The following is an 838,899-nucleotide window of genomic DNA, read 5'->3' on the forward strand; positions in this document are numbered from 1 at the left end:
TTATTATGTTTTAATTTATATTACTATTATACAATACACTGATTTGACATCGCAGGCAAGAGTTGTCTGCCTATACCACTGTAGGCTACACGTTGCTCTCGTGACGTTCGTATGTGCTACAGCCAATCCTCGTTCTCTTATCAACACCTTCTTGGCTATCAGTCCCTTTACCATCTTCTCGTTTACGTTTCTCGCGTCTTTCTTCACTGACCCCATCTCGCTTTGGCCAAAAGCGATGTTGCAGGACATGTTTGTCCGCTATCTCAGCCTCAGTTATCTCCCTTTCCTCCCTCTGCTTTTCAGTCAATCCCAGAGGCAAACACTCAATGTCCAAGGGTTCAGTGTCGAGCCTGAAGAATACCCGTTGGACGAACTTGGTGCGTGTGCGTCGACGAGACAGGTTCTGACGTAGGACTGACGACGAACTGCTACTAACGAATGGGAAGTAGCCTCCTAGAAGATTGTGGTCCTGTTTATCCTCGACTTCGAGCATTTGCCATCGTTCGTTATCCAAAAGATTGGTCAGTTCGCTTCTGCCCCAGTCTTCGTAGATGTCATTGGGGACATTTGCTGTCAACTTCTTGAGGTTCTTGAACTGGGAAGCATAGCGGGCCCAGAAGCGTCTCCAGCCAATCATTTCGCGTTGCATGAGAGCCACCTCGGCAGGGGTAGGGCGTTTCGCTGCGCGAAGCCAGCCGGAGACGCCAGGCACGTCGGCAGGGTACTGTATAGTGAGTTCGTCAACCATGGAGGCAATGGGCGTAAGACTGAAGACGGCTTGGGTCGGGAGCAACACTTCGCGCTTGTTCTCATTGTCACCAACGAAGGTCTTGTAGTCACCAAAGTATAGGCTACCATCGAGGCCAGACGAAGGACACATGTTTGTGCGGTCGCCAATGGAAACACGGATAGGGATGTTGAGGCTTCGCAAGGTTGATACCATGGTCTTTATGCGTGAAAGCACATCTTGTTTGGGTAGAAATGTTCGGTTGGGCTCTAGATTTGCAGGGAAGACGTCGCACATCATGCTTTCCCAAGCCAATATCGGCTTCCAGGCGCACTTCTCGGCTAGCCATCGCAGCGCTTCCTGCACCTCAGGCTTAGAACTAGGGTCACTAAGTGCCTGGTCATTGTTTTGCTGTGTGGTCTGTCCAAAGTGATGTCGCCGTTGCATGACATTGACAAGGTGGAACGGGTGGAGTATGATGTTCTGAAGGTTCCGAATGGGTTTTATGTTGATGTTTGGATACTTCTTGGAAATGGTCTGGAGGCTTTGGAGCAAGTCCTCGAACGATGCTCCAACACCCTGGACGACATGGTTTCCGAGCATCATATGGTCGCGCCCGCATGCATCGAACGTCTTGTCGTCAAAAGCCTCCTCTTCATCGCGATGATGATGTCCTTGGGTTATCCTGTAGGGAATTGGGCCGATCACGTCACGGTCACGACGGTCTTCCATCCAAGAGTATAGACCTATTTCAACATCTTTGATACGCGACCAAGCTGTTGCATCGGTGGAGAAGAGTGAGCGGTAAGGGGCGTAGTCATGTACCCTCAGCTTCGTCATGGTGTCCGGGCAGTACTTTTGCACGCCATCGACAAGACAGCAGACGCGCTGATGAACCTCCCACTCGTTCCAGGTGCTGGACTTGAGTTAGTACTTAGTTCGGCGATATGACCACCAGATTTATCTTACTGGAACCCCGAGTACCGCTCTCGTATTGCCAACGTCTTCAGTTTTTTACATATTGGGAAAATGGCGTTTGCAACAGAGCCTCCATCGCGTCGTCTTGATATCCTAAAGCTCTGCTTGAAGCGATAGTCCTGATATGAATAGCTGTACTCGATTCGAGAGTGCGCAGTATAGTCAGCCCAGTTAGCCACCTCGAGCTCTTCCAGACGTCCAAATAGTTCATGGCAAGCATCGGCCATCATTTTCCAAGTCCAAGTCTCCTCCGGTGTCCATACAAAGTCCTTGATGGCGGAGATGTCCAAGCTAGTCAAGCAAGGTAGATTCTCTTCTATCCACTTGAAGTCCTCTATGCTCGCCCAGTGAGACATGGCTAGCTTGTGCACGTGTCGGCGGTTCCCATCATTGATGCTCTCCTTGAAGCTTGTCCACCGTATGCTGCCCAAGCTCCGGTATTTCCAGTCGCCCAGCCTGATGTCGCGCACATCGTTGAGTTGTATGGGGTACTTGTACAGCAGCTGGTTCACCGTCACGCTGCTTGCCATGCCTTTACAAAGCCGCTTCAGACTCCACGCAGCATCGCGGTCGAGATAGTCCATGACACACTTGAAGATGTCGTCGGGCAGTTTAAGAAGCATGCTGTTCTGGGCCACGGCGACTGTGGGCTTGGGGGGGATGGGAGCGTCGAAAGCGATGGGGCTGCATTCGCGACTGGAGGCAAAGTCGGGCATGTCGGGCGAGAGGTAGTCCAAGTCGTGCAGGCTGAATAGATTCATCAAGTAGCGATCGTAGCTCATGGGGGACGACAAGGCGGAGGTGTTGGACGAGTGGGCGGCGGAGCGGCAGGCTGGAGCGCAGCAAGTATACCAGGACGGGCGCCTAGGCAACTGTGGGCGAGGATGGAAGTAGCGATGGGGCGCATGTATCTGGAGAGGAAGCGTGCACAGTAGTGATCGGAGCACTAGAGGATAATCGCGGAGAAGGTGCGACCGCGTGGCTGGACTCCTAGCGGCGATGCGATGCGATGCGGAGCGGGCCCGGAGGTAACGATGCCGCCAAGACAGGCCCGCGCGCGCTCTGACCGTTTCTGGCTGCAGGCTTTCTTTCGTGCTCTGTCGCAACACCTTTCGCCCGCCCCAAACCTCTCCGCAAAAGCCTCTTGCTCGGTCCGCAGCCGTGTGCGCCCTCTCACCATGGCCGACGCTCAGGTCTTCGAAGAGACCTTCACCATCACTTCGGTCAACAACGAGAAATACGATCGCGTGTCCCGTCTCCATGGCACTTCGACCGACAGCCAGATCACCATGTCACTCGACATCAACCACGAGCTATTCCCCGTCGAGGTCGGCCAGACAATAAGCCTCGTCCTGGCAACGACCTTGGCCCTCGACGGCAGCGCAAAGGGCGACAACGATTCCATGTGGAGGAGTGTTGGCAAGCAGGGTGTGACAACCCTCGCTGACATGTACGACTACGTCTGCTACGGCAAGAACTACCGCATGGAGGGTGGTGACGGTGATGTCATGTGAGTGTCCTTCGCACTGGGCGAGTCGGCCGAGTCGGGGCTAATAGTCTACACAGCAAGTACTTTGCCAGTTTCGGCGGCCTGCTGCTATACATGGAGGGCCCGCACAGGAAGCTCAGCGGCCTTAAGATCGACGACATCTACATGCTCATCAAGCACTCGTAATGCATAGCACCTTCGTCCTCTCCAGAGCATAACAAAAGTAAGCATACAACAGGCGTCATGGCAGCATGTGTAGTGGTTTTGGTATCATCTGGCTTAAAATTTCGGTATGGCGTCTGGATACCCCCAATCGACTCGTTGGCCCCACTCGCACCCCTTGCGAGACAATACCACCTTGTCTACGTCCTTACAGCGTAGGAAACTCGAGCTTTCTGTGCAGCCGACTCACAATTTCAATGTAGTCTCTTTCGTTCTCCGTAGTGAGAATGCCGTGGCGAACTAGGAAGTCTAGCACGACCAGCGCGCAGTTGGGCTTGAACTCGCCCCTCCTCATAGCTTCTTGCACTTCCTCCACACCCCACAGGTAGAACTCCTCAACTTCGTCGTCGCCAGGCTTTGGTATCGTGTCTTCGGGAAGTTCGAGATCATAAACGTATTGAACCTCTGGCTGCATCAAGTTCGTCTCCCCTCCTGCTCTCTCGTCTCGAATGTACCAGTATGTGACTGTGCCACTCGCTTTTGCCTTTGACCGAACCAACTCTTCCCCAAGCGAGGCTTCTTCTCCACACTCCCTCACAAGACTTTCAAATGGCGACTCACCCGATGCAATGCCGCCCGCTACCGCATTGTCTAGCATACCACCGTATGTCTGCTTGGTACGCGCCCGTCTCGGTGTCCAAATTTTCAATTCCCCCTCCTTTCTTGTGAACGCTGTGAGATGCACCCCATACGTGACTACGCCAAATAGGCAACTGGCGCTCCTCTCCACGTTGAATAGTAGTTCTTTGCCAATACCATACACGGCGTACAGTTCTCCTCGCCACTTGTCCAGTACCTTGAAGTGACCCGTCTGTCGCATAGCCAGCAGCGTCGTTTCTACCGCTTGCGATCGCTCATCCGCAGTAGAACCGCCGACGAGGTAGAGGATGCGAGCGTCATCGTCAATTTCCCAGCTGGGTACCCCACGGAACACCTCGACAACAGACGGGAGCATGTAACCCAATGCATAATTGTAGCCTGAGACGCGCAGCTGGTAGTAAGTGTTTATCGATGCCAGATATGTCTCCGAGTTCACATCGGGATACGGGAAACCATCGCATTGGTTTACGAGGTCGAGGTTTGTGAGAGACATCGTGGGTGGAGTATGTGATGTATGTTGGGTTCTCGTGTGACGGAGGGTGGGTGTTCCGCGAGCTGCGTCATCTGCTTACTTGCCTCCGAACAGGTGGGGGCGGCGTGCTGAATCGGCAACGACTATCTCGAGGCTCCTTCCTTATTCCTGGCAACGTCCCTCGCTATTCATAAACTGTATATTGAGTAAGATGATCGGACGGATTCAATAGTCCCATTCTTAGAACTCCATCTGAGCTATCGAGATGCGTGCCACCCTTGTGTGCGGTTGCCTGAAGCTAGCAATGTTCCAATAAATTTTGTACAATGCTCCGTTTACACTTTACCACCCTCCAGCTGCTTGTGTTAATCTTTGCCAGTTCACGTTAAAGTAGCAAACAACATGGAACAGTTGTCAAGCTCGAAAATTACTCTTATTGTACCAAAACAACATGTCAAGACTGTGAAACAGGCGCTCGAACGGGCTGGTCAGCTTGACCGGAGTAGCAAAATCACTCCCGAGTCACCGAACAAGAAAGAACACACATCCCCCAGGAATGTTGTTGTATCTAGAAACGGTGATGATCGCGCTGAGCCTGACCGGTCCTTAGCAGCCACTCCTGCAGATACACCCGTAGCCATACAGGGACCATCAAGCTCCTCACAGCAGACACAATTCCCAGAGCTATGTTCCGATGCGATCGGTGGCCGTTACATCTACCCGGAATCTTTCCAAGACGATTTTCAACTCGAAGACCAGATAAGAACCTATCAGAGTTCGAGCCACACGACCACAACCCTTTGTGATTCGAGTGACCGAGTATCTGGAAGCAAGGAACAGCAACGCATGTGTATTCCTACATCCATCCTTTATCCCCAACACTCGGATGGATTAGAAAGAATCTTGAATGCGCAAGAGACCAGCGACCTGAAGCTCAGAGTGTTGCAAGATCTTGGCCTCAGCGCATTATCTCAGGACGTTTCAATCTCACACGATGCCCCTGTCACGACCTTGGCCCCAAGACGAACAAATCGGAATCCAGTTCACAAAGCTCTGGAGGAGTCTCTTACTTCCTTCCTTGGATTGTTGCCTTCATCGCAAGCACTTACCGTTGAAGCGCTCGTCTCCAATTTTCCAGAAGGATATTCTGTCTACAGTCCAATGCTTCTCCTTCCACACAATGCCTTTTCCTCCGCCCCGTGGAAAAGCCTCATTGCCACGCATTCAGTGAACTCAGACGCGATGATATCATTATGGCAGAGTATGGCAAAAGCAGTAGGCGCAACACATGTCGCCATAAACTCTCCCATACCACTTTCAACCAGGACCACGGTAGCATCGTCAGCCGAAATGACCAATTCAGAAAACATACTTCGTAGCCCAGTCAATTTAACACCCCTATACGGAGACTTTGGAAGTACGCCAACGCCACAAACAATATCTAACCCCACCGCAACCGACTTTGCCAACGCTTTATGGGTGACTGCACGCCAGAACGGGATTTGGCAAACCTGGGCTCCGCTCTATACAATGTTCAGCCGTGGCAACGTTCGTGAGAAGGCGCGAATCTTGAATCTGCCTACTCTCACTACTGGTCTTGACACTGCATCCGCGGCTGTCGACCTCTATGCTGGAATCGGCTACTTTGCTTTCTCATACAGGAAGAGTAGTCAAGCATTGGAGAAAGGCATCAAGCAAGTCTTGTGCTGGGAGATCAATCCCTGGAGCGTAGAAGGGCTACGAAGAGGTGCAGAGATGAATAAATGGACATGTCGAGTGCTTAAACAAGAAGACATTCTGCGGCTACGACAAAGGGGCCAACCTGACCACTCTGATCTCGACGATGCAGACTTTGTGGTCCTCGAGACAAGCAACGAGGCCGCTGACCTGGACTACCCGTCACTTCGGTCGCCAAGATTACCGGTTCGGCATGTCAATCTCGGCTTGCTGCCTTCTTCCAAGCTCTCGTGGCGTGTTGCGGTCGCTATGCTCGATACAAAACGACAAGGATGGATTCATGTGCACGAAAACGTTAATGTCAAAGACGTTGAAAGCATGAAAAATGAAGTAGAAAAGACATTCCAGGATTTACTATACACCATCGACGGCGGACTTGAGAGACGGGTCTGTGTGGTTCATGTGGAGAGGGTGAAAATGTACGCCCCGGGTGTTGTGCATTGTGTGTTTGACGTATGCGTGGGGTGACATGCAAGGTTAAGACAATCATTTGCATTGCTGTTCCAATAGAACAACATACTTGTCCACCACATTTCGTCTTGTGTGAAGCTTTGTCCTGTTCATGTTTGTAGCCATGCTACTACAAAAGGATCATATGTCAAGCAATTCAATATACCAACTGTTATCGACACTACCTTCTTTTTTCCTGAGGAAGTCATCACACCAAAAAGCTGGAGGAATTCCAAGATTCAAGATCGTTCTATTATTGGTATCATCCTTTCCAGATATTCCTAACCCTCGCTCCAACTTGTTACTACTGTTCCGATAATGCTGTCTCGCTAGCTTATACCACAGCCAAAGGCCACCAAGATCGTCGACACGAAGGTCGTACTTCGCTTTAAAAATGCTTCAACGCCCGCTCAAACGCAGCAAAGCCCACATAATACACCCTTGGAACATATAATACATAGATAATGAAAGTTCAAGTCATGAAGAAAAGAACAGTGTGAAACGTCCCCTACTGAGTTCACTCGACCTCTGTTAGCCATCTACGAATACCCTCTTTCAAAGAAGAATCATTCTCAGTCTTCGGGTGTGCATCCCTCGTCGTCTTCCTCAAATCACCTTCTTTAGAGGATTGTCTACCCCCTCGCTCAGCGGCCACTTCTTTCACAACGATCTCTAGTGCTTCGAAAAGCACACTCTTACAATCCACGTGCGGCACTTCGACATGTGGTATTGTATCCGATTCCGTCCTAGTATCGCGACGGCCCCTTCGGCTGCTTGATCGAGAGGACTGGGCAGAATTTACACGGGTCACCTCACCAGACTGCGCGAGTACGCGATCCACGCCGTCGATGAGCGTGGAGTCAAAATCCATGATGGTTTCGGTGACGAACTTTTCAGCAAGATGTACTTCAGTCATCATTGGAGCAGCGGCACCGGAGGTGTACGGATTACCATATCGCGAGTGGGCAGGAGCCATTCCAGTGACACCCGGTGTCATAGCCGAAGATTGGTACGTAGGCGTGGGAATGAGCTTCACGAGACGCCGCAAGCTGATGCGTTTGATCGAGAAATTGCTTGTGTCGGCAATAAGAGCAGAACAGATATCCATCCAACGCTCAAGCGGGCCCGACTCTAGGCTCGGTGTAGTCACGGTATTTAGAGGTGTGGGCTCAGCGCTCATCGCTCGCTTGATGTCGCGTTCAAGCTCGCGATAAGGCTTTATAGCTTGGACGGCGAAATCAGGGTGGAACTGGCTCAGCCAACCCGCCACGTTGACGGGCTGTTCTGGCTCACAGTGAGGCGTCGATAAGACTGAGGACTCGCCAAAGCTGGAGCCTGGCTGGCTTGAAGCTGACCCAAACCCCCCTAGCAGTGGAGACTGAAGAGGAGAGTCAAAGTCAGGCAGTGGAAGGTCAACGTCGATAACGCCATCCTTTTCGTTGACAGACAGTTTTAAGTGACTCTCGTAAGTCTTCTGACGCTCTGGGATTGGCCTTGCAGCAGACGCAGGAACGCCAGGACAGCCAGCATTGGAGTATATGTCCGGAGAGGTTTTTTCGCCTGAATCTTGTGGAAGCGGAGAATCGGCAGCATCGCCCTCGAAGACGCGGTCCATGGAGAGCTCTTGAACCATGTGCTCCAGCTGCGACCGAGGGCGCTCTTGCCCACGGTATCCCACACCGTCATCTGTGGTCTGAAAGTATTCACTTTGGTCGGTTGAAGACGAACGACGTCCGCTCCAAAAGTTCATAAAGCCACTCCAGCGACTTGTATTGCTGGAATCATTACTAGCAAGACTGGTTTGACCGGTACCGCTCCTCTGCAGGGTGCTGATCAGGTTCGTTGAGGCCAGGCTATCACTACTTTCAGGTCTCATATCGGGCATGGTACCAGATGACTTTGTCCTGGGAAATGTGAAGTGAGCGACAGGCATCGCATCTTGTGGGTTGGCTGTTGAGGTAGTAGCAGTGCTACCCGGCGCGACCGGGCCTTCTGACATTGATGGAACCACTAGAGTGGTGCGAACTGAATGTGCAGAAGAACGCCGAGAGTGTCCAAGCGGACGCATAGGCTCTTGAGTCTCGATCAAGACCGATTCAGACCGCTCATCTGAAATCTGCGCAGGTGGCTGATGAACGCTCTGGAGCTTGGGTGGCTGCAAAAGGATATTGGACATACTTTGCTTGGCCCGCGGTCCTCGTTTGATCTGTCGCCGTAGGGAGGGCTGCCTTGAAGGCGGCATATTGGTCGGAGGTGACTGCGAATAGGCACGGAGGGATGCTGAAGTGCCGGGACGCGGGTAGGTACTTTCACCCATGGCAGATGCGTTGGGTGGTAAGAAGGCGGCGAGTAGAAAGATGAGTCTCCGTGCAGCCATCTTGTCTGGAGAGACGATGACGGTGCGGTTAGGGATTGTTAGAATCTCACCGGCAGTTGCCTTTTGCTGCTCGCGATGACGCTTACGGTACCACTTGGGTCCCAAAACGTTGAGCCACTCGGTGTGATTTCCGAGGAAAGCAGTAAGGAGGTTGAAGAAGAAAAAGTTCTGTTCACGTCGACCTGCCCAGCGACCAAGCCATCTGGCCTCTTCGCGCCAGACACCCCACTTGCCCTGACCTGTCATGACACGAGGGATCCTCATGCCGCTCACCACGCGATTGCCAGTAAGCTCTGCTGCGGTTTGAATTTCTTTGTCCATCATGAGGGCATTGGGCTGCAATCGCAGGGCCCGCCGGCTGGCGTGGAGAGAAGTGTCGCGGAGACTAGCCCGCGAAGGCTGATTTCGCTGATGGTGAGCTGTAGGCGTAGGCATGCCTTCTGGCGACCGAGGCGCTTTGAACTGGGCCAATATCCTCTCCTGTACCACGTGTTGCAGGCTACTGAGAGCACGCATAATGACGTCCCAGTGTTGCCCTACGACATCGACACGGTCATCGACATCACTACATAGCGACGAGGATAGAAGTGAATCAACGCCGAGATTGGAGTCGATGAAGGCCCATCCTGTGCGTCGTTCTGAGTCCAAAGAAGAACCAAGCGAGTCCTGCCCAGGAGCAGAGGTAGACAGGTGCACCGGCGTTCTGGCATTGGCGCTCCGAGAAGAGGGTCTCACGCTGGGAGATGTGTTTGATATGGGAAGGTGGAGGATGATAGTGATAGCATACATGGGGCTCTTTCGCACGTGCGAGGGGTACGGTACCTTGGGGGCACCTGGTTTCGTGCTTGTCGCGGGGAAGGGGAAGCCATTGCCTTTTGGCAGTGAGCTCTGCGGGGTGGGGGTGCGATCATCGTGCTCCTCTTCCGGCACAGTGACTGAGAACATGCGCGTGATAAAGATGGTACGCCGCCTGGGCTCCTTCGGTACGCCCTCACTGGAGTCGGCGCGGGGTAGGTCGGTTGGAAGGTTGGCGGGTGTGAAGGATTTGGCGAGATGGCTCCTTCTGCGAAGGCCCTCGGCGCGACCAAGAGAGTTGGTAGCGTCCTGAACGCTGGTGCTCAGCAACGACGAGTCGGCCGGCTTTGTGTCGAGCGGCACAATGTGTATCTTGTTGGAGTTGCCGCGGTAGTTCATGGCCAGGTTGCCGAACATGCAGTCGAGGCAGATGTTGGCCAGGTCGGTTGACTCCTTGGCCCTTGCCTGGGCTTTGGCCTGGACCTGGGCGTGCTCGTCGATGTTGGGCATGGAGGATATGGAGCTGCCGCGGGTGCGTATGCGCGTGAAGCCTCCGACCGTGGGCGAGCGCGGTGGCGCGGCGGGCTCTGTGACGAGCGACGATGTGCGGGCGTGCAGTCCCCCAAACGTCGGCGCTGGCGTACTGGCATTGCTGGCATTGGCGGCGCCAAATGCGCGGGTGCGGAGGTTGGGCGATGTGGGAGCGTCGACGCGTGGTGGGGCAGGCTTGGAGTCGAATAGGATGGTCTTGGGCATGGCGGGCGTCTCGTCCTGGGCGATGATGATGCGGCAGTCGCGCGGGTAGTCGAGGTCTATCTCCGGCAGGGGCCCATCATGGCCGCTCCCCGGGGTCAAGGGCGCGGCGTGCAAGGGATACGGCTGGCCCTCGGGGTGGTAGAGCGTGTTGTACTCGGGATACAGCAGATGGCGCGTGTGGCTCTCTTCTGTCGCCGAGTCGAGCACCGTCGGCGGCGGCGCGTGAGACGCGCTGCTGCCCTTGCGGCTGCTAAACAGGTGTCCGATCATGTCTGGCAGTGGGCGCATGCCTCCATGGAAGCGCGCCCGTCGTCTTAGCAGTGGGCGAGAGAGGCGTCGTGGGTTGGGCGGGCTCGAGCAGTGCGAGGTGCTGGTTGACCCATGGCAGTCGGAGGGCGCCTGTTGTTTTTGTTGTTGTTGCTGTTGCTGCTGCGGCTGGCGGGCTTTGCGTGGGGCAGCAGAGGGACCGTCTCTTTCTTGCGGGCGGGTGAGGGCGGGCGACGTGGACGGATGGGGGTGAAGGTGATGGCGTCACAAGGTGCCTTTGTGCACGGTACAGGAGGCAGCAGTCGCCAGACAGGCCTCAGCAGCGGGGTGCTTGGACAGCAGAGAGAGGAAGCGTGTCGCGTGGGTTAGTGAGGGGAGCGCGCTGTAACGTAGTGGATTCGCTGCTAGTGTTTGGGTTTAGTCGACGCCGGTTGCTGCTTAGTTATAGAAGGGCGGTGAGACGACTCCCGACTATCGTGAACAAGATCGACCCACGGCGCACATCACCCCTCCACCACGTCTCCACCCAAGAATTCTCATCGTCACACGTCCGACAAGTGGGACCAAGATTCGCTTTCACGACATGGCCATAGGCTTTCGCGTCGACAGCGCGCCATTGTCCTTTGTCCATCGTCGTGCCATACGTCCCGCCGTCAGTCATCAACGACTACGGCTGCACATCTCCCGGGGTACCCCAGACCATGATATGCATGTCGTTCCAAACCGTCCTGGTGCAATCCTCCGCCTCTCGTTGACAGGCTGACGCGCGCCAACCCGCACTTTCGATATCAACAACTTGCTCTGCGTCGGACCACTTCCGCGGGTGCCTATCAGCCCAGACGGAAGCCACTTGCCTCGCTCTTCCATTGGAACAAGCACACTGCCCAGCAAACAATAAATCACTATCGGTACTGCCATGGGCTGCATCAGTCAACGGATACTTATCGACATCGTGTAACCATGTCAGTTCATGTCCTAGTGAGTCGAGAAAGGCTCAGCCAGTAAACCGCATCTTGATTGTACTTTCTATAGCCTGTCTATACAACTTATGATAATACCAACTCAGCACAATAAGCGGTGTGGTGGCATCCAAGACTCACTCGACACTCCGCTGGGCGCCTCTGTTTGCGCGTTAAACGCTCGGTATGACTTCGTTGGAACAAGATGCATCTGTCTATCCTAGATCGCCTCACTATGCATCACCCCGTACCAAAGGCGGACTGCACGATCGTCACCCGATACCGGCGACGAGTTCCAGCAATACAAGGACACTCGGAGTCTCGCCTCAGCTTTACCCCATAAACACCAGTACGTGTCGATCTCTTCCTCTCTGGACACATGGCGCATGGTGCAGTATATATCATTACATGGCCGTTCTACCCCGATTGTTTCGTAATCTTCAGACGCAACTTGCATCCGTCAAGATCCACCTGAGCATATTCAATTCGTGGCACTCAGCTGCATGGCTCGTAACCTAGGGATATGTGGCAGGTAGAGATTTTTCGACGATAGGAAGTGTCAGCATCACCGAAACAAGATTTCCTTCTTTTGCATGCCTAGTCCATTATTTTTTGGATCCTACGTTAACCCACAAGCATGACCGAGATTGAGCGATGTATTCTAGGTCGTAGACAGGTTCTGCCTAAAGTCTTTGACATTTCTTCTGCGGATGAATGGCCGTCTCGAAACCAAACTCATAGCGTTCTTCAAACATCCATCACGATATTCACTTTACCTCGGCCAAAAACACCAGGTAAGATTGAACCATCATGAGATCGACATCGGTCACATTACTGCGTATTAAGTCATGGCTATGTTTACTACCATCTTCGCCATGTTCGCCTCTATTCAACACTGCTGCTATATCCAGTTTGTGTACTGTCAAACCAGCACCAGGTAACTATCTCGAAACACAGGTAAAATAAACGAGAACACTCAAGAGGGAGTTATCCACATCAGATGTAACCCTCGTTCTAGTCATAGCATCATAAGTCCGCAGTCTGATCTGCGGAAATTAAACCCAGTCCGTCAACACGACCCGGTATACATTCGTGCTCTCTCAATGATAACTCTGTTGTGTGTGCCTGCCCAACACATGTCTCTCGACGTAGCGATGCCTCCAGTTGCCCACTGTCCTATAATCACTCTCACATCCTCTCACGAAACACCTCTCATGTTTGACGTCCGTTGCATGGTATGCTATATTATCGTACCTCAGACATATGTTGCACTGCTCGCATTCGATTGGGAACTCTTGTTGATGGTACTGTAGCTTGAGACCATCTGGGAACCATTCACGACAGTTGGTGCATTGTTCGCGATCGAGATTTGCCTGGGCTGAGATGGAGTAACTTCCAGAGGATGGGTTCGCTGAGTATTGCACGGATGCGACGGCATGCGTGTTGCTGAATCTATCGAAAACATGGACAAGAGGTTTTGCTAGCTCATTGGGATGAGAGCTGGACCGGTGTGCATTGCTGTGTATTCTGTGACGTACGAGAGCATTGCTGGTATCGTATTGTCCATATATGTCCTGGTTGTTTGAGAAACGATGTGGACGAGTGCCTGTGCCCGTACTGTGACGGGCGCTGCGAGCATTCGTCGAGTCACTACTGTAGTTATAGTCATCGTATCTATTTCTGACGTAGCGGTGTTGCGTGCATCGATTTCCGGGACCTCTGATCCAAGTGCTGCATATCGTGCAGGCTGCCATGTTAAGTCGATTCAAGATGTGATGAGGCTAGGATGAATCGAAAAGTAGTTTGGGAGCGCCGAACTATCATGTTATACATCATGTCGAGCCGCAACGAAACGTGTCAGGCTGCACAGTTGCTGGTCCTGATGGCTTGCATTGTTCACCGGATGGCAGCGATCCAATCGTGGACTACACGAGTTTGAAGAGCCAATGGAAGAAATAACAAGATAAAACTACTATGAGAGAGTCGAGACGAGGCTCTAACGGTGCATTCACCGGTCTGCCGGGCAGTGGAAATCAGACAGTGTGGCTGCTGATTCTTTGAGTCCAGCCTTGTGGGAAACGGCCATGTGTGACTGGCATATATATACTCAGAGGAGCGTGTCCAATCAGGGAGTTGCAATATGATCCGAGCCATGCTAGGAAGATTGTTTATCGATTATGAAGAAGGTTAGTATGTACAAGAAACGATGCGTTGCCTGGGTACACTTGTGCTGACAGCGGCAGACGTGTTCTGAAGATATGGGTTTCAATTTGCAAAACGCTACTCGTCAGCGCATGTCCCGAGTCGGTCTACAGTCTCTTGGTCTGCTATGATAAAATCAGCGCGTATGTAACAAGGATAATTGCTCGCATGGCGGAGCGGGGTCGAAGGACGATGTCTAGAAGTGACCAGGAGCTGGAAGTCGCGCTAGTGGGAACTTCCTTGGCGCTCTACGAATTTCAGTACAAGCTCCAACTTCGCGACCAACTTTCGAAACCCGCGCAAAAGGACAGACGATACCGAAGCACGTTGAAACCTCTAATATTGTCCGCTTGACCAGAAACCAATCAATCATCGCCAATCGCCAAAATGAGGTTAACGACAGACCTGATCAACAACTCCCTCTCTTTCATCAACTGTCTCACGGAGCGTGAACTCGATCTGCGAGGTGCGTTGGAAAGAACAGATACTACACTTGAGAGCTGAGTTGATATCAATATCGTATAATATAGGTCACAAGATTTCGGCTATCGAGAACATGGGAGCAGCCAGAGTTAGTCGACCAAGCCACCCAACCTGCATCAGTATGTTAACAGGGTCGCAGGACAACGACGCCATAGATCTCACAGACAACGACATCGCACAGCTCGGCAACTTCCCCCTCCAGCCTCGTCTCCGAACCCTCTTCCTCGCGCAGAACCGCATCTCCAACATCCAACCGAACCTCTCCTCGAGCATACCCAATCTGCGAACACTAGTTCTCACCAAGAACAAGATCGCAGAGCTGGCGGACTTGGATCCGCTGGCGGGATTCAAGCATTTGGTCTATCTTTCATTGATGGGGAATCCCGTCACACGCAAAGAGGTACGTACCAAATCCCTTGAACCATGATACTTCGAGCCTAATTGTGCAAGCACACTTGAGCCCGAGGAGCGGAGATGATGCAGGGTGAGCCCCTTGGTGCGATTTGGCCGGCTCAAAATCGCATGACAGTAGACTATAATGTGCAGGATGCTAACGTGGCGTAGAACTACCGGTATTGGGTCATCTGGCGCTGCCCTACTGTGCGATTCCTAGATTTTGTCAAAGTACGCGATGCTGAACGAAAGACGGCCAAGGAGCTATTTGGAACTGCAGAGGAGCCCACCGAGCTTGCAAACCAGGTATGTCATGTACACTGCTTCTGCCTCTGATCAGATACTGATTCCGCCAGATCTCCAGCAACAAGTCGAAAGGTTTTGTTGTCCCCACATTCACAAACGGTGCCGACTCGGGTAAAGAGCGTATCTACACCGACGAAGAGAAGAAGCGCATGCGCGCTGCCATCCTCAACGCGAGCAGTCTGGCGGAAATGGCACGGCTGGAGAAGGATTTCGCTGAAGGGCGGATACCAGCACATATCCTCCAAGGCGGAGAACCCATGGAGACATAGCGACTATACCGCTGAGAGTCTGGATAGTGACATAAACATGTAAAGCAGGTAGACAGTACAGCTCGCGACTGCGCGAAACCCCACGCCTACAGGGGAACAAGGAGGCGCACGACCATTGTGAGGCGCATAAAGGTTTGGTTTGCACCGCGTGTGGCTCTCAAGGAGCGAATGCGCAGTGGAATATCCACGGGAAGACCTGGTGACTCTACCACAGACATGGAGGCGTATGTAGTGAAGCGCTCGAGCTGGAAGTAGATTGATCTGTATAAATTAAAACAGACTGCTTTGCGCTATGAGGCTGTCCCCACCCGTGGTATCGTAGTAATACACTCAGAACGCCGTGATGCCATGTACCATCATAAATCGATCCTTTCCCACGCTGTTATCCGGATCAGATATGGAGTCGTTTTCACCGTGCTACCATCCCCTTCCTCTACCTCCGCGTCCACCTCTTCCGCCGCCTTGATGACCTTGTTGGAAGCCTCCGCCTTGCTGGCCGCCAGGTCCACCACCGAAGCCACCCATGCCCTGGCCAGCCATCTGCATGAAGGATGCAAAGTCCATCTGGCTGGGGTCCATTCCCTGCGCCATCATATCCTGCATCATCATCTGCATCTGCTGTTCATTCATACCTCCAGGTCCCATAGCATTACCGCCACCTCCAGGCCCTGTTGGCGGCGCACCGCCTGGTCCACCGTTACCCTGTGGGCCAGCGCCCATACCAGGCATACCCGGCATCGGTCCACCGCCCATCATAGCCTGCATCTGTGCCATGTCGTTTTTCTGACCTTGCAGCGTGTTGGCCATGCTGACTTGTCTCTGCCGGTACAATTCCCAAGTAAACTCATCAAAACCGTAGTTGAAGTAATCTGACTGGTCTTCACCTGGTCGGCGCCAGATCTTTTGCTCTTCAGCTAGATCTGCATCAATGTCCACACTGAGGATCTCTTTGCCTTGAGGAGGGTAGACAGGATTTCCGTTCACATCGATAGTAGAGGTGCGTTGTGCGGGGAAGGCGGCGCCTGAAAGGGATGCGGCGGACAGTTGGGGCACAGTGCCGCCGGTGGTGGGAACAGTTTTGGGGGCTCCCTGTTGCGAGGGAGTAGTGGATGAGGCGGGTGGTGCTTCGATCTTTATGGCTTTGCTTTCTGGGGGTGCCTGCGTGCTGGACGGGCTTGTCAGTGCATGAACTGCTGTTTGAAGCTTGTTTGAAGCTTACCCTGCGGGTTTGGGAGGTGCTGGCGCTTTCTCGATAATGATATCAATATCCTACAGCTTCGTTAGAATGACAGCTAGCTTTTGGCAGGCTTCCGGTGCAGCGTACCGAGTCGCTTTCTTCCTCGTCGCCCGACTCTTCATCCATGGGCTCGTCACCACTAGAGTCGTCCTCCTCTTTCTTCGCATGCTTTTGCTGTTGCGTGGTAGTCTCATCTCCGTAGAGATCGTCGTCAGATTCGTCTGCCATTTTGTCGTTCTCTTCGGTCCACAAGTCGCAGAGCGCGTCCCCAGCAGTTGAGATCCTCCAGGGAATTACTATGTATCCAGCACTCTGGAGTGCTCTTTTGAGAGAAGGAGCTTGGTCAGCGCTCAGTCTTTTGCTTTGCTTGTTCTTGTTGTCGAGAGTGAAACAAGATTAGAAGTCGTGTCTTGAACGACTCTCGTAGTAATGCCTCTGCTAACGAACTTGAGCTTCCTTTGAGTTGCTGGATGAGGGAATGATTAGCCGAGTAGAATGGACGCGTTCGGGCCTGTGCTTGTTGCTGGCGCGCAGCCAAACAGACGCAGACGTTCCTTGTCACCTCCGGGCGCAACCTTTGCACGTCTAACCACGCGCATTCTCCCAGGCCTTCTTTCCTCGTCTTGTGATAATCTCTACGGGCTTCTCAACGGGTAGACTTCGTTCGCGGCTGCAACCTTGTCCTTGTGAACCTTTCGCAAGCGACTGTATTTACACAACGAAGCTACCAAACATAGCTAGGGACACTCGCACGAGATGGCAGGATTTGGGCGCTCAAACTCGTTGAGTATCAATACTGGTGGGGGTGGATTGTTGTAAGTGCTTCTCCATCCTCCGTCAAACGCTCCTACTCGAGCGATACGAGTGCTACTGCCGTGCTTCATGCGCGCGTCGCAGTTTTGCTGGCAATGGCACCATATCAATGCATTAGACTGACTCTCGCAGCGGAAACAATGCGAACCAAGGGCAGCAGGCAAGCCAGCCTCAGAGCAGCGGAGGGCTCTTTGGGTCTACCCAGCAACCACAACAAGCACAGTCAGGATCGCTCTTCGGCGGCCAAACCCAGACTTCCCAGCCCTCAAGCGGCAGCCTCTTTGGCAATTTGAACAAGCCTGCGACGACAGCGCCGGCGAGCGGAGGACTCTTTGGCTCATCTACAGCGCAACCAACACAGCCCCAGAGCGGAGGCTTGTTCGGCGGCGCGTTGGGCGGAAACACTCAAAATCAGACGCAGAACGCGCCCCAATCCGGTGGGCTATTCGGAGGCGCCCAGTCGAAGCCGTCACTATTGTAAGTGACGAGGACTATGCGTTGTGACACAAGGGCTAACTGCATCTTCTAGCGCCTCTTCAACACAACAGACAACAACACCCTCTTTATTCGGAAACAACACATCCACTCAGCAAAACCAAACATCGACCCCGTCGCTTTTCGGTTCGACCCAACAGCAGGCTCAGCCACAGCAGCAAAACAGTCTTTTTGGTGGCACCAACACACAAAACAGGTCGAATACACTTGGTGGCTCTACGCTTGGAGGAACCCAGATGAGCTCAAGCGCACAGCCGGTGCAGATGACCCTGGACTCGATACGAGGAACTACGCGGTTCAACGACCTGCACCCCGAAATACAAAACCTCATTCAGCAATTCGACGACGGCATTCAGCGCAAGGTCAACTACTGCAACCAGATCCGCGAGGCTCTTCCCGGCAGTGAGGGCGACATTTCCACTATTGCGCCTGACGTAGCATACATTGAGACCATCCTCTCCACCGTCGAAGTCGGCCTGGACAACGATTCTGCCAACATTGCACACCTTAAAAATCTTGTCAAGAAAGACGCCGACGACGCGACTCTCAGCTTCCGTGCCATCGAAAATCAACGCCTGCCAGCACAATTTCATTACCGCAATAATGCGAACCTTACAGCTTCAAGCACAAAGGCCCCCGCAACAAGCGCTCTGGATGATGACGATCCGACAAAGCCTGTTGACCTGATGGGCTACTTCAACCGCCGTACCGATGAGCTCGGCAGTACTCTGGATGTGTACCAGCGCCAGATCCGTGAGATTGAAGCACACTTACGAACGATGGAGGCTGGCACGATGGAGAAGGCTCAGCAACTGACGGGCAGCCGAAGCGCGCCACGTGATCAGCGCCGTGAGCTCGTCGAAGCTCTCAAGGCCATTGAGGGGGCTATCCTCGACTCAGCCAAGAAAGTGGGCAAGGTACGGGACGATGTGACGAAACAGACGTTAGGAAACGTAGGCGCCGCCCTGCTCTGAGGCATACAGACACAGCGATGATTTACTTGTGTCAGATAGAATGAAGTTTGTGGGCAGGCTACTGTGTATAATATGGTTAAGGCGTAACAAGTTTTTGCACAAGGTCTTATGCACATGAACGTTGGACGAACAGGCAAAAGCAATAGATACCCATCAAATTCAGAGCGTCCTTCCACCTTTGTGATAGTAATTCTCTATTCCAATGGCCTTTCTAGACCGCTCGATACGCGCTGACTTGATGCCTAGCGTTTACAGTCAAAGCGGAATATCATCACGAAATGCTTTGTCACGGCGGACGTTAGTCAAGCTTTCCAAATGCTGAGTAAACTCCACCCTCGGAACGCGCGCCCCACCAAATCGGAACCAAGAGAAGCTATGACGTCTCCGTCTCAGTATAGCTGCGAGCTTTCAATGACAGCTATATAGCCACAACGTTTGCTCATATAGTTTCAAGCTGCCGTTCCATGTTCTCTCGTACACTGCGGCTCAGGGCAATCTCGAAACGTTCTTCCTTTGCGATACGACATACACGACCTTTTATCGTAACATCAAGCCGCGCAGCCATGGACAAAGCGCCTCAGCAAGATAGCAAGGATGGGAAGGGGTCGATCCTTGATTGGGTGAGTGCTCATGAAGAGAGGAGTGTCACAAGCACGGAATCTAGTCTCTGTTCCTTAGGTATCGAACGGGCGGCAGACCCAGCATCAGCATACTGATTGCGACAACAGGTCAAACCTGGTGACAAGAGTGGCGAGTTTAAACGCCAAACGTCCGTCTTCAGGAACTGGATTCAGAACAAACCCGGTGCTGAGTTTCCGCCCGAGAAAGGTCGATACCATCTCTACGTTTCTTACGCTTGTCCATGGGCCCACCGCACACTCATCGTCCGTCATCTAAAGGGCCTCGAGGATATCATCTCCTATAACAGTGTACACTGGCACATGGCGGAGAAAGGCTGGCGATTCGCAACCCCCGATGAGCAGGTTTCCGGTAACACAACACCAGACCCACTCCACAATGAATACACGCATCTACGTGACATCTACTTTGAGCAGAACCCAGACTATGAGGGTCGGTTCACTGTACCAACGCTCTACGATAAGAAAGCCAAGAAGATTGTCAGCAACGAGAGCGCCGAGATTATCAGGATGCTTTACACCGAGTTTGACGACATCATCGAGGAGAAGCACAGGAAGGTGGATTTGTTTCCCAAAGATCTCCAGAAGGATATCGAGGCTATGAACGACTGGGTATACAACGATGTAAACAATGGTGTTTACAAGTCAGGGTTCGCTACGTATGCTACCCTATACCGTCCCTTCAACATTGACTGCAACGTATTAATAATGGTACAGCACAGAAGAGGCCTACACAAAAGCTGTGACACAGCTTTTCAAGTCTCTCGATCGCCTGGAAGAGTCATTGTCCAAGTCTTCAACACCATACCTTCTTTCAAGCCCACATGTGACTGAGGCTGATATCCGTCTCTTCACGACTATCATTCGCTTCGATCCCGTCTATGTCCAGCACTTTAAGTGCAACATTCGCGATATTAGATCAGGATACCCTCTTCTACATCAGTGGATGCGTCATTTGTACTGGGTATGTTCCCGTCTTTTGCATCTCCTGCTCCAAATACATCTGCATGTTGTGGATCATAACTGTTGTACTAACATGACTGAAATAGGACTACCCCGCTTTCAAAGAGACCACAGACTTTGAACACATCAAGAAGCACTATACCAAGAGTCATGGTCAGATCAACAAATTCCAGATTACGCCCATTGGCCCTGTGCCAGATATTCTGGAGAAAGAGGATGAAGTGCCTAGCGTGAAGGCCGTAATGAACAAATAGTTAACGATAGAAATTCAACGCACGTAATTTGACGTCTCCTACCGCATTCGCAGTTTTTTGAATTGTCTACCCAACGAGGCCAAGTTCGAGAGTATTTCTGCTTCACTGTGCCAATGGAAGGATGAATTAGAGTCATAGGAGCCATTGTCAAGGAAACAAGGAAACATATTCGACAAGTGATAATAGTTCGTGACTACTCGAGAACACAGGCCTATTGTTTCAAAGCTAGTACCATGCTCACTGCAGCCAGGGCGCCCATCAAGCCTACAGCTAGAATGACTGCGGCAAATGGTATCAGTGGCGGGCGAACACTCTTCTGCATCATGCCACTGATCTCCGTCTCCAGCCTCTCAGCCAACTTCTCTTTGGAGAATTCGGCCACAACTCTATCCCTGCCCCACTTGCCCATCTCTTTCAGCCGTTCCTCACCTTCGCCATCTTCGAGCGCAATGCGCATGACCTCGGTCCAGTCCTGTACCTTGGCGACGTCTCGCAGCCAACCTGTCTGGCCGCTTATGACTGTTTCAGTGGGTCCACCTTCATTAGCGGCTAAGACCGGTGTGCCTACCAACATGGCTTCTAGCGGTACGATGCCAAAGTGCTCATGCAAAGGAGTGTACACAAGGAGGCGCGAGGTATGTAGTAGCGCGGCTTTGAAAGCATTCGGAACAGAGTGGAGGAAAAGAATCGGAATGTCGTCAGGAATGGCTTGGGCAGTGATGACGGTCTTAGCAGTCGCGTGCTTCAGCTTGAGTGAATCTGCCAGGTGGCACAACTCGGTATATGTAGAAACATTTTCGGGCACTCTGGGATCATAGCCACCTGCGATTACCAGCCGTGCATCCTCGCGCTCTCTAGGCGACAAGCCCGCAAATGCCCTGATTGCAAGTGCTACGTCCTTTTTCTTCTCGAAGCGATTGATGCTGAGGAGCACCTTTTTGTTCTTCCACAACGGCGTGACCTCGTCGACCGACTCGGCTGCGGTGATGTCTACGCAGGGATATACAACGCCAGGCTCGCGGTGCTTCAGGGCAGGAAAGGCCTCGCCGAAAATGCTCTTGGTGAAGTTGCTGTTGACGACAATGGTGTCGCTGCATCCCGTGCTCCAGCTCTCGAGCCAGTCAAAAGGCCCACGGTATAGTGTCTTCAGCAGTCCGCCCTTCTTGGCTAGTAGTTTGTCGGGAAAGTGGCAGTAAAAGATGACACGTGGGCGGGGCTGTAGCAGGCGCAAGAGCGGAATGCCAGCGCTGAGCTGGTCGACAAAGAACGAGGAAGGCGCGAGTTTTGGGAGTTCTTCGGTGAACAGGGCAATCTGGAGTATCAAATGCACCTGGCGCAGGATGGCACAGAGTATAGCGAAGCGGCCGAAGATGGTTGAAGGGACGATGGTGTTTCCGCGCACTCGTACGTCGAGGGTTCCTTTGTGTGCGCGTCAGGTCTCAGCTGCGTGGCCAGGCATAGGCGGCGGGTGGTCCGAGGTGTTGTAGTAGAGGCTTACCATCGCGCGCCTCATCGAAGCAGTGTTGCGGGTCGCAGTGCGATGTGAAGATGGTGACCTTGTGCCCGCGATTCTGAAGGCCGACTGCGGCATCGATGACCAGGCGCTCCGCCCCGCCAATGCCCAGGTCGGGGTGGAAGAAGACGACGTGCTCCTTCTTTTCCGCCATCGTGTGTTCAAAGAGAGAGAGGGAGAGGGAGACGGTCATTACGTGTTGCGATGCACGAGATCAAGTGGGCTGCGGGTGACCTTTCCGCTTTGGGGTTGGTGTCAAGGCGGGCGCGACGGATGAACGATGACCTGGAAGGCTGCACCTGACGCGTGCGAACGTACAATTAGACACTACGCGTGCGATCCCGTCTGATAAGACTCCATCCAACGAGGATTTGCGTCGAGTATACACAGTGAAAGATCCGCATCACACCCTTCAACATGTTCGTCGTGGCGCATCAACACTGCCCAACATCCTAACACGACTACCACCACGACTAGACTCGCGCATCAACCGCTGCCATGGGTCAAGGCTTCTCCCTCACTACCCTTTCTGCTGGCTCAGCCAACATTGACGTGCCTGAGCTAGCGGATCTCCAGTATGAGAAGTCGCTGGGGGCTGCGCGTTTTATGAAAGCCGTACGGGCGCGCCACAAGGACGGTCTTGTCGTAGCCCGAGTGGTAATGAAACCATATGCTCAATTTGATTTCCAGGAACATGTCAAACGGCTACTCCGTGAGTTTCGTACAAGCTCCGTCATCTTGCAGCTGATTGATTAACATTTACAAGATGAACGCAAAGTGCTGGCAGATGTGCCCAATGCCATCCCATATCACCGCGTTATTGAGACAGCTGCTTGCGGTTATCTTGTACGCCAATACATCCACAGCTCTCTATACGATCGGTTGAGGTACGTCCTTGTTCCTTTACCAGCCATGTCTCTTATTCAACATCATATAGTACACGTCCATTCCTGGAAGAGATAGAGAAGAAATGGCTCTCGTTCCAGCTCCTTTGCGCTGTACGAGACTGCCACGCCAGGAATATCTATCATGGCGACATCAAGACCGAGAATGTCCTTGTCACATCCTGGAATTGGCTGTATCTCGCCGACTTTTCGTCCTCGTATAAGCCAGCACATCTACCGGAAGATAACCCTGCCGACTTCTCCTTCTACTTCGACCTCTCCGGTCGCCGCACTTGTTACCTTGCACCAGAGAGGTTCCTGGCTGCTGGACAGCAACCTGAAGGCGAGGGCGATGTAAATTGGGCCATGGACATCTTCAGCGTCGGCTGCGTTATTGCCGAACTATTCTTGGAAGCACCCATCTTCTCCCTCAGTCAGCTCTTCAAGTATCGACAAGGCGAATACAACCCCGAACATTCCCATCTCAACAAAATCCAGGATGCTAGCGTACGGGAACTGATCTTGCACATGATACAAGTAGACCCTAATTCACGCATGACTGCTGAAGACTATTTGACGCACTGGAAAGGCAAGGTATTCCCAACATACTTCTATGGCTTTTTGCAACAGTACATGTACTCAATCACCGATCCATCCTCGGGGCGCAAGCCTGTAACCACCGGAACAGAACATCTTGGTGAACCTGATGAGCGTATAGAGCAGATATATAGCGACTACGACAAGATCTCCCACCTGCTTTCCAACGAGGAAGGAAAGGAGCTCACTAGACCAGAATTTTCTCCTCCAAAGCCAAACGCCAAGCTCTTCCCGCTATTCGTCAACATACCAAACTATCAGCACCAAGCTTCTCCTGCCCGGAGTCTAGCCATCGACGACGGCAACTTGGTCTTCTTGACTATTGTCGTGTCTTGTCTACGTGGAACAGCGAGAGCTTCTGCCCGTGTTCGCGGCCTCGAGTTACTCCTGGCATTCTCAGAGCGCTTGACAGACGAAGCAAAGCTGGACCGAGTGATCCCTTACGTGGCCCAATTGCTAGTCGACAAGTCCGACCAAGTCAAGATTGCTGCACTACGCACGCTGACGCAAATCCTTGCTATGGTGCAGGTCGTCTCTCCCATAAACGCCTACATCTTTCCGGAGTATGTTTTGCCACGACTAGAGACATATCTACCTGATTATCCTACCAACGTTGGCTCCCTTGTTCGTATGCAGTATGCCTTTTGTATTGGCACATTGGCAACTACTGCGGCTAGGTATCTGGATATGATCCAAGCTCTGCGTGCAGAGGGATCATTACCCACTGCAGATCCCGAAACGGAAGATGACATGTCTTCGTCTGCTCACCGGAACCAGTTTGACTCGGACCGTCGCATTCTCGTAGAAGCCTTCGAGAAGCATACTAAAGCTCTTCTTACTGACAGCGACGCTGCGGTTCGTCGAGCCATGCTCAAGTCCGTCTCTGACCTCTGCGTTTTCTTCGGCAGTCCTAGGGCCAATGATGTCGTCCTCAGTCATCTCAACACCTATTTGAATGATCCAGATTGGATGCTCAAGTGTGCATTCTTTGAGGGCATTGTGGGCGTGGCCGTATTCGTTGGCGGTGCTAGTCTGGAAGGTTACATTCTACCGCTTATGGTTCAGGCATTGACAGATCCAGAAGAGTTTGTGGTTGAAAAGGTTATTCGAGCACTTTCGTCCATGGCAGAGCTTGGCCTATTCCAGCGCTCCAAGACTTGGGAGCTGGTGGACATCCTTGCCCGGCTTACCATGCACCCCAATCTGTGGATACGAGAGGCAGCTGCACAATTCATCTCGGCCGCCTCTAGGTACCTGTCGGTAGCCGACACGCACAGCATTCTGGTCAACCTCATTCGACCGTATCTAAAAGTCATACCCTCAGAATTCTCTGAGCTACGAATTCTGGAGTCTTTGAAGCTACCTATGTCACGTTTACTCCTAGAGATGGCTTCAAACTGGGCACTTCAATCTCAAAAAGGACAGTTCTGGGTCGCAGCTAGGCATCAGCAGACGTTTACCTTTGGTTCATCAGACGATAGCCTTCCAACGATTTCTGGGCGTGAACTAGACCAGAAGGTACTGCAACGGTTACCAAAAAACGAGGAAGACGAGCTATGGCTACGAAAGCTTCGTAATGCAGGCATGACGATAGAGGATGATTTCAAACTTGTTGCTCTGCGAGAGTTCATCTGGAGGGTAAGCCATCGCCGGCGCTCTGACAGTCTTTCCACCCCAACTACGAAATTCAATAGCGTTGTCTTGTTGCACGACCTTGGTATCAAAGCCCAGACTGTGCTTTTCGATGAAGACGTCCGTCAAGTCATGGAACAAACCAGGAAGCCAAACGCTCCCGAGGAACATATGCAGCCTCGAACGATCAAGGATGCTCTGTTGGATGCATCAACTACGGAGGCTAATGGGCTGGCTGATCGTATGCCGCATTTTGAGAGTCAAGCGGGACGCCTCATACGCGAAGAGACGGGCATAACCATTCCCGTACGATCGAAGATGTCTTCTTCCAACGATGCACACTCTAGTCTGGGCTCGCCACCTTCAGAGACCGATGCGCGACGGAGGTCATTACAAACCGCGAAGCCGTCCCTGTCGCCATCAAACTCTATTGGCTCGAGTGACTACCCTGGTAGCCTTCGACATCGCAGCAGTGCGCTGGGACTGCTCGGTAAAGGAGAGAACAAAGCATTGGCAGAGATTGGTACTACTTCTGCAAACGCTTTCGGAAAAGTGGATGGAACCCACGTCCGAGATTCTTCACGGTCCCGACCTCCGAACTCCCCACTCGCTTTCGATCGGCATGAGCGAAGTCCTATGCGGATCCGATTTAGGAACGCACATAACTATACGGGCAACGATCCGGCAATCCTCAAGCTTCTAGATTCCATGCTGCTAGAGCGCTTCCCTACAGATGAGATCGAGTTCGGTCCTCGCATACAGCCACCGGTTCGGCGACAGCCAATTAGATATAAGGATGCTCACCAATCGGCACCCGGTATACCGTGGAGACCGGAAGGCACCTTAGTGGCTAGTTTCGGGGAGCACACTGCTGCTGTCACGCGAATTCTAGTATCCCCGGACCAAGGCTTCTTCATCAGCGGATCAGATGACGGTACTGTAAAGATTTGGGACACGTCGCGCCTGGAGCGTAATATCACCCGAAGATCGCGACAGACTTACAGATTGGGTGAGGATGTCAAGGTCACAAGTCTGGTGTTTGTAGAACAGACTTATTCGTTTGTTGCAACGGGGAGTGATGGAAGTGTACATGTGGTACGTGTAGACTACCTCCAGAGTCAGGACGGCAATGCCAAATTCGGAAGACCTCGACTTCTTCGCGAATATCAGCTTCCCAAGGGCGATTGTGCTGTATGGTCGGAACACTACAATGGAGACAGCAGGTCAGTGCTTTTGTTAGCCACCAATACCTCCAAGGTCATCGCACTAGACTTGAGAACCATGGAACTGCTATACACCCTCGACAACCCTTTGGATCATGGAACACCTACCTGCTTCTGTGTGGATAAGAGAGCACATTGGCTGCTACTAGGGACTTCGCATGGCGTACTTGATCTCTGGGATCTCCGCTTCAAGCTTCGTCTCAAAGCCTGGGTATGTCACGGAGCATCGCCTATACATCGTCTTTGCCAAGTTTTCTTCCCAAAGTTGAAAAAGACTCGATTGTATATTGCCGGTGGTAGCGATCAGGGAGAGGTCACAGTATGGGATTTTGAAAAGCACATTTGTAAGGAGGTATACCGTACGGGAACGTGCAAAGACATCGGTAACAAGAGCACCACACTCATCGATCTTGATGAGGAGAAACCTGGCGGTATGCTTGGCCGCTTTGCAACCAGCGTCGAACCAACAGCCAGCTCAACAGCCGACCGCGGTATTCGCGGACTAGCAATACACACACAGGCTACAGATGAGAAAGGCGAGCCAAAGCACACATTCCTCCTTACTGCAGGTCCGGACTGGAAAGTCCGGTATTGGGATACCAGTCGAGCAGAATCATCGATGGTTGTGAGTGGCCTAGAGCTTGATGAAAGCAAGCCAACTTACACCGCTTCGCAACCGAGCCCAGATACTGTCGTCATTACTGAGAGGTTACAGCAGCCTGCCAACCAAGTGAGTAGTGCAAGGGACAGCAGGCCGAACACTTCAGTCAAGAAGGTACCCGGCAAATCGTCAAGATCAGGTGCTATCGCGTTGCAGCAGCAGTACCTGCTTAAGAGTCATGTGGACCGTATACTAGATGTGGCGTTGATTGAGCAGCCATACGGCATGGTCATCTCAGCCGATCGGTCTGGAGTCATCAACCTTTTCATGTAGAGATTTGCTTCAATAGAACACATCAAACTATCGCCATTACAATCACTCGTGACCGGATTGCACATTGTGAAAGTGTTTTGACCGAACACGTTCTCGGTCGTGCTATCGCACCAAGGTATACTCCGAGTAAGATGGTAGTCTCCAGACGAAACAGGACGCTAGCAAAGCAGCCCCGACTCATTCAATGGGTAAGGGACCTTGCGGCTCCTTCTCTATCAGCACGAACAACATACTGATGAAGTTATCATGCCGGAAATAGTGATGCTTGGTGTATCTTTCCCAAAACCATGCTCAGAAAACCTCACGGTCGCCGGACTCCGATGCATTTCGCGTCTTATCCGGACGCGCGTGATCTCCTTCCCAATTCGTCTTAGCCAACCACGAGGCGTTCCGCATATCTTTATCGACATCGAATCAGCACACGACTTAAGCACAGGTGAGAGCTCGACGCGATATCGGGGATTCCAAGTTCTTGGTACCCGTTCCTGTTCCTGCAGCGATTATCTTCCAAGTTGCTCAGCTATATGCCTAATTCAGTACAGTCGCCATGCATGTGGCGCAACCAAAAGCTGGCACCGGTTCGACCGGAATAGGTCGCTGGGTTCCTATATAAAGTGTGGCTTCTCGGGTGTTTATGGTACGCCAGGAAGGTTGCACGCCGCTTCTGCAAATCTCAAAGCTTAGACGCCCACGTCCTTGTCAATCGGTCAGCATGCGCCTCTCTCTCAATGCTGCGCTCGCAGTAGCGCTGGGTCTTGCCTCGTCTTCAGATGCACTCAAGATCCTCATGGGTAACGATGATGGATTCGGAAGCGGAAATCTGAGAGAGCTGTACAAGTTGTTGGTCGATGCAGGCCACGAAGGTAATGCCTTTCATCAATTCTAGCCCTGTGATGCCCGATGCTAACTCCGCGCCAGTTCTTGTCGTCGCCCCGGCGCAACAGCAGTCCGGTAAAGGCAGCACCGTCATCTGGGCCGAGTCAGCAAACCTCACTACCCCATCCCAATACGACATCATTCCTGCAGGTGCACCAGCAGTCGGCCGTGATCCAAACGATGACAACATCTGGTACTACGATGGTACACCTGCTGCGTGCACCTTCGTGGCGCTCGACTACGTGCTTCCACGTTACTACCCCGACTGGCATCAGACAGCTGATCTCTTCATTGCCGGGCCAAACTACGGCACGAACCTCGGTCCCTTTGTGATGGGCCTGAGTGGAACTGTAGGCGCAACGTTTGCCGCTGTATCGCGCTCAATCCCTGGAATTGCCACGAGCGCGAGCAACAAAGCGGTGCCCTATTTCAACGTGACAAGTGCCTCAGATCCCGCTGCTTTGGCAGCCAAAGTCTCCTTCGAAGTCGTCAACGAGTTCATCAAGAACACACCAGAGGGGCAAAAGGTTCTTCCTTTGGGCTATGGCGTAAATGTCAATATACCCGAGCTTGTCAATAGCACCATGCCCCCGGTGATCAAGACCAGGCTCACAGGTGAGGCCAACACAGATGTGGCAGTTTTCAACGAGACGAGTGGCCTGTTCACGTGGGACAACCTCGACCCTCTAGCTGCTGGCATCAACGCCGCGTACAACGGAGACACAAGTCTGCCTGGCGAGACGTTCGTAGTCGCTGGAGGCGGCATTAGTGTTAGTGTCTTCACCATGGACTTCTCTGCGCCGAGCATTGAGTACACCGAAGCAGTGTATGGCAAGGCTGAGAGCTTGTTTAGCGCTAGTTCTGATGTGAACGCTACTAGTTACAGTAAGAGGATGGTGCAAGAGCGTATGCGCAAGAGGGGCGCCATGCTGAGCGGACGCGACGGCGGAGCGTAGAAATTTCGCGTTGTTCTAGCCATAGTTATGTCATCAATAAATCATGCTACTGTAATAGCGGGAGCCATCTGTCAGTGCCCCACACCAGCCGTTCCTATCAACATCACGAACCACACTCAAACGCGAACATAAGTAATCATCTCTTCTCTGAACACCAAGAATCGCTGGCGCATCGCGAGCGCCATACTGTATTTGGCAACGCGACAGGCACCTAACAGGCCAAGCTTTCGCCAAGCTCATGCATACCGGTGCCACAGTAGCAGCTTCTGACATCCGGAGGGTTTCACAGCCTTGTCGTTCAGGAACAACATCCAGCTCAGGCCATGCAGGATTGCGCGATCCATTCTCTGGCGACGCATAACGTTTGCAACTCCAGGCAGAATTTTCCTACTCGTGGGAACTCTTTCAACAGCCGCCGAATTGAAGTGCTCGTGCGCTTTGCGCATAGAGCCTGATACTCCAGGTCGTGTATGAGACGGCGCCTTGGGAGACGCTCTGGCGGGATAGCTCGGCAAGAACGAAACCTCAGGATCGGAGCTCTTGCTTCGGGTGTGTCTAGCCTACAACAGCGCTGTGCAGAAGATATGTATAAGAACGCATTGCAAACCTCCCTCTTAAGTTTCTTATTATCATCAAGCGTTTTCAATCATCTCCTTTTAACTACTAAACATATCCAGCTTGACGCTGTGACTTCAATTCTTACCTTCTTTACCTCTATCATCAGCTGTGCTGTTCCTACGAATTACTTTTTGTTATCTTGAATATCCACTCCCCACATCTTCACCATGTACTTCCAATCTTTCGCCGTTCTCTCGCTCGCCGCCCTCTCTGTCGCTGCACCCACATCTAGCAAGCGCGCAGTGTTGGCCCGTCAAAGTGGACCAGTTCTCGCCGACACAACCTACAACGACATCTCCATCTCAGGTGGACAGGCTGGAAATGCCCAAGCCGAGGCCATGGCGGTCTTCTCGGCGCTGGACCTACAGAACCCTGGAAACATCGATCCCGCAGATCTTACCTTTTTGAATGAAGTCAACCAAGTCGCCAATGATGCAGAAAAGGAGGCTTTTAACCCCGCAGTGGAAGCTGCTACCGGTGATGAGGCCGACCAGATCCAGGTATGTGACTTTTCATGACCGCGACGTAGCAAAAGCTGACAAGTCGGCAGAACGGAAAGATCAAGAACAAGGTCCTGAAGCTCATGGCCACTGTCATCAAGCTTCAGGCTCAGCAAGCCCAGGGTGACGATTCCGTTGCCGACAAGCTTGCGGAGGAGATGACGAAGCTCAACAACAACATCAAGCAAGACACGGCGGCTGCCGGCCAATTGTCCATTGCTGAGCCTTTTGACGCCACCATCTCTGGCGGAGGCAACTAAGAAGCGGGGGTGAAGACGAGGATAATCCAATAGTCGTACCATCAAGGTTGGGAGCACCATAGTACGAAACGAGATCCTTCTGCGCTTCGCAAGCGTAACTAACTGTCTAAATTACCATTGCAACCTGTGACACCTGTCACCAGTTATAAATATATCTATGTCATGTCCAAATTCTCACTCTTGCGCTGACAATGTCAAGACAACGTTGAATCTCAATTGTCGTGAACTATGCAAGACTCGAGGTCTCGATAACGCTGTCATCAGAGCCACGAGGCTGATCCGGCGATGTTGACGTTGAGTACTGTTAGCCGTTCCATAGTGTCTGGCAGCTTGCACTTTCCCCACTTATAGCGTGGCCTGATGGCCGGAACTTGAAGAACTGCCGAACATGGAGCCTCGGAACGGCGTCGGCCTCGCGTCATCGTACGTTGGTCGACTTTAAATACTCCCGCCTCGATAACAGCACTAAGCAGCTCTATACCAATTAACATTGACGTTGACATTGTTGTTGCATTTGTTGCTTCTGTAGTAGTTGTCATCAGTTGATTTTTGTTATCGTGGTCCTCGCGCTCGCATTGGCGTCACCATGTCGAAGCTATCACCAACACTCAAGTCGCTCATCAACGCCGCGCATTCGCGCCCAGGCCCCGTACCAGCGCCACCAAGGATACAGGCTGTATACAAGCGGATAGAGCAAGAGGCCACAGATCGCAAGCTTGGGCGACCATCATGGCTCGGCATCTCTACAGCCGCGACCATGACGATGAACTCGCCCGAGTCGATGATGGCCCTATACAACAGCTCAGCTACCGCCAGACCAGAGAGTGAAGGTGTCGCGATAGCAGAATTCATGCGCGAGATCGGTCTGAAGTGCATCGGCTTCAATGGCGTAAGCATTTGACCTGACGCGTGAGATAAGGCCGTGTACTCATACTCGTTGCAGATACCGCGCACCATCAACATGTTAAACGCCTTCCGCGCCGAACTCCCCTCGTCAATCGCGTCCTCCCTAAACACCAAACCTACGCGCTTCCCAGACCCTTCTAACATCGAACACATAAACAAACGCGGACGCGCTCTCTGGGATGCCATCTACCGCCCCCTAGAAACAAAACTCGAACACAAGCTCGGCGACGCGCATCCCGATCTGCCCGTCTTCATCATCAACAACGAATACGGTGGCCTCTTCACCGACCCTCCCCGCAGAGAAGGAGCCACCGTGGGCCGCATAACAACCAGCTTAATCGCCATCACATGCTTGAGGGCGCAACAAGGAGTCGGACCCCAAGTGCTCAGCCACGTCTTTGGCCTAAGGAAGGCTTGGGAAGATGGCACCTGGAAGCAAGAGCCTGAAGCTGGCGAAGAGGAGGGCATCAAATGGTTGGTTAGCGATGAAGGGTGTACATGGATCCTGGAGAAGGTCGATGAGCTTGTTGAAGCTCTTGGGGGAGGACAGGGAAGCACCTTTGCGCCCATCAAGTCTAAGCTTTAAGAGCAATATCTCGATGCCATCATGAGATGATAAAGAGAACAAGTCAGCCATGGTGATACCTTAGTCTTTTTTACCATTCGAGCCATAGGTTTCTTCGCAAGCGCCATCTTGCAAATTATCAGAAAATGCTGAGGCAGGTAAGAATGACTAAGGAATAACGAATCATGATGAACTACTCAACAATGGCGAGGAGCTATGTAACTTGAGAAAGCGGTCTCTATCAGCTGTATCCTGAGCGGCTGTCTAAATTAGTGGCGCCATCTCGACGCAAGTACATGATGCAAAAATAGATGTGAAAGGAGTTTGTATCCAGTGGGCTGGAAGCCCAACACTAGCTATGGTATCTCATGAGCCTGCAAAAGCCTCCATGTCGGTTAATTCCAAGTACGTAATCCTAGTCGTGTACCTTCCAGATGGCCCATGCTCGACCGCGCATCCCAATTGTTTCGATCATACCAACCGCCTGGTAGCAATCCACCGGTTAATATCTCCATGTTTCCTGGTAGTTCAGCCGGGCAACGCTTATCTCCAGGCCTTACCCCGCTAAACATCCCGTAAAGCTTGATTTGAGCCCCACTTCTCCGACATTGTGGACTAGCGCATAGCGCTACTTGAGGACTGACATCCAAAGATCCGATGGGTACTCACGTCACTCCGTGAAAGCGATACGCTAGAGGTTGTGATATCGGTAGCGAGTTTATCCTAGATCCGTACGTGCTGGATAATTGAGGTGTGCCGCAAATCATCGTGTCGTCATCCATGAGAACGCGATTCAAAATGTCTCTTTCCGTATTAGGGGTTTCTGGTTGGCAAGACGTGAAAAAGTCATAAGAGGGGTCACCAGACAGGACTTCTTCCAAGCAAGATAAGTATATTGATGCAAAGATGGCAAAGATGACTGCGACATCACTTCTTCCACTGCTTTATGCAAGTGGGATCTGCGCCCAATATGTTCCTGTGCCATGGGCATACACACAAGACGAGCCTCCTGTGAAGGTTACCGTTGATGCTACGGTACGACATCAAACCATGATTGGGGGTGGCTGTTCGGGAGCTTTCGGCGTCGCCTGTGATCAGACCGGATCCCAAGGGCTTTCGCCCTCGAACCAACAACTCGTCAGCGATTACCTTTTTAGCGAAAACCTTGGAGGCCTTTCCGTTCTACGCAACCGAGTCGGTTCGAGTCCTACCGATGGTATTCTTGGTAGCTGTCCATCGACGCCTTCAGCACCGGCCAACTATTCAGGCCTAGGAATGAACGATTCCACAGCCGACAGTTGTCAACTCAAACTCACACAGCAAGCTATGAACGCCAATCCGGACCTTTTTATCTACGCCGACGCTTGGTCTGCTCCGGGTTGCTTCAAAACCGATTCCACTGACATCAATGGCGGGCTGATCTGCGGTGTACGCGGAACCAATTGTACGCATGACTGGCGACAGGCATATGCTGACTACCTCGTGGAATACGTCAGGCTGTATGAAGAGAAGGGTATCAATGTTAGCTTGATAGGCGCTTACAACGAGTAAGTATCCCTCCACGAACCGCTCGCAGGACATACATTGACTTCGTACACCTGCATCTAGACCGGATTTTAATCCCGTCACTTACGCTAGCATGGACTCCGACGGATATCAGGCTGCAGACTTCCTGGAGGTACTCTATCCTACCGTCAAGAAGTATCGCAAGGACTTGCAGGTATCTTGCTGCGATGCTACTGGTGCTCGTCAAGAACGGAATCTCCTCTACGAGTTGGACCAAGCTGGTGGCGGTAAGAACTACGATATAGCGACATGGCACAACTACCAAAGCATGCCAGAGCGGCCCTTCAATACGCAAGGTCAGCCCAATATGGAGACGGAGTGGTCAGACGGCAGCGGCTCCTTCAATACGACTTGGGATACGACAGGTCAGCTTGCAGAGGGTTTACAATGGGCCATCTATATGTAAGCAATATATATGAGCCAACGCTAAGGTCAAGTCGATGCTAATCTTGTGAACAGGCACCAAGCCTTTGTCTTTAGTGACACGTCCGGATACCTCCACTGGTGGTGTGCGCAAGACAACCCGGGAAATACCACCGGTAGCGATGCCATTCTCGTTCGCCTGGATGGCGATACTTTTGAGGTCTCTCGCCGTCTCTGGGCTTTCGCCGGCTACTTCCGTTTCGCACGCCCAGGATCGGTTCGCATCGATGCTATCAGTCCCGCAGAGAACCTCAAGGTCACGGCCTTCGAGAACACGAATGGTACGCTGGCTATCCCTGTTATCAACGAGGCGCACTTTGAGAGGCAGGTAGAGGTAAGTATCGGGGGCTGTCAATTAGCTCTGGGTGTTGCGACTGCATATCTAGCAGACAATGAACACAACAATACGCTGGTTGGGACTTATGGAGTCAATGGGTCAACGTTCCTGGCTAGTATTCCGCCGAGGAGTATGACCACTTTTTTCCTGGAGTGAATGTTGTTAGTGGAAGTTTCAACACCTACTCCTTGACTACAGAACATTTCGATTCCATTTGGTGGAACGTATTTTATAGAAATAATCATCCAACGAAGTGTTCAAGTGTATTTCCGGAAGATGGCAATAAGCCTTTTGCTCACGCTCTTATTTACTGTGCTTCGGGAGCTAATCGTACACCAGGATTCACGAGTTATTGTCCCCAGCACAGCCACTCTCAATCACGGCCAGATTGGTCTTCAGATTCTTTCTTTTTGCTTCGAAGTGATTCTAGAGATGTATTCACCGCTGTCAAAGCCCTTCTAGTGACATGCGCGTAATTACAGGCAAAGGACGTGAAACGAGTATCGTATTTGTAGACGTTCAGACCTCTTTGCAAACTGGTAAACTAGATATGCTGTGAACTCTACGCACGCGTGAAAGTAGCTGGAGAAAATGGTTCGTATACCTAGGGTGAATAGAGAGTAGCTATTACGTGGTTGTAGGACTGAACGCGTAACTGACGCGATACAATACCCTGTCTCCCGTGCTCCAAAATCACCATCCATCTCCACCAGTGCGCCTTTCATCGCTCACTGAGGCACTTTACCACCATTCGGCTCTCTCGCTACTGTCTAACCGTTTGCGGGAATTTGTTCGCTTGCGGCATCAGCAACCATACCCCCAACCAACCCTGCCTGCCGCCCGCTCATCAACCTTGACTCTCCGTGCAGTAACCTCAGGACCACACGCCACATAGATGCAGTCAGATACGGCAGAAGCCGCTCATTCAGCGATGACAAGCCTGAATCTTCCTCTGCAACTTCATCCGGAACCTGCACAGATCCCGAATCCAGGACACAGTCAGATGATGGTGCCTATGGGTTTCGCAGCGCAGCTGCGAGCACTACAAGAAATACAGCAAGAGCAGGCAGAGCGTATTTCCAGATTGGAGCAAGAGAACGCGGATCTCAGGAATTTTGAACGAAGCGTTATCGACGTCGCTGATCGCGTCCGAGCACTTGAGCAGCACAAAGCCTATATTGCCGCGAGACGTAGGGAGGCAGTCGGCCAACTTCTCAATATGCGAACCCTACACCAAGAAGCCGACAACGCGTTTCAGCTTCGTACATCAGACATGCAACCAGATGATCTCGAAGGCATATTGGGGGTGTACGGCACCATGTTGACCACCACAATGAACCACCATCAGCGTGTGCTTGCCCAAACGCGTGCAAACGGCCACTTCCCCACGTATGCAACACCGATTCCACAGACTCAGCAGGTGACTGCACCAATGCACTATCGCCACGCGTATGCAGCTGCGTACTCCGAACATGGGTACTGCTATGCCCATAACATGCCTTATCACTGTCGTGTTTGCAGTAAGTGACCGCCGCCCCGTCTCGATCACCAGCTATTGACGACATCTTGTGAATATATCAGGCAACTGGCATACTGACGTTGATGCTCTACGCATCCATCATGGCCCTGAATCGAGGAGCCACTCCTCTTGAGTAATGTATAGCAAAGTGTTGAGTTGGAATGGAAGTCGGCAGGGTTGGCGTACGCGTGGTATGGTTCAGACGTTTCTGCGCGATATTGATTGAACCACTGGTACAGGAGGCTTCGGCTAGTTGATTGTTTCAGCTTCCTATCATGCGTCATTCATTTGGACGCTGGATCACACAGCACGGACAAAAACGAGAAGATAACTGGCCTCTGGAACAGCATTACCAATCTTGTGCACTTGTCTGGCTGTACTTTTTTACCTTCTCAGGTCTGATGGAGTAATGACATAGTCGGTCGATGAAGACACTCGATATCAGCGACAGACTTTTCATGCGTCCAAGATCGAGACTCTTTGCAGGACACGCGCGCAAGAAGGTGGCTGTACACAGGTGTCTAGATATGGTTACCATCAAAACAGATGAGCATAGCAGAATGACGACACGACGCTATCATGTCGCGACGCGCTACGACACGCTCCTGAGGTTCGCTAACACGAATGAGGCTAAGCCTTGCCGGACTTGATTCTGCATGTGCCAGCCTTCCTCGCGTTCTATCCATCGCGACTCCGGAGCCTTCCCATCAGCGGTACTCCGCCGTGATGATCTCCGCTGCCCGCTCTGCGATGCCATAGATGGCTGTCTGGATGTGTGCAGAGATGATCATCGGAATTACGCTCGCGTCCACAACCCGGAGATTCCCCACGCCATAAACTCTCAGTTTTGGGTCAACCACGCCACCGTCTTTCTTCGGCAACATCGCACAAGTACCTAGTGGATGGTAGAATGTAAATACGTTATCCCTGATGTACATCTCCCACTCTGCGTTCGTTTCGGTGTCCATACCAGGGTCGAATTCGGAAACCCAGACGTTCTTGAAAGGAGCAGTCTTAGCCATTCTTCGCGCATACTTTGCTGCTGATATCAAAGCCTCCAGATCATAGGATGTACTTAGATATCTCGGGTTCACTAGGGGCTTGTTCAGAGGGTCAGATCCATTGATGTGTACCGATCCTCTGGCGAATGGGTGCTGGACTCCAGCAAGAAGTGTCACATACTGCTTACCGTAGCCAGTTGTACCGTTCTTTGGATATCCAGTCGTTCCAATATAACCATCGCTGAATACGACCTCGATATCTGGCGCTCCAGATCCATGGCCAGTGAGCAGCTCAAGCTTCTTTCGGTCCACAGGGTTTGACATGTTCGCTGATTGCATCGCCAGTTGGACGAGCTTGCTGTCGTCGCCAAGAGCCTGTTTCCACTTCAGAAAGCCATAACAACTACCAGCGTATTGGTACAAAGATGGCTGGCCACGTTTCCAACGTTCCAACTCAATAGCTGCCAATGTCGTGTTGTATTTCAGAACATCTACCCCAAGTACATCGGGTTTGAGTTCGTATGTTGTTTGGATTCGAAGATGATCCTGTAAGTTTTCGCCAACCCCAGGGAGTTCGATAACTTGCTTGATACCAGCGTCGTTCAACACGGTTCTCTGACCTATTCCGGAAAGTTCCAGTATCTTTGGCGAAAGTAAACTCCCGGCTGCGACAATTACTTCCCTCCTGGCTTTCACTAATGTGCCGTTCATGAGCACGACACCAGTCGCCTTCGACCCTTTCGTGTTGAGCTGCACTCTGTGAACGGTAGTGTTAAACATGAAAGCCAGGTTATCGCCAGCTTCTGGAATATAATCAACTGAGTAGGACCGTGTGTGATTGGACGCGCGATACGTGGCCGGCTGGTACATGACACCAAGGTTGTTGCCATTCAACGATTCAAGGTTCTCTTGCAGTCCAAGACTGGTCAGAGTTGGGATACAAGCTTGGAGTTGGGGCGGTGGATTTTCGGTCAGAGCGACTTGGATTGGGCCGCCATATCCAACACCGTCGACGCCGTACTGTGCGGTGCCATTTTGGCGTTGAAAGTACTGCAGATGCGAAAGTGCGAACTTAGTGAATGTTTCACACACGTTTTGTACGACTACGACTTACCTCGGTTTTCAGCATACTTGGATACATATTCTGCCACCCCCACCCCGGGTTCCCAAGCTCTTCCCACGCATCGTATTCCTTGACAGTGGCACGGTTCCAGACAAGCAGATTCAGGGCCGAGGTGCCTCCTAGGACCTTACCACGGTTGTGACCTATAGTCCGATTGTTTGCTGCAGCCTGTGGCACAGTTGGGAGACTCCAATCATAAGAGGAGCCAAAGGTCGAACCTCTTAACCCGGGTATATAAATTCGTTGCTCGTGGCGTCCATCCGGGCCAGCTTCGATTACCAAAACACAATGACTTGGCAGGGCCTTGCTGAGTCGGGAGGCCAGTGCAAGGCCAGCTGTTCCACCTCCGATGATTATCTTGACAAAGCCTCAGCTTAGTCTTGGGTATGCAATCATGTTTGGGAAAAGACATACGAAGTCGAAGCTGACATCAGGCACCTGACATGGTGTCGCACTGGCCGCAGGTACAAGACCCAGCACAGCTGTGAGAAAAAGATTCAAGATGAGCCGCATGGACGATTTAATTTCAGGATACGAGGAGCGTAGTTGCAATGAGCCTCCTGTGTGGTGGTTGTGTTGAGATAGAAGACCTTAACAACGGAATATGAATGGCTGCTGGGGCATTATTTAGGGCCAAAGATCTGGGGAATACTATGCAGTGCAAACAACTATAGCAGGGCCCACATTACCCACGATTCAAAGGGTCCACCTCTCATACCCATCGAGCCAATGCGGGTCGCCGTGTAGAGGATTCAGCATCGACCGAACACGATAGCCGAGCGAAGCAACGGGAAGTTCTTTGTCGTGCTAAGGTTATCTCTAGAAGGTGCTCGACGTCGGCGTTTTAGATTGCAGGGCATCTTGTACAGCGAGTAATAATGATCTAAGAGGATGATCCTAGTCCTTTTATTGGCCAGCATCACGCATCAGTATAGCCGACGGCACGTATCTGCATATCGCTCATGCAGGTAGGGGTTCTTACCAGCGGAACCAAGGCGCTGACCGGAAAAACTGCCAAAGTACATCCATATTTCATCCTCGCCCCGACAGATTCCCTTGAGTTTCGTGGGTCAACTACGTTGACTATACTCCTCTTGATAGCTTATTCATTGTGCTCATGACACTTCTAGTACAAGCTTCTTTCTTTTGACAATTTTATCTACCAGATGACACCAAATCGCGAACCTATTGTCCTCATGAACACCTGGCAAGCACGGTGAGATCGCGGGTTGGCTAATTTGTGCAGTTCAGTGGGATCCGCAAGCGGGCCAAGCGTGAGTGCTGTGGAGTCGCAGCTGCAAGCGGCACGTAGCGGATTAGCAAGGACAAGCCCTCCGGTTCGACCCAATGCGGCAGAACAAATACTCACCCCGGTCATGGAATGCAGACAAGTATACGCCCGACGAGTTTCTTTACGCGAATGGGCTCATGTTTGTGATACAATGATGTTTCAAAACGGCGTACAAGTCCACGGAGGTCCATCTTCACCACAGTGCCATGGTTCTGTGACATTGAAACACTCAGTCGATGCTTCTAACGTGGCCAATGTACTATTGTGAATTGGACAAACACTCTTATACCATCCTTTCAATTATTACGCAAAAAGTCACCTATCACCAGCCCTACTCGCTGGAGTACCACTACCATCTCACTAACAGGCGTACCCACAACATTCTCAATATCAACAGCCTGTGTATCGATGTCAGACTTGACCCTTCCTCACTCTTCCTCATGTCAATGCTTCTCCATCTCTGGACCCATCGAGCCGAACGAAATTTGCACAGCTTCACCAATCCTAGCATCCTTGTGAGCTTGAACTTATGAGCGGTGATGCTACGTCGCGACAGCTTTGGACGTCCACCATTGGTGGCGGCGCTGTTTTATTGGTTCCGTTCAACAAGGGCGACCTTGGACTTTCGAAGAGCGACGGTGTCGCGCTGCCACTGTCGTAGCCTGCGCAATCCATTTCAGCGCCTAGATTATGTGGAATGCTGGGTGAGGATTGTGGTGGCGTGATGATAGAAGCTGGTGATGGTGCCTGAGATGGCTCGCTGTGACGGCTTTGAACGGTGTCAGACACTGTATCTTGACTGTCAACACTGTTGCGCTCAATGTTATCACCGCGCAGGATATACAGCCACTCTTTCGCGTCGAAGATCTTTCGAACTTCTCGTTTGCCGTCATTCAGTTTCAGTCTCTTCTTGATAGCAATGATCTCTTCTTCAGTGAGAACGACTTCTTCGTCGAGGATGGGCGCAGATTTGCCCAAGAGAAGTTGATCGAGCGTTGACTGCTTCCCGGTTGTCGACTTCTCCCTTGAGCGATGAACCATGTTTTCATAATACGGCATCCAAGATGATTCCGTAGGCGCTCCAACGCCAGACTCTCCGATGTGGCCGGAGTCCTCTTCCCGCGTATGAGCAGTCTTACACGCATCTTTCCTTTTCTGGGTACATAAGTCATAGTGGCGTATTACACTTCGCAAAAGGAACTTAGCATCATGCTTCTTGAATCTCAGCGCACTTCTCTGCCGACGCATACGGTTACGTGGTTTGCTGTTCGGTACATGCAGCTTCAGAGCAGCTGCGAAATGGCTTATAGCGGACTCCCAATCGCCTAAACCAGCACATCCTCGTCCATACCAGTATTTGGAGCGTGCTTGTAAGTCGTAGTTGGATATTGCTTCAGCCAGACGTTGCGCGTACCTGGCACACTTCAGAATATCGCGATAGTGGTTGGGTGTGGATAAATTTGGACAATGAGTCCACGGTTTTGGTTCGACAGCATTAGCTCTAGACTGTAAGACCTCGCAACGCAACAGGTATAGTTGACATTGAACCATTCGCATGCGATTCCTATATCCATCATGCTCTGTCAATTCGGTAGGAATACCGTCAAGGGTGGACTTTTCCGTTGTGCCATCGATGCCAATAACGTCTTCATCTTCTTGAAAAGACAAAATCGATGGTGACGCGCGATCCCAAGGTCGACTTTGCACTTCTGGGAAAGGCAAATCGCTGATGAATGCGCGAACATCCTCAATGAGAGATTCGTTGTGCTGGGGAAGCTCACCAGGAGAGGGACACACGCCCGGCGATAGTATAGCATGTATAGACATTTCGAACTCATCAGTCGGGAGACGAAATTGCAAGACTTCCTGATAATTTGGTGTTGTGACACATTACTGGCGAAGCAGTTTAGATAAGATAAATACGTTATTTGAGTGCGCAGTCACCTGGTCCAACACATGCTAAGACGTCTTTGTTCGTGGTATGCAGCCTTGCGCGACAGAGGGCAATTGCGACAAAGACTGCCGGGATACCCAACGCAATGGTTGAAAACATTCAATGTACGAACAATGAGATGCACCTCACCAAGGGAGCCCTGGTGGTGAAGCTCACCACACGCCTAGCTATTCGTGGCGTCTACCTTGCCTTCTCGTCATGATAGACTAGTACGATTACAGGACGTTACTCTCGGTGAGGTCCGTCGCTCGTTGACTTAACCCAGCGGTAGGGTAAAGACACTCGTCTCGCTTTTGCGGCGGCGCGCTGCCTAAGTTGCGCACTCGTACGTCTGCGTTTATTCTAGGGAAGATCAGCGTGCCGAAAGTCATTTAATCCTAGGGCCCTAAAACCTCTGCATTCTTATCTTCCAGTTGAGCGAGCAAGCCTTCCATAGTGCGACTCTCATCAAAGCCCGACCGACGCTTGGTACAGCGCAGCAGATGCTGGTCATCATCGTAAGACTTTGAAAGCTCGCCGGCTTTAGCAGGAAGTAGTTCGTTGTCACTGATGGTACTGAAGGCTTCTCGGGCTTGGTGCAGTAGACGTAGCTCGTAACATAATAGGCTGCGCTGAAATCGTATCCTAGGTAAGAAGTCCTGGAGTTCGGAGAGACGATCGCATAGATCTACGGCTTCGCTACACGTAGCTAGCGCATCGAGGAGCGCATCGGGTCCTGAAGCGCGTAGGATGTTGCTCTTTAGGAGCAAGCCTTCGGCGCGGGCTTTGCAGCTAAGCGGGCCGCGTAAAAGACGCTCGACCTCGACCAAAGCAGTGCCGTAGTTCCGCTGGGTAATGCACTCCTGCACGCGTTCGAACAAAGGGTTGGTGCAGTCCTCTGAAGACAAACGTAGTTGAAGATGCTCAGTCCTGATTGGTGCATACACTGCAGCTGTACCAAAAGTGAAATTAACTTCAAGATCTTCAACACCATCGAGGGATGTAGGGCGGTGGTTGTCGCGCCCATCAGAAACTACCCGAAGTCGTTGACGTTGAGCGCGCTCGTTCTCTAGTTCAGCTTGCGCGGCAAAACATACGTCCTGTAATTGTTGCAGGCGGTTTGATTGCGTCTCGAAAGCCTCTTTGTATTGGAGCGCCACGGCCTGCCAAGTGTCTCGGTCAACCTTGAGGTCATGGACGATTCGTTCCATGTCGGCAATGCTGTCCATGATGTCGGAGGGTCTCATAGTAATGCACAAATCAATATGCTGTTCTGTGTTTGCAGTGTTGTGTGAGGTGATGGAGTTCTCGATCGATTCTAGGCGATAACATACTTGAGTTGTGTTTGAAGCAAGCGCGACCTGCGAACGGCAGCTGTGGGTGAGAATCCTCGACTCGTGCCTTCCTCATGGTGCAGCTCGCAGCCTATGTGAGCAACAGCATGCAGTGACAGAAGAAAGACTTGCCAATGACATCTGCCAAGAGAAGCAGGTTGTGCATCAAAGGCCACCTCAGATGTTGAAGCCGCCATGCCTCGATGCTTCGACAAACCTCCAAAGGCCAGCTTCTTCAGCGGCTTTCTTGACTGAAGCTACCTCATTCAAGTCTACAGGACGATTGATGTCCGAATACCTTATGTCTTTTTTGGTCGAAGCCGATGCTTCAGCACCGCCTGGCTCAACGACATCTTGACCTGCACGGCCACGCCGCTCCTTACCCACATGGGCTCTCGGGAAATACTGTTCCATAATGTGAACCATGATGTCTTTGCTCACATTGTCCGCAAGCCATCTCATGATCTCCCTACCCTCGTCCTCTTTCCCCGGCATGACCAGGTGGCGCACAAGTACTCCCTTTTTGGCAATACCGTCTGCGGTGAAGCAGAGGTCGCCGACCTGGTCGTGCATAGCCTTGATGCTTTGCATAGCCACCTTTGTGTAGCCGTCGGCCTTGAGCAACTGCCGGCTTGTCTTGTCACTCCAGACCTTAAAGTCGGGAAGGTAAATGTCAACCAGGCCATTCATTAACTGGATGCTCTCCAGCGAATCAAACGATGACGTGTTGTAAATGATGGGTATGTGCAGACCGAGCTCACGCGCGTGCAGGATGGCCAAGCAAACCTGGGGTGCGACATGCTCGGGTGTAACGAGGTTGATGTTGTGTACCCGGCCCACGTCCTGCAGCTTCATGAACCACTCGGCAAGCTCCTCGGGCGTAAGATCGAAACCATTGCGCTGGTGTGCTATGTCGTGGTTCTAGATATAGATTTAGCGCACATATGACCATGGAATAAGAGGCGTTTACCTGGCAGAAGACGCATCTCAGGTTGCACCCAGAGAAAAAAACTGATCCAGAGCCGTTGTGTCCCTGGAAACAGGGCTCCTCTGGTCCACGTTAGCGCGCGCAATCCCGGGCTTCGACAGCTTCGACCTACCGCCAAAATGAGGAGCGATGGTATTCACCTTCACAGTCTCGGCTCCTATCAGGCATACACCCGTCGTCTCATAGCGGTTGACACCGCAAAGCCGAGGACACAGGTTACATTCGCGCAAATGCGCGTACGCCAGGGATCGTTTCTTCGCGGCGTCTACCGAGGACAAAAGTTGGTAACGCGGTATGTAGTCGTCGAGCAGGTATGGCGGCGCGAGGTAGAGGCTTCGTCGGAAAGAGACGTGTTGGACATGAGGGGCGGCGAGTCTGGCCGCACCGCGCTTCAAGGCGGGTCGCAATCTTGAGAAGGATGCCATGCTGGCAAGCTCAAAGCCGTCATCGAGTTGGTGAGATTACAACGCGTACAGTTGGCTGTTGAGTGCGATGCTCAGGCTACATGTGCGATGCCATAACGCTGAGGAATGACGACGGCGTCATTGGCCGAGACCCCAAAGCCGCTGCATCGCTGGACCGCTACGTCACCCCCAACCTCTCCACTTCCCAATGCTTTCACCTTTCCTCTTGAACGTGGTCGGATCCAAACACAAATTCAATGTGTAACACGTAGCCTTATACACGAGCAGCTACTTGCTTCTGGCTTTCTCCTCTTCGTATCACGTTAACATCTTACCAATATCTCACGTATCCAAGGCACTCTATGTAATAGCTCCACAACGAGCCGCTGGTTATCAGAGGCTGGCTACTACTGTGACGATCACACTAGGTCATAATCTTCTTCAGCTGTATATCTTCCGAAGATAGTGGGGCTGGCCCCAGACAAGCTGGTCGGTCCCGAATACTCTGATCCTTTGTCGATAGCACTTTTCAGATCCGATGCTTGTGGGCGCAGGCAATACTCACTTATCATCTTGTGTAGGCATAACACGTGTTTGTACGCGTCGACACAGTTCTTCTTCAGTTTTACAACTTGTGGCATGCTCGGTGGAGCATTGGCTATACATCCTCATCCAAGGATAGCGCCAAAAAAGGGTTATGCTAGTACACAAGCTACACGCATCTTGTTGCGATCGAGAACATGACTTCAAACATATCATTCCAAAGTCACAACTCGACTACAGTCTCAACGCCGCCAAACTTTGAGACACAGCGGTGTGATGAAAGTTCAGGAGTTGTGTCATGAGCACTGACATCCACATCACGCGCTTTTACGTCATCGCATTCCGTTGTTGTTCCTGACATTTGGCTTCAGGTAGCACGGCTTATTTGATACTTCGAGAAGACTGGACGTATCGTGATACCAAACTTCACAGTTGTTCACAACAAGGCAGAGTGTATGCCTAGCCGCTGATGCTCCGCAACATAGTACATGACTTGTTTTATCACAAAACCTGAGTTTACTTGTTGAAATTATGAGCAGAAGCTAATTAATTCGACAAATTATCAAATGAGTCATGCGATTCCTGCAACTACCCGTTTGGTACCTTAGAACTACCTGTACTTTGGCTCTCAATCCTAGCGCACTGTACCGATACGCGAATGACAGCTGCATCACACCTTGTTTTTTTTTTTTGGAAAAAGTTGATTCATCGCTGCATTGTTGAGCACATTGAGCATGTATTTGTGTTACCGGGACTTGTATTGACCCTTGTATCATTGATCATTCGCCGCATCAAAGTTGGTCGTTGTGACGCTGTTCGCTGCTTCCTTGGCTGCAGCGAGTGCAAGTTCCGTTCTGTTTGTAGACATTTGCTTACGTCTTACAAGAACCTAGTCAAGGGCGTCACGACCTTGATGTTGACTTCTGGATCGCCAGGCAAGTGTTACAACGCGAGCCTTGTTGTGCTTCACTGTCAGATATAAGAACACCAACAGTGAAGCATCCATATCTCAGTATCAGCAGCTCCAACTCCAACAAACCAACAGCCTTCATCACTTCTCATATATCCAACATGCGTGTCTCCGCTCTCCTTCTCGTCGTGTTTGGCCTACCAGCTTTTGCGACCCTGCTTGACACGCAATTCCCGCACATGCTTCTGCCTCTCAAGAAGTCTCAGCCAGATACCGCTTTTCCGACCCAGAACAACGCGACCGTCAGCTACGACGTACGTGTTAACAAAAATACACACACACGCAATCGTCTGGATCATACTTACCTCTACCAGGACAGATCCCTTGATGAGCAATGGACAGCCGTCAACTACGATGTCCCCGACAACGCCGCAGATATCTGTCGCCTCCGATTCCTCATCAACACTGACACCTTTAAGAATGCTCCGCTCAGCCTCAAAGGTGAAGCACCTTTCGCCATCAACATCTCACGCATCGAACCCAAGCTTGTCAACGGCGGCACTACCTGGAACAACAAGCCAGCCATAACCGAGCACTACGATACATACGTGCTGTCTATGAACGGCGCAACGGAGGTTGTCAGCAAGTGGTTCTCGTGCCCCAAAGGAAATGTAGCGCAATTCGTAATTCATCCTGCTAGCAAGAGATATTTGGACGTCTACTGGTTCGAGCTAAACTACGGTGCTGAGGATGGAGGCCCACACGGCGTCGTGCTGGAAATGCACATCTGAGCTGCAAGAAACCATATGGCGAATGATTTGATAATTGGTACCAAATTGTAGTTGGAGGAAGGCGAAGGGCGTGTGAATGGAGTTGTCAGTGATGTTTTGGGCTATCCTCAACATAAAAGAACCAACGCGTTCCATAAGCTGCGCTCCTTTTCATACCAATATTTCGTCCCGACCACGATCAAAGGTCACCGCGAGAACGTTCCACCAATATGAAACTTACGTCTATCCATCCTTAGTAGGCTGGCAGTTTGATGTATGCATCTCTTGATAGCCCCGTCCTCAACGTTAACCAGCTCACAGCGAGAGTCCTTAAGCAATCAACCATATCTCAGCTTCCAGTTTTGGATTATTTCTCGTCGCCTGTTTAATGACCGCGGATACAGTCAACTAGCCGAGCGTGTCTGTTTCTGTTGAGTTGGTCATGAGTGTTGAGTAACCGAAGGTGACTGCTGAATAGTATTGCAGCGGCAACGTTGACGCAACGTAACGATGCGTCGTGCATGTGGCTCTAACGCCACTATCAGGCCATAGGTCTTGGGTGCTCTGTTTCTTCCTCAAGTCATCTGTCATCTTCATCTCTTGCCAGTGCGTCAACAATCCTCCCTAAAGCTCTCTCCATCAACCCAGCTCTCCCTGTTCTTTGCACAACACCAGTAAGCTCAACCTTTGTGGCTACAGTGGGCTTGAGGTCTATGAAGAGAGCATTTCGATGCGTGAGATCTGTTTCTTCGAAAACTTCGATGCCTTGTTCGTCGAGCGTCTTGATGACAACGATGCCAGGCGGGTAACGATGAGGGTAGGCGGGTGTGAGAGTGTGGAGTTCGATAGCGCTGTCCGTCATGGGGCATGCTTCGGAGGGTTTGGACGGTCTGGAATCTGTTGGGCGGATTCCATGACAGGTGCTAGGCTCAGTATGGATGGTATCTAAGGAGGTTTGCATGGTAGAGGTTGAGTAGGTTGATGACGCGTATGCTGAGGTAGTGTATGGCGATTTTTGTTGCAAATTTGGTGTTGTTTGTGTCTCTTTATCAGCATATACGTGTCTTCGAGGCGCTCCTCTGACCCTTTGTAATGGTTTGGGTGCTGTGCGATTCTCGCTGGGTATCCCCGTGCGGCTGAAGGTTTGATCGTCATCAGATGTGACGAAAGCATAGTCGCTTCTGGAATCTTCTTCTTCGCTTATCTGATGGTAAACGTATTCATGATTGCCGTATAGATGTCGAAGTGATAGGTCCATACCCGCGCAGTGCGAAGAAGAAATGCGAAAGACCGACACCAGTACATGAGCGTACAAGGGGTCGCTATTCCTGAACTCATATATCCCTCAAACGCGGCATTGAGGAATCCTTCGACAATACCCAGGTAGTGTTGTGTTGTAGAGAAATACCGCACGCTAATCCCAAATAGTTGCTACCTCCAAGATACCATATGAGGAGTAGCAGTATGTGGCGTTCGGCAACAAATAATCTTTGAGCCAATAAGGACATTGACCTTCTTATTTACCAGAAAACATATGGCTGTGAGTACTGGCCATATGCATTGGCTTTATGTCCCGGGTTTGTAGCTTGGATGGTGTTCTTTGGCTTTTTGCAAAAAGCTTGGAATGTCTTTTTTGCCAATCCCTTCAATTTCTTGGAGATCGCTCGTTCGAAATCGCCGCGCTTGGGGTCTGATTTATCTACTGTATTGGCGTGTTTCTCTTCAATACGCTGGATGTACGTATCGTCACTCTCTTTGGTGGGTGGTTGGCGAGATGTGCGGCTAGAGATCCTTTCGGAGCTTTGAAGCCCAATCGTGATGTCGTTACGGCGGCTTTCGGTTATGCGAGAATATGCGTTTCCTTGAACAGGGAAGGGATATGCGAAGTATCTCATAGCTGTTGTTGTTGCTGTCGTCGTCGTCGTCGTCGTCGTCGTCGTCGTTGTGGGTACGGTGTCTTGTGAGAAAATGTGTCTTTGGCAAGATACCTATATAGTCTGACTTTGTTCTCGTTGAACGCTCATGTTAGATGTGAATAGAGAGAGACAGTGCGCGATGACAACGTTCCCGATTTTTGTACTCAGAACCTTTGGATGCTGTATAGGCCTTTGATGGTCAATTCGCGTAAGCGAACCGGCTGTACCATGTTTTATCGACCACTTCATCACTGGTGTTGAAATGGTACTGAGCAGACGAGCCACTCATAATTCCGATAGAGCATACTATATCTAAGACAGAAACTGTCCACGAACCAGAAGTACTGTAAACATAGCGGGTTCGCTGTACCATGGTAGCTGGACGGCGCCAATCTCGCAGGATACAATACACTAGGTTGTAATGGGGAACAAAGCAATGCGGTAGCATTACATGCGCTAAAGCCTTCTTCACTCTGAAAACGACGGTTGAATTACAGAACCATAATTATAGCTATGTTTATGCATTTTTTTCTTGGTCTGTCATGATTCATGTGATCAAAGACTGGCCAGGTGAGGATCTAACCCGAATGTGGAAATATTTGCTAGCGCGTTCATCTACCACGAGCATTTGTAATGTTGGACGCACATATGAACACCGCAAACGGGTATAAATTGCAGCACGAGGGAGCTGAGATACATGAGAACATATCCACTCGGTCCTACCTCCTTGATCATCACTTGTTGCTCTTTGTGCTTCGCGCAGCGTCAACTCTTAATATTATCTTACGATGTCTACACACTCTGCAGTTGCGACAGTAGCCAAGAAAGCACGTCTTGGCATAATCCAAGTTCCTACTGCTACTCCAGTAGAGCAGCAAGTCCGTGTCCGTGTCGAGTGGACAGCTTCTACGCCCTTGGACCTTCATCAGAACGATGGCGCTTTGCTCGTGAAGCATCCCCAAGTTCTTGGTGACAGTGTAGCTGGTACAGTAGTCGAATTGGGGCCAGATGCTAAGAGACTACAAGTTGGGGATAAGGTCTTCGGCTTCACCTGGAGGACTCAAGTAGAAAAGGCTCATCAAGAATTCTGCACAACAGACGAATGGCTCTTGGCGAAGGTAGATAGTGTTGAGTCTCCCGGTTGATTAGGCTGATGCTGACATATTGTAGTTACCAGACGGTTTCACTCTGGCCGAAGCTGTAACGTTACCCAACAACTTCGTGACAGTATTCCATTCCTTCACAGCCGATCTGGCTCTCGAAATGCCCTGGCCAAAGAACGAGTCTTATGTGCCAGGTAATGTTGATGTACCGATATTAATCTGGGGTGGCTCCTCGTCCGTCGGCCAGTTCGCCATCCAGATTTTGCACTACTACGGCTATAGGAACATCCTGACAACGGCGTCTCGAAAGCACCACGAGAAACTACGCAACCTTGGTGCAACCCAAGTATTCGATTACAATAGTGCAGATGTTGTTGCATGCATTTCAAACGCTGGTGGTGACGAGGGCATTCCTTTGATTTATGACTGCATCGGCAGCCAGAGCGGTAGCATCGCACCAATCGCCAAGATCGCGAAACCTAGATCGAAGGTTGCAATACTGCTACCGGTGATATTGCGCGATTCAACCGAGACGCAGGATCCAGAATATGAGATGGATGTGGGCAAAGTGGCAGAGTGGAGCGATGGTGTCGACGTCAGGGGCGTGCGAACGCACTTCTACCTAAACGTGAGTATAGTTGGTCCGTTGCTCAGGAGCGCACTGCTAACAGCACACAGAATGAGTACTTCAAGCACCATCTTCAGCCCGACATCATGCCCGCTATGTTGAAGGCCGGTGTCGTGACACCACAGAAGCAAAGGATGATAGATGGTGCGACACTGCTGGAGAGAGCACAAAATGCGATGGACATGCTGAGACGTAAAGACGTGAGTATGGAACGCCTTGTGTGGCGCGTCAGTGAGACGTAATCACAGGCGTGATATCGACACTGGCCGCATATGTCGTGATCCTGCAGGTCAAAATTAGAGGTGTAGAAGTGGAGAAGGTAAAAAAGACTCGGGACGCTGAGCACTTGCGCGTGCCCCACCGAAGCGATGCGCTGAGGCGCTTAGCACACTGCAGGCATGAACACCAGCCATGACCGTCCGTAACTGTAGCGAACCAATCCTCTGTTCATTGAACATCATGACATTTGAAACTATAACACGACGAGCCGCCTACCGGCTATAGTACCTTGAACAGTAGCAGGCCGCATTGTCACGAGCTTTTTGACTGCATCTATCCCACACCCATCACTCTTCCTTGATCACACCTCTTGGCCTCGCCTTGATCACCATACTCAGGTCGCATACAGGCAGGTCCGGCACCGGCAACTCCATGATCGCAATAATCAGAGCCAGCAAGAAGTAGAAGCCTAGTACGCTAGCCGCAAAGAAGCAAGCACCTGTACCCGTAGCCAACCTCGTTCCAACCACAGCATTTCCATTGGAAAGGTTGAAGAAGGCCCCAGCGCCGAGACCAAACCCGATTGTCGCAAACATAAAAATTAGGACAAACACGACGTTGACGCGTAACGAGCCGAGGAGGAATATGAAGGATAGAATGCACATGACGATGAGGTAGAACGCTGTTGGGTGCCAGATCAGTTTCACACACCGCCTTGGAAACCTGCGCTCACTTACCATAACTTGCTAGAAATACTGATGTCTGGTTCGACGTGCCAGGACTGCCAGTGCCGCTTCCATCCGGGTTGAAGTATCCAATCGAGTTGAAAGCGGGAACGAATGTTGTTGCGTAAGCAAAGAAATGCGCACCATATCCGAGGAATACCATCATTGGGAATGTGTTCCCAAGTAGGAACTCTCCAATACCTGCGAGGATAAGGAGCATACCGCCGAAAAATATGTTCACTGTCCCAGTCGCGACGCTGAGACCGCCCGAGCCCTGCCAGCCCACTACGGTTGTTGTCAGACACATGGAAGCAAGACGCGAGGGTGTTGAGATGATAGTAGACGTACTGAAGGCACACGCAAGTGGCATAACGGCAATCGAGAAGCCCAACACACCCACTGGCGTTGGGTTTCCAAACCGTGAACGAAGGTCCCCCGATACTCGCGTCTTCGGGTTTAGAAACAAGCGCTCATAGAGTTCTGGAGTGAGCGTAACCGTCTTGGCAAGCTCATAACGCAGCTTCTCTTCGGAATCATAATGCGCATCTTGATGTCGGTTCACGGTAGTTGAAGAGTAGTCGTGACTGGTCATCGTAAAGAGCACTGTGGATGTTTGTAGCGATGAGGAATGAGATTGCGCACATCGTATAGCGACAGCTCTTGCTCAGTATTTAATCAACCCAACAAGTTGGAGTTGCATATGGTATAGCCGCGGCTAACGTGTCTCGTGAGTTGAATGCCGGGTTGATTCCGTCTTCGATACATGTCTCTGTCGACTCCGCATTCAATCGAGACCACGGTATCGCGACATTCCCGTTCTCCGGCCACTAGCGTGATGCTATCAATGAACGTTTGATAGTAGAACTAAGAGGTTTGACAGAGTCTATGTGCTGGTCATGAGTAGCAACATACATGTGTTTTTCATGTGTACATAGGCATGACCACTTCCTTGGTCACCACTGTGTTCCCAAAAGGATCCTCCAAACAATACCCCATGAAGAGCTTATGTCCCTGTGACTGGAAATCTAGATCTCTCGTGATAGACTAGTACTAAAGACGGAAGCGACTTCAGCTGCATGGTTGATCGCTAGGCGGCTTACATTCCGATGGGACTTGATGGTGTAAACATGGGCTTGAGGCTATTATAGGGTACAGTTAAGCTTCCTTAGCATCGTTTTTCCCCGCATCTCTCAAGAAACTACCCGTAGACAAGCGCTTGCACATCTTCAACAAGTACTGTAGTTGGCAAACAGAGCCGTCGGCCGGATGCAGAGGGGCAGCATCCGGTTGGATGGTACAGAAGCGGCAGCCTAGTAGATGTCATGGCAGCCATCGAGCCTTCCCTTGAACAAAGCTGCGCGTTCTTTAACCACTCTCCACATTTGTCGCATCGGCTGAAGATGAGTTCAGCGTTCTTGTTCAACTGTGTGGCGAAGCAACCTCGGAGATGAACGCGTTGTGTTGACGAAGGATGGCGTTGACTCAGCATCGTCACATGCGAGATTGAGCGACCCCACCAATCTCCGATGGGCTAGAGCTGGTTGGTGACCCCTTCCGATCCAGCTCACTGCAACTTCTGCAGCCCTCATCAACCGCAAAGAGGATATCTTCAACGCCTCATATGGCGCTTGATGCATCGCCAAAAAGGTAGCGCGCGGTACTGCTGTGTATGACGCAGTTGAAGCTCCTGCAATACGGCCAACCAGGTTGGTGGGGACACGCCACAATCTCGTTTCCGTTCCTTGCATTAAGCCTCGGGACACCTGAAACCCACCGCACGTTCGCGACCGTTTCAACCCGGGATCATGGGCGCTTCAACCAGGTAAGCCGGCTCGTCTATACTGCTGTCTCGAGCTAGACAACTACGAGAACCGGATGGTGTCCTGTCAACAGGCATGGTGGCCGCTGTCGCGGGAACATGTTTGCTTGGCCCGCAGTATCGAACAGCACCCTGCCATCTTAGCTGCGCTCAGGCTTCTTATGACTGGTGGAGTAACGATTCAAGCATGACAAGAAGACCCACGCCACGTCTGGCATCTCAGGAACAGGCAGGGCATCGGAGTCGTTTTGAATCGGGGGCACAGTCAAGCGTTGTTCGAGGCTGCAATCCATCGGGGACTTGTTTCGCATGTTTAATGACACGGCCCACAGATTGAGTTGTGAAGAGGAATAGTGCCATGTTGTCGTATTGTATATAGCTCTCTTGGTACTCTCGGTTTCCTTCCCATCAAACAACAGTTTCTTCACTTCCAACTACAGCTTCTTTGTGCATCTTAGGTCTGAGACCTCACATTCGTTCTTTCAACACACACTCATTCATTACACTCGTTCACAGAAGCCAGGCTTCAGTCAATCTTTACAGCAACTCTCACTCTTCTCAACCAACCCATCAACCATCACAATGAAGTCCTACACCGTCGCCGCCGCCATTGCCGGCTTTGCCTCTTCCGTCGCAGCCCACGGCTTCATCAGCGAGCCTGCTCCCCGTATGCCCGGCGATGGCCTCAAGGCTGCCTGTGGTGACCAGGTCTACAACACCCAGTCCTCGGACCACTACGGAAACGTTCAGGGTGCTCTCCAGAACCTCCAGGGTGACCACCCTGACTGCCGCATGTGGCAGTGCAAGGGTGTTCCCTTCTCTGACGCTGGTGAGATCTTCGAGTACACCGCTGGTCAGGTCATCCCCATGAAGGTCGAAATCCGCGCGCCCCACGACGGTGTTGCCAACGTTTCCATCGTCAACATCGCCACCGACAAAGTCATCGGCAAGCCCCTCATCAGCTGGGACGAGTATGCCCTTACCTCCTCTCCCATGTCTCAGCACCCTGACTGGACCTCTTTCGACATCACCATGCCCGATGTCAGCACCGAGTGCGCCAACAAGGGTGACTGTGTCATTCAGTGGTTCTGGGACGCTCCCTCAATCGACCAGACCTACGAGTCCTGCATCGACTTCACCATGGGCGGTGGCTCCGGTTCTGGCAGCGGATCGTCTCCCGCTCCCTCAGCTTCTGCTAAGCCCAGCGCTTCTGCTTCCCCCGTCGCTTCTTCCGCTCCTGCTGCCAGTTCTGCTGCCCCCTCCAGCACGGTTCCTGAGGCTACCCCTACCCCTACTGCCGCTGAGGAGGCCGCCACCCCTGTGGCCACTGGTGGTTCCGACTCTGGCTCCGACTCCAGCCTCCCTGAGTCTTTCACCATCGACACCTTCATCACCTGGCTCCGCGCCAACGCCGGCACTGGTGTCGCTGACAAGGTCCGCCGCATGGTAGCCGCTCAGCGCGCCCACCCCCGTGCTTTCCGCGTCTAGATGATCTTGACATATGATCTGTAAGACAAGTACGATAGACAAAATTCCTGTATTGGGCGAGAAGATGGTTAGAGTTACTGTTCGATTCTGTTGTAAATATACAATTCAATGATGCACATTATTTGCTCGCTTGAGCGAGGCTGTAAAATCTTCAATTGCGCCTTGCCTGTAATGTCCTCGGGTAATACATAGCCACTAACTTCGTGATTTTATTCAATGTGATTGAATTGATGTCTTCTGCTTCCACAATGTGGGTTATTACCGGTTGTCGTCCACGATATGTATTCGGACGATCTCATCGACCAAATATGGTTGGGAAGCTGCTTGAGACCGGAATAGTTGCATAGGACAAGAAATAATTCTCGCGTGTGCAAGCTTGTCTGGCTTTTCGATGTGTTTTGGTCGCTAAATTTGCTGAGTCCATTCCGGGTGTGGTATTGGAACCATATTGACGTGCTTGTTCTGTCAGTCACGATGATGAAAGACCGAGAGATATGGAAGCTGTAAAGCGGGCGGCTTTGCGCTCATATTAATGACGTCATCGACGCCGAACGACGCGTCCCGTTCGAATTTACTTAGAGACCAGCGAAACCATGGGTACCATATATGGGGTCCATTACAATACATGCTAACAATAAGTTACAACATAAGAATAGAGCTTCCACGCCCCCACGGATGATGTCCGCTCCATCATCATCCACACGACTATTCAACGCCGCTGAAGCGCCGCTGACTCCATCATCAGATGAACATCGACTGAGAATCGCATTCATACAGAAAAACAACCACTATTATATACCACATCAACGTATACCTAACAACAAACGATCGATACAAGTGACCACACTATCCAGGTGGTCAACGTACTGTGGTACAAGAAAAACAGGGAAGCACGTTAGAAATTCAGATGCACTTTCTAGCGTTTGCGAATACTGGGATGTATGGCTGCTAGGTCCAATGGCAGTACTTGCTCCTAAGCCTTAAGACTGATTCTGGCGGTGGCTTGGAGCATTCGTCATTTTTTGCACATCGTCTTGGTGCTGCCAGAAACTAAAGACGTCCTCCCCCGCAGCATCGCCCACGGCGTATGTCGGTGAAAGCTCCATGTCGGCGAGACATACGCCCATCTCAGGATGTTGTGCGAAAAGATTTGCATTGCTGAGTGCGTCTTCTGTGGAAAATGGTTGCACATTATGCTGCCAGTGCTCGATCCCCGGAAACTCTGAAATACCGGTTTGGTCGGCGTATGCGAAATTGCTGGGCGGAGCTAAACCTGGGGATATACCATGATTCCAAGGACGGAGGCATGAGGTCATGTTCATGTTTGTTGGCTTCGTATCGTCAGGGCTGACCGACACTATGGAGCGATTCAGTGGCTGCGATGGGGGCAGGACGGGCGATTGCTGTCCTGGCGAGACAGAAAGTCTTCGCGAGATGTGCTGGGAGTGATAGTTATATGGCTGCACCCGCAGTGGTGGTGTGGACGGCAACGCCGCAGATGTGTTGTGGGCATGGAGGGATCGAGGTGAGGGATGCATCGACGGTGCCTGAGGTGCCAGAAAAGTAGGTGGGGGGCTCAATGCAACGCGATGCATCGTCTGCGAGGTCAAGTACGGAAGTCCTGATGATTCGAAAGCCTGTTGTGGCGTGGTATCACGAGACAATTGCGTCTCAGAGGCTGCTGACGAGTGATTTCGCGTATGTCTCCTCCGTGAAGCAGCGACGGTCCGGGACCTCTTCGATGCCCGGAGGTGATCTCCCACTACACAGCTACCCTTGGCGTTCGGCCTCTTGCTGTTGCCCACCCGGTTCTGGTCCTTGCGCTTAGAGTATGCCTTGGGCGCGTTGACAAACATGCGGATTTGCCAAGCTGAGCACATGACGTTCTCGCAAATCGTCTTCTCTAGCCGGAGAGCTTCGACGATATTATCCAAACGGCCGGCGCAGTTGGTGTCCTTGTCTTCGTCCTCACCCTTGCGTTCGTCGTTAACGTAGTCATTCTGCTGCCACCCGCGGAAGCCCATCTTCACCTGCTCGATTAAACAATCGAACACCTTGTGGGCGTAAGCTTCTACTAAATCCGACTGGTAGTGTGGTTCTTCAACCCATCTCTTGAGTGCGGTGGATCCAGCATTATCTCTGGCGTAATCTCCGCAGATCATGGCGTTGTAGATGCGCTCTACGTTAATGTTACGATTGCGCTCGACATGCTCGATGGTTGGATCGTTAGCAGGTTCTCTCCACGGTTCACGGTTGAACCGCATTTTCTTACGACGGTATTCCTTCGCTTCCTCGGAATTTTGGAAGTAACCACGGAATGGCCCATAATGCTGACCTGCCGCCTGCGGTGGTGCGCTGCTGTTCCTGGACAATGGCATAGGTACGAGCGAGGGAACTTCTGCGGAACTAGACCGGTGGTGCATTGAATATGCAGAAGGGGAATCTTTTGTTCTGACTTCGCCTTTTCGATAGTTTGGGCTCGTCATTTCAACATAGTTCTCGACGCCACGTTGAAGCCGGAGGTTATTATCGCTGTAAATGTTGCCCGTTGTCTGCATCGAAGCACATGGATCATACGACTTAAAATCTTCCGCACCGAATCCGATGTTCGGCGTGTGAGATTGGCTGAGGTCGTTTGCAGTCCCGTAATGCTGGCCGCAAGACTCACGGTAGCCATGCGAGGATTCCAGGTTTCTGGGACTGTCCTCGAAGTAGCTGCGATTGTTGTCTGTATTTGATGGGATATAGGAGTGTCGCTCGGCAAACATATCACCAGGATCGTGCTCGATTTGACGAAGTGATGGCTTCGCCTGTCGCGGAGGTTCCTTCATGTGATCGCTGATGCTTCGTGTAGGGCTGATATGGTACTTGTCTTATAAGATTTGAAGATTGGGGGAAGAGAGGGAGTATTGGTGCTAATATGTAGAGGAGTTTGATTTGAGAATGTGAAGAAGGGCTGAAGATATAGAGTAATCGTATCAAGTGCCTACACCTATCGTGAAGAGCGATGTCTCATATGTTCGACGAACGCCCATGACAACCGTTGCGTCGGCCCGTCGCTCAAGATACTCATTGATTATAATGGCACTCACAGTGTCTTGTGATCAGTCTGCGTTGGGAGCTCGTGGGGTCACTGAGGCTATGGAATGCGTTCGCGACTGCAGCCTGCAAACCCCCACAACGTTTGTTGCATGTACCATGTGCGGCTCAACTACGTGTTTGAACATCAGCTCCTCCTGGCAGCGCATTACACACGTGTTGCGGGCCGCGATTTGCGACAGCGATGTCGCTTTCCAGACTTGGTAACAGGACACTCATGATTCGCTGCCATCTACCCATCATGTGTTTATCCTGTACTTCTCAGTATCTGCGAGGTGAGTGGGATTATGCAGCTGCAATTTTCACTTTTCCATAGCTTCTAGACGTCATGGAATTATTTCCAGGCTTCTACAGGCTTGGAGGTGGCTTGGGATGGCTGTACATTCGTAACCAACATGTTGCCTTACATGCTACGCTGGCAATCATCTGTTACAAGTTCACGGGAACATGTCGCAAGAGCTCACTAGCAATTCAAAGGCATAGGAGAAGCTTGGAGATCGCATGCAAGAGAAAAGCATTTGGTTTGGGGAAATTGATGATTGGACTTGAAATGCGCCGTGCTTCAAAAGGTCTCATTGATATGGCCAAGTTATCCCGTCGTCACTCGTGTGATTCGGCCTTAGCTTCGAAACACATCGAGACACCTTCAAGTCATGCGTGTATCGTCAACGGTATGTGCATGTTCTTACATCATACCTGGGTAGTGAAGGTCATCTGTATCTCTCCTAGTCTCTCAGTGCAAATTCAACAGGCATTACACACCTCTATGAATGTGTATCAAGAGCGAAAGCCATATGTCTAAAATGAATCCTGGTTTCAAGATGGGTCTGCTCCTCGTTATCATCTAGCGTTCCAAACCGACCGAACTTATTCGGCGCACTGGGCTTACTCATGTTCCTGTGAATCTCTGCCATCTTTGCCTCCCAACTTGGTGGCGTCAGGCCTCATTATGTAAGAAAATCAGTATTAAACACAGATGCTCATACATCAAAGTATATCACCATCGGGTTGTTCTGTCTCATTAATATCACTAACATTCAGGTTCTTTCGGATAGGTCCTCGTTCATTCATCAAGTCCAGAAGTTGTACAATAATCAGTTTTTCAAACCGACGCAGTTCAATCCGGCCTACCCCTAGAAGCCAAGGATCTTGAACCACCAAACCGATATTCCATTGACGTTATCGCATCATGACTTCATTTCTGAGAAGACTGTGCTTCTTGTTGACTGTGACAGACGCCGAGTTGGACGTGAATTTCGTTTGGGTACCCGCGCTGATGTTGCTACGACGCTTCCAGTATGGTTATATCTCGAAGTTGATAACCCAGAAATCGTTCTTGCCATCTATTCCATCAGAGTCTCTCATTGTTAGGACGGCCTCGTCGCTCTGAGGGCCGAGACTGCGTTCTGGCCGAAGCATTTTCTCTTTCGCTGTATTGAAGTAAGGAAAAGGTTAGCCTTATTCGCGAATTGTCGGTAAGTTAATACTTAGGTATTCGTTGAGCAATTCAACGGTGTTACTATGTAAGTAGAACACCCCATAATAGCAGCGTATTCTACGAGATTTATCCCTTGAGGATGACTATCAGCCAGGAGCGGTAGTGATAGAACAGAGGGCTAGAAGGCGATGCGGGGCCGACGGATTGAAGAAAAGTGGCAAGCGGTGATGACATTGCACAACATTCGCACATCAGTGGCCCGGAGACTTGTTTCTGTATCGAATTGTGTATGTGGCAGGTTCAGCAAGCCGCTGAAGGCGTTAGCAGCACCAGAGAATGGCACAACAATGGTTCCGCGCTCTTGTTCCGCACTTTTAGTGGCCTAATTCCGCTGTCCCCAACGAACGGTGCGACTTCCCCGCATGAGCCGGCCACGCTTCACGTAAAGTCTGGGGAGCCCGCCATGGCTGAGGAATGGTAGACAAATAAAATGACCGGCCTTCCGCTAACTAAAGCGTAATTCCAACTTGTGGCTCGCAACAACCTTTCGAACATCTTGTTGTTTTCGGCAAGCGTCGCAAGGAGCCACTAGCGAGCGCCATGATTTCCATCATCCTACCACTGCTCTCGTCCCAGTTTCTGGAACACCCAGCTCGCTCGTTGTTCTTGTTGATAATATGCATTCCCATATTGTATGTTATTGGGAACGAATACGTGCGATACTCCCGACGAATCAAGGGTTTTCCCGGACCGACCAACTGGCCCTTGGTGGGCAACATTCCAGACATCAAGGTTAATGCGGCCGAGAAGTATCGTGAATGGAGCAAGACTTTTGGCGCTGTGTACCAGATACAGCTTGGAAATGAGCCAGTAATTGTGGTCAACAGCGCGGAAGCCGCGAAGAAAATCTTTGGTGGGAACAGCCAGGCGCTGAGTTCCAGACCCGTATTTTGGACTTTCCACAAGGTGAGCTGAACAGTAAGGGCGCCCCATTGCTTCGCTAACTAACAGCAGGTGCTCTCAAACACAGCCGGTACGACAATCGGGACGTCGCCATTCAATGATTCGCTCAAGCGCAGGAGGAAGGGTGCTGCCTCGGCACTCAACAAACCTTCGATTGCGACATACATCGACCACCTCGACCTTGAAACGAAGGAATTTGTAAAAGACGGGTTTGAGTCAGGCCATGCTGGTACCGTTGGTGTAAACCCCATGCCCATGATTGAGCGCCTTTCACTTTCGCTCGCTCTGACCCTCAACTGGGGTACAAGGATGAGTAGTCGACATGATCCAATGTTTCACGAGATCTGCGAGGTCGAAGCCGCTATCTCGAAATTTCGTAGTACGACTGGAAACTTGCAGGACTACATTCCCATCTTGAGACTCAATCCCTTCAGCTTCGGCACCAAGTCTGCGAAAGAGCACCGAAACAGACGAGATGTCTACCTAACGAAGCTGAATCGCGATTTGGACGAACGAATGGAGAAGGGTACTCACAAAACGTGTATCCAGGCAAACATTATCCAAGACAAGGAAGCCGCGTTGAACAAGGAGGAGTTGACGTCGATCAGCCTGACGATGTTGTCTGGCGGTCTAGACACCATCACTACCCTCGTTCAGTGGAGTGTGGCGCTGCTGGCTCAAAGGCCGGATATCCAAGAAAAGGCTATCAAGGAGATCCGGAAGTACTACTCGGAAGACGAGCCGCTAGCGGATGCGTACGATGACCAAAAGTGTGAGTATGTTGTCGCACTGGTTAGAGAGTGCTTACGGTACTACACTGTACTACGCCTAGCGCTTCCGCGAGCGACAGTCAAGGATATCATGTATGAGGGCAAGCTCATCCCCGCAGGCAGTACAGTATATCTGAATGCATGGGCATGTAATATGGGTGCGTCGTCCTCCCTGGTTCCCCTACACTAGAGACAGCGATGCTGACTGCAGAGTAGATGCCGAAGTTTGGAGAGATCCGGACGAGTTCCGTCCTGAGCGTTGGCTAGAGCAACCCGACGCCCCGCTGCATACATATGGCCTAGGTTACAGAATGTGTGCAGGCTCATTGTTAGCCAATCGCGAGTTGTACCTTGTCTTCCTGCGGACGCTGAACAGCTTTGAGCTAGTACAGAAATCGGAGGTGGACGTGCATCCTGTCAGGGGCAGCTCAGACCCTACCAGTTTGGTGACGATGTGCCGACCTTACGAGATTCTCTTCAAACCTCGAAACGAGCAGATTCTGCGGGAGGCTCTTAGGGCAGCAGATGAGCGATTGGCCGAGTTTGAGAAGGCGTAAGCGGCTGTGTTCGTAGATTAATGCAGTGTGGGCGTATTGATTAATCTAAATGGCATTTGGCGTGCGCAAAGCTCGGCAATGGTGTTAAGGTTTTTGATGTGATAGCGCTGTGACGAGCTCCGACTCAAAGGTCTAGGGCCAGGCCGGAAAAGCTGTCTTGAAATATAGTCGAGATGAGGTGGTTGTTGTGAGCAATGACGAAGGCGTCGGCAGTCAGTCATAGGCGAGCGGGATGATGCGTTGCAGGGATGTGGTTCCCGGAAGGACAATCGAGGTTATCGCATCTCCAATATGGCCTCTTGCACTGCCCTTGACACGCGCTTGGCCTTTCGTCGAAGCTCTTGTCATGCTGCTTCTCTCCCCCATTTAATCGAATTGAACCTTTGCGCCGCATTTTTTGGCTTCGACAGCGTGAGACGCAGAATCTCGCAAAGCTCCCGCACCGGCCGCACGTAGAACCGCACGCGACACTTGTCCCTACATCGCCATGACCGAGCACGCTGAATGGTAGCGACGAGACGCGCCACAGACAAGGAGTGGTTGCCAGATAGCTTCGTCCGGGGCAGCATGTATCGGAAGGCGATACTTCCGGGCGATGAAGAGCTGGGCAAGAAAGACGATGACCATAGATACAAACCCGCGCGGCATTCCAGCTGGTCAGGCTGGAGCCACACGTTTCGCTGGCGGCGGCGGAGGATACTGCTTGCAGTAGTGGGCTTGTTCCTGCTGTACTACTGCTTCCTCAGCGGCTCTGACGACTACGAAGAGCCGGACGAGCCACGATATCGAGGACGGCCAATCACATCCACATATCAGAAGCCGAGCGCGGACGGCGACGACGAACCCACGGGAGCGCCACCGGGCGTACAGAAACCAAGGCATGGAGAGGCGGTCCCTCGTACATACGATGGACAGATACGCTTCTTCCGCCTCGCCAGCTCACTGCGCTCATCCGCCTCGGCAACGGGTGGCTATGAGAAGAAGAACAGAAACATACTATTCGCAATGTCGAGCTTGAAGAGTGCATCGACGCTTTTGCCCATGGTATGCGAGATGTCGCAATGGAACAGGAACCATGTACATGCGGCTTTCATGGGCAGGGAAGATATACCAGTAGACGATCTGCTAGAGATAAACGGGATAGACAAGGTCAAGTGTCCTGCTGTATGGCACGATGCGCGACCGGATTACATGGAGTATGTACCTCAAATTGTTCTCAAGTACTTCAGGGTTATGTTGCAGTCGCATGAGCAGCTCCAAGCTTCAAAACTCGTGCATAAACGGCCATGGCTAACTAGAATGTTGCCTGCAGGTATAGTACCGATGTACGCGCTGAGACGGCCGTGATGGGTGCTATGCAGCACATCAGCAGCTTTCTCCATCCTCAAGCAGCCATCATCGACGATTCCGTCTCAGAAGACCAGTTCTTTGTCCGAGGCATGCGAACCAAAACGGGAGTGCTTAAGATGCCTCTCATTGAAGTACCAAAAGACAGATTGGAGGACTTTGCTTGGGTCTCACGGCTCGATGCTGGCTCACTCAGGCACTGGCACGATCCTACCGTAGACATTCTCATCCAAGTACCACCAGACTCTTCCAGCGTTCTGCGATTACTGAAATCAATCAAAGACGCCGATTACAGTGGTCTGAGACCGCCTCGTATCACCGTCGAGCTGCCAGCCGAGCTCGACATCTCAGTAAAAGAGCACATTGAAAGCTTCAAATGGCCCCCACATAATGATAATCCCATGGCAGGGAGCGGACTCAGTATCAGACGCCGCATCTCAAACCATCGCCATAACCAGGAGGACTCTGCAATTCGCTTCTTGGAGTTATTTTACCCCACCAACACGATCAACTCACACGTATTATTACTCTCTTCGCAAGCGCAGCTGTCGCCACAGTACTTCCACTTTGTCAAATACGCCTTGTTGGAGTACAAGTACTCGACCTACGGCGCAGAGGACAATGACAATCTCATGGGTATTAGTCTAGAGTTGCCAGCGGTGCTCCTCGATGGCAAGACGAAGTTGGAACCCCCGTCGACAGGCGACATGCACACTGACCGATACAAGAAGCTGCATCAAGGTGCCAAGAGCGTGCCTTTCATGTGGCAGGCTCCAAACAGCCACGCGGCATTGTTGTTAGGAGACAAGTGGGCAGAGCTGCATTCGTTCCTCGGCAATCGTGTGGTCAAGCATCAGCAATCAGCCAAAACGACATCTCGGGGAAAGTTGGTATCCGAGACACTGCCCGCATGGACCGAGTACATGCTTGAGTTCATGCGCGCGCGCGGCTATTCGCTGCTTTATCCTGCGACGACGTCCAATGCGTTGGTCACGATTCATAACGAGTTGTACCACGTCCCCGAGGAGTTCTCTGCTGTATTGCCCAGAGACGGTCAAGAAACACCTGCCATGCCGTTGGAGACAGATGCACCATTTCTGCGCGCCGATACACCACCTCAGTCTCCTCAAACTTCCGAAACACCCGTCATTCCAGACACAATGCCGCTGCATCAGGCGCTACCTTTCAACGGCGATCTTCCCGAGATCCCTCACCTGTAAGTACTCCTGTGCGACCTGTAGGTAAGACACAGACTGACTTGGTACACCCACATTTAGACCCCAGCTTCTCTATGACGGACAACAAATTGCTCCGGCAAACATATCCACTGTGGCAAGAGAGTACGCAGACATATTCCTCAAGGAGGTTGGTGGCTGCAAGATACCCAAAGGTAAGCACAAGAAGGTTGTCGGGGGTGAAGCAAGCGACTTGTTCTGTTTTGGAGAGGACGATGATGGCGACTGGGTCGAAGATGAAAGCAGAGAGGTGGAGATGTTTGATGCGCCGATTGATGATCAATTGGAGAAGTTGATCGAGGATGCACTATCTGCTGTGGCGACGTCGACGAGGGAGCGGACCATCACCAAGCCCACCATTGTCGCGGATGAGGCATAGCGCGAAGACTAGTATTGCGAAGTTTGTAGCTGTAAAAACAAAAAAGTACTATGCTGTAGTGTTATGTAATCAGGCGAAAACGCTGCCAAGGCTAGCGATGCCTCTTCGGTGATGACGCTGGCATGGATTTGGTCGGCCAAAATTTCCATGGAGGATCTTCAACCACGAGGCAACTACACGCCCGCCCCAAGTTCTCGCTGCAACTGCACGATTTCCTCTAGTTGTCTTCTGGCGTTTACAAGTCTTGCTTTTGTTTCTCTTTGTTTGTTCGTTTGATACCCCCCATAGACTTTGCACTGGTCCGGACGCTCTTAGGAAAATGCTCTCGCGAGCCGCAGGGCGGAAACTCCGCAGAAATGCCTTCAGGACGCCCACGACCCTTTCAGACCAATTAACGCTGCCATGGCTCTGCCCAGCGTTGTCACGGAGGACCTCGTACGCACCTTCCGCATCCTCGACAAACACACACGACTCGAGTCGACGGCAGCGGCAACGGCCCTCTTCACTGTCCATACGGCACGAGACACGCTCCCTCGCCACATCCGCCGAACTGCATCCCCCACCTTCCTCGCCGCTTTCCTTCGATCCCTTTGCGCAATCCTTCGGGCGCCAAGTCCAGTCTCCCGACCTCTCTCGCATGCCGCGATGGGACCCTCAGAATCCCCTCGTCGTCCGAGACTCGCTGACTGCGTTGCCTGCGTTGCGTCCCCGCGACGGCCTCGTCGGTGACCTCGTCGAGCTGCACCAGAACCTATACGCATGTCTGCGCGTCGGGCGTCTGGACCGGGCCGCCATCATTATCGACCGCCTTGCCACCGTCTACAACAAGGATGCGCCAGAACTCATCGACGCACACAACGCCTACTTGCAGACGCTGCTCGACCTCGGCCAGCTCGATCCTGGTGTGGAGAGCATGAAGAAGATTGAGACCTGGTGCAATGACCACATGCTAGCCAAAGATGTCCCACCAAACGCGCAGACATTTGTTACCCTGATCCGATCGGCCATGAACTTTCTGGAAGAGGGTGACGACGAGACCGCAGTACGAGAATACATCGCCACGGCACGGGAATACGGCGAAGACATCCTCGACCAAATCAACGCCTCGCCCGAGTTCTCCGATGAGGAGTGGGATCTGTTGATCCGCCTACAACCAGAATCCTTCCAAGAACCTCCGCCCGTCGACCAAGTTCAGCATCTCCATGTCAGCACGCCCTTGGGTCGCAAGAACCTTATCGAACACGGCCTGGTATCCCACCCATCACAGCCGATCAAACCAGTCAAGCAGAAGGGCATGGGTCTGGATTCGCTGAAACAAGCTCTTACCATTTTCGACGATGAGGCCCGCGTTCCGTACCCGCACGATATGCCAGGAACCCAGGAAGAGAAGGACCAGGCCTACGCATACGCACGCCAACTACAGATGGAACAGGATGGCATCGAGGCCGCAGTCAGGAGATGGAAAGCCGAGGACGAGAAACTACAAGAAGTGGGCGTCTATGGCGTCATGAACAGCAAGCCTATCCAGGCCATCATGTACGGCTGGTACTCCGCCCTCGTGCCGCTGTTCAAAAAGCGTATCGAACAGGCCAAGGAGGTTCTGTCCGATTCCACCAAGTCCACGGCGCGTGACGAGGTTGCCGCCTACGGTGTCTGGCTGGAAAGGTGCAAGCCTGAGAAGCTTGCGGCAATCACCGTTGCTCGGGCTACCCAGGCCGCAGTGAAGGGCAAGGATGAAGACAATTCTGCCTACAAGATATCGGCCCTGTCTATTGCCGTTGGTAACGATATCGAGGAATACCTCGACGCTGATTCGCGGGCTCGGCGAGACGCTTTCCTGAGAAAGCAGCGCAAGCAGACTCGTACGAACTTGATCAATCAACTTTCCAAGGAGACCCGGGAGGCGCCTTCCAGCCTACCACCTTTGAAGACATCGTATCCACTCGAGAAGGCCGACATACCACTAGGGGTACGAACAAAGCTTGGAGCCTTCTGCTTGGAGCTCTTGCTTCAATCTGCAACCCTCACCGTCACCGCAAAGGATCCACGGACAGGGAAGCAGATATCCCGCAGTATGGCCGCCTTCCACCACGCAGTCGGTTATCGTAACGGCAAGAAGGTTGGCTACCTTGTGCCGCACCATGAGCTCGCTACCAAACTGCGAACCGACTCTGTTCATAGCATCCAGACTGTCAGGCTGCCAATGGTAGTCGAACCGAAACCATGGTCTAGTTACGAAGATGGCGGATACTACACTATCCCGCAAAAAGTCATTCGTCAAAAAGTCGGTGACAGTGCGCAGAAAGCCTATGCCCGGTCAGCCATAGAAAATGGTGACATGTCCAAGGTGATGGCTGGCCTCGACGTGCTTGGCAGAGTACCTTGGCAGATCAATGCCCCCGTTTTTGAAGTCATGGCTCGTGCCTGGAACTCGGGAGAGACTATTGGGGCTCTCGTTGGAGAAGATTCCATTACCAACTACACGCGTCCCCAAGAACCTCCAGCCAACGCGTCAGTCCAGGAACGAGCGAAATGGAGCAAAGCTCTGAAGGAATACGAGAATCACATCGGCGGTCTTCACTCACAGCGATGTTTCCAGAATTTTCAATTGGAGACAGCGCGAGCATACCTGAACGAAAAGAAAATGTTCTTCCCTCATAGCGTCGACTTCCGAGGCCGCGCATATCCGATCCCACCCATCCTTAATCATATCGGGTCTGATCTCTCAAGGGGACTTCTCAAGTTTGCGCACGGCAAAGAGCTTGGTACTGTGGGTTTACAATGGCTGAAGATTCATCTAGCCAATCTTTACGGTTACGACAAGGCTAGCCTACGCGAACGCGAACAATTCACAATGGACAACCTGGACGAAATTCGCGATTCCGCGACGAATCCACTGGATGGTAGACGGTGGTGGGTAAAGGCGGAAGATCCTTGGCAATGTCTGGCCTGTTGCATGGAGCTGAAAAGAGCTTTCGACTTACCCGATCCGACTCGGTTTGTATCTCAGTTTCCAGTTCACCAGGATGGAACGTGTAATGGACTTCAGCATTACGCAGCCTTGGGTGGTGACTATGCTGGTGCTCGCCAGGTCAACCTTGAACCCTCCGACAGGCCGCAGGATATTTATACTGGTGTTGCTGAACTCGTAAAAGAGATGGTCGCAAAAGACGCCGCCGAAGGTCTTCCAACAGCGTCCTTTGTTGACGGCCACATTACGCGAAAAGTTGTCAAGCGAACAGTCATGACTAACGTCTACGGAGTCACCTTCATGGGAGCGAAAGAACAGGTACACGACGAGCTACGTAACTTGTTCCCTCATTTCGAGCCTACAAGCAAGGTCCGGGGACTTGGTGCCGTCGCTTTGTATGTTGCGCATAAGATCTTTGACGCGCTGGGCAAAATTTTCAATGGTGCTCAGGAGATTCAGTACTGGCTTGGGGAATGTGGCGAACGCATAACGACATCGATTACTGCCGAGCAAGTCAAAAGGATCAAAGACCGCTTCGAAGGATTGGATCCTTCGAATGCGTTGTATGACCCGAAGTTTGTGGCACCAAAGAAGGTTACCGCAGCCCAGCTCAACAAGTTCAACAAAGGCATGGAGAACTTTCAGACTAGCATCATTTGGACAACGCCACTCAAGATGCCAATTGTCCAGCCATACAGGAAGGAAAGTAACCAGACGATCAAGACTAAGATTCAGAACATTACGGTGTCAAAGAGGTCTCAGCATAATGAGGTCGATAAACGCAAGCAGCTTCAAGCATTTCCACCCAACTTTATCCACTCTCTCGACGCGAGCCATATGCTGCTTTCGGCGTTGAAGGCCAGCGAGATGGGGCTCGACTTCGCCGCTGTCCACGACAGCTTTTGGACACACGCTTCTGATATCCCCAATTTAAACGTCATTCTTCGTGACGCATTCGTACGCATGCATAGCGAGGATATTGTCGACCGTCTTGCTGCCGAGTTCTCTGCGCGTTATGCAGGTGCTATGTACCGAGCGACTCTTTACAACGGAGCAGAGGTCAGCCGGAGGATCACAGAATGGAGACTAAAGCGTCGCCAGAAGAAGGGTACTACCACAAAATCAAGTGGCAAGCGATACGGAGACACCTCCTTTGAGGAAGTTGCACTGGAGGCTAAGCGACAGGAATTGCTGAAGAGTGAAGATGCCGAGGAGAGGAAACAGGGCGAGGCGATGGTCACGCCGACCAGCATCTGGCTTGCGGACCAGGACCCCAAGGCATTCCGCTCGGCCAGACTCGCTCTGCTCGGTGAGTCTAAAGACAAACAGTCTGCCGATAGGGAAACAAAGACTATGGATGAGGCATTGGGTGATGAAGTTGATGCTATCACCACCACTGAGTCAACGATCGATGTTGTGGAAGACGAGGCCCAAGATCTCGCAAAGGACCCACAAAGCGGCGGTGTAGCCAAGAAGAAGGCGCCGTCTCGCCTCGGCCACGAGAAGAGCACAATTCAAGTATGGATCCCGCTCAGCTTTCCACCTGTTCCACAGAAAGGTGGGTGGGACGTATCCCGTCTCCGGGAATCCAAGTACTTCTTCTCTTGACTTAGCCCAGCGCTTCGGGGCGACGCTGAGCGCGAATTCTTCGCGCCAGACGAACGCACCCCAGTAGGTATTGCAGCAACACAGAAGATTCGCCAAATTGCCCTGCAAGGAGGCCTGGGAGAATGCGGTTGGGATGTCAAAATTCGTCCAGAGGCGTGGTGGAGGGAAGATCACCCCGGCAGTTCGAAGAGAGAGGGGCGGAGGAGACAGATTGGAGAGAAGAGAGGAAGGAGGAAGAAGGGTTTTTGATTGATTGATTTACCATACCTCTGCGATCGGCGTCATGGCGGGTTTACTGTGGACTTTTGCATTGCTTGGTGTTTTGGTAGGATCGGATACTGGAAACCCCCCTTATGGTAAAGCTTTGTAAGAAGGGGAATGATACCCCATATATGTTCATGAGCTAGAGTACTTCGCCTATCAGGCTTGTTGTACTGAATGTTGACGATTACCATCCCAAGACTTTGTTGTGCTCCTATAGCGACATGTTAGGTCTATCGGGTTTGCTAAGTAGAAAAACCTCGACAATAAACCGAGGTTGACCCTAGCGTTGGGAACGCACGTGGGCAGGCAAGGGGACTTTGCGGGACGCGGTTGCCGCCGCGAGATAGCGCAACTCGTTGTTGCGACCATAAACCGCCCCCACCTAACGACTCCGGCATGTCTCCACGTCAGCCTTATCTCTTGCCTGCTTGCCTTCTTCGCCCTATCGGCAATATACTGGCGATACACGATACCAGGATTGTCTGCAGTCAGGCGAGAGCCGCAAGTCCTTTTGCCAGAAGCGGCTACCACGAAGACGTACTTCATGGGCTCAAGCCCAGCAGCCACCAATATTCTGGAGCGGCTCGTCTCGTGCAATCAAAACATGGCAGACATAGGGTAAGGCTAGACAGAGGACCTGATAGCAGAAAGGTGAGATCGTGCAAGAGCTGACGCTGGTACTCAAAAGTTCACCGGTGAACAATGAGGCTCGGGATCCGCATTAGACCGCCTCCCATGAGGCCCTACACAACCACATTCCTATTGGATATGCCACCGGAAGGCAGCCACTGCGAGATATACGAGGTGGCGCTGCAACCTAGTGACTGTTTGTTAAAGCCGAGGCGCACCCAACCTGCCAGTTGCACGGCGAGTTCTGCCTCGCGCACCTTGCGGTCGACATGGCTACCAACTTCAGAGAGTGCGCCAAGCGATTCGCAGAAAACTCAACACTCCGCGAAACATGGGGTTGGCATGGTAAGATCATCGGCATCGATTATAACTCTACGACCCAGATATCCCGTGAAGGGTGCATATACCTTTGTGGTAACGGCGCGCATTACTACCCGTGGAAAGACGTTTCAGGTGTAATCACCACCTGGATACTCCCAATCATCGGTGTTCTTTTGCAGGCACCTTTTGAGAGCAACGCAACTCAACGAACATTGTTGGCCATCACGCGATGGGTTGGCTCGCCCATCGCATCGATATCCTACGTCCTATGGAATATCAAAGTGTCTGCCAAGGCTGCCATGATGGTTGACATGGCTGTCAAGTATGACGAGACCCCCCATCGCAAGACCGACTTCGGTAGCATGCGAGACTCTATGTATCTCTTGCTGGTTATGAATCAGTACACGCTAAAGCCTACGGTCATGTCGAAAGACCTTCAGAAAGAAGCCGAGGGCCTATTGCGCATCACGCTCTTTAGCAAAGACCTTGTGTTAACAGATACCGACAAGACGCTCCGTCAAATGAGACGCATACTGGCCCGTGAGGTGCGTGAGATGAGAAGAAGGGGGACCGTTCCGGGTATATACTCTTTCTCCAACGTTACCACAGCCGCTAATTGATGCTCAGTCTTTATATCCATCATGTGGTTCTTATTCGCATTTGCGCTTTCCATTCAAGATGCTTTCGGTGACCTGGGAAACAACTCAACCGCTCACGATTTGGCATTGGGCTGTTTGCTGGCCTGGTTCCCAGTTCTAATTATGGGCTCTATTGTTGACCGCAATCCCATAGCAGCAGAAGCGATCCGCAAAAAGCTCAGCACCTTGGTCGATCACGTCCGTCACGCACTACGCGACAAGCAACATCGCGACGAATTCATCAAGACTTTTAGAGATCAACCAGACTACCATGAGCTGAAGTGCCGTATCGAGAGTGTGGCGGACAAGGGCGAGTACATGGAAGAATTCTTCGTGGATTTCGCTGGCCAGGCGAGAATTCGATGGCATTATGGTGCCGCACATGCAATTCTCTCTGATATAGAAGACTGCTATATTGAGAGGAAAGGCCGTAATTGGCTGGCTAATGAGCGCGAAGCACGAGCAAGTCTTGTGTTGGGGCCTGTCAATGAGGAAGGGTTGGTTTGGTTCGATGTACGAGAGTTCTGGCAAGTGCTAAGTGCCATCATCATCGTTGCTGGAAGTTGCGGAGGTGCATTCATCTTAAGTTACTTCACACCCACCGTTGGCCTCGGTTGCCGCAGTGGAGGATACACCATCTTCTTCGCTGTTGCATTGGGCCTGCTTATCGTCGAAATGACCGTCTGGATGTTCCTTTCGCCGTACGAGTTCGATGCGCTATGTTCGCCGTGGCTGGGTAGAGTTGGAAGTCGTCTACATAGCCATGTCACCTTTAATCATTGGGAGGACGATGCACAGGCGAGCTGGGGAAGACTCAAGCGAAGAGCTTCGCGAATGGTTGACGTTATGAGCAGCCTTTTGATCCGTTGTATAGTCTCCATGGTTCTTGTAGCGCCTTGGGTGAACAGAGGAGCCACCAGGGAAAAGTTTCAGATAGCATTGGAGAGGAAGAGAGCTAGTCTCCGTGAAATGCCTCTCAAAAGGAGGTGGGAGCTCTTCTTTTTCCGGCCAGTAGAGACATTCAACACCATATGGTTAGTAAGTCATATCCCTGTCGACATCGCAGCAATAAGACCACTGACTGATCGCCTGTAGATATACATCGTCATGGCGCAGGTCTTTGGTTGGTACAAAACTTGCGATTGCATGACCAGTAATTGGGCTTGGGGAGGTGGATACCTGGATTTCAGTCAGCAAGGGTAAAGTAGCCGTCACACGTAGAAAATATGGTTGATAATAGCTAACGACTAAATAGTACGTTCTCACTTTACTACTCACCCCCTGCAGAGATAAGAGAAAAGGGAGACACGGTTGCTTTTTTTCCTTCAATCTACCTAAGCAGGACAGGTTTAATACGATACGCTTCATAGTCTACGATACGTTATTGCCTGTGTTAACCGCTTAGTAGATCAGTCGAATAGCCTGTGGGTCGCCTGGTGCTGGATCTCCGGGACTGTCTTGACAGCAACAGTGATGGGCTTATCCATGTTCTACATCACTGTCGAGGTAAGTTGTGCCTGTACGAGCTGCATGTGAGATATTCACTAACTTTATGTCTTCACCTCTGCAGTGGTGTCAACAGTCCTTCCTATCGACCGAAGATTACGAAGACGCTATGAAAGGACTGAGAATGACACGAGCCTACCGGTCATTGACGCTCTTCGCTCGCCGTACCTCTCGTGTTACAATGAACCAGTTAGAAAAGCTTGCTCTTGCCATTGGTTTGATCAAGAAGCGTAAAAAGACGCTCATGTGGACAAGGCATCACACATGGAATCCGCTTGTTCCTCGCCGGACTTCCTCATCAGGAAGAGACCATCTCCGCGGAGCGCCGTCGATTGAACTGACACCTTACGACAACGATAGAGTGCCTGATGTTGTCTTCGAAACCCCAGCAATGGCTCACTCGTTGTTTCCACCAGCTATTACACCACGTCGGACACGCAACGAGAGCGACGCCTCCCTCGATCCACTTGACCTACCCGGTCGGCCCCGCACAAGCGGCGACTCTTCGACACCCCTTATACAAAGGCCGTCGCAAGTATATCAGCAGAATGAAGCAGACGGCCATGTGATCGGCGAAGAGCGCAGAAGCTCAGAGACTCCTCTCTTAGAAACAGGTCTGGTGCGTAGTAACGCACAGACAGGGCCACATATACAGGATGCAGTGCAGAACCGGCAGGGCTATCATCGTGCACACTCGGATCAGGGATCTGCACTTCAGTCGAGAGATACTGAACACGCTGGTTTGGGGATATCGTCTTCCTCGCAAGACCATAACTACAGGTAGACTTAGACAGTCTTATTGTAAGAAGAAGTTCGCTTTGATACAAAGGACATTTACATGAGCAGTTGAACTATTACTCCCCTGCCTCCTCTTCCCTTCCGTCGGGAACAGTGCATATATTCCAATCAATACCTGAGATTTCCATAGTATCTGTCACTGTCAAATTAGCTTCTATTCTTCGAATGTCTTCATTCTTGATGTGAACTTACTGGTCCCTGAGACTACCCTCATCACGACAAGTACTTCCCTGTAACGTCAGATACACACTTTAAGGCGCTCCTCTGTCCTATAGTCCCTCCGGTGACTTCTGTTCGTTATCTGCAAGCGTGGTTTCCACCTTTGCAGTGACTGTTCACTTTGATGAGCCATATCGGCTACAGGTATGAACTTATGCATTGACTCTTGCCTCTGCTGCATAGACTGTACTATACACGACATCTGTGTCTATCCACCAAGCTCGCAGACTTAACATAGTCGAGCAACGACTTGGGTATCGCCCATATGAATAGAATAACAAAAGAACAAATACACCATATCCCACAAATGCTTTTGAATAGATGGATGTCCCAGGATGCTCTCCGAATTACGCCGTGCCATGCGCCATCAGTGCCATGTCCGGCTATGCTAAAATGTAAAATTATTGCTGTTACCGTACTCCATACCGGCATCGTCGCCCAGATGATCCACATTCATGAATTCATCGATGGAAAATGGATCCGCCATGCTACCAGCACCCATATTCATGTCCATTCCGTCGTGGGACTGCTGCTGTTGACCGATTGGTTGACTCGGAGGTTCCAGGCCCTCGACGATGCGTGTTCCCTTGGGCACGGAAGCCCCAAAGGCACCAATGCGGTCGGACTGCGCCACGCTTGCTCCCTTGCCCTTGCCCGTTGCATCGCCGCGCGAGTTCATCCAGATGCCATTACCGCCCTCGCCGTTCTTTACAGCTTTAGCAAAAGGATCCTGGAATATAAGACTCGTCTCATACCATCGACCTTTGATGTCGTCGATGTCGATCTTGTATGATGGTTGGATGAGCTTCCACCACGCCGCCGTGCGGGTTATAGGCACGAGCATTCGGTTTCGCCATACCATGTCGTGCACCATGCGCGAAGGAATGTTGGCGTTCTGCTGAGGCGGTTTTGGAGGAAGGTTGGCGTCTGGCGCATCCAAAGTGGCGTAGCTATATATGTCACCGACTGCGATGACTTTGCTCTTGGGCTGGTTGGGCGGTGGGTTGGCATAGATTTGCTCGATGATGTCAGTGACGACCATGAGGTCAGTTCCAGTAGCGCCTATGCGCAGGCGGACGGCCTCGCCTTTCCAGATCTTCTCAGCGCCAAGGTACATGCCGTTGTATTGGCGAAGTTCGTTTCCCTTGTCGTCCTTTGACGTTTTGAGGGGCTCGAAGAGCGTATATGTTGTGTCAATGGCTTTTGCAGCTAGAATTGATGCATCCACGGACGCGATGCCCTCGCCTCCCTGTCCACTTATGAGGGCCCTCCAGTCAGTGTTGCCATATTCGAATTGCGGATTCTGTTGTAGAAAGGGGAAGGTGCAGCTGGGTGCAGACCATGCGAGCCAGGGCTTGACGTGCTCATCCGTGTGAACGATTTCTTGTGGAGGCGTCTCAAAGGGGTGCGACAGTGGTTGGATCAAATATGACCTGCTCATGGGTTGTTCTTTGACAGCCCATCTTCTTACCACGAGTCCGAGACCCCAGGCTGACGTCTTGGGCCTGAAAAACCACACCACCTCTCCAGTTCGGCAGAGAAATTTGTTGTATGACAAGTCGACTTGCTGTTCAAAGGACCGCGGTTGAGGGAGAGGGGTCGATTGCAGGGTTGGAGGGGCTCTGATTTGCGGAGCACTGGGTGCAGGTGCAGGCTTAGGGGCAGAAACGGGCGTAGAGGGCTTGATGATAGGACTGGGGATAGGCGCACTGGTTGAAGGCCTTCGGGGAGGGATTTGTACTACGGGATTGCGCCCGACGACGGTGCTGTTTGGTGTAGCGCCGCCGGAGCTGTTCTCTCGCTTGATGGCCATGGGCTGCTCTTGCTTGGCTTCAACCTTGACTTGGGGCTTCTCGACGTCTCCGGCAGGCGAGCACATCTTGCACGTGCAATTGGCCATGTCGCTGTTCTCGTCGGTGCACAGCCACAGGAGATGGGGAAAAAATTCGACGGGACTCCTGAAGCGTTTCTTGGGGCCCTTTGGGTATCCGTAGAGGTATGCATCCTGTCTATCGTGGCCGCCGCCCGAGTGGTTCTTGACCGTCTTCAGCTGTCCGTCTGCCTTGGTCTTGATGTGCTCGTAGAGGACGTAGTTTTCCGGCAGCTCCCACAGGATGCATTGCTGCCACTTGTCTGTCACATGTTAGTCTGCAGTCGGCCATGCGCCTCGCACCTTGCCTACCCTCTTGCTGCTTGCCGCCCACCTCGCGCAGAAGCATGCCACCCAGCTTCTTGCGCCAGTCTTGGTGCTTCGGGTCGTCCTTGTCTATGAGGCGGTAGAAGTCGCGCTGGCCCTGGTCGTTGGGCGTCGTGTTGAGCTGTTCCTCGGTTGGGCCGTTTCGCAGAGGACGGCCTTTGAGGTTGACAATGTGCTGCCCATCTGACTTGGACGCGAAGATGGGGAAGAAGGGCGTCATGGGCTGTTGAGCCATGGTGTGCGACGAGTGTGCGCCGGCTGCGCGAGTTCGGCGAGTGGCTTCGACAAATGTCACGTCTGAGGGTCGACGGCGTTTGACGAGCTGGTGGTAGCTCGGAATGGTTCCGGAAGGGCCCATCGCAAGTCGCGCTAGGACGCGTCTGCTAAGATTGACGTATCACCTCCGCGTACCTGAAGGCGCCGCGAGGTCTCACTTCACCGTGAAGACGCCCAGTCGTCTCAATGCCCTCGTTTGGATGCGCTGAATCGCTTGCTCTCCTCTTCACCGTCACTTGCCTCGAATAAAGTTATTTTTCTCCCTGTCTTCGTCTCTTTCCAACAACTTTCTAACAACGCGTTTCTAATTGCCATTCACCTGTACTTTCCCCTGCATTTCCAGGCTTACAACTCTGCTTCACCGCGGAACCCACTCGCCTGCACAGTAACGCATACCTGTCACAATGGCCCGGCAGCCGGTCATAACTCTGGGCTCTCCTCAGCCCATCACCCCCAAGAGACGAGGCGGCCAGCTGCAGGACCTCCTCGCGCAGTTTGGATCTCAGAGTTCAGCCCAGTCGGCAACCAAGAGAAGACGTATATCCTCGCAGCAGGAGACCAAGCAGGACGAGACAAGCGACAGCAAACGGAGTCTGCGACCGCAGCCAACACCAAACTACATCGCTTCCGATTCATCCGCAAACGAAGCCTCCCCGTCTACTCCCGACCACAAACAGCCCGCTGTCAAAGCCACCAGGAGCACTCGTGCCTCGACCTCAAGAGAAGCAGACGCCGACGCGGGAACCAGCGAAGACGAACTCGCACCATCCGCCCGCCCAAACCGCAAGACTAGCGCCAGGATCTCTGCATACACTGAAGAGCTGAAGATGGAGAAGCACAGAAAGGATCGCCAGCGGACAGAGGGTCTGCGGCGAAGTGGGCGTGACAGGAAGACCACTATCTTGGAGTCGGACACAATATCCACCCCCTCGCCACCTCGCCGAAAGGCTGCGCGACCGCCTCCTAACCTCGACACCGCTCGTGCTCGTCTGCGCGACGAGATTACTAAGAAGACCAAGGCGAAGGCGAACAGCTTTCTTGTCGCCAACAAGCATCTCTTCCTCCCGCTGCTGCCTAAGAACAACCAGGTAGCGAGGTTGGTCGCCGAGGGCAATACGCAGCCTATCGTCGAATACGAGGAGCTCTCGGAGCAGCCCAAGGGTGTCACTGCTGTCATGAAGCCATACCAACTATCAGGTCTGTCATACTTGGTTCATCTTTACAACAACGGTTTCTCTGGCATACTCGGCGACGAGATGGGTCTTGGAAAGACGCTGCAGACCTTGTCGCTCTTCCAGTATCTCGAAGAGCTGGATGAGAAGAACGGCGTGACGTCAGAAGAACTTCGCCCATACCTCGTCATCTGCCCTCTTAGTGTTCTCAACTCGTGGGTCACCGAGGCCCAGAAGTGGGTACCACAGCTAAAAGTCATGCGCTTTCATGGCGCTGTCACTGAGCGGACCCGTTTGAAGCGCGTTGCAGCTGGCATGGAGGATATGAAGGGAAATGAGACTTCACACGCCAAAAACAAGAAGGCGTCGCGCAAGGCTGGCCGAAAGGCATCCAAGCTCTCCTCGAGCAATGGAGGATCCGATGCCTACAAGATTGTCGTCACCACCTACGAGACCTTCCAGGCCGAGCAATCATGGTTCAAACACTCTTTTGCTTGGCGCTACGTCGTTCTGGATGAGGGACATAAGATCAAGAGCAGCGTCACCCAGATCTCTACTGCACTCAAGAGCATCAGCGCCGAATATCGTCTCATCCTAACTGGAACACCACTCCAGAATAACCTGGTCGAGATGTGGTCGCTTTTGACATGGCTGTACCCCAACGTCTTCGATGACAAGACTGAGACGCTATTCAAGGAATCCTTTGACCTAAGCAAGGGCAAAGCGAACAAGCAGACCATGACAGACGCCCGTCGCTTGCTTGAACTCATCATGCTACGTCGCATGAAAGATTCTCCTTCTGTCAATCTTGGACTTCCCCCCAAGGAAGAGGTGCTGCTCTACGTACCCTTGACTCCCATGCAGAAAATTTGGTACACTCGTCTGTTGACACGCATTGACGATGGCATGCTCGACGAGCTTTTTGCGGATGGCAAGCAGAAGGAGAAAGCGGCTATTGAACAGGACATTGAAGAAAACAAACTTCTTCAGAAGATGGAAAAGGTAGAGAAGGTGGTGCGCTCTGGCGATGCCGGAAGTGATTGGGACGAAACTACCAAAATCTTACAAGAAGCCGTGGCGAAGGAGCAGACTGACACAGACGCCAACAAGGGCGCTTGGAAAAAGCTCATGAACCTCGTCATGCAATTGCGCAAGTGTTGTTCACACCCATATCTGCTCCCAGGTGTCGCGCCTGATCCGTACTACCTCAGCGACCACATCATTCGCGCATCCGGCAAGTTCATTCTTCTCGAGAAGCTCCTCAAGCACACGGTCTTTAACGAGGGCAAGAAAGTCCTCGTTTTCTCTGGCTTTACTCGCACACTTGACTACTGCGAAGATCTCTTATCCCTCATCAGCAACCATGGAGAGCATTTCAAGGCCCTTCGCCTGGATGGTAGCACAGCTCGAGCTCGCCGCAACCTTGATATTCGCCTCTTCAACCAAAAGGACTCAGACTACAAGGTCATGCTTCTGTCTACACGGGCAGGTGGCTTGGGTATCAATCTCACGAGCGCCCAGGACGTCATTTTCCTTGACGAAGATTGGAATCCGCAGATTACACTTCAAGCTGAAGCTCGAGCTCATCGCATTGGACAGACAAAGAAGGTGACCATATATAAGCTCTGTACCCAGGGTACCGTCGAAGAGCAGATGATGGGTCGTATTCGCAAGAAGCTTTATTTGTCGGCAAAAATCACAGAGTCGATGCAGAGCGTGCATGGCAAGCAGTCGACTATCAGCAAGAAAGCCGGACGCGTATCTGCTACCGAAGACTTACCCCAGATGGACACTACACAACTGAAGACACTTGTACGACGAGGCGCCCAGACACTGTCACATCCGGAGATTGACGTCAAAGAGATGGTGTCTTGGGATTTAGAGACAATGATGGCCAAGTGTCGCGATAATCCTGCCGACTTGACCGAAACAGCGACACACTCTGAGGCTGACGAGGATAAATGGCTTTCTACCATGGAGCGTGTCGAATGCGCTGTGTTTGAGGGCAAGCACCACCAACGCCAGCTTGACACAACCTGGAAGGCTAATACCTCAGCTGCAAATATTCTTCCAGACACCATCACGCGCGAAGATCGTCGCAAGGGAAAGAACACTACAGTCATGGTGGACGGCTTTGCTATCAACAAAGAGTCCATGGACTGTGCCGACTGGGAGGCTGTGCCGACGTATGCTGGCAAAGATCCTCGTCTTGCTGAGCCGGTACGTGAAAAGCGGCGCCAATTTGGCCATGAGGACCATTGTCTAAGCTGTTTCGACGATGCGGATGCTGGACACATGGTCGAGTGTAAGGGTTGCCCTCGTGCTTACCATATCGACTGTCTTGATCCCGAGTACAAGGCAAAGGTAAAGGGCTTCAGTGGCTTTCAGTGCCCACAGCACAACTGTGCAGAGTGTGGGAAATCGACCTCGGATGCTGGAGGCCTCATGTTCCGCTGCCGTTGGTGTCCACAAGGCTTCTGTGAGGATTGTCTCGACTGGGACAAGACTGAGCTTATTGGCGAAAACCTTCCCGAGTTTGAGTTCATGGGCGAGGATTCCACAACTGGCGGTTTCTACATCAAGTGTCCCACTTGTGTCGATGAGAGTGAGGAACAGAAAGCGTGGGTGGAGAACAAGGAGAAGGAGTACAAGAATCAACATGATAGCTGGCTACAGGAGCATGAGGAGATGCAGCGTCAGCTGAACGAGTACGATGCGAACCGCAAACAGGAGAGCGAACATTACAAGGCGAACATGATCAATGCGAAGACCAACAGCCGCCTCCCGCAGCTTATCGAACCTCAGATCAAGCACGAGAACGACATGCTTATCGACGACGATGATGTCACCTCTCCACCTGCTCTTACTGACACTTCGCTGCCTACTCCCGCGCTCGGCGGCTCTCGCGTCGGCACACCCATGTACACAGAGCCTGCGCAGAATAGCAAGAAGGCCAACAAGAGAGGCGAAGCATTCGGTGAGACGCGCGCGGAGAAGCGGGCTCGACTGGATGCCCAGTCTTAGACTATTCATGAGGATCCACTCATGAAGAGTGTAAAGATATCAAAGGGTTGAACGCACAAGACAACGCAATCTCGGCTTGTTGAGAAACACCAGTCTTGGCAAGGAAGGAGTTGTAACAGTCGTATCTTGAGCATTCCGAGGGCGTTTGGGAGTTTTATCTGGTAGCTTTGATGGATATACCCCCTTTGGCATTCAAAGCTCTAGTACTGTTGAGACCAGTCGATACATTAGTGTTAAGAGCGATGGTAGCAACGATTGTGCGACTGGCGCTTGACATGAGTGTTGCGCAATACCGTAGCATAGAGCGATAATAATGAAGCCTCTTATTGAATTCACCATCAATGTCGTGATTAGTTTCTTACTATTGGTATTGAACATACTTGTCAAGCTGTCAGCAACGGCTCTTTGAGCCTCCAATTGATGGACGTACCTATGCATCCCGCCCTCTCATGTCCCGCGCTTTCGCTTCATTTTTCTTCACCCTCTTTGCCTTCGTTTCCGTCCTCCTTCGTACCTGAGCACCGTCAGGCCCAACTTTTCATCCGAGAGTCCTCACAGAACACGTATGACTAACCAAACATGCTCCCCCCACCTCCACCCATCCTGCCTCCCCTCTGTGCCTCCCTGACCAGCCACTCCCTCAAAAAGTCCTTATTACGCATCTCCTCAGGCCGCGTCAACCTGGTATCAAACTGCGCCTCTTGTCGCGAAAACGCCAACAATATCGGCATACTGCTGATGCGGTATTTGATAGGTAGATCTTCAATCAAAGTACTATCCATCATCACTTCCACGAAGCCTAGCCCGCCTTCGCGCTCCCCAATCTTCTCTTCTTCGACAAGCTGTTTTATAAGCGGCTTGATTGCTTGACACGTCTGACACCAGGATGCGGTCCATAAGGTTATAAGCGAGCGGTTGTCAGCAGCGTTGAGGAGAGTGAGTGTGTGGAGATCGTTTGGTTGGCGGACAGGGTCAAAGACGCGGTTTGTGTGAGAGCGCGATTTGGGGTTCAGGAGGGAGAAGGCGCGTTTGTTTGTGGTTGTGATGGCATTGAGACGGAGAGTGGAGACAAGGGTTGGTCGTAACATTTTTGCGGGTTGTTGCGTGGGATCGTGTGTTCAGAGATTGGAAATGGAAGCTGGGGTTTCGCGGGTAGACTTGACGCGTGCAGGTTTTGGGACGACGTCATCGGCTGCCAAGACCGGGGTTGCACCTAATCGTGTCTGCGCACCACAAACGACAACATCCTACCATGCTTGTAAGAATCAACTTCTTCTATATTCAATTTAACACAGTGCGCTACAGATACATCATCATTCCATTCGCGGTACAAATACAACGGCCGGGCACATTTCAGTACGTGTCAAAGAAAGACAAGACATCGCCTAATCGCTGTCTCTTCCTCAAAGGCGTTGGAGGAGCTGAATCTACTACCTCCATGTCACAATCAAGCTGTGTATCGCGTGTGAATTCTCCACAGTAACCAGCTTTTTCTCCTGGCTTGCGCTTCTTACTGTTGATCGTAGCAGCTTGTCCCCTTCCACCATATCCATGTCGAATCTGAGATTCCCCACCAAGCTTCTGGGTCGTATATTTAGGGTGACCAAGGAAATCTGGATCTGGATCATCGTAGCTTCTCCACAAACCGTGCTTCTTATCTTTCTTTTTGTTGTTTACCTCTGTCTTCGCCTTTCTTTTCTTCAACACAGCATTCGTCCAATGTACAGGGTTGTTACCTCTATCGTAAGGTAGGTCCGCCTCAGACATCGCTGCGACAGTGATTTCATTTTGTTCATTCTCCCGAATCTTATCGGACAAGGAATTCTCGTTTCTCCAGAAGTCTGTCATCCGAAACTGACGATCAGGTGTTATATCGGATACCCTCTTCTCGAAAGCAAGCTGGCGACAAAATATCCATGCAGCTAACGTTCGCCAGTCCAGTAGACCGACTACGGCGGCACGCGCGAGAGTATGGAACTCTTCGTATATGATGTCGTCGTATGCTTTACTAGGGTCCGGATGCAAGCCAAGAGCTAGAATCCATGCATTGATCACAACATGAGACCCGCACTGCCATCCGCCGCTCTGCTGGCTTGAAGCAGGTATCGTCTGTATAAAGTACTCCGCTTCGTCATTCAAACGCTGTTGAGGCCATTTGAGCTCACCAGCAATGTTCTTGATGATCCTGGACAGTGGGCCGTCTGCGCGCTTGGTCGCGTCGGCCAGTATGCTCGGTGCGCTGTCGTAGATGCTTATCTCAAATCTCTTCCTATTTGAATTCTCATCTTGCTCTAGTTCTTGTAGAATCACCAGTATATGATGTCCTTGTCCGTTCACGGTCGTGTCTGAAGCTGGCCTCTTATTTTTCTTACGCCATTTATCAACCATATCCAGATAGCCTCCTCTAAAGACGCCTAGAGGCATGAACCAACATCTTCGTGGGCGCGAAACTGGCATACCCACCTGATCGCCTGCAAGGGCGATGCTGTAGCTCGTGGAAAGGCAGAAACCACCCGCGAACGCTGCGAGCGGGTTAGTGTCCTTGTGCCTCTGCAGTTGCAAGTCATCAATCGCTGCAATAACTGAGGCGATCGCCAAACTGACATCTGAGTCATTCCTTGGCTGGTTCCAATGTCCTGTTCCAGATTCCTCGCCTTTGAGTATATTCCCAAGAAAGTCCTCCCGGAATATATACCGATAGAGATGTAGAGTGTCATGGAGGATCGAACATGGTCGAAGCTGTAAAAGCAAATTCTTGCTCGTGTGCCATTGATTCAAATAATCTTGGCATACTTTGCGTAACTGCTGAGGGTTTTGTTTCTTGTAGTCTGCGTCGTCTTTCTCGAGTTGCTTTCTAAATGCTAATCCTCGAACATCGCACAAATTGGCATGGGCCTCCTCAAGCTGAGTTTTGTTGAAGTCCAGATTCAACCTTCCATTCCGAGCCAAGTCGTTGGCATAGTCCATACAAGCGTCCGGGCTCCAGTCATCGGACGGAAAGGCTCCGACACTGTCATGTTGTCTTCCTGGAGATAGCCGAATCCTGTTGGCATGCCTCAGTTTATTTATATCCATCATTCCAGTGTCCATGCCCGCAAAGTGAATGTCCTCCAAATGAATGATATACTCCCGTGCTTCTTCGACACTTCCTTCATCCAAAAGTGCCGTGGTATGAGTGAAACGCCGGTCGGCCGATACTTCTCCAGAGAGAACAAAGCCGTAGCATACGAGAAATCTGTAGATCAAGCTCCAGTCTGCTCGACCGATACGAGCTAGGTGTATGACATCTTGTAGGTCACCGTAAAATCTATCCGTCCACTCAATGTTTGCATTGGGATTTGGAGTCAGACCAAGTGCGAGAGTCCAACCATTCATGATAGTATAATAACCACATTCACAGTCGCTAGGCTGTTGGGACACAGGAACCCAAGTTGTGTGCGCAGGCTTATGGTTTTGCCACTGAGATGATGGAAAAACCTTTTCCAGCCACATTGACTCGAGCACAAATTTCCAGGCCCATTCGTGTATTTCTGTACGACCATCGGGCGTTATATGGTACGCTTTCGAGTCCAACACTGAAAATTCTGGCTCATTTTTGTCATCGAGCTGAATGACGAGCAACACAAAATGTTCTTCGACATGAACTGGTACAAGTAACGGCCTTCCTGGGCGCGGCGTCCGCATAGCACCTGGAACATTGTTTTTTATGAGTTCAACATGGGTTTGCGCGATAAAACCAAACCCACGTAGATAGTCTTGTTGAGCATTGGTGATCGCAATGGTGACGGAAGCAATAGCGAGTGATAATTCCTCGTCTTCCAGCCATTGTCCGAAGACAGTAGTGAGATTCTTATAATCTCGGAAAGCTTTAAGTTGAGTCTTGATCTCTTCGTTCTCCAGGATTTCGTTAAGCCTACCATGAAACTGAGCACAAGGCGATTCCTTGTCTTTGTGAGGTAATTTCTGTACTGCACGTTCTATCTGTGGTGAGAGAAATTTGGTAAACTTTCCTGCCTTGATCATCTCAGATATCCGTGTACTTCTGTCAGCCTCGCCGAAATCATCCCATGGGAAGGTTTCGGTATGCGCTAAACCTGTATCCACTGGGAATTGGTCGTAGTTAATGTTGTGACGGGCGCCAGTAGCCCGGAGTGTTCTTTCTTCGTCTATTTTCCTACGCTCATAGGAAGTCGATTTTCTGGTAGTCCTGAAACGGCGCTCCAGTGGAGGTAATTGGGTAGAGTGGATATAGCCCGCACAGAGTAGGAACGCCCAGATCAGTTTCCAGTCCGCATTTCCATTCTTCACTGCTTGAATGAGAGAGAATGTTTCCTGAAAGAAGCCTTCTCTTGGGCAGAAGTCATTGTTGATAGGCAGGCCAAGCAGTACGGCCCACGAATTCATAATGGCAAAGTATCCAGATTCCTCCGCCCGAGATTGCTGGGGTCCGTGCATCCATGTCAGAACTGATCCTACAATAGTCCTGGTTTGAGTTGTACCACGATGAGTACCAACTTCCAATCGACCAGAATCTTGCAGTAGCTCATGCAACTGGATGCGCTCTTTCGACGTGAAAGTCCACGGTGCAGAGTCCAAAACACGCGCTACAGCACTCGGGTAGTCTGCTTTGTTCTCGTGTTGTAAAACCACTAGTGTAAAATGCTCTTCTTCTCCCTCCTTCTGGTGAAGCATCAAGACTACATCGTCCAAGCATCCAGAACTCTTTCCGTCTGAATGCCTGATTACACCATTAACTTCTCCCATGGTGAAACCATGACCGGGTGGAAGTATATCGTTGATAGCTCGTCCAACAGCCTCGATACTGTCGTAGACTTCACTGGGCATTAAAGTAGGTATTGTCGCTTCCTCGAGCCCAGTCTCGACACCCTTCATGATCTTCTCTTCCTCAACAAGCTTTTGTAACTCCGTACGAAGATGGAGACAACAATCAAACTCATCAGCAACTGGTTCAGTGTCTACATACGGATTTTGTGGTAGTGGGAGTGGCGCAGCTGGCGGCGCGCGTTCTATCAAAAGTGTTCTCAGCTCTTCTACTGTATTTGTGAATGTCCATTTGCCCTCCCGAACAATGGAATCGAGATCACACCTCTCGCGCTCGCTCAGAGAGTCGGAAGCAAACTTTTGACGGTGTCGCTTACCGTGTTCGAAGCCAAAAGTGGTCGATTCCATGTCGATCTTGCCTTCAGATTTGGTATCTGAGACTGTTTGGCGAGTGATAAGATCCTGAAAGGAGCACTTGCGCAGGTCAAATTGGCGCAACCTTTCCGGAAATTTGACCTCTCCGTCTGCTCCGTTGACATCGACCGACTTAACAAATTTGGCGCACCGGCAGAAAGCGAGCAAGACCTTCCATGTCAATTCACCTTGGAGGGCTAGATCAAAAATCTGCTGGGCCTGGATGAAGAAAGACTCGTAACCGTAGAGGCTGGGGGTAAACGAAGGGTTAAGTTCGAGACCCATAGCCAGTGCCCACGCGTTCAGTACGGTATATATGAAGCTTCCATCGCTGGTGGTGATTTGCGCAGTCGGGATCCATTCAGCATCACCGGGAAGGTTGTCGATCATGTGGTTTGATGGGTCAAACATATCTTGGCACCACTTGCTGTTGAGCAGTAATTCCTTTGCACGCTGGAAAATGGAGGTTCGAATACTCAGTTTTGTTCGCCATGTCATAGGATCGAGGACTGTGAGATTGATCTGCCTGTCAGGCTGATATTGAGCAGCTAGCAGAATGTAGTTTCCGTCTATGTCGAGTGGCACCAGCAGTGTTCTTCCCGGCCCGAAATCTCGCCCCTGAAGCTGGTAACTGAACCCAGTACCATCTGATTGTCGTTGGTTCACAGCAGCAAGCACCCTAGGGATAAGTTCAGCATATCGAACAGATCGATGAGAAGACAATCGAGCTCGCACATAGAAACAATCTCCCATATCTTCTAGATTTCCTTCACCCTCTTGATCTTCAGTGCTTGCTATACTTTCTGCGGCTTCCGTACCTTCCGTGTCCCCTGCATTCCCTTCGCTTCCGGATCCTTTCCCTGATGAAAGAGCTGCGACTGGTCTCCATCGCACCGCAATATTCTCCATAGCAACATTGCCATTTCGATCTCGACGATTAAGCTCTTTTCTAGCGACCACTCTACTTGACGCTAGTTGTCTTAAACTGTCCCTAGTCCTGAAGAAGAAGACAGGCTGCGATAGTAGCTCGATTATCGCGTACCCTTCGAGTGGCCCAATGTAGAAAGGCGTGGACGGTAAGTCGTCGCTGTTAGTGTATGTAGTGCCGTTGACTGTTACTGTGATCTCGCGAGGCAGTTTAATGAAATAACCCATCAGCCCCTTAGTCTTCGAAGACGACCGTCGAACAAGATTAATATGGGCGTGCGTGTTATTAACTGTTCTACATATGGTCAGCTTGAAACGGACTAGCGGAACTTCATTATCTTACACTTCTAGTCGTTCATCTTCATTGAGGACAAAATCTCATCGTTCTCCGACCGTGAAAGCACTACGGCAATGTTCTGGTCCTCTTCGTTGAAATTTTGCTCGAGATGAGCGAGGGTGTAACGGACGTCCTGCACCGTCGTACTCTTTCTCTTGATTTCATTGAAAAGGCTGCGCAATGACGCACTGGGACGGTTTTGGTCTGCGGCTAGCAAGTCTTTGAACTTCTTGATTTGGTAGATTGGTGTTCGGTGTTGTGGGTCTGGTAGAGGTGTCTGCTGCGGATTTGTATCTTCTCGAGCTCTTTGGTACAGTGCTTGAGAATATTCGATGGCATGTACGTCTTTGTAAATAGATTTAGCCTTCTCTTTTGGTATAGCCCAGTTAACTTCAATCGCAGGCCGTTTATGATAGTGGTCATCCTCTGACTTCGTCCTTTTACTGTGTTGTCTGTGCCCCTGATCATCCTTTCCACGTTTTGGAGGCATTCTGGTGGTGTATTACTTAGTATTCGATACAATCTGTTTAGTGAACATAACAACTGTAACTTGAAACCCAAAATTCAGACGCACGATAATGTCCCACTGGATATATGCTAAAAGTGTGTTCTTTCAGGGAAGGGTCTTTGTCCGTGGAAAACAAGAAACAGATGCCGGATCTGCTGACATATTGCGTGCTATCTTGGCCAGAAGCACAAAGGAAGTCGCGCAGATCCCTTGAACCTAGTGATGTGGCAATCGGAACAAAATCATGACAACATCAGACGATCATGAGCAGCAGCAAGGTCGCTAGGGATATATGTCAGGCTACGAACCAGAAGAAGCTAGTGGAGATTTTGATCAATTTGAGCAATTTCGTCAGCATGATGCTCGTCATCAACAGAGGTCGTTATGAAAGATCCTCGCGCATGGCGTAACTACTCTGATCGGTCGTTTCGATATGCTCGTGAGTTTCGTAATTGCAGACTGTAGTTTGGTGAATGGTTCGATGAACATAGATTTACCGGCGTGAAAGGTCATACGAACGGCTATGCACAAAGAAAGGAGTTGATAGATGGACTGCCTTTTCTATTGAATGCATACATGAATGAAAAGACTTTCTTTCATGAATTTCATGACTCTGGGCGAGAAATTCGCAAGGACTAATACATGTCGAGAGTGGGATCTGACGATGAATCTGCTGTATAACTATTCCGCACGATGCAGTGATGCGGTGTGTACCTCCTCCGGGTGATTGACTCGCCACAGGACTCTTCCAAAAGCATACGCACTTCGAGATTGAAGACGCATGTCGAGCTGATGATGCATAATGATGCATAATGATGCCTTGCTTGTGTCGTCGGTAACAAGCTCCGCGACTCGGCTCTCACAGTTCAGCCTACTTTTGGTACGGCTGCTGTGGTCCAGCAGACAGATTTCCGATGAGCTTCACGCTTATGTCCAAGAGCTGTCTTCTCTTCTCTTCTCTTCATATTGTCGCGTTGTGTTGGGAATATCGATCCATGGCGCTGAAAACCGTTGCGTCGTTGACAAAGCAACGACGATCAGATGCGTGACACCCTAGATCGGCCTCCAACCCAGGGCCGACGCCAACCCGCATCGTGCGGATGATATTCGCAGCGTCAACGCATGACGAGCTGTTATAGTAAGACACCGGCTCTGCAGTGTAGTTGCCATCGCTCGAGTAAGCCCACGCATTGCCGTATGGCTGGTCATAAGGGTAGTCGTACTGAACATGCTCTGACTTGATTTGGGCAGCTGATGGAGTCATGGGCGTAGTGTAGAGCGTTGCTGGATACGATGCCGGTGGTGGTGTACTCATGGTTGATACCATGGATCCGGGGCTAGGTGAGTCGTTGTAGCTGAGTGCTGTTGGCCGCGTTTGTGGGATTGTAACGGGTGGCACTGGTGGTTTTTGCCGAGGTATCGAGGCAGCCCTTGTATATGAGGGTATAGGCGAGCTTGTAGAAGATACTACGTTGGTGTTGACCCTTCGTTCAAGCATCGCATGCAATCTGGAAGCCGCAGTATCATGCTCGTATCGTCGATCAGACATGTCCTCTAATGCTGCCAAAATCTCGGACTCTGATACTCCTCTTCCATGGAGCAGCGAGCGGAGTTTCTGATTCTCATGCAACACTCTCCTGGCAGCAGTCTGGATTTCTGAAGAGGCCTCGATGCCTATCTGCTCATAGCTGCGCAACTTTGCCTCCAGCTCGTGCATGTACTCTTTGCGTCGAGCGCGTGATCGGCCTAAAAGATCATGATTAGCGAAAACTGTCAGTGATCGAACGTTCAAGCAACATCTGGCTGGGTGTATTATACAAAGTACCACCACTCTTCGTGCTTGAAAAGGAAGATGGTGGGAACAGTGGCTGCTATTGGCCGGAGGTACTCACGCTGGTTATCTCTAATCCGAGCAAGATTCTGTGCTTTCTGTTGACAGTCGTTAGTTGGGCCTCCATGGGGTGACAGATATCTACGTACGGATACTCTGCTGTCACTCATGGTGATGTTTGTTACGAAGCAGATCGGTAGAGAAGAGCTTGGTATTGGATGGGTTGGAAAGATGGGTGTTCAGTTGCGTGATCATCCTGGGTAGTATAACTTCAAACAGATGGCATCCCGTAGTCTTAAAGAAGAAGGCAGAGCCATAGGGTCGAGCAAGCCACTTGTACCCAAGCGCGCTGCAGGCCTCATCCTGGATAGCCCGCGTCTGCACGGTAAGGATGTAAGTGTGAGTATGCTTCGCCTCTGCGACCAGGGCTACAAGCGTGGGTGTCAAGCGGACGGGCCCAGAGGCGCGATGGTAGACCGGGATAGCGCGTAATGTTACGAAAACGCGGGTGATCCTGTCTGTCCTTTCGGTGACCGAGACTAAATTTAATGCGGCCTAGCGCAGCACACTAGTCAAATCCTCTGAGCTCGGTGTCTCTGCCCTTTTCAGCTTCAGCCTCGGAAATTGGGGGCTGGAGGAGTTTTGCAGCTGTCTCGCAACACCACGTCGCATCATCGCCATCGCAGAATACTACGCGTCGTCTTTCGCGCATTACCCACGAACCAGTTTCTACGACGTCGGAACGTGCCGAGAGCCTGGCAACCCGATCTGGTGGCACTCGACAAGGATCCTATCTAACAGCCTCGACATGGCGATTGGCCGACGAATAACGGCACCTTACGCCGGCCTTTTCGATCCCACGCGGTTTGTAACGTCGTGGATTCTCCCACCAGGCTCCCTCTTCGCAATACGCGCGCTATTGGCCCTATACGCCTTCACCACCCTCTTTTTCATCTTCGGCTGGAACGGTACCCATGGCAGGTCCGAGGCGTCGCAGCAATCTTTCTCCTTCTTTACGGTGCTGACGTATTGGGGCCTCGCCTTCTATTATGCCTTTGCTGCTGTGCATACTGGCAGTTACTGGTTTACTGGGACTCCATTCTTAGCCCGGTGGCCCAAAGCGCTACAGGTGGCGCACAGCATGTTTTATTCTACCATTGTTGTGTACCCGTGGATAGTAACCAGTAAGTCAACTTAGCTAATCGGCTTTGCTATCAATGTGCAGAGGAACTCGGCGATACCACGTTCGGTGTCTTTTCATGTCTTTCTATCGCGGTCTTCGCCATAGACCCTTTGGGCACATGAATGCTAACTCATGATAGTCGTTTACTGGACGCTTCTTGCGGGGCAATTCCCTACAACCTTCGCCCTTTGGTCAAACACTTCACAGCATGCCCTCAATTCAGCGTATGCGCTTTTTGAGATAGTGTTTCCCCGGACGGAGCGACTTCCATGGCTGGATCTAATCCCAATCATCATCCTGCTGGCCCTATATCTTGCCTTGGCCTACGTCACACATGCCACTCAAGGTTTTTACGTGTATCCTTTCCTTGATCTTCAAAAGAACTCTTCTGGTATAGTTGGAGCTTACATAGTGGGTATCCTAGTCGCCGCGATTATCATATTCCTCATAGTGAGGTATATTATCGCACTGCGAGTTTGGGTAACGGAGAAGAAGCTTAGGATGACCGGGAAGACCTCAACACTTCACAAAGGGGCTGTCGCTGACGAGTATCCTTTACACAGTGCCATTCCAAAATAGTGGAGAGGTTTCCGATGTTTTGCGTTTTGGTCCCTTGACCTTTATATCCCTGTATGCCTATCCACGTTTAATAAGTTTTAAAATAAGTTTCGAAGATTTCTTCACGTCGTCCACTCGGCTGCCCTCAATTTCCACCGACTGTGCTGTTCCCTAACATTTCAAGCTACTAGTTAAGCATGACATGGTCACCATGTTGGCGTGAGTTTGTGTGGCTCATCAGTCGTATCCCTATCTTCACACATATAACTCATACACTTACTGGTATTTGCTTCTTTCTCGTTCTGCACACACATCACCCAGCAACTACCGTCATTCTGGTGTCATGCCGTTCACTATCATCAGGCACAGGTAGGCTCCGATCATGGGCTAGGACTGAATCACCAGGTTTAATAACATAGGATTTACTAGGGTTATCGGCGAACACTGTAGGGTGTGGCTTAGATTGCCTGCATCACCCCACGCTCAGCTCTTTGGAATCGGTGCGGGCAAATTGCTTTTGCGAGGCTTCGAAGCAACCACCTCGCCTTGGTTCTGGATTTGAATCTGCTACATCCTCGTGTCTATCGAATGTTGGACAATTGGTCGCAGCGGTTCCACGGAGCCGTAAAACTGAGAGATACCCCCACCTCCATGCGTCGCGTCGATCATATGGCTGAAGGTCAGTCGCCCATGCGACTTAGTTGCGCATTGTCCTGCGTCCACAACCAATAGGACGTCCACGCAAGCAAGTGGTAACCAATCAACCTCACACGTGAGCATTCGTCACCCAATTAGCAGCGACACGTGAGAGTGAAGATCAAAGACTGGTAGACAATGCATCGGCATCGAACATCAGTCACCTCTATAGCTACAGAACGTCAGCACGAGCTTCTAGAAGTACCCTACTTCCGTCTACATGCAGTATTTAGCGCCCAGACTTTCCATATATCTCGCGTCAGATTGATACTGATTGGCCGCGCAGAATTTTTTTGGCTCTAATAAAGTCGCATTTGCTAGCACTTCATCCTTCGGGGCCGCCCGGTCAGGGGAGATGTGCTGCGTTACATCAGCCCCCGGCACTTTTCGACCCTTTCCAAGAGGCTACATGCAGGATCCTTCCCACTTCTGCATGCCAAAGAGAGGTAAGAGCATGTGCTATGTGCTAACTGAAAACGCAATTGTAAATCTCTGGAAGGTGTCTGGTCTAGTTTTACTTGACAGGGTCTGATCTGCCGCTACCACCCAGTGTTCCTCGCACCATCAGTGCCGTGTCATCTGAACGCTAGGGCTCATGGCTATAGGGCTCTTGGGCAGCATCAACATGATTGCTTTTTCACGTTTGTCCCAAGCTACCGGAAGACATTTCGAACCTCAGCTGCACCAGCGGTCGACGTCAACTCCGGTGCTGCAACGCCCATTGGCTGCAGATGGCATACTACGACAAACCCACATGTGCGTCGCACTACCTAGGTACTTAATTGCCGGAGACCTACCTAGGCAATCACATGCGTGCTCATTGAAGTGCGCGTGAACATTCAATACACGTAAATTTCAATTCTCCCGCTCCGGACCCGGAAAGCGGTGTCTCTGCGGTATGTCGGGACTGCCCGGAGTTCTATCCTTCTGGTAGAAGGGCAACAGTTGGTTGCACGGACCCGTTCTCACCAAACGAACCCTGGAATCCAACCTGATGGAGACGGGATAACCCCTAGCTTCCTCCAGTAGTCGAACTTGACGCTGATCATCCCCAGTCCACGAACGTATTTGTTCCGAGAGTTATACCCGTTACACTGTGACCGCGATGGAGGCGGACCTCGGATGGCACTGCGGTAATAACGTCGTCGTAACCATGCGGTGATCATCGATGGCTTGCAGCTCATCACTAGGATTAGGACTCCCATGTTTCGAATGCGATTCAAGTTGGCAGGTGCTTTATTGTTCAGGCAAGCGCGGGTCGTGTGCCTTCGTTTCCAGTCCTTGATGGCCGTCAAGGCTAACGGCACCTTCTTAGTCAGGGCTGTGCGATGGGCATGCCCTAGAAACACACGTGTAAAGATCTTTCAGGCTTCATTTGCTGATGGCTCTGTAAGGTCTCATGTCCCACCACAGTCCACACATGTTCACCCGTCAGGCCTACCTGTTATCTCTGACCCCGCGTCCAGCTAATATAGTCCCCTGGAAAGGATTTTAGCCCGTGTCTCATCCATCGCTTTCTATGCCGCTGTCATCAAACCTCCCGCTCCCAGGCAAGATGCCGTTAGTTTCCGGCTACAGACAGCATGTGAAGCTTGGAGTCTCGCAGATTGTGGAGAGACTCGGAAGCACCGATGATGAGAAGCAAGGGTAAGGGCCAAACCGTCAATTACGTCGTTCATTCCAATATCGTCCCGTCCTCCAGATACTTCATACTTCCCGAAGGACCCATGTGTCAAAACACCCCTGCAAAAGTACGTTGCAACAGTTGCATTGACGTGGCTTGCGCAATAGCATACTAACCAACAAACAGCGCATCAGTGCAAAACGTCCCTGCGCTGCGCTTGCGCATACTGTAAGTGACAGTATGACGCTGCGCATTGTTTGAAGGATGGCTCGTTCCTGGGCTACGACCGCAAGAGTATGAAGTCCTGCATGTGTGTGCATGTAAAGTTCGCGTTAGCGCCTGTCAATGCTAGAGGCTGCACAGGGACGGCCTGCGCGTGGGGGCCCACCGATGATGGAGGTATCATATGGTGAGTGGCTCACAGTCGGACGCGGTAAACGACGATGATGGCCATTGCTGGATTTGTGCGAAGGCGGTGCACGTGCTAGGAGGTGACTGTCCAGATATCTACGAACGAGCAGCTGAGCTTTGTTGCATGGAAGCTGCAATGCTACAAAAGCCTCTGTTGCGGCGATAATGATACCTAGGAACCACAACAACAGTAACAAAGCCTCGAGTGTCTAACTGGGAAAGCAACCTCGTACCGAGTTCTCTGCAACCGGAGTTGAAGCCTCGAACGGCCACTCGAAAAGGTAAAGTTGCCGAGGTAACTTGTGAACACCTACACCCTCCATCTCAGGAACACCTCGTACTCTCAACAGCAACCACTGCACACAGAATAAGCTTTGCCCTCCCAGAAACTCTCTCGGGGTAGCAAGGCGACGGAACCATGATCGAAGTCATCTACATCGTGCGGCACGCGGTACGTACAAAGCTCGACCTCCGTCGCCGCGCTTCATGCCCTCCGATGCTTCCACACGATAGTCGAGGAAAGCCTTCCGTATCGGGAAGCTACCCTGACAGCCATCTCCGTCCTCGCATTACCTCCATACACATCTCGCTTGTGTACACCTCCGCGTGTATCACATGAAACGCCATCCTTTACACTCTCCACATGCAGATCCCTTGTTCCCCAAAATGGCATCCGTTCTAACGTATCCCCCGTAATATCTAGTTCCGCGCCAACTGGTCCGTTGACCCCCAAACGGGTATCTACACCGCCTCTATGGCAAGGACTCCGACCGGGATACCCACTGATCCGCCTCTGACGTCCAAAGGTGTGGACCAGAGCAAGGAGTTGGCCGAGTTTCTGAGTAAGATCGAACCCCCGGTTGAGAGAATCTACTCAAGCCCTTTCTATCGCTGTTTGCAGACTCTTAAGCCATTCAGCGATAAGCTGTTTGAGGAGGGAAAGGCAAAGGGGAGGATCAGGATTGATCGTGGCATTGGGTACGTTGAGGCTGAGTAATGCTCATGTATGCGATATGCTGATGCGTGGATAACAGAGAGTTTTTTGGGCGCGCACACTTTGAACACCCTAATCCACCGCATCTCGAGCTTCTGACTCCTCATTTCCGGAACTTAGACGACCAATATGCGTCTGTACACATGCCGGGATCCAACGGCGAGTTGATCGTGGAGCTACACGAACGTGTTAGGAACGCACTAGATCACATCGTCACCACACTGGATAACGACCCCGAGCAGCCGAAGACCGTCTTGTTATGCACCCACGCTGCGACTATGATAGCAGCCGGCCGGGTGCTCACGGGAAAAATGCCGGAGAACCCCGACGAAGATGACTTCCAGTGCTTCACGGCCGGGCTGTCCAAGTATGTGAGGAGATCAGCGGACCCCATGAAAGGCGTTGCTGGAAACTGGGAATGCGAAATGAACTCCGAGACGTCTTACCTCTCGGGCGGAGCAGAGAGAGGCTGGTAAGTGTAGTTTCCATTCTTTGTGTCCATGTCGTGCTGCGTCCTTATAGCTTCCAGGTTCTTCCCGTACCATAGGAAAGACTGGCCAAAATCAGAGCCTACAGCTTATGGCTGGGGCGTCGCATCGGCTCATCTTAAGATTTCTTTACCTCCTTCTCGCACAGACAAGCATCTCCTAGCAACCCCATAACCTTTCGTCACGGCAAGTGGCTAATGAACGATGATGACAGGCACTTCAGTGGCGAAGAGAGTTTTGTAGACTTCTCGGATAGCGGTACAAAAGGTGAGGAAAGCTCGAAGTTGTGAAAAGTAGAGGCAGTCTCACTTGCAAGAGATGGGATATGATGTTTGTCTGTTCGCTTGCCAAATGATGAAACTACGGCAGCTGTTCTTGCATTCACGGAGGTTTTGGTTTCCGCATCAGGCTACGAAGATACCCAGAAATACCCTCTCTTTCTCGAAATCAATTCTATTTCAGTGATCGTCGTTTGCCTTGCCCGAGTGACTGACGTCTGATGATGAGCACTACATGCGGCTCTGCTCCACTTGCCCTGTCCCCATCCCCAGTTCTCGGAATCACCCGTTCCCGTCCACCGGGTACCGATGGTGATTTACCGGCCTGTGCCTGGTCCACTATTCCTACTGTGCGTTTTCCAGACCCATTGTTGAGTTTGCGCAACGGCGTGGCGAGCACGTGGGATGTTTTGGACCCAGATGTGAGTTCGCCGCGCGGTAAAAAGCTGTGGGAGCGGGGTGCATTACACCGAACCGAGAGCAACCCTGAACAAACAGAAACGGTAAGAGCAAGTTACGCACTGATCTGGGGTGCAGATCAATGGGGACTGATAGATTGGTAGTTTTTTTACTTTAGAGAGAGACTTGAGATGATGTGAAGGCGTCGAGGTAACAGTGTGTCAAAAGCCAGAAGCTGCAAGCGAGATTTAGGGACAAGAAATATGCGACAGCACTACTTTTACTGCGATGCTACCAATCAACAGGACAAAACAGCTCCGGCCTGTGGACGAGGGTAAACTTGGTCGCACCAAAACTCCATTGCCTTCACACGGGGCATCAAACTTCTTCTTTCGAATTCTCAGCCTCGCTATCGTCCTGCAAGTATCGATATCTTGTCACCTAATTGGCGCATTGTCCTATTTTCTAGTATCTTTACCTTCCTAAGACAACAGCTGCGTGCTGTCATCTGACCCGTCTCTTACGACCTACGCGACCGTTACCTTTGGGTATCAGCAAAACTATTACTAAATGTCGCACTACAAAATTCATAACATCGTCCTCCTCAACAGACATCAATCTTTATAAACCCCTGGAGCTCTCACAGCCCTCTACTCACGCCTCTTCAACATATCTCCCTCACTCGTCCTAGGAACGTTTTACCTCGCATCGAAACTCATCGGAGGCGGCCACACGAACTCGGATACATAGTACATGGCTCTTGAATACCAAGATGTTTGGGCCAACTGCATCAACGTACACTTGTAACCCAACCTCAAAAGTAACCCGAATGAAGAGAAGCTAGAGCTGACACTACTGGCCGGGGAAGTCAACAAGATATGGAACAAGTACGGAAGGCAGAAGATGGGCGGATTTCGTTTCTGACGACGGTTCGACAGCAGGTGATATGAGGAGATCGCGAACTGAGCCAATGTAAATGCACCAGGTACGATGCAGAATGCGAGGTCGCTATATAATGATTTTGTCACCTGGGGTGTGGCTGCATATGTGGCTGTTGACAACGTACGAGAGCAATCCGGTAGCGGTTCACACATGGGCTGGAACGGGGCTGGAGGCAATGCAGGGTGCCGTTGGGGAAATCGAGAATCGCAGAGATGTGTGGACGGTTGGAGGCCGCTTGGGATAGAACATTGATCTGCGGCTAAAAGCTGAGCACAATCAATCCGGACCGTAACACCTCAGGTATCTTTGACCAGAGCTGTCCTCTATTCTGCCTCCCCTGGTCGAGATCAAGCGAATCTTCGATATTGTTTCTCAAACGGTATTGCCCCCCGGCTTTGTGCCTTTATCCTTTTCCTCTTCATCAATGTGCATGCTCTCTGCAAACCCAACCCACTCACTCATCCCCCTAATGAATGCATCCCCACTTCCATCGACCTCACCTCCATGTCCCCATACAATGACTTGGTCAAACTCTCCTACTTGCTCCGCAATGTTGACTTCGACAGGTATGCTCTCTTCCGTCTCGGCGTCTTCATCGTCCTCGTCTGCAGGCGGTTGTTGTGGCTGTGTTTGACTTTGAGGTAATTGCTGGTCGGTAACGCGTAGAATGGCGCCGGTGTAGTTGTTGGGAAGTGGAAGCGCAGTGCCATGGAGGTGTCGACCACGGAAATATGAGTGTCGCTTTCCTGGAAATATGTCAGAATCAATGTCCATGTTGTTGTACGACGATGATCAATAACCTTTGTCATCTGTCTCAGGCTTCCAGTATCGTTCTGCATCGTTTATAGGTCCGTTGTGGTTTATCCGCGCAGGGAGCAGGTTTGGTATGCATCTTTGAGGGTTGGAGGGCCGAATTGACAGCATGTTTGTCAGATATTAAAATCGAAAGTAAGTGATGTATCGACTGAAACACAGATTACAAAAATGAACCTTGGGCTGATGCGTAGTTGAAAATGTTTGGGTTGATGTATAGGTACAAGCATATGGACGTGATTTACGGAATACGCGTCGACGCGCCGTAGCGTGTCTCCGCGGACGCACGGGCGTTTTCCTGATAGGGTGTTCACGAGCTCAAGATGACGACGAAAGTACGAGCAAGTACATGGTCTTGGCTTGGCTATAACCAACTTCATATCCGTCTCTCCTCTTTTGCTCATTTTCATTCATTACCATAGTACACCTGTCGCAAAGTCCACGCCATCCATTCCGTTCTTTCTGGCACAGTCCGGAGGCCGCGGCCGCCGCTACAGCATCGCCGATCGGAGAGATGCTGCATGCCATGCTTACACCCGCAGTACCTCTTCATGCCACATGGAAAGCTCAAGGATATATACGAACTGCTGTCACCGACCTTCTGGACTCAACATAGACACGGGACTGCAAGGCTGAGACGCACAGTGAGTTGTGCCCCTGCATAACTTGCCCCTCCCAAACATGCCGCCAAATGATTTTGTGGACCCTGGAATGCGGCTCATCGTCACTTCCAAACTTCCTGTCCAAACATCGCATGGGAACAGACACTAGAAGCTACAGGAGGAGAAAAATACGCATATCCGAACTTCTTACATGCCTTTGCACGGCCTCAACCTCCGCCGACGTGTAAGAGTTACACTGATTTTGCGACATTCGCGATGTTTAGGCGGATCGACGGCGTCATAGATCACTCGAATTGGCAAGGCTTCCTCGCCCGATACTGCACCTCAGACAGAATGCAACACGCATGGCTTTGAAACGGCGCAACCAGATGCACCGTGTCGGCTTTCGGCCGTTCCGGCGATAGGACGGCGAGCTACCTGGACTTCTGAAATAGACTCTGGTGCCATGTGTTAGCCGACTAGCTACCGTCGTTCGACTTCTTTCTCAGCTCTTCTTCCGACGCGTTCACGATACCATTGTCGCATTACTTTTGGGCGATTGACGCGCTAATTCCCCTCCACGACCGCCCGCACACCGTACAGCCACCTATCTTACAAAGAAGCTCGGGCAGATCGAGACGTACTAGCAGATTTGTCTCGCTACTCGCACTGAAGCCGCGCGCCTTTTGCTTTGAAATTGGACAGCTTCGTAGCCTAAACGTCTTTCAATTGATCATTTGGGTTTGCGCCAGCCGGAAAACCTCGATTTCAAAAGGCATACATCGGGATTATGGCGATTTATAGTTCTGTGACAGGAGCGGTGTCTTCATTGCTCAGTCCAGTTACATCACAAGCTTGGGGGCCACTGGTGACTCTATGCAAAAATGGCACACTTTCCCAATTCCAGAATCTAAAGCATGGCAAGCTGGTACTATTTGAAGGTGGTTCGAGCAAGGCGACCGCTGCGTTTGGTTCTGACAAAGAGGGCCTTCCAATTGCATTCCTAAACGTGCTCGACGAGAAGTTCTGGGTGCGATTGGCGCTTTTTGCAGACATGGTACGCTCCGGCATACTCGTGCGATCGGAAAGAACAAGAGCTGATTGATTTTAGGGCTTTGCAGAGAGTTACATGTTGGGAGAGTTCACAACACCGGACTTGACCAAGTTCTTCGAGGTGAGTTGCCACATTTGGTAACCGTTAAGATGCGCTTTTCAGCTTACATTCGCAGCTCTTCATCCTGAACCGCAACTATCTTTCCAATGGTTCAACTTTCACCTCTGCCATCTCTTCTGGTCTCGCTGGCCTGGTAAGAGGCAGCAACAATCTCAAGAACGCGCGCCTCAATATTTCCGCACATTACGACATCTCCAACGAAATGTTCGCTGCCTTCCTCTCCCAAGACATGACGTACTCGTGCCCGATATGGCTACCGAAATCGGACCCGAAATGTGCGAGCGAAAGCCTCTACGATGCGCAAATGCGAAAACTCGATCGCTTCATCGACAACACACACATCAAGGGCACAGATCACGTTCTGGAGATTGGTACTGGCTGGGGAAGCTTCGCCATGCGCGCCGTACAACGGACAGGTTGCAGAGTCACATCATTGACCCTCTCGATTGAGCAAAAAGAGCTGGCAGAAGAGCGAATACGAGAAGCGGGCATGTCAGACAAGATACAAGTCCTCCTATGCGATTACCGAAGTTTGGAAGTACCAGAGACAGGGCCTTTTGACAAGGCCGTCTCAATTGAGATGTTGGAGGCTGTGGGCAAAGAATATTTGGTGACATACTTCAAGTGCATCGACAAGCTGCTCAAGAAGGAGGGTGGCGTAGCATGCTTCCAATGCATAACCATGCCCGATGCTCGCTACGAAGCCTATGCCAAATCTGACGACTTTATCCGCCGATACATTTTCCCTGGAGGTCATCTTCCCGCCGTCTCCGAACTCGTTGCTAGCATACAAACCGCATCAGGTGGATCGCTTGTCGTCGACAGCATAGAGAACATCGGGCCCCACTACGCGAAAGCGCTGCGATTATGGCGTGAAGAGTTTTTGGATAACTGGGAAGGCAAGATCAAACCACAACTTATTAAAGAGAAGAGCCAGGAGGGTATGGACGATGAGGGTGCGGAGGTTTTCAAGAGGAAGTGGGATTACTACTTCAGGTACTCAGAAGCAGGATTTTCGACAAAGACGCTGGGAGATGTTATCATCACGGTCGGAAGGGAAGGCGCCATACAGATGATGGAAGATGTACCGCTGTAAATATTGTGCTTGTTAATCTTGTTGGATATGGTTTATACCCCTCTCCATCCTTCGACTGAGCGTTACCGCTTTTCAATATTGAATATTTGTCCTTACAACGTGCATGAGTAGCTCTTTACATGTATACGCGCACGAAGGAATTCCATGTTCATCTTCTTCCATAGCCTTCGTCAAACTGTGGTAATGCTGCTTGATACTCCATCGCTAGCATGCTCGAATCCAGGCTCTGAATCACTTCTTGGACATGGTGCGAAGCTTGCCGGTTATGCGTAGCAAAATAGTGTCCCATACCATCGATATCTCTCACTTGCATGAAGCTTGTCGGCCGGATACGGTGTTCGGTGCCAGCGCTATCAGGTGGTGAAACTGGATATACCTGCCCTGAATTGGGTATGGTCGTAGGCTGATACGCCTTGTATACCGACAATGGTGCTGGTGTAAGAGGTGGTGATGCAGGCAGACTGTTCGGTGCCTGTGCGAAGGAAGGAGGCGGGTATTGTCTTGAATATCTCGATGCGTTCGTTTGTGTCGTTGGGTAGGTAGAAGGCGTGTTATGTGGTGGTGTAGATGGCAGTTGGGGAGACGCATTGCCAACCATCAAGCTTGCTGGAAGTGTGCTTAATGAAGCGGACTGTGTACGAGGAACGGGCGGCCTATACGAGTCGTGTGACTGTGGTAGCGCGGGTTGTGGAGACGTGCGAGGATGGTGGCTGACTTGCAGCGCAGCATCGATGTCTGCGGAGAGCTCTGCAAGGATATCATGTGGCGGTGGTGTCGCGTCGAGTTCGAAGATTGGAGGAGAATTTTGAGATAATGTGGTAGCTTCACTGGCGGTTGGTGGTGGGCTTGGGTGATTCTGCGGTGCTTGGTAGACTCCTTGGGGTCCTACAACATGTAGGTTATACGCCTCCTCTTTTGCCTCTGCATCATACCGTGTGCGTGATATAGTCTCGCCAGCAGAGTTGACTACTTGAAGTCTGCTCAGTCGCTGCTCTGGTACAGATGTTCCAAAGCCCTCTGGAGAGCTTTTTTCAGGGATCCGATGCGTAGTCCTAATATCAAGGAGCGGTGAACGAGCGCTGGACGTGTTCTTTGCTGGCACTTGCGCTACACATGGTCCTGGGACGCCAGGGTGGGCGTTTGGTGTTGAATAAGAAGCTGCACGCTCGTGGAGGGAAAGTGACGGAGCCGGCTCGGATGAAGGCTTCAAGTTCGAGAACTGCATTTGTGGATTGGATCCAGATTGAGGATCTGTGGGACTAGTACGTCTGCTGCTTGGGGCACTGGACATACGGTATCTGGAACGTGAATCCCTTGTATAAGCCGCTGCATTTGAGGAAGGTCCTGTGTGTTCCATGAGCGTCGAGGTCGCATGTTCCGCACGCGGGTGAGATGTTTTGATCTTCTGAGACTCTGGTGGACATAAGAAATCTGGTAACGATGCGCGGGAAATCCCTTGAACTCTTGGTAGCTCAGATGCGGACCGCGACCGGATGTGATTTCCTTCCGCTGTCGGTGGGGCCAGCGTGGTGGCTGAAGGAGGTTCCCGACCTGTCAACGTACGATAGCATCTTCGCTGTTCTTCGAAAGGAAGCCGGCTGACGAAAGCCGTTCGTAGAAACTTCCGTTCTATGAAATCTGGGTTCAAAAGACTGCGAATCGACTGTAGTTGATCTCCGTAGTGCTGGCACAAGAAGTGAATATCCTTCCGTGGTTCCCAAGCTAAGCCGCGAATCTGGCAAAAGTGAAGTAGGGTCCTGACGAGGTATAGCATGTTCAATCCGTAGAATGTCCTCAACACCCCATCGGTCCTAAGGCTCAGCAAGACGACGTTTTTGGCAAGGGTTCCGTTCGATGGAGTCTCGTATGAGCCTATGCACCGTTAGCCGGAGGTCAAAACAGGTTCGTGTACAACTGACCAGAGGGCACTAGGGTTACTTCTATTGTCGCTGGACCTTTACATCCTGCATCTAAAAAGCTAGGCCCAGTTTGTACCACCATCTTGGAAGGGAACAAAGGGTTCATGCCCTCAGGCAGTCGTATCCTGACGCTGTTAGCCAGTCGCCATTTGGAGAAAGTAGGCTCCTCTGTTATACCGTCGGTCGGACTCAAGCTTCTTCTTGATCCGGTTGTAGTCTTTATCGTCGTATGCAATGAATACATCCCGCATCTCGCATCCGTGTCCTAGACAAAGCATCGCAAGCTCGCCCATGATGGCATAAGTGAACTTCTTGTTCTCAAACACTCGACGGACATAGCTGGCTGCCGCTAGTACATTTGCTTGGGGCGGTATCTGCATCTCGTTCCCTTGCCTGGTTTGTTGTTTTTCATGCCCAGCGACATCGTTGTGACCCATGTTGGTAATCGTGTTTTGCGATCCGATCCGATCAAAAGTGGCAATCGTCAGTACAGAACATAGGCAAGTTTCCAGATGAAGATGTGAAGGAATGAATAAAATCCGACAGGTGTATGCAGTCACACAAACAAGACTAAAGAATGATCGCGTAAGTTTCTAGCAAAGTGATGGGCCTAGGGCATCCTTTTGCAGCTCCGCCATCCTGGTGCACGAGTGGAGGATCGTACTGTAAGTGATTATGGCATCGTAAGGCTGGACGGCTCTCCTGATCCCGTATTCGAGATAATCTATATTCATGCTGATGGACTGTGAGCTCATTGGCTAAGATCCTGGTGAGAGCTGACAAGGACGCCCGCAAAGGCTGAGCCAAAAAGCTGAGAAGTGGACCCTCAACAAGGAAGTCGTAATCACTGAACAAAGTGGAGGTGAAATTCGTAACGGCGGGTCTTGGGCATTCCGACGATTCGTATGGTTGTCATACTATTTTCATCTCTGTTGTCGCTTTTCGGGCATTCTTGATTGAGGCTGAGTGAGTTAAATTTAGCATCGGATGGGTCGGCCAATCGTAACTAACAACGGATGCGGGTCGCCCGCGTACGAGCGAGTTCGAAACAAATGCTCGGCGCATGCGAACTTGTTTCGGGGAGGTACAGGCACATTCTTCGTATGAAATACTGTTGTTGGTGTTGTTGCGCGCTGGATAAAAGTACATCGGGTACGGAGATCATCCTGCAGGTACCATGCGCTTGGTATGCATCACTTGAGACAGGATACGCTGTAGATCTATTAATGCCCTCTTTTTGGCAGTAGCATACAAGTGTACGAACGAGTGTCGCTTCGGTGCGGATTGGGAACCGCTGATGGTGTTTGGTGTGGTAAAGAAAGGCGCTAAGCTTGGAACGCTGCAAACATGATGAAGGCCATTGCATTGTGAAAGAAAAGGCTGCACACCGCTGGTCATATGCTGGAGCTGCCACATGGCAGTCGACGCTAGATTGTCGACGTGCTCAGACACCGCCTCCTATATTCTGTAGTCAGCGCGATGTACGTATCGCAATGGTGGACCCTTCTCAGGTGGAATGGGATCTCGTACCTGACCTATCGACTGTGACAGTATAGTCGCCTGCAGCACGGTCTCTCTGCTTGTCGGCGAGCGCCTTTGACTTGAGAATGAAGTAGCCACTGCCGAGTGAAGCCAAAGAGACCAAAGTCATGTTGCGGGGACTGCAGGCGGTCAGTATCAGCTACATGTTCCAATGCTATGCATAAGCTCAAGCTAGACTTGTGCATAGCTCCCGACTTACGTGAGGAGTCTGGAGTAAGCCATGGTGTTTTGTCTGGGATGTTTTCAGCTGAGACGGGTATTGTGGAAGTAGGAAGCAGACTGGCAAGTTGACCAAGACGTGAAGAAGTTGTTGGGACAGCCGGAGCCCTTCCGGGACCGTCGTGTGATGTATTTCCCCTCTTGAGAGTGACGCAGCTAAAGCTTCCCCAGATCGGCTGTCGAATCCCTAGCCGTCGATTACCTCCGAGGCGGTATCCAATCAAACGTCGTCGCCGCCGATCTGCCACCGCCCCAGAAAAAGTTCAGCTTCCCAATCTAGCGCTGCGCGACAGCCCTCCGCCTCCACGGACAAGCAAACTTCACAATGCCTCTTCCAAAACGACAGACGATACCTGTAAAGGGCGCGAAATCTAGCGCGCCTACCACAGACGACTCGCGATTCGCAAACTTCGAAACCGACCCCAAGTTCAGACTCCCCTCGAAGAAGCACACCAAGACCAAGCTCGATCCCCGGTTCTCGCGACTACGGAGCGATCCAGACTTCTACAACAAGGCCACAGTCGACAAATATGGCAGAAAGGTATCCAAGGAAGCTGGCAAAAAGGCCATCGACAGGCTATATGACGCCGACAGCGATGACAAGGACGACGAAGATGAAGACGACGAAGACGACGGAGACGAGCTGGAGCTAGAGCGACCGGCTAACAAGAAACGGGACAAAGCGGTCAAGAAGGAAATGCAGAGGGTACAGCAAGAAGGCTTTGACCCCATCAGAGACGGTGGACTTGAGTCTTCATCGGACGAGAGCTCCAGCGAAGAAGAGGACGAGGTCGAACTGGAGGAGCAAACAGAGCTTGCCGGCGACGACAATGAAGTTCCGACAGGCGACATCTCTGCACGCTTGGCTGCTGTGAACATGGACTGGGACAACATACGGGCCACCGACATCATGGCTGTAGCAAACTCGTTCGTTCCGGCTGATGGGCGAATCCTCAACGTTGTCATATACCCTAGCGAGTTTGGTATGGAGCGCCTGCAGCGTGAGGAGATTGAGGGACCGCCCCGCGAGATCTTCGCATCCACGTCCAATAGAGACAAGAACAACATCGGCGTGCTTGACGACGACTCGGACATCTCGGACGCAGACGATGAGGAACAAAACAGGGCAGACTTGCAAGGAGACGAAACAGGCGAAGAATTCGACTCCACCAAACTGCGAGCCTACCAACTTGACAGGCTGCGATACTACTACGCCGTCATCACATGTTCCTCTGCCAATGTCGCAAAGTCCATCTACGACAATCTCGATGGCCGAGAATACCTGACGAGCGCCAACTTCTTCGACCTACGATTCGTTCCCGACGGCACAACCTTCGACCAAGATCCCCACGACGAATGCGCGAAGCTGCCGGACGGCTATAAACCCAACGAGTTCTCAACGGATGCACTTACACACTCAAAGGTCAAGTTGACCTGGGACGCTGACGACGCGACACGGAAGGAAGTGCAAAAGCGAGCTTTCTCCCGTAAGGAGATTGATGAGAACGAGCTGCAAGCATACCTGGGCACAGACGAGTCATCTTCCGAAGACGAGGAAGCAGCAGCAAAGGCAGACAAGGCCGCAAGTCTCAGGGCTGCTTTGGGACTGGAGGCTCCTGGCAAGTCTTCAAAAACGAAGAAAAAGACGTCTGCAAAGCGCGATCGCGACTTTCCAAAGCCAGATAGCGAGATGCAGATTACCTTCACAGGAGGACTATCCAATGGCGCTAGCAACGGCGACGTATTCGAGAACGAAATCCCACTGCAAGAGACTACAATGGAGAAGTACATTCGCAAAGAGAAGGAAAGGAAGGCGAAGCGTAAGGAGAGGTGGGAAGCCAAGAAGGCCGGCAGGGACCCTGATGCCCCAGTTGAGCAGGAGGCGGATGCGCCAGCGGATGCGAACGAAGACGATCCATTCAACGACCCGTTCTTTGCCTCTGATCCCGAAGAAGCTGCAAAGGCCGCCAAGCCCAAGTCGAAGAAGTCTGAGAAAGCAAAGAAGAAGGCAGAGCAAGAGCAGCAGGATCAGGCGGCCGCAGCTGAGCGCGCGAACCTGGAGCTGCTTATGGCAGACGAAGACGACTCCAAGCTGCGCCATTTCGACATGAATGAAATCGTCAAGTCGGAGAAGGCCAAGAAGAAGGGCAAGAAAGCCAAGAAGAACGCTCCCATCATAGAGGACAACTTCAAGATCGACACGACCGATCCTCGTTTTGCGAAGTTGTACGAAAGCCATGAGTTTGCTATCGATCCTACAAACCCTAGGTTCAAGGAGACGTCAGGTATGAAGGCGCTGCTAGAGGAGGGTCGCAAGAAGCGCAAACAAGGCAAGGATGGTGATGAGCCAGAACTTCAACGAGAGTCGAAGAAGTCCAAACAGGATGCTGCAGAGGGCGAGGATGATATCAAAAAGCTGGCTGCTCGCGTCAAGGCGAAGAGTAAGCAGAAATGAAGTAGGCTGTCTAAATAGTACTTGATACCCAGCGAACCAGCTTGCACTACACACAATGTATAAGATTCGTACACGAGACTTCGTGATTTGTTGTTCCAAGGTTTCCACATGAGTGACTCGCGAGCTTCGATGGCAGCACTTTCCTCAATTACTCTTGCCACGTGCGATAACATGTATGAGGCTTGACAAAATCGTCACTCAAGGTCATTCCAAACACATCGACCGCCTTTCCCTTTTACTCTTCTTGTCTCCACACCTACGTTTCATCCTACTATCTACGCACACATAGTCCACCCAAACCTCCCTCGAAAGCCTCTCACAATGCCCTGTTTGGGCAACTCAGACATCCTCATCCTATTGACTTAACGGTTTCAAAACGTCCAATTCCACACGCAACCCAGCTTTCGATTCGTTGCTCATGCATGGCACCACCATGGGTCACATTTGACAGCATAGCGGCCTGGAATGGGGATTGCGCCAATGGAGCAGAGCCAGACATCGCTGGTGTAGGAGTTAGAACCCCAGATTACTTCGTGTGGTATCAGTTTAACAATGTCGCAGGTCGTCCTGTCATTTGTCATCGCAAGCTTCATGACTACATTTGCCTCTATCCTCGTTATGCTTCTCGACCAAGCATTCGATACGAAGGGTCACTTCACGCCTCGAGCGCCGCTCACATACATCCGGGAGCGCTTCTTGGAGAATGAGTGGAAGAAGCATTACGCGTGGCGTCCTTTCCTAGACCCACTCATAATTGGTTTCGGCGATCAGCAACTCATTACGGGCTACGCTGTACTTCTGAGTGGATGGATCAAAGTACGGTCGACGTCTCTTGATGTTATTACCTACTGACAGTATACCTTCAGGTGGCGCAACGCTCATTTCGTGTCCAAGGTGCTCACTTCGTCCTTATCCTCTACATATGCGCTCTATCGTCGTCATCGCATCTCGCTGCTTTGATCACGCTCCGAAAGTACTTCCGTAAGTACAAGCTCATTGCAAAGATCCGCCTCGCACTTGTCGTATGCTTCGCTCTATTTCTGCTTACGTCCATGATCACCGCCATTGCGATGCCGCCCAGTCTTATCGAAGACGAAGACGGTACATCTATACTGCGCAGTCGTGTACAAAGACTGTCGTTCCTCGTACCACTATTTCTCATCCTAATCGGCTTCTCGACGGCTTTGGTTTGCATCCTATACGACCCGGAAGGCAGAGGTCTGGACACACCATCGTCTTGTTCAGAGTCTTCAATACAAGCCCTCGTACGCCGCTTGACCGACTCCACACAAAAGGAGAGAGGGTTTTCACCACGGTTCATATGTCCAGCGCGTCTTGGTCTGCGTCTCATTTACTTTCTCTTCCTCAATCCAGCCATTGCATTCGTGGTGCAAATATTGCTCGCAATCTTGTCCGCTATCTTAGTCCTGACGCAGAAGTTCGCGGCACCTGAGGACCCGGCAAACTTCTGTGGTTTGCAGGATAACGAGGAGAACGTTTGGGGATTCGGACAGACGTTGAGTGTGGTCATGCTTCTGCTACCAGCTATCACAGCATTGCAAACATACCTTGAAGCGCGACAGGATATCAAACATGGATTCAGTAGAACGCACGACTGATAATCTGCATGTTACTGGCGAACAGGAGACTCCATAGACATCGGTACCAAAATCAAAGCATCATTTGCCGCCACAAATCTAGCTATACATGACGCTCTACAAATTCGCCTTCTTCTCGTCCTTTTCCTTAAGATACCTCACCGCAAACTCGATAGCTGCCTCATATCCATATACTCCCAAACCACAAATTACTGCTTCGGCCTTATCGCTCAGATAACTGTGATGTCTGAACGCCTCCCTCTTATGTATGTTACTGATGTGCACTTCAACAAAGGGTATCTCCACGCCGGCCAACGCGTCCCTCAGTGCGACGCTGGTATGTGTGAGCGCGCCGGGGTTGATCACAACGAAGTCGACTTTGCCGCGTGCCTCGTGTATGCGATCAACGAGTACGCCTTCGTGGTTCGATTGAATGTGCGAAAAGTTCACGGATCGTTCGGTACATTGGGTATGCGCGGAGGTAATTACGTCTGAGAGAGATGTAGAGCCGTAGATTGTAGGTTCGCGCGTGCCGAGGAGGTTCAGGTTTGGACCGTTTATTAGGAGAATGGATTTGGGCATGTTGGGCTGTAAGTATGGAGGAGACGTCCTGAAACGGTAGCTTTTGATACGACCTGAGCTAATAAGCCAATATCGGTGCTTTTAAAACTGTGCTGATGTTGGGAGAGATTGCGATAACACGACTGATCTGTCTTTCGTGTCGCGTATCCTCTCAGTGTACGCTCGTTCCGAGATTCCGGTGGCTTTCGGAAAGGGAAAAGTCCTTACCCCCACCCTTACGATCGGCCGTCTTGCTTCCAATCTCAAAGAATGACGTCCCACTTCCCTACATGTAGCTATCAGGACCCTTTCCGTTCCTAGCCGATACGGCTTTAGACGGATGATGTGCGACGCGATCGCTTCTGGCGCGTGTTGGTTCGCCATGGCGTTTCTGCCATGCCAATCTAGTATTCTTTGTATACACGACAACAGGCAATCAACATGACGGACATTTCAAGAGAAGAACTCGATGAGATCTACGCGTTTGCTGTCCAGTTGGGGCGGAAGGCGGGTAAGATGCTCATGGATGCCGCGCAATTGAGAATCGATGGTGGGAATGCGTCAGGCGAAGAGAAGGAACATGTTCAGAAAGAGAATGCTGTCGATTTGGTTACGGAGACGGACGAGGATGTTGAGGCATTTATCAAGAAGGCAATAGCTGAGAAGTACCCCAAGCACACGTATGTCTTTAATCTTCGATAACAGAAGTATATATTGACTGTCTACAGGTTTGTCGGCGAAGAATCGTATAGCAAAGGCTCCTCCCGCGACTACGTAATCGACGCCTCACCTACGTGGTGTGTCGACCCTCTCGACGGAACAGTAAACTATATCCACCTGTTCCCCATGTTCTGCGTGAGCATCGCCTTCATACACAAATCCAAACCGCTCATTGGCGTCATATACGCGCCCTTCACGAACCAATTCTTCTCGTCCTGCGCTGGTCGCGGCGCCTTCTACAACGAAACTCAACGTCTCCCGCTGGTGCGCAACCCCATACCACCCATGCCGGCAAAGGCGCCTAGTGGTTGTATCTTCTCATGTGAATGGGGCAAGGATAGAAGAGATACGCCAGACGGCAATATGCATCGCAAGATTGAGAGTTTTGTCAATATGGCGGCTGAGATTGGAGGAAGACAGGGGAGAGGAGGCATGGTTCATGGAGTTAGAAGTCTAGGAAGTGCAACACTAGATCTGGCATATGTTGCTATGGGAGCGTTTGATATCTGGTGGGAAGGAGGGTGTTGGGAATGGGATGTTGCGGCTGGCATTGCTATCTTACACGAAGCCGGAGGACTGGTCACAACGGCGAACCCCCCGGAGGATGAGGCCAATGCGCCTATTGAAGAAGTGAAGCTAGGGAGTCGGTTGTATTTGGCTATCAGACCCGCTGGACCATCGCCGACGGAAACAGGGCGACAGAGTCAAGAAAGGACAGTACGTGAGGTATGGCGGCGGGTCCGTAATCTCGACTATTCGCGACCTGGAGCGTAAATAGTTTTCGCATCACACCTCGAGCTCATGGCCTGTGACAAGTATACGTAGATATGTTCAGTTCGATTAACGACTACAATCTTGCCTCGCTCAGCTTCCTGGCGATAGCTTCTTGCACCTTCTCAACTGGCAACTCAGCTACTGCCTTTCCGGTCCAATAGCGATCTTGTTCCAGTCCCTGGTATATTAATGCCTCCGTTCCCAGCACAATCTGCCAGTCATTCTGCTTTCCTACTTCCGCGATCTCCGTCCAAGTGGTCGGATGGTAACACATCTCTAGTAGCGCTCCCTTGTGTGGTTTCGCCAAAAAGCATTCAAGAACTTGCCGCGCCTCAATCTCAGCTGGTGTGACGGGTGTGAAGTTTGGTACGCAGGCTACGATTGCACCAACACCCTCTATACTCTGTGCTTGTGCGACGGTGGAAACGTGGACGAGAGAGTCGCCGTAACCGCGGGATTTACATTCGCTTATTACAGCTTCGACTTCTGATGGGTCCCGGTTGACCTGAGAGTTCATTATCAGCATCATCTTCAAACCTTGAATCTTTTATAGTATAAAACTTACGAGATATATCGCGCTGGCCTTCATCCATTTTCTCAACGCGTAGACTGCGCTTCTTGCTGCACCGCCTCCGCCGATCACCAACGCTGGCCTGTTCTCAAACTTGGTTGGTTCTACGTTGTATGCGAACGCATCCCTTATGCCTATCACGTCGGTATTGGTACCCATGTATAACCGATTTCCAGAAGCGTCTTCTTGGATGAAGAGGGTATTTACTGCGCCTACATCCTGTCCCTCTTCTGTAAGACCGTCAAGGTGTTTGAGTATCGCGACTTTGTGAGGCATTGTCACCGAAGCTCCGTAGAAATGAGGATGTTTGATCAGTTGTAGGAACAAGCTCATGTCTCTCGACTCCAAAGGATATTGTGCCCAATTTAACCCTAGGTTGTCGTATACAGTCTTGTGTAATAAAGGCGACATCGAGTGTGCGATTGGGTGGCCGAAGAGGTAGCCATGGCGCTCGGTTTGCGATACCTCCGGTATGCTGGGTTCAGTGGACATGATGGTATGTAGGTGTCGTGTGTTGCGTGTCGGATATTCAGGGAATGGAATTGATGGTTGGTGAGGTTTGCCGAGTAATTGATAACTGATGCTGTTACAGATGATGAGATATTGGAAGAATGGTGCTGGTGGTAAAGCTCAAGGCGTGTTCTATCATGCCGTCTAACGCATGCGCCAATACCCCAGATTCAACGCGTTGGGAACCGGAAAAAGTCATGTCGCACGTGGAGAAGACGCGAGTCAAGCGTGTTGACGTTGATGCTACTGACCGGTGTTCTTCTGACTGCTACGCGATTCATCCAATCAGCGAGAAAGCTCCGGCCACTAAACCTCGCGTGTAAATGCGCTTCCGGACCCTGCGACATCACCAACCCTCTGGGTAATTCCATCACTTCCCGACTAGGAATGACTGGCGTGAAAATTCAGGTTCCCGGGACCAGTCCGGGGTCGGCGAGAGCATGGCTTCTCCATGCGATCGCACAGTGTCCGATTCTTCCTGGGGTGCTTAGCGATTCTTCCGGGCCAAGGTCAGCATCAACCTCTCTACGAACCAGACGGCCAATGAGTGTGTGCGCGATTGTTTGACTCCTTCGTAGCTCATCTCCATGGGGTTTGTGGCGTTTTCTCCACATTCTCCGCAAAACAGCACGTTATCGGACTCATCTCGGCTAGGATATATAGGTGCAGACTGATCTTCATCTGTTGGGTTGCTCTTTCATCTCGCCCAAGCCAAGCCTACTTGCCTGGCTGACGACCTCAATCTCTACTTCGGCACCAACAGAGACCAGCAACCTTGAAGTCTACAAGCACACCGATTCTTCGACTTCAACATGGGTCTCCTTACCCTCGTCGAGGACCGACCGACGCCCAAGGCTGTCTACAACTGGAGAGTCTACACAGCAGCATGTGTCGCATCATGGGCAGCGTGCATGATTGGTTACGACAGTGCCTTCATTGGCACGACACTGGCTCTACCATCTTTCGTTGAAGAATTTGGCTTCGCGGAGATGGATCCCGCAGACCTAAACCTCACCAAGGCCAACATCGTCTCGGTATACCAAGCTGGTGCTTTCTTCGGTGCTTTTGGAGCATATGCATCCAGTCACTACATCGGCAGGAGGAAGTCTCTTATTCTCTGGGTCCTCATAGTGAGTCACTCAATGCTTTCCTGATAGTAAGAGCGGACACTGATACATTCAGTTCATCGTGGGCGCTGGTATGATGCTGGGTGCCAATGGCGACCGAGGTCTCGGTTTGATCATTGGTGGCCGTGTTCTAGCAGGCTTGGGGGTAGGTGGATGCAGTAACATGGTCCCAATCTATATCTCCGAACTGTCACCGCCAGCTGTTCGTGGACGACTTGTTGGTATCTACGAGCTCGGATGGCAGATGGGAGGTCTCGTTGGATTGTAAGTCAAGCACGATCATCATTCGCGAACAGCACATGCTAACTCGTAGATAGCTGGATCAACTATGGTCTCCAAGAGACCATGGCGCCTTCTCACAAGCAATGGATCATTCCTTTTGCCGTGCAACTCATTCCCGCTGGCTGCTTGTTGCTCGGTGCTTTCTGGATGAGAGAATCACCCCGATGGTGTTTGAGCAAGGGGAAGCGCGAGCAAGCGCTGAAGGATCTCTGCTGGATCCGCAACCTCCCCGAAGACCACCCATACATCATGGAAGAGCTTGAGGCTATAGATGCTCAAGTCGAACACGACAGACTTACCGTTGGACCCGGTTTCTGGAAGCCATTCCTTGCGCTTAAGCATCGCAAGGTACAATACCGCCTCTTCCTCGGCGGCATGCTGTTCCTTTGGCAGAACGGATCTGGTAAGCAATTGTCTCTTTACAAACTGCATCTGAAACGTTTGCTGACTTTGTGTACCTTAATCAGGAATTAACGCGATCAACTACTACTCTCCAACCGTCTTCAAGAGTCTTGGCGTTACTGAAGGGTTCCTTACCACTGGTATCTTCGGTGTCGTCAAATGCGTTTTGACTTTTGTCTGGCTCATCTGGTTGATCGATCGTCTCGGTCGCACCAAGCTCCTTATGTACGGTGCTCTAGGTGGCTCTCTCTGCATGTGGTACATTGCTGCCTACATCAAGATCGCGGACCCCGCGAACAACCCTAACCCCTCAGGCAACCTCTCCTCCGGCGGTATCAGCGCAGTCTTCTTCTTCTACCTCTGGACCGCCTTTTACACCCCCTCATGGAACGGTACCCCATGGGTCATCAACTCCGAGATGTACAGCCAGCAGACCCGTTCTCTGGGTCAAGCTTTTGCTGCTGCTAACAACTGGTAAGTTTTCACTGTACGAAATGCCTGTAAGACATTTACTGATACCTTTGCAGGTTCTGGAACTTCATCATCTCAAGATTCACTCCTCAAATGTTTAGTGCCATGGGCTACGGAGTATACATGTTCTTCGCATCCCTTATGTTGCTCAGCATACCTTTCGTATTCTTCTTGATTCCTGAAACCAAGGGTATCCCACTCGAGCGCATGGACGAGCTCTTCACCATCAAGCCTGCATTCAAAGCACACGGCGTCCTGGTTGACAGGATGAAGGAGAACGAGGAAGTGAACCTCGTAATCAGGGATGAAAAGGCAAGGGCGGATGAACACAAAGAGATGGCTTAAGCGCTCGATTGTCTTGCACACGTACAATATCATACATAGCAATGGAACAATCAATTTCACCAAAGCCACTCTCTAACCAAACAAATCTGAGCCGCGAAGATCATTCGTCGTGATGTATCGCTTACGGATGTTTCAGCAGCCCAACAATAATGATAGAAAAAGCCTTCACAGTAGCTTGTGTACCGACGCTATGCTCAAAGACAGTCCATTCTACACGTTCGCGACAAAACCCCCCACCAAAATCATTGCCTAGGAAATCTCGGAGTATTTCGAGACGATAATTTGATCGCAACATACAAGTCGAATGAGTGACCACAGTGACATCATAGACCCTGCAGCATACAAAGTATTGTCACCTTTCACGAGATGACCCTTGACACCTTCAGGATCAACGGCTATGTCGGCTACGAACCGCTCATCGTTACCAGCAGGAATAACGCCTTCGTCGCCATCTCCACATTCCTTCTGTGCCGAGCTCGCAGTGGTACCGCGGAAACAACAATCGGTGACCGAAGTGGCGCCGTGCTCGGGGTGTAAGTTCTTTTCCGCTCGGCTAGCGCCAAACCTCCATCTGCACCGACACCAGGGCGTGCTTTCCCACTGCTTGCGCCGGAACAGCACGGTTGCGAAAGGCACCGTCTCACATTTTCCAGCATTATTCCGGGGTATTCAGCATCCAGTATTCGCCGAGCTTGTCTGAATTAGTAGTATTTACCGCGTATTTACACGGTAGGAAGCGGTGGTGGAGGGTGTGTAGATCAAGATCTCGGACGGTTGTGAACGGTCTTAGATATACGTCAGTCACCTCATAGACGTCTTATCAGTCGAGTCACTGCAATTGCTAGCTTTGCAATCCTCAACTCTATAGTTTCGTCCTTACAATATCATACTATAAACTACACAAAATTCCGCATCCTTCTTCCATCAGCATCACATCATGGCGTGCCGTCCGGGTATCTCGTCTATGTCTCTAGGCCGGTGTTACGCTGGCCACAGCCTCGAATACAAGCTCTCTATGGCTGCGAAACATGGATTAGAGGGCATCGAACTCTTCTACGAAGACTTGGTTGATCACTCCGGGTCTGACTCTCCGTCCGATCTCCTGGCAGGCGCTGCCTCGGTCCGTGACCTATGCTCTTCATTGGATCTTGAGATCATTTGTCTGCAGCCATTTATGCACTACGAGGGTCTCTTGGACAGGAAGCGACATGCTGAGCGGATCGAAGAGATGAAGCTTTGGATGCAATTGGCACATGTCCTCCAGACCGATATCGTGCAAGTGCCCTCAACCTTCCTTTCCCAGGACGAGTGTTCTCCCGATATCAACCTCATCGTAGGCGACCTTCAAGAGATCGCAGATCTAGGGTTGCAGCAGACACCAATCATCCGATTCGCATACGAAAGTCTAAGCTGGGGAACACACGTTGACAAATGGGAGATGTGTTGGGACATCGTACAAAGGGTTGGCCGACCGAATTTTGGCATCTGCTTGGACAGCTTCAACATCTTGGGCAGGATATATGCAGACCCCACCTCGGAAACTGGAAAGGTCGCAGGTGCCGATCAGGAAGTTCGCGAGTCAATACAGCGGCTGGTCACGCAGATCAAGCCTCATAAAGAGAAGATCTTCTTCATCCAGATTGTCGATGCTGAGCGTCTCGAACAACCTCTGCGACCTGGTCACCCTTTCTATAATGCTGAACAACCGGCACGCATGTCTTGGAGCAGAAATTGCAGGCTGTTTTATGGCGAGAGTAGCCGTGGAGCGTACTTGCCTGTCAAAGATGTCGCACATGCTATCATTAAGGACATCGGCTTTGACGGCTGGGTCAGCATGGAATTGTTCAATCGAGTCATGAACAGTGAGGATCATGGAGTTGTCGAAGAGCTCGCGGAGCGTGCTGCGAGTGCGTGGTTATCCATGTGCTATGATTTGCAACTTGATCCAGGAGTGAGATGTGATGGGTCGAAATCAGTGGGTAAAACGCGTAACGAAGTCAATAGGACTGAACAAGCCGAGTATGCGCGGTTGTAAGGTCGGAGCTGATATTTTGTTTGATTTGACAACCTATATTGTTTTGGCGTTTTGGTGGTTTGAACGTAGAAGATACCCAACAATCAAGCATCGTTCTTAAGCGTCTCGAGCATGATATGAAGCACGCACATCTCGGCTGTATGCTCGGATCAAATCTCATATAGGGGCTACTTTTGGTCTCATCCAGCATCATAAAATGTGTTCAACGGAAATTGGGGAGACTCCTCGTTGTTGTCTGCGCCCATGTTCGACGCGGTAGGCATGAACCGCCCAGGGTCCGCTGCTAAAAGGTCGGCCATGCTGACTTCTGACGAGAAACCTAGGTTCTCCATGAACTGTGGCTGGTTCTGCAGTTTTTTGGCACCGTGTTTCGAAGCGAAGTCATCGAGAAAGCTTCCCAGGTCACCAGACACCAAAGCATTATAGGGATCATGGGAATCGAAGATTGGTCCGGCCATCCCGAAGTCGAATAAGTTTGGTTCAAATGGCGGTACACTATGTCCTTGGTGATTGCTATCCATGTCTGGTAGTGTGCCATGAACCATACTAGAAGGGTCAGGTGGTTGCTGGTATCGTTCAACGAACGGGCCACGAAGTTGTGGTACAAGAGGTTGGGGAGAGGTCTGTAAAGTCCCAGGATTTTCTGAAGATGTATCTCTTCGGCTAATAGATACCGATCTTAAACCTGTTGATGCTCCTTCTGAAGGCTCATAGGATGATTGGCCGAGCGCGGCAAACAATTCTCGAATCCGGATGTGAGTCGGTTGATCTAAATTTAAACTAGCGGTACTTCTCCTGATACTTTGTAATAGGCAAGCAATGATCGCTGGCATTCTCGTGGCTCCAAGTTGCCGTTGCAGTACGCTCAACATGTCCAAGATCTGCTGAAGCCATGCCTGTGAGGGGACAAGCGTGAACGCAGTAACAAGATATGTGAATCGCAAGAGTAACGCGGGCGGCGTTGCTGGAGTAAAGGCAGAGTCTTTCCGAATGTATTCAAGTTTCTGTGGTAGTGCCGATTTCCACATCTCAAGCCGACCGATCATCTCATGTAGGAAATTTGGTGCTGTCTGCTCCCTAGAGGTACACCCAAGAATATCAACCAACTCCAGGAGAGCGTTGAAGGTACTCAAGGCAAGTGTTGGAGAATTCGATCGACGCGTTGGATCAAGATTAAGATGCCCACTCCACGGCTGCCATTCTTCCATTCCATCCTCTTCTATCTTGCCCATCCACGACAGTTCAGCCCTGTCGAGATAAGGACGTCGTTTCAAATGTAGAGAAAGGAGACTGTCAAGTACGAAACAACCAGACATGACATGCTTTCGTCGAGACGCAGCTACATCCGATGTTTCAGCAAGCATGAGTGATATTCGCAAAGCAGCTCCAACTAGATGCCAAGAAGCATCAAAAAGTCTTCTGTTAATGTTGAATAAGGCCAGATTAAGAAGAGCCTTCACGTGATCCAACTCGAAGTTGCCTAACTCGTCAGGGATGAGCTGTCTAGCAATATTGTAAAGCTTGATTGGCGACCATGCACGGTAGCTTTCTCCAGTGACATTGTTGTCGTCCTGCGAGGAACCCACTGCGAACATGCTCCACATCTCGGCATGACTTCCCGAGCTCGACATATCGCAGGAAAGGGCCAGTCCTCGTTCCGGGTAAGAATACGATAGCTTCAGGATCTCAAGCTTGTCTGCGATAGGAAGCCAGCATTGCGTATAAGTACAGTATATCTCGATCAGCCGCCAGCAGTCGCCAGGTAACGGTGTAAGAGACGAAGAGCCCGTAGATTGTTGCAGACTAGGGGAATGGAGATCCGGTATCGAAGGTGGACCCATCTCTTGGGACATGTAACTTGCACCGCTTTGCCACGAAGCCTGCTAATGTCAGCGTTTATCATTATTCCAATCTGGAACTAATACCGAATGCTGAGACTGAGGTTTTGGTGTCATCTGAAGAAGTGTTGCATCCTCGGTATCGACCTCACTGTCATCGTCGGAGCTTGGCAGTCTGTCTTCGCTTGCCCCTATCTGCTCTCCAGATAATGCTTTGGTGACGTCCCGACAAAATCTGCTCTTGGTCCAGCTCTTGTGTAAACGGTTTGATTCTTTAGTGCCCCTTGCTAGCAAGACTGTATTCCTTTGGGCTAACTGGTCGTGTACCAAAGACTCGATTTCAGTGTTTTGTTGGAAGATGAAGGCCAATGTCATTTCAAGGGTGCGTATGTACCCAGGTTGTAGTCCTCGTTTCTTAGGATTTGATGTATAGGTACAAATGCGCCTAGCCTCCAAACAGGGAGAGCAGTTGGGCTGGTTTGCATCACACTTCTCGCGAGCGTTGCGGCATTGATCGCACGCTCTTGATACTCGAAATCGTTTTACCGGTACATCTTGTGTGGCCTGGCGGCGTTTTTCCTGGGGTTGCAAAGACATAGGTCGGACAGCTCTTCTTTCGCGTCGCAAAAAGAGCAAAGCAGCACCTCATGGAGCCTTGCCAAAGGAATGGATTGGAGATCGTGCGGGCACTGGGTATCCAGACATCTTTCGTCCAAGTAGCTTACGAAAGAAGCCATCGAGCTTACCGAGTGAGGCAGTGGAGAAGCTGGGGAAGCGTCTGTGCAGGAGGATAAAGTTTTACCCCCGAGGAAAAGCGGGGCGGACCGACATCACGTGCTTCGCTAAGACACTTGTCGCTGCCAATTGCAACGCCATGCTGTGCTTCATGCTGTTGACACCTCGAGACAATTTCGGATCGCAAATTCTGTAAGCGATGGCTTCCGTGACGGTTGGTACCAAGCGTTCATTTGCCGCAATGAACACTGAAACCGGAGCGAAGGATGGACGCTCTTCTCTGCCAACACCATCTCCGCCTGCCTCCAAACAGCGAAGTTTACCAAATTCGGCAAGGTCAACACCGGCACCCTCACAGTATGAATGCCGGAGGGTATTTGACTCCAGAGCGTCTATCGTGCTCATTGGGATGCATGGAACAGGCAAAGCAACGTTGGCTATGATGGCTTCGGTAGCCTGTCAGCGAAGGGTCATCGACATGGAGAGTGTCTTCCACTCTGCAACAGGCTTCTCGACCACTGCGTATCGCAAACAATTTGGATCTTCAAACCGTAGTCTCAGGCAAGAAGAGATCTTACGCGACACACTGAAAACTTATAGCAGAGGCGCCATCATCGTCTGCAACGGAGGTTTTCCGTTGGATAGCAGCAGCCAAGCCCTGCTGCACGAATTTTCGGCATCTCACCCAGTCATTCACATTACACGCGACGTGCGTAGTGTACGAGAGTATCTTGACACGGACGAATCGAAAGTTCGAGAGCTGCTTGCTCTTAGCACTCCGGTTTTCCGACGGTGCTCGAACTATGAGTTCTACAACATCTCCGAAACGAATGCAGCCCATCTCTCAGTTGCACCTGCACATCAGCCCTCTGTTCCTGCTTTCTTGACTCTGAAACGAGCCGAGAGAACGTTTTTCAAATTTCTGGCTTTGATACTATCTCCCCAAAACACACACCGGAAGATCAAAAGCGATGCGCCCACGCTAGACCCTGGCCACTTTCCACTGTCCTACGTCGATTTGGAGCTGAGAAATTATACTTGTGCTGTCCAAGTACAACTATCCGATCTTACGCCGGAGGAAGTCGATATTGAAGAGCTGGAGTTTGGCTGCGATGCATTTGAGATTGTCACCGAACCAACACAGCTTACGGCGGATCACGCTGAAAACATCAGCAAGAGCATATTTAGAGTCCGGAGGAGTACCGTGACTCCGATTATCTTCCACGTCATGCCGTCTTCAACACGCGCCAGCCATTCCACATCTTCTTATTTGGCGAACTTATGGTATGGCCTACGGATGGCGCCTGAGTTCGCCACTGTTGATCTGACAATGGACGAGGAACTCATTCGAGCGATTGTTGCGTCGAGAGGATCAACAAAGATAATTGGCCATCTGCACGCAGCTATGGATTGGTACGATGTTTTCTGGCTCGAGAAGTACGACACTGCAATGCGCTTAGGTTGTAGCCTTGTACGCTTTACCAGGCCGGCAAACTTCATGGACGACAATGCCGCGATTCAGTCATTCCGCAATACCATATACGCCAAGTCACAGAGGATACCCATGATATGCTACAACACCGGACGCGCAGGTCGTCGTTCCGCTTGCTTCAACCAGGTTCTTACTCCTGTAATACCAGAAAAGCTTCGAAAAAGTGCAAACTTTGAGACCAGAGCGCAAGAGAACCCAGAGACTTCGTGGCTTACTGTAACAGAGGCGACGCATATTCTCTACGCGTCTTTCACGTACGACCCTATGGAGTTTTACATCATCGGCGCGGCAGCAGGATATAGCTTGAGCCCAGCTATGCACAATGCGGCATACCGAGCCTGCGGCATGCCCCATCATTTCGATCGCCTTCAAACTGCGACACTGGACGAGAACATAAGGGAGTTGTTGCGGAAACCGAACTTTGGTGGTACTGCCGTCAGCCAGCCTTTCAAAGTGGATGCTATTGCACTTACTCACTCTCTGAGTCGGCATGCCCGAGCGATTGGAGCCATCAATACGCTCCTTCCAATCCGTCATCTTAACAGCGATGGAAGCATACCCGATGCGGATGGTGTTGAGCTCTACCAAGAGCGAAACCAATCTGGGCCTGTCAAAGCACTATTCGGCGATAATACCGACTGGATAGGCATAAGATCCTGTATACGAAGGGGGCTCTCTCCAGCTAACGCTGTTCGGCCCATTACCACCTCTAGCCTCGTTATTGGGTCAGGAGGAATGGCCAGGGCAGCAATCTATGCCATGCTACAGCTTGGAATCAAGAATATTGTCATCTTCAACCGAACAGTCCCGAATGCACGGAAACTAGTCAACTACTTCTCTCAGCTAGCTGCGAGCCCTTCGGCAGCCAAGCTCTTCCCATCATTCGTCCAAGGATCACAACCCACATTCCGCATACTCGAATCTAGGACTGAAGCCTGGCCAAGCGATCTCCGCGCACCCACTGTCATTGTTTCCTGCATACCCACGCACGCCGTTGGCGAAGAGCCATCACCCGATTTCACGCTTCCCCTTCACTGGATGCAGTCACCATCAGGTGGTGTAGTCATTGAGCTCGCTTATCGTACCCTCAACACGCCTTTGACAAAACAAGTTCGTGAAGAAGCATCGGCTTCTTGGATCTGCTTGGACGGCCTTGACCTATTACCTGAACAAGGATTCGCGCAATTCGAACTTTTCACAGGGAAGAGAGCTCCGCGCAGAATCATGCGGGAAGAGGTATTGAAGTGCTGGACCGACGAGCAAGGACGATCAAATCCTAATATGGTCCGAACACGACTCGAAGCCATGGCAGATGAACAAGAGCCATGAGAGAATTGCTTTAGATGTTTTTGAGGTCTTGAGCTTCATACGAACACAAAATATCATGGAGGTACACCTCAGCGTAGGTCAGCCTTTAGTAGTGCTGCACAAGCTGGCTTCATCTCAACGCAAGAACGATGGGCATATATCGAACATGGTTGCAAGGGCACAAGTCAGCGGAAACGATCTGCGGTCCCAATTGCACACTCTGCTTCATTCTGTTCTCTTCCTCGGTTTATGTTGCTGCTCCACGGAAGATGGCTGTCGATGCTTTTCTCCAAGAGTTTCCTAGCTCAGTCGTGGAATACCTTGATGGTGTTGAACGAGGAATATTCACCTAGTTTCCCCCAAACCGAAGATCAGCTTTTTGCTGCCATTGCAGTTCCCAGATATATAGACGAAATCTATATTGCAGAAAGTATAAGGAGTCAGCCTCCATCGTCTCCAACCCCTTCTTTTTGCACCAAGAGGACATCCGCATACCTACTTCGGTACAAATCAGCCACAGAACAGACGTTCATGGATGAGGAAAGCAGGATGCGACAGTCGTCCTCGGGCTTCTTGTATCTGTTGCCGTCATGGTTCGCCCAGCATTCGACGGTGATAGTGAATACTATGAAAACAACGGTGGCTTTTTCAGTAGCCGGATCAGCAGTCACTGTGGCTGCTTCCGCCTCGAGACACTTCAGTTGGTTATGGCGTTAGAACAAGGTAGAAGGAATCAAAGTGAAGCACAGATCACCAAGGCTTTGCATTTGTCATCTGAAAGTATAGAATAGAATTAAGAGCAGCATCACGCCGCCCTCTTGAACAGAAAGAATAATAATAGTCTACACAAGAGAAGACAAAGAGGTGCCGAAAAAGGATGTCGGTCTATACACTCTAAACTTCGCTACAATAAGCCATGCATCGATTAGAAGTTCATCAAGTCTGTTTTGACGTTAGCTTAGTCACATTCAAGGAAAGTGAGCAACGAAATAACATACCTCGTCCAAAAAGTGCTCTCTTAGTCCAGTCCATAGCAAGCAAACACCTCGTCCTGAAGCTCACACTCTGTGCAAAGTACACACCTCTCCACAGGTAGACGGCCAACAGACCACCGCTCAGGCCATAGCCGTTGTAGTCGAAGATAGCTGCATTGCCAATGTAGGCCAAGCTACCAAGATGCTTGTACTCGAACGCCTTGTATACTGCATCGTCTAGGTCGCCGTAGTCAACGTTGTTGAGTGCCATGCCAGGGGCTGCCTGAGCGATCTTGTTGAACTTGCGGCCGAGGTATTCACCCTGCTGGTTGGCACGTTGAGCGGTGGCGGGTAGGGATGTGAGCTTCGAGTCAATCTGGAAGAGAAGCTCTCTAAGCTCGCCAAAGTCTAGAGTACCAGACTTGTCCTTGTCATACTGTTCGAATAGCTTGTCCAGGCGGCGAAGGTGATTTGCTGCCTGTGGGAAGCGCTGCTTGACGCGCTTGGCAATGCCGCGCCAGTCTGAGTACGAAATCTGCAGCTTCTCGGGGTCCTTACCCTTCTCCCAGGCGGTGGTGCGGAGGAAGTTTACGATGTGGTCAGAGACGTTGTTTTGGACAGTCGCGCAGTCACCAATAGCGTATACATCGCCGAGGGGTGAACCGTTTAGACGAAGGTGTGTATCGGTTTCGAGGGCATGCTTGTTGTTCTGGCCGTCAAGTTTAGCAGCGAGACGCTTGCAAAGGTCTGTCTGTGCAACACCGGTTGACCAAAGACAGAAGCCCATTGGAATCTCCTTAACTACCACCTTGCCATTTTCATCCTTTTGTGAGAAGAGGATCTTGTCTGACTGGACCTCCTTCACGCGCGAATTTGTGAGAATATCAACAGAGTCGTGTGCGAATCGTTGCTCAGCGTACTGGGACAGCGCCTCTTCGTAGGTGTTCAGGATATGACTGCGGGATTGGATGACGTGGACGGAGATTTCGTTGCGAAGAAGTCTTGGGTAGAGCTTGCAGAGGTCCTCGTTGAGCATGTCGAAGAGCTCAGCTGCGAATTCTACTCCAGTGGGTCCACCACCACAAACCACAAACGACAGGAGCCTTCGCCTCTCCTCGTCAGATGTTGTAGGTAAGCATGCGTGTTCAAGATTCTTTACGACCTGGTTGCGAATGAGTCTAGCATCGCTGATATCCTTGAGGAAGTGGCAGTGCTCAAGACCCTTGACGCCGTGGGAGTTTGAGACAGATCCGACGCCAACAACCAGCTTATCGTAAGGGACGTAGAATCTTTGCTCCTGACCATGGGCATCGACAGCTGAGCATTCGATGAGCTTCTCGGAGAACTCGACGTCTTCGGCCTTGGCCTTGAGGAAATGCCCGCGCACCCTTCGCACAATTTTTCGGACTGGTTCGACAAGGGATCGCAGCTCCAGTGTTCCTACGGTGGCAGACGGCAGCATAGGTGTGAAGAGGAAGGTGTTGGACGGTGATATAACAACAACGTGGTAGTCATCCTGGTTCAATTGCTTCAGGAGGGCCACGCTGCCCCAGCCCGTACCCAATATGACCAACTTTGGCTTGTGCTTGAGCTTCTTATTCTCAGGACATTCATCGTCGTCTACGAAGTGGTCGGCGATTGGCAGGTTCTTTGGTCCTCCTCTCCTCGGGCTGAGTGCGAGTTCTGAGACGGGAATGTCGGTCGCGATGGGGTCTTCGTTGTATGTGTAGGCGTCGTAGACGAAGAAGGCGATGACCAGAACACCGCTAACGGCGACGAAAGAGCCAAGCATTGCTGCTGTTCTGTAGGCATAGCGAGCAAAACGCGATCGCGGAACATCTAGAGGTTTTGTGGAGGCGGTTCTTATCGCCGTGGTGGTGGGGGTTTGCTTGCTCAATTGTGAGGTTTGTAGGGCAGCGCGTCTCGAAGCAGAGGCTGGACTGCCATTGCTAAAGGAAGCGCGGAATTGTGCGGGCGTCGCTCGGGGCAATCTTCTGCAGAGAAGTGAGGCTCTAGAAGATGCATTGTATCCGCGTGATAGCGACGCGGCTTGTCGTGGTAGCATTGCGGGAACTCAGAGCTCTCGCGGAGCAGCTGGAAGCGGGAGAGGAAGCTGGGGCGGACAGGAATGGCGGGCAGGATGCGCCTGCGTGAGGTATGCGAGCAATTGACTCAACAATCGCAAAATTAGAGTTGAAATATCATAGGTAGATAGGACAAGCGAATGTACTATACAAGTGTGACGGGTGCATTGGAACAGGGTAGGCGTCTAGGGAAGCGCGGAAATGTTAGTCGGCATGCTCAGCGTTACGTCACCATGGCAGATCGGAGCGTCGCGGGCCATCCCTGCATCGTACAACCAAGCTTCCATCGGCCCCAGTAAACGCGTGCTTGTAACGTGCCGCGTCAGAACTGTATTATTTTGTTGTCTTCACGACGCTAGTATAGGTTGAAAGGTTGACTGTAATCAAACAACATGTATCCCACAAACTGCGATCTGAACCGTGTCAATCATAAATGCCCATCTCCTCCTCCACTAAGCATGCATCCCGCCCGGGCAGATTTCATATCTCGTTGAGCTTAGTACGCGAATTGTGGATAAAGTCTGCTACATCAAGACATTGGCTTGAGCGGCCCACATGCGTCACAACTGACGCATGGTAAAAAACATGTCGGCCATTGTGGTATCGGCAGATTGGTCGAATAGTCATGTTCCAACAAGCATTCTGCAATAGTACAACACTGCCATTTCCATGACTGGCATGTATGCGCACCAGTCATGTTCTTATATACAATTCTCTCCGCTCAGTAGCTCTACTAGCACGACCACACACCAACTGTACCATCTCTGCGTCCTTCAACGAGATAGCCATCCTTTATCCTAACATGCTCAATGGTGGGATACTTGGTCTCGTCGCTTTCGTCAGCGCCGGGTCCACAGCTCCAGTGTCTTCCATCCGTCTTATCGTAAACCTTGACTACGTCCTCACCCGCTGCAGACACAATGCGGCGTGAGTCGAACATCATGCTGGTGATGGGGTGGTCGTAAGCATAGGCATCAGCAATGGCGCCGGTTCGGAGATCCCAGATCTGTTCATATCAGTAAACAAGCCTGGATGAAGACGGAAACGATGAACTTACACGTATACTCCTATCGGCACTACCGGTTACGAGGTGGACGTCGTCGAATTGCAGAGCTGTGACAGGGCCTGTGTGGCCGACGAGACTTCGGTGTACTTGTCCGCTACGCAGATCCCATAAGCGTACCATACCGTCTGCGGTACCACACGCCAGTGCGGCATCGAAGACTTGGATAGCGCCGACGAAGTCGGCAGAGGAATCAGCGGAGCGTCCAGTCTGTCGCCATGTGCTCTGAGAGGTGTTTGTCGCGGTTGCTTGAGCAGCGGCCCAAAGGACATCAAGCGTCTGTACGCATCGTCCCTTGACCAGATCCCACTGTCGTAGTGTCTTATCAGCTGAGCCAGAAACCAGAGTGTCGCCGCGGAAATGGAGTGCAGTGACTTCATCGACGTGCGATTCGAGGGAGAACAGAGGGCAATCCTGCATGCTGGTCGATGGCGGTGCAGGAGGTGCGTCTTCGGAGTTCTCAAAGGCCAGACCATCATCACTTTCTTCATCGTGCTTGTTTATCCGGTTGTCCATGGGCGCATATTCAGCCTTGCTCAAGTCCCAAAGCTTGATAGAAGCGTCCATTGAGCCAGTTGCAACGATATTTTCTTCGACCTGGAGGCAGCGCACGGAAGACAAATGACCCTCAAGCATTCCGATGCACCGGCCGGCGCTCAGATCCCATACTCGTACGGTGTCATCCAGAGATGCCGTGACCATCATACCCCATGGCGCGTCAAAGTCCATGGCGGTGATGGAGTCCATGTGCGCGGGCAGTTCCTTGATCTTGGATCCTGATTGCAGATGTTCGTGTAGTACGGGCATGGACATTCTCTTGGAAAGCCTCTTCGCCTTGTTCTTCGTCTTTGGTGATTGCGGTATCTTCTGGTATATTGACTCGGACATGAATTCGCCCTTGCCTTCTGACTGTTCTTCGCTTGTTTGCGACTCTGCCGTCTTGGGCGCCAATGCGGCTTCGTCGTCCAGCTCTTCTTGGAGGTCCTCGATGCGGTTGTCCACGGTGAGGAGATCCTGCTCAAGCTCGCCCTCTTCGAGCTCAAGGCCGGCCAGGCGGTCGAGCACCATCTTGCGCATTGTGTTGAGGTTCGCGATCTTGTTGTCGATTTCGTGTATTTCGGCGACACACATGTGTTTCCGCACGCCCATCATCTCTAACCGGTGGCCCATGGCGTTTCTCTGCTTCCTCAGCTTCTGCATGGACGGCGGGACGTTGGGGTCGTCTTCGTCCTGGCCGGCGCCGATGAGCCTCTGGCCGCGCGCGTTGTGGCGGCCATGTTTGTTCGCATGGCTGTCGGGCTTGTCGGGCAGCGAGGCTTCGAAGCCCTGGAAGAGGGAGAACTCGCTGTTGTCCTCGGGGATGTTGGACAGCAGGTCGTTGGGGATGTAGGCCAGTGCTCGCTGCTGGATCTCGGGGACGGAGATTCGCGAGCGCACGATCTCGCGGGGGGTGGTCTGGGCGAAGGAAAAGACGGATCGCTGCATCAGAGGGCGCTTCAGCTCGCGGTGGAGCTCCCCAATCGCGTTCTGGTAGTGCTGGGTGACTCCTTCGGCGCCTATCAAGCTGCCAGCGGTGGCAGTCACTTTTTTGCCAAAAGCTTGCAGATGGCGGGTCTAGCGAGCATTAGCATCACCGTCTGCGAGTTGGAAATTGCGGTGGGGCTACATCTGGGAGGGCGTCTAGATAGCTGCCCTCGTCATTGCTGTCGTCGAAGGCCTGCGAGTACCGGGGCGAGCGCGGGCTGGTGGACCTCCCGCGACCTGGTGATCCATTGCGGGCGGTTGACGAGGCCATGCGAGCAGGCGTGGCGGGTGGGACTCAACGGGCGGCGCAGTGCAAGAAACCGTCTTTATGTCATCATTTGTCTTCGCATTCCAGTCTCAGTGCTGCTCGCGTGCTCAATGGGAGGGGCCAGGAGGCGGTGAGGCGCGTGGTGGTGCTGAGAGAAGGATAGATATGTACAAGACGCTCTGGTGGTGGTGGGCGGTCTTGTTCTCGCTGCATGTGGGTGGAGCTCAGCCATCGGCAATGCGCCTGCGTCATGGGCCGAAGAGCAGCGCCGATGGTCGGGTACATGCTCGTTGTACCACCAGCGCCGACTATCATGGCTGCCAACACCATTCACGCACACGCACACGCTCCCTCTTTCTGCATCTTGTCGACGAGGAACCATGGACGCGGCCATTGACCTCTCGGATGCCTCCAAGGCCCTGGACCTGGCCAACATCCGCTTCCAGCTCATGTGCGCTCTCCCCACCATGCGCGCGTCTGAGTCAAACTGACAGCCAACAACAGTCGTCTCGAGGACACAATCACCTTCCACCTGATTGAGCGCGTCCAGTTCCCGCTGAACAAGACCATCTACCTGCCCGGCGGCGTCGACATTGGCGAGCCCGACACCAGCCTGTTCGACTGGATGCTGCGCGAGCAGGAGCGCCTACAGTCCCTCGTCCGCCGCTACCAGTCGCCCGACGAGTACCCCTTCTTCCCCGAAGTCCTCCAGGAGCCCATCCTCAAGCCCCTCAACTACCCCCAGATCCTTCACCCCAACAATGTCAACGTCAACGCCCAACTGAAAGACTGCTACATCAAGCACATCTTACCCGCAGCATGCGCCCCGACCGACCGCGAGGACAGGGGCGAGTCGCAAGAAAACTACGGATCCTCGGCCACATGCGATGTCATGACCATCCAGTCCTTGTCGCGGAGGATACACTTTGGCAAGTTCGTTGCAGAGGCCAAGTTCCAGCAGGAGACTGAGCGCTTCGTCAAGTTGATCAAGGACGAAGACAGGAAGGGCATTGATGAGGCCATCACAAATGCCGCCGTGGAGAAGAAGGTCCTGGAGAGGTTGAGACTAAAGGCGAAGACGTACGGCACAGACCCAGACCTGGGCGCTAATGGTTCGTCCAAGGTAAACGCAGACGCAGTAGTCGGAATGTACAAGGTAAGTTATTCTACTGCATTCTCACCAGGGCATTCTAACAACCTCGCAGGATTGGGTCATTCCTCTGACCAAGGAAGTTGAAGTCGAGTACCTTATGCAACGACTAAAGGGCACGCAATGGGAGTAGATCTTTAATCCAATCAAGACGACCTAACTACTACATGACGCTCTGAGAATTCAATCCTTGCAGCGTGGACGAACATGTATCGAAAACCGAAGCGTTCGTTCCTCTAGATGATAGAACACTGACACCATACTCCAGTATATTTACCATTGACTATCACAATCAATATTGCAGCTGGTCAAGGCAGCTCGCAAAATCTTATGACATGCCCATTCATGTCCATGTCCTGCGCATCATCTCCCCACTCTGCGAGTATCTTCTCCAGCCTGATCTCTCGCGTGCTGAAGAACGTCCGCCATGTCCAATGTCCATAAGCACTACATGCCATGGCCACGCTGGTTGTAGCTGCAAGGGTGTGTATCGATACCGACGATTCTGCTACGGCGAACGGAATCGACGAACTGAGTAAAAGGCCTGCTGCAAGTCCAATGATCAAACAAAGTTGCTGGAAGTAGTCCGCCCGATTGATGTGGTATTGTAGCATCGCGAATACACCGTATAGCAGTGCACATATAACGAAGACGCCTGTTGGTTTAACTCCTGGTACTCCAGTGTATGTGAAAGGATTCCTGTCGCCGTGGGGAATGCGGTCTTGGGAGATTTCGTGGTTTCGAATCAGCCAGTATCCACCCACTTGAGCGACAGTGAGTATACAACTGTGGAGGAACGTCCGGTGATGGTTCTGCAATCTAACCACACCATATGTAGACTGGAGAACCAATCTGTGTGCATCGTTCCGTCCGTCCAACTCTTGATCAACCCAGTGTAATGTCTGGACAGCTAGCCTGGCTGCAGGGCCTTCGACGAGCCATACAAGCGGCCTTCCTGATCGACCTTGGCATTCTTGCTGCACTGCCACATCATCCAGCAAATTTCGGGCGTGGTCCAAGGAGATATGGTGTTCTGTCTTTCCAGGCGCAACTGGGCCATCTTTGTCGCTCGTCATATGGCGATTAGTCTCGGATCGGTGCCAGTTCACAGTTCTGGGGTTCGACGTACAGTCTGTGAGCGGTATCACTCGATCAAAGACTTGATTATGATGTTGGAATTGGAGGATTGCGTACTTGCAGCCAGCATCTGGAGTACTGGGTCTCCCAGACATGTCGTTGACAGAGAAACAGCGCAAATGATCCGTGCAAGATAGAAGGTATCGTACCTATGTGTATGGCCGGTGAGGTGAATTCGCATATACAGTATTTTCTTTGTGCGGCTTGTGGGGGGGGTCGAGTGAAATGAGGCAAACAACTGTTGCGGTCTTTCGAATGAGGCACAGGACTTGTCTGAACCTCAACACAGTACTATCCGGTGACATACTCTACATATGCAGTGGAGGCTTACAGCCTCACACGCGATCTCATATTGCTTGCCCGGCCTTCAGCTGCAATTTGGCATTCTTCCGTGGCATACTCTGTATGGCCAGCGGCGACCCATAGCCTCGCTTGGGGCTGCCTGGCGCTCGCTCAGCCTTCAGCCGTATCTCAGCCATAGCGCGTGGCACATCTTGTATGGTCGGTGGCAGCTGATAATCACAATTGGGGCTGTCTTTAATTTGCTAGCCTTTTGTTACATGTCAGTACCGTTCGTGGCATACTGTATGTGGTCGGCGGATCCAGGCTACACTGAATGTGGGATCCTCGAAGCTATCGCAACATGTGCACATCCTTCTTCTTCCCTTTTCTTCTTGTCCCATTCTTTTGAAGGAAGATTTGCTGTATATCCTCCTATACCCCTTCGAAATCTGCAAACCCGCCTTGTCGTAATCATCGATCAAGTCTCTCGTTACTTGGAGCAACATCCCAGTAAGCTCACTACCAGACCCCTCATATTCAGGAAGTACACGTTCTTAGGTAGATTTATCGGACCAGCTTCACTCAACATGAGTGCGAGTGGGCTCCGTAATCGGTATGTGCTGCTAGCTTTATGGCATGCAAGAAGAACGTTGCTGACTTTCGATAAAAGAGATACGTCACCAGTACATACGCATGGCATCGATCAACCATCTATGAAACGAAACAATTCTGCTTTGCTAAGCGTTCCATACGCAAGTGACTCGATGGGTTCAGATTCGAGATTGGGCGCGGGACCGATTATGACCGCGACTAAGTCTCTAACGATGAGGATTCTGCACGAAAAGGATATACCTAAATCCGGCACCGGCACAGAAGCGAACTCTAAGGGAGAAAACGAGAACATCGCCTCTTCCCTTGGTCAACTAGGCAAATCATACGGATCAAAGAGTCTCAGTGTTCTTGATGCGCTCAGCGGTTTTGAGGCCACCAAGGAAGGGCTACGAGCAGACAGGCAACCTAACCCAAGTACCGAAAAGGCCCAGCTCGATGACACAGTGAGCATTGAGGAGGCCATCGAAATCCCACAGCCTTTTGATAAATATGGCGAGCAAGACCTCAAAGAATCTGCACATAGCCATACAGAGACATCTCTGACGCTCTCGAATCCATCGAATGCTGTGGCTGACCACAAAAGCAGAGTATCTTGTGATACACAGCTGGAGCACATGCAAAGCGAAGTTCTCAAGATAGGGTGGATCGCATACAACGATCAAGTACTCATGCTCTTCGTTACTGCAGCACTCTTCAGTCTCGAGTTCAGTCTGTATGGGGTTCAAGGATATTCCTGGGGAAGGGTTGTTGTCGCTTTGCCATCCACTGTGATTATGGTTGCCGTGGGACTAGCGACCCTGAGAAGATACAGAACGCAACAACTATTCGCGGATAGAAAAGAAGCGGAAGAAAGCTTTCTTGCTAGTGCTCTGCGGTCAGGCAAGAGACACCCAATGTCCACCAAAGGTTCACTTGTGGGCAACGTTATCCACTTGGAGCTGGGGGATATAATTTGTGCAGGCGCGACACGCGTCCAGGGCCACGAAATCCTACACAAGGAATCCGAGGCCACTGACAAGCTTGGTCTACCTCACAGGCAATACGATTTCAGCTCTCCACAACGATACGGCATGCGCACTCTGAAATGCTTTATTGCAATCATCATATCCAGTCTGCGATGGGTCTGTAGTTGCCCTTGGCTACATCACGCTCTACAAGATTCGCTTAGGTCTTCGTCCGCGTCTGGAGGGTTCAGGTCTTTCAGGTTCGTCTTGATCGCTGCAACCCTCAGTCCCATTGTTGCCGCGCAGAGTCCAAATGCCGACCTTCACCCAACATGGAAGCAGCGAAGCCTAAGTATTCTCGAAGAGATTTTAGTGTTGTGTACCACTCTTGTCGCTCCTGTTATCATACTCGCAATATGTTTCCTCATCGCTAAATGGTTTCGACACTCCAAGAAGGAGAAATCGGCCTCCCTTGGCATGCTATGCATAGCAGCAGTACTCCAATCAATCCGCACGCGATCAGACGGTGATGGCACGAACAGCGCAGCATTTGTACATATGGCGACTGGCTTCGGATACATCATGTTTATGGTCGCTTACTGCGAGCTCGTGATGCTTCGAAACGGTGGAGGGAAGCTGTTCTGCTTCGTTGCATCAGCTATCAGCGTGCTTGCTACGCTTGTTCTTATGGCCTTCGCACCAACGCGAACTTATTGGCTGGACCGCACCAAGACGGACCCATTCTTCGCACTTTCTATAGCCATTCCAATCAGCTTCTATTTGTGTGACCTGACGATCCATATAACGAAACGACTGGACGAGTACGAGAGGCGTGGCAACGATTCAGTCGCCAATATACCACCTGGAAACAACATGCCTCAGGGATGGCGGACGGGCGGTTTGCCGTATTTCGATATGGCTGGGCTTAGATCTCGGAGTATCTTCAATGGGTCTTATGACAGCGATCCCTGCGAAGTCGAGCTCGGATATCTGGAATCGGGTCAGCCTCCACCAGCATCTATCGAACCAGCCATTATTGGCAACCTACTTGCATCAGCAAAACGTCTCTTCCGTAAGGTTGATTAGTCTCGCCGTAAGACGCCTAGGCTGAACACATGGAATGGTGGATTCGTATCGTAGGAATTTTGGCAAAGTCATACTAGCATCTGAAGGATGAGTCTCCTATGTTGGAACGGCTTGTATTTTGTTTTGAAGTAGAATGAGATGGAGAGATTTGAACATCTCTTCATCTCCTGCTTTCGGAGTTTGATGCCTGAGACCACCAGTCGGCTTCTTATGAAGCGGCTGTGGTAGGTCCGCATCTTGGCGTTTGGGTATCTTTTTCCTTACGCTCGCGTTGTATATGATTGTTTGTAGCGTTGCTTCACTTAGCTATTAGAGAAAGAGGTGGGCACTCGGTGAAGCCGTGCTGCTAGGGAGGTACACATTCGCATCATGCATCGATATCGTTATCATACCATTAATGCCTGTGCGTGGCTTCTACTGCTGGGCTTTAAAGAAAGTAAGATATAGAATAACTCAAATGTACACGCATGATTGACTGTGCTGTTCAACAGGACGGCTGTAGTTCTTCTTGCTGATGCACTCTTAAGAAATAAACAATTGCACAATGCATCGGTATCGTAGCCACGATTTCACCAGAGTCGCTTTCTGAATTACTAATTGAAGTATTATCGGGGTTCTCGTCACTTCGTTCGTCTTTGAAGATTGCGTCTTCATATCGATATCGTTCTCGCTATAGCTGTAGTCAATGTCACTCTCATCGCTGCAGGGTAGACATGTTGCCATTGGGATGCTTGAATGAGCGTTTGAGCGTTTTGGTCCGACCGGTAAGGCATCGTACCAGGATGGGTACCGGTTGTTGTACGTTTCCTGTCTTCGTAACGTTTTCCGCATCCACTACACTGCGATCTCGTTGGTGGCTCTATTCTTGCTGTAGACGTAGGTAACTCTGCAAACCCACTTGCACCTGGCTGTAGCTTGCATGCTGGCAACTAGATCTCATGTCTCAGATTGTGATTAGTGCACATCCTTTTCACACGAACAGCGCATGAAAGTTTCTCGTCTGTCACAGAAAATCCAATCCTCTGACCCTTTCCTGTTAGCTCCTGCTCTTGCCTCTCGCTATGACCAATATGTGGACTGCCGTTATCTCATCAACACCTCCGTATGCGTCTAGCAACTTTTGCACTCCCAGCCGTCTTGGGGTAGTTCAAGTTAGGCAGAGCCGAGATATCCTACGACGAATCCCCACATCTTGTCACCCCATACTTCCGGCTGTTCCTGAAGATTCGAAGACCAATCCGCAGTGTCGAAGTCGAGACCCCCACCGCTGATAGGTCATGGACGACCATTCCGATGGCTCCACTCAAATGTTGCCAGCGTCGACAATACGATGTCACGTCCAATGTCATTGCTAATTAGATACCAGTGCAGAGACATCGATCCGTCAGGCTCCGATTAAATTAGCAAACCATTCAGTCAGGTTCCGAGGAAATGGCGGGTGCCGTCAATCCGCAAATACAATAACAAGATCTTCGTGAATGACCGAAAGTGACCGTACAATGTTTGTGCTCGGCCTCAGATCACCACTGCGTGTATCTGGAACTTCTTCGTGCACGGTAGGCACAACCATGGAGCGTCTGTTGCCACTCATGTATTTCCCCAGGCTAGATGGGCCTCTTCGTAGCGTAGGACGCATGGTATTCGTTCTCGTTCAAGGCTAAGCCTTCGATCGCGGGTCCAGAAATAGCAAAAATAGCGTACCGCCGGAACAACTCCGATCGGGCATTAGTGGTGATGGTGTCGATGGCAGTCTCCGCTCTCTGAGCGTGGACCCTTGAACACGAGCCTTCAGGTGATCGGCAGCCACACCCGTCACAACCGTCTATGATGCAATGCACTCACGGCTCAAAGTTCCATCATCTCGGTTCATTTCCAAGCGAAGTCGTATTTTGATCCTTCGTCCAAGAAAGATCTTCATGCTAATTATTCAGGCTCCATGAAAAGAACCAGATTACTGATCGCACTCGGGCCACCCAGACGGCGGGCGATGAGGCCGCTCGAAGTTCATGAACGGACCGACAGGAACTCTAGGAAATTGAAGTCATGATTGACATTGCCATATTTCCTAGAATCCACAGCACTCAGACTCTACATCTCAGCACGGATAACCTCTTTGCCGCGTTCCGAGTGTGCCGATAAGCTACAGTTGTTCTTATCCCAGCATCGGAGTCTGTACCGCAACAATACGAATCTAAAAAATGCAGTCGCCTCTCACCATCGTATCCATCGTAACAGCAACTAGGATACCTGTAGCCCAGGACATCATGTCGCTAGCGTCCTGAAGCGAGTTCTTGTGCGGCCGATCGGCCAGCGCACGATGCTACTGCGCAGACCCTATTCATCCTACTAAACGTCACATCTCGTATATTTGGCACTGTTCTAGCGCCGTTAGGTTTACCAGCTGTCTGGATAGGACGTGTTATCGCCTCATCCGGTCACCCCGGATGCCGCTAATGGCTCATGACACCGTTAACAAGGGTTCTGAGGCTCCAAAAATGGGGCAGTAGTGTCTTTCCGGCGCTGTCGGCATGGGCCGATGCTCGTGTTTCCAGAAAGGTTTTCATGGTGTACCCCTCTGGTGTGTTCTTGTGGGCATGGCCAAGGGGGACGCTTGATGTCAATCGCCTCGTATTGAACCTTGGAAGAGGACGGGCATGATGATCGTGGTAGCAGTAGCATACCCCAGATACGAGATGCGATGATATATAATGCCAGGCAAGTGTCCTGTCTTAAACTCATCATCCAACAACAGCTTTCACATCCAACAACAACTACTCAACTACCAAAACTCTATTCTTCAACCTCAAACCTCAAATCAACTTCATCAAAATGCAGTTCACCACCATCGCCTCTCTCTTCGCCGCCGCTGGCCTTGCCGCTGCTGCTCCTCTCGAGTCTCGCCAGGACACCGCATCCTGCCCTGTCACCACTGAGGGTGACTACGTCTGGAAGATCTCCGAATTCTACGGACGCAAGCCGGAAGGAACCTACTACAACAGCCTCGGCTTCAACATCAAGGCCACCAACGGAGGAACCCTCGACTTCACCTGCTCTGCTCAGGCCGATAAGCTTGAGGACCACAAGTGGTACTCCTGTGGCGAGAACAGCTTCATGGACTTCTCTTTCGACAGCGACCGCAGCGGTCTGCTCCTGAAGCAGAAGGTTAGCGACGAGTAAGTTACCCTTGTACCTTCGATTACTTCGCAGATTCAGATATACTAACATATTCCCAGCATCACCTATGTCGCTACCGCCACTCTTCCCAACTACTGCCGCGCTGGCGGTAACGGCCCTAAGGACTTTGTCTGCCAGGGTGTTGCCGACGCCTACATCACCCTCGTCACTCTCCCCAAGAGCTCTTAAGCGATAGTTGGTCGAGCATATAAGAAGCATCAACTTCTCTTACTGTAAATTTTTTATTAGCGCATTGAAGATAGACATTCCTTATTCTAGACTTAATTTAACCATTTATCTGATCATTCAAAGTGTTCGGTCAGTGTTGAAGGTACTAAAGCGGTGATGTGCGGCTTATCGACCACGAGTAGAATGAATGAACCACACACAACAATCACATCATTACATGCTAAAGTAAGCAAACAGATTTTGAGTTGGACTTTAAACATAAAAAGATCATCGTAACAAGAACGGAGAAATCCTTGACAGCCAAAATCTCGCGCTTACCCTTATAAGCATAAAACAGATGCATGCGCATCGCCGTCTGACCCCAAAATAACACATCCACCTCATATCAAACCACTATTTACATACGCCTCGCAAGAGGAAATCGATGCCTGAAACACACGTCGCGCGAAACCATCATCCTTGAAACTTCAAACCTCCTTCCCACGTGACACGCGACGCGAACTATAACACCATCGTCAACCCGCGAACTTGCCATCCTCAAAACCGCGTACAACAACAGCCCGCCATGTCACTACTCGCCCGCGCGAAAGACCTAACCTACAATCCGGATCACACAAGATGGATGACACCTCTCTTGCTCATTGCAGACGCGGCGCTTTCAGGCGTGATAATCGAGAAGATACCATGTTCGTGCTCTCCTGTCTTACTTATAAACCACCACGTGTCCTAACGAGGATATTTTTCCAGATACAGAGATAGACTGGACGACGTATATGCAGCAGATATCTATCTATTTGAAAGGCGAGCGCGATTACAAGAACATTTCGGGCTCAACAGGTCCGCTTGTGTACCCTGGTGCGCACGTATGGATCTACAAGCATCTGTACAAGTGGACGGATGAAGGGCGGGATATAGGCCTTGCGCAGTACATTTTCGCAGGAGTGTATCTGCTTACGCTTGGTGTGGTTTTCCAATGTTACAGGAAGGCTAGGGTGAGTACTTTTCTGTTCTAACTATTGCTTGCCAAGGCTGGGTGGGAGCTGTAGGTGTTGTGGTTGATGCTAATGTCTTGATAGGTCCCACCTTACGTCTTCCCGCTGCTGATTCTATCAAAGCGTATGCATAGCATTTTCATGCTGCGATGCTTCAACGATTGTTTCGCTGTACTATTCTTTTGGTTGGCTGTCTACTGTTACCAACGCAACCAATGGCATCTGGGAAGCGCGCTGTATAGCACGGGCCTGAATGTCAAGATGAGCTTGTTGTTGCCATTGCCGGCGATGGGCATCTTGATGGTGATGAAATTGGGCGGAAGAGAAGCATTAACGCAGGCTATGATCATTGGGCAAATTTCGGTACGTATATCTTCACATTTCCATATCTATCACTTCTCAATTGGTATTGATCAGTTTGTAGGTCCTGTTTGGGTATCCCTTCAGAAAGCGCGCACCCAGTTACTTTGCTCGCGCTTTCGAACTCAGCCGTGCCTTCCTCTACAAGTGGACCGTGAACTGGCGCTTCGTCCCAGAATCAACGTTCCTCTCCCGGCCTTTCGCCATCGGCCTACTCGCTCTCCATGTTGGCCTCCTTGTCTGGTATGCGCGAACCCGCTGGATCAAGCCTTCGAAGCGCAATGTCCGCGAGTTCCTCAAACTTTGTATTCCAGCCATTGAGCCACGCGACCAAGATACCATGTCTAGCAAGATTACGCCCGACTTCATCATGACGACAATGCTGACCGCGATGACGATTGGATTGCTCTGCGCGAGGAGTCTGCACTACCAGTTCTACTCTTACATTGCATGGAGCACGCCCTTCCTGCTGTGGAAAGCAGGTTTCAATCCGGCCGTGGTATATGCATTATGGGGCGCGCAAGAGTGGGCGTGGAATGTGTACCCAAGTACACCGGCTAGTTCGGCGACGGTTGTGGGCGTTCTGGCGATTACGGTCGCAGGCGTATGGTGGGGAACGAGGAAAGAGTACGAAGGCGTGACGAAGGGTATAATCGAGGAGGATCATGAGCACGCTGAGTGAGTGCAATCGCAGGCTCAGTCTTCGTCTGAGTCGGTGGGCGGCATCTTTCCGACGGTTGATTCTTCTTCATCGCTATCCTCGACATAGGTGGACTTCTTTACGAACTCCTTGGGCCTGTATATTATGTTATTAGCGCTCTGTACACATATCACATGATACCCGGTTGCAACATACCAGTACGCCATCTTCCTCCAGGCCTTCTCGTCGCGAACCACATTGACAATTTCTCCATCCAGTTTGTTCTCCCGATCTGCCAGCGCAGAAGTGTCTACAACCACATAGCTACCCCTCTTGATCCATACTGTCGATCTGAACCTCGCTTCCAGCTCTGCAAGTACGGGCTTGCCATCTGGTAGCTCGGCGGCATAAATGTTCTTCCCCTCAGCTTTGGTAATGCGCGCGATGACGTGGTTTGGCGACAGCGCGTCAGGCGGTGTGATGGTGCTGTCTATGGTGGCGAGCACATTGCGCTTTGGACGGGCCATGTTGGAGTAGAGCTTGGATAAGCAGGGTGAGGGGTGGTTGCTGATTGCGATGGTGGTGGTGCAGCAGTGGAGGGGTGCTTGGGAAATTTCCAAGTAGGAAAGGTTCGCCGCGCTCGCGGGGAAGTTTTCACCGCTCCGACCTCCAAAAGTTCGCACTTTGGCGACCGACTAGGCAAAGCGGCTTTCCATCCTCAATTCTAGACTCAGTCCTTCTCCAACTGTCGGATCCGTTACCATCTTGGAACAGCTGGTTGCAGTCGTAGACGCGTCTGTTTCGCTGCACAACGTTTCACGAGCTTCGTGATCGACTCGGTGACCGTTCACGATCTCCACACTGCTGCAGCGCGACCACACGATAAGTACTCCGTCGCCTGTGATAGGCTCCAAGTCGGAGCCGGTGGTTCTTTATCAGGTGTGATATGGTAATTATGCGCTTTACAATTTATCAGCGATTGCGCCCTCAGCCCTTTGATTTGGCTAGTCGCTTTCGTTGAGCACTTCGTGGACTACCGCTTAAGGGCACAAAGTTTTCATACAATCAGTGCTCGGTAGACCTTCTCATTTATGACTCTACCTTTTTGAAAATCTTCAACACTCTTTACAGCCTGAACTCTACAATTGAAAAGCAATTGTTTTCAAGTCGCACAGCCCGATATCCTCTCCCCGCAGATTGAGGGTATCGACAACATGTCTGCATTCCATAAGTTCTTCGATATACAACCCGTGTCGAACATTACCAACCCGGAACCAACATATCAAAAGAGCAAAAGCAAAGCACCTCAAACACTTGGTGATGTAGGTGTATTGCCGGAAGTTGAACTCACGGACTTTGCTTCTCGCAATACAGACAATGGTCGCCAGGCTTCAGTCTCGGAATTTGATATGCCAAAGGGTGCGCAAACCCCCAAGACTCCCAATGAGCTTGAGATGAGTCGCCCGGCTACACCGACTCGAGAAGATGCGGTTGGCAGGGAGAGGATGTGGAACGCTGAGCCCATGACCAAATGGAGGATCTTGTGCTGCTGCATGATCTATTTCTCAAACGGAATAAACGATTCAGGTATGGAGGATTGCGAATCTGAACTTACACACCATTTTCATGGTACCAAATGCGGACAAACACTGACTGTTGACCAGTTGTTGGCGCTTTGATCCCATACATGGAGTCGTACTACCACATCTCATACTCGATCATGTCTCTGGTCTTTGTCGGCAATGCCATCGGTTTTATCTCTGCTGCCTTTTTCACCAATTCAATTTTGGGAAAGTTCGGAAGAGCAAAGACGTTGATATTCGCAGAGTTGATACAACTATCTGCATATATTATCCTTGTGTGCACGCCTCCTTATCCTCTCGTCATCGTATCGTAAGTCTGCGGTCCAAGATGTCAACAACGCACTGCTAACATCACTAGCTTTTTCTTATTAGGATTTGGTGCCGCTATCAACCTAGCACTCAACAACGTGTACTGCGCGAATACGCATCCACCCAGTGTCATTCTTGGCCTGGCGCATGGTAGTTATGGCGTCGGAGGAATAATAGCACCTATCATCGGGACAGCGATTGTTTCGCAAGGAATCCTGTGGTCACGCTTCTACTTCATATGCGTCGGGCTGCGACTTTGCTGCATCGCCTTCGCCGCATGGTCCTTCTGGTCATACAGGGAAGACTCTGAGGAGACCCTCTTGGAAGCCACGACCAGCAGGCAAACTTCCGCAGAGAATGCCGCGTCAAAGCTGAAGAACTTAAAGCTCGCCTTGAAGAACAAGGTGACCATATTCGGGGCACTGTTCATTTTCGCATACCAAGGAGCCGAAGTGAGCATCTCAGGCTGGTTCATCTCGTACCTCATCAACTACCGTAATGGGGACCCTGCGAAGGTTGGATACGTCACAGCAGGCTTCTGGGTATGTAGAACGTCTTTATGCTGCAATAGACATGCTAATTCTTCAATAGGCTGGAATCACTCTTGGCCGTTTTGTACTCACTCATGCTGCACCCAAAATAGGAGAGAAGAAATTCGTCGTCATTCTCACAATTGGAACAGTAGGCCTTCAGCTTCTGGCATGGTTGACGCCGAACTTGATTGGAAATGCGGTCGCTGTATGCTTGCTGGGTTTGTTGTTGGGCCCTGTCTACCCTTGTGCGCAGACCATCTTTTCTCGTCTCATGCCTCGTCATGTTCAAACAACTGCAATCGGCTTCATAGGCGGTGCAGGAAGTTCAGGCGGTGCAGTCGCTCCATTCACAACTGGTGTCCTCGCACAAGCCTCTGGTAAGTTGCCACTATCCGAGACGCAAATATCGACTAACTAATCCCGTAGGTACTTGGGTGCTTCACCCTGTTGCAATTGGTATGTATGCCGTCATGATGGTTTGCTGGTTCGCATTGCCCAAGGTGCGCAAGCGAACTGAGTAGAGTTACCGATCTTGCGACAATGTCGGGGTCAGTGGACGCCGCAACCGAAATGTTCGTCTGATACGAGAAACGCCATGACATCATCTCGATAACCGCGTTCCTTACGGGGTCCACGGAACGCGTTGCTTGTGCACCAACAAAACGACCACATCAGCGCTTCTAGTATATATGAAGACAGTTTTACTTTTCTTGAATTCTTCTTATCTCTTTTGGTGTTTGTTGCCATATCCCCAAAACAATTTCCCAATTTCACACTAGCCCAACAACATGTCAGCAACACAAACCGTACAAATCATAAGCATATCCACAGCGCTGCTGGCGTCGGGTGGCATCGCAGCATTGTCCCTTTTCGACATACCCATGATACAATCACAACCGGCATCTCGCTCTCTTCCCATGGTACGCTGGCTTTTCTCACGGGGCTCTCACACCTTCCCAACCGCGGCAATTACTTCAGCCTCCGGCTTCGTCTATCTCGCTTACAGCGCCCTCCCCACCTCATCCCTCAACTCCACATCGTCATTGCTCCAGCATGCTGTGAAGGGAAAGACAGGACTCTACCTTGTAGCCGCAGTACTTTCCTTCAGCATCGCACCAATCACCAGTTTTATGATACCAACCAACTTTGCCCTTATCAGGAAGAATGAGGAACTGGGCGGGAGCCGAAGTGCAGCATCTGCTGAGTATCGAGAGAAAGCTGGATTGAAGGGGCGAAGCGCTGATGAATCTGTCGATAGCAAGGATGACGTGAGTCAATGGAAAGACTTGAGCGTACCACAAGAGAAGACCGAGAAGAACAGTAGCGAAGCGGAAGATAAAGAAGTGAGCGAGCTGTTGGACAAGTTTGGTAAGCTAAACATGCTCCGGGCGCTGGCTATTGGGTTGGGTGGTATTGCGGGGTTGATGGCTGCGTTGGCGTAGGACTACTACAAAAGCTTGGTCGTCTGTTCTTAAATTGGGAGTAATCAGTAATCACGCCAAGCACTTCGACATGCCGAAAGTGTCCGCCCTGCGCCTTATCCCACGAATCACGTTACATGTCTCTTCTAATCACGACATCAATTGTACAGCTGACGTGAGATAGCCTACTGCCACTTCTGTAGGGAAGTCGAAGCAGCCAGGGTGATTGTGTAGCGGAGTAGGAGTTTCAGCTTGCTTCCGGCCCATCTTCTAATCCAGTAGTCATATATAACCTCACTCCGTGCCCAAGTCATACCCTGATCAAGTCCATTGATACCACTGGTACCACAATATGCATCGCATCTTTCTACTCCCAGAATTGCTCATGGAAATCATCTCCTTCCTGCCACCCACAGACCTTCGTACCTGCGCCTCAGTCTCGAGACACTGGAAAGAAACACTCCGGCTCAACCTCCATCCTCGCAACTTTCCTCTACCAGACACTGTGTGTAATGATCCCAGTACTCCAAGACCACACATACTCAAGAAGTTACCTCAATCCATCTCATCTCTCGCCCAAGATATCGTCCATCGAACAACGCTGTGGCAGAATGCAGGGGTCGTTTTAGATATCTCAGACGACTACTACTTCTGGCACGAAGGTGCTTACAGTAACCTTCTCTCTGCACTGAGCCAATACTTGCATCCTTGGCTGGGAAAGCATGTGTGCGAGTTTGTTGGTGGTTTGGAAGAGATAGCGAGGGGAGACATGGGAATTTGTGTCAGGACGAAGTTAGGTGCGGAAGAGTTGGATGAGTGGTTTAGGGAGGGTGAAAGGGAAGTGAGCAGGGAGAGAAGTGTGATAGATGCGTACCTGTCAAAGCCTGTAACGCGGAGTGTAGAGGTTTATTGTGTGGAAGGGGCGGCGTGGGATCAAGAGTACGTCAATGTACTACAAAGAGGAGCAAGGAGAGAATGGCAGCAGCGCTGTGTAAAGATCGAACGAAGAAACGGGATTCGATTAGGAGATGTGGTCGATGAGTTGAGGGGCATGTTGAAACCTAATGAGGCGGTGACGGAGTTTGGGGGGGATGTGCAAAAAGAGGTGCTGCTGGAATGGAGATTCGATGATGCAGCAATAAGAATGATGTGTTTTGAGTGGTTGGACAGCACGGGATAAGGGCCGTACTACTAGGGGAGAACGAAATGCCGTGAGAAAGCGCTGGACGCTCTAAGGTAATGTCAATAGGAGTCTGGGTATACTATGAAGCAGTAAACTATCAACGCCACGCGCCAAACCAATGATTACGAGATCAAAAGAAGTGAAAGGATCAAAAGTTTTACCAATTCCATGTCCGACTCGCTGCAGAGAACACGGGTGGCTTCCAGATCAGGCGATCAGGATCGATGCTCCTCTTGCCTTTCAGCTTTTCCTTTGCCTTTTGTCTCTCCCGCTGCGCAATAACTGCATCTGTAAGGACGACGACATGCTGATTCTTGCTATATCGCAGCATGTTCAGATTCTGCAGGGTGTGTAGAACATCATTCGTGGTCATTGCGGTCGCAGCACCCAGATCTTCGATATTTGCTTCTGTACGGCCAGGCTCCATGAGTATGTCGACAAGAATCTCCTGCCAGTAGGCACGATATCCCAAAAGACCCAAATCAGACAAAGGCTTTTCTGGAGACCCGAGCTTGTTTTCACGCTTGGAAAGGAGGTAAGAAAAGTCGATGAGCAGTTTACCGAAACCTTTCCGTTGGTATTGAGGGAGCGTAAGGATACAGGCTACGTTGTAGCCCTCTGCGGATTCCTTTTCTTTGGAGAAGTAGCCTACGAAATGGCAGCCGTGTTCGTCGCGGGTGCACATGCAGTAGAACAAGAAAGGGTCAACATCGTAATAGAGCGTCTTGTGATCTAAGAAGAGTTTTGAAAGCAGACAAAGATTGCGACACCATGTTCGCTGCCGCCTCCCGTCGATCTCGAAGAAGGATACGTAGTCATCTCGGTATATTTCGTTGCCAGGGGGGTGAAGGAGGTGGCACTTTGAGCGGTGGCGCTCGAACTGCGTAACTTCGCCGTAGTAAGAGAGACAGAACTCGCAGATGTAGACTACATCTGAATCCACAAAGTCAACTGGGTAGGGTGAGAAGTACCAAGGCTCGACCTCGAACTTGCCCATCTGAATCTTCTCCAAGTTACGCACTCGTGAGATTTCGGTCTGGTTCTGCGTCATGGATCCTGATGTACGAAGCTTTTCGATTTCGTCTTCTCTCGAGTAGTCCTGGGGTGGCATAGCCTTTGCTGCTGCAGCGGCATCCTGCACGTCGACGAGGTCCATCTCCTCGTCCTCGGGTTTTGGCGTGCCATCGGTAACTTCGCTTGTCACTATCAACTCTTGATTTTCTTTTCCACTTGCTTTAGATGGTCTTGATGCTTTGCCTGGCAAGTTGCTAGACGTCGACTCTGGGGTGCCAGAGATCTCGCGGTCAAGTTTGCTGCGTGATCGCTTGAGATTCTTCTGATCAGACTTTGAAGGTGCTTTGTCAGTCTTGACGGTAGTGCCCTTCTTCTTGTCGGCTTTTTCAGGCGCAGGCCACTCCACTTCTCTCGAAAGATCTATCCTTTCGGCTTCGATCCATTCATCCAAACGTTTGTTGAATTCCTCATAATGAACATAAAACTTGGGCCTGCCCTGCCGTGTTTGGATGGACAGTATTTCAGCTTTGCGCTTCTCGCCGTCCTGTGGGGTGTTAGTTGGAGTTTTAGAAGACTTGGTGTTTCCATCCCGATGATGGATGCTGCTGGGGCTCGCGTCGCGCATCACGCCATTCACGTACCTTCTCAACCCATGCCTTCACACCGGTTCTGCACGCAATACATCAGCATACGTGTTCAGATTTTGCGCATAGTGTCGCACTCACCTCAGCTGTGCAAGAGTGGCAAAGCCAGTTTCTACCGGCGCCGGCGTGCCGGAGGGCTCATGCGAGTTCTCTCGAGGCGCCATGGTGATGCGCTGCGTGTTCCTCGACTACTGCAGTTTTTGGGTCACGTTGTGAAGTTTGATGTCGCGATGATGTTGGGGGTGCTGTCCTGTGTCGCGACGTTGCCGCCTGCCGATCGGGCCTTTGCGTCGCGTCGAGCCGACATCTGGAATGTGCTAGCGCGCGTTTGAACTTTTGCTCGCGGGGACTGAGCGGAGAAAGTCAAACGGCCAACATTCTCGACAACCACTGACAGGACGACCCTCACACCGCTATGCCGCGCAGGTAACGACAAAATGGCTCCAATCGATCTCGGCACTCTGTCCAGCAACTGGAAGATACTGCAGCAGCGCCTGAAGCCCTCAACGCCGGCAACACCTCTGAAGAACAAGAAGTTGGAAGAAGAGAAGCCGTCTTCACTCAAGCGCAAGCGACCACAGCACGCCAATGGGAAGCACGGAGATGAACCAGCAAAGTCTGTAAACGGCTCACAGAAGAACACACCGCGCAAACCCCTGCCCTCGAGAAAGCGACAGAAGATGGAAGAGCCTACGTCTGTGGGCGCTTCAGTCAAGCAGCATGATACCAAATCCCTCTCTAAGAGCGTCTCGATGCCCTCTCTCAAGAAGACGCCTCTTCTGAGCGACCCGCGAGACGCTGCAGCTGCAGTGTCAATCCTCGAACCACATCCCGACTTCCCCGATGTAGAGAATGAGGGCGTGTCAGAAGTAGCGCTACCCGGCAAATACGTCGCATTGGATTGCGAGATGGTGGGAGTAGGACCAGAGCCCAACCGCGACTCTGCGCTAGCGAGAGTGTCTCTGGTCAACTTTCACGGTCACCAGGTCTACGATTCCTACGTCCAGGTACCACGACAGATCGAAATCACCGACTATCGAACACATGTCTCTGGTATCGAGCCCAGGCATCTTCGCAAGGACGTCGCGCGACCCTTCGACGAAGTACGAAACGACCTTAAGATCCTTCTCACCGGGCGCATACTCGTTGGTCACGCGGTGAAGAATGACCTCGACGTGCTCATCTTGAAGCATGACAAGCGCTTCATTCGCGATACATCCAAGTTCTCAAAGTTCAGAGAATTGGCCACCATACCAGGGCGCACACCAGGTTTGAAGCTATTGGCAGAGAAGCTGTTGGGCGTGGAGATTCAAGTCGGCGCGCATAGCTCAGTCGAAGACGCCCGCGCTACTATGGCGCTCTTCAGGTTGGAGAAGGACAGCTTCGAGCTTGAGGTACGGCAGAAGTATGGCAATATCCGCCTCGACGCAATTGGACCAGAAGTCGACGTCGGTGGTAGTGAAGATACCAAAAAGAAGAGCCGGAACAGGAAGAAGAAAAAGAAGAGGAACTAAAGGGCAGGGAGATGTAGTCTCGCCATTGTTGTTGTTGTTTCTGATTTTGCTGCATTTGCATGGAGTCTTGCATGGTACGGATACCCTGAAAAGTCCACGTGTACATCATTACTGTTGGATTCTGTATTGTTGGTAGCAGTAGCTTCTACAAGCTCTGGCCAAGGTTGTCTTTAGCCGGGAATGGATCAGATATTTCCACCACCTGTATTGAACAGAGGCCTTTTTCTGACGTGGAGTCTTCCGTCCATTTCTGAAGTAATGACCACCCAAGCCATAGATTAGTACGAAGCTAAATGTGATTCTGACGATACAGCATCAACTTGAGGTATCGCAAGGTGGGGCGTCATGCACATGGCTGACCTGCCAACACCACCTAGGTATCAACTCCCCAGATATTTGTCCGCTACCAATCATCGTCACGTCCAGCCGAAGCTCACTCCACCTATCGGGTGCTTTCCGGAACTTCTAGACATGACCAAAATTGCACAATTTGCACTCGTCCGACACAGCAAGTTCGACGACACATACTCGGAGCTTAGCGGAGATAACATCTACCATGATCAAAGCTCTCCACATCAAACGTGCAAGATGTTACCCCTCCGCTTAACGCCATCCGACAGCGATCGGCCCCGAAAACCTTCGGAAGTTTCCAACCTGGACGTAATAGAGGTAGGAAGCGACCAGCGACCATGGACCCTGAGGTACTCTAGCCTAATACGTCATGCCCATGTAGAGCTCCATTGATATAAGAAGAGGTTCCGTCCTACACTAATCGCCTCACAAAGAGCACTTTAACATCTAGCCTCTCAATTTTACATCTTCTTCCAGAATTCTACAGAACCCAGATTCAATATGCCTTCTCCATTCGGTGATGCGCCCAAGGCGGCGTCCCTCCTGGACTTCCACCGCGTCATGTCGCCTACTGCCGGAGTTCGCGTTTCTCCTCTTTGCTTGGGAGCCATGAACTTTGGTGATGCGTGGGAAGAGATGATGGGCAAGTGTGACAAGAAGACCGTGTTCGAGATCCTAGATTTCTTCCACCAACAAGGTGGTAACTTCATCGACACGTAAGTCCTTGTACTTTCCCCGCGCCAATGCTACTGCAGTGTTTCACATGAAAACAACAACGCTCCACTACTGAAGCTGACACTAAAACAGCGCAAACAACTACCAGAACGAGGAGTCCGAGACGTGGATCGGTGAGTGGATGAAGGAGCGAGGCGTACGACACGAGATGGTCGTAGCCACCAAGTTCACCACTTGCTTCCCCGATCCAAACAACTCTCCTCGCCAACGTATCAACTATGCTGGTAACAGCACAAAGTCCCTCCGCGTTTCGCTCGAGGCATCCCTCAAGAAGCTTCAGACTGATTACATCGACCTGCTGTACGTGCACTGGTGGGACTTTACAACGTCTATCCCAGAATTGATGCAATCCCTCAACGCCGTCGTCAACTCCGGAAAGGTTCTATACCTTGGAATCAGTGACACACCTGCTTGGGTCGTCAGCAAGGCGAACGAATGTAAGTGCCACCTCGTGAAAGTATACAGGGTCTGAACTGACGGTACTAGACGCCCGTAACCACGGCCTGCGCGGCTTCAGCGTCTACCAAGGACGTTGGTCCGCAGCTGAACGTGATTTCGAACGCGAGATCATTCCAATGGCACGCGAAGAAGGCATGGCGCTCTGCCCATGGGGTGCTCTTGGTGGTGGTAACTTTACATCCGAAGAGAAGCGCAAGAACAACGAGCAAGGCCGCAACTTTGGTCCCCCATCTGAGAAGCATGTCGCAATCTCTAAGAAGCTAGAGGGTGTTGCCAACCAGAAGAAGACCCAGATCACTAGCATTGCGCTGGCATACGTACGACACAAGTACCCCTTCGTGTACCCGATTGTTGGCGGCCGCAAGATCGATCATCTCAAGGGCAATATCGAGGCGCTTGAAATCGAGCTAAGTGAGGAGGAGATTGATGATATCGACTCTGCTGTTCCCTTCGATGTTGGCTTCCCCATGAGCTTCTTGTTCGAGTTTGGCGGCGGCCAGAAGTACAAGAACACCATGACTAGCTCAGACGTTGGCCTCCTGAGGTATGCTGGACCCATGGACAGCGTACCAGTACAGCAAGGGCCTAAGCCGCATTCGCTACAAGGACATGGAGGCAACTAAGAGCATGGAATGTTCAAATCAAACATGTATAGCCGAGTGCAAAGCTACATGAACGAATAAAAGTAAAATCTCAAAACTCATATCAATAGAATATCAAAATTTTATCTTCACCCCGTTTCTCTATACTGTGTCTTTCTGACACAACTTATATTTGACCGAAGCCTGCTCTTGATATGCTAGTCCGACCAATGAGAATCTAAGCAGTAGCCCCACTTACATACCCTTTGCACTTTCCAATTCGCTCGCTCGGTGCAGCACATCACACATCCCAAACCATGGATTCTCAAATCACTTCGCTATCCGATTTCAGGCTACCCGACTACCCCGATGCCGCACTACGCCTCAATGGGTCCCTTCTCAGTGTTATCGACCCTTCCCCTCTCACACCAGAAGCTTCCGAAATCATAACTCCAGCAATCGGTCTAGCGACAGTTCTCTACAGATGGCACCCAAACGCTTTGGCAGCTTTCTTAGATCTGGATGCCTGGTTTTCCCTAACATGGACGCTGAGCATTGCAGAAGGTACGCCAGACGGCTCAAAAATTGAAATTGGTCGCATAGGCAACCAAATCACTTTCGGCAGTCTGGATAGCAGCGGCGATAACTGGACATTAATGCTTACCTACAACATTGTTTTAGAGGGCGAAAACAGAGGGAAGTGGATACCAAATCCCAAAGAGAGCATGCTAGGTGAAAAAGACGTTACGGATCCTGACGAGATTGAGAAGCTAGGCTGTGAGTTCGCGGAAAAGATAATAAGGGAAAAGAGATGGGAGACGGGGAAGAAGATGAAACATAGGTTCTTTGTCGAGTATGCGCCCATGGATGTTTGGGGTGACGGAATACCGATGAGCCCGCATTGGCTTTATTCGTCTCTTGACCTCTCGAGCTGTACGGCTTGCAAGAAGACAGGTGTTTCGCTACAGAGATGTGGAAGGTGCGGTACGTCGACTTATTGCTCGGATGTCTGCCAGAAAGGGGACTGGGCTGTGCATAAAGATGTCTGCACGATGAGTATGGAAGACAGGGGACAGGCGATCAAGTTGTCCGAGAAGGGCGGACTGATCAAGTGGGACGTGGAGAAGACTTACGCGAAAGAGGAGGGAGAGATGAGCGCGAATCCGAACTTTGAAATCCCACAGGTGAAACGTAGGAAAGCCGACTGAGGAAAGAGCGCAAGGAAGAGCGAACAAAGACGATGAAGCGATTTGCCTCCCAGCAGACCGGCAGCTACATTGCTATCCCTGTTGATGTTATAGAAAAAGTACTCCTCAACATGCAGGTATGTAGTCATATGACGTCTCTTGATGATTTCATTCTCGTCTTAGAGCTACTACGATCTACCATGCATAAAGTTACCCGCATTGTATCCTGTCGATCTCGTCATCGTCTCTTTCTTTTGTGGATATCGAGCATTGTCTAGTTTGACCAGTATCGAGCTTTTTGTAACATCGCTTACATGGTCTTTTGTTCTCTCTTTCATCTGTATTCGGATGCTTGTTGCTCCATCCAACAGGATACTGGAGAGCGTTTGGTCCAGTGATACGACGCTTGTGCTTCATCCTTAGATCGTGTTGGGAGCAAGCGCTCAACCGTGCGTTAAACGCGACACAGCTTCGTACCAGCCCTCTCTATTCACAATTGGTGCAAGCCTGCAGCAGATGTGGAAAGAGGCGAGGGACCCAAGTCCGAAGCTTAAAATGTTCGAACTCCCTTTCCCTCCCTCGGCGGGTCAGATGCGTAGAAGACTTTATAGGTCTCAACTGTCCTAGTAAGTCTCACTCCTCCTCGGCCTCCTCCTTGACCTCTGTCTTGATCTCCACCTTGGCTTCCGTCTTCGCTTCCTTCTTTTTCTCCTTGTCCCACTCTTTCTGCTCCTTCATGAACCTCTCCTTCTTCTCCACATACCCATTATGCAGCTTAGCCTTCTCCCAAACCTCTCTGAAGATACCACTGGCCTCCAATTTCTCCTCCTGCCCCTCATGACCCTTGCTCTTCTCCAATAGCTCCCCAGTCTTTTTATCATACTTTCTTCCCCCGGCATGGTTTGCATATCTCTTTGCCCTAGTCATGCCCATCTGCAAGAATTTGCGAGACATGTCCATGCCAATGAAGTCGTCGTTCTTGTCATATTCTAGAAATTTGCTGTAGATGTCGGAAGAAGACTTGCGAGCGATAGCAGGTGTTTTGAAACGCCATAAAGGAAGGATCTCGGACTTGTAGGGCTCGAATGTCAGGACACCGGTTTCGCCGCGTCCGATGCGGTAGGCCATCCGCTGAGATTTTGTGAGGGGCTCAGAGGGCATTTTGATCACGCACTTAATCATGGAATGACATCTACTAAGCGGGTGTCGAGTTCAGAGTCCGGAAGTGTTGACGACAAAACGCGGTGGCTGGTGAGGTTCATGACGTAGTGCGTTCACGCTACGCGACACGCGGTCACGTTCTTTTGTTACGTACTAGGCAAATCTCCGAACAGTGCTGGGCTTCAGGGTCGAGGCGCGTAGTATAGCGCCATACCCTCCAGAAGAATTGGCGTAAACTAGTGTATGTTCTCATGGGGTCTGAAAAGTCGCTGCGACTGATCTGTACACGGATAGAAGCGGTGTTGAGATGTTCGATCAGGACTTGGTCCTTTCTTATATACAGTCTATCGCGGTTCTCTTTCTAGTGCCACTATATATGTGCAGATCCTTAGATGCAGTGGTCGCACTGGCGTGAGTTTTGTACCCCATGTCTGTGAATATGTCCAGCAGCGGCATGTCTATTTCGTTGAATTGTTCCGCACGTCTCCTGTTATTGATTGTCGTTCTTTCCCCACGGTCTGCAGACGACCCTCTCGACCCTTTGTACGATCGACAATTGTTGCTCCTCCTTGCTCTCCTCGTCTTGCACACCCAGTACCTGCCCGATCAGACCACCAGGCTTCGGCACTGGGCACTCCCTCTTGGCAGCCAACTTCTCTTCCAATAGGCGCTGCCTCCTCCGCTCCAAACTCATGCCTTCATTACAGCTCTCGTCTTCTGATATTCTCCGTCTCCTTCTCCGCCTGTTCTCTCCTGTGGGGTCTGGGGAATCGGCGAGCGTTCGAGGGTCGACTGGGCAGGGTATCAGATGTGGAGCGGCGACGACGAGGAATGAAACCATGAGGGTCGTTCCAAAGAGCGAAGTCGTCATGCGCGACCGCGGGTGGAGGTGCGGAGGCATTTTATGTGTGTGAGTGTAAAAATTAGAGAGCGGATTGCGGAGGCATCACTGGACCTGAGGAGTCGTCAATAGCTGGTAGATGTAATTCCAATGATCGCCAAGAGCATACTGTGCCAATTGAGATGCCTCAAGCAGGTGTGGATGGTGGGGAAGCGGGGTTGTCGGCGGTGATGGTGTTCTGGTGGAGTGAACATAGAGGGTCGAGCTAGCTGAACGGCTTAACGAAGATCCCTGCGCGTTCGGCATGCCCGCTGTGGATCTCTCTCGTCCTCGACTTCACCAGCCCACCACTTTGACTTGATAACCCACCAAACGGCTACCGTCATATTACAATCGCTATCTTCACTTGACAGTCATACACAACCATCACGTAATCGTACGATTCGCGCCGTCATTGCATCCATAACGCGCCATACGCGTACCGCCACCGTCTATACTATTCGCGCCCACCAGAATCTTCAATTACGAACAGCTTCTGCTACTGCGAAACTGTTGCGCACGTGATAGAAAAACAAACCTTTATCCATCCCGAAAAGCCCCGCGCGGGCGTGTAGCGCATAGCCATCGCCATGAGTGCCGGTGGTAGCGACCTTGACAAGTACGGCTACCCACTCAGCCTACTATTATACATGCGATACACAGGGCTGACAATGATCGCAGGGCGATCCAGCAGCTCCGCGCATGTCGTCCGATTCCCGAGAATCAAGTCCGAGAGCTATGTTACAAGGCACGCGAGCTGTTGATCGAGGAGGGCAACGTGGTTGGAGTGGATGCGCCAGTGACGGTAGGCACGGTATTGTTATATTCGTGAACATAGCTGATTATACGTCCTTTCTTAGATCTGCGGTGATATCCATGGTCAATTCCACGACCTCATGGAGCTCTTCCGAGTTGGTGGAGATGTACCAGATACAAATTACCTTTTCATGGGTAAGCCGACAGGATCCCGCCACATTATTTTGTGCTGACTCTGTGTAGGCGACTTCGTTGACCGTGGTTTCTACTCGCTCGAATCTTTCCTCCTACTTCTATGCCTCAAAGTCCGATACCCAGACCGGATAACGCTCATCAGAGGCAACCACGAGTCTCGGCAGATTACAACTGTATACGGGTTCTACGATGAGTGTTTGAGGAAGTACGGCAGCGCGAACGTATGGAGGTAATGACCATTACCCAGCTGGTTTAGTAGAGCGCAACACTAACAAGAACAGGTATTGCTGCGAAGTCTTCGATTACCTAGCCCTCGGCGCTCTCGTCCAAGGCGCTGCGACTTCTCTCCAAGCCACCGATGGTCCCATAGCCGAGTCTAGCAACGCTGAAAACATGCCAGACATCGATCAAGACATTGAGATCGAAACGCTCAACGCTAACGGCGAGGTTATGTACCGCTACGCACGCAACTCAGACTCCCAATCAAGCGCCGCATCACAAGTAAGCGCAAACATGGGCTCTTCATCCCCTGTCGCTCCAACACCTGGACGTGTTGGCCCTGCAGGAACTGGCGCAACTTCCTCCGCCAACGGCTCGGCTCGGAACGATACAGGAGCCATTCTATGCGTACACGGAGGTCTATCACCTCTCGTTGACTCAGTGGACAAGATCCGTCTGTTGGACAGGAAGCAGGAGGTGCCCCACGAAGGAGCTATGTGCGACCTCCTATGGTCTGATCCCGACGAGATTGACGGATGGGGCTTGTCGCCGCGTGGTGCAGGATTTCTATTCGGGGCCGACATCGTCAAGACTTTCAACCACAAAAACGACCTCAGTCTCATTGCTAGAGCTCATCAATTGGTTATGGAAGGATTTAAGGAGATGTTCGACTCAACAATTGTTACTGTGTGGTCAGCGCCAAACTACTGTTACCGTTGCGGTAACGTAGCTGCCATTTTGGAGCTCGGCGAAGACGGATCAAACGCCGGTTTCCAACGGAGGTCGAACGGAGATAGAGCGGGTGGTGGTGGAGGCTGGGTGTTAGGCTCGAATGCTGGACCCAACGGCGAGAGGAGATTGAGTTCTGTACTCAACGACAATTTTCAGAAGAATAGAGACGGGCCGGGACGGCGATACCGGGTATTCGAAGCCGCTCCACAGGACTCACGAGGCATGCCAGCAAAGAAGCCAGTGGCGGACTATTTCCTTTAAAGAACAGAAGGCGCATGAGAACGCTTTGAAGTTAATTCTGTCAACAAGCTTGGGCGTCTGGAGTTTGTAACAAGGATTGGAGGAAATCGAATGACATGCCTGACTATATTGCGAGGCTAGCACACTGCCACTCGACGCGACGAAACATTTGGATGCTATCACTCTACCGAACACCCTAGCACCAAGGATTCCTTTCCCTCGTACATTGGCCGCATTCATGACCGTCATACAGTCCACGCACCGCTTTACTTTACAGCAACTAATGAATGCTCGACAGCTCTAATGACATATTTAATCAAAGAGTCTTTGAACTAACCCAAACGCTCGTCAGACATCAAAACCGAGATAGTACGGTATCATCCCAACACCTACCGTGGGCGATTTTTGCTTATCCCAAACTTGACCGGGGCGGCGATGTGGCCATGAACATTTCCCTTGTTACCAAGTTCGACATCTGGCGTTTGTCAGTGGCCTGAATCTGAGAGGACTGAAGGACATACCGGCTTCAGACTGGACAACTCGACGGTGCGGAATGAAGTTGCGCAACAACAATACCAAGATGGGAATACAGGTGGCTAGGAGGGTCACAAAAGCTATAATTGCTTCTATCGACCAGGAAGACATAGCGAGGTTGGTATGATCAGTGCGTAGTGTACAAGAGGGCTTCTGGCTGTGACATTGAACTAGGAGCGCGACCTCTGCTAGGATTTTATCACATTTTCAAAAGCAGAATCTGCCTTGGGAGCCTCTGTAGGACCTGCGACAATCAGTTTGACAGGTTTTGCATGATTGGGGCATGTTGACTCCGCCCTCTTCCAGTCTGGTATGAGAACGGGGTCACTTTTGCAAAATCTTGCGCTAACCAATTCGAACCGCACCCGTCACGTCAGAGACTACAAGATTTTGTTGCGCAATGTATTCCGTACTCTAAGGCTACCACAGGTTTTGCATGATTGGTCAATCTACCAATGGCTTGTTGCGCCATTTACAAAATCTCGCTGCAGTCAGATTTTGCATGATTGGCCGGCTATCCAACGGCTGGCAAATGCAAGAAGACCAAAGCCGTGTCATTGGTGCACACGAGGAACGCTGCTTGCATGTGCAGTACGCGTCAGGCGGCGTTTCAGACCCAAGACTGATCGTTAAAATACCTGGGTATGCTCCAAAATGCTCAGCCTAATCCTCCGCGTACTTCTCACTTCCCACTCTTTTTACTTTGATTTTATGCCTCGTCGTACAGAATGAGTAACACTGCCAAGACCGACAACATCGATGAGAAAACATGGGAACACCATCGTGCAAGGATCGAGAGCTTGTATTGGGGGAAATCGCTCAGTGCGATTGACGCGCATATGAGAGAGCATTACGCTTTTGTTGCAAGGTATTTGCGCCGTCTCGATATAGACCCATGAACACTAATACTGAACGAAGCAAATCACAATATGAGAGGCAGTTCAGGAAGTGGCAACTACGAAAGAACCTTACTGGGCCTGAGTGGACAGTCATCATAAGGTACATGAAGAGAAACTCGATTCGCCTTGAACAAGTGGAAGTGCTGTTCAAGGGACACGAAATCCCCCACAAGAGGATTCTACAAGAGATAGCGCGACGCAGCTCGCTAAACACCACATGGCAAAGCGGTTTGTGCATACTTTGATCTTTTTGTATATCGCTTATGATGTCTAGGCTCCTACAAACTTCCAAAAGAGATCACCGTACGACCACGATCACGCCCTCCGGATATTGACGCCGCGAACGGTCTTCAGACCACAATAGTTCCTGCTATAATCCCGTCACTCTCTTCCATTCAGACCGAAGCTAGCCTTGAACTGGTTACCATACCCTCAATCTCGATTAATCGCTACAGTTCGAACGCGTCCACCCTTGCTGCTTCGTGGAGCGCCCCGTTTTCTTGGATGCGGAGTGTCGACCTGGATTCGTTCTCGCAGAACCTCTCTGCTGCCGAGCAGTTAACGAAATGGAGGAAGCCTCCAAAGGCCCAGCTCGATGCACTATTTTACTCGAAGGATCGGTCGTTTCTAGATACGCGGCACGAAAGCCACGAGACATCAGTTCCGTTGTGCGCAATCGCGTCACTAGCCAACAACCTATCCTCGGTGGACCATAATGTTTCCAATGACGCATATTCATTGTTGAAGGCGCTTCCACTGAACGTCGTATTACAAAGCCTGAAGGTCCTCCCGGTTCCGGTCTTGGATGCTCTCAAAGAACAGGTGTTTGCTACTGCTGTCAAGGTTGGGGACGTGAATCTTGTTTCGGCTATGCTGAAGTTGAATGCTGATCCTCGCGAACGAATCATGATAGATCGGTCAACCGGGTCAAAACCAACCTACCCACTTGATTATGCACGGGATGCAGATCACTTCGCCGTTGCAAAAACACTTATCTCACACATGTGTCAAGGCGCAACTCAATCGCAGCTTGACGGACTAATTGATTACATCTTGTATGGGATGGAATCTACAATGCCTGAATCGAGAATGTATTTCACAAGATGGCCCATCGGACGTTTTGGCGAGTCAAAACCGATCGAGCTCATGTGTATCGCCCTCGCTGCAGGAGCCAGGCCCAAGTGGGATTGTCTCAGAGCTGTATATGACGTTATCTTGGTAGCTTCTCTCAAGAAGCTGGTAGAGAATACGACCGGAGGTATCATGGCTTGGCTAGAGATAGGCCTGCTGAAGTTTTATCTTGGTTCCAGTTATGATTGGACGAAGACATCCCCGATCGAAAATGTCCTACAATACGTCTTTTCAGACTGCCAGCGCCAACTACCTCGAGGAGATCCAAAATTTAGGACAGTAGTTCTCGAAGGATTGAAGACTGCTATTGTCAACAAAAAAGAAGAAGCTGCCAAAATGATCTTGAGAGCGTTCAGTCTACTAGGTTACCGCCTCAATAGCGAAGAGACTTGCATGGGCAACACAGCCACGAACGATTTGATCATACAGGCATTTGATAACGCAGACTGGGATCTGGCAACATCCTTAATGTTGGCGCAGTACTCGACAGCAGTAGGAGGAAACTTGGAACAAGGCTTGAAGGCAACGGCCTCAACGGCATATCGTTCGGGAGCACAACAGCCTGTTGCAAGAAGTTTCGAGAAGCCTCCCCATGTCCCTACATATCATGAACAGTTCGCTGGCGCTGTCAAGGAGAAGAACCTAGTGCTCGCATACCAGCTACTACAAGACCACAAGCTTTCATCGGTATATATGAAGAACTTCGTTAAACTCGCGATCAGCCTCGGCGAATTTGATATGATTGTCAGTATCATCAGGTCTATGAAAGATGTTTGTTCATGGAGCTCTGGTGAGCTTTATGTCCTATTGGACCATGGTCAAATTACAGCAGTCAGTGCGCTTCTTATAGGAAATCCTGTATGGAAATCTGCTCTAGATGCTGCATGCTACAACGGGGGTTTTGGTACATTAGAAGCCATGTTATTCCAAGGGTCAGAGCTACCGTTCTTCGATCATTTTGGAGATAATAACGATTTTTTGATACAAGAGCAACAAGTATACTTCCGGGTTATCGCTTTTCACGCCATTGCAACAGGCAATTTCAAGCTTTGCGAATGGTTGTTGCAGATTGGTATGGATGCTGACGAGCTCCATTTATGCGAAATGCAGAACAATGACATGGCGGTTGTGAAAGCTCCGGTCACGTATTGCAGCTTGGCTGGTGGGGGTGGTGACCTGGTACGCTACAGCTGGTGCACAATTCCATCGCTTCTAGCTGTCGCAGCCCAACACAACCATGAGGATTGGATGAGACATCTTTTGGCTCAGGGTATCCGATCTGCCGATTCCGGAGCGTTAGTATGGGCAGTGAAGACGAAGGCAAGTAATTTTCCTGCACAAACTACAGGTGCGACATATACTGACTTCCTACACAAATCGTCAGGCAACTGTTGCCACAATTCGCTTTCTCTTGAGAGAAGCAGAGCCTGGAAGATATTCAGGCCAACGAAACTATGGCATTGCTGCACTCCGGCAAGCCATCCGGTCCCGAGACTTCACCATCATCGATGTTTTGTGTGAAGCAGTGAACATCGATGCAATCGAGCCGTCAACCAAGGAATTCTCTGAGCACGAAGCTCCTCTCAGCCCATTAGGTGAAGCAATTATACTGGACGACGTCGAGATAGTGCAGTTTTTATTGAAGCGAGGTGCCAATCCAAACGCATACGTATCTTTCGATGGTCAGAAGATGCTAAAACGAATTGAGAGTCACATACAAAGAGTGACACCCTTACTAGCTGCTATCGACATGCAGAGTCTTCCATTAGTGAAGCTTTTGTTAGAACATGGAGCGGAGGTGGATTACAAACGCAATATGGGAGTCTTTCGTACGCCATTGCAAAGAGCCGCCGAAATGGGTTGCTTCGATATTGTTCAATGCCTCATCGAGCAGAGTGCAATTATCGATACAATTCCTATCCACTCTGGTGGTACTGCTTTGCAATTAGCTGCGCTGAAAGGATTCTGCGGTATTGCTGCATTTCTGCTTGAGCGTGGAGCCGACCCAAATCACCCACCTGCCAAGGGGGATGGACGAACTGCCTTTGAAGCAGCAGCGGAGTGGGGTCATGTTGATACGATGTCGCTTTTGATGCAGTACAATGCCAACCTCGATCTGGAAGTTGGAGAGCCTCCTGAAAGTCAGCATGAACGGGCTAAACGGTTTGCGGAGAAGAATGGCTTCATGGCGTCGAAACGATTCGTGGAACACCTCTACAGGCAGGCATTGGGACAAGAAAATTGGGATATTGGGATGGCTTTAGATTGGATGTGACTGATATGCAGAGAGAGTGGGAACCACGGATGCTTTCAGGGTATATTTAGATGTCAATGTGACGGTCCTTGTCGTCTCTATTCTATCTCTGATTTACATGACCTTTTCGTTCGTCGAAGAAAACGACCTTGTGGGACACTTTCATTAGCTATCAATCGTTATGCGTTGGATGTCAATAAATGATAGTGAGATAGCATGAAAACAGGCAGGTCGATCGTAGAGTTAAAGATATACATCGAAACCGAACTGCTGAGTCTATCTATTGCATTACTACAAGCTCAACTCACTAGTGTAGCTGTCCTCTCGCGCTCTTATTGTCTTTTCACTGAACTCCTCCATATGTACAAGTTCAGCTTCGTCGTCGTTCTCATGCCGCACCGCAAATGTCCTAGTGTACGTAATCGTGCTTCGGTCAACGATCATGCTCTCTTTTCCACTTTTGGCACTCCCTATCGTGTCGACATTTCCTTTTGTGCCACAACTTCCACTTCCGTGATGGTTCTTGCTGCTTCGCTGGGTGCTCGCTTGTATCGTACTGATGGCTGTGGGAAACGCGCGGATGAGGATTAAGCGTAGAGCCGGCATGCATGCGCATATAATTCCGACATTAATCTCGTAGACCGACCATAAGACCACGTTCGTCTGCTCCCATGTAACATTGCTCGTGCCGCCGAAAGCAATGAGCGATCTGAGGCGGAGGATGGATACAATCGTAACACTGTGGACATGTTAGCTGAAAGCCGGGTTGTGTAGGTTGCAAGAGTACTGACAAGGTGCCAACGAAGAACATCAGAGCTACGCTGAACTTCTTTGTCAATGTCATCTGGAGGTGAAAGACCTCGTATAGAGGGATGGAAAGCATCCAGATGTCGACCACGATACATATGATAGCGTGTACCCAGATCACCGCGTATATGTTGAGACACTTAGCCGGCTTGGCCTTATCCCAAGCTGTCCAGTAATCGGCAAGCTATATTTTGAAGCACTGAGTTAGCGTGCGCCTGACGCACTACTTGAATGAGGTTTACTTACAGGCAGACATGGGAAGGAGCCAGGAATGAAGAAAGATATGGTCCATATTACGATAAAGGCGATAGTCCCCCACAAGAGCTGCACTGTCCGCCTTCTTGGAAATATCCGCAAGAAAAATAGAATCAGCGAGATCTTGACCATGGCACACTGGATAAAATATAGTAGGGTAATGGTATACAGCCATCGAACGAAGTTCTCGAGGTGGTCGAAAGGAACAGTCCAGAGATCGACACCGATCCCGTTCGTAAGCATGCCCCTGTCGATTATTATTACGGAGGGTATAGATATGAGTACTGTAGCGGCCACGGTAAAGTCATCCCAGCCAAGCCCGGCAACCGTGAAGTATCTTTGGTAGACGAGACGTAAGATGGCGCAGGAAACTGTTACCACGCACATGAGTATATTCGCGACTCGCAGATGGATAGTTTCCGACCGGACCGGCGCGTGGCAGAAGGTTGAAGTAACGTTTTTGGTCGCTAACAAATGTTGTGAGCTGTAGATCAGTAGATGATAATAGTTCCTGACTTACTCAAGCTCTCCTTCACGGTGCACGAAGAGACGACGCATTTCTCAACGGCAGCCTGAAGTTTAACGTTGGTACATATACATGTTGAGTTCGTAAGTTGGCAAGGTGAGTCGACAACAGCAGTCACCAAACATAGTTGCTATGAGCGTCAGCCATATACCATCTTCTCGAGACCGGATCCAATATACCGCGCAGTTGGGAAGCTTGGCAATCACCGTGAGCGAGTCGGCATCTTGTGCCTGTCCAGTAGAGGTCCAAGTGGCAAGAAGGAGTAGTAGATACAGCGGTCCCCTCATGTCTCGTCACGTCTGAAGACACGCTTTATCCTAGTTAGAGTCGTGCAGCGAGATGTGTGGGCGAGGACGAGGGGCCAGTAGTACTACTACTTTTCAGGCTTGGGTATACGTGCCTGTCTTATACTCTCGGAAGTCCTAGTAGAGTTGGCCGGACCCGCATCGTGGCTTGCTGCAAGGATGCGTATTAGAATGGGGCAGAACTTAATCTGCACGTTATCCTTAGATCTCCCGACCAGAATAGCTGCACCCCTAAGCACTGTTGAAGATCCCCTAGTTATGTTAAGCTTTCACTTCAACATCTCCTTCTTGTGGCGTATCGACAGCAGTGGCTCATCTAGATCGACCTTGGACCTCATTCACATTTACGAGTACTCGCATAACATACTGGGTATGCCAAAAAGATTGCTGTGCTGAAAGGGCTGACATCCGTGCCTGAGGAGGATATGTCTACATTCTTGGGAACGCCCACGCTAGCCTTTGCTCTAGAGGTAGCTTGATGAGCTTCAACAATCCAGTTCACTGATCGCGGATCATCGGAGGAACACTAACGACGAGTCTAGAAGGATTAATAAACAGCCTATGGTGAGGTGGAGGTGGTACCCGACGCATTTGGAAACGTTCACAGAGACCGTCTCGCTCTCTCTGGTCGTTCATAGTTCCCGCCCTTATCCTTGCATACAAGTCTCCTGTACATGCGGTGTAGATCAGGGTGTTACCTTGCCATGCCATGTGGCGCGTCCCTTTGGTGGCCGGCGGTTCGAGCTCCCCACGGTACCTAGGTAGTTCCTGCTACTAGCCTAGCGTGACCGAGAACCAATTAGCTGCGATACCAACGCATTATATTTCCACCACGACTCTACAGCAGAGGACGTCTATGATGATTATGCTCTCGTTGGCTCCGTGTACTCCGTATGCTCCGAAGCTCTAAGTTCAGGGTCAAGGTGAGAGCTCTGGACTGGGTCTTTGTCTGCTTGGGGATTTCCTGCTCTCTTCCTCCCACCCGGCCGTAAGTTCACTGTATTTGGGTTGAGCAGTGCTGTTGTCTCTGGCAGCCATCAAGTAGCTACGATTGGTTTCTTGCAGATACCCGCTCATAGCCCACTATGGGTTCCTTGTTGCTCCAGCAGAAACATGTATACCACAAGCATTCCAATAATCCACCAGGTACAGTGTCAAACTGTATCTTGCGATCGACCGAGCTAGTGTCATGACGCACTGTAGCAATCGAATGTCTAACAGATCTGGAGCTGGAAACGACGGCTCGTCATTGGTCGGCTCGTGTCTAGCTTCCTTTCGACAACGGTAGGGCACTGTCAGCTAGGGCCCGATTACTATTCATCAACCTGATGGTATTGCGACGGGGACTAAGCCTGGCTACCGTCATCATAATTGTTAACTGACATGTGGATGCAAGAGACATGGGCGACAGGAACCTGATGATCGCCATACCACTAGATACGCCAGGTTCGGGGCACTCATGCGTCCTGGTTGTTGGGAATGTCTTAGCTTGTAAGGCACGTTCTCACGGTTCTCGCTCTCGTTCTTCCCTAACAAAACACGTTGGACGAACAAGCCCTAGTGATGTCAACACGATGAGAACAAAGCATCGCACACGATAACCATCGTGACGAAGCTCATACGGTACATACGACAAAAAAGAGCACATGGTACGAAGGACTGCAAAAAGGTAAGGAGGGTGGAGCAGATGAACAAAAACAAAAACATACAACAGCGGGGATTCGCTAGTGGTCACCCACCTAACTACTAATCCGCCGGTACACTGCTTGTATATGGCTGAGCGGACGGGAAGCCTAATTTTCAGTGTCCTATGGTCGTATGTGAAAGGATAAGCCGTTGGTAGTGTATATATCATGGAAGCATAGCGATGTGGTAGAAGTACAGCAGCAAACTGCTCGGCTTATCAGTATGGATACGGTGGTCCCCTCGGTTTCTGCTGGCATAGTGGTAGCCAATGACCTAAAGTATACGAAAAGGCTGCGTCGGTTCAGGCAACCGTCAATCTCTTCTGTTGTGGTGCTGGTGCTGCTTCGTGTAGAAACGCATCTGTGCTTCGGCTAGTCCGCATCGCAACAACTGAGCGAGGGTCAAGAGCGATACAGGTCTGAGAAGAGCGGCGCTGCTCCAGGTGACGAAAGTCAAGCCGGTGTTGAAGATGGAGATGAAGATGAGCATGGGATGAGGAAACCCCTTTGATGGCGCAGCAACCAATGAAACCAGGTATGACGTTTAGCGCGGGAGCTTGGCCGTTGTTACCTTGCAACGTCTCGTCGCAGGCCCGACGTTGCGCAACCCCAACCATACTCCCGAGCCCTGTCCTAACAAGCTCCATTTTCCATCTCATCCCATCCGTCCCCTCCCCAGCCCGTTGCGCGAAGTCGTCAAAGTGCGGTTCCCACACCTCGCCGGTCAATCGTCCGCCATGGATTTCTCAGACATCTTGTGAGTACAGCTGGAGCTGTGGGGAGCTGTCTGCAATTAGGCAGCGGCTTCCGACAGAGGCATTGAGCACTCGGAGGTGTTGAGAGTAGGAGCTAATTTACGATTGTGTAGTCGCATGGTGAATTTCGCCGTTGCGGTATTCGTGGTCCTTGGTGGTATCGCGAAGTTGTTCCCGTTCAACGACTTGTGAGTCTACCTGGCGCATCCAGCGTCACCCCGATCCCGTCGCGTCGGCGTTCGAGTTCGTAAAACAATTAGACGGCACTCCATGCCTTGACAGGCGAGCGGTAATGAGCGCGTGTGGGCTTTGAGGACATAGGCGGGTTGCATAATCCTGAGGACTGTCGCGAGCTTAGTCCACACACGTCTCGGCACGCGCTCGCATCTTATGAGGGCGCACAAACAGTACGCGAGCTTGGAGCGTTGCATAACAGCGGTTGTGCAAGCTCGAGCTGGCAGCGCTATACAAAACATCAGACTACGTTGCATAGGCAAGCGCTGACAGTGCCTAGCTCTCACATCATTCTCGGTGTATACCTGATAATATTCGGTCTTGGTGCGTTCAGCGGTCTTGTATTACCACATGTTGCTGACAAACAACAGGAACCGCTCTACTCGAGTTCCAGATTCCCCAGCAAGTGGCACGCTATGCCTCTTTCATGTTCTCTTTCCTCGGCCGCGGCATCTTCTACATCTTCATCGGTTCGGTCATCGTGGGTGAGCGCTGGTTCCGCATTGTGCCAGGCACCATTGTCGGCATAATTGGTGTGGGCTACGCTGCTCTGGAGTTCATTCCTTCTATTGAGCCCCCAGCGAACATGCGGTAAGTTCTCCATACTTCTTGAAAACATTCTGCGTGTGGTACTAACGACGTTGCAGCGACGCCGACGCTGGCTGGGGTGCCGAACAAGTCTAAGTTCGCAATCTGTAGACAAGAGGATGGCGGTAGAGGATTCCTCATACAAGAACGCTTGCCTGGTTTTTGGACCTCGGCATAAGACCGTCGTGCGCTTTCTATGTACTCAACCAAGTATCGCATGTTACGGATTGGAGTTGCCCACAGTTACGTCTACGGATTTTAACAAGGTGGTTTGAGTATGTCTTTTTGGATTTCGTTGGTTGGTCCGGTGATCACATCGAGGTTCTGGTTACACGGGTGGAGAACGTCTTGGAAAGAATCGATGTATGATAGGTTATCTGATTCAAACCAGGCTGTAGTCGTCACACGTGTTCGCTTGTCTGTCTAGTGTCCGCAGTGCATGAAGCGAGGACAGACTACCGGTACTTGCATTGCTGCTAGTGTATCGTTTCGGAAAGGACTGCGTTGAGCAATTGTCCAGATCTAGTCTGATGCTGCTGTTGCTGCGATAGTAACGTTGACGCAATGTTGGTTGTATCATCTCAACCCCTTGTGATTGGTGCCAGCTATGCATCAGTGGCGTGCGGAGCAGCAACCATTACAAATCGCTAGTCGTAGGCGAGCCGGATCTTGATCCGCTGACAGCTGGTCTATTGCAAGGCTCAAGTGGAGTCCAAAAGTGATAGAGCCGAGTTTTCCTTTTTCTTGCCGCCGAGCATATGTATCGGAGATAAGGGCGCCCGGCCTGCATCTTAGAATGCATGTACCTGACTGATGGTTGGCTCCGCATGCAAGCACGCGCATGTGTAAAGCCAAAGTCGAATCGTCTTCACTGCTTCTGAACCCGTCTGTTGCCTATAGTCGCCGTGGACGTGCTTTCAGGGTTGGTGCGCTAAATCTCGGCTTAGAATAGCAAAGCCTTGATTGGCCACCGCCTCCCATTCACCGCCTAAGAATTCCAGCTTGTACCGCACCAGCATCGCCAGACCCAGTAGGCACCTTGCGCAGAATTATGACGACGGAGATCCCGAACCCACCTGATATCCTCCCTTGCTAGACCCGTCCTTCTTAAAGTTGTTTGCCAGCCATCCGTGTGCCACACCTCCCAAACATTGTGTACAAAGGCCCGAAGACCCGCATATCACACCAAGTCACGTTAGCGCCTGCTCCAGATTGACCTACACTTTCATCGGGTATCAGATCAAGCCGATAGCCAAGTCCGGACATCTATTTGGATCGAGAATTTGCAAATCCCCGGATTGGAGGATTCTATCTGCGAAATTTAGGCAACAGTGTATCACTACAACCTTGAACCCACCTTCTTGAGACACGCATCTTGGATCAATCAAGCGCTGCCCTATGGCACACCCTCCTGGAAGCGGAGGCACGTCTTTGGCTCCGACTCCGACACATCCACATCAGTTATCACGGGAAACAAGCAGAGACGAGCTAGAGATGGCTGAGAGCCTGCGACTACTCAATCAGGCCCATGAACACCACAGGCCGAGGACAGAAACTCCATCTCAGGAACAGCACCAGATTCAGGGCCAGGGAGACGAAAGATCCGAGATATACCACTCACTCGAGGATGCGGTGCCCATCTCAGAGCAACCAACGACACCGGCAACTTCAACATCTCTACAGCTGCCGAGTATGAACTATGATGCATCCAACGCGCCTGTCACCGGACAAGTCTGTAGGTACGTTGTCTGAAATTTCACTGTGTGCTTGCCACCAGTCACTTGATTACAGTTGGAACCAGATCTGCAGGGAAGACGCTAACGGACCGAAGCAACTGCAAGACGACACAAACGCCGCTTTGGCGCCGATCTCCAGCTGGAGAAACTGTGTGCAACGCGTGTGGTCTGTACATGAAGGCGCGGAATCAATCACGTCCAGTGAACCTGAAACGGAACACTCAGACTCAGCCGATTATGCCCGTGCAGCAAAGTCCAACGTCGGGCCCAGGTGACGGCAACGGAACGTCACCCGGAAACCTCGCGGCTTCGCCCCGAGTAGCAACTTATGTTGCTGCAGACCAGATGACCGCAGGTACATGTCCTGGTGGGGGGCGATGTAATGGTACTGGTGGTCAGCAAGGCTGCAGTGGCTGTCCAGCATTCAACAACCGCGTGTCGAAGACTGCGAAGTTTGCGTTGGCTCAGGCAAATGCAACATCGAGTGACGGTACGAACGGCGCAGACGCTGCGTCCAGTTCGGCGGCAGCAGGTTCTACTAGTGCCATCCCCGCGTGCCAAAATTGTGCGACTACAATCACACCACTGTGGAGACGGGATGATGCTGGTCACATAATATGTAACGCTTGTGGTGAGTTTACATCCACAGGACTGCTTTGCAACTGAGCCACGATAGCTAACTCCAATCTAAAGGACTTTACTACAAGCTCCATGGAACACATCGTCCTGTCGCAATGAAGAAGCAAGAGATCAAACGTCGGAAACGAGTCGTGCCAGCTGGTGACACTAGCTCTCAAGCCACACCGTCGGTTGCCGATTACTCTCCACCACAGCGTCCGTCCCAAACCCCCGCATTCGAGCATTCCGTTTCCCCAGATCCGTCAACGGCAATTGAGTCTAGGGAAGACTATACGCCCGAGCCACCTAGAGGACCTATCGCCGTCGACTTCACTCATTACTACGGCAAGGCATCAGTCACCTCTAATCCCGCAGCCCTTATACCCAACATGCAATCCAATGCACCATCGCCCCGGAAACGCAGCCGCAGTGCTACCATGGACCCAGAGGAAACCGCAAACCCGATGCCCCACCGCCCAAACGCGATTTCTTCGATATTGAACCCATCTCAAGCTGACGCTGACGCAAACATCGATCCTTCACTTTCAGTGCCGCTACGCCCGAGTGCTGGCACATCGCCTAATCCAGGAATGTCACAAGAAGAGAAGGCAGCTAGGAGGGAGAGACTGAGGAAGGAGGCAGAAGCTATGAGGCAAGAATTAGCGAGGAGGCAGAAAGAACTAGATGAATTGGAAAATGATTGAGGCGTTACTTCAAATCCAAAGAATATACAACGAAGTACCCATATTTGGAGAAAAGCAACGGCGTTAAAAGTGGTACTGCTAAGATGGCGAGAGACGAACTATCATCATATGTATAAGCTTTGGGGTCTTCAATGACGACCGCCGGCGTTCGATATAATATGTTTCATCCTCATCCCACACTCAGGGATACAAGGCGTTGTTCTGGGGGGCCAGGGATTACGGATTATGTTTTACGACACACTCTAGCGGATACCAGAATACCAGAATCGCTAAGACAGTGGGCTCGGCATCACAGCCTAACCACAACATTACTCTCGCAATATCCTGGTCTTTGATATCATCTATTGGTTGAATCAGCTAACCTTTCTAGTCTGTGTTGTAGTAGGATTCCCAAGCTCAGAAGGTGCGACTGGGGCTTCAAGTGTGGCAGACGATGAACAGACACAACACCCTTTGACCACAGAGGAGATACCATCGCACTCGTTGCATTAACATGACTACTATCTATTCGCCTGTACATATCTAGACACCTGTTCATGTTGGTCTCCACCTGCCATATCCAAGAGTTCTGGACAACAATCAAACGCCGAGTCATACGGTGGTGCGGATCGGGTGCAGAACATCTCTGCATCCTTACCGCAGCACTTGGCAAATCACGCAACTATGGTTGTTGGTATCTTCCCTATGTAGCCAAGTGGAACGACAAGGTGTGCATATAGCATACACATCTTGATCTGGAGCCGAAGATTCTGAGAAGAACATATGACTAACAATGTCATGTCTCATTAGAGTATTCTTACACGCCACTGTTAAATCTGAAATTCCAAAGAAGAGATGAGTGTCAAGATCACAGCTAGACTAGCAGTATTTCCTTGTTTCGGAAGTCTCTCACTTGAGTGAACGTCTGCATTAAATTGGTAGAGACAGTAACCTTTTCCTATGTTATCGAGTTGTTGAAGCTTTTTTGCAGTCTAGATGATCAACTGTAGGGGTGATGAACGCGATGCGGACAATAATATCCTACACTTGCTCTAGTAGCATAACTTACAGCTTATGGTGAGACAGTGCGAGTACTTGCCTCTCGTTTTGTCTCTATTTGTTATTTTGCGAACAGTCATGGACGTCAAACGTAGCCTCCCGTGAAGAAGAAACCACACCTAAAACTAATCTATAAACTTCATCTATCATATATCGGACGAAACTCCTTCCCAACCAACCAGTTGTTAAGCAAATGTAGATCACCGTTTCACTCCTACCTCTCTGCTACCGTCCGATACTGCTGTTATAGAAATGAATAGTTTCTACTGGTTTCATCTACAGATAGCGTATGTGTAGATACATCCTGACAAGCGGGACAGTAAGTGTAAACTTGGAATCAATCGCGCTGAAGTGCTTATGTGGCTACCCGGATAATGTAACAGCCATTGCCAAGGCGCTTATACTGCTCAGTATCGTCGTCTTCGCAGCTGACTCCATTGTGGAAATCTTTTCACTATAACTCCACCCCGTGATTCGACTACGATATGTTTCGAGTGACGTTATCTGCCGCTACGCAGCTGCAGTTGCATCGGTTGATCGTCCGTCCAGCCTTACGTTTCTAGTACCATCACCCTATGCCTTTGTCTTGGTTGTTCCGGACCAATTCATCCCATAGAGCAGATGAAACAACCGTCCATGAACAAGGAACCTCGACATCGCGACAACAGGTTGCGAAATTGAGGATGTAGTTACTTCTCTATTTGTCCGATTCACTCACGCACGGCCACTTACCCGGATATGCACCTTTCGGTCCTTCTCCAATTTGGGCTTACCAGAACTCGTATACATCTCGATTCCTCATTTAGCTCTGTCGCATGCGGCTGCGATCTTCAGGTTCGCAAGGGAAACGACTGGAGATGCTATATAATCTTCCCCTTGAAGTATGCTCGGGCCGTGCCGCAAAATGACGTTCAACGTGCGTGTAGATCTTTTTTGAATCGAATGAAATACTGAAAGGCAACGAACCTTGGGTCGGCAGAAGTCTGACTTGAGGAATTCAAAGTAAACACTGTACATGTAAACACTATGGTTGCTAAGGTGGATAACGCACATTCGATGGCTTTTCTGGGTATGCAAGATGGGGGTCAGTGTGGAGCAAGGACGGCATGCTCGTGTGTTGTTAGTGGAGTAGTGCGTCCACTCCAAGGGCAGCGTAGTCAAGTAGGAGTCTCAAGACATCTTGAGAGACTCACCCGTAGGCGATGAAAGATGGTTAGCATGGAGCAAACCTGAGCGGTCCGACTGCGACAGAAAAGGAGTGCCCTCGAAGCCTTCACGAGACCATGACCACAATCCAACCCACCAACGCAAGCAGCAAAGCTAACGGCCGACGTACTTCCACCACCATCTACCAGCATCGTAAATTCAGGTCTTCATCTCACGACCGCTTCACGCCTCCCATCCTATTGGCTGGCGCCAAACACCGCGATTTTACCTGCAATCCACACTCTCCTACCACAATTACCTGAAGCAGCAATAGATCAAGGCATCTTGATCTCGATACATGATTTCGGATCGAAAGATCGTGAGAGAACGGCTTTGTAGGCCGTTCTCCCAATCGGGTCGGCCAACTGGGGTGGTCGACCGATTTGGAATCGCCGATGAGTACAAGTGCTTGTAGTAGTAGCGTTGAAAGTCGAGTCACGCAACACTGAAGAGAGCTGTTGACGTCGTTTGTTTTGTAGACGCATCGCAGACAATTGCAAGTGCTTGCTGAACAGACTGAATCAATTCACCTGTCCAGTAATTTTCGCTCGGTTGTCGCGGTAGAAAGTCAATGTAACACGAGTTCAATGTCGTTACTGCACTACCCCTGTCACACAGCTAACGCCAGGGTCCAGATCCCTCCGCGGAGTGCCGATCTGTGTGATGAATGTAAACGTGCTCCCACCTGTTTACAACTGCCCACCATGCCGTTGTATTGTTAGTGAAACCCGAGGCATATTCATGAAACGCAACTGTAGCTCTGCAAAGAGCTAGTAGAAGAAGGTTGGATTGAGTCCACGTTATGAGGCCTGGTGGAGGGCGTATAACGTCAGACTTACGAAACTGTGCCTGAACGTGGCCCGCGGGATGTGCCTTCGGCTACGTCTGTACAGGCACGGGCCGAGAATGATAGTCTTGCGTGAACCGAGAGGTTCAGTCTAGAACCTAGCTGCAGTGAGGCCAGGTAAAAATCGAGGAGTTCGTGTCTTGGGCTATGGAACAGGCGTACTGAAGGCACACTTGAAGAAGAGCATACTTTGTATTCTCGGCGACCCAAGAGACAAGAACATGACTAAGCCGAGTTCTAAGATTAGAAGAGACTGCTGTCCTCTCACCCATGTTCGTAGGAAGCGGTTGCATGCGCTCTCTCGCCACCAATTCTTACTTATCGACTTCACTGTTGTACTCACCAAGGATGGTGAATGACGTGTAAAAGGGCTCGTAACCGCCCCAATACGAAGAAGCCCAGTATTAGATCTGCACGCTTGGCCCAGCTCCATGCGAATTGAGAGTATTGATGCCCGTGAAAGGAGGTAGTCACTGAGAACCTATGCATAGGTGAGCGTTTGTAGGGATTTTGATGGTGATCCGCTATGTCCGCGCACGGATGGGGAACGAGGCGTACGGGTCCAGAAAACCATCTCCGTAGCCTGGTGTAGTGGCCATCTATCGCTTACGGTCAGCGAACGATTTGCTCAAAACTAGAGTGGCAGCCGTGGACTGCATGTTTGTTGCAGAGATTAGCAATACTGCAGGGATGATGAAGCGACCGCATAAGTGGCTTTCCACCCGCAACAACGCGCATGCAAAGGCGTCGGATGCTTGGTAGCGTAGAGCAGCGAGTGAAGGTGCAGGCGAACTGATGTACGGTGAACTGGTCAAACGAGGCTGCCATCCGAACCGACGCGGGCAGGGCGTACTGCCCGTTCGGGGTCGCACTGAATAGGCTAAACGGCAGGGGGTGTGAGTAATTCGTGAATATCCAAACTGTCGGGCCGCCACTTGATTGCAGTTGGACGGGACGGTGAGTATTTCGTAAAATGGCCGCGAAGAGGTGAAATGAGGCGAACGGATCGTCAGGCCGAAGAGGTGAGAATTGGCGAGATGTTGATGTGCGCCGTTTGACGCATTGCGCACGTGTTGCGGATACGGCAGGAACGGCGCATCGGATTCTGGCAAGCTGCCCCAACCCAGCGTTTCACACAAGGGATCCCGATCGACGGCACCTGTGGTGTTCGTCCGGAGAATAGCTCGCTGGAAGTCGGGCCTAATAGAGTCGATGTCACGTCGCTGTGAGACGCCCGCGTGCATGTGCCGATGTCCACTTACCTTTCTCCTGATCGACTTCCCCTCTTTCTGTCGGGATGTGCTCCCTGAAACGGCCGTGCAGAGGTAGCGCCCTATCTGTGATAATCTACATCCAATGACGGCGCCCGGGCAAGGTTCGCGAGTCGAAACACCACGCGATTATGGCTCCAAGTGGGCGATCACTGCCATTGCGACGCCGCTGGTCGCCGGTGGTTGTGGGTGCAACGCGAAGTGAAGTTGGCATGCATTGTGAGCTGGCAATCTAAAGTGCAGCTGCCAGCTGGACTTTTGCCGTAGTGCTGTAGCGAAGGAGAGACGGTTGTGATGGAAGATGAAGGTGCGCTGCGAGTAGAGATGAATTATGTTCATAGAAGGTAGGTAAAGTTAAACGACCCTAAAAGCTGTCAAAAATAAAGAAATCTTTTGACTCCCAGAAGCGTGCTGCATGGTGCCTCTTTGGCGTGCCGACAGGAGGAAATACAGAGTACCGATCAAAATGCCATAAAGAAATCGGTCTAGATAGATGATGAAGGCGAATACGAAGAGCGCCACCAGATAGGAAAGATGGAGTCGATACCAGTAGTAGAAGTAGGGTGTTCGGAGGCGCATCCAGCAGACGTGAATCCGTTACCCCGTAATGCGAACCCAAAGTGACAGTATCGAAGAGAAGGTGTACTGGCAGTACGCAACAGCAGCATCGCGTGTTTTCTTCTGCTGGACCAAGCAGCACCGCCAATGGCCAGGGCGGGTAACCGAACCCAGCGGTGTAGGTATCTCTCTGACAGCGTGCGCGACAACAACGACAACAACGACAGTGGCTTCCATATCCTTACATTACCACGCATCCACAGCATCCCTTCTTCTCCGCCTGGTCGTCCGTGTCGAATGTCGTCTTCTGGGGCCCGTTGCCGTTTGAGCCAGGGGCGCCTGTGTACGAGGACATTTCCTTGTTGTATCTGCGGATTTCTCGGACGATGTCGTAGAAGGCGTTGTCAACGTTGATGCGGGATTTCGCCGAAGTCTCGATGAATTTGCAGCCAAAGTTCCGCGCCAGAGTCTGGCCCTCTGTGCAAGGGTTAGCATAGGGAAAGGGCAAGGGATGGAAGCAGCAGGCAAACGCACCTTGTGTCGACACTTGCCTCTCGCCGTCGAGATCGCACTTGTTGCCGACGACGATCATGGGGAAGTAGTCCTTGTCCTTTACTCTCAGGATTTGTTGCTGGAACGTCATAATCTCCTCGAAGCTCTGCCTGTCGGTTATCGAGTAGACGAGCAGGAAGCCCTCTCCTGTGCGCATGTACTGCTCGCGCATGGCCGAGTACTCCTCCTGTCCCGCTGTATCGAGCACATCGAGCAGGGCGACCTCATCGTCAATGACACACTGCTTGCGGTACGAATCTGGAGGCGTGGGTTAGCTTGCTGGCGCGCGAAACACGACAGGTCGGAAGTGCTTACCCTCGATGGTCGGGTCGTACTCGTCTACGAAGTGGCTCTGGATCAGCTGGATAGTCAAACACGACTTTCCGACTCCACCGCCGCCGACTACCACCAACTTGTATTCTCGGAGAAACTGGCGCGGGTTAGCAGGGGCGCAGGCGGCGCGGGCGATGGACGGGCGCCTACCTTTGATGCCATTGTGAATGTGAGGAAGAGATGCCGGACGAAGCTGCAGGTCGCGGGCGATGGGCGTGGTGTATTAGGGTATAGGGTATAGGTAGGCAGGTAGATAGGTAGACACGCAAGTAGGCAGGGAGGGAGCGAGGGAGGCGATCAAGGGAGCGAGGCCGTCGTGTTGTGGCGATGCGACGCGCGCTGTCAGGGCGTTTGATGCAAAGGCCGGCGGTGACGGTCAGGTCGGGATTAGCAGCAGCAGCGAGGGAAATGGGCCAGGAGAGCTCGTCGCGATAGTAGAAGAGGACGGGAGAGCACTGAGCAGAGCAGGATGATCTCGGTAGCAAAAACGACCTTCTAGCTTCGTCTGGGGCCTTGAAGGAGGAAGGGCTAGGACATGGGCTTGGGCGCGGCTTTAGCGCTAATGTAGCCGTGCATAGGCCTGCCTTCCAACCAAAAGAGGAGCAGAGCGAGCCACCCGTCTCCACCACTATGGCGTCGTCTGCAAGGTGAATAGGCTTGGGCGTTTGCCTGCGTCGTGCGCGTCTCCCTATTTGTTGCCCGTCCAAGTGCATGCATTCCATCTGACGCCTTCCGCATCTCTTCACCCCCGGGCCAAAAACAAAGCCCCCTCCCCTCCCCCCAGCAGAGAGAGAGAGTCCACTCCTAAAAGCGGCGGCACTCGACATACAACACCGCATGGGCGGCCTGCCTCCGACGCTTCCATGCGATCCCAGCGCCCGACGCCATGAGGCACGGAGTACCTGATGCCCTCCCACGAACCACTACGGCGCACGAGGCATGCGACGACTGATACCAAGCTTGAGGCGGGCGTAGAAAAACATTGTTCCTCGACCGACCGACTCGCAGAGCCTGTCGCGTCCGCGCTTGCGCTCTTGTAGTCACTCCAATTGAATCCTCTCCTGTGCATGTGACTATCCGACCATGCGGGTGCTTCATCTCTCGCACACACAGAGCATGCTGCTGCTTGCTTGGGGAGCGTCACACGGGCGGGGTCGGCGGCTTATCCATCGTCATGCACGCGAGCCTTGCCCCGAGAACGACGTTGTCAAGGTAATCATGACACCTAATTCCATTGACAGCTTGAAAAGCAAATCTCCTGTACCGCACAAAATCTGCCCTCGATCTATCCGTCGTATCAGGGTCCAGCGTGAGCGCCCAGCCCTGGTGGCACGCGCTTAGGCTGCTTCTCGAACATTTGTAGAAGCTTGCCGCATGGTTCGCTGACACCCGTCTGTCCCAACATCATCTTCACAGGCATTCCATTCTGACACACGGTCCCTGCATCTCGACACTCGATATATGTATATATGTATATTTACATTGACCGACTGCGGCACGTCTGCAATGTCAGTCTACCCTCTACCACCCCCTATGAGTCCTTGTCAGACGTCTCTCCGTCGTCCTCGCCTTCTACAGCTACGCGCCTCCCCTGAACAGCCTTCTCTACTTCAGGAACTAAGCTCTCCATGAAGTCGCGATCGCGTCCAACTAGCGTCACAGTGTTGTGGTCCTTTCCCCATCGTGGGTAGCTTCCCACCTTGACCCCTTTTGGCTCCGCCTTGGCAGCGAGCTCGGTCAGATATCCAGCAACGGCGCTCTCGGCCATCGGAGTCGAGATGAGGATCCGCAACACGCCTTTACCCTCTGGATCCGTCAATCTAGGTAGGATGCGGGGCTTTAGTCCGTCTAGCATCGCTTCAAAGAGGCGAGGCACTCCGGGCAGAATGTGCACGTTACCGTTCACGACGCTAACGGGAACCCAAAGCGACTCGCTGACGAAAATAACCTGATCTTCATCTGGCTTGGATTCATCAATAGGCAGTTCAACCATGCGCTTCTTTGCTGTAAGCGCTGCAGACTCGACGTTCCAGTCAAAGTTTGGCTGAGACTTGTGCGGCTTCGAGAGGCGCTTCATACGTTCAAACGCCGCATCGTGTAACTTCAACGGGAGGCCAAAGGCCTTGGCTATTGACTGGTAAGTGATGTCGTCGTGACTAGACATCCGTTAGCTCAGCGGCTGGGTGGTGTAGCGAGTATGCTGCACGCACGTAGGACCAATTCCGCCACTCGTCACCACCATGTCGTAGTTCTTGGACATGCGTTGCACGGCTTCTACAATCTCGCCTTCATCATCTGCAATGACTTCGATGCGGCGCAAGTTGATGCCCAATGAGAAGCAGAATTTGGCAAAGTACGCCTGTGAAACATTAGTCCATGTACCACAACTTTAAAGTGGTATAGTCTACCGAGTTCGTATCGACTGTCTATGGTTCACGTCAGCTGTCAGACTAAGAATTGATCTACATGGACACTGAATACCTTGCCTCCAAGGACTTCGTCACCGATAACCAAACAACCTGCCGTGTGGATCAGGCTCTTTTGCTGTGTCGAAGCCATGACTGATGACGTTATCGATGGGCGGAACGAAACGGCGGAACGATGCGCAAAGTTGGGTATTGGACGAGACAAGTGTCTGGCAACCTGATTCAGTCGTCCGAACATGGATCAGGAGAAGTAACTCAGGGGAAAGAGGGTATGAGTAGCTAGGTGCATGAGAAGGAAAGGCTTCTGCAAAGCTGAGGGTGTATGGACATGACGGTAGTGCATTAGCTAGCGCCATCCGTCCAGCTCAGGAACCCCCGCCAACAGACCCCACTAACGCGTGCCGTCCGTCAGACTTCCTCAGCCCTACACCACCTCCCCGAGCTTCGTCAAACACCCGTTGCGAACCCAAGTCTTCCCATCATTGTTCGCCATCATGGCAAGTGCCGCCTTCGTCTTACGCGCGTCATATCCACCGGTTCGCTAATACCTCGGCCCAGAGTTCGGAGGCACGACTGTACACCTTCTCCGATGAGACCAAAACCAAGCTACGCAAGTTCCGTCTAGGCACCTCGCGCGCCAAAGATCCCCAGGCCGTCATCTGTTCGTATACCTGCTGCCTTTGCCGCAGTCGTTCCTGCCACTGCCCGCCATAGGCCCACACTATGCAATGGCGCTGACGCCCATGCGCGCCAGACGAGATCGATAAGAAGACGCTCGAAGTACGCCAGGCAGACGACGATGTCTACTCCGACGTCCAGAGCCTCGCCGACGAGCTGCCCGACCATGCCCCGCGATTTGTGCTCTTGAGCTACCCGTTGACCCTCGTACGCTATGCCGACCATACACCGTGAGAGAGAGAGAGAGAGAGAGAGAGAGGCTGAGACTTGACAGGACTCGGGACGATTATCGGTGCCATACGTCATGCTATACTACCTGCCCATAACATGCAACAGCGAGGTGAAGATGCTGTACGCTGGTGCAAAGGAGCTGATGCGCAATACCAGCGAGGTCAACAGGATCATCGAGATCGACAGTGCTGAGGACCTGGAAGAGATCGAGAAACTGCTCAAGGATGTCTAGAGTGGGAGCAGATAACGACACGATGAGCAACGGCCGACTATGATGCATTATGCGCCCACTACAATGACAATATCAACACATGGCACATCTATACAAAATTCCACACAGGGTCGATTCTACCAGCAACCTACTGTCATCCCATCACACATGCGTCATTCCTTCTCAACGGCCCCTGCCGTTGCTGCGTGCCGCCTAACCCTCTTATAGCCGAAGTTTCCGCAAGGCTGGTCCCCACGCAACTGCGACGTTCACGTAAAGCAGCATCGAAAACGTGTGGATCATGGGCCCAATCCTACGCGCGCAGTGACCATGCAAAGCATCCGTTATCGAATTCCTAACCATTAGCAACGGCACTCCCTATAGCTGCTATCCTCCCTCACGCCACACGTGCACGCTCCTACCCTTACCTCATTGGCCGGCACCCCCATTTTCCTACAAATTACATGTGGACCCCCACGATACCCAACCATGGCAAAAGAAAATCTCCGAGGCGCACACCACGCTGCAATGTCTGTATACGGCAGGTACGCTGACCCTTTTGACAAACCTTCAACATGTATGATTGCGGCACGTTTTCGCAAGTAGGGATAATGACTTGTGTACCCCTGTCCCCGCGGGTTTTTGGAGGGTCTCTCGCTTGCACCGGAGTTGGGAGATGGGAACACGGAAATGCTACTGCTTTCTGCAGTGATCGGCGGAGGGGAGTTGACTCGGTAAATTGTTAAGAGGACGTGAGTTGAAGAAAACGTTATTTGAAATGAACTTTGCACGGATATTGCGATACAAGACGCGCGTTGGGCTCCGAGCATCATGAGAATCGGGTCCGGGAAGCGATAATCTCTCTAAAGGGACCGATTTCTTTCACATGTTGAGTGGTGAGTCACATGGTACGGGTTTTCGACCATGAGGTTTGTGCTTGTATGCGTTTGACTTGTTTCATGCGACGGTAGAAGCGCACCCTCCCCTTTACCAACATCATATGGGGGATCGTGATTCCAACTCAAGTAGGTTGGATCCCTTCACGAGCAACTTCCAACGCTAGCTTTCTTTCCATCACCAGCAATATTTTCTTCCAAACCTGAATATCCAGTAGTGCCTTTCTCCTTGTCTTCGACGCCAACAACCTCAATTACATCGTAAGGCCACGACGCGTCTCTCCCAAACTTGGAGACAACATCGCGTCTGAAGAGTCGTTCCAGTGCTGTTTGCGGTTAGGGTAGTCGCGTAGAGTAGTCGTAAAGACTAATGTATAAGAATCTGGAGGCACGTTCAGGAGCGGTTGAGTTGACAACTCTCGCCGAAACACCAGCAGCAGGATTAACAAGCACCCCTTATAGTGGTAGTGGGTCGCCGGAAGCAGTACAGCTGGACGATGAACCAAAGGCGTTCTATTCTTCCATTGTTTCTGCTCACCAGTATCGAATTGAAAAAACATTGCTTCTATACAGTCTGATAGGGCGCAACAACAATGCTATCGTCCCTCCTCAATCTACTTATACTGCCCACTTGCTGCGCTTCCGGAGACTCGGTCCGAAGCGGTATAGTACATACGGAATGGGCAGCGCGAGAACGCTAATGATACCAAGCAAAGTCAAGGTCCAGTGAGTCCCCAGGTTTCTGTACATGGGAATGCCGACAACTGTCATGCCACCAGCTGCAACATATCTGACCAAGGCGACAAATGTCAAGGCTGATGCTGCATATGCTTCGTAACTGTCAATGATGTACATGTATGCGGACATGAAGATGCAAATATTGCTAAAGCCGACAAGCAATGATGCTGCCAAGGGTGACCATATTGAAATAGAAGCCTATTATTTGTTAGACTTGTATACAGAACATGACTGGGGGGCGTGTATGGTATACTTACATAGTCAGTCCAACCCATCCAGAAGAGTCCGATAGGTAGTGTAGGCGCTCCAATCATGGCAAAGAACAATCTCGATTCGCGATGTATGGTCTTGCCAGATCCATCGTCTCCATCTTCCTTAAGTTGTCGCACAGTCTTGTGGTAGGCTATTGGAACAAGGAGCGCCGAAAGGGCGATTCCGATGAACAATCCAACGAAGCAAATATTGGATAGTCCCTCATTTATACCAAAGGTTTCCGCAAAGATGTAAGGGTAACTGCAAGAAAGTCAGCGATTCACGCCCTACGCTGCAACCTGAAACATTCAAGAGGCACATACCCGTCTAGAAACGTAAACAAAATGATGTAAACAATCATCAAATAAAGTGTAAAAGCCACTACAATCGGCTGTGTGCAGAGAAGAAAAGGCCGAGTGAAAGACCTAGACAAGAGCTCACCGATGGAGCCATGCGATGCTTCAGTCGCGGTCTTGAACTGTTGATTGCCTGTAAGTTTCCGGAAGTGCTGTGCTTTGTAGTGCAGTAGGCGAGGTGCGAATGACTCTCTTTTGCAGAGCAAGATAAGTGTAAAAGTAACTCCAATCAGAATAAGCGTTATCCATTCCGTCCATCTCCAGTTGATGTCTTGCTCGTAGCCAATGTATGCACCTATCACAGGACCTGTTTTGCTTTTGGTTAGTAAAACCAACAAGGAGCGGATCGTCTTGATAGGAATAACACGAGTATAACAAACTTACCAAGAACTGGTCCACCAAATGCGGGTATCGCAAACAGTGGGAAGGCGAATGTCTTCTCCACTGGACTCCACAGATCACCCACGGAGCCACCTGCAACCGTCAAGGGAGTGCTCGCTGAGAACCCAGCTAGGAACCGAAAGACAATCTGAGCGCCAAAGTTCGGTGCTAGCGCAGACCCAAGCGTCCAGCAGGCAAAAACGAAAAGGGAGCCAAGATAGACAGGATATCTTCCGAGAAGCTCAGAGAGGGGAGATAGGAGCAAGGCACCAAAGCCAAACCCTACCAAGAAAAGCGCAGTGGCCAATGATTCCGCTACTTCTGACACTCCAAAGTCGGCAGTCGCTCTAGTGAGCACAGCAGAGTCGATAGAAGATGCAAGGGTTGCAACGAAAGCGACGAGACATACGAGTAGTGTCGCAAAGATACGGTGTAGGGTCGAGAAGTGCTTGGGGTTGAATGGGTCATCGGGTCCGCTCCAGTCAACCTGGTAATAGAGCTGGCTGTTACCATCTTCCCTCAACGTGATACCTGGGATCCGTGTGTACGGTTCACCTTTGTTCAGCTTACCAGGTGACTCCAAATCTCCCAATTCGTGTGCTCCGTCGGAAAAGCGTGCTGACAATGGATCTGGAACTTCAGTTACACGTTGTAGCTCTTCCTTCACATGTCGCTGTATAGCTCTGTACTGTAAAAAGAATGCCATCGAGGAAAGGGAAATGGCAAGCAATGGAGAGATGAGGTCAGGAGATGATGTCGCAGACTTTCAGAAATGTAAGAAATTGTGATGAGCTTCTTCTCCGTGACGTCCCCGAGCCATCATCGGATATTAAGAGTCTCCGATATATAACCGAACGCTATGCTTCGAAAACTGGAACTTTTTGAATGCTTGTGACGGGAGATGTGATGGTGGGTCAAAGCTAGAGAGTTTTCGATCTACCGATGGCTGGCGCCTTTGCTCCCCGAGACCGCGCTTTCCCCAAGAGAGCGCCGCAATTGACGTATATGTTCGGAAATAAATCTTGACGTAGCGATCTGGAAAGATAGGCGGCAAATACCTTATCATGTAGTTAACTCAAGGAAGGTAAAACTATGCATATCAAGAATCGTATCTCTGTGCACATGCTGCTTTCTAAGCTCTGGCGCTCTAGAAAGAACACTACAAGGAAGGCGGCTCCCGCTCCACACTCTAATCTGCGTGTGAGAAAGAGGAACGTAACGTTCCAAGAGACTCTTCAAACTCATGGCCCATTTTAATTTCGCCTTCGTTGTTTTCGACTCATCGGACAACGAAGTCTCGTCCGTGGTGGCGGACATGAAGTGCGAAAACCCCGAGTGCGGCTGCGACCGTGAGGGTATCGGTGGCCGCGGAGCGGGTGGGTAAGGCAGCGTGATTTTATCGGCGACTTCCTTTTTGTCAGCTCTGACCATCGCCTTTACATCCTCAGAATCGAGTTCATCGTCATCATTCAGAGCCCTTGCTGTGATATATACACTATGCTCCTTGCGTATGGTTACGTCATCGTCTTTCGACACATCTCTTTCGGCCTTTGCAAGGCCTACAATATCTTCTATTCTATGCTTTCCCGGCTCATCAAGCTAAACACGTATATGCTTGAGTGCCGCTAAACTGTTTGTATTTTTCTCCCGGGTCGCATCGCATGCCTGTTCAGCCTTGGACCTCTGATGGTCTGCTTTATCCCTATCGTCAAGGGCGCAAGCCATGAGCGCGCAATGTCCGATGACGTAGTAAGGGAGTTTAGGGAGCATATCAGTAAAGATGCGACGCACAGCCGCAGTAGATACGATGTGCAACTCATATTAGAAGACTTTCACCATCGAGATGTACTTTCCAAACTCTTCATTGAACATGAACTTTACGGCTAGATGACATGTGTCATATCTCGTTGCTTGGAAGAGAGTTCGTTATGATAGTTGCGAAGAGATGAATAAGCGCGAGAGCGTGCAGATTTTGGTATGGTGCGAACAAAAGGGGCTGGTTCGAGAACATATCGTGCAACGGGCAGCTATCTGCGTGTTCGTATAACACGACCTAGCGGGATTATCTAACCAACACATTACGTATCGTTGTTAAGTTTGATGCCCTACTCAGGCTACGTGGCGCTATACACAGCTCGTGGAGCTCATCTTCACTAGTCTCAGGCTCGTATAGATCCGACAACGAAATCCAATTCGAAGTCCAGATCGCAAGATCAGGCTCTTTCGGCATTCTCAGTCTTCGCCGCGGCGTACTCAGCGTTAGACTGGAAGCCACCTTCAGGAAGCTTGTCAAGCATATCGTTCTCCTTGTCCAATGTTCTGAAGGTCCAGGCGAAACCCACCCAACCGAGGAATGTCAAGATGGCAATACTCATGTACAGCCATACAAGGAGTGGGTCACCAGCCAATGGTACGAAGGCTTGGGCAATGGCAGAAGAGAAGGCATGGGTAAACCAAAACATGCCTGTAACCAACGAGCGCATATTCTTCGGTGCTTTTGTGTACGCGTACTGCAAGGTTGAAGATCCGAAGTCAGCACATGCCTCGAATGCACATCATACACTCTAGGTCTTACCTCTAATCCAGTGATCGATGCGAAGATCTCCGAGAATGCAATGAGGATATAGGCTGGAACCTGAGTCCACACCGAAAGGTCAGGTGGCTGGTCGCAATCTGTTGGAAATTCTCCACATGGCGACTTTTGGTAGATAAAGTGTTGAATGACTGCCGCAACAACCATGGAGAGCATGGCACAGGCGAAACCGGCTTGGATCTTCTTCAAGGGAGTGAAATTGATACCCCAGTGGGCAAGTCTTGGATAAATAATTTTGTCGAAGATTGGGATGGAAATGAGCAGCGTGAACGGATTCTTTAGTATACGGAGTCAGTATGTGTCTGCTGATACGAAGTTCATACGTCGGAGTTCTTACCAGATTGTGCACTACATCGTTTGGTACACCGTTAAGTTTCATAGTAGACGCCTGTGAAACTAGGTTGCTGGTCCTTGAAGAGAGTCAGCGCTGGTTTGGCTCATATCTCAGACAGTATCGAGACTCACATCTGGCCATAAGGCAGCCAGAAGATCGGCAACCAGAAGAATACTTGACAGGCTTTGATGCCACGTCGGACTTCCTCCACCCACGCATCATCGAAGGTCATCCATGCCGGTTTGTTTGCGATCTTGCTTGGCTTCGCAGCATCCCAGATGTTTGGATCAGAAAGGTTCTTCCACGTTCGCACAGGATTGAGCGAAAAGCGCCCTTTCAGAACTAACCCATACGTTCTCATCGACTTGACAAGCACGTCACCCTGCGGAGGCTTCTTGACGTAATGCTTGCTGAAAGCAAGCATCAGAAGTGGGCAGAGGGCGAAGAGAATGGTTGGCAATGTGAAAGAAAGCCAAAACCCGACGTATTTCTCCGCGTACACTGCATTGGAGGTGAGCTTCTAGACAACGTACAATTCATTGACAAACAGCTTACCCATGGAAACTTGACCGACAAGTGCTCCAACGTTGATCAGAAGGTAGTAGCGCATGTAGACTCGGGAGTAGGTGATCCCTGGATCGACGATGACTCGTTCTCCGTTTGGTTCGGTGCGAATGAAAGCTCGCGGGTGGCTGGCCTCATACTGCTCCGCAATCAATGGAGATATGCAGCACTTGAAGAAACCCCTATATTTGACGAAGTCAGTATGTGTCTCATAAGTGCTCGTTCTAGCGAGACTTACACGCCGGTTCCAAACAAGATCAATCCTAGGATGAATGAGGCAAGAGCTCCTTCGGGGTTTGGCCCCATAACCTGAGGGATCGCGGCGATGATGATCAAGACATGTCCGAGGGTTGCGACTCCAATCGCAAAATATATCGTTTTGAATTTTCCCCAGTATTCATCTGCAACCCATCCGCCTAGAGAAAGGATTTAGTACGATGATCGCTCTTGAACAAAGAGCATACTAACCGACTAGGGGCATGATGTAGGAGAAGAAGGAGTTGAATTGGACGAGGCCAGTACTAGCGCGCTGGCCCATTCCAAGTGCACCAGGCTGCCCATCACCTGCAGCGCCTGCTTCCGGGAAAGGTCCTGAAGTAGGCAGGTCTCTCTGAATGAAGTTGACAAATACCGCGGTGGTTCCGTAGTAAGCAAAACGCTCACACATCTCCACAATACCAATAACGTAGACTAATAGTAGTTTCGGACGTTAGCACATGCTACACAAAGCCTCGTGAAGAAAATGCACGTACTCATCCAGTTGACTTTGCCATATACGCGGCGGAGCTGTTGCCAGTCTTCATCGGTAGGGTATTGCTCCCCATTAGGGCCAAGAAGGCTCTCAGAAGTCGACACAAACTTATCTTGCTTTTCCAGACTCACACTGCCCCTTGTGTTGTTGTGAGGGGCGTGCACATTTGCCAGAGCGGCATCAACTATCTCCAGGTTGGCGCCTGTAGACATGGCGACGAGTGAGAATGCGATAGAACTGTCCGGATCACTGTTACATACTCATTATATAAGGCTCTACGCCTTGTTCCTTTCGTTTTCGAGCTGCCTCATTCAGCAAAGTCGTGGAACTGTATTCCCATTCACGACGTTCTCGGCACCAAACAACCCTTCCACTACCCTGATCGCCCAGAGATAATCTTCTCTGGACGGCGTTCGGTACTCGCTCGAATTTCATCCTGCTTTCTTGGATTTCTTGGGTATCCGGATATGCGGTTGGCGCCGAGCGATACTAAGCCTGCGCCATTCTTGAACGTTTGCGACCTGACCTTGGCAAGCACCACTTCGCCAGGCCAAGCACGTAATATCCAATGAAACGCGTCAAAGAGATGTAGAGGGGCTGTTGGCCACCTGATAGCAATCCAAGGCTGTAAAAGATCCAAGATCTGACAATATCTTGACATCCCTACTCTATACCGCGACCTTCCTCATCAAGCAATGTGGCAACCCTTACGCAGAAGATATAAGTCGCGTGCGCATTGCCCAAGAAAACGCGAAAGAGTATCTTTACCCTGGCTCCACCCCTGAATGTGTAAGAGATCATCGGGTATCGTCGCAGTAGACTCTCAGTGAACACTCGATGCTGGTGAAGTAGACAAGATTGTCATACTCATATATCTGGCATGAACAAACGCTATGGGATGGATAGGTATGAAGCCAGACGCAGAAGGGAAAGAAGGTTCCATAGCAGCTTTGAGGGTCGAGAATGAAGGACGAAGCAAGCTGCACCCTCAGCCTGTGAGCGCCAAGCACACCCCGCTCAGCTAAGCAGCTTTTGACTGGTGTAAACTCCTCTCACCCGCCCACCTGTACAGCGACCCAAAAGCATTTGCAACTACATCTACACGGTACTCGCGCAGATTGCCCAGTATGAAATGGCCATCAAGACTGCTCTCGAGGTGTTGCAACCACCTTCGCCTTCCACCTCACAGACACAGTGCAGACACAGTGAAGACCTAGGCCCACGTTGCTAACGGTTGGCAAACCTACGAAACATGGTGTACGCCTAGAAATGCTGTTTCGATAGATAACAATTGCTTCGGATGTTGACTACATCAAGCTGTTTGCGTCGTTACTGATGACCGTAGTCCAGACATACCGAGATACCCGGGCGTCCTACCGCACCTGCATCCGCCCCTCCACCCCTCTGCTGTCGCCACTACGACCCTTTCAAATCCGAGCGATAAGCGAGCAGCTCCTCTTCGGTTCTCCGCAGCTTCTCTCTTTCGGATTCTAGTCGTCTTCTTCGCTGATCGTTCGAGCCCTTCTGCGAATCCTTCTCTCTATCATAAGCCAAAGGATGGTTCACAAGTAATCGGATCTTCCAGTCTTCGAATAACACGTCTTTCGCGACTCTTTTATTCAATAGCAGTGCGTTCACTACATTCTGCAAACGTTGTGCGCATGTCGCATCAGCATCAGCTTCGAGGCCTCGGTGAGGTTTTAGCGCTTTGTTGAATTGCGCTGGTCCTCGGAAGCCATTCTTGCACCGGTCGATCAATGCTAGGAAGATCTCACGACATGTTGCTTCGAGGAGTAGGGAGTCGTACGCTTCCGGACGAAATAACTTGGCTGCGCTCGAGTCTGTGGGATCTTTGATGTCCTCGAGATTGACCATGGCCAGGACAAGCTTCCGCACCCAAAACTCAGCATGTTGCTCTGCGTCTATGATAGAACTATCAAAGTGAGGATCGACTTGAGGCGCTCGCTGTACTCTCCGCCCGTACTCTCGAGCGTTGTTCCATCGGCTGCTGGTGGCAGGTGCCGGTATCGTATAACGGACATTTTCAGTATTTTGAATGAGTGGTGAGTACATGGCGGCTAGGTGTTGACTTGGGTAGGATGGTGGAAGACGGAGTTGACGACATCCCCTTTTCGTAGGTTCAAAAGACATGCATCAGGGTACAAGCAACTTGTGAATACTAAAATGGAACATTCAGCGTCTGCCGGTCTCTGGAAGCTCAGCCGCTGGCGCTTAGACTCGGATCAAGCGCATAATGTCAGGATGTGACAGACTCTCCATATTGATGGTCTTACCTAGCGAACCGTTGTTCAAGTATTGACAGCATTGCAGTACAGTGAATCTGCTAGATCGGGCGCCTGCAGGTCGCATTACTTTATTCACAGTAATGGCTTGCTTTGTCTACACCATGAGCATGTCAGGCTTTCACGACGCCTTTACTGTGCTACGTTACCTTACGATACATCTAGTCTCCACTAGCAAGTTGTTATTCCACCAGACAAGCAATCGTCCAGCCTTAACTCAGCAGATTCGTGGGTCGAATCTGTAGCTTTCATCACGGCAAAATAGTGACAGGTTATTTGAGTAAGACACACAGGTCATGGATTCAATCCACACGACATCAGCAGCGAGAGCTTTATCTCCTTTGTCACGTCCTAGTACGACCTCGCGCATGAGGTGCTCAAATAATTCTTCGTCTGTATATACAACACCAAGGCCGCTACCATCGCCACCCTTCTCTGCTATCACAAGGCCGACTGTGCGCACAAACCGATATCCATGGGATGATAATTCTGAAGATGAAACTGGCCCACAAAGTCAGTCTGGAACTGCTGTGGAGAACATCATCAGCCAGCCACAACCATTGTCATACACATACGATACTTTCATGTGCGACATGAGGTCTACGGAACAACAGCATCCCATCGACATGCCCGACCACAACAAGTATGTTAAACCAATACTCGCTGGGAGCAGAAGAGATCAGGATGTCCTTCAATCACCGCCATATCCGATACACGGTCAATACATTGAAGGACGGTTAGCAGGTGCTATGCATAATAATGAACGCAGCATCATACGTCGGCCGACAACAGAAGACTATCTCCGGTTAGACCACCCACTACCCGCGCCACCACCCGAGTATGATTCTGATCAAGACCTTCCTGTCATCGAGCCGGATTCCTATCTCCCTGAAAACTTTCACAACGAACACGAACCGCAGCAAGTCGATACCCAGTTTCAAAAATCATGTCTGACCGTTCCGGAACGACACTCCGCAGCTGCCAATGCTCTGACCCACCCTAAATCCGCAATTAAGCCAAATTACAAACATTCACAACCCGACATCATCTCCAATTCGCACGTGCCTGTTCTTGCATACGAGCCAACTATGCCTGAACACTACGGCACACCTGAACGTGTGCCAACCATCAGTGTTGACATGTACCAGCCAGCTCTCGGCGGCTTGCAGATGGTCTCAGGTATGCAACGCAGTGATTCGAAGCGAGATCGCGTCAGGCACTGGATGAAAGTTCACAACCCCTTTCGTCGGGGCCGAGAGTTTGGGCGCCAGCAGAAAGACCAATGAAGAACGCTGGCTAACAGGGAAACTGCGTTCGAATAACTGATATGGTTTGGCAATTATTGAGACTGCGGAGAATTAAAAGTTGAATAGCAGCGCGAGATGCGTCGAAGAAGATGCTAGTGCAAAAGCGCCATACCATGTACATACGACCAGTGTCTTCGCACACCACAACCCCTTCTGTATTTCGAGTCGAACCAGGCTGGAAACAACAGAAAGATCAAGAAGACCGAACGATAATGTATTTACATGACTACAAGTTGCAAAGATGATGAAGTATCCAGTGGTGTTCCCACGACCTGGTACGACCCCACCAGCTTCATGAATTCGCCTTCTTCTTTGACCCAAACTTTGAAACCTCACCTTTCAGTTCCATATGCACAAATACAAGCATGCATCATGCGATCATACCCGATCCTGAAAGTAGCGATATATTCCCCACTAGAATCCCCGAAACCAGTTCAGCGTCACATCTTACAATGTCACCGTTCACTTCGCCTAGGCTACAGTGTGTGCGGCTGAACAGCCGTTACGCACATACATGACATTCACATAAGCATGACTAACACTAGTGCTGTCACTGCATGCAAGAAACTCAAACACTATTCACTCGCTGTACCTCGTGAATATAAGCATCGTTCATTGAAACATCCGACACATTGTTCTTGCTTGTAGAAAGATCAAGATGCCGTTCGGACCCTTCGCCTTGCAATGGCGCGCGCCAAATCCCAACCCACCGCCTCCCACACGAGTGCCAGATGGCATAAGAAGAACCTACATCTCAACCCCGTCCGGTTCCCTCGAGCTCCTTTCAGCCCTCCCTCGATCCCCGTCCACCAAACCACCCCTTTTCTTCGCCCATGGCGGCTTCGGCTGCGCCGCTATCTGGATTTCATATATGCTCTTCTTCTCATCTCGTGGATATCCTTGCTATGCTGTGAGCTATCGTGGACATGGCGGCAGCTGGTATCCTGGCTTCTGGAAGATGTATTTCACAAGTCGAGGTTGCATTGCAGAAGACCTTGTAGCAGGCATTAAGGAAGTCGAGAGACTCGAGGGTGAGCGGAGAAAAGTTGCAGAGAAGATTAGTGTCGTGTTGATCGCACATTCGGCGGGTGGAGCGCTGAGCCAGTGGGTGCTAAGCAGAGGGTTGTTGAGGGTCCAGGGCTTCTGTATGTTTGCTGCGGTACCAGGATTCGGATCGTAAGTCCATCTCTGCGCTGATGTAACTTGTGGATACTGACTAGAAAACAGGTGGACATGCTATAAATTCTGGGCTCTTTCTGCGCCGCTGAACTTCCTCTACCGTTTCATGCACCCAAGATACATTTTAGCGACAACCAAGCAGGTTCATGACGCCTTCTTCTCACCCTCAACACCGACTTCTGTCGTCAAAGATCTGGAACGCCTTCTCAGCCCCTACGAATCCATGGGCTGGCCGATGCAAGCACTCTTTCCTTTCGTGACTGGACCAGACGTACTCAAGTCTATTACCGGATGGAAGTTGGAACATTCGACTAACGAAGATGGAAGCGAAACTACTGTTATGCCACGATTTTTGGTTCTAGCGGCAGAGTTAGACGTCCTCTGCACACCATCAGTATTACTTGATGCAGCGAAACGTTACCGTGCTGCGTTGTGCGATTGCGTCAGATCTGGAAAATTGGATGGTATCAGCAAGTATGATGTGCGTGTCATGGAAAACGGTGATGGAGAATGGGGCGGTGTTGTATTCAAAGTTGTGAAAGGAGTAGCGCATCATTTGCAGAATCATATTGAGTGGGAAAGAGGTGCGGAAGAGGTTTGGACATGGATTGAGAGCTTGTGAATCTTCAGTTTTCTTTTCCGAATGCATGCGGATCGCATACTGCTCAGAATGCTGTCGAATTCACTCTCTCTTCAAACAGACTGCAAACGAGGTTTCCAGTGCGCTATTGCCGATGCCACCACGCCAGTGTCAGAATGGTTAACAATGTATCGACTTTTGGTTCTCTTGAGCAGGCGCGTGAGTTAATCATTGAGCAAGTCCAAGTTGGGTTTGTGACATGTGAGAATGTAGCGGTTGGTATTTGAAAAACGTTATCATAATTCCATTCGGCCACCTGCTGCCCATGATTTGACCCTCAACAAAACAGTATCCCTCTACTCAATGTCCAAGCCTAGTCTGGTGCTGGATGCGATCGTCTGTATTTGCGGGGCGGCTTCGATTGTGCGCTCTATGCATCGATGTTGTTCTGGATAGCGGTCTCGAGAGCCTTGGGGTTGGCGCCAACGACCTCGGCGACCTTGGTTCCGTTCTTGAAAAGGATGAAGGTAGGCATGGCGCGGATACCGAGGTCACCTGCAACGTCGGAGGCTTCGTCGACATCGAGCTTGTAGAAGCGCGCGTTGGGGTACTTCTCAGAGAACCTAGCGAACGGTTAGCGGCGGGTGGTTTTCACGGCAGGGCAGAACTTACTTGACGACCTGGGGAGCGATCACTTTACAAGGGCCGCACCATGTCGCGAAGCAGTCGACGACCATGAGGCTGTCCTTGACTGCCATGACCTCCTCGAACTGCTCCTTGCTACAATGCCGTCACGTCAGTACATGTTCAGCGGATATGACGTCGTGCATCGCATGTGAGATGCGACAGCAAGTCAACTTACTTCTTGAGGTTGTGTACGCCCTTGTGGTCTTCGCTCATTTTGGCGGTGTTGTGAAAGAACTTCTGGGTGAAGAGTGGTCGGTAGAGGTTTGCGGTGGATGTGGGGTTGATAGCTGTTTGCAGGCGCGCAGATGTGAGCAGTGTTCTGGTAGCTCTGAAAGACGACGGCGCGAACATAGTATATGTAGAAGCGTGGTTAGACAGCAGGGGAAGGGCGATTTCAAAGAACTCGGCTGATGGACTGAACTGGCCGCCGTTGCCGATAACAATTCTGATGCGCTTATTTTTCGGCAAAGCCGTTCGAGTCCCTGCGCAAATCGAAGACTCGTAGAGATGCCGGGAAATGTGAGCGGAGATAGGGAAGGCGTTACTTACAATATCAAGGATTTGTGTGTATTTGGGATGGTCGACGGAGTAGGGTTTCTAAAGGGTTCTTAGGTCTGGCGTTATGATGATAAAGCGCGGATTACTGTACACTTGCGCCGCAGAGGGGCTGCCATGATAGATGACGTGCTTGCCCGACCGCCCGATTTGCCCCACCAGGGTCTGCCTTCTTCGTTAGGCAAGGCGACGGCAACATGCCTCCTGTGTACAGCCTCCAATACCGGATACGGCCAACGAAGACAACAACGGGGCAAACTTGGCTGTCATGTACACTATAGCCATGTAGCAGTCTGCTCTGTGTTGTGCGACGCATTCTAGAGTTACTGCGACCCCTTGCATGCACCCTAGCAGCACCACGTGGAATCGCTCAAACACGTGCGCACTACGTCACAGAACGCTGAAAGGCTTATTCGAGATCCAATGTGAGAATATACAAAGCTGATACAGCTGATTTAAACTAAGCTCTCTTCATAAAGAGTGGTGAACGCAGCATCTTCTCGACGCCATGCTCGTGGTATCTGCCCTAACTAAACCTTATACAATGTGGCAGTCCATATGACCCAAATCCAGGCTTCAAGCCCGTCTATATACTACAGATATTTCCTTACACGCCCAAAAGAACACAACCCGAAAAGAGGGTATCACAGAAGCAGCCCCAGGCAGCTTGTGGTATCACGCAGAAAAAAAAAACTTTGAAACAAATGCCAACGCCACGCTATGTATGCAGTCTGGAAGATGATCCAAATCCAGTGGAGTAATCCGAGGGAGCACGTCCGTCCGAACGGTCGATTGGTCCAGGAACGCATGCAGCCAAGCCAGAAAAAAGCAACAAACAGGTAAGGAAATTCGAATGAGTGGCTGTAGTTAGGGGAGAGACGTGTAAGGAAATGTAAAGGAGTGACAAGATACAAAGGAAAGCAAAATGAATGGCGTGGCTGGCATGCATGCATGTTCCTGGAAGAAATCAATCGTTAGGAACGGGTGTTTTACTCCTGCTCAGACATCCTGGGCGACCGGCCGTGTACTGGTGTACCCGATCGCTTCTGGATATCTAGAAGTCTTGCGGAACCAGCGCTGAGGTGACGAACGTGACCATGGCCTTTACCGAGATCGACGCTCTTAGCGCGCTGTACCAGCACTGGTTCCTCCGACGTTGGCGAAGTTGGTGAACCCGAGTCTGGTGACTCTTGCCCAACATCGGCAACTTTGGATGATGTATCCTCCGTGTCGTCTAGAAACATGCTGAGGAGACCTTCAGTAGACTTGACGCGGGGCCGGCGGTGGATAATGGTAGGCTGACGACCGACACTGTTCTGGACGAATTCTCCTTCTTGAGCAGGTGGCAGGTCTTCGGATGGAGGCGCAACCTCCTCGTCGGACTCAGCCGCAGCATCTAGCGTCATAAGCGTGCTGCTAGCCTTGCGTCCCCGATCGTCGCTTGCATAAGGGGATCGGCCTCTGTGGTCTGGCAGCGGGGTCAATCTCTTGAAGTATTCATCATCGGCCATGCCCAACTCCTCGTAGGACGCATTGAAATCGTCGTTCCGTAGCGGGGCAGAAGACGTCAGACTGGAGCGCATCTGCGATCTGTTTGACGATCGCTTTGGTGGTCGGCCAGAGAGCCAAGATCCCTCGGAGTCGACTGAGGCGAGCGATTGTGACATGACGTTGATGGGTGCACCCGGACTGACAGGAGAATCAGATCGATCTCCGGGAAGCGACCCAACCTGAAGGTCTGAAAGATGTTGGCTTCTTCGGCGGGCAGCAATGATGCTCGTCGAGGGGACTTCTGGTGACTGCACGCGTGAATCTGGGGGTGATAGAGGAAATTCTGGGAGATCCTCTCTGAATTTGGACATTGTCCGTCGGGGTACGCTGGAAGGTCTCCGAATTTGAATAGGTTGAGTAGGAGGTGCAGTTCCAACCAAATGAGCTGGGAGAGGTTGGCGAGACATGGACTCGCGCGAAGTGTTGGAAAAGGAGATCTCGGATGGCGTGGGTCGTGCTTGTTCTTGCGAGTTGCGCTTCCCTCGTCGGAATAGTGATGCAAATACACCCATGCGTCTGCCCTCTGAGCTACGCCGGCGTGTAGAAGAGCCCGGCTTTGAAGTGGCAAAGGTATCGGTGGTGTCAATGGGATGCAGCGAGCCGCTTCGAGTGGGATCGGGTCCATGCTCAATAGAGTCTACAGGCATATCGTTCGCGAGCTTCTCCGAGATGAGCTCGGGTAGAATCGAGGCGTTGGATGGGCCGCGGGTGTGTACGTGTGCGGAAGCACTGCCTTTTGAGTAACGAATTTCCCGAGCATTAGATACTACAGGCTCTTCAGTAGGGCTTTCCAGCGGTGTCGGCAGCTGGGTGTTGTCATTAGTACGAGGCGTGACAGGCATGTTCAGCCGCTGCGGCTGAGGTGGTGTAGATGGGCGGACGTCTTCCATGGGAGCAGGCGCCTCTCGCTCAATACCAAGACCAACCATGCCTGTACCCTCCTTGCGGGGAGTGGCAGGCGTTCCTCTTGCTTCAATGGCATTCTGTTTCTCTGCACGACGTTCTAATCTTCTCCGTAACCGCTCCTGGTCAGCCTTGGCCTTCTTTTCTCTCCGTCTCTTGTCTCGTTCTAGAATATCGCGTAGGGCACCGGCATCGAGTTCGTCGGCGAGGTCATCGATGCGGCTCGTCCTCCTGCTCGCCTTCTCGTCTGCACTGCTGCTGATGGGTCGACGTGTGGACTTTTCGCTGTAGGTGTTTGGTGACATGCGGTCACTGCCGTAGTGGTTGGAGCCGACGGAGACGCGGATGGTTGGCCGTGGTGAGAACATGTCGAGTGCACTCACGCGGAAGGCACGGTTCTCTGAATTGCCCGACATGGATGAATGGATGGAGTTTTCGAGGGGAAGCGATACGTTGGACGTGGGACGCTCGAAGCGGTGGTTCAGGGCGCCCTTGACCTTCTTGCTGTCGCGGCGGAGCATGCCTCCAGAGTTGGCAGCGGGACGTTTCTGAGGCATGGGGAATGACATGGCGCGGATCTCCTCCTCGCGGACGTGATCATGTTCTTTTCGCCTCTTGCTCGACTTGCGGCGGACCAGGGAAGAGTCAGTAGGCGGATCCCTGCGCATGGACTGGGGTCGCTGGAGCTTGCCACGGTCCTTTGCAGAGGGCGGCAGGCTTTGGTGGGAGTGCGAGGAGTGGAAGTTGTAGGGGATGCCGGCGTGTTCCTGCGTTATTGGGCGCAGGTGCGGGCTGTGAGCAAGGCGGTGCTGGTTGGGCAGGGCGGTGATGTCTTCGGCGCTCGACGGGGGCCACTCTTTCGCAAAGGCGGGCTCGGGAAGCGACTTTTCAACGTCGCGCATCGAGGCGGTAGTGGAGCGTGAACTACCCCTTCTGCGGCGCTGGCGCTGGCTGGGCCCTCGTCGCGGTCCATTGCTGGTCTGAATCGTGTTGGTTTGCTCTGCGACAGGCCGCTTCCTGTCTGTAACCTCAGTGGGTCCGTCTTTGAACTTAGCGGCCTTTCTGCGTCTTCGCCCAAACAGCCACATGGAGCTGCGAGAGAGCGGGCGCCAGGGCAGCGGCGACTGTCGAAAAGAAATGCAGTTGAGCGTTGAGTCGCGGCCGTCGCGTTGGGCGGCGCGGGCGTGACGTGTGCGTGTGTGTGCGTGATAGCGATAATGCGTGCTATCTGAATACGGGAGTCTGGCTGCACGGTCGGTTGGGCTGCATATTGATGGGCGGGCTGGATGGGGCGACGGGTAGCTCTTGGCGCGAACGTTGGAGCGGGTGGGTGTGAATGCGATGTCAGGTCTGGTCAGGGACGGCGAAGGGGAGGAATGTGAATGTGAAGGCAGGTGGGAACGAGCGAGGACGCCGGTTGTGAATGCCCTGCCACAGCCTGTGTGTGATGTAAGGGACGATCCGCTCGTACTCCTAACAGGCTTGCACAGTGCAGGCGTGCCTTCAGGGCTTGGTTTGGTGGGCTCGACCCTCGCTGATGTCGATCCCCACCACCAGGCACACCAAAATAACTTTCTTTTGTTTCGGGCATTTGCCAGCCCTGTCCGTCGCGCGACTGTAACTGCTTTTACGATAGCACATTCACCTTGCTTCTGCCCCGGTGCACCATGCCGTACCACGGCATCGTCGCTGTCTGTGACCTGCGCCGCCCAACACTGAACCACGACAAGTCTGCCACAACCAAACTCTGCCACGCCGTCCGGTCGATCTCGACATGGCGGCGCCGATGAACTCGGCTCAAAGGCCCTGTCGTTAAAAGCTGCCTAGTGCCTCTTCGACACGAACGCCGAACGCCACCCACACCCAGGAGCTGGGCTTCGCTCATCAAGCCAGCTGCCAATCACGCGCCCCAGCCTGGCCAGGACATGGACAGCTCAATCTCTCGACCAACATTCTCAGCTGGTCGCATGGCTACGAGCCACTTCAATGACGATGGCCTGGAAAAAACATATCTCGTCAGGCCCAGGGCCTCTGCAGCGACAACACACCTCGCGACGGTACCGTGCGTGCATGCCACCGTGCTGCGGGAAGTATCGAATATCCAAAATTCAGCGGGACATGGACAGCCACGTCGGTCTTGCAGGCCAACGGCGCAATTGTCTAGCCAGGGATTTCGAATCCTCCTGCAGCTGTCCCGGCCAGAAGAGCGTCGACAACAATGTCGTGCGCTCCTCCACTCAGGTACCCGTGTCTCCAACATGCACCTGTCCTATTCGTTCCGCGGGGATTCCTTATCGTTGCGGACTGCACCGTTGTCGGGCGGGAAAAACGGCTAGTCACATGCTTTGAGTTCTCGTCTGAAAACTAACGGTCCTTCCAAGACTCACAGGCCGTGAAACCACCTAGGCGTGGCAAGCTCGTGTTTCAAGTGCACGATGCTGTGTTTTATCCTGTCTTACCTCGTTTGTATCTTCGTACAGCCTGTTGCAATACCTGCACTTGGTTCCGCTTCTTGTGTCGTTGGTATTTCGCACCACCCGTGGACGTCTGGAACATATTTGCAGGGACCGAAAAACGTCACAACTACGTCTAGCATGCAGGTTTCCCTTGTCTGGGGAAACGCATAGCGTGCCGTAGCCTAAAACCATACGCTTGCACGTGTCCAGATCCAACACTATCGAGAGATCGGCGCCTAACAATGAGGCTAAACTTACCTACTTGACGTTCTTACAAGTCAACCGAGCGGTTCGAGCACGAAACGCACTACCAGACTTCAAAAGTAGGGTGGGTGTCATCAATTTTTGGTCCATCGCATCCATCGTCCACGATGGGAAGGTTTGGATGATATCTCTGATTTTAGATCTTAGTAGATGCAGGAAACGCATTAGCTACGTCTCCGGTACCGAGATCTGACTCCGCCCCACCTGTGGAGTTGACCCTGATGGAACATGGCCAATCGAGTTGGACCTTCTGCGATCCTGAGCCGTGTAGACATATTCACCACAGTCGGAACCTTGCACGTAACATAGCAGCTACGACAGTCAGGCAATACTCGTTTGCATGGACGCTGTGGAAGCTCCGTAGCTCGCGAGAGGTTGGCTCCACGCACAAATAACAATGGGCATTTAGCTACCCCGCCAACCATGCGAAACAAAACATGCCAGGACGGTAGTAGTAAGCTCGAAACCGTACGAGTGCATCGCCTGAAGAAAGCTCATATGGTGGTTGGTGTGCGCGCACCATGGACTGAGGAGGCAACCTTCATCTCGCCAGACTTGCGTCCTGGAGGCCTCATTTCCTGGTTGTTTCGATACAAATTCTGATACTTGCTTGCCCTTTGCTTACCTGGAGAAAGTTTCCTCTATCTTGTATCCAGCATCAGTGCAGTCTTCAACCCGGCTTTGAATCCAGTATCCCCGAGTATGGTTATCTGGTTCTGGTTTTGACATCTGCGCTCATGCTCTACGTGGAGATATATCGATACACAAAACATTGCAAATGTGTGTGTCCATCACTCCGACATGCGCGAGTCTATATACATTGGAAGGTCTTGTGTATGATTTTGAATCTCCAATGAGACTACGAGCTCATAGCCTAAATCTGACCTGGGCAACCTTATATTGTGTACTCGTCAATCCAAACTTCACAAGATATTTGCTATGTAGCATGGTTGACCATCGCCCATTACATCTCGAATATTGCAGTTACCTCGTACATTGACTCGAGTAATGAGAGTGATGTAGAGAATCTCAGCTCTGTTTCAAACACGGATAGGTGTTGCGCTTGTCCATGGAGAGTCGGGTTGCCCGCAAAAACTTTGATATTCGTCCTAAATCAGTTCTTTCGCACTCGCTCAGTTTGCATGAGAACGAACGAGTACTTGGTGAATATTGAAGAAGACTAGAGAGCCATGATGTGCTCACTTGCGGTCCTATCTGCTGTGTGGGCATCGTTCCCATCAGACCAATCAGGCTTGATAATCAGCGTTTTCTATTGGCTAGATCTCCAAAAGCAGGGAAGGCGGATGTTTTGCATCGTACGGCCATAGGAGTGAAGACGCGTATAGCGGCTACGGGCATTGCTTATCTTGTACAAACTGATGGAGAATGTGTGAGCTGTCGGTGGAGTTATGGATCGATGCGCTGTTACGCGATACTGTATCCGGAAGGGCGGCACCCGAGGTCGCTCCTTCCGTGCCAACAAACTGTTGGACCCTGTAAACAAACACCGCCCACCGCCTGAACATTACCACCCCACGATAGCGAACAGCCCTACACTACACGACTAAGACACTCACATCCGATTGAGATCGCGCAATAACCCAATATGTCTTACAACGGGCGCATGAGTATGGCGCGAACGACTCAGCACAACCAACGTGCGCCGCCCGTCAACGAACACGACGCATTTATGACTCTGGTATGGGCGTAGATTTCGTCCAACTTTGCGCATTACTGACGGATATAGCCCGACCATGAAATTGCAGGCTGCATCTCGGACATCGGAATTCAGTTTTCCGTCTCAGATCTACAGAAGCCGAATCCCCAAATCATCCAGAAGGTCTTCGAATGGCTCGCCGAGCTACTCATGAACACAACACGCGAAGTTGTTGCGCCGGCCATGCGCGCTGCCGCCGAAGACATGTGTGGTGGCGACGCGGAGAGGCTCTATACAAGCGACACAAGGGACCTGATGGCCTTTTTTGTCATCCTGAGGAAACTTCTTCGCGAAGTGAGTGCCTCTGAATTCGGGCCTTCCTGCCAGTACTAACGAGCTCAGTGCGGTATTCACGACTTCACTTTCAACGACCTTTACAAGCCTACCCACGGTCGCCTAGTCAAGATCTTCTCTTACATGATTAATTTCATCCGCTTCCGAGAGTCACAAACTGAGATCATAGATGAGCACTTCAACAAGGCGGAGCGCACGAAACTACGAATCGAACAACTATACGATGACAAGCAGGCAAAGGAAATGCAATTGGCCGAGCTTGAGCGCAACCGTGCGGCGACACAAAGGCTCATGCAAGAGAAGGAAAAGCGCAACAACGAGCTCAAGAGCAGGCTGCTGGAGTTGAAGAGGGGTCAAGAGGCGGTTGCAGAGAAACTCGAGCGTGCTAAAGCCGAGCAAGATAGGCTGAAGAAGCTCTTGCAGCAGAGGGTCGAGAACAAGGAGAATGTGCAGCGCGAGGTTGTAAAACTGAAGCCTTACACACAACAGAGCCCGACAGCGCTGGAAGAATCACTGCGAGACCTAAGCGACCGCCTCACTGGAGACAAGACCCAGATCGACATGCTGGACCGTCGTGCTCGAGCCCTTCAAACGTCTACCGACTCCTTCGCTGTAGTTGCGACTGACGTTACTTCGTGCACACGACTACTCACAGATGTACAAGCCGATCTATCACGCGAGGAGGAGGAGTTGGCAAAGGCATCAAGACACCGAGACGCATTGGCAGATCGAAGCAACAACGTTCGGGATGTGGAACGACAAGAGCGCCTCCTACAGAAGCAGCTAGGCAACATCAACGCACGAACCAGCAAACTCAAGACCAAGGGCGACGAGGAAGCGGAACGTGCGCGTAAGCGGATGGAGGAGCTACGAGAGACGCACGCGAAGCTGACCGAGGAGCGAGGGGAGAAAGGGCGTGAAATGGAGAGGAGGCGAGTACGCATTGAGCAGACGGAGAAGAAGATGGCTGAACTCAAGGACAACATTGAGAACGAGGTGCACGCTGCCCATGATGAGTACCTCAAGATGGAGAGTCACATCAAGCTTTATATTACGGAGATGGAGCAGAGCATCTAGGGTCGTTGTTGTCACGTACAATCAGCTTACGTTGGCGTTTGGAATCTTTTTGATGATACCAGGTTGCAGGGCTTGTGATACCATGTAGTTCTGATTTAATTACTGTTCTGTCTTGCCGTTTTACGGTGCATTTGATATTCAGACCTCCCTTGTAACTTGCAGTCTTCCAAAACCATCATCATGAAAGCTACCAAGGTGCATGACCTAAATACAACGCAGGTCATGGGTCCATCACAGGTCGCTAGGGTTAGCACGCGTGATGTAGGCGGAGAATAAGTATAGATCAGGGTCTTTGCTATGTCCGATGCACCACGTCGAACGGAAGTACCTGCATATGACCCTGAGAACAACCAGCTTATCTCAAAGCTACGCGGGATGGAAGCAATAGAGTAGCACATTAGGCTTTGAGCTTGTGCTAGGGCTCAGAAAGGTACTTGAACGTCTGATCTTACAGCTTAAGACATAAGGCTCTTGATCTCGCACGGCTATTGAAGTGTTTCTACCTGATAGGTATGTACGTACCCTGAGGTCGTACCACGGGACTGGAAACCAGGGACGACCCGTACCGTGCTACATAGACCATGCATAGAGTTCCGCTCATGACTACCACTCTGGTGCAGGCCTCTTGGTACATACGACTTGTTTGACTCAAAGCGGGGTTGTGTGACACCTACTGGCGGAAAGCTGTGTATGCTTATCGTAAGGGATGAAAATATTTTCTAGACAGACTCATGTGTAGCGACCCACCGCTGTATTTTGTTTTTTGTATTTGTGACTGCACATGTTGGAAGATGCCAAATGTTGAGTGTGTCTTGGTATCGCGTGCAGCAAGTCCGCGGCCAATATCACCACCGAGCCTGGGTAACGAGGCGGTGAGGTGGATCGCCAATGGCATGGTCTGCGTGCAGATGTTCGTTGCTTGACCCAGGATAGGCATCCAGTCTGGAGCCTCGGCCGCACTTTCTCCAGGTTTGTGGAGAGAAAACAGATTGAGAGCGGAAAAACGAAGTCTACTCCGCCTTGTGTGCCTCAAAGCAGAGTCATCTCGTTGGCCGCCGCCAAACGGCAACCCCACATGCGAACGAAGGCGGCTAGCGCAGAGCTACAGACCCGATCCCGGCCCTGCGCTTTCATCATCGCTCTTCGCAGCAGATTTTTGTCCTTCTTGACTCACCTTGGAATTGATTGCCCAGCATTCAAATACCGCCCTTCATCCACCATCCCTCCTACCTCCTCATTCCCATCCACATCAATTGCCCAACATGTGTCCTCAACCCGAAGAAACACCTGCTACCAACGGCCATAGCAATGGCACCAACGGCGCCAACGGCAACAAGGAAGGCTTCACAGGCGTTCAGACCAGACAGAACCCTCACCCTTCGCACAAGAGCCCATACGCGCCCGTTGGCGACTTCTTGTCAAATGTTGGCCGATTCAAGATTATCGGTACGTCATAACGCCTATCTCGAGCGTTATCGGATGCGCACTCGCGCCGACTGAAGTTTTACTATTGGCAGTTGAAAATAATGCTAACTTGCCTGTGCAGAGAGCACACTGAGAGAGGGCGAGCAATTCGCCAACGCCTACTTCGATCTCGAGGCCAAGATCAAGATTGCCAAAGCTCTTGACAACTTTGGTGTTGACTGTACGGCTACCCTCCGCGGCACTTGGCGCGAAGCTTTCAGAAGCTGACCACAAATCTAGACATTGAAGTTACCAGCCCTGCTGCCTCTGAGCAGTCAAGAAGGGACTGTGAAGCTCTTTGCAAGCTCGGAGTACGTAATTTTTTCTCGCCCTGTTTTGGCGGTGAGGACGCAATCTGACAACGTGCCAGTTGAAAGCCAAGATCCTTACTCACGTACGATGCCACATGGACGATGCCCGAATCGCTGTCGAGACTGGTGTCGATGGTCTCGATGTCGTCATCGGAACCTCGGCGTACCTCCGCGAGCACAGCCACGGCAAGGACATGACATACATCAAGAACACAGCGCTCGAGGTCATCGAGTTCGTCAAGAGCAAGGGCAAGGAGATCCGATTCAGCTCTGAGGACTCGTTCCGTTCAGACCTCGTCGACCTTCTGTCCATCTACAGCGCTGTCGACAAGGTTGGCGTCGACCGTGTTGGTATCGCTGATACCGTTGGTTGCGCATCTCCTCGTCAGGTATACGACCTCGTACGAACTCTTCGTGGTGTCGTTTCTTGCGACATTGAGACACATTTCCACAACGACTCTGGTTGCGCCATTGCGAACGCTTTCTGCGCGCTAGAGGCTGGTGCCACTCACATCGATACCTCCGTACTTGGTATTGGTGAGCGTAATGGAATCACCCCTCTTGGAGGTCTCATGGCCCGCATGATCGTTGCGGACCGCGAATATGTCACCAGCAAGTACAACATCAAGGCTCTCAAGGAGGTTGAGGACCTGGTTGCCGATCTTGTTGAGGTCAACATTCCCTTCAACGTAAGTGCGAGTTCTACTACTGTGCAGCAGTCAAGACTTGGCAGATCATGTACTAACTTGAGCAGAACTACATCACCGGATTCTGTGCTTTCACCCACAAGGCTGGTATCCACGCTAAGGCCATTCTCAACAACCCTTCGACATACGAGATTATCAACCCTCAAGATTTCGGCATGTCCCGATACGTACACTTTGCCAGCAGGCTTACTGGATGGAACGCGATCAAGAGCCGTGCTGAGCAGCTTGGCTTGAAGATGACCGACGCGCAGTACAAGGAGTGCACTTCCAAGATCAAGGCTATTGCGGACATCCGCAAGATTGCTCTTGACGACACCGACTCGATCATCCGTACCTACCACAACAACCTTCACGCTAAGGAGGAGGTACCCCTTCTTCCTGGTATGACCGAGGAAGAGAAGAAGAAGTTCGCTCAGGCTGAGGCCGAGCTGAACGGCGTCTCAGAGAAGCGGGAGCTTGATGCTACCGCCGATGCACAGGCCGAGGTGCCTGTTGCCAAGAAGAACAAGACTGCCACTGTGGCTTAAGCGCAAGACGCTTTGTATATACTGGACTTTTGGAGTTGGTTGATTTCTTTACTGTTATCAGGGGTTTGTCTTTTCGAGCATATTCGCATGTCTTCCGGTTACGGAAAAGTTTCTGAGTTATTGATACCTGGATCGAAAAGCCCAATGGCTTCGGCAAAGTGTATAGCATGATGAGCAACGGTCAAAACTAGACAATAAGACAAAAGCGCTTGCAAACAAAAACTTTTCCTATGGTGATCTGGTGCGTTGCTCATTGCCACATGCATACTGGCGAACTGCCAGTTGACCCAGACCGCCGCGGAGGCGGAACCCTGCATGGGGGACAGGGGCGCGTGCTCGCTTTGTTCAATACCCCCCGACCGCCCCTCCTAATCCTCGGGACATATTTTCTACGCCTCAATTCCCCTCGCCTGCACGCGTGTCGGTTCGCAATCATGAGCACCATCGAGACTGTCACTCAGCACCCTGAGATCACGGCGGAGAACGTCCTGCGCCTCTTCCCCGAAGTAAACACCACCCTCATCGGAGGATCGCACAACTCGGCCACGAGCGACAATGCGCTCCAGGGCTACGACGAGGAGCAGATACGGCTGATGGACGAGGTGTGCATCGTGCTGGACAACAACGATATCCCAATCGGCAGTGCGACCAAGAAGCTCTGTAAGTGGCTACAGCGCGATTCGTCAATTGGCCGGTACTGACATGTTGCAGGTCATTTGATGGAGAACATCGATCGAGGCCTCCTTCACCGTGCATTCTCCGTCTTCCTCTTCGACTCCCAGAACCGTCTCCTTCTTCAGCAGCGCGCGACCGAGAAGATTACATTCCCGGATATGTGGACAAACACATGCTGTTCGCACCCGCTAGGCATACCGGGAGAGACTGGCGTTGGTCTGCAAGAATCGATCCAGGGCGTGCGTCGCGCAGCAGTGCGCAAGCTGGACCATGAACTGGGCATCAAGGCCGAACAAGTGCCCATAGACGACTTCAAATTCCTCACCCGGATACACTACAAGTCGCCTAGTGACGGCAAGTGGGGCGAGCATGAGAGTAAGTTGTGCTACTGACTCTTGGATACGTGGACGGGTACTTACGAATCATTAGTTGACTACATCCTATTCATGAAGGCCGATGTGGACCTGAATGTCAACCCCAACGAGGCCCGCGATTCAAGATGGGTGTCCCAGGAGGACCTCAAGACCATGTTCCAGGACAAGTCGCTCAAGTTCACGCCGTGGTTCAAGCTCATCTGCGAAAGCATGCTTTTCGAATGGTGGGACCACCTCGATTCTGGTTTGGAGAAGTACATGGGAGAGACAGAGATTCGTCGCATGTAAAAAGCATGGACAAGCTTTCCCAACGACATGAAGAGCACCGTAATATGTGCATCGATCCCTTGGATGCTATTCGAGCGTACCGGCTTCCAGATCCTTGGCCTAGATTACCCCATTCCCGAAAGTGAGGCGGTACGTGCATGCAGGCTCGGCCTCCTTAGATACCACAACTGCCATTTAATCCAGTCATTGACCATTGAATCATTCCCCACGCACACTAGTCGTCGTGGCTTTATCGTGCGCGCATCAAGGTCCGCTCCTCTCCTATCATTGTGTTCTAATAACATTGCGTGACAGTTGATCCAGCCTAGCCCCGCCTACCGCATATCTCCAGCTGATAGATTAGTAGCATCCGAGCCAGACGCAGACAATCATGTAGCGGAAGTATTCCGGGTGTTTGCTTTATCATTAGCTACCAGAGAGCGTAGGCCTAATGCTGGTGTTACTTTTGCGCTTACCTGTTCTGAGGAGGTACAACCGAGGTGTGCAACGCAACCCTTCCTCTCCACCCCACAGTTTCCCGCCAGGCGTCCGATGTCAGCCCGGTACTCTCTGCCTTGACTCTCTATCGCCAAGTGTAGTTCGCAAGCAAGCTGCGAGTTATAACGCCAAACGATTAGCAAGCAAGCCACAGGGCAACGTCTACGTTGAGCCGCTTCGGCCCGACACCAAGTCGAAGGTCACAGGACGAATGAGAAGGACACTCGCATGTGTAACAGCCTAAGTGGTTGGTCCGAAGATAGCTCCCGTGTTGAGCTACATCCGTGAAGCATGACCTTTACCTCCACCTGGCGGCGCTTGGTGCGCCGATCGTACAGGGTGGATGGAGGTATATCAAACTCCCGACTTCCCATCTCTGACTCCACCACAAAGACACACAAGCCTTACATCTGGCGCAGGGTGCCGACCGTCAGCTTACACTCACCTCACGTCACTAGCCACTGCACCCCCACGCCATACGCAACCCGCTGCAGCCGACCTCCGTTCGCGATCCTTCATAAGACGCCCGCTGCTGCTCGACATCAGCCAAGCATCGTACTGCAGTGCTGCCACTGGTCTTGTGACAAAGCTGCCAGCGAGTCAAAAAGCAAAGTCCAAACTCTAAGCAGCCATACATCAACTGGCACCGTCCACACACACATAAAGGTTGGCACATCGTTCACCCAAGGCGCATATTATCGACGCAAAACTACCTCATCGGACTGACACACTACGTCTGTCGAGCCTGAAATCAAGAGGGAGCTCATCTAGCCTCTTACATTGATGTCGGTAGATCTACGTCAAGCCTTCACTTCATTACGCTACCCATCTCGAGTCGATACCGTCTCGAGATCGCAGCTCTCCAGAGTTCACACGGGAGATCTTAATCGTCCGGCTAAAACGTAAACACCAAGCGAAGTCAGAAAAGGTATACTACATGGCAGGCAATCGACGGTCACGGCTCCTGCTCAGCCCACGACGACCCATTGCCACAACCAGACTAATCACAATCTAGTCGTGTTGTTTGAACTCCAGGTGCTCATCTAGATATACCGCGGTTCAAGTGACTAACCTCTCACCCCTTCGCCGAATCCTGTTCAAAGCCCTGCGGGGAACACCTCACGCTGGCGAATTCCACGACTGTCCCTATAACCAAACGAAGCGGCAGATCCCACTTAAATACTAGTAGAAGCTTGCGGTCAAAACTGCAATCATGGCGAAAACATTCTCTCCCGTTACGCCAGTCAGCTGTAATTACACAGTGGACACCAAGTCATCAACCTTGAAGTCTGCTAACATTAGGGTCAATGAGGTACCTGCTAGCTTCAGAATCCTGAAGCAAAAGACAAATGGTGCTGGCGCTACTGTTCTGCCTCCGCTCACCGACGGCGTCCGCGTCGTTACGGCTGCGGAGTACAAGCAGGCGGCTGAGTGTCTGGCGCAAGCCTTTGGCCAGGACGATGTTGCCAGGTACTTCATTGACGTGCCTGATCGTGAGCACTGGACCGAAGAGCAGAAATGGGCATTGCATGTCGAAATACTTGAGTACATAACGTATGCTCACATTCTCAAGGGACTAGTGACTACGGTAGGCGACTTCGAAGCAGTCGCACTGTGGTAAGTTATCGATGCTGTGAAGCTGGTATGGTTTGGAGCTCACGCACGTAGGATGCCGCCCGGCCAGAACATGGACGACTACCTGACGATTTTCCGCTCTGGCATGTGGCGTCTCAACTACCGCCTTTCCTCTGAAGGCAAACGCCGTTTCTTCGACGAATTCCTGCCCCTCCTCCACGACACTATGCATAGCGCGCTTGGTGAGCGAGAGCATGACGCCTGGTACCTTGTTTACCTAGGTACCAAGCCCAGTGGCCGTGGTAAAGGTCATGCTCGCAAGCTTATTGAACATGTAACGAAGCTTGCAGACCGCGAGGGAAGACCGTGCTACCTGGAGTCGAGCAATGAGACGAACCCTCCGATCTACAGAAAGTTTGGCTTCGAGGAGACGAGAAGGATCAATCTGCAGAGGGGTGGTAGGAACATCCCGTTGGACATTATGGTTCGAGAGCCTGTTGGAATGGAGAAGAAGGGTGGTGCGTAGAAGGATGATAGAATGCTGATAGGAAGAGCACCATTTCAACATGCGTGTGTCTCCGAAGAACACGAGCTTCGTGTGATGGGCGATTGCAATATCCTTCAACAGGATCGTTAGAGACAGGCGCGAGTCTATGTTTGTTAGCTACATTCGTTCAACTTCACCTAGATAGATTATCGCATAACGCCGAAGTCAGCGGCGGTGATTGTTGCAACTTGATGTCCTTGGCTATCGCGTGAACAGGTCGTGACGAATTGCTGATGAAGATTTGGACGACTGTTGAGCTCCCAACCCTCGTGGACCCGACTTTGTAGTTGGGATCAGGTCCTAACAGATGACCGAGCACACGATAAGCAAAACACGTTTCACCTGCCATACGAGAGGCTCCCCAAAAAGGCCGTCAAGAGACGAAGTGCTGACGTTACGTTATGCGCCGCGGATCGCAATACATCGATAAGCCAAGCATGCATCCATGGGTTCGAGAGGCATGCCGATTATGGAAGATTGAAGATGCGAAGATTGGTTACACGAGAAATTGGCGGTGGAGCATGATAATCGCTGGGTGGGCAGTGCAACATTGACGACAAATTGCGGTGTCATGAAACGCGGCATTGTTGCCCAGTTGCCAAACATGCTACGCCCTTCATCTCCCTCCTGATCCGTTTGTGCCGAGTGTATACCTCTACCCCTTCGCCCACACCGTCGAGGCTGCGTGACTGTCTGCGCGAGTGTTTTCAGTGATCGTTCTCTAGCTTCATCTTTCCCGGCGGCGTAATCGATAAAAAAGTGGTGTCTCCCCACTCGCGAATCCGCTTCTCAGTCCACTCGGCCGCATCCGCAGCGCTACCTAACGCACCCCGCAAGCCTCACCCATTGCGCGCGTCGAGGGCCTGCAAAAGGTCATCGTGCAGCCTGCCAGCACATCTGCGCAGAAGAAAGGTTTTTTGCTGGAGCCTGCCACTCGACCGACTCCACGTAACACCACACCACGCGCCCTCTCCCTCTCGCTCTCCCAGTCTTGACTCCGCACCCTCGCTGCCTCACCTCAACCCTACTCACAATGGTCACCCAGCGCAGATACTCGGTCACGGGCCAGACGCCCCCGGACGATGCTGAAGCCATGAAAGCGCGCTCTCCAAAACTCCAACCTCTTGATACTAGTGTGCAAACAACGCCGTGCGGCTACTGTGACGGCGCGCCCGAGCTGAGTACGAGCAGCGAGGATAGCGCCGCCAGCCAGCGGAGAGGACGGAACATGTCCCAAAAGGGTACCATTGTACGCACTTCGAGCAAACGATCTGCCACCCAGCTACCTTCGCCCAGCTCGCCCACGCACCAGCTGCCGCCCAAGATCCCGAGATACAGACTCAACGTGGATATAGACATAGGCTCCGATACAGACACGGACTCGGACGACGCCGACTTGCTGGGAGATGGGAGCGAGCACAGCGACTGCCACGGCTTCGAGAGCCAGGCCACTTCGTTTCCGTCAACTCCCGAGCACTCGCAACAGTACGGCGTATCGACTCTGCCCGATGCCACGCGTTTGGAAGGTCTGCAGCTGTATGCAGAGGAAAGACCCGACGACGATGAGCACATGGACGACTACGCGCTTTCCCCGTCCCATTCTAGAAACCACAGCCTCGACCGCATCCAGCTCGATGGGTCCAACGACGTGCAGAAGGATTGGGCCGCACACATTGCCCTGCACCAAGAAAAGGCAGAGATTATTCATATGGAAGATATCCAGGCCACATCAGTCCATGATATCGATACACTCCCTACCAATGACATGACCATGACGTCCGCCCCACCCACCTTCGTTACACTGCCACCAGAGATCCGCCATCAGATCTACCGCAATTGTGAGAACCTCGTCATTGATAAACCCCTCGTATACTGCATCTCTACCTTTGACGGCCAGATGCAGCACGCACTCGCTTCAGTATCCCGCCTCGTCCGCTCCGAAGCTCTCGCCATCTTCTACAGCTATAACCTGTGGGTCATCAAAGTCGAGTTCAAGATGATGTACGAGGCCTTTCAAGACTGGATCATCCGCCTGGGGGACGGCGCAGGACTGCTAAGACTGGTCAGCTTCTCGGTACGCGGCTCGCTGTTCAAGCCCAGGAGGAATCATACACAGAGTGTGTTGATCCATGGACACCTTGTGCAGCTTGCTCCGGGCGTTATTGGGCCAGCGACGACACGAGAGGAACTGTACTGCCCACCGGACGGTGACGCCAGTTTCAAGATCGATCTTAGTGAAAAGTTCGCTGGTGGCAGGGTGCAGCTGGTGCGGAATGACGGCACGAGAGAGGCAGGTGAGCAAGCAAGAGCTCACCTGGGCAAGATGGTGGAGGTGCTCTGGGCGAAGAGAAAAGCGGGAACACTGAACGGCCAGGATTGGATTAACATGGTGGATGGCTTCATTACCTTCATCGGAGGCTGGTGATATCTACAGGGACAACATTTTTTAATGTGCATATGGTGTTTGGACATATTGTTCGTGTGTAATCGCGTCTAGCATGATTTTTACGACGTTCTGCATGGTTTATGGCGTTGTCAGGGACGGGAAAAGATTCTGACTCGGGGATAACATATATCGCATTTTTCAAATATTCACCCAAGAGTAATGGTGGAGATGGAAGAGGAGGTAATACTCTCAATGTTGTAGGCAGCTTTGATTTGTAAAATCTATACCCATTTATCTTCACTTTTTTCTTCCTGTCTGCAAAGGAGATGACTAACATACGCAACTGACTGCACAGTATAACCACCGTTTGTTAGATGGGCCAAGATCGCTCCTTTCCACCCGGAACACGGGTATCCTCATAGCAGACAACAGGCCATCTTCCACATGAGCTGACGATCCGGGGTCCCGGACTTCTCCTATTCCGGCTGGCACGTGCGTTCTGATAATGAAGAAAATCCTCACGATCCTCATAAAGTGCAGCGCAACGGAAACAAAAAACAAACATTACACTCCTTCGCAAAGAGTTTATAGTCGAATCCGGTCGGCTTCTTTCTCACCTTATACATTCCTTACCGGAGGCAGCACCAAGCCAAGATGCGTATTCTCCTCGCGCTCGGCGCCATCCTCGGCGTCCTAACAACACTCATGTACAGCCTGGACTCGCACCTTGAGAAGTTCTACATCTTCACTCCTTCTGAACTTCACAGTCTCAGTCAGGAAGCCATTTCCCTCCACGGAAACGACACGGCTTCTGTCGTGTCCCACATTGTATCTACCCTCTCTGCAACCCACGGTCCCCACATCAACCTGGACGAAGAATGGATCTTCAACAATGCGGGTGGTGCCATGGGCGCCATGTACATTATCCACGCGTCTATTACTGAGTATCTGATTGTCTTTGGAACGGCGATTGGAACCGAGGGTCATACGGGTCGGCATACGGCGGATGACTACTTTCACATCTTGAAGGGCGAGCAGCTGGCTTACCGACCTGGAAAGGGCATTTACGAGGCCGAGGTGTACCCTCAAGGAAGTGTGCATCATCTTACTAGGGGCGACGTTAAGCAGTATAAGATGGACAGCGGGTGCTTTGCGTTGGAGTATGCGAGGGGATGGATTCCGCCTATGCTTGGGTTTGGGTACGCCGACAGTAAGTTTGATGACTCTTTTACCGTCTTTCTATCCTGTTATGTTCTGGAGATGAAGACAGTACTTGGATAGTACATGGCTAACAGAATCGTAGCGTTCTCAAGTACATTGGACTTCCCGACACTCTGGAGGACCACTGTGGTCACTGGACGGGAGATGATTGGAAACTTGATGATGGGCAAGTTGTAAGAAGTAGAAGCTGTGAGTGGGGTGAGAAGGTGTGCGTCCAGAGCTGAACACTGCCGCGCTGTAAGATCGAATTCGGGAAAAGTGTCGCTCGTAATGATACTACCCTCATTAGAGAATTACGGGCTGGTTCTACAGCAGATCACAATAAGCAAAAACGTATACCCATCCGCGGACAAGGAGCAATACGACATCTGTATAGCATGCTTTTCCTGCATTGGATTGGCCCACGATATACTTTCCTCTGTCGGTGCTCTCCACCAAGCTATACGTCATACAATCAATGCCATGTCGGAACTACGGCATTGACATGTTCGACAAAATTCTCTACAAGCAAGTTTCTTTATCAGATGGACGTAGCTCGATTTTGCTGCATCAGATGCGCATCATAGTCATGCGGTAGTAAGAGCTGTATTTTAGTAGTAGGCAAATGGCGGATCAGATAGTGCCCAACACGGGGAGTTTTGGCCGTGTCTTTGCAAGCGACGCCTCTCTGAGCATCATGTGTTGTACATGTACCGTAATGGTGTAAGCTTACCTTTACAAAGGCCGCGACATCCGTTTTGCCTCCTGCAAGATGTACACCGAGTATGCACTCGGGTTCTTCAGCTCTTGTTTGAAGTCAGGGTTTCGGCATCAGACGGCAGCCAAGGCATCGTGGACAAGGGCGGACGAGAATGCCCGGTGGTCGTGTTCGAGACCTGGTGCTATTATAGGTGCAGAAAGCTAGATGATGGCAGGCGCTGCTAGTCACGTCAAACTTTGAGGCTAGCAAACGTGCTGTCAAGAAAGTTTTCCCCTTTGCATCATCAAAAGGTAGGCGGGAGTGAAAGCAGCTACGGCTGTTACGAAGGGGCTGGGGTGGAGAGCTGGAAGAGGCTGGGCAATAAATCAAGCTCCCAGTAGCCTGCATGCGGTCTTGTCAACGGGCCAATGTGGACGCAGCGAACGGGAGCAGGGGTTGGGTAGTGTAGGCAGGACGGGCGCGCGGGAGAGAATATTGAATTGCGATTATCCAGACGCTGTGCGTCAGGGCCCTCAGTGCGTAGGAGGCGTACCGCGCGCTCCACGGTGGTCAGGGAGCCGCGAAGATCCACGGCGCTCAAGGGCCCATGACGAGGCCTGGTGCGAGGGTAAGACGGCACAGGATCGAGGAACGGACGATGATGCGGATTCGGGGCCATGGCGAAACAAGGCTTATTGAGCCTCCTGCCGCGGATCATTGTGGCTAAGGGTTCGGTAGCCGCTCAGATTGGCGTGGGTGCAGATCTGAGGCAGCCACCATAATTGGAACACGGAGTGTTGTCGGCAGTAGCTGACGCGTTTATCCTCTTTTTTCCAGTGCAACGCGCAACGCTGCTGGATGGGTGAGGGCAGCAGTGTGGGATGTGATATTCAGCGGCCCACCTGCTGTCAGAGGTCGCGCGTCTCAGACCGGTTTGCTTGGTGTCGCAGCGTCCGGAAGCATGGCGGCTCGTGATGTCATGTGCTGTTGAGTCTGGCGCGTCGTCTCTGGCATCGCCCGGACCGGCGCCACTTTTGGCCCATTTAGTGACGCATGTCTGAAAGTGTTGACACTTCCTTTAACCCCGGTCGTCCTGCAAGCGTCCATTCATCATCGACCCTGGCTGCATGTTCCTCGCTCTCCGTTTCCTGTGATAACCTCCCCTGCGCTCGCTTTTACTGATTGCTAGTCTTGACTTTACTTTCCGCTGTTCTTGTTTTCTTCTTCGACTGTCTGCACTCGCTTGCATCCGGACGGCTCCTATCAGCAGCCATGTTCCCCTCGTTGTCCGCCAGCAGTCTAGCCATACTGTCGTTACCCGCCGTGCGCCTTGCCCTCGCCCAGTCCATCTCCATATCGCTAGGGAACAGCCCGCCCGATGGCGCCTCCGACTACCTCGACCCCTCGTATGCTGGCTTCGGCATTGAGCCCTCGAACCTCTTTTCCTTTACTGGCAAGGAGGAAACGAACCAATTCTCCGTCAAGCTGCTACAGAATCTCGCAGATTACTCGGGCGCGCCGCCGCATATCCGGTTAGGAGGAAACACGCAGGACTACATGGTGTTTGAGTCGAGCAACGAAAAATATGCCTGGATTTCAAACGAAGACTCGACGGCACAGGGCGCCATTGCCGCTGATTCTATGATCATTGGACCCAACTACTTCAAAGCGCTCGACCGCTTCCCCAAGGACACTCCCGTGACTTTCGGACTGAACATGGCATACATGGACGACGACTACCAAGACAAGATTGCTGCATTGGCCCAGGCCGCCGTCGATGGCATGAACAACGTCAAACTATACTCGTTTGAGGTTGGCAACGAGCCCGATTTGTGGCTACAGAACTCTTTCCGCTCTGCGCCTTGGGATGGACAGACATACACAAGCCAATGGTTAGACCGCTGCGAGGTCGTCTACGAGCGCGTGCTCAAGGCTGCTGGCCTACCGTCTTCCTTCTTCGAGTCTCCTGCGACCGCCTCCACCATCGGAACCACGTTTGAGATTGCGCAGCTCGTGGACGATGGCATTATGGAGGGCAGGAACGGTGATAACTTCCTGGCCACCTGGAACCAGCACGACTACTTCTACTGTATGCTATATCTCGACGAGTCCGCTCTCTGTGCTGTACTAACATCAAGTAGTCATCGGAGTTACCCCAACACCCCTCACCCTCGACGATCTCATGGATCTCGATGCTACTAACACACAATTCAAATACTGGGAGAAGCAGGTCGGAATTGCCCTCAACACAAAGCACCCCTACGTCTTGCGTGAGATGAGCTCCGTTGGTCCCATAGGCATGCCCGGTGTGAGTGACGCTTTTGGTGCTTCTCTCTGGACCCTCAACTTCTTCCTCTATGCAGCATCCATCGGCATCTCCTCGGTCCAGATGCACATGACCGATAACTCCAATGCCAGTGCCTGGGCACCTATCCCTATCTATGGCCGTCAGAACACATTCGTACGACCACAGTACTATGCCCATGCTGCCGTCGCGCAGATTGTTGGCAACGGCAACGGAACCACACAGATTGCTGCTCTTTCTACAAGCAACGTAGGTGCCGCGTACGACGGCCGCATCCGTGCATACGCAGCGTACGCAAACGACAAGCTTCAAGCTGTCACCATGATCAACGCAAAGCAAGTGAATGCCTCTTCATCGGACAAGGGCAGCTTCACCTTCAACCTCAACCTCGGCTCTGCAAACGCCAATAAAGAAGTATACGTCTCTTACCTTACAGCTCCCGGCGCAGACTCACAGACAGGCGTCACATGGAACGGCATGAGCTACGACGACACCACTGGCGCGTCATCCGTTGCTGAGAACACAGTCACAACTACAACAGCCGATGGCAACGGTAGAATCTCTGTCCCTGTCCGGGACAGCCAAGCTGTGGTAGCCAACATTGGCTTCCAACTAGGCACTACCGCCGTCCTCAAGCCAGACGGCACACAGTCGAAGAAGAGTAATGCCGCTTCGACCCCGATCGGTGGTGCCAACTATGCCATCTTGAGTGGTGTGTTGGCTATGATGGCGGCGTTTATCACCGCGTAATGGCAGGTGTAGCGAAACACATTTTCCTTTGTCAAACAACACAAGCATCATGGAATTGCATATGCATTATGACGGCGTTCTTTCTGCGATAGAAGGCTTTTCATCCGCATCACTCATGGTCAGGATTTTTCCGCCTCATTGCTTCATTCGGAATTGGATTTGTAGGTCAGGATTGGGAACCATTAATGACATGCGACACAGGAGAATTTCTCACTTACGTCTTCTTTTTTGTTTGGAACAGGATAGGACAGGCGCGATGACGGCGCCTAGGAGTGTATATACACGGTTTTACATTGCGTCAAAGAAGTACATATTGTACCCGGTATCTAGATTTCAAATCTCTAGGAAGCAAATATATGCTTGAAACTTTTCAGTCACTACAGTTGTTGCATATGTGAGAATTGCTTAGCATTGCAGGTTAGAATGAGGGGCTATGCCGCAAGTTCGCATATAGAATCATCAAAAGAATAGGATGCTAAGCTTTTCAGGCTTCCGGTTCTACCATGGCTTCGGAATCGAGAGTCTAGTAGGAACCGTTGCCCGTCCCGCTTTGCCGAGCGCGAGTCGGTGGCGAGCATCGTGGGTGGCCCTGCGTTTTGATTTTTTCCTCGGTAAGCTTGGGGCAAGGGATCGTTGCCATGCAGGGAAAGAGAGACCTTGCTTCATGCAAGCTGAGGCAGGGAAAGTCGCCAGACAGATGTGATTAATGCAACCATAGTTCCAATACAGGTTGTTGTTCATATGTCTGATTTAGACGATGCGAAATACCTGTTTTGATTGAAAGCGGATGTCGTATTGGCGAGCAGTGGTCTTGTTTGTGTCGAAAAAGATGCTTCCACAACGTCGATATGAACCTGTGGAACCATCCGCAACCAAGCAAAGGCCGTTCAGAATGACTCTGTCACTATTTGGCTGAGAATGTTCTCGAAGGTATGCCCACGTCAAAGGCACGCCGAAGGGACGGCCGGCGAGATTTGTATCAGTGGTATCCCATTCAATGCTGCTCAGACCTTTCTTCCTTTTCCGCGTGTCTGCCTCCAATGAATTGTAGGTCTGTGGGTCGAGCTCTGATATTTCGAATGGAACACCATGGAGGATGACAGCGGAGTCATCAAGTTCATCAAAACGGGCTTCGGCAAGGAAGCCCTCGAATCTACCACCTAGTGATACCTGGCTTTGTATGCTAATCCACGACCAGGTCGGCCATGCTGTATTGCGATGTGGACCACGCGTGTTGGAGAAGACTTTCCACAGTAACTCGATAGTCAAATGGTCTTTCCACAGTCCCCAGTTATTCGTCCAATTCATAAGTTGTGAATAGTGAGCGATAAGGCCTGCTATTGCTGGGAGCCTGTCGCTGGGGTAGGTAAGATTCCGAAGTGTGTAATCGATGAGTATCTTGTCCCATTTTTTCAGAGCCGGCCAAGCTTGAAGTGTCTTTGATGCTGTCGTGTCAAGCGTATCGTCTTGATGAGGTTGTTGCAACACTGGGCTCCCCTTTACCACCGGGAATACAAGGGCCTTGAAGTGAGCTTCTAAGCCTCCGTAGTTCAATTTACCTTCTGTCTCAAATTTGGAATTACACTCCCAAAATATACTGGATCCAAAATACAAGGTACGTCGTGACAGAGCCCGCTCTTGGAAGGTCCAACCGCGCGAATTCAAGGTGCTGCTGCTGAAACAAGCATACTGATTTACGACACTTGGGGAATGGTGACTACGGTCGGGACTCTGATTCCATGTTCGGTAAAACTGACATCCTTGGAAGATCAACGGATCACGCCGCGCAAACAATCCGTCTGTAGCGCGTGCTGCCCCCAGTGCTGCAATGGTCAGTGTGGCGTTGCGATAGACGTCGCACATGCCTTTCGCTTCTCGTTGCCAATCTTGAGCATCGTCTTGTAATATGCAGAGGCTATCCACCCACAGGAAACGGGATCCAAGCCTATAGGCTACTCCGATAGCATCTTGGATTGTGAGTGCTAATTGATCGAATGGTATCGAGGATTTGAATGCCGCAAGAGATTCGGTTGTGGACTTTAAGACGTCTGAACCACCCCAGCAATAGCTCAATACAAAATAATGCACCTTATTCGTCGGTTCTACGAGTCTGATCTCGCGAGGGTTCATGATCTCAATCAGACGCGTCGGGACTTTAGACGGTAAGCTATGATGGCATTCTGAATGAGATTCCAAACAGTCTTGTAGCCATACTCTGCAGCGTTCCAGACATTCATCCGAACCCGTATAGATGCTTCGACAAAAGGCAGATGGAGGCTCAGAAGTGCGCGGGTGTTGTATCAAGAACGTGGAGTAAAAGTTCCCACCCTCATGACGAGTGGCCAATGTGACCCCATGAGTTGAACCATAGGTGTAATCGTCTTCAAACCCCTCGTCCATGTCCCCAGCAATACCTTGATCCACTGGGGCTACTAACCTTGACCACACAACATATGGAGCGACGCTCCGAAAAGGAGGTGTTTTCTCTGTCGCTCCATAAGAGCGCTGTGTTTCTCTCAAGACCAGAGTACATAGATAACAACCACCCAAAGCGGAGTCGCGCAGAAGACTCTCGTCGATCTCGATCTGTCCTTCAATAGGGATAGTGGAACTGTCCTCTGTGAAGAGCGGAATCTCTGGTAGCTTAGGACTTTTGCGAAGTAAGTTCTCACACCACTGGCACAGAACATTGAATGTGGTCTCGGCAGTCAAATCGAAGGACTCTCGCTCTCTGGCGCTGACTGGTACGAAGGTGGGATCATAGGTCCATGGAACAGGCCTGGCAAGCGGTGGCAGTTTTGGAGGTTCCATGGTAACACGAGCAACCACCTGCAATTTTCATGACAGGAACTGGTCATGGAGATATGTGCACAGAGTGGTTGAGATTGAGACAAACTGGCAACTGTGCCGCGCCGCTCCAGGTGCGTTTCGTGTCACGCTGCATCTGCAGCATGGGTGACATCTACGTCTCGCCAATAAGATATTTGGTTCTCCACTTCAACAGGGTATAGCGATAGCACATCTGCCATCATGCTAAATTTTCCCACAATACAGGGAGATAGGATGAAGAATGGAGAGATTAAAGGAAGCACTGAGAATAGAGAAAACGTATCCTGGTATACGGTGAACCTAAATACATGGCGCTGTTGTAATGCTGTGAGTCGAAAGACAGAGGTCGCTAAGAGTGTAAAGTCTTCCCTTGCATGGGGCGGGGGTGCCTACCTGTGCTTACTTGTATTCTCAGTGAAGCGGGTAACAGCTGGCCTACACACACCCACTAACAGCGAAGAATCAGATGGTTACACATCAACCACCATCCAAGATTGTTGAATTCTTCCCCTTCTGAGGTGCATGTGTTCAGCTCGATGCCTTACGGTCGGTCATACGGCCTCTGACGTCACAGCTGTCAGTGCGCCAAGCCTTAATCCTCACATTTTTTGCTAGACGCTTGCGTGCCGATTTCCGAGACTCAACTACGGGGCTGCCCGTCGTTCCTCTCATTTGGCGCGTAGACACCAAGATCGCCACTAACTCTAGAACAAGCACGCTATGGGCCCGTATGACGAAACGCGTCCGGCACTCTTTCCGGGATGCTTGAGAAGAAGGTGTCATGGCTGGGAACCTGTAAATACTACCTAAGCATGGCTCAGGGCTGCTCAACACCTGGTCGCGTGCTTCATACTTATCACCAAAATGCGATTCCGCGACAGAACTAATACCACGTACGAGAAAGATGAGGAGAAGCCACCGCAAGAAGTTGGGTTGCGCGATCGCATCGTGCATTTCACATGGTACGTACACGCGCCGAGGACATTCGAATAACGAGCTCACGATACCACAGGCCATGGTTCGCATGTACGATGTCAACAGGATCATTGGCTGTAGTCCTTGGGAACACCCCAAACAGGTTTACCGGCCTGGAAACCATCGGCAAGGTGGTCTTCATCTTCGACCTCGTACTCTTCATCATATTCAACATCTGCATGTTCGCGCGGTTCCTCCTTGTCCCTCGCAAGCTACTCGGATCGTTACACCACCCAGTTGAGGGTCTGTTCTTCGGCACGTACTGGGTGTCAGTCGCCCTCATACTCAACTGCATTTACATTTATGGCAACACGTCGACTGGGGCATGGCTCACGAAAACTCTCGAAATTTTGTACTGGATGTACTGCGCCGCTGCTTTCCTCGTCGGTGTCATCCAGTATTCGCTCTTCTTCCGTCTCGAACGCCTCAACGTTGGCGACGCTGTGCCTGCTTGGATTTTCCCAATATACCCTTTGCTTGTCGTGGGCACCCTGGCTGGTACTATACTTCCATCCCAACCTGAGACGCCCAGTTGGAAGATATTCGTCGGAGCTATACATTTTCAAGGACTCGCATGGGTTGTTTCTTTCCTGCTGTATGCGCTATACATGCAGCGCCTGATGACCAGTTCTTTGCCGTCTCCCACTACCCGACCTGGGATGTACGTATCTGTTGGTCCAGCTGGTAAGTCCATACTCTGCATCTTTTCTTATCACAGAGGTATTGACAACGATAGGTTACACCGCCGCTGGTCTCATCTCCCTCGCGAACCAAGCACCGTCGCTTATCGCCGCAAACTACTTTACGAACACTGTAGTCCCAGACGGCGAGATTGTACGCATCATAGGCATTATGGCAGGCCTTTTCATCATATTGTTCGCATACTGGTTCTTCATCATAACAACCATCGCTGTCATAGTGGGAATGCGTAGAATGTCCTTCTCGCTGAACTGGTGGGCGTTCATCTTTCCCAACGCAGGACTTACGCTTGCAACGATACAAGTAGGGAAAGTACTACACAGTGAAGCTATTAACGGTGTTGCGAGCGCTTTGACCGTTCTACTGGTCATCATGTGGTTCGTCACGGCAGTCTTTTGCATTCGTGCCGTATACCTCGGACAGGTCTTGTGGCCTGGAAAGGACGAAGACAAGACCATGTCCAGATTAGCCTGGGGTTGGCAGGGCAACAGGGACAACCCTGAAGCTGGCAAGATCAGGCCATAGTGTCCCGCGTTGAAGGGATTGTTGTTTATCGAGCGAGGCGTAAGGTTACGAAAGCGTTGTAATACTAGCATGATACCCTGTTCAATTTCGAGCAATTCTATAGGAATAGTGACCCGACTGTCATTGGTATTGGTTCGTGTAAGCTTGACTATTTAAAGGTTCGCTTTATGATGGCGTATAGGCTACGGTCTGTACGAGGCTGACCATGTGGACCGTCGACATTGGGTTTCCGAGGCCATTCGTGATCTGGGGTGCGTTGGCGCGCCCTGGCGTTGTTGATTAGGCTTGGTGCACCTGCCACATGACCTCGTATCGAACAGTTGGCGTCGAGCGGAATTGCTTGGATCCAAGAGTTCCCGCCCTTGTTCTGCCTGCGACAGCATGTAATCCTTCTCCACTGAAGAAATGTCTGAACAGTAGATTACCAAGCAATCGTACTGTCACGCGGATGTTGCGGAGTCGCGACGCGTACAGCTAGGTATGGTGCAATCCTATTCTACTTGATCGTCACACACGTTCGTTGGTGCACGCTGGTCACCATGAGCTATTCTGTCTAACGATGGTAGTTTCAGCCCAGGGGCAAACCGTATAGCTGCTCGTTTACTAGCCGAGTGCCACGGTTCAACAGAACGATACAGAACCGTACAGAAGCTCTCGGCAGCATTCTCGGAAGCTAGGCGCCCAGCATTGCCCAGCCGAGCCGTGACAAAGAGTTTTCTAACCGTCATCGTGAACTGCAAGGAGGACGAAAATGCTCGTCCGCAGTTGCACAGTGTCTGTAGAGTGCAGCAGGTGACTGTCGAAGAAGCACTCGGCCAATATTCGCGGTCGGCACAATGCATGGCCCCGAACGTGATCTTAGGCAACGGCCGGACATAAAGTCAAAACTCTAAAAAGTGAATAATCGCGATTCTGTAAACGCCGATCTTCCGAAACCCAGTCTCCCTCGCAATAATTCCTTATCACCCTCCAACTCAACACCTTGCATCATCCCTCGCCTAGAATTACACCACGATAACAAACATATGGTCTAGACCCTGCGGACAGGGCGACTTGGCCGGGCTAACGTGTAAATCGCACCGTTTAAGCGCTGCTTGGCCGGCTGGCGGAGAGGAAATTGGTGCGGGGCTGCCTTGTCTACGCACGCATGAACCACTTATCGCCGCTCGTCGGACACAACCAAGCGGCACAGTAAGCTGTTCGGGGAGACTTGCCACGCGTTGTGCAGGTCCTGGGCCGAATCAGCGCGTTGGGCTGACACGGCGGAGCTGGCGTTAAGGCACCCTTGTTTGGTAGCGTGCTATAATTGGCTGCGGGAGTGACGGGTGGAGCATGCGATGCTTGGATTGTCGGGGATAGGGTTTTGGGTTGGTAGTCTGGTGGATGCATGCGTGGAGCTGGGGTTTGGGATGCCGCATGAGCAATGGCATTCTCAGGTGAGCCGTGGGATTCTGGCACAGTATATAGCTGAGCCGTATCCCCACATGAAGGTGAAGACCCAACATCGCAGATTTCCTGTATCAGACTTTAACTACCTCATCATCAGTCTACACTACTACTACCACTATCATACCAATCTCAAACACAACCTATCCTATCAACAAAAATGTCTTCACCCGCTACTCAATTCGTCTACGTCCCCAACCTGGTTGGCGGCCAAATGCTCAGGATCCCCATCGAGGACATCGAAGCCGAGGGCCAGATCTCCATCTCACAACAGCCCATTGCCAGCCCAACGCTCTCGTCAAGATACGTTCGTGAATCATCCCCTTCACCGAGCGTCGAGAGCGTCGACGACACCGACGAGTGATAAGCTCATACCAAGACGACGCACGGAGACGATACAATGACGGCAAGCCTTGCTCTGGTCTGCAGGCAAGCAAGGCGGAACCAGCAGCGGACATTGCCAAGCAGCCTAGTCGCAGCCTCGATCAATACCCACGAGTCAAAAACACGGAGGACTGACATCATCGTCCCCATACCCTCACTGCAATCACAACATTTTCTTCCGAAATGACGACAGTCGATCCGTTGGACCCCATAATGCCACCGGAGAAAACTTTCATATTGCGTGGAGTTGGCGTGTGGGGAATACTTGCAAACAAGGAGAGGATCTTTGGCTTGGTTGGAGTCAAAGGAAGCTTGGGGGAGTGCCGATCGGAGATGGATTGGGCAGGGAAGCACGCGTTGGCTTGGCGGGGTGTGGGGTTTGCGATTCAGTACTTGAGATGGGACGAATCAATCGGTTATCATCGGTAGTTTTGGTTACTTAATGTCTACTATCTAATTATTTGTGGTACTTTTGATCACTTGACCATGTCCATGCTGCGTGAGAATGTGAGTTGTGATTGCGATATGCGGTGTGATTGCATGCTGCATGCACTGACTATGCATTGACTACGTCGTGACAAAAGCAACAAGAGGGTGATGTTTCGTATCTTGCACAATGGTTATTCTTTTTATGCATGCAACCTGTCTCATGATCGCTATGTACCATGATGACCAAAACAGAGCAGTAGGTGTTGTAGCCTACGATGACTCTCCAGAGGTACCTAGCCAAGCTCCGCTACAGACCGACAACACTTTCCTGTACGTCCAGCTGAAGGGATTACTATTCCAGTCATCTTTCCAATAGACGGTGTTCTCCACGAGTGGCATCTTCTCCAGCCGTAAGCTCGATCTCATACCCCAACTCATACGTTGTTGCGGACCTTGCTGGCATGATCACTATGCCAGTCCATGTACCTTCTTTCCTTTTCTACAGACTCCTCATCTTCTGTTACACACCAGACACCTCACCCTGCATTGCCTGTTGTATCTTTCTCGTATCTGCAGGTGTAATAGCGGCATAATCGGAAGGAGGGCTGGTGAGTGTACTAATGCAAGTCCAAGCTTATAGGGTTTGGGCCCTTCCAGCAACCCTTCTCCGTATCCGGGACAGCCACGTCACGAATCGATATTTTGGAGTATATGGTGAGTTGAGTAAGACATCGATGACACCGCGGCCGTCGTGACGATGATCCCCTGTAGTCTTGGTGTGAGCAGCGGTGCATCTTCTTGCCGATCTGTCCGGTCAATGGCATCGGTATGGATTGTATGACTGTGGGGGTACCGTATGCGGAAGAAGCTTGTTTTCCCATAGCTGCTATAGGTATAAACCGAAGCTAGGCCAGGTACTGATGAGCGGTTTGTGGTAGATCATGTCAGGTCCACGAGCCTAAGAAGGTTGTGTAGGCATGGTAGCTCGGTAATAAATACCATCGAGAGTCGCGAAAAGAGTATCCTGTTGCACGGGTTGATTTCAGCATGCAACTACTTAAGGATCTGCGCAACCATGGTGGTGTTTGAACTCGCTGTGCGAATTGATACGGCCGGGTTTGGCAAGGAAGGCGGCGGCGGCTTTAGGCTGTGCATACAATTACAGAGATCAGTGTAGATACATCCAGTATCTTCAAGGCAGATTGACGATGGAGACAACACTGGATCGTGTTAATGAAGCGGATCGGGTTGTGAAGGTTGGTTGAGAAACTCCGGTAACGCACGGACGGCCCGCAAGCATACATTCGTCATCATGAACAAACTTTCACCCATCATCTTGCTCACTTCTTGATAATGTAGAGCTGACGGCGAGAATAATACGACACTGTCTTCAATCATAGCCATGGAGTTGTTTCGTTGCTTTTCTTGCGCATAGTGGCGTTCCCGACAGCATCTGAGATTCTTCCGGGTACCAGACTCCCTAAGTCGATTTCTGACCGTATCTTCGAGTGTTAATTAAGCAAGAAACGATTGGAGAGGTTGTGGTTAGTCGAACGGCACAACACTCATATCGGGATGTGGGCCACTTAGCGTCCATGCTACCCGATGTGGAGTACCAGGTAGTTCGGGGTAATATGAACCCTATATGGACAACGGTAGGTTCAAAATCTTGATTCGGGGTAACTTTCCAGGATGCCGAAGCCACTATGATGTACCTACTATATTGCGCCAAGTCTGGGGTCAAGTCTGGGGTCGAATCTGGGGTAGAAGTACTATTAGCTGTGCAGCCGTTCACTGGACCATGTCTTGAAGGGGTCCTGAACATTTGCAAACCTACTCATATCATCAGCTTGGCCTTTAGATCTAGCTAGGTTGACCGGCTCCACATGTTGCCCTTCATGCTCCTCATTGCGATCTTGTGGCTTCAAGCTGGATGCTATCCCGACCAGAGAAGATGACAAGAGGCCCGTCTGTAAGCTATAAAGACCAGCGATCCAATGTCTAGGAGATTCCGTACACTCCACCAAAACTCAAGCATCGCCTCATTAAATATGGTTGCCTTCAGCATCATTGCCACTTCTCTTGTCTCCTTCATCCCCTTCGCTACTGCCAGTCCGACAGCGCGTCAGCAACCTGCCTACCTTGACTGGAAAACGTTCAAAGCCAATGGTGTCAATCTTGGAGGATGGCTCGCCCAAGAAGCTGTCATTGACCCAAATTGGTGGTCTCAAAACTGTGGCACCACAACTGATGAGTGGACTTGCTGTGCCCAACTAGGATCAAAATGCGGTCCTATTCTCGAGCGACGCTATGCTACGTTCATCACGCCCACCGATATCGACAAGCTAGCTACTGCTGGCGTGAACATCTTGAGAATTCCAACAACGTATGCCGCTTGGGTCAAAGTCCCCGGGAGTAACTTTTACAGTGGCAACCAAGCTCAGTTCTTCAAGAACATTGCCTCCTATGCGATCGCAAAGCACGGTATGCATATTATCCTTGACATTCACTCCCTTCCCGGAGGCGTAAACGGCATGGGCTTCGGCGAAGGCGAAGGCCGCTTTGGATGGTTCAACAATGTAACGAACTTCGACTACTCTCTACGCGCTGTCGATGCTGCATTGGCTTTCATCCAATCCTCCGGTACTCCACAGTCGTACACTCTTGAGCCAATCAATGAACCAGTGGACAACCGCGACTTCACAACATTTGGAACACCAGCCGCTTTGACGGATAACGGCGTTGCGTGGACACAGAAGTATTTTGACGCGGTTGTCGCGAAAGTAACGGCCGTAAACAAGAATATACCCGTTATGTTGCAGGGTAGCTTCAAAGGTGAAGCATTCTGGTCTCCCAGGTTCTCAGCTTCGGCCAATCTGGTCTTTGACGTGCACAACTACTATTTCGCTGGGCGTCCCACAGACTCTGATACTGTGAGCGCAGATATCTGCTCAGACGCCAAGGCATCGGCAGGAGATGGCAAGTTTCCTGTATTTGTCGGGGAATGGTCCATCGAGACTGTGGCAGATAACAAGTTTGCCAACCGCAGGAAGAACCTGAACACAGGGCTGTAAGAAACATCCCTGTACGAACTGCGTTTGAGATATACACTGACTTGCTACGCGTAACATTAGGTATGCTTTTGCAAAGTACACAAGAGGAAGTGCTTATTGGACTGCAAAGTTTTTTGGTAACGTGCCTGTAGTGGGAGAGGGTGTCCAAGGCGATTACTGGAACTACTCAGCTTTCATTGACATGGGTATTGTCAAGCCAAGTGAAGGAGCACAGTACTGCAACTGAGGGCTTGTTCAGTGGAGAAGCTCGATCTTGGTGTTGTCTGGCGTATAGGCGAGGAACGATCTTCCAAGTAGCATAACAAGCATCAGGGTCACCACAACCGGTAGCGTCCAATACTTCCTCTTCCGTACCCGTCCCCTGTATCCATGCATTAGCGTATAGTATAAAATATAGGACACGATCTACTTACAGGTTACTCCTTCAACCTTTGAGTCAATACGCAGAATATCTCCCCCAGCCAATGTTTCCCACAGCTCTGCTATACTACCCGTAGTCGTCATGAACCAGCCAAGAAAAGGCAGACGATCATGTCTTGATCGTTGCTCGTACTCTGCGTACACATAATCAACCTTTACGCATTTCAGCCATTGCTTCTTGGTTTCCGACCATTCCTTATATGTGTTGCCGAAGTACCTTAATCTTTGTTGCTCGGTGTCGGGAAATCTCTGGAAACCATGATGTCGATAACACCATCTTTGCGCAGTTTCCGGAGCCTCAGCATCGCTTGTAGCGAGGTCTGGAGCACCTTCCAACGCTACATTCTTCTGTGGCAAGAAGTAAGGATCCAGCAAGACCTCTGCATCGGCGACGAGAAAGACACGATCCGGTCGACCGAAGTTTGGCGACGGTATACAATTTGTGGGGGGATTACAATAGACCTTTCGGAGATCATCTATAGTAAGACCATCATACAAGGAGGCGTCGGAGCGAAGATCTAGGCGAAAGAGAGAGTAACAGTTGAGATCTAGGCGGTGTTTCATCCTTGCGCAATCCCGGGATGGTTCCTTCGACTCCAAGTAGGATCGCTTCGATTAAAGATTCCCATCGCGACTGCGACTCAGGCGTGTAGCATGTACGGTAGATTGTATAGCCCCAAGGGTGATAGGAATCTCTGGGCTGATCTTCTTCCTTCTCGCTGTCCTCCTCCTCTTCCTCTTCCTCTTCTTCTTCCTCTGCCGACCAGTCCTTTGTCTTGATCAGGTCCCGTAGCATGTGTTTGGGAGATTCAATCATGGTATTTCGAACCAGCTATTTATTAACGAGAGTTCGATGTGTCAGTAAATGATCGGTAGAATAACCATATCTTTAGATGTCAGGTTCATATACCTGCCTGACACGTAATTGTGGCACGGTAACCTCCAGGCGATAACCGCACTTACTCTATCAGGCTTAGTGAGTGTTCTCTGCACTGCCTTCAGACTTGCGGTAGCGTTGGTGGTAGAGCTCGTATAGATGTTTAACAGAAAAAAACAGTCTCTCTGAGTTAAAACTAAGGCCTACTAAGATACGTGGATACAACGCGTCCTGGGTATCCAGAATTCCCGACTCATACCAAAACAACAGCGGCGTATTCATGTATACCTAGGTAAATACCCCACAGAAAACATACCTTGTTTCTTCAGCATCTCCCTCGCCTCCGCCTCCCTGTTTATCCTCTCCTGCTTCTCCAACTTCTCCAACTCTTTCTTCTTCTTTTTGTTGGCTTCCTTCCGCTCCTTTTGCGTTTGCACCTGCTCCTCCTTCATCTTCTTCCAAAATTCATCATACCAGTTATTCTTAGTCCTTCCCTTACTAGCGTCCCCAGCACTTGATCTACGCAAGTTACGTCGTCCAAGCATACGGTCAGTTTTACTTTCTTGACAAGCGCGCCCAAGATTCCACGCTTGCCACTCGTAGGGGTCGTTTTCTTCTTCTAGTCCTGGTGGCGGCGTTAGTTGACGAGGCTGTAAATTATCTTGCGGTCGATTCGTGCGCCGAAAGTATTCTTCTTGTGTTATTTCACGACCGGGGAAGATGAGGCTCGAGGCAGTAGAAGGTACTGGTGAGGCACTGCGGGGTTCCGGTTGGTAGAGAGTTACTGCGTTTGGTTGTGAATCAGGACTTGGGTTGCTGCCAGTCGAAGTGGTTGGTTGCAGAGTACTGGGAGAACTATCAGACGAAGCGGTGGAACGTGACAGCCGAAAGGATTGAAGCGTACTATGTAATGAAATAGTACCCGAAGGCTTCTTGGCATCGCCCGAACCCTCAGTCTGTTGCTGCTGCGGTGTAATCAAATTTGCATTCCCTCCTGCTTTCTCATTTCGCTCTCTTTTCACCCAGGAGAAAGGCCTGGCAAATCTGAAGGATATCCAGTAGTTTAAGCTAGGTTCTGAGTAACGGCGAGCAATCTTCTTCATGAGTTTCTGAGGTTTTTTGGGGTATCTTGATGAAAGTTCGGCGTGTGGTACAGCAGATTTGGTTTGAGGATTTTGACGCGACCAGGTCTGAAGGAACGCAGGCGGACACCAGTGTCCACATGTAGCCATGGCAAGCATATAGGGATCTAAGAGGAGGTCTGACTCTTCTGAAGAGGCTTTTAACGTGGAATATGGAGAGGATTGTAGGGTCTCCCGACCTGTAAGTTGAGATTCAGCGCTTTGAGAAGAGTACAGCGACGTAATAATGTGCCAATTAGCCTCATTTTCCTCAACGGAATGGGATGCGCTGTTGGTTTGCCTTCTTGTGACGGGATTGGAAGCAGACCTTTGGTACAAGTACTTGTTCATTTCTTCATTGTCTTCTAATCTGGAGTGAGTTGGCAGCAAGCAATGCTCACTGACGACTTGAATGTCCTGTCTGGGCCTATCAGTCGTATATCTATGCCACTCTCTCAAAAGCTCTCTTCTTGGGGTTTTCTTACGTTGAATTTCTCTGCTTCCCACTCAGCTTCTTCATCAGCCCAATGCAACCAAACTTTCTGTCGTGTCATGTGAGACATTATGCTCGCTTGATCACTAATATCCATCTCATTTGCCTCCGTCTCATATAGTCCCCGCGTTGACCTTTTAATCGATTCCTGCTCCCAAACTTCCTCAAAAGTCGGCCTTGGCCCATCGCCCATCATATCGCCGTATACCATCTGGGTCCTGCGCCGTCTCTTCTTTATCGCTTTCTCCATTCTCTCTGTAGCGGCAAGATACTTTTCATCATCTCGAGAGTGCAAAGAGACTTGCCAGCCCCAGTTCTGAAGGTCCTTGATTTTAGAGAGCTCGGAAGGGGTGGGATCAGCAAGCGTATAGGTAAGGGGCTGATTGCACGTGTCGATGGAGTGCGCTGGTGGCTGGATCAGGTATGGCATCTTTTGTGCGAGTTGTATACTGTGGATGATAGACAAGGAGTCAGGAGGCTTTGTAGGCGGGGGAATATATTCATTGTCGAAAAGTTTGCTCTCGCTGTCAATGGAATCGTATACTTCACGTTGATCATTCTCACACAAAAGACGCGTCGTTACAATAAGGCCAGCTCCTTGAAGAGGTAGGAGGGCCAAGAAATGTTGCCATTGCATAAATCTATTGGGTATCATATGCCGGCATCGCCAGCGCGATACCACGTCATAACTGGTCGTTGTCTTTCATCGTACTCGCTTATTCCAGTCTTCTTTGGCAAAATAGCCAATTTTCGAGCGTTTTCAGGTGAGCTTTTCATGCGCATGATACCTTGCGACATGAATGTCCCAATCTCGAGACGTGCTGCGCCGGTTGCGGCGTACGCGTGAAGGTTGCGGAGTCACAGATTCGCCTTCTACGAAGTTCCTATGATTGATGTGAGTACCTTCCACAAGACTATATGCCCATTGTGCGCTTGCAGTAGAATAGTTGCTCTGGTGTGGGATGTAGGCTATGCTCAGGGAGGGCTCAAAACCATATCTTGATCAACTCCTCTGAAACGGCAGACGGGGTGAGGACGCCAGACTCAGTAATGATACCAGATATCAGATCAGGTGGCTAGTTTATGTTAGCAAAACGTACTTCAGGCAGAGTGGACAGAACAAACCGTGAAGTCGACAGCGTCATGAGCGTCGAGTGGAGCGGCTGTTGACCCCTTGGCAGCCATGTCTGCGATGGCTTCGTCGAAGACGTTCCGTTGCTCTTCGTCACTCTTCGCCTTTTGTTCGTCCTTGGGTTCCTCTGCGACCTTGAAGTCTAGCACCTTCTGCTCGATGGGCAAATCAAACTGGCTGAGGGGATATAGCCTGACAAACTTGTGGCTCTCGGCAACCACGTAGAAAGGCTTTCCTTTGCTCTTGGCTAGTACGCCCAACTGATACGTGCCCATGCGCGAAATGATACCGCCGTTCTCTACGACACCTTCGGCTCCCACAATAACCATATCGACTTTGCCGAGGGAGTAGGCGACGGCTGAGTCTGGGATCGTGGCTACTGGAACGTTGTGGTCTCGGAGGTCGGCGACGGTCTGAAGGCCCTCTTTCGCGTCCGACGAGCTTGATGAAGGGAGGACGTATATGACCTTGAAGCGGAGAGTGCTTGACTCGGCTGCCCTTCTCAGTAGCGCGCCCACTACTCGCGAACCACCATTTGTGAGCACTGTGCCGCCGTCGCGGATAAAGTGCTTGCCGAAGCTCGCTATCTTCTCCCTGCTCTGTTTTGCACGGTCTACGAAGAGCTTGCCGTTGGAGAGTAGGTGGTTCCGTATCGCGCGGAAGTCGTCGTCTGGGCCCAGGTTCAGGCTTGCGGGGCGGTTAAGCGTTGTGATCAGATAGCGCTGGAAGAGATCTGTGCCGGCGGAAAGGGAGATGGGGTTCGCGATTGAAGCCTTCAGGGCAGCTGTGTGCCGTTCGAGTAGGTCGAGTGTCTCGGCGACGGTCGAGACGGAGCTCTGTGCAATGGCTTCTACGAGCGCCTCGATGGCCGCCACGGGCATAGTAAGCTCGGGGTCATCTTTGAGGATGCGGCGATATGTCGCGACTATGTCAAAGGTCGGCTGTGTCTTGACTCCCGATTCGGTGCTCATCTTGACGGTTGATTGCGACGTGTTAGTGCTCCGTCAACTTTTGGATATTTTGGAGGGGTGGTTCGCGATTGAGTCATTCGCCAAGACCATGATCGGACGGCTAGCCTCGTCATTGTCCTCCCAGTCCTACACTCTCCAGTGCGCCAAACTATTTGCGGCAGTGACCATGGAGCTCAATAGTCGCCAAACCTCCACTTAGACCTGGCACGACTATCATCTTCCACAATCTACTTCACTCAATTGTTTTGAAGATTGTCGTCGTTGGACCGCACCCACTCCTTTATCATGGTCACAGTCTGCCATGCGCGATAGGCTGACCAGACACACTTACTGTCCGTTGTGATTGCACAGAATTACTTGAAACTCATACTCACTGAAAGCTAACACGTAAATTGCAACCTTCTTACCAATCCTGATCACTACCTAGGTGCTCGTACCCTTTCACTATAGAAAGCCCATCACCGCTAGTCTGCAATCACTCACTAGCAGGCAAAAGAGTGCAAATTTCCTACTTACATACCTACCGAAACCTAGTAGGAAAACTACCACTGCAACCAAAGAACACGATGCCGTACATCATCTACGTGCCTGGCGTTCCCCAACCATACATCACCAACGATCCGAGAATCTACATCGACTGTCTAAAACTACTCAAGTGGGAGTGCGAACCACGGCCATTCCACGATGCATTCTGCAAGGAGCTCCGGGCAGATGAGGATGAGCAATCCTTGGCTGACAGGCGTCGTGATCAACTTGAGGCCTTCTGGGTTGAGGCACTTCAGCGGCAAACAAACCTGAGGGACGGATCTGACCGCCCGGATGAAAACACAGGCACATTGATTGAGAATACAGTCGAAAGTTTGGCAGCGCATGACTTGACCAAAACGTATTGTCTGATATCAAGAAGCGTGGGGAAGGTGAGTTCTAGCAGATACTAGTACCACCCCATGAGCACTTCCTTCATCATCGAGTCTTTTGTATACGCAGCTACGAAGCCATAGATGGTCGGATGTGATTGCTATGGTACAACCATTGGATACCACCCATGGTAAGCTCTTACCTTCTCTTTCTCTGGGCTTGCTAAGTTAAACAATAGATGAAATCTATCATTCTTATTTCTGTACACCAACAACACAGTTCACAAGTAATTCGCTATATCATTCATAAATGTTTTAGCCTGAACACACTTGTATCAATATTCACCCCTCTCTTTACCACGAAGCTACTACAGCTAGCCATCACACTACTCCGAAAATGCCTGGCCTCTCGAACACAGTCGACGAGCCGAGGCCAGGAATATACTGTAACAACTGTAATGCTATCATTCGAAAACCAGATGCTCCTGCGGTGCCATCCAGTGAGAGGGTCGTTGTAGTTGAGGAAGGCCCGTATACAGTAACGGCAACTGACGATGCAACACCACCGCCTCTGATATCCCTCGATGCAAACGACCCATCTTCTGCCCCCGATACTACTGCAATCCCTTCTATCACGCCATCGCATCCGACTGCGCAAGCATGGAAGTCACCCAAGAACTTTACAGTTACAGTACCCATTGTCGTTCATTTGCCTGTCGAGGCATTCTACCGCAACTTCCCGACAGATGCATCAGGAAGACGAAGAAGAATAATTACGACGAACTTGACCTACGATGTGACAGTCGAGCTGCCAGAGACCCGAATACCTTCAGAAGACAATCCATTACCAACGTCATATGCGCGACCCGTCAATCCGTGGTCTTCCACTACCGGACAGTGTCGATCGACGGTCATTGATGAACCCGAGTCTCTCCCACGCTCCAAAGCAGGCCATTATGAACACGCTCCGGATGCTCCCCAGTCTTCCGAGCAGCCTGACATGAACTTTCCTGGCACAGGCATCGATGAGATGACGCCTTTGTCTGACAAACAGCTCGGCATGAACGCTTCTGACAGAGCTGGAGACGGACGAGTTCTTCGCTCTGATTCTGCGCAAAACACGCCGCAGCTGATAAAGCGCCCTTCAGAGGAAGAAGTCATTGGACACAACTGGATCAAGTTTCATGATGAAGGACAGTCGCATGTATCGCTCAGTGACAACCCGCCCCAGATGACGACAATGCAGGAACGCCATGCGCCGCGAGACTCGAGATGGGTCGCTTTGCGAAACAAATTGCGTGATACTGGAGAACACATTGGAGAGAAGCTTAAGGGATCTGGGGATTACGAAGGCAACAAGTTGAAAAAGGAAAACGACCCCAGGAAACAGGGAGAAGGCCGAGCGAGAAGGGCGTTTAATTTCTAAAATTGTCATCAAGGTCCATAATGTATCGTACGAATAGAGCCAAACGTCCGCTTACGACATGTTCACTCATGAAAGGCCCGCGCGTTTCCGCGTTCTGCCGCATACGAAAGAGCTCGTTTTTTCTCTGTTGTATCTGATCACACAATGTGCCCAAAAGGTATGCGCTGTCTTTTACGTGCACATTATATACAAGATGACGGAGTATAGGCCATTAAAGTATACTCCAGGCCTTGGGTACAACTCAATATAACCGAGCTCCTTCATTTCATCAGGAACGACAATCTGCTTCTTTGTTTGCAGGCTAACTTGTTGAATCGGAGTAACCGGAAATTATTTCGGCATGCTTTCATATGAGGTACTACCTAAACAAAGCTGATACAGTGGCACTGAATTATCTATCGCGACACCTGCTGCAGTCGCAATCAGCGATGACGCACCTTGCATGGTACCAGCGGATGCGCCCGTGGATCCACAGCGCCTAACGTCATCTTCATGCGCCGAAGTTTTCAGAGACCCTGAAGCAATCTGCAGCGGGCACGCGACCTCTTACCCGAATGAGCGTCATGAAAATAAGAAAGAAGGTCCGAACCATCACGTTTTCAGACATACAGTTATCCACTGGCTCAAATGCCCTATATGAAAGCCAACTTTAAACAACTCTCTCCAACATAGCTAAGCGCATATTGAGTCCTACTGCAATTCACGGCTCGGCTATCATCAGGAAAATGACCATACTGTCGGACATCGCCTCAACCGTCAAAAACACACAACTCGTTCCACCAACCGAAGATGAAATTGCATCAGCAAAGAAGGCAAATCAAAACTCGGAAACTTCTCAAAGTCGACCAATCCTCGAAATCACATCCTACGACCGCTTCACACCACCATCTCCTAAACCAGATCTAGAATATGATTGCCGTATGACCCAGAACCCGTCCCCTCAAATGCGGAAAACATGCACCGGACTCGACTCCACGCTCCAAGACGAGCTCATGAGCCGCGAATCATTCAGCGACATTGTGACCCGCGCTGAGGACGATATTCGGCGGCTCATGGAGATTAAGGATGTACGAGCTAGTAGGGAGGGTGAGAAAGCGGTAGTACGAGTAGGATGTTTGTGTGGGAGTGGGCATCACAGGAGTGTGGCATTTGCAGAGCAGTTGGGTAAGATACGGTGGAGTGAGGATGACGGGTGGGAGGTTAGAGTTGTGCATAGGGATTTGACAGAAGGAGTGGAGGAGATGAAGAAAGCCAGGAGTAAGGAGATCGGAAAGAAAAAGATGGAGAAGGATGGAGAGGAAGATGAAAAGTGAGAGCTGTAAGAACTTAATGCTGGTTTGAGGATGAAGAAAATGGAATGACACTCAACCTAATAGCAACCACGGGTGTCTAGTCAAAGGCGCTACATCATATACTGCAGTCTTCTCAGGCGAACTCTTCTTCGCATCCATACCACCGCCACCTCTCAGGTTGCCCGACTTGAAATCTCCCTCCTCTTCTGTCCCACCCATCTCTGTGGGAGGATCCGCAAAAGGATCGTCAGGCAGATCCTCAGACATCCCCACAATCTGATCGTCCGCCAACCTCCATCTCCTCTCTTCTTCCTTGCCCGACTCCTCCTTTCTCAATCGCTGCTCATCAGAACAGACCGTTACGCCATATTTTCCAAGATATGTTCCCGCCTTCTTTACCCCATGCACGAATCTTCCTTTCTTACCCTTCTCGCTCGCCTCCTTCTCCTTACGTTCCATATCCGCCCACCCAATCTTCAGTCCGTGTTCCCGCTGCCAGATTCTCCAGATGTCTTTATCCCAGGTATTCTTCTTCGCTGCTTTGTCATACTTCTTGAACCACTTTTTCATGTTGGGAGCAGAGGGATCGGTATTAAATACGCGCCAACCCCAGTCTGTGACGTCTTTGGCGATGGCTGCGTTACGGGTTGTGAGGGTTTCTGTCGAGGCGGGAGTGAGGACTATGTAGCGTGCTGTCGTGGTGGGGCGCTCATCCCGGGACTTTGGGTAAATGAAGACATAGGACTCGGTTTGGTAGTAGGTTGGGATGGCGACTATAGTCACCGTTGTTGTTGTTTGTGGAGGCATGGTTGTTGAGGTCGCTGAACAAGACTGTGGAGTCCTGGTTTGATAGTGCTGTGATATAGTTCCTTGAGAGGAAGCAGTGAATGATGCTTATTGCTGATTGAGACCTTACGCTGTGAGGTAGCTCTTCTCATAATTCAGAGCATTCACATCAGCCACCCAAGCGGGTGAGTGTAACTTTAACACTGGATGAATTTTCCATTGATGTACAATTCGAAGATTTGTTGCACGAATGTGAATTCACAAGGTTTTCACAGGATTGCCAACATTCATTTGCAACTATCCCACGACTTGCCCTATTCAAACCACTTACGGACCTTCACAAATACAAGTTCAGATCTCACCATTACCACTCATGCAATACATTCTGCACGCACCCCGAAGCAGCATCGTCTTCTCCACCATCGACAGTTCAATATCGCGCTTTCTGCGGCGCCAACACAAGTGGGCCGGCTTCAAAACCGAGCGCGACACGCTGCCGGAGTACATCAGCGAATCGTGTATACGAGAGCTTGATGACGGAGAAGTTGAGATTGACGATGAAGCCCTGAATGGCAATCGCCTGTCCGAAGAGATAAGGTCTTTGCTTATACGAGATGGTTTCCTAGAGCCAGATTTCCGCTTTGTTGGGCGCTTGGTACACCCTAGAATTATGGATACCGCGCGCAGTAATCGAGAATCTACTAAAGCGAGAGTTGAAAGTTGGGATGAAGATGGCTTGGATAGACGTAAAAACTTACTCTAAAAGTATACACCGTGACTTATCCATTGGCATGGCAACGTAAACCACCGTGTATACCCTTAGGGCAGATTTTTAGCAATGAGCACAACTCAGAAAAAAAGTTTCATGTGCCATAGAAATGTGATCGTGATTCATATGCCTCCATTGGACGCGAGTCATACAAATATAAATTCTATCAACTTTTGTTCTTTCATGAAAAGGTGGCCTGAAGGTAGTCATAGAGTCTGGGTATCGCAGGAATGGGAAGGAAACGAGATGTAGTTGACAGGTCTAGATGGCCCACCCGGCTTTCTTCTTGGCAGCCTTCGTGGTCATGGTGGGCTCGGATGGTGGAGGCGGCTTAATGTCCTTGAGGTCTGGTAGTGGGTCGTTGTCTCGAATCTCGAGTATGGTCATCTGTGAGGCAAGAGTAGGTTGTTCGTCGCCTACAGGGCCACCTTGGAGGGAGACGCCGCCGTCTTCCTCTTGACTAAATTCGTCCTCCTCGCCGCCTTCATCGTCATCGTCGCCGTCAACCTCTTCTCCCTCTACTCCTGTGGCAATGTCTCCAGCATCACCATCGATGCCATGCTCCTTCATGTAAAGTTCCAGCTCTTTCGCCATCTTCTTGCTGAAGCCAGACGCTTGTACTTCGACGTCCAACCTCTTGACAAGCTTCTTGGTGGCATCCTTGAAGAACGGACCTGGCTCGTCGCTTTTGAAGCCGAATCGGCGATCGAAAAAGCGCTTTACGCAAGCGACATCGCGGTCAAAGTAGTATTCGGCATTGGCATGATCGATTGAGACCATTTGCGGGAAGTCAATAAGCGTGGGCACCAGTGACACGGTGTCGTCCTTTTCGGGTTTCTCTTCAATCATGATGTTGAACTCGTTGAAGTCACCGTGGATCAGACCATACTGCGCCAGACGAACGATGAGGGCGAGCAGTTCGGCGTAGAGTTCCTGCGGATCGCCAACTTTTGAGATTTGACGCAGAGGGAAACCGTCGATGAGGCTCATGATGACTGTATGTCTGTTCTGACCGACCGGCTCGGGCACTGGGAATCCTTCTGCTCGTAGAGCCTTCATGAACTCGAATTCCTTCAGGGCAGCGAGGCGCGACATGTACATCCACGACCCACCCTGGCGGTTGCGCAGATAGTCACGGTTCGCTTTGACGGTGCGGAAAGATATGCGGCCCAGACGGTGGATCTTGAGAACCAGCTGCTTGCCCGTCTCGTCGGCGCAGACAATGATATCCGACTCTTTTCCTATGCCGATCTGGTTGCCGACCGAGTAGACCGTCGACGCCTTCTGGTGGGTGTGCAGGGCAAGGTAGTCGAGCCCGCCGTATGTGAGCCGGTAGCCGTCATATTTGGCGTTTCGGACTTTGGCAATGAGGCCAATCTTTGCGAGGTTGGAAATGCACCTGTGGACGCCGGTGCCTGAGCGAAGGGCAGCGATCTGGGCAATCAAGGGGGTTGGTACGACTTCATGGTTGCGGCTGCCCATCTCTGTCTGTCATGGTCTTCATCAGCGTTAGTCCCCCACTACGTACGGAAAGACAGTGCGGGCGCATACCGCAGTGAGGACGCGCCAGTCGTCTGCGGCCAGATAGCGGATGTTCTTGACATTCAGCTTCATGGTGAGAGATTGTGCGACTCGGAAAGCCTTGCGGGTGCGGGTTGGGGAATACGCCGGGGTTTGGGTGCGACGACAATAATTTTTGGAGGTTTCTCGAAGGCCTGAGCGGCGGCGGCGGCGGCGCTCATCATCGGTGGACGGTGCTTGGCCCTAGCGCGGCGGAAGTGGTGTACGCGAAGCAAGAGCTGCCTCATCGACATCAATCCGCCATTATCACTCTCCCCACTTGACTTGCCTCTCGCTCTCCCGACCCATTTGAGCGGCCATCTACATCTCATAGCCCCCCCGGATTCCCCTTCACAGTCGCTATCCACGCCGCTCCGTCCCGACACACACTTCGCCGCTTGTCCTAGCTACATATCAACATGGCGAAGGAAGACGAGAAGAAGCCCACGGCCGCCGACAAGGGCAAGGGCAAGGCGCCGGCAAACAACGACGCGGACAAGAGCAAGGATGCAAAGCCAGATCTTGACGACAAGAAGGGCGGTGTTGCGACAACTGGCGGTATGTTTTGTCTTGGGCACAGCTGTAGTGGCTATCGTCATGGACATGCACTGACTGCGAACCACAGAGGAGCTTAGCGAGGAAGATCAACAGCTCAAGAGCGACCTGGACATGCTGGCAGAGCGGATACTGGTGAGCTGCTACCATGGAAGCTGCCCCTCGCAGCATGCGCTGACCTCATGTGTTTACTAGGGATCCGACACCAGCCTCTACAAGCCCGCGCTCGAACAGATCAAGGAATTCATCAAGACATCGACGAGTTCCATGACGGCCGTGCCCAAGCCGCTCAAGTTCCTCCGACCACACTACGAGGCCCTAGAGAAGGCCTACGCATCATGGCCCGCAGGCGAGAACAAGCGCTCGCTCGCCGACATGATGTCTGTTCTGGGAATGACGTATTCTGACGAGGACCGCCTGGACTGCCTCAAGTACCGTCTTGAGGCGCCCTCAACAGATCTCGGCTCCTGGGGCCACGAGTACATGCGCCACCTTGCGCTGGAAATTGGCACAGAGTACCAGAACCGCCTGAACGACGACAAGTCCACCGACGATGTCACCGACCTTGCCTCGAACCTCGTCCCCTTCTTCCTCAAGCACAACGCAGAGGCGGATGCCGTTGACATCCTGTCTGAGCTGGAGATGATTGATCAGATTGAGCAATACATTGACGAGAACACATACTCGAGAGTCGCTCTATACATGGTCAGGTAGGACATTGTCGCATTCGCCTACACGAGTGACACTGACATCAGCAGCAACGTACCCCTACTCACTTACCCGGACAACGACAAGTTCCTCCGCACTACCTACCGAATCTACGCCAAATACAAGCAGTACACACAGGCAATCGTCATCGCGATACGATTACACGAGACCGATCTCATCCACGAAGCCTTCAACGCTACCAAAGACAAGTCAATTCGAAGACAGATGGCCTACCTTTGCGGCCGACAGCGGATATGGCTCGACGTCTCCGAAGACGAAGACCCCGAGCTCCAGGAGTGCATCAACAACACGCGCCTGCCTGATCACTTCAAGGCGCTGGGCAAGGAGCTTAATATTCTCGACCCCAAGACCCCTGACGACATCTACAAGACACATCTTGAGAGCAGCAGGACTGCCGGACTCACCAACACCGACTCTGCCAGACACAACCTCGCCTCCGCCTTCGTCAACGCCTTTGTCAACACCGGTTATGCAAATGATAAGCTCATGCTTAACGAGAACACAAAGAGCAGCTGGGTCTGGAAGACCAAGGAAGAAGGCATGCTTTCAACAACCGCATCTTTGGGTATGCTCATGCTCTGGGACGTAGAAGAGGGTCTCGATAAGGTCGATCCCTACACACACGTTGAGGACGACATGGTCAAGGCCGGTGCCATGCTTGCTACCGGAATCTTCAACTCTGGTGTGCGCATGGACTCAGATCCCGCCATGGCCCTGCTTGGCGACGAGGACAATATCAACTCTAAGAACAAGAATATCCGCCTCGCTTCCATCATGGGTCTTGGTCTCGCCTATGCAGGGTCAAATAAGGAAGACCTTTTGGACATCCTATTGCCAATCGTCAGCGATACCAGCCTTGATATGCAGCTCTCTGCCATGGCAGCGCTGTCTCTCGGTATGATCTTTGTTGGTTCAGCCAACGGAGACGTCACAGATGCCTTGATGAACACACTCTTGGACGAGGACCGAACGAAGCAGCTCAAGGACAAGTGGACCCGATTCATGGCTCTTGGTCTTGCGCTACTTTTCTTCGGCCAGCAAGAAGAGGTTGACGTCATCTTGGAGACACTGAAGGCGCTCGACCATCCCATGGCCAAGTCAGCCTCTGTACTCACCGAAGTATGCGCGTGGGCAGGTACGGGTGCTGTGCTGAAGATTCAGCAACTGCTCCATATTTGCAATGAGCACATCGAGGACGAGAACGAGGAGAAGAAGGGTGACGAGCTACTACAGTCTTACGCTGTCATTGGTCTCTCACTAGTCGCCATGGGCGAGGATGTTGGCCAAGAAATGATCCTCCGCACACTCGGCCATCTGATGCACTATGGCGAGGCTAACATCCGCAAGGCTGTGCCTCTCGCTTTGGGTCTCATCAGCCCTAGCAACCCGCAGATGAAGGTTTACGACACTCTTTCGCGTTACTCTCACGACAACGACAATGATGTCGCCATCAACGCCATCTTCGCCATGGGTCTCTGCGGTGCTGGTACCAACAACGCCCGTCTCGCACAACTGCTCCGCCAATTGGCCAGCTACTACCACCGTGACCCCAACGCTCTCTTCATGGTACGCATAGCACAAGGTCTGCTACACGCAGGAAAGGGCACACTATCCCTCAACCCATTCCATACCGACCGTCAGGTATTGTCTCGCGTAGCGGCTTCGGGTCTTCTCACTGTTCTTGTTTCCCTGATCGATGCAAAGTCATTCGTTGCTGGTGACTCACATTACCTTCTCTACTACCTCGCTACCGCCATGTCACCGCGCTTCCTCATCACGCTTGACGAGGACCTCAAGCCATTGACGGTCAACGTCCGCGTTGGTCAGGCTGTCGATATTGTTGGCCAGGCTGGTAGGCCAAAGACCATCACCGGATGGCAAACACAGAGCACGCCGGTACTGCTGGCGCACGGCGAGCGAGCCGAATTGGAAGACGAGAAGTACCTTAGCCTCACCAACGTACTGGAGGGCGTGGTCATTCTGCGAAAGGTATGATATTCCAACTCATTGTGATCTTACTAGCCAGACTAACATGATTTGTAGAACCCAGAGTGGGAGGACTGAAGGACTCCGGTGAGAGGCGGAAAGAAGGAAGAGATGTCTAGGACATCGCGCAGGGCATATAGAGGGTCTGCACCAAGCATTTTGGCATTCTAATAGCATTACGGTCCCTGCCTCAACCCTCGCACTGACACAACGACAAGTCCGAGGGGCACACCGTTGTATATATAGATGTGCAAGAGCAATGAACTGAAATGAAAGTATTGACACAAATGCTCCTTTCAGCGAAGTCTAGCGTGAATATAAATGCGACAGTGACCAAGGTCAAGCTACAATTACCACAGAAGCACGCGATGCCCTTTCACTACACCCAGATTGGGTGCCAAGATATTACAAGGTTCTTTCGTCGTCTCATGTTGACACGGTGAAGACTCAATGCGAATCTGATGTGGAGTTGAACGGAACGAGTCGTTGGCACCTGGGCGGGAAGAGGCTTTGGAGATGTCAGAGGGAACAACTATTGAAGAGCAAACACCAGCACAAATCTGAGCTGGAAGAAGATCTATTATACGACGAACTATCGAGACTACGACAAATCCGACCATAGCCCTAGCCACCGCTGATGAAACCTGCCCTTGCCATCGATGAGAAAGAGATACATTGAATGACCCACTAAGATCCTTTTGGTTTGCTGGCTTGCCCAGATGCTAACAAATACTTCTAAAATGTGAAAGAAGCAACTGAAATATATTAGTTGAAAGGAAAACGCGAGACTGGACTGCCGATGAGAAGGATACGTTCGAGGTGCTGGCGCCAAGAGCAAAGTATTAGGGGCCCAACGATGTGGGCATGGAAGTCAGAACAAGCGACAGAAAGGAACGACGAAAGCGTCGTGTCGTGGCATGTTGATATAGCGTGGCCTTCGTAGAGTATACTTGTGGTATAGGATCGATGCCAAAAGGAGTCTCCAAGGAAATGTGACTGGAGGATGGTGAAGAAGCGATCATGAAGAATAGTGCGTACACGAAAGGTATATCGATGGTCGACCCGGAAGAGGCGGTGCATGCTTAGTTGGTGGGGCTCGGTGAAGCAGACGTATCGGCCTTCACAGGAGTGGCAGGGTTGGTCTTGACATCAACACCGTTGTCAGAAACACCATCATCGCTCTTGATGGGTCCGCCCTGAGGCATATAGTAAGATCGGGCTGGGCCAAGGGTCGATGGCACTGGTGGTGACCATGGCTGGCGCTGGCCACGCATGAACATCTCGAACTCGTTGGCATGACCTGCAGGTATCGGAGAGACGGAGAGGTAGCGTTCGGGCGTGCCCAGTGCCCTAGCCTGGGCAACACCGACCTCGTACTCCGCAGCACGGAAGACACGGCCAGCTGCGGTCTGCTGCTTCAACATCTTCTGCTCGTGTGTATCGGAAAAGCGGATCTGAATGAGGTGCTCTTCGCCGCCGGGCTTAGACACAGGAGTGTTGTTGAACTCTTTGATGACCTCGTCGCAGATATCGCGAGATTCAAAGCTATAGACCGTTAACGACGTTCAGATTGGTAGCACACGGGTGAACTACCGAGCAAAACCGACACCACGGCCGGTACCGGAAGAGTCACGAAGTATCCTGCTCGAGCAGACCTTGTGAGGTGCGAAGATGGAGGCGAGCTCATGTTCGTTCATGTTTTTGGGGATGTTGGATACGTAAAGATTGGTGTTACACTCGTCGGCGAACTTCTTGAGTTTGGAGTAGAATGATTCCTAGAGAGCGTCAGTGAAGTTCATTGCATATGAGCGTAAGGAAACATACCCGAGCAAAGCTGACTTCGTATCCGAGGTAGTGGAAGCCGCGGATACAGTCCTCAGCGTCTTCGAAGTTATGGTACTTGATGAATCCGAAGCTGCGAAGGATAGTCAGTCATTGGGGCGATGGGATGCTTGGGGAACTGCTTACCCCTTGCAAAGGTTGGTCTTCAGGTCGATGATGGACTTGGAGCTCTGGATGTCTCCGAAACGCTTGCCCCATAAGTGAAGCATCTCGTCAGTGGTCTCGGGCAACAGGCCTCGGATGTAAACGTTGGTCTCACCAGTCTTGTTCTCCAGGCTACGGTCGAGTGGCTTGTGCGGGGAGCTAGGAGCGGGAATGGCCCGAGGAATGGGGGGCTCCTGGTGCACTAATGCCAGTAGATTGGGAGGCAATGTGGGCATGGTCTGCTGCTTCGGGGTGGGCGCCATGACCTGGTAGGGGTGGACCAGCTGTGATGGCGAAGGAGTGGCACTGCTGGAGTAGAGGGCATTCGGCGAGCGATCCATAATAGCCGTGTTGTTGCCAAAGCGGTGATACATACCACCACTGCCGTAAGGTGTGCCTGGGTTGTCATTCTCGTTGGAGGAGATAGAGTCACGACGCGGTGTCATAAGCGACGGCATCTCGGCGGAGGACATTCGAGCAGCCCATGCCGGTGGTATAGCGCTGTTATCGATGACAGCTTGGCCATATTGGTAAGCTGCCTGCGGAACGTACGCACCGGTGTGGTTGTACATGCTAGGAGAAGCCGCCATGGCAGTCTGCTGCTGAGCACCAGGCATCATCTGATACATGGATCCGAGAACCTGCTGGTTGGGAACCCAGAGTCCTTGACCATTAGAAAGAGGAATGTTGCCATAGTCGGATGAACCCCCTGAAAGTGCAGAGCTAGCAGACTTGGAGGTAGCGGACGAACCGTAGGATGCGTGCATGTTGAGAGCTGCCAAGTTGCTCGTCAGACCTTGCATACCATTATCACCGTGGGGGGACATAGGCAGACCTCGAGGGAGGTATTGAGCGCTCCCGTGACCTTGTCCGTGCTGGTTGTAGTTGTTGAGAATGTGTTGTCCCTTGTATCCCGCGTTGGGAGGCGCGTAGCTCTGCTGGCGACCGTTGGTAGACATTGTAGCGAGCTCTGAAGTGACGCTGACCGAAGGAAGAGTGAAAGACCGATGAGGTCTCCGGGGCTGGAATCTGAGGCTACGAGCAGGGGCAGGTAGACTGAAGGATGCAAGCCTGAGGACGACTGCGACGAAGGATCTCAACAACGAGCTTGGCAGACAGACTGAGATGCAGAGAAGAACGTTGCTCTGCTCGAAAGATTAGCTTTTATCCATTATGGGGAGGCTGGGGTTCGGCCTAGCAAGTTTGCTCGGTGATCGATGAGGACGAGCAAAGCAGGCCTCGCCAGCCAATGTGGGGGAGGAGCTCACTAGGTCTGGCGGTGGCAGAGCGGGGCATGAGGCAGAAAAATGGGATGGTGAAAGTGAAAGGGACTTACTGGGCCGTAAATGTCAAACTTGTGCAATGTGCGGGACTGGTAGTGACTCCAAAGCTGCCGAGACGTCAGTATCGGAATGCTGCATGACAGTGAGAGATAGGTTGAGACGGAGACTGACTGACCTGGGAAAAGCTACAAAGAATGTGGCCACTGATGCGTATTGGTGAGAAAGAAGTGAAGAAGAGTGAAGAAGAGACGAGGGACGATAGGATGAGGCGAGCTGTTGTACTCGATGATGGCGTCTAGGCGTAGCAGATGGGGAAAGAGCAGTCGCGATGTCTCGGTGGAAGACCACCGGCGGACTGTAACCGGCAGCCTCAATCTCGACAAAGGGAAGTTGCGAAGAGGAAATGTGACAACACAGGAAACACTCACATTCTTAGTGAATTCACTCCGAGCAAGAATGGACGGATGAGAACATGCAACACTCGCACCCTGCGTATCGTGGCTTCTCTGTCTGGCTGTCGCGCCGCGGCAGTCTCTGAGTAATATTGTTGAAAGAGCTGTTAGATAGTGATGTCAAACCTGGCTTTCGAGCGAAGCTGTGGTGCTGTCCTACTCACCGTGGTGCAAAACGTGTTGCTCTTATATATCCGCTACAATCAAGCACGCACAGTGTTGAATGCGCGTACCAGGAACACGGTATCGCGAGCGCTGCAAGCATAACGAGTCGCATCAGTGGTGCACTCCTCGCACATGCATCTTTGCAGCCATGCCTTTCTTGGACCGGTGTGCGTAGCATACAAATGACAAGGCGTCAACTGGTACGTGTCGAGTCTAACTTCCACTTAAGTAGCCAGCTTCTCACTGTGGCAATGGCTGATGCAGCCATGTCGCCCTTGCAGCAGGGCTGAACAGTCTCGTAACATGACGTCGAAAAGAAGGTATGTCATCGTTTGTTGAGTTGCGGACAGTATCCACGCACGTCGAATTGAACAGACGCGATGACTTTGGCGCGCAGGCTCTCGTTATGAAAAATAGACCTGTCGTTTCCTCACCTCCACGCATTGATCAGCATGCGGGTACACGCAACAGCCCTTCCCAGACCTCGAGACATGCCCAGGTTCTGTTTGAAGACCATCCAGTCTATTTGGCGCTTAGTGTGGCTACACAAACAGGGTGACTCTCTTACAATGCTTTACAGCAAAACTGCCGCCATCCCATCACAGACCTGTAATAGCTTGACGGGGCGGCGCACCTGTTGCACGCCCGTAACCTGCGCGACGAGCCGGCGCAGTGCAGCCGTTGCCGATTGTAAAGCTTCGAGTCGCGGTCTCGAGACGGATATGGAAAAGTCCAGCTGATGTCATTGGAGATGCGCCGTCGTCCGAGAATTTCTTGATATGCAAGGCGATAAAATCTGCATTCTCGAGGCTATTGATAGGGCACATGAATATCTGCACCAAGACGCAGATGCAAGGAGTATATCCGACGCCTGTGGCCCGACCAACCTCGCCGCTCATACAAGACAAGCGCAACGAAGATAGCCATGTGCGATGAACCTTTCCGAGTATACTTAAAGATAGTATGAGTTATGGATAGGTGTCGAACAAGCTGGCAGCCCTGTACCTAGTGAGAGACAAGGTACTAACCTGCATCGTGTACGAGATCCTCAGGTGCTCCACCAAAGACCTGATGGCGCTGGAGTGATACAGACTCACGAATGGAACATGTCCCGCTTCCTCGCGTGTTGCGTGGGCGCAAGCGCACTGATTACCGTGTCGCATATGTTGCAAAACAACTATCCGGCCGGTTGTCCGGCTCTTGATGCGGCTGTTGTAGGTCTCGTGGCAGTGTAGCGACAGAGGAGAGTTAGAGAACATCTACTCGTGCCTAGACTCAGCAAGTGAAGGACACCTCCAAGGGTCCATGTCGGGTGGCGTTCTGGTACACAATTATTCGTCGATTGCTCCATAAATGCCTGCCTGTAAGGTCCTTTTAGGATCTGTGCATGCTGTGCGCGCGGAGAAGCATGCAGTTTGTCTACATGCATGTCTCTCCAAATTCTGCGTTTTGTACTGAGCTGCTTGACAAATGTTTCGTTGCGAATGTTCCAACGTGACCCGGCTTGACCTCAAACCTGGAATTCATATCTTCCTGCTACCATGATCGCAGAAAGAGACATACTACGCAGATCGGCTCTTTCTAGTCGCATCCGCGAGGTGACACAGAAAGCAGATGAGGGACAGCCCGGCCTCATATAAGCCTCGCTAAAGTTCATGGCGTTTCGAAGCACTGCGTTCTTCCGGGTTTCGAGCCAATGCCCCGCATGCTCAGGTTGCGGCGGTGAGTGACTGGTGTGGTCATCCTACCGTAAAGCTTTTCAGCATGCGATGCGCAACCAGGTCAATACAGAAGACGACACTTAGCCGGAACTGCTGTACAAACCATTACCGTACGCATGATGTCAGTGCCCTGTACAAAGAGATGTGCCTGCACCTCTGAGCAATGAAGTTTTGCCACGCAGCGGTCCAGACAGGCAACCTAGACATTGGGGGCTGTAACCTGAGCTTGTGATCGTAAAGACTCTTCATCAGTTATCGCGGCGCAGTCATGAGCCAGGAACGGCAGATGTCGATATTAGTCCGAAGCTGTCGATATGCACGCAAGGCTGATGTTCATCGAAGAGACGAGGTTTATGGGACGCGATCGACGCGGCAGGCACCGCGTGCGCTTGCGCCAATCATGGCATGGACCCTGGACTAGCGCACGTTTTACCTACCACAACAGGGCCTCACAGCATTAGGTCGCGCATCGCTCAACATCTTTCTGATACCCATCAGAGTCACCTGAGTAAGAAGCAAATCTTGAGGTATTAATGTTTTTGTTATTCATCAAATCAACTTGTCTACGTCGCAGGCTATACAGAGTAGTGAGCGGTTAGATATCCGCACATGGTCATCCAGGCCTCAGATACAGAGCCAGTATATTCCAACACGAAATGCGGTCGTCAGATCGAACGCCGTCGCTCACACCATTCTACCCATGAAAATGCATGCTCAAAAATCTCGTTCCGAACTCCTCTCAGTGGTTCCTAGCTCATGACCAGACGTCCTCTTGATATTGATTTGACGCCCTCATGGCTTTTACAATCTCCTCGCCCTTTGTCTCCGAAACGTTCCTGTACTTGGAGATGATCTTTCCAAGAAGAGTGTTGACCTCGCGGGCCATGTGTGCGGCGTCACCGCAAACGTAGAAGTAGGCCTTTTGCTCGAGCAGCTTGTTCACTTCCTCGCCAGCTTCCTCGAGCTTGTTCTGTACGTAAACCTTCTTGGGACCATCTCGCGAAAAGGCGGTGTACATCTCGAACTTATCACCCAAGTCTGCTTGGTATTGCTGCGTATCTTGTTAGTCTCAACTTGGTGGTGGTTGTGGCACTTGACAACTTACCTTCCATTCATCCGCGTACATGAAGTCCTCTGATTGCTTTCTGCACCCGAAAAAGAGGATAGTCTTTCCAACATTCTGGCCAGCCTTCGCTTGTGCAGCTCGTTCTTGAATGAATCCACGGAATGGTGCGACACCAGTACCGGGTCCGACCATGATAATGGGCTTGGAGGGGTCCGAAGGCAACTTGAAGTTGGAGTGGCGGACATGGACTGGAACGTGAATACCATCGTATTTGTTACGAGGACCGGTGATAGAGTAATTCAGGCCATGAGGATCGGGGTTGGGGTCTCCGTGTTGCTTCTGCTTCAAGGCCAAGAGGTAGTTGGTAGTGACACCCTTCAGAGCGTATGGCGCACCGGGCTTTTCGATGGACTCGACAATAGCAGTGATGGAGATCTTGTCCTTCTGTACCAGAGACGACGAGGAGATGGAGTAGTAACGAGGCTGGATCTTGACCATGGTTTCGAAGAGGAAAGAAAAGGGAATCTTGTCCCATGTCACACCCTTGCCAGTGATTTCGAGAAGCTGTGCCAGGTTGAGGTTACGGTCGGTAACGTGTTCCTTGAAGTAGTCCTTGTCGCTACCTAGTTTCACGATTTCAGCCTTGATATCGTCGTTTGGCGCAAACTGGGCAATGACGGAGACGAGTTGACGGGACACAGCAGCATTGATCTCGATGTGGAAGCGAACAGCAGCATCGTATGTGGTCGGTGACGGGAAGGGAACCTTGGCGGTGGGGTCGAGGCCTCTGACTGCAATGACGGTGTGTCGCTGGTCTTCCTTGCCAAGAACCTTGAATAGCCTATCGACTTCCTTGCCAGCGTTGTTGGGCCAGATGGCAATGTGGTCACCGGTAGTGTATGACAGGTTGGATCCAGCAATGCTGATTTCCATGTGTAGGCAGTTTCGGTTGGCAGAGTTGAACAGTTCGGCGGACTCGACGATGGGCGCAATGAAGGGATTGTTAGCGTTGAATGGGCCCTTTTGGTTGCCCTCAAGATGGTTTTTGTTGGGCTCACCAAGGTAAACAGTGTCGTCTTCGGGAGTAAGATCTGGCCTTTCGGTGACCTCGAAGACGGGCTCGTACATAGCCTCACGCTCCTCCAGACCCATCTTTTCGGCAACAGCAGCCCACATGGGCTCCTTCCAGGCGAGGAAGTCCTCTTCCATGGTACCAGCACCGTCGTCACCCTCACCGGCAGCACCCAATCTGGTGGCACCGAGGTTTGTCAGGTACTTGTCGACGTTGCGGACCATGGAGTTGTAGTGTTCGTAGGTGTTGTTTCCGAGACCAAATGCGACGTAGTTGAGTTTGCTGAGGGGCTTGTCGTCGGCGCTGCCACCCTCAGAGAAGCTGACATCTTCGGAGCCAATAAATTCGTAGAACTCGACAGCGTTATCTGTGGGTTCGCCCTCGCCATAGGTGGCCAAGACGAAGACGGCGAGCTTGTCTTCGGGAAAGGTGTCCAGGTTGTCGAAATCGTACTCCTCCAGGTCTGCCACCATAGTCTTGAGGCCGAAGCGTGAGTGACCCTCCTTGGATATACGCGAAGCATAGTCCTCAGCCGTACCCGTCTGGCTACCGTAGAAGACGACGCAGTTCTTGTCCGTCTCGTCCATCTTCTCTATTATGTTGCGCGACTTGCCAGCCTTTGCAGCGCCATTGGCCGTGGCCAGCGAGTTGCCGTAGGGGTCCCCATAGACGCCCCAGTAGGTGCCTTTGGTGAAGTAGGCTACCGTGCCGACCAGGAGGGCGGCCAGCACGATAATGTCCAAAGTATCGAGTTGTGCCATGGTGCTGTTCGGTGGTTAGCAGAGAGTCAGAGGCAGGTGGAGGGGCAGCGCTGACATGGACACAGTAGTTAGTTGCCGTCCGGAAAGGGATTGGAAACGACACGGTAATATTTGTATTCGGCTTCGCAACGGAGCGTCGGAATGGCAAGTGGGCCGTGCGTCTCAACTCAATCTTATCGAGACCTGGGGCCGGTGAGCCGCAAGCACGTTGTTGAGCCAGTACATAAACAAAGGCCTTTGTTTAGACTTCACAGATCCCTGACCGCTACACGGGCATGGCAAAAGTGGCCAAAAGTGGTGCCGTCACAGACTGTCAGATGCCCATCGGGTGCCGATGTGTTCCGCATTCATTCCGCTGGAGGCTACTTATGAGAGCCGGTGGAGGGTGCGAGACCCTGACTTTCCCGAGCGTCGCTGCCTTTCCGCTACGTCTACCAAGAACCCCGCCAGCACTTCGGGACCTTTGTGGGGCACATCGTTAGAGCCTAACACAATGGCTTCGTGCGAGGGCGGCAGATGCAGCTGCGGAGCCTCGAGAGGAGCAAAGTCAGGCCGGTGTTGAGGCAGATGCAGCAGCCATGCACAGTTGTCTCGGAAAGCTGGGCGGCATGTGATTGTCAGAACAAGATAGACCAGGTCGCAACAGAACATGACCAGGCCTCGGGATGGCGCAGGGCTGACGACGCATCCTGCTTGTAGCTGCGTATCTAGCAAGTTCTATATGGTCGTTCGTTGCTATCTATATTCGGGACGACTAGGACGGAACGATAAGCGAAATGTCTATATCGTTGATGCGTAGACAGAGCAACTGCAGGCGGGCTTGGAAGCAAAGAGAGGACTATGCCTGATGCGGGTATAATCTTATAGTTATATGGCTTGCCCACACCTGCGCCGCGTCGATGATATACCGCATTCCATATTTCTCAACAATCGGTGGAACCCAGCTCATGGAGAACGTGCAAGGCAGTCAGCCAGATCCAATGCGCATCAAATCCGCATGGAGATCTATGTGCACCGCGTTGTTGATGTCTCCGCGCCCGAGCGCTGGTGAATGTTATCTGCAAGCGCCATCATCCTTGCCCTTTGGATCCATGAGCATGCTAACATGGCAGAAGCAAGCTCACATCAAAACGAAGTCGGGTGTATCGATAACCTCGCATGCCCAGTCCCAGATTAGCACCACGTGGGACTGAATAATCTCCAGGCTCGGATCGATCTCCAGAGCCGTGTTGATGCCGGGCGCCATGGATGATCGTTGCCACCAATGAGGCTAGACACCGGCTAGTCAGGCACAGGGCATCTCTACTTACCCATTTCATCCACCTCCAGACATCCATGACAGCCGTCGCGACCCTCTCAACGGCGACATCTACGTCTTGAGCTTTGTTTGACGGGCTGCAGCTTTCTCCGCCCGCCACGGAAGATGCTGCACGGGAAGCCTGCGGCATGTGTGAGTAGCTTTTTCTTTGTGTATCGCATGGTCGTCCCCAAGCCGTGCGAGGTACCGTGAAACGCACTCCCCACGCGGCTTGGAGTTTGACAGTGCCGGCTTTTGCTGTGCCATAAGGACCCTTATCTCGACGTCGACGCTTCTCCGCGCTGCATCAGAACTGTGCTGACCCCTGTGCCTTGCCCGATGCAGCTGCTTTCCCTCTCCTGCAAGCTCGACCAGCTGCTGGGAATGTGTCGCACCATATAGACAGCCCCTCGTCGGCCTCGCGTGAGCCCAGCCAGACCCGCGGGCGTGCGCTGACTGCCTCGTCCCGAACTGTTGCCTCGCGCTCGCAAACACCGGCCGTCAAAGCTACCAGCAGTAATTCGAGCCCCGACCGCACCCTCCAGGCGCTCGAACGCAAACCGTCGGGCTCCTATGCCCACAATCGCAACACTTCCATCGTACACGGCATCCAGCACTCGCGGAACACCAGCTTCGTCAACTCTCCCGCCACAAGCCCGCTGAGCCCCCAGATCATCGCCGCCGCCGCCGGCGCAACCATCGATGGAGCCGTCATGTCGCAGGAGTCGATAGCCGAGGCCTTTGCCGCCAACGGCATGCAGCCTGGCGCGAGTACAGGGCATGTCTATGCCGGTGTGGGAGCCCAGGCAGCATCCAGCGATGGAAGCATACCTCAGCGCAAGCCTGAGCGGGCGCCGAGTGCCAGATCCTCGCGGAAAGGTCACAATCACCACCGCTCCCAGTCGCGCCACCCGCCGCCGCACCCCCACGAACTCAAGACGGTTGGCGAATATGCGCTGCACCACCTCTTCAACTCGTTCATCAGCCAGGCCGAGCAGAAGATCAACCAATGTATGACGGAGAGAGGCCAGCCCGAGGCCAGGGTAGAGGGTGTTTGTGGGCCTGGCGTAGACCCCACCTTCGATCAACTCATAGCAGCCCTGGGGCACATTGCGCGCCACAAGCCGAAGCCTCTCATTGATACCATTATGCTATGGCGCAAGGCAAAGAGTGAGGAAGCGTCCAAACAGCGCACTCAGCTGCTCAATGCCCGACAAGCCACTCCGGGACTGCAGCTCCATCCCGCCCTGTCTCGACGGAACACCGAACCGGTTCAACACTTGGAAAACGGATCCACAGCCTCTGTAGCATCTGGCCCCGAGCACATTGTCGCTCTACAACAGACTGTGACCCAAGCGGAGCAGCGCTCGACCGTCTCAACCTACATCCTCTGCCGAGTATTGATCGAAATCATGACGCAAACCGACCTCCACAATCTAACTTTCGAGATGGCCGATCGTCTTCTTGGTCTTTTCTATGGCCAACTTAGCACCGTTGACCCTGATATGGTGGACATATCTCCGCTCAATCTCGCCAACTGGATCATCTACAGCCAGCTTCTCGGCGTGCTAAGTGGACTCATATTCGAACAGGTGCAAGAAAAGTTCGTCACCGACCTGAAGATCGTAGATGGTCACTTGGCTCAGAAGAACCAGTACAACAGGGATCACGAAGCTAAAGGCGCTCTGCTCATCCGCGCTCTGAGGCACCTGCAAGTCAAGTCATATCCAGAAGAGACATGGGACCGGACGTGCGACTTCATGCTCTCCATGGCCAAGCTCTTCACTAGTGCCCACGGCCAGCCAGTCAAGTATGCTTACTGCCAAGTCTTGCGGGAACTACTGCTCCGTATCACCTCAAAGGCTACCATCGAGCTCAATGCACCCAAGTGGAAGGCTGTGATTGATATGATGAAGCAGCGCGCTGCTATATTGTTAGGCAAGCCAAAACACTGGCACGAAGCATTCCCACTCATGGCCGCCGTCCTATGTGCTTCTCCAACCGAAACATTTCTCTCCCAGTGGCTCGCGCTTGCCTTGTCTACTCAACCAAGACTGAAGGAGCGCGCAACGAGAGCCATCGCCCTTCGAGGTATATGCCGGCTGGTGTGGACTTACATCTACAGACGGGGAACCGAGGCACCAAATGTCGCCGTGCGTCGATTAGAGGAGATCATACGGATGGTGTTCCAACCGGGAAGGCGGTCATACCTCTCGACCGAACCAGCCATTGCTGAACCCTTGATACAACTTACGCGCATCATTGGCTACAAGTACCAAGACCTCTGCTTCAAGACCATCATCTTTCCTCTACTCAATTCGGAAATGTTCATGTCAGGGCGGGAGTTGCGCGTTGAAAATCTTGAGCCTGATCGTATGGTCATTGGTATCCGCTCGTTCCTCGCAATCATGGCTGATCTCGAGAACACCGAGCAGCCACCTTTCCCACTGACATTCGATTACGATCCAAACGCAGTTTCGAACGAGCTTCCTGCTCTTCCTTCCAGTCCACGGCCTCTGCAACCTTTGCCTATCAAGTCCAGTCTCCTCAAGGAGGAGCGTCTTTCGCGTCCTGTGAATTTCACTGGATTCGCCGAAGTGGCAAAAGAGTACTACATCCGTTTCTGCAAAATCCTGGGAGAAATTACTATCATATGCGACAATGCATTTGGAGGGCAGGCCGTATTGGATGAGAAGTTCTCTTCGCAAACACCAAAGACGCCCATGGCAGCGGCTTTCAGCTTCGCCCCTCGCGAAGATTATATGACTACTACAGACCTGCGGCAAGGATTCTATGATCTTCTACATGTCGCTGTTCAGGCTTTACCGCGCTGTCTGTCTCCACACATCCCTTTCAACTCACTTGTAAATCTCTTGTGTACCGGAACTGCCCATGTTCAAAGCAACATCGCTGTATCGTCCGCTCAGTCACTCAAGTCCATAGCCCGACAGTCGCATGCACAACAAGTCACAATTGGCTTTGCACGCTTCATCTTCAACTTCGACGATCGTTACGCTACCATGTCTGATGGCGGCATGCTGGGAGCTGGGCACATTGAGAATACCCTAAAGCTCTACGTGGAGCTGTTAGAGATATGGATTGAAGAGATTAAGCGGAAGACACGCAAGGCCGCCCTGGATACACCGGACGACGGTTCTGGGAATCGAGCTGCTCAGCTTGATCTTTCTTCTGTGTGGGCGCACGTTGACGAAGTTGAGTCACATGGCCTCTTCTTCTTATGTTCACCTTCGCATCGCGTCCGCTCCTACGCCGTTACCGTGCTACGTCTCATCACTGAGTTTGATACGGCGCTGGGCGGCTCCAACACCCGTGTCATCCGTGTAATGGAAGGAAGCCCCCAGAGGGTCTTGGACATTAGCGATGAGAAGCTGTCGCTAGCTGAGCGCAGTCGTTTACAACGCGGCATGCGCAAGAGCAATGTGCAGAGCACACTCGTGGAACTTTGCGGCAGCGATGTGCCGTATGACGCTACTTTATGGTTCAAGATTTTCCCAAATCTGGTGCGAATCAGTTTTGAGGTCTGCCCTTTTGCTGTGACTCTTACTCGAGACATAGTATGTGCCAGACTTGCTCAGATGTATCGCACTCTATCGTCCCTGGCTGAGGGCCAGCGTACAACGCCTTATTCACCGTACGAGCCTGGTGCTAGCAAGTTCAGTGGGCGCCTTGCCTCGACCTCACCAGAAGTCGTCATCGAACAATGGAAACTGTATCTCATATTTGCCTTCACAACCTTAACGAGCCTGGGTCCGACCGCTATGTCGGCTACGCAAGGTCAGCACTCGCGGAAGAGCTCAAAGTCTTCACAAACGAGCACAAACAAGCAACATACCGCCACGGAGTTGTTTTCTAAAGTCCTCCCCTTCCTGTCAGTAGACAATGCCGCCATACGAGACGCTGCGGTTATTGGTCTTGGCTCCGTTAACCTGAATCTTTATCGCACATTACTTGAGTCGCTTCAGGGGATTGTGGCTGCTTGTGCAGAAGAAGCCAAGATGCGTCTGGGCAATCACAACAGAACCATTAGCAGTCCCCGTCCCATCAACTACCGGACCGACCATCTCCGAACAGAGATTACACACGTATACAAGCTAACATCGCAACAATTCCTCAAACTTCCGGAAGCCCACAATGACGAGTGGATCATCAACAACTTAATGAACTACACCAAGGATCTCAGAATTTTCCTGAGTGATACAGAAGTCCAACTTGAGGCGCGCTACCAGAAGTTACGCACGCACTACTGTGGCCTTGTGGAAGTTTTGTTTGAGGGCATCAACAAGACCAGCGATCCTTTGCACTGGATGCCGTTTCAAGCTCGTAAAGCGGCATTTACTCTAATGGAAGAATGGTGCGGATACGCAGCAAATCAATCTCAGATTCGTCAGCGTGAAGAGCAGATGCGTCGTTCCATGCTCGACCGAGAGGTGGATAAGAGCAGCAAAGGTAACGCAACTGCAGCCCTTGAAATTGAAAAACGTGATCTTCGAACCGCGGCTTTGAGCGCTATGGCTGCACTCTGTGGCGGGCCTGTTAGTATCACAACTGATAGCAAAGTCTTGCTTCAGTTCGATGTCATTCGTATGCTCTCATGGATACAGAGCATCTTCGAAACTCCGAGCGATCGAACACACGCCATTGGTCGCCGAGCACTTACGAATCTCATATTGCACAATCGCGAGCATCCATATCTGCTAGACAAGGCAATTGAAATGTGCTATCTCGCGGTCTCTAGTAAAGCTCTCGAGAGCTACTTCGAAGTTGTTACTCAGGTCCTCACCCAACACGAGGACTACACTTTGCCATTCTGGAAAGTACTAAGCGCCGGTCTCTACACACTCGGACATGAGAACAGCGAGATACGCACAAAGTCCACGCGATTACTCCGAACGCTTGAGGCTCGTGAAGGAAAGAATTCGAAATTACAGGACCTGGACATCAGCATCTCTGACAAGACGGTCGCGGTATACAAGCTCGCACAGTTTGAAACATCACGAAGGCTTGCCAAGCAGCATGCCGAGCTTGCTTTCTTGGTCTTCTCGCAATTTTCGTACTACTTCAAAGATCTCAAGCCTGACCATAAGCGCAACATGGTCGCCGCTATGCTTCCTTGGGTGCAGTCTGTCGAACTGCAAGTCAACCCCGACGGAGGACCGACTGCTAATTCTTACATGTTACTCGTCAACTTGTTCGAGATCACCTACAGATCAGGCAACGTGCTACATAATGAGATCCAAGCACTCTGGCAAGCACTAGCAACTGGACCATACGGTGGTAATGTTCAACTTATCTTGAACTTCATCATCAATCTTTGTCTAGACAAGCGAGAACAGAACTACGTCGACTACTCCAAACAGATCGTAGTCCATCTTTCCAGCACTCCTGCGGGACTAAAGGTCGTTGAGTTCCTGCTATTACAGATCAACCCACGGTCTATGGTAAGCGAGAAGCGCGAGCCTATGCCACCGCCGCCAGACGCTGTCAATCTTCCATACTTGGCCGATCTCACCCAGGTTCTGCCAAGTAGCAATAAACAGGTAAGCATAACATGAAATTCATACTGATTTACGCTGACCTGCGTAGTCTGGCTTTGCTTTGGGACAGGTTTGCCTCATTTTGCTGGTTGACCTTATGGTGTCCCCAGTAGAGGTAGCCAAAGAGCACATTCCGTTGCTTCTACAAGTGGTCCTGGTGCTCTGGGATCATTACACCTCTGTGGTGCAGGACCAGTCTCGTGAGATGCTTGTGCATTTGATTCACGAGCTAGTCATCTCCAAGATCGAAGACGACACACCAGGCATCGACAAAAGGTCTATCGAAGATTTCGTTGAGAGCATTCGACAACATGACACCAAGGTGGTATGGAGCTATGCTGACAAGAACGGCAAGGACGTGGCAGACTCAACCTTCAAGGTTCCTGAGCCAATGGGCTACGTTGCTGGCGAGGTGATGAAGTTCTTATCATTTGCATACCCTGGACTGAGAGAAGCCTGGGGTCGAGTAGCACTGAACTGGGCCACATCTTGCCCGGTCAGACATATCGCTTGTCGGTCATTCCAGTTGTTCCGCTGCATTCTCAGTTCGCTCGATCAGCAAATGCTTTCCGACATGCTCGCCAGACTTTCTAACACCATCTCGGATGAGGAGAGTGACATACAGACCTTCTCTATGGAGATATTGACAACGCTACGGACCATCATTGAGGCATTAGCGCCTAAAGATCTCATACAGTACCCTCAGCTGTTCTGGACGACTTGCGCGTGTTTGGATACTATACACGAAGGCGAATTCATGGAGAGCCTCTTAATGCTAGACAAGTTTCTCGACAAGCTTGATCTAGGTGACGAGGAGGTGTTGAGCATCCTAGAAGAAAGCTGCCCGGATAAGTGGGAAGGCAAGTTCGAAGGCCTTGCCCAACTGACGTACAAGGGCATCAGATCAAGTACATGCCTGGACCGGTCTTTACGAATCCTGGAAAGACTGGTGGTACTACCTTCTAGCCGTATCGTGGGTGACGATAGCCGACTGACGTACACCGTTCTTGCGAATCTGCCAAGATTTCTGCGTTCATTTGACTCTACAGCACAAGATTCAAGTATCCGCGCCACTGCAGAAGTGCTTGCACAAGTCGCAGACCAGCACTACCAGTGCACATCGCTTTCCGAGGCGTTGACTGCCTTTGCAATGAAGAGGTACCGCCATGAAAAAGACTTCCTTGCGCAGACAATGTCTGCTATACGTTCTACGTTCAATTCGGAACATGAGTTCGGTAGCCTGGTATTCCTTCTCGGTCTACTCATGAATAAGATCGATTGGATGAAGATCAACACGATGGAAGTACTCTGCATCCTGCTACCTGAAATCGACATGCGCAAGCCGGAAATGGCATCCAAAGGATCTGATCTTTTCTCGCCTCTCCTACGACTACTACAAAGCGCATATTGCCCACAAGCTTTAAGGGTTCTTGACTTCGTCATCAATCTCAACATGACTAGTACCCTCACACCGTTCGACAAGCAGCACATTCGCATGAGCATGGCAGGCTCCCACTCTACCAGAGGATACAAGAAGCAGTTCGAGAAGACGCAATCATTGTACGGTATCCCTGAAGAAAGCGGCTGGTCTATTCCAATGCCTGCTTTGCATTCGCAGTTGACAAGAGCGAACGTTCATGCTGTTTTCTACACGTGCGGAAACTTTGACGAAATGAACGTACCGGACACTGAGACACCCAAGGTAGAATTCCGCCAAGAGGAGTTCCCGTTCAGCCCACTATCCGACTACCACCGAACTGCGACCATGACTTCCGAGGACACCCGTGGCGACAGTCACATTGGCGAACTAGTCATGAAACTAGACAGCTTGGATGACTTCTTTGAGGACGATGATGATGCGGAAACCTTGACGGATCTACCAAACTTTTCGTCCTCGGGACGGTACGGTAACGGACCATATGCTCACGACATGCGCGAGAACCTTTACGATCAGCAGACGGCGCCAATCTTACACAAATCACTCACAAGGAACGCATCTGTGACTTCTTTTCAATCGGGATTCATCTCGGATGTCAAACTCTCCCCAGCTAGGGATCCAGGTGTCATGACACCAGGCGCTTTCAGCTCTTTCGCCAACTCCTCTACTGGCGCCTTGCCTCCAACAAGTCATCCCCGCCCGGGTCTCCATTCCCGCTCCGTAACGTCACCCTCGGCGCCAAACCAACCCCAACGTATTTCTCCTTCCCTCTCATCAACCACGCTCGACGAACAAAATGAGCCCTTCTCCGATGACGAGTACTCTGCTGGTCGGTCGAGCAGCACAGACAAAGGCGGCACCTTCAGTCTAGAGAACATTATCAAGCCTGTTGCTCACGACACAAGGAGTCGCTTTAGGAGTGGTATGAGACGGCTGACGGGGGGTGGCGGAGAGAAGGAAGGTGCAAAGACGCGGGATGCAATCAAGCTAGCGCTACAGAAGAGTCCGCAAGTACCAAAAGTGCCCGACATCTATCTGGTGAACCCTAAAAGCGCAGATCTGTAGGAGAGTTATCATAAGTGAACTGACAGCATGCGTTTGATGGTAAATGAAGTATGGCGCTCATTGGAGTGGGCGTCTGATATATATGGGATAATGTATGGGTGTGTATAGAAAGAATCAGCGAAACGACCACAAGATACCACGGCGCAATATTCGGATGGTGTTTTTCAATATGAGGAAAGGATCGGGTTATCGCATGCGCATGTACGGGTTACATCAAAAAGTTACCAACCGCTCCTTCTTTCTTAGCTGCATTTTGCTTGCGAGATACCACAGTTTTCATTAATACGATTAGAATGTTTATTGTCCTATACATGTTCGCCATCTTTCTCTCGCCATATGTACAATTGAGCGGTTGGCGTCTGCCTCCATCGTCTACATCTACTCGTGCGCATCGTACCCTGGTGGTGCCTCGAAATCCAACTCCCCACCAACAAGTCTATACTCAAATGTTTCTTCGCCTTCATCGCACTTGAGCCACCCTATGATCGGAACAGGCAACGCACGATCCCGGTACCAGGATCGTTCTACCGCTGTCATCCAATGTATTGGCGCAAAATTACCAACTGACTCTTGTTGCTCTTTCCGCTCTACTTCTCCTCTACCATAGTTACCGACTATTATAGGCGCCAAACTTCCCACGCCAGTCGGTGCATGGCTGGGGATTGTTGCCATCGTAGTACTGAGGAAGGGTAATATTACGGAACCTATGCGGGTCGCGATGCTCCCTCCAGAAATGTGTGTAGGTTTTGGAGTGGGAGGAGCTGGCGTAGACCGCCATTCTGGGTGGTCACGAAGGACGTCGGAAAAGGATTGTGTGATTAGCCAGCCGCGGTCGCGATAGATGAGCGAAATGGCGGCGCTAGTTGTGCGAATGACGACGGGGCCTGCTGGGTGGTAGATGTAGCTGAGCATTGTTACTGGGTATGGGTGTTGTGCTAGACTGGGTTGCATGAGGGCTTTTGTAAGTGCTGTTCAATCAGATGTCGTGCGTGGATTCCTTCAAGAGACAGTGGCGACATTTTGGTACATTAAAATGATGAGGTGCGTGTGATAGATGGTCTTCACAAGCTATGAATAGTCTTGATGTACTCACACTCGCTTGCTATAAGGAATTGCAGTAGACGTGATGTGTTTCAACCGTGGCCTTCATCCATGGATGCACATGCGAGCAAACCTCTGCACACGTGACATGAATGTCGTGGCACCAGGTGAAGATTCCTGAAGACCGCATCAGTTATGGGGCATAAGACGTCCTCGTTTCGATAGACTTTCCTTGAAGATAGTAAGACAATATCGGAACAAGCCTAGAAGATCTCAAAGACTAAATGCAAGTTGGTTTGATGCTAATAAGTCTAGTCCATATAGTCGCATTCCATTTCACCATTGTAGGGCGCGGATGTTTCACAGCCACCAGGAAGATCGTGGCGCTGCATGCACGTTACAAAGTAGCCGTTAGTTGCGCAGTGGTGTTGATGATGGCTAGCTGACTGATGCAGTCCATTTTAGTAAATGCGGTGAGGAAGAGTAAGGAGTTGGCTCCGGATTCGTCGGCGGAAGGAGACGTGGATACCCTGCAGGGTAGCTGAAGGTTTAGCGCGTGCGGTAACTCCAAACAGATGACAACTTAATCTCCTATTCGCCTTCTGACAATGCACCATCTCAGCACACTTGCTATGTCAGACCGATCTTGGGTTACTATGCCATCGCGCCCTCAATAGTCCTCAGCCCTATGGCATTTTGGACCTCTAATGTTGCGCTCACTCCAAGAATGGCCTCTGCAACGCAGCTGAAGATGCAGTGACCGCTTTTGGTATTCTGAACTTCGCTGGAACCGGAAGTGAATTCAGCACTGTTCTGGAGCGCCTCACTTCAACTGCGCTCTGACCACGACGCCTGGGTATGCTGGCGCACTGCTGCGATGGCGTCGCATACACGTCAAACGCGCTGTCTATATGACAGCCTGAAACAAGATAAATCTGCGTCTTCTCTAAAGTCCCAGTTTTCTGCCTCGATTCCTCATCAAGTTCTTATTTCGAAAAAGACACAATCACCAGCTATCCAATATGTCGGGCACATTCTACGGTGCTAAGGTTTACCTCATCCACACTACGCAGCACACTCGACCTTTCCTGACGACTGTACCCTTTATAGCCCGCGATTTCGCCTCTTGGGGATACCGAGTCGATCACCATGCTGCAGATTCGCCATATATTATCGAAGTTCGATCCCGTGAGGATGTGGAGCATATGAAACGTACAGATCGTGGTGGCAGTCGAAGGACGAAGTTGATGGGAATATGGGCAAATGAATTAGTTCGCAGAAAACGACAGCAGCGAGGAGATGCAAGGGGCGGTGAAATTCAGATGCCCGTGGCTAATGGCGGGTTTGGGTCGTTAGAAGCTAGGGTAAAGAAAGCCGGCGACCTAGTCCAAGATGTCATCGATGGGTTGGTTGCGTCTGGTGAGTACAAGTCCAGCACACGGTGTTCCTTGTTTGATATTGAAGTGAAGGCTAACAGAGTAAAAGAAACTCAACGCATGCCGCAGTCGACTCGGAGGAGTAAATCAACAGAGTCGTCGCCCACCATTCTGACCACATATACTCGTCACTTATACGCCATTCGTTATACGCCTAACGCACCTTTACCATCATGGTCGAACCCTGACATCTTCTACGCAGATCATATTGTTCTAGAATTTCATCATCACGAAAACATCAGAAAAGAATGTCTAGTTGATGCAGTACGTAGCGCGATTGGTAAAGATGAAGGAAGAATGGGAAGAGTGGAGAAATGCACAACTACAGGACTGAAGAGAGTATATCTATGGATTGATGTTGCAGACACGTTCTTCGGCGATGTAGTGCGAGAAGAGGGCGATTTGGAAGACAGAGATCCTGTCCCAAAGTATGAGAGGGGTGAAAGTCCGCCGATATATGACGAGAGATAAGGCGGATGACATTTTGAATAAAAGTACTGTACGCTCCCATGGGAGTCACTTGAAGATCCATAAAACATGGTCGTATACACTGTAACCTTGCGACACCAGCTTCATGCGCCTGGATTGATGATTACACATTTCCATCCAACTGAATACAGTAACATACAGGAGATGTTCAAAGAATGAAGGGGTTTATCCATCATTCGCTTTGATGTGTCGGCCCCAATGCACTTCTGTATGCCATCTTCCTCGAATATACCCTTTACTTGCAGTAGATGTCCTAAATCTCCAAATTCCTGTCTCCTCCTTTCCTCTAATCATACACCACTTCCCCTCTCCTCAGTCCACCCCGATGGCTTCTCGCACCCTCCGCCATCAATCCATTCATGTTCGTAACCCGAACCTGAGCCATGTATTCCTGTTGTTCTGGCGTCATCGGCTTCATGCCGTTGCCGTCCTCCCTGAAACCAAAGGTCGCGTTTATGGCATAGCCGACGCAAACACATATACCGGCGCCTAGCATGATGAGGAGGATGATGACGGTCTCTGGGATTGCGTATTCGTCGCGCTTAATGAGAGGATGGGCGGTTGCGTTGTTAAGAAGCGCGAGAAGGAGGATTGCTGTTTGAATCATGCTTGCGTATCGCTCTTAATGCAAGTGATGTTATGATGTGAAGGCTTGACAACGGTGCTACCGTTCTCGTGTCAGGTAGGAGATGGACCTTGTTTATCGATGAATGTAGCAGGTTACGGGGCTGATAGATACTCTCGAGTAATTTGACGTGTATCTCTATGGCTGCTGAAGAAGAAAACGAAGGAAGGGTAGTATAGCGTGATGCTCGAAAGTAAAGACTGAACGAAAGTGAACGAACAGGAAAAAGCAGCCGGCAGTGCCCTTCAAATGATGAACGCCATGCACCATTCCAAAACAACAAACTCCACCTGTATATTGACTTGCCAGCATCCCCTAATCCTCCATTGCCGTTATCTTACATGTGCACAGGCCACATCTTCGTACATTGCCTGTTCTGACATAGCGTCTCGCTGAGTGGGCGCTGCGGTTGGCCAACGGTTCCCTGAGTGACCCACCTCACCTTGTCGCTTCGCGAGAGGTATCCACCAGGCACGTGATATTGCGAGCAGACCAATGAGAATTCGAGATGCTATTTTTGTGCTTCCTGATGTGGCATTGAGGAGTGTCTTGTGGCGTTGCGGGACCTGAGTACCACTTGTGACCAGCATGTCAGACGCAGGGGTGCTGTTCCAGTCAAGACAGCCGAAAGTCGACTTCCTGGTAGTAGTAAGCTTGACTGCCGTCCATACGAAGGTAGGTGCATTACCTGACGTTACCTGCTCTCCAAATCCGTTACCGTGAGCACTAGAAAGCATACATTTTCATGCTGAACCGCACTCAGAACCAGTCGCCCGAACCCGCTATTGCACCCGACACGACTGTCCTCACGCAACACTACAATGGAGCGTCCTGACGACCCAGGTACCTTGGAGTTGAACAATACAATGGAAACAGCTAAGCATCCATCCGCTCGACTGCACAGAAGCGAAGAAGCCCGCAGATAAGCAAGTTCGTAGTGGTTAGAGGTGGTCGAGTCTCTACCATGGTTCTACGTCTCGCTTGAGCAGGCTTAACATTCGAAAACGTCGTCTTGGGTCCAGTCGACATTCACACCAACATCTTCGAACGCGTTTTTCTCGATGCGAAACAATACAAAAGCCATACATGCACTAAATCAGAAAAACGTAATCCCGCCATGGACCACGTTCAACAGCTGATCACACGAGGCGATAATCCAAGAGAAGAAAGAGCTTACCGTGATCCTGCTAGCATCGAAAGTGTCGAATATCGCATCCGTAGCGAGCCAAACCACCTCTACGAAGACCCAGACATTGACGAAGACATAGTATATCGCATCATCCCTGGGGGCGTGGTGACGAAGAGACATTTGGAGATTTGCGCTGAGCACTTCTCGACTAATTATGGTGTGTGGAGTCAGAGAGCACGTCTCGTTATGGGCCCCTGGGCTGAGTATGGTTAGTAGAGCGACAAAAACGAAGCCATTTCTAACTCCCATGTGTAGGCAAGCACGTACGGCTTAGTCGCGATAGGCTAAGAGCTCAGTGCCTACCGGATGGAGTCAATAACATCCTAGTGATAGCCATTACTAAGAATGGTCTACAGGTCGGACACTGCTTCATGAGCCAGTGGATGCACGGTGACGATCGGGTGTGGTGGATAACGCAACTACTGGTGTTGAAAGGCTATCGCAACCAGAGACGAGCTACCAAGGTAAGCAGATGTCATACATGAGAACAAGTGACTGACTTGCAATAGATGCTACAAGCCTTGGCCATGCATTACGATGTCGGCAGATCCACCCGGAGAGATCTCGTCGGAGTAGCGTCCTCAAATCCTTACACCATTTGCACTCTCCTCCGCGTTTTCGGTCGAGGCATTGAGGTACTGCCTTCGAAGCCCGATTGGGAAGAAAATCCTGTTCGTCATACACCGCTGCCCATTTCAGCATGTGAGCCGATAGTCAAAGCCGCACCAGTCAACTATATCCGCGATGCCAAATTGTTACCTGGGACACTGACTGTCAACACAAGATTTTTCATAGATCACGCCGCGCCTGATGAAGCTTTGACAAGAATCGTATACAGTATAAACAAGCAGATGATCGAGCCGTGGGAATGGTTGTTTGGGCACTTGGAACCCGGATGTGAGTATTTGTGTATTTTGGACTATTCCTTCGACTCGGAGTATAGGCTGGACTCGGTGCTTCATGACGAGTTAACAATCTCGAACGCGGATCAACCAAAAGAAGGGAGTTCAAACCGTACGAAGGAGTCGTTTGAAATCGGCAGTTCCAAACGCCTTAAACGATCGTCAAGTTCAATCCAATATGGTGAGATTGATCGTTATCTGCTCGAAGTTCCCAGCAGCTGCCGGCTTGATCCAAAATGCAATCGAGCTTGTGCATCCTTATATGGCAGTGTGCGCAAGCTCGTCTTTGAAGCAAAAGGGCTGATTGCAACAACACCTATGCTGTCCATCATTATGAGTGCGAAGCAAATACCGGATGACCTTCGCAGAGTCTATCAGTCGGTGGACTTTTGCTTCCCACTACCAGAGCAAGTACGGACCTGGGCGGACTTCACTGAGTACGCATATGGTGTTTTCGAGGAAGACACTAATGTCGCTGCTAGGATGTTGATTCTTCAGGCCATCCACTTTCAGGAGCTCAGAGATAATCACGAAAGCTCGCAAAGAGCAAGAGTGACGGAGAGCCTGGAGCTGGCGAAGCTCAAGAGAATGAGGGAGAAAGGTCAGTCAGCCAAACGAGTCAGACAAAAGCCTACAATTCAGCGACAGAGGTTCACAGCAAATACTTCTCGAGATAAGGATAATGCTTTGTCTGCAAAGCCTCGGGAGAAACCTGGACTCACCCCGATGGTACCTCCTCGGAAGCCTCTCGCCCCAAAGCCTCAGGGACCGTCCAAAATTGCCGAAATGCCAGCAAAGACAGATGCATATACCACCAAACCTCGTACAACGTCTATGCTCTCATCCATCGGGAATTCTTTTCGAAAGTTGAGAGTTTCTAACCCTCGGCGATCACTGTCAGAGTCTAAGCCTCGAGGTTCTATACCAACGACAAACGCATCCAACGATACGCCAGCACCGACGGAGCAGACACCGCCGCAGACCCCCCTTAGCCGTAGCTTTGGACCAATCCCTCGGACTGCACCAATTCGGATTTCTGCGGTTCCTAAGGATCCTTTCTCTGCAAAAGTCATTCGTCGATACGAACACGAGGCGCATGCTGCTATCACACCACCCGCAACTCCGCTATCTTCTCAGCCGCAAGCGGACCTGCCACGTTACATGGCCCCAACTATGAGCTCAATGCAACGGTATAAGACCCACAGTCCTGAACTTTTCTATTCCGATGAGTCTGATGACGGAAGTAGGTCGAGTGTGTCCGGTCGGCCGTGTTTGAAAAACAGCGGGAAGGTCTTAGATCGGACGTGGGCGAAGAGAGGATGAGCCCCTGGTCAGGTCGTTGGCAGACCAGACAGAAATAATAGAATGCCGCCCATTGGTGGTTTTTTGTGTGGTCGGGAGATGTTGTGTCTTCTTGACGTTAAGGAGATGAGAAGCAGGTGGAGAACGAGAGAATGCTGGTGTCGATTGAGTGTGGGGTCATGACGCGTCTCGACTGGCTAGTGCATGGACCATGACTTCTTCTGTTCTATCGTCAACTTGAATCAAATCAAACTTCACCTCAAGATTCTTCAAGGTGGCACCCAAAGTAATATCTGCACAAAGCCATCTCATTCTCTTAGTATATTATGAAACCATAGTGTTGCGAACCAGTCGCTCAAACTAGGTGCGAGTGTCATCCATTCGCGACCCTATATGAACGCATTCATCTATCTTACATTGACACAAGGAAATGCCGCAAAAGAGCTAGTCTCGAAAGTTACATCCACGCCTACAGAGCCCAGGCAGCAGCAGCAAAGACGACAGACAAAGCCATGGCCATTGAGTTCATGACCGACACCGAGGTAGCAGCTCCCGCACCGGTTCCGCTGGGAGCGGCAGCGCCAGATTGCTGAGCATTGCCGTTTCCGCCATCGCTTCCGCCGTTGGTGTTGTTGCTGCTGCTGCTGTCGTTGTTACCGCTATCTGTAGTCGAGTTGCTGCTCGACGAGCCACCGGTCGAAGTACCGTTGTTTGTGGCGGGCTCTGCCGAGGGGAGCTCCTTCTGCTCTGGGCAGCTGATGTCGAAGCGCGGGGTGGTGGACAGCTTGTCCGAAATGGCGAACTTGACCTTGTTTGCAGGGTTGGCATCGCGGAGTGTGTACCAGAAGACGTTCCTCTTGCCGAAGAGCGCGCAACCGACATCTTTCCAGTATGTCTCTGCGTTATCTACAGTCGATGTGGCAGCACCAAAGTCAGGACCACTGTACGCCCAGCCAGTCTCGGTAATCCAGACATCTTTGTCTCCAGCGACGCCCTCAGTTGCGCTGATAGCACTGCTTAGGAGCTTGCCTGCGTTATCGATCTTGTTATCAAGCTCGGATTCGTAGAAGGGGAATGCGTTAACAGCCAAAAAGTCAATCTCGTCGATGACAGCCTTGTTCGACTCGTTGACCCAAGCAGTCCAGGTGTCGACGTGGGTGATCTTCACACCCTTGAGTGGGGTATCGGCAAGACGCTCGCGCGCAGTCTTGATGAATTCAACAATCTTCTCCGCGCTGTTACCGACACCAGCCTCGTTCCGGATACCAGGTTCCGACACACGGTAAAGATCTTCGGAACCGACAGACAGTCCGATAACAAGATCCGTCAGCTTTGTTCCGTATTCCTCGACTGCGGAGTTCAATGCCTTCAATTCGTTGTCAATGTTGTCCGTGCCTGATGCCCAAATACCGAGAAGGAGCTTGGAGTTCGTTGCGATAGCGGCAGGGAAGGCGGCGATGGGTGTGTCGGTCGTCTCCCACTGAATGTTGGAGTAAAGACGGATAGCGCTGAAGTTGCCTGGTGCGCCCTCCAGGCTCTGCGCGGTGGTGAACTCCTTCTCGAAGTCCTCCTGGGTCTTTGCCTTGCCGGTATCATCAGATGCACCGGAGTTGAAGCCCAAAACAAAGTCCTGCGCAAGGGCACTGCTGACGGTGGCCGCCGCGACGGCAAGCGCTGATACAAAACGCATGTTGGTTGAAGTTCTAAGGGAGTGACTGTAGTTGAAGAGTTGAAATTGGAAGAAAGGATTGTGTTGAAAGGAAAAGAGGAAGTCAGCAGTGGAGGCCCTACGAAGGAGTGAGATGGCTCAAAAGCAGGGTAAGCTCCGTGTATTTTTATGCAAACGCGAGCTGATGATCATTCACGAACGGCGTACCCCGTAATTGCGGCAGCTGGGGTCCGGGGCAGATTGATTGGCCACCCCTTCGCACCGCAGCTGAGCTGAGCCTTGGCGCCGAGGAGAGCCAGTCAGTTTTTGCCTTTGTGTTTGGCGCACAGCCACGCGCCTGAAACGGCGCGTATAAAGACAGTTTCGAAAGCTTTCAGGCATCACGTCAGAACCGGCTATTCTCGATAGCATCACCTTAACTCCTGGCGAGTGCATTCTGGCTCTTCCATGATAATCGCTGGTGTATGCACCTACGATATAGACGTTGTGATACTGGTGTGAATCTTTGTACGTGCCTGCTTGCGGCTGTAACGCGTGAGAGGAATTACAATCATCCTATTGATCGAAGCACGTTAAAAACGTTCTACAAAACGTATGTCTGGGATAACACAACGGGTGCCTACTCATCAAGATTGCATCAAGCTTTCACGACAGCACCGGAGCGGCCCCTAATGCAACCCTTCGTAGTGCGCTAGAATTAGTCAAGAGCAACGATCACAATCAAAGTAAAAGCAATACTTTTAAGCTTATCAAGAATGAATTAATGTTATGGTAATTCTGCCACAATGACAAAACATATTCTTGCGAATGTATGTATATAAATCCCCGTTCCGTTCCTTATTCCTCTTAACCCAGATTAACCTGAAATGTGCAAATACAAAACCAGGTATCGTCCCTCGTATTTACAACCCCAAGGACAACCTTTTACGCCAAACCTGACCACTCCCTGGATCCTTACCGTCTTGGTGCGGGACCAGAGCTCAGTGCTGACAAAGGTCCACCGCCGGTCACAGGTGTCTGAGCTCCTGTAACTGGTGTTGCAGGCGCGGGTGTAGGGGCGCGAGATGGGACATTACTCCTGTTGTGTGCCATATGCGCCTTGACAAGATGACCCGCACACAGTGCGCTGTTGAGCGACAATTCACCAGCCAATACACCAGCAGCGATGACACGAGCCAGTTGCCTAGCGTTGTCACCAGGTGATGTTGGGTGGGCACCTCGTACGCCGAGGAGGTCCAACATGGCGGATTGAGGTTCGAGAATGGTACCGCCACCGATTGTGCCGACTTCAATTGAAGGCATAGAGACGGAGATTTGAAGGTTGCCGTTGACGCTGTTCTTCGTTAGGTTGTGGCCTTGTCGTATCTGATGAAAGGAGCGACTTACTTATGCATAATGGTGATACAGTTGGCACTCTCAACGACCTGTGCTGGATCCTGTCCGGTGGCCAAGAAGATAGCAGCAACGATGTTCGCCGCGTGGGCGTTGAATCCACCCATAGCACCAGCCATTGCAGATCCGATAAAGTTCTTGGAAATGTTCATCTGTACCAAATCTTCGACCTCGCACTTGAGGACTGACTTGACGACAGAGCCGGGAATCATAGCTTCGGCAACAACACCCTTGCCACGACCGTCGATCCAGTTGATAGCGGCGGACTTCTTGTCAGTGCAATAGTTACCCGATACGGTCACTACACGCATGTCCTCGAAGCCGCAGTCGGTTGCCATGACGGTGAGAGCATGCTCGACACCCTTGGAAATCATGTTCATACCCATGGCATCACCAGTGGTGGCCCTGAAACGAACGTAGATGTTGGTACCAGCGATGGCAGATTTCATAGATTGGAGCCTGGCGAAGCGAGAAGTGGAGTTGAATGCGTCTTTCATCGTCCTCTGGCCTTCCTCCGAGTCAAGCCAGTTCTTCGCAGCACCAGCACGTACAAGGCTATCGAACCCAATGCAGGGTCCGCGGGTCATACCATCACCAGTCACAACAGTAACAGCACCGCCACCTGCGTTGATAGCCTTAGCACCTCGAGAAGTTGAAGCGACAAGTACACCCTCGGTGGTTGCCATGGGAAGGAAGTAGTTTTGGCCGTCGACGAGGATAGGTCCAGCGACACCGAGGGGGAGAGGGAGGTAGCCGACGACGTTTTCACAGCATGCGCCATGAACAAGATCGTAGTTGTAGTCCTTGTAAGGTAGCAGCGAACGTTCCAGTAGTGTTGAGGTTTCCCGTGTAGCGTGGGTACGTGAGACTAGACCACGACGAATCTTGACGGCACGAGTCTTGTCACCAAGCGTCTTTTCTAGAGCATAACCAGGAATCTTTCCCTTGAGTGACATCTCGATAAGCTCCTCGTCAGTCATCTTGGGTGCTTGCTTTTCCTTGATCATCAGGTCGAGAACCTCAAAGGGACGGTTTGGCTGTCTTTGCTGTTCTTCAGAGGGTCCGACCGGTATCTCCGGTGTTCGTGTTGCGATCTGCGTAAGGGGCTGAAGGCGACCATTCTGATCCTCAGGGCCGGGGGTGCGAGGTGGCGTAGGCATGTGCATCGAAGGTACGCGAGGAGTGCCTGGCACAGTAGGAGCCCCATCCTGGACTTCGGAGGGAGAGGGTGGCGCGAGTGGCTGGTGCGGTTCTTTGATGGTCCAGCGAGCGGCATTAAAGAGATAGCCGTTCAAGACCACGCTCATTACAAGGGCAAGGACGATCCATTTGCTAAGGAAAGGGTCCTCCAGACTCTTCAGTACACCGTCAACTATGTGAGTGCTGATGTTGCTTCCGAAAGCAAACTCGTTGTCTGTAATCGAAGGCTCGGCGTAGTGAATAGAAGGGAACTCAAGCTCATACTTGATCGGCATAAGAATGGTGACAATAGTTGACGTAGCGGTGCTCTTGGCATGCTCGTAGATGTGGTCCAATCCATTTCCAGCGACCTTGAAGGGGTCCAGCGGAGGGGTGGCACCTACGCCCGAAACGTGAGAGACCTTGCTAGGAGAGAGGCCAAATCGGAGAGTAACTACGTTGAGGACATTGACGAGGATGAATCCAGCAACCATGAGAATCTTGAACTTTGGCACCGTGATCTTCTTTCCGAAAACAGTTGTTGTGTGGTTGACAACTTGCACATCACGAGCGTTGGGCCAGTCGTTGTTGCGAGCGACGTTCTCAGCAACCTTGCCATCGACACCGTCATCCTCAAGAGCCCTGCGGAGAGCCACATGGCGCTTAATCCGGTTGATCTCAAGCTTGATGGTAAGGATAGCAGTATAGAAAGTGAGCAGCATAATGGCGTCAAAGAAAAGGATCCAGGCACCAAGGAAGCAAAACTGTCGCAGACCACCCTGGATGCCAGACATGGCGCCAGCGACAAGGATCAAGATCTCGAAAAAGTAGTCGCGGACAATCTCGAAACCAGTCCGCTTAATGGCTGTCTGTACAGATGACTGGATGGTCAAAGGCTCACCCCGCTTCTCCTCAGCTGCTCGTCGGCCATCCAGAGAGGCAGACAGGACAGCCTTGGTTAGAACGATGGGCTTCTCAAACCCAATGATGACCACCAAGAAAGGAAGACCCTCTGAGAGCAGAATCAAGTTGATAGGAACACCGAGGTAGGTTGTCACGGCGAGACCAAAGAGGAAAGCAAAGGCCGACTGCAGGAGGACTGCAGTAGCCAGCCAGAAGTTGGATCCAAGCCGCCTCATGGCGAGGAAGAGAGAGACGAAAGTCAGGTGCATGGCGAGGTAACCCAGGGCCATGATGACGATGTCGCCAGTGTCAGCGTTCTGTGCTGGTCTTAGCCAAGTTCACGTTTGTATCCACAGACAAAATACCTTGAGGAGATCGACGAAAGACGTCCACGACTCAATGATCCAGTTGCGCACGCCGCCTGGCGCACTGCCGTTCTTGGAGGCCTTCATCATCCACTTCTTCTCTTCGCGCGTGCCCTCTTTCTCAGAGCCCTGCGACTGAGCAGCGTCCTCTGGCGCAGAAATCTCCTGCATAGCCTGGAGGAAATCGGCAGCTTCGGTGTACGGGATAGAGAATGCGAGCGAAGTGTCGTGCGAGAAAGTGGAGAAGGAGCTGGAGGAGCTTGGGAGGAGCTTGGCAGAGACATTGCTGGGGACAGATTGTTGCGAGGGAGCAGAGTTGATGGTGCTCGATTCGGGGAAGACGAGAGTGACGAGAGCGAGTTCCTGGGCAGTCTGTTTTGTTAGCCAGATGTCTTAGAGTTGGCGGAGCTGCCTACCTTGTCCTTGTAAACGGTAGTCTTGGGCTCTTCAGCCTCCCACTGCCATGATGTCTCCTCTCCTACTCTGAGCGTCTTGCTGCCGGCCAAAAGGGAGTGGAAGTCGACGCGGCTAGAGACTTCTTCAATGCCACTTTCCAGTAGGCCCCTGTCGAGAACGCCCAAATATGAGTAGCTAGCCAGGAAGGCAATGGTGACGATGGTGTGGATTGGGTGGGTGCATGCCTTCTTCGCGACGGAGAGAAGGATGGGCGAGAAGTGGCGGTCGAACCAGGTGGGACTGGTCTTCTTCTGCTCGCCCGTCGACTGCCAGCGGCTGGTGAGGTAGCCGAGCATGGTGGATAGGTCACCACTGAAGTTGATTCAGTGGGAAGTGTTGCAGGCCCGTCTAGAGAGCCGCTCGCATGGGATGACGCGGAGGCGTGGCTGTGCGCAGCGGGTAGTGGGATGGGGTGCGAATGGCGAGGGCGAGTGACTACAAGAAAAGACCTTTCACCATGTCAGTACTGTCGCTGCCGGATATTCCTTCTAGCGCCGCCATACCTCGCTGACCCTCCGTGGTCGGTTGTGGTACCAAGACACGGTCAAGTCTCCAACTATGGGGCCTGAGCGATACCGGAATCCCGCAATTGGCGTCGCAGCACACGTAAACGCGCCGCTCTCGAAGAAAAATAAGGAGGGGGAGTAGAGGCTGGTGCACAAGACACACTCGGTGCCGACTCAAATGTGGAGGAAGGCCCCTTGCCGTCCCGCGACTTTTTTGTCAACGCTAGGCCAGACAGCACCCTCACCGCTTTGTATCCCGGCCCAGGCAAGACGTCTCTATTCGACGATAGACGATGAGATAACAGAAGGGTCCTGCAGAGCGTATGCGCCTAGTCGTCTTTGACAGCTAGTCTGCGTGACCAGCTCAGCGTACTTGGTTCAAAATATCCTAGGCTTGTTGTTCTGGCGATGCATTAGTTATGCACTTCAAGTTTGCGCCACACGCCACGCGCCACGTACGCCACAGGAAATGACGCGCCTGTCAAAATTGCAGAGGGCTGGCCTTCAACCCGGTTTGCGCGCCGCTCCAATCAATCCCAACAACAACCGGATGATCTTCAGGGGAACTGGATCAGCATCGGTGTCGCCTTGCGCCCAGGTGCAGAACAAGGCTGAGAAAATTGATTAATCCCAAAGCCTGGATGATATCGATAGCAGATAATGCACCTCTATGAATGTTCGGCGGCTGTTACTCTAACAAATACCCCATGTCTATAACACATCTAAGCAATACGATCGCAGACTTGCATCTAGAATATCCCGTCATCCATGCATAATATCCCGTCGGCAGGCCAAAATGCCCCGTTGCCTTCTCGAATCTCTCGTACAGTCAAGAGCGTGGGAAACACGATCGAGAGCACTCGGCATGTTTTTATCCCCCTTCTCGACTGTACTAGAGCCAAAATGCCCCGTCAGCCTTCCTTGCTAGGCGAACTTCTCAGTCATCGGGACATCGCCGTTCGTAATCTCCCTTAGGAACACAGCGTCCGGCCTGTACAACATGACGTGGAAGTGCTCCACTGCATGCACGCTCTTCAGACTCTTCCAATTCTTGAACCAGACCAACTCTTTTACCTTTGGAGCGAACGTCTTTTGTACGTAATCACCGATTTGTTTCTGGGATTCTGCGGTAGAGAGCCCAGTGTCGGGGTCGTCGTCCAGTTCAAACTTGGTCCACACGACGAGGTGCACAACGTCTGCATCGATGCCATATGGCCAGTCGTTATATAGTATCTTGATGTCTTCTATAGGTCGGTAAACATGGATGCAAGTCAACGTAACACAGGTGCACATACCATCAAATTCGAACGGCTTGCCCTTCGGCTCCATACTTCCCCACTTCAACCGCTCATTAACAATGAAGTTCATGATGCTGCCGTAATCCCTCTCCAGCCGATGGGTGAACTGCCGATACCGCCTCAACTCACTTGGCATGCGATGAAACTTGTCGACCCGGTTGCTCTCTGACCACGACCATCAGCGTTTCGCTTATCGCGCGTCGCGCCTCTATCTCACCTACAATGTCCCGCACTTGGTCCCATGTCAACACCTTGTAGTGTTCGTCAGGCGTCCCGATGATCCCTTTATCCTTCTCACTAATATCTCTCAAGAAGTCCGGGCACTCGCTCGGCCATTGATCTCTAGGAACATTGACTAGCCAGAAAGGCAACTCCTCGTGTGGCATCCTTGCTGCTGCTAATTCCGGAAAATAGTGAGCAGTCGAAAGTAAACAACTGCGTAGTGGTACAAGATTGTGTTGGCAGGGTTTGGGATTGCACTGCAAGGATGCCGGTGCAGCAGTCTAGGGGAACCCTAGCGGTGAGCCCTAGGGAATGTTGAACGACAGAAACGGCGGGTGGGACCGCGCTGAAGCTTGCGCAAGGCCGTTGTCAAGCCATGTTTTGCGTATAGCGCCTTGTTTCAACGTGGCATCCCGCCTCGATGAGGAAGAGCACCCGCATGCTGATGATGAGAATCGGTAGCAGCTCTGTGCGTCTTCAAGTGTCTTGCGAAGGGTGCGATGCAGAAAACCCAAGATGCAGGATGCTGCAGCCAACACAACTGCCGTATACTTGTTCAACACCAGAGCCGCACTGCACGGCAATCAAACAGCCGCATGGCCTTACCAATCGCACATGGGTCCCTCGTCTCAGCTACCTTCTCTCCAATTTCCCGCGCCTTACCGCCATCGGCGCCATGTGTCCAGCGTGATGGCCGGCAGGGATCCAAACAGCCTCGAAGCTGCCCATTGGCCAGCTTTGACCAGCTTGTGAGGCCCACCCCGAACCTCGAAACCAACGAGAACCATCACTGTGGTTGCCCCCCTTCTCACGATAATACCAACATCCTGCTTTGACACCTGGACGTCGAGTCTAGGCAAATAGTGTTACATCGCATGGGTTCGAGGCCCATCGCCTGTTGTTTTAGGGGCCTGTATAGGCGTGCAGTGTTAAGTATGGTAGTTTCCTCTTTTCATTCATGACTACTTCCATTCACGACTGTGCCTTGAAGCGCTACACCTGTGCAAACGATCGCTTCATCCTACTATCGTCGCTCCTTTCTCTACTACGTCATTTCAGCTTCACTCGGATCGCAAACCATCGTCGATCACTATTCCGACTTAAGGTTTACGTCGTGTCAGTCGTGTCATTCCTTACACGCGGCGGTTTCCTGGCTCACTGGACCCTTTCCAATCTACATACCCACACCAAATCTCGCCTGTTGCTGTGCGACACACCTATATCCGTCGTCATACCCTCGTGTTACTAGACGATTCTGTATATGATAATACAGACGATCACGTCTACTACCTTGCTCGCCTACACCACTCTCGCTCAATAATTCTCGTCACCACAGCCTTTTACAACCCAAATCCATCGCTCCACGACTACAATCCACCACTGTCTCCACCTACGTACACGCTCAACGCAGAACAACGTTAGCAGCTTGCCATCGCCTACATACCGTCGCTACCTCAATACGCTCTCTCTCCAACACCATTCATAACATCAACCAACATGGTGCGCGATCCTCAATTCTGGAAACGCTTCAGCGTGGCGGTACACCAAGACGACCTTGAAAAGACAATTCAGGACCCCAAGCAACCGTACGTCCAAAGTTCCCTGTCTTCCCCTTCGCACTCGCCCCTCGGATCCCCCACTTCCCAATCACACCTAAGCCCTGCTTTCCCGCCCATGGTCCAACTCTCGTCCGTACGGTCGTCCTTTGTTTCATCGCCTCTATCCCCGTCTTCGGGAGAAGCATCTGCGAGCCAGATACCGCGGGATAAAAAACAACGCTCCCGGACCAAACTCCAAAAGACGAATTCGACCAAACCACTATTGCGACCGACCGTCTCTGTCCAAGAGAATCCCTCGGACAGAGATGGGGATGACCTTGCCCCACCACAAAGATCACTGTCCCCCCTTCCTGCATCACCATCACGCTCCTTCTTCCGCACCCCCAACCTCTCTACACTTTCCCTCAGCCTATCCGGCCGTCCGCAATCACGCTTCAACTTCGTGACGACCATCACGGCTGACGCGTCACATAGAGATTCATGGCTCGCTAAGCAGCAACGCAAAGCCAAGCAACGAACATGGATCTGCTGGTGTTTCTGGATGATCTTTCTGCTGCTGGTTGCAGGCGTTGTAGTCACTGTGCTGGTCTTGAAAGCGCACAATATCATCTGAGCAAATCACATGAGGAAGATCAGGACGTATGAGATGGATGTATATATGGTTATTTGGGCATGTTGTGTATAGGCGGCGTTTGATGTCTTTTCTACAGGACGCGGGCTGGTGTTTGGGTACCGACCTGCATCAGCGATGCATGGATTTCTCCTTTTCTTCTGTTTATATTCTAGATGATACCAGGTCTTACATGACCACAATGCAATGTCTGCTTCTTTCCTTGACAAAATCACATCATTGTTGCGCAACTCACGGGATAGTCTGAGCACACGAATAAACTAGAATGAACTGACATGATCGCTTTTGCGTAGCCTAGTCTAGCCTATTATCCACACTTCACTATTTTACCAAAGCTAATTTACAAATGCCAATTTGCAACGCCATGCCCGCTACGGATATCGAGGTATCAACCAACATGTCCCAAACTGTGCGAGCATGTATAACACCAAAACGCCCTTCGTATTCAGCCCGTGTCTCACGCTTCCCACTCTATATCTACCCTAGAACCTGTTCTTCGTCGCAGGCGGTGTAGGACTCCTTGACATACTCCTCGCGTCCCTGCCACGCTCCTTCAACCACTTGCGCGTGCACATGTCCAGCTCTCTGTCCAGCTCGGCCGTTGGTTCCTTGCGATGAATAAAGTTGCAGAAGCCGCCGCGGACGCAGCCTTCGCCACTGTTCAGACGACAACAGGCTTCGCGGAAATCGGTCACGGGCGAGAGTTCGCAGTAGATGGGACGACCAGCATACCAGCGCGAGTTGAGGGCGTCGCAGGCTTTTTGCGCGTCTTCTTCGTACTTGAATCGGACGTAGACATTGCCGATGAGATCTGCCAGAAAGGTTACGTTAGCAAACTGTTCAACTCTGAAGCAGCGAAACAAGAGAAGGGGGGTTCGTACGGTCATTGTTGTTGTCGCAAACAACCAACTCTTCAACAAGTCCATACTGGCACAGCTCGCACCAGATGTCCTCGTAAAATGCATCAAAGTGCATCTGCATCTGCTGCGGGTTCATCTTGTTCTTGGGGTCGTACGCCGGGTTCTGGTAGAGGTTGGGCAGCAGGATAGTCTGCGAGTACGACGGCTTGACGTGTTTTCTGGAGCAGCGGTCGCCGTGACGGCAGGCGCCAATCTTGTAGTAGAAGGAGCAATTGACCTTGTCCTGCTCGGTACCGAAGATGGAGGCGAGGTAGTTGGCCATGATTGCGGTTGTTCAAGAGAGTGTTGGAGGTGTTGGAGGTGTCGATGGAAGAGCGCTTCGGTTGTGTCGAGGGAAAACGGCGATGGCGTGGTGAGGTTGTCGCGCGCGGGCTGGAAAAGTCGCGATGCGCGAAGCTCTCTGCTAGGCAGATTGTCGCGGAGGCTAGTGCACGTGGTTAGCTGACAAAGCTAGGCGAATGCCAAGGAATCCTCGAGAAGCGCCACCTTCACTCACTTTCTTGATCATCGTCTCTTTCCAACCCAGAATGATGTTGCATTCGCTGTGGCAACGCCTGCAGCGTTTAAATTACTCAGCTACTCGCGATGGCGTTATAGATCATGGTCACTCATCAGTCTACTAGCTGCTTACAATTTGTTTCCTAACCCGTCTACTGTCGCTGGCATTCGAAGTCATGGTGCAATTCAAGATCATACTCCTGTCACCTTCAGGCCCCTTTAACGCACCTCACGAATGATCAGAACATTATCCCGTTGAACAATGGCACTGAGTGCCGGAACAGGAAGTCGGTCAGTAGTTTGAAGAAGGAATATCTTGCCCAGGTGGTACAACAATATCACCAAGAGTTGATTGCTGGGTCGAAGATGTCGTCATCCCGCTGAGTTCTACGAAGCGCTTTACCAGTGAAGTGAGGTAGACCATACCCGTGCGATTAAAGAGTACCATGGAGTTTGTATCAAGCCTGCATCTTTGGAAAGGCTTCCCTCGGTGACTAAGTGTCTCGTGGCACGAATTTGTATGAAAGACGCACTTGGTAATTGGCGCGATGCCCCTGGCTGTGGTTGTAACAACACCAAGATATGTTGGGATTTAAATAGTGATCTGACCAAGGAGAACGATAGCCATTGAAAAAGGTACAATGTATGACCAAGGCGTGCTAGTCTCCACACGTGCTGGGCAGCACTTGTCGCAATCAACAACAAAACGAATATCGGTTTGGGGCCTACAAGTGACGTCCGCATACCAAGTCGGTATGACCCAAGGTTCTCAAAAATCTTCTCCTACACTTACGTAAAATTCAATAATGCCTCTCTAGATCATAACTTCTCATCCTCTGGCACGTGGTAAGGACATACACCTCGCCTCTGACACCACGCACTCTCCGCGACACTCGACCTTTCCAAGCACTCCCCACATATTTCCTTCCAATGGAGTTTTGCTCCAACAATGACTGGTGGATGATGGTAGATCGGTCCTAAACAAGTAGCTTTATAAGTCAAGCTGTGGAAGCCGCAAGCCCAAGAGTTGGTGATTGCAGCGCATGTACAGTTTGCTGGTTTGGGGCTGGGCAGTGGCATTTCAGGAAGGAGGCAATATTCGCTTGCCTGGAGACTGCTCTGTAGATGAGTAATGGGAGCGAGTCAACAGAGAAGATAAGCGCATTGCTATGCTGTAAATGAGCCTTCAAAAGCAAGGAGAAAATTCAAAGGCTGCATTCAGTGCTTGAATGTGTGATAGTCCGTAATGGTAGTGTAGTAACATGCTTGATGCTATTACCGCTGACTTCGCGGTCTTCTTGATCTTTCACGTCAACAATGTTGTTGATCACACGCACTGTACATGTCGTTCTTCTGTTCACATCTTCACCAACACGTGTCTTGATCTCCAAGCATCTCAAAGAAGCGTATACCAACCTCCAATGCTTCCATAAGGTTGTCACTTTATTGTTTACCCTTCGACGGTGATTGAGTGCATATCAACGCAGAGACAGAAGCTGTTCGATGGTTGTGTCAATCTTGCTGGAAACCAAAAGAAATTCCTTGTGAAAAGTGTGAGCACAGATGCAGAGGACGAGGGCAAATCGGCACATGTCGACAATGTGGCCTACTATGTCAGGCGACGGAAGTTGTGCTCGTAATTTAGCGCCTAGTAAGAAATCACTTTCGTCGGCTGGACTGAAGGATTGACCCATCAAGTGCCGTCGGAGTTTGATAACTGTGTATCTGCAGTGTGGGTAGTAAATTGTCAATGTTGAAGCGCAACTTCTTGTAGTGCCTCGGGAAAATATACTAAACACTCGCGTCCTTGACATCTCTCAATGATCCAGCCATGGGTGTGTCAATATGGTAAACGTATCAGCAGAGTGTCCAGAGCGAGCGTTCCTTGTCAAGGCGTGTTTGACTAAGGGCCTTCAAGGTGCAAGGACTTTGGGAAAATGGTTTCCGGGAAGGTGCCTGACTGTCTCCTACATAGCCAAGCGCTTTGGGTTTGAGCAGTCACAACAGGAGATGTACCGCTATGGTCGTCCGACGTGGTTAGCCTCGGGTTTGGTTCCTGTAATCTGCGAGCCGTTTTGACAGGTGGGGATGCTGGCCAGGCTCCCGTTTGTGCCATTTGCTGTGCCTCAGGGCTGTTCCGCGCCCCGCAGTTTTCCCTTGTGGATGAAACATGAATAACCGATAGGAAACGTGTTCGTGTGGGTGAGAACGAGCCTCAGGAAAATAACTCATCTTGTTGTCGTCCATGTTCCCACACGCCGAGAGAGCCATGAAAAAAAAAGTGCATGATGTCGGCCAGGTGTCTGGAATCTCGCTTATCAAATATAGAGACTGGATGGGCGTCAATCTGGTCGTACGAAGAGACTAGCTGGGAGGCATCGTGAGATAGAACAATGCGCTCCAATCAGATGATATCTCCAATCCTTAGTATGAAGCCTAGCGTAGCGGGCAACAACCAATCGACGCTCGGTTGTGCTCTGACCTGAAACGAAGCGGAGCCTCCTACCAAACTTCTTTCACCCCACCCCGTCGCTTGCAGGTTCACCTTCCTTCTCGAAGCGCTGCAACAGCGCACATTCACCTGTCGTCGGGTGGCTCAGGCATCACTCTCTGGCACACTTGCGATGCTTTTCTCGTTGTTTTCGCTCGCTCCACGTGGGTCGTCGCGCATCACGCGTCTTCGGTGGGTGCATGATGCGAAAGCGCCTCTAAACATCACAGTGGCAGGCTGTTGTTGTTTCCCAGCATGTCTCCACAACCCTACAGCGAGATCGCATAATGATCTAGATGATGCCTAGCTTCCGTCGTTGTGTTGTAGATCAACGGCACACGGTCCTCTGACACTCAACGGCCCCTCTGCATGTCTGAGAACAGCCTAGCGCAGCCTTGCAATGCAACTTAAACTACCAACTACCGAGTACCAGAGGCCGATCTTCGCGCCGGAGAGTACGGGAGGCTGCAGCATGTGCGCGCTACGCCGCGGCCATGCTGCCGGACGGGAAAGCCATGGCTGGCGGCTACAGTGTCGGCCAGCGTTGAAACACACATCCTACACCCATAGAACTCAGGCTCACAAGCTTGACTGCAGCGCCGCGTGGAGTGGCGCTGTGTTTCGATACCTCGTGTGCCTCCTTCTCTATTGGCTCCTGTCACTTCTTCTCTTCTAGGCCGGAGATTTTACAACGTTTAACAGCGTCTGTCTCACTACCATCACCTGCCTCAATAAAGGACCATGGCCGCGTGAGCTTTGCATTTTGTCATCACACCTGGCTTGTGTGCGTCTTGACTTCTTCTCTTCCGTTCTCATTCCTTTATTTTCTTCTGGGTGTACGTTGTGTTGGGTACTATTACCAAAACGTTCATACACTTTTGCTGAACAATAGCTTTGTTGCTATTCTTCCGGTGAACACGAATCGATCGCGTGTCGCTCCACACTGTACTCTCATTCACAGCGTGTTAGCTGAGCCAGCCATTCCACAATTATATGGGTCAATAGTGTTCTTCACCTTGACAATACTTCATCCACGAGCCACGACATCTTCAACTACACTACCACGCCACAGGATTCCCGACCTTACGACTATCTCCCAACTCTACTTGACGGACAACCTCGTTTTGCAGGTCAAAACTACAACACCTCTCGATCCCGCATTTGCGAACGAATATCTACACCCAACATGCCGAGCATACTCACATTAATAATCGCGGCGATGGCCGCAGCCCCGGTCGCCATGGGCCACAGCTGGATTGAGCAGCTGCGCAACGTCAACGACAAAGGCGAATACGTTGGGGAATATGGCTACCCGCGAGGCATGGTCGCGAAAACCGATCCAGGCTATAGCGGCACCTCGATGAACTATGAGATTCCCGGCGACAAAACACCAGGCAACGTCTTCATTACAAACAGTACGCTACTATGTCACGAAAAGCAACGTAAACAAGAGCAGTCTCAGGACAAATATCCTCGTCTTCAAGCCACACCTGGTGGTTTCGTAGCCATGCGGTATACGGAGAATGGACATGTTTCTCTACCCAACAACCAGTTAGGAAAACCCAAGAAGGGCGGTACCATTTTTGTGTACGGCACCACTTCACCAAAGGAGGACGAGCATTTAGTGACGGTTTTGAGCTGGACTCAAGATGGCCAGGGCGGGGACAAGCGCGGCAAGCTACTCACCATGAACAATTTCGACGACGGCCGTTGCTACGAGCAGAATGATTCACCTATCGCCACCGAGCGCAAGAAATCCGATCCAAATTTCGCAATGGGACAAGCTGTCGAAGGGGCACCAGGCAACTATCCTCTCTCCTGCGAAACGAACGTTCAGATTCCTGATAGCGCCGAGATGGGCAAGCCATACACTATCTACTGGGTCTGGCAATGGAACACAGCTTCTGGCAAGATCGATCCAAGCTATCCGAACGGAAAGGATGAATACTACAGCACATGTATCGATGTCGATGTCGCATCCAAAGATGTCGCGATGGCTGAGGCTGCAGAGACAAAATTCGATCTTGGTCCTCAGCAAGATGCCATGACCGTTGCTGTAGCGGACTTCGCGTCTCGCACGGCTCTCATGACAAATGTCGTGCAAGGCGAAGTCGGACCCATCTTTTCCGGAGGATTACCCGCTGTTACGCCCTCTGCTACAGACGCGGCGCCCTCGCCAACCGGTGGCGCTCCAGCTGTCAGCAGTATTGTTCCTTCTATCAGCAGCGGAGCTCCATTCCTCAACTACACTTTGCCAGTTCCTACTGATATCCCGACTCTCAGTGGGCGTCCTGGAGCAGCTTCTACATCATCGACGAACCCCGATTCTGTCGTCACTGTTACCAACACCGTCATGGTAACTGTTACACAGTCAGCTCCAACTCAACCTGCTGCTTCTGCAATTACTCCTCGTGCAATGCACAGCATCTATCACAAAAACGGTGCCAAGTTCAGGGGACTGTGAAGGGTGCAATCATAGGCATGATATTTGTTTCCTTTCTGTATTCAGCGCTTTCTTTCTATTGCATGCGTACTGCGCTTTCTGGTGGCAGGCCACTTGCGCAAACGAACAGACAAACATGATGATGATGACGATTGCATGGTCATGAAGGCTGGGAAGTTAGTTGATGATCTGCATTTGAGCGTTTCGGGATTGGAATTTGGCGATACCCCTTGCATGCATATATTAGGCGTCCTGGTTTGTTAGCATTTGGAAAAACTTATACCCGGGTGTGTGGATTAGTAGGCGTTCATCAATCAAAACATTCATCGCAGAATTCTGGCTCGTTCTTACTTTAATCTTAGTTATGGCTGCTTTGATCGAAAGGTCTTTTACCAGTCGAGGTAACGAAGCTAAGCCGGACTTGCTCAATGTGTACCTCTTGCCATTTTGACTTCTGCACAATTGGAACAGAACATCTACCACTTTAGTTCAGGTAATGGCGAACTTACATGGTCTTCAGCTTCATCCTATGGGATTCTATTCCTTTACCCGGCGGAGGGCCTCTCAATCCACCTCCAGGATTGATCTTCGCGTAATCGGGGAGGTACCCGTATCGACTCTTGTGGGCAGCTGCAAGTGTGGATGACGCATACAGCGTTCATTGTGACAGGCGAATCGGCCGACTTTTCTTTTTGGGTTACGGTCCGGATGTTACTGTCGCTCTTTTTTTTGGACATTCGTTGGTCACAGCACAGCAAACATGACGGTCGTTTGTACTACACCCAAAGCTCTAGACAAGCGAGAGCGCTGCACGACAGCCTTGTGGCGATTTTACGTGTCACCAGACGTTCGCATACTTAAACTCCAGGAGCTGGGTATGCTACCTAAGGCTGAGCAAAGTGTCATATGTTGCTTCATCCCCGTGGCGTGCTACGGCTTGCATCCGATTTGCTCCCAACACTCTCTCACTTCATCTTTGCTTAGCGAGTTGTCCGAATTCCCCGCCATGTGTTCTTACGTTGCGCGGCCCGTTTGAGCTACTGCTCGCATCCTCACGAAAAGGATCTTTGTATACCGCGAACAGTATCTCGCATGCGCTGAAACCACACATCACTCGGTACGTATACTAACCACTCACCGGTGGATGTAAGAAGATCTCATACCACAGCTACATGCTGTATATACAGTACAAGGCTCACTTTCAAACCCACTCCCCACCTACCCCGTGCACAACGGTTGGATGATCTCAACATGTGTTCGACAATCACAACACTGAGGGACATGTATAAGAGCAGTGACAATGTGAGACTGTCAAGATTCTCTGGCACCATATAGAATTGTTTCATATGTATCTAAACGACTCACCCATAACGAATCGAGCTGAGCTCATAGCAACTTCTTTTGCCTCACAGCCTGGGGTCCCTCACCAAAGCTATGTGTCGAGACATTCATCGTCACTGGGAACGCTGTAACCACCAAGAGTACATACAGGCCCCACCGTGTCATCATTTCCGCATGAGTCTGAACCAAATCAACGACCCACGATACTTCAATCAGCCCGGCATCCCTTACCGTCAATCCCGAAGATGCCTAGAGCAGAATTACTACGACTTTCGCAGGAACGCCTATTGCACGCCGTGCATCATGACTCAGCAGGGCTGGAACTTCCGCGGATACCCATTGGGATTTGGCGGGTTTCCCAGGTACACATGACGGATAGTGAGGCGGAAGATTAGGATATGGCACATGACCCTGGGACATTCTTTGGAAACACCGGGTTAACTTCACAACGGTCAAGTGGCAGCTGATGCGAACGAATGAATGGTCAACCAATTCTTTTCCTCGTTTGGTTCATGTATTGTCACCCAATAACTCCTCATACGTTGGATGTCATAGCATTTCTAGCGCACGCTGCGTAGACTCCAGTCCTCTGTCCTTCCCTGGCAGATACTCATCATTACACTCTGACGGCAGGCTTTCGATTGCCGCGATCAGAACTTTCTTGAAGAATCCAAACAAGTAGCCGCTAACTACGCAGCTATTTAGCCTTCTTAGCGACCTCCTCGACCGGTGTATTTCCTGCATTCGACTGCAGCATTGCCAAGGTAAAGAGTCCCGTCAGCGTCAGCCACACATTACCCCACACGCCAATGCTCATACTGGTGTTGTAGTGACTGGGCAGTTTGTAGTGTTGGTACGCGCCGATGCCAGTTGTGATGTGATGGAAGACTGTCGCAGCCACCACCGCCTTCGCATACGGAATTGACGTGAGCTTCGTTGCAGGTGCTGAGCTGAAAGGCACAGCGTTGGTAAAGGACACTAGGATCAACGCAAGGGTGACGAGACACCACCCATCGTTGCGCACGTTGTATGCTTCGAGATCGTTCGGCGCAAGGTTCAGCTGCGAGGGAGGTCGGAACCCTAGATCATATTAGTTTCAAAACTCTGATCTAAATGGTACGAAGACAAGTGAAGAGCATCTGGGCAACGTACAGCCGATGACCATAATAGGGTCGTACACACGGCACATGCCACGCAGACCGTACCAGAATGCGGTACCGTATGCGTACGCATGGAATACCTGCCAGAAGCCAGTCAATTGCATACCTTGTACAATCGCGAAAGCGACACTTACAGCTGAGTTTACTGAAGGCATGATGTTTCGCAACGTAACTAGTGATCAATTGAGAACAGCAAAGCAACAATGGTACGGTGAGATGAGATATTAGTGAACATTGGTCCGCACACGAGCTTATCTTAAATGATGTTTGTTGACGTTCCTGGCAGGCTTCCGCACCCGCGACGTCATTATGAGAGCTTTAACAGCTCTATTGGTGTTGAGGGGCTGCAGCCACCCGTAGCCCCTCAGGGTAACCGGAACATCGATCCGCGTAGCGGACCGCGCATCGAGATGAGATCGCCCACGATCCGGCTGCAGACGATGACGCTAGATGGCAGGGATCCATTCCTACAAGTGTAAGGGGGATTTCTGGGATAGCGACGATGTACGAGACTCAGCACGATCGTGGAGAGCAGCCTCTTGAGGTCACGTCGAAAAAGTAAGCAAACGGCTGGGATACCACTGACCAACTTCGACTGACATTTATCGACGTATCTGATCACCATGATATCCTGCCAGCAACGCTCCTCGTTGTTCTTCTTGCCTTTCCTAACCCTATGACGCCCTCCACACCACCTAATCCCTGCATTCTCAGACTCGCGTCAACTACCTCTAAAGCATTGAAGCTTTCGATAGGCCCCAAATCTGTCTTCTCTCCATCCTGAACCGCAGTTGCAGCCGCATTGATGATCTTCTCAACATCTTCCTTGACCTCTGGTAAGATTTCTGCCGCAGCACCTAACCAGCGTGCCAACAAACCCTTGAAAGAGACCTGATCCGTGTCGCAACCTCCATCATCTATATCCTTGCCTTCGCATTTTGATTCAAACAAAGCGCCAGTATCTGGTGAAGTAAAAGTCCGCTTCGCAGAAGCAATAAAACCGCGGGTTCGGTTGACCCATTTGTCGTCTTTGGTATGGACTGCCATAACAGCAGAGCCATAGAGGTAAACTCCAACATTATAACTCCACTGGTTGTGGTTCAGATCCGAACATCCATTCTCTTCGTCTGTCCCATCGTAGACATTGAAGTCTTTGTCCACGAGTCCGACTTTCGTGCTCCAAGCATACGTCTTCTCAGCCCAGGCCAAACTCTCTGTGTCATTTGTGAGATGGGCGAGACGGGCGGCGAGTTGAAAGAATAATCCGTTTGTAATGGCGTTCTTGTAGTGCCATCCGTTGTTTCCGTCTTCGTAGTCAATCTTCCAGCGTAGTCCGCCCCCGCACGTGTTTGCACCGTCTTCATAGCGCTGTCTTTGCTCGTTGAAGACGTTTCTTGCTAGGTCGACCCAAGCTATGCCTCCTAGTTGCGGTACTTTGTTCTCGGCGGCTGTCAGGGCAGCGAGCGCCCACCATGCCTGATCATCGTTGCCGGTGGCATCGATGGTCATGAAGTCGTTTGTTGCTGTCGCTTGAGTCACGATCGTGTTCTTTAGCATCTCCTCATACTGCCAATCTCCTGTTGTTGGACCATAGTTGAGAAGCGCTTCAACCGCAGTTCCGGACTGCCACCACCAGTACGGTTGAGGTAGTAATGCTAGATTTTGATCCGGGAAAGAAGACTTGAGCGAAGCAGCGAGGCTGCTTGAGGTGGTCAGGAGGGCGGCTGGTGGTGGAGGAGATGGAGGTGGGGCCTGTTTCGCAGCAGTTTGAACGATGAGGGATATCGCGTTGGCGAAGTAGGTCGGTATCATGTTTAACGATTACGGTAGGCACGAAGATTTTGGATTTACGTTGTCGTTGATTTGAATGTAGGCTAATCAAAGCAAAAAGAATGTAATGAACTTGTAATGAACGTGTATGGTTCGCTGAACCAAGAAAAATAGTAATGAACGAGAGACTGCGCAAAATGCGACGGTAGAGAACGACGAAAAAATGGAAGAGAGGACGAAAGATGAAGCTTACGCGTAAAAGACGAAAGCTGTAGACAGCTATCGTACATAACTTACACAGCCTACAACGCATAACGCTGTTTCAACCCAGCATACTCTGCACCGACGCCGTGCACATTCCAAGATTAAACAGGTGTCAAATTACCTTGGCCTCCCCACCATAAATATAGATGTCCCATGTCATCGCCTTGTGTGCGTTGTCGATAAGAAAACTTCGTTGGGTGAACCTGCCAACGGCTGCAAAACTCTCCTGATCGGCGGCTAGGGGGCCCGGTCTAGAATCAATTTGCCTGAATATCTGAAACACAATGCCATGACGCTGCAGTATGTGATTCGTCGGATGTTGAGAACACTGGAGAAGCCGAGAAGTCGCGGTACGTGTGCTGGCAGGGGTCGGCAAGAACGGTTCATGCTGCGATAGCGGTCGTTGGGACCGTCGATGGGTATATGCATTGAGAGCGATAGCGATGGTACTGATCTGGGTGAGGGTGTGATGCACATCGCGTTCGCCATCTAGACTATGGTAAGGTCAACGCATGAGTCGCGCGCGGGGTGGTTGGCGGCCGAGAGACTGAAAATGTATATGCTAGGACCGTGAGATCTTCGCGATACGACTCGCGCTGCCTATGACTGGAAGCGGGCGATGGCTGGAGGCTTTCCCATTACATGCTTCCTTGTCCTTTTGTCTCTACATTGCCATTTATCAGTACGCCTACATCTTCGCCGATGGTTCAAGCTTGGCCAACACAAAACTACCCCAGCCTTCAGCATACACGGTACCTTCTCCATCTTCGACCCATCCTGCTGTTTCTATCCACCTTCCCACCTCTCTGCTTATCCTCGCCCTGACCTTCAGTATGCAAGGCGTTTCGACAGCCTTCAAGTACTTGACTCTCAACTCCGTAGTCGCATTGCTACTTTCGTAGTAGTGCATCAACAGCGCGCCCATAGCCTGATCTAGCAAAGATGCAGTGACGCCGCCGTGAAGACGCCCAATACCACCATCAAGCTCACCACCCATAGAAACTAACACGGTATTCTCAGGCGCTTCTGGGTCTGTAAGGTCGTGTTGTACATCCTCCTTTGCCGTTCGTCTGCGTAACTCCTTGTCGTAGTCGCTCGGCGCAACGTTCCTGAATTTCGGTGGCTCGCCTGTGACTATGCTGTTCCGGTCTACTGCTCTTCTCTGCCCTTTGCCAGGTTTGTACAAGTTGAGGAAGGCACGAATGGCATCGTTGGTGAAGAGACTGCGGGTGAAGAGAGAGTTCCATTCGTCTCCCTTGCCGAAGACGTGACGTTTGTGGACGCGCGTTATCGAGGGATCGAAGATCAGAGCATTGCACCATTCGTGTGCGGTAAAGTCTTCTAGGTGCTCAATTCTTGGGTCGGGCATCGTAGGCAGTAGAGGGTGTGGACAGACGACTGTCATGCGACGGACGACGTGCGATAATAACTCAAGTCCGATCTAGAAGACGGCAGAGGACGATGCGACATGATTACTGACATGTTAGAGGCCATGTTGGAAGCCGTGTTAGTGCTGATATTCACTGGCTCAACTCCTCAGTTGCGAAACGGAGATGCGCAAGTTCCGAGGTTACAAGCTGGCGGATCGATCAAGCTTAGTGCGGCACTTACCCACAACCGAACTAACGTAGAGACACGATAAGGTCACCAAGCATTGCGCCATCTCAGCGGCATAGACGCACTTTCTTGCATAGGCTCCTACACCGGCCATCATCTGCCCGTAGACACTAATCAGCTCACGCAATGTCGCATGTCAAGGCAGTGTTCAGTCATCTTCCTGTTCAGTCGCGGTTTCGTAAACTAATCAAATATTACAGTCATTACGTCGTGAGTTCCTATGGTATCTCAACCCATGAAATGTAGCCTGTTATATCCAATACCGACTCTTATACCGCAGGAGGGTAGAGCAAGATTACTCTACACAGTGCGGGGTAGGTGTGGAGCTATCAGTCGTTAAGGCTGACAACCTAGCACGATGCTCAACGGCTGGCGCTCAGAGAGACTAACATATGCGCGCCGTCTAAATGAGCAGCGTCGTCCATCCGAGGCTCTAGAGTCGAAGAATCTACTCTGGGGTCATCCGTCTTCTTGTTGATAGGAGAAGCGTACAGGGCGTCAGGGAGCAGACCATCGGGGGGCTCAGAGAGCTCCGACTCGTTGTCCGACTCAGACCTGCCTTTGATGTTCGTGTCAGGATAATAGTTGACGCAAGCGTCTTGTCTGGGGTCAACAGCAAAAGACTTCGTGGGCGAATCTCCATCCGAGGAGTCAACCATGGAGTTGATGATGGACTCATTTGACATGTGACTCTTTTCAGGTTTCTCAACAGATTGAACACCAGCGTCAGATTCCGCAGTCATTGCATCATCTGTGTCGAAATCCTTGCTTTCGAATGCAATATGCTCAATCTTTTGACGCTTGCGGATAAGCTCTTGGTTCTGTGCTCCTGTCTCTTCACTTCCAGCAACAGTGCCAGAGTCCACATTGTTGGGCAAGTCCATGCCAACAACTTCACCTTCGGAAAAGGTCACTTGGTCTTTAGTGCGCTTGCCCTTGAATGGACGATCTTGATGATTTCTGTCTGCTCCACGACCATCCTTGATCCACTTGCCACGGTGAGCGTTCGAGATAGTGTTGACAAGGGTGCTACTATAGAGCTTGTGAGGTGCGCCAATCGTGATCCAGTTCTTCTCATGCTTCTGTCGTTGAGTCAGCTACAAGTATCAACAATCGTGTTAGTCTTGAATAATCACCATCAGAGTAACAGCGACGTGCTTCGAACTCTGAGCACCAAGTCAGTATGAGTTCAGTCATCGCCAGAAGGGACAAACATACCTTCAGCACCTGGCATATCCAGTCAATACGCTCTCCGAATAGCCACTTCTGGGTCTGGCCGATATAGTCAACGATGGACTTGTCGTAGATCGGAACTTTGAAGCCTTCCGTGTGAATATACTTGGCCTTGTCCTAAATCACTTGTCAGCAATTTAATCGTCGTCATTCTGGCATACGCTTCTTACTCACAATTATATCCCAGGCACAGGCTTCGATAGCCCAGTCCTGGTAGTAGGAAGTATCACCCGGAGTGAAGCGCTTGCGGTAGGCGTTGGTTGCGGTATCCTTGGCGATGCTCATGTCCTTGAAAGCGTCCACCAACATCACAACAATCCTGCGGTGTTCTTCTTCGGTCTTTGGGATGGTTTCATCCTCCTGAGGTGCGTACCACTGAGCAACAGCCATCGATTTCTGAGCCTCACTCATGTTGTTGAAGCACAGGCCTTCGATCACTGGAAACTCCTTGTTCAGGCATATCGAAGTATTAGGCTTGGGGCGATACGCAGCCTTCAAAAATTTGGGTACCTTTTCCAGCTTCTGGTCAGATAGTCGAGGGAGATTAGGTGCGGGGGAAGGCAGGGCTATGATAGAAGTCATCGTGGTGGCTTTGTCAGGTGCACCCTGAGTGGTACCCATGTCGAGATCGCGATCTGTCATGTTGTTGGACTTGGGCGTAGGCAGGGAGTGGATTGACTTGGGAATATAGCTGCCTGCAAGTAACGTAGAGGTTAGTTTCGTTTTGGTGCTCAAATTCCAAGTTCGGTAGACTTACTCTCGAAGATGTGTTGATGCATTGATATGTACGGTGTGAAAAGTGAAACGCCGTAGGACACGTATTTATGTACCACAAGGGCAGCAGTCGAAAGGCGATCAGGAAAAGTTTGAGTGAAGCGGCGCACGACCTAAGGCGCTATTCCAGGCAGCCTGTAAAGTGAAGTGAAGTCGTGCTGTCACAAAACTGGGGTCGATAAGTGATCACTGGATGATGCCAAGCCTGTCAAATGTCGCAAAATCGAATTCTTGCTCAGTGAAATCGCAAAGCTTACTGTTGTGGCCCGTTGCTTGGGTAAGCAATGTATGTCGCGCTGCGTGTATTGACCACCGCAGGTGGATGGCTAAAGAACCGTCCAAGCGTCGTCTGATCATCTCGCATTCACCTTGGATTTGAGAAGCGTTTGCTTCAGCCAACATCAGTCCTGTTCCTTAAACTCTTGCAGCACTTGCGGCATGCCGAAACTGTGCTTTGTTGTAAAGCAAAGCAATGTAGGCTTCGGAAGACATGATACCAAATGCTCTAGATGTTGTCCGTAGCTCAAAATAACACACTCTGAACCTCATATTGACTGGCTAATCCTATCGTAGAGAGTGACACAAACTGACACGATCACTACAGACATCTTGCTGAGTCGGCTCACACTATCCGCAAGCGCCTGTCGTTTCCTCGTTGGTGTAGTCGATTGCTGTTGACAGTGGCAACGTGCGCACCTAACAGGACAGTGTTCGGCTTCCCATCGAGTCACATCTTACCAGAATAAGTTTTTCTGGGTTTTTCCAGGGCTCGTGGTGTCGTGCTGCAGGTGCATGTTGCGAAAGATATGAACGAATCCTTCGTCGACAGGAATGGCAAAGCGATAGGTGCGCCTTGTGCTATGCAACAACTCGGAGACGTTGCCTGTTCTTCTCTATCAGATACCACTCTTCTAGTAGGGAGTTTAGAGCATATGGCCTCTTCACGTTGCCGAGGGAATACGCATCTGATAGAGGGCAGGGAGAAGAGAATGATTCTGGCAGAATGAGCCCGTGGCGCACATACTATGCAGCCATCCCTGCCTTCATGACCTGTCTCACTTGAGGGGTCTCGTATCGACGGGGTATTGGATAGGTTGCGCGTGTCGTGAGTGGCTTGTTGATTATGCGTCGTCGCAGAACCATGCTATGGCATCGCGCGTAACTAGGAAGTTTCGGTTCGCATCGCTATCAACGTGATCGCGGTAGGTCACAAAGTGTTTTCTTTCGCTGTTGTTCTTGGGAGGCGCAGCATAAAGAGGATGTTTCCTGGGTGTCTTTAGGTTGGAGATAGCGACATCATCTCTAACGCGTCTGAAGCACAGTCGTTGGGGTAAGTTTTCTGTGGATCGCGATAACTGTGGATGATATGGCTTGCTAGCTATTGGGTCTTCGTACGCCCAAAGCACCCAGCGTTCGGCGCTGGTATGACTGTTGGTTACATCCGGAGGCCATTTGCGACTCGATCTAGAACGATGACCAGCACGACATATGAAGCCGGCCAGTGGTGGGTTGGTATAGGGACGGATGCCGTCATGCTTGTAGCGGGAAAGGACAGCCGGTGCTGAGGGGCAGAATCGTTGTCGCTAGCGTGCATTGATGTACCTCAAATCCAACGACAAACCTACATGGACTTATCTACATCCCTGAACGTCTCCTTCTTTCTTCGGTCACTGCCACTTCACGTTCCAATCAGGTCTTCTGAGCATGAGAATACGTAGGATGATGTTCGCTGCACTGCCCAGAGGCTCCGCTCCCAGTCTTTCTCAATGAGGCTGCCGAAGGCGCAAAGTCTGTCTAAATCGCGCAATGGATCAAAAATATGACCGATCTAGAGTGTTTTCTGCCTCTCTTTTCTCATAACCTTAGTGACATCTTTCAGATGCGTTCTGATTTAACTCTTTGCTTTGAGCTATCCCGACGAAAGAAGCAACAAGCAGTAAGAACCTCTCCCAGTACTCCAAATAGCCATCGTTACCGTCACCCGCTTACTAGGCGAGAATCAGTTGATCCAAATTCCAGAGCCACGTGTCTGTCATGGCAACCGTTTTAGAGAGTCTACGTGATTGCCCGACCAGTTTGTCCGCGGCAACATTGGAAGTCTTTGTCATTCTTATCAAGCACTTCAGCATAAGAGTCGAGCAACACTCCCGGACACACAGAAATTACAGAAAGACAGTCATGTTTTGAGCCCAATCGCGGGTCGGCTTGTCCTCCCCTTCGATGATTTGCCTTTTCCCTTGATTTGCCCTTCTGCCCTCACTTCTCGTCCACTGGACCGGACCGACGCGATTTTCGAATTGCACGGCTGACCATACAATGGCGCGAGCCGAGTTTCGAAATCTACAGTCTGGTCAACAGTATCCTCCGCACGCGTCACCCACAGCGTCCGTCCGTGTCGATTGATCTTCACTCAGTTACTCTTGAACGGTCATATATAATGACAACAACTCCATCAACAAAGCACTTTATCGTTAGCTAAGGTAGGCCAATTCACTGGTCAATTATCGGAAATCCAGTGCCGGGGGCTCTTCTATGTCGATTCCTCCTCGACATTCTGCTTCTGCCGCCTAGGAAACGCTCTCTGTAAACACACGATTCACTTTGCGCCCTACCTTGTTCTGGTCAAGAACCTTTCATTGCAGTATTTCATGCGAAATAGGCAACTCCAGAACGCTTTCCTTTCCCCATGACCGCACAACTGTATTTCATTCCACCACCGCAAGAAAAAATTCTTCTCCACATCACTTCTTCACGCAACTTTGACTTTCATTCTGTGTACAGCAACCGCCTTCGCACATGATGAGCAACAACAGTTCTTTCCCTGATCGCCAGCGCGCAGCGCCCTATCTCCCTTCGGCTTCTTCTATCGCGCCAAATGCTCAGGTGTTCACTGAGTCTGCTGGCTTCGATCCCTTCGATCTGGATCAGAATGGCGAATTCTTCCCGAACCAAGAGCCTTACATGTACGAGGACGAAAACAGAAAATGGCGCTATGACCTACCAGATTCTCATCAGTCTCGTAACAGTTCTTATCCCCAGGAACTGGCACCCAGATGGCCATTGTCTGGAGAGCCCCAGCACTTCGGGGATCTTCTTCCACCACGTTTTGACACTAATGTCGCCCCCGGTAAGTTATGGTAGTATCTGTCTTACGTATGGCGCACATACTGACCTCTCCCAGAAACTCCAAACAGCTTTGAGGACGACTATATGTACTCTTCGGTCGAGCCCGATCTGCCTTATGACAATGGGTATCTTATACCGCCGCCAAACCAGTCAGAAAACGGTCAAGTTTTCGACGGCAGAGAAGACGCGGAAGCATCAAGAGTTGTGGACGCTGCCAGCGATTCGCTCTTTAACAAAGAAAAGCAAGCCAAGGCTGCGCTAAAAGAGCAGCGAAACCAAACCAGCGCGGCCAAGCAGATGGGCAAATCGGTCACCATTTCGCAGACGGATACCGGACTCCATATTGGCGGCGTGTACTGGACTGCGCCCGCTGATGACAACACTATCCCTTCATCTCCAGCCGAGATTAATACGTGTATCGATACACTCACAAAGGCGATACAAAATAGGGAAAATTGTAGAGAAAAGACTACAACAGGCCAGCATCGGAACCGTTGGCTAGCGGGATCCACCTATTACACTGAGGACCAGTTCAAGGCAGCGGCTCGCGATCTCGTAGTAAGTCATCTTTCTATTATGGTCATTGTTTCGCTAACATAGTGTAGCTTGCCATGGTCGAAATCCACACGAACGGGTGGACCAAGACCATTTACGACAAGGGTGAGCGTGAGAACTGTCAAGTAACGATGTTTTACACTTTCGAAGATCGTTTCGAAGCTCTTCGGGAGCTTCTTCACGTGCGTATTACCCATTTCCCCTTTCCTGTTGACTACGCTGGCTGTTGCTAACTGCCTACAGTGCTCAAAGACGACGTGTCAGGACATTCTGAAGGGTACCCGATTTTATACTATCATCGGAAACCCCCGTACCCTTACCTCCCGCACGGCGACCAACAAAACTGCCAACGCGCACAAGGCCGGCCTGATCGCAAAAGGCAAAGTGACTACCGATAGCGAGGAGCACCAGGCCAAATCGTCGTACTCCAGCCTTGAAGAACGTTCTGACAAGGAACATCTTCCAGAGCCCACGAAGTCTCTTCAACCGCGAAAACCCTCCAACGGCAAGAAACAGACTCATGAAGATATCCTCCAGCCAGAGGGTGAAGCGAGTGTTGATGTTTCCCGCCCAAAGGTGGCTGCCAAGAAGCGGCGCAAGGCGTGACATCATCATTTGCTGTTTTGTCATGTAAATCTCTCGCGCTATACCCATTTTCTTCGATCGTCTTTCTCCTCTCACTCAGCAAGATATTCAGAACGACATTTTAGCTCTGTTTGCTTGTATTGCCGATATCGCTACTCAACTCTAGAACGCCCTTCACCTCGCTGCTATCATACAATGTTGTAGATATCAGCTCCGATCTTTGTAATCTTTTCATGATACCTGCGTTCTGTTCTTTACTGCGCGAAGTTCAAGAGTCTTACGTAGTCCATGATACCTTGTATAATGTTACAGATGTTCACCAAATTTTGCTTCAGCTGTCTCGTAGATCTTGACAATAACACACAGTCCTCCAGAGGTGATGTCTTCGTATTCTTCACACTGTGAGGATGTCCAGCAGTGACAAGACTTGAACGCATTATCCCCTTCTCGCTTCGAGTTCAATAGCTCATCCGGTCAGTTTTTATGATCAGATATACGAGACCGAACGTAGTGTAGATCACGATGGAAACAGAGAAAACAAACTTGTGCTTGAAGATCAAGTGTATTACATGCACCGCATGTGCGCAAAGTTATATGTACAAAGAATCCACCTCTAAAATTCCAAAGTGTTCAACGACCCACTCATTCATCTCCACCCGCAACCGCCATTTTCTCGTTCGTCTAAGAAGATATCGAGCGAGTCAAAAGTATGCGTCTAGCAAGACTTGATAGCGGAAGCAGTGTACTTGCAGTAGCTGGAGGGGCCCTTGGAGACGGACTTGGGCTCAGAGCCGGGCTTGGTGCCCTTGAACTCCTCGCAGATGGTCTTGACGGAAGAAGCGCAGGTGCCGGAGATGGTAGCGGTACCACCGAAGTTGGGGTTGATACCGGCAAGGACCTTACCGTTGTAGGCCTTGACGTTCTTGATGACAACGGAGCGGGAGACAGAGTTCTTGCAGTTACCGCAGGCACGGTAAAGCTTTCCGAAGTTCATGACGGCTATAGAGTTGTTAGCGGTTGTCAGAGTGTAGTGTCGAAAGAGCTGCTTACTGAAGCCGTCAATGGTGACCGTTCCCTTTCCGTTGTGCTGGATGACCTTGTCATCAGCAGACTGGGCACCTCCGCCCTTGATCATGGCGTTACCGTCACCCTTGAGGGAAAGAGCATCCTCACAAACGTCGACCCACCAGACGTTCTCGATGGTGCAGGATCCTGTGTATGGTTAGTACGTTTGCTATATGTAGTGCATACAGGAGTAATGCTTACCCTCGCAGTGGACACCCTCGATCTGGTCCTTGCCGATGATGGCGTTCTTGAGGGTACCTCCGTTCTTGATGAGGAAGACAGCGTCCTTGTCACCACCCTCAACCTGACCTGTGCAAGAAGCACCACGGCCGTAGGTCTTCATGCCACCATCGAAAGTTCCGGAAATCTCCTGGGGCTTCTTGTAGGTAACAGAGCCCTTGGAGGCGGGGATCGGGAGGGAGGCACGCTTGGCGAGAGAGAAGAACTCGCTAGGGGCGGAGGCAGCAGGGCCGGCAGCGGCGAAGCCAGTGATGGCAGCAATGATGGCAATGGAGAACTTCATTTTGATGGTTGAGTTGGTTGATCGAAACTGTAGAAAGTCGAAAGAGGATACTTGGCAAAGTATGTATAAAGAATGTAAGTCTCTAAAAGAGGTAGCGAAAGTGGGATGCTTCAAGCAAACGAAAGACTGAATGAATGTGATGGTGGATGATTCCTTTTTGCCGGTGGCCTATGTGATACTTATACTCTTCTCAACTCAGCTTCTGCGCGCCACACTGGTGACTTCACACATTACTCCGAAGATGTGCCATGTGGAAGACAGGGTAGTCTTCCTCCCCGGTGGTACTCAGGAGGCTAGGCCCAGCGCACCATGCGTTTGTAAGTGGGATTCAGGTCCAGAAGGATACGCTCGCAGGGTTTCATGGGCGCTAGAGCCCGTGCTTTGGTGGGGCATGGAAGTCGTAAACAGACTCATGATGGAATGTTTCGACATTGCCCATGTCAAGGTTCTCTCGTACTGTGTATTCTTCCAAGTAATCGTGGTGAAGTGAACACCATCCAGCATATTGGAATCACTGTCCATAGTGTTAGGGTGAGCAAAAACTTGCTCTGCAACCCAGGGAGGCAAATTGAGTGATGCGATAGACTCCTTGCTTCCGAAATCCACGCGAAAGCCCGTTATCATGGGTATCTCGCGAATATGCCAGTAACACGTTCCATGTCCGATCGACTAGGGCTAGATACAGGCTGTCATGCCGGCGCCAATGCTCGGAAAGATGCCAAGCTTTGAGCTGAAACCGCACAAATATCCACATCGATACCACATATCTGGAACGCCAAGGAGAACTGAAATTTCCGCTGGTCGTATGGAACGTCTGGCCAGTCAAGCAATTCTCCGGGAACAGTGTTGGTGTCACGCCAAGAGATGTTTGCGACTCATTCTCCGGGGCGAGCCTTGCGCTAGAATCTTGCTAGATTGTCAGGTTGTTTCAATGTTGCCCTTTCGCGCGTAGCAGCCAATGGCAGCTCTACTCAGATAAGCTTAAAACAAGCTCGTCGTGTCTTGGCATGTCATGTTGCGCCAAACAGGCGTGTCGCGCATGACGCCCAGCTGTCGTTTCTAGCTCTTGCACACCGACCGCGATGGAACGGATGGCGCATGTCAACGAAGCCCGCTAACAAGACTCGCTCATCGGGCTGATAGATCCGACCGACTCTAACAATACGGCATTGTTCAAATCTCAGAGAATCTGGTTGTCTGGCATCCGAACAGATGCAAAATGCATTCATCGTGTATGTTGTGGTCTGCTAGCAATCCGTGGTGGAATGTATTACTGATCGACGTCGCGAATCATGGGTACAGCGCGATTCCGCGGCGTGTCGTGCCGTGTTTCGCTGGCCGGGTTGTTGTCTTCCGATGGCATGACTCTCATTTTACGTGAATTCGATCCTTGTTGAATCCTGCGGGATGTGTGCAGCAGCCACAATCATGTTTGGAACATTTCAATAGATGAGTTTGTGTTGTATAAGACCGAGAATCAGTCAGATGAAGATAGCTTGTGGCGCTTGGTCAATGCACTCATTGGAGAAGGACCGCATTGGCGGACCGCAGGCGATAGTGTGGCGCGGGGATGTGGCGCGGGGATGTGGCAGGAGGTGGCGCTTGTGCACTCCACTTCGTTCCTGCTTCCGATGCCGAAAGTCTCCGACACTGCACAGACTACTGCGTGCAACAACGATGGCCTAGAATAGGCACCAATTTCAGACTCTTCACCGCATCGCGAATGAGGTGAATAGACACATGGATATGTTGCTGAGGTTGTCCACGTCACTTGTCAGTGAAGAAAAATTACAAACACGAATCGCTGCCTTATTGCCTAAGCGCCTTATCGACCAGAAAATTTTACAAAAATGAAACGCTGCGATCCGAAAAGAAGCCAGCGTCAATCTGCACTACTCGCACATGGATACCACAAGCTAAAATAGGCCAATAACAACCTGGGATTCACTTTTGAACGAATCATGTATGTCGTGTTATTGACATTAAGCCACACAGCGGCACAGTTGGCTGATCAGGAGACATGTGCATGCTCTCCTGAATTAGTGCGGGAACAGCGTTGAACCCACCAACCTTAGCCCATGCCCCCTCCTTCGATCCCATCGACGAGTCTAGGGCTCAGGTGCATGACCGGAATGAAGGGTCGAGGTGCACAACAAACGAGAACTTCATCTCACCGCTATGCGTGGTCTTTGCGAGCTGGACTGTCTATTCTCATAGCAACTAATCTGACGTCAATCTATATAGAAGCATGATATGCTCCAGGAATGCCGTTATGTGAAGTCGTGCGCATTGGGAAGTAGAACATCATAAAAGAGTGGTGATCAAGAACTCATTAGAGCAGTGTACCATGCTCATGGCCGAATCATCAGTCAGCTTTTATATGAAATCTTCCAAACCCAATGCACCTGGTCTGCTTTATCTTCCATCCTGTCCCATTGCATCCGTGCATAAATGACCACTGCCTTGCCTCTAATACCGACAAATTATCTCGCGAAAGCTGCGTTCTACTCACCTTCACTAGCTGGATCTTCATGCCTTGACTATTTGCATCCCTCAGCTTCTCGATCCGCTTTGTGTGTCACTTTCTCTCCAACAGAGTCTGGCTCATACCGACCTGGAAATACGAGCTTGACTATACTAACATTCACGCATCTGCCAAGCGCTCTACAGACGTCTACCACACTACCTGTGTATGTCCAATCTTTAGGCACGGCGAAAGGGATACAATTAGCAAGTCTGACGGCGGCGTGGCCACTCGTCGCTGGGTTAACTTTGCCCCTACCATGGTTTAGATGACTATGAGGCGTAAACTGGAAAGGCAGTTGTAGTGTGATAGAGCGGATGTGTTGCAACCAAACACCCCGGTGGTGGACAAGAAAGCGTGAGCGGCCTTCCACCCATCCACACCACTGAACCGCGACTCCTTTCTCTGATCGAATCATCTTGTTGCTTCGTGTCTGATCTGTTTACAAACCCCAGCAGGCTCAGACTTACGCCTCGTCGCTGGATTCTCATTTTCGGATACCGCATATTACGCTTCATGGTTGTGAACTGGTGTGGGGCGATTCTGTTGTCGGTTTCCGGCCAGATCCCGATGGAGAAGGGGAGTGTCAATGCAGCGGTGTATATTAGAACACGCAATTCCTGTGCTAGACCGAGAATATGGGACGGCCGAGAAACGTAATTATAATGTGGAGCATCTGGGTATTCGCGCTCGGCGTAAAGGGTGGCATAGTAGCGGTAACGACTTAGCTGGCGAGTCGTGTAAAGGGGCGGTGTAACATCTTTCATGGCATTCAAAGTCATGCATGGAGTCTCGTTCAGAAGGTAAGCTTTGGATTCAGATTGGTGGAATTGAACGCAACCGCTTTGTTCTTTGGTAACAATATGAAGCAGAGTTTGTTACTTTCCACATGGTGTGAAACGTTCAAACAATGGGCCAACGTTTGCTCAAACCTCACGTTAATCTCAAGAGATACCCATCATGAACTAACATCCTCATCTCTTTTACCAGTGGCCAACTGTACCAGCTTCCTACAAGCAGCAAGCCAGCCACACAGCCACCCCTAGCAACGAGTGATCATGCGGCGAGTCCAAGATGTACGTAGTATGATTTCCATCATCGTTGACTTCGCGATGGGGGAGGTATGCGGCCGTAACGGGATCATCTCTTTCCAGCAGTTTGTTCATGCACAAATCAATTTCCTCTTCCATCTCGTCAGAGTCAAGAGCGGTACTCTTATTCTTGACAAGAAAATCGCTTCCGTCCTCTCGCTCACACTCTGCTTCCTTGATTGCAAAGTTACCATCCATTGTGACGCGTGGACAGACTTGAGTACTCTGGTCTGGGTAGAAGTCCAAGATATCAGTAAGAAAGACAAGGAACTGTTGTTGAAGCCTGTGAAGGGTTACTGTTTTGGCCGCAACTTTAACGCTAACGGGCAAGTCGATATGAAATAACTCGACCCGTATCTCTGTGTTGAATGGAAGCTTGGTCGTTGCCATGACGATGTTTGTTATCGGAATCCGAAGGTTCGAAAGATTGTCTCGCTCCGATAGCTCAAAACGCATCAGGATAGTTGGAGGGTACTTCTCATGTCGAGCTGCGCGTTCGCTACGGATGAACAGTCGACTAGCCATGCACCCATACATCAGCCTTAGGTCATCGAAGGTAGCCTGCGCATTGTACGATACGATTCTTCCAACAGCATGGACCCTTGAGAACTTTCGGAGCGCCAGTTCTCGAAAACGGCGATTTATCGAGAAGGGTTCGGGTAAACGAGGTGACATTGTTTGGTTCTCAATGTTATATATGAACCGAGCAACGTTTGAACCCATGAGCAAAGAAAGAAGCTTTTCGCGGATCGATGCCACAAAAAGGAGGCGGGCGATACCAGACCCTTTGTTAACACAGTAATGCTTCCGTTCAAGTTGACCGTTGACATTCAACTCGTAACTAACAGCTGGCATTTCAGTGCTATCACAATGACTAGGTGTACCCAAGATGAACAGAGCTTGCGGGCTCTTGACGTCGGTCCGGACCCCTCGAAGCACATGTGGTGATTGGAGGTAAGCACTCATCTCTGGGATCCGCTGGGGAGTCAGCAGCGTGATCATCGCGTTCAGATTAGAGTCACTAATCGTATTTTGTGGTGGATGATGTAGGTGTCCACGAAGCGGCCGTCCTGAGAACGCAAAGGATATATCAATGTTTGCGCGCTGTCGGCTGCCGTTGGCTGTAAGTATGCCTTGGTACCGCCAAATCTCCATAATGATTGGTTTCAAGTCGATCCATTGCCTGAAAAGATGACACGGTCCAGGACAAAGTGGGCTCAGATCGATGATCACTTTGCGTATGTAATCGCGATACGGACCGAGATCAAACATCCATCGGCTTAAAAGCCCCATGATTGAAGCGTCCCTGAAAGTGTTGGGCTGCGTAGAGAGTAAAAATGCGTTGTTCGTGAGAAAGATACTCTTGCATTCGCCATGGAGCTGGCGGCAGGTAGTAAATACCTGGATGTCCTGCGTCGCACAAACCATCGCTGGCGACGACAGGTACATTATTGAACCGATATGAGGCACTAGTAGAACTGGATCCTCATAGTTGAAAGCATTTCGAATAATCTTGTTCCGAATCTCTCCTGGAAGGCTGAGCAGAGGCGAGCCTGTCTGTGGAATGAATACAGTCGTCATTATGGAAGAGGGTTATCGCGTTCGAAGTTATTCTCGATGCGGGGTGTCTCGGGCGGCGGTCGTACGGTCGACCTGTTCGAGGTGTGGTGCATAGAGATTCGAGGAGGGGTTTATGACAATGTGCGACGGCGGAAGCGATCCTCTAATGGGTGGATATAGGCGCATAAGCGGTGTTGAGTGGACATTCACTCCGTCGGAGAGCAAAAAAAGTCCGCTTGACTCGATTGGTAGAAGCGAGTGCCCTCTTTGAGGCACTATGAGTCCACCCTTCTGACCTTTGCATTTCTTGTTACCCAATCCAGGAAAAACATCGCCACAAGACTAGTCCCAATACTAGCAACATAAGTCTGATTTACAAAACTCATGTGTGATAATACGATGATCGGCGGTTCTAGAGCTGGTGTAGTGGCGGTTTTCAAGGGTAATGTAAGCCTGGGGCCACTCGAATCGGTCGTCCTTTCGTTTAGCAGAATGCGAATGAGGATGATGAGGATCAACGCTTCGTTACCTTGTTCGAAGCGACCGTGGTATTTCTCAGATATCTTGTTGAGATATCACCCTAATGAAGATCTCGTAACGTTGACTGTGTCTCAGTATACTGAATCCAGATCATCGAACAACAGCGCCTCAGGCGTTTCGTCGGTCATCTCGACAACCTGCACGAGTCAGGTTTGATTCTAGTATTTAGGCCCTGAAAGAATCTCTGCCACAGTTGGAAAAGTAGCCTGGAAGGATGCCTCCATCAGGACCTCAGGAATCTTTTGACCCACCTTATTGTATAGATCCTGTTGCGGAACATAAACTCCGTCGTCCGGTGGTAAGTATTGCGGGCATATACCGAAAGCAAGGGCGCCTCTGCTAGCGAGGTGACGTTTGAGTTTCAGAGCGTTTGATAGCACTCGAGCCTGGTTGATGCCAAATTCGTGCTCGATTCGTGTCATGCAATTGTCTACGAAGTCTTGGCTTCTTGGCGAGGCTAACGGCATGGCGGCAGCCTACATAGAATCATTAGTAGTAAGAACATGATGCTAGTTACGATTAAAAACCATACCACATAGAGTGCCCATACAGTGCTGTAGCCTCCTGCAACCCGCACGATGGGAAGTCGATCTTTTACTGATCCGTTTCCGATCAGCGCTTTGACGAGATTGTGCGTGTTGCCTCGAAAGTTCCCATCAAGGGATTTGAGTGCTATACGATAAGGAGATTTTGAGGTTGTACTAGCGGCCGTAGGCCATGGTTTGCCTCGCCCCGACGCACCTGGCGGGGTCGGCTCACTATTTGTCGGGCTAGCTACTCTGTTCGGCGCTTCATCAGGGACGTCGTGCAAGAATTGAGGCATGCTTGCTATGATGTCAGATTGTAGCTGGTATAGAGTGCGAGCGCTTGTTTCTAGTTGCTGATGATACTTGGTGCCGACAAGCGTGGGTGGAGTCGAAGTGAAGTCTGCTAATATGCAATTTCGGATGATGTCGTGGAAATAGATCCTATTGTAACGCACCCAGTTCCAAGTTTGAGCTGCTGTTGCAGTTGGGTAAATATGGTAGAAGTTCTCATAGCAGCACTCTTGTTCCTCGCAAGGCACTACATCATAGTCCCAGTCTGGACCTTGATCTTTGAAAATGTTGACAGCAACCTCGTCAAGCTCTAGTGCCGAATCTATGATGTCCATCAATGAGAACGCTTCTTGGTTCAGAATCCGCGCTCTCAGGTCAATGGTCTTGATGTGAAGAAAGAAGAACCGGTTCCTAGGATCCTCGGTATCTAGGTGCTTTATAACTTCGGTGTTCAGATCGTGAACATACTGAGGAAGTGGAACACCTTTTCCCATGCAGTTCATCGTTAGCAAACCAATGGTATGGAGATACATTCTCTGTCCCGCTGGAGTCGAAAATTGGCCCATGCCCCGCATTTTGATTAGGGAGGCAGCGCCATCCACATGATTACTCCATCCAGCTAGGGAGTTGTCATTGAACGTTGCTTCGAACATGCTCAGGAGATTGACTGAGGTGAGGGTACTATCGGCCGTTACGTCTTCAGGCGAGGAAATTGCCGCATTGGCCATTTTGATAGCTTCGAGGTACCAACGTGTCGCTTCGCTTTTGAGACGAGAGTCCATGTAAAGGTTGGCTACGCCAGCGATACCCAAGGCTGTCATTGATGTTGCGACGAGCGGATGGAAGCCATGTGTGGATAGGTGTTGCTGGTACTCCATTGACTGTATCGATGGCTGATCCACACCCGTGCAGTAGTAGGACATGAAGAAGGATATACCCTGGTCAATGAGTGGCGCTGTGATGGCCGTTCCTGGACATTGTTTGGCCATAATCTGTAGATATGCCTCTCGGAGATCTCTGGTATCTCGTGCATCACGCGCCGCAATGGCCTTTGCCTTTGACTTTTTCGCCTTCGCCTGAGTTTGCGCGGTTTCATCGTGGAAGAAAGCGTCGACAGTTCGATCGTATCCAGGGCATTCGAATTTCCGTTCAAAGCATTTTACGCAACCACCTGGACGCTCGTCGCACTGTAGACGTCTAGTCAGCAACCTGCATCACCGAGGCTAGATCGGACTCGTAGCACAAATCGGAACTGAGATCTGAAGCTACCATCTCGCACTGGATTCCCAGTTAGGAAGAAGCTAGTTGCGACAAGCGGCAGGCGACCGCAACCTCGCGCGGCATACCCTGGAGGGGTTCACAACGCAAGTTTGGACGTATAAATGGAGGCAGCCCGTTACTCACTTTGATTTTTCTTTCGCGGCACTTCTTGCAGCCTGTTGATGGCCGCCCACGGTACACCATTTTGAACACAAGTGGTTTTGCATCAAGGGTACGGAAGACGACAGTATCGAGGCTTAAGAGGCACGGCCTACGGCAGAAGGCTGGTAGAAGTCTGCAGAGTATCTGTCCCTGCGACGTGCAGGCTTACCCAAAGGACTGACGGCGACGATGCTTAGGTGAAGACTGCTTAGCTTGGACACAATAGACGTTGATGGTTGTTTCTGATGCAAGCCACGACAAATATTCCGACGGTACTGATGCATGTCGTTTCGTGGAAGCCGGAGCTTGCGGCGGAACGTTGGTGATCCGACAGACTGGGCGGCCAAGACGACGATTTTCTCGATGTGCAGAAGGGCGGTGATAAGATAGGACGCCTGACGTTAGCGTCGACATTGCGCTTTACTTTGAAGAGAATGTGTGCGATTGGCCAGGTTACTGTCAAGCTTGAACAACTCAATTGAGTTCCCAGCGAACACCTAGAAGCTGTCGGCTGGAACATGAATTCCTACTGCGATGCGTGCTGCGGGTGTCCTGCGCTGGGGCCGAGACAGGGGTCGCTTTTGGATGCCGTTTGACCCTAGGCTCCACCAACTGAACAGCGAACCTCAGTACAAGCCAGATTTCTGTGATCATGATATGGCTTTTGGTTCATATCATGGCAGATTATAGATTATGTCATCAAGCAGCAAAGCAAGAAAAAGATTCGAGGCGTTGTGGCGGAGTGGTTATCGCGCAAGACTAGAAATCTTGTTCCTTCGGGAGCGTCAGTTCGAATCTGGCCAACGTCGTCTTTTTTGCTAAAGGCTGGTCTCAGCCAGGACGGGCACAGTAACTTTTTGTTTGTTCCTATGGTTGTCTCTTTTGTGATGATCGTTGAGAGGAGAGGGCAATTCGGAATGCTCGGAGAACAACCGTTTAGCATCCGTTTGGGCCAAGGCACGAGCAAGTGCAGTTTGCTAGTTTCCCCTTATCATCAAATGATGATACACATTCGGGATCAGTGAGTGTTTCCCAACACAACAGATGGAAACCAACAAAAGGAACTCATTATTTCCACATTCATTTCCTGGAACATCCTAATCACCATTTTCAAACACAGTCGTGTGTCGCATCTCAACAACGCCTGCCGCTCAGTTCTGCATTTGCTCCGACTCCATCAATCCTGTCCATCACATACCCCAGCGTGACAGTATTTCTTGCATCCCGATTCCCACTCCCACGAGCTGCTCTCGTTTCCATATCTCCAAATGTCGTGGTTACTCTCGTCAAGAGACCTCCAAACACCGTTTCCACACTCATAGATACAAGTGCAGTATTCCGAGCCGTCATCCTGAAGCACGCATAAAGAGCGATCACCGGTTTGCTCTGCGTACCAGTCACCGAGTTTGGGAATAGGAATTTCTATAGTAATATCAGATTGGTCCAGGAGGGGACGGAAAGACGATCGATGAACATACGGAGATTTTGCATAAGTTCCCATCCACAGCGTCTACTACCAGCTCCACCTCTTGATTCAAATGTTGCGATGACGCCCGCAATAAGGACAAAGAGTAGCACTACGTTCATAGTGTTGGTGAGTAGCTAGGTAGGGTAGAGGTGTCTTGAATATGGCCCTCGCCACATAGAAGATGTTGATCGAAATGTTAGAAGAGATTAGAGTGTTGTTTGCTGCTAGGATACTTCAAAAGCACATTGACTTTCGCGATGAGCTCGTGGTACACACACGTGGCTAGCTGCAGACCGTGCCTCGAGGCTACAGCCGGTGGACGCTTGTGCGCGTACGCTACGTTTGTGATACGACGTCATGTCGGATGTCACATGGTGATTCATATCAGTGCACGAATCAAAGGACCAAAGATGAGCTTTATGGAATCGTGTATTCGTAAGAGCTCGTCATATAGATGTCATGTCCAGAACGCCTCGCTATGCAATATGGGTATCTAGGGCAATCATGCCAGGATGTGGAAAACAGTAACGCCGTCATGTAGGAACTAGAACCAAGCCAAACTCCAGAGCGCAGGCATGTTGGGCCATCGCTCCTGCCAGGCTGCAAGTATATCGGGAACGCGCTCGTCGAAGCCAGAACGAGCAGCTCCGCCACCTGATTGCCATCCACTGTCGCCATGCTGCTCCCTCTCTTTTGCCGCAGCTTCATTCAAGCTGAGCGCGAGGTCGAGAATAGCTTTACCACCAACGAGGGCTTCCTCGTGATTATCCCTAATATCAACGTTGAAGACATGAACAGGTCGGTTGAGCTTTCCGCCCTTGTTGTGGAGATCTTCTAGCACAGCATCGAAGCAACGCTCCTCGCACGTTACAACGACATCAACGACACCCGATTCCGTCCCCTGCGAACCTTTGTCTTCAGCATGATCCAGACGTGGTTTACCGGGCACCCAGTCTTGGAAGCGCTCAGGATAGCCCTTGATGTTCAAGTTGCGACCAAGCATGTTGAGCAGGCCGTTGTGAGTGTAGAGGGCAGTATTCTGCTGAGCGAGCTCATCATGAATAGCACGGTAGGTGGTGCTGTTGAAGTGATAGACGTTAGGCTGCGTGATGGTTGGACCGGGGAGTCGGACAAGAGAGCCAGTGCCAAAGCTGATTGTGGGGAGGTGCGCTGAAGCAAGCTGCAGATGAGCTTCCATGGAACTAAGCAAGTTAGCAAGAAGTTGGGTTCGCAGATCAGCGCTGGACATACCGGTTCTGGTTACTCGCACACACAGTGCAGAACTTGAGCTTGAAGCTATCATCAGGCACCATGTTCTGCTCTGCGTGCGCGTCATTGGCGCCGTCCATACCCGTGGGGCTAGGTTCGGTCGGCGGCGGCGGCGGAGGTGGAGGGGCAGCAGTAGCAGCAGCAGTAGTAGTAGCAGCAGCAGTGGGTGTAGGCTGCTGCTCCTGCCTCGCGCGCAGTCGTGGGTCGGCAGACATGGTCGAAATGAAGCGTGGGCGGGCGGGTTGCTGCTCGACGCGTCGGTAGGCAGTTCTGCAAATTCTTCACAACAGTTAGCTACGGCTCCACACATTCGAAGGTAACAATCATTGCAACATTCACGCGAGATCAGAATTTTCAGTGTATATTATTATTAGAGTCCTCAAAGGCTATTGCCTAGGACAGCTCCAATATGTGTTCATCATCGCATAGGTGGGCACGCATCGGGGGTGGGAAGAAACTTACAGTGAACAGAGTAGGAACCCAAGCTCATAGTCCCATACATGAAGGGGATGAGCAAGAGTTGGAGAAAGTGGCGGTGGTGGTGTGGTGGTTATGCAAGGCACGAGGCCTGTGGAGGTTGCAGTCTTTGTCGAGCTCAGAGCTCAGGTCAATGTCTTGTTAGCGGCTGACTAAGCATTCGGGTGAAAGATTACGCGGGGCGCCGAACACCAGACGAAATGGAGGGGCTGGTCGACTTGATACTTTGCCGTGTTGACATCAGGCGTTTTCCTGTTCCTGAAGCGCTTGGACAGTATAGCATTGCCTCGTATAGATCGTATGCTGTTAGATGAGATCGTGGGTGACGCTATGCAATTGCGCAAGCAGCCTCTGTGCCCATACAGGCATGTCTAGGCAACCCAGCTCAAACGCACCTGTCACACGGCATTCTGGCCTGGGTACGGTGGTCGGAAAACAATCATGACATGGCCAAAGGAATGATATCCGAGCCAGCTATGATGTGTCTGCCCTCGTGACAGCACGCGGTGAAGACCGCGTCAAGGAAGTTCCTCGTCGGACTCGAAGCGCATTCGACAAGCGGTCCCTATGCAGCTAGTCGGTGACCTGAAACGCCTACTAGGGTGAAAGTAGCCTAAGCATGCATTGATGGGGTTTGCAATCATGGAAAGGAAGAGCCGTCAGAACACACACCCCTCGTTGATGCCAGCAAGGCTCCGTGTTGAGGCCCGTTGACCTGTTCCTGTACTTGAGAAGTGTTGCCCATTGCGGACCTCTTCTTATGCCTTTTCACTCTGGCGACGCTGTCAAACTTGTCCTGAAACACAGCATTGGCATCTAGCACCTCCCCCGCTGCCTGGTGCCAAAAATAGAGTTGGCCTTCACCACCACGCGCGCGCTGGTCCACGACAACATCCAGAACCCGCCGAGTCTTTCGCCATAGTCGCGTCGCCCCTTAGCCGCACTGTTGCCGTTCCCCTCCTGCACGGTGCCCATTCAAAGCCACAGACTTGTCCCTCGGGTGCGCAGCTCATCACCCGTTCACTGGGCGAGTGTTAGCGCCAGGCCTGAACCCCCAGCGAGCGCTTCTCCAGCCGCTCTACAGTGGAAATATCTTCACGCCCGCCGCTCCCCCTCCCAATCGCCAGGCGCATCTGCACAGCCGACGCCGTCCTTCCAGAAGGCCTCAAGCGCGCCCGCCGGCCCATTGGTCATCGTCGACTGTGAAACATCCGATACAAACATCGAGTCACTGCGCCATCTGCCGTTGCCATTCCAGAGCCGCTCCAGACGTACCGGCTCGCTCTGATTCGAAAGCTGCTTGTGCGCCTTGTGCGCTGGCCACTTGGAGCCCGTTTTGCTGCTGCTGCTGCGGACTCTTGCCTGACTACTGAAAGCTGACTTCTGTCGCGAACCGGCTCTGCCACCCACACTGCCCTCCACCACGCTGGAAATCCCCATATAGCTTACCACCGAAGACCCAGACAACCTGCACAAAGTCCCTCTACCGCGCATGACAGACACCAATTCAGCATCAGAGACGGCCGCCGACCCGCACCGGCTGAAGGACATAACAGAAGGAGTGGCTGTCCAAGAAAAACACAGCGAGCGAGACATGGCTGCCGACGTGTTATCCCCAAGGAGCGATCCTGGTGCATCCGCACAAGTGGGCGTGAATCGCACATCTCTGCCCCCACTCGTTACTTCCCCGCCTTCCAAAGCGAAGCTGGAGCGCGCAAGTTCCTACATGAACAAGCGCCTATCCACCTTCTCCAACGCATCCAACACACACCAATCAGCACGGTCAAGGCCGCAATCGACCGCCTTCCCCATCTTCCACTCGAGTCTGCCTTACTCGCTCGTGCGCGATTTCGCATATGACCCGCTACACCCTCTTTTCTACGGCCCGCTTCCGGAGCAGCCTTCCGACATCTCAACTCCAGCGAGTGAACACAGCCGTAGACTATCAGATCCGCCACCCGTGGCATGGCGCAGCGACCGAGGTGGCTGGTCCGCGGGGCCTTGGGATGAAAAAGACGGCGAACAACTCCCACAGACAGCATACGACGGAGGTCCGCCTTATAGCGAAGATGACGACATCTCAAGCCCGGTGGTCACCAGCCACCACGGCGCACGACACAAGAAGCACAAATCTAACATAGTCAACTTCGATCATACTCGCGGGCGAAGAGGATATCCGGAGGAGCAACGGCGCGGCTCGATAGTGACGATGAACGGCGAGAGCAGCCAATTTGTCAGCGATGAGGCTGCAAACGGACCTGGCGGCGAGTACATCACATACCCGCCCGAGTCGTCGCGGCTCGGTGTGCCAGAAGGAGCATCACGGCGAGACTCACATTTCGCAACCACCCTCCCTCAACGCGCCTACGCGGATGCCGACGGAGACGTCGAAGGCCCGCCTTACGACTCCGACGATGAAATGTCAGAACCCGAGGACTACATACACGATGATAATCGCTTCTCGCGCGACTACCAATTCACAATCGCGTCGCCCGATGAGGAGATGCACGGCAAGGCCGTTGCCCTGTTCGACTTCGCACGCGAAAACGATAACGAGCTACCGCTGGTAGAAGGGCAAGTGATACTGGTATCATACAGACACGGCCAGGGCTGGCTGGTAGCTCAAGATCCGAAGACCGGCGAAAGCGGACTTGTGCCCGAAGAATATGTCCGCCTCCTGCGCGATATTGAAGGAGGTTGGAATGGTCTCGTTGGTGCCATACAGTCACAGCCTGAACTGCTGCCTCCTGAGGCAAACAACGGACCCGAGAGCCTACTCAGCCCGATTTCGGCCGGGCCTGAAGCGAAGACGCCTACTCAGGCCGATCATCCGCAGAACTACACGCCTGTCATATCGACGTTTTCGACAAGCCACAAAGACCTGGAGAAGTATCCAACAGATAAGCTTGGGACGCCCACGACTACTGAAGGCGGCCCATTCTCGAGAAGCAAGGATACGGGGGGCATGGAAGGCGTCGAATCAACACCGGAGCCTGAGTCTCAAGAGCAGAAGCCATGAACATAATCAGGTCGCTTGCCTCACCATCATGTAGCGCAAGTTTGGAGAACGAAACTCACGGCAGTGCGGCAAGCATCTGAGTAGCTTGGGAGCTATGCAACGCCAGGTCAATGCCCCGACCGCCGGGGTCAAGCGTCCGGACTTCTATCATAGCTGGTCGCACAGAAACGAAATGCTCAACGCGTTCACGACATTCGCTTCAACCCATGTCTTACCCCGTTACTTTTACGAACGCATCCCTCGGCATGTAGCGGTTCTTTGTGTTTTTGTCCTCTATATGCAGAGCGCCAAAAAGGATACTGTTGTTGCCGCAGTAAAGACTGACAGGTACATCAGCCTGACGGAGACGATGTGGAAGGATCTCATATCGGCCGAAATAGGCATCATTGTAGTTGTACCTTCTTGACGAACGACACTTGGCTTGGATAGAATAGCGAGCCGAGTAATGACGAGCTGGGAGGCAGTTACCTCTTAAGCTGAGCAATAGTGATGATGCGGTGTATGAACCGCCGTCCTTTGTAATAAATGATTTATTTTCCAGAGATTCACTCTTGTGTCTCGGCAAATCATGGCTGAGGTGAAACCGTCTCTCTATCCCTTTTACGTACACACAACACTTCACAGAGATGGTTTGACTTGGTATCGTAAACATATATTGCACACGCTACTTATTGCTCCCTCAAAACTTGCATTGTTAGAAGGTTGTACGATTACTCTACATGAGAGCCAACATGAGACGACGAAACAGTATCTTGAACAAATGGTAGCGTTCGACTGTTATTTTATTGATCAGAAAATATACTAGTGCTAGTCCAAGGATGCGACCCTGATACCACAAGTTCCTATATCCCTCATAATGTGCCCATGTCCGACAGTGATTGTACGCCTTAACGCGAGCGCTTGCCAGACCGAGTGGACACGAAACAACCAATAAAAGCATACTATACAAAAAGGCCGCCCAAAACAGTAAGAATGAACAAGAAAAATGTTGTAATTGTGCTAGTCACAATGTCGGAGCGCGCCTAAGACCCTGACAGTACCGAACGTAAAGTGCATCTATGAAATGCGAGTGTCGGATGCCTGGTGGGCGAGCCTGCTGGAAGGTGTCGATCGCATCTTCTACCCGGTATCCTAGTCGCTCGATCATGTACGACACAAGAAAGAAGCCGGTACGGTTAAAGCCATAGTGACAGTGTACCCCAATCAGACCCGGTCTGCCTTCAGCTCGGATCTTGTCAACGAGGTCGAAAAACTCTTTGACCTCAGCTGACTGTGGAGGTTGTTTTGACACTGTCGGAAATTTATGATATAGGATGCCGCCTTCTTCCAGACCTTTTGGATCGTATACAGGGTTGTCGTGCGAGATGTCGATGATTGCGCAGAGCTTGCCTGCCCAGTTCTTGGTGAGCACCTTTGGTGTGTGCTCTTCGTCGACCTCACGAAGTGTCTTCATTGCGCGAAAGACACCAGCAATAGGCTCCGATACTGGGCGCACGGCCTTCCATTTTTCCAGATTCTTGACGTCCCATTTCCCCTCAGTTGACAGATAGTTGAGTTGCCAAGCAAGCGATAGACGAGGATCGATATAGTCGGCAAAGAAGGTGCCAATCAGCCCAGCTATTATGCGGGATGTAGACGGCGCAAACAGTAAGGAATGAGCGGCCGGCTTGGGCATAATAGCAGTCTTGACAACTAGCCGACGCGGATGAGGCGACGGAGTGTGTGATGATGGGCTTGTGGTATCGGAGAGCATTGGCCCGTCAGCCGTAGTTATGCTCCCTTCTGTTGTATTCTCCTCTGTAGACGTGAGACTTCCATTATTGGTGGACACGGAAGTTGATTCGATGGTCCTGGTATCATCTTCGAGTTTGGGTAGGTCTGTTGCATCAATACCAGAGTCCTGGTGCTCTGTACGCTTCGGCTCGTTCGGGAGGACTGCGGAAGGTACGAACGGAGCTGCTGCAATGGGCAAGCTCGCCTTTTCGCTCGGCGGCTGGATTGCGCTGACATCCCTTCCCAGAAATTCGACAATCTGCTTGACATTTGACGCAGGAGTGACCGTATCTGTCTCACCAGCGGCAAGGAACAACGGAATGTCAAGTCCCTTCCATACTGCCTTACCAGGAAGGCCTCCTTTCGGTGAGCCGCTTGAGTAATCGGGGCACATGCCTCGCGCCATCCTCAACCACACGGAACTTCGACTCTGCTTGTTGAAGCGCAGCTGCAGTTTCTTAGTCTCATCGTCAGCGTCCACTCCTGCCATGCGTAGAACACTCTTGCTATTGACACCGCCTCTCCTATCCCAGCGTCTGATCAGGTCGAAGAGGACAACGGGTGTCAACGTGACTGAACGCAGCTTTTTGGCCTCTTTCTCGGTAGGGGGCTCAGCCTTGGGACATATAGCAATCAGTCCGCTGACATTTTGCGAAAGGAGATGTGCATGCGGCGAAGACGAAGAAGCTAGGAGTGCGGCTAGTGAGCATCCCATACTGTGGCCGACGAGAACGACAGGTTGTCTGCTATCGACTGCACGGTGAGTCTCTATAACGACGGCAAGAAGCTGCACCAGAGCTTCCGTGGTGTAGGCGTCCCATGCTTTTGGCTCGAAGCTCGACACGCCGCACCCAGGGAGGTCTACGGCCAAGCATGGAGCGAGATTGGAAAGGCTGATTAGAATAGGACTGAATTGAGCGATAGAACCCCCAAGACCATGGACGAAAACCAACAGTGGAACTGGACACGGATACTTGGGGAGTTTGTCCTCCTGATGATGTGGACGGTAAAAGGTCCGGAGTCTGGGATATGTGAAGCCGGTAGAGGAGACGGTATACGAGCGAATAGTGGAATATTTCTTCAGCAGGCCCGAGTCCGTTGTAGCAGCCTCATCTGCGGAGGATTAGCAAGACAAGGCTAGATGATTGCTAGCTCAGCCACGTGATTGGATGTGTGTCCACGGGTATCACTAAGGCCTCAAACAACTCACCAGCCGCGGTATCAGGTGCATCTTGCGTAGTGAGGGTGTTCCCCTTCCCCTTCCCTTTGCTCCGATACCAAAGCACAGATCCAAATCCACACAGTGCTGTCAATTGGAGCATGCCCACAAAAGTCAGAGTCAACCGCCCTCCGCTAACTACGAATGGATTGAAAAGTTGGAGAAGACGGTAAGCAGATTGCTTTATACTCTGACCGTACCAGAGATTAAGGTCTGAAGCGGTCTGTGTCACTGGGTTGCCGGGTGAGACAGCGAGGGGAGCCTGTGGAAGACGCAACGTGCCATTGCGGAACAAGCCAGGACGCGAATGAGGCTCCATGGCCCTTTGCGTGCTGGAATGCTGAAAGTATATGCGACGGGGCGTCGAGGTGCTGGCGTGCGGGACGGTGACGCGCGATGAGCGGCAGCCAATAGAATGAGATGCTGCCTCTCGTGCCCGGATCGCTGGAGAGAAAGAGCCGGTGCGCGAGAGCGTCTCTCACTGGAAACCTTGCGCACGTTGGGGGAACGACGAATGCGCAGCTATGATGGACAGTCTCTAATCTGGAAGCTGGAGACGCGTTCGATATCTGAGAATATCATCCTGGCCAGCGATACGGAGAGATAGCGAGCGGTGTTTGCTTTGTCCGATAGTGTTTTCTCCAACCCAACTGGACAAGGAATCGCGTGGGAGTGTTTGCGATATGAAAACTGCCTAGCTAAAGAGGTTTGTGATGGGTGCATGGGCGGGATGACGTTGGGTTGGGCTGCTGCCAGGCTTCGGAAGCGGCGTTTTCTCCCATTCATCGTGGGAACTTGGCAGGGATCGTGCTGGAGCCTTCGTTTGCAACGACCTCCCCTGAACATCTTTCGTCCATTGCGAAACTTTATGAGGAACTGTACTTTGTCTTCCCATTTCCCCATCTTATGGAAAAGTATCTCCCGTCATCCGCGTGGCTGTGCATGTCATCCTCAGACCTGTCGGTGCGACACTATAAGCCCGACATTCTAACAACACATGCTTTCTTCATGCTTGGTCGTTAATTCCTCCACTCTTCCAAAGGTAAAATATACCTGTGTTGACCGGGTACTCGGGCTTAGGCCGACTAGTCCAGAAGTTGTCGGTATGGATATGTTACAAAGGTGTACATAACCGAGCCATGCAGCCTTATGAGCTCCGACGACCTCGCAAGCATACCAGATCCAAGGCATGCATGCGAGTCACTCCCCGCCATACCCATCGCGAGATGGCGTCTTTCCAGAACACCCCGCGAGCGACTTCGCCGTTGCAGACACCGCATCTGGTCAAGCCGAAGCCGCGCCGGTAGTTACGCCGACACACACCGGATTTGGCCGCAACCAAAGTAAATCCCCCAGACCAAAAGACACGGCGCTAGATGGCTTCCAATCGTCATAATTCGGCTTTCAATCAGCTTTGTCGCATTGGTCAACCTTTGTGTCTGACAGAACTAACGCGCGCAGTACCAGTGTGCCCTCATCCGAGGAACCCCTCCCTCCTTCCGAGCTTTAGCTACAGCACGATGTGACAAAGAACTGTCAATGCCCCACACAGACACCTGTTGGAGCATTCGGATTGCTCGATTATCACTAGGGCAGTCGGCGATTGCCCACATCCCTGCTGCGGGAGTACCTGGGTACACACGGTAACTGCTAGCTATCAACCGTATCTCGTTCCCGGGTGACCACTTCGCCCATTGAGTTGACTTTATCATTGCTCATTCTTCGAATCTCTTCGAGGCAATCTGTGTATCCTCACTTCTACGCCGTTGGCCACACCAATCTGTTCTAACCTAACATATCAGCTCGCCTGCCATGGACCCGCGCAATCTTCAGAAGCAGCGTGAACCGGAAGAGCCACGCTTTCTCAGCTTCCCACACCTTCCCGATGACGCCAAACTTGAAGATGGAAAGCCTGCGTTGAACAAGTACTCGTCTACACTCACCACTGGTCACAATTTCCCGGGGGCCCAGGTTCGCTATTCCCGGTGTCACGATGATTGAAGCATTTCAGTCACTAATGACTCCTACCACTTAGGCAATGCTGTACGCAGCTGGCGTGCCATCACGAGAAGCCATGAAGACGCAGCCCCACGTGGGAATCGCAAGCGTTTGGTGGGAGGGCAACCCATGCAAGTGAGTTCACCCACGGATTTGTTGTCATAATACTGATGATATCGCAGCATGCACTGTGAGTAGACGCATGCCTTCGGCATAAGATAGGGCAAAGGCTGCTGTACCTTGATATGTGTACTAACGACGCAATAGTATTGGATCTTGGGAAGGAAATTAAGAAGCACGTCCAGAACGACAACATGCTAGCATGGCAGTACAACACAATTGGTGTGTCCGATGGAATCACCATGGGTGGAGAAGGTATGCTGGTCAACGTTGGCGAACTTCTACGCATTCTGACAGCCTTCTAGGCATGCGCTTCTCCCTCCAGACTCGCGAAGTCATCGCCGACAGTATCGAGACTGTAACATGTGCTCAGCACCATGACGCCTGCATAGCCATTCCCGGATGCGACAAGAACATGCCCGGAGTCATCATGGCTTTCGCGCGACACAACCGGCCGTCACTCATGGTCTACGGCGGTTCGATAATGCCAGGTTATTCGGAGACGCTGAAGAAACCCATCAACATATCGACCTGCTACGAAAGCCATGGCGCATACATATACAAGAATTTGAAGAGTGCGACGGAGGGTAAGTTTTCGCCGGACGAGATAATGGAGGATATCGAGAGAAATGCTTGCCCAGGAGCTGGTGCTTGTGGAGGAATGTATACGGCAAACACCATGTCAGTCTGATCTCCTTGTACTAATTATATGTGAGACACATGTTGACTTTGAGTATCATAGGTCAACCTCGATTGAAGCAATGGGGCTAACCCTTCCAAACTCCTCCACTACACCTGCCACTTCTCCTGCGAAGATGCGCGAATGCGCCAAAGCCGCCGCCGCGATAAGAGTCTGCATGGAAAAGAACATCACACCTCGAAAGCTTCTCACAAAAGCTTCTTTCGAGAATGCTCTTGTCATGATGATGGTACTAGGTGGATCTACAAACGCTGTCTTGCACCTCCTCGCCATGGCAGGCACAGCAGGGGTCCCCTTGACACTCGATGACTTCCAACGTGTGTCCAACAAGATCCCCTTCCTCGCCGACCTCGCACCATCAGGAAGGTACATGGCAGCCGACCTCTTCGATATCGGTGGCATGCCATCTGTCATGAAACTTCTTGTTGCAGCCAACTTGCTTGATGGTAGCATCCCGACCGTCACCGGCAAGACTTTGGCAGAGAACATTGAATCGTATCCGTCGCTGCCACAAGATCAGGTACTCATCCGCCCACTAAACAACCCGATCAAGCCCACCGGTCACATCGAGATCTTGCGCGGCAACCTCGCTCCCTCTGGTGCGGTAGCAAAGATCACGGGCAAAGAAGGCTTGAAGTTCACAGGCAAAGCGATCGTTTTCAACAAGGAACACGAGCTTGACCGTGCTTTGAACCTCGGACAAATACCGCATGGCGAAAATGTCGTGGTGGTAGTGCGCTACGAGGGCCCCAAGGGAGGACCAGGAATGCCAGAGCAACTCAAAGCTTCAGCAGCCATTATGGGCGCCAAGTTGACGAACGTAGCTCTCATCACTGACGGTCGATACTCTGGAGCTTCTCACGGTTTTATCGTTGGACACATATGTCCTGAGGCTGCTGTCGGTGGTCCTATCGCCGTCGTGAAGAATGGTGATATGATCACCATTGATGCAGAGAAGAACCGGATTGATATGGATGTGCCGCAGGAGGAGATTGATAAGAGGTTGGAGGAGTGGGTAGCACCTAGTATGCCGGTTACTAGAGGTGTACTGGCCAAGTATGCTAGACTGGTTGGTGATGCAAGCCATGGTGCTATGACGGATTTGTTTTAAAACTAGAGTACATAACATGTGAATTGACATGAAATACAAATTTTCACCAAGATTCGAGAGCCATGCATCTGAGAAGACGATATACGCTGCATACAGTGGCGTTACTCTCCCTCGAAAGGGCATAGTCTTGTACTAAAAAGCTCGATTTCCACAAGCCATACCCCAACCATACTGCAATATGAACGTATGCGCTATGGGCTGCTAGTGTGTGGGAGGCAACATATTACATACCCGCAAAGCGGAATCTTGAGCTTGGGTAAAGCTTGAAAGAACTTGGTTCATGTGTACGAATGTCAATTAGCTAACATCGTCAATAGAGCAAAGTCACGATAGTAAAAATATTGCACACAGTCGTCGAGGTAGAGGGGTATCATCTTGCTTTTAAGGCCCAAGCCCAGTGTCATTGGATATCCTAGGCTAAATGCAGGCCCAGCGAAGTCATGTCTTCAACGCCATAAGCCGTAAACCGTGTAGATCCGTAACCGTCCCGCAATCAAATGCTAGACAGTGCTTTTGTCGCATCCCTGCCACATGCATTATGGAAACATTTACTCTTCATCCTCCTCCTCAGCCTCGAGGGTGGTCTGGGCGATACGGTCCAAATCACGCTGGCCGGATTGTGTGATGCGGCGGCCACCCTTGTCCTCGTCCTGCTCAAGGACACCAATCTTCTCAAGAGCCTGCATGACCTTGCGGTCGACGGAGCCGGAGGCGTCAACGTGGTGGGAGGGGCGCGAGCCGCGGTTCTTGGTGGATCCGTGGACCTTGCGGAGACGGCCTACACCGACAGTCTTGCGCTGTTCCATTCATCAGTACCGTACGACACATATATCCATTGTCTCGAAATCTTCGCGTACCATGTAGACGTGGCGGGCGACGGCAGCGGCGCGGACGTAGAACCAGTCGATGTCCTGGGGAGGGAGCTCATTGGAGTCTGTGGGTCGTTAGTAGGCATTCCAGAGTGGGCATCACAAGAACGGAGATGTCAACTTACGGCTTGTCTTGACAGTGTCAACCCAGCCTGTAGATAAGGGTCAGCAAGCTGAGGTTATCCCCCATTTACGGGATTCAGGCTTCATCCTTCACCCGCTGGATAGAGACGAACCTGGACTAGGAACTGTCAGCTTTTGCTCTCGGCTTCTGTTTGGCGCAAACGGTACAACTTACATGGGAAGCTTTCCCTGGCGCTTCAAGAAAGCCGCGTAGGCTTGGACGAACTTGTGGGACTCGATGTCCTTGACTCCTACACCGGGCATTTTGGCGGTATTTGATCGGGTTGTCGGGTTGGGGTAGGGAGAGGCGGTCGGTGGGCTTGTCGTTGAAATGCTGCGATTTTCGAAGATATCGCAAGACCCGAATTTGGTGACCTACGGTGGCTCGCTTGCTTAGGATAAATAGTCGGGCCGGCGCTAGTGGGGCGCTAGATCCAGGCGCGAACCATCATCATTCCTGAAACCGTGCGGTGCAACACCAACTGTTGAACATCTTCATGACTCGGATGCGCCATCGAACATGATTCCGCTGTTGAATCTCCCGCTGCTAGATATACTGCGCGGTACTCTATTCTATAGATATTGCTTCTCTAGATCGGTATTTCAACGCACCTTTGCATTCTTCATCAACTGCCAAACAACATGCAACGTTAACACGATACACATGACATATTTGCAACGACCAGACTTTCCTTCATGTCTTCTGCAAGAAAGCTCTATACATGCAATTTCTCAATCATCTGCTTGCTGCGCAGACCTTCCTTTCTAGTTTTTCGAGACATTGAGGGAGACGTCTGGGCTATCTGCATATCATGTATGGTGATCTTGATGACGCTCGCACAGTATAACAAATCATGTTTTTGTTTAAGTACCCTATAGTAAATGATGCATGGACTCCTGCCGCATCGGAGTAGCGGCGTTAGTCTGCATGTCACTGCATGCCAAAGAGGGCGAATTATACATTTAGAGACAAATTAAATTTCAATTCGTATGCTATTGATATTGGGTTTATTTAAGCATTGTGATCACTCCATAGATCTCATCTACCATTTGCTGATGTCAACAACGGTAACGGTGACCGAGTTAGTGTTGCTAGGTGGCAGTTGTCCACCGCCCATAATCAAGAGCTTTGACTGGTCTTTCAGGACGCGAAGGTGCCTGGTGTACGAGCTTCCCTCAGGAGTGTTGACCTTGATCCAAGGTCCCTGCCCAAGACCCTTGTTGATGTAGACCTCGGAGCCAGAAGCGTTGGTGCCGCTGTGAGCGCTGGCAATGATGGTTCCATTCTTGCCACCGACAGGGCTCCAGACGACGTATGGAGAACCAGTAGGGATAGTGCCATCAGTAGACTTCAGGCTGATTCCAGTAGCCTCGCCGAACTTCTCGGGGTCGGAGACGATCTTGTAGTAGACAGGGAACTGGTAGGAGTCTGTGATGACTGGTCCACCACCGTATTCGTATGTCATGATGTACTTGCCATTGGGCAGCTTGGCAACAGTAGGCATTCCTGGGCGGTCGGTGTAGGTAGGGTAGGTGACGTCGTCGACGACTGGTCCCCACTTCTTGAGGTCGGTGGTAGTCTGGTGAACCATCTTCTGACCGTAGGTGGCGTTGTCTCGCTGGTCGGAGTAGTAGCAGATGAGGGTCTTCTTGTTCATCATCAGGAAAGGCTCCCAAACAGGAGTCAGACCATTGTTGGGGCGAGCTTCACCACCAGCTGCGATGGAAGAAACAAACTCCCAAGTCTTGCCGCCATCCTTGGATGCGTAGAGGACGATTTCCGTGGTGGAAAGGTCGGTGGGGATGGAGGATCCAGATATCAGGACGGTGCCGGCCTTGTAGCCACCAATCTTCTCGGGCAGCACGTAGAGGAATGGCTGGTAGCGCAGACCAAAGCCATTCTGAGTATCTTGAACGCGCGAAAACTCCTTCCAAGACTTTCCTCCGTCGGACGACTTGAAGATAGGGAAGTAAACTTTTGGTGGCTCAGGCGAGTAGTTCTCCCATGTTGCAAGAAGCGAACCGTCGGGGAGCTGCGCACTGCGGGCGTAAAGCACACCAGGGTCGGTCCAGTTGGCGTTTCTGGGTGGCGAGAAGATCACGTTGCGAGAGAAGGTAGGTTGTTCAGCCTTCTGCGGGAGCGCAGAAACAACTGTAGACGCCACGCTAACGAGCGAGAGGAAGAGGGTGGAGAGACGCATCTTGAAGGCTTGAGAAATGTGCAAGATGATGGAGCAAGAAATGCGGACGGTGTAGACGTGGTATATAAACAAACGCCAATACAAGTCTTCCGCTCATTCTACCAGGATCCCTACCATCATGCCATGCGATCTGTAGTTTGCTCCCGGTATTTGGTGCGAGATAGTTCTCGGAGTCTGTCCGTTAACGTCATGTTGCCCTGCCACATCTGGTAAGCATCCCAGCTCTCCACAAGAACTACGTCTTCTAATGGCGGGGAATCTTGAGACCGCTGTCCGGAGAAATTGTGGAGAGCAGGGATCTCCGTGTCTTGCGGGGAAGGCGGTAGTTTATACACCGAGGCATCGGTGCTTCTACCAGCAACTTGGCTAGCTTAGCTAATAGCTAGTGATCAAGCGTGCCGAGGCGCGGAGGAACAGCTCTGAACAGATTGGTCCGGAAGAATACTGAGAGCATGTGACGAGGGTATGTCCGGACTTTAAAAGCCAAGTTCTTGGGTGTCGGAGAGATGCCGAAGTTGTGCTGTTGTGATGGTAGGTGTCGGCGTTGGGGGCTGGAAGTAAAAGGCGGCGTACGGACATGACGCACGGCATTGGCAGGCGGGAAGGAGCGTGCTATGGAACGCGACACGCGAAACCTCGCTACCTCGACAGCCACGAAGCCTATCCTGACATCACCTCCATTGCTATCGCGTCGTTACACATCCCTCAGTCAGGTTATGCGATGCGTCTTTCACCTCATACAAGGTAAGATGAACTTGGATGCAATTGTCAAATCGACGTGCGGAAAGTGTACACGGAAAGAGAACGGACGGCCTCTGGGGTTGAAAAGCAAGTAATACATGCATTAAGGCTACGAAACTGTCGGCTTGCACTCCCAAGGGGTAAGGCGAGTTAAAGAGTGTAGGCAGAGATGAGGCAACCCGCGCTTGTGGTGATGACTGCGCCCCGCTGATGGAGTTCGCCAATCAGCAGGGCGACACAACAGCCTCGTTGATCACCTTGCAGGAGTGGTGGCAGTGCAAGAACGACCGCAGCAGACGTCTCTGGTTCGTTTATCCAAGAAACAGCTGACTGCAGTCTTGACCGGTCAAAAGTATCATCATGCCGCCCTCCCTTACGTCCTTCAAGCGACTGTTCCTGCGTCCCGCCGTGAACACTACGCGAACATGGTAAGTCTCTATGCGGCTCTCAGGCATCAAGCGGGGCAACTCGTTGCTATCGCAAGGCTGGAGACGATGATAGGATCAGTGGCTGATTTGCGCTTTGCAACAGGCTTCCTCAATAGCTTCTCCAGTTCCGTTGCGTTTCAGCCAACCTCAAGCGATGGTCAATGATCCAAAAGCCTCTGATGCTGGTCGCGAAACACCTCTTCCACAATACGAGAAGACCCAATCGGTGCCATTTACCCTAAATCTCCAGGAAGATGCAAGGAATCCAGGCCAATTTCAACTTGTGTTCAACCTTGGCTCCAAACAACAGCTGACGAACGGCGTACCTCTGAACTGTACACCTCACATCACGTCTCCTATGATACCGCGAAGCGGCTTGAAATCAGACGCAGAACATTCGGTAGTAATTTCACCTCAGAAGACAAGCCCACCAACTACTCCCCTGCATGACAAGCAAGGCTGGGCCGATCTGGAAAATGTACCTCCTGACTTCCTCAGAAAGGTTGTGCCGGATTGGAACGTATCATTTTCTCGAAGCGACTCGACAGCTTCTGTCCAATCAAAAAGGCTTACCGACATCAAGGCCAGGATCAAGAAGAAAGGAAAGGGCTATGTGGTGCGCTTATTGAAAGGTTCCACGGATTCAAATGAGATTGCAGAAGTGGAACTAGGTCAACGAGCCAACGCAGAACAAACATCAGAAACCCAAGAGCTTGATTCCGCGACTTTACCGGCAGAGTTGTATTGCCCCCCTTCCGCTGTTATATCGACTACCGACATGCTTCATGCACGCAACGATGTTTTCGAGATCGGTACTTCAAATTCGCCAGGCATACAACGACCACTGCCATCCACCGTGACTGAATCTGTTGAGCCTGCCGCATCATCGATGGAATACCCGCCGCGCCATAGCCTGGCTCGGAGCTCGATCGCAGAAGATGGTATGAGTGACGCTGAAACTCTCTTACCAGATGTTCGCTCGATATACGGCCGTATGGATGAAGACCAGACTGACGTGGAGCCATTCTCTCAGACCACCACGACTCTTCCCACACGGTCAACTTCGGTTTCCAGCATTGTGAAGACGCCGACTCGCGGTCTATCGCTTGTTGGGCCTGTACGAAAACGGATAGAGAAGAAGACCCGTCCCCGAATCAAAAGTCGTACAATGGCCTTGGACCTTAAACGGTCTGATGCTCACAAATCGGTCAAGCATCGAGCGGGGCCGGTACTCAATGCATCACCCAGCTTGACTATTGAGACTGAAGTAGAGTCGGCAACTTTGCGCCAACGCTTACGTCCAATGTCTCGCAAGTCTGGTGACTTTATTCCAGCGACCGATGAGTATGGTACTTGGTCGCAACAGACACGAAGCCCCAAGGCAATGAAGCCGCAACATCTACGTCATTTGTCGGCAGACGATCTACAGGTTCCCTCTAGGCCTGGGCTGGGATTGCGACTTGTGACTGACGTGCCTCAAACAAGGTCCGCACGCGTGTCGCCAGCGACGCGGCGAAAGAGGTCACCCAGGATTCGCAAACCCGCATCATTCTCGTCGTCGCCAATGGAGGTAGATCACGCCAATGTGTCATGTTCTCCTGATTGGGAGGAAGTCGATCACTCAGAAGAGCTTCGTCAAGCCCTGGGAAGGGCGCTGGGTAAAGTCATTCCCGACGATGAAAATGTCGAAGATGACACCACAGAATTATCGGTACCCAGGATAATTGAGCCACTGGATAGCGAACACGTTGGTGAGATACCACTGCCTTCGGAAGTAGAGATTCGATCGGCGCCATTTGGGAAGCGTAGTCCAACGTTGATGTACTGGGGTCTTGCGCTGAGTGCCTTATCAGATAAAGCTTATGAAGGATTCCGATTGCTTCGTGATACCTTCGGGACTGAACCAGCTGTGCCACAGGGACATGTTCGTGTTCGGTGGACTTGTGTAAGTATCATGACATGCCCTCCAGCTAGACCATGCTAATGGACTGTAGTCATGTGGTGAGCCGCTGTATGATGATTTTATCGAACAGCGACCAAACGCTGCTCGTCTTCTTGAAGCCTTTCTCAATCGCCCAAGAGCTCACACACCACGAAGTTCTACCAGCCAAAGTAGTACGGCATCATCAATGGCCTCCATCTTTGATTCTTCCAGTAGAGCTTCCACACTAACTACACCATCTTCGACTTACGGAGGACCCAATTCTTGGATAAGAGGCAGTGATACTTCCAAGTACAGCCCTACTCGTACGCGTACCACCAACTCCTTCAGTGTTCGAATGCCATCTTTCGCCGAGGAGTCCTGGCTCTTGACCTGTGCAAATGAGGGCCGCCTCACGCCCAAGATTGTCCATCTTGATGTTAACGAAGGACGCATAAGAAGCGATAAAGATCTAGCTCTCGCGCTGCGCGACCACTATGACCAGCTCAATCGACGATGGTTCAACTGGGCTCGTCTTCGCGGACTTACGACCATCGAGTTCGTTCAATTTGAAATCCATCGTAATCGTTTCGCTGATATCCGTGCTGCGCCATCCATGCCGCCCAGATCTGCTACCTCTTCATCGTCGACTAGCGACCCTGAGAAGTCTCAGGCGCCATCTCAACATCCGTATTCATTCGAGCCCAACGACCTTCTGCCTCCTGTTGGAAGCACCTACCTTCTCCATTTGTTCAAACACCCTCAAGACTATGAAGGTGAGTTGATTACATATCTTCGCAGCCCAAAACGGCGCCAGCGTCTGGAGTTTGGCATGGGCTGGGGTGTACATCTTGTAGAAGGGTTTCTCGCGCAGCGGGTGTGGGCGGTAACGATGGGTATCTGTGGCTTGGGTAGCCTTGCGTTTGCGATTCTATGGACTATCAAGAAGGGTGACGTGCAGGGTGCGTTCGGGGTTGCGCAGTGGGTTTTGGGCTTAGCGGTCTTGTTGGTCGGTGGTATGCAAGCGTGGCTGGAGTGACTAGATGCGTAGAAGTGTGTGAGCTGCTACACGTTGATTATGTTGAGGGGTTTGATCTGCAAGTGAAGTAAGCACGTTGCATGCGGCTGTTTGCGCATGTTTTGAGATAGTTTATCCATATGCGACTACGAAACTGCGAAGTCGAAGCTTTGCATATATAGCCACCCGAAGGCCATTTTTACTTACAAGAATGAGTAAAATACACTTTCTTTGTCCCAAAATCGACTTCTGAAGTACTTAAGGCTACTCGTTGCCAGCACGTATTCCTATGATATTCGTTTTTCCGTTGCCACCAAGCTAGCAAATAGGGTTGTCGTTCTCTCAAAAAGCCGAGTTTCGATTCGTCACATGTGTACGGCGCAAGGACAGAAGATGACCCTTATATCGGCATTCGTGGTAGGCTATGGATCAACACTGCTGTTCATCTTCGCCAGTGGACTTAGGTGCTGTATGATTGCTGGCATATTCTGTTCAAGGGGTGGAGAGCCTCCCAACATACTAGCTGATAGGCACTCGAAAAATGCTGCATCGGCAGAGGAGGCGTGGTCTGGAGGCGTATGCGGAGCGGATTCGCTCGCGGTCAGTGGAGGTCCTAGAGGGCCGCCAGAAGACACATGTGGCATCGTCACCTAGGAAGCAGAAAAATGACGACAGAACTTGAAAGTACTCCAATTACTACTAGGTGACAGAAAATAGGGGAACATACCAGCCTGACAGCACGCAAGGGGACTCGAGAGCAATATTGGCAGTAATCATGACAATGCCAGAGGATTTACGTTATGTCTTGGCCTGAAAAAGGGAAGCTGATGAAGGAGCCCGTAGGTTTACAGATAAGTTTTATGTGGAGATCGCAATCGAAATGCCAGAGACTGGAGGTTTACGTGATGGTAGGCAAAGGGTGGCAGCTTCCTATTGTGCTAAGCTGTGACAGGAACCTTCTACTGAGCTACGTTCGAGACATAGTGAAAATCTATCATCAGGCCCACAGGCATCAGACAAATGCAGCCTAAAAGGAAGAAGACGGATAAAGAGGAAAAGTAGAAAGACGTTAAAGTCAACGGCGTCGCTCCTGCGATGTTGGCTCTCCCGCGCCCGTTGTCCAAGAACGCCCCCCTCCGAACACCCGACTTGTCTAATCTCGACGACGTTGCCGTCAAACACGCCTGCCTCGATCTAGATGCAACGCCGCACACTACTATTGGGGGAATATTGGCCGTTTCACGTTTGAAACGAGGCTGTACACGCGAAGGTCGGTGGAGTGGGTCCGATGGATCATGTACGCTGTCAGGGGTGCGTGACAGTTGCGCGCGCGAAGTAGGCGAGCCGGCAAGAGCTGTGGATCATGAGATAGGATCGGTTGATGGCTTCGCATGTAGTGCGATGAGATGGGTATGAACAATACTGAGGAAGGGAGGATGGGAGAACATGGTTCGGTGGATTCTAGGACCCGTGGTTCGCCGGTACCGATCTTGCTGACGTTTGTTTCGAGCTCGCCATCGACTGCATGAACGCCGACCGTCCAGTTCATCAACACCACATCGTTCAACCCCGTTGCAGTCGGATCTAGACGTTTGACAGGCGCCACACAATTGCGGCGTTCTCGGCACCTCGTCTGACAGAAACAGCTAAGGTCTTGGCGGCGCAAGTATGCAAAGGCGAAAACCAGGAACAGGCGGGATGCACGTTTCATCGGGCCCGCTCCACGCTGTCGCTAGAACCCGAAACCACTACATCACCGACGAGAACGATTCATTCAGAAGACAGCCAGGCGTACGATGCATACCGTAGCCCGGAGACGGAATCATGGCAGGGCGTAGTGCTCCTGCCACTGCTCCAGAGCCGCAGTTTAACGCTGGGCTGCAGGCACGGGACGTCCTGCGCATCCTGACAATATCGCTTGTCTCTCCACATGAGGAAACATGGCGATTCAAACAAAACAGAAGACGTGCATAGTTTTGCGCGCGGCATGAACCCGCCATTCTGGGCACTCATTTTGCGAGTCGCCCAGGATGTGGGTCAATGTAGGCCGAGCATTCGAGCAGAGACTGAACTGAATAAATAGAGCACGTCGGTACCTCTCCAGAAGTATCATCGCTACAGCTTCATTCTTCGGTTCTATACCAGTCCCTTCTTTTCAATCCACATTCGTTCTTCAAGTCCCTTCACTGTGTGAAGCCGGCAGACACTCTTTCAACAACTACCAATCGAACTTTCGTTTCCATCGAACAACTTCATTCTTTCGAAGAACCTTTCCATCCACATCAGTCAACATGTACAAGACCATCACCTCCCTCAGCGCCATCGCGGCTCTTGCTGCCACGGCCACCGCCCACGGTACTGTCACCGGTGTCACCATCGACGGTGTCTACTCCCAGGGCTTCAAGCTCGACTACTACTACGCCAAGCAGAACGGCGGTGAGATCCCCGAGCACATTGGCTGGTATGCCGAGAACCTCGACAATGGCTTTGTAGAGCCCAACTCCTTCTCCACTGCCGACATCATCTGCCACAAGGCTGCCAGCCCTGAGGGTAGCTCTGACGCCATGGCCAAGGTTACGGCTGGTGGTGTTGTAGAGTTCCACTGGTCCGTCTGGCCCGACAGCCATATGGGTCCCGTCATCACCTACGTTGCTCCTTACACTGGCGACATTGCCTCAGTCAAGAAGGAGGAGCTCAAGTGGACCAAGATCGACGGCGCTGGTTACGAGGACGGCGAGTGGGCTGCCGTCAAGATGATCGGCCAGAACAACACTTGGCCCGTCACCGTCCCAGAGAGCCTTGCCGCCGGCAAGTACGTCTTCCGCCACGAAATCATTGCTCTCCACGGCGCTGGTTCCGAGAACGGTGCCCAAAACTACCCTCAATGTAAGTCTAACCTTTGAGTTCTATATTCGAAACCGATCACCAATCTGACCCCTACAGGCCTCAACATTGAGGTAACTGGTTCCGGAACCGAGACCCCAGAGGGTGTTGTCGGAACTGAGCTCTACACCCCCACAGACCCCGGCATCCTTTTCAACCCCTACGCCGCCACCATCGACTACACCGTCCCCGGCCCTGCTCTCTTCGGCTCCGGTGGTTCTTCTACCCCTACAAAGCCCAGCACTCCTTCCGCTGCTCCTGTCCCCAGCGGTAACTCCACTACCCCCATCTCCAGCCCTGCCGCCAGCGCCAGCCCTGTTGCTACTCCCGTTGCCACCCCCATCGCTGAGGAGGAGCCTGCTGCCTCTTCTGCTGCTCCTTCCACCGGTGGTGACGAGCTCCCCGAGACCTTCACCATTGACACTTTCATCACTTGGCTCGAGGGTAAGGCCAGCGGCTCTGCTTCCAAGGCTCGCCGCCACGCCCGCTCTTTCTTCTAAGCGTTTTGCAAGAGTGACTTCTCTCGCATATGAACAGATTTGGGGGATGATATGATTGATGGATATTCTTCTGAGAGATACTTTGGTTCGTTCGTTGGACACGACGACTGGTTCGCTTCTTTGTGTATAGTACACCTTCTTTGTAGCATAGCGCTTTGGTTATCAAACCCTTTTCTCCAACTTACCACGCAAGATTGAGTGAACTTATTGATATGAACTATGCCTGGTGCTGACTTTGTCATTTCTCAGACTGTCTCAACATGGTCTGAAACTCTGCAGTGTCCTAGATATAATTGGAAATCAAGTTGAGCGGTAGAGGATAAGATGTCGAAGGCATTCTGTTGGTCTGAAAGAGGCGATAGAGTTGAGTTGCATATTGTAGGCGTTCGCCTTCACAGCAAAACCATGTAAGATCCGCCGTGATATCTACGTAACTACCAAGCCATGTTACGAAGACATCAATCTATCCGTATCTTAGAAGTCATCCTCAAGACAGTGCGTATAGCTCTGCGCTCAATGAGAGTCCACACTCTGCCCTTTCGGGATTCTGACCTAGTTCGTACGAACTAGGGTGGGTGCCGGAATTATTTGTCGGTGCCGAGGATGCGAGGAAGAGGAAGAGAGAAGTGACCAGGGGAGAAGAAGGGCAGGGCAGCCGCATTGCGAAGGAGTTTTCACCTCAAGTCGTCAAGCCGTTTCAAATCGCGTTTCTTGCCGCTCTGCACTCGCATTAGCAGGTGATCACGCTTCAAGCAACAAGAACAATGACCTACTCGATCAGTGATCGATGCTTGTGGTTGAGCCGGGTCTCTTCTGCCACAGCCGCGTTCATCCTCTGTTCGTACCTCACCATGCGACGCTGGAGACGGACGACCCTCAAGGCGCACTCGTGAAGCTCGCTGCCCAGCAAGACACCAAGGAAGGCCTCGTTCATGGCCAGGTCATGGGTCACAAAGAACGCGGTGCGTTCACACAGATTCAGAAGGAGAAGCTGACGGTGGCAGGCACCCCAAGCTCGAACGAGACGGGCGAAATTGCGGCGTTGAATACCGCACATGCGCTCAATCTCCCAGGCTTGGAAGACACTGGTGTCATCGAGGAAGGCAGACATAATAGTGGTTGGGGTGGAAACGTTGGTGATGTTGATGGTGGGGATTCGTGTAGTGAGAGAAGTTGGTCTTCAGTCGAGACAAGACGGTCAGAGTGAAGAGTAAATAGACTGACGAGATTAGTGCGCACGAAATCGTTTGCAGTCACCGCTTGTCGAAAGGATGGTGACGAAGACTTATTCAGATAACAAAGACCAACGTAATTGCAAATTTCTATAACATTGATAGAGGAAGTGCAGAGGAATGAACATATAGAGTTACCAATACCGTTGCATGCAGGCTTGACGCGTAATCGATATGTAGCAAGCCATATATCAGTCTTTCGATAACAAGATCTGGAAAAGCAGTACGTTGCATTGTGTCAAAATCGCAAAGTGGCCTAGACCTACTCTTTCATGCACTTGGCATGCATGTTTTGACGGTCCGCAGCACCGCCCTCAGGTGACGCCAGACGTTCCAAATGCCTCCATGCCAGCAGCTCCACCCACTTCTTGATGATCAATTCCCAGTTGTCCTTAAGCTCATTGATGGGCTTGTAATTCTCCAAGGCTACTTCTAGCACAGCTTCTTCGTTGTTCAAATCGACACCGTAACGAGAAAGTTCGTTGCCATAGCTCCACTGTGCGTATTGGAAGAGTGACCTGGAGAGGAGAGCGTTAAGGTCTTCTTCAAGCTCGTAAGGTGTAGTCATCAATTTCGAACCAGTTTTCATCTCTGCGAGAAAGCCACACACAAAAGGATTGCAGTCAAAGCTAGCTTGGAGCGATTGCACAGAGCCTGCAGTGATGTGACCGGGGACGCCGCCGAGCGCAACAGGATCCATGAGCTGGTCCTCGAACATACTATAGACATGGTGTAAGATAACCTCAGCCTCCTCGCCCGTGAAGGCGACCAAGTTGTTCATGACCTCCGATCGCTGACGGATGTCATCGATGCATTCGCGATCGTAAAAGTCATTGTTCAGATGAAGATGTTGCCCGAGAGGAGTTAGCGACTTGAAGCCAATCGAGCGACGGCAGGTCGGGTGAGGGCATCGTATTGTCTGATCGTTTGGACCAGCAGAATAGAATTCTTTAGTAAGGCAGTCACGGCAGTAGAAGTCGCCGCTTTCATGACAGTGGAGGGCGTACAGGGGAATGGTGGTCGACCTGCAAGACGCGCAGCAGTCGCCCGTAACTCCCATCAGCTGCGGAGCTTCGACTCGAGAAGCGTCCATTGTGATGTGATTTGAGAATAATTTGCAGTTTTTGGGAGGAGCACAAGGGATTTGCATGGATATAAAAGCTCACTTACACGCTATCACCCAGTGTATCTGCCATTGTCACCACGACGCTGTCACACTTGTCCAACAGATTGGCTTCACGATGTTCTTGTTGGTCGACGGAAGAGCCAGGCTACGGATAAAGAGAAAATTGGCGAACATTGTGAGGTGAGTCGTGATGAAGGTGTTTTGCATAATGTGTGATACTCTGCACGAGTGACAAGACGGGGTCGTGGTTAGCGACCCGTTCGGCGGTTCCCTGGACCCCCTGACATGACATGCGCGCTAAGATAGGATCAGATAAGTATGTGACGCCATCGAAGCCGAGCTGTCACTGGTGCCACGGCATAGCTCTGCGCAGCTGTCTCTTATCTCAACTACCGTCCGAAAAGCCTCGGGTTAGGCGTACGAAAGTCATCTTGTTTGTACATGCAGCTCCCGGCGAGCAATGAGAAGCCAGTCACCATGGCCGACGAAAGCACGCCGCTGATTCAACGCGTCGACGTCAGACCCCATCGCGACCGCTACCCACACCATCGCCTACGCTTCATATGCACTACTTTGCTCAGCGCAACCATAGTCGTAGGAGGACTCGCTGCAATCTTCATCTTCAGCTTTGCGCCGCCCAGCCAAGACGAATTAGCCCCTGCATCGCGACTTTCGACATCTTCGCTATCAACCTCACAGATACCCGCAGGATGGGCACGAAAATCGGCCCTGGACTTCCAAGACCTGCAGAAGTCGCTGCTGGAAACACCCAATGCCGAAAAAGCAGAGGAGTGGAGCAGATACTACACGAGCGGGCCGCACCTTGCAGGCAAGAACCTCAGCCAGGCGCTGTGGACCAGGGAAAGATGGCAGGAATGGGGAGTCGAAAGCACCATCGTTGACTACGATGTCTACATCAATTACCCCAAGGGCCACCGATTAGCCCTTATGGAGAGCACCGGGCACACAGACGACATGGCAGACAGCGCCACAGTTACTGGCCAAGAGTGGAAGGTCAAATACGAAGCACGACTGGAGGAAGACGTCTTAGATGGAGATGAATCAAGTCAACTCGCTGATCGTGTGCCCACCTTCCACGGATACAGCGCCTCGGGCAATGTGACGGCGCCATACGTCTTCGTCAACTACGGAACATACAAAGACTTTGAGCAGCTGCAGGCGGCAAACATTAGTCTAGAAGGCAAGATCGCCCTGGCCAAGTACGGTGGCGTCTTCCGCGGTCTAAAGGTCAAGCGCGCGCAAGAACTGGGCATGGTCGGCGTCGCCATGTACACCGATCCTGGTGATGATGGAGAGGTGACCAAGAAGAACGGCTTTGCGACATACCCCAACGGGCCGGCCAGAGAACCCAGCAGTGTCCAGCGAGGAAGCGTCCAGTTTCTGAGTGAGTTGCTACCTGACCTTCTCTTATACCATGCTGACAATGCCTAGGCTTCGCACCAGGTGATCCTACCACTCCAGGCTATCCATCAAAGCCCGGCTGCCCCCGCCAGCCCGTTGACCACGCCATGCCGCACATCCCCTCACTTCCCATCTCCTACCTCGACGCGTTTCCCCTTCTCAAAGCGCTCAACGGCCACGGCCCGAAAGCCTCGACCTTCGACGAGCATTGGCACGGTGGCGGGCTGGACTACATGGGCGTGGAATACAATGTTGGACCTTCGCCCGACCATTTAGTCCTGAACTTGGTCAACGAGCAGGAGTACGTCACGACGCCCCTGTGGAACGTTATCGGAATCATCAATGGCACCATTCCCGACGAAGTAATTGTTCTTGGCAACCACCGCGACGCTTGGATTGCTGGCGGTGCTGGGGATCCTAACAGCGGCAGCGCAGCACTCAATGAGGTCATTAGAAGCTTCGGTGCTGCTATGCAGGCTGGCTGGAAGCCTATGAGGACAATTGTCTTTGCGAGCTGGGACGGCGAGGAGTACGGCTTGGTTGGAAGCACTGAGTGGGTAGAGGAGTACCTGCCCTGGCTCTCTGGTTCGACAGTCGCATATTTGAATGTCGATGTTGGATCAGTCGGTCCGGATTTCAAGCTGTCAGCGGCGCCCTTGCTGAGTAGGGTGGTTGAGGAGGCTGGTAAGTTTGCTTTTATACCCTGTTAATCCGACTCAGCTAACATATGCCAGCGCACGTGGTCAAATCCCCGAACCAGACAATCGCCGGTCAATCTGTGTACGATGTATGGGACAAGCGCATCGAAACCATGGGTTCCGGCAGTGACTTCACCGCCTTCCAAGATTTCGCTGGCATTCCAAGTATCGACATGGGCTTTGGTGGCGATCCCAAATCTGCTGTCTACCACTACCACAGCAACTACGATTCGTTCGACTGGATGAAAAAGTTTGGAGATCCGACCTTTGAGTACCACGCTACGATAGCAAAGGTTTGGGCACTTGTAGCAGCAAAGCTCATCGAGACACCTGTTCTCCAACTCAACGCCACAGACTACGCCATCGGTTTGCAGAAGTACGTTGACGCTGTCAAACAGAAGGCACATGATGCCGCACCTAGTAAAGACCTTGGCGAATTCTGGCAAACTCTCGATGAAGCCGTGTCCCACTTCCAGTTCACGTCTACCCTCCATGATGCTACCGCCTCTGACCTCACAATCCAATACTCTAACATTGGCGATATACCCTGGTGGCAGCCCTGGAAGAAGGTGCAGCTGTACCTTGCCATCCGTGCGATCAACACCAAGTACAAATACCTGGAGAGGAAGTTCTTGTTCCCTGATGGCCTGGATGGACGAAGCTGGTTCAAGCACGTCGTCTTTGCTCCTGGGAAATGGACCGGCTATTCAGGTGCCACGTTCCCTGGTATCGTTGAAGCCATAGAAGAGGGCAACGAGGAAAGTGTCAGAAGATGGGTTGGTATTGTGAGCAAAGCTATTAGTAGCGCTGCAGACTGGTTGGAGAAGTAAGCGAGGAGTCATATAAACAGTTTGGACTATGTGTAGATCAGCCAATTCTTAGTCCCGGAACTGACATATCCTTCTTTCAATCGTAGCCTGAAGACTTCCATGTTGTGTGAGGCATGCAACTATACTGGGAGAGGACGGCTGGTAGCTAAGCCTGCTTTCTCTCGCAGAATTCCTCTTTCGTCCGTTCGTCACGACCTCCTTCTCCTGGACGCATTCCGCCGTGTCAAGCTCGACAGTCACTGTTGACTTGGTATATGAACGGCGAGAATCCTGGATCTCAGAAATGTGGCGGCGATGAGAGGATGGTGTGGATACACCACAATAAGACAGGTTCGGATAGCTTTTGTCTCACTCTTGTTCTGCGCCTGTGTGGTATGCGCCAATGGCTTTGAAGTTACCATGGAGCACCGAACGAGGAAGATCGGTTGCTGGCTCGGCTAAAACAAAAGGTTAAATCTCGACCAAAAAGCCGCGCTTCGTGTCGTTTGCTATCGACAAAGTACCTAGAGAGCCCCGAGCCATGGGACATGATGTAGAGTAACATTGCAGCCCCTTTCGATCTTCCTCAAGCAACTGACAAGCCAGAAAACACGATGAAAAGAAGTGACATGGAGCACAGAAACTGAGTCTTAAATCTAGGGCTGAGCCCAAAGGTAGTCCCAGACCGAACCACAAATCGTCGTAAGCTTCGGCAAAGTCCTCATTAGCCAGTCACCGCGCAACGCCAAAACAGCGTCTTATGTGTTCTCAAAGACAGGTGCTCTTCGGAGCGAGAGATTAAGTAAAAGGACGTAGCGGTCTTGCAATGGAGGGCAAGAAGAGTGTGACTCTACACAGCCAACAAGGCACGGACGTTGATCTGAGTGCGGCCATAAGCCACAACACCCTCTCACCACCGGTGCCTCCAGCAACTGCCGAAGATTAACCATACCCAACAATGCTCAGCCCGGAAAATATAATCTCCAGGTCATGTACACGTTAGCGTGCCCAGCAGACGAGGAGCATATGAACCCCCTCTCACCCATCCCTTCTCCTCTCGTTATCCAGGTCTTGAGGGAGTGCCGACGTGTGCGGCCTGCCTCGACCTTCCCCAACAATTTTTTGAATCAGCCGACGAGTCACTGAACTTGTTTATACTCGTTGGCACAGTGTTGCCAGTATTACACTGCCTCTGGCTGACGCGACCTTTTTCATTAAGTCTTCTCGCTTGCGAGTTACTTGAGGAAGAAGAGATCTTTTCTTCATTATCTAGACTTTGTTTATGTGTTCTTGACTGTCTTTGGTTGATACTTTGTGCTAGCCATAGTTGCTTCATGATAGGTAGCATTTGCGGATCGCATGAGCTACGTTTCTCATGTCTAATGGACGGACTTGGTTTTATACTAGTCTGATGAAAATTTTGCAGCGTTGTTGTAGATGTACTGGGATGTATTGGCCGTCATCGGACATTGAGGTGTTGATAGCTAGCAGTGACGCGTCCTACCTATGTACATTTTGCAATAACAACATCAGATGTTGTTGTCAGCACGTACATGTTCGCTATGGCGTGCGGCCTTTCTTGAAACTCCTTGAACGTGTGCTCCATCAATGCCAACAGTATTCATGAGCGCATTCATACACCTTTCCCGCTCGCCTACCCAGGTACACTGATCTCGCCACTGTCACGGCCAAAATCCAAGCTGCTGTTCCACCGGCCAGCACCCTATGACAACAACAAGTCACAGTAAATCAGAAGAATCTATCATATGGAGTGCCAACTACTAGAAAGCCGTATGCGTACGCGCAAATGTCACGTCTACTGATGTCTCTGCAGACAGCCGCATCGCCCACCAAAGCTTCAACCGCCCAGCACGCCGACTTTTCCCTTCAATCATACAAGACCAAACAACAATACAAAAGCGACTAGGGATGTTTGCTTAGTCTCACAATGGATGTGGGCGTGGCAGGGAGAGAACGTTCACTCAAACTAGCTAGGACTGAGCGCTGTAAAATCCACGTAGTCACCTGCAGGTAACAACTCTGTGCATTGCATTACATGATGACATCTTGAAGGGGATAGGCATTATGGTTAAGTAGTCTGATAATCAAGTCGGTTGCTCTTCGTCATCGTCCCCTTCCTCATTCTTTCTACGGTATACGAGCCTTCCGGGACAAGACCGCTCGCCAGGCAAGCTGCAGGCGAGTGCGCAATTCCTCCTTCAAATGAGTCAATTGATGTGTTGGGAAATCGACAGGCATTCGAGAGCTTACTTGGCTTAGTGACATGAGCCACTCCATGTTGGCCACCTCTCGCATCAAGGCAATGTCGATTTCGATGGTGGGTAGAATGACCTCGCGTTCGAGGCGTCGCCCCAGAATTCGCGCCGCTCGAAGCTCCTGCCAGTTCCACCTTGGCAAGACGGCCCATTGTTCGATTGCTGCATTTTTGTTTCGGATGTCTTGCTCAAGGCCGTCGCGCTCAGCGACGAGCGTGCTGGCGATGCGGGGGCGGGGAAGAGGAGCTGACATTGTGTATTTGTATCTGTGTGTGATTACTAGAGGGTTAGATCATCTAGTCTCTATGATAGCATTTGAATCGAAAGGTTTCTTACTGTTGTGATGAGATGTGTTGCACAGCAATTTGTCCTCGCGGCCGCACTGTTATGAGCGACAAACACCGCGACCTGACGCCGTGACCCACGATTCGGTTAGCTTCCAATATTGTTCCCTCCCCTCTTGTTTTGTCCTCAGTCACTTGTAAGCTCTTCACCGTTCTCTATCTCCTTGAACTTCAGCAACACTCGCCACGATCCGCTACCTAGGTACTCCATTAAGCTGAGTCTCCCTCTTCCCTTCCTCTACTTCCCATATTGCGTGGCTTACAGTCCACTGGTCCTCTCCCCAAGATGACTGTCGTATCGGCAGTTGTAGTTATTGATCTCATGATAAAAAGCACTTTCTAAGGGCATCTTAAGCCAATCTCTCGAACATCTCTCTATGCACACAGTTAACGCAGTACAGTTCTTTCGCCGACTACTCCACTGCCGCCCCTTCACCGTCAGCGCTACCGCCTGGACAGATCACGTACCCAATTGCCAAAACAAGCTAAGTCTTCCCCAGGTCCCTTCAAACACTTGCACGTTGGGGCGGCCTATCTACCAACACTCAATGATGAGCCCATGTTAGTTTTCAACACTTAGGCCCGAAAGCTTTTTGGGTTTATGACGAATGTTTTAGCAAAGCCCTTGGAAAGTCTGAGAATGTTAAGGGCGTTGATTTCCCTCCCTTACAATTCTGCTTTTTTCTTACTTGCAAACACTATGATCAATAATAACGTATCCTAGATTATTTCCGACCACGTCGCACTACCACGCCACAGGCTATGCCATCACGGCCTTAGCGACAAGAGACAAAGTCCAGGATCCAAAAAATGGTTGCAAGTCAATTTGGTGAAGCAAGGAGAGAATCTATGCGGATTGCGAGAACCAGCGCTTGCGCTTGCATGGCCATCAAGACTTCATAGAGCTCTGGGGTCTCAATGTCCAAAGCTCCCACGTCTATGAGCTAGATCAATTAGACAGCAGGTAGGTCCTGGCTCGGTACTCTATCTACCTGCCTTCTCCGCCTGCTGTGTACATTATATCACTGGTAAATCACCGTCCGGCAAGAAGTGAGCGAATGCCTTTTCCACAACAACGTGCCCTGACTTCATTTTCTGCACTGAAACATGCGAGGCCTTCAGAAATTGTTGAATTCATTTGATTCCATGATTCGCGTCGTAATAATACCTCGAAGTACAGTCTGAGGAACCGGTACCGTTCAGTGTTGCCGTGTTGACATTTGCCTACTGACTCATTGGTAAAAGCGTAGAACAAATTGATATCTTGTTTTCCACGCTAACGAGCCAACACCACTTATCCATACAACCTGCATATTACTTCAACTCACGCAAGTAGTAGTGTTTCAAACCAGTATCCAATATCATGTAAGTCTTCCAGTGACTATCAAGCCCTGCTGCTGACGGCCTATCGGTGTCGTCGCTCAGCGCCCGGGCTCTACACAGAACGACACGCTCAACGGTCCGGTCCAACTCATTCCTTTTTCTTTAGCACGACGACAATCAAGGGAAGGTTCAAAGAGTCCCCAACTCTAGATACGACCCTCGCCTCGACAGTACTGTCGCTTCGGCTTCTCGTGGTGCGCCTTTCCCACCGACAGATAGCCGACAAAACGTTTGACTTCCGTCTTGGCCCGCTATACCCTTTCTCTGCCTCTGCGTAGATCAGATCTAACTATAGAGACATGACGATTCATGGGCTCCGGTGCAATAACACCAAAATCCGAAGCGCGGCGAAGAGATACTCGTAGTGCAAGCTGCCTTGGAAAGGGCAGAAGGCAGCACCCGACGCAACTCTACAAAACGACAAAACGACAGAACACGATACCTTGGCGTACCTTCTTAATAGGCGTTCGTTTGTGCGCCCTATCACCGAGGCCAGAGCAGGTGGGATGAAGATATGCATCGTTGCGCAAATTGAGTTGGGGAGGACGGGATGATACGCCTACTCAATCGCAACCAGTCGGCCAGACGAACTTCAACTTTGCTGTTGAGACTACCAAATTTATGTGTGCGATAACATGGTGGCTCGGTAGCGCAGTGTCAAGCGCTAGGCTGGCTCGCCTTGATGGCCGAAAGCCACTCGGCACAAGTTAGTATGTCAATAGAACGAGATGATCTCATACCATACTCTCAATAACAGGGAACAGCAGAGCAGCTGACCACTTTGACGCATCACTAGAGAAAATCATCATAGCGGCAGCTGTCCCCCTGCTTGAAAGCCTGCGACCGACGTTTCGCGCTGGCCGGACATGCGAACCGTACAACAAGGCGCGGCTCCGAGTCGAACTATCGAAACAGATACTATGAGCGATTAAACCCGCACGAAACAGCCAAGAGTAAATCACATATGAACATGTCACATGGGTAGCTGCGAAAAAGTAACACTGGCGTGGCCTGGAATCCAAAGACAGCATCAGCTAACGCCGAATAGCAGCCATTTCGTCGCTCTCTGCACGTATTCACCACGATCGTCGCGCGCATTTCGCCTTCCAACGTCCTACACCATCCAATCTGCACACCGTCGCCTCTCGACCCGCCACCTCATCTTCGCAGAGCCAAAACCTACACGGCGCGGACACAACAATTCCGAACAACCCCGCCTGATAGCACACGAGCAATCCCAGGGCCATAAGTGGAGTAGGAAGGTGTGGCAATGAGGCAACAAAGACTTCTGATACTGAAGCTTGTGAAGGGAGGTAGGGCGTGTGCCTGAACACTTTTCGGGATGGACAGGGAAAGAAGAGACCAGGACATGACTATGAGGGGCAGCAGCGTGCAGAATGAAGGACAACAGATGAGGGAAAGCTACTACCTTGCGTTCAGAATGTTTGGAGAGGGGGGAGGCATATGGAAGACTTTATTCAGAAGGGTAGGAATGGGTATAGGGTGTGACGATGTGCTGCGAGAAGAAAGCAGGCGTAGGATACACGGCGCCATTGGCGACCGGTCTGGCTAATAGGAAAATAAAGGGAAGGTCGAGTGCTTGGCAGAAAAGGGCGAAGATGGGGAACACAGCGGCACAAGGGAATAAGTTTGATGAAAGGAATAAGAGCAAGGCACTACGAAGACAGGAAGCGTGGAAGGCATAGCTGTATGCGGAGGAGTTGAGGGAAGTGGAAACGAGGGGATGAGATGCAGCATGTATTGGAAATGCCATAGACAGCAGGACGGGATGATGGGCTGGTACGGGGCTGAAGCATGACATATGTAGGTGAGCCAATCGTAGAGTCTCACCTTGTCGGACGGCATTACAGCTAGCGATATGCCGTATCGCGAGCTTTGAAATGCGTGCGAACCGTAGCATCAGAATGATGCCGGACACACTTCAGTTTTAGCTACTCGTGCATATTCCAAAGTCATGTCACATGGAGCTGTGTGGCACTCCTAAAGCATGGTAAGATAACCACTCGTGCAGACAACTCGATCTAGCGAGATACGACAGATACCAAGAATCATGTGCCGTAGGTCATACCAAGACATCCAGTATGCTTCGCCCGTGATATTCCGCTGTCGGTGTTCTGCTAAGTCGTCTGTATCCACGATGCGGGATTGTCGAGGAAGCAGCATCAAGACGAATCCGTCGGGAGATAGCGGTGGCGGAACCTCTCTTTGGACATGCATTCTTTTCGTGGCGTAGAGATTCACTAAGAGAGCTCCCGTGCCCTTTTCTAACGAGTACGAAAGTTGACTCTCTTTCGCCCATCATTCAAGACAAGTTTGTCTTGGGGGTCAGGGTGCACTGGAGTGCTTTGGGTTCACCCGGTCTTAGACAACCAAAGCGCGCATGCAGCTGCTACCTAGGTAGCCTGCTGTCATGTCACTTCCGTCGTGCTCGTGAAGTTAAACCAGATTGCAGCAGTCATCTCTTCGAGCTAGACCGTCGTTTCTGCATGTGCTTGAGAGGCACTCAGAGTTCGGGCTCTGAGAGGCCCTGCTATTGCCATCTAGGAAGCGTTCACGATGTTTGCTGCTGCAAACTCAACGCTGGATAGCGTACTGCGTCCGTCTGAGCCCGTCTTGTCATCTCGCAGCGACAGCATGCCCTATTGACAGCTGCCATTGACTGTGCTTTCTTCATTTCTTCGTTGAGCTCCTTCTGCAAGACACATTCTCAGTTGTGGTGGCCCGTGCGTCATAAAGCTGGTGAGTTCCATGAAGGTGAGACTTATTGACTGTCTTCCACCTCCCCCCACCAACTCCACAACACTCTCAGCCTCTGCAATCTTCGCTGTGTAACATACTTCTCATGTCCTTGGGCCTGTCACATTACTACGCAACTCCTGATTGTATGGTGGTGATGGTTTCGAGCTTGCCGCGGAGCAGACTGATAGCTTCAAGGAGAATTGAACTTTATCCTTTCTCCAGCGATGAGGACGTGACTTTCGAAGGGCTCGAGACATAACACTAATGACCACAACGCACAAGGTATATAATGGCTCCGCCCCTGGTTGATCTTTGGCTATTTCGCCGCCTTCGTAAGGCTCGGGTTGGAGGTAGCTGCTCAACTCAAAGCGCTCGCTCGTCGCCACTGTCCTGTACAATAAAGCCAGTGGTGTCTGACCATTGCTGACGACATTACTTGTACAGGCCATCGTGGCGCCGAAGTTGCTTGCCTAAGTCTAGCACCAACACACTTGACACCATGAGTCTGCAATAGTCGTGGCGACAATTCTGGCCATGACAACAAGTCTTGTCCTCCCCCACTTATCGGGAAGACCAATAGCTGATATACCAGTACAGGCAATCATTCCCTGCCCTGCCATGTTGACTGCACTTTCGAGCGGACACAGTCGATGTCGGTAAGACCCCGCTTTACGTACCCATCAAACGACACATTCGACTTCGACGAATATCTTCTCAATTCCGGATTGCACAATCCAGTTGTTCAGCTTGGGGTGCTTCGAAGTTGTTCTACGATCAGTCGCCAAGCTCTACGAGGCCCGATCCTTCGGTACGGTATAAGAGTTTCGACGCACTCTGCTCTTTTCCACGAGTCTTTCCGGAGCCATCAGAAGATAAATACAGCTCTCCTGATGAGTCTGACAACCCTCAGTCAGCAGCCACGTACAACGGCTGAGGCGGTAGAGGCTTCAGCTAGTCGCGTAGCTAGATACTCTAGAGACAGGCTGCCTCATCGATCGAGAGCACATTATGGTGTTCCATCGGGCTCGGTATTTCCAACGCTCAATAGCATCTCTCTTCCATCGTACAGGCCAGGCGTTCAGTCGGCGTCTTACATGCCGAAGACTCATTCGGTGAGTCCTGCATGCAGCGCCGCCTGCATCTTACTCTCTTTTGCAGCATCGTGCTGACGGATGAAGTGGACCACGCATGAATCAACAACATAATCGTCGAGGTGTGGACAGCCTGACCGTGGCATGACCCAAACACAGCTTGATAAAGACGTTTTGAGAGTCTAAAAGCTGATTGCAAATCGGTAAAACAAAATCCCTGGCCACTTTTTTGTGGGTGTATATACTTCAAGAGTCGCTTGACGTAGTCCAGGTCACCCATTCAGCATGCCTGCATCGCCAGGCCCTTTGTTTGTTCGGTACTGCCTAGCAACGGCGACTATTGTGTTTGTATTTGGTGAGATGATGTGCGTGCGAAGGTTGATTACGGCTGACGTCCCGCGATACAGCCCAAGATGGTACCGCTGTGGTTCGGCTCTGCTACCACCGATTATTGGTTCCCACCATGTCGCCAGCATGTTGATAGAGAGACGCAAGAAAACTACCATGACTGTCGACTTGAGGAAACCGGTCCTGTGTTCTTCTCCCTGCGAGATGATACAGTAATGTCTCCGTCGTTCACTCTTTTCGACGAGGGTTAGGGCAAAGGACCAGCGGCAGCCCCAAAAGTCAGGTAGCAGAAATACGTCGCTGCTGCTGGAGATGCTCAATAAGAGCCTAGAATCTGTCAGCTTGGTGTGCACCGGAGAGATGGTACATCGTCTCTGGTTGGGTCATAGACCCATGAGTAGAGTAGGGCAGCGGCAGAGGCAAGCCGAGGGAGCGGCGGCGATGCTCAACAACCTCGTCAATTGCCATGGGAAGTACTTACTGAAGTCGGTGGGAATCTTCTCGCACATGTCCAAGCCTCGCGAGAAGATGCAAAAGCACACGGCTTGGTGGCTGGGGTCTTGCAGAGATAGGTCCGCATGTCCAAGACCTCAATCACCCCACCAGGAGCGGCGAAAGGTGCAGGAGTTGGCTGAGCAGGGTCTGGAAGCCATTTCGAAGCCCAGCAGTCGCTCTCTACAGCTTCGGGTGATGAGGGGGTGAGGGTGGCTGGCTACCATGAGTCGGGGAAGACGTCCGCTGAGGCAAGGTTGAAGCTGTATGCGCCTGGAAAGCAGCTGATTGAATCGATAGCGAAGATCAGAGAGCTTGTATGAACCTCCAACAAGTATTACAGCTCGATTGCAGGACGTTGGTGTTGGTGCTTCATTAGTGGAGGGGCAATAGGTCAGGACTTGGTGATGGAGACTTTGGTGTTGCAGCAGTGAACTTCATTTGGTCGTACGACCGTGCATTGTTCAGATCACCGCCTCGCGCCACTCGGTACTACACCTTCCCAAGCTACAACTACTCGAGCTGAGTCTATGGATTGCCCCTCTGCAATTGCCCACATTGGCTGCCTGGAGGCTCTTTCCTCGCCTCACTATGGCAGGCAATACCTACGATGTGGTGATATTGAGCTCCAGTCCGCCGGCCGCTTCCCCGCAATATGAAGCCCCCTCTCGTCGCGTTGCCATGCTTGCATCCTCGCCTCTATCATTCTCTCCTCCGGAAAGCCCGCTGAGACCAACAATCGACGCGTCGAGGAATAGCGCAAGGGCAGCTCCCATCCCCGAGGGTGCTGTTAGAGGATTTGCCACCGTTGGCAGTCTCGTACGCTCTGAGCACTTCACAAGCCGTCTTGACGACGACTTCGATGCGATACAAGGAGCACAGTCACGACGGACGCCGCAGGCTGCCATAGAGTCTCAATCGGTTGTGGAAAAGCCCACGAGGCGGTCTACAAAGAAGACTGCTACTACCACTGCTACGGAAGGGTCCGAGAAGCCCAAACCGAAGCCTCGAGCGCGCAAACCAAAACCCAAGTCAGACAAAGAAATCCTCGACTCGGACGATGAGCTCCGACGCCCGCCGGAACGACCTACCAAATCCCCTTTCTTCGACGAGAATACGTTGGAACCTCCGGTCGAGGCTGCGGTTGAAGCCGCGAATGCGCCTAAGCTGACCAAGTCGGGTAAGCCTCGGAAGCCGCGTGCAAAGAAGCAGAAGCCTGGAGAAGAGGGAGCAGAGTCCGTGCCAAAGCCTAAGAAACCGAGAGTCACAAAAGCGAAAGCTGGGACAGGCAAAGATGCGTCGCTCGTGTCTGCACATTTCCCCGAGGAAGCAGACAAATGCGAAACCTCGGGAACACGACCCTCGATACAGGTTCAAGACACACACACAGAGTATCCATCCATCTGGGAGGTGCATGAAAGCCCACGGCTGAAGAAGAAGGCTGCGCCGAGGCAGCGTCAGCCAGATCCCATTGCAGAAGGGCTGGACTTGGAGGAGGCTGTCGTCAGGAGACGAGATTGGACGCCGCCACCTGACACGACAGTTCCATCGCCGTTCACAGACTCAGCCGGAAAGGAGAACAGGACACTGGCGCAGAACGCTGATGGTACCTTCACAAACCTACTCTCCAACTTTGCTTATGCACAGTCACCATCTGCTCAAGTCACCGCAAAGTCGACCAACGCAGATACGGAGGTAGTAGCGGCGACTAAGCGCCGGAGAATTGAGGTAAGTCTGCTTGCATGGACACGTAGCATGGAACACTCCTTCTGACCATTATCGGCAGCTCGTTGAAATACCTAGCAACCAAGCCAACCCTAGAGACTCATCGCCTGAGAAGGGCAAAGCCCCCAAGAAGAAACCACGCACTATCACAGATCTTGTCACGGAACAGTATGCATCGAAGGATGCAGAGCCGAATCCGAACGATTCAAGCAGTAACTTCTTTGATTCTCGGGCTTCAACAACTACAACAAAAGTGCCGTTGAATGATACATCTACAGCCGATGGCAAAGCGGTACCAAAGAAGCCAGCAAGGAGGCGCAATAGCTCCAAATCAGGTACAGAGAAAGAAAAGGCCGACCCTAAGCCAAGATCAAGGAAAGCATCTGCGAGAGCTGCCGCTAAGCCAAAGCCTGTTGCAGAAAAGTTACTCAGCCCTTCTTCTGCAATGTCGCGTCTACAGCAGCAAGATGTCCTGTTCGGAACATCAAGTCAGCTTGCGCTCGAAGAGTCGCCCACCACGGTACGACAGATCCAGTTCGCAATGAAGGAGTCGGAGCGAGATGCCGATAATCTTGATCTTGTCGCATGTGGTGCGCCGTCGCGCTGGCCACGGCTCGGCAGGGCTGAAGGCAAACGGGGGCTCTGGGCTGCGAGTGCACGAGACGGCGAAGGCGGCATGCTTGAACACCTGAAAGACATTTATATACCAGAGCCAGATAGGACGCAAGATATTCCCTTGCTTATGGACAGCACTAACGACATGCCTGGTGGACAGTTTGATGATCAATCTACGTTCATAGACATCGACGACATACTGTCAGACCCTCCTCTGACAATCTCTGTATCTTCTAACTCGCCAACGCCACTTGACGCCGCTTTCCATGCCTTGCCATCTCAGGGACATCGTCAAAATAATGCCCAGAGGGAAGATACAGGCTTCGAAGACATCGACAATTTCACGCAAGAGCCGCCACCTTCGAACCAAAACGCTGCGTCACCGAACAGCTTTGTCGATATCGATGACTTCGATTTTCCACCCTCTGCGCAGATGCGGAAATCACCCGTCCTGAAGTTTAGACCTCCGGCTTCAGCACCACCAACCATGGACGGCTCGCCGAAGAAGCGGGGTAGGCTACTGAAGTCACACCCTGCGATATCTAAGTCAATCTCTACATCCTCTTCACCAGTGTTGAAGTCCTTACCTCCAAAGATCAAGGCAAAGGCAAAAACTGGTCACAAGGTACCTACAACTCCACCAAGGGGGTCAGGCCGCTTTGTCGATATTGAAGAAATTCTTGATTCTGAAGATGAAGCTCTTCAAGTACTATCACCCACACCACCTCGAATACGGAAACATGTTGATTCTGAACCTCTACCTTTGATTACCCTTTCACCCACCACATCGCCTAACAAGGCCCAAAAAGGCACCAATGTCAGGGCTAAATTGTTAGCTGCTGACCCAGCCTTGACGCCTATACGTCGCATATCAAACAACCTACTAGAATGGGTCCACATTAAGCCCAGCGTTTTCTCCCAGATATCAGCGCATATCCGCTCGCTGCCTCCGACCATAGATCCCAAACATCCTAGCTGGCACGAGAAGATCCTCATGTATGATCCTATTGTTCTTGAAGAGTTTACCGCGTATTTGAACGCCAACACATCGATACGCGTGTTCAAGAGAGCGACACAAAAACAGATCAAAACCTGGAACTCGGACTTGAAGCGTAGGGGCGAAGCGGCGGTGAGTGTGGAGAAAGACGCCGAGGACGTGCTTGCAGTAGAGAAAGAGCTAGAAGGGTATATGGCGCAAGGGTGGTGCGAGAGTCTGAGTATCTGCTGTATCTGGGGAGAAGGGCGGGGCAAGGGTGGAGCGCGGAAGGGTTTCTACTGATCTTGCTGTATGACTGAGAGTGGATGAAGCGCTGACGCTGTTAGAAATAGTTCGATACTGCGCGCATACCAGATAAGCCTTTGCATATCCTGGGAGCCGTTCCCTCGGATCAAAGAGTGAGGCCTTCACTCTCCTGATTCTTGTATCTCGAGTGCAGTATGCCAGTCGACTAGATGCGAGAGTACGAAGTTAGTTTATGTCTCATGTGCAGTTCGTACAGGGCCGCTTACGATGTTCAAGCACTTGGGTAGCTTGTATGCTCTGACTGCACTTTGGACAGTCGTACGAAAAGACGTTCTCGGCTTGTAAGTCATGTAGATTGGTATGCAGCGATCTCACCCCATCTTTTTTAGAAGATGCAGAGGCTGACTTCGTTCCTTCCAATGACGTTTCGTGGCCGCCTTCCGTACGAATCTTTTTTGGCTCTTGCCGTTCGTTCTCATCGTCCTCATAAGCATCGCTCAAGCGCTTCGTATTGGTGGAGTCTGTAGTGAAGAACGAAGTGATGCGATGATTCCGTGTGACAAGTGGCTGGAATCCGGATATGCTTACAGACAGACACGCGCAAGGCCACGCTACACCTTCGTCGCAAATCTGACGAAGTAAAGATTTCGACCAGGCAAAAATGGCCATCTCATCAACCTTACTACCCGACGGTATTGTGGCTCGTTTCGATCGCGTAGGGCCAAAGCGGCCATTAATGTGATGGTGCACGGTAACGACAGTTGGTTGACGAGGGTACTCGCTCTGAAGCTCATTCAAGCGGCCCATCAGGTCCGCAGCGAATATGCGAAGCCACTTCATAGCTTGCTCGAAGCTTCCCACGCTTGGAACGAAGGTTTTTGCTGACAGCATTGACTGGATTACAAGTCGTGACGTAACAACACTGGTTTCTCTGCCGCGAACAACGTTGTACACCCAGTAGCCGGACTCCTTGCCTAATTTTGCTTCCAAGTTTTTGATTGGTATGCGAAGAATATCATCCACGCGGTCAGAGCCAAACGCATCTATGACTTGTTGGCCGAGCTTTCCTCCCAGTCCACGTATCTTGGTGAGGTTGACGATTTGATTTGCTAGAAAATTGCATGTAGCTTGCGTCGGGATCACAGTTTGCCGATTAGGTTTCTTGAAACCAGCACCAAGTTTAGCCACAACCTTGTTGTGTGCAATGCCTGCGGAGCATGTATACCCTGAATGGGTCAAGACTTCAGCTCGAATACGACGGATGATGCCGGCTCCGATATTGAGGGCAATGTCGTCCCAATCAGGCCTCGGATCAGCCTTTTCAATATCCACAACGTGATCGTCCTCCCAATCCAAAAGCGAAGAGAAACTGGGCAAGGGGAGATATTGCTCCAAGTCGTCAGGTTGCTCTGCAAGCTCCGGAAACTGCCGAAGCATAATCTGATGAACCTGAGCCGACAAATCCAGGAACACCTCATCTATACTAGCTTTCTCGACTTTCTGAATAGGCTCCTCTGGCAACAGGCTGCGAATGAATTCGAAACACTTGCGCGATCGAAGGCGATATGGATCCAGGGCTGACTTGTCAGTCGCCATATGTTTTGTAACATCTGGTCGGTATGCCCATGTTGTCTCGCCTTCTCTCCACGTTGCGACGTGTTGTAAGACAATGTCCGGACAGAGTCTCCGGGCTTCGTCTACCGATGCACCTCTTTTGAGTCCAGACTCACGTGCAGGATAGTTGAGCGCGATTATAGCATTCCACTGTTGTACGGCCAACGGTGTTGAGGACGGTAGACCTAATCTAACAATCTCGCATTGCGCGTAGAAAGCGTCAAAGTCGATCAAGGCGATAACGCGAAGCGGCGATGTGGGAGAGAACTTCTTTAGTTCGTCAAGGTCACGATGGGTGTATTGTGAAGTATCCATCGTTCATCTGCAACTGGACGTCAGCGATAAATGCCATACGACACGCTCCTTTCCGCAGAATCTCCCAACATGTACTCACTAACAAGCGTCTTTATTAGGAATGGCGCGACGCGAAGACCCAAAAGGTATGGAAATCATCTCGCCTATCAAATCACAACTTTGTTGGCCAGCGCGAAATAAAGCTCAGACAGAAATCTGAGCTGAAGACGCTTACGCTGCTTCGGCATGACGCGACGCTGCTCAAGGCCTTGCATTTGAATTTAGATAGCTTTCTAAGGCCAGCAATGAACCCACTTGCCGACTCAAGTTCGCTACATACAGCGTAGGCGTGGAAGAAATAGTACCTCTGCCCAGGAAGTAGCGATTGCTGCCTATGCGCTTCGTGTAAGACTTCATCTTCCCGTGGTTCGTTCGGAAGCCGTGAAAGCCGGCGAGGCTTTGATGATTCATCTTTCTTGTCGCACCTGCAGGGTACCGGGCATTCGGAGATGCAACCTATCGGCCCGCACACGATCGATCGGCAGCTAATAAATTCACTTGCGATCGCTGCAGCGGAATAAAACCCACACTGTGAACCCAAGGCGAGAGCGGACACGCAGCACATGCCGTCCCCACGCACATCGACCGTTTCCGGCAAGCACCGCTGCACCATATGCAACAAGACGTACTCGACCAATAGCCATCTGCGTCGCCATGAGGCCACACGTGAGCATTTCCCACACAAGCAATCCTTCGCGGCTCACACGCGTCAGATTATGGCAGACAGGACTTGACATGTCCCTCGTGCCAGGCGCAATTTTCAAGGAGGTGTGTTCGTCTTGCTTTGATTTCACTATCGATACGAGCTGACGCATGTACAGAGACCTCGCTCGGCGTCACATGCAGAACTGTTCTGCCCGGGACCATGAAATCATCCTGCCTACCCTAAAGCGTGGTAGAAAGCGCCACTCCTGCGACAGGTGTTCAAAGCGGAAGTTGTCATGCGATACCAAGATGCCGTGTGCACGCTGCCGCTCTAGTGGCGCGGTATGTACCTATGAACGAGTAGACCATGCCTCTTCACCTGCCACCCCACGCTCCGACGTCGATGCGCGCTCTAGCCACAGCCAGGCCGCTGATGCAGGGCCTATTTCCAACGGGCAGCGTGGAGGCATCTCTATTGAATTTCTTCTCAACTTCACGAACCCATCAGGCTACCGTCCATCCGCAGTAATCGCCGCTGAAGCTGCCGAGCTCGATGATGTAGACGGTGAAGCGCGCGCTCAACTAGATCCGACAGACCAGCAAATGGCCAATGACCAAATGTTCTTCGATTTCGCCGATGTTCCTTCGGTCTTCTTCGGCTTTCCGTTCCTCATGGAAAGGGATGCTGAGTACCCATCTCCAATGATAAGCGATAGTCTAACGCCTGAGCTCGAGGATGCCTACGCGCTGGAAGTTCGTATCAGAGAACTGATACACGAACTCTCCGCTCAATATAGCTCCATGCTGGAACGCAATGATGCCATCCAAATGGCTTTTGACCTCCAGTTCGCAGAGTCAGTCTTCACGGTAGGAAACGTAAGACACTTTGTTTGGGCTTTCTTTCGCTATTTTCACTTCTCATTTCCCATCTTGCACAAGCCAACGTTCGACTTGCAGACGGCATCACTTCCTCTCTTGCTCACACTTATTCTGTTCGGCTCCATGTCTTCCAACGACTCGGATTCTTCCATCGCAGTACGACGGTTCTCATATATTGCGGAGGCTTACATTTTTGACAAGCTGATTTCGCAGCAAAAATTGCAGACGCCTCAATCAGCATTCGTTAATAACGAGGAGCTTGAACTAATACAGGCGAGCCTTTTGTTCCTGGTCTTTTTGAACAACGTCAACGACCTCGCTACACGACGGCGAATTCGACTCCAGAGGATGCCGTCAGTAAATGCCGCTGTGCGAGCATCAGGCTTGTTCGCACATCGACGAAGACCCTTTATCACAGCCCAAGGTACATATGATTGGCGGGGTTTCATTGCCGATGAGATGCGATTAAGGTACTAGAAGCTGACACATCTTCCGTGTTCGTGACCGCTAACAATAGCTGCAGAGTGGGGATGTGGACTTGCATATTCGAGACCACTATATCAATCTTCTTCAACACCCCACCACAGATTGCTACAGCTGAGATGACTGGTAGTATGCCATGTGATGAGGATCTATTCAGAGCCGAATCAGCCGCGGACTTTGAGCGGGTTGCCTCACTTGGACGGCCAAACCAACAGGCTTATACATTACCCGAACTCATGTCACGCCTTCTCCTCGCACCTCCTGAGGAGAACGAAAACAAGGAGAACCATGTCTCAGCAACAGTAATGTTAATACTCATTTGCGGTTTGTCATTGCTTTACCTCGACTATGAAGTTAAGACTGACCATCCATAGCGTTAATGTCTGCCATCATGTCTGCCAGAATGAATCTTCTAGCTTCTATGACTACAGAGCCTATGCTTCGCGCGACCGATCGATGGAAGCGTCTGTGGGACTCTATGAGCCACGACAGCGAAGGTAGATTGTTGCCACACATCGGGTTTGAGAAGCACGCTGCAGAATACTGGTGGCTCACAAGGACGATGTTGAGGGTCATACAATCAGGAGACCAGAGCTGTCGGTATCTACAGCTTGTCCCTTGTGACTCGGGGCAAATCTTGCATGATTTTATTCGCAAATACAAAGACTTTGCAGGATAGATACCACATTTTATAATTCACTTCAGGCTATAACATGCCTAGCGCAAGAACATTGAGCTGCCTCGTGATAATGTAGGCAAGAATATTTCTTCATTACACCCACGGTTCTTGATCACATCCACCCCCAGGAAGTCGGTAATGACGTGGCGACATAGTCTCATCTATGCGGCGGCGATTACATCCTTATGCAGCAGGCACAACATCAACAAGCGCAAACCCGTTCTTCTGTCCAAAGAACCGTCCTTTCACAGAAGCGAAGGCCGAGGCCGCGAACAGCCCCTCCGCTGGAATTTCCTGGTCTTTCCTCACACTAGTGACTTCCAGGAAATCTCCGTTGTCAAAGTCAAGAAACCACTTGGTTTGGTATGTAGTGTTGGTTGTTGGCGATGTCCATACCTCGTTCGGGTCGGCAGTCGCATTGAATCGTACGATTGATAAGCCGTAGTTGGTACGAACAGTCGCAAAGCGGAGAGGCTGCTCGGGATCCTCGTTGTCGGTGTGCCAGATGCTAGCTTTGACATTCGAGCCAGGAAACTGGACCCCAAACCAGGTGAATCCGCTGTCGGGGCCACTACCACCATATTGTCGATCATACCACGTCAATGAGCGTTCCCCGTTAACCTGATACAGCGAGTCGCCGATAGATAACGTGCCCGAGGTTTGGCCACTTGGGAGTGACCATTGCGTGGTGTTACTTTTCCCCCAGTTGAAGAGTCCTGTTCCGGCGTTCAAAATCACCCTTGAGCTCGCTTTGACTGTCAAGTTGTACTTGTAGTGGTCGGTTGAACCACCTGAAACCATGCTTGCAAGATTATCGTCTGAATTGCTCGACAGCTCAAATCCTTTTCCCTTGATGCTCAGTCGGCCATTCATTGATGTGGTGTTCCCTTGAAGAGGAACTGTGCTTGAACTCTGCCAGTAAATCTCCGGGTTCCCAACGTCGAGCAAAGAGGTTCTGATGGTGATCTCGTTGGTAGGAAGTACGACGGCCTGAGCTAGAAGTACATATTCGGTATCGTTGCCCGTGGTAAGAAAGTGAGAAAACCAGTAGGAGTTGAAGCCTTCGGCAGCAAGCTGGGTGTCAGGTAATGAGAGTTGCGTTGGCAGATTATTCTGGCAGGTGATGTAAGTATTCATGTTCATGGTACTTCTGGAGGATAGGAGGAACATTACATCGTATATTGTTGGTGAATTCTCTGGAGAAAAATCATAGAGAGCACAGCTCGTTGCTGTGAGTATAGACAGGAGTAGAGGAGCTCGAGTCATGGTTATCGAGGTGCACCCAACTGGATATCAAATGAGTGGTATACCTCTTATAGTAGTGATAGCATCCCATGCCGCCAGCGCTTTTGAAGTGTTTATATAAGAGTAATCTCTTTTATTACTAAAGGGGGTATCCGGTATGTCCGTAGACCGGATGCTGATTATTCCTCGTACTATTTCTTTTGAAGGATACAGTGGCCGAGCTGCGGGTCCGGCCGGTGCATCTTGTCTCTGCCTCGACACAATGATTAGAAAACCAGAATCATTCTTGTAGCCTCATATAGCACACGGACCATCGAGCAATGGGATCGACGTTTTGGAACGACGGCATTAGGGTTAATGGGATCGACCTGTGGGGCATAGGCTAAATGTTGGGTTCTTTGCCGAAATGTGGTTGGGTTCATTACCGAAACGTCGCTGCGGCGCGTCCGCAGCTCGCGGATCTAGATGCCAGTGCCCGCGGAATCCGACTCTTACATGAGCTCCGTTAGTGAGTCCCTCTACCAAAGGCATATGGCCCAGACTTTGCTATGGGTGACGACATCAGCGTGTTGATTAGTGTTTACATATAATGATGTGTCTGCCGCAGTCCTTCTCATGTGGGCCCATCCACGCCGTGACCTGAAAGATTCGCGACTGTCTTCAGCCCTTACTCTATAAAATGGTGTTGCGACGATCGGCGCGGGCGGCTACACGTACGGCTCAGCAGGCAGCAAACAGTGCAGCAAAAAGGAGGTACTCCGATTCCTCGACCAGTGAGGAGACCCTTAGCAAGCGCGTCAAAAGTCAAGCTGCAAGTCGTTCTGCAAAAAGAGTCGGTACAGCGCAGGATTGGGGGCAGAAGAGGAATCAAGACGAACAGACCAGAACTAGCAAGAGTGACAGTACCAAGGCAGACGATGAAGCCGTGGCGGAGAAGAAGTGGAAGTCATGGTCAGCCCACGCAACGACGACGCCGTACCCTGATTTCGGCCATCCTACACACCGCGAATGCCAGGTAGCATACGATGTGCTGCACAAACTGCATAACGACGCTGTGGAGGCTGAGATAGACGAGCACACACCTGAAACAATACCGTTCGTTCTAGATGCCATGATTGTCGCAGTCCTCAGCCAAGCGACGAGTTGGAACAACGCAAAACGCGCCATGCATAGCATGAAGGAAACGTACGGCTCGGTATTCGCATACGACAAGATACATGCTGGTGGACCAGACAAATTACAAGAGATTATTCGCTGCGGCGGACTCCACATCAGGAAGACCAAGATCATCATGTCCATCTTGGATGAAGTCAAGCGACGATACGGGCGCTGGAATTTAGACCATCTCCTGGAAGCAAGTGACGAAGATGCCATGAAAGAGCTGATGAGCTACAAGTACATTGGCTCAAAGTCTGCTTTTGTCGTCATGGGCTGGTGTTTGAAGAGAAAACGGTTCACCGTGGATACGCATGTCTATCGCATAGCTGGCTTGTGGGGCTGGAGACCGAAGGACGCCACTCGTGAGAACACACAACTACACTTGGATGCGGTAATCCCAGCCGACCTTAAGATTAAACTCCACTTCTTCCTTATACAGCACGGACGGACCTGTCCTGCCTGCCGCGGTGGAAGCAAAGATACCACGGGCTGCGAGGCGCACAAGGAAATAAAAAAGCAGCTCAAGCAAAAATCGTAGAATTGCAGTATCCTGTGCTTATATAGTGATACACCTTGTACTGTATGCCCTTTTGTAATGATGTACAAGTGTTTATGAACCAACCTAAAGCAAAGCGACGTAGTCAAGACTTTATGTTGCTGTTGCGAACACGAATAACCGAGCGCGTCAACCCAAGAAGTTAAGACGCCGGTGAGCAGATACGAGAGAATGGGAGTGGGCGACACGATTGTGATGAGCAAATGGTAGCCGAAGGTACAGAGAATTATATTCTATAGAGGAAAAGTGACGTAGCAGTCACGAAGTTATGATATGAACGATCGAATCAAATGATTCGCACCTCAACACCTCCTAGCTATTGTATGACTGATTGGGAGTCTGCGGCCACCAACTTGAAGCCAAGCAAGGATGACCGTCTATCTCTCTGGATGTACTCTCGACATCCACATGTGGTTGGCGTGGCATGCGCGAAAAAGCTGAGGCTTTGTGCGTGCTGTCCAGCAACACTGTCGAGGTTTTCGGTGTCTCAGGCCACCACCCAGAAGTCGAGCATAAGTTCCTTCCAGTGCTGTGAATGAAGTCCACAGGTCTAGGATTCCAGCTCGGAGCTAAGCACGCATTTCTATGCTTGTTGTCAAAGGTTACGTTATGTCTCGTGCCTTCATTCTCACTGACCCTAAGCGGCAACTCTTGTACGCCTAGATATTTTCTTTGCCATTCTTGACCTGTAGCTCCCGGATGAGGCATTCGCGTTTTAGGCGGAGGCTCGGTGTTGACATCGATCTTCTCTGTGTAGCTTCCTGTTTTGTTTTCGTAATCCAACTTCATGACCATTTCACCGTCTTCGGCTTCGAAACGCACGCGTACAGGAAGCCAATCCGGGATCTTCTCTCCAGCCATAGTATCGAGGGCTTCCAGAAGGGGTTGTTCATCGACGACAGAGACGTCCCACTGGATGTGTATCAAGTTACATTGACTTATGACCCAGGCCTTCATACGTTCTGCACGTGATAACTCCTTCGCAATCTCGGGGTGGATGTCTGGCGAGCTGGATCGTGATCGCTGAGTAGAAATTCCTCGTATTGTACGGTGCCATGGACCAATCGTCATCTGAAGCGGCGTGTGCAAGCGTAATGTCACAAGCGGTAAATCTTGAGAAACAGAAGCGGCCCATCTCAAGGACTTTGCAATATGTATTGCGCTGTCGACATCAATGATTCGTAGTTGCTGAGGTGATGGAAGCAGCGATAACCCTGCCTCGATGGGGAAGTGTCGATACAGCGTGTCCGCAAGACCGCAAAGCACTGTCTGCAACATCCAGTATCTTGTGCAGAGGATCATACTTCGCACGGAACTGAACTCTAGCGTATCCGGCATTAGGTCAGCGACATCTGGTGATGGCGGTATGGGTACCGCAGAGACTGATGTTTGCATCAGTTCAGATACGTGTTGCGAGAGATCGATTTGTATCAGACGCTCCATGTGCGACATGGCGGTCGCAAGGGCATTGGCGTCTTCAGGGTTCGAGATAGCGTGCCGAACTAAGGATACTGCGTAGGGGCACTGAATGAAGACGTGCATGATGGCCATCGATGCTCTTTGCGATGGTGACAGTATTATCACGTCTGAATCGATTGGTGGAGGGTATGTCGCTGATAGATAGAATTCGTTATGGTATACTGACGTTCGGCCTGCTAATATCGCCTCGTTTACCTGCTAACATTAGCACCGAATGTCAAAGATCAGAGCGACACTCACGTCATCAATATAAGTGTTATCGATCAGATCCCAGAAATGCTCGTCATCAACATCCGACACAGATCCTGACCTCAGCAGTTCAGCGAGGCCAAACGCATGTATGGCGTGGTACATAGTATCCAGCCCCAAAAGAGCCTAGGGGGTTGTCAGTAAAATCCTAAAGCTCTCAATATGCAAGCTTACTTCCGCAGCGTAGTGCAGTTTTGTTGCTAACAAGACATCGTACGTTGTATTAGTGTTAGTGTTCATCACAACCAGCTGCAGTTCCTTCAGTGCTTTGGCTTTCGACGCTTTAGCGACCTTGCGCCTCGAGTGTGTATCATCTCGAAACGTCCCATAGCTGTCGACTAGAAACTCAACAGCAAGGTCTAGCATCTTGTTCGAGCCGATGCGCGAAGGTATCGACTGTATCCAGGTTCCCAGTATCTCAAAAGGTTGCCTTCCTATAGGGTCCGGTCCTAACATGCCAACATATCGGGCGATCAACGTGGTCTCAGGAGAGGATGGCTGGTGAGCTACGAGTGTGTTCTCTTCGCTTAGTTTCCAGAGGTAAGCCTCAAGCGCACGTTGCTGTTTGTTTATTTTCTTTTTTGACAGATGGCTTCTATACTTCGAGCGTGGCGCCAGGGTCTGGAAGTAACCTTGTCCATCCTCGGCGCGCCTTTCTGTTGTAACACACAGATTTGGAGGCGTTGTTGAAGGCGAGGTGAACTCTTCATCAGAAGGAGCCAGCGAATATGTGATGGGTGTGGTTCTTGATTTTCCATGTTTGGTCAGCTGGTTTGGGTCCTGCACCACAAACGCCAAAGCTTTTCCGTAGGAATAGGTGCATGGTCGGTCTTTCTTCTTACATGAGCTACATTTGGGTCGCTCCTCATCACACTACGCGATTATTAGCACAATCTTCATTCCATTCCAGATGGTTTGCTATGCTTCGCGGCGCTTTATGTTGCTCTCTGTCAATGGCGGGTGCTTTACCTTGACTTTCCGCTGACGACACGTGTCGCATTTTCCAGTTTGTGTCATAAGAAATGTGTTCAGTCTATTAGCGTTATCAGAGCCTCCAGAGATCCTAGATGCGCTAGACTTTTGTGCTGGATGTACGACAAAAAGGTGCCTGCAGAACGTGGCTGCCTGGTTGACGATCGAGTCAGATGCGGATACACCTCCACAGTAGGCAATACAGTCGATCAAAGTTCATGAACCGGGAGTTTACATAATCCGAAAATATACATAACTATTCGGGCAGTTCTCTGAAATGGAATCGGGAATGTTGATGGTATGGAGGGCGCCATCTGTACACCGCGAGTGGCGAAGATCCTGGCTGAATCAGCGTAGCCAGATGTAGTTAGCCTCTCATAGTCCACCGAAGATACCCTCCCACCAGACCGTCTTCCACAGCTCTTTCTTTCAGGATATAGCCCCCAGAATGCCTGCATCGGTATGCGAGACTGGGATATTTGATTGCATTGTTTCTACCGACTTTTACTCGACACTCCACCATTTTGAGCTTTGTCAAAAAACATAATGAAATTGTGCCTGCGTGGGAGGCATATCTCGTTTATACTGTCTTTACCTTCTCAGCTCAGGAAGTGTGCTTGTATTATAAAAGACCTGATAATACCTCAGGTTTGATAACACAAGATAATAGTACAGGCAGAGAGAATTCATGAGCTATGGTTAATCAAAGCGCTGCCAACGCTTTAAGCGTCTGAGCCACGCGATCACGTTTACGCTATGATAGGGATCAGTTCCAACTACCAGATGGAGCTCTCGAATCAGAGTACGGCGAGCCACTGCTAGACGTATAAATCGGGACATCCGTGTCGTGGTTGGGTTGCAGCTGTGAAGAATTGCAAAGAGGTTTGACGTTCTACCTTTAGACCCTTCACGCAGTCTCCCTTCCGATGCCTGCCTTGTACCGTGCCAGACACCTCTCTCTAGCAAATTTATGCTCAACTACTGGCTCAGGGTAGCCTTTCGACTTTGCGGCTTGTGCCGCCTTCCCACCCGCACCATAAGGGTTATGTATGGCCGGCCCCTCTATCTCTTCAAGTTCTGGAACCCACAATTTGATGAACTCTCCCTCCTCGTCAAACCTCTCGGACTGCGTCCATGGGTTGAAGATTCGAAAGTATGGTTGGGGATCTACGCCAGTTGATGCACTGAAGCCCCAGCCGCCGTTATTCGACGAGAAGTCGCCATCAACGAGATGTGTGAGAAAGTATTGTTCACCAAGACGCCAGTCCAGCAGGAGGTGCTTTGCAAGGAAGGAAGCTGCGATCATGCGAAGGCGGTTGTGCATGTAGCCGGTGTGATTCATGCAACGCATTGCTGCGTCAACGATTGGGTAGCCTGTGCGGCCTTGAGTCCAAGCCTGGAAGTGGGCGTCATTGTATTCCCATTCAATGTTCGTGTATTCGAACTTGAAGGGCTTGTTCATGCTGAGGAAACTGTTAGTTTCGTTGTAATACCAAGACTAAGATGCAAACTATACCAGACGTATGGCCAGTGTACAAGCACATGTCGATAAAAATCACGCCATGCAACTTCTCCAATCCAACCTTTGACACCATCCTTCCCACCATCGAGCTTTTTCGCGCTATTGACATCTCTTGCCATACGTACACTGGTTCGGGCTGCTAGCGTGCCAGCGGCGTGATGTACGCTCACGCGTCCCGTGCTGTTCTTCGCGGGGAAGTTACGAGTATCCTTGTATTTGCCGATCTTTTCGATTAAAAAGCGTTCGAGGCGGTCAATGGCGGCGGCCTCGCCTGCGGGCCACAGGCGGTGGAAGCGTTCTTTTTCTTCTTGTGTCAACGACTTGCAATCGGGGAGGTCGGGGACTTTCGAGTCAAAGAGCTGGGTGAACTTTTGGCGGAAATTTGGAGAATTACGTTCAGGTATCGGTCGCTCATTCAAGAGATGCGGGTGCGCGTGTAGATACGCAACCCATGCCCGATACCAGGGGCTGTACACGGCGTATTGTTTCCCACCTCCTGTCTTGAGACTTCCGGGCGGCACAACACAATCATCGTGTTGTGGGTCGAAGTTGATACCTTTCTCCAGCATCTTACGTACTAAACGCTCTTCTCGCCGCAGCTCGTCGGGTTCATATTCCAGGTTGCAAAATACGTTCTTTGCATTCCAGCTCTCAGCCAGCTCCACCAGTCGCTTTGTCACGTTCTTCCTCTCCGCAATTGTCTCAACATATAGCGGAATGTCGAATTCTTCGAGCTCCTGTTTCAGTGACTCGACCGAACGCAGTTCGAAATCACACTTGGGTGGGCTGACCAGATGAGCTTCCCAGTCTTGTGGGCTCATGAACCAGACACCTATTACACCCACACCCTTCGCTTTGGCCAACTGGGCAGCCTGCGATAAGCCTGTATTATCCCGTATCCGCAAATCCCTCTTGAACCAGTGAACCACGGCATCGCCAAATTGCGCCTTGTTTGCTTCCCGGATAGCCATGCGCCTATCTTTTGTGCTCTCTAGCGTCTTTGCCAGTATTTCGATGGGCCGCGGTATCTCGTTTGCATTGTACAGGGCGCATCGCTCATTGCTCATCTCAGCAGGGTAGTATCGTCTGTCAACTATCCCTGCTCGCTCTTCTGGCCGCGAATGATCAAATTCGCCTTCACCTTCTTCACCTTCTTCACCTTCTTCTTCTTCTTCTTCTTCTTCTTCTTCTTCTTCTTCTTCTTCTTCTTCTTCTTCTTCTTCTTCTTCTTTCTTTACTGCCTCCCCAGGCGCTCCATTCTCAGTATTTCTCGCTATCGAATCTATCGGTGGCGCGCTGTCTGCGAAGGCTTTCGAAAGGGGTTTAGCAATGCGCGAGCGCTTGTTGGGTGCATCGCCGGATACATCGGTGTAGTTTCTTGCAGATGCTGCATTGGGTGGGATACTGGCTTTACGTTTTGGTGGCATCGTGGCTACCTAGGTAGGCTCTTCGCTGAGATGGCTGGGCAGGATGTAATGCGCGTGGAGGGGCTGACGCGTGGGATACTGTGGATCGGATGTCGCGAACGTGCGAATACCATGCGCATTCGAATAAAGAGGAATTGAGGCCATGGCTGCTCTGCTGCCCTCGACGCGTTCAGCTTTCGCGTGTGTTTAGTACCGATCGATGACGCAGATAGTCCCTGAAACATGGAGGGTCCAGATCGATGTCAGATTAGCGAGCCAAGCCCTGCATGCAGCCTGCCACGCGACTTATGCATCACATATACTTCGTTCTTCTATCCTCAAGAACAATGAGCGTATATACCCTAGGTGGGCAGCCAATACTTATCAAAGCATATCACCATCACCACTGAATGGCGCATAATCTTCTCAGGAGTACTGACAACTTCTAGTGCAATCTCAGGGGACATTATCGCGTACTCAAGACCAACTTCGCGCCCTATATCTACCTTGACGGGCAGTCGGTCGTAGCTATGAGTGTTATGCATTGCACGAGATTTCAGTTTCTCGTCTCCTGTTGTCACGACGGTTACCAAGACTCGTGTCCACGTCGCCCTTTTCTCCTCACCGACTCAGTTCAAGGTTGCTCAATCTTGGCTTCCCCGCAGTTATACAGCCCCTTCAGAAGCCACATAGAGACTGTCCCGACATGCCCGACTATGCACAATTGTTCCGGTGCCAATCCCACATTTCAAGCTGGATATGTTCTTTCCGCCCGCATATCGGACCGACTTCGTGCAATCTACTAATCCATCTTACAAACGAGCTCTTTGCATGCCGTCAAGTTCCGCTAGATGAATCTGAAGATGCCGTCGGCTTCTACAACAATGGTAGAGATGCCGTCGGCATACACGGGGTGAATATACGTTCTATTCTGTCTCGATTCCTCTCTTGGCCCATATCAATCACTTTCTCTACCAGTCGAAGATGGCCAAGACCAACGCCCGATTATTGTTGCTACATCTTTTGGCGTGTCTGACAACTGCTTCCGCTCTTCAACCAACTGTCAAAACAACAAATGGCACGCTGGTTGGAGTTAGAAATGCACAATACAGCCAGGACTTCTTCTTAGGCATTCCGTATGCCCAACCGCCCATTGAGAATCTCAGATATAAGCGTCCTGAGCCCCTTCATCAGCCTTGGAAGCAGCTGAATGCTACCGAAACTGGCCCATGGTGCCATTCTTCGCCTCTTACGTTGCCCGTGTTCTCGCAGACCAGAAACTCGCACGAAGAAAGCGAAGACTGCTTAACGCTCAACATTGTACGGCCAGCCACTGCTCATAGCATCTCCAAGTTTCCTGTCCTTGTCTACATCCATGGTGGAGGTTTTCAGGAGGGCAGCGGCGCGGATCAGAGATACAACATGTCTTTTCTGGTACAAGAATCAGTTGGCGTTGGAGCGCCGATCATTGGCATCACCATCAACTACCGACTTTCTGGCTTTGGCTTCCTATCTGGTAGCGCGCTACAAAAGTCCGGCGTTATGAACCTAGGACTGCATGATCAACGAGCAGCACTCGGTTGGATACAGGATAATGTCGCCGCTTTTGGCGGTGATCCGTCTCGAGTCACAATACAAGGCGAATCTGCGGGTGCACTATCTGTCGGATATCACTTTCTCGCGTATGGGGGTCGTGACGACGGCCTTTTCCGCGCAGGCATAGCCCAAAGCGGTGGGCCGGCATCGATTGGTCAAGTTATAACTTTGCAACAACAAGATAGCCTCTACAATGACGTACTCCACCAGACAGGCTGTATCAGCTCAACTGATACGCTTGACTGCTTGAGAGGTGCTCCTGTTGAAACGCTAAAGGCCGCCTTCCAGGGCGTGTCATACTTTCCTGTTCAGGACGGAGACATGATCTCAGAAAATCCGTTTGTGGCTTTGGAAGAGGGGAGATTCATACAGCGGCCTATACTTTCTGGTACAAACACCAACGAGGGAACTTCGTTCGCTATTAGCGAAGGCTTCAGAGTAAACAGCACCACCGAGTTCCGAACGGCAATCGCAAGATACTTTAATCAAGGCGTAGCTAACACATCTGTTGACGCTATAGCCACTGAGTACCTCGAGGGACTATCGCCAGAAGAGGTTCAGTCTTCGCTCGGTAGTGTACTGCCATTCCCGCGATCGGATTATGGAACTTCCTACGGAAGAGCCGCCTTGTTCAGAGGAGATCAACTATTTATCGCCCCAAGGCGCTTTAGTACCAAGATGTGGGCTAAATTCGGCATCCCCGCTTTCAGCTACGGTTTCGATACGGTGCCAAGTGGTGTTTCGCCAGAGACTTTAGGTGCTGCTCATTTCGCGGATATTCCTTTTGTATTTCTCAACGTTGATGGCGTTGGACATGAATTCAACTTTCTTGCATCCAACGTCACAACGTCACGCGACGAGTACCTGGAACTAAGTAAGCGTATGAGCCTAATGTGGTTGAGCTTCGTCAACGAGCTCTCGCCAAATGCTCGTTTTGGTATGTGTACTAACGCTCGTAATTCTACAAACTGGTATTAACGAGGAACAGCACTGGATTCCGGTCTGATCTGGCCAGCATACACAAACAGAAGCGCTACAAACATGGTGTTCAGAAAACATGGTCTAAGTTTGGAAGATGATACTTGGAGGGCTAGTGCGATCAGTCGCCTGAACAGCGCTTCTGCAGGCTTTGAAGCTTAGCAGATGGTGATTGTCAGGTTAATAGACTTGGTCTCATCTTCGGTGGAGAGTTGATGTGGACCACCGATCTTATGAGGCGGGTTCATGTTCACCTACTTGTATCCACAATGCCTGCAACGTATCCTACTATATGCGCTTGTCCGGAGTCTTTGTCACTCCGCTACATGAAAACCCCACGTCGACTTCGTCATACCCTGGAAGTAAGCGCATGTAGCGTGATATCCTCGTGACAGAACGCGCACGTGTAGTAGTGACGGTGTGAGCTCAGTAAGACGGAGATTTCACCGGTCGGAGAGAGGATTGGAGCTTGGCTGAACATTATGTTGGTAATCTGAAATCCTCAGAGGTTGCTTGCTTGCTGGGTTTGGAACCAGTTATCTAGTTCCAGTCATTTAGCTAGGTGTTATATAAGCAGTAGCACAGACGAAGCCTTTAAATTCTTGGTGGCGCTCCTGAAATTCGGCTCTGCTGCACTGCCATTGGCCCCCAAAGGCCTTCCACCTTAGCCGTTAGGGCGAGGCAGACATGATTGGGATACGAGTATGATGCCAGGACCAATGCCAGAGCTTCGCGAAGGCTCTCTATTTATGGCTGAGATAAGCCGCCGATCTCTGAGCGACCTGGGCTTTGGTGCTCCCAGCAGATGGCCATAGGAGCCGGCCGCGGTGGAGGAGCGTGGGCGATGGGAACGATGCGTCATCGCGTGCCGCGACGAAAAGCGCAACTATCTAAGAAGGAAGACTAGAAGAGCGATGGTTACGAGCAGTAACGGTGTTGGCGCAAGGCAGCGGTAAGGACAGGTCGGCAGGTACAAGCCGCGTGTAGCGAATCTCAAGCGGGGGTCATCCATGCGCCATGCTGCAGTCGCGAACAGCCAAACGTCTCCCTTCCTAATTTCATCGCTACTGTCGCAATTTCCTCTTTCTCTCAAGTTTCGTCGCAGATGATCGAGGGCCTTATTATGGCCAACACCGCCATGGTGGCAACCTATAGTAAGCCTCCTTCTCGGCCCTACGAGGCGTCCCACGAACGGAAGTTCTAACCGTGCAAGCCAAACTACACCATGCCAGTTCCCCACGCACAGCCACTTACCTACGGCATTGCTCACGATGCGATCCGCTTGGTTGAAGCTAAGGAGCAAGATCGAAGCCGACAGTAGGAAATGGCTCGCCTAATACACCCAGTTCAATTTCCCGTGTTGCCTGCGATGCTGCCTCGCACCTAGATACCGAAATGGGTCACTACTCAGAGACATGCGAGAAAGCTTAATTGAGCCTCATCAGGCTTCCCTCTGACTAAAAGAACGCGTTGCTCCAATGAATATTCTTGTACACTACGTCGAGCGGGTCACGGCCACCAAACATAGCCCTTCATCCGAACTACACGTTCTGGCCGAACTTACAGCGTGGCTCTAGCGCGTCTTCAACTTGCAAACGACAAATCCTACTCGCTGCTGAAGAACTGGAAAGGATCATGGGGCCAAATCGAAAGAGTACAGTGCTGCTGGGAAGGCAGTGACTTCGGTCGTGAGTCGGTGGTCGATAGCTGGGAAAGCACAAAGCTCGTGCTGAGATGGAAGGCCTCATATCATATATAAGAGTCAGAATGGGAGACCCTTTGGGTCATATACATTATCGAAGCCATGGAGACCCCCGTTTCACCAGCTCTGACCATGACCTCTATCCGACCCCATTCTAGCGCTATAAACAACATCGAGCATTCTTCTCTAGCCGATTTACATTCTTCTTTAACTCTTCATGTTGTGTCTGTCCTCAACACTCATGCTCTTCTTTGCGAAGTCTACAGTCTACTCTGGCAGTCCGTCCGGTCCGTCCAGTGCTCAAGTCAAATGTCTCATCGAAGAGAGATACGCACAAACTCCACAAGATCAGGCTCCAGAAACGACGCTCGTCAATATGGTCCTCCAGACCCAGAACCGCCGGCAGCACCACCGTACGTATTGTATCCTTCCGTATCAGCGCTCATTCACCATCGAACGAGTCATACCAACGTTTTGGCCGTTTCATTAACCAATTCCACCCAGAATCATCATCCTTTCCCAATCTGGCAAAGCACAAGCGCCCCACTTCCAGGTACCAGACCCTGCCGATCAGCAAGTCCAGCCGCAACCACCTACGTCATCCCTGTCGTACGTATGCATCCTTGCTAGAAACATCTATTATTGGTTCTCTTCTGTCTTTCAACTTCTGACTCTCTACTCTATAGACCAGAAGCCTCACCAGACGAGCTTGAAGCTACCGAAACTTCGTGCCCACCCGACAAACCCGAGCCCGAACCGCATCCAGCACCGCCGTAAGTATCCAACCCATCCTAAAGCATGCATGCGACATGTCGCGAACGTCCAGGCACGATCGTCACGCAGCATAAACATTAACCCAAATCCAGTGTAATCATCCTACGCGACGAAACATTCAGTTCGTCCCCACCAGCCTCCGCGCCACCCACTTATCCTGCTACAACACACACACCCCCTACGATGGGCTCCAAAGTCAGCAAAGTCAAAGAGCAAGCCTCGAACGGGAAGCTTCAGCCAAGCCAAGAGCGTCTAGATAAGGAAGAGATGAAGGAGCCAGACAATTATTACACACATCGCAGCAAGAGCATGCGTCGGAAAGCTGGCAAGACTGGAGCTAGCAGTGGCGCCGGAGGTGCGCAGGGCGGAACGGCTGGAGGTGCAGGTGGTGCTGGTATTGCATAAATGTTCAGACAACAATTTTTTTTTGGATCACAGAATAAGAAGTTGCATGCAAGATGGAGGCAGATTGACAACACCCGGTAGACAAGGGCATGGCTTGGGGGCGTTCAGGGTTGCTTTTTTCCGGGAATGTAGCATAGCGACGCATTTACATCGGAATTTCACCTCTTAATCATCGCATGATGGGTGGATCTCTTTGAGCAGTAACCTTGGTTACTTTTTCACAGCGCGAAGACTACTTTTGCGAATGAATACATTACATTACTCAAATCTTCTATCATAGGTCAGCCCCTACCATCTTCAATACCTAATGCATGGTTGCGTTACCACTACCAACACGATAGCTCTCAGGTGGACCGTTGTGGCTGTATACAACTCCACCCAGATCTAACACGACCTTCTGCAGGATAACGTTGGCCTCGACTAACCAAAGCTTCAAAGTGTGTTTCCCTGGAGCAAGCTCGCCATGGTTGGTAGTGTTATACCACGCACTGTCCGCAACAGCCTTGCCCCAGCCAACAGGGAAGTTGGGCTGAGGCTGGTCAATGACGAATTCGCGACGCGCCTCCGTCTTGTTGTCGACTTGTGCGATGTAGGCAAGGGGTACCTTAGGGTTGATGTTGTGGGTAGGTGTAAGAATAAGAGTGACATTGAGTCCCTTGGCGGATGTTGTAGGAGTGAAGGTGACGAAGTCATACTCTAGACTAGGAGCACTGGAGGAGTCTAGGCCTTCGGCGAGGTTGTCTGTGAGCTTCACACCAGAAAGGGTGCGTCCGTACTTGGGCAGAACCTGGTAAGAATGGTCGGATGAACCAGGGGTAGTGCGCGTGTAGTGTTCTGCTTCGAAGGCGAGCTGGCCAGCTGACTCGACGAAGCCAGCGTTGAAGTCTTCTGGAATGGAGGTCTTGTTGACCATGACCATGACTTGTGGGTTGCCACCCTGAGTACCGTAGTCGGTCGAGCTGGAGAAGTTCAGCTTGCTTTGAGCACCGAAGCCGTCTTCAACCTTGCTCCAATCAACGTCAACGTAAATGCGGATGTCCTCGTCGTTGGGCTGCATGATTCCTTTGACTTGAGAGAGCGTGACGAAAGGATCGGCGCTGATGTTCCACGAGAATGGTCCAGTACCACGGTGAGAGATCTCAACCCATCGCTTCGGGGTGAAGGGAGTCATAGCTGGAAGAGTCAAAGAGGATGCACCATTGCCGTGCCACATGTCATCACCAGGAATGGTAGCGTTGGAACCTTCGACCGAGACACCCATATCGCCTGCTAGCGAACGCTCCTGAGTTTGTACCCAACGAAGGTCAGGAGTAGATTGGCGCATAGGTTGTTGCCTGTTATGATATCAGTATAAGAACAACTGACAGAAAATGTACCGAAACTTACCAGTATCCTTGGTAGCCCAAATGAGTTTGGTCCATCATGTGGTCCCACTTGCCATTGAGCTGAGTGTGGTAGAGCCTCGTAAGGTTGTGGTCCTTGTTCATGCCATCAATCACACGCTGCATCCATCTGTTCGCGCTATTGCGACCCATTTGCGCGTAAATGATATTCCTGGCGCCGGAAACCTGTACATCGACATGATTGCCACCAGCAAGCACGCGATGGAGGATGATCTCGTAGAAAGCGGGTTGTTGCTCGGGAGAAAGTGCAGCGTTAACTTCGTTGGCTCGGTCTGCGAGAGCCTCCCACCGCGCAAGAATGTGATCAGCTTCCTCGTAGTTGAGTACACTAAAGGAAGAGGGCTCGACCCATTCAAACTTGCGCATGTTGGCGAGGAAACCATACTCATCCATGATTTCTGCGATGGTCTCAGCATGTTCTTCGCCGAAGTTGCGGGCAGCGAATCCAGCAAGCCACTCAGGCACAGACGACTCGTCGTAAGAGTCCATGTCGTAAGCGATATCGAACCAATGGCTGATGGCGATCTCAGCAGGCTTGATGTCACCAACATTGACGATCCAGATACGGTCAGCCTCGCGGTCCTTGGCCAACTTCATCTGCTCATATGTTTTCTGAAGTTGGATGGTATCCTGCCACTTGAAGTTACGAGAGTCACCGACGTAATCAAAGTGATAGTAGACACCAGCACCACCAGATCGCTTCTTCTCGTCGCCGACTGGGAGACGGCGAATGTTTTGCCAGTTGTCTTCGGTCCAGAGGAGGGTGACCCAGTCGGGAACCTGCATTCCAGCTTCAAAGTAATCCTGAACTTCCTTGTACAAGCACCACATCTGGGGTACTTCAGACGCATTTCCATGGATTTTGTTGAGAATGTCTTGCTGAGCATCAACAACAGCCTCAAGGACCGAGGTTTGAACATCGGCGGACATTGCTGTGTCGTGATATCCGCGCATGCCTACTGTGACGACATTCTCATATGGCGCAGCGCGCTCGGCACCCTCGTAGAAGTAGTCGTAAAGAGTGGCGTTGTTGGTAGCCCAAGACCAGCCAGATTCAGCACCCTTGGCGACTTTGCTCCATTCCTGAGTGGCGCGGACCATGGGCTCGGTATGCGACGTTCCCATCACGATACCATACTCATCAGCCAGCGGCTGGTTGCGTGCATCGTCCACGTTGAACATGCCGTTCCACATAGCCGGCCAGAGGTAGTTGGCCTTGGATCTGAGCAGCAGTTCGAAAACCTTGGAGTAGAATTGTGCTCCAAAAGGTGCGCCATATGGAGACAAAGGATACCGGTCATTTGCCCAACCGGTCAGGGCTGGTGCTTCGTCGTTGATGAAGAATCCTCGGTACTTCACGGATGGTGTCTTCTGGACTTTTGTCGTTTGAAGCAGGTAGATAGAATCGTGTTTCTTCGCGGGTACATCAGCGAACCAATGCCATGGAGAGACACCGATCTGCTCGGATACATCGTAGATACCATAGATGGCACCACGGCGATCGCTGCCTACGAAGAGTTAGCATTCGGCAACTATGATGGCCATGTTATACACACCAGCAATGACGAGCGCGTCACCAGTCATATTTCCAACACCATGTACCACAGTGCTAACATAGGATTCCCATTGACCTTCAACCCCGCTAACATCAAGCTGTCCGCTTGATATCAAGTCATCGATCAGACTTGAGTTACCAATGGTACCCACAATGATAGTTCCTCCGGTAGCACTAGAAGCAGTACTACCGCTAACGCTCCAATCATCGCTGATGCCAGTGACATTGAAGATCATCGAAGCATTGGCTGTTGCCGTTCCAGAAGCTGTGAGTGTTCCATTGGTACCGGTAACACGTCCGAAGTCGATAGCAAGGTCGTGAGCGGCGCGTAAAACACCAGGCCAATCCGCAGCATCAGCATGGATACTGACTGGTGAGCCACGAGAGGCAAGAAGAGTTCCATTGCCGGTTGAGGTTGTAACAGTGGGCTTGCGGAAGGCTTCAACAGCGGAAGCAGATCCAGCAAAGGCGACCGAGAGCGAAAGAGCGCCGACCACGGTGCGAGAGAGGAGCTCCATGATGCTTGGTCAGTAGTTGAGCAACGTCCTGAACAATGCCAGAAGGCTCGCGGAGATACCCTGCTTTTGAATGCTTCCCCAGACCATCGCCTCGTGGTAGAGGCCCTTGCCCCCATAACCAAGATTCTCCACCAACCTATTCCTTTAATCAACTAGTAATCGTGCATATCGTATATCACCTACCCGTCAAGTACCTAGCAACTGCAAATCCAGGTACGCATGCAGTGCTGGCCAACGACGGCCCGATATGACAAACCCTAGTCGTTTACCCCAGCCGGGACCGGTTGTTCTGCATGGCTAAATTGAGGTGACGTACAGCAGCCAGTCGCGTTCTAGCTGCAAGACTTCTAGAAGGGCATTTAATGTGTCTTGGCGGCAAGTCTGGGTACACGTGCAGCATGCAAATATCCGCATCCTTGCAGAACACATGGAAATTCAGTATAGGTGGAGATGCGTGATTGAGCGATGGTCGACGGGAATCCAGACATGCGGATGTCATGTCTATGATGCTGAGACCACGGCGAAATTGTTCCGTGTAGCCTCGTCGTCGCCCGACGCCGTCACCAGCATGTCAAGGCCTGAAGCTCTTCCAGGAGCGGAGATTTGCACCAAGGGCGAAGGCGGAGGCTTGGAAAACGGGTCCTCGGCCTCAAGGAGAGTCTCCCCACGTTGGGTGAAAAGGCTAAATGCACTCCCCCGCAAAGGACCATGCCCATGTTAGCTAGCGCAGCGGCAACGCCAAGGATCGCGAAAAATGTTGGAAAGCGCGACTTTCAATTATCCAAAGCAGCCGTCTTCGCCCTACACTGCAACCAAGTCCTAGTGGAGATCTCGCGGCTCGTACTATCGCTGTGATTAGTCTTCGGATTTCAATCACCCGAACAAGCTCTGTTCCGATCCGATTCGACAAGAATAGACTTTGCGCAAGCCTCCGCCCGCCTCTCTGCCCCACGCCTCACAACCTGACCTCCGCAATGGCTCAAGGTGCCGTCAAGAAATCCAAGGCCGCTGCTCCGAAGAAGTAAGTCTAGCTCCGCGCTCGACCTCCCACGCGCTCCTGCTGACAACATGCTTCCAGACCAACCCAGCGAGTCCAACGCGGCGCCCGTGTCATCAAGCCCAAAAATGCCGCGATAATAAAGCAAAACAAGATTGTGCACAAGAGCAGCTCTGGGCTGATAGGACAGACCGAGAAGCTCCTCGCGCAAAAGGCCGGACATCTGGAAATGCTCAAGGGGGGAAAGAAGGACAAGAAGGAAGGCGGTGACAAGAAGAAGTCTGGTTGAAAAGTCGCCATGGCACCACCAAGTATTTGGCGAGGCGCAGAGACTTGTCGCCGTGCAGATCCAAAAGCTCAGCATAAACAGCAGGACTCGGACGTATAAGGGACTTTGCATGCGATAAGCGTGGTCAGCAGTATAGAACCACGAGCCTGGTGTGATGCTATCGTGTAACCCAAGACAGGCCCCAAGTGGCTACCTGCGAAAACCGACGGCACAAGGTACACTTGGACATAATGTGGGAGTTGGAGCAAGCATATGGCGAACAAAGTCGTCTATTCGTAGGGCAAATGCTGAGCTCAATCCTGTGAGTCTCCAAGTAGCATACCTAGCGCCTTGCCGTCACCAGAGAAATGAAAGGAACCGTAATCTCGTCGTCGTGTTCTCAAATGATACCCGCTCGTGCAGCTTCGCCGCCTCCAGCATCGACGACTGCTTCCCTAGCCTTTCCTCTGCCTAGTCCTCCCTCTCCAACTCCCATCCGCCTTGCAACATAGCGCTGTGCGACGATGCCTACACTCAAGTTGATTGTCTCTTCCATCCACTCACTAACCCATTCTCTTGGATCCACACCGCCGCTTTCGATAATCTCGTAGATCTCTTGTGGTAGTTGCTGTTCCTCGCCTGCCGCCTCGGTGTTGGCAGGCGCATCTAGCCAGTCCACCCATTTTGACGGGAAAGACTGGCTGACAGACTTGAATGAGATACCATGAATTGGATCATGGAGATAAACTGCAAACGCTACCTCTTCCTCGTCATCCTTTGGCTCTTGAACTTCCGACTTCTCTTCCGACGACGATGTGGCGAAGAGGTCGTCTTGTGCGGGATAGCTGACGGCTTGAATTGCGATGAAAATGTCGCTACTCCGTACTGGGTTTGTCTCACTTAGGACTTCTGTAGCTTGTTTGGCAGCTTCTTCTACACCTCCCCTTGCACCGAAGAATTCATTCGCGTATGACTCGGCGCTGACTCTTGCGAGCTTGGTGCCCTCTACAAGCCCTTTGACTACTGAAAGATCGCGTTTGTCTGTGTGTCGCCACCATGGTCCGTCGTTCCAGCCTCCACCACCGCCTCGGTAGCCTTCCAACGATCCACGCTGTGTTGACTCTGAGCCTCGCTGAATGACCATGAGGTCGCCGCCTTCTACTTGTGCCATAACTTGGGCAAAGGTCTGGTAGATGAGGGGGTCGAGCGAGGGATATCCGATAAGATCGTGTGTAATATGGATCTGGAGGCGTTCATGTTGTGAGATGGGCGGCGCGAGGGTATTCAACAGGTTGGTGAAAGTAGGTACGGCACGCTTGCCAAGTTCGCCGCCTACGTGTTGTTAGATTGATACGTCACACAGGATGAAATGGAGTTGTACCAATGCCACGGAGGGCCCCTACGTTCCCTCGTACTTGCTCTGCCCATCGTTGAGCCTCTTGGTTCTTCTGGATTTCCTGGTAAGCGGCTTCTGCTTGCTTCCTTGCAGTTTCAGCAGCTGCAGTGGCTGTGGATACGAGTCCTCCCCATCCGCCTCCCCACCATGAACCCCCTGACTGCTTCTCCTCACGAGGCTCGGGTGCACGAGGTTTGGCAGGCTCCTCTTCGGTTGGCGCAAAGCTCTGGTGGAAGGAACGAGTACTCTCGCCTGACTTCCTCGGCGGCGCAGGCTTGTTATCCTCGCTCGTGCGTGCTGAGCCAGCAGAAGAGGGAGTGGCCACGCCTGGGGCGCGGCGGGTGCTAGATGTAGTCGACGACGATGACACTTTGGGTGTGTTTGGTCGACTGACTTGGCGTGGGGCTGCTGGTTGAGACTTTCCAAGCTGCTCCAACTCCTCGAGGTCCTTTAGTGCGTCATCATCTTCCTGCTTCTGGATCTTCTGTCGTGGCGCGCGAGACCCTTTAGTATGCTTCGGCGGGGGTACGGGAGCCTCAGCCAACATCTCCAGCTCGGCGAGCTCCTCGTCGGCGGTTTTTGGTGGCATGATGGCTGAGAACTGGGGAGATGCGTCCTGAATAATAGTCGCCCCAATGGCAAGTTACCCAGAAGGTGGAGATGCGTCTATTGAGCGGATATCACTACAATATCCAAGTCATGGCCGCATTGTTTGGACCATCTCACAGCTAGATGCCAGTCAATTTAGCGTCTCGCGGTCATTGGCCGCCCGAGCATGCGCCAAGCGTATCATGGTTCGGCTCGCTTTTGCTGAAGCAGCCACGCCCCGAGACAAAGATCATCACACGCCGATTCACTGACTATTCCATTTGACATTTCCTTTTCTTGATACTCTCTATCAACTGCTTGCCCGTGTTTGCGCACATTCATTGCTGGGGCGCAACGTTTCGTTCATCTTCTTTGCCTGCAGCTTTTGTCACCCTGAAGGCTTGCGATTCGCGCTACGCCTCCCTGGGCCCCTACATGGAGACATTGCCTCGCCAGGTACACACCAAAACTCAACACAACATTCATTACTCGCATTGGTCCACACTATCATCCTGATGCCACGTCCAAGGGGTGCGGCTACGCGCGCAGCTCCACGTCGCAATTCCTACCAAGATGACACGCCTTCCCGGACTCGTGGGCGAGGAGCAAAACAAGCCCCATCAGAATCAGATGCGCCAGACACGGTTGCACCAAGGTTCAGTCCTACCAAGCTGAGTCCAACCATTACCAGAAAAACCACTCGTTCTGCCTCCAACATTTCTGGCAACTCCTTCGAAGCTGCACCTGAAATTTATGCCTCGTACGAGCATCCATTATTTATGGTCTTCGGCCTCTCTCCCGAGTTCTTCGATGGTCTCAAGAAGCATCACGGAAAACTTCCCAAAGAGCGCAAATCGCTCGTGGGATCTCTGATGGAGCGATCGCTTAGCCCAGAAGACGAATCTGACTCTGAAGAAGAGAGTGCGGAAGAAAGTGAAGTTGAAGTGCCTGTTGCACCTCAGCCAGCGCCAAGAGGCGGCCGTGGACGCGGTGGTCGAGGCTCACGTGGTGGACGCGGCCGAGGCAGTCGCGGCGGCAGAGGTAGCCGGGGTGGAAGGGGTGGAAGAGGAGGAATCACGAAAGCGACCGCATCCGCCTCAAAAGCTGCTCGTAATGCTGCTGCCATTTTTCCATTTACAGAAGATGATGATGATCAACCGTCCAATCAGAGCACACCCAACGGCAATGCCAAGCCAACCATGCGACTACACAACCTTCACTCTGCGCAAAGTTCCGAGGATGAAAACGAAGAAGCAATTGAAGATGACGATAGCGAGGCTGAGTTTGATCGCATAGACGTCATACATAAACCATCAAGGACGCCACAAGGTTCTGCGCCACCTGGCCAGGACTCTTTCGACGACGATGCCCACACATCTGCCCCAGCGCCTGAGTCCAGATCCGAGCCTACGTCCAAGAGATCGGGCAAACTTGCGGTTCCCAAGATTGCTCTGCCGGACTCGGCTTCGCAGACGCCACGGGAATCCGCTTCAACACCTGCAGAGTCTGCGGTTCCAAAACTGCTGGATCCTGAAGAGGACGTCCTCTCTGAGTCGGATCTGCCCGATCCTTTTGTTGAAGATGCACCTTCTCCAATCGAGGCTGAGTGCGAAGATAGAGCAGACTACCTCTTGCAGAAGCGCTTCAAGCCGATGGCTGATGTACAAGCTGCTATTGCAGCTCTGACGAAGTTTCCGGCGGCGCAACGAAGTACTGAGAATCTCTATGCACTGACGCAAAATGCGCAACAGATTCTCAAAGCGTGGCAAGATGAATACCTCATGTTAGATGCAAGAGTAAGTCACTGCCATTCCTCTACTCTCACCCACTAATAGTTCCAGACCGCACCTCACATGCACCCAGCCAAGAAAGCCTGTAATGGTGGGCGTATTCCTCTGGCCCCGGAGATCTTCGAAGATATGAAGGAGGCTGATCTATATGGCTATGTCTACGACCCGAAGAAGCCTCCAGGCTGCCAGGATCCTTGGGCACAGCGACCAGGTGCAGAGAAGGGTGGCCGGAGAGAGCTACGTACACGTCGCACACGTGACATGCTAGAATCAGCAGCTCCTAGCGAAGACGAAGGCGAAGAAGACGAAGAAGGTCGGCCATCAAAGCGGCAACGAAGGGCCACCCGCAAGTTCGATGGCACTGATACCGGGACTGGAGCCAATACCCCCAAGAAACACAACGGATGGGGCGGTGCACGCAAGAAGGGGGTTAGCCGATTTGCAAAACCGACCTCAGAGACACCGGAACCAGAAGGAAGAGGCACGAAGCGAGCACGAACAACGGCTAGTAATTTACTCCATCAACGCATCCAAGAGATGCGGGAAGAGTCGGTTATTGGCAGTTCCGGAGATGAGGAGTCCTCAGCAATGGATGTCGACGAATACTCCGACGCAAACCCCAAGCGCGGACGTCCAGCTGGTAGTAAGAATGTAGCTCGGCGTAGCGACTATGGGGTGAAAAAGGGTCCACGAAAGAAGACGAGCGAATCCGGAACCCCGGTTCCTTCAGCACATGGTCCGAACGCTCCGCCACCCGCACTGAACTCAATGAGTGAAGGTCAAGGTCAGTTTACCATTGATGCCCAGCCTTTCCCGGATGGCATACCCTTGATGGCACCGAACTCTGCTGAGACGGTTTTCCAAGGCACATCACAGCACACCGCGCCACCTCAAGAAGTGCCGCTTGTGCATCCAAGTGAGTCTAGTACGCCTGACGCATATATGCTCACTGCACCGCTGAGCCAATACACGAATAACTATGTCGACGAGTCATCCCCGACTTCAGGCTCGAGACGAAAACCGCGTGTGAAGAGTGAGAAGCGAAGCCAGTCTATGACGATGTGGTGGGCTGAACGCAAGGCGAAGAAGCGTGAGCAAGACGAAAAAGATGGAAAGCCTGCAAAGCCCACTCCCTCGCGCTCGAATTCATCAAACCGGAGGGGTGCGCGGCAGTCTGGAGGCTCGGCAACTGGCGCGACGCCCCAACCACAGGCTTCAGAGTCGCAACAAGCATCTCCAATCCACCATCCTCAACATGCTCCTCCACAACACAGCCCTCATCACGCCCCTCCAGAAGCATACCTTCAGTACACTCAAGGTCCTCCTGGCCCACCGGGTCATTACATGTATGTCAGCGGGCCACCCCCACCACCACCGCACCACATGATGATGCAATACTCGCCACTTGCGGCGTTACCAACCGGCTCTTTCCCGAGTCCATATGCCCACCATCCGCCCCATCCTCATTCAGGTATTCCCCTTACTCAGCCTCCGAGCTCCGCGGGTGGACCATTTGGAGCTGGCCCCCGTCAGCTTGCTCCCGCACCCATGGGCATGCCCACATACCCTAGCCCGTACGGACCTCAAAGTCCAGCAGGTGGAAGGCCAAAGAGCAGTGGTCAGTCCTTACCGAGAAGTACTGCTACAGTGCAGAATGGACAGCAGGTGCTGGCACCTGCTCCATCTCAGCAACAACCTCAACAGCCACAAGGGCAGCACTTCAGTCCGTATGCGCCGGTGAGCGCGGGAGGTGCTGCGGGTCGGGAGATGCCTTTCAAAGTCATGGTACCTGGGCCTACGCCAGAAAGGAGAGGAAGTCGTTAGAAACGGCTGTCTCCTCGTAATAAACAGGCTGTTGGAGCAGGCGATGAGAGTGATGATAGTATATACGTGCTTGATTGATTGATTGATTGTTTGTTTGTTTGTTTATTTTGCTTTGCGGTGAGCAGAGCTGGGAATTGTCGTGCGTGGTAATGAAAACAGGCTGTCAACGAGCCTTTGTATTATAGTAATCATACTGAAACTTTCACCTACACATCTTCTGCGCCCAGTTCCTGCATGCATACAACAAGCTGATGCAAAATCTATTGATCTTTACGACCCATTCCCTACCTCTTCTATTTATAGTATAGCCTTGGGTTTCATCTCTATTCCGACCGTGTGGTCTATCGTTGCAATGTTTCATTCGACCAGAGCTTATCTCAATGACCATGTAGCTGGAGAAGCCTATACCACTAAGGCCTGAGATTACTAGCCCCAACGATTGTTCGTTCAACGCACGCACATTCGTACCGTCTTAGACAATATGCTTACCAACATGCCCTACGGCTCACTGACGAATCTCTAAACCATCAGCAGGCATATATCAGCATACTTACGACCATTCACTAGTAGAAACCCCACTAATCTCAGCGCAATCTGCACGAGTACTCAGTCTGACTGGCCACGCTTCCATCTGGACGATAAGGGTCAGCAGCCTTCAGATGGACTATAATTCCCTTCTCAACACGAAACTAGTGATCACCATTTCGGTGGTAGGGAAATGAATCTAAGACACCCATACAACTAGTCTGGGAGTACGGAAGCGACTGTCGGGACAGGCTGGATCAAGTTTGAGGTGAACGCCCTAGATGAAGTAAAGAGAAAAGAGGGATACTTCACGTCACAAGAGGAACAGGTGTAGCAAGTCAGATGAAAGTACATGCTGTAACTGAGACGATGAACAGCACGCTCGTATCATGAGATACGCATGATTAAATGGCAAGAACGCCAATCATGATATTGTGAGTATATTATCTCACTTTATGTGAAACCCAAGAGTTCGTAAACTTGGTCCTATCCTACGGTCTCATATGGATGAACTACTTTCACATGTTATTTAACCTGATCACTGCCAGCACTCAGTTGCTCATGACCATGAAACTCCTGACTCATATTTACCTAGAAACCCAGCCCTAGCGCCAGAAGAATATTTATGAGTGGCCTCGACGATACTTCGTCCAATTAGTTCGCCAGCAGCTCAAGCCCCTTACCACTCGGGACGCTCTGTTCGCAGGACGAGCCAGCCTTGGGAATCGTGTGAAAGAGGGCAGGGTGTGAGAGGGCATTCGCCGTACTTGTGCTTCAGAGAGCACCTCCAGCGTGCGCACTGAGTGTTGTTCTCGACGCAGTTGCGGCACCTGGCACCGTTGTCGCACGGCAGATTCTTGTTGTAACACTCAACGCACGAGATCACTAACTTGGGAAGTTTGCTGGTCCCAGAAGGTTTGACTACGTGTGCAGCGCCACAGAGAGACTCGCCATGGTTAGTGATTTTCATCAAACGGCTCTGGCTCTGGCTGAGTTGCGCCTCAATCATTTTGAGCTGGTTGCGCTGGCGATCGCAAGTACTGGTCTTCTCCATAAGCTTGCTCTTGACATCATCGATATCAGCTTGATTGCTCTTCTCCTGGGCGGCCTCAAGATCATCTTCTAACCCAGCGACCTTGAGCTGTTCAGCCACGATCTGGTGGCGTAGATCGGTTATGAGCTTCTCTCGCTGAGCCAGGGTGTCGGCTAGGTTGCGGGCTCGGTTGAGGTGATCAACGGAGTTCGTCCAAGCGCGGGATGCCTCGTCCCGTTCGCGAGTCACCCGGTCGATGGTACGTTCACTCTCTTTCATCTTCTGCCTGAGGTTTTCCAGCTCGTGGTCTTTTGCGGAAAGAGCGTTCTCTGTCGTCTTAATATGTCCTTTTAACTCGTCAATCTCAAGCTGTTGTGTCTTGATCTTGATCTCTTTCTCAGACAAAGATCGACCCATTGCTGCCTTCTGAGCTTTGTTAGCTTCGTTCTGGTATTTGAGTTTGCCGAGCCGCACGCTGATGTCGTGATCAACGTCTCGAAGGACTGCGTTGTTTGTTTCGAGGGTCGAAAGTTGACTCTCTAGCTCCAGCTTCTGCTTCTTGATCGTGTTGAGCTCTTTGCCCAAGGACTCCCAGTTCTGCTTGGTCACCCGTACAACGGCTTCTTGATCGAATCGGAAGCCTGATGGTGAGTACTGGAGCGATTCAGTGGGGGTGGGTGGATGGGTGGGTCCTACACCTGCCGGTAGCTCAAGGCCTGAGATGAGGAGCGGCTGCTTGCACAGTGGTGATGGTGAACGCCTACGACGATGATGATCGCATTCGCTATCGTCGTCGCTTTTGTAGCTGATGATTGCCTCGGCCATAGTTTCGAAGAGTCTCATGTTCTCTGGACGGTACTCCAAGATCGGCTCGGAGGCGACAAGTGGTGGTGCCGCGAGCTCTTGTTCCTGGAGGAATGCAGCGACGGATTCGGTAGGCTGAAACGACCTTGCCAGCGGAGAAAAAATGCTGGAGCCAGACTGGACACGACTGGCGAAACGAGGGCCTGTATGGCTTTAGCTAAAGGTCAGAACGATACGCCGTTGAAGCACCTACCATTGGGCGCGACAGTGAGCGGCTGCGGAGGTGGCGCAGGCGTCGAAATCGGTGTATACACCTTCTTAGCCCTCATCATGCTTGCAAGGTCGGAGAAGCTGTCACGGTGAGTTGGCTCTACGCCCTTGTTTGCGAGCGTCATCTTGCCGACGAGACCGTTAGTAGTGCTCTTTAGAGAGGCACTGTCACCGTCAAGGTCGATGAGATCGTGAATCATGGTCGTGTCACGAAGGAGGAAAAGAGACGACCTTGTGAGTGGACAGCTTTTATGATTGTGCCCGGTTGAGGTGAGAGAAATCGCAGTCACCGTAGCGCCAAACGTGGGATCAACTCTTGGGGGCAGGAGCGGTGGACGCGCGGCAACAACATACCGTTGAGCGAACCTAGATACTGGAAGGTGAAGTCCATGCAGGAGCATACAACAGATGATGGGTGAAATAATGAGATTCAGAATGGTAGATGGTAGATGGAGATGTAGGTAGCTCGGGAAGTCGTTCGCATGGGCAGAGCATGCCCTAGAGTATACGAGCTGTTTTGTCTTGTTAGCGCGTTGGCTCGAACTACCTCGCATACCTCCAGGCTACATGAAAGTCAAGTACGACTTACAAAGGACACGCATGGTATACTCCAAGTTGAGGTTTCTCCATAAAGATCCGACCGCATGCTTGGTAAACTTGTTCTTCGTGCTGATGGCTTCCTGGGGTCATGCCTGGGTATCAGTCTTCCTTTGGTTCATCACTCCGAGTTTAGTTTGATCCTCCAATAGGCTCCCTCTTCTTCATATTCTTCTCAAGCGCGGTTCACTGTACAACCGTGTCCTTCAAACGAACGTATCGTGACTGCATAATCTCTAATTCCGTCAACGCTACTTCCCAGCACCTTCATTAGCTCTTTCCGGTGTTGTCAATAAGGTATACTGGACGGCAGCTATAGATGGAATGAAGGCGGCTTCGACGACGACATCATGTAAGTCCAGTGAGAAGCCAACGGTAGCATCGTCGTTAGTAGCAGATTATCCTACGCATCCTTGTATAGACCATGCACCAAGCGGAAACTCAGACTGAAAAGCATCACATATGGCTGTTTTGACCACGACAAGACGAGAGCATGATTAATCTATGAACATGACTTGATAGTATGAGAAGTGAAAGATTGTGGACGTGAGAACTGAAATGAATCACTGCGATAGCTCGATGATTTGAACGGTTGTATTTCAGACACAACCTCAGAGCCAAACTTACGATCTGCACATGCTTGAACCCTGAACTTGTGGCCAGTATTTGAGATCTACTCTGACCATCAATCGCATCACAGATCGGAAATGGTACGAACGAATGACGAGAGATTGACATATTTGACTTGCGCAGCAACGATTCCGGAGGGCCATCAGGTGCGTATGAGGTTCAAGCATGTTGTCCTGATGGCAGTGATGTTCATAGGGTGTTCAGGAATCTTCTTGATCACCGGCCAAATCGCTTCAATTCCCATGCTCTCAAAGGAGGATAGACAATTGCAGCCCACGCGAAACCGACAAAGTTGCCCATCTGATCACGTTAGTTACAAATAGCTCAAGGTTTCAGCTTTTACTTACATCGGCTCCGTAAGTTCCAACCTGTTTAGCGATTGGTCCAATGTACCAAACCTGAGCCATACACATGATTGCGCCGATCCAACCAATAACGAACGCTGTAAAAGCGGCGATACCGAGTGGTAGCTTTTTCTTCTGATTCCAGACTTGCCAGTTGAAGCCGGTCTTGCGACAGAAGACCAAGTGCTCTTCCAGGATAACCGCGATCCAGACAGAGACCCAATAGCCCATGAGAGCTAGAAAGTTGGTGAAAATCTCAGCAAGATGTGCGCGTCCGGCTAATGCGCAGACTGTATAGATGACTACACCAACGGTATTCCAGATCACTCTTGGTACAGCACCCGCATAACGTCCCAGTATCTGCGCATCAATCCCGGAAGAGTATGTAGGGACAATGAGGTTGGCGACAAGACCCAAGGCAACCACCACGCCGCAGAAGGAACCGAACGCGCCTAGCGGTTTGTACGCTTCGACTATGAGAGCGCCTTGCGATATTCCGTACGCTGCTTCCCAGTCCGTGTTGGTCAGCATACCGCATGCGAGGCCGATACCCAAGATGAAGGCGAAGGTGAAACTGCACATTAGACCTAGCATGGTCATGCCAAATATTTTGAATGACGATGCGTGTTCCGGGTAGTAGACGAAGTAGTCGGCTGCTCCGCCACCGTATGTGATAGCTGCGGCGAGCGTCAAGCCGAAGAAGCTGATGCGATTGCCAATGATAGTGTCTGGGTTTTCATCTCCGTGAGACTCAGAGGAAATATTAAACTGCGGACCAGCAAGGCCAGCTAGGATGCAGAGCACAATCAGCTGCGGTAGCCAAGCCCAGCGCTCATAATAGTGAAAGATCTGGTAGCCAAAGGTAGTGATAGCCCACGCGATGATGGCTACAATAATGATGCCGACTACGACGGACATGGAGTTGTCCGAGACAGCGGAAAGAATCTGTCCGGCGACTACACAGTCGATCATGCCTAAAAGGTGCGTGTACCAAGTCAATACATGTCTCACATGCAGCTGGTACAGGGACATGTCTTACCGTAGCCGAGCAGGACGATGATGTTGAGCAAGACAACGACCTTGGATGGCCACCAGCCCGTGACGTATCGTGAGAAGATCATAGTCCGATTCCCACCCTTTGGGCCAAACGTCGCGATGTAAGCCACCACTAGACAGCCAACGAATGCGCCGAAAACGCCGAGCAAACAAGCATCGAGGAAACCAAGGGCAAAGACAGCAGGACCGAGCATGCCCAGCGTGATGTTGTTCGCCGCAAGATTGACGCTGAACCACATTATGGCCACTTGGGAGTAGCCAAGCAGACGCAAGTCCTGTCGCTCCTCTGGCTCGACGCGTTCTATGCCGCGCGCCTCAAGGTTGTACGCGACAAGCTGTCTCTCAAAGGACTTCCACATGTCCTGCCACTTGCTCTTTTGTGCCAGGTCTTCATTCTCAGTATCGCGTGCGCTGACAGGCGGTCGGAGCTCGTTGCTCGCATGCGGCGCAAATACAGATTTCTTGTCATTAGGCGGGTTCGTGTTGGGTTCCATGACGTCGGCGACCTACAGCCATTAGTAGCAGCCTCGGAGCGAGGGAAGCAAAGCATGAGTCCTTTCGCAGGCTTTAACCTGATCAAGTTCAGACCGTATATCTCAGATCGCCGCCAACAAAGACGTTGACGAGCGAACACCGGTCTCATGCGCTGTGCTATCTGACGTTACCTTGATCGGGCTTTCTGCTACTCGGATGCATCCTGGCTATATTACCGTACTTGTAAGGAGACAACGACGCGTTCTAGGAAATGAGAATTGGGTATGAAGAGGTGAATTGAGTGTCAATGGGAGCGAAGAGCGAAGGGGGACATGATCAAGAACCCCGCTATCGTGCCGTCCCGAAAAAAACTTGCGCCTTTCCCGTGTCTTGGAGCCCTCACGTAATTAGACCAGCTCAACTTGCTCACCATCTTTGAGTTATAACCGAGGGTTCGCGCATGCGCAACAGACACGCGTAGTGATGGTGGTGGTACCATCGCAACCCTCCGAAGCCATAGCTTCCTCCAGTTCACGCGGTGCAACTTCGGGTCCAGCCTTGCCGAGCTAACATCAGCGCGTCAATGCTGCAACGACGCGTTATCTCTGACGGAGCTACAACTTCATCTTGCACCACGGCAAAAGCACTGCGGTGTCGCCGACGAGCACAGACGACCCATGGCGACGTCACCTTACGCATCCAGCAAGTACACGCGGCGCTCTTATCATCTTCGGCGTTTACCAATCATCTGGCTTGCTTCGGCGCTTGCCCGACCTTGCACACCATGCTCTTTCCATCCAGCTGCAGATTGGTCCTCTCCGTTCCTGCGTTTAGCATTTGGTATACCACTGCCCTACTGTGTTTTCCCTCAGGCTATGACTCTATTAGGCAGGTCCGTATCTGCTTAGTGACGCATCAACATCGAATCATCGACATCCGCAAGATGCAACTCGCCGGTACTACTGTACCTCGAGTACAATTACCATCCCCGGTTCTTCCTGTGGAACTAATGCGGGGGAAGGTAACGGAGGCTAAACCAGACAGGACTACACTTGAAATATGTACCCTAGCAAGCACTATCGGATGAAGCAATAAGTACCTGCCGGGGTGCGTCAGTCTTGAACAAGCTTTACATTCATCCGAACCATTCTTCGGAGTTTATCCACCATGAAGCTGGCAAGAGCGTTACTCATGACCGCTGGTCTTGCGCCAAGACTAACTTTTGCTACGTCTGCGACTCTTGGGCGAGACAACAACAGCACGTGCAGGAAGACCACTGTCGCCATCATGTATGTTCTATTTAGACAGTAGAGTCCAATTGGCTGACCGTGTGTAGAGGTGGCGGGGTTGCTGGTATCACAGCCGCAGTAAGTCTACATGAACATTTGTTCTACAGAGGGAGACGCCGGCAAGACTGAACAGCGGCCGGATGGATCGGCCCGTCCCACAATTACTTTAGACATGCTTCTTTATCCATATACTAACGATTTTTAGCAAGCACTTGCCAACCAGTCCGTCACTGACTTCCTGATTCTGGAGTATCAAGATCACATTGGTGGCCGCATGCGAAACACCAAATTTGGCTCTGATCCCAGCGGCAACCCTTACACCGTCGAGCTAGGCGCGAATTGGATTTCCGGATTAGGTGAAGATACCGTCGACGGCCCAGAAAACCCTGTCTGGACTTTCTCGAAACAAGTCAATCTTTCTAGTCCCAATTCTGACGCCTTCTCCATCGCGACCTATAATGAGACGGGTGCTGTAGATTACACGGATATACTAGATGAGTTTGAGGAGTACTGGAGTATCTTCGAACAAAGCGCTGGTACTATACTATCAGAAAACTTGCAAGACAGAAGTTTTCGCGCCGGCCTGTGGCAAAGCGGATGGAGACCGAAGGGCGACCCTGCACGCAAGGCTGTCGAGTACTATCTCTGGGACTGGGAGACTGCCCAAGTAAGAATTATCCGAGAGCAAACATCCCTTATACATGCTGATAGGTCCGCTCATAGACACCAGAGGAGTCGAGCTTCGTTTATGGTATCACAGGATACAACCTGACTTACTACGCTTTCTCAGAGATTAGTAACTGTATGAAATTGAATTGTGGAAAACGATCTAGACTAACTCAAACTTTCGACAGTCTGTACCGACCAACGCGGTTTCAATACGTGGCTCAAGCATCAAGCGTCCAAATTCCTAAAGCCCAACGATCCACGCCTCCTTCTCAACACTGTCGTCTCAAATATCACCTACTCAGATACTGGAGTACACATCACCACCTCGGACGGCTCATGCGTAGAGGCTGACTACGCCATCTCTACCGTCTCACTTGGTGTGCTACAAAACGACGCCATCACATTCGAGCCTAAACTCCCCGAGTGGAAGCAATCCGCCATCGCCACGTTTTCATTCGGCACATATACCAAACTCTTCTTCCAATTCAACGAAACCTTCTGGCCAGATGACAAGCAGTTTTTCCTGTACGCCGATCCAACGACACGCGGATACTACACTGTTTGGCAGAGCTTATCAACAGAAGGCTTCTTACCAGACTCCAACATCATCTTTGCCACACTTGTCGACGAACAGTCTTATCGCATCGAGGCACAAGACGACGAGACCACAAAGGCCGAAGGCATGGCCGTTCTCCGTAAGATGTTTCCCAATACCACTATCCCAGAACCGATTGCCTTCACCTACCCGCGTTGGTCGCAAACGCCATGGTCTTACGGATCCTACTCCAACTGGCCTGCCGGCACCACGCTCGAGATGCATCAAAATCTTCGCGCAAATCTAGGCAGACTATACTTTGCTGGCGAAGCAATGAGTGCGGAATACTTTGGCTTTCTTCACGGCGCGTGGTTTGAGGGCCAAGAGGTGGGAGAACGTATTGCGGGGCAGATTACTACAGAGTGTGTCAATCGTGGGAGTGGATGTGGATCGTACAACCGCTACGAGGTCTTGCATGGAACCACTGAGTTGTGGGAGGTCAATGCATTTAACGGAATGGGGACGAGTCCGTTCTTTGTTGCCGATACTGGGGAGGCAGAGTAGATGGGTGGCTGGAAGCAAACGCGGCCGCGTGAGACATGGCGCTTTTGGAATCGTTTTGCTACACGTCAGGCGTATATTGACTTTTGGAGTCATCAATCAAGAATCCGAGACGCTAGCAGCTTCGTACTTCTTTCTTATCGCTTTTCTTCCTTCTCGTCTTCCGTTTTCAGTTCAAAGTCCGCCCAAATTGGCACATGATCACTTGGCCCCATCTCTTTTTCGCTGTCCATTACTCCACAAGCCTTGACACATCCCTTCTCCCACGCCTTTCTCCCAGCGATAAAGTAGTCCACTCTATCACAACTACTTCCCCATTTCCGGCCTCGCGAAAAATACGTATACCGTCGCTCTTCTTCGTGCATCTTTCTCCAAACATCAACACCACCAAAGCCATCATTCTTGTCCTTCCCATTACCATTCAGCAGCTTAGCATGAAAGTCCGCTCGATTGATAACGTGTGCCTGTGCGAAGATACGTAAATTGGGATGTCCATCTCGCTCATCAAGGGCAACATTCATATCGCCTGCCAACAACACATCCCATCCTTGTGCCTCCAGCTCCTTGCATTCTCGCATTAGCAGAATATGAAATTTGCGTTTCCTGTCATGCCGCGTGCCTATTCTGGCGCCTGTTGAGGGATCAAAATAGGCGTTATCAGTTCCGTTTACTGCGTAGATGTTGAAAATTGCTAGTTTCGCTTCACTGGTCCTCGAGCTGACTTCTACAATGTGGATGCGTCCTTCTTTATCCCAATCTACTGTTCGCATGGCGATATGATAAGTACCCATGAGATCGTGACGGACGATACTGCATACACCGTATATCTTGCCATTACCTTTGGGTCCGCGCGCGTTAAATCTGTCGCTTGGGAGCGTGAAGTATGCATCATACAACGGGCCACGTTCATCGGCATATGCTAATTCTGTTGGCAGATAAGATTTCAGGGCTGCCCTGACAAAATTCTGGGTCCGCTCGTCCGCAGATGCGATTTTTACTTCTTGCAGGAAGAGTATTGATGGCCATTGGTGTCGTTGTAGAAACGCCCTCAAGGACGCTGGTAATAATGCGTGTTTTGGGGACCCATCCGTGGTGCCTATAGCTTTGGTGGGTTCGAAAAAGGATGTTATGGGCTTTTGTAAGAACGGAAGGATACCATTAATGTTCCAGGAAAAGATACGTAGGGAGTTTGCGTTGTGTGGTGGAAGAGGTGCAGGGGTGTTTGCAGGCACTGTTTGCTGGGAAGCCGTCGCCGTATCTGAGCCGGTTTTGCGTCGTTTCGCAGGCGGTGGACTGATATTGCGGTTCATAGTGGAGTAGTAGCGGCGCGCGGTATATACCACAGCTATCGACGTTCGAGAACACAGTATAGAATAGTCCTCGTGCTGGTGAGTGACGTCATATTCTCTGGCCTGTCCGCACCGGGCTAAAGACGCACAAATGCAAGCCCAAAGCCTTCAGACTTAAGCAAAATGCAGGCATGTTCCATTGTACGCGATTGTACCCGACAATCGCGCATGCACGTGGGCGGAGCGACGCGTCGGCCTGCTAGGATTGATTGGACAGTGATCAGCCACATCATTCACTACCCCTCCAACTTGACAGCACGCTACAAACCTCCGCCACTTTTCAGCCACTCCTATCGTCAATCTTACCCTCGATCCTTCAATTCAACTCTTACCTTCAACTATCATATCTCAGCCCAACATGTCCTACAGACGCAAGAAGAGTCTCCTCATCGGCATCAACTATGTTGGCAGTAGCCACGAACTGAAGGGCTGCCATTCCGATGTAGACAACATGGCTGAATTCCTTTCCTACCGCGGCTACACTAACTCACACAAAGACCGTGTCATCTTGACTGATCGTCCTGAAGTGCCATACGACTCACCCTACTTCCCTACAGGCCACAACCTTCTCGCAGCCATGGATTGGCTCGTCTCTGAACCTGGTTGCACGCTATTTCTGCATTATTCAGGCCACGGCGGACAAATTGCAGATGTAGATGGCAATAGGACCACGGGTATGGATGCTTCGATCGTTCCTGTGGATTTCGAACAGCGGGGTCAGATCTCCAGTACCATTCTCCATGAGCATCTTGTTACCTATATGGCCCGTGACTGCACTCTCTTCGTCGTCATGGACTGTTGTCACTCTGGTAGCGCACTCGAACTACCTTATGTCTATCGCTCCGATAGCGACGGCCAGATTAATCTGATGGACAACCTGAAAGCTGGGCTTAGGCTCGCCGACGAAGCTCGCGATATCATCTCCGGTGGCTTCTCCTATAGTAAAGTCGGCGAGGCGAAGGAGTTGCTTGCAGGTGCTAGCACCTTCTTTAAGGGCCTGAAACATTTCGGGGAAGAAGAGGAGGAAGGCCTGGAAAGCGGAGAATTTGCGGGACAGTATGGGAGCGAACGGAAGATGGTGACAATGTTCTCTGGCTGTAGAGACGATCAAACGAGTGCGGATGCGCGCATCGAAGGAGAGCCGACAGGTGCAATGACATGGGCATTCTTGGAAATGATGAAGAGCGATCAAAGCCCAAGTTATGCTGAGGTGAGTATTAAACACAATGTTTTTGACCGATCATGGTTTGACTGACTGGCACACAGACACTCAAGTTCATAAGGAGGACGTTGGATGAAAGTGACTACAAACAGATTCCGCAGTTGAGTTCGGGATTGGATATTGATCTGGATGAGATGGCTTTGGTGCTTTGATCTCAGAATACAATCATCAGACAATGATTCTGCGCACGTAGACAATCAACTATAGAGGAAACTCCAGGGCTCGAACAAGCAGTTTTCCAATTGAGTGTCTTGAACATAGATCGAGGCCTTCTTGTAGCAAACTTGGCAATTGACGTAGCTTGTATCACGCATGCATCGGTCAGTTCTTTCAAAACAACGACACAGTTTGCCAGTCTCTACAGCATGGCAATAACATAGGGCTGAAAAGGAACACGCAACCTTCCAATAAAGCCTCCCCGTTGTCTATAACGTCACTTTAGTCACCCTCCCATCTGATCGTCCTAAAACAATACCAAATTTCAAAGATGGTTCAACCCATCGACCCGGTCCGTATGCGCATCTTCTCAGAGCTCAATCTCCAATTGGCCCAGCACGACATCTCTAAAGATATCATGAACGAGACAGCCAAGCACCTTGCCTTCCTCTCACGCTACTACCTCAACAATCCCCACATCAATCCCCTCATCGTCAACGTACCCATCGTCGACGTACCGGTTGTCAGCCCTGGAGGAGGAGTAGCTATGGCACACAAGATTGCTTTAGTCGTCCACGAGACCGCCTCGTCGTCTGCACCTGCATCTGCATCTGCATCAACATCGTCCAGGCCGCGCATCCGTGTGCTGATTCGAACAATCGGTACCTTGGGTCATCGGAAATGCCTAGTCACTAACTTATGTGCTATTGCTGAGCGTATTATCGGAGGTTTGTTAGATGGCGACGAGGATATGGTGGGTGCATGTGAAGTGAGCAGGAAAGGCAAAGAAAGGGAGAAGAAAGTGGGAAACAAGCCTGTGTGGGATGTCGTGGCTTGGGAAGATTATTGTTGAGATGCTAAGAAGCAAGGCAGAGGGCAGAAAGGAATGGAGAGGACTTTGGGATGTAAAGTTGATTGTTGCTTAGTTGTCCATAATCTTTCTAGCCAGTGGAGCTTGAAATGGTAGACGGATGACGAGAACTTTGCATCAAAATAACAGAAAAGAAAATCCAAAAGGTATCCTTAGCTAGAGCGACTCAAGCCATTTCCCATCACACCAAAACACCTGCCCGCTACCCGTCAGAAAGAGTTTACCCAAGAACAGTGCGACTGAAGAACAAACGCCTCCCAAATGCACTAAAACACCGCGATGAAGTGGCTAATCTTTTGCAACCTCGGTCCGGACTTCGCCCTTGACGTTCTCAGAATCGCGTTCTGTTTCACCCTCTTCCTTAGCTGCAGCAATTTCTTCCTTGTCTGCATTGTCTTCCATCTCGACATCTGCCGTCGGGGCAGATGTGGGTGCCATCGCTGTCGGTGCGGTGGGTGGGGATTCAGGTGGGGTCACGACACCTCCTGTGGGCGACTGAGACTGGTTCGGGTTATCAGCAGGAGCAGGTACAGCGGGCGGTGCATCCATGTCAATGTCACCGTCATCGTCTGCTTCTTGCTCGCCAGTAGCGGGAGTTTGCGTGCGCGACTTGGCGGCTGCGGATGCTTGGCGTGTTGATACGGCGCTTTCACCATTGATCTCTTCCATGCCGTCCAGATCGTCCGCCGGAGCAGCGTTGGGATTAGGGAAGTCGGTGATGTTCCGCTTCTTCTTGGTACCAGGTTGAGCACGCACTCCAAGACTGTTTTTGTAATCCTCGTCATCGCTTGCGTCGTATAGCTCGCCATCGTGCTCTACCTGCTTGTCGCGCTGTCGCTGTGTCATTCGTACGTCCTTGTTTTCATCGGCATCAATGTCATCGTCTTCATCTTCAGCGTCTGAGTCAGCCGCGCGTAGCAGCGACGTGGGTACATCGGGTATAGTGGTAAAAGCTTCAACTGACGGCCTTCCGGTTCTTCGGATGTTCTCGATGACGGCTGATTTAATCTTATGCAGGTAGTCGTGAGAGTTTGCGTTTTCCATGTTTGACGGTCGGACGTCCAGTTCGTAGTCGGGAGCGAAATATTCGTAATAGTCGTTGAAAGGCAGCTGCTTGGACATTTTGGTCGAGACGAGCTCTCCTGTTTCGTAGGCCCAGGTTCGCGCTACGTTTCTCATGGTGTAGCCACCACCTCCAAGTACGATAACTGGGACACCAAAGCTCTTGACGTACTTGACACAGTTGGCGTGGCCGTCCATGCTCAAGTTGAAGCAGCCAAGTCTGTCACCCGAAAGACTGTCACCACCGCACTGCAAGACGATAGCCTCTGGCCCATAGTATGTCATAACAGCCTCGATGACGGGCTCGAAGATGTTGCGGTATGTGTCGTCGGTGATGCCGTCGCGAAGAGGGAAGTTGACCGAGTAGTTTTTGCCGCTGCCGACACCAATGTCGCGTAGTTCGCCGGTACCTGGGAAGTACTCGCCGTACTTGTGGAAAGAGACTGTCATGACGCGATCGGTCGTGTAAAAAGCTTCCTCGACACCGTCACCGTGGTGAACGTCAATATCAATGTACAGCACGCGCTGCTTGTATCTGAGTAGCTCGATGATGCCCAAGACGATGTCGTTGACATAGCAGAAACCACTAGCCTCGCTCTTCTTTGCGTGATGCAGTCCTCCGGCCCAGTTGACAGCGACATCGCACTTTCCTCGGTTCAAGCGTGCAGCACCCTCCATAGTTCCACCGGCACTGATGCCGCAGAACTCAAAAAGACCATCAAAGACTGGGCAGTCGTCACCAACATTGTACTTGCTCTGTTCGCGCGTGAAGCTTTCCATGTTGTCGGGTGTGACTTTGTGCAAAAACTCTATGTATTCATCTGTATGGAATTGCGTCATTTCGTATTTGGAGGCTGGTTTTGCGCGCTGCTGTGTGTTAGCAGAGATGCACGCGGGCCTCAATCAGGGTTCTGCCTACGTAAATCTCCATCTTGGTGTACAGGCCATAGTTCATGATCAAGCTATGCGCCATGCGTATGCGGTGGGGCTTCATGGGATGTCCTGCTACATAGGCATAGTTGCCGACGTCGGAGTCGTAGAAGTAGGCGACCTTTTTTGGTTGCGACGCGACGCCGTTGTTCAAAGAAGCGGAGCCCGTCGTGGGCGCCATGTCGGTGGTAGCCATATCTTTGTCGGCTGCGCACAGCTATGCGACTGTGGGGGATTGTGGTGATGATGCTTTGAGAGGTGAAGATGATTTTGGACGGGAGGTAGCAGAGAAGGGTGAGTTCAGATATACGCAGTGCTCGAGTGTCAGCGATCAAGGAAAGGTGGAGGGGTCTGTAGGAGAGATGGCGGGAGCTCTAACAAAGACCCTCGCGCGCCATTGAGCATCCATGGATCGAGCTGCGACAGGGCACCCCTGCTTAGCCCCGGTTCCGGAATAACCGAATCGCCGCATCTGGCAGTCGCGCAGTTACGTGAGAGAGCTCGAGCATCAACAGCTTCATCATCGCCGCCGCCTACCCAAACACTTGCTCCGCCCAACCCACCAACACCCTCGACTACTCTCCAAACACCGCACTCGCAAAACCTACAGCGCCATCGCCAATACATCACCATGGATCGGTTAACCAGAATGCTTGCCGCCGCCCAAGGTGGCATGGGCGGTATGGGAGGACCCCAAGGCGACACCAACCTGATCGACAACTCGGAAACTGTCTACATCTCATCGCTGGCACTGCTCAAGATGCTGCGACACGGTCGGGCCGGTGTGCCCATGGAAGTCATGGGTCTGATGCTGGGCGAGTTTGTGGATGATTACACAGTACGGGTGGTGGATGTCTTCGCTATGCCGCAGTCAGGAACCGGTGTCTCTGTCGAGGCTGTAGACCCCGTCTTCCAAACCAAAATGATGGACATGTTGAGACAAACAGGAAGGTGTGTCTCTACCGGTTGGACTCTTGAAGCCGCCACCGCTCCCATTACAGACATCCAGTGCTGACAAACACAGGCAAGAGACCGTCGTCGGCTGGTACCACTCACATCCTGGTTTCGGCTGCTGGCTGTCATCGGTCGATATCAACACACAGCAGTCATTCGAGCAGCTCACACCTCGCGCCGTCGCCGTCGTCGTTGACCCCATCCAGTCGGTCAAGGGCAAAGTCGTCATCGATGCTTTCCGCCTCATCAACCCCCAGGCTCTCATGATGGGCCACGAGCCCCGCCAGACCACCTCCAACGTTGGCCACCTCAACAAGCCATCGATCCAGGCGCTTATCCATGGCCTGAACCGCCACTACTACTCTATCGGCATCAACTACAGAAAGACTGCGTTGGAGGAGAACATGCTGATGAACCTTCACAAGCATGTATGGACAGAGGCCTTGCTCATGGACGACTTCAAGGGTGAGGGCGAGCGGAATACCGACAAGCTGCAGAAGCTCGTCACTCTGGCAGACGGTTACGAGAAGCGTGTCAAGGAGGAAACCGAGTTGACCAAGGATCAATTGAAGACACGATACGTCGGAAAGGTCGATCCAAAGAAGCGTATGTTCAGATATACAGATTACGCCAAGACAATGCTAACAACCCATCACAGACATCTCGGACGTCGGCCAGCAGCTGATCGAAGACAACATCGTCTCCGTCTCACGGCAGATGATCGACAAGGAAGCCTCAGTACCCAAGTCCAACTCACGGCAAAACGGCAACGCGTCTAGTGGTGACGACGTGGAGATGGAGGAGTAGCATCACATACCACAGCTCGGACGAGCCCTCTAGACTGGCATGAGCAGCTAACTAAATTTGCGCTCAAAGCAGACATACGATACAGTAATGCATAGAGTATGAGACAACGATATTACACAAACAGCCCCTATCCGTGGTGAAGCCTATCTTTGAGTGATCCAGAATTGAATGCTCACGAGGCAGGTACCAACACAAAGATCTCGTGTTGGATGGTCAATCATGTCAGAGCCATGATGTAGCACCAGGGACAAGTCGAGGTCAGCAATCTTGATTCAAACATGTACATTTTCGATACCTCTATGTCACGTATAATATTTTTTAGGTGCATGATAAAAAAAATGGACAAAAACGCAACATCAGCCCACGCTATCCGTAAAATCATTTCTCATACGCCACCGCGACACGACAATGCGCCCTGTCGTCGCGAAAACCCTTGAGGGTTGCTTTGTTTGTGTAATCCGTCCATGACCCACGTCCTTTCTTTGGTATAAAACAACAAATCACCGCCCCATCCTTACCCAACTAACACTTCATTCCCATCATCCATGCGTATATTGTGACAATACAGAAACAGCCAATTATTACGATCTCTTTCTCAGTCAACTCCGGTACGAAAAGTGGAAAGGTGGTTCCAGGGAAATACAAAAGCGATTTTTGGATTGGACGGAGGTTTAGGGCTTCGGTTTTAGAAGGAGTGTGGTAGGTAGGTGACTAGTCCGGGTCCGAAGGTAGTTGCAACAGCGCAACTCATAAAAGAGTGCTCTAGTGACCGAAAACTGGCCATCTTTACGTCCGGATAGTTCCTGCAAAATTGCTATGGTGAATGAGGGTTGCTTTCAAGCAGCAACTAAACTCAGAAAAACAACGGCCTGCCAGACTAAGGATGGCCATGCGGTTTACCTGACGTTTCCTCTTGATTCGACGCGTTCTGACTTATAGAGCGAATCTTCTTCGCATTCTCGTCATCAGAACTTGAGTGGCTGCTGCTTCCGTCTTCGAAGCCAATGGTTCCATCCTTGGACTCCCGGCGCAGTCTATCAGCCTTGTCTTTAAGGTACTGAGCTTGCTCAGCGGCTCTCTGAGCGCGGATTTGCTTCTTCCACATGGCGGCGTAGTGGCCGTTGCGATCAAGCAGCTCTTCATGCGTTCCCCGCTCCTGAACCTTGCCCTTATGCAAGACGAGAATCTGGTCAGCATGGGTGATGGTACTAAGACGATGAGCGATGATGAGCATAGTGCGGCCCTTGGCCAGTGTCGTGAATGCTTCCTGGATGTGTTGCTCCGTCTCGGTGTCGAGAGCGGCAGTAGCTTCGTCAAGCATGATGATACGAGGGTTCTTCAGAATCGTGCGGGCAATAGCGACACGCTGCTTCTCACCTCCGGAAAGTCGCAGGCCGCGATCACCAACCTTGGTCTCATACTTGTCCGGGAACGTCATAATCTTGTCGTGGATGCTGGCAGCTCTACACGCCTCGTGCACCTGTTCGTCGGTTGCCTCTGGGTTTGCATACTTGAGATTATACATGAGTGTCTCATTGAAGAGCACAGTGTCTTGAGGCACAACGCCAATGTGGCTGCGCACCGAGTCGATGGTAAGATCTTCAACATCATGTCCATCAACCTGGATGCTACCAGACATGGTGTTGTAGAATCGGTAGAGTAGACGGAAGACGGTCGATTTACCTCCACCGGATTCACCAACAAAAGCAGTAGTCGTGCCTGGCTCGCAGTAAAAGTCGAGGCCTGTCAGCGCTGGCTTGCGCTGATCGTAGGCAAAGTGTACATCCTGGAAGCGAAGATTACCCTCACACGAGGCCAAAGGTTGGGCATCCTCCTTGTCGACCACGGTGGGCTGCTCTTTGAACAGCTCAAGCATGCGCTCAGAGTTGATCATGGCAGACTGGATCATCCGGTAAAAGGTACCAAAGAAGTTGAGAGGGCTTTGCAGTTGGCTCATATACGTGAGAAGCGACACAAATCTGCCGACCTCGAGAATTCCGGCCGCAACTTGGTATGCTGCAATGAAGCATGTGACGAGTAGTCCGATCATGAAAACCATGTTCTGTGTGATGTTCATGATGTTCAGCGATAACATGACCTTGTACTCAGCGTTCTGATACTTCCTAACAGCTTCACGGTAGCGGTTGAATTCGTACGCTTCGGCGTTGAAATACTTGACCGTCTCATATGAAACCATGGAGTCGTTCCTGCAAAGGTTAGCTAGATGGTGAAACCTACAGATGATCACTTACTTGACTGCATCTTCTTCTCTATCGGCATTGACCATTTCTCGACGGATCTCAGCGCGCCACTGCGCCATGCGAATGGTCAGATAGATGTACCAGAAGGTGATGATGGCAATAACCAGGGCGTAGTAAGCATCGAATCTGACGAGGAAATAGGCAATGGCAACGGCCAAATCAATGAGCATGGGCACCACTGAAAAGGTCACCTGCTCGAGGAACGTGTTGATGGAACTGCCCTTTCCTAGGGCGGATAGGACCTCGCCAGTCTTTTTGCCGAGGTGGAAGTCAAGACTAAGACTATGCACGTGCTCAAATGCCGCAACTGACAGTTCGCGATACGAATACTGCGAAACAGGAATCCACAATGCAGATCGCGCCGCACCGAGTAGACCATTGCTACCCTGCAGAAAGCGAAAGCCAATGTAGAGCATAATGGCAGTCCATGGATTTCCTCTCGAAGGGTCCTTGAGGCGGTCCACAATCTCACCTGTGAGATCTGGCACGACAACGTTGACGGCGCGCTGCGCTAGGACGAGCAAGAAACACGCGATGACTACGAGCTGCAGCTTGCGATCCTTGGAAGGCCAGAGGTAAGGGAAGAAGACGTGATAGCCTTTGATATATTCCCACCAACTGCGCGCAGGTGCGCCAGTAGGCCTGCTCCAGGCGGGCGGTGCACCCTCGGTGTGCTGATGTTTGCCACCGACGGGGTGGACTGAGCCATATGAGCCGTTCGCGTGACCGTTCTCCGCATGACCGTTTTGATCGGCGCTACCTAGCAGGGAAGTGTTTTCAGATGGACTTCCGGACTCTCGCTGGGATTTGCGCTGTGGCACTACGACGAACAGTACGTAGAAGGTGATGAGTGCGAGGAGCAGTAGGATGCGAAGTAGGTCCATGGCGACCTCGGCGGACTCCCACTGGGTCATTCCAAATCGTAGTCGCTTGGCCGGTGGGCCTGCGGTGGGCTCCTTGTGAGGGTGCGTATAAACGGCAAACGAGAGGGCGACGAGGACTATTTCTAGGACTGTTGCCAGACTCCATGTTGCCAGATGCGCCTCGGTCGGAGATGGCTTGGAATCGAGGAGGGAGATGAGGAAGAGACAGTAGACGAAGAAGGCGCCGACGAGGTAAATCTGAACAAGTTAGCACATGGTGGAACGCGGGTGTGCTTGTTGTTGCTTGCTACCTACCACGACGGACTTGCCAGCCCACCAGTGCTCCTGCGTCTCGGCCAGAGCGTGGGCAATGACTACGACCGAGTTGCCGACAAAGGTGAAGGCCGTGGCCAGCGAGACCCATTCAAAGACGCGCTTCTGGGTGTGCGTGACATCATCGTGGACCAGCTTCTTGACGAAGTTGCGGGTAGGATCGGTGGCAGGAAGCGGCTTTCCCCCAGGGCCGGTTGTGGTAGGTTTGGCGATATTAGAATTAGATTTAGAAGCGGCAATGCTGCGAACGGTGAAGGCAGCCAGAAAGAAGACGAGCATAACGATGGGATAGGCATATTGCAGGACGGCGATGGCTTTGCGCACAGGGCCGGCATAGGTCCATCTCTCGTGGTCGTGGTCGCTGTGGGCGGCGGAGAGGTCGCCCTGGAGCAGCGGACCGGCCATGATGGAGCTTCTCTCCACGGGAATGTGAGGCCCTGATGCGAGGACTCACGGGTGGCAGAGACGGGTGGGGGACGAGGATAGGAAGGAGGAGATGGAGGTTATGGAAGAGAAACGCGGTGACATGTTGCTCGCTGAGACGGTGCCATGGGCGAGAGAGAGCTAGCACGAGTAGACTTGTGGCGCACATGCAGCAGGCATTAGGCCTGTCCGTGCGCGCCGATGATGGATTTCATCCAGACCTCGCGATAACCCCGGCCTGCATGCTCCCAGGGACGCCGGGCGAGTCGTGCACCATCAGCGTCGGTCCTGCAGCAGCCTGCAGCTCGTCACACTACCACTGCTGCTACACTTACACGCTTCCTGAGCTCTTGACCGTCTGCACCGCACCGAGGCGTGTCGCTACCAAGTCACGTCTTTCAGCAGCAGCAGCGACAGCTCCATGCTGCCACGCCCCGGCCTAGCGAGCTGCTCAGATGACTGAAAACCGTCGCACGTCAGCCGTCTCGTCGCCCAAGATACCACCGGCGCCGCCATTGCCACTGCCCAAGCAAAAGTCGCGCTCGTACTTTGAACGCTTCGTTGCGCAGCCCTTGACCACTGCCTATGGATCCCGCCCACCCAGTGTGCATGCCCATGGCCCAGATGGCGGCCCTCCGAACCCTCTAGTGCCGAAGCTTGCCGGGTACGTCTTCACTCTCACTTACCTCGAGTACGCGCATGCCCTGTACAGTAGTAGCTCCGATTGCCGCCCCTCTGATTGGTTGCCCCTCTCACCATGATGCTTTGTCTCTGCACTCTGTTGTTGATGTTTGCCCCGTCGCTCTTACCCATTGATGCCCACCTCCTCCTGCTAAACTCTGGCTCTGCAGCATCCGCACAGGCTATTCCCAAGATGCAAGCCACAAGACAGGCCTCGACATCTCTGCCCTCGACATCAACCGTGAACGTACCCATGCCGTTCTCGCCGGCAAGGAAATTCTAAAAACTGTTCGCGTGCAAGATGCCAAGATCGTCGACGAGACCAACCTGCGTGCTGCTGTCCTCCACTATGCCGACTCGCATGCCCGCCAGCGCGAGGGCTTGGGCATACACGACGTAAAATGGTCCCACGGCCAGTTCAGCTCGCATATCGCAACTGCCGCTGCCAATGGCAAAGTCATACTGTACGACCTGAACCGCGCAAGCGTCGAGCTCACCAGACTGCACGAGCATACGCGTCAGGTACACAAGCTGGCTTTCAACCCTCATCAGGGCCATCTGCTGCTGTCTGCGAGCCACGACAACACCGTTCGCCTGTGGGACCTACGCGACATGCGCAGAGACGTCACCGTCTGTCGCAGTCGAGACCACTATGCTGGCATGAACGGTGGCATTCGTGATGTTCAGTGGTCACCTACTGACGCTGTAGAATTCGCTTTCGGTACTGATAACGGAACCATCCAGCGATGGGATTTCCGCCATAACAAGGGTCCTAAGCAGAAAATTACGGCTCACGACCAGCGCATCTGCACTTCCATCGACTGGCATCCAGACGGCAAGCATCTAATCAGTGCTGGCGTCGATCGAACGGTCAAGGTCTGGGACTTCTCCATCACTGGCCGCCGCCAGAAAGCTGCTTACGTCCTGCACACACCGTTCCCAGTCTACCAAGCGCGCTGGAGACCACCGTACTGGTCCGATGAGTACCACGAAAAGGGCGTTTACCAGTGCACACAGCTCGCCACGTCTTATGATCGCGAACACTCCGTCATCCATGTGTGGGACTTCCGTCGACCGTTCCTGCCATTTCGGGAGATTAATAAGTTTCCTAGTGCTCCCTCCGATATGCTTTGGCACTCGCGTGACACCCTGTGGACTGTGGGGAAGGAGGGCATTTTCCAGCAAAACGACGTCCATCACGCCCCAAAGACCGTAGATCGGCGCAACCTGCAGGCTCTTGCAGTATCGCCAAGTGGAGAAGTCGCCGCTGTTGCCCAGAAGAGGTCTCGGCAGCCGTCTTCTACAGGCTTGGCATATCCCGACGATACGTACCTTGGTGATCCACGTGCAAGACGCCGCCATAGCCCTGAGAAAGGGAGTCTTAGAAGCTCAGCGGACGATAGCCTAGATGACAGCTTCCTGATGTCGTCAATGAAGCGGCATCATGGTCGCACCGCCAGTAACAGGTCAACCAAATCGTTTAGCAGTACCCCGCCCTCTGACATTGCACCCAAAGTCATGTTTCTCAGTGATTCTATGGTCGCCTATAGCGAGTCATTCAGACCGAATCAGGTCGCAATACGAGGCATATTGCCAGGCGTGGCCAACCCTCAGATCTTCGAGTATCTCGCACAGAAGTATAAGACCATACCTCTTTCCGATCCACCTGACTTGGATTCCTTCCTCCGGCTGGAGAGGATCTTTGAGCAGAACGCCGAGTACGCACAGCGGGCAGCCTTCTATAGGCTCGCGCAGGCATGGCGACTCGTTGGTACGTCCATTGCTGTGGCGACACGACGACGTGCCGAGTCACACAGACAGCGAAGAAGGCTACAATCGCAGAACACAGCGCTCCGACCGTCTGAGAAGATGCACCAAATCTCCTCTGAGCACATGGAGCCACACGAAAAGCGCTTGACGATCCCCCCAAATCCTGCAGTGCGAGCTATCTTGGGTACGCTAGAGAAGCCGGCATCACCGTCCCGATCGCCATCGATGCGAGAGAGCACGTCCAATCTCGCAACCCCTCTTGCTCGTCCAGTTATGAACCAAGCTGTCAACAACACTCATAGACCAGACTTGCTCGATATTGATCAGGAGGACATTGATCAGCTTCCGCCCGCTGTTACTGGACCACCTGTCGACGCGAACAAAACACTCGCACCGTCGCAAAGAACGTTCAGTGGACCACAATGGTACCACTCGGGAGACGACATTGACGAACGCCGTGCTTTGGTCGGCAGCTACCGCGCATCGCCCCGAATCCCATTGAGTCTCGCGCCGAACAGCGCACATGGCGCTAACATGAACGTGCCTCCCCCACTAGAGCGACATGATTCTGGTGAAAGCTTTACCATGTTCTCTGCGTCCTCGGATTCTCAGAGGGGCAATTCCATGCCAAGCTCCTTCGCTAGTACCAATTCACAAGTAGGCCAAGAGCAGTCCTTGTCAGATGACTGGCAAGCTGTGCAGGAACACTCCAGCTTTGGAAAGCCAAGGAACACTGGAGATCGAGAGTTAGGCAAGAGTATCTCGATTTCTCCAACAACAGTGCCTATTGGCAAAAGTATCGCTCATGCAAACCAGACATATCCACCAAGTTCGGCGGATGGGTTTGACAGTGGAGAAAGAGCTGTTCGCGATATGGAACATCTGCGACGAAATAACCAACTGCTCCGTCACGACAGTTCTGATTCCGAAGCGCTCACGAGTATCTCCTCGTCATCGTTCGAATTCAACGCTGAAATGGAGGCAAGCGGAACCATTGTGCCTGATGTATTCGAGGACTTGAGATCGCCGTATGTCCCTAAGCCACCCGCTCCATTACCACATGTGTCTGGGGGTGCGCCTCCGATTCTCGACCCAGCAGCCGAGGAAGGATTACTGGTGTCTGACTTTCAGGCTGTGCACGTTGATGCCGAAGTCGGTTTCCCCTATTCCGTCATTGGACTGCTGAATCATCTTCTCGATTACCATACGGATGCTTCGGATGCACAGTTCAGTTCGATTCTCCTTTTGCTTCTAGCCCCATTGTTACCACAAACTCACGGCCCCACTGATACTCCAGATGTTCATGTGGGAGACGTCTTGAACGCCTTCAGTGATACCTTTGTCTCCTTAGGTCTAACTCAAGCACAAGCAAAAGCCATACTCTCGACGCAATTGAGCCAACTGATAGCTACTGGTATCAATCCCTACCAAGCAGAGTCCATCCTCCACACCTACCATGCGCAGCTACAATCCTTGTCGCTATTCAATTCCGCCGCTACCCTCCGTCGATTAGCGTATCCGACATATCCTGCCGTCTACGAGCAAGCGCTGAAAGAAACACAAGTTGGCCTACTGTGCCTAAGCTGCAAGTCACCGATCAACAACCCTAGAGACAAGATGCGATGCGAATCATGCAAGCGAATGCAGGCACCCTGCCCGGTTTGCTGGGCCAAATACCCGGCTTTCGAATCGATCACTGCAAAGAAGAAATCGAAGGCGAAGTCGCGCTCGGCCTTCAAGGATAAAGGACATAAAAGACAACGATCGTCCCTCATGTCGCATCCAGACCATGATGACGATCAGGTCGCGGATGGTCCCTCGCCGACCACTACCGCCAATTGGTCGCCGCCTGCAGCTACACTCTGGACGTGGTGCCCACTTTGTGGACATGGAGGGCATTCAAATTGTCTATCAACATGGTTTGCTGACCCGGTACTATCAGACGGTGCCTGTCCGACCGAGGGCTGTCTTTGCGACTGTGTCCAAGGCAAACGCCGCGACACAAAGATTCAGGAAATGCTACTCAAGAAAGCAGAGAAGGACCGATCGAAGATCGTGCGCAAAGGTGACGATTGGAAGGTGGGGGAGAGTAAAGCCGTGTCCGCGGTTCGGAATGCTGCTCTTGATACTATTCCAGATCAACAGCAGCCGAATTCTGGGACCACAACACCGACTCGTCGATGAATGAGGAACGTCGCAGTCGTCCCTATACAGTGCGACATCCGCAGTGCGACACTTTCCGGCCCGCGACAATTCTCGACCACTGTGAATCGGCCCGACGACTACCATCCACTGTGCACACTCATCCACTTACTATCTACGTCCGACCCGCAGAGTCCGGTCTGACATCACCACACATCAAATTCTGCATCCTTTGTGTCGAAGAATAAGTCGGATCCGCACATTTCAATACGTCGGTGTACATTGATGGACCTGCCCGCATACTGCATAATCACACCGCTTGTATGCGCGCCAAGACATGTAAGACTGTCCCCCTTTGAAGCGACAGCCCGCTTCCCCGGGATGCGGGAAGCTGACTTGAAAGTACGTGGGTCTGCCACGTGTATTCTGGTAGCGAGCGGGAATTAATGTGTATACTACGTACTTGTTCGGTAGTTCGGTGACGATGCTTGGGTTTGGAGAGGCGGTGGGTATTTGGACAGCGGCAATCTCTGAGCGGACCTGAACCGCTATGGGATTTATCAATAGCCGCACTTACAGCTATGGATTTTCCTCAACATTATGTCATCATATCGCGTTCGACTGCGGCAAAATCGAACTTGCCTTACTTCGCATGGATGGTACCTTCCGCGTGTACTGTATCCACTCGGAAACAAAACGTAGCCTAGCGCCCTGCAGCCTTACCGTTGTCATGCGACTTGCATCCATTCAATCATATTACAAGGTGTGTATAGCCGCATATACTTCTAGACGGGAAAAGCAAAATACTTGAGCCTAGAGCCTCGATCTCTTGAAGGTCACCAGCTCATGTTTAGTAATTCACGCTGGCATCGAGTTTGATGATAGGTCCGTCTTGGAATGCGCGCTTTTTGTGTGGAAAAGGTGTATAGTATCACTTGGTCAAAGAGATACTATATTAGCTTCTCACTTGTATATCTCCACACAATCTAAGAACATGAAGAGAGTCAACGCACCGACGTTACCGAGGCTCGGTTGATCCTCCTTCATACCCGGCCGTCCAGTTCAAGTGATCTACATGAGGCAGACGAAGACTGTACTACATGACCAGCCCTCAGTACCACACACATGTACCTTTCGCCTCATGCCACACCCTATGCACGCAAATGCAATGCACTCATCTGATCGGTCGCTAAGCCTCGTCATCGGTGAACATTCTGTGCATTCCCAGCGGACCGCTGCCAAGCATCGTTGCTGCATCCCCGCAATCCCAGTGATACAATATACGACTCTGTTGAGGATCAGTACTGCGCGTAAGATCCACGCTGCAAGGATTGTATGGAGAGAACTCTTCAGCGACAGTATATTGGTGGCTACCAATATCCCCTGGAACTAACAGCATGGAGCATCTTCGGCACCATCGGTAACTGACGTTTAGTTGCTGCAAACCGATAGGCGCTGGATACTTGTCTTCCGGTACTGATAAGTATCGTCACATGTAACCTCAGTACCACGAGTGGGTGTCCAGACTTCTGCTCTTTTACGTCTAATGTTACACAGCAATCGCACCACCCGCATTGTCGGGTCCACGCTTAGCAGGTCATTGGCAGACGTTGTCCGTGGGGCTTTTGGTTTTAGCGAGGTGTGGTGGGCTGGCTCGGTACATTGGGCCAGAACACAGTGATAGTGCCCGCCTTACATGTCATGCTGCTCGATATAGAGGGTCAGGTATACTCGCGTCAGTTCGCACGCTGTACCATACTGTAGTGTAGGCTTCAGGGACATCCACGTTGGGGCTTGTATGTTGTTAACAAAACAATTTCCTCGCATGCAGCAGAGACACAGTGCGTATGACCACGCGGCCGTGTATTACAGGCTCTTGCTCTGTGTTGCGTCGGTACGCTATCCATGTACATGTCGCACACAATGCCTGTTATGAGTTTTGACGGTTCTCCCATGCGGATGTGGTGCGATGGGTAGCAACTTGGGCAGCAACGGAGAATCGGGGCAGGGAGTAAGTGCTTTTCTGCAGGCGTTGATCCATGTACCTAGAAACGACGCGTAATCAGTTTGCAAAGTAAGCATATGTACCAATGTATTGCCAGTATAGCGAACATGAAGGCAGCACTCCTAGCCGTCGTCATGACTTCACAAATTCGACAGTACACATCACAGCCGAGTCTTGGCGGAGGCTGCGGAGGCGCATGAGACGTGACAGGGTTTGTGAATTTGATGGTATTCATGTCTCAACCGGTTCCCATTCCTCGTGATATCGTTGATCCGCAGGAGAAAGGAAATGAAGGCCTAAGTCGCCGTGAAATGCATGCCTGCGCCCTCGGAGGGCAGTTCAGATTCCGAATTCCTGCTTCCGGTCAGCCGCAGCCCAGACACCTCGCCCGAGTCGCAATGTGCATACCTCAACTCCATATCCCCAACCATTTACCGGCTAGCGCTCCAGACGGACTTGAGGAAGCCGTCCTTCTGTGCGAGCCTGTTGAAGCTGTCGTCGGCCTCACCCATGGCGCGAACGAAACCGCAGATGGCGTAGGCCTGGTTGTCGCCGGTGTAGCGGCCGTTCTCGTCAACCTTGCCAACGCTGAGCTGGACAGAGGCGTGGTCCTTGGCCCTGATGATGCGTCCGGTGGCCGACTTGGAGGATATTAGTATCGCGTTTCGGGGTCAGGTAGCTAGTCGTGGGATACTCACGCACTGTATCATGTTAGCAGACATTCATTGCGATTGCAGGCATTTGGCTTACTTTGCGGGGGACGTAAAGGTCGACGAGCTCTCCGCGTTCGTTCTCCATTTTGATCGATTTGTGTGTTGACGGCGGGTGGTCTTGGTTGAGGCTTCGTTGGTGGTCGATGTCGTCGGTTTGCGACACTGGGGAATTTCGAGTGTCGCTTAGCACTGGTGGTTGGCGCTAGCTCTGAATGCGGCTTAGTCTACCACTCCCTTCCATAGCTCTCGTCGCGTTCACTGTCATGCCAACTATGAACAGCTGGTGCATTGGTACGATAATGTGGAAGCTTCTTGCAACAAGCTTTGGGGTCGTAGTGGACTCGTCAACTGGGAATCGCCCAGTAAGGGAATGTATATCGAGCCGTCTGCGTGCACCCCGATAGTATGAGACGGAGTACCATACCTATTTCTCTCAGTGCACAAACAAAGGTTGGAAACACATATAGAGTGGTAGGCTCCTTCTCAACATCACACCTCAGATCTGGTAGGCGGTTGTTGTGCCAATTGCGGATTTCGGCCACTAGAAAGGCAGGATATTCACAACAAGCATCCATATCGAGGGACGTTTGTTCCGGCGACGATGCGACGCTGTACTCCTATATCAGTAGCTATATGAATGCATCTCTGCTTTCCTGTGGTATAAGCCCGATGGTGTGTATAGAGGTCCGCCACTTGCCATCTAATCATAATCTGTAGTTGCAAGCCACCCTAACAACTTTAAGATCATGCGCCCATCGTAATGCTCGCAATGCTGCCGTGGTATCGGCAGACAATGTTTGTAGGATGGGCAAAAACATTGGGCGTCTACGGTTATCGAGTCTCATGTATCCAAATTCACTCGACCATTTCCGCTACTCCTAAACTACCCCTAAACTACCCCGACCTCTAGGTGTAGATGCAAAAAAGGATACAAAAAGCAAAATGCATCGGCCGGGAATCGAACCCGGGGCTAGCCGAAACTGTCCTGTGATGGATGGCAACGGCTAATTTTACCACTAAACCACCGATGCTGGTGATTGAACTGATGTGCAATTGATGGAGAGAAGAAAGATTGGTGCATTTATATACCCTAAACAATTTCACAAATCCGACCACGGGAATACATCCAGCACTCTCAAGTCGATGGATGTGGATGTGGGTGGAGTCAGACAGCGGTAACCCGAGTGGGGCTCGCAACTCTAGACTATGAACTCTGTTGCTCTCCGCCTTCACGGCAGTAGCTGGCTATTTTGCTCCGTGGTGCAATTGTTCTTGGTCTGCCGCAATACGACGAACGTGACACTTGGAGTACAACGGCATTTTAAGCTTGCGACGTTGCGCAAATCCGCTTAGGATACTTGCCACTCCTCATTTATCTAACATCAATAACATTATCAGGCTGCGCATGTGAAATGTGCGCACTAGAATCGTCAATCTCTCCTACTTATCCTTGCTGTGTTCTTAAGTGGCTCAGGCTACGATATCTCGATTCATACTGCACTATTGGACTGACTCAAAGGACAAGCTTAGCACGTTCAAATCTTGTCAAGAATATCGGAAAGGTGAAGGGGTTCTAAAGTTTGAAAATACACTAAAAATACAAGCGATTGCCATCGAATGTTACATGAATGCACATAAACTTATCTTACAACCGACAAAGACTACTCTGCAGCTCAATTTACCAACACGACTATCCTCTCGATATGTTGTATACAAACATAATATGCAACGACCCAGATCGATCCTCGTACACGATAATATTGGTCTTCTGATCCAGGGACAATGTTTGTACTTCAGAGTTCGAGCCTTCACAGGCCCTCGGTGTCGTCATGGAGATAGTGGTTTACGCAATAAAGTCCCCTCGTCGCTCAGATAATCGGTTTCGTGTTACATGAGCCAATGTTCGTTGTTTGTTCCGAGGATTGAGAGGACGACGGAGGTGTGCCATAAGTCCGCACTTGAGCGCTCAAGATTTGACGGTCGACTCCTCGTTCTACAGCCCGTGTAAGCTTTTCCAGGCCTGTCTTGAGATTTCCGCCGATAATTGGTTGTTTAGCGGTTGCTGCATTTGGTGTATTTTGGTCGCGTTTCGACGTGGAGAGAGTAAGTGCGCGACACATAGTACTGTGGAGATACGGGGTTACTGCTGTGGAGACAGTAGATCTTATACTGTAAAGTGTGGATTGTCGAATCTTGCTGGATCTAATAATCTCCTGTATGTGTGGAATGGACACGGCATCGAGTCCATGGGTGGCACTTATATAGATTAGGCTCTGTCTGATCCAGTTGTACGCGTATTCGTAGACTGCATTGCCCGACTCTTCCAGCACTGCTTGCGATACGTCGCTGCGGCTTCGCAATGTTGGCGCTGAAGGTGGCTGAATGGATTCGTAACCTCGTATAGACAACCAATCGGATTTTAGCGCTCGGATCCGGCGATCTTCCTCCCATGAAGCCGATGGCGATCTTTGAGGCACTGCAGCTCGGACGTCGTTTGAGCTTACTCTCAGGACCGAGTCTTGTGGCACAGTTTCGACATTGTTTATCAATCCACCTAGACAGTAGTCAGAGGCCCCGCTGCTCGCCAGCCCTGTCGACAGTACAGCCACAGAGATCCGAGCTTGCATGTAAACCAGCATCGGTATGCAAGATATTGTTGGTGATAGTCGCGGATGTGGTGAAGAAATCACAGCTAGGAGCGACGGATGATTGTTTGATCATAGGATGGATCCCGAGGATCTCGAGCATGGTCATACTCGGGCCAAGCTCTGGAGACATCATGGCTGACGTGGTCCCGCTCAGGCCTAATCACTCGTCAGCGATCGCAGCTGCAGCAGCTCTACACATAACTTTACATGAACATTAATTCCAACTGCACTTTAGCTTTCCGGGCTTGAATCTTTACAACCCTGGAAGCAACCTCTTCAAAAAATGGAGGTAGGGATATTGCTAGTGTGAGTTTCTGCAGATTAGGAAAACGCGATCTTCGCGACGCAAGATTCACTAGCTGTGACAAACACTGAGCTTCGTCTGAGTGCATGAGATTCCTTTCCTCGGGATTTAGGTTTCCCGTGGCAACGATATGACGCACGTACAGTGTACGTAAGGACGTAGGTAGACACGAAGGTTCAAGTAACAGACTCCTTAGCTTGTTTGTTTGGTTAGCCTTTTGCAAACAGATTGTGTCTATCTTGAGATTCTCTAGCCGCGACGCTTTCAGTATTTCCCTTGCACCGAGACTGTGGCCTAAGACCTCAAACTCTTCCGAATGGCCATAATCATCGTTGTACCCAAAGCTAAATTCGCGAAGAGTTGTCTCGAAGGCGTGCTTGAATGAGTAAACGAGGCAGCGGAACGTAAAGCCAGTCAAAATAGGAATGTGAGTATTCCACTGGTAGTTGGCGTGCAACTTCAAAGATCTTAAGTTGCGGAAAACCGCCGCGAAGATCCGGATTTTTTCACTGAGTTCCTCCCCATCCTGAGGCTCGAAGAAAGAGAGGTCCAGGCTAGTGACCGTATTGTTCTCGAACTTCCAGTCGTCTAAAGACATCGCCACGGTTTCTCTCGCTGCAACACCGGAGAGGCGCAGAGTGGTCACGGTCCGTAACTTCAATACTGGTACGATATCTGATAGCCCACATTCTTTGAAGGAACCCATGGTGTCCAAGTCCAGCTCTTGCAGATTGGGTAGGTGCATGATGAAGTCTCGAATCTCATCAGCAACATGACAATATTGCTCCACGAAAACGGCCCGAACGTGTCGTAGCAGCTCAGAACGGGTGTTCGTTGTTCGTAACATTTTTTCTCCATTATTCGCGGTCATGATCAGAGAGCGGTAGATATACGGCTCTACGATGCGACAAAATTTACGGGATACCAGCGATAAGCTGAGAAGGTCGTTGTAGAGTGGTTTATGTCTACTCGGCAAAGGGTTGGTGACTTCAGACACTATGTGGTCTAGCAATTCTTCTGATAGGCGCTCCATGGCGAAGAAAGCGAACTAGATGAAACGGGTGGCGCAGCTTCGAGTGATGAAATGATACCTTCGATCCCGAGGTTTTCGTTGTAGAGCGGTCACTTCGGACGTGTCCAATGCGCTCTTGCGACGCGTAGAGAGATTCCAGGTAGCGAAAGGTAAGGACGCGAGGTATTGGTTGCACGGCTGTAAAACCTGGAGGGCGTTAGGTGTTGCCGTCAACCACGAGGCGAAGGGCAGGGTAGGGCGTCGATTGATTAGGCCCACTTAGCGCAAAACCCGTGTTGACACGCCCAACACCTGCTTTCCACTGACTTCAGCCACCCTTCAACCTTTTCGCAATCGCCAATTCAGTTGGCATACTCCTTTTAAAATCACAAAAGGCCCGAGATCCATATTGCTCGTCATTATACGATTTGCGCCTGTCGCCAGTCCCAATGAAACTGCGTCGCCACATACAATGCCGATCATCAATGAGCGCGACTTCCCGCTACTTCCGTCACAAGATGCAAAGCGTCGACGCGCTACCAAGCGTAAACTCAAGAACAATGGCTTGAGATCTCGTACAGCTAAGTCGCTTGCGACGTTGACTGATCTTCCTGATGAGTTGATTCTTGAAATACTGGGCTACCTACCAGGTATAGACCTCAACCAATTCCAACTTCCTACACTGGTCAATTTGGCATTGACCAGTCGGCGCTTTTACCGGATTGTCGTTGATATGCTCTATACTAAGTACAATAGCCATTTCTGCGAGCCTTACACTTTTCTTCGTACTATGATTCTTAATCCGCAGCTTGCGGAATTTGTTCACGATGTGGACATCACATTCGGCCTGTGGACATGTCGCAAGGGTCGGCGTTATGCTCCAACTGCGAAGGACAAGAAAACTATTAAAGAAGGACTGCGCGCGCTTGGTACGTCGGACTGGAAAGAATGGGCGACTCAATGCAACGAAGACCGTAGTAACGACGAAGCATTGCAAAACGCGATGTTATTGCATATCCCGAATATCACACATCTCAGCATCTTAGACATCGCAAGAGATCGATCGCGACGCCGCGCCTGGTTCGATCTCATAAGCAAGGCGGCAGCGGGTACTCTATCCAGACAGACTCATCGGTTCGAACATCTACGATCAATCAAACTTGAAGCAAGAACGATATCCTTGAGTGACATCGCACCTTTGTTCCGACTTCAATCATTACGAAAGCTGCAATTGCGCGAGGTTCACGGATATGGTATGGCGGATTGCAACATATGCGCAAGTCATCGCGAACACGGCGAAAGAACGGCACTCAAACTGCAGCGTCTTATTCCCCAAGCCTGTAACGATCTGGACGAGCTTGAACTGGAATGTACCTACTACACTAAGTTTCTTCTGGAAGTGTTGATCTCATCAGCACGGTGCCTAAAGACATTCAGATACGATGTATGTCTAGATCACCTGTCAGACTCGCCGATACCAAACGGAGACCGACTGAAGACGTTGTGTGAAGCCTTGGATAGTCAAAAGGCCTCCTTAGAGACCCTTTACATCTTCTGCGACTCGATCGCAGAAGAAAGGACACATAGCGGAATTCATCTTCGTGACAGCCTCGAAGGCTTTGTGTCGCTAAAGGAGCTTAGCTGCCCATTAGGAATGATGATGAGTAGAGTCTCCGACACAATCACGGAAAGATTGCCTGTGTCGCTGCTGACGTTTCGAACGCCTGTTCGACCTTCTACGGACGACCAACACTACCTTCAAGCTCTGGACAATGTGGCCTCTTCCTATCTTGCGCATGTTCCTCGATTGAAGGAGGTTCGAGTTGTAGTCTCATCGTTCGCGATGTATGATTGGCAACGCCTTGTTGAACTCTTTTCGGTTGAAAAAGGCATAAATTTTGTAGTGGAACGAGACGACGAGGACGCGGACTTTTCTGATTGGAAAGATGACTCAACAGATTCATCACGTTCGTCACATGAAATCGATCTGTATAGCGATCATGATTAATGTAAGAGCAATACCCACGATGATGGCTACCTTTGCTGAGCATCATTTCGGCATAGCGATCTTGAAATGAGCAGTAACTCAATATGATTAGGTTCTGTTTGCTGATCCTTATTGCCACCCAAAATGTGATAATTAGGAGTTTCTCCTGGATAAGCGGAAAAGTACTGCAATGCCAAAAAATTTGGAGCTTCTACATCGAAATGAACCACACTTGTTCGGGACAAAGTGTGCCCTGGTTCGTTTCCTTCGTTAGGCTTGTGTATCACCACTACAAGTGAACACCAACATTCTAAACAACCTACACACTCACATTATAGCTTCTTGGGACTATTGAAGTCCTCAGGAGCCTACTACACGACATCCCAGCAATCTCGTTTTGGGGGATACCTCTCAGCTCCGAACGTTACCTGGCCCAATGTGCCTTCTCAGCAGTTGATGCAGCCTCCTTATAAAGCAAAACAGTTTTGCACTTAGATGTCTTTTGAAACTCTACCCCCCCTTTTTTTTTTAATGGAAGGAAATACCAAATATCTGTTGTCGACTTGCGAAGCTACACATAGTACTGCACATTTACCAAACGGACGCGGCATAATGTGCGTACAGCTTCTCTATATACTTGAGGAGCATATTGAGCGTGTGTTGGTTTTTCAAGAGACTCGAGCTATCTAGTTCTGAGACCATGTCTCTGAGCTGGAACAAAAATCGGTGAGAGACATATACCTAGGTAGTGTGTGCGTAGAAGGCCTGTAGTCCTGATGGTATTGAGTAATTTCGATCGGTTTGAAAGGATAAACCTTCGACCTCATACCTACACTTGTCTTCCCTTATTGAGCGCTAGTTCAAACAAATTGCGATCGAATTGGTTTGAATGAAGTAATTACCTGCGATCACACCTCGGGAGGTTCATCAATACCTAGGTAACACCCCGCTGATCTAGAGAGTTGACGTCATTACAGCTTTGTCTGAAGAGTGCAACAACGGCAACTGTAATACATTTGCATAAGCCGTCGCTAACGAACACTTACACTATACAAATTACAGACAACCTCCAGGCGTTCCTTGAACACGCGCACCTTGCAAGCAACGTCCAGATTTTGCACCTGGAGCCCCGCCTTGGCGGCTGTGACGATGACATGAAATTATTCCGCAATATTTTCGCCCACTGAGCAAGCTGTTACGTGAGGCAATATATGAGATGGTTTATGTCTATCTTGTCCACCTCCCGAGGTTTTCATGTGTCGGTTTCTTCCGTCTACTCGTCTCTGAGCCGTGCCGTCTCCACATGCCGGTCCACTCGCCCCCTGAACCGCGTTCCTCAATTGCCGATTTCGCCATGCGCGCGCCCTCAGGGTCTGAGATCGGAAGCAGGTGCGCACGTAATGTGGATACTATGGAGATAGCTTCTTCCATCCAACCCGGTACTTCTACCGCTCGTCGCGTTATTCTTTACATTGTTTCTATTGTGAAGAAGCAACGCCAACCTCACCAACAGCAACAAAGAGTGTGAGATACGAAAGAAAAAATGTCCAACCCCTCAGTTGTTAAGCCCGATCCGTCCTATGTTGTACCCCTCTTCATCAACGGCAAGGAGGTCACAACCAAAACCACTTTTCCTGTAACATCACCTTCATCCCACAAGCAAGTATGGACCTCTTCGGCCGCCTCTCTGGAAGATGTCAAGAGTGCCGTGTCAGCGGCAAAAGCTGCTTTCCCCGCTTGGTCCAAGATGAAGCATTCCGCCAAACGCAATATCTTCTTGAAAGCCGCCGACGTGATCGATGCGCGCGCGGAAGAATTCGCAGACTACATGAAGATTGAAACTGGAGCTGCGGACATGTTCAGCAACGGGTTCAATGTGCCTAAGATGGCGGATATGCTGAGAGATGTGGCGGGAAGGTTGAGCGCCGTGATGGGACATATTCCTAGCTGTGAAGAGGAGGGTACTAGTGCGTTGATCGTCAAAGAGCCGTATGGGGTCGTGTTGGGCATTGCACCTTGGTATGTATCTTCCCATCCATGATCGTACATGGGAAACTTATGTGAGTACCAGGAATGCCCCATATGTGCTTGGTATGCGATCAATTCTGTACCCTCTCGCTGCGGGTAACACTTGCATCCTGAAGGGTAGCGAGTTCTGCCCTCGCACATGGTGGGCTATCGGCAGCGCCTTGAGCGAGGCCGGCCTTCCCGCGGGCGCGCTCAATGTCCTCTTCCATCGTCCCGAGGATGCAGCGCAGGTGACAACTGCCCTAATTGAGGAGCCCGCTATCAAGAAGATTAACTTCACTGGCTCTACCGCCGTTGGTCGCATAATCGCATCGACAGCTGGCAAGAACCTCAAACCTGTTCTGCTCGAACTAGGTGGCAAAGCGAGCGCCATTGTCCTCGACGATGCCAACTTGCAGACAGCAGCGACACAATGTGCACTAGGTGCCTTCCTGCATTCAGGCCAGATTTGCATGAGCTCAGAACGCATTCTGGTACACAAGAACATCAAGCCACAGTTCATCGAAGCTTTCAAGGGCGCCGTGGAGGGTATCTTCGGCGGCGACAAGCCCGCGCCGGTTCTCGTAGCTGCGCCGGGTGTAGAAAAGAACAAACGCCTTGTCGCAGATGCAGTCAAGAATGGCGCCAAAGTCGTACATGGTGACCACGAAAGCGATGAAAAACACCCAGAGACGAACGAAACCTCCGGAACACGCATGCGTCCCATCATCGTTGATGGCGTGAACAAGAACATGGAGCTTTTCCACACCGAATCTTTTGGACCATCCGTCTCTGTCATAGAGATCTCTAGCGATGAGGAAGCTATCGAGATCGCTAATGACACCGACTACGGTCTTTCTGGTGCTGTATTCACAGAGAACCTTGGCCGCGGTCTGCGCATTGCCAAGCAGATTGAAAGCGGGTAAGTTTTGCAAATAACGCATGATGTGGATCATACGTTACTACTTCTGAAACCTGATCGCTAATAAAGAGACACAGAGCTATTCATATCAACTCCATGACAGTGCATGACGAGTGGACTTTACCGCATGGTGGTGCGAAGGCAAGTGGATTTGGGCGATTCAACGGGCACTGGGGTATTGAAGAGTTCTTGAGGATGAAAACTATCACCTACAAGGAGTAGGATGAGTTGAACTTTTAGCATGTGTAATGCTCGACCATCCGGTAGCTTACCAAGTGAGGATACCGTAGGTAACTTACGGGACACGGTATGTTTGACTTCGAAGCTGGAACCTGGGCTTGCTTTTCCATAACACGACCGAATTGACTCTGTTCGTACATCAGATTTGCGCAAAATTACTACGTTGCCTTGATTTCCAGCATTTTCTATCGCCAAAGATTCTAATTGTAGGTACTCCAATGCTTCTCTGTCTATGGTACCAATTGTATATAGCAGGCTTTCCCAAAGGTAACACATGTGACAGGTATGTCTATCCAAATCAGCAAAAACGTACGGCCAAGCGATTCCTCAACTAGAGGACACGACCGCCGTCTTGCAACTGGTGGCTTTTCGTAGCAAAGTACTCCTTCTCGGCGTGTCACCTTGCCAACTATGCTTGGCGGATTACTTATCACTATCGACTTAAAGTAGGCTACGCAATCACATTACTTATAGCCTTGGGCAGTCACCTCTTGTATTCAGCCTCCACCAACATTGCCATCCAGTTTCACGCAATCAGGGTAAATCTACGAAGCCTACAGCGATCATGTTTCACTCATCCATTGTGCTCGCTATCCTTCCTCCTCTCTCCCTCTTTACGGCAGCTGGAGCTGATTCCCCTTCTCTCTCCATCGAAAACATAAAGTTCTCCTCGTACTACCTGATGGTATCTCCCTCCGCCCAAGGTCCAAGACAAGGCCTTCTCGACTTCACCTTGATTAACAGCGCAGTTGGAGTTGCTATTGCGTGCAGTGCTAAGAACTCGAATTCTTTCGCCATTTTCAGCCCCTCTATCAGCTATGAATGCGACTTCGCGCCTGCTGGAGGAGAAGTGAGGGACGACGACTGGTGCTGGACAAATAGCGCGACTTTCAATTTTGATACGACAGAGCCGAAGGTCTACAACTTGACTGTGCAAATGAGTTGGTCGTGTGAGAAGTAAGTCTTTCTTGTTACCTTCTGATGTAGTCTGGACTTCCTTTTTCAAATCATGGTTCCAGTGTACAAGCCACAATCACTAATAATGACCTTAGCGAAGGCGTCTACGCTCTATCCGCCTGGAGTCTCCTTGATCTCGACTGTGGGAGCTGGTCATGCGAGAACAAAATGTGGCCCAAATATAATGTGTATTCCAACTCTAGTACGCTATGTATGCCGGGTAGCGTGAATTTTTCCAAGCGCCGATGTGAACGTGCTGAAGTTGGAGTGAATCTGGGCTACCAAATAAGCCATGGTCAACAGATCAGAAAGAGACGATTGTTTGATTGGACAATGGAATACTGTTGCTTGTTCTAGACCAAATGTCATGCTTGCAAACGCGAATATTTCTGACTTGAGCTTGTAGCCGGTCTGGACAACTTTGTCTGTGATGTACTACGCTGATCCCTTGCGGCTGAATTTTCGTAGCCGCTCAATAGATGGACTACATGATGTTCTAGATGGCCTGTAGTTGAACAGCGAACAATGCGGACTACGGCAAATTGTCAGTAGCTCCGGCTAGTATCAGGTGTGGCTGGCTGTCGTACCCGTCTCGTTTATACCATGGGCACACAACTGCATTCACACTAAGCTGTCACCCCGCATCACTCTGATCCTAGAGTTTCTTGTACATGGACATGCTGGATATGGCCACTGGAGGATATCGCCACTCTAGAGAGTGTTGTTCGCAACTGTGTGACCAGACCTTATTGTAGAGATGATAGTAGAGTTTGCTCACCAGCAAGCTGATGGGCTCTGATGATCATGACGAGCTCAACTCATGAATCAATGATCATTCCGCCCAGCATACCCAGGAGAGCGTTATGGTAACTGGCCGACTAGGCGGGTGTAAACGCCGACCCAGAGACTGCGCCATCAATTCTCCGGCGGCATGCTGTTGGCCTTCAATAGGATGCGAACACCCTGTGCCACGTTTGTGCTCTTGATTTTGTCGTGGGAATCCAGCTAATCTCGTACAGGTCACGATCGCCCCACCCGTCACATCGATCATGTCGTAGAGCTACGTTGGCGTTCCAACCACCCATTGTTAGCTTTGCTTAGCACAGATCGTGAGATGTGATAAAGGAACTGTGATTGGGCCTACCAGACCTTGTTAGTAGCTAAAACCCAAGACTGCGGCACCAAAGGCAATTAACTGGGCTATCTGCGGCACACACTAGTCATCTGTACTGGCTTGATTGTGCAATCGCGATATGTATGAAACCTATGTTCGTGGGCACGCTCGGCTTTGAGGAGCCGATGTGATCGCCGTGCTTGCAGGCTGGCGAAGCGACCCTGGTGGGGAGGTACACGTATGCGAAGGATCCTAGGGAACACAGCCATCACGCTCACGACCCAGGGTACGAGAAGGTTCGTAATGGAGGAAAACGCCTAGGAGATGTTTCACCCGAGAACCAAACGAATCGATGATAAAGTTCCATGGGCGCTTCGACCAAGAGAAGGATGATGCGCTATATCGGGCACTTCTCAGCAAAGGCCGTGCGCTTCCCGCGTCAAAGTTTGGGTCATGACGCTTGCCATTGCCGGCCCACCACCAGAACTTCTTTCCAGCCATCCTCAGGCCGATCACGCGCCATAATCTTTACTCAGGCTTGCCAGCCCACCCCATGCAGGAGTTCTCATGTTCCGTGCCTGTGGAGTGGATCTAGGTGCGCTGCTGCGTGTTCGCTTGTCCGCATGCAGTTTGGAATGTGCATGCTAAATAAAGCCAGACTCAGCCCTCGCGAGGGGAGCGGCTGAGTACTACCATCGTATTTGTCTTGCACGGTGCACCTCCTCTTCCCCACTTGTCGTTGTGAGACGGACAAGCCTATTACTTTGATTCATACTCTCGTTTCGCCATTGAAATCATATTGGAGGATTGCCATTTACAGCCAGGACATAATAAGAAGAATCGCAGGTGGGGTAATACTGAAGACAATGGCTCTCGAATCACCACAGCCGCTTTCTAGAAAGAAGTCACTATTCCGGCGCTTCTCAAGACGAGATCGAGGCGACGCTCCTCCGTCGCCTTTTCTAATGAACGAAGGCCTTCGTTCATATTCGCCCAGTTTACAGTCACCCAATCCACAATCGCCGAGAAGGTTACAGCGCCGTCCTTCACATGCACCGTCCTACCTCCTTACACCACCGCCGTCGCCCGCAAACAAGAGCACTGTCATAGCCATCGATGCGTCGAAACCGCAACAACCCAAGATGGTTGCACATATCCAACGCATCGAGCTACCATCAAATCGACACGTCCGCAGCGAATTCACACCCCCACCATCTCCAGAACCGCGGCGACGCGTACTTCCAAGTGCTTTACCAACCATGCCGTTTCCTGGCAAGCCCCTCATAACCTCATGGAATATCTTCCTCCCACCCTCGCAAATATACTCATTATATCTTGGGTATGCACCAAAGGACATGGATGATAAGTGGTATATATACAGCGAGGGTCCTGATCAGACAGGAAAACTGAAAGTCCATTTCCACCGAAGTTGGACTGGACTGAAGGTGGCAGAACTGTTCGTGGTCATGGATACAAAGGGCGAGGGCGCTGGAAAGATTGTAGGAATCAAGTGGAACGGGGATGAAGAAATGAACTGGATGAGCGAAGAGGAGGCGAAATACATGATACGGACGGCCTGTAGGTGGCAATTAGCCGTGGATTTGGAGAAGTGAGCCCTTACGATACGTGACGAGGCCGAGGTCGCGTTCGCGTTCACCGGCAATTCGTCTCTCTCTTTTCTTTTTCTATTCTTGACACGCATTAGCCCACGGGTTCCTTTCGATCCGTACCGTGTGGCGTCCTATGAATCGATGTCCCAGCCGCGTCTAATCTGATTTCTATACCCATTGCTGGTATAGAAGCTTCTAATATCAAACTTTTCTTTTCTTTCCCCCCACTGGCGCGCGCTTTGTATACGTCGGTAGTTCTAGCGTAAAACATCACTGCTACAACTATGTCCATGATGATTACCAACGCTCATGTAAAAGAAAAAACCTACGGATTTGGCACTCCGCTCGTATCCTCCGTGTAGGCATGCATTGTGGTGCTGGGTGGTATGATCTCTGCAGCAGAGTCCCACAGGCTAGTCCGCCAACCCTGCCATTCCCCCGGCCGTTCGCCATGGAAGCACACCCACATCCTATGATTGGATCGTGATTCTGAATGAACATGTGGCAAAGGTTTCTTTTATCGCATTCGCGATTCTTACCTCTTCGCCTTCATGAAAGCGACAGTTGTAAACTTGTCTCTAGACATCTCAACATAACGATGGCGGTGACGTGCCGTTTAACTAGGCTTGTGGGGTCCGAGAGGCGCTGCACGCTTTCGGCACCTCTCGCGTCTTCCCTTCTTCGGTGCTACCGTCCCTCACCCACATCTCTCTCCACACAACCCATGGCAGTACCAGGTATACTGCGACAAACTTGAACCGTTCGGCCCGAGATGCAGTCCACCTTGACACCATCCTCCCAAAGTTCCTCTCCCCAGCCACAGCGACTACCCGTTAATCCAAGAAGACACAAGGTCGATCCGTCATTACGAAAGCGCGTCGTAAGAGCGTGAGTATAGTCCCAGCCTCCGTGTTTCGCTTTGGTATTGGTCGCGGTTTCTTGGTGCCATGGTACCAAGATGTCGATAGATGGCGCCCAAGCATTTGTTGTCTGCATACGTCAGCATGGCTCGTTTGCAGCACTGAGAACGCGCGCATTGCTCAAATTCTGGGCAGTCTAAGCTTAAGCCTTCTGGGACTCATCGCTAACCTGCAGAGGGTAGATGCAACGCGTGCAACGTTCGTCGGGTTCGGTGTTCTGGAGAACAGCCGTGCCAGCGATGCACCAAATCCTCACGACAATGTGAGTATCCAGCACCCGAATCGGATAAGCACTCTTTGAGAGACGAGCTCGAACGTTTGCGAAAGCGATGTGCAGCACTCGAGACGGGGTTCAAGATTGCCGCACCTGAAGAAGCCGCTGAACTCATTGGCCAGCTCGACCATGGCGTGCCAGGGCGTTCAACCGCACCGACTTTCCTATCTGTGTCAATGGAACTGGATCAAGCCGATGCGAACGACGGCCGCCTGCTTGTTGATCCTTGTGGGACCCCGAGATTTTTTGGCGAAACATCTGGAGCGACATTTTTGGATTACTTGAAACAATTCATGCTTACCTTAGTTCCTTTAACCTTCCAGCCTGAGTCTGCGGATGGGTCTTCATTCGTTGCTTCAATCGGAACATATCAGACCTACGACTCGAGACCAATTCCCAATCCAAGTGTGGATCCTCTATGGCTACCCGATCAGGAAGATATGGCATTGATGTTGGCCCAATTACGAGCATATATTCAAGATGGCAACGGCGAATTTCTCTCCGGCGGGATATACTGTAAGCTATGCGCCGGTCATCGCTGGTACTTTCACTGATACCGTACAGGGTGGGGCGATCTCAGCAAGCTTCCCACATCTGCAGCCCCTTCGATGAGTGCAGTGACGACTGAAGACACTCACCGACGCTTGGCATTTTATCATGTCTGCTTCGCCCTGGCTACGTCTGTTGATCATGCGGCTTTCCATCGATCAGACCAGCATGCAGGAGGGGCTTTCTTCAAGCGCGCGCGAAAGCTTCTTGGAAACCCTTTGGATACTGTACGATTCACTCTGGATGATGTGCCGGTCTTGACCCTTATGGGATTCTATTTAATCGAACTCAACCGCAGAGATTCAGCTTACGTATATGTAAGTAAAATCCATGTACGCGCTGCACTCAAGGCACATGCTGACTTTGTTTCCAAACGTCAAGGTCAGCCTAGCAATTCATATCGCCATAATACATGGGGCATTCAGGTCATGTAATGACGAAGCGAGTAAACGCACTTTCTGGACCCTATATATATTGGATAGATGGCTTTCCGTACTGATGGGACGCCCACCGACTCTACTTGATGAAGCGATCAGGCTACCTTTACCAAGCGATGTGCCGTAAGTATTTGCATATAGGTGAAGCGGAAAGCATTACTAACCTCCTCAGCTCAATGCCACCGTGTGCAGGCCTCCGAGCACACGTCGAGCTATCCCGCATCTCTGGCTACATTGTTTGTGAAACATTCAAAATCGCCCCGAGACACTACCAACGTGGATATTCGACCCTACACGTGGATAAGGCTCTGGAATTGCTCGAAGACTGGAAGCTGCAATTGCCACCGGTACTAGCTGTCCACATAGACGCTGATCCTGCGGTTCTCTCTCTGCATCTAGCTTCGAACCAGCTCATTGTCCTCGCAACTCGACCGATCCTACTTGCCGCTGTCAAGCAAGCTGTTGCTGAACGCTACATGAACGGCCAATGGTCTGTGCAGCAACACGCGCATAGCAAATATATTCAAGCTTGCTCAGAGGCTGCCCAGCGTAATTTGTCGTCAGCTCAACGATTGCGGTCAACGAGGAAGCTACTGCAGGCCGGTTTGCACTTCGTCTTCAACGCAGCTGTTATCCTGATACTAGATCGGATTCTTCACTCTTCTAGCACCGAAGCCTCACCGGCTCTGCTCAACACCGCAGTGTATGCCTCCGAGATAGACTTTGCCATGCGCACCTTTGAGGAGGAGTCAAGAACGGGTACCAACTACCCCAGAGACTGCTACAAAGTTTTACAAGATCTCAAAGCTCTAGTTGATCGCTACCTGTCTCATGGCCATGGACACTTCGAGCAAGGAAATGACCCTGGTCTAGTCATTAGTACTCCTGGACCGCAGTACAGTGCCCAGCGAGGCCCAGAAATCCAAGGAAGTACATCGAACATGACAGCAGGTACTGTCTACCAGGAGCTGCGAACCTGGATGCAAAGTGACGGGCTAAAGCTACATAACAGCTTACTCATTTGATTGGTTCACCGGGATTGTCCTCCGGGCGAATGGCATCGAAGAGGCTTGTTTTCCCCGCGGCGCTCCCACGCCCGCGGAACCGTCAACCAATCACGGCAATGCAGTGACCCTCGATTACGAACGGTCTAAGGGAGTCGCTTTTACCACCTCGTCGGGCTATCAGGGGTTTGCTGACGCCATGATCGATACACGGAACAATAACTTGGAACCGGCTCGTAGTGCATAAAGTTTTGCGACTCGAGATGCCGAAGGTGCATAGAAGATGTTTCTAGAGCTTTCCATGTTGGCTGATCTCGCCGCGGAGGATGAGGCAACGATGTCATGTCCACCTTCCTCCAAGCTGCCCTTTTACCATTCTCGTCAAGATAAGCAACCATTGCAGAACCGCGTTTGGCTCACCTTCGAGGTGTCGATGTCGAAACCCACATTCGGACAGGGATGGCTCCCTGTGCGGAGACCTCCGATTGGCCAAGCTTAGCCTGGCACGCTCCGATCCATGGACTGCTGCAAGCCAAGCTGTATACAACTTTGATCGGGCAAATTCAATGGGGTGAGAGGCGGTAACATATCGACATCGGTCATTGTAGGCGAGCTAAGGATCCGTTTTTGAGCCTCACCAAAGCAATTACGTACATGTGAAAGCGGAAAATGGTGAAGGTGACTAGGCTTGGCCATCTTTACTTTACGGAACTTGCCTTTACTATGGATTTTATTCAAGAAGATGATCCTCTGCTCCCTTGTTCCCGCAGTAGCAACTCTACAGTGATGAGTTCAACCACCAATATGGGTGGAGCGATTGCAATGTCGACAGAAGGGGAAGCCCCCAGTCCTGAGGAGCGCTCCATGTCAAAACGCGTAAACAGGAAGATGGACATTGCGCTGCTACCATTTCTTTCCCTGCTGTATCTGTTTAACGGTTTAGATCGATCGAATGTTGGAAATGCGGAGACGCAAGGTATGTGAGATCTTCGGAATGCTGATCGTAAAGGATCTGTCCTAACGTATGCAGGGTTCACTAAAGACATTGGCGCAACCCCGGATGATCTTAACCTAGCAGTGTCGCTTTTCTTCATCACGTTCGTGTTGCTTCAGCCTCCTTCGGCCGCTGTAGGAAGATGGATGGGCGCAAAGCACTGGATTACCATTATAATGGTAAGTTTACCGTAAACACATGTGGCATGTAATTTTAAATCCAAGACAGATCGGCTGGGGTGTTTCTACATTGGCGCACGCCTTTGTCCGGGGTAAGGGAAGTCTCATTGCTGTCAGACTTATGATTGGCGCTTTCGAGGCGGGTTTCTATCCTACAGCCGTCACATATCTCTCCACCTTCTACGGCCGATATGACATGGCTGTGCGAATCGGACTCTTCTACGGACAATACGCTGTTGCCGGTGCCTTCTCGGGCTCTATTGGTATGCCCTGCAATCTTCTGTACGCTCTAATGCTTTTCTAACATCGAGACCAGCATTCGGCATTTTCCATCTCAACGGCACCAGCCTGCATAATTGGCAGTACCTGTTCATCATCGAAGGGGCCTTGACGGTATTTGTTGCAATGATTGCTTGGTTCTGGCTACCGCAAGGACCAGGATCAGCCTGGTTCCTTGATGCAGAAGAACAGGTGTTCGCTGTGCAGCGTATCATTAAAGACAACTTCAAATGGGTTGCACACAGTTACGGAGGTGATGGCGTAGAACAGGATCGACTTACGAAGAGGGATGCTATTGAAACGGTCAAAGACTGGAAACTTTGGTTTCTACTTTTCTTCAATATCTGTGCTAGTGTACCCAGCCAGGCGTTCTCCGTCTTTATGCCTATGGTTGTGCAGGGCTTGGGATACTCATCAGTTGACGCAAATTTGGTACGTTCTTTTGCTCATATAGTCCATTCTGTGATTTAGGCTGATGTGACTATATATAGATGTCCGTACCGCCATTCGTATGCGGTGCCGTAGGTCTATACCTCTTTGCCCTTAGTTCAGATCACCGGAAAGAACGCGGCTATCACATCATCATTGGCACTTTCTTTGCTCTCGTCGGCCTGATCATCACCGTTACCGCGCCGTCCCACCACGCACAGTACGCAGGTCTTTGCATCCTTCTTTTCGGAAGCTACATCTCAGCCCCCCTGACTGTAGCCTGGCTCAGTGGCAACAATCCCGAGCCTGGAAAACGGTCCCTCGTTCTCGGTGTGAACGGATTCGGCAACCTCGCAGGCGTGATCGGCTCACAACTCTACAAGAAGCGATATGCGCCTAGATATCTGACACCTTTTTACGCCACATTAGGCTTCGTGGCCGCGGCGCTTATAGGGTACACGGCGTATAGGTTTATCTTAAAAGCTGTTAATAGAAGAAAGATGATTTGGGCAGAGGGAAGGAGTGCAGAGCAGATTGAGGCCGAGAGGTTGGATTCAACCAGATATGCGGACGCGAAGATGTCGTTTTTGTACGGTCTGTGAGAAGCCTCGATGATCTCGACGGCTACATGCGCTTCGTAGTAGAATAAGCCTGCATTCTTAACCGCAAGTACCGTTACTCCTCGCTGGTACTACTTCCATCATCAGCTACGGTACTCTCAACAGCTTCTTCCCTAGTCGCTACATCACTAAACAGGTTGATCATCGTTTGTGGTACACCATGATCCTGCAACTCTTTCCTTACATCTGCCCTCGCAGCAGGCTTAACAAATCTCCGGGCCGCCGCCCAGAGCCGACCACTCTCAGCCACAGGCTCATCAGCATAACTAATCAGCTCTCCCAACCAAGCCTCTTTGTCCTTCTCCATATGCCAGAATGCAATTCCAGCCCGTACATAAACCAAACCAGAATCAGAGCCCTCGATGAAGTCGGTTAAGAAATGTTCGAAATCAGTGTTGAACGATTCTTGCAGGATCTGTACCGTGCGAAAGCCCCAGAAGGCAGCCTCACCCCATTGACCGAGTTTGTTGTATGCTGCAACGGTTCGTGAGACGAGTTTGAGGCGTAGCACGACGCGTATGGTTATCCCGGTTTGACCGGCGTAACGACCGGATGTTATGCTATCGTGGAAGAAGTCGTCTGCGAGGACGCGGCGTGTGCGTCCATGGATCAGAATATGGATTGCATGGAATGCTTTTCTGTAGAGCTCGAGAGCTTGTAGGGCGGCTTCTCGGTTGGCAGCTTCGGCGTCAGGATCGTCTTTACTATTGGTATCGGCATTTGACGAGGATGCGAGCGCGGCGTCTCCAGCTAGCATGAAGTCTGTAGCGCTTTCAACGGATTCGCGCAACGTGGGTACAGGTTTGGCTTGGAGGCGAGCAAGTTCTTCGCGTACCGTGGGGGAGTAGCCGTGTATGCTTGTACCATGGAGACCTTTGACGTGTTCAAAAGGTAACAAGAGTTTCCGCTGCAGAGAGATTGGGATCCCTAGACCTTCTTGCTCCTCCTGCGCTTCTGCTGTGCCTTCCTTTTCATCGTTGTACTCTGCATACGGATTCCTTAGGACGAAGGTAGTCGACAGCCGCTCATTGAGCATAGGATACGACAGTGCACTATAGTACCACGTTTTGGTAAACAGGTGCAAATCATCCACGAGCATAACGACCATATGTTCAGGCACAACTCCATGGAACGGTGCGGTTATCTGTACAACGGCATGATACGACGTAAACGCGTCGGCACGGGCGTCGGTGCACACGATGGGTACGAGACCCTCGGATGAGATGTGGTTCACTAAGACTCCAAGTTGAATATCAGCGTTGCATCCTGAAGAGAAAGGAGGAGCTCACGGCGTCCGCGAATTCCACTGAGTGTCGTCGCGGTGTGTTCGAGTAACTCTGGAACCCCTTCTGTCGCCATCAAGTAAACCCTATACATACCCGCAGAAGGCCAGGGTGTAGCAACCTTGACAAATACATTTTCTCTCCTCCACACTTTCTTTGCTTCCTCGTACACCTGCTTGTTTACCCTGAGGACATCAAAGTCCCATTGGTATACGCCCCCAAAGAAACCCTTGGCTTCTAGTTCGGTACTCTTGACGAGATGATCGGCAGGGCTAAAATATATAGAGTAGATTTGTTCACGGAGCTCCAAAGGCAGGCGAAGGAAAGGGAACGGGTCCGGTGCGGTCGCGGCTTCTTCGGACACGATGGGCGGCTCTGGGGGTGATTCTGGCGGTGTAGACCGTAATGCAAACGGATTGGATACGAGAGATGTGAATTGAAACATGGTGATGTTGATTTACAGTTACAGAGCTGGGGTTGGATTGGAAGAAGTGTACAGGCGGCTGGGACATGCATGACGGAGGACGAATGCGCGCCGCCCCACCATTACGTCCGGTGTTAACGCCGTGAGCCGAGGCATGTACGAAAGAAAGTGTTGTTCAAGTCATTGCAATCGCAACATATTGCTATGCATTCGTGATACTGTATTTCAACATATATAGTACATATCGTGAGTACCCAAGACACCCATATCCAGATGAAGTACTCCAGTGCTGCCTGCATAAGAGTGGAACGGTATCTTTTCGTGGTATCTTTCAAATCCTTAGACGTACATTCCGGAAACTCTCTACCGTGTCTGCGTCGGCTGAACACCCTCCTGATGACTTGCCGCCGCCTCCGGGGCGCTCGCCGCTGAGGGTACAGTGGCTGTTTGAGGCGCTGAACCACCCAACCAGCTGAACGCGCCTGCCTTCATGTCGTTGAGTTGAGCTTCCTGCATCTTCTTTTCCTCCTCAGCCATCTCCTTGAGCCATTGCTCTCCGTTCTCGCGAATTTGCTTGTCTAGGTGCATGTAGTTTTGCTTGTTAAAATCGCGGTACATGTCGATCATCATCTTGCCCTCTGACATTCCCTGGCTGATGTTTTGGTCACCGAGAACCATGCCCTGCTTCGGCCCGTCAAGACCCAAACTCTTCATGAACATGCCGCCTGCGCTTCCCTTGGTCTTCTTCTTCTGTTCTTGGAGATCGCGCTGGAACTGTTCGCGGAGTTTGGCTTCACGACGAGCGTACTCGACGGGAATGTCCTTGCCTTCCATGGACTTGAGAACGGTGCGTACGTCGATTGGGGTGCCGGTTTGAGACATCATGGCGAGGTACTCAAGGAAAGGAATCATGGCTACGAGGCCCTTGTCTCCGGGTTCTCCCTTCCACTTGGGCAGGATTATGGCATTTTCGGGCTGGAGTTTGACGTGCGAGGGGTCGGTGTCGATCATGATGACTTTGGAAAGATCACGGTTGAGGTAGGAAAGGTCCTGAGAGTATTAGCAAGAGTGACTCTAGAAGCAAGACGATGGGAGCATACCTTGATGTACTCGCCCTTTTCGAAGCGAGTAGCTTCACGGAAGAGTGGCCACATGACGAGACGGAATGGATCAAGCTTGCGAATGATGGGGTCGGCATCCATGGACTTGACGGAGGTAAAGATGACGAGCTCGTATTGTGAGCTGAGGTATCGTAGGAAGTAGTCGAGACCGGGTCGCTTGGCTAGTCGGTAGCCATGCTTGGTGGTCCATTCTGAGTGTAGCAGGAGGTCCTCCAGACTCAGCACCAGAGTAAGTTCGGGCGCGCCTCCAGGAATCTTTTCCTTGTCTGGTAGCAACTTCTGGAAGGTGGGCTCTGTGTAGTATGCCTTTTGTCCGTTGATGCGGGCGGCTGCACGAGCGTACATGCCTCCCAATGTCCAACCGTTTGGAGCATCAATGTGAGCTGCTTCCTCTTCTTCATTCTCCCAGTTCCTGCCCATGAAGACTGCACCCGTTGTACCGAAGAGTAGCATGGCGAGATAGGACCAGTTGGCAACGCGATTCCGCCGCCTGTCGGTACTGGTCTCGTATGCGGATTTGGGGAGTTCGCCGCCACCACCGCCCTCTCGACCGCCCGCAGCGCCTGGTGTGGGGTCCTCGTAGAATTCATTTGGGTCGTTCGGGTCTCTCTTGGCCTTGCCTTCGGCTTCGGCATGCTCCTCAGCGAAGGTCGAGGGGATTCCGTATCGCAGATCTGGCAGCGGCTTCTGTGGTTGTTGCGACTCTGGGCTTTCGGTGGTGGGGTCTGTGTTCTCGCTGGGCGACTTGGGTCCCGACATCTCTTCCTGCTCGCCCAGTTTGAAGTCACTGCCCGCATCTTTCGAGGCCTGGGTTGCACTCTCCACTGGTCTTGAGGGCCGTGTCGGTGTTGTGTTTTTCTCGGGTGCCGCCGCAGTGTCGAACTCGGGCTGCTCTGAAGGGTTTACTGGGTTGGGCCGCGCTTTGTTGCTCTCGTCGAACTTGATGGGGTCTGAGGGTTTCCATGTGTTGTCTTTTGGCTTGCCGACTTTGGCGTAGGTGCGCGTCCATTGCGAGATGGAAGCTATAGGTGCGATGCGCGGAGCTGCCAGTGCGGGCCGGGTGCGCAGTGCGCGGAAGGCGGCTCGAGGCAGCATTGTGATGGAAGAGGGGGAGATAAACTACAAATTAAGAAGAAAAAGCGCCCCTACAAGACATGGGCCGGGAACATGGAGGATGGCGTGTCCGTCGAGTGTTGCGATGAAATAATTGATGGAGCAGGGCTTGGCGCAATGACGCTCCTCCCTCGCCAGAAATTCGCCGATGTCATATGGCAATCGTGGCTTCACCAGTCCAGCACCAGCACCGGACATGCCGCCCCGCTTATACACCAACTGCACCCACGCCTTCCACAGCTGATAGACCTCAGTTCCATGTCGCCTCCCAGGGACTCTTTTGCCCATGCGACAGACTGGAAGGCCTCTGCGGCGACATGCGCCCATGCCCGGAGGAGCACCCTTTCAGCTACTATGCGTATTCCTGCTGTGGATAGCTTGCTGGACGGCTCCCGGTCATGGCATGACCGATGAAGCCATATCTGAACTGAGGTACCGCTCTGCACGAGCCACCGCCACATGTGCATGCTAACTGTGGCAGACAAGAGACACGCGACATCTTCTACCATGGTTACGACAACTACATGGAGCATGCCTTCCCCGAGGACGAACTGCGACCGCTTACGTGCGCACCCCTCACTCGCGATCGCCAGAACCCCACCCATATAGAAGTCAACGACGTTCTCGGAAACTACTCGTTGACGCTGATAGACAGCCTGTCGACGCTCGCTATACTTGCTTCTACACCTCCACTCGATGCGCCTGCATCCAACAACGCCTTGGACGACTTCCAAGCCGGTGTCAAACTATTGGTAGAAAACTATGGCGACGGCACTCCGGGACCCCGTGGCCGAGGAGCCAGGGCGAGAGGCTTTGATTTGGACAGCAAAGTGCAGGTCTTTGAGACGGTCATCCGCGGAGTCGGTGGACTGCTCAGCTCACATCAGTTTGCTGTCGGAGACTTGCCTATCAGAGGTTACAATGCAACAACAGAGAAGAGACAAGGACGCCAAGGCATATTCTGGCCCAATGGCTTTGTCTATGACGGACAACTACTGCGGCTCGCGACAGACCTCACCGATCGATTGCTACCAGCCTTCAACACACCGACTGGTCTGCCTTACCCCCGAGTCAATCTGCGATACGGAGTACCCTTTTACGCCAAGTCACCAAACAACATGGATGCCGAGCATGGCCAGTGCGGTAGGGATCCAAACGACAAAGGGACCGAAGTCACTGAGACATGCAGCGCTGGTGCCGGAAGTCTGGTCCTTGAGTTTTCCGTTCTGAGCCGACTGACTGGGGACCCCAAGTACGAGAGATTAGCCAAAGACGCTTTCTGGGCTGTGTGGCACCGCAGAAGTAGCATCGGGCTCATCGGTGCTGGTATCGATGCCGAGACGGGGCAGTGGGTGAATGCCTATACGGGCATTGGAGCGGGCATCGACAGTTTCTTTGAATATGCCCTCAAATCGCACATTCTTCTTTCCGGGTTACCCTTTGATCAAGAAAATGCGGCTACTGATTCACCGGACGCGTTCCTAGCTACTTGGCTCGACGCTCACGATGGAATCAAACGACAAATCTATCGTGGTGCCCAACACCAGCATCCACACTATGCTCAAGTTGACTTGTATACAGGCGCCATCAGGGCCTGGTGGATAGATAGCCTGAGCGCATTCTACCAAGGACTCCTGACTATGGCTGGCAAGCTCGACGAAGCCATCGAGACGCACCTGCTCTACACTGCTCTTTGGACCCGTTACTCCGCCATGCCCGAAAGATGGTCGACCGCAACTGGCAACATCGAGCATGGCCTTCGCTGGTGGGGCGGACGACCAGAGTGGATCGAATCGACCTGGTACCTTTACCAAGCCACGAAAGACCCCTGGTACCTCCATGTAGGGGAAATGGCGCTGCGCGATATCAAAAGACGTTGTTGGACCAAGTGTGGGTGGGCCGGCCTGCAGGATGTGCGTACTGGGGAGCTGAATGATCGCATGGAGAGTTTCTTCCTTGGCGAGACTGCCAAATACCTCTTTCTACTCTTCGATCCGTCGCATCCGCTTAACACCTGGGACGCGCCATTTGTCTTCACTACCGAAGGCCACCCGTTGATCGTGCCAAAGCGGTTACGTTCTGTCCATAAAACGCGGCCAGGGTCTTCTCCCGTCTTCGAAGCGCCCGAGATATGCCCTCTCCCGCCAGCCCATCTGCCATTCAGTATCTCTGCAACAGCGGCTCGTACTGATGTTTACCATGCTGCGAGCCTTGCCAAACTACATCTCATGCCAACTATTGAGACACTTGACTCACCGCTTGTCGAATTCAGTGCCGATCATCCCAGCGTTTCTCTATCAGATATACGTTCGCCTTCCAACTACACTTATTATCCGTGGACTTTGCCCCCAGCACTCATTCCGTATAACGCAACGAGCTCACCATTGGCTGTTAGAACCACCTTCGATCTCTCCTTTCCCAATATGCCCAGTACGTCGCTGGTCGGTGCGCTCCAAAGGGTAGACGAAGGTATCTTAGTCAATTCAATGAGTGGACTCAGACTTGGCATGGTTCGCGAGCAAGACAAGTCGCGCGCGATAGAACAGAAACTGGACCTTGATGAGCAGTTCCGGATCTACGCCATCTCTAACATAGCTCTGGGCCGAGACGAGAAAGTGTTCATGTCTCGTTCAACTATCGACAACTTCAATCCACTTGATCCATATTTTACGAGAACGCGAGACTCGCATACACTAGACTTGGTCATCGACGTACCGCCTCAGCCAGCGACCGCATCTTCCAACACGTTGTCAGACATCCTTAGCGATGCGCTAGGTGATATGAGTAACCTATCCGACCTGGACATTGCGGATGTAATTGATTTGGAGGTCGACCCCGAGGCACTTGAGAACGAACCTTCTTATCTCTCCAATTTTCTCTCATCACTACAAGCTCTGCTCTCTGTCCCATCGCCCACTTCTACGTCGTCGGCCCCCAAATCACAAAATAATAATCAGCAAAACGCAAAACGCCACTTCTTTCCTGCTGCCCTCCCCACTGGGCCTGGTGCAGCGCCAATGCCAGATACCAAGGATCCGGACATGTCATACAGCTCCAATAATCCCCTCATCTGGTCAAATGTCTACGTACACGCTACCACACTATGCACCGAGCGCCTACCCCTTGAAGTAGCAAAACAGTACCAGATTATAGCAATCCCTAGGGGGGACTGCTCATTCTCGACCAAGTTGCACAACATCCCCGCTTACCCACCTAGCCCCGCCTCTCTCCAACTAGTCGTCATCGTCAGCTTCCCAGAACACGAGGAGAATAGACATGCTGATCCAGCGCAACCTCCTGTGCAGCCGCTGCTTGATGATGTGCAGCATACGCCAACGGGCATATTGAGACCAAATCCTATCCCAATGATTATGGTAGGTGGAGGGGAGGACACAATCAGGCTACTGAGAAGGGCGAACGGGGTGGGAATAAGGAGGAGGTATTACTTCCGTAGTCAAGGCGTGAAGATTGGCAATCTGATTGTACTCTGATTTCATAGCACAAATATCCTGCGCTCAGAGTCTGAAATGCTTAGGTTCATCTCTGTATTCCCCATAAAGGATGCTATCAATAGGCGCATGTTACACAAGCCTAAGTCTTGAAGTATGTACAATTCAAATGAAGATGCGGGTAGAGACGTGCAGTTCTCCAGTAATCGCTCAAGTCTTGAAGCACGACCGGTACGGGATGCCCCATTGATTTTATGACGTCGACTGGTAGCGCTTAGCCTTTCGTACATATTGCTTGGACGCACTTGTTATGCATGTAATCCTGCATGGCTTAGTGCTTACGGAGCCTCGAAACAGTCTCACCGGAGCAGAAGCACAACTGAGAAGTGGGAAACCCGAATTCTGGGTCATTGTTAGTTAAGTTCAGACTTCGTGTGGTCTTTTATCACGGGATCGTCACTGCTACAGCTTCTTATTGGGTGCAACGCGGCAGGTTTACAATCGAACTGCGCCTACATCTACATCAATGCTTCAGCCTTTCTCTCTCTACTTCTTCCCATGATTATCACCACATTGTCATAGTCATGAAGTCAATTAGAACTCGGTACACGAATACGATCAGCCTTTACCATCGCGTCGGCACGTTCCACCAACCCTGTTATCATGTTATCCATCTTTCACAGACCTCCCGTTGTTATCATGCAGCACCACTGGATATTTATCAAAAGCTGAATTATACGAAGAACGAGATCCGTGTACTTCAAATCGAGCCCGGGCGATGGGATGACGCTATATCGTGCAGACTGAAGGTGGTTTCCCTTGACAGACTACCAAAGCCTCGATACGACACTCTGTCTTATACATGGGGCAGCTCAGGGAGCACGAAAGTGATAAGCGTCGATCGACACACTATAGATGTCTCAACAAACTTATTCACAGCTCTGCGCGCACTTCGCCGTAGATTCGTGACAGTTACCATCTGGGCTGATGCGCTGTGCATAAACCAGAAGAGTAACAGAGAAAAGAGCAAACAAGTGGCACTAATGGGCAGGATATATCAACAGGGCTGTCAGACATGGATCTCACTTGGTTGCCCAGACGAAAATTGGGCTGATGGTAGCTGGTCGCCACCTTTCTGTCTTCCAGAGAGCGCACCGCTGTTAAAAAGACTCATTCGAGGTGTTTGGAGGATCTTTTGGCATTATCTCATACTCCGACGGTCACGCCGATCCAAGCTTGGTGTAGAACATGTCGCCGACGCACTTCGACTGATGAAGCTCACACGATCGGACCACGATATGGATGATCTGGATCGACAGCATGAACGAACGGCTACCTCTATGCTCACTTGGATAGCCAATCACGAATACTGGTCGAGAGTTTGGGTTGTGCAAGAGATCGCGTTGTCACGATATGATCCGATCTGTCTCTTCGGTAGACACCAAATTCCTCTACTTTCCCTCGATACCGTCTTTTCCGACTGGATGTCGCCAGAACCAGAAGGCTCAAGTTGCTCCCCTGAGATTGAGAAGAATGTATCCCGCGCCCAGGACATATGCTTACTCAGAGACGAGCTCTGGTCAATAAAGGAACCAAGTTTCAAGGGCAGCATGGAATTGTTGCGAGCTCTCCAGTTTGCAAGTCACAGGCACGCAAGCGTCCCCCACGACCATATATATGGCCTTCGTAGTCTTCTTCCTGCCAAGGATCAGGAGCTTTTACAACCAGACTATAATCTCTCTATATCTGAGCTCTATGCTTCTGTCACTAGGCTCCTACTGGTGAACAAGTGGTCTACAAGTCTTCTCTGCTGTGCTGTGGGAACAAGTCAGCAGAATCATTACGATCTACCGTCTTGGAGCTTAGATTTTACCAAGGCCTTGGTATGGCTCCCGGCCTCAGGAGACGATTTTGGCGTCATGGAATGTGATTACTCTCACGACAAGGATTCCGGGAGATTCAATGTTCTGTGTCTCCAAGGTAAAAGTCTGGAAGAGATCATCGATGAGACCTATTTCATTCCAGGAGACTTTGACTTCAATAACTACGCAGATTCGAAATTATCGTTTCAAATTTTGGAATTTCTGAAAAGCAATATCTACGAAGCGGACAGGAGATGGAGGCGTCCGACTGATGGCGCTCTACCGGCAGATCAGCGATGGGTTCTTTTTAGGACTAATGGAGGATCCTGGGGAAAGTGTTCGAATAAAGTGCAGCAAGGCGATGAGATATGGACGTTCGCAGGATCAACGAATGCATTCGTACTTAGACCATTGTCAGAGTCTGAGCTTAGCGAAGGCTCGCCTGTGAGAAACAGATTTAGGTTGGTCGGTGCCTGTGGCCTCTTCGGCATGGTGTTCAATTCCTGGAAGCTGTCTGGACATGCAGCTCAGTTCGTTGAGATTGTTTAGACAATCTCACGGCTGGTGAGGCTTTTATGCGAACCATGATTTAGTTGCACGATTTGCTTTTGCAGATATCTTCAAAATGCACGAGGGCCTTGACTCACTCCTTATAAGAAGTATCTAGAAGATGCAGTACGCTTAATGAGAGCCCATACATTCGACATACACGGGGCATACGTGGTAGGTAGACAACGTGGGGCAAAATGGCACGGAGGCGACATCCCCGATGGCTGCTTTAGTGCGAAGGCGTCACGGGTGTGGGATGCCGCATGGGCTTGACAACGTCGATCCGTAGCACCATCCTATCGCCCGTGATCAGTATACATGTTCACGCGCCTCCCTGTTCGTCGCGGTCCTCAAGTATTGAAAGATGGAGTCCTTCTTATCTATATGCGTCCAGGAGTGTAGGGGGGGCCTTCCGCTAAGCTAGTTCGCTTGGCACGCTTCATCTCGCGCTGGAATCCCTCCAACCACATCTCCCGCCTGCATTTTGTCTCCCTCCAAAAGGCTCCCGCGATACCCTGCATTTCCGTTGCAGCCACATGCGCCGTTATGTTGCTCGTTCGATCCTCTCTGGGCAGCGATCGTAATTCCACGGAGCGGGCCTCGAAAGCCACATCACGGACACACTACCGCTAAACAGGCAGGCGACCAATGCGCCCAGCCCTACTATCTTTCCACTACAGCTGCGGCTACACCGAAGTGTCTAATTAGTCCTTCTGTCATGCACCTATCCAGTGTCAGAGGACTTCTGTACGAGACAACTTGTCTGCTGGCGCCTCCTCGTGTTTGTTGGCAGTCTGCAAAGCTCCGATTTTACGGGTTCCTGCAGGCAAAAACAAAGCAATGACACGTCTTTTCTTCGTTTTCTCGGAAGGAACGACGGCACGCTACTTCAGGGGCTCCGTCGCTGCCGTGTCCAATACCGCGAATGCGCCTTTGCCTGCTCCATGTGAACGCATGAAACATTCGTGATTTCCCGAGCCATGGCTCTATCCGGAAGGTCAAGATCGTCGCCTCCGGCATCCAATGCAAGATATAATGCCCAGGCCAATATAACCAGGGTCAAAGAAGCTTGCCTGCCTATTTAACAACGTCGCCAAGCCTCCGCTCTATCATTCTCCTACCACTGCACCGGTCGACTACGCGTGGAGTTAGGCCAGGAAAGGAAGCCAGTGATCGTTCCCTTGTCGCGTGGGCAGTCTACTAACGTACGCGCCTGGTGTTGAATCGTTTACTCGCTCCACATACTCGAACAGGTCAAGGACGGAGTGTGGAGAGTCGTTCGGGGTCAAGTGTGGCGAGGACCAGGTCATGTATAAGAGGAGTGCTATACTGTTTCAAAGCTTTCCTTTTGAGCATATCTTCTGTCCCTAGTCTATCATTTCCACTTCACTCGTTATCACGATGCGTTCCGTCCTCCTCGCGTCGCTGGCTTCGCTGTCAGCCATCAGCGTCTATGGCCACCCTCAACCCACATGGCAAGGCCGAAGCACACTTGCTCGTCGTGCTGTCGACCTGGACTCATACCGCCTGAAGCACGCTGCCTCGTACAAGAACACGGCCGACGTTGTGGCTGATCCTAACATCAACACACTTGCGAAGCGTGCTAGTGCCGAGGACATTGCCACCGACCTGGTCAAGGCTACGCTCCCCGATGCTGAGTTTCGTCTTGTCAAAGACTCCTATGTCGGCGATAACGGAGTAGCTCACTTCTACTTCAAACAGACCGCCAACGGTCTTGACATCGATACAGCTGACTTTAACGTCAATGTAAGTTGATGAACCTCTAAATTTCGCCCAGTTCCACATAACACAAACATGCTTTTCATCACCCGAAATCATTGGTTGACAACTAGCAGGTTGGTCGTGACGGCAATGTCTTTTCTTTCGGAAACTCATTCTACAAGGGTGCCATCCCAGCACCGCCTAGTTTGAGCAAAAGGGATGGTGCCGCGCCTGCCAATGCCCTCAAGTCAGCTGTCAATGTCCTTGGCCTGCCAATTTCCGCTGAGTCAGCTATTGCTGAGGCGAAGGAAGCTGCCGAGACTTATGCTATCAAGCAAACCACTGGATGTGTCAGTGAGCCTGAAGCACGTCTCGTCTACCTTGTCGATGAGGAGGGAAAGCTCGCTCTTACCTGGAGAATCGAGACTGATGTCATGAGCAACTGGCTTCTGACATACGTCGACGCGGAAGATGGCGAGAAGGTACATGCCGTTGTCGATTACTCTGCGGACGCTACCTACAACGTCTAGTAAGTAGCAATGACCACGATATGTGTGATCACCACTAACAATTTCCAGCCCCTGGGGTATCAACGATCCGTTTGAGGGAGACCGTCAGCTAACGGAAGATGACTTTTCTCCCAAGGCTAGTGAATTCGGATACCACAGCGATGGCACTACGTCGTTCAAGACAACTCGTGGCAACAACGGTATTGCCCATACCAACTGGGAGAACGTGAACAGCGGTTTTCTCAACCTTCCCCGTCCTGTCAGCGAGTCTCTGACCTTTGACTACCCCTTCTCGCTTAACGACACCAACTGGAAGGGTTATGCCAACGCCTCTGTCACCCAACTCTTCTACACCGCCAACAAGTACCATGATGTTTTGCACACACTAGGTTTCAACGAGAAGGCTGGAAACTTTGAGATCAACAACAACGGCGCGGGTGGTGCTGGCCAAGATTTTGTCTACCTCAACTCTCAGGATGGCTCAGGCCTGAACAACGCCAACTTCGCTACACCCCCCGATGGTCAGCCAGCACGCATGCGCATGTACATCTGGAACAGCACGACTCCTTACCGCGACAGCTGTTTCGACGCCGGTGTTGTTATTCACGAATACACGCACGGCCTCTCCAACCGTCTAACTGGTGGACCCGCAAACGCAGGATGTCTGTCTCTCCTGGAATCTGGTGGTATGGGAGAAGGCTGGAGCGATTTCTACGCAACAGCTATTCGTCTCAAGCCTGGTGACACTCGCGCCACCGACTACCCAATGGGAGACTGGATCAGTGGCCGTCCACTTGGAATCAGGAACTACCTGTACTCCACAGATCTGAACCAAAACCCTCAGGTATACTCCGACGCAGACTCGTACGAGAAGGTCCACCCCATCGGTAACATTTGGGCGTCTATGTTGTACGAGGTCCTCTGGAACCTCATTGATAAGCATGGCAAGAACGACGACTGGCTACCTACCTTTGACGACAACGGTGTGCCGACTGATGGCAAGTACCTCGCTATGAAAGTCGTCATGGACGGCATGGCACTTCAGCCTTGCAACCCTACTTTCGTTTCTGCTCGCGATGCCATTGTGGATGCGGACAAAGCGCTTACGGGCGGCAACAACCTTTGCGAGATCTGGAGTGGATTTGCCAAGAGAGGTCTGGGCGAGGGTGCGGTATATGCGCCCACAGGAAGGACGAACAGCTTCGACATTCCTGAGGGTGTCTGCGGCACTGGAAACTCAACTACTAAGCTGCACAAGAGGCGCGTTCAGCCTGTCGACCTGAAGTACTAGACGTCGGGATTGCCTTTTTTTGACACGTGGATGGTGTTGATTTTACTATCAAGAGTGATGATGTCTGCGTGGCAGAGAGCATTGAGCGGAGTTTTGCATGTGGCGAGATCTTGACGATGATGATACCTGCATTGGGTGGCGTTCATAGGCACAATGTGCTTCTTTTCTTAATGATTAATCAAGTTCTTCTATCGACGCCTCAATCTCCTTTTCGCTCCGTCTCTTTCCAGGAGTTGCAGCCAATAATCAACGTGATTAACGTCCACACCTGCGCCATCGGTTCCTCAGCTCCATTCAGCCCCAATGCAGCATACCACATCCTCGGTATCCGAACTCAAGCGCTAAGCCAGGCTAGCACAGCGCTGTAGATCCGTCATTGTGTCAGGCAAAACCGGTAAAGAGTGTATGAACTAGCATATCATCGGGAACCGTGCATATCGGACCCCACGTGTGAAAGTCAGCGTGAGTTCGGCAGTTGGGGCCTTGCCAAACCCCTATCATGGCGTCTTTTCCCGCCCCCACGTTCCTGGTTCATGTACCGCAACTTTGTAGTGCGCTGGCATGGTATGCACGTGGGTTTACCCACAGGCAGGTATGCTAGTCGGGCCCTGATACCAGGTTTGGGGCTTTGAGGGGTTAGACGCGGTGATGGACTCCGTGTCTAAAGAAGTAAGTGCATGGGCAATAATGCAGTTCTACACAGAGAGATCGGTTGAGCGCAGCCTGATGTATCTTTGTTATACGCATTCTATACATGCACGCGCGGTGAGACTGATATTGTAAATCGCTGTAGAATTGTGATCAATGCAATGAGGCAAAGCGGTGACGATGTTGTATCTGAAATAGGATGACCCCAGTACCTCTACTCAAGAAACATGCCAGTAGACTTATCTGATGGCTTTCGAGGTTGCATCATGTTCGGTAGCATCCTCGTCCAAATCGTCGTCCCATTCATCCCTCCTGACACCGCTCTGCTCAGCGACTGAAGTAGCAGTACCAGGTGGTGGCGCATCATCATCGCTCTCATCTTCGAACGCGGCAGGGTCGGCCAACGGTTGGCTTTCTGGGTCCACGTTGGCTCTTTCTGGAGTCGTTCGCTTCGGCGCACCTTCCACACCTTCGTCTGCTGACACAGAGATGCCTCTCCGGCCCCACTTGTTCTTGGGCTGTGTGGTGTCGTTGCGCTGTCCAGCAGTCTCCTCGTCGTAGTCGAAATCCATGCTCTTCCTGCTCACGAAGCGTCCAACAATCCATCCGCGACCGAGGTCATCCGAATCTACCACGCCGCCATGGCGAAGCTTCACGCGCTGTCGCGTCCAGTACACCCACGCAAAATCGATTATGAGTGCTGTCTGTATGGTACCCCACACCCAAGACGTAGGGTCGCGATAGCCGGGTTCTTTGGCGCCACGCATGATCCAATTCAAGACATAGAGGAAGCGGTATGTACCGAGTGTGACGAGATAGAAAGAGTCGAGGACGGTGGGCACAGTAGTTTGTCGGAGGAGGAGGAGTTGTGGGATAACGCAGACGGACTCGAGGATTTCGGAGAAGACCCAGAGGACCTGCGAATGTTAGTGGTCAATTTGTGGAGGAGCGGGACCAGATGTTACCTTGAGGAAGGCGTTATGCCCAAGAAGGGTATCCTTGACGATGAGGTACCAGAACGGAGTCATGAGTACGCTACCCAACAGACAGTACATGCCAAACTTCCATGCCTTCTCGCGTTCGCGTGTGCGTGCGTATACGCTCGTCATCAAAAAGATGATGTACAGTGATGACAGTGTGTAGAAGATCTGACGGGTTAGCCGCGTCCGCGTTGACGTATGCCAGCTCTGCGCACCTTCAACGAGAAGTTCCACGTATGCCAGCCATCCTTGGTCGCCGAAGAAGTGAAGATATCGAGATATCGCGTGCCGAAGACAAGCGCATAGAGGACTTGAGTGATGAGAGAGACACCTGCATACGTCAGCTCATGTTACATGCTTCAAGTGGAGATTGAGGCCAGCTCACCCTCAGCACTGCTGTTTGAGTGTATCGCCCATATCAGTATGAGCTTTGATGACGTATGCGAGACGTCGCCGAGGATGTGAAAGAGGTTGAACCCCATCTTAGGGACGAATAATGCTATGCGACGGCTACACAGCACTAGGCCAGCCGCCTGTCGCCGGCGTGTTGGGGCTCAAAGCGCGCTTCCGGCACTCTGTGCCTGTGTGAGGGTAGTCGATAAAGAGATACCGATGCCGATATATCCAGCACCAGTTCCGGCAGGAGCTGGTGTCGAAGTTAGGAAAGAACGCGTAGTTGATGGCGTCTGTTGGATGGTGATGCGTAATGTCTTCCCCGGGTTTGACGCAAGCTACCACGCTACATGTAACGTGCTTGGCAATCCATTCCCAAGGGTCCATGCTAGTGCGCCAGAAGCAGCTTAGTGGCCAAGCTAGTATGGAGAATGGGTACGCAAGGCTGAGGACTGCAAATCCAGTCTGGAAAGCTGTGCTCTAGCTTTTAGGTATCAGAGACTACCCAGCCATCTTAGCCAGTGCCTAGATGCTACTGTGGAACGTGTCCCCCGCACGCTTACCTACTTGTGTATCTTGACAGGTTGGTGGTCCATGCACCACCTGGATATAGACTCCCGACCGCTTGGTCGAATTCTCATCGTAGCCTTGCAGACCACCGATAACACATTTCTTCTTCATGCACTATGTCTTCTAATCGACATGAAAGTGATATGAATCTAGCGCGTATATCACGTACATCGCTGGGGCCGCAGGAGACACTTCAACATCTGGCAGTCGCTCCAGTGCATCATACATACGATTGTCCCAGTCCTGCGCTTGTACGCGATATTTATTGATTCATAGGAGATCAAGAGACTGGCTCTATTCGTGCTACAAGAACAGCACTGTACCGCAGTGTATGACACAATAAGAGTCGGGCGGTGTGAGGCGCAGCGAACGAGCCGAGCAGAGATCGTGGCTCGAATTACGCCCGGGTCTATTCCAGAACGCAAAGCTCGCAACTCCTGGTAACCACTTCCCAAGCTTCATCGCGAGCCTCGGATGCACTAAGGCGGTCAGTAAATGAACTACAGTGCCGTATGAGCGTCGGTGCATTTGGCGGCGAAGATCATGGAGGCTTGAATCAGGACTCCAAGGCCTCCAACGTGGCGCACACGGAACGGATGGCACCATCCTTGGGCCAGGTACAAGATCCTCCAATGCATACTTCGAGAAGGTAACATGTGTTCCGTATCTCGGCTGGTGAACATGCCGCCGAAGTCAGTGAGACTTGCAGTAGCCGGGATGTGAGTGGCCAACTTCGACACTTCGCAATACCTTAGGCACAAAGGTGTATGGAGACCCCAGGAAGTGTGCAGCAGGAGCATACACGACGTAGCCTTTGATGATACTTATGGTATCGCTAGTCCGTACACTATCGCTGTGCTTGTTCGTGTACAGCTGGTTCGTTTTAGTTATCAAATGCGTGAGCCAAACTGAACAAGGCAGATTTTGAGTCCAGCAGAACGCATGCGGCCTCAGAATTGAAGGACAAGGTGAATGGCGACAAGAATGTAGCTATATCAAGTGTCAAAAGGCAGTGCTTCAAGGTTTGGAGCCGCCGTATGCTGCGGTCGCAGGTTCAGTGCGCAGCCGTCGAACAACAACCAACGCTCCGCTCTACAGAATTCCCTTCTGGGTAGCTTTTCGACACAAATGATGTCGCAAGCATTCTACCGGAATGAGCCGTTGATCAAACGCAGCTACCAATGTGATGAGCAAAGATTACCGTTGAAGGACAACAGCGGAGCGGGGTTTTCGGGATTGGACCGCTGCAAGACAATGTCTTTTAGCCGTTCAACAACGCACAGCCCAGATTGACTAGTAGGATGGGACCGTGGTGGTGGGGTGTGACACCCACTGAGCGTTGTGCGGAAGGTCTTTGTCGGCGGTTCTCCACGGAACAAGTCCCGTGGTGTGGGGCGAAAGCGACATGGCATGTCTATACGCTAGCTAGCGACGTGTTGTCGATAGTAGTGGTGGCAGTGATCTTCGCCGATATCGTGGATAGGTGCTACTTGAGAGGTGCGAAGAAGAGGAGGTGAGTTGGAAGGGGACGGAAGAAGCGAATTAGCGGTCTTTACCCAGCCGAAGCGTATATTAGCGGCCAATAAGAATTACCTCAAACATGCATTTAAGCGCCTTTGAGTCCTTCGCTCTCAGCTTACCCACTACACGCGGGGCAATTTACTGGCTTTAAGGTACGTCAACGGCACAGCCATCCAGGCGCACCGAATGGGAAGACACGGCTGGCCAAATTTCCTCGTTGCTGCGCGATGGAGTGCGACCCTTGTTAACGGCATCCCATGGCGCCGCCAGCACGGACAAGTTCTCCAATATCACGCTGCATCGAAAAGAGATTATCCTGCTGGGTAGCGATTGTGGGAGCAGTCTCAGACGTCAGGGCCGACGTCAAGGGTGGCCGCCTTACTGAAGGTTACATTCGACTTTCACCTCCAAAAACCACCTCTAGGCGCACTAGCTACTATGTAGTGTAGCGGACACACCCTTGCTGGCCAGATGTATAGCGGATTCCGATAGCAAGGCTGCACCGACGCCCACACGGTCATGATCACCGCCGTTGCAGGACACCACCTAGAAACCCAGCACAGCGTTCCGGGTCAGCAAATAGGCCGGACACAACCGTGAGCAACCATGCATGCCTGGCCAATTCGCGGCTCAAGCGCAAGGCATGGCATGCCGGGGTCGAGGCCGCCAAACCGCGAGGAGACAAGAGAAGAGCAGGGTGAAAGCTCGGGGCGCTAACGTGCAGGCCTGACAGTCAGTGCGCAGCAGCAGCAGCATCCTTCAAAGCCTACTGGGGGGGGGTGGCACGATAGAGTCGACGCACTAGAAGTGACCTGCACTCGAGGCCGCTATACCGTTACCATCTTGATAAATATGACTGAGGCGTTCCCCTAGCCTAGTCATCCAGCTCAAGCCTGGATATCACCACCGTGCGCCGCGTCTTCCTTCCTGCTACCGCCCGTCTTGATTGCATTTCTTGCTACATTAGCGACCACAACAGTAGAGGCGCAGCAACAAAAGGCCCTTCTTACCCAGCTGGCAGACGTTGTTGTCATGTCTATTATACTTGAAGGTGCTATCCTCCCTCCGCATCTTCTCCAAGACAAGCCAGCCTCGTGGCCAAGTCCCTATTACCCTCAGTACTACCCCGCGCCCGGCTCCTCACCTCCCTCAATGTCTCCACAGTCGCATCACTCGTACATGCCACACCTACCAGAAAGTCCTCTTCCTTCTCAAGAGCTGAATAGTCAGCCGACTCCTGGCTGGTGCCCCTCGATTTCAGCCCCAGAGTACCATAGCGAGGTTTGTACTTCACCCTTGTTGCGAGATCGGCTGCTCATATATGGTTGTCTAGACCAGCTATGTCTCGTATCCCCACTATGTGCCTCCGCATACATCAACTATCAACCTATCGCAGCCCGCCCCTACGCTTCAATACTCAACGAGGGCTCCAGTTTCCGCTACGCAGCCATCAGCAGCCATCTCTCCAGGCACGGTCTACTCCCGGGACTCAGTAGTACCAGAGTCTACACGTCCTTCAGAAGAGCCTCAGTCTGACGCAAGAAGTGTGCCTCGTCAGTCCACGTCTCGTTTTAGGAGACAGTCCCGCCTCATGGACCGGTCTCACAGTAACTTAGACTCACTGCCTTCAGCAGCAGTAGACGGCCCATGGATGAACGCACTAGGCATCCACTCAAGCCACGATGCATACTACTCAGCATTCCCGACTCACAGTCCACAGTTGAGTGAACCGTCAACAGAACTATCATCTAACCAGATGACCTCACCACAACCGCGACGCTTGTACACACCAATCGCCCCTCTACCCCTTGAGACACCTCGGTCGCATGCAACCAAGAGGTACCGGGAAGACGACGAAGAAGATGAGCCTAAGCGAAGAAAGCGATCAGACTCGCAGATGTCAACGCAGTTCGAGCTCAGTGAGGAAGACAGACTACTGCTACGGCTCAAAGAAGATGAAAACATGCCGTGGAAGGACATCGCAGCGCGCTTTCTGACAGATCTCAATAAGAATTATCAAATACCAGCATTGCAGATGCGTATCAAGCGACTGAAAGAGCGCATGCGCATATGGGCCGATGCAGACGTTCAGGCACTGCGCAAGGCACATGATTACTGGGCATCAAGCAAGTTCGATATCATCGCACAAAAGGTATGCATCACCCAAAGACTCTCGAGTATATGAACTGACTTTGTTAGATGCAAGACTTTGGTGCTACAGAGAAATGGACAGCACGACAATGCTCACGCAAATGGCAGGAGGTCGATCCTGCGCCCATTCCATATGCCCAATTTGAGCACCACATCCAGCAGGGCTTCGCTCCCTACGCGATGAGCCCCATCGAGCCGTCGCATAGCAACTACTTCCTGCACACCTAGTCAGCCTCGCGTACGGCTGAGGGATGCGAGTGAATCATCCTGTATCGTCTTCTTCTTGTTCTTTCAACTGGGGATTGTCACATATGGACACTGTTCAAACGCTCTCGCGATGCGGCACAGACACATGGCGTTTAGCAAAATCGGGCGGCTTGCATAGGGATTTGGGGCTCAGCAACATTGAGGCAGCAGCGCGCAACGCCTCACGTTCACATTCTATCTTGTCTTCTTCGTTCGATACCCTTGCTTAACTTCACTGTTTCAAATTCTATAACGATCGTCATCGACTTTTGCCCCAGGCTAGCTGGACGGCCCCTTCTCTATTGCGCATATCATTACCCCTGCTGCAGGTCTTCTCAGTCGTATTCTTAAAGCACAGTATAGGCGTTTACTACCATGGAATGAACAACCGCGTCGCGCATTCTGTCATACTCACCACCCTTTTGCTTTCCATTTCGGTCGCAATCTGCATTTTTCGCACAGCCTTACTAACCTTATGCCGCCCTGTGGGGCCTTTTTTGTCTGGTCCCTCCCTCCTTCTCCAACGGGGCAGGCTTCTCCGTTACCCACTTATGCCGACGTTGACTGCGCCGCAATATGCAGATACAGTTGTGCCGCAATCACGGTTGTATCGATTTCTCGCGACTGTTTCAGAGGTGTCAATATCGATAGCTATGAGAGGCTCGCTTGTAGTCAAGTTAAAGCGATTCAGTTGCCAGCCATGTGGCAATACACACTTTTGCGGCAGAATTTGGCTTTCACCCGCGCGGCTCGCGTGTCTTGAGGGCGGCACGGTGGTGGTGCGATACCTTACCCAGAAGGTTTAGAGATGGACAGCGCCGCAATCGGGCCTTTCTTGCCTGGAGCTGCCGCTATGCGGAAAGACAGACACGTAACATTGCGTTCGTGCAAAGCCTGTCAAAGGGCACGGGTTGTCTTACAGTACGGTGCAATATGACGTGCTTCGCGACAAATGCCAATGCATGCGTAGGTACCTAGACGCACGTCACATATCTGGAACCGTTACGTATCGGCCGTTACGTACGGCACTGCTCGATCTTCTACCATGATAGGATCTGTCATCTCTGGGCATGCCTATCGCTTGGCCGGTACGTTGTACATATGTCATGTGCCTTCACACTCCCGCTTCTCCAACCACACTGGTACATGTGTAAGAAATGTCAAGAGTAAGAAAGCATGATCGACGCCAGCATCCCTTGTATTTCCCATGTGCAACTCGTGACTGGTCAGCATAGTCAGCCCTATGTGTGAGCTAGGTCGTACAGTTCCTATTCCACGCGAGGACCGTACAACTTACGTCCACCGTCGTAACGTGCAGGGACCCACAAACAAGTATGCTAGGGAGTCTCAGACACTCACACCGTACCTAACTTTGTGATATATCCCTGTATCCTCCACTGCTTGACTATGGTAGTTTCACATTCTCGGTGGCTCTGGTCGAGACCACTCTTCTGCAAATGCTTCAAGCACTGGCGGACCGCTTGGACCAGAGTGATCGAAAAGCACGGCTACTGCGCAGGTGCCTAGGGAGTAGACCAAGCAGATCAGCAAGATGAGCAGTCCTTACATAACGCCCACTATACTGACCAAGCTTGTGTGATGTAGTCGCATGAAGAACCTCACACGCTGAGATCAGCCCGGAGTTGCGGAGGAAAGGAGCTCTTTCGGTGAGGTTGACGTAGGCATAACGAAGATTGTAATGGTATACCTCCACATTGCGTTGAGAGCTACGCACGAATTCGGTTCACATGTGCCGTGAAGACATTCGTCAATCAAAGGCCCCGCAATCCTGAGCTCCCCTTAAGCTCTCAGTCGCTCTCTGAACGGTACGGGTGGCGCCGGTATGCATGGCGAGAGCAGCTGTCACGCTGTCCTTAGCTTGTAATCATGCAACATCCTTTGCACCGAAAGGCCCTCTGTGCGTCCCAGAGGGGTGACAGGTCATTGGAATCTAGCTGCTAGCTGTAAGCACAGCCATGAGAAGATCAGAGTTTTCGCATGATACTGTCGAGACTGTCGCGGCAGTCTGGATCGACGCGTTGACAGTAGTTTTTGAATACGGTCTGACGTGTATCACCAAATCTGCCAGATTCAGTTTGAACATGGAACGAAGTTGCATGGGCACGGTGCTAGTTGACCGGCGCGGTGTATAATCATGCGTCTGGTGGTTTTGACTGGTCAGCCCGTTTCGAAATCTAGTGGATGGCGATTTGCGGTTCGCCTGGTGACTGCCAGTGGCTTGCTCGGAAGGAGGGAACTTTTAGGTCACAAGCCCCAGTAAGCTTACATCCGCTCGTCAATGCTGTCGCGGACCGCGTCGAAGACCGGTTCGCTGCGCATGTACGCAGCTTACCTCTCGTCGATGTCACCAGCGGCCCGAACGGCCCTACGGTCGAGGTGAACAACGGCTGGTAGCGGCTTTCCGCCTAGAACTCCCAATAGGAGTGCTATTCAGAGTGATGATTTAGCGCACGCGAGCCCTTCTGGAAGTCCCCATGGGCTGCTTGTTGTTTGCGACCCAGCCTTCGAGGTTGTGCTGTGACCAGTCACAAGCTTTGTCGACCACGTGTGGTGCAACCCCCCACGTTCCTGCGTCGTTTCGCATCACGTAGCTGCTCGGAATCTGCCGCTGTTCTCACTTGGCTGGTCGTTTGACTACTGACAATAGCATTCCATGTTCTGTCTCCGAGGATAGGCACCTAATAGCGGCAAGACCCAGACGCGGGACGCAGACTAGTACAGTCGTAGTAGGTAACATTGTTCGATTATTCGGAATCTCCTCCGCATTGCCGAGCACAAGATAAGACAAGAGTCAGTAGGAACGGAACCCTGTAATAAAAGATGACGCATTGAGCGACGGTTGAGGCTTGCTTCGAGGGAACCAAACACATGGGGAAACATTGTGACTGGGTCATGATGTAGACGGAAAGGAAACTTGTGCGATCATGACAGAGAAGGTGCATTTGGACTTGACCGGGTTAGTGTTTCATGATCTACGCCCCACATCAGCATGTTAATGGAAGCGAAGAGTATTCCCTGTCTCTACGACCTCGACGATAGATTTGGTCGATGGAGGAAAATATTGTTGAACTGCACATGTTTTAGCCGCATCGTATGGGGTTCTATAAGTGGCACAAAGCGACCAGATGCTAGACCCCATGAGGTCACCATGCACGTGCCTGTAAGCGCACATCCCCTTCGCGGTTCACCGGTGGCACTGCAGACTTGCTGAACCACTCGTTCGCACGCTGATGGTCGGACAAGCCTCAAAGCTACGGTAGAGATCGATCTTCATTCCGATGATGCGATCGGCATTCATCGAGAATGAGTCGTACAAAGAGTCTTCGGCTAATATTGGACAGCTGTCGTATTACACTCCATAGAGTCCAGAAACGTAAATCGACTCCTGAGCTGCTGCCGGGGTACCGAACCACGGGCCAGTCTATCGGTGAGTCGGAAACACGGTTCAGGCCTGCAAGCTGCTATCCTCTTGCAGAAATCACATCCTCTTTACGCGACCCAGAGGTCCAAAAAGGAGGGGGCCGGGACGTTTCAGGATCCGTGGGCTCGCATGCGCAACGTGGTATGTAATTATCCATAGTGATCAGGCGGCTATTCACGTGCGTTCGCCCCACCAGCTTTCGCCAGTACCTTCTCCAGATCTTCTTCGGCCCTTCTAGCGCTTACAAGGGACCCGTCTTCTCGGATACTGTGCAGCTGAGGCCCGCGCAGCCGCCTAGGGTAGGCATGAAAGCTAGAGGCGTGATGCCTGTCTTCCTCTGCCTATAAGTGTTGAGCGTAAGAGAGCGTAATAAAGGCAGTGCTCGCTGGGTAAAACATATGCAGAGTGATGATGATGAGTAGAAATTAACCCGGTTATGTTCTTCCGCATTGAGTGTTTTTACCCCAATGTGAATTAGTGTTAATATTGCCAATCTGGGACATACCAAGTAATATGGCTGTTATGCGCGCTCAATCCGTTTAGCATTGAGGAGCTTCGTGAGAAGTACGAAAGTCCACCAAAAGCCGATGGAGTGACGATGATAAGGTGGTCGCTCCCTGTTCGGTGGTGAACTCGTTACTACCGCTTCTTTAGTCATCGGCTTCCGCAATTTATCTCCGTTATTTCCAGGTCTCCCCACGACAGCCTCGTACAAACGTACATCCATCCCATGTTATAAGCAACACACGCCCGAGACATTGCCATCTCCATCACTTCTGTTGCAATCGCGCTATGCGTACTGCTCTCACAAGATTGTCACATCTTCGTTCTCAAATTCCCCTCCCAAAGTCACCCCGATCCTTCCATACGTCATCAGCTATCATGGCAGGTCTTACCATCAACTCGCAATATGCCATGCCATCAGGGTACAAAATCCCCGTTCTTGGATATGGTGTATACCAAACACCAGCAGACGTTGCGTCTGAAGTAGTTCAGCATGCAATCAAGGTCGGCTATCGCCACGTGGACTCCGCGGTAGCCTACCGGAATGAGCAACCATCCGCGGAAGGGATGAAGAAGTCAGGAATACCGAGAGAGGAGCTATTTTTTACAACGAAGATACCCCCAAAAGACATGAGCTACGAAAACTCGAAACAACACATCGACAATACACTCAATATCACCGGTTTTGATTACGTGGATCTCTACCTCCTACATAGTCCCTACGGCGGCAAAGAGAACCGACTCGGGGCCTGGAAAGCGCTCGTTGAGGGTGTGCAAGACGGTAAGATTCGATCAATCGGTGTATCGAACTACGGTGTGCACCATCTGGACGAACTGGAAGCGTGGATCAAAGAGACTGAAGCCAGAGAGGGCAAGGGTAAGGGTGGAGTTATCAGCATCAATCAGATCGAGCTTCACCCCTGGCTTGCGCGTCCAGACATCGTCAACTGGTGCAAGCAACGGGGTGTGCTGTGTGAAGCATACTGTCCGCTCGTTCGTGCGACGAGGAATGAAGACCCTCTACTGAAACCGCTTGCGGAGAAATATAAAAAGACGCCGTCACAAGTACTGTTGAGATGGAGTTTACAAATGGTTAGCATATATGCGATCCTTCCCTGATATGGCGTACCATGCTGACATTGTTTAGGGATTCGTACCACTGCCCAAATCGGTTACCAAGTCCCGTATCGAGGAGAATGCTCAGATCTATGACTTCGAACTATCAGCTGAGGACATGAAGAGTTTAGATACTGGGGTTTATGAAGTCTGTGCATGGGACCCCACAGTCAGCCGTGATTAAGGTCATGAAAGCATGAAAGCATATAACGATGGATTCCAACCAACAACTGATACTAAGGAATCAAATTGGGGCTAGTTTAAGGGCCATACCCTAATATATCGGTCATATGAGTCTCTGTTTTGGTTACACAGAAGTAAAGACTGATTCATCCCAAAAGAATGACTCTTGCGAAACATCATCACTCTCCTGTTCTACCATACACCATTCTTCCATATTAAGATCCGTCTTCGCTTTACATACCACCTTAACTCTCGAGGTCTCCCCGTCCCATTCTGTCGACCAATTACCCTCCCAGAACGTAGCTTCTTCTAATTCGTCCCCCTGCTTCTTCTCTTTCATGTGCTTGAACATCTTAGATGCACTTGTACTATCGAGGTGTATTTTATGAAATGCTTCTTTGCTTTCACAGCCACTGTCGTTCCCGTCACTGAATCCTAATATCTCCGCTTCAGGCACACCTAATTGAGGATCATATGGCCACGAGCATTTGCTAAGCGAGTCCATCCACAAGTCTACTTTTCGTAATGTAGGAATGGTGGCAATCTTCTCGATCGTCTCGAAAGGCCATGTAGTATCATTGTATAGTACATTGACACTGAGATGTGAAAGGTTGCTTGTGTGGCTTGCCAGCACATCGAAGTCTCCATCCAAGCCGCCGAAATGCTGCGTCGGAATAAAGTCATCATGCCAACGAAGCTCGAGGCTTTGTAATGACTCTCCTTGATGATTAAGAATATCGGGTAAGTAATCTCGCATATGGAAGCCATTACAGAACGACAGATGCGTAAGCGTGTTGTTTGGCAGATTCGTGATCAATTCGATGTCCGTCGTTTTTAGCATCCGTAGTGCTCGCGATTGCGAGAGAACTTTGCGCACGCTGTCTGGAACACTCTCCACTGATAGTTCCTCGATAGCCGTCCAGTCCATTGCGTCAAGCCACAATTCGACGTTGGTCTTCTCGCGCTGCGCTTTTGGTTGCTTGCGCCACTTGAGCCAGCTCTTCCAATGACCCTTGTAGAACCAGTACAGTGTATCCATGAAGCAATCCAACTTGCCTCTCAAACGGCACTCCGGGCCAGTCCAAACGTCTTTTTCACTCCGTCAGTCCCAGCTATAGCGATCCAGCTTTAGAACTTTGAGGTCAACGTATCTTTCTCCGCCCAGGTGATTGAATGGGAGGTTCCGCCGGTCTGGCCATGTACTACAGAATCCATCAATACTGAGATCAAGGGAGGACATATTAGGGCATGTAAGGAGTGCCGAATGGACGGATTTCAGCGTTGTGAAATCGAAGTAGTCGGGAACGCAGATGTCGTCCGCACAGGGATTGGCAATAATCTTAGCAGTGATTGAAGTGGGACACGGATCACTTGGTATCCACGGCCTAGGGCGGGTTGGAGCAAGTTGTAGGGCTAGGCCGATGGGCAAGATGGAGAAGAAAAGAAGTATGAAGGCATGTAGGCGCATAGTAGCTGATAGCTGAACTTGAGAAAGTATTGAGATATTTGTAGTCTTGTTTGTCCATGCACCGCTCAGCTTTTACGCACAATATATAAGACTTATCTTGAAAGCATGAGTCAAACAAAACTAGATGTTGTTGTGCTGTCTTCTCTATGTTCTCAGTGTTGCCTGAAAATGCACAACTCTTAGGCGCCCAAGCTGCGATCTCGCGAATCTGGCCTACGGTCACACATGCGATAACAATAAATTCTTCATAGGATAAATATTAGCTGTTGTATCGCAAATTTGCTAAGTTCGTTGAGCGAAGGTTGCTGATATTCGCATGAAGTCCTGGTGTAGGCGCGTGGAGAGGCCGAGCTGAGCGAGTCGTTGCGAGTCATGGACAAATCGCGTTGACATGCACTGCGACGCGACGTGTCTTTCTCGCGCATCGTTGGCGCCCGAGCTTGTAATGACGACAACGCGAAGCTTGCGCCGAGGTTAACCGATACTCGACGTCGAACTTCTGTGCAACGTGTCGAACACCGAAGTGGAGAGGATGGTGGGTGTGACGTTTGCAGAGCGCAGGCGGCTGGCTACGTCATACTGACCTGTAGTGAAAACCATCCTTATACAACATGCTCAGGCATTCTTAGATACATGTACTAAACCATACCTTTTAATATCCATCAACATTTCTTTATTGAAGACACGTTATACGTTCTCCTAAATAACATACAAGTGCGACTCGGCTTTCATCATCATGGCCGCAAACAAGAAAGTTCTCATCGTCCTTTCCGACGCATCTTCGTTCCCTCTCTACAACACGGGTAGTGATGGGAAGACCGTCTCTCAAGACTCGGGCTACTTTCTCATGGAGTTAGCAAAGCCTCTACAGAAGATTCTCGACGCCGGCTACGAAGTCACATTTGCCTCGCCAGAGGGCAAGGAACCCACTCCTGACCCACTCAGCGTATCTCTGGCTGCCTTTGCTGGAAACTACTACGAGAAGCAAAGAGAGTTGGATCTAATCGAACGCATGAAGAAGGAGAATGGCTTCTCGCGGCCGAGAAAGTTCTCTGAGATCAGCGATGATGAGTTGAAGAACTACGGGGGTGTCTTCATTCCTGGTGGACATGCTCCCTTATCCGACCTGGGTGACAACGCCGACCTAGGCCGTATACTCACACACTTCCACACTTCATCAAAACCGACGGCAGCAATCTGCCACGGACCTTGGGCTTTCCTGAGTACCAAGTATGGACCTAGCAAGAAGTTCGAGTACTCGGGCTACAAAATGACAAGCTGGTCAGATGCTGAGGAGAAGTTGATGGAGACGATTTTCAGGGGTGAGATTGACAAGGTGGAGGGCACGCTCAGGCAGGAAGGCGCAGACATGCAAGAGGGTGTTGCCAAGTCCATGGGAAATATTACCGTGGACAGGGAGCTTGTCACTGGTGACAACCCGATGGCGGCGAACGCGCTTGGAGACAAGTTTTTGGAGATGATGGCGGCCAAATAGTCGACGGGTGGTGGATTGTGAGAGATAATGGGACATTATGTAATACTATATGAGCTACGAATGTATAATGGAAGAGTCGGAGCACCTTGTCGCGCTGTTGGATGTGAGTGCTTCGCGGGCTTATCGGAAGTAAGCGAAGGCTGCCCGCCCCCCGGCCCACGTGCCGAGCAAGCATATCCACTTTCGCGTCAAGCTTCACAAGTGATAACGGCGTATCTCGCAGCACCGAGGCAAAGGCGAAGGCTGCTAAGTAGTCCGATAGCAGATAGTAGGACTGTGACTAGGGCATGCGACCCCGCACCCAAACGATAACTGCCACAGATCATCCTCAACAAGCCAGTTACGCCTTGGGAGCTGTGAGACGCCTTCCTCAAGAGCGTTGGCGACTGCCACTACGGGCCAGGCGCAGGACGTGACAGCAGCGATGGAAGCTTCTGATAGCAGCAAGCGCGGTTCTGCCTATATCGCCGGTACCAGCTCGGCGCATTAGCATCAGCCCCAGAAAAGCATGGTTATAGAATGACGCAGGTCCATCCGACAGCCCATCGCCCATTCCTCGTTACAAAGTTGGGATAGCTTCACATCCACCGCTGAGCCCCATACTCCTCGGCGACGACACCATGGCTACACCGGGTTACCGACTGGGTGTTGATGTTGGAGGGTGAGTAGTGCCTGCCTCGATTGAATTTTGCCTCGTGTACCCGTGGGAAGACGCCCACCCGCTAGCTTCTTCTTAGCCACGGCGGCGAACATGCAGGCCTTCCCCGAGTCCACAACTGCCACCACCTCACTGCTTGCCTGGACCCGGCCCAGGTCATGGGATGCGGCTAACACGATCCCAGAACCTTCACCGACGGTACGGCCCTTTTGCGCAAAGTATACTTCACCGATTAACCGAGCTTAGTGTGCGTCATCACGCCCAACGGCGAGGCAGTACGCACAAAGGTACCGACCAACACGACAGACCAGTCAATTGGCGTGCACGAAGGCGTGCAGCAGGCGCGAAAAATACTCAAAGACAAGTACAACTGGGACGGCAAGTTCGAGTATATACACCATGGCACCACCACGGGCACCAATGCCGTGCTCGAAGGCAAGGGCGCCAAGTGTGGCCTCATCGTTACCAAGGGCCACAAGGACATACTGGCCACAAGACGCAGCCAGATACCGGGCGGCCTAGGTTCGTGGATGCATTATGAACAGCCCGAGCCTCTTGTGCCGCTCGAGAGAACCGTCGAAGTCAAAGAGCGTATCAAGATTGATGGTGACATATTCTACGACTTGGATGAAGATGAATTACGGAACGACTTACAGGATCTCAAGCGACAACAGCCTCAAGCCATTGCCGTGTCGCTCATCAATTCCTTCGCTAATAGCACGCATGAAGAACGCATCAAAGCTATACTGGTCAGCGAATTTGGCCCAGATGTTGAGATTGTCACCTCAACGGACGTGCTGCCAGAGATACAGGAATACGAGCGCACCGTTACGACGGCTGCGAATGCCATCGTCAAGCCAGTAGTCAAGAGCTACATGCAGAACCTGCAGAAAATGCTTGCGGATGACACCGATACAATCCGCATCTTGAAATCCGATGGCGATCTGACGTCGGTTCACCTCGCCGGTGAAACACCAGTGCGCATCCTCATGAGCGGCCCAGCCGGCGGCGTCAAGGCAGTCTCGCATCTGGTCGCCAAGAACACGCCTTACAAGAATCTCATCACCTTTGACATGGGAGGAACTTCTACCGACTGCGCTTTACTCTCAGGTAGCGATGCTATTATTCGACGAGAAACCGCCATCGGTCACTTATCCGTACGAGCCCCAAGTGTTGATGTTAACACTGTAGGCGCTGGTGGCGGCTCCATTGCGATATTCAACGACTTTACAAAAACGTTGCGTGTTGGGCCAGAGTCCAGTGGTGCTACACCTGGTCCTGCGGCGTATGGCAAAGGTGGGACCCAAGCGACTGTGACTGATGCAAACTTGGCGCTGGGTCGCCTTCCTTCGAAGCTACTAGGCGGTAAATTCCAATTGGATGTTGCCGCATCTACTGCTGCAGTTGAGTCAATTGCTAAGCAGATGGGCCTTGATACTGCTTCCGCAGCTGAAGGAATCATCGACTTAGTAAACGAGTCCATGCATGGGGCTCTTCGTCTGGTATCCGTTGAGCAAGGCTACGACCCACGCGACTTCGCCTTGGTTGCTCTCGGTGGCGCTGGTCCGCTCCATGGTAACGCTCTAGGTCAGCTTCTTGGTTCCTGGCCCGTCATCGTCCCTCCCTCTCCTGGTGTTCTTTGTGCACAGGGTGATGCCATCACCAAGATGTCCCATGAGCAGAGCTGCACATACATTCGCGCCTTCTCAGATATCACAGAGCAAGAGCTCAAGGAGACATTACTCAATCTCAGGGCTAGTGGTGTAGACACCATGAAAACCTCGCTTGCCGATGAGAACGCTGCGTTGCATGTCATATACCAAGCGGATATGCGTTACAAGGGTCAAGCCATGACACTTACTGTTGATTTGAGTTCCAGTGAGCTCGAAAGCTCAGACAAGCTCGTGGACATCTTGCGTAACAAGTTCAATGAAGCCCATCAACATCAGTTCGGATTTTCACATGCGCATGCCGAGATGGAGACGATGCGCTTACGTGCCAAGGTTGTTGATGCTTCCGAGGAGGTAGCCTTCAAGCCGCTGGAGGATGCTCGTACATCCGAACCTTGGGAAGGTGCGATCACAGCCAAGCAGTCAATCGTCTGGGATGGCAAAAAGGTCGAAGCCACATTCTGGGACCGTTCCAAGATTGGAGGGGCTGGGAAAGTCATACATGGCCCAGCGGTTGTCACGGAGATGGACTCGAACACGCTCATATTGCCCGGCTTCTATGGAAAGATCGACTCCATGGGTAACATACTCATTTGGCCTACCGAGAAGAAGGAAGAACGAAAGACCGTTCATACGAAAGAGTCAGCTCAGGATATGATCAAAGAGCAGCCCATTATTGCCACTCTCATCGCCTCTGCGCTTGGGTCTATCAGAAGAGAGATGGATGCACTTCTGCTTCGTTGCGCCATGAGCCCGGCGATTCGAGAGCAACAAGACGAGTTCAACGTGATCACTAATACAAGGGGACAGATGCTTGTTGGTCAATTTGGGTCTTTCATACAGCAATTCCTGAACGGTTGGAACGGCACGGTCCAAGAAGGCGACGTCTTCGTGACCAATGACGTATACCAAATCGATGGTGCCGTATCACACCTCAACGACGTTATCGTGCTACTTCCCATATACTATGAGCACAAGCTTATAGGCTGGGCGGCGAACTTCGGTCACATAACTGATGTGCAAGGAAAAGTCCCGGGCTCTATGAGCATCAACGCCAGTACCATTTACGAAGACGGTCTTCAAATTCCCATTGTCAAGCTATACACAAATGGTGTTTACAACGACACTCTTGCAACTGTACTGTTCCGCAACTCTCGCGCCCCAGATTGGTTCCAGAGTGACCTAATGGCGCTCGTTACCGCCTGTCGAACAGCTGCTACACGTGTCACCGAGCTCTGTGAACGTTATAGCCTGGAGATCTACGAGGCAGCCACAGATTATCTGCTGGAGCAGAACAAGCTTGCCATTAGTAGGATCATCAACGAGAAGATCAGCGATGAAGTATCAAGCTTCACCGACTTCATCGATGACGATGGACAGGGCATCGGTCCATACGCTATTACTTGCTCAATGAAGAAGCAGAATGGCAAGCTCATCTTTGATTGGGACGGCACATCACCTCAATCAAATACGTCGATGAACTTTTATCTCTCGATCACTTTGTTCAAGATGTTCATCGGGTATCATCTGCTCGCAATTTACGATCCTTTTGCAGTAAGAATCTTATACGTAAAAGCTATAAAAGCTATGAGCTAATTTCGACAGGTTGTCAATGACGGCTTCCACGATTTACTCGACATCAAAATCCCGACCGGCACCATTCTTCGTCCCGTCCGCCCAGCAGCCGTCAGTTGCCGTACTCATCTTCTCGGTCGTATCATGGATGTATTACAGGCGCTCTTTGGTCAACAAAACCCCGCCTATCGTTGTGCAGCAGGGTTCTCCGATTCACCACATCTATTCTACTCCGGTTTCAAGCCTGATGGCGAATTCTACTTGCTCTACCAGATCGGCTTTGGTGGTGTGCCTGCGCGACCGATCGGTGACGGTCCAGACTGTCACTGTCTTTTCCCAGCCATCAAGTCTATCCCGGCTGAGAATATCGAGCTCTACTTCCCTGTCATTATCGAGGCCAATGAAGCTTTACCGGACTCCGGAGGCGCTGGTTTCTACAGAGGAGGTAACGCACAGAGGACCCTATATAGATGGCTTTGTGAAGGCGATGTCAGCACGCACGACGACCGTTGGCTGACCAAGGCATGGGGTGTTAACGGTGGTAAGCCGGGAAGCAGATCGAGGAAGATCTTGTACCGCAACAACAGCTATGGCACAGCAGAAGAAAAGGACAATATGGAATTATGTCAGTCGAAGCAGGATCACATCCACGTTTATCCAGGTAAGTCTAAGAATTTTACATGTTCGAGATTGATACTGACCCACTCAGGCGACGTTTTGGAATGGATCACTTGGGGCGGTGGAGGTCTTGGCGATCCTCTTACGCGCCCTCCCGAACGTGTAGCCCAAGAAGTCCATCGCCGTCTCGTCACTGTTGAAGGCGCTCGGGACAACTATGGTGTCATCGTCGATCAACACACTTTCAACTTCGACAAGTTTGCCACCTCGACACTTCGCAGCAAAAGACGTGAAGAGCGCTCGATAGAGGGATATAGTACTGACAATGTGATTGACCGCGGCGGCACTCTCAGTGAACTGATGCAGAAGTGCGAAATCGAAACGGGGTTGAAGGCTCCTATCCCGCAGTGGGAAAAGAGGATTTATGGTCCGCACGCAGGATTGGAGTATGTGAGGAACTGGTATGATAAGATGAAGAAAGAAGGTATGGAACGGTGGGATAAGGCATAAGGCAGGTTTTCACACCAAAGGTTAAGCTGGGCGCTGATGTGACGCTGCATGGTACTAATCCATCTGGTCTCAGTCTACCGCTAGGTCACCTCTTCAATTGTACAAATAGTTCTGGATCCCTCGCTTCCAGGAATTTGAGCATCTCATCGTCGAAATACGTCCACTCTTCTAGTGGCAAAAAGCCATTGACAGCAGCTGTGTCCGGATGATCCCTCTGATTAAATGCCTGTGCGAGTTCTGGTAGTCGCTGATCAAGAGGTAGAGCGTAGAGCTGTAAGATTGTACGATCCCGGAAATACGCTTTCTCCACCTTAGCGTCATCAGCGAAGAAGCATTAAAAGCGCAAGACGTAGCTCTTGACAACTGTCATCCCGACGACATAATCGTTGAATGAGGGTAACGACAAGTGCATCTGGACGCTAGGCGGTATTGGAGACAAAGTCACCCTGAAGCCGGCATGGTCGACCAGATAGTCCGGGTAAGGCGACGGCTCGATATCAGATGTGTTTAAAGTGAATTTCAGTCTTTGATATAACATTGAAATTTATGTCGCGAGGATAGACTCATACTCTACATATTCTCCTTCTCCTTGACCGCCTCACCCATAGCCTGTGTATCCGTTTTGTGCGTTGCGAAGCTTCTTGCTTTTACTTTATTAGCAAACATCTCATCCAACTCCTCGTATGTCCGGCCAGCTGTCTCGGGCTGGTAGAACCAAAGATACACTAGACAAATAATGGACAAAGCACCGAAGATAAAGCCTAGCTTCCCACCAAGATTGAGTTGATCAGGATTGAACAAATAGGGTAGCACGAAACTCCACATAGTGTTGAGAGCATTCTGTAGGGCGAGCCCGATGGCGATGGTTTTGACGCGGAGACGGGAAGTTGATGTCTCGCAGAGAATGGTGTAGGCAGTGGCTCCAATCGTAACGTTATACCAGAAGCAGTAGATGAGGATCATACTGATAGCACCTTTCAATGCAGGGACGGTACCGACAACGGCGAGGCCGGCCATGACGAACAAGATGATGGTGAGAACAAAGAGACCCCAGAAAGTAAGGTTGCGACGACCTATTCGATCGACTAGGTACCAAGACATGACGTTTCCGATAAGTGAGATAACTTGCTGGACGATCTGCAATTTGAATGACATGGCTGTTGTAAATCCGGCGAGTTGCATGTAGTATGTTGAGTACGAAGCAGCGAAAGTGATGCCACTGAGAGACTGTATGGTGAGCGGCATGATCGAAATGATCGTTCGCCGGAGGTTGGATTTGCGGAAACACTCCAGGTATGTGGCGCCTTCAGTCTCGCGCTTAACCTCTTGTAGAGTTGTCATAATCTGAGCGAGCTTTTGTTCCCCTGCAAATCCACGATGACCAAGACTGTTGAGAGCCTTCAGTGCGTCTGCCTGTCGATCTTTAGATGCGAGCCACCATGGAGACTCGGGCATGAACCAGACGAAAGCAGTAGCTATGGCAGCAAACCCATACTGTGCGCAAAAGACAGCACGGTATGCCCAACGGTTGGTGTACACTCCAGTGGAGTTGACAATGAGCGCAACTGTAAGTGGCCCGAGGGTGTAAGAGAGAGCAGTCAAGCAGGTCAGCATGCCTCTAAGTTTCAAAGGAGCGACCTCGCCGATGTATGTTACGGTAACCGATGCCAGGGCACCGACAACGAAGCCATTCAAAAACTTGCCACCGAAGAAGAGCTCATTTGTTGTCGCAACAAATTCCATGGTGACAGCGGCGAAAGTGACTGCGAGACAAATCATGACCACTAAGCGGCGGCCAAGCCAGTCAGCAAGTTGCCCACATCCAAGGGCACCCACGATAGCACTGGAATCGTTAGTCTTGTCGTAGGATTTGACGATCTCAATGACTCACGAAGCTACGGGTGCACCCTGAAAGGCTGACTGCCACTGAGCATCAACGACATAACTTACAGTGCCGTCGTCTGCAGTAAACTGATGCCCGAAATCCTTCCTGAACTCCGGGATACCGATGACATTGCCAGCTGCTTGATTCTCGAAACTGACCAGCAGGACTATCCACACCATGTAGATAGACCAAGCACATGCCCAAGGATACTTGCGGAAGGACGCAAGTTTACCAACTTCATGGTCTTCTTGATTGGCGAGGTGACCTAACGCGGAAGTGTCTGCGGCGGTCGTTGTCTCCGTTACGTGTTCGTTGAGTTCGACCGTGTTGGGCGTCTTGTCATGGTCTGGAGCCATGATGCTTGAGGAGACACAAAGGCTTGATAGCGCTGATACAGCCAGTGAAGGAAGTATAGTGGAAGTGAACGGAAAGGGTCAGCAGGGCTCATCCCCGGTTGAAAGATCAATGTAGATCTGGAGAATGCGGGGGTAGCCACTTTATAGGTCTGCCAGAATCTCGAGGCCACCTAAGTTGTGGATCAATTCACGCGCATCGGGAGGAGAAACCGCCAGAAGACGCCTCGACGCGAGTGCTCGGATGAACGAAATATGCAGATACCACGTTTGCCGCTGTATCGCTGCTTCCTCCCCGTCCGCACTTACATGGATTGAGAATCGCGTTGACACAACTTCCCCAGATCCGGACTTTCGGTACGTTCAAGGCGACGTTCTATGCGCATGGTCAATGTCTCCGAAAGTTTAGTCTTGTTTGGGCGTCTTGCTGCATCCGAGGTTCTGCCGATTCACTGCTACCCAATGGTCTCCCAATAGCGTACCCGAGGTTTTGCCGGCCGCGCTCCTGCAGTCCTCTCCGAGAGAATATCGGCCTTGGGGTAGTTATGCTCACGAGCTTGGTTGGTGAGCTAAGAGTATCTCGATACAGAGAATAGTAATTATGAAGTTATGGTATGTGCCCTAATAACATCTTTTGTTGAAGAAAAGGATGCCGTTACAGATTTCATGGATCTGGTATGTTCGGCAAGTGATGTTCCGGCAGGTCGATCATTGTTACTGTGTGGGGTGAAATCACGATATGTTGGGTGGGGAAAGGCTATCGGCTCCGTTTCAAGGCAGTGGCGACCATCAACGCCCCTTCTTGCATACTCAACATACACGTCATTGACTCAGGAAGCTAGAGCTACCTCGCATCGAATTGATGATACTGAGAACACGGGTTCTATTGGAAACTACAGTACATTATCCACATCATCAATAATCTGCACCTTGATACTTCCATTGCTCAAGTCCCCGCATGTGTGCAAAGCTTCCAGTGCCTTCTCCAAAGGGAATGTGTGACTAACAAGTGGCTTCAGATCAAGAATACCACCAGCCAAACATTGCAAGCCCGAGGGCCATGTGTCGCGGTAGCGATTGATGAATTTGAGATCGATCTGTAGCAGCAGTCAACGGAGAATGTCCAAGATATACTTGCAGAAATGAACCTAGTGAAGTACAGAGCACATACCTCAGCCAGACTTAGATGCATGAAGGGTAGGTTGTTCATGATCTCCTTCCCTACGCCGATTACCATTACCGTGCCACCCCTTCTCGCTGTGTACGCCGCGGTGACAACACTGCTCTCCACACCCGTACACTCCAACACAGTTTCTGGTGCACCATACTCGCCAACATTCTCAAAGTCGAAAAGTTCCCTGATCTTTTTGGCATTGCCCTGCGCGTCAAGACTTCGATCAACCTGGTAGGTGGCGACCGTCGGTACGAATTGTTTTGCAAACGCCAGTCGCTTAGGCTCAAGATCCGTAATGACAAGCGGATGCGCTCCACTCGCTCTCGCTGCAGCCAGCGCGATGAGACCAATTGGCCCAGCACCGCAAATCACCGCACCGCGGCCGAGGGACAGACCTGCTGACTTGATGCCATGCATAACAACGGAAAGCGGTTCGAGCAGCGCGCCTTCCGCATACGAAACGCTAGACGGAAGCTTGTGACACCACTTCGCGGGGTGCGTCTTGTAGCGCTGGATAGTACCGTGATATGGATAGACACCTGCAAAATGGACGTCTTCACAAAGGTTGTATCGGCCGTCCAAGCAAAGAAAGCATGAGCCACATGGAACACCAGGCTCGACTGCTACGCGATCACCTGGACTAAACATCAGTACTGGAGAATGAATTCAAGGCGTCGAACACACCGGGCTTGAGAGTTGTAACGTCTTCACCAGTTTGTAGGACAATTCCTGCCGCTTCATGTCCAAGAATACAGTCGCCTTCGACGATGAGTGAGCCTATTCTCCCAGCCTTCCAAAAGTGAATGTCGGATCTGACACCTTATTAGCCTTGACAACCCCTCTGTGTTAAAACTTCGTACCCGCAAACACCTGTAGCTTTGATATGCAGCAATACTTCTCCCCTCTTTGGCGCGTACACAGGCGCCTCTTGCAGCTTCAAATTGTGGTCTGCGGTAACTTGTAACGACGGGTTCGGCAATGGTGTTTTGATAGTTGCCTGTGTGGTAGCGGTAGGCTTTGCGTTGGACGAAGTAGATTCAGGTGCCAGTGCCGGGGCCATGTCTGCTTGCTGAAGCTCAATCATCGAAAGCAAGGGCAAGCGCTGTCAAAGGATAGACACGCACCAAGTAGCCCCACATGTTCAGCGCGTCATGTTGCCATTCTGGCGAGAAAGGAAGTCCCGTCCTCGCAACGGGGATCAGCATGTGCAGTAGTCCGTGGCGAAATGCGGGGAAGCCTTCAGTGGGATTGACAAAGTAGTGTGTTGGTGGCACTGGTTACCGTAATTGATCTAGTCGTGGTTGTCCCGTCCAATGGGAATCGAGAAGACGACGTGTATTCCCGCAAGAGCGACGCGTCGGATTACCAAATGTGGAAAGCCCGGCCAACTGTTCTGGATATACGTCGAAGATTAGTTTTCATAGCAGCACAAGAGATACCTAGAAACGATACTCCTGTTAGTCCTTTCAGATTTATAAGTCTACTAATATTCGCGTGGTGAAGTTCATACCTCGCATTTCCCTCTCACAAAGACACAAAATGCATACATCGCAAGATTCACCGCAAGTGAACGGCTCGACCGGTTACGGTCAGAACGTCGTAGATGGACTGAAAAAAGAGGCGAAGTTGGAACAGTCATCGGTCCAAAAATTATCGAAAGAGCAAGATCATGTTTTGAAAACCTTCAGACTGCTCATTGCGGATCTGTGTCAACAGTTCAATGGCGGGCATCCCGGGTAAGCAGTCCAACAACCTTCGAAATCATAGGACTAAAGATATGATAGAGGCGCCATTGGTATGGCTGCGATTGGTGTCGCACTGTGGAAGTATGCCATGCGATATGCACCGCACACACCTACGTACTTCAACCGGGATCGATTCGTCCTATCAAACGGCCACACATGTCTTTTCCAATACACCTTCCTCCATCTCACAGGGTATAAAGCCATGACTTTCGATCAACTGAAGTCGTATCACTCAGATCGCGTCGACGCTCTTTGTCCAGGACATCCTGAAATTGAACATGAAGGCATTGAGGTGACGACTGGCCCGTTAGGACAGGGTGTAGCTAACGCGGTGGGTCTGGCAATGGCGACAAAGAACCTGCAGGCGATTTACAACAAGCCAGACTTCGACGTGGTGTCGAACCACACATGGTGTATGATCGGAGACGCGTGCCTTCAAGAAGGTGTTGCCTTAGAAGCAATCTCTTTCGCTGGCCATCTGAAGCTGAACAACCTTACCATTATTTACGACAACAACCAGGTCACTTGCGACGGTTCTGTCGATTTGACCAATACTGAGGACGTGAATGCCAAGATGGCGGCATGCGGCTGGGATATCATCGACATTGAGGATGGCTGTTTCGACATTGAGGGCCTTGTTGAGGCTCTGAACAAGGCACGATCATCTACTGAGAAGCCCACATTCATCAATGTCCGAACGGTAATCGGCCTTGGCAGTGCTGTTGCAGGCGATGCAGTTGCGCATGGCGCAGCTTTCGGCGCAGCGGATGTAGCCAACATGAAGAAAGCTTACGGCTTCAATCCCGAGGAGCATTTTGTTGTTAGCGATGAAGTGCGCAGGTTCTTTGAAGATATTCCGGCGAGGGGCGAGGAGCTTGTAAAGTCCTGGGAGAAGAAAGTAGACGAGTATCTAAACAAGTATCCGGAGGAGGGAACCGACTTCAAACGCAGGGTGGAAGGTCGCCTGACAGAGAACTGGAAAGATCTGGTTCCGAGCTCATTTCCCGATGCGCCGACGGCAACGAGAAAAGCGTCGGGCCTGGTCTTCAATTCGATCGCCGAGAAGATAAACAACTTCATGGTCGGCACAGCGGATCTGTCGCCCTCGGTCAATATGATTTGGAAGGGCAAGGTCGATTTCCAGAATGTAAGTGTTGCACTCTTCCCTCTGAGAAGCAGGTCGCTGACAAGTCTCAGCCTGATCTGAAGACAACATGCGGGATTGTAGGCAACTACAGCGGACGGTACATCCATTACGGTGTGCGGGAGCATGCCATGTGTGCCATCTCCAACGGTTTGGCAGCTTTTGCGCCCAACACGTTTATCCCTGTCACATCCTCTTTCTTCATGTTCTACCTCTATGCAGCACCGGCTGTTCGAATGGGCGCGCTGCAACAGCTCCAGGTCATACATGCGGCGACACATGACAGGTAGCATCCCCAGAGCTCTTCAATGGTTCCTCACTGACATCAACATAGCATTGGAATGGGCGAAGACGGTCCAACTCATCAGCCAATTGAACTCGCAAACCTCTACCGCGCTATGCCCAACCTATTGTACATTCGACCGGCCGATAGCGAGGAGACTGCCGGAGCGTGGATCACAGCGATTGAGGCGAATAACACGCCGACCATCATCTCGACATCGCGGCACACTCTTCCTCAGCTTGCACAGACGAAGCGGGATTCGGTCGCGAAAGGTGCATACGTAATCGAGGAGGTTGAGGATGCGGATGTGACGCTTATTGGTGTCGGTGCAGAGCTGCATCATGCGGTCGATACAGCGAAGGAGCTGAAGGCGAAGAACATTAAAGCACGCGTCGTGAGCTTCCCGTGCCAGCGGCTATTCGATGCCCAGTCTACACAATACAGGCGAGAGACTCTAAGAAGACATCGCGGCATTCCAGCTGTCGTTATTGAGCCGTATGCGCCAAACGGATGGGAGAGGTATGCCGATGCAGCATGTTGTGTAAAGCGCTTCGGTCACAGCTTGCCAGGCAAAGCAGCCTACAAATACTTTGGCTTCGATGTGCCTGCGTTGACGGCGAAGGTAGAGAACTACCTGCAGCAGGTGCGCGACGATCCACTATTGAAGGGCGAGTTTGTCGATTTATGAGTTTCGCGAGCTGTAAAACAGATAGTTAATGAATTGTACATGTACTCCGTTACTTGTCCTCGGTTGATGCATAGTCGTCATCGGGTTTCGCTGTCTCGGTTGATGTGGGGAAGATTGCTAGGACGCAACGCGTTGAGCTGGTGGACGTGTTCCGCGCTTGCTCTGTATTCGGCTAGCGTCTCCATGTGGGCACCTTGTCGTCAGCTACCCTTCGCAGTCGTAACTTCCATGCCTCCTCCTCTATACTTTGAGATACACTTGCGCCCCACGGAAGACGAGAGCAGTTTGGAGAATGTGTTATTAGAATGAGGCAGTCTACAGCTCTGATGACATCATACCAGCCTCCTAATATTCCAAGATCAAGACAGGATATTTCCTTCCATTAGCACAAGAGATCAGCCATTGTATAATCTTAAGTGAACAGGAAGCTTGATTTGTATTATCAACTGGTCCGCTTCAACGGGAAACCGACCAGAATGAAAAAAAGACTCCAGCGATCATTCTCTAAAGAAAGGTATGTGATATATTCTGAGCGTGCTTTTGGACAATGGGCATGATATAGCAATGCCCCTAGAACAGCACACTGCGAGGCTTTTCAGCAACTAAGGACCTATAACTCAAGAGCTGGAGAAAGATCGAATGCGTACAGAACGTAGGTGGACGGCGACGCCCCGCTATAAACATATCGGTAAGCCCCGCACGTACGCCACCGGCAGCCCCCGACGTGAGTAACACGATCAACGAACACTTCGAACGATAAGCGAAACAGCATTCGCGGTCAAAAACGACTATAATCCCATTCCAAGACTGACATTGCAGATCTCGCAACATCAAATTCTAGCACGTCTTCCCATTGCCAGTCACGAAATGTCCTCCGACACAACTTCAACATCTCTACCGCCTGAGAAGCTCGTCTCGCAACTCTTATCTACGATAGAGGAAAGGATCATACCTTTGACGCAGAAAGGCGTCTCGAGCGGCTCTAAGCTCTTCGGCGCCGCTATTCTGGCCCGTAAAGACCTTGCACCATACACGCTTGCCACAAACAACGAACGCATATCACCTCTCCTACATGGCGAGATAAACTGCATCCAACAGTTCTGCACTGTCGACTTCCCTGATCCGTCAACACGACCTCATCCGGCCAAAGACTGCATCTTCCTCGCTACCCACGAGCCTTGTTCTCTCTGTTTAAGCGGCATTACTTGGGCGGGTTTCAACGAGTTTTACTATTTGTTCACGTATGAGGATAGTCGGGATCTATTTGGGATCCCGTATGACATCGACATCCTGCAAGAGGTATTTAGGGTGCAGGGGGAAGGCGAAAACGAAAAGCAGGTACAGAGCAGGCAACTGTACAATCGCAAGAACAAGTTCTTTACCGCGAAGAGCTTTGCTGACGTCGTCGGAGAGATTCATGATCGAAGCGAGAGGGAGAGGCTATTAGGCGAGATTGAGAGGGTCAAAGGTTTGTATAACAGTCTAAGTGAGACATATCAAAAGGGCAAAGAAGCGGGTGCAGAAAGCTCAAGTGTATGGAAGTAGATTGCTTGAAGCTCGGATTACTATATAGTGATAGTGAGGTCTGTGTTGGCAACGATAGACTTTATGAGCGGCTTCGAGTTCCGCTCCCAAAGGTGTCGCTTCCTGCCCCACATTTATCGATAACAAATTTCAGTTAGCTTCGACCCCTCCGGGTGCACTTGGTGTCGAACTTCAAGTAGAGAGCATCTGACTCTAGCAGAATTAAATTCTGTCAGCTGAAATCCACTTCACGCCCTGTACTCCTGAATTTCTGTTCCTCACCGAAGCAATTTTCCTGTCATTTCGTTGGCGGATACATCAGGATTGACTGCGAGGCAATCCGGAAACGTTCACAATCGGCACGCAAGAAAGATTTTTAGTAACACCTGCGGAAAGTTGAGAGATTGGCCAGAGAACAACGCGATAGGTTGCAAATATGGCAAACAGCCAGCGTGAAGACAACACGATATACTTAACGGAGAAAGAGGCGGAGCGGATACAGAAGACAGTCAAAGAACGATTAGAAAAGTGCAAGGAGCAAAGCGGAAATGTAAAGGCTCCGAGGGACAAGCTAGCTGCTCACCAGCAGGCCACGGGCGCAGCTCTCATGGCAGACATGGGAGGTGCACCGGATCCGGATATGATGCAAACCCAAGGCAAGACTTCAACTACGATCCCTGTCATTGGCGTAGGCCAGCCATATCCTCCATGCACGACGCCACTGTCAGATTTGAAGCCGATGAAAATGGCAGATCTGAAGATGGAGACGCATCACCGAGGCTACAAACTGGTTGTAAAGCGAGAGAGCCCAGTAGTTACACTCGTCGCGAGGTCGTGGACTATGGTTCAGGATGAGGACGGAAGCGATGCAGAACGTCTGGAGATATTGCTGCACAAAACACGGTACAGCGAAGATGTGTTGGAGTCCACAAAGCAGTTCATTATCAAAGAGCCTTACTTTACCCTCACTGAACAGGGAGAGCCTACTCTTCGAATCGATCATCCCTCTGACCTAGTCATCTGCCACGAAGAGGGCACCAAAGATTGGGCTGATGCAGCGGCAGCGGAGAAGGCAGCTACACGCTTCAAAACTCAGGGCAACAACGCACTTAAGAAGCAGGATCTCCCACTAGCCCACGAGAAGTACACCACAGGCCTGGCGATCGCAAAGCAGGACATCGTCGCAGGAGAGAATCCCGATCTAGCGCGCGACATTTTTCGGAATCGTGCTTATGTCAACCTGCTACTAGGTCGGCTAGACGAAGTGAAGACTGACGCACGAGCTTCACTAACCGGAAGAGACGATCAGAAATCAAAGGAACTAGATAGCAAAGCTTACTACCGCGCTGGGTCAGCCTCGTACAACCAGAGCCGCTGGCAGGAAGCCAAACGTTTTTTCCAAGAAGCACAGAAGCTCACCCCGGACGACAAGGACGCCAAAGTACAACTAAAGAAGATTGAAGCGCGTCTACGCGAGGAAGAAGCAGGAGGCTACAATCTAATGAAGATCAGGACCGGTCTCTCAAAAGCCCGATCAAGAGTTGACGCTGGAAACTTTATCAAAAACACTGTAGTCAAAGACAGCCCAGGAAAGGGCCGCGGACTATACGCTACCCGTGACCTCGCCCCTGGCGAGACTGTCATGTGCGAAAAGGCCTTTTGCGTAGTATGGGGTCACGAAGAAGACACTCTTACAGCTATGACGTATGACATCCGCGACGACCGTATTCGCGTCGCACCCGTCGGTCTCGCAAAAGCGCTCGTTCAGAAATGTCTCAACCAGCCATCTCAAACTGAAGACCTAATGGATCTCTTCGGTGACTATCAAGGCGAAGGCAGCGATGTATACTCAAACGAGGATGGCCCCGTCGTAGACATCTTCCGGGTCCACGACATCATGTCGCGCAACGCCTTCGGGCCTGGAAGTCAGTTTGGAGAAGAGAGCGCGAGAAATGCTAGTACAGGTCTTTGGCGTCACGCTGCATATATCAACCACTCCTGCCTCGCCAACACAACAAAGGAGTTTGCGGGCGACATGATCATCATCCGCGCTACGGAGCCTATTAAAGCTGGCGAGGAAATTTTCCACCCCTACGATGCTTCGCTTGACTATGAAACGAGACAAGGGTTCCTGGAAAGGACATGGGGTTTCAGATGTGTATGTAAGCTTTGTGATGCGGAGAAAGAGGATGGACAGGAGATCAGGGATAAGAGGATGGAGCTGATGGGCGAAGCGGATGCTTTTATCGACAAGACGCCTTGGGCTGGCGCGAAGAGAGTGGTACTTAGGAAGGCGGCTAATATTTTGAAGAGTCTTGATGCGACGTATGATGAGGGAAGGTGGGAGGGGCTGCCTAGGAGACATACGGAGGGAATCAAAGCGTGGCTGGTGAAGGCTAGTCCGCGGTAAGGTTGACATGGAAAGTTCGCAAAGTGCGTATTTGGGTCAGGGAAAAAGTAGAATCCATCGATTATTGTGATGCTAGAAGATGAACGATCGTCTGTTTACTAGCTACGGGCTTTCCTTCTATTCAACAGAAGATCGGTACAGGAAACTGTCACAATGATTGCTTAATGCTTCATCGATACCTTGGGCTCCGTCATAGGGTCGGCAGTGTACGGTGGCACTCCACTCTCTTCACTACTGATTGTTATGATCTCATTTGAGTTGTCAATCGTCTCCATTGGCGCAACTGGCTTTTCGCCCAGGGGAATCTTCGCGGAAGGGATGATCCAGTTGAACCAGGACGGCATTAAAAGACCCAATACAATCGTTGGTAGAACGAGATGAACGATGCTGAAGCCATAGATCATGATGGGGTCGTACATATGCGTTTCCGTGAACTTCGGATAGGCGAACGAGAGGACAATGGCAAGGATAGGACCGGAGATGTACTATGAAACAATCTTATTAGCGCGGTGCAATCATGAGCAATCAACTTTTTGTGAACATACCTTCATGATAGCAGCCCAAAAATAAGGGATATTCCAGTTCTTTCCGACGCCAATGAGAACATTGAGATCCCTAGTAAGCTGATTTCCAGGATAGAAAGCTACCCACCAGAAACGGCTCATGAACTTGCTGTTACCCCAGAAACGTGGGGCGGGGATACCAGGTGTTCTAGCAGCGAAGAGTGCGATGAAAGTGCTGGCAAAGAAGAAGGCAAAACCGACGCCAGCACCAATTCCAGGAGTGGAGCCGTAAGCAACGCGAATGCCAAGTCCTTGGGCGACAGCGAATCCGATGGTGTAGATGAGGTAGCTGGGCCAGCCGACCTGGTTCGCGACATCGCGGCAGCGGTAGAGCGATGTTGCGGCGAAGGTCTCGCACCATACTACAGATATGTTAGCGGACCATCCAATGCCGTCAGAAAGAGCATACGAACCTGTGAAGAAGAGGGCGACATCGTTAACGTATGTATCCACTGCATCAAGGGCTTGTAGACCAAACTCGGTGCAATAAATCAAAGAAATGAGCGCAGAGACAATAGTCACAATAGTGCAAACAGCCCAGCGAGGAATCTTGCAGCCCCAGTTTGTGTCGAGGATCAACGTAGTCATGACTTCGAGGAGAGAGAACGCGGAAGTGAGGCCGAGAAGGAAGAGCGTGAAGACTACTGAGTTAGCTCATGTCTCGAGTGCTGATCGTTCGCGGGTGCTTACAGAAGACTACGGAGAAAAACGGAGCGCCTGGCATCTGTGCTAGAGCTTCGGGGTATGTGATGAATCCTGTGACGAAAGTACCCAAGGCCTCGCCGCTGGAGGGGTCAATGCCTAGGTAGCCAATGACACCGAAGACTGAGAAAGCGGCAATGACCTCGACAGCGGAGTTGCTAAAGGCGATGATGAGAGCATCTTGCACGGCGTTTGAGTGTTGCGAGCAGTAAGATGCCCATGAAGTGAAGTACCTGAATGCGTGTCAGCGTACTTGCTTGTTGTGCCGCGTTTGAAGCTTACCCAAAGCCGACACCGATAGAGAAGAATATCTGACCGAAAGCCGCTTGCCAGATCTGCGGACTCTGGAGTGCGCTTGTCCTCCATGTAGCAAAGTACAATTTGATACCCTCTCCAGCATTAGGTAGAGAGACTCCACGACCAATAAGAATAATGATCAGAACCAGAGGAAGACCCATCGTAACGTAGATGACACGTCCAGTCATGCCTACACCCCTAAAAACGCACAACCAGGTGACAAACCAGGTGAAGATTGCCCAGCCTGCAGTCTCTCCCAGCATCCCGGTTCCCGTGTAACTAGTGTAAGAGGCGACACTGCCATCGGGGTTGAAGCTACCGGTCGATGCTGGGGCCGCGTTGGCAACTATGACTTCGGCAAAGTACTCGCTAAGGTCCGCCCCTTTCCATGGAAGGGGACTCTGGAACGATCGAGCAAAGTACTTCATGATCCAGGATAGGAGCGGTACATAGTAGGTGACAACGACATACTGAGAGTGGAAGATTAGCGTTTGTTCTGCAACTCTGTCAGACCCGAATCTGCTTACACCGTTGAATACGACGGCAAGACCAATGCCTTTGGCGCGCTTGTTGTTGCTGTGCCATGCCAACACAGGACCACCACGGTAGACGGTACCAAGCGCGATCTCCAAGACCAAGACGGGAAGGGCAACGAAAAAAAGAGCGATGAGGTACGGAATGAAGAACTGAAGACCGTAGTTGTTGTACACGACTGATGGGAATCGTAGCAGGTTACCAAGACCAACGGCACCGCCCATGGCGCAAAGAACGAATTGAACACGGTTGCCGAACACATCGCGGCCATCTTCCCCTTTTTTCGAGTCTGGCGAGAGCTTCAAAAGGATTTTCTTGATTGCTCCCATCTTGACGTCCAAGGCGAGAAGATATGAATTGTGAGAACAACAGGAGTTGTGTGGTGAGTCTCAGAGTCGACCGTAAGACTGGCGCAGTTGATCCCGGTATATAGAGACATACTATCTGACCATCCTCTCTTGGATTCCTGTCTCACCAAGCACTGCCCAGCCCGAGCAATCGCCCACCTTCCTTCTACAAACATCACTACAACTGTGGCGTACATCTCCAAGACTTCCCCAGATTCTTCGCACAGGCTCAGCTAGCTCCAGGCGTGCCCTACAGGCCGGATACAACGGATCCCAAGTGATCAGCAGCTTCATCTTGGTTGGATGATTCAGATTAGACAAATGCCAGCTCCGTACCATGTTCTCGGACGTGGCGCTGGTCCTGTGTTAGCGTGCCAGCCACGAGGGGTAGTGATATCGTCAGGTCACTACGATAAGTCTTGGGCCTGAGGGCGGGGTCTTGGCACGCGTTCGAATACACACACGCGACAGGTGAGGCCATCCAGATCCGGGGTAATGCTCGAAAATCGACCATACACTGCGAGTAATATCAGCGTTGGCTGAGAGCTAGACCGTGCATTTGTTATCTGTAAGATGGCACCCGGCTACACGGCACTGACTTGGCACTTGGAAGCCCGATGGCCTGGGCCGGGCGTAAAGTCGCTCCGACTACTGTGTACTTTGGTATGAGCCCTTGATGAAACGATGTGTTGGCGTTGGTAATGATGATAACGATGGCGGTCGCTTGACTGTGTCTATGATCCGGCGGTTACCAGCGGGTGACGGTCCTCGCAAAGCATCGGTCCATGTGTACGTCGCGTAGAAGCGAGGGTCTCTGGGGGCTATCTGGAGGGCCAGTCTTGCGTGCCTCTTGTGCCTGCTCTTTTTCTCAGTGCGCTAGTCGTACGCGTACATGAGAAGCATGCTCTGGAATAGTTGAGGAATTGTCCAAGTATCGCATTGATCTGAACGGACGGGAAAAAGGCAAGTTTCATCGATCGTGGAGAACAGTTCTGGAGGCGCGAATTGTAGGGGCATGGCTACCTGCTATATATCAACGAGGTGTAATGAGATCGCTCGTAGGGCGCGTTGCGTGAGAGTGGAGCTAGCGCCGATTCCGGGATCATCGGACCCATCTCAGGACAAAATATGCGGAGAACTTCCAACCTCATCATTGCGGCGCCCACAAGAGTTGGCAATTCAGCAATGTACATACTGGATGGTCTGCAAGTTACTACAGCGCTTAAATTCCTTGCCATAGTCCCAGAATGCCCTCTTCACCATCCCCGAGCACAGGATCCTTCCTTGGCACCTTTACATGCCAAACCTCTCCCTCCTTTCCATTATGCTCACCTCCAACAGCGAAATCCCAAACACCACCGTAAGGATATGCGCCCATCATCATGAAATTCTTCTCGACCTCGACACTCTCAAAGAACTTTCTTCTCTCTCGCTCCTTCTCATCATCAATCTCTGCTGCCCGACCCTCTTCAACATCCTTTGGTTGATAGAACCCGAGCTTTTCATTATGTGGTTTTGGAAGAAACGTCTTGTGGCTTACTCCAGCAGGTATGATAAAAACGTCGCCAATCCTCGCTTCAATGTCTATGCCGCCTTCTTCACCATCTGCTCTATCTCCTGGTGAGTGCTTTCCCTGGGTCCAGGAGGGTGAGTCGGCAACACCGAAGCGGATGGTGGCACCTTCGCCTGAGATGACAGTCATGGCTTCATGTGTGGTGGAGTGATAGTGGGATTGGATATCCAGACCGTATTTTGCTATCCATTGCGTTTGCCAGCCATTTGAGGCGTAGAGATCTAGTATTTGAGTAGTTTTGAAGGTGGGCGATGATACTAGATCGCGGAGTAGACCTGGGTAGTGGAGTAGTGGATAGGGGGAGTTTGGGATAAGCGGCGTTGGAGGGAGTTTGTAAGAGTTTACTTTTATTCCCATTGCGAAGAGTGATATGTTGAGGTAGTTCGGCTGGTATCACTGAACGGATAGGTGGATGGGATATATCTGAGGAAACACTTGCCCGAACGGGAAGTGACAGCGCGGGGTTTGACGTCAGAACCGTCGTAACGGCAATGAAGCCGAGACGGTTGCGCTCCCGACACATAAGAGAAATATCAATGTATACGTTTGGATAGGCGAATACTTTTAATCTATCGATACCACGTTTCTCTGATCAGAATTCCAAAGCAACCTTCCCAATCGCTTTTCCACCTTCAATGATCTCATGAGCTTTTCTCAAGCCATCTTCATCGACCTTCAGCTTCTGCATGCAATGACACTTCACTTTCCCATCATCTAGCATTTGAGCCAATTCTTCGAGAATTCTTCCGTGAGTCTCAACGTCGACTCCGTAATACGGTTTTGTGCCCAACAATGCCCAAGTGAACGTAAGGCTCTTTGCCATGAATTCGGTGCCATACATTGGCATCTCCTTGTCTTGAACAATAGAACATACTCTTCCGAAGGGTGCACAAATCTTAGCTGCAGGTGCGAGATAGCCGGACATTGGCGTGTGCGTGATGAAGACGTATTTGATGGGGACGTCGAGCTTTAACTTTTCAACTTCTTCTGTAATGTCTTTGTGATGGTTGATGGTATGCATGGCGCCTCCTACGTCTTTTGAAAAATTGACTGTCTCTTCTCTAGACGCTGTAGTGACTACAACAGGGAGGTTGAGAACACGACGCGCGATCTGACTTGCTACGCTGCCAACGCCTCCTGCTCCGTTGATGATCAAGATGCCAGCCTGTTCGTTCTTCTGAATCTCCATGCGTTCCACGAGTGCTTCATACGCTGTGATCCAAGTCAAGGGCATGGCAGCAGCCTGTCCCCAGTCCAGACTCTTTGGTTTCAGTGCCACGGCTCTCGAATCTACCAGCTGGTATTCAGCGTTGCTTCCTTGTCGGATTGGGGAACCAGAGTAGTACACCTCGTCGCCAGACTTGAAGTTCGTGACAGCAGATCCAACACTTTCTATCACGCCAGCGCCGTCAAAGCCAAGGATTTGAGGAAGCTTGGGTGTTCGTTCGTAGTAGTCTGGATAGTCATCGTAGGTCCCAGCGCGCGCCTTGGTGTCGACTGGATTGACAGAGCAGGCTTTTACGCGCACGAGAATGTCATGGCCTTGCGGGTCGGAGGGTTTGGGAATGTCGATTGATTTGAGGTTGGTGATGGGACCATACTCGGTTACTGCAATAGCGTGCATGTTGTAGAACAGATTTTACCTTGGATGTGTTGGTGTGAAAATGCATGTCGGCGAACGTGTTTGAACTTTTATAATGTCTCCATGACTGCACTCTTCCGAGCATCCTCCGAGCATCCGCACGTAGAAATGCCATCAGAGGCTCGTGACGTCACCTTCATAGCGTGATCTCTAGCTATGCGCTGGGAGGACCCGAGACCGCCGACTTCAACCGTTGTCACCAAGACGGGTGGTGTAGTTTGACACGTTTGAGGCCAGTGTGCAATCTTGATCAACGACCGTTGGAATGCATGCGTGGATAGTGCGTCTGAAGATACGACGCAGGCTAGCTATCCGGTGAAAGGTACAAAGTACAAAGGTACAAAGAGACTTGAGCACATGATTGCAAGTCGATGCGGGTCGCGGAGTACCGTCACATACGTGGTGCACGGAAGAGGGGTTGCGTGCCGTAGACGCAGGTTGGGACGAGAGAGGGCTGTGGTGCAGAAAAGCAGCGTGTTGGGCGGGATGACTGGCGCGATTGCTGGCACAAATCCCTGCGATAAGGCGAATGAGATCATGGTGAAGCGTTAGCTGACATGGCCGTCTCCAACCACAGCGGCTTCGCATGGTAATGTCGGTGGTAGTAGTAATAATTGTTGCTTTTCTAAACACACAATCGCCACCACGGCACCTGTTTTTCTGTTCCCCTAACACAGTCGCCCAAAAACCGACGCGATCACTGAGGCCATCTGGACCCCCGGCCGCTATCACCGCCGAAGCTTGGAAAGCCACCAATTCGGCGCGCGCATCGATTATTGCGCAGTGACCTGCTCCTTCCGCACACCAACGTCCCGTCTCCAAATTCCGCCTCACTCGCCATACCGTGCCCACCCCCGAGTCTCCTTCGCCGGGTCTGCCGCCGTCGCAAATTGTCCTGTCCATCGTGCGTCCGCTTAATCGCATCGTGAACGGCTGGCTTGGCACGGCCATCCCGAGGCTACCTGCGTCACCACCACCCAGCGCCCTGCACCGACGGCAGCCTGCATACGTCTCGAGTGCTGCGACGTGGGCACAGCGACAGCAGCGTCGCATGTAGAAGAACACGGCCGTCTTGCGCTCGCGGGTCATGGCTTCTTCCTAACAACGACAGAAGAGCCACCTTGCAGCGGTACACGGGCCAGCAGCGACAGGGACGGCAAAGGAGGATTAGGGTTTCGAGTGCGCCCTCGCTATGAGGCGCCTGGCTACCATGTCCCAACCTGAGCCCGACGTCTATGCCATGCTCGAGTCGTCTTTCCAACCCTCCCCGAACCTACGCCAGACGAAGCGCCTGCCGCTCCGCACCGACGACTACCGCACCTACTCGAGAGCTGCAGCGCCCCTGAAACGAGACTATTCATACACCACACAAGCTACCGATGACACCGAGTCGACCATCGAAAGCGACCACAACACGCCGCTCCCCTCGCCCGGCCTGCTCAAGGGAGCAGACAGCGGCCTCCCGCCCACGCCGCCCACAGCTTCCCAGGACGGATCCTCCACCCAAATGCCCGAGCAACTGCCACTTGCCGACAGCGTACGCAACTCGCTCATTTCACAAAAGTCGTCCCTCAGCACTCCAGTCAATGCGCGCAGTCCTCCCACGCCCGATCCCAGTCCGCCGCGAACCAACGCCTCGAATGCTTCCAACGCTACCAATGCTACCAATGCCACGCTCGAACGACCGCCCATATACACATATCCCTCCTCAAGAGCGGACTCTTTCCAGACTGCTAGAGAGGACCCCTTCTCCTCGGATCGCGACGACAGCAGATCAGTGACACCCGCCAACGACAGGCTGAGCACTGTCGAGGAAGACCGAGGACTGGGCCTGGCATTCGAACACGACCAAAGTGATGTCACGCCGACCAACATCCAAGGCCCCTACTTCCCCGCTACTGAACAGGTGGATTCAACGGTCGGTGCTGAGGAAAACAAGGGTCCCCAGGTGGTCGAGGATATCCCAGATCGGGAGTGGAACACAGACCTCATGCGCAACGTAACGGTTCGCAGAAAACGCAGACCCGACTACAATTCTCCTCGCAAAGTATCCGCCCCAGAACCCGTCGCAAAGCCTGTCGCGCCCGTCGCAGAACCCATTGCCGAATCCGCCCCTGCCGTCACCATCGTCGAAGCCGCCTCCCCAACTCCAAGCAACAGAGCGCGACGCGCTTCCAGTCTGCGCGAACGCGTCGAGGCCAGCCACAACAGTCCCGTTACGCCGTCCATCGAGAACTTTGCGCATTCCATAGGGTGGCCCTCGGAGGGCGAAGGCATGTCGGCTGGGAAGCATCGCGATTCAACCAACAAGCGACTCTCGACAGCGTCAGTGGCTTCGACAGTAGTATCGGCCCATGTTATCATCACTCCGCCGCGAAGAACACAAACACTACGACACTCAGGACGGAACATGGCATACAGAAGAGACATCAGCGCGCCTTCGGAGCTTGGATCCGGAGCCTACTCAAATCGCAATTCGGTCATTTCCCAGTACGACGACGTGCCGCCTCGTCGCCTAGTGCACAAGAGGACCAACATTGCCGACAGGAGCGCGAGGTTTAGCACTGACTCCGATGTCAGTTCTCAGCGCATCATGTCTCCGTCTCTGTCGTTGCGATCGAGGACTATCGATAGCTCGGCGCATACACAGGCTCATCAGGAATCCTTACGGAACGTGCTACAACCTGCCGCGGACATACTGAGTCGACACAGCACAATTGCCCGATCAGGTGGCAGTTACCACAAACGAGTAAACTCAGCACCTGAACCCACAAGACGAACGCTGTCTTCGAAACCAAGGAACTTTACAGAGATCCTGCCGTCCGAAAGTCCAAGGCCGATTGAAACTACACAACCGCCTGTGGAGCGAGCACCATCGCCAACCCTTTCACCGAAGCCACGCCGAGCATCACCGACGTCGCGGAAAGGTCGACGACAAGAACCAGTGGTCACTGATGTGGAACTCCCAGGCGGTCTCGACAAGACCCTGTCCGATCTTCCTGACCAGGGTGTAGATGGACCAGCCGAACGCGATGTCTTCATGGGAGCGAGTCATCCTGTCGAAGACGCTCGTGTGCCGTCTGCGCTGACAGACAGAGTCAGACGCCTACTTGCGGCTCGTGAGACTGCAGAGGAAGCTACCCTCGTCGTTGATGCAAAGCAGAACCCTGCTACATCCGAGAACCTAGAGAAGTTCTCGCCGTTGAAAGATAGTGAGCCTCAGCGTCAACCATCAAGGCCAACTTCATGGGCGAAGCGGGCATCTCTACACCAGGAGAGCGCTTCCTTGTCTCCTGACGCGGCTGTCCGGCCCGTCGTAGACGATCGTGTATACACACCAGAGATGAAACGCCGCAGCCAGGCATCGCGACCTGACTCTGGAGACCACGGCCGCGTTAGTTTCGATCGATCCGCTTCGCGATCTGCTTCTCGGACTGAAGAGCATGCTAATGCCCGCCACCTGTACTCTCAATCGACGCCATTCTCCCAGTTCTCCGATACAGTCGAAGTCACCGAGGCAACTGCTGTGAGCATCTATCCCCACAACAACAACTCTCTGCTCGTTGTGCAGCAATCGCGTGGAAACTCCCTGTTGCCAGAGCAGCGTCAACTACAGGACGTCCGAGAGGTGCGGGCAACACCTACACCGCCGTTTGTGGATGCAGACGAAGCACCTCAGGAGGCTCGCGAAGAGACTGATGAACCATACCCCCAGCCAACTTTGACCTTTGAGCCCTCAACCCCTCCGATGCAGTCTGACCTCCCCCAGCCCGACGGCGTAGACTCGCCTCTTGAAAACCCTCGAGACCCGCCAGTGCCACCTAAAATCAACTTCATTCCTCCTACACCCATGGAAGAGCTCGAGAAGGAGCTGGTACCTGGGCCACCAGGACCTCCTGAGCGATCTGATTCCCACCCCCAACGGCGACTATCTGTTTTGCAGCGAGCTCGGCGGTACTCTGACAATCTCATCACACCGCTTTTCGCTCGCGCTTCAAACAACCGAACCCGATACGCTAGTGAGTCTCACGGACACACTCACCGAAATCCCTCAGTCCCCAGTGTCAATGACGAAGATGGCACACTTCATCCTTTCTGGCGCCCGCGCGGTTTCTGGGACGGCTTTGAAGACGGTGACTCAGAGAGCGACGAGGAAGAAGGCCTGCCCCAGGGTGGCGACACCAGCGACATTGAAGATCCAGAGCCGGAGCCGGAGCCACCACGACCACGGCGTGCCAGCACTCTCGGCAACAAGCTGAAGGGCGGTTTCCGTGGCTCAGGCGGCTTCCTCATCGGCAACTCTCTCGGCGTTGAACGTGCGGGCACGAACAAACGTCGTCATCATGTCACTCTTCCACCACACTTCCGAACCCCACGCACAGCTGGCCATTTGGCGGAGCCCAAGGTCATTATCCAAGCACCCACACAGCCCCTGGGCCGTCACCGCGGCGGTGGCGTTACCAAGCGTCGTTCTAGCCACGACCTCCGTCGCAGCGCTTCCGTGCCAGACAACATGTCGACCGTCTCCTACGAGTACGAACAGTCCCGTAGAAGCCGAGGCTCCTGGCGCCAAGGCAAGAGCCTTCCAGGTCTGAAGAAATACCACGTCCAGTACATTGGCATATCTGGCGTTAAGGAGAGACTAAGGGAGCGCCGTACAGAAAAAAGGCGGGAGAAGATTAGACGTAGTATCGGAAGTAGATATTACGTCGACCCTGTGGCTCCTGGATCCGCATTTTCGCAATAGCTTTTTGATTTCCGACTCTTCGCGTTTTCCCTATTGACAGTAATTGGATTCCCCCTATTCGTTCATCCAGCACACACATATATATATCGCATACCCACCATCTTTTACGACGTCACGACCTGTTTGCATTTTGGCTATATACCTGGATAGGTTTGGGCTGGGAACCGGTTTTCCCTTTTAATCTCTTCTAGCTATTTAGCTAGCCTATCTTGTTTGTTTACATGGGAAGCGGGAGTGAGTTGAATTGCAGGAAAGCATCAAGTAACGACCTGCTTTACTTTAGCTTGTATATACTATGTAATCACCTCATGACAACATTCACCAATTTTACGCATACAAACAATTGCCTCAACATCAACATCTATATTCGACGACGACGAAAACGTCTGGTATATGGAAATAATCGCTAATGAACATGCCGATAATGCTAGCAATCAATCTTGATGCCCTTACTCCTTGCAGAATGATTCCCTACATGCCAATAGTGATGTCTCATGCCTTGCCACTTTGAGTTGCACCTAAACGCCCAGAAGTGAGAAAAAAGAAGCGCCTGTCTTCCAGTCCAGAATATACGGAGTATGAGAAAGAGAAAGAAGATCTCCAGTGAGCTTCTTGCTCTGTTATAACAAAGGGAATGTTGTTGTGGGGTATGTAGCCTTCAAGACTAAGAAAAGAGGATTATATCTTCCTTCGAACAGTAAACTTGCGCTCCATGGTCGCAGCAGGGAGTGCTTCGGCGAATGTATCGCGTGCTGTTGCAACATTAGTTATAGATTTCCCTCAGTGACTTTGACAAGACTTACTCTCCGCGGAATCAAACATGATAAGAATATCGTCATGCTCGCCCGGATACTCAATTTCGTCGAGACAAACAAATCGTCTTTTGGTGCCTGTCCAGCCTGTCACCCTACCCTCGGCCTTCTGGATCTTGCCCTCGCCGCGTCGTTCATCTACAGGCAGCGCGAACTTTGCGTCAACCAGCTTCAGTCCAAATTGTCCACCCTTATCCGTCTTCTGGAAAGTGTCGGTGAGGCGGAGTTGGAAGTTCATGGCATCAGCATGAGAGAAGTCTTCAAAGAAGGCGAGAAGCTGGATGATGTTGTCTTGCTCGACGATCTGCAGACGGATGCGGTTGGCGGTCCATTGCTTGTAGATGGGCACTACCATACGACGGCGGGATATGGAGAAGGAGTTTGCGAGACTAGGTAGGGTTAGTACATATCGAATCATGGCACAGAATATGAACGTACCCGTCGAATTTCACATGAAAGCCAGTAACAGCCAGCTGGAAGGTGTGAAGATCGTTGAACGAATTGAAGGTCAGTCGTCGGATCGTGGAGGCACTTGTAAGAGTTTTGAGTAGCTTCGCCAGCTCATCGGGAACATTAGGATCAGTACGGCTGGCGTCGACAGCCACGGCCATATCTTGCTGAGCCTCACGGAGGAGTGTGAGTTCGGCAGCTCCGTCAACTGGAAGGCGAACCAAGAGTTCACCGGGTCCTGCAAACTGTCAGAATCATGTCGATCAACAAACAAACTCGAAACATACCCAAGTTCATGCGGTCAGAGACGATACCAGCAGTATGCCTACACATGATTCTCAAGCTCTCACTCATGACCGTGGGTGCTGACTCAAGTCCTGCAGCTTCTGGATCCTGGTTCATAACCTTGGCTTCCACCCACTGCAGTTTCTCAAGCACACGACTACCCTGCGTAAAGCCCTCTGCCTGGTCAGCGCTCTCAATGTGAAAAGCCTTGAGAGCCACTTGGGCGAATGTAGTTTCGCCCTCGGCGACGTTCATGGAGGTAAAAGTGCCAAACAGGTTGTTGCGGTCCTTGCCATCCTGGAAAACAAGATGGGCTGTGCATGTTCTCAGCCTCTTATCGGCACCCTCTTCACGGAAGCGCAATCTCAGCGCAGGGGCTTGATCCGCTTCGGTCACGTATTCGAAGTTCATGGGCTCCTGTTTCGTGCCGAGCTCGTGGTTGATTGTGCTGACTTGCTTAGTCTGCTGCGGCGTGACGAGAACCATACGGTAGCCTCTGTGCAATTTTCGCTTGCCTGTGCCTTCACTACTGCGTTCAATCCTTTGGAAGACCATGAGCTTGCAGCCTGATACGCGCTCAGCTGGGAACGCTGATGGCTTTGCAGGGTCCCTGTAACTCGCCTCTTTCAAATACATCTTACAGGCAAAACGCTCGTCTCTCCGTTCTCGTAAATCAGACTCTGTCCTGTTTGTGTGGTTGACAATAGACCAGAGGCTGCGGAAGTCACTCTCATGTAGCGCCATAGTGAGTACAAATCCATGTCGTAGCTGGACAGTAAGTTGTGATGACTGTTGCTTCCATTGGACGTCTTTCCATGTAAGCACCGATCCTGAGCCGACTAGGAGATTGATCAGACTGTTCTGGCTGCAGATGGCCAATTTGACCTGGTATTCTTCCTTGGATCGCATGACAGAGACAACGGCATCCATAGGAACACGATCTGTCGCAGGGTTGTCGGTCGACACAGAGGCCTTTACAAACATGCGAAAGTAGCAGAAGTCAGTCTTGGTGTCGGAAAGAGGTATGTACTGTGACAGGCTAAACTGCGACTGGCTGCCGTTGGGTGCAGGAAGCCCGGAAGTCAATACACTCGCCGCATCTGCAGGGAACGTGGGATATTCCTCCCATATTTTTTGGTCTTGTCCTTGGATGAGTGCTTGGGTCGGAGGCATGCTCTGGTGCTTCTTCATCGATCCCACGAGCAGCTTCAGGTAGTGGGCAATCGCATTCTGAATGTCGAACACCTCCGCGCTCGCAGCGTCTCCAGCTTTTCTTGCAAGATCAACCTGTGCATCGGGAGAGGCGTTGCCATATCCCTGTAAGCTGGGGTGGTTCGGAAGCACTTCAGAAATGATCCACCACACCTTGGCCAAGTCGACATGCGGTTGAGCGAGTCGCTCTTGGATCGGTTCGGCAGTCTTAGGCTGACTCCTTATCAAGTTCTCCATCCCTGTGCGTCCTTTGAGAAACCACCACGTAGCGACCCGGAGCCATTGCATCGGCGTGTGGTTGTTAACGTTGCCTCCAAGCTGAGCTGTCAGCTGGAAAATACCTCTCATATGTGTGATGCGCTCGGCAAAATCCCGGTATGCAAACTCGTTTGCTGACTTCGTATCCGAGCGAGCTAGAGGGGCCGCCGGTTTGGCGCTGGCACCCGAAGCATTTCGCGACGGTAACTGGCTTGGAGGCGCTGACACTGCGAGAGTCTGGGGTAGTGGAGAGGGTTGTAGAGACTGCGGGAGCGAAGAGGGTGGTTGCTGAGGTTGTGCTGAAAAATAGGATGCACCCTGGGGAAATTGGGGCGGAGTTGGGAGGTTTGGGCTGTCGTCAAGAGCCCCGAAAATAGCATTCTCCTTATTTGAGGGCACTCGTTTTATAGTAGTATCAACGAACGGGTCTGATCGCACAGCAGGGGAAGCACGTGCTTGTGAAGGGGAAAATGCAGTGTATTGAGATGGCGGTGATTGTGCTCCTGGTCGTCCTGGAGAGGGCCCACGTGCTCTAGATCGTTGAGGGTCTTCGGTATTCAAGGTCCCGGGGGGTGATGTCCTGGATTCGGATTGTGGGGTTTCCAGTGGTGTTCTTGCTGCGGCGGGTGTGTGGTATGAGGATGGAGGTGTACCGACGATAGACTGCTGGGAGCTTGTCTCGGAGTCTCGCCTTTGACCCGAGGCTGCTCGTTGTGACGCTTCGTGCAATGTCCTGCCCTCTTCCGATCGCATCTTTCGCCGCACTTTTTCCGCGAACGAGAGTGACTCGTCATCGTCCTGCTCAGGCAATTGTCTCTCTGGCAGCTTAGGCACTGAAGGTATCGCATGCACAGGCTCGTGTCCAGCATCTCCCTCCATGGTGCTGAAGCCAGTCTGCGTGCGTTTGAGCGGTTTTGGTTGGAAATCGTCTTCTTCTTGGATCGTAGGCTCCCGTACTGACATGGTCCGCGACATGACTGGCGAGAGGTTGTCCGAATCCTGGGAGTAGACAGAGTCTTCGCTGGGTCGCCTTGCAGAGAGAGCCGCTGTAGGCTCTGGAATACCGTCAAAGCCAGTCGGTGCCCTGGAGAGCGCCTTTGGGCGCTCCCCAAGCCCCATGGAGCCCATGTAACGCGGCGGTGTTGGTGGCAGTTGGGCGTGCGTGTTGATCTGGCCCATCTGCATCTTCTGGCCGAGCGGTGGGGATAGTTCGCCGGGGTTTGTGCGCGTTCTCGTGAGGTTGGTCCTGTACTCGGTCTGCGAGGGCGTCCTGCCTATGCCATTGCTGCGCGCTCCCAGATTCGCGTCGTCTTGCGGTACCTGGGACGGCAGTTTGTCCGCTTCGGGCACGCTTGCTGCCTTCTTGTTCTTGGCAACTTCCAGCACGACGTCTTCACACTCGTCTCCGCCATGGCCTATGACTTCGGGGACTGTGCGCACAAAACTCACGGTGAGGCCCTTCTTGCGCGTGCCTGTCTTCAGACCTCCCGGGCCTGGGCTTCTTCCGGCGGCGGCGGCGCTGGCCAATATCGCCTGTGCGCCAGGCCATCGCTGGGCGCTCGCGACATCTATGCGGGGTCGGGTGAAGGCCGAGGCGGCGGCAGCAGCGGCGGCGGCGTCCTTTTGCTGCTGGGCGGCGCGGTCGGTCGAAGGCTTGAGGAAGTCGTTGATGTCGTGGTCGTCCGAGGGCGGCTTGGGCTTGGGCTGTGAGGCGGCGGCAAATTCGTTGGTCTTCTCGAAGATCTTGGTCTTCCAGCGGCTCTTGGAGAATAGTTTACTCCCGGCATCCTGAGCGTCCACCATGGTGCTGCCCGCAGACCAGATTCGGGGAGATTGATCGGGTGGGGAGGCTTCTCAGGTGCGTCGGGGACAAGGCAAGAGGGCAGTGGTGCGCCGTCAAAGTCGGGAGGCGCGTCGGGGTGATCGCGTGCCTGGCTTGTTGGCGGGCGTCGTGTTTGCCGTCTTGGGTCAATTGATTCCGGCCGTCGACGTGTTCCGAGGGGTTGTCACTTCTCTAACAGGGTCCGGCCACATGAAACTGCCTGGTGCGAAGAACCAATGCCGCCTTCAGGTATATACAGAGAAAGAAAGGTGAATGGGAGAGAAGGCCACAGAACAGCGGACCGGCCAGGGACCCAACAACGTCGTGGAACCGCCGCTGTAGTTGCGGAGTAGTTTATCAGCTAAATTGCCAGGGTCGAAGCTAATTGCGCGCCGCCCGCTTATCGTTGCAAGCCTGCAGCGGTATCCTAAGCTCCTTTTGCGCCTGGAGCCTCGGGCTTTCTCTACACGAGCAAGATTGTCGTACAGCCGTACTGCGAAATTGCACTCTTGACTAACCTTGGGTTGCGCTTGAAAACGACGGCCTCGAAATGTCTCGTGTTCGGAGCGCCAACGTCGACACACCCCACATTCAGCCCACCAGATCACGCCCGTGCGGCGGGCACTCGGTCCTACATTCACGCTTTCACTCGACAAGTCTCCCCTCTTGGCGCCAAACTACCATAGCCTGATTGCGGCTCAAATTTACCTTTGTTGCGTCTTGCATATCCAACATGTACCCCTTAGCTAGTCGTTCACCAGCAACTCACCATCAACACCGCCCGCTCCTCTCCTGCCCAACCGTCTTACTTGCGTAGATCGTGGGCCCCAGCTTGTCAAGATCGTCATGACGTGCGTGGCATGTGTTTCACTCTTCTCTCCATGTGCACACCGTCTCAACCACCCCCCTAAAGTGCAATGGCGACAACAACAGCAAACACCTAACCGCTCAACCATACCTCGCTTGTAGGGCTATTGAGTCTCTCCTAAAACGGAAGACCACAGCATGGACTATGCCCGAAACAACACAGCGGCCGCTCCAAAGCGTGGAGTTGATAAGGCGTGGCAGGGATGCCGATCCCTTAGCCTACTTCATCGCCTCGGCTGTGACACCTGGCGTACCCAGCACGTCTAAATATACTCGGAACGGACGACTTTGCCTTCCGCAAGCGCATATCAACAGCAGTACCGCAAGAGCTTGCGCATGTCCAGAGCCGACTCTTGTAGCCTCGATGAAGCCGAAGAAGAGATGGTTCTTCGCGCATTTTGCGGTATAATTGAACACCCGGTGCTTACTTTTCCCGCTAGCGGCCTTGATCGCCGCTTATTGGCCACATGTCCTTTAGCGATATGCAGTGGTGAGCCGACTGTAGGATTGAAATGAGCGCTCATCATTCCAATTACAAGCCGGTTGGTGGCGCGTCCCGAAGTAGGGACGACAACAATGAGACCTTAGCAGACTTTTGCGATATCTGACCATGCTACCATGGACAACCTTGGAAGTCTACAGGCGACGCATGCCCATGCTGCTAGGGCAGATATCGCCTTGAGAAAGACAATATCCTTCTCCATCATCACCAGTGCGATTCTACGCTTCAATGCTCCCACCACCGTATAATGTGTGAGCCGTTGTTGGCCGGTGTTTGGTTGACTACACATTTGAGTTCAACCAACACTTGATCGTCGTCTTCAAGAGCCGCAGGTGGGGCTCTACGTTACGGCAATGACGGAAGCAAGCCCCATACCATCGTCATAAGTTCATACATCGTTGCTTCTGAACACAACCCCTCCTAAAACTCCCCGCGATACTTCAGAATCCCCTCATCCCCATATTCTCAGCCGTCTCTTCCATTGCATCACTAAAATGTCGTCTCAAGCCAGCTCTGAACCCCTCCAAATTTACGAGATATCCGACTTTAAGTTCCAAAATGGCTCTACACTACCAAAACTCAAAGTGGCTTACAAGATCCTCAACCCGCACAACAGCAAGATAGCAGTTGTTCACACGTGCTTCAAGGGTCGTATTGACACAACCCTCACGCACGCCGACGCCGCTCTGAAGAACCATAAGATCATCCTCATCGCCCTTCTTGGCAATGGCGAATCTTCTAGTCCGTCAAACACGCCCAGCTTTCCCAGTACCATCGAATACATGGATTGCATCAACGCTCAGTACCCTCTCCTTACCCAAGAACTTGGTATCAAAGAAGTGGACGTCATGCTAGGATTCTCGATGGGGGGCCAGATCACTTATCATTGGATAACTGCCCATCCTGATTTCGTCAAGCACGCCGTAATCGTCTGCTCATCGGCCCAAACAAGCAGACACAACTACCAATTCCTCGAGGGGCCAAAAGCAGCACTGGAGAATGCAAAGAGCCCCGAAACGGGTCGTAGGGCATTCGCAAAAGCGTACTCGGCATGGTTAACAAGCGCCGAATGGTTCGATGAAGAATGTTACAAAGCAATGGGCTTCCAGCAACTGCGGGACTGGGACGACAACGTCACGATACAAGGCTATGAAAGCTGGAGTGGTGACGATCTCAAGGTTATGTTGGGAATGTGGCAGCGTGGGGACATGACTCGATGCACCAAAGCAGGAGACCTTGAGTCGGCACTAAAAGGTATCAAGGCAAAGGTTTTGCTGATGCCCTGTGAAACAGACCAGTATTTCCGGCCATATGTCAGCGAGAGAGAAGCCAAGAGTTTGGAAGATGTAACGGTGGAGATTATCCCGAGTATCTGGGGACATATTGGAGGTGGCGGGGCGAACCCGAAAGATGTGGACTGGATGGATCATCGCATCAAGCTGTTTTTGCGGGGTTTGGTCTGATGTTGACAGATCACGTTGAAGATGAGCATGTTTCAAGCACATTCGTCGTTACAAGGCTGTAGAAGCTTGTCAAGATGGAATGACCTATACACGTAATACCCAACGTAGTCGAAACGAGCCTTAATCAGATATGAAGGTTGTGTTAAAAGAAATAACCGTTGCGGTGCATAGGCCCAATTTTGTTACAAGGCTTAATGTCGAACGTCTGCGATGATGTTTCAGGTCGCCGCGAACCAATCGCGGAGGAGCCTCGTCGATATGTCACCGCCAAGCTCCTACAACCGCTGCCTCAACTCCACCCAGGCACCTTCTCGAAGATGCACCTGCACCGCTGTGCGCAATCTTCAGAAGACAGCTGTATAATCACATTCACCCATCAGTATCTCTGCAGCGAAAATGGTGACTTCCCCAGCAACTTCGTCGTCGGAACAAACCTCCGATACCGCAGCTCCCAGGAGCCGGCGGTCACGCGTGTCGGCTGAGCACACATTGAACAGAGTGCGCGAGAACCAGAGGAGACATCGGGCCCGACAGCGAGACCACGTCGCCTCTCTTGAGCAAAAGCTTGCAGAGACTGAGAAACTGCTTGCGGAGGCAAGGGCGGAAATCGCCGTGCTAAAAGGACAATCGGCCACCAACTCACAACAGCAAACCAACGACGATCAAATCGAAAAAGCGGCGCGAGGAGTAAGATATGAAGAGGAAGGGAGCTCTGGACTGCAAGAAATACCATGCCCAGCACCATCCAGCCAGCAAAACTCGCTAGCCCTCACCGTCCAACCAGGAGCCGACATCGACCCGCAGCTGGCCTACCCTGATGTCCCCATTCCAGACCTTTCCTTCCTTGGCGATTCATCCTTCTATCTGTCGTCGAATACCTCGCCTACAACTTCGCTCTTGGCCATTCCGTCACAGGACCTTAACATCATCTCCAGCGACAACACTACCACCGGCCCACCACCATGTTGTAGCGACCCATTACCGTTATCGAATTCGACTAATGACTTGGAGTGCTCGTCTTGCAAGACTAAACCTCCACCCGATCCATCAGAGAGCACTACGCTGTGCGCTCAGGCATTTGTTATGATTGGGCAGCAAAACTTTAGGAATCTAGATCCGGATACCATTCGACTTTGGTTGGCGCAGGGACTGAGACGAGCGCAAAGGGAAGGTGAGGGATGTAGGGTTGAAAACGGGGCGTTGATGAGGTTGTTGGATTTTATCAGCGGATTGTAGGGTTCGACGTTGGTTATGAAGATGGTTTCCTGTCGAGACTTAGACACCGGACTAGAATTTGGCATGACGTGTACGATGGGGCTCTCTTGCAGCAGTATAGACTATCGGTGCCTATCGACGCAGGAGTGTGGTTCCAGATGTAGGTCTCTTTTCATTTTGTATTTATGAAATATTGGAATGATAGCAGTGCTACCACTCGTCTCGTTTTTCTTTTGCACTAAGCGATACAATACCTCATGCCTACAATACTTTATGCCAACTCACACAATCATTGCCTGGTTGCCTAATCTAACAAAAAGATGGGCGAGACCAACGAATATGCGTAATACAACGATGTGCGGGGTAAAGCCGCTTACCCAATATTCAAATGACATATCACTCCATTTGAGTGACATACCGACTAGGTTTCTATATCAATAATTTACAACCTACCGAAGCCGTTACTGCTATCCTCAGTCTATCTACCTACCCGAGCAAGGACCAACTAAGCATATCTTCCCTTAATTCCATTCAAACTCAAGCAATCAAATCCGATCATGACCTCAGACCTAGATCCAACATACTCAACCATCCACGCACGCTACACCGCCACTGCACTATCCAAAAGCCCAAGCACTAATAATGCATCCGCCGTTGCTCGCACATTCGGCTACACACAGGCCGAACTTTCTTCCATCCCTACGGATTCAAACATCGGTCTGAGCTGTGGAAACCCACTCGCATTAGCGAATCTGAAAGAGGGTGAGACGGTCATTGATCTAGGCTGTGGAGCAGGTTTCGACGTTTTCCTTGCTGCAAAGAGGGTAGGAGAAACGGGAAAGGCTATTGGTATAGATATGAACGAGGTTCGTGTTTCCATCGTTCGAGTGACATGAGAAGAGTGACGAAGATTAACAAGTTCGACATAGCACATGCTTCAGAAAGCGCGTCTCAATGCCGATAAATCAGGTACACTCAACACCGACTTCATACAATCTCTTATTACATCCATCCCCCAGCTCGAGAGTTCCACCGCTGACGTCATGACGTCGAATTGCGTGATAAATCTCGTTCCTAAAGTCTCCAAGCATCTAGTCTTCAAGGAGATGTATCGATTGCTCAAGCCAGGTGGTCGGGTAGCCATATCAGATATTCTACTGAAGAAAGATCTGCCAGAGAATCTGAAGAACAACGTAGCGTTGCTTGTAGGGTGCGTAGCAGGAGCGAGTAAGAAGGAGGAGTACGAGGGGTGGCTGGAGGAAGCGGGGTTCAAAGAGTCAATTGTTGCGGAGGCGGGTGGCGATTTGAACATTTACAAGGGCGAGAAAGACCTCGGCGTAGAGCCACGGTCGTGCTGTGGTGGAGACGGAGGTGTGGCGGAGGACATGAGAAGAGAGCTCCAGGATGTTGATTTGAATGAATGGGCTGGTAAGTAAGTGAGGGGATCTATTCGTCCGACAGCAACTAACTGGGTCATAGCATCCTTCAAGATATACGCCGTCAAGCCATGGGACAGAGATCAAGTGTGAAGAGAGAAATCGTAAATGTTTCATTACCTATACGCTATGCAGATAGAAAAGACCCATATAAACATACAAAATGTGAATCATGCATCGTCACATTGACCACTCATGAAAGTCTATCGTCCCATCCTGATGACACCGGCGTGCACCAGCTTCTGGATCTTGGAACGAATGCTTGGGTTCTTCAGGTGCTCTTGCAGAGCCGCAGGGTCGTCCTTAGCCTGTTGAAGAATGGCCTGCATAACCGGATCTTGTAAAATGCCGACAATCTAAGATATGTTAGTACAAGGGCATAGTTTGCGAGTTGGATAAGACGTACCTCAGGATCACGCTGAATACGCTCCATGGTCTGCTGCTCAGTCTCGCCCTCGCGTGCAGAGTATTGTGCTTGCAGAGCCTTGGACTCTTGTTGTTGAATCTCCCGTGCGTTCTTGCCATCCTTGTCGTGTTCCATGGCTTCTGCGCAGACGTTGATACATTTGTTGTACTCGCGCATGGTGAAGTATGCCTGGGCTTTCCGCAGGTATGCCCGGATGAAGTCGGGGTCGCGCTTGATAGCCTCGTCACAGTCCTGTACTGCCGATGGGAACTCAAGCAGCTTGATGAAACAGGCGGCGCGGTTAGAGTATCCTCTTGGGTCGTCCGGTGCGCGCTTTATCATCTCCGAGTATGCCTCCACGGCCTCTGGCCAGTTGGACTCCTTGAATTTGGCATTACCGAGCTCGCGCGCCTTCTCAGCCTCTTCAGGGTTGATGTATGACTCCCTCTCCTTGATGACCTTGGCTTTCTCTGCAGCACGGAGCTTTGCAAGGACTTCGGGTGTGCGGTGTTCGGTTTGTGCCTTTTGGTAGTACGTGATTGCGTTGCCAAGGTCACCCATCTTCTCGTAGGCGGTACCGATGCGTGCAAAGGCCCTGCATAGTGTTAGCGCATAATTATTGCAAGACAGAATGTGACATACTTGGCAATGATCTTGAAGTCGGCCAGGATCTCGCGACCATACTCGACAGCCTCATTACAAGCCTGAATGCAGCCTTCGTAGTCGCCCTTCTCGAACTTGGCAGCTCCAAGGTTGGTCTTGTATGTGATGTCCTTGTGTGTTTCCCAGGCCTTGTTGTAGTTCTCAATAGCCTCGTCGAATTGTCGTTTCTTATAGAACTCGGTTCCCTTCTTCTTCAGCTCGTCGGCCTCGGCCTTTGCCTTCTTCGCAGCCCTGTCCTCCTCAGACTCTTCTACCGGCTCTGGCTCTGGCTCTGGCTCTGGCTCCTTCTTGGGTTGGCTGGGAGCTGGTCGTGCATCGGGCATCTCGACGTCCTCTTCGGCTTCTTTAGCGCCTGCATCGCCTGCGCCTCCAGCACCGGGTCCCTGACCGAACGACATGTCAATGCCTAGCAGGACGCTCATAACTTGGAGGAAGCGGGGATCCTGCATGAAGGCGCCAGCCATGTTGGGGTTCTTCTGTAGCTGCTGGAGCTTGCTCATGAACTCTGCATCGCCGAGGAGAGCGGCCGTCTTGGGATTCGCGGCGAGCTTTTGGATCATGTTAGGGTCGCTGAACATGCCACCGAGGCCTGCACCGCTGTCGTTCGCCTCTGCCTCGACTGCGCGCTTGACAGCATCGAGACCGGACTTTGCTTGAGCATTGCTTGGGTCGAGCTTGAGTGCCTCCTCAAAGGCCTCTGTGGCTGCCACTATCGGGAGTCAGCAACATTCTCTCATAGATGGGATCCACACGTACCCAAGTCACCTTCGCCGTGTAGCGCCGTTCCCTTGCGACCCCAGCCCTTGGCCCAGTCTGGCTTGATCTCCGTCACCTTGTTCGCATCCTCGAGCGCCTTCTGCCAGTCTTTTAACGAGGCATATGCGCCTGATCGGTTCGAGTATAGGACGTGATTTGAGGGGTCGAGCTCGATTGCCTGTGAGAACTTCTCGCTGGAGTTTGTTAGTAAACTGTCGCTAGGCAGCATTTGCGGGGGACCCTACATGGACTCGGCGAACTTCTTCTCAGCGAAGAGCTTGTTTCCCTCTGCTTTTAGTGCGTCCGCCATGTTGAAGGTATTTTCGATTTAGGGTGATTCGGGAATGTGACTGCGAATCTGCTTGGTACACCGCGCGTATGAGGGACAGGCTCTGAATTATAGTTTGATGTGTAGCTAGAATGTTCGATTGCGGAGCTCTGCTTGGGAAAGGCGTCCGTGCGGGCAGCCGTCTACAGGGCTCGTCATATACCCCACCACGAGCCTCACGCATCTCACTTTCAGCCTGGTGAGTACCATTTCAGCCCTCGTTCAGCCCCTCCTGTGCGCCCTTCTTTCACATTCTACGCGACTGCTTTGTTTAGCCTTTGGAGACAATGACGAAATCTTGCGGCCGACTGCAAGCTTTTGCCTTTTCTACGCGTTTTGTCGTCTGCATAAGCTGATGCGTGACTACGCGGGTGTTCATACTAACTTTCTCAACAAGTTCGTACCTGGAAGAATCTGAGGCCACAGTTAGTTCATTTCCAAGATACAGTCCATCTCTTCTCCAGCCTATCAATTTCTTCGTCCAAGTTCATCAGCCGAAATTCCATCATGAGCCAACTCGTTTGCCAGGCCCAGTGGAGTGCTGAGGCTGCTTCAAGTGGACATCATGACAAGATCATGGTCCAGAATCTAGAGGTTGTTGTGAATGCAGGCAAAGACGTCTGGGGGCGCCAGAAGAAGCAGCGCGCCTTGATCAGCGTCACGTTGACACTGGGGAAGCAGTTCACATCGGCTTCTTCTACGGATTCTGTCGATGATAGTACAGTTCACTATGGTACGCTCAGCAAGGCCATACAAGCACGCTTTAAAGATGACACCATGGCCTGGATGTCAACTGCCGCTCTCTCGGCTGCTGTCTCTAAAAGTGTACGCGACGTCGCAGGCTCGACAGACATATATGCGATCGAAACGAACATATGTTACATGAAAGGCAGCATGTTCGGCGAAGGCGCTGGACACATTACGTCTCGCATTGAAGGAACTGGCACCCGTTCGAACGTACTGTATCTGCGCGATGTCCGCATCCCATGCTTGATTGGTGTCAACGCCAATGAGAGGTTGCAGAAGCAGCCCGTAGTCCTCAACGTGTGGGTTGACAACATACATGACTCTCGTGTTGAAGACTACCCCCAATTGGAGGCCCTCTTGTTTGAGGTAAGCACAACAAAACATACAAGTCCACACTAACTGACCGACGTAGTTGATATCCGGGTCTACTTTCCAAACTATTGAGAGCCTACTAGCGTGGCTGGTTGAAGAACTTAGACAAAAGTTCTTCACGCAAGAAGTAGACCAGAGCGTATGGATCAAGCTGAGGATCGAAAAGCCTCATGCTGTGCCTTTTGCAGACGCACCCGCCGTCGAAGTAACACGACCAGTACGGTCGAACTAGGGCGAAGCTGTATTACTAGTGAACTGCCGTAGTGGGTCAAATCATCGCTCCAGCCATGGAAATGTCTGCAAGTTTTCCCAGACGCAAGCCACAGGAACAGCTAGAGCAACAGCTAAGGATGTCTGTTCCTGACTTGGGCTAGGGGATAGGTCCGTTAGCGCAGCCGGTACCGATTCAGTCTCCACTTCCAATAATTGTCCCTGTCTTACACCTGCGACATGTACTTGGGAACTGCCAAGCGTCTAAGCATGTTAGAAGCTCACTGCCATCTTGGTTCTCGGTATCGCGGGTATCCCTAGACAAAGTGATTGTGTGCTTGACTGATATCATTCTTGTTTGAGCGCAATGTAATTGATTGGTCATTAGTATTGATACATCACAAATCAAGCCACTACAGAGGCTTGACGAGTTTCCGATACTGAAATTTACGGTGGAGATAGGCGTTATTGAGGCTGCCGTCTGACATGGGCATCGTTGTTGTATGAATACACCGACTAGCAGTAGATCCCCCACGTGGTTCAAAGCCACATCAGACGTGTACCTGCGCCACTATTGCAGCCACGACTTTCACTTGGAGCCGCTGCTCACGCGTAGATCTTGGGAGTCCTCATTCATCCGGTTCCCCACTGTATTCGCCTCCGCGTTGCATTGCACATTTGCCACTGCGGAAAAATTGTAACATGGCTGCAAGCTGGGGAAGTCTGTTGGGGAGCACTGGGAGCAAGTCGGAATAGCGGTCTCGGGGCAACGTCAGGTTTACTGCATACCCCTGCTAGTGCCGCGGCCAGATGAGGGGCTTTTCAATTTATCGACATAGCTCTCCGAAAAGTTATTCAACAATTGTGCATCGTGAGGTTGAGCAGATAGGCGGCCGCGCAGCCATTCGATAGTCGCTCTTGACTCGGGCGGATACGGGAGGTTGGGGAGGAGCGTCGCAAGACGAGGCCTTGTAAAGGAAGGAGGGAGTGCAATTGGAAGATGTGGTGAAAGACCTAGCGGAAGACGTGGGTGAGCGAATCCCGAGGGTGTAGTCCGATACTGCAACTGGAAAATCCACTGTGAAACAAGTGTAATGGCTGCAATGATGGTGTGAAATCAAGTATCAGAATCTCGTCGTGTGCAAGAACTATTGGCGGCGTCGCCGTTGCCATGCAGAGATGCTACGCTCGAAACTGCCCTTCTGGTGCGCTCGCGGCAATAACATGCATGTATAAAAGGCAAATTCACACCGTCTCTTCACTATCCCCATCGAAACCCCAAGCCTGTTCTCGTTACCAGGCCATAGCTTGTTCTCGACTTGCCCCACGTTCAACGCCAAGCGCGACCCATTGCCTTTAAGGAGACCAGCTCCCCAACACTTGTTGTTCTCTACACCACTCTCTCCTCACGGAACAGCCTTTTCTCTCTCTCTCACTTACACAATGGCATCTCGCGCGATTCCTTCTCACTTGAAGCCCTCTGCTGCTGAGGGCGGCGAGGGTGGCTTCTCATCCCAGCGCCATCACGGCAAGTCACAGTCCCATGTGGTAAGTACCTTCTCTCTATTTCTGCGGCTTACCAGCCTGTATCTTGCTTTTTCATCCCTGATTTCTTCGATTCGTTTCGTTGCTGCAAAAGCCGATGCAGCAGTCCTCACCGCTACCAGATACCCTGGCTTGGGTATAGTGGGTACCGAAGGAAGCTGGCATTGAGCTGGCACTGATTGCTGGGGTTGCAGCACCCCGCCTAGCCATGTTTCGATACGTTTTTCCCTCGAGTAGATCAGGCGATTCGTCAAAGATGATGTTCGCTCCTATTCTGGAGGGTTGTCCCCGCGTTCTCATCGCCTGCTCCCCGCGGCTGCGATGTCGTGGTAACAACAGCACCTACACTCTCAATAGCTTCAACGTAGCTCGAATTTGTTCTCAATCGACTAACAATCAATCTTCCAGGCTTTCGAGAACACATCTACCAATGTTGCCGCCTCGCAAATGCGCAATGCGCTCAACAAGCTCGCCGACACCGTCACCGACCCCGCCGAGAAGAAGGTCAGTCACAATTCTTCTGCACCTTTCCAATCTTCGTTCGCCGCCCAAGCATCGCGATATACTTGCTCAGGCCAATGCCCACAGCCACAAGCTATCGGCGTGTTTGGGAGGGGAATTTGGGAAATACGTCATTCTGAGCGTATACTGACCCACTATAGTACTTCGAGACGGAAATGGACAACTTCTTCGCTCTGTTCCGACGATACCTCAATGACAAGGCCAAGGGTACTGCCATTGACTGGAACCGCATCGCTCCTCCCAAGGCCGAGCAGGTCGTCAGCTACGATGACTTGGCCAACACCGAGGCTGTCGAATACCTGAACAAGTTGGCGGTCGTTAAGCTTAACGGTGGTCTCGGTACCTCCATGGGTTGCGTTGGCCCCAAGTCCGTCATCGAGGTCCGTGACGGTATGTCCTTCTTGGACTTGTCAGTGCGCCAAATCGAGTACCTGAACCGCACATACGACGTCAACGTCCCATTCGTGCTGATGAACTCGTTCAACACCGACACCGACACCGCCAGCATCATCAAGAAGTACGAGGGACATAACATTGACATCCTCACCTTCAACCAGTCGAGATACCCCCGTATCCTCAAGGACTCGCTCCTGCCTGCTCCTAAGGAGAACAAGTCAGACATCGCCAACTGGTACCCCCCTGGCCACGGTGACGTTTTCGAGTCTCTCTACAACACTGGCATGATCGACAAGCTCATGGACCGCGGTATTGAGTACATTTTCCTCTCCAACGCCGACAACCTGGGTGCTGTTGTCGACCTCCGCATCCTCCAGCACATGGTTGATTCCCAGGCGGAGTACATCATGGAGTTGACCGACAAGACCAAGGCTGATGTCAAGGGTGGTACCATCATTGACTACGAGGGCTCCGTTCGTCTGCTTGAAATCGCCCAGGTTCCCAAGGAGCACGTCAACGAGTTCAAGTCGATCAAGAAGTTCAAGTACTTCAACACCAACAACATCTGGATGAACCTCGCGGCCATCAAGCGTGTTGTTGAGGCTAACGAGCTTGCCATGGAGATCATCCCCAACGGCAAGTCCATCCCTGCCGACAAGAAGGGCGAGGCCGACATCTCCGTCCTCCAGCTCGAGACAGCTGTTGGTGCTGCTATCAAGCACTTCAAGAACGCACACGGTGTCAACGTACCCCGAAAGCGTTTCTTGCCCGTCAAGACCTGCTCCGACCTCATGCTTGTCAAGTCTGATCTTTACACACTCCAGCACGGTCAGCTAGTGATCGACCCCAACCGCTTCGGACCCGCCCCCTTGATCAAGCTCGGCAGCGATTTCAAGAAGGTGTCCAGCTTCCAGTCCCGTATTCCCTCCATTCCCAAGATTGTCGAGCTTGACCATCTGACCATTACCGGTCCGGTCAACCTTGGCCGTGGCGTTACCCTCAAGGGTACCGTCATCATCGTTGCGACTGAGGGCTCCACTATCGACATCCCTCCGGGTTCCATCCTCGAGAACGTCGTCGTCCAGGGTTCGCTCAGATTGCTTGAGCACTAGAGTGGTTGAGGCGGCATTTTCTTCACGGGTTTATAGATTTTTTTTGAGGATACAGGTCTTCTTGTAGCGATTGATAACGAGAGATGACTGCATTGCAACGTGCTTGGGCAAAAGGACTCAGGCGGTAATGGGGTGTAATATTCACGCCCGGTCAATGATTCACACATCATCATAGACAAAATGCATCTTGAATACAATATATAATCCATCATCAACATTATTTGGTCATGCATTTCGCCCTTGTAGGCTGTTTGGAGCTAGTTTCATCTCGTTTAGTAGTCCGCTGTTCCCGCGCACCTAACAAGCCTGGATCATCCCAACAGCATTGGGGTGACCGATGTCTGCAGTTATACTTCCAAGAAATGGTGCCTGATTGCGGCCTCACGCCATCTCAGCCTTGCGGCCCTACCGCGGTGATGTCAGAATGTCACCAGCCACGCAGCCAACCCGCGAACAACAACCCCCACCATTTCTACCGGTTCCTGCGCAGCGCAGAGGCGCAGTCGGCCAGTCATCTGCCTGTTGCATAGCGATGATGCCTGCTGATAGCGGCGAACAGCTCTTGATATAAGCAGCCGTGGCTTCCTGACGCTGGCGCGTTGTACACGCCTGCATTCCCGCGTCGCACGCAGCGGGGTTCACGGTACCCTGACGAGCATCAGCTCCGAGCATCGAGCCGAAGAAGATATATATGCCTGACCTCGTTCAAAGCGGTTGTCCTTACACATTAACGAAATGGCTCCCGAACCGATATCACCGAAAGAGCACCAGGAAGAGCGCGCGGCCAACATAGCGCAAGCGGATGCGGCGCATCGGGAAGCATATGACTACTGGGGTTACCTTTTCAAGGAGGACAAATGCGGCACCGATTTACTAGATCGCCTGCTCAAGGGCATCGCTGAGGTCATTGTGAGTTGAGTGCAGCTTCAGAGATAACTGGGAGACGTCAAGCTGATGTGTCGCTGCAGAGCAAGAAGTTCGAGCCAGGCGACTCGCCTGATCTCACGCCGTCGCAGATCGCAGCCTGGTACCGTAGTGTTGGGGGCGATTACGACGTGCTATTCACAGATACACCGCCATCATCAGTCGCATTCATATATCGCTCACTAGGCGCATACCACAGCCTGCAGCCAGGGCCACACGACGACGGCTACTCGAGCCCTACCATACCCGCGCTCAAGAAGAACGGCTTTGTGACATGGCAGACAATACAACTCTTGCTGGGGCCAGAAGAGCATGTACCTTTTCTACAGAGGGCCGTCGAAATAGACGATATACCAGACCCAGAAACTGGCAATATCTTTCCCAAAATACTACCCAAGGAATGTTTTCCCGAAAAGCCCGACGATGCTATGGAGACGTGGTATCAGAGCGTTGCTGCTAGGCTTAAGAAAGAGGCAGACGAGGAAGCGAGTGGGGGCAGTGCTGCTGACGAGCCAAAGCCACGTACTTCGACTGATAGTGAAGGCACCTCAGCTGATGAGAAGCATGGCGCATACCGATACTTTGAAGACCCACTCTACCGGATGGGAAGACCACGGCCGACCTTCATGCGCCATGTCTCGAAGCAGTCTCCACGGCCGGGCGACGACCATGGAAGAGCCGTCACATCAAGGGTGAGGCATATGCTGAATCCTCTAAATTATGTTGGAAGTAGAAAGAAGAGCATTCCGGGCCGATACTCAGACGAAGACTACTCGGATGAAGATGCCACACCCATTGCGCCTGGTCCTCAGCCAGGAGCTCGATATCCCTCGAACAAACGCCCACATCCGCCACGACGCGAATCCTCGTTATCAACAACAGACTCGGATTCTGATCCAGACCGCCCGCCTTCCCGTCGCCGTGAACCCGTACTGCGCTCTCACCGATCTCATGAGCCGCCCGTATCGCAGCCGGGGTACTTTCCCGCCTACAGCGAGGCGCGCCGATTCTCGAACCAACATGACGCCGTCCGAATGGATGGAAGAAGCTCAAGTGCGACTTCTCCTCAACCCGTTTATCGGCCAACTACGTCGCCGCTCTTTGCGACTCAGGTTGCACAAGCTCAACGTGAAGCCGCACAGAAGTACTATGTTTCGAGACCAGCTATGCCACCACGCACCAGCTACAGACCGGTTCCAGCTCCTGGTGTGCGATGGGGTCCACAGACTGTGCACCCTGTAAGCCCACCTCGAGATGGCGAGCCACCATATGTCCGTGAGCGTGAACGGGAACGTGACCGCGATAGAGAACGTCACCATCGCGACCGGGACCCTTACGAGATGGGTAACGGCAGAAGGGGTTCGCATCGACGTCACTCAGAAGATGTTGAATATCCACGTGAGCGTACTCGTGACTCGGCCAGGACACGCAGCCACGATAGGGTCAAGGACGAGTGGGATGATCGACATGACAGGGACAGAGATAGAGACAGAAAAGCAGGGTACGATGATCGCGTAAGAGACGATAGTCGGGAGAGGGAAAGGGCCCGAGATCCCCGAGTGCATAGGTATGTGTCTGGGGTGCAGGATGGAGTGTCTGGCAGAAAGTATCCAGTCGCTAGTGGTTCTCCTTACTAAAAATGTACAGTGTTAGGGGCCAGTTTATGAGGCTACTCAAGGAATTTTGAGCCACAACAGTTCAAGATGGAACAGTTTGCATTTCGCAACCTATCGGCTATGCTGTGGGGTTTGTCAGGCTGGGTGGGTTCTCGATGGGTCTGGAAGATCTGTGGCTTGGACGGATGTGGGTCGAGCATATTCAGCTCAGCAGTCTGATGAAGCGTGGTCTTGCGAGTCTGCAACGCCTCTAGTGCACACGCGGTGTGACAGCAAGGCTAGTAATACATGAATGTGGTGTGTCAATACAGAGTGAGTGGTGTAAAGACTGGTCGCTGTTCTTGCATGTAGTCTGCATGTTTGATATTCTTTTTCCATGCAACCATGTCGCAATTCTTTCTTCTGAAGTTGCGGTAAGAAAGTGATGGAAGAAGGATTTTGCCGACGATGTGGCGGTGTAATACTGCTGCTATGTTCTCACATGTTTGCGTTTGGGTGTGCGGGACGGACCCTGGGGCTAATGGTTAGATAAATCAACGGGAACGCCGTGCGAGCCCTGCAGGTGGGTAGCGTCACGATAGATGGAGGGGGAGACAAGGTTCTGATCATCGGACAATGACTGGCTAGCGGCACGGCACAGTAGTGATACAGGGTGAAAGGTTGTCTGCAGCTGAAGGTCGGGATACGCGTAGTTCTCTATGTCATATGTGGCAGTGCAGGGCGAGCACGGGCGGATCGTCATGGCCTACAGCTGCTAGTCAAGACCTCATCCAAGCTCCCTGATTGCGTCTGAGTAGGACCGCTTGCGCGTCTGTCTCCTACGAGAACCCTGAACATAGTCATTCCTTCGGCCTTTCCTTTGTTTTTTCCTCCCGTGCCAGGAATTACTTCGGCGAGTAAGCTAGGTAGTGCCATCCACCCGAGTATAGCTGCAGTATCGCTAAAGCATAGCTGCCGCCGTTTACCAAGGAAAGCTAACCAGCCAAACAACAGGTTTCCAGAAGCCCAACACCACCACCCAGCCGCTCTCTTTCTTCTACTTCGCTCCCACGACTCCCCCAGCCTGTTTCCTATCCACCCCTCGATCGCGAGCGCCCAATTGCACGCCCAGCATCGGCAACCGCAACACAGCGTGAGCGGGTCGGACTTCCGCTCGGTATTGCCGACATGGCTACGCAATCGCGTGAATCCGAGCTGAAGCAGCAAGGCTTGCTCGACGCCGCAAAGGACCCCAATTCCTCGATTACGGCGCACCAAGCAGAGAATGCCCTGGTCGATCAGGCGCAAGCGGGCGGCAGCGCGGCCTTCCAGTTCGACCCCGATGCGAGCCCCGAGCAGAAGCGGGCACAGGCAAGAGCGCGTGTCCCCGCAAACTTCCACCACGAGCGGAACAAGAATGCGACGGCACTCGTGTCAGACGCCGACAACGACAAAAGCCCTCCAGAGTACGACCTCCCTACGCCCACAAAAGACGGTGCCATAGAAACTCCAGAGCAGGCCAAGGCAAACGGCCACGCGCCCCAACACCTCGACGACGATGCACGGTGGGATCGCGTTGGGTGGGCGCCGCGATTCGGAATGCCAGGCTCGGAGAACAAGGACGAGGAAGAGGCGTCCCTGGCCGACCACCAGACATGGCTGGAAGGCCGGATAGAGGACAAGTTCTTTGGCGACTGGTACCACAACACAGGCATCATCATCTTTGCATGCCTGAGTTCGTGGGTCGTCGGTGTGCTAGGCGGCGGACTGGGCTGGATCATGATCTTCATGGCCATTTGCGGCACCTACTACCGAACCTCGATCCGTCGCGTGCGCCGCAATGCGCGAGACGACCTCAACCGCGAGATGGCCAAGAACAAGCTGGAGACGGACACGGAGAGTCTCGAGTGGATCAACAGCTTCCTTGTCAAGTTCTGGCCCATCTACGCGCCTGTCCTCTGTGACACCATTGTGGGTACTGTAGACCAAGTGCTCTCGACGTCGACACCAGCCTTTCTCGACAGCCTGAAGATGAAGACGTTCGTCCTCGGAACAAAGCCTCCGCGCTTGGAGCACGTCAAGACGTACCCCAAGACACAGGATGACATTGTTCTCATGGACTGGAAGTTCAGCTTCACGCCCAACGACACAGCCGATCTTACCGCTAGACAGATCAAGAACAAGATCAACCCAAAGATCGTCCTGGAAATCCGCATTGGAAAGGGTCTTGTTAGCAAGGGTCTCGATGTTATCGTAGAAGACATGGCCTTTTCCGGTCTGATGCGCTTGAAGTTCAAGCTACAACTGCCTTTCCCCCACATTGAGAAGGTCGAAATGTCCTTCTTGGAGCGCCCAACCATCGACTACGTTTGCAAGCCTTTGGGTGGAGAGACGTTCGGTTTCGACATCAACTTCATTCCTGGTCTGGAGACTTTTATCATGGAGCAGATCCATGCCAATTTGGGCCCAATGATGTATGATCCCAATGTGTTCCCTATCGAGATCGCCAAGATGCTTGCAGGTAACCCTGTCGATCAAGCGATCGGAGTTCTACAAGTCCACTTCCACGGTGCACAAGGTCTCAAGAACCCTGACAAGTTCTCCGGCACCCCTGATCCATATGCCACAGTTTCTATCAACAACCGTAATGTGCTCGCACGCACCAAGACGGTGCACGAAAACGCCAGCCCTCGTTGGAATGAGACTGTCAACATCATTGTAACTTCGTTGAAAGATTCGCTTACTATCAACCTCTTTGACTACAACGACATCCGGAAGGACAAGGAGCTTGGTACCGCTACATTTGCCCTTGAGCAGCTAGAGGAAATTCCCGACCATGAGAACTTGCAGCTCGAGGTCATGTCAGGCGGTCGCGCTCGTGGTATGGTAACAGCAGACGTGCGCTTCTTCCCGGTGCTGGAAGGCACCACACTCGAAGACGGTACCAAGGAGCCTCCACCAGAGTCACGTACGGGTATTTGCAAGTTCACTGTTGAGCAGGCCAAGGACATGGACGGCAGCAAGAGCATGATTGGGCAGCTCAGCCCATACGCCGTTCTGTTGCTCAACGGCCACGAGATTCATAAATCGCGGGTCATGAAGAGGACGAATCAGCCCATCTGGCCAGATGCGACCAAAGAAATGCTCATCACCGATCGTAAGAAGGCCAAGCTCGGTCTTGTCATCAAGGACGACCGCGATCTCGCAGCTGACCCAATCCTTGGTACCTACCAGATCACTTTGGACGACATGCTGGAACTTATGGCCAAGGGTCACGAGTGGTATAACCTCGCGGGTACATCGAGTGGTCGCGTCAAAATGAAGCTTGACTGGAAGCCAGTTGCGTTGAAGGGCGCAGTGTCTTCCAGTGGTTACCTTACTCCAATCGGTGTGATGAGGTTGCACTTCCAGAGCGCGCGTGGGCTCCGTAACCTTGAAGCACTAGGCAAGTCGGATCCCTACGTACGCGTTCTACTCTCTGGTATCGAGAAGGGCCGAACTGTTGTGTTCAAGAATAACCTTGACCCTGATTGGGATGAGGTCATTTATGTGCCTGTCCATACTGTCCGCGAGAAGCTTACGCTAGAGGTCATGGACGATGAGAATCTCGGCAAGGATCGTCCACTCGGACACATCGAGCTCTTGGCTGGTGACTACATCCAGCAGGATGAGAACGGCGAGTACCTTGTTCAAGAACAGAAGCAACCCACAGCGGGACCTCTCCGATTGGCTGGACACGCTCAGCCTCATGGCATACTGAACTACACTTGCTCCTTCTACCCAACATATCCCACCTGGGACCCTGAAGAGGATGAGGAAGAAGAAGCCGAGGAGGCTACAGCAAACGGCAACGGCACCACCCGACCCATCTCTGTTGGATCCAAGCTCAGCCATCAACGTGTTGTATCCGGTTCTTCTACTTTGAGCAGGTCGGAGACTGCCGGTACCATCTCATCGCTCAAATCTACTGAGAAGGACATGGCTAAGGAGCTAGCGAAGAACGAGCTACAACAAGAAGAGTCGATCCCAGAGAAGCCAAAAATCGAGAAATTGAGGCTTACTGCGGACGACTTGCAGCAGTACGGTAGGTTGCATGTCACTTTTGAGGATACAGAGGAGTTTAGTTTGTTGAGTTGGTCACCCCGACTTACAACCTGTTCCCGTATCCTTATTCCTACCTTTGTGAGCATTAGCTAACGTGATGTAGAGTCCGGTCTGCTTGTCTTCAAGCTTATCGATGGCGAATTCGCAAGAACAGGTGGTCATGTCGATGTCATTATGGATGACATGGCCTACGCCAGCTATTCCAGCGCAAAGATCCGGAGCAACAAGATGACATTCAACGATGGTAGGTTCTGTCCGGATTCGAATCAACAGCTAAGCTAATCGCGATGCAGTTGGTGACACAATGATCCGTGAGCTCGATTTCTCCAAGATCACCCTCCGAATCATCGAACACGTCGACAATGATGGCGAGGACCATGAAGACCATGTCATTGCTAAGCTGACAGGAAACACTGTCGATACGCTGCGGAGATCTCTGAACACACCCACCCAATTCACACTCAAGGACAAAAACGGACGTGATAACAAGATCACCGTCATGCTCAAGTACATTCCCGTAAAGATGCGTCTTGATCCCAGCGAATCATTCAACAACCAAGGTACATTGCGAGTAGATGTGCTTGATGCGGCAGATCTTCCAGCTGCGGACCGTAACGGCTTCTCGGATCCTTACTGCAAGTTCATGCTCAACGATAAGGAGGTGTACAAGACCAAGACACAAAAGAAGACTCTCCACCCAGCATGGAACGAGTACTTTGAGGTACCTGTACGAAGTCGAACAGCGGCTGACTTTGTCGTCAATGTCTACGATTGGGACTTTGGCGACAAGGCAGACTTCCTTGGCAAGTCATCCATCAACTTGGAGATTCTGGAGCCTTTCCAGCAGCAAGAGGTCACGCTTGCTCTTGATGGCAAGTCAGGCGCCATCCGACTTCGAATGTTGTTCAAGCCAGATTACGTCGTACGATCCCGTCAAGGCTCGAGCACATTCTCTGGCACCTTTGCTGTTCCAGGCAAGGTCATCGGTGCGCCCGTCAAGGGCGTTGGTAAGGGCGCCGCATTTGTTGGTGGTAACGTGGTCCGCGCAGGCACTTTCCTTGGCCGTGGTTTCAAGCGTAGAAAGTCGCGCGGCGAAGCCCCTGAAGAGGAGCTTGAACGACCAAGCACTGCAGAACGACCCTCCGCAGATACGCCCATGATCTCTGTCGAAGGCGAGCCGAATACACCTACTAAGGATAGTGCGAACCACAACAGACACCGCAGCTGGGGCGCTCAGAGTTTCCACAGCCGGTTTGGCGATGGCGGCTCTGGAGGTGCCGAGCAAGGCACAGCCAACATCACCGTTCTCAGCGCTGATGGCTTCCCTGCTAACACCAACCTACGTGTACACATCCAGCTCGGCAAGAAGGAAATTCACAAAACCGATCACATTAAGGCACCCCAAGGTTCTGTATCCTTTGATCCCAGCGAAGAGAGCTTCAAAGCATCTTGTACCGCCGATGCCTTCTTCAGGCTCGTTGTCAAAGACCATAGCAGGTTCGGTGGCGACAAAGAACTCGGTGAAGCTCAATTTACCATCTCAGACCAGGGTGGTGGTGCCGAGCAGAACATTGGTGTAGGCAAAGGCATGGTATCTATACGCAGCAGCTTCCAGCCTATTGATGCAGGCAGCCAGCAGGATAGTGTCAGTCCACGGCCGAAGACGTCGGAGAGAAGGGGATTGCTAAGGAGGGATCGAAGTACTACGCCAAACCCCCCTGCTTAGAAAGCTTTAAATCCTTTACACCGGCTACGAAAAAATGGGAGCAAGGTTAGTTTTGCCGCAAGTGGAATGATGGGTCGCCAGCAGCAGGAGGCCTCTCTCAATGAGGAGAGAACTGGCGCGTTGAGGGATTGGATTGAGGATGTCGAGAGGGGTAGACGGTCTTTTGCACTCTGAGGTTTGGAATGGGTCTGGCAAAGGAAAAGAGCTGCATCGGCTAGTGGGGTTTCTTTGCGTCCACTTTCTCTCTATTGTCCTACGTCCGACATAGTCGACTTTCTTCATTCCTCTTCTTTCTGACTGTAATTCAATACCAATATTATCTCATTGCCTACGATTCATGATGCACGCTCTTTTCTACATTCACTTTGCAAATCTCAGTCAACGAAGCGGCTAATTAACACATACGACAGGAGAAGGTCTATTATGTTCTACGAATATTACGGAAAGTGAAGCGCCCTTCAGAACCTCGATTACTACTGTTCAATACGATGGCCATAGTCAGCAGCGGTAACTACAGTACACAATTTTGTTTGCTCAAGGTGAACGTGACATTCGTTCGAAGCTATTGCGTGCTTGTCTAGCAGGCTGACATTGTGCAAATGACCAGGCAATGACGTGGAAACAGCAAGTGAATGAGCGATTGAGCAAGATAAAAAGGTAAAGATTGCTCATGAACTCCAGACCCTTATATTGTCTGTGTATAAAATCTTCTTCAAATGTGTATAGATATTTTCTCCAACAACTTCCGCTTCTGATCCTTCCTCAACGACGTCTTCGAACAATCACTTACTATCATGGCGGACTCTAACAACCCAGCCCCCGAACCTTCTTCGATCATAGCACCCCTCAATATGGAATGGGCTCGAGATGAGCTGGTTCCCTTCCTGCAGTCGGTATTCGCGCAACCAGGCAAATCCGCGGATGATTGGATGAAGAGTATCCTTCATGCGAGGCGCAATATACATCTAATAGTAAGTGAACTGAACGTTACCCTTTGAAGGATAGCTGCACCAGGAAAACACCAAATATTTTCTCCTGACTTGGCAACAAGAAAGTAACATGTGGAACGCTTCTGAGATGTTCAAAAGGCACATCACTATCTCCTGCTCCTAGGCACTGACACATACAACACAGCCCTTTTACGAAGACTTTCCGTTGACGATCGAACGTCTTCGCCTGACTCTCCTCAGCTCGGAAACCCTTACGCCGAAGGAGCTGTCGAAATTCACGAAGGTCACTGAGCTAGGTAGCCAGATGTGCATTCGTATATTCGTACGCCATGCATCTACACAAGGGCCATACCTGCTCTTCTCGCTCGGTCGAGATCCAAATCCAGATCTCCGACGAGGAAATCAGGCTAGGGGCAGCCGCCCTGCTCGGACACAACCGCCGCAGCTCATGGATGAAAACAGGGCGCTGCAGAAACAGATGAGCGCTCTCAACCTCGAAACTGAAGGTCATCACGGAGGCAGATATGTTCAGACAATTCGGCCACGGCAGCTTCGTGGAGGATACGAAGGACATCCAGATAACGGCCATCACTTTAATCGAGGAGCGCGTGTGTCTCAGGCGGTGCAACAGCCGTCCCCGCAATACCCACCAGCTCCATTTGGTGGATACAATCAGCCCTACGACGATCCTTCGATGGCGCGTACTCCATACGCGCCTACTCCATCAATGGTTGGGTACGGTATGCAGCATTATGGCAACCCTCCACCGCAATCGTACAGTGAATGGAATGTCAATCAAAGCTACCACAACGCGCAACAGGCCAACTCTGCTCAACCACGAGCCAGTAGCGCTTACCCAATGTCGCCACCACAAGTAATGCTTGTTCCGCAGCAATTCCGCGTGCCCAGTCGTCAAGGACAACAATTCCAACACCATCGTGCTGCTTCAGCGGGTCAACAAGGTCAAGTATTGGCACAGAATGAAGACCATTCGGTACCTCCTCTGGGACAAGCTTCATCTTCAAGAAGAGCTAGCAGTTCCGTGCTCCGTCCTGAAGCGAGACCATTCACTCCAGGTAAAGCTATCTAGTAAAACCATTTGAAGGTATTGCTAACCTTTATTAGGATCTAGAACTACGGATGATTAAACGTCGATTTCAATTAGCAAGAGAATTCGGAGGGGCCGAAATGTGTAAAGATAAGGGCAAAAGTTTTGAAAAGATATGCTGCATGGCTTGCGATCCGCCTCAGTGGAGATGCAACCTTCATCCTTCCGGAAAACAGATAGCCATAGATGTGCAATTGAAAGCCGCTGGTTGGTGCGGTGTTGGCTCCGCCAACTTTTCCTCCAGATTTCCGCTTGAGGACCGTGCTCGTTAGCGTGAGGTTTGCCCGACCACCAATATTACCCACCGCTTCATCATCACTTGAGCACTTTTGCAACGCCATCCCAACCACGCCCCTTCAGCCATCGTCTCGCGCGTGATCAATTTCAGAAGGAGGTAACAATAATGAAACGCTTATACTGATAACCCTACATCCAAGCCCTTGGCTACCATTCTCACGGAGATCCTAGGTCCATTCAGGCGCGTTGCAATCGTGACTAGGGCCAGAATGGGAGGTGACAAGACCAAGAAATGGAACAAAACTTGGCATTTCTGGCGCGCCCGCATGGAAGCTTCGACGACTGTTATCTTTTCCTGCTTAGCACAGCTTGGCACGTCTTTTTCGAACGTTCCGCCGCGCCCATGGTACAAGGCTGGTCGCTCGTATTGGCGCCCGGATCCTTTGCTCATTCCTATCTTATCCTGACCCTGGGGCTACCACGGCCTTGGATGCCTCTAAGTAACGCGCTTAACTGCGGCAGTATGTCTGAGGGGTCGCATTGTGATCCTTCGACCGGACTAGGCGCCGTCCCATGGTCTTGGATGCTGTTGATGTGCATGTAGCAGTGATAACACACGACAACCGAACGAACGAAATGCCATGGCGAAAGTGGACACGCTCGATAGTCGCGTGCGACCCTTGTGAAACTCCTGTCCAATGCTTCGGTCTGGTTCCCGATCTGCATGTATATGAAGAGGGGCATGGTACACCTGTTCGCACCGCAGGCATTCAAGTCCATCGCCCATTGCGTTTGCTTGACCCCCCACCGCCAGCGTGTGATCTCGCGCATTCAGTTCTGCGGTTGTATCTTGTTACTCCTGCTCTGCCTCGAAGTTTGGTTTAATATCATCTTCAGCACAATGGCAGCCACTACCAACGTCAAGGCGTCTCTGGAAATTACCAAGGGTGCTACTGCTACCGACCCAATTCCAATCGACACCAGCTCTACAGGTTCTATCAACGATGAGCACACCAACCTTTTGGGTCCTTTCCCTACTGAGGAGGAGTGGGCCACTCTTCCCAGGGTTGCTGGTCGCATTCCATGGCAAGCATGGACTGTAGCTGCTGTTGAATTCGTCGAGCGCTTCAGTTACTACGGTACCAGTGCCGTCTTCGTTAGTGAGTGGAATTTGGAACAACATTCTTTGGCATGTATTGACTGTCATCAGACTTCATCCAGAAGCCACTTCCTCCTGGCTCCAAGACGGGTGCTGGATTTCTCAAGAAGCCCGGTAGCGGTGCCCTAGACATGGGACAACGTGCTTCGACCGGTCTTACAATGTTCAACCAATTCTGGTCCTACATCACACCTCTCGGCGGTGCCTGGCTAGCTGACGAGTACTGGGGACGTTACAACACCATCCAGTACTCGAATTTTATCGCTCTCATTGGCCATATCATTTTGATTATGTCTGCCATCCCCGCCGTCATTGTCAAGCCCAACGTCTCCATCGGTATCTTCGCTGTCGGTCTTGTCATCATGGGTATCGGAACTGGTGGTTTCAAGAGTAACATCTCGCCGCTCATTGCCGAACAGTACAAAGACCAGAAAGCCTACGTCCGCGTAAAGAAGAACGGAAGCAAGGAAATTGTCGATCCCGCTACCACCACTGCGCGTATATACATCTACTTCTACTTCTTGATCAACTGTGGTTCTATCTGTGGTTCTCTTGCCATGGTTTACTCAGAGGTAATTGCCCTGTCAAGGCATGTTGAGCAACTATGCTAACGTCATTCAGCACTTCGTTGGTTTCTGGCTTTCGTACACACTGCCAACTATCTGCTACCTACTATGTCCGATCATCCTCATCACCATGAAGAAACACTACAAGCTCTCGCCACCCACTGGATCTGTTATGGGCAAGGCTTTCAAGCTAATTGGTCTCGGCATCAAAAAGTCACCCCGCAAGAACACATTCAAGGATGATGGTTTCTGGGACAGGATCAAGCCTAGTGCCCTTCGCGCTAGTGGTGAGAGCGTCCCTGACTGGATGACCTTTGATGATGCCTGGGTCGACGAAGTCAAGCGTGGTATCCTGGCCTGCAAGGTTTTCCTTTGGTACCCTCTGTATTGGCTCGCGTACAATCAGGTATGAGATTTAAAAAGTTCAGCAAGTATCTTGAGCTAACGATTGTAGATGACCAACAATCTTGTGTCTCAAGCCAACACCATGAACCTCGGAAAGACACCGAACGATATCGTCTCGAAGTTGAACCCCATCTTCATCGTTATCCTCATCCCAATCATGGACTTCCTTATTTACCCTGGTCTGCGCAAGGCTGGTGTCAACCTCTCGCCCATCAAGAAGATCACTGCTGGATTTGCACTTTCTTCGTTCGCCATGGTGTCTGCCTGTGTCATTCAGTACTTCATCTATAAGATGTCGGCATGTGGTGATAACATTAATGCCCTTAGCAAGACCCGCGACGACTGCAGCGCCGACATCTCCGTCTGGGTCCAAGTCTTCCCCTACGGTCTGATCGGCATGTCTGAAATTTTGGCATCTATCACCAAGCTTGAGTACGCGTACACTAAGGCACCCAACAACATGAAGTCTACCATCCAGGCTGTCGCTCTCTCCACCTCCGCTGTCTCCGCTGCTCTTGGTCAGGCCTTTGTCAGTCTGTCCGAGGACCCACTGTTGGTATGGAACTATGGTTCTGTCGCTGTTATCGCCATGTTCGGTGGCATCGGTTTCTACATGACCTTCCGCAAGGCCGACGCTCAAGAAGATGCTATGAACAACATGAAGGAGAGCAAATACATTGGCGGTCGTGAGGTTGGTGACGCTGAAAACGTCGAGACTCTTAGCGTGAGGGACGTCAAGAACGAGAAGAGTGGCTTGTAAGCGAGATCACTGGGTTGGCAATGGGTACATGATAGTAATGATTTGAATGGAATTCATATATGAGCAGTTCTACTTTTCCAAATCTCTCGGTGTAATCAACCCATCCTTTGCCGCCTGTCTGAGCCATCTCAAGCCATATCAGGAACGATACAAATAGTGAGTATACCGCGATCTGGTTCTCAGGAGGTCTGCTTGAGGTCAACAAGGCTCTACTTTCAGACATCAGATAGGCAAGCATAATACAGCCAGGAGGTCGTGGAGCTTTTCGAAGCTCTCCAACGTGGTCTAATGGTAGGGGCAGGAGGTATACAACTTACTCAGATAGCCACTCCACCTCCACTAGCACCTCGACCTCGACCACCTCCAAAACGGCGCCTGTCTCCAATACTACCCCAAGGATTCCCACTTGGAGAAGAACCAGGTACCGGTGCCTTGCCTTTCTGCCCAGGCGCCTTAGGGACACTGTCGTCTGGAGGGGGACCAAAAGACGGGAAACTGATGTGTGGGAGCTGATCTGGAGTCGCACCAGCAGACCTAGCAGAGTTGACTGCTGTCTCATGAGAACGCATGGCTTGGATCGCTGGCGCCGTCGGAGGTAGCATGAGACCACCGTACTGCTGGTAGTGGCGGTACAGGAGTATATCGACAAGTGACCGGTTTTGACGAATCCAGTCCATGGAAGCGTGACCGAGTTCTGGATTGGCGATGCGGAGGATGAGTTCGTGGATCAAGGCAGGGTTTCGGTCGAAGTCATCCTGATTGTAAGTTAGTACCTTCTTGGAGCAATGGTTGAAGAGGATATGAATGCGGACTTACGATGGTCTCGCTGAGGAATATGGCGTTATTCATGTCCGGGTCGTAATTGTAATTGGGACGAGCTTGTCCTGAGTTATCTCGGACTGTGTACGCCCAGCGCATGAATGGGGTTACAGACTCGCCGTTCCAGCGCTGGAGAGGGGTTGGTACGTCTTCTCGGAGATGGTGGACAGTTGGAGGGATTCGGTGACCAGGAAGAGGCGGCTGGCCGACATGAGGAGGGGACAAGGGCTCAATACCGGTACGAGAAGGGATTCGGCCATGGCGAGGAGTGTTGTAGGGGTTTTGGGACGAAGATTGCCCGTCGCGTCGAGAAGGTTGGCTGGCTTGCGAACCAGACATCCTGGCGGTTCACTGAAAGAAGAGTTTTGCAGGATATGCAAGGGAGATTTGAACCAGAAGGATAAATGCTATATATATATGATCTAGAGATGTTGTGAAGGTAGCTCTGGAATTTTCATTAATAAGAGGGTTAAGGAAGGAGGAAGTTCATTATATATCTTAGTAGCGGAGATCATATTGAGATGAGGGGCGTTTGCTTTCGAGCGTGACCTTGGATTTTTTGAGATAAGATGTGCGTGAGAGAATGTATCTGTGACGCTTTTGAGCAGGTTTGCGCGAACTTCTAGTCATGAGGAAGAAAACCTGCGTTTGCAATTATACATAAGTAGCTATGGTAGTGCGTGGAAAGAGGCAAGTCTTCAGGTTAGTGTCTTATAACAAGTTAGTTTCCAGATTGATTATAGTTCAAGTGAACCGACTAAGGGTTTTCGGCTTAATGGTGTGGGCAAGAAAGTGAAATGATAGCTAAGGCTGTTGAGACATGAATAGCGTTGATCATGAACACTGCCTATTACAAAGACCATCAATACTAAATCTACACTATGAGTACATCGATACATAACGCCTTAGGTGACTCTTCTGCTTACTTTCTTTACCCGGGATGGAGCTCGTTCTGTCTTGCCCTACGGGACGTTTGTGAAGAAGAAAACTTACCTTCTCCAACAAGTTGATTAGATTGCCACGGCTTGCTGATGAACGGTAGAGAACGTCGGTTCAAAGGTTCTTCCTGTGACACATGATTGTACCATGCACAAGGGCCCCTTTTCCAGAAAGAGTGTGCTGGGCTCGTGACATATCAGAGACGCCCACAAACAGATGAGTCCGCTACAGACTTCTAGCGTAAATAAATCTCCTTCGTATCCAAGTTATTTCGTCCGCTTTGCTCGGTTTGAAATCGTGACCCCGTATTGCGAGTTGTTAACGCATCAAATCCGCCGCAAGGGCTCAGCATCGGAGCGCGCGCGCAGGAATCGGTATTGGTGTAGCCGTGATTACCATACTACTTATGCTCGTTGCGCTCTTAGCCTGGAAGGTAGAAAAGAGAAGAAGACAGGAGCGCCGTGCCACTGTAGAGTTACCGCATAACCCTCTCCACGAGAAGTACCAAGAAATGAGCTGTTATCCTGCAGCGCCACCCGCCGAACTGTATGCAGGGAATGTAGCCGTAGAGATGGCATGTAGGGATCCAGCGGAATTAAAAATCGGACAGAAGACAACACCGCAAGAAGAGCGACCCTATGGCCTTGACGATCGAAAAGTCGTTTTGCAGCCGTAGAAGAGCGAAAAGACATCGTAATCACATCGCCTGACACTCACCAACGACTACACCACGTTGCTATTAATGAGGAAATTCAAGACACAGAATGACTATGATGAAACAAATGCATTTCGTTTACACGCGCAGAATGAAATTGATGAGACCCTAGAATACACGCCGTCAAATGGATCGCAAGTGCATCTCAACCGATGCCATTATTTACCACCTCGCTTCCCAACTTCGAAGCCCTCGTTACCCTTCCGTTCGAATAATACATGGAGACGTAAGACATGCCGCGCATGTTGGTGTTGCGCGTCATATGTGTAGATTGCTGAACGACTTTGCGTATCGATGCCGTTACATGATTGCTGCAGGTAGGTATTGTCATATCTGCAATGGAGGCTGCGTAATCGTCTAGCACTTGGCGTCACTGGCCTTGGAGTTCATGAGCAGGGCGACAATGAGTCCGTAAAGACCTGGTGTATGTCAGTATAAGCCTTCATCGCGATCGGCGAGTAACGTACCCAAGACTTCGGCGAAAATGAGAATCAAAATCATTCCGACGAACAACCTAGGCTGCTGAGCGGTTCCTCGTACACCGGCGTCACCAACAATGCCGATAGCGAAACCAGCAGCCATACCCGACAGGCCGACGGCGAGACCAGCACCAAGCTGGATGAAGTTGGCAAAGAGCGAAGACTCCTGTGTCAAACCGTTGGAGATCAACACGGACACGACGAGACCGTAGATACCAATAATACCCGCCATGACAACGGGAATAATGTCTGAAGCATGTTAATTATGTTACGACATTACGGAGTCCATTGGTCTAGGCGTACTCTTGACAATCAGGTCAGGGCGGAGGACACCCATGGCCGAGACACCAACACCGGCCTTAGCGGTTCCGTAGGCAGCGCCGAAACCTGTAGATGGGTATACCAAGTCAGTACTTGTTTCACATGCAGTTCGCAAAGAGATAATACGTACACGCGAACACGATAGCTGACGTGCAGCCCATCGCGCCGAAGAAAGGCTATTTGCTCATTAGCCTAGTTCTTTGGGTAAACATGGCGCAGTCTGTCGCGTCGACAATGTTGATATCGAGATGCAAGCTGAAGCGACAGGAAGCAAGTAGTCAGACAACAGCCAACATGCTAAAGACTATGCTATGCAATGTTGATGGTTGTTCGAGCTACGTGATGGAAGGAGGTCGTCGCGGTGCCATCGCGTCGGGAGGCGAAGCGGAGGTTGGTTCGAGGACTTACAGCATAGACGGGGCTGTATTCATCGTGTTAGCTAGTGTTCGTGTTGTACGCCAATAAGGAAGCTTCTCCGATGCTCAGTCGACAGTCGCGAGCCCAGCTTATCTCCAAGAGGCAAGCTGGAGCTGCCTGCATGTGAGACAAGGGAGCTCCGTGTTCACTCACCAAAGTTCGGAGACCATCTTTGCGGCGGTGTATGTAATCGACGAGTCGTCTAAAAGGGTGTCGAGATCTTTATTGAGATGGACGGGAGTCGTGGATGCGGCGACGGGAGGCGGTTGTGATGTCGAGGAGTGGTGACGATGGTTGGCGAAGAGCTGGACGTCGCTCGCCTCGACACTATACCCATCCGGTCACTAGCCTGCGCCATCACGTGTGCCAAGACCGATAATCTTGGTAGCTATGAACTTTTCGGTTTCTCCATTCTAAATTTCTAAACTACCACCTCTCCACTACAATCCGGGCGAGCAAGCAGTGTAAGTCGCATACCTACAGTCTCTCCGATCTACTGTCGGCGCATACCTACAGTCTAATCCTTCACACTCTTGTCGCATCTTAGACTCTCGTCGCATTACTCACATCTCATAGGAATCCTCCTTCGGACGAGCTTCAGCAGTGAACCCTACCATCACCACACCTCTACTACCATGGCCGAAGACAACAGCGCCGCATGGCCCCAGGCCGACCAGGCTCTCTCTCAGGAGATCCTCGACCTTGTGCAGCAGGCTGTGAGTTCTCTAATCCCAACAGAGACGTTTCGAGACATGTACTGACTTGGTGCCAGACCCACTACAGGCAGTTGAAGAAGGGAGCCAACGAGGCCACCAAGACTCTCAACCGTGGTATCAGCGAGTTGATCATCCTCGCGGCCGACACCTCCCCTCTCGCCATCCTTTTGCACTTGCCCCTCCTTTGCGAGGACAAGAACGTCCCGTACGTCTACGTCCCATCCAAGATGGCTCTCGGCCGCGCTTGTGGTGTCGCCAGGCCCGTTATCGCTGCCAGCATCACGACCAACGAAGCTTCCGATCTCATGGGACAGATCCGCACCCTCAAGGATAAGGTCGAGCGCCTCCAGATCTAAGCCAACAGGGCTGCTACCGGTACAAGGGATTGCAAGAGGTAGAGACTTGTTTCGCAATACTGGAAGGTTTACGTAGCGACAAGATGTCAGAGACCTGGGATGAAATACGCCCATTGTCTCTGTACGTAGACCGAGAATGAAATGCCGAGCGCAAGTCGGCATCGACTCTGCCAAAACTGAACTTCTAGCCTGCATGCTGTCTTGATCTTGTGTAATGCGCGATTATTCTAGTGTTAACAGATACAGAAATTTGCTGGCGCATGATTCAGTTGCAAGTAGAGCGCATTCATCTTCTCTCCAATGCAGCGCTAGGCTAAAAGCCTCAAGTATAGAATCTGTACGAACTCTACACAGATGCTTGTACAAGATGGATGTGACTGCGTAGGCCAAACGCAGCGCTACGTTTCTAAGCCTCTGCCTCGGCCGTTTTTATGCGATGCTCTCAGCAATATTACGTCACGTCTGTCGGGGGCTCGGTACCCTGACTCTGTACTCCGAATCTTTCGAGCTGTGATTGCTATGTGATTTGAGTTACGCAGGCCGGACTGTGTAGCCACTTATGTCTTCGACCTAGCCCAGTGCGTTAATGCTATTCAGTTCAGAGCAAAACCACGTGGGCCATTTCAAGCTAGCCGGCGGGTACCTTACATCCGCTCGCGCCAGCATCGGGCATCCCAAGCGAATCTGTCAATTAAAAGAACATCGAAAGACTCACAGATTATTGTTCTCATCACGTAACGCGGAAAAACAGCGAAACTCAACCTAATGTTTTACTATTGTCATTCAATGACAAAGCACGCCTATAGAATTCCAAAAAGCCATCAAAGGAAACACGCCGAAGCTGTTACAGATCAAAATAATAGAAAGCTACTGTCCGTCGATAGCCCATCACTCGCCAAGCTGCAGGTGGAATTGCATGACTTTTGCCGTCAGTGTTGCGTCTACATGCCCATATACGCCAGTTAAATAGCTGTAGTGATAGCCGGTATGACAACTGTAGTCATGGCAGAAGGACTGATAGATCTGGCAACCACCGCTTGACTCTGCGCCGGCGCAATTCCTCCAATGTCGTTGTTCTTGCATGACGTGGCAGAGCACTTGTGATAGATGTTCATGGCATTCGCATTGCCGCAGATCTCGTTGGCATTGCCCACATAAGGCTTGGAGCAGGAGCCCATGATACCATCCTTGGGTGCGTACTTGGGATTGAGGTTGTTGTTGCAGAAACATTCGTTGCCATTTTCAGGCGCTGCGTAGGCGAAGCCACGATTATTGCAGTAGTCGACGCAAATCTCCACCGTCATGTAGTCATTGTACGTCCACGAACCATTCATGGCTCTATCGCTCACGTTGTCCGTGCCACATCCAAGATACTCCCATTTCTGGATCGCAGTCAGGTCGATGTAGTTGGTAGAGCCGCCGGAACCAAGTGTTGGTGAAGTTCCAGAGCAGGTTCCTGATGTGACGCGCTCTAGACCATAGGTGACGGGGTTGCAGCCAGGGAGTGCGGCAAGCTTTCCACTCGTTGACTCGCTGACAGATGTTGGTAGCTTGCAGTCATTGCATTCTTGGTCAGTGAACATAGTGACCGCGGCGCAATCCTCAACCCGACCTGAGTCGTCCGTGCAGGTATCAATCGCCTCCTGGAGTACGTCGACGTCCCAGCCGTTGAAGAAGTCACCGTGGAATCCGAAGCCAGTTGCATCTCCTTGGGCGAAGACAAATGGATTCTGTCCATCAACCCATTGATCGCTGAACAGGGCCGTATCATAGAGAAGCTCGAAGAAGATCGACACCGTGTGGACAGGATGAGAAGACGGACAGTTGCCACCGTTGTATACGTTGCCGTCTGGGTAGCTCATATGACTCTTGTGGTCCACAGAATCGAGGTTGACTCCATCCCAACACTGGGGAAAGTAAACCTGGGCTCGCAGTCCGCCTGGACATGGAATATCAGGAAAACCGTTAGTTTCAGGTTTGTTCGCACCAAGACAGTTGAATGAGATGCCCTGAGCGGCAAGACTACCATCATAGGTGCGGGTGAACGGGTCACCAGCGACCATGCGGAAGCCTTGTGGAAATGCATGCAGTTTCTCTGTCTGATTGTCTCCACGACGTTGGAGATAGTAAACGGTCATGCCGCCGTTGGTGTCGCTTGGGTCTAAATACAGGCGTACGAACTTAGTATGTTTCTCACATGTAGCTTGTGCAGGAACATTTACTGCCCATGACAGGAACTGGAGCGAAGCCAGATCCATCTTTGTATTTGACATAAAGTTGAGGTGTCCAGTAGTTAGACATATCCTCCTTGATTGTGCATGATGAGCACTTCGAAGCTTGGGTGTCTGCGTAAGTCATAGAGGCTTTGAAACCTGCGCCACCGGAGATTGTATGGACGTGACCAGAAACGGCCCCGGGACTGACGATAGGATCAAGTCGCTCTCGGACATTTCTTCCGGGGCAAGACATGCGAAAAAACGCATCCGAACAAGCAGCAAGGCCAAGGGTAAGAAGAACATTGTTGGTGAACATATCGATGAGATGCTAGCAAGGTAGCTTGAGGCAATGAGAGTGAAGTGCTGATGTTGAGTTGAGAGAATCCATATAGGCACCTTTATACATACTCAGAGACAGACAATTTGTGATTGTGAGTACTGAGCTTGTGTGACAGATGTAAGAACTGTAAAGCGTGGGACGCTAGGAAGATGATGATGGTAATGTCTTTGTTAAGCAGTAGTTTCGAAGGTTTAGGTTAAGGTATTCAGCCCAGATCCACAATAAGATGTATCAAAGTGAAGGAGTTGATCCTAGTCCGTGGCGTCTTGGGCTGCTTGCTCACTCTCGATCATCGTGCGGGATATGTCTTTGGCTGCTACCGCAACAGCCCCACATCATATTTCCGCTTAATCTTACGTTCGAGGGAGGAGACCAGATGACAGTTCACCTCGTAGCTCTAATGATGGCAGCAAGGCTCGGTACTTATACACGCGCTTTACATGAACGTATATCACCTCGCCAATGTGAAGGAAGTCATATTTGCGCGACATCGTCATCGTCATCGAGACATGATATGCAACTGTTCCGAGTAGTAATATCGAGTAGCGCAGATTGCTGGATGCGATAGTGGCATACATGAGGATGTGGACCGTCCGAACCCGCTCTTGCGGAAGGCGCACTTTACCATGACGCCAAGACGAAATCGCAAGCCGCATTCGATAGCGACCAACGATTGCCCGGCGTGTTGGCATTTCTCAGAACCGTTTTGATGTTGTCGATTATCAAGTGGTGATTCCCAAAATTGTAAAAGCAGTAGAACGCAACCGCCGCCTGTAGTTGACGATGGCCGTTAGCGTTGTCGCTAGCCGAAATCGTCGGAGCCGCGTTGAGCGAGCGATTGCGGATGCGGCACGTGGGCCTTCGTACCTCTGCCCACGGTCTCCGCAGGACGAACCTCCTGCGAACTCCTGAACAAAACACAAATGATTCTCTTCATCCGCCCCTACCGCATACGCTTCCATGTGATGAAGCTCCGATATCGACTGAAATCCTTCAACGACTAGAAATACCGATAGGTCCGGTGTCGCAGTTTCCACACCCTATGGTCAGCGCCTTACCCACCTCTGTTTAACGACTGGGTCTCAGGAAGTATGAAAGTAGCACAACTTCTCCGTCAGCAGCCACCGACCGAATTATCGCGTTGATAGTGCTCAGTACCACAGTGCAAGTGGTGTTGATGAGGAGGCGAGACAAAGGGGCATCTCCACTATGTGGCGCATGGTACAACTCCTACGACAACTCCAACATGCATATCGTCTTCCGAATACAGAATATGGGGCTCGATCCATAGGGATTGGGCTTTTACTTTCCCATGACTTGTTTCGAGGGCTTCTAACGCGATGTGGTCGCTGGACCGAGCCGGATCTGCAAGTACCATGGTACGACTCTACCCACGATCATCTTAACAAAATCGCCCGGACAATGAGGCAATTGCAAGGAAGATCGCCATGTCTTCTCTGGATGGACTATATCGCATAAGGTATCTTGTGTGATATTCACCAACAGGAACAAAAACGAGGGAGGTACCGCTGCCAGTTTTGCCAAGTCAGGCGACACCACGACTGCAAACGTTGTCAAAGTGGGGACACTGCTCTGGAAGGCTACCGTTACTATGTATTACTCCAGTGTATATCCTGCATGCAGGAGGTCATATTCCCGGAACTTACAAGAACACCTGCCCTCAGTCATCCCCCTCGTCTGAGGCATCGGTATTGACCTGTATTGTCGAGCGACTGGTAGATACATCCGGCGATTGCATATGGTTTCCAGCTTCAGATCCTAACATACGCTTTTGGTATGGTAATTGCGGCCCGCTGCCACCTTGGTCCGCAACGCTTGGCAACGCTGACGACGAGGCTGAACGTACGACGGCCCTCGACGGTTGGCCATGTGATCTACCCGGTATCTGGGAAACGCTATACCCACTTGGGTATTACCTGCGAGAAACGCAATCAACACGTGCTCCGGGAATACAAAGTGGAGTCGATATGAGTTGATACGGAGCATACACATCCCGTTTAACTAGGTTAGTGTCCACCCCCTAACATCGCGGGGGCTAGTAGCCACGAGATCTGACATTCCAAATTTTCTTCAGGTAGGCTGATAGTACCGTAGATCGTCTGATTACACGTCACCATCTTCCTACACAACACTTGCTGAGACTGTACAAACTGTGTTTGGCTGCTGTTGCTGACAATCCCTAGCGATAAGTGGAGGCAACGGTTATCGTCTTTCCTGCGAAGTATGGTCGAGCTACGCCATAACTCAAGTGCTTGCACTGAACAACGACGCTACGCTGCTAAGTCCAACTTCTGCAGCCCACTCCTATTCTTCGATCGTGGATCGGTACCTCATGGGATAGCGTTACAATATGGTACAGTTTTCTACCAACGTTGAAGGTGTCAGACGACTATTGAATACTGTACTACCTCAACTTTGATCGCAGTCTATACTTCGAAGCTTCGGACAGCTGGAATCTTCTGCCAAGCCAGCAAACACATTGAGTCAACTAAATGTAAGAGATGGATGACATCAAGCCTGTGTTTGGGCATCGATTTGCGCCAGTGGTTATTCTCATGCGAACCACCGCGAGATGAATTCTCCCTATCGGTCCGTTTTGCAACCCCGATTATAATTGTAGTGTTGGCTTCTTGGTTACAAGCAGCCGAACACCACCAATACCAACACTATGGTTAAGATCGATATCCCTAGAAAGTCGCGCCGTTGGTTTGTATCTGGACGACTTCTACCAAGCTCTTCAATGGCTTTGCCCTATGCCAAGCTAAGTGGATCCGTGAAACGACAGGCTCCCCAGGCTCGAACTTGCGTTCTGTTCAACCTTGGTAACAGCACGCTTGGTCAGCCAATATGCAGACGTACCCAACTAGCATTCCATGCCAACAAGACAGCTTATCTGCGAAAGCCACCAATGAGCTGCTATTGTGACTGGCGAATCACAGAGTAGTGCAATCTGGTAATTGTAGCAGCTGAAACGAACTAGCACTTGCGGTCCCAACGTCGACATCGACAGCAATCAGCCACCACACTTGCATGCTCCAGACTCTAATTATCACGTCGTCCAAGTGGTGTAAGCTCACCGCAACTTCCACCATGAGCCACCGCAACTTCCATGAGTGGCTGGCACTACGCAGAGTGTAAGGTCTACTCTTACCAGGAGAGCCTGTAGAGCTAACGGGGGGTTGGATTGTGTTCATCTGCAGATGACGGGCTGAAAAACTGCTTGCCTTTGATCGTGCTGAGGCTAAGCGTGAGGGCCCTCGGAGGGAGGGGGTAAAAACCCCTAGATTCGGAATGCTGTCTCACGATATGATGAACTTCCGAATTTTCTGAGTTACGTAGTATCGGCCGCCGCGGCAGTATCGGCTTTCGTACCATCGGCTTCCTCACCACTACATCGCAACCGTCAATTCACTCCCGAAAGGGGCATCGAACGGCGGCATCTGTGACAGGCAACCCACGTGTACCCCGCGGATCGAGGTCGCTTACACCTAGTTCTAGAACTAAAAAGGGCTGACAGTCTATCTTGAGGCCCAAGTGGCGATTACCAACCCACATGGCCAGTGCACATGGGCAATTCTTCACATGCGCCAATATAGACGTGACATGCGCGGGCACGTCAGATGTCAGAAATGCCAGATCCGCGGGAGACGGACCTCAACTAACCTGCTAGTCTGAGAACGGTTGATTGGCCAAGGGTGTTCGACCCGGCGCATGTCTTTGGTACACTTACAATACACTAAGCCTCATCTCGTCTCTTTCAGCCTGGGTATCACGGATCCACCATGCTCCACCACGTTTATACTCTCACCCGCCCACGTCCAACGGCTCAGACGGCGCGTGAGGCCAATTTAAGTACTAAAGAAGGGTACGGGTGCTAAACGCGCTTGTGTGACTTCCACCAGTATGCTGCTCGCATAATCTCTCTAGCACGAACGACGCATACCAATGTGACGGGCCTGGTCATCCTGGGTAATACGCCAAGGACGAAGACTAACACAGCAACATTTCGGGGTGACCGACGAAAGAGGGGACATGATACGATAATCACACAAAGAGACGCAGGGACTCATTGTCTGAGGAAGGTTCGGCGTGTAAGGAGGGGAGCAAAGCTGAGAGTTTCGCGACAAGAACCTAAGCGAAGCGAGCTCTGTCTGTCATCGATGATGGCCTGATCACCAAGAAGGAAGACAAGCTGAGACGTTTGTTGGCATCTGGCATCAAGGCGGAGATTTAGCCACAGGCCACGAGTACGTTGAGTCCAGCTCGGTACCAACGACATGCCACTCGCCCACTGCAGACGCCCTGTGTAGGAAGAACGTCTGGACCGCTGTTGTGTGTCGCCCATCGAAACACCTTTGCGTTGTAAAGGGTGTTGCGTTTCCTTTTGGAAAAGGCGCTGAGGAGGCTGAGATGCAGTATCACGGTGAAGAGACAGCTCTCGACGCTCTACGCCATCTACGAGCCGACACAGCATAAACGCACGTGGTAAAAGTCCAGTCGAGACACTCTCGCACTGACACCGCGCATGTTATTCCCGTTTTCTGCTGTCTCTTGCTCTCTCCATTCGACGATATCACGCCAAGACACGAAAAAGCAATCCCTAGCCACCTGCCGCCACTTTGCGCCTCTACCAGACTATTAGCTCGCAAAAAAGCAGCTTGTTAGTCGCCCCGAGGGGGAAGTAGGGTCTTGAACCTTGTTTCCCTGTCGTCACATCTTTTCTGAGGTACCGAGCAGGCATAGTCTGGTTTCCGCGGAAGCAGACACCCTGAACCTGGCTAACGTTTGCGGTGTAGGGCCAATCCCAATATGGACGCATTGCTTTGTTGAACCACGGTGGAGTACTGCTCTTGATCGACGTGGGCGATCGGCGGTGCTTTTCTCATCGTTCGCTGATTGTGACTATCCACTATTCTTTTGGAGGGGGTGAGTTTAACCCCTTGATTGGTGTTGGGCGAGCGTAGGGGTGGGATGTATATATGGAGGGTATGTCTCCTTGTATAGAGTCACTATCCAACCATCAATTCCATCAGCTGCATCAGCTTATCCAATCGAACATCTTTTATACAAAATACATCTTACTTGGTATTACAGACCGATCTTACCACACATCGCTTCGTCACTACAGCGGCAAGGCATATCACAACCACTGGGATACCATATGCTCCTGAGTCAATCACAACTACAACCACAAATCAACAATATGCCATCAAAAGGCTGGACAACACTCCCACCCTGCCCAGGCCCACCACCAAACCGGCCCCTCCCTCCACTACCTTCAAAGTCATAACCACATCGAGTGGAGGAGTGAAAACGACGTCGACGCCATCAGTCGAGTCGAGCAGGAGGAAAGCAGAATACCCACACGTGTACGATACGATACTTTGCCGCGACTTCAGCTTGGAAGGAATCGTAGGAGACAGAGGACTTGATTCAATTCTTTGGTGACGGAGAGTGACTTGCTAGAGTTTAACTCATTGTACGAGATTTGGTTTGAAAGGGCTTCATTCAATTCTTGGAGAGTGAAGATCGACTTGCTAGAGTCTGGCCTATTATGAGAGATGTATCTGAAAGGGCTTGGGGCGAATTACGCCTATTGCGAGGCATGGAACAATGGTTTCGTAGTCGAATTGGGCGAAACAATGACAGAGTTCTCTTGATGCAGTATGCATGGTCATATGTCGTGATCAATCAGCCCCGATATGCATGAAGTGACTACCACGGCTACCTACGTCCATACACCAACCTCTAGTGTAGACGGATACGATCTGCAGCGTTAGTACCCTCTTGGATTTGACGTATTGCTTAGTATCGCACGACTTGGGTAATGTTAACCGACGGAAGCATGCAGCCTACGATAAAGTGACTTGAAACAATCTTCATCCGAGGATGTTGTTATTATCGACTACAAAACCAGGCTTTTACTTTCCTCCTGGGAAGACAAGGCCATTGTCGTGCCTGACCTTCTGCATGATCGCCAAAGTATCCCTGCTATGCTGCTCCAGTCTCCCTAGCGCAGCCTCGTCCTTATCTTCAATGCATCTCGCAAACTCTCTTGCCTCTTCAATCAAGTTCAGCTTCTCAGGCGTCTTGACTCCTTGTACTTCTTCCCGTGACTTCTTCTTAGGATCCCAGAAAGTGATCTTGTCGATGTCGGTGATGGTTGGTACAATCAAGGTGCCCTTCTCGCCATAGATCTCAGATGGTGCATCAGAGTTGTAGATCTTGGAATGGCAGAGGTGTACAGTAAAGTTGGGGTAGTGGAGAATCAAGCGACCGGCACCGTCAGCTCCCGTTGCGATCTTGACAGGGTAGTACTGCGAAGAGGTGGGTGCGCCAAAGAGATCGACGGCTGCAGCCACACAGTATACCCCCAAGTCGGCAAGAGCGCCACCGCCCATCTCGAGGTTGAAGATGTTTGGTACTTCGCCTTGCAGGACCTTCTCGTAGCGTGAAGAGTACTGGGCGAAGGTGATAGAGGCGCCATACAGGGGACCAAGGTCGGAGATCTTTTCCTTGAGGAGTTTGAAATTTGCTTCTTGGATGTGGCGGAACGCCTCGACAAGAACGACCTTCTTCTGTTTGGCTAGCTTGAACAGATCATCCAACTCCTCGACTGTGCTGCATGAGGGCTTCTCCAAGATGACATTCTTGCCTGCATTGAGAAACAGTTTGGCTTGCTCGTAGTGTAGGATGTTCGGGCTGGCGATATAGATTGTGTCAATCTTGTCTTGTGCTAGGGCATTGAGGTCGGTGTATGTGGTGATTTGCTTGCCCTCGTACTTGGATGCAAACTCTTTGGCAGTCTCTTCCTTTCGTGAGTAGACTGCGGACAGGTTGTATTTCCCAGTCGCGTGTGCGGCTTCAACAAAAGAATGGGTGATCCAGTTGGTTCCGATGATCGCGAGGTTAATCATATTGGCAGTGTTATTGTTCCGGTGGTTAAAGTGATTGAGTGCGAATGGAGAAGACGAGACGCCTGATATATATGTCGTTCGCGTCGAGGGGCAGTCGCGTTCAACCCCACTAGGAAGCTTCAAGCTCCAGGTCTTAGTGTGATGTCATTGGCCGACTGTTCGGACTTCCCAAACCGGCAGTAGTAGGCAAGACTAGACACTAGTCTCTCGTGTTTCTGTAGGCAATGGGTCAACGATAGAGAGCGTGATTTTTCCAGATCAATCGGTATTGTATTGCAGGTTACTAAATGCAGGTCAGACTGTAAGACAGCCTCAAAACTAAAGCTCCTGAAGGAGGGTATCATGCTGCGACGACGTGTCGTGTCGTATCGTTGAAATGTATCATACCATATGCGTAAAACAAAAGCGCATCCTCGTTCCATCCATGAACGCTGGTCCGAGCCGCGTTGGGTGACGATCATAATGTGAAAACAAAAAAGTGCAAGACCAACCATTCGCCAAAAACAAACCCCAAAACTCCGTACGCTCAAAGCCGCGCACTCGAAAGATGCAGTCACGCTGACAGATCAGTGTTGAGAATCAATCTTCCCAGATGGTCTCCAGATCCAGGTCGCCGCGTCGTTCCGCTCCGCAGACACTCCACCTCTTCCTCGAGTCTCGCTTGCCGAAACCTAGACTGCGCCCACGGCCTTCTGGCACATCTAAGCTGGACCTTCTGGCCTCTCCACCATCCTCACGATCAGCGGCAGCCTTCAGGCGCCGTATGCGGTCGGCCTCTATAGCCTCTTCTTCTGCGTCTGGACTGTCTTCGATAGTCTCGAGGGAAGAAATGGAAGGACTGCGGGAGCGCATCGAGGTTGGTGTAGAGGGTACAGACGATGAAGCATGTGACATGGGGTAGTTCTCGTTGAACCTGGATGGTGCGAGGAGCGGCGAGGAGGCAGTTGATGTTGGAGTGCTGACCGACGGGGTACTGGTAGGCGGTGCGCCGAAGGACACCGAGACTTGATAGAGCGGTGAAGCTGGTCGACGCCGCCTTGAGAGCGAGCCTGTGCTGCTGTACAGACTCGACACGGTGGTGCCAACGCGTGGCGTGAGTTCCAGCTCGGCATCTTCTGAGATATCGCACACACTCGGAGCGCCCTCGAAGGAGCCGATAGAGGCCGGACGGATACCCGAGCCGTACCGCTCTGGGGCCCCTACTGTATGCGGCCGTGGCTCCAGTGCTCGCGGGCTGCGGGTCCGCTTGGGCGAGCGTAGAGGAGAAGCCGGGAGGGCAAGCTCCATCGGGGTAGGCGAGAGCCTGAGGTTGCCAGACGGTTGCATGACAGTAGGCAACGAATGGGCCCGTGTCATGGGCGGCGCGCTCGGCAACGCTGACCCGCTCTGGGAGCGAAGATGAGAGCGAGAGTAGGGCGAGCGATTCCGTGGCCGAGTGGTGAGGGAGGTGAGAGTGTCGGGCTGGGGGTCCGTCTGCGAGCGTGGTGTAGAGGGCCTGCGCGAAGTCATGCTGTCGTCGGAGGTGTTGCTAAGCTGGCGGGCGAGGGTGCTGCTTTCTCCCATGGTGTCGGCAGAGGGCTGGCTTGAGCTCGAGCTTGAGCTTGAGCGTGGTGTGTCTTGTATAGGCGCTTTGGTAGGAGTCGGTGTCTTGTTCGGGCCTTGAGGCGGTGTCGGGCTCACAGTGGACATGGACTTTAGGCGTTGGACAAGATCGTCGTGATGCAGATCTTCATTCACATCAGGCGGCGAGGAAGGATTTGCAGCAGTCATGACGGCGGTCTGCGAGTATACATAGTCTGCGCTCAAGACTATGGACTGGAGAGGCCGAGGTGGAGCTAAGGAGCGCAGGGGGATAGCGCGGTGCTCGTGTTGTTCTAGGCGCTGAACGCACGATGGACCTTGCAGCGTTTCAGCCGCCGGAAACTCACCTTTTGCGCGCCGTGACTGGCCAGCGGCGGTCAAACTGCTCAGCGACAGGTATGAGCGACAGACTGCGTGCGAGATGCGGCGTGTTGGAGCTGCGAGAGTCGGAGCGGTGCATGAGAAAGCTCACGATGCTGCTGTTCTGCGACTCGAGAGGGAGGGGCCGCGACGTTGGTACCTGCCGCCGAGATTGCCGCTATCGAACATCTGGGGCAGTCGCGACCGCTCGCGATAACAAGGCCACAGCGAAGCCGCCACTCATGCAAACACTACGCACCATGTCAAACAATACTTTGTTTGCTACATAGCCGGGCATTTGACATGTCCCTACACATTAAACTGTCATCACCATCCCCGGCACATTCGGTCGCCTCCCAGTCTCCAGCCGCCATGATCCCTGATCAACACCGGACAAGACTCTAACGAGACCCTGAAATTGGGTGCAGCTGACTAGCGCCCCGTTCCACCGCCGAATGTCGACAGGCACAGGCCAATCACGCCTCTGCTCTCGCAGATTAGGACGCTATCGTGTGCCGAATTGGGTGCGAGCTGCTAGATGTGGATGCCTTAGGCTTCATTTCGCGACGGCGTGGCTATTTATGCCTCTTCCCCACATAATTTATCGCCCTTGTCCGTGTATTGCTTGCATTAACTTTACCACCATCATCTATGCCGCTCAAGGGTCGCTCACAATCGATAGTCAAAGTCTGACTGCGGTACTGACTAGACGCCTCTTAGTCAATTTCGGTTGCGCACTCGTGAGAACCAAGGTTGGAACGACTAGGGCAAGGCAGGCTATGTATATCTCATCATTGCGATCAGCGGAGCACTGTGTACTCACTTCCCCATGGCCGTAACGTCGTCGGAACCTGTTTCTTAGGTAGCCCCGTCACAGACGTCGTTGCAACAACATCTTCTCATGGCAGATCTTAGCCATCCGCACCCCTCTATTTGGTAACGACTCAAATTTCACTACAAGCTTCGCAAGGCATCCCATATATAGCCAACTCAATCAGCTCATCTGGATCGTGCTAAAAACGACAAAGGACAACAAAGCTGGTAATTACCAGAAACGAGACAGCGGAACCATCATTGGTTAATTGCTATATCAAGAGACGGGAGTGTTTTTGTTCCATAGTTGCTAGTCGCTATCCGAAGCCCAACTCCACTTGAATACTTGGAAACAGATGTGTGTGTGGGCGTCATACCTTGTGAACATTCTGGAATCGACCAACTTCTTCAAAAGTTCCCCAAGGCCACAAAAGTTTCCACTCGTTCGATTACGCAACGCCCCAACACCTGGGTTGCCACATGGTCATCGTAGCAAGGATGGGCAAGGTCCTAGGAGAGACGCGCTCCTGGACACAGGAGCTCATGGAAGGGTAGTGAGCCAATCGACATCTTTGCAGTCTGCGGTGATGACCAGTACTAACATTACTCTACTCTACTTCACAAGCAACTATCATCTGGTATAGAAGTAGGATAACCACTAATAACAATACATACGACCATAGGACACTGAAAATTAGGCTTCCCGTCCGCTCAGCCATATACAAGCAGTGTACCGGCGGATTAGTAGTTAGGTGGGTGACCACTAGCGAATCCCCGCTGTTGTATGTTTTTGTACTTTTTGTTGCATCTTACGAGCTCGGTGCTAGGCAGGAGCGGTAGAAGGGCAAGAATGTATGGTGGTGGTTTTTCTTTGTTGCGAGGGACGAGATGACGTTTCCGCAAATCAGGTGCTCGCCTTAGCTACCTTGTCCTAGCAATTATTCTACCAGCTATTTCACACAAAACTAAAAACAGACCTCTGTCTCTATTACTAATAAGCTGCAATAGTAAGCCCTTACCTCCTCGCTTCCTTATACAGCGCAACCTCCGTGCCCTCGTCCCCTCTATCGTTTGCTTTACTTTTATTTCCATCTGAACCTTTACAAATGCCTGGCCTTAATCAGATCTGCAGCCTTCTCACCAATCGCGTACGCAGTTGTCTGTGTATGAGTTCCGGGTATCAAAGGGATGATGCTAGTATCAGCGATGCTGAGACCCCGCGTTCCATACACTCTCAGCTGACCGTCTACCACACCCCCTAGCTCGCGAGGCATCATAGCAGCAGTGCCAACACTATGTCCATTTGACGCCATGAGCTTATTCTGATTAAGTAGCCAGTCCTCCCAGCCCGCGTCGTCTGTAACCGCACCAGGAATCGGATCTTGCTCGACGATGTCAAGGTCTTTGAAAGCCTTCGATTCAAGAAAGTGCTCTCGAATGTATGTTTGCATGCGAACGTGCATCTTCTTATCGATAGGGTTGGACCAGAGGCGGTAGTCGAAGATTGGATCGCCGAGTGGATCGACGGGGTTGATCTTGACGTAGCCGCGAGAGAAAGGCTTGAGCAAAATGCACATGCCCCAGCCCTTACCAGAAATAGGATGTTCAAGCCAAGCATTGGTCTTGGACTTGAAGGACGCAAGTAGAATCTCCTTTTGTTTCTGGTAGCCCAAAACCAGTTCCTTTGGGGTGTCGTTGGGGAGGAAGTCCTCAGGCTTCTGGTTGGCAATCTCCTCGATCATCGCGTCGAATGCTTCGCCAACAAAGGTTGCAGGAGGTAGAAAGGCGCCACTGCTTGTGACCCAAGCTGTATACGGACCTCCGTTGGTTTGCTTGAAAAGGCTATATACTTCCTCCTTGTACGTGGCGTTTGATCCAATCGTGGTTGGCTTTGGGAACGAAGTGTCGCCAGTTTGGTTGTACAAGCTGAGGGCAAAAGAGTGATCCTGTAGGTTCCATCCTACACCGGGAAGATCGATCAGAGTTTTGACTTTGGCGGTATTCAGAACATTTTTCGGGCCAATGCCAGAGTACTGGAGAAGCAGTGGAGTGCGGGTAGCAGATGCGGAAAGAATGATCTCACGTTTTGCTTTGACTGTGAATACCGTCGAGCTGTACCGATCTCTAACCTCGACGCTGACCGCATGCTTCCTTTCGTCCTTCTTGGAGCCGGAGAAGTTCACCTTTGTAACACGATGCAGAGTCAATAAATGGTAATTCTTTCGCGGTTGAACTTTGATGTAGTGACTCAGACCAGCGAAGCTTCGGTTGTATTGCCTCGCGGGGTCCATGGACGTTGGAATCCAGAACAACCCATATGCGTGCCCATCCGCGTGTTCTGTCTGAACTGGAACATTCTCCTTCTCGATCCAGGCTTTCCAATGAACTTCCTGGGTGGCATATCGAAAATCGGGGTAAGCACTAACCACGGAACCATTTTCAGCATACGCGGCAGGATTGTACGTGATGCCCCATTCCTTCATGGCTGGTGTTGGTGGTGTAAGAGCAGAACCTTTCTTGAAGTAGGGATAGAGACCCTCCCAGTCCCAGCCACCGTTACCAGGAAATTTGGCCCAATTATTGTAGTCTTCCGCGCTACCACGGTCAAAAAACTGTCCATTGACCGCGGAACCACCGCCTACAACAGCTCCATTGGCGACCGGGAACGTGCGGTTGTTCACGTTGGTTTGTGGCACCGATGTCAGGTTGTACAGGAATTCTGGTGCCGGAGTGTTATATAATGGCATGAAAGAATCGTCTTGGGCAAGGCGACCGTATTCGACCAAGAGTACAGTTTCTGACTTGTTGAGCGGCGATCAGAAACGACAAGAGATCGCTTACGCTTGCCGTCCTCGGAGAGACGATCAGCTACCGTGGTGCCAGCTGTTCCGGCGCCAACTACAATGTAGTCGTATTCTTTGGCCACATCAGTAGCTCCTTGCTTCACCTCAGCGTTGCTCCACGATGGTAGCGCTTGAACAACGGCCACGAAGCTGAGAGCGATCAAAAGAGTGTGTGCCATGTTAGATGTCGAGGAGCTGCACATTGATAACAGAAGAAGCAACATATAGACGAAATAGTTATCTCTAAAAAGATTACTAGTTGCCAGCCGCATATGGCGGTTCCGATGTTGTTATCTAGGTACTACAGGAATTAATCTCGAAGGCTTGGCAGACAACCTTGGAAGGAAGTCTTCGCGCATCCTTCGGAAATGTACCCCGCGGAGCGACACCGCGACTGCGATTGATGCAGGGCGGGCGGATCGCTTCTACTTTCATGCTCCTGGCACGACATTCTTCGGGCGTTCCCAGGACTCACAATCGTTGTCTCTACAGAGTTGCGAAAGACGTGACATAGAAGGCACAAACATATATTTGGTTCCTCGCAGACTGTGTCAAATGGCATGGTTTTGGTATCTCCGTATGCTGCCTTCCAGACGCCGCGTGAGAATATAGCTGTATTGCTACAAGTCTGGATAACCATGCTACTAGCCATGTAAGCTTCTCCACTTCATGAACGCCATTGTGCCCCGTAACAATAACACCACTTATGCCGTCGTATCGTAAGCCAATATCTCAGACCTACCCCATATTATCTTCGCGCTCATTCAGCACTCTTCACCTTCGCAGCCTGCATCTTACCCAGGATGGTCTTGCTCTTCGCTTTGCCCTCGACCTGCTCTGCTCTGCTGAGACCAGCATAGAACGACCGCACCTTGTCGTGTGCAATGACCTTCCTAGGATCGAACCGCAGGATCTGCAAACCAGCCATGCTCGTCGCACGGGATAGCGCAACGTACGCTTGACCCTTTTCGAAGACCTTGCCAAGATCGACGCGCACACGCTCAAGCGTCTGACCTTGTGCTTTGTGGATGGAAAGCGCCCATGCGAGGATAAGCGGGATCTGAGAACGCGATGCTTGCACTTCGCCGTTTGGTAGCTCGATTTTCCAGTCTTCGCGCTTGCATAACAGGTCGCGCGTGGTACCATCTGCGATGGCGAAACGGACTACGGGATAAACCTGGCTGCTGTTTACGCCGAGCGAACTCTTCATCATCTCTGTCTTCATGGCAGCTTCTGAGGGACCACCTTCCAGGAAAGCCTCTTCGTCCTCCTTGTAGATACTGAACATTTGCTCAGTCATGAAGCCTGTAATCTTCCCTAGCGAGCCGTTCACTAAAGTGTCGTCCATATTCTTTACCAACATGACCTGGGCACCTTTTTTGAGATGTATTTGCGCCGGTACCATACAGCTCTGTAATAACCTATCACGCTGCTCTTTGTTTGTGATCGTACCACCATCGCGAGCTTCGAACAAAAAGGTATTACCATGGAGTTGCTGCATACGAGTTGTGTTTGCCTTGTCAACTTCTGAACGTGTAGGGAAGAGTTCTGTGGCTTCGACACTCTCGTCTCCCTTTGGCAGTGGACGCTCTAACTGCTTGAACCGATTAATCGAGTCTTGTGTCAGTCGGCCCTCTCGCATCTCGTTCAGCATATTCGCGAAAACGGGATCTTTCTGACGGAAGACGTGGTGCAGCCCAATCGTGTGCTCGATGCTTGTAGTCCAGGTACCTGCATCGAAAGCGAATTTGGCCTGCCGTCCATTCTCTGGGACAGGAGGTAACTGGAAGAAGTCGCCAGTAATGACAAGCTGAATACCACCAAATGGCCTGCCATTGTTGCGAATCGTGCGAGCGATTGCCTCCAACTTGTCGAACAGATCGCCGTCCACCATGGAGACTTCGTCCATAATCAGTACTTTCGTACGCAACCACCGCTGCTTTGCTTTGGCGTTTCGTCTAATCTTTTTGACCAAGTCTTCTACGGGCTCTTTGCCAAGTCCGATACCCGCAAAACTATGTAGGGTAACACCGCCGATGTTGCACGCTGCCAGGCCTGTGGATGCTGTGACTGCTACTCGATCTGGCTCACGGGCGTATTTCCGCCGTAGCGCTGCGATGATCTCACGAAGCAAGACTGATTTACCAGTACCTGTCATTGTTAGCAGGACCTCAAGCTAATACCCCAGTCCACATACCAGCAGATCCAGTGAAGAAGACGCTCTTCTTGTATTCCGCTACTAGGTTCAACACGTTCTGTTGCTCTTCACTGAGGAATATCTTGTGAATAGTGTTCTTCTTTTTCTTCTTGATCGCCTCTTTCATATCCTCGTCGGTGCCCTGGTGCGCTTTTGCTTGAGCCTTGTTAGCCTCCCTGAAAGTTGTTCGCTGCTGCTTCAGGGCGCTCGCGGTCGTGTTGAAAAACGATTGTGACTTGGAGTCCTTCGCTGGTGTCGAGAAAGGCCTATCGACGGCCTTTGAGACTCTTTTCCTAGGGTGTGTGGTCTCTTCTTGCTCCTCCTCTTCCTGTATAGGTTCCTGCTTCTGACTCTGTGCCCATGGTAAGGTTCTTCGCTTGGACTTTGGTGGATCAGGCCTCTGTGGTGTTTTGTAGTGTGACAAAGGCGATGAAGACCACGGTATTGGCTGGCTACTACCCAACTCTGGTTTCACGTCGGCAGTCTGCGCTCTCGAATTGTATCCCGAGTCGGCCGAGTCATCAGAAGTAACGCGAGGTAACGTAGGGTATGTGACAGTGCCTTTTGTCGCTGGATCTTCAACGTCAAGATCTATGTCACTGTCGAAGTCGTCTTCATCGAACAGGGCTTGCGGTAAAATGCCCGGATTGTTGCGTGATGTCATATGATATGCGGCCGGCAGCTCGTTCTCTTTTTCCGATCCGACAATGGTCATTGTGGGGTATTCGAAGTCATCCTCGTGCGAGCTCAGAGACTTGGCCAATCCGCTCGACGTCCTCTTGGTTCCTTGTGCAGTTGTCCCAACGGGTGTTTTCGTCCCACTTCCTACAGGACGCGTCGATGATGTCTGCGATCCAGTGCGATCAAGGACGCTTCCGAGCGAAGCCTGTTTGTAGGCAGTGTTTGTGGGCGAAGCAGACGCGATGGCATTGTGGTTCTGCACCGCCGACTTGAACATGGTAGTTGTTGTGTGGGAGCGAGAGGAGAGGTAGCCGAAGTCGTGGCGAGGCGAGGTTGTAGGCGAAGTGTTCGGCGGCTGCAGAGGTGATGTCGAGAAGCGCGTACGAGGAAGGTGCGTAAGGGACCGTGTTGGAGGCGAATGCGTCCGAGCGGGATGGATGCAAAAGAGCGACGACCTTTTCGGATTGTACGGTTTAAGCGACGCACCTCTCTTCCCGAGAGTGACAAGCATACAGCAAACAAGGAGAGCGCCGACAAAAAGAAAGGATTAGCGAGATGATGTCGAGTGTCTGCATACCCTGCGGCGCGGTGGGGTGTGAATGTTAGCATCAATTAGTGTTCGGACCCACAAAACGCGACACGACGTCTCAATCAGGAAGCGCTAGTGCAGTCCATCACGTGCGGGCATCCCAACGGTGTTTCTGCGGTGTATCTACAAAGCTTGATAGGACATGCAAGGACCCAAGCATCTTGACGCAGGTACACGCTCTGATGGACTAAGCCACACTCAGGTACCTGTCAGTGCAACTCTATGACGTACGTAGTACGTAGTGCAGGTCTTACAACTCACGAGAGAATCATGTAACACGCTCCCAAGGTTACTGCTTCAAAGTCTCATATCAATATATTACGCCTCCAGACTACCAAATAATTCATCATGAGTACTATGCTAGTCAACATACTATTCCAACCCATCAGCGACGACCAGCATACGCCGCGAGAAATAAGCTTTTGGTATCAACCAGAACCCGCTTTGGTATCAATAAGAATTCGCTTTGGTATCAAGAAGAGAATTCGCAAGAAGAGTCAACGTCATAATAGATAGTGAAGGGGTAATCAGAGCCGAAGCCTGTAGCAACAGAAAACTAACACGAGATAGGAGATTCATTTTGAACCAAACGACCGTAAACCATATCCCACAAGAAATGTGCCAACCATGCCATAAGACAACAACGCTCGCACCATTTTGGACAACGGAATTAAATAACGACTCCCTAAGAACATAAGACCAAGTAGCTGATGAGATATGACCAGAAATCGGAGCTATCCAAAATAGCGCCCCCGTAAACAACAGGCGTGTTGGAACAATAGAGGGCACAGGGCTGAACGGAACAAATCTTAACAAATAGGGTGCTTAGCCCTGGTATCCTCCAAAGCCATTCTGGTTGAATGCTGCCTGAGGAGACTGGCCCCACTGTGGCTGTTGGGGAGCGCCGCGGCCATAGCCACCAGCGCTGCCTGGCTGCTGCATCTGTTGCTGGTAGGGCATGCCAGGGTTGCCAAAGGCTTGCTGCTGCTGCGCGAAGGGTTGTCCGCCGGGGCTGGGTCCTGCCCGCGCATTAGATTGCTTGTTTCGATACTGCAGCTTCCTCCGGTGCCGCTCACCTGAGGGTGACATGGGACCACCTTGTGGCCCACCACCATACTGAGGAAAGTACGCGCTCGGCGTCTGAGGATAAGCTGAGTTGGGACCGCCTGCAGGCGAGTAGCCCTCAAACTGGCCAGTCGGAGGACGATCTTTGCCCCACTAGATTGGAAATGTGAGCTAAGAAATAAAACAAAAGAGAACGGTTCAACCTACGCTGCACTTCAGAGGACGGCCATTGACGTTGTAGCCGTTCAGCTGGCAGATGGCCATGGCAGCATTCTCATGAGTGTCCATTTTGATAAAGGCAAATCCACGGTCAGACTGGAAACGCGTCTCGGTGACATACCCGAAGTTCTGGAAAAGCGGCACTAGGTCAGATTGAGAGGTGTAAGGAGTGAGGTTTCCAACGTAGCATGTGGTCTGCCACTGGGGCGTCTGAGCAACAACCATATCGTAGCTCTGCACGCCATGGGTGGGGAAATGGTGATGTCCGAACGGGGTGGTCGGCGTCATGCCCATGGAAGCCATGGCCTGCTGCTGAGAAATGGAAGGTTGCCCTTTCTGGTTGGCCCAGTTGCAGCGGATAGCGCGAGAGCCAAGCCACTCTCCGTCCATGGAGCTAAGGGCGCGATCAGCATCGGCGCGATCCCTAAAGGCGACGAATCCGTAACCACGCGACCTGCCTGTCTTCATGTCCCACATGACGCGGGCCTCGGAGACGGGACCAAAGGTAGAGAAAGCCTGGAGGAGAACCTCGTCATTGACCTCGTTGGACAGATCACCGACGAAGATGTGGAAATGGTTAGAAGTGTCTTCTTTGGCTGTGTTGTTAGATTGGTAGGCCCAGTTCACACGAATTTCCTGTGCGAGTCAGAAAAGTAAGTGGTTGTGCCAACGGCCAAGCTTACGTTGTTGTGGATGCGCCGGCCGTTGAGAGTGGCCATACCACGCTCAGCCGCGCCGGGGTCATCATACTCGACGAATCCGTAGTTGAAGCCCTTGGAGTTGAACTGTTAGCGGTCAGCGGCACTTGAATGCTGCAACATATGCAAGATAGGCCCGGCCAGCTGTCAAGTCATGCAGCGGGTGCGGAGTGTTATCTTACAGAAGGAGAACTTGCAGTTTTGTCTGGAATAATCTTGACGCTCTGCACATGGCCAGTCGTCTCGAAAATCTGACGCAACACGTCCTCGGTGACCCGCGGATCCAGTCCACCAACGTATAGCGCCCGCTTGTTGGGCTCGGGGGCGGCGCGACGGGGGACGTAGCCAGGCTGGCCGCTGGTCGGGGACATGGGGTTGCCCGACATGGGCGAACTGATGGCGGTCGGGATGGGGTTGTTATTCTGGGGGATGATGACGGGTGCAAGCGGCGGCGGCATGTGCTGCTGCGGTTGGCCCTGGTTCTCGTAGCCGGGAGCGCCAGCGGAAGGGGGAGGAGGGAGCTGTGCCCCGGGGTTCTGTTGGTCGGCCATGGCTGTCGTCGCGAAGAGGCGCACAAGACAATTGTCGCAAGAGGCGCAAGTGACGGCTGCGGGTATCGAACAAGTGGGCGGTGATGCGACGGTCGAGGTGAAGGCGACAAGGCCACGGGGAGGGTCGACGCTGGCGGGCGGGGTGAAAGCTGCTGGGTAGGCGGCAAGGAAAGTCGAAATGGAAAGCGCGACTAATGCTACCAATAGAGAGCGGACTGCACTAGGAAAGGCAAGGGAAAACAAGAGGAAGAGAGATAGGAGAGACGAACGCTGCGCCGAGCTGTGACGGCAAAGCTATAATCTCCACTGTGGGGTGAAGAAGGAGAGGTGTGAGAGGTGAGCGGGCGAGGGTCGAAGAATTAGCGCGGCAGGCCACAAGGCACCCGAAAGAGCGGGAGCTATGAACGTAGTACCGTACCGCTAGCCTGAGAAGCTAGCGGACCCTCCTGCACCTGCAGTCCCGCTGCCAGCTCCGGCCATCACATTGACGCGCCTCGTACCTTGTCGCGCTCCGCACCTCATCACAGCATACCCCATCATGGCCAGCGTCATGGCTGCCAATCAGCATATGGAGACACTCCAGACCATGCTCAACCTCGTCTACCTCAATTCTGGTCGCTTTCTGAAAGAACAACAGGCCGGCGGCGGCACTGGTCGCATGAAGCAACAACTGCAGCACCTCGTGCCATCCGCTACTGAGCGCTTCCACGATGCGCTCGACGAGCTCGAGAACGAGGTCCGTCTAGCGCAAACCGTCCTGCGCAGGGACATGGCGCTGCTCAAGCAAGATCGCAAGAAGAAGGAGGCCGCAGCGAAACAGCACGAGGTGGAGAAGGCGCGACTTGCCGCAGAGTCAAAGAGTGCGCCGGTCCCAGTTGAGGAAGCGCCTGTGAAGGTTGAAAAAGCCGCGACGCCAGCACCGCCCGAGCCACCAGCAGAGCCAGCGCAGGACGCGCCTGAGCTAGCGAGCGCAAAGGAGCCTGGGCCTGAGGCGGACGAGGCTCCTAAGAAGGAAGAAGACACAAAGGCGCCACTACCCCCGCCCATTGAGACCGACATGGAGCCGCAAAGAGATCCGCTCTTCGACGGCACGCCCACCACCGGCAATGCTCAGGAATCCGAGTTTGACTTCGATGCCATGTTCGGCGACGCCATGGACACGACTGGCGACAACACCCACAACGATATGATGGACACTTCGGGCGACATGGACTTTACCCTCGACGACGGGAACGACGGGCCTTCGCTACTACGCGGTCTCGAGGACTTCGCCAAGGATAATGATGACGACAACCCGAACCAGACTTCGAATATGGACATTGATTTCACCATGCCAGACCTGCCAGGCTTAGACATGAACACCGAGGCGAATACGAACACAAACGACAACGCGACTGCTGCGAAGCCTGCAGAACCAGAGCCAGCACCAAAGGTGGAGGAGTCCAAGCCTGCCGCGGAGCCACCTGCTGAAGAGAAGAAGGAAGAATCGATTACGACTACAAATGACGAGATGATGGGCACCATGGCTACAGACGACCTCGAAGATCTTTTCAATATGGACGAGTACGAGAACCCTGAGCAGTCGCAATTCGATGATGCGTTCTTCAATTTTGAGTAGCTTGTTCTTTATGCGTATGGCGTTATTTACGGCTTTGAAGCGCTGGACAGCGCCTTTGGGTAACATAAGGATATGGGTGGCGTACTACGTTGAGACGGCGTACTGGAATCATTTTGATACCCCAGCATATCCAGGAAGTGTTTGTAAAAGACTACAACTAGACATAATACTAACCTGATATAACGACCAATATGGCACTCTGCCTATTCCAAATGGCACTGCCCGAGTTTGGTCAGATATTACTTCTTGCAAGTGAAGTGTTAACTTGTTTTCCACATTCACAAAACAACCCCTATTCAAAGTATAACTGGTTTGTGGACTCAGTCGCCGTGGATTCGAAGGATAGTTTGAAAGCTCAAGACATTCACTTGGCCATAATGGTTTATCGTCTTGTCCGAGATTCAAATCTACGAAGCCCCCGCACCCAGCTTGATTTCTCCCTCAAACCCATTCACATGCATAAAGTTTGCCCGTAGTGGAGTCACACTGGTAAAGCCCTGCGCGACCGCCCATCCATCATTGCCGGGCTCACTGGCCTCAACACTCTCATACACATCTTTGAAAGTCGGTGCCCATTTGAAGTGCTTGTGTGTATACCGCATATGGGCCTGACCTGAAGGCGTTTCTCGCCCACTGTCTGTGCCCGACACTCCACCTTGTATTTCAGAGTTCGCCTTCAGCTCCTTCTTCCCAAACTTCTCCTCTTGTTTGCGTATCTGACCCTCAATGTCTGACGGTGTGTCGTCAGCTTCGGACGGTACTTCGACGACTTGGAAACAGCTTCCGCTCTTCCACGAGTTCTGCAGCATGTTCGTCCATAGGATCTTGCGCTCTCCAACGTTCTCAACCAGCGGTACGTTGACGGTGTAAAGGTGGGTATTTGCATCCCAGTGATCCCACAGATGTTTTATGAGTTTAGCGCTGAGCTCGCTGGCATCGCTGATGATCTTGGCGTCGTGGTTGCGGTCGAAGAATGCGTACGAGAGGGCGATGGACTTCATGCCGCATACTGCTGCCTCCATTGCGCCACCAATTGTGCCCGACGATAAGGAAAAGATGGCAGTGCTGTTGCGACCGTAGTTAGGGCCACTGACTACGAGGTCAATCGGGCCGCGGTCTGAAAAGTAGTGGTAGAGACCGATCTGTACGCAGGAAGCAGGCGTCGAGTCGACGAGCACCCATTCTTCTTCGTTCGACGAGGATGGCAGAGGGGAGTTGTGCGTTGTGCCATGGTTCGTGAGACGCCCTTCAGCGTTTGTTTGGAGGGGCGCGGGGCGGTAGTATGTCGGTTGTATCTGGGGCAGTGAGAATAATGATCGATAGTAGAGGTGGCCTCGTATCACATACGGATTTGCCCACAAGGTGTGCTTTGCCTATCCATGACCTCTGTGTATGCGGGAGAACGACTGACACGGTATGCCCATGCTTCTGTAGTGTTGACACCAGCGAATGTACGTAGGGCGAGGACTGATCTGATGGTGGACCATCATCGTTGGTGACCTATGGCTATCAGCGTCTGCCATTGGCTCAGTCAGATATGGTATTCTCACAAGAATATGCATGATGACTTATGAGGGACGATGATGCAAAGTTTGGTAACAACGTGTTGTAGATTGGAGATCGAGAGATGCAGAGGGGCAGACAGTGATGCGCGCTACCAATAAGTCCGAATCCCGCAGCAGGCAGTCACCGCCTCATTCTTTGCATCAACACCTCTGCGCTCTTAGATTTGTTTTCGCATGGCCGTTCCTCCAACGGCCTCCAACGTCGTTGACGAACGCTGCAGGTTGATGGCAATGTCCGTGTCCCATCGACAACGGTACCTGCGCCATGGGTAGATCCGCTGGCGCTCCCTGCATCGTGCCGACGATCAGGGCTCGACCAGCGGAACCTGAGATACCCAAGTCGTACATGTCAGGAACACAGGAAGTTCTGAAATGTGCTGCTGGTACAGTTTGAAGTATTTGCCATGTCGGACTTCTTCTCGCATCTCCGTTGCAGGTCTCAACACCCTCACTCGGGGGACAACCGTGGCCCCTCCTCCTTCCGACGTCCGTACAACAGCCGGCACTTCGTCAACGACATTTGAAACGGGACTGCAGAGTCTACCGGGAGGTTTAGCTGTGTGTAGCTAAAACGACCAGAGCTTCGGGCGCGAAGGTGTAGAGCCGCAGGTCCCTGAAGCAGCTATTTTCGGTGTTCGTTTCTTCGGATCCCCGCCCGCGGCCGCCTACCGTGAAGACCATCGTTTGAGACCGAATAGCAAAGACGGTTATAAAGAGGTGGTATAACATGAGAAACATAATCAATATACCCAATTCATTCTCACGTTAGCATTTCAACAGCTTTAAGTTTCATACCTTGAAGTCTCCAATCTCGTTACACACTCATCTACACCCACCTAAATACCTACAGACTATCAAAATGGTCATCAACGTGCCCACTGCCTCTCTTGAGGGACAAGTCGCTCTCATCACTGGTGCCGGTCGCGGTATTGGAAGGGGCTGCGCCATCGAGCTCGGCAAGCGCGGTGCTTCCGTCATCGTCAACTACGTCTCATCCGAAGGCCCAGCAAACGAGGTCTGCGAAATCATCAAGGGCTTCAACAACGGAGCCAAAGCCATAGCCATCAAGGCCGATGTCAGCAAAGTCAGCGAGATCAACAGATTATTTGAGGAGGCGAAGAAGGCGTTCGGCAAGATCAACATCGTCATGAGCAACTCAGGAACTGAGAGTTGGGACGTAACGGAGGAGATCAGTGAGGAGAAGTACGATCACGTATTCAACCTGAACACACGAGCACAGTTCTTCGTCGGCCAAACCGCGTACAAGCACATTGAGGACAACGGCCGCATCATTCTGATGAGCTCCATCGCAGCTGGTCTCCTCGGTGTAAAGGACCACGCCCTTTACAATGCCTCTAAGATGGCTGTTATCGGTTTCATCAAGGCGTTTGCGACCGACTTCGGAAAGCGCGGTATCACCGTCAACGGTGTCGCACCTGGTGGAATCAAGTCAGACATGTTCACACAGAATGCATGGCATTACATCCCTGGCGGTTCGCCTGACTGGCCAGCGGAGAAGATCGAGACCCTTATGGCAAACCACTGCCCACTCGGACGGTGTGCGGTACCTGAGGATGTTGCCAGGGTCGTTGCGTTCCTCGCTTCAGAGGACGGCGGTTGGGTTAACGGCCAGGTCCTGACCATCTCTGGTGGCTCGTCGCAGTAAGCTGTTGAAAGCAGTGATGATTGGACGATGGTAGCATATGTTTTCTTGCAGCGTATCTTATAGAGACACTAGTTCAGAGCCAACGCTCGAACAAAACGAATAAATCATACTGAACTGCATTCCCGTGTGTCCCTTCTTGCGTATATGTATTACTTCGTAGGTGTCGATGTGTAGTTGTCGATGGCGAATGAGCGTATATGCGCGATCGATGGTAAGAGCACAATCTGCCAGGACTCTGACGTCATCAAACGCGACTGCGCAACGCTATCACGTGGCTCAACCTTCACATACCAACGACTTATACGATATTTATCAGTAAGACCCCTTGTCATCGTCTGACTGCAAATTGTGCGTCTGTCCGGGATGGTTCTTGCTTGAAACATATTTGAAGCCGACCATAATGACCTCCACCCCGCCTTGTTTTCGTTTCCCGTCGAACCTTGGTTTCATTACCTCAACCTAGTTGGAGCCATCATATTGTATGCCCGACTTCCAGAGAAACTCACGGTTCACAACAATTTGTCAATCGTGTCAAAACTGTACTTTGTAGCCATGTCAAGGTGTCTATAGTTACGCCAGCTAAACAACCTTCCATACATCAGTGCCGACGTGTGAGTATTACATCACGGCGAAACGACGAACATAAAGCAATTGTACGAGCTTCTCGAAACGCTACCCCAATGTCCAATATCTCAACCTCGTGAGCAAGCTGTCAAGACGCGGAGGTCTACTGTCATATTCTCTGAACCTTACGTGAGATTGACGTGACTGTAAAGGGGTCGTCTATTACTAGATGAATGTTGCTCCGCAAAGACGTCCTACACTGAATTTTAGTAGGTTTCACCCCAAGCTGTTCTTCACATCCTCAACGCTTTATCAAGACTCTGCGGCTACCCATTTCACAAAAATACCGATACTTACCTACCACAAACTCTGTAACCCAAGTACAGTCTATCAGAAGATCGAACGGCTTCGTTTACAACCTCACATTCTCGGCCCCCACACGGCGTAATGTACAACTTCTACAACGCCACATATACTCTCTGCGGACATACACTAATCGAACAAACACAACAGTTCGGGAGACATGTTCAGTCTGCAATGGTGGGTAGAGCCAGAAGATTGGATGACAAGGAGAGCGGAATGAAGGAAGAACAGGTATAGTCTAAGCTGTTTATTGGGTATATAAAGACGTGAATCGCGCTTATTTGCGAACAGCCTGCTGAGCATAAGCTCTGAGCAGATGTGTAAGAACTAGTATACAAAATTGATCATCCCTCGTTTGTTCATGCCATGAATACGCAGATCGCTAAACGCCTTGGTAATCAGAGTGATGGGTATGTAGAATCGTAACGCCGTGATAAGTCCTAAGCCTCAAACCGTAGGCTCGTCGGGTGTCTTGCCCGCGCCTTCACTCTCAGCCTCTGGACTCTCAGGCTCCAGCTTAATATCCTTTTCTGAGTATTTACTCGTGGCTTTGGTCGGGTCTGCCTCTTTGTTGGCAGCACCAACAACTTCCTCAATCATGGCGGCAAAGTCAACAGTCATACCGCCGACGTTCATCTTGAGCAACGTAGCGGCATCTGGTCCGTCATCTCCATCTACACTACCGCGCCTGGAGCCATTCTTCATGTCCAACATCATGGTTTCGTTGTCGAAGATGTTATCTCCACTCCATAATCCCACAGTAGACGTGTTTGGATCTTCGTAGAGGTCAAAACCAAGCCCCAGCGAGCCGTTCTTCGATGGCGAGCTGCTCGCAGGCATATCACTGGAAAGAAAGTCGTCAGGCAAAAACTCGCTAAATTGAGCATCAGTGCGACCGGGCGTGGTGAATGTAGGGAAGGCTGAAAAATCAATAGCCTGGGAAGGTGACGAGATTGGGTGGTCAGATAACAGCGCGTTGAGTTGACGGGTGAACGGTGTGTCGGGTGCAGCTGTTGCCGCACGTGTGGTACGAGGAGTCAGGATATTACGGGATGGCGTCGAAGGCGCATCTCCGTTCCCTGCACCTCGCCTCGGTGTCAGGGCAATGCGTTTGCGCGTGCTTGGAGTAGGGGTCTTCAAGGGGTCTTGGGCTATTTGGTCCTTCTTAGGTGTGCTCTTCGGCGTAGTCTTTGGCGGGGCAGAATCCTCGAAAAGATGGGCCAGGTCATCTGCCTCTGCAGTAGGAGGCGGGCAGTTCTCCTTGTCAGGGTTTTCTTGATCAACGGTAGCCACTTGCACCACAGGTTGCTCGAACCAATACGTTTGCTTTGTCACACATGGAATGCAGCCGTCGTGACCTATACCAGCGTTTTCGCAACGGCCACATGGTCGCTCACGGTCACAGCCTCTCTTGAGCTCCTTGCATCGTTGACAACGGGGCTTCTTAGGTGCGTCATCGTCAGGGAGGTACATTGGAGTGGCGATTGGCTCAGTGACAGGGGCAGGTGGTGGTTCAGCCAGAGTCTTGCGCCGACCTTGCTTCCTAGGTGAAGGAAAAAGCAGTCGCCTTGTAGGCTTCGGCGTAAGATCTTGGTCGATTTCGATGGGAGATGCCTTGCTTCCTCTTACTCCGACAGGGCTGGACTCAAGGGCTCGTTCCAGAGCAGCCTGTGCAGCTTCAGAATCAAGTCCACGCGCGCTAGGCGCAACAACTGGTGGTGCCATCGTCCCGTCATGAGTCCTATCGATAGATGAAGCACTCTGCTCTTGTTCAGCAGGCATGGCAGGTTCAGACTCAGGCAAGACAGCGTCAGACATGAGATCGTCACCACCGCTCATAGACTTAGAGCGTGCTACCTTCTGCTGCTTCTTTCGGTTTGCGAGGCGCGCAGCTCTATCCCACACCTTCTGCGGTCTCATCGAAAACTTCTTGATAAGCCAGAGTCCACATGGGTTGCACAAATTGAGCTCCTCGAACGCATCAGAGGACTTTGCAGCTACTATGTCCTTGTCTTCGCGCGTCAGGTTGTTCTTGAAGATGCGGTATTTTAGTTCGCCATCCTCAGATGTCGGTTCGATTACTTCATATGCGATAATGTCGGTGCCAGCTGAGTCAGTGGATAGCTCGATGTCTTTGGGCGAGCCTTTCTCCACACGTGTATAAGCTTTCCTCCATGTGACTGTGTCGATCTCTCCGCAGTTTACACAATGGGTTGGCATTTCGCCTTTCCGGATAGCCGCATCGAGTTTGTTCTTGATGATTCTTTTCCTCTTCGCACCTGATCCACTTCGGGGATACCCGTATTCTGACGGTGTAGGTGCATCAGACATGGGCTCAGCTCCAGACCATGTATGAGACCTGGGAAGTCCTCTTGGCTTGGACGACTTTGTTTGCTTCGGGGGAGGATTCGGGGTAGCGGAGCGACTGTAGACTGGTGCTTCGCTTTCCGCTGTGGGTGAAACCTGCGACACCATACCATCAGGCGAGCCAGCTGTCGACACTGTAGCTCGTGACTTTTGGAATGCGTCGGTAGTCTGATTGTCAAGATTGTTACTCTGTTGTGCCATCGAAAGCCTTGCGGTCAGATCGTTATCGTCATTCGTGTCTTGACCCTGGAAATATACCGAGCTGAAGATATCCTGGTCCATGGTATCAAAATCGAAGGCATGAGCAGTCCCCATGTCCATCTCGATGCTCTCAGTGACTGGCTGTGTAATAGACTTGCGGCATTGCTCTTGTAATGTTCCATCATGCCAAAGCTTGTCAAGCTCCATACTATTACCATCTCGGCTTGTTGGCATATCGCTAACGAAACCGGAGTCATTCGGGGGCAGTGTTGGGAGATTCGGGCTTGAACCATCGGGTGACGCGGTTCGATTCGGTCCAATAGGAGGCGACGAAGGCATTGGGGTATCTCCAGGGCTTCCATCTCTCTCGTCCGCCGACTCCAGTGCATTATCCGAGAAGGCACTAGACTCGTAAGGAGACATATACGGTCGTCCTCCATCCATAGATGCATGTCTTAAAGTGCTTGGGGCTGGAGGGCGGCGTGATCCTCGTTGACCGAACTTCTCGCCAGGGCGAGGGGTTGGCGCACGGGGCACCATGTCTGAAGCAGCTCCTGAGGTGCTAAGAGCAGGTTTGAGGAGACGTACAGATGCTGCTGTGCTGGCCGTCACTCGCAGTGAATCGTTATGGGCGTTCAGCGGCGTGTTCCGAGGCCTCGTGGTTTGCGTGATTCGAGCCCTCTTCTTTGGGGGTCCGTCCTCCTGCTGCTCGATTACATAAGGATCGCTGAAGTGCAGTTGCTGAGGCGGCGGGGCGGCTTCACTCCGCACGGAGGCCCGTGACGTTGGTCGTGACGGAGGGTTGTACTGATAGTGGTGGAATGAGAGAGTACTCATAGCAGGGCTGGATGCCCTAGTCGGCTGAGACATGAAAGACATGTTGGACTGATCATAAAAGGAGTCATTCCGGGGTGGCTCCTGGGACGGGCTATGGCGTGTGAGCATCTGGTGGAATGGCTCAACACCACCAATGGAAGGTCGTGGCGAAGGCTGTGCAGGGTATGGGCTTGGTTGGGCCAAATGACCTAATGTTGGATTCTCTCTTAGAAAGTCGGACCAGGCGTTGTAGTCGAAACCTTCAGGCATCAGCTGACTGAGACTGTGATACCGCTCCATGTTCTCCACGTATTCCTTTTGCATGCATGTCGGAACAGGCACCAGCTTCAGTTTGACCTCTAGAGTCTCTTTGACCCCATTCGAAAAGATGCCAAGAATATTTTTGCACACGCGACCTGTGACCATGGTTTGGGAATCTTTGGCAGGGGCATTAGGAGTGGACGATGCTGAGGCAAGAATCCATGACAGCATGCCTTGGCCTACCAGCGGCGTTTCGTACTCGGAAAAATCGTAAGCGTATACGGTGAAATCATGACCTAGTTTGGCCACGAGCTCAGGACTGCAGTAGTGAGCACTGTTTCTTGCAACCAATAAGCAAGGGAGTCGACCCACCTTGCAGCTACAATAGCCTGAATGCAGGTCTTGAGTTCGATGACTCCCACTTCGGTAGTTTCGTCCAGCGATACGACAGGCACATTCAGCACGCTTGGCAGACGGGCCAGACAATTCGACTTGTTCTGATCGTCGAACGTGTAGAGTACCTTGACTGTAGTGCAGCTGTGTTAGAAGGAAACGTGATGAATGAGCAGATATGCTTGCCTCGCATTTGCCTGCGCGGGATTTCGTCCATGGTGCTATCCTCGGTGACGGACGGTGTGTGGGCGTGCTGTGAAGCACCGAGATCCGGCGTAGTACCAGATGGTGTCGACATGGCTACCTATTGAGTTGACAAAGGATAGGCTGGCCGTGTTGGAGAGGGGATGGGAAGGTTGTCGTGGATAGAAGGGTGGTGGTCAGTGTTATATCGCGATCGGTGGCTGGCGTGCGATCATCGCGAACGCGTTGCAGGTGAACTAAGAAGCGAGACTAAAAGCGACTGGAAGACGAATTGGCGGGGTAAATGGGTCGTTAAGTACTTTCGCATGCAGATACTTTCGAAACAGGCAGCAGCACGCGTAGAAGAAGGGAAGAAAAGGAACGTGGATGGCGTCGTTAATGATGTCGTGAGGTGAAAGTGAAGATGGACGCACGAGCTCGGAGGTTTGACGCTACCCGCGCCGCGCTAACGCGGGGAGGACAAAGACGCGTGACGCACCTTCCATGCCAAAGTTCCAGCCCCACAGACGACGCGTTGATTGGCTCGGCAACGGAAAAAGTGCAGCTCCAGCTCCCAGTTCTGCCAAGCTCGCTCACTTCATCGCCCTGCTTCATACCATCGCCGACCGATCCACCTCATCAAAGCGCGTTGCCGTGGTGTCCTCCTTTCTCACACTAGGTCAGTCAACCCGCCCTTGGTCTGTGCATATCTTTTGCCGGACCTCATCCTTGCGCGCTATTCCTCCGCGCAGTATATCAAAATTCGCAGGCAGAAGCTTGAGAGCTGCAAGTTGACTGTGATAGTTTCAAGCTTATTCCTCTTTGCCCTATATCCAAGCCGACAAAATGGTGGACGCAAAGATTCAGTACGTATCATTGCCAGACAGTTCACCGCTATATGAGCTAACATTGCGCAGAGAGCTTCTTTCCAAGCCCCGTTCTGAGTTGACGTATGTACGCCCTTGCACGTTCAGTTCCTATACATACTGACATTGCTGCCTAGCGAGTACGAAGTTGCCCAGGTCGAAGAACATGAGCTCACCACCGGTCCCCTCTCTATCCTCCAGACCGCCGTCCGCTCGCGCACACAAGTCCTAATCTCGTGCCGAAACAACCGCAAGATTCTCGCACGTGTGAAGGCTTTCGACCGTCATTGCAATATGGTTCTCGAGAACGCGAAAGAGATGTGGACTGAGACTCCCCGGTTAGCCAACGGCAGCTACGGAAGGAAGGTTAACAAGGATCGCTTCATCTCTAAGCTGTGCGTTCACATACCAATCATATATGCGCATTCGCTGATCCATCTAGGTTCCTACGAGGCGACTCGGTCATTCTTGTTTTGCTATCATAAGAGCTCGGATGTAGTGGGCATTTGGGACGGTAGCGCCAGATCGAGGCACGCGAAATGGAGTTTGGATGAATTAAAAGTTACATAACCGTCGCAACGGCGATGAACACCGAACGAATCAAACAACGATACCCAACTTCTACTTCTTCAATCCATCACTCAGGCCCAACAGAAGCTCTGCAAGGCCATGCGCGCCAGGGTCTGGCACCTCCTGGAATCCCTCGCCTCCAACATACACCGTTCGCCCCAAGCTCGCTTTCATACCTTTCGTCCCTTGAGCACCACCTTGTGCCGCTGCAGCCGCTTTTTCGATACTTTCCGTCTTGGATAATGTCTCAACGAACGGATAGAGCGCATCCATCAGTGTTCGGTCTCCTGGTTTGGCAGGAGTGTATTTGCCAAGTGCCTTGAGAGACGAGTCCAGGGCTTTGGCCCAGATTGCGGGTGTGACAGGCTGTGGTGACGAAGGCGCATTTTGTCGCAACCCATGGGCCAGCGCATTCAGGAAGATGGCATAGATTGCGCCTGACGTGCCGTCCATAGCCAGTTCCACCACTTGAATGATGTGATTCATGAGGATCAACAGATCATCCGTCTTATCTGCCGTTTCGAGCATCTTCAGAATTGCTGCTGGGTGTCAGCGCTAGGTAACAATGCACACGTGACGATAACTTACCTTCTGCGCCGCGCTTGAGTCCGATGCCGCAATCGCCGTCCCCCACTATAGTATCGTATCTGGTCACATCTGGTTCAGCCTCGATGAGCCTGTTCAATGCGACTGCCAATGTTGATTTGGCCTGAGCAAAGTTGACTGTCCAAGTTAGCACATACCCTGTGCAACGCGGCAGGTACTTACCCCTCAGGTCACTTGGCTGGACCTCTTCTTCGTCTACCTGCTCCTCGCTCTTTTTCGCTTCTTCTCGTCGTGCCCATGTGCTGCTACTAATTGCCGCTGACCAGCCACTCGCCTCTGCGGGTGCATCGAGCAGTTCAAGCATAGAAGCGTCAGCGACTCTTAGCAAGCTGACGCTGAAGCCCAGTCCGTTCAGACTGGTCATAAAGGTACCAGCCAGAATTCGCACTGGTTTGATCTTAAAGTTGTCCGCTAGTTGGTCGACGACTTCGTTCGTGATCCCACTGAGCTCGAGTGGACTGACACCTCCTAGGTTGTTGACTAGCAGCACCACATCGTCCTTGTCGGTGATCTTAGAGAAACTGCGATCCTGGTCCGCGACGTCCAAACAGTGCGATAACATCGTCTTCACAAGGCCAGGGAGATCGGTCGACTTGCGCTCAGAGCCGGCTTCGTTGTGAATGCCCATTCCAATCTCAACTAAGCCTTCCGCAAGCTCGTCTTCCTCTGCCTCTCGCCGACCTGGAACATGTACATGCGCCAAGGAAGATCCAATCGAGACGGTGTTGTCTGCGACGAGTTGTGCCATGTGCGTTACATCCTTGAGACTCGCTCTACAGTCATATTAGCGATCGTCAACCTGTAAGCCATAGAACTGGTATGGTTGCGCACCCTTTCGCAGCGAGCGCACCAGCAGTCTTCTGTACAAGTACTGTTCCCGCAATACCTCTTCGTCCAACCTTTCCTCCCTTTGCGCGCCCTACACCTGCATCGTCGCCGACCACCACCATGTCGACTTCAATACCTGCAGCGCGCGCCTTCTCGACTGCCATGCCGAAGTTCAACACATCGCCGGTGTAGTTCATTACTATCACGAGTACACCCTTGTCTTTCTGAATGCGATGCAAGATACATCTTCGCACCTGCTCTGCACTTGGAGATGCGAAGATTGTGCCTGCGACTGCTCCAGATAGTAGGCCAGCACCGACGAAAGACGCGAATGAGGGCTCATGACCGCTGCCGCCTCCAGAAACTATACTGACTTGTGATGCGCCATTCTTACGGTAGATGATTTTGTTGTTTATATCGCATTGCACCGAAGGGTTTGTTTGTGGGATGCTAAGAAGGGCAGTTTCGACGAGGTGTGTCGGGTCGTGAATGAAGTGTCTCGCTGCGTGTGTTAGGCTGATAATTCGTGTGTATGCAAGACAAGGATACTAACACGACATTGTGGCTGTTGTATGTTCAATTCAATGGAATGTGCCGAAAGTATGGAGAGATTGCACAAAGGGCAGATGGAAATTGAAGAGCATGACGAGGAACTAATCAATCCCTCAATACCCGACCCGACGACACGTAAATCATTTCGCCCAATCCTTCATGTCATTTGACATATGCCGTGTTGCTGTGGCCACACGGAAACGCGTCCGTGTTCCGTCTTGTTTCCAGGCATTTGGAGAGCCCCAGAGCTCTAAGTGGGGTTACGCATATGGCTGTGAGGGGTAGCTTGCGTCCAGTGGGGTCGCACCTTCCCCCGAACCCCGAGATGTCAGCAGAGGTGCCGGCTTCCTCTTCTGGGTGATGCCGGAACAGCTGCTCGATTTCCAACCGCTCCTTCAGCACGCATAATGACTACGAGAAGCCTCACTTGGTGCAAGATGGATTATGTTAAGGTTGTTGTATGGGAACATGCTTGCTTATTTCGCTATTGCTATCGGATGACCGGAGCGCTTACAGCACGTAGCCCGATCAACAACCTTGGGCACAAACAGCTTTCTCTGCCACTGCAAAGGTCGTGTCCTTGCAAAGACGTTTTCGTCAAAAGAAGATGTAAATGATGCAGCTTCGACTAACAATGGACATCATCTGTACCCTAGTCAAGCTGACGAGCGAGGACGCCTGCTCATCTTCGGGAACCATAATCGGAACTCACACAGAGTTCAGTCGATATGGCTTAGCTCTAGATGCTCTGGCATCACAAACCCCATCCGGGAGAAACTTGGAATAGGTGCATATCTAATAAACTCTGTCTTGCTGCCAACATCAAATTATAATCAGCAAACCCACAAACACGAACAGTGTCACAAGTCTTTAGATCCTTTAATTGTATCCAGACTAATTTTGAAACGCTTGGTTGTAGCGGTGAAGAGTGCATTTATGTGAAAGCTGAGAGGAGTTGGAGAGAGCTCAGATGGCAGCAAAGAAGCTACCCCGCCATCTGATTAGATTTTGATCTGCGCCCCCACCAAACGTCGCGTCGAGCTTCATCGACGCGATTGTTGTTTGCTCGTGCTTATTATCTACTCTCATCAAATCATTGTCTGAACCCACTAAAAGAGCTTCTTTTGCCAAAGAATATTGACTGAACTTGTGTCTGATTCGTCTTCCCGTCCCTAATTGAATATTGCAACAATGGCATATAACGGCATCGCTCATAAGTACTCCAAACGCCTCATCGCATTCGAGCACAACCCTCGCCCACTATCCAGCGCAGCGCCAAACACTTTGCTCTGGGTCGGAGGCCTAACAGATGGCCTCCTCACCGTTCCGTACCCCTCCGCCATCGCCAGTAAACTTCCATCTGACTGGGTCATATCCGAAGTCCTCATCTCCTCGTCCTACAAAGGCTGGGGTACTGGTAGCCTCGCTCGCGATGCGCGTGAGCTCGGCGAATGCGTGTCCTACTTTAGGAAGCTACGGCCAGAGACGAAGGTTGTAATCATGGGCCACTCAACGGGATGTCAAGATATCATGGAATATCTGCTTGGGAAGGGACACGAGGGGAGGGAGCCATTGGACGGGGTCATACTGCAGGGCGGTGTCAGTGATCGAGAGGCATGGGAGGACTACTATAAAGAAGGGGAGAAAAGGAAAGAGCTGGAAGAAGCGATTAGGAAATCTAAGGAGTTGATCGATATGGGCAAAGCCAAGGAGATCTTGTCGCCCGAGAGCAACGCTGTATTCAAGGATATGGGGGGACCACTCAACGCATACCGGGCATACTCCCTCCTCGCAAAGGGTGGAGATGACGACTACTTCTCGAGCGACCTTTCCGACGAACACTTTGCGACAACGTTTGGCAAAATCCCGAAGAGCACGCCGGTATGCTTCCTGCTAGGATCCAAAGACCCGTATGTGCCTGCAAAAATCGACAGAGCAGCATTGCTTCAGCGCTGGACAAGGATAATTCGCGAAGGCGGCGGGGTTGTAGATGACGAAGATGGTGGCGTGATTCCAGGGGCACACCACAATCTTGACGATGACCCTGAAGAAGTAGTCCAGGATCTTGTCAAAAGGGTATGCGGTTTTGTTACCGGGCTGGACAAGGACACAAGCCCCAAGTGGAAGAAGGCTGGGTCTCACCTTTGATTCCACTGCGATCACTGCATGGTAATATAGTATTGAACAATGCTTCAATGCGCATCCATCCTTGGATTTGTGATCTGGTACCGCAATCACGCTCCTGTCACAACCATAGGACGATAGAGTGCGCAACGCGCCATCGCAACAGATGACAACCCTCCACGTGTGGTGCGGTCCTGTCATCGAGACTCGTGTTGAGCTGACATGCGATCCGGAGAGTGGACATTGTCTAACTCAGACTGTGTGAATGTTTGTTGGCCAGGATAAAGACATATACAGACGACGAATATAGGGCTATAGACTTCTTCAGTACGATGTATTATCGCGTGCTCTAAGCATCGCCATGCCCCTCGGCTACTCAATACTCAACGATAGCTTTTGGTGTCCCATAATGCCGTTAATCATCCTACAACCCAGAGTGGAAGCCAATGCTCAACACGTACGTACGACAAACGCCCACGCAATGCATGTAAAATCACAGATCCGCTGACTTAGACAACAGTATCCATCCTCCAACTCCTTGCCGAAAAGCTCGTTGTTCGCCAAGCTGTAGTCATGCCTGAAGAGGTATCCTCGAATACAATCAGGATGCACACTGAGTATTAGCTGAGACTCGGCAAAACCGAGCTCCTCTGTACTGCACCTCGCTGGCGCCGCTGGCGCAAACGCTTGACGATGTAATCTTCTCCCGAGTCCTCTTCAGCTTCTGACATAAAGGCATCCTAAGCCCGTGCGCCGTCCACTGTAGCTGGTTCCTCGAACTGCGCCTGTACGACCCATTGCTCGCCAAACTTTATGCCTTTGCCACCGCTGATGCCAGCATTGCGCCAGGGTCTGTTGACACCAATATCGACGATCCAGATAAGCCACTGTGGATCGCGTCCAGCACCGTTCTGGAGCGCTTTTACAAGACCTGTTCGTGGTGCACCGAGACATACGATGTACTTCGCGCGAACTTCCAGTGGCTCGCCTTCTAAGATAGAGACTTCACCCGTAGAGCCGCCCACACCCGACGGCGTTTCGACAGCGAGACAGGCTGCTCTTGACTTATTTGCCCAACCTACAATGTTGAGGACCACTCGTTGATCTTCATCGCCAAGCGCCTCAAACTCCTTGTGACGGCCAAGCAGGGCGTCTATGATGAGCTCGGGTGGTGCTTGTAGACGCTTCAGAGCTTCTTCCGTATCTCTCCATGCACGAACGGAGCCGCCAAACTTCCGGAAAAGTTCGACCTGGCGTCGGATATCCTTGTCCCAGTCTGCATTGCGTTCGAAACCAAGTAGTGCAACCATGACTTTCGGTCCACGTTGAGCAAGGTGCCGTGCTGCTGCTACGGCGCGTGCACCTCCACGGTGATTGCCAGCTAAGACGACAATGACAGGGTTGGCATTGGGATTGTCGCGTGCGAGACGTCTGCCGCCTGGATTTATCGCGGTCAAAGCAACTTCTGCGATGCCTCGTCCTGAACTCTCTGCCATGATATCCTCGTTTAGACCAAACTCCACTTCAGCAGTCTCCTCGACCGCCAGCATGGCACCAGGAGTGATAGCGAAGCACTTGCGGTTGTTTGATGTGAGACGTAAGCAGCCCTTCGCGCTCGAGTCAAGAGGTGACTCTGGTGGTGAAGCAACGCGACCCGGCCTGGGGCTACCGGTAGCGTGTGAGGATGCATAAGGTCGATTCAAGACGAACGAACGGTTGGTGCGCGGCAATACACCTGAGCCCATCATATCCAAGTCAGCCTGGACACCGCTGCCTTGCCGTGTTGGCGCCCTTTTGACTGAGGCTCTGGACATTGCACGTCTAGAGTTGCGCCCGCTGCCGAACTCATCTTCCTCTTCCTCAGAGCTTGTGTTTGTGGTACTTTTCAGCTTCCGATCTAGCACATTCTCTGTAGGATGCAGGTTCTTTCCACCGTGTGTTCCAGGCCTTGCCAGGCGATTAAAGCTGACCAGACGATCCTCATCTGCGGTTGTGTCCTCGTTCCTGATTTGATTGAACACCGTGCGCTTGTCAAATTTCGAGAGGTTGCTCTGAAAGTCGAACTCGGGCATGTCCTGGATATCTGTCGCGTCTTCTGTAGCCCAACCGTTTGTGGCTTCGAGCGCCTGCTGCCGTTTTGTCTTACGATTCGAAGCGTTTGCCGCTGCAAGACCGACTCTGCCGCCTATAACCCCGGGAGTTCTTGTCTGTGGCTGTTCGGCGGCTTGTAGCATTGGAGTGTTCCTCCAACCATTGCCTTTGCTAGTAGAAGTTAGTTTCTGTACATGGGACTAGTGGCCTCTGAATCTGAATATCACATACCCTTTCTTGACAGTCTCGACGTCGCCATTCTTCTTCTCTTGAGCAGCAAGCTCCTTCTTACGAGACTTGCCTCCTCTTCGAGTCTTTTTGCCATTGTCGTCGTTCTTCTGCGGACTGGGATCATCCATTGGCTTGCCGGTCCTGGTCTTGGTAATGCTTGCCCTTCGCGCAGCTAGCTGTCCTGTACGCGCCTCACTATCTGCCTCTTCAGCATCCGCGATGTCCAGCGACGAAAATGGGCCCTCTAGAGTGGCTGCACTCGGCTTTCGAACGTTTGTCTTCTTTGCATGGCCCACGAACGGAGACGTGTTTTTCGGTAAAGCCGCAGCGCTTGCAGCAGCTATGGGCTTGATGGGCGTGGCAGGAGCTTCCTGCGGAGGCGCAGCAACGGCAGAGCTCAACGAAGGAACTGTCGAGGTGCGCTTCCCCATGCTAAGAATCGCGGGGTCGACGAACGGCGCAGCTGGAGTTGGCTGAGGAGCGACTTGGCGGGGCGCTTGACGAGCGTTCTGGTAGACAGGTGCGCCTGTAGGCGGGCCCGACGACGGTTGGCTGATGAGATGCGGAATCTGTTGTCCGCTATGCGGTGGCGGGTGCTGAACATGGTTCTGGGGATATCGCGGGTATGCAGGAGGCTCGGATCGCGATGGAAGAGGTTGAGGAGCGGGCGCAGAGGGGGTGACTTTGATATCGGCGATCATATGTCCTTCGACGTTATACGAAGGCACACGGTGACCAGAGTTTGGGAAGAAGACTGTAACCATCAGCGCATGCCCACAAATAAACAATGCCTCCGACCAGAACGTACCATCTTGAAGCGTCAGAGTAGCCGTGTGTTGATCAACACCACTAACCACACCCAGCACGACAGCACCTGGAGGGCTCTGTAGTGTCACCGCGACCGATAAGCCAACAAAAGTGGAAGCCATATTGGCGGTGGAGGGCGTGGGCGAGGGAGGTTCTCCAAAGCCTTAGGACGAAGCGAAAGTTCCTCGGGGAGCAATATTTCCTGAAAGCCGGGCGGAAGGCAAAAATTGTTCACAGGCGACTTCGCGGGCTATCGTGAAGAATGTTGACGAAGATGCGACCCCCAGGTCAGGCGAGTTGAGGGTGGAGAGCACTCAGGTAGGAGCCCATACCCCAGGTGCACTATTTCGCGGATCGTGCTAAGGCGCTAGCGGTCAGCCACAGACCAGCCGCCAACGGCTGTTGATCTAGGGCTGCATCTTCACATGCAGGTGCTTGAACACGAAACGAGATCGCTCTTCACCAAACTGTACCGTAAACACCAAAACCTACCCCAGAGCTGTACATGAACCTCTTCCTTTCACTTTATCCAGAACGTGACCACGCATATAGCGTTAGGGTATATTACCTGGAATAGGTGTAATTCATCGAAAAGGAGTTTCTTCGCATACACTGCTGAAGCACATGAATAGGAGACAGAAGGAAGAATAATTATTGTTCATTACGCGTGTTTGTCTAAAGAAGCTTGCATCATCGCCCAAAAGCAAAGCGCATCAAATCCAGGGTATCCATACAATAATTCCATCATCACGAGTGACTTCTACGTCGTGTCAATCGCGATGTTCCAGTGTCCCATCAAACAAGCTCCCATTGGGCTACGCCCCCAAACTTGCACGAGTACGCCGTCTTGTTATTCCAAGCAGCAACGCTCATGCCACGCGCATCCTTGTCGTTGAAGACCGTAACTGCATTAAGGGAAATCTTCTGGCCCGGTGCACCGAGGTCGATGCGAGGTACGTCGAGCCACCAAGTGCGCCCGTCCGTGTTGAACGTCTTGTAGTCCGGTTTCCGCCCGTCTCTACCGGCAACGCTCAGAAGCATAACGTAGGGCGCACCCTTGCCATGGCGCGCATTGTCCCAGTGCGGACAGACCGAAGACATTTGGAATCGAACAACCGCCGGGGCGTATGGATCGTTTACTTTGATCTGTGCCTGTGATGGTTCGAATGTTCGCTCGCCAAGGCCATGTTCCTTGGAGGCGTCACCGAATATAAGAACGCGTCCACCTTGATCGTCTCGCATAAACTCTTCGTATGACATAATGCGTCCATCAGTACGGAATTGGTGAGAAGCCTCCCCCGGGTAATGCTTTAACCCAAACTCGTTGTTGTCCATGGTGAATTGGCGAGGGTTGAAGGACCGTATGTATCTGGTGGGTGTTAGTCATTAATGCAGCATCGACGAATAGTGAAATATATTTTCAAACGTACCCTTCACCACGGTTCTGACACCCAAGCGCTCCAGCTCCCCAACAGGAATCGATGAGCTTCCATTCTCCGTTGTCGATTTTGACAGCATTCCAAGCATGTGTTGATTTGTAGGGTGGCACAGCTTGTCCAGGCTCCAGAGGTGAATGGCCGTAGCCTTTCGATGCACCGGAACATACCATAGCCTCGAGACCTGCTTTCAGAGCTAGAGCAGCGAAGAGACCGGCGTACCCCTCGCATACTGCCAGGCCTGATGCGATAGTTTTTTCGGGGGTAGAAGGCGAAATGGTACCGTTGAAGAACGAATGAGCATCGTAGTCAACGTTGTGATGCAGCCAAGTGAATATAGCTCGCGCTTTATCAGTAGGTGAGGAGAATTGAGAGCACAGTTGATGAGCAAGCCAACCCACATCGGAAGAGGGGAGTTGAGCACGAGGAAACTGCGCAGCATGGTTGTCTGGTCCTGAAAAGTCCCGACACACAAGGCAACTTGCAACTGCACCTGGTTTCGGCTTGGAAGCCATGATTGCGCTGAGGTTTGGTCTTGATGACATTGGGACGGGTGGCGGTGCTCCAAGATTCGGTGCTGAGTCAGAAGAAACAGCTGCTGGCCGAGTTGAAGGCACAGGAGGAGGCGATGGAGCCTTATTGTTGAACCCCATCTCCAACGCCGATCGTCGTGGTGGCGGTGGTGCGATCGCTCTGTTGGTGCGGGAGGTGTCGTTTGAAGATTGCCTCTGTGGCAACGCTGGCACAGGCCGAGGCGATTGCTCGCGAGTGATGGACTGTCTAGGAGGGAGGGAGGGTCTTGCTGGAAGATCTTTGCGTTTTCGTTAGCCATGTTCTAGCAGACTGTCTTTGTCTGTACTCACTAGGGGTCTTCAGCTTGGGTGGCAGCGCCTGAGCTGGCACATAATCTCTTTTACTCTTCATTGCGTTAAGCGTCGCCTTGCTCTGTTTGGGGTCTTCGGGTGCTTTCTTGGCTGGCAGTGGTGGCAGCTTTGACGGATCGTAGGCTGGAGCCCTGACCTGGTAAAGTGTGCCAGTACTTCCATTGCTATGACTTGTCCCGTTTGTCTTGACAGAGCCCAGTGACAGTGTCGATATGCCCGAAGCGATGGTAGAAATCGACTCAGACGACTCGCGCTTCCTCACGCTTGGCTCGGACGCCTTGCGCGGTGCCAGTGCTGGTGATGGCCGAGGCGTACTGGCGTTGCGCGGAGGTGGGCGAGGAGGTAGCGCGGGCGAGACTTTGGGTTTTTCGGATTCGTGCACTACCATGGGCTGGTTGCCGAGTTGTCGCGCCGACGTGGGCGCATTGCTGAGGACTGGTGGGTTGTTGACTGTCTGGCGCGAGTAGGCGGGCGGGCGCGAGCTGGGCGGAGGCGGAGGCGGCTTCCTCTTAGCAGTGGAGGCATCATAAGAATACGTCGGTTTGGCTCCCGGTACAGGAGTATGCACTTCTTCGAGGTTCAATGCCGCAATCCGCGACTTGATTGACCCTTCAGCCATCGCGGTCGCGTTCTGTGGGGTGATCGACGGTCGGAGCGTCAGCTGTGGCTGGTGACGAGTCAACAGGAGCAGCGATTGATGGCGTCCGTCGACGTGCAACCTCTCCTTGCCGGGTAATGGAGAGGCTGGAAACACGGCGCTGGGGGCGGGAGGTGAGGAGAAGAAGTAAGTATGACGAGACAAGGCTTGTCCTCCCAACGGAGGCACGCCTTATGCCGGGGATAATCGCAGGCAGACGAGCACAGCCTCTGCCTTTTGGTTCGCCCTGACCCCTGTAAAGCCACATGACCCCACTTAAACCCGTTCCTGCCGATTTAAGCTTTCGCCCTCGTCTCAAAATAGTCCGGTCCGATCCAGTGGTAGACGGCTCGTGGCACTCTCACACTATGGCATGACATCAGTGTACCTTGGTCGTCGGGACTGTCATCTGTCGTCCACGGATTGGCATGTACTCACACTGGGCATGACGTCTCCGACTGCACCACATGCAATGCTGTGCACCCGTTACCCAATCCTCACCCGTGCAAGGGTTCGTGCCGTACATGTACATGCAGATGACATAAGTAGCATCAACGACATGTCTTTGAATTTTTATCATTGAATATCTCGCACTAAATTCGCTACTGTATCAAACAAGCTAGAAGTAGAACATATGGAGTCGCCAAAGCGTGCAACATGGACAGCCTACACTCCGTTCCCAACCTCTACCCAGCCGTGCCTCCCATACCCCTGTCCAGCCCATCTCTAACCTATAACACCATAGCAATTTCAACTTCTGCTCGCTCATCGCTGCACAACTGTAAGAATGACTGTGAAAAGACACTTTTACTCTTGCTGAAAGGAGAGGACGGGCAGCCGCTAAAGATACCACCCAATGATGCAATGCGAGGGCTTGCTATCCAAAACGCCAGAGAAGAGTGTGAGTGAGTTGATGTTGGAGACAACAGTAGACGAAGTGACAATCGCTACCTCTTGCGCTTCTTGCTCTTGTCAAGCGCCGTGCTCATTGAGTAACCTTCCATCGACATGTGATAGTCATGCATCGGGGGAGGCGCCATCGACGTTGCTGACGAGACTGAGTTCTTCTTAACAGAGACCCCCATGTGACGTCCGTAGCGTCCCTTCCTGCCGTTGCCTTCGTCTTCGCTGACGCATCCCTCGGCACCGATACCAGCATCTTTGCAGCGCTGGCATGGTCGTTGGCGGTCACAGCCCTTCTTGCTCTTGCGGCAGCGCTGGCAGCGTGGCTTGCTCGAGAGATCCTCCTCGTCGACGCCAAGCTGATGCTGGAAGTTCAAAGACGCATTAGAAGCCTTGCGTGACTGTGAGGGGAGAGAGGACGGAGACAATGGAGTCTTGCTAGTGCCATTGACCTTGGACTTGCTCTTAGAGACGGCACGAGGCTTGCTGGGCTTGCCGGACTTGCTTGACACGGAATGGGCCTTGATGATACCAGAGTGCACACGATGGCCGTGTTCTCCTGACATCATCTCATCACTGTGACCCTTGAAAGACTCATCTCGGTCGTCTTCGTAGTCCTCACCGCTACTCTCAGCCTCATCGTAAACACGAGTGTGGTCGTTCATTGCCCGAGCCATGTTGTACGCGAGAGGAGGAAGCTCACTCTCGTCCTCGCTACCGTCAGCGCTCTCGTCGCTTGAAGATGCTGCGGCTTTTCCGCTAAAGGCATCATCGAGCGTGGAAGTGGAAGTACGACCATGGGTGGAGAAGTTGGACGCATCACCCAAGCGCATGAGCTGACGGGCGACATCCTCATCAGAGATGACACTGATACTCGCAAGAGTGGTGTCAGGGGTAGGGAGCGCTCCACCGCTGCCAGAGTAGCGATAGTGGGAATGCTGCGCTGAGCCGCGCGCCCGAGACTTGTACCCCTGAGCTTGATTGCTCGATGTAGAGTAGGGTGTGACCAGTCCTTGAAGGTATGAACTGTCACCCTGACCATAACTCTGCGGCGAGGGCAGCGGATGCGAGTATGAGAATGTCTGCTGATTGACAGAGTATGGCGAGCCAGCAGTGTTTCCGCTGATACGTCGCTGAGGGGATACGGACGACTGTGAAGCAGTCATGGGGACTTGAGGCGGTACGAACAGAGGCAGCTCCTATGGAAGGAACGAGTGTCAGACTAATGCACGATACATGCCCACTGTAGGTACTTACCGAGCTGTCGAATTTTGCACGCTTGCGGCGGCCACCTTCAACAATGTTATCAACGCTGATCTCAGCGCTCGCCAGTGGCTCTTTCCTCGAGCGTCGCGAGCTGCTGACAGAGCCATGCTCCTCGTCGCTGTCACTGTAGCCGTCGCCATTGGCGTCAGCGAAGCTCCCATGCGAACTGTTGCCGCGACTCTTTATGGACGGTCGCATGCGCTTGCTGACTGAAGCGCTCCTCCGCCCACGTCCTGGGTGTGGGGAGTGGCTCTGGCGTGCATGGCGGGACCCCGCTCTCGAGCCCTGGTGGTGCTGGATGGGTGGGAGCATTTGGAAGGCTTCGTCGAGGTGGGGTCGCGCGCGACGAGGCGAGATGGTCTGCTGATGGGGGTCGGGAGAGTATTCATCAGCATCGAGAGTCTCTGGTGAGACTCGGACGTAGACGGTCATGCCGTGTTCGAAGTTCTCGAAGCGCGCAATCAGCGTGTTGCCGTGACGGTCCTCAAAGATGACGCCTCGACGCTCATACAGACCATAGAAGTTCTTAACTGTGGTGATGATGGAGTCTGTTGTATCGTGAGGGTATATGTCTACTCGCATGGGTAGTCGGGCCTTGTGGGCTGGAGACTGGGGGAGCAGCAGCTCGAAGCTGACGTGCTTCTTGGGCGTCTGCTTGGAGGGCGACATGGACTCATGCGCAGAGCCCGTCTCGGTGCTTGGGTAGACGTCCATGATGCCAGAGTCTTCCCTCTGGGGCATCATGTCGTAGCCAGATACGGGATGCATGGTGTCGTGGTGTCGGCCCGCTAGGAGCTCTTCCACCTCAGGGCAGCGCTGTGCGCCAGCAACCCGCGGTTCCGCAAGCATATTGGAAACTTGCATACCAATGTCTCGGATGCTGAGAGTGTGTTCCAAAGCCCCTAAAACGAGCTTCTGTATGTGTAGGTGGCTGAGGGGCGCACCGATGCTGCCGGTGTCGCAAGGGCTTGGGACGAGAGGCGGTCGGGGAAGGATAAACGGGCGTCGAGCCTGGAAGGCGACATGTTAGCAGATGGTCGCTGATGAGGCTCGATGGCATGTCGGGTGCTCCTTGTCCTGTTCCACGGCGCCTGTGCTGGGCTGGAGGCGGTTGGACGACTCGTCACCGCTGGCCCTTTGCGGACTACAGGGAGGATGTGACGACAGCGCGGAAGACCCAGGGGCGGCGTCGCAACCAAGTGTAGAGCCCAACTCGGTCGCAAGCGCCTATGGAGACATGTACATACCAACAGTGATGTCTACAAAGCCAGATGGGCAGTAGATGCTTCGATCCGGTTCCGTGAGTCTACCGCCGCTGGCTGCGGATGGCAGGTTAGCGACCCGAATGCGCAGAGCAGGATTGACTCTATCTGAGCGCCAGAGTGCGATCTCAGAGGGATCGGGAGCTTGATGGGAAGGTTGGAGGCTTACAAGGAGGAGGTGGTGTGGGACTGAGGAGAATGGTGTGGAGGGTGGGTTGCAGATGAGAGATGTCGCAAGCGAACTACAGAGACACCGACTAGGACCACGCAAGGTCACGACGCACTTTCCAGATGCGCTTCGAACCACGAAATGGCGGTCGCCTTTGCATTCACAGTCTCTTGGGATCAAATTTGTATCGTCGAGTGCGTCTAAACAGTACAGCGCATCCTCCCTGCTGCATATATGCGATTGCGCCTCCATTGGTAGCTAGCATATACACTACCGCAAAGAACAGCCCACCCTCACTCACGCAAAAGGGCTGCAACGGTACTGCAGCTGGGAGATGCCCTAGTCTTCATCCCATCTTGTGTGCTTGTCTGCGAAGTCGAAACATGGGACAACTCGGCGGCAGCCATGCGCCCAATGGTTGAATCAGACTAGAATGCATGCCACAGGACAACTCAATCGCTTGTCGACTACACATGCGCAAGAGAGCCGATCTCAACAACGTCAGACATGGCCAATGGGCGGGTACGCTGCTTGTCGTCGAGACCATGCGTACCCTCCATGTGAACAGGAACAGGACGAGCTTTAGCACCCTGATACCCCGTCTACCCTTCTCGAGCACGTAAGGGTCCTCGAATACCGCATTCCGGGTCGCCTTCACACACAATTCTAGTCAGAATGCTAAGGAAGCTTCCGGTCCCGAAAGTGGGTGAAGCGCTGTGGATTCGTTGGCAAGTGGTGCCGGGCGTCTATTGGAGAGATCTCCGTGCGACAATCAATGCCACACACCTGCTTCCGTAGTTCCCCTTTGCAGACAACCGTCCCTGAATGAATCGCCACAAGATTTCCTAGAGGCTCGTGCTACTTATGAATTACGCGACCAAGGAATTATGTCTACATGTGCTCCCGCAATCGTCTGATGATCTCGGACCCACACTATCATGACGATGGTAGCGCGAAGCCCAGAAATCAGTCCGCGGATAGTCTACACACCCGCTCTGGTGTGGAAGCCATGTTTCGACCGGATTATGGCCGTCTGTTATCTTGCTTCCAAAATTCCGACCCTGCATGTGCACCAGCGATCATGGCAAAGGTACATACGTAGCGCGGCATGCGACTTCGCGAATCCGTGGCTTAACGCTCGGACAACCACTTTAACTGATGAGGGGTCGATCAAGAACTGTATGTCTCCCGCACTTTGCGCAAAGACGTTTCAGTAGGGATCCTGGTCGCGGACCTTTTCGAAAGACGTTGTGCGCATTTTTGGCTCCATGCGATCTCGCTACGGATGTCATCGGTCCACACAGTTAGTCGGTGAGGCTCTCGGCCTATACAGCGCCGCGGGGACAAAGCAAAGGAAAGACGCGATAACAGCGCCGGTTTCAGGGCATCCAACGTTCCCCAGACGCAGTACATCTCTCCATACTGCCTGGGACAACGGCAGCGCAACAAAGACAAGCGTAGGCTGCCGTTTGATATCTGGCGGCAGTGCACTGATCGACAGGCTGTGGGCGCCCGACAGCGGATCGTGTCTGCGAGTTCCAGACCACCTTTGTGATCGCGACCACATTTGAGGCCATCCAAAGCAATTGGAGGATGACTCTACATGTTGTTATGGCAATAGAACAGGTAAACAAGATGTTTAGAACAACTCGCTGTCGGGATATCGCCACGTGAGCTCGCGTGGTGTAGCTGACTCATCTTCAAATTGACGCGTCGAACCCAAGGCTTTGGCGGGGTACGTGTATCTATCGATGCAGGTGTTCAAAATGGCTGAAATTGCTCCAAGGTCCTCCAAAATAAGTATTGATACTTTCGACCAGTTCTTGATGCATCATCTCTAACAAGTACGTGGGCGCATTGCAAGGTCGTCTTTGTGATGGGATTTGGGATACGCGTTTCGGCTATGACGTGAGCCCCGGAAGCGTCTTCGGGAAAGAGCGAACCGTGCACCATCACTAGGCATGTCGGGTTAGCGGCCAGCATCCCTGTCCCAGAGCTACAGTAAATAAACATTGGATCTGAACGCGCAGAAGCTCCAAGCTCCCATATAAGTTTACAAGCTCTTGTTGTCGTCAACACCACTCCTCGTGCCATCCGACATCGTCGACCCGCCTATCTCATCGCCGCCAACTTAGATGGAGAGTTTCTTTATATCGACCACTGTTTTGTAGCGCTCGACTTCCGCTGCCCCTATCGTCCACTTCGCAACCGTCGCTGTCATCAAAACATACATTCCGAGACTATTGTCATAACCGACACACTGAGAACATAATGGACGCAAAGGTAAGCTCTCTCCCTCTCTGCTTGCCTTTGATTAGGCGCGCAACCCTGCCTGACGCGTTGCGAGGTCGGCGATGCCACTTCATCTTCGTGCATATCCGGGGTCACCCAGACTGTCTTCCCTCGACATCCGCTGACAGATTTTTCTACAGCCACAACGCCCTGCAAGGGCTCTCCGTGTACGCGACGAGAACGCGCTACCCCAATTACCAGCTGGAAAGGCTCTGCACTCGCGCGGAAAGTCAACACCAGCACTATCTACACTGATGCAGGTCGGAGGCATCAAGGCGGCCGCAGCCAAGCGGACCGTGTTTGGCGATGTCAGCAATACTACACGGCAGCCTGTAGCAAAGGATGACATGCAGGTCACCGGAAAGAAGAAGGGCCTCGAGGTGCTCAAGGAAACCTCTGCCGTCACAGTCAAGGAAATCACGAAGCCTGGTGCATTAGCACGACCGGCGCAACGCCCTCTAGCAAACGTCATAACAAAGACCAACGCGTCAATCGAGACAAGTGAAGTCGCGTCTGCTGTTCCCAAGCATGTCAACGCCAACCAACCGACGGCCGACGCCCGCAAAGTCCTGTCCAAGAAGTCCTCCACAGCTGTTTTCAAGGAGCCGCAGCCAGAACCCCTTAGCGACACAACTCTTGTAAATGTACCTGCTCGCCAACCTCTCCTTAACCAGCCATCTTCATTTCCCAACGTGGACCGTGCCCCAGCACAGTCCCAGCAGGCAGCGACCATCCCTGAAGAGGAAGAGAAGACCGAGTCAAAAAATGGGGCGGACGACAGGTACGAATACCTGGATGCATTAGAGGAGCAGGCGCGCGTCCTGGAACAAGAACGCAACGAAGAGCTTGCCAAGGTCAACGACCTCGACCAAGAAGAGTACTGGGACGAGGAGGAAGATGAGGAGTACTATGATGCCGACGGCTACACTACTGCTCGTTCTCTTCGATCGCGTGGCGACAACACGACTGGTGGTGTTACCCTGGTCCTTGCGCCTAGGATCACTGCAAAGACAAAACGCGAGCTAGAGGCTGCTAAGATATTCGTCGAGGCAAATCGGAGTGACGAAGATGTGGAAGACGAGCAGTGGGACACCTCCATGGTCGCTGAGTACGGTGATGAGATCTTTGAATACATGCACTCTCTTGAGGAGCGCATGAAGCCAAACGCTTCTTACATGGATCACCAGGCCGAGATACAATGGTCGATGCGATCAGTATTGATGGACTGGCTTGTCCAGGTCCACAACCGCTTCACCCTTCTTCCGGAAACACTTTTCCTCGCTGTCAACTATGTCGACCGTTTCCTCTCATGTAAGGTGGTCTCACTCGGCAAGCTGCAGCTGGTCGGCGCCACTGCTCTCTTCGTCGCTGCCAAATATGAGGAGATCAACTGTCCTTCAGTGCAGGAGATCGTATACATGGTCGACGGTGCTTACACTGCCGACGAGGTTCTGAAAGCTGAGCGCTTCATGCTTAGCATGCTTCAGTTTGAGCTGGGTTGGCCCGGCCCAATGAGCTTTCTCCGCCGCATCAGCAAGGCAGATGACTACGACCTGGAGACTCGTACTCTATCAAAGTACTTTTTGGAGATCACCGTTATGGATGAGCGCTTTGTCGGTTGCGCTCCCAGCTTTCTGTCCGCTGGTGCTCACTGTCTCGCTCGCTTCATGCTGAAGAAGGGTGACTGGGTAAGTTCATATCGTCTGTACACGTCACCAAGCCATGCTAATATTCTCCTAGTCGCAAGCACACGTACATTATTCTGGATACACATTGACCCAACTTCGCCAACTCATAACGGTAATCCTTGAGTGCTGCGACAATCCCCAGAAGCACCACGCTGCTGTGTACGAGAAGTACACTGACAAGCGCTATAAGCGTGCTTCCATCTTCGTAGAGGCGGAGGTCTCAAAGGGCTTCTCTCTGCCCTTTGTGTCTAGGGACAGCCTGGCGAGCCAAACATGGAGGCGAAAGTGAATACACTTGTCTCCATATGGCTCTGACTTGACTGTGTTCTAACGTGGCTCAGGGTTCGTGCGACAGCGCAACTCCCAGAGGTCACCCACCAGCACCCACCAGTCAAGAGTCCGGCAGTACAAGTCAACCGGTTTGCCGCGACTCACCATCAGCATCAACATGGTCACCATCGAAATCTTCTCCATTCTTGCTTATTGTTCACGGATACACGGCGCTTTGGCGGCTTCTTGGAACAGGGTCAACATCAGCAATCTTCCCAGTCTACATCAGTCCAACCTTCGTTCGGACACCCGGCGCATGGAGTTTACGGTTATCCGGCCTAGGTCTTTTCATTCTCCGTCAATGCTCTTTCCCGTCACTGGTCCTCTACTCTCGTCACTGTTCTCATGCAGTTGGTAAACTTCCCTTCGACTGTATTTACTTCCATTGGAAAGCGTTTCCGGATCCCCATCACGATGAAACGAGGTCATGACCCGCTCATATTAGTTTAATTCTCTCACTTCCGCGGTATCGCGCTTATGGTGGCGGTTCTTTTTCCCTTTCCGTTTTTGTCGCTCCTCTTTGGCCGGGTCTCAGCGGTCAACCTTCGACGCACAGGAGTTTACATGGGCATCGCACTATGTGCGTATGGGTTTTTCTATTTGCGTTTTGCCTGGCACAATGAAGTTCTTAGTTTGAACTTTCCTGTAGAGTCAAGAAAAGCGTTTAATACTTGCAGCTTCAAACAGTGCCTATTTAAATGATGAGTGTGAGACCCTACGGTGAAGAGATATGAGGCTTAGGGCTTGTGATCAATCGTCAATCTTGATGATTGTATTTGTTTGGCGGGCACCTCCTCAGCTGGGCTTGAGAGAGCTTCGGAGGATATGTCTAAGCCTGCGCTGAATGTCTTGATAGCTCCACATACACATCCTACTATCCTCCATCATTGAGTCTGCGCCAGCGAATGCGCCCTACAACTCAGCATTCGGGTATCTCAAACGTGACTGCATCATTCTTATCCCGCTGTCGCTTTTCCAACCCCCAACCAGCCAATTGCGCCCTTGCTTATGCCGAATTCTGTTTGTTCGAGAAACTGTGGTATACTGATCATTGCGATGCTCCTTCCGCTGGTGCGATCAAGACTACTGAGTCACCTGGTCTGCCGTCAGCCTCGATCCAATTGCAGACACCGTGTACATCTCCTACCTCTTACGAACAGCATCTCGCTCTGCTTCTTGACCGTCCGTACGCGGGGCTCCTGCTCGTCATCCTCTTCCTCTGCAATATATATGGTTTCTTCTACGTCTCCGAGAACGAGGTTGCAATGCGAGTCGTATGCCTGAACACCGTGTCAGCTTGGCCGTCTAGGTATACGAGCTACAGCTTTGCGACTTACATGTAGTCTGCCCTTTAGCTCGCGGTCGCCGCGCAGTTTTACAATGACAACTTCGTCAATGCAGAGGCGCACAAGGTCGAGGGGCTCGTTGGTCTCTTCTTTTTCGTCCATGGCGGGCAGCGTGTCGTGGAAGCGATTCGTGGTGTCGAAGCTACGAGCGCCTCCGCAGTGAACTTTGGCAAGAGCGATCGTCTTGGCGGAAGCGGGGACTAGCGTGCACGCGAATCTAGTGGTGGGCTGGTAGGCATTGCGTCAGGGCCCAGCCCCATCCAACATTTCTGGGTTGTCCTCAACACCACAGTTTCCGCCGCTCAACCATCAATACTAATCCGTTCGTTTCAACTTTACCGGACAGGTAACACACACGGCTCGAACGTACTACCAAAACCACGAGTCATGGCCGAAAGCCAAGTTCCCGTCCAGAAGGACGAACATCCACTTCTGGCCTCACGCCCGCCAGTCACCGATCCCATCACCTACCTTACTATTATTGAATACAACCTGACAGAGGAGAATCTGCCTGTTCTGCATGAAGTTCTTCAAGATGCCGAACTCACTGCGACTATCGGTTGGGATCTGATCCATTTACTCCTGCCGTTGTTGCCGCTCTCGGAAGACTGTTTGCAAGATATCGCTGCAAAGGGCAATCCTAGAGAGTGTGTCTTGAAGGTGACAGAAGCACTGCGGCTCCTGGAATTCGAAGAGCCACACGACCACACGGATGGAGAAGAGGACGATGCAGAAGCGAGCGAACGCACAAAAGCGGCGGAGGTCGGAATGGGCGAGTCGAGCACAAGTCCAGCCTTCCAACCAGCCGTAGTGCCACCGCTCCCAGTACTGAAGTTTGAGGTCCTCTTGACTATACTAGCAACATTACACCGGAGGGTCAAGACGAAGTATCCAAGCCGATTCCTCTCAACTAGCCTCCAGGCCGCGCTGCTCGCATACAACAGGGCAAACACACATATTGAAGACCTTACCCTATCCGCTGTCAAATTCGTCAAGACACTTTCCGGCACTAAGCGGCCGCATCTGCCCTCAAGACGGAGCAGCGGGAACCTGCTACGTGTGAACACCAATCAATCGGAGCCAGATCCGGAGGCGCAGAGCGACGCGCCAACCAATGAGGAGAATGACCTTGTTAATCGCCTACTTCAGTCGTTCCTTACGCACATCCTAGAGGAGTATGTTTTGTCGTTGACATCGGATGACGATGTTCCAGGTCTGGCATGGGCAAGCAGGCTGATGGAGCGGTACGAACCCCAGCGGATACCTAATAAGCCCAACTACCAAAAATACGCAGATCGATTTGCAGATGATGAGGATCTGACCTCTAGAGTTGCAATTCTTGGGCAAATTGTAGCCTTGAGCCAGGATCTTGGATTGAAGTACGAGGAGCTGCTGCGGACTGTGATGGACACAGAGGACGAGAAAAGAGGCATTCCAGGGACAGAAGACGAGCCGCCAGCCGCAGCCGCTGATATACCACTTTCACGAACAGGAGCCTTGATTCTTGTTGCCGCGCAAAGCGTCAAACAAGAATTATATGCACCAGCCACACAAAATCAGTCTTTATCTATTGACATCTTCCCCGGACACGCCACCATCCTTGGTAACTTTATCGGCACTCTTGGTCAGCAAACTGTCGGCATGGAACCTGAGGCACTACTTGATACAGTTCTTACGTTTGGCCTCATAGCGCTCCAGCATAACAACATTGGCGAGCCAAAAGATGACGAGTCATTTGCCCAGTACCTACAGACGATATCGCTCATCTCTGCAAACTCGCCGTCGCCCAGCTTACGTGGCCATGCACACTACCTCACCACTACTGTGCTGCGCTCCCATCCCCATGATCTGGTTCGCCTAACGTTCATCCGCGACACATTAGAACACTGTCCGTACGAGAACCTCAAAGCAAGCGCGGTGTCATGGTTGAAGGGCGAGACTCTCGAAGCCAACGCCCCACGTCCAGAGTCAGCAGATGATGACCACGAAGAGACGAATATTTTCGCCACACCTGTCGCGCTATCTACTGTCGCGCCGTTCTTATGGCCGGACCTTACAAAACAATATGCCGGTGACACTAGTCTAGAAGACTCATGGATGCAATTCCGTCAGGAACTCGGTTTCTATGTCGCAGCGCTCAACTTCTACTACCTTCTGTTGCAAGCGAAACACTTGCATGACACTCTTGGTATCAAAGAACTAAACAATAGTCACAGCATCCAGTCACGCTATTTGGATGTGCTAAAGCAAACAGCTGCGCGGTTCCAGAAAGAGTTGACATCGGGCGGCGGTGCACTTGTAGTTGAAGGAGAAGAGGCGCTGGAACAGGCCAAGGCTGATGTTGGGTTGCTCGAAAAGGTAGTCGAGTGGGTAGAGGGTGGGCTGAAGAAAATGTAGATAATGGATTTATGTATATGATGGATGATGCTTTCCCACAAGCATTCACAAGTTTGGTAGCATTCGCAGTAAAATTCTCGATGTTTATGCTATTCTTCAACATGATATGGACTCGTCTTTGCAAAGTCAAAACCCACTGTTCATTCCTCCAAACCCCGCATGACCATAGGATCCACCCTGCGGAACCCAACCGCCAAAATTGTCTGCCGTCATATCATTCCACAAATACAAATCTCCATTCTGAAACGCCGCTGAGAAGTCGCCCATGTCGGTTGAGAAGGTTGTTTGATCGTTCATGGGCTGAGCCTGTGTGCTTGCATCAAGGCCTAGTTCGTTCGCAGTCCATGGTGCCGGCGTGGGATAAGCGTTGCCCAAAGGAAAATTTGACATGGGTATTGGGTGTGCTTGGTGTTGTGCAGCAACCTGTGACGGATCTATAGCGGAAGTCGCAACTTGCGAGGTCGGTTCCGCAAACGTCGGCGTCTGATTCCCCGTCGCAGTATTGCTATCATCACCATTGCCCGTCTTTCTCCTCTTCAAATGTCTCCCCTCTTTTCTCCATTCCTGGTACTCATCCCACCAACTCTTCAGTTTCTCGTGGAGCAAAAAGTTCCAATGGCTCGGAACTCTGACCCTACACTCCGGCGGCCCCCCGGCCTCGTTCGTCTTTTCTAATACAGTGTCAAGGTAAAAGCTCACTTTTAGACTCTGACTTTCGAGGAGTTCGCCCATCTCGGCATCTGTCCCGACTGCGTATTCGGCTTTCATCAGAGTCACCAGAGAGTAGACAGCACGGACAAAGAGGGCGTTGGGTGATTTCCGTAGTTTGTCGACAGGAACGGCAATGAAGAAGTCTAATATGGTGTGTGCTGCGCTTATGCATTTCGTCGTCGCGTTGATCTGTAATGCTGAGCGCGAGAGGAGGGACTCGGGTTGTACACAGTCGTCATCTAGCGCGGGCAAAGTGATGTGGCGATTGCGAAACTCGATGACTGAACGACGTTAGCTAAGCTATATGCAATCTATCAAAGTCAACTTACCGTCGTAGCGACCTCCGTCCATCCCGAACTCCCACATAGATAGCATGTCCGCGTAGTACTCCAGCTGGAGATTCAACGTCATTACATCATCTGGGATTGCTTTCCTCCAGTCTTGCATTCGCCGATCGAAGATTCGCAGTATGATTTGCATGCGCAATTCCGAAAGACTGAAGCTGGTACTTGCATCGTCAAACCCGAAGGCAGTGTTCGCCTCATCAGCTATCCGCTGAAGTTTCAACCATGCAACTATTCTCTTGTCATCCAAGAGCTTTGACTTTTCCAGGATGTTGAAGCACTCTTCCATCCAACTGTTGAAAAGCAGTATGTTGGGTCGTTTTAGTCTCATCGAGAAGCCTGCACTTATGATGTAGAGCAGCAGGATAGTACGACAGTGCTCAAGTAGTTCCTCCGGCGAAGATATCTTCTGAAGTGATCGGATTGCACGCTTGGGCAGTTGCTCGTGCGTTCTGGGTTTCGATGTCAAGCCTAGTTCCAAAGCCATTGATGCGGCCATGTTAACCCACTGATAGATTTGTAGCTGTCCTGGTGTCTTGGAAGGTGAATAGTACGTGACAGTAACGATGAGCGCTTGTATAGCCTGAACTGATTTCTCGCCCTGGATGAATGCGGATCGTGCATAGAGAAGGACAGTTTCTTCATGCAGTCTGTCCGACAAGGCAGAGCCTTTGGAGTGGGCAGCTGCAGCCATGATCGCATGGAAGAGTGCGGGTTTGTTCGCTCGTAGATCGAAAACGTCCCAATGCTTAGGAATCGTGATACCTGGGCATGCAGCGACGAGCTCAGTGCGCCATATGCTCAAGAGCTCCCGAGCCATGTCTTCTGAGATAACACCACGGTCTATGATATCATTGTCAGAAGACCCCGGAAAGTTTATAGGTGCGCCAGTGATAACGGGGTCGACTGGAGGTGGTTTGCTGATAGGTGCTGTCAGCTTTGATGTCGCTGTTATACTACTCAGGCGACTCGGGACTCTAGGGGACGTCTCCTTTCCTCCTGCATGTCCTTGGTCGTCTGAGTCATCGTCTCCCGATTCTTGCTCGCTGACATCGTTGGATGATCGTGTGTTGGTTTTCAAAAGGCTACGCATCTGCTGGATCTCCTTTTCCAACTCTGTAACTCGCACATCTGTTCTCTTTCGTTGCCTTCTCTTAGCTGGCGGCGCAAACACACATGTTCTATTCGCCTTCGCGCATCGCTGGCACTGCGTAGAGCTTGCATCCGGATTCATAAGACATCGGACCTTGGATATGCGACATGCTTCGCAGGCGCGGTTTAGTGGTTGATCTTGAGGCTTTTTGGGCTCCGAGTCTGGGCTATTGACGAGTTGGTTCGTCATCGTCCAGGGATTCTGCGACTTGCCATCATCTCCTCGGCTCGTCATCCTGCTTCCGTGTACGTGTCGGCAAAGTTGCCGCTTGTTGTAGGATAGTATACTCGTTCGATTATGGGTCTCGTAGATGCTCACGCATAATGTTTCTGATTCGCTCTTGCTAGCTGCGCAATTCCATGTTTGTAATCACTTGGAGATCGACTAGCGCAAACGATAGCCGGTGGATGTTTGAGATGTTGTGTAGGAATTGTGCAACAAAGTCTGATGGTCGCAGATTTTGAGCGACGATTTTCTTAACCGTTAGACCGATTGAAGCGCTGGAGTTAGCAATGGTGTTGAATGACGAACGTTGATGCCTTGGAAGCCGTTGATTGAAAGTCGCCGGCCTGACAGGGTCTGACACGCAGCATTACTAATTAGGAAGATATGTGGGTCTAGCGGCAACCCCCGTGGCTAAACATTGAACCTGCAAGGCGCAACACACGACACGACCTAGTCAAGCGTTCATCTCAAGACTTAAAGGATGCTCGTGGATTTTCTGGTTCCAAGAAAACGGCTTTGAGTGATGGAAATACATACTGGCCTCGCCTGCGATTTGTCGCGATGTACTCAAGCATCTCAGTCATTTACGGGGTTGGAAAAATAGCCAGGAGTACGTACGCGTCAGGCACCCAATACTACTCACATGCGCGACTCGTATTGAGGTCCAGAAGAAGCAATATGATAAGACGGAAGTGTTGCGGTAGGGCCGCCATAAGTGTTGATTCATTGGCAGTGTGCGCATCATTGTCAGCATGTTTCATTAAAATCACGGCGAGCGCTACGTCGGTTCAGGGTTGATGTACTGGATGAAGAGTATCGCGCCTGCGTGGCTGGTAAGGCGTCCATGCTTTACCCGACGGCAAACCTTCGTGACCGTAGGGCGCGACTAGCGCGACTGGAAATATAAGACTTAATATCACCAAGCTAGTGGTGGAATGTCATCTACAGCCAAAACCTTCTGTCACTTTCAAACTCTTTGAAGCTAACTAAATGATTCATTCAACATATCATGCAGTGTTCGTTGCTGCAACATCTCCCGTTTAGCCATGGACCTCTACCAGTCAAAGACACCACTGATGCGCATATCGCCAATCAACATAACCAGAACCAAAATCTCTCAAGTGCGTTACGCGGGATCTGCTCAGGCCAAACCTCCGCATCAAGTGCCGCTTTACCGCTCCAAATATCTGCCTCCGCTGGGTTGACCATCTTGGTCCTTTTGAAGACTTTCCAGAACGCAAACAAGAGACCGAAGATCGCAACACCAATGTATGCTGTGAAGAAGTCGGTCAACTCATCGGGTCCCCAAGGTGTGGTGGTGAAAACCTTGAAGCCATTGAAGAGAATGATGAGAGCGAAGTAGGTAAAGGCAGTCCATGCGACGTAAGGTTGCCATTTGCTCGCGAAGACCATGGTGCTGCGATCAACGTTCTGGGCAATGCATGCTTTCCGGAACCGAGTGTATGTGTACGTGACAGTGCACCAGGTGAAGAGCGATGCGATTGTGGTTAAGTTTTGGAACCACCCGAACACCTTGTTGGCACCAGCGCTGACACTCATGTATGTGAGTAGGGAGATGGAGGCAGTAACTGCGACAGCGTAGATTGGTACACCCTTCTTGTTGCACCTGAGAAGGAACTGGGGAGCCTGGCCGTTTTGGGCAATACTGAAGAGATAACGGGAACCGGTGTACAGGAAAGCATTGCCGGAAGAGGTAGCGGAAGTCAAGATGACAGCGTTGACGATATGGGGAAGAACTGGAATACCAGCATTCTTCATCGCAATGACCCAAGGCGATGACTGGGCACCTTTGGCGTTGTCATCGGTAAGTTGAGGGTCGTTCGAGCTGATGGTGGTACCGATGATGAACGATCCTAGAACATAGAAGAACAGGATGCGCCAGAAGACACGTCGAACGGCCTTGGGAACTAGTGGAAGTACAAGGTCAGTGGCTGTCGTATGCAGTTGATACAAGGGGATTGCTTACTGTTCTTGCGAGGGTTGGCGGCTTCACCAGCAGCAACTGCAACCATTTCAACACCACCGTAAGAGAACGCAGCGTTGACAAGGGTAGACCAAAGACCGGTGAAGCGACCAGTACTACCAGTACCAACGTATTCCTTCATAGCGCCCTCTTTCCAATAGCGGAACCCTCGCCTGTCATGGTCTGGTCCTCCACCAAGCATGATGACCAGACCAGCAATGAGCAGTCCCAGGATCGTTATAATCTTTATGGACGCGAATATGAATTCAGCTTCTCCGTAAATCGAAACAGCGAAGATGTTAAGAAAGACGATGATGACAATGATGATGGAGATCCATATGGCAGGGTTGTACCTAGTGGCATGTTAGTTGTTGTCGCATTCGGAGTAGTGGCGGTACATACTTCTCTTCTTGATCCCAGAAGTTGATAAGCAGAGCGGCAGCAGAGATCTCAGCGCAGAGCGTGATAGAGCTGTTGTACCAATTGTTCCAACCGACGGCAAAACCAAGAGCAGGATCCGCATAGCGAGCAGCATACTGGGGAATAGCACCGGGTAGGGGAAGCCAAGTGGCCATCTCACCGAGGCATTGCATCATACCGAAGACAGCAACACCTGTAATGGTGTAACCAAGGAGGACAGAGACAGGACCAGCGTTGGCGAAAGCTTTACCGATACCGAGGAACAGACCGGTACCGATGGTACCTCCGAGTGCGATGAACTGGATGTGGCGCGACTTGAGGCCTCTCTGAACGTAGCCATAGTCCTCGGCTTTCTGAACTGAGCCGTACACACCAGCGGCCTCGTTGATGGCATTGCCTTTGGTATCGGTGACATCTCCAACAGCATGGTCAGAAGGCGTCTCGCCAGCGACAGCATACTGCTGTTTCTCGTAGTCGTTGACCGACATATCTGGTGTGCTGTTGCGACCGATATGGGGTGACAGGCGGATGGAAGCACAAAGGAGGTGTGCCCAACAAAGTAAAGGACCGAACCTGAGTCTATCAGGGACAACAGGCCCAAGGGATCACAACAAGGGTAGAGGCACGAAAGATGATAGCCTTGCAAGCCGGGAGAATGGGGTTATGAGAACGATCTTTATACCTAGGCGCCTGCGACAGCCGCCTCTCGACTCTGCAGCATATCTATCCCAACACCAGGGTACCGCACACAAAAGAAGAGCATGGGCTGGATCACAGCGGAGACTGTCATTCTGCAGGCTAGTCGCGGCGCAGCTCCGGAGATCCTGCTGGTCAAAGGTGTGATTGGGAGCAAATGAGACGAACTTCTTGGCAGACGGTGTTGCCGAGCAAACACGCGGTACCGCCATGAACTATCTAAACCTCATCCGGAGGGTGATAAGGATGGCACCACAGTACTGGGGTAGATGCTTGGGTGACAAGCTTCGATACAAGCCTTGTCTGTTCAACGAGGGGCACAGCTTCTTGTGCAACATGTCTGCTTGCGGTTTCCCGTACAACAACCTATTCACCGGCGTTGTCGAAACTTTGCGGGTACTGATTGTATGACATTTGTCAAAGGCACACTCTTTGGTTGACTTCAGAGACCTCGAACAGCACGCGACAGCGGAATGGGGCGTCGGGCGTTCCAACTCGCTTAAAGTGCGATTTGGCATTGAGACAAGCCTCAATAGCGTTGGAGCAAGCAGCTATCGCGGAGTCCTGGCACGCGCTAAGCATTTCTCGGCAGGTGGATCCAAGCTACAATCCATTGCAACCCATCACAGCAGATTCCACTATCGTGGGCTGACTAGGGATGACGCGACGGGTGTTGTCCGAATTGGACGCATTTCTAGAACGCCTTCTAGCGCGCGGGGGTACTAGGATGGTATCGCCACACCTCCTGGATCGCGCAATGTATTCAAATTCTGGTAGGATGGTTGTATCGAGACGACCCAGCTGACAACGATTTCAGAGATGCGTGTACTCTAGTACCTCTTCGATGGATGGCGAGAAGAAGGCGCGCAATGAGCGCAACAGTCCCCCACAACCCTCCGCACTAATGGGGTTATTGCACGGACAATCTGCGCAATCTACCTTGCGAGGTGAATCGCCGGCCTGCACTGCAGGGGTTTGATTGGAGTCGTAAACCTGCAAATGACGGTGGCGACTCGTATATTGTTCTCAGTTGATGGCACAAGGCTCGCATCCATCCAATCATATGGAAGATTTTAGAGACACAAAGACCGGAGTGCTGTGTGATGACCCGAGCATCATCCTAGGCGATCTTTTGGGCAGGTGCGTGTATTCGAGGCGTGATACTTGCACATGTGATCCATGTCGCGAGCGTAGGAGTTGTGTCTTCGTCAGGCTTTGTGCACTGATAAAGCTAGAGGCCGGTCACGACATCCAATGGAAAAGTATTCTAGAAGGTTTCAGGCGCGTAGACGCGGTGAGAATACGCCTCGTTCAAGCTACTGGTACCTGGCCATGCCTGGGTGCTTGACTAGATAAGCCGAGAAGCCACTACACTAGTCGCATTGACACAAGACCAACGGGCCGACCTTATCGAAGACAAAAGAAATCTTTGGACTTTGCGGGGTGATACATGCAAAGTTCAAGTCTGCGAAGTAGAGTTTGCGTGAGGGTTTAATCTAGTCAAGTATCAGATTCTGGACTTGTTACATTATGGTATGAATACACACAATCTTATAAGCCGCCGACCAAAGACGCACTCATTGTCATAAGCATGATTGCATATTGCGTTACGAAATCGCAAGCATTCTCCCATTCTGTGTGCGCATACGCGAGACAAAGGTGTGCCGTTTTCCTCGAAGCGATCAGCTCTCCGGATCCAAGCATTATGGCGTGGCGATTGTTGTTGAGGTGCGTTCGACAAGCTACAGCAGATAGACGACATGTTGTGCCATTGACCCAACCCAAGCGCGTCTTAGCCAGGTCCGATTTTGGGCATATCGTGGTGTTCGCTCAGTCCACTCAGATACTTGTTCAGCTCCTCTACCTTCTCCTTGTGTGTTTTCACTCCTTCCTTCTTCAATCTCTCTTCCAGCCTCTTCCTTCGCATCTCGTCGTGTCGCCTTTCAGCCTCCGTCTTCTGTCTTCCACCGCCCTCTCGTATCGATCTTTCTACGGCCTCGGGCGAGATTGAGCGGCCAGGTGTGCCTGAAGGTGACTTGTGCGCGTCATTGTCGGTAGTGGATCGTTTCGCGACGTCGATGGATGTGTCTTCAGAGGGTTTTGTAGATTCGGTAGTCTTTGGCTTCTTCTTCTTCTTCTTTTTCTTGTCAACGCCGCCGCCTTTGAGCTTCAGAGCACCACCGCTGGCCGCAGTGTATTCCGAAGACGGCATCGTGGTGGTGCGACGATGTGTGGTTGGTAAGCAGCTTTACATTGAGCGCGAGATTGATCAACGGGCTGACACGTGACATCCGAAAAAGTGGGGCCGACACCATCGCGTGTATCGGAACAAACAACACTAGTGCATCTGAAGCACTTTAAGCCACCCTGGAGAATGCCGTGGTAGAGTCTTGCCCTTTAGCAATACTCGTCAGTGATCTGCGCTTGCGTATTTACGACAAAAAATCATGCAGCATTTCGTTGAGTTGTACGGAACCGCCGCCCATTCCACACAGGCTCGGACTTGGGATTGAGTAGAAACGACCACTGCTGTCAATGCGATAGCCGATTTCCTTAGAACACCACAGTGGATAAAATATGGTACACACGCCACCTGCCTGGTTTTGCGGCTGGCTCCTACCTACATACTCTGAGAGGGCGATCTACTTTTCGTCATCTGAGATATTTGACTCAATAGCCTTACCATTCACCTGCACAACGACTTCAATGTACTCGACAGCTAATCAACGCATCTAAATGTACATGTATCGGGGAATCTATCGAAGGAGACGGCAAAATAGGTTACATTGGGCGGGGTTTCGATACTAAAGCTAAGAAGATAGATACTCCTCTTCGACGAATTCAAAGATGATTTTCTAAAAGAGGATATAGACACGGATTAGATTTGCTACGACAAAAGCAATAGCTGGGAATTGAGGTTACCTAGGTAATCTATCATATAGGTGGCGTGGCAGGCGTTCTCTTCTGCAAGACCCCGCGACCGATTGAATACTTTTCGGACATCGAAGACCATAGTAGAAGGGCGATACCTAGAGATGTGAAGGGAAATGAAAAGATGTATGAGACGAGATGCGATGCGAGATATCAAAAGACATCATGAGATACTGTTTTCGCGGTTTGAGAGAGAATATACTGCAATGATAAGCGTGCGCCAAATATATGGGTATGTAGTTCTTCATTTAATTCTCAAAGACAAAGACTCTAGTAGAAAGGAAGATGAGTAGAATGGTGCACTGGCGAAGGATGCATATCTGCATAAGCTCAAGGTCTGATCGCACTCCAGAGAGCTATCTAGTGATGCCAATGCTTTCTCTTTTATCATCGATCGGACTCAGATGGCGTGCTTGCACGCTCCCAAAGCCAAGGAAAGACACCCTCCCTATACATGATAGGAGTAAATCATCCTTGCCTTGGAGGCATGTTTGATGTTTCCAGGTTGTGGTTTTCACACAAGACTGCTGCTGCTTTCTTGATATAGTCAAGAAGAAAAAAAGTATCCCAACTCCAGCCCACCAAAAAAATTAGACATTGTCTAATACACACAGTACTAGACTTCATCGAATTGTCTCGATCAGCATGGGACTCGAACCCACAACCTTGCGCTCGCAGATATAGTTATAGGAGGCGCACGCGCTACCATTGCGCCAACCGACCTGTTGCCATGAAGCATACTTGTGGTTGAAGAACTACATATACTTGTCAATTCTAGATCTATCCTTACAGTCTACTTCAAGCCTCTTGTCTGATGCTTTGGAATGCTCCATGGCTGTGGATGGTTGCTTTGCTAGCAACAGTGAAATTTTTGCAAACCAAGTGGAGGACAATGGTGGGTATCTTTTTGGCCGAGAATTCAAAGCAAGGCCGAAACGGATCTGTCTGAATCTTGTATGATGTACTGATACCCTTGAACGCAAGGCTATAACCCGATCTATTCGAAGGACGTCTGTTACTGTATGTGTGCGATGGTAACAACAATACTTAGCGTTGCACACGCCTAGATAAGATTAGACAGGAATGACGCGATCGCAATTTTTGGCAACCTAAGCCCCTTGTGGCCCAAGAACAGAAACAGTCATGTAACACCAATCTTCAATCCATATTCATAGAATCGCTCGCTTACAAAACGTGAATATCGTCGTGGAGTATAGAAGTCGTAATTATCTTTGTGTGGATTCACGATCGTTGCTCCCCGGCAAGCATCGGCGACTGTCTATTGCAGCAACCATCCTTGTCTTCGTGACACACAAGCAAAAGCAGTCCGAGAAAGAATTGTGAGACCGAAACGAAAAAACGCAACATCAACAGCCATGGTACGCAGGGGAAGCTCTCGTTTAGCCTAGGCTAAAAATGTGGTTGAGATGGTGGCTGATTTAGGAGTGGCATTAGGTGCACGCCGATTCATCAAATTTCGCCGATGGAATGAGTAAGAAGGAGGTTTATGCACAAGTGCTTGAACAAGCGAGAGCGTTGTTTGATGGGCAAAGGAATTGGGTAAGTTTTATCAGTCGTTAAGAGAGGATGGGATTACGTTGCTAATGCTTCATAGGTTTGGTACGTTCATGTTATTATGCAACTGCCTACTTGGAGCATCTCTAATATATTATGAACAGCAACTTCTCAAACACAGCATCGCTACTTTGGCACGCATATCATTCATTGCCTTCTCCATCCTCCGCAGTCAACTGGGCGGGTTTCTACTTCACATCGCCTACAAATTCGTCACAACTACTGCTGGGCCCCTTCCAGGGACAAGTAGCATGTCAAGTGATTAACTTCGGTCGTGGGGTATGCGGAACTGCGGCAAAAGAGGCAAGGACGCAGTTAGTGGAAGACGTCGAGAAGTTCCCAGGACACATTGCATGTGATGGAGCGAGTCGGAGTGAAATTGTTGTTCCCATTGTACAAGATGGAAAGGTATGTGTTGACTCTCTGACTTCAAAGTGTTGGTATGCTGACACATTCGTAGGTCGTAGCAATTATCGACATAGATTGTGCGGAACTCAATGGCTTCGACGCGGAGGACCAGGAAGCCTTAGAAGAGTTGGCTGAGTTATTGGCACGATCGTGCGATTTTTGAAGCATGAGCGACGATGATCATCATAAGACAAGAATGGGTTGATGGCATGCTAGAGACGCCGGAGTGACTATATGCTTTTGCGTATTGGCACTGTAGCCCAGCCGACAGCGTTTAGGTAACGCAACAAATCTTAGCACACGAGCGAAGTATTATTGTATCTTCAGCAGAAAGTAGCATTTATGCAGACATCACAACAACATCCAGGTAATGCGAACTCGATTCGGAGAGAGAGTGCCATTGTTTTTGGACAATTATAAGTAGTCATCAACTCATACACGTCATGAACATATCCGCAGCCAGATTACCGCGAAAAGGGACAAGACTAAAGTAAAGATGCAGCGCAACAGTCACTGGTAATGAAACAGTGGAAAGAGAAGAGACATTAGCACACCATGCGCCCCAGTAACTCCCAGAATGATGACCCAACACCGTTATGCACTCTTTAGTGATTCAAAACGCCCGCCTGCAGACGACATATGTAGCGCCGAGCCCGATGGCATGCTGTGCGACGAAGAATTGACTGAGACAAGAAACGAAGTGACGATGAAAGTCGTGTCCCAAGACGCCATGCTATAACTCCCGGAATGAAGATTGAGGATCAGAAACTCAGAATCCAGGGACGTGGCTCATGACTTTGGGCGGGAGATGGCATTGCCTAAGCTCCCGACACGACCACTGGTCTTCCGTACAGCAGACTTGCCATCGGTGCTCCTGCGCGAAGGGCTCGATCGGATCTTGCCCATGTTGATGCTGCCACTGCCGCTCTTCTCCTTTGGTGTCTTCGGCCGGATGCCAGCCGGTGCAGTGTTCTCGAGGTCGCTCTCTTCACCGAAGCCGAAAGAGGTGTGTGTTACAGATGTTTGGACGACAGACGTGGTGCTGAAAGCGCGGCGCTGCTTGTCCTTGAGGGTTGGTGAACGCTGAGGGGAGCGTGACGAAGTACGCCGCGCAATCTGGCGGAGATGGAATTCCTCGTCCGACTCACCATCGAAGCGTGTGATGTCTGCTCTGACCTCTGTATGCGACTTGGTGAAGGGCTCGTTCTCGTCGATGCGCTGTGGTGACCGGCCGTTACCGTAGAGCTTGCTAGTCTTTCGCGGTTGTCCCGGTGTCGGCGCAGGCAAGTTGTCCTCTAGTACTCCAATATGGCCCGAGTTGCTTCGCTCGTTCGACTCGATCTCACCGAGCGCAGCGCGCTTGGAAGATCCGTTGGGCGGTGTGAAGGTTTGCCCGTTGCTAGCAAGGCGCTGCTTGTGCGGTGACTTGGTAGGCGTTGATGGCATCATCTGCGCGTACTTGGCCTTGATGGTGTCCTCGAACCACCACTCTCGGAAAGTACCTTGGTTGAGATGGAGCCAGTGCTGCTGGGGACCGACAACCATGCCCGGGCGCATGAAGCGCATGTATGCGATAATCTCGTTGGCGGTGAAGCCGTGCTTGTAGATCAGGTAAGCCCCGATGAGGCAGCCGGTTCGTCCTAGTCCAGCCTTGCAGTGAACTGCGATACCGCGCTTCTGCACCGTAATCATCTCATGTGCAAGGTTGACGAACTTGCGTACGAGTGACAGCGGCGGACATGTGCCGTCGTCGAAGATCATGTTCAAGTGCTGGATGCCGAGCTTGGTGAAGTAGGACGAGGAGTACAGCTCCGAGTTCAATCGCACAACGAGACCGACGTTGCGCGCGCAAAAGTGCGAGAGTACGTTCTTGAAGGGACCGGGGAGTCCAGATCGCTGGATCTCGGCGATGTTGGAAGGTAGCGTCGCGTACATTGGTGATGATGTCGGGATCTCATGTGTGGGTTGTTGTTGTGGTGAGGCGAAGGCCAGAAAGTTGGGAGTGACCCAGTTGAAGTCACCCATGTCTACGCGCTCGAACTTCTCATATCTAGGACTGTTAGCGTTGGCTGTTTGGAGATGCGCGCGGCTCAGACGTACTCCTCGAGACTGAAGTCTTTCAGACCGCAAAGGCCTTCTTCCTTGGCCTTCCATACACCGTAGATGACGTCCTGAATGTTCAGGACATAGTCAGCCTGGCTGTAACCGGCATCGCGGAAGGGCATGCAGGGCGGATCCATCTGGGCAATGGGCGCCAGAGCAAGATGAGGTGGCCATGACTGGATGAGCACCATGTAGCATGCGAGAATGCAGGCAGCGTTTGCGCGACCTAGGCATGTTAATTTGTGCAATTGAACGGAGTAGATTTAGTGCTCTCACTCCTAGAGTCGGCGCTGCTCCAGAAGACGACAGCGCGGTCCTCGTTGGCTGGGTCGCCCAAAACTTCATGCAGCTGAACAGCGAAGCGGTAGAGGTGACCAATGTGCAGTGGGCCGAAGTCACCATGGAAGGCATTGTACAGGAGAGTCTTGTCGATACTGAAGTAGACAGGAGGATGCGCCTTGGGCCCTGCGGCAGTAGGTCCTACTTGCGCGCGCGATGACCGCTTGGAAGGCGACTGGCTTTGCTTGGGGTACGGAAAGGGCGTGTTGGCATCGGGCGGGCTTGTGTACGATGCCAGATAGAGTCGGTCTTGAATGTACTAGGAGGTCTCAATCAGAATGTGTTCCGCAATCGCTTTGTTTTGGTGTGTTGTGATGCTCACCTCGATCACCTGACCATAGCTGGTCGTGGATGCGCGAGACATCTTGGCTACTCGATCGCGTGGTGAAGCCATGGGGAAGAGGAAGGTGCGATCCTCAAGTGTTGATTACAGCTGGGGAAGGACGGGGTGCCGACTTGGGACGAAAGCGGCGATGTCGGCAGCGCAGCGCAGGAGTATATGCGTCGTCGTTCTGGAGCTGGTAGCGGAGGTGCCGTCTACGCCTGCTTGTCCTGCTGCGGTCGAAGTAAGGAATAACAGTAAAGATGTGTGACGGGCGGATGGTTGGAGGTTTAAGCACATCCTCCATGTTGTTGTTGTTTACAGATGCACGGACCAACCCGCTAGTTCCACTCCGCGGTTTCGGGATGCCCGTCAACGCCATCATAACAACTCTAGACGGCTGGTCCAAGCACCACAACAACACAACAACTGGTGAGGTCCTCCCTGTTGTTTACCCTACGCATTGCCTATACGTGACCTGGTACACATATTCTCGTTTGCCAGCATCTCATTTCCCGTCTACGACTCTGTCTGATCCCGTCTCTTAGGAAACCAGCATCGTCAAGACTTGGACCCGCAGCTGTCGTCGTGTCTGCATGACCTCACAGGGTCCAATATATGGGCTTCTAGAGGCTGCCTGCATCTCGATTGCTGCAGTAATCGCGGACAATTTGCGCGGCCTGCACTAGAGCCCGTCGGCATCGCGATCGCCTCACCGCATACGGCCATCTTGCCGTTGTCATTTCTTTTTGTGTTACTTTGACCATCAACAGTAAGCAGTTGTCGTACAAACTCCGCAGAGTTGAAGCCCTGTTCTGGGAGATATCCTTGGCGACCCACATATCCTGTGTGTTGCAGAGTAGGAGTGGGCCGCGGCCGTGCGTTGTGAAGCCTCATCTAACATTTAAGGTTACAATGATCCGACGGGGCAGAACAGAGGGATGGCTCAAAGAGTCCATCGATGTGCTACCTACATGGGCTACGTTCAATGGGGTCAAGTTCAATGGTGTCAAAGTTGGCCCGCTACCAGGTTATGAGGACAGAGGATCAACCGTCATCGCCGACAAGAAGCTCCAAGGGGGCGCCGCTGAGCCTATGCTCGTCGTGCCAAAGGAATTGATCATATCTCGCCAGAACATCGAACTTCTTGCAAAGGCAGACCACCATCTTCGAGAAATTCTCGAAGCTCTTGGGGACTTTGGGAGGGTGTGACAGCCCCTTGGAAGAATCGAAAAATTCACAACACTAACGCAGTACAGACGACAAGAGGCGCTATACTTACATTTCTACTCTTACAAGCCACCATTTGCTGTCCTGAGACAAAGGGAGTTGGCGTCCTGAATCCCCTTACGGAATACATCAAGTTTCTTCCAGATGAGCTGCTTCCCACATTCTGGACCGAGGAAGAACGGGAGCTCTTAGTTGGAACCACGCTCAAACCTGCAGTTAGCGCAAAATTGAATGGGTTGCTGCGCGAATTTGAGAAATTGCGAACTGCGACAGAGTCAATCAGCTGGTGTAAAAAGTACTGGTGGGACGAAGACAATGGCATGTTGGACTTCGACGACTGGATGCGTGTCGACGCAATGTACCGGTCTAGAGCTCTGGAGTTTCCAGGTACTGGTGACTGCATGGTGCCCTGCGTTGATATGGCAAATCATGCATCGGGAGATGCAACAGCTGCCTTATACGAGACCGATGGGAACGGAAATGGGTTGTTACTACTTCGGGAGGGCAAACATGTCGAACCTGGCGAAGAGGTTACGATCACGTAGGTCATCCCAACACATCACACGAAATTCGCTCACCAGATTAGGTACGGGGACGACAAAGGCGCATGTGAGAACATCTTTTCGTACGGATTTATCGAAGATACAATGACTTGTGCGAAAGTCATGTTTCTGGACCTTGACATCCCAGATGACGACCCCCTCAGACCTGCAAAGATTTATGTTTCAAAGGTTGCACCAGGCTTCCGCATTTTTGAGAAGGACGGCAACATAGAATGGGAAAGCGACTTCGTATGGCTTGTTGTAGTCAACGAAGAAGACGGCCTAGACTTCAAGATCAGACAAACGACGGACGGCAAGAGAGAAATCCAGTCTTTTTGGAATGAGCAAGAACTCGACACGGTCAAGTTGCGGGAACACCTTGAACAGGACCCAGCATGGGATGTCTTCCGACTCCGTGCCACGGTACTTCTACAAAACCGTGTTGACGCACAGATCGACACACTCAAAGAATCAAAGGGCGCTAGACGGGACAGTACCATGCGGGACATGCCGTGGAAACTTGCGGAGCGACTCCGAAGTCTGGAGCTAGACATGCTCGAGCGTGCTGCATCCACACTTGATAGCCAGGTAAGACTATTGCCTTCTCATACCCCGCGCTCGTAGCTACATCATAGTATGCTTCACACCCAATATCACCATAAGCCATGCGTCACAGCATGCTCTTGGACAGTCGTTCGCCTAGTATGGTGTCGCACCAAGGTCGGCACCATGCGCCTGATGGGCTAGACTGCTAGACCGCCAGACTACCAAGTTGCCGTTCCTGCATGTTCTTCTTGGGACCATACTGACAGCATACAGAAAGCCAAACTCCTAGACACTGAGGCTGTAATACATTACCTTGGTTTAAACGAGGGAGCAGAGGATGAAGAAGAGGATTTTTCTTGAACACAAAGACCCCACATGATAGACGAGGTTATATACCATTGTGGAACCTATCCAATCTAATACCTCCCCACGCGCCCTGCATTCGCGACGGAAGCAGCGCGTCTATGATAGAAGATCAATAGAAGCATCGGCTCTCCGCCATTCATATTACGCCTCTTAATCACCCAACGTAAGTTTCTACGCCCAAACGTATAGAAATCGACAATGCAGGCCAACATGCATGACGCAGTTGGATGACTTTTGTCGTGCTCTCTACGGCCGAAGTGGCTCAGACGGCTCACGCGGCCACGCTCCTAAACGGTCACTGTTGGAAGCATCCAATATCCACGCGATCAGCCTTATACGCGGGGCCTGGTCGAAGATCAATCACAGACACGCGAGGACAGTTCTGCTCAAGTCTAGGAGAATTGATGTGCAGAACGGGTTGGGCCTTGGCTGCGATAAGCGGCTTGCCGCGTCGTCCACATTCATCCGCCCCTGGTCGATACAACCAGCTTTTAAGCCTGTCATGGCAGAATGCAGGTTGCGCGTTCCGTGTCAACAAGGACATTGATCACCTTGCCGTCTTCTAGAATGTGCCACATAGAGTGCGCTGATGAGTGGTAGTCATACGGGCACCAAATATTGCGGCTGTTGGCGAATGGCAGCCTGCTGAGCAGCCCTTGTAGATGGTACCCATCCGGTTAAGACGGGCGCAATATTTGGTTGCGGCACAGGCCTAGAGCATGTTGCAATTGACAGAGTGGTGGGTGGCTCAATCACAACGTTCGGGCCGACCTCCAAGCATGATCTGAGCGTGGGTGTTCACAGTCGCTGAAGCCACCACTCCGCAGAAAGCTCTAGTCATGGTCGTGAGAGGCTGCTGAGGAGTGCCGAGAAAGCCCGTCGTAATTCTGACAAGCAGGCATGCTGATCGCAACAAGGCTAGCTTTAAGGTTTAGTGGCCAGTGATGGACGAGAAAGTATCGGCGAAGATGTGCTGCTCGTGTTTTCCCTTGTGGGATGGCGCCTTCGCCCCGCAGCGCGCCCACAAATTCCCCAGAGAAAGACTAAGCCAGGGTGGCAGGTGGCAGCTTACATCTGCCAGGCCGTCCCCAATTCTTCCGTCTAACCTTCCCACTCATACATCCTACGCATCCACCCTGACTAGTATTGCTTTATCTTCGTGCAGTCACGTCGTTACACGCCTAGCGATAAAAGCCACAAACTTCACAACACAATACGCGAACGACACCCGAATACCGGAGCACCGGATGACAGAACGTGACACGACCTATCAGTGACCGCCCATTGGGCCTTTGGATGAAAACTACTACACCACCAACGACGCCCAACGAACGACGCCCAAAATGCCTGGGATACTACCCATGAAAGTGATCAAGGTCGGCTCAAGCTGCCAGAGCCGCATCGCCCAAGCCTGCGACCGATGCCGCTCAAAGAAAATACGATGCGACGGCATCCGCCCCAGCTGCACGCAATGCACAAATGTCGGATTCGAGTGCAAGACGAGTGACAAGCTCAGCCGCCGTGCATTCCCCAGAGGATACACTGAGTCGTTGGAAGAGCGAGTACGGGTATTGGAAGCAGAGGTCCGCGACCTGAAGGATCTACTTGACGAAAAGGACGAGAAGATTGACATGTTATCACGCATGCACGCGCGCTCTCCAACAGCGTTCCCTACTGCCAGGCGACCCTCGATGCATTCACCGGGATCTTCGGAAGTTCGAGAGGAATCACAAGAAAAAGACGACACATTCAAGGTGCAGCAGGCACCGCTTCTACTTGACGACCTGAACAGAGATTCGTATTTCGTGGGCAGCTCGAGTGGAAGAACACTTGTTGGTATGACTCACGGTCCCCAACGCCGCATACAGCACATCTAACATTCCACAGAGGCGTTCAAGCAAAAAGCACAGGAGACGGGTAGACTATCCACCGACATCAACTCGAGCGCTTTCTTCGGCGCTGGAGCGCGACAAGCTTCTACTCTTTCCAAGCGAATCGTTTCCTTCAAGGCTCCTCCACGTCTGGTCTCGGATCAGATGATCAACATTTTCTTCCAAGAATGGGCACCTCTGTTTCCGATTCTCCATCGCCCCACTTTCTTGTCGCTCTACGAACAGTATGTGGCCAGTCCCGATACCATGAGTGACAAGAAGTCGATTGCACAACTCAACTTGGTTTTCGGAATTGCCGCGCTGTCTAGCGATGTATGTATGCCTTACGACACATGCCAGCCTTTTACTGACTTTTTAAAGCCCCGCGACGGACAAGATGTCGAGTCCTTCGAGACTCAATGGCAGAGCGCTATTGAGAGCTTCTTGATGGAGAATGACGTCGCAACGCTGCAAAGTCTCGTCCTTGCCCAGATCTTCTGTCTGCTGAGGGCCGACTATTCCCGCGTGCTCAAGTACAAGGGACTGGCCGTCGGCCTGTCGCAACGTCTTGGCTTGCATCAGTCACAGAAGCGCTTCGCGCTCGATGCACTGACGAGTGAAACACGAAAGAAGCTGTTCTGGTCGCTGTACACGGTCGACTGGTAAGCTTACTCCCGCCGAACCCTGCCGTTGCGTTACTGACCGTTCCTAGTCTCTCCGCTGCACACCTCGGGCTACCGAAGCTAATCCGCGAGGAAGATGTGCACTGCGAGTATCCGGTAGATGCCGACGATGAATACGTCACCGAGAAGGGGTTCCTGCCGACCCTGCCCGGCGAGTACACTAAGCTCTCCAGCGCACTGGCTCTCTTCCGCCTGTCACGCATCTTGTCTAAGGTCCTAACGGAGCTCTACCCCGGATCTGCATCACATGACATCTCCTTCCGCACTATTGCGTCGCTCTGCGACGAGTTGGAAGACTGGCAGAGCAACCTTGCGCCGCACCTCAAGCTGACGTTTGCGCAAGACAAGCCAAGCACCAACGTCACAAGCAGCAGATCCCCTGTTCTGGTATGTGAATCTTGATTCCATGTGCATTTTGAGAATGCTGACACAACTAGTCTCTCGCCTACCATCACATCAGGGCGTTGGTTTACCGCCCAGCCGTTGTTGCTAATCTTGGCGACAAGGGCTCGTCAGCCGTAGTAGCCGTTGGCGATGCCTGCAAGCATATCGTGCAAATTGTCGAACTTCTCGACGAGCGCAAGCTGAGCTTCTCTTTCTGCCTTAATCGCAACGAGGTACTTGTGCAAGCTGGCTTTGGATTGCTTTTCCAGACCCTGACGCTTGCTCGCGAGGGTAAGTTGATCAAGGACAGCAACCGACTCGTATGCTCCGTCATGGATATGCTTGAGCGTGGAAATGCTGCAGGCTATGCCGAGTTCCGTCGTGTCGGTTGTGGCATCGTGGCTGTTCCCCGTGTTGAGCAAATGCCAGCCCCACCACTGTCACGACACAACTCAGAGAGCAACATGGGAGCGCCTCTGGATACCTTCCGCGCGACACAGAAATCCCTCAAGGCTCTTGCCGCTCGCTTCTCACCAAGCGCCATGAAGGCCGCTCGCCTAGATCAAGAGCCTCGCCGCGCAACTCTGCCTGCTCTCTCGCCCAATGTAGGCGTACATGCCAATCCTTCATCGACAAGCTTATCTTCCATTCGATCCGAGCCTCCTGTTGCCCGTTCGGAACCTACATTGAGCCCATTGTCACATCGCGCATCCTTCTCGATGCCGAACAAACGTCGTCCAAGTCAACCAACTCCACAGCAACAACAACAACAACAGCAGCAGCAGCAGCAGCAACAGGCGCAACGCAATATTGACTATCTTTCGTTCGCCAGTGACCCACTAGCTAGCTATGCACTACAAAACAACCAAGGTATCAAGACCGAGGTTTCGTCATCCGACTGGGAACGCCTCCTTTCTTCACTAGACAATGGCCAGACAAACATTTACGACACAATTTACGGTGGACAACCAGCAGACGCCCTCGTCGACGTTGCCCCTCAGTCAGCCAGTACCGACAGCAATGTCACTTGGTCACCAAACGTCTGGAACTGGGGCAGCTACAGCTCAGAGGCACCACCACCTCAAAGCGTCCTCAGTTTCAGTGATGAGAGCTTGACCAGTGGAGAAGAGTTTAGTACCGGTGCATGTGAATATGGTTCCACGCCCGGCAGCGATAGACTCTACCCTGGTATCATGATTCCAGGCGACTATGACAGCACAGCAAATCTTACGGGCCTGGATACTACTTATTGCGGGTTGTAACTTGGTGCCTCGACGAGACCACGATGATACGATGGGTGTATATACAGTGAATAGGTGTCTGGCGTATAGGATATCATCTAGGGTGATATAGTTGGCTGCTTTTGAGATACCACGCTTCTTGCAAGAGCGAAAGAGATGACGACGTAACGGGGCAGGAAAACAATGTGTCTTCTTTCTAAATAAGCGTATATAGTTTTGTTAATTTGAATACTTTGCCATATACAATCTGCTGTTCCCGCACTTTTCATCAAAACTATGGTCATCTTCTCAGGCTCTCAAGAAGTTTCCCGGCAAAATCCGTCCATACCTACTTCGGATGAATGGAAGTAACTTTCCACATTCCAGCCACAAATATCCACGTACACCCCGCATCCCAGCTAGCGCACTAGCACGGCAATAAGAGACCCACATGGTTCGCACGTGGAGATTATGCGGGGTGGCCCTTTATCTGGGAGTGGAGACGTTCAAGGATTTCGAGATCGAGCCACGGGTGAACGAAATCATGGGGAGATGCAAACAGCCGGTGTGGCGTAGCGCTAGGGATGTATGGAGGGTAGAGCTGAGTAGAGTGAAGGACTCGAGCCACGTAATGGAGCGCCCATGGAGCCGGAGCTGTCATAACGCTGTATGATCTTGGCCTATTAGAAGAAGTGACAATTTTCAGAGACATCACAATGCGCAGCGTCATGATCGTCGAGTGCTTGCTTGGCTGCTACCGGATCGAAGATTTTGTGTGATAGTTACACGTCATACATCGCGATCTCTTTCCTACGATGGAAATTGTTATTGGAAGTTGAAGCTAATCGAGCTATTGCGCCCAATCAAAGTTACGAACAGCCCTTGTTTTCATCTCTTTTGCAAATCCGCAAGTTTGCATGATCCCGAACTGTCTCCTGGGGTCTGCTCTGGGTAGCGTGCAAACGTCGGAATGCGGGGTGATCAGACTAGGTCACACCATGTCGTCGCAAGCGCGCAAGGACTGGGATGCCAATCATCGTTACAAACGTAGTTATGGCGTGTGAGGGGTATGGAGTATCGGGAAGATTCGGAGAGATAGCGTGAAAGTCCTTGTTGCAAGAAGACTCAAGCATAGGGCAAGCTTCTTTGGTATTCACTGAGCTGTCGGTACTCAGTTTATTCCGTTCATCCTTCAACGTTCCTTTGCAGCGATGCATGAGGATGTGTCCGTAGAAAAGCCGCTTAGACGAGACACTCCTACCTTATATCCACGATGTCGCCGCCCTAGCGCAGGAACTCGGCGTTCAAGTAGTCGACAAAGACCTCCTTCAGGCGTGCCTTGGAAAGGCTGTGCTGACGGTTCATGGTGATGAATTGACGGCGAATACGCTGGAGTTGTGGCAAGGTCATTGGTGTAGCAGGGAGCTCAATGGGCTTCTCGATATCGGCAACGGCTATCTCTCCACCCCCTTCGCCAGGGTGATCCTTCTGGTATACCATTATCTGGGCGAGGATATCGGATGTGGTCTTGTCGAGCTCGTAGAGGTAGTTCTGCTCTGTGGCCGGTTTCTACTAGACGTTAGACAAGGTCGTCAATACGTCTGGGGCACGTACCAGCACTGTGGCAAGGTTGGGCTTGACCGTCTTCATCTTGCCGTCACTGCCTACCATGGCATCCCATATCTGGTCGCATGGCGGCTTCTCGTCTTCCTCGACCACGATGAACAGCGGGCTGTCCCATCGCGTCATGCCATTGGGCTCTTCGTAGCGGAAGATGAGGTTCTCAAAATCGTCGTCGTCATATCCACCGTCGCAGTCCTTGTCGGCTAGGAGCTTCTTGTTGTTCTCGCGACATCGTTCGGCGGGCGTCCCTATGTGCAGCTCTAAGACTGTCAGCTGTGTGTGCTTGGGCTACAAGCATGGTATACTGACAACGCAGCTTGGGGTCTGGAGAGCCTTGGCTTCGCAGTACAACTGGTAGCGGAAGCCCTTGATGTAGTTTAAGCCATCGGCGATAACGATGTCATCGCGCGACAGGACTCTTTTGACGGCGGAATATTCTTCCGCACGTGCATCCTTCTCGGCTTTGGCGGTATGGTAGACGGAGCGCGACACGCCCAGCGTCTGATCGTTGATGAGATGGACCTTTAGACGCGAAGTGCGCGCATCAGGGGGCGAGCTGGCGATCTTGGACTCGAAGTATTCCTTCAACTGGACGGCTCTGGTGGTCTTGCCCGCGGAAGGGAAGCCTTGGGCGGGTTAGCGAAAAATGGCGGGGGACATGGAGGGGAAGGTGGAACCTGAGATTAAAACGAGCTGCCCATGTCAGTAGGCGAGTCTGGGGAAGGTTCAACGAGGACTTACGGGCATGTTGCGGGTAGGGCGAGCAACTCTTTGCCTGGAAGTGGTAATCCGCGTAAAACTAAAGAAAGCTGGCGTCTCGATGCGATGGCAAGCGTCGGCAGATCAGATTGGCCTGTGACGAAATTCACGAGCTAACAAATCCGAGCCGCGGTCCAAGTGGTACCGATGGATTGTGTCCTTCCCTATCGCGCAGGTCATTCCTCCTTGCTTTTGCCTATATCCTGCTTTTTCTCTCCCTCTCCCGACTTCAGCCTCTACTGCACCACGTCTGGACCAGCTCGCACAAATTGTTCCAGGTTCGCGCAGAAGATCGTCAGTACAGGGTAATATCCACCTACCACGGGACTACTATTTACTTTACCCATCCCCTCGCCTCGCCCACTGTTGCAACCTCCGTACACCTCTACTCTCGACGACTCGCCTCTCTACGACTACCTACCACTCGCTCGCCGATTACACGCCAATTACACGCCAACTACTCGCCAACATGTCCAACTACTCGCAACAACAGTATGGCGCGCCTAGTCGGCCAGCCTTCTCTGCACTCCAGTCTTCGAACACGCCCGCCGCCGGCTACGCCAGCACGTCTACTTCCAGCATCGCCTCACGGTCTTCGACCCAGTCTGCGCCGCCTGTCTCGCCGTCTACAAGCCCCCAGAACCACCAGTACTTTGGCTCCCTGAACCAGCAGTCGCAACAAGCACAGCAGCAGCCTCGCCTCCAAGCACAACGACATCCTAGCTTCGAGTACCAACCGAATAGAAACGGTGCCGGCCAGACTGCAGCTGAGACTACAAACTATCTCAACCAGGCTGCGCTGCTTGCCGAGGCTGCGAAACGGGCACAGATGGCTTGTGTTATGCGAGATCTTGACGGCATGGAGCTATAACTTGACCACAAGTTGGCAACGAATTTCTCGTGACGAAGGGAGCGCTTTCACTACTTCGCGTACAAGCATCGACATACTGCGACAGCAACTTGCCGGTTAAAGTCGGCCGTGAGCCGTCACTCCATCTGCATCTTCAAAACGGAGTGGGTCCCGGACATCAAAGTCTTCAAATCTCACGCTGTCATCACTCCACCATTCTCACCGGAACGTCGCCAGACCTTTCTCTTGAGTTTGCGGTGAAGAAAAGCGTCTCCGCTGCCCTACATCATACCGCCCGATATTCCTACCGTGGCAACTTTATTTCGACTGTACATACTTCCCCACTTTCGGACCGACTTTCTGCTCTAACCACCTTCCACTTTTCCTACACTACATTTCATAGCTTGGAGTTATATGGCGAAACCAACATCACACTGGCACCGTTTTGTCTATTCACGTGTCGAGTCCCCGAGTCTAGAATGTTCGGAGGATTCTAATAGCGAGTGCATTGGGAATTTTTTTAGATGGGATATGCATGCAGATGCGGCACATAGATCAATGAAGACACTTGTCCGATATTGTATGCGTTATCTACACCTTGCTTCGTACCTGTACCGAGACGCACTGTTGCTTGCACGGATGTGCATGTCGGGAAGGACCCGCCTCAATACATCATGATACGGCTCCAATGGTGAACGCTTGGACTAAGTATCGGACTTCGACTCTCTACCAAGGTACATCACCGACATTAACGCATCCCGCAGACATGTCCAAGGACTGCATGGGATTTCGCTATATCCTAGGAGAGTGCATATTCGTGTTCGATGACTACATCAACCGGTGCGTATCAACTTGGTACGCAATCCATTCACCACACTACCATAGACGCAAGACAACTGAACAAGGCATGGAGAAAGATTATGAGTATTTCTACGAGAAAAGATGCATAAACAGACTTTTATAGAGACAGAGGACGATGGCGTGCCTTGAAGGACCACGCCCTGTCTTATCTACAACACACAGCCTTGTGCGGGGTCCATATAGTTCTCACCAGCCGCCCCATGCGAGCTGCAGGAGGGCTTGCATCATGCACATGTACATGGATCGTGACAACATCGCATTGCTGCGCAATGAGGCAGAATCATGAAAGTGATAAATGGTATGCGCACCACTTTCCATCTGCCTTGTATGAGGCTCAATAACATTCGCCCCAAATGTTCTTCTCTCCATCGGTTTCGATTGCACATAGGCACGGCTCCCAACCGTTCACTGACACGTCCTGCCTCGGCAGCGCCCTTTGGAATCGGAGGACCAATACCATGCCAACTCGTCAACATGAACGCCAACATCGTCGTCCATCTTGCTGTCGCATCGTGACAACGATGGTGGCTGCGATGCTGAGGGTGCATGGGCTGTAGATGTAAGAGGGCGGGAGAAGTCGACTACGACGATGGTGCCCAATGTGTTGTCATCGCTGGGACCATATGACCGTCCCGGCTTGATCATGAAGATCAGGCGTTGTTCGTCGAGCACACCGGTGATGCTCCTTGTATGTGATGGAGATGCAGATGGTAGTGGTCGGTTGAGTATATTATGCAGACGTTTTGAGCAGGGGCAGCGCGATGCTGAAGGGGGCCACATGCGGATAGGTGAATGGCGGTACCGTGTTTGGGTATCCAGGAAGTTGGGCTTCATCTCGTCGATTGGGGCCTTTCCCTTACAGCTTGTGGCCGAGTAGTCAAGGCCCAATTCGCGTCTTGATCCTATTCTGAGCCTAAGGCAGGGCGGCTGGGAGGGATCGTTGCAGCAACGCTCGTCTTCTACGAGATCGACGAAGGAAGTGCATGCATAATTGTACGCCCTAAACTTTGTTCTCGCAAGGATGAAAGACCGGGGCGAAGGATCGGTAGGAGAAAACTCAGGGTGTTGGCTCCAGCTATAGAGGTCTGGTGTGGGTTTCCAATGGGCATTGTTTGAAGAGTCGATGAGGGGCACGTAGAGGTCATCCTCAGGCAGTAGCGGCTCATCGGACGACTCTTCCATATCATCCTCTTCTCTGAAATCCAGTTTAGTGACGTAGAACGTGCGTGATTGACGAGAAGATGCTTGAGCCCACTCTCGTCGTGATTCCACGATTACTGTCTCATTCGTACGCTCATCAAGCTGCAATGTAAGATCGGTCCACGAGTCGTGGATTGGTCCCTGTTTGTGTTGGCGCCGATACAGGCGCTCATCCTTAGAAATATCTTTTGGCAATGGTGACTTGAGTGGAAACCGGACCACGTGGTAAAAGGAAGTATAATCGATCTCTTCGACTTCAAAGGTTCCCTGGTTGGAAACGGCGTAGAAGTAGTCGTTATGTATTTCGAACGCGATCGTAGAGCCGATGTCAGATCCATGGAACTTGTCGAGCAGCACTGGTCTTTCGCGTTCCGCTAGCTCAGCGTCCTCACAAAGTGAGATACCGTCGATTTCCCATTTAGAGTGGCCATCGTCTCCTACTCCAGTATGAGTGCCGTAGTATAGATAACGGGCGTTGTGTCTGGCAAAAAGCTTAGAACATCTGGCCACTTGCATCGATTCTATCACTCTTTGGTCAATCGGAAGATTTGCCGCTGTGTGGATCGCGATTATGTGACTGTGGTCTGAGCTATACTTCGGCGTGGCGTGCACAGCGAGTATTTCATCAGCATAGTGAAGTAAACGCAACCCAAAATTACCAAATGCTCTGAACTTTGACTCTAGAACAGGTCGCACAATAGCAGAGAGATCAAGATGGACCGGTTTCAGCTTAGTGCGGAGATCCGAGACATAGACCATCCCAGCATCGAATATACATATGGTCCCTTGACGATACACAAAGCTGCTGCCCTGCTGTTCTAAGACGCGAGCGGAATAAGGGTATGCAGTTGACAAGGCATCTCTCCTCTCATAAATAGCCTGGAAGGCTTGCTCGTAGGTATTTTTCTCGTTTCGGGCTGAAAGTGCTTCTTCCGTGTATGGGTGGTTGATCTATAAGCAGCGTCAGCATGGTATGTAAGCATGTCGAGCATTTCAAATCGGCTTACTTCGACAGCGCGTCTGCAAACTGTCCTTTCGTCTAGTAAAGCCCTCAATTGTCGACATGTTTGACCAAGGTGAAAAATGTCTTCAAGATCCAAATTGAGGGTAACGCAAAAGAGTACGTCAAAAGGAAGTTGATCGAGAGAAGTAGTCATCAAAAGCGATATGATACTAGAAAGGTGCTCGGGGACAGGGCGAAGAAGGCACGTGAGCAACTTTCCATGCGAGTAATTGGGCTAAGAAAAAGCAAAAGGGCCTTGGGATGTACGATTAGAGGAGATAATTTGAGCTAACGACAGGTGGCGTTTATCAGCTGGACAATACTCGATGAATGTGCAGGAAGCATGGACGCCTTTGAATACTGAGCATTAGCAGAGCCTCATCCTTAGCGTGTGTGCAGGTGGATGTCTACCACCAACGACTAGGTCTGAAATGATGCAAGGGTCGGGACCATTTAGCGTCCTCTACCATGTTCGTATAGCATCAGGCTGAGTTTGAAACGAAGAATGCCCAATGCTATCTTGCGGGGTTATGTCGAATTGCGGTCACAAGGTGCGACATTCCCATACCGATCAGGAAAATGCGATCTACGCAATCGCAAAGGTTCTGAAATACGACAACCCTTCGTGTGACAACGGCGAGGGGGATGCATGCGCCAAGTGTATTTGAGCCTCATAGATGCTGACCTTGGGACCGATTGCGGTTAGCGTGTTGCGGCTCTGTATCGTCAGGTACCCCACCAAATCTTCTCTTTCTTGCTGTCTCAGCCTTCCAAGATCCCCGCACTTGACAACTGATGGTCCAGAATTCGGTGCTACATGGCCAATTGATAGAATGACAGGCTTCACAAGGTTTTCCGACTCTACCGCTTGGTTTGGCCCCAGTTATGCTATGCCCTTCTGTGTTATCGTAAATCCTCAGCCTCGCTATACGACCGGCACAGTTTTGGCTGAATAACCGAGGACCAGCCTGATTCCAGAACCGGTCATGATGGCCTCTTTTGATGCCTGGCGCCGTGAAGCTGCATGCTCTACCAGGATACGTATCTTGTCGGGCCTTGGACTTGCATGAGCGTAACTTCAGCGCCCTTGGCCCTAGTCAAAGAAGAGGCTGGTACAAGCTCGCGGAAGCGGGTATCTGCAGAGTAAATTGCAGTCTATCGAGTACACCCTATTGCTTTTCGTGCATAAGGGGCCAAAACAACAGGAAGCTTAGCGAATGGTTAATCGTGGAGTGCGCCGTCGCGTAGATAGCACATGCGGACTTCCGTGTGATCAGGTCTATTAGCGAGTTGCCGTCTTTATGTTTGGTTTGGAAAACAGTGGAAGTTTGGTTGCGGAAGCCTAGAGCGACGGAACCATTCGACTAGATGCTGAAGGAGCATTCTAGTCAACACTTAGCCTCCATACCAACCAATGAATGTGCATTGCTGTCTCGATGGTGTTGGAGCGGCGCTGTATGGCTGTGCTACTCGTTTGCGCCTGTTGTGCTTTGTGAAACTGTATGACCAACTCTTACAGTGATCTGACCAACTTGTCAAGCGCAAACTTCGTGGCACGTAGTGACGTGTGCAGACACACACACAACTGATTACCAGAGCTGGTCGTGTCCCGTAGCATCAGGCTGAGATAGCCAACTATGCCAGTGGATGGAACAGAAAAAGTGAAGCGTCGCGGCTGAGTCCTTCGGCCAGTGGATGTGTATGTTCGTACATGCGATCCAAGAAGACGCAGTAGCTTGAAGATAAGCCCACAGGTATGTCAATCACTGCTCAGAAGCAGCGCGCTGGCGTTCTTTGCCCTCCCAACCCACATAGGGCCATCCCTTTGGTAGGCTCGAGTAGGGTGGCAGAGTATATCGTCCTTCACAGCTTCCTTGGTTTGGACATGTCAAGTTGCAAATGCCAAATACCTTGCAGTAGCAGTCTTCAGCGCTTGGGCAGTGTACGGCAGGCTTACCGAAGATGACTATCAATGGTGTTAGCATGAGATGTACGCCACTTCAAAAAAAGTAAAGACACGCAGAGCCTCATCACGTGGGGTGGTGGGGTATAGACTTACTATGCCATGAGTACTCAAAAACTCTGCCGCTAATAGCATCGCCGAGATCTGTCTCCATGATCCAGTCGCGATACTTCTCGTACTGCTCCTTAGTTCTCTCCCTAATCTTCTCTCTTGTCGCGGCGAATTGCGCACAGCAGCTCACGCCCACGACAGCTGGCACCTTGTCTCCGGGAAACAGCTGCTCAAAGGCCTTCTTATATTGTCCGCCAGCATGCACGGCCTCTCTGTGTTCGCCTTCTTCGGCAAGAGGCTTAATCTCGCTTGGGCAGCCCAAGGACCATGCGCAACGTATATTCACGTAGCCTTCTTTCTCAAGGTAAGGCAACTGGAAGTGGCGGAGCATCGGGAGGCCGTCGTAGTCGGGATCGTCGTTGTGCCATTGGTAGCGGTTTGGGTGGATGAAGAGGACGTTGTCGGGAAGCGACGCGTAGTGATCGATAATGTAGCTGAGCAGGAATCTGTTAGCTTGCGAAGTATTCAGGACGGAAGGCGCGACCCAATACGTACGTCAGATAGACCATACTCTCTCTGCCCTTGTTCTTGGGTACCGTAAGCGGCGCGTTCGCGTCGTCTACGCGATAGATGTTCTTCTCCCACTCTGGGAAGTACTCCTCTAGCCACGTCGCATTTTCAGAACTCTGGCTCGCGACGACCACCGCAGTCCGACGCGCTTTGATACCGGTATTGGCCTTTAACGGCTTCTCTTCCGGGTCGTGCGATGACTCGCCCGGCTGTTGCTCGTCGTAGAGTTCGTCGGGAAGGTGTGTCAGAGTGGCCGATCCAGCTGCAGCGGCATTCTTGTCCCAGAGCTCAGACTTGAGATGGACGAACAGCGCAGTGAGGAGTATGACATTAACCAGTATGACAGCATTGCGAGCTGTCATTAGACGGGGCATGGCGCCGCAAAACGAAGTACACACGATGTTTGCACAACGATCTCGCGCAACCTGGGAAATCTGGGGCACATCACATGCGAACAGGGGCGATCGCCGCTAATCGAGCACCCGCCGCTATCAAGCTAGTCAGGGTCCAAGATCCACCATCAATTCACTCTTCCCCTCTTTGTTACCGTTATTCACGCATGCACTGGTAATAGATATCGCCATTGTCTTAGTCCGTTATTGAGCATCCGCTTTTTCTTTTGGTACTACGTCTACTTGCGAGGCACCTAGGTGTAAAGCTCCTCAGTGACGGCGTTCAGTCCCACACCTTCCTGCGCAATATCTTCTTCCTTCAAGAAAAGAAGGGGCATCTCCACCAAATTTCCCTTGATGGTGCTGAGCACCTCCTTGACCTCGCGTACGCCTTGCTCGCCCTGCCCAAAGTTCTCTGCAACCACGTGGCCCCATTTGTACATGGAAGGCTTCTTGTTCTCCTTTGCCTTCTCGTCCTGTCCGAAAAACCGGGAATAGTATTCGTCGTACTGCTTCCAGTTCTTGACTTCGTCGCTCGGCACAGGGTGGAATATTTTACCGAAAGCTTGTGTGTTGGTGTGCGCTCTCCAGTTCCACAAGTTCTGGAAGTCATCAGACAATGGATCAACGACTTGTCGGTCCTCGTTCGAGCCCCAGTCGTACTCATTGGGAACACCGATAGGCTGGTAGTTGGCTGTCGGACGCTCCATGTCCTGAGGCTTCAGTAGACCGAGGTGCTTCCTAAAGAGTTCTCTTCGTAGACTAGCAGCGAACTCTGATGCACGGTATGGCCGTCCGTCCATGTAAGAGTCGACCGGCCTAGGGTCCTGAATGATAACCGCAATCTCCGAGTCGTGGTCGCCGAGCTGGGAACGGTCGTTGAGGTTTGCAGAGCCGCAAATAACGATCTGGTCATCGGCGATCAAAAGCTTGCTGTGGATGTACAATTCCTCAGACACGAAGGCGTCCATTTCATCGGCAGCACTACCCTCCCAAGGCACGCTACGGATGTCTTCGCCACCAAGCATATAACACTCGCTGACAGTGTCCCAGCGTCCGTCGCCGAGTCCTTGACGACCACCAATCTTGGCTGCTTCCTGCTGGTAGCGATCGTAATCACCTGGTCTGCCCTGACTCTGCGGGCCAGCATCGGGTCGGCCGTGAGATGGAGGACGACCGGAACCATCCATCTCGTAAACGCCGTACTCCTGCGTGGGCGGTGGACGATAAGCCTCGTAGCCACGAGCGTTGTCATGTGCTGCGTCGTAACCCTCTGATGCTTGATTATACGAGACGCCGCTGCGCTGCTCTGCCTCTTTCATGATCTGACTAGAGTTGATGCGGTCGTAGCTGCGAAGGTTGTAGAATCGGATGTAGTCCATAGGGTTGAATCCAGCTTTAGCAATTTCCTCGTAGATCGAGTGACCACCGCGGTTGATTGAGTCGTACTGGACTGTACTACTGTCAGCAGAAGACATGCAGAAAGAATTCATGTGACTTACACTCCATGATAGCGCGAGTACCCAGGGCTTCATCAAGCTTCAAGTCACCAGCAAATGCTGGCACTGCGGGAATCATGACGATCATCTTGTACTTCTCGCCATTACGTGCAGCGCGAATGATGCGTTCGACCATAGCAGCTCCGATCTTGTTTTTGATCGGCTTCTGTTGATCGCCAGTAGCAGTGATGAAGAACTGGTTTTCGATGTAGATGAAGTGCTTGCTGTTTCGGATGACCTCACAGTAGGCATTTTGGATAGAATGCTAACAAATTCATCAGTCGGTCTCTTTCCAGTGGACAGGGTCACTTACCTCGGTAGTGACCAAGTTGTGGCTCCATTTGGCAGAGCTACGAGTAATTTGGCAATCCACACCACCTTGCTGGGAGCTATGTTCCGCGTGGGACTGTTGCTGGCCATATTGCGATCCATGTTCTTGGCCGTACTGTTCGAACCTGCTCTGCATCTTCTGGCGAAGGTGTCCACCAGCACCGTGTCCGAACAGCCCTCGCTCGCCCTCCTCCTCACGACCAAAGCCACGTTCGCCTTCCTCTTCGCCTTCAAATCCGCGCTGTTGCATGGGAGCCTGTTGAGCTCCACTGCTAGTCTCTGGTAGTCTGGCGTATCTAGTAGCCTTTTTGCTGTACTTCTCGTCATAGATGAAGTTCCAGCGTTGCGCAAAGTGAGTACGAAGATCCTGTACGACCGGGCCAGAGATACACAAAGCCACGTCAGACCATCCCATACGAGAGCTTTGTGTCCTATCGAGTTTGTTGTTCTCCCAATTGGTCACATCCTGGAAGTCTGTCAGGTGTTAGCAGCTTCCCTTACGCACGTAGCTTGCAAGTGACTGCCTATCTGTCGTCTTCCAATTTCGAGGGACACGAAGAAAAAGCGACTCACCGAGCATGCGGGCGTTATTAAAATCCTGGCCTGGGAACACAATGCGGTCGATGTTGCCAGGATGCGCGTCAGCGATTGCGTGTTGGTTGGTGTCCCAACGACCATAGCAGAGATCCAGTCCGCCCATGAACGCGATGTGGCCATCGATCAGGCAGAGCTTCTCGTGATGCGCCCAGTACATAACTGTGCCCTCGTGAGCACCATAAATGGCCTTGAGACCGTCTCCAGGAAGTTGGGCGAGTTTTGCTGGGGTGAAAGACATGTTTTTCATGGCTGCAAAGAAAGACGACTGTAGTACTGCTGCATCTGGCAGGTGATCGGGGTGTCGGAAAACGCCAATGTTAGGATGGAGATCTTCCAAGTGGTGCTTGGTATGAGCTGAAGAAACTGTAATAGGAGGGGCAATCAGCGGATCTGTCTTTTCCCACTCTTCAAGACTTTTGAATATGACATCTAGGCCGACTCGCGTGAGGCCTTTGGTGAACCTGTCCGTCGAACTCGGTAGGAGAGAATGAAGATAGTCGGGTAACGTTGGATTTAAAAACTTACGAGTCAGAGCTTGGGTCACTTCTTTGTATACAATAATGTTGACCTTGACACCGCGTTCCGCTGCCGCTTGCAGCATCCTATCGACCCGGTACTGTTGGTTCTTCGCTGGCGGTCGACGGAGATACAGCTCGGGGGAGAGCCACCAGTCAAGTATCCATATCGACTCCCTGGCGCGCTCCAGAGCTATGGAAACAGCATACATGTAGCTACCCGATATCAATTGATCGTTTTATAGCGCACGAGGACACTTGAGACTTACCTGCATCCATCGACATACCACTTGATGTCATTGCCATGACGTTCAGGCGCGAAGCTTGAGAAGCGGTGTTGCTCGTGGTACTCTTGCCCGGGCTGTGGCTGCCCTCCCTGTTGTTCGTATGTACCTGGCGGAGGCTTCTGCGCGTTATCGTCTCCGGATATGGCATCCTTGAGGTCAGAGACGAAGCCGTGAAGCGGGTCGTGGATCTTCTTGAAGAACGACATGCCGCCGCTGCCCTGGTTTGAGGATGAGGATGAGTGTTGGTTATTCTGTGGTGTCAAAGTTAGGAATCAGAGGACCCAAGTCAAGCTACCAGATACGCGTCTCGTCCCTGCAGCAAGCTAGGCGGTGAAGAAATAGAAATAGAAACGCAAGATAGGCGAGGATGGTGAATGACGAGGCCAGCTCAGCGCTATGATTATCGATAGTGGGGCAATTCCACTTCCTCAACAGCTTGATACCTATGAAGCGTACAATGACAGCATGGCGTTTCAGAAGAATGTACTGACCTCTTTTCTGCCAAAGCCAAAACGCCGACCCATGTCACCTACAAATCCGCGATCGCCCTCCTCGCCTCCCTGCCCATGGTAGTCGCCATATGCCAGATCATCATCTCGGCGAGACATTGTGCCGGACTGAAGCTTTCGGTTGTTTGCCAGTCGCGCAGAAGGTGTGAAGTCTATGGAATGTTGTCAAGTAAAGCTCCGGAGCTGGAGTTCGAGGTCGCGATGACCCCGCGTCATCATCAGCGGCAAACGGGGCATGCATATGCCAATGCAGGGAAGCATACGAGCTGAGCATGTGAAACAGACACCAATGGAGTGCACGCACCCTGATTCCCCTCTGTTGGCCAGATGCCAGGATCCAGGATCTAACCCCTCATAACACCCCACTATGGAGCTTCCCCCTCTTCTTGACGCCCTCCACGATACTACGCGACGCGTGGTTGTAGCAGTCTACCCACCATGTCGCATCGCGAAGAGAGCGGTACTAGAAGTCCTCCTTACTGTACATAGCGCTTGTGCGATGGTTCACACAACTTGTGGGTCGCAATGGGAATGCGGCAGCGCATATGTATGACGTACCCTTGTATCATCGGCTGTCTGCTTAAGCTGTTCGGCAGCTGGAGAGCTCCTCATCTTATCTCCCCACGCCGTTACACAACACCACTGACATAACCTCTTATCCAATTCGACATATCTTTGACGATGGCCCTCTCTTCTCGGCTTGCAACTTCTGCCAGATTGGCCTCTCGTACATTGGGATCCATACGACCAGCTGTACCTCTTGCCGCTACCCGGTGCTTCCACTCAACGCCTATCGCCATGGCGCAACACCCGATTGCAACTTTGAACGTAAGGAGAGAATGGAGAAGTATAGGAAGATGCTGACAATCTCGTAGGAAGAGCTCATCCCTCGCCTTCCACCTTCCTCTCCAACGCTCTTCGAAGCAAAAAAGAAGAAGAACCTATCCTTCGAAGCGATCGCAAAGCACGTCGGACGTGATGAAGTTGCAATTGCCGCTCTCTTCTACGGCCAGGCCATGGCCTCCGCCGAAGATATCAAGAAGCTGTCGGAAATCCTGGAGATTGACGCCGGCCTGCTCGAATCGCAGTTGTCAGGCTTTCCCAACCGAGGCAGCACGCTCGATATGCCACCAAAGGACCCCACCATCTACCGTCTCTATGAGATTGTGCAGAACTATGGACAGGCATACAAGGCGGTTATGCACGAGAAGTTTGGTGATGGCATCATGAGTGCTATCTCGTTCAGTACAAAGGTAGAGAAGGAGACTGACGACAAGGGCGAGTGGGCCAAGATTACACTGAGGGGCAAATGGTATGTTCATATGAATTTTCCCGAATGTATTACTGACCGGTATCTAGGCTACCATATTCGCGATTCTAAGTGGATCGTATTAGCAATTAAACTCGTGACCAATATCAAGTTTACTCTCTCTCTTTCAACTATGTCATAATGCCATTACTAGTAACAATCATTCAATGAGCTTCGGTGCCATGCATAGGCAGTGTATTAAGCTTACCTAGAATACATGGCGGACGGCATGAGTAGCCAGCGAATCGATCGAGATGAAGACGGTTGGTATCTCCAGTTCATGCTTTTGAAGTCTGAGGTCGTTGGTGTTGAAAATCGCATTGCGTAAACAAATCGAGGTTACTGTCTTGAAATTTTGTTTGTTTTTAGCGAGGATGGCAACTTCCCGGGTGAGAGTACACACCCAACGTTCTTGCCTACCTATCTCGAACCCTCCTTCACCTGTCATTCCTCATGCTTGCTTAGTTCAGCCCCACACCACACCCACCACTAGCTGTCCCTCAGTCTCTCAAATCCGCTAGACTACAAGCTTCTGTCCTTTCTACACCACCATCTTCACCACAAACGCCCAGATAACACAAAGCTTTCTCTCAGTCTTTGTCACAAAATCGGTCAACACCACACTCTCTGTGCTTCTCTTCCAGGCTACCCCAAGTTCCACAACTACTGTACCTACGGGAGGTTTCCGTCTACTGCCGAAGTCGGTGTAGCAAGTTTATAATAATTCTTGAGAACCGCCAAAGTAGGTGAGGCTTCGACAGTTCACACAAAATCGCTCGTATCACTGCATAATCAGGTAAGTACACGCGTCACGCTGCAGTACTCGATTCTTTGAGTATTAATCATCCGACTAGCAGACGAGCCTAAATCATCTGCTGTGAAGCTCTCTCATTCCACAAGAACTATCCGTACGGAAAGAGCGGAGATGCCAGCCACACTCGAACCCATCAGGCGGGTCAAGTGCACGTATGCAGACTGCGACATGTCTTTTGACACAGAGAAGATCATGAAGAACCACAAGAAGAACTTTGACGATCACGAATACTGTCACAAGTGCGACGAGGATTTTGAAACTTTTGAAGACTACGCCATGCACAAGATCACACGGCCTGAGGAGCATGGACAAGCATGCCGCGTCTGTGGCGACGAGTTCAAGAGCACGTCTGGCTTAAAGCGTCACATTGAGCGTAACCACAAGGTTGATCAGGAGCTTACCTGCATCGGCTGTCAGAAGTCCTTCTACCGTGCATGCCTCTTCATCGAGCACCTCGAGTTTGGTCACTGTGAGGTCATTCAAGCCTCCCAGTTCCAAGGCCACGTCGTCCATAAGCATCTCGTTGAGAAATATCTAGAGGATGGTCCAGCATGGAACCGATTGCAGCAAAAGATGTCCAAGTACGAGGCAGCTATCGACGTAGAAGAGGTCGGAGGTGTTCTGCTCAGCGATGACCCCATCGATGACAGCGCAGACATTGAGGACGTCAAATTCGAGGCGATCAAGCCCGATCCTTCCCTAGAAGAGCCACACACTCCGGTCTTCAGCGGTCACTACCCTCCTCTGCCTACTCAGAGCGGGTTCATGCCGGGCGTAGACATGGAGGTTGCATCGATGATAGGCGGCATGTCTCTCAATGGAGACGTCGATGTCGACTCTGATGGCTCAACGGTCATCAGATCTCCTGCTGCGTCCAATTTCCCAACGATCTCCCCATCACCTTTCGGACGCGACGCTATCCAGAGTCAGCATGGCTCTTTCGTTCATGATGGTTCTGAGGTTCAGGGCTCCAGTGTTTCTTCGTCCAATCATGAGACCAAGGTTTGGGGCCTTCGCAAGGGCAAATCAACAGGCTCTATATTGTTTCCGAACGCCAAACCCAAAGCTCCTCCCAGTGAATTCTCTGTCTCTGCACACGATGAGGCTATGGAGCATGCACATGGTCCCAATCTCTTTCGTGATCGCTTCTGGGATCCGATGAGTTCCGACTGGAACCCAGAGAGGTTCTACGACTCAATCGTCAACAAGTACTATTGTCCATTCGTCTGCGAGTAAGTTCTCTTCTCCGGCTTTCTTACTGCTTCATCGTTAACGTAGTAATAGGCAAAACTTTGACATCCGCCAAGATCTCAACAACCACATTCTCGTCGACCACCGTATAACACGCGTGAAGTGCCCCAAATGCCTCAAGTACTTCAAGTCTGCCACCGCTCTCATGGCTCACTGCGAATCCCATGGCTCTAAATGTACCATCAACCATACTGATAACTTTGGCGTCTTCCTCGACAGGATGTCCGGTGGCTTCCTTGGTGTACAAGAGAAGATCCGCCCTGATCATCTCAACACCAGACCCACCTTGCGGAGGAATGCGGAGACTGGGCATATGGAGATGTACAAGCCGCCTGTTGCTAGTTATCTGCAGTATACCGTCACTACGCCTCCGGACTGGAAGAATCCCGTACACTCGGCCGTACAGATCGGTGGTATACCCAGGAAGTCACAGTGGTAAACGAGGGCTCGGTTGTTCATGACAAGAGGGATTAATTCTCGTGGGCGGTGTATACTTCTGGGTGGACTTTGGTGGGCAATGATAGCAAGTGCATGACACATTCACTGGCTTTATGGAGAATTATCACAACAGCGTGGAAAAAGTTACTGGTAGGAAAGTATTGCAATCCTTCAATATTGGTATGTGGTATCTATGCTTTGCGTCCCATGTATGCCAGACCGTTGATGAAATCTTTGTGCTCAAGAACCAACTCATTCACTTCATCTATCGATGCTCTCCCCTCTACAGTATCCGTCCAACAGTCGCCTCGCCCATAAAGTGAGCCAGGCTTGCCGGATTTAAACTCCTCTTGCTAGGAGTCTCGGTCGTTGTAAGGTTCAGACTACCCATATCACACCACGACACACCCTTTGTAGTGATGGGCTAGGGTAAAGTTAGCAATCTGTACTCTTCAAGGGTAACATACAAGGATACACGTACCAAGCAAGACAAATGCTTGCACCAACTACAAGTATTCCTCCATTCGTAAAAGTTTCTCAGCAGCAGGATAAAGCCTATAAAGACTGCTACCAGACCGCCAGCACGTACAAGCCACCACGCCCACCAGAGTGGCTTGCGACCTTTGAAGAAGCCAACTGGTTGTTTGGCGAAAGCGGTAATCTTGCTTTTGGATTCTGTAGCAACCGGCTCGTGGGCGAGGGGCTGAGTATCCACTGTTGCATACGGCGGTTCGCTTTGGCCTGTTCTTGCGCGCAGCGACTCGGGTGAATGGATGATGCAAATACCCAGAACGATTCCCATGAGGAAGCCTCCGATATGGGAGAAGTTGTCTAGACCGGGGAGTAGACCGATGACGAACGCGATGGCCATATCGAGGAGGAGGAAGAGTAGGTCTTTGACCGGACTGCGGCGGGTGGACCAGTTGTATAAGAGATCGAGCATGGTGAGAGCTAAGACACCGAAGAGGGATCCGGAAGCACCAACAGAAGTGATACCATCGGGTGCGTAGTTGCCACCGAGCACAAAACCGAAGATACCGGCGGAGAAATATACGAGTGCGAACCGGAGGGGACCAATTTCCTTTTCCATGTCTCGACCTAGTGTCCACTGTAGAAGCATGTTGAAGCCGATGTGAATAATTCCTGCGTGCAGAAATATAGGAGTAATGAAGCGCCACCATTGGTTCGGCTCGTGGCTTCTATCCTTGAAGTCTGTGATACCCTCTTGGTTGGGGACACCACCGCCCATGCCGCAGAGTTCAGCCAGCGTGCACTTGTTATCGGTAAGGGTGGTGGTATTCGGGCATGGCCATTGAAGGACGGGCCCACCATCGGCTTCGATAACTTTCTTGATGTTGTGCATGCAGGGTGTGAAGCGCGCGCCCATGTTGATCAAAACGTAGGGCGAAGGACCGATCATGATGTTGAAGTTTGGCTTGGTTTGGATGGGGCTGCCTGTCAAGATGCCTATACGCTGTCAGTCAATGTCTACGTCTCCAGATATGTTTGTACTGTAACAACATACCATTCTTGATCAACTCCCCAACAAACACGCCAACTTGCACCGCCGTAAGAAGATAGACTACCCACGTCACTCTGCCACTGAACCAGCCTTTCTTCTTTTTACTCTTTCTCCTCTTGGGTTCCACGCCCATGCCGTAGTACTCTGGGTCGCCATTATACCGTGTCGGACTGCTGCCATCCATCTTCGGCTGTGTCTGAAGCGGTATCGCGTTTTGGTCGGCGAAGGGGTCTGGCTGCCGCGCGTACGGGTCGTTGATATGTGCGGTCGAGCTATACTGTGTCGGAGGTTGGTATGAGGTATTTGAATACGATGTATCGATGGGGTAGCCGCCGAGCGCACCGCTGCTGGCTGTGTGTGTGGGATAGGGTCGGTCGTCAAAGGGCGAGCTGACGGGCGAGACGGAGTGTTGTGTGTGGTTGCCGGGTACTGGAGGCAGAGGCGCATCGTTCCTGTCGTTCGACTGCCCCGGGTGGGAGTTGCCGTAGTAGTCGTTGGCCGCCATGATAGGCAAGCGCTGGTAGTGGTATTAGGAAGTCGCCAGGTTGCACAACTAGATGCGCTCTGTAGTAGGGGTAATGCGCTGTGCCAACGGGCGTGGTGTAGGCGAGGTCGGTTATGTACAACAATGAGCTGTGGGGTAGACGAAGGGTTTGGCCTTGCTTAAGCTGGGGCAGGCAACGAGGGCGGCTGCGAACAAGCTTTGTACAAGTCCAGGGGGTCGTTCGGTGTCTCGGAAATGCGGAAGAGGATAAGAGCAGTTACTTGGAAACGAGGCACCGTTATTATATGCCAACGCAGAACACAAATGCAGCACAGAAGCGAATGTGTAGCCTGAGAGGCTGAGAGTTGTGGTTTGCGTATGCAAGGCCAGGGCTCAGAAAGCGATGGATGCGCAGCTCAGCCCCAGCTGTGGACCGGTAGGGATGCGTGCCCTTAGCGACTAAGCGTCGATCTGTGGCGTAGAGGTACTATTAATAAGTGCCGTGCTCGCTGAAATCACCGACATGTGCGTCGAGTTGACGCAGAAAGTGGCAATGTTTGAATTTGCGCATCTATATTGCATTTCACATTATATTTGTCTGACTGCGCGCGGTACAGAACGGACTACCCCTGGAGCTTGTGGCCGTTACGCTTCCACTTCCGAAGGTGGAGCTGCAAGGCGCGCTAAATGACCCACTTGTTACGCGGACAGTGAGACATGCGTCACTCATGCGTGGCAGACACAGAGGTAGCCTGGAAAATACTCCCGATGCAGGGAAAATCTGACTGTACTCGAATCACTTCATCTACAACGGCGGTAAACTCTCTCTGCAGTTTGGACACATCAATCGATACCTCATCCACCCTTCGAGACATCCAGTGTGGAAGATGTGTCGACAAGGCGTCACCATGTACTGTCGCCTTTGCAAAATCATGCTCGTCCCACCCATGCCAGCTACACTGCTCTCATCAGCTCCAGCAGGTATGACTGGTACTTCAATGTCGTTGGCACAGATACTGCAGTCGAAAACCTTCTTGCCTTTGGATTTGGACTCGCCTGATGCTTTGGTGGTTTCACCCTCTGCTGCCGAAGCATCAATTGTAGATGGTGATTCCGACGAAGTCGTGATGTTGAGCGGCATGGTTGCGCCTTCTTCGTCTTCGCGTAGAATGGGGTGGTAGTCGTATGCTGGCGGCGCCCATCCGTCTCTGACAAAGAATCGTGGGCCGAGAACCTCCTGGCTCACCAACACCACCACTTGCATCCATACCCAGCCTGCCAAGAAGCCCATGGCTTTCCAGTCCGTTCTTGAAAACAAGACATTGTCTTCTTTCATGTAAAAGTATGCTACAGGCGCGATGCGGGCTATGCTTGTTCCAGCAACATAATCCCAGCGTAATGCTCGCCGACAGTTGCGCATGATATTACGATAGATCTGCGGTATCCAGAAAGACAGGTAGAGAAACGTCATGACGTCGAAATAGACAGCACGATATGTCGTGCGAGCAGTACCGAAGTGGATAGTCACAAAGAACAGGACTATAAGCATAAGGCAGAAGCGGCTATACAATGCACCAAGCTCAGCTCGCGGATTTGCGTTCGTTGTCGTGGCATTGGTCGGCGTGGGCGCATTGTTCGGACCTGGTGTGACATCTTCATCCGGATCGTCTTGATCTGGTGCAATGATGATGGGAGTAGGTGGACGTGGTGGTCGAGCGGCGGTTGCTGGCAAGGGCAGACCGGCATCGGCAGATGGTGCTGAAGTAGCAGCCTCGGGAGCTGGAGCCGGCGTCGTTGTGGTAGCCGCTGGAGTTCGTTGCCGCTCCTGACGCGCCCTCTCCGCTGCTTGTACGGACCAGATGTCCATCAGGAAGCGGAGGTGGGTCAGTACGGAAAATAGCGCTATGAATGCGATACTGTACAGCGCCAACTGTGCTGTACCGAGGAAGAAATACATGAAGATGAGGATCAGAAATGTGAAGCCGTCGCCCAGAGTCATCATAGCAATGGTGTAGAAGCTGACTCGACTCCGCATTGATGGCGTTGCTGTCTCCTTCATCTGCTTGAGAGTGAAGGAAAGCTGGAACGCAAGACTGATGGCGAAAGCCAGGATACCGTGTCTAGCGCGAACATTGAAGTCTTCTGTCTTAGAACCGACCAGATGCATAGCCTCCGATGGCGGAAAGTCTGGAGGACCCTTTGACTCAATAACGAAACCGCAATCCGGCGAGAAGCCCACCATGGACATGGCATGTGGAACATCGTGAGGGACAGGAGCTCCAGTAGGAAACCGGAGCTCGTGCTCGAGCCAGTCCATGTCGACGTTAGATTGACTTGGGAACTCTTGAAGATACAAGACGAATTCGCAATGGTGTCCCTGGAACATGCCCTCATTGTTGCCTTCTGCAGCAGATGTCCAGGGATTCCAGAGCGGGAAAGCTCTCTTCTCTTGCCGTTTAATAGTCTCATGTATGGTCCAGTTCAGGAACTCTTGCGATGTTGAGTAGAAATAGGGCGTGACCTGCAGGTGAGGCAAAGCGAAGATGCCCGCGAACCGATCGCTCGTAGTAGTCAGAACCGCAGTCCCGCTTTTCATGAAATGGATACCATGTGCCACAAATTCCCACCAATTCCCTCCAAAGCTGTCTTTGTCTCCAATAATCACTTTCGCGCTGATCTCGGATATGGTCTTGTTCTCATTCCTCCGCATCCTATCTTCCAGCTCTGTAATGTGCATTCGCAACGGCCCGCCTGCACCGGTTAGGTTTCTGTCATATTCTACCAGATTTCCAAAGGGATCGGGGATGGCCGAGGCATTGCCCATATCGCCGGGGTGCCGTATGCGACTCAGCGGCGAGCGCGTCCATTCTCCTTGTACGTAACCAGATAGATTCTTGTATACCGGCATAGTAGCCTCTCCCTCTTGCAGTGAGCCATCAAGCATACCCTTCCACCCATCTCCTAGAAGGCGCTCTGACTGCGCCTTTGCTTTCTGCCTCACAGGGTCCAGTAGCTCCCATGCAAAGCCATCTTCATCCCTCAGCCCAGTGATATTCAGCCACTTGTCCTTTTTCTCGCTGAAGTCGCCGTATCGCGTCCGATTCAAGAGATCTAGCTGGTAGTATTCGCGCTCGATGAGCTCTCGGTAGCGTGTGCGCGCATTGAATGTCGGCTGTTGCGGTTCGGGCGAGTTGATGAGCAGCAAGAGGATTATGAAGAAGAGAAAGGATCTCGGGTCTCTTCTGGTTTCCATCAGGGTGGTTCCGGGCGTGCATGAGCCGCCATGGAGCGGGTATGCTGGAAGTAGGGTATGCAACGTTAGGTAGCGTTGGAGAGATGACGTGCGCAGATCCGAGGTCGACAGGCGTCAACGTTCAGGGTCCAACACGACAGCTTGGCAAAATCCAGCTTTCACCACCATATTCAAGTCACTTATTCAGAGTTCTAGGGTATATATCTATCGATTTCGACCAAAGGGGCAAGAGGGGTATTGGGTCAATTGTATGTACACCGGGAAAACGAGCAAGATTACTTCGTCGTGACCTATCCTAACACCTGCAAACGCCTCCATGCTTGAACCTTTTCTTCATACGCATAAGCCGTGACTCTTTCAAATAGCATAAAGACATAAATTGCATCTACTGCATCGGTCCGCCAATCACTGGTGGCGCTGCCTCCAGGTCAACGCGTTGGACCGTCTGGCGCAAGTCGTTGCTGCTGCGGACAAGGTTGCCAAAGTACTTGCGTGCAACTTCAGTTTCCGCCTTGAGCTTGGTTGTCTCCTCCTTCTGGAGCTGGAGCTTTTCGACGTTCCTCTGCAGACCGATGCGTACATCGTTAGCAGGGCCTTTGAGTGCGCGCCGAACCTCGGAGCTGATGCGAAGGGCGTTGGAGTGTGTGTAATCGATCGCCGCTAGTTGTTGAGATAGCTTCGCGCTAAGTCTGTGAGGTAGTGATTTAGGCACGGACGCCAGTACGTATGATACTCCGAGAGCGACTGCTGATATTAGCATAGAACATTTCATACTCGTACGATTGACTTACCACCAGCGATGAGACCAGGGATTATCAGTCTCCTCATGTTGCTTGTGCCCATGACCTTTGCAGCACCAAGAGCACCGTCTACCCAGCCGACACCGCCGACCAATCTGCCACCTACTACGCCGGCAACAGTCATGGCCATACCGGCACCAGCGGCCTTCTCCTGACGTTCCCACAGACTGGCGATGTCGAAGAAGTCCCACAGATCAATATCAATATCCACTTGTCGAGCAAGAGCGTGCACTGACTTCCTGAACATCCTCTCCGGACGGAACATGACGTCGGCATACAAGTTGTTGCCAAGATGTAGGACACCCAAGTTTTTGATGCCGTTGTAGCCCTGCACAGCTTGGGTTCGAGCGTGTTCTTCACACAAACGGACGCTTTCAGTGACCTCGTGGAGCATCGAGTCCCTGATGTCCTCAGCGTACTGGTATGCTGAGAACAGACCAGGGTAATCGATGCCAAGATCCTGTTCAGCTACTCTGGCAATGCAGTTGTTGAGCGTGTCTCGAGTGTAGCCATAGACGTCTGACGTCGTATCTTCAACCATGCGATCCACTGCCTCTCCAGCTTCTGTCCGTGACTTCTTGGACTCTTCAAACTCAGGCTCGAGCGCTTCGATCTCCTTCTTGACGCGGTCCAATTCGCTCTGAGACACATCTCGGTTGACTGTGGCTAGGTTGTTCATATCTCCTAGTACGTTGAGAAGATAAGTCTTTGCGGGTGCAAGTTTAGACCTGGCCCTCTTCTCCAGCACGAAACGTCGTAACGAAGCCTCAAGATCGGCAAAGTCGCGCTGCTTCTCTGCCTCCTTGCCCTTTCCTTTGTCGGATGGATCGTCGTCACCATCGTCATCAGGGGGGCTCCCACCTGCACCCATGGGGATGGCGTTACTAGAAACGAAATGTACCAGCTCGCTGGACTCCTTGAAGGTGGCCGGACTGAGGTTAGCAACTTGCTTTAAGATCATCTCTTGGCAACGGTTCTGATCGCGAATGGTATCGAAGCCGTTGACTACCATGAACATGTATGCCTTCTCGCGCGCTGCGGTGAAGATAAAGTTCTTAGCGGACTCGGTGAAGTGATTCGCAGCAGAAACGACAAAGACGACGACATCAATCTCTTCTTGGCGAGCGAACACGGCGGTGGTCTTGAGAGAGTCGGCGTTCAGACCCGGGGCGTCGATGAGAGCGATGTCGACCACTCCGTTGTTCAGAAGTGATTCGTCAACATCTCGGATGTCTTTGATGTAGATCTTGCACTGTGCGAAATGATCGTTGTCGATGACAATTTTCTCCAGGTCCTTGATATCGAATACAACGTACGTGCTTTCGTCGTTGCGGTTGTACGTCGAACCGATGGGAATTGCGTGAACCTCTTCGACACCACCGTTCTCCCGGAAGTCAAGAACCTCGCAGAAAATGCTCGTGCAGGGCTGCTGGTCTTCGGGCAGGACCTTACGTCGGAGGAGGGCATTACAGAAGGTCGACTTTCCAGCGTTCAAGTCTCCCGTGACCAGGACCTTGCTTGACGTATCTTCGATACGTTCCTTGAGAGAGAAGAGGTGGCGTATGCTCTGTTGGATCTGGCCGTCGAGGAGAGACGCAACAGAGTTCTTCTCCAGCGAATGTACCAAGTCTGTCTGTGTTCGGCCGCCCATGCGCAGTTCCAACTTCAGAACGGAGAAATCGTGAGCAAGTTGGGGCGTAACCAGTCGAGGCTCTTCTCTACGCTTTTGCTCGGCGGCAGCGCTCGACTCGGCGGCGGGGTCATCTCCAATCGTTGTGCCCGCCCGGCGGGGTCCTCGAGGTCGTTCGGGAGAGCGCATATCGGGGTCGAAGTTGCCAATCGCAGACTGCGTGTGCTGCAGTCCAGGCCGAGATTCGCTGCGAAGGTGCGCCTTTTGTTTTTCGGCCACCTGTACCGAGGGGTAATGGGCCGGCCATTTCAGATTCATTTCTTGGAAACTCTTCAATGTCTCGATGGTGCCGGCGATCGCCCGGCCGAGGGCGTTTTTGTTCTGGTTGTATCGCAATTGGAGCACATGGCTGCGCTGTTTCTCGACTTCGGCGTTTCCTGACCCGGCAAAAGACATAGGTGATGGCCTATCTTCGCCAACGTTAGACCGCCAGTTCATCCCGCTGCTTTCGCCATCTTGCATACTTCCGCCATAACCGGAGTCCTCGTCCAACATGGACACGAGACGGGCAGCGGCGTCGCTTGTGGTGCTTCCGCCGCCAACCGTCATGTATCCAGGTCGAGCATTCTGTCGCGGAACAAAGTCATCTGACCCACCACGACGGCTGCTGGAGGACTCTCCAGACGAGGAGGGCCGGCCGTTTCGTCGATCGGGATTCATCGGGGTAGTTTCGTGGTTTGCGCTATAAGGAGGGGCGCATGTCGTGATAGATACGGAAGGGGGGTGGTGGTGTTGTAGAGCGGGAGGCGGTGTCGAGAAAAGAATGCTGAGACAACGTCAGAGTTGGTGGTGCACACGCCACCACGCAAGCAAACAGGGATTGGCTGTCAGTGACCACTACGAGTCCACTACCGCGGCTCTACACGTCTACGTCTCGTGTGCGTCTAATGTCTGGGCATTGTTTCGATGCAGTAGTTTCACTTGAAATCCATATGATCGTATTGCTTCGATAGCGCAATTGCTTAGAGGTGGGTAACTGATAGTCAGTTCCTCCAAGGCTCGGCATCGCCATACCTGCGTATCTTGCCCTCCAGCCCGGCGGAACATCAAATGACATAATCGGGCAAGGCAACACCTTTTGCAACTTTGACCTCTCTTACGTCTCTCAATACAACTACCCGCCCAACGTAGAGCTGGTCTCTACCACCTACTCTCTAGTTTAGACGAAGTGGCCGTATCAGCCGCTACCCGCTGCACCTACTTCCAAGTCTACCCAGCTATACTCACCAACCTTCCTGCAGTCTACTCGCGACCATGAACGTATGTATACCTAGTCTTTGAGCGACATCGTGTTTGACAGCAATGCCAGATCGTAGAATGGGCCTTCGGAAAGCGCATGACGCCGGCGGAGCGACTGCGGAAACACCAGCGCGCACTCGAGAAGACGCAGCGAGAGCTAGACCGCGAGCGCGTGAAGCTCGAGAACCAGGAGAAGAAGCTGGTGGCAGATATTAAGAAGAGCGCGAAGAATGGGCAAATGGGACCTCTGCGCATCCAGGCAAAGGACCTGGTGCGGACACGACGGTATGCCGAGCCGCTACTTGTCGCATGGCTACTTTCACATGGCTAATGTTTGCGCAAAGATACATCCAGAAGTTCTACCAGATGCGCACACAACTACAAGCGATCTCATTGCGGATACAGGCATGGCGACCACATACTGGAATCTGGGCACAGCTGACATTGGGCAGACAGTACGCAGTAATGAGCAGATGATGCAGTCTATGAAGGGTGCAACGAGTAGGTTCATATGTTATAAATCTTGCCAGACGTACTCTAACACACTTCAGCACTGCTTGGGAGCATGAACAGGCAGATGAACCTTCCCGCGCTTCAACGCATTGCTATGGAGTTTGAAAAGGAGAACGATATCATGGACCAGAGGCAGGAGATGATGGACGACGCCATCGATGATGCCACCGGCATGGAAGACGAGGAGGAGAGTGAAGACGTCGTCAACCAGGTCTTGGATGAAATAGGCATCGATCTTGGCCAGGCTGTGAGTACTCATCCATCACCGAAAGCGCATTCACTAACGTTACATAGCTTGGCGAGACGCCCAGCGGACTGCAGAAGAACGCAGTACCTGAAGCTAGGGTGGCGCAGGCTGTCGGCGGCGGCGGAGCTGACCCGGATGATGACGACCTTCAGGCACGCTTGGACAGCTTGAGGAGGTGAGGGTGAAGTGCTAGTACAAGAAGCAACGCTGGAGGTGCCCGTGCAGCGCTCTTGGCTAGGTGTCAGCACTCGTGGACGTCAGATTGGGCACTTGAATAGAGCGTGCGACGTTGTCCACGTCCCAGAAACATTATGTGTCCTTTTGCGCATGGAGATGTCCGGAAGATTTTGGACGTCTAGATCCTCGTGATATTGCGATAGTCAAGGCCGGCGGCCGTACATGGAGAGTTTAGTCAGTTCAGGCCGGCTCCACCGTACGCGCCGGCCTGCATGCGCTTGAGCCTAGATCATGCGGATCGTAGCCCAAAACCCTGGAATTGGCTTTGGGTATCTTAGTGTTGGTGATATATCAGAGTCACAAGATCGTGTATCTGTTCTGCTCCCTTGCCTCCCCATTCACAGTACCCAGCGTGGTATACGTAGGCGGTGCTGCCCTTCCTGACTAACTGCGTGAGATCCCCCGCACTTCCGCGAGAAGAGCAGTCGGCATAGACAACTTCCCACTGCGCACTTGTACCCAGCACCCAGCAGCTCACTGCCTACTCCATCCACGCTACACCGGCGATCGTCCAATCTCAACCCTGGAACGTGCCCGCGCCTTGCCATCCTCTCCCAGCGTCAAGCCCTCTTCTTGCGCCAATTGATATTTCCGGTTGCTCGCCCCGCTATACACCTCCGACGTCATCACACCTAAGAACTCCATCTCCCACGACTCTTCCCCTTGCGTCTGTTTACATCCTTCCTAACATATTCTTGTCACTCGAGCCCCGCTTATTCACTTTCGCCGAATCCGCCGCCGCCCCCAACTGCATCACCGTCGCCACCACCCAGCCAGCAAACACCAGCGCCATCAATCAAGCTGGCAGGTAACAGGCGTCGGAGCGCCCAGGGAGGCTTGCTCTCGAAGATGTTTGGGAATGCAAAGGACGACGAGAGTTCCACCATTGGCACTCCTGCAAGCAATGACGCGCCACAGCCCACCGCAGCCCCGGCGACAGACAACGGAGCTGCAGGCGCAATAAACACGACCAGCAACGGCTCCGCTTCGATAGATCGCAAGCCCAGTGATGCTTCTGCGCCTGCTGAGAGAAAACGACGGAGTAGCGGCGTGTCGCGTGCCCGGGACATGTTCTCGAGCGCGAAACAGTCGTTGCATCTCGGCGGCTCGTCAGGCTCTCCCACCTCCAGTACCTCCACCATGTCAGAAAAGGCCTCCCCTCAAACCCCCATGCAGAAGCTCGGCAAATCCGATGCTGCTCTCAGTGTCCCCCAGGGCTCACTCAACAACTCTGCCGGCGAGTCGGCGCCTGGCCCACGATCCACCTTCCGCGTCGGTGTCACAGAGGATAAGAACAAGAAGTGCAGACGAACGATGGAGGATACCCATGCATATCTATACAACTTCCTGAGCACTCCGGCTCCCTCTTACGGCGCCGAGAAGACACGCGCCATATCCGATGCCAGTTCGACTCAGTCGGATGCTCTGTCGCAAGCCGTAGTCGAGACCGACAACGGATACTTCGCCATCTTCGACGGACACGCCGGAACGTTCGCTGCCGATTGGTGTGGGAAGAAGCTCCATTTGATTCTGGAAGAGACAATTCGAAAGAACCCAAATACCCCGATACCCGAACTACTTGACCAGACCTTCACCGTAGTCGACCAGCAGTTGGAAAAGCTTCCTCTGAAGAACAGTGGTTGTACCGCGGTCATCGCTGTCTTGAGGTGGGAGGACCGAGTGCCTAACGCTCAGTCGTCTACCGGCTCGGTCCTCTTCGCACCCGCGGCAGTATCGGCTATCAAGCACGCCGGCGAAGGCGAGGCCAGGGACGGTGCTGATTCCGCTGTGGAGCCTGCATCTGAACAACAAGTGGAGGCGAGGTTACGGAACGAGGCCAGTCGACAGCGCGTGCTGTATACGGCCAACGTGGGCGATGCGCGTATTGTTCTCTGCCGTAATGGCCGAGCACTTCGCCTCTCTTACGACCACAAGGGTAGCGACGAGAATGAAGGCCGTCGGGTTGCCAGCGCTGGTGGTTTGATTCTCAACAACCGCGTTAATGGCGTTCTTGCTGTTACACGAGCACTGGGGGATGCCTATATGAAGGACCTGGTCACCGGACACCCGTACACCACCGAGACTGTTATCCAGGCAGAGCAGGACGAATTTCTCATTCTTGCTTGCGATGGAGTAAGTAGCCCATCAACGAATACGTAACATCTACTAACGAACACAGCTCTGGGATGTCTGCTCCGACCAGGAAGCTGTTGACCTAGTCCGCCAAGTCCACGATCCCCAAGAAGCATCCAAGAAGCTCGTCGACTATGCCCTCGCTCGCTTCTCTACCGACAATCTTTCCTGCATGGTCGTACGCTTCGACAACAAGGCACTCCGACAGCGCAAGAATGACGCCGCCATGGGTGTAGATGGTGATCAGTCTACCATGAAGGGCGGAATTACCGAGGCAGACGCCATCGTGGCACAGGCGAAGAAAGCAATCGGCGAACCAGAAGTACCGGTCGAGGCTGCGGCACAGGAAATCATTATGGAGGAGGCGGAGGCAGAGCCAGGTCCTGAGCTGAACATTGACGCTGCGAAGGCAGCTAGGAAAAACGACGTGTAGTTTTGGACGAGGACTGTCTAGTATATGGAGGCTACAGCTTGGGAGGGCATTTTGGGAGGGACAAGGGTGGTGTGCAATGTTTATGGGCAGATGGCGGCAGTGTATGATTTCTAGCGTGCCTGAGGATCTGGTTCCGGGACCAGGTCTCTTTCGGGTGCATTCCCTAAGGTTAGCCGTATCTCACAGCTGAGCGCTTCAATTCAAGTTCGAGCGGAAGTAAAGTAAAACGTATGCAAAGCTTGTCCAACGTGTTCGTTTGCCGCCTGTTTACCTACATGACTGTCTGCCCCGCATGTTTGCGCATTGACTTCCCAGGTTCACGATGCGCTAATGACGATCGTGGGGCGGGCGTCTACCTGCATCCTCTTTCACCGCATTCGAGAAATCCTGCCTCTACTAGCCCCCGATCTCCGCTATTCCTGTCCCCGAAGCTTGGATTACTGGAGTCACACGCTCCATGCGGCTCCGAGGAGCAACGCGATAATCATGTCGGGCGTCGACACGGCAGACTCTACGACCAACGCCCTCTCCAACGATGCGCGGCCCGCCTTTGTGACGCCGAGGGACTTGCTCCAGCAGTCCCGGGCGCCCTTGCCCCCAAAAGAGCAGCCGCGCCAGCTTTCAGCCGTTGACCGCGAGCAACTGGACGGCTTGGTGCGGGATCCTGTGTCGCGTATGGTCGCAGCGCCAGCTGACAAGAGCTAGAGAACCATCAGAGCTTTCCTCAAGGCCAGAACAAGCTATGACGTCCTACCCATAAGCTATCGCCTCATCGTATTCGACACGGCGCTGCTAGTGAAGAAGAGTCTGAATATATTGAACCAGAATGGTGAGCTTGGAATCTTGTGTGTACAAAGCAAGAGCTGACGGCTGGCTATAGGAATCGTCTCAGCGCCGCTGTGGGACTCCAAATCCTCCACATTCGCCGGACTCCTCACGACATCCGACTACATAAACGTCATACAATACTACTGGCAGAACCCAGACGCTTTGGCGCGGGTAGATCAGTTCCGCCTAAACAGCCTGAGAGGTAGGTGCTTTGCTTCCACACCGACCACCAACTTACACGTACAGATATTGAGAAAGCTCTGGGTGTCAAACCCATAGAAACAATCTCCATACACCCCGATCGACCCGTATACGAAGCATGTCGCAAGATGCTTGAGTCACGCGCGCGCCGCATACCTATAGTCGACAGCGATGACGAGACACGTAGAACAATGGTCGTCAGCGTCATCACCCAATACCGGATATTGAAGTTCATCGCGGTGAACGTCAAGGAGACACAGAAGCTACGGAAGCCACTGAAGGAGCTGAATGTTGGCACATACGAGGATCTCGCGACTGCATCCATGGACACACCGGTTATGGACGTCATTCATATGCTTGTTAAGAAGAGCATATCAAGCGTGCCCATCTTGGACAGAGCAGGCACCGTGCTGAATGTCTTTGAGGCTGTAGACGTCATCACGCTTATCAAGGGCGGCGTATACGATGACTTGAACCTGACGGTCGGCGATGCGTTACTGAAGCGTTCAGACGTGAGTATCCATTTCTTTCTTCCATTTCTGCGCATTTCTGACAGCAGCAGGACTTCCCTGGTATCTTCACCTGTTCACTGAACGACAACATGTCAACCATATACGACACGATCCGGAGGTCGCGCGTGCATCGATTCGTCGTCATAGATGAGAACAGTAAGCTTAAAGGCATGGTAACCTTGAGCGACGTTCTCGAGCATACGCTACTCGAAGGCATGGAGGACGAGTAGAACGACGCGATCCTAGACCACGTGTCAGCTCCACACGCAAAGTCACTCAGAATGTATGAGCAGAGAATGAGACGATGCGACGACTGAACATTCCACTGATTGGGTGTCGAGCTCACGAAAGCATTTCCAGATACATCCTATAACGAACTGGGGTTATTGAAGAGAGCTGAAGATATTGTAGAAGCGAAACTGGCTGAGATTAGTGCACGATAAATGGTCGTAGCAGAAGTCTCACAGATACTTAAATCATCATATTCACAAGTTCATCCGAGATGTGTTTCCCGCACTTTCTTTATGCACATATACTCTGAAACCCATTTTTTGCATACTTCTAGGTTCCACGTTAGCAACATAAACTGATTGTGATCAGGTCGTCAGATACATCCAAGGTGCCTTGGACTTAACAGGAAACAACTACACTCTCACCCAATAGAATTTACACGTCCTCTATTACTACATTTCGTCTTCAGCGAGCGCCAAAATCTGCGTCCCGCGCGCCTCTGACAATTCCTTTTCGACGACCGCCTGGCAAATGTATGCAGCAAAAGCCTCCATACGCATCGCGTGGTTTCTATGCTGCGAAAGCAACTGCACCGACACCTTTTCCACCAAACCAACTGGAATATGTCCAGCTGCTTCTTGAACTTGGAGACCGAGGACTAACCGTGCTTTTCGGATGAGATGGCTGTCTGGCTCGCTCTTATGGTATAAAGCAGACATTGCATCTGCGGTCGATATGTCTTGATACATTCTCAGTATCATAACCTGAGACTCTATATCTCCGTGCACAGCATCATGTACGATGTCCTGCAGGCTTTGTATTTTCCTTGTTATTCCTGAAGGTTGACTGGCAGTCCCGGATTGTCGTATTTGAATCGTGGTGGGTGAGACTTGTAAGATCGGTACAGCAATCGCTAAGACATCGAATTCGAATACTTCACTGCTCTCTACACTTCCAGGACTAGGTGTTGAGTCTTCATTTTCGACGGCCACAGTGGGCCTTGGACAAGCCGTTAATGTGTTGCGATCATGGGTGGGTAGATACGGGGGAACGCCGAGCGAGTAGTCCACTGGGCTGGAGAATGGCCCAACCGGATTCGATTCAAAGAATGAGTCGGAAGATAGATCGGTGGATGAGATGCTGCTTTCGGACATACTGTTGATGCTGGTCAGGATGTGTACGCGTTGCTCGGTGGGAATAGAGTCTATGGAGCCGATCTGGGCCGCTTCTTCTGCGATTGTCAACCTGCTCCCAGTATCTGTATCTCGATTATCGGTATGCAGTGAAGATGCCACCATACTCGATCTTATACGCAATGGCTGTTCACAGTCAGTACCAGCTATGTTGTACCTCCTTCGAAGCGCTACTCACAGGAACGCATAGATCCTCCTCTGAACCACAAGCATCGCAAATCGATGTCGAAGCACGATTGCTACATCCCTCACACCCATCTTGCTTGCAGTAGAAGCCCGCTCGCATACCCCCATTCAGATATGGCAATATAGCCTCGGGAAGGTCACACTTCTTGCACCGACCGTGCCGGAACTTGTGGCTACAGATCCTGATCATCGTGGTATCAGGATAGAGTCGAAGGAATTGTACAAGAAAAGTCTTAATCCGGCAGTAGATATTGTGGTGTTTCTCTACAAGCATAGGTGTAGGAATAGATTGTGGGCCTATTCCATGCTCGATCTTCAGGGTTTCTTTGTAAATCAAAGAAGGAGAATGTGAAGATGGGGACGCAGGAGGAGATGACTCGGGAGATAGGGAGCATAGCGTTCGCGCACTCGCAACCATGAAAGTGCCATCTCGATCTTGTCTGCTTCGAAGTGATTTAATCCTAGTGTTTCGACGATCGAAGTTGCCGCCGAACCTGGCATCATATCGTAGTTCATCCTTTCTATCGTTTATGTCGTCGTTGGAAGTGGCCGATTTGAAGACCGCACAGGTATGCATCCCGGCAGTGTCATTATAACGAGCGATGATATCCTGATAGTCGAGGTTAGCAAAGCTCTCTGAGCTTTGATGTAGTTGCAGATCATGGTTAGGTATCCCCCGGATTTCTGACTGACAGCGATAGTGGGAGGGGACTTGGTAAATCGTTTCTGGTATGCCAGGCGTGGTAACGCGATGAGGGTACATGGGGAGCTGGTGTGCTGTCGACTCCATGGTTATCAAGTTACGATATGCGGTGGAACCTGCTCGGGGGTGTGATGCAAGGTTGCAGTAGGTGGTGATTAGGGAGTTCGAATCTGTCAAGATACTCAATCAAGAGAATACTAGAAGAATTATGCGATGAAAGTTCCAACGATTTCATTTGGTCTGATCCCTTGTTGCCTCGTGTCAAACAATTACAGTAATGACTCGAGCGAAGTGGATATGGTCGCTCCCTCCACTGTAAACCAAGTAGCCGAACGTGGCGGTGGAATTACTACATTTTGAGAAGTCTCTTACGAAGTCATCATCGAACCTCTGGGTTCTTTGGTGGTCGATGTCAAAGCAATGTTTCTTTGTCCAGATGTCTCGCCCAACTGAGAGACAGAGAGACAATGACTATGTTGAGCCGAAGCCTCCAAAGAACTTCCTTCTAACACTGGTAGATACACAGAAAGAAGTCCGCGTCGTGCGTAAAATACTTTAGTTTTGTAACAGGTCGACCGGGGCCACGTCTACCTGCATAGGTAGGTAATGCCATTCTGCACGTGACTAAGGAGATCGTGAAACTATACTCTAGATAGAGCCTTACAGAAGCTCTGCCCCTTGTACCCACATCTACCGTTTAAACGGTGATTTGAATCTATAAGTGCAGGGGCATCCGAGGTCGTACCACCCTCAAACTTGCAAACGCCTTCGGCAACTCGGAATAGAGAAAAAGGATCAACATTGGGCCAAAGAGACCATCGGATACCGCAATACGGACTTCTGTGTTGAGGGAGCACAAGGCCTCGTATAAAGGATTGGTACGTGGATCAACGAATCGAGCATCCTCACCTCCCTAGGCATGCCGAAAGAGTCGTTGACGATGACGAAACGCGCTAAGACCAATGTTTGACATGTTTGCAGCATGACGCAAGCCCAGCCACGCTCCTTTCCAACAGCGCGGCCGAGATTCGAGATTCCAACACGCGCGCCAGGCCGGTCGCAATCACGAAGATCAGGATGTGATGTGGCGCGCCTTTGGTTTGACTTGAGGTCCTCGCGCGTGACTGGCCATTGAGGGTACCTGGACGCAGCTCCACCCACTATGTTCCCAAGATCGATTGGTATGTCGATGGCGTTATCGAGCTCAATTGAGGTTAAATCAAGGTATATGCTATGATTAGGCCCCACTCTGGGGCTCGCTGTAGGTTGTCCCGTTGGTGTAGGTGTCCCGTAACACGGGCTGTGGCTGGATCTTGGGTAGAACAGGGACAAACGCAGGAACCTACGTCACTGCCCGCGTGCCTTCATAACGCGCCAACACGGGCTCTTTGACTCGACGTATACTCACGATACCTAGTTCCCTCGCCCACTTCATAATCCCTACTTTTGCAATTGATCTTGATAAACCACAGTCAACATGGAGACCATCACCAACCTTGCCAGCACTGCTGCCACTACAGCCTCGAAGCTCATCTACGGCGACCAGCCCAAGACCGAGGAGGCGGTCGAACAGACCAAGGACAACGAAACCGCAGGCAGGGAGCCTATCTCAGGCGAGCAGGGTCAGGGCACTGTCACTCAGCCCTATGACCAAGGCAACCTTGGTGTGCCCCCACGAAGTCTCGCATTAGACGATCTATGCTGACCCCGCTTCACAGCAACCCCTCTAGCCGCAGCTGACAAGGGAACCTTCCTTGACTACCAGAACAACGAGACTGCCGGCAAGGAGCCCGTCTCTGGTGAGCTTGGCAAGGGTACCGTCACGGAGCCTTTTGACCAGGGCAACGATTGTGAGTATTCAACACCCCGCATTCGACATATGGGCTATCGATAGGGCAGTATGCTAACTACCCCAAAGCCAAGGCGACTGAGAAGGCAGCTGAGAAGACTTCCACCTCAGATGAGTTCCTGAAGCTAGATCCCACCACCCAGGGACCGACCGAGACCAAGACCGAGACATCGACCGACCCCAAGATCTACTCGGATAGCAAAGATGCATCCTATGTTGGCATGCCCATCGTTCCTCTCAACCCCGACGTTGCTACATCCAACACTGACGCCTCTTCGACGGCCCAGAGCACTGGCATCACAGACAAGGCTGGAGTTACCGACAAGATTTGGAAGGAAACACCACTTGACGACATCAGTCGTTCAGGTGCACCAGGCGCCGGCCCTACAGCCACTGAATCTACAACCGCCACTTCCACCAACCCTGATCCCGCCATCAAGACTACTGCCCCCGACTCCGTCACAGCTGGTTCAAGTGTGTACGCAGCTGGCGCCGGTACAGAGACAAAGACTGATGCCGAGAAGCTCTCTGAGAACCGCGACACTCCAGGCTGGGCATCAACAGGCGTTCCTTCCGACAGCAGCAACTTTGACGCAGCTACCGCTAAGCAAAACGCTGCCTCTGGTGGATCAGAGTCCAAGGGTTTGTGGACACGGCAACCTGGACATAGTCAGAGCAGTACTGACGGTGTTGCAGGTTCGGCTGGAGAGCATGTAGGTCGCAAGTCTGAATCGGGCCGTAAGTCTGAGTCCACCGACTTGACCTCGTCCCCGAGCAACGAAGAGAAGGGTGGCAAGATGTCGCACTTGAAGGAGAAGATGAAAAACAAGCTTCACATCGGTTCCAAGGACAAATAGGTGTGACACGCAGGGACTGACGATCTTGAATGATGATGGGCGAGATATGATACCACGGCAGTAGAATGCCACTTAATACGAGAACAATGCTCGTAATGTACTATTCAATTAGGAATCTAATGGGTTGAGCTCAAGTTCGTCTGTGTCGCTTTGTCCAATCATGTTCGTGATTCAGCCTCGTGGCACTAAAGCTAGCGTCGGGCTTACTGCTCGCTATCTGACGTACATGCATACGCATGACAGCGTACAACATCTACCTTATCACACGCCTCACTTGCAACCTAATACATCGCGTTGGCATTTCTTGGACAAATTAGATTGACTCTTGTGTCCACCACAAGGCCAAATCGAAACGAGGTCGTTACCTCTTTCCAGCCCACACAAATATTCCAAGGTATGTGAGCGGTTGTCCCTACTCGAGGTGCTGTGCCGCCTTTAATTCCTTGTCACAATAGCATTCGCGCCAACAAGAATCCCTTTGTCAGCATCGTAGCCTCGTTTCAACCCAATCTTTCGGAGTAGTCATTATGATTCACTCAGTAGCACGAGATACGGATTGCCACTAGCGTGGCAACCACGCCGCCAGCACTCTCCTTCTCTGAACCACGTTTTACTGGGACGCATCTCTCGACCATACTTGTCAACACATGCTTGGCTAAGCATCAGCGCCGCAACATTGATATAGCCTTTTTTCTTTCATCTCAACTTTCTCGCTATTGCTGAATAGCGATCCGTCAACATGGGAAATATCGGCAATGAGAATGCAGCTCGTAGAGCTAACAGTCTGAATAACAGAACGTCGTCTGAAAGAGAGACTCGAATATCGAAGGATCTGTTTGGTTCGCCACACAAGCAAGGCTACATGGACGAAACCAATATGATCCGAAGAGCGGCAGGCAAGATACCGCATGTCTGTGTTGTCGGTGCGGGTGTTGCTGGGCTGAGATGTGCGGATCTGCTGTTGAAGCACGGGGTCAAGGTTACGGTCCTGGAAGGGAGAAATAGGGTTGGTGGAAGAGTCTGTCTACCCAGCCATGTAAACTCGTATGTGCTAATGAATTGACAGTTATGTCAAAGCGATGCGCTAGGTCATTTAGTTGACCTGTGAGTCTGCAACCCCAATATGGTCTGCTACACCCAAGCTAACGGTTTCGCTAGCGGCCCGAACTGGATACACGGCACTGATGACAACCCTATCCTAGACCTTGCGAAAGAGACCAAGACTATCAGCATGAACTGGGATGGTCGCCAATCAGTTTTTGACAGCCAGGGAAACCACATGTCTGACAAAGACGCAGCGAAGAACACTGAGCATGTTTGGACTATCATCGAGCAAGCAATGAAGCTTTCGAATGAGAATTCGGCCACGATATCCTCGGACAAGAGTTTGTATAACTACTTTGAAGAGCGGGTTGTAGAAATGTTCCCTAATCAGGATGCTGAATCGAAGAGGCAACAGCGAATCATCCTTCAGATGGCAGAAATGTGGGGTGCTTTCGTTGGCTCGCCCATCCAAAGGCAAAGTCTGAAGTTTTTCTGGCTGGAGGAGTGTATCGATGGCGAGAATCTCTTTGTCGCATCTACGTACGACAAGGTGCTGAAGAAGATTGCTGAGCCTGCGCTGGAACATGCGACGATGCTGTTTGAACATAAAGTAAAGCGGATCGTATCGGGAGAGGACACTGCAGATGCGGGTGTTACCGTTGAACTTGAAGGCCGGCAAAGTATGATGTTCGACGAAGTGATCATGACGGCTCCACTAGGCTGGCTAAAGCGCAATCTCGATGCTTTCGTCCCAGCATTGCCGAGTCGATTGACAGAAGCTGTTGGAAGTCTCGGATACGGGCATCTTGACAAAGTATACATCACCTTCCCAAGCGCCTTCTGGAACGAAGGAACAGCCAGCGATGCAGAATTACCCTCTGCATCTCGCGACCTAAGCAAACCAAATGTCACAGCAACAACAGCGCCCGTGCATCAAGCAACTGACTCACCAGTCAATCCAGCACATTATCCAGGCTTCACACACTGGACACATCCAACATATGCATCTGAAACGAACCCAAAAGCCTGGGATCAAGAAGCTGTGAACCTCGCCGCCCTTCCCAGAGGAACGGCGCACCCAACCCTCCTCTTTTACACCTTTGGACCAACAAGCTTACATATCGCCAAACTCCTAGCAAATAACCCACCAGAAAAGCATGACAGCCTTCTAACATCTTTCTTTCTTCCCTACTACTCCAAACTTCCCAACTACAAGCCGAACCACAGCGACTGCGCACCACAAGCCGTCCTGGCAACAGCATGGGCAAACGACGAATTCGCTGGCTACGGTTCATACTGCAATTTCCAAATTGGGCTCGAAAAGGGTGATGAGGATGTGGAGACATTAAGAAAGGGCATGCCTGAACGAGGTGTTTGGTTGGCTGGAGAGCATTGCGCGCCGTTTGTTGCGTTAGGGACCGTCACGGGGGCGTACTGGAGCGGGGAGGGCGTCGCGAAAAGGGTGCTGAAAGCGTATGAGCTCGGTGAGAAAGAGCAGAATGGGTCCTTGTGAAGCGTGGTAGGATGAGAGGCTGTAATGGGAGGGTACAGATTATGCCGGTGGCTCCGAATGAGTCGTCAAAGGGTTACATAGCATCATCAAGGTCCTGAAATATCTCCGTCACATATTCAGTACTTGCCCGACAATTTTCCATTCTTGGATTTCGGAGCATGCTTCAGCTTGAATTCCTTACTCCGCTAGACTGTGTTGTTATGTTCGCACCGAACCCGAAGTATAAGTGGGGTTTGTCGTTCATCTCCGCGTTTCAGCTTCCTCTTTTCTTTTTCTTCTATTCCTGAGTGGGTTTTAGCGGAGCATGCCGTTAAGCGCGAAAGAAGTAAGATGGTTCGCATTGGATGGGCTGGTAAACCGATACTGGAATAAAGTTTTTGTAGAATGCTGGGTCGGATGGGGGACGATCAACGGGTGCCTGGCGACTGTCGATCAACCAAAGTTGGTGCAGTCATGATGGCGATTTGGTGCGTATATATTCTGGGTTGGTGCTGCGGAGTGTGTACTCACCAAGCCACTCCTTCTCATATCACTGTCTTTCTTTGCTGTAGCCAGGACGCTCCTTTCGAATTGTACATTAAACAGAAACACACGCACACACGCAACCACTCGCTACGCAATATGGAGCGCACATCTACTCACGGCTCGACATCGTCGAAAGGTTCACAAATTTCCATCAGAGAGCGTATCGGAAAGCCGAGTAAAGTACGTAACTTGGATCAACTGAAGGTGATAAAGGGCTAATGTTGGGTAGTATCTGTGGCAGGTCCTGAAGCAATGCAAGATACTCTGATGGATCGGTTGAGCTTAACAGGGCTAGTGAGCGATTTCGGAGCAGGAATGAGGAATTAAATAGAGAAAAGAGAGAGATTATAAACTCTGCTGGCCAGTCTAGATAGTAGCAGGCTGCTAGAACACCTTACTCTCGTCTTCTTGATTCCCTCTTTAATGCAATTCCATAAGAATCTCATTCGTTGCAAACCGCCATCCACTGAAAGGACTCTCAAGATAAGCATACAAATCTTCCTTGGTCACTTCATCTCCGTACTTTCCCCAAACACCATTCCACACGCCCTTGGCCTGAACCTTGTATGTGGCTGGCTTGCGCTTAGGCATCCACGGCTTATCAAAGACTACCTCAACCTCTTCTTCAGTGCCTGGTGCAAGCGTGACGAGTGACCCATGCGGAGGAGGCATTTTGCGATTGATTTGCAAGACGGTTTGATTGACCTCTTCTCCACTCTCCGCATCGATGACGGTGAAAATACCAGTGTTGAGTGCGGAAGAGTCCAGCGGTGTATTCCATTTCAAGATGGTGTAGGTGACTTCTGGGTTCGTGTTTTTGAGCGTGATGAGCAGGGCTGGTGGGGAGCGTGAGGTTTGGGTTATTGTGAACTCTAAATCGGGCATGCTGGTGCGACTGGACATTGAATGAGGCATGCTAAAGTTGAGCGGCGTGGGGGACTGATAGACGTAGAAGGCTCCAAGAAGTGAGATGACAAGACCCGTCAGAAGGGCTGTACGTGCAGTCCACATGTTTGCCATCATTTCTCCCCGCCTAACTAGCTTAGATCATGCGATAAATCTAAGGAAGTTGGAGCCATCAGGTCGCTGTCGCGAGGACAGATCATCGCAAGTCTACATCCGGAGCATCATACTATTCAAGGACTATGTCGCATGGTCATTAACGTGCGAACGAATCATTCTGCTGGAGGCGATATGAATTACTATCAGCCGTTGTGCTTCCTGGCTAGGTACCTGCCCTGATTGGAAGCGGGGTGCGCGGCGCTAGACTGCATCAAGCTCTGTGCCGGGAGGAGCGCAATAGATAGTTCGACGTAGCTTCGCGATAAGAACAACCTGCGACAAGCATGAATGTATTTTAAGTTGACTCTAAGAACGATGAAGTTTGTTGTGGCTCGATGACCTCCACCTCAGCGTACATCATACTGTTAGTGTCTTGGCGCCCAAGTGTACTTCCAAGGATCATTGAGAGGCCATGATTCGGTTAACGCACTCCTGGACTCTAAGTAGAACAACCATTACTGATTATTGTACAAAACTCCACCATTGCACACATACATACATCGTTTCGTATAGAATGGATGCTCCCAAGACCAGCCTCATGGAGCGCTCACTTTCACTTAGCTTGGGTGCCCATGCCGCTGAATGCATCAGCGAACTCGTATGACGTCCTGCATGCTTCGGGTTTTGCCAATAATTGAGAAACATCACCAGGCACTCTGCGCTTGCATAATGAAAAGCCAACTTTCGTTGGCAGGTATTTGGCCCCCAAATGCGGGCACTGCGCCTCGCTTGGTTTCATGAAAATCCCCGGCCAAAGTCGTTAGAGCTGTCGGACGCCTGAGAGCGGCTCAGATCACCTCAAGTATGCTGGGCTTTGCTAGATACGCGCTTCGTTTCCTCGACATACGCCGTGTCTCATCGTGCTCCAGCCATGAAGACTCTGGCGCAATTCTCCGCTGTTCGTCAGGACTCTGATGACGATGCACAAAGAAGCGTCGAGTTGCTCGCCATGGCCGACCACCACAGCGACACCAAGTCCGGTACGCCTCGCCAATGGCCACAGAACGACCGCGAGGCTGCTTTACAAGATAAATGGTCACTATTTCCTTGGCGAGTAACTTCCGTTCTGCTGGCGCTCCCTCTTGCCCTCGCCGGCATCGTCAGCCTCGCAGCCGCCGCGGAAACGGTATCCCAAAGTTACATTATGGGACGAGACTGCTATCCAAACGGTCTTTGGAAGGAAGCCTCCGGAGCAACATGGCGCATTATGGATTCCTCTTACTTCTTCACACCAAACTTGAGTTTTGGAGCTATGACTTTTACACAGGTAAAAGTCATTGATGTTGCCTGGGATCTGATTATTGGAAGAGGTGGACAACTTTTGTTGGCATGGGCGAACTATCGCGTCTTCAACGAGTGGCTGGTATACCACATGGAGATGCATCACACATCGTACAAACTGTATGCCGCCGTAGCCTTCGAAACAACAACAATGGGCACGCTCGGTGTACTGGGGAAAGAATTCTTAGCTTTTGGGGCGGGCACCTGGAAGCGCTTATTCCGATGGCTGGCAATACTTTCAATGTTGCTATCCACGCTCTATGTGATCTCGTTCCCGACTTTGATGGCAGCCATGACAGGTTACATCGCGACTTATGAGCCATACATAGAGGATTTTGATGGGAACCTCCTCGGATGGAGCCAGGTGAAACAGGTGGAGTACATTATCCACGACGCTGATCGATTGGACGGTTTCGATGCGCCGCTCGTTGCTACAACAGATGACAAGCCGCTCGTCGATGCTATTGATAACTGTATGTTTGACTGCAATACTCTGGGCCTCAGCTGACCAAGTACAGACCGTATGCAGTTCGGAAACTGGACCTGGGAACATGAAGTGAATGGCGTGCCTCAGGTAGGTTCTGGCTTCAACGGTACCAACAATACAAATATAACAGCCGAATTTGTGTTGGAAGGCGTCAAGTTACCCCTGTTCCGAAGCCTCCAAATTACCAGATTTCCTGTCGAATACGTAAAGTTGAACTCCGTTCCACTACATGAACACCCTGGATACCAATATGCTTTTGAGAAGCGCCCAGACTCGAACCACACCTACGACGCGGCTTATTTGCTGGAGCATGGATCTTGCAAACCTAGCGAGACGTATCAGTGGGGGTTCTCTTACATCTTTCTATTCATGGTCTCCATCTTCAATTTCATCTGGGTCTGCATCATGGTCGGCATGTGGCTTGATACACGGCGAGGGTCAAGAATGTATAGGAGTGGCAGGAGACCTGGACTTTTGCGCAGTATTATCGAATACTCGGCAGCGATACGAGAAGAGCTAGGCAGTGAGGCCGAATATCTGGAGGAGGATGACCTGCGAAAACGTTTGACGCAGAGTAACGGAGCATTGGTTGTGGAGAAGGCTGAGCTCAGAGTGACACGTACGAGCATGAGCACTGGAGTGAAGACAACTAAAGGTGGTTGGAAGCGGAATCTCACGAAAGGCAGCACTTTTTGAGTCAGAGGACTATCTAAGCAATATATTCATCATGCTGTCTCTTGTGATATCATCAATTCGGTATCGTGACTGTTCTATGTAGAAAAGACTAGAGGAACTGTTTCACCCCCACTGAAACCGCTCCTCATCCAACATAGTGCCTTCCTCCCAGCACTTCTCTACCCACGCGACACCCACAATCCTGGCAAGTCCAGTGACCTTAGCCTTTACACTCTTGGCCGAAGAGTGTTCGTTCGGTACAACAACATGTGTGACTCCTTCCTCAACTATCCGATCAGTCACTGAACCACCGCCGAATCGAATATAGTTCTTCGATAGTTGGGCTTTGAGCATCCCGCTAGCATCAATAGGATTGCTGTCAAACGCAGCTTTTACTGTGCCAAACATGCGTGTCTTGAGATGCGCAAGTGACTCTCCGTGGTCTTCTAGTTGGTCTAGGAAGCCTTGTCGTTCAAATGCTGAGTCGTTGTCTGACCCTGCTCCTACACCAGCCAACAGCTTTCGCATATCATCTACATCTGCTATGTCGCGCGCAAACGAATCTCCATACTCATCAACATTGTTCTCGAAGTCGAGCTGATCGTCATCGTGGAGGTAGAACATATGTCGGTTTGGCTCGAATGGGAGCAGGTATGGTAAAGGGGCACAGTCTATCTCATTCTGCTTGATGCAATCCTGGATCCAGATAGGCTTGATGATGTTGTTCGTGGCGCGTTTCTCGAGTGATGCAACTTTAATCAGTCTCTTGTCCGCTACGATGACAAGGTCTTTGTCCATCGAATCGCGCTGCACAATCTTGCCACCGTTGGCTTTGACCAGTGCTTCAAGATCGGGTTTCGACTTCTTCGTTGGGTGGATTTGCTCAGTCATTATGAAAAAGCTCAGGCCCTCAAATACCTTCGATGCTGGACCCGCATATGGTGTAGCAACGGCATCGTTACCTACCACAGTGAGTGGCTTCTTCGATATTCTCGCCTTCTTCCTGCGTGATTGCTCAATCTTGAATTCTTTCTCCTTTTCCGACTTCTCAGTTTCAGCTCTGCTCTTTACTTCCAGAAATTCCTGTACCGACAGTGCCTGATCCCAGCGTTTGTCCTTTTTGAGCCCCTTGAAGCGAGGAAAGCGAAGCGTTAAAGAGAAGCGAAACTTGTCGGTGCCTTCCACACTTGCTGCCTTGCATTCCAGAACGACAGAATCTCTGGGTCTGATCCATTGATCTGGTCGCTCGTGTTGTCGATTGTGCTCATGACCGCCTAACTCAATAAATGGAGGTGGCCGTCGAGGATCCCAATTATGCCACTTGCCTTCCGTTCGGCCCCGTATGTCAGCATAGTCTTGTTGAGCAAATCCGCCTCCAACTTTGAAGAACGACCAACAATGTTCGTACTTCAGGTCGCCTTTCTTTGCATCTTTGTTCGTAAGCAGTGCGCAAAGAAAGGATGAGTGGGCGCCACCACGATGTCCAGAGCCAAAGTACCCGCCGACAACTATGCAGTCGAGCGACTCGCCGAATTCGGACATGTATTCTGGCTTAACTTTCATCCAATCGTTGTTGCGTTGATTTAGCCGATACATAGAACGTGGGTTCTTCAGCACCAGACCTTCCGAAGAATCAGCAACGACCTTCCGTAGTGCTGGTTCAATCTCTGTATGCGAGCGCGCCTCGGTGTACGGGTGGATCTCCAGACGACGATGTACGCCCTTGACGGCACTTTCCAGAGCGCGACGGCGATCACGTAGCGTGTATTGTGTGAGTAGCTTGTCGTTCAGGAATACGCAGTCAAAAACCCTGAAGACCGGTCGCTGACCAGTGTTCTTGTCCGTTTTGTTTTCTTTCTCGGATATAGCTGCGGTCTTGAGAGTTCCAAACCCAACAATGTGATCGCGGTCCATATCCCAGGTGATCATCTCGCCATCAAGGATGATGTTCCGCACATTCTTGCCAAAGGCGTCTGTTATGAACCGTGTGAGTGCACCAGCTTCGTCGCCTTGGAAGTGTTTACCGTAGAGGTACGCATAGTCTTTGGCCTTTCGCGACCAGAACCCAAAAGTTCTACCGCCTGGCGCGTCAGGATCCTCAACCATGTGAAGCTGCATACGTTCTCCATCAAGCTTCTCTTCAATCCAAAAGGTATCGTCATCGGTGTTCCCTTGAAATCTTGTGACCAGCTTCTCAAAGTTACCTACCTTATCCTGAAACTGAGCCAGTTGTGGCTGGAAGCATTGCATCAAGCTCAGCCCAGTGTCTTCGCCTGCCAGACGGACCTCAGGGTCAAATAGTTCCCAGCACACTCTTCGAAGGTTTGAAGAGATGTTGAATAACGTCTCTGCATCTGGATGCCAGATGTCTAGAATGGTCTTCTCAGTGGCTCCAATCTTCATCTGGCGAAGGACCATCCGAATGAGCCAGGTCATCTCCTCAGCGTTCATCCTTCGATAGAACCGTTGGAAGATCTTGACTTGCTCTTCTTCGGCGCCAATCTGTGATAGCTTATCTAGAGCGTTGTTGACCTCTGCGATACTCATGTCGCTGTATTCGGTCTTGAGTTGCCGGGTTGACAGGATCTCGTAGCATCGTCCAGCGAAGTCGCCGGCAGTTGATGCCGAAGCCTTGTTCAGCTGACCAGGTAGCTTCCAGTTCAGCATATGTTTGGCACCGTCAGAGTTGGGGTCGATCCTTGTAAGTTTGATCAAGACCTTGGCAATTGTCTTCTCTTTCAGACCGTACATGGCTCGATCTCTGTCCTTTTCCGGGATTATGAGACGCATTGCGGGAAAGAAGTCATTGCCCACTTGCTTGCGCCAAGTCGCAATGAATCTTTCGATGATGTTACGTTTCGCTTCGTGAGGTGACATATTAGAGTGTCCATGTGGTCCGACTCTTCGCCGAGCTCCCACAGGCTGCTTCCTTTTTTGTGTTTCCATAAGCGGATTGAATAGTTCCGTGAATAGGGTATGGAAGGGAAGTGTTTTGTGGAGGTTTATCGGACGTGTTGGGTACTTGTCGTCGAGCTCATCATCATGGCCGTACATGAGCGTGTTCTCCCTAACCGCCTCGGCATCGGCCATTGGTGTATCTTCGGCCATTTTGAGTGCATTGGATGAGTGATGTAGCTCTTGCGACAATTGTTGTATATGAGAACGAGGTCGTGGCTGCCTGGAGAAGCGCGTCACGCGTGATCACGTGGCTATCAGACTACAAGAAGCTAGCGTAATTCCCAAGCCATCACCCATGCCTTGTGGGTACACACGCCGTGTCATTCACAGGGCTGACGATACTAATCTTGGAAACCTGACATTACGACTCCACACCACTCGTTTTCTATTCAGTCTTTCGTTACTTTGCTTTCATGTTGCGCAGAAATACCCTCTGTATGCGCACTATTCTCCCCTAATTCTCCGTATACGTCATTATTGCTCACCATCCAATGGACCGCTAAATGAGCTCTGCACGCAACCAGGGCTGGGTCCCGCAGACGGCCGGCGACACCCAACACAATGTACGAGACGCTGCACTGCGAGGCGCAGCGAAAGCCTTCTCCAAATCTCCCGCGAAGCCAAAGCCTTTGGTAAACACATATACTGGAGGAGACAATGGGGCTTTGCTGGCTGCAACCAAGGTCGGAACTGGCAGCCCGGCATCCTTGCGAAGCCACCACACTGGCGGATCTGTGGGCGTCAGCAAGCCGAATCTGTCCAAGTCGAACAGCTCCAACTCGCTGAGCGTGCCTGACGACCACCCCGGCCGCGTCTCCTCGCCTTCAAATATCGCTGCTCGGCTTGCGGCAGCTCGACACAGCCCTCTGCGGCCTCTACCCCAGGCCGCTGTTCCGCCCACCATGAGCGAACACCAACCAAACGAGAGGGATGTACTGCCTCCCTCGGGCAGCGTAGGGAATGTGCTTGCGAGGCTCGAATCTAAGAAACCCAGCCAGCAGCCGCGCAAGAGGAGAGGCAGCCTCGAACCGCATTCAGCTGCCACCAGTGCCCGACAGCCAGAGTCACCACACAAGCCTACCGACGACACCCCTATACCGCCAACGAACTCGCTCGTCAGAATGTTTGAGCAAGCGCGACCTAGGACGCCTACCAAACCCTCTGCACCGATACGTGTTACCCAGAACTCTCCACCCCCTGTGCGGTCGCCGAAGCCGCAGCGTGCATTCAAGTTACCTCCCGAGCCGAAAGATGACGCACCCCTGCAGAGAGTCAGGACGCAGACACCACCACCTGTGAAGCCAAAGCCGAAGCACAAGATCACGCTGCCGCCACAACATGTCGACGGCAGTAGCGAGCAAGCATACTTCAATACACCCAAGAACGATCCCCTGAAATCTCCTCCGATCAGGCAAAAACCGGTGCAGCTGGCGACAATCAACACATCGGTTTCTCCGCCTTCGAAGCCCCTGCAGAGGGGTTCTCGGCAAACACGGCCAAAGTCTGAGGACACAACGCAGTCCAAGTCCTTACAACGGCGCAGAGTGTCCGCGTCTATAGAGAGTCAACAGTCACCGTCAACACCTTCTTCCTTCAAGTCAGCAAAAGAAGAGCAGGAAGATGAGAAGTTCAAACCTGCTCTGCCTCCGCCGCGGCGATCGACTACGCGAAAAGCAGATCCCGTACCGGCTACCAGCAAACTTCAGCCTTCGGCCCCAATACAAATCAAACCTCGGACCCAAAGTCAGAACCCAGCTTCGATGCCTCCGCTGCAGAGACTCTCGCCTCCTCGTCGGCCAACGTCAACCAGTGGATCAGGTTCACCTTCAGTATATCATAATAACTACCAGAGGGAGTCTGTCAAGCAGATTACACAACACATGACTGGCGAATCTCTGTCGAGCGCCATAATGGGCGCCGCTCTAGCCTCGCATTCTCGCAACGTTTCGCCCGCACCTCGACCTATGTCAGTCGAACCTCTTTTCCCGCCGCGCAAACAGCACCACCATCACTCTCCGTTCCATCGATCGCCCTCACCGCCTAAACAATCACCTCCGAAGAGCGCCGGGAAGATGCGGACCACAATGCGCAAAGAACCGTCGTCGTCCGATGAGGAAGACAACAAGGTCGACAAATACAAGAAAAAGGGGACACGCATTATGGGCATCAAGGGACGGAAGCACCCAAATAAACATCACGAGGGCACGCGAAAGCGTTGGCGCGATCAGATAACCGAACGGGAGCGGAAGCGTTACGAAGGTCTGTGGGCAGCGAACAAGGGTCATCACATACCATCGCCTGCTAACGCGCCGCCTGACGATGACCCATCGGCTGACGTGTTGAATCTTCTGGTCAAAGAGATCTGGACGAGGAGTCGACTGCCTACGCATGTTTTAGAAGAAGTTTGGGATCTTGTAGACAGCAGAGGTGTTGGTAGACTAAGCAGGTACGAGTTCGTGGTAGGTCTATGGTTGATTGACCAAAGACTCAAAGGACGAAAGTTGCCGGTCAAGGTCAGTGATAGTGTGTGGCAGAGCGCCAGGGGCGTCAATATCAAAGTCAAGATCCGGAATTAGTAGGAGCGGAGTCAAAGGAGCATTGCTTCGGCGTTGGATTTGTCTGTTACTGTAGATCCTAGAGATACCCATAATCGTAGTAAAGTTTCCCTTTGTTACAAGAAGCATCAGTCGTCTCCGCCTCTAATTCCATCATCCGCATTTCCTTGCATGCTCAGTAATCCGGTGCTCCTAACAAAATTTGCGGTACTCCAGAATCCGCCGCCGAATTCAAGGTCATACCAATAGTTTACCGCGCAGCAGATTCCTTCTTCGTTGCAGCTCTGGCTTACCTTGTGGTACCATAGTGCCGGCAAGTATAGCATATCGCCTTCTTCTAGTGTTACTCTGAGTGGCTGCGAGTATTGAGAGTAGGGCGTAGTGTTGATGGTGCGCTGGTCAGGATCCCATGTTGCGAAAGGTACGTATTCCTCCGGCTCATCTACCTTGATCACCATATCTTTTTTTTCGAACGTGTCAGAAGGTGAATCTCCGTTGCGCTTCAGAGTATACGTAGAAGCCAGGACACTCTTCTCATTGACACAAGCCGCTTCCACCGGTGGTAAGAGAACAAAATGCTTTTGACCCAGGATCTGAACGTAGATATTCTCGTAGTTATCCTTGTGTAGGGCAGTCGTCGAGTAGGAATTTCCGAGCCAGAAGTTGATTGCGTCGGGTTCCTGCTCTAGTGCTATTCGCGCGAAAGGTATGCTTTTGGGCACATCGGCGAAAAGCGTGGAGTACTCATTGCGGAGATTGTCGTTCTGGGTTTGCGCATAGTGTGTTGGGCCTTTATAGTCTTCCTCCCGCTCTTGCCGTTGAATCTTCTCTAGAACTTCTTGGAAGGGTTCCTCGGTCTCGTATGGCTTGACGAACACTGAGCCACCTAATGGTAGCGAGACGACTGAGTCGGCGTTCCCGTGAGGTGTGATTGCTACGTTGACATTTTGACCACGCATGACATCTTTCAGGTATGCTGAATTCCATATCTTTCTTGCTTTGAAGTCTCTAGCTCCGTTCCGGACAACAAATGGCCGGTTACGCGCGACATGGCGCATGAATTGTAATGGTGATGGTTCGGAGGTGAGCGTGTCGATCGTTGATGGATTGAGGTCATGGTAGGACGTTATCAAGTCTGTATAGAAATGTCGATATTAGTCATGCACAAGGACCCTAGCAAACTTGAAGAAGTACTCCAAGTGCGTATGAAGGCTACAACACTTAAGAATGGAAAGATGAAAGATAATGTAGGATCAATCTAACAGTTCATCCACATGGTTTATGCGCAAGCTTCTCAAAAGAGTTGGAGGGTATTCGAGGAGAGAACTTTGCATGCGAGTGAAAGTATGTAGGAAAGAAGGAAGCACCTCTTACAGCATCTTGCAAGACCCCTCTATCCTCCAGTCCGGTTGGTGCAGGCCTAAGGAGATGATCAGCACGGGACAGCGTGACTACCTTGTACGCTTACCGCAATGTAGCCTGCTCTGAGCTTTTTAGTCCCAATACTTCATCGTGAACATGAACCATGTTTGCGCGTTCAGGTACTAGTCAGGCAAAGTTCGTGAAGTGGGATACTTATCGGTGTTAAGATTTTAGCGTCGGAGATACCACATTATCGTGCGTTCCGCACTCGGTCGTTCTTTCACTTTCATGATGCTCTAGCCATAACGACTCCGCATCGGCACTGCGAGCGTTTCCAGGCACATAGTCATAAGAACAAATATGCTAGAGCGATAACAAAGCTTAGGATTTGATTGTAATGCCGCCACCATGGACCGTTACCTCAACCACTATCTTAGGGAGCTTGGCCGTAAGTCTTTTCGGGCACTACTTTCAGAGTCACTTACTAACATATCCGCAGGTAGCGCGCTCATTGTCACGAAAGGCTTCTTCATTATACACGCATTCTCCTCCTACATCGGCGGCGTAGGCGCTACTAGCGGAATCTCGATGACTCCTACAATTTCTTACGATTACCGATCTCAACCGTATATTCTTTACTCCTCGCTCCATCGCCGTATGCGTAACCTGCACGTTGGCGATGTCATAACTTACACCCACCCTATCTTGCCGCAACTGAGCGGGTGTAAGCGCATCATCGGAATGCCAGGCGACTTCGTCAGTGTAGTTACGCCTGGGCGCCGTGACTCTGATTTGAGTGCAGTAGATGTCGAAGGCAAATGGGCGAGCGTGAGAGAAGAACTGATAAGGGTACCTGAGGGGCATTGCTGGATACAAGGAGATAATCTGGAATGGAGCCGGGATAGTAGATCGTTTGGGCCATTGCCATTGGGGTTGGTCAAGGCGAAAGTGCTGGCTGTTATACTGCCGTTCGAGGATGCCAAATGGCTTGGAAGTGAGCGTGATGTCATGGACCCGCAAGAGGGTGAAAGAGAGTGGGTGATGAAGTAAAGGATTGGATGGCATTGAAGTCACGACAGATTCGATCCAGGCTCTGCGACGGCTTCCAAGATTCCCCCTTGCTTGATTGGAGGATGATGATGTTCGAGCTTGCGTTTATGTGAAGCTACGTCGCAGTCCATCAGGGTCTTTATAACCTGCGTAGCCGATAAATAACACGAAAATGTGAAATTTGTCACCATCTCAGAACCTGCACACTACCAGATGGCGTATGTTCAACATAAAAACTGTAATTGTTACAATGATCCTGGTGACAATACTCTCATGAAAACCGTCAAGGTGAGTGTCAGGAGAAGAATCTCCTCACTACCAAGGCGTAGTGCCGCGCGACGGGCACGGGCTATCATGTTTGGATCGATTCCACCCGAGAACAACACGGTGGTAAAGTTGGTCGACGCCGAAAATTTTTGTGCAAGAGGAGTGTCGTGCGCTACTCGAAGGTCCATTTCTTCATCATATCCCCGAGGTCTCATAAAAGCTCCTGGAACAAGCCTGCTAGCTGCTAGCAGGCCTGAATATCTACGAGCTTCTACGTTTACTCTCTGGGCGATGATAGATTCTGCGGTGCGGATTGGAGCGGCCGAATCTGATGATCGATTCGCCGGTGCGGCGTATAGCTCACAGCGGCAGTTTGGGGAAGTGCGATTTTGGCGCGCAGTAATAGAAAGCCAGGCGACAAGGCACACTGTATGGAACGTATGGCCGCATGCACCAGCTAATTGTACCACATCTCTAACAAGGTGTTCCGTACAGATTGAACAATCTGAGCCTTCAGGTTGAGCGCTTACGGGCACGACACCGACCATGAACAATTCGCCCTGGCTGCGAAGAGCGGGCATGCTAACTGCTGGTATCATGCTGGGCTCTTGAAAGTCTACTGACGTTCAGAGGAACCACTTATCATAGGTCGCTTGCCTTCAGTGTTTTGTAGTGATGATTCTGTTGTCAAGTCCCAATGAGGTCAGGCTATACTAGAGAAGGAAGATAATACGTATACTGTGGAATCTAGTGCGAAGAAGCATCATGTTTAAAGAGATTGTTTCTTTGTGGCTCACTATTGTCACACTTTTATAAGCCAGCCTACATTAGAGGCATCGAACAAACATTTGGAATAGCGACGAGACGTTTGAGAGGACTATGGCGTCTCAAATCAATTATGCTAGTAGGCGGAATGATAGCAAAGTGTTGATTGAAAGCAGTCTAACTTTATCGTTCTCACTAGAGTGACTCGATCTCGCGTGCCAAAAAGCTGACTTGAACGCTCGAAGAGTATTACGCTCCTGCAGCTGAATGCCGTTCAACAGCTCGCAATCTTCCGTGAATGCCTTCTTAACACACCTCCCCCCGAAATGAATCTTGTAGTAATCTAAATACTGTCTGCTGTAACAATCCAAGAGATATCAGTTGTTTCTAGACCGCTCTCCTTCCAACCTCATTAAAATCATAATGGGACGAATCTACTGCGGTGCCTCTGGAGTATCGTCATCAGTGAGTGCAGGTACGAGAGACTGATCCAAAGACATGCTATTCGATATTAGCCTCTCCATGTCTGCCTGTTCACGGCTTATACGCTCTAGAACCTCCTCGGCTCGCTACCTGAATCTTGATCTCGATCCCAAGTTGTCTGCTGATGCAGGCTGTTGATCTGATGACGTCGCAGGATATGTGCTTACCAGGGATGATGAGATTTCTTCATTGCTGCTTGAAATCCTGGCGGGCGGTTCGGCGATTGGCCTGTTGCCAGAGTGGTTCGAGAGGGAAGGAAGTAACCGTCCAGGTGCTTGTGTCTCGTTGTTGCGTTCCCTTGTGCTAACATAATCAGCCGACCATATACTAATTCCTGAGCCTATAGCCCTTCGATCAGGGAACTCGCGAGCCGATCGCAAGTCAGGAAACGCTGGATCAGCAAGGTGAGGAATTGCGATTGGTGGTGGCCGCCCAGTTGACAAATCATCCTGTGCTTCACGTGGAAAGTGATTTGGAGCGGGTCGACGCACTACAGTCGTACGCTCTCTAGAGGCATCTGCTGCTTGCAGGTGCCGACCTAGTTGGTCTTGGACCTCACGAAGACGATCCAACAACAAGCTCTGTTCCTGTTGAAGGTCACGAATAGCGCGTTCAGTCGGTGTAAGCTCAGGCTGTGGATTGATGACTCTCGGATGGCCATGGAAATCAGGAAGCCATACAGGGTCACGGTTTCCATTAGCTGTCGTATGTTGAGAACTTGATGCTGAACGTCGTACGGTCTGTGGAGGATCTGCGTCTCTGTTGTTCAGATCTGGTTCCAGTAGTAGAGAGCGGCGCTGTGCGATCGCACGTGCTGCGAGAGTGGCTCGAGACTCACGTGGTTGTACTGATTGTGTGTTCACTGTCGGTGTTGGCGTCCCGGAGGCTCCCAGCGGCGTCGATGGTGTCCCAGAAGGGCCACCAACATTGGAAACGTGGTCCGACGTGTCTGAGTTCGCCCGTCCATTGTCAAGTTGCGAATTTCTGGGAGATTCATTAATCCGCAATGCATCAGTCATAATTTCACTAGCCTGCTGACGGCGAATAGTTCCCCCGTGAGGGAGACTTGATGTCCTTTGGGGAAGACTATCCGCGTCTTCTTGAGCTGGAGGATCATTTCTCACATGCTCCAAGGCAACAGCGCGAGGACGCCGGTCTATACGGATGGGTTCGCCCTGCAGTGTTCGACGATTAGTGATATACTGCTGCGGAGTGACAGCCAGGGCTTGTTCAGCACGCTCCTGTTGCTCCACTCCCACCAAACGTCGTTGAATGCCATCATTGGCCTGCCTGCGGCGATCGCTATTAGATGGTCGTATAATAGCAGCTGCTTCTTCGCGGTGGCCGAATGGTTCGCGATTAGGAGAAGATATGGGATGCAATTGGCCACGACCTATCACTGGCAGTTCGACGTTCTGAGGCGGCGCCGTACGCCCAAATCGTGGGTCTGGCTCTGAATGTAGGTGTACGAAGTCAGCGTATGTCTCCCATGCAGTTCGCACAGGCATACTTACCATACAGTTCGTGTCGACAGTTCGGGCAAGTACCTCGCTTATGACCCGTACGCGGCGCGCTCTGATCGAACCAACTCTGTACACAGACTGTATGAAACATGTGACCACAAGCCTGGAACTTGACCACATCATCTGAGAGAGGTTCCAGACATATTGTACATTCGGCATCATTGGCAACAGGCTCCGCTGCAGTGTCGACAGCTGTCACTCCTGTCATATAGAACTCAGGTTGGGATCGAAGAGAGGGCATGTAGCTCCGAGGCCGACCAGACTGGGCTGGCTGTTGAGTTGAGTTTAGCGGCGCGTCTTGACCAAAAACTGGTAGCCAAAGACGCTGCAGGTCTATATCCAGCAGTCTAGCTCGTTCTGGACGAAGTGCATCTTGTTGCTGTTGTTCGCTCACACGCATGGTTCGATCCATGTGCCGTTGGTGCCGTTGAACTCGCCGATGCGGTACAATGATTCCATGTCGCATTCTTGCATCTTCAGGACGCTGCTCTGAGGATTGCGGCAACGTCTCCGTTTGAGGGCCCTGGTCAGCACGTCCGCGGACATCGTTCGACAACCATTCTCTGTTAACGAGCACGTGTCCGCTTCCTGGACCATCCGCCAGCCTGATAGTTTGCAGTGAGGCGCTTTGATTAAGGTCGTTTGCAGAAGCCGTCCTCCGGGGTTGGGCTGGCTCGCGCGATTGAGTCCCATCTTGAGAGTGCGAATCAATTCGGTCTGGTGGCTGGCTTGGCGACGACATAGTTACGATCAAGCTGAGTTAATTCGAATCGAAAGTGGGGTGTGGTGTATTGTCAGTGTTTGGCGAGAAAAACAACAGTTATGGAGAATTGATGGTGCTGCAAATCCAAGTGAGAAATAGTCGCGTACCGCGTTGTGGTACAAACGCGCCAAGCGACAAATCAAAATGGAAAGTAAGGGAAAGCCTGAGATGCAAGGCGTAGTTTGCAAGAGTTGCCTAGCCATAGCACTCGCTGGTTCTATGATGTCAGCTATGTCTTTGCCTATTGTAGACGTCAAAAGAGTGAGCGAAACATACCGTTGTGCAATCGTCATCTCACCATCTACCTTCCATCACCCATACCATGTTCTGTCGATGAACGGTGCAGCTTAAGATATTCATAACTAGTATATTTGCATACTCACAAGACCCGAAAATGAAACTCATGTTCCCATGCCCTGAACGCCATTGAATGCATTCTCCTTCGTATCGATTCTTCTCCTTAATCCCAGCTCTTCTTTTCCACAGACGGTGTCCCCAGCACACCAACGCCATCGCCTCTTCTCCTCCTCTTACCCAGAACTTCACTTCCCCAATCAAACATCTGCCACGCCCAGCTTCCAGCTACCATAACGCCACTCACTACGTTGACCAGCCTGACAATCAACCTCCAGAAGCCTCCCGACTCTTCTACCACGGCCAGCATAATCGGCTCGATATCGAATTTAACGAACACGCCGGGTACGTAGGTCTCTGGTACTTTGTGAGACTGTGAAGTAACAGCGTATTGGTTGGTCTTGATGGCGTGCGTGGTGTGGAAGATGTTCGAGGCAGGGTGGTCCTGTGTGGACGTGATTGCTTGGAGGAGAGGAATCATCGAAGCGTCGTCGGTGTAGATGGTGGGCACGATAGAGATGTAGTACTGAAACTTGTAGAACTTATCATCCGGTGTTGGTGTTACAGCGATAGTGGAGTCGAGGGGGTTGACGAGAGAGGGATAGTACGGGCCAAAAGACATTTCGCGGATGATATGAGAGAAGTTGAATGCTGTTGAACATTAGTGGGAGTGTCTTCGCGAGCCGTAACTCCTTGTACTCACAGGAATGGTCCAGATGTTCTCCAAACTCCATGTATCCATGGCCTCTCGCCGTGATGTGGAAGTCACCTTGGACCTTGTTTCCGATCAGACTTCCGTAGATACGGCAACTGTCAGTCTGACCGCGCACCCGGGGTGTCTTGCTGAACTTCCTCTTCCGCGCCTTGCCCAACTGCTCGTGGACATCCCAAAGCTCTTCCCATCCAGGTGCCTGCTTGCCGCTTTCTTTGCCCAATTCGTGCGTTCCACTCTCAATGTTTTTGCCAGTCCATTGCGACCATGATGTTGGGTCCTTGCGCAGGAGTTCGCCGGCGAGGGTGCGGTCACCAGCAGCGTCTTGCATGTTGACGTGAAGATCAGCGCAGCGCATGGCTACGATCACGTCGAGGTTCAGTTGCATGTCGTGGGATACGCCCTTCTCGACGGCGAATGACTGCGAGGTTGTGCCAGCGAACCAGCGCGATATCTCGGACCAGGAGAGGTAGATGCATGTCAATATAAGCGTTACTGTCCATGCGGAGGAGTTGCGACCTTGGACGAGGTATGTCTTTTTGGTTTTCGCTGTAGATAAGCGTCAGCCGTGAGGTGATATTTAGTACGAAGCATGTTGTCGCGTGGGCCTGAGAGGTCGCATCACTACATGTATCTACATATCGAGACCATGATGACTCTCGTTGGTCTGGTCTTCTTCCTGCGATCAGTGTGCGAGAGAACACTTACGGAATGCATCGAAACTTGATACGATTCCACCCTTTGCTGGCCCAAACGGGTCCTCCTCGTGCCCATGGTCGCCGTAGCCGTTCATGGTGGGCACTCAAATGTGCAATCGGGGTACTGCAGACCCAATGTCGGTTCGGTGGACTGTTAGGTAGAGGAAAGAAGCGTAGATGGATTAATGAATGACATTGACAGTTGGGGCTAATGCCGCGTCGCGAAAGGCCACCTTTGGGTGCTGCAACGGCCCGCGTCCGTGCCCGCGGAAGAGGCCCGATTTGGAAACCCCCGCCACGTGCTGGTTTCACCCCTCGAGTTTGTCGCATTCAATACTAACCATCAACTAAGCTTGCAAATCATTATGTGTTCATTAATTATACTTCGCTAATCTATGATAAATTCATCGCTATGGGAAATCCATCTCTCAAGCGGTAGTGTCTCCCAAGGCGCTGAACTTGCTGTCGCCGCCCTGGGCCAGGTCCTTGTTTTCAACCCCAGCACTAGCTGCAGTCCTCTTGGAGAGGTCGAGCTCTGCTTGCCTAGCAGGGTCGTCTTTTGTACCGATCTCACCAAACTTGGTGTTGCCGCTCATGTTGGGATCTTCTGTCAAGTTGGCGCCCTTGGGCTGAAGGACGCTTGGGTCGACATTCTTTCCAGCAGCAAGACCGGTTGGTGCTGTGCCAGCCGCACCTCCTGATGAAGCACCGCTCAGACCCTTGCCTGAGCTCATGATCTTCTCCTCATTCCATCCTTCTTGTGCGTCGCGCGCCTCGGCGTTAACAGCGGCATCGAGCTTAGTGGCGTTGGTAGTGTCGGTGGTGTTCGTGGTGGTTGATGAGGATGGCTGCTTGCTTGCTGCAGCCTTAGGGTTGCCCTCGCCAAAGGAGCCAGAGTTCTTCAGAGACTCGCCTGCTAGAGAGTCTGAAGTTACGGTGCCAACACCCTCATTGATAGGAATCTTGGATGCGGGGTCGGTAGTGACCTGAGAGTAGAGAGTTAGTGAGAGTTTCACGGATGTTATAACATGTCACATGAGGTCATGATAAGACCGCAAGGTACAACACGAAAGCGCAAGGGGCAGAGCATACCTTCTGTCCGTGCGAAGCCGACATATTGATGCGATTATAGGTTCTTGAGAGGTGGTCGTTGAAATTGGGTGTCGTTCAATCGATTGAAATGAAGAAACTATATTGGTTTGAGTGATGTGAAATACTTTGGTACGGTGCAAGCCGTCGTATGTATACCTCCAGCCCTCACGCCCCAGTGTACTTGCGTCATGACCTCGTCACATCGAAACATCCCACCTTGCTTCAGCCCTACCAAAACGACCCCGCTCTGGTCGAACGGCCGTAGATCGGAAACCGGCAGAGAATCCACCGTTCGTGTACTAGACTTGGGCATGCATGCATGCTGCGGCTGAGATGGCGTCAGGAACGGGTACTACTCGGCAAGGCGCTGTTGCTACGTGTGATGCACGCGAGCACTTGTCATTATCTCGTGTATCTGGCGTCAACATCACATAAAACACACGGGATGCTGGTATTAATCAACACACTCGTCATTCTCGCAACTTCATAGTACGCACATGTCGGAATGTTGACTTGTTGATTCATTTCATTCATTGATTATCGTAAGACTGCTCTTGCAGTCCGGCTACTAAACGCAGTGATAGTGGCCATCGTAATCGTGAAAACGCCCATTATGCTTCGGGTATCTTATTACTCCTTCTCGTACAGTACTCTACTGCTTGCCGCTGGGGTCGTTCTTCTGGGGGTATCCGTAGTCCTTGCCAGTTGTGTCGGCAAGACCAGAGTGGTCCTTCGCCTCACGAGAGACAGCATCGTTGGGAATGCCGCCAAGTCCATCCTTAGCCTCACGTCCGGCAACACCACCAGCTCCGACAGCGGGGTCGCGGATGGCACCACCACCTGATGAGAAAGAAGCTTCTTGGCGACCGGAGCCAACGTTTACGGTGCTAGCATCGGCGGAGTTGAAGTCTGAGGCGACGGGGGGCTGCTCGGGGAGAGGGAGGTTGGACTGAGCCTCGTTGACAGCTTGGGTGTTACCCTTCATGTCGGTGGTGGTGTTGGAGTAGCCTTGCTGAGAAGAGACCATTTTGAATGTGTTTGTGCTGTATGTATGTCAGTGTGTGAAAAACAGACGCGTGCATGCTGGTGAGTTTCGAGTCTCGCGCCGAAAATGACAACTTCGAAACTGTCTACCACACCATTCGGTGGAATTAAACTTACGTTGTTGGTATGGAGAGGGAGTTGAAGTCGTAGAGAATTTAGATTTGGTGTTGAAAATGTGATAGAAGTTGTGGTTGTGATACTGAAAAGAAACGAATGTTCAGGCGCGTTGGACTTTTATTATGGTAGCGGGGAACTGAAGCCCCACCGGTGACGTCGAGTTGATGTAATTCTCCATCGAAGATTCACGTCAAACTCTGACCAGGCCCTTCTCACATCATCGCAGATCGGGTATGCTTCTGCAAATCTAGTTAGCGCCGTCTATGCTTCGGAAGGAGCGAGCCGCAAAGTGTCGCGTGTGGTGTTGGCCGAGTGGAGGCGTACCAGGTAGTGTCTCAGGCCTAAGCGACACCAACCTTGGTCAGAACCTCACAACCCTTGTAATGAACGACGACGACATCAATCGGCAACCTTGGAAGGATTAAAGTGATTATATATCGCAATTGCAGACAGAAACCCATCGTCAACACAACCATAGCTTAAGCGTAACACGAAGATTTCGATCCAATGACAAGCCTCAAATTCGTAAACCAAACAGGCTCGAGAATGAAAGTAGAGTAGAAGAGAAGTGAGGAGAGTGAAGTTTGGAGCCCCATCTCAAGTTGTTGAATTTCCAAGGATCAACGGCCTGCCCGAGTTTCAAGGATGTTCAGGGTTGTGCGGGTATTCTTCGGCTTGGAAGTATTGTCGAACGTCCGAAAGGCTCTGGTAACGGTCGCTGCTCATGGGATCGAGGCCCAGTTACGCAGAAACCAGTCCTGGAAGCGAGTTACTTGAATGTCTGGGTAAACAGCGTTGAGATAGGCGGGCACCACGAAATCGTAGCGCCCCTCTGCTGTCGCAAGGAGCGGTGCGAGCCGCCTTTGTCCAGCGGTGTCTCCTCCCAATTGAGCCATTGTCATCTGGTACTCAAGGTCTATGTAGTCCGTCAGCATCTGAGTGTGCGTCTGTACAAGGCTGTTTACTTACTCGCGGGGGCTTGGTAATCGATGCTAGCCCAGGGTCTGTCTAACAATATCTTAGCAAACCGTCTCTTCGGGCAAGGATGGACTATATTTACTTCTACACGCCCTGATGGTTTCGACCAAAGCATGAACAGTCATGCGCTCACCACACATGCTCATCTCAGAAGGCCATGTAGGCATGTCGAGGGCACGAACCACGAATTGTGCCACATCGTACGCAGAGGTTAAGCATATCGATGAGAGATTGTTGGCTGCGTCGTAAATTGGCGCCATGGAAGTCATCTGCCGGGGGTCGGCAATGAACTCCCCCTCGTTACCATAGCCGCTGTTGACCCCGAGGCGATGAGATATCATCCCATTTACAGAGAAGCGCTCGTATAGTATGCCACAAACGAAAACCGTATACTGCATATGGCTGCGATAATGATGCAACAAAGCCAAAGCTGAGTTGCGTCCCCGATCGAGCAACGCATTCTGGCCTCGCAAACCTGGCTGGCCTTCAAATTCTGCAGGCGCAAAGCGGCGTACCCTGCACTGTACAGCCGCTTCTATGAGGCGGAGTTGTGGATTGCCCATGACAGTTGAGATGACTGTGTCAACGCCCATTAACGCGTGTTGAAGCGAAGCGGGGTTATTGTAATCCACAGCTTGACAGTTATAGCCGGACGCTATGAGGCTTGTTTGATGCTGATGAGTATCAGTGCGGCTCCTTGTAGTCAAAATATGGTATATAATTCCCCTGAGGCACTTACAGTCCGTGATAGGATGATCAGCTGGTGGCTCGTCGAGTTATTGATCTCCTGGGCGATCAAGAGTGCTAGGCCAGAGGTACCTGCAAACGTAAGAAGGATGTCTGCACGAGTGGTGTTCTTGCTTGTCGAACGGATGCCTTACCTGCTATTGCGACGCGCATATTGCTGGACATTGCTTCACCAAGCTTTGTTCAGTCGAATGAATATTCTGGGGGATGTGGACTTATGACTTCAACTCTGTAACTTCTGTCCCACAGAGCTCAGACGTAAGTCGGGCTTCAATATTGTGCCCATCAACACCCTCATTGTTATGATATAGAGGCCCGTGACTCACAAGGGTGGCACTGGATCAGTGAAGACGGTGAATGGGACGCACAGATCATAGCAGCCGGCCTGAAATGTTCCAATAATGCTGGAAAGCGGCGTTCATTGGGACATCGCTTACAATGTAGACGTATGTGGAAGTGACGTTACCAATGAGCATGTTTTGAAGCGTAAAGTAACAGACGGAAAGCCTGTTGTGTCAAGAAATCTCCTCAAGCCCAGTCTAGTGCTAGCATGGTGGGAGAACGACTGCCACCGTCTTCTGTAACGTTCAAGGATGTTCGGAGGTAGGCGTGGCGAGATATGGTGAAGGGCTGAGGGCGGAATTCTTAGCCTCTTAGGACCAGTTGCCTATTTCCAACGCCTCTTCCGCTAGAACGCTGGTCGCCAGCCGATATAAAGGGGCCGATTCGCTGGTCTGGTGTGTATGAACGTTTCATGGCTCTTGGCTGAACATGTGATACAGTGGAAGAGATGGCACACCTGTTACGGACGTGGGATAAATGCCGGAAAGAGAGGAATAGAGGCCTAAGCTCTGCGTCTCGCCAAAGGACTAGAGATGAAATCGATGAAAGAAAGCTCTGGCCTCGACGAATGAAAGCCAGACAGGCATTGAGACCGTGCGTAATGATGTCCTGCGATCATGCAACTAGGAAGTGAGCTCCAGCCAATTGAGGTCCTAGCTTAACGTTCAGTCATGGCCCACGTCCCAGTAGTTGAGAGACGGATCGTATCGTACGAAGGAATCCAAAGTCCCGGAATTGTTGCAGCGGAAGCGGAACCTACCTATGAAAGTGGGCCCGTAGGGCTAGCCCTACACAACGATGCGACCGCATCTCTAGCCAAACTGCAGTTTCTCGGTTGTGAAGGCCTCGTGCGAGGTCCTCGGTATAGTAGCTCGGCTACACGAATGAGAATCTAGCGGCCGGGTAGTGTTGCTCTGCAGGGCCGTCCAGACCGACAAACCGTTGGTGGCTAGAATCTAGGTAGGGGAAGCCTCCACCAATCGTTCATTGTAGCAGAGGGCCAGGAGGCAGCGGGGAGTTGCCGAGATAGGGAAATGGGGCCAAAACCGGTGAGGCTCAATGGTTGCATGACGCCACAGGAACCAGGTTAAATCTTCATCGCTAAAGGCGCGAGCATTGGATCTCCAGAAGTGCCATACACATCACGTGGGTGTATGATAGTAAGCTGTCTGACGAATGCTTTCTGTCGACTTCGGTCCGAGGGAAGCAGTTTACTCATCGCCCTAGGTGCAGACATCGTTGGCATGTATTGTTCAAGGCAGAAAGGGGCCGATAGGTCTTTACGCAAGAGAATTGTGTCTCTAAGTTACGGATAACGCCGACTCTTACACTAACACCTTCTGCCTTGTATGGACATCTTCACCGGTGGAGGTGGGGTAACAGGAAAATCGAACAATGAGCGTGGGATTAGACAGAAGTGTATGCAGAAGGTCAGATGCTAAGAAGGACAAGTGAGTACGCGCATCTGCGGGAATAGAGATAGAACGGTAGTTTAGTATTGTACAGTGCATCTTACGGTGAGGGTTGTCGCCAAGGTCGTTAGACTGCAGGCCGGACCTAGATAATCGTTGGATAGCGTGTCGCTGCCTAGACCGTAACCGCGATGATGCGTAGATGGCATCGGAGGTTCCCGATGATAGAGAGTTTGTGTGGAGCGTCGATGTGACTGGAATCGTGAGGTGTTTGACTCGTGTTTCGCGGGCACGATCACAAGTGTTAGCGCGTCACGTGCCGACGTGTTTCACCGCGTTCTTTTTGAGCACTAGCTGCCTCGGCCAAACGCGCTTGCAAATAGAGCAGTTCATCTCCTCACGTCTCATTCACGTGTGCATCTCGCGTAGGAGTAGACGACCTCCGAAGAGGGACCACAATCTACAGCATACGGATGCAACAGCAGGAGGACCATGCTGTGTAATTGATCGTGCCCATACGCGATCCTCGAGCGCGCTCTAAAATAGGGCTGAGAAGACTGGAAAAGCAAGATTTCATAATTGTCGTCCCGCACTCGCGTAGTTCTGCGCAAGGCGCGCCGATGAACCATAAGAAAGACGAACTCGCTCAGAGGATGCACGCGTTCGGATGAGATGCGCTTGGATTGGACATAATTGAGCGTGTTGTTTCCTCAGCCTCAGCATGCTCGTGCATACGTGACGATCTGCAGTATGGATAATGGCAGATATGAGGCTGGTGTGATTGTGTGCACAGACGACGAGTTCAGGCAAGTGGTATGCACGACATAGGCAAGCGCCCGGCTCGGACCAATCTGATACGTACGCGACTGAAGACGCGCCTCGCACACTACTTTCCTGCCACCATATTGAACGCGTTGTGCTTCCTACTATAATATTCATTCGCATGGTAGACCTTCTTTGATAACACCAAGTTCAATTCCCGACATTCGTTGTTATCATCCCATCATGTCCGCCTCATCGCCCCTGCCATCGTTCTCGTCACCTGCGTCATCGCGTCTTCCCACTGCTAGACGCGCCAGTTTTAGTGGTCAATTGGCCTTTCTCGTGCATTCGCAGGAAACCGTCGCGAACCATATGCCGCCGGATGTTGACAACAAGGCTCTTGCTCGCCAGAAGAGAAGACGCACCAGGTATGCTTCTATCCCATTCAAGTTCTGCCCTTCCATCGCATCCGTGTCGACCCATGTTCAACGCGTTGGTTCGTGCTCAACCTACCATCGGGAACTACTTCGGCCTACCCCGCGGGCAAGCGACACTCCAACACCCCATCAGCGCTGACCACGACATCTTGCAGCAAGGAAGACGAGGACGTCCTAAAATCCGAATACCTCAGGAATCCGAAGCCAGACAAGGCGGCACGTCTCGAAATTGTCCGAAAAGTCGCGCTTGGCGAGAAGGAAGTTCAGGTAAGGCGCCAATATTGCTCCACGTCACGAGTGTGCGCGCCCCTGCTAACATCGCGTCCTAGATCTGGTTTCAAAGTAAGTATTACCGTCTGCTCTACGCGTCGCTGCTGCTTGCTTTTCATCCGCCTTCTATTGGATCGCGCCGATATGTCGCGTGTGGCTTAATGGACGCATGATTTTCGAAACACGTTCTGATCACGCTCTGCTTTAGATAAACGCCAAAACGACCGCCGTCGCTCACGGCCCCTCGAACCATCTTCCACGGCATCGCTGATGTCTTCTTCTTCCACCATGTCGGACCCGCTCACCGAGGACGAGACGGTAGCCATAGCACACAATATCGATAACGCGCCGGAGCCGAAAGAGTCGGACGAGTGCCCCAAGTCCGACCCACCAGAGCAGCCTGCAACACCAGAACTTACTTCAGACGAAACCATCCCAGAACCGCGCACCATCGACACTGCCATTTCCGCGCTCGATCCAGGAAGCTCCAATGAAGCAGTCGTAGAACCATCGACCGAAGCCCAAAGTACAGAAAATGCATCTGCTGAAGTAAGCAACTCGCAACAGACTGCACCATCCTCACAGGGCACCGCACAACAACGCACATCATGGATATCCAACCGTCGCAGCGCGTCATTCGTCCGATATCTCGAAGACTACACGCCCGAAGTCATCACCTTTCCGAACCCTCCGCAGCCTTCTGTGTCGCCCGACAATGCGACAAAGACCCCTTCCCGACCACTGAAGCGCAAGCATTCCTTTGTACGAATATCAACCAATGAGGACGGCACAGCACGCATCGTCACCGATCTTGACAAAACCCCATCACCCCCTAAATCAAAGAAGACGCCTTCTTCCTTCTCTCGTGCTGCTGCTGGCCTGCGACGGAGCTACAGCGCAGCTGGACTGAACGATCGCCTAGCCGCTGCTGCCCGAGGAGAGCCAAGCCCAAAGGTACCTAGGACAGCGTCGAACATAGGAAGGAGTCGAGATTCGCGCGCGTGGGAGTTCTGGTGTGACCCAGAGAGTCGGTCAACAACCAGCTTAATAACACGTGCGGAGCAAGAAGAGAGTGGCAGTGCGGCTGACGCGATTGGCATACTACGCGCGAATCGAAGAATATTAGCACAGAACCAAGCTCGCCAAAACAGTAGCCCCTTGATGGCACGTCACAGCTCACACAAAGTGCAGGGCAGCCCACTCGTTAAAAAGTCCCGCGGTGCTATGCAACGCGCTTCGACCATCAATGGTCGCTTTTCTAACGACGACTATGCCGACTACAAGAAGGGTGGTGAGAGCACTGAGTCGGACGAGTTCCCACAAACGGAAAGCGACAAGGAGAACTGGGAGCCTGACGCGCCCAAGTCTGTGCGACGCGATCGCCAGGTCGCCACTACACCTCCTGCTTCCCGTGCAGCTCGCCGGATACTGGGAGAGAACACAGACCTGATGTCACAGACCTCAAGTCTCGGTACAATGCTAGCCAAGGACAAGCAAAAAGGCGGTAAGGGTGTCGTCGACCCAGAGCAAGACGATGAACTGCGGCAGTTTATGCACGGTGACGATGCGAGTGGTCGTTCAAGTATAAACTCTGCAGAAGAGGCGGGATGTGTAGAGGGCCTGCTGAAGCTGAGCCAGGGTCAATGGAGATGATCAGAGTACCTTGGTGTAGCGAATGGCCGCACACATTTCTAACGCAGTTGATGACGGGTTGGCGCAATATCGGTTTCTGGTTCTTTTATCTCCATTGCATTTCAGCGCCACGGCGTTTGTATTGACATGGTCTAGACTAGGGAAAGAGCCTATCATAATGGCAAAGGTGTTTGGGGGTAAAGCTGTCTAGTGTTGCATGTCAACAAGTCAGTATCTTTTGTCAAGCTTCCGCAAGGTCAAGCAACCTTCTGAAATAGAAGCCATATCATTCTTCAGCTCTTGTTCCTCCGTGTTGTGCTTCTTCAGCGTCCAGTATTTGCAGTCAAGTTGGGTGTGGCGCACAAAATGCATCCCTAACCACCATAGCATGGTCAGCCATCTTGGTGCAGTGTTGATGCCATGTCTTGACACTAAGCTTTAACAGAAACCCCCTTCCACGACTAAGTTAAGTCATTACTGAAGTATCATAGTTGCAACGAAAGCGCGTGTTGGAGAATTTACTAGTTAAGGAACTCTATAGGCCGAAAGCAAGGTCTATGATACGAACGGTGCATACAGTGCGCAGCAGGAAGACCAAAAGGACTAGAGCAAACAGAAAGCAACAACGACTAACAAGAGGCAGACGAGACAGATGCGACGCAGTCACAGATCGTAAGGAGATAAGGGAAATCCACAAAAGAAGCGATAACGAAGAAGAATGGTCGGCAGCTGTGAATCAGCAATTTTCGTAATCCACCAGCAAACGCATCTCACCCGTTGCTGTTTCGGACCTACATCCAGTACATAGTCCCCTTAAGATGGTCATACTTAGCCTTGGCGTTCGGTCTGAAGCCTGACTCAGCGAGGTCATGGATGGGCGTGTTCCATCTAGTTTCAACGACTGGCCAGATGTAGTCTCTCATTTGCTGCAAAACCTGTTCCCTATCGGCCTTGTCTTCTTGTATCTCTGCTGGCGTCTTCTTGTGGTTTCCAGTGCGCTGAGGACGATTGCGTGCAGCTTCTACATCAGCTTCGACCTGCTGGCAATGGGTCTCGTAGGCGTTGCGTTTAGTGTTGCTGGGATTGAACCATTCGCGCAAGTAGCAGCGACCCCGCTCCGCAAGTCTATCCGCATAATAAGCAGGAGATGCGTAAGACACGCCTGTGGTAGCCCGGACGTATGTATGGCATAGGTTGTGGGTAAGGTCCTCCAGATCAGATATCTCGATGCCCATTTCATTCTGTAAAACGAAGTAGTGGGACGATCGCGCAGTCCCCTTGATGGCGTTATGGGATTGAAGATAGAAGTCTGTGTAGTATGGTGACGTTATGGAGCTTTCCACAAGAAGTCCAGGTTTACAGTTGCCGTTTCCACGCATCTCGTCGTCTTTTTGACGGGGGAAGAAACGAGTATTGTGCCGCTTGGTGACGATGACCGCAGTTGTCTTGAATTCGGGAACAGGCTTCTTGAACTGCTTGGCAACTCCGATGAACGCATTTTTGATAGTTGAGAGCTCTTTGGTGATAACTTCGTCGTACTGGGTATCGCTCACACCGTCTCTATAATAGAGGACATTCTCGGGGAAGCGCCGGTGGAGTCGACACCACTCTGATAACCCTTCAATCAGCATGTCCCCGAGACAAGGGATGATCTGTTTAATCAGCAGCTAGCATAGAAGCTTGAGATTTGTGTTTCGTTGAACTTACCTCTTGTTTCGCGCTTTGCAACCGCATATTGCCGCGAAACCTTCCGCCATTGGCCTCCAGAGAGCTGACAATAGCCGCGATCGAAGGTGTACCCTGTAACGCTCCGCTTCCTGGATGAGTGACGTCTGCACCAATCACAATGGTGTTTTCCAGCTGCTCTTCCACGCCTTGCGCTGAGTGATTGATTCCAGCCATCTTCAGATTCTCTTTCATAGCAACATTGGCCATGTATTGTCCGAGGGCAGAGTCGTTGCTCCAGTCGAGATTCTTTGGTCTCATCTTATCTTCAGTGACGCAGATCGACTGCAAGATAAAGACGACATCTGTAAGAAACTTAAAGCTGGAATAAAGATGCTGATCCTTCGTCTTCAGGAGTAATACCACGATGTCGGGTACATCTTCTCGATTTTTTCCCAGGTAATTTTCGAGCATCATTTTTAGGGTGAATTCGGTGTCATCTGATAAAGATAGTACCTCATCGGCCCTTTCAGAGGTTCGTGAAACACCAGTCTCTTTCACTTTTCGATCGAAGTTACGGGTCAACGCCCTCACTGACTTACCATTTCGGTCGACACCTTGTCCAGTGATCAAGAGCCATTTCAGGGATTTGGCATTGCCTCTGAAGAATTGGGTCTCTTTGAGATCCCATCTTCCAGTGTTTTCGTTAACGGTCTTGGTAACAGTTGTCGACGAGTACATAATTGTGGCAGGGTTGAGATGAACGAATGGTATCTGGAGCATTCTAGGATCGAGGCTTATCGGATGGCAGTTTTCCTAGACATCTGTTAGTGTATACAATTCACGGTAAAAATAGATCATTATACCAACTGGCCAGTTGCAGTTATCGGGATGTGTCGGAGTCCTTCTTGTTCGATTCGAGATCTTATCTCTCGGGGTTCTCGGCATGCGTTTCGGTGGAAATCGTTTGCAACAAAGTCGGGAATGATCTTCGCATATATCTGATCTGGGAGGATACGTAGATGTTCAGGGGCGAACCATGTAGGTCTACCAGCGGTACCAACATTAACCGCAGGCAAGCCAGGATGTTGCAACACTCGAGCATACTCTGTGACATACGTTAGTAATGTTCTGGAAGATTGAGGGTCTAAGTTACGTCTCTGCTGGTATTCTTGGACTGTAGGTTGAACTGATTGGCCCGTAATGATATTGCCATAGACATCCTTGTGTTCCCACAAGAAGGTTTGCTCGCTACATGCCTTACCAAAACCACGAATGGTCTTGATACGCGCATGTTGTCCGTCCATATTAGAACTGGTTCTCGCGCTGAATTTGTCTGGTGGTATGGTGGTGCTGCAGTTTGGGTCGTTGCATTTAGGATGCTTGCACTTCTTGTCCTTGGTTTCACGGCTGTAGTCGATGTACACGCGTACGCCCCTGAGCGCTCTCTTAACATGATCTTTCGAATTGCCGAACGGACCGCTACCGTTCTGGTAGATTTGACTTACTAACAAAGGTCTCCAGAAGGCACTATTAGCGGGGCTGACATTCAGAAGGATATTTCCCAGAGTGGAATGAACCCTATATGAATAACCGCGCAAGGCACGAAGTGGAGCGACTGCATTTCCTTCGTTCGTCTTAAGGTCAAAGTACGCATTGCGAACGTAGAACTTGTGATTGTTCAGCTGCAAAGTATTACTACTCGCAAAACACCTGGTCATGATGATGTTAAGAGCGTTCTCCGCAGGGTGTGGGTCATGATTAAATGGGTCTGGACGAGTGGTATTGGAGTATTGTTGGAGACCAAAGATGTCTACTGGTCGCAGGTACTGGAAGCCAAGAGGCACCGTCGTATCGCGGTCAACAATATCGAGAAGTGCCCATGTTGACCCAACATCTGTCATCAGATCGCCGGACTGAACCCGCACACCAGGTATATGCTGGTGTAAATTGACCCAGGCTACGATGGTGTTTACGTTATCAGTGGCGAAGACATCCCTGTTGCTGTAAAGAAAGGGCACATTTCGAATGGCGGTGTCCATGTAGCGCTTCTTGCCAGCCCGTGACTCTGAGTCCGGGATGCCTAGAACTTGATATTCGTAGAAAGTAGTCTGTGGATCAATAGAAATTTTGAAGTAGTTGGTAAGTACCTCTCCTTTCTTTGGCCTTTCGCGAAGCGACTGTCTGATGGGATATTGTAATGCGGTATCCTTGAGTCTCTCTAATTCTCCGTTCAATTCCCCAGTGTCCACAAGGTCTGAATTTCCATTCGCGTAAGCGGATGAGCCGGGAGCTCGATTGTAGCGTGTGAGCTCCCCGAAATTAACCACAGGTGCGTCCTGAAGGTTGGTAGTTGGGACAGCAGAAGCAACAGAAGCGACAGCATTCAACCCAAAAGCAGAGGACTGAGTGGCAACTTCTGTATGAGGTTGATCCGACAACATGTTCGGGAGAATGTGGTTTTCTATGACTGAAATCGGGGCAGTCGCTGCAGGTGTAGAACCAGTAGTAGGCACAACGGACGAACTGGCAAAGCCGGAAGAGCTTTGATCGATGGACGTAGATGGGATACTAGATGATACGCCCTGAGTTGCGGAACTAGCAGGTGGTTGAGGGCTCGGGACAGGGATGATGGGAGTGAACGAAAGACCAGAAGGAGCCGAAGGAGGAGCGGGTGCAGTTTTAACAGAAACAGTGTAGTTTGAGGCATGTGGCCGCGAGAGTCCAGTCGAGAAAGTCGTCGCATTGTCATCCCGAGGATACACAGAAAGCTGTTTTTGATGAATATATGCAATTGCAGCACCTTCCTTACCAGCATTGAAGATCTCATTTGAGAGCGAAGTTTGGTCGTTCTCCGCAGGCTTTGTGGTAGGGCAGTTCATTAGGGAATGGTTTTTCTTCTTCGTTTTGGTTCCGCCTGCTTTGCACCAGATGCATTTGGAATGCTTGAAGTCGACGTCGATCCTGCGTGCGAAACCATCGCCGAGTTCGTCTCGTGCTGTGTCCAGACTCATGTTCGGAATCTCAAACATGGTTGCGATGTTGACAAAGTAGAATGAAGAATTGTAAATGAAGAAGGGTATCAGAAGGAAGTGTTGCGAAGTCTTAAGACTGTGTCCCTGCTTTGAGTAGTCAGGTAGAGTCTCAGTTATGCTCGCTGGTTTCTCAGTCAACAGTGGCCTGCGACAGCCTCATATACACATTGTCTGGCGACTCGTTGCTTGCTCATACTGTAGAACAAGCTGACACAATCGTGTTTGGGTCACAACTTTTGAACACTCCTACCTAAGTTGTGGTGTCTCATCGTGACGCAAACCTAGCAAGCTGGTGCTTGAGGCCAGTAAATCAATTCACTTCGCAATCTCACAATTAGTGATGGCCCAGCAATGGACGTCCCCCCGTTTGGGAGCGTAACTCACCTTGGCGTTGAGAGATCGCTTGGCAACATGGCGTGTGAGAAACTACGTGAGATGAATAAGGAGTTATTGCAAGTCCAGTACAATGAGACTCCACGACAGGCTGGAAGCAAGAGAAGCAGTTGGCACTAGAGAATTAGCACCGCAGAACGGCCCACGATTTCAGAATCTCAGAACATGGAGGAATCAGTTCAGTTCGCTTGCGCTATAAACAGATCGCTAGCCAGCCCACCCAGCTTCGGATAGAGAGATCTACAATGTGTACAATCCATGTTGTACAAGACCAAAAAGATGTCTCCAAAGAGACCACTCGTCGGAATAGTCCAGAAATTAGAAGATTACAAGGCGATAAAAGTGACATTAAGTTGTATAGATGGGAAAACCGGGTATATGCAGGAAGAGCCAGAGCAGGTAGTGTGTGGAGTGCATGCAAGTCGTTCAGGTATGGGAGTGAGCAGGAGAAACGCAAGCGGGGGTAGGCGTCTAGTACTACTTGGCGCCTGGTGGTAGCTTGACGTTGTTGGAAAGCCAGGCCTGGTGAACGTTAGTTGATGAAGCTCACGTGGCTTTGAGGGGATTCAAACGTACCAGTCCCTCGAAGATACCCTCTCCTGTTGTCGCGCAGCTGGGCTCGACCTTCCATACGTGGTCTTTGGCGATCTTGTCTAATTGCAGACGGTCTGAGACTTCCTTTGGTCGCATAGCTGTGGGGAGTTAGCGCAATGTCCTCGTTGGTTGACTGTGGTATGTACGCACCTCCGCTGAGATCCTGCTTGTTCGCGAATACCAACAGCAGCGCATCCTTCATTTCTCTATCTTGGATAATCCTTGTGAGTTCCGTCTTGGCCTCGTCGATACGGGCGCGGTCGTTGGAGTCGATAACGAAGATGAGACCCTGGGTACCTGTGGTCGCAGTCAGCACACGGGTCGATCTGAAGACACGGCAGAGGGTCGGATAAGGCAGGGAGGCCATGCGCGGTGCAGTCGCGTGCACACATGTCAACTCGCCTACCCGGAACGGTGCCCCCACGCGCCAACATACCAGAGAAGTAGTGTCTCCATAGCGGACGGATCTTGTCCTGGCCACCGACATCCCATACGTTGAACTTGGTGTTCTTGTATGTGACGGTCTCGACGTTGAAGCCGACGGTGGGGATGGTGGTTACGTCTTGGTCGAGCTTGAGCTTGTATAGGATAGCTGGGCGAGTTAGCGATGATGGGTGCGATGGCACGTAACGGTGGCAGCATACTGGTCTTTCCAGCGGCGTCGAGACCCAGCATCAACAGGCGCATCTCCTTGGATCCGAAGACCTTGGCCATCATCTTGGATATCGAGGCTCCCATAATGTCGGCTATTCGCTATACTTTGCTGGGATGGGCGTCTAAGGTTCCAACACTTGCGGGTCGTCGTGGAGAGAGTAGGCGGTACGTCGGCGATAGCGAGCTGTAGCTAGTGCGCGATTAGGTGCGGATGATAGGAGTCGGCCGTTGTGATGGAGGTGAGGTGAGGTGAGGCTGGTGAGGTTTGTGGGAGAAGAATGTCAAGATGTGCAAGGACGGCAAGGAGAATATCAGTAGCGACTCGGGTCAGGGTCTCGCGTGGGCGCTGGCGTTGTTCTTGAAATGAGGTTTCAAGCTGCTCAGGAGTGAAACCGCAGCAGGCGCGTTGCAGATCCCAGAACAAAGACGTCTGTGCGCGCCCAACGGCTCGATCGTGACGGGTTCATCCTACACGCCAACCACACCACCACCTCTCCTGCTTTTGCCAGACGGAAAAGGGGCGGCACGTCTACAGCCTTTGATTGCGAATCTTGGGTAAGATGAAGCAAAGGGATTCCGCATGCCTTACTCGCTGCGTCGGCATGCGTGCAAGCTGCAGGAAATCTGCAGCTAGACATATAGTTTCCTCCAGGGCTCCATGCGGTGTGACTTTGCCGCCGCCGTTCGAATCGCAAAATGCCGGTACACGCAGCCATGCAGGTACGCGGCGCTACTCCTGAGACTGATGAAGCCGTGGGGTCCTCGCCGTTTGCGTCCAACATTGCAGTCGTTCGCCATGCACATTGCCTGCACCGGCCTTTAGTCTCTTCAGTAACCGAGTCAATATCGTCAAGGCCTGAATAGTCGGGCGAAGTAACCCGATATGCCAAGTTTCCTACCTGCTACCACTTGTCCCTCACATCGTCATGGCCTGCCATGCACATCTTCCGTCGTGTTCCACACAATGGCCCGAGCATTACTGAACCTCGTTTGATGTCGGCCCGCGTACCAATCTTCGGCTACAAGACATGTACAGAGTCGACGCAAATTTGATACCAAAAATCATGACGTGTTACACCGTGCGGGAGAAGGGTCCAAAGAAGCATATCAACCGAGCCTGAGGGATTACTGAATCGGGGACGAACCCTGACGCCAAGCCCAAAGGAAATACGAAAAGCACTACGCTCAGCCGGAAAGAACGGTACTACTGAAAAGGAAGGTGATGGCAAGTCTCAGATGATACCTAAGCTGTTCAGTCCTATTTGTGGAATACACCACCTTCCCTTGGACTACTCAATATTTTTTTTTTCGTGGGTTATAGTCTCCACTCAGCTATCTCTACGTGTACCTCTACTACTCTACAGCTGTCTACGCCCAATTGATACATGCAACAACCCCACTATATTGTGAAAACCTCTAAAATCCATCATCGATACCCTTGCTCTTCTCTGCCTGCCGCCTCTCATTGTTGACCGTCCACCACCACTCATGTATCTCCTGACTGCACTTCCCTGCCTCTTCATCCCACGGCTTCGGACTTAAGATGTAATGCACATTCTTGACCTCTTCGTCCCTCCAGATCGCATCATGCACACCTTTTGACCGCAACGTCTTCAGCGCATTGTAGGTATAGGGTAGCGCGACCCATCGGCCGTTGAACAGATCGCCAAGCAGCGATTGGTCGGCGAAATCGTAGTTTCCCGATGTCTCGTTGGAGAGCTGCTCGAGGATCAGGTTGTAGGTAGCGAGTGAGGGATTTACGACTTGGAGGCCGCCGTTGGGCATACGCAGGCCGGCTGTTGAGGGTGCGCCAGTTTTCTGGGCAGCATCGGGGTTGGAGTGTTGGGATGTAAACGCGCAGTTCTCGGGGATCCTGAAACTGCGTCAGTAGTGTCGCGTGCATGTGTTGGTTGGAGAGACATACCAGTCCTTGGGGTAATGCGGCTTCTTGAGCGGATTGCACACGCAGGCATGGCTTGCGGCAAACACCCTGTCGCCCTTGCCACCCATACTCGGTGCATCCAACTCCAAGTCCATCAGCTCATCCATGTTCTTCAGCACCAACATGTCGCTGTCTAGCTGCACCACCCTGTCATACTCCTCCAGCGAGAAGGGCGTCAACTTGCTCCAGCAATCGTAGAATCGCGGGTCGTTGCTGAAGTCTTTTGACACCTTTGGCAGCAAGTACTTGACATGCTGCTTTGGTATGCCGCGCTCATCAAGCGCCTTGTGGCCTTCTTCAGGAAAGGTGTCCGTGTAGAGAGCGATGAGGGGGTACTTGGAGCCGTGCTTCTTGAGCGCGTAGTCGAGTGTGAGAAGGCCGGTGAGATATGCTGTGTTGGTAATAAGAGTTGTCCATACTGCACTGACATTAGCATCTGCTCTCCAGACGCGCCCCGCCAAACTTCTGCTGTACCTTTCTTCGACTTTACACCCGCCGGCTCCGTAGTCGCGCTTGAAGTTACCTGCATGTTGCTTGTATGTAAATCACTCGAGTCGCACGCCAACAAGCTATCACGCAAGATGCGCAGTCAGTAAAAGCCACAGTGTATTAGTTGGAGGATCAAGTCGCGCCATCTTCGGTCGCATATTATGGCGTTTGTCAATAGAGGGGTCGAGAAAGAGCCGCTAATCTATGAATGAACGATCGTACCAATCTGGACCCTGGAAAAAGCCACTAAAACGTCTTCGGAGGTCCGAATGTGCGTGCGCCGATCGCTCGTCCCTGTCAACATCGTCACCACATGCGATCGCGGACGCTATCACGTTTCCGATATGCACGTTTGACTGACCGCTGCTGACTATTCCTGCGAAACTGATGGCTTGGTTGATTTCCCAACTCATCTCCATCGTTTGTATTGCTATCATCCCATGTCGTGTTGAATGCTTTTTCTTGGGCTAGAGGCATGATTCCGATATTGCATTGGAGAACAGCGACGCGACAATGGCTACCTCAGCCCTGAACCTGAAATCCGGCGACTCGAAGCCCGCGTCCACGGCGCTGATAGCTACGTCTGATGAGTCGAACAAGTCACCCAAGCACTATCGCGGCTTTGTCGCCGGTGTCTTCAGTGGCATTGCGAAGTTATCTGGTAAAAATGCCCTTCCCAAGATATATCCTAAACATAGCTAACAAAAGTAGTGGGTCACCCATTCGATACTGTAAAAGTCCGCCTACAAACGACCGAGAAATCGCATTTCCGGGGTCCGGTAGACTGTCTTATGCAGACGTTGAGGAAGGAGGGGTTTGCGGGGCTGTACAAGGGTGCTACACCGCCGCTGGTGGGATGGATGTTTATGGACTCGATGTACGTCAATCCTCGTCTCCAGACGGCAGTCATACGTCCTTATGCTAACACTGCAAAGCATGTTAGGATCTCTCAGCGTATACCGTCGCGTCCTCAACGATCGAGTCTTCAATCCCCCCTCACATCTCCGACTTGGTGAACAGCAGAGTAAGCTGCCCGTATACGGTCATGCATTAGCAGGGACCATGGCGGGATGGACAGTCTCCTTCGTTGCCGCGCCGGTCGAGCACATAAAAGCGCGCCTGCAAGTGCAATACGCAGCCGATAAGAGCGCACGCCTGTACTCCGGACCGATCGACTGCCTCAAGAAGATATACACTGGTCATGGAGTAAGAGGAGTATACCACGGTCTCAGTGCAACGCTCCTGTTCCGCACATTCTTCTGCTTCTGGTGGGGAACCTACGACCTCTTCACACGGCAGCTACAACAACATACCTCGCTCTCTGCACCAGCCGTGAATTTCTGGGCAGGAGGTTTATCAGCGCAGATATTTTGGTTGACCAGTTATCCGAGCGACGTAATCAAGCAGCGCATCATGACGGACCCGCTTGCACAGAGAAGATTCCCAAGATGGCGGGACGCCGCGAAAGCGGTCTACAGGGAACAAGGCTGGAAGGGATATTGGCGGGGGTTCGTGCCATGTTTCCTGAGAGCATTCCCGGCAAACGCCATGGCATTGGTAGCGTTCGAGGGAGTCATGAGGAGTCTGCCAGAATAAAGTGACGCATTCTTAGGCTTCTGTTCCTTCACGTTTTGGACTTAGCGACCTCATAGCATTGTGATACCATTGTAGACAAATCTCATCTAGCAAGAATATATTCATATCTTGTCATGCATCATGACGTCGTTGTCGTAACTTTTGTCGTATCTCATAGCTTGCCCTTGTTGTCCTCAAGCTCGCAGAATGCCTTGAATGTTACCAAGCCCTCCGCACCCTCCTCGTCTCCAGCATCAACCTCGCTCTTGATGACAACTTCAGCTGTGGCACCAACAAAATAGACAAAGCCTTCCTTGAGTTCTTCCTCCTTGGGTCCCACGCTGATTGTTCCCTTGCCCTTGGTGCAGAGGATGATGCTTGGTCCATCAATCGGGTCAAACGTCGCCTTGCCACCAGTGCGATTGAGTGCCGTCCGTACTACAGCGAACTCAGGGATCGGCGGGTTGTACAGCTTGTTGCTGCTGTTGGAGCTATACGCCGGCGCATTCAGCCTAACCTGGGAATAATCCCTGGGCTCCATCTTTTGCTCACTAATTGGCGCATAGCTGTAAGTCAGCATCTTTGTCAAATTATCAACGTCCTTAAACTTTGGTGTGAAGCCCGCGCGGACTACGTTGTCGGAGCTCGCCATGCACTCGATGATGTCGCCAGAGAGGTAAGCATGGATATCGTCAGCCTTCAGGAACATGGCTTCGCCGACCTCTAGCTTGACGTAGTTGAGGAAGAACTGAACAAAAAGACCGATGTCACCAGGGAATTGAGTGTTGAGGCGGACGACGAGGTCTGCGAGCTCTTTGCCATCGTTGGAGGGTGGGCCGCCGTCCGCGAACTTGTCGCCTTCGGACTTGGCTGCCTCAACAAGCTCTTCACTGGCTGATGATAGTGCGTCCTTTTCCACGTTCATGAGCTTTGTGAAAGCGGATTGTAGGGCTTTCTTGTTCTCCTGCATGTCCTCCTCCTTATCGGAAGTTTCCTTGCCGCTGATGGTATCCTCGAACTTCTTAGCTTCTTCTTCGCCAACAAGTTTACGCAATGAGGGAACGGTCTTCAGGAAGTGCGCGATTTCGGCGAGGGGTCGGAAGCCGCAGAGGCCATCGAAGGGAGTGACCGCGATGGTCATTTCGGGCTTGTGGTTGTCATCTAACGAGACATTAGTATTCCTGAAGGGGAACTCTGGGGTGATGCTGACCTGGGTAGTTCTTGGGATCACTGGCATGTAGCTGCTCAGCAAGCTTCTTGTTTGGGTGTGCCTGGATGCTCAGGGCCTTGTTGATGGACAGCACCTTGAACAAAAAGGGAAGCTTGTTCTCATATTTCTCGGCGATCTCTGTAGACAGCAAGGCTTGATTTTCTTGAACGAGGTCTAGAAGTGTCCGCTGGGTCTCGAGGTCTTTGGAGGGAAGCGACGGGTGTGTGCCCATCCATAGCTGGTAGTGTCAGCGACGCGTCAATCGAACATTCCGTGTTTCGCACCTCGGCATATGGCTTCTCTTCTTCAATCGAGAAATCAGAAGCCGTCGCAGCGTGGAATTTGGCGGCGGCGGAATCTTTACCGACTTTCCCTGGGTTGGTTCAGCATACCGCTGGCGCGAATGTGGGTGATGACGCGGGGCAGCGTACCCCAGTCGTAGCTGTTAACACCTGCGAGTGGTCAATTGATGTTCTCTTGCTATCTTCATTACCGCATTTACTTACCGCATTCTAGTCTGATAAGAGGGTTCCGCATCTTGAAGCCGGTTTCGGTGGATTGTGGATGTTGTGTTGTATAGCGACACCGCGATTTGGCAGAGGAGCTCTCGGCGGGGTCCACTTCTTGGTCCCGCATGAACGTCACCCTTGCTGTTCGATTAAGCTCATGGAACCAACCCCTCTTCCGTAGCTAGCGTATCCCACCCTGCATCCAGCGGAGTACATGCCCCGACGTTGATCACCTGCAGCTGTTTCTCTTTCCTCTACCTCACTTTGCTACTTCCACGCGCCAACACATGAGCTACCTGCAGCGCTTCAGGTAACACGGAAAGAGCTGGGGAGTTGACGGGCCACAACTTCCGTCAACATGGCAGCCCGCAGCAGGCCACGAGGTCAATTAAAGGAAGAGTTCGATGAAGAGAGGGTCATCTGGAACTCGATCAAAACCGATGGCCGACGCGTTGATCAACTCATGGTACGAGATTCATTTTCTTGATTATCACTGGCGTTGGGATCAACATCTCTATTTTCACCGCCATCATTTGCTCACTACAAGCGGAGTACCGTCGAATCTTCGTGACTCCGAAGGACATCTCGACCACAGCCGAGCTGATCATGAACGCCGTGCCCAAATAGACCCTGCTCTACTTTTAGTTGACTAGGCAAAGATTTGCTCCTCTACTGACATACCGCAGAAAGAGTCCGATGTCTTGCAAGAGAAGATCTCCGCTATTGTCGCAGAACAGTCTGCTCGTATCGGTCCGTCAACATCTCACCGACTGTCATGTATCGTCGTGTTGCTGACACTATTAGATCGCGGCGAGGAAACTTCAGCCCGCCTTGACGACGAACTTGAAGACCTTCTACGCGACAACATCCGTAATCTCAATGAGGCGCAAACCCTTCTGCAACCCGTCGAAGGCGGCAATGATGTCCACACCCAGATGACGCTACTGGCCGCCCTCCGCATGTCAGAAGAGGCTCCACCTTCAGCATCACGAGCCACTAGCGTTGGGCACGGGAAGTCGGGACGCGACCGCCAGGGCAAGCGAAAGCTGACCGATAGTATCGATGACCGCGACAGCATGGCTGCGGACAGTCCTGGAGGTCCTAGCCCAAAGGTCGTTATCAGCAGCCAAAAAGATCGACTGGTAGCCAAGTCGGGCAGTAGCAGAGCAGGATCAGTACCTGTTGCGAGAGAGGGCAGCGTAAAGATCGATGAAGACGATTCGGGTAAGGGTAAGATGGTTCTTCCTCCTTCCAAAACCAAGCCCACGATCAAGTACAAGACCAAGCGTTGAGCTGTACTACACTATCGGCGTTCCTTCTAGACGGCAGATGATACCCACTCTGGCAAATTTCCTTTCGGCTTGTTCGAGGTTTGTAGTCGGATAGGCAAGCTCATAATTTCACCTCATCTGATCTCATACGTCTTTTTCAAGTGCTCATGCCACATGTATTATCCTTCCTCTCATAGCGCCCGCTTCACGTTCCCGTTTATCATCCCATCTCCCTTCGAACATCACGACAGCTGACGACCATACTACAGAAGTCCGACCTCGCCTATCACCACAAACAGAGGTTCTCTACCGGAACAACGCAAAGAATCGCTCTTCTTCTTCTTCCATGTCATTCGAGGGTGAAGGCATTCTCTGCCGCGTAACGTCGGTGATCGGCGAAGGAAAGCAACGTCGGTACGAAATTATCGATGCTGATCCGGATCCCCCGACACCATCAGTACCCTACCGTGCTTCCGTAAATCATCTAATTCCCATCCCGCCACCCTCTTCCAACACCACACTGCCTGACCTTAGTAAAGGGAAGAACGTGCTCGCTCTGTACCCTGGTACCACTACCTTCTATAAGGCGGAAGTAGTAGCTGTATGGAGACAGATCGACGGCAAGGTCAAGAAAGAAGATGGGAGTAAAGAAGGAGAGCCTGTGGATAATCTCGTCAGATTGAGGTTTGAGGGTGAAGACGAGGCGGACCGTGAGATGAGTGTTGAGAGAAGGTATGTACTGCCTGATAGATGACCGGGTAGTATCGTCCATTTTTCAAAGAGCTAGATGATCCCAGTTCAGGCTGGCGATATACGAGATCTGAATACGGAAGTTTGGATAATGGTGATATGGAGGGTGTGGTTTGGAACGGACTGGTTGATACCGCGCATGTTGCATTTTTGCTTTTGAGACTTTTGCATACTGGAGTTGAGCTTTTTTTTTGGAACGAATATCGTCATCGGTTTAGTATCTGGAATCTACATCTTTCTTGCAAATAAATCGCGGTGTTGTCCACCTGGATAGCCAGAAGGCACTGCCAAGCCACTAGCATCAGCGTCTCGACCCTAGGATGCACGTCGCCAACTTGAAGGCTTCAAAGACTCCGCAACTTAAGTCGACGTGACCCCGCACACGACACAATACGCATTCTAACCTGAAATCAAGTGTCGCGTCACTAAGAGGAACTTGGTGTGCGCCGAACATCCCACCAACAGACTCTCAATCCAATCACACACACGACTATCGACGCCTCTAACCCGCGCCGCACGCCGACTCCACCAATATCCGCAGCTATCTAATCTCCACCACCCGCACACACCGACATCGCCATGAACAACTACTCTTTCCTGGAGTCCTCCCAGCAACAAGCCGCCCAACAACAGCAGCAGCACAATCAAAACCGCCCACCACCTTCTCCTTCACATTCACAAGCGGGCAGCATAGCAGGTTCGCAAGTCAACGGCGGCGGCCAGAACGGCATTCCAATGGTCAATGGCTTGCCAAGTGGGGGCCAGCAGACGGACATGAACCATCTGTGGGCGGTGGTGCAGCAGTTGAGTCAATTACTAGAGGAGAACAAGGCGCAAACGAGGGGCATTGTGGAGGGTGTCGCTGCGATACAGGGGAGGGCTGCACAAGAAGAGGGAGGCGAAGTCGGCGGTGGACTTAATCTGAGAGGTGGAGGAGGGGTGGCCATGAGGGAGGTTAATGGCGAGATAAATGGTATGTTTAGTCTGCTTGGAGACAATACAGACAACCACATCCGACTGATACCCGATAATCACACACTGACACTCCTCACAGCAGCAACAGTCGCAAATCTACAATCACAGCTTACGGCCGCGCAATCCACAATCGCATCCTTGACCTCCACGAACTCATCGCTCTCAACCCTCCTTACCGACTACGAATCTGCCTTGACTCTTCTTCTCGATAAATTACGTCCTTATGCTTATTCTCAAACCTCAGCCATGCTCGCCCTTCACAAATACTATCAAAGCCTCCTTGATCAAGAACGCTCAACATCCATGGGGCTGCGGCTCGAACATGCAGACTGGCAAGCAGGGTTGAGTCGCGTGGCAGAGAACGCAAGGAACGCACTGCGATGCCAGAGTGAAATCGAGCAAGGCTTAAGGGGTAGATGCAAAGAGTTGGGCGAGGAGAATAGGGTGTTAAGACGTATGGTGGGGTGGGAAGAGAGGGAAAGCAGTGATGATGAGGCCGAGGACAAGGCATAAACGGATTGTTGCGAGGTAATCACGAGCGGTACACGTACGGAGAATGTTTGTTATGCATAGCGTCGGCGTTTGGGGCCTCACGAGACACCCACGGTGTTCGAGGTGAAGTGCTATGGCTTGAGGTTCGCCTTTGACATATCGGCTGATACTTGGCTTTTCATTCCAGAGACATTATTACATGTACTTGGATGTTGTCGAGGAAAGCTTGTTTGGACTCGAAGTTGGTTCGAGAGTAATCCGAATACTAATATCATGTTCAAAGTCCCATTGATTCTTGTGAAAGTCTACTAACCCCTGGTGGTAGTAGACTAATCAGCAATCTAACGGATAAAGGTCACATCCGCACGCTGCCACGGCTTGCCCAGACTCCCGTGGACGATTCCCTCGCTTACCCCAACACTACCCCAGAAATCTACCTCGGCACAGCTAGCACTCCCCCGCAGAACCCGCCTCATCACCTACACTTCGCGGCCCATCGGAGGCCTTGGCTAACGCGATGAAGCCATTAATCTTGCTATCATGGTATAGCGTGCTGTCTGTGCAGATATGGATGCCTCGGGGCATGTTTAAACCGGTGGGTATTGGATAGACTACATGATGCAGCGCGTTGTAACTTCCCTCCTGCGACGTTCTCATCTCAATCCAACGCCACGATAACGTTTACAAGGCGAGTATTATACTGTAAGTTACTGCTGAGCGTACGCGTGTATCCTTGAGTGGTCATTGATGCTGATGTGGACCAGGGACCCACGCCTACTCCTTCCGACTCCGCAGGAATTCAGGAAGGGATACAGCAACAAGCTCGGTGTCCAAGGGATCAATCGGCCGAGGACCAAGAACAATAAGACCACATTTTAGGTGATTCAAAGTGCTGCGCCCTCACCAAATATTCGACAGCATTACTTCCTCCCTAGCATTCAACAAATCGAACCGCAAAGATGGTCATCAAGTCTCGCTGGTCGTTCCCTATACCTAGCGTTTCCCTACCAACGTACATCTTCGACTCTCCAACTGCAGAACTACCGAAGACTCCACTCTACCTTTCTGCAAGCGAACCCGACAAGTACAACATTACATTGCACAGATTGCGGCACGATGCGCAACGTCTGGCTTCAGGTTTGCGACGCGCGGGTCTGCAACCAGGTGATCGCGTATTGCTGTACTCAGGAAATACGCTGTTCTTCCCAATAGTAGTCCTAGGTGTCATCATGGCAGAGGGCGTTTTCACAGGTGCAAACCCGACCTACATTGCTCGAGAGCTAGCGTACCAATTGAAAGACAGCGGAGCACGCTTTATGATATGCGCAGAGGGCAGTCTGGACACGGGAATCGCAGCTGCAAAAGAAGCGGGCATGGGCGCTGAGCGCGTCTTCATCTTTGACGATGGCCTAGCGACGTTTGAGGGTCGGAAAGTGGAGAAGAGTACCGAATTGGGACATATTCGCCATTGGACTGAACTTCTCGACACCCCAGAACGCGGTAGCGCTTACTCTTGGCCCAATCTACAAACACCAGAAGAACTCGACCGAGTAGTAGCGCTCAACTACTCGTCGGGAACGACTGGTGTTGCGAAAGGCGTCATGATAACGCACAAGAACTATGTCGCAAACACCAGCCAACAAATTCACATTCAAGCCACCGCACCGGACTACAAGGAGAAGCTGAAGAAGAAGAGGTATCTCTGCTTTCTCCCCATGTACCACGCTATGGCACAAGCCATCTTCTGCTTCGGCGCTGTCAAGCAACGCGTACCGGTCTACATGATGCCCAAGTTCGACTTCCTAGAGATGCTGCAGAATGTGCAGAAGTACCATATTAGTGACATGGTGTTGGTGCCGCCGGTCGTAGTGGCCATGGCCAAACACCCAGCGACGAAGAAGTTTGATCTGAGTTCTGTGACTGGTGTATCGTCCGGCGCCGCTCCTCTCGGTCGAGAAGTCATTCGGGAATTCGAAAGTATATGGCCGAATGGGCAAGTCAACGTTAAGCAAGGCTACGGTATGACGGAGGTCACATGTGCAGCAACTACGTTCCATCCTTCGATCTACTCTGATAGCTTCTCGGTCGGTGAGATTCTGGCAAACTGCGAGGCGAAGATTGTATTGGACGATGACGGCAAGGTCGAAGCGCCACAAGGCGAGAGAGGCGAAATCTGGGTTCGCGGGCCGAATATCATGAAGGGATATTGGAACAAGCCTGATGCGACGAAGGAGACTATGACAGAAGACCGATGGCTGAAGACAGGAGATGTGGCATACGTGGACAAGAACAACCACTTCTTCATTGTGGACAGGAAGAAGGAATTGATCAAGGTGAAGGGTCTACAGGTCGCGCCAGCAGAGTTGGAGGCGCTACTGCTTGATCATCCGGACGTGCAAGATGCTGCCGTTATCGGTATTACAGCGTGAGTTTACGCGATTCTCTCAATCTCACGACCGCTAATCATAGTCAGTAACGGTGATGAACTGCCTCGCGCGTACATTGTGCCTCAGTCGCAGGAAAGTGCGACTCCAGAAACCGCGGAGAAGATCAAGAACTGGCTGGCTGAGCGCGTCTCCAGACACAAGCGGTTGGAAGGAGGCGTGAACTTCATAGATGCGATTCCGAAGAATCCGTCTGGAAAGATTATGCGAAGGCAGTTGAGAGACAAGGCTGCATTGGAAGATACCAAGGCGAAGTTGTAGATCGGATAGATTTAGCGTTCACAGCGAGGGAGGTAGATATCTAGCAAGGCAGCGAGTGAGCATTCAAAATAGGCTGTCCAACTATTGAAGCTTTGTGTTCAAGTCAGCGCTGTGGTCCTCTTGCTTTCATTGCCTGTCGTTCTCCACAACACGTGGACGTCACTCGTCTGCCATGGCTCGAAATTGATGGCTCGTAGTTGTTGCTGCTTTGATATACACATGCAGCGTTCTCCGCTCGTGACTGACATGACGATCTGCCATTTCCGCATAATGAAACCTAGTTGCTTCGCTGTCCGTTCTTGGCTGCCCTCAGCTCGTCCATCTTCTTTACTCGCTCCTTGAACTCGTCATATTGGCACTTTTCGTAGGAATGTCTCTCGTTCTAATACTCTGGTCAGCCGCCTGTCGTCGTCTTTTCCTTGACCGGTTCTCCGCGTACCTCGCACTTCCATGGTAGGTAGTACTCCTCGTACCGACACCGGTTCAAGGGGATAAGAAGATGTGCGCATGAGTCTCGGTAGGCCAGTGGTAGTTTGGCGGCGCTCATTTCCTCACGGGTAGCCTCTACATTCCCGTCAGTCTTTATTCCTCATGACCAATTGCGTCAAGATGATTGGCCCGACGTACTCCTCGGCTCGCCGTCAAGGCCGACGGCATGCTTGATGGTATCGGTGATGGTCATAGTGGCGGCCCTCGATGGTGTTCGTCTTCAATGGCGCGCGGGGGGCTGGTGGGCGGAGAGTCGTTTGCGGGCGAGCTTGCTGAGGTTCACTTGCGGTCGGCAAAGGCAAGCTGACCACCGCCGGACCCCGACGCTTGGCAGGGCAGGCGCGAACGCGGCCTTCCAACGCGACTTCCCCCAGGTCTGACGCGAACTGTAGACACGCCCTCACGAAATCACTTGACACGCCTCCCAGACGCCTTGTTACTGCTCATCGAATGGTGAAGATGCCCCCCGCGCCCGATGGCAAAATCTATTCGGCAACCTACAGTAATGTGCGTAGCAATCACCGCTTGCGACTCAAGTCTCAGCCACCACTTTGCGACAATGCACTGACAAACTGCAGGTTCCCGTCTACGAGTGCAATGTCAACGGCAACCATGTCATGCGCCGTCGCGCTGACGACTGGATCAACGCCACTCACATCCTCAAGGTAGCCGACTACGACAAGCCTGCGCGTACCCGTATCCTTGAGCGCGAAGTCCAGAAGGGCGTGCACGAGAAGGTCCAAGGTGGATATGGTAAATACCAAGGCACATGGATACCCCTCGAGGAGGGGCGACATCTGGCAGAGCGGAATGGTGTGCTGGACAAGATGCGCGCCATCTTCGACTACGTCCCTGGTGACCGGAGCCCTCCACCTGCGCCCAAGCATGCGACAGCTGCCTCAAATCGCATGAAGCCTCCAAAGCAAACCGCTGCGGCTGCTGCTGCCGCGGCCCGGAATGGTAAAAATGTCTATTCGCTTGAATCTATGCAATGTAGGAGGTCACTCTCATTGGTCATTGTTCAAGCTTTAATGCGCGAGACATGAAGCTGACTTGCATCGCAGCCTTTGTAACTACATCCGCGCAGTCTCAAGTTAGCGAAGAGCCCTACGAGGCCTCTCAGATCAGATCGCAGATCTTCCGCGAGGAGACGCCGGACAACGAGACTGTCATTTCGGAATCCATGTTGGGTGACGCCGATATGCTGGATTCTTACTCAACGGGCGGAGGCAGAAAGCGCAAGCGGGGGATTGACCAGATGTCTCTTCTGGATCAACAACATCAAATATGGGCCGATCAGCTACTGGACTACTTCATGTTGCTAGACCACGAATCCGCCGTCTCCTGGCCCGAACCACCGCAGAGCATAAACCTCGACCGGCCGATCGATGAGAAGGGACACGCAGCTATGCACTGGGCAGCGGCGATGGGTGATGTTGGGGTAGTAAAGGAGCTGATACACCGAGGAGCACGCATCGATTGCCTGTCGAACAACCTGGAGACACCCCTAATGCGCGCCGTCATGTTCACGAACAACTTCGACAAGGAGACCATGCCCAGCATGGTCAAGATCTTCCAGCAGACGGTTCATAGGACAGACTGGTTCGGCAGTACCGTCTTCCATCACATCGCGGCGACCACCAGCAGCTCGAACAAGTACGTTTGCGCAAGATGGTATCTTGACTGCATCATCAACAAACTCTCAGAAACCTGGATACCAGAAGAGGTTACTAGGTTACTTAATGCAGCAGACCAGAACGGAGACACAGCCATCATGATTGCTGCGCGAAACGGCGCGAGGAAATGCGTGCGAAGTCTGTTGGGACGCAACGTCACAGTCGACATTCCTAACAAAAAGGGTGAGACGGCAGACGATCTTATTCGAGAGCTCAATCAACGACGACGAATGCATGGACGCACAAGGCAAGCTTCATCGTCACCTTTCGCGCCACCACCAGAACACCGACTCAACGGACATGTACCGCATCTAGATGGAGGACCACTGATTCCAGTACCATTCCCCAGCATGGCTGTTCGAGAACCTGTTCAGTATCGCTCACAGACGGCCTCACATCTCATGACCAAAGTCGCGCCAACACTACTTGAGAAATGCGAAGAGCTGGCTGCAGCATATGAGACGGAACTTCAGGAGAAGGAGGCTGAATCCTTCGACGCAGAACGTGTGGTGAAGCGACGCCAAGCTGAGCTTGAAGCCGTACGAAAACAAGTAGCTGAGTTACAGGGCACATCAAATGGCCTACATATTGACCTCAACGACGACGAAGCAGACCGGCTGCAAGAAGAGGAACTGCGGTTACTGGTGGAAGAAGCCGAGTCGCTCTTAGAGATTGAACAAAAGGCCGAGCTCCGTCGACTGTGCAGTAGCATGCCGCAACAGAATGCCGACAACTCGCCTGTGGATGTCACGGAAAAGATGCGACTAGCATTGTTGCTACATCGCGCGCAACTCGAGCGGAGAGAGCTGGTCAGAGAAGTTGTGGGTAATTTGAGCGTGGCAGGTATGAGCGAGAAGCAAGGCACATACAAGAAGCTCATTGCGAAAGCACTGGGTGAGCGCGAGGAAGATGTCGAGTCCATGCTGCCTGAGATCCTGCAAGAGCTGGAAGAGGCGGAAACGCAGGAAAGGGCTGAGGGACTGGATGGAAGTCCGCTATAGGTTTTGTTACCTAGTAGTAAACCCGTGATGGCAGGACAGTGATAACGAGTATTTACGACCAAGATAGCGAGCATTTACCTCTTAATGTATACATGTTTCTGGCTGGCCGTTCCAACGATGACGCGAATTGTTCAAGGCTGCGGCGTGTATCTCGAAAACATCCGGCCGCGCTCATGGGATTCGTGATGGTGGTCTCCACACGGCTAATGCGTGTCAGTTGCTTGTGCATGCGTGGGGTTAACGACTTTCAGATGACCTTGGTATGCAAGGCGGCTGGATGTGACTGGATCACGCATGGGGCTAAGCTATGACGTGATTCAGACGGGCTGGTCGACACCCAACTTTCCGCACCTCAAGACGGCGGACTTGATGGAGCCGGAGAGCATTTGTCGAGGAAATGGCGTGGATCAAAGGGGGAAATTTGGTAGTCGCCAGGCTGCGTATGCTGGGACGCGTAGCTCGGAGGTGAGCTTGGCCGCGATTGGACCATGAGGCGGAGTGTACGGCAATGCAGGGGCTTGGCTGTAGGGCATTGCACCAACACCTGAAGACAGATATCAGCAGTTCGCAACTGTCCAACTGACTAAGACAGCATAGCCCGCCGCCGCCTAATCCCAATACCATCACACGCTTGCAGCGGTCCCACCCACCTGCCATTCGGTACTGTCACTCGCTTGCATTCGTCGCCTTATGCCTGAGTCCATTCCGCTGAGGAAGAAGCCTCCGCCGCATCCTCGTACCCTCGTCCACACCCTCTCGGAAGACTTCAGCCTCGAGCCCCCAAATAGAAGCACCTCGCCCGTCGTTGCGTCCGGGTCCAATTCCCGACAGCTTCCACGAACACGCTCTTCGTCGCGACAACATCGAAAAGCGAACGGCAAGGCCGTTTCTGCGCTCAAGGAACCGGATAGCCCAGCCAATTCAGAACTCGAGTTTGACGACTGGGATGAACACGACGCCGCCATGCCCTCAGATCTCAGACCCTCCATCGACGTCAGAGATGGACGCGCGAATGCGCCCCTGTTAGGGCGCAAGACCGAGGACGACAGCATGGATGAAGGCTTATTGGGGAGGAGCACACATCACTTCCACGAGCGGGATCCAGAGCTGCAAGCAAAACACGAGACGCGCAAGAAGTACACCTATGCCGCTTTCCTGCTTGCGCTGAGCCTGGTCAGCTTCACCGTACAGACAGAGACGGCCGTATACATCCAACATCAATTGAAGTGGGAGAAGCCATACTGTATGCTCTACATGACCCACGGCTCCTGGGTTGTGCTCTGGCCAGCAACTCTCTTCTTGCTACGTCTCCAGCACTGGAGCGAGCCATGGCCGACGTTCTGGCGACGACACGTCCAGCTCCTCCGCCAGACCGCTCTCATGGTCCAGCACCAGAACCTCCACCCAACACCCCGCCAATCCCAGGTCTCGCCTGTACGATACATGCTCAAGATGACGGCCTTCATCACATGCGCCCTTACACTTGCCGGAGGAAGTTGGTACGTGGCTGTGAACCAGACCACAGCCAGTGACCTTACAGCCATCTACAACTGCTCTGCCTTCTTCGCCTACGCCTTCAGTATCCCCATTCTCCACGAGAAGGTCCGCGCCAGCAAGATCATCGCCGTAGCCATCGCTATTGTGGGCGTCTTCGTCGTCGCATACGGCGATACCTCCCCCGCAAAACATGGTTCCAAGTCTGGGGGTGGGGCCGGCGGTGATAAAGCACCCCCGTCGCATGAAGCCGAGAATCGCGCTTTTGGTAACCTCGTCATTGGCATCGGAAGTGTCTTGTATGGTCTCTACGAAGTGCTGTACAAGAGACTTGCGTGTCCACCCGAAGGCGCTGCACCCAACAAGGGCGTTATTTTCGCAAACTTGTTTGGAAGCTTAATTGGTGCTTTCACTCTGGGAGTCCTGTGGATTCCGTTGCCCTTCTTGCATTACATGGGCTGGGAGCTGTTTGAGTTGCCGCATGGAGAGCAGGCGTGGATGATGGCTATCAGTGTGTTGGCTAATGCTAGTATGTTTCCCTCCTCCCTGCAACCTCGTGAACAAAGCAGCGTACTGACCCCATCCCAGCCTTCTCCGGAGCCTTCCTCGCGCTCATCTCCCTCACCTCTCCCGTCCTCTCCTCTGTCGCAGCTCTCCTCACCATCTTCATTGTCGCGCTCGTCGATCAGCTTCTCCCTCCGCCGCTCAACTCGCCTCTTACACCTGCTGCTATCGTTGGCGGTCTTCTTATTATTGGGGCGTTCACTTTGTTATCATATGCATCATACAAGGAGATGGACGAGGAAAGGAGACACAAGCTCGAGGAGGCACCTAGCGAATTGGATGATTAGGTGTTATCGAGGGGTATGGACAACTTTCTTTCGCTACATAGAATTCTCCATTCTTTTGGGAACTGTTTCGCATACTACACATTTAGGAGTGGTTTGCTGGGGCAGGCTCTCATGCAGACCCTTTTTTCTTCTTGGGTTTATCTACGCGGGCAGGCCGCGTTAGTTTGTGTGTTTTGGCATTGCGTGCTTTGACTCGCATTAGCATGGTTTGCATATATGGCGTCACTGGAGTTGTTACAGGGTAGACCAAATGGTCACCTTGATGCTAGAATGAATCCTTGTCGTTTTACTACTTTTGAAACTTGATTCTTCTTTGCGTTCAACGTGTTCACTGCAGTAAGCTTCTTGTACTCAAAGCGTAAACGCCATACCGGACGCACTGCCGGCAGACGAGAACTATTCGGATAATACCACAAGTAGAAGATGGTGCAGTAAAGATGACGCGAAAACTTGAATGATGCTGTAATAGGGTCACGGGTTACTCTTTGGCATTGGCCTACCCTATGTAGGTGGTGGAGACAGATTGAGGAGAAATGGACCCTTCGAAGAGGGTCTGTGAGTTGGGAGGATGTATATCACTGAGTAGTCTGCCGCTCATGCTTTGCTTTCGCAGAAATCTCTCTATTTAACAATGTGTTCCTTTGTGGTGTTCTTTGTAGCCTCAGTTGAGGCGTATTGTGTGGGCAGGAGGTCATTGTCTCCAACCCACATCGGCGGACTTGATCAAGAACGGCTTCTGTTGAAAGCCACGGAAGTTACTTTAACAGGGAAGTCGACCCTGGCTCTCAACAGTACCAAATGTGTCTTCACCAGAGACGGTCAATTGGCGAATGTCAAAGTGTAATATATGATGGCAGGACACACCTGCGTATTACAACGAGCAAGAATGAACATCCAATAGTACCCTAAAATACAGGCGCCACTTGCCTACAAGAAGACGTGTGGGCTTGGTACCTGGGGATTCCAAAAGACTTCTCGTTTCCAGACACATACAGCCTGCCATTATTATTACTTGTGTTCCCAGCATCTATATACCCTGTTGTTCAGCGACTGTTGTCAATACCTCATCTTAGCCATGCCCCTTCTACAGCCTTCATCATCTCGTCACGAAGTCGAGGTATCCAAGCCGTTGCGTGTCAACAAGCCATCAACCTCTGTTTCCTCTTCTTCCTCTTCGCTATCGCCACAGCAGCCTCGACCGGTATTGAAACCAGAACCAGACCTACAGAATCTCGAGTATCCTGAGCCGTTTCGTATCAAAAGGTCAACAAGCACTACCGCTCCCGTGTCTTCACCATCACCACGTCCTCGTACTAAAAAGTTCATTCGGCCGCTAGCTACGAATGAGCCATCAATTTCTACTCCGCTACCGCCGGAATCAGCTCCATATCAACATCGCCGTCTAGAGATTTCCCCCTTACCACTACGACCTCGTCTCACTCCACCATCAAAAGAGACGCCAGTCGACCCTGTTCATCGAAAGTTGGACGCGAAGACTCCTTGGTAAGTTCTCCTCTTTATACTTCCTTCCTCGAAGCGCTTAACTTGCTATAATCTATATCTAACTTGAGTCTGCTAGCATCCCAAACTTACTCATCAGACGGAAAAGAACGTATCACATAACCAACGAGCCAGCAACAGCCGCCCTCCCTCCAGGAACCCATGTTTTGATAACGACAAGAAACACAACTCCCTCAACGTCAAAATCATCTAGCTCCCTCTCCGTCCCAATCTCTCCCTTCCGAGACCAAGAGGACCCACCTCTTCGAAGCAATTTCAACACCGGCGTCGACGCCATCCTTCCAGCACCGCTAACGCAAACCCTCGCCAAAAACAAGGAAATTCTTCAAATCCCTCAGTCCATATTCCCATCACCCACAAAACGACGCACAGAAGTCAAGAGGAGATTGACAGTAACGCGGAAAGCCATTTCCTCTTTACTTGCCCGGAATCTCGATGCAAGATTGCACAAGGATCTCGACGTAATAAACGAGAAGCTCGAAATAACTGCACAGGCGGTGACCAAGTCAGGGGAGGAGTGGAGAAACTATGCTACTTTCGTGCCGACTAGAAGTGATTTTGGCGTATCTCAAGGGACCAGGAAGGAAGCGTTGAATGGTGCGTTGGAAGTCCACAGGTATACTGATAGAAGAACTGGGGAGAGCGAGCCGGTGCAAGTGAGAGACACTACTGTTCAACAGATAGTTGAAATCAGAGGGTTGACGCTGGAACACATCAGGTCGCGTGGGCGGCTTCACAGGACGCCGTAGTCTTTATTAATGGGTTCAAGGCTACCTACAGGAAGCCAGTTGTTAGTCATAATTACATATGCCAATCCGTGATGATCATCTACCTAGATATACTCAATGCCATGTATACCCAGTGTCATCTTTTCTGAACGCCATTGCACCCTCTGTCCCGTTTTTTTCCTCTAGTCAAAAGGCACTCTCCGCAACCCCCTAGCACCACCTTTCCGCGCTTCACTCTCGGCACCAACAGCAGACGGCACGGGAATGCCGCAGCAATCTCCCCAGCCGACACTTGCGTGTACATGTCTCTTTCCCATCTCATCATCAAACACTTTGACCTCTCCACCCTCTTCCTCCTCTTCCTCCTTCTCCACACCCGCTTCCTCCTCGGTACTCATTCCATCAACAGGCGGCACCAGGCTGCCAAACAGGAAGTGCTGCATGACAGGCAACTTCTCCAAGATTTCCTTGCGGAACATTTTGCGCATTCCGGATTCAATCTTTGACCAGTTCTTCGCCGAGGATATGTCGTCAAGCATAGGTGAATGCCAGCGCAGACCTTCAACATTCTTGACCGAGTTGACAAAGGAGATTTGGTCTAGGTAGAGATAGTTCTTGCTCTCTTCTTCTAGTACCAAAGCGTTGTGTATGCTTTTCGGTGTGATGTAGGGATGATGAAGGAGTTGGGCTGCGCCGAATAAGAAGGGGAGGAACTGGTAGTCATCTAATCCCCAAACGCCATGAGAGCCCGCAGGCTCGAGGTAGTATTCTTCTTGCACGCGACGCATGAGGCGCAGATATGCAGGCAGGACGACGAGGGCGAGCGCGGGGAAAGTTGTGTCAGGGAGTATGCCGATGCGATTCAAACAGAGAAGCCAGAGGAAGAAGTTCAGCTCGTGGCCAGATCCGTAATCTATGCGTCGCTTGTTTCCGAAGGAGTTATGGAGGTACGTTGCCATCTCATCGACCTGCGCCTTGTCTTTCAACCCTAGTTTCTCGTGCCAGAGTGGCAATGACATCTCAACTTCGTCGAGAAATGTGCGGAAGACTGGGTTGCCGAACCGTGACCCTGTGTCTTCCCGCGGACATCTTTCCAAGACCTTGTCCGCTTCTGCTAGTATCTGGATGACTGTCTTGACTGTGTCTGTCACCTCCTCATCCCTGACGCTCGAAATGCTGCGGTCGCGCACCGAATCTGCGATGCCGAAGACAAAAGCTTCGACTAATGTGCATGTTTTACTCTTGAGGAAGAGTTGGTGATCTTCTGGGCTCAATATACGCCTCGAAGGTCGTGTATAAGCATGTCTCTCTAGGCTCGGTGGCTCAGGTAACGAAGGCGTCGGTGGGGGAGGGGCAGAAGGCGGTTCTCGCGATGTGGGGGCGCGTTTGCGGGGGATGAGCTTGGGGAGTCTGGCGCTGAGGTCTGGCGGAGGCGACGGAATGGGCGGCGATTGTGTTTGTGTCATCATGCTGTGCACTTTATGTCGTGGTCGTTTAGGTGTAGGAAGCTAAGGTGCTCAGGGTCGAGATGCATGGAAAGTGGAGGAGGAGCGGGCCGCAGCTCCGAACGTCATTCACGACTTCACTCAAGACATTCGGTACACCCAACTAATTTATTGCGAATACTATGGCAATCTTTGTGTCACTCATCTTCGGCAAACATTGATTGATAGATGCATCGTCGGGTGCGAGGGAACGCCTCCGTCGTACCAACATTCCAGGCAGAGTACAACTGTGATGTCAGCGCGTTGCAACTTACTACGTCCTAGAAGTATGTCATGCATGTCTCGGCTTGATGAGTGTTACCCAGGTTGCAGCATGCACAATTTCGTCACTCTTGTGAGCACTTCCAAGGATTCTACGGAAATAACTATCCCATGCGGGACTTGGGTACCAGCGTGTATAAACGAGCTTGTATTCCACTCAGGTATTCTTCAGTGCGTAAAATTGCGCTACTCATCTCTCTTCTCCAAGTGGGTCATCCACTTCACGTCACCGTCTTACAGCATCATCCGTTCCTGATGATGCTATCAAATCTGTATCCTTTCGGAACTTTTGCATGGATTTTGAGTTTGCGTGGCGGATCTCTTTCCAGGACGAAAGAGGCCCAACACGCGTAGCTCTTCAGGTAATAAGCACTCTACTGCGACAGCTGTGAAGCAAAGACAGCTTCATTCTCAGTCATATAAAGAATATCCAAATACACAGCAGATCCTACATACAATGTAACAGCGCTCCTTATCCAACACATTCCATTCATCCGACCCAGGGGTATCAACATCTTCCCAACGTGACATGTGCCTTGGAGATCTTTCCGACCCTCCAAGCCATCCTCTCTCACTCTGCACAAGAATGGACCGACTGAGCCCTTACATGACTGTGCAGCACTTGAGCATCTTAAGCAACTTAGGCAAGCCCTTCTTGACCATCTGCTCAATCTCATCGTTGTTATCCTGCTGTTGACCATGGTGTTGCTGGCCACCATGCTGTTGACCACCATGCTGCGGCTGACCTCCATGGTGCTGACCGCCATGTTGACCACCGTGCTGCCCTGGGTAACCACCATAGCTCGGTGCCTGGGGAGGCGGTGGCATCTCGTGGACATCTCCACCTTGGAGGTTTACGAAGATCCTACCCTCGTTCTCCTCGGTGCGGTACTGCAATCCCAATTCACGGCACACTTGTTCAACTCTTGGCTTGATCTTCTGGACATGGTTCCTGCTATGGTTGCCTTTGCCCACAATGACATGCAGATGGCTTTCTCCCCTCTGCCTGGCAACCCTGATCCTCTCTTCCAGAACATCCTCGGCCTCTTCTACGAACAAGCCGTGGAGGTCAATGGTATCGCCAGCCACGCGGCCCTCGGCGTTGTTTTCCCTGAAGATGTAGTCGCGCGCCTGGTTGTTGTACTGGTTCATTTTCGCTGCATGGGCTTTGCCCTCTTCAGAGAGCTCGTGAGCACGCGCTCCATCGCCGGATTCGTATGCTTGATGCGCGCGGTCGAAACATGAGGATCGCTTCGCAGCCTCCTGGCGCGCAAGGTCTCGGAGACGGTCGTACTCGGCTTCTGTATCGGCGGACGCGTGGTTCAGGGCTGTAATAGTACGTCAGCCAATGCGCATTGTAGGTTGCGAGCGACAAAGCGTTGGTTCGTAAAGTCATGTCCGGCATCGAATACGTACAGCGCGAGCCCAATGAATGCATTTCCATGGTTGCCATATTGTCGCGACACTAAATATATCAACCCAATGTGTGTGTGTAAAGCGTCAATGATACAGTGTGTTGTTGTTGTCGAGGCAAGGCACATATTAAGATGGAGCTCGGAGCCGCTAAGCGGCTGCATGCAGCTTGCGAGATGGCGCAGGGTCCAGATTCGTCGTGGCTCAGCGGTGAGGATCGGGCGGCCCGATCATGGCTGGAGCGTCCAAGATTGAGCGATCGAAGTGGAGAACAGTGAGCTGTACTGCATGTGAAGCAGTATGAATATTGCGTGGATTGGTTGTGTCTTAGCTAAGCGTGTGATGCTGTTCCTGACGCTGGTGTAAGGTACCCGCAAAGCTTTGCGTGTGACTTCACGATGCGTGCCACGTAAAACATGGTTTGACAGGTTTGCGACATCCAGTGATGCCCTAGAACCGAATCTTCGGCCCAACGAAGACAATCAGGAAGGCGATTAGCCATAACCCAGCGATCATGCAATAGAGCTTGATCCTGTCCCACCAACCCTTGCCCTCAGTCATCCTCCGCAGTGCCCCCATTCTTCTGCTGGCAGCATCCATGTTCAATGTGTTCTTGTCCAGCCCAGCAAGCGCTCGATCCACTACGCTTTTGTCACCCTCGAGCGTGTTGCCAAAATGTATCGACTGTTCCTTCAACTGCCGCGCCATATCGAGCAAGTCTGTCGTGAGCTCCTCTTGTTCGTTGCGTTCGTGAGAGAGGAGCGACTCGGTTTTTGCGAGCGATGGGTCGCCTGTCGTGGGCTTGGAAGGAAACAACGAGTTGCCGGATGCTGATTGCGCCCCCGCTGTATTCGCGTCCGCCTTTCCCCTTCGGCGGAGTTCTGATGCGATGCCTTGTGCTGCATTTTGGAATGCTTCGTTGCCTTCTGTCGCTGTCGACACATCCCGTCCGGCTTCCGTCTTTACTCTTGGTGCGTACGACGGGAACTGGTCTGCGTCTTCATCGTCGGAATCTGCAGACCCCTCCGAATCCGTGTCGTCCAGCTGGTTAAGCTCGTATATCCGCTGATTAAGCTGTTTGATGAGTTCGCGCTTCTGTTGTAGATCGTTTTGTAATTCGGCTTTCTTCGACTTGGAGGGTATCGTGGAGGCTGAGTGTTCGAGACTGAGGAGTAAGGTGCGTGCATGTTCGATGTTCTGCAGTGATATTAGTACATACGGACGGAGATAGAGAAAGGCGCGTGAAGCTTACCGCACTCACGCGTGCGCGCTCATAGTTTGACTTTCGCAATTGTGGTGATGGGTCGACCAGTACTAGGCGGTCTAATCTGGACAACAAGCGGTTGAGATTGATGCTCGTTGTATCGCCAAAGCCTGGTGAGCGAGATCTGGCAGCCATTGTTTGACTGGGCGTGCTATATTGGGACGTTGGTGCAAAAAGGCGGCAGGAGTGATGAAGATGTGCGTGTTGGTGGGGTATCGTGTTGGCACTCGCTCCCTTGACGTGTCGGCTGTCAAGTCGAGTTTTATTAAGGTCTTCGTGAAGTCGCTATAGTGGTACTTGGTGCCGTGCCTGTGTTGGTGCAAGATACCGTCATGTGAATTAACGTGTTCTGGCCACGACGTCACTTTGGCGAACACCAATCGGTGTTTGGTGGATCATCCCCGCATAGCCTAAGCTTTTGCTAAGAAAAGAACCCGCATACATCACGATGTCTTCAGAATGGTGAACGAGACAATTGTTGGCAGTACAATACATCTTCTTACTATGGTACATATCCTATGATCGTTTGAAAACTGACCAAAATCATCGCTATGCTGTTTTTGCGCGAATGCAGTAGCTGCAAGCTTGAACTCCAGGCATAAACATGCTAAATATTCCTAACCACCATGGTGTGTTAAAGTGGCTTTGAGGACCCAAACAAATACCAAAATCGCTGAACAATCTACTTCTGGCCAGGGGGGCTAACGGGACCACGAGTGAAGCTATGCAACATTAGCCAAGTATCGAAGCAAGCGGGTTGGGTAATACGTACTTGTTCCACAGGGTTCCAAGGAAGCCAGGCTTTCCATATGCGTCGTGGAAAGATTGCCTTCGGGCCATGCTCTCCTCGTCCTGACGACGCTTAAGGGCTTCTAGATTTCCAAATCGCTGGGCGGCAGAAGACTGAGAGGTGTTAGAACGTTTCCGGTAAGATTTGTAGCCATGGGCTACGAAGTTGCTATGCATACCCTGCGGCGTCCATCGTAAGATGAGGAGCCGACTGACGACTCTGAGGAGCGACGGTCGGCCTCCTGCTTAGGTGCCTCTGGCATGGCTGGAGTGGTGTTGTCTCCAAAGACCTTGTGGCTCTGGGTGGAGTACTTTTGCTGGAATGGAGAAGGCATTGTGGTATGAGGGCAATTGATTGAAGTGTAAAGTTGTGTATGGATGGAACTTGGTTACTTGTTGTTGGAGGATGGACTGATGTGATGATGAAGATTAGACACCAGAGGAAATCACAGCTTCATATAACCGTTCTCCAGCTGAGTGTCTTCGAAGGTACGATCGCTCGTGGCCTGACCATTACGCAGACGATATGTGATCGTGCCAATCACAAGGGCGCTGAGAATCCCCCGCATTCCAAACGTGCAGCTTGGACCCTGAAATCTGTAACGATGACATGAGAGGGTAACGGATGAACACCAACCTGCTTTAGACCTCGCTGTTCGAAGCTAAGAGTTGCTATCCAGCGAATGAGCTCTTGATGATTCATACGCCTCATGTACGGCTCGGGATCCCCTAGCATGAACCGCCGATAACATACACCCCAGAACATGACGTCGATCGATGCTAGCAGTCGTGGTCTCGAAGACAGCTTACAAGAGTCCAAACGCGGATAGCTTGTCTAGAACGGTAGCTCATAAGGCACGTGTTTGTGCCTTTTCATAGTATATCGATCGCGCTAGCTTTTCGAGGTAGATCGGGACAAGACCGACTACTGCAGGATCCTGGGGTAGACTGGGCCCATGACGGCGTGGTCGACGGTGTGTTTGAAGATGGAACCGTCAAGAAGCCACGCGCGTTGCCTTATCTCGCAGATCGTTTTGATATGATGAACACGACCAAATCCTTCATGTGCAAAGCTTCGGAGCTGACAGTGCCTTTATCGCCATGGTTACATTCGACGTTGTGCCTACCTGACGGGCCACAGGGACACTGACTGGACTCTCGGAGGATACAGATTTGTTTTGTTTTTTGAACGTCGCTGATGTCATTCCCAACGGCATGTCGGACTGCTGCTCATCGTGCATTGTGTTGCGTCGTACCAGACCCTTTATCAAATTCACGGTCGGCGAGCCGATGGGACGCTAAGCCTGAGTGGTCACGTCACGTGTATGACGTAGACGGCTGACTAAGAAACACGCCATACTCTTTTTGATAAGCGAGAAATGGAAGAAATGTCTTTCGCGTTTGCACCGCAGTACTCTTCCTCACCATTAAGGCCACTTGAATTCTCGATTGCAGGCTCTCGCCAATCTTTCCGCCATCGGCGCAACCTGAGTCAACCTCGCCATCCAGAAGGACACGCGTCTTGTCCCGTGTCTTTAGAGTTTGAGGCTCCCCGCTTTTGGGTAGCAAGCTGTTTCTTGAAGGTGAAGATTGGCAGGTACTCATGCCGATCCTTCGGGCATAGAAAAGCCGGGCCGATGAGAGAAAATCTCGTCCGCTCCGTCTCCTTGCTCATGTTGCGGCTCACCCTCCCTTCCCTTCAATGCAGCCTCAGACAGATTTGGCGCAAACACAGTGCGTATCATCGGTTGCACTGCCTCAACGTCCGCTTGAAATTAGCGACTACGAGGTGACATTTACTCGGATTCGCAAACACTCAGCAAAGGTACGTGAAGCAATGATTCTGATCGCCAACCCCTTTCCTCTTTCCTGATGATACCACAAATTTCAAAGCATAGTTCATCTTAGTCTTCGGACAGTGAGGAACGAATTCAGCAATGTCTTTCGCTCCTATCTGACATCAAATCTCTCCCTTGCATATTTTCATTCGTTGTGTGAACGCATTCTAACAATGAATAGACTTCCCGAACATTCCATATCGCTTGAGTCTTGTACCACAAAGTAGGTCATAGTTACTATGCAGCGCCTGGCAGAAGCTCGTTGCATGGTAAGCGACGTATCGGTTCGAGACACCTAGAGGCTAAATGCTGTGCGCGGTTTCCTACACAAAGCCGCCGACGATGTGTGTGCTACAGAACATGCTTAATGAGGCAACCGCAGTGGGGTTGTATCACTGTGATGTATGCAGGTGCCGCTGTAATCTGTCGTGAAGCCATGTCAGATGTAGCCCTATCGGTAGCTACATGCACGCTTTTACGCGCGCACACTGTCACTTTCCTTTACGAGGAAATTAAATTCGAGGAGGCAGTCAGTGCGGAGCGTTGCGGGTGAGCCGGCTGAAGAGAGGGAGGGACACCGTTGTCCCATAGCCCAAATCGTATCAATCACAGGTACCGGGCTATTGCGCGTTCGCCGGGAGCCGCGCAACGCTCAGCCTCTCCCTGCTTCGCTGCAAATCGCCGCAATGATTTGTGAGCATTATTGCCGCGGCAGAGTTTAATTCTGTTGATCGCGGGACTACACGAGAACCAAATCGATCTTGTGCACCACCGGCTGCCAGAGTCCCTGATTTTGCAGGTTTGACGGCGCTGTCGAGCCGCCCTCCGGCGTCGCGGTTGGTGGTTGGCAGCAGCGATCGTTTCCCACTTTGCAAACCCGGCATTCCCCTGACTGCAATTCAGTTTAGATTCCCACATTTCAACCCATGAGCGACAAGAATATTTCGCCGACTCGGAACACTGTCCTCCCATTGTGAGTCGCGAAAGGCGCAGGGTAACTGGAGAACCGAGCTCCATGTCTGTGACGTTAGCGTTTGACACAAATTGATAAGAAGTGCACCCGTCCCTACCCAGCCGCAAAAGAATTTTGGCCCATTGGTTTTGGAACCGCCGAAGCACCGCAACAGGATTTTACTCGTGGGATATGCTTGTGGGGCTCGCTCCTATGCGTTGGCACTCGTACTAAGCCACCAACCGGTCAGCACTCTTGCCCGCCCACACACATTCTTGTCCCGCTCGTTTCCTCCCTCCCTCTTCAACACCACACCACCAACACACGAAATCGACAATCGCCTCTGCCAACAAGCAACCCCCAGCGATTTTTCTTGCACAATTTGCTAGAAACGAACATCAAAGTCGACGACCACAAAAAAAGAGCCCTTGCTCAGGATGACAATTCGGAGCCCAGACGGAGCCCTATCCAGGTACTTACTGCCCAACGGTTTTCCCCCAACTCATGTTCTGCTTTACGCGTTTCCTTACGTTTGACTACTACGACATCCTGTGTTGCTAGATTCATGTGTTTCTTTCCTACTGTTGTTTGCTTTTTGCTCTGCCGCCATTACAGCCCACAAAAGGATGCCCAGAGGATGCCACAGGACAACCTTCCAGAGGATCTACCGCCCCGGTAATGGAATTCCACATGGCCACTTTTCTTCAGTTACCAAAACCGGATGCTTCCCTGGATCAGCCTCCTAGGATTCGAGAGACGTAGCACACTGCCCTTGCAGTGTTTGTAGAAACGACAACCACGAGGCCTCGCTGCCCCGACTTCAGAGCAATGATGTAATGCTCTCGAAACGGCGGTGAACGGACACGAGTGGATCCTCGCGCTAGTCACATGCGCTACGACGCACTATTACGAAAATGATATACGACAAAGGCATGCAACCCTGCATCGCCTCAGGACAACGTAGGCAACTCTCAGCAATGTCGTTCAATTTATGTTGTTGTTCGACTGCGCTAGGCGACAAACGACTGGTAGTATCAATGTACGCAATCCATTCCAAAGGAAGCCACTATCCTGATGAACCCGTTATGGACCAGACCGAGGAACTTCTCTGCCAAGAGGAACAATGACATGGACACCTTGACCTGGACTTCCCACCGGACGCTAATGAGACCCTTCCATGGTCTTGGAGTTGATTTGGAGACAGTTGGACTTACGAAGTACGTATTGGAGGCTATAGCTCTAGCCTATCCACATCGACCTATTGATCCGAAACTAACTTGAGTGGTGTTAAAGGAGCACAAGATGTTCTGGATGATCAGTCCCCTTCATTGTCTCTGGCTTTCCTCTGGATAATATTGGATCGAACACTGGATTACTATTCTGTCGCCTTGGGACTTCTGGATTCATCGCAACTCACCATGCAAGTGGTGTTTACTCCATAGGAACCTCGCCGTCACTTCGCCAGCCATGGACAGTACCGGTATCCTCCAGGTGCGTGCTAACCATACTTACCCTTCTGCATTAGCTGACTCAGTGCTTATAGGTCTCGCTCGGACATACTAACATGGCGTTTTCCTTTTCTGTCTTCACGAATATGTCAGGTTTGCAGTGCGAATGCATGGAGACTAACTTTTGGCGTCTAGCGACTCTTTCTTCGACTCACCACCGGAGACTGCATTCTTCATCTCAAACATCACTGAGTGGCGAAAGGAGATTCCAGCACCTGTTGTTTCCGTGCCGGACTTTCCTTTCTCTTCAGACTTCCAGGACATGCACACTTCAGACTTGTTCGAATTGAAAGATACTGCGTCTGAGTGCAGCATGGACAGCGCATACCAGAGCCAGAGTGGCGCCAGCCGGCGCGGAGCCCAAAAGCCAGAGTTACACCGCCAGGGGAGCCGGATGAGCAACCAGTTCGTTGGCAGCGATATCTACTCGCCGACCATGAGCTCCGACAACTACAGCGCATTCCCAGAGAACCTGGACATGAGCCACATGCATCAGCCAGCCACATCCGGAACATGGAATGCCACAGAGGGACCCCTCTCGTATGCTAACTATTCTACTGCTCAGGACTACACACATTACTCGACAGCGAACATGCCTCGCTTCGGGCCCGCTACCCTCAGCGACTCACCACAATGGGCTACACCCGAGACCAACTTCCAGAACAACCCATTCACATTCACATCGTGGCCTACGAACGACAACATGTTCAACACCACCCCTCAACGAAACTGGCACAGCGCCTCTTTCGATACTCCAGAACGTCCCGCTACCCTGCGCAACTCATCATCATACTCTCTTCAAGAAGAGTCACGGCGAGCGTCAGCCCAAGATGTCGGCTTCGGCGCATTTGTTGGTACCCCTACCAGCACTACTAGCGTTCATTTCCCCCAGCCAATGAACAACACTATCGAAGATGCCAAGCCTGCATCTGTAGCGCAGTCAGTTGATGATAACGAAGACACCCTTTCCCAGTCTGAGGCGGCCGAGACCAAGCTTGAAGAAGAGCGTACCAAGGTTGCACGCAGCCACCCACTCTACCAACAAACACCAGACAAGGATGGAAAGTATCACTGCCCCGAAGAGGGCAAGGCAGGATGTACACACAAGCCCACAGCCTTGAAGTGCAACTACGAGTAAGTCATTCACCCATCACGCAAATCATATCGCAACAGAAGCTGACCCCTTCAACAGCAAGTACGTGGACTCTCATCTGAAGCCGTTCCGCTGCAACAAGAAGACGTGCGTTGGCGTGCAGTTCTCTTCTACTGCATGCCTCCTCCGTCACGAGCGTGAGGCACATGGCATGCACGGTCACGGAGCCAGGCCACACCTGTGCCACTTCCGCGATTGTGAGCGTGCCGTGCCGGGTCACGGGTTCCCTCGTCGCTACAACCTCTTTGACCACATGAAGCGTGTCCACCAATATGACGGGCCCACCACAGAGCCTTCGCCGCCAGTCCAAGGACAAGCTCCTCGCAAGTCGGCGTCTCGCAAGCGCAAGGCGTCAGCCGAGGAGACTGGCGAGAAGCGCGTCAAAGTCGTCAAGCTTACTGCTGAGCAACAACGCCAGCAGCGCCGTGAGGCCCTCACCAAGGAGTTCTTGAGCAAGAAGCAACACATCATTGATGTCTTGACTAATCTCAGCACTCCCAGTGATCTTGGGGACGACATTCAGCTCACAAAGGAGGTTGTTGGTCTTCACGACATCTGCACTCAGTACCGGGATGTCTTCGGCGGCTGAATGAAGCACACGTGTCTGGTAGACTTCGTCTGCTGATACAGCCGCAAGCAGGTTTGTCATCACACAGCCGGACCCCTACCCTTGTTTTTGCAATACATATACACACATCGCGTTTGATTTTCTGCGTTCTCCGAACCCGGATGGATTCCCGCGTGCCAGCGGATGAAGGACCATGACTTGCCACAAGTCTCGGATGGATGCCTCTTGCCCTGGTTGGCCACAACTCCGGAAACAGACCCAGGATACAGAGCCAAGGACATGTCCCAGCCGTGGACTGGATGCCGCAGGATCGCTAGTCGACTCTTAGAGCGACAGCAACCCCGTTGAGGGGAGATGGACTAAGGTCATACTCATTGCAATATGGTTGGCATGAGTTGGTTGATGTATCAGATTGATCTATTGTTAACGGAGGAGTGTAATTAGTGAAGCTGTATTTCTTTGGATATGGAGTTTTATTTGGATACGAAGAAGGATGACCATGGAGAGAGGTCGGTCTTGTATCGCCACCATTACCCGCCGCGCGGACGTTGGTGGCTGAAGGGGGACGTTGTTTTTGTACATAGTATTGTTACTCATGCTGTTCTTGTTATACGCTCATATCTCAAAATCAATGTGCATAATTGCTTGCCAATGTGGTGATAGTGACAACGCGCATGCGGTCTCCTTCACAGAGGGCTTCGAGGATGTTCGGCATACTTCGGCAACCCCTCTATGCTTCCAAATACCTTCTTCCAAGATAGGACCGATCGCGTCAACTCCCAAAAGTAGGAAGCAATCACCGACGTTTTGAACGGCGCCCCACCGCAGTTGGGTTTTCGTCCGTAAGACGTAGTGGGCGGGACAAGCCGAGGTTCTGTGGCAGGTGGCAGCCCCCCAACCACCCAAGCCCAGAGCCAACGATCGGGTCTCCATCAGGGTCTTATTTCGTAAGCCGCAAACTGTCAGCCAAAAACGTGCAAGGCCAGACCAGTGCCTCTCGAGTAAGCAGAAAAAAACGATCAACGGAGCTCCGTGTTTTGTCAGTGCAGGTCTAAGATCACATGTCATGATTCGATTGGGAGGGGCGACAAGCACAGCCCCACGTATCGCGACGAACTTCAGGCCTGTTTTGCGACACAACTTAAAGCACCGAAGCTTGACCACCACTTTTGCACCTGTCTGTTACTCGATTTCTACACGTTCCTACACACCTAGTACCGGAAAGAAGTTTGACCACGTAACAAAAGAAAGAACAGGAAGAAAGGCGCTTTACACAACCATGGCTTCCGCTACCAGCTTCTTCGACTTCAAGCCTAAGGACAGTACGTTTACTAATCACACCACCTCTTCTGATGCACTTCAGCCGCTAACAACTCACAGAGAAGGGCTCTCCCTACGACCTCAACAAGCTCAACGGCAAAGTCGTCCTCGTCGTAAACACCGCCTCGAAATGCGGCTTCACACCCCAGTTCGAGGGTCTGGAGAAGCTATACAAGGAGGTCAAGGGCAAATATCCCAACGACTTTGAGATTATCGGCTTTCCATGCAACCAGTTTGGTGGCCAGGACCCAGGCTCCAACGATGAGATCCAGGAGTTCTGCCAGATTAACTACGGCGTTAGCTTCCCAGTCCTTGGAAAGATTGATGTAAGTACGAGTAGAACCCTCTCACACCACATTGTCTTGATATATATACGAACTATTCCCCATACGATGACTGAACACTGGCTAATCCTTCCCTCTACCAACAGGTCAATGGCGCACAGGCAGACCCCGCATTCGAATGGCTTAAGAACGAGAAGCCCGGCCTCATGGGCCTCAAGCGCGTAAAGTGGAACTTTGAGAAGTTCCTCGTCGGCCGTGACGGAAAGGTCAAGGGCAGGTGGGCAAGCACCAAGAAGCCTGAGGACCTCAAGGCGGAAATCGAGAAGGAGCTGGGCGGCAAATAAATGTTGAGCGCGAGTTTGGAATGATTGCGCATTGACGCAGGTCCTGTGAGCGCCGGGATACATGATGGAGTATTGATACCACTTGCATTGAATGGAATTAATGGCATTATCCATGAAGTGGCTGTGCATGGTTATGGCCTGGTGAATACCATGAGACAGAAGGAGGTGACATGCTAATGACAACGAGGGTTATATATACCCCTCGAGTATGTATCCCGCATCGTAACAGCCCCAGCAGTACAGATGTACCAAGCTTTAACCTCACGCAAAATACATGCATAAGTGGTTTTAATGTCTGCCCACACATCATTCAGACCTCGAGGCTCTACAAAAAGTACAGGATTCTGCTTGCTTGTCACTTCCATCCGCTCCTTGACCTTGTCATCCAAAGAGCTGGCGAGTATCGACATGTGCGCTGGAGCTGGCATCGATCTTACTTCCGATAAAGAGAACGAGAGCAAAAACATGTCCCAGTTTCATGGACAATACCGAGCAAAAGATGTTTGGACAGGACAATGTTATAGAGAAAACTCGTAACGGAGAGTGGTGGTGATAATTGTCATCATCGTCAGTATACGCATGACAACAAAGGTCGATAGATGAAGTGCAGGACGGAACAAAATGTAAAGCAAATGTTTTATGATTCTCTAACAACAACTGTAATATGATTTTCTCGCCTTTTTCTACGTACAAAAGCTGTGATAAGCCCAAGAGGGCAACAAGGAATGTGAGAAATTGAATGCCACTTCTTCAGGACAGCCGACGAAGCCCTCCGCACTGCAGCCAGGGTAACCCGTCTTACGTCATGTCCTCCATACGACTTTTCACTGCCCATGTCGAAGTGTGAAGTCTCGGATTCATACGCATGGCGGTATACGGCCGCGTGTTGGCACGAGTGCATGAGCGATGGCGCCTGGAGGATAAGTGCCGTGTTGGGCTGCAGTACGGACTGGATCCAATATTGATATCGGTGCTAACGCACTGGCAGTCGCCTTCTTTGGTTCTACCAACGGAGCGCACTGTAGATTGGACGGCTCCCGGCGAAGCATCTTGCCCCAGTGGGTGGAAGAGAGGCTCGTAGCCAAAACGTGGAAAGAAACCAGTAGGAGTAGTTCCCATGGTATCAGGAGACAAGAGATCAGTCGTATCCGTTATTACCAGTGCCTATCTGGCTGGCAAAAGCCGTAGAAACGCTACGAGCATCGTCATCCTCGAAGCCACCAAGCCCACGTGGCAGACCACGACCAGCGCCGAAGCCAGTTCCAACATTCGGGCCCTGGCGGGTGTTCTCTACGTAGCGGTTGAGGCGGTCAGACTGGCTGAGTGAAGTAGGCTTGTTGTAGTCGTTCAAGCTTAAACCAGACAGGCTGATACCGCCCGGTGCATCGCTGCGAGTATCGGTAAGCTCACTGGCGGCGATTGACTCACCAGCAACGCTTTGAGGTGCGCCGTTCTTGCCCTTGCCATTTGGACGACCAGGAAGAGGCCAAGACTCCTGGAAATTGGAAAACATCGGAGGATAGTTGGACGGGACACCAACACCACCGAGGGCAGAAGAGTGGACTGAAGAGACGTCGTCTGGGATGTAGCCGACAATGGATCCGTTGTCGTTGTACTCCTGGCGAGGCTTGTTGCCGTTGAAGCCAGCCTGGCGACCAGATGTCATAGCGTTGGCATGCTGGTAGGCCATCTGGTAACGCTGAGGTCCACGGTAGGTCTGCTTTGGGCGGCTGAACTGCAGAAGCGAGACCTGCAAGTTGGTCAAAGGACCCTCAACAAGGCAGTTGCGCTCCTTGAAATGGAGAAGAAGGTAATGCCACAAGGGGTGTTTCGAGAGAACCTTGGGGTTACCCAGGATGACAAGACCATACTTGGCACGGGTCAAGGCAACGTTGAGACGGCGAGGATCGCTCAAGAAACCAATACCCTGGTGGTCGTTGGAACGAACGCAAGACAAGATGATAAAGTCCTTTTCACGGCCCTGGAAAGCATCGACGGAGGCAACCTCAACTTCCTTGTAGTTCTCTTTCTTGAAGCTACCCGTTGCCTGCATAGAACTGACAACGTAACTGCGCTGACCTTCATATGGGGTAATGATACCGATATCGCCAGGCTGTACACCAGCCTTGAAGAAGCGAGTGACGATCTTCTCGACGTTCTGGGCCTCGGTACGGTTGAGGTAGGATGTACCGGACGCTGAAATCTCCTCTGCGCCGAGGTTGGACCAGAACATCATTGGGCTGTCAACGACAGGCCAGGGGAAGTCGACGTCGCGACGGATGCGTTCCTGCATTGTGACGCCGTTCTGGAGAGAACCTTCGTAGAACATGTTTGAAGGAAATTCCGAGAGACAGGGGTGCATACGGTACTGAACCTGAAGGCGGATGGGTGAGCATCCCAAAATGACCAGACGCTCAAATAGGGACTGGTTGAGACCAGCTGTTGCGGCCTTCTTGTTCATGATGACGGGACCAAGTTGCTGGTGATCACCAACAAGTACGACCTGCTTGCATCCGAGAACTAAGGGGATCATACACTCTGGCTCAGCTGACTGAGTCGATTCGTCAATGAGGACAGTGCGGAACTTCATCTTGGAAAGGCGAGGATCTCCGGCACCAACACAAGTACAGCAGATGACATCGGCTGCGTTTAGAATCTCACGCTCGGCTGCACGAGTGAGCTGCTTGAACTTCTTCTCGTCCTGACTTGACAATTCGCCGACATCGCTCTTGAGCTGGTTCAACTTGTTGAGCTCAACGTTGGTGTCGTTCATGCGGACTTGCTCGTGAAGGGAGAGGAAGCCAACTGGAGATTCGACATCCTCCCTAGATTTAGCGGTGACACGAACGGTCTTCAACCCAGTAAGATGAATACGTTCACACAGCTGGTCAACAGCAACGTTAGAGGGCGCGCAAACTAAGACTTGACTGCCGCTGATCTTGCAGAGATGGTAAATAATGGTGGCTGAAGTGACAGTCTTTCCGGTACCTGGAGGACCCTGGATCAAGCTAAGTGGCTTTTGAAGGACGCTCTTCACGGCGTTGATCTGACTAGCGTTCAATTCAGGGAGGCCCGGTACGCTGAACTTGCGGGGAATCTGAATCTTCATGGGTGCAGCAGCAACCTCATGGCCGAGAAGACGGTGGAAGATGTAACCTGATACGCTCATCTCGTCGATGGCAAAAGTCTTCATGGCGTGTTGCATGCGGTCGAATGAGGTAGCCTTCCAGACGTAATCGGCGCTGAAGTTGTGTGTGCATTCGGTAGGAACAGACTTGTGATCGCCCTTGGTGCGCAGCTCAATTGTCACCTCATCGGACTGGTTGTTGGGAATCTTGATGACATAACCAACACCCTCCCAGTGTGGGCGGAGTTCTCCAGTGTAGCGTAGTCGCATTTCGTCGCCGACTGCGAGTTTGACGTCGCCCAACTCAAGCTTGGGGAGGATGAAGCTAGCGGTATGCTTGTTGTTCAGGGCCATATCCCAGCGAACCACAAGATTATCCTGCGATTGTGACTCCTTCAACTTGCGGTCGTAGTCGGCCTCGATCTTAACCAGGGGACCAAAGACGTTCTGGTATTGGAAAGCGTCATCGTATCGGAGCAAGACCTTGGCAATAACCTCCTCTTGACCAGCGCCCTTTTCAAGATCGGCAATGGTGGCATTTGCGTTGTCCTTCCACAACTCTTCAAGTTTGGCAATGGTCTGGGGGCTAAGGTGGCGGGCGCGGAGTTGCTCCTGGTCAGTTGGGGCAGGTACAAGCCAGGGAAGGAAGGAGCGGTCTTCGATCAGCGGCTGCCAACGCGAGGTATCCCAGTTCATGTCTTTTTGGGAAGGCATAGCAGCGCATGGCTGACGGCACAGCAGAACAACGACGGTGTCTGATTTGGCGGGGATGAAACCGAGGAGAAATACGTTCTTGGTACCGCAATTATAGCATTCGAGCGTCGTGTCGCCGAGCGAAGAGGCGGGGTGGAGCTGGACTTCCTTGTGACGGGCGCGAACGAGATGGTTGATGATGTGCGACGACGAAGAGTTGCCACGAGCGCTGCAGAACCACTTGCTGCATGCGAGACACTTGACGACGCTGCCGGCATTGTGAATACCACAGTATGCGCCTACCCAGGAAATTAGCATGTCTCCCATATCCACCCAGACCGTGTTTACGTACAAGCATGTGCTGGTAGTTCGACCTCAGCATCCTCCGCCCGCATAGCAGACTGGCCATTGCGCCCACCCACCGGCATACTGGCCATGCTCTCCAGATCGTCTTCATCGTACTCCTCGTCGTCATCCGCGCGTCGTCTACGAGAAAGACCGCCGCGGGAAAGGTCGCCGTCTAGGATGCCCTCGTCTACGTCGCCGGCATTGATGGTGGCGGCGGAGTCGGACACCAGGTGGTTGCCCATGTGCGTAAAGGCGCCCTCCATAGTGAAGGCTCGCGCCGGAGGCTCTTTGGTTGATTCGAAATTCGTGGGGTTGAGATTGGAGTTTCGAGGGCAGTTGCTGCCGGAGGTGTTCAGATCGGGGTGTAAACAAGTCTCGTGCTCACACCATTTCCAGCCGGGATCTTTGGTGGTTGCGCTTGGCGTGTTTGCGCGCGAAAGTGGTTGGTGTGGCGGAGAAGATTGTGTCTCAAGGTTACAGCAATTCAGCGGGGGTCGGAATATCGGAGCACACGGCTTAGCGCACTTTCACCTGACGCAGTCGCGACTTCCTCCACAAAACACTCACTCCACGTCAAACAAACGAATCTCATTCGAATCCCGCTTTGCCCTCCTGTCCTTTGTGGTTCCGGAACACCACCATGCCCAAACTCTGTGGCAATGGCAGCCTCTCTATCCAACCTCATAACGAATCTCGAAACTCAGTTGTCGTACCGCCTGCAGCAGAGCCGCATTTGTGGATCGTCTACCCTAGTGCCAACGTCTTTTCGTTGAGGATAGTTGAAAGTATACTTTCCTCATACACGTTACCGCAAGCATCTTCGAGCCACAAGACCCTGACCAAACATCTCCCGGAGTCTCTTTCAGAACGGAACGCTATTAGGTATATCAACAGCCGCAGCTTCTGAAGCTTGCACACTACCAAACCCCTAAAACGCTTTCCTCACACCAACAACATGCACTCGCATGTGCGGTAATCAAACACAACCGTCACTCGGAAATCTGCGAACTTTGCCAAACTACGTATTTACCCTAGTCGAGCAGAGAAGGATAGATTGTCCCGTCGAGGATATTCACATCATCCGAAGAATATGCTGAACTTATAAATCGCTGGATAATCTATCAAGAGCACTCGATTCGATGATATCATTCGGGAAGTCAGCCCGCATGTTAGCGATAAGTCATTGGCGAAGGTTTTTGATATCTAACCCCCACGCCTGTGGATCCAGCTACAGCAATCAATGTACCGGCATATGTTGATATATCCAATTCTCCATTTATCAAGGCTGGGTTTTTGCCGACGCGATACTATAACAAAACGCCGAGCACTATCGCCGGAGAGCATCCGAATGCCCCACAGTACCCGCTGGCATTGTTGTTGCAGCCGCTGCAACCACACGGGCAGCGCGTCGGTCCCAGGAAACAACGAGGCAACGTGCCGCACGGGACTGGCCGAATGATCGATCAACGCTTGTGTATTTTATGCGGGGCGCGCTTGTGACAAGACGTCCATGCATTGTCCACCGCTGCAATCGCCTTCAAAATAGTCCGCGCATACTGTACCAGCCAGCCTATGACATAGTTCTGGGAGTGGTCGCGTTTTGATCAAACTGAAAGCCGCGAACTAAAAACCTCGATAACATGGCAGTCCTTCTGGTAGGCAGGGAGACGAGATCACGAGATCTTACGGTCTGCACCCCTTCAAGGTCGGAAATCCCAGAAGTAAAGGACTGTGGTATCTATGCCCAAAAGGCATCAAGTGGGTGTACCTCCACAGGTTTTGGGCATGAGAACATCGCGGTATGACGTCGTATGGCTACGTGTACGTCTCTTGGTCCACTGGAGCTCGCCTCGTAACTTCTATGGAGAAAAGATTCTCGACTACACAACTTATGATGCCAAAGAAGTGAAGCAAGATGATCGGCTGAAATGTTCCTATAGCACTTAGACGCATCAAATGCCAAGCTATGCAACTGGCTCCGAACAGTCGCTCTAGAAAAATTCTGTTACTGTAGTCCAACGAGCTCATCCTTGAGGGTGTCGATCGCTACTTAAGCCGCGGGAATAAAGCATTGTAGGTTGGTTTGTACTCTTTTCGCGGCACTTGCGGCTATAGTGGTAACGCGATATGCCGACTATATCGACGCATCTTAGTAAGCTTTTCCGAGATTCTGGCTCACTGACTTGATAGACATTGAATCATGAAGAATATCAGTTCATGCTGCGCATCAACTCGGTTCAGGTCATCCGATCACCATTGCATTGAATGTATCGCATGTATGCAAGCCTACTACTAGTCAGCAGCTCATGTGGTCCGCTCGTCTCGCATTCTACACATGGTCGAAAACTCGAAGCGACGAATAACACTATCAAAATTGAGGCTTGCATACGCTTGCCCGTGCATATACGGTCTGACTCCGACTCTATCAGACGACAGTTTCCTGCACTTGGTCATGCAGGACGCCGCATTTGCAAGATGAGCACCTCACCGGAAGACCCCAAAGCTGACATACAGTCGGCTATCCGTTCATGCGCAACCCCACAAGAAGTACCACGTTGCTCAGCATCCGATCCACAGCAAGTTCGCATGGTCACTGCATGCCAACTGCCTAGCCGTGGGACCCTGTTTTGTGACGAGTTTAATAATGGAGTCTTTATCAGCCGCCATTTGCGCCTGCGGAGAATCATCGGCAAACCCGTTATACAAGGGAAGAAGTATGCAGCCTCATCACACCGCGACCTGATGTTCAGTCGGAGAACGGCGCCACGTGCGGAAGAAACTATATGCACGTTTGCAGCCTCACATTCTATAACGTAGTGGGTACCTTGTCCCTAATACCGAGTCGAGCGCGCTTATCCTACAAATGACAGAGTGTTACCAAATTCATGAAATCCTTACATAGAAGTTTTCACGCCCCACAGAAGCGAGGCGCCCCCATACCAGCGCCCTGACGCTTTTGTGGCCGAGGAGCTCAGCTTACAATCATCTTCACCGATAAACGACAGTGATACACTCCGATATGAATCAGCTTGCCGAACTTTCTCTTATGCAACGAACCTCTGCTTTCAGCCTCGTGCATGCTGCAACCTCCGCTCCGTACGTGTGACATGACATGCAAATAGCCATAGATAGTGCAATCGGCCCTACTCCATGGCGTACAGCATCGTAAACGCAAGGCACACCACCACGTTCCGCTGCTAAGTCACTTCTGCCATCACATGCATACTCCTTCACTCAAGAAGAGCCTCGGATAAGCATCCGAGCAAATAGACTTTCGTTAATCGCGCATTTCATCCTTCTCAGCTCCGCACCTGTCTGTCCTCACAGGGCAGTCGTACATGAACACGTACGTACAAGGAGGTCGGCCCCGCAATCCTTTCCAGGATTTTCTCAGGCGATCAGATTCGTAGCTCATGAACAGATGAGCCATTCATGTGGTCAGGAAGAGACATCACTCGCGATGTCTCGCATATGTTCTGCATACCTCGCATCCCACAACATCTCCGATGCCCAATGTTGTCCTCATGCCCAAAGTATTATGCCCGAAACGCTGTGAGCGCAACCTTCTTCTTACCCACTACATGCGTGTCTTGCGTGCAGCTACGCGCGGGCGCGAAAGAAAGCCAAGTTACCAGCAAAGACACATACATTTGGCAAAGGCGCGAAAGCAAACGCTCGGACACTACGTATTGCGTGCATGCTGTGTAACATACATACAGGGATAGAACGGAGGTAGCTGCGTGGCATGACTCGGTACATATACAAGGCAAAGCTGCACTGCTCCGTAGTAATTCCACACCGATAGTGATAGGTCAAGAAATGGGAAGGTGAGATGGAAGGAGTGGAAGGATTAGGCAGAGAGCACAGCCGCAAAAGACCAGAGTTCGCGTCACACAGCACAGCCGCAGAATTATTGGCTGTGATTGATGCATTGATACGTATATATACGGCTGTGTAACGTTACTACGGTGATCGGATCGTGCCGTGAGGTTCCGTCTTGGATTTGCTTTTTGGCTTACCAGCCTCAACCGTCATTCCATGACGAAATTGCCCATTTTCCAGATGCGCATCTATAACATGTCAGTAAAGTCCTATCTATGAGTAATCCCAGTCTATCGGCACATCTCCGTCTCCAATCTCCCCTGTTGCCTCACTTCTCTGAGCAATGACCAAAAGCCCAGTCCAGCCCATCCGCATCTCCCGCAAGACCGGGTAGTGGCTTCTGCTCTGCGGGGAACAACCAGCCCACGCTTCCGCTGCCCGTCAGAACCTCGCATCGGGCGCGCGCCTTGTTTCCCAACCAAATTGCCCTACCCGTCCGTTCGCTGCAAATAGAGCCAGCGAGCGCCCGTTCCGTTGACGCCACAGCGGTCCAGATCGACACAGGCTTTGCTCCTTTACTTTTTTCTTGCAGACTAGAGAATTTCTCCGCACGTTAGTATCGTTAACTCTACGTAGATGAAGTCACGACATCATGATTGTTTGAAACACACAAGGTGCGGAGTAAGTGCATAAGCAATATGTGGAGTGTGGGGTTAGGCGGCCGAGGTAGGAGAGAGCATGTGTTGGCAGGAGTCGAGTGATCATTCTGCGAGCTAAACACTGCAAGTGCGGAGAGTAAGGAGGTTAGAACGGAAGCTAGCCACGTCAACGTGGCAGGCAGGTTTAGCTAAAATATCATGTCAAATTACCATGTTACTGTGCCATGCGTGCGGCGTTGCGGCTCCGAGGAAATGGTTCGAGGCAGCGTAGCGCATGCTCTCGAGGCAAAGATCGTGAACGGCAGCGTCGATCGGGCTGCAAGGCAAGCCGCTTCAACCCATCGCCCCTTTCCGTCAGTATCCTCTCCTGAGATCAGGAAAAGTTTTCACCACCGTGGCTAAAGCATAGAAGCATCGAGAATGTGTATGTGTGGAAATTTGACTTCCAAATTCGCGCAATCGTAGCGCCGAAGTCGTATGGTATCATTTCTAAATAGTTGTTGAGTGGTATCTTCCTGATAATTAACCTAGGTATCCCACGCCATGCCATGCCCATAACCCACACCAAGCCAAAGAGGTGAGTATTGGCCAATGCACACCCCTCTCTCCTTGCAAGACTAGCATGCAAGCCGGGCCGGCCCACGTATAGAATTGAAGAGAAAAAAGTTGCACCAAACCATGTCCTGCATTGAAGCGAAATTGATCGTCCTCCCAACCGCTCACAGGCCACCGCCGGAAGGAGGAGACGAAATAAAGAAAATAAACGAACCGAAAACCAACAACCGACCTTCCCATGCGAAAACCCCGCACTGCAGGCTCGGCAAATGAAAACAATGCTATGCAAAGCAGTTTTGTGTTGTCGTAGCGTCGTTATGAGGTTGCTAACAAAGGAAACAAGAGAATACAGGTAGAAACTTTGTACAGGGTAATGAACGAGCAATGAAGCTCAAGAAGCAAGTCTATGGGATATCGCCAAGATGCAGTTACTAAGGTCAAGGTTTGCTCGCCGGCAAACCATCCTTGTTGCCCCCATAGTTGAGTATTGCGCCAACGACCAATGAAGAAACAAAGTATTGGTTGAAGAAAGGGTATATGCTAGAAGAGAAGTGTAATGAAACGATCGACGTCCAACAGGACAGGTGATCAGCGATAACTTTTGAGTGCCGAGGCCATGTTGCGGTTCGATGAGGATTTGATAGCCGTCGGAAGCGAGCTTGCCAACGAGGCGGTTGAGCAAGGACGCGATGTTCTGTTTGAGGATAGGGTGCGGGATTATATGCCGAATGCATCAAGTCGAACCGAAACGCCTTAGGATACCAGAGTAGAGGTCGGTAGAGGATAGAAATGTATAGTACAACTGCAGCCGACGACTCAAGCCGAGTTGACGCGTGGCGGCGTCGTCAGCTGCAAAGAGTGGCGTCATGTTGCAAGCTCACACTATCGCTCGAATGTGCTGGAGCGACTGATAGAGTCTAGGTCAGACTCGCGCGACTCGCTTCCCGCCCGTTGTAGGTCTTCCTTGCGCTTCCTACGCTCGCTAGGTGCTCGGCTGATCAAGCGTCTAACAAAGCTGCGGCTCGCTTTGTTGCTTGTGGGTTCTTGAAGTGGGCTGGTAGGCTCAATGGATGACCCGCAAGAAGCGCTTGCGGAAGGTTCGGGCGCATCGACAATGTCCTGCTTCTTGATCTTGCAGAAGAGGGTGGAGAATAGATATTGCTCGCCGTTACTGTCGTAAAGTGGAAGATGGCGGTAGCCTTGCTGGATGCTGTTGAGCTTGGCTGTGAACGTAGCAAGAGGGGCGTGGTTGGTGGTTCGTGCATCGAGCGAGTTCCAAACAGTCCAGCGCACGAAGACAAGGCTTGGGTATCTAGTGGTGACCGTCATATCGATCTCGTTGCCGAACTCAGGGTTGTAGCCATTGCCCTCTACGATGCGTGTTCGTTTGCGCAGAGGGTTGCCGATACCAGAATGGCCATTGCGAGCTGATGCGTCTTGTCCACCAATTCCTGTGGCATTCGCACCCATATCCTCTGCGCAGTACATCTCAAACTCGACGTACGGGTTGATGTTGGCTTCTTGTCCAAGGCCGCGGGGGCGGGGTAGCTGTTGAGCGGAGATGATCTGCACAGTGAATTTGACTTCTTTCTTGGGTGCCTTCCTGTAGCTAGTGGCTGGGGCCTCTGGGTCGAGACGAAGTGCAGCCGGCTTCAGCACGTAGCCTGTGCGGTCTTCACCACCAGCGAACATGGCTTCGTTCAACTGTTGACCAAGATCGTAAGTTTGCCAGTTCAGCGCAGCCATTTGGACGCCGCGACGCCAGAACTTGAGGGGATCGAAGTTGGATGAGTTGATACGGAAGGCGTGAGGGTAGACGCGCATCAAGCAACGCATGTTGTGTGCCTCGAGCAAGTGCTTCTCACGAGCTCCAGGCTTAGTGAGCTTTTCGAAAGCTCGCTCATTGATAGAGAAGACATGGTTGAACGTGTTCGCATCGATGCTGCCAAAGTCTGTGAACTTGACTCCGCGTGTGTAGACACCGAGGTTGCCGAGCTCTTTTGTGATGTTGCTGGTCTTAGTCTTCTTCGGCTTACGGCGATCATCCACTATCTCTGCTGTCTCGGCAGTGGTTGCGTTAGGGCTATCGCTGTCTTCAGCTGAGCTGACCGCTGCCGATGTGGGTAGCGTATTGTTTGAAGTTCGTGGTGTTGCCCAAAACGACTGGGATCGCTCTGGCGGGCTCATTGAAGGGGGGCTGGAAAGAAGAGGCGAGTCTGGGACGAGCTTGTCATTCAGCATCACAGGACGTGACCAAGGAGAGCTGAAACTGCGCTGTCTTCTTGAGGTGATCTCGCCCATGAGGGCCCTGGTATCGATCTCGTCACCAGCAGCTCGCTTGACCTTGATAAGAATTCGGTACTTCAGTTCCTCGGGTGTAGGCAGCGATTGCGAGTCAAAGTCTAGCGGCTGGAGCACCAGCTTGTCGCCGAACTCCTGCATCATGATCTTGACCATGGCAGATTGTTGAATCGGTGAGCAGTGCACCTCAAGCGAGAGGATGACTGGGTAAGGTGACTCTGTGAAGGCATACTTGTTGATGACCTTGATGGTGTCTTGGAAAAGGATGCTCTTGGTCAAGGTTCGGCCGTGCATAACAACAGGGATGTTATCGGCGCCATCCCAACAGTCGATCTCAAGGCATCGGCAGCCCTTCTGGAGCGCTGTAATGTAGGCCTCTGTGCTTGACTCGCCTGCGACCTGGCGGCCGAGCAGGTAGGTGTTGTGGGAACTGGAGATGAAGTACTCGTTCAATGGTCGGTTGAGTTCTTTTGGCTGACCGACTGGCTTGAGGATGGAGTTGGCGGCAGATGTCAGGTACGTCTGGAAAGCCGGGAAGTTCATTGCCAAGGGCAATGGGATATCCCCACCCTCAGTGGGAGTAGCAGCCATCCTGGGTCTTGTCGCGCGCGCAAACTTCTCGAAAGTGTTTGTCCAGTACTCAAGGTCTTCGTTCACGTCTACGCCCTGGTCCTGACGCAGAAAGGTAAAGAAGGTGAACTTGTCCATTTCAATTTTCGAGCCAGATGTGTAGGTCTTATAGATGGCCTTGATGTCTTTGCGCTCCTTGAGGCGTCGGACGAAATACAGAAATTGCTGTTGGTTGAGTTTTCCAGCGTCCAGGGTATCGGCTTTTGAGAAGTAGGCGCGAAGCGTGGCTTCTGTGCAGTTGATGTGCAAGCTTCGGCACAGCTCGACAGTGCTTGGGAAGTCGAGAGACTCGTCGCCTCCGCCGCGCTTTTTCATTGCGCGTTGCCAGACAAGCTTTGCGCTCTTGTCCGCGAAGCCAAGTAGGCCGGCCATGAGGTCAATGCGGTTGCGCGACACAGACTCAAGTGTTTGAGTCCACATGTTGAAGACACCGACGTCGGGCGCAATCAAGTGCATCGTTCGTATCCGGCCTTTGGAGCGAGTTGTGTCGGTGTACACGATGGTAAACCAGTAGGGTGCCCAGTTCTCGGATAGGCCGCACTCTTCGCGGTAGTGCTTTGCTTCCGGTCCTGAGCGGATCTCCTTCACATCATCGATGTAGAAGGCTTTGGAGGGTCGCGATGGATCCCAGAATACCTTGGCCGATTCCAGATCGAGCCGCAGGTTGATCTCCTTCTTCTCCTTCTTGGTAATCTTCCTCAAAACGGTGCCTTGCTCAAGGCGAGAGTTGCGCACTGGGGCGACAACTGCGGCATCTGGTATCGAGCTGAAGCTTGGGGTCGGGTTCGAGATGCCAAGGCCGTGGATGGGCTCAAAGGGGTCTTCTACTGCTTCTTCCTCTTCAAAGGCGTCAAAATCGGAGATGCCAGTGTCGGCGTCGGCGGCAGTCCTGCTGTCGCTGCGGCGGCGCATGATGACGGGGCCGGAGCTCTTGTCGCGTAGTGCTGAGGTGTTGCCTCGGCGGAAGCGGCCTGGAATGTTTTGGGCGCCCCGGCTAACTCTGCGAATCAAGCCCGGTCCCTTTCCCAGGGCCTCGGCCATGGCCGAAGGTGAGGATGTGGGCGGCGACTGAACTGGTGGTGGTGGAGGGGGAAGGAGCGACTCCGGCAGGGTGTAGGAGGGAATGGCGGGTAGCGACGACGAGACGGGCACCATGCCCTCGGGAGTAGATTGCAGGGAGCCATTGAGGTACGAGGCCGTCAGGGCGGGACTGGCACGGGCGGGAATGTTGATGGCGCGGGCGTAGCTGGACTGGGGTGAGGGCATGCGCGGTCGCGAGTAGGTGTCGTGTAGCAGCGACATGGTCGTGGTAGTGTCACTTGAATCAGATGGAATCGGGGCGGGCTAGTAAATCTTCATGGCGCGGGCAATGCTGAGTGAGAAGGAGCGTAACGGCGTGCGGGCGCCACTTGGGTAATAAAAGCAGACAGGATCAACAGCCTGCTGGGTCCTGGTGGAAAAGCTCAGGCTAGGAGCTGCTTTGCATCGTGAGACTGACGGAATGCGTTTGGGCTATGACGAGTTGGGACTGGGAAGCGCGCGCTGCGCGAAGATGCAGACGCAGGTCAGCTGGGATTACTGGAGAATTGACTTGCATGCACTCTGCATGGATAATTTGGGATTCTCAAGTACTCCGGAGCAGTCGTGGGGGTTGCAAGCGATTCGGCAGACCAGGGCGGGCGAAAATCGATCAGCGCGTGGATTCGGTGCTGCAGGAAATGCGGAGAAGGGTGTGGTGAGGCAGCGTATCGTCGGCCGTCGTCTATATGGTCGTCGGTGGTGTGAGTGTGGGAGGGCTTGACGTGGACGAAAATGTTTCTTTGTAATTGGTGGTTGTGCTGGATAGTGCGAGGAAGGAGTGGGCTGTAGGGCAGACAAAGTAGTATATGGGCAACGGCTGCGCTTGGCGGCCTTCTTTAATCCAGGAACAGACAAGGCGCACACCGAATTTTCAGCTAAATCTTACAAGCACACGATTATCCCTTGACTCCTAGTCATTCGGGCTTCCATCCGCCTCCGCTCAATTCGGGCTCCGAGGGCACTTCCCTGTTTGTCTCCTGTGCTAGCGCTGGACAACGAGAGCCGCGACGCTGGTTAAGGCCCCACTGAGCAACGGTGTCCTGTATGACGCAGCCCATGGATATACTACGGGGTCCGCCAATCATAGTCCAGGCACACTGAGCCGTCGCTGTCCTGGCCTGATGATTTTCAGGCATCCAGGAAGGCAGTGGAAGCACTGAGGAAGCATATGCTGGGACAGTGAACAAGAACAGGACATGCACTGCCCTGCCGTTTGTCAATCGCCGGTTGCACTACATCAGGCCTATCATGGCCATGCCGTGCCTTCCGGCGAGGGGATGCAAGGCTGGCTCGCAAGCAGAAGCAACTTCAAAGGCCCTGATGTTGTTCGGTTCGTTGTCGTCGATCAATTCGTTGACTCACCGGTCCTATTGCGCTGGTCGTGCGATGGCCCTGTTGCGAAACCTTGACGAGTACAGGCCGGCTTGGTAGCATTGGCTATACCACAGGTCGTCATGTTTGCTACATGGTATCCGCATTGCCGACTGCGCGCGGTGCTGCTAGTTTCTGACTGGTCTCGCGCGACAATACGGTGTGTCCGAGTAACACGAAGCAGCAAGCGTATACTGCATCTTGCTCGCTCACTCACTTCACTCGCTGAGTCGCAGTCGTGGCAGACGGACATCAGACGTGCCCATCCAGCGAGTCGCATCCATCGAGCAGGCGCCCCATGTGTGGCGGTGACAGCCCCCATCGCATCGCATCGTCTCACACGTGGCGCGCGGGCAAGTGAAACCCAAGTGCGAAGCCGGCACAACGGTACCACCATCATAGGCGGCTTCTGACGGTCGTGACGGCGCAAAGTCAGGGATCCGCCCTCGACTCGCTCTAGGTTTCCGCTGGCCCCTCAATTTGCTGCAGCCGACTCGGCTGCTTCACAATTACAGCACGTACCGCTTTTTCACACAGAATGGCGCGACAATGCTGTACGCCCAATGCTCGTATCCGCATCGCCCTGCCCACTGCGAGTCGCGTGATTGTTCCATGGCTGTGCTCCAAAGTTTCCATGCCTTCGAGAAGGAAGGATTCCTGCCCCTGACAGCCACTTGCCAATCATACCACCGCGCCCCCGCACATCAACCGTAGTGCCAACGTGCCGGACTTTTCCAGCTCATCCCAATGTCCATGTGACTTGCTGGCGGTGTGATGCATCTTTGTTCATCGTCGCGCTTTGTCCAATCGTTTCTTTGTTGCTGCTGTATTCTAAGCGACCTCTCTCATGCCTTGACTGTGTCTCCAGCGCCGCATTCGGCCCTTGGGCATCAGCGTCCTTTCGTAGCTCATCGGGCGCATATCCGGTAGGCTCGCCGTTGTCAGTGATTGCCGTTTGCTAAGTAGGGATGGCCGGCACTGTGTTGTCACAAACTCATAGGGCTCACCCGAAATAGCGCTGCACGTAGCCCCGCCTGCTCTGAGCCACGCTCGAAACATTTGCAATCGATGACATGCATGTACCCATCACCCCGTACGAAGGCGTCATGCCTGCACCTATTCTGTCGCTGTCTTTATGTGTGCTTCTGCATTAAGCTTCTGCATTGAGCCTTTCTGGCTGTCTGCGGCTCCAGTCGTGCTGCAATGCCGTTCACAGTTTGATCAACGTGGGCGATCAGAATCTTATTCTGCGTACGAGCTGTGCGACTCGGACTGTAGCTTGAACTGCGCATCTTGTACAATTTGCGCCAATGAGAATCTGTAAGCCCCATAAAAATGTCTGATTCGCTGATGGCAGTAGGTTGTACGCCGTTTACTTAGCCTACCACGGTACTGCAATGCCATATCGATAGGCAAGAAAAGGCGAAACTGTGTTACAAGAAGAGCCGAAACCTCGATCAAATCTCAGCCTCAGGTATCCCGCGTTCGCAGTGAGCCACCCATCTAGCATGTACCCTGTCAACGTTTGTCAGGATCGACGAGGTGGAGTGCCCCCATCACGGCTTGTTGGGATATCGCAGCCAGAAGAAGACCCTTTGAAATTTCGGCTCAATATGGGTCCGCTCGCCCTCGCTGGTTCTTGTGCAAATGCATGTAACTTCAAGATGCGGGACGTTGTTATGTTACTAGAACCTTGGATGAGGTGAGACCTGAAGATGCGTTGTTCTGTAGAGATGCATGGGTCACCCACTGCTTGTCGGAAACTTTGCGCTCTAACATCTCGTCGCCCTGTTCACCTTGAGTCAATCTCTCAACAAATCCGCCGAAGAGTAGTGGACTGGCGTTACGGGATCTTAATGGTGGCGCAAAGCTTCTTGGATCTGGGGCGTCGTAGCCCGCGTCAGAAGCAAGTTCTGATCCAGACTCGTACACTATGGGGCTGACAGAGCTGACTGCGCGGGATATTGGCAGATACTCTGAAGATGCATTTTCAGAGGACCTTGAAATCAGTGGAGATGTTTTGCATGCATGGTCCTGCATCCCTGGCAACGAGAGTTTATCATCGCTCTGGAACACAAATGCCCGCCAATTCTTCTCGTCCTCGTCCAGACTTCGCAAAGCGGTGGTCACCGGTTCCTTTCGACGAATGGCGATCACGCCAGAGGGATGCGTCAGTATTGGTTCTCTAATACGCCTCGTCAAGGAAGGCAAAGAGGCGGAAATTGAGGACGAGCTGACGCGGCTCTGATCACCCTGACCGTGAGTGGCCTGTTGTGACCAGTTCGTTGCAGCTTCATTGTCCTGTTTCGTGGTGGGGTGATCATGCAAGAAACTGCTTCTGGCTGTATCGGAGTGGCTTGAATCATCGGAAATTGCGAGATACGTCTTCCAGGGTCCTTCATCGACGATTGCGTGGCCTGCCGAAATCTCAACATTGACAGGATGCTCCATATCAATATCGACCTGATGCATATGTTCCGTCTTGGACGGGAGCGCCGAGTCTGGATTGCAAAAAGGCTGTGTCTCACCGATCTGGTAGTCGTCCGATGCAGTACGACTACGGCTACCTGCAGCAGAGTTGGAGCCGCTGAAGGCGAGACGGAAAGCGCGCTCACCGTTATGAAGATGATGCGTAAGTCGAAATTCATGTGTAAAGCTCCCGGTCTGTCGCGAGGTTATTGTCGTGGGTTGACACTGCAGTCCAAGCTGATCACCGATAATGCCCCCTTGCTCAGAAGCACCTGAAGATAGACTAGCTACGTTGCGCCGAGCAATACTATAGCACTGAGGCTGCTCACCGGTCGACGGCGCATGGGAATTAACACGAGCTTGCTCAGAAGCACTAGTTGCTGCATGAAGCTGAAGATTAACAAGTGGCTTCTCTGAGCGTTGCTGTGCAAGAGGTCCTTCCTGGTCGAAGAGCATTAGCTCAGAGGAAGCATGCGACTGCGCATGTTGGTTCAGCTGTGTAGAGTAAATGCTTGTCATTGCATCTGTACCAATCCGGATTCGCATATTGTCGACATTTTGGTGTGGACCACTTCCTCTGAGCATGCGGGAAAAGTTGTCGTTTGCAAGTTCAAGGTCTTTATCCCTGAATTCTTCATTGTCCCTCTGTCTTGGAGCTGCGCTGCGTCCTTTTTTCGTTCTCCTACGCTTGCCGATTCTGCTCTTCTCCCTGCTTGATTGGAACCGTAGGCTGACCGGTTTCGCTAGGTCAATGCCGACCCAATCTTGCTGTGTTAAAAGCCTCTTCCTGTTAGCTTCAAGCCACTGGAGGTCCATGTCCATCTCTGGGGCCCTGTGTTTCCCGTCATGCAAGTCTGTTGGGTTGTTAGTCCATCTTCACGTGGCCCCAGCAAGTGAGCAGCAAGTCACCACTAATGCCTCTATGGATGCGAACTTTTGCATTCGAGTTCGAAGGAGAACGGCGCAAAAGATTTTTTGAATGCCTTTCATATGACGTTCTTGTCAATCGTCTCTTGTCTGGCGTGGGCTCACGCTGCGTTCTCTCACTTGGACGCTTCGCTGTATGTCCTGTAGGCCACCGCACTGAGCCTGAGCCAAGCGGAACTAAGTTCCAGATATCGAATTTATCGTTATCTATTAGATGGTTCGGTCGGAGAGGAGCGACATGTGAGTCAGTAGCATTTTGTAGCTGTGTGCGCGCCTTAGCAAAGTACGCTTTCTGCTGTTGGAGCACGCCTGCGTTGGCTTTCTTGGTGCGCTGCAGCGAGCCGCCTGTCCAGTTCATGTGTATAGCATATCGGCACTGTTCTATAACTGCACGGGTTGAAGGAGAATCATGCGAGAAGAGGTAATTGGAAGGCAGTGGATGCTGATCGAAGCTGCGGCATGCGCTTGCCTGCTGAATATGGGCAGCTCCTTCCCCAGCTACGTCTCTTTCCTCTCCGTCCGACCAAGCCCTAAGGTTGGAACACAACTGCAGCACTCCACACCTCGTATTGTGCACCCGACCCTCCACAGCGCTGGCTGACCCATCTTCCTCGGTTACTACTCAACGAGCGTCCTCCACGACTCATGCTCGGATCTGTCTTGCCGGCGGAAAAACAAGAACAGATGAAAGGGTCCAAATCGTTTGATCGATCAGCGCCTCCATCACTTCCCTCCGCAAGAATAGTGGAGCGCCGGAGAGGTACCGAGACCCTGCGACGGGATCCCCGTGGGTGTGGGAAATCTTTAACAATCATGGCCATAGGGTGTGGGGACGGTCACTTGAAGGATGCATCGCGTTGCTACACCATAATCCACGAATATAGCAGGATATGCGAAGTCCATGAGCTCTGTAGGACCGATTTTAGAGCTATCCACAACTCAAACTTTGGGGTCACACCTGGGGAAATCGTGGAGACGTGGAGAAGAATGGGGTTGACAACCACAACCCCATACCAGATCCACCACCGTTCCCAACCATACTCCATTTATCCGTCTCTTCAATTCCAAGCCTAAACGCCGGTCGCAATAAGTGTGCTCCGTACATGGCGCTGTCTTCTCGGCAGCTGCATCAGATCATTGCTTCTTGCAGCGTGGAGTCCGGTCCTGAACGGGTCCTGCGGCATCTGAAAGCGCCCATGTACACAGGGTCCGCGACTTGACTGGTCATTGGGTGCATTCTTCCTAACTGACCAGGCATCGGTGTTGCATTTTCGCTCAAATGCCTCAATTTACTTCCACCCGCCATTCGCAGTCGTTCGATCGTCCTTCCCGAAGGTTTTGGAAAATGGATATTAGGTTTGTTTATGGCGCAACACCTGCCAGCCCATATCCACGCTTGCAGCCTGACCCTATAATGCGAAATGATGGCATACATGCTGCCGTAGCCCTTACTGCAGCTGCGCCGCCAGTTGCGGTGTACCTTCATGTACAGTTACGTCAAGCGCCATGGCCTGAGACTCTTGCTGTGGGTACTGGTTCTACTGGCGACCCACTCCATGTAAGCTGCGTAGATATCGCTCAATGCACGCGCCTACAATCGGAACGATGGTGCATCGGTTGTTACATTCGACATGTGAAAGGCAGCGATAAGGACCCCACCTATAGTATCGCAGACGTGTTTCGTTTCTGTCGAGGTGAGCATGTTCAGTCGACTGGCCACAATCTGTCTTACATGTGGTAACGGTAGACAAATGCTAAGAGGCTAAGACGGATTGGCATGTCTGCCGAGATAGCCTACGTTTGAGGCTCAAGTTGCCTCATCTAGCTTCCGATACTTGGCGAGAACTGTCGGCCGGCTTGTTCTCGCCGGAAACGAGGAGCTGTCGATCGGAGGTGGTGGTAAGCTTCAACAGGGACTCATCACCAAGGCCTGCCCTGAGTCCCTGAGGCTGTTCATTTGCGGGCGCCTCCAGCCGATTCGAATAGCCATCCTAAGGCGCCGAAGCGATATGCGAGCTAATCATAAATGACATCACTAGCGCAGATGGCCTCAAAACTCTGCAACACCGTTCCACAGCAACACCAGCCGCGGCCGTCTACCACATGGCGCGCATGGGACGGCAATAATCCGAGACCGCCAGAGATGCAGGAGACCCTGTACCGTGACTGTCATACCCACTCTTATTGCAACATTACCGGACTACGTGTCGAATGGGAATCGAGAAACATGCCACAATCTCTCACTCCATGGCGGAAGCGCACGCCTGGGCACTCTCTACCGCTATCGATTAGTATCGCGTTTGGTGTCGCAAATGTGTCCCTTGTTCTGGATCTGACCGAGTGACGCCATCGATCTACGCAATGCCATCCAACAGAATCCCGAGCCATACCCTTATCGCTCAAGGTCCGGCACATCGACGTAGAAGTGCATTGTACCTTGCCGCTATACTTGCAGTACGTGTTTGAGTAATGTAGGGGGGCGAAGTAAGGACTACTGTATGTCTTCGGTATAAATGTCTCGGTATTCTTCGTACAAACCAACCATCTATCATTATATCCACCTCCACATATCCACATACCCACATACCCACAGTTCTCTCCGCTTCTTTTGAGGGGTTACCTGGAGTCTCGACCTATCTACCGGGCTCGTATACTATAAAGGCTACCAGAATTCCAGTGTTTTGAGATTTCATCAAACCAGGCTCAACAAACTCCTTCATTCGCAGCAAACAACATAAGTTGCAAGACTCTCCGTTGGAAGATCAGTCTTCATATTATCCTTAACAATGTCGGCGCCTTCTCTTGCAGTCCCTCCCTCGACGGGAAACCCTCGACGTCTATCTTCCAGTGAAGCCACCCGCGAGAACATCACAATGGGTCCAACGGTCGTCGTACCCCCACAACATCTCATGGCCCCGTCAAAAGCATCGGAGATTGCCAGCGCTTTCGAGACTGCCAGACATCACCTTGACTCTGCCGCGACTCCTGGGTCGCCTGGTTATACTCCTCCCGAAACTTCAGTCACGGACAAGTATGCTTTCGCTTTTGGTAAGTCGAACTCCATTAGTTCAAAGTGAATTTACTCTAACATAGCTCAGATATTGACGGTGTCCTCATCCGAGGTGGTCGACCTATTCCAGAAGCTGTTGAAGCCATGAAAATGCTCAATGGTGAGAATGAATACGGTATCGTAGTGCCATACATCTTTGTCACCAACGGTGGTGGAAAGACTGAAGCCGAGCGCTGCGTACAGCTCAGCAAGCAAATGGAAATCGAAGTATCACCTGGTCAATTCATCTGCGGACACACTCCCATGAGGGAGATGGCAGAGAAGTACAACACTGTCCTCGTTGTCGGAGGCGAGGGCGAGAAGTGCCGTATCGTGGCTGAGGGCTACGGCTTCAAGGATGTCGTTACCCCAGGAGATATCATCAAAGACAACCAGGACACTACACCCTTCCGCAAACTCACAGAGGAAGAGTACAAGAACTCACGAGCGCGAAACTTCGCTGAAGTCGAGATCGAGGCGATCTTCGTCTTCGCCGATTCTCGCGATTGGGCGTCTGATCAGCAGATCATCTTGGATCTGTTGATGTCAAAGAAAGGTCGTCTTGGAACCCGATCCGCCAACTTCGACGAGGGTCCACCAGTCTTTTTCTCACACAACGACGTTGTTTGGAGTGCTTCGCACGACCTTACCCGCATTGGTATGGGTGCCCTCCGTGTTTCACTTGAGGCTATGTTCAAGGCAGTCACTGGCCGAGAGCTTAAGACTACCGCATTCGGCAAACCTCAAATCGGCACTTTCGAGTTTGCCACTCGTCTTCTCAAGGAGTGGCGAAGGGACACTCATGGCATCAACTCCGCTCCTTCAACCGTCTACTTTGTAGGTGACACACCCGAGTCGGACATCAGGGGCACCAACGAGTATAACGCGCACACCGACTCAGCAAACTGGTACTCCATACTGGTAGAGACAGGCGTCTACCAACGCGGTACTACTCCTCGCTTTGAGCCCAAGGCTATTGTGCAAAATGTCCTCGAAGCTGTCAAGCATGGTATGGAGCGCGAGTACAAAAAGGCTCTAAGGGAGAGCATGATGAACACTGGTGTGCTTGAGCAGTAAGAAGGATCTTCTTTTCCTTCTTTCTCTTCTATTAGTTTTCTGCATAGCATGGCGCATGGGTATTACCTCATTTGATTTCATTATATCGCTGGCAATAATGGCCATAGATCATAGACACTTAGCTAGATCACGAAATGGTAGATACAAACACAACACATGATACCAGGCAGGCATAATAGCCTTGTCACATCATTTACAATTTTCCATTGTTCTTTCTCAGATTAATGAAGACCAACACATTGAAACGTAAACTACCACTACCACTACTCTGACTAACTACTGACGTCTGCATCATCGACCAAATCGATCCGGCCATATTCAGGCCGTCTCCTCGCCTCGAAATGCCTCACGTCGACACATCATACCCGTACCAGCGCGTGCGGCAACTTCCGATTCTGATCATTCACACTTGAGATGACGAAAGTACTCACGCCGCGTTACCCGGCATTTCCCAGGCGACACTACTTTGTACGCGGCACACAACACCGCGAAGCTTGTGTTGCGAACCGCCTTAGTCGGGCCGAGAAGCTCATAAGTCGCCGGTTTAGTGCGGCCAACAGCACTTACGATTACGACGGCCAACCACACCATCCATCATGTCAGCCCACACCTAAGCTACGAGAATGGCCGAGAATACCATTGCCGATGGGATCGCGATCAACGTTGTGTGAGGTGCAATATGTGGGCTGTGAGATTAAGGATTGTGGCATTCGCGGCTATGGGAGGTTAATTGTGGGTGGGTGGGTTGAGAGGAGTATTGTAAGAGGATCGATCGTGATAGGTGTTTCCATTCTGGCGGAACGGTTTCCGCATCTGTAAGAGGAAGTTACGAAGGTCTTGTCGCACCTTTCATCACGATTTCCTACTCTGGCTCCACTATAGCGTACCTACTGACACGACGTTACGGTACATCGCACTCGTGCACCATCTTTCTCGGCACGGATAACATATCTTCCTGCGGTACCGCATAGTAGTCTGCACATGTTTCGAATCAATCACCAGGCGACGTTGCAATATGGGTCTCTATGTGGACCCTAAGGCACGCGGTTGACCAAACAGCCCACCCGTCCGCGCAATCTTATCGTTTGGACGGAATGGAAGATGTCGGAAACAATCCTGAAACCATCGACACGTCTGTTTCTAAACTCTCAAGATTTGCCCGAAGACACGACACTGACAAGTCTGCACTCGTTGCATGAGTCATGGCACAACACAGGTGGCCCCGGACCCCGCGAGTCGTATTCCAACGGCTGATTATCTGGGGTGGCCTGGCGGGCTATGCTAGGTGTTGGTGACGGGGACGGCCTTGCTCGTCCATTGGAGCATGCAAGTTTGGGAATGGCTGGTTTACATGAGACTAGGACCCTGGTGGACAGCGATGTCTGATACTGAATATCCTGTCTCTTTCGCATTCTCCTTCTAGCAGGTGAGCAGATTTCCGCTTCCCCGCTGGAAGAGGCGTTGTCTCGGCGGAACCGTAATGAAGCCAGGCCGCAGGCTGTTCGACCTGCTGCAATAGGCATACTGATCCCTGCAGTTGAGATATGCAGATGAGCGGTCGCTAATGCTTAACGCCGATGCTTCGTTTGGCTCTCGACGTACGTGTGATGGGGTACGAAGTCCGTATGGCGTGGGAGAATTCAGTACGAGATTGACGGTCGTAACGAGATGAACACATTTTGTGTACTCTCTCGGTTGAGACAAAGATCTTTGCGGATGTTCGTATGAACCATGGTAGTTATCCCGCGTGGTTGATCACTTGCTTCGTATTTCGTTGGTGGTATGGCATACACTACCTACCCACCTATGTCTTGATGACATGCATTAGCTTGAAGACTGACCTCCACACTATCAAGTCCAGAGTGTATCAGTAAATTATGCAGAGCAAGTAATATTGATATATGATGAAAAATGAATGATGATAAGAGAAGTGACACATGACCGAGTCTGATCATATATAAGAGAACCATCATATCTTTATTAGGCACGGTCCTCCTCAAATTCTTGCTCAGAGCGCTCGTTGTAGGCATTGAGGCTGTAGAACCAGTCTAGCTTGCTGCGTATAGCCTCTTCCGTGTAATCCGCGGTGTCAATGTTCTTCGGTCGGAATTCTGGCTCCATAGGATCTATGAAGACCGTAGTATTATCGTAGCCCCATTTTTCGAGGTTCGTGACGTTGAACGCAACCATCATGCTATTTTTTGTTAGTATTAAAGCAATGAGATGATAATCGTGAAAAGACTTACTCATGGTCTTCATGGATAAGGTTGTGACAATGGAACATGTAGACACCCTCCCATGGTGCGTACCTAGCCACAACACGGACGGATTCACCAGGGGCTATCCAAACGACATCCTTTTCACCCGCTGCCTCGTATGGCATCACATCGTTACGGCCGCCAGTGCGAGAAAGCACCTGGAAATCAACGAGGTGGATATGAACAGGATGCGAGGCATTTCCACCTCCGTGTCTCAATTCCCAAATCTCGTCCTTGCCTAAAACAGGTCTTGTCAAGATTCGGTTCTCGATATCCTCCCAACCAACTCCATTGATGAGCCACTCGCCATCAATTCGAGAGAAAGTGAAATTCTTAGTGACGTTGGTTTGTGGTGGTGGAGGAATGTAGCGAAGGTCAGACGGCACGGGGTCGTTGTTGGTGCTATCGGCTGCAGTGTCACTGACTACGAATCGCATGACACGATCGGTTGCAGCATAATCAAGATTGCCCGCCATCCCACGCTCGTTGAGCATTGTAATGTTCTTGCCCTTGTAGTTGGCGAAGTCGACGACCATCTCGTAGCGTTCGCCTTCAGCGATCGCGAAGCTCTTCGTGTTTACTGGATGAGAGAACAGTCCTGACAATATGTTAAAGAAACCCCAAAAGGCGGTCAAACACACATACCACCATCCGAGCCGATCATGTCGAAACTCAGTGACTCTTCAGTTTCATCGTCTTGTAAGTATAGATTGTAAGAACGACTGACGGAACCATCAAGGACGCGAAAGCGATATTTACACGGCTCAACGTTCATGTACGGCCAAGGCTGACCGTTCACATGGATCACATCGCCCCAAAGTCCAGTGTTATTATGTGTATCGAAGAGAAGGGAGCCATCGGCGGCGTATTGTTTCGCACTCAAGGCCAATGGGATATCGTAATCGCCAGTTGGTAAGTCGAGGGCTTGTTCGTCTTCATCCGTTAAAAGATAGAAGCCGTATAGACCCATGTAGACATTCTCGCCAGTTTGACGCTCAGTGTGGTCGTGATACCAGATGGATCGCGCATTCTGTGCATTTGGATAATAATAATCCTTGTACTGGCCAGGATGAGCGTAATCGGCAGCCCAGCCATCGAAAGGGGCGCGGTTATACTGTCCATGGACGTGGACAGATGAGTTTGTGGGACTGTTGTTGGTGAAGCGAACCACAGCCTCTGAAGAACGTTGTCAGCATCGACCGTATCAACCAAACCAGCTTGAAGCTTACCTCGCCCTTTTCGCATCATGAAAGTTGGTCCTGGTGACAACCCATCATATGTGTATAAAGAGGTAGCTGGTAGATTAGGGTATATTTGTTTCGTGGCCGACTTGACTTCAACCTCGTAGTAATCGATAATGGCACCGGTAGTCTCATTGGTATATGTACTACCCCATGTTAATGCTAAGCTATATTCAAGGTACTGCCTCACTTACAATGTCGACTTCTTCACTGGGGGTACAGGTAGAGGATACTGGAAGATCCATGTGTATTCTGGACTGTCCCATCTTTCCGATTTGTTGTTCGGTGGTATCGTGTCGTATGGTGGCACGCTCGTCTCGCTAGGGAGTGCAATGAGAGATGACAAAGTCACGCTGGCTAAAGGAGTGGCATGTATGCTGTGTGTCAAACAGCTAACGAAAAGAAATGAACGAGTGACAAAGGGAGAAAACATATTGAGATGAAAAACCTACCAACTTGACGACACGTCCTCCGCGGCATCTCGAAAGCTTTAAGGGGAGAACGATAGCACATCTCATGCAACCACACTAGTCGTTTTCATTGACGTAGTATATCAGGACCAGTCCGTTCGATGAGACATGGCCAGCTGATAGATCCTGCGTCTCTGGCAGAACGAAGGACAGACGCAAGGACGTTTGTGGCTTACTCCCAGGTGCGTTTATCCGTATGTAGTGACTCCGAAATAGAAACATGATTCACCATCTCGGGAAAGGAAGTTCACGGAGAGTTCGCCCCATCGAAGATGCATGCTTTGGGTGATAAAAGCCAAGAAAAAGGAAGGCAAGGGGGATCTTCAACCAGTACGCCACAAGAATGTGGTGAGCGCCTGAGTATCTTCGGCATCAACAAATGTAGATGCGAGAAGATCAGCATGTGGCTTTCTCGGTCACTCAATAGATAAGACGGCTGTACAATTAGCGCGGTGGAAAAGTTGATGTTGTGAACGGCAAGCTGTGATGATCCGTGAACCCTTCTCGCGTGCAGACGGCGTCTAGTCCCAAAGCGACCGCACTAATGCTTTCTTTGGTTCCGCTTCCTCCTTACTTCACATGCTTTCCTTAGGGTAACCGGATTACTTCCAGCGCGCGAGACGTTGGCACTGCCTGTGCATGTGTGCTCTTATCTTTGGTTAACTCTTACAAGGCTTATGATTATAATGTCAGTCGCTCTCTCGTGCTATCCCATGCCCTCAACAACCTGGTTTTATATGCTGTGGCGCAGGCTAAGCAGCGCTATGCGTTCTCCGTTGCTCTTACTTCCACAAAAAGCAGATTCGCATCTATTCTCGAACATGGCCTGGGCGCTAACATGATGACGAGGCTGGAGGAGATCTCCTGATTCATTTGCATCTCTTGGTATGTCATGGCTGCCACATTCACGCCGTGCTTGTTGCTACACGGCTTCGGATACTGCGTTTTGTGGGGTCGCACAGCATACTCTCTGTACGCGGATCCGGGAGTTGCCACCGCGGACTGATGCAGGTGATCTATGAAGCGGCAATCGAGCATGGGAATCAAAAACGCATGATCGTCAGAGATGGACGTTGCCACGGTAGTGAACGCACACCATTATCTCCGGAGTTGGTGTATTGGTCTAAGCGATAACACGGCTATTGCCTGTGTTGAGACCTCTAAAGAGCTTATTCAACAGCGCGGACAAGCTCAACAACACGCACCCTTGTAAAGCCACTGACCAGTACATCGATTCGGAGAAATGCGTAATAAAGGTCAACAATCGGCGATCCGGATGACATTCTGACCCATAGACTGATCACTTCGTCGCTTCATTACTACATTCAGGCCAATCATGAGGGCGATACGTATTATTCTGGAATGGGAAGTACTTGGGCAGAATAATTTCCATGCATCAGACGTAATATTAAGCATAGAGAATTCACTGCTGAAGTCTGCTGAATCTTAAGCCGGATGTTAATTATAGTCCAGAGTGTACGCAAGAAGTTTCCCTCACAAGTAATCACCATGACTCTCATCAGCATGCCTATCAATATCCATGACCTCCATGATAGTAATCGCCATAGCCTTGGTCGTGTTCTCCATCATAGCCTCTACCATAGTATTCGTTATACTCTCCATCGTGACCATTGAATGCGCCACATCTTTCATGAAAGTCGGCGTCGTATCTGTCATACTAATCTCAGTCATCGAAGTGATCTTCATGGCCGCCGAAAAACAGGCCATACCCAGACCCTGTTTCCCATGCTTGACCTCGTATCTCTGCCAGGCCATGACCGTCTTCAAATCTTTGGGAAAATCCCATTTCGTACCCTTCCTTCAAACCAAAAGCACTACGGAAGGTGGACTGACGACCGCATGTACGGGCTTCGTCGCATTCCGGCATAGGGGCGAGGGGGAACTTGCCAGCTGGAGCAGGTTGTTCTGGAAGCCAGTACTGCGCTATAAAGTTACCATCTTTCTCGTCTTCCCAGTGGTGTGCCCATGGACCTTTATGGAAGGGTCGCGATGGCCGACTTGGTAAGTGTCGCTCATGATATCCTGCGGATTCGGTTTAGTTTCCATTGCTACTATTAGTGGCTTTTGGACAGTGGTATGTAACGATAGTCGATGATCAGAGAAAATGTTCAGACTCCCGCAGTAGAACTGCGATTTGATGGAAAGAGAAACAGTTAGAGAGTATGCATGCTATCAGCGTTTATATGATGATGCCACAAATTAGTGACTTTAGGATGTGCGGCAATGCTACTGAGAACATCGTACTATGCGTTGTGTCAACTTTGACTTATGTCCAATTTGGTGCCTTGATTTGATCGATAATTCATATGCTCATGGACCCCTGTTGCCAAATGTTGGCCCTCATCACAGTTCCCCTTCAATGTATGCTCAGTCAAAGTCATCGTCTACAAGAAACAATAGCTGACTACTTGTAAGTAATGGCGGATGTTGGTGAACACTAGGTGACCTGGAGGTTAGTAGCTTCATCTTATCAAATCGAGACATGAGTACCAAGACACTGAGTTGCAAACTTGATCAATGGAAGGCAAAGAGTGCATTTCGCAACCCCAATCTGTGGCTAGACTATTCAAAACAAGATCTCAGTAATGTGCATACCTGTCATACCCACCATAACCTGCATAGCCTCCAAAAAGTCCACGGTTTTCAAGTTCATCAAATCCCCATCAAAGTCGTGTAGATAATTCTTATCGTAGTTTGCGGAAGGGTCACCTAGGTTTTCCTGCTTGCGTTTCCGGTTGCAGCGGCTTCTGCGACCCATATTTTGGTTGTGTCTGTGAACAACAAAGGATAGCTAAGGTATCTGTTTATTGATGCTATAGAAATTCAACCAGCTAGTAAAAGCTCCCGAGTTTACGTAACTTGTATAAGCAGTATCATGATGAAACTGCGTCCGCTGACAACGGAGCTGAGATCTTGAACAAGTGACGGACACGGCGACCTTCGAGTACCCATTGATCATTTGTCCTCTCTTTTTGACAGCACAGCGGTATACCTGGCGTAAGTATCGAAGAGGTGTGTTAGTCATATTTGTGGTTAGGTGAGGCATATTGCGCACTCACTCAAGGTGCTTTGTTGCCATCTGTTCGCCGTGCCTCGCGCTCGAATTGACACTTATCTTGTTTTGGGTCGTTACTATCCATGTCAGCCTCATTCAGACGAATGCTGACTGAAGTGCTTTGCCACAGCCATCACACACACGCGGCTGCCGCGTCTCCTCTCGATGCCTCATAATCGTTCACAGTACGCATATCTGCAGCATGCCCTTCATGATTTTCCATGTGGAGACACAACCGACATCGAGCAACCCTGCCTGAGCAACAAGCAAGCTTGCCGCGATTACGACGCGCGTCGCCTTAGGTCTTGGTCTTGAGGCTGTAAAGGATCCAACGCAATCGTTGCAAAGAGAACGCAAGCCTTGCCGTCGGCCTCATAACCAAATGGAAACTATTCCCGACCGGAAAAAAACGAGAAGCTTGATTTCACGCGTAGTTGCCGCAAATATCCATGTCTCGTTCGTGCAGCGCGGGTCCATACGGTCCGAATATAAAGGCCCGAGGCGGCTGATCAGTCCTGGCGATCTCGATCGTGGAGTCACGATACATGTGACCTCACGTAATACTGCGATCGAAATTCGTGGGTTCATCATACCGAACAGCGGCTGGGCTTTCTTATGACGATGGTAAGCATAGTAGTACCTGATATAGGGCAGTCTACCTTGAATTCATCCTGGTGAACAAGGTGCCATGTCAGCTCAACCCAACGTCTGGCTTAGCATTTTGCTTGAATTCCTCGATCATGCAGTCTTGCACATCCCTGAGGGACTGGTGATTGGCTTCAATACCTGCCCTTTATGGGCAGTGTCCGTGGTTGCATGCATGTATTTCCCAAAGCACTTAGACGAAAAAAAGTTGCCGTAAATGTTAATTTGACTACACCAGGAGTGAGCATTAAGGAGCAGGCTTTGTGTATCTTGTTTTTGACATGTACCATATACCCGGGAGTAGATTGAGACTCCACGGTCACGCTCAGAGAGACCTGAGTTTCGTTGTCGGACTGGACTGACCTTCGTCGTCAGCAATGACAACGCCCAGCCGCTCTACTACCAGCATTGTAGATTGCACATCGCCTAACTTGACCAAGCCACGGAGGACTGAGTGTGGTGAATCGATGGGAGTATTCAGCGATAAGTCGGTGAGAGGATTGACCACACCCTCCACAAAAGTCCAGCGCGGCGTTGCGGGGTTAAACATGTGCGGCTCTGATGTGGGGATACGAAGGCACCTCGTCGTCATGTACATTCACTGCCGTCCTGGTATGATGCATGCCTCGGCATGTATAAGGCAGCCGTGGCTTGACATGCAAAAAGTGTTATAGACGGTACACTAGCGTAGCGTGCTTCTGGACTGTTGCGCCTGAACGAGTCTAGATATTTACATGGTGTTTTCGTGTTGCTAGGTATCCGTCCCCAAAAGAGCGGCGGAACGCAGAGGATATCTAACCAGAAGGAGTTAGCTCGTGGTACAAATCCCGGCGATGGCAGCCCAACCGCCACTGACGTAGTTTCTCTTCATCGTCATTTTGATTTCTCGATCTCCAGCCCTTTTCACATGCGAACCTAATTGGCGTTCCTGAAACACATCTCCACCGTTCCTGGACGTTCCTGGATTACGTTTCGCTTACAAATTGTGCAGAATGTAGAGTGAGGAGGACCTGATCTTTCACCATGATCGAAATTGACTTTTGTGAGACGAGAAATCAACGGCGACCTGATCCCTGGGCCGTGATGAGCCATGACGAAGGGGGTCGTCATGCCGCCGATGCATCTACGCTAGCTGTGGTTTGAACCAAAGTTCTCAAAGTTATGGCGTGAGAAGTGGCTTGTAAGGTAAGCGGTGAAAGAACGGCAAGCCAACGGCCACGTGCATCGAGGTTTGTATGCTAGCAGCTGACAGCCGTTCAGCGAGTCGAATTGGACAGCTTACGCTAATGGCTTTCGCGGCATGTCGAGCGCTTCATGAAGTGGAGGCGAGTGTTGATACGACATACCGTATACCGTAATGTGCGACTTCACAAAATACCACCGGTTACTCATCATTACCTTGACTATACATACTAAAGCACCAATCGTGCTTAGAGGCTTGAGGTGGGCCGTCTTGCTCATTGCATTGTAACCGAACCTAGAGGATTGGGTAATAGAACGGCTCGCAACAGACGGAGAACAGTGCTATGCAAGCGTTGACTAAAGGCGCACGAAGGACCAAATGGAATCTTCGAACATTCGATTTGATATGATTTTCCTGATCTCCATGAACGGCAGACATGTGATCTACAACGTTATCGAAGGTCCACGAGTGAGAGATCAGGTCTGCACCACCCTCTCAGTCTCCAAATTCCCTTGGTTCTCACGGCAGACACATACTGTACAGCACACCCTGCATCATGTCCGTCAGCATGCGCTATCAGGATGCTACAACCGTCGCACACCACTCATCCATTCTTCACAACATTATCGATGACCGGAATCTCGCAAACAGCCGATGCCGAATCCCTGCATAATTCTTGACCCACACACATGGCATTTATTCGGCATCTCAGATCCGTGAAGGAAGGGGGCACGGGGCACAAACCTACCACACCACACCAACCAACGGCGCTCGCATCAAAAGACGCAGGGAAGCCGAACCAAAAACGAAATAACACGGCGATAAGGAAGACCCTGTTTTTTGGTGGAAATCCTCTGAGATCTTGAGCGGGCTGTGCAAAAATAGCATGCGCTGTCAAGCTAAACTCGGATCAGTTTTGTTGTTATCAACATTTGCGAATTTGTGATTCAAAGGATACGAGTTGTCGCTGTATTGGTGGAGTTCGGCACAACTACCTAGCGCCCTAAATCACAACAACCCAAAACCATGCACAACGTGTATGCACATTCCCGCGAAACCAGAAACATGCGCAACACTCGACAATCGACGGTTCCCTTCTCTATCCAGCATCTCCCCCAAACACCACTTTCAGCCAAGATCACCACCCGGTACACTTCACCTCATCTAGCAACATGTTATGAAGATCCTTCAACCGGCTGCGGGGCTATCAAGCACACAACGAGTAATTAGCTTGGCAAATCTCCGTTCTAACATAGCCGTCAACAATTCAGATATGTCGATCTTTCCATCCTCCAGGGATACCTCTTTGTTCGACAGTTTTACGCGAACGCCAACGCCGAATGATCACCATCAGAAAATCTCAGGTGATGGCAGTGGTGTGTTGGCGATGATCAAAAATGCTGCCAACGGCCCGTCTAAACCTGCTTTTTTTCTCCTTTTGATGATTTGATCGCGATCAGCCAGTCCATTCAGGCATGGTAAGTGCCGCTGTAGGCGAAGCGAGAGTGCAACTGCAGCCATAGCGTAGCGTACATGCCTTACAGTAGTCCATCGAAGTATGCAAAGTGGGTTGGAAAATGAAGAAGATTCAGGGTCCGCTCGCACGGCGCACTATATGCGTTGGTCAACGTTAGTAACGTGGAGTGATGTGGGGAATGATTTGTTTGTGCTGGATGCATTAGGAAAGCACGGAGAGGCAGGAAAGTCACGTTAGCGGTCGTTGCGACTCGTACAACACACATCACACCCGCTCTTTTCGGCCACTAGTACATGGCTGAGTGTTTCAGAAAAGCGAATGCGGCCGCGCTGGATACGGGGTGGTTTTCAATGGGGCGAAGAATGGGGAAGGTCCTGTTCGGGTAGGTCGGCATCTCGCGTGGTACCATTTGGATACAGCGGAGAAAGGTACGAGGTATGTGGTGGCAGTGTTGAGAGGAGAGAGTGAATTGTAGATGCTGTGGTATATTTATGACGACGTAGGCGTAAGCATTCTAGAGGAATTCCAGAGACTTGTTGGGCCAAAAGGCTACTGGCACGATTTGATGTAAGATGATGTGATATGACTAAGTTGAATTGCTAGCTACATGAGAAAAAGACCCGTCATCTGTCCAGCTCAACACCACTGGTGGAGCGCTTACAGTGAAGCTATGGACAGGCGAGATGCTATACGTATATGCTATCGGGGAAAACGTATTTGGGTATTTGATAAAAGCGACTGGTGCCACGCTCCAGCACTTGGAGGTGATTGAAGAAGAAGAATGTGCGAGTTCGTGTTTGCCAGAGCGACCGTTCCATCCGTCTACGTCTATGTTGTGTTCGATTCGAGTGCTAGTTTTCGTGTTTCTGATGGTAATGAATAACGCCGTTCATGCTCCATGCCGTGGGGTAATATGACTCCGGGAATGTATAACAAAAGGAAAAAGGAAGAAGTGACTACTTTTCTCGGTGTCGTGTCCGAGCAGCAGTTACGGAGTGGCTGTGTATTTGTTGCTGACCGGTGAGTCAACTGCCACCAACAGACGTAGCCCGGCCAGGGGAGTACTCTCCTCTTCGACGAGCTTCCTCACGGATGTACTTCTCAACGTGCTGATCGGCCTCGGCTCGGCTTACACCAGCGGTAAGGTAGCCGCCGGCATCTTCTTCAAGTTCCAATGGAGTGACTACTCCAGGGCTGGCTAGAGGCTCTAGACGAGGGCTGGTCGGCTTTGGTCCAAAGCCCCTAGTTTGACGGCTGGTGTTGGCGAGAAGTTGTTGCTGGTAGAGGTACATCTGTCTCTGAACCTCGTACTGTCTGTTGCTTGATCGAGGTGACGCGGGCGAGTTAGGGCTGTCAGGGCCAGCAACGGGTGTGTTTGCTTGACTTGAGCCTTGCGAGGAGGCATAGTTTGCTGGGTGGAAGCGGGGCAGAGAAGGGAGCCTCAGATGTGCAGCAGGCCCGGTGCTGCTGGATTGTCGTGGGTTCATTGCTGGTCGACGTCTAGCCTGAGAGGGAATGTCGAGAGGCTGTGATCTGGGCGAGAGAGGCGAGCTGATAGCAGGCATGCTGCGGTCTGCTGTTCGAGAAGACATGTTTTGGTGGGAGGTATCAGATCTAAAGATGACTCGCGAAAGGGAAGGCGAGGTCGGCGGAGATCGCATATGACGTGTGGCGAGGAAACCTCGTGTGTACTTGGGAAGTGAAAGGGTGCGGCTCCAGGGAGGCTGCTATATGAATTCCCCTCAGATGATGTGAGGAGAGAAATGATCGAAAGATAAAGTACCGTGCTTCCGAGCAACAACGCACAGAGCAGCGGCGGTGTCTAATATATCTAACAGCGGGAGGGTCCAGCAAGGCTTGGGACTTGGTGGCAGGCCTCGGGGATGGTAGCCGATCTTATTGGAAAGGTACAGCGTTGATCTTCCGCTTGGAGGCGCACCGTCGTGCGGTAATCGTTCCTGAGAGGGTAACGACGTGATGCACGGCTCAAGTGGATCCCGTTTCAATTTGGTGGAAGCACGAGCGCTTGTTACTGGCAGCACACCAAGCCGGTGTCTATCAGTTGCAACAGGTGGCTGCGGGCCGGTTATGGCGGAGTACAGATGGCGCGTGTGTTTTCCCGAAACTTGGGGTCCACAATCAAAGTAAGCTGGAGTGCGTCGGCTAGTTTGAGGATGGCGCAGATGATTGAGAATTGTTGCTGGGCTGGGAGAGCTAATCTAACAGGTGAGTTGGAATGTGTGTGGTACCAAGTCCTCCTTTACATATCAACGGAGGACGAGGCCGTAGCTACGAGGCGCGCCATATTTGCAGGCGCTATTATCTCGTCATTAAACTTCGCAGGCCTTGGTTTCGCTCTTTGAGCGGGGCGCTCTTTTCCTGCCTCGCTAACCATGCGAATCGTCCAACACGCCTACTTGTGCAGCATGTCCATTATGACGCAGTGCAGCAACCGGCTCCTTTCTAAGACCGAACACGTGCCAGCCTTGGAATTCCCGGCGCTAAACGCGTGGTGTGAACACAGCACTGCAGACTTCGATCAATTGCCCTGCAGCTCGACCATCGTGTGGTAGGGCACCGTTGCATCTGCACCGGAGCCCTGCCGTAGGTTGCAGAAACGTCCTTTTTATTTTTCGCATTAGGCTTCGCGCGCGTGCTCCATCAAAGTACGGTCTGATGAGACAAATGGTAGCGCGTACAAGACATGACACCACCACACTGGCAGCAACGCCAAGTTGCTTCGACCTTGTGAACGCCCAACAACTGCGGCATTCTTCGCAAACAGCTGTACGGATATTGGCCTGAATCAGATCGCGAGAACGGGTCGTCATCTATAATGCGTCTTTTTCGCTGTCTATCCCGAAGTTGACCCTAACTTCGCCGAAAAATATATAGGCCATAGTGTTTTGAGCGCGAGCCGCTCGCACGGTACAAACAAAGCTGCACAATCCCATAACACCCAACATGATGGAACTACCGTCTAGACGGACAGCCGCTGGAGCCGCTCCTTCGCGCAATTCTTCCATCCTCTGCTGAGCACTTGCACTGACCGATGACGCCCATGCAGAAACCTTGATGTATGTGGCATTTGCTAGAGGGATCCGGCTATCTTCGCCGCACTACAATGCCGTCACTTAGTTCTGTCTCGGGCACAAGGAGAAGAGGCTTAGCGCGGCGACTAAATGGACCATCTAATCAGTTCAGTCATGCATCTAGTTGCAATGGAGAGAGTAGTACTTCCAGCCGTGGTAAAAGTTGCACCACGTGGTAGATCTCCCGTACGCGGCCGAAGGCTATATAATACTCTAGCCGCCAGAGTAGCCCGGGCAAATCAAGTCAGCACAAACATTACTAGGGGGAGCAAGAGCAACCAAAATTGAGGTTTGATGCGAAACACCGAGGCAAATTAACGGCAAACAAAGACTGCGTTGAGAAGGTGACAAGTGGTGAAGGCACCAACGAAAATGTCTTGGTCACTCATGCTACCTGCAGAAGGCCAGCCTTGCCATGAAATTGATTGATTTGTTGGTTGATGTCTGTCTCTGCAAGCCTTGCTCAGTATCATCTCGCGCCCAGCTTCTCCAACGCCCTCGCGCCTTGTTCCTCCCACTCGGCCTTTGATATCCACATGTTCTCTTTGTCGGCCATGATGTTCGCGAGCACAGCTCCACCGAGGAAAACCATGTGCCTTCGCCGTGGCGGATCTTCGATGCGGACCTTGAATTTCTGCCTCCATGTTAGCATTGCTTAGCTGGACACGTAGATATGTACCTACGTTGAGTCGCTCCGGGTTTCCGCCCAGAACCTTGGTGAGCCATAGCTGCTTGAGCTCCTTCTCAAGCCGACTGGGAAGACCTGGGTACATGCTGCTACCACCGCTGAGCACAATAGCCTTGTAGAGACTGCTCCTGACATCAACATCGGCAGCTTGGATCGTGTTGAATAGGAACTCGGCGATACCGGGCTGCTCGACGTCCACAAGATGCGGCTGGAACAGACATTCGGGAGCCTCAAAGCGCTCACTGCCCACCCGGATGACCCGACCATCTGGTAGGGTGTAGGACTCTACCAAGACGGTCGTGTCTTCGCTAAGGCGCTGGTCCAGCTCAAGGTCGTATGAGACATAGCAAAGCTTCTCCTTGATCTGACGGACGGTCTCGAAGTCGGCAGTTCGGTTGAGGGCGTAACCTCTCCGCAGCAGAAGAGCGATGAGGTTGCGGGTCACGTCGCGTCCGGCAACATCGAGACGACGTGTGAGATGATTGAGGACGGTGCTCTCGTATACGGGGACAATATGCGTGACACCATCTCCTGAGTCGACTACCACGCCGGACGACAATCCTTGGGCGTATAGAGCTAGAACGGCCTGGATTGCCACGTATACACCCCCAAAGCCGTAGCGCTCAAACATGACTTCACACATGGTTTCGCGGTTCTTGAGCGGGTTCATGGGCGGTTCGGTGAGGAGGATCTTGCGGCCGGTAGGGTCAAGGTTCATCTTGTCGTAGAAGGTGTAGTCCCAGACGTGTTGCATGTCATCCCAGCGCTTGACGATGCCATTTTCCATCTATTGGGCGAGACACTGTTAGCTCGCTCATGGCATGCAGAGGTCCGGGTAGTGCACATACAGGGTACGTGATCTGAAGCATTGAGCGCGCTGCCGCTGCCTCGTCACCGCACATTATGTCCTTGAGCTGGATGTCACCGCCATCTCGCTCTTCGGTTCGTAGGATAGGTCGGCCGACTATTGAGGGAAACTGGTGGTCGGGGAAGTTCTAAAGAGTAACATGTTAGCTTTTGCCATGTCACGTCTGGCGCTTTGTATGCCACATACCTGCCCGGCGTAACCCGCCTTGAGGAAACCCGTACCGCCATCGAGGACTAATTGAAGGGTAAGTAGAGCTCCGAACACAGAAGAGGAAGCTGCGCATACCAATGGGAGCTTCAGCCATCCTGTACAAAGCTCGAGAGGGTTGTTGAGGCTGAAGGAGTGGATGTTAGAAGCTGGCCGTAGCTCGGTGTTGCGTGCCTTGAGGTTGACGACGTTGGCGGGGCGCATGGTTGGCTAGGGGTCCGTGAGCACTCAATCGGGCAATGCAGATGCTCCCCTACAACTTGAGATGCGAACTTCACTTCAAGAATGTTAGAGTATGCAAAAGTATTACAATAGATGCACATGGAAACAAGACGAGTACAGTGCAGCATATATGATATGTCACGTCCCCTAAGGCCGCCGGTCCGGTGCACAAGAGACGTGTCTCTACTACCTGCTTCCTGTGCGCGGAATAACCAAGTCACTACACCTACAAGCCCTCTATTACACCAGAGCCTGTAAACATCATCTATGCTTGTTCCAGTTTTGTCGTTGACGACCGAGATGGTGGTCACCCATCTCATGCCACTTGCATGGTCACCCACCTGGGAAGTCGCGACTTGCGCATCGCTTAATACATGGTCCGAGCGTCCACTGCCCACTTCAATATCGTCTTGCGCCATCACGAACTTTCTCCTCAGCCAGTTCAACTAACAGCAGGTCAAGATGCCTTTCGTAAGTACGCCCTGAATTGCGCCCGCAATGTATCCCTCCATCCTATTGCCATCACGGCATCCCGCTTCGACGAAAGTCGAGTGGAGTCTTTGCGAGATGCTTCGAATGCGGGTTTGAAGCGCCAATCGCTGACTCTGTCAAAAGTCCAAGCTCCAGAAGAACGACGCCTACTTCTCGCGGTACCAAGTCAAGTACAAGCGCCGCAGGCAGGGAAAGAGTACGTATCCAACGAAGTGTTCAAATTGCGACGGCATCTAACAATCCGCAGCCGACTACTATGCCCGCAAGAGGTTGATCACCCAGGCCAAGAACAAGTACAATGCGCCCAAGTACCGTCTCGTCGTCCGTTTCACCAACAAGGACATCATCTGCCAAATCGTCCACTCTGAGATTGGCGGTGACAAGGTCTTCTGCGCTGCCTAGTATGTTCCACGCGACTCTGGCTCCGTCTAGCCCACAACTAACAAATCACAGCGCCCACGAGCTGAAGGCTTACGGCATCACCCACGGTCTTACCAACTGGTCCTCCGCATACGCTACCGGTCTGCTCCTTGCCCGCCGTGTCCTCAAGAAGCTCGAGCTTGACGAGGCCTTCACTGGTGTTGAGGAGGCTGACGGTGAGTTCACCCTCACCGAGGCCGCCGAGGTTGATGGCGAGGAGCGCCGCCCATTCAAGGTCTTCTTGGATGTCGGTCTCACCCGTACCTCCACTGGTGCTCGTGTCTTTGGTGCCATGAAGGGTTGCTCCGACGGTGGTGTCTTCGTTCCTCACTCCGAGAACCGTTTCCCCGGTTACGACATTGAAGGCAAGGAGCTCGACGCCGAGACCCTCCGCAAGTACATCTTCGGTGGTCACGTCGCTGAGTACATGGAGACCCTCGCCGACGATGACGAGGAGCGCTACAAGTCTCAGTTCAGCGGCTACATCGATGACGATATCGAGGCCGACGGTCTTGAGGAGCTCTACCAGGACGCACACAAGCAGATCCGTGAGGACCCCTGGAAGAAGGAGGATGGCGATGCCCCCAAGAAGTCCAAGGACGAGTGGAAGGCCGAGTCCAAGAAGTACAGGAGCAACAAGCTCACCAAGGCCGAGAAGGAGGAGCGCGTCAAGGCCAAGATCGCCGAGATCACCGCTTAAGCTGTTGCTTCCTCTTCGTGATAGTTTGTTTTACCATAACAAAAGCAAGGCTCTGGCGTCTGGGGATGACATGGGAAGGATGCCTGCCATAGCAGGATACAAGTACTGTACTTAGCCTCACGACCTCAATGAGATGATGAGACGGCACGCCGACATTGGCTACCACAACAAGATACCCCCTCAAAACAAATGTGCCCCTCCTGTTCAACGTGTGTGAAGCTTCCCCAAATAGCAACACGTGATACGCCCATGTGGACCGGCGACGGCCGACACCACATGGCGTGCTGTCGCGGGTTTGACCATGGTTGAGAGACCAACACGGCTTGCTTTTCATGTGCTGCCATGACGGTCAGCTGTTTCAGCGGCAACGGTAGCACCTGCGAGGGACATATAGCAGTCAGCGCTTTATTGGACGCGGTGCATCAGGCTGAGGGAGAGTGAGAGTGAGGCATGTGGATATGTGCCGATTCAGGGTGTGCGATTCAGGGTGTTTCAAAGAGATGTAGCCCACAAGTATATAGGCAATCCTCGCAGTCGATCATGATGTCCCGCAGGATCTTTGACGCGATAGAGCTCGGTGTGGAGAGGAGAAGGAGACCCGAAGCAATCAGCCGACACCTTTCGTCATCGCCCGGCTCTCGCAGCTTGCACACAGCAGCGCACGTTCGCCCATAACATCGCATCGGCCGAATATCGCACAGAGCAACTCTCAGAAATCGCGCAGCAATTTGACGTGAGCGCAACGAGTCGTTCAGGTCGCATCTAGAACGTGGGCAACGGCCATATCTTGAGGCTTTGCAGCATTTCCAATCGGCGGATTCGTGTGGACGCCCAGAGACCCCGCTGACTTCCGTGATCGCCTCACGGAGGCCATTTGCTGCAACAACCCTGACGCATGGCGAGGCCCCTATGTACGCAATGACAGCCATTCAGACACCCGTCGACACTGCGTCAGCCATGGAGGACATTCACGGAGTCGATGTATCGTGGCTGCACCACTCAACTAGAGGTAAGTGAGGCCCGCTTACCCTGGGTGGAGACGTCTCGGCTTCGCGGCGCAACCCTGAGCTCGAGAGGCCGTACTAACATGTTGCGCCTGAGCAGACCATCACCATCGCCAGCAGGCGCCCTCGTCGCCAGGCCTCACCAGAGATGCGCCTCCAAAGACATCGTCGCATGGTGGCATACCCGCCAGGCCCCGCCACGACGAGCAGCAAATTCCTGAGCCGACACCGGCGACTGCGAGACCCGCATCACCGCCGCGCCCGCCCCCAGCTGCTGCATCCAGCGCGACTCCGCCCCAGAAGATACCACCAAAACGTCCAGCGCTGCTCAGCCGAGGCAGTGCCGACAAGAACGCCAGTGGGACCACGCCACCCGACTCAAAGAACAACTCGCGCCGCAACTCGTGGATGAATAGCATCAGCTCAAAGTTCTCGTCGCAAAACTCGCCCGCGCAAACCACACACACTCAGGCCCAGGGATCGCCTGCCGCTGCCAATAGCGCCACTCATGCTTCTCCCTCGGCCAACGGTGCTCTGAACGGCATCCAGGCGGCATCGGGAGGCAGCAATGGCGCCCCTGAGCCCTACATCCCACAACAGCCCAAGAGCTCCTTCGTTGGGAACGTGCTGCGACGCCTGTCATCAGGTACACAGGTTGGCACCGCCGGCAAGGTCTACCCAAATGGAGGAATGTGCCCGCGAAAGGTCATGAATGTCGACCCCAACCGCGAGCGATGTCTCGTTCCTGAGCTGGATCAGAACAAACTGCGCAAGGTTGCATTCTGTGTCGATGTTGAGATTGCTGGAGGGCCAAAGTACAAAGATGACGTCGAAACAGACGACAAGAAGGTGAAGCGCAAGGACAAGAAGTTGAAGGAGCGTGGCGAGGGCGAGGCACTGAGGAACCCAGATGCTGTGGCCGAAGAGAAAGACAAGGATGGTGTCGTCGCCATTGCCCAAGAAGTCGTCGGCAACGATTCTGAGCCAAATCCCGAGGGCACTGTCTTGGACGAGGACAAGCAGGAACCAAGTAGGAAGAAAGAGAAGAAGAAGCGATCTGAGGCCGAGCGCAAAGAGCGGAAAGAGAAGAAACGCAAAAAGGCTGAAGAGAATGGCACAATCCCCATGGAACTCACCAGAGATGACGACAGCGCCAGTGCTGAAGGAATACCTGCTGCTTCCGGGGCACCGACTCCCCGTGCTCAGGACCGTCCGACGATCGACCCACTGCGCATCTACCGGAGATGTTGCCAGCTTCGCGAGTCTCCCATTCTCAAGCGCATCAGTGACCAGCTTGCGGCACCACGGGCGTGCTCCGTCGTTCAACCGGGCGTTGTCACTTGTCTGGATCTGACAGGGTCTAGATTGCAATTGGCAGATGTCTTGACTCTTTCCGACTGGCTCGCTATTGTGCCGGTTAAGAAGCTGTTTTTGGAGGACGCAGACTTGAATGACGAGAAGATACGGGTCATACTCGCAGGTCTCCTGGCCGCCAAAGTCCCAGAGCCTCCAAAACGGCGCGATCCGTCCAATGACGATACCCAGGACGGACTGTGCCAGCAAGGCTCATGCGCGGTCAAGAAGCTGGTTCTCAAGAACAACCCAAAGATCACAGCTGAAGGCTGGAAACACATCGCACTGTTTCTGTACATGTGCAAGTCCATCATGGCCATCGACGTGTCCATGATACCATTTCCCAGGTCTCGACCACAGGTGGCTTCTCCGCCAACTAACAGCACACAAGCACCGTCTCCCACCAAGGACAGCAGATCGGGAGATGTGGCTGAAATCTTTTCCAAGGCTATTTCCGAACGGTTGGGCGGTTCAGAGCTCCAAGAACTAGCCATGGCCGAATGCAACTTGACCTCCTCGAGCATCCGCAAAATCATCGACGGCTGCGTCATCAGCGGCATTCAACGTCTAAGTCTCGCGACGAACGATATCGACGCCGAAGGCTTGGAACATGTTCTGCATTACTTGCGCTCTGGTGTCTGTCAAGGAATTGATCTTGGTGGAAACGACCTACGATCATTGATGGACAAGATCTGTGACAGCATCAAGCACTGCCAAAACAGTCCGCTGTGGGCACTGTGCTTGCAAGACACTGGTCTCACCCCAGAAGCGCTCAAGACACTCATACCAACTCTAATTTCCCTACCATCCTTCAGGTTTTTGGACCTGTCGCATAACAGGGGTCTTTTCTTGGGCCAGACTTCGTTGTGTCTTCTGAGAAAATACATGCCTCAGTTTAAGGAGCTGAAACGGATACATCTGGTGAATGTCGACATGAAGCCCGAAGATGCTATCGCTATCGCGGAAATTCTGCCGGATTGTCCTCATATCGCACATATCAACATCCTTGAAAACCCGGAGATCACTCGTGTTGCAACTTCAACAGACGAGGAGACACAAGAAGAGGCTGCCGCACTATATGCATCGCTGACTCTGGCGGCTAAGTTATCCAAGTCGCTTATATGCATCGACGTGGACATTCCAGCTCCTGAACAAGGCGAAGTGATCAAAGCACTTGCGAAGCAAGTCGTAGCTTACTGCTTACGCAATATTGAATCCATCAACGAAGTGCCAGAGCTCCGAGCAGCTCCGAAAGAAGTCGAGGTTCCCGATATTCTCATGCGTCTTGTTGGTCCGGAGGACAGTGACTACAAGGAAACCGATAACGCGTCAGATACTGCGGACAATGACTACATCGTTGGGGGCACAGGCATTGCTAAAGCGCTCAGCTACTGTCTCTCTCATAAGGAGACCGATCTTCGCCGAGTGTCAGTCCCAGTCAGTGGTACCTCTACTCCGAGGAGTAGAAGCAGGGTACCAGTGCTTGAGGAGCCAAGCAAGGCCAGAGCCATGTCCAAGGATCTCCTCGAGACAGCACGGAATACGCGAAATAGGATTCAGCCTGCACTTATCAGAGAGGCGAAGGGTGGCAATGACCTGAGCTACCGTAAGTTTCATGATCTTTCCGTCGTACCGATGTGGCTAACATGTTGATAGGTCGTTTGCTTTTCCTGGACCAAACACTTCAAGGCATGATCCAACGCTTCGAAGACGAATACCCAGAAACGCGTCTTCAGCCATCTGATGCCGCTTCTACTACAAGCTCCAAACTCAGCAGCTCACCGCCCACTTCCGCTGTACCGACACTCGAGAACAGTGTGTCGACAGACTTCACAGCTGCTGAATCAGACGAAGACGAGCCCTCTACCCTACGCTCACGCCACAATTCCGATGTCTCTCTCGCATCTCGCCATATGTCGCTTGAGGAAGGACGTCTTCACCGATTTGGCCACCGCGTACGCACCGGTCTTCTCAACCCGTCACGTCCCACGACTCCCGACGTCTCCGAGAATCACGTCTCCTTCATCTCAGGTACGGCAGATGACCAAGGCCTTCCCGAACACCTTCTCGCCATGCGCGCGTACTTCCAGAACCACAGTGGTGACGAGATGAGGCAAATGATTGAGGGTAAAGGCTGGGAACAGGCTTTCAATAGCGTTGTGGAGAACGCTGAGGAACTGAGGAATCTCGAGAAAGAGGACCCACAGCAATTTAAAATCTTCAAGGAGAGTCAAATTGCAGCCTTGAAGAATCGCAATCCGGATATTTTTGCACCAGGAGAAAGGGAGGGGACGAATATGGAGGGGAATCGGGGGGATGACTTTGCTATCGAGGACTAATTATGAGGTGGGGAGTTCAGGAAGGGCTGATGGGAGGATTGGTGGTTACTGGGAAGTGTAATCAGTATAATTTCTCCACCGTTGACTTGAGCTTGAAGGTTGAGGCGCTGGAGCGCGCCCATCAGCTCAAGAGTTCATTCTTTGTAAATTTGTAACATACAGCTACATGACATGCTGATTCAACTATGATTCCCATATCACGATGTCTCTATCCTCGACAGCTGAAACACGTCACATCCGTTTCCTGCTATTCGTTGCGTTTTCCTGGGTCATCTCTTCTCGGCTTGATAGCCTCGTAGCCACAGTCTCAGATATGAAGAGGCTCTTTTGCCTTCCTGTTTTCCTTCTGATTCCCTCTTTTTTCTTTATCACACCCTTACTGAACTATTACTGGAAACTTATTGCTCCAGATACATGACTTGGCAGTTCTTTTCACCCTCGGCGCCTGGGTAGTTTGATTCTGCAGTAGGTATTTAAATTGGATCTATGGCGTGGTAGGTGTCGGCGTCGGTGTTAGTAGTGGTATAGGAACTGACTGAGCCATCTATACCGGCACCTCCGTCTCCAACGCTGCAGATTGGCTCAGTCGTCCCTGGGAACTTATCTGGAGACTGATGTTGTGGCGAAGGTCGCTCGTGGTTGTCGCGACAGTAGTCCAAAGGCGCTTGCGTCGCGTGCGCGCATGATGGGGCAAACATGTCACATCGTGACAATACTCGGACGCTGTTTAGACTGGAGCAGAGGGATGACGGTTCTAATGTGAGTTGGATACGAAGCTCGATCATGTGTTGATCAGGCAGTGAGCTTATCAGGACGACGTCCGGTTCTCAGCTCAATATATTAGGGTTCAGAGGAAGGGACTTTATTGCCTCGACCCTAGCCGTAACGGACCAGTATGCATATGTACATCATCATCTGTATACGCGAGCTAGGGTGTCGTATTATAGATCGAGTTGGCGAGGATAACGCTCAGATCGGACCAGGGAAATGACGATGTTTCAGAGAGTGGCACGACATGTATCAGAAGATCAAGAGCATATCGTAGTCAAGGGAGGTAGGCAAACGCGCCAAATCAACATCGCCATTTGGCCATCAGGCTCCAATATATATTGGCACTACCACCAAAACCATCTACATGCTTTCTAAGGATATCATAGCTTGAGCAAGTTACATGCCCACGAACACTTCTTCTAAAAGATAACCCAAGCAAGCGAATGACGTGAAATAATGCTGGAAAGATGCTTATGTGTCGTGTGCAATTCAACGAACATCATATACAAGATAAAAAGAAACCACCGGGACCCGCCCAAGCAGCACTATGATGCGTGAGTGGATAACCAGTGGAAGAGAAAAGATAACTTCCTTCACACCATTATGCACATATCCGACTCTTTCCAGTAAGGGTAGAGCCTACAAGAAGGGTAGCACTACACCCTTTCTTATTGGGCTTCCCCTGCCATCGACAGTGCTACCTTCAGCGCTGTATCCGGAATCGCGATCGACGTCGTCGTTGTCAAAGTCGATGTCAAAATCGGGCTCCTTCTCTTCCTCAGTCTCTTCGTCATCGTCGCCATCCCAGGCCTTCTGTGTCGCACCGCGCGAGTTCCATCGTAGTGTGCGGCTGATGCTATCGAACCATTCGGTTGGCTGCGAGAGTACGGTAGGAAATGGGTACTGCGAAGCGGCGATGGTGACGTGGTCGCCTTGACGGAGTTCGACACGACCCTTGCCGTCGAAGGCGCAGTAGGCGGTAGCCCGTGACTTGAGAGGTACTGCGATACGGAGGAGCATGCTGTCGTTAAGCAGCATGGGGCGGAAGGAGAGAGTATGCGGGCAGATGGGTGTCAGGAGGATAGCGGGAATATCCGGATGCACGAGAGAGCCACCTGCAGAGAGCGAGTATGCTGTTGAACCGGTAGGCGTCGAGAAGATAACACCGTCTGCTTGCACAACGGTAAGCAGGTTGTTATCGCCGTAGAGCTCGAGGTTCGAGACGTAGGGTGATGGGCCGCGGTCAATGACAAGCTCGTTGAGTACCTCGAATTGTTCAGCTTCGATGTGCTGAGGTGATCCTTGGGCAACGTTCTTCTGGTAGCGGTATACTGTGCAGGTGAAGCGCATGCGCAGATTCACACGCATACCAGTCTCGCACATGATCTTGTCGAGCGCTGGCCTGTACTGCGCGAATTCGAAGTTTGTAAGGAAACCAAGGCTGCCGAGCGAGAAAGACAGAATCGGCGGTACGATGCGCTGGAAGAGCCACGAGGTGAAAAGTACGGTGCCGTCTCCACCAAGAGTAAGAACAAGATCGAAGATCTCTGGGGTTTCCCAGCACAGGTCTGGTGTCCACCAACGAAGCATATTCTCGTAGCGTTTGTCTTTGGCTAGCAAAGAGGCAGCATCGAAGCGCTTCGACTTGCGCAGCTTGTGGTCTACGTAGACGTTCACTCCAATGTCTGAGCCGTAGCGCGAGGTAGTCATGAGCCATTCCGCCAACTCGCGCGTAAGGTATACAAGGTTGTTGTCACGAGCCTTGGTAACAATCATGACATTGCGTACCGTCATCTTGATGGGTCGACGTTGCAGTTGCTTCGATACCTCACGGACACTGTTCGCAGTCTGCACGAGTCTTGAATGCGATATTGTGTCATCCTCGGACATCTCTTCCATGACCTTTCCCAGGTTCACAGCCTTGTCAAACTTCTTATGGAAAAAGCATGGCGATGCGAGCGCAGCCATCTTGCTTGCAGAAAGGTCCGCAGAGTGCAATTCAAGTTCGGAAAGCGCTTTTGCAAGTTGCGAATGAGTGATGCTCTTTGATCGCGCATTCTTCCCTCCGTTCTCTGAGCCTTCCATGACGGAATCCATGGACTGTTGTGTCGCCGACGAAGGCGGAGGCCGAGACTGTAACGCCTTAAGAAGAGTCTGGCGGGGTATCGCGGAGTCGATTGATTGCGCGTTCTTGCGGTGCTTCCGAACGCGGTTCTCACCAAAAGACGGGATGCGCGGGAGGACGGAGAGGTTCTCGATGGAGGAGGACTTGCTGATAGCGGTGGGGTCTTCTTTGCGGGAGGATTCGTCCGATGTCAGACTGGCTGGGTGTTGTGTTACAGCGGGCGTACCGCCAATTTCTGTGGTTACTACCGATGCATTATACGGCGCGTCCTGGGGGCAGTGGACGCTGGTCTGCGGAGGCTGTGGAGACTCTGGGCGGGTGGGATTATTAAATGAGGCATCGGCATCGACGGGGTTAAGGTCGCGGTCGGAGAAACTTGAACTGGCCGCCTGTGGGGACAGGAGCGGGTGAACCTTGGCCGGACTAAACGGCTCCCCATTCTTGAGTGTCGCCGACAACATCGTAGCTTGATTATGCGTTACTGATCGAGCGCCCGTTAATCGCGCTTAGTCTTTCGGGGTGTTTAGTTGTAGACCTTGGCGGATAGGATATTAACCGGCGTTTTTGTTCGGCTGAGGCGGCAGGAATATGTACAGCGAAAGATGAACGTATCCAGACGGTTCTGTCGAAAACAATAAATGCTCCAGGCAAAAACGAAAGGGGGACACAAAGGAAGCGATGGATCGTGCTACTGCATGGGCGCGAGTCGTAAGGTTGTGTTTGTGATAGCTGCTAACGGTGACCGAGGTGATGTGACGACCAGCGAACCGTGTAACCGGAAGTGAAGGTAAAGATTATAATGAAGGAAGAGCCCGGCTCGACCTGGTTAAATAAGAGAGAAATGTACAAAGTGTACACGACTGAACGTCGTGTTGCCGAAAGAGCGAAGGCGCAATTGGGGGAAAGACAGTGGTGCAGCTTGAGGCAGGTGTTAGGCACGATGCGAGACCTACTATATTCAATCCGCATCTGCAAGACATCTCTGCCACCGCTATTCTGGAGCATTGCCACATCACGATCCAATGCGCCAGCCTCAAACGAAGGGTACCGCCCATCTGTAGCGGCTAGCCCGCCGTAAATTTTGTGACACCTCGCGTGTCACAAACTCGTGGGTCCATGCCGGAGCATCTACCAAACATAGAACGAAGCTTCATTCTATTCCGCGATCTTGACACAGATTCCAACGGCCTAGGCGGCCCAGAAGTTCCTTTCAGCCTGTCTTCTAAGGCACGCTCCACCGCATGGTCACTTCGCTCGACTGTCAGAATCCTTCGATGACCCTGAGCGTTCATGGCTGACAAGCGCTCCCTCATGGGAAAGTCTCAGTCATCGGCTCATACCGACACTCTCCGCGTTTGATCCACACTTCGTTTAGAAAAGCCACAGCGGGTATCATGATTAGGAGCAAACTGTATTCGAGATTCACTATGAATCGCATCGCCGCAAAGTTATGCCACCTGCCGGCTGGACTAGCAGAGATGGACGAAACAACCCAAATTTGTACTAGTCCCTCTATAATCATACCTCTTTGCTTCGAACTCCCATCTGGTACAGGAGAAGTTTAGGCGAGACAGCTTGCTCCTCGCTAATTGTAGACCTTTGCGACACACTTACTAGGCGAGTGTGTACTGCATGAAATCGCTGCCGTTAGTACCGATGGTCCACAGACCTCATACGCCACGCATGGCTGTTACATGGAGTCGAGATATGGCAAGCGTTTACGGCAAATGTCGCGTGGAACACAGAGTGAAGTGGGCTCATACTCGCTACCAGTATGGTTGCAATGACCGCCCCCGCGCCGTTTCTGTCCACTCACAGGCGGGTCAGCGTATGTTTGCCTTCAGGCTCAAGCTGGTGCTGAAACTCGCGCATGTCAATCTCCTTGGGAGCCACCCGAGAGCTCCCGAGACCTTCAACTGCCGGAGTGTTGCTGAGCACTGGTAACTTGGGGCGGCGGTCCGAAGCGCAAGAAGTAAACAGGCGCTTACGACTGTCTCGTGGCTATCTTAGTTGGGTATCCAGCATGAGTGAACAACATGTATGACTTGAGATGTTCCATCCAGAGTAGTAGACATAGTGGCAATGGCGAGTACGGGATGACGCAGAGGGCGAGGAAAATAAAATCGGGAGGATGTGACTGGGCGTGGGTGAACCTGGCTATTTAATAGAAGTTTAAACGCGTAGAAGTTGGCGAAAAAATCGTGGCACGTAACTGAGACGAAGTTTTGAAGTATTGTTGGGTGAATGTACATGACTTTACAGTCTTTTGGTATTCATCACATATCGTGGTATCTAGTGAAGTCGTAACGAAAAGAAATTCGACAAGCGAGACACTTATTGGAGAGCCTTGCGAGCGAAAGTAGGCAGAACGAAAGCTGCCTCGTGGATCTCCTTGCTGTAGTACCTGCAAAGTTGCTCCTCCTCCTCGGTGGACCAGCTGCGGAGGGGCTTCTTGAGGTCGCGGTTGGCGTCCTTGCTGCAGACCATGAAGCCGATTTGACCGGAGGGGTAGGTAGGGATAGTGGTGTAACCGTACTCGACGTTGGGGAAGACCTCCTTGCAAGCCTTCTTGAGGTTGACAATGAGGGGCATGTGAAGCCATTGGTTCTCGGCTACATGGGAATGTTAGCCATTGACCAGAACAGCACCTTCCCGGCGCGTGGAGGTCTTCGAAAAGTGAACTTGTAACGAGTGGACAAGGAGAGGGCTTACAACCTTGGGTGGTAATGACACCGCCTTCGCGGAGTGCGCCGTTAAGCAGCTCGAAGTATGACTTCTGGAAGAGAGCCTCAGCGGGACCCTCTGGGTCGCTGGAGTCAGTGATGATGACGTCGAATTCGCCCTTCTTGTCCTCGAGGAACTTGAAGCCGTCACCAACGATGGTGGTGGTCTTGGGGTGCTCGAAGCCGACCGACATGCCGGGGAGGTACTGCTTGGAGAGACGGATGACAGCCTCGTCAATGTCGCAGAGGGTGGCCTCCTTGACACAGTCGTGCTTGACAACCTCACGGAGGACACCACCGTCACCGCCGCCAATTACCAAGACCTTCTCAGGGTTGGGGTGGGAGTTCATGGCAAGGTGGGTGATCATCTCCTGGTAGCTGCTCTATCGTCAACCATTGTTCGTGCCTTCCAACTAGGTGTGACATACGAGAACTCGTCGCGCTCGGTACATTGGATGACGTTGTCGAGGACAAGGACGGTGCCGTAGTTGGTGGACTCAAAGATGAGAACGTCCTGGTACTGGCTCTTCTCGTGGTGAAGAACCTCCTTGACCTGGAGAGTCATGGCCTGACCGGGCCACATGCCGGAGATCTCGCGGAACCAGCCATCTATAGCAGAATAGTTAGTCATTGAGCCTGGATAGGGTGGGGTGTCCAATTGATTCGTGAATCTGGTAGAACGCGACTTGACTTACCCTTGATGGTAGGGTGTTCGATAGCAGGCATCTTGAAAAATCTGTGGGTTGAAAAAGAAGGGTAGAGTAGAGGACGTGATCGTTTACGGAAGTAAACAGAAGATTGACAGAGCTGTCGCCGGATATATATGGGGACCTTCAGGTTTGCGGAGTTTTTCCTTGTGTTTGCGTTGGGCACAATTTTCTAGGTCTATGCACGTCACTGGTCGCGCGCGGTACCTGCCCCGCCATCCCCCACCAAGGTCATCCCGGGAAGGTCCAGCCGCAGGGCATCTATATTGGGTAGCATTATCTCCACGACTGCCAGACTGGTCCACGCTTTACGACTGACATCTGACATATCTTTTCTGTGTAGTTGTCACGGACAGCCGGAGTAGTTGTAAAGCCGATTTGATGTAGAGGGTTCCTGGGGGATGGCTGCCTGATGACGAGGGCGGCCGTATGCCTGGCACTATCACGAAACCGGATACTGACTGCATGTGTGAAGAAACATAAAGAGATGGCCTACGATGAGTTTGCGAGAGTTATTGGGAAGTGCCAATACCACTGAAGTTATTCTAAGAACATACAAGCAGCGCAACCATGACCGAAGCCGCCCCAGTACAAGATTCGGCTCAGGAAGAGCGCAGTTCTGTGCAGCAGATTCTCGAGACCAAAGAATATGAAAAGAATCCCGAGTTACTACCATGGTACACCAAAGAGCTTGAGGAGCCAAGTCCTGCGACAAGAAACATTTTTGAGAAGTATAGCAAGATACCACCGGGGGACGTAGTCACTCATATTAAACGTGTGAGAGATGACGCATTTACGGTTGTGAGTTTGGGTACCCGTTGGGCAACAAGAGCACAACTGTGTTGACAATGTAATAGTTCCCGTATCCTTGCCTGGGAAACTGGGGCTTCTTGAATTTCTCCATTGGGGTGAACCCCGCCTACCAGGAAGTTCTCAGTCGGATCAAGAGCGGGGAGAAATTCCTCGATCTGGGGTGTTGTATGGGCCAGGATATCCGCAAGTTGGTTCATGATGGCGCCCCCTCAGAGCATATGTATGCATCCGATCTCAAGAAGAACTTCTGGGGGATTGGTTATGATATGTTCTTGGACAAGTCAACCCTGCAGACGCAATTTGTGGAAGCCGACATCTTCGACACCGACTCGGCGCTGAAGCAGATGGATGGGAAGATGGACGTGATCAACGCCGCGTCCTTCTTTCACCTGTTCGACTGGGACCAACAGGTGAAGGCAGCCAAGCGTGCTGTTCAGTTGTTGAAGCCAGTATCTGGAAGCCTTATTGTTGGACGACAGGGCGGCAAGCCTGAAGCTGGCAGTTTCGCACATGTCATGAAGGAGATGACTGCTTTTTGGCACAATCCTGAGTCGTGGGCGAAGATGTGGAAGCAGGTTGGAGATGAGACTGGAACAGATTGGGAGGTTCAAGCTGTACTTGGCGAGGAAGATCTATCAAAGAGGATGAAGACTAGTCTGGTGCCTGCTGGTACGAGATTCATGACTTTTACTATTCGTAGAGTGTAGAAGACTAGTCGGACGAATACATTGGCTGGCATAGCATCGTGGCAGCCAGATGCGGATGCGGAGCAGCAGCCAATGAGCGTCGCTTAGGGTCCGAGCAAGGAAGCCAAACTCAATCTGGCTTCATCACCACCATTGCATCTTCAATCTAGAAGCCATTGACACGAAACATTCCAGTCGCTCACCATACAAAGCCACCCCACAAGCACTACAATCATGGACCCCTACTCGCCCGAGGGAGGTTCGTTGGACCACCAGCCACACCAGCTCAGAGCCCCACTAATGTCTATCCAGAGCTCATAAACATCCACTCGGCCTTCCACGCTGGCGCCTACCAGCAGGTTCTCGACTTCGATACTTCAAATTTCTCCTCGTCAAATGCGCTTCCCGTTCGCGTCCTCCAGCTCCGCAGTCAAATCGCGCTCGGCCAAGCACAAGCCGTGTCCAACGAACTCGCATCCGAGAAGACACCAGATCTGATCGCAGTGAAGCTACTAGCCGACTATGAGCAGTCCAAGGACGTATTAAGCCAGGCGAAGAAGCTGACAGAGCAACATGGGCAGGACAACTTGACGGTGCAGCTTTGCGTGGGCATGATATTAGAAAGGGCGGGCGAGACTGAGGCCGCGCTCAATGTGTTGAGCAAGCACCAAGGCAGTTTGGACGCGTACGTCATGCAGATTCCTCTACGTGCCTCATGTTATGAGAGAGTCAGTGGCTAACGTCTAGGTAGCGTTGCACTCATCGTACAAATCCACCTCCAACAAAACCGCACAGATCTCGCTGCAAAAGAGGCTCAGCGTGCACGGAAATGGGCACAAGACAGCCTGCTTGTCAACATCGCAGAGAGCTGGGTTGGCATGCGAGAAGTATGTTCTCCTGTACGACCGTTACTATTAGGCTTACCATTAATATCGCATTCAGGGCGGCGAGAAGTACCAATCTGCATTCTACGTCTTCGAAGAGCTAGCCACGAGCTCTCAATCCACCTCCCCACACTCCCTCGTCGCACAGGCCGTATCAGAACTCCACCTCGGCCGCCTCCCGGAAGCCGAAGCCGCTCTACAACAAGCGCTTTCCATCGACGGCACTTCTGCCGACACACTCGCCAACCTCATCGTCCTTAACACGCTGCTTGGTAAGAAGGAGGACGCTGAGCAACTGAAGTCACAACTGCAATCTTCGGCACCACAGCATAGGGCTATTGCAGACTGGGCGAGCAAGAAAGAGGAGTTTGCAAAGGCGGCAGCAAAATACACGCCAAAGTTCGAGGTTGCCTCATAGGAGGAGCGGGTAGTGCACGGAGAGATGTATGCTGAGGGTAATGCTTTCGCGCATTTGGTGTCTACGGGAGTAGCCCAAGATTAGGCGTAGGGAGATATGGTTCGATGTACACCCCTCGAGATGAAAGTGACAATACTGAGTCGAGACTAGACGCTTGTCAGTCTCTATAGTGCATTAAGATTCGTCGAGACCACACATGGCTTGAGATATCATAGCAAGACTTTGAAAGTCCTCGAGACCGCAGTACCTAGACCTTCGTATTATCTGTCACTGATCTCACTCATACACTTTTTCAAGGGTAAACGACCACTAACCTCATCATTAGCAATCTCCAATGGGAACCAAGTACCCCACCACATGTATTCTACTCATCTACGGCTCAATCTTACCCGAAAGCGCCACGCGCCATTTCGTATGGCTGGCCTTACAGGCTGCCTGCAAGCATCTTACAGTTGGGAGATTACCATCTCAACAAACGTGACACGATAAGCATAAAGCGGTCAACGGTATGACCAGCCTTGACGAACTCGCATGCATGTAGACGGGAAGTCACCATCCTCCTGACAGCCAGCACGTGCGCAAGCTTCAAAGCAAGGACCTGATCGACGCGCCACGCGCATCTAGCGGTAGATCCACCCACGGCACCGGATTTGATGGAATTTCACCACTTCTTCCATTACACTAGCACTGTCCATGTTGGCACTACCCTTTTTCGAAGCGGTCAAGTTGCACGAAAGCGCGTAAAGGGATAATCCCTATTTTATAACCCACAAAGATTCATGTTATACGTTGCCTTAGCTGACACGTTGAATGCGTGAGAAGGGATGCATGCTGCAACTCCAACTGTCTTAGTGGCGCCGGGAGCTGATACATCCGGGACTCATGGAGACCATCTTGGAACGAAGCTTAGCTGGCCTTGCTAGCCAATGCGGGACGCAGGTCTTCTCCATCGGTCTGCGCTTTCCAGCCTACCATGCCCGTTGCGGTAACATGGGTGGCTGATTTTGGAACAGATTCGGTGTCCTTGAGAGTGTGGGTTGGGCGAGGGTCCTGCACGGCGCTTTTGAGATGTTGCGGCGCACGAGTGCGCGTTCGGCGGCACCCGTAAGGGAAGGGTCTTTGAGATTCCGCGCCGCAAATTTGCCTTGCAGGTGTATAATGTGGAGATGGGAGATTGGTTGTGCTTGCAGGTGTGGATATTTGTAACCTTTGCCTTGACGCTGAACTTGCGCATGCGTTTGTTCATACCTTTCATTGTACATTTCCCATCTACGCTATTGTTCTTATTCCCGAAAACTCCGCTCTTGTCCGCTTTCGGAACTGCCGGGCCAGAAAGCATTTCGTCATGTCTGAGATCAAGACGGACGTTGGCAGCGTCGACAGCGCGTTCGACGTACAAACACCAATCCTCGAAAACATGGTTGTAGGAGTACCGCCAGTGTTTGAAGGGCTCACCAAGCAGCTCGACAAGATTGTTGAGCAGCCACTGCTCGGTCCGAAAGCCAAGTTCCCCGCAGGTTAGGAAACCTACTGTAGTCCCGGACTGCGACTGTGTGTGTGTGTGTGTGTTGACCAACTGTATAGCTACGTTTGCATTTGGACGTAAAAATGTATCTGGCAGGCGGTTACCACAGGCTATTGCCCACCGAGGGTACAAGGCCAAGTTCCCTGAGAACACTATGGGGGCGTTCAAGGGAGCAGTTGAAGTAGGCGCAGAGGGTCTGGAGACAGACGTACACCTGACGAAAGATGGTGTAGTCGTACTATCTCATGTGAGTCTATCCGACGACGGTGCGTCGATCGCAGACTGACTCTGCCTTAGGACAAGGACCTGAAGCGGTGTTTTGGCAGAGACGAGAAGGTTATAGACTGCAACTATGAGTTCATAAGTAAGCTGAGGACATTAAAAGAACCCCACGAGAAGATGCCTCGTCTTTTGGATCTGCTCGAGTATCTTGCACAACCTGGACTCGAAGATATCTGGGTGTTGCTCGATATCAAGGTATGCATTACTAGTCTGTTTGTACAGCCTCATGCTGATAGCGTACAGCTTGACAACAACGCGGACGATGTGATGCGCTTGATTGGTGACACAATTCGGAGCGTCCCTCCGTCACCATCTAGGCCATGGCAGAAGCGTATCGTGCTAGGGTGCTGGGCAGCCAAGTACCTTCCGCTATGCTCACGGTACCTGCCTGGCTTCCCAATCTCGCACATTGGCTTCTCAACGCTGATTGCGTCGTATTTCTTTACTGTACCGAACGTCTCTTTCAACATGGCACAGGCCATTCTCATGACGCCATGGGGTCGGCTGTTTATACGGAAAGCTCAGAGCGACTGTCGGCCCGTGTACGCATGGACGGTGAACGAGGAGAGCCGGATGCGATGGGACATACGGCACGGCCTTGATGGCGTCGTGACGGACGACCCGAAGCTATTTCTGGAGGTTCGGAAGTCGTGGCACGAGGGAACGAGAGACGGGGTGACGATGATGACATGGCTGGACGTGCTGCGGATCAACTTCTTCTGTCTGATATACACGGTCTTGTTCCAGTGTTACTTTGGGTTTCAGCGTAAGTCACTCGTCAAGATAAGAGAAGAGGAGGAGCAGTAGATTATGTAATCCGATGAAATATCAGCATATCCGAGTATAAGTCGTGTCTAGAGAGTGGCGATTGTCTACAACCCCCCATGGTGGAGCGAAGGGTCGATGGTGTTGGGGAAAGCTATGACGGCAGGGCCCAAACATTTGGCGACCCGACGCGTGCACCCCGCCCAAAGCGCGTTCGCAGCCCACCACGTCGCTGATCAACACCACAATGCCTAGGTACGCCTGCGTATATACCAGAATGCGCTCACGTGTTGTAGCTAATCCATGTCAGAGAAATAATAACACTGCAGGCTGGCCAATGCGGCAACAGCGTCGGGCAGCAGTTCTGGCAGCAGCTCTGTCAAGAACACGGTATCAATCGCGATGGCAACCTCGAGGACTTTGCGACAGAGGGCGGTGACCGCAAAGACGTCTTCTTCTACCAGTCAGACGATACCCGCTACATTCCACGCGCCATTCTTCTGGATCTCGAGCCCAGGGTCCTCAATTCCATCCAGTCGAGCGCTTACAAGAACATCTACAACCCCGAAAACTTCTACATACACAAGGATGGCACCGGCGCCGGAAACAACTGGGGCATGGGCTACAGCATGGGCGAGCAGGTGCACGAGGACATTTTGGATATGATTGACCGTGAGGCTGACGGCTCAGACTCACTCGAGGGTTTCATGATGTTGCACTCCATCGCTGGTGGTACTGGATCCGGTCTCGGCTCATACATGCTCGAACGATTGAACGACAGATTCCCAAAGAAGCTTATCCAGACATACAGTGTCTTTCCCAACACACAGGACGGCGACATCGTCGTCCAACCATACAACAGCTTGCTGAGTATGAGACGCTTGACACAAAACGCAGACTCCGTGGTGAGTAAACCCCAGTAACAATCCCATACCTACTTACTGAATTTTCAGGTTGTCCTCGATAATGGAGCCTTGACAAGGATTGCCGCAGACCGACTGCATGTTATGAACCCCTCGTTCGAGCAGACCAACCAGTTGGTGTCCACCGTCATGTCCGCTAGTACCACGACCCTCCGTTATCCTGGATACATGCACAACGACCTTGTGGGTATCGTTGCATCGCTCATTCCCACACCGCGCTGTCATTTCCTCATGACTTCTTACACCCCCTTCTCCGGCGAGAACGTAGAGCAGGCCAAGACTGTTCGCAAAACAACCGTCTTGGACGTTATGAGACGACTCTTGCAGCCCAAGAACCGCATGGTCTCTACAAACCCCACCAAGAAGAGCTGCTACATGTCCATTTTGAACATTATCCAGGGAGAGGCCGACCCTTCAGATGTACGTCTCCTCCAGTTGCTTACTTGAATTCAGCTCATTGACTACGTAGGTGCACAAATCACTTATGCGCATTCGCGAACGACGTCTCGCTACCTTTATACCGTGGGGCCCCGCCTCTATTCAAGTCGCCTTGACTAAGAAGTCTCCCTACGTGACCTCCTCACACCGAGTTTCTGGACTTATGCTTGCGAATCACACAGGTATCGCCACACTCTTCAAGCGAATAGTAGCGCAATACTCCACGCTCAGAAAACGTAACGCTTTCCTTGAGAGCTACAAACGTGAAGTGCCCTTCAAAGATGGTCTCGGCGAGTTCGATGAAGCCAAGGAAGTTGTACAAGGTCTGATTGCAGAATACGAAGAGGCTGAGGATGCCGACTATCTTACCAAAGAGACAGCGCCGCCTGCAGCTGAAGCTGACGATGCGAGAGTGGGCTAAATGACATCTGAGCGATTTTGCATTTGGCGTCGGCGTCATAGGTCGGTGTAGTGGAGTTAAGGGTACCTAAGTTGAGGTTCATTTGAGGCGTTGGCGGATGTGTAACCACGGTCACCCATCTTGAGAAATTCCGAAAGTATTCTGCCCTTAACCCGCATGAGTCGTCGTTCGAGTGATGACCACTATGCCGAGAAGTATGACTGGCATTATTCCGTAAGGTAGATTTGTCTGGCGAAGGCATGAGGAGTTTTGTGTGGTAGCGAGCGCAAGATAATCGACTCACCAGTTTACCAACAACCGCCTAACCAAGGATGTAACCTCGCAAGTATGTGCTCATAGGACTGGCAGCAAATGGGAATCGGTACCGTGGCGAGGAACTGGTTTGTGATTACCGTTCTCCTGCTCTTGTATCACTGACTTGAATCACTTCCGTGAAACGGCCACGGTCAGTGCGGTGAATCCCAATGTGAGCAGAGAGGTACATTTCTGCTTCACGTATAATAAGAGCACATTATCTTTTTTTCGTTCTCTCTTTTATAAGTTACCTTCATAGCAACTTAGTCGTTACTTTGAACTTGCGACAGCACCCACGACCAAACCAACCGATTGCGAAGACGCTCAAAATCTCGAAGACAACTTCAAGCAAATTTCAACATGTTTCCGTCAACCCGCTGCTCTATCACCAACGTGCGAGCCATCGGTCGTCCAAGCCTATCGGTCCTGTCCACACAAATCCGCACCCTCTACTTCTGCGGCCCAAAGCCTGGCGATCACGATCCAGATCTGCCCATATCGCAACACTACCACGCACACTCCCGAACAACAAACTCAATCAATAAACCACCCACAACTATCATCATTCCTACCCCTCCCGCTCGGCCTGCCACCCCGACCCCGACTCTGAGAATCTCCGCCACTCGCATATGCTCTCAAACAGAGCGTCACACCATGCCCTATACAAACAAGCTAGAGACCGCTAGAAAAGCTCTTGACCGGCTTGTAGCGGCTACTTATGATGATGCTACAAACTACAACATGGCTGTCGTCATCATCAGCGAGATTGCTAGGCTAGAGGCCGAACTTAGGAGGGGAGAGATCGAGGGAAAGCATTGGCAGGAGTTGCAGAAAGTCCGGGAGGATATTGAAGGTTTGAAGAACATGTGGCAGAGGATGGAGAGAAGGATTTTCAGAGAATAGCCGTCTTTGGAAAAGCAGTCTCAAGGTTAACAGTGATAAACCTTCTTCGAAACTACCTTAAATTGCAAAACTATCAGTGGTATATAGCATATTTCTCACATCTCCCATCTCACACCAAGTCCATCAAGCCTGACTTCTTTTTCTTGTCTCTGCACATCCCCATCACGCACCATTCTTGTAGCCTAATCCACCAGCCTTGACGTCAAACTCGATTAACTCGTCCAGCCCACACAGTTTGAACAGTTCCCTAGGTCCATGTCTCTTTCCATCCTCCTCTACACTTTCAACATGTCCTGCCTTCATCTGTTGGATCGCTTTCCTAACCGCCGGATATACAACCTCGCATGCCAACAAAGGGAAGATGGCAAGTTTGTACCCGAGCTGCTTGCACTCATCAACTGTAAAGTCTGGAGACACACCGCCAGGCACACTGTTAAAAAGACAAGGTGTGGGCGCCAAATCAGCGCATATCTTCTTCGCGTCTTCAGCCGTCGTAACACCTTCCAAGAAGGCCACATCGGCGCCTTGAGCAACAGCAGCACGAAGACGATGCAAAGCTTCATCATAACCAAAACCCTGCAAGGCATCTGTCCTTGCGATAATCACAATGTCACCACCGGATTCCTCTCTCGCTAACCTCGCAGCGCGGATCCTAGATTCGAATTCTTCCGTGTCGACGAGTTGCTTGCCGTTTAGGTGACCGCAGCGCTTGCTCACTATTTGGTCTTCTAGATGCAGACCCGCAACGCCTGCGCGGATATAGGATGTTACTGTGCGACCGACCATTACGGGACCGCCGTAGCCTGTATCGGCGTCGGCAATTAGAGGTGTGCTCGGGGAGATGGAAGCAAGCATTGTGGCGTTTTGGAGCATGTCGGTGAAGGTTGCTATGCCCATGTCGGCGGCGCCTAGACGGGACATTGTTGTTCCTGCACCAGTCTGGGTAGGCGTGTTAGTTATGGTAACGCGGGATACTGACAATGACCTGTAAGACATACCATGTATAGACAGTCCACACCTTCTTGAAGGGCTATCCTCGCTGTGAAGCCATCGTACACCCCGGGACAAGAAAGAAATTTGTCCGGATCCGCCAACATGCTTCTCAGCTTCTCAACTGCTGTCATCCTTCTTTCGGGTGCTTTGCTGGATCCCATGTTTCCCTTCTCTTTTTCGCTCTCAAGGATATCAATGAATGGTAACGATCAAGCTTTTCTCAATGAATGTTGCGTTTTGCTTTTCCTCGCTTTCAAGCCGCGCCAGATCCGATCCGTTTAAGAAGCACAACGTCCTCGTAAAGTACAGTGTGCTCAGGAACAGACACTCGGTGGCCTCACTTTTGCCCGCTGAGTATCGGCGTCTTGCGTATATACTGTGGCGGAATGGTATGCCAGATCCGGTAGTGATAGTTATTCGTCCGTCGCGACTAGGAGCCTGTCAACCCGAAAAGAGACCGGAGATTTTCAAAAGTAATAGTGTAATTACCAACCGGAGCAAACTCCTAACGCCTTATATAGAATCTAGATAGCTAAACCTAAAAAAGTACGAAACGAAAAATAATGGTAACCACACCCTCATGGAAAGAAAAACTACGCTGCACATCTATGACCGCCTATCCCCATCTTCTCGGCCAAGTCCTCCGAAGGATCTGGTTTGTGAGAAAGGATCTTTTGCGCGATGGCGAAAAGGTTTGGTTGAACGTTTACCAGCTCGTTCACAAATCAGAATTGTGAAGATTACCCACTCACGTCATAACGCCCAAGATATGCGTAAACACCAGGGAAAAGCTGTTGTGGTGACACCCCGCAATGCCCTGTTCCTCTTGCTGACGTAGTGTCATGTGCCGATGTTCGCCGGCAGTTTGACCGGTAGGAGCGCCTCACTCGTCCCATCTCACTGGCCAGACGACTGCAAGGCTCGGGTTCGCCGATATCATGGTCGGCTTGTCGTAGGCGGAAAGGCAATGTCGTATGAGAAGAAGAAGAAGGATGTGATGCCCCGTTCGGAATGCTGGCCGATGCCGAAGTCCTGGGTAGGCGAGCGCATGGGGGTGATGAGGGGGTAGACTGGGATTTAAAGTGAGCTGGCAGCCGGCACGATGATTTCCTGGTGTTGTAATGCGTGTTCTCTTCCTTCCTCCACACGCCTTCAGGATTGACCATCTAGCGCACGCCAGCGCTAGTGGGCACCAGGGTTGGGTTGCTGACAACACCGCAGACAATGCTGAGCAGATTCTTTTGCCGTAAGATCCATCGTATGCTCGTCTCTACCAGAAAGAGAAGACCCTCTGTTATTATATACACCTGCGAAATGGTCGCAAATCGGATTCGGAGATCTTTCGGTTCCTGCCGGCTCAGTTGAACACCATCCCAGCAACTCTTAGGCGTCACGCCTGATCCTAGGTGCAGCCCGCATCGATCTGATCGAACAATTTTCCGACATCGCGATCACTTCCCGCCGTATCCGCACGTGGTCGACCGGTCCTCGCCACCGCGACCTAGTGTTCAGAGATCCGTCTTTGGTGGCGCATAGTAGACAGAATCTGGCTTCTTTGGTTGGTCGCAAGATCTTCCCATGGCATTGCGTATCTGAGTAGGTATACGGTATCTGAACACTTCATTTCCCGCACCAGGCGAGAAACCGTAGTCGTCACTCTTCCATCGCGTCCAAGCCATTCTCTCTCACACGGACACCAACCACTCAACGTCTAACCGTAGGTATACCCCATATTTGGTGCACCTCCAGGACCTGGTGCTGTCATCATTGGATTTATAGGTCCAACCGGTACGTTGGGCATCTCGGCGTTCGAGAACTCAAAGCCGGCTGCCCAGTCGTAATCAGGGAATTGATCGAGCATTGGTGGTACACCGTAATCTGGACCCTCCCAAGCATCGAAGCTGCTCATCACGGACGGATCCGGTTGCATCTGGGGATTGACCAAGCTGGGGTCGAATTTGGTTACCGGAAGTTGCTGTCTCATCGATGGATCCAATTGCTGCTGTTGTTGCTGCTGTTGTTGGTGGTGCTGCTGCTGGTGTTGCTGTTGTTGCTGTGACGAGTATTCTTGACCTGTTTGTTAGCTATGTGCTGACCAAAGTTGGTAGTAAAATGCTTACGAGGTGCACTCTGCTGAGCGTTTTCAAGTGTCGCTTCGTCGCCGTTGTAGGGATTTTGCATATTGCCGAATTCCTCTCGCCAGTACCAGAACATGTCGTAGCTGATGCTCATGCTCAACCTTGTTCTCAACCTTAGATATAACGATTCCACACGACCGTCCTTCTTACGGAACACTTTGTCGCTACCCCATAAATCTTTCATAATATGTGCAGTCCGGAAGTGGATATCTCCCGGTTGCAAAGACACATTCTGGAGGAAATCATACGCTTGGGAGAATGCTCGTTCGCCCGCAAGCAAATCCAGGTGTTGAGCGAGCGGACTTCGAACAAGCCTCAAAATGGTGAAACCAGCCAGGGTGATGGTACGATCAATGAACGATTGCGAGACAGAAGGTAAGTGGATCTTTTGTGTCGTTTGCATAGTTGCCGCGGATTGAATGACTGAGATGCATAGAGAGTAAAACCTTGAAAGACCCTCTGCGTCGGGCCCGGGATTCGTGGGATGAGCGAAGAAATGGAACGCCATCACATGTATACGTGCACAGCTGAGTTGCAGAGCATCTATTTCGTCAGATCGAATTTTGTACGAGTTTGATCAAACTTACCGAGTTCACTTGGGGAAGACGGAGCCAGGCTGAGGAGCTGCGAGTCGAATATACCGATCAACGACCGTAGCACACGGACGTCGCAGTGAATAGACTGTAAGTTAGTTTTTCCCATAGCGACTATGGCACGCATGAGGATGATGTAGACTTTGTGCAAGAATTGCAGGTCAGAAGGTAGGTACGGAACCATGTCTTCCCGGTCTTGCTCATCCCCATCGAAGAATGATTCAGCAAGAGGTGGTATGCCTTCAACACAACTCGTTCTAAACATGGTTAGCGCAAGTTTCGAGACTGTGTCTATGGTCCTTACCTTATGGAGACGATGACGCAACATAGCCAAAGTCTGGCACGTTGCACCTTGAGCGATTGATCCTTCTCGAGTGGTGTCCTAGCAAAATCCTGGCCTACGCCTGCTATGTGAAGGCCAATTTGCGTTGCTAGATGTACTGCTGAACCGCACATGAGGTGTGTTGTATCTTTGTACATTGAGTTGGTAGGTAGTCGCCAGGTGCAAAGAATTAAAAGGCCTTGGATGATTGGAACTTGCGAGGTACGTAACGCCATTGAGGAAAATGCTAGTTGAGTGATGGGCTGACTTGTCCTTTCAAGGACTTCATGTTCAGAGTACCGCCGCGATCCCGTGACCACGATAGTCCAGAACAGGAAGGGCGATTGATCATAGTAATTATTGGGCCCTATTGATGGGTCCAAGATAGGGAACAGCGGATGGTATTGTGTGAAATAACTACGATGCTGTTAGTATACACCGAGAGAGATGTTTTGGGCTGACTGACATGGTGAAGCAATCGTCGATCCGTTTCGAATCGAGTAAGTAGCCGTCTATCACACGTGGTACCGTGCCGTGGTGATCGGAACCTTTTCGTGTCGGAGGCCTCGAGTCGAAAGCTGGGGACATTGAATCTGATGCATCAGTCCTTCCAGAAGGATCCGAATATGTGGCTGAAGCGTGTTCAAGTGGGGTGTAATTCTGCATATCGACGGTTGGTGAGGCCGTCGAGTGAGGGTAGTTTGCATCGCCAGGATTCTGCCCTTGTCTCATGTTCCATCGCAACTCCTCCAGCTCTCGTCGCATCTCTGCTTTGGTCTGGCGCAAATTCCTGGTTGATGTAGGGAGGATGCGACATTCCAGTCCCATCTTCTTGCAGCGCCCGCATGGGTCATGCGGTACCTTGTGCTGCTCGACATCACATCGAATCTGCAAAGAAGAGTATCAGTAAACGATTGATAGCATCGTCGGACATTGTCGCGTCCCATTGAGGTGGGGAAGTACCTTTTGCTGGCGGCATTCGACACATGCTTTCCGTCGTGGAGTGGTCATGCTGGCCTGATTCATCTAGTAGGTATCCACAGGGTGTTGGCGAGCCGCAAGCATAGACTATAGTAGTAATCCGCGTCTCAATCGGCGAAAAAAGGCATATAAGAAGGTAACAGGTAGGAACTTCGCCATCAGCTGAAGAACCACACTCGCGATTAGCACCTACGTCGTCATCAAGGCCTGTTGCAGCGGTGCGAATCGGATGGCGGGGGAATGGGACCGAGTATAGGACCGATGGTGATCCCTTTCTCAGCAAGCAGGTCTCAAAGTTTTTTTCTCAGCTTCCCTTGGCTTCTCGCCCTGTGCTAAATGATTCTCTTAATAATGTGCCATGCTAGACCAAGCTCGTGCGCAATGAGGCTAACAGGCTTTGTTGTCTGTGTGGAATGGCCTGCAAATCGACGACACGCGATTTTCACCCGTGCATGACCCACCCATCGCGCTAAGCCCTTTTGGCTAACGTGTTTTGCGTAATGTTGTCTGAGCGCTGCACCATTTGCATGGGGCGCCGCCATGTCATGTCGAGTGAACGCATCTCTCACGCTGTCACCCAAACAATCCATCTGTTGAGCACTCAAGCTTTTTGTGATCTCCGTGGCGCAGCCGTTTTGCCACACCTTGTCGGAGATGGATACGACGGGCCTTCTCTTCGCCGCTCCGCTCATCCTCAACCAACATTCGACCTTTGTTCCCTCAAACGTGTTTGGTGGGTCGAGTCAATGCAGTTGTACCTGATCCTCATCTTGGATGAGACGCCTTGCCTCGATGCGGCTTAGCATTCACGAAACGTCCTCAGTAGCTTCACTTCACGGGCGGGCACTATCCATCCGGTGTCGACGGCTCAGGTTAGCGATTAAAGTTCGTACGAAGCCTCTTGGCCAGGTATTCGAGACCGGCATTTCACACGTTGCGCCACATCGGTACGAATGCGACGTGAGTTATGCTGTGCCCATGACCTTGCGTCTGTGGCTTCGGCTCGATTCAGCCTCAAAAGCAATGAACGACAGCGGGATTTACTGACTCTAGCATCTTCACACGTGGACTTTGCAAGCTCACTCCTGCCTTGGCTGCCTGCACTTCCCAATGATCGTCCAACACATGACCGCTGTGCGCCAGCCGCTTGCTCGGAAAGGCAAAGTTGCATCGCTATCCCAACCAGCTCACGATACTCGTCTCGCTGTCCAAAACAGCTCATAACTTCACCGACTCTAAGCGTGCATGGCTCCCCTGATCCTGGCTATCTTCACTATCTCCACACACACACTGCTTCCTTCCTTCCATGCCTTCTAGCTCAGGGTCTCTCCGCAAGCCACATCGCCTCCGTAGGCAAGTCAAGCGTCCATCCAGGACCCTCCCATCCCCCCACCAGCTCCGCGGAAGTTACACATGCAGCGCAGATCACAACGGACTTGCAGATCAGCCACACCAAGTCGAACCTCGTGTTACAGATGGCCAATGGACGCGCAATTCCACTATCTTCTGCATATCACGTACCAAGAGTTAGCCGCACGCGACTGTGAAGGCGGAAGCATGTGCGGGGATGCCGGGGAGGATTCTCGGAATCAGGAAGTATCCATCCTCGATGCATTAGGTCGAAGCACAGCCCGTGTGGTGAAGACGCTCGGGCAGATACTGCTGCCTCTGCAATCTAAGCCCGCAACAAGAGCTGTATCGCAGACATGGATGCAGCTTGTGACCACGGAGATTTCTCATGACGTTGTCTAGCCACGTTCTTTTCTTTTCTTCTTCGGGACGGACACACGGAAGTCGGAAGATCGATCGAATCCACAATGTAGGGAACGGTACAACTTGCTTTTCCCCCAGTTCTGGGTTCACTACCTCGCCGTTCCTGGAGCTGTCGTGTGCCTACCGGAGAGAGGGGGGTGGCGTCCTGTCGACCGAGGAGAAACATAGATACGGATAGTTGTTGCCATGTAGTAGGAGAATACCGCAAGCCAATGCAAATACCTCTTCAGAACGTGTTCCAGTCTGTCTTGTACCAAGATTATAGCACACCAGCGATGGTGGAAATCTCCGCATGCGCTGTTGTCCGGACGTATAGATGTATCAGCTGCCACAGATTGACTTAGCGGCAGGAACGCTTGCTACTTATCCGGTGGCTCGACCAACCTTCCATAACACAAAAGAGGGAGTCCAACACCAGCGTCTCGAAATGGAAAATACTTCCCTCACCAGACGCCGCTGACTTCAAAACCCACTGGACCGATTCGCGAATGGGACTACCACATCCAACCAAGGAACGCAGGGTATCAGTGGTTGTATTTGATATAAATGAGCTCGGCGACGTGGACGTGGGCATGCAGCCATGACGAGTCCTTTTAAGGTTCAGCCCCTACGAGACGACAAGACAAACTTCATAGCCACTTAGCACATCGAACTTGGTCAAGCACTGAGAGTTAATCACGAACCAATCACCTCCGTGAGCTTGGGAATTCCAACATTATGCATTACAAAACATCACAAAGACATCAAACGATACACGATACTATCTCACGGCCGAACAATGGAGATAGCAGTTGTCAATCATCATCTCATGGCCCAAAAATAAAGATACAGGTTGTTGTTGATCGTAACAAGTTTGTTCATCGATATCAATCTAATCGTCGTTCCACGAAAGGCAAACGCTATGGTATAAGAATACAGTATAAAAAAGGGAAAAGTCGAGCAACTCCTTGACAGTGAGCATCCAGCTAAGTGTGCACTGTTCTCATATTCCGTCTCAATCAAGCACATCCCCATCTTCTTGTTTTACTTCATCTCCCATCTCAGCTCCTCTTACTCTTTACATCCTGAGTCCCCTGCGCATCTTCCTCGCCTTAGCAGCACCCGCACCGGCAGCAGCAACATCCTCAGGCCCACCATCAGGGTTTGTGACTGCACCTGGGAATCCAATGAGGCTGTTGAACTGATCCGCCAAAGCCTTGTTCCTATCTCCACCCTTAACAGCGGCAGCAGCACTTTCGCATGTGGCAACAGCGGCGTCGTTTGCCTCGCAGACATTGGTCAGTTGGTTGCAAAGAGCGTTGGTGATGATGTCGGGATTCAGGGCTTCTCCTTGACCGCCGCGAGCTAGGGGATCGGCGATCTGGAAGGTGAATTCGTCAGCTGCACGACCGTTCTCGCCGCCTTGGAAGGTTATGGTAGGTGTGCAGAGGCCGAAATCTTCACCTCCGGCTCCGGCTGCTCCTCCGGCTGCGTTGCCAGCATCAGCACCGGCGTTGGCATTGTTGTTATCGTTTCCTGCTGCGGCATCTTGCTGGTTGTTGTTCTGGTTGTTGGCGTTGTTACCGGCGTTGTTACCGGCGTTGTTACCAGCGTTGTTACCAGCGTTGTTACCAGCGTTGTTACCAGCGTTGTTACCAGCGTTGTTACCAGCGTTGTTGTTGCCGTTTTGCTGGTTGTTGTTGTTTTGGTTGTCGTTCTGGTTGTTGGTTGCGTTGTCATTGCCAGCGTTGCCGTTGTTATTGGCATTGTTGTTGTTACCAGCGTTAGCATTGTTGTTGTTACCAGCATTGGCATTCTGGTTGTTGTTGTTGTTGTTGTTGTTGTTGTTGTTGTTGTTGTTGTTGTTGGCATTGTTGGCATTGTTGTTACCAGCAGCGGCATCGTTACCAGCATTGTCAGTAGCGTTACCAGCGGCGGAACCTTGCTGTTGCTGGTTGTTGTTTGCGTTGCCGTTGTTAGCAGCGTTGCCAGCATTGCCATTCGCAGCGTTACCCGCGTTGCCATTACCGGCAGCCGCCTGGTTTCCACCTTGAGCAGCACCTCCCGCAGCAGCACCACCGGCAGAAGCCTGGCTGACAACGAGATCACCGAGACCAGCCTGGTCCATGAGATCAAAGACACTCAGGCCATCGGCAGCAAGAGGAGAAGCAGCACTGCTCTGGCTAAGGGCCGCAGCATCACCGTTGACATCAACATCGGGGTCGATGAGAGGGGTAATACCACGAAGCTCAGGAGTGACAGGGAGAGAAGCATCGCCACAGACGTTCTGGGCGTTACCGCCAGCGAAGGGGTTGGTGTTCTTCTCTGCGGTAACCATGCCAATAGCGGCAGTAAGGGCATCGGCACCTCCACCGAGTTCAGTGAAGATCTGGTCAGCACGGACGAGCTGTTTTACTCGTTAATCAGGAACTGGGGAAGTGGATGTTGTAGAGTGGAGAGACATACCTTGTCGCAAGAGTTTGCTCCACCAAGCAGGTCAGAGATGGCCGCACCAGCAATAGTAGAAGCAGCACCAGCGTCACCACCCTGAACACTGCTGATAGCATTGATAGGGACTTGCTCCTGACCGAAACGGGCCTCGACGTAGGCGATCATCGCCGCGATCATGAAAGTCTTGGAAACCATGTTTGCTGATGTGTGATTTGGAATCGACCGAAGAAAAAACGAAGTTGTAATGCGTTAAACGTTAATGTGGAAACGAGAGACTAGCTCTTTGGAAAAAGTGAGTAGTAATAGGGTAGATGTTAATATTGCCAACCTGGGCGAAAGAATGGAAAAAGTGCTGAAAAGCGAAAGGAAGAGTTTGCTGGATGCTACTGTTGACTTGTTGTTGTCGAAGTTGCTGGCCTTTGAAATGTGGGCGAGGTAACTCCGACTTATATATCACCTTTTCACTTGCCTCTCTCTCCAAGGAACATACATTCAAGCGCCGTAGCTGGGGTGATGCCACCAAGGATCACTTACACGTCTCAACCATGCGCCCAAGACCTGTATCCAGCCTTCGATCCGCCGCCCAGAACACAGCGGAGTCTAGTAAACGTGATGGAAAAATGACTGAGGGGTGTTCCCGCCAAGGCGTCATGCGCTCTTTGGCGTGCTGGAACGTATGATTGCCGGGCTGCGACTTCGCTACGCCTTAGTATCCGTCTGATAAGGCTCCCGTGCGGGGCATCGACTCAAGGGACTGACGTTACCGATGCCTTATGTTGGGGGTGTTGTGACGGCCTCAGTCGCGGTGGGGTTTCATGTGACTTTGCGACACGGAGCTACGCCTATAGCCGCCGTTGACGAACATCGCTTGACGGCGCCGATCATCAATGCGTTCTATCTTGAACTTCCATTCGAATTCTCAAAGACATGTTGCGATGCATGAGGAAACAGCAAGATCCGCGGGCGGAAACGCAATGCAAGGAAAATGCACGTAATGGTGGATATTGGACGGTGATATTGGGAAAGATGACGCGACCTGTCTGGCGCCAAATGCGATCAAAACAACCTGCTCAAAACACCAAGAAAATGCGCAGGAATTGAGAAATGAGTTGGGTAGATTCGTAATGCCTTCTGTCAACCGAAGATGCCATGAGGAGGCGACTGTTCGAGCCGCGCGTGTTACTCGTGGTCATGGCGACCCGTTTCGCACCTGCGCAAGGCAACACGGAAGCCCCAAGTCCAGCATTCCGTGAGTCGGTGAGATGATTCTCTTTGACCTGACCATGCATGCTTATAACGCCACGCTATATACTCACTAGGTCCTATCCAGCTTCCTCCGCAGCAATCTTGTCCTCTTCATAAGTTTCTTGTACTTGTGCTTCTTCATCTTGAGCTTCCGTTGCCTCTTTACACTAATCATGTACATGCCATATCGTCGTCGCGCAACGTGCTCGCGGAATGTGCTCGGCCGGTCTTGTTCCGAAGGTAGTGGGACTTCGGTTATGCGCTGGTTAATGCTAGCGGAGAGATCTTCGGCAGAGCGGGACTCGGACTCAGTCGCGCTATAGATTGGATCATTCAGATCAGGTGCCGGTGGTGGTTGGAAGGGAACAAGGCGGGCGGCCAAGTCCTCGATGTTCTCTTTTGTTGGCTGGAAATCGACATGGATGATGCGCTGTTCTGATTGTATTGCGTCGGCTCGCTGCTCCTCTTGCGCATCTATCTCGGCGTGCACGCGGTCCAAGAAGCCACTCAGAACATCTTTGGTGGCTTCCATTCTTTGGACGTCGTTTGCCCGGTTGACGTCGAAGAAGGCGTCGAATTCAGCGGTCGACGTCGAACTGGGGAAGGAGCGCGAGATGGAGATGGGGCGGTGGAGGCCGAAGAAGGCGGATAGCTTGACATCTGGTCCGTGTTAGCACGTGCATGGTGGTGTGTACCCCCGTAACAGTATACCGTCTTCCCGGAGGTGGTTTGTCGGTGGTACAAAGGGCACGTTGTTGCCTGTAGTAGCCGTCGAGGGCTCCTTCAGCTTCTTCGTCTCTTTGGACCTCCTCCCCGCACCCCGGAGCTCTGCCGTGGCATTCTGGTCCAACTCGGCGGGCTTCTTCTTGCTATTCGGGGGTGTTGACGGCTTCGAGGACGAGTAGCGCCGCTGGTGACTGGGTCGGAAGGGTTGTTGCGGCGCAGTGCTGGTGCTCAGCGCAGAGCGGGCGCAGCGGGTGAAGACAAACGAGTTGGCTGGCGCAGCAGCCAAAGTGTTTGCAGAGCGGGCGACTCTGCCAACAGCGGGCGAGAACATGGCCAGCTGGGTGGAGGGGTATTGGGGTATGACGATGGTGTTGATGAGGCTCAAGTCGGTCGGCTATCAGGACTTGCTGCAGGTCACCACGCGCCGATGTTTCCCCGATTGGCACTAGCACTGGCACTGGCACATGTCACGCTCACCTGCTTATCACTAGTCTGCTGTTCACTCTCACTGACATTCGATGCACCGCCTCTGCTATGTAGCATGTGCAACACGATTCACTCAACGTCTTGCTTGCGGTAGAGTCCTGTTTCTATCATCAGTCCCGTCCATAGTTTCCTGTATACCTCACAGCATAATGTGTTAAGTACTTTCCAACCCAGTATCTACCATGTCCTCTATGCCTTGGTGGCCACAGTTCTCTGTTGTCAACCACAGCAAACCGAGCATACGGCTCCGTCTTCATATCCTCAGTCAAATTTGAGTTGTACGGGCTGCAAATCGGAGGTTGCGGCTCTGGATGGGCAAGAACAAGGAGAATCTTCATGATAGACAACTTGGAAACGAACACGATACACTATAAAGGTTGTTTTCTTGTATTATCTAAGCAGACGTACATGTTAAAGTGCAAGTCCAGATCTTGTCAACGACCATCTTTATCCAGCATTCGAGAAGAAAGTGGAGTGAGCAACGACAGACGACGTATTAAGCTTTGGAAGCGGTTCACTCAACGATCATCAATGAAGTTGAGATCAGGATCTATTACGTATGGCTAATATCATGCGCATCGTCACTGAACCGCGGCCCGCTACTCTGTGATAGGCTAAAGGATATAACGATATAGTGTAGTAGACACTCTCTACCTAGATATCATCATACAGAAAGCGTATCACGGAGAAACTAGCTATTTTGGTAAAAACACGCACAACTCTGAGACAACTACTTACTTCGTCTGGCCTAGTCTACGGTCGAAGCGGCTTGTATGTGATGTTGCGGATCGAGTCTACATGGATCTACAGATGCTTTTTGTGCACTTGCAGTAGGCACGCACAGATACTTTGCACTTGCAGAGAACAAATGTCCACAACAGCATGGCAAGCACACTATCTCTGTCTCATATATCGTCTGGTCTTTTCCTCCTTGGAGCAAGCGAGCAAGGGATTGCCCCATCCTTACTACTTCACTTCGCGCACCCCTTCGACACCACCTTCAGTGACACCAACCTTAGACCCACTCCTACAACACTCTACGTAAAACCTCACGACTCAACCCTAAGCATCCAATATCCACTTGTGTCCACAACACACAATACTGCATCTTTACCTAAACATCTTAGTCCACACCTGCGTTTGCCCACCCACCCAACTTCTCCTCCCCCTCCCCCTCCCCCTCCCCCAACGCCACAAGTCCCAAGCCAAGCCCTCCCAGGCCTAGCCACACCTGCTCTCTTCCATGGATAGACCCTCCAATAAACACTGGAACGTTGCGAGTCAAACGCCGCTCGCTCGCGGAAAGAAAAGCGGCACGGACCGAAAAGGCGACTGGCCGACTTGTTAGGCTCTGTAGTCAACCACGCCGCAACCGCGCATGCATGGCGTTGCGTTGGGACCCTGCGGGATTTGCGGCACAACTATAATTCTCACACTAATTGAATGACTTCTTGGGTCGTCCTTCGCTTAGGGGAGGGAAGTTGGGTAAATAGAAGGGTAAATGTGGTGCAAGTTGCTGCATATCTTTCTTTGTAAACATGGTGCTGGGTAAGTAGGCTATGCAACCATACGGAGACTGAAAGGATTCGAAAATCGGACATTCGGACATTCGGAGTTGAGTAGATAGTTTGTGATATTAGACTGCATTAGCAAATTGTAACTTGCTCGCATCTCCTCTGCACGTCAAATGCCGTGTAATATACTCTCGTACATGACATTATCTGGCCCCAATCTGTAATCCTGCTGCTCTCAGCGAGCTACTAGGCAAGATACTCAGGTAGGTACAGAAAAGCCCCATTGGACGCTAGTTATCCAACCTCTGTATCTTCCAGCAGCCCAGGTTCAAGACATGCTCATCTCCTTAGATCTGCATACACTATTCAATCTACAAAATTGCGGATCCGCTTACTAGAAGAACCAAAAAAAGAAAAAGACCAAGATCAAGACTCAAAATCAAGACCCAGAGATTACGTCGTGAGATCGTCAAAGTATTGGCGAAGATGGAAGAAGTGGAGAAAGGGATATCAGGGGTATAAAATGGAATGGGCCGTGGAAATCGTCTCTCCTCGTCCACTCAAAGTCTGTTGCTACTCCGGGTCCGGCCAGGTGGACTATCCAGTTCTAGGGCAGGTGGGTCGATCGGCAGCGCGGGGTGGGTATGCGTCCCTGGCTTTCGCTTGGGCGAGCGAGCGAGCGAGCGCTCCTCCCTGCTGCGGGTGTAAGACCACGACAATGGCTCCGCGCAAGGCGTCCATCAGTGATTATTATAGTATCAGGGCGTTAAGGTTGCGCTGGACAATCATATCTTGTACGGATGCCATGGTGATCTTGAGCAGATTCGTGTCGGTCGCGTTCGTGTAGTGAACGTAGACCTCTTTCTTGGGCTGTCGCACGAGGTTGCGGAATTTGTTTGCGAAGAACTCTTTGCCTGCCTCGACATCTCTGTCGCCGCCAGTGTAGTCGGAGAATGTCCTTCTGATCGGGCTCATTCCGCCTGCAATCTTCTCGGTGAACAAATCGATCTTGTTGAGGAAGAGAATAAGCGCCGACTTTTCGAAGTACTTGGAGTTGGATATGGATTCGAACAGCATCAGAGCTTCGTGCATTTGATTCTAATCTTGTTAGTGGGCGTACGGCTATACGTTTCAGGAAGATAACTTACGCCGTTCCTGTCTTCTACCAACACGTGGTCGTATCCACTGATGGCGACAAGGAAGAGCACGACTTGCACGTTGTCAAAGACGTGAATCCACTTCTTTCGCTCTGAGCGCTGGCCACCAACGTCGACCATCTTGTATGTCAGGTTGCCCAGCTCAAAGATGGTCTCGGAGATACCGGTTGTCCGTAATCGCGTGCGCAGGATGTCTTGGTCGGTGGGGAGGAAGTCCTTTTGGAACAGGCGGTCGATGTTCTGGAAGAAGCTGAGACTGTTAGTCGGGGTAGTCGAGTAGGCCATACATGACGTACTAATTCAAGTTGTCGTGCAGCGCATACTGGTTGCCCTTGAGTATGGTGAGCTGCACGCCCTTGTCGGCCCAGAGGGAATTGAAGGCTGTGTAGAACTCCTCGGGCATGGGCTCCTCGGTGCCAATGTCGGGCGCAGAGTTGACCATCTCGGAATACCGCTGCGATTTGTTAGCATTGTTCTTGGGCAGGCGACGGCTGAGCGTACAATGTTGTCGTCGTCCTCAAAGTCTATGTCGTCTTCTTGCATGGCCGCGTAGATGGTCTGGAAGGCCGAGACCAAGTTGTTGAAGATGGTAGCCCGCCATGTTTTGCGCTCAAGACTCTGGAAGCCGCCAGCGTTGATGATGCGCATCTGCTTGAGGACGGTTGATTTGCCGCTCTCACCGGCACCTGCACTCTTGTCTCAGTCACGCTGCATCACCGGATTCCTAATTGACATGCATACCGAGTAGCAACAGCTTCACCTCGCGCTCAGCCCGCTTCCGGTCGCCTCGGAGATTCTTCTCGATCTCGGCATTCTTCCTGGACTCCGGGTCGGTAGCAGAGGGTTTTCGTCCGAAGCACATTATTGCCGGTGCCATGTAATGGCAGAGAGTGACGTGGTAGAGAAAGCTAGAGGCAGCTGTGATGGAGAGGAGGAAGTCGCGACACGCTAGAGATGGGCTACGAGCATACACGGAGTCCTGTAGCGAAGTTGCAGTCGAGGCCTACTTCTGGTGTCAGCTATGGTCTTAGCCTGCGTGACTCGCGTATGGTAATTGGAATGAAGGAGGGTGACGCTACCGGATGTCGGGAGGGGGTGCAGTCAACTGGTGTTGTGGAGGGTGCTAGTGAGGGCAACTAGGCAATGGGGTGCGCGACAGAACGAGGGACGAAGAAGCAAAAAGTCTATGTCAATGAACAGGCACAGCAAACGAGACACTATGCACGACTAAGAAGCTAAGAAGACGACAGAAACAGCCGGGACGGTATGGGACTGGTCTAAGAAATAACGTGCCCAGGTGCTTTGCCGAAGAATCCCTGATCTGCACCGTTCGCGGACCCAGCTGGGCGGGCAGGGTGATATTAAATGTCTTTCCCGCGACACGGCAGCCAAGGGCAGGTCGAGCGTGCGCAGGCCCGACGCGTTCGGATGTCCATCCTGCTTTGGGCTGCGATCTGCAGCAGCAACGTGATGGTCGACGTGAAAGCCACGAGACGGCAAGTTGGCGTGACGATCGATTCCCGCTGCATCCAAGTCTATTACACGACTACTCCCCCGGCTAGGAAGCCTGCTGCCGTCGCATTGAAACATGACTAGAATTTCACTCCCCAACCTGATGCTTCGGACCTCTACCGGTGCCTCAACGTTTCACTGGTCCGCGGTAGGGGGGCATGCCGATATTGTACGCTGCTAGCAGGGCACCAGGCGAGTACAACATGGCTAGCCGTTTCTACCGGCTCGTGCTCTGCAACGCCAGCTTTTGCCTGCCTTCTCCTCAGAATCCTTCATGCTTCCATGTCGACTTGGACGCAGATGCTGCAGGGCAGGCGAGTAGATGCCTAGGTACAGCTTAAGCTGTGTTTCAGGCACTGAATGGCGGCTCTTTCCGCAACCATACCTCCGAAAGTGGACCCACCCCAACCCTCCAATGCTTGTCCAAGACGCCACGATTCGGCCGTTCTCCCCAGCTGCGTGTGATCGTGCCTCTGCACTGAGTCTGCTGTACGGCCCTATTCACCTCAACTTTACCAGTCTCGCCTCAAGGTAACATTCTCCAAACCCCCACTCGCATGGTTCAACCGGCCGTTCCCCATGCGCAGGTGGATAAATAGCCAGGAGCCCCCTAATCGACCCACTGCAACACATTCCACGAGCCTCACCAAAACCACAGTGAACTAGCTCCGTTCCAACACTCCTCAAAGGGGTGGACCGTGTTTTGCGCGGGTATCCGGGAGCCTGAGTGTCTGGAACTTGCGTGTCCCACCTTGAATCGACTCGATGAAGACCAAAAATATGCCTTCTGCACGCCTGCCACGACAAACTGCAATCGACCCTGACCCATCTCGAACCGAGGTGACCGTCACACAGTAAACGTCGAATGGGAACCTGACCCGTCTTCCTGGTTTGACAGGCGAGCTTCATGACGCGCCTTTTGCTTTTTGTGCTCAGCCCAGTAACCGAGGCTTAAGCCGTGTCTTGCCACCAGCTCTGTCAGCACTTTTTGTTTCTTTGAGGGGAAGTTGATCGTATTTCAAGTTAGCCATGGTGCTATTCCGTGTTGGGTTCCACATGCAGCTTGGCGGGTTGTGGAGACGACAAGGTAAAGTCCTGGAGGGGACTGCACATCTTGCTCTCTCCACAAGTCAAACCTCCCCAGTCAGCGTTTTGTGATTTGCAATCTGGTCATACCTGCTTGATAACATGCGATAACTACATCTAAAGGATTGCCGCCACCACCAATGGATACCTGAAGCTGAGCGCATCTGGTGGTGCCATCAGTTGGCTGCTTCAAGAACGAGGAGAGTCGTTGTTTACATCTCTTATTCCCGAGGTCAATTTCCACATTTTCATCAGCATTCATGTCTCGCTCTCTTTTGATTCCTGCTACTTCCTCTATTGTTTTAAATTCTTCATTTTCCGGCCTGGCTGGTAGTCAGGCATACTATCAGCATCATAAATTTCCGCGACAATATGCTCTCATTAATGTCTGTTATTACCAACTTCGTGGCCTCAATATGGACAGGTCTTTTTGACAGCTGTGAGGCTGAAAAAAGGTAACGGCAGTCTCACCTGTCACATGCTCTCCTAGCACATGGCAAGTTGTGAGATAGTAGTTGATACATGTGTTCCTTTGATCGTCACTTCACCGTGAGGAAACATGTTTTTGATTAGGCCACGTCTGTCGGCGTCTCTCTCACCAACTCGCTTAAGTGGTGAGAGCACCTACCTGAGTTGCTGCCGTGATGCGAAGCGCGACTGCCCTCCATTTTCTATCAACAAAACCTTCGTCAGCTTCACCCCACCAACAACAAGACCGCACTCCGAAGCTGCAAACTGAGCCGTACCAAACTCTTGCGATTCTCTATCGTCCATCGTAAGTCATAGATCAGCTATCCAGGCATGTCATCCGTGGAGTGTAGCACGGTAGGCTCTGGCTGACCGTTGTGTGTAGCAATACGTCCAATAATGGCGTCTGCACAGTCTTACAGCGGCCCGATTTCCCTCGGACACTCCAAGTATGCTGATCCTTTGCGGAGGAAAGCAGCATTGGCCGCATCCGCATCCGTCGCTGCCGTTCCCACTGCCGATACCGCCATGGCCACCAAAGAGCAGATCGCCGCGTTAAAGACCGGCCATGTCGCTCTCGACGTAGCTCATCACAACGCCGATGCACAACTCGCCATTTCCCAGGGTAACGTCTTAAAGGAGGAAGTTGCCAAACACGCCAAAAAAATCTCCAGAACTGTCTCAACCACTGTCACCAACACGCGCCGACTGCTAGAGCTGATCCGTGAAGCGTTGCCAGATGCGAACACTTCGACTCTCAACGACCTCTGGGATGAGTTGGAACAGCTTTTTGCTGCGGCAAATGAGGCCAAGGAAGCGTTGCCCGCATTCCTTGAGAAACAGCGCGACAACATGAGCTTGTACCACAGCTCAATGGTGAACGAGGCCATCAAAGACACACAAGATGAACTGAATATTCAGCATAAGAAGGTCAGCGATACTCAGAAGACTCTTTGTATCTGTGAGAGATCGACTAACGTCATACACAACATAGGTCAACATCCAGCACAATCTCATTCTTGAGCACCAAGAGGCTTTCCTTGCGTACAAGGAGCAGACCTCCAGCAAGCTCAAGGAGCTCGAAGACCTCCAGGAGCGCGTTTCACGTCTCACACTCGAGAAGGGCAACTTCCGTACGGAGATCGACAAATACATGCAGCTGTTGGAGGAGGAGCGCTCAACGAAGGCTGAAGATCTCCGCAAAGTGACCGGTATAGAGAAGGAGCTTGAGACTCTTGTAGACTCCAAGAAGCAGCTTCTCGCTGAGAGCGACACCCTGCGCAAAGCTCTCCAAGACGTTCAGACTAAGATGAAGTCTTCAGAGCAGGAGATTACTGATCGATTCACTACCCAGCTGAAATCGACTGCCGACCTATTGGCAAAGGAAACTCAAAAGACAACCGCTTTGAACACCATGATCAGCCAGCTGAAGGGAGGCGAGAGCACTGCCAGGCTCGATGCTGATAAGTCCAAGAAAGAGAACAAGGTGTTGAATGAGAAGTACGCCCACCAGGCGGCTGAGCATGCACAGACCTTTACGGTAAGTAATGTTGCTATAGCAAGTCTAACAAACCATACTAACGTATTCGTAGAAACTCAACGAGCAAACCAAGCAAATTGAAGGCCTGAAGATTGATCTCGAACGTCACCAGAAGGAGAATGTCGAGCTGCAGCAGCGCCTCATCAAGCTTGCCAACCTCGAGGAACAGATTACTGGGCTCAGCCAAGAGAAATCAACCTTGTCCGAACAAGTAAGCAGTCTCAGTGCTGAATTGGACGCTAGCAAGAACGAGGAGAGCAAGGCCAACACCAAGGTAGAGGGTCTTCTGAAGAAAGTTGAAGATTTAGACCAGGAAGTTGAGCAGTTAGAATCAGCTCACAACAAACTCCTCAACAAGATGAAAGAGAACAGGATGGCTGTCCAGACATCGGAGCTTCTCAAGAGTGAGAACACCAAACTCAAGGCAATGATCGAAGAGCTCAAGGCTTCCAAGAGCACTTCATCTGCCGTAGGCGGCTCTTCGTCTCCAAACGATGAGGAGACAATTCGTGGTCAAGATAAGAAGATTGAGGATCTCGAAATCGCTCTACAGGAGTGGACTGATTTGGCCAAGGTAAGCAGCCGGTCAGCAAACGATTATCAACTAATACTGACTTGCTATATAGCGCTCTTATAAGGAGTACAAGGAAATGCTTCCCACCTACAAGAAGGCTGATCAGTTGCGCCGAGACGTCGTTGAGAGGGACGCGACTATCAACAAGCTGGAACTGGAGCTTGCTGAAGCCAAAGTCTCCAAGACCAACGGCGTAGGATCTGGTGTTAGTGGTGGTAACGATGTCCGCTACTGGAAGCAGAAGTACGAGACACTTCTGCTCTCCGTTGGTAACTAGATGTGAGGGCGTTTCGGTCCTCTGAGAACATGGGTGATGAACTTGCTACAATAAAGCGGGCGATAAGACGTGATTGATGAAGGCTGTTCCTGAAATAGTGTCATCGAACATAGCTGCTAGAAACCAATGCATGCCTTCCAGCCTTTCTGTTCTCCATTGCAAGTTACCCTTGTCTATATTGCACTAGTCTGTGCATACCTTAGTGCAATAGGAATGTCGGAAGGACGTGGAATTGCTAACATAGTCGAGCTTACGTGAGTCTCAATTGAGCGAGAGTCTTGAGTAGCGAGTAGCGATACGAAAGTCTTTCTGAATGCGCAGGGGCAGGTTTGGTTCCGCGGTGGGGTTCACGTCTCCAGTTCGATTACGTCGCACCCCCAAAAAGCCTTCCGTGGGTTCATCTGCAGCGGATGCGGCCATTTTAGGAGCCACGTTAGCGTAAATGTGGGACATTCTGGACGATTCTTCAGCCCAGTCGCCCACATCGTCTTGTACAATACAAATTAAACCTATCCACGAAAAGCCCAGACCCAGTCAGGGAGTTACAATGATCGTGTCCTAGAAGGTTTTAGGGATGTTTTCCAATATATGGATTTCAAGTGCTGCTTGCGGATATGTATTCGGGTCACACAAAGATTTGCAATGTTCGGATTTCTCCAGCAGTGCGATAGCATAGCGTATGGCACATCCAGCAACAGAAGTCTCAGGTTTCACGGAGACAAACACATTTAGAATTTCTCGCGTCTATGAGTCGTTTGTGTAATTTGAGCCGAGAAGAGGTGCGGGTCTGGCACAAGGGTGATTATTTTGGTAGTCGTGCAACCAGCTCCTCAATCGAAGAAAGCACATATCAGAATCTGATTCTGGTACAATGTGCGGTCTTTAGCCAACCCATAAAACTGAGTCAGAACGAATGTAAGTCTTAGCGCCAAGCGACCCTCAGGTAGAACCGAGAGAAGAGGACGCTCTCTGTATGTTAAATTGCCTCCGTCCTGTTGTTGTCAACTTATAGACTGTCATATTGCGAAGATATCGTACGTTGAGTAGAATAATACATCTCGTCATTAGTGTCTCTACCACTGATGCGAACAACAGGGTTTCCATGAGTCGATACACTAACCCGCATGCCACCAAGAAACTTGCTTTGAAGGGCTCTTTCACCTTCAACCATCTGAAGACCACGATATAGAAACTTACAGGAGATGCAGCCAGCTCTTAAACATCGAGATACAGTGCTTATGGCAACATAGCGCTTGACGTTAATTTCGGTGGACGTTTTGAAGTTGAGCCCATTGTTTTAATGCGCATCATAGCTGGTTCCATATTCCTCACCATCGTCTTCGATTAGGTCAAAACTCCAGCGTCCGTCAATCTGAAGCAGATCGTAATTCAGCTCATCCTCCTCAGGCAACACATCGTGACTGAACACATTTTTTCGTCGCACATAGACCTTGGGTCCTGGTCTAATCCAAATTGCATTCGTTCGGTATGGATACATCTCGAATGGACGTTATGCTAGCCGTGGCTATCATTACCAATCTCGGTAACGAGTCGGAGGTATTGACGATCGCGTCGGGCCGATCGCGTGAACAGATATTTCGAGTCGGCGGGACGTGAGTTGCAAGAGAAGCTGTGAAGCCGAAGGATTGAGCTTGAGAGTGCAAAATGACAAGCGAGTCCAGGGGCCATGCGGGGGTCTGACACCAGATGATTAGCGTGCTTATTCGCGTCGACAAATATAGCTATCTGAACCATCCACCTACCTCTTCGGATCCTATCTCGATAGATGACAATCCCATACTTAGCTTTCAAGGTCGACGGGAGTTGTAAAGTATGAGGTCGATCAGGTGCAATTAAAGTCAAGGACAACCCAAGATGCAGGTGCCTTCCATCGCACTTTCACAAGCCAATATATCCAAAGGCCGATTCCGTATTCGGATACATTCTGCGAAACTCCTGCAGTCAGCTTACACACTAAACACCACCCTTTTGCAAAGATTGATAAGAAGACCTAGGTAAGTATATAACAATATGATTGCCGGTATCTACCTAGGTCACGAATTCATCAAACTCGTGCCGTTGAGAATAGTCTACTACTGTCGACTCGATTTTAAGCTTCGCACAAATCCACATCAGCTCTCAGAATGAGCAACCGAGCTGCATTTTTGGAAACTGCAAAGGGTGAATTTCGCGTCTGCGATGCTGATCTAGCAGAGCCAGGAGAGGGCGAGGTACTTGTCAAGGTTCACGCCTGCGCCATACAACCAGCAGATGCAAAATGTGCGAAGTTCTCAATGATCCCTGTAGAATATCCTGCAGTCCTCGGTAGTCCTGTTGCAGGTGTTGTGGAGGGTATCGGACCCGGCGTGAGCAATGTCACCATTGGCGATCGGATAGTGTGCGGCACAAAGATCTTCTCGCACAAGAAGGCTAAGTACGGTGGCCTGCAGCGCTTCACCATCGTTGATGAGTCTGAAGTCGTTGAAGTAAGTGGACTGAGCCTGATCAGACCGTTTCTTTGCTAAGCATCATGCCAGATTGGCGACACTGAGTTCACCCAAGCTGTAACTCTGGCTTCGTACACGCCTCCAGGAGCCTTGTTCGCCACATCAACACTGAACATGCATCGCCCCACTATACCAGCCTCTTCGCTGCCGGAAGGCGAACAGGAAAAGAAGATTCTTATCTGGGGAGGATCTTCCGCTATGGGATCTCTATCCATCTCCTACGCGAAAACAGCCGGATACACCGTCATCAGTACAAGTTCACCACACAATTTTGATCTTCTCCACGACTGTGGTGCAGACTATGTCTTCGACCACAGCGACCCAGCAACCGTTGGTGCAATCCGCGATCTCTTTCCTATTCATTACTGGTTTGATACCATCGCACTCAAGCCCTCACTATCCACTCTTGTCAAGATACTCGCCCCAGTAGACGAGCCAGTTACGAAGGCAAACATCCTTACCTTACTGCCGCTGGTTATGACGGGTATGAAGGCAGAAGACTTCCCCGAAGGGATTACGACGCAATTTCATCGTTTCTCTACGCATGCACCGGAGAATGTAGAGTGGCATGAGTATTTCCTCGCGCGTGGCGGGTTTCTGGAAAAAGCTATCAAGAATGGAGTACTAAAGGGTGTTCCAGCGGAAGTCATCGGCGGCTTGGACAACGTCGCCGAGGGTATCGAGAAATTGCACAGCGGAGTCAGCGGCAAGAAGATTGTTGTCCAACCATGGGTGTGATAAACGGCTTATGCCCTTCGCTGCATTGACAACTGTACGCCCTGAAAGCATGCTACATGCCTAGAAAAAATGACAAATTGCAAAAGCCGGAAGACGGAAAGAACATCTCAAGAAGCTGACAGGAAAACAGGATGAGAGCAAGGGACAGATTAGGACTGGATCGCGGAACAATAAGTTCCATTATACACACTGTAGTCTTCCCTTCAAGCCTCGGGTGTGGAGGAATCTTGCATACTTCCGATTGTAATTTCCCTGCCATTAGGATCAGTATTAGGCACACTTTTGAGCTTGCTGTAGTGTTCTGATCCGACCTCCGCTAATCGCGTGTTTACATCCGATGTAGATTTGAAAGCATGCCTTGAAATTGGGACGCTGAACTGAGAAAGGAGAAGGGAGGTGTTCGTGGCACGCCCGACACGATGACGTCCATGTTCATGCCTTCGGATATGCCTTACCCGTTTGGAAATAGCGCATCGGTTGTTGAACTTGGCATCTGTCAACTTGAAACAGGCCTCTCTCCCCCTTCCTCGCGACCCCTTCCTCGCGTTTTATCGAATTCGCGTTCAGCACTGCCAAAATATCCCAACAGCAAAGTCTGCGCGCTGGGGATGCTGGTCATTACTGGACGGCATAACTGCGGTATTCCTGGGGGCTTCCCATCCCTTACCATCCGCTCGGCGCAGCTGGCATCGTGATGCAATGCGTCGATTTAATTTCGAGCCGCTCCAGGGATTACTTGGGATTGCGAATTCTCCGCCAGTACACAGTTGCAGTGGCGTATCCGGCACTTGGCCAGTTCGCAGCAACGCCCGCACGCCTTTGCGATGTATACACGGCATTCTCCATGTTTCGCATATCTGTGAAACCTTGTCATACCGCGTGGCAGTAGCTATGGCCAACGCTGATCTATATGTCAAAACATCGCTTAAAGACCTTACGAACAGTTTCTGTTTCTTCTTCCAACGGGTCTAAACAACGGGGAGCTTCCGCGTCAGCCCACGCCATGTGCGCCTCATCAGCTAGTTTCTATTTCAGTTAGTAAATACGGCCTTCCCCAGGATCCATCGGATTTCACAGCTGTTATCGTGTGACGCCGCCCGAGGCTTGACTACTACCGGGATAGTGGTTCCACCAATCGTCCTTCTGGATGGGACTCATTTCAAAACCTCCGAGTCTGGAATCTCAAGCAGATTGATGTTGGCTGGGCTGTGATCAGTACTAACAACAGGAAATCCGTGTAATCCTTGCACGGGGATGTGCAAAGGTTGATCTAGCTGTGCCGCTTCGCACTTTACGGCGCTTCTTGTCTGTCGTTCCTTCTCTTCACCACCCCGGTCATCCAGTGCAGAGTGCCGGAGCATTCGTTCGTTCGTTCTTTAAACTTTGTAGGTGTTCGACTACATCACGCTCTTTTTGGTTTTTCTTCATTTCGCTTCTATGCCGTATCCCGTTCCGACCGCTGGGTAAAAGATGATCTCCCGTCGAAACCACGATGATTCTGGTCACCATTACGTGGATCCTTCACTTCAGCTGAACATTGGACTATGGACACTCTTCGCTGGCGCATCGCTCTTCCTCGCGCTTCGGATATGGATCAAGATCACTCGTCGCCATGGTCTCTGGTGGGATGATCATATTCTCCTTATCTCATGGGTAAGCATATGTACTGTCTATAGATGACGGTAGCTGACGGTGTTATAGGTCATACTAGCTGTCAACAACTCCATAATAACCACCGAGTTCGCCACGGGCTATGTGGCAGACAAATGGGACGATCGCATGCACATACTCATCAACATTACTTCCTGTGGAACCCTGATCAACCAATCCCTCACGAAATCGGCTTTCGCTGTCACTCTACTGAAGCTGACAAAGAACTGGGGTCAATGGATACTATGGTTCATCATCGGCAGTATGAATGCTTACATGGTGGCCAAGGTCGTTCTACAATGGGCGAAGATCTGCGAGAAGCCATCCTACGACGTCTGGTACCGCCTCGACTTTTGCCTCGACGGGAAATTCAGAGACGATTTCAAGGAAGGTGGCAATGTTTACAACATCATCATGGACTTTATACTCGCTGTCTTCCCCTGGGTCATCACATGGAACCTCGACATGCGCAGAGTGGAAAAGGTTGGGCTTTGCGTTGCTATGAGTCTGGTACGTTGTTGTTAGTTCAGTCTCAAAACACAATCACTAATTTTCGGATAGGGAATGTTGGTCGCAGTCGTTTCCGCTGTACGTACAGGTTGGAAAGACGAAGGCAACGAGAAGGACGAGTGGTACTTTTGGCGCAACGCGCACTCCAACATCTGGTATTCCTCTGAGATCGTCGGCACCATCATTGTTCAGTGTATACCTGTCTTGAGACCTCTTTTGCGGGACATCAAGACTTCTCTTACTTCAAAGAAGCTTGCGTCCACTGCAGAAGGGACACAACGACGCAGCCGGTACGTCTTTACTCGCTGCTTTCATCATCGCAGAATCACTAATATCACACAGAGTCCCATCTCTCTTCGGTTTCGGTTTCGGCCCTGGCCCGACCATCGGCACTAAATCTACACACAAAGCGCACATCTACTCCAATGGACGAACTACTGTTGACACGAAAAGCGAGGCCTATCCCGACTCGTGGGACACTCAGGGTATCTACCAGAAGAGGGAGTTTGAGCTAACTACTATGGAGGTCAAAGCGCAGAAGAACCAAGAAATGGTGTAGCTAGTAACAGACATTTCCGCTATAAACGGCCCTTTAGTACTGGCTGAGATAGAGAATGGAGACGCTTCGCTGCGATCGATATGAGCGCCACGTGCACTGAAGTGATCTCGGCCATATAGGTGCTACGACTCATTTAGAGATTGGGCGGCGATGCCCATTGATTCAGTGCGGATTTCGTGCTATCTCGCATAGACTAGTATGGTATGATCAGAGGACGATCACAATCTTGGTAATACCAAAACGGTGACATCAAACCATAATGGGAACAGGAGCAACACGTTGGATATAGCGATTGACTCTCGCGATCGGATTATTCCATACTCTGTCATTCGTTACGTCTTTGCAGCCGAACGTCTCTCCCCCATTTCATGAAGAAGAGGTTATTTGTGGGGTATATATTCAAGGAAGAGATGATATTTCAGTGACATTGATGATCTACAACGTCGTTGAACCTCGCAAGACACGGGCTAGCTATTATATCGCATCCTGACTTATCAACTTGCTCCCCTTGGACCTGCTTGGGATAGAACCTAACCTTCTCATGTGGTAAGCTTCTAGTTCGAAGAAACTCAGAACTTTATAGCGCCATACCTAGAGAACAGACATTGATGCATACGAATATCATCCCAACCTTCTCTTTTCGTCATCCCAGTCCTTGTAGCACATCTTCGCGAACACCCATATTCCCCGTCATCTGATACTCCTGACCAGCTCCCTCAGATCTCCACCTTCTACCCACTTCTCCTCGCCACCACCGCCAACACCCAATCCACCACCGCCTCCTCCACTAACACCCCACCCCTCCCCTACATCACCTATTACCCTCGCCGGCTGGCCCCCAACCACAGATCCCGACGCGATTACCATATTCGGTGGCACGACAGTATGCGGCAGTATCTTGACGTTCTCCTTAATGATGGCAAAAGCACCGATACTGCAGTGCTGGCCAATATGCACATGTGAGGAAATGGAGATAGCTTGTATAGTCGAGTTTGGTCCTGCGCAACTTGTTCAGCTCAGCCGTTCGCAAGACTTACCCCATCTTAGACGAGACGCAGCAAGTAAAAATTAGAAGAATGATGTCAACATACCAACAAAAACATTGTCTCCAATCTTCATAGGGTAATAATGCACCTGGCCTCTGCTGATCCGACTTGGTGGCTTAATCACGCTTCCCTGGCTAATCACCGTACACCGCCCGATACTGATGCTAGTCGGTGTTACATCTTTCCCCGAAGAAGAGGGTGCAGAGCGAGTAGGGTGAAGGTCGCCACGCAGTTGAACGTCTGCCATAATGACGGTGCGGCCTCCTAGTGTGATGTTGGCTGTTCCGGTGATGGCGCTTCGCCTCGAAACTTTGTTGCCAGAGTCCTGTGGAGAGGAGTTAGTATAAGACAATTTATACGCTATGCGATCATCAGAAATCGACGCAGTGAAGGTGGTGGTGACGGCGAAGAGCAAAGAGTACGTGGGATAGTTGTTGATGTCAATTGTTTATGAGGAGGTAGACATACGGTCTCAATGTATTCCCCCTTAGGTGCGGCTTTCCGCGCTGCTGGCCGTGACATCTTCACAATGAACACCGTGGACTTGTTTGCTGCACTGGTTTCTAATCAAAGTTGATGACAAGTGAGCTGTTTAGACGGTACTGCGATTGTGGTTGTCGTGAAGGATGAGTGAGATCGGAAGGTCTACGCGACCCAAGCTCCAAAATTAGCCAATCAACGCGTCGCGCGCCTTTGAGCACACCTCACGGCAAGTAGTCGCGAACGATGTTTCTTACACCTCATCCTTCGCTGAGACAAAACTTGCGATGGAGAGGGTGTTACTATTACGGAGTCGAGAAATGGGTTCTGACCTCCAGTTGTCGCGGTTAGTCAGCGCGCAGTCCATCAAGCCAACCGCATGCCGAAGAACTACCCAAATCTCGCGCACACAATACCTACACTGCGTACGTACGTAAAGCAGCGAACATCTGCCTTCCAAGCATACACGAATTTCCCTATTTCATGCCTTCATCATCCAAATCAATCTAATCCTGCGCTACCCATCAATACCCACTCCGCTTCTGCGCCCTATTGCCACGCAACCCATCGGCCCTACCCACACCCACGATGGAACATCAAGAGACGTACCAAGCCGGCCTCTCAATCCAGGAACAGCGCGGTCCTCCATTTCTTCCCCAAACCCTGACCCTGTTCCCCACCATCCCAAAAGCTATTCCAGTCCCATGATCGGCCATTCTAATCCGGAGAAGACTCCGATGTACATGCGGCGGCGGCGGCGTCTCTCAGATCGACCATCCGAGCGCATCCGCGGGCGTCCGTAAAAGGCGCTGAATGTCAAGCCTTGCGAATGCAACTGTCTCGGACACGCGTTGCCGATTGGAACCAGGCGATTAGTTGGGTTAGGTTCGATCTACATACGAGCGGTTTTTTCTCTCTCAATGTTAATTTGGTTGTCATCATTTGGGTTAAGTGAGTGAGGCTGTGAGGCTTAGGCTGGAATGGTGATGGTAACGGAGTGGTTGGCCGATCTAGAGGACTAATTGTAATCTGTACACGTGCAGTGGGAGAGTTTGGGTTTGTAGTTCATTGCTTTGAGTTGGAGAAATCGGGGATGGAAGAAGCAATTTGATTTAACGGGTATCCGATCTGGCTGTACCACGTAAATGGGCTCCAGATCTGATTTTTGCTCAGGTGGCTTTTAACTATGTTTAGGTTCAAACGGCGTCGCCGCGTTGCAGTAAAAAGATCTGGTTCGAGAACGACGCCAGACGCTATGGTCGCCAGCCACCCGCTAGCGGGACGGTGTAAAACGTCTGGGGGGCGTGCACGTGGTATTGAGCGTATGGCGGAGAAGCGTTGTCTGAAGCACCAGTGACACGTCACGGAGAGACCAAGCGTGGAGAAGGCATGCAAGGAGTGATGTATGTTTTCTCATTAGTCTGTAGCGACTTTCTCCTGGCTGCGTGATCAAAATTGACTTTTTGACCCATTGTCCCTGATGCGCCACCCATACCCTATAACCGAATCCCAAGTTCTCGTAAGGATTGTTCGTAGCATCGTTTCTTAGTGCAGTACAACCCTCACCGCTTGCGCCGCTATTGCTCGCCAGCCGTGCGACTCCATAGATAGCACCATTTATACAGAAAAGTTCTCCATAGTGACCCGGAAGATCCAAAATAAAGTGAAGCGCCGCGCATCCTGTGCAAACGCCCAAAAGTAAGGAAAAGGAATAGCAGCGTTGATAACGATGCGGTCAAGACAGAGTAGACACTGTCGTATCTGCACGCATCCAAAAGATTACTCACATTGGAATAATGTTCCGAGAGACGCGCAGCTGCGAGTACCGCTGAGCCACAAAGGCAATGCAGCCAATCCAGAGTGAGGAAGTAAGCTATACAAGAAGTCCGGCAAAGAAATGAGGCTGTGGTCGTCGGTGGAAACCCCATTACGAAAACCGACAGCTGAAGGAAGCGTGGTACTGTACAGGTCCAGAACGATTGGATATTTACTGTATGTGAAGCGAGTTTTCTGCACGCTGGCTGATATGGTGGGCGTGCGATTCGAGTGCGCGGGCTTGAACATGCGTGACTAAGATATTATTAGCAGGTATATAAGCCTTTCGAGGTGATAAACTTACCAGGCCAAACAGCCGCCTTTGACAGCATGTAAGCCGTCACCATCAGCAACTTTGTACCATAACCGCAATGCCCGAGGTTGGAAAGACCACCAAGCATCGGTAGGTTGTTGGAAGAGATGTCATAAGCTAGCTTCATGTCCGCGTGATGAAGGATGTCGGAAATCTTCTGTAGTAACTTGATGTCCTCCTCTTCAAGCAATACAACCGCTGGCACGCTCGAGAAATCAATCTCGTCTCTGCCAAGCACACCCATGTGACGACCAACACGATCTTGAACAGTTGCAACCCACTCAGCAAGGACCTGGGCGCAGTCGAAGGTACACAATGCGGATGAGTTGGGTAGTTCCCGAGCTGTGAAGTCGGCATAAGAAGCGCCTAATTTGTCGGCCATGGAAAGGGAGTCAGCAGCGTAGAAAGCTGCCTTTCGGAGATGTCTCTCTCGTTTTGAAGACTGTGAGTTGGAGAAACCATTTGCATGCCCGGGGCTAATGTGATCCTGCGAACCCATCTGGCCGGGAGAACCTCCATTGATATCCATAGATGCAAACCTCTCCGGCGTCCCGTCAGCTTGACCAACAATGTCGATGCCTCTGGCGAGTTCATTCGCCATTCCATCGAAATCACGTTGCCACAAAAGCTCCTTAGCGCGGCCAAGGTTCACAAAAAGTCTGACATAGGCCAAGTCCAGTAGTGGTATGCAGTCAGCGGAAAGAGGACCGAACGGGCTGGGACGCTCGATACTGTGGTTTGGGTTTGCCCTCCAAGCAACTTGCCAGGCCTTGAGAGCAGGCTCTACTTGGGCATGCATGGCCTCGGTCTCCTGCGCTTTCCATAGACGTCCATTGTGCCTATTCCTAGTTTCCCAAATGTAGACGTGCATGGCGTTAATCAGCACATAACAACCGAAAGTGCTGGGCCGGATATCACTCTCAGAAGGTCCGCTCATTGGTTGACCGCCTGCGAAAGCTTGGGGGTAAGAATTCCGCATCCGTGAGGTGGTGTTTCGTGAACTAGCTTCGAGAAGGTATGTCATGGCCGAAATGAAAGACAAACCCCGAGTCTGTGCAATCATTGGCCCTCCCATAGCCACCCACGTTTGGGGGTTGTCGACAGACCAGAGATCCTCTTCGCATGGAAGATCTAGATGTATCTCTGAGTTCAAGATACGTGGTGAATGCGCGTAGGCGGAGACAAGCAAGCTCGACATGGAGAAGATGGCAAAGTAAGTTCTCTTACGCTCTTCGATCTTCTTCCACTGGATCCATTGAGCATGTTCATCCACGCTATCCGCATTTTGGTCGTACTGCGAAGGCGAGCCATCTGGCATTTCCAAATTGTCGCCGTTTGCGTGGTTGGGAGGACTAGAAGACGTTTGCTCCGGAGCTGTTGGTTTGTCCAACCCAGCAGCTTTTGCGAGGCTGACGAGCGCCGCGCAATGAGTGCTCGCAACTTCGGCGGCCTGTCGGTCACCACAGTTGTGGCCGAAGATCAGGTTGAGCAGCATGGCTTGCACCAACCAAAGTGGTGGTTTGTTAATGTGGTCGTTTGCGGCATTGGATCCATTGACGGCAGAAAGGCCAGCTTTGCGGCGCTCATCAAGGTAGAACAGGATCAGCTTCTTAGCAGCTTCAAAAAGCTCTTTTGCGACATTTTGCTCAAATTCATACAACGCGCCAATCGCAGCCATGGCAAGGATAAGGCAACCACCGCCACCAACCATGGTGTCTTGGTTGTAGTTTCCGGCGGAGCGAAGCTGATATGTGTATGCTGGGGTATCGAAGGAAAGTGTAGGGATGTGCAAGAAGGGCAAGTGGGGGTGGAAATAATGAATGTACGCATTGACATAGCGCTGAATGTCGACAGTACTTGGGAGTATACCGGCCTGTGTTGAAGGCTTTGTAGTACCGTTCGACAGGGGCGAGCTGATGGCGGGTTGGGAGAATCTCCGTTGAGCTCCGTGACCGTACCCCATAGCTTGAGTCAAGTTGAACATCATAGCTTGCCTCGTAGAGTCTGTGATGGTTTCAGTAGAAAATGATGATACAGAGCTGTGTCTTGCGCTCCCGTTGAAGGAGGAAGATGATATGCTGCGGGCATCAGAAGCGAATGTCATGGGCGTCTGAAAGTACTGATTCGGCATACCGGGTATACCAGCTGAAGGGCTCATGGCCGCTAAAGGAGGTGGTGTAGAAGAGTAGAAATCATTTTGAACGCCATGGTTTCCGAGCTCTTGAGGAGTATTATTGTCCATCATGAGCTCGGGAAAGACAGGAGCCATGGCATCGAGTGTGAAAGCGGTTGGGTTGATGCTAGTATGAGTGACTAGAGGGTTGTGCCACATGGCTGCTGAGTTTGGTTGACTTGATCCGTCTAGCATCATGTCGTTGAAACCACTCTGGCTCGCGGTACTGATGGCTGATGGCGATGAGCCATCGAGAGCCGACTCGTTGGCGCCAGAAAAGACCATGGAGCTGTCAATACCCATACCCCAGCCAAAATCGTCTTCCTCGATAGGGTTGTTCCCAGCGAAGGGGTTGGCGAATTGCTTAAAGGGCGATTGCGGAAGTGCAATGCCTCCGTTGAAGTGATGCAGCTGGTTCGGGTTGATGGTGGAAGCTGCTGACGATCCGAAGAACTTCTCAAGCTCATGGTCGTCAGGCCCAGCCATTCCTGGAATGGGAGCTGTGCGAAGACCGCCACCCATACCAAATCCCAGATGAGTGTCCAGTCTTGGTAGACCTGAATGCTGGCCGTGGTTGCCGACAGCTGTCGACATGCCTCTGTAGTCGAATTGACTTATGCCCGACAGACTTGAATGTTGTGAATGGCCTGGGTGGTTGCCCCTGCCGCCAGCTATCGAAGTTCCATGTGTGGCTAGGAAACTATTGAGGGCGCTCGGATCGATGTGACTGATGGTGTTGGCGCGCGGCCTCATGATATTGGCAGCGCCCTTGGCAGCGCCGGCGTTGCTGGATATGGAGTTTTTGCGTACCCGAGCGGTCGAGTTGGGTGGGAGACCAGTGGTGCTTTCTCTACGTCCATTCCGGGGTCGTGTGTTGGCCGCGCCTTGCTGGTGGAGCTTCTGCTGGTGTCGTAGGAGAAGATCGCGTCGCGCGAAGCATCTTGTGCATTGGGGGCATTCGAATGGCTTCTCTTTTGTGTGTGATCGCTCGTGTCGCTTTAGATGCTCTAGTCGTGCAAATGAACGCGTGCATGTCGTGCAGACGTGAGGCCGGGGCTTGTCGTTTTTGGGTGGGGGGAAGGACTGGACCGTGGGCGATGTTTCGGGCTTTGCGGTAGAGGCTGAAGCTGCGATTAGCGGCTGTCGTTAGCTATCGTGGCGTTGGTTGGCGCTCGTTCCTACTCACAATTGCTGGTGGTGCCTGAGCCGTTGGAGTCGTCGCCCGGCGAGTTCGCGGGGCCTGGCAGGCTCGTGCTTTCTACTTTGGCCATGATCGTGTACGTTATTGGTAATACTCCAACCAGTTCCACGACAACAACAAAATCGCCTCGAGGGAGCTTGCAGATGAGCCAATAGTCGGATGGGGTAATACACGCTGCCTCAAAGTACCTAACAGCGGGCTGTCGGCGCTACCAAGGTCGAGCTCGTTGTAGCTTGCGGAGCCAACAAAGCTCTGCGAGGGAACAAAGGATGTATGGATACAAAGAGGCTGCCAACACACACGTACATGTCAGCGAGTGATACCACACGGTCGGGCAGAAGAGTGAAGACAGTACCTTGTACAGGCCTTTGTTGCGAAACGAGCGTTTATGAGCTTGTATACGCAGCGTCGCGGACGGGAAGCTCGTAGCAATGGGATATTAAGATGGAATTGGAGCTTCGGATGACAGTGGCTAATCTACAGCAAAGGTCAATTGCCAACTGCGGTCGAGCTTGGTTGAAGGTGGGCAAGTCAAGGATACTGCAAGGCCTCGCAACAAGAGCAAGCCTATGCTGAGTGAAGGAAGAAGCCAGGGGAAAGGACGTGTGAGTTGGTTGGATCGGTCCGTACATAGGTCGGCGTACGTACGTGGTCTACCGCTGGTCCCGGAATGCGTAGAGCCAGTGCGGGAGCTGTGGTAAGCAGTGGCAGTGGCAGTGGCAGCTGGTGGAGCTGGTTGAGCACGAGGGTCCAGCCTTGATGTAAGCGTCTGTACCAGCGGTGCTGCTGGAGGCGCCGGCGGCTTTTTGCTGGTACGGCCCAAAAGGCTAGATTACAGCGCAGACACAACCTTCGGTGCCGGGCAGAGCAATTGGGCGACCGCGCAACGATTGGCCGGGGTTGCAGAAGCAGGCCGAGTCTGGGGAATCGGGCACGGGCCAAGGTTCGCGGGACGAGAGCTACCAACAGTAGATGAGCAACGAGAGTCAACAAGTACACAAAGCAAGTCGGACACGGACAAGCTGTGGCGATGTCTGTTGGAGATGTTAAGAACAGGCACGACGCAGGCGGCGTTATAGAATTGTAAGCAGATCCCCAGACTTCACGGCTCGTAAAGCTTTGGAGCTAGCCGGCGAGTGTGTCATGCAACTGGCCAGCGCCCCAGGTCGTTCGACGACGGGCCTGCAAGCACCAGGGCCTCTAGGAAAGTGGATCCTCCAGCAAACGGCCTCTCTGGCGCAGGGGTCTTCTCCGGAGTACTTCCGTTGCTCTACCCTCGCCTCTACATGCTCGTCGCAAGAGGCAGCGATGTGCGTCTGCGATCAGCAGCGTCGCCTTCAAGACGCTTCGTGGCTTGGCTGCAGCAAGTGCGCCAGGGGCCCACAGCTATGGCCTCGGCTCTGTATCAACTCGTCCTCTCTACCAGCTGCTCTACACACATGGCCTACTTTATTAGTGGAATCTGCCCCAACTATGAAGCCGCTGGATCTATAATACATTCCAGACGGGGCCGGCTTCATTTCGCCTGGCGGAGATAGATTGTCGAGCTCCAATGGCCTGCCAGTTCCATATTAATTAGCAAAAGACAATACCGTCGCTGCTCGTTCCTGAAGATTGCACGGGTCTAGGCACGACCATGCTCTGGCTCCCGACATGGAGTTTCAAGAGCCTGCCACAGACACCGACGAACGATGATGGTGCTGCGAGATGCGCGCACAACAATGGGGCTCGCATACACGACCCATGTATCTGCTGCCGTCAAGCGCCCGGCTATGGGAACGGACGACTACTGACAGCACGCTACGCAACACCAGCACTCCACTCAGCACCGCCGGCCGACTCCAATTGCTTTTGCACACACGGGTAGCTGCTCGCGCTGACATCGGTGAGGGTTGCAAGGCCTGCAAACTTCCCCAGGAAATTCAAGGTTGAGCCTGCAGAGCTTGGACGACGGCAGGAAAGGAGGCTAGCTTCTTCGGGATCTGGGGTAAACAGCTAGCGCACGCACTAGTGGATAGCATGGGTCGCCTAAGGGCCATCCACACATAGCGCCGCATGACCACGGCCTGCAAAGTCCCCATCGCCGTCTCTCTGGCCCTTGTCTATGCTGCTCGACCCGGCCACACCTATCACCGGCACACAGCGTTGATCCCGTCTTCTTTGGCCTGCTGCTGAGTACATACGCGCATCGCAAGAACTGTTACCGCAACGTTGCGAACCACCACACTCATGCTGATCGTAGCTCAGCAGCAAGAGCGGCGGATCGAGAATGAGCCGGTGGCAGTAGAGACAAACTCTTCACGCCCTGGCCTTGTACCATTGCGCAGTCACGGTGGGTATACTACTGCACCTGACCTTCGGCAGCCCAGGACCCTGACGTTCTCGGTATGTCGCGCTCGCCACACAGCGTGCGCCGCACTCGTCCCGCGACGCGCACTGGAGTGACAACGACGTATGACGGCATCGTCAGGCTGTTATCGCACTTTCGGCCATCCACTATTCTTGCTTCGGCTTAAACCTCCAGCTACCTCACAAGTCGGGTATGCATTGCCACATTCAAACTTCGGCTATGACCGCGCTGCTATCTCGCAGTTCCGACGCTGCACAAAATCCTAGCCAGTGACGTTGCGTGCTTGTGGCAATTGAAGATCGGCTGTCGCTGTGCATGAGCACCAGCAAGCTCGTGGCAGATCTGCAACCGAACGTCCACCAGGTGGAGTCAATCCTTCAGCGACATCAAAGCCATTTACGTCAATCGAAGCACTGTAGAAGAACTGTCGAACGATCAGGAATTGTTGCATGCATTATAGAGCTCTTACTGCTGATCGTGGCTGGATTCGTTGCTAAGCCACTTGAGATCATCACTCAGCATGGCATCGCAGTTGTCAACGCACATACCACTCGATCTGCGCAATCCCAGTCCTTGCCTATCTTCTGACATTTCAAGAGATCGCTCGCCAAATACAAAGTTCGCTGATCGATAAAATCTCCGGCAACACCATTCGCATAGTTCTGAGGTCACCTTAGGCCGGCAAATTCAGGCAATACTGTCTGCGAAAACGAAACCGAAATTACATGATTTGCGATTGGTGCGGAAATGCAAGTAAACTGTTTGGCGATAGCTCGTCCACGTACCAGCTTTACTGTGATTTGTTAGCACCGATGAGCGCAGCGTGCATCTCGCACTTGGAGGCATCGTTCTCGCGGCTGCGCAAGAACGACGCGTCGGACTGCGCGTGCAGGCATGACGTGCGTTCCTTGTACAACCATCGGGACGAGTCTACACAGCGCAACTCACAAATTTGATGCCGACCGAGGCGGAAGCACATGCAGATGCTTAATGACGAGCGTCTGCTTCTTCCCGTTCGCTTCAAGTGACAGCCCGCTCGAACCGATGACGCATACTAGCCCAATGAGGATATTCCGGCGCACTCCCCCAGACACATACCCCTCGTACTTCATCTCGAGGTCTGCGAACCGCCAGAACTGTTGCGCCCTGCAGCTCCACCTATCACGCTCCTGCATCTGCGAGGCATGAGCCGTCTCCCGTTACCATTCGTACAGGGAGCTGTTCGGAGTGACAAGAGCGAAAGCTGGGTCTGGAAGCACCGTAAAGACAAATACACAACAGATCAGCGTGCATGCAACGCAAAAGCATGGTGTTCCACTCTAATTGCACGCAACGTTACAAGATCCTGGAGGGAGAACAGCAACCCTGTATCTCACCTTGGACTTGCTACCCTCTCTTGTTCTAGTTTTCATTTCGCTTCTAGCAGTCGCTGGCAACACCCAAAATCACCCCACATTATAACAATCGTTCGAGGCTTGATGTTGAGCGCCCAAATATAACGCAATATTGCTGACGCCAAGCCCTTTACTGACTGTACACCACTAGGAGAAGCTAGATCTGGTGGGTTTTGACGCGCGATTGCAGTGACGCTAGTATTGCAGTAGTCTGCGTCTCACGTGCACGCTTGGTACGTACCTCGCCGCTTCCTACGACCCACTACCGCTTCGCGACTGGAGCTTTGTACCTTGGCCTCTAGACGCAACTGATGGGTTAGACTCGATCCTATCCGTTCTGCTGGCAGACAGTCAGACGATACAATCAACAGCATCGACGTCATGCGCCAAGCGGATGTACTGACAATGAAACGATCCTCTAGGAATGTGCGGTACTTTTCACCCCCAGTGGGAGCCTAGAAGAACCTACCGCTTACCCTCATCGCTATTCTCCGATAGGTCACAACTGGAGCTCTTCCGCCGTAGCCGATACAGCGTCTTAAGTCCGCAAGTTGTTGTGCTTGTGACACCTCCAATTCTGGTAAGCTTTCGGTCTTTTACTCACCCGGTTCCGGGATGCGTCTTCAAGACCCTGAATTAGGTGTCAAAGCAAACGTTGAGGAATCACTCTTCAGCTTATATGGGGCGTCTATCCACATTCGGGTGTACGGGTGGCTGTTCCTGCAAATTCACATTCGCTACAGCATGCAGATGGAGTAGATGTCAGCACTTCGCCGCAAGCTCTTCCTTGAGAAGAGCCACTCAACATTCTAGGGTCTATCCTAGTATGTCACTCCCGAACATGTGGCTTAAAACGCCCTTTCTTTGCTTTTGCGCCTATCCCCTGTCCCCATGTTCCCAATTCGTTGCGCGTTTAGGTTTTAACTTTGCGTCTGACAGCTGTAATCATTTTCGGTCGCCTCACCCTTCATTCAAGAACTCAGTTTGCCTCACGTACAGGTACCTTTCTTTATAGCGGCAATAGTCTTCTCATCCCGCATCCCAACACCCCACGCCGGCCGGGAAAAACCCTTTCCCTCCGCGCCCCAGAATATCTCCACACAGTATCCACTTGTCTATACCAGGAAAAGAAGCCCGCGGCTCAACAGCGGCAGATGAACAGGTTACTAGCTTTCCGCGAACCCACCAAGTGGATCTATCACCGTGGCTATGTAACCTCACGGCGCTGTATTTCGCGCATCTGTTACAAACGGCAATTCGTCTTGTCGCAAATAGATTGTCCGAGCATGTTCGCTACAACATACGACTTCAATCTGTGCCAAGTCGATGGCAAAGTCGAAGAAGAGATGTCCGGAATAGAGACTTGATTTACGGCTTACCATTCGCAGCTCCTGCATGCTGTTGTATGACTTGCATAATGTTACGCAGCTGCTGACGCAACACCAAGTCCTCTTTTTGTGCTGATTTCAAGTTTCACACAACCGGTATTGAGTGTGCATGCGAGAATGTGTATACCGATGTTCGGGCGAGAGATAGGGTTTCGACCTGGGGTGTGGAGGTTATGCCTGATTGATCAACCTAGGGAGCAGGTGATGGTATGACGGCATGGCTTAGGAGCGGAAGTGGCCGCACATATCACACAGCGAGTCGCGGCCTACTTCGTCATCATGGATAGATTTTGCGATTCATCATAGATTTGTTGTGTGCGGCTTAGACTGATGCGAAGAAGGGCGTACTACCAGAAGTATGAAGAGCATAGATGATCAGCATTGATGACCTTGACGACACGGTAATACTTCTAATGAGTAATGCAAAGTCATCAATTGCTTACACGGAAGTGAGAGTGCAGACACAAAGGCATTTCTCAGCTCGAATGGCTTAATGCTTTACGCGTTACTTCACCTGACTTCTTTTCCATACTGTTCCATGATGTTATACTCCAAATGTCATCATCACGTGCATAGCTTCTCAAAAAAGACCGCAACATGATCACGCACTTCGTCTACTCTCGGAACCATATTGAGTTGTATCTTCACCCTCCATCAACTTACTCCGCATTTTCATTTAGCTTCTCAGAGCAGGTCCTCCACGGCTGTGCTGGTTTGGCAGCGACGGCCTGTGTACAAGTTCACTTACAAGCTTCTTCTTTCTTGTATCATCATACGTGTATGTCTGTGTTGCTCGAGAAAGGAGAACTAGCTTGCAATCCTGCGATGACATTTGGCGTAGTCCTGCGCCCAAAGGTACGGCTATCAAGTCCATGGTGTTGTCGCACTGTTACTGGGAATGCTGCTCTTCTAGCCTCTTGAGCACACAGAACTTATAAGTTTCAACCTCCAGTAAACATACCCCATGTCTTCCCCCAGAATTCCCGTCTTCCAAGACTCCTTTAAGAGCAGGAATGGTGTGCTCTTGCGGTGAACTAAGAATTCAATCGTTGTATATATGCAGATGACCACGAGTTCGTCTCCACGCGTTATCAGATGACCATTGACGACACCAAGGAAATGCACAATATATTACCATGAGAACGAGCAGAAGTCCTACTAACACAACCCACCATCTCTTAGTCCTCCCTTCGTCTCAACGCACTTGTCACCAAGGCTGTGAGAAAGCTTATACCGTCGCTTATGGATGAGTGGTCTCTTAATCGCGAGATCGCTCTTGCTTCAAATTTGTATGGCGGATCTGTCTGTCGCTCTTGCCAAAGTTCGTGGTAACTCACACTTCTTACGAAAAAACACATCACGCAGTACGCGCCTGTGTTATGCTCGCATAGCGGCTGACACTACTGGTACGCTACAAAATGGTGGCAAAGTCTGTCATGCTTCCTCTGTCTGCACTTTTTCTCTGGTAGTCTGCTTTGCGACTCCAAAGATCCGCAGGTATCATTGGATGAAACTGAAAGTGCGGCGATGAATGAATAAGCTGTGGATGTTGACTCCAAAGCTCGATCAGAATATTGATGAGCCTATGCGATACCCGAAGTTGATTCTTATTTGGAAGAAATAAAACATAAGAAAGTTCCCCGCATATGGTCCAAGATTACTACCACAATGTCTCATGAGATCTTTGTGTCTCCTCGAAATTGGCGAGCATAGAAACTATTAGATGCTGATCGTGTCGATGGAAAGCGGCGCTTTGTGACAGATGATGTGTATAAATCTCTCCTCGGCGCTGGCTTCCAACGCTTTTTCGCGTACTTGTATACCGTGAATCACTGTTACTCCTCTTTCTTCCCTCCTTACCACACTTTTGTAGAGCTTAAGCAAGAAAAAAACACAACTCGATGAGACTTATCTGCAAAAATAGACCAGTTAACCCTGATGTCGCGACTTTCGCTCTCTGGTCTCTTGTCGGGACGCATTCCGAATTACCAAATACAATTTCTACACCAACCTGGGAAAGCCGGAAATCTAATATTCGAGGTGTACGGCGCAGACGATACGGCTTTCTATTGTTCAACATTTAGAGTTACCCATTCTTCCAGGTTTTCTCCGCTTTCACTACAGTGTATCTGGCCGGTACACCAGAAATTATCGACGCTTTCCGAACGACGTTGAGAAGAAAAGATATGTTAGAACACATATCATCGCATCTGTTCTTCTTCTTCTTTCCCTTATCTTCAAAGTATACTCTCCACCGATCCTTATGCTACTCGTTCTACGGAGAAGAAGAACCTAAAACATATCACTGATCGAGGCACGACTTGGAGCAAACAACCACACAACCGCTTACACTTCTCCTTCGTTACTTCAAAGTAACGAAAGTATACAGCTCAACTTTTTATGAAAAGAAGAAACCAGCAAAATGTATTCTATGGGTGCTGTGAGACGCCTCAAAAGTTACTTTCTTTGACCTTACGTTTGCACAAAAATACTCGCCATACACCTTGCTCAAAATATCATGCCATCACTAGAAAGAGACGACCACTGTCTTACACAACTGAATGAAAGTGCGCAAATTCCAGCTGTACCTTTCTTTGTTAGAAAGACATGCATCAATCGACGATAGTCGGATCACCTATTGTTGGATCCGTGGTTACAACTCCCCTCTTTCCTCGAGTTCCTTACTTCTCTAACATACATCCTGTGACCAATTCACTAAAATGCCACTTTCTTTGTTCCATGTATCTAAACGTGTATCCCAGAAAGCCCCAAGTGCTATTGCGCCACTTCCAAAAATCACCGGTACCTGTCCATGGCGGCGGAGAAGCAGGTCCGATCGCTCATCTAGTGAAAAGATAATACCTGCGCACATGACGAGGGCTTCGTGGCTGTTGAGCACAAAATCTGCTCTCGATGTGTGCTTCCTTTTCACTCTTCGAACGAATTTATATCACATCTTCTCTAAAACTGGTCCTCGAACGGGAAATGTCTCCAAAAGCCATGGCACGCATAGGTATGCGCTGTTTCTCTCTTCTCAAACAAGATAAGAATCGCACCGATGGACTTTGCGCGCCGAGAATAGTTTGTACAAAGCTGTATCCAATCGCAACATGTACGCGGAAGATGACTTGGACAATCTCCATGTGAGAAAAAGATCCGACCTTTTGCAATCCAAGAGCAATGACAGTATGTCCATGCTAGAGGGCCGCGTGTGAATCGTGAACGACATGCTTTTCTCTCATGTCTCCATCGCCCTTGCCTCGCAGTAATGAACTCCGAAATGTGAACAAGCAGCGTCTATGAAGAGACAAGAGCATCGCAAACCACAAAAGCCGCATGACGTGATTCTGCTAGAAACAAAAGGCTACCGACGTTAGCTTGGTTGTAGGCCCCTAGGTGTATACGTCCACTTATTGACAAGCCACCTCCGAAACGGCGGCTGTGTTCATATGTGCATTTCGTCCACGACTACTCGGACGTACTGATCATACATAATCCCCGTAATCTCATGTCTACCTACAAGCCAAGACTCATATCTCGAAAACACCACCCATCCCCACTCTAACATCCACGAAATCCGGTCTCCATCCCTTGTATTGCACGAGCCCCCTCTTAACCTCCCTAACCCTCTCGAGCCTCTTCTTGGCCTCCTCTTCCTGTGCTTGCCTAAATGCATCCTCATCAATTTCGAATTCATCGAGACTACCCAGACTTTCTTGCCTAGGCTTCGGCTTACTCGCAGCATCGCTTCGTCGATGCGCAGGATTCTGGCCGGTGAAGGCTGAGATGCCAGATTGGATGACATCTTGGAAGGAAGAATGTGTGCGGTTGGGGAGGGCTTGGCGGGATGGCGCTCCAGAGAGGTCGATGTCGTCGAAACTGTTGGTGCTGGTGTAGGGATGTGAGGCGTCTGCCTGGTCGTCGATAGAAGGTTGCATCTGTTGGCGACGGTCGCGCCATACGCCTCGGCGAAGTTCGAAGTTTTCTTCCTCGAGTTCGCGGACCTTGGCGAGGAGGCGGTCGCGCTCTTCGTCCAGGAGTTCTTGTACGCTTGAGTCTTCGATAGAGCCGAGATCAGCCTTGCGGCGGCGCTGCTCTGCCTCTCGAAGACGTGCGTTCTCGTTGCTGAGGCCTGTTATGCGAGTCCGTAGTTCTGTCGCTTCTCGCTCAATCTTCTTGTGCTCTTGTATGCGCGTCTGGTTTCGGGTGTCATTGTCTCGATGCAGTTGTGTGAGCGTTTCAATCTTCTTCTCCAACAACTCAGCGCGCGAGACCGAATCTGAAGCTTTGCGGTTCGCCGTGCCCAACTCAGCTTCTAGTTGCGCAATGCGTGTCTGTGCAGAGTCGCGATCTGAGCCGTCCTTCTCAGCCTGATCCCCGGCTTTGTCCAAACTTGCTTTGAGTTCCTCTAGCTCCGTCTTCGTTGAGTTGGCTTCTTGTTCTGCCTTTTGCACTGCGGATTCCAGACTGGAAATCTGTGACTGAACCTCGTTGTTCTTAGTGGTCTGTTCCGAGAGCTGCCTGTTGACGTTCGAGATCTCCAGCTCCAATGACTCGATAGTTGCAGACTTTGAAGCAACTTGCGCATTCAGATCATCGATAGATGCGCTCTGACTGGGTGACGCAGTCGATGTACGACGAATAGATTTGTTGCTTTGCGTTTGCGCCTGCGCGAGCTGTCTCTTGAGGGATTCGACTTCGGCTTTCTACCCTGCATGTCAGTATCCTGTCCCACATGTCAACCTTTTCTCAGATGCCTACCAGTTTGTCAGCCTCCTTGCCCTTCTCGACTGCAAGCGCAACGTCTCCTCTGCTTTCTCGCAGCTCCTCCAGTTCTTCTTCACCCTTCTTCCATCTTTCCTGGTTTTCTTCAACTTCGCTTGCGAGTCTTTTATTCTCTTTCTCGAGCTCCTCAATCTTCTGTGCTTGTTCCCGGTAGACCTCGCTTGTGACCCCTCCTCCCGGCGACAAAGGCCCACCAGCGGCTCCCGAGCGATAGAAGGACTCAGATCGCTGTCGCGACTCGACGGCGACTGAGGGCTTGCGGCCGTGTGCTGCCTTGGGCACAGCCAGCTCCGACGGCTCGTCATCGTCCTCCTCTGGCGGTGGCGCTGCGCTTGTAGCTTCTACGGGTTCTGGCGCGACTTTTTCGGGCTGATCTTCGGTAGTTGTCGCTTCGGCGGAGGCTTCGGTAGAGGCTTCTGCTTCAGCGGGTGCCTCTGCCTTGTCTTCCTTCTTCTTTCCACCGCCCGCCTTCTTTGTCTTCTTCTTCAATTGCTCATACTATTGTACATGCGTTAGCTCATTCTCTAGTTCTAGGAGCGGTGATGTTGCAACTCTGTTCGCGAAGAGGAATCAGATCCAAGTGCATCTGAGCAATGGCAGCTGTCTTGGGAGGGTTGTAGAACGTGTAGGGGAAATACGCACGCGTTTCTTCGCCGCTGCGATCTTCTCTGCCTTTTCTTTCTCTTCGTCTGCCATATTGCTTCGCGATCGTGGTTATTGGGTTGAGGGTTCGGAGGTAGCTGTGGAGCTATCGTATGGCTGTTGCGGGGAGCTCGAGTACTCGGTGATGCCAACTTGCCCGCATTGTGGAAGCACGCTAACACAGACCCAGACTAGTCACATTTTGAATCACTCAAAGACAACGAACAACTACAGCACTATATCTCTAAGATGAGCCAGTATCGCTATCGTTAGAAAACGAATTAATAAGTAGGATCAATGAATGATAGCAGATGAGGTACGGAAGCCTATTTTTCACCCGGGTAGAGTTTAAAAATGGTTTACCAAGAGACCTACAATGGACATGTAAGATATGTCCAAGGGTACATATATCTTTCATTTACACAGTTCTGTAAGTATTCAACAACTACAAAAAACCTCCATGAGACTCTCGAGACATAGGTTCATTCTAGCTTATAACTTTCTTCTCACCGTACCTCGCTGGATACAGCCACACACCATATCGCCTTTCATGACACACTCTCTTTCTCCATGCTGCATCATACAATCGCAACTCATACAAATCATCGTCTCCCCTAGCAACGCTCGGCCAAACATCAGTCTTGCACAGCCTCATCCACCCCTTCGCTTCCAATAAGTAAAACGCCCTCCACATGAACTACATATCCCGCCTCCAGAATCTGAAACATCAACCCGCCTCGCTTGACTCGTACCTGCATACGTCGCAACCCGCGCCTTGCACCTCGACTCAGCGCGACAGTGTATACAAATTAAACCGATCGTCAGTGCAGCCGTTCGTCTTGCACATGCCCTGCATACGGCGAACAAATAAATGAAAAACGGTCCTGCATAATACCCGGTGATATTACGATGAACTCCGATCCTTCTCATACAACGATGATCACGCCGAAGTTTCAGCATGATGGAGACCATGCAATAGCAGTTGCATGACTAAGGTGAGAGCGGCCGGTTCGCTTCTAATCGGTCAGGTGGTGACGAAGAAAGTGCGGGATATGCAAGTGCGGCGGCTCGCTCGGGGCAGATAGATGAACCTCCTCACTTCCTCGTCCCGCTGTCACATGGTGTCGATTTGATTGTGAAAAAGCGGCCAGTGCGCGATAACGGCTCCCCACGAGCTGGTGGCCAGTTCTCTCTCCTCAGGTCGGGTAAGGACTGATAGCAGATAGTAGTAGACAGGCATGTTGGCGTCAGACACATATTGCAACGACCCAAGCAAGCGATGGATCAAGCGAGATTTGCACTGTCACAATGTAACGGGCTATCTCGGTAGAATTGTTAGAATAGCGAGTCACAAAAGGCACAAGAACATGGCAAAAGAGTACCTATGTGATTCAGAGTTTGATTGTTTTTCAAGATCGCAGCCATTCATCCAGCTCAATCCACTATCTATCCTTTCAAGAGCTCAGGGTACAGATTGCCCAACGAGATTCTCACCCATGTTCAAAATACATGTCCCACCATCTCAGCTTACTTCAACATACTATGATGTATGTACTGTTTTCGTGATAACGACTGTTAAGAAAATATAGAAAAGAGTCCTGTCGTGCCATGCCTGCCAAAGAGCAGTATCGACGTCTCTGAGAGAGCGTGCGGGCGGTATAAACAAGAGTATACCCTCCCATAAAATTTGATCAAAGGAAACAAAAACACGGTCGGTGTATCGGTACCGCCGCTGGAGAAACCAGTCAAAGTATGCCAGAAGATGCCCCATTGCCATGCAAAGATGCAAATCGCAGGATTCCTAGATACCCATCCTCCTAGTACTCATAATAGAAAAGATGCTGTTCAATGAGAGTAAGAAAAAGTCCGGTTCGCGTATGCATCGCAGGTTGGTAATGCGCCATTAAAAAAAATCATCGCTTGTAAACTCCGTGGTCATGCGAGGGAAAAGAGGTGGTGTTTGTGCTCATTGAGGCACAGCCATAATGTCATATGAACAAGATACAGCTACTGGAAAGCAAACTGCAGGTCGTCGGATTGAGGCAAAAGCCAAAGATGTGCAAGTCGTGACAATGAGGATGACACTTCAGGTCTTCGATGGGGAAGAGTCTCTGGTGTGCTGGAAGAACTTCTTCAGTCTGCTTCCAATGTTCTTCTTCTTTTTGTCCTTGGTCGGCTCGCGGTGTTCTGATTGTGGACGCTGCTCGATAGAAAGCTTACTGCGTTCACTGAAGGAAGACGACGAAGTTCCCATTAGCCTTGACAGGCTAGCAATACTGGAGCGCTTGCGACGACGTGATTCCATCTCACTAGGATCAGAAGACAAAGACGACGTGCGTTCACCAAACCGACGAGGACTAGGGAGCGGAAAAGCGTTCTGCATTGCGCTGGTCATCGTCGACCTAGATGAAGTCAGAGACGGAACCTCTGTAGAGATGCGAACTTCAGGTCCAGGCTCGCCGAAGCGGGGAGAAGGCATCACAGGGTAATCCGTCACTGACGAAGCCGCGGTGCCTCCACGGCCAGTATCGAATGAGATCTGACTGGATCGGCAATCTGGTGATGAAAACGAAGAAGTGACGGTGTCGGGTGTCATGAGACTCTGTTGGCCTAGTGGAAGGGACAAATTCATGACAGGCTGATGATGCTTCGGCGAATCTTCAATCGGCTGAGCGGTAACGGTAGAGTCGGAAGAATGTGTGAGCGAAGATGTTCGGGGCTCCTCGTGATCTTCCACAACCTCGACAGGTTCTGATGTCTGTGTTTGCTGAGATGGGTCATCGCTCGACTCAACAGGCAGAACTGCTCGGGGAGACAATGGCTCTGACGAATCAACTTCGTTTTGCTTCGCAGTACGCTTGATGCCAAGGCCATCGTTGAAGTTCCAGTTGATAGCAGTTCCTACCTGCTTCGCATCTGTTGTTTCAACGACCGATATCTTCGGCTCCTCAGCGTCTGCAGCAGCAGGCTCTGTCATCGCACTCTTTGCTGGAACAGCAAGAGTGAGACCGTCGTCTTCTGGTTCCTCCTCTTCGAACACGTCGGCCATGGGGGAGGCGTTCGCAATCGCTGATGGTCGATGTTCGAATGGCACTAGTTCAGGCGCGCTCTCGGTCCTACGGTGCGAGGGTGCAACACCACCAGCACTGTGCATGGCCCGTCTGTGGGCCGAGAAACCACGCTGGTGGTTGCGAGGGCTGGTACCGTTGGGGGTGTTAAACGGTCCGAGTGCTGCATCAAGATCGATCACTGGGCTCATAATGTCAGAATCGACACGCTTCAATTCACGTGGTTGCCAAGAGGCATAGTTGGTGTCGATCTTCGGCAGCGAAACTGGATTCTCGGTCGGGGAGACGATGGTAACGGTGGTGTCCTCGTCAAAGTTGGGCTCGAAATCCATCTCCTCTGATTCATCCGAGTCTTCAGAATCCATGACCACGTTTGGTGGTGGTGTAGGAGACCTTCCCTTGGACTTTTTGCTGTGCTTTCCCTTTCTAGTGATAATCGAGTTTGCCCATGATTTGACCTTTCGAGGCTTGCGACCACTCTTGCGCGAAGCTGCTTTCGGCTTCTCGGCAATTTCTACTGACTGGTCGTCCTTGGCGGGTGATGCAAGGGGTGTGTCGAAGGATTTGGAGAGTGCAGGATCGGAAGCGCTGGTAGGAAGAGTGGGAACTGAACTATCGCTGCGACGAGGATCCTTTTGGAAGAGACTCCGTCGCTTGGCCTGCACTTTCGGAATGGGCGCAGTTGGTGAGATGGGTGAGATGGCAGACATAGGCCGCTTGCGTTCCTGGACTTCGCCATTGAGACGGGTGCCCATGAACTGATCCAGCACCTTCCCGGCTGTGCTTGGTCGGTCCTCATCTCCAATAGTGTTAAGTGGCGTAGGACGTCCAGGTCGAATGGGTGCTGGACTGTTACCGCTAACAATGGAGGAGAGGCTGTTTGCGGCCGAGTGTCCTCTAAGAGTAGATATTTCAGTCTCAGAAGAGATGGTTGAGAGGGGGCGGATGGTCTCGATTCTATCGGAGAACGTAACTCGAGCCCTTGAGGGTGGTCGCGCACTCGAGTCATCTTCTGTACTGTTTTCGCGGAGTGATGGTTGTGAGACAGATCTGTTGAACTTGTGGCCGAAAGCGAACTGGTTGCCCTCTGAGGGTGTGTTGGGCGCACTGCCAGTTCGTGCTGGAACAGGCGGGTTCATGATCGAAGTCAGGTCGTGAGAAGAGATGGCGCCTGAGCGACGGTGAGCGTGTCCCCGACGACCGGCTGGAGGGCCAGGGCGTAGTGTCGAGCTTGGTACAGGAAGAGCGTCCTCTCCCTTTGTCGGACTGCTGCTCATCAATGCAGTACCACCAGGTCGCACATCACCACCAATGAACTCGCTTCCACCCCTCCTGTGGCCATGTGTCGGCTTTGAGGGAGATACAGGTACAGGTACAGGTAGTGTCGCTGGTGACTGTGGTGGTGACGATTCGGCGGCTGGTTTGGCTGGTCCTGCAGGATTGAAGGAGAAGTCGGGCAAAGCATTGATTGACTTCTGCCTGTGGTGCGGCATGGAGCCTCGTCGGCCCGCTGGATAGGCTTGCAGCGACATTGGGCGCGATGTCGTCGACGCTGGCTCTGAAGACGCGGTGTCTGGTCCTCGCATGGGGAAAGAGAATTCGGGGTTGGGGATGAGCTCGATGGGACCGGCATTGGAGTGTTGTCGACGCTGGTAGAGCGGTGAGCCGATACCAGACTGCGACTGTGTTGCCCTGTGTCGTGGCATGGCAATTCCGGCCATGTTGAATTTATTAGCTGCCCTAGCGGACGCAGCGATCTGCGACGATGGGGCTTGACGAGATTAGGGATGGCACCGCCAACGGACGCGTAGCACAATGCTTGATCTGCGAGCTAGACTGGCAGCGTGCGTTCCAGGGACAGCTTGCCGGAACTGGGAGGACAGAGTGTGGTTGGACGGGTGGTGGTCGAGGTGCTACACGTGTGAGCGCAGCGGGCGTGAGACGAAACAAGCGCTGTCGAGGTACAAGAGCTGACGCGATTACTATGGCACATAACAGTCAGCACGCGCAAAAGCAGATTGCAGGACGGTTGGTGAGGTTGTGCGAGGTTGTTGGTGTGCGTACAATATAGGTCGAGGTAGTGCTGAGCGCGGGATGGGCAAGTCGGTAGGCTGCCGTGGGCGTAGTCGGAGTGAGTGAAGCCAGTACACCCAAGATTAAGGAATGACAGGGGAAATGAGCGGACAGATGCCTAGAGTCGCCTCAATTAGTGTGAGTAACGACAGTGGGCTCCAGAGTGCGGTTTGAAGGTGCGCGACGGGGGCGACGGCGAGGTGGTGACGGTGAATTGGCGGAGGTGGGTGAGAGACGAGCACCAGGGCAACTGTCGCTTTTGTCGGTCGTTCCTTCCCAGGCAGGCTCCACGCTAGCACGGTCCACCACACCGCGCAGGGATCCCCGGTTCGTGGCTTTACCCATGCTAATCGCTGTCTCCCTCGTAATTTCACGCCTGATCCACACGATGCCGGGACGCGCTGCCAGGTACCAGCGAGGACGGTACATGCGCAATTGCTTTTTACACATGGCACCATGCGATGCACCATTGCGCAGTAGCCCTCAAACGTCGTCAGTGCTGCAAACAGAGCCGTTGTCCTTCCAGGTTGCACGTGTCGACAGCCTCACATCACGAGACTTCAGATGGAGCAAACCCACTCCAGCTCTCTGCACAACCATGATGTAGCAATGCCCCTCGGCTAGCCAATGCCTGCCGATAGTCAACTAACGTCGGCCGATGCCTGCTTAGTCCCATGTAGTTTGCAGGTTCCCACTCAGTTCCAAGTATCCAACACTACATGCACAGCGTCACAGCCCTAGCAACAGCAAGATACAACAATTTCCTCGAGGGCGTGCGTGGCAGCTGCCTGCAATTGCGTCGTGTGTCCGTGATTGCGGCTCTGTTGTTGCCATAGCTGCTGTCATTGTTGTGCAGAAGTGCTCAAGTCATCGACCCTTACGCGCTACAAGACCCCTCGCCATTGAGGCGGCTGCACGCGATATGCATCTTCTTCGCTCTTCTTGTCCATCTTTCTCCCAGTGCGTCTTGGCTACATGCCGCCAGCCGACCCCTCTCCACTAACAGATGCGTTCCCGCAACCAACCATCGGACAGCGCGGCTAGCAATCAAATCGCAGCCATGCTACTTCCGCTGCATGTGCCGTTACTGGCACCACCTGCCCGCCTGCCCGCCTGCCCACGCGTCAAGCTCTTGCTATCCGAACTGCCCGACAAGTCCACGCATCCTCGGCCTCGAGACATGAAGGATGAGCACTGAATGTTTCACAGCACCCGTTCGAGGTGGGGCTGCGCATCCCGGCACATGTATGGCCAAGCGTGAATTTGATATGCAATTCGGACCAATTGACCAAACTACACCCGTTTGATCCCAGCTATGCAGGGGCAACGACGCCCTCACTATCCCCCTTTCGAACCATAACGGAAGCTCGTCCTCGCCACCATAAATAGGATGTGATAGACGAAATGCGGAGAAGCGGGATGGCAGAGGCAAACTGCAAGGCCTGTCCACCATCTGACGCCCGTTTTTTTGCTGAAGAGGAAGGTAGAGCGCAAAAGAATCAGGAAATTCTCTTTTTACACTACTGATTTGGTTAAGAGGCAAGCCATATATCGGGACCAGCCCTTGCTGCAAGACGACTGAAAGCCCTCTCCGAATATGAGAAGATAACGGGCCAGACACACTTATCCCTACTATAACCATGCGGTGCACACGAATATCGTTCCATCACTGATAGGACCGGCATCTGGCCTCCGGGAGCGCATCAAGTTCAACACCACATGTGTCTCAAGCCGTCGCAACGGGGTCTGCGGACTGGCATCTGTACCACTCCCTCGTCTCGATCGTCTTCAGATAAGACACTGTTAATTCTCCATTACACTTGGGTCAGGGCGACCATAGTCAACATGTCCCTGCATGTCCGACGCATTGCTGCCCCATACGGCGCATCGACACTGCAACTCTTTGCGCTTTTCAGAAAATGTTCCGTTTGCGCGCCTGCATGTGGAGATTTCAATGTGTTGCTTCGCATGCTCTAAGCCTTGTGTGCGATATGGACATGCTCGGCCTGTTCATCATTTATCGCCTTCCAATCAAGCAAACGCACCGATTCATTTCGCGATATCCTCCGACGTCATGAACATGGAGTACCATGTCTCCCGCTGTCTGCATCATCTCAAATGATCTCCAGGGTCCATCTCTCATCGGCGCAATGCGCCGAGCTACGTCCCGCAATTGAAAAACTCGACTTCATTTTTCTTGATCCACTACTTCCTGCCGTTTGTAGACGGAAAACATTGCTTGCCAAGTCTTCTGAGATTGAGCATGTTTACGAGGATACGACGATAGCAATCTCGAAACAAGCCCGAGAGCCACCAACCATCGCGCCGCTCGGTACTAGCAACCCGATCTGTGGAGCATAGTGCACACAACGGCTGCCTTTGTGACGTCCATCTCAACGCTGGTGTGCGCCATCAAGCTTTAGATCAGATTTCGTTTCTTTTGGATCGAGACCAGCGGTGTAGGAAAAAGAACTTGTACCACAGAGTCTATAACCTCATCGTTGGGTACGGGACCCGAAAATGCCATCTTACAGCTTCGGACCGCAACTCTACTCTTCCCAATAACTTTATCAAAATCGTTTGGTGTTATTCTTGGGCTCTGCATCTGCGCAAGCGCGAACACTGTATACGAGCTTTGGCATTGCACAGCCACGGTGCTGCTCCACAAGTTGCAAACGTCTCCGTGCCAGCCCATTGGCTTCCAAGCGCCCTACCACCTGCGTCCAACCTGCCGCTGGCGCCCGCCAACGCGTCGTTACTTGTCAGTGTCAATAACATCGTCAACAACGGCTTCTATGACGCGCAGCTACCAAACTCCACTCAGGGGTAAGATCGCGCTGTCCGATGTGGAATGGAGTGAATGACGGAGTCTGCTCTATCCGGCCGTCAGTTTTTTCTAGGAAACTGCGATTCTTGGAAGTATTGTTTACACTGGCCAGGTTACGAGGCGTACGGAGACCCAAAATTGCGAATTTCGTTTCAAGTCTGTTTTGATCCTCAGGAAGGACGAAATTGGCAATCTCCGGCTTCTATTTTGCCTTCTTGCCCGATGGGGAAAACGCAATGAGCATTATTGACACCACAGCCAATGACAGGCCTGTAAGCCACGACTGCGCCTCCCCTGCTTAAGCAGCACCTGATGGACTCACAGACAAACCTCATACCCGAGCGATGCGAGCACTGTTTCTTTCTTCTGAACAATCGTCATAATGATTCCAGGCATACTCACTGGCTTGACGTGGCCTTGACAACAAGGCAATGAGTACACCTGGGAGATTGCGTTGCCAGGTGGGCCGGGTAATTTGCTGGCTGCACGCGAATGCGCTCACCCAGCGACGTGTACAGAGCGAAGGAGCGCCGCCTGGGTCCGCAGAGCCGCAGACTCGAGATGATTTCAGCCAACCACTCGCCTTCCCAACAGAAGAGAGTTCACCGTGCTGTAAACCACTCAGCTGGTTGTCTAATGCGACACCAGATGTCGTTCGTTGCCTCCCGCTCGCTTCCGGTTGTTCGCTGGTGCAAAGTCTAGGCTGCTTCTTCCCCAGACGAACCAGATGCTCCAACCCCACACCCTACTATCACATCTGAAACCATCGCCTATGTACCGGCAGTTCCAGATGCAGAGAAAAGCATGGCTCAATGTCTTCAGACCACTACCTATGGAACGGCGAGCGGATCTCAACGATCGCTACCAAAAGGTCTAGACGATGTCAGCATGCGCGCTGTTTCTTTGATCTTTACTCGCCTACCAAGACTCGTGGCCAGATCTCGCACCAGCTGATCTCTCAACTTCAGCTACTAGCGAAACCCTCGAGTGCCCCTCTTTCGCTAATGGATACTACAACGAGCTGAAGTCGAGAGCTGTCACGCCTGGATAAGCACTGCCGGACCCAGCGCCATTTCGTGATAACATTCGCCTGAACAACCCCCGCAACGGAGCGTCCGTCGCCTCTTGATCCGTCGTCGCCAAGAGACATTATTGGTCAAGTCTGTGTCTGCTCATGGTCTGGAGCGGAGGAAAATGCTAAGCACCGATGAGCGACTCACATTGCGCACCTCTTTAGGGGCAGGTCTACGATAAGCTGGTCGTTGAACTTGATGCGAACGTGAACATCGTCACCCAAGCTTATGCAAGGGCACAGCATCGCTACCAGGATCCGCGCGATCAGTCAGCACCACGTTTCGTACTGCTTCTGTCAGAAGTTAATCGTGCTTTCTACAGCTCTTCTGCAGGCTGACGAGCTGCAAGAACGCGTGCTGATCTCATCTGCAACGTGTACGCCGAAGATTATCTTCATGCACATCAGACGTAAGAGCAGTCTACTCGACTAAGCTGAGAGGCCGCCTTTGAAAGCCGTTCTGTAACAATACATTGACATTGTCGATACTGCAGCTCACTTTAGTGCATGCAAACCACGATCCTTTTTCCTTTCATGGAGGGTCGATCGGAGCCTTCATTGGACCCTCTGGCCCCTGGCGTCAACTGCACTCGGATGGGACCGATCGCCAATAGGGTCATCAACTATTGCCTGGACACTAAGGAAATGCCTTTTGTTCAAGCGCTCCCGCCCAGATACCGAAGCAGGTTACAGTAATAGAGGTTTGGCTGTAACAACTATTTACTAAAAGTGAGATGTTTGTATGTTTGTATGTGAGAAACCAGCGTCAGCGCAGATCTGCGGGAAAAGCAAGATGCATCTTAAGCTTGACGCAACAATTCTAGTTAACAACCACCAGACCATCTATAAACATGCCTTGATACCTTCGGTTTCATCGCGGCGATATTGCCTGGTGGGTGTACTGCACCTAAACATAACTGGCCTGTCTTCTTGTTGCCGTAGCGCTGGGATTGAATTCGCTTGTCCTTTTTCATCGGTCCAGAGAAGCAAACATGCGGCACGGCAAACCTAGTTTCTATCGATAAGGCGAACTCGTGGTTATACTTCCTGATCGGTGAGGATTAAAAGTCCACGGGACTTGTTCCTGGGCCCGGGCGTTGCGCCACCAACTTTGAGTTCGTCGCTGACCTCAGATGGGATGAGTATCTGCATGTGATAAGATGCTCCGCAGTTTCAACGCCCAACTGTCAACCTTGGAGGCACTAAAGCATCTCGATACGCATTCACCAAACAAGCGATTGCCCTAGGGCGTACTGCCGTATGCGGTCAGATTAGGAATCAAATCGCGCACTTGATAGCATGGTGCCTTATTACCATCCACCATGAGATCGCTTGGGCGGATGCATGCTAATCCGATACACCACTGGCACTCACTACCAAGCGAGGAGAACACCAAGTCTATCAGACCCAAAGCCGTAAAGTGTTGAGGGACATATCATCTCCTGTCACCTGCATGCTTAATCAGAAGGATTAATCGACCGCAGCAACTGCTCTTTCTGGACCTCAACACCTGTTGGATTAGGAAAAGGGATTTCCTCACTTGGATGTCGCTTGGTTGAACGGCCTTCCTTCCCAAGCGCTTGCTCCCGCTAGGCCCGCGCGTCTAGTCGACACATCATGTTCCCCACTGCCGTCTAACTGGGACGGGGATGACCAAGGGATTCCCTAGGTTGCGATAGTCTGTTGTGACGACTTAGCGGCTGGTCGTACACGCGTCACTGCTGTCTTGTTAGCTTGGCTCTGTGCCGATGATGAGACTGAAATGTGTAGAATTCAAAGGGAACTTTTTATATGGTCTTGCTGATCGTTTTCATCGAAATTTGCTACAGCGATGAATGCTTGATAGAACTACAATGTGAAAAGCTACAGTCTTGTAAATCAATGGGTCACTAACATTACAGGATCCAAATCTAGCAGTCAAACAACTTCTACAGAGCTTGGCCTTGAAATTTCTGGATACTCCCTCGTTTATTGTCCTCCAAGTCTGAGGAACTCGAGACCGATAAAGGAAAAGATACATGTTCAATACAAACTCACCCTCTGTGTGAGCCCTATGTGGTCATAGGAGTGCATGTTTCATGCATTTCTCCAGTCGTTTCCTTAAGGATGTTCTTCGCTCATTCCTTTTCCATTCTTCCTTAGCTATCCTGGACTCCCCGTTCACAACCCACTTCTCTACATCCAACAGTTTAACCCTACTGCGGTTCGCCACACAACTGGCATACCATCAACCACTGCCCCTTTGTTACCCAAACTATCTTGCCGCTACATTCTACACATGGTTCTTTCGTAGCGGTGATCACATTCCCGTTCTTGGCCTTTTCTCTTTCGTCCTTGTAGTGAATTCCCTTGTCAGTTTGCATGTAGGCAGAAATAGAGGAAGACGGTGCTGATGCGCTACTGTGCGATGCGGTTGGTAGTTGTGGTGAAGCTGCTCGAGAATTGGAGGTAGAAATGAATGTAGAGATGATAACGGCAGGTTTGTCTGAAGTTTTTGCGCCGAAGTCTAGAGGTGAGAAGAATGCTTTAGGGGCGTCTGATTGATACTGGTCGGACATGGTGCTGGTATTGGTAATATCAGAGCTGAAGTGGTTGGGTAGGTAATGTAAGCATGTGCCCAAGATGTGTTATAAGGACCTGGGAGTAAGGTTTTTCGTATACTAATGGCTCAGTGGGGTATTGATCAAGGCTTTTACATTGTTTTGGGATCAAGCAGGGCTGACACGATCAGAGCGGAGCAGTGAATATATGGTTGCGCTGTTTGGAGATTGACCAACCGTACATTTGGGTGTGTATACTGCGACTAATTTCCCTGGTTGGATTTTCACTTGAGTAAGTAAACAAGTCTGAAAGATAACGGATATGTTTTTCTCGTGAAGCGGCGGACGTTGAATACGAAATGACTACATAGCATAAGGTAGCAAAGAAGAGCTGAATACTGATATCGAAGTATACCCCAAAACCTCATCTAGCCCGTATACACGCCTTACTCTGCCCGTAACATCGCCTTGTATCCAAGCTGCTTAGAAATCTCTGTCATCCGTCTAGGTACGTTCTCAATTAGGGAATTGGCACTCAATACATTCAACAGTGAATTTGGACGGGGTAGGCGGTGGGAGAGGAGCGTCACAGTTCCAGCAGTGACCGAAAGATGCATCTTCGTCCTCGGTATCGGAGTCATCATCATCGGAGACGTAAGGAATGAGGAGTTCTGTCTCTGATTTTGGAGTTCGTTCTGTATTGGATGGTCCCTTTGGTCTGCTTTTGGCGCACTGTTTATTTGCAGCTTTGGTTTCTGTTACCATTGGAAGAGTGAGCTGGCGCGTATGAGTGTGGAAAGGATGTGGAGAACTATCAACCCGGGTATCAAGATAGTGAGACATAGAGAGGGTTATGTAGCTGGGATTCGTGATCGACTCGCGTTGTGAACGCTGGCGTGCAAGAAGTAACTATATCTTCACAGCTGTCATCGATCATGTATCAGTCAACCACATACGTAGCAACTCAGCTTGTCAGACTGAGACTTTAACGTGGCATAATGCATCACTAGCTAGAAGCCATGATGATCAAGACACTCGTGGTGACAGACTGAAGTTGTTGTCTCAGAAGATGCCGCGCTGCGGCAGGGAAATCATAGGTACACAGTAACTGATCAGTAGATCACACAGTGAATAGACTTGATGTATATATACCGCATAGCTCCCAACGACTTCTTACCGACAACACATACCTACCAGCGAGATCATTCAACTCCTTTCCAAACGCCTGAAAATTTCCAAGGATCCTGATACCAACACCAAGCGAACCACTATGTCTGACTCGACCAAATTCACAAATAAGGGGGGCAAGACCGGAGCAGATCGCTCGCCATCAAAATCTGTGGAAATCGATAACATTGGCATCCTTGAGCCGACATGTAAGAAGTGCGGCAACCCGTTACTAGGAGCGAATCTTGGGGCGGGCGGGGCATCCTTGAAGTGTAAGGGGTGCGGCATCTTGGGCGTCTATTCAGCATACAATGCCATACACAAGAACATGTAAGGAGATAGTGAGCAGACCCCAACATATGTACACATGAAACTTGGTAACTGGAGAGATGCAAGTCGTGTAGTCGATTCGTGTGATCGTAATCTTGCCGTGAGAAAGCATCCTCATGAGTCCCTCAACTCTGCTACGGCGAAATAGCCTTTACTTTCCACAACACCCCTATCTTTGACAACGGCGGTGTATTTGACTACCCACTGCGGCTCGACATCGCCCCTGAGACCCTCATCATTTCCATTTCCTGCCAGCACACCCGAACCTTCTTCACCTGATCCAAGTATTTGTCGTAGTGTCCCGCGCGGTAGGATGTTGGTGCAGTCATTATGTGTCAGCAGCTCGATTTGCTGTTGCTTAGCATATAGTATCAAAGGTTTGGGTACAACACAGCAGTCCCTGACATTGATCTGATTCACACTTGGTTTTATCTTTGTTTGTTCGAGGAACTTGGTCAGGCGCGCGACGCCGAATTCCGCAATTCCAAGTTTTGATACGAGACCTTCTGCGTGGAGTTTCTCGAGCGAGCGCCATGTTGTTACCATGGTTTCTATGTCTTCTGGTGGTGCCCCGGCTTCGGGGCAGTCGCCCGCAGTGTTCTCGGAGGTGGATTGTGTCGCAGATGGGGGCGAAGGCGGATCGTCATCGTCGAGATCGGAATCTTCATCGTCGGCGTCGAATGTTATTCCTGGGAAGCTTACGATCAGGAGATCTATAGATGATGTACCCAGTTCCTTCAGTACGAGCTCTATCGCTTCCCGTGTTTGTGCGCAGCGCCGGTCTGTGGGTATGTTGGGGAGGTAGAATAGTTTGACTGTGATGTCGTATGATTCTCGGGGTTCAGCAAGAGGTGATGGTGTATGCGTGGGTACATATAAGGCTGAGTCGGCCTTGGTGGTCCACGTTGCGTAGTTTGTTTTGGAGGGCGTTGGAGAGGGTTGGTGGGCGGCGAAGTTTGCGCGGAGGGAGGAAGTGAGTTCGGTGTTTGATTTCTCGAAGAAGGGTCGTCTTATTACGGAAGGACCACCGGACATGGTATTCCTGTGTTGTTAGGTACCGTCTTGGATGGTCTGGGCAAGACATACGAGGTAGAGAGTATGAGCTTCATGATTGTGGTTGGCCAGCTCAAGAGGCTGAACAATGACGCAAGATAGAAGGCCTCTGACGACGAAAGCTTATTGTGTGTGTTCTGGGATGGTGACTCTTCGGGGTTATTCGAGTCGCGAGACGGGGACAGTGAACGTTTGTCAGCGGGTGGGCCGTCTTGGGAAGGCAGTCGCGTCGGATTTGCAGTAGCGCGGAAAGGCTGAATGGCAGATGGGAACAAAGCAGAAGGCGAGAATCAGAAGTGCATGCGCATAAAGCCCATTGGGTATATCTACAAATTTGGATGGCGATAGCGGGGATATGGCAATGGACGAGGCGCATTGACGTCTCAAAGTCGCGGGGCTGGCCTGTGACCGCCGATCGCCGAACCTAACATCTTTCCCCAAGCAAGTGCACCAGACACGACGCTACCGGCATCTTCTCCTCACACGACACCATGACAATCAAGTAAGAGCTCTGCTGTGCTATTGCATGCCATGGACTGTAGTGACTGACAGTTGTAGATACCTCATTCTGCTGTCCCGGCAGGGCAAAGTGGTTGGTCCCTCACCCTAGAATCACAAGTCCCTCTGCTGAAGCTCGTAGCGCCTAGCCAAGTGGTTCACCACACTCGCCCCCAAGGACAAGGCCAAGATTGTCAAAGACGTCTCGCAGCTCGTCCTCGCCCGCCGCACGCGCATGTGCAACTTCTTAGAGTACAAAGGTCAGTGGGTCCCGCAGGGGTAATAGCTTCGCTAGCTCACACATTCTGCTAGACACCAAGATCGTCTATCGCCGATATGCCTCGCTCTTCTTCATCGCCGGCTGCGACTCGACCGACAATGAGCTGATCACGCTCGAAATCGTCCACCGCTACGTTGAGCAGATGGACAAGTACTACGGCAACGTCTGCGAGCTCGACATCATCTTCAACTTCCAAAAGGCATACTTCATCCTCGACGAGCTGCTGCTTGCGGGGGAGATGCAAGAGAGCAGCAAGAAGAACGTGTTACGGTGCATTGGACAGCAAGACAGCCTCGAAGATATGGAGGTGAGTGAAGTGTGATGACTTTCGGGTCCGCTTCGCCGCACACCCATAGCACCAGCTGGCTGACGCGCCGTGTCGTCAGGCTGAGGACGATATCGTTACCAAGATTATGTAAAGCGTGTACGGAACGCACCATTACACAACTCGTCTTTTGGTCCTCTGTCACCGACCGTCCCAAGAGCCCTCACTGACCGCGCCTGATGGCTTTCCAGGATGCGGATGACTTCAAAGGCCGACTTAAAGAGAGCGGCATCCTATGAGACCGGACCCGGTTTGCGCATACGAACACATGCTGTACGGCGTTATTGGAGTATGGGCGTAGGCAGCACGGCACACAGTCGTGCGTTGCGATACGGTTCATCCGCTTCATTGCTAAAGATCTTCTCAAGGGCAGGCGTCGGAGCAACACGATATCACACGGCGCAGGGAGTCGGATCATCTGGAGAACGCACTACCTGCCATCCTGCCTTGTAGAGCGGATGGCGGTAGCTGTACTCTATCTACTACAATTCAAACACCTCGGACTGGCGGGCTTGCTCGACACAGCTAGGTTTGACACAAGTGGCTCATGGGCTCGAACGTGATTACACATCATGATATCGAGACTTCACCCTTGATAGACTTGATCATTCTCTCTTGTTGCTTTCTTTTTCCTTTATGCTGGTTTACTTACCTTATCCATCTAGCTACAGGTCTCCACACCACCTAGGCACTGCACATCGTGACAGCAATTGGTTCGGATCAACGTTTGGTCCTTCGTTCAGAACCTTGACATGCATACATCAAATGAAACGCTGCCGAATCCATCTGGGTTCATTGCCAGGCAGCTTCCTGTCCTCCTTCACGTGCTCGAACAACATCAGATGACATGCTCAGACATATTCGGTACTAAGCACAACTAACATCATCGCTCAACACCAGTCGCCTCTCGCCAACTACCCATTCGGCCTTATCGGCAGCTGTTGTTGGTTGAGGGCTTGGTGTCGCATCGACCAATCAGGAAGGAAGACCCGACACACATGCCGCTGTTAGCTCGGCGACACCGCCAAGCTGACCTTCTCCGCAATCGCGACCACGTCGTAAGAGCGACACCGACATCTCACACCACATCTACACCCAAGCCATACATATGTCCACTGCCTGCTAGACGACTGTCTGGCCGAACAACAGTACCCTCTCCTCTCTGCAGCCAGCCTAGAGTCGTGTTTACTGGTTGTATCGGTTCGCGCAGGCTACCCCCTCCCGACCAACACATCACCTCCACCAGCAGCTACGGCCCGCTGAAGTACTCTCTTATCTCAAAGATCCTGGATCATACGCGACATATTCTATAAGAAATATTCAGGCAATAGGAGCCTACAGCAAGCACAATGAAGGTACGTACACGATGCGATAAGGCTGGAGGCTATGACGCAGCTAACCCGGTGGGACCGCAGTACCTCGATTTGTGCGCCCTCCACGAGGTCAACCTCGCTCTCAACTTCGACACGCAAGATACAGCCATCATCGGCGGATGCGATCTGTGGACGATAAAAGCAGCCGGTAGCGACAAGAAACTATACAAGCGCATCGAGCGGACGCTCGAGGAGCGACACAAGGACTTGCTGTCGGCGGTGGCAGGGCTCTCCGAGCAATCTGCCGCTCAGTTTGCAGACCAACTCGATGTCTCTCGAGACACACCATTCGGAACCTTCAGCGAAGCCGCGAACCGTCATACATTTGCCTACCTGATCGCGACGCTCAACGCAACCCACATCGATTACGATTTTGCCAATACACTGAATCCGGACGAGTTCCGTCGCGAGACCATACACAGCTTCATGCACAAGATCGACACAACAATGTACTACCTCCGCCCACAAGTTTACTCTGCAGGACTACCAGCAGGCGCAGTCACACCGCTTGGCTCACCGATCTGGAGTCCACGGAGTTGGCACCTACTTGACAGCGAGATGGAGATGTCAAACTGCGAATACTATGCATGGGAGCCTTCAGATGACCCATTTGCTGACGACGGCGCCATTTGGAGTCACCACTTTTTCCTGTACAACAAGGAGCGTAAGCGAGTCGCATACTTCTACCTTCGCGGAGTATCTGCTCTATCGAACTCGCCTAGTGTCGCCATGTCGCTCATGTCCAAGTTCAAAGCATCGAAATACGAGTCCAGCGCCAACGCAGGAAGCAGGAAGCGTGCCGAATACTGGCTCGGTGACCGTGCTAGAAAAGGACTCGAGGCATACGGAGACAGTGACGAGCTCGACAACATGGTCATTGATCACCCCGGTGATGTTGTCGACGCTGAACAACAACGGTACCTGCCAGCCAGAGAGATGAGCATGGATGCCGAATACTACGAGAGTGAGGACGACAGCGATGTTGAGTCACTGGTCGACCGAGAGAGGGCTGTGAGCAAGATACGGTCGATGAGCGAGTGCGCTATGGAAAGGATGGAGGTCTGAGCTCCCATCCGTCTTCGTCGGCCGCCGCCACCTTGAACCAGGTGGGATTGATGGCACTCAACATGCCAAATGGCTCTCACAACGAGCCTCATTCTCCTTGTTTGATTTGCAATGCGGCATTTGAGGCGTTATGTGGTTTGTCTTTCTTTCTGTTTTTACAGTTGTCTGGCATCTCTTCACCGGCTCGTGAGAAGACGACCATGACTGACACAAGGCGTTACGGTCGGTGGGAGCGATCGCGTCATAACGTCCTTGTTGCATATCGTCTGAGCCTTGAGATACCCCCTTGTCTATGTGTTCTTTTCTGTTAAACTGTTTGCGTTTGTTAGCTGTTTGCGTATTTGACAAATGGTGTAGTGATGGATCACTGCAAATGATGGGATGACATGGTCGGGTGACGAAGGTGTACACGACATTGCGGTTCTAATGGTGTATTACAATGTTCATCAATTAACAGTAGCCTCCAAATCTCAACTTGAAAGTGTCATGTGTGGGTACGCAGACAAAGACACATCACACTTCACACGTTGCACAAGTGACTGCGTCTTGAAGTCTGGAACCCAATGTTTTCAGTCTTAGCTTGTCTGCCTTCCATCCGTTTCTAAAATTCAGAGATTCCAATAGCAACCACGCGATATTGGACGAGTCATGTTGAACTAATATATCTTGCTGGCCACAATGTACACGTCTCCTGCCAGCGCGAAGTTTGACAACTGGAAGTCTGAGCCCTATGCACTAAGCACGTTGATTAATCTCGTGTTTCGCTTGTTGCACACCGCGTGCAGTGTCATGTAGTGGTCACGACTGAGGTGTTCGCAGCATAATAGTGGGCTGAGTGCTTTTGATATGGCAGCATAGGAGAAATACGACGTTCAAAAGTGGCGTATATATTTTATTCGTCAAAGCAAAGACGGCCATGCCAGTGCCGCACTGTTATTTTGGGAAAGAGAAGGGAAAGGCCATTATCTGTTTCCCATATATATTCGATGAAAATCCCTCCCCAGAGTATGGTGGAAAGTGAAAGTAGGAAGGGATCAGGAGAGAGGTAGTATTCATACCACTAACGCGGAGAGGTTTCAGGTGCCTATATATATATGAAGCTCTCATTTTTAGTTTCATGAGAAAGCCAACCGAAGCTTTTTTGTGCAGCTCCGAGGTGAGGAAAAAACATGTACGAGGATACTCCAAGTTTTATCGAAACAGCGCCTCGCTGCTCATGAAATTATCCAAGAAGATTCTTGAAGCCAGGCACACATACTTGTTGAAGTTTTGGGGTTTGGAAATAAGAGGAGAGTGTTTGATAGAGAGGAAAACGAGGAGCAGCCGAGGAGAGAGACTTTGTACTAAGTCGTGCACTCGAGTATGTACTTGAAGTCGTGCCGCGCACGCCTATATTGCTCTATATTATTCCTTCCTATCCACAGGAAGATGGTACTGCACTCAATGCTATCCCAGTAGCTTGAATCTCGGAACAAGGCATCTGGACTTCGCAAACTTACTCCAAAATCATACTGGTGCGTTATTTCTTTTTGGAAATTGGACCAAGATAGCGAACCGCACATGAACCGGGTCAGAGCAGATTTGTTAGTTGTTGGAATGTAGGTGCTGAGTAATGGATACACGGGATAATGTAGAAGAATGTTTATATTGCTTCTAACCGAGCAAGGCCAATTCGACTTACTCCATTGCACATGGGTTTAAATTGGTGTGTTTTGGAAATAAACACGCTCATGAAAAGCATTTCGTTGTCCTTTTGGAGTAGAAAGGGACACACACATGCCATGTGGTGTCCGGCGTTTTGGTGAAAACACATCGAGTGGTAGTGATAACAAAGAGGGCAAGACTGATATGGGAAAGGTAGCTTTTATGCTTTGACCCTTCCAAAGTCGTAAACATTACTTAGAAAGTACCAGCTATTTCATAATGTCCGACAAGCGTATGACATAGCCCTTGGGAACCATTGTTCGCGACTTACGTCGACTCATAGAAGGCATAAGAGCTGCATTTGAAGCAGTGGGCGGAACCATGCATACATGGCATCTATTGTCTTGAGAAGAACACGTAGCAATGCAGTGCAGACACAACTGCCATGTCTTCAAGCTGTTCTGCTTTTGATGATTACGATGATGGGTAGTCAATGCTAATAGTCGCGTATTTTTGATTGTGCAACTTGAAGATGACCAAAGGACGACATCATTCGACTAAGGATTAGAGAAAGAAAAGGCACATGTATGCTAACTCTAACAGCTTGCATGGAGAGAGCAGCAGCATCAGATACCGCATTTGTGTTTCTGGAAAAAAGATAGGCTCGTCGATAGGAAGGTAGAGTGGCGGCAAGAGCAGCTCTACATGTAGAACCAGCAGGTTGTAGTACCAACATCTCTTCCAAAGCTGGGCCACAACACACCATCACCATGTGAAGTCAACACTCGTTATTTTTCAATGTGTTTGTATTTCTTGATATATACTGAGATACTCAAACAAAGTGAACAACAAAAAAGCAGGACGCCAAGTCGAACAAAAGTCCGACCAACTCCCATCAAAAGTCGGTCCCGAAACCACACTATGCGACTTGAGTTAAACAGAAGCCAAATCTATCACAATAACGTTGCCCGCGCTGGGTCGTTGCATTACTCGATCCGACCGAAACCCAAAAAGAGGGTATACATGTTGAAGCGGAAAGAAACACTCGAAGCTCTATCGTAGCAAAACACTCTTACAAGATAAGAGCACCGCCGAAGAGCGAGGAGGCGAGGACAACGGCACCGCAGACGAGAGGAGCGAAGCTGAACTCGGGGCGGACGGAAGCAGCGGCACCAGCAGAGCCGGAAGCGCTGGCACCACCGGTGGAGCTGGGAACGACACCGCCGGAGGTGACAGCACCGTCACCAGCACCGGCGAGGTTGGTCTCGGAAGAACCAGCCTGCTGGGAGCCAGAGCCGGAGAGACCAGGGCCGTCGCCAGCACCCTTCTTGAAAAGGTCGTTGGCGCCAGAGGGAACAGCAGGGAGCTCGTCGCTCTTCATGGTGACATCCCAGGTCTTGGACTGGTCGGGGCAAGTGGCGGGCTGGCCGTTGGACTTGTAGCCACCGTCGCCAGTGGGGTTCTTGGTGGAAGAGAAAGCCTCCTTGAGGGCCTTGAAGTCGTCGCGCTCAGTGACGGAGTCGCCGTTGATTTCAACAAGTCCGTAGTTGGAGTCTTCCTGGGAGTATTCGTAGACGAGACCTCCAGAGTAGACGCCGGTCATGTCGGTGCTGTAGAGAGACTTGACCTCCTCGAACTTTCGGGTTCCCTTGTTGCAGCCGTATTCGGAGAGGAAGATAGGGATGCTGTAGTTGCCGAACTTCTGAACCTTCTGGTCCCAACCAGAGGTGGTGTAGGAAGACGGGTCGCACCAAGAGTAGTCGTTGAAACCGAAGAAGTCGCTGCGAGCGGCATCGTCACCACAGTTCATGTAGTCGGCCATCTCGTAGCGGTTGCTCTCGACATCAGCGGCAGAGTAACCGACAGGAATCTTGCGGAGACCGCGAGCGTTCATGTAGGACTTGATGTCACGGGTGACAGCCTTGACGTAAGGAGCACAGTTGGTGGTCTTGTCGTCGTTGATGACCTCGTTGGCGGAGAAGAACAACAGTGTGTTGTCGTACTTTGCGAACATCTCGACGGTAGCGAAGATGCTCTGCAAGTAGACCTTGTTGTACGACTTCTGGGGCTCGGCACGGTTGATGGAGTACTTGGGGGTGTTGAGGTCGAGAGCGAGGTAGATTCCGGCATCGGCGAGGAGACCCATGCAGGTGTCGTGGTTGGCGCTGTTGTCGACAGTGTAGATGCGGACGGTGTTGATACCGAGCTCCTTGAACTTCTCAATGTCGCGCTTGCAGCCAGCCTCGTCAGCGATGGGGTCCTTCGCATCGGAAGCGCCACCGGGCTGGTAGTCAACACCACGGATGTAGAAACGCTCGTTGCCAGCAAAGAAAGCTGAGTGGTGTTAGTAGGCGATCGTCATGGTAATAGGTGGCGTGACATACCATTTCCCTTCACAGTGACGGGGGTGATGGCGCGCTTCTGGACAGCGGCAGTAGGGGTGGCCGCAGCGGAAGCCGCGAGAACGGCGGCGATGGCAAAGGTCTTCATGATGGTCGTGTGTGAGTTGATGATATTACGGTGGGCGGGCGTATGGACAATTGGTGTGAGCGATTGTTATAAAGCGATTGTCGGATCGTCAAGTAAACAAATACAGTCTTTGAAGAATGCAACTCCCGTGAAACGAGTGTAAGAAGTTGCGATTAGAAAAAGGTAGGCAAGGCAAGAAGCACTTGGTTCGTGAGATGAAGAAGAAAGGTCAAACCAAGATTCCAGGGAAAACAAGCAGGTTAAGCACTGTTTGAAGAGGGAGGCGACGCGTCCAATTTCCTAGTGGAAGGCGCCTTCCCTTTCTGATTCGTTCTTTCCCCGGTGGGGATCGCTCCTGCATCGCCCGGCTGGAGGCAAGCAGCGCCAACCCCTGAACAAGCCGCACCAAGCCCACATCCAAGGAGCCGCCAACGCCCACCGGCCCACCTCAAGCCTAGCTAAGAAGAATGGCTCGCCGTGGCGATCATGCTTGGATGGACTGCAGTGAAGGACGCTGAAACACGCGTCTGCCGTCAATCATTCACTGAGTCTGTTGCGCAGACACTGGCGATCTGTATCAAACGGGTTCAACGCATGTCTTTGCCCCATGCTGCGCAGTCTTGCTGCCGAAATGACGGCCCACGGCTAAGATTGGATTAATGACGACATGTGGGTGCATCGTGTAACTGCTGCAGCATGGCTGGCTGGTCCATTGCTGGTTGCTTCCGAAACGGCGATATCTGCCTACGGTTTTGTTGTGAAACGAGGCAGTCGGTCCGGACCTTTGCACCGTCTTGACATCACGACGCTAGGTCTGCTCGATTTTTTAATCGTAGCCCGACGAATCATCATCATCTGCCGTATTTGAGATGCTGGCGCTGGGAATGCGGGTTTTTCGCAATCGGCTAGTTCGCCATCTTATTATTAGAGCATCGGTCAACCTCCTCAACACGACGTCCAGCCATCGCACATGAGAACGACTTAAGCATGAACATGAAAGCACCACCCTCAAGCAGTCGGACCTTTGACTGCACTGCCATCATCTTTATCGAAAATACGTGCGCCCGGTCTGGGTTATTGACAATGCTTGCGCCAGCGGGATCTAGAAGATCATTAGTGGTTCAGCCTCAACATGTTGGGAAGGCGGTCTTTGTTTTACGAGCTTTTCGCCATCATACCATTAGCGCTAATACCTATTCCCTTGCCGACTCCCGTTTATACACATGCGGCGTTGCTGCGGAGTACAGCTCCGGATCATTACTAATAATAAAGAAAAAGAAGTTCATCCACTTCCCCATACAAATCCCCATACAGATACAGAACGATAGTCCCAATGATATCACGTCCCTTCCCTCCTCTTAGGTCATTACAATGCTCTCGCTCCCGCCGTGCTCTATTTGTTCTTCAATCCAAAGTACAATCCAAGTACCAGCGCAATAACGCACAGAATCAGGACGACTGTCAAGAGGATCCACCACTTGAGCCTTCTCGCGCGCCTAGCGGACTTGATTCCCTCGTCCAACTGCTTGTTCGCATTCTCGGTGTCGTCCTTGACCTGCACAGTTTGCTCCTCGGTCCGTTGGATGATGGGCTCTTGGTAGACGACCTGCTCGTTGAGCTGGGTGAAGAGAAGGGCAAGCTCGCCCATGGTCTTCTCGATGCGCTGGATGTCGTTGTGACGGGCGCGGACGGCGCCAAGAACACTTGAAGCTTGGCCACTGCGGTTGGATTTGAGCTGTTGGGCTGTTAGTCATGTCCTGGAGCCACGCGTGACCTTTGCCAACTTACAGCTTGTGTGAAGATACCCTCGTCGCCTAGGTCCGAGTTTGCGATCTCGTTGACCTCGGCATCCGTCGCATCCGGGTTGATGATGCGGTACTGGCGCCCGACAGCCTCACGATACCTCCTAGAGTACTCTGCCTCCTCTTTCTGGAAGTCCTCCAGCTGCGTCTTGAACTGCTTCTTCAGCGCCTCAACCTGCGTCCTCTTCATCTTGTCGTTGGGGTCGCGGACGGCATCTCTCTCCAGAAACTTGATCTCGTCCTTGATTTGCGTGTTCCTGATCTGAGTGGTGGTTACGATGCTCTCGAGTTCGGCGGTGGAGCGGTTATCGGGCGATGACAGCATGCGCTGGTGGACGCTCGCGATGGCTTGGATGTCCGAGGTGAGCTGGCCGATGCGACCCTTTGCGCCTTCGATGCGCGCGAAGAAGTCATCGCGATTGAGAGGCTGTGGTCCTGGCGCCTCCATGCCGGGGTTTGCGCCGTAGACACCGCCATTGTTCATTGGCACGTCGGTGTGAGGAACATTCTGCTGCTGCGTGTTGGGCTGGCTCAGCGCACCGGCTTGCGAATATTGCGACGGCTGCGAGTAGTTGGACTCGCCATGGCGTTGGAGCGGCGCGGGAGGGTTGAGCTGTTGTTGCGGCTCGTCATACTGCTTGGTCGCGTCAGTCTTGTCAATTCAGGCCGCGCAGGTGCGACTGCTTACTCCTCCGCCATAGGGGTTGGATGAGCCGTAGCCGGTGCCTCCATATGGGTTTGATTGACCGCCGTATCCAGCCTCGGCCTGGCCATACGGGTTGCCGCCGTACTGATCGTAGTTGTGCGACATGTTTGGTGTATGCTGGGATGGATTGACAGCGTTGGGGCGATGGTTTCGGAATGCCGCAGTGGAGCTGGAGCTTGGAGAACAGCCGCGGAAGCTACGGAATCCTGCGCTGACTGACGGGCGTGAGCGCGGCGAGTACTCCAGCAATTCTTCCGCACAACAAGGCTAGCGACGATGAAATGAACAGCGGATGCCTGTGCTTGGGGTAAGGCAATGCTCGAAAATCGATTAATTGCAGCGTGCCGCAACCTTGTTTTGATGTGGGTTGCGAGGGAAATTAAGATGAGACCCTGTTGAATCAGCCCAGCTCTGAGCCGCGAAGACCAACGTCACCAATGGGACAAGAACGGGCAAGACACGCCCTTAGTCATCGCCGGCCATGATCGCGTGGCTCTAGCGTGCTCTCCCGCGAGGCGCAGCATCATCGTCTCCATCGCCATCGTGCTGCAGAGCAAGGCAGCCGAATTTTGAGCTTCCTCATTATATGCTTTCATGCTTCCAATATTGTGTGTTGTTCGCGCCTAAGCCCATGGAACATACCCAGGTATGTACGAGGCTTCAGCGTACCTAGCTCTCGGTCTTGTCGCCCAAGGCAATACGCCGAATGAGGTAATGTCAGATGCCGCTTATGAACTCCCGCGCTCAACGGATACTCAATGCCTATAATCAAGTGCGAAATGATACCCGTGTACTCAAAAGAGACGATCGTGCGAGCTTGCGCCTATGACTGCGCCTACCAGCATACTGCAGTGTCAGCGCTGCGCCTGCGTTCTAAGGCATCCGTTCGCAACAACGACCCTTTTCGACAAGCGTCAATGGCAAAAGTTCACTTTTCGTTGTGCGCGTTAAGTAATCATGTAGGATAAGAAAAAGAAAACATATACAACGAATAATGAACAGTCTCTCCCTGTAACGACAGACAGTAATTCTACTAATTCTCCCCTCCGAAAGTGGACAAAGCCATCTATGCAACACCTACCATGTCCACTGCTTACGCCCAAAACATAGTATCGTCCAGATTCGGATCCCAAGGATTCATCCGATCCTATTCTTCGAACTTGTAGAAGCCTGTCTTTATCTTCTTGAACACCAATTCCGCCAGCTTCTCCTTGATATTCTTCTAATCAGCCTTCTCCTTCTTGCTGTTCCAGTCCTTCTTCTCAATCTCCGGCGTTGATTCGATCAGTACATTACGCACCTTCTCGGTACGAAGCTCCTTCTCTTTCTGTTGAAGTTCATCTTCGAGCCGCTGGTCGTTCTTATGGCATAGTCCCGGATATACATCCGACTCCGGTCGCACAATCTGTCAGCGTAGTAGCTTGGCGAGGCGTAGGACACAGTGCAGAGAGCGCGGACATATGAGTAGCAGATTCTGTGAGTCAGCTCAAGAATTCTTTGAGCGTAAGACCTCCTGGGATACTATCTTCAAGGATGAAGTAATGGGTATGCTTTGCAGTACCTCTGTAGTAGATGATACTTTAAGGTAGTTCGCCGTTTGCTTGCCCTTTCATCCAGGCTTTGAGTCGTTCGTACACCATCTGTTTAATACAGCTACTCGCCTGCGAAGTTAGCGAAATCAGAATTGGGGACAAGGCCTATACATACCTCGCGGTCAGTCTAGTCCACTTTCTGCCGTCAAGTCATCTCAGCACCATGATGCGAGTCACCAACATGCGCAATGGGGTCCCATCAATCAGAAGGCACTCATGTCAGAACTGCGACTCACGCTAAATATTATACTGGATGTTGAAGGCCAAACATGGCCGATCACCGCCCAACGCCCCTGACCCTAATGTCTTTCCAGAATCCTTTCAACCACCATAGCCAGTGTAAGAGATCGCAGGATGCTAGACACACAGAAAAACTAAAACCTATCCACCAATCTAGGCATCACCTCCTGTCGCCCATCACCCAATTCAACCATCTCTCTCACTTGGAAACGGGGTATACGCCCTCCTCCTTCCACCACCTAACAAATGCGCAAACTCCGGTGCCACAAATCCCCTATTACTCCCTCCACCACCTACCGGCATCGGTACCGTATACTTCGTATAATCTCCATTGCTGCCATAATTGATACGCTGACCATATGCATCAACCGTCGGCCTACCCATCGCTCCATTGAACATAGGCCTGTTATGGTTGACGCCCATTCCTCTAGGTTGGCCCCTCGATCTCCTCTCGACTTCCTCCCTGTCCTTGATCTTTTGCATACGAGCCACCTCGTGTTTCCGCAACTCTTCGGCGTCATGGTGAATAGAGCCACCGATAATACCATACGTGGTTAGGGGAGCGCTGATGGACGGTAGGTTTGAAGCACCACGGACATACCCATCATCAATATCGCCACGGACTTCTAAACCACTTACTTCCCCAGTCAACAAACCCATCGCTTGCGGTAGCATTCCCATCGGCATGCCCATTTTAGGTTTTCCGTACCAAAAAGGTTCGATGTTAAGGTGTTGGGCGCGCGCCTTTTGCAGGGTTTTGTTAGTGTCGAAACGCTCTTCCCAAGAGAGGAGGGTGAGGTCACGGAACGCGTGACGGAAAGAGCGGGAGGCAGTTGCGAAATCGCTGTTCCGTGGGCATAGTTCGCCGTTGTAAGGGAGTTCTGGGACTGGTGTAGGTTTGGTGACGAGAGAGAGGAGGCGGGTGGCTTCAGGATACTGGACGTGTTGGTGTGAACCGTCGTCGTTCACTGGTGGAACTTTGGCAGGCTTGTACTGCACAAGTGCCCAGTACACATGCGGCTTCGTGTGACTCTCCAAGAGTCCGATGTGGTAGTTCGCCATTGAAGACTCGCCGCCACGTACAAGGACGATCTTGTACTCAAAGCCCGTGACGTCTTGGTAGTAGTGATAGTCCTCTTTCCAATGAGAAATTTTAGCTTGTGGTACTTTCTTGAGGGATGAACAAATAGGCTTGGGGTTTGGAACGGAAGAGCTCGGAGATCGGTTGGCTGGGCTTGTGAAGTCATTGATAGTTTCGATTGGAGCACTCTCCCGTTCTGCCCTCCTACGCAAGAGATCCTCTTTTGCAGATACGAAAGGAGTTGGTGGGACCACCAAAGAAGAGGTAGAGAAAAAGAAACTCTTGCTCTTCCTGGGCTTAACAACAGCAGATTTCTTTGACGTACCTGATCCAGTTAACTCCTTGATCTTCTCGCATCCTTTCCTGAACTTACTGCCATCTGACAAGGTACCCAGCCTTTTGAGCTCTTTCTTCTTTCTCCTCTCTTTCGTCAACACCGTCCAGGTATATTTCTTAGCACTCAGCTTCCTCCTCCCCTGGAGAGAGTCGTCGAACCAGTCATAGCTGACTACATGGATGCCTAAGTCGGTGGCTTGTTGAACAGCATCGGCGGGCTGCTTGTATGCTTCTTTGCTGGCGATGAGGTGGGTGACGCTCTTGGTGATCTTAGCAGAGTATTTACCGCCGTTTCGCTCGATCCAGCTTCTCATCTGCTTAGCATCGTGAGGGAGTGTGCCAACAAGGGCAATAGTTAGCTTGTCTAGAATACCCATTCTGGTATCGTCGCTGATGTGGGACGTAGGAGTATTCGTATGTAAACTCGATGGCGAACGAGAAAAAGGTTTTGTGATATCCGGATCGGGGTTCAAGAACTGGCGCGAGGCGGGCTGATCTTACCTTTTGGTGACACGCAGCAGTCTATGTGATATAGCGTTTGCTCGGGCCATGCGGCTGTCTTCGCGAGGTAAGAGGCACTGATCGCGGCGCCTTTGCAGACCGCTGTCTCTAGAGACGCAGCCCATCCTTCCCGTAACATGTGATTCTTAGATGAAGAGAAGACCTAAAGAAGAACGTAAATCATTCAAGGAGATACCATGAGGCTGTGAACAAAGTGCGTTGTATTTGATGAATTCCAGCTCCCGTTTTAGAAGTAGTATTTTAGACATTCATTCTGATGCCTATTGCTGGTTCTTAGCTGCCTTTATGAAGGCGCGTATCTTGTCTAGACTTTGCTGTCCGTCTTCTTCGACACCGCTGCTGACATCCACAGCGTGAACGCGATCCCGGTACTCGTCGAGTCCAGCGAGCATAGACTGTACGTTGTCAGGGTTCAGCCCACCTGCTAATATGACCTTGATCCCATCGTCTTTTGCGAACACCGCTTTGACGTCGGAGAGATCCAGTTGCTGGCCTGAACCTCCAGAGCCTGCATCCAGGAGTGGTAGAGCGTGATAACCTCTTGAGCCGATTCCAAGGTTTTGCGGGTTAAAAGCTCGCAGAACAGGTACAGGAACCAGCTTTGCCCACTCTAGTGGCTCTTGACCATGAAATTGTACAACGTCTAGGCTGAGCAATCGCTGCTGCTCGAGCACATATTCCAGTGATTGGTTTCGGAAAACTCCTACAAGAAGCGCACGACTGTCGTTTGATACCAACCGCGATGCGCCGTGCTCAAAGAAATCAGACGCAGCCTTTGAATCAGCAAGCAGCCCCGACTTTGAGACAATCGGCTTTTTAGTCTTGTGTACCATTTCCGAGATGGCAAGTGCTGTCTCCGCTGTCACTGTTCGCTTGGTTCCTGGCGCCAGTATCATGCCGATGAGATCAGCTCCTGCCTCGACTGCAGCCTTTGCGGCCTCTGCACTCCGAGTTCCGCAGATCTTTACCATCGGGCTTGAGGCTGTTTGCGCCTTCTTTGTAGATGAGCCACCCAAGAGCTCAGCAATGAACTGAGCAGTGTCAGATGCGCGCATCAACGCTTCACCCACCAAGACTGCACCGACTCCGCTCTTGATGTATGGTTCGACATCTTTGGGTCCAGCGATACCGCTGAGCGCACACAAAATTGTCTCTTTTGGAACCATGTTGATTAGTCGATTAGTGGTCTCCATGTCGACCTCGAAATTGACAAGATTGCGATTGTTCACACCGATGACTTGCGCGCCCAGCTTGACGGCGATCTCCGTTTCTTCTGCGTTTTGGACCTCGACTAGGGGCTCCATTCCAAGTGATCTGGAGTAGTCGTAGAGCTTCTTCAGCACTGCCTCGTCAAGCATCTTGACGATGAGCAATACAGTATCGGCACCTGCGAGTCTAGCTTCCAAGATCTGATACTCCTCGAAGATGAATTCCTTGCGCAGGACAGCAGGACGGTTTGGCATGCCTTCCAAACTTTGACGAACTGCTTTGAGGTCGTCGATGCTTCCCTTGAACCACTCCGGCTCCGTGAGGACGGAGATGGTGCTTGCGCCGGCCTTTGCGTAAAGCCTTGCTTGGGCAGGAGCGCACGCAGACAAGGAGATTATGCCTTTGGAGGGCGATGCGCGCTTGATCTCAGCCATGAGCGATAGTCGGAACGGAGATTGCCTGAGACGCTCTGGGAAGTTGATCTGAGGAGGTGCTAGGTTAAGGTCGTACGAAGCTTGTAGGTCGCTAGGCCGTTGGGATGGGATCTTCTTCTGTTCCGCGACAGAGGCCCTACGGTGGTCGTAGATCTTCTCCAGTATGGATGTCTGCTTGTCCTTCTTTGCGCCATTTGTACCGTTAGCAGCAGCTCCGACTGCCTGAGCATGTGCCTCCTTCTGTAACCGCTCGTTCTCGGCCCAGGTACCTCCTTGCATCTTGAGGAAGTTCCTCACCATGAGGCGACCATCTTCGGTCAAGATACTCTCTGGGTGAAACTGCACACCCTCCATAACGTATTCCTTGTGTCGCACACCCATAATGACTTCCTTCACTTCGGCGTCTTCGTTCGCGGGTATCGTAGCGGTGACCTCGAGGCAGTCAGGGAGCGTTCCGTGGGTGCCAGCGAGCGAATGATAGCGTGTGACGGGGACATTCTGCGAGACGCCTGCAAAGACGCCTTTGCCGTCGTGTTTGAGAGGCGATGTTTTTCCGTGCAAGACCTGGCCTGTCACGTCTACCGTACCGCCGTAGCTATAGAAGATGCACTGTCTGCGCCGCGTTAGCACTGCCCCGCCTATTGTGCGCTCATACACCTTCAATTCCTCTTCCCGCCCTACAAAGAGAGCTGCAACAATGCTTGCGGTGATATGCCGTATGACACAAACAATCAGGACGACTCACTCTCCCATGCACACGCCGAAGATTGGAATCTTGCCGCTATAGTGCTTGATAGCCGCATTGCTAATGCCTGCATCGCGCTCTGGATGTCCCGGTCCGGGACTGATTACCAGCTGGGTAGGATTCTTTGCGATCAACTCTTCGACAGTGATCTCATCGTTTCGGTATACAGTCACGGTCGCGCCTTCGAAGACGAGGTATTGATACACGTTCCAGGTGAAGGAGTCGTAGTTGTCAATGAGTATAACGTTGGAAGCGGTCGGTATTGGTGGAGAGGGGGTGGGGTTGTTGGGCGAATGGTCAATCAATGCGAGGGCAGGCATGGTGGGTGGTTTCTTGCGCGAATGGCGCCTTTGGAGTCCGGTGGCTGCTATATAGCTTCGTCTGGGTAACTTTGCGGCGGTAAAATGACAGGAAGATTGCCGGTCCTTTGACGGCGAGGCAGTCGTGAGTATATTAGATGCCGATGAACGGAGCCCGCGCCGAGAAACGTGTGTGGACTTGGTGACAGGAACGTAGAAAAGGAACGAATGTCTAGGTACCAGGGTAGCGGGGTGACTCAATGATGCACTATTCAGATATTGAGGATGCGGAGTTAACACGGAGGTGGCATGGATCGAGGCTTAGTGCGACAGACGGTACATGGACGTGGACGCATCAATATGGGCGACCGGGCAATACTTTGCATACGAAAAGACATGCTCATGCTCTTGGTATTCAGGAAGAGTCGTTTTCTCTACATATCCAGCTGCTAGTAGGATATTGGGACTGCACTTGGCTGGGGCGAGTACTGCAACCTCAGGTGCAAGACCACGAGATGCAAATCTCACAAGACGGAGATGCAACAGCGATGGAATGGGTCTTGCACAGATGTGTCTTGTAGCGAGAAGCATGCGATGTCGTGTTCTGAAGTGTCCGCAAAGAAAGAGCCCTTGTGATGATCCCTGCACGTACTAGCTCGACTTTCGCGTGAGCTTTGGCTTTCGCGACTTTCGTAGACATTCACGCCAAACATTCGGCAACACCACCCCACGCCCATCCAGCACCTTCATGGCCTTTGGTTAGCTGACACTCTACTCGCGCACCGCAGCGCAACCATGGCCCCCATCCAATCCCCCGAGTTCGACCTGGGCAAGTGCCTCAAAGGCGAGCAGCAGCTTGTGTATGTTTACCTGCATTCAACGCAAGAAACTGGCTGACAGTACTAGAACCTGGGATATCGCATATCGCGCCCTCTGCGACCCCGAAACCGCGTCTAAAAGCGAAGCCCTACGCGCCTTCCTCACCTCCACCGATAACAAAGATATCCTCAGCCACCCATGGAAGCCCTTCGCCGACCCGTCGTCGCAAGAGAAGAGCAAGTTCGAGACCAACACAGCGCCCATCAAGATCACACCGCCCCAGAGCGAGCACTACAATGTAGAAGAAATAAAGGAAGACAGTCTGTGGCTGGCCAAAGAGGCGCAAATATCAGAATATGCAGCGCTGCAATTGGTTGTCCAAGAGTGGCAGGGCAGGCCGACTGCACAACTGTTGAGTGGACTCACCGAAGAGGAGGCCCTCAGCGTGCAGGAAGCCGCTGGAATGGGAAACCTAGGAGCCTCGACTTTCGTCCCGAACTCATCCATCCTAGCCTCACCGCTCGCCTCCAAGACGGCGCATCTCGACGCAAAGGACCAGCGTCGCCTCCACATTCTCGACGTCTACCATTCTACATGCGCTTCCATCATCCGAATAAGCCAGCTTCTCGTTTCATGGGGTTGCGCATCAAACTTGCGTAGCCAGACCATCTACGGTAACGACTACCTTAGCATTGGTGCCGGTTGGATTGAAGAGCTTGGGCAGGCCATTGCAGCGGCACAAGATGGACCTACAGGTGGAAAGGCGCTAGACGAGTGCCTGAAAGCATTCTCCAAGAGGTGTGACTCCCTGGACACCGGTTATGGCTGGAACGTCGACGATTCTATACTGGAAGCTGCCTCGGAGAAATGGGTCGTTGCGCAAACCACAGAGATGCTGCACATCCTGCATCTCGCCCTGGTGCACGCAGATTTGGTTGCCAAGGACTTCCTTCCTGCGGCTACTATCGAAGACTGGCTCAAGGCCTTCAGCTTCCGCGGCTTTTTCCGCGAGTTTCCTGCAGTCACAGCTCGCCAGGAACCTCTCATTCCAGTCATACAACTGCTGACTTCCCTTATGTCTTTGACTATCTTGAAGGTAGACAAAATCATGGACGATCTTGAGTCCGGCGACTGCAATACATGGGCCTCCTCATCCTACATTCTCAACACTGCTGTTGTAGAGAGCATCACTACCATATTCGGAGAAGCCAAGCTGCTGGGTGCTAGCCCAGCTACACCACCGACATTTGCCTGGGCAATCCTTACCTGGAAGCTCACAAGTCGTGCGAGTTACGAGGAACAAGAGCGTGATCGTCTGCTTGAATCGTCAAATAACACCGGAAACCCAGAACCTCAAACTTCCCCGCTTGAGGAGGCTGCTTTGGTCGTTGCCAGACTCGAAACCCATGAGCTCTTCGATGGCAAAATGCCTTACGAGGAGCTTGCTAACGTCAGCTCAGCAGTGGGTGTCTTGGCTATTGTCAACCAGTTGGTCCAAACCAGTTTGCCTGCATTCGGAACACCGATTGATCAGATATCACAAGACAGGATTCGTCTGCTATTTCTTCAGCTTATTCGCGCTGCTGTTGGTAGTGACATTGTCGCGTACAGCCCGGACTTGATAGTAACGACATACACAATTCTGACTGGCGACAACTCTTTCCGCAGATGGGAGAACGGCGACATATCTCGCCATGCTGACCCGATTGTTGCGTATTTCCTGGAAGATGAATATGTCCTTCGACCACTGCTGCTCAATGAAGCTCGGCTACGCTACCCCTACGAGATGACACCTTTCCTGAAGTTCTGTAGCGCATTGACCCGTGGCGACAAGACGATGCAGAACGGCTTGCCTACATTCATCGAAAAGCTTGGAAACCACAATCGACTTATGCAACAACTTCCAGATGGGTTTAGGGACTATGCGTTGACGCGCGAGGAGGAGAACGCCAACTGGGTCGAACTCACGGGCAACCTTCCGCTTTTCTCGTCTGGAGTATCTTCGAGCTTCCGTGGACAACGTCGATTGCTGACCTCTGGCACTTCGACACAGTCTGATGGACTATCTGGAATACCTGCCGGGACAGAAGGAATCATCGTTGATGACAATGCTTCCCCATACGTGGCGGTTTGGCATCATCAGCACTCTACGTTGTCATACTTAGTCGAACTTCTCTCCACATACCCTGTAGGGAGCACCAAGGTTGAGACTGCCACGCAGCAGCCTGCCTCTCGCGAAAGTGTCATCGAGATCATCGGACTCTTCGCTGATTTGATGCATTCTTCTCTACATGCTTCTGAGGGCGTTTGTTCGACTGAGCTCCTGGAGGCGATTGGCATCGGTGCTGAGGGCAGCCAGGATACCGTCAATCTCGTGCTCGCCATCTTCGAGGAGGAGCTCCTGCACCTCTGCCAGGAGCCAAGCAACGAGGCGTGTTTAGAGCTGTTGGTCAACTGCACTCACTTCTTAGAGGCTTTGATTATTGTTTCTCCACACAGAGTATGGCCCTGGCTCGCCAGGAGTAGATTGCTCGAAGGCGACGGAAATGGCAGCTTAGCGACTATCCTCATTGGCACTGAAATGGTTCTAGGACGATATGACTTCCTTATTGGCTGTATCCGACTCTACAAGGGTCTCGTTAAAGATGCAGTCGAGCGATCAGTCTCGCGCAAAGTCCCAACGAGAGCACTCAGCCGCTTCAATGCTGCTGCTCCTTCAGAAAGCGGAACCTCGGATAAGATCATGAGCACAATACTCTTTACATTCGGTCGAACCCTTGCTAGCATATACGAGAACTCGTTGAACTGGAAATATTCTCATCCCAACCATCGGCCCGAGATCAACATCGCCATCTGCGAAGTTTTCACGACGATATTAAACCTCGCGTACAGCGTAGACGACGAACCGAAACTATCCGCTAAGCTCGCCAAATCCATCGCGCCTATCGCCGAGTACATCACGCAGCTATACCTTACACAGGCTGGCGCAGATCTTCCGACAAACCCGCTGATGACCTCCCTGATCACTGGGGTCAGTCCCAGCGACACCACGTTGCTCACGACTTCGAGTGCATTGTGGATGCTACAGACGCAGACTACTCTGGCTTTCGCTGACATCCTTGTCCGGGTTGCCGTACTCTTGAACAAACCCTGGACACACTTGGAGCAACAACTCTTTAAAGCTACGCCATTACTGGCACGACTGTACGCAACCAGTGACAAATGGAAGTCGCAGGTCGTGCTGCTGTTGGAAGCTCTTGTTCGTGGTGCCGTCCGTGTCGCCGGACAAGATGACTCAACGATGACAGACGGAGACCTTAAGCAGTATGTACGGAAACAGATTGAGCAGCAAGAACCGCCCTCACTACTCGGTCATCTCGGACCACGGACTGCGAAGAACTTCTTGAGCGTACTCTCGCAGCTCGATGAGCCTTTACAAATAGTGGATATTCAGACCAACGTCTGGAACTTGCTTTCAGCCGTAGTAACATGCAAACAGCAGTGGTTCTCCTTATATCTGCTTACTGGTAGCACGCCTCGCGAGTCCATTCGTTCCAAGAAAGACGCGACTCACGATTCAAGGAACAAAGCCCTACTTACGCGAGCGCTCGACGCACTCTCAAGCATGGCTCTACCAGACCAAGAAGCGGGTGGCCTTTCATGGCCTTTATACACCGCTATGCTCGAGTTTGTCTCGTCAGCGCAAAACAATTGGTCATGGGCAATGGGTGACCTCCGACAACGCAAAGATCTGATCCAGAAACTGCTCGCTTTCATGAAGTGGATGGCAAAGCAGCCCAAGCAACCGAAGATGAGCAACAACAACGAGACCCTCGAACGCTCATTCCAAAACAGGTTCGCATCGTTAGCCTGCGAAGTCATCGCCATGTACCTGCACCACTCACGGCAAGTGGGCGATATCACCGTGCTCAAAGATGTTGTGCCAAGCCTGACGTACTTGGAAGACACTGCTTTGGATCTACCGTCCTACAGTACTTCCCTGCATGGTTATCTTAAGCAAAACCTGGAGAAACAATACCCTGGTGTCACGCTAGGCAACATCAAGCGAACCACACTGTACCCAGAGACCTTCGGGCGGGCATTCTTCTACGACATCGACCTTGCCCAGCGGCTTTTGGGATTCAATAGCAAGTGGACAGGTCCCAGAGAAGGCACTGGTTTCGCAGCTGAAGTTGAGAAAGCCAACTACAACCTCGGCCTGGTTGAATCTCAGGTTCTACTACTTCAAGGCTGGAAGCTGCTGGCTCTGGAGTTGAGCCAAGTCGTAGCCAAGGACGAGCGTATAGTCAAGGTACTCGTTGGCGTCATCCACAAGTGCATGGTCGCCAACGAACAATCGAATCTCCCGGAAGCATTGTTTGGCCAGCTCATGGTTCTGCGAGCAGATCTGGCCTTTGCACTGTTGAAGAAGCTGGTTGAGGCAAAGGTACGAACGAATGAGGCACGTCAATTACTCGCTCCAGTGTGGAACGCGATTCGTACCTCCACGCCTGACTTCGAGAACGTATTCTCGACCGACGCGGTGCACTACTACCGATCCTTGCTACGAATCCTCTACCTTGCCCTTCACTTCCATCTTATCGAAGATACAGATACTTCCGATGACGCATCCTTCCGCTCTTCCTTCCGGGGCACTATGCCTACAAGCCACAACAAATACGCCGAGCCCATCTCAACCCAGCTCCTTGAGATTCTTTCCGACACGGTTGCAAAGGGCTTCCGCAGCCTTGCCAACCAACTTCACGCTGAACCTACATCCGTCTCGCCATCGGACTTTGCCCTTCTCACTGCACTCCTCCAACGCATCATTGCGATACCAGAGATGTCAAAGTGGCAACAACAGGCAGCTCTCCTCTTCGCCAACAGCAACACCGTGCGCTACGCCACCAGCCTCTTCTCATGGGCTGACCGTCTAACGATATCCCACAATGGCATCGACGACCCCATCTACGGTGAACTCAGCGTACTGTTTCTGCTCTCCCTGTCAAGCATCCAGGCTTTGGCAGAAACCATGGCTGTAGAAGGCATACTCAGTCAACTCAACACCGCAAACATCATGAACTACTACCGTCGCGTCAACGGCATGGGTCCTTTCGACAATCCATCACGCATGTACAGTATCTGGACAAAAGGCATCCTACCGCTCTGCCTCAACCTTTTGCTTTCAGTCGGCCCGCCCATTGCAGCGGAAATCTCATCTTTCTTGAACCAGTTCCCAGAACAACTCGCCCGCTCGGCTCTAAGCATAAATTCAAATCCCTCGTCCCGCACCTCGGCTACCCAGAAGATTACGCTTGCCGTCGCTTCGGAAGTGCACTCTTTGTCGCTCATATCCAGTATTCTGGAAAACGTCCGCAAGCAAGGCCCTAAACTGGGTATTCAGGCAAACGACGTCGCACTCCTAGACTGGGATAAGGAGAACATCAAGGAAGATGTCGAGAGCTGGTTGAACCGTAAGAGCGCGCTGCGTGAACGCATTGTAGCGATCGATGAGCGGGAGTTGGAGATGCTGAGCAGCAGGAAGGGCCAGGGTGAGGATGCGTTAAGTGAGCTTGAGAAGAGAGTGTTTGGCGAACTGGAAGACGCGGGAAAATGCTTGGGTGTGGGTAACGGAAATGGAAATGGGAATGGGAAGAAATAGATGATGTGGTGGAACTGCTAGGATGACATTTGAAAAGCGCTGGAGTTTAGGAGCGTTTTTGGATTAGTTGCGAGGTGCTATGTGCTTGGACGTTAGATCTTGTGGGTGGTAGTGTATTTCTAATGTAACTCTTTTGACTCATGTTTGCTTGGTGGTATGGTTCATATTGTGCGGCTCCCCAGGTTCGTCAGACTAGCGTATCAGCAAAGTTCTGCTTCCGCCTTCCTTCCATGTCGTCTCACATCGAGAACCTTCCCAAACAGGTAATTGAAGAAAGGCCATAGATTGCAGCAACTTTCTACATCCCACATGCTGCCCCTCTACCCTGTGGGCATACCGATAGTCCCAATTAGGCAAGTTTCCATCAAAGGTGTAGATCACAGCAACTCTCACAAGATACCTATTAGCTACGCTGTAGTCTGAACTTGTTATGAAGTTTGTAGGCTGTTTACTATGTTCTCCCGAATACGCAGGTTTAAAACTCTGCATGGGTGTGGATTGTAGCAACTTTCAAGACCGCCCAGCCCCTGGTAAAGCAAAGAGTGATCTCTTCAAGCAACGCATTCACAGACGGGGATGGGAGAGCATACGGTCAATTATACGTATTGATCCGAGATTACTAGCAGACAACGAACGTGGTACACAAGCCATACTGCTGGCACGTAGGTGATAGTGTGCCCTTGTACATACACCATGCAGACACTGAGTATGTTTCCTGCTAACGTGCCTAATCGCGCCCGGATGTGTTTTAAATTGTATGCGATGATGGAATGTTCGTATGACATTCCAAACCACATGGCCGTAGTATTCCTACACATCCACCACAGACCAGCCGGATTCTGCGTCCGTAAGTTGGGGGGTAACGCCACCAGCCAGGTCGACGAAACCGCTGTCTTCAGTACCAGGCTCGGAGTCAGACTCAGTATCGATGTCACTACCATAATCAGACTCCACGTCATATTTCATGACTTGCAGCCTCGTCACCTCCTTCAGCTCTTCTTGGAGCATCTTTTCATGAGTCTTGAAATCCTCCGTAAGTGATGTGATGGGAGATACTGGACGACGGTGCGATTTGAAGGATTGATTCCTTCGATGGTGGTTAGATGAATCAGACTGCATTTCTGTCCCTGTAGGTCGACATTCAGTGATCTTGGGTTCGGGAGCCTCAGTGTTCATGACAGCCGCGGAAGAAAGCTCTGAACGATAATCCTCTCCGTCAGGTAGTTCGCAGCCTCGCGTGATCAGATAGAGCTCCTTGACCATTCTGCAGAATTGAAAGATGTCCGGAAGCCATGAGTTGGGTGCAATGAAGAACCGCAGAAGCATGCTGAAGCCCGAAAATAAAGAGAAGAGACCAAAAACAAGCACCGATACTTTGCATCCGAGGTGCTCTGAGTACTTGATGTATAGGCGATCAACCAAGGTCAGAGCAAGACCGAAGCCGATGGTCTTGATTGTGTACTTGTCTCTTGCATTTGTTAAGCCGAGGAATTGAGTGAGCTCAGTTGCGGCTTTCTTCCTAGCGACTTTCTTGGTAGCGGCCATGTACGAAGCCACACCGACCAGGGCCGCCATTTCGATCCCTAAGGGAGCTAAGCTCACGAAGGTCAGAACTTTCGCCAAGTACCGTGTAAACGATAGACAGTTTTCAAGATTGGCCTTCAAGGCTGCCAATTTCCTAAGCCGGCATTCAAGTTTCGCAATGGCCTTTGCGCGACCCGACAAAGCGAACGTTTCATCCGAGGATACGGGCAGGTAAACAAGGCGACATGGCTGGGAGGACTCGCAGTGCAGGGCGAATCCAAATGGCACTTTGGAAAGGGATCGGGTTGACGAGGACGTATCGCCAGTATCCGTACCGTTAGAAATATGTACAGTGGGGGTGGAGGTGGAGCCATTTATGAGGTAGATACCGCCGAAGAAGCGATTCCAGATCGAACGGGTCTTCAGTCTCACGACCTCTAGTGCTTCCCCGAGTATACGACGGGAGCGATATCGTACATTTGCCCAGGACCTGAGCACAGCTTGTTGTGGGGTTGCATCATGTATCACCACCTGTGGCGTGTACTGAAGTCTACCACAATTATCCATTGTCCAGTACATGATCCGTGCACGCATATGAGGGTCCTGAAAGCCAAGCCCGAAGGATTCATCGTTGACCTTCTTCAGACCGCGAATGAGACAGTCTTCGTGAGTCTCCATGAAGCCACGGCTCAGCTGGCTAGAGAGAAGTCTATCCAAGCGACCGTACAATATTTGCTCTTTGTGCATGGTGGCTGACTGCACATTGAATTCGTCTACCACTCGGTTAATTCGAGGTGTTATGAAGTTATCGATGCCGAAGAATCCGGTGGCGAGGGAGAGTATCGCGGAGCTGAGGTACATGAAGAACAACCCCAGCAGTAGCATGCGCGAGTTGGCGAGTAGAAGCCTGATTTTGTATGGAATCCTTGCCTTGGTTGGTTCCGATGTAGCGCGTTGACCGTCTTGTGAAAACTGGCTTCCAGCAGGCGTAATGCTCAGCTCTGCTTGAGGTGTCATGTCCATGGTGATCACTGTGGTGGAAGGCACCCTAGCGTTTGCTGAGCCTTGAGCTTCGTCGCGGGCGACTTCCATGTTGCAGGTGCTGCGATGTTGTGTTCACGTATTGGTAAGTGCCGAACTCTTGGGTTTTTAATTTGAGAAGCCTGTGATTAGGGGTCTGGTTAGGCTGTTCATGGGTCCAAATAAGCGTGTGTGGAGAAGGTGCCACTGATGAGGCCGCAAGGCACCAGTGACTGCACGTGCTGGATCAGGCAGCACTTGAGTGAAACGCAGTCAATCGGACGTCGATCGTGACGCGAAAGTAGGACAGTGAGTAGTGATTTCAGATCAGTCTTGATGAGTACATGCAGGAGATGGCGATGGAAGCTCGGTGATATTCTGTTGTCTGGTGAAGACTGGAAGGCGCGATGCGGTCTGCATGACGGCAGGGTCCGCCTTCCGCTGTCGGAATACCAAGTTGACGCGATAAAACATGAGACTGTGTTCGAATATGCCTAGTCATATTTCTGATTTAACATGTTAGACGTTAGAGATCCAAGATTCAATGATGGTATATACAGTATTATGACTACTTACTACTTCTTCCTCTGTGCCCTTTTGCGTGGCGGTTGCCCAATATCCTCTATGTCTATCGCACCCTCCACATCTTCAGCTTTGATCTCACCAACATCAGCAACCACCGTCTCTTCCTTCACTGCTGCCTCTTCGTCGCCATTGGGTGCCTCGACTTTCACAACGGCTTCTTCCTTCTTCACTTTCGTCTTCTTAGCTACCACTGCTGAGGGACATAGGCCTCTATCTGCCAACTTGCAGTCACCACACTTTCTGCCCACAGGTAAGCATATAGTCTGTCCAAAGCCCACAAGCAGATTGTTTATATCATGCCATTTGTCTTTTGGCAGCCATGACTCCAGAGCGGCACGTGTTTGTTCTGGATTCTGAGTCTTATGCCAGCCCCATAAGTTGGTAATGCGGTGGACGTGGACGTCGACTCCAATACCTTCATGCCGGCCCCAAGCTGCACTCAAAGTGAGGTATCCCATCTTAGGCCCGACACCAGGTAGTGACACAAGTCCCTCGATTGTGTCTGGAATATCGCTATTCCACTTGTCCCGTAGAATCTCCGCAGTTTGCTTGATGTACTTGGTCTTGAGGTTGTGGAAACCCACTTTGTTGATGAAAGCGTTGAGCGCAGGCGGCTCTAGTGCCAGGACAGATTCAAGATTGAAACCCTGGTTATGTTAGCCGTGGAAAGCAGTCGCCTTTAGAATTAACCCACGCCAGGCATTTTCTCCTGCATGCCTCGCATGACGGGCGCTGTGACGGTGTCTTTCGTCTGACTACTCAACATCAAGGCTATAAGTGTCTGAAATCGTCGATCTCGAGGAGACCTGTTCTTCTCCGCCAGACTCTCGCACCCCATAGTGTCTACCGGCGCGACATTCTCATTCCGCATTTCTCTCGTCAGGGTGTATATCTCCTCCCAATTGGGTGGCGGCTCCATCTTCACAGACCCATCGTTGCCCTTAATCTTCTTCGCAGGCGCGCGTCGGGCTTTTTTGACCTTTTCGCTTTTCTTCGGCGATGCGATTCCAGCGATCGTTGTTTCCTCTACCTCCTGCTTCACGACGATAGGAGTATCTTGACCCCTTTTCCTCTTCATAGGCACTCGTCGCGCCTCTCCATCGGAGGCTGAGTCTGCTGGTACCGAGCTCAGCTCTGAACTTGCCCTAGCATTCTCGTCGCTACCTGTCTCTCGTTTGATAGGGGTCTGCGCATTGGTCGCGCTTCGGGTCTGGCGTAGCGCTCGTTGGGTGCGGCTTGCGGCGACGATACGGGACGTGTCGCGAGACACTCGTGAAGTCCGCATTGGAAGGTCAATCTAACGATAGAAAACTGTGTGAATGGCGAGAGGTCCTTGTGATAGACTCTGATACGGAGCTCCGCGAGCTGATGCGCAGCGCATAGTAATGACGATGACGAAGACGCGACTCAGCAAACAGCCAATGAGCGCCTATCGATTTCATGGGTCTAACGCGACTGCACGTGAAGCGTCACGCATTGATGACGTCAGCGAGGACTCGATCAGAATTTCGATTGGAAATACAGTTGCTGCAATCAACGCCATTACAATTTACCTATTTAGGAAGAACGTCATCTGAATACACGTGAGACAGCTGGTGGAAATGTCAACTCCACTTTCTCTGAGTCCTACACTACTTGATAAGTGGTGGCCGTTTCTTCTATCATGCTAGAACAGATGTATTACTCGCTTCGATGTACACTATGGGGCTCTTGCAGCCTCAGAATGTTTGATCATCAAGCTTCTATCCAGTGAAAATCCCGTTTGCCTATTAGCTAAGATTCACACGTGAAGGTTTACGCTGAACGGATGGCTCGTGCTGAATGCAAGCTAATTTGGTACGTGCGGAGACGTCACGACTTCATGGAGCTATACCAGCCGCGGCTCACACCTTCTGTCACCCATGGATTGATCTTTCACCCAATATAAGATTACACACAACAGGCTCTCTGAGTACGGCGCAAGGTCTGTGCTACCAATCACCCACACTGCACAACTGAAAATGCTACGCGAGCAAATGAAAGAGGTGGACCTTCTGATTCTGGGCGCTGGATGGACGTCCAATTTTTTGATACCTGAACTAGAGGACACCGACATAAGCTATGCCGCAACCACGACTACTGGAAGAGATAACACGATACCATTCAAGTTCGACCCCAGTTCCGGCGATGCGGAACCATATAAGCGCCTTCCCGCGGCGCAAACCGTGATCATCACGTTCCCGCTGGTGGGACATACGCAGTCGAAGACCATCGTCGGCCTTTACCGCTCCGTTCACGGCGCAAAAAACAACTGGGTGCAGCTAGGCTCTACAGGCATCTTCAATAAGTTACCCGATGACTGGAGCGATGATCATGCGCCGTATGACAAAGAAGACAAGCGAGCGATCGCGGAAGACGAATTACTCTCGCTTCACGGTTGTGTGCTAAACCTATGTGGCCTATACGGAGGCGAACGCGTGCCCGCTAGGTGGCTCCCTCGCATAGTTCAGTCGAAAGACGATGTGCGGAAGCGAGGAGCCGTGCATTTCATCCACGGTGAGGATGTTGCGCGCGCCATTATTGCAACTCATCGGAAGTTTACCCCGGGGAAGCGATGGATTGTTGCTGACCTGCGCGTCTACGACTGGTACGATCTCATCATGAGCTTCAGCGCTATGGTCGAATCGTCCATGACTAAAGAGGAGGCGGAGACACGTCAGGAATATGGCAAATGGGTGGGAGAACTCATGGAGGAAGAGGGAATTCGCGCTCTGCCACGTGATGTGCATACCTTGGGCAGGAAGTTGGACTCTAGGGGCTTCTGGCATTACCATGGGCTCTGGCCTCGTCACAAGCGGCTGGCATAGTGGATCCACTACTCGAGCAATCCAATGGAGTCACATTTCTGCGATGCTGACTAGGACGAGACTTTTCGATTCGATTGGTCTGACATTGCGGTCACGTTTTCTGGACAGCCATAAATCTGGTATAGGCGAAGAGTACCACAGTTCAATGGATAGTCTCCATGGTCTCCGCTGACCTCAACACGATTGTATGGCTGATTTCTAGTTTTGATTACCCATCCATAACATTTTTCATGAGATCAATTTACTCAGATGAACCAGATTTACAGTGTTCCACGGTCCCAATCTTCTCGTCGCTCTGTATAAAACTTCTGCTCAATCTGTGTCTTTCTTCTTTTCTTTTCAGTTCAGATCACATTCTAGTCATCGACACAAGTTTTGGAAGTATTTTTGACTACCCATTTCTCATCCTAGATATTCTATTCCAACATCGTTCACCCACACAACGACAAATCCCCTCCACTTTCACCAAGATGTCAACCAACACTTTCGCAACACAGAGCGACATGGTACAACGAATCAACATCGGCGGCCTAAGGTTACCTACCGACCAAGAACGAGCAAGAATATCTCAGCTTTCTGCTCGTCCGCAGCTCATAAGTATACCGCAGTTACCCATTCAAACCAGCTTCGGATTTTACGGTAGTTACCCTTCTCCGGCTGCGTTCCAACAACAGCCTTTCTTTCCTTCTCCCGGCGTCGCTGCTACTAATTGCTTTCCTCCTGGTGCCTTCCCCCACCAGCAACAACTTCACAACCTGGGTAGGTCACAGCCCACATTCTCTTCTGGCGTCGCTGCTTTCAGTGGCTTCCCTGTCGGTGTATTCGCCAACCAGCAGCCGCAATATCACACTCCGGGTAGGCCACAACCCGTGTATGCTCCTGGCGTCGCTGCTACTAACTGCTTTCCTACTGGTGCCTCCCCCCACCAGCTACAATATTTTCCCCAGGCTCAGACCTATGGAGGTCAGTATAGCCAGAATGCCTTCACGGCACCGGTGCAGGGTCCTTGGGCGGCTCAGAATGTTGCGAGTACCGCCGCGCCGCCTGCTCAGCAGGAAGAACAGTATTTTGATCTCACCAGAGATGACGAAGAAGAGGTGCGAGCACCCACACTAGCACCAGCATGCCCTGTTGTCCCCGTCTCGGCCGCCCAAGACACAGGTCTCCTCACCCCTGCGGATACACCCTCCTCACTAGAGGCCCCCTCTGTCCCCGAGGCACCCTGCCACCTCGGCGAACGAGTCAAACACCTCCAGTTGACCATCAGAGAAAGCTATGAGCCATGCGCCTTCCGCCTTTTCCGCAGCTTCATGTTCATGAACATAAAACAGCAGCGTGAGTACTGCAGCTTGTTTTGGCCCTCGAACGAAGCGGCTTATGAAGATATCCTTCGAGCCTCCAAACTCTCTCTGGATTTCTCGACCATATACTATTTGCGCCTTTCGTTAACATCGAAGCTGAAAGAGGCCAAGAGCGAAGAAGAGCGCGAGAAGTTGGAAGAAGAAACTGAGGTCATTTGCGCTGAGATGGAGAGAACTTGCAAAGCCAAATTGCAAGATAGGAGGGATGAAGAGAATTTGAGCAATCTCCACCAGGCTGTTACCACTACCAAGGGTAAGAGGAGCAAGGCCTCGAGGGCAGCACAACTAGAGGTGTGGAATGAGGAGAATGTAAGAGTACAGGAAGCAAAGCAGGAGAGGTGGGCGAAGCTGGATGGCCAGCAAACCTCAACTTCGCTTGCTGGCCAAAAGAGGAAGCAAAGGGTTCAAGAGGAGCCTAACCCTGCTCCGAAGAAGAGGGGGAGACCTCCAAAGGTCAGGGCTGCAGAGGACGTGGCTGTGGTGAAGGAGAAGAAGAAACGTGGGAGGCCTCGGAAGAGCCCTGTGGTTCAAGAACCGACTCCTGAGCACGCCATCGATGAAGCGGAGGATGATGGGGCGTTGGAAGCAGCACTGTATGCTGGCTTGTGTGAGGATGTCGTTGGAGAGGAGGAGGATGGGTCGTCTGAAGCAGCTCCGCAAACATGGCTCGCCGCTGATGACAGTGACGTTGTCGATGAGAGTGCTGAGGTGGAGCCTTCTGGACGAGTACAAATGCACGATGAAGATGATCGGGTTGCCGGAGCCGTCGCCGAGGACCGACCGGAGGAGGTTCGTGTGGATGAGAGTGCTGCTGTAATCGTCAGCTCGTCTCAAGAGCATGGACAAGAGGAGGAGGGCTGTGACGAAGACTCTCTCTTCGGAGACTCTCTTTTCGAAGACTTTGAGCTTGGAAACCTCCTCGATACGGGGGCTGCGAATGATATTGGGGCTACGCTAGACGGCATGTTCTTCTAGTCATGCATATGGTATGGGTAGTTCTAAATATAATGCTACCAAGGGCCCCTAACTCTTAAACTCCACGCTATGCGAACGTACTTGAAAATGCCATAAAGGCGAATACAAAAGGTAATAAGAGAAAACAAACCAACTGGCCTCATGTTGCATCCGGTCGATGGCATCACGGGTGCTGGCCCTATACGTGAGCCAGAGCGGGCAACGAAACAACCTGCTTAAACCTCAATATTCTCGAAGGGATCCCGGTCTGGCGGCAGTCCCCTGTAAATGACGCTGCCGCCTGCGTCTAGCCTTGCATTCACACTAGTGATCCATACACGCTTCGTGAATGCACTAGTCCTCTGAATCTCGTCCTTAGCGACACCCAGGTCGTCATGCGGAATCCAGACGGCGGGCTGGATAGCGCGTGTCGCCGGATGCTGGAAGGAGCGTTTGATAAGCTTTTGGCGAGCCTCAGGCTCGATGTCAGCGAGCTCGTCGTCTACTTCATCGAAAAGATTGCCAGCGGGCAGGACCTGTGCTTCAACATCGCGGATGGGTTTTGCAACATCGTCGAGACCTTTCTTGAGTGTACTGGTAATCATATCTAGAGGATCCTTGCGCTTGTGGTGCTGCTTGTGGTGGGATTGTGAGCGTGAGTTAGAGCTACGGCGGGAGCGATCTGCCCAACTGGTGTTGCGACCGCGGTTGCCGGGTCGAGGTGATTGCCCATGGCCAGCAGATTGCATGTTACCGTCCAAATTGCTCAGCTCATAAGATCCTGGACCATAGGATGATTCGCGTTGTTTCCTTTCCTCAATGCGGTTTTGCTCGTCCAGGTGTGCTTGCTCGCGCGCTTCGGCCGTCTGCGCTGCATCTTGTTGAGCAGTGAGAGATTGATGCTCGTCATCGCGTTCCCATTTGCTGGCCTGTGCTCGCTGCCACTCCTCGTCTCGAAGGACCGCTTCATCTTCGAATGTGATTGGCAGGTATGTGAAAAGAGGCCCGAACGCCCTGTTCAGTACGACTTGGAAGAGGACAGTAAAGATGCCCATGATAATCATGATAATACCCTGAGGGAAACAAGATTGGTTTCCTTTATCGTCTTCTTGTAGGAAGAACAAGCCAACCATACAAAGCTCGAGGAAATACAACCCGGTGAACAGCTGGTTGACAGCTTTCGGGAAGATGAGACCGTTGGTTTCGGCCTTAGCGTAACTGACATAGATCATTTGATAGCGGTATGTGAACCAGAAGAGGCAGAAAGTGATCAACATCATGATCAGGATCAAGGGAGCGACGACGGAATAGATGAGACCTGCGCATTGTTAGCTTTAACGTGCATTATCACAAAGGACTTTTACTTACCAATGGCGGCAAAATTGGTGTAAACAGGGATCATAGTTCCCCAATTGATACCAGGTCTTTGCAACACCCTTGAAACCTTCTCTCGGGGCGTTGTGTCGAGAAAGCGGAGGAATATGATGACAACGACAGCACCGATCTGTAGCAAAGTACCAGAACTGATACTGAGAGCTTGCAGAATCATGTAAGAGAAGAAGTAGTTAGCGGCCTTGGGGAGGTTCTGCGCCAGTGTCAATGGGACACTAAGAGGATCGTTGATCAGTTTGTCAATCGTCGAGGTGATACCTGTCGAGATCGATACTACCAGAAACAACTGGACAAAGACGAAGGCGAAATAGAAGTTTTGGACGAGCAATTCGCGTTCGCCTGATGTCGTCGTACCGGTAAGACCAGCGCAGAAGCGCAGGACCAGAGGCAGCACAGCAAAGAGAATGGCCAAGAAAGCTGGTGGCAACACACCCTGTATCAAACTCACTACCCAGTCGGGAAGCTTGTTGATGAAGCCTAGCCATGGCAAGGTCTTGGTCAGACTGTCAATTTGGGACAAAGCTCCTGTAAAACTGACGGGGATACCCCAGAAGATGATAAGTCCTACAATGAGCAGAATGATTCCAAACATGCGCAAGTAACGCTCCCACCACTTCATAGTCAAATTGTCCCAGAGCACGTAATTGGGGTTGACCTCTACAGTTCTCGGGTTCATTTGCCTTGGAATGTGATGGCTCAATGACTGACAGGCCATGTGTGCCGCAACCTGATGGTTGAATTGGATAAAGGCAGAATTCATCAGCGGGAAGCGTTCTGGGTGAGCCTGATCGTCCGCGATCTCAGCGTTGAGCCGAGCGAGCTCTTTTCGGCAATGATAGATGGTATCAACCTTCTTGCCGATCAACGGCAAGGCCGGCCACCAAGACCAACTGAAGATCGGTAGTCGCATCGTTTCTCTGTCCTTTGGCCTAAGGTACTTTCTCCAGAGAGCATCCTCGCCATCCTCTTCCATGGACTCGTCGTACAGTCCTGTGAGATCATACTTGATTTTACTAGGGTCCTTGAGCTCTAGTGGCAGCTCTTCTCCTGGCTTCTCGAATGGCTTAGGGCTTATAAAATCACCCTGACCAACGTATACGGCCTTTAGCTTATTGAAAGGGTGCTTCCATCCAGGCGTAATAGGTTTCTTCTCGGGCTCGGCTGTAGCTGCAGGCGCTTTCAGATCTGTCTGGGGAGAGTTCGGCTCGGTGATGGTGCCATCAGAGGCATAAGTTTCCTTGCTGGCCAAAGGCGTATGGGTGTCAGTACTAGCCCCCCTGTGGTGAAAGTCGGCAGAGGTTGGCGATGATCCTGGAACTTCGTCGGCACCGTCGAGGCTCGCCTGTGCTTGCTCTTGTGTCTGTGCCTGGCCAGCCTGGCGGGGTTTTCCGCCAAACACACCGCGCATTCCACCGTAGACCTTTTTGTTGAAACGATCGACACCATGGCCGACATCACGGAAACCTTCACCGACGGCGTGCATGCCTTCTCCCAAAAATTGCATTGGCACTATGCCGCGCTTCCGATCGGGTGAGGTTGACCGTGAGGAAGAGGAAGACGACGAAGGGGACTGCTCGAGAACCTTTTGGAGTTGTTGCTCGATCTCGTGGGGGTTACCAGCATCCACACCTTGCTCGTGAGTCTCCTGATTGATCGCGTGATTCTCCATAGCTATGTCGTGCTTCTTCTCTTTTCTGGACTTTTTCTTTCCAGCCTCCTTCGCTGCCTTTTCCTCCATCTTCCTGTGCTTCTTGGTGCACGCTATTATAAGATTTGTTTCGGCAGATTCGAGGGTCCTTGCAATCTTGGTTCGATCGTTGACTTTATCCATTAGGTCGTCATAGTTGCGGTTTATCCAGATATCCTTGATACCACCGGGAAAGACGTCGTAGAGGGCATCGAGAGCTGGGGCGGTAAGCCATTTCTGAGGAATGCTTTGCACCAAAATGGTGGTGGCAGATGCTCGAATACGATGTTCTGGTCTGGTGAGGACAGTCTGCCTAAGGCGTACAAACTGCCTGAGCGCCAAGTAGAAATTGAAGCACGCCCAGCATATGACGCCTACAGCGATGATACAGTGTGCCCATAAGCGATGCCTCTTGTCTGCAAAGGCTACATTGGGCCAAGCGAACGAGTCTAAACCAGAGACTCCGGGCTCGTCGCCCTTGCGATTTATCGGTAGCAGGATAGGTAGGATGATGATAGCCATAGGGATGAATATGCGTAGCAGGAGCTGCAGGTATTGGAGGAAAAGGTAGCCATCGACGCCGGCAATACGGATGAGTTCTTTGTCGCTAATCGTAAAGACATTTCGAAAGGACTCGATAGCGGTCGTGGGGGCTGCGATACGCTTTGCGACGGGTACAAAGGCGGTCTTGTAGTAGTAGATTTTGTGGAACAGACTCTGTCGCGCGGCCGCTTTGTCTTCCTGGTCGCCATCGGCAGGCTTCTTCTTGCCCGTTCCCTTGTGAAGCTTCCAATTGCCACTGAGGACCAAGAAGAAACCAATCTGAACGCCGAAAATGATAGCTGCAGTTGACAGCGACGCGGCGAAATTCTCGATGCTCTGGTTTGACCTTAGCTGCGCGCCGCCGGCGTCGGTCGTCGACGTTGCGGTCGTCGAGGACGTCGAGGACGTCGAGACTTCGGACATGGCTCAGAGTGGTCGTGGTCGTGGTCGTGGAGGGTCGCGTATGTGGTAAAGCTGCGAATCGGAACCCCTGTCTTAACCTCTCGTTGCCATGGAAGAAGAGTAGCGAGGAGGCGCTACCGTTTGCGGTTGTAATAGAAAGAAAACAATATTAGTAGGGTAGTAGGTAGCAAAGAGGCAGTGAATCAACACAACGAAGAGAAGGCGCGAAGTGCTATCATTATTGATTCACAGGTGACTAGGGTGTCGACGTGTTTCAAGCCTTGCATTCCCTGATGCGCGGTCGGTCGGGGGCTTGGCAGCGTCACTGGCGTCGACTGGTGCGCTATCCTACGAGCTAGCCGCCCGCCGTTTGAACCAAACAACCGCTGGCTTTGTGGTTAATCTGAAACTGCGGGTAGACGTTGTGTGAGTGGCCGCTTCCGTCTGCAGAGCTGGTACACGTCGCGCTTAGCTGCAACACTGCTCAATACATCGTTCAACACGAGCTTTATTACTGAGACCCATCTGGGTGGGTAAAGGGTCAAGGAGCAATAAGATTGTGGCACCGTGGCACCGACGTGGATCCGATCTGAGCATCAACCCCGTACTATGACGTTGGAAATGCCAGGAAACCGCTCCGTATTACCGTATTAGTTGCGCGCACGTGCCCTCCGGCTCCCACCTGCCAGGAAGAGCCACGCCACAGCCAAGCCTCACCATGTCGAGTCAATTGGCCGAACTTCAAAAACTCGAACAGCCTGGCCCATCCTTCTGAACCTAGACCCTCATCCTTCATGTCTCTCTGCAGCCCTTTGCCGCTTCTTCTTCAACACCACGACAAGCGTCAAACAGGCCACAGCGCCATCAATCTCGGTACCGTCTACCACCACCGTCCCACCGGTTACAAAACTACCCCACCACTTCTGCGCGTACTTGGCTACTTCCGTCTTGATCTGCTGCTCACCACTCCCTGTGATCCGATAGAGCGTCATGTTCGTCGAGTGCCACAAGCTGTCCATTTGCCAGACGTACGGCTGTGAGTTGTAAACGAACGATTCAGTGCGCAGTCCCCAGCGCTTGTTACTCAAGGTGATAGCATGGGATGAATGAGCTGAGTCGTCTGGAAATGTGAGGACTGATTCGCCGAACGACGACCAGGCATGCGACCAATGTGCAACATGTGCGCTCTGGTCGTCGGTGATTTCGTACTTGAGACCTAGCCAGGTACGGCGGTGGCAGGTAAGTACCGGCGCGAAGGAATGATCCTTCATGGTCCTTTTGATCTCGGCTTTGTATTCGGCTGTCATGCCTGTATATGGCACTTCCATGTCTTTCGTCAAGTCAAGGATTGTGATTTTTTTGCTGAGCAAAGCATGAGGAGAGATCCAGTACACTACTGTGGGTTTGAGGGAACGAGGGTCAAGTGGTCGACTTGAGAACTCTCTATCGTGAGGCGTGTCCAGCCACGGGTCGTCATCCTCAGAAGACCTAGACTTCACGTGTGTTCGGGAAGATTTTCGGTGACGCACGGTGTTATTGTCTGCATCTGAGATGCTCAGATTCTGCAAAGCAATAGAGGTGGACATGTTCTTGGGTGATAGTAAAAGATATATACTTGAGGGTCGTACAACGAGTTTTGTTTTAGAACCTGGGATGTGCTGGGAATGACGAGACATGTGGAAAGAGACAGCCTTTTTTATACGTTCACTACAAGCACCGTACTCTACGCTCGCTTTACCATTCGCATCATGCTTGGTTTCCTTCTTGCCCATAAGGCAGACCTCAAAATCTGAGGCTCGAAGGTCTGGTCAGATGGTTGCTCATTGGACAGAGGTCTGTGGAAGTTTCAAGATTCAGCCTAGCTGAATGGTTTCTCGCATTCTCGCATTGGGATTTCTACGCCGGGCCGCACAGCCACAACAAACCGCCTTGGGTAGTATGGCCAAGATTGCTGATTTGACGACGAGTTATGTATCTTCGGCACGTGCAGTTAGCTCCATTTCCCTGAAGCCGAAAACAGTAGGTTTTCTCTGGAGGTCGGTCGATTGCTGGTGGAAGCACGGTACAGTACTAGGTCAAAAGTTTTGCAACGCCAAGCTGCCGAAGCGCCGAACCACCATTTTGGGCAATGCTGTTTTGGGTGGATAACTCACCCAAAACAACATTTTTTTCAATGTTTCAAAGCAGGATTTCATTGTCGATAGCTAGTACCTTGTATGCCACCCTTTGGCTTTGATACAAGCTTTAAGGCGGCGTGGCATAGACAATATGAGGGACTTGATCAGAGCGCTGGGGATACTCCGCCAGCACAATTTCAGCGCGTTACAGAATCTATCCCACTCATCTTCAGCCCTTGAGAGGTTGTTGTATTGCGGGT

General features: G+C 51.6%; 340 protein-coding genes and 3 non-coding genes across 343 annotated transcripts; 169 read left to right on the forward strand and 174 right to left on the reverse strand.

The window, feature by feature from the left end:
- CC77DRAFT_994080 (hypothetical protein) lies at positions 1-2,707 on the reverse strand. Its single transcript, XM_018536433.1, has 2 exons — positions 1,697-2,707; positions 1-1,643 (listed from the first exon to the last, which is right to left on the reverse strand). Exons 1-2 carry the CDS (start codon positions 2,485-2,487, stop codon positions 86-88), a joined length of 2,349 nt encoding a protein of 782 aa, XP_018383123.1. The 5' UTR covers positions 2,488-2,707; the 3' UTR covers positions 1-85.
- Positions 2,708-2,883: 176 nt separating this feature from the next.
- Positions 2,884-3,380, forward strand: CC77DRAFT_941517 (DNA-directed RNA polymerases I; the record flags this gene model as incomplete). The annotated part of the gene is made up of 2 exons (XM_018534798.1): positions 2,884-3,215; positions 3,272-3,380. The coding sequence occupies 2 exons, from the start codon at positions 2,884-2,886 to the stop codon at positions 3,378-3,380; spliced, it is 441 nt and encodes a 146-aa protein (XP_018383124.1).
- Positions 3,274-4,703, reverse strand: CC77DRAFT_1022612 (thiamine pyrophosphokinase). The gene has a single exon (XM_018525500.1). The coding sequence runs from the start codon at positions 4,507-4,509 to the stop codon at positions 3,565-3,567; it is 945 nt and encodes a 314-aa protein (XP_018383125.1). The 5' UTR covers positions 4,510-4,703; the 3' UTR covers positions 3,274-3,564.
- Positions 4,704-4,855: 152 nt separating this feature from the next.
- Positions 4,856-6,693, forward strand: CC77DRAFT_994087 (hypothetical protein; the record flags this gene model as incomplete). Its single annotated transcript, XM_018536434.1, has 3 exons — positions 4,856-5,049; positions 5,134-5,336; positions 5,427-6,693. Exons 1-3 carry the CDS (start codon positions 4,891-4,893, stop codon positions 6,691-6,693), a joined length of 1,629 nt encoding a protein of 542 aa, XP_018383126.1. The 5' UTR covers positions 4,856-4,890.
- Positions 6,694-6,907: 214 nt separating this feature from the next.
- CC77DRAFT_1022613 (hypothetical protein) lies at positions 6,908-11,301 on the reverse strand. Its single transcript, XM_018525501.1, has one exon. It carries the CDS (start codon positions 10,871-10,873, stop codon positions 7,193-7,195), a length of 3,681 nt encoding a protein of 1,226 aa, XP_018383127.1. The 5' UTR covers positions 10,874-11,301; the 3' UTR covers positions 6,908-7,192.
- Positions 11,302-12,929: 1,628 nt separating this feature from the next.
- Positions 12,930-13,583, reverse strand: CC77DRAFT_1010966 (hypothetical protein; the record flags this gene model as incomplete). The annotated part of the gene is made up of 1 exon (XM_018523680.1): positions 12,930-13,583. One exon carries the CDS (start codon positions 13,581-13,583, stop codon positions 12,930-12,932), a length of 654 nt encoding a protein of 217 aa, XP_018383128.1.
- Positions 13,584-14,418: 835 nt separating this feature from the next.
- On the forward strand, positions 14,419-15,482 carry CC77DRAFT_941030 (U2 small nuclear ribonucleo protein A; the record flags this gene model as incomplete). Its single annotated transcript, XM_018534763.1, has 5 exons — positions 14,419-14,497; positions 14,562-14,602; positions 14,654-14,914; positions 15,079-15,213; positions 15,264-15,482. The coding sequence occupies 5 exons, from the start codon at positions 14,419-14,421 to the stop codon at positions 15,480-15,482; spliced, it is 735 nt and encodes a 244-aa protein (XP_018383129.1).
- A 41-nt stretch (positions 15,483-15,523) lies between these two features.
- Positions 15,524-17,411, reverse strand: CC77DRAFT_968008 (hypothetical protein). Its single transcript, XM_018535764.1, has 3 exons — positions 16,807-17,411; positions 16,702-16,751; positions 15,524-16,647 (listed from the first exon to the last, which is right to left on the reverse strand). Exons 1-3 carry the CDS (start codon positions 16,945-16,947, stop codon positions 15,900-15,902), a joined length of 939 nt encoding a protein of 312 aa, XP_018383130.1. The 5' UTR covers positions 16,948-17,411; the 3' UTR covers positions 15,524-15,899.
- Positions 17,262-20,928, forward strand: CC77DRAFT_994099 (hypothetical protein). The gene is made up of 6 exons (XM_018536435.1): positions 17,262-17,534; positions 17,665-18,009; positions 18,062-18,944; positions 19,730-20,298; positions 20,357-20,603; positions 20,689-20,928. Exons 1-6 carry the CDS (start codon positions 17,476-17,478, stop codon positions 20,854-20,856), a joined length of 2,271 nt encoding a protein of 756 aa, XP_018383131.1. The 5' UTR covers positions 17,262-17,475; the 3' UTR covers positions 20,857-20,928.
- A 139-nt stretch (positions 20,929-21,067) lies between these two features.
- Positions 21,068-22,523, reverse strand: CC77DRAFT_941333 (mannosyltransferase; the record flags this gene model as incomplete). The annotated part of the gene is made up of 2 exons (XM_018534792.1): positions 21,068-22,275; positions 22,355-22,523. 2 exons carry the CDS (start codon positions 22,521-22,523, stop codon positions 21,068-21,070), a joined length of 1,377 nt encoding a protein of 458 aa, XP_018383132.1.
- Positions 22,524-22,676: 153 nt separating this feature from the next.
- CC77DRAFT_994109 (ARM repeat-containing protein) lies at positions 22,677-27,674 on the forward strand. Its single transcript, XM_018536436.1, has 3 exons — positions 22,677-23,081; positions 23,136-23,256; positions 23,307-27,674. Exons 1-3 carry the CDS (start codon positions 22,868-22,870, stop codon positions 27,637-27,639), a joined length of 4,668 nt encoding a protein of 1,555 aa, XP_018383133.1. The 5' UTR covers positions 22,677-22,867; the 3' UTR covers positions 27,640-27,674.
- Positions 27,675-28,351: 677 nt separating this feature from the next.
- On the forward strand, positions 28,352-29,471 carry CC77DRAFT_1033082 (acid phosphatase precursor; the record flags this gene model as incomplete). Its single annotated transcript, XM_018526777.1, has 2 exons — positions 28,352-28,502; positions 28,558-29,471. The coding sequence occupies 2 exons, from the start codon at positions 28,352-28,354 to the stop codon at positions 29,469-29,471; spliced, it is 1,065 nt and encodes a 354-aa protein (XP_018383134.1).
- Positions 29,472-30,256: 785 nt separating this feature from the next.
- CC77DRAFT_1063719 (hypothetical protein) lies at positions 30,257-30,849 on the forward strand (the record flags this gene model as incomplete). Its single annotated transcript, XM_018528650.1, has 2 exons — positions 30,257-30,589; positions 30,640-30,849. 2 exons carry the CDS (start codon positions 30,257-30,259, stop codon positions 30,847-30,849), a joined length of 543 nt encoding a protein of 180 aa, XP_018383135.1.
- Positions 30,850-31,279: 430 nt separating this feature from the next.
- CC77DRAFT_994116 (hypothetical protein) lies at positions 31,280-32,734 on the forward strand. The gene is made up of 2 exons (XM_018536437.1): positions 31,280-31,738; positions 31,793-32,734. Exons 1-2 carry the CDS (start codon positions 31,436-31,438, stop codon positions 32,339-32,341), a joined length of 852 nt encoding a protein of 283 aa, XP_018383136.1. The 5' UTR covers positions 31,280-31,435; the 3' UTR covers positions 32,342-32,734.
- A 175-nt stretch (positions 32,735-32,909) lies between these two features.
- CC77DRAFT_968030 (glycoside hydrolase) lies at positions 32,910-34,870 on the forward strand. The gene is made up of 3 exons (XM_018535765.1): positions 32,910-33,867; positions 33,929-34,288; positions 34,346-34,870. Exons 1-3 carry the CDS (start codon positions 33,227-33,229, stop codon positions 34,800-34,802), a joined length of 1,458 nt encoding a protein of 485 aa, XP_018383137.1. The 5' UTR covers positions 32,910-33,226; the 3' UTR covers positions 34,803-34,870.
- A 707-nt stretch (positions 34,871-35,577) lies between these two features.
- CC77DRAFT_1096961 (hypothetical protein) lies at positions 35,578-36,405 on the forward strand (the record flags this gene model as incomplete). The annotated part of the gene is made up of 2 exons (XM_018529869.1): positions 35,578-36,166; positions 36,228-36,405. The coding sequence occupies 2 exons, from the start codon at positions 35,578-35,580 to the stop codon at positions 36,296-36,298; spliced, it is 660 nt and encodes a 219-aa protein (XP_018383138.1). The 3' UTR covers positions 36,299-36,405.
- A 459-nt stretch (positions 36,406-36,864) lies between these two features.
- Positions 36,865-38,802, reverse strand: CC77DRAFT_968034 (alcohol oxidase; the record flags this gene model as incomplete). The annotated part of the gene is made up of 3 exons (XM_018535766.1): positions 36,865-38,216; positions 38,281-38,646; positions 38,704-38,802. The coding sequence occupies 3 exons, from the start codon at positions 38,800-38,802 to the stop codon at positions 36,873-36,875; spliced, it is 1,809 nt and encodes a 602-aa protein (XP_018383139.1). The 3' UTR covers positions 36,865-36,872.
- Positions 38,803-40,014: 1,212 nt separating this feature from the next.
- On the reverse strand, positions 40,015-41,659 carry CC77DRAFT_233120 (hypothetical protein). Its single transcript, XM_018530764.1, has one exon. The coding sequence runs from the start codon at positions 41,405-41,407 to the stop codon at positions 40,085-40,087; it is 1,323 nt and encodes a 440-aa protein (XP_018383140.1). The 5' UTR covers positions 41,408-41,659; the 3' UTR covers positions 40,015-40,084.
- Positions 41,660-41,759: 100 nt separating this feature from the next.
- CC77DRAFT_941280 (hypothetical protein) lies at positions 41,760-42,742 on the reverse strand (the record flags this gene model as incomplete). The annotated part of the gene is made up of 2 exons (XM_018534788.1): positions 41,760-41,876; positions 41,927-42,742. The coding sequence occupies 2 exons, from the start codon at positions 42,740-42,742 to the stop codon at positions 41,760-41,762; spliced, it is 933 nt and encodes a 310-aa protein (XP_018383141.1).
- Positions 42,743-42,892: 150 nt separating this feature from the next.
- On the reverse strand, positions 42,893-44,374 carry CC77DRAFT_233074 (hypothetical protein). The gene is made up of 3 exons (XM_018530763.1): positions 43,948-44,374; positions 43,818-43,897; positions 42,893-43,768 (listed from the first exon to the last, which is right to left on the reverse strand). Exons 1-3 carry the CDS (start codon positions 44,258-44,260, stop codon positions 43,025-43,027), a joined length of 1,137 nt encoding a protein of 378 aa, XP_018383142.1. The 5' UTR covers positions 44,261-44,374; the 3' UTR covers positions 42,893-43,024.
- Positions 44,375-45,853: 1,479 nt separating this feature from the next.
- On the forward strand, positions 45,854-46,830 carry CC77DRAFT_1074313 (hypothetical protein; the record flags this gene model as incomplete). The annotated part of the gene is made up of 2 exons (XM_018529208.1): positions 45,854-46,006; positions 46,067-46,830. The coding sequence occupies 2 exons, from the start codon at positions 45,854-45,856 to the stop codon at positions 46,481-46,483; spliced, it is 570 nt and encodes a 189-aa protein (XP_018383143.1). The 3' UTR covers positions 46,484-46,830.
- On the reverse strand, positions 46,562-48,357 carry CC77DRAFT_1052129 (hypothetical protein; the record flags this gene model as incomplete). The annotated part of the gene is made up of 3 exons (XM_018527689.1): positions 46,562-47,666; positions 47,723-47,876; positions 47,987-48,357. 3 exons carry the CDS (start codon positions 48,355-48,357, stop codon positions 47,043-47,045), a joined length of 1,149 nt encoding a protein of 382 aa, XP_018383144.1. The 3' UTR covers positions 46,562-47,042.
- An 809-nt stretch (positions 48,358-49,166) lies between these two features.
- On the forward strand, positions 49,167-50,814 carry CC77DRAFT_1074315 (GroES-like protein; the record flags this gene model as incomplete). The annotated part of the gene is made up of 3 exons (XM_018529209.1): positions 49,167-49,496; positions 49,549-50,109; positions 50,187-50,814. 3 exons carry the CDS (start codon positions 49,167-49,169, stop codon positions 50,349-50,351), a joined length of 1,056 nt encoding a protein of 351 aa, XP_018383145.1. The 3' UTR covers positions 50,352-50,814.
- On the reverse strand, positions 50,515-52,052 carry CC77DRAFT_233303 (plasma membrane ammonium transporter). Its single transcript, XM_018530765.1, has 3 exons — positions 51,402-52,052; positions 51,066-51,338; positions 50,515-51,010 (listed from the first exon to the last, which is right to left on the reverse strand). Exons 1-3 carry the CDS (start codon positions 51,643-51,645, stop codon positions 50,676-50,678), a joined length of 852 nt encoding a protein of 283 aa, XP_018383146.1. The 5' UTR covers positions 51,646-52,052; the 3' UTR covers positions 50,515-50,675.
- Positions 52,053-53,454: 1,402 nt separating this feature from the next.
- CC77DRAFT_941100 (hypothetical protein) lies at positions 53,455-54,360 on the forward strand (the record flags this gene model as incomplete). Its single annotated transcript, XM_018534772.1, has 2 exons — positions 53,455-54,093; positions 54,181-54,360. The coding sequence occupies 2 exons, from the start codon at positions 53,455-53,457 to the stop codon at positions 54,358-54,360; spliced, it is 819 nt and encodes a 272-aa protein (XP_018383147.1).
- An 876-nt stretch (positions 54,361-55,236) lies between these two features.
- CC77DRAFT_233356 (hypothetical protein) lies at positions 55,237-57,318 on the reverse strand. Its single transcript, XM_018530766.1, has one exon. It carries the CDS (start codon positions 57,189-57,191, stop codon positions 55,341-55,343), a length of 1,851 nt encoding a protein of 616 aa, XP_018383148.1. The 5' UTR covers positions 57,192-57,318; the 3' UTR covers positions 55,237-55,340.
- Positions 57,319-59,364: 2,046 nt separating this feature from the next.
- CC77DRAFT_1022627 (cytochrome P450) lies at positions 59,365-61,256 on the forward strand. Its single transcript, XM_018525502.1, has 3 exons — positions 59,365-59,863; positions 59,912-60,788; positions 60,847-61,256. Exons 1-3 carry the CDS (start codon positions 59,498-59,500, stop codon positions 61,185-61,187), a joined length of 1,584 nt encoding a protein of 527 aa, XP_018383149.1. The 5' UTR covers positions 59,365-59,497; the 3' UTR covers positions 61,188-61,256.
- Positions 61,257-61,754: 498 nt separating this feature from the next.
- CC77DRAFT_1033096 (hypothetical protein) lies at positions 61,755-64,148 on the forward strand (the record flags this gene model as incomplete). Its single annotated transcript, XM_018526778.1, has 3 exons — positions 61,755-62,383; positions 62,500-63,750; positions 63,812-64,148. The coding sequence occupies 3 exons, from the start codon at positions 61,755-61,757 to the stop codon at positions 64,146-64,148; spliced, it is 2,217 nt and encodes a 738-aa protein (XP_018383150.1).
- Positions 64,149-64,299: 151 nt separating this feature from the next.
- On the forward strand, positions 64,300-69,186 carry CC77DRAFT_1022629 (DNA-directed RNA polymerase mitochondrial precursor). Its single transcript, XM_018525503.1, has one exon. The coding sequence runs from the start codon at positions 64,468-64,470 to the stop codon at positions 68,725-68,727; it is 4,260 nt and encodes a 1,419-aa protein (XP_018383151.1). The 5' UTR covers positions 64,300-64,467; the 3' UTR covers positions 68,728-69,186.
- Positions 69,187-69,357: 171 nt separating this feature from the next.
- On the forward strand, positions 69,358-69,770 carry CC77DRAFT_1022630 (hypothetical protein). Its single transcript, XM_018525504.1, has one exon. It carries the CDS (start codon positions 69,388-69,390, stop codon positions 69,661-69,663), a length of 276 nt encoding a protein of 91 aa, XP_018383152.1. The 5' UTR covers positions 69,358-69,387; the 3' UTR covers positions 69,664-69,770.
- Positions 69,771-69,890: 120 nt separating this feature from the next.
- CC77DRAFT_941600 (hypothetical protein) lies at positions 69,891-72,870 on the forward strand (the record flags this gene model as incomplete). The annotated part of the gene is made up of 5 exons (XM_018534804.1): positions 69,891-70,521; positions 70,570-71,618; positions 71,676-71,769; positions 71,986-72,086; positions 72,151-72,870. 5 exons carry the CDS (start codon positions 69,891-69,893, stop codon positions 72,868-72,870), a joined length of 2,595 nt encoding a protein of 864 aa, XP_018383153.1.
- A 621-nt stretch (positions 72,871-73,491) lies between these two features.
- Positions 73,492-75,535, reverse strand: CC77DRAFT_941241 (hypothetical protein; the record flags this gene model as incomplete). The annotated part of the gene is made up of 2 exons (XM_018534782.1): positions 73,492-75,236; positions 75,286-75,535. The coding sequence occupies 2 exons, from the start codon at positions 75,533-75,535 to the stop codon at positions 73,492-73,494; spliced, it is 1,995 nt and encodes a 664-aa protein (XP_018383154.1).
- Positions 75,536-75,706: 171 nt separating this feature from the next.
- On the forward strand, positions 75,707-80,096 carry CC77DRAFT_1022634 (hypothetical protein). The gene has a single exon (XM_018525505.1). The coding sequence runs from the start codon at positions 75,981-75,983 to the stop codon at positions 79,770-79,772; it is 3,792 nt and encodes a 1,263-aa protein (XP_018383155.1). The 5' UTR covers positions 75,707-75,980; the 3' UTR covers positions 79,773-80,096.
- A 16-nt stretch (positions 80,097-80,112) lies between these two features.
- CC77DRAFT_1022635 (hypothetical protein) lies at positions 80,113-80,876 on the reverse strand. Its single transcript, XM_018525506.1, has 2 exons — positions 80,203-80,876; positions 80,113-80,151 (listed from the first exon to the last, which is right to left on the reverse strand). Exon 1 carries the CDS (start codon positions 80,858-80,860, stop codon positions 80,342-80,344), a length of 519 nt encoding a protein of 172 aa, XP_018383156.1. The 5' UTR covers positions 80,861-80,876; the 3' UTR covers positions 80,113-80,151; positions 80,203-80,341.
- A 126-nt stretch (positions 80,877-81,002) lies between these two features.
- CC77DRAFT_233634 (hypothetical protein) lies at positions 81,003-86,306 on the reverse strand. The gene is made up of 2 exons (XM_018530767.1): positions 86,239-86,306; positions 81,003-86,190 (listed from the first exon to the last, which is right to left on the reverse strand). Exon 2 carries the CDS (start codon positions 86,121-86,123, stop codon positions 81,126-81,128), a length of 4,998 nt encoding a protein of 1,665 aa, XP_018383157.1. The 5' UTR covers positions 86,124-86,190; positions 86,239-86,306; the 3' UTR covers positions 81,003-81,125.
- CC77DRAFT_1063741 (hypothetical protein) lies at positions 86,243-86,722 on the reverse strand (the record flags this gene model as incomplete). The annotated part of the gene is made up of 1 exon (XM_018528651.1): positions 86,243-86,722. The coding sequence occupies one exon, from the start codon at positions 86,720-86,722 to the stop codon at positions 86,243-86,245; it is 480 nt and encodes a 159-aa protein (XP_018383158.1).
- Positions 86,723-87,701: 979 nt separating this feature from the next.
- CC77DRAFT_1063742 (hypothetical protein) lies at positions 87,702-88,741 on the reverse strand (the record flags this gene model as incomplete). Its single annotated transcript, XM_018528652.1, has 3 exons — positions 87,702-88,486; positions 88,633-88,669; positions 88,721-88,741. 3 exons carry the CDS (start codon positions 88,739-88,741, stop codon positions 87,702-87,704), a joined length of 843 nt encoding a protein of 280 aa, XP_018383159.1.
- A 447-nt stretch (positions 88,742-89,188) lies between these two features.
- Positions 89,189-90,445, forward strand: CC77DRAFT_968073 (hypothetical protein). The gene is made up of 2 exons (XM_018535767.1): positions 89,189-89,755; positions 89,894-90,445. Exons 1-2 carry the CDS (start codon positions 89,380-89,382, stop codon positions 90,331-90,333), a joined length of 816 nt encoding a protein of 271 aa, XP_018383160.1. The 5' UTR covers positions 89,189-89,379; the 3' UTR covers positions 90,334-90,445.
- Positions 90,446-93,181: 2,736 nt separating this feature from the next.
- On the forward strand, positions 93,182-94,990 carry CC77DRAFT_1022640 (phosphoglycerate mutase family protein). The gene is made up of 4 exons (XM_018525507.1): positions 93,182-93,494; positions 93,747-94,021; positions 94,078-94,509; positions 94,740-94,990. Exons 1-4 carry the CDS (start codon positions 93,462-93,464, stop codon positions 94,813-94,815), a joined length of 816 nt encoding a protein of 271 aa, XP_018383161.1. The 5' UTR covers positions 93,182-93,461; the 3' UTR covers positions 94,816-94,990.
- Positions 94,991-96,516: 1,526 nt separating this feature from the next.
- CC77DRAFT_1063745 (ribonuclease H1 small subunit) lies at positions 96,517-97,068 on the reverse strand (the record flags this gene model as incomplete). Its single annotated transcript, XM_018528653.1, has 2 exons — positions 96,517-96,890; positions 96,945-97,068. 2 exons carry the CDS (start codon positions 97,066-97,068, stop codon positions 96,517-96,519), a joined length of 498 nt encoding a protein of 165 aa, XP_018383162.1.
- Positions 97,069-98,078: 1,010 nt separating this feature from the next.
- Positions 98,079-99,903, forward strand: CC77DRAFT_233746 (cyclopropane-fatty-acyl-phospholipid synthase). Its single transcript, XM_018530768.1, has 3 exons — positions 98,079-98,616; positions 98,671-98,733; positions 98,789-99,903. Exons 1-3 carry the CDS (start codon positions 98,350-98,352, stop codon positions 99,827-99,829), a joined length of 1,371 nt encoding a protein of 456 aa, XP_018383163.1. The 5' UTR covers positions 98,079-98,349; the 3' UTR covers positions 99,830-99,903.
- A 74-nt stretch (positions 99,904-99,977) lies between these two features.
- Positions 99,978-102,185, reverse strand: CC77DRAFT_1063747 (hypothetical protein; the record flags this gene model as incomplete). The annotated part of the gene is made up of 3 exons (XM_018528654.1): positions 99,978-101,701; positions 101,749-101,873; positions 101,926-102,185. The coding sequence occupies 3 exons, from the start codon at positions 102,183-102,185 to the stop codon at positions 99,978-99,980; spliced, it is 2,109 nt and encodes a 702-aa protein (XP_018383164.1).
- Positions 102,186-102,827: 642 nt separating this feature from the next.
- Positions 102,828-103,623, reverse strand: CC77DRAFT_1022644 (hypothetical protein). The gene is made up of 3 exons (XM_018525508.1): positions 103,490-103,623; positions 103,279-103,409; positions 102,828-103,206 (listed from the first exon to the last, which is right to left on the reverse strand). The coding sequence occupies exons 1-3, from the start codon at positions 103,510-103,512 to the stop codon at positions 103,193-103,195; spliced, it is 168 nt and encodes a 55-aa protein (XP_018383165.1). The 5' UTR covers positions 103,513-103,623; the 3' UTR covers positions 102,828-103,192.
- CC77DRAFT_1022645 (hypothetical protein) lies at positions 103,567-106,041 on the forward strand. The gene has a single exon (XM_018525509.1). It carries the CDS (start codon positions 103,835-103,837, stop codon positions 105,962-105,964), a length of 2,130 nt encoding a protein of 709 aa, XP_018383166.1. The 5' UTR covers positions 103,567-103,834; the 3' UTR covers positions 105,965-106,041.
- A 345-nt stretch (positions 106,042-106,386) lies between these two features.
- On the forward strand, positions 106,387-107,583 carry CC77DRAFT_941000 (hypothetical protein; the record flags this gene model as incomplete). The annotated part of the gene is made up of 3 exons (XM_018534760.1): positions 106,387-106,476; positions 106,526-106,780; positions 106,831-107,583. 3 exons carry the CDS (start codon positions 106,387-106,389, stop codon positions 107,581-107,583), a joined length of 1,098 nt encoding a protein of 365 aa, XP_018383167.1.
- Positions 107,541-108,640, reverse strand: CC77DRAFT_1022646 (catabolic 3-dehydroquinase). Its single transcript, XM_018525510.1, has one exon. The coding sequence runs from the start codon at positions 108,142-108,144 to the stop codon at positions 107,680-107,682; it is 465 nt and encodes a 154-aa protein (XP_018383168.1). The 5' UTR covers positions 108,145-108,640; the 3' UTR covers positions 107,541-107,679.
- CC77DRAFT_1022647 (inositol monophosphatase) lies at positions 108,271-109,708 on the forward strand. Its single transcript, XM_018525511.1, has 2 exons — positions 108,271-108,803; positions 108,852-109,708. The coding sequence occupies exons 1-2, from the start codon at positions 108,565-108,567 to the stop codon at positions 109,615-109,617; spliced, it is 1,005 nt and encodes a 334-aa protein (XP_018383169.1). The 5' UTR covers positions 108,271-108,564; the 3' UTR covers positions 109,618-109,708.
- On the reverse strand, positions 109,659-110,927 carry CC77DRAFT_994183 (NAD(P)-binding protein). Its single transcript, XM_018536438.1, has 2 exons — positions 110,183-110,927; positions 109,659-110,122 (listed from the first exon to the last, which is right to left on the reverse strand). The coding sequence occupies exons 1-2, from the start codon at positions 110,678-110,680 to the stop codon at positions 109,691-109,693; spliced, it is 930 nt and encodes a 309-aa protein (XP_018383170.1). The 5' UTR covers positions 110,681-110,927; the 3' UTR covers positions 109,659-109,690.
- Positions 110,928-111,091: 164 nt separating this feature from the next.
- CC77DRAFT_1096991 (general substrate transporter) lies at positions 111,092-113,386 on the forward strand. The gene is made up of 5 exons (XM_018529870.1): positions 111,092-111,828; positions 111,881-112,089; positions 112,143-112,510; positions 112,575-112,983; positions 113,037-113,386. The coding sequence occupies exons 1-5, from the start codon at positions 111,511-111,513 to the stop codon at positions 113,323-113,325; spliced, it is 1,593 nt and encodes a 530-aa protein (XP_018383171.1). The 5' UTR covers positions 111,092-111,510; the 3' UTR covers positions 113,326-113,386.
- A 757-nt stretch (positions 113,387-114,143) lies between these two features.
- On the forward strand, positions 114,144-115,449 carry CC77DRAFT_234194 (3-dehydroshikimate dehydratase). Its single transcript, XM_018530769.1, has one exon. The coding sequence runs from the start codon at positions 114,263-114,265 to the stop codon at positions 115,358-115,360; it is 1,098 nt and encodes a 365-aa protein (XP_018383172.1). The 5' UTR covers positions 114,144-114,262; the 3' UTR covers positions 115,361-115,449.
- A 90-nt stretch (positions 115,450-115,539) lies between these two features.
- CC77DRAFT_941032 (quinic acid utilization activator) lies at positions 115,540-117,573 on the reverse strand (the record flags this gene model as incomplete). The annotated part of the gene is made up of 2 exons (XM_018534764.1): positions 115,540-117,240; positions 117,286-117,573. 2 exons carry the CDS (start codon positions 117,571-117,573, stop codon positions 115,540-115,542), a joined length of 1,989 nt encoding a protein of 662 aa, XP_018383173.1.
- A 3-nt stretch (positions 117,574-117,576) lies between these two features.
- On the reverse strand, positions 117,577-117,732 carry CC77DRAFT_901137 (hypothetical protein; the record flags this gene model as incomplete). Its single annotated transcript, XM_018533581.1, has 1 exon — positions 117,577-117,732. A coding segment is annotated over one exon (156 nt), but the record flags the coding sequence as incomplete, so codon positions are not given.
- Positions 117,733-118,174: 442 nt separating this feature from the next.
- On the forward strand, positions 118,175-120,754 carry CC77DRAFT_1063757 (hypothetical protein; the record flags this gene model as incomplete). The annotated part of the gene is made up of 1 exon (XM_018528655.1): positions 118,175-120,754. One exon carries the CDS (start codon positions 118,175-118,177, stop codon positions 120,752-120,754), a length of 2,580 nt encoding a protein of 859 aa, XP_018383175.1.
- Positions 120,755-120,868: 114 nt separating this feature from the next.
- On the forward strand, positions 120,869-121,679 carry CC77DRAFT_234225 (hypothetical protein). The gene has a single exon (XM_018530770.1). It carries the CDS (start codon positions 120,983-120,985, stop codon positions 121,448-121,450), a length of 468 nt encoding a protein of 155 aa, XP_018383176.1. The 5' UTR covers positions 120,869-120,982; the 3' UTR covers positions 121,451-121,679.
- Positions 121,482-123,977, reverse strand: CC77DRAFT_1042367 (hypothetical protein). Its single transcript, XM_018527269.1, has 2 exons — positions 121,732-123,977; positions 121,482-121,675 (listed from the first exon to the last, which is right to left on the reverse strand). The coding sequence occupies exons 1-2, from the start codon at positions 123,770-123,772 to the stop codon at positions 121,659-121,661; spliced, it is 2,058 nt and encodes a 685-aa protein (XP_018383177.1). The 5' UTR covers positions 123,773-123,977; the 3' UTR covers positions 121,482-121,658.
- Positions 123,978-124,248: 271 nt separating this feature from the next.
- On the reverse strand, positions 124,249-126,701 carry CC77DRAFT_1052158 (mitochondrial division protein-like protein 1). Its single transcript, XM_018527690.1, has 3 exons — positions 126,521-126,701; positions 124,849-126,468; positions 124,249-124,797 (listed from the first exon to the last, which is right to left on the reverse strand). The coding sequence occupies exons 1-3, from the start codon at positions 126,647-126,649 to the stop codon at positions 124,525-124,527; spliced, it is 2,022 nt and encodes a 673-aa protein (XP_018383178.1). The 5' UTR covers positions 126,650-126,701; the 3' UTR covers positions 124,249-124,524.
- A 325-nt stretch (positions 126,702-127,026) lies between these two features.
- On the forward strand, positions 127,027-127,929 carry CC77DRAFT_941079 (chorismate mutase; the record flags this gene model as incomplete). The annotated part of the gene is made up of 3 exons (XM_018534770.1): positions 127,027-127,121; positions 127,151-127,802; positions 127,852-127,929. 3 exons carry the CDS (start codon positions 127,027-127,029, stop codon positions 127,927-127,929), a joined length of 825 nt encoding a protein of 274 aa, XP_018383179.1.
- An 87-nt stretch (positions 127,930-128,016) lies between these two features.
- On the reverse strand, positions 128,017-129,123 carry CC77DRAFT_234316 (hypothetical protein). Its single transcript, XM_018530771.1, has 2 exons — positions 129,083-129,123; positions 128,017-128,955 (listed from the first exon to the last, which is right to left on the reverse strand). The coding sequence occupies exon 2, from the start codon at positions 128,870-128,872 to the stop codon at positions 128,105-128,107; it is 768 nt and encodes a 255-aa protein (XP_018383180.1). The 5' UTR covers positions 128,873-128,955; positions 129,083-129,123; the 3' UTR covers positions 128,017-128,104.
- Positions 129,124-129,802: 679 nt separating this feature from the next.
- CC77DRAFT_1063761 (hypothetical protein) lies at positions 129,803-131,857 on the forward strand (the record flags this gene model as incomplete). Its single annotated transcript, XM_018528656.1, has 2 exons — positions 129,803-129,828; positions 129,886-131,857. The coding sequence occupies 2 exons, from the start codon at positions 129,803-129,805 to the stop codon at positions 131,855-131,857; spliced, it is 1,998 nt and encodes a 665-aa protein (XP_018383181.1).
- Positions 131,858-134,686: 2,829 nt separating this feature from the next.
- Positions 134,687-135,220, forward strand: CC77DRAFT_941148 (major allergen Alt a 1 subunit; the record flags this gene model as incomplete). Its single annotated transcript, XM_018534774.1, has 2 exons — positions 134,687-135,030; positions 135,091-135,220. The coding sequence occupies 2 exons, from the start codon at positions 134,687-134,689 to the stop codon at positions 135,218-135,220; spliced, it is 474 nt and encodes a 157-aa protein (XP_018383182.1).
- A 565-nt stretch (positions 135,221-135,785) lies between these two features.
- Positions 135,786-137,254, forward strand: CC77DRAFT_941634 (Lethal(2)neighbour of Tid protein; the record flags this gene model as incomplete). Its single annotated transcript, XM_018534806.1, has 4 exons — positions 135,786-135,906; positions 135,968-136,212; positions 136,297-136,575; positions 136,637-137,254. The coding sequence occupies 4 exons, from the start codon at positions 135,786-135,788 to the stop codon at positions 137,252-137,254; spliced, it is 1,263 nt and encodes a 420-aa protein (XP_018383183.1).
- A 14-nt stretch (positions 137,255-137,268) lies between these two features.
- Positions 137,269-137,739, reverse strand: CC77DRAFT_941077 (nucleic acid-binding protein; the record flags this gene model as incomplete). The annotated part of the gene is made up of 2 exons (XM_018534769.1): positions 137,269-137,368; positions 137,429-137,739. The coding sequence occupies 2 exons, from the start codon at positions 137,737-137,739 to the stop codon at positions 137,269-137,271; spliced, it is 411 nt and encodes a 136-aa protein (XP_018383184.1).
- Positions 137,740-137,932: 193 nt separating this feature from the next.
- On the forward strand, positions 137,933-140,352 carry CC77DRAFT_1022658 (MFS general substrate transporter). The gene is made up of 5 exons (XM_018525512.1): positions 137,933-138,799; positions 138,877-139,105; positions 139,154-139,646; positions 139,696-140,014; positions 140,064-140,352. The coding sequence occupies exons 1-5, from the start codon at positions 138,427-138,429 to the stop codon at positions 140,156-140,158; spliced, it is 1,509 nt and encodes a 502-aa protein (XP_018383185.1). The 5' UTR covers positions 137,933-138,426; the 3' UTR covers positions 140,159-140,352.
- CC77DRAFT_1022659 (hypothetical protein) lies at positions 140,102-141,081 on the forward strand (the record flags this gene model as incomplete). The annotated part of the gene is made up of 1 exon (XM_018525513.1): positions 140,102-141,081. The coding sequence occupies exon 1, from the start codon at positions 140,426-140,428 to the stop codon at positions 141,077-141,079; it is 654 nt and encodes a 217-aa protein (XP_018383186.1). The 5' UTR covers positions 140,102-140,425.
- On the forward strand, positions 141,018-142,318 carry CC77DRAFT_234491 (hypothetical protein). The gene has a single exon (XM_018530772.1). The coding sequence runs from the start codon at positions 141,411-141,413 to the stop codon at positions 142,236-142,238; it is 828 nt and encodes a 275-aa protein (XP_018383187.1). The 5' UTR covers positions 141,018-141,410; the 3' UTR covers positions 142,239-142,318.
- Positions 142,319-142,398: 80 nt separating this feature from the next.
- CC77DRAFT_1063767 (histone acetyltransferase ESA1) lies at positions 142,399-144,063 on the reverse strand (the record flags this gene model as incomplete). Its single annotated transcript, XM_018528657.1, has 3 exons — positions 142,399-143,799; positions 143,897-143,924; positions 143,981-144,063. 3 exons carry the CDS (start codon positions 144,061-144,063, stop codon positions 142,399-142,401), a joined length of 1,512 nt encoding a protein of 503 aa, XP_018383188.1.
- On the forward strand, positions 144,005-145,754 carry CC77DRAFT_1022661 (RNA exonuclease 4). Its single transcript, XM_018525514.1, has one exon. The coding sequence runs from the start codon at positions 144,337-144,339 to the stop codon at positions 145,411-145,413; it is 1,077 nt and encodes a 358-aa protein (XP_018383189.1). The 5' UTR covers positions 144,005-144,336; the 3' UTR covers positions 145,414-145,754.
- Positions 145,755-146,024: 270 nt separating this feature from the next.
- Positions 146,025-147,613, forward strand: CC77DRAFT_1022663 (aryl-alcohol dehydrogenase-like protein). Its single transcript, XM_018525515.1, has 3 exons — positions 146,025-146,480; positions 146,572-146,936; positions 146,986-147,613. The coding sequence occupies exons 1-3, from the start codon at positions 146,266-146,268 to the stop codon at positions 147,579-147,581; spliced, it is 1,176 nt and encodes a 391-aa protein (XP_018383190.1). The 5' UTR covers positions 146,025-146,265; the 3' UTR covers positions 147,582-147,613.
- An 85-nt stretch (positions 147,614-147,698) lies between these two features.
- On the forward strand, positions 147,699-149,053 carry CC77DRAFT_234709 (hypothetical protein). Its single transcript, XM_018530774.1, has one exon. The coding sequence runs from the start codon at positions 147,857-147,859 to the stop codon at positions 148,745-148,747; it is 891 nt and encodes a 296-aa protein (XP_018383191.1). The 5' UTR covers positions 147,699-147,856; the 3' UTR covers positions 148,748-149,053.
- A 306-nt stretch (positions 149,054-149,359) lies between these two features.
- CC77DRAFT_941639 (hypothetical protein) lies at positions 149,360-149,887 on the reverse strand (the record flags this gene model as incomplete). Its single annotated transcript, XM_018534807.1, has 1 exon — positions 149,360-149,887. One exon carries the CDS (start codon positions 149,885-149,887, stop codon positions 149,360-149,362), a length of 528 nt encoding a protein of 175 aa, XP_018383192.1.
- Positions 149,888-150,142: 255 nt separating this feature from the next.
- On the reverse strand, positions 150,143-150,936 carry CC77DRAFT_234542 (hypothetical protein). Its single transcript, XM_018530773.1, has 2 exons — positions 150,898-150,936; positions 150,143-150,836 (listed from the first exon to the last, which is right to left on the reverse strand). Exon 2 carries the CDS (start codon positions 150,786-150,788, stop codon positions 150,378-150,380), a length of 411 nt encoding a protein of 136 aa, XP_018383193.1. The 5' UTR covers positions 150,789-150,836; positions 150,898-150,936; the 3' UTR covers positions 150,143-150,377.
- Positions 150,937-151,046: 110 nt separating this feature from the next.
- Positions 151,047-153,063, forward strand: CC77DRAFT_234764 (Metallo-dependent phosphatase). Its single transcript, XM_018530776.1, has 5 exons — positions 151,047-151,386; positions 151,449-151,572; positions 151,628-151,718; positions 151,767-151,947; positions 152,000-153,063. The coding sequence occupies exons 1-5, from the start codon at positions 151,358-151,360 to the stop codon at positions 152,928-152,930; spliced, it is 1,356 nt and encodes a 451-aa protein (XP_018383194.1). The 5' UTR covers positions 151,047-151,357; the 3' UTR covers positions 152,931-153,063.
- Positions 153,064-153,298: 235 nt separating this feature from the next.
- On the reverse strand, positions 153,299-153,554 carry CC77DRAFT_1063774 (hypothetical protein; the record flags this gene model as incomplete). Its single annotated transcript, XM_018528658.1, has 2 exons — positions 153,299-153,384; positions 153,431-153,554. 2 exons carry the CDS (start codon positions 153,552-153,554, stop codon positions 153,299-153,301), a joined length of 210 nt encoding a protein of 69 aa, XP_018383195.1.
- Positions 153,555-153,789: 235 nt separating this feature from the next.
- On the forward strand, positions 153,790-156,666 carry CC77DRAFT_234946 (hypothetical protein). The gene is made up of 4 exons (XM_018530777.1): positions 153,790-154,311; positions 154,362-154,570; positions 154,617-156,405; positions 156,462-156,666. The coding sequence occupies exons 1-4, from the start codon at positions 154,172-154,174 to the stop codon at positions 156,556-156,558; spliced, it is 2,235 nt and encodes a 744-aa protein (XP_018383196.1). The 5' UTR covers positions 153,790-154,171; the 3' UTR covers positions 156,559-156,666.
- A 557-nt stretch (positions 156,667-157,223) lies between these two features.
- CC77DRAFT_941475 (ankyrin) lies at positions 157,224-157,748 on the forward strand (the record flags this gene model as incomplete). Its single annotated transcript, XM_018534796.1, has 1 exon — positions 157,224-157,748. One exon carries the CDS (start codon positions 157,224-157,226, stop codon positions 157,746-157,748), a length of 525 nt encoding a protein of 174 aa, XP_018383197.1.
- A 270-nt stretch (positions 157,749-158,018) lies between these two features.
- Positions 158,019-159,602, reverse strand: CC77DRAFT_941261 (hypothetical protein; the record flags this gene model as incomplete). Its single annotated transcript, XM_018534784.1, has 5 exons — positions 158,019-158,466; positions 158,519-158,718; positions 158,781-159,256; positions 159,310-159,445; positions 159,495-159,602. The coding sequence occupies 5 exons, from the start codon at positions 159,600-159,602 to the stop codon at positions 158,019-158,021; spliced, it is 1,368 nt and encodes a 455-aa protein (XP_018383198.1).
- A 2,395-nt stretch (positions 159,603-161,997) lies between these two features.
- Positions 161,998-163,420, forward strand: CC77DRAFT_1022671 (COPI associated). The gene is made up of 5 exons (XM_018525516.1): positions 161,998-162,062; positions 162,174-162,248; positions 162,575-162,618; positions 162,666-162,885; positions 162,942-163,420. The coding sequence occupies exons 1-5, from the start codon at positions 162,043-162,045 to the stop codon at positions 162,976-162,978; spliced, it is 396 nt and encodes a 131-aa protein (XP_018383199.1). The 5' UTR covers positions 161,998-162,042; the 3' UTR covers positions 162,979-163,420.
- A 468-nt stretch (positions 163,421-163,888) lies between these two features.
- Positions 163,889-166,109, forward strand: CC77DRAFT_234723 (hypothetical protein). Its single transcript, XM_018530775.1, has 3 exons — positions 163,889-164,621; positions 164,714-165,249; positions 165,312-166,109. Exons 1-3 carry the CDS (start codon positions 164,281-164,283, stop codon positions 165,938-165,940), a joined length of 1,506 nt encoding a protein of 501 aa, XP_018383200.1. The 5' UTR covers positions 163,889-164,280; the 3' UTR covers positions 165,941-166,109.
- A 2,702-nt stretch (positions 166,110-168,811) lies between these two features.
- On the reverse strand, positions 168,812-170,500 carry CC77DRAFT_235588 (hypothetical protein). Its single transcript, XM_018530780.1, has 3 exons — positions 169,825-170,500; positions 169,590-169,630; positions 168,812-169,512 (listed from the first exon to the last, which is right to left on the reverse strand). The coding sequence occupies exons 1-3, from the start codon at positions 170,273-170,275 to the stop codon at positions 169,177-169,179; spliced, it is 828 nt and encodes a 275-aa protein (XP_018383201.1). The 5' UTR covers positions 170,276-170,500; the 3' UTR covers positions 168,812-169,176.
- Positions 170,501-171,101: 601 nt separating this feature from the next.
- CC77DRAFT_1011030 (ras-domain-containing protein) lies at positions 171,102-171,907 on the reverse strand (the record flags this gene model as incomplete). Its single annotated transcript, XM_018523681.1, has 4 exons — positions 171,102-171,337; positions 171,395-171,670; positions 171,728-171,842; positions 171,896-171,907. 4 exons carry the CDS (start codon positions 171,905-171,907, stop codon positions 171,102-171,104), a joined length of 639 nt encoding a protein of 212 aa, XP_018383202.1.
- Positions 171,908-173,144: 1,237 nt separating this feature from the next.
- On the reverse strand, positions 173,145-174,393 carry CC77DRAFT_1022675 (Molybdopterin binding protein). The gene is made up of 4 exons (XM_018525517.1): positions 174,227-174,393; positions 174,154-174,171; positions 173,956-174,104; positions 173,145-173,901 (listed from the first exon to the last, which is right to left on the reverse strand). Exons 1-4 carry the CDS (start codon positions 174,302-174,304, stop codon positions 173,277-173,279), a joined length of 870 nt encoding a protein of 289 aa, XP_018383203.1. The 5' UTR covers positions 174,305-174,393; the 3' UTR covers positions 173,145-173,276.
- A 144-nt stretch (positions 174,394-174,537) lies between these two features.
- CC77DRAFT_235114 (glia maturation factor beta) lies at positions 174,538-175,483 on the forward strand. The gene is made up of 4 exons (XM_018530779.1): positions 174,538-174,668; positions 174,730-174,832; positions 174,926-175,056; positions 175,124-175,483. Exons 1-4 carry the CDS (start codon positions 174,666-174,668, stop codon positions 175,310-175,312), a joined length of 426 nt encoding a protein of 141 aa, XP_018383204.1. The 5' UTR covers positions 174,538-174,665; the 3' UTR covers positions 175,313-175,483.
- Positions 175,484-176,464: 981 nt separating this feature from the next.
- Positions 176,465-178,813, reverse strand: CC77DRAFT_235021 (benomyl/methotrexate resistance protein). The gene is made up of 4 exons (XM_018530778.1): positions 177,918-178,813; positions 177,501-177,840; positions 177,183-177,438; positions 176,465-177,123 (listed from the first exon to the last, which is right to left on the reverse strand). The coding sequence occupies exons 1-4, from the start codon at positions 178,618-178,620 to the stop codon at positions 176,806-176,808; spliced, it is 1,617 nt and encodes a 538-aa protein (XP_018383205.1). The 5' UTR covers positions 178,621-178,813; the 3' UTR covers positions 176,465-176,805.
- Positions 178,814-179,356: 543 nt separating this feature from the next.
- On the reverse strand, positions 179,357-180,126 carry CC77DRAFT_1022677 (hypothetical protein). The gene has a single exon (XM_018525518.1). The coding sequence runs from the start codon at positions 179,682-179,684 to the stop codon at positions 179,514-179,516; it is 171 nt and encodes a 56-aa protein (XP_018383206.1). The 5' UTR covers positions 179,685-180,126; the 3' UTR covers positions 179,357-179,513.
- A 1-nt stretch (position 180,127) lies between these two features.
- CC77DRAFT_941704 (peptide transporter PTR2-A) lies at positions 180,128-182,368 on the reverse strand (the record flags this gene model as incomplete). Its single annotated transcript, XM_018534813.1, has 8 exons — positions 180,128-180,424; positions 180,490-180,783; positions 180,845-180,917; positions 180,973-181,342; positions 181,397-181,587; positions 181,644-181,821; positions 181,874-182,095; positions 182,158-182,368. The coding sequence occupies 8 exons, from the start codon at positions 182,366-182,368 to the stop codon at positions 180,128-180,130; spliced, it is 1,836 nt and encodes a 611-aa protein (XP_018383207.1).
- A 1,204-nt stretch (positions 182,369-183,572) lies between these two features.
- CC77DRAFT_1063784 (hypothetical protein) lies at positions 183,573-184,229 on the reverse strand (the record flags this gene model as incomplete). Its single annotated transcript, XM_018528659.1, has 1 exon — positions 183,573-184,229. One exon carries the CDS (start codon positions 184,227-184,229, stop codon positions 183,573-183,575), a length of 657 nt encoding a protein of 218 aa, XP_018383208.1.
- An 823-nt stretch (positions 184,230-185,052) lies between these two features.
- On the forward strand, positions 185,053-185,745 carry CC77DRAFT_1063785 (hypothetical protein; the record flags this gene model as incomplete). The annotated part of the gene is made up of 1 exon (XM_018528660.1): positions 185,053-185,745. The coding sequence occupies one exon, from the start codon at positions 185,053-185,055 to the stop codon at positions 185,743-185,745; it is 693 nt and encodes a 230-aa protein (XP_018383209.1).
- A 547-nt stretch (positions 185,746-186,292) lies between these two features.
- Positions 186,293-187,740, forward strand: CC77DRAFT_235708 (alpha/beta-hydrolase). The gene is made up of 2 exons (XM_018530781.1): positions 186,293-186,942; positions 186,994-187,740. Exons 1-2 carry the CDS (start codon positions 186,425-186,427, stop codon positions 187,565-187,567), a joined length of 1,092 nt encoding a protein of 363 aa, XP_018383210.1. The 5' UTR covers positions 186,293-186,424; the 3' UTR covers positions 187,568-187,740.
- Positions 187,741-187,955: 215 nt separating this feature from the next.
- Positions 187,956-194,670, reverse strand: CC77DRAFT_1011037 (hypothetical protein; the record flags this gene model as incomplete). The annotated part of the gene is made up of 10 exons (XM_018523682.1): positions 187,956-188,148; positions 188,198-188,305; positions 188,388-188,809; positions 188,862-189,042; positions 189,761-193,027; positions 193,270-193,302; positions 193,609-193,623; positions 193,681-193,768; positions 193,953-194,071; positions 194,567-194,670. The coding sequence occupies 10 exons, from the start codon at positions 194,668-194,670 to the stop codon at positions 187,956-187,958; spliced, it is 4,530 nt and encodes a 1,509-aa protein (XP_018383211.1).
- Positions 194,671-195,397: 727 nt separating this feature from the next.
- On the forward strand, positions 195,398-197,165 carry CC77DRAFT_968182 (kinetochore protein nuf2). The gene is made up of 3 exons (XM_018535768.1): positions 195,398-195,640; positions 195,689-195,952; positions 196,001-197,165. The coding sequence occupies exons 1-3, from the start codon at positions 195,548-195,550 to the stop codon at positions 197,027-197,029; spliced, it is 1,386 nt and encodes a 461-aa protein (XP_018383212.1). The 5' UTR covers positions 195,398-195,547; the 3' UTR covers positions 197,030-197,165.
- A 1,062-nt stretch (positions 197,166-198,227) lies between these two features.
- On the forward strand, positions 198,228-200,264 carry CC77DRAFT_1052185 (homocitrate synthase). The gene is made up of 5 exons (XM_018527691.1): positions 198,228-198,475; positions 198,576-198,674; positions 198,734-198,804; positions 198,864-199,493; positions 199,559-200,264. The coding sequence occupies exons 1-5, from the start codon at positions 198,292-198,294 to the stop codon at positions 200,036-200,038; spliced, it is 1,464 nt and encodes a 487-aa protein (XP_018383213.1). The 5' UTR covers positions 198,228-198,291; the 3' UTR covers positions 200,039-200,264.
- Positions 200,265-200,472: 208 nt separating this feature from the next.
- CC77DRAFT_1063791 (Isopentenyldiphosphate isomerase) lies at positions 200,473-201,375 on the forward strand (the record flags this gene model as incomplete). The annotated part of the gene is made up of 3 exons (XM_018528661.1): positions 200,473-200,698; positions 200,750-201,088; positions 201,143-201,375. The coding sequence occupies 3 exons, from the start codon at positions 200,473-200,475 to the stop codon at positions 201,373-201,375; spliced, it is 798 nt and encodes a 265-aa protein (XP_018383214.1).
- A 493-nt stretch (positions 201,376-201,868) lies between these two features.
- CC77DRAFT_236352 (hypothetical protein) lies at positions 201,869-203,280 on the forward strand. The gene is made up of 3 exons (XM_018530784.1): positions 201,869-202,518; positions 202,646-202,780; positions 202,868-203,280. Exons 1-3 carry the CDS (start codon positions 202,144-202,146, stop codon positions 203,036-203,038), a joined length of 681 nt encoding a protein of 226 aa, XP_018383215.1. The 5' UTR covers positions 201,869-202,143; the 3' UTR covers positions 203,039-203,280.
- CC77DRAFT_1063792 (hypothetical protein) lies at positions 203,066-203,953 on the forward strand (the record flags this gene model as incomplete). The annotated part of the gene is made up of 2 exons (XM_018528662.1): positions 203,066-203,469; positions 203,521-203,953. 2 exons carry the CDS (start codon positions 203,066-203,068, stop codon positions 203,951-203,953), a joined length of 837 nt encoding a protein of 278 aa, XP_018383216.1.
- A 617-nt stretch (positions 203,954-204,570) lies between these two features.
- Positions 204,571-206,650, forward strand: CC77DRAFT_1022689 (hypothetical protein). The gene has a single exon (XM_018525519.1). It carries the CDS (start codon positions 205,008-205,010, stop codon positions 206,397-206,399), a length of 1,392 nt encoding a protein of 463 aa, XP_018383217.1. The 5' UTR covers positions 204,571-205,007; the 3' UTR covers positions 206,400-206,650.
- Positions 206,651-207,014: 364 nt separating this feature from the next.
- Positions 207,015-207,758, forward strand: CC77DRAFT_1063794 (ERG2 and sigma1 receptor-like protein; the record flags this gene model as incomplete). Its single annotated transcript, XM_018528663.1, has 2 exons — positions 207,015-207,570; positions 207,664-207,758. The coding sequence occupies 2 exons, from the start codon at positions 207,015-207,017 to the stop codon at positions 207,756-207,758; spliced, it is 651 nt and encodes a 216-aa protein (XP_018383218.1).
- A 1,594-nt stretch (positions 207,759-209,352) lies between these two features.
- CC77DRAFT_994290 (hypothetical protein) lies at positions 209,353-211,687 on the forward strand. Its single transcript, XM_018536439.1, has 2 exons — positions 209,353-210,349; positions 210,402-211,687. Exons 1-2 carry the CDS (start codon positions 209,533-209,535, stop codon positions 211,313-211,315), a joined length of 1,731 nt encoding a protein of 576 aa, XP_018383219.1. The 5' UTR covers positions 209,353-209,532; the 3' UTR covers positions 211,316-211,687.
- Positions 211,688-212,065: 378 nt separating this feature from the next.
- On the reverse strand, positions 212,066-214,126 carry CC77DRAFT_1063796 (HET-domain-containing protein; the record flags this gene model as incomplete). The annotated part of the gene is made up of 1 exon (XM_018528664.1): positions 212,066-214,126. One exon carries the CDS (start codon positions 214,124-214,126, stop codon positions 212,066-212,068), a length of 2,061 nt encoding a protein of 686 aa, XP_018383220.1.
- An 882-nt stretch (positions 214,127-215,008) lies between these two features.
- On the forward strand, positions 215,009-216,343 carry CC77DRAFT_1063797 (hypothetical protein; the record flags this gene model as incomplete). Its single annotated transcript, XM_018528665.1, has 3 exons — positions 215,009-215,106; positions 215,157-215,803; positions 215,856-216,343. 3 exons carry the CDS (start codon positions 215,009-215,011, stop codon positions 216,341-216,343), a joined length of 1,233 nt encoding a protein of 410 aa, XP_018383221.1.
- Positions 216,344-217,949: 1,606 nt separating this feature from the next.
- Positions 217,950-218,978, forward strand: CC77DRAFT_1063798 (hypothetical protein; the record flags this gene model as incomplete). The annotated part of the gene is made up of 2 exons (XM_018528666.1): positions 217,950-218,149; positions 218,855-218,978. 2 exons carry the CDS (start codon positions 217,950-217,952, stop codon positions 218,976-218,978), a joined length of 324 nt encoding a protein of 107 aa, XP_018383222.1.
- Positions 218,979-220,653: 1,675 nt separating this feature from the next.
- Positions 220,654-221,902, forward strand: CC77DRAFT_1074427 (glycoside hydrolase; the record flags this gene model as incomplete). The annotated part of the gene is made up of 2 exons (XM_018529210.1): positions 220,654-221,672; positions 221,737-221,902. The coding sequence occupies 2 exons, from the start codon at positions 220,654-220,656 to the stop codon at positions 221,900-221,902; spliced, it is 1,185 nt and encodes a 394-aa protein (XP_018383223.1).
- A 2,587-nt stretch (positions 221,903-224,489) lies between these two features.
- Positions 224,490-225,090, reverse strand: CC77DRAFT_1022697 (hypothetical protein). The gene has a single exon (XM_018525520.1). The coding sequence runs from the start codon at positions 225,015-225,017 to the stop codon at positions 224,550-224,552; it is 468 nt and encodes a 155-aa protein (XP_018383224.1). The 5' UTR covers positions 225,018-225,090; the 3' UTR covers positions 224,490-224,549.
- A 72-nt stretch (positions 225,091-225,162) lies between these two features.
- CC77DRAFT_994296 (translation initiation factor eIF-2B subunit alpha) lies at positions 225,163-226,690 on the reverse strand (the record flags this gene model as incomplete). The annotated part of the gene is made up of 2 exons (XM_018536440.1): positions 225,163-225,663; positions 225,713-226,690. 2 exons carry the CDS (start codon positions 226,688-226,690, stop codon positions 225,574-225,576), a joined length of 1,068 nt encoding a protein of 355 aa, XP_018383225.1. The 3' UTR covers positions 225,163-225,573.
- A 566-nt stretch (positions 226,691-227,256) lies between these two features.
- On the forward strand, positions 227,257-228,973 carry CC77DRAFT_1052195 (hypothetical protein; the record flags this gene model as incomplete). The annotated part of the gene is made up of 3 exons (XM_018527692.1): positions 227,257-227,607; positions 227,692-227,738; positions 227,926-228,973. The coding sequence occupies 3 exons, from the start codon at positions 227,257-227,259 to the stop codon at positions 228,971-228,973; spliced, it is 1,446 nt and encodes a 481-aa protein (XP_018383226.1).
- Positions 228,974-229,417: 444 nt separating this feature from the next.
- On the forward strand, positions 229,418-230,489 carry CC77DRAFT_1022698 (hypothetical protein). Its single transcript, XM_018525521.1, has one exon. It carries the CDS (start codon positions 229,699-229,701, stop codon positions 230,284-230,286), a length of 588 nt encoding a protein of 195 aa, XP_018383227.1. The 5' UTR covers positions 229,418-229,698; the 3' UTR covers positions 230,287-230,489.
- Positions 230,313-231,110, reverse strand: CC77DRAFT_237100 (hypothetical protein). Its single transcript, XM_018530788.1, has one exon. The coding sequence runs from the start codon at positions 231,070-231,072 to the stop codon at positions 230,338-230,340; it is 735 nt and encodes a 244-aa protein (XP_018383228.1). The 5' UTR covers positions 231,073-231,110; the 3' UTR covers positions 230,313-230,337.
- Positions 231,111-231,424: 314 nt separating this feature from the next.
- CC77DRAFT_1011053 (hypothetical protein) lies at positions 231,425-231,814 on the forward strand (the record flags this gene model as incomplete). The annotated part of the gene is made up of 1 exon (XM_018523683.1): positions 231,425-231,814. The coding sequence occupies one exon, from the start codon at positions 231,425-231,427 to the stop codon at positions 231,812-231,814; it is 390 nt and encodes a 129-aa protein (XP_018383229.1).
- Positions 231,815-232,081: 267 nt separating this feature from the next.
- Positions 232,082-233,493, reverse strand: CC77DRAFT_994300 (serine/threonine-protein kinase RIO2; the record flags this gene model as incomplete). The annotated part of the gene is made up of 2 exons (XM_018536441.1): positions 233,372-233,493; positions 232,082-233,308 (listed from the first exon to the last, which is right to left on the reverse strand). Exons 1-2 carry the CDS (start codon positions 233,432-233,434, stop codon positions 232,082-232,084), a joined length of 1,290 nt encoding a protein of 429 aa, XP_018383230.1. The 5' UTR covers positions 233,435-233,493.
- A 145-nt stretch (positions 233,494-233,638) lies between these two features.
- CC77DRAFT_994302 (26S proteasome regulatory complex, non-ATPase subcomplex, Rpn1 subunit) lies at positions 233,639-236,935 on the forward strand. The gene is made up of 5 exons (XM_018536442.1): positions 233,639-233,938; positions 234,006-234,070; positions 234,131-234,645; positions 234,694-236,653; positions 236,708-236,935. Exons 1-5 carry the CDS (start codon positions 233,800-233,802, stop codon positions 236,726-236,728), a joined length of 2,700 nt encoding a protein of 899 aa, XP_018383231.1. The 5' UTR covers positions 233,639-233,799; the 3' UTR covers positions 236,729-236,935.
- Positions 236,936-237,235: 300 nt separating this feature from the next.
- CC77DRAFT_994304 (hypothetical protein) lies at positions 237,236-239,595 on the reverse strand (the record flags this gene model as incomplete). The annotated part of the gene is made up of 4 exons (XM_018536443.1): positions 237,236-238,195; positions 238,244-238,425; positions 238,475-238,565; positions 238,619-239,595. 4 exons carry the CDS (start codon positions 239,593-239,595, stop codon positions 237,733-237,735), a joined length of 1,713 nt encoding a protein of 570 aa, XP_018383232.1. The 3' UTR covers positions 237,236-237,732.
- Positions 239,596-243,011: 3,416 nt separating this feature from the next.
- CC77DRAFT_941291 (NADPH-cytochrome P450 reductase) lies at positions 243,012-245,156 on the reverse strand (the record flags this gene model as incomplete). The annotated part of the gene is made up of 2 exons (XM_018534790.1): positions 243,012-243,308; positions 243,363-245,156. 2 exons carry the CDS (start codon positions 245,154-245,156, stop codon positions 243,012-243,014), a joined length of 2,091 nt encoding a protein of 696 aa, XP_018383233.1.
- A 1,333-nt stretch (positions 245,157-246,489) lies between these two features.
- On the forward strand, positions 246,490-254,848 carry CC77DRAFT_1022702 (hypothetical protein). The gene is made up of 3 exons (XM_018525522.1): positions 246,490-246,606; positions 246,799-252,011; positions 252,058-254,848. The coding sequence occupies exons 1-3, from the start codon at positions 246,603-246,605 to the stop codon at positions 254,509-254,511; spliced, it is 7,671 nt and encodes a 2,556-aa protein (XP_018383234.1). The 5' UTR covers positions 246,490-246,602; the 3' UTR covers positions 254,512-254,848.
- CC77DRAFT_1022703 (hypothetical protein) lies at positions 254,814-255,822 on the reverse strand. The gene is made up of 2 exons (XM_018525523.1): positions 255,784-255,822; positions 254,814-255,729 (listed from the first exon to the last, which is right to left on the reverse strand). The coding sequence occupies exon 2, from the start codon at positions 255,421-255,423 to the stop codon at positions 254,890-254,892; it is 534 nt and encodes a 177-aa protein (XP_018383235.1). The 5' UTR covers positions 255,424-255,729; positions 255,784-255,822; the 3' UTR covers positions 254,814-254,889.
- A 354-nt stretch (positions 255,823-256,176) lies between these two features.
- Positions 256,177-257,486, forward strand: CC77DRAFT_1097044 (hypothetical protein). The gene is made up of 2 exons (XM_018529871.1): positions 256,177-256,971; positions 257,038-257,486. The coding sequence occupies exons 1-2, from the start codon at positions 256,575-256,577 to the stop codon at positions 257,457-257,459; spliced, it is 819 nt and encodes a 272-aa protein (XP_018383236.1). The 5' UTR covers positions 256,177-256,574; the 3' UTR covers positions 257,460-257,486.
- Positions 257,487-257,512: 26 nt separating this feature from the next.
- CC77DRAFT_237169 (hypothetical protein) lies at positions 257,513-258,259 on the reverse strand. Its single transcript, XM_018530789.1, has one exon. It carries the CDS (start codon positions 258,082-258,084, stop codon positions 257,764-257,766), a length of 321 nt encoding a protein of 106 aa, XP_018383237.1. The 5' UTR covers positions 258,085-258,259; the 3' UTR covers positions 257,513-257,763.
- A 960-nt stretch (positions 258,260-259,219) lies between these two features.
- CC77DRAFT_1052206 (hypothetical protein) lies at positions 259,220-261,516 on the forward strand (the record flags this gene model as incomplete). The annotated part of the gene is made up of 3 exons (XM_018527693.1): positions 259,220-259,499; positions 259,547-259,755; positions 259,801-261,516. 3 exons carry the CDS (start codon positions 259,220-259,222, stop codon positions 261,514-261,516), a joined length of 2,205 nt encoding a protein of 734 aa, XP_018383238.1.
- A 224-nt stretch (positions 261,517-261,740) lies between these two features.
- CC77DRAFT_237249 (GPI-anchored cell wall beta-1,3-endoglucanase EglC) lies at positions 261,741-263,271 on the reverse strand. Its single transcript, XM_018530791.1, has one exon. It carries the CDS (start codon positions 263,183-263,185, stop codon positions 261,965-261,967), a length of 1,221 nt encoding a protein of 406 aa, XP_018383239.1. The 5' UTR covers positions 263,186-263,271; the 3' UTR covers positions 261,741-261,964.
- An 847-nt stretch (positions 263,272-264,118) lies between these two features.
- On the reverse strand, positions 264,119-267,755 carry CC77DRAFT_941513 (3-hydroxy-3-methylglutaryl-coenzyme A reductase; the record flags this gene model as incomplete). Its single annotated transcript, XM_018534797.1, has 4 exons — positions 264,119-264,497; positions 264,551-266,955; positions 267,004-267,375; positions 267,420-267,755. The coding sequence occupies 4 exons, from the start codon at positions 267,753-267,755 to the stop codon at positions 264,119-264,121; spliced, it is 3,492 nt and encodes a 1,163-aa protein (XP_018383240.1).
- Positions 267,756-268,741: 986 nt separating this feature from the next.
- On the reverse strand, positions 268,742-269,817 carry CC77DRAFT_237575 (hypothetical protein). Its single transcript, XM_018530792.1, has 3 exons — positions 269,481-269,817; positions 269,261-269,428; positions 268,742-269,206 (listed from the first exon to the last, which is right to left on the reverse strand). The coding sequence occupies exons 1-3, from the start codon at positions 269,647-269,649 to the stop codon at positions 268,890-268,892; spliced, it is 654 nt and encodes a 217-aa protein (XP_018383241.1). The 5' UTR covers positions 269,650-269,817; the 3' UTR covers positions 268,742-268,889.
- An 834-nt stretch (positions 269,818-270,651) lies between these two features.
- CC77DRAFT_237223 (hypothetical protein) lies at positions 270,652-271,885 on the forward strand. The gene has a single exon (XM_018530790.1). The coding sequence runs from the start codon at positions 270,983-270,985 to the stop codon at positions 271,655-271,657; it is 675 nt and encodes a 224-aa protein (XP_018383242.1). The 5' UTR covers positions 270,652-270,982; the 3' UTR covers positions 271,658-271,885.
- On the reverse strand, positions 271,852-272,937 carry CC77DRAFT_1022713 (RNA-binding domain-containing protein). Its single transcript, XM_018525524.1, has 2 exons — positions 272,557-272,937; positions 271,852-272,486 (listed from the first exon to the last, which is right to left on the reverse strand). The coding sequence occupies exons 1-2, from the start codon at positions 272,855-272,857 to the stop codon at positions 272,158-272,160; spliced, it is 630 nt and encodes a 209-aa protein (XP_018383243.1). The 5' UTR covers positions 272,858-272,937; the 3' UTR covers positions 271,852-272,157.
- Positions 272,938-276,770: 3,833 nt separating this feature from the next.
- On the forward strand, positions 276,771-278,048 carry CC77DRAFT_941149 (hypothetical protein; the record flags this gene model as incomplete). The annotated part of the gene is made up of 1 exon (XM_018534775.1): positions 276,771-278,048. The coding sequence occupies one exon, from the start codon at positions 276,771-276,773 to the stop codon at positions 278,046-278,048; it is 1,278 nt and encodes a 425-aa protein (XP_018383244.1).
- Positions 278,049-280,065: 2,017 nt separating this feature from the next.
- CC77DRAFT_1033159 (mannan endo-1,6-alpha-mannosidase DCW1 precursor) lies at positions 280,066-282,085 on the reverse strand (the record flags this gene model as incomplete). Its single annotated transcript, XM_018526779.1, has 4 exons — positions 280,066-280,448; positions 280,521-280,608; positions 281,119-281,123; positions 281,221-282,085. The coding sequence occupies 4 exons, from the start codon at positions 282,083-282,085 to the stop codon at positions 280,066-280,068; spliced, it is 1,341 nt and encodes a 446-aa protein (XP_018383245.1).
- Positions 282,086-283,250: 1,165 nt separating this feature from the next.
- Positions 283,251-283,931, reverse strand: CC77DRAFT_941074 (hypothetical protein; the record flags this gene model as incomplete). Its single annotated transcript, XM_018534767.1, has 1 exon — positions 283,251-283,931. The coding sequence occupies one exon, from the start codon at positions 283,929-283,931 to the stop codon at positions 283,251-283,253; it is 681 nt and encodes a 226-aa protein (XP_018383246.1).
- A 522-nt stretch (positions 283,932-284,453) lies between these two features.
- Positions 284,454-286,281, reverse strand: CC77DRAFT_238132 (hypothetical protein). The gene is made up of 5 exons (XM_018530794.1): positions 286,170-286,281; positions 285,587-286,107; positions 285,398-285,529; positions 285,316-285,345; positions 284,454-285,261 (listed from the first exon to the last, which is right to left on the reverse strand). The coding sequence occupies exons 1-5, from the start codon at positions 286,189-286,191 to the stop codon at positions 284,542-284,544; spliced, it is 1,425 nt and encodes a 474-aa protein (XP_018383247.1). The 5' UTR covers positions 286,192-286,281; the 3' UTR covers positions 284,454-284,541.
- A 3,115-nt stretch (positions 286,282-289,396) lies between these two features.
- Positions 289,397-290,473, forward strand: CC77DRAFT_941052 (hypothetical protein; the record flags this gene model as incomplete). Its single annotated transcript, XM_018534765.1, has 3 exons — positions 289,397-289,870; positions 289,918-290,049; positions 290,111-290,473. The coding sequence occupies 3 exons, from the start codon at positions 289,397-289,399 to the stop codon at positions 290,471-290,473; spliced, it is 969 nt and encodes a 322-aa protein (XP_018383248.1).
- A 694-nt stretch (positions 290,474-291,167) lies between these two features.
- Positions 291,168-292,040, reverse strand: CC77DRAFT_1063825 (pectate lyase precursor; the record flags this gene model as incomplete). The annotated part of the gene is made up of 3 exons (XM_018528667.1): positions 291,168-291,451; positions 291,503-291,664; positions 291,719-292,040. 3 exons carry the CDS (start codon positions 292,038-292,040, stop codon positions 291,168-291,170), a joined length of 768 nt encoding a protein of 255 aa, XP_018383249.1.
- CC77DRAFT_238190 (hypothetical protein) lies at positions 291,925-292,631 on the forward strand. The gene has a single exon (XM_018530795.1). The coding sequence runs from the start codon at positions 292,171-292,173 to the stop codon at positions 292,528-292,530; it is 360 nt and encodes a 119-aa protein (XP_018383250.1). The 5' UTR covers positions 291,925-292,170; the 3' UTR covers positions 292,531-292,631.
- A 2,831-nt stretch (positions 292,632-295,462) lies between these two features.
- CC77DRAFT_238212 (hypothetical protein) lies at positions 295,463-297,531 on the reverse strand. Its single transcript, XM_018530796.1, has one exon. It carries the CDS (start codon positions 297,234-297,236, stop codon positions 295,575-295,577), a length of 1,662 nt encoding a protein of 553 aa, XP_018383251.1. The 5' UTR covers positions 297,237-297,531; the 3' UTR covers positions 295,463-295,574.
- A 382-nt stretch (positions 297,532-297,913) lies between these two features.
- CC77DRAFT_941018 (hypothetical protein) lies at positions 297,914-299,562 on the reverse strand (the record flags this gene model as incomplete). The annotated part of the gene is made up of 2 exons (XM_018534762.1): positions 297,914-298,231; positions 298,288-299,562. 2 exons carry the CDS (start codon positions 299,560-299,562, stop codon positions 297,914-297,916), a joined length of 1,593 nt encoding a protein of 530 aa, XP_018383252.1.
- Positions 299,563-300,723: 1,161 nt separating this feature from the next.
- Positions 300,724-300,804, forward strand: CC77DRAFT_t70. Its single transcript has one exon. It is a non-coding gene; the product is annotated as a tRNA-Ser (tRNA).
- A 275-nt stretch (positions 300,805-301,079) lies between these two features.
- Positions 301,080-301,534, reverse strand: CC77DRAFT_1022726 (hypothetical protein). The gene is made up of 2 exons (XM_018525525.1): positions 301,474-301,534; positions 301,080-301,417 (listed from the first exon to the last, which is right to left on the reverse strand). Exons 1-2 carry the CDS (start codon positions 301,484-301,486, stop codon positions 301,173-301,175), a joined length of 258 nt encoding a protein of 85 aa, XP_018383253.1. The 5' UTR covers positions 301,487-301,534; the 3' UTR covers positions 301,080-301,172.
- A 473-nt stretch (positions 301,535-302,007) lies between these two features.
- CC77DRAFT_941169 (RNA polymerase II subunit A C-terminal domain phosphatase SSU72) lies at positions 302,008-302,947 on the reverse strand (the record flags this gene model as incomplete). The annotated part of the gene is made up of 2 exons (XM_018534776.1): positions 302,008-302,665; positions 302,715-302,947. 2 exons carry the CDS (start codon positions 302,945-302,947, stop codon positions 302,008-302,010), a joined length of 891 nt encoding a protein of 296 aa, XP_018383254.1.
- A 1,856-nt stretch (positions 302,948-304,803) lies between these two features.
- On the forward strand, positions 304,804-306,228 carry CC77DRAFT_941269 (hypothetical protein; the record flags this gene model as incomplete). The annotated part of the gene is made up of 1 exon (XM_018534785.1): positions 304,804-306,228. One exon carries the CDS (start codon positions 304,804-304,806, stop codon positions 306,226-306,228), a length of 1,425 nt encoding a protein of 474 aa, XP_018383255.1.
- A 1,003-nt stretch (positions 306,229-307,231) lies between these two features.
- On the reverse strand, positions 307,232-309,539 carry CC77DRAFT_941433 (hypothetical protein; the record flags this gene model as incomplete). Its single annotated transcript, XM_018534795.1, has 2 exons — positions 307,232-309,114; positions 309,212-309,539. The coding sequence occupies 2 exons, from the start codon at positions 309,537-309,539 to the stop codon at positions 307,232-307,234; spliced, it is 2,211 nt and encodes a 736-aa protein (XP_018383256.1).
- Positions 309,540-311,032: 1,493 nt separating this feature from the next.
- Positions 311,033-313,149, forward strand: CC77DRAFT_1063831 (dihydroxy-acid dehydratase-like protein; the record flags this gene model as incomplete). Its single annotated transcript, XM_018528668.1, has 6 exons — positions 311,033-311,191; positions 311,256-311,353; positions 311,401-311,408; positions 311,486-311,593; positions 311,644-312,019; positions 312,081-313,149. 6 exons carry the CDS (start codon positions 311,033-311,035, stop codon positions 313,147-313,149), a joined length of 1,818 nt encoding a protein of 605 aa, XP_018383257.1.
- A 278-nt stretch (positions 313,150-313,427) lies between these two features.
- Positions 313,428-314,449, reverse strand: CC77DRAFT_1022731 (40S ribosomal protein-like protein S19). The gene is made up of 5 exons (XM_018525526.1): positions 314,318-314,449; positions 314,261-314,266; positions 314,144-314,170; positions 314,007-314,083; positions 313,428-313,946 (listed from the first exon to the last, which is right to left on the reverse strand). The coding sequence occupies exons 1-5, from the start codon at positions 314,403-314,405 to the stop codon at positions 313,698-313,700; spliced, it is 447 nt and encodes a 148-aa protein (XP_018383258.1). The 5' UTR covers positions 314,406-314,449; the 3' UTR covers positions 313,428-313,697.
- A 670-nt stretch (positions 314,450-315,119) lies between these two features.
- Positions 315,120-316,649, reverse strand: CC77DRAFT_238539 (BNR/Asp-box repeat domain-containing protein). The gene has a single exon (XM_018530798.1). It carries the CDS (start codon positions 316,340-316,342, stop codon positions 315,185-315,187), a length of 1,158 nt encoding a protein of 385 aa, XP_018383259.1. The 5' UTR covers positions 316,343-316,649; the 3' UTR covers positions 315,120-315,184.
- A 579-nt stretch (positions 316,650-317,228) lies between these two features.
- CC77DRAFT_238563 (hypothetical protein) lies at positions 317,229-320,655 on the forward strand. Its single transcript, XM_018530799.1, has 3 exons — positions 317,229-317,511; positions 317,615-319,456; positions 319,506-320,655. The coding sequence occupies exons 1-3, from the start codon at positions 317,509-317,511 to the stop codon at positions 320,469-320,471; spliced, it is 2,811 nt and encodes a 936-aa protein (XP_018383260.1). The 5' UTR covers positions 317,229-317,508; the 3' UTR covers positions 320,472-320,655.
- Positions 320,656-322,741: 2,086 nt separating this feature from the next.
- Positions 322,742-323,833, forward strand: CC77DRAFT_941177 (hypothetical protein; the record flags this gene model as incomplete). The annotated part of the gene is made up of 2 exons (XM_018534777.1): positions 322,742-323,336; positions 323,394-323,833. The coding sequence occupies 2 exons, from the start codon at positions 322,742-322,744 to the stop codon at positions 323,831-323,833; spliced, it is 1,035 nt and encodes a 344-aa protein (XP_018383261.1).
- A 769-nt stretch (positions 323,834-324,602) lies between these two features.
- CC77DRAFT_1011083 (hypothetical protein) lies at positions 324,603-324,944 on the reverse strand (the record flags this gene model as incomplete). Its single annotated transcript, XM_018523684.1, has 1 exon — positions 324,603-324,944. One exon carries the CDS (start codon positions 324,942-324,944, stop codon positions 324,603-324,605), a length of 342 nt encoding a protein of 113 aa, XP_018383262.1.
- A 383-nt stretch (positions 324,945-325,327) lies between these two features.
- On the reverse strand, positions 325,328-326,158 carry CC77DRAFT_941691 (hypothetical protein; the record flags this gene model as incomplete). Its single annotated transcript, XM_018534812.1, has 1 exon — positions 325,328-326,158. The coding sequence occupies one exon, from the start codon at positions 326,156-326,158 to the stop codon at positions 325,328-325,330; it is 831 nt and encodes a 276-aa protein (XP_018383263.1).
- Positions 326,159-326,517: 359 nt separating this feature from the next.
- On the forward strand, positions 326,518-329,569 carry CC77DRAFT_1022736 (Zn-dependent exopeptidase). Its single transcript, XM_018525527.1, has 3 exons — positions 326,518-327,596; positions 327,644-328,297; positions 328,348-329,569. Exons 1-3 carry the CDS (start codon positions 326,669-326,671, stop codon positions 329,139-329,141), a joined length of 2,376 nt encoding a protein of 791 aa, XP_018383264.1. The 5' UTR covers positions 326,518-326,668; the 3' UTR covers positions 329,142-329,569.
- Positions 329,570-333,710: 4,141 nt separating this feature from the next.
- On the reverse strand, positions 333,711-334,375 carry CC77DRAFT_238891 (hypothetical protein). Its single transcript, XM_018530802.1, has 2 exons — positions 333,869-334,375; positions 333,711-333,819 (listed from the first exon to the last, which is right to left on the reverse strand). The coding sequence occupies exons 1-2, from the start codon at positions 334,152-334,154 to the stop codon at positions 333,788-333,790; spliced, it is 318 nt and encodes a 105-aa protein (XP_018383265.1). The 5' UTR covers positions 334,155-334,375; the 3' UTR covers positions 333,711-333,787.
- CC77DRAFT_238890 (hypothetical protein) lies at positions 334,376-335,125 on the reverse strand. Its single transcript, XM_018530801.1, has one exon. The coding sequence runs from the start codon at positions 335,042-335,044 to the stop codon at positions 334,598-334,600; it is 447 nt and encodes a 148-aa protein (XP_018383266.1). The 5' UTR covers positions 335,045-335,125; the 3' UTR covers positions 334,376-334,597.
- A 590-nt stretch (positions 335,126-335,715) lies between these two features.
- Positions 335,716-336,433, reverse strand: CC77DRAFT_239187 (hypothetical protein). The gene has a single exon (XM_018530805.1). It carries the CDS (start codon positions 336,330-336,332, stop codon positions 335,985-335,987), a length of 348 nt encoding a protein of 115 aa, XP_018383267.1. The 5' UTR covers positions 336,333-336,433; the 3' UTR covers positions 335,716-335,984.
- Positions 336,433-337,155, forward strand: CC77DRAFT_238887 (hypothetical protein). The gene has a single exon (XM_018530800.1). It carries the CDS (start codon positions 336,534-336,536, stop codon positions 337,050-337,052), a length of 519 nt encoding a protein of 172 aa, XP_018383268.1. The 5' UTR covers positions 336,433-336,533; the 3' UTR covers positions 337,053-337,155.
- A 1,250-nt stretch (positions 337,156-338,405) lies between these two features.
- Positions 338,406-341,533, forward strand: CC77DRAFT_1074481 (hypothetical protein; the record flags this gene model as incomplete). Its single annotated transcript, XM_018529211.1, has 2 exons — positions 338,406-339,542; positions 339,601-341,533. The coding sequence occupies 2 exons, from the start codon at positions 338,406-338,408 to the stop codon at positions 341,431-341,433; spliced, it is 2,970 nt and encodes a 989-aa protein (XP_018383269.1). The 3' UTR covers positions 341,434-341,533.
- Positions 341,534-341,558: 25 nt separating this feature from the next.
- On the reverse strand, positions 341,559-343,326 carry CC77DRAFT_1033175 (DNA/RNA polymerase; the record flags this gene model as incomplete). Its single annotated transcript, XM_018526781.1, has 2 exons — positions 341,559-341,602; positions 341,664-343,326. The coding sequence occupies 2 exons, from the start codon at positions 343,324-343,326 to the stop codon at positions 341,559-341,561; spliced, it is 1,707 nt and encodes a 568-aa protein (XP_018383270.1).
- Positions 343,327-343,849: 523 nt separating this feature from the next.
- On the forward strand, positions 343,850-346,051 carry CC77DRAFT_1097073 (hypothetical protein; the record flags this gene model as incomplete). Its single annotated transcript, XM_018529872.1, has 5 exons — positions 343,850-344,031; positions 344,079-344,133; positions 344,187-345,359; positions 345,413-345,696; positions 345,747-346,051. The coding sequence occupies exons 1-5, from the start codon at positions 343,929-343,931 to the stop codon at positions 346,049-346,051; spliced, it is 1,920 nt and encodes a 639-aa protein (XP_018383271.1). The 5' UTR covers positions 343,850-343,928.
- Positions 346,052-346,108: 57 nt separating this feature from the next.
- CC77DRAFT_1022741 (hypothetical protein) lies at positions 346,109-347,664 on the reverse strand. Its single transcript, XM_018525528.1, has 2 exons — positions 347,225-347,664; positions 346,109-347,164 (listed from the first exon to the last, which is right to left on the reverse strand). Exons 1-2 carry the CDS (start codon positions 347,315-347,317, stop codon positions 346,235-346,237), a joined length of 1,023 nt encoding a protein of 340 aa, XP_018383272.1. The 5' UTR covers positions 347,318-347,664; the 3' UTR covers positions 346,109-346,234.
- A 545-nt stretch (positions 347,665-348,209) lies between these two features.
- CC77DRAFT_915032 (hypothetical protein) lies at positions 348,210-348,644 on the forward strand (the record flags this gene model as incomplete). The annotated part of the gene is made up of 1 exon (XM_018533668.1): positions 348,210-348,644. A coding segment is annotated over one exon (435 nt), but the record flags the coding sequence as incomplete, so codon positions are not given.
- A 581-nt stretch (positions 348,645-349,225) lies between these two features.
- Positions 349,226-352,012, reverse strand: CC77DRAFT_1022743 (hypothetical protein; the record flags this gene model as incomplete). Its single annotated transcript, XM_018525529.1, has 4 exons — positions 351,708-352,012; positions 350,913-351,611; positions 350,730-350,864; positions 349,226-350,684 (listed from the first exon to the last, which is right to left on the reverse strand). Coding segments are annotated over exons 1-4 (2,240 nt in total), but the record flags the coding sequence as incomplete, so codon positions are not given.
- Positions 352,013-352,617: 605 nt separating this feature from the next.
- On the reverse strand, positions 352,618-354,659 carry CC77DRAFT_941368 (photolyase; the record flags this gene model as incomplete). The annotated part of the gene is made up of 2 exons (XM_018534793.1): positions 352,618-353,173; positions 353,227-354,659. The coding sequence occupies 2 exons, from the start codon at positions 354,657-354,659 to the stop codon at positions 352,618-352,620; spliced, it is 1,989 nt and encodes a 662-aa protein (XP_018383275.1).
- An 874-nt stretch (positions 354,660-355,533) lies between these two features.
- Positions 355,534-357,625, forward strand: CC77DRAFT_239201 (carotenoid ester lipase-like protein precursor). The gene is made up of 2 exons (XM_018530806.1): positions 355,534-357,171; positions 357,223-357,625. The coding sequence occupies exons 1-2, from the start codon at positions 355,623-355,625 to the stop codon at positions 357,372-357,374; spliced, it is 1,701 nt and encodes a 566-aa protein (XP_018383276.1). The 5' UTR covers positions 355,534-355,622; the 3' UTR covers positions 357,375-357,625.
- Positions 357,626-358,575: 950 nt separating this feature from the next.
- Positions 358,576-360,245, forward strand: CC77DRAFT_239203 (hypothetical protein). Its single transcript, XM_018530807.1, has 4 exons — positions 358,576-359,327; positions 359,419-359,523; positions 359,601-359,687; positions 359,781-360,245. The coding sequence occupies exons 1-4, from the start codon at positions 359,017-359,019 to the stop codon at positions 360,091-360,093; spliced, it is 816 nt and encodes a 271-aa protein (XP_018383277.1). The 5' UTR covers positions 358,576-359,016; the 3' UTR covers positions 360,094-360,245.
- A 109-nt stretch (positions 360,246-360,354) lies between these two features.
- CC77DRAFT_1022746 (hypothetical protein) lies at positions 360,355-363,856 on the reverse strand. The gene is made up of 3 exons (XM_018525530.1): positions 363,053-363,856; positions 361,480-363,004; positions 360,355-361,427 (listed from the first exon to the last, which is right to left on the reverse strand). Exons 1-3 carry the CDS (start codon positions 363,567-363,569, stop codon positions 360,398-360,400), a joined length of 3,072 nt encoding a protein of 1,023 aa, XP_018383278.1. The 5' UTR covers positions 363,570-363,856; the 3' UTR covers positions 360,355-360,397.
- Positions 363,857-364,543: 687 nt separating this feature from the next.
- On the forward strand, positions 364,544-364,855 carry CC77DRAFT_1063849 (hypothetical protein; the record flags this gene model as incomplete). Its single annotated transcript, XM_018528669.1, has 2 exons — positions 364,544-364,590; positions 364,648-364,855. The coding sequence occupies 2 exons, from the start codon at positions 364,544-364,546 to the stop codon at positions 364,853-364,855; spliced, it is 255 nt and encodes an 84-aa protein (XP_018383279.1).
- Positions 364,856-365,234: 379 nt separating this feature from the next.
- CC77DRAFT_1011097 (hypothetical protein) lies at positions 365,235-366,819 on the reverse strand (the record flags this gene model as incomplete). Its single annotated transcript, XM_018523685.1, has 2 exons — positions 365,235-366,166; positions 366,216-366,819. The coding sequence occupies 2 exons, from the start codon at positions 366,817-366,819 to the stop codon at positions 365,235-365,237; spliced, it is 1,536 nt and encodes a 511-aa protein (XP_018383280.1).
- A 246-nt stretch (positions 366,820-367,065) lies between these two features.
- On the forward strand, positions 367,066-370,508 carry CC77DRAFT_994398 (hypothetical protein). The gene is made up of 2 exons (XM_018536444.1): positions 367,066-368,614; positions 368,660-370,508. The coding sequence occupies exons 1-2, from the start codon at positions 367,334-367,336 to the stop codon at positions 370,430-370,432; spliced, it is 3,054 nt and encodes a 1,017-aa protein (XP_018383281.1). The 5' UTR covers positions 367,066-367,333; the 3' UTR covers positions 370,433-370,508.
- A 1,128-nt stretch (positions 370,509-371,636) lies between these two features.
- On the reverse strand, positions 371,637-373,189 carry CC77DRAFT_941004 (hypothetical protein; the record flags this gene model as incomplete). The annotated part of the gene is made up of 3 exons (XM_018534761.1): positions 371,637-372,786; positions 372,850-372,997; positions 373,048-373,189. 3 exons carry the CDS (start codon positions 373,187-373,189, stop codon positions 371,637-371,639), a joined length of 1,440 nt encoding a protein of 479 aa, XP_018383282.1.
- A 956-nt stretch (positions 373,190-374,145) lies between these two features.
- On the reverse strand, positions 374,146-376,491 carry CC77DRAFT_994400 (hypothetical protein). Its single transcript, XM_018536445.1, has 3 exons — positions 375,675-376,491; positions 374,639-375,609; positions 374,146-374,591 (listed from the first exon to the last, which is right to left on the reverse strand). Exons 1-3 carry the CDS (start codon positions 376,183-376,185, stop codon positions 374,508-374,510), a joined length of 1,566 nt encoding a protein of 521 aa, XP_018383283.1. The 5' UTR covers positions 376,186-376,491; the 3' UTR covers positions 374,146-374,507.
- A 712-nt stretch (positions 376,492-377,203) lies between these two features.
- Positions 377,204-379,289, forward strand: CC77DRAFT_239352 (polyamine oxidase). The gene is made up of 5 exons (XM_018530809.1): positions 377,204-377,454; positions 377,502-377,532; positions 377,660-378,121; positions 378,178-378,256; positions 378,309-379,289. Exons 1-5 carry the CDS (start codon positions 377,333-377,335, stop codon positions 379,220-379,222), a joined length of 1,608 nt encoding a protein of 535 aa, XP_018383284.1. The 5' UTR covers positions 377,204-377,332; the 3' UTR covers positions 379,223-379,289.
- CC77DRAFT_239345 (DNase I-like protein) lies at positions 379,290-380,678 on the reverse strand. The gene has a single exon (XM_018530808.1). The coding sequence runs from the start codon at positions 380,527-380,529 to the stop codon at positions 379,357-379,359; it is 1,173 nt and encodes a 390-aa protein (XP_018383285.1). The 5' UTR covers positions 380,530-380,678; the 3' UTR covers positions 379,290-379,356.
- A 21-nt stretch (positions 380,679-380,699) lies between these two features.
- On the forward strand, positions 380,700-382,102 carry CC77DRAFT_1042439 (peptidase C14). Its single transcript, XM_018527270.1, has 2 exons — positions 380,700-381,778; positions 381,835-382,102. Exons 1-2 carry the CDS (start codon positions 380,927-380,929, stop codon positions 381,940-381,942), a joined length of 960 nt encoding a protein of 319 aa, XP_018383286.1. The 5' UTR covers positions 380,700-380,926; the 3' UTR covers positions 381,943-382,102.
- Positions 382,103-382,277: 175 nt separating this feature from the next.
- CC77DRAFT_1063857 (hypothetical protein) lies at positions 382,278-382,799 on the forward strand (the record flags this gene model as incomplete). Its single annotated transcript, XM_018528670.1, has 1 exon — positions 382,278-382,799. The coding sequence occupies one exon, from the start codon at positions 382,278-382,280 to the stop codon at positions 382,797-382,799; it is 522 nt and encodes a 173-aa protein (XP_018383287.1).
- A 45-nt stretch (positions 382,800-382,844) lies between these two features.
- Positions 382,845-385,171, reverse strand: CC77DRAFT_1052243 (hypothetical protein). The gene is made up of 2 exons (XM_018527694.1): positions 384,799-385,171; positions 382,845-384,746 (listed from the first exon to the last, which is right to left on the reverse strand). The coding sequence occupies exons 1-2, from the start codon at positions 385,003-385,005 to the stop codon at positions 383,106-383,108; spliced, it is 1,848 nt and encodes a 615-aa protein (XP_018383288.1). The 5' UTR covers positions 385,006-385,171; the 3' UTR covers positions 382,845-383,105.
- Positions 385,172-385,384: 213 nt separating this feature from the next.
- Positions 385,385-386,840, forward strand: CC77DRAFT_968321 (26S proteasome-like protein regulatory subunit). The gene is made up of 3 exons (XM_018535769.1): positions 385,385-385,760; positions 385,834-386,369; positions 386,422-386,840. Exons 1-3 carry the CDS (start codon positions 385,441-385,443, stop codon positions 386,568-386,570), a joined length of 1,005 nt encoding a protein of 334 aa, XP_018383289.1. The 5' UTR covers positions 385,385-385,440; the 3' UTR covers positions 386,571-386,840.
- Positions 386,841-387,447: 607 nt separating this feature from the next.
- On the reverse strand, positions 387,448-390,432 carry CC77DRAFT_1011105 (heavy metal tolerance protein precursor; the record flags this gene model as incomplete). Its single annotated transcript, XM_018523686.1, has 3 exons — positions 387,448-388,777; positions 388,823-389,952; positions 390,010-390,432. The coding sequence occupies 3 exons, from the start codon at positions 390,430-390,432 to the stop codon at positions 387,448-387,450; spliced, it is 2,883 nt and encodes a 960-aa protein (XP_018383290.1).
- Positions 390,433-390,905: 473 nt separating this feature from the next.
- Positions 390,906-395,085, forward strand: CC77DRAFT_1033191 (hypothetical protein; the record flags this gene model as incomplete). The annotated part of the gene is made up of 3 exons (XM_018526782.1): positions 390,906-391,114; positions 391,302-393,069; positions 393,100-395,085. The coding sequence occupies 3 exons, from the start codon at positions 390,906-390,908 to the stop codon at positions 395,083-395,085; spliced, it is 3,963 nt and encodes a 1,320-aa protein (XP_018383291.1).
- A 2,394-nt stretch (positions 395,086-397,479) lies between these two features.
- On the reverse strand, positions 397,480-397,846 carry CC77DRAFT_1033192 (ribosomal protein S21e; the record flags this gene model as incomplete). The annotated part of the gene is made up of 2 exons (XM_018526783.1): positions 397,480-397,689; positions 397,799-397,846. 2 exons carry the CDS (start codon positions 397,844-397,846, stop codon positions 397,480-397,482), a joined length of 258 nt encoding a protein of 85 aa, XP_018383292.1.
- An 858-nt stretch (positions 397,847-398,704) lies between these two features.
- CC77DRAFT_t72 lies at positions 398,705-398,792 on the reverse strand. The gene has a single exon. It is a non-coding gene; the product is annotated as a tRNA-Gly (tRNA).
- Positions 398,793-399,483: 691 nt separating this feature from the next.
- On the reverse strand, positions 399,484-400,506 carry CC77DRAFT_239622 (hypothetical protein). Its single transcript, XM_018530812.1, has one exon. It carries the CDS (start codon positions 400,398-400,400, stop codon positions 399,630-399,632), a length of 771 nt encoding a protein of 256 aa, XP_018383293.1. The 5' UTR covers positions 400,401-400,506; the 3' UTR covers positions 399,484-399,629.
- CC77DRAFT_239621 (hypothetical protein) lies at positions 400,507-401,963 on the reverse strand. Its single transcript, XM_018530811.1, has one exon. The coding sequence runs from the start codon at positions 401,744-401,746 to the stop codon at positions 400,613-400,615; it is 1,134 nt and encodes a 377-aa protein (XP_018383294.1). The 5' UTR covers positions 401,747-401,963; the 3' UTR covers positions 400,507-400,612.
- Positions 401,964-402,046: 83 nt separating this feature from the next.
- On the forward strand, positions 402,047-403,776 carry CC77DRAFT_1022759 (hypothetical protein). The gene has a single exon (XM_018525531.1). The coding sequence runs from the start codon at positions 402,198-402,200 to the stop codon at positions 403,731-403,733; it is 1,536 nt and encodes a 511-aa protein (XP_018383295.1). The 5' UTR covers positions 402,047-402,197; the 3' UTR covers positions 403,734-403,776.
- Positions 403,777-405,255: 1,479 nt separating this feature from the next.
- CC77DRAFT_1063865 (aldehyde dehydrogenase) lies at positions 405,256-406,863 on the forward strand (the record flags this gene model as incomplete). The annotated part of the gene is made up of 3 exons (XM_018528671.1): positions 405,256-405,731; positions 405,784-406,641; positions 406,719-406,863. The coding sequence occupies 3 exons, from the start codon at positions 405,256-405,258 to the stop codon at positions 406,861-406,863; spliced, it is 1,479 nt and encodes a 492-aa protein (XP_018383296.1).
- Positions 406,864-407,446: 583 nt separating this feature from the next.
- CC77DRAFT_1011110 (hypothetical protein) lies at positions 407,447-407,972 on the forward strand (the record flags this gene model as incomplete). The annotated part of the gene is made up of 2 exons (XM_018523687.1): positions 407,447-407,838; positions 407,939-407,972. The coding sequence occupies 2 exons, from the start codon at positions 407,447-407,449 to the stop codon at positions 407,970-407,972; spliced, it is 426 nt and encodes a 141-aa protein (XP_018383297.1).
- A 1,383-nt stretch (positions 407,973-409,355) lies between these two features.
- CC77DRAFT_1022763 (hypothetical protein) lies at positions 409,356-410,885 on the forward strand. Its single transcript, XM_018525532.1, has one exon. It carries the CDS (start codon positions 409,819-409,821, stop codon positions 410,563-410,565), a length of 747 nt encoding a protein of 248 aa, XP_018383298.1. The 5' UTR covers positions 409,356-409,818; the 3' UTR covers positions 410,566-410,885.
- A 449-nt stretch (positions 410,886-411,334) lies between these two features.
- On the forward strand, positions 411,335-413,767 carry CC77DRAFT_941182 (hypothetical protein; the record flags this gene model as incomplete). Its single annotated transcript, XM_018534778.1, has 5 exons — positions 411,335-411,450; positions 411,665-412,272; positions 412,321-412,622; positions 412,687-412,865; positions 412,915-413,767. The coding sequence occupies 5 exons, from the start codon at positions 411,335-411,337 to the stop codon at positions 413,765-413,767; spliced, it is 2,058 nt and encodes a 685-aa protein (XP_018383299.1).
- An 801-nt stretch (positions 413,768-414,568) lies between these two features.
- CC77DRAFT_941203 (major facilitator superfamily transporter) lies at positions 414,569-416,229 on the forward strand (the record flags this gene model as incomplete). The annotated part of the gene is made up of 5 exons (XM_018534781.1): positions 414,569-414,722; positions 414,777-414,919; positions 414,969-415,182; positions 415,236-415,630; positions 415,690-416,229. 5 exons carry the CDS (start codon positions 414,569-414,571, stop codon positions 416,227-416,229), a joined length of 1,446 nt encoding a protein of 481 aa, XP_018383300.1.
- Positions 416,230-416,302: 73 nt separating this feature from the next.
- On the reverse strand, positions 416,303-417,975 carry CC77DRAFT_994440 (hypothetical protein; the record flags this gene model as incomplete). The annotated part of the gene is made up of 3 exons (XM_018536446.1): positions 416,303-416,916; positions 416,953-417,480; positions 417,555-417,975. The coding sequence occupies 3 exons, from the start codon at positions 417,973-417,975 to the stop codon at positions 416,303-416,305; spliced, it is 1,563 nt and encodes a 520-aa protein (XP_018383301.1).
- A 168-nt stretch (positions 417,976-418,143) lies between these two features.
- CC77DRAFT_1022767 (hypothetical protein) lies at positions 418,144-420,331 on the reverse strand. The gene is made up of 2 exons (XM_018525533.1): positions 419,055-420,331; positions 418,144-419,004 (listed from the first exon to the last, which is right to left on the reverse strand). The coding sequence occupies exons 1-2, from the start codon at positions 420,168-420,170 to the stop codon at positions 418,318-418,320; spliced, it is 1,803 nt and encodes a 600-aa protein (XP_018383302.1). The 5' UTR covers positions 420,171-420,331; the 3' UTR covers positions 418,144-418,317.
- A 27-nt stretch (positions 420,332-420,358) lies between these two features.
- On the forward strand, positions 420,359-423,847 carry CC77DRAFT_1022768 (seven-hairpin glycosidase). The gene is made up of 2 exons (XM_018525534.1): positions 420,359-420,620; positions 420,670-423,847. The coding sequence occupies exons 1-2, from the start codon at positions 420,514-420,516 to the stop codon at positions 423,677-423,679; spliced, it is 3,117 nt and encodes a 1,038-aa protein (XP_018383303.1). The 5' UTR covers positions 420,359-420,513; the 3' UTR covers positions 423,680-423,847.
- A 48-nt stretch (positions 423,848-423,895) lies between these two features.
- On the forward strand, positions 423,896-426,400 carry CC77DRAFT_239666 (hypothetical protein). The gene has a single exon (XM_018530813.1). It carries the CDS (start codon positions 424,222-424,224, stop codon positions 426,046-426,048), a length of 1,827 nt encoding a protein of 608 aa, XP_018383304.1. The 5' UTR covers positions 423,896-424,221; the 3' UTR covers positions 426,049-426,400.
- An 859-nt stretch (positions 426,401-427,259) lies between these two features.
- CC77DRAFT_239786 (extracellular elastinolytic metallo proteinase precursor) lies at positions 427,260-430,014 on the forward strand. Its single transcript, XM_018530814.1, has 3 exons — positions 427,260-427,815; positions 427,905-428,299; positions 428,349-430,014. The coding sequence occupies exons 1-3, from the start codon at positions 427,450-427,452 to the stop codon at positions 429,568-429,570; spliced, it is 1,983 nt and encodes a 660-aa protein (XP_018383305.1). The 5' UTR covers positions 427,260-427,449; the 3' UTR covers positions 429,571-430,014.
- Positions 430,015-430,457: 443 nt separating this feature from the next.
- Positions 430,458-431,680, reverse strand: CC77DRAFT_1033204 (ER lumen protein retaining receptor; the record flags this gene model as incomplete). Its single annotated transcript, XM_018526784.1, has 4 exons — positions 430,458-431,135; positions 431,184-431,366; positions 431,414-431,529; positions 431,584-431,680. 4 exons carry the CDS (start codon positions 431,678-431,680, stop codon positions 430,458-430,460), a joined length of 1,074 nt encoding a protein of 357 aa, XP_018383306.1.
- Positions 431,681-434,362: 2,682 nt separating this feature from the next.
- CC77DRAFT_240631 (hypothetical protein) lies at positions 434,363-436,260 on the forward strand. The gene is made up of 3 exons (XM_018530817.1): positions 434,363-434,963; positions 435,016-435,834; positions 435,882-436,260. Exons 1-3 carry the CDS (start codon positions 434,715-434,717, stop codon positions 436,059-436,061), a joined length of 1,248 nt encoding a protein of 415 aa, XP_018383307.1. The 5' UTR covers positions 434,363-434,714; the 3' UTR covers positions 436,062-436,260.
- Positions 436,261-439,926: 3,666 nt separating this feature from the next.
- CC77DRAFT_1022771 (2,5-diketo-D-gluconic acid reductase A) lies at positions 439,927-441,651 on the forward strand. The gene is made up of 2 exons (XM_018525535.1): positions 439,927-441,117; positions 441,173-441,651. The coding sequence occupies exons 1-2, from the start codon at positions 440,404-440,406 to the stop codon at positions 441,323-441,325; spliced, it is 867 nt and encodes a 288-aa protein (XP_018383308.1). The 5' UTR covers positions 439,927-440,403; the 3' UTR covers positions 441,326-441,651.
- Positions 441,449-442,548, reverse strand: CC77DRAFT_1097106 (hypothetical protein; the record flags this gene model as incomplete). The annotated part of the gene is made up of 1 exon (XM_018529873.1): positions 441,449-442,548. The coding sequence occupies exon 1, from the start codon at positions 442,361-442,363 to the stop codon at positions 441,449-441,451; it is 915 nt and encodes a 304-aa protein (XP_018383309.1). The 5' UTR covers positions 442,364-442,548.
- A 620-nt stretch (positions 442,549-443,168) lies between these two features.
- CC77DRAFT_240583 (class I glutamine amidotransferase-like protein) lies at positions 443,169-444,597 on the forward strand. Its single transcript, XM_018530815.1, has one exon. It carries the CDS (start codon positions 443,529-443,531, stop codon positions 444,285-444,287), a length of 759 nt encoding a protein of 252 aa, XP_018383310.1. The 5' UTR covers positions 443,169-443,528; the 3' UTR covers positions 444,288-444,597.
- On the forward strand, positions 444,598-449,603 carry CC77DRAFT_240584 (hypothetical protein). The gene is made up of 5 exons (XM_018530816.1): positions 444,598-444,948; positions 445,130-445,143; positions 445,192-448,169; positions 448,221-448,851; positions 448,900-449,603. The coding sequence occupies exons 1-5, from the start codon at positions 444,908-444,910 to the stop codon at positions 449,316-449,318; spliced, it is 4,083 nt and encodes a 1,360-aa protein (XP_018383311.1). The 5' UTR covers positions 444,598-444,907; the 3' UTR covers positions 449,319-449,603.
- Positions 449,604-449,864: 261 nt separating this feature from the next.
- Positions 449,865-451,960, reverse strand: CC77DRAFT_994463 (general substrate transporter). The gene is made up of 2 exons (XM_018536447.1): positions 451,210-451,960; positions 449,865-451,161 (listed from the first exon to the last, which is right to left on the reverse strand). The coding sequence occupies exons 1-2, from the start codon at positions 451,557-451,559 to the stop codon at positions 449,889-449,891; spliced, it is 1,623 nt and encodes a 540-aa protein (XP_018383312.1). The 5' UTR covers positions 451,560-451,960; the 3' UTR covers positions 449,865-449,888.
- Positions 451,961-452,449: 489 nt separating this feature from the next.
- CC77DRAFT_1063881 (GroES-like protein) lies at positions 452,450-453,790 on the reverse strand (the record flags this gene model as incomplete). The annotated part of the gene is made up of 4 exons (XM_018528672.1): positions 452,450-452,653; positions 452,728-453,365; positions 453,415-453,542; positions 453,591-453,790. 4 exons carry the CDS (start codon positions 453,788-453,790, stop codon positions 452,450-452,452), a joined length of 1,170 nt encoding a protein of 389 aa, XP_018383313.1.
- A 479-nt stretch (positions 453,791-454,269) lies between these two features.
- CC77DRAFT_1033210 (hypothetical protein) lies at positions 454,270-456,590 on the forward strand (the record flags this gene model as incomplete). Its single annotated transcript, XM_018526785.1, has 4 exons — positions 454,270-454,438; positions 454,517-455,622; positions 455,673-455,905; positions 455,954-456,590. The coding sequence occupies 4 exons, from the start codon at positions 454,270-454,272 to the stop codon at positions 456,588-456,590; spliced, it is 2,145 nt and encodes a 714-aa protein (XP_018383314.1).
- Positions 456,591-457,424: 834 nt separating this feature from the next.
- CC77DRAFT_1022777 (cytidine/deoxycytidylate deaminase family protein) lies at positions 457,425-458,144 on the forward strand. The gene has a single exon (XM_018525536.1). The coding sequence runs from the start codon at positions 457,458-457,460 to the stop codon at positions 458,133-458,135; it is 678 nt and encodes a 225-aa protein (XP_018383315.1). The 5' UTR covers positions 457,425-457,457; the 3' UTR covers positions 458,136-458,144.
- A 150-nt stretch (positions 458,145-458,294) lies between these two features.
- On the forward strand, positions 458,295-460,782 carry CC77DRAFT_241404 (SET domain-containing protein). Its single transcript, XM_018530822.1, has one exon. It carries the CDS (start codon positions 458,551-458,553, stop codon positions 460,522-460,524), a length of 1,974 nt encoding a protein of 657 aa, XP_018383316.1. The 5' UTR covers positions 458,295-458,550; the 3' UTR covers positions 460,525-460,782.
- On the reverse strand, positions 460,605-463,114 carry CC77DRAFT_240796 (solute carrier family 6 protein). Its single transcript, XM_018530819.1, has 6 exons — positions 462,614-463,114; positions 462,072-462,556; positions 461,778-462,022; positions 461,501-461,728; positions 461,070-461,449; positions 460,605-461,009 (listed from the first exon to the last, which is right to left on the reverse strand). The coding sequence occupies exons 1-6, from the start codon at positions 462,947-462,949 to the stop codon at positions 460,686-460,688; spliced, it is 1,998 nt and encodes a 665-aa protein (XP_018383317.1). The 5' UTR covers positions 462,950-463,114; the 3' UTR covers positions 460,605-460,685.
- A 633-nt stretch (positions 463,115-463,747) lies between these two features.
- CC77DRAFT_241452 (hypothetical protein) lies at positions 463,748-465,014 on the reverse strand. Its single transcript, XM_018530823.1, has one exon. The coding sequence runs from the start codon at positions 464,895-464,897 to the stop codon at positions 464,190-464,192; it is 708 nt and encodes a 235-aa protein (XP_018383318.1). The 5' UTR covers positions 464,898-465,014; the 3' UTR covers positions 463,748-464,189.
- A 118-nt stretch (positions 465,015-465,132) lies between these two features.
- On the reverse strand, positions 465,133-466,164 carry CC77DRAFT_941652 (quinone oxidoreductase; the record flags this gene model as incomplete). Its single annotated transcript, XM_018534808.1, has 1 exon — positions 465,133-466,164. One exon carries the CDS (start codon positions 466,162-466,164, stop codon positions 465,133-465,135), a length of 1,032 nt encoding a protein of 343 aa, XP_018383319.1.
- Positions 466,165-467,392: 1,228 nt separating this feature from the next.
- Positions 467,393-470,929, forward strand: CC77DRAFT_941092 (hypothetical protein; the record flags this gene model as incomplete). The annotated part of the gene is made up of 1 exon (XM_018534771.1): positions 467,393-470,929. The coding sequence occupies one exon, from the start codon at positions 467,393-467,395 to the stop codon at positions 470,927-470,929; it is 3,537 nt and encodes a 1,178-aa protein (XP_018383320.1).
- Positions 470,930-471,607: 678 nt separating this feature from the next.
- Positions 471,608-475,749, reverse strand: CC77DRAFT_1011131 (hypothetical protein; the record flags this gene model as incomplete). Its single annotated transcript, XM_018523688.1, has 4 exons — positions 471,608-471,681; positions 471,733-472,130; positions 472,180-472,429; positions 472,479-475,749. The coding sequence occupies 4 exons, from the start codon at positions 475,747-475,749 to the stop codon at positions 471,608-471,610; spliced, it is 3,993 nt and encodes a 1,330-aa protein (XP_018383321.1).
- Positions 475,750-477,177: 1,428 nt separating this feature from the next.
- Positions 477,178-478,798, forward strand: CC77DRAFT_240786 (homoserine acetyltransferase family protein). Its single transcript, XM_018530818.1, has one exon. It carries the CDS (start codon positions 477,632-477,634, stop codon positions 478,598-478,600), a length of 969 nt encoding a protein of 322 aa, XP_018383322.1. The 5' UTR covers positions 477,178-477,631; the 3' UTR covers positions 478,601-478,798.
- Positions 478,799-478,996: 198 nt separating this feature from the next.
- CC77DRAFT_1033219 (hypothetical protein) lies at positions 478,997-479,836 on the forward strand (the record flags this gene model as incomplete). The annotated part of the gene is made up of 1 exon (XM_018526786.1): positions 478,997-479,836. One exon carries the CDS (start codon positions 478,997-478,999, stop codon positions 479,834-479,836), a length of 840 nt encoding a protein of 279 aa, XP_018383323.1.
- Positions 479,837-480,372: 536 nt separating this feature from the next.
- Positions 480,373-481,251, forward strand: CC77DRAFT_941674 (ubiE/COQ5 methyltransferase; the record flags this gene model as incomplete). Its single annotated transcript, XM_018534809.1, has 2 exons — positions 480,373-480,681; positions 480,745-481,251. The coding sequence occupies 2 exons, from the start codon at positions 480,373-480,375 to the stop codon at positions 481,249-481,251; spliced, it is 816 nt and encodes a 271-aa protein (XP_018383324.1).
- A 101-nt stretch (positions 481,252-481,352) lies between these two features.
- CC77DRAFT_241216 (TPR-like protein) lies at positions 481,353-482,297 on the reverse strand. Its single transcript, XM_018530820.1, has 2 exons — positions 481,658-482,297; positions 481,353-481,607 (listed from the first exon to the last, which is right to left on the reverse strand). The coding sequence occupies exons 1-2, from the start codon at positions 482,216-482,218 to the stop codon at positions 481,455-481,457; spliced, it is 714 nt and encodes a 237-aa protein (XP_018383325.1). The 5' UTR covers positions 482,219-482,297; the 3' UTR covers positions 481,353-481,454.
- CC77DRAFT_241364 (hypothetical protein) lies at positions 482,227-483,134 on the reverse strand. Its single transcript, XM_018530821.1, has one exon. The coding sequence runs from the start codon at positions 482,896-482,898 to the stop codon at positions 482,263-482,265; it is 636 nt and encodes a 211-aa protein (XP_018383326.1). The 5' UTR covers positions 482,899-483,134; the 3' UTR covers positions 482,227-482,262.
- A 777-nt stretch (positions 483,135-483,911) lies between these two features.
- Positions 483,912-484,755, forward strand: CC77DRAFT_1063894 (hypothetical protein; the record flags this gene model as incomplete). The annotated part of the gene is made up of 2 exons (XM_018528673.1): positions 483,912-484,517; positions 484,564-484,755. 2 exons carry the CDS (start codon positions 483,912-483,914, stop codon positions 484,753-484,755), a joined length of 798 nt encoding a protein of 265 aa, XP_018383327.1.
- A 1,175-nt stretch (positions 484,756-485,930) lies between these two features.
- On the forward strand, positions 485,931-488,476 carry CC77DRAFT_1042473 (UTP-glucose-1-phosphate uridylyltransferas-like protein). The gene is made up of 3 exons (XM_018527271.1): positions 485,931-486,281; positions 486,687-486,782; positions 486,941-488,476. The coding sequence occupies exons 1-3, from the start codon at positions 486,177-486,179 to the stop codon at positions 488,306-488,308; spliced, it is 1,569 nt and encodes a 522-aa protein (XP_018383328.1). The 5' UTR covers positions 485,931-486,176; the 3' UTR covers positions 488,309-488,476.
- Positions 488,477-488,941: 465 nt separating this feature from the next.
- Positions 488,942-491,117, forward strand: CC77DRAFT_241609 (hypothetical protein). Its single transcript, XM_018530824.1, has 2 exons — positions 488,942-489,217; positions 489,277-491,117. The coding sequence occupies exons 1-2, from the start codon at positions 489,044-489,046 to the stop codon at positions 490,867-490,869; spliced, it is 1,767 nt and encodes a 588-aa protein (XP_018383329.1). The 5' UTR covers positions 488,942-489,043; the 3' UTR covers positions 490,870-491,117.
- Positions 491,118-491,847: 730 nt separating this feature from the next.
- Positions 491,848-496,868, forward strand: CC77DRAFT_241785 (tricalbin). Its single transcript, XM_018530825.1, has 3 exons — positions 491,848-494,911; positions 495,035-495,175; positions 495,225-496,868. The coding sequence occupies exons 1-3, from the start codon at positions 492,016-492,018 to the stop codon at positions 496,655-496,657; spliced, it is 4,470 nt and encodes a 1,489-aa protein (XP_018383330.1). The 5' UTR covers positions 491,848-492,015; the 3' UTR covers positions 496,658-496,868.
- Positions 496,869-497,451: 583 nt separating this feature from the next.
- CC77DRAFT_1063897 (hypothetical protein) lies at positions 497,452-498,755 on the forward strand (the record flags this gene model as incomplete). Its single annotated transcript, XM_018528674.1, has 3 exons — positions 497,452-497,628; positions 497,792-498,683; positions 498,733-498,755. The coding sequence occupies 3 exons, from the start codon at positions 497,452-497,454 to the stop codon at positions 498,753-498,755; spliced, it is 1,092 nt and encodes a 363-aa protein (XP_018383331.1).
- A 1,098-nt stretch (positions 498,756-499,853) lies between these two features.
- CC77DRAFT_1011140 (PTR2-domain-containing protein) lies at positions 499,854-501,842 on the forward strand (the record flags this gene model as incomplete). The annotated part of the gene is made up of 4 exons (XM_018523689.1): positions 499,854-500,112; positions 500,163-500,683; positions 500,733-501,083; positions 501,132-501,842. The coding sequence occupies 4 exons, from the start codon at positions 499,854-499,856 to the stop codon at positions 501,840-501,842; spliced, it is 1,842 nt and encodes a 613-aa protein (XP_018383332.1).
- A 157-nt stretch (positions 501,843-501,999) lies between these two features.
- Positions 502,000-503,000, reverse strand: CC77DRAFT_1074578 (hypothetical protein; the record flags this gene model as incomplete). The annotated part of the gene is made up of 2 exons (XM_018529212.1): positions 502,000-502,597; positions 502,659-503,000. 2 exons carry the CDS (start codon positions 502,998-503,000, stop codon positions 502,160-502,162), a joined length of 780 nt encoding a protein of 259 aa, XP_018383333.1. The 3' UTR covers positions 502,000-502,159.
- Positions 503,001-504,672: 1,672 nt separating this feature from the next.
- On the reverse strand, positions 504,673-505,291 carry CC77DRAFT_941277 (vacuolar ATP synthase 16 kDa proteolipid subunit; the record flags this gene model as incomplete). Its single annotated transcript, XM_018534787.1, has 4 exons — positions 504,673-504,734; positions 504,783-505,043; positions 505,098-505,181; positions 505,246-505,291. Coding segments are annotated over 4 exons (453 nt in total), but the record flags the coding sequence as incomplete, so codon positions are not given.
- An 876-nt stretch (positions 505,292-506,167) lies between these two features.
- On the forward strand, positions 506,168-506,604 carry CC77DRAFT_941527 (L30e-like protein; the record flags this gene model as incomplete). Its single annotated transcript, XM_018534799.1, has 2 exons — positions 506,168-506,248; positions 506,305-506,604. 2 exons carry the CDS (start codon positions 506,168-506,170, stop codon positions 506,602-506,604), a joined length of 381 nt encoding a protein of 126 aa, XP_018383335.1.
- A 480-nt stretch (positions 506,605-507,084) lies between these two features.
- CC77DRAFT_1074590 (hypothetical protein) lies at positions 507,085-509,123 on the reverse strand (the record flags this gene model as incomplete). The annotated part of the gene is made up of 3 exons (XM_018529213.1): positions 507,085-508,765; positions 508,827-509,023; positions 509,053-509,123. 3 exons carry the CDS (start codon positions 509,121-509,123, stop codon positions 507,567-507,569), a joined length of 1,467 nt encoding a protein of 488 aa, XP_018383336.1. The 3' UTR covers positions 507,085-507,566.
- A 4,713-nt stretch (positions 509,124-513,836) lies between these two features.
- On the forward strand, positions 513,837-514,681 carry CC77DRAFT_242174 (hypothetical protein). Its single transcript, XM_018530827.1, has 3 exons — positions 513,837-513,841; positions 513,978-514,167; positions 514,276-514,681. Exons 2-3 carry the CDS (start codon positions 514,153-514,155, stop codon positions 514,627-514,629), a joined length of 369 nt encoding a protein of 122 aa, XP_018383337.1. The 5' UTR covers positions 513,837-513,841; positions 513,978-514,152; the 3' UTR covers positions 514,630-514,681.
- Positions 514,682-515,014: 333 nt separating this feature from the next.
- On the reverse strand, positions 515,015-516,378 carry CC77DRAFT_1022796 (NAD(P)-binding protein). The gene has a single exon (XM_018525537.1). It carries the CDS (start codon positions 516,096-516,098, stop codon positions 515,103-515,105), a length of 996 nt encoding a protein of 331 aa, XP_018383338.1. The 5' UTR covers positions 516,099-516,378; the 3' UTR covers positions 515,015-515,102.
- On the reverse strand, positions 516,350-518,156 carry CC77DRAFT_1022797 (hypothetical protein). The gene has a single exon (XM_018525538.1). It carries the CDS (start codon positions 517,785-517,787, stop codon positions 516,678-516,680), a length of 1,110 nt encoding a protein of 369 aa, XP_018383339.1. The 5' UTR covers positions 517,788-518,156; the 3' UTR covers positions 516,350-516,677.
- Positions 518,157-518,412: 256 nt separating this feature from the next.
- CC77DRAFT_242259 (hypothetical protein) lies at positions 518,413-519,081 on the forward strand. Its single transcript, XM_018530828.1, has 2 exons — positions 518,413-518,820; positions 518,873-519,081. The coding sequence occupies exons 1-2, from the start codon at positions 518,495-518,497 to the stop codon at positions 518,952-518,954; spliced, it is 408 nt and encodes a 135-aa protein (XP_018383340.1). The 5' UTR covers positions 518,413-518,494; the 3' UTR covers positions 518,955-519,081.
- A 630-nt stretch (positions 519,082-519,711) lies between these two features.
- On the reverse strand, positions 519,712-521,965 carry CC77DRAFT_1022798 (alcohol oxidase). The gene is made up of 2 exons (XM_018525539.1): positions 521,694-521,965; positions 519,712-521,649 (listed from the first exon to the last, which is right to left on the reverse strand). The coding sequence occupies exons 1-2, from the start codon at positions 521,872-521,874 to the stop codon at positions 519,953-519,955; spliced, it is 1,878 nt and encodes a 625-aa protein (XP_018383341.1). The 5' UTR covers positions 521,875-521,965; the 3' UTR covers positions 519,712-519,952.
- A 4,022-nt stretch (positions 521,966-525,987) lies between these two features.
- On the reverse strand, positions 525,988-527,695 carry CC77DRAFT_1063907 (hypothetical protein; the record flags this gene model as incomplete). Its single annotated transcript, XM_018528675.1, has 5 exons — positions 525,988-526,181; positions 526,239-526,380; positions 526,435-527,082; positions 527,130-527,231; positions 527,327-527,695. 5 exons carry the CDS (start codon positions 527,693-527,695, stop codon positions 525,988-525,990), a joined length of 1,455 nt encoding a protein of 484 aa, XP_018383342.1.
- A 586-nt stretch (positions 527,696-528,281) lies between these two features.
- On the forward strand, positions 528,282-529,313 carry CC77DRAFT_941271 (hypothetical protein; the record flags this gene model as incomplete). The annotated part of the gene is made up of 1 exon (XM_018534786.1): positions 528,282-529,313. One exon carries the CDS (start codon positions 528,282-528,284, stop codon positions 529,311-529,313), a length of 1,032 nt encoding a protein of 343 aa, XP_018383343.1.
- Positions 529,314-529,516: 203 nt separating this feature from the next.
- On the reverse strand, positions 529,517-531,062 carry CC77DRAFT_242281 (sure-like protein). Its single transcript, XM_018530829.1, has 3 exons — positions 530,864-531,062; positions 530,661-530,813; positions 529,517-530,608 (listed from the first exon to the last, which is right to left on the reverse strand). The coding sequence occupies exons 1-3, from the start codon at positions 530,873-530,875 to the stop codon at positions 529,721-529,723; spliced, it is 1,053 nt and encodes a 350-aa protein (XP_018383344.1). The 5' UTR covers positions 530,876-531,062; the 3' UTR covers positions 529,517-529,720.
- Positions 531,063-531,306: 244 nt separating this feature from the next.
- CC77DRAFT_242431 (NAD(P)-binding protein) lies at positions 531,307-532,572 on the forward strand. The gene has a single exon (XM_018530830.1). The coding sequence runs from the start codon at positions 531,738-531,740 to the stop codon at positions 532,542-532,544; it is 807 nt and encodes a 268-aa protein (XP_018383345.1). The 5' UTR covers positions 531,307-531,737; the 3' UTR covers positions 532,545-532,572.
- Positions 532,573-533,707: 1,135 nt separating this feature from the next.
- CC77DRAFT_1022804 (hypothetical protein) lies at positions 533,708-538,101 on the reverse strand. The gene is made up of 3 exons (XM_018525540.1): positions 537,696-538,101; positions 537,489-537,642; positions 533,708-537,435 (listed from the first exon to the last, which is right to left on the reverse strand). The coding sequence occupies exons 1-3, from the start codon at positions 537,805-537,807 to the stop codon at positions 533,919-533,921; spliced, it is 3,783 nt and encodes a 1,260-aa protein (XP_018383346.1). The 5' UTR covers positions 537,808-538,101; the 3' UTR covers positions 533,708-533,918.
- A 437-nt stretch (positions 538,102-538,538) lies between these two features.
- On the forward strand, positions 538,539-539,043 carry CC77DRAFT_1063912 (small nuclear ribonucleo protein Sm D2; the record flags this gene model as incomplete). The annotated part of the gene is made up of 4 exons (XM_018528676.1): positions 538,539-538,558; positions 538,610-538,642; positions 538,696-538,953; positions 539,001-539,043. The coding sequence occupies 4 exons, from the start codon at positions 538,539-538,541 to the stop codon at positions 539,041-539,043; spliced, it is 354 nt and encodes a 117-aa protein (XP_018383347.1).
- Positions 539,044-539,096: 53 nt separating this feature from the next.
- On the reverse strand, positions 539,097-541,293 carry CC77DRAFT_1022806 (dihydroxyacetone kinase). The gene is made up of 5 exons (XM_018525541.1): positions 541,116-541,293; positions 540,566-541,064; positions 539,897-540,507; positions 539,717-539,851; positions 539,097-539,667 (listed from the first exon to the last, which is right to left on the reverse strand). Exons 1-5 carry the CDS (start codon positions 541,120-541,122, stop codon positions 539,180-539,182), a joined length of 1,740 nt encoding a protein of 579 aa, XP_018383348.1. The 5' UTR covers positions 541,123-541,293; the 3' UTR covers positions 539,097-539,179.
- Positions 541,294-542,137: 844 nt separating this feature from the next.
- On the forward strand, positions 542,138-543,612 carry CC77DRAFT_1022808 (DUF1749-domain-containing protein). The gene has a single exon (XM_018525542.1). The coding sequence runs from the start codon at positions 542,306-542,308 to the stop codon at positions 543,260-543,262; it is 957 nt and encodes a 318-aa protein (XP_018383349.1). The 5' UTR covers positions 542,138-542,305; the 3' UTR covers positions 543,263-543,612.
- An 8-nt stretch (positions 543,613-543,620) lies between these two features.
- CC77DRAFT_242619 (YjeF_N domain-containing protein) lies at positions 543,621-546,599 on the reverse strand. The gene is made up of 3 exons (XM_018530831.1): positions 546,369-546,599; positions 545,561-546,314; positions 543,621-545,500 (listed from the first exon to the last, which is right to left on the reverse strand). Exons 1-3 carry the CDS (start codon positions 546,487-546,489, stop codon positions 543,979-543,981), a joined length of 2,397 nt encoding a protein of 798 aa, XP_018383350.1. The 5' UTR covers positions 546,490-546,599; the 3' UTR covers positions 543,621-543,978.
- A 404-nt stretch (positions 546,600-547,003) lies between these two features.
- Positions 547,004-549,517, reverse strand: CC77DRAFT_1022811 (hypothetical protein). The gene is made up of 3 exons (XM_018525543.1): positions 548,667-549,517; positions 547,798-548,614; positions 547,004-547,736 (listed from the first exon to the last, which is right to left on the reverse strand). Exons 1-3 carry the CDS (start codon positions 549,304-549,306, stop codon positions 547,163-547,165), a joined length of 2,031 nt encoding a protein of 676 aa, XP_018383351.1. The 5' UTR covers positions 549,307-549,517; the 3' UTR covers positions 547,004-547,162.
- A 754-nt stretch (positions 549,518-550,271) lies between these two features.
- Positions 550,272-552,342, reverse strand: CC77DRAFT_1063917 (zinc finger-containing protein; the record flags this gene model as incomplete). Its single annotated transcript, XM_018528677.1, has 2 exons — positions 550,272-551,426; positions 551,485-552,342. The coding sequence occupies 2 exons, from the start codon at positions 552,340-552,342 to the stop codon at positions 550,272-550,274; spliced, it is 2,013 nt and encodes a 670-aa protein (XP_018383352.1).
- A 2,853-nt stretch (positions 552,343-555,195) lies between these two features.
- On the forward strand, positions 555,196-557,193 carry CC77DRAFT_1011160 (hypothetical protein; the record flags this gene model as incomplete). The annotated part of the gene is made up of 3 exons (XM_018523690.1): positions 555,196-555,207; positions 555,357-556,904; positions 556,957-557,193. 3 exons carry the CDS (start codon positions 555,196-555,198, stop codon positions 557,191-557,193), a joined length of 1,797 nt encoding a protein of 598 aa, XP_018383353.1.
- Positions 557,194-557,892: 699 nt separating this feature from the next.
- On the reverse strand, positions 557,893-558,682 carry CC77DRAFT_968469 (Sm-like ribonucleo protein; the record flags this gene model as incomplete). The annotated part of the gene is made up of 3 exons (XM_018535770.1): positions 557,893-558,329; positions 558,382-558,514; positions 558,572-558,682. 3 exons carry the CDS (start codon positions 558,680-558,682, stop codon positions 558,283-558,285), a joined length of 291 nt encoding a protein of 96 aa, XP_018383354.1. The 3' UTR covers positions 557,893-558,282.
- Positions 558,683-558,837: 155 nt separating this feature from the next.
- Positions 558,838-561,057, forward strand: CC77DRAFT_1022815 (DUF1760-domain-containing protein). Its single transcript, XM_018525544.1, has one exon. It carries the CDS (start codon positions 558,968-558,970, stop codon positions 560,975-560,977), a length of 2,010 nt encoding a protein of 669 aa, XP_018383355.1. The 5' UTR covers positions 558,838-558,967; the 3' UTR covers positions 560,978-561,057.
- Positions 561,058-561,103: 46 nt separating this feature from the next.
- On the reverse strand, positions 561,104-563,374 carry CC77DRAFT_941110 (hypothetical protein; the record flags this gene model as incomplete). The annotated part of the gene is made up of 2 exons (XM_018534773.1): positions 561,104-561,969; positions 562,018-563,374. The coding sequence occupies 2 exons, from the start codon at positions 563,372-563,374 to the stop codon at positions 561,104-561,106; spliced, it is 2,223 nt and encodes a 740-aa protein (XP_018383356.1).
- A 988-nt stretch (positions 563,375-564,362) lies between these two features.
- CC77DRAFT_1022818 (hypothetical protein) lies at positions 564,363-565,867 on the reverse strand. The gene is made up of 2 exons (XM_018525545.1): positions 565,398-565,867; positions 564,363-565,338 (listed from the first exon to the last, which is right to left on the reverse strand). The coding sequence occupies exons 1-2, from the start codon at positions 565,534-565,536 to the stop codon at positions 564,503-564,505; spliced, it is 975 nt and encodes a 324-aa protein (XP_018383357.1). The 5' UTR covers positions 565,537-565,867; the 3' UTR covers positions 564,363-564,502.
- On the reverse strand, positions 565,458-566,511 carry CC77DRAFT_242971 (hypothetical protein). Its single transcript, XM_018530832.1, has one exon. It carries the CDS (start codon positions 566,300-566,302, stop codon positions 565,748-565,750), a length of 555 nt encoding a protein of 184 aa, XP_018383358.1. The 5' UTR covers positions 566,303-566,511; the 3' UTR covers positions 565,458-565,747.
- Positions 566,512-568,302: 1,791 nt separating this feature from the next.
- Positions 568,303-568,722, reverse strand: CC77DRAFT_941199 (DUF1754-domain-containing protein; the record flags this gene model as incomplete). The annotated part of the gene is made up of 1 exon (XM_018534780.1): positions 568,303-568,722. The coding sequence occupies one exon, from the start codon at positions 568,720-568,722 to the stop codon at positions 568,303-568,305; it is 420 nt and encodes a 139-aa protein (XP_018383359.1).
- Positions 568,723-570,078: 1,356 nt separating this feature from the next.
- CC77DRAFT_t71 lies at positions 570,079-570,164 on the reverse strand. The gene has a single exon. It is a non-coding gene; the product is annotated as a tRNA-Arg (tRNA).
- A 393-nt stretch (positions 570,165-570,557) lies between these two features.
- On the forward strand, positions 570,558-571,858 carry CC77DRAFT_994574 (GAF domain-like protein). Its single transcript, XM_018536448.1, has 4 exons — positions 570,558-570,820; positions 570,897-571,006; positions 571,121-571,424; positions 571,477-571,858. Exons 1-4 carry the CDS (start codon positions 570,818-570,820, stop codon positions 571,585-571,587), a joined length of 528 nt encoding a protein of 175 aa, XP_018383360.1. The 5' UTR covers positions 570,558-570,817; the 3' UTR covers positions 571,588-571,858.
- On the reverse strand, positions 571,800-574,464 carry CC77DRAFT_994577 (phosphatases II). The gene is made up of 4 exons (XM_018536449.1): positions 574,189-574,464; positions 573,804-574,125; positions 573,525-573,753; positions 571,800-573,474 (listed from the first exon to the last, which is right to left on the reverse strand). The coding sequence occupies exons 1-4, from the start codon at positions 574,258-574,260 to the stop codon at positions 572,214-572,216; spliced, it is 1,884 nt and encodes a 627-aa protein (XP_018383361.1). The 5' UTR covers positions 574,261-574,464; the 3' UTR covers positions 571,800-572,213.
- A 482-nt stretch (positions 574,465-574,946) lies between these two features.
- On the forward strand, positions 574,947-576,983 carry CC77DRAFT_243497 (SET domain-containing protein). The gene is made up of 4 exons (XM_018530833.1): positions 574,947-575,394; positions 575,448-575,959; positions 576,005-576,548; positions 576,780-576,983. Exons 1-4 carry the CDS (start codon positions 575,104-575,106, stop codon positions 576,864-576,866), a joined length of 1,434 nt encoding a protein of 477 aa, XP_018383362.1. The 5' UTR covers positions 574,947-575,103; the 3' UTR covers positions 576,867-576,983.
- Positions 576,984-578,215: 1,232 nt separating this feature from the next.
- Positions 578,216-581,072, forward strand: CC77DRAFT_1063927 (C6 transcription factor FacB; the record flags this gene model as incomplete). Its single annotated transcript, XM_018528678.1, has 5 exons — positions 578,216-578,708; positions 578,760-579,076; positions 579,125-579,405; positions 579,456-579,813; positions 579,864-581,072. The coding sequence occupies 5 exons, from the start codon at positions 578,216-578,218 to the stop codon at positions 581,070-581,072; spliced, it is 2,658 nt and encodes an 885-aa protein (XP_018383363.1).
- A 1,242-nt stretch (positions 581,073-582,314) lies between these two features.
- CC77DRAFT_1063928 (chromatin associated protein KTI12) lies at positions 582,315-583,400 on the reverse strand (the record flags this gene model as incomplete). The annotated part of the gene is made up of 5 exons (XM_018528679.1): positions 582,315-582,599; positions 582,645-582,913; positions 582,959-583,279; positions 583,331-583,346; positions 583,395-583,400. 5 exons carry the CDS (start codon positions 583,398-583,400, stop codon positions 582,315-582,317), a joined length of 897 nt encoding a protein of 298 aa, XP_018383364.1.
- Positions 583,401-583,881: 481 nt separating this feature from the next.
- CC77DRAFT_1011171 (hypothetical protein) lies at positions 583,882-584,283 on the forward strand (the record flags this gene model as incomplete). Its single annotated transcript, XM_018523691.1, has 1 exon — positions 583,882-584,283. The coding sequence occupies one exon, from the start codon at positions 583,882-583,884 to the stop codon at positions 584,281-584,283; it is 402 nt and encodes a 133-aa protein (XP_018383365.1).
- Positions 584,284-585,528: 1,245 nt separating this feature from the next.
- Positions 585,529-587,388, reverse strand: CC77DRAFT_941532 (F-box domain-containing protein; the record flags this gene model as incomplete). The annotated part of the gene is made up of 2 exons (XM_018534800.1): positions 585,529-587,249; positions 587,331-587,388. The coding sequence occupies 2 exons, from the start codon at positions 587,386-587,388 to the stop codon at positions 585,529-585,531; spliced, it is 1,779 nt and encodes a 592-aa protein (XP_018383366.1).
- Positions 587,389-589,089: 1,701 nt separating this feature from the next.
- Positions 589,090-590,284, reverse strand: CC77DRAFT_941251 (hypothetical protein; the record flags this gene model as incomplete). Its single annotated transcript, XM_018534783.1, has 3 exons — positions 589,090-589,292; positions 589,386-589,834; positions 589,896-590,284. The coding sequence occupies 3 exons, from the start codon at positions 590,282-590,284 to the stop codon at positions 589,090-589,092; spliced, it is 1,041 nt and encodes a 346-aa protein (XP_018383367.1).
- A 272-nt stretch (positions 590,285-590,556) lies between these two features.
- On the reverse strand, positions 590,557-594,294 carry CC77DRAFT_1042505 (phospholipase D/nuclease; the record flags this gene model as incomplete). Its single annotated transcript, XM_018527272.1, has 6 exons — positions 594,022-594,294; positions 593,513-593,781; positions 592,705-593,459; positions 592,115-592,605; positions 591,805-592,066; positions 590,557-591,755 (listed from the first exon to the last, which is right to left on the reverse strand). Exons 1-6 carry the CDS (start codon positions 594,136-594,138, stop codon positions 590,557-590,559), a joined length of 3,093 nt encoding a protein of 1,030 aa, XP_018383368.1. The 5' UTR covers positions 594,139-594,294.
- A 543-nt stretch (positions 594,295-594,837) lies between these two features.
- On the forward strand, positions 594,838-595,420 carry CC77DRAFT_1011175 (cyanate hydratase; the record flags this gene model as incomplete). The annotated part of the gene is made up of 3 exons (XM_018523692.1): positions 594,838-594,867; positions 594,915-595,351; positions 595,399-595,420. The coding sequence occupies 3 exons, from the start codon at positions 594,838-594,840 to the stop codon at positions 595,418-595,420; spliced, it is 489 nt and encodes a 162-aa protein (XP_018383369.1).
- A 542-nt stretch (positions 595,421-595,962) lies between these two features.
- CC77DRAFT_243786 (hypothetical protein) lies at positions 595,963-597,985 on the forward strand. The gene is made up of 3 exons (XM_018530834.1): positions 595,963-596,144; positions 596,203-597,394; positions 597,447-597,985. The coding sequence occupies exons 2-3, from the start codon at positions 596,274-596,276 to the stop codon at positions 597,850-597,852; spliced, it is 1,527 nt and encodes a 508-aa protein (XP_018383370.1). The 5' UTR covers positions 595,963-596,144; positions 596,203-596,273; the 3' UTR covers positions 597,853-597,985.
- A 66-nt stretch (positions 597,986-598,051) lies between these two features.
- Positions 598,052-600,247, reverse strand: CC77DRAFT_1022826 (rhomboid-domain-containing protein). Its single transcript, XM_018525546.1, has 3 exons — positions 599,377-600,247; positions 598,333-599,318; positions 598,052-598,275 (listed from the first exon to the last, which is right to left on the reverse strand). The coding sequence occupies exons 1-3, from the start codon at positions 599,876-599,878 to the stop codon at positions 598,135-598,137; spliced, it is 1,629 nt and encodes a 542-aa protein (XP_018383371.1). The 5' UTR covers positions 599,879-600,247; the 3' UTR covers positions 598,052-598,134.
- Positions 600,248-600,662: 415 nt separating this feature from the next.
- Positions 600,663-606,260, reverse strand: CC77DRAFT_941575 (hypothetical protein; the record flags this gene model as incomplete). Its single annotated transcript, XM_018534802.1, has 3 exons — positions 600,663-603,099; positions 603,500-603,857; positions 603,902-606,260. 3 exons carry the CDS (start codon positions 606,258-606,260, stop codon positions 600,663-600,665), a joined length of 5,154 nt encoding a protein of 1,717 aa, XP_018383372.1.
- A 594-nt stretch (positions 606,261-606,854) lies between these two features.
- CC77DRAFT_1011180 (Snf7-domain-containing protein) lies at positions 606,855-607,778 on the forward strand (the record flags this gene model as incomplete). The annotated part of the gene is made up of 5 exons (XM_018523693.1): positions 606,855-606,860; positions 606,910-607,110; positions 607,184-607,340; positions 607,391-607,599; positions 607,647-607,778. 5 exons carry the CDS (start codon positions 606,855-606,857, stop codon positions 607,776-607,778), a joined length of 705 nt encoding a protein of 234 aa, XP_018383373.1.
- Positions 607,779-608,685: 907 nt separating this feature from the next.
- Positions 608,686-610,402, forward strand: CC77DRAFT_941066 (PP2C-domain-containing protein; the record flags this gene model as incomplete). The annotated part of the gene is made up of 2 exons (XM_018534766.1): positions 608,686-609,969; positions 610,016-610,402. 2 exons carry the CDS (start codon positions 608,686-608,688, stop codon positions 610,400-610,402), a joined length of 1,671 nt encoding a protein of 556 aa, XP_018383374.1.
- A 192-nt stretch (positions 610,403-610,594) lies between these two features.
- Positions 610,595-612,445, forward strand: CC77DRAFT_1022831 (CBS-domain-containing protein). Its single transcript, XM_018525547.1, has 5 exons — positions 610,595-611,056; positions 611,108-611,231; positions 611,283-611,432; positions 611,477-611,943; positions 611,994-612,445. Exons 1-5 carry the CDS (start codon positions 610,889-610,891, stop codon positions 612,171-612,173), a joined length of 1,089 nt encoding a protein of 362 aa, XP_018383375.1. The 5' UTR covers positions 610,595-610,888; the 3' UTR covers positions 612,174-612,445.
- A 74-nt stretch (positions 612,446-612,519) lies between these two features.
- Positions 612,520-614,343, reverse strand: CC77DRAFT_1097165 (hypothetical protein; the record flags this gene model as incomplete). The annotated part of the gene is made up of 2 exons (XM_018529874.1): positions 612,520-613,493; positions 613,546-614,343. The coding sequence occupies 2 exons, from the start codon at positions 614,341-614,343 to the stop codon at positions 612,627-612,629; spliced, it is 1,665 nt and encodes a 554-aa protein (XP_018383376.1). The 3' UTR covers positions 612,520-612,626.
- A 1,390-nt stretch (positions 614,344-615,733) lies between these two features.
- CC77DRAFT_1033266 (hypothetical protein) lies at positions 615,734-616,962 on the forward strand (the record flags this gene model as incomplete). The annotated part of the gene is made up of 4 exons (XM_018526787.1): positions 615,734-615,920; positions 615,975-616,106; positions 616,175-616,774; positions 616,823-616,962. 4 exons carry the CDS (start codon positions 615,734-615,736, stop codon positions 616,960-616,962), a joined length of 1,059 nt encoding a protein of 352 aa, XP_018383377.1.
- A 739-nt stretch (positions 616,963-617,701) lies between these two features.
- Positions 617,702-619,519, forward strand: CC77DRAFT_941558 (amine oxidase; the record flags this gene model as incomplete). Its single annotated transcript, XM_018534801.1, has 3 exons — positions 617,702-617,980; positions 618,029-618,066; positions 618,121-619,519. The coding sequence occupies 3 exons, from the start codon at positions 617,702-617,704 to the stop codon at positions 619,517-619,519; spliced, it is 1,716 nt and encodes a 571-aa protein (XP_018383378.1).
- Positions 619,520-619,711: 192 nt separating this feature from the next.
- On the forward strand, positions 619,712-620,388 carry CC77DRAFT_244151 (hypothetical protein). Its single transcript, XM_018530835.1, has 2 exons — positions 619,712-620,224; positions 620,274-620,388. Exons 1-2 carry the CDS (start codon positions 619,904-619,906, stop codon positions 620,310-620,312), a joined length of 360 nt encoding a protein of 119 aa, XP_018383379.1. The 5' UTR covers positions 619,712-619,903; the 3' UTR covers positions 620,313-620,388.
- Positions 620,389-621,496, reverse strand: CC77DRAFT_244152 (hypothetical protein). Its single transcript, XM_018530836.1, has one exon. The coding sequence runs from the start codon at positions 621,065-621,067 to the stop codon at positions 620,465-620,467; it is 603 nt and encodes a 200-aa protein (XP_018383380.1). The 5' UTR covers positions 621,068-621,496; the 3' UTR covers positions 620,389-620,464.
- A 126-nt stretch (positions 621,497-621,622) lies between these two features.
- Positions 621,623-623,606, forward strand: CC77DRAFT_1022834 (hypothetical protein). Its single transcript, XM_018525548.1, has 2 exons — positions 621,623-622,860; positions 622,906-623,606. Exons 1-2 carry the CDS (start codon positions 621,978-621,980, stop codon positions 623,568-623,570), a joined length of 1,548 nt encoding a protein of 515 aa, XP_018383381.1. The 5' UTR covers positions 621,623-621,977; the 3' UTR covers positions 623,571-623,606.
- On the reverse strand, positions 623,582-626,691 carry CC77DRAFT_1022835 (ATP-dependent DNA ligase). The gene has a single exon (XM_018525549.1). It carries the CDS (start codon positions 626,655-626,657, stop codon positions 623,673-623,675), a length of 2,985 nt encoding a protein of 994 aa, XP_018383382.1. The 5' UTR covers positions 626,658-626,691; the 3' UTR covers positions 623,582-623,672.
- Positions 626,692-626,840: 149 nt separating this feature from the next.
- CC77DRAFT_1022836 (hypothetical protein) lies at positions 626,841-629,190 on the forward strand. Its single transcript, XM_018525550.1, has one exon. It carries the CDS (start codon positions 627,011-627,013, stop codon positions 629,081-629,083), a length of 2,073 nt encoding a protein of 690 aa, XP_018383383.1. The 5' UTR covers positions 626,841-627,010; the 3' UTR covers positions 629,084-629,190.
- CC77DRAFT_1022837 (Clavaminate synthase-like protein) lies at positions 629,100-630,598 on the reverse strand. Its single transcript, XM_018525551.1, has 3 exons — positions 630,531-630,598; positions 630,430-630,482; positions 629,100-630,197 (listed from the first exon to the last, which is right to left on the reverse strand). The coding sequence occupies exons 1-3, from the start codon at positions 630,587-630,589 to the stop codon at positions 629,191-629,193; spliced, it is 1,119 nt and encodes a 372-aa protein (XP_018383384.1). The 5' UTR covers positions 630,590-630,598; the 3' UTR covers positions 629,100-629,190.
- CC77DRAFT_968542 (LexA/Signal peptidase) lies at positions 630,575-631,694 on the forward strand. Its single transcript, XM_018535771.1, has 2 exons — positions 630,575-630,872; positions 630,924-631,694. The coding sequence occupies exons 1-2, from the start codon at positions 630,833-630,835 to the stop codon at positions 631,472-631,474; spliced, it is 591 nt and encodes a 196-aa protein (XP_018383385.1). The 5' UTR covers positions 630,575-630,832; the 3' UTR covers positions 631,475-631,694.
- Positions 631,666-632,708, reverse strand: CC77DRAFT_244159 (hypothetical protein). Its single transcript, XM_018530837.1, has one exon. The coding sequence runs from the start codon at positions 632,338-632,340 to the stop codon at positions 631,720-631,722; it is 621 nt and encodes a 206-aa protein (XP_018383386.1). The 5' UTR covers positions 632,341-632,708; the 3' UTR covers positions 631,666-631,719.
- A 242-nt stretch (positions 632,709-632,950) lies between these two features.
- On the reverse strand, positions 632,951-635,254 carry CC77DRAFT_1052326 (hypothetical protein; the record flags this gene model as incomplete). Its single annotated transcript, XM_018527695.1, has 2 exons — positions 632,951-634,382; positions 634,537-635,254. The coding sequence occupies 2 exons, from the start codon at positions 635,252-635,254 to the stop codon at positions 633,076-633,078; spliced, it is 2,025 nt and encodes a 674-aa protein (XP_018383387.1). The 3' UTR covers positions 632,951-633,075.
- Positions 635,255-635,354: 100 nt separating this feature from the next.
- On the reverse strand, positions 635,355-637,244 carry CC77DRAFT_1022839 (DUF1692-domain-containing protein). Its single transcript, XM_018525552.1, has 4 exons — positions 637,050-637,244; positions 636,333-636,890; positions 635,552-636,280; positions 635,355-635,486 (listed from the first exon to the last, which is right to left on the reverse strand). Exons 1-3 carry the CDS (start codon positions 637,132-637,134, stop codon positions 635,736-635,738), a joined length of 1,188 nt encoding a protein of 395 aa, XP_018383388.1. The 5' UTR covers positions 637,135-637,244; the 3' UTR covers positions 635,355-635,486; positions 635,552-635,735.
- Positions 637,245-637,467: 223 nt separating this feature from the next.
- CC77DRAFT_1011194 (hypothetical protein) lies at positions 637,468-638,155 on the reverse strand (the record flags this gene model as incomplete). Its single annotated transcript, XM_018523694.1, has 2 exons — positions 637,468-638,025; positions 638,132-638,155. 2 exons carry the CDS (start codon positions 638,153-638,155, stop codon positions 637,468-637,470), a joined length of 582 nt encoding a protein of 193 aa, XP_018383389.1.
- A 628-nt stretch (positions 638,156-638,783) lies between these two features.
- Positions 638,784-639,368, reverse strand: CC77DRAFT_1042521 (hypothetical protein; the record flags this gene model as incomplete). The annotated part of the gene is made up of 1 exon (XM_018527273.1): positions 638,784-639,368. Exon 1 carries the CDS (start codon positions 639,156-639,158, stop codon positions 638,784-638,786), a length of 375 nt encoding a protein of 124 aa, XP_018383390.1. The 5' UTR covers positions 639,159-639,368.
- Positions 639,369-640,014: 646 nt separating this feature from the next.
- On the reverse strand, positions 640,015-641,182 carry CC77DRAFT_1033276 (NAD(P)-binding protein; the record flags this gene model as incomplete). The annotated part of the gene is made up of 5 exons (XM_018526788.1): positions 640,015-640,208; positions 640,262-640,300; positions 640,353-640,944; positions 641,010-641,089; positions 641,152-641,182. The coding sequence occupies 5 exons, from the start codon at positions 641,180-641,182 to the stop codon at positions 640,015-640,017; spliced, it is 936 nt and encodes a 311-aa protein (XP_018383391.1).
- Positions 641,183-643,449: 2,267 nt separating this feature from the next.
- On the forward strand, positions 643,450-646,161 carry CC77DRAFT_1022840 (hypothetical protein). Its single transcript, XM_018525553.1, has 4 exons — positions 643,450-643,961; positions 644,126-644,237; positions 644,300-644,312; positions 644,449-646,161. The coding sequence occupies exons 1-4, from the start codon at positions 643,777-643,779 to the stop codon at positions 645,891-645,893; spliced, it is 1,755 nt and encodes a 584-aa protein (XP_018383392.1). The 5' UTR covers positions 643,450-643,776; the 3' UTR covers positions 645,894-646,161.
- A 289-nt stretch (positions 646,162-646,450) lies between these two features.
- On the reverse strand, positions 646,451-649,981 carry CC77DRAFT_994646 (Piwi-domain-containing protein; the record flags this gene model as incomplete). Its single annotated transcript, XM_018536450.1, has 4 exons — positions 646,451-647,524; positions 648,602-648,645; positions 648,694-649,207; positions 649,514-649,981. 4 exons carry the CDS (start codon positions 649,979-649,981, stop codon positions 646,664-646,666), a joined length of 1,887 nt encoding a protein of 628 aa, XP_018383393.1. The 3' UTR covers positions 646,451-646,663.
- A 1,461-nt stretch (positions 649,982-651,442) lies between these two features.
- CC77DRAFT_941678 (ARF/SAR superfamily) lies at positions 651,443-652,297 on the reverse strand (the record flags this gene model as incomplete). Its single annotated transcript, XM_018534811.1, has 5 exons — positions 651,443-651,487; positions 651,542-651,657; positions 651,710-651,856; positions 651,948-652,151; positions 652,204-652,297. The coding sequence occupies 5 exons, from the start codon at positions 652,295-652,297 to the stop codon at positions 651,443-651,445; spliced, it is 606 nt and encodes a 201-aa protein (XP_018383394.1).
- Positions 652,298-653,437: 1,140 nt separating this feature from the next.
- On the reverse strand, positions 653,438-654,843 carry CC77DRAFT_1097181 (glycosyl transferase family protein-like protein). The gene is made up of 3 exons (XM_018529875.1): positions 654,630-654,843; positions 654,138-654,573; positions 653,438-654,086 (listed from the first exon to the last, which is right to left on the reverse strand). The coding sequence occupies exons 1-3, from the start codon at positions 654,682-654,684 to the stop codon at positions 653,630-653,632; spliced, it is 948 nt and encodes a 315-aa protein (XP_018383395.1). The 5' UTR covers positions 654,685-654,843; the 3' UTR covers positions 653,438-653,629.
- A 94-nt stretch (positions 654,844-654,937) lies between these two features.
- On the forward strand, positions 654,938-656,358 carry CC77DRAFT_994655 (mitochondrial carnitine/acylcarnitine carrier protein). The gene is made up of 3 exons (XM_018536451.1): positions 654,938-655,305; positions 655,356-655,521; positions 655,580-656,358. Exons 1-3 carry the CDS (start codon positions 655,158-655,160, stop codon positions 656,238-656,240), a joined length of 975 nt encoding a protein of 324 aa, XP_018383396.1. The 5' UTR covers positions 654,938-655,157; the 3' UTR covers positions 656,241-656,358.
- Positions 656,320-658,035, reverse strand: CC77DRAFT_1022845 (mannose-6-phosphate isomerase). The gene is made up of 5 exons (XM_018525554.1): positions 657,936-658,035; positions 657,861-657,881; positions 657,714-657,802; positions 657,430-657,667; positions 656,320-657,380 (listed from the first exon to the last, which is right to left on the reverse strand). The coding sequence occupies exons 1-5, from the start codon at positions 657,964-657,966 to the stop codon at positions 656,392-656,394; spliced, it is 1,368 nt and encodes a 455-aa protein (XP_018383397.1). The 5' UTR covers positions 657,967-658,035; the 3' UTR covers positions 656,320-656,391.
- A 261-nt stretch (positions 658,036-658,296) lies between these two features.
- Positions 658,297-659,963, forward strand: CC77DRAFT_941198 (hypothetical protein; the record flags this gene model as incomplete). The annotated part of the gene is made up of 4 exons (XM_018534779.1): positions 658,297-658,404; positions 658,625-658,688; positions 658,743-659,168; positions 659,479-659,963. 4 exons carry the CDS (start codon positions 658,297-658,299, stop codon positions 659,961-659,963), a joined length of 1,083 nt encoding a protein of 360 aa, XP_018383398.1.
- Positions 659,964-660,538: 575 nt separating this feature from the next.
- Positions 660,539-661,435, forward strand: CC77DRAFT_920110 (hypothetical protein; the record flags this gene model as incomplete). The annotated part of the gene is made up of 2 exons (XM_018533708.1): positions 660,539-660,932; positions 661,014-661,435. Coding segments are annotated over 2 exons (816 nt in total), but the record flags the coding sequence as incomplete, so codon positions are not given.
- Positions 661,436-662,265: 830 nt separating this feature from the next.
- Positions 662,266-664,180, forward strand: CC77DRAFT_244899 (4-coumarate-CoA ligase-like protein). The gene is made up of 2 exons (XM_018530839.1): positions 662,266-663,851; positions 663,900-664,180. Exons 1-2 carry the CDS (start codon positions 662,386-662,388, stop codon positions 664,129-664,131), a joined length of 1,698 nt encoding a protein of 565 aa, XP_018383400.1. The 5' UTR covers positions 662,266-662,385; the 3' UTR covers positions 664,132-664,180.
- Positions 664,181-664,312: 132 nt separating this feature from the next.
- CC77DRAFT_1022850 (hypothetical protein) lies at positions 664,313-664,695 on the reverse strand. The gene is made up of 2 exons (XM_018525555.1): positions 664,571-664,695; positions 664,313-664,513 (listed from the first exon to the last, which is right to left on the reverse strand). Exons 1-2 carry the CDS (start codon positions 664,676-664,678, stop codon positions 664,409-664,411), a joined length of 213 nt encoding a protein of 70 aa, XP_018383401.1. The 5' UTR covers positions 664,679-664,695; the 3' UTR covers positions 664,313-664,408.
- A 263-nt stretch (positions 664,696-664,958) lies between these two features.
- Positions 664,959-667,380, forward strand: CC77DRAFT_1022851 (apses-domain-containing protein). Its single transcript, XM_018525556.1, has 3 exons — positions 664,959-665,127; positions 665,199-665,613; positions 665,685-667,380. The coding sequence occupies exons 1-3, from the start codon at positions 665,080-665,082 to the stop codon at positions 667,295-667,297; spliced, it is 2,076 nt and encodes a 691-aa protein (XP_018383402.1). The 5' UTR covers positions 664,959-665,079; the 3' UTR covers positions 667,298-667,380.
- An 880-nt stretch (positions 667,381-668,260) lies between these two features.
- CC77DRAFT_941414 (hypothetical protein) lies at positions 668,261-669,642 on the forward strand (the record flags this gene model as incomplete). The annotated part of the gene is made up of 2 exons (XM_018534794.1): positions 668,261-669,320; positions 669,380-669,642. The coding sequence occupies 2 exons, from the start codon at positions 668,261-668,263 to the stop codon at positions 669,640-669,642; spliced, it is 1,323 nt and encodes a 440-aa protein (XP_018383403.1).
- Positions 669,643-672,073: 2,431 nt separating this feature from the next.
- On the reverse strand, positions 672,074-673,360 carry CC77DRAFT_1011209 (Phosphotyrosyl phosphatase activator; the record flags this gene model as incomplete). Its single annotated transcript, XM_018523695.1, has 1 exon — positions 672,074-673,360. One exon carries the CDS (start codon positions 673,358-673,360, stop codon positions 672,074-672,076), a length of 1,287 nt encoding a protein of 428 aa, XP_018383404.1.
- Positions 673,361-674,086: 726 nt separating this feature from the next.
- On the reverse strand, positions 674,087-675,315 carry CC77DRAFT_245405 (smr domain-containing protein). The gene is made up of 2 exons (XM_018530840.1): positions 675,074-675,315; positions 674,087-674,985 (listed from the first exon to the last, which is right to left on the reverse strand). The coding sequence occupies exons 1-2, from the start codon at positions 675,108-675,110 to the stop codon at positions 674,261-674,263; spliced, it is 762 nt and encodes a 253-aa protein (XP_018383405.1). The 5' UTR covers positions 675,111-675,315; the 3' UTR covers positions 674,087-674,260.
- Positions 675,076-676,689, reverse strand: CC77DRAFT_1022854 (hypothetical protein). The gene is made up of 2 exons (XM_018525557.1): positions 676,323-676,689; positions 675,076-676,267 (listed from the first exon to the last, which is right to left on the reverse strand). The coding sequence occupies exons 1-2, from the start codon at positions 676,467-676,469 to the stop codon at positions 675,521-675,523; spliced, it is 894 nt and encodes a 297-aa protein (XP_018383406.1). The 5' UTR covers positions 676,470-676,689; the 3' UTR covers positions 675,076-675,520.
- Positions 676,690-676,940: 251 nt separating this feature from the next.
- On the reverse strand, positions 676,941-677,547 carry CC77DRAFT_245437 (hypothetical protein). Its single transcript, XM_018530841.1, has 3 exons — positions 677,303-677,547; positions 677,107-677,237; positions 676,941-677,056 (listed from the first exon to the last, which is right to left on the reverse strand). The coding sequence occupies exons 1-3, from the start codon at positions 677,456-677,458 to the stop codon at positions 677,017-677,019; spliced, it is 327 nt and encodes a 108-aa protein (XP_018383407.1). The 5' UTR covers positions 677,459-677,547; the 3' UTR covers positions 676,941-677,016.
- Positions 677,548-681,380: 3,833 nt separating this feature from the next.
- Positions 681,381-683,624, forward strand: CC77DRAFT_1074732 (hypothetical protein; the record flags this gene model as incomplete). The annotated part of the gene is made up of 4 exons (XM_018529214.1): positions 681,381-681,404; positions 681,457-681,521; positions 681,557-682,555; positions 682,614-683,624. 4 exons carry the CDS (start codon positions 681,381-681,383, stop codon positions 683,161-683,163), a joined length of 1,638 nt encoding a protein of 545 aa, XP_018383408.1. The 3' UTR covers positions 683,164-683,624.
- A 227-nt stretch (positions 683,625-683,851) lies between these two features.
- CC77DRAFT_1022859 (thioredoxin-like protein) lies at positions 683,852-685,166 on the forward strand. The gene is made up of 3 exons (XM_018525558.1): positions 683,852-684,464; positions 684,523-684,788; positions 684,893-685,166. Exons 1-3 carry the CDS (start codon positions 684,209-684,211, stop codon positions 685,088-685,090), a joined length of 720 nt encoding a protein of 239 aa, XP_018383409.1. The 5' UTR covers positions 683,852-684,208; the 3' UTR covers positions 685,091-685,166.
- A 5,732-nt stretch (positions 685,167-690,898) lies between these two features.
- CC77DRAFT_1011214 (hypothetical protein) lies at positions 690,899-692,075 on the forward strand (the record flags this gene model as incomplete). Its single annotated transcript, XM_018523696.1, has 3 exons — positions 690,899-691,057; positions 691,273-691,331; positions 691,562-692,075. The coding sequence occupies 3 exons, from the start codon at positions 690,899-690,901 to the stop codon at positions 692,073-692,075; spliced, it is 732 nt and encodes a 243-aa protein (XP_018383410.1).
- A 2,661-nt stretch (positions 692,076-694,736) lies between these two features.
- Positions 694,737-698,627, reverse strand: CC77DRAFT_246703 (PLC-like phosphodiesterase). The gene has a single exon (XM_018530843.1). It carries the CDS (start codon positions 698,525-698,527, stop codon positions 695,177-695,179), a length of 3,351 nt encoding a protein of 1,116 aa, XP_018383411.1. The 5' UTR covers positions 698,528-698,627; the 3' UTR covers positions 694,737-695,176.
- Positions 698,628-699,219: 592 nt separating this feature from the next.
- Positions 699,220-700,073, reverse strand: CC77DRAFT_1011216 (hypothetical protein; the record flags this gene model as incomplete). Its single annotated transcript, XM_018523697.1, has 3 exons — positions 699,220-699,537; positions 699,668-699,742; positions 699,894-700,073. The coding sequence occupies 3 exons, from the start codon at positions 700,071-700,073 to the stop codon at positions 699,220-699,222; spliced, it is 573 nt and encodes a 190-aa protein (XP_018383412.1).
- Positions 700,074-700,263: 190 nt separating this feature from the next.
- CC77DRAFT_246822 (hypothetical protein) lies at positions 700,264-700,881 on the forward strand. The gene is made up of 2 exons (XM_018530844.1): positions 700,264-700,602; positions 700,693-700,881. The coding sequence occupies exons 1-2, from the start codon at positions 700,451-700,453 to the stop codon at positions 700,841-700,843; spliced, it is 303 nt and encodes a 100-aa protein (XP_018383413.1). The 5' UTR covers positions 700,264-700,450; the 3' UTR covers positions 700,844-700,881.
- A 472-nt stretch (positions 700,882-701,353) lies between these two features.
- CC77DRAFT_1063974 (hypothetical protein) lies at positions 701,354-703,430 on the reverse strand (the record flags this gene model as incomplete). Its single annotated transcript, XM_018528680.1, has 2 exons — positions 701,354-702,999; positions 703,193-703,430. The coding sequence occupies 2 exons, from the start codon at positions 703,428-703,430 to the stop codon at positions 701,354-701,356; spliced, it is 1,884 nt and encodes a 627-aa protein (XP_018383414.1).
- CC77DRAFT_246071 (hypothetical protein) lies at positions 703,343-704,249 on the forward strand. Its single transcript, XM_018530842.1, has one exon. The coding sequence runs from the start codon at positions 703,718-703,720 to the stop codon at positions 704,144-704,146; it is 429 nt and encodes a 142-aa protein (XP_018383415.1). The 5' UTR covers positions 703,343-703,717; the 3' UTR covers positions 704,147-704,249.
- CC77DRAFT_246883 (hypothetical protein) lies at positions 704,250-705,136 on the forward strand. The gene is made up of 2 exons (XM_018530845.1): positions 704,250-704,766; positions 704,832-705,136. The coding sequence occupies exons 1-2, from the start codon at positions 704,352-704,354 to the stop codon at positions 705,017-705,019; spliced, it is 603 nt and encodes a 200-aa protein (XP_018383416.1). The 5' UTR covers positions 704,250-704,351; the 3' UTR covers positions 705,020-705,136.
- Positions 705,137-705,858: 722 nt separating this feature from the next.
- CC77DRAFT_941075 (HAD superfamily hydrolase-like protein) lies at positions 705,859-707,198 on the forward strand (the record flags this gene model as incomplete). The annotated part of the gene is made up of 2 exons (XM_018534768.1): positions 705,859-706,120; positions 706,171-707,198. 2 exons carry the CDS (start codon positions 705,859-705,861, stop codon positions 707,196-707,198), a joined length of 1,290 nt encoding a protein of 429 aa, XP_018383417.1.
- A 1,924-nt stretch (positions 707,199-709,122) lies between these two features.
- Positions 709,123-711,622, reverse strand: CC77DRAFT_1097200 (Cupredoxin). The gene is made up of 5 exons (XM_018529876.1): positions 710,892-711,622; positions 710,686-710,843; positions 710,102-710,632; positions 709,445-710,054; positions 709,123-709,392 (listed from the first exon to the last, which is right to left on the reverse strand). Exons 1-5 carry the CDS (start codon positions 711,128-711,130, stop codon positions 709,179-709,181), a joined length of 1,752 nt encoding a protein of 583 aa, XP_018383418.1. The 5' UTR covers positions 711,131-711,622; the 3' UTR covers positions 709,123-709,178.
- A 1,229-nt stretch (positions 711,623-712,851) lies between these two features.
- On the reverse strand, positions 712,852-713,974 carry CC77DRAFT_1097201 (hypothetical protein; the record flags this gene model as incomplete). Its single annotated transcript, XM_018529877.1, has 2 exons — positions 713,784-713,974; positions 712,852-713,210 (listed from the first exon to the last, which is right to left on the reverse strand). Exons 1-2 carry the CDS (start codon positions 713,944-713,946, stop codon positions 712,852-712,854), a joined length of 522 nt encoding a protein of 173 aa, XP_018383419.1. The 5' UTR covers positions 713,947-713,974.
- Positions 713,975-714,833: 859 nt separating this feature from the next.
- CC77DRAFT_1022870 (hypothetical protein) lies at positions 714,834-715,323 on the forward strand. The gene has a single exon (XM_018525559.1). The coding sequence runs from the start codon at positions 714,932-714,934 to the stop codon at positions 715,103-715,105; it is 174 nt and encodes a 57-aa protein (XP_018383420.1). The 5' UTR covers positions 714,834-714,931; the 3' UTR covers positions 715,106-715,323.
- A 3,250-nt stretch (positions 715,324-718,573) lies between these two features.
- On the reverse strand, positions 718,574-719,113 carry CC77DRAFT_941329 (hypothetical protein; the record flags this gene model as incomplete). Its single annotated transcript, XM_018534791.1, has 1 exon — positions 718,574-719,113. The coding sequence occupies one exon, from the start codon at positions 719,111-719,113 to the stop codon at positions 718,574-718,576; it is 540 nt and encodes a 179-aa protein (XP_018383421.1).
- A 1,692-nt stretch (positions 719,114-720,805) lies between these two features.
- On the reverse strand, positions 720,806-722,553 carry CC77DRAFT_1022874 (Actin/actin-like protein). The gene is made up of 5 exons (XM_018525560.1): positions 722,482-722,553; positions 722,383-722,429; positions 722,177-722,323; positions 721,324-722,115; positions 720,806-721,274 (listed from the first exon to the last, which is right to left on the reverse strand). Exons 1-5 carry the CDS (start codon positions 722,498-722,500, stop codon positions 721,110-721,112), a joined length of 1,170 nt encoding a protein of 389 aa, XP_018383422.1. The 5' UTR covers positions 722,501-722,553; the 3' UTR covers positions 720,806-721,109.
- A 534-nt stretch (positions 722,554-723,087) lies between these two features.
- CC77DRAFT_1033298 (hypothetical protein) lies at positions 723,088-724,237 on the forward strand (the record flags this gene model as incomplete). Its single annotated transcript, XM_018526789.1, has 4 exons — positions 723,088-723,096; positions 723,241-723,313; positions 723,365-723,518; positions 723,571-724,237. The coding sequence occupies 4 exons, from the start codon at positions 723,088-723,090 to the stop codon at positions 724,235-724,237; spliced, it is 903 nt and encodes a 300-aa protein (XP_018383423.1).
- A 622-nt stretch (positions 724,238-724,859) lies between these two features.
- Positions 724,860-729,034, forward strand: CC77DRAFT_247163 (RNI-like protein). The gene is made up of 3 exons (XM_018530846.1): positions 724,860-725,246; positions 725,342-728,200; positions 728,251-729,034. Exons 1-3 carry the CDS (start codon positions 725,147-725,149, stop codon positions 728,931-728,933), a joined length of 3,642 nt encoding a protein of 1,213 aa, XP_018383424.1. The 5' UTR covers positions 724,860-725,146; the 3' UTR covers positions 728,934-729,034.
- Positions 729,035-729,987: 953 nt separating this feature from the next.
- On the reverse strand, positions 729,988-732,743 carry CC77DRAFT_1022877 (ATP-NAD kinase). The gene has a single exon (XM_018525561.1). The coding sequence runs from the start codon at positions 732,288-732,290 to the stop codon at positions 730,344-730,346; it is 1,947 nt and encodes a 648-aa protein (XP_018383425.1). The 5' UTR covers positions 732,291-732,743; the 3' UTR covers positions 729,988-730,343.
- A 1,420-nt stretch (positions 732,744-734,163) lies between these two features.
- On the reverse strand, positions 734,164-735,278 carry CC77DRAFT_1011227 (spermidine synthase; the record flags this gene model as incomplete). Its single annotated transcript, XM_018523698.1, has 4 exons — positions 734,164-734,441; positions 734,542-734,930; positions 734,981-735,161; positions 735,248-735,278. The coding sequence occupies 4 exons, from the start codon at positions 735,276-735,278 to the stop codon at positions 734,164-734,166; spliced, it is 879 nt and encodes a 292-aa protein (XP_018383426.1).
- A 277-nt stretch (positions 735,279-735,555) lies between these two features.
- CC77DRAFT_1022880 (hypothetical protein) lies at positions 735,556-736,935 on the forward strand. The gene is made up of 2 exons (XM_018525562.1): positions 735,556-736,060; positions 736,117-736,935. Exons 1-2 carry the CDS (start codon positions 735,830-735,832, stop codon positions 736,777-736,779), a joined length of 894 nt encoding a protein of 297 aa, XP_018383427.1. The 5' UTR covers positions 735,556-735,829; the 3' UTR covers positions 736,780-736,935.
- CC77DRAFT_968632 (hypothetical protein) lies at positions 736,913-738,506 on the forward strand. Its single transcript, XM_018535772.1, has 4 exons — positions 736,913-737,017; positions 737,071-737,443; positions 737,510-737,645; positions 737,701-738,506. The coding sequence occupies exons 1-4, from the start codon at positions 736,993-736,995 to the stop codon at positions 738,058-738,060; spliced, it is 894 nt and encodes a 297-aa protein (XP_018383428.1). The 5' UTR covers positions 736,913-736,992; the 3' UTR covers positions 738,061-738,506.
- An 899-nt stretch (positions 738,507-739,405) lies between these two features.
- On the forward strand, positions 739,406-742,414 carry CC77DRAFT_1063986 (tubulin-domain-containing protein; the record flags this gene model as incomplete). Its single annotated transcript, XM_018528681.1, has 7 exons — positions 739,406-739,577; positions 739,645-739,832; positions 739,883-740,062; positions 740,111-740,670; positions 740,943-741,537; positions 741,586-741,975; positions 742,025-742,414. The coding sequence occupies 7 exons, from the start codon at positions 739,406-739,408 to the stop codon at positions 742,412-742,414; spliced, it is 2,475 nt and encodes an 824-aa protein (XP_018383429.1).
- Positions 742,415-743,068: 654 nt separating this feature from the next.
- On the forward strand, positions 743,069-743,611 carry CC77DRAFT_1011230 (hypothetical protein; the record flags this gene model as incomplete). The annotated part of the gene is made up of 1 exon (XM_018523699.1): positions 743,069-743,611. The coding sequence occupies one exon, from the start codon at positions 743,069-743,071 to the stop codon at positions 743,609-743,611; it is 543 nt and encodes a 180-aa protein (XP_018383430.1).
- Positions 743,612-743,773: 162 nt separating this feature from the next.
- On the reverse strand, positions 743,774-744,735 carry CC77DRAFT_1033304 (carboxyvinyl-carboxyphosphonate phosphorylmutase; the record flags this gene model as incomplete). Its single annotated transcript, XM_018526790.1, has 2 exons — positions 743,774-744,550; positions 744,610-744,735. The coding sequence occupies 2 exons, from the start codon at positions 744,733-744,735 to the stop codon at positions 743,774-743,776; spliced, it is 903 nt and encodes a 300-aa protein (XP_018383431.1).
- CC77DRAFT_248025 (hypothetical protein) lies at positions 744,610-745,240 on the forward strand. The gene has a single exon (XM_018530847.1). The coding sequence runs from the start codon at positions 744,804-744,806 to the stop codon at positions 745,134-745,136; it is 333 nt and encodes a 110-aa protein (XP_018383432.1). The 5' UTR covers positions 744,610-744,803; the 3' UTR covers positions 745,137-745,240.
- Positions 745,241-746,042: 802 nt separating this feature from the next.
- CC77DRAFT_248047 (hypothetical protein) lies at positions 746,043-748,826 on the reverse strand. Its single transcript, XM_018530848.1, has 6 exons — positions 748,621-748,826; positions 748,124-748,545; positions 747,640-748,074; positions 747,330-747,592; positions 746,725-747,285; positions 746,043-746,671 (listed from the first exon to the last, which is right to left on the reverse strand). Exons 1-6 carry the CDS (start codon positions 748,681-748,683, stop codon positions 746,316-746,318), a joined length of 2,100 nt encoding a protein of 699 aa, XP_018383433.1. The 5' UTR covers positions 748,684-748,826; the 3' UTR covers positions 746,043-746,315.
- Positions 748,827-749,461: 635 nt separating this feature from the next.
- Positions 749,462-750,249, forward strand: CC77DRAFT_248082 (hypothetical protein). The gene has a single exon (XM_018530850.1). The coding sequence runs from the start codon at positions 749,592-749,594 to the stop codon at positions 750,183-750,185; it is 594 nt and encodes a 197-aa protein (XP_018383434.1). The 5' UTR covers positions 749,462-749,591; the 3' UTR covers positions 750,186-750,249.
- A 977-nt stretch (positions 750,250-751,226) lies between these two features.
- CC77DRAFT_248066 (hypothetical protein) lies at positions 751,227-753,448 on the reverse strand. Its single transcript, XM_018530849.1, has 3 exons — positions 753,376-753,448; positions 752,857-753,122; positions 751,227-752,797 (listed from the first exon to the last, which is right to left on the reverse strand). Exons 2-3 carry the CDS (start codon positions 753,034-753,036, stop codon positions 751,469-751,471), a joined length of 1,509 nt encoding a protein of 502 aa, XP_018383435.1. The 5' UTR covers positions 753,037-753,122; positions 753,376-753,448; the 3' UTR covers positions 751,227-751,468.
- A 708-nt stretch (positions 753,449-754,156) lies between these two features.
- CC77DRAFT_941628 (hypothetical protein) lies at positions 754,157-755,143 on the reverse strand (the record flags this gene model as incomplete). The annotated part of the gene is made up of 2 exons (XM_018534805.1): positions 754,157-754,746; positions 754,798-755,143. 2 exons carry the CDS (start codon positions 755,141-755,143, stop codon positions 754,157-754,159), a joined length of 936 nt encoding a protein of 311 aa, XP_018383436.1.
- Positions 755,144-756,066: 923 nt separating this feature from the next.
- Positions 756,067-756,847, forward strand: CC77DRAFT_1022888 (hypothetical protein). Its single transcript, XM_018525563.1, has one exon. It carries the CDS (start codon positions 756,181-756,183, stop codon positions 756,547-756,549), a length of 369 nt encoding a protein of 122 aa, XP_018383437.1. The 5' UTR covers positions 756,067-756,180; the 3' UTR covers positions 756,550-756,847.
- A 387-nt stretch (positions 756,848-757,234) lies between these two features.
- Positions 757,235-759,021, reverse strand: CC77DRAFT_248210 (guanine nucleotide-binding protein subunit alpha). Its single transcript, XM_018530851.1, has 5 exons — positions 758,711-759,021; positions 758,471-758,655; positions 758,266-758,423; positions 757,961-758,219; positions 757,235-757,910 (listed from the first exon to the last, which is right to left on the reverse strand). Exons 1-5 carry the CDS (start codon positions 758,844-758,846, stop codon positions 757,563-757,565), a joined length of 1,086 nt encoding a protein of 361 aa, XP_018383438.1. The 5' UTR covers positions 758,847-759,021; the 3' UTR covers positions 757,235-757,562.
- A 4,774-nt stretch (positions 759,022-763,795) lies between these two features.
- CC77DRAFT_921533 (hypothetical protein) lies at positions 763,796-763,960 on the reverse strand (the record flags this gene model as incomplete). The annotated part of the gene is made up of 1 exon (XM_018533721.1): positions 763,796-763,960. A coding segment is annotated over one exon (165 nt), but the record flags the coding sequence as incomplete, so codon positions are not given.
- Positions 763,961-765,461: 1,501 nt separating this feature from the next.
- On the forward strand, positions 765,462-767,076 carry CC77DRAFT_1097218 (GroES-like protein). Its single transcript, XM_018529878.1, has 2 exons — positions 765,462-765,912; positions 765,964-767,076. The coding sequence occupies exons 1-2, from the start codon at positions 765,571-765,573 to the stop codon at positions 766,669-766,671; spliced, it is 1,050 nt and encodes a 349-aa protein (XP_018383440.1). The 5' UTR covers positions 765,462-765,570; the 3' UTR covers positions 766,672-767,076.
- Positions 767,077-768,141: 1,065 nt separating this feature from the next.
- Positions 768,142-769,390, forward strand: CC77DRAFT_941590 (hypothetical protein; the record flags this gene model as incomplete). The annotated part of the gene is made up of 4 exons (XM_018534803.1): positions 768,142-768,324; positions 768,373-768,831; positions 768,883-769,121; positions 769,174-769,390. 4 exons carry the CDS (start codon positions 768,142-768,144, stop codon positions 769,388-769,390), a joined length of 1,098 nt encoding a protein of 365 aa, XP_018383441.1.
- Positions 769,391-770,080: 690 nt separating this feature from the next.
- CC77DRAFT_1011239 (dynactin subunit 5) lies at positions 770,081-770,958 on the reverse strand (the record flags this gene model as incomplete). Its single annotated transcript, XM_018523700.1, has 3 exons — positions 770,081-770,388; positions 770,482-770,761; positions 770,905-770,958. The coding sequence occupies 3 exons, from the start codon at positions 770,956-770,958 to the stop codon at positions 770,081-770,083; spliced, it is 642 nt and encodes a 213-aa protein (XP_018383442.1).
- Positions 770,959-772,383: 1,425 nt separating this feature from the next.
- CC77DRAFT_248426 (hypothetical protein) lies at positions 772,384-772,993 on the reverse strand. The gene has a single exon (XM_018530852.1). The coding sequence runs from the start codon at positions 772,842-772,844 to the stop codon at positions 772,494-772,496; it is 351 nt and encodes a 116-aa protein (XP_018383443.1). The 5' UTR covers positions 772,845-772,993; the 3' UTR covers positions 772,384-772,493.
- CC77DRAFT_941675 (hypothetical protein) lies at positions 772,904-776,488 on the reverse strand (the record flags this gene model as incomplete). The annotated part of the gene is made up of 3 exons (XM_018534810.1): positions 772,904-772,986; positions 773,036-776,344; positions 776,404-776,488. The coding sequence occupies 3 exons, from the start codon at positions 776,486-776,488 to the stop codon at positions 772,904-772,906; spliced, it is 3,477 nt and encodes a 1,158-aa protein (XP_018383444.1).
- A 4,110-nt stretch (positions 776,489-780,598) lies between these two features.
- On the forward strand, positions 780,599-781,838 carry CC77DRAFT_248574 (hypothetical protein). Its single transcript, XM_018530853.1, has 2 exons — positions 780,599-780,986; positions 781,102-781,838. The coding sequence occupies exons 1-2, from the start codon at positions 780,842-780,844 to the stop codon at positions 781,527-781,529; spliced, it is 573 nt and encodes a 190-aa protein (XP_018383445.1). The 5' UTR covers positions 780,599-780,841; the 3' UTR covers positions 781,530-781,838.
- A 3,242-nt stretch (positions 781,839-785,080) lies between these two features.
- CC77DRAFT_941722 (hypothetical protein) lies at positions 785,081-787,031 on the reverse strand (the record flags this gene model as incomplete). The annotated part of the gene is made up of 3 exons (XM_018534814.1): positions 785,081-786,256; positions 786,312-786,833; positions 786,978-787,031. 3 exons carry the CDS (start codon positions 787,029-787,031, stop codon positions 785,081-785,083), a joined length of 1,752 nt encoding a protein of 583 aa, XP_018383446.1.
- Positions 787,032-788,815: 1,784 nt separating this feature from the next.
- CC77DRAFT_248698 (hypothetical protein) lies at positions 788,816-792,101 on the reverse strand. Its single transcript, XM_018530854.1, has one exon. It carries the CDS (start codon positions 791,764-791,766, stop codon positions 789,064-789,066), a length of 2,703 nt encoding a protein of 900 aa, XP_018383447.1. The 5' UTR covers positions 791,767-792,101; the 3' UTR covers positions 788,816-789,063.
- An 872-nt stretch (positions 792,102-792,973) lies between these two features.
- CC77DRAFT_248717 (hypothetical protein) lies at positions 792,974-793,866 on the reverse strand. Its single transcript, XM_018530856.1, has one exon. The coding sequence runs from the start codon at positions 793,758-793,760 to the stop codon at positions 793,254-793,256; it is 507 nt and encodes a 168-aa protein (XP_018383448.1). The 5' UTR covers positions 793,761-793,866; the 3' UTR covers positions 792,974-793,253.
- Positions 793,867-798,087: 4,221 nt separating this feature from the next.
- CC77DRAFT_248708 (hypothetical protein) lies at positions 798,088-798,901 on the reverse strand. The gene has a single exon (XM_018530855.1). It carries the CDS (start codon positions 798,573-798,575, stop codon positions 798,213-798,215), a length of 363 nt encoding a protein of 120 aa, XP_018383449.1. The 5' UTR covers positions 798,576-798,901; the 3' UTR covers positions 798,088-798,212.
- Positions 798,902-799,691: 790 nt separating this feature from the next.
- Positions 799,692-801,475, reverse strand: CC77DRAFT_1022906 (glutamate-cysteine ligase regulatory subunit). The gene is made up of 2 exons (XM_018525564.1): positions 801,141-801,475; positions 799,692-801,096 (listed from the first exon to the last, which is right to left on the reverse strand). Exon 2 carries the CDS (start codon positions 801,087-801,089, stop codon positions 800,169-800,171), a length of 921 nt encoding a protein of 306 aa, XP_018383450.1. The 5' UTR covers positions 801,090-801,096; positions 801,141-801,475; the 3' UTR covers positions 799,692-800,168.
- A 123-nt stretch (positions 801,476-801,598) lies between these two features.
- CC77DRAFT_1033317 (hypothetical protein) lies at positions 801,599-804,648 on the forward strand (the record flags this gene model as incomplete). The annotated part of the gene is made up of 5 exons (XM_018526791.1): positions 801,599-801,609; positions 801,666-801,699; positions 801,748-801,865; positions 801,918-802,192; positions 803,626-804,648. The coding sequence occupies 5 exons, from the start codon at positions 801,599-801,601 to the stop codon at positions 804,646-804,648; spliced, it is 1,461 nt and encodes a 486-aa protein (XP_018383451.1).
- A 2,500-nt stretch (positions 804,649-807,148) lies between these two features.
- Positions 807,149-808,950, reverse strand: CC77DRAFT_968684 (hypothetical protein). The gene is made up of 2 exons (XM_018535773.1): positions 808,677-808,950; positions 807,149-808,626 (listed from the first exon to the last, which is right to left on the reverse strand). The coding sequence occupies exons 1-2, from the start codon at positions 808,780-808,782 to the stop codon at positions 807,365-807,367; spliced, it is 1,368 nt and encodes a 455-aa protein (XP_018383452.1). The 5' UTR covers positions 808,783-808,950; the 3' UTR covers positions 807,149-807,364.
- A 1,204-nt stretch (positions 808,951-810,154) lies between these two features.
- On the reverse strand, positions 810,155-811,374 carry CC77DRAFT_941286 (t-SNARE; the record flags this gene model as incomplete). The annotated part of the gene is made up of 3 exons (XM_018534789.1): positions 810,155-810,496; positions 810,550-811,200; positions 811,252-811,374. The coding sequence occupies 3 exons, from the start codon at positions 811,372-811,374 to the stop codon at positions 810,155-810,157; spliced, it is 1,116 nt and encodes a 371-aa protein (XP_018383453.1).
- A 1,117-nt stretch (positions 811,375-812,491) lies between these two features.
- Positions 812,492-814,895, reverse strand: CC77DRAFT_1064005 (hypothetical protein; the record flags this gene model as incomplete). Its single annotated transcript, XM_018528682.1, has 2 exons — positions 812,492-812,674; positions 813,399-814,895. The coding sequence occupies 2 exons, from the start codon at positions 814,893-814,895 to the stop codon at positions 812,492-812,494; spliced, it is 1,680 nt and encodes a 559-aa protein (XP_018383454.1).
- Positions 814,896-815,097: 202 nt separating this feature from the next.
- Positions 815,098-817,867, reverse strand: CC77DRAFT_248905 (anthranilate synthase component 2). Its single transcript, XM_018530857.1, has 2 exons — positions 817,429-817,867; positions 815,098-817,296 (listed from the first exon to the last, which is right to left on the reverse strand). Exons 1-2 carry the CDS (start codon positions 817,746-817,748, stop codon positions 815,301-815,303), a joined length of 2,316 nt encoding a protein of 771 aa, XP_018383455.1. The 5' UTR covers positions 817,749-817,867; the 3' UTR covers positions 815,098-815,300.
- A 566-nt stretch (positions 817,868-818,433) lies between these two features.
- On the forward strand, positions 818,434-824,346 carry CC77DRAFT_1097231 (hypothetical protein). Its single transcript, XM_018529879.1, has 2 exons — positions 818,434-818,587; positions 818,634-824,346. The coding sequence occupies exons 1-2, from the start codon at positions 818,523-818,525 to the stop codon at positions 824,206-824,208; spliced, it is 5,640 nt and encodes a 1,879-aa protein (XP_018383456.1). The 5' UTR covers positions 818,434-818,522; the 3' UTR covers positions 824,209-824,346.
- A 511-nt stretch (positions 824,347-824,857) lies between these two features.
- CC77DRAFT_249822 (hypothetical protein) lies at positions 824,858-827,044 on the reverse strand. The gene has a single exon (XM_018530862.1). It carries the CDS (start codon positions 826,822-826,824, stop codon positions 825,019-825,021), a length of 1,806 nt encoding a protein of 601 aa, XP_018383457.1. The 5' UTR covers positions 826,825-827,044; the 3' UTR covers positions 824,858-825,018.
- CC77DRAFT_249843 (DNA glycosylase) lies at positions 827,041-828,766 on the reverse strand. Its single transcript, XM_018530863.1, has 4 exons — positions 828,502-828,766; positions 828,032-828,453; positions 827,329-827,984; positions 827,041-827,258 (listed from the first exon to the last, which is right to left on the reverse strand). Coding segments are annotated over exons 1-4 (1,200 nt in total). The 5' UTR covers positions 828,623-828,766; the 3' UTR covers positions 827,041-827,257.
- Positions 828,767-829,273: 507 nt separating this feature from the next.
- Positions 829,274-830,203, forward strand: CC77DRAFT_968703 (hypothetical protein). Its single transcript, XM_018535774.1, has one exon. The coding sequence runs from the start codon at positions 829,338-829,340 to the stop codon at positions 830,181-830,183; it is 846 nt and encodes a 281-aa protein (XP_018383459.1). The 5' UTR covers positions 829,274-829,337; the 3' UTR covers positions 830,184-830,203.
- Positions 830,204-830,245: 42 nt separating this feature from the next.
- On the forward strand, positions 830,246-832,750 carry CC77DRAFT_249805 (hypothetical protein). The gene has a single exon (XM_018530861.1). It carries the CDS (start codon positions 830,342-830,344, stop codon positions 832,517-832,519), a length of 2,178 nt encoding a protein of 725 aa, XP_018383460.1. The 5' UTR covers positions 830,246-830,341; the 3' UTR covers positions 832,520-832,750.
- On the reverse strand, positions 832,627-836,781 carry CC77DRAFT_249781 (DUF221-domain-containing protein). The gene is made up of 2 exons (XM_018530860.1): positions 833,867-836,781; positions 832,627-833,816 (listed from the first exon to the last, which is right to left on the reverse strand). Exons 1-2 carry the CDS (start codon positions 836,541-836,543, stop codon positions 832,735-832,737), a joined length of 3,759 nt encoding a protein of 1,252 aa, XP_018383461.1. The 5' UTR covers positions 836,544-836,781; the 3' UTR covers positions 832,627-832,734.
- Positions 836,782-837,307: 526 nt separating this feature from the next.
- Positions 837,308-838,108, reverse strand: CC77DRAFT_1011258 (hypothetical protein; the record flags this gene model as incomplete). Its single annotated transcript, XM_018523701.1, has 1 exon — positions 837,308-838,108. The coding sequence occupies one exon, from the start codon at positions 838,106-838,108 to the stop codon at positions 837,308-837,310; it is 801 nt and encodes a 266-aa protein (XP_018383462.1).
- Between the last annotated feature and the right edge of the window lie 791 nt (positions 838,109-838,899).

The sequence above is a fragment of the Alternaria alternata genome (genome assembly GCF_001642055.1).
Source record: "Alternaria alternata strain SRC1lrK2f unplaced genomic scaffold CC77scaffold_17, whole genome shotgun sequence".
Taxonomy (NCBI): Eukaryota; Fungi; Ascomycota; class Dothideomycetes; order Pleosporales; family Pleosporaceae; genus Alternaria; species Alternaria alternata.

What these genes read in the sequence shown, in the direction of transcription:
- CC77DRAFT_994080 (XM_018536433.1), bottom strand. Translation starts at nt 2,487, where the DNA reads ATGAGCTACGATCGCTACTTGATGAATCTATTCAGCCTGCACGACTTG. An exon ending in GAGCGGTACTCGGGGTTCCA is followed by an intron (nt 1,644 to 1,696) that starts GTAAGATAAATC and finishes ACTCAAGTCCAG; the next exon opens with CACCTGGAACGAGTGGGAGG.
- CC77DRAFT_1022612 (XM_018525500.1), bottom strand. Translation starts at nt 4,509, where the DNA reads ATGTCTCTCACAAACCTCGACCTCGTAAACCAATGCGATGGTTTCCCG.
- CC77DRAFT_1022613 (XM_018525501.1), bottom strand. Translation starts at nt 10,873, where the DNA reads ATGATCGGACACCTGTTTAGCAGCCGCAAGGGCAGCAGCGCGTCTCAC.
- CC77DRAFT_968008 (XM_018535764.1), bottom strand. Translation starts at nt 16,947, where the DNA reads ATGGCAGACGAATCTGACGACGATCTCTACGGAGATGAGACTACCACG. An exon ending in ACGAGGAAGAAAGCGACTCG is followed by an intron (nt 16,752 to 16,806) that starts GTACGCTGCACC and finishes ACGAAGCTGTAG; the next exon opens with GATATTGATATCATTATCGA. An exon ending in GCACCTCCCAAACCCGCAGG is followed by an intron (nt 16,648 to 16,701) that starts GTAAGCTTCAAA and finishes AAGCCCGTCCAG; the next exon opens with CACGCAGGCACCCCCAGAAA.
- CC77DRAFT_994099 (XM_018536435.1), top strand. Translation starts at nt 17,476, where the DNA reads ATGGCAGGATTTGGGCGCTCAAACTCGTTGAGTATCAATACTGGTGGG. An exon ending in TACAAGTCAGGGTTCGCTAC is followed by an intron (nt 20,299 to 20,356) that starts GTATGCTACCCT and finishes ATAATGGTACAG; the next exon opens with CACAGAAGAGGCCTACACAA. An exon ending in GGATGCGTCATTTGTACTGG is followed by an intron (nt 20,604 to 20,688) that starts GTATGTTCCCGT and finishes TGACTGAAATAG; the next exon opens with GACTACCCCGCTTTCAAAGA.
- CC77DRAFT_994109 (XM_018536436.1), top strand. Translation starts at nt 22,868, where the DNA reads ATGGGTCAAGGCTTCTCCCTCACTACCCTTTCTGCTGGCTCAGCCAAC. An exon ending in ACATGTCAAACGGCTACTCC is followed by an intron (nt 23,082 to 23,135) that starts GTGAGTTTCGTA and finishes AACATTTACAAG; the next exon opens with ATGAACGCAAAGTGCTGGCA. An exon ending in TCTCTATACGATCGGTTGAG is followed by an intron (nt 23,257 to 23,306) that starts GTACGTCCTTGT and finishes AACATCATATAG; the next exon opens with TACACGTCCATTCCTGGAAG.
- CC77DRAFT_994116 (XM_018536437.1), top strand. Translation starts at nt 31,436, where the DNA reads ATGTCGAAGCTATCACCAACACTCAAGTCGCTCATCAACGCCGCGCAT. An exon ending in AGTGCATCGGCTTCAATGGC is followed by an intron (nt 31,739 to 31,792) that starts GTAAGCATTTGA and finishes TACTCGTTGCAG; the next exon opens with ATACCGCGCACCATCAACAT.
- CC77DRAFT_968030 (XM_018535765.1), top strand. Translation starts at nt 33,227, where the DNA reads ATGGCAAAGATGACTGCGACATCACTTCTTCCACTGCTTTATGCAAGT. An exon ending in TTGATAGGCGCTTACAACGA is followed by an intron (nt 33,868 to 33,928) that starts GTAAGTATCCCT and finishes ACCTGCATCTAG; the next exon opens with ACCGGATTTTAATCCCGTCA. An exon ending in TTACAATGGGCCATCTATAT is followed by an intron (nt 34,289 to 34,345) that starts GTAAGCAATATA and finishes TCTTGTGAACAG; the next exon opens with GCACCAAGCCTTTGTCTTTA.
- CC77DRAFT_233120 (XM_018530764.1), bottom strand. Translation starts at nt 41,407, where the DNA reads ATGTCTATACATGCTATACTATCGCCGGGCGTGTGTCCCTCTCCTGGT.
- CC77DRAFT_233074 (XM_018530763.1), bottom strand. Translation starts at nt 44,260, where the DNA reads ATGGCATCCTTCTCAAGATTGCGACCCGCCTTGAAGCGCGGTGCGGCC. An exon ending in CATCGCTCCTCATTTTGGCG is followed by an intron (nt 43,898 to 43,947) that starts GTAGGTCGAAGC and finishes AACGTGGACCAG; the next exon opens with AGGAGCCCTGTTTCCAGGGA. An exon ending in TGAGATGCGTCTTCTGCCAG is followed by an intron (nt 43,769 to 43,817) that starts GTAAACGCCTCT and finishes ATCTATATCTAG; the next exon opens with AACCACGACATAGCACACCA.
- CC77DRAFT_233303 (XM_018530765.1), bottom strand. Translation starts at nt 51,645, where the DNA reads ATGACCAGTCACGACTACTCTTCAACTACCGTGAACCGACATCAAGAT. An exon ending in GCCACTTGCGTGTGCCTTCA is followed by an intron (nt 51,339 to 51,401) that starts GTACGTCTACTA and finishes CAACAACCGTAG; the next exon opens with TGGGCTGGCAGGGCTCGGGC. An exon ending in AGTATTTCTAGCAAGTTATG is followed by an intron (nt 51,011 to 51,065) that starts GTAAGTGAGCGC and finishes GGCACCCAACAG; the next exon opens with CGTTCTACCTCATCGTCATG.
- CC77DRAFT_233356 (XM_018530766.1), bottom strand. Translation starts at nt 57,191, where the DNA reads ATGAAGGAACCTCCGCGACAGGCGAAGCCATCACTTCGTCAAATCGAG.
- CC77DRAFT_1022627 (XM_018525502.1), top strand. Translation starts at nt 59,498, where the DNA reads ATGATTTCCATCATCCTACCACTGCTCTCGTCCCAGTTTCTGGAACAC. An exon ending in TATTTTGGACTTTCCACAAG is followed by an intron (nt 59,864 to 59,911) that starts GTGAGCTGAACA and finishes AACTAACAGCAG; the next exon opens with GTGCTCTCAAACACAGCCGG. An exon ending in TGCATGGGCATGTAATATGG is followed by an intron (nt 60,789 to 60,846) that starts GTGCGTCGTCCT and finishes ACTGCAGAGTAG; the next exon opens with ATGCCGAAGTTTGGAGAGAT.
- CC77DRAFT_1022629 (XM_018525503.1), top strand. Translation starts at nt 64,468, where the DNA reads ATGCTCTCGCGAGCCGCAGGGCGGAAACTCCGCAGAAATGCCTTCAGG.
- CC77DRAFT_1022630 (XM_018525504.1), top strand. Translation starts at nt 69,388, where the DNA reads ATGTCTCCACGTCAGCCTTATCTCTTGCCTGCTTGCCTTCTTCGCCCT.
- CC77DRAFT_1022634 (XM_018525505.1), top strand. Translation starts at nt 75,981, where the DNA reads ATGGCCCGGCAGCCGGTCATAACTCTGGGCTCTCCTCAGCCCATCACC.
- CC77DRAFT_1022635 (XM_018525506.1), bottom strand. Translation starts at nt 80,860, where the DNA reads ATGTTACGACCAACCCTTGTCTCCACTCTCCGTCTCAATGCCATCACA.
- CC77DRAFT_233634 (XM_018530767.1), bottom strand. Translation starts at nt 86,123, where the DNA reads ATGGGTTATTTCATTAAACTGCCTCGCGAGATCACAGTAACAGTCAAC.
- CC77DRAFT_968073 (XM_018535767.1), top strand. Translation starts at nt 89,380, where the DNA reads ATGGCGATTGGCCGACGAATAACGGCACCTTACGCCGGCCTTTTCGAT. An exon ending in GTACCCGTGGATAGTAACCA is followed by an intron (nt 89,756 to 89,893) that starts GTAAGTCAACTT and finishes AACTCATGATAG; the next exon opens with TCGTTTACTGGACGCTTCTT.
- CC77DRAFT_1022640 (XM_018525507.1), top strand. Translation starts at nt 93,462, where the DNA reads ATGATCGAAGTCATCTACATCGTGCGGCACGCG. An exon ending in AGGATTGATCGTGGCATTGG is followed by an intron (nt 94,022 to 94,077) that starts GTACGTTGAGGC and finishes CGTGGATAACAG; the next exon opens with AGAGTTTTTTGGGCGCGCAC. An exon ending in GGCGGAGCAGAGAGAGGCTG is followed by an intron (nt 94,510 to 94,739) that starts GTAAGTGTAGTT and finishes CGATGATGACAG; the next exon opens with GCACTTCAGTGGCGAAGAGA.
- CC77DRAFT_233746 (XM_018530768.1), top strand. Translation starts at nt 98,350, where the DNA reads ATGGCGATTTATAGTTCTGTGACAGGAGCGGTGTCTTCATTGCTCAGT. An exon ending in TGGCGCTTTTTGCAGACATG is followed by an intron (nt 98,617 to 98,670) that starts GTACGCTCCGGC and finishes GATTGATTTTAG; the next exon opens with GGCTTTGCAGAGAGTTACAT. An exon ending in ACTTGACCAAGTTCTTCGAG is followed by an intron (nt 98,734 to 98,788) that starts GTGAGTTGCCAC and finishes TTACATTCGCAG; the next exon opens with CTCTTCATCCTGAACCGCAA.
- CC77DRAFT_1022644 (XM_018525508.1), bottom strand. Translation starts at nt 103,512, where the DNA reads ATGGCTTACTCCAGACTCCTCAC. An exon ending in GCTTACTCCAGACTCCTCAC is followed by an intron (nt 103,410 to 103,489) that starts GTAAGTCGGGAG and finishes GACCGCCTGCAG; the next exon opens with TCCCCGCAACATGACTTTGG.
- CC77DRAFT_1022645 (XM_018525509.1), top strand. Translation starts at nt 103,835, where the DNA reads ATGCCTCTTCCAAAACGACAGACGATACCTGTAAAGGGCGCGAAATCT.
- CC77DRAFT_1022646 (XM_018525510.1), bottom strand. Translation starts at nt 108,144, where the DNA reads ATGCCCAAATCCATTCTCCTAATAAACGGTCCAAACCTGAACCTCCTC.
- CC77DRAFT_1022647 (XM_018525511.1), top strand. Translation starts at nt 108,565, where the DNA reads ATGACGGACATTTCAAGAGAAGAACTCGATGAGATCTACGCGTTTGCT. An exon ending in GAGAAGTACCCCAAGCACAC is followed by an intron (nt 108,804 to 108,851) that starts GTATGTCTTTAA and finishes GACTGTCTACAG; the next exon opens with GTTTGTCGGCGAAGAATCGT.
- CC77DRAFT_994183 (XM_018536438.1), bottom strand. Translation starts at nt 110,680, where the DNA reads ATGTCCACTGAACCCAGCATACCGGAGGTATCGCAAACCGAGCGCCAT. An exon ending in AGGCCAGCGCGATATATCTC is followed by an intron (nt 110,123 to 110,182) that starts GTAAGTTTTATA and finishes ATGAACTCTCAG; the next exon opens with GTCAACCGGGACCCATCAGA.
- CC77DRAFT_1096991 (XM_018529870.1), top strand. Translation starts at nt 111,511, where the DNA reads ATGGGTCTCCTTACCCTCGTCGAGGACCGACCGACGCCCAAGGCTGTC. An exon ending in TTATTCTCTGGGTCCTCATA is followed by an intron (nt 111,829 to 111,880) that starts GTGAGTCACTCA and finishes TGATACATTCAG; the next exon opens with TTCATCGTGGGCGCTGGTAT. An exon ending in ATGGGAGGTCTCGTTGGATT is followed by an intron (nt 112,090 to 112,142) that starts GTAAGTCAAGCA and finishes ACTCGTAGATAG; the next exon opens with CTGGATCAACTATGGTCTCC.
- CC77DRAFT_234194 (XM_018530769.1), top strand. Translation starts at nt 114,263, where the DNA reads ATGGCGTGCCGTCCGGGTATCTCGTCTATGTCTCTAGGCCGGTGTTAC.
- CC77DRAFT_234225 (XM_018530770.1), top strand. Translation starts at nt 120,983, where the DNA reads ATGTTGCTGCTCCACGGAAGATGGCTGTCGATGCTTTTCTCCAAGAGT.
- CC77DRAFT_1042367 (XM_018527269.1), bottom strand. Translation starts at nt 123,772, where the DNA reads ATGCTACCACGACAAGCCGCGTCGCTATCACGCGGATACAATGCATCT.
- CC77DRAFT_1052158 (XM_018527690.1), bottom strand. Translation starts at nt 126,649, where the DNA reads ATGGCCTCGTCAACCGCCCGCAATGGATCACCAGGTCGCGGGAGGTCC. An exon ending in ATCTAGACGCCCTCCCAGAT is followed by an intron (nt 126,469 to 126,520) that starts GTAGCCCCACCG and finishes AATGCTCGCTAG; the next exon opens with ACCCGCCATCTGCAAGCTTT. An exon ending in GTGCCGATAGGAGTATACGT is followed by an intron (nt 124,798 to 124,848) that starts GTAAGTTCATCG and finishes TGATATGAACAG; the next exon opens with ATCTGGGATCTCCGAACCGG.
- CC77DRAFT_234316 (XM_018530771.1), bottom strand. Translation starts at nt 128,872, where the DNA reads ATGACGAGCGACAAAGATGGCCCAGTTGCGCCTGGAAAGACAGAACAC.
- CC77DRAFT_1022658 (XM_018525512.1), top strand. Translation starts at nt 138,427, where the DNA reads ATGTCTGCATTCCATAAGTTCTTCGATATACAACCCGTGTCGAACATT. An exon ending in AAACGGAATAAACGATTCAG is followed by an intron (nt 138,800 to 138,876) that starts GTATGGAGGATT and finishes ACTGTTGACCAG; the next exon opens with TTGTTGGCGCTTTGATCCCA. An exon ending in TGTCCTCGCACAAGCCTCTG is followed by an intron (nt 140,015 to 140,063) that starts GTAAGTTGCCAC and finishes CTAATCCCGTAG; the next exon opens with GTACTTGGGTGCTTCACCCT.
- CC77DRAFT_234491 (XM_018530772.1), top strand. Translation starts at nt 141,411, where the DNA reads ATGCATCGCATCTTTCTACTCCCAGAATTGCTCATGGAAATCATCTCC.
- CC77DRAFT_1022661 (XM_018525514.1), top strand. Translation starts at nt 144,337, where the DNA reads ATGGCTCCAATCGATCTCGGCACTCTGTCCAGCAACTGGAAGATACTG.
- CC77DRAFT_1022663 (XM_018525515.1), top strand. Translation starts at nt 146,266, where the DNA reads ATGCCTTCTCCATTCGGTGATGCGCCCAAGGCGGCGTCCCTCCTGGAC. An exon ending in GGTGGTAACTTCATCGACAC is followed by an intron (nt 146,481 to 146,571) that starts GTAAGTCCTTGT and finishes ACACTAAAACAG; the next exon opens with CGCAAACAACTACCAGAACG. An exon ending in CGTCAGCAAGGCGAACGAAT is followed by an intron (nt 146,937 to 146,985) that starts GTAAGTGCCACC and finishes TGACGGTACTAG; the next exon opens with ACGCCCGTAACCACGGCCTG.
- CC77DRAFT_234709 (XM_018530774.1), top strand. Translation starts at nt 147,857, where the DNA reads ATGGATTCTCAAATCACTTCGCTATCCGATTTCAGGCTACCCGACTAC.
- CC77DRAFT_234542 (XM_018530773.1), bottom strand. Translation starts at nt 150,788, where the DNA reads ATGCCTCCGCACCTCCACCCGCGGTCGCGCATGACGACTTCGCTCTTT.
- CC77DRAFT_234764 (XM_018530776.1), top strand. Translation starts at nt 151,358, where the DNA reads ATGAGTGCCGGTGGTAGCGACCTTGACAA. An exon ending in GGTGGTAGCGACCTTGACAA is followed by an intron (nt 151,387 to 151,448) that starts GTACGGCTACCC and finishes CAATGATCGCAG; the next exon opens with GGCGATCCAGCAGCTCCGCG. An exon ending in TACAAATTACCTTTTCATGG is followed by an intron (nt 151,719 to 151,766) that starts GTAAGCCGACAG and finishes GACTCTGTGTAG; the next exon opens with GCGACTTCGTTGACCGTGGT.
- CC77DRAFT_234946 (XM_018530777.1), top strand. Translation starts at nt 154,172, where the DNA reads ATGAGTAACACTGCCAAGACCGACAACATCGATGAGAAAACATGGGAA. An exon ending in CATTACGCTTTTGTTGCAAG is followed by an intron (nt 154,312 to 154,361) that starts GTATTTGCGCCG and finishes TACTGAACGAAG; the next exon opens with CAAATCACAATATGAGAGGC. An exon ending in GAAGCCATGTTATTCCAAGG is followed by an intron (nt 156,406 to 156,461) that starts GTCAGAGCTACC and finishes TTTTGATACAAG; the next exon opens with AGCAACAAGTATACTTCCGG.
- CC77DRAFT_1022671 (XM_018525516.1), top strand. Translation starts at nt 162,043, where the DNA reads ATGGATTTCTCAGACATCTT. An exon ending in CCTGATAATATTCGGTCTTG is followed by an intron (nt 162,619 to 162,665) that starts GTGCGTTCAGCG and finishes GACAAACAACAG; the next exon opens with GAACCGCTCTACTCGAGTTC. An exon ending in GAGCCCCCAGCGAACATGCG is followed by an intron (nt 162,886 to 162,941) that starts GTAAGTTCTCCA and finishes ACGACGTTGCAG; the next exon opens with CGACGCCGACGCTGGCTGGG.
- CC77DRAFT_234723 (XM_018530775.1), top strand. Translation starts at nt 164,281, where the DNA reads ATGGCACACCCTCCTGGAAGCGGAGGCACGTCTTTGGCTCCGACTCCG. An exon ending in GTCACCGGACAAGTCTGTAG is followed by an intron (nt 164,622 to 164,713) that starts GTACGTTGTCTG and finishes AACGGACCGAAG; the next exon opens with CAACTGCAAGACGACACAAA. An exon ending in CATAATATGTAACGCTTGTG is followed by an intron (nt 165,250 to 165,311) that starts GTGAGTTTACAT and finishes TCCAATCTAAAG; the next exon opens with GACTTTACTACAAGCTCCAT.
- CC77DRAFT_235588 (XM_018530780.1), bottom strand. Translation starts at nt 170,275, where the DNA reads ATGCACGCGGGCGTCTCACAGCGACGTGACATCGACTCTATTAGGCCC. An exon ending in GACCAGTTCACCGTACATCA is followed by an intron (nt 169,631 to 169,824) that starts GTTCGCCTGCAC and finishes CGTAAGCGATAG; the next exon opens with ATGGCCACTACACCAGGCTA. An exon ending in GGAGATGGTTTTCTGGACCC is followed by an intron (nt 169,513 to 169,589) that starts GTACGCCTCGTT and finishes ACCTATGCATAG; the next exon opens with GTTCTCAGTGACTACCTCCT.
- CC77DRAFT_1022675 (XM_018525517.1), bottom strand. Translation starts at nt 174,304, where the DNA reads ATGGCTTCGACACAGCAAAAGAGCCTGATCCACACGGCAGGTTGTTTG. An exon ending in AGTGGCGGAATTGGTCCTAC is followed by an intron (nt 173,902 to 173,955) that starts GTGCGTGCAGCA and finishes ACGGATGTCTAG; the next exon opens with TCACGACGACATCACTTACC.
- CC77DRAFT_235114 (XM_018530779.1), top strand. An exon ending in AGATCCCCAGGCCGTCATCT is followed by an intron (nt 174,833 to 174,925) that starts GTTCGTATACCT and finishes CATGCGCGCCAG; the next exon opens with ACGAGATCGATAAGAAGACG. An exon ending in TGAGCTACCCGTTGACCCTC is followed by an intron (nt 175,057 to 175,123) that starts GTACGCTATGCC and finishes GAGACTTGACAG; the next exon opens with GACTCGGGACGATTATCGGT.
- CC77DRAFT_235021 (XM_018530778.1), bottom strand. Translation starts at nt 178,620, where the DNA reads ATGGCATTCTTTTTACAGTACAGAGCTATACAGCGACATGTGAAGGAA. An exon ending in ATTTGGTGGACCAGTTCTTG is followed by an intron (nt 177,841 to 177,917) that starts GTAAGTTTGTTA and finishes AAAGCAAAACAG; the next exon opens with GTCCTGTGATAGGTGCATAC. An exon ending in TTGTTTACGTTTCTAGACGG is followed by an intron (nt 177,439 to 177,500) that starts GTATGTGCCTCT and finishes ACTTTCTTGCAG; the next exon opens with TTACCCTTACATCTTTGCGG.
- CC77DRAFT_1022677 (XM_018525518.1), bottom strand. Translation starts at nt 179,684, where the DNA reads ATGCTCCCTAAACTCCCTTACTACGTCATCGGACATTGCGCGCTCATG.
- CC77DRAFT_235708 (XM_018530781.1), top strand. Translation starts at nt 186,425, where the DNA reads ATGCCGTTCGGACCCTTCGCCTTGCAATGGCGCGCGCCAAATCCCAAC. An exon ending in GCGGTACCAGGATTCGGATC is followed by an intron (nt 186,943 to 186,993) that starts GTAAGTCCATCT and finishes ACTAGAAAACAG; the next exon opens with GTGGACATGCTATAAATTCT.
- CC77DRAFT_968182 (XM_018535768.1), top strand. Translation starts at nt 195,548, where the DNA reads ATGTCTTACAACGGGCGCATGAGTATGGCGCGAACGACTCAGCACAAC. An exon ending in ACGACGCATTTATGACTCTG is followed by an intron (nt 195,641 to 195,688) that starts GTATGGGCGTAG and finishes TGACGGATATAG; the next exon opens with CCCGACCATGAAATTGCAGG. An exon ending in TGAGGAAACTTCTTCGCGAA is followed by an intron (nt 195,953 to 196,000) that starts GTGAGTGCCTCT and finishes TAACGAGCTCAG; the next exon opens with TGCGGTATTCACGACTTCAC.
- CC77DRAFT_1052185 (XM_018527691.1), top strand. Translation starts at nt 198,292, where the DNA reads ATGTGTCCTCAACCCGAAGAAACACCTGCTACCAACGGCCATAGCAAT. An exon ending in TGGCCGATTCAAGATTATCG is followed by an intron (nt 198,476 to 198,575) that starts GTACGTCATAAC and finishes TTGCCTGTGCAG; the next exon opens with AGAGCACACTGAGAGAGGGC. An exon ending in AGGTCAACATTCCCTTCAAC is followed by an intron (nt 199,494 to 199,558) that starts GTAAGTGCGAGT and finishes TAACTTGAGCAG; the next exon opens with AACTACATCACCGGATTCTG.
- CC77DRAFT_236352 (XM_018530784.1), top strand. Translation starts at nt 202,144, where the DNA reads ATGACCTTTACCTCCACCTGGCGGCGCTTGGTGCGCCGATCGTACAGG. An exon ending in CCGTCCACACACACATAAAG is followed by an intron (nt 202,519 to 202,645) that starts GTTGGCACATCG and finishes TGATGTCGGTAG; the next exon opens with ATCTACGTCAAGCCTTCACT. An exon ending in ACCAAGCGAAGTCAGAAAAG is followed by an intron (nt 202,781 to 202,867) that starts GTATACTACATG and finishes ATCACAATCTAG; the next exon opens with TCGTGTTGTTTGAACTCCAG.
- CC77DRAFT_1022689 (XM_018525519.1), top strand. Translation starts at nt 205,008, where the DNA reads ATGGTCACCCAGCGCAGATACTCGGTCACGGGCCAGACGCCCCCGGAC.
- CC77DRAFT_994290 (XM_018536439.1), top strand. Translation starts at nt 209,533, where the DNA reads ATGTTCCCCTCGTTGTCCGCCAGCAGTCTAGCCATACTGTCGTTACCC. An exon ending in CCAGCACGACTACTTCTACT is followed by an intron (nt 210,350 to 210,401) that starts GTATGCTATATC and finishes AACATCAAGTAG; the next exon opens with TCATCGGAGTTACCCCAACA.
- CC77DRAFT_1022697 (XM_018525520.1), bottom strand. Translation starts at nt 225,017, where the DNA reads ATGCCATACCTGATCCAGCCACCAGCGCACTCCATCGACACGTGCAAT.
- CC77DRAFT_1022698 (XM_018525521.1), top strand. Translation starts at nt 229,699, where the DNA reads ATGACCATACTGTCGGACATCGCCTCAACCGTCAAAAACACACAACTC.
- CC77DRAFT_237100 (XM_018530788.1), bottom strand. Translation starts at nt 231,072, where the DNA reads ATGCCTCCACAAACAACAACAACGGTGACTATAGTCGCCATCCCAACC.
- CC77DRAFT_994302 (XM_018536442.1), top strand. Translation starts at nt 233,800, where the DNA reads ATGGCGAAGGAAGACGAGAAGAAGCCCACGGCCGCCGACAAGGGCAAG. An exon ending in CGGTGTTGCGACAACTGGCG is followed by an intron (nt 233,939 to 234,005) that starts GTATGTTTTGTC and finishes TGCGAACCACAG; the next exon opens with AGGAGCTTAGCGAGGAAGAT. An exon ending in GCGTGGTCATTCTGCGAAAG is followed by an intron (nt 236,654 to 236,707) that starts GTATGATATTCC and finishes CATGATTTGTAG; the next exon opens with AACCCAGAGTGGGAGGACTG.
- CC77DRAFT_1022702 (XM_018525522.1), top strand. An exon ending in TGCCAAGTAGCAATAAACAG is followed by an intron (nt 252,012 to 252,057) that starts GTAAGCATAACA and finishes TGACCTGCGTAG; the next exon opens with TCTGGCTTTGCTTTGGGACA.
- CC77DRAFT_1022703 (XM_018525523.1), bottom strand. Translation starts at nt 255,423, where the DNA reads ATGCTCAGCTACATCTACCACCCAGCAGGCCCCGTCGTCATTCGCACA.
- CC77DRAFT_1097044 (XM_018529871.1), top strand. Translation starts at nt 256,575, where the DNA reads ATGTCGGGCACATTCTACGGTGCTAAGGTTTACCTCATCCACACTACG. An exon ending in CGATGGGTTGGTTGCGTCTG is followed by an intron (nt 256,972 to 257,037) that starts GTGAGTACAAGT and finishes ACAGAGTAAAAG; the next exon opens with AAACTCAACGCATGCCGCAG.
- CC77DRAFT_237169 (XM_018530789.1), bottom strand. Translation starts at nt 258,084, where the DNA reads ATGATTCAAACAGCAATCCTCCTTCTCGCGCTTCTTAACAACGCAACC.
- CC77DRAFT_237249 (XM_018530791.1), bottom strand. Translation starts at nt 263,185, where the DNA reads ATGCGTTTTGTATCAGCGCTTGCCGTCGCGGCGGCCACCGTCAGCAGT.
- CC77DRAFT_237575 (XM_018530792.1), bottom strand. Translation starts at nt 269,649, where the DNA reads ATGCCACACGAGGAGTTGCCTTTCTGGCTAGTCAATGTTCCTAGAGAT. An exon ending in CCAAGTGCGGGACATTGTAG is followed by an intron (nt 269,429 to 269,480) that starts GTGAGATAGAGG and finishes GGTCGTGGTCAG; the next exon opens with AGAGCAACCGGGTCGACAAG. An exon ending in CAAGCCGTTCGAATTTGATG is followed by an intron (nt 269,207 to 269,260) that starts GTATGTGCACCT and finishes GACCTATAGAAG; the next exon opens with ACATCAAGATACTATATAAC.
- CC77DRAFT_237223 (XM_018530790.1), top strand. Translation starts at nt 270,983, where the DNA reads ATGGTGCGCGATCCTCAATTCTGGAAACGCTTCAGCGTGGCGGTACAC.
- CC77DRAFT_1022713 (XM_018525524.1), bottom strand. Translation starts at nt 272,857, where the DNA reads ATGGCCAACTACCTCGCCTCCATCTTCGGTACCGAGCAGGACAAGGTC. An exon ending in TTGCGACAACAACAATGACC is followed by an intron (nt 272,487 to 272,556) that starts GTACGAACCCCC and finishes CCTTTCTGGCAG; the next exon opens with ATCTCATCGGCAATGTCTAC.
- CC77DRAFT_238132 (XM_018530794.1), bottom strand. Translation starts at nt 286,191, where the DNA reads ATGCATCAACACATCTTCGAGA. An exon ending in GCATCAACACATCTTCGAGA is followed by an intron (nt 286,108 to 286,169) that starts GTAAGTCTACCG and finishes CGTTACTTGCAG; the next exon opens with GCAGCTATATTCCCAAGTCA. An exon ending in ACGTCGCTGTTACTCTGATG is followed by an intron (nt 285,262 to 285,315) that starts GTGATTATTCAA and finishes ACTCAACGACAG; the next exon opens with AAGCATGAGAAGAACTGGAT.
- CC77DRAFT_238190 (XM_018530795.1), top strand. Translation starts at nt 292,171, where the DNA reads ATGAATGTGATGGTGGATGATTCCTTTTTGCCGGTGGCCTATGTGATA.
- CC77DRAFT_238212 (XM_018530796.1), bottom strand. Translation starts at nt 297,236, where the DNA reads ATGACGACTGTATTCATTCCACAGACAGGCTCGCCTCTGCTCAGCCTT.
- CC77DRAFT_1022731 (XM_018525526.1), bottom strand. Translation starts at nt 314,405, where the DNA reads ATGCCCGGTGTAGGAGTCAAGGACATCGAGTCCCACAAGTTCGTCCAA. An exon ending in TGACACTGTCAAGACAAGCC is followed by an intron (nt 314,084 to 314,143) that starts GTAAGTTGACAT and finishes AACGACCCACAG; the next exon opens with ACTCCAATGAGCTCCCTCCC. An exon ending in TCGCCCGCCACGTCTACATG is followed by an intron (nt 313,947 to 314,006) that starts GTACGCGAAGAT and finishes TGAATGGAACAG; the next exon opens with CGCAAGACTGTCGGTGTAGG.
- CC77DRAFT_238539 (XM_018530798.1), bottom strand. Translation starts at nt 316,342, where the DNA reads ATGCGTCTCTCCACCCTCTTCCTCTCGCTCGTTAGCGTGGCGTCTACA.
- CC77DRAFT_238563 (XM_018530799.1), top strand. An exon ending in TTCGTGTTCGGTGGACTTGT is followed by an intron (nt 319,457 to 319,505) that starts GTAAGTATCATG and finishes AATGGACTGTAG; the next exon opens with TCATGTGGTGAGCCGCTGTA.
- CC77DRAFT_1022736 (XM_018525527.1), top strand. Translation starts at nt 326,669, where the DNA reads ATGGCCGACGAAAGCACGCCGCTGATTCAACGCGTCGACGTCAGACCC. An exon ending in AGGAAGCGTCCAGTTTCTGA is followed by an intron (nt 327,597 to 327,643) that starts GTGAGTTGCTAC and finishes GACAATGCCTAG; the next exon opens with GCTTCGCACCAGGTGATCCT. An exon ending in TAGGGTGGTTGAGGAGGCTG is followed by an intron (nt 328,298 to 328,347) that starts GTAAGTTTGCTT and finishes AACATATGCCAG; the next exon opens with CGCACGTGGTCAAATCCCCG.
- CC77DRAFT_238891 (XM_018530802.1), bottom strand. Translation starts at nt 334,154, where the DNA reads ATGCTGTCTTTGGATTCCAGGCCACGCCAGTGTTACTTTTTCGCAGCT. An exon ending in GCTGTTCCCTGTTATTGAGA is followed by an intron (nt 333,820 to 333,868) that starts GTATGGTATGAG and finishes ACTTGTGCCGAG; the next exon opens with TGGCTTTCGGCCATCAAGGC.
- CC77DRAFT_238890 (XM_018530801.1), bottom strand. Translation starts at nt 335,044, where the DNA reads ATGCTACGGTTCGCACGCATTTCAAAGCTCGCGATACGGCATATCGCT.
- CC77DRAFT_239187 (XM_018530805.1), bottom strand. Translation starts at nt 336,332, where the DNA reads ATGGCCTGTACAAGTAATGTCGTCAGCAATGGTCAGACACCACTGGCT.
- CC77DRAFT_238887 (XM_018530800.1), top strand. Translation starts at nt 336,534, where the DNA reads ATGTCGGTAAGACCCCGCTTTACGTACCCATCAAACGACACATTCGAC.
- CC77DRAFT_1022741 (XM_018525528.1), bottom strand. Translation starts at nt 347,317, where the DNA reads ATGACTCGAGCTCCTCTACTCCTGTCTATACTCACAGCAACGAGCTGT. An exon ending in ATTCACCAACAATATACGAT is followed by an intron (nt 347,165 to 347,224) that starts GTAATGTTCCTC and finishes ATCACCTGCCAG; the next exon opens with AATAATCTGCCAACGCAACT.
- CC77DRAFT_239201 (XM_018530806.1), top strand. Translation starts at nt 355,623, where the DNA reads ATGGCCAAGACCAACGCCCGATTATTGTTGCTACATCTTTTGGCGTGT. An exon ending in CTCGCCAAATGCTCGTTTTG is followed by an intron (nt 357,172 to 357,222) that starts GTATGTGTACTA and finishes AACGAGGAACAG; the next exon opens with CACTGGATTCCGGTCTGATC.
- CC77DRAFT_239203 (XM_018530807.1), top strand. Translation starts at nt 359,017, where the DNA reads ATGGAGACCCCCGTTTCACCAGCTCTGACCATGACCTCTATCCGACCC. An exon ending in CCACCTACGTCATCCCTGTC is followed by an intron (nt 359,524 to 359,600) that starts GTACGTATGCAT and finishes TCTACTCTATAG; the next exon opens with ACCAGAAGCCTCACCAGACG. An exon ending in GAACCGCATCCAGCACCGCC is followed by an intron (nt 359,688 to 359,780) that starts GTAAGTATCCAA and finishes ACCCAAATCCAG; the next exon opens with TGTAATCATCCTACGCGACG.
- CC77DRAFT_1022746 (XM_018525530.1), bottom strand. Translation starts at nt 363,569, where the DNA reads ATGGAGCTCCTCTCTCGCACCGTGGTCGGCGCTCTTTCGCTCTCGGTC. An exon ending in TGACGCGCTCGTCATTGCTG is followed by an intron (nt 363,005 to 363,052) that starts GTGTGTATAACA and finishes AACTCTTCGTAG; the next exon opens with GCAGCGATCGCCGTGGTGCC. An exon ending in TTGGGCTACCAAGGATACTG is followed by an intron (nt 361,428 to 361,479) that starts GTAAGTTTCGGT and finishes ATATCATAACAG; the next exon opens with GCAACAACCTATGCGCCAAT.
- CC77DRAFT_994398 (XM_018536444.1), top strand. Translation starts at nt 367,334, where the DNA reads ATGCCACGTCCAAGGGGTGCGGCTACGCGCGCAGCTCCACGTCGCAAT. An exon ending in ACCTCATGTTAGATGCAAGA is followed by an intron (nt 368,615 to 368,659) that starts GTAAGTCACTGC and finishes TAATAGTTCCAG; the next exon opens with ACCGCACCTCACATGCACCC.
- CC77DRAFT_994400 (XM_018536445.1), bottom strand. Translation starts at nt 376,185, where the DNA reads ATGGAACCCAACACGAACCCGCCTAATGACAAGAAATCTGTATTTGCG. An exon ending in CATCGTCCTGCTCGGCTACG is followed by an intron (nt 375,610 to 375,674) that starts GTAAGACATGTC and finishes CGCACCTTTTAG; the next exon opens with GCATGATCGACTGTGTAGTC. An exon ending in TTGGAACTTACGGAGCCGAT is followed by an intron (nt 374,592 to 374,638) that starts GTAAGTAAAAGC and finishes TAACGTGATCAG; the next exon opens with ATGGGCAACTTTGTCGGTTT.
- CC77DRAFT_239352 (XM_018530809.1), top strand. Translation starts at nt 377,333, where the DNA reads ATGAAGCTGGCAAGAGCGTTACTCATGACCGCTGGTCTTGCGCCAAGA. An exon ending in AAGACCACTGTCGCCATCAT is followed by an intron (nt 377,455 to 377,501) that starts GTATGTTCTATT and finishes GACCGTGTGTAG; the next exon opens with AGGTGGCGGGGTTGCTGGTA. An exon ending in TTGCTGGTATCACAGCCGCA is followed by an intron (nt 377,533 to 377,659) that starts GTAAGTCTACAT and finishes AACGATTTTTAG; the next exon opens with CAAGCACTTGCCAACCAGTC.
- CC77DRAFT_239345 (XM_018530808.1), bottom strand. Translation starts at nt 380,529, where the DNA reads ATGAACCGCAATATCAGTCCACCGCCTGCGAAACGACGCAAAACCGGC.
- CC77DRAFT_1042439 (XM_018527270.1), top strand. Translation starts at nt 380,927, where the DNA reads ATGTCCTACAGACGCAAGAAGAGTCTCCTCATCGGCATCAACTATGTT. An exon ending in AAAGCCCAAGTTATGCTGAG is followed by an intron (nt 381,779 to 381,834) that starts GTGAGTATTAAA and finishes ACTGGCACACAG; the next exon opens with ACACTCAAGTTCATAAGGAG.
- CC77DRAFT_1052243 (XM_018527694.1), bottom strand. Translation starts at nt 385,005, where the DNA reads ATGGCTACCACCGACATGGCGCCCACGACGGGCTCCGCTTCTTTGAAC. An exon ending in ACACCAAGATGGAGATTTAC is followed by an intron (nt 384,747 to 384,798) that starts GTAGGCAGAACC and finishes AACACACAGCAG; the next exon opens with CGCGCAAAACCAGCCTCCAA.
- CC77DRAFT_968321 (XM_018535769.1), top strand. Translation starts at nt 385,441, where the DNA reads ATGGATCGGTTAACCAGAATGCTTGCCGCCGCCCAAGGTGGCATGGGC. An exon ending in ATGTTGAGACAAACAGGAAG is followed by an intron (nt 385,761 to 385,833) that starts GTGTGTCTCTAC and finishes TGACAAACACAG; the next exon opens with GCAAGAGACCGTCGTCGGCT. An exon ending in AAAGGTCGATCCAAAGAAGC is followed by an intron (nt 386,370 to 386,421) that starts GTATGTTCAGAT and finishes AACCCATCACAG; the next exon opens with ACATCTCGGACGTCGGCCAG.
- CC77DRAFT_239622 (XM_018530812.1), bottom strand. Translation starts at nt 400,400, where the DNA reads ATGCTGGTTTACATGCAAGCTCGGATCTCTGTGGCTGTACTGTCGACA.
- CC77DRAFT_239621 (XM_018530811.1), bottom strand. Translation starts at nt 401,746, where the DNA reads ATGGAGCGCCTATCAGAAGAATTGCTAGACCACATAGTGTCTGAAGTC.
- CC77DRAFT_1022759 (XM_018525531.1), top strand. Translation starts at nt 402,198, where the DNA reads ATGCCGATCATCAATGAGCGCGACTTCCCGCTACTTCCGTCACAAGAT.
- CC77DRAFT_1022763 (XM_018525532.1), top strand. Translation starts at nt 409,819, where the DNA reads ATGGCTCTCGAATCACCACAGCCGCTTTCTAGAAAGAAGTCACTATTC.
- CC77DRAFT_1022767 (XM_018525533.1), bottom strand. Translation starts at nt 420,170, where the DNA reads ATGCTGCCTCGAGCCGCCTTCCGCGCACTGCGCACCCGGCCCGCACTG. An exon ending in AAAAGGGCGAGTACATCAAG is followed by an intron (nt 419,005 to 419,054) that starts GTATGCTCCCAT and finishes TAATACTCTCAG; the next exon opens with GACCTTTCCTACCTCAACCG.
- CC77DRAFT_1022768 (XM_018525534.1), top strand. Translation starts at nt 420,514, where the DNA reads ATGCCCGGAGGAGCACCCTTTCAGCTACTATGCGTATTCCTGCTGTGG. An exon ending in GAAGCCATATCTGAACTGAG is followed by an intron (nt 420,621 to 420,669) that starts GTACCGCTCTGC and finishes TAACTGTGGCAG; the next exon opens with ACAAGAGACACGCGACATCT.
- CC77DRAFT_239666 (XM_018530813.1), top strand. Translation starts at nt 424,222, where the DNA reads ATGAAGTCAATTAGAACTCGGTACACGAATACGATCAGCCTTTACCAT.
- CC77DRAFT_239786 (XM_018530814.1), top strand. Translation starts at nt 427,450, where the DNA reads ATGCGTTCCGTCCTCCTCGCGTCGCTGGCTTCGCTGTCAGCCATCAGC. An exon ending in CAGCTGACTTTAACGTCAAT is followed by an intron (nt 427,816 to 427,904) that starts GTAAGTTGATGA and finishes GACAACTAGCAG; the next exon opens with GTTGGTCGTGACGGCAATGT. An exon ending in GACGCTACCTACAACGTCTA is followed by an intron (nt 428,300 to 428,348) that starts GTAAGTAGCAAT and finishes AACAATTTCCAG; the next exon opens with CCCCTGGGGTATCAACGATC.
- CC77DRAFT_240631 (XM_018530817.1), top strand. Translation starts at nt 434,715, where the DNA reads ATGTCTATTATACTTGAAGGTGCTATCCTCCCTCCGCATCTTCTCCAA. An exon ending in CCCCAGAGTACCATAGCGAG is followed by an intron (nt 434,964 to 435,015) that starts GTTTGTACTTCA and finishes ATGGTTGTCTAG; the next exon opens with ACCAGCTATGTCTCGTATCC. An exon ending in TCGATATCATCGCACAAAAG is followed by an intron (nt 435,835 to 435,881) that starts GTATGCATCACC and finishes TGACTTTGTTAG; the next exon opens with ATGCAAGACTTTGGTGCTAC.
- CC77DRAFT_1022771 (XM_018525535.1), top strand. Translation starts at nt 440,404, where the DNA reads ATGGCAGGTCTTACCATCAACTCGCAATATGCCATGCCATCAGGGTAC. An exon ending in TGAGATGGAGTTTACAAATG is followed by an intron (nt 441,118 to 441,172) that starts GTTAGCATATAT and finishes GACATTGTTTAG; the next exon opens with GGATTCGTACCACTGCCCAA.
- CC77DRAFT_240583 (XM_018530815.1), top strand. Translation starts at nt 443,529, where the DNA reads ATGGCCGCAAACAAGAAAGTTCTCATCGTCCTTTCCGACGCATCTTCG.
- CC77DRAFT_240584 (XM_018530816.1), top strand. Translation starts at nt 444,908, where the DNA reads ATGGCTACACCGGGTTACCGACTGGGTGTTGATGTTGGAGG. An exon ending in CAATTTACGATCCTTTTGCA is followed by an intron (nt 448,170 to 448,220) that starts GTAAGAATCTTA and finishes TAATTTCGACAG; the next exon opens with GTTGTCAATGACGGCTTCCA. An exon ending in TCACATCCACGTTTATCCAG is followed by an intron (nt 448,852 to 448,899) that starts GTAAGTCTAAGA and finishes TGACCCACTCAG; the next exon opens with GCGACGTTTTGGAATGGATC.
- CC77DRAFT_994463 (XM_018536447.1), bottom strand. Translation starts at nt 451,559, where the DNA reads ATGGCTCCAGACCATGACAAGACGCCCAACACGGTCGAACTCAACGAA. An exon ending in CAGGGTGCACCCGTAGCTTC is followed by an intron (nt 451,162 to 451,209) that starts GTGAGTCATTGA and finishes TAACGATTCCAG; the next exon opens with TGCTATCGTGGGTGCCCTTG.
- CC77DRAFT_1022777 (XM_018525536.1), top strand. Translation starts at nt 457,458, where the DNA reads ATGTCCTCCGACACAACTTCAACATCTCTACCGCCTGAGAAGCTCGTC.
- CC77DRAFT_241404 (XM_018530822.1), top strand. Translation starts at nt 458,551, where the DNA reads ATGGCAAACAGCCAGCGTGAAGACAACACGATATACTTAACGGAGAAA.
- CC77DRAFT_240796 (XM_018530819.1), bottom strand. Translation starts at nt 462,949, where the DNA reads ATGGGAGCAATCAAGAAAATCCTTTTGAAGCTCTCGCCAGACTCGAAA. An exon ending in TTGCCGTCGTATTCAACGGT is followed by an intron (nt 462,557 to 462,613) that starts GTAAGCAGATTC and finishes TTCCACTCTCAG; the next exon opens with TATGTCGTTGTCACCTACTA. An exon ending in GTTTTTCTCCGTAGTCTTCT is followed by an intron (nt 461,729 to 461,777) that starts GTAAGCACCCGC and finishes CTAACTCAGTAG; the next exon opens with TCTTCACGCTCTTCCTTCTC.
- CC77DRAFT_241452 (XM_018530823.1), bottom strand. Translation starts at nt 464,897, where the DNA reads ATGGGAATAAAAGTAAACTCTTACAAACTCCCTCCAACGCCGCTTATC.
- CC77DRAFT_240786 (XM_018530818.1), top strand. Translation starts at nt 477,632, where the DNA reads ATGTCGTCTCAAGCCAGCTCTGAACCCCTCCAAATTTACGAGATATCC.
- CC77DRAFT_241216 (XM_018530820.1), bottom strand. Translation starts at nt 482,218, where the DNA reads ATGGGTGACCTTGGCAACGCAATCACGTACTACCAAAAGGCACAAACC. An exon ending in GTATTCAGCGTGATCCTGAG is followed by an intron (nt 481,608 to 481,657) that starts GTACGTCTTATC and finishes AACATATCTTAG; the next exon opens with ATTGTCGGCATTTTACAAGA.
- CC77DRAFT_241364 (XM_018530821.1), bottom strand. Translation starts at nt 482,898, where the DNA reads ATGTTCAGCGACCCTAACATGATCCAAAAGCTCGCCGCGAATCCCAAG.
- CC77DRAFT_1042473 (XM_018527271.1), top strand. Translation starts at nt 486,177, where the DNA reads ATGGCATCTCGCGCGATTCCTTCTCACTTGAAGCCCTCTGCTGCTGAG. An exon ending in GCAAGTCACAGTCCCATGTG is followed by an intron (nt 486,282 to 486,686) that starts GTAAGTACCTTC and finishes TCAATCTTCCAG; the next exon opens with GCTTTCGAGAACACATCTAC. An exon ending in CCGACCCCGCCGAGAAGAAG is followed by an intron (nt 486,783 to 486,940) that starts GTCAGTCACAAT and finishes GACCCACTATAG; the next exon opens with TACTTCGAGACGGAAATGGA.
- CC77DRAFT_241609 (XM_018530824.1), top strand. Translation starts at nt 489,044, where the DNA reads ATGGCTCCCGAACCGATATCACCGAAAGAGCACCAGGAAGAGCGCGCG. An exon ending in AGGGCATCGCTGAGGTCATT is followed by an intron (nt 489,218 to 489,276) that starts GTGAGTTGAGTG and finishes GTGTCGCTGCAG; the next exon opens with AGCAAGAAGTTCGAGCCAGG.
- CC77DRAFT_241785 (XM_018530825.1), top strand. Translation starts at nt 492,016, where the DNA reads ATGGCTACGCAATCGCGTGAATCCGAGCTGAAGCAGCAAGGCTTGCTC. An exon ending in GGACGACTTGCAGCAGTACG is followed by an intron (nt 494,912 to 495,034) that starts GTAGGTTGCATG and finishes AACGTGATGTAG; the next exon opens with AGTCCGGTCTGCTTGTCTTC. An exon ending in CAAGATGACATTCAACGATG is followed by an intron (nt 495,176 to 495,224) that starts GTAGGTTCTGTC and finishes ATCGCGATGCAG; the next exon opens with TTGGTGACACAATGATCCGT.
- CC77DRAFT_1022796 (XM_018525537.1), bottom strand. Translation starts at nt 516,098, where the DNA reads ATGATTAACCTCGCGATCATCGGAACCAACTGGATCACCCATTCTTTT.
- CC77DRAFT_1022797 (XM_018525538.1), bottom strand. Translation starts at nt 517,787, where the DNA reads ATGTCCACTGTGAGCCCGACACCGCCTCAAGGCCCGAACAAGACACCG.
- CC77DRAFT_242259 (XM_018530828.1), top strand. Translation starts at nt 518,495, where the DNA reads ATGTCGACAGGCACAGGCCAATCACGCCTCTGCTCTCGCAGATTAGGA. An exon ending in ACTAGGGCAAGGCAGGCTAT is followed by an intron (nt 518,821 to 518,872) that starts GTATATCTCATC and finishes ACTTCCCCATGG; the next exon opens with CCGTAACGTCGTCGGAACCT.
- CC77DRAFT_1022798 (XM_018525539.1), bottom strand. Translation starts at nt 521,874, where the DNA reads ATGGCACACACTCTTTTGATCGCTCTCAGCTTCGTGGCCGTTGTTCAA. An exon ending in TCTCTCCGAGGACGGCAAGC is followed by an intron (nt 521,650 to 521,693) that starts GTAAGCGATCTC and finishes TCAACAAGTCAG; the next exon opens with AAACTGTACTCTTGGTCGAA.
- CC77DRAFT_242281 (XM_018530829.1), bottom strand. An exon ending in CACACCTTGTGGGCAAATCC is followed by an intron (nt 530,609 to 530,660) that starts GTATGTGATACG and finishes TCACTGCCCCAG; the next exon opens with ATACAACCGACATACTACCG.
- CC77DRAFT_242431 (XM_018530830.1), top strand. Translation starts at nt 531,738, where the DNA reads ATGGTCATCAACGTGCCCACTGCCTCTCTTGAGGGACAAGTCGCTCTC.
- CC77DRAFT_1022804 (XM_018525540.1), bottom strand. Translation starts at nt 537,807, where the DNA reads ATGTCGACACCATCTGGTACTACGCCGGATCTCGGTGCTTCACAGCAC. An exon ending in CCCGCGCAGGCAAATGCGAG is followed by an intron (nt 537,643 to 537,695) that starts GCAAGCATATCT and finishes GCTGCACTACAG; the next exon opens with TCAAGGTACTCTACACGTTC. An exon ending in CAGGCTATTGTAGCTGCAAG is followed by an intron (nt 537,436 to 537,488) that starts GTGGGTCGACTC and finishes TCACTACTGCAG; the next exon opens with TCCTGAGCTCGTGGCCAAAC.
- CC77DRAFT_1022806 (XM_018525541.1), bottom strand. An exon ending in CCAGCCAAGTGACCTGAGGG is followed by an intron (nt 539,852 to 539,896) that starts GTAAGTACCTGC and finishes TAACTTGGACAG; the next exon opens with TCAACTTTGCTCAGGCCAAA. An exon ending in ACTCAAGCGCGGCGCAGAAG is followed by an intron (nt 539,668 to 539,716) that starts GTAAGTTATCGT and finishes GACACCCAGCAG; the next exon opens with CAATTCTGAAGATGCTCGAA.
- CC77DRAFT_1022808 (XM_018525542.1), top strand. Translation starts at nt 542,306, where the DNA reads ATGGCATATAACGGCATCGCTCATAAGTACTCCAAACGCCTCATCGCA.
- CC77DRAFT_242619 (XM_018530831.1), bottom strand. Translation starts at nt 546,489, where the DNA reads ATGGCTTCCACTTTTGTTGGCTTATCGGTCGCGGTGACACTACAGAGC. An exon ending in TACTCTGACGCTTCAAGATG is followed by an intron (nt 546,315 to 546,368) that starts GTACGTTCTGGT and finishes TGATGGTTACAG; the next exon opens with TCTTCTTCCCAAACTCTGGT. An exon ending in GTCGAGACTGTCAAGAAAGG is followed by an intron (nt 545,501 to 545,560) that starts GTATGTGATATT and finishes AACTTCTACTAG; the next exon opens with CAAAGGCAATGGTTGGAGGA.
- CC77DRAFT_1022811 (XM_018525543.1), bottom strand. Translation starts at nt 549,306, where the DNA reads ATGGCTGAAGGGTCAATCAAGTCGCGGATTGCGGCATTGAACCTCGAA. An exon ending in ACCCAAGCTGAAGACCCCTA is followed by an intron (nt 548,615 to 548,666) that starts GTGAGTACAGAC and finishes GAAAACGCAAAG; the next exon opens with ATCTTCCAGCAAGACCCTCC. An exon ending in TGTCAGAACCGTGGTGAAGG is followed by an intron (nt 547,737 to 547,797) that starts GTACGTTTGAAA and finishes AACACCCACCAG; the next exon opens with ATACATACGGTCCTTCAACC.
- CC77DRAFT_1022815 (XM_018525544.1), top strand. Translation starts at nt 558,968, where the DNA reads ATGGCCGAAAGCCAAGTTCCCGTCCAGAAGGACGAACATCCACTTCTG.
- CC77DRAFT_1022818 (XM_018525545.1), bottom strand. Translation starts at nt 565,536, where the DNA reads ATGAAGGAATACGTTGGTACTGGTAGTACTGGTCGCTTCACCGGTCTT. An exon ending in CGCCAACCCTCGCAAGAACA is followed by an intron (nt 565,339 to 565,397) that starts GTAAGCAATCCC and finishes TACTTCCACTAG; the next exon opens with TTCCCAAGGCCGTTCGACGT.
- CC77DRAFT_242971 (XM_018530832.1), bottom strand. Translation starts at nt 566,302, where the DNA reads ATGTCGGTCAACGACTACGAGAAACAGCAGTATGCTGTCGCTGGCGAG.
- CC77DRAFT_994574 (XM_018536448.1), top strand. An exon ending in GGGCAAAGGAATTGGGTAAG is followed by an intron (nt 571,007 to 571,120) that starts TTTTATCAGTCG and finishes TATTATGAACAG; the next exon opens with CAACTTCTCAAACACAGCAT. An exon ending in CCATTGTACAAGATGGAAAG is followed by an intron (nt 571,425 to 571,476) that starts GTATGTGTTGAC and finishes ACACATTCGTAG; the next exon opens with GTCGTAGCAATTATCGACAT.
- CC77DRAFT_994577 (XM_018536449.1), bottom strand. Translation starts at nt 574,260, where the DNA reads ATGGCTTCACCACGCGATCGAGTAGCCAAGATGTCTCGCGCATCCACG. An exon ending in GCTATGGTCAGGTGATCGAG is followed by an intron (nt 574,126 to 574,188) that starts GTGAGCATCACA and finishes GAGACCTCCTAG; the next exon opens with TACATTCAAGACCGACTCTA. An exon ending in AAAGACTTCAGTCTCGAGGA is followed by an intron (nt 573,475 to 573,524) that starts GTACGTCTGAGC and finishes TAACAGTCCTAG; the next exon opens with ATATGAGAAGTTCGAGCGCG.
- CC77DRAFT_243497 (XM_018530833.1), top strand. Translation starts at nt 575,104, where the DNA reads ATGATCCGACGGGGCAGAACAGAGGGATGGCTCAAAGAGTCCATCGAT. An exon ending in CTCTTGGGGACTTTGGGAGG is followed by an intron (nt 575,395 to 575,447) that starts GTGTGACAGCCC and finishes AACGCAGTACAG; the next exon opens with ACGACAAGAGGCGCTATACT. An exon ending in CATCCACACTTGATAGCCAG is followed by an intron (nt 576,549 to 576,779) that starts GTAAGACTATTG and finishes GACAGCATACAG; the next exon opens with AAAGCCAAACTCCTAGACAC.
- CC77DRAFT_243786 (XM_018530834.1), top strand. Translation starts at nt 596,274, where the DNA reads ATGCCAGCCACACTCGAACCCATCAGGCGGGTCAAGTGCACGTATGCA. An exon ending in TATTGTCCATTCGTCTGCGA is followed by an intron (nt 597,395 to 597,446) that starts GTAAGTTCTCTT and finishes ACGTAGTAATAG; the next exon opens with GCAAAACTTTGACATCCGCC.
- CC77DRAFT_1022826 (XM_018525546.1), bottom strand. Translation starts at nt 599,878, where the DNA reads ATGGCGGCCAACGACTACTACGGCAACTCCCACCCGGGGCAGTCGAAC. An exon ending in TGGGGAGTTGATCAAGAATG is followed by an intron (nt 599,319 to 599,376) that starts GTATGTTGTTAC and finishes GACAGCGTATAG; the next exon opens with GCATCTTGACAGGCAGCCCC. An exon ending in GCAAGCATTTGTCTTGCTTG is followed by an intron (nt 598,276 to 598,332) that starts GTACGTGTATCC and finishes ACTTTACCCTAG; the next exon opens with CCCATCACTACAAAGGGTGT.
- CC77DRAFT_1022831 (XM_018525547.1), top strand. Translation starts at nt 610,889, where the DNA reads ATGTCGGGCGTCGACACGGCAGACTCTACGACCAACGCCCTCTCCAAC. An exon ending in GCGAGCAACTGGACGGCTTG is followed by an intron (nt 611,057 to 611,107) that starts GTGCGGGATCCT and finishes GACAAGAGCTAG; the next exon opens with AGAACCATCAGAGCTTTCCT. An exon ending in GAATATATTGAACCAGAATG is followed by an intron (nt 611,232 to 611,282) that starts GTGAGCTTGGAA and finishes GGCTGGCTATAG; the next exon opens with GAATCGTCTCAGCGCCGCTG.
- CC77DRAFT_244151 (XM_018530835.1), top strand. Translation starts at nt 619,904, where the DNA reads ATGCTGGGTCGGATGGGGGACGATCAACGGGTGCCTGGCGACTGTCGA. An exon ending in GTATCGGAAAGCCGAGTAAA is followed by an intron (nt 620,225 to 620,273) that starts GTACGTAACTTG and finishes AATGTTGGGTAG; the next exon opens with TATCTGTGGCAGGTCCTGAA.
- CC77DRAFT_244152 (XM_018530836.1), bottom strand. Translation starts at nt 621,067, where the DNA reads ATGATGGCAAACATGTGGACTGCACGTACAGCCCTTCTGACGGGTCTT.
- CC77DRAFT_1022834 (XM_018525548.1), top strand. Translation starts at nt 621,978, where the DNA reads ATGAAGACTCTGGCGCAATTCTCCGCTGTTCGTCAGGACTCTGATGAC. An exon ending in CGTCGATGCTATTGATAACT is followed by an intron (nt 622,861 to 622,905) that starts GTATGTTTGACT and finishes GACCAAGTACAG; the next exon opens with ACCGTATGCAGTTCGGAAAC.
- CC77DRAFT_1022835 (XM_018525549.1), bottom strand. Translation starts at nt 626,657, where the DNA reads ATGGCCGAAGATACACCAATGGCCGATGCCGAGGCGGTTAGGGAGAAC.
- CC77DRAFT_1022836 (XM_018525550.1), top strand. Translation starts at nt 627,011, where the DNA reads ATGAGCTCTGCACGCAACCAGGGCTGGGTCCCGCAGACGGCCGGCGAC.
- CC77DRAFT_1022837 (XM_018525551.1), bottom strand. Translation starts at nt 630,589, where the DNA reads ATGGTTCATGTTCACGATGAAGTATTGGGACTAAAAAGCTCAGAGCAG. An exon ending in TCAGAGCAGGCTACATTGCG is followed by an intron (nt 630,483 to 630,530) that starts GTAAGCGTACAA and finishes TCATCTCCTTAG; the next exon opens with GCCTGCACCAACCGGACTGG. An exon ending in CTTGCAAGATGCTGTAAGAG is followed by an intron (nt 630,198 to 630,429) that starts GTGCTTCCTTCT and finishes ATTTCTATACAG; the next exon opens with ACTTGATAACGTCCTACCAT.
- CC77DRAFT_968542 (XM_018535771.1), top strand. Translation starts at nt 630,833, where the DNA reads ATGGACCGTTACCTCAACCACTATCTTAGGGAGCTTGGCC. An exon ending in CTATCTTAGGGAGCTTGGCC is followed by an intron (nt 630,873 to 630,923) that starts GTAAGTCTTTTC and finishes ACATATCCGCAG; the next exon opens with GTAGCGCGCTCATTGTCACG.
- CC77DRAFT_244159 (XM_018530837.1), bottom strand. Translation starts at nt 632,340, where the DNA reads ATGATACCAGCAGTTAGCATGCCCGCTCTTCGCAGCCAGGGCGAATTG.
- CC77DRAFT_1022839 (XM_018525552.1), bottom strand. Translation starts at nt 637,134, where the DNA reads ATGAACGGCTACGGCGACCATGGGCACGAGGAGGACCCGTTTGGGCCA. An exon ending in ATCAAGTTTCGATGCATTCC is followed by an intron (nt 636,891 to 637,049) that starts GTAAGTGTTCTC and finishes GCTTATCTACAG; the next exon opens with CGAAAACCAAAAAGACATAC. An exon ending in AGAACATCTGGACCATTCCT is followed by an intron (nt 636,281 to 636,332) that starts GTGAGTACAAGG and finishes AATGTTCAACAG; the next exon opens with CATTCAACTTCTCTCATATC.
- CC77DRAFT_1022840 (XM_018525553.1), top strand. Translation starts at nt 643,777, where the DNA reads ATGTCCGCCTCATCGCCCCTGCCATCGTTCTCGTCACCTGCGTCATCG. An exon ending in CAGAAGAGAAGACGCACCAG is followed by an intron (nt 643,962 to 644,125) that starts GTATGCTTCTAT and finishes GACATCTTGCAG; the next exon opens with CAAGGAAGACGAGGACGTCC.
- CC77DRAFT_1097181 (XM_018529875.1), bottom strand. Translation starts at nt 654,684, where the DNA reads ATGCAGGTAACTTCAAGCGCGACTACGGAGCCGGCGGGTGTAAAGTCG. An exon ending in GGGTGTAAAGTCGAAGAAAG is followed by an intron (nt 654,574 to 654,629) that starts GTACAGCAGAAG and finishes ATGTCAGTGCAG; the next exon opens with TATGGACAACTCTTATTACC. An exon ending in CCGCATTACCCCAAGGACTG is followed by an intron (nt 654,087 to 654,137) that starts GTATGTCTCTCC and finishes ACGCAGTTTCAG; the next exon opens with GATCCCCGAGAACTGCGCGT.
- CC77DRAFT_994655 (XM_018536451.1), top strand. Translation starts at nt 655,158, where the DNA reads ATGGCTACCTCAGCCCTGAACCTGAAATCCGGCGACTCGAAGCCCGCG. An exon ending in TGGCATTGCGAAGTTATCTG is followed by an intron (nt 655,306 to 655,355) that starts GTAAAAATGCCC and finishes TAACAAAAGTAG; the next exon opens with TGGGTCACCCATTCGATACT. An exon ending in TGGATGTTTATGGACTCGAT is followed by an intron (nt 655,522 to 655,579) that starts GTACGTCAATCC and finishes AACACTGCAAAG; the next exon opens with CATGTTAGGATCTCTCAGCG.
- CC77DRAFT_1022845 (XM_018525554.1), bottom strand. Translation starts at nt 657,966, where the DNA reads ATGCGGAACCCTCTTATCAGACTAGAATGCG. An exon ending in TCTTATCAGACTAGAATGCG is followed by an intron (nt 657,882 to 657,935) that starts GTAAGTAAATGC and finishes GACCACTCGCAG; the next exon opens with GTGTTAACAGCTACGACTGG. An exon ending in AAGAGAAGCCATATGCCGAG is followed by an intron (nt 657,668 to 657,713) that starts GTGCGAAACACG and finishes TGACACTACCAG; the next exon opens with CTATGGATGGGCACACACCC.
- CC77DRAFT_244899 (XM_018530839.1), top strand. Translation starts at nt 662,386, where the DNA reads ATGGTCATCAAGTCTCGCTGGTCGTTCCCTATACCTAGCGTTTCCCTA. An exon ending in GCCGTTATCGGTATTACAGC is followed by an intron (nt 663,852 to 663,899) that starts GTGAGTTTACGC and finishes AATCATAGTCAG; the next exon opens with TAACGGTGATGAACTGCCTC.
- CC77DRAFT_1022850 (XM_018525555.1), bottom strand. Translation starts at nt 664,678, where the DNA reads ATGAGCGCCGCCAAACTACCACTGGCCTACCGAGACTCATGCGCACAT. An exon ending in ACCTACCATGGAAGTGCGAG is followed by an intron (nt 664,514 to 664,570) that starts GTACGCGGAGAA and finishes CCAGAGTATTAG; the next exon opens with AACGAGAGACATTCCTACGA.
- CC77DRAFT_1022851 (XM_018525556.1), top strand. Translation starts at nt 665,080, where the DNA reads ATGCCCCCCGCGCCCGATGGCAAAATCTATTCGGCAACCTACAGTAAT. An exon ending in ATTCGGCAACCTACAGTAAT is followed by an intron (nt 665,128 to 665,198) that starts GTGCGTAGCAAT and finishes GACAAACTGCAG; the next exon opens with GTTCCCGTCTACGAGTGCAA. An exon ending in TTCGCTTGAATCTATGCAAT is followed by an intron (nt 665,614 to 665,684) that starts GTAGGAGGTCAC and finishes CTTGCATCGCAG; the next exon opens with CCTTTGTAACTACATCCGCG.
- CC77DRAFT_245405 (XM_018530840.1), bottom strand. Translation starts at nt 675,110, where the DNA reads ATGGCAACCATGGAAATGCATTCATTGGGCTCGCGCT. An exon ending in GCATTCATTGGGCTCGCGCT is followed by an intron (nt 674,986 to 675,073) that starts GTACGTATTCGA and finishes GTACTATTACAG; the next exon opens with CCCTGAACCACGCGTCCGCC.
- CC77DRAFT_1022854 (XM_018525557.1), bottom strand. Translation starts at nt 676,469, where the DNA reads ATGGCTGCCAGATCTCGCTCACCAGGCTTTGGCGATACAACGAGCATC. An exon ending in AGCGCGCACGCGTGAGTGCG is followed by an intron (nt 676,268 to 676,322) that starts GTAAGCTTCACG and finishes ATATCACTGCAG; the next exon opens with AACATCGAACATGCACGCAC.
- CC77DRAFT_245437 (XM_018530841.1), bottom strand. Translation starts at nt 677,458, where the DNA reads ATGCCTTCTCCATTCCAGCAAAAGTACTCCACCCAGAGCCACAAGGTC. An exon ending in CTTACGATGGACGCCGCAGG is followed by an intron (nt 677,238 to 677,302) that starts GTATGCATAGCA and finishes AACACCTCTCAG; the next exon opens with TCTTCTGCCGCCCAGCGATT. An exon ending in CTTGGAACCCTGTGGAACAA is followed by an intron (nt 677,057 to 677,106) that starts GTACGTATTACC and finishes AATGTTGCATAG; the next exon opens with CTTCACTCGTGGTCCCGTTA.
- CC77DRAFT_1022859 (XM_018525558.1), top strand. Translation starts at nt 684,209, where the DNA reads ATGATTCGATTGGGAGGGGCGACAAGCACAGCCCCACGTATCGCGACG. An exon ending in CGACTTCAAGCCTAAGGACA is followed by an intron (nt 684,465 to 684,522) that starts GTACGTTTACTA and finishes AACAACTCACAG; the next exon opens with AGAAGGGCTCTCCCTACGAC. An exon ending in CAGTCCTTGGAAAGATTGAT is followed by an intron (nt 684,789 to 684,892) that starts GTAAGTACGAGT and finishes CTCTACCAACAG; the next exon opens with GTCAATGGCGCACAGGCAGA.
- CC77DRAFT_246703 (XM_018530843.1), bottom strand. Translation starts at nt 698,527, where the DNA reads ATGTCGCTGCTACACGACACCTACTCGCGACCGCGCATGCCCTCACCC.
- CC77DRAFT_246822 (XM_018530844.1), top strand. Translation starts at nt 700,451, where the DNA reads ATGCATCTTTGTTCATCGTCGCGCTTTGTCCAATCGTTTCTTTGTTGC. An exon ending in GCTCATCGGGCGCATATCCG is followed by an intron (nt 700,603 to 700,692) that starts GTAGGCTCGCCG and finishes CACCCGAAATAG; the next exon opens with CGCTGCACGTAGCCCCGCCT.
- CC77DRAFT_246071 (XM_018530842.1), top strand. Translation starts at nt 703,718, where the DNA reads ATGCTCGGATCTGTCTTGCCGGCGGAAAAACAAGAACAGATGAAAGGG.
- CC77DRAFT_246883 (XM_018530845.1), top strand. Translation starts at nt 704,352, where the DNA reads ATGCCTCAATTTACTTCCACCCGCCATTCGCAGTCGTTCGATCGTCCT. An exon ending in CGTGTTTCGTTTCTGTCGAG is followed by an intron (nt 704,767 to 704,831) that starts GTGAGCATGTTC and finishes ACAAATGCTAAG; the next exon opens with AGGCTAAGACGGATTGGCAT.
- CC77DRAFT_1097200 (XM_018529876.1), bottom strand. Translation starts at nt 711,130, where the DNA reads ATGTTTTCTCCCTTTGTCACTCGTTCATTTCTTTTCGTTAGCTGTTTG. An exon ending in CCAGTGAAGAAGTCGACATT is followed by an intron (nt 710,844 to 710,891) that starts GTAAGTGAGGCA and finishes AACATGGGGTAG; the next exon opens with TACATATACCAATGAGACTA. An exon ending in CATGATGCGAAAAGGGCGAG is followed by an intron (nt 710,633 to 710,685) that starts GTAAGCTTCAAG and finishes AACGTTCTTCAG; the next exon opens with AGGCTGTGGTTCGCTTCACC.
- CC77DRAFT_1022870 (XM_018525559.1), top strand. Translation starts at nt 714,932, where the DNA reads ATGTCAGCTCAACCCAACGTCTGGCTTAGCATTTTGCTTGAATTCCTC.
- CC77DRAFT_1022874 (XM_018525560.1), bottom strand. An exon ending in AGGCGGGTTACGCCGGGCAG is followed by an intron (nt 722,324 to 722,382) that starts GTATGTGGCATA and finishes GTTACTCTTTAG; the next exon opens with AACTTCCCCGACCACCAGTT. An exon ending in GAAACCCGGAGCGACTCAAC is followed by an intron (nt 721,275 to 721,323) that starts GTAGGTACATAT and finishes ACATGGAGGCAG; the next exon opens with AAATTCAAGGTCCGCATCGA.
- CC77DRAFT_247163 (XM_018530846.1), top strand. Translation starts at nt 725,147, where the DNA reads ATGTACGCAATGACAGCCATTCAGACACCCGTCGACACTGCGTCAGCC. An exon ending in GCTGCACCACTCAACTAGAG is followed by an intron (nt 725,247 to 725,341) that starts GTAAGTGAGGCC and finishes GCGCCTGAGCAG; the next exon opens with ACCATCACCATCGCCAGCAG. An exon ending in TGGCAATGACCTGAGCTACC is followed by an intron (nt 728,201 to 728,250) that starts GTAAGTTTCATG and finishes ACATGTTGATAG; the next exon opens with GTCGTTTGCTTTTCCTGGAC.
- CC77DRAFT_1022877 (XM_018525561.1), bottom strand. Translation starts at nt 732,290, where the DNA reads ATGTTGTCGGCGACACTCAAGAATGGGGAGCCGTTTAGTCCGGCCAAG.
- CC77DRAFT_1022880 (XM_018525562.1), top strand. Translation starts at nt 735,830, where the DNA reads ATGACCGAAGCCGCCCCAGTACAAGATTCGGCTCAGGAAGAGCGCAGT. An exon ending in GAGATGACGCATTTACGGTT is followed by an intron (nt 736,061 to 736,116) that starts GTGAGTTTGGGT and finishes ACAATGTAATAG; the next exon opens with TTCCCGTATCCTTGCCTGGG.
- CC77DRAFT_968632 (XM_018535772.1), top strand. Translation starts at nt 736,993, where the DNA reads ATGGACCCCTACTCGCCCGAGGGAG. An exon ending in CACCAAGGCAGTTTGGACGC is followed by an intron (nt 737,444 to 737,509) that starts GTACGTCATGCA and finishes ACGTCTAGGTAG; the next exon opens with CGTTGCACTCATCGTACAAA. An exon ending in GCTGGGTTGGCATGCGAGAA is followed by an intron (nt 737,646 to 737,700) that starts GTATGTTCTCCT and finishes TATCGCATTCAG; the next exon opens with GGCGGCGAGAAGTACCAATC.
- CC77DRAFT_248025 (XM_018530847.1), top strand. Translation starts at nt 744,804, where the DNA reads ATGGTAACGATCAAGCTTTTCTCAATGAATGTTGCGTTTTGCTTTTCC.
- CC77DRAFT_248047 (XM_018530848.1), bottom strand. Translation starts at nt 748,683, where the DNA reads ATGAATCAGGCCAGCATGACCACTCCACGACGGAAAGCATGTGTCGAA. An exon ending in TCGAATGCCGCCAGCAAAAG is followed by an intron (nt 748,546 to 748,620) that starts GTACTTCCCCAC and finishes TCTTCTTTGCAG; the next exon opens with ATTCGATGTGATGTCGAGCA. An exon ending in GTCTTCCCCAAGTGAACTCG is followed by an intron (nt 747,286 to 747,329) that starts GTAAGTTTGATC and finishes CTGACGAAATAG; the next exon opens with ATGCTCTGCAACTCAGCTGT.
- CC77DRAFT_248082 (XM_018530850.1), top strand. Translation starts at nt 749,592, where the DNA reads ATGCGACGTGAGTTATGCTGTGCCCATGACCTTGCGTCTGTGGCTTCG.
- CC77DRAFT_248066 (XM_018530849.1), bottom strand. Translation starts at nt 753,036, where the DNA reads ATGGTTTCCAAGACTTTCATGATCGCGGCGATGATCGCCTACGTCGAG. An exon ending in GAGCAAACTCTTGCGACAAG is followed by an intron (nt 752,798 to 752,856) that starts GTATGTCTCTCC and finishes CGAGTAAAACAG; the next exon opens with CTCGTCCGTGCTGACCAGAT.
- CC77DRAFT_1022888 (XM_018525563.1), top strand. Translation starts at nt 756,181, where the DNA reads ATGGCAAGCACACTATCTCTGTCTCATATATCGTCTGGTCTTTTCCTC.
- CC77DRAFT_248210 (XM_018530851.1), bottom strand. Translation starts at nt 758,846, where the DNA reads ATGGCACCGGCAATAATGTGCTTCGGACGAAAACCCTCTGCTACCGAC. An exon ending in GGTGAAGCTGTTGCTACTCG is followed by an intron (nt 758,656 to 758,710) that starts GTATGCATGTCA and finishes ACAAGAGTGCAG; the next exon opens with GTGCCGGTGAGAGCGGCAAA. An exon ending in TTGAGGACGACGACAACATT is followed by an intron (nt 758,424 to 758,470) that starts GTACGCTCAGCC and finishes AACAAATCGCAG; the next exon opens with CGGTATTCCGAGATGGTCAA.
- CC77DRAFT_1097218 (XM_018529878.1), top strand. Translation starts at nt 765,571, where the DNA reads ATGAGCAACCGAGCTGCATTTTTGGAAACTGCAAAGGGTGAATTTCGC. An exon ending in ATGAGTCTGAAGTCGTTGAA is followed by an intron (nt 765,913 to 765,963) that starts GTAAGTGGACTG and finishes GCATCATGCCAG; the next exon opens with ATTGGCGACACTGAGTTCAC.
- CC77DRAFT_248426 (XM_018530852.1), bottom strand. Translation starts at nt 772,844, where the DNA reads ATGGGGTTTCCACCGACGACCACAGCCTCATTTCTTTGCCGGACTTCT.
- CC77DRAFT_248574 (XM_018530853.1), top strand. Translation starts at nt 780,842, where the DNA reads ATGGGGCGTCTATCCACATTCGGGTGTACGGGTGGCTGTTCCTGCAAA. An exon ending in ACATTCTAGGGTCTATCCTA is followed by an intron (nt 780,987 to 781,101) that starts GTATGTCACTCC and finishes TGCGTCTGACAG; the next exon opens with CTGTAATCATTTTCGGTCGC.
- CC77DRAFT_248698 (XM_018530854.1), bottom strand. Translation starts at nt 791,766, where the DNA reads ATGGCCGGAATTGCCATGCCACGACACAGGGCAACACAGTCGCAGTCT.
- CC77DRAFT_248717 (XM_018530856.1), bottom strand. Translation starts at nt 793,760, where the DNA reads ATGGTTATAGTAGGGATAAGTGTGTCTGGCCCGTTATCTTCTCATATT.
- CC77DRAFT_248708 (XM_018530855.1), bottom strand. Translation starts at nt 798,575, where the DNA reads ATGTCCGACCAGTATCAATCAGACGCCCCTAAAGCATTCTTCTCACCT.
- CC77DRAFT_1022906 (XM_018525564.1), bottom strand. Translation starts at nt 801,089, where the DNA reads ATGTCCGGTGGTCCTTCCGTAATAAGACGACCCTTCTTCGAGAAATCA.
- CC77DRAFT_968684 (XM_018535773.1), bottom strand. Translation starts at nt 808,782, where the DNA reads ATGAAGACCTTTGCCATCGCCGCCGTTCTCGCGGCTTCCGCTGCGGCC. An exon ending in CGTCACTGTGAAGGGAAATG is followed by an intron (nt 808,627 to 808,676) that starts GTATGTCACGCC and finishes AACACCACTCAG; the next exon opens with CTTTCTTTGCTGGCAACGAG.
- CC77DRAFT_248905 (XM_018530857.1), bottom strand. Translation starts at nt 817,748, where the DNA reads ATGCCTGCCCTCGCATTGATTGACCATTCGCCCAACAACCCCACCCCC. An exon ending in TTCGGCGTGTGCATGGGAGA is followed by an intron (nt 817,297 to 817,428) that starts GTGAGTCGTCCT and finishes AACGCGGCGCAG; the next exon opens with ACAGTGCATCTTCTATAGCT.
- CC77DRAFT_1097231 (XM_018529879.1), top strand. Translation starts at nt 818,523, where the DNA reads ATGGCCCCCATCCAATCCCCCGAGTTCGACCTGGGCAAGTGCCTCAAA. An exon ending in AAAGGCGAGCAGCAGCTTGT is followed by an intron (nt 818,588 to 818,633) that starts GTATGTTTACCT and finishes TGACAGTACTAG; the next exon opens with AACCTGGGATATCGCATATC.
- CC77DRAFT_249822 (XM_018530862.1), bottom strand. Translation starts at nt 826,824, where the DNA reads ATGGAAGTCGCCCGCGACGAAGCTCAAGGCTCAGCAAACGCTAGGGTG.
- CC77DRAFT_249843 (XM_018530863.1), bottom strand. Translation starts at nt 828,622, where the DNA reads ATGCGGACTTCACGAGTGTCTCGCGACACGTCCCGTATCGTCGCCGCA. An exon ending in CCCTATCAAACGAGAGACAG is followed by an intron (nt 828,454 to 828,501) that starts GTAGCGACGAGA and finishes GCTCGGTACCAG; the next exon opens with CAGACTCAGCCTCCGATGGA. An exon ending in TGCAGGAGAAAATGCCTGGC is followed by an intron (nt 827,985 to 828,031) that starts GTGGGTTAATTC and finishes TAACATAACCAG; the next exon opens with GGTTTCAATCTTGAATCTGT.
- CC77DRAFT_968703 (XM_018535774.1), top strand. Translation starts at nt 829,338, where the DNA reads ATGCTACGCGAGCAAATGAAAGAGGTGGACCTTCTGATTCTGGGCGCT.
- CC77DRAFT_249805 (XM_018530861.1), top strand. Translation starts at nt 830,342, where the DNA reads ATGGTCTCCGCTGACCTCAACACGATTGTATGGCTGATTTCTAGTTTT.
- CC77DRAFT_249781 (XM_018530860.1), bottom strand. Translation starts at nt 836,543, where the DNA reads ATGTCCGAAGTCTCGACGTCCTCGACGTCCTCGACGACCGCAACGTCG. An exon ending in CACCAATTTTGCCGCCATTG is followed by an intron (nt 833,817 to 833,866) that starts GTAAGTAAAAGT and finishes AACAATGCGCAG; the next exon opens with GTCTCATCTATTCCGTCGTC.